The 1,153,433-nt window shown below is 45.0% G+C and overlaps 3 protein-coding genes across 5 annotated transcripts; 2 read left to right on the forward strand and 1 right to left on the reverse strand.

Annotated features, from left to right (window-relative positions):
* Positions 1 to 201,748: 201,748 nt before the first annotated feature.
* Positions 201,749 to 601,495, reverse strand: MTRR (5-methyltetrahydrofolate-homocysteine methyltransferase reductase). Of its 2 annotated transcripts, XM_085606097.1 has the most exons (16): positions 601,365 to 601,452; positions 585,709 to 586,165; positions 581,228 to 581,381; positions 530,559 to 530,712; positions 519,456 to 519,573; positions 513,510 to 513,873; positions 512,729 to 512,848; positions 492,610 to 492,763; positions 438,961 to 439,049; positions 430,100 to 430,280; positions 412,350 to 412,392; positions 410,998 to 411,193; positions 406,481 to 406,599; positions 251,242 to 251,334; positions 230,180 to 230,362; positions 201,749 to 203,331 (listed from the first exon to the last, which is right to left on the reverse strand). In XM_085606097.1, exons 2-16 carry the CDS (start codon positions 585,978 to 585,980, stop codon positions 203,187 to 203,189), a joined length of 2,385 nt encoding a protein of 794 aa, XP_085462223.1. In that variant the 5' UTR covers positions 585,981 to 586,165; positions 601,365 to 601,452; the 3' UTR covers positions 201,749 to 203,186. The 2 variants fall into 2 exon arrangements, with proteins under 2 accessions (XP_085462223.1, XP_085462224.1); XM_085606098.1 differs by lacking the exon at positions 585,709 to 586,165 and having other exon boundaries at positions 601,365 to 601,495.
* A 450-nt stretch (positions 601,496 to 601,945) lies between these two features.
* Positions 601,946 to 689,880, forward strand: FASTKD3 (FAST kinase domains 3). Its single transcript, XM_085606099.1, has 7 exons — positions 601,946 to 602,129; positions 621,970 to 623,451; positions 627,182 to 627,267; positions 634,942 to 635,116; positions 649,499 to 649,568; positions 666,764 to 666,878; positions 689,042 to 689,880. Exons 2-7 carry the CDS (start codon positions 621,993 to 621,995, stop codon positions 689,138 to 689,140), a joined length of 2,004 nt encoding a protein of 667 aa, XP_085462225.1. The 5' UTR covers positions 601,946 to 602,129; positions 621,970 to 621,992; the 3' UTR covers positions 689,141 to 689,880.
* Positions 689,881 to 756,413: 66,533 nt separating this feature from the next.
* Positions 756,414 to 1,007,005, forward strand: CFAP90 (cilia and flagella associated protein 90). 2 transcript variants are annotated; one of them, XM_085604178.1, is made up of 5 exons: positions 756,414 to 756,667; positions 878,818 to 878,958; positions 924,744 to 924,860; positions 936,579 to 936,695; positions 1,006,271 to 1,007,005. In XM_085604178.1, the coding sequence occupies exons 1-5, from the start codon at positions 756,497 to 756,499 to the stop codon at positions 1,006,448 to 1,006,450; spliced, it is 726 nt and encodes a 241-aa protein (XP_085460304.1). In that variant the 5' UTR covers positions 756,414 to 756,496; the 3' UTR covers positions 1,006,451 to 1,007,005. The 2 variants fall into 2 exon arrangements, with proteins under 2 accessions (XP_085460304.1, XP_085460305.1); XM_085604179.1 differs by lacking the exon at positions 878,818 to 878,958 and having other exon boundaries at positions 1,006,271 to 1,006,938.
* Positions 1,007,006 to 1,153,433: the final 146,428 nt, after the last annotated feature.

Raw genomic sequence — 1,153,433 nt, forward strand, 5'->3', positions numbered from 1 at the left:
ACGGTCCCCCCACCCGAACCCGACCCCCATCCCCCACCCTATACTTCAGGAACAGAAGCATCTGTTGCCCTAACAAGGAAGAATTAACAAAAGACCAAACTAGAACGCTTGGGATTGGGGAAGTGTGGAGGACCCCTCCTCGTGGCCGGATGTACGTAATGAAGTCCGTCGGGATTAAGAGCAATGATAAGCCGATACGCCCTCTCCAGCTGCGGAGCCAGGCCCGGCAGGCAGAGACGAGATCAAGCTGGGTCTCTAAGGAGCATCGGACTATGTGAAAAAGATCTGTGTCCGTGAGGTCCAGCAATGAGGGGCGAGGCACCCCCAAGATTTAGGCGGCCGGAGGAGCCAGATCGCCTCAGGATCGGAGGTTCTCCAGGGGGCGGCGCAGGCTGCAGAGAGGGGCCCAATGGAGAGTCTGAGCGGGCTCGCCTCTGGCCACGGCGCCTACGTGAGCGGTTGCGCTGAGACCGGGGTACAGGAGTCTCCAGGCGGGCGGATCAACACCCCGCCCCACCCGGCGATGGATGCTGGTCGTTGGATCAAAGGGGACACTCTTCCGTAGCCCAAGTCCAAGCCTCCTCAGGAGAGTCAAGAATAGGGTCTTGTTGAAGAACACCACTCGCAGGCGTGCCGGGAAGAGGAGCCTATATTGGATGTTAAGGGCACGTAGCTTTTGTTTGACTTCGCCAAACGAGCCCCACTGACCCTGGACCTCACGAGTGTAGTCCGGAAAGATCATGATCGTGTGATTGACGTATCTGAGATGCTGCTGTTTGCGGGCTTCAGCCAGAATAGAGTTGCGGTCTTTAAAGTTGAGAATGCGCATTATGACCGGTCTGGGTGCTGCTCCCGTTGGTGGTTTCGGAGCCAGGGAGCGGTGGGCCCATTCGATCGCAAACCACGGGGAGTGGGAACCCTCAGGGATCCAAGATCTCAGTCACTTCTCTATAAAGTCCACGTGAGGCCCTGCACTGCCCCCTCCGGAAAGCCAACCAGGTGGAGGTTGTTGCGGTGGGATCTGTTTTCTGCGTCTTCGGCCTGCCGTTGCAGTTCCTGGGTATGAGATTGGAGAAGTGTGACCAGCCCCTTTAGTTGTTGGACGCCATCCTCCACAGTGGAAATTCGGGATTCAGCATCCTTGATCCGGGCCATGGCGTTTCGGAGGTCCTGCCTGATGAGGGTCATGTCCACCCGGACTTCCGCGATCTTGCTCTCCATGGAGGATTGTGAGGTGTGGATGTCAGTAGTGGTGAAACGGTCCATTTTGGTCTGGGTGGCCGGGGTCTTGGTTGATTTGTCTCGTCCCATGGTGCCCCACAACAGGGCAGGGGCCCCGGGAGGTGTCTCAAAGGGTTAGTGTAGCAGGGGGGCCAGAGGACAACCCCAAAAGGCAAAAGAGTTGAGAGATAGCTGGGGGTGGAGGAGGAGGCCTCCCCAAGGCCCCCCGCCGCCTGATATGTGCGGACGGTCCCACCCACCGGGCAGGACTGGGCCCGGAGGCAAGGGCACAAAGACCAGGTCCCCAGGAAGCAGCATGGCCTCTGCGCTCGGGGCCCAAAAACCACACCAGGTGCCGCGCGAGTGGGGCAGGAGCCGGGGCGCCAGTGGAGGAGGCGTCCCTTTGAGCCTCACGCCGCTCGATGTTTGTGGCTGATTCCACCCCCCCAGGGCCCTCTTTCCATCCAAAGGCGGGAGTCCGATCCGAGATCCAAGGCAGGCCTCTGTATGAAAGGGACAGTGATCCCTAACTGCTGCCGCTTGTTCAGGCCAGGGGGGCGGTGAGAGAGGCCATCATGCAGCTCCACCTGCGGTTCGATGGAAACGGCAGGACCTCCCAACCCCGGTATCGCCGCCTCTGGGGGTGAAGCGGTCAGGCACGATCCGCAAGGCCAGGCTGGGGGAGCACCACACTAGGAGGCCCAGCGACCGCTCCGAGCAAAACCAAGGCGGGCTAGAGGGCCGGAGGCGATGGAAGGGTCCTCACTGGAATCCTCACGCCGCTCAAGGGATGCGGCCGACACCACCCCTCCAGGCCTCCCCAACCGGGAATCCAGTCTGTCCCAGCGTGCCAACAGCAAGCAGAGCCAGGGTTCAGGGAGGCAGAGCCATGGCCGTGGGACACAGTGGGCGAAGCAAGATGTCCAACAGCAGCACCCGGGCCCGGCTTCACACTACAGCAGGCTGCCCATGTGCGCGCAGTGTGCCCCCCTCACAGCTGACCCAGGACCCCCTCCGCCGCCGGAACTCACCCGTCGATGGGTCTGTCACTTGCCGGGCCCTCGGTTCCACAGGCCTCTCCACATCAGTTTGGAGCTGATCGCCGTCAGTCCCCAGCCTCCCCACCACCTGAGGTGACAGCTGATAGTGCGGCAGTGCCGCCAGAGTGCCGGGGATCAGCAATGGATGTCCCCAGCAGGCGTAAGCAGAGAGGCAGCTCTGCGCCGGATCCTTCGTCCCCCACGCCTGCGGGCAGGAGAAGGCCTCCGCAGCCGCACGTGCCGGATCACAGCTGGCAACGCGGGGAGGAGGACACGGGCAGCGCCCCAGACTCGATTGCCCACCTTCAGACATCCCGACCCCAGGGGGGGTCCCTCTGCTCTTCCAGGTGCCCAGAGAGGAGACCAGGCCGCAGAGTCCGGCGGCAGCAGGCGAGGCAGCGTAGATCAGAGAGACCGCCATTTTAGGCGCGAGCTCCGGCCGGCTGGCCGAACGTGCGTGGCGGTGGCTCAGGAGATTCTTCGCCGCCGGGGACACAGCTAGGGACGCAGCGAGGAAATGGCGATGACTCACAGGGCTGGATGGCCTTTTAGACAGGCGGATTGCGAGCAAATGGGGGAGGAGTCTGGAATCACTCTCAAGGTGCGTCCACCATCTTGGCTGGCCAAGCCACGCCCCGTCGAGTTTGAAGAATCTTATGTGGTTTAAGCCATCTACAATCTTATTAGGTCTCGCCTACGCACTGCGCATGCCCTGCATAGGAAAGAGACCTTTAGTCATCGGCACAGCTTTCCCTGTAAAAACTTGCACGCGTTGCATTGCTTCCAATGGCAACGCGTGCACGTCTGGCGATTCACTTGCGGGAGCGAGCAGTTGGCGCCATATGGTAGCAATTATCGCGCCCGCAAGGGAATCGCGCAGGCCCCCTCCTCTCTCTCCTCCCCCTGCTGCAGGGCGCGCTTGTGTTTTATTTCCTGTGCTTCCTCCACCCTCTTTTCCCAATCTTAACTGCGCGCACTTTTGTTAAAAGTTTGTCTCATCAGTAAATCTGCCTGCCTCTCTGATCTTCTCTCTGCGCTCTTAGCTGATCTGCTTTTGCTTTGGGCCACGCTTCACTTTGTAGCCTGCTCACTCCTAAATCCTTGTTTTCCCAGTGTCTCTTTTTACTTCACAAGTCTTCTTCAGTGTCTAAATGAGCGCGCACCACTCACGTGCTTTTTTTTTTCCTGTGCTTCCTCCGCCCTCTTTTCTCAATCTTCCCGCCCCTTCCTGGAACAACTGCACGCTCTGCTGGACAGAGCACTGCGGGTTCAGCTGCTGCTGCGTGTTTGCTGTGCGCTGACTTGGAGGGCACCAGATCTGTCTTGTAGCCAGGGTCAGTCGGGGCTCATGTCAAAGAAAAATGCATTAGCCCGCAGGCGGGCAGAATAGATGGTTAGCTGTGTGAAGAAGATGAAAACTCACTTGTCTGCCATGCTGGCGGGCGACTGTCGATAGACTGTGTAACTGCTGAGCAGTGCTCTGCCTGGATGTGCGCCAGTGAACGGGTCGGGTCGGCCCTCTTCATCCAGTGGTCCATTCACATTTTATTTCTGTCCGTCAGAGCATACCGCTTGAGGCAATGGGTCATGCCACTTCATCCAAAGACCGCCTTGCATTTTCAGTGACAGCAATTTGCTTGGTCACATGTCCATAAATAACTGAAAAGGGGTGTTTTTAAGTGCCAGAGTTGCGGGCCACTGATTTATTTTTTGTTTGCCTTTTTCTTTTTTTTAACATTGCATATGTTTGGGAAGTATTACATTCATGAAAATGGAATGCTTTTTAAGGTCAGACATATTGGCTTTGCCATAGTTTGTTCAGTTTTGTGGCAGTGTTAATGACCTACTGTACTCCATATAATTACAGGGTGGTCCTCTCCTATACTTTACAGTATTTCTGATGACCGTTATGTGGGAGGTATGACAAAAATGTTATGTCAGCAGTTCTTGTCCATTACTTCTACTGGGGTCAACAATTTTTGCCATTTAAGTATACCCTGTACATTTCTGGATTGACTTAAATGTCCCTGGGCACTTAAGCAGTCCAAGCTGTCGCAAAAAAATTGGGATCCTGAATACTATTGTGAATCTTGCTTTATGTGAAAAAAAATCATTGGTTTGGCTTGTTTGACGAGTGGAACTTTGTTATCCCGTTTCTGAGACTGTCTCGGCGCTTTGTTCAAAGGTTTCTGGGCAGCAGACCTGTTCTACGATTCAGAATTCAAATACGATGCAGCGCGCGCAACGAAATTCGTTTTAATAATTTTTTTCGTAACTTACCTGAAATCGGCCTTTTGCCGCATTTTGAAACCCCCCACCCTGCCCCTCCTCTGCGCCACGTCACCGCCCCAGTAAAACGCCCTACACGGGCCGTCACTGTTACGATTACCTTTTGTGAGGACGGCTTTGCTTTATTACGCTCCCCATTTTGACCTCGGTGTTGGCTGCAGAACATTACGACTAAGGTGCCGATTCCGATCCTGTAAAACACGGGTACAAATGGTCGTAAGGAGCGTTTTCTCCGTCCGACTCGTACCCGGGAAAAACACCTTACAAACTCGCAAGTACGATTCGCACAGAAATACCATTTCCGTACGAGTCGTACAAAAGACCGAGCGTCAAAAATATACATACAAATCTGAATCTGGACGGCGCATACGCGACGTCCGGACGGAGTCAGGCAGCGTTTTACGGACCAGCAAGTACGATTCGTGCCTACGTCACTCCGCACGTAGCATTTTTTATGGGAGCCAAAAACTGCCGGGAAATTGAGGACGACGCGAAGAAGGAGCACCGGTACGCGACGGACAGCGATGGACCCCAACCTACGCGTCATCGCGGCCCTCATAGCCTACGACCTCGTGTTCAGAAACCGACGCAGACGCCGCAGAAGGTCAGAACAACCCCCAGGGGCAAAGGGGGGGGTGCAAGGGGCAGGAAACATAACCCACACCCCACAAAAAACAAATATATCCTGCACATTAATTACCTCCATGGTCTGGTCACTTCGGGGGGCGTGTCCACCAATCCCACGTCCCGCCACAACGGAAGTGGACGTGGACGCGTACCCGTCACCACCACAATGGTGATACGGGTCGTACCCATGCCCCTCAGAGCGTGGGTACGGTCTGTACCACCATTGCAGTGGTGATGTAGGGTCCGTACACGCGTACCCCTACATCACCACTACAATGGTGGTACGGACCGTACCCACACCCCCCAGAGCGTGGGTACGGGCCGTACCACGCGTACCCCTATGTCACTGCCACAATGGTGGTACGGCCCGTACCCACGCTCTGGGGGGCATGGGTACGGGCTGTACCACGTGTACCCCTATGTCACCGCCACAATGGTGGTACGGCCCATACCCATGCCCCCAGAGCGTGGGTACGGGCCATACCACGCATACCCCTACATCACCGCCACTATGGTGGTACGGCCCGTACCCACGCCCCCAGAGCATGGGTACGGGCCGTACCACGCGTACCCCTATGGCACCGCCACAATGGTGGTACGGCCCGTACCCACGCCCCCAGAGCATGGGTACAGGCCGTACCACGCGTACCCGTACGGCACCGCCACAATGGTGGTACGGCCCGTAGCCACGCCCCCAGAGCATGGGTACGGGCCGTACCACCCGTAACCCTACAGCCCCATTACATGATGGATAAAAGGCGTACACACGCCACGGATGTAGGTGTACGGCTTGGTGCAGCACATCATCTGTAATTTGGGGGTGGTGTATGCCCAGGACAGCAGTGTACCACAGCAAGGGCGCAAGTGGGTGGGTGGGTGGGTGCAGAGGAATACCAGCAGTGGACATGGACATGGGGGTGGGTGCAGAGGACTCCCAGCAATGGACAGAGACATGGGGGTGGGTGCAGAGGATTCCCAGCAGTGGACAGAGACATGGGGGTGGGTGCAGAGGAATACCAGCAGTGGACAGGGACATGTGAGGGGTGGGTGCCCATCACTCCCAGCAGTGGACAGAGACATGGGGTGGGTGCAGAGGAATACCAGCAGTGGACAGGGACATGTGAGGGGTGGGTGCCCATCACTCCCAGCAGTGGACTGAGACATGGGGTGGGTGCAGAGGAATACCAGCAGTGGACAGGGACATGTGAGGGGTGGGTGCTCATCACTCCCAGCAGTGGACAGAGACATGGGGGTGGGTGCAGAGGAATACCAGCAGTGGACACTGACATGGGGGTGGGTGCAGAGGACTCCCAGCAGTGGACAGAGACATGGGGGTGGGTGCAGAGGACTCCCAGCAGTGGACAGAGACATGGGGGTGGGTGCAGAGGACTCCCAGCAGTGGACAGAGACATGGGGGTGGGTGCATATCAACTCCAGCAGTGGACAGAGACATGGGGGTGGGTGCAGAGGACTCCCAGCAGTGGACAGAGACATGGTGTGGGTGCATATCAACTCCAGAAGTGGACAGAGACATGGGGGTGGGTGCAGAGTACTCCCAGCAGTGGACAGAGACATGGGGGTGGGTGCAGAGGACTCCCAGCAGTGGACAGAGACATGGGGGTGGGTGCAGAGGACTCCCAGCAATGGACAGAGACATGGGGGTGGGTGCATATCAACTCCAGCAGTGGACAGAGACATGGGGGTGGGTGCAGAGGACTCCCAGCAGTGGACAGAGACATGGGGGTGGGTGCAGAGGAATACCAGCAGTGGACAGAGACATGGGGGTGGGTGCAGAGGACTCCCAGCAGTGGACAGAGACATGGGGGTGGGTGCAGAGGAACACCAGCAGTGGACAGGGACATGTGAGGGGTGGGTGCCCATCACTCCCAGCAGTGGACAGAGACATGGGGGGGTGTACATCATTATCAGATGACCACAACTCCATGGGTGTATGTACACATCCCTAACTTTGGACAATTATGATAGTGCCATAACAACACATCACTGACAGCAGTGTCCCACTCCCAGGAGGATGGATGTCTTTCCCCCACTGCATGACACACCACATGTGGGTGTGAGGACAAATAACACATGCATACCCACCCCTGGCAGATGCAGCACAATACACACACTGAGATCATGCCACAAGACTGTATAGTCATGTCACTGCCTAATAAACTAAGAGAGCCAAAGAGAACACACACTGTCACGCACATCCCAGGGCTGATAGGAATGTTCAGGTGCTGGGCCAGCCACCAAGATGTTGTCTGTCATGGTAGGAATAGGGTGGAGTTCCCACAGATACAATGGCCACAATTGTGAGTCAGGTGTACAAATACCCAGCAGAACAAGTACCATATGTGTACTAGGCTGGGATTACACACATGCATTGTGCGGAAAAGGGACAATTTCTCCATGAAGGCATGGCAAAATACTCTATACACAAGTACAGTGAGTACCAAGGATGGCACATACGATGCAGCCGGAGACATTGCTGAGCAGGCATGGCCAGAGTTGAAGGGATCCATCACCAACAAAGGAAATGTAGACACAGGGCGACACAATTGTGCAACCCTCTGCAGGGGAGATGTCAGGTGCCACAGAGGAAGGAACACTCCTAGGGACAATGTCTCCAAACACAAAGAGCAGACACGACCAAAGATTCTTTTCAGAAACCTTGTGAGGGCACGCAGATACCAGGTTCCACCCCATGAGATGCAGAATACAACATGTCCATGAAACATAACACATTCCCACAACCCCAACTCCTGGAGCCTCAGCATCAACATCAATACATGAAATGCAAGACTTTTCAAAACGGAAAACAAAATGCTTTATTCAGCATGAAAAAAGAAGATGTAGTAAAGAACACTATGTACAAAGGCCAATGGCAAGTCCAGATATAAAGTCCTTGGGGGGGACACATGGCCACGCATCTCCCCGAGCTTGCCTGCACATACTAAACCTCTGGTTCAGCGACTGGGGGGGGGGGGCATCATGTGGGGAAGGACCAGGCACCGCAGGGACAGGAGGGGGAAGGGTAGGTGTGGTGGGTGCTGGGACGGACGACTCCACCACAGGGGGTGGGGCAGCGCCAAAGGTGGAGGTGAGCTCGGCGCTGCACACTTCTGCCAGTTCTTCAAGCGCCTCCTCTGCACCTGGAGAAACAACAGGCCCCAAGGAGGGGGGGTGGAGGGATAGGTTGCAGCGCTACTGGGGGAGGTGGTGGACAGGCTGGGGGACTTAACTCCCCTACCCGTGGAGTGCCTTGACCGTTTCCGGCCAGGTGAACTAGTGGGGCTGAGGCCCAGCCCAGCAAAGTAGGCCTCCTTCTCCGAATCTGGGGCAGGGGAGCCAAGGGGAGTGACATCGGAGGGACTGGGGAGTGAGTCATGTGGATGAGGACTGTGGCTGCGTGCCTGCCTGTGTGCCCCAGACCCAGTGGGTGTGCCTGCTTCCCCCTGAGTGTGCGTGTCAGGAGGTGTGCGCTTGCCCTTACGTCGTGGTGTGCTGCTTGTGTCTGGTGGGGTGCGTGTGTGTGGATGTCTTGGTGTGCTTGGGACAGGCATGGGTGTGGGACTTGTAGATGGGGCACGGGTAGGGGGGGAGGCAGCGCTGCAGGTGACTCACTACTGCCATCAGTGATGAGTCCAGGGACCTCAGCAACATCCGTTGGTCAGACATCACTGATGACATGCCCTCCATGTACGACACCATCTGGGTCAGCCGTCTGGTGTGGCCATGGAGGACAGACAGGATCGATGTCTGCCCAACTTGCAACTGCCGCTGAATGTCCATAGACTCGGCAGTGAGGGCAGCAGGGGGGACAGGGGCAGGGGGTGCGGTACCTGGCATGAAGGAGACACTGTGTGGCCTAGCACGGACAGAAGGGACCCGAGCAAGTGGGAGGGCGGTGATGGGAATGGAGGGGGCGGCGAGAGATGTACTGCTGCTTTCAGCTGTGGGAGCAGCCTCCCCCCCCTCTGGGAGCTCAGCCTCGGACCCGTCTGCCTCGTAGTCAGTGTTGGTACTGGGCAGGTCCTCCGCCTCACTCCCCTCCCCCCCGTGCCTCTAGATTCCACCGACTTCTCAGCAGTGGTGGCACCACTGCTCGATCCCTCCTCCATGTCTGTGCCGGTGTCTCCCTCGGTGTCCTCCGATGATGCTGTGGGCAAGGGGAAGAGACAGGAAAAAATCAGTCACCTGTATACATCTGACACATGAGTCCAAACAAAATAGGCAACAGTGCATATCAGGAAAGGCATCATGAGTAACATCTAGAATACTCCCCACATATGTAAGCCCTGCACTCCCCAGTTGGTTGACCCACAATGCCACTTGGAACCAATGAAAATTAGGACACAACAGCACATAACTTGAAATCACAAGATCATGAGAAGCTAGTGTCTGGGATCAGTTGAGCACATCAAGACTATGAAGGCATGCCACCTCTTTTTCACTGTGAACCAAACAGTATTGTCGCACCCAAGGCCAAATACCACATGCCAATGCAGAAGGTGTCCCCACACTCAGAGACCTGTGAGTACTTTTGACACCCCAAAGAAATACATTGTGACTCCTGGAGAATCACAACCCTTTACACAATGGACATGTCTAGAATGTGTGAATGTGGCACTCTGTGAACACAACACACATGTGTCTGTATAGCAGATGTCACACAAGGAGGTGCACACCAAACTACATGTACACAGTCATTGTCTGAGCTGTCAGACTCATTCAAATCAGCCACTGTTAGGCTGAAATGGCGTATCAGTAAGTACATCTACATGGCACCACGGTGGTCTGGATGACTTGACACTTGTAAGTTGGTATCAGCAACAACCAAGGACTAACCCAAATGCTACCACACTGTGGGAACATGTATAAATGAACTCCAAACAAGTTTTGTTCAAACTGTGCCTTATTTTAAAATGTGCCAGCGTGTCCCTGGAAAGTGTAAAGGTGGTGTCTTGTGCACTTCCTTGGGAGACATCTGTCATGCGGGCACATCATTGTCCTTCACAACAAAACAACAAGGTCAAGCATATGAAAAATTGAGACATGTTGACAGGTGTAGTGAGTGCCAATGGACATTTTCTCTGAGTAACAACTTGAATAATGTCATTTGTCACATGGCTATCCGTCACCTGATCACACAGTTGGCTACACATATGACCTACTGACTGTCATCTGGAGTGGCACACATGTCCACACCCAGGACAATGCATACGCTAATGGGCCTGCAATTGTTTAGCAAAAAAGCCTAGCTGTACTTTGGGTTCCCCCTCATGGCAAGCCAGAATGTACCCACAGATGTCAGCACACAAAGTCACAACTGTGTAGCATCTGAACCACACACAGGTGCCAAAAATGTACAAGCAGGACACATGATTGTCAAAAACTGACACAGGCTATGAAGCACGAACATAAAAGCACTGGCCAACATCACGGGGGCACTGCACGATGACTTTCTGTACTGTGAATCATCACACACAAGTCAGAACTGGCAATGAAACATCAGGGTTGAACATGTACGCCCCTCCCGCACACACCCACCCATACCTGAGTCAATGTGACTGATACCGATCAAGAAGTGACACCTCTTATTCAGGGTTACAATAACTGTGCTTGAAAACTAGCTTCATTAACACGACATCACCTTGTAGGGCTGCCAAAACATATTGCTCACAAACAAACATCAACAGATTGTTGCGAATAGCCACACAGGCACTGGCCAGTGTGAGTATGCACAAGAAAACTGGTGTATCCCTGTCCAGTGGACAAATGTATCACACATGTGAAAAATACTACCTAGGGCAGGGAACAATGCCACAGAGGCAGAGCCATGCTGAACCCACAGTGAATGTGCACAGTGCTGAATGACACACATGAGTAGGAGGGCAGGCTGTGTCAGGGGACTGTAGTGGGTACACTGCTCCATGGTCCTGGAATGAGCTGACTGTTACAGGAGCAACCGTCCCGGCACTATGCATATATCCCACTCATGCACATCATGTCTGAGGCCACAACATTGGTAATGCATGCTGCAAGTCTGTTCATTTGAACCCTCACACTCCTATGTTGAGACTCAGCATCAGTGCCAACAATTATGCACCCCAAATGACTGAACAGGACAGGGCACAGGCAGACCACCCCCACACATGATGCTGAAAGCAGTGTGCACCTTGATAAACTGGCAGCCTAGATTACCATGTGCAATAGTGATAACACACAGACCAGGTAACACATGTCAAGGAGGTGAAGGGAGGAAGAACAGCACAGGTTGATTTGGGGGAACAGGATATGCACTGCACATATATAGCCTGGCAGTATATCCAGGCGACTGAGCAGCTACAAAAGCTGGCGACACACAACAAACACACATGTACCTACCGCCTTCCTGCTGCTGTACCTCCTGTATCCGCCTATCCAGGTCAGGGAAGACCACCGCCAGGACACGCTTCATCTGGTGGGTCAGGCGCCGGCGCCCGCCATGCTTTCGAGGAGCCTCCTCCTTCAGCATGACCCGGGCGATCCTCCGGGTCCAGCACCGGATGTCCTGCCATCTCTTCCTCACTTGTGGCAGGCACCGACTGCGACTCTCCACCGATTGCACGGCCTTCACGGCATCCTTCCAGATCTTCCCCTTGTGGTAGGCGGTTACCTGTGTGGATGACAAAGTGGGACAACATCACTACACCTGCACCATGTCACAGAGACACAAATTTGAACATCTTTGATTTGTTGAACAGGGCATAGTATGCTGGCAAGTAATAGCACCTTAGTCATAGGGACTTTTTCCACTGGGGACGCACCAATGCACTACATGGCATAGTAAGTACACAGGTGGCATGAGGGGTGCGAAACAATCCCTGATCATGGCACACACTGTGCATCCCAAGTAACACAAGGCTGATGGACAGCACCGCAAAGCAGTCACATGCCCCAGGCCACTGACGAAACCTCAGCAGAGTACACAGACACACACACAGGCACACATCAATCACCTGCCATTGGCAACAGCGGATGCAAACCTCACTCTGCACATGTGCCACTTGCCAGGGGGGGTCACAGGTGTGGGGCTAGCTCAGCAAGTCAGACACACAGCACGGCTTACTTCACACAACAGATGTATTGAGCAGTTGCCTCCTCCATGCAGCTGTGGTGCAACACTCCATATAGACTTTCACCCACATGACAAGAAACATTCACACACATCAATGTCCAGGGGGCGTACACATCATTTGGACACTCTCCCCACTCTCACCACAGCTCCACTCAACTCTCACACACATCTGTGGGTGCAGTCCCCTGTCACCCTGGGGTGACCACTGAATCACCGCAGAACAATAGAACAAGAATGCCCAAGAGGATTAGGCTGGCTGAATGTGCCATGCACTATGCAGTGAATGTCACAGTAAGCACAATGCAAGTGAGGAGTGCACACATGAACTACATCAAGCCCTGCATGAGAGACATAAGCCATCCACCCCCCCGGGACCCACTCCAACCAACATTGCATGTCTGTCACACCTGGACACAATGCCAGAAGTGACAGACACAATAAAGGTGCACAGGCAAAGGTAGTGGAGTCAGCACTCACCTGCTCCCCTGGTCGACCATACAGCATGGGGTACCGTGGGAGGATCACATCCAGCAGGGCCTCATTCTCCTCCTGGGTGAAAGGCTAGGCCCTCTCCACAGTCATTGACATGGTGCCAGAGGGAGACAATAGAGCAGCAGTGGTATCGACTGACATGTTGTGCAGGCCAGTGCCCTCTCATGGGTTCTGCCTGCCTTATATCTGCCTTGCTGGCCTATTTCATTTACAGGAGTACAGAGTGATTGGTCAGACTCATTTGCATCCTATGTTTCCTCCAATCTCTTTAAACATACACCAGTGACAGCCTTAGCATCTTTCGATTTTGCAGCATCATGTCAAGTCAACAACCACTTTGCAACAATGTATAATGTGGCCAACTGATTTTTCCAGACCCCATGATGTTAAATTTTGAACTTGAAACTCGGTATCCATGACAACCAGCATGCATTTAGGCCCTAATGCTTGTCCCTCATGTGTCCCCATTGTAATTCTTAAATCCCCACACAGGTACGGCGCGTTTCACACGTACACCTAGGGCACCATCACTACAGTGATACGGGCCGTACTCACACGTGTACGTGCCGTACACGTGTGAGTACGTGCCTATCACTATAGTTGGGGGTACCGTAGGCCCTAGTGATACGGCACGTACTCACGCGTGTACGGCCCATACACGCGTGAGTACGTGCCTATCACTATAGTTGGGGTACCGTAGGGCCTAGTGATACGGCACGTACTCACGCATGTACGGGCCGTACACGCATGAGTACGTGCCTATCACTATAGTTGGGGGTACCGTAGGGCCTAGTGATACGGCACGTACTCACGCGTGTACGTGCCGTACACGCGTGAGTACGTGCCTATCACTATAGATGGGGGTACCGTAGGCCCTAGTGATACGGCACATACTCACACGTGTACGGCACGTACACGCGTGAGTACGTGCCTATCACTATAGTTGGGGGTACCGTAGGCCCTAGTGATATGGCATGTACTCACGCGTGTACGGCCCGTACACGCATGAGTACGTGCCTATCACTATAGTTGGGGGTACCGTAGGGCCTAGTGATACGGCACGTACTCACGCATGTACGTGCCGTACATGCGTGAGTACGTGCCTATCACTATAGTTGGAGGTACCGTAGGCCCTAGTGATACGGCACGTACTCACGCATGTACGGGCCATACACGCGTGAGTACGTGCCTATCACTATAGTTGGGGGTACCGTAGGGCCTAGTGATACGGCACGTACTCACGCGTGTACGGCCCGTACACGCGTGAGTACGTGCCTATCACTATAGTTGGGGGTACCGTAGGCCCTTGTGATACGGCATGTACTCACGCGCGTACAACCCGTACACGCGTGAGTACGTGCCTATCACTCGGACCTACAGTAACACAACTATAGTGATAGGCACGTACTCACGCGTGTACGGCAGGTACTCACACTTGAGTACGGCCCGTACACACGCCCTCAGAGCGTGTGTACTGCGTTTCACAGCTTACACTGGTGATAGGAGGTGCACACGAAAGGAATGGAGGTGTCAGACTCGCACAAGGCTGGACATCAAGTCATTGTCAGTGCAGTCCTTCATGTGCAGGGCCTAGGTGTGTCAGGCAGTGATGTGGCACATGTCTCCTCATGTTGTGGCACAATAGATGTGTGATGAGCTGTTTACACATGTCATGTGTGATGGGGCACTACGTGGCACACTTCCCCTTCACACTTTGCACATGTGTGCTTGTAGGACACACGTGTCAAGCACTGCATCACTGGTATGGCACAGTCAGCAACATCCGCAACTGTCCCCTGATGCCAGGTACACGGATAATTACACCTGACATGTGACTACCAGCGTGCCACGATGTGACTATGTCATGTGTGTGTCATGTGTTCCCATGAGCTTGCCGTTGGTGTTCCGTCAACTCCATCTGCTGTTGCAGCATCCAACATGTGTCTGTGTGCATATGTGCATGACACACATATACGCACACCATGCCACATGTGGACTCACACGTTACATGTGTCATGATGGTTCGAAGATGACTTCCTGACATGAGGCAATATCTGCGTTCTCTCAATGTCTGTGTCATTAGTTTTTGACATGTACCCCTTCATAGACATGTGTGTTATCTGTCCTTTTTCAGATGACATGTGACCTGTGCGTCTAGACTCCCGCCAGCTGTCTGTATGAGATGACATCCTTCAAATGCTGATATGTGGATGTCTGTCACTCATGTAATGTGTCTGGCTTGTCACTTACACTGGCCCACAGCTATTTTAATGGCATGTCACGTCAACATTGCCATGCAACTATTGCGGCTGGCTCTTCGTAGGAGTATCACCTGGCTGGCCTACGTGTCCTGGATGTATTGCACAGCCCAGACTCTGTATTAAGCAGATGTGTATTAGCTGTTGAACATGTGCTCACCTCAGTGACATTGGTGTGGTAATGTACTCACTCTTCGTTATTCCTTCCAAATCTCTGCAGGGCACCGCCTCTCCCCAGACAAATGCCAGACCTGGATGCCATGCGTGAACATGACTGCATGCGCAGATACCGCTTCTCGCAAGAGTTGATAGAGGACTTGACCCGCCGGCTTGCACCACACCTCCAACCACAACACAGGTATCCTACAGCTCTGACCCCCAAGATGAAGGTGATAGCAGCCCTACATTTTTTTGCCACCGTCACGTTTCAATTGACCATAGCTGATGTTGGTGGCATGTCCCAGACTATGTTCAGCCGTGTCCTGCATGATGTTTTAGAAGCCATGTTGGTGCACCTGGATGAATTCATCCATTTTCCCACTCGTGAGCAGTTGACAGGTGTCAAGGGTGAGGTCTATGCCCTGGGAGGGATGCCTCATGTAATTGGGGCCATTGATGGGACACATGTGGCTTTGGTACCACCACAGGCACAGGAGGTAGCCTATAGAAACAGAAAACATTATCACTCCATTAATGCCCTGGTGGTGTGTCTTGCTAACATGCTGATTTCCCATGTCTGTTCCCGTTTTCCAGGGTCCGCACACGATGCATACATCATGAGGCGTAGCAGGGTGCCAGAAATGATGCTGCAGCTGCACGCGGAATTAGCATGTCTTGTTGGTGGGTATACTCTGTTAGTCCTGTGTTTAGCGCTATATTTGTATCTTACGGCATCTCCTGACCCACTTGTTCACATGATGTTTCCATGTAGGGGACTCTGGCTATCCCAACATGCCATGGCTGATGACGCCTCTCCGCAACCCCAGAACAGCCGCAGAACACCGGTACGACACCCATGGGCAGACGAGGCGTGTGATTGAGAGGACGTTTGGACTCCTGAAGAGCAGATTCCGGTGCCTCCACAAGACCGGCGGCGCCCTCCCATATGCCCCGGTGAAGGTCTGCAAAATCTTCATTGTGTGCTGCATGCTGCACAACATGGCAGTGGAGAAGGCCGTGCCACTCATCCTTGATCCGGATGAGCAGGATCATCCACCCGTGGAGGATGAAGGGCTTGGGCATGGGGCAAGTGAGGATGAGGATGAGGACATCCGGAGTCAGCTTATCCGCAACTTCTTCTCATGATGGTGAGTCCCTGTGTCTGAGTGTGCACGCTTTGAGCCTTGTGTGGCATGTGTTGCAATGTGTGTGTCCAGCTGACTGTGTGCTAAGTGACTTGGAGGTGTGTTCTGATGTGTCATTCAAGTGATGATGTCATTCCACACATTTTAGCTGGGACACTAAATTATTTAAGAGCATGGTGACAACATCATTCCTGTAGAGTACATGTACATGTCTGCGGATTACTAGCTCTTCGCTGACTTGTTGTGTGTCTGTCCTCCCCAGGTTCTTGCGGCTGTCGTCTGCTCATGTCATCATTGCCCTCCTGCTATTCCTCATGAGTATTGCAACGTGTGCTGGATCAGAGTTACATGCACAGACATGGTGAAAAGTCATTTTGGGTAAGGAGTGCAGCAAGGCATGTTGTGGGTGGTATGTGTTTGTGATATGTGGGGAGTGCTCCTGTGCATGTTGTGTTACCATGCATACATGTCGACTCACCATGGGCCACATGACGTGTTGCATGGCTCCCATGAATTGATAGTCACCCTTCCTGACAGTCATCTGTAATGGTTTGTGGATTCTGATGAAGGCATCAATGTGTGTATAACGTCCCTCAGGAACATACGGGATGCTAATGGTGGACATAGTGTGAGACATCCCCATATGAGGCTCAATGGGGAATTGCAGACTCTCCGTGTGCAGCAAGGGGTGTTAGGCTCAACCCCTTCACTTGTGTGCCAGCTCAGTAGGATTTAACACATCTGTGTGTTGAAGGGGGTGTCCAGTGTAGGTCACACATGGTCAGCCAAATGACCTGTGAGTCTGTTCCAATTGATGCATTTCCCTTAGTGTGAGGCTGAGTAATAAAGGTGTTTGTCACACTCCAAGGTGCCTCATCAATGCAGGTCTCTTGCCACTTTGCATGCGGCATATCTGGCATAGTTGTGGAAGATTATGCATAGGAGTCCATGTGTAGTTTAGCAACATGCATGCAGTTGCTCATGGATTAGGCTCCCTATTGGGCATGAAGTACATGGTCGTGTATGTTTTTTGGCATGTTGGTCCACACAATGGGCCATCAACAGCTGCTGAGGGTGTTTCTCCTATGCACAGGTCGGCCTTCAGTTTCCTGATCCGGTGTCATGCTTCTTTGGTGATTGTGCATGCATTGTCTCTGGGTGTGCCATGTGACACTGGACACTCCTTACTTTACACACGCGCCTGTTTCAGTTGTCCTTCTGACATCCTAGTCTTTGTGTGCAAATTCTGGCATTTTGCAAGGAGATGCCGCCTGCTGCTGCGGCCACTGCAGCAAGGGCCCACAGAGTATCCAGATTTGCCAACACACACGCCTCCAAGATGCTCCTCACTTCCTCCCTCTAGCCATTCATTTGGCTGTCCTCAGCTTGTCTATGCCACTGTTGCCGCCACGCGGTGCCAAAGGCTGGACCATCAGCACATGCAAGGTGCACATTGCACCACCATCCTGTCCTTGCATAACCCACATCACACTACAGTCTGATGTAGCAGCCACACTCCGAGCTATGTCCATCTACACATCTAACGCCTGCTGTCAGACATACCCTGGGCACACACACGACACCTTTGCATGCTGAGTGTGCAACTCCAACTGCCTACACTGAGCTGCCCCGCCTTCCAGGCCCTGTCACACCAACAAGGTCACGTCCCTAATACTCTCCACCGGCTCTGTAGCCCAGCAACGGCATGGGAGTGGGACTCAAGGCTTCAGCATGTAGTATGGTGTCATCGTCTGGGACATGGCACGGGTATCATCTCTCAGCATGTCAATCTACAGAGTGTCCAGGACCCCCCTCTCCACCATCACATGCGAACAGCACCTCATCATCAGCTCGTATGCCATTGACAGCCAGGTGCTCCTCACCCTCAACAAAGACACAGACATTGGCAGTTCCATCGTTCAAGTATGCATGAGAACCATTGATGAATGGCTGAACACGAGCCACCTGAGGCTGGACTTGTACAGGACTGAGGTGATCATCTGAGGATTGTCCCCTTCCAGCTGGGTCAAGTGCTTGTGTCCCACCCGCAAGAGCCCTGCACAAGCACCCAGTGGCCACACACACAAGATGGTGTGCATCATGTTTGGCTCGCTCACATTTGCCATGCTAGTCCACAGCATCTGTACCTCATGCTGCAACGCCCTCTGCATTATGCACATGATCCACAGATAGATCCACTCCAAGAAAATACAGACCATCCCCCAGGTCCATGACAACATCCGTGTCAAATACTGCCCTGCCCTCTACGGAGCAAGTACATCCAAACTCCCAGGTAACTTGTCCACATCCAGGGTACATCTGCACACCTCAGCTTCAACACCCTGCGCCCCAGCCACCTCACCGTCCACCATAGATAGCTGCAATGGATCACTGTCCGCTGCAGGATGACCTCCACACTGCCCACCCACACTCAGGAGGCAGTCCACAACCCCAACCCCAAACCAACCTTGTACATCTGTCATCCTAGATCCCGTTGGGCCATCTCCGTGCATCCAACCTTGCCCTGGCCACTGTTCTTCACATCCACCGTACTCCAGCATACAGGACATTGTTCTCGCACCTGGCCACACATACCTGGTACTCCCTCCCCGGGAACCTCCACATGAGCCATGACCTCTACACCTTGATGATAATCTCCCAAATAGGTCTGTCCGCACAGTTTAACACGCACCCCCTCAGCAGCCAGAGGCCATCACAGGTGAGTGTTATGCTCCATGCTCACATTGACTGATACCCTGTGACCCATGTGTGTCCTGTATCAGACTCTGATCCCAGGGTATGGATGGCTGGAGTTAGTTCAACACTCAGGCATAGTTTGACATTTCCACACACATATGTCGTTGAATAATGCAAAATGACAGGAATGTCTCATGACCAAAGTAATATATTTATTTGCGGTGGGGTACGTGTTTTGGTAGATGAAATTAGGTGCTCTACCGGGGGAATAGAATCCAAAGTTCACAGGGGGAGATGGTATCTTTGGCATTGGAAGTCATCAGAGTCCAGGGCACAGTGTTGGTCATCATTGGTCAGACTGTGACCAGCAAGTCCATGTGGCAGAGAATGTCATTGGATGAGGTGCTGCTGTTGCGCCAGAGGGCCAGGTGCCAGGCCAGGTGACCTGGGAGATGTGGATGGTCTGCTGACTCTCACGGTCTTTTCCGTGGACGACCCACCTTCCTCCGGGGAACCTCAGATGCAGGCCTTGACGATGCTTGGGACGCTCCGTCAGACGAATCCTCCTCCTACTCCTCTTCCCTCCCTGTATCTGGTGCTGGTCTACGCCTGGTGGCACAGGGAGGGTTGCCCATGCTTTGGGCGATCTGACGGAGTGATTGGCTCATATCCCTGTGCACCGCCAGGAGCTCAGCCAGTCTTGCCTCCATCCGTCCTTGGTGTTGTTGATGACTGGCATGATGCTCGACCTGCAGGTTCTTTATCTCATCGAGGGTCCCCTGCATCTCTGAGAGTCTCGACACGACCTGGTTGATGCCTCTGGTGTCACGCCGGTATGAGTCCAGGATGTTGCGTATGTGTGACATACCGGTGTCCTGAGCTGGCTGGTCAGGTTCGCGCCTCCGCCTGCCTCCACTCCCACCACCCCTGCCCACTTGAGCCTGGCCTGCCCTCGTGGGCACATCGGGTCTACGGGACCCCTGAGGGATGGCATTTGCAGGGTTGCCTGCCTCCTCCTGGGTGCCCGGAGAACCTTGTCCCTCCTGGTCAGACTGGCTCTGTTGTTCAGTGCGAGCAGGGCTCCTGGGTGTGTCCTGGGATGTGGCAGGAATGGGGGGGGTGGTTGGCACAGATGTACCTGACGCAGGTGCTGCAGGAGCTTGGGCACCAGAGGGTCCAGGTTGGTCGGGGTCATCCACGGAGTGGTGAGAGTCGTCGCTGCCGGTGGGATCATCTCCACGCGGAGCCTGGGACTGTGATTCTTCCCCCCCAGTGTTTGGGGGAGATCGACGACGTTGCCCTGTGTTTGAGAGAGAGACAATGTTAATGGTGTTTCATGCGAAATCTATGTTTCATACATATTCAAGTTGACACAGTTCCTCCAGGTAGTTGGTTGTGCCTAGCATTCCTCTCAATGTCCACTTGGGGATGGGTATGTTGCGGGGGACAGATTGGGATGTTCTCCTGAGTGTTTGACCTGTAGATTGTTGGCTCTGATGCTTATTTGGCTATGGATTGGTCTTGTTGTGTCACATGTCCATTGTGGGAGTGTGTAAATCAGTTGCCTGCCCCGGGGATGTGTGCTTGTGTTAGGGGGGGGGGGGGGGGGTGTGACCGGGCCTGCTGTTGTGTGTAGTGTGAGTTGTCATTGGGTCTCCCAGGAGTTGGTGTTTGAGTGTACAGTGGTCCCAGGAGGGCCTTGTGCTGCATACAGCAGGGCCAAGTGTCAGCTACCTTGTCAGTACTTTGCCAGTCCCTGTGCATTGTGCATGGGTATGTACCTATGCCATATGGGCTGAGGGCATTGGTGTCTGCGTCTCATTTTCACAATGTGTTGTGTGGGGCCCACCCTCCCAGCCTCCCGGACATCCAGTCTTGTGTTTGTGGTTGTTGTAGCCTTGGACATGGCCTTGCCTTGATTTGTGAAGGGTGCATGGAGACGTTAGTGGCATGAACGTGGTTTTTGAGTGTGGTTGTGTGCGGTGAGTGCTTGGGGGAAGTTGCGTGCATTTGGTGTATATGTGGTGTGGACCCCATTGCCCCCATGTTACTTAAGTTGTTTGTGTACTCACCAGGCTCTGCGACTCCTTCGACTCCGTGTACTCCCACCGGCGGTAGCAGGGCCATCACCTTCTCCTCCCAGGGATGGTAGTGTACGGGTCTGCGGGACGGCCCACCTCCAGTGATGTTACTCTGGGCATATTCTTCGTTCATTTTCCTCTTGACCGCCCTGCGCAGATCGTACCACCTGGCTTGGCATTCATGCCTGGTCCTTCGGATGGGCGCAACAGCATTCACCTTATCGACAATCCTCTGCCACATGCAGATTTTTCAGCTATGCTTGTCTGTCTGACCAATGTTCCAAACAGCTGTGGCTCGACTCTGATGACTTCGTTGACAAGGAGGTCCAGCTCCGCCGTTGTGAACTTTGGATTCTTGTCTGTGGGCATGGTGTGGGGTGTGGGTGTGGGTGTGGATGGTTGTGGGTGTGTGGGTGTGAATGTGACAGTGTGTGTGTGAATGTGAAGAGGGGGATGTTTGTGAAGGAGGTTGTGTGAAGGTGTGTGAGTGAAGTTGTAGTGAAGGTATGAGTAATGTAGAGTTGTTTCTCTGTGGGGTCTGGCAGCAGTGGGTCTGTTGCAAAGGCTCATGGGTTGTGTGTGTGGGCCCTTTTTATTGGTCCATTTTTGGGTGTGGCTGTGTTTGAATTTTGGTGGGTGTGTTATAAGAGGTGGTTGTGATTTAGGGCCTCTGTTTGCCTGTGTGGATGTGCCAGGTCGTCATTGAGATGTATTTTGTCATGTAGACGTGTTTTGTGGTGTTGTGCGAGTCGAATTGACCCTCCTTGTGCTGTTTTACAGTGTCCTGGTTCTGTAAGAGTCTTTTTCGCGTAGGTACGATCCGTACATACACGATGCTGGGTGAGGGTGCTGGGGTACGATGTTGGAGTGCGGCGCGTACATGCGGTGGGGGTACGGTGCGTACACGTGCGGCCCTGGGGTACGGTGCGTACATGCGGAGGTACGGCGCGTACATGGGGGGGTAAGGCGCGTACATGCGGTGGGGGTATGGTGCGTACACGTGTGGGCCTGGGGTACGGCGTGTACATGCGCAGGGGGGTAAGGCGCATACATGGGGGTATGGCGCGTACAGGTGCGGGCCTGGTGTACGGTGTGTACATGCGGAGGTACGGCACGTACATGCGGGGGTACGGCGCGTACATGGGGGTAAGGCGCGTACATGGGGGTACGGCACGTACAGGTGCGGGGCTGGGGTACAGTGCGGACAGGGGGGGTAAGGCGCGTACATGGGGGATAAGGCGCGTACATGGGGGTACGGCGCGTACAGTTGCGGGGCTGGGGTACAGTGCGGACAGGGTGGTGTACGGTGCTGACATATTTGGGGCTGAGGGGGCTGTACTGCTCGTACACGGGCATATGTTTACCCGTGTACATGTGTGCTACTGCATTGGCTCCGTACGGGCCATTTTACGTGCGATTGTGTATTCGGACGGACGGTCGGGATCGTACTTGCGCGCTCGGACTTGTGTTTTACGATTTGCACGTAAAAATGTCCGGCTCACTCTCGTACACTTTTCCTGACGATATTCGGACGTAAAAACTTTCCGACGCACTCTCGTACACTTTTTCCGACGCTATTCGTAGTTATTTTTCACGTACGAATCGTACTTGGCCGTTTGTACGGTACTTGTACGACTCGTACGTAAAAAAATACGGATTCGGGTCGTACGCAAATTATTTTTGACGGATCGGAATCAGCACCTAAATGATAGTTTTAGTAAAACTGCAGCCTTATGGCTCACTTTTCACTTGCTGGGCAGGCAGAGAAGACTTTGCATGTGCAGTTCATTTTCTGACCATAACTTTTACTGTGTGCATTTTCCTTTGCCCCTGGATTGAGTTAATCTTTACAAAGTGATGCTAAAGGACCCAGATGCCAAACTAAACAAGCATTGGCATAGCCAATAGGTCTCGCTTTTGGATAAGTATTTAGTTATGCAGCACAATATCCTTGGTGCAACAACATTAACTGTTGCATGGTTAAACACTTAAAAGGTCCCAAAGGCGAGACCTATTGGCTATGTCAATGCTTGTTTTACAAGTTACCGATTTTTGTATATATATATATATATATTCTCTATGCATAGAAACAATCAGACATTAAAGAGACATATTCAGTTGGAGTATACATTCTCTCTTGTTGGGTGGAAAATGTGGCCATTGCCAATACAACTTTTGTACTCAGCATAAAATGTGGGCGGATTAATGCAGGACATGTCTACAAGTGGTGGGTATATCACGCTAGATCTAAGAGTTAGAAAGTAATCTACTCTTTAGCAACAGTAAGAAAAAGATAGGCATTCACTTTCGTTACAATGGCAAAGGGTCAACTAGTGTGTCTTTCTTTCTAATTGTCCTTTTAGCTGTAATGAATACAAACACATGGGGGGTGTCTTGGCACCAATGGCGTTCAAGCACAGTGTGGTGCTACTGCCGATGAATCTGCATTCAGCACCATTCTGTAACTGATGACTGGCTCAGTTGGCTCCAAAATTCATTGGTGGGACCCCTGATACCCTCGGCCCCTGAGCGAGAGGCGAAGCTTGCCATTTGGGAATGATTTGAGGCTTCATTAGAAAAGCAGTGGAAGCACGTGGCCCTGGCTCCAAGATGGCGGCCGCAAGCTGACTGGAGGAAGCTAAAATGAACCTGGCGGTGAACAGCCCCCCAAAGTGCCAGCAGACACTCGGATGATGAAAGAGCACCCAAGACTGCCCCGGTGGGATCTCGTGCCGCGACTGGCAGTAATGCAATAGCTGAGCTGACTACCTCACCCCGGAGCTGCCTGTGCTGTGTTGAGCAGGTCACCCACCTCACCACATAGAGCGGTGATGGAGAGCCACACAAGATCCAGAGAGACAGGAGTGGAGAGTGGGGGCTAATGCTTTACTGGCTGCGGACTTGGACTGGTGCCAGCCCCACACTAGTTGGAGCGGAGCAATAAACACACGCCACACTCGGTGAGTGCAACCCCGCGGCATTCCCCCCAACACTACAGATTGGTGCAGTGGTGCCACCGGTCACGATTAGCAGTTGGACACCTGCCATTATAACAGTTCTACCTTCACAGATAACTGAACTGAGAAGGCCCAGGCTGGGATCAGTCAGGTTGGCGAGGGATGCGCTGCCACTATGCAGCTCCGACTTGGGGCCATAGACAGATACGGCCCCCTTTCAGTGATAAGGTGCAGAGCTGTCATGTGCTGTGGATTAAGGGTGGAATACTGAGGTACCTTCCCACAGCAGGCGGCAGAGGACTACTGCTCGTGACAAGACCGGGCGTGGGCACAGATTGGAGAAGGACTGTGGCTAAAGACAGAGAAAAAATGGAACCCATAAAGCGCCCACTGAAGCTGGGGAGTTTGGCGAGAGGCCAGCAGGGGCTACGAGGACACAGGGGTACACTAGCAATAGCATGGACTGTAACCTTAACGCCCCAATCTTTAATTATCGAATCAGCAAAATAACGGAGCTGGGCACTTACCTTCTAATGTTATATTGGCTTCTGCGGCTACAACTGCTAAAAATTTACATAACTTGGACCCTTTCTAATTATTTGAGCTACTAGTGTGCACTTCCTACTCAGAATACAAGCATCACAGCCTCTTGGAGCCTCCTGGAGATCCAGACAATGATAGTCAACCCTCATTGACTGCTGGGACTGCACAGGACCGCATTCGGGGGCCAAAGCAGGTGGGTGGGTGACCCCATGAACTAAGAAGTATAATGCTCTGTGGGAACAGACCTGGATATCAGGAACTGGCTGCACCCTCTCTGATGAATGCTTTGCAACCGGCAGACCGCTGTTGAGTTGCGGAGTTCGTGGGGGGCCGCATGATGGGTCCAATGTCCCGTAGAAAGAATACTGCTGCCCTTAACCCAATGACTGAGGCAAAGAGAGTACACTTCATAACTTGGAAGGCACTACCTACCTCCGCCACCATGAGGAAGTTCACCAGAAAGAAGCGGAGGACACTGAGGAGTCCTTATGGGAGGTTGGGAGCAATGCCTCATGGCCCGGACCGCCTGAAGGTCCCACTTTCTAAAAAATCCTACAGGCAATAACAGCCTCTCGGGAGGTACTGTAGACTAAAATAGACACCTTGGTGGTGGATCTGGGGATTTTGAGGGACAACCACCCCCGTCTGGCAGAGTGGGTCACCACGGCAGAGAGAGACCAAGCGGAAGTGCCACCAGTTTTGATGTTTGTTAATGAGCGAATCGCGACCATGGAAGCAAAGGTCCAAACACTTGAACTGCAGATGGAGGCTGCAGGAAATAGACTGCATTTGAACAACATACGAGCCGTGGCCCTGCCGGAGGGAGCTGAAGGGAATAACATGGTGGATTACTTAGAATGCTGGCTCCAGGAGGAGGTAGCGGTGGAGGACTTTTCCGCATTTTTTGCTCTGGAATGAGCACACAGAGTACCAGCGAAACTTCCACTTCCGGTAGCACCACCATGCCCCGTCATGGCCCACTTGTTGTTGTACTATAAAGACTGAGACCACATTTTAAACAAGTGCAAACTCAAAGGGGACCTCACAGTGGTAACGGCTAAGTTAGGATCTTCCCGGACTTTTCAAGGGAAGAGCAGAAACAACGCTCTTCCTTCCTGGACGCAAAGAAAAAACTCAGGTAGAAGGGAATACCATATGGAATGATGTTCCTGGCCAAGCTGAGGGTGGCGACGTCAGAGGGCACAACCCCACAAAAAGTCTAGAACTGGCTTGATCAGCACCCGCAGCCTAGACCAAGTCAAGAATCCCAAAACTGAGATCTTGTAGGGCCAGATTGCGACACAGACCCAAAAAACACAACACGTCTGCCCCTTCTAAAGTGGAGGTTCAGCAAGAGTGACAGAAAGCAATGGCAGTGGTGGCCTCGATGAGTGGAAGCGGAGTAAGCACTTCACATTAAGGGAGGAAGATGGGGCACATGAGACTCGGAGTCTGGCCGCAGGTCAGGTACATCTGGGTCCTCGAGCATTAAACTTCCTACGGTGACTCATGGGATTATCAGATGAAATTATATGATACACTTGAAATATTGGTAAACTAATGATGCAAACAAAAGGAGATGCCAGATAGTTTCTGACTGTGCAGTGAAACAAGCAGGGAGCGGGGAGTGAATGTTTCCTTCCGCTGAGTCAGGAGAATCCTCCTATTTTCTATGAAGCTGGGTGGGGCAACTCGGACATTGAGCACGGTGTCGCCTTAACCCCTTAGGTAGAGTTGCACATGAGTTCTGCCTCAAACAGTTGTAGCTTGACCGAACATTTGGATGGGGGATTATTGCCTACTTGTCCTGGGGAATGGAAGTTGGTATGAATGTTATTTGATGTTTAAATGGGAGAACATGAGTTGTGACCCTTTGAGCTACATCTCCATGAACCACCTTGCGACCAGTGGTTGAGACGCAATCAGAGGGTGGAGTAACCTATGTGATTATTTTGTGAGATAGCTACCCCCATGTTATGTTATGTTATGTTATACTGCATTTGTAAAGCACAGCTTTCACTCCGAGGAGAATCATGGCGCTAGGTGGGTCACTGACAGACAGGGTGGCTAAGACTGGAAAGGAATTAAATGAGTGTTCTGCATAGGGCATCAGGGGCCGTAAAGATCCAAGTTTTTAGAGTCTTACTGAAAAGGGTTTCTGACTCGATGAAACAAAGGTGATTGGGCAGTTGGTTCCAGGCCTTAGTCTCTATCACTGCGATTGATTTCCTCCCTTTTGAGACATATCTGAAAATAGGGGGTTTTAGTAGGTTAGCGTTGGACAATCTAAGGGTACGCTGTGGCACATAGCGTGCAAACCTAGGCCGAAGGTAGTGAGGGCCTGAGGAATGAAAGATTCAAAAGGTAAGTATCAGGATCTTAAACAAGATTATTTTATGATGGGTAGCCAGTACAGAGCTTCCAGTGCAGTGGATGCTGATGAGCTCCTGGGCCATTTAAGTACTAGTCGAGCTGCAGCGTGCTGTACCATCTGTAGTTTTGTGTAAGACTTAGAAATCTCTCTTCTGGAACATTAGAGGGATGCACACAATAACAAAACGCTATAATGTATTTTCCTATTTGAACAGAAGCTGCAGCCATATAGCACTGTTACAAGAGAAACAACTAACAGTAAAGAGGAGGCAGAACTGCAGAGAATAGGGAGAGGTCAGGCTTATTACATTACTTTCTAAACCTATGCAAGGGGTACACTGATCTGAATCCAAGCAGAGGTCCCCTTCCAGCACACAGCAGACTTGATTAATCCGGTAGGTAGATATGTGGTGGTTGTGGGCTGTCTGGAAGGCCAAGACATAGTGTTAGTGAACATATACACCCTGAATGTACAACAGGAAGCATTTCTGGCAAACATATAGAGCCCTCCTATGATGTTCACAATCTGGTACATGACATAGAATATGTGGCTCGAACAATATCGGATCACAACCCAGTACTTCTCAAATGAATTGAGAGCGTCTTTTTGAATATTTTATATGTTGCACCATAGAACTTCTTATCCAGCGTCAATAGGGAAACGTGTACGGACAGGTATTCCTTTTAATCATCTCTTTTATTAAATCAATTCAAGTTCTTTGCATCAACGCACAACTGGGAGCTTCATAAACCATGCATCCCTACATGGAGATTGAAACCCGAATCATTAGAAGATCCATTATACAAGATGTGATTAGGGATAATGTAAGGCAGTATTTTGAGGATAACAGCAACATGGCATCTTCCCCCAAATAGAATGGGACACCTTCAAGGCGCTGCTCAGGAGGAAATGCACAGCTGAATCTATAGGTGGTAGAGGCACCTTGATGGAGTAAATCCTAGCAGAAGAACAAGAATTGAGGGAGGTGGAGAAGCATGGGCCTGGGCATCTAGATTTACAACAAACCTTGATAGACAGTAAGAAGAAAGTGGCAAGTCAGGTCGAAAGCCTTCGGTGTTTCAATTATAGAAATTACATGGAGTGGGCTCAAGCAGAGCGAGAGCGCACTGGATTCTTCTTAGCCTAGCTTGCTAATCCAGCGTAAAGAGGCTTGTTCATAGTGGAGATTGAAGCTGAGAGACGAACCGCAACAAATAGGCAAGGGATCAACCAACATTTCTACCATTATCATTCGGGTTTATACACGAGTATTACAGAACATGACGATGTGGCAATATAGGCTTTTCTAACACCATTTCTCCTCCTAACCTTCACAAATAAAGAAGCTGAAATACTTGTTGGAGAAATTACCCTACAGGAGATCCAGGCAGCAATAAAGGGCTTACTGAGAGGTAAGACAATATGAAGAGATGAGTTTCCTGTTGAGTTTTATGCTGCATATGTTGAAGATTTAGCCCCCAAAGTGGTTGTTCGCCATAAGATAGCTAGAGCAATGGGCTAACTTTCAGGTCCCACCCAGGAGGTGCTTGTGGTGACCTTGCTCAAACCAGGAAAGCCTGCTTATGACTGTAGGGCCTATAGGCCACTATTGATGCTCAATTTCCACTACAAGATTCTCTGCAAGATCTTGGCTGCCAGACTCCTTCCATTCATGACCAAACTAGTGCATCCTGATCAAGCAGGATTTAAGTGAGCTTAATATTCAACACCTTTTTAAGTTGTTGGAGGCTAATGCCTATGACTACAGAGAGGGAGCGGTATTTCCTGTTGATATAGAAAAGGCCTGTGACAGCCTGGAATGGGGCTTTCTATATTGAGTAATGGAACACATGCAGCTGAAGCATGACTTCTTGGCATGGACGAGGCACCTATATACAAACCCCACAGCCAGAGTCCATATGGTCCAGACCATATCAGAGAGCTACAGGTTGGGCCGTGGGAATGCCAGGGCCTGTCACTCTTGCTTTTTGCGCTGGCTGTGGGACCTCTGGCCAGCCATGCAAGAACAGGAAATAGAAATCAGGGTATACAGGTTGGCGGCCATCATCGCATAGCCCTATATGCTGATGATCTTATCTTCCTTACAGACATGGCAGTGGAGCTGGGGTGGGGGGGCAGGGACATGCTAGAGGAGTTTGGCGCCCTATCGGGTCTGAAAGTTAATTGGCAAAAATCTAGGTTATTCACAACAGAGGCGGGCTGCAACCCCCCTGGGTGGTTGGAATCACTGCAGTGGAAACATCGCTACCTGTTATATTTGGGTGTCAAAATTATTCACGACGAAGTTGATCTCCTGGATGGGAATATGAGACTGGCTATTATATCACTAAGGGTGAGCACTGATTTTTGGAAAACGCTTCCACAGGACCTCTTCTTACTCCACAGAGTGATATTCGCAAAGAGGGAAATCATCAGGCATCGGAAGACCTCATGGTGTAAAGAACTTGAGAGATGGAATGGACAAGAGGGGGGAGTGTTGTTGAGAGAAGCTAGAAGAGGTATGGGCACGCTGGACACAGCCCGAGTTCTGGAGGCACTGGTGGATTGCTTACATTTTGCAAAACCCCCATCAGAGGCACCATTGCTGGAGGGACCTCCAACCTCCTCCTAGAACTGAGTGCGTCTGCATTAGCTGATTTCTTGTATTGTGCATCCCAGTAACCCAAACATGGAGAAGGAAATGTTGAATTCTTATGCAAGTTGTAACTTCTGACAAGACACTTATGGATAGAATCTAATAACATAAATTACATAATGTTTACAATTGACTTGGGCACAACCCATGGCGGGGAGGGGGGGAATTTAAGCAGTTTTAAGGAGTTCAACAACTGATTTTAAATTGAGAAAGATTGTATTGCCTTGCACACAGCAAGACACTAGATGATGCAACTGTATATTGTGATGTGCTGATGATATAACACTCAATAAAATCTGTTTAAAAAATTAATACAAACACATGCCTGTTTTATTATAGAAAAGGTCCTTCAGTACTGTATGTGGATAATAACAAAGCTATGATCAAAATTATGTGACAATCCATCCTGTAAAAGTGCCAGTATTGTCAAGAGCCCACTGAAACACCAATTTCATGTATTAGAGCCAGTATTTGAAAAACACTTGCATATCCCCAATCATGGTTATAATGCCGATATTGCTTTCTTTTGTGGTGATATGCAGAATATGTGTGCTGGTTGGAATGAAGAATGGCTTTAGAGGAGTAATATAATGTACATATGGCAGCGGTGTGGCTGGGGGTAAACAGACATAATATCGAATTAAAAATATTAACAGGACAGAATATCGAGTTTTTAATATAGAATGGACAGAATATCGAATTGCCAAAATATAGTGGTGAAGGATATCGAAAATCTGGTAAGAAATATCGATTTATATAATATCGAAGTAAGTAATATCGACAGTAATAATATAGTTGTTAAAAATATCGAATTTTTTTATAGTGTTTTAAGTGTTAGTATATGTGTTAAAAGTATGTATTAATTTTGGAATGTATGTTTGAATATTTTTAAAGTAATTAATTTTATGTTATTTAATTTTAGTGTAATTTAATTCCGTAGCGGGTTGTGGGTTTATAGGGGAATAGGGTGGGAAGTAATGTAATTATTATGAGGTAATTATTAATTGGTATTGAAAATTAATTGGTTGTTGATTAATTATTAATTGTTAAATAAATTGTATTAATTAGTAATTAATTTGTATTAATTGTTTAATTGATAATTATGTTAATTGTATTAATTTATTATTTGTAGCGGGTTGTGGGTTTATAGGGGAATATGGTGGGAAGTAATTTAATTGTAAATAATTAATTATAGAAATAATTGTTGTATATGGATAATTAATTTATTAATAATTAATTATTAATTGGTATTAATTGTATTTATGAATTTTTGGTATTGAAAATTAATTGGTTGTTAATTAATTATTAATAGGTAATTAATAAAAAAATATTTGTATTTATAATAAATTAATTATTAAGGTGCCGATTCCGATCCTGCAAAACCCGGGTACAATTGGTCGTACGGAGCGTTTTCTCCGTACGACTCGTACCCGGGAATTCCACCGTACAAACCAGCAAGTACGATTCGTACAGAAATACCATTTCCGTACGAATCGTAAAAAACACTGTACGGCTAAAAAATACATACAATTCCGATCCTGGACAGCGCATACGCGACGTCCGCACGGAGTCAGGTAGCGTTTTACGGACCAGCAAGTACGATTCGTACCTACAGCACTCCGCACGGCTATATTTTTACGGGAGCCAAAAAGTGCCGGAAAAGCTAAGTACGCTGAGATGCACGAGGAAAAGGGGGCCTGCTACGCGACGTACACGCCATCACCCACATCGTGCATGTCATCATGTACGGTGTGTACCCCAACATTGCATATGTACGGACCGTAACCCCCACCACCCGTATGTACGGATCGTACCCCAGGCGTACCCCCGACCCGCGTATGTCCGCACCGTACCCCAGGCGTACACCCCACCCGCGTATGTCCGCACCGTACCCCAGGTGTACCCCAATCCTCGCGTATGTATGGTCCGTACATACGTGAGGATTGGGTATGCCTGGGGTACGGTCTGTACATATGGGGGTGGGGGGTACGGTCCGTACATACGGGGGTGGGGGGTACGGTTCGTACATACGGGGGTGGGGGGTACGGTCCGTACATACGGGGTTGGGGGTACGGTCCGTACATAAGGGGGTGAGGGGTACGGTCCGTACATACGGGGGTGGGGGGTACGGTGCGGACGTACGCGGGAGGGGTGGGAGGCTGGGGGGGGCGTACGACTCGTACCCCGGGCACAAGTGTACTCGGGATAGGGGTCGTACAAAGTTCGCTCCGTACGGGGCCTTTTCCATGCGCTTGTGTTTTCGGACGGGCGGTACGGATCGAACTTGCGGGCTCGGACTTCAGTTTTACGAGTTGTAAGTAAACCTGTCCGGGGACGTCTCGTAGACTTTTCCCGAGGCGATTCGTATGTATTTTCCACGTACGAATCGTACTTCGCCGTTGTACGGAACTTGTACGATTCGTACGTAAAAAAATACGGATACGAGTCATACGGGAAAAAAAATCCAGGATCGGAATCGACCCCTAAATATTGTGTAATTGGTAATTAATTTTAATACTTTTTTTTGGTATTAATAATAATTTATTAAAATAATAAAATATTAAATTATTATTTTCCCTACTATTGCACTCACTGGAGTGGGAATAGTAATTTTTACCCCAACGCTATCCAACGCTTTCCCTACTATTGCACTCAATGGAGTGGGAATAATAATTTTTACCCCTACGCTAACCAACGCTTTCCCTACTGTTGCACTCTTTGGAGTGGGAATAGTCATTTTTACCCCTACGCTATCCAACGCTTTCCCTACTATTGCACTCACTGGAGTGGGAATTGTAATTTTTACCCCTACGCTATCCAACGCTTTCCCTACTATTGCACTCACTGGAGTGGGAATAATAATTTTTACCGCTACGCTATCCGACGCTTTCCCTAGTGTTGCGCTCTTTGGAATGGGAATAGTAATGTTTACCCCTACGCTATCCAACACTTTCCCTACTGTTTCACTCACTGGAGTGGGAATAGTACATTTTACCCTCCCGCTATCCAATGCTTTCCCTACTGTTGCACTCTCTGGAGTGGGAATAGTAATTTTTACCCCTACGCTATCCAATGCTCTCCCTATTATTGCACTCTCTGGAGTGGGAATAGTCATTTTTACCCTCCCGCTATCCAACGCTTTCCCTACTGTTGCACTCTCTGGAGTGGGAATAGTAATTTTTACCCTCCCGCTATCCAACGCTTTCCCTACTATTGCACTTACTGGAGTGGTAATAGTAAATTTAACCCGCCCGCTATCCTACGCAAAAAATATTGAATATTTGTAATTAATATTATGTTAATAAATGTATAATTTCTTCTTTTTTTTTACTTACATTAATTATTTATTAATGTTAAATTTATTTAAGTATTTTTAAGTATGTCTCAGTTAATTATATGTATTATTTCATTAATTTTACATTACTTTTAAGACATTTTAAAAATTCCATATTTTGACTAAATATATTTTTTACAACGATATTTTGGATTCAATATTTTTGTACTTACCTGTTTGGAGATAGGCATTCGATATTTTGGCATTCTATATTTTTCCTTCTATATTTTGGTAGTTCGATATTCTCCTTCTCGATATTTTGTCAGTGATCCGTGGCTGGGATGGCCAGCATGGTGGATGTGTAGCTCTGGAAGTGCAAACCTGATTCTGATCCTCATCACCCTGCACAGCCAGTGTATGGCACCAACAGAGGGCCACCTACACAAACCTGGAGGCAGGCAATGGTCATTAATATTCACCCTGTGCTGTTCCTGTGATTGGGACAGACCAGCCCAGCCACAGTCCTCTGAGTCTTGTGCAGAAGGCCTGGCTCCACGCCGTCATCAGAGTTACCTTTGCTGCTCCTGCTGAGGCACCCGGGGAGCATGGCCTAGATCTGTGGGGCCTTCTGGACTAGACCACTCTCTCTGAAGGTTTCAGCTACTGCTATGGGGTAGCTGGGTCCTGCCTCCCGGTCAGAGGTGGCTGTTGCTGACTGAACCTGTGGGGTGACTGGGGACTGGCAGTGTCCGGCTGGGATCTCCCATTTGTGAACTCAATCCCCAATGCTGGGTTCCGTGTGGAAGCCACCGTATGCCAAAGATCCACTTGGCACTGACCTTCACTATAAGATCAGGTGTTATCCTGCTGAAGAAACACATTTTTGGCCTGATTGGGATTTGCATAAAGGTTGTTCACCATTAAGACCCTGCTGTGATGATGGTTGCTCCTATGATGAGGGGGCCTTATTCTGGTTAACCATCCCCCTGGGTTTGACTTTTGTACATATCTGGCCTATCTGCCTTAATTCTATCCCCCCCCCCCCCACTGGTGTGGGACTGCTTGACCAGTGGGGGAAGATCGGAGCACTCCCAATTCTGGGTCACATGGCCCCACCCACATTGAAATACATACTTGCTGGGGTCCACTGTACCCAGAAGCCCTCTTCTGCTGCACTAAGTATTCTTTGCAAATCCTGTGGCTGTCCTGCCATGCCCTGACCTGCTCTGCCTCTTCTAGTTGAACCTGGAAGCATGTGAACTTTCTGCTGGAGCAGCTGCTATTGATCTTCAATTTGCCTTGTTCATCGACCTCTCCTCTGAGTTGGCAGACTCCATTGGGACACAACCATTCAGACCACTGGCTGCAATGGGCTGCACTAAATCAGCCAGAGCTGGCCCTTTCTCTCCGCGTCCATCTTAGGGCATGGTCCTGCCCAATGCCTACACAGCTGAAGCCAAGAAGCTGAACTCTGTTCTAAAAGTGATTGAGTCATCAGGCCCCTCCCTGGATGCAACGGTAGATGCCATTGCTATTGTTGTGAACGTGCTGCAGGATGTCCACAAGAGGTTGATGGAGCAGCTCACACTAGGGACTGACCAGAACAGAATAACAAGGGGCATTTTATCGACCTTGCACAACGTGTTCAGACTAAACTCCAAGAACTCAGCAGAGAACATGAAAAGTAGACGGTTCTCATGTGAAAGGCATAAACAGAGTCTTTGCAAAAATAAAGTCATGTAGTAACATGCGCAAAAGCAGCATCATAGCAGCAAAGCTCATGCTAACTTAGCAATGTCGACAATGTCCTTAAGGGCCATATAACACTGGTGGACTCTTTCATTGTCTATAATGGGGTGAATAAGAGTGGCCAAAATGTTGATGCTGCCTCACTTCTTACATCACTTTGCCAATCCTACGGTCTTCCTTCTGCGGAAAGTTTTCCAATACCTGGGCGGATTCCTATGGAATTTTTGTTTTGCACTGGGCTTTCTGATATGCAACCCTATTCGATCTACACCTCCTAGCTGTCTGGGCAGAGCTTGGTGCCCCTAATTTAGAATATTACTATCTGGCAACGCAGCTCCATTGGCTAGCCAAATGGCTGGTACGGCCCTCTCTGAATGAGACAAGGGCTGTTGTATGACAGCTCCCCCTTGGAAACATTCTGATGCTTTCAGCCCCAAGAGTGGCTCTTGGCACAGATCTTCACCACCTTCTCTACGTGACACATAGCCCATTACTCACATATCTCCCACTACCCAAGCTAACCCCCACTGAAAAAGAGGCTCATGAACCACACCTGATAGAGGAGCTAAACACCTTCCTCTCGGATCTCAACTCGGGCAAAAACCCCAGATGGGTTTCCGCAGAATAGCTCCACATTGTGGGATGCTCCTGGATGCGGTAGATCGTGGCCATATCCCACTTGAAATAGAGTTGGCCACTATAGTGGTCTTATTTAAACCCAGCAAGCCCCTGGATCAGTGCACCTCTTAATGACCTATCTCCCTTATCAACACAAAGGTTAAACTGTACACTGAAATGTTGGCAAGACATTTGGCACAGGTGCTCAGCAGATTGTTCAATGGGGACCAATGTGGTTTTATGTCCCGACGCAGCACCAGACACACCATCCACAGGGTTCACCTTGCCCTTGCTAGATTCAAAGATTTACACTGCACCACATCATTGATGCTCCTAGATTTTGAGAAGGCTTTTGACTCATTAGACTGGGCCTTTTCCTGGGAGGGCCTGGCGAAAAGGTTCCTGTCCTATGTCTGAACCTTAAACACCAGGCCGCAAGCACAGTTGTGGGTGATTGGAGTTCTTTACCACAGATACCCAATCCAACAGGATACCAGGCAGGGATGTCCCCTGTCTCCCCTGCTCTTTGCCATGGCAACAGAGCTTCTAGCATTGTGGCTATGATGTAATGTCCAAGTACCAGGATTTGACTGGGGGATGGCACTGGAGGATAGAATTGCTCTCTATGCCGATGACATCCTCTTATTCAGGGCAAGGCTGGCGGAGACCAGACCCCGCCTCATATCCATCCTCAATGCCTTTGGGGAAGCATGGGAATGAGGCTGAATTGGTCTAAATCACTCCTGGGTAGATCCCTTATTTAGGATATAGGTATCATTGACAGACTTTAATCACCTCATGGGTATGCTGTATGACATGCCAATCCCCTGGGCGCTCTGAGAGATCACTAGAGTGGTCTTTTGGGCCTGGTGGGTCGCCCTGCAATGGATGGGGTGGGACCAGCGAGTGACGCTGGAGACCCCTCTATGGGTGGGCAGATGGCTGGAATGGGTGGCATGCCTTGAGGGCTTACAGGGATGGAACAATAACAGCATATCACAGGTGGGTAATATCTGGGAGAGTGACCATAAGAAATCCTACCAAGACCTCCGAACAGAGTTTTACCTCCATAAATCACAATTTTCTGTTACCTCGATCTTTCACATTCGCTTTCTGGGCACCGAGATGCACTGCCCGGACCACTGGATTATAACCTCTTGGAGGCATGGCTACTCTTTGGCCCACTGACCAAGGGAGGCATTTCTCATATCTATAGAGCTGTGGTTAATCACTCTCAATCTCTTGTACATTAGCACCTTTGAAGGAGTTTTGGGCGGGGTGGCTGGGCTTGCTGGAAGAGATGAAATGGAGGGAGGCTTGCTTGGCCCCTCAAACCCTAGCCATTTCAGTGCAGCTGTGCCTTGTCCAATTAAAATACTTACATTGTACTTACTACACACCCCAACATTTATGGAAAGCCCACAAAATTCCAGGCGCAGCTTGCACTATATGCCATGGGGACACAGGTGACTTCTATTGCATGGTATGGAGGCGCCCTATTAATCAGAAAATGTGTCTGTCTATATTTGCGACTTTTTTTTTGGTTTTGGGCCAGAAGCTTGAGGTCTTTCTCTGAATCACAATATTCAGAGGAGAACAAGCCTTGGAGGGACAGGGCACAATACTAGCAAAAAGATACATGGCTAAATATTAGAGTCGAACAAAGCAAACACAATGAGATGATGAAGTTGATGGACGGCGCCCTGAAACTTTTCAGACACTCCCCCCCCAGTCACAGATCTGGGTTGAATCCATCATTGTTCTTTAGCTCACTTCGCCACCCCAATTCAGACCCAGCCATATGCAAATCAGTCTTGACCCTGTGCCTCATGGGAACGGTCCAGACTGAACTGCCAAACCAGATCTTCAAATATCTTTAAATACTAGAGTCAACAGACGCCCCACCTCTGAGTGAATGGAGGTCGGGCATGAACCACTCTGCCTTGGTGGAGGAGCTTATTAACCTGGCTCGAGGGTGCCCCCGTAACACCAGAAGATATGGGGGAAATGGTTAACATATTACGGGGGGAGCACTGCAGGTATGTGAGCTCAGGGGGTTGGGGGTGGGTGGAACACGGCAAACAGCAGTAACTTTAAGGGGACGCCTTATGAGGGTCTGCAATGTGTGTACTTCTTCTTTTGTGTTTATACCAAAACTAATAAAGTCTTGTTGTCAAATAAAAAAAAGTCAGGGAACATACATAGGAAGCACAGAAAGAAGCAAATTGCACATACACGTTTGTGCTACCCTATTATTTCAATACATTACCACAATAAAGTCAGACCTATTGACTTTCCTAATATTTTATAGTTCTGGTGCAGCCAAAGATGGTTTGTATTGAAAAAATACAGTGGGGCATATTTACAAGTCCCTTGTGCCGCTGGTGCATCACTTTTTGTGATGCACAGGTGGCACATTTTGCTTCCCCATATTTTCAAGGACACGTTAAGCCCTCCTGCATGGCTTTTCGTATCCTTCTAAATACGGCTCTTTTTCACGCAGCACTTTGCGTGAAAGGGGCGTGCCATGGTTGTTACTGTGGGTGTTCCCACACAACACCCATAGGTTTTGCCGCATTCCCAGATTTACAACCTTTCGTAAACCTGGTAATGCGTCAGAATGCTACGCCTCCCCAGGGGAGGCATTGGGAGGCACAACATGGAGAAATGTTTTAATTTCTCCTCATTTTTCCTCTTTCTATGCGTGCTGCATTCTACAGCACACATAGAAAGAGGAACTCACCTCTTGTGATTGTTTTTGAGCAGGAAGGTGTCCCTTTACGCACATAAACAATCTCCCCCAGAACGCAGACACCCTTGCACCATGGTGCAAGGGTGCCTTCGTTGGCGCATGGCAGCCAGTTGAGCGCCAGTGCAGAGGAAAGCACAGGGATGTGACATTTCATTGAAAATATGATGCATCCCAGTGCTTTGAAAGTGATTCAGTGCAGTGCAGCTAAATGGCTTGCTGTGCTGTGGTGAGTCACTGTCTTGTAGATACGGTCCAATTTTTATATAGGACAACTGCTGTAGGTCCGACATTGGTTACTTTAGATCAGACCCTTCAACCATTGCTTTGAGAAAGTGTCAAATTCAGCTAGATCAAAACTGAGGAATATTTCAATCTCACTATCTTGTTATTGGTTATTGGGTATGCTACTTCGCATCATAGAGAGTGCTTCAAATTTTACCATGGAGGTTCAAAAGCAAAGGGCTTCTTTTGCTGAAACTAAGCGGCATCTCCGAAACAAGAAGATCTTCTACGCTATGCTGTTCTCCGCTAGGCTTTGTGTTGCTTATGGCCAGGAGACTCTTTTCTTTAGCTCCCCACAACTGCTTTCCGAATGGTTAGATCTTCTCCCCCAGGAAGAGGGGGTCCCTCCCAAAATCAAGAAGGTTTCTGCTAGTTGACCTCCTAAAAGCAGGGAAAAGAAGGATGGAAGCTTCCCCTTTTACACTACAGGCTCGTCAAGAGCAGAAAAGAGTGGTAAAGGAAGTGGCAGGACTAAATGGAGCGGGATTACCCTCCTTTTCCCTAAATACTGATGATGATGAGGGCGAAACATAAATGGATGAATCCTCTGCTTCTAGTTCTGACTCAAAGGTGATCCTCCTATATGTCACGCCAGGCACATCTAATGATTGCTTTTGAAATATTGAAGCAAACCAGTGTAAATGTGTGCATATATTGTGTGATTTATTTGTGGGCACCTACATCCTGAATTGTGTACATGTATCGTATGATTTAGTTATGGGCTCTTACATTCTGAGCAAGGTATAGGTTGTGTGAAGGGCAGCAGTGAGTTGAGTGGGTAGGTGCAACCCCTTACATGTAGTGGTCTAGAAGGCATTTGTTATTCAGTTTGGATGGGGAGTGTGTTTCTTCTTGTCCTGGGGTTGGGGAATTAAATTTAGGCTTTGTAGGTTAGGATGTCCAAAGGTCCCTATCGCACTATATATGGGTGGGTGGACACCGTGGTAGATGCACCCCTGAAGATGGTATTCAGATTTCTCACTTCTCCTGGTTTGGTATTGCTTGGAAAAGATATGGCGGCCTCCTTGACATATAATTTTATTCGTTGGAGTGTGTGGGGACTAAATAGGATGATTTAACACTATATATATATATATAAGTAATAGAACCTAACAGTGGAACCTTCTAGCTGCCAGCACCTAACCCAATATCACTCCAGTAGTATTGTCCCTATTTATACTTGAAGGGGTCTGTGTGCACACTGAATAGCACCCACTGTTACAGTGCTTGTTCCAACAGGAACCTAACATTTTCAAACATAAGCACAGGTGCACCACACCACATCATTTAGTAAAAAAAAAAAAATATAAAGTTCTTTTCAAGAGCAAACAATTCTTAGATTTTTTTCTTTTTCTTTTTATTCCAATTTCATTTTGATTGGATAAAAGGAAAGAGTCTAGTTCTAATGACTCCACACACAGTACAGCCAACGCGTTTCGTCCTAATATAGAACTTCTTCAGGGCATTCAATGGAGATGAGGTCAAGTGTTTCCTTGAACTGTAAAGGCATCGAGTTCTCTGCTCGCTATTTCTCCTTTTTAGTACGATGTATAATTATATCCAAAAACTCTACGAGCCATCAATATAGAGGCCATGACTAGACGACAACTGCACGACTCGTTCCACAATGAAGGATTTCAAATGTCATCAGCTTATATCATGATGAGATGCAGAACTGTTTCCATAAATAAGAAACTATAATACATCCAGATAAAATGACGTACCAGCATCCAGGAATATCTGGCTCTCAAATCAATCAGGCAAAAAAGAGAAAAACCCCCATTTGGCAATAACAAGAAGAGGACGCACTGAGAACGTAACTCCAAGGGAAATCCGTTTCTTGCACCGATTTCCCTTGGAGTTACGTTCTCAGTGCGTCCTCTTCTTGTTAGTAACGCTATATATAGTCTATTCAGACTTAGAAAGCTGGAGAACGCACATTGCACTTTTGTAGGAGACCCACGTTGCTACTTCTGAAAGGGAGGCCTTACGCAAAGGTAAGCAGGGTCAATTATTTGCCATCTCATACTCTGCTTTCGCTAGTGGGGTCTTTATTTGGGTTCGCCTAGAGTACCTTTCCAAATAAAAAAATTCACTGAGGGACCCAGGTGGACGTTATGTGGTGGGGTCGGATTGCCTGGTCAGACTTGACGTGACTTTAGTGGGGGTTTATTCCCCAAATGCTGACCAGGATGGGTTCTCATGGAATTATAAAGGAAATTGGCATCATATACGATGTAAAATATACCTGTGGGAGGCAACTTTAATTGTATTACAGATCTCGATCGTTATAGATTGCACCCGCCCCTGATAGATTTTTTCATCTATCACTTGTTCGGCAATTCAACAATTGGCAGCAATTACCCCCATTGTTTTGACTGATGCTGTGAATTTTTGGACTATGTACACTGGGACCCAGCTAAACAGACCCCAAGCATGTGCTCTGCCCCCCAAAACACTGAATTGGTTAAAATGCCTGATTAGCACCTTTAACCTACCTATACAACGCTAGTGTATGGTACCTCATACTCCCAGGCCTGTAAGTTAAATGCCAATAGCAGACTGCAGCACTTCCTGTGTTGACTAAAGTGACCATGTAAAGCATGACTCTAGGCCGGTTATAGATGCCTAGTCTAATTTTGCCTAACTATTTCAGAAATAGTGACTTTACAATGTCACTATTTTTCTACTTAAAGACTCTAGAAGCTGATTTAGAGTTAATCCACAACTGTCACCTGGCAGCCTGCTGAACCCCTGCAAGGAGGTGTGAATGGGTTCCAGAAAAGTGTTTAAAAAGGCCTTGAGTGGAAGGAGGTGTGACCTCGTACTGACAGGGCGGCTAGTTTGATGTGCCCACCAACTACACAAGCTTCAAAGGGGCATCACTGGTCACAGGCAGATGTAACTCATACCTAGACCTGCGCTCTGTATTGTCCAGGACAGTGATACTCAAAGTATGGCCCGGGGCCGCCTGCGGCCCTCCTGACCTTCAGATGCGGCCCTCCTGACCTTCAGATGTGGCCCCCTGGGTAACAGCAGCACTGGGCTGCTGTTTATTTCAAAGAGCACTAACATCAGAAAGATGTTAAATAAATGGGGAAGAGTTTATTTTCAAGCTAACTGAAGTAAAGGAAAAGAAACTAACAAAGTATCCTGCAACATTTTACGGCCCACAAGCCCCACTCCCATCCTGCTAGCATTAATGCAGCCCTCGGGCTCACCACAAACTATACTTTGGAGACCCTCAGAAAATGTTTGTGAGTATCTATGGTCCAGGAAGTCAGAATAGCACCAATGCCAGTGGAGGAGGCGGCTACTTGAGAACAGGTTTGCAAGAGAACCTTCTCTTTCCCTCAGGGGTATGCCCAGAACTCTACAATGGGGAAAAAGGTTCTGCCATGTTGGATTTTGGCAGGACAGTGCACTGTGTGATTCTTTAGGGCCAAACCCTGAGAAAATGATGTCAAAAGGATAGGTTACCTCTAGGAACCTTTTCCCTATTAGTCAGAGATGCTCTAATACCCACAAGCTAGTGGCAGGCATTGATGTGGCACCCCTGGGTACCTTCTTCAGAATAAATCTGGACTTGTGGAAGTCAGAAAGAGACTGTGCCTGCTGTTGAACCTGAAGAGAGAGACCACAAGGGCTGGGACTGCTCCCACTTGTAACCAGGACATAGAAGTGGGCTCCAAGTGTCAGTTGACTGACAGGTTAAACTACAGGGCCACGAAATCTGCAAGAAGCCTACTTTTTCCAATAGCCCTGCTGACCATTTCCAACTGGATTTGCATTGGGCCATGCTAGTGGCTTCTGGAAGAGTACATCTTAACCCCACAGGTGCCCATCAGGTTCCAGACCCATGGCTAGTGTCTTAGGCCACACTAAACCTGAATTTGGAGTGCTGGGTGTGTGTGTGTGTAGAGTGTACTATGGTAATCATAATGTCCTCCCACATCTAGAACTAAAATCCTCCAGTTTTATGCAGAGCTTGTAGCCGCAACAAACTCAGAGACAGAAGCCTGGTACTACAGAGCTGAGCTTTTGTCATTCAGACAGTGGATACACACACAAATTGTTTTGGCATTCAAGTTTTAAGCTTGTTGACATATCTAACATAAAAAATAAATTCACCAGCAAGTACATTAAGACGAGTGCAAAAAGATTCGCCAGTAGATACTGATCTTTGGTAGTCAAGTGGACACTATGTCTAATAGACCAGGCCTCAAAGACAAATTTGGATACAGAGGTCACTATCACACTGGTAGAATCCTTTTTTACAAATTCTGAGTGCATTTATTCGATCATCAGCAAAAAAAAGAACAGGAACTTTCTGAAACACTAGCAAAAATATCACCCCCTCCAAAACCAACAGTCTTCCACCAGTAGCAGGTGGAAGACCTGGTCAATGGAACTAGTCTTGGATCTAAATCATTTTTTTTTTAATAACACATTTTGGGGCATATCAACAAGGCACGGCGTTAAAATTATCGGCACTTTAGCGTCTGTTTTCGGGCGTAAAGCGGCGATACTTTTATCGCCCTATCAGCATGGGCATGTTAATGCGTGAATCCATGCCTTAGGGCCCATTTTCTTTGCGCCTTGCCTCGCATCACTAATGAGATGCGAGGTAGGCGTTCCCAACTGAAATTCAGCGAAAATAATCGCTAACACATCTTCTCCCTATCAACAAGGAAATCGCTAACCTGCCTAGCGACATAAAAAGTAGCGCTAACCGGGTATATCGCCGGTTTCTTATGCCTGCTAATTTTCCAACTTAGCCATATGTATCATGGGAGGTGGATTGTAATGCTAAGTCCACATCTCCCTATCTACAATTTTTTCCCTAACGCTGTTTTGTATTGCTGGAAATCCTGCGATATTGCCGCTTTTCGCCGCTATTGCCAGGATTTCTATCGCCTCGGCGAAGCGCGTTGTTAATAGTGCGCTAACCGGGCGATTGAATCCGGTGGTAGATGGCGTTAGAAATGTGCACGCTAAACGCGGCCAATGATAATTATCACTACCGCTTGATGATATGCCCCTTTATTAAGTTATGAGAGCATAATCACAGTGAAGATCCCAAAGAGGGCTGTAAAGGACAAATCTAAAATCAAAGTTAGGATTCAGCAGGACATTACATATTTCCATTATATCATCAGCATCTGTACAAAAAGGAAAAACACCTCTAGACGTGGGGTGATGTGACCGGAAATGGGGTTAATCTTTCTTTCCCCACCCTCTGTCCTACAATAGGAGGCAATGAGATCTGCTAATCGATATCTCCCCGACTATCACCTATATGATGTGACTCGAACAAACTCCCTTCCCCCCAACTTTAACTAACCCCTCCTCCCCCCTCCCCCACCCCCTAGGCATGCCGCTGAGTAAATAAAATGGCTTCTGTTTGATCCTCGGGCAGGACAGTGATGTTCCGTGGGCTATATATACCAGACCTCACGTTTCGGTGTCAGGGATAGGTGGTTTCCCAGGGTCGTCCCGCTCTACCTGCACTCTGCACTCTAGCCGAACAGTGCCTCCCAAACTCAGTTGCCTACTGCAGGGTCCCTCTGCTCGGGGGTGTCATCGGTATCCATCTTTGGGGGTTTTACCAACTCCACCAGTGCAACCCATGCGCACGCCCTCTTGGAGTTACTCATGCCTGAAGGATGGAGAGAATATGATTTTCATTGATCCAATCCAATATCAATCAATCAATCAAGACATTTATAGAGCGCACTACCTACCCGTGGGGTCTCAAGGCGCTGGGGGGGGGGGGGGGGGGGGGGTGCCGCTACTGCTCGAACAGCCAGGTCTTGAGCTTCTTCCTGAAGGAGAGGTGGTCTTGGGTCAGTGGGTCAGGCGCAGGTCGGCCGGGAGGGAGTTCCAGGTCTTGGCGGCCAGGTAGGAGAAGGACCTTCCTCCTGTAGTGGCTCTGCGGATGCGTGGGACGGCGGCGAGGGCGTGGCTGGCAGATCAGAGGTGGCGTTTGGGAGCGTAGAAGTTGATGCGGTTGTTGAGGTAGCTCGGGCCTTGATCGTGGAGAGCTTTGTGTGCGTGGGTAAGGAGGCGGAAGGTGATTCTCTTGTTGACCGGGAGCCAGTGCAGGTCTCTTAGGTGTCCGGAGATGTGGCTGTGTCGTGGGATGTCGAGGATGAGTCTGGCTGAGGCGTTCTGGATGCGCTGGAGTCTCTTCTGGATCTTGGCGGTGGTTCCGGCGTAGAGTGCGTTGCCGTAGTCCAGTCGGCTGGTGACGAGGGCCTGGGTGACGGTCTTCCTGGTCTCTGTGGGGATCCACCAGAATATCTTCCGAAGCATGCGCAGGATGTTGAAGCACGACGAGGAGACGGCGTTGACTTGCCTGGTCATGGAGAGGGTGGAGTCCAGGATGAAACCCAGGTTGCGTGCGTGGTCCGTCGGTTTGGGTGCGGTGCCCAGGGCGGGGGGCCACCAGGAGTCGTCCCAGGCGGAGGGCGAGGAGCCCAGGATGAGGACCTCCGTCTTATCTGAGTTCAGTTTCAGGCGGCTCGTCGTCATCCACTCGGCTACCTCTCTCATCCCTTCGTGCAGGTTGGCTCTGGCGGCGGCGGGGTCGTTGGTCAGGGAGAGGATCAGCTGGGTGTCGTCGGCGTAGGAGATTATGTTGAGGTTGTGTTGGCGTGCGATGGCCGCGAGGGGACTCATGTAGACGTTGAAGAGAGTAGGGCTCAGCGAGGATCCTTGAGGGACGCCGCAGATGACTTCGGTGGCCTCTGACTTGTACGGTGGTAGGCGGACTCTTTGTGTTCTTCCGTCGAGGAAGGAGATGATCCATTCCAGTGCCTTCTCCTGGATTCCGACGTTGCTGAGGCGCTGCACTAGGGTGCGGTGGCAGACCGTGTCGAAATAGTCTTTCCAGAACTTGCTTGCAAAAAACCTTTTGCAAGTTTTCCAGGAGACTAACTGGACGATAATTGGATGGAATGGCATGTTTGGGCTACCTATTTCTTTTTAAACAGGGACAATCTCTGCCCCTTTCCAAGTAGCAGGCTTGGGCGCCCCTGCTGCAAATGCATTTGAAACAATATTGATCTAAGGAACCCAAATATTAGTATCAGATCTGAAAACATCAACTAGAATCTTATCTCATCTAGGGGCCTTCCAGTTTTTCAGGGAAGATATCGCAGATGCAATCTCCGCTGAGGTAAAAACACCAGGAGAAGGGTCAGATACAGAGGCAATATCTCTGTCACAGCTAGTAGGGTTGAAGTTCTCATGGATATTTACAAAATGGGCAACCCAATTGCATGACAAGATAGACGTCGCCCCTGGTTTCCCTGTAATCCATCTACTTTGGCTTACAAGCCACCAGAATGATTTCAGATTGTTATTGATAGAGGCATCTAAGAGGTGATCTCAATTATTGCTCTCCCAACTAGCCTTAGCCTGCCTTATTTCAAGCAGATATGGAGTTCTAGTTCTAGACTCCATGATCTCATGTCTTACACCTTTTTTGATTGGTCTAAGAAGATTTCTCTTTGCCATTCTGCAATATTGTGAAAATAATTAATTTTGACCAGCCGTTCTTGGTGTTCGCCATAAACTTCATAAGAAAGTTATCTTAAATTGAGGAAATAATCTAACATGCTCAGCCACAATGATATCCGTATTCTCCCAACTATTAAACACTGCTGCCATATTTAGAGCAACAACTGAATACATATGCAAGATTGCCATAGGCAAAAAAGACAGCTTCCCACTTCATGTTCCAACATTTGTTTGTGACCTCCAATAGCTGGTCACAAAACTGGGGGGGGGGGCAAAATGTGAGGGATCAAGTCCTTCATGGTTAGAACTAAGGGGTTATGATCACTCTCGTCCCTCTAAATCACTTTCATGTCTTCCATCAGCCGCCATATTCTGATGTCTAAAATGATGTAATCAATTAAATGTACAAAAGCCCCTCTTCTCAAACATGGTAATGGAGTGAAATCAAAGCCTGAGGTCCATAAGCAAGAGTGAGTTTTGCCATTTGGATGGTAGCCCTTGTAAAATGTTGCTTCACTGGGAAAAGTAATTCAGGGATGCCCACGCTAAGTCTTCATCGTGGCACAAATCCTGAATAATACCATTGGGTTCATCAGTTAAAATCAGGTCACCAGTTTCAATGACAAAATGGAACAAGTGAAGGGAGGAGGATTCTTTACAATTTCCAAAAATCAGTTGTATATGTTGGTTAATAAAAGGGAAGTCTCCTTGGCAAAGGTAAAGATGAACCCTTGTATATCGAGGTATCCTGTATGAAGTTGTACTACAGAACCTGAGAATGTGGTGTTCACGCAAGCAAGGGAGCCTACATGAAGGACATCCTACTGAGGACCTTGTAGCTGGTACTCAACAGATCACAAAACTGGTTTAAATACATTTCTAGTTGCCCATGTCTTATTGAACCTTAAAGAACCCACTAAATGTGTGTGCTGTCTGAGGCGCATAATTAAAGGCGTGCCATTCTATCTCAAGGAGATTACTCCCTCCATTCAGTTTCACTGGCTTTACACACCTTTAATTATGCACCTCAGACAGCACACCCATTTGGTGGGCGAGTTTAAGATACAATAAGACCTAAGATATTATTGGGTCTCTCATGATACACCACTACAGGACTAGCCCTGAAGAAGTCTGCTGCAACACTGTCAGCTCAGACAAGACACGTGTTGGCAAGGGTGAAGTTCAAAAGTAGATGTGGAAATAAAGAACAAAACCGTTGATTCAATGAACTCAACCTTGATTCATTGAGTGTTCGGACACCATTTTTCATATGTGAATTTTCCAGCCCTTGTGGCTCTTTCTCCTCCTAGAGCACCAGACATTTGTGAACATTTATATCCTACTACTTCTGAAATATTGTAAACTGTGGTGTGTGCACCCGTATCCCCAGCCACCACTGGATGAACTGTAAACTGACAGATAAGCAGTTCGAGATCATACTAGTTTTTCCTTCGCTAATGGAGAGAGGATTGGTGAAGGTGATTTTCTCAAAGTCATGAACAACAGGAAGGGAGAATTGGTAGGCTGTGACAACAAGGCAAATTTAACTTACAGAGTTCCACCTCGGTAACACCCAGACATTCGTAAATTGGCTTAAATGTAGCCTCTATAATGGCAAAAACTTTATTGTACAAGTCCCCCACTCCCTTAACTGGAGTAGCCTCATCACAATCAACACACTCACTCTTGGAGCTAAGGTTAGTTAAGCGTGTTTGTTTAGATTTAGCACACAGATCGGCCTCCTAGCAGACCCGTCAAGCAGGTATTGACACTCCAGGAGGATCTGACACTGTGATGTCAACATGAGGCTCACCGTGATGAAGTCCACTCTGGCTGGAAGGATAAAAAAAGGTGTTAGCTATAATTGCTTGTGACAGGATAGGTCTCTATGCAGCTAATTAAGTCATTAGACCCAGTTCACAGGTAATCCAGTCAGGAGCAGAAGACACCTCCCCACACCAAAGGACTTCTGTCCCTGTCCTGGGAGCAAGTTCACACCTCATTCATGCCCATTGAAATGCTAATTACTTGCTGGAAGAAGGGAGCAACAAATTGTGATTTTCTATTGCAGGGGCTTCAGGCAGGGAAAATGTGACTTTTTAAAAGTCATCATTCCAAATATGTATTACAAATCCGACTTCACCAGTGAATTAGGCTTATAACAAATATTTCAAAAAGTCCAACAATTTAATTTATATCTGTTTCATTAGCAGAGATAACATTAATTAAACATATTCTATTCCAAATCTTTCCCATGGAACAGCCAGCCCTTCTACAGTGAAAATAGCTTTGAGGTCATTTTCATGGTAAGTCCTACTTTTACATACCATGCACTGTGCCCTGTGGGCAATAAGGCCTACTTAAGGGTGGTTTATAAATATGAATGAATGACAAATTTGTATTCAATTATTATTTAATAATCATAAAAGAACAAATTGCATTTTACAATCCACAAAACACAAAAAATCTAATATTATTAAAAAACAATAAAAATACAAATGTAACTCATAAGAACATCAAGTTTTAAAAACTACTACATCAAAATTATCTAATGCATCCCATTTATACAGCTCATACCATCATCTTTATACTTTTTAATTATGTTGTTTAAGAGTTCAACGTTGCTTTCAGATACAGGGCATTTTTTTAAAAAGGACCAAACATAGCCTACGTCAAATTGCACCCAGATGAAACTTAGTGAGCAAAGATCTCTCCCACGGGTTTCTAGCTAGGAAGAGAAAAGGACTCAAGGCCGACATTAGTTTGAAGAATCAGGCAAGCTCTCGAGGTCGGCTTTTCCAGGGCAACCTTCTCCCTAGCTTCAGCAGCACGCTTTAAGGACAGCTCTTTCACATTTAATCCATCCCCTTTGTTTAGCAACTGAGGAGCATGATCAAATTCTGGACATCCCAACGATGCTGCAACATTTTTTATATAAACCAGCTATGGTATTGTGTGACCATAATTGCAGTCCAGGCAATCTTGAATCACATCACTATCAGTAGCAGCTGCTACCGGACTCGGGTGGTGAGGAGGGGCAGGGGTAGGGGGTCGGGAGGTGATTTTTATTTATAACTACTTACCTGACGCTGCCTTTCCGCCTTCCTGGCTCTGGTTCCAGCAGGATACAGGAACCAGCAGGAAACACCCGCCTCCCAGGCTCCCGACAGTCAATCACAATGCTGCAATGCAATTTAACAAACAAATCCACAAGGCCTCTAAACCTTAAAAGTATTTAAAAGGAAAGTTTAGGCCTATCAAAAAGGGGTTATTTTGACAGGTCGAAATCGCAGTTGAAACATGCACTGCCAGGCTACTGATGGGCCTGGAGACATGCTCTATGGTGCCACTGCAGTGGATGGCACAATGAGTCATGCAATCTACTAGTAGCATTTAATTTACCCGCCATGGGTATATTTGGTACCATATACTAGGGACTAATAGGCAAATTAAATAAAACAATCAGGTGTATACCAATTTCTCCCTGTTGAAAGGAAGAGAACATAAACTTTACCACTGGTTAGCAAGGGTAAAGTGCACAGATTTCTATAGCCAGCAAAAATAATGTTCAGAAAAAAGGCAAAATAAATCCGTGTTGACCCTGCAGAAAGGACAAATTATAGGACACAGTACGTGAAAATAGGTCCTTGACCATCATGTAGCACAGTAAGAAGCGCCCCCAGTACATTTTTCTTCCAAAAATCATATTTTACTCCTGGCCAGTTAGGAAATTCCACTTTTGGCAAAAACTAAAACCCTGCGGCTTTGACTTCCTTTTCTCTGTTTGTAATACATGTACTGGTTACACATAGGCCCACATTACACCTCGTTAGAGTGTTAATTTCCCATCTTGTAAACTACTTTTAACAATACACACGCGTTCATATTGCAAAAGCCAAAGAATATAATTCCAATGTGGTGAATGTTTACTGTTTCAGGCCTCAAAATAATTGTTTCTAATGGCTAAATTTTAACAATGTTGATTTTTCTTTCTACAGTATACGATAGTGAGGTTATCTATCAATGTTTTTTCTCTTTTGTTTATAGAAATACAGCTTCTGGCAGCGCCCTGTGCAGCAAAGTTACCTTATGGCACGTTCGGTTTCAGAGTGAACTTTGCAGCTGCTCGCTCATTAGTGCTGGAACGTACCAACGACCATCAATTCTACTTACAAAAACTACAGCTCACAAAATTGCCTAGCCAGCTTTAATCACTGACAGTAACATATTGCGTTAGACACACATTGAAGTGCAACACAAGTAGGGAGTGAACAGATAGACCATAAATCCATGCTGTCTCTGCGATGCTATAAAATTGATAAATACGTTTCTTGTGGCACAAAGAGTACTGCTGTAAAAGTGAGCAAGGGAGCAGGTAAATGTTCTCAATAGGTGGTTATATATTGGTGTATTCGGCAAAGTATGTGACTGATTCGATTGGATTTTGTTTCTGTGTTTGCAAATTGTCAACTCTAAATGTCACTTAATAATTAACATTGCATTTAATGGTTTCCCTTTCCTTTGGTGAAATGAAGCGTGCGTTACTTCTTTGTTATACTCTATTGAATTTTGCGTTGTGATTCCCATAGGAGTTCCCTTACACAGAGGCCAAATCGGTGTGAGCCTGCAAAGTCTACTTCTCAGTTTATTTACAAAACAAGGGGGCTCACTCAAATCCCATCCCACAAATGCCTAGTGGCTATTAAATAGTGGAAATGATTTACTATTTGTCTGATGGAACAGAAAATAGCAGAGAAACTTCTCTATTTACCTGGCTGATGGCTAAATAGAGACTCTGCACTGTCTGACCAACAGCTGTGCCAATAACTAGGAAACTTACCGTGCCTCTGGCAAAATAGCAGAGGTTATGTACTATTTGGCCAGCTGTCATGCAAATAACAAAGACACTTTACTATTAACCTGGTCTGTGGTTAACAGACATTATGTACTATTTGGCTGGTGGCATGGAAATTAGCAAATAAATGTCACTATTTACCATTCACCCTGGTAAATAGCAGAAATACTGCGTGATGGTAGACTTGCATATAAAAAGAAAATTCATTATTCACCTGGTGGCTGGCTAAAAAGCAGATAGTATTCACAACTTGTCCAGTAGCTGTGCAAATAGCAAGTAAACTTCACAGTATACCTAGCTGCGGTCTAAACAGCTCAAAGTTGGTGTTATTATGCCATGTGCAGATTTCAACAGGCACTTACCACCAAGACCGTTTAAAGAGCTGTCTCAAGTCCTACACATGCAACTATTCCTTTAAGCTTCCCCAGAGAGGTGGCTAATGATAAAGATTATTAGAACCTTTGCAAGACTAGTTGAAGCTGTTTACTCTTCTACAGCCATGCACTCGTCTTACTCACAAAGCCATGGGAATGTCCAGAGCCATAAATAGGATTACCAAAAGGTTCCATGCTACCAGATCACTTCTTTTTCTGCAGCAAATCAGTGCATTTGGGAATTATTGATTTTGAGTTGATTCATTTAAACAAATTAGACTAAAACACCTGAAAACAATGATTTGTAAAAGCAAGGGATCCCAATGACATGCAGGGGCGGCTCCTCCACTAGGGCGGAGGAGCGTAGCCTCACTGCTTTCTTGCAATGCGAGAAGCAGAAACATAAAATGGTAACAACTTGTATAAATCCTCCATTTATCTTTTAGTGGTTAATGCTTATTTTATTTTTTAGAGACTCAATTTATTCATTTAAGTTTCATGATAGTGGCTTCATTGGCCCTGAAATTTGCATATTTGCTGACCATTGCAGGCCTGCTCTGTTTCACTTCTTCAAAAAGTCAAAAAGAGTAGAATCGAGTGCAGCCTCTCATCGAGGCTGGTACACTTTCAGGTTTTTATTGGAGATGAAAAATGAAATTAAACACTGAAGGTCTTGAGTACGACTTCGTAGTTGGGACTGAGTTTACCTGCAACTTCTCATTTGCTTTATTTGATTTGGGTCTGTCTCAGTTTTGAAAGAGTTCTGTGGCTGGTCATATTTTTTTTCTAAGAGCACACATTGTGTCTCTCTATATAAAAAAAATGTGTAATTCACAAAGTTGGAACTTAGACCTCTCGTCTTTCACTTCCAGTTGGAGTAAATGTCTTACTTTTTACAAAATGTTCAATGCCTTCCCAAGGCTCCTATTGAATGTCCTGACTATTGCCACTTTCTTTGAGTACTTACATGTCAAGTATTTTCATATTGAAGGAGTTGGATCGTTTAATAAGGAAGTTCGTTTGGAATAATAAACAGCCTAGGGTTAAGTTCCCTATATTGCAACTTGATGTAACTTCAGGAGGACTGGCACTCCCACATTTTTTAACATATCATCAGGCTTCTTTCTTAATCTGTTTTCTCAATTGGGTAAGGAGAATTCTGTTTTTGATCATTTTTTTCTGATACGTAGCATAAGCACCATTGGACTCGCCGTGTTCCTACGTTTGGCGAAACTTCCCAAAAAAACGCGATATAAGGTTATCTTCACACTGGCTGACAGAATGCAGTTATTTTTTAAATCACGAGATGTCCCTTTATTTCACGCTTACACCCCTATACAGGATGGGGCAGTAGGAGGTCTTAAACTCTCTACAGGGCTTTTTCAGGACTGGCAAGAACTGGGTTATCTTCACCTCGGGGATTTCTATAACCTTGATTCCTTAATTAACTAGGAAACGGTTTGTCTCCAGGCTACTACACCGAATACTGCGCTGGCCCTGAGCTTTGTACAAATATCCAACTTCCTTAAAATTAATTACACAATGCTAGATGAGACGGTAAGGCCAATTATCAAGCAGATAGTAAATAAAATGGTAGGGGTTGGCTGTTGGTATCAGCTACTCCATCAAAAAGCCAACTCGGAAGATATCCTGACAAAAGAGCTCCAAAAAATTCATTCAGAGACAGGGTGCAAGTTCAATACCAGAGAGTGGAAACAGCTTAGTGATCTAGCGAACAAAGCTCTTAGAGCCGCCAATTTTAAAAGAATTAATTTTTTATCTAGATGGTTACTATATTTTACACCCCTGAAACTGTCTAAAATGTTTTTAACCTGCCCAAATAAATGCTTTCGCTGTAACAGAGAGGGTGAAGGGGGCTGGGTACATATATTTCTTGAATGTAATGATTTACAGTATTTCTGGAAGAGGGTCTTTGCGGAAATTTCTTTGATTTTATCCATGCAAATTAGTCCGTCAGCCATGTTGGTGCTATTTGGTTCTTCAGGAGAAGTGAAATGTTTTACAAAAAATCAGCAATATTTTATTTTAATTGCTATTGCAGTTGCCAGATCACTTGTTCTGCAAAACTGGAGAACTAGTCTACAACCTAGCATTGCACATTGGTTTAATGAAATGACTAGGACTTGTAGACTTGAAGAGGCCTATGCCAAACGTGTAGGAGCTGTGGTAAGATTTAGGGGTATTTGGCGACCTTTTTTTCATTATGGGTTCATAGATGAAACCTGATGATCACGAACTAGTTAAAAAAAAAATACGTTATATATGCACGCGACACTTTGTAGAAGTTCTCGTATTCTTATATTCGACAGACACTAAACAAAATGACTTGCACTTGGCACTTTGCACTTTATTTATTAATCCTATTTAATGTAACTTATTAATTAAAATTTAGTTAGGATATTCTAGTTGGAGGCGGTGGGAGTCTGATTCCTTGTAGGTTGCCATTGTATTTTTTTAAAAAAAAATTTAACTGTTGACTATGCTTGATTAATTTATTGGTCTTGCTATTTGATATGTAAACTGACATGTAAACTATTTACTATTTTTTTCCTGTTCTAATAAAAATATTTAAAAAGAAAAAAGTATTTTCATATTTATAAATGTAAACGAGGCGCGTATAAGCATGCACACATACAACACACTTACACACTCTGGATATGATAGCGGATAAGAATGGGATTTGCACCACGCTGACTTGGTGCAAACTCAAACTCCAATAAATTCAACCAGAGGGATCTTTGTCTCAATCTGAGGCTGAAATCACAATTTCATTACCATTGCTTTGACAGTGACGTAGATTTAGCCCCAAAGTAATGACGGATAGAAAAAGTAGATTGCAAACCACTAAGGTTTATTAACAGATAAGTAAAATTACAATGTTCACTCAAATCAATTAAATAAAATCGATAATCACCTAAATACAGCATACATGACAATAATCCACGCAGGTCAATTAATAATGCACATGTTGCATTTTGAAAGACAGCACATGCAAATCAGAGCAAAGACACATTTACATAAAGGTAACTCCCTAATTCTAAGCTAAGATTGTGGCAGGTCAGGGAAATTCAGAAGCAGCCAATATAGAATCAAAAGAAGAACCAAATAAAGTATCCAATTAGAATGAGAAGGAATGTGCTTGCTCTTGAGAGTATCTCTATGAGCAGGAATATAAGGAGCATTTGGTCTCTAAAGAGGACAAAGGAAGTTCACCTACAAAGGAGGACCTGGGCAAGTGATCTTACTATCAAACTTCACACAGTTAAAATATAACATTTCGTCCAAATGATACAATCTTCAGGTCCTAGAGAGCAGGAACCTAACAAATCCCAGTGCTGACTCTTTACTTTGTATCTGCCTCCTCCTCACAGATAATACAATGCCAACTTCATCTCCCACTGTGACCTTCATGATATCTCACAAAAGGGGTATTCACCTCCTCAGTTTCTCATCCCAAGCAGGTGTTAAAGTTACTGTTCCAACTAACTAATTGATACCCTAAGACCTTCAAAATGTAAACTAACAAAAAGTAATAATTTTACATGAGAACACGGTGATGCTTGTGCCTGAAATCAAAATAAAGATTATGCACAATAAGCAGAAATACAGCATTTATTTCATGATGGAGTGGGTCACCTACTCCCATTCATGGCAATTTTAAAATGCACCTCTTTATTACAATAAACCAAAATCACGTATATCATTAATATCTCTAAACCTACATGTAGAATAATGAGTGTACACATATATGCAATGATTAAATGTTTTATAGGTTAACATTGTTGAGCGCAAATAAGTAATGATGACACTGCATCATTAATTCCCCCCTCTGCTGGCTCTGGGAGCCATCATATAAGATACCCACCATATTCCCTCATGATACTTTCAGAAACCATCTGCTATCCGCTGCTGCTTACAACTAGTGCACCCCAACTCCTTCAACTCATAATAAACAAAACACTATCTCTACCATTTCTATTTCTTCGCTCTTTCTTTTCACTCCCTGACCATCAGCTAATTTCTTTCCACCTTTCTTGTCAGAACCCTTATCCATCAACCTGAATCCCTTTATCAGTTAAAAAAAAAAAGAAATCACACAAACTCCAAAAATTAATATAGTCCTCAATATAGCACCTAAAAGCCTACTAAGCCATTTGATTACAGCCAAAAAACGTTTCCCAATTGCTTACCACGTGCCGGTTTCTTCCAATGTCTCCAAGTCTTTTGATATATCTGTAATACTTATTAATTTTCCTGTTCTTATCCAACACATCCATGCAGCACTGTTGGACACCCAAAACTTTACAAACTCCACCCTCTTGCCAATAGAAAATGTAACGCAAGTCTGTTCTGGAGGACTATCGCCCTCATTGCTACTAACTCAGTATTTATAGTATCTAAAGCACCTGCGGTGTCAGTTTCCAGCCTGTCATCTTAAGTGGAAAACTTTCTAATGTTCACGTCATTCAAGATAATACTGACAAAGGGAATAATGGCACCAAATATGTCCCCAACTATCTGTAATACACTGTGAATAAATCTACTATTTCGACCCAAGCCTTGCCATCTAACTTATCTACATGACACACCTTTGGAAATACTCAGCCTAAGTAAGAACTTAGCCCGTATTATGTGTTCCTAGCTAATGTACCCAAACTTGACCAACATGCCACTGAGAGCACCGAACAGTTAATGAATAAGGTCACCCTTATAAGGTCACCCATTGGCTCCACTCTAAATGCAAAGCCAATCTGTTTTCATATATTTTGTTTGCTAGCAGAGTGGACTGGGTGGGCCATTTGGAAAAGGAGTTTGAGGGAGACTGTGTGATTGTAAATTTTTCTTTACCCAATTGTTGCAGATTAATGTATTCATTCTTCTTATCAAGGCTTGGTTAGGCCAAGTGAAGTAAAGACATTCCCACAACGATATTTCTATAAAGATTCAGGATCGAGGGGTGTTGAACTGAGGGACAGGTGTGCTCCTGTGCAAAGCATTTCCTATTCTGTCCCCACCAACAATTATTTTCTATCCCTGTCCAGGTGTTTTAAATTGATTGACTTAATATTTCTAATTTGTCATTACTAAATGAATGTGTCACTTAAAGTAGCATGCCTATTAGGGAGCCAATTCGACACCAGTCAATGATTTAATCTCAGAAGACTCTGATAGTTCTCACACCGGGTCAACACCGACCATCTTTGCTCTGACAATAAGGGTTAAGCTGCTGAGCTGGAACACTGCTAGGATTGCAGTCAGAGTCCAAATGAGGATATTTTATATCTGCATTTGATGTCATTATTTTACAGGAGACCCGGGCCACTAGGGATTTGTTTAGTGATGGTTTCACTTGTCTTTCTAGTACCGCTACTCTATCAGCAATGGGAAGGGTTGGGCAGCTGTCTGGTTTAAGATCACCCTAGATTGCCTCATCTCACCCATGCCCACTAATAGTAGGCTGATTTAGGCATTTACTATAAAATAAGCCCACTTTTCCGAGCCTTGTTTTAATATATTTTTATAATGTCAATTTTTCTACTAATGTTAACCCCAATTTAGTACCTCTTTTCATTTATTCGGTGATCTTGAACCTAGTCCTATCTAGTCAGATTCTGGCCTGAATAACATATTAAGGATGGGGTGGTCATCCCTAGTCCCTTTAGCGATCATATCAAACTTTCTATTACATTGGTATTCCCTGCGTGCCGCCCTGGAGCCATTGCTTCCTGCTGGAGTTTCCAACTTACTTCTGAGAAACAAGGGATTGAGGCTTGATTCGAGGTCCACAAACATAAATGCAATCCAGCATAGGCTTTGTGTCAACCACCTGACTCATGAATGTCTTAGACCTATTAGTGATCTGGACTGCAGTGTGGATACTTTTGTTGCCTTGGGACACACCATTACATTCTATCTCATGAAACCTGTAGTCTGCAACAGCAATCCTAACTAATCTTGGTTCAATTGGCAATGTAGGGAGGCCCAGAGGTGCCTTCACTGCTCCCCAGGAGCAACCTTTAGGGATAGAGAAGCCATTGCCAACAATAGGAGGTGCTATAAGTTGGCGATTACCAAGAGGAAGGCCGATCTGAGGGATGAAGCCTGGACCACCCTGGTTAGTTCCTGTAGGGCAAAATACTCTGGCTCATTGTTGGATACAGTTAAGAATAATAAAATATTGAAAACTGATTGTAACCTTGTTTGTACTATCAGAGCAGATTCCTGGGTTGAACATTTCAGCCAAGTATATCGTACAACTAATCCCGATAGCGGGACACCTGTCCCTATCCTGTCTACATATCTTGCGTATATTGAATTCAGCTTTGATGAAGTCCCAGAGGCAATCCGCGAGAGTCCAAAGTCTAAAGGCCTGGGTCCTACTGGGGTTCCTATCAATCAATCAGGGTTTGTATATCGCGGCTATTCACCTGTGAGGGTCTCAAGTCACTGAGGAGGGGATGGGGGGCTGCTAATCCGTCTGGGCGCTGTGGTTCTGTCGAAGAGCCAGGTCTTGATATCCTTCCTGAATTGGGTCAGCATCTGGTCTTGCCTGAGGTGAAGAGGCAGGGTGTTCCAGGTCTTGGCAGTGAGGTAGGAAAAGGATTTTCCTCAGGCCTGGTCTTGCGGATCCATGGGACATTAGCCAGGGACAGTTGGGTGGAGCAGAGGTGTGTGGTGGGTACGTGGAATAAGAGGTGGTGGTTCAAATATGCTGGTCCTGAATTGTGGAGGGTTTTGTAGGCATGAGTGAAGAGCTTGAAAGTGACACTCTTGTTGACTGGGAGCCAGTGGAGTTCTCGTAGGTGTTCAGTGATGAAGCTGGGGTGGGGGATGTTGAGGACCAGTCTGGCTGCCACATTTTGAACGTTCTGTAGTTTCCTGAGGAGTTTCTAGGTGACGCTGGCGCAGAGCGCGTTGCCGTAGTTGAGTCTGCTGCAGATGAGTGATGACCATATTTCTGGATTTGGTGGGGATTTGAAAGTCTTGCAAAGCAGGCCGAGATTGTAGAAGCAAGATGAGGAAACAGCGTTGATATGGCGGTTCAGTGTGAGTGAGGAGTCCAGTATAATGCCAAGGTTTCATGTGTGGTCCATTGATGTGGGGGTGTTCTAGCACGGCAGGCCACCAGGAGTCATCCAAGCTGAGGGGGTAGGTCCCAGGATGTGGACTTCGGTCTTGTCCGAGTTGAGTTTGAGGCAGTTGTCACTCATCCAGGCACTGACGGTCCTCATCCCATTGTGGATGTTGTTTCAGGCGGCTGTGTGGAGAGGGAGAGGATCAGCTGGGTGTCGTCAGCATAGGAGACGATGTTGAGTCCATGGTTCCTGATGATGGCTGCAAGTGGGGCCATGTAGATGTTGAAGAGGGTGTGTCTCCAGGAAGAGCCCTGGGGCAATCCGCAGCTGATCTCTGTGGGTTCGGAGAGGTACGGTGGTAGTCTGACTCGCTGTGTTCGACTGGTGAGGAAGGAGTTGATCTAGTCCAGGGCTTTGTCTTGATTGCAGTTGTCGTGGAGTCTCATGTTTAGGGTGCAGTGGGAGACGGTGTCGAAGGCGGCCAAAAGGTCAAGGAGGATAAGAGCTGCTATTTCACCCTGGTTGAGGAGGGAGTGGATGTCATTGGTGGCGGCGAGGAGGGTGGTCTCGGTGCTGTGGTTGCTTCGGAAGCCGGATTGGGAGATGTCCAGGATGTCATTACCTGAACTAGACAGGGGTAAGTCAAGTGTCTGGGTGAGACAGTCAGGGAGTGAACAACAAGCGAAGCATCAGGTGTCCGCACAGAAACTGAAAGGGGAAGGTATGGGTAATTAGTACCTCATAACGTGTAAGAAATGGGAATAGGCATTCAGTGTTAGCGCGCGTGTATAATTACCCAAGTTAAATGATTCCACTGCGTGATGAAGGCCTTCTGATTCAAGTGGGGTTCAGGCAGTCAAGTGGAGCCTGAATGATGAGTAAGAGTGAGAGGTCAGGGAAGTTGAGTGTAATGAGTATCTCATAAGGGGTGGGAAACAGGATGAGGCAATCAATGTAAGCGTGTGTGTATAATTACCCATGTTGAAGGATTCCACGTCATGATGAAGGTTTCAATCGGGGTTTGGGCAGTCAAGTGGAGCCTGAATGGTGAGGAGGAGTAAGAGGTCAGGGAGGGGAAATGTTAATGCCAGCAGCTTTAATAACTAAGGGGTGGATAGCACGCCAAGACTTACTGGAGGCTAAGGGATTCAGGATTGGCGTCGCGGTAAAGCGATCAATAATTTCCTGAGTTGGCAGCAGAGGAGTCACACCTCCGTAGTGTAGCTGAAGACGGGGACGAATGAAGCGTCCACGAGCGCGTAGGGCTGGGAGCCGGTAATAGTTGCCGTGTCAACCGGTCACGTGACGTGTGTCACGAGGGACGCGGAGACTAGACTGGTGCTCATAGCGAGCGTCAGGAAACCCTGGGAGGACCAGGGGGAGTGAGAAAACGAGAAAGGGAGGAGACAAAACACCAAGAGTGAAGGGTTCGATGCCATAGTAGGCATCCAGCGTGGCCTATGCATGGGCCATTCTGATATGTAAATAAACGTAATACTAACAAAAATAGTTAACAAAGTTACAGAGGACAATTTTAACAACAAGGTGTTACTTCGCAAAATCGGTACATTGAGATTGCCGTAATAGGCGTCCAGTGTGATCTATGTGCATAACATAGCAGTATGTACACGAGTTAGCACATGCAAGACCAAAATTAATACAGGTTGACAAAGTTATGTTATTGAGGATAATTTAGACATGATCAATGATCATATCATTGGATATGGGGAACAGGTAGAGCCTAAACAGTAGAAAACTGTTTTTCACACACATAATGTTGATGATCCCACAATTGAAATAAATCTGGTTGGATGAGTACCTGGTGGGGAAGAACGGAAAACCTGCATACATACAGTTACGTTATTAGAGATTTTTTGACCAGTGTGCCCTAGTAACAAAGACGTGTAAAATTTCAATTGGGAGAAACATTAACAACATGCTAGACAAGGCTACCGTAGTCTAAACCTGGTAGAAAAACCTTAGGAGATACAGGGGGCCAAGTAAAGGAGAGGCAATGGGGCTTGTACGGGTCACAAGGATGTAATGACCGTGTTCCATTCATCTAGGGTATTTAAGCCATTGGTGACAGAATTACAACGAACAATCCATCTACATTCGCATTTGTTGAGTAGGAGTTGCAGGTTTACACCACTTAGAGGTAGAGTGGAGCGGCCAATCACTTGACAGGTTAAGTCTGTTTCAGAATGATGTTTTTCTTTGTAGTGAGCTACAAGGGGAGCAGTTTCAACATTGCATCTGATGCGGCTTCGTTGTTGGAAAATCCGCTGCTTTACCATCGGGGTTGTTCGTCCGATAAATAATAGATCGCAGGGGCAGCGAATGGCGTAAATGACATTTGACGTGCGGCAGTTGGAGAAAGTTTTGAGTTTGTAAGTATGTTCTGTAGTTACAAATTCCTTGGTGTTGTGGGTCAAGTTGCATGCTGCACAGGTTTGACATTTGTAATGGCCAGTGGTAATCCCCACAATGAGGTCACGATTTGTGTTTTCATTTAATTTTTAGGCCAAGTGATAGCAAGGACCAGTTTATCAGCTAGGTTGTTACCCCTTTTGTAAGAAAACAATGGTGGTTCTTTGAAGGAGGCAAGGGTCCTTAATATAGACCAGTTCTTTTTTATAACTTTGCTGACCAAGTTGCTGGAGGGGCTGTAGGTCGACACGAATGAGATGCGAGGATTAGTCTGTTTTGGTGAAGGGGAGAGTAAAATCTCCCTGTGGCAGTACAATGCCCTTTTGGATGCACGCGAAACAATGCGTTTTGGGTATCCTCTGTTGATCAGTTTGTTGCAGAGGTCTTGGGAGGATGGGACAACTGTGGTCTCGCTGTTCTGGTCTGGCAAACGCCTTGTATATGGAAAATAATTTTTTGATGTTGTGTGCATTGGCGTTGGTTCTGTCTTGGAGGGCCGTTTTCTTTGTAGTTTTGAGGAGGAGGTGGTGTGCTGTGACTGCGGCTTTGAACGTTGCGTGGGGTTCCAGGGTTTTGTTGTTCCTCATCTCTTCTTGAGCTGTCTACAGGTGCGTCTGGACCCTGAAGGGCGGGAGAAAACCAGCTGGCTTTCTTGGACTGTTGCTTGCTGGGGGCTTTCTTGAGGGACTCCAGAGTGTCGGAACAGTTGGAGATCCATCGGTGGAGGTAACGTGCTGTGGTGTTGGCGTTTGTGGATGTCGGCGGTGGGAGTGTGCTAAGGGAGGCAGTAAGATGTTCTTTGGTGACTTTGTTCTAGCTTCTGAATGGGAGGCGGTGGGGCGGTGGTGTACGGTGGGTTTGGTAAAGGCAAAATCCAGAGGAGTTTGGAGGTGTGGCTGAAGGTGAAATTTCCACTGGCGGAGAAGACAGGGTCGAGCATGTGTCCTGCTGAGTGGGTAGGAGAGGTGACTAGCTGCTTGAGTCCTATGCTGGTGAGATTCTCCAGAAGGGATGCGGTGTTCAGGTCGTTGGGGTTGTCCAGGTGAAAATTGAGGTCGACGGGTAGAATGTAGTTGGTAGATGTAAGAGCCTGAGGTGCGATGAAGTTGATGATAGCGTCGGTGAAGGGCAGGCAGGGACCAGGTGGTCTGTAGGTGAGGGTGCCATGGAGGCTGATGTTGGGGTTGATCTGGACCTGGAAGTGGAGGTGTTCTATCCTTGTCGCTGGGTCATCTGAGTGGATAGTCAGACATAGGGTGTTTTTGTGGATGATGGCGATGCCTCCTCCTGGTTTGTTGGTGTGGTCCTTATGGATGATTTTGTATTGGTCGGGGATGCGGTGGCGATGTCCAGAGCTGAGCTGGGGTTCGTCCAGGTTTCCATGAGAAAGGCGATGTCGGAAGAGATATAGTTGAGGAGGTCCCAGACTTCTGTGTCGTGTTTGTGGAGGGAGAGAGTGTTGAGGACAATGTAGCTTAGCGGGTCAGATACGCTGTGGGTCGATCCTACGGTGGTAGGAGCTGTAGTGCCGAGGTGAGTGAGGGTGCAGAGGCAATGGCGGAGCGAGAAGGAGCAATGGGTTTGCTTTCGGCGCACCAGCGGTCGCCTTTAAGTAGTGTGCGGGGGTGGACAGCTGGGAGGTAGGAAATGTGGGTATTGGGAAAGCGGCACTGGAGAGGGGCAGGCCGCAGGGGATCGCAGTGGCAGAGGCAAAGCAACTAAAAAGGTGCAAAAAAGAAAAAAGGAAAAAGAAAAGGATAAAGGATCAGGTGGAGCTGTGCAGGGAAGGGAGCAGTGCACTAATAAGATCAATGGATTGCATCTTCAGCGCGCAGCGGCAGCAATTGAGTAGTGTGCGGGGGGCTGGACAGTTGGAAGGCAGGAAAAGCGGGAAGCTGGAAAGTGGCAGTGGAGGGGTCGGGCCGCAGGGGATCGCAGTCAAGGCCGGACTGGCCGTATCGGGGTTGTTCGTCCGATAAATAATAGATCGCAGGGGCAGCGAATGGCGTAAATGACATTTGACGTGCGGCAGTTGGAGAAAGTTTTGAGTTTGTAAGTATGTTCTGTAGTTACAAATTCCTTGGTGTTGTGGGTCAAGTTGCATGCTGCACTGGTTGGACATTTGTAATGGCCAGTGGTAATCCCCACAATGAGGTCACGATTTGTGTTTTCATTTAATTTTTAGGCTAAGTGATAGCATGGACCAGTTTATCAGCTAGGTTGTTACCCCTTTTGTAAGAAAACAATGGTGGTTCTTTGAAGGAGGCAAGGGTCCTTAATATAGACCAGTTCTTTTTTATAACTTTGCTGACCAAGTTGCTGGAGGGGCTGTAGGTCGACACGAATGAGATGCGAGGATTAGTCTGTTTTGGTGAAGGGGAGAGTAAAATCTCCCTGTGGCAGTACAATGCCCTTTTGGATGCACGCGAAACAATGCGTTTTGGGTATCCTCTGTTGATCAGTTTGTTGCAGAGGTCTTGGGAGGATGGGACAACTGTGGTCTCGCTGTTCTGGTCTGGCAAACGCCTTGTATATGGAAAATAATTTTTTGATGTTGTGTGCATTGGCGTTGGTTCTGTCTTGGAGGGCCGTTTTCTTTGTAGTTTTGAGGAGGAGGTGGTGTGCTGTGACTGCGGCTTTGAACGTTGCGTGGGGTTCCAGGGTTTTGTTGTTCCTCATCTCTTCTTGAGCTGTCTACAGGTGCGTCTGGACCCTGAAGGGCGGGAGAAAACCAGCTGGCTTTCTTGGACTGTTGCTTGCTGGGGGCTTTCTTGAGGGACTCCAGAGTGTCGGAACAGTTGGAGATCCATCGGTGGAGGTTACGTGCTGTGGTGTTGGCGTTTGTGGATGTCGGCGGTGGGAGTGTGCTAAGGGAGGCGGTAAGATGTTCTTTGGTGACTTTGTTCTAGCTTCTGAATGGGAGGCGGTGGGGCGGTGGTGTACGGTGAGTTTGGTAAAGGCAAAATCCAGAGGAGTTTGGAGGTGTGGCTGAAGGTGAAGTTTCCACTGGCGGAGAAGACAGGGTCGAGCGTGTGTCCTGCTGAGTGGGTAGGAGAGGTGACTAGCTGCTTGAGTCCTATGCTGGTGAGATTCTCCAGAAGGGATGCGGTGTTCAGGTCGTTGGGGTTGTCCAGGTGAAAATTGAGGTCGACGGGTAGAATGTAGTTGGTAGATGTAAGAGCCTGAGGTGCGATGAAGTTGATGATAGCGTCGGTGAAGGGCAGGCAGGGACCAGGTGGTCTGTAGGTGAGGGTGCCATGGAGGCTGATGTTGGGGTTGATCTGGACCTGGAAGTGGAGGTGTTCTATCCTTGTCGCTGGGTCATCTGAGTGGATAGTCAGACATAGGGTGTTTTTGTGGATGATGGCGATGCCTCCTCCTGGTTTGTTGGTGTGGTCCTTATGGATGATTTTGTATTGGTCGGGGATGCGGTGGCGATGTCCAGAGCTGAGCTGGGGTTCGTCCAGGTTTCCATGAGAAAGGCGATGTCGGAAGAGATATAGTTGAGGAGGTCCCAGACTTCTGTGTCGTGTTTGTGGAGGGAGAGAGTGTTGAGGACAATGTAGCTTAGCGGGTCAGATACGCTGTGGGTCGATCCTACGGTGGTAGGAGCTGTAGTGCCGAGGTGAGTGAGGGTGCAGAGGCAATGGCGGAGCGAGAAGGAGCAATGGGTTTGCTTTCGGCGCACCAGCGGTCGCCTTTAAGTAGTGTGCGGGGGTGGACAGCTGGGAGGTAGGAAATGTGGGTATTGGGAAAGCGGCACTGGAGAGGGGCAGGCCGCAGGGGATCGCAGTGGCAGAGGCAAAGCAACTAAAAAGGTGCAAAAAAGAAAAAAGGAAAAAGAAAAGGATAAAGGATCAGGTGGAGCTGTGCAGGGAAGGGAGCAGTGCACTAATAAGATCAATGGATTGCATCTTCAGCGCGCAGCGGCAGCAATTGAGTAGTGTGCGGGGGGCTGGACAGTTGGAAGGCAGGAAAAGCGGGAAGCTGGAAAGTGGCAGTGGAGGGGTCGGGCCGCAGGGGATCGCAGTCAAGGCCGGACTGGCCGTATCGGGGTTGTTCGTCCGATAAATAATAGATCGCAGGGGCAGCGAATGGCGTAAATGACATTTGACGTGCGGCAGTTGGAGAAAGTTTTGAGTTTGTAAGTATGTTCTGTAGTTACAAATTCCTTGGTGTTGTGGGTCAAGTTGCATGCTGCACTGGTTGGACATTTGTAATGGCCAGTGGTAATCCCCACAATGAGGTCACGATTTGTGTTTTCATTTAATTTTTAGGCTAAGTGATAGCATGGACCAGTTTATCAGCTAGGTTGTTACCCCTTTTGTAAGAAAACAATGGTGGTTCTTTGAAGGAGGCAAGGGTCCTTAATATAGACCAGTTCTTTTTTATAACTTTGCTGACCAAGTTGCTGGAGGGGCTGTAGGTCGACACGAATGAGATGCGAGGATTAGTCTGTTTTGGTGAAGGGGAGAGTAAAATCTCCCTGTGGCAGTACAATGCCCTTTTGGATGCACGCGAAACAATGCGTTTTGGGTATCCTCTGTTGATCAGTTTGTTGCAGAGGTCTTGGGAGGATGGGACAACTGTGGTCTCGCTGTTCTGGTCTGGCAAACGCCTTGTATATGGAAAATAATTTTTTGATGTTGTGTGCATTGGCGTTGGTTCTGTCTTGGAGGGCCGTTTTCTTTGTAGTTTTGAGGAGGAGGTGGTGTGCTGTGACTGCGGCTTTGAACGTTGCGTGGGGTTCCAGGGTTTTGTTGTTCCTCATCTCTTCTTGAGCTGTCTACAGGTGCGTCTGGACCCTGAAGGGCGGGAGAAAACCAGCTGGCTTTCTTGGACTGTTGCTTGCTGGGGGCTTTCTTGAGGGACTCCAGAGTGTCGGAACAGTTGGAGATCCATCGGTGGAGGTTACGTGCTGTGGTGTTGGCGTTTGTGGATGTCGGCGGTGGGAGTGTGCTAAGGGAGGCGGTAAGATGTTCTTTGGTGACTTTGTTCTAGCTTCTGAATGGGAGGCGGTGGGGCGGTGGTGTACGGTGAGTTTGGTAAAGGCAAAATCCAGAGGAGTTTGGAGGTGTGGCTGAAGGTGAAGTTTCCACTGGCGGAGAAGACAGGGTCGAGCGTGTGTCCTGCTGAGTGGGTAGGAGAGGTGACTAGCTGCTTGAGTCCTATGCTGGTGAGATTCTCCAGAAGGGATGCGGTGTTCAGGTCGTTGGGGTTGTCCAGGCGAAAATTGAGGTCGACGGGTAGAATGTAGTTGGTAGATGTAAGAGCCTGAGGTGCGATGAAGTTGATGATAGCGTCGGTGAAGGGCAGGCAGGGACCAGGTGGTCTGTAGGTGAGGGTGCCATGGAGGCTGATGTTGGGGTTGATCTGGACCTGGAAGTGGAGGTGTTCTATCCTTGTCGCTGGGTCATCTGAGTGGATAGTCAGACATAGGGTGTTTTTGTGGATGATGGCGATGCCTCCTCCTGGTTTGTTGGTGTGGTCCTTATGGATGATTTTGTATTGGTCGGGGATGCGGTGGCGATGTCCAGAGCTGAGCTGGGGTTCGTCCAGGTTTCCATGAGAAAGGCGATGTCGGAAGAAATATAGTTGAGGAGGTCCCAGACTTCTGTGTCGTGTTTGTGGAGGGAGAGAGTGTTGAGGACAATGTAGCTTAGCGGGTCAGATACGCTGTGGGTCGATCCTACGGTGGTAGGAGCTGTAGTGCCGAGGTGAGTGAGGGTGCAGAGGCAATGGCGGAGCGAGAAGGAGCAATGGGCTTGCTTTCGGCGCACCAGCGGTCACCTTTAAGTAGTGTGCGGGGGTGGACAGCTGGGAGGTAGGAAATGTGGGTATTTGGAAAGCGGCACTGGAGAGGGGCAGGCCGCAGGGGATCGCAGTGGCAGAGGCAAAGCAACTAAAAAGGTGCAAAAAAGAAAAAAGGAAAAAGAAAAGGATAAAGGATCAGGTGGAGCTGTGCAGGGAAGGGAGCAGTGCACTAATAAGATCAATGGATTGCATCTTCAGCGCGCAGTGGCAGCAATTGAGTAGTGTGCGGGGGCTGGACAGTTGGAAGGCAGGAAAAGCGGGAAGATGGAAAGTGGCAGTGGAGGGGTCGGGCCGCAGGGGATCGCAGTCAAGGCCGGACTGGCCGTAGCGGGCACCGAGCATTTCCTCGGTTGTCCGCCACGGTGGAGGCCGGTTTTGGGCCCATGGGGGGCATTTTTGTTACAGGGCCGTTTTTGCAGCATAGCTGCAATATCGGACCCTGTAACAAAATTGGCCAAAACAGGCCTTGGCAAACAGCTCGGCTGCATCCGAAACCCCTGTGGGGCCGGCTGAGCACTTTGCCAGGGCCAGTTTTGGTTCCCAGTCCAGCCCTGATCGCAGTGGCAGGGACAAAGCAGCAAAAATGGTGCAAAAAAGAAAAAGAAAAGGAAGAAAGTGCAAAATAGGTGAAGAGATGAAAGGACAGAAAAGAATCGGTGAAAGGCAGAAGAGAGAGACAGAGGGCAGCCCAGCAGCAGAACACAGACGCTCTACCACTAGACCACCAGGGATGAGGCACAGGCAGGAGGGCCTCAAACCACTGACCAGAGGGTCAGATGGTCAGCAGCAGGGAGCTCGGGGCAGCAACTACCAGGCGGAGCTGTACAGGGAACGGAGCAGTCCACTGATATTAGTGGTTCATATGGACCTTTATAAACTGGAGGAGGATTTATGGGTATCTATTATAACCAAGTTTGCCAATATGTCATGTAAAAGTGGCATTCCGGAGATTTGGCGCTCAACTATAATTGTGTTACAGCAAACAAATGATGGACGGAATGCTGACAATGCAAACATTCTCCCCCAGTCAAAAGATCTGGGTTAAATCCATCGTTCTTTTGCCCACTACGCCACCCCAATTTGGACCCAGCCATATGCAAATCAGTCTTGACCCTGTGCCCCATGGGAACAGTCCAGACCGAACTGGACTGGGGTGAATGTATGACATTGTTCTGCATTCTGTCCATCAACTGTTGTTTTTGCATTTGTCACCTCGAGTGGGACGGGCATGCCCAGACGTGGGTCCCATGCTCTCCATGCCACTGGAATCAAGCTATCCTGGCTGAAGAGGGGTGAAACCCAGAAACCGGTCCTAGGATGCTTGTTTCCAGTCCAGGGAGGACCTGGCTTGGCAGTTCGGGTTGGACTGTTCCCATGAGGCACAGGGTCAAGACTGATTTGCATATGGCTGGGTTCAAACTGGAATGGCATGGTGAGCAAAAAAACGATGGATTTAGGCCCAGATCTCTGTACTGGGGTGAATGTATGACATTGTTCTGCATTCTGTCCATCAACTGTTGTTTTTGCATTTGTCACTCCGATAACTGTCACTTAATAAATGTGGTGTTAACTGAGATGTTCTAGTTAATGAGATGAATGATTTATTATTATTTTGTTTGCATTCTGCAGGCTTCCAATTTGGCTGTAGTGTGAAACTCTGATGTTAACTTGTTAATGTTATTTGTAATATTTCCTTGCTTTTAACAATTTTTTTAAATGTTTTTAAATGCATGTGCTTTTATGGTTTGTATTTACGAACCAAAGAAATAAGAATAAAAACTTCCTACTCGGTTCGCTCCTAACTGGAAATCTTTTTTTTTTTTTTTACATATATAGAATATACTCCAGCACCTGCGGGTTCCCTCACAGTAAACATATGCAATTTTTTTATTCTACAGCCTCTACACACTTGCTCCACCCCATCTCTCATGGATTTTGAACCCATTGTTTGGACCTTATAAAATATAACTTTACCTTCTTTACCATATCTAGACTAAACCTAGAATGCACTTCAGCATCCTTCAACTCATGTTCTTCCTTTTCCCACTCCATAGCCTCTTTTTTTTAGCAAGCCTTCATAATCTGTTCCGCACTCACCTCTAGTTCTTCAATAAAATGTTTGTCCTACCTGCTCATCATATAAGTAAGATTTCCCTTGTTAAAGGTCAGTGGAGTATCACCAGCCAGGAAGCATCACCTTACATAGGCACCTTATACATCGGTTTGCAATCATTTGAAAAATGATAAATGAAAACACCTTGGGGCACATGCATCAATGTAGGCTTTTGCGATCCCTTAATTATGATTATTAAGGAATCGCAATTAAAGAATTGCAATAGCCTATGCATGTAGGAATCGCTATAAAATTAGCGATTCCCAAACATTCCTTAATTGCGACTCGCAAATTGCGTTTCACAATTATGGAATGCCTTCCCATTCATTCCTATGGGCCTACAGGCCCATAGGAACGAATGGGAAATTGAATACGAAATTTGTGAGTACCCAATAGTTACTCGCAAATTGCACATGCAATTTTAAGGGTGCAGGGGTGTCATAAGGACACCCTGTTGCACCCCCTGAAACTGATCTGTGCACACATGTTGCGCACACACATGTCCCAAAGGCATGTGTGTATGTGTAACCGACAACTTTGAAAAATGCACTTTAGTGCATTTTTCAAAGTTTTTGCAAATTACCATCAAGTTCAAATTGATGGTAATTTGCGGCCCCAAATAGTGAAATCGCTATTTTAAAGTGGTTCTTGCATTGCATTTAAGGAAGCGCAAAATGTGATTCCTTAAATGCAATCTCAATTTGAGAAATCGCACTTAATTGAGAATTCTTAAATTGTGAGTGCCTTGAACCTTGATGCATCGCAAAAGCCCTTTTTGCATGCGCAAACGGCCTATTTTTGTGAATCGCACCGTTTGCGTTCTCAAAAATGGTTGATGCATGTGCCTGAAAGTCTATAAAACAAGTGAGTATGCGACAAGTTACTGGGTAGTTTAGGAATATGATGATAACTGATGACATCCACAGATGATTGCAAATAAGTGCATATGTAGCATTCTTTAGCATCCAACACCTGTGAATAACAATGCGACAAGTTAAAAACACATTTTTGGAGAATAATTTCCTTCAGTTCCTTTACCATCCAAAATCTCTAGAATAAACGGCTTTTGGTCTTCCATATCATTTAAATTATGCTGCTCTTCTACAGTGACAGGAGTAGGTGTAGTTTCAATAATAGCTGGCTCTGTGGGGAAACTCAAACCTATTAATAAGCCTATCATCGGAGGAGGAGCCTAGCGCGCAACCAAGATGGCCGCGTAGGCTTACGGCTCTCGAGGGCCTCCGCAGCCTCCCACGTCTATCCTGACTAAATCCTGGTTAATTTGACGGGCTTTTGCTGATGAACTTGCGCTGAGGTGCCACCCGTTTTCCAAATTCAGATCGGACGCCGGGAACCGGAATGGTTGCGCTCCGAAGTTTGCGGCCTGCTCTTGCCTTGGTCCCGATCTCGAGTTGGTGAGGTGCCCGGGTACGAAGTGAACAACAGCGGCATGCTGGGCTTGACCTGCCACGTACCCCGCACTTTCACTTTCGTTTTCAAGTTTGTTTTCTGATATCGGCTGAGGGACCTTGGTGTTTCAGAGGAGCGCGGATGGCGGAGTGTCTGGCCTGACTTTCGGACTATACACGGGCTTCCTGTCTGCGACTGCTGTGTTCAATCGAATTAGCTACCTAGTCCTTGTTCCTGGTGCTGGCGGGTGCCAACCTTGGTGGCCTCCAGACGATGGCGGCGAGACTAGACGGAGACAAGTCGAAACCCAAGTCAACCCGGAGGGGAGCCTATACTCAGGTCAACAACATGGATCGTTATGCGCAGACAAAGGGATCCCCTAGTGGCTCGCATAAATCGCCTGAGAGGTCCAAAGAGGTCTCGGGCCCATCGTCAGAATTGACCTTGCAGGACGTTATGGGCGCCATTGAGGAGATGAAGACTGCTGTGGGTCAGCGGTTTGATACCCTGGCTCATAAATTTGACGCGGTCCTGATCGATGTGAATTTGGTCAGGGCAGACCTGTCCAAAACTAACGAGCGGGTCGACTCCTTGGCTCAAGCTGCGTCGAGCCTAACTGTGGACGTGGCTGCCCTGCAGACGGAGGTCCGTAGGTTGCGGCTAGCCAGTGACCTGACGGACCGTCGACTTGAGGACTCCGAAAGCAGGGCTAGACGGAACAATGTTCGTATCATTGGAGTGCCGGAAAGATCGGAGGACTCTGCTGCTGATCTTTTTGTGGAGGATCTGGTGATCAATCGTCTCGCGCCCAAGGGACTGAGCAAGTTCTTCGCGGTGGAGCGGGCCCACAGGATTCCGGGTGGTGCGCCCAAAGTGGGTGCTCCCCCGCGGCCTATAATCGCCCGACTCTTTAACTTTCGGGACAGGGATGCTATCCTTCAGGCGTCGAGGGTGGCCGGGCCGCTGAAGTTTGAGAACTCTAACATCAGCTTTTACCCGGACTTCACGCAGGCGGTCCAGAAACAACGGCTGGGATTTTTGGGCGTCAAACGGCGCTTGAGGGACATGGAGCTGAAATATGCGATGTTATTCCCGGCTAGGCTGCGGGTTGAGTTCCGGGGTCGCCCACACTTCTTCGACCGGCCAGAGGCGGTTGGAGACTGGTTGGATGCCCTGCCTCGGGGACAGGACTGGGACGGTCGGATGGCGGAGAGCGGAGAGGGTTTGGTGCAGCAGGACTAGAACTTGGTTTCTGGTGATGGACTAGACTGGTGACGTTTTGTACCTTGGCTCAACTAGACTCTAGTTTGGCACACTATGCCCTTCAGATGCTTGGAGGTTGTGGGGAGCTTATTGGGACCCTTTCCTCCTTCTGGGGTTCTTTTGGTGGTATATGTTAGGGCGACAGGCACACTGCGAGTTGGGGGGGCTGTTTGGGCTCAAGCGGGGGTGCAGGGAGGGGGGAGTTGTGGTTGGGGGATTGTGGGGGAGGGGGGGTGTTGGGGACTGTTTGTTTGTTTCGCAAGGCAATGTGAAGTTATCTGCTGACTTGTCCGGGTTGTGCTTTCCGGGATGTGGGTATCATGCACGGGAGTGGGGTGGGGGGTAGGGGATTGAGAATCCTTTCGTGGAATGTGAATGGATTGGGGGACAGGATCAAGCGCGGGGTGGTGTTGCAGTTTTTGAAACGGATTTCGCCCGACATTGTTTTCCTGCAGGAGACACATTTGATTGGGAACTCCTTCCATGCCCTAAATAGGAGGGGCTATCGCCTTGCCGCTCACTCTGGTTTCACTTCTGGCTCGAGGGGAGTGGGCATTTTGGTTAGGGCCTCTCTCCCGCTGGAGGTGGACGAGGTGCTTCACGATGATAGGGGGCGCTATGTGGCACTGGTGGGGAGATGGGAGGGTAGGACTGTTTCGCTCGTTGCTGTTTATGTGCCTCCGGGGTTACAGACGGCTACATTTGCTGATTTGGGGCGTCTGGTCCTGGGACTCCCTGGGGGGGTTCTGGTGTTGGGGGGTGACTTTAACGCAGTTGTATCCGGGTTGGAGGACCGTCGCCCCCCCAGGGATCTCCCTAGGGCTCAGGCCTGGTTGGGTGGCTTTCTGGACACTTTGGGGCTTGTAGATTGCTGGAGATTGATGCACCCGGGACAGGCGCAATATACCTTTCACTCGGGGGCCCATGGGAGTCTCTCGAGACTTGATTACATGCTTATGCCGGCGATCCAAGCTGGGATGATTGGGGAGGTGCGTCATTTGGCCCGAGGTATTTCTGACCATTCCCCTGTATGGTTGCAACTGAAGGTTGTCCCTGAGGCAGAGGGGAGAGTAGCGCCCATTAACCCCTGGTATTTACGTAACCCTAAGATCCGCGCGGAGGTGGTCAAGTCCACCGATCACTACTTCAATGATAATGTGGGGTCGGTGTCGTCCGCTGTCTCCCTATGGGAGGGTTATAAAGTGGTGGTCAGGGGGTAGGCCTTGTCACTTATCTCCCATGCTAAGAGGTGCGGGAGAGCAGAGGTGGTTCGCCTGGAAACTGAAATAGCTGAGATGGAGGAGGACTTGGCGCGGGGTGTTACTGATGAGAAATTGCACGTTCTCAGCCTCAAACAATCAGATTATAGAGCGTTAGTCACGGATGCCGCTAAAGGGATGAGTAGAGAGCAGCAAGGACGACTGTATGATGTGGGGGATAAGGCCGGAAAGTTGATTGCTTGGTTGGATAAGAAGGAGAGAGCGAGCAAGGTGGTGCCCGTGGTGGAGAGAATGGATGGAGTACGTGTGACTGACCCTGTGGAGATTGTTGACTGCTTCGCGGATTATTTCCGCGGGGTATACTCTCCGGTGTCTGTGCGTTCGGAGGAGGATTCTCATCTGTTGCTTAGAGACATCGCACTGCCAACCCTATCGGAGGCTGATGCAATATTGATGGAGGCGAAGTTGTCGTCAGATGAGATCGCTTTGGCCACTCGCTCGATCGATCGCGTCTGGTAAGGCTGTGGGTCCTAATGGTCTTCCCATTGAACTATATAAGTTGCGTCCTGATAAGATAGCGCCGTATCTTCGGGACATGTTTTTCGCGGCACGTGCGGCGGGCTTCCTTCCCCCTGACCAACGTCTCGCCACCATAGTTGTGATACACAAAGAGGGGAAGCCGCGAGATCGCTGCGCCTCCTATAGGCCCATTTCGCTGTTGAACGCAGAACCCAAAATTCTGGCTAAGGTATTGGCTAATCGGCTGGTACGGGTCGTGGGCGACCTGATTCATCAGGATCAGTCCGGTTTTATACCCCATCGGAATACCGCCCTGAATTTGAGGCGGTTGCACGGCGTGCTTGCTAGAGCGGAGTTTATACGTGAGCCGGCCATCTTGGCATCTTTAGATGCTACTATGGCGTTCGACACTTTGGAGTGGCCGTATATTTGGGCCGTGTTGGCGAAATTCGGGTTCGGCCCTGAGTTTATTGGTTGGGTAAAATTACTGTATGCTGACCCATTGGCTCAGGTTGTGGTGAATGGTAGGGTGTCGGCTCCCTTCGCACTGGGGAGAGGTACGCGGCAGGGTTGTCCGTTATCACCCCTTCTTTTTGCACTTTCTTTGGAGCCTCTCGCCGCCTGGTCGCGTTGGGAGCCGTCGCTGCGGGGCATTAGATGGACGCCGGAGTTTGAGGACCGTGTCTCCCTTTACGCGGATGACATCCTTCTGTATCTTACCTCTCCCCGACAGTCGCTAATTGAATTGGTGGATGTATTGAATTCCTTTGGTCGCAACTCTGGCCTGGTTATCAACTGGGCCAAGTCATGTGTTTACGTCCTCTCGGGCGAGGCCCCCCTCCTGCCGCGGGATTCCCCTATCCAGATTGCTACACTGGGGTTCAAATATTTGGGAATCTTTATCTCTCTGGATCCCGCGGTCCGCTATGAGCGAAACCTTCTCCCTCCCCTCCAGCGATTGAAGGCCGACGTCGCGAGGTGGCGACGACTTCCGCTCTCGCCGCTTGGACGGGCGGCATTGTTTAAAATGATGTCGCTACCTCGGTTCTTGTACGCTTTGCAAAACACTCTAGATGTCGTGCCAGCCCGTTATTTTCGTGAGGTGGAGGGTCTTCAGCGCCAACTGTTTTGGGACGGGCGGCCGCGGATCGCTCTCGCCAAGTTGACGCTCCCTTGGTACGATGGGGGGGTCGCCCTCCCCGATATTAAAAGATACTATTGGGCGTCTCAATTGGCGGCGGTGAACCACGGGATATACGGTCCTGCCTTAAATCCGGCCTTCGAGATGGATAAATTACTGCTCCCGGGTGGGGATTATAATAGGGCGCTGTATTCGGTGACCCCGGATGCGCGGTTGACAGGACCCACGCAGGTCGCGGTATGTGTGTGACATGCGGCGAGTGCTGCGATGGGGTGGAGGGATTGCTTGACTCGGGCAACGCCGTTGTATGCCTCCGGGCGGCTGGGTTGTTTGTGGAAAACGAAAGGCTTTGAGAAATGGGATATGATTGGTATATGTAAGGTGGGTTATCTTTGGGCAACGGGGTCTTTCAAAACGTTTGAAATGCTTAAAACCGAATACAAATTAAATGATAGAGAGTACTTCCGGTATGCACAGGTCTACCATGCGCTGTGTTCCGTCTTCCCGGACGTTGCTGCTATCCCCGAGGATAGAGTGTTGGATGGCTATGTGCCTGACAGCACTATCTCTCTGATCTACAAAAAACTTATTAATGATCGCGCGGACTTGCTGAACCGTCTCCGGGAGCCATGGACGGGCGACGGCTTGGAACTGGACGATGAGGACTGGGTATTGGCGGTGGCCTCCCCGAAAGAGGTGGCGATCCCGGCCCGCTTACGATTTGTACAGCTGAAGATCCTCCATAGAGTGTATGTCACGGGGCCCGGTTTGCTACGTATGGGTTACTCGGGGGATGGAATGTGTAAGCGTGGATGTGGCCTGTTGGGCACCTTTCTTCATATCCTATGGGAATGTTTGGAGGTTGTGCGATTTGGGAACGGTATCCACGCCGTAATGGAGGAGGTCACGCACGTTGCTCTGTTGCCAGAGGCTAGGAGGTGTTTGTTGAATGTCTGGGAACCGAATGACTATAATGTGGCACAGACGCAGTGGGTGACTCTGGGGTACATGGTGGCTAAGCGTAACATAGCACAGCTGTGGGGCTCCCCGAGGCCGCCCACGATCGCGGTATGGAAGGAGAATATGGACTGGTGTATGTTTAGGGAAAAGACGGTGTATGTGGCGAGAGGCAAGCCTGGGAAGGGGACGAAGGTATGGGGTCCATGGAATTCATATGGTGGACATATCTGCACCCGCCTCTGCCGTTAGAGGTCGATATTGCTTTGTCCCCCTAGCCACGCATTCTGCGGGATTGTGTGCCATGTTTTGTCTTCCCGTTGCCCCCCACTACCACTTCCTGTCAAGAACTGCTTCGGACACTGTACGTTGTCCCCCGTCCTGGGAAGCGCACGCTGCTATTTCGGATTCTCATTGCCTTGAGTGTGTTTTGTATTTAATAGAAAATGAAACTGTTTTTTCCGATTGCTCTTGGCCTATGGCCACGGCCTGTTGCATGTGCTCGCGAACTGCCGGGAGCTTCGCTTCTGGTTCATTTGAATGTGTGACGTTGCATTGCGGGCCCTCGGGCTCTGTAGCGGCCGGCCTTGGTGGTTGTAGGCCCTTGTATGTATTTTATTGTGTAATAAAGGTATCTTTAAAAAAAATAAATAAATAAGCCTATCATCAAAATGATATAAAGGACCAACACTACACCTAATATAACTCGACATTGATTGTGTGAAATGTCTGCCATGATTTCTAATGAAACAGAAAGGTAGAAGAGAAAAAGGCAACTCAAAAAGAGCAAACAAGCAGTCTACAATTATCTTCCTTTTCTGTGCAAAATCCTGCAAAACTGTTGACTTGTCTACGATGAAATGTCAAATTCAGGTGCTCCAATGTCAACCCTAATCCTACGACACTCTTCTTCTAAAATGACAACACTACTCTTCTACAGCAGCCTGAATTCTAAAAGGCACAATAAAGTTTGGTCAACATTTCAGTCTTTAAGAAAGGTAAGACAACTTTATTTCAACCAAAATCAGGATTCAATAAAAAATAAAAACATGTGGCAGCTTTGATCACAGAGGTTTCCCAAAACAGTCTGCCAGTCATCAATCTTAAGTATTTTCAGATAAGCTTCACTTTCAGCAAAATATAACAATTCCAGAGCTGAGTACTGTTGGACTTGGCCCTTTCTGCAGGCTCACTCCCAAACATTTTGCCTTCCTCCTTCCCCTTTTGCTGGACACTTTACCACTTGTAACCAATGCAAAAGTGCATGCGCTCACTGCTTTAACAAGCATTTGCAATGCAATCGGTTTCTCCATTGGGACCTTATATTTATTTAGCCATGCAGCACATTAGCCCGGGTGCTGAAACATCTACTGTTCTTTAACATGGAGGGAAAGTAAGCAACAAACTGCGTGACACGCCAGGTATGGGAACACATGGAGAGAAATATTGTCTTTCAGCAGGAAATGGTATAGTCCAAAGCTCTGTTTTTAATATAAAATCAGGGCCTTCAGTGGTCATATCACAGATAATACAAGATTTGAAAACAATATTATTGTCTAGGGGTGCTCGTGGAAGACAATTTCAATGGACTAGAATCTAGAGAATGCTAAAGTGATTCTGGTATTTCACTGAACTCTGCTGGCCGTTTTCTAACAAGAAAGTTAAATACAGGCAGTTGCCAGAAAAATTAAAAAAAGAAAAAAGAAAGTCGCTCAGCAGAAAGCAATTCTGGTATTTTACTGACCTCTGCTAGTTGTTTTCTATCAAGACTTAACTGAACTCTGCTGGTCATTTTCTATCAAGAAGTTAAATCGAGGAAGTTGCCAGAAATTTTTTAAAAAGAAAGTAACTCAGCAGAAAGCAATTCTGGTACTTTACTGACCTCTGCTGGTTGTTTCTATCAAGACAGTTAAATAGAGGCAGTTGAACAGAAAAAAAAGCATCTAAGCTGAAGCAGACAAGTCCTACGGCTGATCTCCAGAGCCCACAAAGTACACAAACATATAAGTATATACTAAAGTATATACACTAAAGTATATTCTAAAGTATATACAAGAGGTCTCGAATGCTCGACCTAAAAATGGTAACACTAGCATGTCCACAATTGGCATATTTAATTTACTTAGAAGTCCCTAATAAAGTGCACTACATGTGCCCAGATCCTGTAAATGAAATACCACTAGTGAGCCTGCAGCAATGACTGTGCCACCCACTCCACTAGCCCCTTAAACATGTTTTAAACTGCCATGTTGACCTTGCCAGGCCCAAACCTTCCTTTTTAGTACATACGAGACACTCCTAAGGTAGGGCAGGGTGTAGTGTATTTAAAAAGTTGGACATCTACTTTTAAACATCTAGGTAGGGAAAAACTTTTAAATTCATTTTTCACTACTGCAAGGCCTATTTGCCCATGGGTTAACATTGGGATCACCTTTTTCTATCTTAAAAGTGTAATTTCCAATTGGGACAAGATAATAATTTAGAGTGTGGTGACCCTGGACTCACAATTTAAAATCACAACTTATGGTGAAGTCAGATTTTAAATAGTAAGTCTGAAAATGCCACTTTTATAAAGTTGCTATTTTCTTACTTTAACAATTATGGGCCTCTACCTGTCTGTGAATACACATCTGGGGTGGGTGACATCTGGGCTTTGTGCATTCCCTCTATTCAGTCACACACAAATGGAGCTAAGGTGTGACATTCACATCCTGATGGCCCATCACCAGGCTGATGGGTCTTCCTGGGCTAGGTGGGAGGGAGGAGTTGACACTTGTGCCTGAATAGAGCTGAGCCTGTCCCCTCACGGAGCTACATGCCCCCCTGTAGTGAGTCTTGAGCCAGGGCAAGAAGGGCAGAACCTTGTGTTCTTCAAAGATCACTTTGAAGTCCCCCCACTTCGAAGGGACAACTGGGAATAAGTACTGGACCCCTGACACCACCAATTCAGTACACTCTGGACCTGAGGACACTCTGCCAGGAAGAAGGACTACTGTGCTGCTGAAAGGACTGAAACACTGCTGGATTTGCTCTGCTGTGACTGCCCTGCTGCCTCCTTGCCTGGTGGTGAAAAGGACTGTACCTTACCCTCTACATACCCGGAAGCAAGTGACTTCAAGGGCTTGCTGGCTTGCCTCATGTTCTGAAGTCTTATGGACATCAAAGACGTCATTCAACTCTGCTTCAGCCACTGGAATCTGCCAAGAGTCCAGTTCAAGAGAGGTTCTGTAGCTGTTTTCTGTCAAAATCTACGCATCCCCTATTTTGCGACGGTCAGAATTTACGCATTTGCCTCTGGCACCAATGCAGTGCTGCTTCGGAGACACCATAGCGTCAACACCGCTGCTCGATGACCCTTCATCATAAGGTGTTCGACAATGCGGGTCCGACTGCGGCGCTCGACGACAATGCAGTCCTTTCATTGTAAGGGATTTGACAACGATGCAGCATCCAACTGTGAGGCTCGTCGCTGAAGCAGTACCTTCATTGTAAAGAGACCCAACAACGGCATAGGACCCGACTGCATGACTCGGAACAGATGCAGTTGCTCCCTGATGTTGACACATCCTCCAGAAAGGTACGGTTTTCAGGGGGGGCAGCTTGGCTTTTGTATTCGAGCTGCGCTTCATTGCGGTTGGCTTAACTTTTCAGATTTTACCTGGTCTTGCGTGACCTCAGGTAACGCCTCAGCGCTATTGGCTTTAAACACTATCTTTCAATGTAATCTTTAAAAATTAATAACTCCAGTTCTACTTAATGGATATTTGTTGTTTTGGTCTTATTTTGTTAATTAAATTACGCTCTATTATTGTAACCAGGTGTGGATTATTTTTTGTGTGTGGTGTTTTTCACTGTTTTACTGTAATATTTGCTGCACAAATACTTTACACATTGCCTCTTAAGTTCAGCCTGACTGCTCTGTGCCAAGCTAACAGAGGGTGAGCACAGGTTAATTTAAGGTGTGTATCTGACTTGCCATGACTAGAGAGGTGGTCCCTACTTGGAAAGGGTGCATATCTGTGCTAACTTGAGAACCCATTTCTAACAACTACCTTCAACTAGGTACCCATATTCTCTTTGATCTCCTGACTACTGGCTGTTTACAGGCACTGTCCCCTTGCTCACCAGTCTCTGTCTCCTTGTTAATGACATCTGGAATGCATTCCTCAGACACACAAACTCTCTATCTACCTCCTCTCTTTGGCCACCTTTCATTTCTTGCCTTTTCCTTTGGTCGCACTGCTTGTACCTTCTCCAAGGTCAAAATCTGTGCATACAGGGTCTTCAGTGTGGGTCACTATAGTCACTTGTGGCTCATCCACCACAGCCCCTGCCCTTGTCTTGGAGTGACTCTGTGACACTTGAGCACACTCTTTGTCTTCTCCTTCTGAGCTCTCCAGTTTTACTCAATTTGGCGTTTGAACATTAGTAGTGGTTGTCACCACCTCTTCTCCAGCCTCTCTCACTCTGCATGTGTGAGGCATGTATCTAGTTCAGTTGGCCTCCACATTTAAAAAAATGTCCGTGACCAATATTACTTGGAAAGGGCCATACCATCTGAGATCCAGGTACGACTTCCTCAAGTGTTTCTTCAACAATACACAATCACTGGGTCTGATGTCATGGCACTGCTGTTTCCCGTGGAAGGGAGTCGCCAATGCAACCTGATGAAAGACAATGCACAACATCATCCAGGGTTTTGCAGTAGTCAAGAACCATGTCATCTGTAATATTTGCAAGTGCATTCAAAGGTATCACAGGGAGTCTCATAGCTATACCCATGAGGATGTAATGGGCACAGCCCTTTCCTCCTATCCGAATTACTTCTCAAACTCAACAATACCAATAGAAGGGCATCAGGCCATTTTAAAGATGTTGACACACACACCTTAGAAAGAGGAGATTTCAATGTCCCATTAACTTGTTCCACGAGGCCTAAAGCCTCAGGGCAGTGACTACAGTGAAACCACTGGTCCACCTCCAAACCTGCACACAAAATGTCCATTTCCCCATTTTTAGGTCTCGCTGAGCCAGCGCATGTGCTGCTCTACGAGAAATTTAGTGAGTGGCTTTTGAAAGTGCTACCAGAGGCTTTTTCTGGCCTCAAGCTTGCATTCACGCGCGCAGCCGCCATGTGGGTTTCTGTCAAGGCTCATTAAGCCTTGCGTGCCTCTCTCCACCTTGTTTTATTTACTTTTTGCGCGCGCGCGCACACACAACTCCCGGTCGCGATCACTTTCGCGTGCACCATTTGCTTGTTATAGCATGTCACAATGATGTATCCGTGTGTACACTTACTCTACAACACAACGTTTATGTCGCAAGTAGTTTTTCCATATTATCACCTATGTCAACTTCTCAAACATGACGGGCCGTCTTTAATTTCCTTAGGTACTTGTTATAATAACGGCTATCTTTTTAACACAAAGTAAGATGCCCTCTGGTACACTGCCTGCTATCACCATCCTAGTGGCATTCACCCTGTCAGACGTAGGGAGGCCTAATAGAGGTAAGGAAAACATTATTGCTGGCACACGTCAGCACCTGCCTCTCACGCACATGTAATTGCGTTTCAATTGTATAGGCCCATAATGTTCCATTTCTTTGTACCGTCACAGGGTGGAAAGTGAGTCTCTGGCTCACAACCTGTCAAGTTTGCGCTGAGGGTCCTCTGACCGTGAACACTGGTTTATGCGGAGCTTTTCATTCAAATGCATTTCATAGATAAACATTCAGGTGGGTCATAGTAGACACATACAATTGTCTGTCACTCAGAAGCAGTGCACACATATCCAAAGGTGCAACAGAGTCACCTATAGATGTGGCACGAGCCTTCGACCGGGCATCATGCCCTCAGGCACTCTTGATGCCCCCATTTACTCTACTGCATGTGCAAGTTCCCACTGTCTTCAACTAATTCCCCAACACCAGGAGCGCTGCATAAATTAAACAACTGCCCGTTGTCAGCATATAACATGCCATCACGGCTGGGCTCCCCAGGGCCCCCTTCAACCCAGCTAACAGCCCAGAGATCACATTTTCTTCTACCTTGCGTCACCACCATCTCGGCTGGTGATTTCAGGCGTTCAGCTGTAATTTCCTGGTAAAAATGTCAATTTGTTTCCGTTACTGAGGTAAGTGACACAAGTTGAATATTTTTCCACAGCATTTGTTTTAGCATGACTTGATTGTGTTTTGGGCCATGCGCCCTGCTGAAGGTTAATGTCAGGTCACCCATGCAAAACTAGGACAAATACGATAATTAGTTTGCACAATTACCCCCCCCCTTTAAAAAATAAAAAAAAGAGGATGTTGCGTAACGGGTAGAGTTGTCGACGTTGAAGCTGAGAAACAAGGTTCGAGTCTCGGCAGGGACGCTCAACAACCTGTGATTCTGGACAAATCACTTAATCTTCCCTTGGCTAACAAATAACAAGCATTGGCATAGCCAATAGGTCTCGCCTTTGGAACCTTATAAGTGTTTAACCATGCAACAGTTCATGTTGTTGCACCAAGGATATTGTGCTGCATAACTAAACACTTATAAGGTCCCAAAGGCGAGACCTATCGGCTATGCTAATGCTTGTTGAAGTGGTGACCACGATCTGATTCAAGAGAAAACAGGATCCCAAAAAGAGAGCGATCAACTCTCTCAGAAGCAATTTGGCCACAGTAAGAATGTCACTCCTTCTGGTAGGGTACACCTCCATCTAACAGTAGAAAAGACAAACTACCACCAAGATGTAACCAAGCCCATTAAAAAAAGGCTTCTTCATGTCGAGCTGCATATGATTAAAGGGACACCTGATCTTACTGTATGACTTGAGAGAACTGAGAATCACCTGCTACCATTAAGCTGTTGACAAGTAGCACATCTGCGACATAATTCAGCTGCAACTACAAGAAACCTGGGCTTAAACCAATATGTGCCAAAGAGGTTAATCATAGCTTCTCAGTCAATGAGGACAGCACCATGAAAATTACAGGCCATGGGGGCAACATGCCGTCAAGAAACTCTGGACGATCATCAAGGGAAAACCAAACCTTATCCTAATTGTTTGTACACCCTGTTCTGACCCATCTCTCCTGTTCACACTCAGGTGTCACTTCCTACAATCTCTCCCCTTCTGCCAAAGGTCAGTAGAAGACCTATGGACATGTCATGCTCAGACTTATTTGGATAATCTCCATTGGAGGTGCAAGACCAAAGAGCACTATATCTCACCCGCAGCTCTAATTCCGGTGGTTAAAAAAAATAATTTCCGCTTGTGTGAGTTGCACACTTCACAGCGGCCCCCTCGTCCAGCATTTGCAATGCCCCCAACAGTTCCATGATGTAGTGCCCATCTTGAATGAGAGAGCCAGACAAGGTCATGAAACCCCACTGGGAATACAACTGCCCAAAGCTGTGGAGCACGCCAAACCCATACTATCAAGAGTAGATGGTGACTCTTAGATTTTCACAGACACAGAAAGCTCGAGTCAGAGCAATCTGTTCAGCCACATGTGCAGAGATTACATTGAGTAAACAGGAGTTTGCAAATGGCATAGGCTGCTTTCAAAAACCCACAAGAGCCACCCACATGTCTGGCATTGGTTTGGTACACAAGTCGGCAAAATCCAGGCAGTCATGGTCTACTCCATCTTCATGCACATCATCAACTGACAATGGTAACAGTGTAGCAGGATTAAGACATGATCATCTTTTCAGTGTCTCTATGGAATGGGGCACCATGACTTTAAGAGGGTACCCCATCACAATACCTGACAATTCGTAAATAATTTATTTCTCTAAACAGACATGTACAATAATGCATGTACACATATATGCAATGATTAAACCTGTTACAGATTAACATGATATTAATCACAAAGTAATGACACTGCGTCATCAGAGAGAGGACTATTTCTGCCTCTCGCAAGAGTCAATCTCTCACCAGACCACCAGAAGCAACAAGTATGCAAAAATTGTGAATACCCACAAACTTGCCGAGTTGTTGGTATTCAGATACTTAGACAAGTATCCCAGCTTGGAGAGCGTGTGATGCTTCCCTGTGAGCATATCTACTCAGGTAAAATTAAATCACATCAGTGCAATATTATGCACAAATAGATTCATGTATGTCACGGGGACAGCAGGGACTACGGACTCGAAGGGGGCGACTGGTGGTCTCCTCAAGATCTGACCAGTCCTGTGCTTTGTGTCCCTCAGGACGATCCGTGGACTGCAGCGGCATCGGACTCGGAAAAGGGACTCTGTGCCTTTAACTGGGACGACTTCCGTGACAGTCCCGCCCTCTATTCCAACGTGGATGGACAGCCACCAATAAGAAGCCGGGAGGAGAGAACCAGGATGTGTGACGACACCGGAGGGAGAATGGAGAAGGAGCACGACGGTGAACGAGAGGAAGAAGACGAGACCGAGCGAGAGGAACAGCGGAGGAAAAGCAGAGACCGAGAGGAGGACTGGAGGCCGGAGGCGGGAGACCTCCGCAGTCACGCTCCGCCGAGCCACGCCCCAGGAGGAGGTGCGTGGCTATCCCAGGTACGGGATCGCTTCTCGGGTTGGGTCGGGAGGCGGGAGAAGGGAGCGCGCCACTAAACGCCACCACTCACCGCCTCTTAGATAGCTAAAATCCCCCTCCTTTTCACTCACTCCTTTCACAAACGCCCGTCGAGGGCACCTCAGCACCTGTGTGGTTTCCTCACTCCCTGTCCCCCAAACAACGTGATACGGAAGACTTGTGTCCTAACGCTCGCCTCTCTCTTTGTTTGACATGGTCCGGAGTGAGCCCTCGTCCCGCCAGTCAGACGCCTAGAAGCAAGAAAGGACTACAGTCCGCCAGGAAGAAGCACCTAGTATCGCTAACCACCCAACAGCGGACTACAGACAGGGGCCATTTCAGTGAAAGCTCAATAAACCTCCTGTACCGACACCTCGTCTGCAGCGTCCTCATTGCAACCCGCTTACAGTGGTGGAGAATGCGGGCAAAGAGGACCCATCTGTATCCCAAAGATGGAAGCATTGATCCAGCATATGATTAAGGGGCAGGAGAAGCTGGAATGGGCCGTCGAACGACAGATGGCCTACGCCAGCGCAGACCGTGAAGTCTTTAAGGACACGATAGCCGCGCAGTTGGAGGGACTACAAAAAGTTGTAACCGACCCCATGGTCAGTTCGGGACGTGAAACACGTGGCCCCAGTCACCCCACCCCGCCGGGATCTCCTTACAGAAATATGTGTCGGGGGAAGACCCGGACGCCTTCCTCACAAACTTCGAGAGGGTCGCCAGGGCGTGTAGCTGGCCGCTGGAGAAGTGGCCCTTCTTTCTGGCTCCCCTCCTGACAGGGGAGGCGCAAGCAGCCTATCAGGTGGCTAACGCCACCGGAGATGCACCGTATGGGTCAATCAAGACACTTATCCTAGATCATCTGGGTCATGACGCAGAGGCCTACCGGGTACGATTCAGAAGAGAGAAAGGGGCACCTGGGGAAAACCCAAAGACCCTGTACTTCAGATTTAAAATGGCTGCAGATAAGTGGCTGAGCCCCGGTACCAGCACAAAGGAGGAGATAATGGAGAAGATTTACCTTGAACAGTATTTGGAAGCCTTACCCTACCACACCCAGAGGTGGCTGAGGCAACATACGCATTTAACAGCTGAACAGGCCGTCGAGATGGCCACCACGTTTTCCAGGGCCCAACCGAAAGGCTACGTAGGGGACATAGAGAAACTACGGAACACGTCCTTCCGGACGGAGAAAAAGCCTAAAACCCAGGAACAGCCAAAAATCCGTCCCCCGAGATATGAAGTCCCCGTCATGAAGGGCCCACAGTGCTTCGACTGTGGGGAGTGGGGTCATATCACCCGAGCCTGCCCCAAGAAACGAACAATGGAGGAACCAATGGAAGTTGGATACGTACCCAAGTCGATCCTCTACACCGCAGAGATGGGGTCCGCGTATCATGTACAGGTGCAGGTAAACGGCACATCCCTCCAGGCCCTCTTAGATTCAGGGTGTAGACAATCCGTTATTCAAGGCATATGGGTGTCACCGGATCAGTTGGTACCGGACTCCTCGGTACACATTCGGTGTGTCCCCGGAGATGTAAAACCATATCCTGTAGCTGACATCCCTGTAATTCACCCTTCAGGGGCCCAAGGCCAGGTGAGAGTAGGGGTACTAGATAACCTCCCAGAAGACCTCATAATCGGAACCGATAACCCGGCGTTCCAAGATATGTTCCGCATGGTGCTGGGTGATCAAACGGGTGGGAATAGGTACCAGGGCAAGAGGGAGAACCCTTCCGCGATGGCCCTGATAACCCCAGAACCCTGGCTGTTGGACCGCAGTTTTAAATTCGCCCAGGCCAACGATGCCACTCTTTTTAATGCATGGGAACAAGCCCATAGTTCTCCAGAAAGAAACCCGTGCATGTATCCCCGCTTTCTCATTAAAAACGATTTGCTGTATCGCCAGGGAGGTCCCTCTGATCCCCACCAACTTTTGGTTCCCCATTCCTTCAGAGAGCAAATCCTGTTCTTTGCACATACCCACCTCACTGCAGGTCATTCCGGCTCTGAGAAAACCACGCAAAACATACTCAGACACTTCTACTGGCCAGGCATTTACAAGGATACCAAAGCCCACTGTCAGACCTGTACGGTCTGTCAGAAGAGAAACACCCGTATACCACCAGCAGTTCCCCTACAGCCTCTCCCAGTGATCGGAACCCCCTACGAAAGGGTAGGGATGAACCTTATAGGACCCCTGCCCCGTACAAAAAAAGGTCATATGTATGTCTTAGTGGTGGTAGATTACGCCACTAGGTTCCCCGAGGCTTTTCCCCTAGCTGCCCCCACAACCCGGAACATCGCAGACCGATTTCTGGAGCTGTTGTCAAGAGTCGGTTTTCCGAAAGAAATACTCACGGACCAGGGCACCCCTTTTGTGTCTCGCCTGATGAAGGAAGTGTGCCGGCTACTTGACGTACGACAGATTAAAACATCAGTGTACCACCCGCAAACAGACGGGTTAGTGGAACGCTACAACGGTACCCTAAAAACCACTCTCAAGAAGATGCTCAACGTAGAGGGAAGAGAGTGGGACCAGCTACTACCATTGGCCTTGTACGTCATAAGGAGCCAGGTTCAAAGCAGCCTAGGATGTTCATCTTTTGAACTCTTATACGGACGCCAGCCAAGAAGTCTGATGGATATGACGAAAGAGGCCTGGGAGAAAGAAGATAGTCTGGAGTCCCGAGAGATGCTGGAATATACCCAGGGCCTACAGTCAAAACTAGGGAAACTCCGTGACTTGGCCTACTCCGACCTTGAGAAGCAGCAAGGAAAACAGGCGTTATACTACAATCGAGGAAAGAGATGGAGAACCCTGAACGTGAACGACTGGGCTTTAGTGATGTTGCCTATCTCCTCCCAGAAATTCCAGAAAGAGTGGAAGGGACCGCACAAAGCGGTAGAAACCATAGGGAAAACCACGTATAAGTTACAGATCACCCCACGGCGGACCCAAGTGTGCCATATCAACATGTTAAAGAAGTGGATAGGGCCGCCCCCCAAGACAACCGGCCTAACGGTACCCACGCAACAGAAAGATCAAGTAACCCTTCACCAGCTGGTCATCAACCCACAGATAAGCACAGACGAAGCCGGAGAATTGTTGGAAGTCTTAGAGTCCCATGCCTCGCTCTTCTCCAACATCCCCGGGAGGACGCATCTCGCAGAACATCGAATAGAAACCAACCCAGAGAAGATCATCAAACAAAGGCCGTATCGGGTCCCTGCAGCCCGAAGAGACGCAATACGACAAGAAGTCCGGGACATGTTGCGACTGGGGGTAATACGGCCATCCAGAAGTGATTGGTCTTCACCTATAGTGATGGTACCAAAACCGGACGGAAGCGTACGTTTCTGTATGGACTTTCGGGCTCTCAATACTATCTCCTCCTTCGACGCCTATCCCATGCCACGTATCGACGAGTTAATTGAGAAGTTAGGAGAAGCCGTGTACATCACCACGCTCGATCTAACCAAGGGTTACTGGCAGGTGCCCTTAAGGGAAGAAGACCGCAAGAAGACTGCCTTTGCAACACCGGCCTCTTTGAGTTCACGGTCCTTCCCTTCGGCCTCCATGGTGCCCCGGCCACCTTTCAGCAGCTGATAATTAACGTCCTGCAAGAACATCAGAGCTTTTCATAAGCATATCTAGATGATATTGTGGTCTTTACCCCTGATTGGAAAACACACCTCCAACATCTCCGAACTATATTCCAGGCCCTGCATAACGCCGGCCTACACGTGAACGCAAAAAAATCAAGGGTCGCCTTTCATAAAGTAAACTACCTGGGGTATGTTCTAGGTCATGGTCTCATAGCCCCCCAGACTGAGAAGGTGAAAGCAATTAAGGATACCCCTTTCCCGTCCACAAAAAAAGAGATGAGGGCGTTCTTGGGTCTGGTCGGTTACTATAGGCGATTCATCCCTAACTTCTCCGAGCAGGCTTCCCCCTTAACAGACACCCTTCTGAAAAACGTAAAACCCCACGTCTTCCAGAGTCCCACTCCAGAAATGAGAAATGCTTTTCGAGCCTTAAAAGACATAATCACTTCTAGCCCTGTGTTGTCTTCCCCCGATTTTTCCAGGCCGTTTATCCTGCATACAGATGCATCCAACCACGGCCTGGGTGCAGTCCTGTCTCAAATAGCGGCTGATGGTATAGAGCACCCCCTGATGTTCATAAGCAGAAAACTGTTCCCAAGGGAGATGAGGTACCCCACGATCGAACGGGAATGCCTTGCTATTAGATGGGCCATTGATAAGCTCCGATACTATCTGGAGGGGAGGCACTTCACCTTATATACCGATCACGCCCCTCTTCAATGGATGAGTCATAACATCTCCAACAATCCCAGGGTACTCCATTGGTTCCTCGCTCTCCAACCCTTTTCCTTCACTGTGAGACATAGGAAAGGGTCTGAAAACGGCAGCGCCGACTATCTCTCACGGACTTCCCCTCTCCCCGAGCGGGAGAATCCAGTGATGGAGGAGTGTCACGGGGACAGCAGGGACTATGGACTCGAAGGGGGCGACTGGTGGTCTCCTCAAGATCTGACCAGTCCTGTGCTTTGTGTCCCTCAGGACGATCCGTGGACTGCAGCGGCATCGGACTCGGAAAAGGGACTCTGTGCCTTTAACTGGGACGACTTCCGTGACAGTCCCGCCCTCTATTCCAACGTGGATGGACAGCCACCAATAAGAAGCCGGGAGGAGAGAACCAGGATGTGTGACAACACCGGAGGGAGAACAGAGAAGGAGCACGACGGTGAACGAGATGAAGAAGACAGGACCGAGCGAGAGGAACAGCGGAGGAAAAGCAGAGACCGAGAGGAGGACTGGAGGCCGGAGGCGGGAGACCTCCGCAGTGACGCTCCGCCAAGCCACGCCCCAGGAGGAGGTGCGTGGCTATCCCAGGTACGGGATCGCTTCTCGGGTTGGGTCGGGAGGCGGAAGAAGGGAGCGTGCCACTAAACGCCACCGCTCAACGCCTCTTAGATAGCTAAAATCCCCCTCCTTTTCACTCACTCCTTTCACAAACGCCCGTCGAGAGCACCTCAGCACCTGTGTGGTTTCCTCACTCCCCGTCCCCCAAACAACGTGATATGGAAGACTTGTATCCTAACGCTGGCCTCTCTCTTTGTTTGACATGGTCCGGAGTGAGCCCTCGTTCCGCCAGTCAGACGCCTAGAAGCAAGCAAGGACTACAGTCCGCCGGGAAGAAGCACCTAGTATCGCTAACCACCCAACAGCGGACTACAGACGGGGCCATTTCAGTGAAAGCTCAATAAACCTCCTGTACCTACACCTCGTCTGCAGCGTCCTCGTTGCAACCCGCTTACAATGTAATAATCTCAATTCGAATAACAGGCATGGGTTTGGGCATGTAAAGGAAGGTAATTGCACAAATACTTTTAACTCAAATGAGTAAAGGCCTTTGTGAAGCAGGCGCAATGAAAGTAAGTGCATATCTGAAAATAGAAGCATGTTAGATAGATACAGGTGAAGAGAGAGGATTTGTTTTCCAACAACCTTCATAGTTTACATGGTTGGTTGAAAGGAACCTTGCCAATCTAAAAAAAATGTACAGTAAGGGGCTTTAGCAGTAAACATCATAAATCCCCTTTTATCAATGAATTACAAATATATATATATTCACTGAAAAAACCATAGGTTTCAGGGGTGTTATAGTTAGCTGGACATTTCCCTCGTACAAAAACCTAGAAATTCCCCTGTTATAGTTAGTTCAGCTAACTATAACTCGCGCCCCCGCAATGCACTGCTGATGACGTCACATATTACATCACTCATGACATGGTCATTGACATCACTGATGACATCACTGATGACATCTCAAATGACATCACTGATGACGTCATCCATTGAGTATGTGTTTCTGAACAATTTTAATATGTTTAATATATATAGGGAAAGGCCTGTTTCTAGGTGCGTAACTGACTCTATAAGTGAGTCATTAAAAGTATCTTACTGCAGACTAGTGACTAAACTGTGTGAATGTCTGAACCTGTCTGTCTGTTGGTGTATAAGCGGCTGCATGGTTTTGTGAATAGCTATAGGAGTGTCTATATGGGTTATTGATTGGTTGTCTGAGTATCTGTATGGGTGCCTGAGTGTTTGTGTAGGTAGGGTGTGTGTGACTCTGTGACTAGATGTGTGAGTGGGTGATTCAGTGGGTGCATGTTTTTAGGAGTGCATCTGTGAGGGACTGTATGGTTGGGTGAGTGTATGTATGGGTGTGTTAGTGATTGAATGTATATCCCAGTTGTACATGTGTCAGTAACTACATATGTGAAACGCAGTGTATATGTGTGTAAGAGTATATAATTATCGATATGCGAGAGTGTGTGATTTTGGGAGTGGCTGTATGCGCCATAGAGCAAGGATATCTGTGTCATGTGCTGTTTGTTTTTCTGCAGGAAGAAACAGAATTTGTTGGTATTTTTATGAGTAAGTGAACTTGAGTGTTTTTAACTGTATAGGTGAGTACATTTTACTGTGATTAATTATTTGCATGACTGACTAGATGTATCAGTACCTCAATGGATGATTGGCGGTGTGTGTGTGTCTATATAGGTGTATAAATGCACAGAGTGACTGTAAGTATGAGTGACTGTACAGGTGAGTGAGTGGAGATGTATGTAGACCTAAAAGTCAATGAGTGGGTGAGTAGTTATTGGTATTGGAGTATCTATGGTTGTCAAAATGGCCGTCTGAAATTTTGAGTCGGTGTATCAAAGGTTATATTAGGGTGTGAAAAGATGCACTAATTTATCACATGGAAGACGTCATCAGTGATGTCATCAGTGATGTCATTTGAGATGTCATCAGTGATGTCATCAGTGATGTCACTGACCATGTCATGAGTGATGTAATATGTGACGTCATCAGCAGTGCATTGCGGGGGCGCGAGTTATAGTTAGCTGAACTAACTATAACAGAGGAATTTCTAGGGTTTTGTACGAGGGAAATGTCCAGCTAACTATAACACCCCTGAAACCTATGATTTTTTCAGTGAATTTCTAAGGTTTTTTAAATGCCAATTCCTAACTATAACGCCCCTGAAACCTTTGGTTTTTTTCAGTGAATTTTAAAGGTTTTTTAAGTGCCAATTCCTAACTATAACGTGCATGAAACCTATGGTTTTTTCAGTGAATTTCAAAGGTTTTTTAAATGCTAATTCCTATCTATAACTTATCTCTGAAGATATCATGAAAAGCATTCTTTTTTAAAAGTAGGGTGCACATTAGTTTTGTGGAACAGCATCTTTGTGATTGGTTAAGAAAAAGGAGTTTCAACGTGGAGTACATATCATAGGATAAAATTTGCTCAGCTCAACCACACCTGCTACTTGCATTTGGAAGGCACTGTTCGAACTTAAAACAATCGTCAAATTTTAACCTGCACGTGTCATTAAATGTTCAAGAAAATGTTACAAAACATATCGTAAAGTTTTAAAAAATGTATGAACTTTTAACCTGCACGTGTTGTAGATGTTCTAGAAAGTGTGTTGATAGAATACGTTGCACTTCTGACTTCTATGTGTTGTTGAATATTAAAAAAACGGTTCATATGGAAAATTAAAAAGAAACCAATAGAGAAGTTTTGAAACCTAAAAGAATCAAGAAACTCTTCTAATTTATTCTTTACATGTATTTATGTGTGCAGCAACACAATTATAGACACAACAGCACCAGGAAGAGGAAGAAGCAGGGAGTGGGGGGATGAGGGGAGATGGGCAGATTGGCACACATGCACAATTAAGTACAGCACAAGTATGGACAAACAATGGCCAAAATGAAACACACCAACAAGGAGCACAAGTCACACAACCCGCCAACATCACACCACTGAACGAGCAAAGAAGTGAAAACCACGCTGCATTCATAGAGGATGTGTACAACGGCCAGTGGTTGGTGTTGTGGGATGTCTGCGACCGTGGTCATCATGGATGAGATGCCCAGCATGTGGCACATGGTCTAGTTCACTGTGTGTTATGTTGCCAAACGGCTGCTCCTCTCTCCCACGAGCCCCCACACTTTTGTACAGTGAGCTGTTGTATCTCATGCACTCGTACGGCACGCCATTGTAATGCCTATTTGTGCATGTCCTGCTACATTCCAACAACAACATCACAGTGCAGTTTGGAGGTGGTACATGCCACTTTACAACATCGACTGCTGCGGCTCTTGTAACAGGCCACACCAGAACACAGAGACACACTTACCGCACTTCCTGTACACGGACATGTCCAAGACACCCCGTTCCCCTTGCTGGATAGGCACACCCCTCCACTGACCAGTGAACCCCAGACCAGCACACGCCAGTTGTGCATGCAGGGGGATGCGTATGTAGCTACACAACCAGGCTCACTGCCAACGGTGAGGTGACAGCACACTGTGATGTTGCAGGGCTCGTGCCTATCATGCTAAGACAATGACCACAGGGACACACTTACTAAGATGTGGGTTTGGGGGGCATTGGCGGTCCTGCAGTTGTTGAGATGAGTCTTCTGGCCCTCATGGGTATCCCTGTATCATGGTCATTGACTCTATGACACCTGTGGGTGTTCTGGTGTGGCTCTTGGCTGTGTTCCCTTTCATGGTGCAGGTAGTTGTCCTGCTTAACACCAGCAGAAAGCAGGTGTAAAATCCCTGGTGCTAACGTGTCTTATCGCCGGAATTTGTTTCGCATTGCAATTAGTGTGAAAGTTGTGATGTGATTTTTTTCGTATGCAGAACAATATGCGAACTGAGCAGTGTATCTCGTCAAGATCCAGCACCTGACGCACTGTTCCCAATAAATATAAATACAATGAGATTTCTTAATAGATTTCGTGTGTACACTGTAAGTGCAGCCAATACCTCAGTGCAATACAATACAGGATTTAAGTATTTAGAATAAATCTCAAAGGTGCACTTCATGTCTTTTTGCACGGGAACGGCTACTCTCCATTTCATTATCAGCCCTTTAACGGAAGTAAAGTTGAGATAAATCTAACACACTATTCAGAAGTTGTTGCAAACTGCAGATATCACTAGTATTCCAGCGATAAGTGCCCCAAAATTTAACACCATGGTGGACTCCATCAAATAACAGTAATAAGAAAAAGAAAGAGTCACACAGCAGTTAAGAGAACAACCAAAAACATTATTATTATTTTTTTCAAACTTTATTTTTTATAATAATAAATATATAAACGATAAACTATTTTCAAACTTTATATTTTTATTAACATAAATATAAACAATAAACTAATAAACAAAATGTAACAATAATACATAACAACAAAGCAGAACACTCCTGTGGGAACCACGGATGTCGACGACAGACCTGGAAAATCAAAAAGATTGTTAAAAAAAAACAACATGGTATTCTTAACAAAATACCACAAGAAACAAATCACAGATATATAAAATGTATACAGCTAACAAAATTTTATAAGTTTAACTTACAAAAACTGTAAATGTTGCCGCTTTAAAATATTTACCGAATCTGAGGAATTTTTTTTGCAGAAGGCACCACGCCCACAACGTTTTTCATCAGTGGTGAAGAAATTTTTAATTTTTTCCAAGGGGCAAACAAAGACTAATGCCACCTTCTTCATTCGCAAGATTTGCCAAAGAGTTCTGTTACGAGGGGATCCTAACAAAAAATACTTGTGCGGCACAGCAAGTATGATGAAACACCTAAGGTCCCTTCATCCAAACAATCTTGCACGAGAAGAGTGCAAACAGATGAGAAACACTCCTGTTCTGTATCTGTAAAAAAGAATCACAAATAAATGTATATTAATAACTTTAACATTTATACTATTCCATTAATGTACAAACACATTTTATATAAAAACTGACTAAGAAACTATAGCCCTGAACCACAAGTGTGACAATCGTTAAAACACTACATGCATACTGCATACTACTTTGAAGCAGTTCATGCCCTAAAGCCTACCTCACTAAAAGACTACATGCTAACTGACTAAATGATTACAGTACTATAAGGAGACACACTGGGTGAGTGACTGGGTGTTTGCTAGAAGAGTATGAATACTTACTAGAGAATTGAAGGTGTGAAAGACAACTGTGTAGGTGATTAGAGGCCTGCATCAATACTGCATAGGCATTTAAAGCAGTCCATGTGCTAAGGCCTGGCTCACTGCATGACTACTTGGGTACTGACTGAATGATTAGAGTACAGCAAGGAGAGTGCCTAGGTGAATTTATAAGTTATAGGATTTTCGCACAGGGAATGGATTAGTACTTGGTACTGAATGAGTCAATAGAGGAGTGCAAAGGCAGTCACAAGTGCTGGACTGTATGGAAGCTGACTAGGAAATTGAAAGTGTGAAAGACAAGTGTCTAGGTGGTTAGAAGACTGCATGCATAGTGCATAGGGGTTTGAAGCAGTCCATGTGCTAAGGCCTGGCTCAGTGTATGAATACTTAGGCGCTGACTGAATGATTAGAGTACTGCAAAGATAGTATCTTGGTGAATTTATAAGTGTTTGGGTTTTAGCACAGTGAATGGATTAGTACATGGTGCTGAATGGGTCACTAGAGGACTGCAAAGGGAGTGACAGGGTATTTCCTGGAAGTGTATGGATACTGACTAGGGAATTGAAGGTGAGAAAGACAATTGTGTAGGTGGTTAGAGGACTGCATGCATAGTGGATAAGGGTTTGAAGCAGTCCATATACTAAGGCCTGGGTCACTGGATGAGCACTTGGGTACTGACTGAATGATTAGAGTACTGCAAGGAGAGTGCCTGGATGAATTTATTAGGGTTTGGCGCAGTGAATGGATTAGTACATGATGCTGAATGGGTCACTAGAGGAGTGAAAATGGAGTGACAGGGTGTTTGCTGGAAGTGAACGGATACTGACTGGGGAATTGAAGGTGTGAAAGACAAGTGTGTAGGTGCTTAGAGGACTGCATGCATAGTGGATAGGGGTTTGAAGAAGTCCATATGCTAAGACCTGGCTCTGTGCATGAATACTTAGGCAGTGACTGAATCATTAGAGTACTGGAAAGAGAGTGTGTTGGTGAATTTATAAGTGGTTGGTTTTGGCACAGTGAATGGATTAGTACATGCTGTTGAATGGGTCTCTAGAGGAATGCAAAGGAAGTGACAGGATATTTCCTGGAAGTGTATGGATACTGACTAGGGAATCGAAGGTGTAAAAGACAAGTGTATAGTATGTTAGAACACTACATGCATACTGCATAGACATTTGAAGCAGTCTATTTGGTACTTAGAAACTGACTAAATAATCAGACTACTTCTAGGACAGTGCTTAGGTAAAACTTTTACATTTTCCGTTCTGCCACAGTGAACAGAATAGTACATGGTACTGCTCCTTAGTGTCAAACCCTGACTCATTTTATCAATGCATAAGCAAAGACTAGCTTCTAATGCTACTAAAACTTGACAACATGAGAGGTTTTAAATTAGTTATCTGTCAGCAAATACACAATCTTACCAAATGCCTCTCTCACAGTGGTTCTCAAATGCACACAGACTCACAGTGTGATTCTAGACAAGCACCACTATCCCTAGGAGTTTACCAAAACTCATTCACTTCAGTGGAAGTGGTAAGCGAACTGCACACAATCTTCATATTTCAGGACTGCACTTTTATGTCAGAGCCTGACTCATATGATCAAAGCATAAGCAAAGACTGGCTTCTAATGCTACTAAAACTTCACAACATGACCGGTTTTAAAACAGGTATATGTCAGCAAATACACGATGTTACCAAATGCTTCTCTCACAATCCTTACCCAAATGCACACAGACTCACAGTGTGATCTTAGAAAAGCAACACTATCCTAGGAGTTTACCAAAACTCATTCACTACACTGGAAGAGTTAATGGTACTGCACACAATCTACATATTTAAGTACACCACATCAGTGTCAAAGCATGACTCATTTAATCAACATATAAGCAAAGACTGGATTCTAATGCTACTAAAACTTCACAACATGACAGGTTTTAAAACAGTTATCTGTCAGCAAATACATGATGTTACCAAATGCTTCTCTCACAGTGATCCCAAATACACACTAACTCACAGTGTGATTCTAGACAAGCACCACTATCCCTATGAGTTTACTAAAACTCATTCACTACAGTGCAAGTGGTAAGGGAACTGCACACAATCTACATATTTCACAACTGCATTTTACTGTCAATGTCTGACTCATATAATGAAAGCATAAGCCATAACTGTCTTCTAATGCTATTAAAACTTGACAACATGACATGTTTTACAACACTTATCTGTCAGCAAATACACAATGTTACCAAACACTTCTCTCACAGTGGTTCCCAAATGCACAGACTCACGGTGTGATTCTAGACAAACAACACTATCCCTAGGAGTTTACCAAAACTCATTCACTACAGTGGAAGTGGTAAAGGAACTGCACACAATCTACATATTTCAGGAATGCACTTTTATGTCAAAGCCTGACTCATATAATCAAAGCATAAGCAAAGACTGGCTTCTAATGCTACTAAAACTTGACAACATGACAGGTTGTAAAACAGTTATCTGTCAGTAAATACACGATGTTACCAAATGCGTCTCTCACAATCCTTACCCAAATGCACACAGACTCACAGTGTGATTTTAGACAATCAACACTATCCTAGGACTTTACCAAAACTCATTCACTACTGTGGAAGGGGTAAGGGGACTGCACATAATCTACATATTTAAGTGCAGCACATCAGTGTCAAATCATGACTCATTTAATCAACATATAAGCAAAGACTGGATTCTAATGCTACTAAAACTTCACAACATGACAGATTATAAAACAGTTATCTCTCAGCAAATACATGATGTTACCAAATGATTCTCTCACACTGATCCCAAATACACACTAACTCACAGTGTGATTCTAGACAAGCACCACTATCCCTATGAGTTTACCAAAACTCATTCACTATAGTGCAAGTGGTAAGGGAACTGCACACAATCTACATATTTCACGACTGCAATTTACTGTCAATGCCTGACTCATTTAATGAAAGCATAAGCCATAACTGTCTTCTAATGCTACTAAAACTTGACAACCTGACTGGTTTTAAAACAGTTATCTGTCAGCAAATACACGATGTTACCAAATGCTTCTCTCACAGTAGTTCCCAAATGCACACAGACTCACTGTGTGATTCTAGACAAACAACACTATCCCTTGCACTATATCAAAACACATTTCTTCATCTAGAAGTAGTACTACATTTTAGTATAGAAACATAACATGACTCATTTCACAAATTCATAAACAATGACTGGTTTCTAATTCTACCAAAATATAAAAACTGAACAGTTATCTGTCTACAAACACATGAAAAACACAAATGCCTATCACAGAATGGTTTCTACATGCACACACATTGTAGAGAAAAAAAGTACTCCCTACACTTTAGCAGGAAAAATACATTAGTCTGATTAAAATCAAAATAGTCTACATACATCCCCTCACAATTAAATAACTCATCTTTCAAGTTCTTTTGTAGATTAAGGAGTATATCAATCACTCACCATATTTTCTTTTACAGAATTTCTGCACTGTGCACCTCTCAGCAAAAGCAAAGAATGAAAAAGTTTCCCCTTCATTTTCCACACATATACATGTAAACATCAAATCACAATCCTTCGCACATAAACTCAAAAGCAAACACACATTTCTATTGGTTAAACATTTCAACCCTTTCCAACTGAAATACAATTCAACCCTTCCCCCAATCTGCCTTCTGCCTGTTACCATAGAAACAGGTCAAGGAACACTGCACAAGACAGGAAGTGTGCTTGACTTTTCAACATATCAGCTTATCATATATAATGTTCCTTACAATCTGTTTTTGTTAACCAATAACAATCATACCTTTATAAAACAAAAATATACACCCTACCTTTCAGTGTAGAAAGTTGTTATACAACCAATGATTTCTTGTCGTTTTTCAAAAAACGTTGCAGTGGATCCGCGCACCCACCGCGAGAGAATCCGTGCATCCAACGCGATAGGATACGCGCACCGTGCACGCATTTCGCCGCTTTTTTTTTTTTTTAAAAAGGGGGACCACAGGGGGTCCTTCTGGGACCCCCTAAGCAGATCTAGAGGGTCAGAGTATTTCCACTCTGCCCCCTTTATATCTTTTACACACTCATTCCCCTTCCATCTTCAGCCTCGCTTCTACCGAGGCAGAAAATGGCCGCCAACAGTTCCTGGTTTCGAATGTAGAGAGATGCTCGACAGCCAATTAGCATTCAGCGCGCGATCGGGAGGGTGCGTGCTCCGTTCGGGGAGGGTGCGCTTACGGTGCGGGTACGGTGCGCGGATCCTCCCCGGCCATAGATATCACTCACTTTTTTACCCTAATTTCCTCAGGAACTACTGAACAGATTCACATCAAATATGCAAAAGGCACGAGTCCGAACTGAGGACTACCTCTTTGCCAAATTTGGTGTCATTCCGTTCAGCGGTTCGGGCTGTAGCTGCGACAACAGATCCTATGGGAAATTGCATGGCGAAAACGCATTTTGGGACACCCCTTTTTTCTCGGCCCCCGCTTCACGGATCACCGCAAAACTTTCAGGGTAGGAGCGGGGCGGAGCTGGCCAAAAGTTTGCAGAATTTCGCGAAGATTCGTCAATCGGCGCCAAAGATATTCCCAAAAGAATGTTGCGGATTTCCTATGGAAAATAGGTCCTAACTATAACTATCTACTGGCAACCGCCAGTATATAATATATATATATATATATATATATATATATGATAGAATATCAACAAATAGAAGAAACCTTAACTAACAAAGCAGTCCTCTCTACCTGTACAGGATGGGCATCCGATAATAGGCATGAAGTAGTAAACCAAACTGGTAAGAACTAAAATCTGCTATGCAACAAACTAAGTTCTGCAATGCATCATGTAGTAGCATTATCTTCAGATGAATACTTCTAACTGTAGATTCCTCACCCTGTGAATATTCCACAATCATCAAAATGTGTCCTGAAACTTTAAAGTAGTACTCCTGCATGCCAGTAGGTGGTGCCCTGTGGCTCTGTGCCAACATAATTCCACTTCAAATTGACGAGCAGAGCTTCAAATATGTGCCACCCAGAAGGTGGACATCACTTTCTTTCCTTCCATGTCTTCAGATGTGGATCCGGAGCTACTCAATTCGAATCCTGCATCTGCTCTAGTGCTAACTTCGGTTCCGGTGCCACCCGCTATGCCGGTTCCTTGTGCATTTTCGATTTGCAGCCCATGTGCTTTCCGACTCCAAGCAGAATTCACCACAATCTCAACCAGGGCTGCACCAGGTTCCTTCCGGAATGCCGCCAGCAGGCAAACCCTATAATCCCCATACTTTGCCCTTTCCACAAGATAAGGCGTAGACTTTGCACAATCTTTTTGATACTTATTCAAACAATGGTAATTTTGATGAGGGGTATGATCTTGTCCAACACTATGATGAAGAAAATTGGTATGAAGAACTCCAGGATGCCCTTGGCCTGGATATATTTCTAGATATATATTGTATCGCCTTCTGGCACTGCCCTGTGGAAAGTGCCTCCTTTGCCGCCATTAGGGAAAAGGGTGGCAGAAGTGCTGGACCTACAACTTCTCACTATGAAGGTGAAGACCAATGTTTGGACAGAGGTGCTCCAGCCTGGTCAAGCACCTCCAGAACCTCTATTAGTATTTAAAAAAGATTTACGGATACTCTCTTGGACACTTGGGCGAACCTATGATCCTGTTCACCAGTTAATAGGCAGGTAACTCGGTGCCACTGCCAAGTACCAAGCAACCCAGCTTTTCTTTCACAACATCCTACACCTAAGAGTTTGGTGGTGCAGGCATCCACTACTAAGGCACATCCCAATGCCTTTCCCATCATCCCACCAGAGCGTGAGTCTAAAAGAATAGAAGCTTGAGGCAAAGTATCTTTGATTCCATAGGCCTTGCTCTGTATTCAGGGAATGCCAGCCTCTGGACTGCTACTTCATTGCTTTATGGGGCACACAGGCTCACATACCTTAGGCGTACCTGACCCCAGCTATTTAGAATGCCTGTGACGCAGAAAAGTTTGTAATACGGTCTTTGTCGTATACAGCCGAGTGTCTAGGTCGAGCAATAGGTATGTGTGTGGCAGAATGTTGTACAGAAAGCAGGTATGCAGCTCCTTCCCTGGGTCCTTCTGCCCCCACCCAAAAATTCCAACAATTTCGCCCCTTTCATGGCTATGGTGAGGGGTTTCAGTCTCACCAGCGTCTGGTCTCCCCACCAGCCCAGCAGGTTTTTCTTGACTTTTGTGGCTGAGGCCGCAGCTCACAAAGCAATGCACAGGACAGCGGGGACATTGTGCAGTTTAGTCCCCGCCTCTCAAGAATCAACAGCCACAAAACTGCTTTAGTGGTACCTTGTCTACATACAGTCACCCTGTCGGAGGCAGGATCCAAAATTTCCTCCAAGGGTCGCAAGCCATCACTTCAGACAAGTGGGCTTTCCAAATTATACATCAGGGCTATGCCCCTCCATTTCTCTCGACCTCGCTGCACCTTCCACCAGCATCACAGCAGCCGACTGATGACCACTTGCCTGTCTTGCAGTAAGTAGTGGCCATTTTGTCCAAGGGGGACATAGAGATGGTTCCAGCCGTGTTGCTCCAGCTACTTCCTTTTGAGGAGAAGGAAGGATGCCTTTGTCTTATTTTAGATCTTTACCTTCTCAACACCTTCCTGCGGAAGGACAAGTTCAAGATGCTCACACTAGCCCAGATCCTTCCTTTCCATCCCTGGCTATGTATGTTTGCATTGAACTTTGATATCCCGATCCTGCAGGACCTCAGGAGGTAGCTAAAGTTCACAGTGGGCTAGAAGCATTTTTAATTTGCAGAGCTCCCTTCTGGCCTCACCAGTGCCCCTTGGGTGTTTAGAAAATGGTTCACAGTGGTCGCAACACACCTTTTGAGTTCGGGATACAAGTCTTCCCCTACCTCGATGGCTGGCTGTTGATGGCAGGTTTATCCCATGCAGTCATCAACCATTACCAGATGGTGACACACCTCTTAACATTGTTGGAGTTCACTATCAACATGCCAAAATCATACCTGACTCCTTTGCAGGGCCTTCCATTCATTGGAGACATTCTGAATACAGTAATGCTTTATGCCTTTCCACTGGAGTGAAGAGACCAGGACATTCGGGCTATGACTCCGATGTTTCAGCCTCTGTCCTGGAACTCAGAGTGGATTAGTCCGGACGCCACAAATGAACTCTCAGTACACCTAGACACAGAACATGTATGTAGCAATATAGAAGGGGTGCCAGGTAGAAATGCGGTTACAGTTAATGCTGTACCTATTAGCAACCAAGCACTTTGTAACATTGTTTCATGGAATATCTCTGGTATTCACTCCAAGTTGAATGACACCACGTGGTGGGACTTTATATTAAAATTTAAGATAATTTGTACCTCGGAAACATGGTCTAAGGAAGTGCATCATCTGAATGGGTTCAGGACTGACCATACGTCTGCTGTAGATGGAGCAAGCGGAAGGGCCAAGGGTGGGTTATGTACGTATGTATCAAGTAGTCTAAATGTCAAAAAGATAACAATGCCTATAAATGAAGTGTATTATCGAATGATTGTTATTCATGTTAGTGGGAAACATTGTATAGCTTTAGCTAACTTTTACAATAATATTCCTTCGGAAAATTTTGTATCCATAGTAAAAAAATTAACTAGTGACTTAAAATGTGTTAGTAATAACAAGTCCAAAGATACTGTGTTAGTGCTGGCAGGGGATTTTAATTGTGCACTGGTCCCCAATGTAGGTGATAACTCATGTGGTCTCTCAATTCATGATGGGACAAGTAATACCCATTTCCGGCACTCTGTACTGGGAGAGCTGTTGAATGAATTAGCTTATAGTCTTCATTTGGGTTTTGTGAATGAACTATGCCCATTCCCTGCCCCTATGCAATGGACCTTCAAGGGTAGAGGTTTACACTCTACAATAGATTTTATCTTAATATCAAATAGTTACGCGCATACCGTTCACTCATTTGCCGTTAATGATATTCCTCTGAGTGATCATTTTCCCCTCTGTCTTTCCGCTCTGTTAATTCCAACTGTACGCAACAGCCAAGATAGAGACGACCAGTTGTTAGACAACATAACCATTGGGAAAACAAATGGACATTCTTTGCGCTGGTCGATAGTAGACCAAGATGCAATTACCAACACTGTGGTCGCTAAATGCAATTCCTCTTTTGATATTTGTCTGAGTGAAACAGCTGCCCCAGACACTATCTTATCATCTTTTAAGACAATAACTGATGCAGTAAGGAAGTCTCTGTTCAGGAGGAAACGCAAGAAGGGACAGCAACGAGGCTGGTTTGATTCAGGGTGTACCTCAGCATACTCTAGATTAAAAGACTCTCTACACGAAACCCCGAGAAATCTGGAGAAAGTAAGACAGGCTCGAACAGATTATAAGTGAGCTATTAGAAATAGAAACATTATTTTGAAGAACGAGGCCTGGGAGGCCCTACATAAAGCATCTCTACAAAAAGATGGCACGGCATTCTGGAAGGCGGTCAAAGCGCCTTATTTGACTAATTAAAGAGGACCGTCCATTGAAATCGCCATTACTGAAAAACAATGGATTAAAAATGTTTCCAAACTGTATAATGGCGAGGTAAATCTCGATGTGACGGGTAGTAACGGTGAAGAGGATCACACTCTGGTAACATTGTTTCCCCATTTAGACCTGCAGTTTTCCTTGGATGAGGTGAACCAGGCACTTTCTTCAAGTAAGGGTGGCTAGGCTCCCAGCCCAGAAGGGGTACCTGTCGATTTATACAAATTAAACAACTCTCTCTGGGGCCCAATAATTGACCAGCTAATTACTGCTAGCTGCAGTACACTGTCTCTACCTACCTGGGTGGAATCCACTATAGTTCCTATTTTTAACAAACATTGGCATAGCCAATAGGTCTCGCCTTTGGGACCTTACAAGTGTTTAGCCATGCAACAGTTGCATAACTAAATACTTATAAGGTCCCAAAAGCGAGACCTATTGGCTATGCAAAGCAGACGCGAAAGTGAAAGTGATCGCGATCACGATCAAACATCAAAGCGGCCGAAAGCAATCGCGGTAAAGCAGCCCGCGCACATGCACTGTAGCTCTAGGCTGGCCTGGTAGCACTTTTTGGAGCCCTCTCAATAAGTCTCACCAGACCAGCGCATGCGCTGGGTCAGGCGAGACCTAAAAAGGGGGACCGGCAGGATCCAGGATGTTATAGACCAATATCTTTGTTGGATGCCATGACAAAAATAGTAGGACGCATTTTACTAGAACGCTTACAGGACTGGGCTGAGGAAAATTCAGTTTTGTCTGACTTACAATACGGTTTCCGCCCAGGCTTGGCGACGGTAGAGCAGAGTTTAAATCTCTCGATTTTGGTTGGGAAGTACAGTAGGGCGAAGAAGGGAAAGTTATTTTAGCGGTTGTGGATCACACAGCAGCCTTTGACTGCGTGATCCATAGTAAGCTTTGGTTAACATTAGAAGATATGGGGGTTGATGTACAGATTATTTACTTCTTGAAGTGTTTTTATACTGATGCAAAGGCTTGTGTACGTTGTGGCTTACAGGGCGAGTGCTCGGCCCCGTTTTCAATCAGAAGAGGGGTCAGGCAAAGATGTGTCCTGGCCCCTTTTCTCTTTAACCTCTATATTAATGGTCTGGGCGATGCACTCATGCAAGGAACCCAAGATTTCCCCCAAGTAGCTGGACGTCCAATACGAGCACTTTTATACGCAGACGATGCAGTATTGATGTCCCGTACACAAGTAGGCCTCCAGAGGATTTTAGATACTTTTTCTAGCTTCATGGGAGACATAGGATTAAGAGTGAACACCTCGAAGACCTTCATTATGTCGTGTGGCCACGGTAGCAAGAAGTACAAGGATATGTTTGTGGCAGGACAGAAGATCAGGGTCACTAAGAGATTTTCATACTTCGGAATTCTCTTTGATCAAAACGATACTTGGGTACAAGCAGTCTCAGCAAAAAAACTAGTTTTATTAAGATCAACAAACGCCCTGACAAATTTTGCTAAAAAACTAGGTAAGAGACCACCAGTTGAACTGATCAAGATTTATAAAGCAAATTGTGTCTCCGCTGCAGTTTATGGGGCAGGGGTCTGGGGTTTTGCTGACCAGCTTCCAAGGGCAGAAAATTATTTTCTAAGATATATTTTATCAGTCCCGAACAGTACATCATCAGCTATCTGTCACGCAGAGCTGGGTCATCCGTATATTTCTGAACAAATAAAACTAGGCCAGTTATCCTATGGCACAAGTTCTGGACCTGAGAATAAACAAAGTTAAACCAAAATATCCTGATAGACACTTTAAAACTAGAAGGGGCCTTGAAGATGCCTTGGCTGAGATACGTCAGGAACTTTCTTACAAGATTTAGGTCACTTAGAATATTTTACTAACCCAAGAACTATTGACATAACAAGGAAGGACCTAAAAAAGGAGGCTCTGAGGCTCCTGGACGCTATCAGAATATCCTCAGAGATTATAAAGCCGACCGTTGTGTACAATCAATTGATCTTAACTACTTTTAATATTCAACCTTATTTAACTTTTGCACCAGGTGTTTATGACAGATTTTTATTGACTAGATTTAGGCTGGAGGTTTCTCACAGACTTGTCACTATCCCTAAAATGAATGATTGGGCAGAAGATCTTGATTTGTGTACCTGTGACAACCACTCAGTACAGTCCACGATAAACGTACTTTTCTGTAAATGTTATCTTGATGTCGACCGGCATTTCTTGCATTACAACTCCTGGATAATGTGCACAATGTTTTTAGGATTAATATTTTTTTAAAATGAGTCTTGAGTCAAAGGAAATGTATGACTAATTAATCTCTTTTTATCTGTAATTTGAAATATGATCGATCACATTGTGTAGAATAATTGCGATCATTTATGACTGAGATTTTCAACTTGTGTGATATTTTAACTTATGAAAATAATTGTGGTCGATTGGAAGTTGGTGCTTGGGCAAGATGGCCGCCGAGACGCCGTAGTGGATGGTCGCACCCTGTAACCCTCCTGACTGGGAAGATGAGGTGTACTACGTGCTCATATGCTTAGATTGCAGACTTACAGATTTGCAGATTCACTGATCTACTACCAAGCTAAGTTGATTTAATCTAATCTGCTGTGGAAAATTTGCCTTTCTTACTGGGAGAAAAGAGCTCTCGATACTGATAAAAAGCGATGCTGAGAGAACTCACTGGCTTGCTTTTTTTGATATGTGACTTTCCACAAGAGAAAAAGTGGGCTCTGCAGAAATATCTGCACAAACACTGTTCAGCTTTGATTTCCCATTCGCCCCTACCTGGAAGTCGCTATTGGAAAGTTGCTTCAAAATCTATGGCTACAAAACCTGCACTTTACTCAAGGAAGTATCGTGACCGAGACGATTGGAGCCGTGACTCTGAGGTGGAGGAGGATATGGATAACCTCGGGGCCCCAGCGCTTAATTTAAGAGGGAAAGCCCGATCTAAAGCGCAGCAAAGGCGAGAAGCGGCAAAGGAAAATAAATTAAAGAAAATACGTGAAAAAGAGGAAGGAGGGGAAAAAAAGAATGTGACTGTCCCAGTGTCAGCTATTGCAAGGAGAAGAGAGGAAGCAAAACTCACCGCTGGGGAGGTACTTGGAAAGGAAACTGCACTCCGCCAGATGACCATAGTTGAGACTTTTTTGCCCGCAGCAACACCAGTAACGACTGACCAAACAACTTTGCAGTCGAATCTGCCACAGGGAGTGAGAGTCCCCACGTTGGTGAGCCTGTGCAGGATGTTGCAGCCTGCTGTGGAGAGGGAACCGTTTGAACAGGCAGGAGCAGATGGGGATGGTACTTGCATGCTCGAGGTACAGCCTCTAACTGAAGTTACAGAGGCAGCAGAAGGCGGAGACTTTTCTACTGCTGTGGAAGTGGGCGGACCCAAGCTCTTAAAGGAGAAAGCCACAACTCATTTGGCACCAGTGGTATCTGGAGTTAAAGGGCCAGGCGCAGAACAAAGCCTGGTGGAGGATACTGTTGTGGGAAAAAGTAATTCTGAGGCTGCAACTAACTTAATTGAAACAGAGCTAAGGGTTGATAAAGATATTAACTTGGATTCAATTAATAAGAGGGATGCAAGCACACGCAAATTACCTAATGCACTTCCTGCCTCTCCCAGTGATGAGGTTTTTTTCACTGGTAATGATGAGGCGGATGATGAGGAAAGTATGAATGGAAGTCTGGGATCAACGACAGACACGGAGTCAGAGACGGAGAGTTCAGATGATGAAACAGTGAATACGGACACGGGAAGTAATGAGACTGTATCAGGGACTGACTCTGAAAACTCCTCAACTCCTATCAGTAGTGAGATAGAGCCTATTGATAAAGAATATAAGGATTCAGTTCAAAAAACATTGCAAAAAGACGTCTCTTCTAGATCAAAGACAAATCCTGAGGGTAGTATCAGATCTGTGGAAAAAATTAAAACTAAGAGCAAAAAAAGGAAGTCAAGCAAACGAAAAGGGAAATCTAGACAACAGAGATTGTCAAAGGAACACAGAGGCAATATGAAAACAGTAGTAAAAAAACTAAATTTGGATAAAATGGCAGAGAATTCTGGAATACCGGCAGATGAGTTTGTAAATGGTGAAACTCTGGACTCTGCGGACCGTGGAGCGGATGGTGGTATGTCTAATTTTGAAGTCTTATTTACAACATTAAAACAAATGCAGAGTGAGGCTCGCATTGAGAGCCAAAAAGCAAAGCGCAGGGCTAAACAGGCGAATAGGAAAATACAATCCTCCTTGCGTAAGGTCAGCAGGTTGTATGAGGAGATGGCTGAGAGAGTCTCTGAAGTAGAGACTAGAACCGGGAAATTAGAAGATGATATGGTCAAAGTGAAGGATGACAGAAAAGAACAAGATAAGACTACGGCCGACATGCTATGGAAACTCGAGGAATTTGAGAACAGACAAAGACGCAACAATGTTCGCCTGATTGGAATACAGGAAGGGAAAGAAGGAAGTGATGTTCGGGGGTATGTTGTTGACTTATTAAAGGGTGCCCTCCCAGAGTTGTCTACATGGGATCTTGATCATGAAATACAAAGGGCGCATCGTTTTCCTCTGATCCAGAAAGCAGTGCAGAGTAAGCCTCGCGCAATACTTCTATACGTGGGGAATTTTCTTTTGCGAGAAGAGATATTTAACAAAGCAAAGCCCCAAGCTAAATGCAAATACAACGGCGTAGAGTTCTTTGCACGTCCTGACTTTTGCCACACCACTGTGGAAAGAAGGTGGAGGATGAGGCAGCTCATTACCCCATTTCAAAACATAGGTTGTGAGGCTTACCTTCTGTATCCCGCTCGTTTGAAGATTGGAGTAAATGGGAAATTTAAAATTTTCTACTCTGAGATACTTGCACAAGAATATCTTAACTTTCTGTAAGATCAACGGAAAACAAGGCACAAGGAGAATGTTGAGAATAATGATCATGCAGTAGCTCTTAGGGATATTCCCCAAAAGAAACGAAGATAAATATAATATGGAAAATAGAGACTGTGTAAAGTAATTTTTGGGGACGAAAGCTACATATGAGGACTTATTTAAAATAATAGAGGAAACTGTTTGCTCAAGGTCTATGAAAAATTTATTTGATGTTTTACTCCTCTTTATCGGATGGTTTTCTTGAGTTGTAGCTTTTTCTGTTTCAATAAGTAAAGATTGGTATTAATATAAGAAGAATTGGGGTAGAGGCTGAGCACGAATAGGGGTGGTATTTGTTGGATATACACTGAGCACAGTAAGATGAAGGGAAAGTTAGGGGGGTTTACGGGTTTGACATCCAGGAGGCAAAAGTCGGCCAGACATAGGTCCGTTGGACCTATTTGCCTGTAGGGGGGGTGGGACTCTGAGGGTGGGCAGTCTGGGGTGGGGTTGGGGATGGGCAGGGAAATGGACAGGGCACAAAGGTACAAGACACTTAAGAGGATTTGACAAAAGTAATTTGTATCAACTGTATGATATGGGTAGTGACACTGAAGATGTGGAAGACAATATTGAAATTAACAGGGAAGTCTATTTATGCAGTGTGCTAGGCCTAGTATTGTATATCGTTTCTAGAACATTAAATAAAAGCAAGCAGATAGGGTCTGAAGAGAACTGGCTGGGGAAAAAAAAAAATGAAAAATGTCTATTAGATTAGTGACATGGAATGTATGCGGCCTAAATGATGTAATGAAAAGGCAGAAGATAGGAATACGGCTACGGCAAATGAACGTAGATTTTGTGTTTCTTCAGGAGACACATGTAATGAGTACCCATGAGATATATCTTAATCAGCTGGGGTTTCAACTAATAGTTGCTTCTAAACAAGGAGTTAAACAGAGAGGGGTAGCGATTCTATCGAGGGATAAAAATGTAGTAATAAGGAGAAAGTTAAGAGATAATTGGGGGAGATGGGCGATGGTTGAGGTACTATTAGGGGGGGTGTGGACAACATTAGTTGCAGCATATGGTTCTACACAGGACGATCCAGAAATTCTGCAATTTTTGGATTCTGAGTTGGCAGACTGGGCCCCTCGAGTTATTATAGGTGGAGACTTAAATATTGACGGAGCGGAGGGTCTAGGATCAGGCTCAATAAGACAGTATAAGGGGAGGAAAAAAAAGGTCTACAAGGCCCTTACTGATCTTTTAGAAAATAATATATTGCGAGATGTCTGGGGGTCAATCAGATCGAAACAACTCGGTTATACATATTATTCAGCACCGCATCAGATATGCGTTAGGCTGGATTACTTCCTGGTTTCCAATGATTTAATTAGTATAGTGGAAATTGATAGACTTCCTCGGATACTTAGTGATCACAATCCCCTAATCCTAACGATAAAGCAGAGTGGGGGAACAACAATAAGAAGGGAGTGGACATTCGAAAGGGGATTGCTTTTAGATGATGACTATATAAAACATATGTCTAAATGGATTACTGAATTCTTTGAATATAATAGAGGAACTGCTGCAGTTGGCATAGTATGGGATGCCTTTAAGGCAGGAGCACGCGGTGAAACGTGTAGTTATAGCGCCTTCAAGAGGAAAACAGAAAGACTGCGATATAAGGAGAAAGAGGGAAAAGTACTGGAGGCAGAAGAACAACTTAATAACTGTGTAATAAGGGGAGACCCGACTGAACAATTCGTAATAGAATTACTGAAGGTGAAAAGTGAGGCAGAGGAAGAATTTGCTAATAGAGCAGCAAAGCAATATACAATCAGAAGGGAGAGATGTTACGAGTTCAGTGAGAAAATAGGGCGAGTCCTTGCTATACGAACCAGACAGATAGCGGCGGCAGGGACGATTAAGGAAATAAAGGATGAAAAGGGACAACTACATTCAGATCCAGAAGAAATTCGGGAGGTCTTTAGGAAGTTTTACCAATCTTTATATGATGAGAAAGATCTCAGTAGTATTGATAGAATAAATGAATATCTCCAGAATATTGAGGTAAAAACTATATCCCCTGAAGATGCAGAGGAATTAGAGACCGTATTGGACGACACTGAGATTAAAGAAGCAATGACTGCTCTACCCTCGGGGAAGGCTGCTGGACCTGATCAGCTACCGATCGAGTTTTATAAAACTTTCTGGGGATGTTTAGGTAATAATTTAACTCAAATGTTTCAAGCTGCACAAGGTGGGGTATCCATTCCCAAATCCTGGAGCGGGGCAGATATAGTATTAATTTTAAAAAAAGAAAAGCCCCCGAATGAACCAGGGTCGTACCGCCCAATAACATTGATGAATAATGACACCAAAATTTATTCAAAGGCACTGGCTGCGAGATTTGCAAGAATTATAAGTAACCTGGTTAGTGATAACCAACATGGGTTTATTCCTAGTAGAGGGACAACTCACCATATTAGAAAAGTTATAACTTTATTTGATGTGGCGGAAGTAGCAGGAGACCCGATGGCAGTTATGCTTTTGGATGCGGAAAAAGCATTTGATCGGGTCTCCTGGCAGTATTTGTGGCAGACCCTAGCTAGAGTTGGGATTAGAGGAGGCTATTTGAAAGCAATTCAGACTCTATATATGGATCCAGGTGCAGCATTAAGGATAAACGGGGGTATAACTGGTCAATTCAAAATCAAGAGAGGAACTCGCCAGGGATGTCCTTTCTCTCCCTTGCTATTTGCCATCTATATGGATCCCTTAATACGGAAGATAGAATCAGCACCAGAGATCACCCCAGTCAATACAGTTCTCGGGCCATGCAAGATATTAGCCTATGCTGACGACGTTGCGGTGATAACACCTTGCCCAACGGAAGCAACTACATTTGTAGAGGCCGAGGCCTTAAGATTTGGACAAGTCTCAGGGTACTCATTGAACGCGTCTAAAACCCAGATTATTAAAAACTCTTTTACACCTTGTGAAGATAGAAGAGTAGTGCCGGCAGGGAAATACCTCGGAATTAATATTATGTCTAATTTAGATAGTTTGGTGGATAATAATATTGCCCCAGTAATCGAAAAGGCAAGAAAAGATTTGGATCGTTATGAGAACTTACATTTATCACTAGTTGGGCGAGTTAATATTATTAAAATGCTGATCTTACCCAAACTGTTGTATCTTTTTAGGGCAATCCCTCTTCTAATTGAAAATATGTGGTTTAAAATTTGCGAAAGTATGGTAAATCGTTTTATTTGGGCTAGAGGTAAAACCCGGAGGGCATTGAGGTATATGTCCCTTCCCAGGGAGAGAGGGGGGTGGTCACTGCCGGATCTAAAGGTATATTATTGGGCTGCAGCAATACAAGGAATGGCTGGATTAATTGGGGGGGCTGAGATGGATGGATGGGATAAGACAGGCTCGCTGGCTATATATGGTTTAGCTCTGGGTACAAATGCTGAAAATATTTTTTTAAGATTTACTGATGGAAGTTACTTTAAAAGAACACGTTTCAAGATAATTATGGCGGCCTACAGTATATGGAAAGGATTTTCCAAAAAAGTTGGAATAGGGAAATATAGTGTATATACTAGATTCAAAAATAATCCCTCATTACCTAGGGCTGTGTTCTCAGGAATGGTATATGAGGAATGGGAGAGTCAAGGTATAAGAATGATTGGTGATATGTGGGATGATAATGGCATCTTACAATTTATAGATTTGAAAAACAAGTATATGTTAAACACAAATCATTTCTTTAAATACCTTCAAATAAGGAGTTGTATATTAAATAAAAAAGGGGGAGCTCTAGGCTTTGGGAGGAGTATAATGATGGATCTCATACAAAAAGGTAATGACTGTACTATAAAAAGATTTTATTTAGAAATGACAAAGTTAAAAAAGGATGATCTTGACAAATGGATAATTAAATGGTCCTCAGATTTAGATATAGCTAGAGAAAGAGATATTTTCTCTGAATCACTTGAGATGGGACGTAAATTACTATGCTCAGCGTCTCTTCAGGCCCAGCACTACAAGAGCCTGTATCACCTGTATTATACGCCATGGAAAATTGCTCAATGGGGGGCTGTGTCGGGCATCTCGTGTTTCAGATGTGGCAGTATGGAGGCCAATTTGTTACATATTTTCTCTACTTGTCCACACTTAGATAAGATAAAACAAGATATCGGGAATTTTTTCCGGAATGCCTTAGACACAACAATAGAGTTGGACTCAGCAACTATTTTGTTGGGAATATCCCCCAACGGACAAATTAATTGTAAATATTTTCTGTTTGTAGCAATGTCGATTTTTAGACTGCTTGTGGCCTCAACTTGGTTAGATCCAAATCCTCCTACGTATCATCAATGGCTAGGAAAAACTTTGTCAATACAAAAATTGGAAACAGCTATTTACTCTAGGAAAGGGAGAAAGGGTAAAAAGCTGGGTATACAAATCTGGGGTCCTTTGACTCAATGGAAGGCTGGAACTGAATAAGGTATTTTGAGGAATGTATGTATCATGGAATGTTAACATATATTATTTGTATCCGTATATATTATGATAGGATCTGTATGTAGTATGTATATTGTAATATTTCACTTTACCATTTTTCTTTTGAATATGTAGTTGAGTATGTGGCTGCCTTATGAAACTTACTGTGCCTTGTCCATGTAATGGGGGAGGGGGGGGAAATAAAATGTGGGGAAATTTTTTTTTCAATAAAAATATTTAAAAAAAAAAAAAAAGAAAATAATTGTGGTCTTTTTATGTGCTTTTATGATTGTTTCACATGGCAATCGAATAAAGTTTTCTTTGATTTGTTTACTCTGATTCTGCTGGGATTGTTGGCCTCCTGCATCTTGCTAGTCAAACATGCCAGGTGGCCTATGCAGGCTCTGCAGTGAGATCTCAAGTCCCAGTGGGTACAGAACCAGGGGAATCTGTCAGATTGTATCCAGATGTAAGAGGAGATTGCAAAAGATCTGCAGTGGTGGCAGACCCGTCTCCCAACCTCAACCCCACCCCACCCAGATTTGACAGTGGTGGTAGATGCATCGCATTGGTGGGTCATTAGGGAGAGGTGGGGATCAGAGGACTCTCTTCTCCAGCAGAGTTGTGTCTCCACATCAATTTGAGGGGATTGTGGATTAATTAAATAACTTGACATGGAAGGCCTTTCTGCCCACCATCAGAGGAACGCAGGTGCAGGTGGCCATGGACCGCACCACCACCATGTAGTACTGAAATAAGCAGGGCAGGGTGGGGTCTTGGGTCATGTGCCAGTGGGCTCTGTGTCTCTGCAAGGGGTTAGATCACCATTTTTTTTTTCTGGTGGTAAATAACTTAGCAAGATCTCTAAATGCCATGGTGGACTAAATAAGCCGCCGATGCTTAGTGGAACACGAAAGGCAGTTACATCCAGAGGTGGAGCAGGGCATCTTCCATCAGTGGACAGAACCCTGGCTCAATGTTTTTGCCATTGCTGAGAATCCAAAATGTCAGCACTTTTGCACAATGAATTTTCCAAGAAATCTCTACCTAGGAGACGCATTCTATCCAGAGTAGAGCTTTGGACTCCTGTATGCCTTCGGAAGTGGCACCAGTTTGGATCAGGAGAGTGTGGTATCTAGAACTCCTGGGCTGAATATCTGCCCTCTGAACAAGCTGCGGTTTTAGGAGGACCTTCTGTCGCAGAAGCAGGGCAAATTTGCGGCTTGGTCAGCACCCGACAAACTGACCCACTTCAGGCCAAGTTGTCTGAAGTTTTCTTTTTGAATTTTTTGTCCCTGGCCCAGCAATGACTTGCTTTGGGCACTATTGAAGGATATTTTTCAGTGGTTTTGGCTTTTTTGCAGTTGCAAGATCAGCCTTCTTTATTTAAGTCACCCATTGTGATGAGATTTTTTTAAGATTTGCAACACTTGTTTCCACAAACACCCTTTGTGATGCTACAGTGGGATTTGAATTTGGTTCTCATTTATTGCAATTTACCCGCTCGGTTCTGCAGGACTTTATGGTCTGAGCAAAATCACAGATCCACTATTTGGGGAGGTACAGCTATACTATTTATTTGCAAGGTGAGTAATCTGTTTTTCAAAGCATCTATCAGAAGAACAAGTTACTTACCATCGGTAAGGATCTTTTTGGGGGATACTCTAACCGCAAATTCATCACAGACCCTTCCACCTCCCCATTCTGTCAACTGGGTTCTTTTTCCATCTACAAAGTTCCCAACATAGAGATCTGCAAATTGGTCATGCAAATCTGCCATTAGGCGCAGCATCTGAGGGTGAGAACAACCTAAGAAAGCAATTGACATCATTGTGCATGTGTGCAGCTTAAATGCTGTCCTGCTTGTCACTTCCAGAGCAGTACACGACACCACCAACTACCGCCATGCTGGCGTACAGCTTTAAAGTTTCTGGATGTAGTCTAATGCCTGGATAATGTTCCCAAGATGAGGAATCTGCATTTAGATAGAGTAGCCACTAAAAGAACTGTTACTAAAAAGTAAGTAACTTGTTTGTTAGGTACAGGTCTTCAGGCTTTGCAGATAAGTTAGAGCAGCTTCCTTCTCCGTAAAGAATGAAATCCTATCTCCATTCAGGACCTTCAATTGAGCCGGGAATCAAACAAACTCTAAGCTGATAATCAGAGGAGAACACCAGGGGTCGGTGTGTTTTACCCAGCTGTTTTGCCAAAATGAAATTCTGGCCAATAACAGAAATTAACATGCAGGATACAATACAGAAATACCACATTCCATAACTAAAACTCGGAATGGCCCCTAAAGGTACAGAAAATGTGCTGTCCCAAATGATAAATCTGTTTCATTTTGGTTGCCCACTTTGGGAAGACTCTTAGATGTGACAAGCCACAAGACTTGTGGCCTCCCCTACGAGCTCAGCTCCACTCCGAGGTACCGACGGAGAGAGCGGGGCCTCCCCTAACCTGAGCAGTAGCCAGGCGAGGTGAGGCGCACACCCACAACATTTTGGGTCAACGGAGGAAAATTACCTCCCACAGAGTTCCTTGGCCCTTCGTTTGGGTCCAGGTTGTATCATTCACTTTATCGCTCACTCGAGCACCGTTCAATTTCTGCAGTAGCTGATTTGGTCCTGAAGAATGCTTGGGTGAATATCACCCGGTAGCAGAAACATGTAGACCCATTTGTCATCACAGTTATTTGTTTAAACTGTCATAGCACTGTTTTTAGTCATTGCTAACATGGCAGCGATTTAATAAAATGTGTTTAGTGCCTTGCTAGACAATTTTTATCGAGCACCCCCACAACATCACGTTTCACGAGCACTGCAATCCACGCATCTATCCATCATCAAATAACAACTATATCATCCACTGGTCTGGGACACATAAGAGACCAAAATCTACTAATTGCTAAGTAGAATATGGTACTCTTGCCGTCCTCCATTCCCAGATGATGAAGCTAACCTCTTGAGGTTGATGATGGGAATTTTATTTCCAGTGCATACACACATATATGCATAAATGAATCCACAGCTTTACTAAACTCTAGCATTACCTTTATCCTTGTATCTAGGTCTTCTATTTTTTGAGACTCATAGTTGTTCTAGTATGTTATTAACCAAAGACAACCACAAATCTGTTATCTGTTAGTAGCCATTTGGCACTCCTTAACTGAATTCATTATTGACCTCTCAAACAAGGCATTGTCTGATCTGGAGCTTTCTTCAATGGAAGACTTTGATTCCACGGCAGATAACTGAAAATATGTAGATGTTTAAGAGGTCTCGTGGTTGTGGGCCATAAGGGTTTCATCTGCCTATTTCCTCCTTTACAGGACTGAACAGAGGCCTTTACCCCTGTGAGTCTTAATGCTAACCCTTCAAATTTCCCTCTAAGACGACACACCTAGCCTTAAAATTATGCGATCTACTCCAAGTACACCATTAACGTCTTTTTACTTCTAGATAGGACACAGTCATGCTACTGGGTGAATCATCTCCAGCTGCTTCATCGTGACTTGGCTGAAGCAGCTGTTCGAAGACCTTTACTGAATGTCCTATTGGATTTCTTTGTTACTGTCACCGAGGAGGTGCTTCCTTTCTGCAATTTACCCATCTGTACTATTTCCCGAAGCAGAGTTTTCAGATTCCTCCTGGGTGATACGTCCACCCATGCCTGTCTCGATCAAAAAGTACTTGCGCTTTATACTCCTAAGTCTCAGATAGCCCACCTTGAAAAGGTGACTGGTGAGGAGTATCAGTTCATCTCATCCTACGTGCACTAGGGGAATACGTAACACCCGTACCAGTCTCCACCTTGATTCCTGCTCCCCGGGCCAAAATGTCTTGCACTAGTGGCCTCTCGTTTGGCAGAGTGTGTCTCAGTAATAAAGCACACCCATCCTGACTCAAACATTCACTGTGCCTGTCAGCCTCTTACACTCAGCAGAACACAGGTCTGAAGGTCCACAAGCCTACAGCTACAGCCACCATCCAGGGTGGGGAACTTGGGTGCACACTGCCATGGGCCAGTTCTTCTGGCCCACGGTTCCAATCAACACCCCCCACACATTGCTATGATATCCATCACTGCAGCGTGCGTCAAGTCACAATGGACAAAGAAAACACACATTTTGGGAAGGAATAATGCTAGCCCAAAGATTGAGTATCACAGAGCTTGAAAGAGCACAACCACTCAACACCGCTTATGGCACTTCTCCAGTCAACATGATTTTGAATGAATGTAGCCTCTGAATATGACATGTTAATAAATGTATCAACATGTTCATCCCTTTGGAAAGTGCTGCTGTTCTTCACATTATAATCAGTACTAATAATGATACAACTCTTCCAATTAGCATTGACTACAACTGTCATCTCGTTCTTCAGCTCCTTGATCAAAACTCTTTCTGAGAAGCAAGTGGTAGATAAAACTTCACTATGATCAACTTTGGGACCAGTCTCCGCCATCTTAGATAGTGTTTACCCTCAAAGCCATTAAGTTCAGGGACTTTAAATACACAGATCTGTGAAACAATCAAGAAAACAGTATTACACCACATCTCGCTGTAATCCACTAGCAATGTCTCTAGGAGTAGGACAATCAAGAAATAATTAAAATAATTATTTACATCAATATTCCTCAAATATTGCTGAAGTCCTACAATGTACCAATGGAAGACACAAGTATCTGGGCAATGCTAGCTTTTTTGGTGCAAAATTGTTATTATCACAGACCAAGCCATAGAGACATCCTTACATTCATTACACAATTCAAAGAAATATTGGATAACTCAATGACATTGCTTTCACTCATAAATCACACATTACCACCACCTGTGCTTACTGCAACCTGCCTGATGACAAAGAAACGCTTAATTGACAGATTAAGAAATATTGGCAAATGAGGTTGTAAATGAATATGATATCCTGTTTGGACGGCTAGTAGCAAGAACCACTGGCATAACTTGGATCAGTCTCTGGGAGGCCATCAAAGAGACTATTAACATTGCAGCTCCAGTCCCAAGGGGTGCTGAAATGCACAATTCCAATCCTTTCATACACGTTTCTAATATAAAGAGCTTTAGATCCTGAGCAGGACACAGAAACCCCTTAATCTGCTAAACCAACTCAGGAATGAACTGAAGAAGTATGTGAGGGGCTTTCCGCTCTGCAACATTGGGTTGTTTAGTGTGCAGAAATGGAATCACATTTGTGCAGTTGCTGTGGTGATGGGAGCAGAATGTTCAGATTAATGAACAGCCTCTGTGGTCGATGTCTGGGTAGTAGAAACCGGTACAGGTGTTGCTGATGATAAATGTAAATGTATTGCTTTTGCACAGCCTGGTACAGGCAACAATATATACACATTGGTAGATGCTTTTCAATAAAACCTATTAACAGGCTCAATATGCATATATTTAGAGCCATCAGCCAGGAAACAGCACCCATAAAGCAAATGGCCTTGCCTAACTAGAAGGCAGCATGCCAGGTTGCAGTCATCGTGTAGGGAGCCTGTCACTTGACTGACAACCTATCAGGCAGCCAGGATGCAGAAAGCTTAATTCAGAGAGCAGCTAGCCAGATTTTAAACAGATTTCACAGTTAGTCTGATTGCCTCCAAGGAACCTTTATTGACAGATAACAAGAATGCGGCAATGGGTGGCAGAGGACTTAATTCTGAGTTCTGCAGACGGGATTTACTCTGTCAAGGTGATGCAGTGAAGTACTCCATGGCCCTGACGATGTACCCATCCACCGAATTTAGAGATGTCTGCCAGCCCAGAGGACACCTCTTCAAGGCGGTTCCTGTCAATGCACTGAAAGTTCGACAGACAGCTCCGACAACATGAAGGTGCCCTAGGGCAAACATTCATCTTTTTTTTTCAAAATCAGAATCTCAAAGCAGGATTTTCTTTTTGAAAAATTACATGCTGACCCCCAAACAATCTTCCCCCAGCCATGGGAGATTTTTCCCATGGCGCTTTGAGGTCATTTACAAGTTTTCATTGCCCCTTACCGCCAGGTTTTACCTGAAGGTGCCGGTCAGTGACAACTGGCCATTTGACCATTCACTCTAAGTCACGCAAAGGTCAAATTGCTAAACCGCCAACAGGTCATACTGTGTCGGGCCGTCTGAGGTGTATGCCAGCCATGGAGACGGAGTAGTCTCCGCTGCTGACATATTTCACTTCCATCTGACTCTAAATGAGGCGGCTGGAACTTCAGTTTTGTGACAAGGGTACTCTGTTGCCTTTGCAATTGATGGAGCAAGGACTCGTATAAAAGAGGCTTGCTCAGAAGCAATCCTCTTAAATAACTTGTAATACTGTAATAATTGTGTCCGTAAATATTAATAACGCACCAGAAAATCTGTACACTTAAGCTTGAGGGAAACTGGTATGTGTCTTACTAACAAGTAACCCGAGAGTGATTACCATGGCTGCTAACACAGGAATTTTCAATGTGCATGCGTCAACTACATCTACGTAGTAATGACGTACCTTTGCTTTGGAGGGAAATCTTTGCAGCTGCGCAAACGCTTTCAAGATGGCCGCTTGGAACTCACATGTTAATGCGCATGCTTATGCTGAAACTAAACCCTGTAAATTTAATAAAATGTTAATGCGAAACATTTATATAAGTAAATGGGAATAGAGTAGAGATAAGTGGTATACAGTGAAATCATTTATTTTTGATTTTAATACTCTCTTTCTTTGACCTCTCTATTAGTTTGTATTTGAGCCTCCGTGCGGGACCAAAGCTTATGCATCATGTGACCATTTCACATGCGCAGTTGTAACGACCCAGGAGCCGCGATGCAAAGCCTTGAATGTCATCCAAAAGAAAACAGTAACATACCCTGGGAACTAGCATGATGTCCTGAGAACGGAAAGGATTTTAAATAAAATTGCATACATTGTATTGATTAATTTGTGAATACGGGTGCGGAATAAAGCATGGGAAAGTAAATTAAGGGGAGGGAACATAGAACAATGAGCTTAAAGGAAAGTATTAAACTTACCATGGTGGGATGACCATCTCCCCTTTCACTGTCCAATCAGAGCTAGGAGTTTCATAAATTTGAAACATTTAGGGGTGGTACATGTTATTAGAAAGGTATAATAGAGGTAGTTTAGTTAGATTAGCCAACACAGTGAGACGGAGAATGATGAGAGACCGAGATGCTAACCGAGAATTAAGAAAATATTGAAGAAGATCCAATTCCAGACTTAGAACTTTTGAGCCAATTAATTAGAAGAACATCGCGGAAGAATCAAGGAGGAACATAATAGAAGATCGCGGAAGAATCGAGGAGGAAGACAGTATCAGAGAGGGGTGCGACGCAGGCGTCGTATCTAGAAGAGGTCATGTATCCTGTCCTGAATCCTGTCCTGAGCCTTTGTCGCGTGATCTGTCCCAAGGAACCCTTTCCAATTCCTTGGCCAAGTGGTTGGTTTCCACACCATACTAGGTAAATATAATTCTGTATGGTATGTCAATGTACTGTTCTCTCTCTTTCCTCCCTACTCAGGTTCTGTCATCGTAATAACTTTGTTTAACAATCACTCTGATTGAATTACTTTCTCTTCCTCCCCTTGTCGAAGATGATGTTCTAACTGTAATTTGGTTCTTGGCTCACATGAACTTACTAGATAAACAATTTAAACTCTCCAGAGTCTGTGGTTCTTTAATAAAGGTTTATGATCCGTAATTTTTCATCTATTTAGTTAACTAAAAGGTCCATTGACCAGAGCAAAATACATTGGGACAGAAAGATTGGTAAGAAATAATTAAATAATTCATCATACAGGCAATAGCACAATACATTGACCCCAGCGGTATTTACTAGCCTATTATGAATAAAGGTGTGTTTATGGGCCCAAGTGAGTATATTGTAAAGGAGTATCTGAGGTTGGTAACTCGCTGGACCGTTTTTTCTGGTAGCAGAGCTATGGTTTAATTTATTAACTAGCTAGGTGAAAAACTTTGAATTTGAATTATTGGTTATGTATTAACTTACCCGTTTGTACTTGTTTTATGTTGTCTGGAAATTCCCGGGAATATTGAATAGCGGGTGGTGAATGGAAACCACACTGCAGTGAGGTTACTCGTTTGCTAAAGGTAGCGCTGAAGGGTTATGCAAGGCTGACAGTGCTGAATTAGGGATTATTTTGTATAAAAGTGAGAGTGATTGATAGCAAAGAGTTCGCTGGTGAAACTTTGGTCCTATATCACCTAGAAAGGGTAGTGCTAAAGGAGTAGCAGGTTCATCGATGCTTGAGTGAAGAGTAAGCGGAAGAGTTTTACTCGTAGTGGGTGAAAAGTAAACGGAATAGTTTACTCGCAGTAAAAGAAATTGACTTTCTGATTTTAGCGGAGCAAAACAGAGTAGCGAATGTTTCTATTTTGTCATTTAATTAATTTGTATGTAAATTGAAAGAGAAATACGTTTTCGTGTTACCTTACAAAGGAGGGGTCAGGTGCGGGTGCTACACTGACATCACAGAGGGCTGCGCCGGGTTTGGTTGGAACAGCGGGCGTGTGACTGACGCGAAATTGTAAAGGAGGGGTCAGTAGTAAGGAGTGATACTGACGTCACAGAAAAGCCACGTTAGTATTGGCTAATCGCAAAGTGTGAAATAGAATTTGATTGGTCGAAAGAATAGAAGCAGCGCTGGTATTGGTCAAACATTAGAGTAAAAATGCACCTTTGATTTGGCTAGCAAGATAGAAGCTAAAAAAAAATAATTGACAGTGGGTTTTGTATGTGGAGACACGATCCAACAGTAATATGGAATCGACCAGACAGAAAGTATTTAGGGTTTGCCAGAGAACAATATATAAAAGGATAGACACCTAAAATGTACGGAGAAAAAAGAAAGATGACATTTATGCAGAAAATTAAAAATTATTTTAAAAAGGATAAATCTGTTAAGACTAGAGAGGGAATTCTTATCCCTCCCCCAAAAACGCCTGCATCATACATGATAATGGAGAGAAGCTATCATACTTGTGTATGGTTGGAGAATTGGATAGAATATACAAAAGGTGATGGAGTGCTAGCTTTTCCAGAACACGGTACATTTAATGGGAAAATTCTACATAACCTGAGATTAAAAATGAATGAATTAGAGCCCCGACTAAGATTAACCCAATATGAAGCTTTAGAGGAATGGGAGACTGCAGCATTTGAGCGTGATAGATCCAGAAGAAGCAGAAGCTTTAGAGGATTTTATCCTAGGATACCACGTGAATCACAAGATAGTCAGATGAAACAATGGAGACAGGCAATGGTGGCTGAGGGATTATATCCTGTACTAATGGCTGAGGAACTGTCAGGAGGCAAGTGCACAGAAAAGACCAAACATTTAACAATGACAGGTAGTGGAGAGTCGGAATGAAGGTTTTTTGGAGGACATTTTAATGAAAAACCCTCCGCCTTACCAAGAGGGACTGAGCAGTATTACTCCTAGTGCTCCGGTCTTGGGAACACCATTAGTTTCCCAAGTTATGCGTGACCCAACAAATGGAAGGATACTTCAGGAAAAAGAAAAGAGAGGCAATAAACAAGAATAGAGAGGAATTGATACAGAAAATAACCCAATTGATTACTCACCCTGAAGCTCTAACTATACCAGTGACTATAGGTCCGGTGGTTGCATTATATGAAGATAAGACAATCGCTCACAAACCCCCAGTCATGTCCACACCTACAATTGAACCCAGAAAAGAGAACTATCATTAATGGATTTACTGATTAGAGGTCAGGTAAATTAAACTCCGAGAAGAGTAACACCTAGTTGTTCAAAGGAATTACAAATAGAAACATCTACAGGAGTCAAGAGTGCCACAATAGTATCCCCAGAAGAAATAGAAAGATGGGCACAGGGAATAGACAAGCCAAAACAGCCAATGAAAATCCTAGATAACTACAAATTGAAAGTGGAACTGGAAGAAATGATAGCTGGGAATGTGGGATTAGACAGGTTAAATACGCGCAGTGAAGAAAAGTTATTGTTTATCTGCAGAAGTATAGATATTCCATGAGAAATTGACAGACTTAGCTTCTGAAATGGAAGTTGAAATAGGCAAATCCAAAGTATTACAGAAACCATACAGAGCAGAATTCAGTGATAAGGACCTGGAAAATATGAATGTGTCTGGAAGAAAAATTACAGGTTAAAGAATTAATGACCATTTTATAAAAATTGGGTGACTTGGACAAATGGAAAGCTAGATGGATGCGGAAAAGGGAAGAAGCACATGCCAATCGAACTACTCCTAAATTTGTGATGAAAGAAACAGGAAAGGTAGAAAGATTATGTCCTATGAGGGAGCTACCAAGAGGAGGATATGTACATGTTCCATGGACCAGACAGGATATTTTATCATTTACAAATGATTTCACGAAGTTAAAAGAAAAGCCAGTTGAGTGGTATCGGCAAGTTGAAAGATTTGTGAAAGTTTCTAAAGTGTTGTTAAAGGATTTGGATGGTTTCTTTGACATTGTGGTACCTGCTGATTTATGGACAGAATGTAAAATTACTGTTGATTGGCCTAGTGATAAGTACCCAAGAGATGCAAAAACAGGAGCCCCTTCAGAAGAAGTAATGAAGAAATATCACCAGCTGATCACTTTCCTGAAAGGGAAAATTCCTCCAAAGAAAACAGATTGGGTAAAGATAGATAGAACGACTCAGGACAGAAATGAGTCCGTACATACTTCTTATGAACGCTTGCTTCAGATATTTAAGCAGTATAATGGATTTGAGAACATTGGAGATAAAGATATGGGACATTTTGTGTATAGATTTGTGACCGGTTTAAAACCAGAAATTGGAGACATGATTCGTCAACACATGTTGTGTTGGCAAGCGAGCCCCATAGACGATATTCTCAGTTACGCAAAGTATTGCGCAGATGAGATTGACAATAAACGAAAGAAATTAGAGGAAAAAGTAATGTGGGCACAAGTAAAATTAGCAGAACAGCAGGAACTCCAACTAAACAGCCAGACAGGAAATCAAGGAAAGGGGCAAGGCCAAATTGAAAATAGTGGGGGAAAACAGAAGGGACGAATGAGTAGAGAGGAGGCAAAGAAAAAGTTTCCTTGTCATGGGTGCGGAAAATTGGGGCATTGGAAAAACGGGTGTAAAAATATACAGAACAATAATGGCCCAAATCAAAATTTAAATCCACAGACGCAGAATTAGGTGATAATGGATCAACCGCAGCAGGTTGTAAATCTACAGAGTCAGTTGCCACCTGCACCTATGCCAAATTTTGTGAACCAGGCCAAGTGCAGTGCGGACACCGGATTTCAAGGAGGAAGTGGTAAGAAAAATTCTGTAACCTCACGATTTCTTTTACAGGACCCTTATTTCGATGACAGTGACCAATGAAGGTGCCTGAGGGGGAGGAAAAGGAGTGCGTACTTGGCGCATCCTTACCGATAGATCAGTCAGGTCCATATGTTGATGGTAAAGTAGAAGGAAAAGATATTACCTTCTTATTGGACACTGGTGCTACCCGTTCTACTGTGAGAACAGCAGACATTCCAAACCTACCCCTCTCGGGAGAAGCGATCCAGGTAGTGGGCATTTCCAAAAAACATATTAGAACCCCTATTACAGAACCCATGGAGGTATGCATTGGCAATTTCAGGGAAATGCACAAATTCGTAGTGTGTGACTCCAGTCCTTTACATTTATTAGGAAGAGATTTACTGTGCAAAATGAATTGCACAATACTTTGCACACCGGAAGGTTTTGCAATTCAAACCCCAGATGAAGACGGAGTCTACAAAATCATGTTAGCTAAACAAGGCACAGAGATAGACGAGCTGTATTCCATGATGACAAAAGATGACTTACCAGACGAGGTCAAAACAACAGTAAATCCAGATGTGTGGGATTTTGCAAGAAAAGATGTAGGGTTAATGGCAAATGTAGACCCAGTAAAAGTAACCATAAAGGAAGGTGCAGTTTACCTAAACACTCGACAATACAAGATGAGTCCTGAAGTTAAAGCTGGTGTTGCAGCAGAAATTGATCGAATGATTGAACAAGGCATTCTAAAAGAAATAATGAGTAGTCCCTGTAATTCACCTATAATTGGCATAAAGAAACCTAACGGAAAATATAGGATAGTTCAAGACCTGAGAAAAATTAATAAAATTGTTGTACCTGGTTGCCCTGTAGTGCCCAATCCAGCCGTGATTCTGTACCAGATACCATGGAAGGCAGGATGGTTTACCGTAATCGATCTATGCCATGCCTTTTTCTCTATTCCATTACACCCAGAAAGCCAATATCTATTCTCCTTTAAATTTGAGGACCGTATCTTAGTTTGGAATCGCGTTCCTCAAGGGTACACTGAAAGTCCTTCAATTTTCAATCAGATACTGAAAAAGTGCCTAGAAACCTTAGTGTTACCCAGAGAGTCAGTATTGATGCGGTATATTGACGACTTACTAGTCGCATCCAAAACAGGAGATGACTGTGTTGCTGATTCGATTGGCTTGTTGAACCATTTGGCTGAAGGTGGAAATAAAGTGTCCCCAGAAAAATTACAGTTTTGACGAACTGGAGTCAAATATCTTGGACACCAAATAGAACGTGAAGTGAGGAGAGTGACTCCAGAGAGAATAGAAATAATAAGACAAATGAAATTGCCGCAAACCCAGAGAGAAATAAGAATGTTGCTTGGAGTTGCAGGATACTGTAGGCAATGGATTGTAGGGTTTTCAATGCTGGCCAAACCCCTAATATAAATGACAAAGAAGCGAGCAAAGGATCCTATAGAATGGGATGACGAAAGCATGGGAGCCTTTGTGAACTTATGGAAATGTTTGTGTGAAGCCCCAGCTTTAGGAATACCAGATTATTCAAAAGAATTTGCACTGTTTTGTTGTGAAAGAAATAGTTGTGCACTTTCAGTTTTAACCCAAAGACATGGTTTGATGCGACGACCAGTGGCATACTTTCTCTGCCACTTTGGACCCTGTAGCCTCAGCTTTACCTGGTTGTTTAAAAGCAGTAGCTGCAACATGCATGAGTTTAGAGCAAAGCGAATCAATTGTAATGAGACATCCGGTAAAGGTGCATGTCCCACATTCAGTTGAGATTCTTTTAACAAGAACTCAAACTCAATATCTCACTCCTAGCCTGATGACTAAATATGAAAGAATCATCTTAGGTGCTGAAAAAGTGACAATAGTCAGGTGTACAGTGTTGAACCCTGCCACCTTGTTACCAGATGTCTATGGAGAAGAAGTGAAGGATGAAGTCGAACAAGATTGTCTGGACATGACTGAGCTTTGAACTAAGCCCCGTCCAGACATACAGGAAGAACCTTTGAAGAATGCAGAACATGAGCTGTTTGTATGCGCCATGAGGAGGGAGGGCTAAGTACTGCTTACGCTGTATGCACATTGGCTGGAATAGTCGAAGCATCCTATTTGCCAGGAGTCAAATCTGCACAAGTAGCCGAATTGGTGGCTTTGATTAAAGCATGCAAAATTGGGAAAAATTGGAAAGTAAACATTTTTACTGATAGCCAGTATGGTTACGGGGTGTGCATGATTTTGGCCAACTCTGGATGCAGAGGGATTTCTTGACTTCTTCAGGATCCCCAATTAAAAATGGAAATTTCGTAAAAGAATTGCTTGAAGCAAATTGCCAAAAGAAGTGGCAGTGGTCAAGTGTGCCGCACATCAGTCAGGAAATGACTATGTGACATCTGGTAACAGGTATGCTGACCAGGTTGCCCAACATTGTGCCAAATATAAAATGACAGTGAACAAGAACATTGAAACAAGTGGAATCAGCTGCCAACTTATGCTACTCTCAGGATTAGAAACATGGGAAGAAGTAAGACAACTACAAGAGGAAGTAGGATTGAAAGAAAAGGAAGAATGGGTGAAAGAAGGATTAGAAAAAAAACGTCACAAGACGATGTGTGGGTTTACCTAGATGGCAGGCCAGTAATGCCAAACTGTATGCTTTCACAATTTGCTAGAATGTACCACGGTGACACCCAAGTAGGCAGGGATGCCATGATCAGACTCTTCAAACAAGATTGGTATAACCCAAGGTTCAAGAGTATAGCAGAGAGTCTATGCCAGAGATGCTTAATTTATCAACAAATGAATCCAGGTCAAAAGACAGTGGTCAATACAGGAAAAATTGGAAAAGCCGAAGGTCCATTTATAAGGTTACAGTTAGATTCTATCCAATTACTACCTTGTAGAGGGTTGAAGTATATACTTGCCATAGTTTCTTTGTTCTCACGGTGGGTGGAGGCCTACCCTACTAGAAGAAATGACAGTATAACAGTTGCCAAATTATTGTTGAGAGAACTGATTCCATGGTTCGGTTTTCCAGTGACCTTGGAATCAGATAGAGGCTCTCATTTTAATAATGAAGTAATTCGACTAATCTGTGAAGCATTTAAAATTGAACAAAAACTGCACTGTGCATACCTCCCAGAGGCTTCTGGAGTGGTAGAACAACTGAATGGCACTATAAAAGCAAGTCTGGGAAAGGTATGTGCATCCACCCCACTGGACTGTCCTGATGCTTTACCTCTTGTTCTGATGGGGCTCAGAAGCATTCCTGACAGGAATACAGGGTTGAGTCCCCATGAAATACTCATGGGAAGAGCAATGAGGCAGGCATGTATACCAGGACACAAACTGTTGAATATATCTGATGACTTGGTATTGGAATATTGCAAAGAACTGGCTGACCTAGTGCGTTCTATCTCTCACCACGTTGGAGAAGACGCAGTTGCCAGGCAGTTGAATCAAGCACATGATCTGAATCCTGGTGATTGGGTGGTGGTGAAGGAACACGCTCGAGAGTCGTGCCTAGCACCCAGATGGGGAAAACCACATCAGGTTATATTGGTTACAACCACAGCAGTGAAATGTGCAGGCTTGCCTAATTGGCTTCATGGAAGCCATACCAAGAGAGTACCAGTACCCGGCACAGAAGGTTCCCAACTGACACAAGCAGATGAGGCTGCGGAAGGTTGTACAGCTGAAGGATCTAGAATAACAGATCCTGAAATAGCTGATCGAGAACAACCAAGCACAAGTCAGGATGACTTGATACCAGTGGTTGACATACCTGAAGTAATTGTGAGAATGAGAAGCCAAATCTGTTTAGAAAGACAAGGAAATAGTGAGGACCAGTCAGGTATAGAAGAACAAGCTCAGAAAAGAGAAAATAAAGCTGTTGGAGAACATAAGCAGGAACAGACAAAGAGAGAACAATCTACTCAGACAGAAGTGGACACAACCATTCATGAGTCTGAGGAGGGACAGATAGGTCTAGAACACGGGTACTCATAGTACGGCCCGCGGGCCGCCAGCGGCCCGGCAAGCCTTTCTTGGCGGCCCGCGGACCTTGCAGGCAACATACCTCTGTGTTTTTTTATATCAGAGGTTGAAGCGCGGAGCTATGGGGGCTGGGCGATTCTTTTAAAAACCATTCACTTGTTAATGAGGCTTTGTTGTATTTCACCTCTTCTTAGCGCCCCTGCATCTCCACTCTGATTGAGTGGAGATGCAGGGCGCTAAGAAGAGGTGAAATACAACAAAGCCTAATTAACAAGTGAATGGTCTTTAAAGGACCTGTGAAGTACCTGGGTGCGGCGGCTGTGTGTGATCCAGGGAAGCAAGGACCAACACTTCCATGGTTAAAGTGCTGTTTTCTCAATTAAACTGGAACTGTGGTGCTACAGTACACTCGAGAACAAGAGCTAAAAAAGTTAGGAGAATTGAAATAAGCTCAGTCCAGTCTCCCATGAAAGCGCACCTTTGAGTTTAGGGGGACCCTCAATTTGTTGCTCACGTTGGTCTCCTCCCTTCTCAGAATAGGAACTGTGCCTTCAGACGCCCATGTTGATATTCCACACAGTCTCCGGACATCAAACAAAAAGGTAGAAAATGAATGGAGGATATGTTGGATGAAACGAGGACGGGGAGGGACAATGAGGGGGGAAATCAGGAAGGGTGGGGTGAGGAAGAACTATGAGGGTTGGTGTAGGCCCGGACCGGATGCTTTTTGCTGCTGATGGGGTAGGCTCGTTGAGGGGGAGGATTCAAGAAGCATGGGAATTAAGTGGTGAGAAAGTGAATAGCAGAGAAAAGAGGGCAGCGTTAGGGAGGATGTGGGTACATGTGGCCAAAAGAGGAGTAGGGGTCGCCAAGACAGGAGGAAGAAGACTGTGTAAAAAAGAGATGGGGCAACAAGTCAGCTCACATAGAGCAGGCCTGGCTCTTTCAGTCATGACTATCTCAATTTATGTTGGTGTCTTGAGTTTATTATACTTGCTGTGACCCTATTCCCCCTTTCTTCTATGAGCGCATCTCCAGACATACTGTAAAACAGTGCAAACCTACATGTATCCAAGGCGCCACCTTGACAAGGGAGAGAGAGAGAGAGAGAGAGAGAGAGGGAGGGAGGGAGGGAGACAGAGAGGGGGAGGAAGGGAGACAGAGGGAGGGAGGGAGACAAACACAGTGAGTGAGACAGAGGGAGAGAGAGAGAGATAGAGGGAGGGAGAGAGAGGGAGAGAGACAGGGAGAGGGAAGGAGAGAGAGAGGGAGAGGGAAGGAGAGAGAGGGAGAGGGAGGGAGACAGAGAGAGGGCGACAAACAGAGTGAGTGAGATGGAGGGAGGGAGACAGAGAGAGATGGAGACAAACACAGTGAGTGAGACAGAGGGAGAGAGAGAGAGAGAGATAGAGGGAGGGAGAGAGAGGGAGAGAGACAGGGAGAGGGAAGGAGAGAGAGGGAGAGGGAAGGAGAGAGAGGGAGGGAGACAGAGAGAGGGCGACAAACAGAGTGAGTGAGAGGGAGGGAGGGAGACAGAGAGAGAGAGGGAGGGAGACAAGAGGGAGGGAGACAGAGGGAGGGAGACGGAGGGAGGGAGACTGAGGGAGAGGGAGACAAACAGAGTGAGTGAGACAGAGGTAGGGAGACAGAGGTAGGGAGACAGAGGGAGAGGGAGGGAGACAGAGAGGGAGGGAGACGGAGACAAGAGGGAGGGAGACAAGAGGGAGGGAGACAAGAGGGAGGGAGACAAGAGGGAGGGAGACAAGAGGGAGGGAGACAAGAGGGAGGGAGACAAGAGGTAGGGAGACAGAGGGAGGGAGACAGAGGGAGGGAGATGGAGACAGACAAGAGGGAGGGAGACAAGAGGGAGGGAGACAAGAGGGAGGGAGACAAGAGGGAGGGAGACAGAGGGAGACGGAGACACACAAGAGGGAGGGAGACAAGAGGGAGGGAGACAGGAAGAGGGAAGGAGGGAGAGGGAGGGAGACGGAGGGAGGGAGACGGAGGGAGAAGGAGACAAACAGAGGGAGTGAGACAGAGGGAGGGAAACAGAGGGAGGGAAACAGAGGGAGGGAAACAGAGGTAGGGAGACAGAGGTAGGGAGACAGAGGGAGAGGGAGGGAGGGAGACAGAGAGGGAGGGAGACGGAGAGGGGGAGACGGAGAGAGACGGAGAGGGAGAGAGGGAGGGAGACGGAGGAGGGAGGGAGATGGAGGAGGGAGGGAGATGGAGGAGGGAGGGAGATGGAGGAGGGAGGGAGATGGAGGAGGGAGGGAGACGGGGGAGGGAGGGAGACGGAGGCGGGAGGGAGACGGAGGAGGGAGGGAGACGGAGGAGGGAGGGAGACGGAGAGGGGGAGACAGAGAGAGATGGAGAGGGAGCGAGACGGATAGAAGGAGAGAGGGAGGGAGACCAAGAGAGAGGGAGGGAGGGAGACAAGAGGGAGGGAGACAGAGGGAGGGAGAGAGACGGAGGGAGAGGGAGACAAACAGAGTGAGTGAGACAGAGGTAGGGAGACAGAGGTAGGGAGGCAGAGGGAGAGGGAGGGAGACAGAGAGGGAGGGAGACGGAGGGAGGGAGACGAAGGGAGGGAGACGGAGACAAGAGGGAGGGAGACAAGAGGGAGGGAGACAAGAGGGAGGGAGACAAGAGGGAGGGAGACAGAGGGAGGGAGACAGAGGGAGGGAGACAGAGGGAGGGAGACAAGAAGGAGGGAGACAAGAGGGAGGGAGACGGAGACACACAAGAGGGAGGGAGACAAGAGGGAGGGAGACAGGGAGAGGGAAGGAGGGAGAGGGAGGGAGACAGAGGGAGGGAGAAGGAGACAAACAGAGGGAGTGAGACAGAGGGAGGGAAACAGAGGGAGGGAGACAGAGGTAGGGAGACAGAGGGAAAGGGAGGGAGGGAGACAGAGAGGGAGGGAGACGGAGAGGGGGAGACGGAGAGAGACGGAGAGGGAGAGAGACGGATAGAAGGAGAGAGGGAGGGAGACGGAGGAGGGAGGGAGATGGAGGAGGGAGGGAGATGGAGGAGGGAGGGAGACGGAGGAGGGAGGGAGACGGAGGAGGGAGGGAGACGGAGAGGGGAGACAGAGAGAGATGGAGAGGGAGCGAGATGGATAGAAGGAGAGAGGGAGGGAGACAGAGAGAGAGGGAGGGAGGGAGACAAGAGGGAGGGAGACAGAGGGAGGGAGAGAGACGGAGGGAGAGGGAGACAAACAGAGTGAGTGAGACAGAGGTAGGGAGAGACAGAGGTAGGGAGACAGAGGGAGAGGGAGGGAGACAGAGAGGGAGGAAGACGGAGGGGGGGGCGACGGAGGGAGGGAGACGGAGGGAGACAAGAGGGAGGGAGACAGAGGGAGGGAGACAGAGGGAGGGAGATGGAGACAGACAAGAGGGAGGGAGACAAGAAGGAGGGAGACAAGAGGGAGGGAGATGGAGACACACAAGAGGGAGGGAGACAAGAGGGAGGGAGACAGGGAGAGGGAAGGAGGGAGAGGGAGGGAGACAGAGGGAGGGAGACGGAGGGAGAAGGAGACAAACAGAGGGAGTGAAACAGAGGGAGGGAAACAGAGGTAGAGAGACAGAGGGAGAGGGAGGGAGACAGAGAGGGAGAGGGGGAGACGGAGAGAGACGGAGAGGGAGAGAGACAGATAGAAGGAGAGAGGGAGGGAGGGAGACGGAGGAGGGAGGGAGATGGAGGAGAGAGGGAGACGGAGGAGGGAGGGAGACGGAGAGGGGGAGACAGAGAGAGACGGAGAAGGAGCAAGACGGATAGAAGGAGAGAGGGAGGGAGACGGAGGAGGGAGGGAGATAGAGAGAGGGAGAGAGAGAGAGATATGTGTATGCCGGGTCCGGTGGCTCAGTGGACGAAGGCGTCCGCTGCAGGGACCTGTGTTCCACCTCATGGTCACAGGTTTTTTTTGTCGCTCTAGCCCCGCCCCCTCCCCCAATGAACCCGCCCCCAAGGTGCGGCCCTCGGCCACAAACCACACTGTAAATTTGGCCCCCAAGAGAAAGTTTGTGAGTACCCCTGGTCTAGAAGAACACGTTCAGGCTGCAGAAAACCAAAGTGCAGTAAGTCCTGAGCAGGACCAGTTAGGAAAAGAAGAACAAATTCATGTAGAAGAAGAAAAGAGAATCCAGGTAAAACCTGAACAATAAATCAATCAATCAATCAGGGTACTTGTAAAGAGCGCTACTGACCCGTGAGGGTCCCAAGGCGCTGATGGGTGGGGGGGATGGGTGCCGCTACTGCTCGAAGAGCCAGGTCTTGAGGAGTCTTCTGAAGGCGAGTAGGTCTTGGGTCTGTCGTAGGTGGGTTGGGAGTGTATTCCAGGTTTTGGCGGCGAGGTAAGAGAAGGATCTGCCACCGGCGGTCGTACGTTGGATGCGGGGGACATTTGCAAGGGCGAGGTTGGCGGAGCGGAGCTGGCGGGTTGGGGTGTAGAAGCTGAGTCTGCTGTTCAGGTAGGCTGGTCCGGCGTTGTGGAGTGCTTTGTGTGCGTGGGTGAGGAGCTTGAAGGTGATCCTCTTGTCGATGGGGAGCCAGTGCAGGTCTCTCAGGACGGGGGTGATGTGGCTGCGGCGGGGTGCGTTGATGATCAGTCGGGCGGAGGCGTTTTGGATGCGATGTAGCCACCGTTGGTGTTTGGCTGGGATTCCTGCGTAGAGTGCGTTGCCGTAGTCCAGTCTGCTGCTGACGAGGGCCTGTGTCACTGTTCTTCTTGTTTCGGTCGGGATCCATTTGTAGATCCGGCGGAGCATGCGTAGAGTGTTGTAGCAGGAGGAGACGGCGTTGACTTGCTTGGACATGGAGAGGGAGGAGTCGAGGATGAATCCTAGGTTGCGTGCATGGTCGGTTGGTATCGGTGCTGTCCCCAGGGCGGTCGGCCACCAGGAGTCGTCCCAGGCTGAGGGGGTGGGTCCGAGGATGAGGACCTCCGTCTTGTCCGAGTTCAGTTTCAGACGGCTGCTTCTCATCCAGTCGGCGATGGCCTTCATGCCCTCGTGAATGTTGGTTTTGGTGGTGTGAGGGTCCTTGGTGAGGGAGAGGATGAGCTGGGTGTCGTTGGCGTAGGAGATGATGTTGAGGTTGTGGTGGCGGGCCACTTGTGCGAGGGCGGCCATGTAGATGTTAAACAGCGTCGGGCTGAGCCCTGGGGGACGCCGCAGATGATGTCGGTGGCTTCTGACCGGAAATGTGGGAGGCGGACGCTCTGTGTTCTGCCGGAGAGGAAGGACTCTTACCTCGCCGCCAAAACCTGGAACACCCTCCCAACCCACCTACGACAGACCCAAGACCTACTCGCCTTCAGAAGACTCCTCAAGACCTGGCACAGCGAGACGGAGAATGCTGAGAGGCGGAGATGCTGTCCGAGAATTAAGAAGATCCAATTCCAGACTTAGAACTTTTGAGCCAACATCGTGGAAGAATCGAGGAGGAACATAATAGAAGAAGATCGCGGAAGAATCGAGGAGGAAGATAGTGTCAGAGAGCGGTGTGATGCAGGCGGCGTATCTAGAAGAGGTCATATATCCTGTCCTGAATCCTGTCCTGAGCCTTTGTCGCCTGATCTATCCCAGGGGACCCTTTCCAATTTCAATTCCTTTGCCAAGGGGTTGGTTTCCACACCATACTAGGCAAATATAATTCTGTGTAGTATGTCAATGTACTGTTCTCTCTCTTTCCTCCCTACTCAGGTTCTGTCATCGTAATAACTTTGTTTAACAATCACTCTGATTGAATTACTTTCTCTTCCTCTCCTTGTCGAAGACGGTGTTCTGACTGTATTTTGGTTCTTGGCTCACATGAACTTACTAGATAAACAATTTAAACTCTCCAGAGTCTGTGGTTCTTTAACAAAGGTTTATGATCTGTAATTTTTCATCTATTTAGTTAACTAAAAGGTCCATTGACCAGAGGAAAACACATTGGGACAAAAGGTTTGGTAAGAAATAATTAAATAATTCATCATACAGGTAATAGCACAATAAATTGACCCCAGCAGTATTTACTAGCCTATTATGAATGAGTGTGCGTTTATGGGCTCAAGCGAGTATATTGTAAATGAGTATCTGAGGTTGGTAACCCACTGGATCACAATGGAGTAGCCCCTCCGCTAAGCTCTAAATCAGGTCCCTAGTCTCTATGTCAGATACTGTTGGGCAGCCTGCCACTGTCTCTCTGTCAGAGGGGATAGATCAGCCAATTTGGAAACACTCCTGGAATGTTAGGAGAAACAAACTTCGGATGGCAGCACACTGGTAGAGGAAGGCCTGCACTACATTCACTGGGCCATTATTTCTAGATTCTCTAGATCTAGAGACTCTTCAGTTACCTCCTATTACCAAAAACGTTGTTATGCATGCCAAGACGCCTGGAGAGACATCCTAGGTTCATGGCTGATAAGAAACATGGACACAAATGTCCTGGCGTTAGGCAGTGGGTAGGGTGCAGTGGAATGGACATTGGCTGCGGTGAAATTAGCACACATTGGGAAATAATCAAATAGAGTATTGAAGTTAGGAAGATAACAGGTCACAGGGACAGATATTTGTGTATGTTGGAGATATGCTGGGGTTGACGATGGCAGGTAATGCTAACTGTGTGTATTGGGGTTAGGCTAGGAAGATGGGAAACGATCTATGGATATGTGTTGTCTAGGAGGATGCTACTTAGGGATGGCAGCATGCACACCATAATGCTCAACGTACTCAAAGTTTTCCATTTTATCACGTTTGCGTGCAGACTGGAACCGTGTCTCACCTCAAAGCACGTAGAGGAGATTCATAGCCATATGTAGCGTAGATGCGCTGCATTTCCAATCGCACAGCCAAAAGAACAAGTTACGAAACTCCTTTAACTTTAATCCATGTTTATTCCATATTATTCTTGATTCAACAAACTTTACTTTTCTGTTAACGATAAGGTTGGTGAGAGTCCCAATTTTTTTGAATGAAGTAATTATGCCCATCCGGGCCTTTTACTGCATCACGTGGGTACATGTAATTCATGATCAGCAACTAAAGATTAAATAATATCCCAATGCATTTCGGGCCTCTTTATTGCCCTTCGTCAGGGGTAGCTGTCAAATTGAAATAAAGAACCTCTGTTCATTTTACATGTTTAGGCCTGTAATGTTTTTACAAAAATACATATTGTAAATCAAACGTGTGTCAATCCATTAAATCATATTAAAATACCTAAACTTCTACAAACTCATTATTATAACACCTCATTAGGGCAGCTGAACTAAACACCATAACATCACCATGAAACATTACTAGTATAGCAACCCTGTAAAGAATTCACATAACGCAGTAACCACACCCACATCCATCCTCGATCTAATACCTGCCAAACAAAACACGTTACAAAACAAATTCCCAACCACCCTCCTCCATCTATCAAACTTCCCACATGTCTTCCGCCTCAACTTAAACACTCCAGTGCATTACTCATACCCTGGTCGTTTCCACTGTCCACTATGCTCTAAAAAACCTCATGTTCTTTTGGCTGTGCGATTGGAAATTCAACGCATCTACGCTACATATGGCTATGTTGTCTAGAAGGAGACAGGATGATATGGAATGTTCATTGGGTATGTTAGGGTTGGGAGTAAGTAGAGTAAATGGGTGTCAGTTGTGTATGTTCATTCATTAAACAAACTTAGTAATAACATCCTTTGGTGCAGGTGGGTGGGTGGGCTCATACTGTTGGTCAGTGCCAGGGCTGGGATTATTTTATCATTAAACAGCATCTGATGAGCTTACTGTGAAACATACCGCACAATGCCTTAGTTCTACACTTTCTGTTTACCAGTGCCTCACTATGAAGTCTCTGAAATCTGAACCTTCGTAGACAAAATGCATTACTCATGTCACTGTGTTCATTATTATACTTAGCATCTAGTGGAGTTGCTTTATGACAGATGAGTATCCAGTAGCCAAGAATAAAAACAACATAAGTTATAGCTGTCTACAGATCACTTACTGGATAACCATAAATGTGTTTTGTTGATATATTTGTTAAAGCTCAGGTGGTCTGCTGTCATTTTCATTGATTGTTGAAGACTGATTATAGGTCTGCTGAAAGTTGTTTACTTCTGTGGTAGTCTGCTTTGACATCTATGTCTGTGTGTAAATGTGTGGTTGGATATGTATGTTGTTGCCTCACAATCGATTTTTGATTTGTATTCATGATATCTGGAGTTAACCAAGTAAATATCAATGTGGGTTCATGATGTGTGCGCCTGAATGAGGTTTCGGGTACATAACCAGAGCCTCGTACTCAGTAGATGGGTTATCTCATGGGACCATGGGCAGTGCTTTTGCACAAGATGATGGAGTCATAAAAGGATCCAGGTAACAGTGCACACACATGGAAAATGATGAGATCTGCCTCAGAGATTACTACAGAAAATGCAGTTATGATAGACCTCTTTTTTGGACATTGGCAGCACAAGCTGAATGTGGGTTCAGACAACTGCAACCAGGCTATTCAGAAGTTTACTGTGACAAAGGAGCACTCTTCCAGATCACTGACATTGTTGATCTCAGGAGTCCGGGGCTCAATATAACACCCTACATTGCCTTAACAGGCAATTATCTCTATGCATATGTTGCTGAAGGAATGTTTCCACACGGAATAGACCATAGAGTAGCAAGCTGACAATAGCCAATAGCACTAAAGTGCAAGACTGTTAGAAACTTCAGTCTCAGTTGTGTGACAGTTCTAATGGGAGTATAAGGATGTAGGTCTTCTTGTATAAAGGCCACAATGGAAAGTATACTAATCAATATGCGGTGGACTGGGCGTGAGTTTCAAGTTGGTTGGTAACTAAGAGAGCTCACATCCTGAAGACCTTGCCAAGACCGAATTCCTGCAATTCATCAACAGCAACAAGCACAAATTAGTCCAAATGTGCACAATGACATGAACCTAGACAATCATGAAGCACAACTTTAACACAATGTCAAGTCAATCAGATTCACCTTGGAACTCCAACTCACCATCAAGGAACACATCACCAAGAAAACCAAGCTGGCCTGGTAGTTCTCTACTGAAGAAAGTTAAACCATTCCTCCCAGAAAGCAATTTCAGAACTGTGTTCAAGTCTTTGTACTATCACGTCTTCGAAACTAGCTGCAACACCTAGAAAGCCATTACCAACAGTACCCAAAACTATCTGGCTGACAAGCTAACGTCTGGTGGCTTTGGGCATACCTGAGTCAGGATGCCATAAAACGAGAGATAAAGAAGTGCAAAAAATCTTCATTAAGCACCTAGGATTTAGAACAATAATCTGGCATTCATCAGGACTGCCTCAACAGTGCATCAGCTAAAGAGCAAAGACACCCTTCTTTAAAAACTAGTTAATCATGACAAAGGAACAGCCAACTTCAGAACCCACCGTCCCCAGACAGAGAGCACAGAACCATCGACAGGGCCATACAAGGAAATTTGGCATGGCCCCACCAAGACTATAGGCGGTGCGCTGGAGGTGCTTTGTGTTTTCATGTAAGAGAAGGCGTAGTGCACTACCGAAACACTTCCAAGAAGTAGGCAGCTGTGGCGGAAAGTACGCGGAGCTCTGTGATTCGGTGGGTACCGGGCTGCACTTCCCTGGACGGCAAACCTAACGTGCTGCTCTCTCTGCTCTGCAGGTCTCAGACCTGGCATCTTTGGAGGCATGGGGAAACACAATGCCAAACAGTCGAAATTATCTTTCGAAAACAAAAGGCTCACAAGACAATTGGACAATGACGCAGACACACATAAGGAGCTGGGCACACAGGAGGGTGTGGAGGGGGCCAATGATGACCTCCATTCGTTGCTGTTAGACATGAAATCCAGCTTAAAAATGATAGACAACAAGTTAGTTATATTTACCTCTCAGCTGGACCAAGTCAAGAAGCAGGTGGACACTCACGAAACCCGCTTAGATCAGCGGGAAAACCGCAACTTCTCGGCCCACGAATTTCAAATGGAAACCAAGGAGCAAATGCTGAAAAAAGACAGGGCACTCAATATCATCAGAGCCAAAAACGATGATTTAGAAGCCTGGTCGCGTAGAAACAATCTTCGTATAGTAGGTATCCCGGAAACAACAGCACTATCCAAGATGGAACCTTTTGTGGAAGAACTACTGCACAATCTGTTTGGCTCGGACCTCTCTGCAATGTTCACAGTTGAGAGCCCATCGCACTCTGGGCCCCAGGCCTCCTGTCGAAGCTACGCCCAGGCCAATCCTGGCACAATTGTTAAACTATCAAGACCGGGATACCATCCTGCACCTGGCTAGAGAGAGAGGCGGCATTAATCACAAAGGGAATAACATCTCTCTATACCTTGACTTTACTCCTGAGGTACAGGCAGCAAGGCGGGAATTTGTGCAGATCAAACGGATCCTGCTGCAGGCAGGAATACCCTATGCCCTGCTATACCCAACTAAATTGAAGGTAGCATTTGAGGGAACAGTACACCACTTCACAGACGCTAAATCGGCCATGAAATAAGCCAAGCATGAAGGCGGCTAGAAACGTGCAGCCAAGATGGACAAGGGAGGCCCATCAGATACTGGACTCAGTGACAATGACTAACTTATAGTGAAGGGCACAGCCATACATTGTTAATAATTCATGTCTTATTCCAGGTTTGGTCTTTTGCTCACAGGAAATGTTCGCTCCGCTCCCCAATGACAATAGATCTGCAGCTGTATTCCAAGACTGTCACCAGTGCATCACTTGCTCTCTATTGTTCTTGGATCTTCTATACATGTGTGGCCACTCCACCGTATGGCAAGGTTGAACACCGGTGTAATCATGCCCCCTGGGAGATCTCCCGCTTCTTGTCCCCATGCTTGTGGCTGGGGCACAGTATTGGGTTTGTTTGAAGGGGAGGGCTTTTGTGCACAACCTAGTTGGGGGGTTGGTGTGGGTGGTGGGAGGGAGGGTAGGGATTGTTAATGTAGTTAGTCAATCAATCAATCAGGGAATTGTAAGCGCGCTACTCACCCATGAGGGTCTCAAGGCGCTGAGGGGAGGGGGGTCCGCAGATCTGTTTAGCCGAAGAGCTAGGTGTTGAGGGTCTTCCTAAAAGTTCTCAGGGAGGGGGCGCGTCTGATGTCTGCTGGTAGCTCATTCCAGGTCTTGGCTGCAATGTGGGAAAAAGATCTTCCGCCTGCTCTGGCTCTGTGGATGCGCTGGGTTTTCGGCCAGTGCGGGGTTGGAAGATCGGAGGTTTCTTTTGGGTAGGTGGAAGTTGATTCTGTCGTTGAGGTATTTGGGCCCGTTGTTGTGAAGGCATTTGTAGGTGTGAGTGAGGATTTTGAAAGTGACTCTTTTCTCCACGGGGAACCAGTGGAGACTTCGTAGGTGTTGGCTGTGTTCGTGTCGGGGGATGCCAAGGACGAGTCTGGTGGCGGTGTTCTGTATTGTCAGGAGTTTGCGGAGTAGGGACGTGTTGATGCCGGCGTAGAGTGCGTTTCCATAGTCCAGTCTGCTGGTGATGACTGTGTGGGTGACTGTCTTCCTTGACTCAGAGGGGATCCACTTGAAGGTCATGCGGAGGATCCGGAGGGTGTTGACGCAGTTGGAGGTGAGTGATGAGTCGAGTACGATGCCAAGGTTCTTGGCGTGGTCTGAGGGGGTAGGTGGGCTTCCGAGGGCGGTCGGCCACCAGGTCCCATGCAGAAGGGGTGGTACCGAGGACGAGGACTTCTGTCTTCTCGGCGTTGCGCTTCTGGAAGCTGTTGGTCATCCAGACTGTGACGTCTTGCATTCCTTTCTGGAAGTTGAGTTGGGCAGTGGTGGGTCCTTGGTGAGGGAGAGGATGAGCTGGGTGTCGTCGGCGTAGGATACGATGTTGAGGCCGTGTTGTGAGACGATGGCTGCGAGGGGGGCCATGTAGATGTTGAAGAGGGTGGGGCTCAGGCATGAACCCTGTGGGACTCCGCAGGTGATTTTCTTGGGGTCGGAGAGGAAGGGTGAGAGTCTGATCCTTTGGCTTCTTTCAGTGAGGAATGATCGGATCCAGTCCAGGGCTGTTCCTTGTATGCCTGCGTCGTGTAGTCTGGTGACTCGTGTGCGTTGGTAGACAGTGTCGAAGGCCGCTGATAGGTCGAGTAGGATGAGGGCTGAGTAGTGGCCTTGGTCCAGGAGGGTACGGATGTCATCTGTGGCAGCGAGTAAGGCGGTCTCTGTGCTGTGGTTGCTTCGGAATGCAGATTGGGACGGGTCGAGGATGGCGTTCTCTTCAATGAATTGTGCCAGTTTCCTGTTGACTGTTATCTCTGCAACTTTGGCTGCGAAGGGGAGGAGTGAGATGGGCCGATAGTTCTTGAGGTCGGGGGGTGAGCTGTGGGCTTCTTGGGCAGGGGTCTGACTTCTGCGCGCTTCCAGTCATCTGGGAAGGTGCCTGTTTTGAAGGTGGTGTTGATGGTGCGTTGTAGTTCGGGTGCGAGGGTGGCCGCGGCTCTGTGGTAGATGTGAAGGGGCAGGGGTCGGTGGGAGACCCCAAGTGGATGCTTTTCATGGTAAAGGTGGTGTCTTCGGCCGTGATCGGTGTCCAGTTGGAGATGGTGGGCTGGCTGGTGTTTCTGGGGGGGGGGGGGGGCCGTCTGGTGGATGGTCTATGAAGTTGTCGTAGAGGTTTTTGATCTTGAGGTGGAAATAGGTTCCAAGCTTGTTGCAGAGGTCTTGGGATGGGATGATGTCTGTGGCTTTGCTGCGTGGGTTGGTGAATTCTTGAATGACACTGAAAAGTTCCTTGGAGTTGGTGGAGTTGACCAGGATTTTGTTGTGGATGAAGTTCCTCCTGGTGGCTCTGATCTGGTTGAGATAGTCCGTCATGGCGTCCTTGTAGGTGGTGTGGTTTTTGGTTGGCTTAGTGTTTCTCCAGTTCTTCTACAGGCGTCTGCAGGTGTGTCTGGCTTCTTGGAGAGCGGTGGTGAACCAGGCGGCTTTCCTGGGGCGTTATCTGACAGGGTTGCGTAGCGGGGCGAGCTCGTCTGCGCAGTAGGAGATCCAGGTGTGGAGTTCATTGGCTGCGTCATTTGCATCGGGTGCCCAGGTGTGGTTGTCTCGGGTGAGGGTGGAGTTAAATGGCTCATTGGTAACCTTGCTCCAGTTCCTTCGTGGTGGGTGCGGGGCTGGTTTGGGTGCCTTGGTTTTGTTGATGGCGAAGTGTACACAGTGGTGGTCGGTCCATGGCAGCTGCGTTGTGTGGCTGTATTGGACGCTGTTTCCTGCCTTGAAGATGGGGTCGAGGGTGTGTCCTGCTCTGTGGGTCGGTGTGTTGACGAGTTGTTTAAGTCCGATGCTGGTGAGGTTGTCACGAAGGATAGTGGAGTTCGGGTCGCTGGTGTTGTCGAGGTGGAAGTTCAGGTCTCCAAAGAGTATGTAGTTTGTTGAGGCGATGCCGTGTGGTGCGATGAACTCTGTGATGGTGGTGGCAAAGGGTGTTCGGGGGCTGGGGGGTCTGTAGACGAGGGTTCCTCGGAGTGTGGCTTCGGGGGTGGTCTGGATCCGGAAGTGCAGGTGTTCAGCGGAGAAGGTTTCGCTGGGGGTGGTGAGGCGGAGGGTGCTCTTGTGGGCGATGGCGAGGCCACCTCCTGGGTGGTTGAGGCAGTCTTTCCTCTGGATCTTGTATCCGTCTGGGATGACGGTGCTGATGTCGGGGGCAGAGGATGCGTTGGTCCAGTAGGTTCCGGATTTCCATGGCGTGTTTGTGTACAGAGCGAACGTTGAGGAGGATGCATTTTAGGGTGTCGCCGGTGCTGGCGTTGGCGGTGTTGGAGGCCGGGGTGGCAGTGAGGGTCTAGCGGCAGTGGAGGCAGGAGAACTGGCCGTGGGTCATCTCTGGCGAGGCCTGTTGGCATTCTCTAAGTCTTCCAGGGTAGAGTTAGAGGAGGGTAGTGGTGTCGTAGCAATGGGTAGTGGGAGGTCCAGGTTTCCTGGCGCTGGCCGCGGACGGGTTGTGGACGGGCTCAGACGGGCTTGCCTTTGGCACGCTGGCGGTGCGCCCGCTGCATAACCGTGTAGTGGCCGCCATTAAGTAGGGGAGGTGGGAGGGAGGAGAGGCTGGGACGGCGGGAGCGGGGGAATTCCAGGGGGAATTTCTGGGGGGGAATTCCCAGGGGGAATTCCAGGGGAGGGGGCTGAAGGGGCAGCAGCGGCGAAAGAAACAGGCAGGCACGAGAAAATAAAAACAGTAGTGGAATTAGAGCAAGAGACAGATGGGCACAATAACAGTGGCACAAAAGGGAAAAATTAAGAAAAAAAACGGCTGAGAAAGGTTACGGTGGTTGCAGGCAGTCTGGTCCCAGTTGGAGCGGGCAGTTGGAGCGGGCAGCAGGTGCGGGAGCAGGCAGCAGCCTCGAACCTCTCAATGAGGAGGTTGGGGTCTGGAGGCAAGAGACGGCACAGCAGACCTGCAGGGAGAGAGTGGACCTAGACCGGGAGTCGGAGCCAGCGTTTTGCTAAGATAGCACGTACCGGGACGTTGCAAGCCATGCTTGACCCAGTGATATACCCTGCAGCTTTACTCATGTGCATATGCAAAATTAAAACAAACAGGTACACATGTAGATCTCAGGAGCTCATTGAAACATGACAAAGTACCTGTGCAACCACATACAAACACCAGATGGATATGACGTCTTCAACCTTCTCACTTGGAACATTAGGGGGTTGAATGACGGAAAACCAGACTCATACAATCTTATTTAGCCAGGCCCAATACTGACATTTGTTTCACCCAGGAAACGCATTTGAACAGCACCTCTCACGCTAAGCTCCATAACAAAGGCTGGGGATCCATTTACTCCCCTATATACTCTATGCTAGAGGGGTCACTATATTAATCCGACGAGGTTTGGAATGGTCGACAACTGTCTCACACATTGACCCGGATGGGAGATATGTCGTACTAGGTGGCAGGTTGGGAACTGTGAATGTAACCTTGGTGGCGATACATGGGCCGAATGTTGATATGCCAGACTTCTTTCACACCATATGGGCTAAAATTAGTACGATGGGATGTGACACTATTACATGGGGAGAAGATTTCAATGCCATGCTGGATGATGCCATGGACAGAAGATTGCACTCCAGCTTAAATGAGGCACTCAATACTATTGTATCAGATGGCAAACCACCAAATGAGCGATACTAGTATCGCCCCCTTTCGTTGATAAACATTGATACCAAAATTTACATTACACTACTGGCGAATAGAATGCAGCCCTTGCTACCCCCGATTGCCAGACTAGACCAATCCGGCTTTACTCCGGGTAGATCTACGGCACACAATCTCTGTACCTTCTTTGCTGTGCTGCACTATCTAGATCCCCACTCACAAGCCCTGGCGGCGCTCCTAGATGCCACCAAGGTCTTTGATTTGTTAGAGTGGCCATACCTGTTCACCACTTTAGCCAAACTGGGATTCAGCCCAGCCTATATAAATCAGATAAAATTGCTATACTCAGCCCTCACTACCAGACTCCGATGAAACAGATTGGTCTTGCCACCGCTGCAAATTACTCGGGGCACAAGGCAGGGGTGTCCTCTCTCCCCCCTGCTTTTTGCTTTTGTAAGGGAGCCGCTAGCTGCCGACTCCGACAACATCACGCAGCCAGGGGGTTGGGGTTCACTACCAGAGGGCTCATCATATCACTATATGCGGATGATGTCACTTTGTACATCAATAACCCAGTGGACAACCTTCACCCGGTCCTGCGGGAGATTCTCAAATTTGGGGGGCTGTCGGGTATTCAGATTAACTGGGCAAAGTCAATCCTGTTCCCACTAACTGATGACACCACGCCCTTTTTATTGGAATATCCCCACAAATGGGCAGAAGGCCCAATACGCTATCTGGGGATCTGGCTAAGCTGGAATATACAAGAACTATGGAATATGAACTAAGGGAGGGCTGTGTTTTGGCTCGAGGGCAGAGTGGATAATTGGTCTAAATTGTCATTATCCATGGCAGGAAGAATCGCAATAGCAAAAAGTTTTGTACTACCCAAATGTTTATATCTGTTCATAAACCTCACGCTCCCACTTACTCAAGCCTTTTTTAAAACAGTGCACTCCATAATGTAATCCCTGGCGTGGGCAGGAAAACAGGCCTGCGTATCGTGGGATCTCCTGACTCTCCCACTGATGCAGGGTGGGCTGGGCACTCCAGATGTCAAGCTCTATGCATACTGTGCACAAGCCCAGGTCCTACACTACTGGGTTCATCCCATTCCGTTCCAGCCTCATGTAGAGGTGGAGACAGACAGCACTGGTTCCCCTTCTATTAACACTCTATCTGCCATATAGACAGCCCCGGAACAAAATAGATACAATTGAGGCATTGTGCTGGGGTTGGGAGGGCCTGAGGAGCAGAGCCCAACTGGAGATACTGTATGCCCCCACAGTACCACTGGCATTTAACCTGCAAGTACCTCCGCTAGAGGACAAAGGGAATGTAGCACTGGTGCTACAGTTAGGGATGAACACACTTTTCCCAGTCCCCCGCCCACACTGCATGCCCTCGAGCATATAATAACCGGACCCTCGCCATGCAGGCTTATCACAAGGCTACACAGTACCATGCAAAACACGTTCCCGGTGACAAAGCATTACTTGATTGGAACACGGAAATGAATTCCCCACTTTCAGAAGAGCAATGGAGGTTCTGCTGTGGCCAATTGCGGATGCTGTAACCTAACTACAAGCTAAGACTGATCCATTTCAAATTTCTGCATCAATTTTACAGAACTTACATCCAACTACATCGTATGGGTCTAAGGCCTGATACTAGATGTTGGAGATGCAGTGCTACATCGCAATATTTCTACACCTAGCTTGGAACTGCCCTACTATAGCAAAATATTGAGCAGCCATTTTTAACACAATTGGGGACATTCTGGGGTTACCAGCTGAACCTACACTGTTGTTAGGAATATTGGGGTACGTGAAGGACACTCCTGCGAACACTCGGAAACTTCACGCTATGCTATTGTTATTGGCAAAACGCAGAGTAGCCATGCACTGGGGGAAACTAAATGCCCCATTAGTTAAGAACTGGTTACAAGATGTCACCTTCTGTCAGACCCAGCTTTCAACATTCTGGGAACTAATGCTCACAGCTCCAGACCCAAAGACATCTGGGGTTGCGTATTAGAATGGTTACGCACTAATCAGCCTAAATATGCTATCTCACCCTACCCCGCAGTTCCTGAAGCGCACACCTAGCTCCATATTACACCCCCTACAAGCCTTGAAACAAGTGGGTGTTCACAGGGATACGTTGTGTAGCATGTTCATGAGTAGGCTGTAAATGTACTAAGATGATGTGAGGATTAAACTGCGACTGTGATAGAGTCTTGATGTTCCTAAGTAATTATGTAATAGTAAGCGGACCTGTGTTTTCACTGTTAAGGTTGTTATGTTACAACTGTAGTATGCGTCACCTGCGGGTGTCGATCAACATTAAGTAATGGGATAATGTTTGTATGATGAAGAAATGACAAATATACAAAAAAAAGTGCTTCCACTCTCACCTTAAAACATGGTAGTATTGGCTCAAACCCAACTTGCTTATTTAATTTACTTGTAAGTCCCTGCTAGTGGGCCTGCAGCACTGATTGTGCCATTCACTTAAGTAGCCCTTTAACATGTCTTAAGTCTGCCATTGTAGCCCTGTGTGTGCAATTAAAACTGCCACTTGGACCTGACAAGATAAACCACTTGCAAGGCCCAAACCTTCCTTTTTAATACATATAAGTCACTTTAGAATTGGCCCTGAACAGCCCAGAGGGCAGGGATGCAGTATATTAAAAAAAGTTGGACATGCATTTTTATTTTTTACATGTCCTGGTAGTGACAAGCTCTTCAAATCCTTTTTTTCACTACTGCAAGGCCTGCCTCTTCCATAGGATACCATTGTGCTACCTTATTACATTTAGAAGTGATAACTTTCAATTGGGAGCATGTAGACAAGGCAAGATTGGTGTCTAAAGTATTGTAATTAAAAGCCCTCTTTAATGGTAAAGTCAGATTTTTAATAACAATTCTGAAAATGCCAGTTTTAGAGTTGGCATGATCTTGTCGTAACCATTTGGTCCCTGCAGCCTCCCCTGGAGTCCCATGCCTAGGTGCTGCTGGCAGTTGGTTTTTGTGTATTGCTCCCAGAGAGTGAGACAAAGGGCAGATGGGTGTTAGCAGGATGGGCCACTCTGATTTAATAAGCGGGAGGAGAGCATACACATCACAAAGGATCTGCTTGAGCACTCTCACAAAGGGCTTGCAACTAGTCTTTTATAGCCCCAGACAAGCTGGGGCCTGGACAGGAAGGGGATGCCTGAAACCTCAGGGGGTGGAAACCTCTAGAAGCTTCTTCGACTTCAAAGTGGGCACCAGGTATAAATATTGGACCCTTAGACAAAACTCATCAGTACACTTCTAGACCTGTGGACTCTGCCAGGAAGGAGCTGCGCTCTGCTGCTCTGAAGGACTGCTGCCCTGCTGCTCTTTTGCCTGGATGACTTGACCTGCATCTCTATACTCAGAAGTGACTCCAAGGGCTAGTTGGCTGACCTTCTTTAGCAGAAGCCTCAGGGACATAACAGGCTTCCAACTACCTTGAAACCAGCACCTGGACTTGATCATCTTTGAGTCCTGCCTTTCCAAGTGGTGCTACCCTAATCTAGGATGCTTAGAAGTAAGCCTCATGGTGCTTTTCCAGCCCATATGTAGATCCAGCAGAACTGACGCTTCTGATGGATACATCTGCCAGTGGATTCCTCACCTTGTGAATATCCCCTGCGCCAGCAACATTCGGAAACTTTTGTAGCAGTCCACGCCGATGTGGTCGAAGACGACGTCACAGAGACACGGCTCCGCTCGCGACTCCGCTGACGTCACCGGCTCCATAAGAAGACCTCATCGGCGTGATGACGTCAGTTCCCTTTTTTCCGCGCCGACAACGCCAACGGATTTCGGGAATCGTTACTAGTAGCTGTTCTGGTTACTTTGTGTGTTTTTCTGGATTTCTCTGTCTTTTTTTAAAAATGTCGACAAGGAAGTCTGGTTTTAGGCCTTGCCGTGAATGTGGCAAACATATGTCTATCACCGACCCGCACGACGATTTTGTTTGGTGTTTGTTCTCGGACCACGATGTAGATGGTTGTTCGAGTTGCAGGAAGATGAGCTCGAAGGCTCTTAAAGAAAGAGAAGCAAAGCTCTTTATCGCCCGGATGAAGAAAAAGGAGAAAAGAGGAAGAAGAAGGTCTGGTTCCAGGTCGAGGTCGGCTTCCAAGTCGACTTCGGGTCATGCTTCAAAGAGCAAGAAGCATAAGAAAAAGAGGAGGCACTCTTCACATCACCATTCCGATAAAGGTGCGACTTCGAAGTCGAGATCGCCTTCTCGTCGTCGTAGGGAGTCAGTGTCTCCTTCTCCAGTCCCGACTTCGCCTCCGGTGCCTTCTTCTCCGGTGACTTCGCCGGCTCCGGCTGGATCTCCGGTGCCAGTGTCTTCTCCGACGCCGGTTCCATCTACGGCTCCAGCTAGTCCTCGGGCTCCGTCTCCGACCCCGGGCCAGGATGAGGATCGTCAGGCTCTGGGTGAGTCTGTGACGCCGCAAGTTCGCAGTCGGAGGGCCAGGTTGTACACCCCCACCTCCAGAGCTTACACCTTCATGCCTGGAGATTGAACGGGGCAACCTGAATTCTTTCTCTCTCCCGCCGGATGTGGTGGATGTTATTTTATCGGCCAGGCGACACTCCACCAAATCCATATACTCCTATAGATGGTCTAAATTCGTTCTCTGGTGTGGAGAGAGGTCAATTGATCCCTTGAAGGCTCGTTTGTCTAACATTTTGCAGTTTGCCCTTTCTCTTGCTCAGCAAGGCTTTGCTGTGGCTACAGTTAAAGGATATTTATCGGCTTTCCTATGCCTGCCGGATCAGCTGTCCTTGTTTAAATCACCTATTGTTCTTAGGTTTCTCAAGGGCCTCACAAATAAATTTCCTTCTACTCCTTTTATTGTACCTCAATGGGACTTAAACCTTGTACTGACTTATCTTATGGGTTCTCCCTTCGAGCCCTTACATAAGAGTCCCTTGAGGTTGTTGTCTTTTAAAACGGTTTTCCTCATTGCAATCACCTCGGCAAGGAGGGTAAGTGAGCTTCAAGCTCTTAGTTCAAAACCCTCATTCTTGACTGTGCATGCTGAACGAATGGTGCTCTGGACCAGGGCTGCGTTTTTGCCTAAAGTGGTAACTCCCTTCCATCTGGGGCAATCCATTACCCTTCCTTCCTTTTATCCTCCCCCACACCCTTCCAAGGAGGAGGAGAGACTTCACCGCTTGGACCCTAAGAGGGCGGTGAGCTTTTACCTGGACAGGACAAAAGACTACAGGATTGATGACCAGCTCTTTGTGGGCTTTGCTGGCTGCAGAAAGGGTCGTGCGGTGCACAAGCGCACCCTTTCCAGATGGATTGTACTATGCATCAAGATCTGCTACTCCCTAGCTGGTAAGGAGCCTCCGGAGGGTTTGAGGGCTCATTCTACCAGGGCAAAGTCTTCTACGTCTGCTTTATCTAGGGGTGTTCCTGTGGAGGACATTTGTAGGGCGGCAACTTGGGCCTCCCTCCACACCTTCGCAAAACATTATTGCTTGGACACCGAGGTGAGGAGGGGCGGACATTTTGCTCGTTCCGTCCTTCAGGATTTTCTGGTAGAGGGGAATGGACACCCTCCTCCGGGAGTGGGGACTGCTGTGGAATCTATTCACAAGGTGAGGAATCCACTGGCAGATGTATCCATCAGAAGAACAAGTTACTTACCTTCGGTAACGCTTTTTCTGGTGGATACAGTATCTGCCTGTGGATTCCTCACTGACCCACCCGCCTCCCCGTTGTCCATCCTTCTATACCAGTGATTCTATGACTGTAATTCTATTGATGGTTTCAAATGTGCTTATGACTGTCAAGGGCATTATGTTATTTCTAGTGCTTTGATGTTTCTTCTCCACACTGTGTGTGTTGATATGCATATTGTGTACTGTGTATACTGTTTATGTACATATTGCTGTCAGTCCGTCCGTGTGCCTCGAAGGCACGGAAAAAAGGGGCGGAACTGACGTCATCACGCCGATGAGGTCTTCTTATGGAGCCGGTGACGTCAGCGGAGTCGCGAGCGGAGCCATGTCTCTGTGACGTCGTCTTCGACCACATCGGCGTGGACTGCTACAAAAGTTTCCGAATGTTGCTGGCGCAGGGGATATTCACAAGGTGAGGAATCCACAGGCAGATACTGTATCCACCAGAAAAAGCGTTACCGAAGGTAAGTAACTTGTTCATCTCTCGCAGAACCAGTGCATCACCTTTGCTGCTCAACTCATTACTCTCTGTACCAATACATTGCCTCTGCTGCGCAGACTACCCCCACAAAAGGACTTCACATCACCCATCGTAGCCTATTGGAGTCAACCCATCTCCACGCAAGGACTTTGCTTTGCTCAGCGCAGCCCATTGGAACCACCGCTGTGCGATGCAGCTCCATGCAAGGACATTAAGGATATCACCTTATACCTCGCAGCCACCCGAGCCGCCACTGCATGACGCATCTCCCCTTCCGGACCTTGAATCACCTCTGATGTGCTATGCATCCTCGACTCGGGACCCTGTAGCTCCTTGTAACCAGGAGTAAGGAACTGTGTTTGGCGGGCCTACGTGGGTTCCTGAAGCCAGCTCACTCTCCATTGTGGTCAGCCTGAATTCATGACTTTGTCCCAGTCCGGCGCGTCCAGATAACCACAGTTGGCTAGGTGCTTTTTGGCACTCTTTTCACTTAAATCTTTGAAACTGCATATCTACGGATTCACTGTTCGGATTTTTGTTGTTCTTGTGTGGTGTTTTCACATTTTACGGTTTGAACAGCTGCACAAAAACTTTACACATTGTCTCTAAGATAAGCCTGACTGCTCTGTGCCAAGCTACCAGAGGGTTGATCATAGGTTAATGTGGGTTTTGCTTGTGATGTCACTCTAACAAGGATTGTGGTTCCTTCTTGTTTCACCTCCCTCAAACAGTAACTCAGTTTCTCACATTGGTGATCAGTGATGAGGATTAGGACAGGTTTGTCCAGTTCAATACAGTGATTGTGTGTTACACTGAAAATCCAAGATAAATAATCTGAGACCAATTAGAGTTTAAAATGTCTCCTTGATTGGCCTTTTTGCTCTTTTCTAAATTCACACTTACTCTACCTGTTTGTGACTGTGGCTTCATCTGCAGGAATGGAATTTGATCTCAATGTGGAGAGCAACACTATGACTGAACTCAGGGAATTTTGTAAGGAGTGGGGGGTAGCCCGCCAAAAGGAGCACCAGGAAGGCAGAGTTCTGAAAGTCTCTGAGAGGATGGGTGGAGGCCCACCATTTGCCAGTCATGACTGATAACAAGGATGGAGAGGACAATGTGGAGAGGCCAGAGCAGGGCCCTGATAGGTGGTCCTGAGATGCAGCAGTCATCTGAGGGGGATGACTTTTCACCTGAATTGGAGCGACCTGCCAGAGCAGAGAACAGTGTGTCTTCTCAAGGGTCTGTCCCCAGAGGAGTTGGTGGACAGAAAGGCCCAAAGGGTGTTTAGGCTGCAGATGGCTCAGTTAAAAATAAAGGTAAAGAAACTGGCCATGGAGGAAATGAGACTGGTCATGGAAGCAGAACAAAAGGCGGCTGAGGAAGAGTCTTGGAGGAGAGAAAATGTTTGTTGTCTCATGAATTGAGTCTTAAGGAGCTGGACATCACGACAAAACAGGCAGGGCCCAGCAATAATGGTGGCAGAGAAAATTATGTCTAGTGGTGGAGGAAGGGTCCACATACCTAGGGACGCAGTACCTAACTTAAGTTGGGGGATGAAATAGGCAGGTGGTTTGCGGCATAAGAAATAACTTTAGAGATGCATAGGGTTCCTGAGGAGGATTGGAGAGCTAAACTCTGTAGGCATATACCTAATGAGGCTAGGGACGTCCTGCTAGCCCTAGAGAAGGCTGACTGGATGAGGAACCCCCATGAAGGAAACACTTGTCAGGAAATATGGTCACATCCCTGAAAAGTATAGGCAAAAGTTTAGGGACAGCCAGAAGCTACCTATCAGCCCCGGGTGGATTCTGTAGATTTCTTTTGAAAGGCCCTCGGTGGCTGGGTGAAGATCAGTGATGTGAATGATTCCCAATGGCTGTGTAGCTTGATTGCAAGAGAGCACATGTTCAGTCTTTGTTTTGTACATCTGTGCCAACACCTTATTAATAGTAAACTCACTGGTCCCAGGGAGCTTGCTATGGAGGCGGACCACTGGCTCAGCACCAGGGTCTAGAAGAGGATGCCTGGGAGTGACCCCAAGGGTGGTTCAGGTACCCCCAGTAAAGTGATGGGGAGGTCAAAGGAGACACAGGCAAGTCCCAGAGTAAGGTGGAAGGAAAGGGTTCCCAAGCCCCTTCTGAGAAACAGGAAGGAGTTTCTGTTGAACGGTGGTCCTGGCGGTGTTACCTGTGTGCCCCCTTTTCAACCTTGCTGCTTTGAGTGTTCTCAGCTAGGAGTGTTCTCAGCAAGGGGACTCTGTCTGTTATAAGAAATCATCCACTGCTGGGACCTCTACAGGGGTGGCCAATGTGGCCTTAACCCCTTCCCCGCTCATGACGGAGCCGCTCCGTCATGAGCCACGGTGGCCGTGTGCTCATGACGGAACGGTTCCGTCATGTCACGGCCGTTGGCGGCCGCTCCGCCTACGCGGCGCTGTTTCCCGGGACAACGCAAATGGGCGGAGTCATGACGGAACCGTTCCGTCATGAGCACAGCTCAACCGTGGCTCATGACGGAGCGGCTCCGTCATGAGCACAGCGCCACCGCGCTGCCCCCCCCCGCACCCCCCAGCGCTGCGGCGGAATTCCCGCCGCAGCGAAAGGGTTAAGGGAAAGTGGTCCTCAGGGGCAGGTCGTAGAACATGCCATGATCTCCCTTACTTGGGAGGTAGACTCAGAGGGTGGGTTTGTGATCTCCAAGGGTGGGAGTTCTCAATTTCACTAGGTGAGAGTAAATGGAATCCCGGTCACTGCTCTGAGGGACACCTGGGCTAGCCAGACCATGGTAGTGAAAAGGCTGGTTGTTCCAGAGCAGTACACCAGCCAGGTATATAGGGTACCAGGTCCTGGGGCAGGACTTTTACTGCCCCATGGCCCTGGTATTCCTGGAGTGGGGTGGGGAGGCGACCCAGAGGAGTGTCATACTCGGTCCCCAGATGCCCATAGACTGCATTCTGGGGATTGAGTTGCCCTAGGCATCACGGGCACTGGGAGGGGCAGATGCCCAGGGTGCCCTGACAGTCAGTTTTATGGGAATACCACTCCCATGTGGAGAGTACTAAGGCCCAGATGGAGGGACAGGGGGTGTAAACAGTCCACAGTGGTAGGATCCAGTGGATCAGAGGTTGCCAGCTCTGAGAACAGAGCACCCCAACTCTGACCCTGGTGAGGCCACTTTTGGGCTGGGGTGCTCTCTGCACTGAAACAGAGACAGAGGGCTAGAGACCTACACCAGGCAGACCCTTACATGCCATAGAGTGTGTCACCTTTGAGGAGGGTGGTGGTTCCAACCTGAAATTCTTGGCTACAAGGCACCTGTTTAACCTCAGGGTTCAGACTTTGGGTTGAGTGGCCAGTCTCAGGCTACCACCTCTAAACTAGTAGAACGAGTGGAAGCAGGGTGCCTACCACCCGAGTGTTGAGCACAGTTTAATTTAGGATTTGCTTGCGACTTCAGCCATGAGGATTGTGGTTCCTGCTTGAGTATGGGTTCAACGCCCCTCTAAAGGTTTTCTTTTCTCAATGGGTTTAATGCTGCACAGGATCAATGCCCTATCCGTTCTTTACATATACATGGAGTTGTTTGGAGGTGTCAAATGCTTCTGAGGTCGACGTGTGGATGGGCCATTTGGAAGTGGGGTAGTTGTGCTTCTTGTTGCTATCGGGTCATACATTCATGGTGGTTTGATCTTACAGATTACGATTGCACATGGGACTTCATGACTTAACTGTCCAGATGGCTCACCCAGGTGATAAAGTGCAAATTTTAATTGTGTCCTGGAATGTGAACAGGCACATAGATAATCTCAAAAGAATGGCGGACTCAGTGCTTAATTTGTGCTGGTGGTTTCCGGTGCTCGTCACTGGTACTTAATTGTCAACACCAGTACTTAGGGCTGTCTGCCAAATGGTGGCGCTGTTTGTCTGATTTATAAATGAGCACAACAGTTGTTTATTAATTTAAAATACATTACAAACAACTAATATAAATTTGGGAGAGCCAACCCTCCTCTTTTCTTTGCCAGGGTCAAAAATGTATACGCACGGCGAGGTTGTGCGTACGCCCACATAAAGCTTGAAAAGGTGCGTTTCATAGATGTAAACCATTGATCAGAAAATTCTAAGCATATTGCTCTAAATAAATATAAGATCTTAGGGAAAAAGGAGGGTTGGCTCTCCCAAATTTAAAAGCCTATTATTGGGCATCCGTGCTACTCTATAGCAGGGAATTGCTACAAAATACTGGGTTAGAAACGATACCTGAGGGCGAGTCGCCATCTATTTTTCAATTAACCTTAGGTAATAAGAATTATGGATATCTTTGGCGACACCTCCATGATAGCTATCATAAAAAAGTGACATTAAAAACATTGACTAACAGCTTTAAGGTATGGAAAGCTGTGAGGAAATTGCTGGGCATTGGACGAATATCTTTCTATACTCCCTTAAGCGATAATCCGGTTTTGCCTGAGATTTTTAAAGACAATTATATTAGCAGATGGAAGACGGCAGGTATTAATCATATTGGATGCTTCCTTTCCTCGGAAGAGATACAATCTTTTGAGGAACTCAGAGAAAAGTATCAATTGGATTGGCGGGATTTCTTCAAATATTTACAAATTAGAGATTTTCTTATACGCAGGGTGAGGGGAGGGATTCTTCCAGGCAAAATAACTCTAGTAGAAACATTAACACATAAGAGGGAAAACACAATTGGGGGAATTTACTCCCTTATGAATTCACGATTTCCGGATGATTTAGAGAAAGTATCCCAGAAGTGGCATGAGAAAATTGGTACAACTTCGGAAACATTTTACTCTGCATACGCCATGTTTCAAACAATTCTTATGTCTACAAAACTCCAAACCCAATTCTATAAAACCTGCTTTTTTCTATACTACACTCCAGATAGGATTGCTAAATGGGGGAGTGGGAAGGGGACATGTTGCCCAAGATGTATGCTATTCAATGCGGACTGTGTGCATATTTTTTCCATCTGTGATGGACTAACATCTCTAAAACAAAATATTGAGAAGTTTTTGTCGTCCATACTCAAAAGAGAGATTGTCCTGACTAGTGAAGTCATACTATTGGGAGTGACAGATCCTAGTTTGTCCAGGCCGGGTCATGAACTTATTTTTATAGCCATGGCGGTTTTAAGAATGTGTAGCGCCTCAGCCTGGCTAGACCCCAATGCGCCGGCTTTTCACCAATGGCTGGCTAGGTTTCTTGCAATCTCCAATCTGGAGGCTGCTATCTATAAACGGGAAGGGAGAATACGGCGAAAAAGGGGTTGGAGAATATGGTCCCCTATAATCGAATGGTGTCAATCTCAAAATAACACTGAGATTATTGTGAATCTTAGCTAATCTTATGATCTAATAATAAGTGGTAGTTATAGGGATAATGTATAATGCATTGTGACGATGAACTGCTGTGAACATATACAATTTTGCTTGTATTCTATTATTAAATGTCTGACCTGGGCAGGCGGGGGGTGGGAATTTCGGGTGTGCTAATTATGGTAAAATCAAATGAAGATATATTTTTAAAAAAAACAACTAATATAGCCTTAGAGCCCGCTTTTTCCGGTAGGAATGGGGGCCGAAACGCGTCAACAGTTTTGATGGGGGGAATCCACTCGAAAACGAGATTAATAATTGTATTTCGAGGCACATTCAATAAAATGTGTGTAGAGGTGTAGAAACCTCATGTGCAAATAGGATTACCTCACAGTGTATCGCCTAGATTGAGCGCGTGAACACTGATTTATTGTAAAATATGTGGGTATAGGCAGCAAAAAATTGGTTTATGTTCATGTCTATATATGTGTGTTATGCAGATGTCTATATATGTGTAACTGAATTTATTTTTTCCATTTCTACAAAATAATTATTGATTTTTTCAAAGGAACTCATTGTGGTACGTGTATTTTTTTAAATTGTTTTAAAAATTGGAATGGGACATTGTACCATATATAGGGTAATTTGATGTTCCCTATGATCTAGTAAGTTGATAGATATGTTTTCCTCCATACCAACTTCTTACATAATGTGTAGTTTCTTGGCCCAGGTACAGGAGGGGGATTTGGGCAAACCCCATTGATTTTGTATCACTGGAATGTGAACAGGCACGTAGATAATCTCAAAAGAATGGCGTACTCAGTGCTTAATTTGTGCTGGTGGTTTCCGGTGCTAGCCACTGGTACTTAATTGTCAACACCAGCACTTAGGGCTGTCTGCCAAATGGAGGCGCTGTTTGTCTGATGACACAACAACAGTTGTTTATTAACTCAAAATACATTACAAACAACTAATATAGCCTTAGAGGCCGCTTATTGGGCTCTACCTGCCATTTAAGGCCAGCTCCAGCGTTAAAGCCCTGAGCTGAAGCAGGCTGTAAGGCTATAAGAACATTCCGTCGCTAGAGTGCTGAATGTTCTAATTTGAAGAACAAAGGCCGCACGGAGCCCAAGGGGCTGAAATCCCCTCAGGCTCCGTGTGGCCTTTGTTCACAGCAACAGCTTTGAACAAACATTGGAATGTTGATGTTCTAGACTTCTACCGGCCATTAGAAGCCTGGAGAACTCAATTGTTTTCAATGCAGCTCCCAACATTCCAATGTTCTAATACCTTGTGTACAAGCTATTCTTATAGTTTGGGGCCTGGAATAGTCGGAATTGTCACACTTATAGAAGTGTGATTGTTAGAGGTTGTGTTGGTACTGTTGTTGACAGCGATGGCAGGGGCAATGGGTAGTGCCAGCTGCTGTAATCTCCTGACGAGGGCCCTAGCACTTATTGTTCTACAAACTAAACACTGGAGGAGGTACACCAGTATGCTGGATGCCACTCTCCAAAGGTAGTTCTGCTGCACAAGACACATCTCCTATGTACTAAGTGTGAATTCATGCGGTGCAGGAATTTTGACAGGGCCCTTCATAAGGAGTGGCAATCCTGTTGCAGAAGTTTCCTCTAGTGATCAAGTGGGTCAAGACAGATGGTTTGAATGGGAACTGCTACATTGTACAGGCGAAGGGTGAAGGCTGGTATGTTCACCCTTTCACATGCATTAGAAATGGTCCACAGCTGAAGGTCTTATGTGTGGTTGGCAACTGCGATGTGTTTATTACGTTTATTTGAGTTTCCTACTGGTATATTTGAGCAATATGCAGTGCAGGAGCAGGCAAAAAAAGAATTTATGAGTAAAATACTTTTGGCAAGAATATGGTAAAGACGCAGTATGTGATGCTGAATGAAAAGTGTGATTGGTAAACAGATCAGAGCACCTAAAAGATGAGGTCAAGAAGAAGATCAAATATGACAACAATATGACCCTGATTGCTAAATTTAGGGTGGAGACCTGGAAAGAGTTACCACAATACCAGAAACATTGGCAAAGCAAATAGATCTCACCTTTGATACAGCGTTCCGACCATTAGGCTTTGACATTTTTCTTGTTTTTGCCAGATGCCACAAAGCATGTGCATGAATGCACAGCAGCCATATTGTAATAGATGTTCTTGTTTTTTTCAAAAACATTACAAGATGGCAGTGCATTTTAAATAGTATAGAAAGGAAAACCTGTGATTACCTTTACTAATCTGACAATCTTGAACCATCGAGTTTGTGACATAATTTTTTACAAAAAGGCTTGGCTCCGATAACTCATGGTGACCAACTCCACAAAAGTTTGTTTCTGCAAATGTTATTTGCTGTTCACACACAGTAAAAAAAGTTAATTATTGGACTAACTGAAACCAACTTCTCCATGTTATTAATTATAATGCTCAATACAGTGTATATTTAATAATTTGTTTTGTACCAGACAGCATTGAATTTCTACCAAGCATCCTCTGCAGGAAAGGTGATAAGCGCAATTAGAAATTTGATTCTAAATACTCAGTGGCTAGTTATTGGAGTATGAACACAATCTTTTTTTTTTGTCTCCATTAACGAAACAGGCAGCGGCACTAATAGAGGCTCAGTACCTCACCTTCTATGCCGTAATCCTGAGCAAGACCTTATCTAACATAAATGAATTGTCGTGATGGCCCTGGGAATGTTTATGTATTGGTTATTAGGTCTTAATCATTGGACGGTTCCCCGAATATTTTTAGATCTTCCCCATATCATCCTTTCCACCACCTTTGCAATGGTTCCCACAGTGCCACTCATTTTCAGGCATGAGTGCTGAAATCGAGCTTACTGAACCGTTGACCAACCATGCCCATTCTATCAGGGTTGGGGGTTTAGTTTATACCCATTTCAAGCACATTTCTCTTCTTGCAAATAAAATTAAAGTGAAAATAAGTGCTCTAAGTCTCCTACACATGTTAGTGATAACACCTTCCTCCTCCTCCATCACACCAAAAATCACCAATGCAAGGCTTACCTTTATTTCTTTAACTGACATCTCCGACAGAGTCTTACCCACTTCTTCCCAGAAAAGCTGGATGGCGGGACACTGCACAAACATATGCACATCATTCGCTAGCTCCCTCCCAGACCTGAGACAGGACTTCACCACTCGAGTTCCCAGATTGGATAGCTTTTTCGGGGTCTAGTAATCTCCAAGTGTAAATAGGAGATTCTTCCTACGATACGCAGGCATCACTGATTCATAAAGCATAGACATAGAAACTTGCCAAGGATGAAGGCACTCCCAATTGGCAGATCCCTTCTCCATAGCTTCTGTGGCAGGGTAAAGACTACATCAGAGCCTTTCACAAACTTCCAATACCACTTCACAGCCTCTTTCTTCATAGGGCTACTGTCTTGTAACAATTCTTCCCCTCCAATGTTCCCACTCTCTTCCTGCCCCAACCCGTGTACCCAACTGGTTAGTTGATAATATTTAAATCTGGATAGCCTGCCTTCCGTAATCCGAGATATGTCTTGCCAGGTTGTCAACCTGCCACCTTTGATAATCTGACCCCAACCACTTATCTTGGCTTCCTTCAGTGGTCGCTCTAAAATGTCCTTCATACATTCTGGAGTACCAGGTGAATTCCATACTGGGACATATTTACTGTAGTATGGTATCCCAAAAATCCTCCTAACCTGTGCCCATAGCCTGTAGGCCACCAGCAGAGTCTTCAGTCTGATTTGATTGAAAAACATGGGGCTCCCAGACTTACGTAGGAAATGGCCACTCCCTTGTGGCACATCCTTTAGCATAGTGCTACGCAAACTGGAATGGCATGGTGAGCAAAAATACAATGGATTTAGGCCCAGGTCTCTGTACTGGGGTGAATGTATGACATTGTTCTGCATTCTATCCATCAATTTTTCTTTTTGCATTTGTCACCCCGAGTGGGACGGGTATGCCCAGACGTGGGTCTCGTGCTCTCCATGCAACTGGAGTCAAGCTATCCTGGCTGATGAGGGCTGAAAGCCCGAAACCTGTCCTAGGATGCTTGTTTCCAGTCCAGGGAGGACCTGACCTGGCAGTTCAGGCTGGACTGTTCCCATTGGGCGCAGGATAAAGACTGATTTGCATATGGCTGGGTCCAAACTGGAATGGCATGGTGAGAAAAAAAACGATGGATTTAGGCCCAGATCTCTGTACTGGGGTGAATGTATGACATTGTTCTGCATTCTGTCCATCAATTGTTCTTTTTACATTTGTCACCCCGAGTGGGACGGGTATGCCCAGACGTGGGTCCCGTGCTCTCCATGCAATTGGAGTCAAGCTATCCTGGCTGATGAGGGCTGAAAGCCCGAAACCGGTCATAGGATGCTTGTTTCCAGTCCAGGGAGGACCTGACCTAGCAGTTCGGGCTGGACTGTTCCCACTGGGTGCAGGATAAAGACTGATTTGCATATGGCTGGGTCCAAACTGGAATGGCATGGTGAGAAAAAAAACGATAGATTTAGGCTCAGATCTCTGTACTGGGGTGAATGTATGACATTGTTCTCCGTTTTGTCCATCAATTGTTCTTTTTACATCCTTTAGCGTAGCCTGAAAAATATGGCCTGCCTGTAATTGATCCTCTCAACAGTATTCTAACATTTTAAACTGAAAGGCCCAGCAGTAAAATTTAAAATCCGGGACTGCTATGCTGCCTTCAAGTCTTTTCTTACAAAGTTTTTTCCAGTCAATTCTTACTTCCTTTGAAGTCCAACTAAAGCTAAATACTTACCCCTGTAGTTTCTTAAACCATTCTAATCTGAAAGTAAGTTCTTAGGAAGTATCGACATCTTTATTATATTTGCGCCCCCAACATTGTAAGCGGCAGGCCCATCCATGCTCTAAGCAATCTTTTGGCTTCTTTCATGACCTTATTGAAATTTACCTCAGTCATCTAGTGTAACAGTGACTCTGAAATGCCTGATTTCTTTTTTAAAACAGATAGCTATTCCTTAATATATTCCCCGCCATTATTTCTGTTTTCTGTCTGTTCACCAGATATCCCAAAATTTCTGCAAACTCCTTCAGCGTGTGTGAGATACATGGGAAGGAACCCACTAAATCTGATGTAAACACAAGTAGATCGTCCGCATACAACGCAGCTTTCCTCCCCCATCCATTATATTTGAACAGAGAAATCTCAGAGCTCTACCTTCTTATTATGACTAGCGGCTTAATGTACAAATTGAAGAGCAATGGGGACAATGGGCAGCCTTGCAGAGGTTCTCTTTTTATTTTAACCTGTTCAATTAGTCTTCCATTCACCACAACTCTTGCTGTTGGCTCCTTATAAATTAATTGTATTGCTCTAGAGAATTCCTCCCAAACCATACTGGCTAATCACTCTATTGAAAATGGGCCAGCTCACTCTGTGAAATCCCTTAGCGGTATCAAATGTTAAAATTGCTAATAGAATTTCTTCTTTTGTTGCGATATCTACTGCTCCCACTAAATTATGTGTGAGTTTGTGCAACTACCTTCCCCTAATAAAGCCCTTCTGCTCTTCATGAACCAATCTCCCAATTACCCTGTCAAATCTCTTTGCCAGGACATGCGTGTAGATTTTATCATCGCAGTTTAGCAAAGAGACTGGCCGGCAGGACTCAAAAAGCTTAGGAACCGTATTAGGTTTTAATATCAAGCTAATTGTAGCCTCATCCTAAATTCGTAGCATCAGGCTTACTTTTGTAAAAATGTCTGCAAATAATCTGCTTAATATCGGTGCATCTCAATCAATAACACTATCCCAGCACCTGACTGCCTGAGATATTCCAGGATTTCCCTCCTTCGGCTTTTGACTAGTTCATTTACATTCCAAGATCAAAAATACTTAAGGGGTGATCCCTATATTCTTCTGTCATTTGGGAGGTTTCTCATAACCGATTCCTTTACGGGCCACATACCACCCCTTATATTTAAATTTTGGCCCAGGGGAACATGGTGGCTAGAGAATGAGCTGGCTGGGAGACCCCTCCTCCAAAAATGGTGCTAAAGAGAATGTTATGGTGCTGAAAGATTTGAAGCAGTTGGAAGGCAGCAGTGCATTCGGCCTGGGGCGGCTTGATGGTTGAAAAAGTTGGCCAGGGAAAGGGCATGGTGTAGTCCCGATTCAGGGAGTGTCACATTGTGGCAAGAGGCAGCGTTCAGACTCTGGAAGGATCGGCGTGCCTCTGCTTGGATTCACCTCCAGGGGATTCTAGGCAGCGCCAATACAGGTAGGCGGCTGCCTGGAAGTGTAGTGGAGTTTACTGTATGGGTATCTACTATGGAGCACCCAATGAGCTTGACACAGGAGACGCTACAAATTAACAGCGATGGCTTATTGGCACAGACGGATAAATCTAAAACGCCTAAAGGAAAAAAATCACTGTGTTCTGGAGCAGTAGGGGGGGTGGGGGTGGAGATTCTTTGAGATAATTAAAGGTGGCAAGGGCAGAAGTCCTACTAAGGAAGAAACATATAAACAGGAAACAGCAAGGTTCTGACCCTCCGCACCTCTACACTGATACAGGGGCTCCACCAATATTCCACCATCTGAAAACAAGGAGACCTCAAGTGAGTAACTTGTATCAAAATTAACCCCTCTGTGAGATCTTTCTTTAGGGTACAGACTACAAAGGAGGAAGATAATCGCTCCCCTTCCTCACATAGTCAACGTATCCAAATGAAAAGTGATATGACGGCAGGTGGGGAGAGGTTTCCAGAAACTGTTTGTATAGGAGAATCCATGTAAGGAGTACCCATAGAAAATAGATTTCAGGTGTTAACAGAGAAAAGTCCTGGTCAAGAGCCATCTCAACCACCACTTCAGATTATGCAGGGAAGCATATACAATTCTGCAGAACAGTCAGGCCTGGAAGGAGTTCTAATAAGATTAACGGAAGAAGTAAGACTTAAATTCATTATATCAGAGAAAAAAATCAAAGAAATATACAAGGGGCTTGTGATATGTTGAAGGCAAAATGGAGGCATTAACGGATAGGCTGAGCATGCTGGAAGAGTCAGTGGAAGATTTAAAAGGTGAGGCGGAGGCCAATTGTGAAGAAATTAAATCTCTGAGAATGGGAGAAAGAACTGCGTGATAAACTTGAGACACTAGCAAATAACGTGAGATGCAACAATTTGAGACTGTTAAATGTTCCGGAAGGAGTCGAAGGTGAGGATCTGAAAGGGTTCATAGTAGAATTAACTAATAAATCCAATCCAGGGACAGACCCTCTTGAGCTTGCTTTAGATGTACAGAGAGTCTATTGGAAAAACCCTAACAGGAAAAAAGCGAGGAAGATTTTGATTAATTTCAAAATGTATGCTCTTAAAGAACAGATTCTCTCAGAGGCCCTGAAAGTAGGAAGCTATAAAAGAGACGACTCGCCCTTCTGTATCAGATCTGACATATCTAAAGCTACACAGGACTGACAATGGGAACTGGGAAAGTACATTCACCAACTAAATGAGCTGGGTGCCACTGCCCAGCTTCGGTTCATGGCTACCATAAAAGTCAAGTGGAATAATAACATGTTTAATCTGAGAGACCCAGGGCAAGTAGAAAAGCTTATTAAACAGATTAGAGCACAAAAGAGTAATTGAAATTATGAGGAGGGGTTCAAAAGGGTACAAAAAGTTAACGCAGTAATACTTTAGAAGACATGGATTGACTGGTTCCCCTGGCCCAGTACTTAAACCGGGATGATGGGTCAGTTGGGAGTAGTATAGTGGGAACTCTAGTACAGGAGAGTAGCTCAGAACAAGTGGACACAGAGACAAGATTAATCCTGCACCACTATGAAGGGGAAGTACCAGTGAGGGGAGACACTAGGGGGAGTGTGGCCCCTCTACCTGTACCCTGTAAGCAACCCGCTCAACCATCGGTGTGAACCCGTGTTGACAATCTTAACAGATCTAGGCTTGTTCCTACCTGTCTCTCTCCCAACCATGACTGGTCTCCCTGCAATGTTATTTTCAGGAATATTTCAGGTCTGCTCAAAGATAAATAATCCAGTCTGGTGTGACTACATTCTGAGTCGTGACATACTATGTTTGCAGGAAACCTGGTCCAGAGAACCAACTCACATCAACGGTTCTAAAACTTTTGATACCCAAGCAGTGAGGGGTTTAGGGGGCAGACCAAAGGGTGGTCTTTGCACGTACATCTCTAATAAGCTGTCACGTCCACCAAGGCGCCCGCTGCACAATGCGCTTCTTTGACGAAAACCGCGCTCCATCTCCGCGAGATGCGTGAGATATGGAGGGGTTTTCGGGCGCACTACAATTCCCGGCATCCCTGATCACGCGCTTGCGCAGGAGGCAAAGCAACGCGGATCCGCCCGGCTACGTAAGCCGAGGAGGCTGATGGAATGGCGCAGATTATTCGATTCAGGCTGCCGAAGGCGGAGGACGTTCCAACGGCTTCGCTGCTTCACAGTTGGCTTTGGTGGGGTAAGGGTGTCAGTGACACCGCCAAGAGTCATACCTTGTATATTCTGGTAGTGTCGGCGTGGTGCCTCACGCCGCTAGCGCTGCTCTGGGACGGTTTGCTTTAGCGGACTTGAGTGACACCGCCAAGAGTCATACCCTGTGCTTCCTTGTATTTCGGCGTTGAGACTCACGCCGCTAGCCATGTTTTGTGACTGTTGGCAATTGCGGACCGGAGTGACACCGGCAAGAGTTACTAGATGCTCTGTATCATTGTAGGGCGCTGTTGAATACTTGCGCAGGATAAATTCATAGTTGCCTATTCTAAGGGCATTCAGGATACTTCGCATGGACTTCGCTGCTGTACCTCACGTATGGCTGGTATAACGCTCTGGTGTAATATAACGATATGAACTAGTACCAGGTGGTATATTACCATTCTACAACATTCAGCAACTTGTCTGCCTGACTTCAGTTCTCCAACATAATTGTTTTTTCTGTGTGTATTGTTTCGTCTTAGCAGGGGATGAGAGAGAGGTGCTGAGCTTAAGCGTAATTCCTTCTTCCCTTGTGAGGCCCACAGTCGCATGGGTAATGGTGGGTAAGGAGCACATGTCCTGGTATTATGTGGTAACGACATAAAGAAAGATTATTGCTGATGATGTTTATGTATCCACAGTTCTCTGCTGTGTATCACGTATTGGTGGTACGAACAATCAGACAAGCATCCCATTTCTCTTAGAGGGTCAGATGATGATACAATCGTCCTTCTAGTTGTAGAAACATCCTTTGTTTCCTTTACAGGTATATAAGCTGATAGATATAAAGCGTTGGGTACTTCCTGAAAGGAGGGAGCTAAAGGATTGCAGTAAAGTTGGTTAAGTGTGTCTTAATCATCGTTTTTTCTCCACAGATCTCCCTCCCCGCTGTTCCCTTCCTTTCCTTCCCCCCGATTGACCCCCTCCAATGTCCGTGCTGTTATAGCATATCGGAAATTGAGGTTGTCAATAGGTGGACCCCATTGAGCAACGAACCGATCCTGAGAGGCCTCCGAGGGACCGTGACATAAGCTGGCAATAAATAAAATAGAGTCATATTTGGGGGACAGATATTAACAGATAGTCAAACTATTTTTAAGTATGGTTTTGGCGAATTTCTACAACGATATTGCACCAGATGAACTTCGCCAGGTGTTAAAAAACTTATGTGGCGATCTGAACTCTATTTGTAATGCTAGACTAAAAGATGTTATGATAATCTTGGTTGGAGATTTTAACTGTGCAATGTGCCCTTTTGAGGATAGCCGATTTTGCGGTCTTATGTATGAAGAAGGTTTGTGCAGTACACATTTTTGTCACTCTATGGCGGGGGAGTTGTTTAATGAGCTGCTTGTTAGTACTGAATTGGATTTAGCCTCAACTATAGATTACATCTTAGCTTCATGTAACCACGCATCCAGATTGCTTTCCTTCAAGGTTGGAGATAATTCCCTGAGTGACCACTTCCCTCTATGTCTAACGGTCAAAATAAAAAACATTGTAAATCGTAACTGGAGAATTCTCAACACGGGGAGTCTCACGATAGAACGCCCGAGATTTGCGTTCAGGAGAACCACCAAACTACGTGACCAATTGATCAACACCAGGCCACGACCCAAGACTGACCGACAGGAACCTACTCTATGGGCTCTCCCTGCTGTGAAAGGCCACTTTCCGTGCGGGATGTGCAGTGTGTGCCCTTTCACCAAACACACCACATCCCTCGATCTTGACGAAGTCATATGGGATCAACGGAAACATACGAACTGTAACACCAAGAATTGTGTTTACCTCATTACCTGCCCGTGTGCACTCCGTTATATAGGGATGACCACACGACAGGTCAAATTGAGGATCAGTGAACACAGAAGTACTATCAGACGGGGCAGAACAGCCACGAGACTTACTAATCATTACATCGAAAAAGGCCACTCATGTGATGACATTAGATGGACAATTCTGGAAAGCAACCAACTGTGGAGTAGTAATGCCTTACTACGCCGAGAACAACGATGGGTACATCGCCTACGAACAAATGAACAAGGTCTCAATGATGAGATACCATGGACTAAACTGTAAATAACCTTTAGACATCACTCAGCTGATGTGCCAGTTAAATCTATCTCTCACTACAGACATATCATTCACATCTCCCCCCTCTAGCAACACACCAGGTCTCTTTTTACATCTGCTCTGACACACCCCTGGTTGTGAGCACTGTTAATGATATATTCATTAATACTAGTCTCGGTATATGCATATCTGTTTGGGGACCTACCGTTGATGATCATGGTTTTGTGCACAGTGGCATTTTTTTGGGGGAAGATAACGCCATTTCCCAATGGAGTTCACACACAAGCCTAGCACCAGACAGAGCACATCAATAGATGAGACGACCATCTCATCTTGACGATCAATCTGATGATCATGTACCCACACAGACCTTCCATACAGTCTGACCCTACTCGTGGCCATCTATTTTTACTATCATTAGATGACCCCTATACATTTTTGACCCTCTCTCCCATCCTCCTCCACCTCGTCGCATCGTTCCCCACATACCCTCCCTCACTGGGACCTGGGGACTTTAATATACTACCTTGATTCTTAGCATGTGAGGACAAACACACACGTGCGTCCACTGCGCATGTGCCTATGGTGAGTTACCATGGGACTACACTTGCGCAGTATCGAGAGATTTCTTTAGATTCAGACAAGAAGTCTTCAATGGACAACTACTTAAGAACCACTCACTCAGTGGTTTCTCTGTCATTGTATTATATTTGAATTCAATATATATATCCATACGTTCTGGAATTAGCAGACCGTAGAAAATGTAGCCTTGTCTCCGCACATGCGCAGCGTCTATAAGAGCCTTTAACACACTCTATAGACGTAGTCTCTCTCCGGCCACGCATGCGCGAAGACCGCATGTCTGGTCTTCGCACATGCGCATCAACTTATATACGCCCGAACACACACCTGTAACCAACTTTGACCGGATACAGGTACCGCCTCCACGATGCTTGCCGGGACTACAAATGGAACTCTCATCATGTGGCAGTTCCATTCCAGACAGGAGGACGGTTGGGGTAGGTTCGTCATAGGCCACACCGGAGCTAAACTGTAAGTAAATACCTAAGGCGCATCTAGGGTACTGGTCGCTTACTTTACCCCGATTTAGACCACAGGGTCTTAACTTATTTACATGCCATTACTTACTGGGAGATACCGTCTGTTCCTTTCTTAGCACAAGAAGGTGTGAACGCTCGTCCCCTAGTCTTTGGAGCAACTTTCTCCTCATACTTAGGTGAGTGGTGTGAGATCTAATTTAGGGGTACCTACTCGTTGGCTCAGACACTATTGTGAGATGAGCTGGCACTACCCCGCGCTGAATAATTACCTGCACATTAATGTTGAAGTTCACCAGACCCTCCACGATAAGTGTATGGGACTAGTGGGTGACTCCGATCGGCGACGGGAGGCCTCTTACTCCAGGATATTCATCCTGGGTCTGGCCATCCTTTTGCTTATCGTTGAGACCCCATTTCTCCGATCACTCGTGAGTGGAGCTTGTGTTCCCTGTAACACCATAACCACGTACTCAGTCTTTTTCTATTCGCGTCCAGTTTCTGGACAGATGTGGGACATATTTTCCCTAAAACTTTGATATATTGTTTTTCCCTTCTCTTTTCTTTTGTCGTTTATGTTTACCTAGGCTCATATCCAGGAGCGACTCTCAATCTGACATAATAGATAGCAGGGCCATTAAGTCTATGGACGCCCGGATATATACTGCGGGTATTATCCCCCAGATCACTCTTACACTTTCTGCACTTCATAGTTGGTCCTGAGGAAGCGCCACGGATCCGGTTGGACCGCAGGGGTGCGAAACATGTCGACCACATTGACCACATTTTAGTTACCCTAATGGGATTAATGTCCCATCAGATAACACCTAACCTACGGGTTTTTTAGTGTGTCAAGGGTGCTATTCCTTTGTCTTTATTAAACAATATTTTTCAAGCAACCCTTAGACATTTTTAATCTATCACGTCACACACACGACTGCACCACTACCCCTTTTTTTATGACCCAAACCACACACCCGCATGCACCAAACGGCGTTTTCTCTTAAAAGATCTCCGCTAAAGTTCCCCTTCGGGGGACCCGTAGGGCATTGCAGCGCCGGCCCAACGAGGAGCAAAACGCCCGATGATGAAGCATGATACCTTTCGGGGTGTGTGAGGGTAACAAGAGAAATTAAGCTCTGCTTCCCCTTCCAACACTTGGGTCTTATTAAGCCTAGGACCCTCTCTTCTCATGCTTTTTTGAGTCTCCTTTTATTTCTCTCCTTTTTTGGAACAGTGTCTCCTTTTTTGATTGATACTAACGGTCAATATGCCATTGTATAGGCCGAAAAGGACTAATAATGCCTCGCAGGTTATAGGTGAGCTAAAAACTAATGCTTATACCTTAAAATGGTCGAAAGTGGATCCTGTGGCAGTGACAAAACGATTAATGACAAATTGTAAACCTGACATTGATACCTGCCTGTGCGAATTAGCCTCTGACGATAATATTTAGGCGTCTTTTATTGAAATATCTGATGAGGTCAGGAAAATATTACCTGTTCAACATCGTAACAAAGTTAAAGATTCGGGCTGGTTTAATACAAGGTGTACACGAGCGTATTCTAATTTGAAGCTTGAGTTACATAGGCAACCCAGAATCCTGAACAATGTTAGGCTGGCGAGATTGGAGTACAGGCAGGCTATTAAAGAAAGAAAGAGTGCCATGAGAGATGAAGCTAAGGAGTCCCTTCACTCAGCGGCACAATCGAAAGACAGTGCCGCATTCTGGAGAGCAGTGAAGGCCCCGTTTTTAACCCTTGGAGGTGGCCCCTCGATAGAAATTGCTATCTCCAAAGACGTGTGGATTAAACATTTCTCAAATGTATATAATGGCCCAGGTAACTCTACCTTGTCAGCCAGCGATAGAGTAGTGAGAAATTATGATAATATAGATTTAAAGTTCACTTTAGAGGAAGTGAACAGAGCCCTTGCATCAAGCCAGGTTGGTAAGGCTCCGGGTCCAGACGGCGTTCCAGTGGACCTGTTTGAGTCCAACATCACCCTCTGGGGGCCCATCATAACCCAGGTTAGTAATACTAGATGCCAAGCCCGAATACCCAAGACCTGGGTGGAGTCCATTATCGTCCGAATCTTCAAAAAACGGGATCGCCAAGACCCCGGTTGCTATAGACCAATTTCATTACTTGATTCTATGGTAACGGTGACCGGGCGTGTGATCTTGGAGCGCCTGCAAGATTTGGCAGAAGATACCCAGGTCTTATCAGATCTGCAGTACGGTTTCAGTGAGGGGCTGGTTACAACGGAGCAATGTTTAAATTTGGCCATTCTGATAGGTAAATATACAAGGGCAAAAAAGTTCTACATTCAGGCATTTGGTTCTGTGCAATACGAATAGATAAAAAATTTATATATTTTTAAAAAAGGTCAAAATGAGCTTTACGATAAAAATGTACATATGAAGCCACAGTCTTGAAATGAAGGATTATCAATTATTATCATTATGTTTTGAATAATCATTAATTATATAGATTATCACTTTTCATGCGGAAAGAAAGATGGCCCACTTGTGCAATATTAGGATGCTTTGGGGGATACACCCAAATCAACGTTGGGTACCTTATGTTTAAAGCAGTCCGTCATAACATTTTTATAAAATTAGATGGTACGTCTTCAGTAGTATTTAGGCACTCTCACTATTCGCAAAAGGGTCGGAAGCTATGTTATTTCGACGTTTGATGAGATTCTTTAAAAAGAATATAACATTTGAAATTATACATTCATTATCCAGACATTTAAGCACCATAAAAGCGGGACGACATTGTCGAATGCCCCACATTTTCAAAATTGGGAGTACCCATTTTCTTCTCAGATCTTTATAAAATTTACAAAACAAAGTGACATGGATTGTTGATTGCTGAGAAATGTCGTCACACGGACAGGTTGGTAAATTCTTGGACCAGTTGTTAACAGATGGAAAGGTAACCAACCTGTGAAAATTATTCAGCCGGAAACGAGTAAGAACAAATCTGTCATAACCGTTTACAGTGATTTGTAAATACAGTTGCATACCAAAGGAGGAAGTTATCATGAGGTTAGAAATAACTGTAGGTTTTGTTGCTTCGCTCGTATATCTCAACCTCTCCATATGGTGCATACATGATTTCTTAAAATCTTTCCCTGAAACGGCTAACATTGAGAGTGGGTTGTAGAAAGATTCAGGTTTTCCAATGTCTACCATGAAATCCCTCACATATTTAATCCATTATATGTCAAGGGAATAATCCAGCTTCAGTACGTCCTGGAGCACCAACTGGTTAAATTCGTTGGACTGTGACTTCCATATGCGATGCCACAGGTTGGATTTTAATAATATCCGTTATGTAGGGAACTCCTACCTCAACATGGCAGACATATGTGGAAATAGAAGCCGGCACAGCTAATAAATATCTGAGGAATGCATTTTCCACTTTCTGTAAGACAAAAACGTTACAGTGGCCCCAAACCCCTGCTCCGTACGTAGCTACGCTCATGCACTTTGCATTATATATCTTGATTAGTTCAAAGGGGGTCCTTTTTCCTAGTTTTTTGGAAAAATTGACAAGTGCTGATGTGGCTCTCATGAAAAGAAGTTTTCTTGTATTAATTGCTTGACCCCAAGTGCCTTTATCGTCTATTAATATCCCCAAGTATGGGTAGGTGGATGTAGTGGCCAGTTTATTCCCAAGAGAGTGTTAAATGTTCCGGAAGGAGTCGAAGGTGAGGATCTGAAAGGGTTCATAGTAGAATTAATTAAAAAAGCCATTCCAGGGACAGACCTGCTTGAGCTTGCTTTAGATATACAGAGTCTCTATTGTGATCCTTTAAGGAAAAACCCTAACAGGGAAAAAGAGAGGAAGATTCTGATTAATTTAAAAATGTATTCTCTTAAAGAACAGATCCTCTCAGAGGCCCTGAAAGTAGGAAGCTTTAAAAGCGACGACTCGCCCTTCTGTATCAGATCTGACATATCTAAAGCTACACAGGACTGACAATGGGAACTGGGAAAGTACATTCACCAACTAAATGAGCTGGGTGCCACTGCCCAGGTTCGGTTCACGGCTACCATAAAAGTCAAGTGGAATAATAACATTTTAATCTGAGAGACCATGGAGCAGTAGAAAACAGATTATAGCACAGAAGAGTAATTGAAATTATGAGGAGGGGTTCAAAAGGGTGCAAAACGTTTACCGTGTAAGATGGTAGGGAGGGTTCCCCAGTGAGTGTGGGGGGCATGCATGATTGAGGTGAAAAGGAATAAGCACTGGGTGGGGAGCATAAGGGAGAAAAAATATTTGTCCTCATTAGCAGTATACGTGAAGTAGTTAAATATAGGAGAATGAACACAATATTGTGGAAATTAAAGAAATAACAGGTCTGCTCTCGATCAATTTATAAGCACAGCAGGAAATGATTGAACATTTCTTGTATAGATTGAAGTCTGGATGTATTTATTATATGATAATTACTGTTTGAACACTAGTAGAGTAGAATATTATATGAACTGGAACCCATAAGGATAAGGGATCTGGCATGGGTGATGGCAAAATTACTTTTGTGGAAAACAATTTATTGACTAAATTATGACACAAGCGTTTTTATGTGTTGGTTTTTCTATTTGTATACATTTTGAATGAAAAGTTAGCAAGTGCTCTGAAGTGTGCCAGATATTTAATGTTTTGAACTTTAGATACATCCAAAATGGTGGATGACTGTCAAGGGAAAACGAATGATGTATCCAACATAGCAAATACAAATATAGAGAATGAGTATACTCCCAAGATGGCGAACATACACTTATAGGGTCAGATGAGATTTCGAGTTTTTAAATAAAAAAATAACGAAATGCAGAATTATTTAAAGAGCATTAAAAGGCTTGTTCGGTTTCATGATGATTGAATGTAAAAGTAAGGAAATAGTGAAGCACTTAAAGAGCATTAGAAAGCATGTTTGGGTCTGCACCTTCTAAGGATAACTGTTGGGACCACTGTAATTAGGTAACAGTCTTTAGGTAACCTGTTCCCGATACTGAAACATATAAATGTATGGAATGTGAGTTTGAAACATCTTTGTCAGTTTATTTTCTAGTGGCAGTATGAAACTTTTGTGGATTCCAATTAGTATGCTAATATAAATTATGAGAGATAGACAGGCAGACAGATATGTATGCACGCAAAGGCAGTTAAAATACATTTGGCCCAAAAACAGTAGTTATTTAGAACAACTTTATTAATAAATGCATATTCACACATCACTGCAGTGCAAAAATCAAATTCGAGTTTTGAAGGACATTACAGAAACAGTGACTTAAGAAAAACACTCTTTACTGCCTCACAGATTCCACGTAACAATTACCTTATGAAGGAAAACAGCTCTCCTAACAGTCACAAGGTCTCATAAATGTGATTTTACCTTGCTGCAGAAATGTAACCTCACACATCCTGCTTTTGGTTAAATACCCTTTGTTAAAACAAATACACAAAAAAATGCCATGACATATGCAAATGTGCAGAGTATAATATTCTATTTATTACCACTGTTGAGGGAACGGTTGGCCATTGTGACTCACTCGAGGCTTCACCTCTTGTTAGTCAATTCCCCTCTCCACACTCAACAATGGTAATAAATAATATTAGATTCTATACATCTGCATATATTAAACATATATAAATCAATTTTTAAATAAAAGTGGTTATATTTATCTAGCTTCCATGGCTAGAAATGTTGAGATAATACATAATCACAATTTCTAACAAAAGTGGGAGTAATGGTTCTAATAGTCTTTCTATAAATATGATATCTGATATTATAAAAACTAAACGAAGAGGTAGCTAAGATGCACTGAAGTAACATGAGAAATGCTTGCTGTATAATTTAGTATTTAGTATTAAGAATATAAAAAGTTAAGGATATCAGAATCGTTAATGGTTTAAGCTTTTGCTTTGGACTGGGCTCTTGTGCCAGATGTAAATTAAACAATACTGTAATTTACTGTAGCCTTGAGAAGGTGATGGATTATTGCTTAAAACCGTTTTGACTGTGTTGCAATTAGCTGCGCATTATACTCATTACAGAAGATTAAATAAACAAGTTGCTTACCTTTGGTAGCAGTCTTTCAGATGGATGCTCTATCTACCTGCTCATATTTCACTTTGTGACTACCCCCGAGCACCAGACTGGATTGGGAGATATTACATAGCAAGTCTCCCCTGCGCTAGTAGGTAGCATTGTGTGGCTTTGTGCTGGCTTTATCCCACCCAGAATTGATGCCACAGCCACATTTACTCACCACTCCAGCAAGCTGATGTCAGGATTTTTTTTTAGCTCGGTCTGCTCCATCATGACAGTGTGTAGATTCCTAAATCAAGACCTTTTTTAGATGGGATAAAGATCATTGCAGAGAATTGGGTTGGGGGATGGGTACTAGGGGGGGAAGAGGGTGGTTTGGAATCTGGAGTTAGTATATCCACCAGAATGATGTTACTTACCCTGCAAGCATCTGTTCTTGGCAAGTAGTGCTATAGATTCACATGCTCTGCATACTCCTGCTATCTAGTGTTGGGTCCGGAGTTGTGCAAGCTGTTTTTCTTCGAAGAGGTGTTTCGAGTCACGAGGTCGAGTGACTCCTTCTCTTGGTAATATTGCTCATGGGAATAGACTCCATTGTTGCTTTCCTGCAGGCGGGTGAGAAAGGGGTGCTAGGTATGTGTAAGAAAAGCAATGTAAATGTAAATATATAATGTAACTACAGAGACTACAGGCGTCTGTGGGGGATGCATGTGGAGCTACAGCACTACATGTCACAAACAGATGCTTACAGGGTAACATAATCTGTTCAATGGCATGTGTCGCTGTGGATACACAAGCTGTGCATAGACTGTAAAGCAGTCCCTCCTGAGAAGCGGTGGAGGGCCTGTGGGAGTTGCAGTAGTTTGGAAAAGGGTACGTAGCACCACTTGACCTACACTAGCTTGTTGGTGTGCTAAAACATCTACACAGTAATGCTTGGGGAAGGAGCGTGGTGTAGACCATGTAGCTGCCTTATAATTGTCAGCTATGGGAATGTTTCAGAGAAAGGCCATAGTGGCTCACTTTTTACAAATTGATTGTGCTCTGGGAGAAACAGGTGAAGGTCTTTCGGCCTTAATGTAACAAATTTTAAGACATTTGACTATCCATCTGGCTATGCCGGATTTGGATATTGGTTTGCCCTTATGGGGTGAAGAAAAGGCTACAAAAAGTTGTTTATTTTTTCTGAGAGTTTCAGTTCTATCTATGTAGAACATGAGAGCTCTTTTGACATCTAAGTTTTGAAGAGCTCTTTGCGCAACTCAATCTGGTTGAGGAAAAAAATACTGGGAGATCAATGGAACGATTGAGGTGAAATTGTGAGACTACCTTAGGTAGGAATTTAGGATTGGCACGAACAACCACTTTGTCTCTATGAATTTGGAAGAAAGGTTCTTCTAAGGTTACAGCCCGGATCTCACTAACACGCCTGAGTGAGGTAATGCAATTAAGAATGCCACTTTCCATGAAATAAATTGAAGGGAGGCATTAGTGAAGAGGTTCAAAAGGGGGACCAATGAGTCTAGTGAGAACAATGTTAAGGTTCCAGGAGGCTGCTGGAAGAACCCTAGGTGCAATAACTCTTTTTAGTCCTTCTAGGAACACCTGATGACTGGAATTTTGAATAGTGAGAGATGCGGTCTGTTTTGGAGCTAGGCAGCTATTGCAGCGAGGTATAACTGTATGGAGGTGTAAGCTAAATTTTCTTTATGCAAATGAAGCAGGTAGCATAGAATGCCTTGCGCTGTGGCTGTGATAGTATTAACTTGTTTGGATTGGCAGTAGCATACAAAACGATTCCACTTTGCTGAATAACAGGCTCTAGTTGTGGGTCTGCGCGCTTCCTTGAAAATGGCAATACATTCTGGTGGCAAGTCAAGGTAGCCAAACTCTAGGACTTCAGGAACACATTGCTAGGTTGAGGGTTTTGGGGTCTGGGTGTTGGATTTGTCCTGGATTCTGAATGAGAAGGTCCGATCTGTTTGGGAGCTTCTTGTGTGAAGCCTCTGAGAGATCTAGTAGTGTTGTGAACCAGGGCTGACACGCCCCAGTGGAAGCTACAAGGATCATGGTGAGAGATGTTTGCCTGAGCCTTCGAACCAGAAATGGAATGAGAGGGAGAGGTGAAAAAGTGTAAGCAAATATCCTTGACCAACTCATACACAGTGCGTTGCCCTTAGATAGTCGGTGTAGGTACCTGGAAGTGAAGTTTGGGCATTTTGCATTTTTTGGTGTGGCGAAAAGGTCGATCTGAGAAAACCCTCACTTTTGAAAGTAGGGAATAAGGACTTGTGATTGGAGTTTCCATTTGTGGACTTGTTACTGCATCCTGCTGAGCAGGTCTGCAAAGTAGTTTCCTGTTTGGGTGAATGTTGTGATGAAGAGCCTACTTCCATATGATCTGAGACAGGTGTGATAGTTGTGAAGACCATCCCCTCCCTGTTTTTGTAGATAATACATGGCTGTCATATTGTCTGTCCAGACTATGACAATCTCATGAGACAGGTGAGGAAAGAAAGCTTTCAGTGCTAGGTAAACCACCTGAAGCTCCAAGTAGTTGATGTATAGAGATTAATGTTTGGCATCCCAAAGACCTTGTATTGTCAAGTATTGTAGGTGGGCACCCCAACCCGTCTGTGATGTGTCTGTGGTGTGATTGATGTGAGGTGAGGTACAGTGTGCAGAAAAGGCTACCCTTTTAACAAATTGTTGGTGTTCCATCATTGCAGAGAACGGTGAGTGAGGCAGTATATCAACACTAGATCTTCCAGGTGACCATATGAATGAGACCACTGGTGAGCCAGACATTGCTGCAGAGGACGCATGTATAACCTTGTTTGGGGAGCTTTGGTAATGCAAGAAGCCACCATTCCTAGCAGACCCATGACAATCCGTACTGTGAATGTGTGAATTTGCTGGAACTGGGGAAGAGATTCCTGAAAGTTCTGAATTAGAGCACGATTTGGGTAGGCTAATCGTGTGTTTTCAAAATTGCTCCCAAGTAAGGTTGAACTTGAAGAGGTTGAAGGTGAGACTTGGGTACATTGATAGTAAATCCTAGTCTATGAAGTAGATAGAGTCTTTTGTTGGCACTGCTGAAGAGGCTCTTTGCAGATGTGCTGCAACCACTGTCAAATACAAAAAGAACAATTGATGGACAGAATGCTGAACAATGTCAAACATTCAAAAACTGTAGTCTGCCCCCAACAGGCGTTGTGTAGTCGGGGGTAGCATTGGGTAGTCACTGTTTGGCAGTAGGTGGGACTCCTCGTGCAGAGGCACCCCTTCCTTTGTTGTTACTTTCTCTGAAGGAACCTCTAAAATAACCCTTGGTATAGGGGGATTGAATTTCTTTTGTTGGAAAGTATCTGTGGAGGTGGATTTATATGCCACTGTATACACTGTTTGGCAAAAGGAGCCTCTAGAAGTGTAAGTTTGTAACGCTTCCATTGCCTTAGCTGTATCAGTGTCCTTTTTCATTTTATCAAGGGTAGAATCCACCTGCGGTCTAAAGACTTGATCTTTATCAAAAGCCATATTTAAGACTGCCTGCTGGACCTCTGGTTTGAAACTTAAACCAGCCTTGTGTGCCTTCTGAGAAGGACACTGGTATTAATACCTCTGGAAGCTGTATCTGCTAGCGTCAAGGACACAGCAGATGGCGCTTTTTGTAATAACCTGCCCCTCTGTGACAAGTTGCTGACTTCTTTTGTGGTGGTCTTCCAGGAGGTACTGCAAGAGTTTCTCCATCTCGTCCTAATGGGCTCTATCGTAACGGGCTAGAAGGACCTGTAAAAATGGAGTCCACCCGAGGGTTGATGAGCCGGGCAAGGACTGGCTAATTAAAAATGTGCTCAGCAAATCTCATCATGCCAGGAAGCATGTGCAATAATTGGGTGTCCTTGTGTGTGGAAGAGAGAGTGTCAACTAGAAAGTCTTGTTCTAGGGAGTCTTTGTGCAGCTCAATGTTATGAAAAGCCGCTGCCCTACAGATAACATGATGGAAGGAAGTGGCATCTTCAGGAGGGAAGGGATGAGCTGGATACAGGTTTGGATCGTAAGGGGTAGTGGCATGAGTGTTGTATATATATCCCAAGGGTCAGGATTACCTACTGGCCTACTAGTCCTCCAGTGTCCGAGTGTGGTGACTCTTGAGGTAAAACATCAAGTAGGTTGTGTGAAGGAGATAGTGGTGGTGGGATAAAGAGGGGATGGAGGCAGTGCCATGTCCTTTGTTTTCTTTCTGGGAGGAAGGAGGATATATAGTGCCTGCTCAAATGTTAATTTCCTCTTTGGAGTTGATGAAGCAAGGACCCGACCAGTTCCCTCCTGTTTTTGAATTTTTCTCTGACTAATGTTTTTCTCAGAATGGGCTTGACAGGAGACGTGGAAGCCAATAATGTTTTTAAATCTTTTGGCCCGAAGGTTTTAGTACAAGGGTTTTTGGCTTAGAAGTGGAATGCTTAGTCGTAGTGGCGGCTGCAACTTAACAGGGCTGGCATGGTGGGTGGTAAATGATTTTTTTTTTTTTAAACACTTACTTGCCGGCCGGCCGCCGCCACTCAGTCCTCTTCGGCTCCTCGATCGACAGAAGGAAGCAGGAAGCACACAGGCTCCCCATGTCAATCACAATGCTGCCTTACAACCTGTGAGAAGTTGGCCTGGCATATGCTGGTCACTAGTTATAGTGGCCACCTTGCACCAGTCCAATTCGACTCTTATGGTAGATAGGTTTAAGACAAGCTGTGGTAGCTGTGGAGAGCAGCCTTCAGGCTAAGTCTCTGAGGAATGTAAAGCAGCTTGTTTTACCTTATAATCTCTTGAATTACCAAATGAAAAGGACACCACACAGGTATATATATCAAATATATATGTATTTATTTCTAGATACACTCTACTAATCTCTTTATGAGATTAGAACCCAGATACACATTCAAATGTCAACAGTTCTCAATAAATTAAGCACAAATAAGGCTGTAGCCCTAGGGGCGTACCAGACCATATACTAAGAAAATGGTTTAACAAAGTCGACTTGCAAAATGACAAAGCCTAGGGCTTTGGGAATCGCTGGGGCTTCACTACTGCAGTGTTAGCAGGTAAGTAACAAGCCCACAGGAGACGCGTGCAGTGTCTAAACACAGCCGCGGGTTTCCTATAGGTTACAAAGGAGCAAGTCGCGGTTTGTATTTTAAGGTTTTAGGGCACTTCGAAGAAGTCAACAAGCAAGCCACTTACAGGGTAAGTATTTCGAGGGCCAACACACACTTGGGCACCGGAGTGCACGAGTTACCTCCCCCAGGGAAGCCGGGTGCATAGGTGTCTTTTGGTGTCGGGTCGCGGTGCAGTTTTCAATGGAGACCAATGAAGACTTGCTGCTTGAGACGACTGAAGAGGTGTCCGCTGGAATCCGAAGGTGGATTGAAGATGAAGAGGACCAGAAAATTGAGGGGACAGTGTTCAAAGTCACTTGCCAGTGACCGGTGGCCAGCAGGATGGATGACCACAGATGTCGCGTCGTTTCAGGTCGTCGATGGTGATTTGTCTCTTCGCTCACGAGGTCCAGGAGGGATCGACGATGACCAGCAGCTGGATTCGGAGTGTCCCACGACGTCTGCAGCTGATGACGGTGTCGGCAATCGGATTGGAGCCAACAAGCCTTGGCAACTGCAAGTCTCGTGTGAACTGAAGATAGTCGGTGATGCAGACCAGCAAGGTCTGATGGACTTACCCAGCGAGGGTAAGTGAGGGCAGGCCCGGAGCAACCAGGAGAACCCTTGAAGTCGGTTAGAAAGTCTTCGGGTGAGTTACCAGCCAACGGGCAAGTAACCGCGAAGACGCCTTTGCAGGAAAAGTTTCACAGGGGCCCACGGTCACTCGGGACGGGGTAGGCCGCTGATTTTCGGAACAAGAACTGCTAGGGACTTGGACTACAGATGGTCCAAAGCACAAGTTCGTAGAACGTTGTTTAAGGTTTGCACTCGAAATCAGTGCACGGTTCCCTGGTATTGCTGTTCCTCGTCACTCGTGGGGTCCAGATGCCACAGCTTCGCTGGAGACTCAAAATGGCCGTCGAGAGGTCAGGAAATCAGCTTCAGGAGACGCAGGGACTTCGGACTCTGGCGGGAGCGGTGAAGTTTACAACCGTCGATTGAAGTTACATGTGCCTGCCAAGCAGGGGAGTCACTCCTTGACTCCAAGGGAGATTCTTCAGTCTTCCAGAGATAGTGGAACGTCGAAGGGCCAGGATTCTTCTTTGTAGAGCGTCGTCCAGGGTAATCTGTATTGCATTGGCAATGCTTGCTATCTTATAGTGAAGATAGGGGAGGGACTAGCTCTATGACCACTCCTCTAGTAGGGTCAGGGTAGTGGGTGGCTACACCCACTTCTCTTTGTCCAGTTTCGCGCCAGAGCAGGGGCAGGTAGCCCCTGAACCGGTTTGAGCTGGCATATGCACAGAGGAGCCTACTGCTCCCCCAGTGCAGGACTTCAAAGCACTCTAAGAGTGCACCCACCCAGCTCCAATACACTAAATCCTGTCTGGGAGGTGGTGACACCTCCCTGTGACAGGATACCTTTTGTTGGGCTTCCTCCACTGCGAGTTTCGGTCAGCAGCAGGAGGGCAGCCCAGTGTCTGTGCTGGTGGCCTCTATTTTGTGATGCCAGGGCTCTAGGAGATTTCTACCGTTTAGTACAGTGGGTACATGTCATCCCCTCTAGAAGGGTGGGATCATACTCCCACACCAGTTACTGGTGTGGGGGTATGATTCCAAGTTGTTTGACACCTAACACGACATGTTTTGATGCAGTCATTCCAAAGTTAGCATTTACCGCGAGGTTATAATGCACTTAAGAGTATATGGTTTAACCGCATCCACAAACAGCAGCAGAGAATAGACTCTGCCAGCTGCAGAGGTGTCCTGCTCATGCAGAAGCACCCCCTCACATAGTAAACCAAGCACCCTGCCCTCAGGATTGATAGGGCCTGCAATAAGGGTGGCTGATAGGTTTATATGCGTGTGTATGGTGAGATATATGAACCTATACCTCAGTGAGGAGTGCTAACACTACCTCACACAGGCTGCAGTAGCAGGCCTGTGGTGTCAGATTGAGAATGCTTCCCAAGGGTGGCATAATACATGCTGCAGCCCCTGGTAGGCCTGTGAAGTACCAATGCCCTAGGTACCTAAGGTACCATATACTAGGGGCTCATAAGGTACCACAGTTTCCAATCACTAGTGCATCTAATATGCACACCGAGTTGTTTAGAGAGATCAGTGAGACTGGGGCCCTGATTAGCAGGGACCCAGCCAGACTATAGCCAGAAACCAGGGTATACATCAGAAAAAAAGTGGGGGCAACATAAGTGCAGATCCTACTCTCCTACACAACCGCGCTGTGATTGGTCTGGAGAGGGAATAGGAGCCTGTGCATGTTCTCCACCTAGCTGTGCATTACATCCAGTGGAGAACATGCAAAGTGCGGGTGACTGTTTGGCCGGATCAAGACGCTAGGCCAAACGGTCATGCGCACTTTAGAGTGTCCTCACCACTCCACCCCTGGCCCCTGCTCTGGCCAGCCCAGCCCGCCCCCAAGCAGGAAGGGAAAACTAAAATGATTAGAACACTAGTTATTATCATTTTAGTTTTCCTTTTTAAACTGCTCACAGAGCAGTGGGGCAACGCTCCTCCTCCTTAGCCGCAGAGCCGCTGCTGCTTTGTCAGCACCAAGGAAGATAGGTTTGGCTGCTGAGTCAGTACCCAAGACTGGGCTGTTACAGAAACATGTTCTCGGTCCAAAGAGGTTTATGCTGAAAGCTTGGCTTTGGTAAAAATCTTTGGCACCTGGCCAGAGGACAGGGCGTCCAAAACATTTTTTCGAGTCCGACCATGGCCTGAAGGGAGTGGTGGTCCGGCGACCTCTATTAATGTGAGTGCCAACATTTTTTGGGCTGGTTTGAAAAGAGGAGCAGGGGCTGTGGTCACAGTACTCTTGTACCTGCATCTCCATATCTACTTCCAGGTTGGAACCGGAGCTTTCGTTGATAGAGAAACCTCCTCTTAGCGGTCAGCTCCTCTTGAGCTCCGAAAAGGTCAAGAGTGTCTTCTGATGCTTTGTAAAACATTTCCAGATGACGAGCCCTTCGATCCCGAAGGTTTTTTTTTTAGAATGAAACGCCTTGCATACATTGCAGTTAGCTTTTTATGGTTGGGTGAAAGGCACAAGTTGCACACAAGGTGTTGGTTGGTGTGCGAGTATTTCACGTGGCCCCTTGGGCAAAAGCTGAAGGGTGTACACTCCATTAGAAACACATTTGTAATGGAGCCTGGGACACGTGGGAAGGTAGGCCCTAGAGGGTCAGCACCCTGAAGGGCAATCGGTCGAAGCTCAAACCAACTAAATTGGAAAGTAGTGCAGAAGTGGAAAGCGCGATCCAAAATAAAGAAACCAAAGAATCGTACCGAATGGAGTCGAAGCGCTGAGTGGAGGCACACACGTACGACCCCGAAGGCCGAGAAAAGACAATCTAACAATGGAGTCGATGTGCAATTTTACGAAGAGGTGGATGCACTCTACCTCATAACTCAATAGACTTCTTCGAAGAAAAACAAGTTGCACAACTCCGGACACTAAATGGCAGGAGTATGCGGAGCATGTGCATATACAGCCACACATGCCACTGAACAGAATGTTACCGAAGGGAAGTAACTTGTTCTTCTGATGGATACGTCTAATCACAGATTACACACCTTGTGGATAGACCACAGCACTACCTCTCAAGGTGGTGGGTCTGTGGAATAGCACACAACAAATGGACAAAATGCCCCCTACTGTCAGTCCTGGGTATCAAGGAAGTAGAGCTTTGTGAACGTGTGCACTGATGCCCATGTTGGGGCCTGACATGCCCAGAAGGGGTACTCCCAGTGCTGACTAACGGGTAGCAGCCTTGGCTCTAGTCAAATGAATCTCAGCCCCTCCGGAGTCTTCTTTTAGGCCAATGCATAGCAGATCTTAATACAGATTGACTATCTATCGCAATATGGTCTTTTTCTACACTGCCTTACCTTCTTTGCCCCAGAGAATCTCACAAAGAGGTGATCGTCCATCAGATGTCCCTTGGTATATTGTATGTAAAAACTTAAGGCTGTGTTGGGACCCAAACAATGGAGTTGATCCTCCTCTTTCGAGGGCGTGAGATGAAACAAAGAATGCAGGAAGTGTGACGGATTTCCAGACGTGAAAGTGGGTCACAACGTTTGGCAGACACAGTCCTAGTCTGCAACACCAGTTTATCCAGGAAAAAGGTGGTTTGTGGTGGCTAAATGGACCAAGCTTGTAGCTCACTCATGCGGCAAGCTGAAGTTATCGCAATTAGAAAGACTACCTTGAGAGTTAGTAAAGGACAGCTGTGCATTAGCTCAAATGGGGTGCACATAAGAAATGTGAGAACGAAATTAAGATCCCACTGTGGGATCACAAAGGGTGTGGGAGGAATAATATGAATCAAACCTTCAGAAAACATAACACAACAGGTGTCTTAAACACGGATGGTTGGTCCGGTAAACGGAAAAAGGCCAAAAGGGCTGACAAACTATGTTTATCAGTGTCCAAGGCAAATCCTTGCTGGGCTAAAGATAACAGAGTACAAAAATCCAACAATTATGCTTGGAATGGGTTGCTATGGCGGGAACTACACCAGGCATTAAACCTACCCCAGAGCATTGTAAAAACTAATTTCGTGGATGGTCGTCTGGCTGCCAGAATGACATCCACAACTTTGGGAGGTAGGTCAAATGCAGGCTGCTTCTCAATCCCCATGCATGGAGGTGTAGGTTGTGCAGGCGGGGATACATGATGCTGCCGTGATGCTGTGATTTAAGATCCTCCTGAAGTGGAGGGATGTTCATGCCCAGAAGGTTCAGGTACCACACTTTCCTGGCCCAATCTGGAGCCACTAGGAATACTTGAGTCCGTTAATTTCAGATCTTCCTCAGAACTCTGGGCCACAGAGGTGGAAAGGCATACAGGAGTCCTTTGTTCCACTCCAGCTGGACCAAGTCTCTTAGTGACAGCTGTTGAAGGCACTCCAACGCGCAAAGGTTTTGACAATGTGCCTCCTCCATGGTAGCAAAATCAAAAAGCCAGTTTCCACCCATTCCTGGAAGATGCGCTATGCCACCTCAGGATGCAAACACCATTCACGATCCAACAGGCACTGCTGGCTAAGCTTGTCCATCCTGGCATTAAAATATCATGCCAGGTGGTTCACAATGACTCTCCAGACCACTCCAGTGACCCAAAGCTTCCTGGCACAGGACCACACTCCACCCTGCTTCTAGCAGTACCACATGGCCGTGGTTGATCCAAACCCACTTTGATGGATGGTAGGGAAGGGATTCAAAGCCACACAAATGACCAGCAATGCCAATAGGTTGATGTGGAGCTGGGTCTCCACCTCTTACAGATGTCCTCCCCAATACAGCAATGATGCATCCGTCACCACTGTCTTCTCTATGTGGGTTAGGCAGTCACTGGCCCAATTGCAGTTGAGCAGTAACCCCTGCAGATCATTTGCAGTCTTCTCCTGGACTGGGACTGGATTCGGACAGGCTGCCATGGTGATGAGCTCACTGAGACTTGAGATTTCACTGCAGAGTCCACATGTGCCATTTGGCGTAGTCGAAAAGAAGGATGCAGGAGGCGAAGAAATCTCAGAGACCCTGTAACTAGAACCAGAATTGGGCTGAAACCTCAGGATCAGAAACTGAATGTCCTGAACTCCTTGAACCATGGAGAAGGTTCGAAACTGCACCGTACCCAGAATGGCCCTGAAGAACAGGAGCCCCTGCAAAGGAGTCAAGTGTGACTTGTTGATCAAGAAACCCAAAGTGGTTAGGAGGTTTGCTGTTATCTGTTGGTGCGGTATGACAGACTGTGGCGAGCCGCACCATAAAATAACTGGAGTAACATCCATATACTCCCTCTGATACCGGGGCCCTCTCTACGGCACCTTTGGCCAAAAGAGCCTGGACTTCCTACTACAGAATAGACCAATGGTTTCCCGAAAGCTTCTCTGGTGTGGGTGGAATGTGGAGAAGGTTGGACAGATATGGCAAGGCGTAACCATGTGCACAATTTGGAGAACCCATTTCTTGGATGATGATAATAATAATACAATTTATATAGCACACAGCTACTTCAACCGAAGAGTGCCGGCGTTGAAAGTCTAGCTACTGAGATCCAAAGCATAAAACAGCCCAGGGGAGTAGGAGAGAAACCTATCTGAATAACCAAGTTTTCACATTTTTACGAAACAGCATTTCAGTCTTTGCCTGTCCTAAGTAGGAGTGAATTCCACAGCTTGGCTGCCAAAAAACTGAAGGAACTGCCCCCTATGCGAATTTTTTTTACAGCGGGGACATGAGCCAACAGGGCCCCAGATATCCTGAGGTGCTCGAAGGAGAGATTTGCTTAAATAAAGGATGCAAATTGGGAGCACCTGTATTCGAGAAGGTCCTGTAGCAACAGCACAAAGCTTTAAAAGAAAGACACTTCTTTACGGGAAGCCAATGCAGTGCAGAGCCCATTGAGGCAGCCTTGAGAGATTCACCAGCAATCGAGCTGCAGAGTTCTGTACACAATGAAGTCTCATCATGCGATATGGAGAAACCCCCAAGTATAAAATGTTACAGTAGTCAAGCCTGGAAATAACCAGAGCCTGGACCACTGTTTTCTTAGCAGATTGAGACAAAATGCAGATGATGTTTTGGAGAGATCTTAGGATCTCAAAACATTTGCCCGCCAAGGCCATAATCTGGCAATTGAATATGAAATTTTCATCAAACCAAATGACTATGTTCTTAAACTTAGGCTTTGGCAAAGGAAGAGACTCGAGAGAGTCTGACCACCAGGCAGGAGACCAAATTGAAGGATGCTTGCCCAGGATAAGGACCTCAGTCTTACCTGCATATAGCTTCAGGAAACTGAGGTCTATCCATTGGGAGACTTCTTACAAACAGGCACTCAGATAAGTGGCCGCACTGGCTGAATTCTGTGAGTGTGACAATCTAAGTTTCATTAGCTTATGATATGAACTTAAAACCGTGTTCCTCTAGGAGATCTGCCAGGGGGGCGCATATATAGGTTGAATAGAGTAGGGCTCAAAGATGAGCCCTTAAGCACTCTGTGCTGTAATGGAAGTACCTGTGATTTAAAGGGTTTCTGCAGCACCTGAAAGATATGGTCCTGCAAAAAGGAGGTCAACTATTTCAAGGCCTTATCAATCAACTCCACAACCTCTCTAGTAAGAGGCTGTGGGAGATGGTGTTGATGGCCGCACTCAAATCCAACAGCAGCAGTATCACTCCGTCTAGAATCTGCCGAATGGACTCTGAGGTGTGGTAGCGCGCATATTCTCTCCTACCATTAAGGGTGTACATAAGAATTGGAAGTTAGAATGATGCTCTGATTCCATTAGGGAATCAGGAAAGGGGAGATTCTAAAGAAGGGAGTTGGGAGACGACTGTTGGTGGATGAGGTGAATAAACTTACCTTCTTAACGTACGTGAGTGTACCTGCCTATTTCTTCCTGGAGAACACCACATTTATTTGGTAACGATCGGGCGAAGTGGCACCTCAAAACCGAAGGAGTTCTGTTGGAGCGCAAGTCTTTTGGTTACAGTCTCGAAGTGTTGACGACTCATCTATCCGGAGAGAAGGCGAAAAGTACTGGCTTCTTCTGGAGGTACCGTGAGTTGTGTCGCACTTTGGTGGAGCTGGTGCGCCTTTGGATGGAGATATATTGAATTTTTATAAACTGATGGTGGAATTTTGCTGGCGCAAGGCAGATGCGTGATTGTCTCGATCACGAGCGCGAGGGATCTGTATGCGCGCGTCATCAATTTCAAAAGGAGTGTGTCAGGAATTCAGAACGAGGCTTGACTCCGTCCAATGGGAGCGGATAAGTGATGATTTCACTACGTGACATTACACTGTCCAATGAGGAGTGAAAACGTAATGCTTGGCGGCCATCTTACATGATTGGGAAGGTTCACTCAGCGTTATTGTAAGACGTTGCAGTGCTCGTGTGATTAATCGGCGGATTTTCTTCCTGTATGCGCAAGAGGGATTAAGGAGCCGATAAGATCTCATAACGTGATCGTTTTTTTTCTCTTCACTTTATTTAAACGCGTGCAGGTGCTCACAAAGTGATCGTTTTTTCTTTTCACTTTAATTAAAAACGTGCAGGTGCCGGTGTCTATGGCATGAATAAGGGCAAGAAAAGAAGAGAATTGAAGGGAACTTCGTCACTTGGAAGCTAAAGGTGACATTTACACTTACATGGGAGTGCACGGGGAACAAAAAAAAACACCCACAAAATTGACTTGAGAATCTATGCGAGGGTAATACTCTGGCCAATTACCAACTTTTATGCATGGTCATTGAGAGACTGAAATATTACTTATACTCTGGCCAATTACACATTTTTTTTAATAGTCATTCAGAGACATATATTTTTTTTGGGGGGAGGAATAGAAGAGGGGGTAATGCAAGAGCCAGTTGTAGTAAATTGAATCAGCATTTAATCTGTGGGAGAATTTCTGTAAAAAGTATAGTTACTTAGGTGTTTTAAGTAACTTGTTATAAGTACTTCTATTTAGTCTTTACTCAACGGTTTATTTCAACATGCAGAATGTAACAGCCTCCATTCTTTCTGACGAGCCCAGGTGAACCTAGTGTGAAGTGGCAAAAATGGTAGAAGATATTTGTAAATTACGCAAGGGTATGTGGTACAAACCTAAGTGCGGAACGTAAGCATTCATTATTGCTGCATTGTCTTGGTGGTGAGGGGCAAGAGGTGTTAGAACACTTACCGGATCTTAGTGCTTCGGAACAAAGAAACCTGAATGAGTATGAAATATGTATTGTACAATTGGATCGACATTATTTACCAAGGCTAAGCACTATAATGGAAAGATATCATTTTGGTCTAAGGGGGCAAAAGAAGGATGAATCTGTAGAAGACTTTGTTTCAGCTTTGAGGAAACTTGTGTCTTCATGCAAATTTGGTCCTGCAGCAGAGGAAAGGATCAGGGATCAGTTTGTTTTGAAATGTGCACATGACAATATCAGGAAGGAGCTCTGGTTGAAGGATGAACCTCCGTTAGAAGAAGTTATAACGATTGCTAAGCAAGTTGAACACATGATGAAGTGTGTCGATGAATTGAGTGGTGAGAAAGGTAAAAGTGCAGTAACTGAAACTAAGGTAGAGGAGGTGGTGTGTCAAGTACAAAAGAAAGAGGTGAAGGCAAGGGATATGAGTCTTCCTACGACCCATAATGTAGTCAACTCCTCTACTGGTGGCAAGCCTGTGTGTTTTAGGTGTGGTCGATCTGGACATTTTGCGAACTCACCTTATTTTCCTGGTTTGCGCACCATTTGTGGTCAGAAAGGGCATTTTGCAAAATGTTGCAAAAGCAAAGGTAATAGAGATAACAGTCTGCCTACTAAAAATCAACCTGAGGTAAAAGTTGTTACCTTTCAGGTTGATGTTAGCAAGGGAGATCATCCCTCTCATATGGTGAATGTAGAAGGGGTTTCGCTAGTATTCAAATTTGACTCCTGTTCACATTTGACAATGATTGGTGATGATGTCTTTATTCAACATTTTTCTAACAAAGTCAAACTGCTCAAGAATGATCTCTCTCTGGTGGGTTATGGGGGTTTACCAATTAAAATGTCTGGTTACTTCGTAGCTACTATTGAACTTGGTGGGAGGATGATTGCTGGGAAAGTGTACGTTGCTAAGCATGGTGATTCTCTTATGGGCTGGCCTCACCAACGTTTGCTTGGGGTAAGTCTTAACCCCAATGCCTCTCCACAGGTTCAGGTACAAGCGGTTGGGGATCCTTCTCTCATGTTTTTGGAGCAGTTTTCGGACATATTTAAAGACACTCTGGGTTGTCTTAAGGGGTACAAACATCACATCAAGATAAAGAGCGGGGCAGTACCTGTGGTTGCTAAAGTAAGAAGAATTCCGTTAAATGAACAGGTTGGTGTACAAAAGGAAATTGATAGGTTGGTAAGTGCAGGTATAATTGTACCAATTGAAGCCACAGAATGGTTGGCTCCCATTGTTGTAGCCAAGAAGGCCAGTGGTGAGCTTCGTCTATGCATTGACTTACGTGCATTGAATAAGGAGGTCATTGTGGATAGATTTCCGTTACCTAACATAGATGAGATGGTTAGTACTTTGGGGGGTGCAAAGTACTTTTCTACTCTGGATTTGGCATCAGCTTATCACCAGGTTGAACTGGATGACTCTTCTCAGGACTTAACTGCCTTTGTTACTCCCATGGGCACTTTTAAATTTTGTAGGATGCCGTTTGGGCTTATCTCAGCGGCTTCTGTGTTTCAACGCATAATGTCACACATCCTCAAAGGTCTTGCTGGGGTAAAGTGTTATCAGGATGATGTTTTAATTTTTGGTAACACTTTTCATGAGCACAATGCTCGTGTGCTAGCGGTACTACAACGTCTTAGAGAAGCTGGACTTACTCTTAGGAAGGATAAATGCAAATTTGGGGTGGAAGAAGTAAATTATCTTGGCCATTGCATAACTGGGCATGGTGTTTTCCCTAAGAAGGAGTTGGTGAATGTTATCATGAACATTTCTGAACCGGTCAACAAAGAAGAACTCTTATCGTTTCTTGGAATGGTAGAGTTCTACAGTAAATTTATTCCAGGTTATGCTGGGAAGACTCACAATTTGAGAAAACTTACAGTAAAGAATGTGGGGTTTCAGTGGTCCAGTGAGTGTGTGAAGGAGTTTAGTTCAATCAAGGAGGAACTTAGTAAAGCCCCTGCTCTCCATGCGTTTGTACCTGGTGATCCTACTGTGATTATGACGGATGCTAGTGAAAAAGGTTTGGGTGCTGTGCTAGTTCAGAAAAAGAATGGACGAGATTGTCTCATAGCCTGTGCCTCAAGGTGTCTTAGAGGAGCTGAAAGGAATTACTCGGTTATAGAGAAAGAGTCTTTAGCCATATTTTGGGCTTTAAGGGAGTTTAAGAACTTGGTTTGGGGGATGAAGGTCAACGTGTTGTCGGATCATAAGCCCTTATAGGAGGTGTTCTCCAAGAAAGGCCTTGACTCTATTTCTTCTAGAATAAGGAAATGGATTATTTCTCTTCAGGAATTTAATTTTGATGTGGATTATATTCCAGGGGTCATCAATAGATCGGCTGACTGTCTATCTAGGTTGGTTGATCTCAGTGAGAACAGTGGGGAGGATGTTGTTGTTGACAGTGAGGTTATTAATGTATGTGAGATCACTGAGGGTACTGTCACTCAGGATGATTGGAAAGTGGAAATAAACAAGGATGAGGAGAGGAGTAGAGTGATTGAGTTGTTGGCAGAGAGTAAACGGTTGGAGAAACCGTGGAGCTTGGTTTCAGATGAACTGTCAGTGGTTGAGGGAATGCTCACCAGGGGCACTAAATTGGTTCCTCCTTTGGGTATAAGGAAAAGGTTACTCAACTTTGCCCATGTGGGACATCCTGGAATTGTCAAGACTAAAGAATTGTTGAGATTGCAGTTTTGGTGGCCTGGTATGGATATGGCAATTGAGAGGTTGGTTCGAGAATGTACCGAATGCTGTGCTAGTGACAAGATTCTGAAGACAAAACAAACTGCTATGGTGTGCAGGAAGTTACCTAATCATCCTTGGGATGAGATTTCCATTGACATTATTGGTCCGTTACATGGTGTGTGTGATACTCCGTACTTGATAGTGGTCTTTGATCTCTACTCCAGGTGGATAGAAGTATGTGCGGTTAGGGATGTGTCTACTGTGCGTGTCATCAGATTTTTGCAAGAAATCTTTAAGAGAGAGAGCTTTCCTAACAGCATTCTTTCTGACAATGGACCACAATTTACTTCAAATGAGTTTAAAAATTTCCATGACAAATGTGGAATATGTCATAAAAAGTGTGCGATTTATCATCCTGAAACGAATGGTGCGATTGAAAGGGTTAACAAAACTCTTAAGGAAAGTATTCAACTGGCGAGAGCTAGTGGGTTGAATTGGAAGGAATCTCTTCAAGACAGAATTTGGCTTATAGGGTGTCACCCCATTCTACCACTGGAAGATCTCCTTTTGAACTCTTTAAAGGGAGAATTCCCAATACCTTATTATGTCCTGGTTGGATGCGCCTGACAGATGTCCTGCAAAGGGACTCCCCGTCCCAAGGCAGTCGTTGCCGCAGTGACCCGGGTGGAATGGGCTCTGAGGCCAACAGGAGGGACCTTCTTCGCTAAAGAATAGCAGAGCTTAATACACAAGGCGACCCACCGCGAGATGGTCCGCTTGTGCACAGCTTTACCCTTCTTAGCTCCCACGTATCCAACAAAAAGTTGGTCGTCCACCCGGAACTGTTTTGTGCGGTCCAAATGAAAAGACAGCGCACATTTCGGGTCCAGACGGTGGAGCCTCTCTTCATCTTTTGAAGGATGCGGAGGCGGAAAGAAGGTGGGCAGCGTGACCGATTGCCCGATGTGAAAGGAAGTCCCGACTTTAGGAAGGAAGGAAGGACGTGTCCGGAGGACAACCTTATCCGGATGAACCGAAAGGAAGGGAGGTTTGATGGACAGAGCCTGGAGCTCACTCACCCGCCTAGCGGAGGTGATAGCCACCAGAAAAGCAGTCTTGAGAGTCAGAAGACGAATGGGACAGTTGTGCAGAGGCTCAAAGGGAGCGCACATCAAATAAGTCCCACTGAGGCATTACGAAAGGCACAGGAGGGTATAAGTGAGTAATGCCTTTGAAAAAGCGTGAAACAATAGGGGACTTGAAAAGAGAAGGCTGATCAGGAAGCCGCAAGAAAGCAGAGATGGCAGCAAGATACCCTTTCAAGGTGCCCAGAGCAGAGCCCTGCTGGGCCAAGGAAAGAAGAAAGAGAAGAACCTCAGAAAGAGGGGAGGAAAGGGGATCCACAGCCTTTGCTGTGCACCATGCCACAAATTTTTTCCACCGGCAGGCGTATACCGTCTTAGTGGAGGAACGCCTGGCTGCTAGAATGACATCACAGACTTCAGGAGGCAAGTCAAATGGCATCAACTGCCGCCGCTCAATCTCCACGCATGGAGGTGGAGGCTGGACAGGTTCGGGTGGAGGACCGTCCCCTGCTGCTGCGACAGAAGGTCCTCCTGAAGAGGCAGTCGTATCGGGGGATCGATGGACATACTGAGTAGCTCGGGATACCAGTACCTTCGTGCCCAATCCGGAGCCACCAAGATGACTTGGGCCCGGTCGCGCTTGATCTTCTTCAGCACTCTGGGCAGAAGTGGTATAGGCGGAAAGGCGTACAACAGACCGCAACTCCACTCGCGACGAAAAGCATCTCTGAGCGAGTGCCGCCTTGGAAATTCCAACGCGCAGAACTGCGGACATTGCGCGTTCTCTTCGGTGGCGAATAGATCTAACCAAGGCTCTCCCCACTGCCGAAAGAGGCCTTGCGCCACGTCCGAGTTTAGACGCCATTCGTGATCCATCATGCACCGGCGGCTGAGTTCGTCTGCTCTGGCGTTCAGGCTTTTAGTACAAGTCGGATCGCCCTCAGCTCCAAGAGGTTGATATGGAGCCGAGTCTCCGCCGGAGACCAGAGTCCTCTGATCTCCGCCTCTCCCATACGGCCCCCCCATCCCAGGAGGGACGCATCCGTCACTACCACATGCTCCGGTTGGGGTAGGGAGAGGGATCTGCCGCTGACCCAATCGCGATTCGTGAGCCACGACTGCAGCTGTTTCGCAGTGCCCTCCGAGATCAAGACATGGTCGGACAGGTTGCCTCGATGCCGGGCCCACTGAAACTTCAGGTCCCACAGCAGAGCCCGCATCCGCCACCTGGCGTGAGGTACCAACAGGATGCAGGAGGCCATCAGCCCCAGAAGCCGCAGCACCAATCTGACCGAAACCCGGGACAGAGGCCGAAAGATGGGAATCAGAGCCTGAATGTCCCGGACCCGCTGTTCCGGCGGATAGACCCGGAAACTGCGCCAAATCGAGAACCGCCCCAATGAAAAGGAGCTTCTGGGAGGGACTCAGGTGTGACTTGGGCACATTGACGGAGAACCCCAGCGAGTGCAGGAGGTCGGCCGTAGTCTGGAGGTGGGAGATGACCTGCTGGGGCGAGCCCGCCTTCAACAGCCAGTCGTCGAGATAGGGGCAGACTGGAACCCCTGATCTGCGCAGATGAGCTGCGACCACCGCCATCACTTTCGTGAACACCCGAGGGGCACTGGTAAGACCGAAGGGGAGCACGGTGAACTGAAAGTGCTCCTGTCCCACCGTGAACCGCAGGTAACGCCGGTGGGCCGGCAGGACGGGGATGTGGAAATAGGCGTCCTGCAAGTCCAACGCTACCATCCAGTCTCCTGGGTCTAGGGCAGCTAGAACCTGAGCTAAAGTTAGCATCTTGAACCGGTCTTTCCGGAGGAAGGCATTCACGCTCCTGAGGTCCAAGATTGGGCGCAGGCCCCCCTTGCCCTTCTTGGAAACCAGGAAGTAGTGGGAATAGCAACCACAACCTACTTCTGGACCAGGAACGTGCTCGACAGCCCTTTTGGCCAAGAGGGCCGACACTTCCTCCCGTAGCAGATGCCGATGATCCCCGATATACGGTGGTCTTGCGGTGGCATGGCTTTGGGGGTCGTCTCGAAAGGGAGGGAGTAGCCCTTTCGGACGATTTGCAGCACCCACCTGTCCGAAGTGATGGTGCGCCAGTGGTGATGGCGAACTCTGCCGCCCACTGGCATGGAATGGGCCTGAAAGCTCAGACTAGGAGGGCTTTGAGGCGGATGCTGCCGGGGTGGATGTGGACTGACCGGCACGTTGTCCTCCAGTTCCGCCTCGGCGGAAACCACACCTGCGACCGTTTGCAGGTTGGTTCTGCGGCCGGTGGCTGGGCGGACGTGAGGAGGCGCCCCTTCCTTGGCCACGAAAGGGACGAAAAGCGGAAGTGTGCGGCCGCGGTGCCGAGAGGCCCAAGGACTTGGCCGTAGCCCGGGAGTCCTTGAACCGGGCCAGCGCACTGTCCCCCTTCTCACCAAAAAGGCGAGTGCCATCAAAGGGCATGTCCATGAGGGAGCTCTGATAAACAAAGGGGGACCCCCAGTTGCGCGATAAAGAACCGGTAAACAAGGGGTAAAGGCAAAATATTTCAAAAAGAAAACAAGACCGGTTCAATAATTATACATTATGGCCTAAAGAATAGGTCCTTGATAGGGCACCAGACACAACTGGAACAAGGATAGACACAACAAAGACCAAGAGTACTCAGAGGATTGTAGGTATAAAAATAAACCTAGTGTATTTATTTTACTTTTTTTTGTTTATAGAAAATTTCATTTTTCAATTTTTATAAATGTGTATCATCATAAGACAAATATATAAACATATGATGCAAAGAATTACAATACAATAAGTATACAATAATCAAAAATCAACAAATGCACAATGATCAAAAACAAAGACAAAAGGAGTGCCCCGCTAGAAAACTAAACCAAGACAAAAGGAGTGCCCCACTAGAAAACTAAACCCTTAACATAGCCATAGGTCTTCCTTATATTGTTTTTTGACTCTTATTCTTTGTTCTTACCCTTCACAATTTTTTCTTATTATTATTTTTTTCCATCTCTTCCATCCTGGATCATTTCTGGGAGTAGATCATACCATAGTATACTAGGCGGATCCATCTCCCTCTGACCCGAATCTCCACATAGTGGTTTTATGTATTTTATATGCTGTGGTCATAACTTGCTTACCGGTAATACTATGGAATTTCTTTCACCCCTACTGTATCCATTTCGACTTGGGGTTATTCCATAACCTGTGCGGAAAATCTTCCCCATATTCACAGTGTGACCATTCTCCCGTTTTTGTAACTTCAAGATGGCGCCCCACTTCTGACGCCGTGCCTACAGCCTTCCAACAGAAGTCCTCTGTTGATATCTAATCTGCTCCTTTCCCCCCCCTGTTTTCATTGGCGGGCGGACCGTGGACGAGAGGTACTTGAGGAGGGCTGACTCTGCCCCTCATTCACCGGCTAGGAGACAGAGACGCCGATCCTGCTACTCGGAACACTTGGGGAATTTCTTAACCTCGGAATCAGTAAGTGTTGAATTCGTATGCTTACTTACTATCCCAATATCGCATTTTAATGCCGCATTCCGGGACCCCTCAGGTCACTTTCTTCCCCTCCCCTTCACTCCCGATCCCCTACCCCTTCCCTCTCCCTCCCCTTTTCTTAACCGTTGTTAACCTAATGTGAGTTGCCATCACGTTTAGCTCTACTTTAGTCCCCTCTTATAACGGGACCTGTGTTAACAGTGAGGTCCCCCTCGCGCTAGTTGCGATGGGACTCGGTTATGTTTAAATTATCTCTACCCTCCCTCTGCAGCCATATTCGCTACAGGGATATCTAGTATTGCTTTCGGGACCCAGCTTTAGACTCCGCTCTTTCATTCTTTTCCACAGAAACTTGACTAATACATATCCTCCTCATGGTGAATTTGGACCGATAGTCTCTTGCCGAAATTTGCATTGTTTTCTCTTCGATACGTCCCGTCTTTTAAGACCTCGCTCGGAGTATCCAGAACTTACGCTCTGACCGGATTTTCCCGCATCGTAAGTATGGTGGTCATTTCATCCAGTTTCATTTTCCTCTTTTACAGTCTCTTCACCCTAATAGCTTGTCATTACAGAGACCGATACAGTCGGTGGCTTATTCTTTGTTAATCTATTTTTTCTGCAGATCTTTGATGCTCAAGATTTAAACACCGTCTTCACTTCTGTTTCTTATCAGAAACGAAAACTTTTGCCTATAGCGAGCCCCATTTCATGGGTCCATAGGACTTTGATTTTACTAGTGTTGCCTGGAGGCGAATTATCCATGATCCTCCTTGAACTCCTATTTTAGTATGTATCACTTTTATGTGTGTATGGTTAGACATCAGCACTTATGTTCGTCTATGATTTCACCACTCTTGCGGATGGCTTCCCTTTCTCCTGCACTAATCTTTTTCTTATTATTGGTTCTCATTATCTCTTCTCTTTTTTGCCCTGATCTAACTTGAGTTTTAATCTCATTTCCTCGGTGATGGATTTTCACTTTCTTACTTGGTCACTTTATTCATTAGTGGTGATTTGTCCTTTCATGCTACTGTCAGACCCATTTGGGCCATATATATGAAGCAATTTAATTATGAATTACCAGTGATAAAACTGGACAAGTGATTTGGACATTAAAGAATTTAGAATTGTTGCTTGAATATTTATATTGTTAATAGATGAACGTATTAGTGTATGTTATTTTATGATACTTATTTGTTTGAATTTTTAGATCGAGTGTTTGCCCCCTATTATCCTTGGTCTACGCCCTGATGAAGGTGGGGCTCCCCTGTGGGCCCTATACCGAAACGCGCGTTGGCGCTTGATTCGATGACCTTTCCCTTTTTCTGAAGTACCACCTGGCTTCCTTTGGATGAGATACAACCTATTCATCCACTCGAATATCCAAGGATAACTTGTATTTACTAATTAGTTGTCTTTATGTTATGATTGTGGTTTTGATTGAGTGTATGTTTGGTTTAGTTTTCTAGCGGGGCACTCCTTTTGTCTTTGTTTTTGATCATTGTGCATTTGTTGATTTTTGATTATTGTATACTTATTGTATTGTAATTCTTTGCATCATATGTTTATATATTTGTCTTATGATGATACACATTTATAAAAATTGAAAAATGAAATTTTCTATAAACAAAAAAAAGTAAAATAAATACACTAGGTTTATTTTTATACCTACAATCCTCTGAGTACTCTTGGTCTTTGTTGTGTCTATCCTTGTTCCAGTTGTGTCTGGTGCCCTATCAAGGACCTATTCTTTAGGCCATAATGTATAATTATTGAACCGGTCTTGTTTTCTTTTTGAAACATGAGGGAGCTCTGGACATCCCCTGAGAAGGACGTGGATCTCAGCCAGGCGTGACGTCTAAGCGCCACCATGGTGCTCATCGCCCGACCTAGCGAGTCCGTGGTGTCAAGTCCACACCTGATGGCATGTCGTGCTGCATCTCGCCCGTCAGCAAGTGCTTGAGTGAGTCGTGTCCGGGCCTGCTCCGGACACAGGGGCAGCACGTCCTCCACCGTAACCCACAGGGAGTGGGAATAACGGTCCAAAAGGCAAGCGGTATTTAAAGACCGCAGTCCCAAACTCAGGGACGAGAACAGTTTCTTGCCAAACTGCTCGATCCTCTTGGATTCCCGGTCTGGAGGAGGAGCGGACGGGAAGGAGGATTGGGAAGTTGAGGCCTGGATAACCAGGCTCTCAGGGGTGGGGTGTTGGGAGAGGAAACTGGGGTCGCCCGGGGCAGGGCGGTGGCGCCGGGCAATGTTCCGGTCCACAGGAGGTACTGTGGAGGGCTTGGACCACGTGCCCTGCAGAACGTCTATGAGGGCCTCATTAAACTGCAGCAGAGGCTCAGTGGAGCTTGCTGACGGTTGGAGGACGGCGGTGAGGACGTTCGTCCTCACTGCCACAGCAGGCAACTCCAGCCCAAGGGCTTCGGCCGCCTTGCGCAGCACCACAGAAAAAGCTGCTCCCTCCTCCGAGGCCACAGTCGGAGGAGAGATGAAGCCAGCGTCTGGGGAGGTATCCAGATGGCTGGCGTCCCCCAATTCCTCTGCCCAGTCCTGTGAGAGTTGGGCCTGTGCGGCCAGAGGGTCCTCAGACTCCTCCCAGTCACCCTCGTCTTCCGATTCCCGATAAACGGGAGGAATGATCGGAGCCAGACGGTAGATGAATCTGTCACTCATCGGCGTCGGTGCCTGTCGGCGCCGCACCGGCGCCGGGTCCGGACCGGGGCAGGACGCCGACCGGGGACGGCGTCGGTGGTGGAACCGGAGTTGGCGTCGGTGAAGGAGGCGTCGTAAGGTCGACCAGCGCCGACATGGATCCGGGCCCGGATCCCTCGGGGACCTGTGGCGTCGAGGCCGGAGCCGTCGACGGCGCCGGAGCCGCCGGCACGCGAGGTCGCCCAGTCGAGCCTGCGGGGCCCGAAGGCGCGCCGGCAGGCATCGACGGCGGAGCCAGGCTCCTCATGGCCATGAGGAAGGCACTGATCTCTGCCGGAGTCGCGTCGGTCCCAGGGACCGGCGGGTATGGGGACGGACCTGACTCCTGCGGCTCCGGCGGAGCCGTGGGGGTGGAACCACTTGGACCCTCAGCTGGATCGCGCGACCGGCGAGGGGAGTCCTGAGAGCGATGTCGGCTCTTGGACTTCTTAGAATGTTTGGAGTGTTTGGACTTACCAGATGACCCCGACGAGCGAGGACGATGGCTCCCACTCTGCGACCGGTCCTTGGACCTCCTCCGAGACCAGACCGAGATTGGCGCGGAGCCGAGTGCCGAAGCTCGAGCAGCTTACGGGACCGCTCCCGCCTAGCCTTCGAAGTCAGGGCCTGGCAGTACAGGCACGACTCCGCGTCGTTGTCGGCTCCTAAACAGTAGAGGCACCGGCGATGGTGATCCGTCACCGACATCAAGCGATGACAGGCGTCACAGGCCTTAAAACAAGGCATGCTACCGGCACCAGAGTCGAGTCGATGACCAAAAAATGGTTCAAAAAGAGTTAGTCAAAAAATGACTAGGGGTAAGCTCTCCCGGATCGGCGCTTAACTGGCGCGGAAAAAAGAAGAACTGACGTCAGCGCGCGAGGGCGGCGTCTAAGTACTCCGACAACGTCATCCTGGCGCACGACGCCGACGATGGATGCGGAGCTGCAGACGACGCCTAGCGACGCGCAAGGGGTATTGCTACAAAAATCTTCCGGATCCAGTCTGACGCCTGGGGATATTCTAAGGTGAGGAATCTAACTAACGTGTTTCTTTCAGATCAAGGGTTTTGTTGACAATCAAATAGGTAATTGGAGGGACAGAGAGTTAGAGAAACAGTTGTTAAGAAAATCCTATGTTGACGACAAGAAAAGTGCTCAGTTCCAAGTGGTAAATGTGGGTGATTTGGTCAAGATAAAAGCTCCGGTGGGGTGTCAACCTTGGTCAAAATATACCGCTGTAAGACCTGTGACTAAAGTATTCAACAATGCCGTTAAAACGAGTGATGGGAGAATTTGGAATAAAAGTCGTGTTGTGGTTGTCAATCCCATTGCTTCATCTGATCGGATGGTTAGCAGCGGACTTAACTCAGGTCCCAAGTACTCTGAATGCTCATCTTCTTTTCATGACCTCTCTGGTGTCTCGGGTGATGTTAGAGGGAGGAGTCAAAGGGTACGTAGACATCCTGTATACATGAAGGATTACGTTGGGTTGTAATTCTGTTTAGGTAGGATGTTATATTTATTCTGGTCTTTTGGTGCATGATGTGTTTATGCTACGCTGTTTTATTTTCTGATATTGTATGTGTTTATTTCTCGCTGTATATTTGTTTGCAATTTGCTATTTTCCAATGTTGAGGAGGGAGATGTGTGGTAGCGCGCATATTCTCTCCTACCATTAAGGGTGTACATAAGAATTGGAAGTTAGAATGATGCTCTGATTCCATCAGGGAATCAGGAAAGGGGAGATTCTAAAGAAGGGAGTTGGGAGACGACTGTTGGTGGATGAGGTGAATAAACTTACCTTCTTAACGTACGTGGGTGTACCTGCCTATTTCTTCCTGGAGAACACCACATGAGGCAAGCAGCAAAGTCAATTATGTGCTACAGTGGGGGAGAAAGCCCGACTACATTCTATGGCAAAGCTCCGTGGCTTCAATAAACCTCGAAAGTTGTTGGTTGGCATATTTTTCGGCAACTTTAGAAAGAAAACTGGAGCAGCGATATTGGCCTATAACTTTCAGGTTTAGTTGGATCAAGTGCTGTTCTTTTCCAAAAGGGGAACGACTAATGTGTGCTTCCCGTGCAGAGGGACCTGTGCTGTCGCAAAGGAACAATTAATCAATTCCCCAAGCACAGGTAAGATCTCTTCCACTCCTCGCTCCAGGATTGCAGAAGCAAAGTCGAGCAGCGAACCAGATTGAACAGATGACATGAGGAGCTGTAGCTCGTCTTGTTCAATAGATTGGCACTGAAGTAGCTTTGAAAAATCTCCTGAGGGTTCCAAAACCAAACATTAAGATGTGGGGGATTTTTAAATCCTCTGGAAAAGAAGAGTAAAAGAAGCTAGCTTATCAGCAAAGAACTTGGCCAGCACATTACAGATATCCTCAGACGATGGAGTGAGGGCTGCAACTCAGTCCAGCAAGGATAAAGTTTTGGCAATCGAGAAAATTTCTCGGGAATTCTGTGCTGCCTCGATTTTACCAGCATTAAAGTTACAACAACCATGTCTGATGTGACAATGGTAGATAGTCCTTCAGAGCTGACTGATAAAATAGTCTTGCTAGCAGTATCAAACGTTCTGCACCAGTTGTGCCCTAAATGCTTACAGTGTTTTTTAAGAGCAAGTCATTCTTCATTAAACCAATTACCAATAAGTTGAGTTCTTTGGAACCTTCTATCTGCCAATCGTGCACTCTGTTCCAGTGCCCCAGATACCCAGTTATCCACCTGCATACTAGCTGAATTAATACAGCCATCAAGACTGGGGTGATTTGTGGCCAGAGCCTGAGTAAAACTTACAGAGTTTATAGTGTTCTGACCACCTGTCCAGACACCGGGGTAGGTAAAGATTTAGAAACAGGAACTTGAAAAGGAATGGGCAAGTGATCAGATCATGGTATTCGAGAATCAACCACTACATTAGTTAGATTGGAAAAAATGGGGTCAAGCATGAGCCCACACCTGTAGGTAGAGGAGGAAACTAATTGAGGCAGCTGAAGAGCTTCCAGAACCCCGACCAAAGTAGCTGCCATGGGACACCTAGGTTCCTCAAAATGCAGGTTAAGGTTTCCAATGACTGTAAAATTGGAATAACGCAGAACAAGTGGAGTTAAAACATTAGCTAGCGATGTGATGAAGCTAGGGGCCAGGCCCGATGGGTGATAAATTAGTATTCCAGAGATGGAAGAGTATTGGACAGGGCAAGAGAGAAAAAGGCTGCTTCACTACCTGAGATAATTAGCGGTAAGAATGTACACGACTAAGACTATTTGAAAATGATAGTAATTTTGCCCCCTCTTTGAGCCTGTCTGTCCAATTTTGCTATTGCATACCCAGTGGGAACAGCCTAAAGACTATCCATCGCGGAGTTTTCAGTAAACCAAGTTTCCGTCACAAACAACGCACTTGGCATGTGATCAGTAAGAAAATTAAACATTTCAAGCTTATGCTGGACTAATGACCGGCAATTTAAAGAGTAAAACTAGGCCATGGACGAATCCTTGACAGCAAGCATGCGGAAGTGTAGCTCCGAGCTTTCGCAGCTCTAGAGAGGAATATTGTCTAAGGACTAATTCCGAACGTCCAGGGGTCCTGGCCCCTGGCGCCATCCAAGCACAGACGGGCTAGCCATTCGCACGTCAGCCACACACCCGCTACGCATCCGCATCTCCAGGCTCCTTAAATAAAGAGTCCTGGGCGAGAACTAGACCGCTACACCCAAACAATGGCTTCACTTCCAGCACTGAACTTGGCCATGTACGAATCCTTGACAGCAAGCATGCGGAAGTATACCTCCCAGCTTTATTAGCTCTAGAGAGGAATATTAAGGACTTATTCCGAATGTCCAGGGGTCCTGGCCCCTGGCGCCATACAGGTACAGACGGGCTTGCCTTTGGCATGTCAGCGGCACAGCCGCTGCGGGTCCGCATCTCCAGGCTCCTTATATAAAGAGTCCTGGGCGAGAACTAGACCGCTACACCCAAACAATGGCGTCACTTCCAGCACTGAACATGGCCAGGAAGCACAAGGAGTTAACAACTTCAAATTATTGTGAAGAGCCCTTAGCGTGCAATGTGCAAATACGGCAGGTATTTAAAAACAATTTAAAAAACAATTACAAACACTTTAAGAACGCTTTATAAAAACGTATTTAATACTGTCACTCTCCTATTCTCTCCCCTGGTCCCTGAGTAGACGGATGTAATGCCCAGCCACCTTTACCCTGCCACCACCAGGGTAGACATGTGCCACCAAGGGCAAACTAGCGCGGATTGGAAGCTGAAAAGGGAAGGTCGAAAGACCAGGCATTACGCTGTCCCTGATGGCCCCGACGCTGCCAGCTGGATTCCATACCCTGACCTGGAAAGACTTGGGGGGAGGGTGGGTGGGTGGGGTCAATTGCTGGGGTGGTGGGCCTTGGTGTTGCTTTTGACCAAACCCCTTCCGAAGCCTTGAATGGGGCAAAATTGACGGAGAAACTGCCACACTGGTGCAGAAATGCCTAGGGGAGTGCTGCAGCCCACCTTTCTTTGAACGCTCCAGTGCTGAGTCTGTCTTATCTCAGAAGCGACGGATGATGCCAAATGGCAAATCCATCTTTGATGCTTGGTCATCACCTGATAAGCTTTTGAATCTCACTCATGCGTGTTACCAAAGCACTACACTGGTATGGACTATCTTGCCTAAGCAGTAAGTGGTGACATTCTTTGCCACATCATGGCTATCCTGGGAGATCTGTACTAAACTGGGGCGAAATTTGTCAGGGACTGTCAGCAAGATCTCACTGACCATATCCCACACTGCATGTGAGTATCTTCCTAAGAGGCAGCTGACACTTACTGAATGATGGGTGAGACTGACAGAAGGAAACATCTGTTTTCCAAACCCCTCCATAAGTTTGGTTTACCTGTCAGGGAAGTTGTTGGTAATGAGTTAGGGTTGAGCCAGCTCCTATATGCCTGGACAACCAGGCTTTCATGCGTAGGATATTGAGTAAGGAAGGCAGGGACTCCTGAAGCAGGTCTGTGGTATTGAGATGCTGGCTTATTTACCAGCAGGGTAAGAGCAAGCTTTGGCTCAGGTGGCATTAACATTTCCGGGAAAGCTTCAATGAAAGGGAGAAGTGGTTATATAAATGTCTGTTCAGGCTGCAGATCTTTAGTCCTGACCTCAGTGGATGGAGCTGTAGGCCCAAAATGTCAGCTGCATACTGGATGACCACAACAAAATAGGCTGATTCTTCCTTCCGTTCAGGGACCAGGAGGGAACTAAACCAGTGCCAGGGAAAGAATCTAATTCACTAGCCTCCTGCAAATCCATGCACAGGTTTTTGCCATCATAATAGTGAGCATTCTCACCATCATGTCTCCTAGGTTATGCAAGGTTTTAACTGTGTGACCCAAACAGATAATGGAGGACTTGTGGGCAACTCCCTTGACACCAAGGGGGGGTCAAAGGCACAGACAGCATCAGGGATGGTAAACCGACTGGGGGCCTCCTCTGATGTGTGGGTCCCAAAGGTGCACCAGAGGCATGACGAAAATTAACAACATAGGCTGTACCTGGTGTGATGTCACAAACGCACCCGGGAATTCAGGGTTCATTGGGATAAATTGAGAAATAGATTCCTCAGTAGGACACAGGGACTGAGACCGAGCGGCACTTTGATGGCCCCTGTGACTTTTCAGAATGAAAACGGTGGGAGAGGGAAGAATCGTGCTTTGTTTGCTGCGTTTCTTTTTGGTCTTTAACTTAACCTGATGATTTTGAATGTGAGGAATCGCTTTTGTGGGAACAGTCTCAAGAGGAGGAGTGTGTCAGGGCCCTTGACTTCAACCAGGAGTGGTACTTCTGGACATTACTTTGGTGTTTGGCGATATACAGTTTGGCTTTGTAGTTCCGGGTCACCTAGGGATTCATCAGGAAGCAGTATTTGCAAGTCCTGGAGTGAGCTCTGTATCCACGTTCAGAAAGACAAACTAACATCAGCGCACAGGGGTGGCAAATATATGTGACTCCGTTATCACTGCTGGGGCAGAATGAAGCCAAAGCGGAGCCAATCAACACCGCATGCAGGCTTGCTGGTGAGTTGCACAAAAAAATCTCTGGATCCAGTCTAGTGCTTGACGTATTCACAAGGTGGGGAATCTGTGGTTAGAAGTATCCATCAGAATGGAAAAAGAAATTCTTGGAGTTAAAAAGCATTCCAGACGTATTGGTGGCATTCAACTGTGAGTATGCTAGCACTGTGCTTATTTTCTCCATGGAAATCCTTAGAAATAATTGATAAATAGAGGTATTTTGATATAAAAATGTAACAAAAGGCTCCTGTAAATTTATAAACTCAAATCGGATGGCTAAGAGACAATTACAAAATGCAAGTTTAATGTCAGGGAGATATTTTTATTTTCAATAATATCCATATTGTTGTTTCACTGTTAATTAGTTAATTTAGTATTTTCCCAAACTGATCACAATTAGCTCTTATGTTAAAAAGGACATGAAACCAATGTCTAACCTTTTGTGTTTTTAAATACAGATTTCACACAGTTTAACGCTATGGACTATCTTAGCTGTAGTACAATTTTAAAATAAAGCTCACAATACAAAAGATAAATCAGTGTTTTGTCACTGTCACATCTTTTTCTTTCAATATTTATTAGATGATCTTAAAAAAACACACATGCTGCGAGACAAATTAGGCTTTTCTCTCCAACTGTCCTACAGCCAAGACTGATATGGTGGACTCCTGTTTTAGGTGTGATTTACAATGGAATTTCCAGGCCTGATTAGCAAAGCATTTTCTGTGAGAAGTTGTGTTACTCCAGGCATTCTTGAGGATTGAGGAAAAAAGCCTGGCAAATCACAAACCCTTTTTTTCCTTTGCGTCATCGAGGCTGACTGGTAGAAATTCTGGAGTGAGACAGAACTACTAGTTTGCATTGCGGGATCTGCACCTCAGAGCTGGTCTTGCCTTGAATGCTAGGATTCCAGATTGTACCCAATGTCAACCAACACAATAAAGCATCAACAGTCACCCCAGGTACTGCTTCTGAAGTACTTTTTTTGGACAAGAACACTTCGTTTCTAGCAGCACGTTTATCCACCATACATAAAATTGTTTAATACGTTTCTTAATAATCCAATTTACATTGAATTTCAAGTTCAATACATTTACTTTTCGCTGTACTGCTGACTGTTTCTTTTAACCCTGGTTGGACCCGATGTAAACAGCATGTCCGTAATTTAACTCTTTGAAGCAGTTTTGGGTCGTTCTGAAGCTTATTGTGTGAGCTACTCCAGCAACTTCCCAAAACAGCAGCGGGTAGAAGCAATGTCTCTGGAAATGTATGCAAATAGTAGACATTCATGTATTACTTGTAGATTAGCGAAAACCTTTTATGACTCATCACCAAGGAAGTTAGACACAGGTACTTTGCTTCGAGACAATAACATACAATTGGAACTTTCGTTCCACTGATCATAGTTTCCTAAAACTGGAAATCCTATTACACAGATATTATGATATTAGCCAGCATGATGCATTTTAGAAAAATAAATAAAAAGAATTTTCGAAGAAAAACCGATCATAATTTTTTCTATTACAACATACAGATTATACATAGTTATTGTCAAATTCATGATTATTTAAAATACTTTTTGAGAAAAAGACATGGATTTAACCAAAGACGTTGGGAACTGCCATTCAGTGAGCTTGACAATTAAACGCCTTTTCATGTCTGGTTAAAAAAAGTTACTTGTGCTTTCTGAATGTCCTCCATGTTAATTAAAAAAATGCTAAAATTCAGTAACGGCAATTTTAAGACCATACATCCTGAAGGTAACGTTTTTCTTCTCGTAATGTAGCCAAGGTTTTCATTGCTTCAAGTTTGTCAACAGTCAGTTCACGACTTATTATGTCCAGAAGTGCGTCATTCACATCTTTGGCCATATTCTTAGCATCACTGTAGAAATAAGGGAGAAACAAAGATTTCACATTCCAGCAAACAGATAAGAATGTGTGTTTTATGAAATTGATTTATGAATTGAATTCTCCGGACAAATGTTTTTTTATTGCCACGTTTTTATGTAAGTCTATTCAGCTTAGGAAAAGCATGATTTTTTAATCTTTTATGTGTTTCTCTTTGTATTGCTTTTTGCTTGTGTGCTTTTATGGTCATTGTTTCTTTGAATGTACCGAATAAAGCTTCATGAAATGAAAAATGTGTGTTTTAGCGCATCGTTTGCAGTTTTTGTCTGTTCAACCGGTTCTCAAGAACAAGAATTGCTCGACGGAAAAAAAATTATCTTATTAACTTTTCAGTATAAGTATAATAATTGTAATAACTTTGAAAGGATTGAAGGCTTGGTCGACCCTCTGGTAATCATCCTAGCAGGGCTGGGCAAAAGGATTTGCTGAGAAGTGAATCAGAAGAAATCTGCCTATTTTTTTCTAGTTAGCCTGCAGTGTGACAATGTAATTTAAAAAAACACACACACACACACACAAACCCACACAAACCCACACAAACACACACAAACACACACAAGCACACGCACACACACACAAGCACACGCACACACACACCCACACACACACACACACACCCACACACACACACACACGTTCTGCAGGTTAAATGGACAACAATAGGTGGATATTTTGCTCGAAAAAAGCCTCGGTAAGATTGTGCTACCTTCCTGGATTGCAAAAAGCAGACGAGTGGGGTGGGGACTTCGCACAAGCCTTTCAGACAGTGTCCAATTCAGGAAATATCTGGGAAAAAAAGGAACTCTTTCCATAACACTACACCGCACTACAGGGACAGTCCACTTCCGCTCACAGAACACACCCACTCTTTCAAACCGCCATTGACGGGACTATATAGCGCTCAGCTGCCCTTCCACCATGTTTGTACTATGCAAATACCAAATATACTACAGCGAGCACTGACCCACATCCTCTCTAGCATTCACCAATGCAGGCTGTTGGAAAATAAGCTGTCTAATCCATCAGCATGTGTGATTTGTGTTTCACTGTTGCTGAAACTTTAGAAATTATTTAGGCCACTTCGTAGGCATCGTCTAGGTAGATTTAACAAGCCAACTACGGCACTGATCCTACAGCTATTGGGAAACAGGGGGAGAGGAAACCTGGCCAGGGCTTATTTTAACAAGTTACATGCCTGCTTGTGCACGGAAGTTTCATCCCTAGTCAGTGTCACGGATTTAACACCTTGGGCTCAGTTTTTGTTGTTTCTCAACCTGTGTGTGTGTGATCAAAGTGCAATGCAGTATTTTTCATACTTGAGGCACTGGACCTGGCACAACATGAATGGCACGGAGGAGGGTAGCTTCTGGGAACTAGACCTCTACAGTGATAGTCACATTACTCCTGGCCCTTCTCTCCCTTTCCCTGCAGAATTGCCTTATTAATGTTAGCGTGGGGGGGGTTAGTGGCTAACTCGCAGCAGCACCTGCCAAAGTTCTGCAATCTTGCCACCAGGTGGCACTCACACGGGCCACGTGAGGTCATCCCTTTGTCATGGTTTACAACAGAACACTACCAGACACATTACAAACCAAGCCCCACCTCTCTTGCCATCCTGGTGTTCACATTGCCATCCTGATTCATTGTAATGGATTATAACTCCATTCCTTCCTACAGCCTTGCCATGACAACGTGCTGGAGGTGGATCCCTGTTGTTGCCATGGCTACGAGTACCTATAGATTTGCAGGCCCCTTTATACACATTCTTTTACGTTCTTATTGAGCGCAGCTGCCACCCCAAGGGTATCCTGGCGCTTGACCTTCAACAGTTCATCAGATCTAACACATTACATTGCTCTTGGAAATTGATAGGTCTTTAAATCGCTTTTAAAGGAGGTTAGATCTTGCTTACTCCTGAGCGACAGAGGGAGGGTATTCCACAACTTAGCGGCTGCAAAGCTAAAAGCGCGGCCGCCCATCCTCACTCTGTTGTTTTTAGGAGCTTTTATCAAAAACGCCGAGGAGGATCTTAAAGGTCTGGCGGCCTGATACCAGGAGAAAAGATTTTGGAGCGGCAAAGGTCCTAGCCCATGCACAGCCCTGAAAACAAGGCACGAGGCCTTGAAAAGAATCCGCTGCTGGACAAGCAGCCAATGAAGATCGAATAGTGCTGCCGATGATGACGCAGAGCGTGAACGAGCTAGGGCCAGTTTGGCTGCCATGTTTTGAATCCTCTGCAACTTAGATACCAGGGTATTGGCAGCCCCCAGAAGCAGTGCATTACAGTAGTCTAATCTACTGAGAATAGTACTACGCACCACCTCTGCTCGAGCTCCTAAGGGAAGTAACGGCAAGATTTTACGTAGGGCTCGAAGTAAGCCCATACACGTTGCTGTAGTCTTATTTACAGAGGCATCAAGCTGCAGGCTAGGCTCAAACGTGACCCCCAAATTACGAGCCGACTCGGCGGCTGTCACTGTGCCCAAGATAGAAGCCGGCCAGAAATCCTTTGGCAGCGGGCGGGGGGGCCGATCCAAGGAGCAATAGAGCACCTCGGTTTTTGCCCCATTAAATTGGAGCGAGTTAAGCCGAAGCCACTCTGCTGTTTCCGACATGCACTGGTGAAAGGTGTCCCTCGACACCGCCTCCTTACCCTCAAAGGAAAAGATCAGTTGAGTGTCATCGGCATAGTTGATAACTGAAATGCCGAATGACTTTATCAAAGTGATTAGGGGTCGGAGGTAAAGATTAAAAAGGATCGGACTGATTGCAGACCCCTGCGGCACACCCTGCTTCACCTGGCGTACGGCTGAGCGAAAAGGTGGTAATGCCACTGCTTGTTGTCTATTACAGAGGTAGGATTTTAACCAGCTTAAGGCCAAGCCAGCTACGCCCGCTCTCTGAAGGCGGTCCAATAGGACATCATGATCCACCGTGTCGAACGCGGCCGACATGTCAAGCAGCACTAAAAATGCTGCCTTACCCATGTCGACACGCGTTCGCAGATCATCCAACACGGTGATCAGAGCGGTCTCAGTCCCATGGGCCGGCCTAAATCCAAATTGGACTGCATCCAGACATGAGTTGGTTTCTAGGAAGTTGGATAAGGTTCTTGCGACCAGCCTCTCTACAACTTTTATAGGAAATGGCAACAACGAAATAGGCCTATAATTAGCTGGGCATAGCGGGTCCAAAGAAGCCTTTTTTAACAGAGGTGTTACTATTGCCAACTTCCAGCTGTCTGGAACCGAAGCTGTGGCTAGTGACTGGCAGCAGATGGTATACAACGGGGGCAGCAGCTCTGTCTGGAACGCCTTCCAGAACTTATGTGGCAGAGGGTCAAGATGGGAGCCCGAGGATACACCATTAGCCAGTGTATAAAATTCCTCCAAGGAAGGGGTGGGAAAGCAGGATAATTGTAGTTGCTCCCCTTTAGCCTCAGTCCCCTCAGCACCCGGAAAATAAAGGGGTTCAGATGGAGAGAGCCTTGCCGAGGCCGGTTGGCCCGAGGTCGAGAGGCCATTTAGGATTAACTTAATTTTTTCCTCAAACGTAGAGGCCAACGGGTCGCACAGTTCCTGAGATGCTACAGTAATTGGTACTTCACAGGCTGGATTAGCCAAATTATTCACTAGTTTGAAAAGGGTCTGTGATTTATTAGAGGCCTTGGCCAGGGAATCTTCCAAAAACTTCGCCTTGGCCATCCTTAGGTGGGCTTTATACTCCCGCAGGGCCTGCTTATAAGCCGCACGATCCAATTCCCCATATCCTCTCCTCCAAGCACGCTCCGCCTGTTTACAGCGAAGTTTCTGCTGACTAAGATCACTGGTGAACCAGGTGTTAACTCTCAAAGGCTTGTTCTTCACCTTCCTTAGGGGGACCAATTTGTCTAATGATGTCAAAATTTGCAGACTAAGGGCAGCATAGCTCTTCTCCACAGTATCCTCCACAGAGAATGCTGTGGGCAATAATATAGGTAGACTTGACCCCCTTAACAGGCGAGACCATTGTCTGCTAAATTTAGGCCTAACCGGACCATCTTCACTTCGCAGTTCTCCCGGCAAAGAAATGGACATGAGGACCAAAGCATGGTCAGTCCAGCATTGATCCATGACCCTATTAACTACGACCGACTCCTTATCAGCAAATACCAAGTCCAATATGTGCCCCTTCACGTGAGTGGGAGATTGCACCAGCTGCTCTAGCTGTATATTGCTACACGCTTGGCAGATTTCTCTAAAGGCCGGTTCTTGTGGGCCAGGGGTCGTAGATTAAAGTCGCCCAGCACTATGAACTTAGTATGGGAATTAGATGGATAGACACATGATTGCGAACCTCCTCTGGCTCTATTTAGATTTGTGCATTGGCCCTGGTTTTCACGTCACATGTGCCTCTCCCCTGGTCTGACAGTTATCTATTCTCTGTGAGTTACCTGGTTGTCCTGTATCGTGTGGCCAGGGCTGATGCTGTGAGAGCCGCTCACACGCCCACCTGCTGCTGTGGTGGGGCTCCTACGCCGCGCACCAGGTACCACTCTTTGAATCATGGAGGGTGACTCCTAGAAGGGAAGCCTGACGCTGAGCGAGCGGTGGACGGGCAGCACTGCTTTCTTCCTGCCTCTTTTGTGATCGCAGGTAAGTGAACACTGAGAAAGTTGCTTAAGCCTGGTAGGCGAAGGCCTCACACAGCAGGGCTGCGGGCAGCAGGGTTATGTCAAACTGCCAAAAAGTCCGGGGCCCCTGTGTGCTAAACAACTTCAGTAACACCCAGTGAGAGGAGGGTGAAGCCATGATTTTCGCCTGGGATGCTCGGTCCCCACAGGCCTATGGTGCCAACCAGCAGGCTGTGCCACCTAGCCTGTGCGGGGGTCGGGTGATTCCCTACCTGTAGGGTGTTGCCAGGATGTCCACCTTTTAGCTTGCATTTTCGTGCTAACAATAATATCACTGGTGACGCTTCATTCTCAAGGATGATACAGCCAATGGGCAAGTATAGGCTTGCCAACTCAGCGGCTAACTAGCCAAGCAGGCCTATTTTAAATTTTGCACAGCCATACTGTATACCGCAAATTCTAATGTCTTACTCCTGCATATACTGACTGAAAATAATATGGTCCCTCTCCAAAGATTAAGTTCTGCTCTTCTGATGTGGGTGATGCACCCTTAAAGTGACAAACTGCACTGGTGAATGTACCACTGTATGTGATATCCTGATGCTACTGCCCCACATATGATTATGTCCTTGTCACCGCTTTTATATTTTTCTCAAATGACAAAAAAATATTTCATAACAAATGGAAACAAGGCAAACATGCCTTTGCTTGAGATTCTTATTATCAATGGCAGAATTAAGAAGTAAATAAGTTAATGAGAACATTAATCGGTATTATTGCCAGTACTGTAGTGATTTCTGTGAAAATATTCATCCTTCAATGACATGCGAAAAAATTATATTCTAAAAGGAAGATTACATAAATCCCGTGCTGGTTGATGGCTGTGAGGATGGGATCTCAAGCATTCATCACTTGCTTTGAAAGATATGAATTTAAGTTGTTAGGTGGCTTATGTCAATTTCTGGATGCTACAGAAAAACGTAATGATACATCCTCTGCATGTTGAAATGTGCAAGTTGAGAGGAGCATTCTAAAAAAAGCTTTCTTGAGAAAAGTGTAAATGTCATTTTTTAAACTTGTTCTAGATCTAGATCAACATACATAAAAGCAAAATTGTCTTACATTCTTACATCTGTAGGTGCAGTCTTGTTCATATTTTAAATCTGATTTCAACGGTACCTGAAGATTATTGTTGGTATAGCACTTACAGCCTGACCTAAGCCACAAATGTATATTTTGTTGAACAGGGTTTTCTGGTCGCATGTAATTTAGAACATGAAGGGGAACCACCAACGATGTAAATGTAATTGCAAAAGTATATACTTTTCAATAAAAATATTATATTTTGGATGAAGACATCGCTAAGAGATGGTCAATAATTAATTAGTGTAATCCGAAAGTTTTATATTAGGTATTATAAATGTTTGCAATAGTAAATATCTTTGATTTTTAACCATTAACATTTGTTTGATTTACTATTTTAATTAATAAAACAATAGATTTTTCAACCATTCATTCTTTTAATAAGTGCACATTCATTAGAAAGTCTCTAGAGAAGTCAATACATTTTTAGTGTTATGTCCTGTTGTATTAACAGTTAGGAAACAATGCTTAAAACCTGTCGTACTTTAGAATTTAGGACCGCGTAGGAGGCAGGGCCCTACCCCTGTCTATCCCGGTAATAGTGAACCGCGAATGGTTAATGCGGTATGTACAAGTGTTTTTTGTAACGTTTTAGCTATGGATGCACTGTGTATTCGCTATTTCACATCACTACGTGGGTTCCATTTTGTATCGGTGGCCATCTTATGGTTGCCCTCACATAGGCTATATAGCATGAAGCGAACACGGGCCTTTTAGAGTACATGTGCCTTTCCTTGACTTTTCTGTGACCTGGGCAGCTTGGCTCCGCTGCCCCAGGTCAAACTGGTCTCACGAGTTCCCCGTCCTCTGGCCACCTGTGATTAGCATCAGGGCTTGACACACCATAAAGTCTTTTCATCCTACACGAGCCTCCAGCTAATATCTTTCGCACCTGACTGTTCCTGCTTTCTGGCTTGTTTCCCAAACAGGAGATGCTCATGTTTATTGGGGCCTATCGATATCTGATGTGGGATCTGAGCCTTGCTGTGTAAATAATTGCGGGCTGGCTTAACTGGAATGTGGGATGGTCATCATGACTCTGCCTTTTCGTTTGAAATGTATACATGTAATAGCCATATCGTAAACTAAGGAATGTATGCCTGAGGCAGGATATTCTGTATTTAAGAAGAAGCCCGTTTCTATGATTTTCAGCAGTCTCCTGAGAACATACACGCTGTTGTACTTCTAGGATACCTGTAATTGGTCTGCAGCCAATAAACTGATCTTTGACTTCACCCAGAAGACTGTGTTTCTGTAGGTCTGAAACAGGAAGAACCCGAAGTCATAGGGTGTGTTCCCCTGCACAGCTGGGCTTAAAATACCCAGTACTTCAGTTGGCGCCCAACTCGGGACGATTTCAGCGGTACCGGTCCAAGCCAGAGGTTCGTGAGGAGCTTCGTGTGGAAATTCTGGAGGAAGGCCGCCACTTCATCGACCCCTGCATGTCGACGTGGTATGGAGGTCTTTTCTGCGAGGTTCTCCGCGTCCCAACGACTACGAAGGACTGCTGCCCGGATTAATCGCCCTGTTTTGGACCCTTGACGATTTTGGTAGAGCGAAACAATCGAGAGAGTCTTCTGGTGACGCCATCGATCATCAATATTCAGTTAAGTATAAGCGGAGCGTCTCCTAGTTTGAATTTGGTATCCTCCGGGATCATTTTGATTTGGTGCTTGCAAGTCCCAAAGCCAGAGGACTCGTGTAGTCACGAGACTATCGTATTCGATAATCCTTTGACGTTTGAAACTAGACTAGTGAGCGAAGATGCCTGGTGCTAGTGTATTTGGTAATTGGTTTTGTTTGAGTTGTAGAAGGGATTTCCAGTTAGAGGATTCATGTCCGGTTCCTCCAATTGGAACTCCAACTTATGAGCTTTATGTAAAACATGGCGTAGGCCCCATTGCATATAATGAAGTATGGATCCGATACACCAGAAAGGACGGTGTTTTAAAATGGCCCCAAAATGGTAGTTTCGATACAGATATCTTAGATAATTTGGAAGTTAAATTGTTTAAAAAGAAAGCCCGGCCGGCGATGTTTGATTCTTTCCACCTATGGCGAAAGGAAGCCAAACAGAAGGAAATTAAGCTAGCAAAAAAGAATAAGAAAGAAAGAGGTATGTCAATGATGCAAGCAGCTGTGCAATTTAAAGATAATGAGGAGGAACAAAGGAATGAGCAATTACATAGACAGCGCAAACTAGGGATTGATAAATGTTACCCTGTTTTGTCACCCCTTGTGCAAGATGAGACAAAAGAGAAAGAGAAAGATTCCCTAATGTCCCATTTGCTAAGTTCGCCACCCCCGTATGCGCAAAATGCCACCGCACCTCCACAGCTTGTAAATGCGCAACCTCCAGTAAATATGCCGCAAGTCTTCCCGCAGCCGCCAGCTCCTCCTCAGCTGGCTCCTATCCCTGCAGTGCAGCCCTCTCAAGGGCCGCCAGTTTTGCTACCTGTTGCCCCTGCGCTTCCTGCGACTTTGCCTGGCACGCCAGCGGCCTCCTCTGGCGCTCCTTCTTGCACTACCCCGGTACCTGTATCTGAATCCGTTTTTCTTCCCTCTGTCTATCCCCCTGTTTTCGCCTCAACTTCTCCTTCAGCACGACAACGACTAGCTAATGTAGTTACTAGTCTAATGTCGCCTCTCTTTGGGTCATCTAGTGCGACTCCTGCCATACAGCGTAAGCAATTGCGCAGTCAGCTGCCTGATCCTGAAGAGAAAAAGACATTAGATCATATGGCGCGTAGGTGGATTATTTTTTCATCACTCTATGATGTGGAATCAGTTGTTGACGTTTTTCATCAATGGGATGCCCCGAAACAGAGGTATGTGTTCGAAAAAATGTGTGAAATCCTTTGTGAGGAATTGGATGATCACGGTAGAGATCCAAGCCCGCAGGAGTTGTGTCGAGTGAGATTCGATTTTGGAAAAGGTACGATAGTGGGCCCCGATGTCAATAGAGCAGTTGCGATCTTATTAGCCTTGAGGAATGATGATTGTCAACAGTCGTTGTTTGAACCAGATTTCCCTGTGGGGAGAAAGGGAAAAGCGCGACAATACCCCATGAGAGAAGTCCCTCCGGTATGGAAGGAAGCCGTTGCGGCTGATGCCGCTCAAGGTATTGCTGCTGCTCCAGCACATTTTCAGCGTGTTTGGGTACACGTCCCATGGAAGCGATCTGAGGTGTTAGCACTTAAACAGACATTACCTGATCCCCGTAAAAACCCTGCAGGATATTATAAGGAGTTGTCACAAACTGCAGAATTTTGTGTAATGAATCTGTCTGACATAGATATGCTGTTTGGGAATGTGGTTCCACAGCCTTTATGGGGATCCATTCGTAATGTAGATCACGCTGCAGAATTGGGTGATACATGGGCTAATATCGTTGCTGCAGACGCTAGACAAGTTGGTGGCGCAAAGCCTGACCCTTTGGTGGCAGAACTCCCTGGTCGAATTATTACATACATGAAGACCATAATGCCCGCGATGCGCGTAAATTGGGACAAACTATCTGCATGCAAGCAGAAGAAAGATGAGACAGTGTCCGATTTCTTCACCAGGTTTGAAGAAACGTTTATCGACCACAGTGGTCAAGACATGAGCACTGAAGGTGGCCAACGGTTATTTGTTGATAAATTTGTGCAGAATCTACTTCCCGAGTTGTGTAAGAAATTAAAAGACTCAGAAAGTTCTTGGGCTGTTTCCTCTTCAGCGCAAATACTGGCTACTGCACAGTATTATGAGAATAGAGACAAAGACGAAAAAGATAGAACAGATAAGAAAACGAAAGAACTAAAGACAAAGGTCCTCTTGCAGCAGGCTTATCCACCACGTGGAGAACAGAGTAATTATAGGCAAACACAAGGTATCTATCAGCAACCCCAACAGTTTCAGAATAGTCAGCAAATGAATGGGCATTATCAACCACGAATCCCTGTAGGTCCCAACCAATGTTCATATTGCAAAGAGGAAGGTCATTTTAAATATAGTTGCCCTAAATTAATGCAGCGTAACAGTAATGCGTATGGCGCAAGAGGTAGAGGTGGTCAGCAAGCTCCTAGAGGCAGAGGGCGTGGAAATGCTCCACAGAACGCGCGTCCTCTTCCGCCTCAAAATACCATAAATAGCTTTGATCAGCAAGCCAATGCGACTGGCAATACAGCTCAGTACTACAATAATGATTATTATGCAGAAGACGACAATGTAGAAAATGATGATTACTAGGACTGCCGTAGACAGAGAGAGGGAGTTGTTTCAGTGCCAGTGGATCAGAGTGGACCTTATGTTAAAGTAACTACAGCAAATGTAACGGAGCCCTTTCTGCTGGATACTGGTGCTGCAAAGAGTTCAATTATGCATTCAAAACTCCCTGGCGCGCCTTTGTCTGGCGAAATGAATGTCTCAGTAGGTTTTTCTGGCGCCCCAGTTAGGAACCCGATTTCTAGTCCTATGTCACTTTCTGTTGGACCTTGTGAGTTAAAAGCACCCCTCATTCTAACAACAGGTTGTGGTGAAAATCTGCTAGGATTAGATTTGCTAAAAAGATTACATGCGACGCTATATTGTTCTCCCTCAGGAGTACAACTTACATTAGGTAAGAAAGTGATTTCCCCAATGTATTTGTCTAAAAATGCAATGCCACCTGAATTGTCATCCCTTCCGGATGCCCTCTGGGCCACTGGTCCCAATGATGTGGGTCTCCTGGAAATACCGCCATACGTGGTCACTTTAAAAGACAATGTCAGATTGCCACGTATTCCCCAGTACAAGATCTCCAATGAAGGTCAGAAAGCATTGTTAGCAATTGTCAGTGATTTGATTAAAAAGGGTGTGATTGAAGAGACAAGAGGCAACGTTTGCAATAGTCCTGTTTTACCTGTCTTAAAACGAACGGACCCTTCACAGCCACCTGTTTACAGATTTGTGATCGATCTTAGAGAGGTTAATAAGATTGTTGTACCACAGTTTCCAGTTGTCCCTGATAGAACTGCCTTGTTAACCATGATTCCAGCATCCGCTGCATGGTTCTCAGTGATCGATCTAAAGAATGCTTTCTTTAGCATCCCAATTGCAGAGGAGAGCAGAGACATTTTTGGCTTTAGTTTAAGAGGTCGCAGCTTCCGCTTTAAACGCGCTCCTCAGGGCTACTGTGAAAGCCCATCAATATACAGCCAAGCTTTGAAAGCGCAGCTTGATGCACTTGTTTTACCTAGTGGCGCTATCCTCATTCAGTACGTTGACGATTTGCTAATCGCCGCGGATACTGAAAAGATTTGCAAAGAAGCTACCTTGTCATTGTTGCGTCATTTGTCTGCCTTTCATCACAAAGTGTCTCTCTCAAAGCTGCAATATTGTCGACAAGAAGTGACCTACTTAGGTCATCTCTTATCGAAGGAGGGAAGGAGACTGACCCCAGAAAGAATTCAAGCAATTGCACAGTTGAGTGTGCCAAGAACACAGAGAGAAGTGCGTGCTTTCTTGGGCATTACTTCATACTGTAGGCATTGGATTCCCAATTTTTCCTTGTTGGCAAAACCTTTGTTAGCATTAACATGCAAAGACACACCGAATCCTATCCCATGGTCTGAAGAGTGTCAGAAAAGTTTTTTGGAATTGCGCAACGCATTGTGTTCAGCTCCTGTGTTGGGTACCCCTGACTACAGCAAGCCTTTTACATTGTATGTTCATGAGAAAGATGGTTGCGCATTATCAGTGTTAACACAGCCTTTTGGCGACAGACCGCGTCCATGCGCGTATTTTTCGTCAACCTTGGACCCGGTAGCGAGGGCATTGCCAAGCTGTCTGAGAGCCACAGCCGCCGCAGCTATGTCTATTCGACAGTCTGCTGGCCTAGTAATGGATAACACATTGATTGTTATGGTTCCACATGCTGTGGACACATTGTTAAACAGGACCAAGACACAACACTTAACTAGTGCGCGATTATCTGGTTATGAGCTGACACTGTTAGCAAATCACATACACATAAAGAGATGCAACACGTTGAATCCAGCTACACTATTACCAATCCCAGCAGACCTAGATGAGATTGAGCAACATGATTGTCTGTTCAGAACAGAAGAAGAGACGAAAGGGAGAGTAGATCTCAAAGATACTCCCCTGACTGAGTGTGATGGTACTTTATGGGTGGATGGTTTGTGTTTCAAGCTTCCAAATGATGATACGACTGCTGCATATGCTATCACGACTTTGCACACGATTGTGGAAACTGCACGTGTGCCACAAAATTCGGCTCAAGCAGCAGAATTGATTGCCCTTACGAGAGCATGCGTGTTGTCTGAAGGAATGAAAGTGAACATATATACGGATAGCCAATACGCCTTTGGCGTGGCTCATAGTTTTGGGCGATTATGGAAGGAACGTGGGTTCCTGACTTCGCATGGAGCTAAGATTCAGAATGGCAAGTTGGTGAATGATCTCCTTGAGTCGCTGACCCTACCGTTGCAAGTTGCGATTATGAAATGCAGTGCGCACAAGAAGATCACTGATGATGTTGGTCGTGGTAATGCGTTTGCTGATGAAGTCGCGAAAGAAACAGCAAACGATGTGAAGACTCGAATGTATGTTGCAGGCCCTGCCAGATGGGTTGGTGATGTTGGAATGTGTGAAAACACAATAGAGAGTGTAAAGTCCCTTCAAGCTGAAGCCACAGAGAAAGAGTTAAGCAAGTGGAGAGAAAGTATGGGCAAGTTGGATGAGAATGGTTGTTGGATTTATTTGTCAGAACATAGGCGATGGTTGTTACCTGATGCATATGTGCTTCCAGTGGTTACTATGGCACATGGATTGGCACATATCAGTACGAAAGGAATTTGTAAGTTGTTGGCTCCAGTATGGCAGAATGCTGGAATTCCGAAGTGTGCAGAGAATGTGGTCAAGAATTGTATGGTATGCTTGAAGTACAACCCTGGTAGGGGAACCCCAACTCCAGCTGGTCATTTTGCGCCTCCATCATATCCATTTGAAGTTTTGCAGTTGGATTTTATCCACATGGAAAGATGCAACAACCTGAAATACATCTTAGTGGTTGTTTGCGCTTTCTCAAAATGGATAGAGGCCTATCCTCTAAAAGATAACACTGCTCTGTCCACAGCCAAAGCCCTTGTGAAGGAATTTTTCCCTAGGTTTGGAATGCCAAGAATGGTGTGGAGTGATAATGGGAGTGAGTTTGTGGAAAAGTGATGAAGAATGTGTGTGATGGACTAGGTATAAAGCAAAAGTTTCACGCTGCAAATCACCCCCAATCAGCTGGATTAGTAGAGCGCTATAATGGCGCTCTAAAACTCAAACTGGCCAAAATCCAGGCGAGCACCGGTCTTAAATGGCCTGACGCTCTGCCTCTAGCACTCCTGTCCACCAGAATGACCGTGCACTCACGAGTGGGACTTAGTCCTTATGAGGTTGTTTTTGGCCGCCCGGCCAATGTATGGGGTGTGCCAAGACCGGCGAAATTCAGTGAAATCGAGCATCCAGTACTGCTTGATCACTTGTATGATTTGACGGTTAAACTGCGTGTTTTACACCAACAGGTGCACAATACTCTTCCCCCCGGCCTCTGAAGCTCCTGGACACCCTATCGAACCTGGCACGTGGGTCCTCGTGAAGAACTTCCAGCGGAAAACCAACAATGAGCCCCGCTGGATTGGCCCTCATCTCGTGCTACTGTCTACAAGATCAGCTGTTCGAGTAAAGGGGAAAAGGAACTGGATCCACGGCGCCCAAGTGAAGAGGATCCCTTTGCCTCTGCCGTATGACCAGTGGGTCCAGGAGGGTATCGCAGACTCTGAAACAGACACTGTACCTCGTTTTGTGCCGTTCAGTGATGCACGCATAAAAGGCACAACTTCAGCACAGGAAAGTGACGATATTTTGCAAGAAGCTGTGCCACCGTCAATTCGAATGGACACCACAGAGCCTGAACTCTTGTTCCAAGATCAAACAGTACCTGGCCGTTTCCATTACAATCTAAGACCAAGGCCCATGGACAAATAAATATTCTTTTTCTTTTACCTTTCTATTTTTTGATGACCAGAGCTCTCCCATCTGAAGGACTTTCTTGATTTTTGTTTTTCGAACTACCATCCGGGTTCAGACGCAGGGTCGCGGTGCCAAGACTTTGGGGTACAGGCCGAAGACGTTAGGTCGACGGTTCTGGTTGGTCTAGGGCGTTCCCTGGACTGACAGGCGTACTCCTTAGCAGAAGATACTCATCCGCCGCGAGCGGCACGATTAGAGGATGGAGTTTTTTAAGATGGAGAGACTCACTGAGGAAATGAACTTTAAAGCAAGAATGTGTAAAATAATGAAGCGCAAACGTTTTGTATTCTTATGCCTGTTTGTATTATGTAGTATGGTAGTGTTTACCGTAGGATTTGTATTCTTCTCCTCTCAAGAGCCCATTGCACCCACTGTACAGCCTATACCTCCTCCTACTGACTCCTCACACTCTTTTCACCCTCTGCCTGAACATGAACAAGCTAGACGATCAGAGTTTGTGAATAACTCGTTTATTCAGCTCCTGCACCAGCACCAACTAGTCATGAATACAACAAATTGTTGGGTGTGTGGTTTAATGCCACATACCATTAACAAGGGTATTCCCTATCTAGTGTTGCCGTATAGTTACAATGGATCGTCATGGGCATTCCAGACCATGTTTCTCTATGCACTAGATGCGTACTCCCCGCGACAACCACGTTCCATCAGACCTAGCACCAATAATAAGGCTTTAATGAAAGGAGTTGCCGATATGGGTAGAGATATCGATGCATACTCATCCATTCCCAAAGAAGAGTTGAGAGCTTATGTAGGGTGGAACGCGACGGGGTATAGTATTAGTCTGGGTGAAAGACAGCGAAAAATTTCATCCCCAATCTGGGTCGTACCCCACATAGGTCGGTTCTGTTTGCAAGGTAATGGTCAGAATCCTAGAGCTCAACTGGGAAGAAGTGACTGTACTGAAACGTACACTTTTCCGTCACAGTTTTCCCCTGCGTTTTTGGCTGCCAAGGGTACATATTTTATCTGCAATGACCGAGCATATACATGGTTGCCCCCTGACTTCTCGGGCACATGTTATATTGCAAATCTGCTACCGCCAACATTTACTGCCGCCTCTGACTATCACAAGACCAGAGTTGTGAGAGGCGTGATTAGTAAGGAGGATACTGCCGGTCAGGAAGCGGGAGATTTCTTTTTGGGTTTCCTGCCGTTTTGGGGACCTATGGTCAATAGTAGGAACCTGAGACAGCTGACTCGTGTGGTTGAATCCACTGTTAATGTTACGGCTGGTGCCCTTGGTAATTTGACGGCTGAGCTCCAAGCGGATCGCCTCATGACTTTGCAGAACCGCATGGTTCTAGACGTCATACTTGCAGACCGAGGTGGGGTATGTAAGGTTATCCAATCCAGTTGTTGCATTTTCATACCAGACAACGCTCCCAACAGTTTATCAAGCCATCTCCAAACTGCATAAAATATCTGAGTCCATACACGTGGATAAAGGAGATTGGTCACTGGTGGGGTGGTTCTGGGAACTGATATCTGCCTGGGGTTGGAAAGTTCTGATGGTCATTGGAATGATCTTAGCCATCCTTTTCCTGTTCTGTCTGTGCATACAGTGTGCTCCTGCGATATGTGGCCTCTGTGCTACATTATGTGTAAGGAAACCTGTATCGAGGGACGAGCTAAGTAATAGGATGATGCTACAGCAACATCTCCATGACTTCATGAATATTGACCTAGACTCGGATTGAAATGAGTATAGTTATTGCCTATGTAAGGGCAAAAGGAGGGTCTGTCGTACTTTAGAATTTAGGACCACGTAGGAGGCAGGGCCCTACCCCTGTCTATCCCGGTAATAGTGAACCGCGAATGGTTAATGCGGTATGTACAAGTGTTTTTTGTAACGTTTTAGCTATGGATGCACTGTGTATTCGCTATTTCACATCACTACGTGGGTTCCATTTTGTATCGGTGGCCATCTTATGGTTGCCCTCACATAGGCTATATAGCATGAAGCGAACACGGGCCTTTTAGAGCACATGTGCCTTTCCTTGACTTTTCTGTGACCTGGGCAGCTTGGCTCCGCTGCCCCAGGTCAAACTGGTTTCACGAGTTCCCCGTCCTCTGGCCACCTGTGATTAGCATCAGGGCTTGACACACCATAAAGTCTTTTCATCCTACACGAGCCTCCAGCTAATCTCTTTCGCACCTGACTGTTCCTGCTTTATGGCTTGTTTCCTAAACAGGAGATGCTCATGTTTATTGGGGCCTATCGATATCTGAAGTGGGATCTGAGCCTTGCTGTGTAAATAATTGCGGGCTGGCTTAACTGGAATGTGGGATGGTCATCATGACTCTGCCTTTTCGTTTGAAATGTATACATGTAAAACCAATTTCGTAAACTAAGGAATGTATGCCTGAGGCAGGATATTCTGTATTTAAGAAGAAGCCCGTTTCTATGATTTTCAGCAGTCTCCTGAGAACATACACGCTGTTGTACTTCTAGGATACCTGTAATTGGTCTGCAGCCAATAAACTGATCTTTGACTTCACCCAGAAGACTCTGTGTTTCTGTAGGTCTGAAACAGGAAGAACCCCGAAGTCATAGGGTGTGTTCCCCTGCACCGCTGGGCTTAAAATACCCAGTACTTCAAACCTATCTTTACCAAAGTAAGTATCAGTCAAAGTTGCTCCATCGCTTATTCAATCCAAATTCTTTACAATGAATCTTCTACATTGGACTCTTGCTCACTTACACAAATTGAAACTACGAGATAACGATCTGTGCTGGAACTGTAATCTAGGCACTCAGCAACACATGTTTTTTAAATGTACACTATTAGACTGCTTTCGGGGTTCCTATACAGAAGCACTTATCTATAATCTTTAATACACCCATCATTCTCTCTTTCCCTATGATTATGTTGGGTTCATCAGCTGCAGTTGATCCCCTACCGCTTGAAAATATAGATCTGGAATTATTAGAATTGCTCTTATCCATTGCAGTCAAATCATACTCACAGAATGGAAATCTTTTCATCTCCTGTCGTACCACACTTGGTGGGCATGGGTGTCATATCTTAGAGGAGTTCATACACTTATAGGGAGCAAACTATCTACTCCTCCAATTACTAGCATTGTATGGGGCTCCCTGGACAAATACATGGATCTGTCTGCTCGGGGTCTAGTAGCTCAGCATCCTTTTAAGTCCCTTGCTTGATTTTATCAATATAAGTGAAGCAAATGTCCCATTATACCAACCCCCGCTATCCTCCCCCTTTCCTTCTATTCTTCCACCCACTTTTTTCATACCTTTTATGGTATACCTTATTTATCAAGTGAGACACACTCTGCCACACATTATATTATTGTTTTATATGGTGCTTTTGATCTGACCCCTCAATTTTGGGGTGATAAATAAGATCTGGTGGCTTTGAATTATTTGGTTTCTGTCACATTCATATAATGTTTTGTCCCACCTTCAATCTAAGATGAGTACTCTCTGTTATGTGACTATGTTTAACTTTTTGCATGTATGCATCAATTTTGGCATCTATGTATCACAGTTTACCTGGATTGTATTTCTTTTTCTCCAAATACCATAATATATTCAAACAAAAAATAAAAACAGTACAAAAAAAAGTATGTGTTGGACATGGCCCTTTTTGCAGGGTCATCCCTGAACTTTTCGCCTTCCCCCTGTATTTTTTCTGACCCTTTTTTGTTGGTTTTATGACCCTGGGCACTTTACTCACTGCTGATCAGTGCTAAAGTGCATATGCTCTCCCTATGGCAAATTGATGTATGAATTAGTGATTCCATGACTGGCTGGTTTGGTTTACCTGTCAGACCCTAGTACAGTGCACCAGGAGTGCCCAGGGCTGGTAACCCAAATGCTGCTGGTGGGCTTGCAGCACTGGTTGTGCCACCCACAGAAGCAGCCTGTAAAAGTGTGTCTAAGGCCTGCCATTGCAGAGCCTGTGTGCAGTCTGGTACTGCCATGCTGACTGGGCAAGTGCACCCACTTGCCAGTCCCTAAACCTTCCCTTTTCTTCATATCAGACACCCCTATGATAGGCCCAAGGGCATGGTGCATTGTAAGTATAAGGTAGGACAAGCCCTGGTGTGTGTGGCATGTCCTAATAGTGAATTACAGCCATTTTTGTTTTTCACCATTGCATGGCTACCTGTTTCCCATAGACCAGAATGGGCAGTTTGATTATTACATCATATAATCCTAACTGACTCAGGGAACATGGTAGAAATTCAAGTTTAGTGTGCCTGAACTAAGAATGGTAAAATACATCTTTTAGTGAAGTTGGTTTTAACATTCTGTGTTTGAAAATACCACTTTTAGAAAGTAGGTATTTTCTTGTCTAACCATCCAAACCTGCCTCTGCTAGGCTGTGTATTCCTTGTCTGGAGTTTGAGTGACAGGGGCTGGGGCTGGGGAATTCCAGGGGGCTGGGGAATTCCCGAGGACAGTGTGAGTCAGCACAGGGCTGAATAGAGAGATCTCCATGTAGATGGGTGGGAGGAGTTGCACCTGGGACCTGAATGGGGCTGTGCTTTCCCTCCACAATGCTGGCTCCACCTCCTGTGGTGCGTCTGATGTCTCTGCCCTGCACTGTGAAAGGAAAGAAGGATTCATGTCAACAAAGTGCTCCAGGACTGACCAGAACTGGTTTGGACTAGGCAAAGGCCTCTCTGCCTTCAGAGAACAAAGAGAAACTGTGTATAAAAAGGGGACCCAGACCCCAGAACTTTAGATCACTTTGGGAAACAAGAAGAAACCTTTGCTGAGGAGTGGAACCAGAAGAAACTGAGGAGAGACTATCCCTAAGCTGAAGTGCTGCTTGGGGGATTGGCCTGCAGTGGTTGCCTGACTGCCAAAGAAAGGAGAAAGGGCTTTGTGTGCATTTTCATTCAACTTGTGTAGGATCTCCAAGGGCTTGGAAAAGAGCTTGCCTCCTGCTGAAGTCTCAGGGACAACAGACTTCAACCACCGGCTCCCCAGAGTTCTTTGGAAGTGCCTGCTGCTGTTTTGGGCCTTCAGAGGGACTGCGTGTCACAAGGAGCTGGAAGCGCGACTCACAGAGAAGAAGCCTGTTGCCGTCACAGCCGCTGCCATCGCATCACTGAACAAGGGTGTCGCCGCTGTATATGTCGCATTGCACCGCACCACGAGAAGCGTCCTGCAACACTGAAGAAGCGTGTCGCCGTTGCATCACTGAACAAGGGTGTCGCCGCTGTAGCTGTTGCATTGCACCGCATCAAGAAAAGCGCCTCGCATCCATGGAGAAGCGTGCCGCCGTCGGAGCTGCTGCCGTCGCGTCATTGAACAAGGGTGTCGCCGCTGCAGCGGTCGCATCGAGCGGAAGCGTCTCGCATCGTCAGAGAAGAGTGTCGCCACCAAAGCCGCTGTCGTCGCATCGAGTCAAGTCTTCTCGCAACATCGGAGAAGCGTGCCGCATCAGGAAGATCTTCACGTCTTTTGATTAATTACACAGTATGGGTCACGACAAGTAGCAGTGGCATTGCACAGCTTTTAAAATTTGCAACGAAATAGACCGTGTGTACTTTTAAAGGCTAAGGTTTTATGACCAGAATTTAATGTAACTTTATTATTCGTAGTTTTGCTTTTAAACTCAGTGATTGTGATTTTCTTCAAATTATAAATATATACTTATGGTATAGTTTATATGGAAGGAATAGACTTGATGATCGTATTAAGAAACTTCTTCAGGTCAGATGTACTAAGCATTTGAATGGTCGCAAACACTTCGTTTCGGCGTTAGCGACAATTAAAATGCTTCATCTACTTTACTAATCTCATTTTAGGAGGCAGAAAAGTTTTCCAACTCCTAAGATTAAATTCTGAATGGATACCAATTCAGTATCTGAAAGGGACGTGTTGTAGGTGTCCTTTTTAAATTTCCAAACTGGTAACAAATGTATCAATGCTTTGTGATCGAATTCTTATAGAAAAACATTAATTTTTTTATCGACGCCCAAAGGGGTTCGCTTGTGGCCCCTTTACCTTTATGAATATTAAAAATAAAGGTTGTTCAAGAGGAGGCAGTGGTCCAGGGGACTTCGCTTAAACAAACAAAAACCGATTTCTTTTTTTTAAAAAAGTTTGCTTTATTAAAACGGCAGACATGGCGGTCTACTGCCCTCAGCAGGCCTTCATCCCTGGGTTTGGCCTCGAATTGAAATGAGTCAGAATTTGCTACCTACCGAATTCCTAGCAACTACGTTTTAAGAAGTAACCTCTAAGTAAACAGATTAGTTCTTAAAATTCTCTACTGGTTTCAAATTGTGACCAGTATTTTGCACGACTAATTAGTGGGAATAGGTTATTTAATCCTTTATTAGTGCCTGTTGAAGTTTATTTTAGTTGGCCTAGAGCAGAGATTCTCCTGAGTCATAAAAAAAGCAGTTTATACTGTCTAAAAACTAACATTTTTGTCCACTAATATGGGTAACCTTTTTGCAAAACTTGTGCTCAGTAGATTAAGTACGTTCTCGGAAGCTAACAATATAATTACTTACTGCGAAGTGGCCTTAGGAAATTTTATTGGTACAAATTAATGGGGATTAAGGTTATCTTGGACCCTGACATCATTTATTTGATCTTTATAGACCTGCAGGCTTCTATAGATAAGACAAGTGCTTTTGAAATTGACTCTAGGAAAAGTGGGTGTTAACAATGCGATAATTAAAGTAATTCTTCTTATATACTCCAGTAACTTGAAACCCAGGGTACAATAATTATTTCTCTGTATCGAAGTGCATAACACAAAGGAGGATTCTGGCAGCCACTATGATAATGTATTTCAAAATGATTTGTCCAATATTTATCACCGGTAATGGTGATATCCCTACTTTGAGTGGGGCCTTAATTCCTTGCCTTTGTACGCAGTTTATAAGGCAGATTTGGCCTTATACAGAGAGTGCTATGAAATAAGTATTTAAGCATGTAAATTAAATTCAAAGTACTTATTGTGAACGGACATACTCTCCAGAAATAACAAAGGACTAAAATCTTTTTTCCTTTGGCCAAAAATGAAGGATCTGTGGCCTAAGAAATTACTGAATCAATCCTAGATTCTACATCTTGCACTCTTGACTGCCAAAAGAACAAGTTACTTACCTTCGGTAATGATATTTCTGTAAGAAACATAGATTAGCTATAGATTCCTTACCTTAGAATTACCCCCAGGCGTCAGACTGGATCCAGAAAGTTTTTCGTCAGCAGTACCCGTGCGCGTCGGTAGGTGGAGTCGGTCGACTCTGCGTCCGTCGTCGGCGTTGTGGTCGCTGGGATGACGTCGCGGCAGTTACTTAGATGCCGTCTTCGTGCGCTGACATCAGTTCTGTACACAGCTTTCCGTGCCAGGAATGCACAGCCATGCAAGACACTGACCAGTGGTGCACAAAACTAGGGCCCTGAAAGGATGTCCTTAACCCTATAAGGCAGTTTGTAGAATGGGGAGGATGGGTGGGGCGTTAAGGAATCTATAACTAACCTAAGTTTCTTACAGATATATCTTTACCGAAGGTAAGTAACTTGTTCATCTGAAAGAAACAGTTAGTTATAGATTCCTTACCTTAGAATAGATACCACAGAAATACCAACCCCGGAGGTGGGTCTGCGAACTAAGTTCACACCAGAAAGTCCTGGAGAACAGAACGACCAAAGAAGCATTCTCTTCAGACTTGGCTGTCCAGGCAGTAGTGTTTGGTGAATGTGCCCACGTAGCTGCCTGACCGATGTCATTTAGGGGGACTCACCGTCCCAAAGCAGTAGTAGCTGCCGTCGCTCTGGTAGAATGGGCGCGCAGCCCCACTGGAGGCTCCTTCTTTGCCAAGGAATAGCAAACCTTGATGCACAGAACGACCCAGCTGAAGATGGTCCGTTTGTCCCGACCTTTCTTAGCGCCTACGTAACCAACAAAGAGCTGGTCGTCCACCCGGAATTGTTTGGTGCGATCCAAATAAAAGGAAAGCGCACGTTTTGGATCCAGAGGGTGGAGCCTCTCTTCCTCTTTTAAAGGATGCGGAGGCGGAAAGAAGGTGGGCAAAGTGATGGTTTGGCCATCATGAAAAAAAGTGACCACCTTTGGAAGAAAGGAGGGTCGAGTTCTAAGGACGACCTTGTCTGGATGAACAGCCAGAAAAGGAGGCTTGGAAGACAGAGTTTGTAGCTCACTTACCCTGCGCGCAGAGGTGATGGCCACCAGAAAAGCAGTTTTCAGAGTGAGGAGTCTGAGAGGACAGTTATGTAGCAGCTCAAAGGGAGCGCACATCAGATACGTAAGAACCAAGTTCAAGTCCCACTGAGGCATTACGAAGGAACCAGGAGGAAAAAGATGAGTAATGCCTTTGAGAAATCTATTTATAGAAGGGGACTTGAAAAGAGAAGGCTGATCAGGAAGCCTGAAATGGCCAAGAGGTAGCCCTTAAGAGTGCCCAGAGCAGAGCCCTGCTGGGCCAAAGGCAGGAGGAACAAGAGAACCTCAGAAAGAGGGGCAGAAAGGGGATTCACAGCCTTTGCTATGCACCATGCCACAAATTTATCCCATCTGCAGGCGTGTACAGTCTTAGTGGAGGGATGCCTGGCTGCCAAGATTACATCACAAATTTAGGGAGGCAAGCCAAATTACACCAACTGCTGCTGCTCAATCTCCATGCAAGGAGGTGGAGGCTGGACAGGTTCGGGTGGAGGACCGTCCCCTGCTGCTGCGACAGAAGATCCTTCCGAAGAGTCAGACGGATCGGGGGATTGATGGCCATGTTGAGCAGCTCGGGATACCAGACTCTTCGTGCCCAATCCGGAGCCACAAAATGACTTGGGCCTGGTCGCGCTTGATCTTCTTCAGCACTCTGGGCAGAAGTGGTATAGGCGGAAAGGCGTATAGAAGACCGCAACTCCACTTGCGACGAAAAGCGTCGCCTAGTGAGTGCCGCCTTGGAAATTCCAACGTGCAGAATTGCTGACATTGTGCATTCTCTTCGGTGGCAAATAGCTCTAACCAAGGCTCTCCCCACTGTTGAAAGAGACCTTGCACCAACTCCGAGTGAAGACACCATTCGTGATCCATCATGTACCTGCGGCTGAGTTCGTCCGCCCTAGTGTTCAGTGAACCTGCCAGGTGTTGAACCACCAGGGAGATGCCCTGATGTTCCAGCCATGTCCAGAGACGGAGGTCCTCTTGACATATGGTCCACGACCTCACCCCGCCTTGCTTGCTGCAGTACCACATGGCGGTGGTGTTGTCCGTGAACACCTGCACTACTCTTCCCCAGACAGAGGGAAGGAATGCTTTTAGTGCAAGACGGATCGCCCGAAGCAAAGGTTGATGTGGAGCTCGGACTCCGCCGGAGACCAGAGGCCTCGGATCTCCGCTTCTCCCATGTGGCCGCCCCATCCCAGAGGGATGCGTCCGTCACCACCGTGTGTTCTGGTTGGGGACGGAAGAGGGTTCTACCGTTGACCCAATCCTGGTTCATGAGCCACCACTGCAATTGTCGTGCAGTGCCCTCCGAGATCTGGACGCAATCGGACAGATTCCCCTGAGGCTGCGGCCACTGGAACTTCAGGTCCCACTGCAGAGCCCGCATATATCACCTCTCATGATCGACTAGCAAGATTCAGGAGGCCATGAGGCCGAGCAGTCTCAGGGTCATCCTGACCGAAACCCGGGATAGAGGCTGAAAGATCGGATTCATAGCCCAAATATCCCGGACTCGCTGTTCGGGGGGATAAACCCGAAACTGCTCCAATGAAAAGGAACTTCTGAGAGGGGTCAGGTGTGACTTCGGCACGTTGATTGAGAACCCCAGCGAATGCAGGAGGTCGGCCGTAGTCTGGAGGTGGGAGATGTCTGCCTGGGGCGAACCTGCCTTCAACAACCAGTCGTCTAGATAGGGGAAGACTAGAACCCCATATCTGCGCAGATGAGCTGCGACTACCGCCATCACTTTCGTGAACACCCGAGGGGCGCTGGTAAGGCCAATGGGGAGAACGGTAAACTGAAAGTGCTCGTGGCCTACCATGAAGCGCAGGTAATGCCGGTGGGCTGGCAGGACATGGATGTGAAAATAAGCGTCCTGCCAAGGTCGAGGGCAGACAAGACCTGAGCCAGGGTCAACATTTTGAACTTCTACTTCCGGAGAAAGCGGTTGACGTCCCTGAGATCCAAGATAGGACGCAGGCCTTTGTCCTTCTTGGGCACCAGAAAGTAGTGGGAATAGCAACCACGACGTACTTCTGGGGCAGGAATGCGCTTGATCGCTCCCTTGGCCAAGAGAGCCGTAACATCCTGTTTGATAAGGGCCAGATGATCTCCCGACATGCGATGGTACTGGGGTGTCATGGCTGGAGGGTTAGTCTTGAAGGGGAGGGAGTAGCCCCTTCGGACTATCTGCAAACCCCACCTGTCCGATGTGATGGTGCACCAGTGGAGGAGGTGATGGCGAATCCTGCCGCCCACTGGCGTTCGATGGGCTGAAAGGTCAGACTAAGAGGGTTTGAAGGCTGCAGCAGAGGGTGCGGTGGTGGACTGACCCGCCCGCTGGCCCCCAGAACCATGTCGATGGTTCCCACATCCCCAGCCGCGCTAAGGTTGAACAGCTTGCGCTGGCCTGTGGCTCTGAAAGGAACGTGTCAGGGCAACCCTTCCGTGGCCACAAAAGGGGTGAAAAGCAGACTGTGCTGGGTGCGTGGTGGAGAGGCCCAAGAACTTGGCCATAGCGCAAGAGTCCTTGAAGCGCTCTAGCGCACTGTCTGCCTTGCCACCGAAAAGGCAACAGCCATCAAAGGGCATGTCCATGAAAGTGTTCTGGACATTCCCGGAAAATCCAGTCGTTCTCAACCAGGCGTGACGGTGAAGTGCCGCCGACGTTGAAATGGTCCTACCCAGTGGGTCGGCAGTGTCCAGTCCACAGCGGATGGCAAACTTCCCTCCCCTTAACAACAGCACGGGAGAGCACAGCCCAGGCCTCCTTCAGACACTGAGGCAGCACTGGCACCACCGTATCCCACACTGAGTGGGAGTAACAGCCCAAGAGGCATGCAGTATTCCCCGACCACACCCCTAAGCTGGAGGAAGAAAACAACTTCTTCCCAAGCTGATCCAGCTTCTTGGATTCCCTGTCCGGTGGTTCGGTAGGGACTGCGCTTTGAGACGCTGAGGCTTGAACTTCCGAGCTCTCGGGGGTGGGATGTTGGGAGAGGAAAGTGGGGTTGTTCGGGGCCGGGCGGTGGCGTCGGGCAACCATCCCATCCATAGGAGCCCCTGTGTTGGGCCCGAACCAGTTGCCCAAAAGGATGTCTGTGAGGGCTTCATTAAACGGCAGCAGGGGCTCCGAAGAGTTCGCTGCCGGCTAAAGCACCTGTCAGGAGGTTTGCCCTGACTGCCACAGTAGGTGGCTCGAGGTGTAGGGACTCAGCCGCCCTACGCAAATGGCGTAAGACGCTCCCTCCTCCGTAGCCACGGTAGGAGGAGACAAAATGCCAAGATCTGGTGAGGTATCCAGACCACTGACATCCCCCAGGTCCTCTCTCCAGTCCTGATTGTACTCCAGCTGGGCAGTGAGATGGTCCTCAGACCCCTCTTAGTTTTCTTCACCCTCCTCCGGCTGCCAAAATGGCTGAAAATGGCCAGGGTGGAATGCAGGCACAAAAGTACCCATCGGCGCCGGATTCCGTCGACCCCGGCTCGGTATCCACATCGGGGTGGTAGCCGGGGTCGACGCCGGCTGGAGGTCCAGCCGGCGCCGGCTGCGGACGTGGTGCCGGTGGAATCGCTGCCGGTGGAGGTGTAATGAGGTCGACCGGCGCCGACCCGGATCCAGACCTGGATCCAAGGGGGCCCTGCGGTGCGAAGGCCGGAGCCGCCGGCGTCGAAGGCCTAGGGCTCCCAGCTGAGTCCATGGAGCCCAAAGGTGCACTGGCGGAGTCGGGCTGTCCAAAGATGGAATGCATCGCTTCGTAGAACTGACGAAACTGGACAGGGGTCGCTCCCGGTCCCGGGAAGGGATGGAAGGCCGGAATCAACACTGAAGGCTCGCATGCGGAGCCGTGGAAGGGGCACCACCCGCACCCTTCATCGCGTCTGCCGACGGGCAAGGGGAAGTCGAAGAGCAACGATGCTTCTTCGACTTCTTCTTGTGCTTCGACTTACCTGACCCGAGTGTGAAGACTTAGATAAGGAGTGATGATGGCTCTGCGATCGGGCGCTCGACCTCCCACGCGACCGGGACTTTTAACGATGTGGAGCCAATTGCCGGCCTCGAGTAGCTTTCGGGACCGCTCCCGCAAAGACTTTGGGGCCATGGTTTGGCAGTCGGAGTACGACTTGGGGTCGTGGTCGCGCTCCAGGCAGTAGAGACACAAGCGGTGCGGATCCGTTACCGACATCAGTTGAGTAAAGGAACAGCAGGCCTTGAAACCGGGCATCCCGCGTGCACCAGGAGTCGATGTAAGACTGGAAAAGAAGTCGACTAAAGTTGCAAAAAGTCAGTCAAAAAGTGACTGGGGGTACTGCTCTCTCCGGATCTGTGCTTGCTGCCGCGGAAAAAGAAAGAACTGACATCAGCAAGCGAGGGCAGCATCTAAGTAACTTCCGCGACGTCATCCCGGTGACCACGACGCCGACGACAGACACTGAGTCGACCGACGCCACCTACCGACGTGCAGGGGTACTGCTGACGAAAAACTTTCCGGATCCAGTCTGATGCCTGGGGGTAATTCTAAGGTAAGGAATCTATAACTAACTGTTTCTTTCAGATACGAGGGACAGTCCACACTGTGTCAATTGTAACGCTTTTTATTGACATTTTTCTATATTTTGCCCACACTCTCATCCCCAGCAAAAAAACTGGTGGGAACAGAAAGTGCTAAATACCAGACAATACAGTCGGCTCTCAGCTCAAATTTGTCCACCAATCAATGTTTCTAAAAGGGCCACAGAAAACGTTTGAGATACTACATTAATTGCTGCAGACTCTTTCACATTCTGTTACTCACCCACACACAAAGAAGAATCCATTTTCTTTCAAAAGGATCCTTGCAACATCCTGAGCACAGGCTCTCAAACTGTCTTGAACATACTTCAGTGGAACTTCTTTAGAGCTGTTCGGAGAGTTTCTTGAGAAGCAGACCTTAAGATAAGTTAGGGTGCCATTTTTAAGAAAACTTCGGAGTTCCTCCCTGAAACAGAAGAAAAATATTGGAATGATTTTGCTGACTACCATTTAACAACTAGCAGCTACCAGATAATTCTAAAACTTCAGGAATCTAAGGGCTTGATTTAGAGTTTAGCTGGCAAGTTACTCTGTTACAAACATGACAGATATCCTGTCTGCATTATAACAAGTGCATTACATCCTTTGATTGTTCAAAAATCTTGTGTAGTTGTCTGCATTGACACTTCTCTTGAACAGAACTCATTTTCCATACAGAAGCAGAACGCCAATAGAATATTTTTTCCAAGACACTTAATGCTAGAAATATATATGTACAATAATGATTTTCACATACTACACCTATTCAGGTAGAGTACAGTGCCAAGCATCAGGGGACAGTCATGCGAGCCACAACTGCTCCACAGTCATCATTGGAATACTGGCATTTTAGTGTCTTATGAATACAACTCCATACTAGTACATTGAGGCCCAAAACAAAGAGTAAACATGATTTGAACCTATGTATGTCTTGTGGCCCTCAAGTAAGTAATATTGGGTAAAGATAATCTAGCACCATATGCCTCCGTCACAGAGTTGGAGTCTACAGCTTCAACATCAGAGGCTGAAAAGTCTATTGTTTTATTTTTCCTTCCGGAGTCTAACTCATGAAATCTCTTTCAAACACTTATCTACACAGACCTTCATCTCTATTATCTGAAGAGTGTGGTGCAAACCACCTTTGCTATTCTTGTAGGTCCCTCTGCTCATTACCCTTGATGCAATAAATATTTAATACCATTTATATTACTAAACACATTTAGATTCGGAGATGAGCTAATTCTTTTACTTATAGTTATCCCTTTTCCTATTGTGTGATTGCCTTGGCAGACCTAGTTTATGCAAGCAATACTTCCACAAGCCCACTGTGATATAGTGGGCTTCTTAAGTACTACTTACCCGAGCTGTGTCTTTTCAGGCAATACTTGTAGTTGGTGTGACTATTTTCACTGTGCATCAGCACAGCATTCACACAGATGACCATAAATTTATTAATCCATCACCAAGTGGTTTATTATATGGTGTGGTTGTGCAACCTCACTTTATAATACGGGCACAATTCCATATCAAGTCCAGTCAGGTTTGCTGTAAAACCCTCGCTCAGTCCTGGGTGTCTGTGACTCAGAGCAGTCAGGCTTTAATAAAGGAGCAAGTGTAAAGCATTAAGTAGTACCAACAGTTGAATAAAAAGAAAACGCAACAATAAAAATCCGACAATAAAAATCCGACACCTATTTATAAACATCACAACTTTTCACTGAATGCAGTAAATCATTGAGATCTTCTGTGACTTGTGGTTTAGGGTTGCCACGACAACAAACTTGAAAATGGCAATAAGGGAGGAGGAGCCAAGATGGCGACCGGGACGGCAGCGTAGACTCCCGGCTCCGTGAACCTCCGCATCCCGCACGGATATCCTGCATGAGATCCTTAGCCTGCACTATACGCCCGTGTTTGTGAATGAGAGCGGCAACCGATCGTGTGACTCCGAAGTTTCTGGCGGCGGTACCGCCGGAGAAATGCGCATTTGAAATCTGCGGCCTGTGCAGCCCTGGAGCCGGGACCTCGAGTGGACACCTTGGCCGGGTGGCAGTTCAACAACAGCGGCCTTTGGTGACTGGGTGGAGTCGGACTACCGGAGCGGTGCGAATATCGGCCTACATTTCGCCGTGGTCGTTCCTACCACTAAGCGTAGCGGAACGAGTGCATGCTCGGGGTGGCAATTCCAAGACTCTCCGGTGATTGCCTCTGCCTTCGACGGTGAGCTGCCTGGACGCTGCCCGTGACTCGCATTGATTCCTGCGGGCTGCCCCCGGATTTTCGCGGGCGCTGGTCCGTGGTGGGGACGGCTGTTGCCCGTGACCACACAACGGATATATTTTTTGCCTGCCTCCGGAACCCTGTTTTCCAGCGACTTGGACCTTGCGGCGCTTGTCCCTGGGTCCCGGTCCCAATACGGGTCGGACCTACCCGGCGGCCATCTTGTCATGATGAAGTCTACCATCCTGTCCACCGGGCCACAGCAGGATTGGGAGTGTGCGACTCTCGGGAGCGTGGCGGAGCGACCGCATAGAGCTGTGCTGGGGTACCGTGACCTTCTTGAGGCTCTTGGTGCCCTTCATTCCACCTTGGTTCATGGCGTCTGGGTATTGGGGAGTAAGCTTGATGGTGTGGCATCAGCGTCGGGACAGTTGCTGCCTGCCTGCCCCCAGGTACACAGGGACTTCCTACACTGCACTCAGGAGGACATTGTCGTGGCCACCCCTGTGACTAGTGAACAGCTGGAAACTCCGGACAGTGTACTACCGTGTGATCGGCTGGCTGTGGGTCTGATCTGTTCCGGAGGTACTGGACCTGAGTTGGGGGTGGTGGCCTTGTCCCGTGCGCGGCCTCCGGCGCCCCAGGGAAAATTCAAGCAACGGTTGTCTACTCCGGCTGATTCCGCCTTCCTGGACCTTGTGTGCAGTGCAGATCCTGGGGTAGCACTGGGAAAGACGTCCCTCCATAATGCTGACTGTGTTGGTACTCAGAGACTTCCACCCCACCTGTGTGCGTCGCTTCCTGGTCGTTTTTGGACGCTCCTTTACCTTGTAACATTGGACATGGCGCCGGGTCGAGGGGTATGCATGGGCAGATTTGCAAAGAGTGGCCAGGGATAAGGCTGATCCTTCAGAGGTGGTCATCTAATAGGCGGGTGGGCTCAGGGGTTGCGTGCTCTCATGGCATAATTGTTAGTATAATAGGTGCATAATGCTCCCCATCTTTCTTTGACATGGTCGACTTTGTGTTGCTTACTGTTTGCTTTGGGGAAAACATACTGTGCGGGAGGGAGAGGCCGGGGGCATGTTTTGAAGGCCCTCCTCCAGTTTATTAATACTCTCTCTACCCCCCCGTCTGGTGGGGTTCTTTTCTTACTCCTTTTTCTCTGTTTCTTCTATATTTCGGGTCTGGTTCCAGGGCGACAGGCACACTGCTGGGGGGGGGGGGGCCGTACTCATCTGCAGAGGTGCAGGGTGGGGGGTTGGGGGAGGGGATTCTTTAGTCTTTAACCCCTTTTTTTCCATGGCCTCCTTTTTCTTCTCTGATTCTTCTTTGTTTTTCTTTTCTGGGATCAGCGTGGTACAACTCCTTTGTTGTGAATCACTGCCTTTTCATGTGTGCCACAATTTCCGGGGTGTTTTCTGGGTTTTAGGGCAGGGGACTCCAGGCGCAATTGATCATGATATTCCTCCACATCCTGAACTTCCTGTTTCAGCGCCATTGATCCGATAGATTGCTGTTTATTGCTTACGTTTATTATTCTGCCTGCCATTTTTCGCTGCTGGGAAATTGTTTGGCACCTGATCCTTCCGTCTTTCCCTATTATAAAATGAAAACCTTTTTCATCCTGGTGTCCTACTTGCGCTGCTCAATGGCCGAGAATATATTAGCATGGAGATTCTGCTCCCCGAGGTGCTGCCTGTGTTAACATTTGATCTCTGTTACTCTGACTGCTTAGCGGCCGGCCCCGGTGGGTTGTAGGCCCATACTTGTTATTGGTTGAAATGTCAATAAAGGTTTTTCAAAAAAAAAAAAAAAAAAAGAAAATGGCAATAAGGACACTTGAGGAGACCAACTCCAACAGTGAGCTAGTTAGGTCCAGTTTAACAGTTACCTCACTATTAAAGCAGTCTTTATCCCAGTTTCAGGACCTCTGGGTAAAGTGCCACAGGAAATACATGGAATGATCCTGATGCACAGGATGCAGGATGCTGAAGATGCTCAAGGATACCGAGAATGCTGAGCCTTTGGTTGAGGATCTTCCTGTGGCCACTCCTTGGTCCACGAACTCAGGGGTCGATGCTTAAATTCCGAGTGACCAAACTGCACTATGACTCTCCAGGGTCCAGCAGACTCAGGTGCAAATTTTGACCAATGGGCCGCACATCAGCGGCCATCAAGCTTCTTAGCAGTGGGCTTTAATAGTAGCAAGTTTCTCAGCTTTTATGGCCCAGTGGCGTTAACAGGGACTCAGTCAACAGACTCTCGGAGTCCCCTTCTCAGTCTGGGGCTTGAGGACGATGTTTCCTCAAGCAGGACACCACACAGGCATTTCCCTTTTTTGCTATCCCAAAATGCAGCAGGTTGCAGACCACTCTTTGGTGCAGCCTCTTTTTGCTCAGTCCAGGGAACAGCAAGGCAGCCCCTCTTCAGTCTTCTCTTCAGGGCAGATATGATCTGAGGTCTGGGTGCCATGGATGCCACTATTACGCCGACTATGAGCCTAGGTGGACGTGGAGACTAACTAGCTAATGGGCTACCAGGTCCCCTCCCATCTGATGACTTCCTGCGAAGTGTGGTGTTGGAAATTGGGTAACTGGTTGACCGGGGTGTGAGCCCTGGCCAAGCAGCAACGACAATCCTTATCAGGGTAAGCCACATGTAAACCACAAATTAGCCTGTGCTCAAGCCCCTGGTAGCTTGGCACAGAGCACTCAACAGGCTTTACTTTGAGGCAATGTGTAAAGTATTTGTGCAACACGTCAAACAGTATAACAGTGAGAAACACCACACAAAAAGTTCCCACACCAGGTTAGAAGGATAAAGCTTAATATAATATATAGAACACCACCAAAATGACAACAATCCAATCAGTAGAACCAGACTTATTAATTTTTAAGAATAAACTGCAATATAGCGCCTAAAAGCATAAAGCCCCAACCGTGGCTATTTGGTCATGCTGAACTGGGTCAAATTCAAAAGTTCAGGCTGACCGTGATGGAGTGCAGGTCGGATACAGTCCAAGATTAGTCCCGCTGAAGATTTACCATCTCGAGTTTCATGCCAAGAGTCCCGTTCGCATTGGAGAAAGTCCCTGGGAGTAAGGAGAGCGTCGCTGGCGGTGGTCGGTGTGGCGTGATGAGCAGGTCGGGTGTCATGGATAAGCAGGCTGGCACTTTGTGCTGGCGGTCTTCTGTGGGCGAACAATGCTTTCTGTGCGAGGAGATGGACTTGCAGCAGGTCCCGCTGATTTTCAGTGCAAGCAGCACAGTGTCCTTGCGAACGGGCCCCTTCACGATAATGAAGAGCCCAAAAACTTTACTTAAAGAGCTCAAGAGCCACACCAAGGGTCCAGGACCTGAGGGGCACCTCTCTGAGGTCAGGAACTCCTTGAAGACAGGTCCACAAGCTGCGGGGAGCCTGCTATGTCCCTGAGGCTCAGATTAGGAGGCCAGCGGACTAGCTCTTTAAAAATAACTCTGGGGTCATCAGTTCAAGATGGGTTCCAGGTCCAGTTCTTCCTCCCCAGGCAAGATGTCAGCAGGCAGCAGGTCAGCCCAACAGAGTTGGCAGTCCTTGTAGCAGCACTGCAGTCCTTCCTGGATAGCAGACTATCCAAAGGTCTAGAGGTGGACTTCAGTGGAGATGTCTGGGGTCCTTCTTTTATACACTGGTGCTTTGGTTCTGGAAGAAGGGAGGAGCTTCAAAACAGTGGCTGTGAGGTTCATGAATTCCCTACCTCCCCTGCCCTGGCTCCAAGTTGGCTGAAGTGGCAATGCAGAATCTTTAGGCCCTTTGTGTGAAGACAGGACACACCCTATTCAGGTGTAAGTGAGGCTGGGTCCAGCTCCTCCCTCCTATCCTGCCAGTGATGGCCCATTCAGTGACACCTAAGCTCCTATTCTGTGTGGCTGTCTAGGAGGAATTCACAAAGACAACTACCAACTAGACGCTGTTGTGATCCGAGATAGGCTGCAGGCACCAAATGGTTAAAAGTGGCATTTTCAGAACTGAAAATTAAAATCCCACTTCACCATAATTTTGGATTTTAAATTGTAATTACAGAGACACCAAACTTGAATGGGTTATCTTTTCCAATTTGGAATTTCCACTTATAAAATGTAATAAGGCAATGCTAATGTTAACCTATGGCAGCGATAGGCCTTGCAGTAGTGAAAAAAAGAATGTAACATAGGCTGACTGCAGTGGGGAGGGTTTAACCAGATGTTTAATAACCAACAGGCAGTTACTTGTGCCAGTACAAAAAAAAAATACTTTGTGCCATATTCCTCCCCACAGCATAAACCAACTGGAACAATGTATGTATCAAGAGAATGAGCTTGCTCAATTAGAACACTGCCCAAATTCAGTAACATCATAATGGCTCTTCCTAGTTCTCTACGTGGTTCATTCTGTCTGCATGTATAAGGTGGGTTGGTGACACAGCACAGATCTTTGGGGTAAGCTTTAAAGACCTTTGCCTTTATCTATGGCTTTTTTATGGGGTTCTACATTTCACATCAATACTGTTTCAGAGTTAGTTTTATTGTTGATGCCCTAAGTCATTACAGTTGCCAAAAGGATAATGCTACTTACCCAGTGTTCTGCATTCTATCCATCAACTGTTGTTTTTGCATTTGTCACCCCGAGTGGGACGGGTATGCCCAGACGTGGGTCCCATGCTCTCCATGCCACTGGAATCAAGCTATCCTGGCTGAAGAGGGGTGAAACCCCGAAACCGGTCCTAGGATGCTGGTTTCCAGTCCAGGGAGGACCTGGCTTGGCAGTTCGGGCTGGACTGTTCCCATGAGGCACAGGGTCAATACTGATTTGCATATGCCTGGGTTCAAACTGGAATGGCGTGGTGAGCAAAAAAACAATGGATTTAGGCCCAGATCTCGGTACTGGGGTAAATGTATGACATTGTTCTGCATTCTGTCCATCAACTGTTGTTTCTGCACTTACCCAGTAAGCATCTGTTTTTGGCATGTAGAGCTGTAGATTCACATGCTTTTCATACTCCTGCCATCTAGTGTTGGGTTTGGATGTTTGCAAGTTGTTTTTGTTTGAAAAAGTCTTTCCAGTCACGAGGTAGGTGACTCCTCCTTTCGGTGATAGCGCGTATGGGCATCGACTCCATTGTTAGATTGTTTTAGAGGGTGAGAATAGAGTAGTATGTGTAGAATAGAGCTGTCCATGCGTATGAATGTGAATTAAGAACTACAACTACTACAGGAGACAGGGGAGATGGGTGGGCGCATGTGAATCTAAAACTCTATATGCCAAGAACAGATGCTTACTAGGTGAGTAACATTATTCGTTCAAGGCATGTGGGCTGGACATGTTTTGCATAGACTATATAGCAGTAAACTCCCAAAGCGGTGGCTAACCTGTAGCAGCTGTAGTTGTTTGAAATAGAGTTTTAAGTACTGCTTGGCCTACATTTGCTGGTTGTCTTGCTAACACATCTACACAATAGTGTTTGGTGAAAGTGTGAGGTGTAGACCATGTTGCTTCCTTACAAATATCAGCTAACGGAATATTTCCCATGGCGGTCATATTAGCCCCTATTTTGCGAGTAGAATGTGCTCTAGGGGATACTAACAAAGTTCTCTTTGCTTTAACAGAACATGTTTGGATACATATTACAATCCATCTTGCAATACTGGACTTAGATATAGGATTGCCCTTGTGAGGTGGAGAAAAAGCAACAAATAGTTGCTTTGTTTTGTGTAAAAATCTTTGGTTCTTTCTATGTAGTAAAGTAAAGCACGTCTAACATCAAGTGTGTGTAGGCCTTGTTTTGCTACAGAACCAGGTTGAGGAAACACAGGTAACTCAACTGATTGATTGATATGAAAAGCATAAACTACTTTAGGGAGAAATTTAGGATTGGTGCGAAGAACCACTATCATTTTGAAGTTGAAAGAAAGGCTCTTGTATCGTTAATGCCTGAAGTTCACCAACTCTCCTTAGTGAAATTATCGCTATGAGGAAAGCAACTTTCCATGATAGGAATTGGCACTGACATTTGTGCATTGGTCGAAAAGGTGGACCCATTAGCCTTGTAAGAACTATGTTTAAGTTCCACTCTGGAGCAGGGGGAATTCTTGGTGGTATCACCCTTTTTAGTCCTTCCATGAAAGCTTTAATCACTGGTACTCTGAATAGAGATAAGTGTTGTCTATTTTGCAAGTATGAAGCTACGCTGCTAGATGTAAGCAAATGGATGTGTAAGCTAGTCCACATTGCTGTAAATGCAACAGATAAATGATGTTCCGTACAGAAGCATTAAGTGGATTGATATTGTTGTAGTTACAATAGACAACAAACCGTTTCCATTTTGCTGCATAACATGCTCTAGTAGTAGATCTTCTAGCCTCTTTGAGAATATTCAAACAGTCTGGTGGCAGTTGTAAATAACCAAATTCTATCACTTCAGGAGCCAAATTGCTAGGTTCAGTTCGCTGGGAACGGATGTCTGATTTATCCATGGCTCTGAGTGAGGAGACAAGGGGTGAGATGTAGGTTTTGATGTGGAACCACTGATAGTTCTAACAGGGTGGTATACCAAGGTTGACAAGCCCATGTGGGGGCTACTATGATCAGTGTGAGGGACGTTTGTCTGAGCTTTCGAACCAGTAATGGAATTAGTGGGGGAGGCGGAAATGCATAAGCAAATATCCCTGACCAATTCATACATAGAGCATTGCCCTTGGATGCTAGGTGTAGGAACCTGGATGTGAATCTTGGGCATTTTACGTTGTGTACTGTGGCAAACAGATCAATCTGTGGAAAACCCCATTTTTGAAAGTAGGGAAGAAGAACTTGGGATTGAAGTTCCCACTCGTGTAGTTGCTGCCTGTGTCTGCTGAGCAGGTCTGCAATCTGATTGTCTACTCCTGGAAGGTGTTTTGCTAGGAGATAAGATTTTGTGGTGAATTGCCATTCCAAATGCTTTGTGCAAGGCGCGACAGTTGGAGAGAGAGCGAGTCCATCCCTGTTTCTGTAGGCAGTACATTGCTGTCATGTTGTCTGTGCGAACTAAGACAGTCTTGCCTACAAGTTGGGTGAGAAAAGCTTTGAGTGCTAGGAACACTGCTAGAAGCTCCAGGTAGTTGATGTGGAAACGTTTGCGATTGTCCCACCACAGTCCCTGTTCTGTGTAATGTTGAAGATGGGCACCCCAACCTGTTAAGGATGCGTCTGTTGTCAGTATAGTCTGTGGAATAGGGTCTATGAAAGGCCACCCTTTTGCTAAGTTTTAAGGGTTCCAGCACTGCAGAGAGCGATGAGTGCGGCTGTCTACCAACACTAGATCGGATAATAGACCCTGAGACTGTTTCCACTGACTCGCTAGACATTCTTGCAGAGGACGCATGTGAAGCCTTGCATGAGGCATGATTGCAATGCAGGATGCCATCATTCCCAGCAGTTGCACGAAGACTCTCGCTGCTAATGATTTGTTGGGTTGGAATTGTAATAGTGTGTCCTGAATATTGTGTATTCTGGCTACATTGGGAGTGGCTAGAGCTTTGAGTGTGTTGAGGGAAGCTCCCAGATAAGATTGCACTTGTGGGGGGCACAAGTGAGACTTTTGTGCATTTACTGTAAAACCTAACTGGTGAAGTAGGTGCACTGTTGTCTGAGTGTGAGGAATACAGTTCTGGTAAGTGCTCGCTTTGACAAGCCAGTCGTTCAGGTAAGGGAAGACATGTATACATTGTCTTTTGAGATGAGCAGCTACTACTGCGAGACATTTGGTGAACATTCTGGGCGCCAAATGGAAGTACCTTGAACTGGTAAAGTTTGCCTGATATCACAAACCTGAGGTATTTGTAACGAGCGGGATGAATCGGAATATGAACGTAGGCGCCCTTTAGATCTAGAATAGACATAAAGTCGCCCTGCTGCAAAAGAGGAAGTACTTGTTGAAGAGTTACCATGTAAAAGTGTTCTGACAATATGTATTTGTTAAACTCTCTGAGATCTAGACTAGGTCTCAAGAAGCCGTCCTTTTTGGGAATGAGAAAGTAAAGGGAATAAACCCCTGACCCTTTGTACTGAAGTGTGATTGGTTCTATAGCTCCTTTGAGTAATAAAGATTGCACTTCTTGTTGAAGCAAGTGCTGGTGATCTGGTGATATTTTATAAGATCGAGGAGGAATGTTTGGAGGATTGCTGATAAGCTCCAGGCAATAAATATGTTGGATAATTCCAAGCACCCATTTGTTTGTTATTGATTTCCAAATGGGGAGAAAGTGTTGAAGTCTTCCTCCATCAGGTGTGGAATAGTCGGAGGGAAGTGTTGGGAAGTCACTGTTTGCTTGAGGAAGGGGAAGTGTGAGATGTGTTGTTTTTACCTCTCCCCCGGGACTGTTTCTTCTAAACCCGCCTCAGAAAAATCCACTTGTAAAAGAGGATTGGGAATTGCCTTTGTAGGCGGAAGTGTTCTGGTCAGTGCCTGTGGACTTGGACGCTCCCCTATAAAAAGAGCACTGAAAGGAACCTCGTTTGGAGGGAAATTGAAGCGCTCCCATAGATTTTGCTACATCTGTGTCCTTTTTCATTTTTTCGAGTGCTAGATCGACTTCTGGGCCAAAGAGATGTTTTTTATCAAAGGGTATAGCCAGGATGGATTGTTGGACTTCAGGTTTGAACCCTCATATGCGCAACCATGCGTGTCGTTGTAGTAAGATGCTAGTATTTACTTGTCTAGCTGCGGTGTCAGCTGGATCTAGAGTGCATCTGAAAGAGGCATTAGAAATTAGTTTGCCTTCCAGGACTAAATCCTGAGCCTTTGCCCCATGCTCCTCTGGGAGAAGCTGATGTAATTGTTCCATTTCGTCCCAGTGGGCTTTATCGTATCTTGCTAGTAAGCCCAGCATATTAGCAATACGCAATTGGTTCGCTGCCTGCGCAGCTACCCGTTTACCCAAAGCATCGCTAAGTTTAGATTCTTTATCTGGGGGAGGGGCATCCCCAGATGCTTGAGCGTTAGCTCTCTTTCTAGCATTTGATACCACTAAAGAATCAAGTGGTAACTGACCCTTAATAAAAATAGGATCTGTGGGGGAACATTTATATTTTTTGTCTACTCTAGGAGTAAGGACAGGATCTTTAAAAATATCGCCTGTGTGCCCTTTAGCATAGGCAGTGTCTGACTAGACTTATTTGATCCTAGATGTGTCAAAGAGGAAATCCCCCTCTAAAGACTCTTTATGTAGCCCTACTCCATGGTATTCTGCTGCTCTAGCAATAAGCTGTTGGTAAGGCAGATTGTCATCAGGTGGAGATGGCCTGGTAGGATAAAGATCTGCGTCTGTGTCCTGTGGAGGATCAGTTGTGTAGTCCGTCCAAGGATCTGGTAATTGTGCATCGTCAGTGTCACCTGTGTGAAAATGAGGTAGAGGAGACTGACTCGGTGTAATCTGTAATGGATCAAGTTGTGGTGGAGAGGGAGGAGGAGGAGACGAAGGAATTGTATGAAAAGGACTAGTACCTACACTTTTTTTTCTTGAGAGGAATTTTGCATGGGCTATCATCCTCAGAAAGCTTGTGCTTGGATGGTGTTTTAGCATGGATATGCCCTGTGTCATGGTGAATATACAGCTTTTTCTGTTTTGGACGCAGTTTAGGAGGTACAGAGTCTAAGTATGGATCCGGTAGTTTTGTAGGTAAGTCTTTGCTTTTCGGCACTGAAGCTTTCGGAGTTGAGCCGGAATGTACTTTCGGTGCCGACGGTTTCGACTCAGAGGGATGTTTCTTAATTTTCGGTGTCGAAGTTTCCGGTTCCGAAGGCTTCGGTTCGGAATCCATCTTGGATTGCGAGCTGGAAGATTTCGGCTCGGAAGTGGGTTTTGGCCGACTCACTCCTGAGCCGGAAGACTTTTCAGAGTGTTTTGGTGCCGAGCTATGAGACAGAGCTTTGGAAACCTCTTCTGGGTGCCGATCTTTGCCTTGAGGGGGAGGTGGTGCAGAAGGTGTCTTCGGTACTCACATCCCCTTGTCCCTGAGGCACATCATCGTCCTCGAGGTCGATCTGTAAGACTGATCTAGAGTCAGACGCAGCTGAAGCCATCTCCCCCTCTGCCGCCGATACCTTTTCTTTTTCTGAGTCTTCGCCGAAGATGTCCGGTGTAACATCCAGCCGCTGCATCTCTCGACGTCGAGCCCGACAATCACTGAGAGTTTTCTTTGACCTGAAGGAGCGGCACGTGTCACAGTCTTGCTCTTTGTGCTCGGGGGACAAGTTCAAATTACACACCGGGTGAGAGTCCGTACGCTGATATTTCGCGTGGCAAAGGGGACGAAATTTAAATGGATTCGTTCCATTGACGAGGAGCCAAACGGACGCGGATGGGCCGGAAGGTCACCCGCAGATCTTCCTGTAGAAATGTCAAAAGGTTTTTTGAAGTTCGAATCGAACCGCAAAAAGAGAAAACGTGTTTGAAAACAATACCATCATGGTAGAGAGAGTACGCAGCGAGGGGGAACCCGAGGAGCGATTCCAAAGCAGAGCGCAGCAATACCCGTCCGAACCCGATGGCAGAAAAAACAATCTAACAATGAAGTCGATGCCGATGCGCACTATCACCGAAAGGAGGAGTCACCTACCTCGTGACTGGAAAGACTTCTTCGAACAAAAACAACTTGCAAACATCCGGACCGAACACCAGATGGCAGGAGTATGCAAAGCATGTGATCTACAGTTCACATGCCTCGAACATATATTTCTGAACTTTAGTGAACAAGTGTCTTTTTAATATATATCCTGTAATGACTAACATTATTGTGGTTTCTTGTTCAATCAAGGCAGTGCACTAGCTAGACCCCGCAGTAAAAACATTCAAAATATTTTGCAGATTACAGAGTACACTTGCTAGAGCTATCCAAAAGTCCAACTTTTGTCCCTATGTATTACTGAAGCAACTATGTATGGCCCAGGATAGGATTATGTAAAGAGACAGCAAATTACCTTAGTTTCTAACACCTGGTGGCAAAGCAACTGGTCTGCATCAAAACACCAGAGAATCCTTAGTATTGACACAACCTTCTGCAATGGCTATGCATTTTAGAAAAAGCCCTTCACCCCCACCCATTATGTCAAAATGGAGGTAGGTTAGTCCAAACAAGTTACTCGCTGTGGTGTCTCTTGTGCTATTGGTCCTTGGTCTTTCTTCCTCCTAGCTCATATGATATCCTTGGTCACTGGCCAGGACACTACAGTTGTTTTTTCACACTACAAAATAAGTTAAAAAGCAAAGTAAGGTGCATGTATAATCCAACTACAAATAAGTTCCACTGTCTCTGTGGCAACCTGAAATTTCCAGAATCGCAATCTAAAAAGGTAGTCCGACACAGCGGGTACCAGAAGATGGGACATGCAGAGGAAAGGGGACTTAGGGCAACTAATGCAAATCTCACAATAATTAATTGTTTTAAAAAAATATATATATATTTTTACGTTCTGCTTTCTTCCTGCCGATACATAGGAAAACTTTACAGCATCCATGTATAAAAACAGCAAGACATCAGCAAGAACAAAGAACTTTGCTCGAACTGAGGGTAATGGGAAGAAAACCCAAACTAAAAGTAAACTCACACTTCAGCAGCAGAAAATCTCTGGAGGGTGTCACTGATGCTGTTTAGATTTAGGGAACAACAACAGCAAAATCTGCTTAGAATGAGGATTACACTTCTTTACAAGAGGAGGAGGCTGACTGAATGGCATGGGAAGAGCTATATTTCTATGTAGAAGTAACAATCTAAGCCTCAAATAGCAATGAAAAGCAAACACAAGGAGATGATGGACGGAGCGCTGAAACTTTTCAGACACTCACCCCAAGTCACAGATCTGGGTTGAATCCATCATCGTTCTTTAGCTCATTTCGCCACCCCAGTTCAGACACAGCTATATGCAAATCAGTCTTGACCCTGCGCCTCTTTGGAACAGTCCAGCCCGAACTGCCAAGCCATGTCTTCCCTGGACCGGAAACAAGCATCCTTGGACAAGTTTCGGGCCAACAGCCCTCATCAGACAGGCTAGCTAGAATCCAGTGGCAAAGTGAGCAAGGGACCCACGTCTGGGCATATCCTGCCAACTGAGGGCGAACAAAGCAAACACAAGGAGATGATGGACGGAGCGCTGAAACTTGAGTTTGCAAAACAAATGTATAGCCATAGATATGCAAGTCTCCAACAGAGACACAGTAAGAAAAAGAAAAAAAGGGTTTCCCAAACACCACTAGCTTATAAACGGTGTGCTCTTAAACAGAGATTTCCATTCATTGTTGAAAGATGAAGGACTGAATAAAGGTATTCTCCCAGCACCGCCCAGCAATCCACATGTGAGAGCAAGAGTTACCAAAATGTTTGTGGAAGAGAAAGGATTTCCCAGATACTTTCCAATTGTGATGAATAGTAGCTAATGCACCGGTCTCGTAAGCTAAGCAGGCAGAATATGCATCCAACTGTTGAATGCCCCCACCCCACAGAGTGAGAGACATAAAGGGAGCACATTAAAATCTTTTGATTGAGCACCCATCTGTAGAAGCTGCCTGCATGGCTTCAAACCTGTGGTGTCTGAAAAAATATGTCGGCCTTTGTGGACAGTGAATCCCTATAGTCTCTAAAACGAGGGTTAAAAAGTAGGATTTTTTCAATTAGACAGGTGGCTACTAAGGATCACATATACTCTTAGGAGGCAAGACACCTGAAAATTAACCATAAAAAGCTCATATTTGGGGTGGGGGGGGGGGCAACTCAAAGTTTCTACCAAAATGTGCCCTATTGGGTGCTTGGGAACTTGCTATCACAAATGTTTACTGTAAATCATATATGAAATGTCTCATGGGTCAAGTACATTCTTGTGCAGTGTCTCACACAAGAAAAATATTGAGGAACAGACTGAACGTCTAGCTATATGACCAAACCCTTCACATGGGGCAGGTAAAGCTCATGTAGCACTGTTCAGAAAATATACTTCCAACTGAATAGCCCTTGCTTTCTCCCCTAGATAAAACAAGAAGGCTTCAAGATTCACACAGCACTCACAAATACTGCAAGAGCTATGAAAGGGCACTAAAGTACTGGACAGTGAAAAGCTGAGGGAATTTGGTCTCAGTGTCATTGCTGCTATTAATTATGAGTTTTCTGACTTTATTGGTGGCTTTGTAATACAATGGTGGCTTGGTTAGAGTATGACACTTGTCCCCTTAAAGGCAGCATCTACGTCACAAGAGTTCCACACATCTGGCCCTTTAGAGATCTTAGCTCTGTCTGTATATTTCAAAATCATGTATCCTTGATTTAGCAAAAGGTTGTTTTCTTCTGTCACATCCCTGGTTATTCGGTCTTTTTTGCCAATTACTTTAGCTTCCCCCCCACAAGACAGGACATTCTTTTATTTGTTCTTCCTTATTTGATTGTACAATAACTTTTTATTAGGGTCTCAACCTGCTTCAACCCATGTTGAAGCTCGTTGTAGTATTCTCTGGAATACTGTGTTGGAATTCTCTTCTGGACTTGACACTGTTAGACTTGGCCTTTTCTGCAGGGCCATCCCCAAACGTTTTGCCTTCACTCTCCTGCCTTCTGAATCCATTTTTGTTGGTGATTAGGACTCTGCGCACTTTACCACTGCTAACCAGTGCTAAAGTGCTTGTGCTCTCTCCCTTAAACATGGTAAAATTGCCTTACACCCAAAAGGCACATTTAATTTATAGTTGTGGCATATTTAGGTTTTGTATGCACATCGCTTGTGCTATGCTTGTGAAATTTACGTTTTTTAATAAATTATTAAAAGGGACTGCAACCATTTACCTAATCTCCTCACTTTATAATACCACTAGTGATGGCACAATATATTGCCTTTTTGTACTTAAACAAGTCATAACACTAACAGACTTTCTGTAACTTATATTGTACAACTACTCTGCAAGCTACAACTTACATCAAAAAAGCTTATTATTAATTACATAGGTAAAGCCTAATGCATTTACCAATGCTTGTTCTGTGTGGGGCTGGTTTGAACATTTTTGCTCTGGCTGATTTTGGTGTCCAGTTCGGCCCTGGCCTCAAAGTGCAATTATGCAAAAGTGGAATATTTTGACAACGGTTGTGGGACAACATCGAAAAGAGGTTAATCAGTGAAGGCCCAAATATATCCAAGCAAATGTAAAGGAAGCTGGAACTACTAAGAAATATCATGCAGTTATAGTGACCGCTCAGCCCTCCACAGGGCTTGGTCGCCCCACTCACTGCTGCCGCTCCTGCCTGCCTTTGCTGCCTCCTGCCTGCAGATTCCTTCGCTCGCTGCCCGCTGCTCCTGGGAATTTCCCGCTGCTCCTGGGAATTTCCCGCTGCCCGCTGCTTCTTGGAATTTCCCGCCGCTGCCTCCCTGCGGCCCCGCCCCCCTGTGATTCCATTCGCCGCCCCGCTCCCGTCACCCAGCTGCTCCTCCCGCCCGGCTCCTTACTTAAGGGGACCGTAGAGGACCACAGAGTGTGACCGCTCAGCCCTCCACAGGGCTTGGTCGCCCCACTCACTGCTGCCGCTCCTGCCTGCCTTTGCTGCCTCCTGCCTGCAGATTCCTTCGCTCGCTGCCCGCTGCTCCTGGGAATTTCCCACTGCTCCTGGGAATTTCCCGCTGCTTCTTGGAATTTCCCGCCACTGCCTCCCTGCGGCCCCGCCCCCCTGTGATTCCATTCGCCGCCCCACTCCCGCCACCCAGCTGCTCCTCCCTCCCGGCTCCTTACTTATGACGCCCCCAGAGCGACCGCGCAGCGGGAGCGCCGATTGAGCGCCGAAGGTGCGCCAAAGGTAAGCCCGTCTGCACCCGTCCGCGCCTGGACCGCGCCCAGCGCCAGACCCCCTGGTCCTCGCCCTCGCCAGCACACCCTGCACATCTACGACGCCAAAACCCTCCACGCACTCAACGCCGGCAGAAACACCGCCTGCTACCGAGACGCACCCACGGACCCTTCACCTGCCTGACCTGCCGCTTCACCGGCCTCCGACCCAACACCGCACCTGCTAAACCGAGCCCCAGCAACAAACACCTGATGTGCATCCTGCTCAACACCCGCTCCGTTCACAGGCATGCCGTCGAACTCTGGAACCTCCTCGACTCGACAGCACCAGACATCGCCTTCCTGATGGAAACCTGGATGAACCCCTCCTCAGCGCCCGACGTCGCCATCGCCGTCCCGGAAGGCTACAAAGTCACCAGGAAGGACCGCGTCAACCAGACAGGAGGAGGCATCCACATCACGACCAACTCCGATGACACCTTCACCTCCGCCGAACCCCTCCACTTGCAGATACAAACCGACCACAAGACCACGCTCAGAGGCACCCTCGTCTACAGACCACCAGGACCACGCACACAGTTCAGCGAAGACATCACAGACTTCGTCAGCCCGCACGCCATCAATTCCACCGACTACATCCTCCTGGGGGACCTCAACTTCCACCTGGAGGACAACAAGGACCGCAACACCACTGCTCTGCTGGACAACCTGGCCAACCTCGGACTCAAGCAACTGGTAACCACCCCCACCCACTACGCCGGCCACACACTTGACCCAGTCTTCTCATCCAGCAAATACGTCACCTTCAGCCACTCCACCAATCTCCAGTGGACTGACCACAGCTGCGTCCACTTCAGCTTCAGTAAAACGACGACCCACCACCACCCTCAACAAGCCCCCCGCAGGAGCTGGAACAAGATCACCGGCGACCAGGTCACCACGTTCCTCAGCCAGAACCCCCCCACCAGCTCAACAGACCCCAACGAAGCCGCCAACAACCTCACACAGTGGATCACCAACTGCGCAGACGCCCTCGCACCACTGAAAAAGAACCACCCCAGCAGACGCGGCAGCAAGAAAGCCTCCTGGTTCACCGACGAGCTCATCACCTCCAAGAAGAACTGCCGCTCCCTGGAGAACACCTGGTGCACCAACCAGACCACAGACAACATGACGGCCCTCAAACACGCCACCCGCAAACACCACCAACTGATCCACGCCACAAAGAAGACAGCCTTCAAGGAACGACTGGACAACAACACCCACAACAGCAAGGAACTCTTCAGCATCGTCAAAGAGCTCACCAACCCCGACGCCGGAAACAATGACATCACTCCCTCGCAAGACCTCTACGGCTCCGTCGTAGCCTTCTTCCATGACAAGATCGCCAACATTCACAACAGCTTCGGCCCACCAACCACCAACCCCACCACCGAACCGATGCCCCCCACCGCCACCCTCCGCACTTGGACCCCAGTCAGCACCGAAGACACAACACGCACAATGAACACCATCCACTCCGGATCCCCTACGGACCCCTGCCCACACCACATCTTCAACACGGCCGACCACATCATCGCACCCCACCTCCGCGACATCATCAACGCCTCCTTCAACACCGCCACCTTCCCGGAGTGATGGAAACACGCCGAGATCAGTGCCCTGCTGAAGAAACCAACTGCAGACCCCTCCGACCTCAAGAACTACCGCCCCATCTCGCTCCTCCCGTTTCCTGCCAAAGTCATCGAGAAGACCGTCAACAGACAGCTAGCCGCCTTCCTCGAGACCAACGGATCCCTCGACCACTCGCAATCCGGCTTCTGAGCCAACCACAGCACCGAGACCGCCCTCATCGCAGCCACTCATGACATCGAACCCTGCTCGACAACGGGGAAACAGCGGCCCTCATCCTCCTAGACCTCTCCGCAGCATTCGATACTGTCTGCCACCGCACCCTGGTGCACCGCCTCCGCAACATCGGAATCCAAGAGAAGGCCCTGGAGTGGATCATCTCATTCCTCACCGGAAGAACCCAGAGAGTTCGCCTCCCCCCGTTCAGATCCGAGGCCACCGAAGTCATCTGCGGCATACCACAAGGATCATCGGTTAAGACGCCACGGGAAGCACGGACCTAGATGGACGCAGCGCGCCCTTCGGCTGGAAACGAGATACACAAATGAATTCCGTTCCCATCCTTTTAAATAGGAGGCCCGAAACACTGCAGAATTGACTGATGCCACGACTGCAGCGCGACAGCCTGTGTAAATATACCTGACAGGACTGCATACATGGTAATTGATTGACCGGGATACATTATCTATGGTAAATTATCACCTGGATACACATTAGATACAGAGTCAAGTCAAGGACCACGCCAGGTTGCTCTTATCCCCCCTGTTGTCCTGAAGAAGACCCGCACGGTCAAGGTCTCAAAATACCTCTGTACCCCTAGACGGGTCGAAACGTCGACATCTCTCTTGTCGTCAAGCCTGGTACACGCAATCCCTCAAACGTGCTACAAATTGAATTAAATTCTGTGCATGAAATACTTAAACTCATTGGTGATATCTCTGAACGTGACCAGGACATTTCAAACGGTGAATCATAACCGTGTACTTTGTAAAGGATTTTAATAATTGTTCTATTGTCCTTCAAATCTATCTTTTCTACACACTCACTTCTTATCACTTCTGTTCTATGCACGTTCCTTCTGGAGCAACCATGTGTCATATATTATAGAATCTATGGTTTTTTGTAAATAAATATGATGAATTAAGTATTGGATGTTGCATCGCTTCATGTTAGAATGTTATATTGAATATTTTGAGCTATCCTGAATTCTTTTGCTATCTAGCTCTAAATTTTGAAAAGACATAACTGGATGTGATTATTGCATTTTGGTAATAATTGAGTTAGGACCATTGTTTTTTGTATTGGGTCTGAGCCAACCACAGCACGGAGACCGCCCTCATCACAGCCACAGACGACATCAGATCCCTAATGGACAACGGGGAAACTGCGGCCCTCATCCTCCTGGACCTCTCCGCAGTGTTCGACACTGTCTGCCACCGCACCCTGGTACAGCGCCTGAACAACACCGGCATCCAGGAGAAGGCCCTGGAGTGGATCACCTCATTCCTCGCCGGAAGAACCCAAAGAGTCCGCCTCCCCCCGTTCCGGTCAGTGGCCACCGAAGTCATCTGCGGCGATCCACAAGGGTCATCGCTCAGCCCAACCCTCTTCAACGTCTACATGAGCCCCCTCGCAACCATCGCACGTCAACACAACCTCAAGATCCTCACCTACGCCAATGACACCCAGCTGATCCTCTCCCTCACCAGCGACCCGGACGCCGCCAGAGCCAGCCTACACGAAGGGATGAAAGACGTCGCCGAATGGATGAAGAACAGCCGCCTGAAACTGAACTCAGACAAGACGGAGGTCCTCATCCTGGGATCATCACCCTCCGCCTGGGACGACTCCTGGTGGCCCCCCGCCCTGGGAGCCACCCCCAAGCCAACGGACCAACCTAGGCTTCATCCTGGACTCCTCCCTCTCGATGACCAGACAAGTCAACGCCGTCTCGTCTTCATGCTTCAACACCCTGCGCATGCTCCGAAAGATCTTCCGGTGGATCCCCACCGAGACCAGGAAGACGGTCACCCAGGCCCTCGTCACCAGTCGGCTGGACTACGGGAACGCCCTCTACGCCGGCACCGCCGCCAAACTCCCGAAGAAACTCCAACGGATCCAGAACGCCACAGCACGACTCATCCTGGACATCCCCCGACACAGCCACATCTCCGGACACCTGAGAGACCTGCACTGGCTCCCCGTCAACAAAAGAATCACGTTCCGACTCCTCACCCACGCACACAAGGCACTCCACGACCTGGGCCCCAAGTTCCTCAACAGCCGCCTGACCTTCCACAAGCCCACCCGCCAGCTCCGCTCCGCCAGCCTCGCTCTCGCCACCGTCCCCCGCATCTGCAGAGCCACCGCCGGAGGAAGATCCTTCTCCTACCTGGCAGCCAAGACATGGAACTCCCTCCCCATCCACCTCCGGACAACGCAAGACCATCTCGCCTTCAGGAAGCAACTCAAGACCTGGCTGTTCGAGCAGTAGCGTTCCCCCCGCCCCCCCCCCCCACCCCCCAGCACCTTGAGACCCTCCGGGTGAGCAGTGCGCTATACAAATGCCTATGATTGATTGATTGATAGTTATTGGGCCCAGCTCCCTTTCACTCGCTACAAAATCTATATGCCAACTTACTTGAATAAGTAATCTTTGTCATGATGCCGACAGCCAAAAAACAACCAAGTGTTCCCGAAGTTCCAATCCATATGCTGCTCTCTGAGCTTTGATCTGTCGAAAAACATAAAAGACTGTGTAGTCAGTTATACATGAAAGCCTAAACCACCATACACATGCACACACCTACTGGAGAAGTGCATGCAAAAAGACATTTGCGCAGGAAAACCGAACAATCGCAACTTTATCAGTAAATATCAGTTCTTCGTGTCCTAGGCTCATAAAAGTCTGATGCTCTCTGCATTAGCAATATGCTGAATCACGTGTCATAAATAACCAATTTATTAAACTGTGAGAGAGCATAAGAAATGATTTTTTGGCATTTCTTTCACATTCAGGAGAGGTTTATTACACCTGTGTAAGTTACTCCAGATCCCAAAAGGGTTTAACACGTAAATGCACAGGATATACGACAATGTGATTGTTTTAGGCATAACTATACCACCCAGTTGAAGTTTTCCATATATGTTGACCCAGTGGCAGGCTCCCCAGCTGTGTTAGAGTGCTCATGGAAATTAAACCAAAACCGGTGAACGCTCCATTTGTCTGAAATAGGCACGATTTACAAACAAGCACTTGCAATGCAATCGGTCTCGCATTTGTTTGAGATAGAGCGTTTGGCATTGTAAATGGCAATGTTTTTTCCTATGTCTTATGGAATGTATGAATGTGGTGTGTAGCAGAATTATGTGGGTTGGATTGGATGAGTTATTTGTGTAACAGTGTGGCATGGAACTGTATGTTGTGCAGTGAATTTGTGTAGTGGAATTGTGTGGCGTCGTGTGATGTGGAATTATATGGGTAGTAATTATGTGGTATTGAGTGTACTGGAATTATGTGGAGTGGAATTGTGTGTTATAGTGTGTAATTATGTGGAATGGTAGTTTGTGTTGTGGAATGGAATGTAGTAGAGTTTAATTATGTGGTGTGCTGTTGAATTTTGTGGCATGATTTGTAATTGTGTGTTGTGGATTGGATGCATGTGGTGTGTTGTGTAATTGTGTTGTTAAGTTGAATTATGAGGCTTTGTGATGAATTATGTGGTGTGGATTGGCAATATGGGGTGTTGAAGTGTGTGATGTGTAACTGTGTGAAAAGCTTTGCTTTTTAGGTAATACAAAAGAAATTGGTTCCAGATGTGTGTTTGTGGGGGTTTGTACAAATATTAAAATGTGCATAAATTGTGGTTTTTGGGTGTATAAAGGATATGCAGGTAATTACACACAATACATATATTCCAAATTCACTGCAAAAATTGTGATAGCGAAATACTCCATATTGAAAACCCAGCTTTGGAAATAAGCCTAATTTATTATTGAAAATGCTGGCGAGGCTCCTAAGTGAATTCATTATTAGATATGACATGCTGAGAACATACAACCAGACCCAGCGAGACTTCCCCCAGTTTGTATTTCGAAATAAAAAGATTGTGTGTCCCCTAGGTACTCAAATGTTCAAGTTGCCAATGCTCTTCACATAATAGCAACAGTTGTACATGGATGTGCTGTAAATCGCCACAAGATGGCATTCTAGTAGACAAATACATTACAAATGCAAAGTGTGTGTGCATGCACGTATATCGAGTTTTCAAAGAATTGGGATTACAATCCATGTGGACTAAAACACAGTAAAAACAAACAAGCATTGGCATAGCCAATAAGTCTCGCCTTTGGGACATTATGTGTTTAGCCTGAATTTTTGGCTATGTTGTAGAGCATTGTGGCTGCTATGCATTATGTTGAAAAGTTATAATAAAAAGTGTTAAGCATTTTTGTGACCTTTATACAAGCGAAGATGATATTATATATAATTTGAAAACCTTATTAAAAAAAGATTTTAAATAAAAAATGTCTTCTAGATTTTTTGTAGTTGCATGTGGTGTGTAATTATGTGGCACTCAGTGGTATTATTTGGAGTGTATGTTGCATTGAGTGCAGTGTAGTTATGTTGTATATAATTATGTGGCACTGAGTGGTATTGTGTGGAGTGTATGTTGTATTTAGTAGGAACAGAGGGAGTTTTCTGGCATGGATACAGGAGGTCATGTTAATGAAAGAAGGGGGAAGAAAAATGTGGCCATGGGGTTGAGGGGAGGGAAGTCTCCAGATAATGTGCATACATCCTTTTTAAAGTTGTGACTTGGCTGAAATGACAGGCTAGGATGCTCAGTGTTGTTTTAGGAACGCATGTTTATATATTGTGCGTTAATTTTTTTGTTTTATTGGAATGTAGCAATGTGCGTTACTGCAGACACCGGCTCAAATTAAGCCCCCTGCAGGAGTGACGCTGGTCTGCTTTCTGTTAACATGCCCATGTGCGTATTGAAAGACAGCTGTTTAAATTAACCCACCGCATGGGTCTATATTACGCGCCTGGTTTTGAGGGTGAAAACTGGTTGAGTACAATATAAAGGGAGTGGGGAGATACAATTAACAGTTAATTACAGCAGCAGGAGAGGCAAATGTATAGATAAATGTAGGCACGTGCTGATATTCAAATTGAAAAGGCCAGCGATGTAATCAGTTGCTATGTTTTAGATGCAGTTTGGGAATGAAACTTTAAAAGTGCAGCTCCTTTGTGCCTTCAGCGCTAAACGAGCATCGATTTTTCTGCTGTTGAATAAACATACAGCACGCAGTGGTAGTAGAGATAAAAAGCGGAAAGGGTGGTGTAGAGACCTCGGAGCACGAAGGTATGGGCTAAAAGAAAAGGAGGGTGAGCACATGGAGAGGGGATAAAACATACAAGGGGAGCCTGAACTTTCCCGTGGTCGGTTAATTAAGGAGTTTAAAAAACCACAGAATGCATAATCCAGTACCAACAATTAGCATCCTGCAAAACGAATTCACCCCTGCTTTCCCGCGTTTCTGTGCTAACAGTGCCCTACAGTGACAATGTATTGTTACAAAATTGTAACCAATATATATATATATATATATATATATATATATATATACACTGAAAAAAACCATAGGTTTCACACACGTTATAGTTAGGAATTAGCATTTAAAAAACCTTGCAAATTCACTTAAAAAACCATAGGTTTCACACGTTATAGTTAGGTGGATATTTCACTCGTAAAAAACCAATGAAATTCCCCTGTTATAGTTAGTTCAGATAACTATAACTTGCGCGCCCGCAATCCACTGCTCATGACGTCACATATTACATCACTCATGACATGGTCAGTGGCATCACTCATGACATCACTGATGACATCATCCTTGTGATAGAGTGGCGGTCGCGCGAGTTATAGTTATCTGAACTAACTATAACGGGGGAATTTCATTGGTTTTTTACGAGTGAAATATCCCCCTAACTATAACATGTGTGAAACCTATGGTTTTTTTAAGTGAATTTGCAAGGTTTTTTAAATGCTAATTCCTAACTATAACGTGTGTGAAACCTATGGTTTTTTCAGTGAATTTGTACGGTTTTTTAAATGCTAATTTATTTATGTATTATTATTTTTTTTATATATTTATTTTACAATAAACTACGTATTAAATTTTTATTTTTTTATTTTTTTTATTTTCACGGTGCGTGCACCCTGCGCGCGTATAGATATTGATATGCTTTTAAATGCTATTTTCTCAGGATATACTGAACAGATTTACACCAGTCCTGCAAAAGGCACTTCCTTGACCTTATGGCTACCTCTCTGCCAAATTTCAAGTAATTCTGTTCAGCCGTTCAGGCTGTAGCTGCGTCTAAAGGTCCTATGGAAAAATGCATGGGGAAAACGCGTTTTGGGACCCCCCTTTTTTCTCGGCCCCCGCTTGACGAATCACCCCGAGACTTTCAGGGTAGGAGCTGAACGGAGCACCCCATTGGTTTTGAAAATTTCGCGAGGATTCGTCTGCCGGCGCCAAAGTTATTCAAAATAGAATTTTGAGATTTCCTATGGAAACACGGTCCTAACTATAACTATCTACTGGCGACCGCCAGTAGATAATATAGATATATATATAGATATATATATATATTCACTGAAAAAACCATAGGTTTCACACATGTTATAGTTAGCTGGACATTTCACTCGTAAAAAACCAATGAAATTCCCCCGTTATAGTTAGTTCAGCTAACTATAACTCGCGCGCCCGCAATCCACTGCTGATGACGTCACATATTACATCACTTATGAAATGGTCAGTGACATCACTCATGACATCACTGATGACATGTCAAATGACATCACTGATGACATCACTGATGACATCACTGATGACATCATGAATTGAGTATGTGTTTCTTAACAATTTTAGTATGTTTAATATATATAGGGAAAGGCCTGTTGAAGAATGAGTGGGTGTACAAGTGTGTAAATGGATGATTTTCTGTGGTGCGTAACTAACTCTATAAGTGAGTCATTAAATGTATCTTACTGCAGACTAGTGACTAAACTGTAAATGTCTGTATGTTTCTGTATGTTGGTGTATAAGTGGCTGCATGGTTTTGTGAATACCTATATGAGTGTCTATATGAGTTGTTGATTGCTTGTCTCAGTATCTGTATGGGTTCCTGAGTGTTTGTGTGGGTAGGGTGTGTGTGACTCTATGCAGAGATGTGTGAGTGGGTGATTCTATGGGTGCATGGTTTTAAGAGTGCATCTGTGATGGACTGTATGGTTGAGTGAGTGTATGTATGGGTGTGTTAGGGATTGAATGTATATCTCAGTGGTACATTTGTGACTAACTACATATGTGAAAGGCAGTATATATGCGTGTAAGAGTATATAAGTGGGTAGATGTGATAGTGTGTGATTGTGAGAGTGACTGTATGGATGAGTGTGTGCTTGTATCAATGATTCTATAAGTGCGTAAGAATGTGGTACTACTTTTAATATTTAAGTGAACTTGAGTGTGTATAACCGCATAGGTGAGTAAATGGGAGTGTAATTATTTGCATGACTGACTAGGTGTGAGAGTACCTCTATGGATGATTGGTGGTGTGTGAGTGTCTATATAGGTGTATAAATGCATATGATAGTCTTGTATGGAGTGATTGTAAGTATGCGTGACTGTACAGGTGAATGAGTGGAGGTGTATGTAGACCTAAGAGTTAGGAGGGGTATGTAGTTATTGGTATTGGAGTATGTATGGTTTTGAGAATGGAACTCTGAAATTTTGAGTCGGTGTATCAAAGGTTATATTAGGGTGTGAGAAGATGTGGTAATTTATCACATGGATGACGTCATCAGTGATGTCATCAGTGATGTCATTTGAGATGTCATCAGTGATGTCATGAGTGATGTCATGAGTGATGTCACTGACCATGTCATGAGTGATGTAATATGTGACGTCATCAGCAGTGGATTGCGGGCGCGCGAGTTATAGTTAGCTGAACTAACTATAACGGGGGAATTTCATTGGTTTTTTACGAGTGAAATGTCCAGCTAACTATAACATGTGTGAAACCTATGGTTTTTTCAGTGAATTTGCACGTTTTTTTAAATGCTAATTCCGAACTATAACGTATGTGAAACCTATGGTTTTTTCAGTGAATTTCAAAGGTTTTTTAAATGCTAATTCCCAACTATAACGTGTGTGAAACCTATGGTTTTTTTAGTGAATTTGTAAGGTTTTTTAAATGCTAATTTATGTATATATTATTATATTTTTTATATAATTATTTTATAATAAACTACCTATGTATATAGTGATAGATTGACTGTATCCTGTAATATTGAATGGCTCAGCTCTTTTTTTTTTTATTTGGATAAAGTTGAACAGCATAGTTAATATCTTCTATAAACTATAAACACTTTCATTTTTTTTTTTTTTAAAAGGGTTTTTGACCGTGCGCGCACGGTGTGCGCTCCACGTTCGCATGCGTACGTCCTGCGTGCTCCGTGCGTGCGTGCTCCCTACGCGTGTGCGCGCGTGCTCCCTACGCGCGTGCTTCGTACGCGCATGCGTACGTTGTGCGTGCTCCGTTCGCGCATGCTCCGTACGCGCATGCGCGCGTAGACCCTACGCGCGTGCTCCGTACGCGTATGCGTGCGTACACCGTGCGCGTACGGTGCGCGTACCGCCGTGCTCCAAGTGCGCATGTGTGCGTGCTCCGAGTGCGCATGCGTGCGTTCTACGTGCGCGTACTGTACGCGTACCGTGTGCAAGCCATGTGATTACAAAACAACACTTTTCATTGGTTCATATTAGTTTCTGTTTCAGAATCTTCAAACGCCACACCCACTCCCCTCACTTTTTCTACTAATTTCCTGAGAGAAGGTTGCTGAAGAGCTACTCCAGTGAAATGGCAGAACACCAGTCATCTTCAGCCAGTGAGGAGACCTTTCAAGAACGACCAAGAAAGAGCAAACAGAAGCACTCTTTCATTTGGAATTATGTCACTTTTCCAGACGGGCAAAAAAAAGTGAATGCGCCAAAGGTCACTTGTACAATTTGCGGAAGTGTCCTGTCTAGAGGGGATCCGGACAAAAAATACTCCTTCAGCATTCATTGCATGCTCAGGCATTTTAAATCAATGCATCCAATTTGGTTTGCTCGTGAAACCACAAGAGCCCTAAGGGAGAACCCTCCACCTGGACCTTCTCAGCTGAGCACATCATCTGCGGCTGCAGATTCACCATGCACCAGGCCTCTTGACATCCGACCCCTGTTTCAAAAAGTGCACATTCATTGCAATATGTGCAATGAGGTAATTTGCTACGGAGAGAGTAGCATAAATTTAATTGAAAACCGTATACAGCAGCACACATGCTCCAGGTCATAATTTTTTTTTTTTTTTTGTTCCTGTTGAGCAGTTTTTTGATTCCCAGTTTTGTTTTGGTGCTGTAAAAAAAAAAAACCAAAAATAAAAAATTGTTTGAAAACTAAAAAAAAAATATAATCCAGAAAAAAGAAAAAAAACTGTTCTTTTAAGAACTCACTTCACTTCTCCAAAAAGAGCTATATTCTTAATATACTGTTTTTTATTTTGATTGAATGAATGTGTAGTGTATACAAGAATGATTGAAATTATTGAAATGACTGAGTAAAGAGGAGGAAAGGACAGACAGAATGACTGAGAAAAGGAAATTATGATCAGTCATGAAAGGGAAGTGAAAGACTGACTGCAACAAAAGGACTAAGGGTAGAGGATACATGTAATAAGAGTAAATGAGTAAGGGAATGGCAGTGAGTAATGGAGAGTGATAGAGGGGGAGTGAGAAAAGGGGAGTAAGGGACGGAGATAGGAAAAGTACAGCAGGGTAAAGGGATTGAAAGTAAGAGAAGTGGAGTGATGGTGAGATAAGGGGTATGAGGATTAGAAAAGGGGGTAAGGGAAAGTGAGAGATGGGGAGTGAGGGGATGGAAGGATTTAGGAAACTGGAGTGAGAGAAAGGGAGTCAGGATTTCAATGGGCAAAGGAGAGTGAGGGAGAGTGAAGGAAAGAATGCGAAAAGATGAAGGGGTGTGAGATACAGACAGGAGGAAGTGAAGTAGGAGAATAGGAGTGACTATGAGTAAAGGATAGTGACAGTTAGGGAAGGTGAGGGAAGGAGAATGACGGAGAAGGTTAAAAAATTAACATAGATGGAAAATGAGTGATGGAGAGAGGAGAAGTGGTAGAAACAGAGATGTTAAGGAAATTAAGGGTAAGACAGAAAAAGGGAGAGAGACAGAGACAGAGAGCAAGGAACTGAAAAGGAGTAAGGCAGTTAGAATGACTGAGACATATGGAAACAGGGAGAGAAACATGGTTGAAAAAATAGTGATGGAGGCAGTAAACCTAGGGGAGTAGTAGAGAAGGAGTGAGGGAGTTAAGAAAGAGCAGTAGAGGAAGAAGAGAGAGGGAAGGGGAATGAGAAAAGCAGAGTGAGTAGAAGTGAAGAAAAGGGAGCATGAAAGTGAAGGGGTGAGAAATACAGATATTTTAAACTTACCTGACCAACAAAATAACTTAATTAGAAATAAATGTTTTATTTTAATTGCTAGAAAAAAGGATTACATTTCCTAAATTTTCTTTCTCGATCTGAAAAAAAAGAAAAAAAGTATTAATATTTAACAATACATTTTAGAATACACATATTTTCATATTTAACAAAGTCTTTTTTTGCCCTTTTTTTGCTGTTTTCAGAATATATTGAATTTCACTGAAAATAGTGATATCAATTGCATTCATCACTTAACAGCGAGCAAAAAAATTAACAATCTAAAAGATTGTTTAAAAAAAGCCCTGAATCTATCCTCAGTAAAACATACCTTGATAGAAATGTAACATATATATTAAAAATATCTTCTAAGAACAATAACTATTTGCAATAAATATTGTCTGTAAATCTTGTTGCTTAAGCACATACACCAAAATAATATCTGTCAAAGAAGTCCACAATAGAAACAGTTACCTTTCCATGAGGCCAAATGGTAATTTAAAAAAAAAATTGGGTGAAATATCCAATGGTAATCCAATAAAATCGAAATAATGGTTTCTTCAGATGCTGCAATTTGTATCTAAAATTTTGGTTTTAGAAAAATTAAGTAGGAATTTGGTAATTCTGCAGGCAAACGTTGCTTGAAAATCAATTGTGAATCATTACACAGTGTCCAGACTTTTTCACATTTTAGATAAACTGTGTAATGACCATCATGGAAAATGATTGCAACTGCAACAAAAGTCTTTCCTGATATTGATAATTGATTTCCTGTAAACTTCTTTATTAAAGTGTCCAATTTTGTTCCATCAGCTCTACAACGTTGCATCATTAAAATTACATACTGTCCATATTTCTTTAAAAATAACGTTGATAACATTTCTGATTTACATTGAGAACATTCCATGTTGTGATTTGCATCTTTAACTAATGTACTAAAAGTCACTGATTTACTCTCTGGTAATGTTAAATATATGAACCTTTCAGAATCAACATTAGAGCTGCATGTGTTGAAACAGTTTTCACAACTATGTTCCCATTTATAAGAGAGACCAAACATATTTTCTATTTCTACCCCTTCATCTTCCAGTACCATAAGCATATACATTAAGAATTCCTGTGCATCTTGCTGGACATTTTGAGTAAACTGTGTACATCCAGAACATACATCTAAAAGATTTCTAACATCAGAAGCACTTTCTATTTTAGTTTTATCATTACTCAGCTTCTCATAAAGGAAACTCAGCAGAGAAGAGAATCTTTTTTCATGATTTAGTACTATCTGCTCTTTCAAACTTTCAAGATAAAATACAACATTCAGCACTACATTAGTGTAGCAGTTGACACCAGAGCTATTTTCAAAATGACAACCAACAACCTCTTCAGCATTGTCCTTTTTCTTTTTGCTTGCAATCACATCAGTCTCTATTTGTTTACTCTTCTGTACATCCTCATTACAGATATTCTCAATTCTCCTTTTCAGACAAACAACACGTTTTTCAAACACAGGATACTGACCTAAATGAGGAGCATAGCTTCTTCTTAATCTATTATACTCCTTTACACAGTTTGCATCAGCACTAACTTTTGACTCATCAAAGTCTATCATGAATAAACCAGATATTTTTTTTACGCGTGACAAAGCAACATATGCCATACCTTCTTTAAACATACTAGATCCAATGTTTACAAAAGCACTATCTACAGTTAACCCTTGAGATTTGTGAATAGTTACAGCATATGCTAGAGAAAACGTAAACTGCTTCCTACGTACATATAAGTCTTTCACAAGCAAGAAACGAACTGAACAACGACTAATGTCTTTAACCTCTTCAATCTGATCAAATTTTATTTAAAAAAAATTCAATTCCATCTTTTTTCTGGTAATTAACAAAACCCACAACTTTACCCATAGCTCCATTCACTAAACCTTTTTCTACATCCAAATTACGTCTTAAAATTACTCGACAGTTCATACATACATAAAGATTCTTTTCTAAACCCGCTGTTTGATATGTTTTTCTCTAGAGAATACAATTTAGTTGTCAATTTGCTTGTCAATATAATAGTTATTCCTTCATGCTGTATTTTATCCACAGCTTCCAGTTTTATAATCTCTTCATTTTCCAATTTCAAAAGTTCTTGATTGAATATAGAGCATTCATGTAGTGTTGGCATTAAGCAGATTACAGTATATTTTCCTGCAATTTTCTTGTATATTTTCTCTGGAACTATCTGTTGGAAACAAATTACATAGCAATCGACTCTGTAAAGCTTTTCTGCCATGTTCTGTGAGTAGTCCAATTCTGATATCTTTGAGAATACTTGCATAATCATCATCATTTGCTTGCCGCATATTGGTAATGAGTTCTTTGTACTCAAAGTATGTCCAAATATTCACATTACCTATACTTCCTAACGACTTTTTTTGTGTCTTCATGTGTAAGAGTATGAAATACTGGTTGTCCTTTAACTGAAGTGAGCTGCAGTAGATCCCCAAAACAAAAACTATAACATGTTTTCCTCCAAATAGCACGTCATAGTCTGTCTTTAGAATTTGCTGCATTCTTAAATGCACAAAGGCAAGCATTAAGTTTGATACCATGCTTAACTCATCAATAATGAGAACTTTCATTTTTTCCAATACTCTTGAAACTTCAAAACATGCTTCTCCTGTTAGCTTGTGGTATTGTATTTTGTTCTCATGCTCTACTGGTAACATTAGCAAACGATGGAGGGTAATTCCTTTTATGTTATATGCTGCTAACCCAGTTGGAGCAGTAACAACACAAGACAAAGTTGAATCAGTTTTTTTCTGTAGGTAGCTTCTAATTACTTTAATTAAGAAACTTTTTCCAGTTCCAGCTTGTCCACTCACATACATTCTGATTGGTTCAAATGATGTGCATGAGCACTCTTTATTTTCATGTAGTAATCCGTGATCAATTTGTTTTGTGACTTCCTCATAAATTTGTTGTTGTTCATCATTCAGTTGTTGTTCCAAATTTGGTAAGTTTATTAAATCTTCCTGAGCTTGATTCATAGCTGTTTCCACTTCAGTCATGGCTATTGCAGCTTCATTTTCTACGATTGGTTGTCCTAGAGGATCTTGACTGAGCGTCCCAGAACTTTGACTGTCTTGAGAACTGTCTCTAGCTACTTCAGCTGCAATTATTGCTTCTTGTTCAATTTCTTCATTTAAAATGTGTACATAAGTTGTGAAAGTACTGCATTCTATGGTATCTTTGCATGCATTAAAGGAATCTTCATAGCTTTGAAAATGTCCAAGTAATTCATCCTCTGAACGCCATGGTTTAAACAACTGTAAAGGTGCTAAGTAGTAAAATTCCTTCTTGTCAGTAGTGTCGCAACTCAGCTTTCTGTGATGAATCAAACTTCCTTTTGTTTGTTTTACCAAACATCCTTCCTCACCAATGACTTTATATTTTCCATTGTTGATGTCTTCTGTGGTATTCCATTTAAAAATGTAGTTCTGCAGCACTTCATAGAGACACATGTTCTCAAGATGATGACTTCTCTTTGGGTAATATGTGTCCAACATGTTTGTTCTTAAAATGTCTGTACTTTCTGGTTCGTACTCTGCTAAATATTCAATATCTCAAATAGATTTCAATAACCGATTTCGCATTCCTGCAAGCCCTAAACTTACCCAAATTATTCTTCTGGATTTGGAGTACAGACTTGCAGATGATTACCTATATGAGCATTCGTATGACCCAATTTCTCGATGCGATAACATCTTTAAACTGAAACTGTATAGCTTTTTACTGACAGTCTTCTCATGAGAAATCTCTTCCCACATTTCTTTCAATTCCGTTTTCTCAGATTTAGTGATGTAAGATGTGACATACCGAGCAACAGCAATATAATTGTCAGCTACATACTGAATATCCATGTTAGCATTCCACATGGATAAAATGACTGGGTTGTAGTCATTTATATATTTTGACTCTTCTTTTCTTCTTAGGTTGTAGGTATTTTTAGGCGATTTTCTTGTAATAGTATGTCGCACAGCTGACATAAAACTGTTTACTCTTCCTTTTGAAAGAACAGGTCGTGGAAATCCAAATCGACATTTTGTGTAGAATTTATCTTTACTCTTGTACTTTCGTCGACAGTATTTTCCACGCCGATGACTTTGAAAACGTAAAACTTGCTCTTTTAAGTTTTTTTCTTCTGTGCTTTTAGGTATAGCACATGTTGCATATCCTTCAATGAAAGATAAAACTGCATCATCAGAATCTGCTCCAAATTTTGGGGCATCCTTGATCCACAACAGCATATGAATATGAGGAGCACCTCTTGCTTGGTACTCTTTTCTCCAAAAGAAATCCACAACTTCTCCAAGAGGTGGATTTATTTTATTGCAGATGAAGGACATCATAGCCTCAAATCTATGATTGAAATATCTGCAAACATTAACCGGATCTAATGAGCACAATTCTCTTGCTGTCTTGTATTGGATGTTTTCAATATTTGAATTTGCCTCTCGAAGAAAATCCAGTAAATCATCCCAAGCGTACTCAGCACAGCTTAGGGTAAGGAACCATGTAGGAGTTCCTAAATTCCGTAACATACATTTCAATTCTCCATGGCGTCGGTACCAATATTCATTAGTCCCACGCTGACAAGCCATCAGATTAATCAATTGAGATTCCAAATGATCATCTCGCTGTTGCACTTTGTTCAGAAAATCCTTTGCAGACACATTATCTAGATGTACTCCAGTTTTTAACATGTGATTTACTGCATAAGATAGTGAAGACAAGTCACTTTCAAATAAAAGATGGAACAAATAAGGAATACTTTGACGAAATCTTGGATCTTCTGCATATAATCTTGTAGTCCGATACTCAGAAGCAGGAATCTGTACTGGACGTTCATCATATCGTCCACCTTTTCCTGTAGGAAACAGCTGGGGAAAACAACGAGCTTCCAAGCTCTCCTCCCATACACTTACGGGAGTTCCTTGTGCTTTCTTCATCTGAAACAAATCAATAGTGTTTCCCATAACTTCTTTAGAATGAAGAGGATGTATGCTGAAATGTTCATAAATTTATTTTTCTTTTGACTTATCCACTTTATCAATTTGCCCAGTTTGTATTCCTGTGTCTTCTAGTAAAACTTCTTCATCTTCATCCATATGAATTGATTCATACCATTTATTATTTCTTTTCAAATATAAATTTGCTCTTTGTACTTTTCGTACATCTACCAGCTCCTGCCAAATTTTCTTATTCTTTGTAGGTACACCATTAACCAGAATAACTAATGGTTCAGTTTCCAAACTATCTGCATCAATTGTTTCAATATTTTTTTTCAAGTCTAATGGCAAATAGACAACTCTTCCTTTTAAACCTCTTTGTAAATCTTAAGGAGGTAATTTGCCTGTTTTGGGATCCATACGAACTATAGTCTAAAACGGACACATTGAATGAGTATAGACTCATACATATTTAAATCACTAAGTTCTGCAGGAATATCAACCAATTCTAAATTATTATGTACAGCTCTAACTGGCATTTTATTTTCTTCTAACTTGTTATAACAGTATTTACAAATACGCTGATCTTCACCCAAATCAAAACAATTTTCCAGAAATAAATATGTAGCAAAATCCTTCCACTAAGAATTATTTTCTTTTTCACTTTTTTTATAGAGATCAACATTCCTTGTTTGAGTTTTATAATGGCTTCTCCGGCAACAAATACAAGTAATATTTGGTCTTTCATTAGAGATGATAGTAAATTTTGTCATTTGATCTTCAAAATTTGTACTAACAGTGAGTTCTACATTCTCTTCCACATTTTCTTCAATAACTGTGTCATTTCCTGCCCTTTCTTGCTCTGGACCGAAGTAACAAAACTCAATATCCTCACAAACCTTCTTCACATCTGATACAGATCCACGGAACAGAGCACTATTCAACTCATTTAACTTTAGTGCTGGACTTTTAGCAAAATACAATCTTCTCACAAATTTTCTGATTTCAGTATGATGAACTGCCAGCATCCTAAAATGGTAAAAAACACTTTGACAAACTTTCCTAGAAAGACAAGCCAGAGAATGTGCTTGCAAACCAGTATTCTCTCTCACTCTGCATGGATCTAGTCTTTGAAGCACCTTAATCTTCTGTTTAACACTTTTTTTTAATATATTCTCTTAGAAAGTCACGTAATTTATCAATAGATTCCTGTCGTACAGTACAAATACTACTACAATTCCAAGTGTACACTGGGGCTTTAGGACGTCTCCCCATAACCTCATCAGCTAACACTTCTTCCTCATTTCTTGGAACCATTTTCTCCTTTTCCATTACACAACCATCCTTAACTTCATATGCTCGACCACTGGTGTCAACTGCATGCAGCAAACTATTACTTTGAAGATAACTCTCTTCATTAAAATATGGTTCAGTACTTGAACTATGCTTCCATTCTCCTAAGAACACTTTACAAAAGTTTTTTTTTCACTTCTCTTTTTCTTTTGCTTTTTGACTTCATTACATTCACTAATTTATCTAATGTATGGATCCTGTTCAAAATTAAAATGAATAGTTTTCTTTTTAATTCCAAAGCCTTTGCAACAATTGATTCAATATGTTTCTTTTTCTTATAAAATTTAGCTTTCTTCCTATATTTTTTCACATCCTTTAGCAAATTGAACATCACTCTTCTCTGAAACATTTTTCTACGAATGTTTTTAAAATCTATTTTTCTTTTTAAGTCATTCTTTCTTACTTCTGATTGTACATTAGCATTTAGTATATTCTGTCGATTGTCTTGTTGTTTTATACTTGAAACACTATTTGCAAGGGATATATTTTTTACATTTTTTCTTTGCTTGAGTATATTTTTTATAAAATCCTTAGTCTGCTTACCAGAAGACTCTTTCTTTTTTCCAACATGAGGTTCAACTAATTTTTGTTGTCCAGTTGTCTACAAATATAGATGTTGTTGCTGTTCTTTTCTCTTTCTTGATTTTATAGGCATCTTTAATTTATTTCAGTGTTGTTCAGCAATACCTGAAAGAAACTAAAAAAAAAAATACCTTTATGTAATTTGAATATATTACTATATTTTTTATGAGCTTTTCAAATCCTATCATATGAGCTGTCCCTTCCCTACGACTGCAAGTCTTACACAATAAAAGCTACACAAATTAAATTTCTGACAACAATTCCTGTGTGCACACAGACTCATTGTGTGATTCTAGGCAGAAAACGATATTTGATTGGCAATTTCAAATCACATTTACTACTGTGGTAGAGCAAGTGATAATTACTGTAACAGCCTGACACATTTTCCTTATGGTTTAGAGAGGCAGAAAAGAGCACATGTCCTAACAGCTACTTGAGACCATGAGCATGTGGAACCTGGGTGAGTGATTAGACTAGAGCAAAGGAAATGAGCCTTGGTGATGTTGAATGTGGTAGCGTTACACACTGCTATCTGAAATACCACACAGTGCTGAATACTTAGCATGGGCGTGCAGGAGAAGCAGCTGCCTGTGTGCTAAGAGCGTGCTTCTGGAAACTGTGTATTTTCGGGTGCAAGAGAGATCTGCATGGACGCTTGCACAACTTCATGAAGACTGCACAGATGTATGTAAGAGTACATGCGGGGTAAGGGTTAATAGGAGTTTTGAACATGTAGGATCTACCTCACCCATTGCAGGAGTGTAAGGAAAATCTACCCTGTTGTTTTCAAATGTGTTAGCATTTGCCTCTCATTTGTGAGATATTGATTTGTGCTGAATGCTAGCCATCACAGTTCAAGAAAACAAGCTGCCCCTTTCCTACAAATGCAAGTCTTACAGAACCAGACCAACACAAATTAAATCTCTGACAACAATTCCTTTGTGCACACAGACTCATTGTGTGATTCTAGGCAGAAAACGATATTTTATGGCAATTTCAAAGCACATTTACTACTGTGGTTTTGCAAGTGATAATTACTGTAACAGCCTGACACATTTTCCTTATAGTTTAGAGAGGCAGAAAAGAGTACATGTCCTAACAGCTACTTGAGAGCATGAGCATGTGGAACCTGGGTGAGTGATTAGACTAGAGCAAAGCAAATGAGCCTTGGCGATGTTGAATGTGGTAGCGTTACACACTACTAACTAAAATACCACACAGTGCTGAATACTTAGCATGGGAGTGCAGGAGAAGCAGCTGCCTGTGTGCTAAGAGCGTGCTTCTGGAGACTGTGTATTGTCAGGTGCAAGAGAGATCTGCATGGACGCTTGCACAACTGCATGAAGACTGCAGAGATGTATGTAATAGTACATGTGGGTTAAGGGTTAATTGGAGTTTTGAACATGTAGGATCTACCTCACCCATTGCAGGAGTGTGAGGAAAATGTACCCTGTTGTTTTCAAATGTGTTAGCATTTGCCTCTCATTTGTGAGATATTGATTTGTGCTGAATGCTAGCCATCACAGTTCAAGAAAACAAGCTGCCCCTTTCCGACAAATGCAAGTCTTACAGAACCAGACCAACACGATTTAAATCTCTGACAACAATTCCTTTGTGCACACAGACTCATGGTGTGATTCTAGGCAAAAAACAGTATTCCTGGGTGATACCAGTACACCTTAACTTATGGTGAAGACATACTCCATAATATCTTACAAGTTCAAGGCAGTTAAATATCTTCCAAAACAAAAAATGTAAAACACAACTTTAAAACAATAATCACATTTCTATTTTTTATATCAAAATGCACCACATACATCCCCTTTCAAATTCATAACTCACCTTTAAAAGTAGTTAGTTGAGAAAGAAATGTGGCACTCACACAGCAGTTTATCAGAGCCAGAATCTCTGAGCTGTACACCTCTCAGTAGACCCAGTAAATGGCAATCTTTCCCTCTCTTTTTACACACATATACATGTTAACTTCAAATCACAGTGCTTCCCACATTTTTTCAAATGGAAACACACATTGCTATTGGTTGCAAATTTCAACCCTTTCCAAATGATCCCTACCCCCAGCATGACTTCTGCCTGCTACCATAGCAACAGGTCATGGAACACTGGTGTGAGCAGAGAGGTCAGAAGTTCAGCACACAATGTTTCTAATCCAAAGAGCAAGAGTGCTTGACTTTTCAAACCTAACAGCAAATCCAAAGTAATGTTCTGTGGAAACACATTTTTCTGAACCAATACAAAACATGCTTTTAAAAATTTAAACATACAGCCTAGTTTTTAGTGTTGAATGGTCTGAAACAGCCAATGAGTTCTTTTTATTTAAAAAAAAAAAGTATGTAAGCCTCCATTTTACAACTATCTTTCTTTTCATATTGCCATTCTACTGAAAGACACCTTCTGAGTGCATCCAGATCTCCTTGAAAGATGTTCACAGTGTGGATTGTAGGTCATAGCTATGTCTTCTGGAGTGAAAAGTATGCAGAAAAAAGAGGTATTGTGAAAGACCTTGCTTTGCCAAATGTAGACATTAAATGGATTGGTCAGAGAGGGTTAAAGTGGCACCAATTAATGCCTTTGGTGAAATCCTTTCTACATCTCCCACAGCCTGACCTTATAATTGTGCACTGTGGTGGAAATGACCTAGGCACTTTAACTGGGGTAGGTCTGGAAATGCTTGTTAAGGACATCTTTGTGCAATTGATGTCTCTTTTTCCACAAACTACCTTTGTATATTCTAATATATGCCAAAGGCAAAAGTGGAACTGGTCCAACCAATATTGTCCGCAGATTGACAAAGCAAGAAAGCATGTCAATAAGTCTGTTTCTGCTTTCCTCAGAGACTATGGTATGGGTTCTATATACCACAACAACTTGCGTTACAACATGCAAGGCATTTATAGAGGAGACGGTGTACATTTCACAGATGAAGGCAACAGAGTCTTCCTCTTGAACTTTGGACTCTGCATCGGTACTTACTTGTAGGTACAAAAAAAACCTCAATGAACACAACGGCTCTTTTTAGAGCCAACCAACATCTAAACACTTACACTTGATCTTTTTAGAGCCAACCAACATCTAAACACTTACACTTGATTTTTAATTCTATTTTTTAATGGTTTTTTTGCCGCCGTGCGGGCACCGTGCGCGCACCCCGCGATATTTTTTAAAGATTTTTTTTTTTTGTGACCTAAGGGTTCTTTCATGGTCCCCCTGAGAAGGCCTAGGGGGTCAGGAACTCTCTACCCTGCCTCCTTTTAACGTTCTCCACTTGTGTTTTTAACTCTCTTCTGCCTCTAAAACTCAAAATGGCGGCTGGGGGGTGTGCGCACCCCGCGATTTTTTGAAAAAAAATAACATGTTTTTTCACCCTTCGGGGTCCTTCAGGGACCCCCTGACAAAGGCTAGGGGGTCAGGAACTCTCTACCCTGCCCCCTTTTCACTTTCTCCACCTTTATTTTTCCCTGTCACACACATAACACACAAAATGGCGGCCGACACTTCCTGATTTCGACCGATTCGAATTTTGACTGACATGTAACCACCAATCAGAATTACGCTCGCGCACGGCACGGTGCGCGCATATAGATATTTATGTGCTTTTAAATGCAATTTTCTCAGGAACTACTGAACAGATTGACACCATATATGCAAAAGGCACAAGCCTGACCTGAGGACTACCTCTTTGCCAAATTTCAAGTAATTATGTTCAGCCGTACGGGCTGTACCTTCGACTAAAGGTCCTATGGGAAAATGCATGGGGAAAACGCGTTTTGGGACCCCCCTTTTTTCTCGGCCCCCGCTTGACGAATCACCCAGAGACTTTCAGGGTAGGAGCTGAGCGGAGCGCCCCATTAGTTTTGAAAATTTCGTGAGGATTTGTCAACCTGCGCCAAAGTTTTTCAAAATAGAATTTTGAGATTTCCTATGGAAACTCGGCCCTAACTATAACTATCTACTGGCGACCGCCAGTAGATAATATATATATATATATATATATATATTATCTACCGGTTATACAACCGGCTGTTGTGGATGGTGTGCTGCCCGAGAGCCAGCAAGATGTTGGGACGCCATTGTACGCCGAACAGCCAATTACCTAATTGGCTCTCCTCCCGGTGTGGGCGTACCGTTCTGCAGCAGCTCTAAGTATTTCGTCCAGTGGAAATCCTTAAAGAGGGATGGGGTCGCGTCATTTCCTCATTGGAAGTGGAGGCAGTAACATTCAGGAGGACCCCAGGCGAGAACAACTCTTCGTGGAACTGGCACTGAGGAAAGCTTAATGAAGCTGAAACGCGTCTGCATTGAAGTTCCACAGCCCCATGGACTTTGCTATTTTGCTATTTTGGTGAGAAATAAATCCACGAGTGAATCACCCTTGCTGTGTCGGACCTCTTCTATTGTGAGGGGGTTATTGGACTATATATATATATATATATATATATATATCTCCGGAACTACCGAAGAGCTCGTACTTAGCTGTCCGCAGTCACGCTGTCTCACACAATTCTCAGATCCAACTTTTATCGAGCGGGGATGACTTATCGTTGTTGTAACGCTGGGCAGACAGTCTTCATTAGCTCAGAAATTCCTTCGAATTTTCACTCCTCTTGGCCTTGCAGATAATTAAAGCCATGCACAGCCCTGTACCACGAGCGCATGCCAGCTTGTGCGCGCGGGGACTTCGGTGTTAAAAGGCGTACCTGATCAGTGAAGTTTGGGGGCAAAATCACTGGCGTAAGTAACACTGGCCAACACAGCCTTCGTGGCGCTGGGGCGAGCCAAGGGCCTCCCTCGGCAAAGTACCCTGGTCTCAGAGCTCCCTATTGAGTCCGGGGTTCTTGCATTGCAGGGGATCCGACCCCTTCAAGTTCCATTAAAGCACTGGGCAAAATCATATCTGCGAGGCAAATTATTTCTGAAACGGGAAGATGTTCGGCAATATTTTGTCACAATGAATTGCTGAGTTGTGAAAGGTCACTGAGTTCAAAGGGTTTGGCCTACGACGTTATCGTCTTGCTCGGTTGCTCTCGATTACTTTGTGGTATTTGAGGGCTGGGGTTTACGGTTCCTACGGGGCGCTTTGTATCACAACTAAATGATGCAACTCCACTGGAAGCTGCAGAAGAAAGGCATTCAAATTTCATGGAAAAAATGAAAGTTGTTAAAATACAATCAGCCGACAAGCATAAAGTGTGCTGGAAGGAATCTGGCCTCACAATTGTTCTGTGCAAACGAAACAAGTGGCGGCAAACTTGAAAGCAGCTGCAGCGGGGGAGTGGTGCGCATGCGCTCGACCCAAAAAACGCGACCACTATCTGTTTCCAATCACTGCCAACGCGATAATTGGAGACAGATGGGGTTGAAGCTCACGCCCGAGGACCCTAGGCCATCCAACAAACAAGGCGGCACAATCACCAACCGTGCACCAATTGCGTGCTGTGTTTTTTAAAAAGACACATGCGTGTGTTCAGAGCTCAAAAGCCCTTACTTAATACCTGGCAGAGCAGGGCATGCACGCTGGCTCAGGCGAGACCTAGCAAGGGAATGTGTGTAACATCCTCTCATTCTTTTCAGCTTTTCCATGACAAATCTAGAATAAGGCCTGTGTTTTTGAAGCATGCTTAAATTATGCTGATGTAAATCGGATAATTTTGTCAATTGCCTAAACAAAAGCAAATAGGATGACTACTTCCATTTCTGTGAATCAGGAACTTCGAGTCAGCAGTGATTCATAAACATTTAACGGAGATGTTTGCTTGTTGTTTGGTAATAGGTTAAATGAAGAGCTGTTTGATAATGAATTGTAAATCTTTGTTGTAGCAAAACAGGCAGACAGCTTTCTAGGGGCATCTGTCTTTTTCCTAATGAAAATTGCCTCAGAGTTGTTAATTTGTAGATTTTATAATAAAAGTATGTGGAAATCTCAGATGAGTTTCTACTACTGCACCAGGTAACTCTCCTGCTAAATCTGAATTGGTGACATTTGTCTTCGTAAAACAAATTACATTTCACTAGATAGGTAGGAATGTACAGTAGAAAAATTATAGTTAACATAAGTCAGTCACTTTTTTGTAATAAGTTATTCGTGCTGTTACATCTTAGAATGGAACAGCTATTTTAGAAAGTTAACATAATACTGGACGCATTCTACTTCCCGCAACATTACAGACAAAACTAAGAAGCTTGGAGTTATTTTTCTTTTTTCTGGGGTGGGAAATATATATATATATATATACACACTCACCAAAACTTGTGTCCGCTTTCTAGTTCCTGCCTCTATATATTCATTAAGAAGAACGACATTTTGTCAAAGTCCCTGAAATTGGCATTTTTAACAACATCATTTCAGTTTAGGATACGGAGGTGAGACAGCATCATAAATTAGTAGTACACAGACTGTGCAGGACAAAGGACACAACAGTTTAAGAAATATCACACATCTCTGGAAAAACGTAAGGGATTCTGAAATGGATCTCTAAACAAAGGTATTCATCATGTATGACACTTTCAGAGGAGTAAGGCATTGTGCATAAACTGGACTTGTGTATTGCATTCAGCAAATAAAGGACTCTCCATTCTGTGATGGAATCTTTCACAAACGTCTTAAGCAACAGCCAATTTCTTTCACATTTATGCACTCACTCATTCATTTTATAGGAGCTGACAAACTATCCGAAGCGTATATAATCAACTATTGTAAACACCACGTGGATATTGTGTAAGAGGCCAATGCCAGTAATTTATTTCATATTGGATAAAATCTCTTTCAGATAAACTGAGTGAATGCATAACCACCAAGTCTATCTGAGAGCCAGTCATCCAGCATCCATTAAAGCATATGCTCTACCTAAGAAACATCGCATTCAATCTTGTGGGAGTAAAATTAATACGATCTTGTACTTCTATTTATTGTGTGTGCATTATGCTAAGAACATACAGATGTTTGGTGGCCTATACATATTGGACCATATCTCATCAGGTATGTAAGTGTTCAAATCTTTGCCCAATTAACTGTATAATATTTTGCATAAATGTTTGTAAAATGCTAATTAGTACATGGAGATTGAAAATCCCTTTTTCGTTTGTCAATGAATGAACAAAATACTCTATTTGGTCTTTCCTCTACCTCCGTCCTCTCTTATCTCTCTCAGCGCCAGGAAGCTTCGGCGATAGTGCGCTTTACAAATCTCACCTAAGATAAGATATTAATCCAATATTTGCATGAGACTGTAGTCATCAATATGTAAACTCGTAACAGGCATTGTTATTTAATGTCTCCCTCCCCATTAAGGGATAAATCTCCCTGTGTTGTAGGATCACGTTTCCTTCACCTACTGAAGCATAAATATACAACAGGAGGACAATAGTCTGGATTAAAGGTTATTCAAGGCATCCATGACAGATATCTCATCATGGCTTTTTTCAAGGTATAAACCATCAACAGTTTCACAGGGAGTACATCGAGAATAGATGCCTGCAGTTTAGAAATCTCGGTCTATGAGGCAACCATAGAATAGAGTGCAGCCGAATTGTTAGATAGTCCAGTTCCAACGCCACTCATAGTTTCGTGCAGTGACAACTCAAATCAAGTTCAGGACCTATGCCTGTCATTTTCTACACAGGAGAATCCCAAACCACAGTCAGGTCAAGGCCTGTAAAGTGTATCCTTAGATACCTTAAGGGATTTATTATTCCAGTACAATTCAGTCGTTTTGCCTCGCATATATAATATTGTGTTTTTATGACTCTTGAGGAGGTAAAGTTTGATATACTTAATCAAGTTATGTAATATAATTCATTTTATGTCCCCAATACTGCCCAAGCAAAAAAACGTCAAGTATGCCACATCTATATATAAACCCATGTCTATAGCATTCAAAAGCCATGGGACGATGCAACTGACGAGGGTTTAATTTAATTGGGGAGGTACAGTTCCAGTTTTTTCTTGGTGGGTAAAGTCGACCTCAGGATGTTATTTAGCAATAAGCCATTCCACCTATTCAGCGGGTTTGAGACTCCTAGCCTTTGTGACTAAGGGCCCAATAACAATTTGTGCTGAACAGAATTTCTGGGTGGAATTCGACTTCTCATAATTATAAAGGGTGGCGGGGACAGTGTTTCTGCGCCCAGATTTTCTGGGCGCAGGAACACCAGACACTGTTTTCCTGGCAAGAAATTTCAGCATATAAACCACAAGGAGAAAGGGCTGCATTGGACTGGCCCCCGCAATCAACCCCTCCAACTATCTTCCAAAAACGCAGCATGAGCAAATGGCGCCATTATAAAAGTTAACATGTTCAGACAAAGTCACGTGTTTGTGAGAATTTTCGTTAGAGATTGCCGCCTCTTTTGAATGCCTTCTCCTTGTCAAGTTCAGCTATTTCAATCAAATCTACAGCCAAGCATGACTGGTAGTGTACAGAGAAAGAAGTGAACGCCAGATATCATATAGTGCATACTGTGCATATTGTGATACTGTGACTGTTCGAAAACGGTAGTTCAAACAGTCTATGGGCCTTTTAGAACTGCAAGCTGTGGCATGCGTGTCTGGCTTCAATGACAAAGACATCACGGGGTCTCTCATAGGGTTAGTAACACAGAATGAGGTTAAGTAGTAATCACAGAACAAGGTCAGACGAGCGAATAGTATTGGTGGATTGGCCTTGACGGTATGATACCGAGAACCAATCAGGTCCAGGGCGCTTGCTTCATGGTAACTTCTCCACGGCTGACCTGATTTCATCAGTAGTGATTGGTTCTTCTAAAGATGTTAAATAAAGAGCTTGTTTAGGGCGATGTAATGTCATGTGGGTGGGCATTCTATAGTCCACTATCTAAATTCTGTGACTGGTGGTCAAGGAAGGAATAGTGGGAATGGAATTCTCTGATAATGTCTGAAGTATGTGTCTAGATATTAGCAGCTGCAACAGTGATGCTCTTGATACGTTTTCTTTGATTTTTCTAAACTATTAAGCATGGAGTTGGTTGGCTTTTTCATCTTTTTGTGCAACTATTTGCAGGTGTAACATGTCTGACTGCCTGTCTCGTTAGCAGCTGTTCAAATAGAGCCTTCATCTTCCTTAATTCTCAAAAGGTTTTTTATGAGCAGTGTACCTTATGCTGTGTTTGAAAATGTGCAAATTAGGACTCAAAGTCAACATTTTATAGAAACGGCAAGTTTCTTAAAGGTGTGAAAAGACTGTCTCGCAAAAAGGTCTTGGCAGCATCCCAGATTGTATCGCAAGAAATTGTAACATTATCATTCTCATTAAAAATGATGCTTGCGAGAAGCTCTGAGGGTTGGGTCTCAAAAAACATCTCCTTGATGAACCGTGGTTTCCAGGCACCCACACCCCCAACCTATTAAAAAAGACTAACCAATCAAGCATATAAAGATAGCAAAAATAGCCAGTGAGGTCTTACTTGTATAGGTCAGAATAATAAAAATGATAAATCTAATTGTAGATATCAAATACGTACTAGACATCGATATGTCAAAAGAGGAAGCATTCAGATCAAAACGAAGGGGGAAAGAAACTAAGAGTCACCAAAGAAGGCCCAGACCTTGTCCGACATTACAGTGAAAGGGTAACGCTCCTGAAGCCTTCCAGGCAACCTTAGCTCCCTGCCGAGCGTGGTCTGTTCGGCTGTCCAAGTTACTCCTTTCTCTGTGGCGTTAAATCAACATCTAGAACAGTTTCAGGTTTTACAATGGTCAAAGCTTTTTGCTTCACTTAACAGAATGTGCTTTTTATTGAAATTTAACTATAGGCGCAATGGGAAAGCCCATCTGTAAGGAATTTTGTCTTGTCATAGGAAAGCTGTCATTTTTTACAAATCTCCGCATTATTTAGTGTAGTTGCTGTCAGGTCTCATAAGTGGGTTACTGTCCCCTTTGTAGAAGTTACTGTCTTGCAACTGCAATTATATATGGTTTCATTCAGAAATATTAACAATGGCAAGAGCATCTATAACGCATCTTTGCGCAGCCAAAGTGCGGAGAACACCTAGTCAGTACAATCTAAAACGATCTCAGTTGTCAGAAGCTTTGAGCAAGGGTCAAAATAATGCTTGAACATGAAGAAAAAGTTACTCTTTCTGGTGGATACTCTCCCTAACCCCAGATTCCCCACCTGTAATGGTTCGCAGGATCTTCTGCAGGAGCGTCAGGAATCAGAAGAGTAAGTCTCCGTCCTCCCCTACGGCCTTCCGTCTCTATCAAACCCTAGAGAACCGGATGGCACGCCAGGGGAAAACAGGGTAACAAAACAAGGGAAGGAGGGTGCGACTTCAGAGGTGTGGCTGGGTTGGTACCAATGACGTAGTTCTTCTCTGTGCGCGCTGCAATAGAAAATTCTACTTACTACTACTACATATCACCTCATGCATTTCCCAACCATAAACATGTCCCTAACCCACCTACCACTGGGGTCTTGTTTAGCATAAGAAGGTGTCACCTCCACTGGATCTGTAAGGGACTAAGGACGGGGGCAGGCGTGGAGCAAACCAACTTCTAATTCTTATACCCTATAAGATAAACAATTCGGTGAATGGTCTTCCTGTAACATTAAATTTGGTACACAATTCTTATCGGCCTCTTACTCACTAGGATGATATACAAATGCGTCCCTCAATTTCCACATGGAAGGTAATAACGAAAGGCTTTTTGAGTATAGGATAACTCCTAGGGAGAAAGACAAAAGATAGCAATTATATTCGCCCACCCAGTGCTGAATTCCTAAATGCAAGTAAAAAGAGTAGCGCACTGCGCTGTTACCGTGCTTCAGAAGAACTCTGGTCACTATGGCGTGGTCCACGCTAGCGTCCCCTATGGATAAGTCGATCTTCTGTCTCAGGGGAAGACCAGCACCACTGAAGAGAGGTAGGTGATGGGCTGAACCGGTGCGAAGAGGGGTAGGAAGTGTGTGGACTCGGCTGAGGATACGATACAACTTGGGCGTAATGATCAGTAGAGGAGGACGCTACTGATCAGTGTAATAAACAAAGGACATGTACTTGTGAGAGGAGTTCGGGAACCCTAAACCTCGGAGAGGGGATATTCACGTGTCAACACCCAACCACCACCCAGGAGTGAGCACCCCCACGACACAGCAGCCCTGGGGAAGGAAGATGACTGGCACTCACTCTGTACTCCGCCGCAATTGGCGGGAATCAAAAATGCTTTTAAAGCAGAAGCGAGCCTCCAGATGGCAGAGGGGCTCGCGAATCACGGCTGTATGCTACTAGAGCAGAAGCGAGCCTCCAGATGGCAGAGGGGCTCGCGAATCACAGCTGTAAAGTGTCTGTAGAAAGACACAGAACACACGGGCAGAACCCGGGAAGGCTCGGCGCTCACTAGCGCGACCACGGAAACAGGAAGTTCAATCCGGAAGTCAGGCAAACTAAGCGAAGACGGAAACCAGGCATCAAGCTAGAACGCTAAGCGCGTTCGTACGCGTCTTAGGTCCTTATATACTGGACCGTCTGTCGATCCGGATCACGGGGCATGACACCACCTTGGCAGCAGACTGTATCTGGAGATTTTTCTCAGCCATTCCCTCACGCCTCAGTAGGGGACGTTGTGGTGATCGCAATGGGTCGGTCCCGCCCCGGATGTCATGTTAGGGCCCCTACCTAACAGCCAACTCCACGCAGTGATGTCAATATCTTTCTGATCATTGTCTGCACCATCAGAAGCGGAGCCAAAGAAAATCACATTGTACCAGTGTGCTCATCTAGATTGGAATCTACTAACATGCACTAGATGAGTCCATTCCACAGAACGGGGAGGAAAGTAGGTCGGTGAGGGAATCTGCAGTTATTAGACATGTATCCACCAGACAGAGTGAACTTTTTCTTCAGAAGGATACTTCTAACTGCAGGTTCCTCATCTTGTGTATAGGCACACAAGCAGCACCTCCCAGGTGGTGGGTTTGTAGAATAGCGCAGACCAAGAAATCCTGCAGGACAGACCGGACAAAATGCTCCTCACACCAGACCGGGCTATCCAGGTAGTAGCGTTTCATGAATGTGTGAACTGACACCCATGTACCTGCCTGGAAGATGTCTAAGAGTGGCACACTGCACACGAGTAGCATGGTAGCAGCCTTTGCTATGGTGGAATGAGTGCAAAGACCTTCTGGAGCCTGGTTCTTGGCTAGCTGGAGTGGAGAACAAATGCTTGTGGCCAGTTATGCCTTACCCAGTCTGGGGCCATTAGGAGGACTTGGGCACAAACTTTACTGATCTTCTTAAGAACTAAGGGCAGGAAAGGCAGATGTGGGGAGGCATATAGAAGTCTCAAGCACCGAAGCGGAAAGCGTTTCCAAGCAAAAGCTGTTCTTTGGAACTCCAACTCCAACTTGCCAAATTTGGACAATGCATATCCTCTGTGGAGGCAAAAAGATCAACACAAGCTCTCCCCATTGTTGGAAGTCACCCTGTGCCACCCTGGAGTGCCACCCCCATTCTTTATCAGCTAGGAAACATCGCATTAGTTCATCCACCCTGGCACTTCAGCAAGGTGATGTGGAGGAGAGCACAGTCCTCTGATCTCCACCTCTCCCAGAGGACTTCCCCCAACCCACCAAGGATGCATGTTAAGTTAGATAGCACTTGTATCGCGCACAGCTACTCCAACGGAGTGTCCAGGCACGTGCCCAGCACGTGGTAGAACAAAGCAGAACTATCTAAAAAAGAAAGGTCTTCACTCTTTCCTTGAAAATCTTATGATCACGTAGAGCACGCAGCTCCATCGGTCACAACCGTTAGCTCAAGGAGAGGCAGGGAGAGTGGTTGGCCAATGGTCCAAATGCAGTCTAGCAGCTAACATTGCAAGTCTTTTGAAGACTCCTCCGAGACCTGGATGAAATCCGAAAGGTTCCGTGGTGCTGACCCCCTGAGACCACAAATCCCACTTCAGAGCCCGGATGTGCCACCTAGTGTGGTGCACCAGATGGATGCACAAGGCCAGAAAGCCAAAAGGCAATGAAGCCTAAAAGCTGCTCTTACTGAGACCCAGGTTAAGGATTGAAAAAACCTGCATGATATCCTTGACCAATATTTCAACGCTTTGGAGCTCCTCTGGCTGGGCAACAGCCACCGGGAGTATCTCGACGAACTCTTCTCCAAGGAGGAGATCCTGGCTGCCATTAATGGTCTACCTGGCGATAAGGCCCTGGGCTCCGACGGTCTACCTGCATCCTTTTACAAAGCTTTTGCTCCTCTCCTGGTCCCGCATCTCGCCGTTATGTACAACGACTCCTTCGAGTGCGGCCACTTTCCTCCTTCCCTTCGCGAGGCCCTGTTAACGCTTCTCTTGAAGCCTGAAAAGTACCCCGAGCTCCGGGATTCTTACCGCTGTCTGTCCCTCATCAACACCGATAATAAGATCTTCGCTAAGCTGTTGGCCTCTCGCCTTCTTCCGCTCATGCCCCTGATAGCTTGCCCAGAGCAGTCCGGCTTTATTCCTGGCCGCGCCACGTAGCATAATGTACGGACTATATTTGCTGCTCTCCACCAAATTAACCCCGCACTCTCGGCCATGGCTGCCCTCCTGCAACCGATCTCTCGCAGGAAGATTGGCTGTACTGTTGCAAGCAGACCAAACAGCTGTCCCCCAACTATCGCCTGCGCCTCATACATTTCAAATATCTGCATAGACTGTACCGTTCCCCTGTCCAGCTGCACAAACTGGGCCTCACTCCCAGCGATAGGTGTCTCCACTGCTCTGCCCCCGCTGCTGATTTCTCCCATCCTGCCTGGCTGTGCCTAAAGTTCTATGCATACTGGTGCACTGTGTGCACCGTCATCGCTGAGGTCACCTCTACACCTGTTACGCCTGGCCCGCTGCTGTGTCTTTTAGGCTTCGTCAAATATTGTCCGGACGCCTCCCGCCGGCTCACTGCTATGCTGCTCGTTCTCGCACGGCGTAGGGTTGCCATGCACTGGGGTCGGAGACCCGCGTCCACGGTTAGCGCTTGGCTTGAGGACGCTGCACACTGTCAAATGCTTTTAACAGAATTCTGGGATTTAATGCCGGCTGCTTCCCACCCGCTTGACATCTGAGGCCCCCTCGTCTCTTACCTCCTACGCCAGAGCGCTTTGGCCCCCGCAGCCTCTCCCGCGTCCCCGGCCGGCATTCTGCCCGTGGCGCTCGCCGGTGTTGACTCGTAGGGTGCTGCCTTCCCCTCTCTGCTTTCTGTTGGCTCCCTGCTGCTTTTCTTACCAGCACCCGATCGCCTAGGGTGACACTTTATCTCTTTCTTACTCCAGCCCCTGTCATCTCGCTCCAGGTTCCGCTATGAGCTGCTTATGTACAATTGTTCTCTTGATGCATGAACCAGATGTGGTTCTTTTCTTTTAGTTTGGAATCCCCGCCTATGTACATTGTAGAATGATGTGCAAAATGATCAATAAAGTTTTTGAAAATTCAATTTAAAAAAAGGATTGAAACAGGAGGTTCATTGCCTGAATGTCCTGAACCCCGTTTGGGGAGGAGGAAAAGCTCAGAAGAGCATGGAATCCAGGATGGCTCCACAGAAGGGAACCTATTTAAGGCATCAGGTGTGACTTCGCCATGTTGATGGAAAAGCCCAATGATATCAACAGGGCAACCGTCATCTGGAGTTGGTTTACGACTGCTAGAGGCAAGCCCACATTCAGCAGCCGATCATAGAAGTATGGGAAGACTGGTATTCTCAACCTCCACAAATGCCCAGTGACCACCAACATTACCTTTGTGAATATCAAAGGTGGACAGGTGTAGCCAAATAGGAGTACTGAGAACTGAAAATGCTTGTGACCTACCTTAAACCACAGGTAGTGTCTGTGAGATTGCAGAAGGGCGATATGAAAATAAGCGTCCTTTAAATCCAATGCTACCATCCAGTACCCTGGGTCCAGGGCAGACAAATCTTGGGCCAGGGTGAGCATTTCAAACTGGTCCTTTCTGTGGAAGAAGTACAGAGGGCAAATAATCTATGGTAAGGCAAAGGCCTCTATCCTTCTTCAGCAGCAGAAAATAACAGGAATAACGACCAGTACTGAACCTCGGATGTGGTACCCTCTCTGTGGCCCCATTGCCCAAGGGAGCTTGAACTTTTTCTTGCAGGATAGACACTTGCCCCGCCAATTGGTGCTGTACTGAGAGCGGCATGTCTGGTGCATGTAAAAGAAAGGGGAGGGAGTAACAGCTCTGCACGATTTAGAGCACCTAATGATCGGATGGGATGTTATTCCATCTGGCGTGGAAAAAAGTAATACTGCCTCCCACCAGGCGATTGTGAGTTAAAGCACTTTTGTGGCAGCTGAAGGCAAGAGGCGGTAGATTGGGTAGATCACAGTTCCTGGGGTCCTGGACAGTTGCAGCTGGATTCCAGACCTCTCCCTCGCCCAAGATGGACAGGTCAAAGGGCGGAGACCAGACAAAGCGCAATACACTGGTCCTCCAGGTAGGGCACAAAGCTAACAAACTTGTCCCATAAAAAGTACTTGTTACGGAAACAGCAGCAAGAACCACTAAATCTTCTGGGCACAAGGGACTTCCGGGGGTCTCAGTATGAGATATGCATGATTGACAGTAGTCAAAGACACAAAGAAACTACTGACAGAATGATGGATGTTCTGAATATCAAGTGAAAGACCAGAATTGGATTCTGGAATGTACGGACTATGTATGGCACAGGAAAGCTGGCTCATGTAACATCAGAGATGAGACGCTAGAAGCTATACATCCCGGGGGTCAGCGAAAGCAGGTGGACCAAATCCGGCAGAATTCAATCTACCACAGCAGAGATGGTACTTTACTCAGAAATGGACGATGGCCAACATCACGAAGAAGTAGCTATCATCCTGAGCTAGGGGACAACTGAATGGAAGCCAGTCAACAACAGACTAATGACAGCCAGGTTAAATGTCAAACACATCAACCCCACCATTACCAAGTGCTATCCTCAAACAAACAACACAGAGGAAACAGTCAAGGACAGCCTACCAACAGATGCGAGCTGAGCTTGAAGCCATGCCAAACTACTACCTGAAGATTGTGATGGAAGACTTGAATGATATAGTGGGAAATGACAACATGAACCATGACTGAGCCATGGAAAGGAAGGTTCAGGAACAATGAATGATAATGAAGGTAAACTGTTGGTATTTCATGGCATAAATTATCTGGTCATAGGAGGGACTCTCTTCCAGCACCGTGATGTTTACAAACTAATTTGGTGTTCACCCAAAAGCAGAGACAGAAACCAGATTGACAACCTGATGATGAGCAGCACCTGGAGATGTTTACTGCAAGATGTCAGAGTGAGGGGGGAGCGGAATTTGGCAGTGATCACCATCTAGTGACCGCTCGTGTGAATCTGAATCTCAGGAAAACTTGAATGCAAAACATCAGGACAACATCACTTTGATGTGGCAAAATTATAAGAGCCCAAGACAAAGAAGACATTCATCTTGCAAACAAACAACTGGTTCCAACTCCTGGCAGACACAGTAGATCTGTCCGAGTCAGCTGCAGACACAGTCATCGAGAACTGGGAACAGGTCTCTTCAAAGTATGTAAACAGCAGTGAAACATGCCCAGAGACTAAGACAAGGAAAGAATGGATAAAAGAAGAGATGCAAGCTATTGGAGACAGGAGGGCAGCAAAAAACGAACTTGCAGAAGCCAAATCTGAGAGCCTGCAGAAGTACAAGCAACATTAAATAGAAGCAAACAGAGTAGTCAAAGAATGACATGAGCAGACAAACGGGCCTACATGGAAAATCTTGCAAGTCAAGCAGATGAGGCAGCCAGTAAAGGAGAATGGGGGAAGGTCTTTAAGATCACAATGATAATCCGTGTTAAATCTCGTGCAACATACAACACTCCTATCGTGGACAAGCCAAGCAGACTGGTCACATGAGAGAAAGAGCAGGAAGCATACTGGGCCGAGACCTTCAAAGAAGTCTTGAACAGGCTAGTACCAATAAGCGAAGTGGAAATCCAAGAATCAGAGATAGATTAGGACGTGATGACCAGCCCTCCAGAAAAACCTCCTGGCCAAGATAACCTGACTCCAGAAATGTTAAAGGCAGGTACTGAAATATCAGCAAAGATCCTCTAACCACTGTTTAGATCAATTCGGGAGGGAAAGAAAGTGCCAAATGACTAGAAACAAGGCATCATCATCATCAAGATTCCACAGAAGGAATTATTACCCAACTGTAACAACTGGTGTGGAATCACCCTTCTGTCAATCCTGGGTAAAAGCCAGGCAGAAATCATTATAGAATGCATCTCTGATGCAGTAGACAGGTAGTTAAGAAAAGAACAGGCTATGTTCCCCTAGGGCAGAGATTGTGTAACTCAGATCCTTACTCTATGCAATATCATATACTTGTGCACAGAGTGGCAGAGAAAACTAACATCAATTTCATTGCTTTTTTGAGAAAGCCGTTGACAGTATCTCCCAAGACAGCCTCCGGCATATACTGAAAGCCTTTGGCATACCGCTTCACATAGTTCTCCTCCTCAAGAGCTTCTATGATAATTTTACCTGCAAGGTGAGAGACACTGAATATAGCTTCAAAGTCAACACCAGTGTGAGACAGGGATGCGTAATAACAGTGGTGCTCTTCAACCTAGTCATCGACTCGGTGATGTGATGCACAAAAGAAGATCAAGCCATAGGCGTCAGATGGACCTTATTCGCTACACTGGAGGACCTTGACTATGTGGATGAAATAGCCGTGATCTTTCACTTACAAAAGCCTATACAGGAAAATTGATCTTGCCAGGTGACGGCTGTTCAATTTTGAAAGTGGTGAGGTGTGAGACCAAGTACTGAATTATACTTTGTGAGGAAATGCAGCAAGTGAGCGTTTTTGTCACAAGGAAGGTTCATTTGAAATTTCCCTCTGAGCACAACTTTTTAAAAATAGAGTGAAGTAGTGCGTATTTTAGCACAATGTCCAAAATAAAAATACCATAAAGCACCCACAATGCCCTTTCTTTGTGAGGTGCCATGCATGGGTCATGAATGCAGTGTCCATATATCTTGCCCTTGTGTACTGCAGTGGCGCTCCCTCAGCCATGCTACTCTGGCTGATAGCTGCAGATGGGTGCAAATTGACATGGGGTATAAAAGGAGAAAAGTATTATAAGACTGATACTGGTGTGAAGGGTTTAGGAGACAGGGCCACCCTCCCTCTTCTGTGACCTTAACACTCTTCTCTTTTCTATCCTTCCCTTCCTCTTTACCTCTTTCAGTATATGCCCCAGCATTTTCCTACCAGTTAACTCCATTCCTTTTTGTCTTCCCTCACTTGCCATTCCTTTCTCTTTTTTTTCTTGCTTAGTATGTTCCCATCAACACCCAGCCTTCACCAGTCCTTCTTCTAATCCTCTGTCCTCAAAATTTCAAGTTATCCCACATCAGCAGGGAATTTAATTTAGTTTATAATGCAACACTACAAACGCACGTACTCCTGTGTGAAGAAGGCATAAGTCGAGTGCACCGTGTTATAATGGTGGGGAGAGCTCATTATTTAGCAGAGTAGCAGATGACAAATATCCGTGGTGCCCTGCTCTTGTCTGTCAGCAACTCAGTAGGTATTCCAGGAGAGCACAGAGAGCAAGAGCTACCTCAGCTTTAGCCGCTGTGTGGGCAATCAACTCTGAATGGTAATAGACACGGGTTAAGAGGGAAATTCAAGAATTATCCTCTACTTTTCTCTCTATGGCGTTGAGCCGAACTACCTCACCAGATTACCCAAAACTATAAATCAACAAGATACCCAAAGATTAGCCTGCTATAACTTACTGGAAATCTGCAGCCGATGCGCGCACACTTTCAGGAGAAAAGCCTTCAATGGCAAGGCTCCACGCTGTTCCCTTCGCCATACTCTTTAAATTGACTTCGACTAGGGATTTAGGGCAGATGGACAAAGATTAGGAATAGTGATTCCCAAATATCCCATTTAATCTGAATCGCTATTTGGAAATCACTATCACTTATGTATGAAACATTTGGTTTCATACCTGCTCTTCCTAGTGGGTTGCTAATCTACCTACCTCATGAATATTAGTGAGGTAGGTCGCAGTTTGCGGCCCATTAGGAATTAGCAGACCACCATCTCTGTGATTGCTTGTGAGTAAAGGGGTTTGGTGGGGGCGTGAAATGCAACTTGTTTTCCTTAAAGAAAAACAGGGTGCGATTCAACAATTAAAAAAAGGTTTTGTTTTCGTTTTTTAGGACCATTGCCTAAAAATATTTTTTCAACATTTGCAAAGGGAAGAGGTCCCATGGGTACCCCTTCCAATGTGTGGATGCACTGCCATCAACTTTGCGTTGGTGGTAAAACATCAATGTTTTGCGACCACATTTCGGTTGGAAAACATTGATGCATAACACTAGAAATAGCTATTTGGGAGGGATGCCCTAAACAAACCCCTTCCAAATAGCGATGATTTCTACACCCAAACTGCAGATCTGGAGAATTGCAGTTTTGGATGCTTGTACATTTGGAAAAGCATTTTTGCTGTTGCAAACGGCGACGACAAAAATGCTTCGTACATATGGTTTGATACAGCTGCAACAAAACATGGTGTCACCCACCTTGCTCTCCACAGGATCACAGGACACGACTCCCAAATTACAATATTTCTGCATGGCTATCAAAGTTGCAGGAATAAAAACATCACATTAGGTAAGTGACAGTCTGACGCATAGTAACGGCTCTAGCTGCCCCCAAGGAAAGCAGTATTTCAAAGCATTTCTTGACCGAGGTTTTCTTTCTACCAATAGATTATGAGTGGAATGCAACCTTCTGCACCTTGATCACAAACCAACATAAATTACTAAACTAGGGCGGGCGCATCCAAACGCCTGTTTTGTAAAGTCCAAAAAAACAGAATGTACTGTCGTAATTACTTTGATTACTGCTCGAATTCTTAAAGACTACACATGAGCATACAATTCTGCGGTTGGTACCTGCATCCAAACGTAATTAAATATGAACATGCTTGGCTGGCCAGGATAGTTATTTAATGGCAACATAGGCCAATGCTATCGTCAATTAACAGCCTTCATTTCATTTCTAGCCGGAAATTACTGGTTTACGGTAAATCTATGAGCTTCTTAAAGACTTTACACTGCGGCTTGTACTAAAGGAAGCGCATTAAATTGGATGTTGCCACAGTGAATCATGAAACCCTTGTACATCATCGATTATGGCTTCTCTCGCTTTTAATCAATGAATTATTTCTAAAAAATTCAATACTTGCAAAATCAGGCACAGGGTGTCACAACTAAACCAGAGCTTCATGATGTAGACAATTATGGGTTTTATATATTTTATTCCAATTCCAAACATATCACATTTCATGGCTCACCATATCTCATAAAATTAAACGCTTTCAGGATTTTTAAATTAAGTTATATATCAATCCAAACGGACAAACAGTTTAAACATCTTAAAAAAGTGAAAATATCCAAGATGCATAGGCATATTAGAACCATGCTCTCCTGACATTACGCTTTCCAGGTAAACCTGTAATAAAGGCGAACTTTTAAAGGAAATGTAACTCTCCATACAACATAACAAACTGCATTCCTATTTTACTAAAGGGATGTCTACCATTTTTCCGAGACTCTTTGAAATATGTTATTAATACTAGGCGCTCAACACACTTTGATCAATTTCAAACACAACAATATTTACCAGAAAGATTTGCTGCGAAATTGATCCGTTGATGTGAAATGCAGCCCAGCCGACACACATTTCGTGAGAGTTCCTTCACCGTTTTCACGGCTCAAACAATTTAATAATATGCCCCCCCCATAAAGGCTGCAAAACTCTGAACATGTAGGACTAATCTTGTATAGTCTGTTTTACAAGTACACGTATCCACTAAACAAGAAACTGTGTAATTTCCCACTCATTCTGACTGTAAATCGGTCCAGAAAAGTCAAACTGGAATTATTAAAGCAGGGGTCTTCAACCTTTTATATAATAAGAGTTAGTCATGTTCGATGAAAATCATCCAGCGCTACTAACATTACTAGTGTTGTATTTATATCCACATCAGGCAAGTTTACTATTTATCAACAGTGAGTACCTCAGTGTATCAGGCAGGGCTGCATTTGGAATGCCTCTACAGGGGTAATAAATAAAGGCCATTGCTGCACCGCCTCTGGCACCAAGGTATTACTATTCTTCCAAGGGTTGCAAGATGTATCCCTCTAATATCTGACCCTGTGAGGGGTTATATTAGAAAATTCGTTCAAAATAAAGAGTTATCCAAAGTTAGTCGTTGAATGTTTCAAGTATTTTTAATTCCAAATTATATGAATTTTAATTTCAATCCATAATTACGAGTTGACAAACAATCATCCATAATGCATTTTTAAATCACGATTATACTCCTCTGTTTTACGCATCCCAATGCATTTTGGGCGGTTTATTTTGAACGAATTTTCGAATATCACCCCTCACAGGGTCTGGATTGTGCCAAGGGGGACTCACCCGATTGTAGGTGCGCTACCAAACTCATTTGTTTCTTCACGCTCTAGACCGGAGAGCGATACCCGAGGAGGACATCACAAATTCAAGAAACATCGAATATCTTAACCGAAATTTAAGTTGAGCGCGTACGCCAAACCTTTTGATATCCCTCTAATATCGGACTTCAATATGTTTTGGTAATTCAAGCATGTTTCTGCAAACATCAGCTTTTTACATCTGGAAATAGACACATTTTAGTCTCCAACACATGTTTTTCCGTTTTGGTATACATATATTAATTAAATCAAGCCAAAGTCCACAATTTAGTAGGCTAGGCAGCTGATAGGAGAGCCATTTACAGCGAGCTGGAGAGCTATTAGTAGCTCACAGACTGCTCATTGGATAATCCCGCTTAAGAGAATGCCAATGTAGGGTTACAGCTCTTCACAATACAGACTCAATGTGCTGAAGATAGTCAATTTGGACTGTGGTATGCATTAGATTGGTGCTTCCGGAATGTTTTAGAACCAAGACCCGCTCTTTCATACAACAAACTTTCATGACCCACCTAGCTGTAATGGACATGAGGTGGGCAATTTTTTAATGTAGCTCAAGCATCGTGTGGCATTTGTAGTCTGCAAATTTTCCACTTGAATGGTCAACAAACTTGCACAGAGATACAGTTTTACTGATAAGACTATATTGTACACAAATGATGCGTGGAAAACCGGTTTCAGTGAATATTTATTATGTCTGACTTACCAAGTAAAGTACTTTGATTTGTTCTGATCCTAAAATCTGTTCCCATCACACTTTAGAATTACAAAAATAAAATGTGCCTTATTCTTGCTTTCCTAACTTCTGAATGTGTACCATTCATTTACAGGTATTTACATTTTGTTGTGTTATGAAAAAATAACATCCTACAGCTTTTCCTTTCAAACTTCAGGTACTCCAGCAAGATTGTCATAGAATTCACTTTACTTTTCTTTCTCTGACTGCGAAGTGAGAGTGTGTTAACAGTCCTGGTGCTAAAAAACATAAGCAGCAGAAGGCTTAGGTTGACATTTGACCTTTGTCTTGGAAGGGCAGGAAATACAACAACATAAAAATAGAAGGCCTCATCGTTTGTTTGGACTTTCATGACCCACCAAAAATCAGCACGGGTCCCCCAGTTTGAGAAACACTGCATTAGACACCAAGGTCAATGATGCTGGTAATCCCAACAGCCTTGATAAACTCACAGAGTTAAAAGTCTGACATAAAAATTGCGTATTTGTTGGCATATTCCCACTTATTTTTTTATTTTAAGAAAGAAACTGGATTATTATCCAGGGCGTGTGACTACCCACCTCAAGGAATAAAAACATCCCAGCTAATAAATTAACCTAAGATCAATCACCCGATAGCTATGGCATAGAGCAGACTTAACTTGACACAATATGTAAAGTATATATGCTGTACCAAAACAGTAATAATGTCAAAATGCCACACAATAAAAATCCCAAACCTAATTAGAAAAATAAGAGTAAAATGCAATAAAGAACAAGTTACTTACCTTCGGTAACGATATATCTGTAAGAAACATAGGTTAGTTATAGATTCCTTACCTTAGAATATCGCCCAGGCGTCAGGCTGGATCTGGAAAGTTTTTTCGTCAGCAGTACCCCTGCGCGTCGGTAGGTGGCGTCGGTCAACTCCGCGTACGTCGGCGGCGTCGTGGTCGCCGGGATGATGTAGCAGAAGTTACTTAGATGCCGCCCTCGCGTGCTGACGTCAGTTCTGTACACGATTTTCCCACGCCAGAAACGCAGAGCCATGTAAGACACTGACCACTGGTGCACAAAACTAGGGCCTTGAAAGGATGTCCTTAACCCTAGAAATCAGTTCACAGAATGGGGAGGATGGGTGGGGCAGTAAGGAATCTATAACTAAACTATGTTTCTTGTAGATATATTGTTACAGAAGAAATAGTTAGTTATAGATTCCTTACCTTAGAATAGATACCCCAGCAATACCAACCCCGGAGGTGGGTCTGCGAACCAAGATCACACCAGAAAGTCTTGGAAAACAGAATGGCCGAAGAAGCCGTATCTCCGGACTGGGCTGTCCAGGCAGTAGTGTCTCATAAACGTGTGCAGCGATGCCCACGTAGCTGCCTGACAGATGTCATTTAGGGGGACTCCCAGACCAAAAACAGCAGTAGCTGCCGTGGCCCTGGTAGAATGGGCACGTAGCCCCACTGGAGGCTCCTTCTTAGCCAAAGAGTAACAGGCTTTCATGCACAGAACGACCCACCTGGAGATGGTCCGTTTGTTGAAAACTAAAACAGCGATATGATTAAGCATTCACTAAAGACATGAATTCTCTCTAGTTAAGACATGTTTCTTGTCTTATGTTGACTAATGTCCGGACTCCATTTTGTATTGTCATGTCTCCACGTGCTTTGCACGAGAAGAGTCCTACCTTTTCGCTAGTTGCTCTTGTAATCTGCCTAGTAACAGTCTATAAATAGCTCCTTTGTCCGTCTGGCGCATGTCCAGACTTGACCACATCTGTTATCAGTTAGTCCTTGTTTGACCATGTTTTCGCGGGCTCAGGAAATTGTTAACTCCGCCCATATATTGATCCTGTATCGAAAATGTCCATAAATGGTAATGAATTTTGCTCTATGTTGTATCCACCCACTTATGAGCCCCTCTGTTGTGTATAAAAGGGGACCGCGTACGCAAGTTCTTTGTGCTACTCTATGCAATACTGAAGAGTGTTGTGTAGGTTGTAGGACCACCCTTAAGGGTTAATAAACTCTGTCTTTGTATTTGCAGTTTCCGTGCCAACTTCATTCTAGCTTTTGTTACAGGAGAGCGAACCCTTGTATTCTGCGGGCCTAGCTGGGGCCTGTACTCATCAATTGGCGCCAGTCGCGTGGGGCTCATCGGCGACTCGGATGCTCGAAAGGACTGGTCGTGACGAAGGTGAGGAATTTGGCCGGGGATGTGATCACTGCCAGCGGCGTCTTTTAGTCCTGGCATCCCGAGGTTTTCTTCCTTCCCTTCCGAGCTGACCATCTGGGTGGCGCCGGTCCTCGACTGAGACCTCTTCTGTCGGTTTGCCGTGTGACAGCCGTTTGGGCGAATTTTGGAACTTGGCAGTTGGAATCTGGGCACTCTTGATTGGTAAGAACCGTTGTACGGTACTTGCTCCGAGTTTTTGAAGCCTGGGTTGGCTATTTGAGTTTGATTTGTGATGACCGGTCATATTTTTGTATTGATTACTGTGAGAATATATGCGTTGCAACACATATAGGCAGGTAATGTGGAGATATTTCTCCGGAGTTGTTTAAATTTGAACGGCGCAAAGTTTAAGTGCCATTTTTGATAATACCGCATATTTTGCATTATTTTTGAAGCATGCCTGCTTTTAGCGCACTCCGTAAGTGGTGCTGCTGCTTTGGAAACCGGTTAAATCTTGAGGAATCTGCTCCAGCCCCCCCAGAGGGGACTCCTAATAGGGATATGTATGTGAAGCATGGTCTTTCCTCTATAATGTACAGCACAGTGTGGAGGAAATACACCAAAAAGGATCCTGAGTTACGATGGCCTTTGTATGGATCGTTTGATATGCGTAAGATTGAGTATGTGGAACAGTATGTGTAAACGGCGTGCTCGGCAAGACATGTTTGAATGTGTACGGTTATGGGTGAAGGAAGTGCGTGAGCGAGAGAAACGTGAGAAAGCGTTGATTGATAAAGAGCAACGGAAAAATGATCATGTGAGAGCACAGGAAGCGAAGCGTCGGGAGGAAAGAGAACTGGCGGAGAGACAAGAGAAAGAGCGTAGGTTGCAAGTCTCGGGTCAATATGCTGTCCGCCACCCACTTTATCCTGTCCTTACTAATCTCGAAGATGATTTTCATTTATTAGATCGCTCTCCGCCCCCTTATGTTGGCGCGTCTGCCCCGAGGTCACAGGATTCTGGATCGGTTTTGGATAAGGTAGACACGCGGTCCATGTTATCAACTGAGCGTATGGGTGAGCTTCGGAAAATTTATTTTCGCGCGCTTAAAGGCAAGCTATCTCTTACTGAATTATTGGAATTTTTGGAAAGTTGGCAGGATAGAGAGAAGTTGTATTTTGTTGAAACTTTTTCTGAAGAAGTGGTTACTGCCTTTCGGAAATATTCTGATGTTTTTGAGCCTGAAGATGTAGTATCAGATTCTAAAGCATTACGTAACGGTGTCTTTTCTCCCTCCAAGGTACCCGATGCGGTTCGACGGCTGTTTACATTGCGGGACGCGATGCTTGAACTTAAAGAAAGAGCGCGCCAAAAGACAGGGGAGAAGGAGAAATCAGATTCACACGTCGGCGGAAAACAATCGTCTACCTCCCATTCAGATAAGAGTGAACTAGTGCATGCTAAACCAATGCGAGAGGCGGCACCTTTGTATGTTCCTCCTAAAGGAGCAGGAACTAGTCTAGACATGTCTTCCCCCGATGCTAGGGGATATTTTGTGTATAATTGGGTTTATACTCCCTGGCATAGGACTGATGTTATGGCATTAAAGAATGCATTGCCTGACCCCCGCAAGAATCCAGCGGCCTTTTACGAAGAGGTCGAAGGGGCCTTGAATTCTTGTACTATGACCTTAGCGGATATAGATTTGTTTTTTGGGCTTATTTTACCACCGGACATGTGGCGATCTGTGCGGAGGGTGGATGATCAAGCCGCTTTTAAGGCTAAGTGGTCTGAGATTGAGGATGAGGATAGGGAGAGAAAACCCGCGCAAAAACCGCCCCAGCTTATTTTAGATCTTCCTGCTGCTATCTTGACTAAGTTGAAAACGATTATCCCCCCTAAAAAGATTGACTGGAATATGTTAGCCTCATGTAAACAGAAGGTTGATGAATCCGTTTCAGACTTCTTTACGCGCTTTGAGGAAACATTTCATGATTTCAGCGGTCAGTCGCTTACGGATGATACGGGTTGACACCTTTTTGTTGATAAATATGTGGCGAATTTATTACCGGGAATAGCAGCTCGATTGAAGGCGAGTGAAAGTTCTTGGTCCACCTCGTCTCCGGCATCCCTCCTGACTATGGCTCAGTATTATGAGCGTCAAGAACAAGAAGCGAAGGGGAATGAGAAGAAATCGAAAGATTTGAAAACTAAGGTGATGTTAGCACAAGTGTATGGTCCGCCTCGTCGGGGCGTTGAGAGAGGTAGAGGAGGATTTTATGGTCCCCCTTCGGGTCGGTCAGATGTTAATAGAAATCAATGTGCGTATTGTAAACAGCTGGGTTATTGGGCCAGGGATTGTCCGGTACTATATGCACCCCGTCAGGGACGTGGTCAGGGACCGTCGAGAGGTAGAGGGGGCTTTTCGAATTTCAGAGGGAATTCCAATGATCGTGCTCGCTTTGAGCCTAACGTGCAGCAACGAGATAGACCTAACGTATTTGATCGGCAAAATCAGTATCAAATGTCTGGGAATGACCGTTCTGGGTACCATGATTCGCAGCATGCGTAGGATTGCGTTGGATGGGGGTTGGAATCAGTTGAAGTGCCGGTTGATCAGAGGGGTCCTTATGTTTCAGCAAATGTTCTGGGTTCTACTGATCAGTTCCTAGTTGATACAGGAGCTACTCGCAGTGCGCTGTCCAAACAATTGGTTCCGAGGGCTCCCCCATCTGGCTTAATGGTTACATCGGTAGGGTTTGATGGTACACTCTCTCGAAGCCCTCTATCCCGACCCCTTGCATTTCGTGTTGAACAACTTTCTGCACCTTGTCCGTTTTTGCTTGCCCCGAACACGCCTGACAACATTATGGGTCTTGATATGCTCAAGCACTTCAGAGCTACGATTCGCTGCTCCCCTGCTGGAGTACGTGTGATATTAAACGATAATCACCCAATGACGGAACGGATGTGTGTGGTTGCAGAGGATACTGTATTAGCTTCTCTCCCTCGTACTTTGTGGTCCACCTCGGATACGGATGTGGGACAGATGGTGATTCCGCCTGTCCACATTAGTGTCCAGGAGGGTGCGGTGTTACCGCGCCTCCCTCAGTATCGTATTTCCCAGGAGGGGGAGGAGGCACTCATACAGATTGTGCAGGATTTGATTAAGGTGGGAGTAGTGGAGGAAGTTCCCTACAACGTCTGTAACAGTCCTATTTTACCCATTTTGAAGAAAGATACCGATACTAGGGTTTATCGTTTTATCATTGACTTAAGGGAGGTGAATAAGATTGTGATACCTCAGTATCCAGTGGTTTCTGATATCACGACATTACTCACTCTGGTCCCACCAACGGCGACCACATTCTCGGTTATCGATTTGAAAAATGCTTTATTTTCGATTCCTATTCATCCTGATAGCCGGTACCTCTTCGGCTTTACTTTAAATAATAGGTCTTATAGATTTTGTAGAGTCCCTCAGGGTTATACAGAGAGTCCTAGTATTTACAGTCAAGCATTGAAAAGACAATTGGATTCCTTTGTTCTGCCTGATGGTGTCGCCCTTATACAATATGTCGACGACATCTTGTTGGCGGCCGACACTCCTGAGCTGTGTGAGAAGTGTACGTTATCCTTGCTTTCCTTTTTGGCGACTCACCATCACAAAGTGTCGAGGAAGAAATTGCAATTCTGTAGACCAAAGGTGACTTATTTGGGTCACCTTTTGTCTAAGGAGGGGCGTGCACTCACACCAGATTGTATTCAAGCAATTTTGGGCACGCCAGTACCTTCCACACAGAAGGATGTGCGTGCATTTTTGGGTCTTGCCTCTTTCTGTAGGCAATGGATATTGGGGTTCTCACACATAGTTAAGCCATTGTTAGCACTTTTGACAAAAGATACCCCAATTCCTCTTCCCTGCTCGAATGAGTGTGAACTTGCCTTTCAGCAATTGCGACAAGCCCTTTGCTCAGCACCAGTGTTGGGGACCCCTGATTATACGAAGCCTTTTACACTGTACGTGCATGAGAAAGATGGATGTGCATTATCAGTTTTAGTGCAGATGCACGGCGACAAGCAGCGCCCTTGTGCATATTTTTCGGCTGTACTTGATCCTGTTGCCCGAGCATTGCCTGGTTGTTTTCGCTCGGTTGCGGCGACAGCTGTGTCAATACGCCAAAGCGAAGGAATTGTGTTATCTCATAAGCTGTTGGTATTAGTTCCCCATGCTGTTGATGCTCTGCTTAATCAGACAAAGACGCAGCATTTGACCAGTGCTCGTTTAACGGGATATGAGTTGACACTTTTGGCTCCTTATATTACGTTAAAGAGGTGTGCAACGTTAAATCCAGCCACATTGTTTCCGTTTCCGGAAACTCAGTCTGAAGCACGAAAAGCACACGACTGTATTCTTGTGACTGAGGAACAGACAAAGGGTCGTATTGATCTCCAGGATACGCCCTTTACAGATGTAGATGGAGAACTGTGGGTGGACGGATCATGCCTGAAGCTACCAGATGGTACGACTTCAGCAGCGTATGCAATTACCACATTACAAACAATAGTGGAGACAGCACGCATACCACAGAAATCGGCTCAGGCAGCGGAACTGATAGCATTAACACGAGCATGTGAGCTCAGTGCAGGATTGTGTGTGAATGTTTATACAGATAGCCGCTATGCCTTCGGAGTAGCGCACGATTTTGGCCTACTCTGGAAGGAGAGAGGGTTTCTAACGTCACATGGAGCACAGATAATGTACGGGGAGTTAGTCCATAACCTTTTGACTGCATTAACATATCCAAAGAAGATTGCTATAGTTAAATGTAGTGCCCACAAAAAGGTGGTTGATAAAGTTGGAGAAGGGAATGCTTTTGTAGACCGGGTGGCACGAGAGACGGCGATGCAGCCTGGCTCTACTGCAATGTATGTTGTAAAGTCACAGGCAGAAAGATGGCACGATGCTAGGAGAGAAGTGCTGGAGATACAGAGGACCGCTTCCGATAAGGAACGGGAGCAGTGGTCTAATGATGGAGAATTAGATGACGAAGGGTGTTGGAGAAGCAAGCAGATGGATAAATGGAAGTTACCCACAGCTTTTGTACAACCTATGGTTCAGATGGCACATGGACTAGCGCATGTCGGAGCTTCCGCAATTGTAAAATTACTCACACAAGTTTGGGAGCATCCGGAGATCGCTAGTGCGGCAAAGAGGGTAGTGCAGACCTGCATGATTTGCCTGAGGTACAACCCAGGAAAGGGTACACGAACTCCAGCAGGAGGATTTGCAACACCTACTGCACCCTTTGAGGTTTTGCAGATGGATTACATTCAGCTTGAGCGCTGTAACAATTTGAAGTATGTTCTAGTAGTGGTTTGTGCCTTCAGTAAATGGAATGAGGCATACCCTACGAAAGACAATACTGCAATGACTACAGCTAAGATGCTATTGAAGGAGTTCTTCCCTTGATATGGTGTTTGTAGATTGTTGTGGAGTGATAACGGACCCCATTTTATAGCAGACGTTATCAAGTATGTCCTGAAAGGACTGGGAATTACCCAGAAATTTCATACAATGTTTCACCCTCAGTCTGCGGGATTGGTTGAGAAATATAACTGTACTTTGAAGCTTAAGATCGCTAAGATCCAAGCTTCGACTTCTTTGACTTGGCCAGACGCTTTACCGCTGGCATTATTGTCAATTAGATCGATACCGCATTCTCGGACCGGTCTCACACCTTATGAGATCGTGTTTGGACGCCCAATGAATATTTGGGGTCCACCGAAACCGAAGTCAGTGTATGATGTACCTTGTGTAATGATGAATGATTATCTGGCACAGTTAACGGATAATTTGGTTTCTATTCATCAACAGGTTCGAGAAGCGCTCCCTGATCGGTCCACAGGTGAAGGACATAACCTCCGGCCTGGAGACCATGTTATGATCAAGGTGTTTGAAAGGACGAACAGTCTGGAGCCGAGATGGGTTGGTCCTGAGCAAGTCTTGCTCGCAACGAGGACAGCTGTGCGAGTCTCCAATCGGAAGAACTGGATCCACTCCTTGCACTGTCGTAAAGTGCCGCCTGGATTAGTGGAGCCAGCTGTATTGACCGACCATCGAGAAATCCTGACGGCAGAGAAAGGCCGTGCTGTGGAACCGAACGACACTGAGGAGCTCTTCCCGGACCAAGCGATTCCTGGAGGCAGAAGATATCATCTCAGACCGAGGAAGTGATTTCTTTCTGTATCAGGACACGTTGTCAGAACGGCCCTTAGGTTAGTGAAACGGAGAGCCAATGAGGCAAGGGGGGGGGGGATCAGCCCTGCATTAGTGTAGTGACACCCGTCTTGGCCTGCTGGTGAAGAAATCAACGGCTGCCTAAGGGGAAGAGTTCTGACAACCTTTTAGTTTCAGGAAGATATTGACTTTTACTACAAAATGGAGAAGAAGAAGATTTTTTGTGCGACAAGTTTTATTATCATTGTAGCTATTGTTGGTATAGCCACGTGGTTTGTTGAGGATGTAACTCCTGCCCGTGAGTTGCTTGTTTTGACTACTCCAGTGCCTGAGGAGCACTACTTTTATACCCTTCCGTATCAAGAATTAAAGCATCGTCAGTCTTATTTGAATAATACTTTCATCCAGATGTTGCATCATACCCATGTTGCTACAAATGCTACGAACTGTTGGATATGTGGTATGATGCCAGCTCATCAGAAGAAAGGAGGAACGCCGTTTATACCTCTTCCTTTCTCTCATAATGGCTCTTGTAGAGCATGGTACACTTTGCTTTTTGCCACACGGAAACCTACAGTGGGACGACTACTTTTTAGACTTAACAGGGAATGTCATCAAGATAAAGAAGGCTATCCACAAGCGAATGGGACAATATGGGAGTGGGAAGAATATCGACCAGACAATGAATCAATTCCCTATATCTTCACGAACACCAGAGACACTGCTGGGAATGAGCAATTTGTGATTCAAGTGGCACAAGCTCAAGCGGACCTGTGTGTCCAGAGTGTGGGTAATATTCCTGTTGGTGTTAGTGACTGTATTATTGTTTTGAATATAGATGGATTAAATAATAGTACTTTCTTAGCTTCCCATAATACATATTTCGTGTGTGGGAATAAGGGTTATTATCGCTTACCAGCCGGCTGGTCCGGAGTATGTTATGTAGCGTTTTTATTGCCCCCTGTATTCTTAGCGCCTGCATCCTATCATAAAGATTTGAAGTTATTGAACAATGTAACTGTAAATAGGTATAAACGTACTTTATCTATTGATGATGTTGACCAAACCGACACTAGTTTACAGCAGTATGTTGATTTTAACTTAGGATTGTTTTTCTTTGTTGGAGCTGCCCTAAATAGTAGGAAGGTTCGACGATTAACGAGAGTTGTAGAGGCTGTAACAAATCAAGCTGCTGTCGCTCTTGGAAATCTTACGGAAGAATTACAAATCACTAGATTGTTGCGTTACAGAATCGTATGGTATTAGATGTTATGTTAGCAGACAGAGGTGGAGCATGTAGGATTATCGGAAGTAGCTGTTGTGTATTTATTCCTGACCACACGCCATCAGTCTATAACGCTATTAATAAATTGCCTAAAATCGCAGCTGAGATCCATACAGAAAATGGCACTTGGACCTTTTCTGGATGGTTTTGGACATTGATCACTACATGGGGATGGAAAGTCTTAACTGGTCTCTGCATTATTGTAGCAGTTCTGTTTTCCTGCTGCATCTGTGTTCAGTGTGGTCCTTTACTCTGTTCTTTATGTGTGTCACTCTGTATTCTGATAAGAAAGCTATTGCCAATGTCACCTATCAGAAACATTTACACAAAGAGGTGGAAGAGATGATGAAAATTGATATATATGATGATTATCCCAACAAGCCGAATGTCTTCAGTAAATGCTGAAAGGGTCGTCTGTTGAAAACTAAAACAGCGATATGATTAAGCATTCACTAAAGACATGAATTCTCTCTAGTTAAGACATGTTTCTTGTCTTATGTTGACTAATGTCCGGACTCCATTTTTTATTGTCATGTCTCCACGTGCTTTGCACGAGAAGAGTCCTACCTTTTCGCTAGTTGCTCTTGTAATCTGCCTAGTAACAGTCTATAAATAGCTCCTTTGTCCGTCTGGCGCATGGCCAGACTTGACCACATCTGTTATCAGTTAGTCCTTGTTTGACCATGTTTTCGCGGGCTCAGGAAATTGTTAACTCCGCCCATATAACCCTTGTATTCTGCGGGCCTAGCTGGGGCCTGTACTCATCACGTTTGTGCATGGCCCGACCTTTCTTAGTGCCCACGTAACCAACAAAGAGCTGGTAGTCCACCCGGAATTATTTGGTGCGATCCAAATAGAAGGAGAGTGCACATTTTCGATCCGGACAGTGGAGCCTCTCTTCCTCTTTTGTAGGATGCGGAGGCGGAAAGAAGGTGGGCAAAGTGATGGTTTGGCCAATACGAAAAGAAGTAGACCATCTTGGGAAGGAAGGAAGGAAGGTTGAGTTCTGAGGACGACCTTGTCCGGATGAACAGCCAGAAAAGGAGGCTTGGAAGACAGAGATTGTAACTCACTCACCCAGCGTGCAGAGGTGATGGCCACAAGAAAAGCAATTTTGGGAGTTAAAAGTCTGAGAAGACAGTTATGCAGCGGCTCGAAGGGAGTGCACATAAGATAAATCAACACTAAGTTCAAGTCCCACTGAGGCATTACAACAGGAACAGGTGGAAACAGATGAATAATGCCCTTAAGAAATCTATTTACAACAGGGGACTTGAAAAGAGAAGGCTGATCAGGAAGCCTGAGGAAGGCTGAAAGGGCCGAAAGGAAGCCCTTAAGAGTGCCCAGAGCAGTGCCCTGCTGGGCCAAAGACAGAAGGAACAAAAGAACTTCAGAAAGAGGGGCAGAAAGTGGATCCACAGCCTTTGCTGTGCGCCATGCCACAAATTTGTTCCATCTGCAGGCGTATACCGTCTTAGTGGAGGGACGCCTGGCTGCTAAGATTACATCACAAACTTCGGGAGGCAAGTCAAATGACGTCAACTGCCGCCGCTCAATCTCCACGCAAGAGGGTGGAGGCTGGACAGTAAAGATTACATCACAAACTTCGGGAGGCAAGTCAAATGACGTCAACTGCCGCCGCTCAATCTCCACGCAAGAGGGTGGAGGCTGGACAGTTTCGGGTGGAGGACCGTGTCCTGCTGCTGCGACAGAAGATCCTCATGAAGAGGCAGTCAGATCGGAGGATCGATGGCCATGATGAGCAGCTCGGGATACCAGACTCTTCATGCCCAATCCAGAGCCACAAGAATGACTTGGGCCCGGTCATGCTGGATCCTCTTCAGCACTATGGGCAGAAGTAGTATAGGCGGAAAGGTGTATAGAAGACCGCAATTCCACTTGCGACGAAAAGCGTCGCCTAGCGAGTGCCACCTTGGAAAGACCAACACGCAGAACTGCTGACATTGCGCATTCTCTTCGGTGGCAAATAGATCTAACCAAGGTTCTCCCCATTGCAGAAAGAGACCTTGCACCACCTCCAAGTGAAGACGCCATTCGTGATCAATCATGCCATCACGACCTTGGAAACTGCAATACCTGGCAATAGCCGAGACTAAAGAATTCTTCGGGTTATTAAACCCTTGTCACTAAATACCGAATTACCTAACAACCCGCCCTGAGGAAGCCCCAGGCCTGATGGCCGACTAGGGGGCGAAACACGTGTTGGCTGTGCCATCCTTTTTCTTGCAGCTACCCAAAAAAGAATAAAAAATACTTATCTCACCCGGATCTGCATGTCTTAATTGGAGTTTATTCCCAAAAACTGAAATTAAAACTCTAGCCCGGACACACCGTTTCAAAACCGTGATCAATCATGCACCTGCGGCTGAGTTAATCCGCCCCGGTGTTCAGTGAACCTGCCAGGTGTTGAACCACCAGGGATATGCCCTGATGTTTCAGCCATGTCCAGAGGCGCAGGGCCTCCTGACATAGGGTCAACGACCCCACCCCGTTTGTTGCAGTATCACACGGCTGTGGTGTTGTCCGTAAACATCTGCACTACTCTTCCCTGGACAGAGGAAGGAATGCCTTCAGAGCAAGACGACTAGCCCGAAGCTCCAGAAGGTTGATGTGGACCTCGGACTCCGCCGGAGACCAGAGGCCTCCGGTCTCTGCCTCTCCCATGTGGCCGCCCCATTACAGAAGGGATGCGTCTGTTATCACTGTGTGATCTGGTTGGGGAAGGGAGAGGGATCTGCCGTTGAGCCAATCCTGGTCCGTGAGCCACCACTGCAATTGTTGTGCAGTGCCCTCCGAGATCTGGACGCAATTGGACAGATTCCCCTGATGCTGCGCCCACTGGAACTTCAGGTCCCACTGCAGAGCCCACATATGCCACCTGGTATGATCGGCCAGCAGGATGCAGAAGGCCTTGAGGCTCAGCAGCCTCAGGGTCATCCTGACTGAAACCCGGGAGAGAGGCTGAAAGATCGGAATCATAGCCTGAATATCCCAGACTTGGTGTTCTGGAGGATAAACCCAAAACTTCGTTGTGTCCAGAACCGCTCCGATGAAAAGGAGCTTCTGAGAGGGAATCAGGTGCGACTTCGGCACTTTGATGGAGGTCGGCCGTCATCTGGAGGTGGGAGACGACTACTTGGGGCGAGCCCGCCTTCAACAACCAGTTGAGATAGGGGAAGACTGGAACGCCCATCTGCGCAGATGAGTTGCAACCACTGCCATCACTTTCGTGAACACCCGAGGGAAGCTTGTTAGCCCGAAGGGGAGCACAGTAAACTGAAAGCGCTCGTGGCCTACCGTGAACTGCAGGTAACGCCGGTGGGCCGGCAGGACGGGGATGTGAAAATAAGCGTCCTGAAAGTCCAACGCTACCATCCAGGGTCGAGGGCAGACAGGACCTGAGCCAGGGTCAACATTTTGAACCTCTCCTTCCGGAGGAAGTGGTTGACGCCTCTGAGATCCAAGACAGGACACAGGCCCTTGTCCTTCTTGGGCACCAGAAAGTAGTGGGAATAGCAACCACGACCTACTTCTGGGGCAGGAACGTGCTCGATGGCTCCCTTGGCCAAGATAGCCGTAATTTCCTGTTGGAGAAGGGCCAGATGATCCCCCGACATGCGATAGTACTGGGGTGGCATGGCTGGAGGGATAGTCTCGAAGGGGAGGGAGTAGCCCCTCCGGACTATCTGAAAAACCCACCTCTCTGACGTGATGGTGCGCCAGTGGGGGAGGTGATGGCGAATCCTGCCACCCACTGATGTTTGATGGGCCTGAAAGGTCAGACTAGGAAGGTTTGGAGGCTGCTGCACAGGGGGCTTTGGTGGACTGGCCCGCCCGCTGGCTCCCAGAACCACGTCGCCAGCTCCCATGTCCCTGGCCACGCTGAGGTTGAACAACTTGCGCTAGCCTGTGGCTCTGAAAGGAACATGTTGGGGCCCCCCCTTCCGTGGCCACAAAAGGGGCAAAAAGCAGACCGTGCAGGGAGCGTGGTGAAGAGGCCCAAGGACTTGACCGTAGCCCAACAGGCGACGGCCATCAAAGGGCATGTCCATCAAGGTGTTCTGGACATCCTCAACCAGGTGTGACGGTGAAGCACCACCGACCTTGAAATGGTCCTACCCAGTGAGTCAGCAGTATCCAGTCCACAGCGGATGGCGAACTTTGCTGCGTCTCTCCTCTCGGCAACAGCACGTCCCGGGCCTCCTACGGACACTGAGGCAGCACTTGCGCCACCGTATCCCACAGGGAGTGGGAATAATGGTCCAAGAGGCATGCAGTGTTCACCGACCGCAGCCCTAAGCTGGAGAAGAAAACAACTTCTTCCCAAACTGATCCAGCTTCTTGGATTCCCTGTCTGGTGGTGCGGTAGGGAATGCGCTTTGGGACGCTGAGGCTTGGACTACCAAGCTCTCAGGGGAGGGGTGTTGGGAAAGGAAAATGGGGTCGCCCGGGGCCGGGCGGTGGCCTCTGGCAACCACCCTATCCACAGGAGCCACTGTAGTGGGCCTGGACCAGGTGCCCAAAAGGATGTCCGTGAGGACTTCATTGAACTGCAGCAGGGGCTCAGAAGAGCTTGCTGTCGGCTAAAGTACCTCGGTCAGGAGGTTAGTCCTGACTGCCACAGTAGGTAGCTCGAGGTGTAGGGCTTTGGCCGCCGTACGCAACACCACTACGTAAGACGCTCCCTCCTCTGTAGCCATGGTAGGAGTGGAGACAACATGGCAAGGTCTGGTGAAGTGTCAAGACCACTGGCATCCCCCAGTTCCTCTGTCCAGTCCGGATCGTATTCCAACTGAGCAGTGAGAGGGTCCTCAGACCCCTCCCAGTCTTCCTCACCCTCCTCTGGCTGCTAAACTGGCTCAAAAGGGCCAGGGTGGAATGCAGGCACCAAAGTAACCATCGGCGCCGGATCTGGCATCGGTCGACGCCAGTCCGGCTCCGTATCCACATCGGGATGGAAGCCGGGGTTGACGCCGGCTGGAGGTCCAGCCGGTGCCTGTTGTGGACGTGGTGCAGGTGGAAGCAGCGCCGGTGGAGGTGTAACGAGTTCGACCGGCGCCGATCCGGATCCAGGCCTGGATCCAAGGGGGCCCTATGGTGCTGAGGCCGGAGCTGCCGCGTTGAATGCCTATGGTCCACAGCCAAGTCCGCAGAGCCGAAGACGCACCAACGGAGTCAGGCTGCCCAAAGATGGCATGCAACGCTTCGTAAAACTAACAAAGCTGGGCAGGAGTCGCTGCCAGTCCCAGGAAGGGAGGGAAGGCCGGAGTCGACTCGGCTCTGCACGCGGTGCCGCGGGAGGTGCACCACCCGCACCCTTGGATGCGTCAGCCAACGGATGAGGGGAAGTCGAAGAGCGACAACGCTTCTTCGACTTCTTTTTGTGCTTCGACTTACTTGACCCCGAGTGCGAAGACTTCGACGAGGAGTGATGATGGCACCGTAACCGGTCCCTTGACCTCCCGTGCGGACTGGAGGTACCGCTCTCTCCGGATCTGCGCTTGCTGGCGCGGAAAAAGAAAGTACTGACGTCAGCGTGCAAGGGCAGCGTCTAAGCAACTTCAGCGCCATCATCCCAGCGACCACGATGCCGACGACGGAGTCGACCGACGCCACCTACCGATGAGCCGGGGTACTGCAGACGAAAAAACTTTCCGGATCCAGCCTGACGCCTGGGGGATATTCTAAGGTAAGGAATCTATAACTAACTGTTTCTTTCAGATCAATATGACACCAAAGTTACAAAAATCCAATAAGAGGATCGAGAGATTTGAATTTTAAGAATTGTAAGTAGAAATAGCACCAAAAAGAACAAAGCCCCAAGGAAAGTCAATGGTCGCGGTAGACCAGAACCTAGACACAATTTGAGTCTCGCCGCGATGGAGCTTGGGTTGAACACACCAAGCAGGTTCATCCTGTTCAGAGATTTTAGCTTCTGAGTTAGTCTGAATAAAGTTTCAACCAACCATAGCAGTACACTTCTAAGACACCCAGAGAATGTCAGGCAGAAGCAAACAACAGGGTCCAGTCCAGGATCAGCTGCCACTGTCAGCTGGGTACTTCCAGGAAAGATCCTCTTGTAGCTTGTGGTTTCCCTGTAGCCACACAGGAGGTTAGCCAAGTGACCCTTGGTGTCCACTTCTTTGTCCAGGGTGCAAGAGGGAGCAGGTCCAGTTCTTCAGGGATCTTCACAGGTCAAAGACAGCAGGCCCAGTCCTCTTCTGATCTTCCACAGTTCCAGGGGATGTTCAGTAGAGGATCCTGTAGGTGTCACATTTCTGCCTAGTACCAGCTAGTGGGTTGGGGTGAGTCCTAGGCCCTCCCTAATCAATGGGGTAAAAGTTCCCAGGACCAATACTATCCACTTTTTCAGTAGTTCCTATTTGCTTTAATAAAAGTAGGCCCAAAATGGCATGTGTCAGCACATTTTCAAGAAGGTGAAACTCTTTAGCCACACTAAATTTGGGTTCTATAGGTTGTGTGTGTGTGTAGACTATGTACAATGGAAATTCTAGCATCCTCCCACATCTAACACTAAAATCCAGATTGAGGCAAGCACTGTACCCACAATGAACCCAGAGACAGACGTCTGCCAGGACAAAAGAAGTGTCCTTCAGAAACCAGACAGGGATCTACAAGAATTGTTCTGGAATCCCCTTCTCTGCCTTTCAAATGGGCCTCCAGTGTTACATGTTGCTCAACAGATCTGTCAAGCAAGATTAAACACTCTGCTGTCAAAAGTAGGAACACAGCCCCAACTTGCATATTCTGTTTAGCTCTGAGTTGTCAAATCAGCCTCTTCAGGTCAGCTTATTGTTTGCTCCTGGGAGCCATTTCACACCTATATAATGGTGAGCACAGGTTGACAGCTGGCAAAGGGTTATGCTAATTAGCCTCCTGACAGTTTAGGCAGGTAGAGGGTAACTTTCTAAAAGTTACTTTTTCTTTAATAGGTATTAAAAAACGGACAACCAGTAAATTGGATTTTTAACAACTAATACAATTGGTAGTTTAATTATTTTTGCAGCTGGCCCCATTCCAGAGATTCAGTATTAGTATTTTAATATGTACTCTCATTTTGAATTTGGACGTAGAAAGCTAGGCCTGCTACAATGAAAATAGCTTTTTGTGCCTCAACCCTGTATGGACATCATAACATTAATTTTATACATGTCCCACTTTTAAATACCATGCACCCTACCTGTGGACTGCAGGCTTATCTAGGGGTTAGTTTGATAGGTCATACCGAAGGATTTACACTGCAATAGCCAGGCTAAACAGAGCAGGTCTGAAGTTATGTTTACCCTGCCACTGAGGAGGATGGCACAATAGGTGCTGTAGTTCACTAGTGACATCTAACTTCCAGCCTGGGCTGCATTTTCTACGCCATACACTAGAGACTGCCAGGCAAGTTAAATGTACCATTCAAGAATAAGACAATTCAAAAATGTTTACAGCTGGAGTGCAAGCACTTTTACTACTGGTAGACAGAGGTAAAGCACACAGAGTTCTAAAGCCAGAAAAAATATAGGGTACAGCTAAAGGTGAAAAATCTGGGCGGCCATGTAGCAATAGGTAATTACCTACAATATGTATTCAAATGCTGGCTGAAGCACTAAACAACCCAAAGAAATACATAAGACTGCTCTTCTAACTCAACGTGCATATGTTTTTAAAGCTAATAAAGTCAATTGTGGGGTCAAGTCTTGTACACCTCGTTTTGAAAATGTATGAAACTAAAAAAGCATCCATAAAACTATTCTAGTGTTAAGTGGTCATACATTTTTATACCGGTTAAGGGTGAAATGTTGCTGGAACAAAGAACTTTTCACTTATGGGATGTGACTGTCCAGATGGTTGATGGGATGGAGTTCCATACCATGAAGGTGCTGGCGGTGAGGGATTCCTTTTGAGTGTTAGAATGAAATAGCTTCCAGTAAAAGTGTCTGTAAAGAGTGCTGACCATCTTAGATGGTCCATTAGGGAGCTAGGCTGATGTTCCTGGCTAGAACCTGTTCAGTGAAATAGGCTGTCTTAAGAAAGCCTTTGTTTCTAGAGAAGGCCACTCTACGGTGATTAGAAAGGATGGGACATGATCATATATCCTTGCTCCAACAGCCAATCTCCCGGCAGCACATAGTGTACCTTTGAGCAATGTTATGTGAATCTATTGGGTTCTTCATAGTAGTGCGTTGGCCATGTCCAGTCTCAATACCACTAGAGGTTGAATTACTAGTTATGATTGGTTTTATACTTCAAAACAGGTCTAGTTGGGATTGTGTTCCTTAAGCAAGCTCATTTTTGTGTGCTTGGAAATTTCGGTTGTTCTCCATGTAGTAGCCAAGGGTTTCAGCCCATTCTAACTATGCATGGTTAAATATGATGATCTTGGATAGCATTTCAGGATACTGAGCTTGAAGCTCATTGGTTTTTTGACCAAAGCAATGGATTGTAATGAAGAATGTGTTTGTGCTTCCACTTTGTGGAACCTGCTTCATTATTTAAATCCTCTAGATTGACCTGCAGTCTTGACTTGACTATGTATCTTGTGAAGGTAAAAGATAAGCAGAAGTGGTTGGATCATCTATTTTGATAATCCCGTCTGATGTGATATGGAAGGTGGAGTATAAGGAGCAAAGAACAGAGTTGACAGACGCACTATTAAGGATAAAAGACCGATTTGAGCTACAGGAAAGTGTTTTTCGTCTCCCCAATGACAGGAATGCGATCACAATCGTACCGTAACAAATCCCACATGCAATGCTTTCATCTCTTAATTATTAAGAATTATCTAGTTATTCCCACACTACCACATTCGGTCATATACGTAGCTTCTAAATTCAGTCAAAATATCCCTCATGCACTTCAAGATGCCCCAATGATCCAAGGAATGCCCAAATGATCCATGGAATGCCCCAAATAATGCATTTTCACATCTCTTCTAACTCTTGTTTGAGTACAAGATCCCTCATTCATGCTCAGAAGACAGAAAGCTTTTATTATCCTGCTGAAAATCATCCACCACCTTGCCAAGATAAAGGCAAGGTTGTGAGGATGTAATTCCCCAAACTAAATTACTTAGCAAAACTAATACAATATTATCACTTTATTGCTTAAACAAATCATGTATAAAATGTATTTCTGGAAGTGTGTTTTTCAAACAGAAAGATTACTCAAAAATTTAAAACTATACGTTTTCAATGAAATGGACTAAGGACTGCTATCAACCTGGAAGCCTTGCTCAATGGGTGTGAGATCACGCTTTCCAAAACCCACAAGGATACAGAATCATTGCACAAAGCACAGACCATGGAAGCTGTATTTTTTTTAACTGTGCATATATTTCAAGAAAACCAACAGAACTTAAACATATATTGAAGAAAGATGCAGAGGCTTAAGAATCTATATAGTATGTCATACAAGTGAAATCATTGTTAATGTTTTCAAATATATTAAGCACACACAAAGGTGCAGAGACTGTGTACAAACAACTCTATGGATGATATATCAGTAAAAACTGGTATGAATAGGTTAACTCCTTCCTAATGACAAAATGCAGGCAAGTGGCAAATACCGCCTTTCTGAGTCTACTAACAGACACCTGTAACTGTACGGTTCAGTTGTCAAAGAAAAAGTGTCTCTCTTTTGTTCTAATGTGACAAACATTCTAAATTGGAAGTTTCGAAGTCGCTTTTCCAAGTACAAGCAATCCTTATAATGGAATGTCCACATTTGATGTAAAAATGAGAACTAATGCAAAGCTCCCATATCGGAGTAAAATGTCTTCCAGTCCAGCTCGAACTGCCAGGCCAGGTCTTCCTTGGAGTAGAAACAAGCATCCTGGGACCCGTTTCGGGGTAACACCCCATATCAGCCAAGCTAGCTTGTTTCTGGTGGCATAGCGAGCATGGGACCCACATCTGGGCAAACCCAGTGCACATAGGACGAGAAAGCAAAAGACACACACATGATGGACGGAATGCAGAGCAGATCAAACATCTGAGATTCTGTTTTTCAGTGATAGATTGATCTTGAGCCCCAGACTGATCCTGGAATCTAACCGAAACAGACAATTCTAAAACAATTATTGCATGCTTCATATGCCAGTAACAATGATGCCAGATCTAATCAAGAGCAATAAGATAAGCCGGAGACTACCACATGAAGCGTAAAGCCGGAGACTACCACATGAAGCGTAAGATTCACAACTGTGTTGAGACAAATATCACAAGATGAAATGACTCAAAGGAAGTAGCCTCTAGACAGAAATGCTTTAGACTGTGTGACCTTAAATGAAGCTATGCAATACTCAGGAAAACTAAAAACATCCATGACCTCAGTGAACAAGGAGTTTCTTTCGCAATGGACGTGGCCCATGGAACACACAACAATGCCAATAAAGAGCCCACCAGTTCAGTGCGCAGACTATATGGGCAGAACAGCGGGGATGCTTTCAAGACCGCTCAGTACAGGGACAATTTAGGTGATGACCTAAAGTTAAGAGACAAGTGTAAGTCACCCTATGAAGAATGTTGGTGACAGGGATCTAGAAAACAGAACTCCATGGACAAACTAATTCCAGATTCAAAATGGATAAACTTTCTCTCCAATGGATCATTCTACCCTGATGTGTAGACCAGTATGCGCCTGATGTACGAAAGAGTTTTACCCGATCTGTAACTATGGGGAAATGCATTAATACAGCACGGCACAAATGTGGACAATTATTTCATGCACACCATTGAATACAAATCCATGGCCACCATTATTCATTCAAATTCTACAAAACGTAAGGCTGCAGGACGCTAACCACAAATACCATTGGTGTTAACATTTCTTCAAAATGCAAAGTCTGAACAGAACATTCTCTTGGTAAATGTATGTGTTTGAAAACATTACAGCAAGAATGTACTTTAATAATGTAACCTCAAATTCAACTGCTACAACCCCATAACAAAATTGATGTTGAGGAACTTCACAAAACTGAAGGGAGGTTGGGTTGGCAGAGTGAGAAGCAGATGTTAAAACACACCCACAGAATAAACAGACAAATGCTCAATTAACAATTGCTGTATTGTAGCCATACTCTCCCACATGTTGCTCACCTCTGGAGTATTAAAACCCTGGAACAATGAGGATGGTTGCTTGGCATTTACCAAGGTGGAGATTTGGGGCTCAATCTATGCCACTTAAAGAGGACAAATCAGACTTCTTTGCTAAGCTCTCAAGAGTATTTACAGAAAAAACGATGATATGATTTACTACAGAAAAAAGAAAGACACGCTGCTCTTCCCCGAGTTTCATCTGCTTGAGTCCTCATAATTCAAAGCCTCTCCTGATCTTGGACCGCTGACCAGCTGTAGAGTGCATTTTCTTCTCAACCAGTTCCCTAGATTGTCTGGACAGCCCTGGCAATGGGGACAACAATGGGTACAACATTGCCAGGGCATCTACACAGATCTCCTGAGGATACCTCCCTCCTAAAAACATTGCGTCTGAAAAACCCTTGATCTAGAGAATACATGTTCACATATGCATGTGCACAATGATCGATTTCTGTGTATAATACATATGCTTAGTTCATAAAATCACTGACTGCTTCATTACAGGAGGCCGTGTTTCTGACCACTTCAAACTAAATTTGGAAACAAATTTGGGGCATGGTAGCCTAATTGTCAAAAGGTGGAGGATGGATACTTAAACCTTCAAGGACCGAAAAGAGCAACTGTGTCTCGGTGGGGTCAAAACAACAGATAATTTAGGCTGTCAGGATATAACTGAGATGTGGGCGGATGAGGAGACTTACTTTGTTGAAAAGAAAGAAAATTGAGAAACTGGCTCCGTTGGAGAACAGAATCAATGAGAAGGTAAGAGAACATGTGATCAGACTCACCAAAGCTCTCGAATATGGACTGATATCCTTTGAACAGGGCTTAAACATACATTTCTACCCAAATATGCTCTCTCATGCCTAAAACTGAGACTATGAACTATGACTACACCATCCTCGCCTGAATGGAAACACACTGGCTCCACTTGCCCATTCACTAGCTTCAAAACCCAGCTGCATTATACAAAGAGCCACAATGACCAGCACCCCTTATATCTGTCTTTCAAGCTCTCCACTTAATGTGCCTTTTGGTGCATGCATAGACAGGATACCATCAGGCTGAAAATGACAAAGTGAAAACACAGAAATACAAGGCAACCTCCATTTATGTAACCGTGATCTGGAACTATATCTACGTATCCATCAATCAGGACTGCTCAACCCTTCACCAGTCTAGGAAAGAGCTGAAGACACACCTCTTTAAAGAGCACTGCATAACAACTCAGTACCAGTCTGCTTCCGTTCTTAAAAAGCAGTCACTCCTCCAAACACTGGCTGACTTTACCTTTCTATTTGACCCTGTACAGCATTTAGTTTCCCTTCGGCAAGGTTTGTGCTGTACAATTGCCACATGAGAAGAAACCAGATCAACTTCTAGTTGCTCAACTTAGGAAAAGAGAAGCAGTGTGTGAAATGCCTCCAATTTGCGTTAACAATAGGGGCATGTTGAACTGTAGGCTTTTTCCTGTAATTCACAAATGTACATCCTCACACCAACCCTCTCAGACATTTGTTAAAGGTATATAATTAGAGCCTCCTTCATTAAGAAGAAAACTTATCGTGGCATGGAGGGAAGAAGGCCCCCCCCCCCCGATCTGAGACACTAAGGACGGTAAAACAGATTGCTCACCCACATCTGGCTACGGCACAGCTCTCTAGCCACCAGGGACCCATGGGGCACTCATATACAACCATGAGGAAATCACAGGCAGCAAAATAAAATTGATAAATATGCTAAGCAAGATGACTGGCGCCCAGCAGACTGAAAGGCAGCAAGATCAGGTGTGGAGCCTCTAAACTCAAATCTCATCTGCAAAAAATGTGAAGCCAGCTGCAACACCCTTAAACTTCTAGGGACGCAAACAGGAGTCAGTGGGTCTTCTGCACCACAATCTCAGGAAAATACAGTTACAGACACCGAAACCAGAATATCAACGGAGGTAGCCTCTATGCAGATTTCTACCACAGAGGTCACCCAACTGAAGGGTGTGGTGAGTCACCTGGAACAGAGGGCTAAAGATGCAGAAGACAGGGCAAAAATAACCCATCTTTGTATTGTCAGGCTTCTGAAGGGGCTGAGGGGACACATGCTGAAACTGTGACTGCTTGGCTCAGATCCTAGGTCCTGGCAGAGTTAAACTGCTTCATAACTGAGAAAGACTACCAATTTCTGGTGGCCTGACCACCATCGGGGTGGAACTGAGGCCTCTGATCACCCGTTTCCTAAAGTTACGCTGACAGAGATACCATCCTCTCTCAATCTTTGATTCAGCCTGTTCTTACTCCAGGAGGCAGCACAAATCAGCATATACCCTGGATACAGATTGCATGTAAAACAAGGAAAGAGATATTTTGAGGCAGTGAAGGAGAAAGCATTACAGCGGACATACATGCTCCTCTTTACTGCAAAACTGAAAGACTTGCATGCAAATAAATCACAGCTCTTCAAGACACCTAAAGAAGTCTTGGATTGGCCAGAGGTATGGAAACCAAGTGCCAGCAGGTCAGCAAGAGCTCAATCACCTGCCAGAATGAGGTAGCAGGAAATCTCCCAGACCCCCTCCGAATTCGGAAGCACCAGGATTTTAGAAGTCAAGGGGAGAGAGACAGCACGGCAGAGAAGCCTAGCATGGACAGCCAGATTGACCAGGACAAGGTGAAGATGAAGACGGCTGGGACACTAAAAAGTCACTGGATCGTGAATGAGAACTGTTCTCTTCGATTCCGATGTGACGAAGAGGACACACCTTAGCAGTGGATGTCTCTGGAGGTGCAGGAGTGATGGATCAGAGTTATGGGATAGTGTAAAGGCAGTGGCACCAAACAAATTGTTTGTACATTTAAGATTCGGCTGTTGTCTTTCAGTTGCAAATGGAGCAGATGCTCCTCTTGCGACCATCTCCTCATATCTTAGGGTTCAAAAGTTGTGGTGGGGTGACCGATACTTCAGATTAGGAATTGTTGGGGGGGGGGGGGTGTTAGGGTTCCAGTTCCAGTAGGTTTCTTTAGATCTCAATTATTTCTTCATGGTTTCAGGCATCACATTAATGGCTCTTTAAAAGATCGACACAGCCAAGACTACCAAGATGACTGCCTACGATACCTTTAGCCTCCTGTCTTGGAACGTAAATAGCTTGAGCAACAAAGTTAAACAGGGTGCAATCTTTTAGTATCTAAAGAAAATCTCATCATGAGTGGAAGTTATACAGGAGACCCGTTTGTTAGGTACCAGAAGTCCCCTCTTGGCTTGAGGCAGTTACACTAGGGTCCTTCATTCTGAATGCACGACAAGCTCATGAGGCCCTGTAGTGTTCCTACACAAGCAATTCATGATGCAGGTCTAGAAGATGACCCATGACAACCTGGGCATATTTACTGAAGTGGAAGATATGGTGACAGTCACTAATGCCCATATATGCTCCACCGACCTTAGTCAGTAATACTCTTAAAGGAATCATGCAGTACTTATTAAACTCTCCAGTGGGAGTATCAGTCTTTGGGGTTGATTTCAACTTAGTCATGGACATGAAAAAAGATGTGGGTGGCAATGTTAAGGTCTAGTCCTCAACCAGGTTAGGGATGTGTGCAGAAGCCCAAATGCTTTCATGTACCCTGACAGATCATACTTCCACACTGGGTAAGTTAAGACTATCTGGAATGCACAGGGATGGGACATAGAAGCTAAGTGCAGGGTGGATCCAGAACCGGGACTTTGTGGAATATATTACACAACATATTATTGATTAATTCGTTTTGAATACAGGCACTGTTTCCTCCACATTTATGCCCTGGGAAGCTTTTAAAGTGTTTTTAACAGCCGGGCCATTTCCTATGAATTTGCTGCTCAGAGCAGAACATTCAAGAGATACTGGCCTTGGAAACCCAGACTGGGTAGTTGGGGGCTAAATTGGCAAACGAACAAGAGGATCTGCTGCAGGACTTTGGAACTATTACGCTGGTCACTTAGATAAAAATTATTTAATTCTGCACCAATCGCTTCTGCCTCCACCCAATTCTGTAAATATGAAGAAGGAGAAAATGCTGGAAAGGTCTTGCATTTGCTGGCCAATAAAGACCTGGGCCTGCAAGTTATTCTCAGACTGTCAGATGCCAAGGGAGCAAGCATGACAGATCCTCAAGGCATTGATCAAGAGTTTGCATGGTGCTATAAATCCCTGTATTCAGCAAAGACTCAGTTCTCTATTGAACTAATAAACCCAATTATAGAAGATTTACGATCCAAAGCCTTCCCTCCTCACATTGCCAAAGGTTGGACATACCTTTGAGCCAGGATGAAATAAGGAAGGCCCTAGCGCGCCTTCCACATTGGGAAAATCTTGTTAGGTTGCAAATAGGAGAAACTGCTACTGAATGTGGATTGGACCGGCCTATCTTTTAATGTATCTGAAGGCCATTAGCCCAAGTCTTGGCTAACAGATTACGGACAGTGATATGCGATCTGGTAGGATACACTCAAAATGGTTTATTAGCCAATCACAGAACAAAACACTGCCTAAGGCGACTCAATACCATAATGGCCCCGTCATCAAATCACAAATACTACGTGCCCTGGTCTACATAGATTATAGAAGGCCTTTAATTTGGTGCAATGGTCTTTTCTGTTTGCCTTCTAGAGAGGATGAACAATGGCCCTGTTTTTTGATGATGGTATGTAGAAATACTGTATATGGATCCCTAGGCACCTGTTAGGATTAATGGAACACTGTCCAGATCCTATAATATCAAAAGAGGCACCATTCAGGGGTGCCCATCGTACCCTCTTTTTTTCTCTTTAATGATAGAACCCCAGGCAGAACGGATCCTGCATGATGCACAACTACGTGGGTTCCAATAGCCATTGTCAAGAGAGGACAGGCTTTCACTATATGATGACGATCTCCTGATATATATTAGTAATCACCCATGTGCTCTACCTCGCTAAACGCACATACTGCATTTAATGCGAAGCAGTGGGTTATCAGTGAAATGGACAACGTTTTCTTCCCAGTATCTAGTGATCAAGTCAAACATAAGAAATTGATTGGCTTGTGCTGGGCCTCAGACCACTTTAAATATTTGGGTATGCAGTTGGCACTTGACATGTCACGGGCAAGAGACTTGAACGCAATATCCTTACTTGCACATATTAAAAAAGATATGGAGTCTTGGAGCTTGCTGTCGCCTAATGTGGGGGGTAGGGCACCTTATTTTAGATGACTTTTCTTCTCCTGCTATTCCACAAACTATCGACTGGCAAGCAATCCCGAATAGCGTATATGAAGTGTATTTTGCCACCATAAAAGGGAGGAATGGGAGTTACAGACACCCAATCATAATATTGGGCAAGCCAAATTATCCGTGAATGACTGGCTGGTTTCAGACCCTATGGTGAAATCAGAGTGCATAGAACCACATGGCCTTCTGCACTTACTGCACTGTATATAGACACAATAAGATCTGCTATCGACCACAAAGAAAACCCTGGCCTTCTTCATTGAGCCCTTTGATGGATCAAGTGGAACAGAGTTCACACAGCTGAAGCATAATTATGGGAGGGGTACGGGTACATGGTTCGTATATATATGGGTAAGTTGACTGTTTATCAAGCAAGGCACATTATCAGAATCTATAGGTTTGGAGATGTTTGGGAGGGAGATTGTATCAGAGCTTTCTTATATTTGGTGGAGACATAATATGCATCACACACAATTTTATTGATGCCTACAACTATGCCATGCGTTGAAGGCACAGCAAGGTGTGCTTACAAAACTCCCAAACTGTAATCCAATGGAGGCGCAAATCACACTGTCAGCTGTAGCGATCAGGGGAATTTCTAGACTTTAATGTACATTGGTGGATAACATCTCTGATGGTGTTGAAAGGCAGGTGGGCACAAGATGTTGGCCCTTTAGATGATGCAGATTGGGCTGAGGCAAAAATGCCCCGCTGATATTGACGATGCTTATGAGACTATAAAAAAGACTATGTATTATCTGTCCCCATTGATAATGACGATCTTTATGAGACTGTGTCTCATTCAATTGAAATACCTACATAGAGTATATTACTGCCCATCCAGACTCAGTAAAATGAAGCAGGACTTTGACCCTACCTGCCTTAGATGTATTACAAGTTGGGCACCTTCTTTCACATGGTGTGGACAGGTCTAATCAAACAGGGATACTGGATCCATACTCCATGATTCTTATTGAGTTGCTGGGCAGAGTGGTTGTAGTTGATCGAATATAGTACTCTTAGTACTAATGGGGAGGAATGTGGGCTACCAGAACTCTGGTGGCAATTCTAGTCCCTAAATGTGATATAATCATTGGCACTCTGCAAAGGCTCCTCCTGTACAGGAGTGGACTCCCGGCATGGACTGGTGTGCCGGGCAGATGAATATTCTTATAAATCTAGGGCACATCCACAAAAGCATATCAAAATATGGGGTATGTGGTTAAATTATTCCTCCTCTGAGGGGGTCTAGGCAAGAAAAACTCTTAGGATCATGTATCCAAAACATCAAATCGTTTTCTTGAGCATAAAGACGAGCTGTATAATGAAGCCTACTGTGTTTTAAGATTTTGAAAACTGGTTAGTGTTGACTCCCGGGATTTGGTGGAAGGCTAGAGTGTTGGCTGTGAAACCTCTGACAAGGGCTCAGCAAACTGTGGTTTATAAAGTACACCGTCATCGAGAAACAGCTATACAAACATTGTGAGGATCTTACAAGGATGCGGTGAGGTAGTTGGACATAGCAGCTTACCAAATTGTGGTCTCTTCAATGCTTGTTTTTTCTTGTAACTGCAATCATGGATAGCAAAAATTGATTGCTTTGCCAGAGAAGTATGGTGGGCTCATAAAAACTAAAGAAGGACTGTCCGCTGGCTCTGCAATAATGATGCTGCCTTATGTGACCACTTCGGCCTGGGGGTCGACTAGTTTTGTTGTAATGCAGCAGCCTCTATATCAGGTGAGGCTGGGGCAGTACAATGCAGAAAAAGGCCAACTAGAGTGCAGTTTTAATCCATCCAAGACCAGGATCAACCATAAGCCTGGAAGACTGGACAAGGAGAACCACAGAATAACATTGAGATACAATACTAAACCAACTAGTACACAAGCTACTGGACCGAACAATTAGGTGAGTTCTACGTAGGTTGCAAGTTCACAAGAAAACACCAGCTCCAAAGCTTATTCCACTTTGCAAGGGAAGTGTGCAGATAGGGAAGTGTGCAGATTGAAGTTCTATTCACAACTTCTTACTTGACTATCTAGAGGTTCCTCACTGTTAAACCCTGACTAAACTCGACACTGAGACCACTCTCATTACAGAACAACAAGGCAATAACTCCCTGTTTAAGGCATTGGCTAAGTCTCCCAAACAATGTAAAAAAATGTACAACCTATGGGTACGAGTACCGAAAGACATGTGGGTACATGTGATCTCCTTGATTCAAAGTAAGAAGGGGGTATCCAGATCTGTCAACAGGGGTAGAACTCTCCTTATCAAGTACACAGTGAACCAATCGCATGACACTTAACACAGAAAGAAAAGACCCTACCCAATCAAGACTTTAATAGTGGAGAGGTAGACCTTTCAAAGTAAATCCAACAACAGCATCAATATACTTAGCTTCTGATGGTGTTGAGGAGGTGCAAAATGCAAATAATACACTTTATAGCTCAGAATACTAAATGGCATTCATGCAGACTGCAGACATGCCATCTAATTAACCAGAAGAATCGCTAGAGCACAAAGAGCAGATTTACTAGATATCGCTTCCAAAACAACTCGGATTCTCATCCAATCCTCAGTAATATCAGCCAGTACCCCACATGAGAAGACGGTAAGTGCATAACCAAAGCTACATAAAAATTCAATTAAGGATAAAGTTGTGCGTAAAAATGAAACCAAGGGCCCATCAATGGAAGATACTGGCTGCACCAGACCTCTGGGACTTAGAAACATATGCATGCAACCAATTGCATGTACCTTAACATGCATCGTGTCTAAGATAGCTCAACCATCAGTAAAAGATGGAGGACCTGCAGGAATGTGTAAAATACCCTTGAGGAGCACTATTTCTCAAGAGAAAATTATGCTGACACTACCGCACATTCAAGAATCAGTAGATAGCGCTGCTGTGAAGGATGAAACAACACAAATCAAGTTTAACTCACATATGGCAGGTATTGCTACTAAAGCACAACAAGAAATGCAAAAATTTTTAAAACACAAACATAGCATCAGCTCTGATGTAGCTAGTCTTTAAAGTCAGTCGAACATGCAGGTCTTGCAGCTGCAAGCGATTCAAAACAAAAACAAAATGCTCGAGTATACTGTAGAATGACAAGACAATTTCTAAGGGAGGAATACAATTTGCGTCATCGAAGTACCCAAGCTAAGTGAGATGAATATTGACCTGAAAGCTTTCGTTAATCAGTTATTGAAAGAGAAACATGCATGTATGGGCACCTATTTTAATTTAGAGGCTGAGATTCAGAGAGTCTATTAAGAATCTTCTATTAACTCTCGGAAAGACTTGGGCCTTGATTTGTGATTTGATAGATGGTGCTCCATCCATCAAATTTATACATGACGACCAGCTGTGTGGCCATCTCTGTACATTGAAAGGCACAGGCACGGCGATTCCTTTCAATGTGCATAACTTTGGTGATAGCTGCTGTTAGTTTTGATGGCTCGTCAGCAAACTTTCCAGAGGATTTTGGGTTTTCTGAAACAAAATTCAAAGCTAATGACCCCCCAACCTTTGAAATTCTCCAATGATGTGGGAGTCATACGTTTTTCTCTGTCCCTCATCGCCTATTTTTTTCTGGCGGGGACACAGAGGAAAAAAGCCATTACACGATCCACCCTAAGTAGGGAAGGCAATGCAATGGAGGACGTTTTCAGTCTATAAAGCCAACGGGGGTTCGCATGACTGAAACATTAAGTTCTGCAATCTCTAAGTGAGGAGGATGGACGAAGGGTTCTCCGTCATGTTTGCGATGGAGTGCCCTATCTGCCAGACTTTAAATCTGGCCTTAAATCAAGAAACAAATTGATACATTTTCTACAATACTCAAAACTTATTTTGAACAATGCATGGAAGCCATTGCATTACAGGTATTTTTATTTTCTGATATAACCCTGTATTTCTAAGAGTCCTGAGCAGCATAGTATGGAACTATGTCAATTTATCCCAAGAATCAAGGTAATTTGAGACAACACCATTTTACAATATCTATTTGAGCATAAGGTTTTAACAGAAGACCTCAACAATATGTTTCTTCATGTAAAGAAGCGGAACAAATTTTAGGCATATTGGCACAAACAAAGTAAAGTTTAGTTAACATCGGCTCATAAAAAGACACCTTTATAGCTAATATGCTTCTACTCTATTAAGGATAAAAGAAGGAATAATATATTAATTGTTAATAAAGTAAATGCCCATTTTCATAAAAAAGGTTCTACCTGGTTGTGGGAGTGTGTCTATGCCACTGCAGGACATAAAGGTTCCCCAGTGATAGAATACTAGGTAAAAGATAGTTCTCAGGAGGATTGAGTACAGGGTGACATACAGTATACAGGGCGAAAACATTGCTAACACGCCTTCATATGAGTACTTAAATGTAAGTAGATTATTGCACAACAACAATAAACTAAGGCAATGATTCAGATTTTAGTGAACGCAGGGTTAGATATTGTACCACAAAAGGAGGCAAGTCCCATATATAGCACAGTCCTATATCCTAAACACAAATTGTACTATAATTGCATCTATAACCCGTCAAGAGATTACTATCAGATAGGTTGTAATTTTTATTAGATATTTAAGGCAAATATCTAGCGAAAGTTCTAAGGCGGACTATCTAAGGAGGTGGGCAGCAATGCCATTTAAGTTGGGTAATGAGAGATTCACAGAAGTGTTCATATATGGATAGTTGTGTAGTAGGGGCTCCACAGGTCCTAAAGGATATTGGGTCCCCATCCTTTGGTTGTATGGTAATAAAAAACAGCCACTAATTGGGGTGCCTTTGGCCCTCATGCCCCGGGTCTCGGTACCACTGCACCTGCTCCTCTCCTTATAGCTACGCCCCTGTAAGGACCTGAAGTAGATGATGCATCTTGATTTCAGAAATTACAAGTCAAGATAGCCGACATGTGTTCACCATATATTTTCAGAAGCTACTGCAATATGTTAATGGGGTATTTTGACAGTTCACCGTAAAGAAAAGGTCCCTCACTCAAAAATGAAAGAAGCACTTAATATTCTAACGCATAAGTTAGATCTTTATCATTCTTTTTAGAAAATTTGACTTTAAAAAATCCCAGCGTCACATTCGATTTTAGCCATTATAAACCTCCAAGACTGGACTATATTTTAAAATCTACCTAGTTTGCTACAAGATTCTAAATTTTGACAAACCATCTGGACATCTCTCCATGCATCCATGGTTAGGCTTTAGATGAACAATTACCATTTGGAAAAAAAACAATGTATGCATGTAACCATAGAATCGGATTATATTACACACTTAAAAACGGAGAGAATAGTTTTTCAGACATAACATTAATACTGCACATATATTTCCCGCCTGGGACACATTGAGGAATAAATTCCAGACAAAAAGAAGGAGTAATCAGAATTTGAACTCTCATGAAAATATATAAAATGCTTTTATATTTTTCTTTGAGACATTATATTTTGACCAACCAGTAAATAATCCAGCTCAACAGAACGAATTAATTAATGACCTAACGATTTGTTGAAGGATTGAACATCTCGTTGTGCAGGATGACATCAGGCCTCTATCAAAATGGTTTATAAACCTTTTCTAATATTAGGTATCATCACCATCATTTTATTTGTATTCAGTGAGCACACCATAGTCTGTCCAATTTGGGTAACATGTATCCCAATTCAAATATCAGCTGGCCAAGATGTACTGTTGCATTCTGGGAGAAGTTTGGGAATTAAAAAATCATCACGGAAAAAAATATTAGGGGGCGGGACGGTTGTGTTATTTTAGATAGGTTATCTGTATTCCAGCTGCACTTTGCAGCTGCAATATTTGCTCAATTTAGACAGTTAGGTTAGTAATACAAAACAGTCACTAATTCAAGAAGCACCAAATTTAGAAAACTGGAAGAGACAACTTTTCTTCCATTAGCATGGAATTTGCAGTAGCTACGAATAATAAAAACTACCCAAAAGTTGTTGCCCCAAACTGATTCTTTGGTAACCATCAACAAAGACAGGACAGTAGGCACTGTAGATATTGGGTAGAAATTCTAAACCAAAATAGAGACACCATGAGGGAAGGAATGGGGTAAGAGGAAAAGGAAGAGAAAATGAATACTGTTCCTTATTCCATCGTCTTATCTCATTTTTTACCCTTATTTTCCAAATGATAGTTTATCAGTACTTAAATCACCATCTACTAACCCTCAATATTGTCTAATCCTCTCATGACGTACCAGTTGCTGGAAAACAGTCTCCAAGTCACTAAATCATCATTCATATTGGTTCTGCTTTTGGCTTTATCTTGTTCTTCTTCTATCAGGTGATTTTACACTTAATTCTCTCACTTAGTGACTGTTTCTTCTCTGAACAAAGGAGCGCAGTTAGATATGTAAAGGATTTAGCTGCGAAACCCAACATTTTTTTTTTTACTGGAACAATGTATCGCCAAGACCTGGTTTCACCAAAACAGCTTTATGAAGTCGCCACTTTAAAAATGAAGAAAGAAAGGAACTGGTTGAAAGTGTGCACACATACAGAACAAGCACTGGCAAAGCAAATTGGTTTGGACTTCGCTGCAGGCGCATTGGCGTTTGCCAATGTTTGTTCACTCTGTGAACGCTTTCTATAAAACTATTACAAAAAACACTCAAAGATGGCAACCTGTGCTTCAACACATGGGCTGTAATCTTATGTTATTTGTAATTAAGCTTTAGAAAAACATTAAAAAATAGCCAGCTGCAAATCCACCAACATGCACACGGGTGACTATCTTTAAATATTTTTGTAACTAGACTCGAACAAAAACCATTCAAGATGGCTGCCTGTACTTGTGTATGAGCAACCATTTGGAAACAGTAGCAGCTATCAACATCAAAACATTGAAATAGATAGCACCTGAATATACACAAACATGCACATGGGAGACCATCTTGGAATATTTCTGTACCAAAAGTATAACAAAAAACAGTGCATGTGTATAAGCATTCATTCAGAAACACTAGTGGTCATCTTTGAATGGTTTAAAGGCCACCCAAAAATGGGTACCTATTACTGTTCTCTGGTGGGTCTGACGCATTCGAAGCAGCAGCGAAGACCCACTAACAGTGTCTGAGGGGGTGCTGGACCCTCAAAGTTAAAACAAGTTCAAATACAACTTTAAAAAAGGTCACAGGCCAACATGTCCCCAGCCCTGAAGAATATTAGGAGAGTATTTTCTGTGTGGGTGATGAAATTGTGCTTGGACAGAATACCATCATGCACATAATGGCTGACCCGCTTCTGCCTGCTGAATGCTGTGGTCGGCGGATTAAAAATATTAACTACATCAGACTAATGGATGTAGACGACTCGCTGTAAACCCATAGGACTCAAGTATGCATTTTATCTGGAATTTTGTTTTTCTCAAAAGTTCTTCGCTAACGCCATACCTAAAAACTGATTAACTGAGTCATAGATGAGACTACTGGGTGCCAGTTTGAGTTGAAGAGCTTCGATGTGGATGATCTATTTGGGGAAGAATGACAACCGGCATCACAGTGATCAAACTGTTTTTTGTCTAGATAAACCATGCATCTGATTAGAGAAAAAAGACCTGTCTCATTGGGGCTAGTGGCAATTTGAGGTCTGAAGAACAGAAGTGGGGGCTGGCCAAGGTCCTATGACATCTCTTCTCCTGCCTTTAAAGTCAAGCTTATTTCCCTAGCCCCTTTTTATCCCTGGCTTCTCCAGGAAGCAAATCTCCACCCACAAAATGGCTGTATTGTTTCGGCCCCAGGCCTCTTCACACTTACTCAGGGAGCAGCTTGGCTCAGGCTGTCAAATCAGAAGAAGCTGGCACAGGACTGCTTTAGGTAACTTCAGGATAGTAAGTTCTAAAAGTAATTTCCTACAATAGTTATAATATTTTTGACCTCAGCAAGTTGTTGGATTTATTGTAACCATTATTTTGATGCTGTTAATGATATTGCTAACTAGCTCACAGGCAAAGATTGACTTTATTAAGCTTAATAAAGTCTTTCCCATGTTAGCCAATAGGGCTAGCAGCACTACAATAGGAAAAAACGACTTTGGCAGTTTTTCCCTACCACGGCGCATAAAACTATTTATAGTCCCTGATTTTTTTTTTTACCAGGAACCCTACCCTTTGGGCACATAGGGCAGACCTTAGCGGTACCGTATAAGTCACAAAAAGGTAGATTTCGGCTTTGGAGATACTTTAAATTCCAAAGTCAAATTTGGGCATAGTTATTGTAATTCGCTATATTTTACATGTAATATGATATTGCAATGATGACTCTGTGATTTAACTTTAATAAAAATTGTTATTAATAAAAAAAAAAAGATTTTGGGCATAGTTTTATTTTAAGACCAGCCTGCAATGCATGTCTGGCTTTAAAATAACACCAGACACCAGAGCAGTGCACACTTAAGTGCATTAAGTCCGCTGCGATCTCTAAACCTACATGCCCTACCATATACTAGGGGCATACAGGTAGGTTGTCCTGACCAATTAGAATTATACCAATTACCATATACCTTAAGAGGACAAAGCACTGGCCCTAGGCCAGGTTAGCAGAGCCCAGGGCACTTACAGAGTCAGTAACCACCAACATCAGTCAAAAAATGGGGTTGATCAGGCAAAAAGGATGACTTTCTCACACAAACACAGTAAATAACAGTTTTTTCATTTTTTCTGAGGTTTCTATTGCGCGAACTAGACCCGAAGGTATCAGAGCGCTTTACATGGGCACCGCTTACGTTACAGACCAGCACATTCATTGTTAGGCACACGGAGATTAAGTGATGTGCCCAGAATCACAGGATGTTGAGAGTCAAGAACCCGGTTCCCCCAGCTTCGTGGTCAACCGCCCTAGCCATTAGGCCACATGCTCTCCCAGTTGCTACAATTAGCCAATATATGAGCCTCGGAAGCATTAAAGGTTGATTCAGTCAAGCTTAAATGTAAACCTGTGGCCTTCAGATCACTGCAGATGTGAGACGTAAGCATTAACTTGCAGAGCGATCTTACCAACATACTGAAGAATATTTTAGATGTTCTACTTCCAAATGACATAATGCATAAAAAGGGCATAGAGGTACCAGCACAAAAACTGCTTTGCACTCAAAATGTTATCTTCTAATTCACGTTCCCAAATGATGGTAAACGTTTGCTTTTCTAAGGATGTTACAATGGAACTTTGCCTAGGTCGCCTCAGACTTGGAAAGTTATGGACTGCCCTCTCTTCAGGGTCATCCCCAAACTTTTTATCTTAACCCTCCTGTTTTCTGAGCCCGTTTTGGGGGGATTTTAGGGCTCTGTGATCTTTACTACTGCTCACCAGTGCTTGTGCTCTCTCTTTTAAACATGATGACATTCTTTTACACCCAATTGGCACATTTCATATACTTGTAAGTCCCTAGTAAAGTGGTACTACAGGTACTCAGGGCTTGTAAATTAAAATGCTACTAGTGGGCCTGCATCACTAATTTGATCACCCACTTAAGTAACCTTTTAAAACGTATCCCAAACTTGCCATTACTGCCGGTGTGCAGTTTTCAAACTACCATTTGGAGCTGGCAAAGTAAACCTTTTGTGAGGCCTAAACCTTCCTTTTAAATACACATAGATCACCCCCTAATGTAGGCCCTGAAGAGCTCATAGGCCAGGATGCAGAGTATTTAAAAAGTTGGACATGTAATTTAACTTTTACATGTCCTTGTCGTGAAAAACTCAAATTTGTTTTTCACTACTGCAAGGCCTGCATCATGCATAGGATAACATTAGGTTACCTTATTACATATAATAAATGATAACTTTCAATTGGGAGCAGGTAGGAATGTTGAGTTTGGCCTCTAAAGAATTATAATTTGAACCCTGTTCAATGGTAAAGTTGGATTTCAAAAGGTTTACCAGAATTCTTCATGGCTGTTTTATGTCCGGGGTTGATTTAAAAGGGACCCGATGGGCCTGCGTTATTGATAAATTCTCTGGGCAGTTGTTAAGCACATATTTATTGATCAAAGTCTCAATCAAAGTGATTACTCACCCCTTCCTGGGCCACCTTTCCCTCCAAGATACTAATGAATCTTAAGTTTGAACTTCTCAATTAGTTTTCCAATTCATCCAGTTTTGTTCTCAGTATGGAGAGTTCTTTACCAGCATCATCTACAAAGTTTGCTGTTTAGTTGCAATACCCTCCAAATCTGAGACCCACTGTTCAATCTGGTTGAGTTGTTCAGAAAAAGAGAAAACTTATCGTCAATTCAGGTTAAATGATCATGCAGAGATGAGCTGGCCTGTGGCAGACTTTTTAATGTCCCTAATCTCTGCTAAAGGAATCGCACAGCAGTAAAGTCAATAGTAAATACAAAAATCCAGATGGGTTATGGAGGGTATAAACTTATCATGGAACACGGCAGGAGTACAATCCAGATTGACAAATGCGGATTGGCTAATATTTTTGAACCAATTTGATATAATTTGCCTTCAGGAAACCTGGATTTTGATGTTTTTTATTCTGGTGGCTTTCACTCCTTTTGTAATCCAGCAATTCCTTCTGTAGCGGGTAGAGGGAAGGGAGGCCTGGCAGTATTGATTTCTGTTAAGATTTCTGGTATTAAGGTAAAGGCACTTTGTTCAATGGCTAGAGGTAGTAGATGGTCTTGAAGACTTCAATACAACTTCCCCCCCTCCACTTCTGTAAGCTATAGGCGGGGGACTTTAACACATATCTGTGTATACATAGTAGCCACCCAGTATGTGGTCTAGAAGACCCTGATGGAGTTGAGATTACCCATTTCGATCATACCCGATAAGGGGATGCTATAAATAGGCTGATTATCAAAAATATTTTTCCATTTGCTAGTGATACAGCCCCAAAACACGACCCTATAATTTCAACATATACAGGTATGGGCTATTCTAGCACTATCAGCTTAATTTTATTATCAAAATACCTTTATTTTCAGGCCGCTGGTTTTAAAGTTATAGCAATTTTATTAGCAATCATAATCCCCGGTCATTGTCTATAAATCTAAATTAAGAGCCTAGGCCTCCTACAAAGTATGGTGGTATGATAGAATATTTGTTTCAAAGGATGGTGGCATGTTAGAATATTCTTTAAATAAGGGTATAAGAATTAAATGGGACGCTGTCAATCCGGCCATATTTATGGAAAATGTGATATTAAAGATCAATTGCGGAATGTCTGTCCGTAGATACCCCTGCATGGTCTATCATTAATAGTTTTGGTGCCTTATGTCATTCCATTTACCAATCTCTAACTTCTAAACCTACAGTAAAAGAGGAACTTCCTTCTCAGTGGTTTAATTCTGCCTGTCCTGCAGCACACAAGCAACCCAAGCTAGCTCTTAACAGTTCCCCCAAAAAACAGGAAAAGCATTCTATTATGCGTAAAACTTTGAAGGACAGAAAATAAGAAATTCAACGACTTACAAGCTGCAGGGAACACAAGGAATAGTAGACTGTTCTGGGAAATAGTGAATCTTCCTTTTTTCTGATAGTTCCAATTCAAAGCCCGAGTGTAATATTCAAGCGGGCACATAGGTCTCACATTTTTCAAAGGTATTCAATTCAGATTGCAACACTATCCCAGAGCCTTGAGAAGCAGGACATTTGGTAATTAATCTTGAGGCCACTTAGAATGTAGGTACTTCTATTAGCGCAAAGGAAATTGTATTAGCCATTATTAAAAGCAATGGGGAAAAACCCCGGGTCCCGATGGTGTACCAGTGGATATTTTTAAAGTAAACACTGAGTTTTGGGCTCCCTTATTGACAAATTTGGTTTGGGCACCGATAGTTGCCCCATTAATCTCAACCTGACAAGAGGCAATAATTTTCCCAATTTTTAAAAAGGGGACAAGATTCTACCATGCTGTTATCACCCTACATCCTTTTTGGACTCCACAATAAAAAGTTTGGGCAGGGTTCTCCTCTTGAGGCTGGAGGACTGAGCAGAGAGTAATAATATTGTTTCCAAAGTCCAATCTGGTTTTAGATCAAGCATTGGTACCATAGATCAATGTTTAAACGTATCACTTTTTATAGGGAAGTATGTGCAAGCAAAGAAGGGTGCATTACATATGGCATTTATGGATTTGTTAAGAGCTTTTGATAACTTAAATCTCAAGACTATGGTCCATGCTAGCAAAATTGGGTGTAGAAAAAGCACTAGTCACTTTGAGACGTTTACATTGGGATACCTCTGTGAAGTTTTAGACATGATCCAAATTTAGAGTGTACCAATTCAATAAGCTGCAACTCGGGTGTCCGGTAGGGCTGTATTTTGGTCCCTTTTTTATGTTTAATCTATTTCAACGGGTTGGAAAGTTATTTATTGTCCCATGCCAAGGACATCCCAAAAGTGGGAAGCTGTTTCATCCCTACCTTATTATATGCAGACGATGCAGTTCTCATTTCTAGGACTGCCAATGATCTGCAAATATGGATTAATGCTTTCTGTGCTTTTTTGAATAATTTAGCTTTGAAAGTAAACAGCACAAAGTTGTTTACCGGGATTAGCAGCCCTAAATGCACAAAAACCAAGGCCCAGATGGGGTATCAGTCAAAGTTGAAAATTTCAATTATTTAGGAATCCCCTTTGATTTTGCATGTAAGTGGAGTTTTTTATTGACTCTGAGAGCACAACAGCTCTCTAGAGTTGTTGAAGCACTTTTTTGTTACTAAACTGCACCATAAGCCTGCGGTAACTGCTACTTCTTTGGAAGTCTAAATGTAATACAAGGGGGTTTATGGAGCGGGAGAATGGGGTTACTCCAACCATGTATTCATTCAAAAGGTCGAAAATAGTTGTCTGTGGAGACTCCTTAGAGTCTCCCCAAGTACCCCAACATACATCTGCCATGATGAGGCCGGGTGAACTATACAGAGAGCACCATAAGAATGGCCCCCTTCAAGTTATGGCTTAAGATCTGGCAAACACCCGGAGGCAGGCTTTTCAAGACTGATTTAAAAAACATGTTTGGCCCTGGATAACATGATTAGAGTGTCCTGGACTCGTGGAGTATTTCGATAAAAACTGACTTGGGTCCCTTTTTTTTAATACTACCAATTTACCGAACGTCATGCTAAAGTCCAAAGATTGCAATCAATAGCAAATTCCTTTTCATTGAGTCCCACAAACAATATGGAATTTTATTTAATATTTACCCAAAATTCGCAATATTGATCATATTTAACTTGTCTGCGTCTTGGCACTTTACATTTTCTGGTAGCATTTCCTGAGCAAGGAGCCTGACTCCCATCTCTCCCTAATAGTCCCTGTGGCAATCTGAATCACCAAAGCACTGTTCACTTTATGGTATTTTGCACACCGTATACCACATGGCGATCACATTTTTTACTTCCTATCCTCCGAACTACTAATTTTAGAACTTATAAAATTGGCCTGATCTACCTGCAACAGCTAAGATCTCCCAACATTTTTAGCGCTGTGATAAGTTTCTTTAGATGTTCTGAGGAAAAAGTATGGTGTCTCTCCCTAAGTACTGGTAGTTTTAGGACATTTAATGTATCATAATACAGTTTAAATTTTTTATTATTGCAAGGTCTTTAACTTTCAGAAAATCCTATTAGGCTATGTTAAGCTGATTTCTTTGCTGATCACTATTAGAGCGAAGCTTGAGGGCGGATTTTAAAAGTTGTAATGGGAATTTTGTACTCATCGATATTGAATCTTTATTGCATTGTCCGATGTGATGAATGTTTATATTATGCTGTGCTGAACGTTTATGGCAATGTTGCCAAATACATTTTAATTGACTGACTGACTGAATCCCACACCACTGGTTAACAGGAGGCTTATTCGGAGGGAAGACTTTGGATTGGGTATCCACCATAGATGCTGTCAACTGCGGGAGAGAAGGTATATAAAGAATCTAAGAATTCAGAAAATATCGCCTTCTTATCAGTAACGTAAAGTTCATGTCCAAGGGGAAATATTTATCAATATCTCCAGTGTTCTTAAGCACCACCAGACTCTCACTCCCCATCTTATTGTTGTGAGGTCTTAAATAGTGGACAGTTTTCCACTGGATATACTTCAACTGCCGATTCCAGTGACTGAGACGGAAGGATCGGAGAGCCAGGACCAGTGTCCTTAAGAGTCTCGCATGGCCCGACCTACTGAAGGGAGGATCCCCTCCACCTCCTTTAAGGCAACGCTATGTGGTGCAGCCATCACCCCTATGTTCAGAGGGGCAGAGACCATAACTACATCTCCAAGTGTAATATTCCCTGATAATTCTCTCATCTGCAGTACCCCTGGGCTGTAGCAAAGGAGTTGCAGCTTTTTTGGAGGACCTAGCTCCCGGTTTATTTTCCATGATACCCCTGAACATTTCTTGTGATGGGTTTTGGAAAGGCCTTTAGCTTTCCTGGGAGATTCTCTATAACCATTAGGCTTCATGAGTCTCCAGGCAGAGAGGACTGAAGGCAATAGTGCCAAGATATATACAGCAAAGACCCAATAGAAAGAAAATGCCACACAGAAATTAAAGTTTAGGCTAGACTGGTGTAAATTGCCCCCGGGCCAATCTCGACTTCACAAAAAGGGCCACTCTTCCAACAACCTTGAAGTCACTGCTGCCCCTGTCCCAGGCAATGAGGCAGTGATGAGGGAGAAATGTGGGGAAGGTGTAAAAGAAAAGCCAACAGAGAGGGTTAGAGCACCAAAAAAAGCAGTTCACAAAGTGAATTCAGCATCAGCCCGGACCACGAGGAACCAATCCTTGGCACAGTACCTCCGTCTCCCTGCTACTCAGATCACGCTGTAGTGCCGGACCAGTGTGCAATCTCTTGTCGCCAGCCCAACGACGAACCGTGACTGATGCCAATCATAACAATAAACTCCGCTGTCGCTAGCCAGCAGACTGCCAGCAGCAATAGAATCCAACTAAGCTCTCAACATGGCCTTTGAGTGGCCTTCGATTTTGGCGAGAGTGAATAGAGCACGGAACTTCAGCGGAACATGACAGAGGTGAACCTACTATGCCCCCCTCGTTGCCTGATTTTATGGTCAAGGAACAGATCAATCAATATAAAAGTTACTCGATTTTTCTTGTGAAAATCATAAAAGTATACACATAGATAAACATTTCATGAAACAAGGTCTAAAAACACATTCTTGATACGTCAACAAAAAATGCAGCATATAGGATACTTGTGCAAATGGGTATTCCTTAAAACAAAATCCAAAGGTATGTGATTAGAATATATCCACACACGAGGGCCAACATATCACCCAAATGACCTGTTAATTTCATATATAATACACCTGATAAAAACTGTGCTAAGAAAATGTAGGCGTTGATAAAAGTTGCAAAAACAATAGTGCAGGTCTCACCTGTCTGAAATTCATAATAAGTAGGAGGGGATGTATGTATGTATGACGTAAATTACTAAACCTCGGGCAGACCATGACAATGAGCAGGGTGTCGGCATTGAAATATTGTCACAAGCACATACTGGCAAATCAGATTCTTTTATCCAGCCCCCGTTAGCAAACATCAAATGATGGATCAAGCTTAACCAAGAAAAGGTCAAAAGCCTGCGATGATGACCACACATGTCCAGGCTCAAATATGATTCCAACCCGCTTACCGATTTCACCAGAATAAACTGATGCATTGAGCACTTGGTCAGAGACAAAGCCTCTCGCTCTGCTGCCACCCTGGAGTCAAGGGAACAGATCCTTTCTAGGGCAATCCAGCAAAAGGTGTTTGCATTGGAGGATGGTTAAAAATGTAAGATTTACTCTGACATGTCCATCTCAGCACCTCGCCGTAGAAGAGATTATAAGGATATGATTGGACTGTTTAAAGCAGCTGGAGCACAAAGTGTTGTCTATCAACAATCCAAAGGTCGCTTTTGGTTGTTTCCCATACAGCTACTAACTCTATTACCTCTCGTAGTGATGCTAGTTTTTTTTATAAATCATTATTCTGCACTTTATCAGGCTCTCGCAGGGGCTTTGAAGGATGCTATCTCAAAGTTCATTGCTCCAATTCAGTTTCCCTAGCTTTCGATCAAACAACAAGAGCATAATTAAGCCATTTTCATTGTTAGAATTTCGAGAGGCCATGGCTGCTATGGCAAGCGCCAGAGCAGTAGGCACTGATGGCATTCCAATAGAGTTTTATAAGGCATTTGCCCCGTTTGTCCAAGATTTCTTCATTACACTATTTAAAGAAATAATTTCCAGCTGGCTAATTTCTATATCATTTACAGAATCCATTGTATTAAGATTTAGAAAAGATAAACCTTCTTAATTCTAATTCATACAGACCGACTGACCTGCTGAATGCAGATTATAAACGCTTAATGAAAACTTTAACTAATCGCTTCGCTCCTGTTGCTCAAAAACTGATCAGAACATTTTTCTTCCCCATCAATCAAACAGTACTTATAGAGCACGGCTAATCGCCCGTGATGGTATCCAGGCGCTGAGAACCTGCTGCTTAAGGAAGGTTCAGCAGAACAGCTAAGTCTTGAGTTCCTTCCTGAATTCCATCACAGAGGAGAAGGTCCGGAGGTGAAGTGGGAGGTCATTTCATGACTTCAGGTGGTGGTTGATGTATGCTGGTCCTTGGGTGTGTAGGGCTTTGCTCGTGTAGATGAGCATCTTGAATTAACATCTCTTCTGAATGTGGAGCCAGTGGAGTTTCTTGAGGTGGGGTGATGTGGGTTTGCTTTGGGAGGTCGAGGAGGAGTCTGGACCCTGAATCCTGTGTGGTTTGCAGTCTCTTCAAGAGGTGCGTGGAGTGTATTGCCGTAGTCCTGTCGGCTAGTTGACTAGGGCTTGAGTGACGGTTTGTCTGGTGTTGACGGGGAGCCATTTGAAGATCTTACAAAGCATGCGACGAGTGAGGAAGCAGTCGGAGGTGATTGCGTTGCTCTGGTTTTTCATGGTGAGCTTGCTGTCCAGGATGATACCAAGGTTGCAGGCATGGTCTGTCGCACTGGGCGAGGGTCTGAACTGGGGTGGCGAAGTGAGATAAAGAACGGTGAAGGACTAAACCCAGATCTATGACAGGGGGTGAGCAGTGTCTGAAAAGTTTCAGCGCTCCATCCATCATCTCCTTGCGTTTGTTTACATTTTTTATTGAGCTGCTAGCTATTCTTTGGCAGAATGATGACTTAATTTTACCTCCAGATTTAGGTGTCTAAGTTAAAACGTTTTCCTGATGATATTATTTTGTATTTAGATGCGAAGCAAGCAAATCTCCAAAGAGTCCTCAATAGATTTGATGAATTTACTGAAATTGGAGGCTATAAGACTTCTTAAAAACTTGAAATTTCCCCCCCAAAAAACTAGATATACAATCTTAAAAGAAATGATTTTGTGAACTAAATCATTTAAAAATATAATATAATTGCCTGCCATGCATTTTTTTCTTTGCAGGATTGTAGTATCTTGGGATTAAAGGTCCCGGAACACCTAATTAAAATTTGGAATAGACATGGGCTTGTTTTAGTATCAGATTTTCATAATAAATTGTAGTCGGAAGATCTGGCAAAGTTAACTCTTCATGACTATGAGAGTGCTTCTATCTTATGGCTTAGTTTTGCACAAATTTCCAGTTCTTTGAGGGACAATACCCTTGATAAAGGGCATTTTACTTTTTATGCTTGAAAACTATTTAAAAAAATATATATGTTAGGGCTTGGTAGTTGGTATACGGTGTTTCACCAGAAGATTCAGGAAGAAATTACACCAACATTTCTTCATAAAATATCATTAGTACCAGGGTGTGCTATTTCCCTGCAACAGTGGGTAGATATCTCTTCTTTTACCTGTAAACTAATCAGAGCAGCACATTTTAAAAGAATGGACATTTTTACTAGATGGACGCCTTATCATACTCCACAGTTTTTAAGTAAATGTGTTTCCCAATGTCTCTAATGAATGCTTAAGACACACTAAATTAGTGGAAGAAAATTGGACCCATCTTTTTTTTTTACTTGTCCAGTTTTGCAACAATCCTGGGGCCAAATATTTAAATTTATAACCCAACAACGATTAAAAAGGGTGGTACTAGACTTGCTAATATTCTTTTCGGGCTGCTGGGCAATAATGGGGCCTTTTCGAGGGTGAACAAAAGTTAATTTCTTTGCTGTCTCAGCTGCAAGATCACTTATTTACAATCTTAGAAAACTTCTAGGTGTCCATCATTCCCTAAATAGCAAGCAAAAATTACTTGGATAGGACAGCTGGAGTGTGCTTATGCCAAAAGGAACAATCAACTGCAGCCTTTTTTTCTCACTGATTAAGGCGATAAGAAATTGTCCAGGAGAGATGAGGGGCTAAGCACCTACACTTTTGATTCTCTCTTTCCACTTCACTTATTGCTGGTTTGTACAGGGAATCCTGCACTATATCGGCACTTTGGCACTTTTCAGTATTAATGTGCTTCTTCATGTTAGTAGCTTCTTATTTTTGGGTCAGATTCTATTTGCAATACCTGTGCCATTTTGGAGTATATTATTGGGAGATCAAGAGGGATTAGCTTATGTTTCTCTTAATTTATGTAATGTCTATTTATGCTAAAAAAAAAATTATATTGTCTATTTGCAGTTTATTGTAAAAAGACAATTGTTTTACTTTGTATCACGTAAATAAAAAGAATATATAAAAAGTTGGATTTCAGGTCACAATTCAGAAAATGGCACTTTTAGAGAGTTGGCATTTTCTTGTCTCAACCATTTGGGACCTGCAGCCTGTATACTGGGCACATGACTGCATGTAGCTGGCAACTGGTCTTTGTGGATTGCTCCCAGACAGTGAGACAAAGGGGGAATAGGTGTTAGCAGGATGGCCATCTCTGACTTGATTGAGGCGTGGGGGTGCACTGTCACATACCACACTTGCACATCACAAAGACTTTGCCTCAGCACACTCACATTTTGTGTCCCCAGAAAAGCTAGGGCCATGGACGAGATGCAAACAATTCCAGATACTCTAAGGGAAGGACTCTAGAAGCTTCTCCCACTTCCAAGCAGGCACCAAATAAAAATAGTGGACCTTCAGATGCAACTCTTCAGTGCACATCTGAACCTGTGGAAGATTCAGAAGAAGGATTGCTGTACTGCCATGCTGCCTGAGTGAGAGAACTGGACCACCCTCTTGAACACAGGACCACCAGAATAACTACTGGACCACCCTCTTGAACATAGGACCACCAGAATAACTCCAAGGGCTAGTTGGCTGGTCTCTGATCAGAATCTCAGGGACAGAAAAGGCTCCAACCGACTTGAACCCAGCACCAAGACTGCCTGCTGTGAGGCCTGCACCCCCTCCCCCCAGCAAGTGGTGCCACTCTAGTCCTTGACCCTTGGAAGTGGGCCTTAAGGTGCTCTGCCAACTCCACTGTGGTCCCACTGAACTGAAGCAGAGAAACGCATCGCCTTACAGCTCTGCATCAGAATCACTCCTTTGTGACGCATTCCCAATGCAGGACCTCACCGCTCCCCGGAACTGCTGGTGCACGACTCATCCTTGGCGCAGGACATTGCATCACAACTCCGCAGCTCTTCTGAACTGCAACTGCGCAACACATCTCCAACGCAGAACCTCACATTGCAGCCCCGCAGCTCCACAGAACTGCCACTGCACAATGCATCGTTGATGCGGTACCTCGCAATGCTCCACAACCGGGATTTAAGGTACTTTGTTCAGCGGGCCGAAGTTGGTACCGGTATCCAGTCAGTACTCCCTCGCAGTCGGCCTGAACTTGAGACTTTGTCCTGGTCCAGCGTGACGCGTTAACCACAGTTGGCTCTTTTTGCTTTTAAGCACTAGTTTTACCTAAATCTTTCAAATTGCACATCACTGCCTCTACTAATTTGATTTACTTTTGTTTTCATGTCAAATATTTTTGTCAAATAATTCCTTTCATTTCATTCTATTTTTCTAAATTGATGTGGGATTTTTCTTGCGTTTTATTTTCACTTTATTGCTGTTTAAGTGCTGCATAAATACTTTATACATTACCTTCAAAATAAGCCTGACTGCTTTTGTGCTAAGCTACCGGAGGGTTAAGTACAGGTTCATTTGGAGTTTGCTTGTGTTTCACCCTAACAAGAATTGTGGTTGCCGCTTGAGGAGGGTTTCCACCCACCCAATTCAATCATTCTACCTGCCTTCCATAAATGTCTCAATGTCAGATGTGCTTTCTCACAGCACTAGAGATAAGTAAGTTGTAGTCATACTGGAAACTAAAAAACAATCCCACGACGTGTAATCGTTAAAACACCTACCAAACAACCCGTAAGGGCTTCCTCTGTCAAAGCGTGTCTTTGTTTGCCTCCTGTGACAAAGTGCTTTCAGCTTGTGATTGCTTGCCGAGAAGGGGTTGAGCCACACTTGCATCCACTGAGCACTGCACAGCAGAATGAGTGCTCAATGGTCAAGATCAGTCTCCATATCAGCTGCTACGAGGGAGGCCAAAGCAAAACAGACAGTCAGGGCACCACCAAACTGAAATCCAGTCAATTCACAAAAAGCTACGAAAATACAAGGAAAGAAGACTTGGTTAAGCCAAGACTATGGGACAACAACATTCCAGAAAGGAGCTGAAACACTTCACTTCGAGAAGTACCATCCATCCATTCATCCAAAGTCTATAAATGTTCCAGTTCTGCCAGCCCCTCAGGCCAACGAGAACAGAAACCTTAACCCTGGACTAGGCCTGGGCGAAAATTCCGTTCCGCTCGTGGAAATTGCGATAATTTGACATTTTCGCGTTCCGCGGAGAGCGCGAAAATGTCAAAATTTCCGCAATCCGCATCTTACCGGAAATGTTTTTCTTGCTCGCGCTGTAAAAAAAATACATTCTCGCGTGCGTGCGATCGCCTTACCTGAATCCCCGCGATCGCCGACAATTTTTCCCGATCCAGTCGCGTTCTCCACGAAATGTTGGATTGTTGGTAGCCATTTGCGCTGTCTCGCGACAGTTTGCGCCCGCATTAACGTCATTTGTCGCACGATCACGCCATTCATCGCGCGATCATGTCTTTCTTCTCGCGATCATGCACCGCGAGAGTATGAGATGTTTGAGATCTCGAACATGGCATTCTCCACCGCGAGCGAGAGAGTGAGGACGTGGGCACGTCATATCAAACGCGAGCGGGAGGGACAAGTGAAAACAAGATGGCCGCGCCGTGAGCAAACGCATGGGTAAGTTGCGAGCCGCGATCACGCAAAAAATACCGCGAACGGGTGGGAAAAAAACGTCTGCGTCTTCGTGATATTTCCGCGTGTTTGTGGAGATTTTTAACATTTTCGCGATAGTTTGCGTAAGAGAATTTCGCAAATTCCGCCCACCCCTACCCTGGACCCCACTTCTGAATTGTTCCTTCATCTGTCCTTTTGAGCACTCTGCTGCTTACCAATCAGATTTGCGCTTTGTAAGTTCCAATAAAAGCGTGCATAGGTAGAGGCCAAAGCCCTTCTTGGACCTCTACATGCCAGGTGCGTGGTGGCAGAGATTTCTGTCAAAAGCAGCCACGTACGGTGCCATCGTCTTGAAAGGTGGGAAAAACAGCCCTTGGCATATTTCGTTGTAATGTTATAATAACTGAGCAGTAAAACATACTCAATTACTGTAAATACCTAAAAATGCATTGAAATGCAAGAACATTCAGTTGATATGACACTTGTTTTTCTCAATCAATACATCTATAGTCATCGCTGGCATATCACTAGGGAAGAATCCTGTAAAATGACACATTACTGACATAGGAACCTGAAAATCAATGCAAAACGCATTGGCAGGTGTAAAGCTGTCATTTTACCAGCGAGTTTGGCAGAGCCATAAACTATTTTGCCCTTCAAAAACCATAGACATAAAACATGAAGAGGCTTTAATGACCATTTGTTCTTTTTTTGGTTTCTGTGAGTTGTCAAGCAGTCAGGTTATGTAAACAAATCACAGAGTGCAGCAAGGTAGAGTGAGGAAAAAAGTATGTTGGTAATTCACTTTCAGGTAAAAGTAAAACAGTTCGCCTGTGGCGGTGGTGCAGTGCTCCATATACAATAACACTGCTCTGGGGAGACCACGTAGCGTCAGACGAAAAATGCTTTCTGAATATATACACACAAAACATGTATTTTTTAATAAGCACAACAATATAAAAACCGCAGCAGACGAAAATGTACTTGTAAACCTCTGACTTAGAAGCACGTACCAGCGGTGACGGAGTGCTCTTCCTTGGGGGGTTGATGGATTAGAACCCTGTCATGTCGCTCCTGACGCCATTACGGGTTGTGTTCTACTGGCAGGCTCGGTGACTGCTGAAAGCCGACCTGCCTGAATGTTCCATCCAGGGACATTTTAAGGCATGGGCAGAGTGGGCTTTGACTTTCAGGGAAGGGGCCCCTAGAGAGCAAGCTCTGTTCTTGCCTTGATGACCTTAATAATTCTTCACAGATTTTTTAAATACCGTTTTCCTTTATTTTTTTTATGTGGGTGATGTATTTGAGACTATTATAGGCATTTGGCGGAGAAATGTGTGTTTTTCAACGCCATGCAGCATACATAAAAACAGTCTCTTTTAAATCAAAACAGGACCCCCTCACATATGAGAAATGGGTGCGGGGTCTGAAAGATTTGAGCTTCTGCTGAATTCAAATATTTTAAACACCCTGAATATTAGATGCAAATAGATTTAGAATGTGGACCAGTGTGCCTGTGCACTGTCAGTGACCTGGCCAAAGATGCAATGAAAGAGTAGAAATTGTATCATAAATTCAAATCTCTTACGAACAAGGGTCCACTAAAATACGTGTGGCCCATAAAAGTCCATAAAATGTCGCTGGTTCCCTCCCTAACAGCTGTACCTCATTAGATGCCTTTCTACTTTAATCTATATCGGGCAGTGGTTGCTTCTATTTTGACAGCGGGCATGGGCGCTACTGGACACAGCTACTGCAAGCCAGGACCAACCAGTGAACCCATATGTCATATTTGGTTCCAATTCTTCTCGTCGTCTGTGCTATTGTTCCGGTCTTTGGCAGTGCAGTCACCAATTGCGCTAGTACAAATCGCTCAGGCATGGGTTATTTGGATTTCAGTCAGGTATTTTTAATATATATTTTGGGGAGGTGTGCCAGTACTGTTCAACAGCAGGGGCTCACCTTTGTTTTTATTATACTGAGTCGCTAAGTTTAAGGCATACCTCGCCAAAAAACGTTATACTAAAAACTGGATTAAAATCAAAATAACACTTCCCGCACTCAGAATATTTCTGTAGGTTCTGCAGCAAACCTCCGACTGCTTCACTAGCTCAGCTCTGCCAATGCGGTCGGTTAATTCAGGAGCGCGGCCAGCTCTGAGCAGTGACGGCTCCTTCGCTATGGCGGAGGAGCTCCGCCCCACTGCTTTTAAGCAGTGTGAAGAAGAAACATAAAATGATAATAACTTTCAGTTATTATCATTTTAAGCTTCGTGCTGCTTTGCGGGCGGGCGGGCGGGTGGGTGGGTGGATGGTGCGGCTCTGTTCTCGGAGCAGGGCAGGGGAGGAGTGGTTTGCCCACTCCTAAGTGCGCATTGACTGTTTGGTCGGCCAATCGGGCCACCCAAACAAGTCATGCGCATTTTCCCTGTTCTCCATGTAGGCTGAATTACAGCCTGCGTGGAGAACAAGCCCAGGCCCCGATTCCCTGGTACAGCGTCGAACTAGGACGCTCAAAACCAATTACAGTGCTGCACTGCAGCGTTGTGATTGGTCAGTGGGGCCTGCTTCCTGTTCCTCGAGTTCCAAGAGGAGAGCAGGAGCAGAGACGCGGGACCCGGAGCAAGGGTACGTTTATTTATTTATTTATTATATGCGCAACATCCCCCCCACACGCACGCCGGCTGCCACTGGCCCTGAGAGGGCTGTCCCAAAGGCACTTCCTCCCACACTCTTCCAGAGTACAGTCTGCTCCACAAATGTTGTCCCCTGGATGCTACCTATGGTTACTCCCTCCGGCAGTCTCGTTCCTGGTGTCCTGACGAGGGATGCCTCCATAGACTACCACAGACCAGAGTTGCCAGAATTTGAGATCAGTCCGAAGCCCAAGCTATCCAAGTACAAGCCCAAAGTCAGCCCATCACAGAGCAGTGTCAGCCCAAAAGACAGCCCAAAGATGCAACTCTCAAATCATGTAAAAATAGCCTTCAGAAAACATTAAGGATAATCCTATAGTCTATTCAATATACATATAGCAGCGGAGGTACAAAGTGCACCAATGGTCTTCTGCAATCATGCACAAATTCTATTAAAAACATTCATTTTGAAACCAGTCCCCACTATGACCTTCGAATTGGCATATCTGTTACTACATATCCCCACTTGAGTCTGGCATTCATGAATTAACTCTACAAGAGCAGATTATAATCAGCCATAATGAAATCTAAGAACTGGAAAATAAAAGCTATTTCAGCAGTGTGCCTCCAAAATAGAACATAGAATGGATTTTGCAGAAGTAATACTACCCAATGCATATGTGCCAACAGACCGATTCAGACGGGAGACTCCCGATTTTTTAAGCCAAAATTGGGTTTATTTTGGCTAACTTCCACCTGAAATTGCCTCGGTTTCATTAGAAGTCAATGGGGGAAATGCATTCTCCTCATTAATTTTTTTAAATCTCCCACTTTACTCTTCTAAAATATTGGCATGTTTACAACCCTTGAATGTTAAATTAATTCCAGTAGGACTGGTTTGGCAAGATTTGCATTATATTGATTTGCCTGAAGATATTTGAATAAAAAGCCTCTTTTACAAGGCATTCATGACAGTGTGGGACAACAATAAAAATAGATATTGTAGCAGAAAATTAAAAAGTGTGCTTAAATACGAAGTGAGATTGTGCAAAAAAAAGACTAGAAGGTGAAGAGTAGGGGTGGGCGGAATTTGCGGAATCCACTTTCGCAAATTATCGCGAAAATGTTAAAAATCATCGCAAACGCGCGGAAATATCACGAAGATGCGGAAGTTTTTTTCCAGCATGTTCGCGAGATTTTCTGCATGGTTGCGGCTCGCCAACTTACCCATGCGGTTGCTCGCGGGCGCGGCCATCTTGTTTTTAGTTGTCTCGCGGTGCATGATCGCGAGAAGAAAGACGTGATCGCGCGACGCTTGACGTCACTGCGGGCGCGAACTGTCGCGAGACAGCGCAAATGGCTAAAAACAATACAACATCTCATGGAGAACGCGACCGGATCAAGAAAACTTGTCGGCGAACGCAGGGATTCAGGTAAGGCGATCGCGCGAGCTCGAGAATGTATTATTTTACAGCGCGAGCAAGAACCAAATTATCGCAAAGCTGCGGAATGCGGAAATTGACATTTTCGCGCTTTCCGCGGAACGCGAAAATGTCAAATTATCGCAATTTCCGCGAACGGAACGAAATTTTTGCCCAGGCCTAGTGAAGAGTCCTGTTCGACAGCTGTGAGGATCATTTTGGGGGTCAAACTTCCAGTTAAAATGTTACAAAAAGGCCAGTAAAGAGATAGTCACTTATCCTGACCAACTGCCTTCTCTGCCCTCCACTCCAAAGTCCTTCACCATGACCACATAATTTTGCACTGAAAGTAATACAATACCAATGTTGTTGCCTTAGTGTTGCAGCAAAAACAAGAGTAAAGCTCCCAGTCTAGGCATGAAGCAGGTGTGTTTGTTTGGGGTCAAGAAGACCCCATATCCCCGAACCTTCAACAACATCCTTCCCTCAACATGTGAACACTCTCTCAACTCTGTTGAAACTGTCATAACTTCTGTTGTTCCATCCCAATCAATTCCACTTCAACATTTGGGCTGTCCCGCTATCATACCACCACTGACCTGGGTTATCTCATGAGCCTGTACACCTGCTTTGTACTGATCACCCACAATGGAGTTTACGTGAGGCAGGTACAGAAACTGACTTGAAATGGCTACCTATATTCACGTTTTTAACGTGAATGGCAAGAGCACTGATCAATTTCTCAACAATGACTAATCCAAAGGTAATCCTAGTCCGCAAAGCAGACCCTGTTTACATTTCACATGCTTTACTTCATCCTTAAGAAGATTTGCTTTTCCAGATGATGTTTCTGTAGTTTTATTTTCATGCAACCTAGGACTATTGTATAGAACATTCCATGAACAGAGTCACCTCCTGGTGTCTGGGTGAGTTTAGAATTGTGGGTGGGAGTTCATGATGGGCATGACGGAGAGCCCTAAGGCTGAAAGCAGTACGTGTTTTCTCAGAGTGCCTGCCTGTGGGTCATTAAGGAGCAGCATCATGCTGAGTCCTAAGCAGATTTGCAAGCTCATCTGGGTGAAGTCATGCTTGTAGAACCCTTTTTATCCCCACATTTTTCTAAAATCCTCCATTTCCGTACATCACGTGTCATCTATTGCCTCTTAAGCACCAGTTTCTGATCTCCTTCTATAGGTATTTCATGTAATCAGCACAGGAAATGAGGGATATCAGGCAGCTATTATTGAGCTGGATATGGGACCAGGGGTAGCAGTGGTGAAACAAGCTGATTTTGTCGTGGTGTAATTTGCAGACACCAGGACTCTTTCAGCAACAGTTGCACATTGACTGCTTCACTTTCAGGACAACAACCTATAGAAGGATTTCTTATTCTCACTTCAATCTGGACCCAAAACAAATGGCTCATTTAAAGGGCCATTAGCCATCGTTTTGTTGGAACCCCATCCTGGAACAGTGGTATCTGGAGCCTAACACCTAGCTATGTATGCAATGGATGGAACCAAAGACAATCAGATTATCAGTTCAAGCAACACTATGATTAGGAGGCAGGTTTTTGACTTTATATAAGATATGCACGCACGGTCAGAATGCCAAATGCATGTCTGTATAAGTAATTGCACCAATAATGTAAATATGTAAATTCCACTTACTAATTAACTTTTTTATTCAATTTCTTTTATAATGCTTTTTCGCCATTATATTGGGTTGATTGACCGCTACACTGAAGAAAGGTGCTGCAGACCCAGAGAAGGGGGGTACTGGTGGAGGCAATGCTACAGGAACCCAGCCGGGTATTGCTGCATCCTGAGAAAAGGGAAGTGCGGCGTAGACTGATGAAAGAGTGAGTGTACTTTAGGAGCATGGAGGAACCCAGGGGCAGTGAGTTCAGGCTGTAGGAGCCTGTAAGGAGGGAATGCTACAACATCATGAAGGGAGGAGAGGATAGAACACTCTTGTAGTGGCATGTTTGGGAAAGGAATAACCCTGAAGGTTCTTTTTTCTGGAGCCTAAAGGGAGGGAGGTCTGCAGTACGATGAGTCAATGCTGCATGGACCCGGATTAAAGCAGTCAGAGCTGAAGAAGCCTGCAGGGATGGGGGGCTTCGGGATCTGGAGGATGGGTCAGAAACTGCATCAGCTGTTAAAAAGCAGTGTTGGCATCAGATCTTTGATGATGGCACCGAATTTCTGGTGCTGAGACAGACTGCACTGTACTCAGTTACTGCGGGAAAGAGTTCTGAAGTGTCTCATTGCATGTGATGACCTAGACCAGTCCAGGTTTTTAATTTTCATTTTGTTGTGGGTAGTGTTTTTTATCCTAATATGAATGCAGGACCCCAGGTACGAGAGCGCAAAGGAAAGTTCGGTCCTGGATGAGAGCCTCACTTTGGAGCAAACAACCATGTTTCCATGTTTGTATTTACTCATGGCTAAATGTATTTTTCCCCATGCCGAAAATGAATGCAGGAGATTTTATGTAACCACCAGTTAGCTTCCCCGACTTTAGTCCCTTGCAATTGATGGGATTAAACACGGGCTCTCAGTACAGCAGCAGGCTGAGACTGCCAAGACCTGCCGACACCACGAGAAAATCCATACCAAAGAGGCCTGCCTCCGGAGACCACATTGGCAGGTACAGTCACCCTGGGGGCAGGAAAGCGGCATGTAGCAGAGCCGTCATAGGTAGCGCTTCTGCGCCATGAATGATCGACAGCCCTGCTCTGCTGAGCCCGGAAGCACTGCAGCTCTTTGATTGGTGGCGGCGCCGCCGCATTCAGGAATTTTGCGCACACAGGGTCAAATAAAGCCCAACTTTGTGTACCACGCCAGGAGAGTTATTTCCAGCATGAATGGGAAAAATGTAATTTGTGCGGGAAACAGCCCAATCTGGCAACACTGCCACAGGGCTTTCTAGGCAGTAGAGAGCGTTTCCTTTTCCCAAGTCGTACAGCACAACCTGCCTCCCTCAACATACACTTCCTTCCATTACCTAAGCCCTCCCAATGCGTCACTTATCTTTTGTGGTGGGAATTGGCATGACATTCTATTGTGTATAATTTCTGGTTATTGAAATGTATGTAATTTAATTGTCTTTTAATTCTGTTCAGTGAATCATTTTTCAGTGATTCACACACTGAATGTTTTCTGTATAACACACATTTAGGCCACTGAATTACGTCTTTGTGCGTCAGCAATACAAATTAATACTGCAGATTCCTTTCCAGAGATTTATTGGCTTTTCTTTTTTTTCTATTTCGTTTGCATTGAAATTTTATCATTACGGCAACTGCACAAAATGTTATGCCTTCACCTTGTCTTCTGCGACACCATGAACTCCTGCAATTAAGTGGTGTCCTTGGATCAGAACTTTCAATGCCCATCTAGTTGCTAACAGTGGTGCGCCAGATCTTTTGAGTCTGTACTAGGGAGGCTCTCCTTTTCTCTGTACATTTGCTGCACATTTCGGATTTAGTCAATTTTTTAGATTTTGCTCATTAATTCCTATATTTCAAATTGTAAAAAGCCTTTATGCCGATTGATTTCTATGTCTTAGGAGTGATTATTTGAACCTGATAATCTATTTGTCTTCTGTATTGTACTTTCCTATTTTAATAAATCTTAATGAGTTTCTAATTTACTGATCTAGAAATTGCTTTTTGGGTCTCGCCTAACAATGTGCATGAGCTGTTGAGAGGTAATGTATACATTTGATGGCTGGACTGTCAATCTTTTCAGCTGCCTCCTAATTGACGTCCATGTGCTTCACGTCACTTCCTTTAATTTCTCTAGAGCATGGACCAAGTACTAATTGATTTTATTTGATTAGTTTATTTCCTCTGATTGCCCTGTGATAAAAGTTACTTTTTTTCATTCTTCTGTCTATCAAATCTACTTACACGCAACACATTTGGGTTGCTTGTAACTTCCATCCCACGGGTTTGTTGTTTCCTTAATTTGTTTTGGAATTCGGCGCTGCCTTTTATAGCACCAAACAAATGGCATGGAATGTTCAAGTAGTCCAAGTGACTGCATGTGTTTGTAGGTTGTGCCTCTTCTCTACGCATACAAAGTACGTATCTGTTAAAAGTGACCACTAGTCAGAAACCAGACTTCCATAGTCTTTTCAGACAAGGAGTCCAGTCACATGCTTCAGGCCAGGCTGCCACTAAGCAACATAAACATTTTGGATACATCTGTGCCTTTTCAAACACATAGTATGTGGCTTTTTGAAGTGCCCCAATTTTGGGCAGCACTACAGATTATCGATTTCTCCTTAAGTTTCTCATATGTATTCCACTAAAAGCAATTCAGGCCATTATATTCATATGCACTTAGGTGCAAGAGATGTAGCCTAAATGCCACTACTTCACTCCAGTCCACTTAGGTCTACCCCATTTCATTGCAATCTACTCCACACCAATCTACCCCACTCCACTATACCCAGCTCCACTTCAATCTACCCCACTCCACTCCAACCCAACCCACTCCAATGTACCCTACTCCACTACAATCTACCCCAATCTACTCCACTTCAATCCGATTTTCCTCAATTTATCTCAATAAACTCCACATCGAATCTACCCCACTCCACTCCACCTCACCCAATCTACTCCATTCCATGTCAATCTATCCCAATCCACTCCAAACTACCCACATCCACCCAACTCTACCTCACTCCACTCCAATCTACCCCATTCCAATCTACCGTAATCTACCGAACTACACTCGAATCTGCCCCAGTCTACCCCTCTCCACTCAATCTATCCCAATCCACTCCACTCAATCTACTCCAATATGAGCTACTCTACTCCAATCTACTCCACTCCGCCCAATGTACCCCACTGCACTACACGCCAATCTACCCCACCCCAATCTATCATACTCCACTCTACCCCACTCCACTCCTATCTAATATACCCCACTCCACTCTACTCCATTCTACCCCACCCCACCCATCCAAATCTATCCCACTCAACAATACACCTAAATGCACCCCATTCCACCCCACCCCAATTAAACTATTAAAATCTACCCCAGTGCAACCCACCCCACTTCACTACCATCCATTCCAATCTACCCCACTCCACTCCCATCTACCCCACTCTACCCGACCCCAATCTAACCCACTCTACCCGACTCCAATCTAACCCACTCCACTCTAATCCAAACCACTCTACTTCAATCGAAACCACTCTACCCCAATCTAATCCACTCCACCCCCACTACAGTCTCTGCCACTCCACTCCGGCCTACCTCAATCCACTCAAATTGACCCTACTCCCCTTCAATCGACCCCACTCCACCTCAATCATCACCAATATTCCCCACTCTACACCAATCTACCCCACTCAACTTCAATCGACACCACTCAACTCCAATCCAATCTACCCAACTCCACTTTACCCCAATCTACCACACTACACTACAGTCTACCACAATCCATGCCAATCTTCCCCATTCCTATCCAATATACCCTACTTCTTTCTCTTGCAATCTACCCCACTCCACCCGAAACTACACCAATCCACCCCACTATACCCAACTTTAATCTACCCACTTCACTCCAATCCAATCTACTTAATTCTAACCCACTCCATTCCAAGCTAATCTACCCCACTACACTCCAATCTATCCTAACTTACTCCCTCCAGTACAGCCCAATCGACCCTACTCCACTAAACCCTAATCCACCCCACTGCAGGTAAATCCACCCCAATCTACCAAACCCCACTTCAATCAATCCCAGTCTACCCCAATCTGCACCACTCCATTCTCCACCGCTATCCATATACCCCACACCGCTCCAACCTACCCACTCCACTCTACTGCAATCTACCACACTTCACCTGAATCTACCCCAATCTACCCCACCCCAATATATCTATTCCAATCTACCCCACAACAATACACCTCACTCTACTCTCATCCATCCCAATCTATCCTATTCCACTTCGCTCCAATCTACCCCACACCATTTCACTCTAATCTACCCACTCTACTCCAATCTTCTCCACTTCTCTCCACTATATCCCAATACATTCCACTCCACTCGAGTCTAGTCTAATCCACTCCACTCCAGTCTACCCCACCCCACTCCACTCCACTCCACTCCAGTCCAGTCTGCCCCACTCCAATCCAGTCTACCCCACTCCAATCCAGTCTACCCCACTCCAATCCTGCCACTCACGGCCAGGGATCAATTAAGCTCCTTCTTGATGACATTCTATCAATCACTGATATTGTGGACCATAACTCTTGGTGCTGCTTGACAGGTCAGCGGCCTTTGAGACTGTCAACCACCAAGTCTTACGTGAAATTCCTCACTCACACACAGACATCACCAATGCCGTTTTAAATTAGTTTACGTTATAACACTCTGCCAGAAAGCAATTTGTGCAGATAGAATCCTAGAGACATCCCCCAATTACTGTTTCCTGTGAAGTTCGACAGGGTTTTACTCTTGCTCCAACGATACTCAACTTGAAGTTGAAGGCACAAGAGGTACTTAATAATCAACGAAAGAGAGGATGTAGCCTTACGGCTAGAGCGGTCGACCTCGAAGCGGGGGAACGGGTTTTGAGTCTCTGCAACAATGCTCAACATCCTGTGATTTTGGGCAAATCACTTAATCTCCTTGTGCCAAAAAAAATGAATGGGTCTTTGTGTAACGAAACTGGTGCTCATGTAAAGTGCTCTGATACCCGATATCTTCGGGTCTAGTTCACACTATATAAAACTCTACAAAAAAAATATAATACATGACTATCCACCAATACACTAACAACACCTAACTATATGTTAAAGCATTGTCATTTGAAGGAATTCTTAAAGTCAGTTCCTGGCGGGGCCTCATTCAAACTTGAATATCTGCAGTGTATCTGAAACTCAAGAGTGAAATCGTTCTCAAATAGAGGAACCATTAAGCAGTCCTTCAGAAGTGGCATCAACATCTTGCATGGGTCCTTACCTCCCCTTTCACCATCTGCTGAGTCCCTGGGTGTTTCTCCTTACCCTCTCTCTGCCCTTCAATGCAATACAAGAAAGAAGCACAAACATCATTGTGCCAGCTTACATTACTTCAAAAAATTAAGACCTTGCTCCCTTTTATGAACTCTTTATCTAAAGTCCAGGCCCTCACCTGACCACACATCGCCATAGACCAGTGAGTAGCGACTGGTCTCTCAGAATTCTCTGCAAACCTTTGCAACAGCAGACTTCGTCTGGTCAAGGGGCCAGGCACTTTCGGATCTAAACTCCTTCTATGATGTGGACATGCCCTATACTTTCGACTATACAGTGCATCATCAGAACAGATTTTTAATACCTTTTTAATAACCATAACAACAATAACCATAATAACCAAAACAGTGTTGTATCAAACTTCCACATAGAACTGGAGAAGTGTAGCTCACTGGTTAGAGGAGGCATACCCTGAAGCAGAGGTCAGACCCGGGACCAGGGTTCAATTCCCCCCACGGACTCGATAATTCTCGCTTCGGTGCCCACTCTAAGCACGAGTTCACACTATGCAGCTCTGGGCAACAAGCTTGCTTAATCTCCACAACGGCCCCCCGCGGCGGGATGCCTGGCTTTCACCTTGGGGATGCCCAGTATGGGTTATCTCACAGGGAAAAACCAGGACGGGTTCCCAATGCAAGTGCCAAGATGCCCAAGGGTAAGTTGAGCGCTATATAAGAACACATAATAATAATAATAATAATAATAATAACTAACATTTCACAACACAAAGCTAGTTTGTAGTCGAACCATCCTGTTTTGTGCTCGCCAACAACAATTTTCCAGAATGTTGGAAATTCCTACTGTACGTCCTAAGGCAAAGCTGTGGGAATATTTACCTAAAGCAGCATTTGGGCCCCTGGAGATAGAAAATGGAAGTAGATCAGTTACTAGGTTATCCAAAGGAGGCTCACAACGTGGGAATAATTTAAATTGAGAAGAATATTAGGGATGACTCCGGTTTCTTAGCACCAGATTAGCAGCACACTTCCAGACCTCCATTTAGGAGACTTAGAAGGGTACAGGATAATGGGAGCATTATATTAGGAATACCCAAAAGAAATCAACTCCAGTTGTAAATCGCAATTTGGGGCGAAATATGCAAATACAATACTAACATATTAGGAGGTGCTAATTCCAGGATGATTAAACTTTTTTGACTCGTGGATGATTTGTTATCGTCCACCATATCTTCAGAAATGTAATCCGAATATATCTAGCCAGTGCCTTGATGTCAAGATAGAGGTGATGGGATGTAGATGGTATGGGTATGCCCAGCATTAGGAGAAGTGTTAGAGGTTAGGGTTTTCCCCACATAAGGATTGGCCATGGGTGTTTAGTTCAGGTAAATCCTGATGACTTATCATTAATGGGCAGCTCTAGGCATTTAAGGTCAGTCCACCCAGAAGCACAAAAGCGGTGGTTCTCAGCTATGCTGACAGTCAGATCATTTATGACAGGGTTCTGGTAAGCTAAAGAGCCAACGCTTTCGACTTATGGTTTAGAAATGAAGCTGGTTATGCCTTGGAAAAGAAATGGGGAACAACAGAAATTTGACATAATCTGGGTGTGGTTTTGGAGTCATGATAACATTATTGAATAGAGGTCGTACGAGGAGGTTTGCAATAGAAATTGGACTAACGATTTTAAGAAATACATAATGAAATACCTAATCTCTTTTTTGTACTCTTAGAGATTTGTACCTTTCCTAAGAGAACAATAACATGTATGTATGTATGTGACTTATACATCACTGGCTTAAATACAAAGTGCTCGACCATTGCACGTGGCAGTTGTTTTAGAATGGGTGGGGGCGAGGGGAGAGTGCCAGGGCATCGAATGCAGTGGTTTGCTGGGGTGGATTCCAGGGAGGTCCAGGGTGGTGTGGTAGATTCACGAGTGAAAGAGTGGGAAGAGGTGGGAGTGGTCGGCTGGCACCTGAGTGATACAATGTTTGGGCACCGGGCAGAAAGGGAACGTAAGAGGCCCCTCTAATCTGCACCCAACGCGAGACATTGAGGGCTGTTTTCATCTCTATAGATGGCCTTGCTCATGAGATGCCGCAGGGTAGGAGGCCTGACGACAGCAGAAACCTGCAGAATGTGTCTCCTTCAACTGGGACCAGAGACTAACTGGGACCCGCTCCTCAAGGCATCGCCTCTATACACCATAGCATGCCCCCCCCCCCCCCCCCGTTGGCAAAATGTCAGCAAGACACCTTGCTCTCAATGAGATGAGCAGGGATCACAAGAGGACCAGTATGCCGAGGTCTGGCTGTGGCGCACTGGTGTGGAGCCCATGTTGGTGGAGTGAGTGAGGTGCCCTGGGTAGATGCCCACACTGTCCATGCCTAGCGCCAGCCCTAGTTTAGGAGAGGAGCTGTCAGCTGCCTGAGGAAGTGGAGAAAAGAACAGGCATGGCAGATCAGGACTGGGACCGGGTTCCAGATCCTCAGAACACATCAGAGGAATACCCATGATGCCGTCTTGCCTTTCCGGTATTTCTTGACTTCCAATTTTGTGATTTTGCTGTTGTGTGTCACAGCTCTACTGGAGGCACAGAGAGGATGCTTGAGTTGCTTGTCTTATAGCGTGTGCCATTGTGGAAGGGCAAGCAGAGGGAGACGGTGGAGTTGGTATGATCCTATTGATCAATAATTGAAATAAAAAATACACATTAAAGAATAAGGAATTTATATTCAAACCCAAGCTGTGCACTGTGGGTCATTCAGTACTCAATACTGGGTGCGGTGTTTCCAGTGGGCATACTGTGAAAACACAGTAAAGCTGAAACAGAAGTCACTTTTTTTAAAAAAGAAGAAAACCTGCTTTGCACCAAATAAATGAGACACAGTTTATTAAAATAAGTTTTTGTTGCTAAGTGCAATTATGCCTGTCTTTTGCACTCTATTTCACTTCATATGTAAATAGAATGTAGTTCTGTAATATCTCGCCAAATAAAAGTATTAGCTGTTGGTGAGTTACATTTTTAATAAGGTTTCCTGAACGCATGTAGCATTAGAACTGAAACACATGTCAAACATCAAAGGTTTCAGGTGTACAACTGGTGTGGGCTGTAGTGTTGGCTGTTCATAGACCAACAACAACAGTAGTAAAATGTAGCTGTGCAGTTCACATGGCAATACAAAAGAGAGATATAAAAGCATAAACGAAATAAGCAAGTAATTTCACGAGTAATGCGCAAAAAATTGTTTAGAAAAGTATATTTATATTATGCGTAACAGCTGCTGGTGTTTGACACAAACGTTTTTTACGGGACAAAATGTATGATCAGGCGAAACGTTTGTCGCAATAAAAACATCGATCTTACACACAGATTTGGAATGCATAAATAGAGTTTCGATGTCAATATTTTTTATTTTACGATTTTCTTGTACTACATTACTTTTTAGTACATTAGTTCCTTACAATGTTGCAACGTCATTGTTCGAAAAATGTAAAACAATACTTTCCTTCCTTAGAGTTCCTCAAACTCTTTTTTTTTTTTTAATAAAAGATGTTCATTCATTTTGGAAAGAAGAACTGCGGGGCCAATTAATGTATCATCCCAGATTGTCCCCCGCTCCAAAAAAAATTACATTACAAATCTAGTAACATTCTGATTACGATAATGTGCGTCATTAAATGTGATTTCAATGCACACTGCAATTACATATGATGAACTAAAATGCACATCTCAGTTAAATGCGGCATAGCAATTAAATTAGGCATAAACATAACGTGATAATTCAGAACTCGATAATATAATAAAATTGTACATCCGTAAGAACCGCATGTTCATCTAACTGGAGTAATGGGGAATAAACGGATAGGGCTGCCAGTCCCAGATGAACAGAGCATGAGAGCAATTCACGGCGCCACCAATGTGGAGCTGGAAAAACTATTTTAAAAAACAAATGATGTGAGAAGCCCCAAGAATGTAGAGACGAACCGTACATCCTTCAATCAGAAAAGTATGTCCTTTCGTTGCTTGACGTGAAAAACTAGCAGTCGCGCGTTTAAAAGGCGTGGAGCAACACTGCCACCCAGTGGCTGCCAAATACAAATGAAACAAGACGTTCATAATGAAATATCAGTAGTACATATATTATATTTCCATGTCAAAAGGAAGGTACTGCAAGTCAATTCATACTTCGGTCCATATGGAGTTTTGCGATCTTATATAGAAAGGCGATTTTATAGGCTTCCCAAAGCTCAGCTCTTAGAAGGTGGTAAATATATATAGTTTCTAAGAACTCGGTGAAGCGCTCCTCACCCATAGCCATGCAGCAAACCACACACTAGAACGTGAAGCTAAGAGCTGTCCTTCATAGGCTTAAGAGTGACCACGGCCCTCATAATAACATTTGACCCTTAAACATATAAAAAGTGACTCCTTCCTTCAAAGCCAGTAGGAGGGTTCTATGCTTACTTTATCATTCTGCACAAGAATGCCACGATCTTGCTACTGCAATGAAATTACAACATTTGCTTAAACCTGCTATGCTAACACTAAACCTGTATAAGGAAATGCATAATTTTAAAAGGCATGAAAGAAACATTAAGCTGTACGTGGATCAGCAAATATCAAGCGTCAGTGCAATGGACATCTCTGACCTGAAGTATCAGTTGTTAACACCAGTTCACCACTAACATAAAAAAACGTACGATTTGGAAAGCAGGCAGAAAAACCCAGGAGGAGTAGGATGAAATCTACTCACTCTTGGGATTTTACACTGCTCCTTTTATTCACAATGGGCAACGCCTGAAATGGGCAGGTACTGACGGGTACTGAGTGTTAGACCTGCCAGCTTTAGGGTGTTCTTCCCCATAGCTTTTTCCCTTCCTCCTCCATTTTTTGTGGATTTCGTTGTTGTTGTCCTTTGGTCTATGCGCACTCTATCACTGCTAACCAGTGCTAAAGTGCATGTGATCTCTCCTTAAAACATGGTAACATTGTATTTGCATATTTAATGTATCTGTACTTCCCTAGTAAAGTGGCACTACATGTGCCCAGGGCCTATAAATTGAATGCTACTAGTGGGCCTGCAGTACTGATTCTGCCACCCACTTAGGTAGCACTTAAAACATGTCTCGGGGGGGTGTGGCCAAGATGGCGACCTGATAGGAGGTGCCTATCCGCTGCTCCTGCCCTTCGCCCAGGCCAGAGTCCCGTAGCCCCTTCTAACCAAGCCGCATCCCTAGAAGATTCGCCCCACACCTCTCGGGGGCTGCACCGACCCCCCGGAAAGCTTATTCAGTCCCCAGCACCAGACGTGCGCAGCCGCGGCCTGCGGGGCCTTCGGAGGGCGCGAGCTGCCACGCCTGAAGCCCACGAGCAGACGCGCTACGAGGTCCAGGCTCTGGGAGACTCCTAGAGCGAGCTGTGCGATTTGGGAGTGCCGCTGCGGGAGATCCTGACCCGCAGAGTTGTCCGGGGCACCCTAGCAGCACATCGGAGCCTGCGGCGAGTCTCGCATAGCGCGGATTTGCCCCCTCACTGCGACCCAGACCAGCGGCCCGCTCGTCTCTCTCTCGCTGGGGTGAAGACTTGGCTCGATTTCTTGCGGGGGGGGGGCGCTGCCCTAAAGCCCCCGCCAACGACCCTGCACTGATCAGACTGCTCCTGGAGGGCCATCTGAGTAGACCACGAGGCACACGCTGGTGCTTCTGCCTGCGCTCTGACACCCTGAGAGGCCCACACTTGGACAGCGCCCAGGTGTGGTTAGAGGCCGGGATTACACCGCCACAAGCCGCTGCAGACTGGGCATACCTCCATCCGCTGTGGCGCACAGACCTTCGGCGCCCGAGGAGATGGCGGCGGCCGCCAAACAGCACAAAGAAAGATCGGTGAGGGAGCTCCTGCTCAAGCCAGGGACAGAGGGCCCGGACACACCTCGCCTGAAAGGGAGGCCCCCCCCTCCCAGGGAAGGGGCAGACGGAGGGAGAATGCCCAGTCACTCGCAGTATTCTTGAATCCCTGTTTGCCACACTTACCAGTGAATTCCACGCAATGAAAAAAGAACTTTCGGCTGAGCTTCGAGAGCTTCGTACGGATATAGACTCGGTGGGGGAGCGAGTGGACGATCTCGAGACCGGCACAGTGGCCCGTGACGAAGAAATATCCCACCTCCAGCAAGAAGTTCTGCGCCTCCGAGACCAGCAGTTAGACCTCCAGGTCCATGCGGAGAATTTGGAGAACCGCTTCGTGGAGGGCCTCTTCCGCCACATACTAGGGGCCCTGGCGGACCAGAAGATCAAGCTCAACCGGACCCGTAGGGTGGGACCCCGGAGGCCGGCCACAGCCCCGCCACCGGACATTTTGACCTGCGTCCATAACTTTCAACTGAAGGAACAGATATTGCGCACGGCACGGGCCAATCACCCAGTGGAATTCCATTCCTGTCGCCCCCTTCTGTTCCAGGACCTGGCGGTCTCCACATTGCAGAAGCGGCGGGAGTGCCGACCGGTCACAGAATCCGACCGGTCACAGAATTTCTCCATTCCAAGGAGGTCCCCTACTCCTGGGGACATCCCTTCCGGATCATCTTTAAATGGGACGGTAAACTGCGGCAGCTACGCTCTCTCCAGGAAGCGACGGCCCTTCTCTCCACCTGCCCGACGACGACACCAATACCACTGAGAAGGCGAAGTCCCCAAGCTCCAGCACTACGGCGAGCAGATGGCGACGAGTGGCAAAATCTCCTCCAAACGCCCATCCCGGCCCGGATGCCATGGCGGAGGAACGCAGAACCGTTCTGGTCTCACTAACTAAGGACTCCCTAACAGCGGACTGAGGTGAAGGGGTTTGATTTATAGGCTTATCCATTTCCCGGGATGCCACTGCACCTTCGTCTTGGGCCTGGGGGGGTTGGGGCGGCGGGGGGCTCCCACGGACTGTCTCACGTTCCCCCTTGGGGCGGAGTGCCCTGGACACTGGTACTTTCACCACGAAGGCGTGGATCTATCCACCTCTTCGGGACTTTCTCATGGGGTTTGCTGTGGGGTTGTAGTTGGGGTTAGGCGGGGGGTGGGGGGGGGAAGGTGGGCCTGGTGGTTCACAAATGGATACTGGGACGCCTTTTGGTCTGGTTGGTATTTGTCTACACTAACATCGATGTCCTTATTCAGCGCTGTGCTGTCTCTCCCAGCATTCTTGGTGCTGGTGATGTGGGGTTGTATTGGCAGGTCTGATGTCGCTTACTCACACTGTGTTTCCCATGCATAGCCAAGATGTAAAAGTGGTCAGTTTAAATGTGAAGGGCCTCAACAATCCGATATAACGGCAGGCGATCCTGTCCTATCTAGAAAACACTGGGGCAGATATCTGCTTGTTGCAGGAAACCCACCTTCTAACTAAAGATGCCCCTTCGCATGAGGTCAAAAGCATTTCCCTTTCAAGTCAAGTCAAATTCCACTTTATTCGATTAATTAAAATCATAAAAGCATTCTACAATAAATATCAAGAGTTCATCTAAAACAGTATTAAACAATTGATAAATTTAAAAAGCAGATTAAAAAGGCCATAATTGCATAAAATATATTAAAAGATGCACTTGAGTGCGCAGAATATATGGATCCAAGTTTCTATTGTTCTTCCAATCTTAGCCTTACTCTCTTGCATCTCACAGATGCGGCTAAAAAACTAGCAGTGCAGTACATAATTAGTGGAGAGGGCAACATCTGTAAATATAACAATGCAGGCTTATACTGGATAAAACCCAAGTCCTTCAAAATAGATTTTAAATATCTAGTGCGAGGTTCATGATAGAAGGAACAAAAAAACAAAAAGTGGGCATTATCCTGTACAGAGAAACCATCACATTTACATGGGGACGATTCCTCAAGCTTGCACCAGTCTTTCTCATCCCACGGCACCGTATAAGTTTGATTAAACCGAAATTTGGATAAAAGCCATCTATGAAAAGGGTTGGTTACCGTTATTAAATAAGGAGCCAGCACACAAGATGGAGATATCAGAACATGAGCCCTCACAGAGGGTTTACATAAATCTTGGGCTTCGCGCTCTGTGGTAAATATTTAAATTACCTGTACTATTTTTTATGCGGTAAAGTCTAGTAAGAATAACTCAGTCAAAATAAGAGGCAGAATCCGTGGTATTAGAGGTTCTGAAAAGGACTTTATTCCTTACAAAGGAATTATGGTTCGACCAGGCAATCATATTCCATCACCACGAAGGTTCAGGAAGGGATAGGCAATACATTATTGACAAGTAACAATATATATATGAAAAGCATTGCATTAAGACAGATGCAGGAGGCGTAACAGCTGATAATACAGATAAGAATACACATACGTAATGAAAATAGGCGTAATAATAGGCGTATATTAGAAACGTCATTTAAAATGATGTCACAAGTGGGTGGATACATAAGAGAATCCTGTAGTGTCAGCAGAAATATTTGGCAGAGATGCGCGCGCAGCCGCATGACGTGTGATTGACGTGCAACTAGAGGGTGAAGGGGAATTGACATTTAGTTCTACATGTGGAGACAGAAGTCTGGGGGTCAGGTCAACCTAATCCCAAATCGTATCTAATATCTTTGTTTAAGGAACTGTTTTATCCAAAAGGAAAGGTCTCTCGGACGGAATCTATTCTATACTGACTGTTAGTGCATGTACAAGCGTCTATGTGTCTACATGAGATGCGAGGGGGCAGGAATCTTCCATGGTAACAGGGGCTATGAATTACTTGCATAAAGACAGCGAGGCCGGGCCCTTTGCTCGGTAGCTGGAAGGATGTTTACCTAAAACTACTAGACAGGAATGCATTGGATGAGGAGCAGAGCAGATAACTTGAAGGCTGAATACAGTTTTTGGCAGGCAACAGGCCGCGTCAGGCACCGTTGGCCGCGCAGGGAGTAGGACAAAGTTCATGGATACGGATGCAGGTCCAAGCTGGAGCATTTCAGAGGCAGAAACAGGAAAAGGCTTGATGGCAGAATTCAGGGCCTACTCGCCTGAACTGTAAAACGTGAGAAGTGAACCATATAAAGTCGGTGGCCAATCATACTTAGGAATGTAATATTCGACCCATTCATGGCGGATCTGAAAGAGGACATGTTGACGTTGGACGCACATGTATTTGCGTCTTCATAGCTGGAACTGGAGGGAACATACATGTACTTGTAGCATGTACATGGAGCCATTGGGGTCTAAGATAGGGGACACAATTGACCATAAAAATTCATATTTCCTCATTCCCTCCTTGTCCCCTACGGACCCTTATGAAATATCTATCTTCATCAATCCATCAATCTGTTCATATAGCATCATTTGTTCTTCTTTCTTCTTCCGGGATCTTGAATGAAAATTCGAAGGCGGGATACACGATGTGGCACACAGACCACAAATCGCTGGCCCACATTGTAGACACAAGCAGCAACTGAATAGAATGAGGAAGCCAATACCTAGGAAGGATAGGATCCTCCATCCCCAGGCTGACAACACGCTCCAGAACCAATCGGACCAAGTCCAGGTGCCTGGATTCTGATGTATCTGGCTTACGATCTTATGAAGTCGAGTTATGGCTTTATATACTGACGGCGCGTTTTCTGGTATGAAAACACAGCAACTTGATCCGATGACCCTACAAGCTCCGCCCCTATCGGCCAGAATGACGTCAAGGACAAGACGATTTTGAAGAACAACAATCCGCATCGCAGACTGCTCCTCTGTTAAGTTGCCTAAGACGGAAGTAGTTTCATTCACTACTGCTTCAAGTGTTCTAGTTAATCTACGTATCAACTTACTATTAGTGACTGTACCTATGTAGGGGAAGAAACCTTTATTGAAATCTGTATATTGCTCCCATGCTGTTTCAGTGTAGTCGACAATCGGGAGATCTCTCTGCTGTCTATTGTGTACTAAATGGGTATTCCTATGGTATAAAGAACAAAGGGAGAGCTAGGGACAACAAGGGGGGGTTGTGTCCGTATCCCCTGGAATTAGATAAGCTTAATCAAAAGAGGACACGCCCAGTGTGGTAAGGTACGGTCAAATGAAGCAAATGTTTGGGAACCCACCAAGTGGTCTTTTAACCCACTTGGTGGGTTCCCAAACATTTGCTTCATTTGACCGTACCTTACCACACTGGGCGTGTCCTCTTTTGATTAAGCCTATTCCTATGGTAATCAGGCGGGGCTAGGAAAACAGGTGGCAGAAGGAATGCAATGTAACAGGTACCATCCCAATCTAGGGGTAGGCGTATATATGCGGTGTGACCACAGATGAAGTAGGAGTGACGAGAAGCTCTAAATGTAGACTTGCCTTTATCACTGAATTCTATTATAGTGGTACATTTACTATGGCCCATATGTATTGAACCATTCTTTCTTACACATAATTCGCCTCTAACTGGAAATACTGACATAGCGGGCAAGATTGGTGTAGCTTCGGATTCAACATTCAGGATCATGAGGTTAAGTGTAAAGTTACCTAATCCATATACTTCATTTTCTAGATCAGTTCCTGTTCTTTTGGGAAGTCTCTCCTTGTTAGGGTAGCAGACTTTAAGTAAAACTAGGTTCAGGTTTCCCCAAACCCAATTATCTTGATAAACTACGGAATTTGAATCTAGGGAATTAATCAAACTAAACCATGCTCCACAGGAGCCATTGTGTGTGAATGGATACGGAAAGAGGGGCAGAACTCCCCTGTATTTCTGATAGGGAGGGAGTCGGCCACATATCCAACAATTTGTAGCATTGCTGGTCTGATGAGAATGATGTAACATACTAATGAATGTGTTGTTGCGCAGCGCAAATCTATAGGACAACTCATGCGGGGGTAATTCGCTAAAAGAATGTTCGGCAGTAGCATTGAAAGCACGCTTGGAAATAGGGTAATACATGTGTAATAATATACTGGCAATGATAATCAGAAGACTTAGAAAAAACATAATTAACAATGTCACTATGCAGTGACTACGAAGTGATTTACAGTACGCCTGTTTCTTGAGCTGTTTCTGTCTATTTCTCTCTCTATTTCGGTCTAGAGGATACATGTCAGAGACAAATTCAACCGATTCACCTTGGAGAGGACTTAAACAATCAAATTGTCTGACTTGCTAGACCTTAGTTTCAGTTTATAGTTTTCCTTTTCTGGCTCCTCAACCAGGGGGAGTTTTGAGTCAGTCTGTGAGGGAATGCAGGGCTGATAATTCAAGTCGGATGATAGTCCATGAAATTTTTTGATATGGCTCGAGTGCAACCACCCTTTACGTCCCTCAATCTTCACAGCTGTCCTTGTGGTCAATAAGACGAGTTTAGGCGACTGCCAGCGAGGCTCCAGCGGGTTACTTCTGTCGAAGTTCCTTACAAGTACAAGATCTCCCGGAACCACGTCATGGGGCTTCACCTCAGTGTTATCGGGAAAAGCTGCAGCTACCTGTGAACGACAAGATTGTAGTGCAGACATCAAGGAAGCCAGGTAATCTGTCAGCATATTACAATCAACATCAGTGATTTTACGAGGTATAGGCGTCCCCCACATATTTGGTGGTCTACCGAAGATCACCTCATACGGGGATAGCCCTGTTCGAGAGTGTGCTACCATTCTCATGTAAAAGAGCGCAACTGGTAAAGCTACTATCCAGTCGACACCTTTTTCTCTACATACTTTGGACAGTCTAATTTTCAAAGTTTGATTATGTCGCTCCACGAGACCTGCTGCCTCGGGATGTCGGACACAGTGGAATTTCCATTGATAGCCTAACAGAAGTAAAAAATGTTTCATTAGCTCGGATGAGAATGGCTGGCCATTATCTGAGTACACGACACGGGGCAAACCATACCGTGGGAAGAATTCTCGAACTAACTGTTTGGCAGTAGTCGGGGCAGTGTAATCTGAGACGGGATACGCCTCTGTCCACCGGGAAAGAGCGCATACAACTACGAGGACATATTTGAATCCTCGACATCGTTCCATCTGGATATAATCCATCTGGAGGACTTCAAAAGGGTGATCGGGGGGTTGAAATCCACCCTGTTCTACAGGTACGCCTTTTCCTGGATTGAACTGACAACAAATCATGCAGGTACGTACTTTCTGTTTAGCTGCTGCTCGCAAGTGTTTATTGAACCAAATGTGTTGAATACTGTCTAGCATAGCTTTCTCTCCTAGGTGCGCTGGACTATGTATTGTGTTAATGATGACTTGAACCATTGAGTCGGGGAGAAACCATATAGATTTTCCCTTCGTCATCCATCCTTGATCCGTTTGGATCCCTCCTAATTCAGTCCATCTCTTTATTTCTTCTGGTGTAGCATGTGTCTGTATGTCAATTACATCAAGGGCGGGATCCTTAACTGTCATGCAGTGTGTTGGTGTCGGAACTATTGCCTTTGTCGTGTCAGTTGTATGAGTCTGATTCTGAGCAGTCTGTTTAGCTGTTCTGTCAGCTAGGTCGTTACCCTGAGAAATAATGTCAGTCACTTTTGTATGGGCTTTACACTTCATAATCGATATTGTAGTCGGCAGATGTATTGCATCTAACAGAGCTTGAATAAGGGGACCGTGCTGGATGTGGGCACCGTGAGAAGTTAAATAACCTCTCTCTCGCCAAAGCACGCCGAAGTCATGGACCACTCCGAATGCATAACGTGAATCTGTGTATATGTTGACTTTCTTATTTTTGGCCTGAATACAGGCTTGTGTCAGAGCGATGAGCTCTGCTGCTTGAGCTGACAAGGTATCGATACAATTTGTTTCAATAACTTCGGTGTCTGTTGTGACTGCGTAAGCGGCCACTAACTCTCCTGTACTTGTTCTCATGCATGAACCATCTACATACAATGTCAGGTCTGAATCTGATAATGGAATATCTGTCAAGTCCTGTCTGGGTTTCGTCGTAATAGTAATGACTTCAATACAATCATGTGCCAATGGGTCTGTTCCACTTAATGGCAAAAGTGTGGCAGGATTTAATGTACTACAACGTCTGATTTCTATGTGTGGCTGGAACAATGTCAATTCATAACCCGTCAGTCTTGCTATAGTCAAGTGTTGTGTTTGGGTCCGGTTCAAGAGAACCTCTACTGCGTGTGGTACTTGTACTGTCAATTGATGTCCTAACACTATGGCATCGCTTTGTCTGATTGCTAAAGCTGTTGCTGCGACTGATTTTAGACACGCAGGAAGAGCCTGAGCTACGGGATCTAATGTACTGGAAAAATAAGCACATGGCTTGTGTGATCCTGCTTGTTCCTGTGTGAGTACTGACAAAGCAGTACCTTCACGTTCTGTAACAAAAAGTGTAAAACGTTTGCTGTAACATGGTGTTGCTAAAACAGGTGCTTGGCATAAAGCTTTCTTTAAGCTTTCAAAAGCTTGCGTATGTTCCTGAGTCCAAGGGAGGACAGTCGATATCGCTGCCTCCTGTGTTGTCAACTGAATGAGTGGTTTTGCTAGAAATGCATATTGAGGGATCCACTGCCTACAGTACGAAGTGAGGCCTATGAATGCCCGTACCTCCTTTTGTGTCTTGGGTGGCGGCATGTTAACAATTAACTGGATACGGTCGGGTGTAAGCTGTCTTCCCCCCTTGGACAGCAAGTGCCCAAGGTACACAACTTGCTGGACACAGAATTGCAGCTTTGAAGGGGACACTTTGTGCCCCTTGTCGGCTAAGAAATGTAAAACCGTCAGTGATGCTTTTTCACATTCAGGTTCGCTTCGGGCGGTGATCAGCAGATCATCGACGTATTGAAGCAGGGCAGTGTTAGCTGGCATGTGGATACTGTCAAGTTCTCTTTTCAGTGCTTGGCTATAGATGCTGGGGCTTTCTGTGAATCCTTGAGGTGCGCGTGCGAATTTAAAACTTCGTCCATTTAAACTGAATCCGAACAAATATTGGCTTTCCGGATCGATTGGGACGCTAAAGAAAGCGTTCTTGAGATCAATTACAGTAAAGAACGTTGCTTCTGAATCTATGGCTGTTAGCAATGAAGAGATATCTGGGACCACGGGGTATTGTGGTACAATGCATTTATTTAATTCTCGCAGATCAATAACTAATCGATATACTGGTGGTGCTTTTGGATCAGTTCGTTTAAGAATCGGAATTATCGGGGAATTACATACATTGGAGTCCGTTTCTACAACCACTCCTTGTGCAATGAGCTCGTCAATGATTTGCAGTAAAGCCACTACAGCATCTGGTGGTAATTTGTATTGTCGCATTCGTGGTAGTACTACTCCTGTTTTGAGTGTGACTCGATATGGGGTAATGTGCATACAACCTACATCAGTGGGGCCTTGTGCCCATAAATGTGCAGGTAGATTCTGTAACCGGTGATCCATGTCTAGACACGTAGTGACCTTTAAAGTCACGCAAAAATAGTCGTACTCCTTCCGGAGAACAACATATTACAGCTCCTAGAGCCTTCAATGTTTTTATACCTAACAAGTTTTCTGGACATGATTTAGTAAGCAATAGATCTGTAGTCCGTGTTAATGGACCGACTGTGAATGCAAGTGGTTGCGATACTTCGTTAATAGTGGGCTTTCCTGAAAAACCAAGGGAAATATTTTGTGAGCCTGAGAGGGGTGCCCCTGGGACTTCGCTGTGTCTGATAGTGGTTCTGCTTGCCCCTGTATCGAGTAGAAACTTTCTGTCTTTCCCTAATACTTGACTCTGTACGTAAGGACCCTCTTGATCTACGGGGACCTCAATAAGGGGTAGGCCAACTTCCCTCTCTAGGCTATTTCATGTGTAGCGCTGATACTCTGGATAGTCATTTTGTGCATACTGGTACATCTGTTGTGTCGTGTTTTGTGTTGCAGCAATAGGCTGTGGTTGTTGTTGTAGTTGTTGTTGTGGTTGTGGTGCGGTCTGTTGTGGAACTGGCATAGGTTGCGCATGCTGAGGGACTTGTTGTTGGATCTGATCCTGTCTAGGCGGACGTGGTCTCTCTTTCGTTATACCCGTAGAGATATTATGTTTCAGAACTGCGCAATCGTGTATATAATGACCTGGCTGTTTACAATAGTTGCATGTCCCTCTAACAGGACCCGCTGAATCATTGGACTGTGTCGTACCCTTTTTATGACCGTCAGCTGGAACGGACTGAGCAACAAGCATTTTCATTTTCGTGTCTTTCATACGTCTTTGCTCATGTTCTTGTTCTTCTCTAATTCTATTGTGATGATATTGTAACATTTGTAACATCTGTGACAGTGTGTTACCTTGCCAAGTACTCTCGAATTTCAGTACTCTATTCTTAACTTGGGGCAGGGAATTTTCAACTAACTTTGTCACAAACAGATGTGGATACGACTCACTACTTGCTTTTATACCACTATCAATACCAAAACATTTTTCAAATCGGGAATAGAAATCACTAGTGTCTTCATCTTGTTTTTGCTTACAGGCTGAAATTGCACCCCAGTCTTCCTTTTTCGTAGTTAATAAACGTGGTAGTACCTGCACTAATAATCCTGGTAATGCTGTAGTCTTTTCCCCAAGCCCTGAACCTGCAGCTCGGGTTTTTTCTTCGTTTTCTAGTGCTGTCCAATCTATCTTTTGGTCTCCCACCTCCCATTCCTTTTCTTTGAGTTTCTCGTAAATACCGGCAGGTAATAGAACTTTCAATATTTTCATAATGTCAGGATAAGTATACTCTCCCATGAGTAACATGTCTTTTATCTCACGGTGGAAACCTGCTGGATCTTTGTCATGGCTAGGTACTACTTTCTTCATTTCTAATAATTCAATTTTAGTTATGGGCGTGTACACAAACACGCGTTTAAAAATATTGTCATCACCTCTGATTGGGTGCACTTCGCGTAAGGGATTCTGTCTGTCTATGTGATACATTCTTCTTTCCTTGGGGGGAACTGAAACATGTTCTGGGCATACGAAGACAATGTACTGGTGTCGATATTCTAGAATTTCTTTAATTAAGTCAGTACCTGAACCTCTCCATTTATTCATGAGTAATTCTATCAGTATATCAGGTAGGGGACCAGGATCGGAGTGTTGGCTTCTATATAATATAAGGAGGTGTTGTATCATGTATATACCAGCTAAACGCTGTTCGTCTGGGGTAAGGTTCAAAAACGTGTGTGCTAGCGCATCATCACTATATTTTTCAGAACTGTCAGCCCATTGTACTGCTGACCTGGCTAATTCTTGTTCATCCATAGAATCGAGCATGTGATACCCCCTTCGGTCTCGGAGTAATTTATCAGCAGCTTGGAATAGGTGTTCAGGGGACTTCGTATTTAACATAGGGGCTTGAAAATGTCTGTTACATTCTGGGCGTATCGGACGTATCGGATCATTAAAGTATCTGGTATTGTTACAAGGTCTTCCCCTACCTACATAAGCTATCGTTTCTAATTGTCCTGTGGGCATTTCTGATTCTTCCTCCTCCTCTCCCTCTGATTCAGTTTTGTCTGCCTCCAATCTGGCTTTATGTGTTCGTTCTACTTCTTTACGGATCTTTCGGCACATAGCTACTATACATGTCTGTTTATCATGTTTTCCCTCTGATATATTCTGACCCCATCTGGTAAGTACTTGCATTTCGTCCTGATCTACCTCGGACCTATCTCTGTCTCTGATCAAGCAGTTTATGAAGAAACGTAACAGTAATCTCTGTATATCCACTTTCTGGTATTCCATGGCTTCGTCAATACTTTCAGGGCCTTGCCCTGTTTGGACAAAGCGATATATATTGTCTAAATGTTTAATCATTCCTGGTAGTGTCGTTAAATACATTGAAGCTCGTCGTATACGTAGTGATGATAGCAGCATTCTGTCATTTTTACCGGGCACTGGATCATATCTACAATCTACAAGATGTTCCTTAAACATGTCGGACGTTGCTATTTGGGGTGTACGTTGGTTTGCTAAATCTCTAAGAGACGATTTGCTTCGTAATGGTGGCGTGGCGAAAATTGCTGCCGCACCTCCTGTCGCACCTTCTGAGGTGCTAGGCATAAAAGGATTTGTGGGATGTAAGGTAGAAACTGTGGATGCATGAAAAGTTGAATTGTGCGGAGGAGTTTGTGGTTGCGGAGTTGGGGGCGGATGATCTCGGTGTTGTGCACCATCGACAGGTGGCGTGTGTGGTGGAACATTAACATATTCTGGAGCTACATCGTCTAAATAGGAGGAAAGGAAAATATCTTTTGCGGTCTTGGGATGTGCTTTAATCGGGAGTAATGGGGGTGGCAAATCTTTCGGTATTTCCGGGGTGGCCTTAGGTAAACCTTCGGCCAAGAGAGGATACATACCATTCATAAGAGTGTTTCGTTGCCTATCTACTTGTTCTGTTTTTACTCGGGTACCTTCCTCAATTAATATATTTTCTCGGGCTTTATTTGAGTTCTCCCTACTTTTCTCTTCCAGTCTGAGCGCTTTCTCTGTGCGCCTATGCGATTCTTTACGCCATAGTTCAATGGCATCTTTCTGTGACTGTCTGGCTTTCTTTTTCCATAATTCTTCTTCTACTCTCATGATGCAATCTGCATCCCATGTCCCAGCTGCGGGCCATCTCTGACTTTCTGCTAGATCCTTGGTGTAGTCCACCCATAAGTCAAGATATAGTACGGCGTCTAGGCCATGTTTATGATACATAAAATACCCTGGAGTGTCTCTAGGTGGAATGGGAACAGCTTCTTCGAGTACTCCTTTTCTAGTTTTGATCTGTCTTAATTTTGAAAAGAACGGCATCTTTAAACCTTGCTACTTGATTCTTACTCAAACTGAACTTGAACACAATTTATACGATAAACACAATAATGAACACTCATTCATACCACAATTCTAAACACTGTAAACATTTAACATTTAACGAACAATGATAGTTAAGAGAAAACTAACTACTGACATAATACTAATACTAGATAATACTGAATTATATACATGAACATACTGGATATACTGCTAAACAGTACAGATACACTGCTAAAACAGTGCAGACCGGATCTGTGTACCCAAACCCGTCAGGACCGGCACAAACCAATGTGCACGTCTAAATGCCTCCCCAGCAACGGTACTCACCGGGTAGCACGGAACGGAAGGCCTCGGAACTGAACTGAACTGGACCGGACTGGACTGGACTCGACTCGACTCGGAACTTCGGAACCTGGTGGGCCTCTGTATACCTCGGATCTTGCTCTCTCAGCTAGGCTCTGGTCGGGATACTTCGCACTTCTCACCGCCTCGTCTGGGTGTTGATCGCAGCCTCAGTCACCCCCGCTTGGCCGGAGGGAGATACAGGAAATCCTGCGGGTACGCGTTTTTGTCCGTCCAGCTGTGGCAGGGGACCGGGCCTGCAACGCACCTCCGGCGCGTGAGATGAGAAAGTGTCCCTGTTCGGGCGCCAATTTATGTGGTAAATATTTAAATTACCTGTACTATTTTTTATGCGGTAAAGTCTAGTAAGAATAACTCAGTCAAAATAAGAGGCAGAATCCGTGGTATTAGAGGTTCTGAAAAGGACTTTATTCCTTACAAAGGAATTATGGTTCGAACCAGGCAATCATATTCCATCACCACGAAGGTTCAGGAAGGGATAGGCAATACATTATTGACAAGTAACAATATATATATGAAAAGCATTGCATTAAGACAGATGCAGGAGGCGTAACAGCTGATAATACAGATAAGAATACACATACGTAATGAAAATAGGCGTAATAATAGGCGTATACTAGAAACGTCATTTAAAATGATGTCACAAGTGGGTGGATACATAAGAGAATCCTGTAGTGTCAGCAGAAATATTTGGCAGAGATGCGCGCGCAGCCGCATGACGTGTGATTGACGTGCAACTAGAGGGTGAAGGGGAATTGACATTTAGTTCTACATGTGGAGACAGAAGTCTGGGGGTCAGGTCAACCTAATCCCAAATAGTATCTAATATCTTTGTTTAAGGAACTGTTTTATCCAAAAGGAAAGGTCTCTCGGACGGAATCTATTCTATACTGACTGTTAGTGCATGTACAAGCGTCTATGTGTCTACATGAGATGCGAGGGGGCAGGAATCTTCCATGGTAACAGGGGCTATGAATTACTTGCATAAAGACAGCGAGGCCGGGCCCTTTGCTCGGTAGCTGGAAGGATGTTTACCTAAAACTACTAGACAGGAATGCATTGGATGAGGAGCGGAGCAGATAACTTGAAGGCTGAATACAGTTTTTGGCAGGCAACAGGCCGCGTCAGGCAGCGCGCAGGGAGTAGGACAAAGTTCATGGATACGGATGCAGGTCCAAGCTGGAGCATTTCAGAGGCAGAAACAGGAAAAGGCTTGATGGCAGAATTCAGGGCCTACTCGCCTGAACTGTAAAACGTGAGAAGTGAACCATATAAAGTCGGTGGCCAATCATACTTAGGAATGTAATATTCGACCCTTTCATGGCGGATCTGAAAGAGGACATGTTGACGTTGGACGCACATGTATTTGCGTCTTCATAGCTGGAACTGGAGGGAACATACATGTACTTGTAGCATGTACATGGAGCCATTGGGGTCTAAGATAGGGGACACAATTGACCATAAAAATTCATATTTCCTCAGCTCGGCCATGCGAATTCTCAGAAAATTTGTTTTCACCCACGACAGGTCAGCTCTACACAGGGCTTCAGGTTTACTAAATATTTCAGGGCGTCCCAAAAGCGCTGTCATAGTTTCAATATAAGACAGCCACTGAATATCCCTCCTGTGATCAAGTTGGAGACAATCTTTGATGATCCGATGATTAAGGCTAAGGTTTGGGTTAAGCCAAAGCTTTATCCACATCAATAGTGGAGCTAGATTTATTATGTCTAGGATATAACCCATTCCCAACTCTAGGTGTACTGAGTAGGTAGCCGTTGACTGGGGTAAACCCAGCAGTGAGCGAAAAAATTTATTTTCCTCAATCTGGATATCTTTAGAATTAACGTAACCCCAGACAGCTGCACCATATCTAGCAATTGCAGTTGTCTTGGCTTTATAGACGACCATAATAGCCTCCATAGGTTTCCCCCCCAATCTCTTAGCAAAACCCAGAATTGCAGCATATGATCTTCTTACCGCATTCATTTTAAATGTTAGCTGCGGTGTCCAGGTTCCCCTCTGGTCAAAAATCACACCCAAATAAGTAAAGACTTTGACACTAGTAATCACCTCTCCATCACAAAAAAAAGTTTTTTCTTTACGCATACCACATCCTACTGACATGGTATGTGATTTGCTTTTGTTGATCACCAGGTCGAGACTAGTCATAAAATTGCCAAAGGCATCAAGTAGCTTTTGTAAGGCAACTGGGGTCCTAGCTATAAGTACCGCGTCATCGGCATAGAGGAGCACCGGAATTGGTGCACCCCCCATGCTCGGGAAATCCTTTGTAGCAGACGTTAGGTAGCCCTCCAACGAGTTCACGTAAAGCGTGAACAACATTGGCGCCAGGATGCATCCCTGGCGGACCCCTCTAGTGGATCTAAAACTCTCGGTACACTTTCCGTCGGTGGTCATTCTAATCCGGGCCCTCAGATCTTTGTGAAGCTCCGCCAGAAAGTGTACCAAGGAACTGTCGAGGCCCATCTCCAGCAACATTGCCCACAACTTAGATCTATTAACAAGATCAAAGGCTGTGGACAGGTCCATAAAACCAAGGAATAAGCTGCCCCCTTTTGCTCTGGTATATTTGGAGAGTATGAGGTGGAGGTTGAGGCATTGGTCCTCAGTACTCCTCCCTGACCTAAAGCCAAATTTCCCTTTCAATATTTCTCCTCTGCTGGGGTAAAAAAGGCGGGGTGGCCATTCTCATATCTCACCGATGTAGGGGGGAGGTGAAGGAGAAAGTCGCAGAGATTAAGGGCAGACTCTTAGCTTATAGCATTTCTTTTGGCCACCAGACTGTGGTGGTGGGCTCTCTCTACGCACCCAACACGGGACAGGAACAATTTCTCAAGGCTGCACTCACCGACGTTATGGCTTCACAGCACTGTTTATTCCTGGTGGAGGGCGACTACAACCTAGTCATGGACGCCGGCAAGGATAGATCCCACTCCTCTTTCTCCCATAAAGGGGAACTGTCCACTGCTGGGAAACACTGGCTGAGCGATATGGGACTCATGGACCTCTGTAGGGTGCAACATCCCACGTCCATGCATTATACATTTTTCTCCCATGCACACAGATCATATGCTCGACTAGACTACTTCCTCGGACCAACGGAGCTTCACTCCCTTGTCCGCGCAGCCGGCATAGAGCCCGCCGCCCTCTCAGACCATGATGCTATCACACTTCACATTGCACTCCCCACAAGCTTTTGCCCACCCGGTAGTTGGAGGCTCCGAGAACACTTGCTACATAACAAAACCGTGACCCGGCAGATTTCCACACGTCCACAGGATTACTTTCAACTCAATGATACTGCTGATGTCACTCTCTCCACTCTATAGGAAGCCATGAAAACTGTCATCCGAGGGGAATTCATAGCTGTCTCAGCCGCAGAGAATAGGGACCGGAGAGAACTCAGGCCTACACTCACAGCACAGGTTCAAGAGCTGGAACGGGTCCATAGTAGGACTACCTCCCCCAGGGTGTGGCAACAGCAAAAAAGGCACAACTGGCCAAGCTGGACTTGGATAGAGCGGAGTATGCCGCGGTTCGCCTAAAACATGCCTACTACGTGGGTGGGGATCGCACGAGTCGACTACTCCCGAACAAGCTCAGAGCGAGACGGGAACGGACAAGGGTTGCCTCGATTAGAGTGGACGGACAAGGAGAAATCCAGGGGGACCAACACATTGCTCAAGCCTTTAGATAGTTTTACGAGTCATTATACACCGCTGAACCTCCTTCGGAGCGAGATATCACTAACTACCTACAATCTATCAATAGGTCCACACTTAATGAGACCCAAATTGCATCCTTGGATGCACCCATACGCATTGAGGAGGTGATCGCGGCCATCTCCCGCCTCAAATTACTTAAAATCCCGGGACCCGACGGATCCCCCACTCTCTTTTATAAAAAATGTTGGCACATCTTGGCCCCGATCCTCACACAGCTTTTTAATTCCTTTAGGGGCCCTAATCCCATTCCATCCTCCATGCTTGCGGCCTCTATAGTGGTCCTGCCCAAGCCAGGTAAAGATAAACATTTATGCGGTTCCTATCGCCCGATCTCGCTGCTCAACATTGACTTCAAAATATTCACCGGCATTCTTGCCTCCTGACTGGGCCCATGCATGCTTAGTATCATAGAACCCGACCAAGCAGGGTTCATCCAAACGAGGCAATGCAGCGACAATACAAAACAAATTCTCTACTTCATAGATAAAGCACATTGTGCACACCTAGACGCTACGCTATTAAAAATAGGCGCAGAAAAAGCATTAGATCGTGTGGATTGGAAGTTTCTTAGCCATACACTGTCCAAATTTGGGCTTGGGGATCGGTTCTGGGAATGGATTGGCTGCTGTTACAATAGTCCGGAAGCCACTATTAGGGTGAACGGGATATCCTCTCGTCCATTCATGATTCAACGGGGAACTAGGCAGGGTGCCCACTATCCCCACTGCTATTCGCACTATACATCGAACCTCTAGCTCAAAGAATTCGGGATAATCCCACAATCCAGGGGATTCCCTTCGGGGGAGAACCCCACCCTTTCAGCCTCTATGCGGACGATGTGATAGCGGCCCTCAGATTCACAGATGTCGTTGCCTGCCCTTATTTCCAAGCTGGATGCATTTGGCCACCTCTCCGGTTCCGCATGAATGCGAACAAATCCTTGATACTAAACCTCAACCCGCCCGCGAACGCTGTGAGTGTGTTTAACCCCGGAGGACGTACTATACAAGTTGCGTACTCTATTCCCTACCTGGGACTCGAATTGGCTGCTACTATTCAGCAGACGACTCGGTTGAACTATGATAGGTTAGTTCGCCAGGTCAAGAAAGACATTACGGCTTGGGGCAAGCATCCTCTCTTCTTGCTGGGCCGAATCGCGGCAGTAAAAATGTCCCTTCTGCCAAAAGCTCTCTTCTTGTTCCAGACCCTACCGGTCTCCCCTCCCAACGGGGTTCTTGCATCGTTGTAGCAGGATATCAACCGGATCGTTTGGGCTGGGGCAAGGCCACGCATGGGTAGGGACCTGGGGTATTTGCGCCCGGACCAAGGAGGCCTAGGGATACCACACCTCCTGACATACTACAGAGCGACTCAATTAAGATTCATGGTAGAATGGTCCAGACCTGAATAGGAGAAGCAATGGCTTTTCCAGGACAGGGCTTTAGCGGCTATACCACTCTGGAAAGTCCCCTTCCTGCGGAAATCCTAACGCCCACAAGGACTTTGCGGCTCACCTATCACCAACTCCATCCTGGAGGCCTGGCATGTGGTGGCAACTACCAGGGATCTGACCACATTTCCTTCCCCTATGACACCGCTCTTTGGCAACAGCGATTTCACTCCGGGTACGCCGGCGAACGCATTCAAAGCGTGGCAAGACTCCGGATGCACTTCTGCGGGCCACCTGTTAATCTTACTGGCATTATTGAGTTTTCCCAATTAAAAAACGTTCACAATATTCCTGAAATCGAACGGTTCCGTTACTTGTAACTACGCCACAGGGTATTACAGACATCCATACATCCCCAGGTGAGCCGCTGACTTACCAAGTACGAAAAATGGCTTCTCACTCGGCGCTCGGACAAGGGGCTGATCTCCGATCTCTACGGCATGCTTCGGCCATGGCCACGGCACACTTCACACAGAGCCAGAAACGATGGCATAGGGAGCTGGAGGGCGACCTCACACCCAAAGATTGGGAGGGAATCTATTACAGGGCTAGACACATAGCATATAACGCAGCCAGCATAGAAATGGCTATGAAGCTATCGACATATTGGTATCTCACTCCTGCACATGTACATAGGTACAACCCTGCCAAGAGCCCGCAGTGCTGGAGAGATTGTGACCAGGCCTGCACGCTTCTACACCTGTTATGGGACTGCCCTGCACTTCAGAACTATTGGACATATATTCTTGACTCTATTGACACTTTGTTTGACACAGAGATCCCACGGCTAGCGGTTTATGTTATCCTGGGCCCCCCTAACCCTATCACCTATCCATTCAAAAGTAGAAGGGGGCGTCAGATGGGAATGGCGCTTGGCACAGCTCTACAAAATATACTTATACATTGGGGGTCCCCCACCATTCCAACTCACACAGGGTGGTTGCACAGAATCTGGCACATCCTGGGGATGGAACGCATTACTGCAACCCTGAAGAACTCTACAGACTCATTCTCCAAAATCTGGGCGCCGTTCATCTCACTACTGTCCACTGAATTTCATGAACTTACCCAACCGAAATACTTACGCGTCTTTCGCTTACAGGACCTTTGGACAGGCACTGCCTCACACTCCACAACATAGAGTACATCATGGACTAGCGATCAAGTCGACATCGACCACCATTACACCACCAGGCCTAGGGGAAGGGAAGGAGGGGCGGGCGGGGAAGTTGGTGGGAGTTTTTGCATTCTTTTTTTTTTTCCCTCATTTGTTGGTTTTGTTATGAAATTACCTAACTTCATTGCTGGGTCCGAATATCTCACTCCCGGCGACAGCATGCTTCCCCTCGATTTTGTTGTCAGGATGATACTCGTGGGTCTTACAAGATCGGTCATTGCACTTATACCCATGTATTGCTACTTTTGTTGAAATGTTGCAAATGCCAATAAATACATTTAAACATAAAACATGTCTCAGGCCTACCATTGCAGAACCTATGAGTACAGTTTTTAACTGCCATTTTGATTTAGCGAAGTAAACCTTATGTCACACCCAAAACTTCCTTTTTAATACAGTTGCCACCCCTAGGGTAGGCCTTGGTCAGCCCAAAGGACAGAGTGCAGTATATTTAAAAAGTGGGACATTTACTTTCAAGTTTTACATATCCTAGTAGTGAAGGAGTCTTAAATTCGTTTTCACAAGTGCAAGGCCTACCTCTCCCATTGGATAACATTGGAGTTAGTGTAATTTCCAAATGAGTATTGTTACCAGTTCATGTTTGGTGTCTCTGAAATCCAAATTTAAAATCCTAGCTCATGGTTAAGTCGGATTTTAAATTACAGTTTTGAAAGTGCCACTTTTAGAAAGCTGTCATTTTACTGCCTTAGCCATTTCCTGACTGGGTGTAGCCAACATTTGGGCCTTGTGTATTCTTCCTTGACAGTCACACACAATAAAGAGGTTAGGTGTGCTTGGTTGGGCTATTTCTGGAAGGATGGGAGCTGGTAACAGCCCCACTTACACCTGAATAGGCTGTGTTCTGCCTCCACACATAGGGCTGCATGCCCAATGTAGTTAGTCTGGAGCCAGAACAGAGAAGGTAGGGTGCCTGGGGACTTCTAAGGGAAGCCTCCAAAAGCTTCTCCTCCACTTCAAAGGCACAACAGAGTTTAAATAGTGGACCTCAGACATCCCCACTACAGTACACTTCTGGACCTGTCGATACTCTGCCTGGAAGAAGGACAGCTGTGCTACTACAAGGGCTGTCACTCTGCTGGACTGCTGCTCTGAAGGAACTGCTGACCTGCTGTGCTGACCTTCGCCTGGGCAATAAGGATTAGACCTGCACCTTTGAGCATAGAATCCAGAGTGACTCCAAGGGCTAGTTTGCTGGCCTCCTGATCTGAAGCTTCTCGGACATAACAGGCTTCCGACAAACTTGCATCTGCATCTGGACTCTGCCATCTGGGAGTCTACCCTGCCAGGTGGGGCCATCCTAGTCCTGAACCTTTAGAAGTGGGCCTTAGGTTCTTGTCATCCTCTGTGGAACCAGCAGAACCGATGCATCCTGCTGCTGAGTTGGTTGGACCCATTGCAAAAAATCTCATCCCCACCACAGCCTGCACCACCTTTGGAATCGCCACTATGTGACGGATCATCGGTGTAGGCCTCGCATCCCTCGTCGAAGGCAGCCTCGACAATAATGTTGGACTCTGCATCGCAGCCTCTCAGCGCTTCAGAACCGATGCATCTCTCAGAATGTGCATCGCATCCTTTACACTGTACTTCGCATCACAAGCCCCTTCAAGGGGATTCTCAATGATGATGCAGACCCTCACATCGCAGCCTCACCACATTTTGGAACTGATGCATTGCCTAAGCTGTGCGATGCAACATCGATGCAGATCCAAGCAGCGCTCTGCAAACATGAATTTAAGGTACTTTGTTCAGTGTACCTACCCGGGTCCCTGTAGCCATCCCATGCTCAATCACAGTCGGCTTGAACTAGTGACTTTGTCCCGGTACGGCGCTACCAGATATCCACAGTTGACACTATTTTTACTTAAATCTTTAAAATTGAATAGCTCAGGTGCTACCAATTGGAGTTTTGTGGTTCTGGCTTAGTTGTATTCATTAAAAAATACTAAATTTTTCTAACTCTTTTGAGGTGTGTTTTCACTGTGTTACTATTGGAAGTGTTGCACAAATACTTTACACACTCCCTCGGAGTTAAGCCTGACTACTCGATGCCAAGCTACTTGAGGTTTGAGCACAGGCTAATATCGAATTGTGACCACACCCTGAGAAGAATTGTGGTTGCTGCTTGAGGAAGATTTCCCCCCTCTCGACCAGTAACCCAATTTCTTATGCTGAGCACCTGAACTTTTTAACTTCTTTTACTAAGTAAGCGCACTTTTAAGCACAGGTGCAATACTTTTTAATTCAGGAGTACTTCCCAGTAGCAAACAGGTACGCTTCGATTACGCGTACCTGCACTTCTACATTTTTATTTCAAGCACTGTCAAAATGGTCTATGGATAAAACCAGGAACTCTATTACATTAGCAGCTTTCCAGGAGAGTCTGCGAGCAAACTCGAACCCATGACAGGCTCTAGTGTTCACAGTAGAATAAATATCAGCGGTAGAGTTAAGGTTGCAGTGCTGTACTAGCTATTTTTCTTTAAACCCGTTTTTGAAGATAAATCTGTGTCATTGTACTGTTATTGAATACAGATGTGTGGCATACTCCATACATCGTGAAAATACAAGTATTCCCACTTACCTCTTGCAGGGGTATATTTGTATCTGTTTTAGGGGTGACGAAACACATCTGATAAACTTTTGAAATCCCACAAGGTTCCAACTTTGTGGATGTTCAAAAAGTCTTTGGGGGACCTCACCCACGTAACATATCTATCCTCTCGGCCCTGAGGAAACAGTCGTCAAATTAGGCTGACTTATCCTCAGGAGTATGCAGGTTTGCTTGTCAACTTGGAAATCGCCACTGATCAGTGTGCACCGGTGACCCGTTAATTATAATGGCGTTGGAAACGAGACTTATCGGGGTCATCAGAATTGGAGGTTCTGCTGGGACACAGTAGGTCTATTTCGTGCAGACATCTCACATGCTAAAAGCTGGTGACACGTGTAAGTGAAGTACGGGGAGAAAGTATGGAATTGCTGTGGAAATTTCTTTTTGTATGGTAAGTTCAGCCTTGTGCATGTATTATACTGTTATCGGGGTAAAGCAATAGTATTTCTACCCGGTTTTATTGCTATTTTCAGATTAGTCTTATACTTGCTTATTGACATGAACATTTTGCAATTGAAACGATAATGCCACGATGTGCAGAACTATGTATTCCTAGCACAGGCCATACTTGGCCTCAACTAGCCTCGTCTTTATCTTTTTTCTTGTACCATCCATAATCATCATGTGTTAATATGTTTAATTGACACAGCATGCAGAAAAATTGTTAACCAATGCACTGTGAAGACATGCTATTCTCAAAGAACTTAGGAGGAAGCATTTCATTACTTTTCAAGGCCCTTCCTGTTGGCTCACTGTAGGCTATTCATTTATAAGACATTTCATTGCTTATGTAACCAGATTTGTTCTGACACCTCTGATGACATTAGGTCAGAGAGGACATGTTATGCATTTTTGCGAGAGTGCTAGGATGGCTGTATTATATGACGTTTCATAATGCTGTGTTATTATTCAATCTTGTGTTGATACATTTCATCACCCTACGCGGAGTGTGCGATTTCTGTTGCTTTGATTGTAAAATGTATTATAAAAGGCCCCGATCTGGGGGGTAAGAGAGATTTTTTTGTGTCTCTAATAGGGATGCTGCCCGATTTTCTATTACTTTGCTGTACACTCTGGGCTTAGTCTATTTTTCAAACTTTGCTCATTGCTGCCTCTATTTAAATTGCTAAAAGACTTTATGGCAATCGATTTCTGAGTCCTGTAAGTGATTTATTGACCCTAAGTATATTTTTAGGTCTCGCCTGAGCCAGCGCATGTGCTGTCTCAGGCGAGACATTTTGTATACGGGATTTCAAAGTGCTACCAGCGCTGGCCTTACGCTTGCGTTCACGCGAGCATGCACACGCGCAGCCGCCAATCACTGCTGCGCGCTCACAACTCGCGTGCTTACCACACAGCGCGTCCCGTCCTCGCGATCACTTTCAACTTTGATCGCGATTACTTTGGCTTTTTACGGCCGCGCGGCCAATGCTTGTTATTAAATGTGATGTACTTTATATTAAATTCCGTATTGTTTCTTCGTAGATATTTAATTTTATTGGTGATTTCCTTTAAGTTATCAGTGATTTCCTTTAAGTTTTCAAAATCACTCGTGTTTGTGTCATCGACGATTTTCTCCCTCTTGCAGGCTAGATTTAACTTGAGTTCGACCATTCACAATAAAACAAAAAACAATTTTCCATTGCCTTCTCACTGTGTGGGAAATGCTTTTCCAAGGCATAAGCACTCTGCATGTGCTAATCTGCCGCCCCTGTAGGACAGCATCTAATGCCAGCTGAATGACACACGATGAATGGGCTGCGAGGCTCTAAAGCCGACCAGGTGGCCGTAAAAAGAGAGGTTCTAAACTGCCCACGCCCCCACTTCCCCCTGTAGGCAAACACTGCCAGGTTAGAGGTCAGCAAGGGCCATTGGGCAGCAGACCTCCAGAAGCACACAGTTTTTTGTGTGTTTTTTAAAAAATAACAGTCGTGTTTACTCCGCGTGCTTTCAACAAAACTGATTCTTGCGACTGACAGCCACATAGCTCGTAGGACGGTGCCAAATGCCATGGTGCCAAGAACTGTTTACGTTTAGATTGGGCCCTTCCACAATGCCACCCCCTCAGCACACAAAGTTAAACACCTATGCAACACAAAACTTCCACACACTGGGAATTCACTGGCAAGCACAGTGCCTGGCAACGTCTCTGTTTCACCATAAGACTAAGTAAAAGAATGACTGGTGAAGTTAACGCCAGCACGAATGCAATACAAGAGAGTCTGCTAGGATGACAAACTGCCCTGCACTTTTACGGGGTGGTCCCCAATTGTAAGGAAAAAAAACTCCTCCTTGCTTCTATAGCTCTATCACAGTCTATAAAGTGACCCATATATATGATTTTTGATCATATGGGGCCAGCTCGCATGGTGAATAATGTAAACGGAACCATAGGGAAAGATGGATCGGAGCTTCGTTCTCAGTAAAAAAAAATTTTTTTAGACTTGAATGGTTAGTGGAAAACATCTTCACTAAATCAGCAATTTAGATATTAATCACAAAATCGGTTCAAACATTGGAAAATGAATGCCAAGGCGTGAATATACATTTTCACACGCAACTGTTTCCAAACAGCATGACAGTTGTTGGTGTTCAATACCCTTCCACCCCCCTAATTACAGCCAAGCCTCAGAGAATGCACTGAGCAAGGCCTACGAGCGAGATTTCCAGAAAGCTAACAGTATAGTGCTCTTTGAATGTCGGTACGATAAATGTAAGTATATATCCACTGCTTCTCATTGCCTTTGAGGCAGACTTCCGGCAGCTGCACTGCATCTAAAAATAAAACCATAAGAAAGGAGCGCACCATCGAGAGACAACAGCAAGAAAAAGCTGTGGCTCCGGGAAATGTAGGAGCAGGCCCAAGGAGCAGTGATGTAAGCAAAGGTGCGACTGGCAGGGGAGTGTCTTTCATCTTCCCTGTCAGACAGTACAAGCGCTACAGCAGCTCCAGTGCTCTGGCCTCGGTGAAACCTCGAATGGAGAAATACTAGAGATGACTTTCTAAGCTCGCAGCCATTTAGTTGGTGGCCTTTCACCACCAGTTTGAAAAAGCTGCCAAGGTCCTGGCGGTGTTAACCTTAGGCGGATGTGCTCCCAGCTCCCTATGACTACACTTGCTTCGATGAGCAAAGGCAACAGCTGCATTGACTACTGTCGCATACAAGCAAACTTTCATTCATCCACCCTGTGCCCTACATCTCAAATGATACCTGTAATGCTTATCCCGGCTAATGTTCACTGCCAGCTGCTTTCATACTTCCTTTTACTTGGTGAACTTTCACTTCTGATAGCTTTGCCATTTGCTTGAATCAGGTTAACTGGTATCCTTCACCTTTTGATCCTCACCTGCTGGTCTTACACCGCTAGTAGGCTGGCAGTCATTCCTCACACACTCCGTCCACACCCACCTTGTGGTCTTTCACTGACTTAGGCTTTCAAATCTGTCAGACATGCCAGATGACATAAACTTGAGGTAGCCAGGCTGCATTAACTCTCAGACATATTGTGTGGCCACATGATTACGATGGCTGGGCTTCATTGGCATCATGGTGTTATGGTACAATGTTTTTTATATTGTGGATCATCCACTGTTTTTGATGTCCCCGGGCCACGGTTTGGAATTTAAAAGACAGGTTGGTCTAAAAACAAGTGTGTGCCCATAGCCTTGTGACATTCAGCCTCAACTCATATTTGTACATTCCTACCTCCAGTTTAAATTGTGTATCAGATGAAGAAAAATTTGTCTTTATTAATCTAGTATGCTCTTTTTTCTAGAGGGTTTTGAAACTTACTGCCAGCGTGCGAGTATGCAGAGATGAGGGATGTGTGCTATGTTAAAGGGCACTGTCGCGGAGACGTGGTGTGAGTTTCTCTTTTATTCTCAAAGGAACTCTCCCTTTGGCTGTGCAAAGCAGAGGTTGGGTATAAATATTTTCATCATGATCTGGTCTGAGAGGTCCCGACTGTGGTTCCAATACTCTGGACCACTGAGGATCCTTCCCAACAGTGCTGCACCCGACTACATCCTGGCATGAAATTTGGACTTCTAGCCAACCATTCCCCAACAAAGGACACACTGGACAGGCTGTCAGAGATCCTGATCATTAGAACACAAGATAATGTAAATGAGTATCAGGATAGTGCCCATACCCAGAAAGATATCTTATGCTACGAATTTAGGATAAACAGCAGAAGGCATACTTCAACGTATGCAGCTTTATTTCTGGGAATTGATGCCCCCAACTTGTGTTTCTATTGCCAGTGTTGAAACAGGGTTATGTAGTCCGCCATTTGTCATATTGCCCTTGTCTGCCTGGGTGTCCATTTATTTGAGGTCTTGTTCATGTGTTCCCAAACCTCTGCTCAGGAAGGCTCCAGGGAATGACCTACGCCCTTCCTGCTCACTGATCCTAATTGTTCCATTTAACTGAACAGCCCAGAGTTGCAGAGGAAGAGTTGGAAACCAGGGGACTGCTCCGGTTCGAGGACATCAGTACAGAGACACTCTTAAGGATGTTATGGGCCCAACCCAATCAATATCATATCACGTCAGCAGCATGGCCTAGGCTGTCTGTTCACTAGACCTCTCTCTAGGCAAGACTCCTTTGAGTAACCAAGATTATCCAAGACCTGAATCCAATATGCCTGTGTCATGGACAGCAAGAAAGCTTAAGAGATGATAGAAGAACTGTTTTACACCCTGCGTGGGAGAACTATAGGCTAAAGCTCAATAGGAGAAAACATGTTACATAAAAAAATGCAATCTTAGAAAAAATATAATCAGTGTATTCTGGTTTCGGCATAAGATTTGGAATGTTGGCAGAAAACACTTAAGCTGCAACACAGAAAAATGTTTTCCTTTAATACACATAAAACAATAAAAACATGTGTTAGGATAAATGAGGAAGCTCTGTGTGGCAACCAGAGCTCATCTGTTCTAAGAACAATCGCCTTTCCACCCGAGTTGCAACAGGATATTTCATCTCCATGCAGCATTAAACATTAGAGCTCGATTAGTTGCAGTTAACATGGTTCAACTCGTAGTTCCCTCACATACCACAACCCAGAAGACGGGGACATGAGCACTGTTGTTGAGGACTGCCTTACTACCACAAGCCAAGAATCGCCCAATAAATAAGAATTTGCAATGCAATAGGTCTCGCAGTTATGCGAGTTTGAGCTATTGGCATTAGAAATGACGATGCCTTTTATTTATGTTTAAAAAACTAAAACATAAATAAAAGGCATTGTCATTTACAATGCCAATAGCTCAAACTTGTGTAAATGCGAGACCTATTGCATTGCAAATGCTTGTTTCTTCTGTATTGTGCTTTAATACTTGAATAAACCTTCATGAGTTTCTAATTTATTGATCCCTATTCTTGGCCTTTCTCCAGACAGTCTTTATTTACTGACTGTATTTTGAATTGCGGTTTGAAATCTCATCTTTAGGGACACATTTCTTCATCTATTCTTGCGGAAAACACTGTCCTAACCGTTACCACGTCGGAACTTCATCTTTATGTTTTGAATTACCCGAGATATCGACATCTGTACACCTCCTGCTGCAGCAGAAATACATGTAGGAGTTTTAAACGTGCATGGAAATGTTACAATACGGTATATTATTCAGTGTCACCGTGTCGCTTTGTTTATACAGGTCCTCTGCAGGGCGCAATCTCTACCCCCCCTACAAACGGCAACAGTTGCCAAATGAACCCCAAGAGGCGCAGCTCTGCATAGCTCATCAATCTCGAGTAAGCTTCATACTTTGTCCAATAAACCAAACCAGAATGTAAGAGGCCCTATGCACACGTTCAAATGAAAAGCAGCCAGTAGAAACTGGACACGTTTGCTTAGAAATGTTGTTTTTGTATGTTATTGATGAATTGATGGCCTTCACTGAAGTTTGTGATGAACTGTATCTAGTTTGGAAGAGTTCTCTTGGGGTTGCAGTAGTGCATTCCTGGGAACAAAAAACACGCAAACTTATGTCCAACAACCTTTCAACGTCAGACGCCTAAACAACGGCACCTCAAATCCTGTTTCTAGAAGGTAATAATTAAACAAAGTATATGAAATTGAATTTATATATGAAAGACAGAAAGTGAGCCCTACATTTCCAAAACCCATTAGCTTCAATACCGCTTCATATGCAAACCTGTTGAACATAAAAAAACTAAGGTCACGTACAATGAGAGTCAACCTATGGAATCAACAAGACTGACCCACCACAGCACATATGTGCTATAGATGATAAGAGGATGTGGCCTACCGGCTAGAGCGGCAGACCTCGAAGCTGGGAAACCGGGTTCGAGTCTCAGCAGGGACATTCGACATTCTGTCATTGCGGGCAAATCACTTAATATCCCCATGCTTAACAAAATGAATGTGTCTGTCTGTAACGCAACTGGTGCTCATATAAAGCGCTCTGATACCTTTGGGTCGAGTTTGCGCTATATAAAATCCCCCCCCAAAAAAATAACAGGCCCATGCCATCTAGCATACATTGACAGTACCATATGGCCACTAGAAAAAAAGAATGAAGGAACACTAGAGGAGCATTCACAAAACTGACTGCTGCTATCAAAACATTTCTCTGCATTACGATGAACATCACAAGAATTCACATCTGATTTTGCACACAAAAAAGTCAGAGGTGATTGAGAACTAACTCTTCATAAAAACATACAAGGGAAGAGTTATTGGAACCTTAGACTGGACACAGTCAAACATGGACTAAATAAAGAAGCAGAACTACATTACTAGCTGTAATACATTAACCAACCGTTTAATCCTTATTCTAGGGCTAATTTAGCCCACTTAGCCCCGTCCACCATGAACAGATGCCTTATCCATAAGATGTCTCACTGTTAATATGGTAGCTTTGACAGTCTATCCATCTACTGCCGTGGATGCTAATATCACATACTATGAGCCTACTGGAACTTCCCAATGTCTAGGGTGACCTTAACTTAATCCCTGCATTCCCATTCATTCAATAGATATGAAATTACACACAAACTGATCAAACTACTTGGACGATTTTAAATATATTTAATTAAATGCATTACCTTGTTTGTAGAACATCTTTTTTTCTGCAACAAATGAGCAACTACGATCTTTTGTACCACAATGATATTTCATTTGATTATGTTCTGTTTCACTATACCCCTTTGGGGGTGATTCCGGGGCTCTATAAATCCCATACAATACAACACAATACCTAGTATCAGAATTTCACTGTAGACTACAACCTCCAACTACTTTTTACCGCAATAGTTCACTCATTTCTGACCAAAAGCATACCACAACTACCCACTAACTAGGTTGGCCCTAATACAATCTCTATGCAACCATCACTATGACTTCACCCATGGTCTAAACACACATCAGCTGAACGAAGTACTTGGGTGATTTGATGTCTTTCCATGTAATGTAAAACTTTGTATGGAATTTTTTTTATTCTGTAACAAATCAGTAACAACTGATTTGTTACAGAATAAAAAAAAGGGGGGAACATGGCGGCAGTTGGTTAGCTGTCGCGGTGCCCCGCCCCTGACCTCCGGAGTGGGAATGCGGCAGTAGCGCTTTCACTTCTGATATCTCAGGGGGCTACTCTGTTAAACTCCGTGAGCTTCTAGGAAAAACTCAGATTACTTACATTATTACGCGTCTTCTTCTCGTTATCGTCCGGATGCCCTTTCTCCTTCATGTGCGTTTGGATTGATCGTGTGAGGGAACCGGGGTCGGCGCCCTCGAGTCAGCTGAGTCAGAGCCTTTCACCAGGTGTGTTGCGCTGGAGCATTGCGGCGGTTGATCTGTGGCGGAGCAGACGAAGCTACTGGATCACAGCTGCTCTTTCCGCTGCTCCCTTCACCGGGTCGATCTGCTTTAACGTGGAGGTGGCGGCTCGCATAGGGACTCCAGCAGTGACTCAAGCAGCAACAGTGGTGGTGGCTGCCGGTGTGACCAACGCGGAGCAACAAGATCGAGTTACTACGAGGTCGACAGCAGCCTCGGGGAAGCAGAGACCTGAGGTGAAAGGGAAAGGGAAAGGGTTGCGGGGGCGTTTGAAAGACTCCTCCTGGGGAGACGAGTCAGGTGCAGAGCGGGAGAGTCAGTTCGGGCCCTTGGGGGTTACTGACAGTGTTGGAGCCGGGGTCTGTGTCTCTAAAGCGCACGAGGCAGGGAGGGAGGGAAAAAAAGGTATTAAGGCTCTAAAAAATCACCCCTCCCACGATAATAAGGCGTATATTAGGGGGGCAAGGACACAAAAGTTGCAGAAAATACATCAGCCCGCAGCGGCTCCCCCACAAGAGACACAACCTGCAAAAAAATCCTCATCCTTTTTAGCTAATGAGGTGAAGGCTAAACGAGTTCCTAAGGCAAATAAAGTGGTAAAATCTGCTAAGTTTGTTCTAGACTCCCACTCTAAGATTACACCTTCTTTACGTTCTTATTTTAAGGCGGTCCCCCAACTCCTCAATATTCACAAAAGCCCCCCAGCATATCTTGGCAGTCCACCTCTGCCCAGTGTTGAGACTGCTCACGGGCGTAAGCTAGACTATTCTTTGTCAGCGCCTGTTTCTCTCTCCGCCTCTGTTTCATTCCCCGAGTTCAGTCTGCCGTCCAACAATAATCAGATAACCTCTCTGCCAAACGTCTCCATAAACTTACGGCAATCTGCCTCACCTCTGGCTGTAATGGAGGTCTCTCGTCACATTTCCTCCTCTGAGCCCTCGCATCCCACTACCGAGTCTACCCCGGAGCGTATGAGTATGAGTACTCCTCCCCCTGCCCTGGTGGTGGCAACCCCGTTTATTGAGCCAGGTGTTTTGGGAGAGTCTCCACCTCTGCCGGCCAACGTGCCAGGTATCATCGTTCCTGTCCTTGGCCCCGTTCACGTTACAAAGCCAGAGCTGGGAGGATTAGATACTACGGTTCAGGCACCACAGGGGGCAGGGGATGATGATCATCACTCGGACCAGGTTGCAATAGATTCATTGGTACAGGAGCAATGCTCGCTTCAAGGAGTGCAGGATGTGATATTGAGCGGCAACTTTGAGCATGATTCACAGACATTGAGGGTAGGACTGCATCAACCGACCCCAGTTGATATAGCAACCCCTCTTTTGTCTCTCCCACCAGTTCCCTCTCTAGAGCAAATGTTTCGATCTCTCTCAGCCGACATTAAGCGTGGTTTTGAAGAATCAGCAGTGATTCAAAGAGAGATCAAAAGCTTTTGTGAGGCGTTGGGTACTAAAGTTGATGGGCTCACTGCAAGGACTAATGCGTTAGAGGAGGCGGTTGGTGGATTATCCGTGCATATAGATGAAGCGAGGGACGAGATATTGAAACTTAAGAACGAAGATATTTCTATTTCTGAGAGGATGGAGACTTTGGAAAATCACGCAAGGCGAAACAACATCCGAGTTTTGAATGTACCCGAGGGAGTTGAGGGCTCTGATCTTAAAGGTTTCATTGTTCCTTTGCTAGTTCAATCTTTAAAGCTGGCGTTATCTGAAGAAGCTATAGTTCGGGATATTCAACGGGTACACAGAGAACCCTTTAGGCGGAACCCTCAAAGATCAAAACCGAGGAGGATTCTTGTGAATTTTCATACTTACACTATAAAGGAGCAGATTCTTTTATTTTAAATATTTTTTTATTTTGTACTTTCAACAGTGCACATTTAATACATATAATACATTCGTTTATTCATTTTCGCAACCTAGTCTTTCAAGTAAATTTCAAAAACAAGAAGACAATTAAGAAAAATAGAAAGACCAAGTATCATGTAAACAGACTAATATACCAATATAGCTCTCGTCAATCCCAAAGTCAAATTTTTCCAAGTAACCAGGTTTATCAGATTACCTAGTTAACAGTTTACCCTACTCCAACTCTCCACCGCGCTAAGGGCCCCCAAATTCTTATGCCTAGAGCTCTCCCCACTCTCCCTTTCCTTGCATAGATAGGTTTTTCTAAATTAAATATAGATATTAAATTTGCTAGCCATACATGCATAGACGGAGGGGATTTGTCCAACCAAGCCCTGGCTAGAATTAATCTATACACTGCCATTGCCACAAAAATAAATTCCCTCTCTATGTTTCTGTTACCATCACAATCTATTCCTAGCAGAATACATAATGGTGACATGGATATCTGTAGGCCTAGAGTATTGTTAAAAAAAGCTTTGATATCCCTGATTAGAGTATATAGTTGTGGGCAAGTGGCCAGCATATGAATTAAGTCAGCGTCTAATGTGCTGCATCGAGGGCAATGTATCCCAGTTGTACCCCCCCATTTAGCAATTCTAGCAGGCGTATGATATAGGGAAAACAGAGTCTTATAATGTTGTGATTGTAGGGGGCCAGAGCATAAAATATTAGACCCCAAGTCCAATGACTCCTGAAACTCCTCCATTTCTCCTCCCAACTTCTCTGCCCACTTACGCTTATGTTTTTCTAGGTCGTCCACTTTAGTTTGAGCTAGTATTGCGTAAGCTGACCTGATACCATGGTGGCCGCCCGTAGTTAAAATCTCTAGAAAGTCATTTCTATTATATCCTGCTGAGCCACCGCTTTTCTGTCCCAAAAAGCTTCTTAGTTGTAGGTACTTAAAAAAATCTCTCCTGCTCAACTTAAACTTGTTTACCAATACCTCAAACTGCACCAATCCCCCATCCCCTATTAGATCCCCTGCTTGGTTAACACCTTTTCTGTTCCATTCTGCCATTACTGTATCAGAAAAAATTTCTGAGGGGAGCGATTTGTTTTTATATAGTTTAAGATACCTATTATACCGCCCAAGACCCATCTTCCTCATAAAAGCATTCCATACATATAGGGCCGCATTTAACGTCTTGAATTGCTTCCTTCTGAGATACCCATACTCAGTGGAACATAGCAAACAATTTTCTGCATCTTGTCCTAACAAAATTGCGTATATGTCGGTAGATTCGGTCGTTACTCTTTGAAGCATCCCCCCTCCTCCAATTAATCCTTGCATATATTGAAGGGCAGTTGCCAGATAGTATAGTCTAAAATCCGGGGCTCCCCACCCCCCCCTGTCTCTCGCCAATGTCATAAATTTATATGCCCTACGCGTTTTCCCATGTGCCCATATAAACTTGTTAAGGATACCCTCCAACATATTAAACCATTTTGTTTCAAAGATTAACGGAATTGTTCTAAATAAATACAGGAATTTCGGCAATATACTCATTTTTAACACGTTGGTACGACCTACTAAAGAAAGGTGTAAATTATTAATCCTATTTAGATCTGATTTTACATTCTCAAGGAGGGGGGCTATATTATTCTCTACAAGAGTGTCTAATTTTGCAGATATTGCTATCCCTAGGTATATCGCCGAGGTGGTCACCCTGGAGTCAGTGTACAAAATGGCTGCGTTCAGAACTATCTGCGTCTTAGATCTATTTAGCTTGTAGCCTGATATTTTTCCAAACTTATTAGCCTCCCTTTCGATCTCTGTAATAGCTAAGCCTGGATTCGGAGTAAGTATCGCAACGTCGTCTGCGTACGCCAAGATTTTAATTGACCGACCGTTTAAAACCATTGGTAGAATCTCTCTATTTCTGTCCAGTTTCCGCAAAAAAGGTTCCAAAAACAACGCGAAAAGCAATGGAGATGAAGGGCAGCCTTGTCTCGTCCCCCTAGAAATTGCAATTGCTTCTGAGAATCCTCTATTTACCCTAATTTTAGCTGTTGGGCAATGGTATAGAGCTCGGACGGCTGTTATAAAACCTTCCCCAATACCACTCCATCTCAAAACTGCCCACAGGAATCCCCAGGCAACCCTGTCAAAAGCCTTCTCGGCATCCAGCAGCAGTGCTGCTGCCGGGTCACCCAGGGATTCCGCGGCGTCAAACACCGTTATAAGTGTCCTAACGTGCTGGGTAGTTCCCTTTCCTGGTATGAAGCCGTGCTGGGATGCGCTTACTAACTGCTCTATATCGCCTGCCAACCTAGTTGCCAGCATTTTTGAGTAGAGTTTAATATCGGCATTCATAAGAGTAATGGGTCTATACGAGCCCGGGAGTGTCGGAGGCTTGCCTTTTTTTTGGATGACTATAATATCCGCTGCTCCCCAAGACTCAGGAGGTGAGCCTCCTTGCTGTGTTAATAGCATAATATTAAACATATCCACCCCTAAGCTGTCTTGGAAGACTTTATAAAATTCTACTGGAATTTGGTCTGGCCCCGCCGCCTTCCCTGAGGGGAGACACTTGATTGCGTTCTTAAACTCATCCAGATGGAAAGGAGCATCAAGCCCAGCTTTGTGTTGTACCGACAAAGAGGGAGCTAGGACATCTCGTAGATAGTTATCCACCTCAACCTCTGCTAAAATATTCCCTTCCTCACCAGTATACAATTTAGTGTAGAATTCCCGAAAAACCTCCCGGATAAGCTCGGGATCTGAAACCAAATTCCCCTGGCTATCCTGAATTTCCTTAATATCTGTCATAGCAGTTCTTTGCCTAGTTCTGACAGCCAAGAAGTGCCCAATCCTCTCACTTAATTCATAAGAATCTTGTTTATGCCCCATGTATTTTTCAGCTGCTTTCACGCTAATCCCCTCGGTAGCATCCCCTTTGAGGGTAGTTATAGTAATCAAGAGGGATTCAAGCGGTAGGCCTTGCGCTATAGCTCTAGCTAGATTTTCCTCTGCCACAAGCAGTCCTTGTCTTATATCTTCTAAATATCTTCGGTCTTTTTTCTGTTTAGCCAATACGTAACTCATAGTTTCTCCCCTTACCCCCGCCTTAAAACAATCCCATACCACCCCTGGGGGCGCAGTGCCTCTGTTAATATCCCAGAAAAACAATATCCATGATTTCATATGCGTCTGGTATGCCCTATCGCTTAGCAATGTTCGCTCAAACGTCCACTGGGGTTTAATTACTTTAATATTCCTAGTAGCTAATGTTAAAACCAGAGGGCTATGATCAGAAAGGATTCTGGGCTGTTTTTCTATTTCTGTATGGGAGATAATAGAACTAGACACCAAAAAATAGTCCAATCTCACTAAAATTCTGTGTGGGGCCGAAAAATAAGTACTGCCATCCACAGAGGGATGCAGCTTAATCCATGGGTCCACAAGGGAGTTATGTTGGACCATACTAGCCAATGCGTTATAAGTCTTCCTCTTCCTCCCTACATAGCTCCCCCCAAGTTCTGTAAAGGAGCTCGTACTATCATGGATATTAAAGTCCCCGCATAGCACAATGGGCTCCGGCCAATGTGCTAATTCCAAATCCATGAACTGCCAGACATCTGGGTCATCTTCAGTGGAGCCATATATTGTGCCTACTGTAATTTTAACCCCCTTTATACTCAGTTCGACAATAGCCCATCTCCCCCATTGATCCTCCTTTTTTCGATGTACCACTACCTCATGTTTCCTCCCTAGTATTGCAACCCCCCTAGTTCTAGTCCCCTGCTTGCTGGCAGCTAATACATCAAAATTAAGCTGTTTTAACAAGTAAGTCTGTGATGACTGAATATGGGTTTCTTGAAGACAGACTAAGTCCAATTTCAAGGTCTTTAACAGCCCTGCTACATTAGCTCTCTTAACATGATTATTCAACCCGCACACATTAATCGAAGCAATCTTACAAGGCATTACAAAGGAGCATTAAAATTCTTACATCTGAATAACCGAGTATTAAGCATGAGCATAGACATGATCATGGGCATCGACAAGAGACTAACAAATCTGTACCTAGAAATGTGCATTATTAAACTAAAAAAAAGCCAAATTTTAACCCCTATTAGACCCCCCAGTGACCTCCCCCCTGCCCAACCACCCTCCTCACCCTCCCCACGGCCCCCACCCCCACCCTCCCCTACACAGGCAAATAGGTCGGTCAGACCTATGTGTAGCCGGTTTCAGGCTGCTGGAGCCGCTAAGTCCCACCCCTCTCCCTCCTTTGTCTCTGTCACTATATATCCATCTTCAGCCATCTAGCACCCGCCTGCTTTACCGCAAAACTTTCTACCCCCCCAACAAAATAGTTAAGTACTCTCCCTGCCAACGCCGATTATTTTTTCACCTCATCTAGATACTGCTGAGCCTTAATCTCTGAAAAGAACATTCTAACTCTACCCTGCGCGATCGTTTTCAGCTTTGCAGGAAACATTAAGTAAGCCTCTAAGCCTAACTCCTGGAATTTCGGGATCAACTGCCTCATCCTCCACCTCCGTTCTACGGTAACATGGCAGAAATCTGGTCTTGCAAAAAAGGAGGTGCCTTCGAATGATCTCTTACTTGTAGGTCTAGCTTTTTCAATGATTTCCTGTCTAATAAGGTAATTGCCAAAGTAGACTAAGATTGCTCGCGGAAAAGAGGACTTCCTGCCCCCCTCTGCCATGGATCCCCCTTTTAGCGTAAAGGGAAACCTGTGCACTCTCTGAATCTCGCTATCCCACTGCCACTGAGACTCTGGGAAAGCCCCTCTTAGTAAGTTAACAGTAAAGCGCCTTATATCCTGCCCTTCAATCCCTTCCGCCACACCCAAAATTCGAACATTATTCCGCCGCTGGCGGTTTTCTAAGTCCTCCAGCTTCCATTGCAAGTCTTCTACGACTTTTTCTTGCTCCATTCTTGAGGACTGCCAATTTCCAAAGTCATCTTCAAGTTTATTCGTGCGCTCCTCAACCTCCGTCACTCTACCGACCAGATCTTCGTAGAGCTTATTGGTTTTTTTAAGTGAGACTTGTATTTTTTTTGCATCTTGCCTTGCTTTGCGATTTGCAACTCTAGCTTCCGCCTGCATCTGTTTGAGAGTATTGAGCAAGATGTTAGACGGTGTGTTTTGACTCGGTGCGCCGGCGGATTCCTCCTCGTGATATGTTTGAGAAGTTCCCAGATAATCCCATGCTAATCCTCTCCCAGTACTTCCCATGAGCCCAGCCGGCTGACTGCTTGGCTTTATTTTGCTCTTCCTTTTTCTTAAGGTTGAGTCGTTTCCTGTACATACGTCATTGCAGTCGCTCCCTGTCGAGCTAGAATCCGTCAGCTCGTCCTCCCCTGATATTACCATCTCCTCTTCTCCCTCTGTGCTCTCCTCTAAGCTTGCGTCTCCATGCTGCACAGAGTGAGAGTCCGAATCCTCATTTAGAGAAAAGAATTTTTCTCCATCTACCTCACCGATGCTGTTTTTCTCCGTTAGCGCTGTCGACACTGGCTCGCAACACCCGTGCCGTCCTGCCTCCTCCACTGGGCTAATACATTTGTCCACTGAAGCTGCGGACCTGACCCCCTTGATATGACTCTTTTGTACAACTTCAAGGGCCTTAGGGGTTCCTAGCTCTGCCTCGAGCAACAAAATTGCCTCCATCATCTCATCGGTTGCACCCTGTTTCGCTAATGAGTCGATTTTGCTTGCCTGGGGGCCCTCAGTGCTCACGGTACTCACAGTACTCACGGTGCTCACGGCTCTCTCGACTGACAGTGACAGTACCAAACCGGACTGTGGAGCAGGCTGCATCGAGACTCCGGCGTTGCCGATCTGCTGATCCCCCTGTTGCTTAGCAACCTGAGCGTCCGTGTTTGACGTGCTTTCCGCGTCCTCGAGGACGCTGAGACCGGAGCTGAGGCTGCCGCTGGTTTCCTCTCCGCCGGTTTCGTTGCGACTCACAGCGGATTGAATGGAGAAGACTTCCGATAAGGTAGGTTGTCTAAGGGTAGTCGCTCTGCTTTTTTCCTCGCCCCTTCCTTGCCCCAACTTTTTCTCAACTCCATCCTCCTGCTGCCGCACTAATCTTGTCATCTTCAGATCGGTGGCTCCATCTACTCGGTCAGTTGGGCCCGTGGGGGTATTTACAGCCGCTTTTTCCCCCCTCCGTGACTCAGCTTTCCTAAGCCTTTGCGCTACTGCCGCTGTCTTCCGAATTGCTCCTAGATCCTTTGGGGCTGGCGGCGTCACCTTAGCTGGTTCCATAGGAGTATTCTCGAGCTGATGTACTTCCTTATGCTTCTCCTGTTTCTCCTTCATTTTGTCCGTCTTGGCAGAGCGCGGGGGCATCTTGTAGAACTGATTGCCAAGCACTGTCAGTGGCAGTGTCAGAATACTCAACGTTCTCCGCGTGCTCTCCCACTTCCTCCAGGCCCTCTTGAAGGCTACCTTCAGCCAGCTCCGTTTAAGTATCGCAGGTAACTTCCACGTTTCTGGAGAAATTCGAGTCGGCGCAAGTAGGGTTGCGTGCCAGAGACTGATCATAGCCTTTGGGGGGGGGGCATTTCCATCACCAGTACATGTCTCAGGGCGCTAGATTATTACCACCGGGAGAGGTATGGAACAGCGACTGCTCAGCTCAGCCTGTCCGCGGCCATCTTGCCTGTCATCTCTCCTACTATCTTTTCATACTTACACTATAAAGGAGCAGATTCTTAACGCAGCTCTAATGTTAAAGTCCCTCGACTATAAAGGTTTTTCATTTCAAGTACGTTCTGATTTGTCTAGAGTGACCCTTGAGAAGCAATGGGAACTCGGTAAAAGGATGGATGCTTTTCGGAAGATTGGTGCCACGGTCCAGTTAAGTTTTCCTGCAATTTTGAAGGTTATGTTTTGTAACAAAATGTACAATATTCGATCAGTCCAGGTGGCTGATGACTTGTTAGCTACCCTTCAAAGCGATAAGGGCGCAGCCGGGGCGCCTCCTTGAGTAACCTTGAGTAACCTATTTCAACTCTTTTCACAGCGATTGTTCTTTAACTCAGGTGTACTCTTAGGAAATTTCATATTCTCCCACTTTTCTATACATCCATAGATTATTCTTACGTACATTCATGGAATTGCAAGTAAGGTGGGAAATCTGAAGCATTTTGTAAATTATAAGTGGGAGCAAGAAAGCAAGAAAGCAAAAAAAAAAAAAAATATATAAAAAAAAAAAAACCTATATAAACACTCACATACAGTGGAACTATATCAATTGTACATACACTCTGGGGGGTGGGGTTGGGCTAGGGGCATCACATACCGGGTTCCGGCTGGACTTGGCAAGGGTTCCCCAGGGGGTAGGGGGGGTGCGTGTAGGTCACTGGGTTGTAGGGGTAAGGTTAGGGGTGTGGGTTAGCATTAACAGAAAAATTTCCTCGTTTTCAGTCTGGTCCCAGATTCAGTTTTGTAGATTTATACTTTCCTTTGTTTTTTCCTGGTATGAATTCTTACATATCTTACATTTTAATTCATTTAAAGGGTGGAACTTGAGCTATGAGTGATCTCAGGATTCTCTCCTGGAATGTTAATGGTCTGCGTACCAAATCAAGGGCAAACAGAATTCTTCAGTACCTTCGTGATGTTGATGCGCAGATCATTATACTCCAGGAGACACATCTAATTGTAGAGGAGATGTTGGATTTAGTGAAAAGGAACAGGTGGATTGACATATCGGTATCCACCTCCCAGACTTCGAATACGAGGGGTGTTACAGTTCTCTTTAAAAAATCAGTTAATACTAGGATCATAACCTCTAAGGTTGATCCGGGAGGCAGATGGGCAATTACCCAGGTGGTTATTGGAGGGGTAAACATAACACTTGCAGGTTTTTATGGTCCCAACCAGGATGATCCTGCTCCTCTAGAGTCTCTTTTCTCAAGTTTGCTACATTTTCCGGATCCCATAATCCTTTCAGGAGACTTTAATATTGTACTCGATCCATCTTTAGATAAGATCCCTCGTAGTAGGCAGTTAGCTCCATCTAAAGCCAGAGCTCTTCTGCAGAGTTCTATGAAACAATATGGGTACGTGGACATCTGGCGGGCAAGAGCTGGTACGAAACCAGGTTTTTCTTTTTACAATCACAAGTATCACCATCGTTCTAGAATTGACTATTTTCTGATAAGCCATATCTTGGTTGATTCAGTTAAAGACATCTCTTACCTTCCTTCGCATCTCTCTGATCACTCTGCTGTTCTTTTGGAACTGGTCGGTGTAACTAAACCTCTCACCTACTCTTGGTCATTTGACAGATCTTTACTTTCATGTTCCCAAGACGTATCGTCTATTAGATCAGAAACCATTGAATTCATGCGTATAAATATTGGATCTTCAGACCCTCGTGTCGTCTGGGATGCATTTAAGTGTAGTCTTCGTGGAGTGATTAAAAATAAGGCTGTACATCGTAGGAGGCTCTATGTCCAGGAGGTAACATCTATTGAAGCAGCGCTTCTGGAAGTGCAAGCAGAAATTAATGTTACGAACAAAGATCTTACAGATATTTATTCTCCCCTCCAAGAGAAGTTGGCTTCCCTTAAAGCGGGTTTATCCGACATATTAAATACACGTATCTTGCAAAAATGGGAAGCGAGTAAGCTGTCGCATTTTGAATATGGAGAGGGGGCTGGTAAACTGTTGGCCTGGAAGGCAAAGTCTGACAGAGCGCGTAACATTATTAGCGAGGTAACAACCACCCAGGGGACTGCTTCCTCCGACATAGAGATTAGAACCGCCTTTAAAAATTTTTTTCAGAACATCTATTTGGAGGACAAGAATATTGACTTAGCAGATATAGAGAGTTGGCTAAGGGGTATCTCTCTCCCAAGACTCTCGGATCTGCAACGCGATATGTTGGAAAAGGAGGTAACCAAGGAAGAGGTAGAAGCAGCAATTTGTGCTAGTAAGAGGGGGAAAGCTGCTGGTCCGGATGGCCTACCAGCAGAACTTTATAAGATCCTGGTAGAAGAAATTTCTCCCTTTCTTACAATATTATTTAACCATATCATAGTAGGAGGGGCCATACCACCAGCAACTTGGAATGAAGCTTCTATTACTCTTATATTAAAACCCGGTAAGCCTCCCGATGACTGTGGTTCTTATCGCCCCATATCCATTTTAAATGCAGACTACAAAATCTTTGCCTCCTTATTGGCTAGTAGACTGGGTCAAGTCATACCCGCGTTAGTTCATCCTAACCAAAAGGGATTTATTAGAGGCCGCCAGCTCTTCGAGTTAACATACGATCTAATTGGGGCCATAGATATGGCCACCTTGAACGCAGCCCCGTTGGCCATTCTCACGCTCGACGCCACCAAGGCCTTCGATAGGGTCAATTGGTTGTACCTGTCGGGGGTCTTGGATAAGTTTGGCGTGGGGGGAAACTTTCAAAGGGCTGTACGGTTGTTATATAATTGTCCAACAGCTCGGGTACTTGTTAATGGAGGTCTCTCTGAATCATTTTCCATCTCTAGAGGGACCCGCCAGGGCTGTCCTCTTTCCCCTCTTTTATTTGACCTCTATATCGAACCTTTGGCTCAAAAAATTCGTGAGGAACCCCGTATCAAACCTTTTAGATATAGGGAATGGGAGAAGAAAGTCGCGTTGTACGCGGATGACCTCATGGTTATGACAGCAGACATCGATACTGCTTTCCCGGCAGTTATCAGTTTGGCAGCCGAATTTGGAAATGTTTCCGGTTACGAGGTAAATGCTGCCAAAACTGAAACGTTGGTATGGAATGATGTCGGGAGCAGTTTTAGTAATGGTTCGAATAAATGCCTTCGATATTTGGGGTTAAATATTATTAAAGATATTACTTTGATCGCGTCCAATAATTTTGCCAGGATCGCAAAGGAATGTCGGAAACTGATGAGAGCTTGGGTGCATCTTGCTCTTACTCTAATTGGCAGAGTTAACTTAGTCAAAATGTCTATCCTTCCCAAAATCTCTTTTTTGTTTAACACAATCCCTCTTTATTTTGAACCTGCTTTGTTGTCTAAACTTCAGGGTGAGATCAGTTCTTTCATCTGGTGCAATAAAAATCCAAGGATAGCTTGGAAAAAGATAAGGCGTCGTATGGAGAAGGGGGGCTTGGCAGGGCCCGATCTACAAATTTATGCCTGGGCTTTTCAGCTTTCCCATTCACGTATGCTCTTAAAAACTCCTGCAGGTTATGGGATTGGCACCCTGTTTTCCACTTTGTTGAAGAGCGAAGGAGCTGGGCAGTCAGGTTTTTTGTTTAAGTTTGGAGACCCTAAATTTTTCAAAAAGGTGAAGTTAAAGATTTTACAGGGCCTGGCAAGAACTTGGGCAAAAATTAAATCTTCTACTAAACTAGGGTATTATTCCAGCAGAGCTCCCCTCTGGGACCTTCCAGAGTCCCCAAACTGGCTAAGTGATGCACTTGCAGTACCACTCAGGGAATCAGGGATAGCTGTTTGGGGAGATCTTTTTGTGGAAGGGATCTTGATCCCCTGGGAGGATTTAGTTCGTAAAGTTGGGCCCAATCTCTCAAGATTTAAGTATTTACAAATAGTAAGTTGGTCCCAAGCAGTAACATCACGATCTACACGGCTTGATAAATTTGTTCTAGGGGGAGGAAACTACTTGGAAACTCTTTTGGTTGATCAGACTCCTGCAAAAAAAGAGGTTTCACTATGGTATTCTTTAATATTGGATGAAATGGACGGCGAATTTGATCTCCCAAAACAGCTCTGGAGCTCTTCACTGCCAGCCTCCAATGTTGTAGACCTCTGGTTGAGGTCCTGTAAATTGTTGTGGGAATTAGTCAAACCAGCTTGGCTTCGCAGGAATCACCTGTTCACTTTACATAGAGCTTATTATTCTCCACAAAGACTTTCGAAATTTTCTGCTGGAGGCCCGGTGGCTTGCCCGAGATGTGGACTTATGGAGGCGGCTGATACACATATGTTCTTTGAGTGTTCCCATTTAACTCCTTTTTGGGATGCAATTAGTATCAAACTCTCGGCCAGCCTGGGTCGCCCAATATTAATAGGTCTGAAACTTGTAATTTTTGGAATAGCAGACAATTTACGATCTATGGCTGGTAACCTACTATTTTACGCAATGTTAGCGGCTCGAAGAGAAATTTGTAAACGTTGGAAAGAACCTACGCCACCATCTCTTTTTGAGTGGCGTAGTTCTTTGCTTCAGCTCTCTAAACTAGATATAGCTAGGGCCGGTAATCGTGACAGGAGAAAATACTGGAGGATGCTGGATGGGACTGCTTGAACTTGCTGGGTTTTTTTTTTTTTTTTTTCTCCCAGCTCCGATGATTATTCTGCCATAGTGCCACCTTGCTGTTTTATTGATGGTCTCCCTCTCTCTCTTGCCCAGGCACACATATCCTTTTCAGCATGAATAACCACAAAGATGGTTAACTTCTGTCAGCTGGCTAGCAAGGGTTGAGCTGTTAGGGCGGCCGTGGTGGCTGTAGGGCTTCTATATTTGATCTCCCTCCGTTTGCCCTCCCAGCAATTGCTGCGCCAGCACAACGGTGCGCCCGTAGCTCCTGTTATCCAAGCAGCGGCTTTCAGTAGTCTGGAACCATGGCAGTAAATGAGGAATAAAAAAAAAAAAAAAAAAAAAAAAAAAAACAAATCAGTAACAACGCTCTTTTAACTCACTTTTGAAAAAGTGATGTTTATTTGCACCATATGTTATGATCTCATTACATTGCACATGTCTCACTTTCATAAGAAATGTATGTCATGGATTTCATGGCCAAGAAATCATGGATTGGATGCTCTCATTTTTAGGGGAATGCACCCAGTACGTTAGGCTGGCACCTTTCAACTCAGCCTGGGTCAATACTACATGTGGTGTACCTCAAGGGTCATCCCTTTCCCCCAATCTGTTCAACATATATATTTGTCCTCTGATCCACGTTCTTCAAAACAGGGGAGTGAAGGTATACAATTACGCAGACGCCATGCAGCTGATTTTTCCGATTGATGAGACGGAGGAATCCAAGGATTTCTTCCAACGCACTATGCTTTTCATCGAAGATTGGATGAGTCCTAATTATCTCAAATTAAACTCGGACAAAACAGAGATAATTATCTCCAACAACAGAATAGAACAGTGGCAACCAGCACACTGGCCAGCTGCACTGGTCACTCCACCTATCCCTAAAAATTCAGTCAAAAGTCTGGGTATCAAGATAAATGCTAATCTATCGATGCAGGAACAGATCAACCTTTTCCAGGGAGGCAAGCATAGCTATCATGCTGGCCTTGATAATGTCCAGGCTGGACTATGCCAACGCCATCTATTTAGGGCTCCCTGTTAACTAAACTCATAGGTTACAGCTGATCCAAAATCAAGCGGCTAGGCTAGTCTTTCAGCAACCGAGACACTGTCACACTAAGCCATTAATGAAGCAGATACATTGGCTTCCTGGGACTCAGCGGGCCATGTTTAAAACTGGGTGCATGGTTTTTAACGCACTTCACAAAACGGGCCCCAAAGATATCAAGATACTTACCCAAATGGAATCTTAGATCAGCCACTATGAATATGCTGACTATTACTAGATTCAAGCGAAAGAGAATGGGTGGCTCACGCTTTTCGGTACTTGGCCCCACACTTTGGAATTCCTTGCCAATGGGAAATCAGATTAACACCTGAGTATGCCAGTTTTAGGAAAAAACTGAAAACATGGTTATTCACTCTAGCTTATTGATAGAGCCCTGTAGGACAGCTCTCCCGCTCCTCACAACGCCAAGAGACCGTAGGTATACGAGTGCTTAATAAATTCCCTAAACAAACATCATACATGATCTGAACAAAAATAATCTGAAGAAACAATTTAGATGATTTGATATGTATTTCATTGTAATGTAGAATCGTGTGTTGAAATCCATTATTTATTCTGTGACAAAGTAGAAACAATGTTTTTTGAGTACCAAGTTCATGAACTTAAAAAATTATGTTATTTGCACCATATAATCTAGCTGCATACCAAAGGTAAACAAAGTATTGCTACCTGTATAATTCAACCATTTCTAACTGCCATCAGTCCCAGCTCCATAAGACATGGAGGAGGGGGGGACACTACGTTCCCATACCAAACATGCAGTACGATTGAGAATCTATAATCGAAGATTGCTGGCTCATGTATGCACAGTGTATGCAACAAACTGCTTACCAACCTGACATGCCAACAAGGTAGCTTTTCCCATCACACCTCTGCAATAAACTACACAAAAAAACCTATTTAGACAAAAGTCATAAAATTCCAAAAGACTCACTACCACTAATTCAGATGCTATTATGATCTGTCCAGCTCCTCTGCTGTACAAAAGAATATCTGAGGAGTGAAACTGACATCACAGCTAGACAGTATAATATATTTTGAGCACATTATTCCCATTCTAACGTTTGCATTAATGGACAAGTTACTTTCATTTAGTAACGCCCTATCTGGTAGATACATGATCTAGCCACAGATTCCTTATCTTTGAATTTCCCAGGCGTCAAGACTGGATCTGGAAGATTTCTCTTTGAGCAATACCCTTGTGCGCGGGTAGTAGGTGCCAGTTGGCTCCATGTGATGTCATCAGTGGCGTCTCTGCCATTGTGATGTCCACGTCACCTACAGGGAGACCACCTCGGCGCGCGGACCTCAATTACTTTAACGACTTTCCACACCAGGAGCGTGAGCCATTAAGTGCAACGACATTGGTGTGTTTTGAACAGCTAAGGCCCTGAAAGGGAACAGCCCTGACCCTAAAAACCTGTCAGCAGTGCAGGGAGGATAGGTGGGTCGGTAAGGAATCTGGGGCTAGAGCCTGTCTAGATAAGGCGTTACCAAAGATACGTTTATTTATGCAATTTTATACAGTGCGGACTTTACCCAAAGGTGTCAGAGCGCTTTACAATAGAGTCAAGTAAGTTACATGAGGAGATTTACAAACTTCCATGCATTACAGGTACAAACGGGAAAGTTGAAAAAGTAAAATAAAATAAGAGGTGGCAATCACAGCAATAAAACAAAACAAAAATATAGGGATTAGTTTAGCACAAGCATAGAAAACATATTTACAGCATTGTAAGAACTTAGAACATCAAGAGAATGCCAAGCGGCCTTGAGGGACATGAAAAGGGATGTATTAGTTCTATAAATGTCTTTGGAAGAGAAGAGATTCAAGGTCCGTTTTAAAAGTATGGGTATAGGTGGTAAATAACTTGTCCATCTGATAGAGACATCTAGCCGTAAATTCCTTACTTTCGAATAGATACTCAAGCAATATCATCCCCGGAAGAAGGACTGGGGACAAGTTTAGACCAGGAAGTCCTGCAGGACAGAGCGGCCAAAAAGGCCCGGCCCTGCGGACCCAACTGTCCGGGCAGTAGTGCTTGGTGAACATGTGCAGTGATGCCCACGTTGCCATCTGACAAATGTCTGGAACTCCAGTGTAATGCCATGGTATAATGAGCCCTTAAGTCTTCAGGAGGCTGATTTCTGGCCAGAGCAAGGCAGTTTTTAATACAAAGGACGACCCATTGAGAGATCTTCCTTTTCTGCACAGCACGACCCTTCTTCGCTCCCACGTACCCCACAAAGAGTTGGTTGTCTATTCGGAACTCTTCAGTGCAGTCAAGGTAAAAAGACAACGCTCTTCCTGGGTCCAGACGATGGAGTTGTTCCTTTTCTTTGGCCGAGTGTGGAGGAGCGTAGATAGTGGGCAAGGTGACAGATTGGCCCACGTGGAATGGTTTTACCACTTTTGGCTAGAAAGAGGCCCTGGCAAAAAGCACCAACTTATAAGGGAAAATGGTCGGGTAAGGAGGCTTAGATGACAGAGCCTGCAATTTGCTCACTCTCCTGGCAGAAGTTATTGCCACTATAAAGGCTGTTTTGATGGTAAGCAGCTGGAGGGAGCAGTTTGCAGATGTTCGAACTGAGCACGCATCAGGAATGTGAGAACCAAATTAAGATCCCACTGAGGCATGATGAAAAGAACAGGTGGAAACATATGTACAAGCCCCTTGAGAAATCTAATAACAATAGCGGATTTAAAAATAGGGGGTTGGTCTGGTAGCGTCAAACAGGAGAACTTGAGAGAGGGAAGCAGAAAGAGGATCAATAGATCTTTCTTTACAACATGTATGATATAAATGTGTTCCACCAGTAGTCATACACAGTCTTGGTAAAGGGTCACCTGGCTGCCAAATAACATTACAGACTTCAGGAGAAGGTTGAATGATATCAACTGCCGCTGCTCAATCTCCACCCGAGAAGGCACAGAGTTAACATGTTCGGGTGGAGGACCCTCCCTGCTGCTACGACAGAACATCCTCCCTATGGGGCAGCCTGATCTGAGGACTGATGCTTAACTGGAGAAGCTCGGGATACCAGACTCTCCATGCCCAGTCCAGAGTCACAACAATGATTTGGGCCTGGTTGTTCCTGATCTTCTTGAGCACTGGTCACAAGTGGTATGGGTGGAATGGCGTTTAGAAGGCCTGGGCCCTACTTGAGATGAAAAGTGTCTCCGAGCGAGAGCCGCCTTGTTAACTCTAGCACGCAAAACTGCTGGCAATGTGCGTTATCAGCTGAGGCGAACAGATCTAACCAATGTTCTCCCCACCGTTGAAAGAGACCTAGCGTCACCTCCAGATGGTGATTAGGCCTGGGCGAAAATTTCGTTCCGTTCGCGGAAATTGCGATAATTTGACATTTTCGCGTTCCGCGGAGAGCGCGAAAATGTCAAAATTTCCGGTTTCCGCAGCTTGGCGATAATTTGTTTCTTGCTCGCGCTGTAAATTAATACATTCTCGCGCGCGCGCGATCGCCTTACCTGAATCCCTGCGTTCGCCGACAAGTTTTCTTGATCCGGTCGCGTTCTCCATGAGATGTTGTATTGTTTTTAGCCATTTGCGCTGTCTCCCGACAGTTCGCGCCCGCAGTGACGTCATGCGTCGCGCGATCACGTCTTTCTTCTCGCGATCATGCACCGCGAGACAACTCAAAACAAGATGGCCGCGCCCGCAAGCAACCACATGGGTAAGTTGGCGACCCGCAACCATGCAGAAAATCTCGCGAACATGCCGGAAAAAAACTTCCGCATCTTCGCGATATTTCCGCTTGTTTGCGATAATTTTAAACATTTTCGCGATAATTTGCGCAAGTTAATTTCGCAAATTCCGCCCACCCCTAATGGTGATGCCATCGTTGATCCGCTAGACATCAACGGCTGGGTTTGTCCGCCCCGGCGCTCAGAGAACCTGTCAGGTGTTGAACCACCCCCTGGTGTTCCAGACATGTCCAGAGACGACAGGGCCTCTTGACAAAGGGTCCACGACCCCACCCCGCCATGTTTGCTGCAGGACCACAGGACGGTGGTGTTGTCAGTGAACCAGCTTTCCCTTGATTGAAGGAAGAAAGGCTTTCAATGTCAAGCGAAATGCAAGGAGCTCCAGCAGGTTGATGTAGAATCCAGATTCCGCTGGAGACCAGAGTTCTCTGATCTTCACATCTTCCAGATGGCCGCCCCATCCTAGGAGTGATGCATCTGTCACTACTGTGTGATGAGTGGGGAGGGGAGAGGGGTCTGCCTCTGACCCAATAGCAGCTGGTCAGCCACCACTGCAGGTCCTGCACAGTTCCCTCTGAGATCTGGACTGTGTCAGAGCGATTCCCCTAATGCTGGCCCACTGGATCTTCGGGTCCCACTGCAGAGCTGCATATGCCATCTGGCATGTGTGACAAGTAGGATGGAGGTGGCCATGAGGCCCAACAGCCTCAGTCATTCACACCAAAATCCAGGATAGAGGCTGAAACATCTGTATCATACCCTGAGTATCCTGGACTCACCGCTCGGGAGGATAGTCCCGAAACTGCACTGTGTCCAGAACAGCTCTGGTGAAATGGAATGTTTGAGAGGGAGTCAGGTGCGACTTTGGCACGTTGATAGTGAACCCCGGCAATGCAGGAGGTTTGCCGTAAACCGGAGGTGGGAGACGACAGCCTTGAGCGGTTTCTTCTTCAACAGCCAGTCATCGCGATACGGGAAGACTGGCACCCCTAATCTGTGCATATGAGCTGCGACCACTGCCACATCCTGAGTGAACACCCGAGGAGCGCTGGTAAGATCAAAGGGGAGCACAGTGAACTGAAAATGTTCATGGACTATCGTAAACTGCAGGTAGCGTTGATGAGCAGGCAAGAAGGGAATGTGAAAATAGGCATTTTGCAACTCTAACGCTACCATCCAGTCTCCTGGGTCCAGGGCAGACAAGACCTGAGCTAGAGTGATCATCCTGAACTTTTTCTTTTTGAGGAAGTAGTTGAGGGCTCGCAGATCTAGTGTAGGGCACAGGCCCTTTTCCTTCTTTGGGACCAGAAAGTAGCAGGAATAACTACCACAGCCTACTTCTGGCGCTGGAACACTCTCTATGGCTCCCTAGGCCAAAGAGTCAGGACTTCCTCTTGAAGCAAAATCAGGTGATCCTCAGTCAGCTGGTCATAAGTTTGGGAATGGAGGAAGGGGTAGTCTTGAAGGGAAAGGAGTAGCCCCTTTGGACTATCTGAAGGACCCACCTGTCCGACGTGATGTTTTGCCAGTGGTGGAGGTGATAACTGATCCTGCCACCAACTGGCTGCCAAATGATCTTGAAGGGCTGGACTAGGAGGGTTTGGAGGCCGACGTTGCAAAGGGGGTGGTGGACTGACTGGACCTTTGGCCGCCTGACTCAAGGGGTCAGAACGAGCCATGCCCACGGCTGCACAGAGTTTGCTGAACTTGTGTAGCCTTGAAGCTGGGGTATGGCTGGCACAGCTGAAAGCCCCTTCTGCAGACACAAGAGCAGGAAAAAGCTGACAGGGATTGATGCTACTGAGTGGCCCAAGGACTTGGCCGTAGCTTGTGAGTCCTTAAAGCAGTCTAGGGCGATGTCTGCTTTGTCGCAGAAGAGACGAGTGCCATCAAAGGGCATGTCTGGACATCCCCAGCAAAGCCAGAAGTTCTCAGCCAGGGGTGCGTCGAACAGCTACCATTGATGACATCACTCTGCCCAGCAAGTTGGTTGTCTCAAGCCCACAATGAATGGCAAACTTTGCTGCATCTCTCCTGTCTGATACCGCTCAGCAGAGGATGGCCCGGGCATATTCCGGGACCTGTGGCAGCACTTGCGCAACCGTTTCCCACAGAGAGTGGGAACAACGGCCCAATAAGCATGTGGTGTTCACCTTCCACAAGGCTGGCAGAAGAAAAGATTTTCTTATCCTACCTATCCAGCCTCTTGGATTCCCTGTCCGTGCATGTGGAGGGGAACATGCCTTGTGAGGTAGAGGCTTGGACTACCAAGCTCTTGGGGTAGGGTGGTTGGTGAGGCAATTTGGGTGGCCAGGTGCAGGGCAGTGGCAGTAGGCGATTGTCCTATTCACAAGGACCCCAGTGCTGGGCTTGGACCAGGTTCCCAGGAGGACATCAGTCAAGGCCTTGTGGAATGGTAGGAGGGGTCCTGAGGAGGAGACACCCGGCTGCAAGACCTCTGTCAAGATGTTGCTTGACTTCCACCAAAGAGAGCTGAATGTCCCCTTCTCACCGCCATAGCATATGTAGCATATGAAACACCATCCTCAGCAACAACAGTAGGGGGCAAAAGCAGACCTGAATCTAGAGAGGTATCCAGTCCACTGGCCTCGCCTAATTCCTCATAACAGTCCAGTTTGTGTTCAGGCTGCTCTCGTAAAGAGTCTAGCGACCCCTCCTGATCCTCCTCTATGCCTAGCCCTTCAAATTAAAGCTAAGGAACCGACTTAGAAACCAAGGGTGCGGTCGGTGCAAGAATCGGTGTCGGTAGGCGCCAATCCGGCTCAGGGTTATCAGGGATAGGAATGGGGCTGGCGCCACCAGGGGTAGGCAGCGCAAGCAGGAGTCTCGGTGACAGAGCTGGGGAAGGTCTCAGTGGCACGACCAACATTGGTCTGGATCCACCACTGGATCCGGGGGGGGGGGGATCCAGAGCCACGTGCGTGGAATCTGATGGAGCCCCTTCTAAGCCTCCAGGCCTCGAAGGCACAGCAGGAGAGTCAGGTGGCCCAAATATGAGGCAAATGCCATCATGAAAATAGTTGAGCTGGGCGGGGGTCGCACTTGCTACCAGGAATGCAGGCATTGCACAGCCGACCCAGGTGCAGGTTCTGCAGAACAAGGTCTAGAACGCCTATACTGCTCATTCACGTCAACCGCTGGACTGGGAGAAGTCGAAACACTCATCGACTTCTTGTGTTACTTATGCCTCTTACCATACCTACCCCATGACTTTGTGTGGGAGGACGAGGACTTAGGACTCCGGGAGCGGTGCCCGGACTTTCCTCTTGATCGACAATGAGACCTCCAGGGCGAACGACGCAGTGTGGAGCGCCAGGCCGCAAGCAGCTCTAGGGACAACTCTCTTAAAGCTTTCAGGGCAACGGCCCGGCAGTCAGAGCCCGACAAAGTTGTGGTCGCATTCCAGGCACCAAAGACAAGTCAGGTGTGGATCCGTCACCGACATTGCGCAGTGGTAGACGCCTCACGGTTTGAATCCAGAAGTCTGCTTTAACATGCTTGAAAAACCTACACACTAAAAAATGTTCAACAAAACGTTGAAAAAAGCCTGTCAAAAAGTGACAGAGGGTAGCTCACTTCAAGGATCTGCGCTGGCTGATTGCTCAGCACGCCAAGGTGGCGCCTATATAGGTGACACAGATGTCAGAACAGCAGAGACGACGCTGATGATGTCAAGCGGAAACAACCAACGCAACCTACAGTCGAGCAAGGGTATTGCTCGAAGAAAAATCTTCTGGATTCAGTCTGATGCCTTGAAAATTCAAAGGTACGGATACTGCAGGTAGATGTCTCTATAAGATATGCTGTTCTGCATGTACACCAGACATTTACTCCTCCAATTCCTCTACAGAAAAGTCTCATTCCAAATTGGATGCCACCTTTCCACTGTAGTGTGTTTGAAACACAAGCCAGAGGTACTTTCCGGAAGCCATTTATGATTCTGAATTCCGTATTTAATCCACAACAGTTTTACAAATGCCAGCCTTAATGCATATGGGTTTTTCTAGACCCCATGGGACAATCCTGTACCAGAACACAGCCATACCCAATCTTGTATGACTTATGTAAGACGCGACCTACAGGGTGCTGCACTGACTTCATATGAGGCCAATCGTTCCACCACTCCTCTGATCATTCATACTTACCCTCCACTCAGGGCTTTTCCTGGTGAGACCTTGCAACCAACAACAAACTGTAATATACATTCCTTAGAACCAGTACTAGACAGCTGCATACTCCAGGTAACACGAGACCCGCGGATCAAAGTTCTTCCACCAAATGGTCCTCTTGACCAAAGCCTTTCTGACTTCCTTAAAATTACATGTTTTGTTGCATCGAGTCCCCCCCTGTAAATGAAGGTAAATCTACCAGGCATTCAAACTTAGGACCATTAATCTAGTCGTATACCGTCTAACCAAGCTACATTTACATTACATAGAATTTCTCTACATTTTCACCAGTTCTCACTTTAATCCACCAAGAGTATGAAGTGACATGCCCCTCACTGGAAGTCAAAAACCTAGTAGTGATCATGCCCTCCAAATGTTTCCTTTGTCTACAAGTAAATAAAGTGACTGCCTTAAACAGTAATTCGGGGGGTAGGGAAAATTCATCCCATTTACCGGGCCACTCATAAAAACGCCATTAGTGGAAAAGTAACTTCATGAAAATAGAGTAGGTGCTGCCCGAGCCAAAACTGGCTTAGAACCAGACGAGCGGCGAAGCTCATCTAACCTCCGAAAGCCCAATGCACATTCCTTGGGGGAGGTAACAATCCTGCTCACCAGAGGACAATGGGCCTGCCGGTTGGACTCACTAAGGCTGGTTTTTTAAAGTAAAGTGAAGGTGAAGCACTACAAAGAGAGATGTGCATACAGCAAGAAAGTAGATATGTTTGGGTGGGAAACAATTTCCAATCTCTGTGGGGGAGCATCTCCTCTTCATAGAGGGGCAGAGTCAGACACCCTCACGATGGAGGAAGGGGATAGGCATCTTGGATTTAGGGTTTTTGGGAAATTTGCACAAAAACCAAAGAGGGAAGGCTGAAAAAGAAGGTAAGGGAATTTTCATGTAATAGAAATCGGTGGAGGGAATTTTCTAATCACTGGCTAGTTCACAGAGTGCAACTGGCACCTCACCATCAACTCCTCAGAACATTCCCGGACCTGGTAAGTCTGCAGCTGAAGGAAAAGGACTGATGAAAAAACAGAAGACTCTAGGGCTTCTAACTTCTGCTGGGGCTCATAGAATCGAATTGTTCTTCAAAGTAGAGGTGACCTATGTGCTATTTTCCTGCTCGAAGGACACAAAAAGCAAAACCCCCGACTCCAGGAGGGCCCAGCTGAGCACAGACGACAAAAGCTTGCTGATGCCCTGGCCGAACAGAGACATGGTGCCTAGTAGCATTCCGTGAAGACATGGGGGCAGAAGATATTTTTGCAGCATTCAGAGAAGTGGAACTTAGTCATTTCAAAAACTCACCACGGACCAGGACAATATGCTGAGGCTTGCCCAAGGAGGGTACCCCCTAGCGCCGCAAGAAAACATGGTTCTTCCTGCTCAGAAAGATATCGGAGCTCGTGCAAACCTCCCCACATAGAGCTTCTAGTCTTGCCACACTAGAGGATTTTCAAAAGCAAGTCCGAAGGTAAAACCTTTGACCAGAATAAGGAAGCAAATCTATTCCAGCAGCAAAGCTGATTCAGCAGCTACAAAATCCAGATTATCCTGCTCAGTGTTTCTCGGGTGAGCTGCCTGGTGCTTGAGCTAATGCGAACACATCGGGAGCAGAGTATCATTGCGACTTCTGCTGAGGATTAACCAAGGTGTGTGTATTAAGTTGGAACATTTACAAAGACATTTAAGGCACAAAAAAGCATTCTAGAGGAGCACTCGTTTGCATACTCCGAAATGCCTTTTTGAATAGGCTTGTTTAGGTTCTATCGCATCGAAACATCAGACATTCTTAAGATAGTTTTTCCATCTACCCCCACTCCACAGAGCATCTATTTGTCGTACTAATAAGGGGAGTGGAGATCAAGGTTTAAAGTGTTGAGAAAAGGGTCATCCCTAACTCGAAATGGGGCGGGCATGGTATACATCAGCTGGGCCATTATTTCAAAATCAGGAGGAGAAAAACAATTATTACCATTTGTTCATTGCTTAAAGTATGTGGGTCTTCACAGTCCAGAACGTTATTCTTTTAAATAAAGAGCTCCTGTGTGTAACAGTCTGTATTCAGTTTCCCGGTAAATGTCCCTGGGCTCACATCTCATACAAGCGAGGCTTCAGAAAATACGCAAAAATTAAGGTGTCATAATCAGTTATTACCACACGACCTTTTGAGCAGAAGTAAAATTGAGATACCAGTTCATTTTGTACGGTATAGAAAGAGTCTGATAACATGTAATTGCACTAAACCGAACAGACCTGACCGTATAATTAACCGGTGCAACTACAACGGGTACGCCCCTGAATTCACATTTAACCTTTTATAATTTCAACATTTATATATATATATATTGATGTGATCAAGACTGGGGTGACCTAGTCGAAACGTGTCATGCTGTGGGACATTGCAATAAAGCACGAATAATCCAACTATACGCTGTGGTCTGCACCTGATTTTGCAAGAAAATATATTGTTTCAGGGCTGTGGTTTCTTCATATATCTATATATATATATAAACACTAGAATATCAGCTCTCCCGGTAAGCCACATACACTCCGCATCACACTAAATTCGCGTCTCAAGCCTACGAAGCATAAATCATTCAAAGTGCACCACATACCTTTCTTGGAGAAAGCCAATAAAAGGCGCTATTCCTGTTCCAGGGCCAACCATAATAACGGGGAGAGACGGATCAGCTGGTAAATGGAAACTGTTTGAAGGGCGTGAAGAGATTGAAATCTGAAACAAACATACAGTTATTAGACATCAGCAACTCTTAAAGTATTTTGTATGTGGCTCTTAGCAACTCATGGTTATACTGCCGCAAAGACAGATGGCTTGTATGCTGTAAGGACGGATGGCATTATGGAGCCAATCAAACTCATGACAGGCCAAATATTTAAATGTGGATAATAAAGTCCATATGCTGCATGCAATTTTCATATTTTTTGAGAAACTACAATAAAATGCTAGAAATAAGTAAACAACTGCAAATACCAAGAGTGTGCTACATTTCGCATTACAGTTGCAAGACATTCATATGTTGAGCAAACCAAGAGTGAGTGTCATCTGCGATTTCAAATGGGATCGAATTATAGATCTCAGCAGTGTTCATGGCGGCTCGGTGCGATATTAGCATTAAGAATAATAAGGCAATTAGGGGCTACTGTATGACAATATTGAATGTCCAGTTCCAGTCACAGGTACAGTGGATTGTAAAATGGGACTTTGGCTATCACTTTATTACATGCCACATAAGAACCTTTGGGTGTTCCAGGAAATTACCAGGCACGATCAAGAGACAGAGCACTCATTAGAAAGCCTAGATCTAATCTAGATATTGACTTCCTATCCAGTCCAGCAGTGTGTGTTCCACATTGAGGCCTGGGTTGTTTTCAAAACGTGTTTCCAAAAGCATCATGTCCTTTATAAGATCTGGCTCACCAAAGGATCCATGTCTAGTCGTGGACGATCAGGGTCTATTGCCAGCCATTGAGGGATATTTGCTGACAGCCATCAATATCTCCCAGAGACCTGGATCAGTTCCAGAGCAATTCAAACACGCATTGTCAAAGCTAATAGGTCTTGGCTGACATATGTTGGCTGTGTCAATGCTCGTTTTGTTATGGTTTTTGCATAACTTTATTAAGCTGTATGGCACTCGTCAATTTAAAAAAACATGTTTGATCTAAAATATTACACATTGTCATAGTAGTGCCTGGCACAGAATGAAATGACTTTGTGTGTGGATGTGTTCCTTGCGAAAGGGCAGAATGCTGTCACTCACAGTGAAGTTAGCCAATGGCTGTAGTGGGCTGACCCATGCTGTATGCTGTAATGGGTGGTAGAAAAATATGAATGACACACAGACAGACCAATGCATGAAGAAGACTGGCTGAAAGCCCATGTAAGTATATCACACATCATTTCAGCAAAATCAAAAGGTTTTGGCTATCGCCAGACCAAAAGAGAAATGGCAAAACCTCTTTTGAAAAAACAAGAGGTGGATACTGAAGACCCCAACATTTCAAACCCCTCACTTTAGTGTCTTTGATGCCTATGTTTATAGAGAATCGTCTTGTGACCTGGTTGGCAAATGTTCCTGACGATAAGACGATTTTCGATAAACATAAATCGGGCGTCTGTCCTACACATGGCACGTAAATACTGTTAGTGGCAGTTCCCAAACAATAATTTAGCAGCATGAGGGGCTATGCAAAAGGATCTTGTGATTGGTTACAGTTCACCGCATATCACTGAACACCAGCTAAATCATCTGGATTTAAAAATAAATCTGTAGCATGGTTTGCCTCTTTTTTTAAAGACCGGTCCCAATCGGTGGCTATGTCGACGTTCTCCCCGCCTGAATATTCAGTGACATGCGAAGTGCCACAGGTGTGAGTCTGATCTCCTGTCCTTTTAATCGATATGTGCAGCCACTTGTCCGTTTTGATCGATATGTGCAAACACTGAATGACTTGATCAGGTCGCATGGCTTCAAAACCTTTCTATACTCTGATGATATTTTGAGGCTCCTCAACTTCGATCAAAACTTAGAAAGCTCCTTTGGTAGGGTACAATACTGCCTTATGGACATCCAGAACGGGATGATTCATAATTATTTAAAGGTCCATGGAGATACAACTGAGGTACCAGTGATTGAAGGACCATCTGAAAATTGGACTTCCGGTCTCTGGCCTCAATACGTGGGAGAAACAACTATACCCAGTACTGCAGTGAAAACCCTAGGTGTTTTTTTTTTACCAGCATCTATCATTTTCTCATTACATCTAAAGGGCCTGGACCACAAAACTGGTCATATTAAGAACTCTCAGAAAAATATGGCCTTTTCATTTGAGACACAAGTTTGCCCAGGTAGTCGGTGCTTGTGTGCTCTTGCATACAGACTATTGTAATTTCATTTATATGCGCATGCAACATTTACCCTGGGAAAACCTCAGCACCTTCAGATCACGCTATAAGAATATAGCATAGCTGCTCTTCGTGTCAACAGTGTCCATGAACTGATTACATTCAATAAAGACCTCCCCACATGCACTGCACATTCTGCTTTACTGATCCGTTGACGTGTTTCGGTAGACACTACTGATAACAACCACCTACTTCAGGACTACATATATATAGCTCCTCCACTAATATCTTTTCAAGTAACATCAATTGCTGATCTTAAAGTTAAACGTTAACAAACCTCTATAGGTACTTTTCAGCTCAGCAGGAACTATCTGGAATGTGTCCCTCTTTCCTGCATTGTGTTGGATTAAAGAGACTCTCCATGGTCAACTTATCTGGCTCTGAATATTCACACACCAAGTATCGGCGTGAACGCTCAAAACTATCCCTTCTGGTCAATATAACCTTTTAAAAAATCTGGCAAGAATACTAGATCCCTTCTCTTAGAGAGGTGCTTGGGCATAATATCCCTGTATCTACGGACTGACACTAATTACTTGCCGCATTACAAGGGTATGCTGCTCAAACCTTGTTCTATTTCTCACTTTGCAACACATGCATACGAGGCTCAAGCAGTCTGGAACACATCCGTGGCACCACACAGGTATGGTGCCACTGATGAGTGCTCGAGGGAGGGTCTTTATATGGGACTTAATCAATTCATGGACACCTATTGACAAGAAGAGCAGATATGCTGTTTTGTGAAGACAATTTTGTCTCAATTGTTCTCTAGAATAGTCTATGACTGAATATCTAAGGAATCTAAAATAACTCTAAATACAAAAAAGCAGTCCAGACATCTCAGCAGAGATTGGATAACCCTGAAAAGGCATGTGAGACCCCAAGAAAACAATCCAGTTGGAAGCCTAACTAAAGAAGTTCTCAATAAATATTTCACTTCTACAAAAAATCACCCACGTCCAGCTTAATAACTGCCAACTAAATAGTCCTAAAGTCTTCACGAGATATCTCTGTATTACAACAAAGGGGAGCAAGCCTCATTAAAAGGCCTGGACTATGTCAAGGATGGTCAAAGATAAGAAAGAGGTCAGTATGGTATCTGGAAATGTTAGCTAGTTAGCTAGATATACATTGTTCAGAATCTCAGAGTAAGGCCTAAAGTCGAAGAGGATATTTAGGGTTCAAGCCTTTGTGGGATCAGGCATTTGAGGGATCAGATTAGCACCTTGAGTGGTGTTGCATATGTTAGAGTGTTTCCTCCCGAATCAACCTTGGTTCTCCAGTCCTTTGCATATTATCCTTTTGACTTTCCAGCCTGTAGTTGGTCCCATTTTGGTCCTTCATACTTGCCTCTCTACATTGTCCTCACATATGTATTCTGTCACACAAGCTGTGTGTGGTGTAAGTGGTGTTGTTTTCTTACATCCTTTCATGAGTGTGAAACCAGCCCAACTTACATGCCACAGGCTAGGTCTTCCATGTTTCACGCATGTTCTGATTCATGACGTAAAACCAAATCTGGAAACAGCAGGGCAAAATAGTTCTCTGAATAATGTAAATCCTAGGTACTCGATTTGTGGGGATGCTTCTCTAAGGAAGACACAGGCAGCCCCTTTCGATAAAAAAGTGTCCACGCTAATTTGAAAGAAGCAGGTGGTTTTCTGCTAGAAGATGTCATATCATTAAAAGTTGAAAATAGTTCACAGGGAACCAGAGTTGGACAGTCTGTCTTAGAACACGTTTTTCCCAGAAACTTGGTCAGAACTTTGATAGAAAAAAAAGCTTTGCTCAGGATCTGTCATCATTCCTGTATGGAACGGATTATATGCAATTATTTTCTGCTTGGGAGAGTATCTGTCACCCTGCACATGTATAGGGCAAACATAGCTATACAGCACAGACCTTTTATTGGAACCAACATGCAGAGATCTAATGCAACTCCCCGCCAACTTGTATAATCTCCCCGGGACCATGTTTTATTTATTTTGTAAAGTGTGAGCACAAAATGTACCACAACACTGTCCCTTAAATGTATTAATGTGTCAGGGTGGATATTGCTGCATTTCTTTAACCCCCTCCTATCCTCCGATTGTGGATCCCCGACAAATCAAAAGAGACGTAAAATGAGTGCTTGATCTTCATTAAAGCATTGAACCTATTAACATGGTAGTTCCATTAGAACAGTGGCAGTTTGAGCCTATGTACCTCTGGGAGCACAGTTCCTTTCCCGCCTTCGCTGTCAGTCTGTAGGGTGCTGTCCTTCACGTGAAGCACGGGTGCGACCAGTTCAGCCAACCACCCAGTGCACACTCCTTTTTTTGCAACTGGTCTTTCAGGACAGGATGGTAACTCCACGATATTGAACGCAAAGTGCAGTTTCCCTGGATGGAAGAGGCTAGAACTGCAACAACAGAAACCAAAATCCATGAAAACACAGCAACCAGGTTCAAAAACATATGGGGACGGATTGCATACATACTGCACAAGTGAAGTGCATTTTTTGCACGGTTAGTGTGAAAACAACATTCGCATGGACTGACGACTGCATGTTTACACCAGTTGGTTGATTGAATTTACATTTTTGAACTTGGTCTTCCAAATGTGGCTGCAAAATGGACTGCGCATCAACAATGTGACGCAATATAGATCGTCAAGTGTTACATTACTAGTACGCAGTTCCTGTTTATATTAAAGCACATATTGTTGTTTTACGTGTGCATCAGTTACTAGACAAAACTTTACTTGGAAGCGGCATAACCTATTATGCCAAGTTTGACAAAAGCAGGTTTTAAATCGATCTATTCCGTCCAGGCCCACTCCCCCACAGGAGGACCCTTAGTTTGATTATAAACTGAGGGGAAAGACAAAGCCTGAGCAGGGCAGAGAGTGGCGGTGGTTAACCCATCAATCTGAGTTCTCAACAGTGAAACATCCGAAGGGGCTTAACCACAGCCTTCTGCCCAGGTTAAAAGTAACGGCAATTAACCAATTTCTAAATAAAAGCACGCAAACTTGCTGTGTGCAGAACATTTGAAGCCACCCCCTCCCCTCCTCCTTTCACTCTCCTTTATTTCACTGAAACAGATGAGAAAGCTGAGCCTTCCTGGTCCCTTTAAAAGGAGAGGACACGATGAACGGCGAAGGCGCTCTATCGAAGGACCGCGATTAGCCATCCATGCCATGACCCAATGTCACGAGCAGACGAGCAAAGGCCATCCTAGGTGTGATACTGGCCTCTACCTGCACCACTGAATCCAAAGTATGCAAAGAAAACACAGGCAAGGACAAGCACAACAAAAACTATTAATTCAGCAAACCACAAATACCATAAAAAAATCCCAATTTACTTTTACAATAAAGATGTGAAGGTCAAAGTCTGCAAAACAATGTAGTTTATGGTGCCGCCTCCGACATTTCTTGACTTGTTTACTACCTGTCATCAGTCACAAGGGCAAATCCCCTCGATGCAACAGGCAATTTCATCTTTACAATGCACCTCTCACGACAGACCCCCTCACCCTCCACGCAGGCATTTCAAAGAGCAAACAAAGACAAACCTTGCTGCAGAATAGGGTCTGGCTTGAAGTTTCGGAAGATGCTCTGGGGAGAGAACACAACACCAGTTAAACTGCTGCAAATCACCCTGCGATTAAATGTAAAACACATCTTCAAGGGGGCAGCAGAGATCAGAAATATTAGTCATCCAGGGGTTCCATGAGCACACAGGAGCGAGACCCGGGCGAGTGTCTTTATGAGGCTCCGACGGTGACTTGTAATTCCCTTTTAACATAAGGTAGAGGCTGTTGTGTTCCTTATAACACTGGGCGCTTTCTGCCCCAAAAATCTAAAGTCCTTGGTCTCTTGCTCCTCCACTGGAAGACTACAGTTGCAGATATGCAGAAAAATGCTTAACGCGTAGTGCAAAATTAAAGCATATCGATTTGTCACAATTATCTGTAAAGCACATGTTCACAGGCAGGTACTGCAGGCTTCCACGAAATTCAAAGTTATTATTACATTTCCTCATTTGGGTTATTTTCCTGAACGTCTGTGTAAATGATGGAGTTGTTTTTAGGTCTCGCCTGAGACAGCCCTTTAGCGCTGTCTCGCGAGAGCTTTTGTAAATGGGGGATCTGGAAGTGCAAACGAGTGTTTTCAGGCCTCCAAATACAGTGCATGTGCGCCGGCCGGGCGCGCGCACCATTTAGAGGCCTGAAAGCACTCGTTTGCTTTCACTTTCGCGGGCCGCACGGCAGTAAAGATCGGCAGTAAAGATTGCAATCTCTTTGTTCCCAGCATCAGTGAGATGCAAATGAACAAACCAGGTCATTGCTACAGTGAAAGGAACAACAAGCATTTACAATGCAATAGGTCTCGCATGTACGCGAGTTTGAGCTATTCACATTGCAAATAACAGTGCCTTTTATTTGTGTTTTTGTTTTTCAAACATAAATAAAAGGCATCGTCATTTACAATGCCAATAGCTTAAACTCGCGTAAATGCGAGACCTATTGCATTGCAAATGCTTGTTTAAGTTTTATGGGTGCAGCATGCATTCATCACTTCTGCTTCCTCCCTGCTAGGCACCTTTAATCAGTGCGTGCCATGAACTGCCGATTCCCTACCGAGACACCGATGAGGAGTGGCAGTGAGGAATGGCAGAGCCCCATGTGACAACCCGCATCACACCATCCACACTCCGCAGCGCACGCAACACTGAACGCTGTGCATTATTATCGCTTTCTAGATCATTACAGAGGGCTTAACATGGAGTTGTAATTCAACTTTTACAAATCGATTCTATGCAGCGGATGTTTTCATCTTCAGGAGTCAGTGAAACTTGTCTCAGCGCTATTGTTGCTAAACTCATTTGGGTGTTGTAGGAAGGTGGATATCTGACTATGGTTACCCCCAAATTTTTGCCTAGTGTCTAGCTGGTTTTTCGACTTAGTTGGCCTGAGATCCTGCTATTCAGGATCTCAGCCCTGCTGTTCTCTCTACTAAATTAAAACTATACACCCTAGGTGCATAACCAATTGGAAGTGGATCACCCTGTCAGCCCCTGTACCAGTGTACACTAGGTACCCAGGGCATTGGTGTACCCAAGGCCTGCCAAGGGCTGCAGCATGTATTATGCCACCCCAGGCTTGGCCTAACAATTTGACACAACTGGCTGATCACTCAGCTGGGGTAAGTTGGTGTAATCACCTCTTACTTAGGTGTAGTATACCTATACCTAACCTTAAATGGGACACCTGGTAACCTATAAGTCACTCCTATGGCAGGCCTTAACAATCCTGAAGGCAGAGTGCTTGGTTCCATGTGAGATGGTGCTCTGGCATGAGCTGAGCCTGTCTGCAGTGGTCGGAACAACTTCCTTCTACTGTTTCCAGATATCGTCATACCATATACTCTTAAGTGCATTATGAACCTCGCGGTTAAATGCTATCTTTGGTTTGGCTTTATCAAAACATGTCGAGTAAGGTGTCATACGAATTGGAATACTAACCCCTCGCCAATTCTGGCGACGGGGTTAGCATTCCACCCTTCTAGAGGGACACGACATGTACAGTACCTGAAACCCGGGTAAAATCAGACATAGCCTCAGCTCCACAAAATGGATGCTGCCACCACAGACACAAGTCTGCCCTCCTGCTGCTGGGAGTCCTTCCAGCTTGGGAGGTGTGGACAAAGGGTTTCCTGCCAGGGGAGGTGCGTGCACCACCCCAGACAGGATTTTGTGTATTGGTCAGGTAGGGCTTGAAAGAAACCAGACATGCCTGTGGCTCACAAGGAGCCTCGGTGCATATGCCAGTTCAAACCGGTCCTGGGGCACACCAGTCCCGGGCCTGGGGCGAGCTGGACAAAGGATTGGGGGTGTAACCACCCCCCTTCCTGGTCCCACCCATAGGGAGGGACCTAGCAGGTAGTCCGGCCCCTAGAATCCGCTTAAAGGTAGGAGCTGTGTCCTAAGACTTCAGACATCCTGGAATCAACTTAAAACTAAGAAGAAGACGGGAACTTCGACGCTCTGCTGCACAGAGGACTGAAGCCAATCTCCCCTGTGGTCAGGGAGTGACCACCTTGCTAACGCAAGCACCATCCAGCGAATCAACGTCTGCTTTGCCGCCGCCTCCCGCCGGAGCCCGAGCCCAGAGACTGACAAGACCTGGACCTCCAGACCTCTCACCGCCCGATCCACAGTCCCTGCAAAGAGGAGACCCGTGGAGGCACCGAGACACGTGGAGCCAGCCATCTTGAAACGACTACGACAAGCTGACCAGTGCAACAACCGAGGCTCCCTCCAAGTTGTGCTTTGGGTCCTGAGAAGCCCAACCCTCGAGCAGCATCTGCACCAAAGGTGAGCCCTCCAGCATCTCCACGATCTGCGTGGGGCCCTTCTGCATTTTGCCACTCGACGCGCCTAACCGGTTGCTGGCCCGCTGGCTAGTGGCCATCTTGGCGACGAAATCTACGACAAACACCGCTGGTCTGGTTGCTCCAGACTGGCCCTTGCTCCCCTCCAAAGGAGCAGTTCCTCTGACCTTGCTGGTCAGAACCATCAGCTTAAACTCCTTGCCCACAACAATTGCTTTTGCCAAGGCTTGTTTGCTTCGATCAAGTCGCCGACACCGCCGACAGCGAGAGCCGGCGTGGGACAGCTCGTGACTCGACTCCTGGACGTCGTCGACCTTCAGGGACCACGTGGCTGCAGAGTCAAGCTACACCTTCCTTCCTGTTTGCACCCGACATCGCCTGGTACCCACCTGGTGCCACGCTGGTCACTGGCTAGTGACTGTGAACACTGTCCCCTCTGCTTACAGGTCTTCAACATCTCCGATCCACTCTTGGATCCACTGCATCTCTTCCCGACCGACCGCCTGCAGCACTTTTGTCTACAGGCCCCACGGAACCGATAGAAGAAACCCGACGCACTTCGAGGCCTATGCACCCGCTTCCTGTGGGTGAGGTAAAGCTGGTACTCCTGTGCCCAAGTGTAGTATTACATCTCTAGTGCCTGTGTTCCAAATCTTAAGTTCCTAGGTCATCCGGAAGATTCCTTTTGCAGTAACTTTGTACTTTTTACGCACCCATTGAAACCTATGGGAGCACGCGTGTGACTATTTGCTCTGCACACGCCACCCGTGGACCTCCTGGTCACTAACTGACGTTAGCTCCTTGTAGGCCCAGCGATTCTAGAGGCCCTAGGCCTTTTCCCTTTTCTGTTCGTGGTACTTATACCACTATTTTAGTATATGGTTCGAGTGGCCACCAGGGCCTATCCATATAAAGTGCAACTTCTGTGTATTCTGTGATAATCTTGTTTGACGATTTGTGCTCCTGTGCTCATAAAGAGACTAGGGGTTACTTTGAGAAATAAATACATATATATTTTGAATATATATCTGTGTGGTGTCCTTTCATTGGTATAAAAGGGGGTTACTATTGGTAAAACAGCTTGCTTAACACGCTTCACGAGTTTAGCCTCAAAGACTGCTTAGCCTACGCTACCACTAGGGCAGCTAGTCCAAAAAGGTTGACTTACAACCACACCATAAGGGTTGCTTGGCATGGTACAAGGTGGTCACTAGAACTAGTGAACAGCATATACCAGGCCAACTTCTCACATTGGTGAGCAGCGGTTGGATTTGAGCTTGCTGTGTTTTACCATTGTAATCTCTTGGTTACCAATTGAAAGATCACATAGGTACCTGTAGGTACATATAAAACAAGATTAGATATACTTAAGTTCTACTGAACTTAGTTGTTGTAGAGCAAAGGGAGTAGCACACCCTGACTACAACTACTAGATAGGTTTAGTAGGTAAACCCAAGTGTAGGTAGATTGCAACACATCCACCCACACTTAAGAGCAATGGCTGGGGCAGAGGGGTCCACTGTACCCATCTCTGTTGAGAGTGACCCCCAGAGGGCACCATCCATCTTTGCTACCCTTAATCAGAATGAGCTCAGGCAGTTGGCAACTCTTAGAGGCCTTAAACAGCCCAAGAACCCTACCTCTGCTGTGCTCAGAGCACTCTTGCAAGATGATGAGAATCAAAGAGAGCTCAAGAGAGCTTCCCAGTTAGCCCCCTTAGGGACAGGAACAGGAGGCCCCCCTTCTGAAGATGCCACTGAGGTACCCCTTTCCAATAGCCATCCCTTAGATGAAAACCATACTACAGAGGAGGAAAGTGAGGGGGATACAGACAGTGGTGAGGATGAAGGGAGAACTAGCCCAGTGCCAAGTGTTATACTTGGCCCAGCTAAACCAAGGCTATTGGGGACTGACAGTGGGTTCACCCCACTGGATCTCCCCAGTGGACTTAACACAGGGCTTGGAAGGCAAAGGAATCGCTCAGGTGACTCCAATGCTTCCCATGGCTCTAGAGGCTCTCAAGGTCACTCCAGGAGAAGGATGACCACCCCTCAGAGGAGGGAACATGAGGCCAGAATGCAGGAAGCCCAGCTGAGGATCAGGAAGCAGGAGCTAGAAGTAGCCCTGATGGAAGAAAAACTGAGGAAGGCTAGGCAACCTAGAGAGAGTGGGTCTATACCCACTGGTGGCAGCATTGTCCCTAAGGACAAAGATAGGGTCTTTGATAATAGGAACCTGTCTAAGGTTGTGCCCCCCTACAAAAGTGGGGATGATATCCACAAATGGATAACTGCTCTTGAGAGAGCCTGCAAAGTACAGCAGGTTCCTGAAGACCAGTGGGCAGCAATCCTCTGGCTCTCCTTTGAAGGAAGAGGCAGAGACAGACTCCTCACTGTTAGAGAAGAGGATGTCAGAAATTACAGAGTCCTGAAGAGTGTTCTGGTAGATGGGTTAGGCTTAACCACTGAACAGTACAGGTTAATGTTCAGAGACACCCAAAAGACACAGACTCAGGACTGGTCTGAATATGTTGAATGTGCCACTAAGGCTTTGGAGGGTTGGTTGCTGGGAAGTAAGGTATCTGATTATACAGGATTGTACAATTTGATGATGAGAGAACAGATTTTAAGTAACTGTCAAAACCAGCTCCTCCATCAACACCTGGTAGACTCAGATTTGACCTCTCCCCAAGAATTGGGAAAGAGGGCAGATAAATGGGTCAGGACCAGGATCAGGCCTAAGAATCAGGGTGGTGACCAAAAGAAAGATACCACCAAACCTCAAGAGAAGGGTGGGGATAAAACAAAAGAGAAATCTTCCTCAGGGCCCCAAAACTCCACACAGGGTGGTGGGTCCCAAGCTCCCTCCTCTACCACAGGTAAAAAGCCCTACTGCCATGAGTGTAAAACTCCTGGGCATTGGAAAACTGACAGCAGTTGCCCAAGGGCTACAAACAAAACTGTTCCTCCAATTACTCCTGTCACACCACCTATTACTGTCAGCAGTAATCCCCCAGGTGGTGGGAGTGCCCCCAAAAATTTGGGTGGGTTTACTTGGGGAACACAGGGGGACCCTGGCTTAGCCAATTCCCCTGCAGCAGATACTCTTGTCTGTGATGGTGGCATGGGGTTTGCCAACTTCACTGCCTGTCCCAACACTTTGGGTAGGTACAGACAGGAGCCCTACATCAATGGTACAAAAGCTGAGGCCTACAGAGACACTGGAGCTAGCATCACAATGGTGGCCCATTGGCTAGTTCCCTCTGAGCAGCTTTTGCCTGGTTTCTCCTACCAGGTGACCAACATTGATGGCAAACAGAACAGTCATCCCATGGCAGAGGTATGTCTCAGCTGGGGAGGTGTCACTGGCCCTAAAAGGGTGGCAGTGTCCCCAACCTTGCCTGTAGACTGCTTACTGGGGAATGACTTAGAACTCTCAGCTTGGGCTGGAGTTGAACAAGACACCCATTCTAAAATGGTAGGCCTTTCACAAAAGGGTAGTGGGGTTGTGCCATTCACAACCCCTGTCCAAATAGATTTCCTCCCTGGAAAGGTTGGAAGGGCAGTGGTAGCCACAGCCCAGGCACAGACAGACTTCCCTGTAGAGACTGGCAGAGCTGTGACAGTCACAGCTCAAACACAAACTGAGTGCCCCCCTGAAAAGGTTGGCAAGGCTGTAATGGTCTCAGCCTATACTCAGACTGACATAGGTGTAGTGAAGCCTGAAACTATGGATCACTCCACACAAACAGAGAGTAGTGGGGAGGAAGAAAAGTCTCCCTCTCCCCAGACATTAGGAAAAAGTCAGCCTCCTCAGGGAGCTGACCTCACCCCTTGTGAAGGAACTGCCCCAGAGGTAGCCAGGCCTGGCCTGGCAGAGCCTCTGATGTCAGTGGCCCCTTCCAAGGTGGGACCCAGTCTGGTGCAGGTAGCCTGCCTCTCTCTACCCTGCCTCAGTCAGCCCAGGGCTGCAGAGGTCAGGAAGGCCAGTGGACCCCAAGAGGGCCCCTGTCCACAAGAACCCCCCCATCAAAAGAATGAGGATTGCCTGGCTAGTAGCCCTAGTCAGGTGATGGGTAAAAACATTCCTGAGGGATCTCCTTTACAGGTAGTTAGGGACCTCCCCCAGAGGGATTCTGTTGGGTACAGGCAACCATGGGACCTTAGGGCCCCAGACCTGACCTGTCCCTCCAGTAAGCCCACAAAAGGGACCCAGCCTCCAGCTTTAGGTAGCCAGAGGCTGACCCTGAGAGCACAGTGCAACTCAGTTAAGGAAAGAAAGGCATCCATGGTGGAGGGGGATTGGAGGAAGGTGAGGCCTCACTTTGAGGACACTCACTTCAGTACTCCATCTCAACACCAGCCTTTTACTTTGCCAAGACACACCAAAGGTAGAGATTCCCTATGGTGGAGACCCTCTGATACCCTTAGGGTGAGGGATTGCCTAGTGGACCATGAGACAGGGGGTAACCATGCCAGTGCTGGTTCCTCCTTATATGGCCACTTGGGCAATATAGGCTTACCTGGTCAAGGTCAGCCTTATCTCCCTTCGTTTGGGGGGGGGGGTTGTGTAGGAAGGTGGATATCTGACTATGGTTACCCCCAAATTTTTGCCTAGTGTCTAGCTGGTTTTTCGACTTAGTTGGCCTGAGATCCTGCTATTCAGGATCTCAGCCCTGCTGTTCTCTCTACTAAATTAAAACTATGCACCCTAGGTGCATAACCAATTGGAAGTGGATCACCCTGTCAGCCCCTGTACCAGTGTACACTAGGTACCCAGGGCATTGGTGTACCCAAGGCCTGCCAAGGGCTGCAGCATGTATTATGCCACCCCAGGCTTGGCCTAACAATTTGACACAACTGGCTGATCACTCAGCTGGGGTAAGTTGGTGTAATCACCTCTTACTTAGGTGTAGTATACCTATACCTAACCTTAAATGGGACACCTGGTAACCTATAAGTCACTCCTATGGCAGGCCTTAACAATCCTGAAGGCAGAGTGCTTGGTTCCATGTGAGATGGTGCTCTGGCATGAGCTGAGCCTGTCTGCAGTGGTCGGAACAACTTCCTTCTACTGTTTCCAGATATCGTCATACCATATACTCTTAAGTGCATTATGAACCTCGCGGTTAAATGCTATCTTTGGTTTGGCTTTATCAAAACATGTCGAGTAAGGTGTCATACGAATTGGAATACTAACCCCTCGCCAATTCTGGCGACGGGGTTAGCATTCCACCCTTCTAGAGGGACACGACATGTACAGTACCTGAAACCCGGGTAAAATCAGACATAGCCTCAGCTCCACAAAATGGATGCTGCCACCACAGACACAAGTCTGCCCTCCTGCTGCTGGGAGTCCTTCCAGCTTGGGAGGTGTGGACAAAGGGTTTCCTGCCAGGGGAGGTGCGTGCACCACCCCAGACAGGATTTTGTGTATTGGTCAGGTAGGGCTTGAAAGAAACCAGACATGCCTGTGGCTCACAAGGAGCCTCGGTGCATATGCCAGTTCAAACCGGTCCTGGGGCACACCAGTCCCGGGCCTGGGGCGAGCTGGACAAAGGATTGGGGGTGTAACCACCCCCCTTCCTGGTCCCACCCATAGGGAGGGACCTAGCAGGTAGTCCGGCCCCTAGAATCCGCTTAAAGGTAGGAGCTGTGTCCTAAGACTTCAGACATCCTGGAATCAACTTAAAACTAAGAAGAAGACGGGAACTTCGACGCTCTGCTGCACAGAGGACTGAAGCCAATCTCCCCTGTGGTCAGGGAGTGACCACCTTGCTAACGCAAGCACCATCCAGCGAATCAACGTCTGCTTTGCCGCCGCCTCCCGCCGGAGCCCGAGCCCAGAGACTGACAAGACCTGGACCTCCAGACCTCTCACCGCCCGATCCACAGTCCCTGCAAAGAGGAGACCCGTGGAGGCACCGAGACACGTGGAGCCAGCCATCTTGAAACGACTACGACAAGCTGACCAGTGCAACAACCGAGGCTCCCTCCAAGTTGTGCTTTGGGTCCTGAGAAGCCCAACCCTCGAGCAGCATCTGCACCAAAGGTGAGCCCTCCAGCATCTCCACGATCTGCGTGGGGCCCTTCTGCATTTTGCCACTCGACGCGCCTAACCGGTTGCTGGCCCGCTGGCTAGTGGCCATCTTGGCGACGAAATCTACGACAAACACCGCTGGTCTGGTTGCTCCAGACTGGCCCTTGCTCCCCTCCAAAGGAGCAGTTCCTCTGACCTTGCTGGTCAGAACCATCAGCTTAAACTCCTTGCCCACAACAATTGCTTTTGCCAAGGCTTGTTTGCTTCGATCAAGTCGCCGACACCGCCGACAGCGAGAGCCGGCGTGGGACAGCTCGTGACTCGACTCCTGGACGTCGTCGACCTTCAGGGACCACGTGGCTGCAGAGTCAAGCTACACCTTCCTTCCTGTTTGCACCCGACATCGCCTGGTACCCACCTGGTGCCACGCTGGTCACTGGCTAGTGACTGTGAACACTGTCCCCTCTGCTTACAGGTCTTCAACATCTCCGATCCACTCTTGGATCCACTGCATCTCTTCCCGACCGACCGCCTGCAGCACTTTTGTCTACAGGCCCCACGGAACCGATAGAAGAAACCCGACGCACTTCGAGGCCTATGCACCCGCTTCCTGTGGGTGAGGTAAAGCTGGCACTCCTGTGCCCAAGTGTAGTATTACATCTCTAGTGCCTGTGTTCCAAATCTTAAGTTCCTAGGTCATCCGGAAGATTCCTTTTGCAGTAACTTTGTACTTTTTACGCACCCATTGAAACCTATGGGAGCACGCGTGTGACTATTTGCTCTGCACACGCCACCCGTGGACCTCCTGGTCACTAACTGACGTTAGCTCCTTGTAGGCCCAGCGATTCTAGAGGCCCTAGGCCTTTTCCCTTTTCTGTTCGTGGTACTTATACCACTATTTTAGTATATGGTTCGAGTGGCCACCAGGGCCTATCCATATAAAGTGCAACTTCTGTGTATTCTGTGATAATCTTGTTTGACGATTTGTGCTCCTGTGCTCATAAAGAGACTAGGGGTTACTTTGAGAAATAAATACATATATATTTTGAATATATATCTGTGTGGTGTCCTTTCATTGGTATAAAAGGGGGTTACTATTGGTAAAACAGCTTGCTTAACACGCTTCACGAGTTTAGCCTCAAAGACTGCTTAGCCTACGCTACCACTAGGGCAGCTAGTCCAAAAAGGTTGACTTACAACAACACCATAAGGGTTGCTTGGCATGGTACAAGGTGGTCACTAGAACTAGTGAACAGCATATACCAGGCCAACTTCTCACAGGTGTGGACAACAAATGGCAGGCGTCGTATTTAGATTTGTACACACTTTAACATTATCGAAATTGTTTCATATTTTCTAATAGAAAAGGACATACTTTTTGTAAGGAAGGAAAACACAGCTTGGATTGAAAAAAAAAATCAATTTGAAAAATTGTGCTAAAACATTCAGCTACCGACAGATGACTTGGAATGATGGAGAAACATTCCATGGGTGTCACACAAAATTATCAGTCACTGAGTATGGCAAACATCAAAGCTGCAACAACAGGGAATGATAGAACGGCGGGGCCGGCATCGGTCACGCCAAAGGTATGGCGGTCGAGCTGGCCCCCTCCGCTACAATAGGGGACGTGCCTCTCGCGCACTTATGTGACGCGGCAGGCACACCCCCTACCCCCATAGGTCCCGGTCTTGGGCGCGACCCGGAAGTGATTGGATTCACTTCCGGGTCGCGTCGATTGGCAAACGCCCGGCCAGTATGTCTGGCCGGACCATCCAGGGTATAAAGGGCTGGGAGCCCAGGAATCTGCCTCTTGGTTCCTGGCTCCCCAGCTTGCCCCCACGCCTCGCTAGGAGGCGTTCATTTTTGCTTTTGTTTTTCTTGCAGGTCGGGGTCAGCTGTAGCGAAGAAGGAGTTGGCAGTCGGCTGCTGCGGACATCAGCCGAATTCACGAAGCACGAACCGAGGGAGCCGGCTTCCGCCTCTACACCGTCGGGACAGCTGTTAGCGGAAGAAGGAGTGGGCAGTCGGCTGCTGCTGGACTCCCCCGAACATCGGCGGAATTCACAGGCGATCCAACAGAGGGAGCCGCGGTCTCGGAGAGGCCGCTTTCGTTCTGAGGCGGAGGGGCAGGAGCTTCCTTGGCAGGTACCCGGTTGGGGTCGTGCAGGTCCTAGTAGCGGCACACACCCCTCCGGTTTGCATCACTGTGCGCAGCATTTGAGGATTTATTGAGGCGTGTTGTGTTGCTCACCGCACGTGTAATCTACGGTTGTGTGTTCAAGTGCTAGCGTTGGTTTTCATAACTTTGGCGCAGTATTTGGTGATGTATTGAGGCTTGTTGCATTGCATTGAACTAAGTGGCGACTTACGTTCACTCAGAGCGTGGGCGTCTACAGGCATTACACTGGTTTTTCAGGCCCCGGTTTTTAGTCTGTTCGGGCTGCTCACCGCGCGTCCGAAAATAGTAGCGCGCGCGGTGAATTCTAGTCAGCAGCGTCCATTGGGGGAATCAAGTGAGGGTTCAATACCATACGCAATATAATTGTGTGATCATTAGAACAAGTAGGAACACACTACAATCGGTTTTAGGGGCAATTATTAGCTTTATTTGAATTTCGAAAACGTTGCCTAGTTGCTTACTTTGTGTGGGGTCTCAGTACTTTGTGGTGTCTTTAATGTAATTTCAGCTTGTTTAGCCTGTTAGCTCATTCATTTATAGGGGCAATTATTGGCTTTGTTGAATTTGAATTTCTAAAACGTTGCCTTGTTGCTTTTTTTGTGTGGGGTCTCAGTACTTTGTGGTGTCTTTAATGTAATTTCAGCCTGTTTAGCCTTTTAGCTCATTCATCTTAGTACCCTCCCTTCACGGGTAAAGGCCACTAAGTAAAGTACCCTCCGTGCACATCGTAGCTATCGCGGTAAGTTCAAGGTTGGGGTAAGGGTTGTATTTAGTGGGTGTTTTTGTGGTTTTATTAGGTTCTATTGCATAATGGCGGGGAAGGCTAAGAGGGAGGAGCAGGGCTCTTGTATGGAGAGGCTGATGGAGGATATGATGAGGAAAGTGACTGAGATGGGGCAGGATCTTGCTAACCTCAGGGAGAAAGTTGAGGGGCAGGAGGGAGAGAGGGCTAGGCGCCCAAATGTGCCCCCCCAAGGCTGCTTTTCCACCAATCCCTAAAAAGGTGAGAACTAAGAAGCGCGTGGCAAAGGGACTACATCCACCCACTCCCCAGACCCCTGGAGGTAACGACCCGGTGCCACCTACCCCATTGCCTGTCCCAGTACCAGGTCCAGTGAGCCCATTGTCACCAGTCTCAACAGTCCCACCAGTACCTGCACCACCATTGGCACCACAGACCCCACCTGTATCCAGAGCCACCAGCGATCCCCGTGGTCCCAGTGCCCCAACCCGCCCCCCCTAGGGGCGCCAGTCCCAGCCATCCCGGTCGCCGTTCCTTTACCAATACCCGCGGGGGAGAGACCACCGGGGGCGGGGGGTATGGGGGTTTATTCCCTCAAGATGTAGTGTCACATTTGGCGGCAATTTTGCCCTGGTTGGGGAAGGCAAGAATTCTCGCCCCAGCGGTGGGGGTAAAAGAGTTGGGTACCGATGCTTTAGCAGAAGCAACGCAAATTGTGTATGAGTTCAATGCAGGGCCCAAGGAACGGATCACTGCGGGGACTGTCGCATCGTTACCTGTCATTTCAGGGGGGGTACCGGCACTCTGGAGAACCAGGGGGTTGTCAGTCCCCAGTGCGCCAGCAGGGATTCTGCCGGAGGCACCTGGGACCAGCTTTGAGCGGGAGTTTTTAGGCAGGCATGTGTCTCTGGAGTTGAAGAACAGAATTTGGGCTGGTGAATATATTAACATGTTTTCGTTACTGATCTGCGAAAGGGAGCGGGAGGAGTCAAGGAAGAACAAAGATTATATGCTCCCCAGGAAATGGGCTAGTGAGATGCTGAAGTATAGGGTGGAAGAGAACTTACTCAATTGGATCAGAGCCTTTTCCATATTTATGGCAGTCACAGCGGAGCGTTTCCCAAACTTGCAGGCGCAGATGGCTTGTAGTGCTGGCCCATGATAAATTCGCAGGCGGGGGGTGGTTAGTGTATGACAAAAATGTCAGGGTGGCCAAGGCATCCGACCCATCCCTGTCATGGGACCGAATTTACACAATATCTTGGTTGGATCTTTTTGGGGGCGAGGGGCATGGTAACACAAAGAGTCAGTCCCCGCAGTCAGCTCAGCCTTTTCAGCCCTTTCGGTCACAGGGTAACACAAGCTACACCACTAGTTCAAACGGTAATGGTGGAAGGAAAGGGACGTGCTGGGACTTCAACAGGCGGACTTGCACCAGACCACAGGGTCGGTGCAGGTTCAAGCACGCGTGTTCCATTTGCGCCAACCCATCCCACCCCGAATCCAAATGCCTCAAAAGATCAAAGGATAAGGGTAGGAAGAAACAGGAGTGAGATGGGGTCCCCGCTCAAAGCGCGCTCCCCCATTGATGTGACGGCTCCGACTCCGTGGCTCAACAAATACCCATGTCACCTTACGGCAAGAACTCTGTTGGAGGGTTTCAGGGATGGTTTTAGGATACCAGCTCCAAACTATGTGGGATCATCTGAGTGCCAGAACCAACTCTCTGCCAGGACCAATCCAGGTATAGTCTCCACAAAGATTGCCAAGGAGTTGCGCCTGGGTAGGGTGGAGGGCCCTTTCGAGTCTGTGCCGGTTGAGAACTTTGTCTGCTCCCCGTTGGGTGTAGTCCCCAAAAAGGTAGAAGGTGAATTTGGACTAATACACAAATTGTCAGCTCCCAAAGGTAATTCTCTGAATGTTGTTATGTTATGTTAGGTGCCATTTATAAAGCGCACTAACGCCGAAGCTTCCTGGCGCTGCTAGACAGGGAAGGAGAAAACGGAATACAGAGCAACCTAACATAGGGGTGGGAAGAGATGGGTCTTTAAGAGTTTTCTGAATGAAAGAAGAGAGAGGGAAGATTTGATAGACAGAGGGAGGGAGTTCCAAAAAGTGGGGGCCAAATGAGAGAAGCGGCGACCACCAATGATGCAATTGACGATGAGTTCTGCAGTGTTAAATACGCGTCCTTTGACCAAGCGGTGGAGATCCTCAGGGGTGTGGGCCTGGGAGCATTGATGGCAAAATCTGACATAGAATCAGCCTTTCAGTTACTCCTAGTACATCCGGACGATTTTCATCTGCTTGGTTTTCAATTTCAAGGGAGTTTTTATATGGATATGTGTATGCCAATGGGCTGCTCTGTTTCATGCGCATATTTTGAAAAATTCAGTTCATTCTTGGAATGGGTTTTCAGACAGAGGACAGGGCACCAGTGGGTCATGCATTACCTGGATGACTTCCTTATCCTGGGGACACGGGGCTCCCCTGAATGTGGGTGGGCGCTGCAGGAATTTTGCGCGCTCATGCAGACTTTGGGGGTTCCTTTGGCTCCGGGAAAGACAGTTGGACCTGCATCTACGATAGAGTTCCTGGGCATTGAGTTGGATTCTATTCAGAGGTGTTTTAGGTTACCCATGGACAAAGTCAACAAATTCAGAGCTGCTTTACAGCTATGCTTGGGCAAACAGAAGGTCACACTACACTAGCTGCAGCAGACAGTAGGGCAACTGAACTTTGCTTTAAGGGTCATTCCAATGGCTAGACCTTTCTCCAGATCTATCTCCCAAGCCATGGCGGGCCTCAAGGAGAAACATCACCACACAAGGCTGTCGGCTGAGGTTCGGCAGGACATGCGGATTTGGATGACATTCCTGCTGGATTTCAAGGGCAGAGTAGTGTGGCCCGGTCCGCCCACTGCTTCCGCGGAGTTGGGTTTAATGACTGACGCTGCGGGCAGTGAGGGATTTGGCGCCATACTCGGTACCGAGTGGGTGGCGCAACGTTGGCCGGCATGGTGGGTAGGGAACGGCCTAACAGGTAACTTTGGGTTCCTGGAGCTCTTCCCCATCTGGGTGGCATTGACGGTATGGCCTGAACAATTGCGTAATCAGTCAGTAGTTTTCTGGTCAGACAACATGACCGTCGTGGAATGCATCAACCAGCAAGCAGCCCAGTGTAAGATGATTCTCCGCCTCTTGAAGGAGATTGTTCTCACATGCATGAAATTGAATGTACAATTTAGGGCTAAGCACGTGCCTGGTGTCCTTAATCATGCTGCTGATGAACTTTCTCGCTTTAAGATGCAGGTTTTCAGGGCTCACCTCCCAGCAACGGCAGAATATGCCTCCCTCTTCCCAGAACGACTCTGGCAGATTGGTGCCCCCACCTAACGGACCTCGTGGCAGCCAGCCTAGCACCCAGGACCAGTATACGAAGGGGCGTTCTGGCAATATTGTTCATTCTTGGGTGTGGGGTGGGCTGAGAGGTGGCACGACACTGGGGCACTCATTCAGTACCTGGGTTGTTTAAAGACCAGTGGGCGTTCAGCTGCAGCAGCTAAGCGGCATGTGGCGGCGATCTCATTCTTCGCTCACATCAGCGACAGGGGGATCCCACTAATAGTTTTACAGTGAGGAAGGCTCTAAAAGGTTGGCAATGCCTCCAAGAGTCGGCCCCAGACACAAGGCAGCCAATTGGAGTGGAGCTCCTGACGTCCTTACTAGCAGCCCTCCCCGCAATTTGCAGCACATCAGGTGAAGTACGGTTGTTCACAGTGGCATTTTCGTTGGCCTTCTACGGCGCATTTAGAATTGGGGAACTAGTGGCCCAAAACAAACTGGACATACATGGTGGTCTACAGTTTGAATGCATTAAGGTCAAGGCCGACACCTTACTAATATCAATCAAGAAGTCCAAGACCGATCAGGAGGCCCGTGGTGATGGGGTAGTTCTACACCGGGCACAGGGTAACCCATGCTGTCCTATATCACATGGTGAGAGCTACCTGCAAGTTAGACCACATAACGAAGGGGGGCCTTTCCTGATCCATGCGCATGGGGTCCCACTGACACGCTTTCAATTCAAAAGGGTGTTGGACATGACAATTCTAAAGGCAGGTCAGAATCCAGGCAGTTTTGGTACCCACTCCTTTAGGATAGGGGCTGCCACTGAAGCAACGGCCAGGGGGCTGCCAAACAGCGACGTACAGAGGATCGGGAGATAGGCTTCTTCCAATTGTTACAAACGATATGTGCGCCTACACATGCTGTGAGTGAGAGAATCACAAAACACTGATGCATGTCTTTTCTGCTTCCATTACAGTTTCTCAAGCCTGTCACGCAGGGAAGAAACTGAGGACACAGCGTTAGCAACATTTGACAACGCAAATATCATCACCACTAAAGGAAAGACCACAGACAGTTTGGATCATAGGCCATTCATATGTAAGGCGTCTGTCTAACCTTTTCTCCACAGGTGATTTTAGGGTCAGGGCACAGCAGGCAAGTTTTGAAATAGCATGCCATGGGAAAGGGGGGCTATGTTTTAATCAGTTCAGGGGTATCATACTGGACTTGTTAAAGAAAGGTGGTCCGCCCCCCAATATAATCATAGTACACTTGGGGGGAATGATCTAGTAAGACTGGGAAGAAGAGGGTTGGTGGAAACTATAGTCACTGAAATAGGCTGGTTAGCCAAGACTTGTCAGGGCTGCACTATCGGGTGGTCTGAGATGATACCCCGATTCCAATGGAGAGGGGGGGGAATCTGTAAAGGCTTTGAATCACTCCGCGAGGAGAATAAATAACAAGATTGAGAGACTTTCAGGGCTCCCCACTTACAGACCATCGCCCATGGATGCATTAGGGGCGAACCGTGCTTCCTAAAAGACGGCATTCACTTGTCCAAAGTAGGCAATGAGGTTTTCCTGGAGAATATGTTGGCATGGTTGGGGGGCCTTAGTCGCAGGGGGTGACCTTTCTAGTGAGCACAGGGGGGTGCTAGATAGTCGGTCAACTATGCTAGCCTGTGGCGGTAAGGTCATGATGGTTGAGCAGTAAATTTAAGGTCCTTAGAGGGCGGCGTCATTCCTGAATGGTGTCGCCCAAGTGGTCGGGACAAGTGGTCTCTCCTAGAACTCCAGAGGCAGTTGGGTGCGGGGGAGGAGGGAGTCACGCTTTCTCTAGGCTAATTGGCCATCCCATACGTGCACAACGGCTGCAAGCGCCCCTTTATGGAGATCAGGTACAGAGCGTACGGGGGTAACCGGGGGGGGGGGGGGGTCGGGAGTACCCTCACGGTGAACATGCACACTCCGGCTGGACGGCGTGGTTAGTGACCTTGCCGTAGGCTCTATTAGGTACGCAGAAAATAAAGATTGTAAAGATTATTAAAGATATTTTTAGATATGGATAGGAAACCTTTGCATTAGAGTTATGTTAAGGTTAGCCATCTGATATCTGTACTTATCAATTGTAATCAGTGTAAAGTATATTTTCTGCTATATTTTGTAAATATTGTAATTTTGATTAATGTTTATTAATTTTGTATAATAAATACGGCCAGGGGGTGTCACGCCCCCCGCATCCAAAAACTTCTCTCCTGTCATGGGTCTTGAGTGGGGAGGAGGGGGTGTAGGTAGTACCTGGCCATATTAAGTTGCTGTAAACTCGGAAATAAGGGCCACTAGGGTGTCAGAAAAATAAACAAACATCTGACTCGGATGACACAACAGTTACACAAATTCCATCACTAGGATAAAAGAGAGGTTGCTGATAAGGTGAAAGTTTGGGGATTTTCTCTGTCCAAGAAGAGTTTTTTTAGGAGCTGCACTACATCTCTTCACCTGAATGCGGCTGGGGGGAGGTGCTATTAACAGGGAGGTTCTTTCGATGCTCAGCTCGTTTGGGTTAATACTGCTGCCTGCAGAAAGTTCGCATACACTCTATATTCACAGCACTTACCTAGGAGGAGGCTGAAGGGTGGCGTGCAGCTTGGGAACGCATGAAGAAGGTCCAACAAGCAGACACTGGGGTCCCTTATGAATCGGTTGTAGTCTGCAGCGCCTTGTTTGCTGCAGAGCTCTTGAAGTCTCCTCTTTTCTGTAGCATTAGAAGTATGTTCTAGAAGGGCTCGCACGAACGCCTGGGGACCAACACAAGACAACAACCTTAGCTAAGTTTAGGAACTTTATTTCAAACTAATCAGATGTATGTTATTTTGTCTGTGAAATATGAACGGAGGTAGATGGTTTTAAACCCTTCAGTTCTGGGGGTGTTCGCACATCTCTGTGTTGGAGGTTTTGTGCGAAACCTTTCAATAGGTTGTTCAAACATATGTACCTACCTCTTTGGTCTCTTGGATTACCCGTACACACTGTATGTTTTTTTCAACACACTTAGGGCTGGTATTGCTGCAAACCTTCATTAATAGCTCATTGACATATTTGAGCACTATGCATCTTGCAATCACGTTGGTGCAAGAGACTCATTTGTCTCCCTCAGAGGCAGATACATTGAGAAATGAGTGGGTTAGCAGAGTCCTTTACAACTGTGCCTTTATTACCTCACATTCCAAAACCCCAGCAATGGCCAAGTAATTGTAAAAAATAAGTTTGGAGAGCCTTATGGTATCCCCATGCTGAGTGTAGCCCCTAGGCCCAGAAGGAAATCAATGAAGTTAGTTTAAGGTACCAACACTTAAAATGATATTATATAATACTGATGAATTAGTAATATTAAAACTCATGAGTAGCAGTCAACATATTAATCCAATTCTCTTTTATAATTATGTCAATATACATAGATATACACAAAAACAAAAATACAATCACAAAATAAAATAAGTTCCATTATTCAAGTATGATGCTTAGTTTGATGGCTTTTACATCTTGTATCAAACCCCTTCACTATGCTTTATGGAGGGTTGATTATACGCTCAGCAACACGTGTTTTGTCCCAAGAGGGCTAGCAGGCCTGGGGCTTTTTCATGGCTGAAAATAAAGTGTTCATTAAATATTTCTTAATGTAATAACACTGTATTGTATTTCATTGCAACATACAGTTGTGCAAGTGATCACTATAGTGACACAGCAAGTGTGATAGGTACAAAATAAAATCTGATAAGGTGGGCACTCAGTGACACAGGTAGTAGTGATTTGAAAATTTCACATTGGGCAGTAACAATTTGTGAAAAGGCTAGGAATATAAAAAATGGGAAAATTTGAAGGAAGAACAATAAAGGAAGAGGAGGAAAAGAGATCGAAAAGGGCACTTGGTGTCAGAGAGTCATATGTGCATTGTCTTCCAACATCCTGAAAAATAAGTAATCAATATGTGACAAGCATCGAAATTACCCAGGTGAAAACATGTGGAAATCTAGGGGAGATTAGGAGGGGACAGGCAGAAGTGGATGGAGTAAGAGGGGTATTGGCAGTCTTGTGTATTTCTCATTGGATATCACATTAATGAAGTTCATATAATAATAATGGGTGGAAGATTTCAAGTTTCAGATAAATACCTTGAAAGGATTAAAAGCATATAATAGTTTCAGAGTAGGAAGAATGTTATTATTCTGAAAAAAGAAGGCAGCAATAAGCTTACAAAGTAACCCTAAGTAATGAATAATATATGTTAACGGCATACTCCCTAGGAGCTTTGCAGTACAGATACTCAAGAACGCTGAACGGAAGGAGGGGGAGTCAGCATATCGACCGCGAGAGCCGCAGAAGCAGCGAGCTGTAAACCGCGAGTGGCATTCCACGAGCAGAACCATAATCCAGGCAGAAAATACAGCCAGTTGAGGATCAAAGGAGTCACAGTGCAGCGCAGCCAGCATCGAGTAGAGCCCTGGTCACCCGCACCATACTACACCCCACCATTCCTCACCGCAGTGCATCAGGACTGCTGCAGGTGAGGCTAGAAGAGTGGGCGACAGAGGAGGACACAGGAGGAGACTTCCTTTTTTCTCAACACACACGGGGGAGCGAAGGGCGGGCAAGCAGACTGTGCCCTCTATCAGAAAACATCTTAGCTCTGAGACTTTGTCCTTGCTCCAGCCCATAGACCTAGCCCCTGTATGCTCTTGCATCTTTGTTGAACTTTAGTTATCTTTGGTTTTGGTGCACGTATTTGGACTTGCATGACGAGGAGAGGAGACTCGCTTGGGAGTGGAGTGTGGAGGAGAGGAGGGGGCCTCCATTTTTATTGGGCCTGTGCTTGACTCTACACATATAGGCAAAGAATGAGGAGCCCATTTGTCTGAGCGTGGAGGCTCCCCCGTCTGGTTCTGAAGTATCACTTTACTAGGGCCACCACTGTAGGTGCTTGCTCTTGACTTTCTGCTCGGCCTGTAAGTGAGGCGAGAGACTGAGTAAGGTGGGTATAGTGCTCCGCTGCGTTGCCAAGGGTCCCCGCAGAGATGGCCCAGCTAGGTCTGGGTGCGGTTTGTGGGGTGACTAGACCAGACTCGGTAATCATATTTACATACTTGATTAGCCTTCCTAAGGAGAAGAGGAAGAAAAAGGCATGCACAGAAAAGGTACCTTGCATGTGCTGGGGGCTAAAGACAGGACATAAATTCCCGGACCATCAAACATTAAATTCCTGGACCATCAAACATCTAGGCCCTCGGAGATAACGGCACGGCATAGAGGAGGAGGAACGGCAAAGGGCGCAACTGGCGAGAAGGATAGAAAGACATCGGCTGTTGACCGCGCCTGGGCCAAAAGACGAAAGGACCCGGGTGTGTCACGGGTTAAGTTTATCCAGAGGGTACAAGGGAAATGCCACCAAAAGGGAAAGCACGTGGGGTTAAACAGGGTCCGAAAGTTGTCGCACTACGAAAGTGCAAAAAGATCCAGCAGCAAGTGTCCATAGAGAAGACCATCATCGATTACCCAGAAGAAAGGTCGACATCAAGTAGGCAAGATACATTGTTACTCCCCACCGAAGAAGTGGGTGGGACTTCTTTGGAGGAATCTATTTAAAAAAAGAAATTTGATGTTTGTGATCATTCCTCTGCGCCGCAAGAAATCCAAGAAAAAGACCATAAGGAGAGCCTAAGGAACGCAACAAGCGTAACAAATGACTCCCTTCTACCAGATTTGGACCAAGCGCTGGGAGAACGGGGGGGGGGTAGTTGAAGGGGGGTTGTCATTACTGGAACCCAGGTTATCGTCATCGCCCCGCCTTTCCTATAGCGGATTCGAGATCCCCACGGTAGATAAAGAAACGTTGCAACAGGCAGCTATTCGGCAGGGGAGGGAGGGATCCGATATGCCCCAGCAAGGCCCTACTTCCCCCGATACCTCACAGTCATCTCTGGAACTTGATATGGCTTCGTCATTACTAGAGGTGATGTTTTTAATGCAAAAGACCCTACAGGGAATACTTGAAGCTCTAGTTGAGAATAATGGGAAAGGGAAAACCCATAAAACTCAACTAGAGCAGATCGCAGAGGAGTTAAAATAAATTAATAACTATATGCCTACAATAGTACGTCCCGTAATAGAGAAGAGAGATCAGGAGGTATATGTTTCATCATGTACGATTGAGGGCGAATCTATACAGACCAAAAACCCTCCGACGGTATACATCTCAAAGTGCCCCATGTTGGTAATAAAGAGGAGGCCCGACTGGATATTTAAGAGGGTTCGATCCAAGAATAAGATTAGAAGGAACCCACAGAATATGTTGAGAAAGATAAGGGGCTTACATCCAAATCGGAGAGATGGGCAGGGAGGGGTGATACTAGACCAAGAGAGGCGATCGTTAGATGGAACCAGAAGTAAAAAAGGACTAAGGGAGAACTTAAATAGAAAAGACATGATACCGGTGAAGAGGATGGACACCTTAAGTGAAAGTACGCAATCCCAAAGCCTTGTAGTACAGAGGATAAAGAGAAGTGTAGGGAGCGGGGCGGGTGGTGAACCGTCGGCATAAGAATAAGGGGAAAGCCCCCTTTAGAGCAACCAGGGAAAAGAGACTGCCTAAAGCCAGAAATAGTACCTTCAGGAGACAGGAGTAATAGGAAGTATAATAACAGAGCTGGGCTATTAGTGTTTATGGGACCACGGGGGCGAAGGTTAGGGGTAAGCGGAAAAAGAAAGTAAAACCGCTAAATCGCTCAAACCTACTACAAATACTGGTTAAATGTCCTACTTTGGGTGAGGTTACTTCAGATGATATAAGGCAAACAGGTAACAAAGGTCCTCTTCTATTCGGAATTTGTAAAGCAGATGGTGGTAAGGGCAGAGGGAGAGCTGGAAAAGGGGGTGGGGGATAAGACTTGAGCTGTATTAGGAATCGGGGTCCTCGCACAGCCTATGGATGCTGTCGTGGAATATAGGGGGACACAAGAGACAGCTATCCCAAGACACCCTTAGAGAAATGCTGGGTAGTTATGAAATTTTGTGTTTTCAGGATTCGTGGTTGTGCGAGGTACCTGAACCAATAGATGGGTTTTTTATGCTCACTAAAGAGGCAGTACGATTAAATTTAGGGCGACCGTCAGGGGGGATGATTATGATGGTATCATCAAAAATAGCCAATAAAGCAACCAAACTAAAAGTGAAATGTAGAGGGTTACTAGCTAGTCAGGTAGAGCTCTATAGTGGCACATGGGAAAGAAGAGAAAAATTAGTGATCAATATATATATTCAGCCTGGTGCCATAACAGACTATGAAGAGCAACTGGGATTGCTAGAGGAGGATCTGGAGGGCATCTGTATAACAAATGCATCACAACTGATAATGATCCTAGGAGATTTTAATCATAAAGTGGACTCTTCCCTTAGCGATAAATTGTTTAAAGATCTACAAACTTTGGCACAGGTACCCCCAGCAAATTTTGCGGGAGTAGGTAGTTCTGCACAAGACAAATATATAGCAAAGTTCCTCGGTTCTATAGGGTTATTCTGTGCCAATGGACGGTCGAACACTGACTGCCCGCAATAAAGACCTATCGCATAGGGATTCAGAATTGCCCAATTGATTATGCTTTTATAAATGCTTGGTACTTTAAGCAAGTAGAAGGATTTGAGGTATTGCAGAGTGAAGGTAGTGACCACTGGCCCCTTCAAATATTAATTATTATAGAACAGGAATCGAAAAGAGAAAGAGTGGTCCCTTTACAGATAGAGCACCCCAGACTTATAACCACCCGTATAACAGAGGACAGTCTACAACTGGTCAATAACCTGATAATAGACTATACGTCTATTAGTAATTTGGAGCAAAGAGATAAAACACTAACATGGTACGACCAGGTTATTGAGCAGGTGGTAAACTGTTTGAGGATACAGGTAAAATCAGGGCCCAGGCCCAAGAAGAAAGAGAACAAATGGTTGGTTTAATAATGAGTGTAGGAATTTAAAGTTGATGGTACAAAAATGGGAAAGACAGTTAAGAAAAAGACAGGATAAAGTTACAATGGCGAGCCTTCGAGTGGCAAAACTTGTGTATAAAAATAAGCTGAGAGAAAGGAAAATAGAATATATGTCCAAAAATTGGCAAACATTGTTAGAATTGATAAACACAAATATTATAAGATTATTCTGGCGATTGATAAAAGACGGAAATGTACAAGGGGAAATGCGGTGCTTAGTGGGAGAAGACGATTGGGTTAAACACCTGAGTAACTTATATAATGGGAAAAGGATGAAGACGACCCCGGTAATAAGGTCCAAGGAGGTAGAACAATTATTGCCGTACGTCTCTTTTCAAAATATAAAAGAAGCCATCCGATCTTTAAAACCAACTAAAGCCGCAGGGCCAGATAACCTACCAGCAATTATATTAAAAAATAATATTGACTGGTGGACAAGCTTTCTAAATGTGCCTTCTAAAATATTTTAACCTCTGGGATTTTCCCAGAAAGTTGGAAGGGGGCCATTGTCAGACCAATATATAAAAAGGAGGATGCCAAATTGCACCAGAACTATCACCTTATGGATGTGGGGGAGAAAGTATTCTCTAAGATATTGTTAGGTGTATTGAAGACCTGGGCAGAACAGCACAATCTGATACCAATAGAGCAAGGTGGGTTCAAAGAGGGCCACTCAACTATAGACCACTGCCTTAGTTTATGGGCAATGGCAAAAAAGGCAATAGAAGTGCGAGGATATCTGTTCTGCTGTTTCGTTGATTTCCGAGCCGCCTTCGACTCGGTAGACCGTAGTCTACTGTGGATTATGCTGGCAAAGTTCGGAATCACCATGAAGGCACTTTCATTAATTCAGGAAATGCATTCTCTGAACTGGGCCAGAGTAATCTTGGATACCCTTGGAACTTTATCTAAGAAAATTTAGAAAAAGAATGGATTGCGTCAGGGCTGCGTTTTGGCCCCACTGTTATTTTCTTTGTTCCTTTCTGACTTACCAAAAATACTGAGTAAGGCTGGCAGGTTAAGTCCTAAAATGGGGGGACCCATATATCATGTCTGCTATACGCTGATGATCTGGTGATAACGGACATGACAGAGTGGGGTTTGGAAAAAACTGGACATTTTTAACGATTATTGTGTAAAAAAAAGCCTCACGGTTAATATAGAAAATACAAAAATAATGGTGCTGGGTAAAAGAAAGAGCTCATTTTACTGGAAGCTGGGTGAGGTTAAAGTCGAAGAAGTGGACAAATATGAATATTTGGGTATGTGGTTCGATAGCAAGTTAAATTGGAGGGACCACATACAGTCATTAAAATAAAAAGGCTCTCTCTTCAGTATGGGGCCTCAAACAATTCAAGCAGAAGTATGGTGGCTCCTCCCTGCGGCCAATTTTATCAGCTTTTAATGCAATGGTTCGCCCACAATTTCAATACGGTGTAGAGGTTCTATCCTTAGGTGGCAAATTGGATTGGAATTTAGAGGACTGTAAATGCGTGAAACTGCTCCTTGCTCTTCCTCAGTCGACCATGATACAGGCTGTGAGAGTGGAATGCCATCTCACGGCCTGGAACTTTCGGGGAATGCAATCATCATTAAATTTCTGGCAGAGACTGAATAGAGAAAGGCCCCCAAAATATCAAATCTTTGTAAAAAGGAAATAGAGGAAAGTAAACTTAACTGGGCTTCCCAAGTTAGACATAAGTTAGATAAGCTATGCATAGAACCAGATCAATCGAAAGCAGGGCAGCAGACCCCTAAGCAGGAACTACGGGATATTACCAACATTAAGGCCTGTGAAGAAGATTTATGTTACTTAGGGAGCAAATTGTCCACTCAATACTTAGTAAATGGGTAGACTAACGATCAGATGTTCCCCTATATCGAGGCCATGCCAAACTCGAAGCTTAGAAATGCAGTATTGAAGTTTACAGTTGGCCTGAATCCTTGTAATGCTGATTGGAAGATAAAAATCGGCAATGACGAATGAACAGGGTCTGTGCACATGTGAATTAAAAGTAAAATGTGGTGGCCCACATATTTTGCTGGATTGTCTGTGGTTCCTGAAAGAACGGAAAGAACTTTTAAAACCTCTTCTTATTGCCTATAAAACTGATAGTAGGGATCAAGCACTTAGCTTATTGACAAATGTGAGATTTTTAAATGTGACATGTGCAATAGGAAGATTTTTAATTGCAATACAGGAATCGCTGAATGAATTGGTAATATAATCTGAACTGGACTTGGGGTAGTAATATGATTTTACCGATGACCTGGGGAAATTTCTGATCGTTGGGAGCTGCTATGTGTGTAAGAATGTATATTTAACGTACAGGTGACCCTTATCGCCACATGGCGATTAATTAAGAGTTTTATAGAGTGACACGGTTTCCTTTGCATATTTTATCAGGATTTCAATGAGTTTTATACAGCTTCTACGGGAACACTGTTTGTACAATTCATATTTTAACTGTATGCTGTAGTGTGTGCTTTTTATGGCAGTATGCTGAATAAAAAAAAATATTATTAACAATAATATGTTAAGAGGTTAAAGGGGAAAACTATCAGTTACCTTGAAGTAGGATGAACCATAGACGTAGAAAATTAATAGGAATTGGTCTCTATAAGAAAAAGTGCAAAAACATACTCATGGCTTCATAAACAAGAAACGGGGCATGTTAGCCCATCAGCACAATTGATGTAGGGTAAGACAATGGCACCACAAATCTTGACTGACAATAATGAGCCCAGCTGCTTACCTTGCAGTAGTATTGTATAAAGGTCTAGGACAGTTTTAGTATGCTGCAGTTAGAATCCTGGAGTATGTAGCATAAAGCTGCTATCTAGGCCACACTTTTTAAATCTTAAAAGTTATCTATGCATGTACCACTGATAGTAGAAATGACAATGAGAGTACAGGGGCTTCCTTTCAAAAAGAGGAGGATGCCATACTTTTTCACAACTCTTTAGCAGAATGGCCAGATTATGCTATTCTACTTCACAGTCTGCCACAGTACTCAGTAGCTTTATTCCTCTGCAATGAGGTTCGTATCGCACAGTAACTGTGAGCCTCCTATTTTCTCTTTGCCCCAATCCAGATCTATTTCTGCATAATTTTGTACTTTTTTCTCACCAGTGTTAGTCAGTACTACTCTCCTGGTGAGTAGGATAAATATTTCTTTAGGGGGTCTCTGTTCCTTCACATCTGTTCAAAACCATAATACATTTAAATTTAAAACTATGCCAAGACGTATATTCACAATTACTAGATGTTCTAGTTTTCATTTTAAGCACATAACAGCTGATTCAAAAGGGCTACTTAGTTTTGTTAAAAAAAGTATTAAGTGGATTTTTAAATTGCATAATCAATATGAACACCCCTGTTATGCTATAATATCTCAAAAGACATAGGTTTTTGCAAGTCAAGCAAACAATACTTTACCTTTTTGGGAACTGCTCGTATTTCGAGAAACCATGTAAGAATGATTTTCAAGCTATTTGTTACTGGGATATGCTGTGGAAGAGTTGCCCCTGTTAGCGAAACGAGAAAAAAGGGCACAGGGATGTTAGCTGTATTACACAGTAAGCCATCTTTTCACTTTCATAGGAGATATCCTCTGATCTTATCCCCAGGAGGTAGTTAGGAACCAAATTGATTTGGTGAGCACAATAATTTATTTTACAAGTCTTTAAAAACCGGACATTTAGCATCTAATCTGTTTCCGGGTACGTAAATGCAGTGGCAAAGTAAACAACTTCTGCTTTCATCTTCAAATACAACCAAACGAAAATCAGTTGGCACAACACAATGCATTATATTTTGGCAATCACATCATGACTACCATTACATTGAGTTAATTAATATCGTGGGAGCTTTACATCTCTGCTCTGTGTGTGTATATATATATATATATATATATTCACTGAAAAAACCATAGGTTTCACACATGTTATAGTTAGCTGGACATTTTACTGATAAAAAACCAATGAAATTCCCCCGTTATAGTTACTGTAGGCAACTATAACTCACGCGACCGCAATCCTCTGCTGATGCTAATACTGTATTTAGACACTTATTTGCCCATGTCTTCTTCCATTAAATTTTAGCTATACATATATTACAAATATTTTTTTTTCATAAAGACACATATGTCATCAGCAGAGGATTACGGTCGCGTGAGTTATAGTTGCCTACAGTAACTATAACGGGGGAATTTCATTGGTTTTTTATCAGTAAAATGTCCAGCTAACTATAACATGTGTGAAACCTATGGTTTTTTCAGTGAATTAGCAAGGTTTTTTAAATGCTAATTCCTAACTATAACGTGTGTGAAACCTATGGTTTTTTCAGTGAATTTGTACGGTTTTTTAAATGCTAATTTATTTATGTATTATTTTTTATATATTTATTTTACAATAAACTACGTATTAAAAATTATTATTATTTTTTTTTTGGGTTTTCACCCTGCGTATTTTTTTTTTTTTTTTTTTGCAAAAAAAAAAATTTTTTTTTTGTGTTTTTTAGGGTGCGCGCACTGTGCGCGCACCCCCGCGATTTTTAAAAAAAAAAAATTTTTTTTTTTGCCTTCGGGGTCCTTCAGGGACCCCCTGACAAAGGCTAGGGGGTCAGGAACTCTCTACCCTGCCCCCTTTTCACGTTCGCCACCTTCCTTTTTCACTCTCGCACTGAAAACAAACAAAATGGCGGCCGACACTTCCTGATTTCGACCGATTCGAACGTTGACTAACATGTAACCACCAATCAGAATTACGCTCGCGCACGTTAGGGTGCTCGCACGGTGCTCGCACGGTGCGCGCACCCTGCGCGCATATATATATATATATGCTTTTAAATGCTATTTTCTCCGGAAATACTGAACAGATTTACACCAGACCTACAAAAGGCACTTCCTTGACCTAGGGACTACCTCTCTGCCAAATTTTGAGTAATTCTGTTCAGCCGTTCGGGCTGTAGCTCGTTCTAAAGGTCCTATGGAAAAATGCATGGGAAAAACGCGTTTTGGGACCCCCCTTTTATCTCAGCCCCCGCTTGACGGATCCCCCCGAGACTTTCAGGGTAGGAGCGTAGCGTAGCGCCCCACCTATTTTGAGAAATTCGCGAGGATTCGTCGACCGGCGCCAAAGTTATTCAAAATAGAATGTTGAGGTTTTCCTATGGAAACGTGGTCCTAACTATAACTACCTACTGGCGACCGCCAGTAGGTAATATATATATATATATATATATATATACACACACACAGTTGGAACTTCAATTTTATACAGGCATATTAACTACGCCAAATCGAAAACAGACCACTTTTGATGCTTATCCTTTATTGTTTTTGCTGCTAAATCGCTATATATATATATGTTCAAATTACCGATACTTCAAAGTAAAGAATGACGACGCCGTGTCTTGCATAAATTCAAAATTTAATGCTCAGCTGTTGGACGCGTTTCGCCTGTCCCGCAGGCTTGTTCACCAACCATTAACAATAAAGTTTGCCACCATTTTAAGACACTCGCTACGTGTCACGTGCACAAAAACTACAAATGCAGTGTATTCAACGACAGACTAGTAGTTTTACCACAAGAACATGAAGTCATGTTAAACATTTTTTCTCAAATCGTAGCTTGATTTTAGGGAGTAATTAATAACCCTTACTAATGAAAAATAAACCAAATATCCAAAGAAAAACAAGCAAAATAGCGCTGGAGGACAATTTACGTTCAATGCGTTGTCATTTTGGTTCGAAGACCGTAATGTTTGGTAGTGTCAATATAAAATGCTTATTGCATTCTCACTGCGTAACATTGCTGTTTTCATTATTCTCATTATTTACAATATTTTCATTAATCAAGACTGGTGTGTTGCCCAAGTGGGCCAAAATTTCATTGCGATTATGGTATAATTGTTGAATTCATTTGCAAATATTACAATCTACAACAGTGCTACCAAAAAAATATATAAACTTAAAAAATAATATAATAAATGGTTAAAAACGGAAGTCGCCAGTAGGCAGTTATAGCTAGGACCTATTTTCCATAGAAAATACGCAACATTCTATTTGGAATAACGTTGGCGCCAATTGATGAATGTTCGCGAAATTTTCCAAACTTTTGGCCAGCTCCGGTCCGCTCCTATTCTGAAAATTTCACGGTGATTCGTCAAACGGGGGCCGAGAAAAAAGGGGGGTCCCAAAACGCATTTTCCCCATGCATTTTCCCATAGGACCTGTTGACGTAGCTACAGCCCGAACTGCTGAACGGAATTACACCAAATTTGGCAAAGAGGTAGTTCCTGAGAAAATCAAAATCACATATCTGGGCGGAGCCTAACCACACATCTCATCGTGAGATCTGATTGGCTGTCAGTACTTCATCCAAGAAGTGTTGGAAGCCATCTTGGGACCAATATACATGATAGCACCTCATTAAAAAGCATTGCAGTTAACAGAAGGTTTTAAGACTTTAGTTACATTATAAATCATTTGTTGATGGTACCATACTCATTTTAGGAATTGTGGTGTGTTCTAAGGTGATTTTACCATGTGAAAAAGCCTTCTGCTGTTATATCATGAATCATGTTTGAGAGAAAACTATTTTGGCATGCTTTTACCACAGAGGATTGGAAGGTGATCTATAAGCTAAACTGAGAGCATATTTTCTGTAAATTCACATTATCTTTCTCAGTCATGTGAGAATGAAGTCTGACATTCTCGGTAAAACATGTACATCCAACAGGGGCAGAGACTGTCAGTTGATTCCTTTGTGTTCTACTGCAGCTTCCCAGTGTGTTCTAACGAACAACTAGAGCGCTAACAGTCTTACTTATGACAAAAGTATGGCACACCTGAAGCCATCTTGATTGGAATAAAGTGGTAACACTTAAAACATTTAATTTACAAAGGAACAAAATGAGGGGGTTGATTTTGCCGTAGGAATTATGATTAGTGCTGCAGAAAGAAAAATTAGGGCACATTTTGACTTCTCAAATCTTCTTCTATTTCATAAAAAAATTCTGACATGCAGACTGAAACATGCACTTTGAATACCAGCAGCAGACTTCCCTGGTGAGCAGTAGCTTTACTACAGTGATCTAATGAGCAACTAGAGTGCTAACATTCAGCATTTATGGCAAATGTGTGACACATCTGAATGCCTTCTTGATGGAACCAAAGTAAAAAACTGAAAGTATTTCCTACTGAGGAGACTGCAGTAAATGAGGAAATTAGGAAACTTCATAACAAATAAATCTCCCAAGATGGCCACCAGAGACAAAAGAGCCCAAATGTAGCCCAAATATCACCCAGATGTAGCCCAAGTATAGCCCAATGACAGAATGTCCCAGAGTGTTCTTAAGAACAGCTAGAGCGCTTACTGTCTTACTTATGACAAAAGTATGGCACACCTGAAACCATCTTGATTGGAGTAAACTGGTAACACTTAAAACATTTAATTTAAAAAGGAACACAATGAGGGGGTTCATTTTGCCATAGAAATTATGATTAGTGCTGAAGAAAGAAAAATTAGGGCACATTTTGAGTGACTTCTCAAATCCTCTTCTATTTCATTAAAAAATTCTGATATGGAGACTGAAACATTCACTTTTAATACCAGCAGCAGCTTTCTGTGGTGAGCAGTAGCTTTACTACAGTGATCTAATGAGAAACTAGAGTGCTAACATTCAGAATTTATGGCAAATGTGTGACATATCTGAATACCTTCTTGATGGAATCAAAGTAAAAAACTGAAAGCATTTCCTACTGAGGAGACTGCAGTAAATGAGGAAATTAGGAAACTTCATAACAAATAAATCTCCCAAGATGGCCACCAGAGACAAAAGAGCCCAAATGCAGCACAAATATCACCCAGATGTAGCCCACATGTAGCCCAATGACAGAAGTGTGCCAAACACTTATTTTTGTGTATTTGCAGTTGTATATAGTGCAGACTTGTCAGGTATTGGAGTGCTTTACATGAGCATTGGTTACATCACACAAGATCAAATTTGTTTTGGTTGTAGACATGGGGAGATTAAGTGATTTGACCCGAATCACAGAATGTTGAACTGAAGCAGAAACTCCAACCTGGTTTCCCAGTTGCAAAGTCTGCAGCTCTGGAAGTAACACCACATCCTCTCCCCTATGTGCAACATTTAATCAAGTGGTCAACTGGATAAAAAAACAAAGGTTACAAATAATTTAAAAGTTCTTTGTCGCTATTTAAAAACTCAGAAAATATGTCCTCATTTTAGTTTTTTAGAGCACAAACCATAATTTTGATGCAAATAAGACCCTCTCATATATGTAATTTCTAAAGGAAATGCTCTAGGTATTATAGTTTTGATTACATCAAGATGTCGTCAGGCGTTCCACACTTTTGTAATAAATATAGAATGTTAGCAATCTATTTGTTCATTGAGAGGCAGAGGCCACGGGCACGGACTCTGAAAATTGAAGGCAGGTAGGAGAGTGCAGAGGCAACAATATGACCACACTGGGCAGGCAGGAAGGGCAGTGGCAGCACAACAGACTATGGAGGGCAGTGGAAAGGGGGGCAGGGGCAACAAACCAACAATACAGGACTGGCAAGAGAGGCTGTGGCAATATAATAGACCATTGTGGGCACAAGGAAGAGGCAGTGGTAGTACAACCATACATGCCAACAGACCCGGTTCAGCCAGGAAACGTCCAATGTTTTTAAGCTCAAATGGGCTTTATTTGATCTGTCTCCTGTCTACAATCTCCTCTTTTTCAATGCAACTCAAAGGGGAAAATGAATACCCCAGTTTTTTTCAAAATCTCCCTCTTACCAAGTTCAAAATGTTCTCAAGTATGGTACATTGGATCATGGTAGGCAGGAGGAATTGGGGTAGGGACATGGACTCGGATAACAGAGGACAGGAGGGACATGGAGAGGTGCACCCATCTGACCCTACAGGGCAGGCATCAGGGTTTGCAGCAGCACAATACACCACACAGGGCATGCGGGACGGGAGTGCAGCACAACAATCCATAGAAAGCAATAGGGAGGGGACAGGACCATGCACATGGACAACAGAGAACAGAGGGGAAAGAGGCAATGGTAGCTAGCTGACCACAATGGACAGACAGGAGAGAAAGCTGCAGCATAACAGACCATAAAGGGCAGGAGGGACGGATCAGGGGCATTACAATGGAACAGACAAGCCAGGAGGGAGGGAATAGGGGTCTGCACATGGAAACAGAGGGCTGGGGGCAAGGGGGCAGGGCAGGAGCAGCAGGATGACCACGGAGGTCAGGCAGGATGGGCACTAGAAACAAGATACACCATGGAGAGCAACAGTGAGACTATGATTGCATACACACAGACCATGGAGGGAAGGTGGGAGGGGGTCAGGGGTAGCTAGCTGACCACACAGGGAAGGTGGGAGGGGCCATGGCAGCACAGAAGACCATGCATGGCAAGCGGAAGGGTTAGTGGCAGCACAATGGCTATGATGGACAAGAAGGAGGGTGCAGGGGCATGCACAAAGGACCATGGAGGATAGAAGGGAGGGTCAGGAACTGGGCACAGGCAAGAGAGTTCTTTTGCCCACTACGCCACCCTAAGTGGGATGAGGCACAGGGTCAAGACTGATTTGCTTATGGCCATGTCTAAACTGGGGTGGCGTAGTGGGCAAAAGAACGATGGATTTAAGCCAGATCTCTTGACTGGGGGAGAATGTCTGCATTGTCAGCATTCCGTCCATCATTTGTTTGTTGTAACGCTTTTCGCCCTAAGTGGGATGGGTATTCCCAGACGTGGGACCCGTGCTCACTACGCCACTGGAGTCAAGCTATCCTGGCTGATGACGGCTGATAGCCAGAAACCGGTCCTAGGATGCTTGATTCCGGTCCAGGGAAGACATGGCTTGGCAGTTCGGGCTGGACTGTTCCCATGAGGCACAGGGTCAAGACTGATTTGCATATGGCCATGTCTAAACTGGGGTGGCATAGTGGGCAAAAGAACGATGGATTTAACCCAGATCTCTTGACTGGGGGAGAATGTCTGCATTGTCAGCATTTCGTCCATCATTTGTTTGTTGTAACGCTTTTCGCCCTAAGTGGGATGGGTATTCCCAGACGTGGGACCCGTGCTCACTACGCCACAGGAGTCAAGCTATCCTGGCTGATGACGGCTGATAGCCAGAAACCGGTCCTAGGATGCTTGATTCCGGTCCAGGGAAGACATGGCTTGGCAGTTCGGGCTGGACTGTTCCCATGAGGCACAGGGTCAAGACTGATTTGCATATGGCCATGTCTAAACTGGGGTGGCGTAGTGGGCAAAAGAACGATGGATTTAACCCAGATCTCTTGACTGGGGGAGAATGTCTGCATTGTCAGCATTCCGTCCATCATTTGTTTGTTGTAACGATTTTCGCCCTAAGTGGGATGGGTATTCCCAGACGTGGGACCCGTGCTCACTACGCCACAGTTGTCAAGCTATCCTGGCTGATGACGGCTGATAGCCAGAAACCGGTCCTAGGAGGCTTGATTCCGGTCCAGGGAAGACATGGCTTGGCAGTTCGGGCTGGACTGCTCCCATGAGGCACAGGGTCAAGACTGATTTGCATATGGCCATGTCTAAACTGGGGTGGCGTAGTGGGCAAAAAAACGATGGATTTAACCCAGATCTCTTGACTGGGGGAGAATGTCTGCATTGTCAGCATTCCGTCCATCATTTGTTTGTTGTAACGCTTTTCGCCCTAAGTGGGATGGGTATTCCCAGACGTGGGACCTGTGCTCACTACGCCACGGGAGTCAAGCTATCCTGGCTGATGACGGCTGATAGCCAGAAACCGGTCGTAGGATGCTTGATTCCGGTCCAGGGAAGACATGGCTTGGCAGTTCGGGCTGGACTGTTCCCATGAGGCACAGGGTCAAGAACGATTTGCATATGGCCATGTCTAAACTCGGGTGGCGTAGTGGGCAAAAGAACGATGGATTTAACCCAGATCTCTTGACTGGGGGAGAATGTCTGCATTGTCAGCATTCCGTCCATCATTTCTTTGTTGTAGTGCGTTAGAACATAGGGATCGAGGAAGGCACGTTAGATGGGGCAATATAACCCGTGCGCAGGCAAGTGTGGCATGACATATTCACGGGGTGGTGTTACAGTGCACATGGGCTAGAGAGTGTCATAGCATATGCACTAGCTGGTGGAATACAACACAGAGGTGTGTGGCACTCGGCAGGCACTGGTGGGTGTAACACAGCATTGGGCTCAGCCAGGAGCACGCTGTGACTCTCAAGTGAGGTTCGTCTCCTTTCCAGAGAGTAAAATAAAAAGTATTACACATCCGGCGGTGGATGTGTCTTTTATTAACCGTGAGGGGGTTTCTTACATAGTTTGGTCGAATTTTTGTCGAATCCCCTTTGAATGGCTTGGTGTGCGTGTGTATTAAATGTGCCCATCAATAGCTATCCACGCAAATCTTCATGGTGATAGGTACATACGGTTTGTCCAGCATGTCCTAGGTGTTTCTATAAATATATATATTTTTAAAATAATAAAAAACAAAGGCCGGCCCCGGGGGATGGGGTCCCCGGAGCTATAAGTGGCCTGAGGAGGGGGGCAACGCAGCCCCCTTCCAAAAGAATAAAAAAAAAAAAAAGGCCATGACCCGGGGGTTGGGGTCCCCAGGGCCGATTAAGGCCTTGGGAAGGGGGCCACGCAGCTCCCTTCCAAATTTATTTTTTTCAACAAAAAAAATTAGGATGCAGGCCCTGGGGGATGGGGTCCCCAGGGTCAATAAATTAGAAAAAGAAGGGGGGCCACACAGCCCTCCTTCTTAAAAAAATAAAATAAATAAAAGACCGGCATCGCGCCGGAGGCCACACCCCCTCCTTGCAGCACTCGGCAAACGCGCCCCCTGGCCAGTTGTTAGTTGGGGAATTAATTCCCCTTCAATACTGAGGGTCAACTAGCCCAACAGGTATCTCCAGTATGCGCCAGGGAGCTGCGTTGCAGACAGGTGTTCTGAGGCCACGCCCCTTTTTACACCTCTATGCAACGCAGCTCTGTGGCGCTTACTGGAGGTACCTAGTGGGCTAGTTTGACCCTAGGGACCCTTAGGATTCAAGGGGACTTAATCTCTCAACTTAGAACGGCCACAGGGCGCGTTTACACAGTGGTGAATGGAGGGGACGGGGCCTGAGGTGACGTGTGCAAACACGCCCTGTGGCGAGTTTTAAGTTGGGGAAATAATTCTCTTACAATCCTGAGGGACCCTGGGGGCCAACTAGCCCACCAGGTGCTTCCAGTAAGCGCCACTGCTCTGCGTTGCAGAGAGGTGGTGCAGGCCGTGCCCCTTTTTACACCTCTCTGCAATGGCGCTTACTGGACGTACCTAGTGGGCTATTTTGCCCCTAGGGACCCTCAGGATTCAAGGGGACTTAATCTCCCAACTTAAAACGGCCACAGGGCGTGTTTACACAGTGGGGAAGGGAGGGGACGGTGCCTGAGGTGACGTGTGCAAACACGCCAATTGGCGCGTTTTAAGTTGGGGAAATAATTTGCCTTCAATCCTGAGGGCCCCTGGGGGCTAACTAGCCCACCAGGTGCTTCCAGTAAGCGCCACTGAGCTGCCTTGCAGAGAGGTGGTGCAGGCCGTGCCACTTTTTACGTCTCTCTGCAACGCAGCTCTGTGGCGCTTACTGGAGGTACAAGTGGGCTAGTTGGACCCTAGGGACCCTCAGGATTCAAATGAACTTAATCTCCCAACTAAAAACGGCCACAGGGCGTGTTTACACAGTGGTGAGGGGACGGGGCCTGAGGTGACGTGTGCAAACACGCCCCGTGGCGCGTTTTAATCCCCTGCCCTATTATATACTAGGGGCTTACAGAGGAGGTCATGCTAATCAAAGGTAGACCCCAACGCATAGTGTTCCCTGGTGTATGTAGGTGTTTTCACTGCATTCTGAGTGTCTTTTAACACAGCACTGGCTCTAGGACTGGTTAGTCAGACTCAGTTACCACCAGTATCCGTCTGAAAAAGTTGAGGGTACAGGATGATTTTGCAACAAGGCTTCTTTCTGCTCTTCTGTTTGTTCTTTCTGCACGTTATCCTTCTTCCTGCACTTTTCTTCGTGTTTGAGGACTTCTGTTGCTTCTTTCTGCATTTCTTTTTTTTTCTTTCTGTGCGTTTTTTTTTCTTTTTTCACATGTCCTATCTCTGTAGGCATAGTTAGAGATTAGCATTTAAAAATCCTTTGAAATTCACTGAAAAACCATAGGTTTCAGGCACGTTATAGTTAGGAATTAGCATTTAAAAAACCTTAGAAATTCACTGAAAAAACCATAGGTTTCAGGGGCGTTATAGTTAGCTGGACTTTTCACTCGTGCAAAACCATTAATATTCCCCCGTTATAGTTAGTTCAGCTAACTATAACTCGCGCACCCACAATGCACTGCTGATGACGTCACATAATACATCACTCATGACATGGTCAGTGACATCACTCATGACATCAATGATGACACCATTGATTACATCCTCCTTGTGATAGAGTGGCAGACCTCCTCTCCCCCTAATATAACCTTTGATACACACATTCAAAAATAGAAACTAAAATTTTAAAAACAATGGACATACCAATACCAGTTACAACGACCTATTCAGTAATTCTAAGATCCACAGACACATCCACTCATTCACCAACAGTCCTATACAGTCACTCATACATGTACTCACTCATGATATGTACTCATACACCTATACATCCGGTTACACAACACCACTCATCCATAGAGTTACTCACACACAGTCACTCATGCTAATAAAGAATCAAACATCCATTTACTTGCATATACAGTTATACACATACCACCACACGTACTTTTACAGAAACTTACACATACTTAGTCTTTTAAACAATCACTTATAGAAACACATACAGGAAATCTTCCAATCTCTCACATATACTCACTTATATACACCAATAGTCACATATACTAGTTTAAAACATATGTAGTTACTCATGAAGACACAATTAAGACAGTCATTCACTCACTAACACACCCATGCACACACTCATCCACCCATACAGTCCTGTACACATGCTGTCTTCAACACATACAAACAGTGAGTCACTCATTCATGCACCTATGCACTACGTAATACCCCCACCGAACCATACAGACACTCATACTGATATTCAAAAAACCAACTAATAACCTATATAGACACTCGTAGCTACTCACCAACCCATGCAGCCACTTATACACAAAGTGAGAGACTGATACAGATATTTACATATTTAAACATTACTCACTAAGCCATGTATTCACTAAGATACACTTAATCAGTCAGTTATACAATCAATTTTTCAAAAACAAATCATCCATTTAGACACTTATATGCCCATTTATTCTTCCATCAACCTTGAGATATACATATATAAAACATATATAATTTTCAGAAAAACACACATTCACTGGATGATGTCATCAGTGATGTCATTTGAGATGTCATCAGTGATGTCATGAGTGATGTCACTGACCAGGTCATGAGTGATGTAATATGTGACGTCATCAGCAGTGCATTGCGGGCGAGTGAGTTATAGTTAGCTGAACTAACTATAACGGGGGAATATTAATGGTTTTGTACGAGTGAAAAGTCCAGCTAACTATAACTAAGGCTCCCTGTTTTCCGTTTTTACGGATTTGTACAGATAAATACAGACAGAAAACAATGCATTTTCTGTCTGCATTTATTTTTAAAAGTGGATAAATACAGAAAATTGTGCTTCTTTGAAGTGACTCTCCGTGCTGTCTTTCATGAGTTATAAGCCAGCAGTGAGCAGATGGACAGTATGGGAAATTAAACAACAGGATGAAATTTCTTTAAATAACGCATATCTCAACATATATTTATGGTATAATGTTAGTATTTACCACTAGATGTATCATTATGTAATGTTTGGCAGTTTAAATAGCTAAAACACAACAGACATCAAAGTAGGAGTGCACGCCTATCAGTTAAATAGATAAGGGATTGTACAGTTTTACCACATCGTTTATACGCAGTACACAAAATAAATATGGATAAATACAGATAAAATAGCCCAAAAATAAATATGGATAAATACAGACGGAAATGGCCAAAAAATAAATACCATCAAACCGGAAGCCCTAACTATAACGCCCCTGAAACCTATGGTTTTTTTCAGTGAATATATATATATATATACACACACAACACAATCCAGTGTTCTGTTCGTGAAAGAAAACTCACTGGTGCCGTGGCCTCTGTACAAAGACGTATTTTATTCAACGGAAGTCCCTACGCGTGTCGGAGTTGTAATCACTCCTTGTTCACGGGCCCGTGAACAAGGAGTGATTAAAACTCCGAACAGCGGGGGAGGAGCCTAGCGCTTGACCAAGATGGCCGCGTGAGCCTTGAGCTCCCGCTACCCTCGCGCCCTCCGGCAATCATCCTGTCCTAAATCCTGATTTTCATGCACGGAATCCTGCAGATGAGTCACAGCTGGGGCGATTGACGTTGTCCGGGCCGAGATCGCCCACCGGGGACCGAAGTTGTGCACGGCGGAAGATTGCGGCCTACCTCCGAAGGATGCCAGGGGCTTGCGTTGGCAGGATGCCCGGCCACTAATTGAACAACAGCGGCCTCGGGAGGTGTGAACTGACGGACGGATGCCGCGGCACTTTCACTTTCGCTTTCTCGCCCTTTGTTTGCTCCGTGTTGGGAGTGCGTCATACAGCCCCTCTGTTGTCTGGAAGACCTCCTGACCGGCTGTTGAAGACCTAGTCGTCCCTGTCTCCTCTACCTGAGTGAGGGACGTCCTCTTGCGACTGACCGTCCTGCTGTCCGAGATGTCGACCAAATCGGAGGCAGACAGGTCGAAGTCTAAGACTACTAGGCGGGGAGGCTATATCCAATCCAACAATATGGATCGTTATGCCCAGCAGAAGGGGTCGCCTGGTGGACCGGGACAGTCGCTGGAAGCACAGAAGGCCGATTCATCCCCAGCCTCGGAGTTATCATTGCAGGATATCAAAGGGGCGATAGATGGGATGCAATCTTCGATTGGGCGACAGTTCGAGACCCTGGCGCACAAGGTGGACATGATTCTGGTCGATGTCAACTTGATTCGCGCGGACCTGGGGAAAACCAATGAGCGGGTCAAGTCCCTGGACCTCAAGACTACTGGCCTCGCGGACGATGTCTCGGAAATCCAGGCTGAGGTCCGCAAGCTACGAACCGCGAACGACCTCTCCGCTCGCCGGCTCGAGGACTTTGAAGGTCGGGCCCGGCGCAATAATGTGAGCATTATTGGGGTCCCGGAGACTTCGGAGGAGCTCTCCGTGGACCTCCTCATCGAGGATCTGGTGGTGAATCATCTTGCGCCAAAGGGCCTCGGCAAGTTTTTCGCGGTGGAGCGGGCTCACCTAGTGCCTGGCGGACGGCCTAAGGTGGGAGCCCCCCCCGCGGCCGATTGTCGCCCGGATTTTCCACTTTCGAGATCGGGACGCTATCCTGCAAGCATCGAGGGTGACAGGCCCGGTGCCTTTTCAAAATGCCTCTGTGAGCTTTTACCCTGATTTCACCCAGATGGTGCAGAAACAGAGGCAAAGTTTCCTGGGGGTGAAGCGGCGGCTTAGGGATATGGACCTGAAGTATGCCATGCTTTTCCCCGCTAAGCTGCGTGTGGTATATGAGGATCGGACTTTCTTCTTCGAATCGCCGGACATGGCAGGGGACTGGTTGGATGCACTCCCTCGGCGACAGCCCGGCCGGGACAGCGTGGATGGGGTGGAAGGCGACCGGGATGGACAGAAGTGATACCTTCGGTGCTGGCCTGCTTCGATTCAGCCCTGGACAGTGACTCGCACCTTATTGCAGTAATGGGAGGGCGGCGGGGGGAAGATAGGGGCTCTTTCCTCCCTTGGGGTGCTTTTTGTAGATTCGTTTCTGGTAGGGCGACAGGCACACTGCAAGTTGGGGGGGCTTTGTAAGCTGACGCAGGGGTGCAGGGTGGGGGGGGGTTTCAGGATGTTGGGGTTGTTGTTGTTTTTTCTTGCAAGGCGTAGTAATGACTGTTAGAATGGTCCGATTGTGGTTCTCTGGGGGGGGGGGGGGGAGGTCTCTTTGTGTTCAGGGATGGGGGATAGGGGCTTAAACGTACTCAGCTGGAATGTTAATGGCTTAGGGGACCGTATAAAAAGGGGGATAGTCCTGCAATTTTTGAAACGGACCTTGCCGGATGTGGTCCTCTTGCAGGAGACCCACCTTATAGGGAATATGTGTTATGCACTTAACAGAAAGGGCTACAAATTCATTGCTCACTCGGGGTTTTCCTCGGGATCCAGGGGTGCGGGCATACTTGTCAGAGCTTCCCTACCATTTGAGGTCGACTCCACCATTGCTGATGATAGGGGCGCTTTGTGGCCGTGTCGGGGAGGTGGGAGGGCAGAACGTTGGTTTTGGTTTCTGTTTATGTCCCTCCTGCCTTGCAGGCCTCCACGTTTGCTGATCTGGGCAAGGCCTTGTTGGACCTCCCCGAAGGGATGCTAGTTGTGGGAGGGGACTTCAATGCGGTTGGTTCTGGAATGCTAGATAGGTACCCGCCCAGAGACACCGGGGGGGCTCAGAAGTGGCTTCCCGACTTTATTGATACTTTTGGCCTGGTAGATTGTTGGAGGCTGCGGCACCCCACTCAGCGTCGATACACCTTCCATTCCGGGGCCCACGGGAGTCTCTCCCGGATTGATTATCTGCTCACTCTGGCGGCACACGCCTCTTTGGTAACTGAGGTTAGGCACATGGCACGGGGCATATCAGATCATTCACCGGTGTGGGCACGTCTGGACATAGGCCGGGTGGCGGAGGGCAGGGTGGCTCCCATTAACCCCTGGTACTTTCGGGACCCCAAGCTGCGCAGCGCGTTGCTGAAGACAGTTGACCACTATTTTCGAGAAAATCAGGGCTCAGTTGACTCCGCGGTGTCCTTGTGGGAAGCTTCCAAGGCTGTACTGAGAGGAGAAACCTTGTCCTTGGTAGTGGCCGCCAAGCGGCGGAGAGACGCCGAGGTGATACAAGTGGAGGACGAGATAGCGGCTCTAGAGTTGGCCTTGGAGGGGGATATTGAGACGTCCACGCTGCACAAGTTGAGCCTTAAGCAATTGGAGTATAGGGATCTGGTGACAAATGCCGCCAAGACCCTCCACAGGGAGCAGCAGGGGCGGTTGTATGATGTTGGTGATAAGGCCGGGAAATTGCTGGCATGGCTGGACAAAAAGGAGCGTGTTAATCGTGTGGTGCCGGAGTTGTTGACGGATGGGGGAGAGGTTGTCACTGATCCCGACGGTATAGTCCGGTGTTTCTCGGACTATTTTCGTACGGTATACGCCTCGGTCTCGGATAGACCGACTGAGGACTCGTGTGATCTTCTGCGTGACATCGCTCTGCCCTGCCTTTCCGCCATTGATAGGGAGGACCTTGATGGTGATATCACTGTAGACGAAGTGGCAGGTGCTATCCGTGCGTTGCGCTCCGGCAAGGCTTCGGGCCCAAATGGTCTGCCGATAGAGCTGTACAAGCTTTGTCCGGATAAGTTGGCTCCTCACTTGACCGCCATGTTCGTGGAGGCGCGGGAGAACAGGTTTCTTCCGCTCGATCAACGGCTGGCGACGATTGTGGTAATACATAAAGACGGGAAGCCCCGGGATAGGTGTGGTTCCTATCGGCCGATCTCGCTCCTCAACGCCGAGCCGAAAATCCTTGCCAAGATTCTCGCGAATCGCCTGGTCCGGGTACTTGGCGGCTTGATCCACCCGGATCAGTCGGGCTTTATCCCGCACCGTAACACTGCACTAAACCTTAGACGCCTCCATGGCGTGATTGCCAGGACGGGTACGATGCGAGAGCCGGCTATTGTGGCGTCCCTCGACGCCACGATGGCCTTTGATACGGTAGAGTGGGCATACTTGTGGGCGGTGCTGGCCAAATTCGGATTCGGGCCTGGATTCGTGGGGTGGGTGAGGCTGCTCTATGAGGGGCCTCTTGCAAGCGTCGTCGTGAACGGGCGGGCGTCGGCTCCTTTCGAGCTCGGGAGAGGCACCCGGCAGGGTTGTCCCCTGTCGCCGTTGCTGTTTGCCCTTGCTCTTGAGTCGTTGGCGGCGTGGATACGGTGGCACCCGGATATACGTGGGATTCGCTGGTCGCCTGACCACGAAGACCGTATCTCACTCTACGCCGACGACATTCTGCTATATCTTGCCTCGCCTAAGAAATCTCTGATAGTGGTTTGTGACGTCTTGACATCTTTCGGTAGGAACTCGGGCCTAGTCATTAATTGGGGGAAGTCACACTTGTATGTCCTGTGTGGGGATGTCCCGCCTGTCCCGCGTAACTGTTCGATCCAGATAGCCCGTATTGTATTTGGGGATCTATATTTCCACCGACCCCATCTTGCGCTACGAGAAGAACTTGCTCCCTCCCTTGGCGCGCCTGCGGCGGGATGTGGCGGGCTGGCGGCGATTGCCACTCTCTCTCCTTGGCCGCGCAGCACTGTTTAAAATTATGTCCCTTCCCCGTTTCCTCTATGCCCTGCAGAATACTCTTGACCTGGTCCCGGCCAGCTATTTCCATGAGATCGAAAGTCACCAGCGCGCGCTCTTATGGGACGGGCGTCCGCGTATCGCAGTCGCTAAGCTGACGCTTCCGTGGTACGACGGTGGTATCGCGCTTCCAGACATTCGACGTTATTACTGGGCCACCCAGTTGAGCGCGATTAACCATGGTGTCTATGGTCCGGCGCTGAGCCCTGGCTTCGCCATGGACCGCTGGTTGCTCCGTGGGGGTAACTACCACAGAGCGTTGTATTCAAAATCGTCGGACCTCACCCTCACGGGGCCCACCAGAGTGGCCGTCCATGTGTGGAAGGTGGCGACGGACTCGCTGGGCTGGAGGGGTAAGCTTACCCTTGCCACCCCGCTGTTTGACTCCGAGATTTTGGGGAAGCTTTGGCGCACAAAAGGGTTTGAGAAATGGGATTTGATCGGCATATCCAGGGTTGGAGACCTTTTGGTTAAGGGTAAGATAAAGTCGTTCGAGGAGCTGCAGAAGGAATACGAGCTGGGGAGCACGGAGTTCTTCCGTTATGCTCAAGTGCGCCACGCCTTGCGGTCAGTCCTTGTGGAGGGGGAGAAGGTGCCAGAGTCCTCTCCGTTGGAGGATCGGATCCTGGATGGTCACATGCCAGAGAGCACGATCTCGCTTATTTATAAGAAGCTTATCAATGTTCGGGCGGATCTTCTCCTAGGGTTGCGCGCTCAATGGACCAGGGACGGCCTTGAACTAGATGATGAGGATTGGCAGTACGCAGTTTCTTCTCCCAAAGAGGTCGCTATCCCCGCGCGCCTGCGGTTGGTGCAGCTTAAAATACTCCATAGGGTCTATGTGACGGGGCCCAGGTTGGTCCACATGGGTTTCTCAGAGGAGGGCTTATGTAAGAGGGGCTGTGGTATGGTGGGTACCTTCCTCCATATTAATTGTGAATGCGGTCTGATTAAGGATTTCTGCAAAATAGAACCTTTGGCTCTCCTGTCAGTGATATGTGGACGCAAGCATGTGTTGAATCTCTAAAGCTGCCGTACCTCCGGGTTGTCGGCTGAATAGCTGTGTCACTGATCTAAAATAAAGGTTTTTAAAAAACAAAAAAAAAAAACTCCGAACAGCAAAATCCCTTGGGTAACAGAGCAGAAACTGGTATCGCATATATCCCCATCAAGCAAAGCATCTCAGCACAGCACCACATCAAAGCAAGAAACAATATATTAGTAAGACCCTGTAATAATCGCCAAAAACTTTCACGGCCATATCTATTCATCCGTCGTCCCCACCAGTATCCGCTTTTGGGCTGGGGCTGCCTCACACACAGCGCCATGTTCTTTAGTAGTCAGGTAAGTCGTGTACAATTCCCAAAAATTCTTAGGGCGATTACGTGGGGGAAGCAGTTCACTTTAGTTTTCAGTCTGCGTGCTGCAGTATACCATGTCTCTAGACCAGCAAGCCATAGTGGGGATCGGACCACGGGCCCAGCAGATCGCCACCCTACGCCTAGCCATAAGCAGTCCCATGTCAACCAGCCTTCTGATAGACTTTGGCAAGTGTAGGGAGTATCCCAGTAGCGCTAGCACAGGGTCAGTGATTAGTGTTTCAGCCGTGATGTCCCCAAGGCCTTGAAATCCAAACCCAAAAGCTAGCAATCTCCGAACACAACCATGCTAGATGAAAAAAGTCAGCCTGGCTAGTCCCACAGCGCTCTCGGTCAGAGTACCCGCTCAACCCGTTTCTGTGCAATCTCTCAGGGGTGTAGCACACCCTGTTAAGAAATTTGAAGTGGTTTAGCCTGTGGCGACCGTTCAGTTATATCCTTTTCGTACTCTCGCAACAATACTTCCAAATTCCATCATCTATGTTTTTCCCTTTTTCGGCCTGCCAGGCCAGTCTAGCTTTGGTATAATGATTAGCCCCGTAACTCTGAGATAATTTATACAACTTGGATACAATATGTGACGATGATTCCGTTTTAATCATAAGTGTAAGGGCGGGCACATCAGGCGGGTCAGCCAAGTCGCCACCCAGGACCTCTTCAAGTGATTCCCTCATTTTATGAAATTGAAATCTATTAAGCGGCGTGTCGTGTGGGCCCTGCTTCTCCACATCATCCCATGTCTCTGCGACTCCCTCCCTAAACAAATCTCCTATCATTGTAATGCTAATGGTGTTCAGCGTTCGAGTAACCCCCCTGTCTGTGCATGCAGGTAGCCAGCGGCACCACTCCGGAGGTGCCAACTGGGAGTATAATATAGCTCCGGCCTGATCTTCAGAAGGTGATGCCAGGCATGTACGGTCGAGATGATGGAGTCTAGAATACCGGTTCTGCGATCAGGTAGGTTAAATAAGATCGCTGGCAGCGGAAGCGGGGTTGCAACTACTTCTTCGATCTGTATATGTGGTGTGTTAGCGGGGCCATGGAGCCAGAAATGAGCGTGCGTGCTTTGCGCGACCCTATAGTACAGGTTAGGGTCCAGAACGCCTAATCCCCCCCCATGTGGTATGGCAGTGTAAGTATATCCCATCGGACTTGTGCTCGTTTCCCAGCCCAAGCCAGCCTGAGTAGCAGAGATGTGAGCGTTCGGAAGAAAAAGCTCGGGAGGACAATCGGGATGTTAGCAAATAGGAACAAGAACCGGGGCAGCACAACCATCTTCAAGATGGAGACCCTACCAAGCAATGATAAGGACAACCAGATCCAACACTCTACGTCGCCTACTAGCTTGCCGACTGCTACCCCATAGTTGTCTCTAAATACCACCTCTGAGTCCGTGTGAACCTTGATCCCCAGATAACGCACCAATTCTGTTGTCCATTGCAGAGGGAATTCAGGGGCCAATTGGATGGTGCAAGGGGTGAGCGGGAACATGATCGATTTGGTCTAATTGACCCCAAGGCCAGACATTGCACCAAACTTGACAACTTTGCGCAATACGGGGGACAAGTTCTGTTCGGGGTCCCTAATATAAAGCAACGTGTCGTCGGCATATGTGGATATGATCAGCTCATATCCTGGGAAACGTATACCCCTATGTCTGTGGTACTCCCGTAGCGCACAGGTCAGGGGCTTAGCTACCAGTGCATAGAGTATAGGGGAGAGCGGGCATCCCTGCCGCGTGCCTCTAGTGTTACGTATTGTATCCGTGACCATGTCGCCAATCTTTATTCTGGCTGTTGGGTTATTATAAAGGACGCCTACCATTTGTAGAAAAATGCCCCCCCCCCCAGCCCCAATCTAGCCAATACGTGGTTCATGAAAGTCCATTCGACCGAATCGAATACCTTCTCCATGTCAAGGAACACCGCGATTGCTTGCACATCCCGCCTGGTGTGTTGCATTGCGCCGAAAACTGTTCTTAAGTTGTACGTCAAATTTCTACTAGGAACAAAACCAACTTACTCCGGGGCCGCGAGCAACGGAACTAGTGGGATTAAGTGGTTTGCCAGTATTTTCGCATACAGTTTTGTGTCGACGTTCAGCAGTGACAATAGGCGATACGACACACACTCTGTTGGGGGTGTATCTGGCTTCAGTATGGCTACTATTAGTGCCTCCCTCATAGAGGGTGGCATCTGACTGCTTTCGCTAATCTCTTCGAACAGAGTGCTCAAGTGTGGAACGAGTAAGTCTTTAAATTCCTTTTAGAAGGATACCGTTAGTCCATCCACTCCTGGAGCGTGTTCGTCAGCCAAGGAAGCTTGATGTGCGCTAAGTAATCTATAATCTCTGTGTCAAGCCCTGCTGTTCTAGAGGCGTATAATGTAGTGTAGTATTGTCGAAATCTGTTTTCAATTGATGTGAGATCCGTGATAGGTTCCCTTAACTCGTCATTAATTACTGCCACCCCTGCTGTCTCCCTGCATTTTTTTAATAGAGAGGCCAGAATCGAGCCTGGACGCTCACCTTCACCGTATGTGCGGGCCGACGCGTATTTGCCTAGGTGTTTCAATTCAGAGTCTGCTGTTTCACGGTACTCCTTTAGCATCTCTTGGAATTCCTCCTGCACATTTTCATCTGCATCCGAGAGAAGCCTGCTTTCCAGCGCCTTTAGTTTACCCTCTAGGTTTGCAAGTCATTTTCTCAGCGCACGAAGAACGCCAGAATGTTTAGTCATAGCAATGCCCCTAATAAAGACTTTGAAAGTTTCCCAGACCACCGAGAAGGAAAGTACCGGCCCTATATTGTGCTCAAAGAAAGTTTCAATCGCTTCAGAGATTTTAGATTTAAAAAACGAGTCTAATAAGGAGGGGGAAGGACTATGCAGTCTCGGACCTGTGTATACAAGCTCCCGGATGCCAGCCAATAGTCAATTCTAGTGTGCAGGTTATGATAGGAAGAGTAGTGTGTACAGCCCCCCCTATCCTGAGATCTCCTTCTCCAGACATTGTGTAAGTCTAACTGCGTGATCGCCCCCTAGATTACTCGGGCAGTTGCTGTGAGACACCTGTCCGGGCCTCCCGACTTGTCCAACTGCGGATGTAATATGCAATTAAGATCCCTACATCATAACTGTAAGGCATTCCCGTAGCTCTGCATCTTTTCCATTAGCATTTCATATAACTTGGGGTTATCGAAATTCGGACCATATATATTGACTACGATCAAATCCAGCCCTTTCCCACAGCACCTTGAGATAACATATCTCCCCTCTGTGTCGGATTCTAATGGCTCCAATCGTAGCCCTGTCTTCGGGTTCACCCAGGTAATCACCCCTCGGGTGTGTGACGTGAATCCCGCTATGTGAACATTGCCCGTCAGCCCCCTACAAGTAAGCATTCTACTGTTGATTGGCAAGTGTGACTCCTGTAATAGCGCAAGATCTATATTATGTCTGGTGAGGTAGGCCAGAATCTTCCTCAGCTTTCTATTATCATTCAGGCCTCTAACATTCCAGGTCAAGGTGTTAATCTTACTGGTTATCATCAAGCCCAAGTGTTAAAGAGAAGTGCCAGTGTTCATGCAATGCGAATGTCTGGTTGTTGTCTCGCCCTGTCATGTGATGGGGTGGTCTATTCAAAAACTGGGCTGTTACTTCTGCGACTGAGGTATAACTGTTAGTGTGTCTCCGAATCCCCCTCCCACGCCATGCCTGCCCCAACTCTGCGCTGGCGGAAGACCCTGAACAAACCCATTACTTCAAATGTCCCCCCTCCCACGCCAAGTGTACCCCAATTCTGCCTTGGCGGAATCCCTCCGTACAAACCCCAAATATCATAACTAAATGCTCATCCGACATTGAGAAATAATGAAAAAGTAAACAGTTCCCAAATTGTGGATCACACACGTGGGCGGATGTAGCCTGCCCCTTATATTAACGGAACCTTTGTAGGCTATATGCCCATAACCGCCTGTCATCAAGCGAATCTAGTGCATCAGGGGTTAAGACAAACGTGCCTGCCAGTCCTGAGTTGTCACACTAGTAGTGCATCTCTTTATACATTTTTTCCCCCGTACCCTCTGTCCCTGCTAATAGACCCTTATAGACCTTCCAGTGAGAGCATGTGCCTGCTCCAACCCCACTGCGTCTCCTGTAGCAGCAACACAAATAGTGTCCAGCCCGCCCTCCAATCGCCCCAGCCGGCCACCATCTTATCTGTTAATGTGAGCAGTTCAAGTGTTAGTCCTGGTCATCCAGATTGCCTCCGGCTGCTCCCACAGGGCTGCTCTGCTCCATGCTGAGCTGCTCATGTTTTGCCAACTCCTTCAGGGCTTTCTGCAACATATTGAGGTCTGTGAAGATCCACGATTTGCCCTGTCTGTTTACGCGGAGTATCGCCAGATACAACATGGCGTAATCCAAGTTTAGGTCTCGCCACTGGTGCTTAAGTGGTGTAAACTGCCTGATCTCCTCCTGCATGCGGAGCGTGAAGTCCAGGTATAATGAAATAGTGGATCCCTCAAATTGTAGAGACTGCTTATCCCGAGCTGCCTTCAATGCTGTGTCTCTGTCCCTATAATTCAGCAGTTTAGCAATTATAGGCCTTGGGGTTGCTCCAGGGCCAGGTCTCGGGGCTAGCGAGCGGTGCGCCCGCTCTACTACGAACATAGGTAAGAACGTTTCGCTCCCCAACAGTCACTAAGAGCTTTTCGACAAAGCGCTCCATATTCTCAACATGAGTGGACTCGGGTAGACCCGTGATACGTATGTTGCTTCTTCGGGACCTCGCTCAAGGTCCTCCGCCTTATCTTGCAGAATTTGCAGCGCTTTCCCCATCTGTTTATGCTCAATGTCCATTTCTGTCTGGGCTTCTTCCACTTCGGTGACTCTGCGTTCGGCCATGTCCAGCCTCTCTACTTGTTTATAAATCCGTACAGTCATTCTGTCCATACGATACGACAGGGAGTCTTGTTTAGTGTCAATGATGGATAGGCTGTTCTGCAGGCTTTTCTGCATGACGCGGATGTCCCCTTCCACCTGCTCTGGCGTCTCCTTTTGCGCATTGAAGCTCTCCCCAGCGGCATTCTCCCTCGTCCTGGGTTTATGCTGGTCAAAGATAAGTTTGGGCTGAGTTTTGTCCACTTTGCCCATTATGGCTGGATGGCTTATAAACCATAGTTACTATATCCACTGTAATGAAGATGCTAGTTCCAGGCATGTGGCGCAGTCTAGTTAGCCATTGTCTGCAACTTCCCCGTTTAGTGTCTGGAAATTGGCGCTTCTTGCGTCCTCAGCTCACTCGCAACAGCAGTTAATTGCGCATTTGTTATCCCACTTGGACTCAATTAGCTCTCCAAGCGGCATCAAATCAAGTCCTGCAGGGTCAAGCAGCCTCTTCATGTAGTGCCAGTACTCCCCCTAGCATACATATGGCACAAGACTATGACGGCGTTAGAGCAGCAGCTTGGCACTAGACGAGGTATCCACAGCTTCTTCTTACCCCTGGGTCTAATGCATCCCCTCTTGCAAATCAGGTTCGCAGCGAAGAGCTGACCGTGCCTACTGTTTCTGTGCTCCAATTCCCGGGGTACAACCCATGGCAGTTGAGGGCTCGTTAAGGTGAGTCAGTCTGTGAGGCAGCGTGGCCTCTCTCAATCACCGCCGCAGGTACTACTCTCCCCCGCAGCTCCACATCCCAGGCCCCCGCTCCGTCACTCAAGCAAGGGGGAAGGCAGGCAAATTTGTCGGGTGCTGCAGCGCAGCTAAGCAAATCCAGGGAGCCTGCCCCGCAGCCCACTGTTATATCTTCCTTTTGTAGTTTTCCTCGTGCTTGCATGCACGAGCTTTGTTATGTGTTATTTTTCCAAACCCTTGATCATGGCACGATCGGCATGTTCTAGAATAGAACATCTGATCAGTCCCATGAATCACAAGTGGACAGTTGCAGCCAGAGCTTGAAGTCCTGTAACCGGCAGTGCTTCCTTTTCTTCATTGAATTAAACTTCCTTTTTAAAGTACTCATGAGTCTTCGTTCCATCTTAACAAATTGGCGACGATCGAAGTAAGCACTTGATTATCGAACCTAACTCTTGGATTAATTTCTTTTTAATTCCTCGTTTTTTTTTAACTTCAAAATATTCTGCGGAACATTTAAAAAAAAAAAACAAGTCTTCAACTTCGTTTGAAGTAAATTGAAGTTCCCGTTTCACACTTCTGCTCACTACTTAATCGGACTTTGGGTTGCAGTATTCGTTTCCTGTGAGTTGTTTCTTTATTTGGAAACATACATATTCAGAGTGTTCAAGGGGGCACGAACCGGAGACGCATTTGGAAAGGTAAAGAACAGTGTAAATTGTTGTGAAGTTGTGGAGCTTCGGCCAGTGTAAACAATCGTCCATTTTATAAGGAAAGAGCACTCGCCGTTAGCATTTTCCATTGTCATGGTTCAAAACTTTACCAACGCCTCACTCACCTAGTTCGTGGTGGAATTCTCATCTTTGTTGCAAGTGGACTCCCGGACTGGAACCTATCTGCGTGTTGTTCATGTGACGTTGCTTTGCCTGTGACGTGTTTCCGTCTTTACGTACTACACCACACGTAAGACGTAACACGTAAGACGGCAATCTTACGACATTTCACTGAGTCGGTATCCATTTCATGCTGTCACCATTTTCCTCATAAGGCCGATTTGAAGTGTCGAGTGGAAAAAAGCAAGCAGAAGGTATTATTTAAGAATTTTTTTTCTCTTCATTCCCCTGTAACTACGAGCATTTTGAAAACAGAAGATTTGTTTTGGGGGATAAAATTCCTTGTACTTTGCTAATCTGAACTGGAACCTCTTCAAGTCTCCCATCGTTTTGCATGTTTTATCCTGTTTCGTGGACATCATTTTTTCACGGACACTTCATCTTCAGCTGTTTTGAATTTATTGAACAGTTCATCTGCGCCACCTGGTGGTTTAGATCAGTACACTCTATAGCTATAGTTTTCAGAGCTTCATTTAAGAACATCTTTTGGTGCACTTTTCTGTATTTTTTCTTCCTCCAGGTATTTTCATCGTGCTATTTATTTTCCTAAGCCATATGCAGATTTACTGTAGTCCTTGCATCTTGCGCATCTGATTCCGTTCAAAGTCAGTGAAATTCATTTTTTTCATTTTTTTAAACTTACCTATTACATTTTCATTTTCTTTTCTTTATCCAAGTTCTAAACATGTGTGCACAGGTTTATACTCTTCCCCCCCCCCCCCCCACAACCTTATTGGTCTGCAGGTAGTTCACTATGTATGCCCTGGGTGGAGTGGAAAGCTTATTTCTTAAATTATATAGAAACATTAGACTCTAATGGCAAAATGAAACCACCAGAAAAAAGGTATTTTTTTTACATTCCTTAGGCCCTGAAGGCCTCAAAGCGTTTAACCAACTACCCAGAACTGAAAGCAGTGGTGATGTAAATGTTTTTGAAAAAGCAATTACTGATTTCGATCGCTACTGCTCACCTAAGGTGTGTGTTGGTATTTCTAAATATAAATTCTTCCAAAGAAAACAGAGTAGCGACAAATCTGTTGATAGTTATGATTCTGCACTTAAGACCTTATCTTTGGATTGTACGTTTGGCATTCTACAAGAAGATTTCATAAGAGATCAAGTTGTTATGCATGCCAATAATTCTACGATTCAAGAGAGGTTATGGGTCAATGGTGATTCTGATCTCGAAAACATACTAGCCATTGTAAGAAAATCTGAAATGTCTTGTAGAAGCGCCAAACAAGTTAAAGGTGAATCCAACATTAATACTGAGGTAATTGCAAAAGTAAACACAAAAAATCGTTTCAGAGAACAAGACAAAGAATAAGAAGACCACCAGTTCTTTTGAGGGAAAAAATGATGACTTAAAAGAAAATTTGAAATGCTACAGCTGTTGTAGTAAATCTCACCTTGCAAATTATAAATTATGTCCAGCCATCAAGCAGAAGTGCTCTAATTGTGGTTTAGTTGGTCATTTTTCAAAAGCATGCAACAAAAAGAATGTAAACAACAAAGTCAAGTGTATTGATCAAACTGGGGATAGTGAGGGTGAAGAACCTAATTCTGATTGTGGTGATGCAAGTTCTTTTGTTCTCAACATTAAGGATTCTAAACATCCTATTCTTAATATTGACAATTCAGTTGTTAAAAGAAAACCTGTTTGTGATATGGTTATTGGTGGAGTCAACACAAAAATGTATGCAGATTTAGGATCTCCTTACTCCTTTGTGAATGAGATGGTATGGAATTCTCAATTTGTACCTAAGATAGGTAATGAGTTAGAATTGCCTGATATCAGTCCAGAGGGTTATTCCGGCGAAAGAATCGATATTCTAGGAAACAGAACTCTAATTTTTAGATTCTAGAACCGTGAGTGTCCTGCGAAACTATACGTTTCCAAAAAAGGACCCTCTGTTTTAAGCTGGTCTGACCAAGGCAAATTAGATATTATCCTCAATCCCAATAGCCCTGATCCTGTAATGGTTATTGATGAGTCTAATGGTCTTAGTGAACTTTTATTACACAAATTTCCCAGTGCTTTTAGAACCGATATAGGTAAATTAAAGGGTTTCAAACATGAAATTTGTTTAAAAAAAGATTTGTGCTCAAAAATTTAAAAAGCACGCAACATTCCTTTAGCTGTGCGCGGAGATGTCAAAAAAGAACTTGATTCTTTAGTAAAAGATGGCATAATTGAGAAGATTGAATCTTCTGAATGAGTTTCACCCATTGTCGTTGCCAAACGTGCCAATGGGAAAATTAGATTGTGCATTGACTTACGCCATTTAAACAACAACATCATCATCGATCAATTTCCTTTACCACGTATTTCAGAAATGTTGACCAGTGTTAGGGGAGCTAAAAAAAATTCTACTATCGATTTATCTGCAGCTTACCACCAGATTGAGTTGCATGAGAATAGCAAAGATTACACGGCATTCATTCCTCCTTTTGGGTGTTTCAGGTATAATAGAATGCCTTTCGGATTAGCTTCTGCTGCAGCTATTTTTCAACGTGTTATGCAGGATATTTTTAAAAATTGCAATAATACTATCTGTTTTCAAGATGACATACTTGTTTTTCGAAGTGATGCTCAGGAACATTTATCAGCTTTAGAGAATGTTCTTAAGGTTCTTCCTGATCATGGTTTGACTATCAAACATTCCAAATGCAGATTTTGAGTGAAATCTGTGACTTATCTAGGTCATGAACTGTGTGAGGAGGGAATCAAACCCAAAACAAACTTAGTTGAGGCTATTCTATCTGCTCCTCACCCTAAATCTAAAGATGATGTTAGGTCTTTTTTAGGTCTTACTGAGTTTTACTCAAAGTACGTGCAAAACTTTTCTTGTCGTACTTTTAACATTAGACAATTAATCAAAAACAAAAACAAGTTCTTGTGGTCAAAAGATTGTGAGAATGAATTTAATGATGTCAAGAAAGCTATTTGTTCAGCTACTGCACTTTCAAGTTTTGACCCTTCACTCTTTTGCATCATTACCACAGACGCATGTTCAAAAGGTTTAGGAGCTACTTTAGCACAGAACTCCAATTCCGGTAGAGAATACATCATTGCACATGCGTCCAGAGCACTCACACCTGCTGAGGAAAAATACTCTACCATAGAAAGAGAAACTTTAGCGTGCGTATGGGCACTTGAGCACTTCAGAGTGTTTGTGTGGGGTAAGGAATGTTTAATTAGAAGTGACCAATAACCTTTAGTGCACCTTTTAACCACAGAAGGGATGTTAAAAGCTTCAGCTCGAATTGCACGCATGTCCATGCATCTCCAAAATTTTATTTATACAATTGTCTATGTACCCGGTAAAGAAAATGTAACCGCTGATTTTCTGTCAAGGATGCCCTTACCACTCAAAGAAAGTACCTACAATGAGTGGGATGATTTTCATATTGCTTTGGTACACAACGAAGATTCTTTACCAATTGACCGAAACGTTTGGCTTAAAGAGTTTGAGAATGACCATACATAAAAAAATGTGGAAAGGTACATTTCAAGTGGTTGGCCTAATAAAAAAAACATTGATGCTGACCTCAGATGTTTTTGGGAGATAAGAAACGAGCTTTCATGTGTAGATGGTGTGCTTAAAAGGGGTGATCGAGCCATCCCTCCATGCAAGTTAAGACACAATATTGTCTCTCATGGTCACGAGGGTCACAATGGTATCGTTAGAACCAAACAAAAGGTAAAAAATAATTTTTGGTGGCCTGGTATGGATGTTTTCATCAAACGCATCGTTAGAAACTGCATCACATGTGCTAATGCTGATAAGACCTTGATTACTCTTAAAGCAAACCTTGGTGAACATGTTATTCCAGACTATCCGTGGCATACCATCGCCATGGATATTATGGGTCCCGTTGGTCCAAATTCTAAATATGTTCTTACAACCATTGATGTTTTTTCTAAATAGCCAGTTATCAAAATTGTAGAAAAAGTCAATACTGATGCTGTACTATCCTTTTTGGATGAAACTTTCACTGAAGAAGGGTTACCAGTACGTCTTACTACAGACAATGGTGTTCATTTTCTTTCTAACAAAGCAAAGGCGTATTTTAAAAGAGTTGGCATAATTCATTGTACTACTTCTTTGTACAATCCAAGCGGAAATGGTGTCATCGAAAGATTTAATAGGGTTCTCAAAAGTGCTGTCCAAATTACGGGTTTTGACAATGATAAATGGGAATTACAAATTTTTAAAACAGTATGGATGTACCGAACCTCTACTAATGTTATGACTGGTTACTCTCCGTTTGAAATTATGAGAGGTAGACTTCCCAGGACCAAGTGTAATCCTGCATGGTTAGCTCCCTCTACCATGTCTAATTTAGATCTTGAGACTGTAAAGAAAAATCTCATCCATGATCATGTGATTAATAAAGAACGGTTTGACAAGAAAAGGGGGTCTATACACGATCCAATTGTCAAAGTAGGGATGCTAGTCAAAGTTAAAAAACCTTGGAAGGTCAAAAAAGGCGAGAGCCAATTTATGGGTCCTTTTGAAATCAAAGAGGTACTTAAGAATTCAGTCAGACTCACAAATAATAAGGTTTGTAATCTAAGCAGAATTGCGGTCCTGAAAGCTGATAAAAGTATTTATTTCAATTCTGAGGATGAACCAGAGTCTGTAGACAATCTTGATGATGAAGATCTTGTAGAATATCCAGTTTGTAATGATGAATTGGTCAATGTTTCTAATATTATTGATTGTACTGTAGACTCTGGAAAACACCAACGAAAAAAACCAGGTTGGATGTGTGATTTTGTCTCTTTCATCAAAAGCAAATTTGTAAGTTGATTGTTTTTTTAACTGTTTTTTTTCATTATTTATTAAAGGGGGGAGATGTGTTATATCTTCCTTTTGTAGTTATCCTCGTGCTTGCATGCACGAGCTTTGTTATGTGTTATTTTTCCAAACCCTTCATTCATGGCACGATCAGCATGTTCTAGAATAGAACATCTGATCAGTCCCATGAATCACGAGTGGACAGTTGCAGGGAACCAGCTGGAGCTTGAAGTCCTGTAACCGGCAGTGCTTCCTTTTCTTCATTGGATTAAACTTCCTTTTTAAAGTACTCATGAGTCTTCGTTCCATCTTAACACCCACGCACTTGCGTCGGGGGTGAAATTACCGCTGCCTGCTCGGGCACCACGCCGGACTCAGCAGTCGCCTCAGCTCTCCTGGCTGCAGGCCCCACAACGGAGCTCACCCACCGGGCTCGCGTACCTCTTCCGCGTCCGGCTCGCTGCTCTTTCCTCCCCTAACGGCGGGATATTCGCTTCTCTCCTCCGTCAGATGCAGAACGGGGACGCCGCCAGCACCTTCACCGCAGGCGCGCCTTTAGGTATCTTCGCATGAACAGGCCTGGAGAACAAGTTGCATGCGTCGTCACTCCGGCCCGTGCAGCTGAGCCCAGGTACTCTTGTTGGCTCCGGATTTTAATATTTGCGGGTCATTGCGGGTCTCGAAAAGCCCAGATCTTCGCATGGCGTGTTGGCAATATTGCCCTGATGCAGGATAACTTACGGATGTTTAGATGTCTAAGACGGAGCACTCTTCCTAAGCGGCCATTTTAGGCTCAGGCAAGCTCCGCCCCAAGAATATGAAATAAAAGAATTATTCAAATACCCGTGAGTGCAACCAGTGTTTACAGTGGTAAACTATATGAGCAATTTTTTTTTCCCCCACTGAAAAACAAAGGTTAAAGGAAGGTTCTAATTAGGGGAAAAAGTCACATAAAACACACCATTTCAAATTGTGCCCCTGCCATGCACATTGTTATCATCAATGATGCCATTTCAGATGTTATCAATGATGTCATGGAACGTGTCATGAGGGATGTACTATGTCAGGTAATTAACAGTGCATGGCGCGGGTTTAGTTACTTTAGGGCACAAGTTATAATTACTTGAGATAACTATAACTGGTGAATTACAGTAGTTTTGTTTGTTTCAAATGGTGTGTTTTAACTGACATTTTCACCTAACTATAACATCCTTTAAACCTTTGTTTTTTTTTCAGTGAATCTCAAAGTTTTTTTTTTAATGTTAAGATATTATGGCAATTCCCGACTATAACATCACTTTTACCTTTTTTTCAGTGTATGTCTATGGTTTTTTAAATTTATTTTTTTAACATGAGGTAAAATGTCCTAGGTCGTGTGGGGTTGGATGCAGGGTCTGGCCTGTGGCCAGGCCCTGCACACAACTCACTGCTTGCCTTAACCTGAATGCTACACTTTGTTGCGTTTTCACTTTCGAGTATGACCTGCTGGAGCTTCGTTCTGTGTCCTTTGGGACTGCAGGCAAGATCCCTGCCACCATGTCCCACAATGCATGCGAGCAGCGACCCAGAAGGCAGCTCGAGTTACCAGTAGGGCAAGTGCTGGAAGAGGAGAACATACATTTTGTAAACATCTTCATTTGCTCAGACTCTCCATCTGGTAGGGTGGTCAGAAAAGGTTTGGGGCTAGGTCTGCTGGTAGATGCCTAAACTACCAGGCTCTCTGGTGTGGGATGTTGAAGGAGAAAGGCAGGCTCTCCTGGGGCAAGGCTGTGTCTTTTCACTATTGGTCTGTTGACTGGTGGCCAAAATATTGGTTTTGCCCAGTTGCACAGCAGCATCAGTAAGAGCCCAATCAAAGGGCAGACATGGCTCCTGTACAGGTCTGCCATGACTGCAGGACCCCTGTGAGGACACTGGTCTTGATCTCAGTGGTGGAGAGTTGTAGGTCGAGGATCACTTATGCCCTCCTGATCACCTCTGCAAAGGAGTGAGTGAGTGTAGGCTAGTTTCTGCTGTGGTGGCGAGGCCACTGGCATCTTGGAAATCCAAGAACAGGTTTTCATAGTCATAAACCTGTGAGCCGTTATCATCATAGGGGTCAGGCAGTTTATAGTGTAATGGAAGTGTCTCTAAATCCTAATATACTAGTGGGCGAGATGGGCGCGATGTCAAGACTCGGAAGTAATATGGGTGGTTATATGTGAAAAACACCCTTACTTGCAATCAGAGACAGGACGAGAAAGGTGGAATGTCAGATGATTGTTGCCTTAACATATGTTTCTCAGCATTTGATTACTCCAAATACTGTTGTGCACATTCAAGAAACACGTAAGGATTCAGTATAATTGAACTTCTACACATGAGTGGCAGACATGTTGAGTGTACCTTTGGATCTGTGGTCTAGTGGTTCAGACTGCAGTCACATGCTAAATTGTGTGACTATTTAAACAGAGTTGGAACAGAGATCTATGCTTCTCATCTGTTACTGCTATGCCAGCTGCTGAAGTAGGATGTCATAATCTCTGGTTTTCCTGATATTCTGCTTCAGGGATCTTGACTGCTTGTTACGTTTTTGTCAGCTATTTATGTAAGGATTGCTCTAGTTTCTGGATGTCTAGATCCTTTGTGTTTATCTTGAGTTAGTTAAAGAGGCTGGAACTCCGGAAGTGTCATTAATTACTTTAGGATTGATGCAGTTTTCGCAAGCCCGTAGTCTTTGTGTTTATTTTTCATGATTTTGAAGAGCCTGGAACTCAAAAACTGTTTTCGACTCAAGTTATTTCTATTTGTGTTCAGGGAGGATCAACATTGCCACCTAGTGACCAAAAGCAGAACTGTTCTAAAAATGAATTCAATGAACTTGAAGATCAGCATTTGGTCACTTTTGTTTGAAAGAAGAAACCTACAGCAGAGTGGGAAGTTACAGGTCTGCAATTCTTGTGGACATAAAAGAAATGTTATGGACATAGATACTGATCTTCTAATCACTAGGTAACCACACTTGAGAATTCTTGCACACACGCTTTGGATGAATATATTAATGTTACTGTGAAATTCTAAGTTTATTATTTCAAATTCATGTTGTATTCTAGATAAACCTGCATATCCACATCTCTAGAGAGAGGCAAACAGCGAAGAAATAGTGTGTTAACCAATAGGTGGGTTTCATTCTAGACGTCTATGACCACTAAAGCCGTACAGAGGTAGAAATGAGTTTGTTCATCTTCTTGTTTAGGTATTGACCACTGGATCCATTACTGGCTGCTGTCTTCTCTATCCAAATTCTTTCCCTCGTGGGTTCTCTGCACTCTAACATAGTTGCTGGAGGTTGAGATTCAGATATGGAAGGTGTATATATTCTTCGGCAGTTCATTGTATCCCTGCGTTGGAATTCAGGTACGATAGTCTCTATAGATGCGACATCTGTGTCGATCACAGCAGATTCACTTCTGAGTCTGAAACGACTATCAGCTCCCCCAGCCCCTGTGGTGTCAGGACCAGCGTTGAAGCTCAGGGTTCTGCTAACGATCGTGGTGCCAGGCCGTAGCCCCAGAGTCAGGGCTGACCACGGTGTGAGGATCAGGGACTGATCTTTGAGCGGTAGACCAACTGGAGGCCGCCTCACATCCTTGGATACTCAAAGGTGCTCAAGAGGGTTCTGGTAGGGTAATGAATATTCGCAGTAGGGCCTCTTTGAAGGATTATATCTGCTGTGACGTCGCAGATGGGCCTGGGAACTTGGGTTGAATTAATATCAAAGATGGGTTTGACTTTGAAGTTTGAGACCGAGATGGCAACTTAGAGGTGCCCTGGACACCATGCTATTCCTCGTGACCGGAGCGGAGGGATGAAGTGGAGTGTGCTTTGACTTCTGGCGCCTCTTTTTCCCGATTTTGAGCAGGAAGAACAGTGCTGATGGAATAGGCCTCAGGAACGAGAACACATGATAGTGATCATAGTGACAGTAGTGATCGTGATGATGGTAGCGGTGGTGTTGGTGTTTGCAGTGGTGAAGTTGGTGATAATGCTACCAACAGTGGTGGTGATGGAGACTCTGGTGATGAAGGTGGCGCCAGTGGTGGTAGTGGTGATGAGGGTCCTCCAGCGGAGAGGTGAATAGTAATCGTAGGGGTGAGAGTGCTGGTGAGCATGGTGCTGATGGTTGAAGTGTCAACAGTGATGATACTGATGGTGGTGGTAGAAATGGTGGTGGTTGTGATAACAGTGGAGGAAATTGTAATGGTGGAGGAGATTTTAATCGTGGTGCTAGTGGCAGTAATAATGACTGCACTGGGGTGTCTGTCAGTGAGGCGGTTTCTCTGCTCCTTGTTTCCAGAGCCACGGTGTCTACCCAGCGCTTGTGGGACGCGCTTTAACAACACTCTTTGGGGTCCCCTGCCGCCGCCGTACTCACCAGCTAAATGGCCGCTGTGTGCAGGGGAACCACAGCTCCCGGCGGCCCCTGCGGGACGAGCCCGCCTACGTCAGCGGGAAGCGCGCCTGAAGCGCATAAAGTGATCGAAAGCCCCCGCGACGCAGGATGCGCGCGGGCGGGCGCCGGACGAAGCCCGGACAAAGGGCGGACCGTCTGAGGCCGTCAGAGGTCGAAAGAGGTTGGGTTGGGACTATCCCTCTTACATCTGGCCTGATCCTTAATCCCCTATTGACTGCTGCTTCGCAGTGGTGAGTCGCAAATCCGTTGCTACGTAGTCTGTTACGACCGGTGTGAGCAATGCAACGAGGGAACGCGAAACTAAGCACGAGGGTGGCAGGCATGGGGACTCTGGACAATTATTTAAAACAAGCTGAAACTGCCGTAGTGAATGAAATTGCTTTGGTTGAACGGCGACTTTCTCTTGAGCCCATTTGCCACCTAAGTATCCCGCAACCCACAGTTGATATTCCCTCCTCAAATGTCATACCGGCAGTTGTGTATCCCCGTGTTATCCCCAATGAGTTGATGGCGGATGACCCTAATCCCATTTCCACAAATATCACTCCTTTAAGTACAGAGAGCAGTGTTCCCTCACCAGTGGCTATCCATACTAGACAGTCCAAGTCAAAAACTGGCACTAAGTATAATGGGGGTAACTCTGTTAGTGGTAAACGGAAAGCCATAAATAACCCAGCGGGGAATCGTAAGCAGGCTAAGCAACCAAGGATTACTACTCCTCTTTCTAGGCAGGAGAAACTGAACTATAGCTCACCTCACTTGGCCAGGGCAGACTCTGGCGAGAATAGACGAACTGGTTTAAATGTAGATTTGGACCAGAATAGGGAGACATTCATGTCTAGTATCATTACAACCATGGAAGCACATCTTACGTCATTAATACAGCCTATAATAGCTACCCTAAAAAGAATAGAGGACCGTATTTGTATCATGGAATCTCACCTCAGAAGCAAAGAACCCCAAACAGGTCTAAAAAACGTTGCAGGAGATACATTAAGCACACTTACGGCTTCGGTAGATAACTTGTTGAATTCCATGATCACCTCTACACACCAACCAGCACCCTCGGTAGCGCCTATCTGCCCAGGATCCACGATGTCGCAACCAGCCTTAGATAATTTGGGCAAGACCTTAGGAACGGCAGGGCGAACGCAGACCAAGGAGGGGGGCTCACATCCCCCTGTTCCTCAGCAAGAAGGGGATTTTTCCCTACATTTACCAGCTGAGGCATGCCCCTACACTATTATTCTAGCCAATGTACCTAAACTAGAGCAAAATAAAAAGGAACATTGGTCCTCCTTGAAAAATAAGGCCCTTCATTATCTTTCCAATAAAACAGTTCTGGGTCATCACCTCAACCAGCACTTTATGATGATTAGAAGGGTACCTTGGGTAGGTAAGACTGTCAAACATCTAGAGGGTGATTGTATAGTGATACGTTTTAGATCCCCAGGGCTTGTAATTGACATCTTAAGACAGGCAGGGTCTGTGAGAATTCATAAAGATTATGTGAATATTCTCCCCTTGGGTTTCTTTTATCCACCATCTCACTTTGGCTCACCATTTTCCTCTCAACCACTTGGACTCGGTACTAGATTTAGTTCCACTAATAATTTCGCCGTCCCTGTCTCCAACAGATTTGAGGTCTTCTCTAATTTGGATGACATTGAGTGACTAAAGACTAGTGATCATGTCACCGCCCCTGATATACAAGTCCCTGTTTTTCCAATTGTGAATCCCTCAATTTGCGGTTCCATTTCATCAGGTTTAAATCGGGAACCATTGGGTTCCTCTTTTAAATTGATTTCTTGGAATGTAGCTGGTCTCAGAAGCAAAGTAGATGATCCCACTTGGAGAGATCTAATCAGATCAGGTTACATTATTAGTTTACAAGAGACATGGGACACTGAGGACACGCTGCACATGGATGGGTATGAGTGTTTTTCTGTATCCGCCACTCCATCTAGCTCAGGGAGGGCGAAGGGAGGGCTGGCAATGTTAATATCAGCATCCATATCTGGCTCATCCTCTCAAATAGAAACAGGCTCGCCAAATTTTATGGCTATTTTTATCCTGATGAATGAGGGACCTGATTTTTTGGTTATGAATTTTTATAACTCTTATGATAGAGTTGCCACGACCGATCATCTGGCCGCGCTAAATAGTTTTTTAGCTGACCGCATGGAGACCAATAAACTCAACAGTAAAAATTGCCTCACTATAGTGATGGGTGATTTTAACATCCATGGCTGTCCACACTTTTGTCTCTCCTCGGATCCCCTGGGACCGATTGATTCAAGTGCTGTACACTTTGAACATTCGGCGGCGGGACTTCTCCTTGAATCCATCTTGGCAGACTACGGTCTGTTTCTCCCGTCTATGGAGGGTGAAATTATTCCCACATTTAAAGGTACTGGGAAAGACTCGGTTATTGATTACATTTTTGTTAGTTCTATTTTGGGGGCTAACATTAAAAAATATGAGACTACCTGGTCCCATTTAAGTGATCATAACCCTGTAAACCTAATACTCTGTAACGTCTTCGAAAAACCGGCTAAACTCCCAATAAGAGTGGATAAATCCGATATTTGCCCATCAGATCAAGCACGTAGAATCAGATGGTGCAAAGTAATCCCTGGCGACTTTTATAACAACCTGAACAGCAAGGTTGGCTCTGAGTTAAAAATCTGCCAGGACCTCGAAGCAGGGGATAATGAGGTCCTTTTGGCTTACTCAGCCATCTGTAGTCAGATCCTTGCCGACTTGAGCCGTCCTGGGAAACACACAGATAAGGCAGAGCTAGGTTGGTTTGACAAAAGCTGTTCATCTGCCAACAGAAAGCTAACGGCCGCCCTGAAATCGAACCCAGTGAATAGGATTCTGGTTGCGGAGTTGAGAAAAGAATACAAGAAAACCTTGGATGCCAGGAAAAAAGGTGATCAGGGAGGAAGCATGGGAAGAACTTTCCAGTGTGGACGTAATAAGTAACAGTGCAAAGTTTTGGTCTGTGGTGAATAAACCTTTCTTTTCCGATATAGGAAATGATCAACTAGACTGCGGTATCGGGAAACAATCGTGGCACTCACATTTTAAAACAGTCTATGAAATGGGATCTAGTGGTGAATCGAGCATATCTCCCACCGCTGTGAACCCTTATACTTTATTAGTCTCTAAGCAAGAGGTGGTCGAGGCCATCAGTAAGATGACAAGCAATAAGGCCCCGGGCCCTGATGGCGTACCAGCGGACCGCTTTAAATCTGATCCTGAGACATGGTCCATAGTATTAACCAATGTTTTTAACCGGGTATGTGTTGCTGGGATTCCTGACACCTGGTCCAAATCAGTAATCATACCTATTTTTAAAAAAGGTAACAGGGGGGATCCCAGTTGCTACCGACCTATCTCCCTTATTGACTCAGCTGTGAAGGTTCTGGGGCGTGTGGTCCTGGGCAGACTAACTGATTGGTTAGAAGACACAGCCTCCCTTTCGTGTCTACAATATGGGTTTCGAAAAGGCCGCGGGACCATAGACCAGAGCCTGAACCTCCAACTTTTAATAGGCAAGTATACCATTGCTAAAAAAGGGGCCTTGTATTTGGCCTTTATGGACTTGTCTTCGGCGTTTGACCGAGTGAATCGCTCAAAATTGTGGGGGTTATTATTAAACTGTGGAATAGATGCCAACATTGTTTATTTTCTTGCAGATTTGCATAGAGACCTCACTGCCACGGTCAGATATGACCGGCAGGGCAATTCCACGGATAAAATTGGAATCACCAATGGCGTTAGGCAAGGATGCATTTTAGCCCCCCTGCTTTTTACTTTATATATTAATGAATTGGGCTCTACATTAACTAAGTCATGTAAGGATATTCCTAGGGCTGGCAAATTTGACATCCCAGCATTATTGTATGCTGATGATGCCGCTCTCTTAGCACGTACGGCTGTAGGGCTCCAAAAGCTTTTAGATTCTTTTGCTAAATTTATGATTGCACTTGATCTTGGAGTGAACTTCTCCAAATCCCATGTGATGTTTGTGGGTTCTATCCCAAAGAGAGTTAAAACCATGTCTTGTGAAGGTCATGTTTTATCTCGGGTCTCAAGATTCCCTTATTTAGGTGTCATTTTTGATGACAAGTCTACTTGGGCCCCACAATTGGCTGCCAAACGCAATGTATTTGCCAGGGCCACACTTGCTGTCCTAGAATTTGGACGCAAATTGGGGGTGAAGCCCATGCAAGCCATGTTGAAGGTCTATGTAGCAAAATGCACCTCCATCGCATTATACGGGGCAGACTTGTGGGGTTTTAAAAACATTTCTGATCTACAAGTTGTAGAAAATAGATTCCTAAAATCACTATTATCCCTCCCATGTTCTACCTCTAGCTACATAGTGCATCAAGAGTGTGGGATGGACTATTTAACTGATCGTATAGTCATTGCCCCACTTTTGAAATGGCTCTCGATTTGGCTAAATCCTGAACTAGAATTGAACCATGCCATTTTAAAAGATTGCCTATCCCTAGAGTATGGCAAAACCATACCGTGGCTGAACCATATTAAAATTCTAGCAAGGTATTTGGGCCGACCTGAGTTATTTGAGAACCCAAGCACTATAGTAAGGGGGGATTTAAAATGGGCAAAAGACACACATAAACAGAGGGCCATGTTAACAAGGGAGGAAAGAGAATTACTTAAACCCACTGTAAAGGCACATCAGCTGATTACTACATCTAACGGTTTAGAGCCTTACTTGGGTATTGTCAATAAGATGGACCATCGTTTTTTATTAATTAAGTTCAGATTGAACAAATTCCATCTTTTATTGACTGACTCCCCTGGCTGGACTAAGGAGAAGGATCTGGGGATCTGTTCGTGTGACGGATTCTCAATAAAAGACACTATGCACTTTATCTTTTTCTGTGAACACCTGTCTTCAATCCGTAAAAAATATATCATTCCTCTTTTAAAAAACAAAGGCTTCAGACAGGCGAAACCAGCTCTCATGCATCTTCAGATGTTGGGTTCTCCTTGGGAAATATTTAATATTGCCACTTTTTTAGTAATTTCAATGAGATTGAGGAAAAAGATCACATGGTTATAGTGTATATCTTTTTATTGTCTGAGTAATTATTTATTGTAATTTTATGTCAACTGTTTTTTAAATGGCTGTACTGTTTTATGTTTAATGTACTTTTATGGTTTTTGCTATGAACCGAATAAAGTAATTTTGACTGACTGACTGACTGCACTCAGCATTAGGACATTCATTAAAATGATTATCCGATATTTAAAAGGTTGCGCTATTAAAACATTTTTTCACATTTCTTGCTTACAAATCTAAGCCTTGCTATGTTAAAGTTTATGCTCTACATGAAGTACGTTGGTTCCCTAAAAATTACTTTTAATATTTAAAAATCCAGTCATATAGCAGAAGAATATGTTTTCAAAGTTGTGAGCTTGGTAGCTTGCGTTTGAAGCTGTATCCTTAAGGAAGGGTGTTGTAAAAAGTTGTCAGTTTATAAAGTTTGAGTTGTAGGTGGTGAACTAATAAAGACGAACACAGTAAGATAATGCATTGCACACACTTTTAACAAAGGGCCATCATTTTCACTGCATTTTCAAGAATTCTTATGTGCACGTGCATCCTTGTCTTGTGAATGAGATGCTGTTATCATGGTAGCAAAGTATAGAAAATGTTTGTGCAATGATAATTGGTGAATAGCACAGTGTCTTTACAACCAGGCATCCAAACAGTAAGCATCTGCTGAAGAGGGCTGCTCAAATCGCACTCCTTCGATACTTTTTCTTAAACAATTTTCTGAAGAACCGGTGACATGAGATCTTCCAAAATGCTATTGTCTCTGTTGCCTGACCCAAAAAGTTCCAATGTGGATAATCTCCACCTTCATTTTTAGTATAACTCAATGTGCCAAAATATACTTTTTTTGCATTACGAGACATGTAAACTAACAGATAAACTGATACAAAACAAATACATTAAATATCTGTATTCCTCATTTTCCAATCACTGTGCTAGAAAGATCTCTTCTAGGCTAGAAAGGTCTCTTCTAGGCTCTAAAGAGTTTTTCCTTTCCCTATGGGCCTGTTTTGAATGGATTCCTGCTCCATGATCAAAGGTGAGGCCCACGATTGTTAAGCAGGAATCCATCCACTGGACCATCAGCAATTTTTCCTTTGTGTTTGTGTTTTTTCGACCGATCTCCTCCCCCCCCAAAACACACAAGACCCCAGGGATTTTATTTTGGTATATTTGTTTGTGAGCAACCCTTTGGGCTAGGATCATTGCCCTGGGGCCATCATGTTTTTCCTTGTTTTGGCTCTCCTGGGGTTTGATCACCCGTTTATTAGGTCAATTTAGCCCCCTGGGGGGTGCTTAAAGCAGACACAAGTCTAGATAAACCAGTAGCCCGCACAGCACTCACTACACAGCTCAGGTTACAGTGGCCATCTCCTGGTGTACGGGGATCGCTGGATCGCTCATGCACACGGCAACGACCCGATCGGTGCACAGCTGTTTCCTCAAATTCACTCAGGAAGTCCTTTCTGCAGGGCTCCCCACTGGAAATAGCTCCCTCCAATGCTCTCCTTTTCCTCGCTGGGCAAATTGGTCTTAGGAAGCAGGCAGGAACTGGTGTCTCAGGCTCCAAGGCAGGTGATCTTGGTTTCCCTGGGGGATGTCCCCTCACTCAGCAGGGAGACTAGCAGGCCTATCCCCCGAATCTTGGTCGCAAGCAGAAGTCTTGCTGAGCTTCCCCTTCTCACGCAGCCAATTTGGCAGCTTAGTAGATGGCAAAGTGTGGGGTCTACCTCCCCTTCTTATAGTCCATTTCCAGATACCAAATGAGATTTAGCGTCTGAGTCTTAGAAGTTTTAGGTTGGGGTTCTGCTTCTTTTGAAGTACAACTTGTTCTCTTATTTCCTCTTGAAAGGCTGTCTATCACAGCAGGAAAGACTACGAAGCTGATTTGTCACTCCCATGGCCTGTGTTTTGGGACAGAGTACACAACTGGATGTTGGCCACAGTGATAAGTGCATCACAAGGATAATCCTGGGCTCCCAGACCCACTCTTTATGATTAGTTATTAGACCCATCTCCTTCCTGAGCTGTGTCCAGGCCCCTTCATTGTGATCTATCACTGAATCAAAGACCAGCCTTTTGAAGTGTAAAGGGGGGGGGGGAAGTCTTTGTCCCCTCTTACAGTGTGCGCAGCCCAGCTCATAGGAAGGAAGCAAAATAAACTTGTTTGTCTGGGGGGATTCCTCTCCTACTCATGTCTTCACCAGGCAGGCCTGGGCTTCCCAAAATGGAACCCATGATCCTCCATGTAATGTACTATTGCAGGCACACTTGCACTCTGTGTACTTTCACAGCACACAAAATTCTCAGTATTGTTACCTCCATACATCATGCCACTAAAGACACATACATTCGTCACACACATTCTGTCAGTGCGCACTGCTCAGTACTGTACCTTCTGTGTATTTTATCAGGGTGTGCTTTTTTGCAAACACACCCACTGTCAGCCCCTCCTGGTCCAACAAGACCACAATCTGAGATACAAGCCTATGTCATGATGCACATGCATAATCCTGATTTACATATGACAAAACAAAACAGCATTAGGGATAAAGCCAATGGTACAGTTAGGCACTCAGGGCAGGGGGTCCACGTCTCTTACCATGCAGAGGACCTTTACCTCCCAACAGGCGATTTTGCCAGTGGTTCTTTTTTTCCAGGCATTAGAGTAGCCTGCGATATGAGCAATTCATCCAGTTCCTTCCAGAAGAGCAAATTATTTGTAAATATGCCACCCACAGAACACCTTCATTCAGCAAAACAACATTAGGGAATGAGTCCCTCCAGTACCAGGTGTGTGTTGCTTGATATACTCATAAGAGCTTCGATGCTGGTCTCCATAGAGAACCTATATTTCTAATAAGGTTATCAGGGTGACCATAGTAACTCTTAAAGAAGATTAAGCTGTCCCTGATTTCCATGCCAGAATACTGGAAAGGAGACCTAAGATGAGACTGTAGAGAAACGGGGTTTATTTCACTCTAGGTGAGGGAAAATATTATTCTGTACAAAAAGCGGTCACTTCAGCACTCTAGCCATTGGGAAGACAAATAATGTTATTGGCAGACACACAGGCACTAAAACCCCCCTTTGGGGAAGGATTCCAGGCATACTATGCCCTTTGAAACCCAAGAGATTTAACAACCTCATAAGGCTAAGAGCTATCAAGCATCAAGTTTACACTTGGATGCCTTTGAATAACATCTGACGGAGACCTTAAAAAACAAGGACAAACCCTGGCTCCTCATCTTATTGACAGCTATCTGGGTGAATCTTTGTTGACAGAGAAATGTCCACATTTGGATGACCTAGTTTTTAGGGATTGGTCAGAAGATCCTGATGAGGAGGATGAACCCTGTCCCAGTCGACCCTGGCACTCAAACGCAGGGGACAAACGGTCAAGATTAGAAGCCAAGGAAGCAGCAGATCCAGCAAGTAAAATAACCTCAGGTATGCTGGATTGAGAAGATAGGTACCATCCTCATTCCTTTGAATGGTCTCAAGCAGACAGGTAGGCACAATATGTGGCCAACAGCTTACACAAACCTCTCAACAAGGAAAAGAGAGGCCGACTTAGGGCAGAATTTCCCAGACCCTCCTTACAGGGTAAGGTTCATGCGACTCTTGCAATGGGTGGACAAAAAGGCCAATTTTGTGAAGAACCTGTAGAAAGGATCGATTGCTTTTGTAAAACTTGTCAAGAAAAGCTTTTGGATATAGCGGGCCCACTTACAAAAATCCTAGATACAGAGTCAAGGGAGGACAGAACCAATTTCTCCAGACAGCTTGCCTGGGTGGGCACAACAAGCTATACGCTTCCTCTGCAATGCAAATTGCGCCGTCACTACAGAAAGGCGCCACTCTTTCCTGATTAAAATTGATCTCAAACTGGGGGGACTGATAACTTCTGAGACAGGCAAGGTGGTGCAGAGAGACTTTTTGGAAAACCCTTCACAAAAGAGCTTCGGAAATTCGTCACAACTTTTTCTTCCCTAGACAAGGCCCAACAATCTATGAAAAGGTGTGTGGACAAAAGGTTTCTGAAGGACATGGTAGAGGAAGGAGGTGTCCAATCAGCAATTTTTTTTTCTCAGCTGGCCAAAGAGGACAACCTCCAAGACAAGGCTTTCAGTGGCAGAATCAGAGGAAGTTCAGAGGACTTTTCACAAGAAGAGGTAATTGAGGAAGAGGAGCCTTTTAAGGAGCCTTTCAAGGAGCCGCCAAGGCCCCGGGGGCAATACCACGTACAGATTATCTGTTTTTCCCAACCAAAGGTGGAAGGAAGACTGGGCCATGTCATCCATAGGTGGAAGACATTACCATGGATCCTACAAACTATGCAGGGATTTCAGAGTTTTACAGTACTCCTGCCCAACCCCACAGACCAAGACACCTGGCCTTTTCCGCTTCAGAGAAAATCTTTATCAACCAGGAACTCCAAGCGCTTCAGCACAAATAATCACTTTTGCCCATCACCTATATCCATGTGTTTTGTGAGTATTTTTTTGTGTGCAGAAGGAAAAAAGCCACTGCACTGCTATCAACGTTCAAGAATTTAAGAAAAGGTTGACATATCGCAATTTCAAAATGGAAGGAATCCATTTTCTCAGGGACTTTCTCCTGGGTGAGATTGGATGAGAAATATGTACCTGTTGGTACCGATCTTCCCCCATCATTGACAATTCCTGCAGTTGCTCTGGAGGGACAGGACTTATTAGTTTGTGGCTCTACTATTAGGGCTTATCGGCCCCTTGTTCTTTCACCTAGGACTTAAGACTTTATCATAGAAGCGTTTCGGTCCAGGGAAAGACATCCGATAGTATATCTGGACGGTATCCAGAACAACTGAAAAAGGAATTCCAGATCTTCTCTTCTGTATGAGTTAGGGTTCATCCTTAACTAGGAAAAGCCATGCCTGTCCCCAACCATGAAAATAATTTTCTGATGTTTTGCGGTGGACTCTTCATCCTGAAATAAAGTATCTAAGGCCAGATTCCATTTTGAGCAGACTGAGAGTCCATGGTCTCTATTTTTGCCTTATCATTGGCTTGGCTGCCTTTGACACAGATGTTGTCTCCTCTTATCTTTCCAAGACCCTTTTAAAGTGTCCAGTCATTCAGACAATGAGATCGATAAGATAACTAATGCAACATCAGTCTGGGACAAGTGTCTTGTTTTCTCAATTGCGAGTTCAGATAATAAGAATAACATAATAATGCAGTCTGAATTGCGTGTTTTTACCTTATTTGTTAATAAGAATGCATCTAAGGCTAGCATCTTGAAGCATACAGGATACTTCAGATATTCCTAATATTATGACAAAGTTCCATACCAGATAAACCACAGTATGAAAGGCCCATCAAGTAACCACTTGGCAGCATAAGTCCTTCACCCCAGATTATCACAGAAGATACTGCCAGAAGATCTTGACAGAGACCACCAGATTGCCATGATGCCACAGTATCCTGTCTGTGCTGAAAGCAGATACTGAGCCATGCCCAGGAGGAGAGGAGCTAATGCTGATGAGTGTTTTTCTTTTGACAGAAAGCTCAATCTCTGCTACTGTGAACTACAGCCTCCTGCTGTACATAGGTACGTAGTGATTAATTCTTCCTAAGAAACTCTAGATGCAAGTTGCGCAACTTCATGCGTGCATCAAAGTACGTTTTTGGGTGTTAGTTTGCTAGATGATATTTCCACTAAAGTAGAAATGTTCATATTGTTTTGGTTTTTTGCTACAGGCTTTAGAGCTATTTTAATAATCTTATGTGTGGTTATTTAAAATGTGCTAAGCAACAGAATGAGAGTTGAATAAAACACTTTTATGCATAAAGTGTTTTTTCTTCGTGCAATAGTATGTGCTATTGTAAGAAAGGAAATTGAGATTTCAAATCCCACTGCATCCCTGAATCCTTGTTCTGGCTCGACCTAGATCTCACCTTCAGAACTCAAGCTAGGAAAACCGCTGCTACCTGCTACGGTCTGCTTCGAACGGTCTGCCCCTTCTACCCGACCACTCAAGAAAGCTCCTGATTCAGGCGCTTATCCTCTCCCAACTGGACTACGGCAATGCCCTGTATCTGAGCCCCCCCATATCGGTCATTGCTAAGCTCCAAGTGGTCCAAAACTCGGCAGCAAGACTTCTCACGAACACTAAAAAACGCTGCTCCACCAAGCCTGCTCTAAAATCACTTCATTGGCTCCCGATACAGGAGAGAATACATTTCAAAGCCCTGTGCATTACACACAAAAACCTGCAGGGCAAGGGCCCCCCGATCATTAAGAACCTGATGAAACCATACAAAGCCACCAGAAATCAGTGCTCAGATGATCTATATCTGACCGACAACCCCCGAATCAAGAAGGGGCGGACAGGCGGACCCCTGTTTTCATATAAGGCCTCTAAGCTCTGGAACTCCCTTCCTCTCTCTATCCATAAGGAATCCAACCTTCTGACATTCCGCAAACACCTAAGACATGGCTATTCCCGTGATTACATCCTGCCCTCTAGCCACCCTCCGCAGCGCTGGGATGCTTCCGGGTAGCCATGCGCTATATAAAAAACATTTTCATTTCATTTCATTTCATTTCATTTCTGTGGGTCCTCTAGAGGGTCAACACTGTTTTTCTTGGGCTCCCCTGGTTGCTCCAGGTTTGCTCTGACTCCACTGAGTCTCCTGGACTTTGCTGGTTCGAACCGTAACCTTTCTTGACCATCTTCGTGGGTTGCCACTGCCAAGGCTTGTTGGTGCTTCAGCTGGACACTGACCCCTCAGCACTCGACATCCTTTGTGGAGAAGCTTGTATCCAGCTCCTGGTTGTCCTGGACGTCTCCTGGTCCCAGTGGCTGCAGGGTCAAGAACCCCCTCAATGCACCTGAAGCACCTGACATTGGTGGGCATTTGTCTACCGAGCCCCTGGTCAGTCCCGAGTGACCCAGACTCTATCCCCTCTGCCTTCAGGTACTATTCACCAAGAATCCATCCTTGGATTCCAACAGACACTTTTCTTCTTTTCCGCAGTGGCATTTCCTTGAAGTCCTCCATTGCGATTAACGGCGGTTTCCGACACCACTTCAGCCCAATGCACTCGGCTTCCCTGGGATAAGTAACTCTGGTACTACAGTATCCACGGGTGGGGTGGCTCTTCAACCTCCAATGACCCAAAAGGCTTCCTCGTAATCCACTGGGAAGGGACCTTAAACTTTAAAGCTGCAACCGCGAATATCCCATAGAATTGTGTGGCGCACGCGGTTGTGTTCCCCCACTGCACCCGTCCTCCATGGGGTCCCTACTTACTCACCTTGGGTGGTTCCTTGGAGTCCCAGCAATTCTATATACTCTAGACATTGTCTAGACTCGAGTCGTGGTTCTTATACCACTATTTTAGTATATTGTTTGGTCTCCCCCTTGATCCCACTGTGTATTAGGACTACTTACGATTGTTTCTGTGCTACGGTATTGTGTGCTTTGTGTTTATCTGCGTGTAGCAGATACTGTGAGGTATTTAGAGTGTGTTATAGTAATAAAACATATTTTTTATAAATACTGTGTGGTTCTCCTTTCATTTAACCAATACAATAAGGTTGCATTCTGGTAAAACAAGCTGCTTAACATTACTTCAAGACTAAGCCTGAAGGCTGCTCTCCACAGCTACCACTTCCTAAGGTTATCTTTGACCTCTTAAATCACCATAAGGGTTGTTTGCACTGGTACAGGGTGCCCACTTTTATTAGTGGACAGCATATACCAGGCCAACTTCTCACAATGATGTTGGTGGGAATGCCGCCGTCAGGGCATCGTGGCTTTCCCACCGACATCCAGCATGGCGATCAGACTCTCGCATTATGATGCCGTTGGTCAGACCGCTTTGGTTGACCAATGCTTCAGACGGACTCTGGACGTTGGTTGTAGGGTTTACGATCCAATGAAGGTGGTGCCTGCGCAGGCACTGCAGTAGGGATTACGATGACCCTTTCCAACAACCTTTCCAGACCACCTTGGAAAGGCTGTCGAAAAGGGACTTTGGTGGGGCCCTAGCATGGCCCCGGTCTCCCTTGGGCCTTTGTTATGTGGCCAGCACCGTTCTGAATGATCCTGTCCACCTTTCCGGCCACCCCGAAGGTCCTGAAATGAAGGGACACGTGAGTCCTGAAGGAAATGTATTCTATTGTTATGCATGTTTTAAGGATTACCAGAACAGCTCTAAAAGAGGCTAAGTACTGACTTTTGACCTTTGCCGAAACAGAAGCATAACTTGTGATACACTGTTTGGATTTCTGTCATCTTAGTTTTATCCTGCACAGATATAGATTATTTATTTTTCTAAGCTGGTGTGGAGTTTCGTTTTGTGGTGTATTTACTGTGATGTTGTATGAGATATTGCACAAATACTTTACACATTGCCTTCTAAGTAACGCAAACCTGCCTGCTCTGTGCCAAGCAACTGTGGGGTAAGCAGAGGATAATTAAGCATTGTGTTGTAACTTACCCTGACTAGGATTATGGTCCCTACTTGGACAGGGTGCATACTTTCCAAAAGACAATCTAATGACTTCCTCTTTGGGAAGGAACTGATGGCAAAGTTAGCCATGCTAATGTAGTTGATTTCATGAAAAAACGTCTCAGTCATAAGAACGTTAGACTTATCTTTCAGAATGTTCAATTCAGAAGGAGTCACCTTCACAGTGTCCAGAAGAACAAAGTGCAACACTAGATGTGTCTGTCATCTGGCCTTTCCAGATAATCCCAAATTCTATGTGGTCATTTGTTTCAGAAGATATAAGGAGGTCACTCAGGAACTCAGACCTCCAGGGGGTGCATCAGTATTGGATCTTCATCAGAAAACCATTCAGGTGTATAAAATGGCTTATGGCTGAAGTGACGTTAATACCTCAATTTTTGGGGCACATTTAGTAATGGGTGCCGCTCGTAGGCTTGGAACTTTGTTCGTGGCTGATACTCGGACCATTGAGGAGCCGTCAGGGGCATTCTAACATCGCGCAACCTGATCTTGAAGCTGCTATCTTCGCCGGGACTGCGAGGCCCAGGGTGCCCTGCAACGCCCTGATACATCGCACCTGGTGCCTCTTCCCGGCCCTCCCCCTACTCACCTGTGCCTTTAAAACGCCTCGCGGCCCCCGCTTCGCGGGAGCCGCTCGTAGGCTTGGAACTTTGTTCGTGGCTGATACTCGGACCATTGAGGAGCCGTCAGGGGCATTCTAACATCGCGCAACCTGATCTTGAAGCTGCTATCTTCGCCGGGACTGCGAGGCCCAGGGTGCCCTGCAACGCCCTGATACATCGCACCTGGTGCCTCTTCCCGGCCCTCCCCCTACTCACCTGTGCCTTTAAAACGCCTCGCGGCCCCCGCTTCGCGGGAGCCGCTCGTAGGCTTGGAACTTTGTTCGTGGCTGATACTCGGACCATTGAGGAGCCGTCAGGGGCATTCTAACATCGCGCAACCTGATCTTGAAGCTGCTATCTTCGCCGGGACTGCGAGGCCCAGGGTGCCCTGCAACGCCCTGATACATCGCACCTGGTGCCTCTTCCCGGCTTCTCCCCCTCTTACGTCCCTGCTACAAGTACTACGCCAGATATCGCGGTAGCGGGACGCGTGCGGGGCGCTTTCCGGGGCGAAGACCGGGCAAAGAGCGGGCCCTCTAAGGCCCTCCGAGGCCGATCGAGGCTGGGCTGGGCCTGGAGTTTTTTATCTAGGACTTTGTAGTATCTTATTATTGTTATGGCTTCAAGCGAGAATGTTATGTTAGGGGATAAACTGAGGGCCGTGGTAAATGGCCCCTTAGATAGTTATTTTAAGAAGAAATGTGCAACGGATGAGGATCAGGATATTACCATGGCCGAGCGCAGATCTGAACGCCGTCGCTCTATTGAGAACATGAAACGTAGAGCCCCAGAGGCTTCTTCCTCCCAGGTTCCTGTTGTTGATTGTGGTAGTTGTGGTATTAGCGACGCCCCCCTTTCACAAGAGGGTGTTCCGCTATTATTACGTGACTGTTCCCCCACAAACTGTGTTCCTAGTGTTCATGTTATTAGCGACTCTCTCCCTTCAAATGTCAAAAGATACCCTAAAACCTCCAACACACGACCTTCAGGCCGGGGGGTATATAAAGGAAAAAGGGCTAAGAATTTGACCAGGGGGATAATTCGTGGCCCTCCTCCCAGGAAATTAAGACGTAAGGAGGGGGTGGTCCCTATCCCTAGGATCCATTATTCAGAGTTTGGCCAACATACAAAGACTCTAAATGGATCTGTTTCTGGGCTGGCAACTGGGCCAGACTGCAGGCCGATCTCGGCCATTTGCACTCCTCTAATGGCCCTGGACCCAGTTGTGACCACCCCAGAGCCCGTTTTGCCTGCTTTTATCTCCCCGCAGGCGTCTGTTATCCCTACTGCTCTTCTAGCTAAACTGGGGGACATGTTTAGTACTCTCATATTGCCCATTACTGATAACTTGAGGAGGCTGGAGCACAGGCTAGAGAATATTGAATCTACATTGAGAAATATGACTGCCGTAGGAAAGGCGCCAGCGAATGGTATTAGTATTCAAGCTGCAGTTCCCACTATTAATTTACCTAAGGAAATTCCTGATTTTAGTAGGAATGCAACACAGGCCTTGGACCACATAGTTCTTGACCATGTTAGAAAGGGACCTCTGATGCCCATGGAACATCTAGTTAGTAAGTCTGTTACTGACCCGGTGGAGGAGGTGAGCATTGCTCCAGTGGGGATTACATGCCAGGCGCAGGGTAACTCCACGCGGGAGGGGGGCCCTGGGATCCTTGGTCCACAGGTTGATTTACCCCCAGAAGCTGTGCCCTTGGTGGTGGTGTTGACAGGGGTCCCTTTATTGGCTGATAATAAGAGAGAAGATTTTTCTCAGCTGAAAATAAAATTATACATTGGTTAAGAATATATAGACCTATAAATAAGAATGTAAATGGTGAGATACTGCATGTTAGACGTCTTCCTTGGCTTGGTGGTAGAAGCAAGGACATCGACGGAGATATAGTCCTGATTAATTTCAGAGATCCAGAAGCAGTAGCTTTTATATTGAATTGGCCTTTGGATAATGGCAATAGCCAAATTTGCCCTCGAGCCCTGACCTATTTTTATCCTAGGTCCCTGGTGTTCCCCACAACCCATGCTAGGAAAAACCGTATAGTTCATCCAATCGTTCCCACATCATTACATGCTACGAATTTGCAATTCGACCATCAAGGTTGGAATATGATACCTTTCAGAGGCCCCAGGAACAACAACCGGAGATCGGAGCACCTGAGGCCTTTTACACCTTTAGAGTTAGGGAATAGGTTTGATGTTTTTTCTGGCATGGATGATTGTGATTGAAGATTACAGTTCGGGCAGGGTAAGAGGGAGAGTCAAAGTGCAGGCAGAATAGAGGGAAATGCTATTGAGTTATCTAATGAGGCTGATGACCCCCAAATTAGCGATGGGTTGCTTCTGGATCCGGAAACTAGGGTTGCCATTTGTTCTTTTCCCTCTACCCACTCTCCGTCTGCGGGAGTCAGTAGTAATAACAACCAGCTATTAAACCCGGTAGAGCATTTTGAAATACCCACCTTAGGGATAGTGGATATGGAAATTGGAGTTATTCCAGCTCCGCTCACTAGTGGGAAAGACGTCATTCGTCTGTTATCCTGGAACATAGCAGGGCTAGAAAGAAAACTGACTATCCCGGATTGGAACAACTTTATCGACAAATTTGATATATGTATGTTCCAAGAAACCTGGAGTTTAGTACCAATTTATAAAACTGGATATGCTACCTTCTGTGTACCTGCCTACAGTAGTGGTAAGGGCAGACCCTCTGGGGGCTTACATATTTGGATAAAAGTAGATCTAAACTGGAACATTTCAGTTCATGATTCAGAGTGTAGGAATATTCAACATCTCTCATTACCAGGCCAGGTGCGGGGAAGCAAGATGGAGTTATTTAATATCTACGCTAGAGGGACCCAGGGAGGTAAAATGTCTTGTACTTTTACAATTTTGGATCAGGCACTAGCTAATTGCTCATCAAATTCTAAAATACTTGTGGGGGGGGGGGGTTTAATTGTACATTTGAACCCTTAAGTGAGGATGACCCCCTGGGTATAGAGGAGGATGACGCTAGCTGGTCTATTCCTGCATTGGTACTACCCCTGATTAAAAATTGGTCTGCAAAAGCACTACAGATTAACGCCCTTACTGTGGATTATAATTTAAGAGCAGTAAACGGTAGATCCCCTTCTGATCGGGACGGGGCAATGACGTTTAATAGACTCAATAGCCCGTCCAGAATTGATTATATTTTATTGGACGTCACTATGTGGCGTGACCTAGTCGACATGGTGGTGGTCCCTTCGCAGGATAGCGACCACAATCCCTTATGTATGTCGTTGAGGAGGAGGGATTTAAAAGGTGGCCCAAACCCAGTCCAATTGAAGACAACAAAGGAGGTGACCCCATATGACGGTAATCGAAGATTGAAATGGGATAAGGTAGGCTCTCACCCAGAGAAATTGGCAAAGATTAAGACGCACATTGATGGGCTGATTATTATTGAGTAATGGGTGCAATGGCATCTAAGACTTCTTCTCTGGAGGTTGCCTGGAGGACATCATGAGTGCCAGAACTGGTCCGCACAATCAGCTTTTAATAAATTCTATTTTAAACCAATCACTAATTGTTTTTCAGAACGCTTTAAACATGCATAATCCTCATCTCCGGTCCGGACAAAATTTCCTAGCTAATGTGAAGGAAAATTTCAGTTCTATAAAGGAGAGGAATATTCCACCTCCTTCTATCAGCTGCCTTCCTGAAGGACACAAGGCACAAGTATGTTTATTATCTGAAGGTCCTTCATGGAATGCAATTTTTTGACAATATATCTGAATAAATATAAGATTTAATTTATTCAAGAATTAGACACATGCAATTTTTCCTTCATAGGAAATGCCTATTGTAGGAAAATGGCTCTTTTTGTATGGTCATCATTTCTTTTCTGGACTGATGCTGCTAGTTGTTTGACTTTGTGCACTGAGAGGCTACTACCAAAACCCCACTACATGTGCTCTGACACCTATAGCATGTTGAGATTGGCTATACTCCTCGTTGGCATATTTAACTTACCTATAAATACCAAATATATGGTGCAAAAGTTACTAGAGGACTGCAGCACATATTGTGCCGCCACAAAAGTGACAATGCAAAGCATGTTTCCATACCTGCACCTGCAGTCTGGGTATCCAGTTTTAAAACTGCCAATTCAACCTGGCATAATAAACGTATATGCCCAGGCCTAAACTTTTTTTTTTAATACTTATAAGGCACACCTAACATAGGCCCTAAATGCCAATAGGGAATGGTATTTACAAAGTAGGACAAGTGAATTTCATGTTTTACATGTCCTGGCAGTGAAAAACCTCAAAAGTCAATTTTCATTCTTGCAAGGGTGGTCAAGTCAGATTTTATATTACATTTTTGAAAATGACACTTTTATTAAGTTGTCATTGTCCTGCCTGCTCCAAATGTTCCTTTCGGCCAGTGTTCACTATCACCCTGAAGCTGAATGACTCCTTAATTAGGTGTGAAGTGCCTCCCAGAGCGGAGACAAAGGGGGAGGGGCTTGACTTTCTCCTGACAGGATGATCCATCCGGGCAGTGCCCAGGAACTTAATTAACTTCAAAGGATGCATATCCTGTTATAGGCAGAGCTGCCCCCCAGTACCGGTTTTGAGTGACCACAAGGAAGTGTTTGCCCATTATCACAGCCACACCTCTGAGAGAGCAAAGGGAACTCTGCACAAGGAAAGAAAGGTTCTACCTCATTGGTTTTAGGTAGAGAAGGGCACTTTGGGATAGTTGCCAGTAAACACACAGAAACTACTGCAAACCTAGGTAGGATCACCCCTGGGAACTTTATCCCATTGGTTAAGGTGTGACCAGGAGTCAACCCTTAGTCCCAGTCTAGCATGACCAATTGCCCGCATCTGGCGCTTTGTGCTAAAATTTTAAATTAAATTTAATTTAATCAGAATTTTTTATTTCTAAACTTTACAAATTCATAACTCCAGTTCCCCCATTAGATTTAGCATTTTGGTGTTATTTTGTTCATTAAAATATTCTCTTTTTAAAAAATTAAGAGTTAGATTATTATTATGTTGTGTTTTTGTCTTTTTAACTGTTTTGGTACTTCGAAATGCTTTACACGTTTTCTTAAATTAAGCCTGTCTGCTTTGTGCCATAGCTACCAGGGGTTGAGTTCCGGTTTAAATTACTTAAAACTTCACATGACTTAACAAGAGCAGTGACATTATAACGTATGAGAGGCCATCTCCACCCCAACTAATAATCCACTTTCTCACACCTATTCAGTGGTGATGTTGCAAGGAGTTTATCTGAATCTAATTCCCTTCCCATATTTGATTTCAACAAGAACGGAGTATATACAGGTTTATCAGTGTGAATGCAATTTACCTTAAATACATCTACTGCACTGCAGTAAGAAAGAGAAGGGCTGTTTCTTGATGATTGCTATATTACCACTGTTGTGATCTCACATTGTGTTTTTCTACTGACATATGGTACACGTAGTTCACGTTATGGTTCTTGCAGCGACCAATGTATGAAAATATTGGATATATATCATTAATGTAAAGTGAAATTTATGTTTTGGAATAATATTGTGTGTGATGATTTTTGAATTATATGCTCTCCCTGTGATTTTATTTTTGAAATTTGTTTTAGGATACTTGAATTGAATTTTCCTATCCTTTCTGTCCATCAGGGCCATTGTTTTCTGTATTGCATTTTACCCAGGTCCTTTGGATTTTGTTTGGGTTACCCTAGTATTTTGTAATGGTCTTCAGGGAAGGCAGGCAGTACAAGAGCAAAACAGCAACATCCAAAAAGAAAAAGTGCTTGAGAAGGGACAATGCAGAAAGACATTTGACCAAGAGAAATACCACACCAAAAAATGTAAAGACTATTTCCAGCCCTAGATATGATTCTATGCCCACCCAGCGAGTAAGTGTGGGAAAGTATGTCAGAGTATTAGCATTTTCCCCTGCACCCCTTAAAATTACCTAGCAGAGTTCAAATATGTTTTCCCCCCAAAATAATACGAGAAACTAAGTTAGAACATGAACATTTTTTTTAGTGAAGAGCATTTATATGATCAGCAAAAATAATACCTCTTTTTTTAGTGCCCGGAAGGACTGATAGGCAGACTTGGGCATTTTGTTTCTCAGAAAGTCCTAAACGTTGAAGAAGTAAATCCACCTCATTGGCCGGGTTGGGACACATTACTGAGAAAGAGTCTCCAGGCTGGTACGTGAATGGAGTATTCTGTAACACAACATTTCAATGCAAAGTATTAGTATTAAAAGATAAAGTCCAGATTTCGATCCTACCAATACTATACAACAACAAAAAATTACTATCATTCAAGCAAATATGGAATTTAACACACTTAAAATTGAGGTCCTGTTTCACTGGGATGTGAGACCCGGTCAAGCAGTAACCACAATCCTAGTGAGGGTAAGGCACCAGCAATCCCCAAATTAACCTGTGCTCACCCTCTGGTGGTTTGGCACAGAGCAGTCTGGTTTAACTTAGAGGCAATGTGTAAGGTATTTGTGCAAAACTTCAAACATTGAAAACAGTAAAAAGCACTTCACAAAAAGATCCTACACCAGGTTCGAAAAATAGAGCTTCATTTAATTAGCAAAACAGCCCAAAACAACAAAAATCCAATAAGTAGAACCGGATTTATGAATATTTAAAGAATAAACTGCAGTACAGTGCTTAAAGGCATACAAGCCAACTGGGGATATCTTGTCACACTAGACCGGGTCAAATCCAAAGATTCAAGCTAACCGCAATAGAGCGCAGGTCCGATACAGTCCCAGATTACCAACCCTACGCTACAGCTACACCTACCCAGCCGGACATTGGACATAGTTCATACTCGTCTCTCCGCTGTGTTTCGTCCACCCCCCCCGCCTCCTCCCTCCGTGTTCCTGTGGCTGCCTCCCCCTTCCAGACTGTCTGCCTGACCCGATCTGCATTCCTTCCCCCTTTTTACCATTCTCCATCTACCTTCCATGCCTCATTGAACGTGTGTCTTGGCTATGCTATGCGCTAATAACTCATGTTATTGTTTTAATCACTGTTTTTCTCCTATGTTACTTGGCTCCTGTCACTGATGTAATTTTGTAACTCGTAACTCGCTGATCCTCATGTAAAGCGCTCTGATACCTCCGTGTCTAGCCAGCGCTATATAAAACTCTGCAAATAAACAAATAAATAAGATTACTCCCCCTAAAGGCTTACCATCTCAAGTTTTGTGCCAAGACTCCCGTTCACTGGACAGGCATCGCGGACAGGCAGCTAGAGCCTTGCAGTGGCAATCCACTCCGATGGGCGATGCTTGCTGTGCAAAGTGCCGAACTTGCGGAGGCTTGTGCGGATTCTTTGTGCGAGCGACATGGTTTTGGTGCAAAAGGGCCCCTTTACGAAGAGCCCAAAAGCTTGACTTAATGGGCTCAGGAGCAACACCAAAGGCCCAGGACCTGAGACACACCTCTTTGGGGTCAGGAGCTCGTTGAAGATGGGTGTAGGAGCTTTGGGGAGCCTAGTATGTCCCTGAGACTAATCAGGAGGCCAGCAGACTAAACCTTTGAGTCACTCTGAGGTCCTGGGTTCAAGATGGGTTCGATGTCCAGTTTTTCTTCCACTGGCAAGAGGGCAGCAGGTCAGCACATCTAGGCAGCAGCTACTTCAGAGTAGCAGTCCTTTCATCAGCACAGCAGTCCTTCTTGGCAGAGTATCCACAGGTCCAAAAGTGTACTGAAATGGTGAAGTCTGAGGTCCAGTTCCTATAGGCAGAGGTCTCTTTGAAGTGGGGAGACTTTAAAGGGATGCCTTTGAAGGGCACAGATGCCCTCCCTTCCTGACCTGCCTCTAGACTCAGGGGAGGATGCGACCCTTTGGGTGGGGGGACAGGACACAGCCGATTCAGGTGTAATTAAGGCTGGGTTCAGCTCCTTCCTCCCATCCTGCCAAGGTGGCCCATCAAGTCACATCTAAGCTCCCATTTGTGTGTCCGTTTAGCCTGAATATACAAAGCCCAGCTGTCACCCACCCCAGACATGTGATCAGCGACAGGCAGCAGGCACCAAATGGCTAAAGCAAGAAAGTGCCAACTTTCTAACAGTGGCACTTTCAGAATAGACATTTAAAAATCAGACTTCACCTTAAGTTGTCATTTTAATTCGGATTCTAGAGACACCGAACTTGGGGATCTTATCTCTTCCCAATTGGAAATTACACTTCTAATATGCAATAAGGTAATCCCAATGTTATCCATTGGGAGAGATAGTCCTTGCAGCAGTGAAAACAGAATTTAAGAGTTTTTCCCTACCAAGACATGTAAAACCTAAAAAGTACATGTCCTACTATCTAAATATACTGCACTCTACCATTGGGCTCTACAAGGCCTACCTTAGGGGACACATATATATATTAAAAGGGAAGGTTTTTGCCTAGCAAGAGTTTAATATGCCAGCTCGACATGACAGTTTCAAACTGCCCACACAGGCTCTGCAATGGCAGGCCTGAGGCATGTTTACAGGGCTACTTAAATGGGTGGCACAACCAGTGCAGCAGGGCCACTAGTAACATTTAATTTACAGGCCCTGGGCAAATGTTGTGCACTTTACTAGGGACTTATCAGTAAATTAAATATGCCAATTGTGGAAAAGCCAATGTTACCATGTTTTCGGGAAGGAGCACAAGCACCTTAGCACTGGTCAGCAGAATCCTAACACCAGCAAAAACGGTCAGCAAAAACAGGAGGTCTGAAGGCAAAACGTCTGGGGAAACCACTCCAAGGATGCCAGGTCTAACACACACCTACTAGGAAATGTCCAAAAATATCGAATAGAAATCATTTTAAAGCTATGTAATGTTTATTATTAGTAAGTAAAGATTAACTACTTTTGTTTAGGTGAAGCATGTTAAAATCATATAGATTCCGACACAACAAAACAAACAAAAAAAGAAATAGAAAAGATAAATCTTAAATTAATTTCCTTTGACCTACACATATGTATGACGTAAATTACTGATAGTTCGAGAAATTTCTCAGAAAATGTAAGTAGCACTGCTACAAAACTGTGGCCGTCGCAGATTTTCAGGATAATTTACATGTACAGATAATAGTAACAGGTTATAGCAAAAGTGTATTTGTAATTCAACTATTTTTCTATCTACAGGGAAATTGTTTTTCCGTGTGACAAAACCCCTTACACAACACAACACTCCTGCTCTTGAAAGAAGTAAACGTCCGACATTATCGGGAGTGCACATGTCACTGTCTAATGTTTGAGAAAATCCCAAAACTTAAAGATTTGTTACTGTTCACCTGGAATGCTCAAAATCAGGACATTGACAGCTGATTTGCTCATCCATCATATTACACCACACTGAGGTCATATTATATGAGAGCAAATGCATTTAAAAATAGAAAATACACGTTTTGTGACTACCAAAAGTGAGTTTAGGCCCTTATATGAAGCACTTAATTTCAACTTTGGTGTGCAAACTTTTCATTAGGGCTAGAGAAATATGAAAGAAAGAGGTCTATATTTTTTATTGAATACTTTTTTTTGTCTTAAGTAATGATCCCACCAGATAGATTTTCAGAAAACAGCTTAGGGCCAGGGTATTAGAGTCTATAGTCGACCCTGCGGGAAGATGGGTTATTGCTTCTGTGGTAATTATGGGTGCCTGTTTTACTATTGTTGGATACTATGGTCCCAATCTTGATGACCCTACATCTTTGGGAGTGATTTTTTCTCACCTTTTGTCCTTCCCGGAACCAGTTATATTAGCCGGCGACTTTAATATTGTTTTAGATCCAGTCTTGGATAAATCTCATAACAGTAGATCCCGTGTCCCTTCAAAATCAAGATCTTTCTTGTTGAATGAGATGAAACAATACGGATATATCGATATTTGGAGGTTAAGAGCCGGGCAGCAGCAGGGTGTTTCTTTCAGAAATTATAAATATAATCACCAGTCCAGGATAGATTTTATATTAATCAACCATAGTTTATCCGATGCAGTTAGGGACATTTGTTATTTTCCGTCACATCTATCTGACCACTCTGCAGTTTTTCTGGAACTTATGGTACCTACCTCTGACATAGTTAGGACTTGGTCCTTTGACCGTTCTCTATTTTCTCACCCTGAAGATGTCTCTTTTTTCAAATCTGAAGTGAGGTCTTTTCTAGAGATGAATGTGGGTTCTGCTGGACCTGGTGTGGTCTGGGACTCACTTAAAGCCTCTTTGAGGGGTCTTATTACAAGTAAGATGTCATATAGAAGGAAGGAATATAGAGAGGCTATTGCCTCAGTTGAGGCGGACCTGACTAGTGCACAGGCCGACATTGATGCCAACTTAGCTTCCACGGAAGCTGTTTTGGCGCCTTTGCGGGTTAAACTATTGACCCTAAGAGGCCAACTGACCTCGATCCTTAACCGGCGGCTTCAGGAAAGATGGGAGGCCAGCAAAATTGCTCATTTTCAGTATGGGGAGTGTGCTGGTAAATTATTGGCATGGAAAGTTAAAACTGATCAGGTCCGTAACAACATCAACCTGATCTATGTCAATAATGTCCCTCTTTCTTCTGATGCAGATATTAGAGCAGCATTTAAAGATTTCTATCAAGATATTTACCATGAAGATAAGATATTGGATACTGATATGATTAATGAATGGCTTGGGAAAATAGATCTACCAAAACTCTCTGTTGATCAATCAGCAATGCTAGATAGTGAAATCTCGGAAGAGGAGGTAAGGGAAGCCATTCGGGATGCCAGGAAAGGCAAGGCCTCTGGGCCTGACGGGCTGCCTGCTGAAATATATAAATCTTTGGAGCAGGAGCTGGTTCCTTTCCTAGTTATATTGTTCAATCAGATACTGCTTGATGGAGTACGACCACCTGTGTCATGGGATAACGCATCCATAACTGTTATTTTGAAACCGGGGAAGTCTCCAACCGCCTGTGGCTCCTACAGGCCGATCTCGGTTTTGAATGGAGACTATAAGATCTTTGCCTCCATTCTTGCAAATAGATTGGCCTTGGTTGCTCCTTCCATTTTACATGTCGATCAGAAGGGATTTATTAAGGGGCGACAGCTTTTTGAACTAACTTTTGATTTGATGGGTTCAATAGACATGGCATGTTTGAAGTCTTTGCCCTTGGCGGTGCTCACGCTGGACGCCACCAAGGCCTTCGACAGAGTTAATTGGTTGTATTTGTCGGAGGCCTTGGCAAAGTTTGGCGTGGGGGGTAGATTTCGGCAGGCGATTAGTCTTCTTTATAGTAACCCTAGTGCCCGTGTCTTGGTTAATGGTATACTCTCTGACTCTTTTGACATCTCGAGGGGTACTAGGCAGGGATGTCCTCTCTCCCCACTCCTGTTCGATTTATATGCTGAACCCTTTGCCCAGATTTTGAGGGATAGTGTTAACATCAAGGCATTTGCGTACAGGGGTTGGGAGAGAAAGGTGGCACTTTACGCCGACGATATTCTCATTTTCACGTCTGACCCGCATGAGGCCCTCCCAGTAATATTCAGGCTGGCATCGGAGTTTGGGATGGTCTCTGGCTATGAGATTAATGCTCTAAAGACTGAGATGATGACCTGGAACATCGATCAAAGTACCTTCGATTCTGAAATCCAGCCGGCGAGTCGGATGAGATACTTAGGTTTGGATATTGTATCTGACCTCGATCAGATTACTATTATTAATTTTTTTAAAATTGCAAAGGACTGTCGTAGGTTGCTCCAGTCCTGGGCCCATCTTCCACTCTCCCTACTGGGCAGGGTCAACCTTGTCAAAATGTTCATCCTGCCTAAGGTTTCTTTTTTGTTTAATGCGATACCTTTATGTTTTGATCCCGCCTCCATCAGGAAATTACAGTCGGATATTAGCACCTTTATTTGGGATAAACATCTGCCAAGAATTTCTTGGAAAAAAATTAGGAGACGTAGGGAAAAAGGAGGGCTTGCTGCTCCTGATCTCCAGGCTTATGCCTGGGCTTTCCAGCTTTCACATGCTAGGATCCTATTAAAAAGACCAGTAGGGGTTGGAGTGGGTTCCCTTTTTTCAATGTTATTGGACGTAGAAGGTGTAAGTCAGTCAGGGTTTCTTTTTAAATTTGGAAACCCCAAGTTTTTCAAAAAAATTAAATTGAAAATTTTAAGGGGTATGGCAAGAATGTGGGCCCAGGTGTCTAAAGCAATTAAAGTTGGTTATTATGGAAGTAGGACACCTTTGTGGGGCCTTCCTGATGGTCCAGCATGGTTAAGGGATGCACTAGCTACACCTATGAGAGAGGCAGGGTTGGAGGAGTGGGGTAACCTATTTGTTGACGGGGACTTGTTACCCTGGGATTATCTTAGTAAAAAAATTAGTCCACACTTCTCCAGGCTTAAATATCTTCAGATGTTGAGTTGGTCTCGTGCATACTCTGCTCAGCCTCCACATGGTGCTAAATATTCCTTGGGCGTATATAGCTATCTTATAACGCTTTTGGCAGATAAGCCACCTGCCAAAAAGGAAATTTCACTGTGGTATAATCTAATCTTGGAGGAAATGGACGGAACTTTTTCACTGCCGGAGGATCTTTGGTCTCAACATGTCATCAATTCCGATTTGCAACATCTTTGGAATTCGTCTTGTAAGATGTTGTGGGATATTGTCAAGCCTGCATGGTTACGCAGGAACCATCTTTTCACCATTCATCGAGCATACTACTCACCCCTTCGTCTTTCTAAATTCTCTGAGGGGAGTAGTGTGGCCTGTGCGAGATGTGGTTTGGTGGCTGCTTCTGACATTCATATGTTCTTTGATTGCCCACAATTGTCCTCATTCTGGGATGCCATTAGTAAGACTCTTTCACTTTCTGTTGGAGTTAACATTACCCTAGATTTAACATCAGTAATTTTTGGGTGCTACCAAGGGGTCTCCTCCTTGGCAAAAAAGCTTATTTTTTATGCTATCTTGCTAGCCAGGAGGGAGATATGCAGAAAATGGAAGGATTCTTCACCTCCTTCCATTAATGACTGGTATGCTTCTACTTTGCTGGTCTCCAAGCTGGACCTGGCCAGATCTGGTAATCCTGACACAAGTTCTTTCTGGCACCTCCTGAATTGGGATCATTGATCATCTGGGGTTTTTTTTTTTTTTTTCCCCCAGGTCCAATGATTATGCCATCATCCTCATTCCGGGGGTCACTTGTTTCATGGCGCTAAGTTTAGTACCTTGGCTGGACTTTAGCAATTGCCTGTCTGGTAGCAAATTAGTGATCATTGAAGGTTGAAACATGTTGCTGAGGGGTGAGCCTTTCGTTCTATTACTGCCCCTACCAGTCTTGGCTACTGAGGCAGCACAATGTGTGTAAACCTACAAGATTGCATATTGAAACTTGTCTGGCAGATGAGGACAAAAAAAAAAAAAAAAAAAAAAAAAAACAAACAAAAAAAGAAATAGAAAAGATAAATCTTAAATTAATTTCCTTTGACCTACACATATGTATGACGTAAATTACTGATAGTTCGAGAAATTTCTCAGAAAATGTAAGTAGCACTGCTACAAAACTGTGGCCGTCGCAGATTTTCAGGATAATTTACATGTACAGATAATAGTAACAGGTTATAGCAATAGTGTATTTGTAATTCAACTATTTTTCTATCTACAGGGAAATTGTTTTTCCGTGTGACAAAACCCCTTACACAACACAACACTCCTGCTCTTGAAAGAAGTAAACGTCCGACATTATCGGGAGTGCACATGTCACTGTCTAATGTTTGAGAAAATCCCAAAACTTAAAGATTTGTTACTGTTCACCTGGAATGCTCAAAATCAGGACATTGACAGCTGATTTGCTCATCCATCATATTACACCACACTGAGGTCATATTATATGAGAGCAAATGCATTTAAAAATAGAAAATACACGTTTTGTGACTACCAAAAGTGAGTTTAGGCCCTTATATGAAGCACTTAATTTCAACTTTGGTGTGCAAACTTTTCATTAGGGCTAGAGAAATATGAAAGAAAGAGGTCTATATTTTTTATTGAATACTTTTTTTTGTCTTAAGTAATGATCCCACCAGATGGCACTAACATTTTAAAAACATTTAAAAAGAAAATAAGAATTTTAAGAGAATTGTATTCATTGGGACACCTTTTGAACATAGACACAGATATCACTAGCATTTTAAAACTGATACTTCTTACTTAGGCTATGGAAACCAAACAAAGGATGCCAAATCAAACAACCATTTCCAAAGCCAATAGGTCTCGCCTTTGGGCTCTACTGGCTTTACCGATGGTTTTGGCCTTGCTTTATGACCTCACATGCTTTGTAGCATGGCCAAAAAAGATAAAAATAGTAACTTTGTAGGTGAGCTCACCAAGCATGTGTGTGCCTATGAAATGATGCAAGTGCTTTTTTTCTTTTACTGTTCACCGATTCGAGTTGGATCGGTAAACAAAAAGAAAAAATAAGATGTACAAGCTGGTTGAAACAACACAGTGGGACTGGAATCATGGAGGGTGGGGATGATGAACCAACATGAAGGTGGGGGTGAAGCAACGTGGGGTGGGAGGAAGCAACACAGGATACAGGGAGTTAAAGCAAACAGAGAGAGAGGCAGGAACATGGAGCAGGAGAAAGCAAATTGAGGAGAGAGTGCAATGCAACATGGAGCAGTGGGGGGAACCAAACTGTCAAGGCAAGGGTGAAGCCCACGAGGAAGAGAGCATCACAGAGGATGGGTGGAGAAAAGCACACTGGCAGAGAAAGAGCAACAAAAGCAAAGTGGAGGGGGGAGAAGTACACAACACAGAGAGAGACAGGTGGAAAATACATTCATTTTGTGGACAGCTTAATCAAAAAGAAAAAAGTAGCACCTGAAAAGTGAGAATTGGAAGGGCACAAGTAATGTATCCATGCTCTAGCGAAGGGGCAAATGCATAAAGACAAAGTGAAGGCCACAGAAGTTAGCAAATGAGAAGCAAGCAAGAAAATGAGAGTCACAATGAAGCCAACCAATGTAACCGATGGGCGGTCTAATCACACTGTAAGCTGACAATATGTCTCCCAACAGACAGTGCATGCGCTGTCTAGTAGGCAAGACCTAATAAAGAAGTTTAAAAAAATATAGGAAAGCCGATCACATTTTCCTATAAGGCAGCAAAAATAAAGGTCCGAAACCTACCGGAGTCTCAGTTCGAAGAAAACCGTTATATTGACACAAGCAAATTTGGTTGAACCAACAAGGTGCACTCTGGCAGTACTCCCTAGATAGACCACTGTCCACTTGAATTCATTTTTATTAAATTCACAAAGCACTTTCACCACAATAGTGAACAAATAAAGTGCTTGAAGATAAATGAAAATGCAACCAGTTAATTTAGGAGGGCAGGGAAATAGGTAAAACATATTCTGTTAGGTCAGAGCAAAGCAAGTGTAAAGTGGCGGCTGGAGGAAAAGCAGACAAAAAGAGGGAAAGAAATCTGGTGACTGACAGGAAATTAAAATGAGACTGGGCAAAGGCGATACAAGCGGATGTCAAAAGTCACTGGTAATAACAAATAATGGAGAAGAGTTACAGAGAAGCCAGCTACTGTGTACATTTGAAAGTGATGCAAAGATAAGCATCATACATGCTCCTCCATAATTTCTCATCCTTGCATTTATACATCTGTTTATCAACACATTGACACATTCTAGAATTCACTGCCCACTTACTCATACGCAATAAAAGGGACGAACTCAACAAGCATATACAAAATAAATGGAAAAGAATAAAAGTAAAGCAAGCAGTACAGTAGGATTTCTTTGAGAGTTATGGGAAGTCACAAAAAGGAAAACAGGAAGGAAAGTAATGAAAGGGGACCCATCAAAGGGAAAAAATGGGAAACTAAATATCAGTACCACCCTCCAGACATTACAACATACTAAAGTTCAGGTGGATGTGCATATGTGATCAGGGAAAATGCTATCACTCACAGGGTCATAGAGCCAATGGCTAAAGTGGGCCAATTACCCCGCTGCCTGATGCAGTACGCGGTCTTAAGGAGAAGCAGAATGTGAATGACACTCAGACAGAAAAGGGCAGTACCAAACACCCGCAATATGTAAATGGGTGTGTGAAGAGCAATGAATGCTTCTTTTTTTTTTTTTTTTTTTTTTTTTAACAGGGGCCAGCACAGAACTGCGTCTGCCAGGCCTGCTTAAGAGGATCAAGCAAAGGTTATCACAGTGCTAATCTTCACACCCATGGTTTGTCAAAGGAAGTAACCAACACCAACATCTTTGCCTACTACAGCAATCTGTGAAATTCAATGCAATACCTGTTTACAGGCTTTAACACTGTGTAATAACAGTCTCCTCATAAAGGACTAGTGACATTCACATATGATTCTCACAATAAACAAGAATGGTTTACTGCCTTTGCAGTGATTTTTCATAATGAACATACTAGATTTTTGGCATCAGACATAAGTTTTCCTAATGAACCAATAGGCCCTTCATCACTGACTCATCAGCATAACTTATTGAGGCCTACAATATTAAACAGATTAAGGTAACTATCATGCAAAAGGAGAGCAAAATTACAAATGTGTATAAAATTAGTCCGCAAAGCATTAGGGGAGAGGATGTAGCCTTGCGGCTAAGCTGGGGAACCGGGTTCGAGTCTCACAACAGACACAACATCCTGTGATTCTGGGCAAATCACTTAGGGCCATATGTATGAAGCAGTTTTGCGATCGCATACACTGCGAATCGCAAAAAAACAGTGTATGCGATCGCAAAACAAAGCTTTGCTATGTAAGAGACACATTCTGTACGCAAAATTGCTAATCGCAAATTCTGCGATTAGCAATTTTGCGATTAATATGCCTTTGCGATTTATTTGCGAATTCGCAAGTTGTGACTCAACAATAGCGAATTTCGCTATTACTGAGCTCGCAAGTTGCGAAATCGTAAAACGGAATGCATGAAAATATCGCTAATTGCGATTTTCCGAAATTCGCATTTTTGAGAATCGCAATTACCACCGAGTATGAGCAGGTGGTAACCAGGTGCAAACTATTTAAGGAGGCCCACAAAGCAACAGATGTTTTCAAGAATGGCTGGGCTGTATGTGATAGCCAGGAGGCTGCGACTCGGAGCTGCTGCACAGAGAAGGAGACGCCAGGAAAGGATCTTTCATGCGCGCATAACCCTGTTCCAGCGGACTGAGGAGGAGATCCATACAAACTACTGGCTGGATGAAGAGAGCATCCTGGATTTAATAGCGGAGCTCAAACCTATACTTGAACACCCCACACGCAGGACACACACCATCCCCACCCATATCCAAGTTCTGTGCTCATTGCACCCCTTGGCATCAGGTAGCTTCCAGGGGGTGATAGCCACAGCAGGAGGTGTCTCACAGAGTGCATTGTCCCGCTTTTTCCACGCGTTCCTGGATGCCAAGGTACAGAGGCTGCATTACCACATCCACTTCCCCAGCACACCACAGGCACTAGACCAGACCAAGCAGGAGTTCTATCAAATTGCACAGTTTCCCCACATCATTGGATGCATAGATGAGACACATGTCGCCATATCGCGCCCCCCCCAGAACGAGTATGTGTTCAGGAATCGCAAATCCTACCATTCCCTGAACATACAGGTGGTGTGTAATGCCAAGCACATTTTCACCGACATTGTCGCAAAATACCCAGGCAGCACACACAACGCTTTCATCTTCCGCCACAGTGGGATACACCGTCGACTCACAAGTGGGGAGTTTGGTGAGGGATACCTACTAGGTAATAGCATTTGTACAAAGGACACACTAGTAAAGGACAGCATTGGCAGGACAGTGTTTAACCATATTCCTCCCGCCCCACAGGTGACAGTGCGTATGCGGTCCGTGATTTTATACTGACTCCTTACCTTGAATCCTGCCAACGCTGGGGAACGGAGGTACAACAGTGCCCACATAGCAACCAGAGGTACCATTGAGCGGATCTTCGGGATTCTTAAGAGCAGATTCAGATGCCATATATACGAGTGGAGGGGCACTACAATACAGCCCCCAGACCTGTTGCAAGATAGTGGTTGCATGTGCCATGCTGCACACCATCGCAACCAGGAAAGGCACACCAGTGGAGCTCAGTGAATCGGATTCAACCGATGAGGAGGGACCTGCGCCAGGACGCATGCCAGCCGGTGCAATTGGTGCAGCTGCTGGGCGCCAGAGGCGAGATGAGATCACACAGAACTATTTCTAGGTAAGAAAATATGACACAATGCTAACTCTCAATAACGAGACTTGTGTTTTATTTCCTTTACTACAGGATTAATATCTGCACACAGCCTGTGTAGCACACAATGTATTGTTCAATGCCCAGCACATGTTAGGATCACAGTGCGTATTAACAATCGGGAGCAAGTGTCCATGTACACTGGGTTGATGCACCCTTCTCCCTGTCCAAGTCTGAGCATCTCAAATGCGGCACTGTCGGCCCGTAACCCCTGGCTGTGGGTGCATAGTGCCCTCCTCACCTGTCCCAGAAGCCATGCTGTGACGCACACTGCGGCGCCTATCCGGGGGGTGGGGGGGGTGTAATGCTGCTCCGGCCAGATTGGGCATCCTCGTCTGTCTGTGTGAGGACTCCTGGACCAGTAGTGCGATCTGCGCTCAGCTCATCCACAGCACGTCACCTGTACCAGGGCTCTTGCCACGTCCTGGCTGTTGTGTGCCATCTCACGCTGCATACTGATGCTGCGCCTTGACAGCACATTGGTTGCTGAGGAAAGGCAGTTGACCACCCTGGTGTAGAGGTCTAGGCGCTCCATCTCCCTGCGCCTGGCAGCACGATCCGCCCTCAGTTCAGCACAGAGTGCCTCCAGGGCACCCGTCATGCCCATGAAGCCAACCCTGATTTGCCGCTGTATTGACCTGATGTTTTTGTCCTGCAGGCGTTGGACTTCCAACATGTGCCCCTACAGCCCTCTGAAGACTGTGTCCTCTCCTGGGACTGCTGCACTGGTGGATGCACATGCCCTGCACCTGGATGTGATTGGCGGGATAGGATCAGCACGTGCTCGATGATGGTGTTGTGGCTCTGGCTGCTCCGGGACTGGTTGGACATCGCCATCGGAGTCCTGGGCTTCCGCCTCCAGCGGGGGCAATGGTGGCACTGCAGTCCGTCTGCTGCGTTTTGGGGGATGACTGGGCTGCCCTCCTCCTCTATTCCCTCCTCCTCCTCTAGCCCAGTTTCCTCTGGGTTAGGGGATGCATCCTCTCCTCCACTGACTGTTCCCTGGGTTTCTGATGGTGCTGTGGACGTAAATGCACACATTCATTTTCTGTCCTGACTTGCATATGTCATGCATTAAAATTCACTGTTTGAAGTTACATGGGTCCTGTCTGTCTGTATTTTTCCTTTCGTGATGCGCACATGCTGTTTGGGACTGGCTGGGTGGCAATGCTCCACTGTTATGTGCATGTGACTACATCACCCATAATGCATTGCTGTGTGTGCTTGTGTACCTGCACTGGACTTTTAGTTTTGTGGAGCCCCTGGGACTCTCCTGGGTGTGTGGGGGAAGTAGGGGGGTATCAGGGGTGTGATGGCATGCTTCTTACCTTGTCTTGGTTCCGGGGGGTCGGAGCTGTCAAGGTCTGCCACGCCCATTACACCCTCCGGAAGCAGGGTCCCCTCAACCATTTCCTCGAGTGGTGTTGAGGCGGTGGCAGTGGAGGTCCCACCACCGGTTTTCTTCGCCTGCTCCAACCTGGCAGCGACCTTCTCCTTGGAGCGCTGGCGCATGTCGTACCAGTGCTTCCTGAGGAATGGAGATCAGCCCAAATCCTCCTCTTGCGTGTTTCAGGAACACGCAGGGACTTCTTTCCAAAGAGGTGCTCGTGATTGACGACCATTTCCTGTATCAGGACCTCCAGCTCACTTTCAGAAAACTTTTGTTTTCTTTTCCTGGGTGGTTCCCCCTGCTGCTGATTGTCCTTGCTGGCCATGTTTCCAAGCTCTGCCATTGTTTGTTGCACTGCAGTGATCCCTCACCACCACTCCTACTCTCTCACTGTGCTTCTGAGACTCAGGTGCAGCATGGGTAGTCACACTTCCTGGTTGTGATGTCATCATGCTGCACCTGAGTTTCCGATTCTCTAATTTGCGATTTTCGCAATTTTGTGATTTTTTGGTATAAGGAATCGCAATGGAAATAGCGATTTTTTCTGAATCGCACATGTTTTGCGATTCTCAATTTGCGATTAGCGAAAAATCGCATTTTGGGAATCGCAAAAAGGGAGTTTGATACATATGGCCCTTAATATCCACGTCCCTAACAACAACAAAAAATCAATGTGCCCTGTAACGAAACTGGTGCTCATCTAAAGCGCTCTGGTACCCGATTTCTCGAGTCTAGTTCGCGCTACTAGATATATATATATATACATACATACATACATACACACACACACACACACAACCCCTCTTATGAAGGTCTAACAAAGATTATAATGGTGCAAGTCTTCCAACCCACAAATTTATTTGGGGTGAGGGGATAAGGTGGAACCAACATGAAAAACCCTTGCTTACTAAATTTTACTTTGATATTCCATGTAACAAAATACCAGTATACAGCCTTCAATACAGTGTAATACCAGTCAAACCTTAAAGGCCTATTGCATTTAATAAATTCATTTCACAATAGGTAAGTTTGACCTCCTACATTTGTTATAACTTTTCATAGTTAAATGATCCAACCTATGGCATTTGACATAACATTTTCCAATGATCCAACCACGCCTATAGCTTTTATTACTGGCTTGCCGTCATCATTAACTCAGGGTGCACCAAAGTGCAAATCTTCTGCCTGCAAGATTTGTCAAAGAGGGAAACAAGATGTGTAAACCAACACCCCAAAACCCTTGCCTACTACAGCAAACTGTGAGAATCCATGTAACAAATGCTTGAACACAGCTTTAACACAGCGTAATAACAATCTACCCATAATGGCTTGTAGACTTTAACAAATGATCTACACAATGAATAATCTAGGCAAACTGTTTTTATCGTACATTTTCATAATACAAAAATTAGACCTACTGCCTCGGTCATAACTTTTCCAATTAACCTATAGGGTTTACCTCTGGCTTGTTACCATAAACAACTCAGGCCTACTGCATTCCTTATATGACTTTTGTAAAGAGCATTTCACAACGCAGGAACACATTTTTCTACATTTTTAATGACTTTAGATCCTTTTGGGTTAGAGATATTTTCCCCAAGGTGGGAAGACCTCTGATATAGAGGAACAGGACTGAAGTTGTTTTATCAAGTCATGAGACTCCAAGGTGACTTGCAATGTTCATAGAATGTCAAGCATGGGATACGTCATTCATTATAATACACAGTTACAACATGACCTTTCCCACAAACGACTTTAATCATTGGTGCGGTGTTCTTACATATATAGAAGAGATAGAACATTTGTAAAGGTGGAGAATAAAATTTGAATTTTCTAGTGCAAAACTAAACGCACCAAAAAGCAGTTGGATATTTGTAGCAAAAAGATATTGGAATCACTTTTATACAATTTTTAAAAACTTTGGAGTTCAGAATGTGTAGAAACCTGCAGAGAAATGCCATCTTTCTAAAAATAACAAAGCAAGGAAACTACGCGTTTCCATAAATATCACCTTCCTCCTCATCACTGTTCATCTAGAAAAACAGGGCATAAGGAAAAGCTGTGTTTCCTTATAGTAAAGTGCAGCTTTAATTATGCCATGTGACCTGCTTTTCCTGGAGTGCTGGCAGTAGGCATTGTGACATCAGAACACAAATGTTATAAGTTAGCCCCTATGCCATTTCTTTATTAGAGGCAATTAGGGACATCACAATTCGCCGGTAATAAGGAAATTAGAGATGGGTTTTTGTACATGGATTGCAGGATACTATGTATTATATAGTTATAAACAAGAAGACACAACAGAAATATGAGATGAGAAGAAACGTGCAGTGGTCAAAGATCGAGCAAAGGTCACAAGCAGAAGTGGACAGTGTAAGGGAAAATTGAGGGAATGCAGCAGAGATAGAGTAAGAAGAATGAGCTGAGAAAAAGAGCTCTAGTTGGGTTAATATGAAGATCTCAGAAGACATCCATGTATGAGCTGAAGAAAGATAGATAGGGAGATCGTTTAGTTGGAGCAGGGTCAGAAGGAGCGAAAAACAAATATCTGAGAATCGTCAATATAAAAGTCGCAGATAGGCAAGAGGAGAATATAGAGGCAAGACTTTTGTAGATAGAGAGAAAGAAGAGGCCAGGACAGTGCCTGGATGTACCCATCACGGTGTTCTGAGTTTTGGCAAGTCCAAAGTATGGAGTGCATTAGACCAGAAACATAGGAATGAAGATAAAAGAAAGTACCACCAGTGGTCCCAAGAGAGGCGAGAAGATGAAACAAACATTGGCAAAGCCAAACGTTCTCTCCTATGTGTTCAGTCATGTTGAACAGCACAGCAGCAGTTGCGCACCAGGCCTAAAAATATCGCAAAAAAAGGACCCAACAGTTTTGTCATTTTGTAGGCATGTGCATGCATTTAAAGAGCACCGTTTTAAAAAAAATGTATTTACCGATCCGAGATGGATCAGTAAATGTTTCAAAATATAGCATAAAAGCACCGTTTTGAAACAGAGCTCGGCTCGCTTTAAAAAATAATATTAATGGATGAGCGGGTTGCAGAAGCGGACAGGGGAATGAAGCAACATGGAGGCTGGGGAGAAGCAACAAGTGGGAAAGAACTTGGGCAAAAAAGAGCAGCATAGAACATGGGGGTGCAGAAGCACACTACAAACGAAAGCAACATGAAGTGAGGGGGCCTAAGCACAAGGACAAGAGAGCAACACAAGTGTGCATGGTGGCAGAGAAGCACATGGGCACAGAAAGCCAGAGGGGATAAAAGCACAAAATGGAGATCACTGCAGAACACATGAACTCCCCTGAGTGCTTAAACTAGAAGATAAAATAGTTCCCTAAAAAGCAAGCAGAGGGAACACATAAACGAGCCAATTAAAGACATGATTAGAGAGGCCTTGCTCCATGGCAGGGAAAAATGAAAGATTGTCAAAAAATGTAATAAGAAGCAGGAAAATGAAAGTGACAGGGGAGCCAGCTAATGATAAGCAATAGTAGAGCTCCACGGTCCTGTACGTTGTTGGTAAGCCCACAATATCTTTTTTGCATTTGGACAATGTATGTATTTTACTGCAAATGGGTTAGGGGTCGTTTGTTGTCATACTACAAAAGAGAACACCATGCTCTTCACTGGCTAAATGACCTACATATCTCAGCAATTATAAAAACTGCCAGCTCCTGGCATCCCAGTGGAAGGCATGCTGTGGCAAGTAGCGAAAAACGTCCTCTGGAAACCGACCTATAAACAAAACAAAAAAAACACTTTCATGCATTAAAAGGTGCCTCTAAAACTGAGGCAAAAGTCAAAACAGCTGCTAATAAAAGTGACGGCAGAATCCACAAAATTCCTCACAGAAGCCAAGAATAATTAGCAGCTTGAAATAACCACATCGGTAAACGCTCTTAGAAACAATGCTTCATTTTTGATTAACAAAATACACAAATGGGGAGGAGACGGAGGCATAAAGAGAGCAGTGGGGGTGAGAAACATGCAAGGTGAGACAGCTGTAAAACATGTACTCTTATGAAGTGCTTCACAAAAAGAAAAAAAAGAGTTCCCAAAAAAATGAGCAGTTGTGGAAGAATAGGAGCCATTCAGGGAGGTGTTACTGGCTGTGCTCCGTGGGAGGGACTAAGACAAGCTGGATAGATTAAAACAAAATGCCAGCGATCAGAAAGTAAATGTAAGTGAAAAAAGGCAAAGTTAATAGTAAGAAATGGGCGGAATGCATTTCGGGCTCAGCTTTCAGCATGTCTCAATATGTCTTTCAACCAGATAGTCTCCAAGTCTGGTAGGCTTCGACCTAAAAACTATTGAGAGCTCACCAATGTCAAAAGCAGGAAACGGATTCATAAGAATACAAAGGAAGGAAACATGCTCAGAAAAGAAAATTAATGACACGGAGAGTAGTTTTAAAGAAGGGTGTACAACATAGGATGGAAAATAAGTGAATTAAGTCAAGAATAATACCTTGTTGTAAAAATATGCTAAAGTATCTTACAAAGGCAGGGACAGCATGTACTTGGCACCAATTAGATAGTGGTTAAATGGTTGCATAGTCTTTTTAAATGATGACCAGAACAGTGACTTACTTGGAAGAGTAAGGATTTATACCAGAAGAAAGCTAAAGATTAAAGACAAAGAAGGTATAAAACAGGATAGAAGAGATGAGCTAAGAGATTACAAATGAACAGAGGATCAGAGGGAACCATAGTAAGGTTAGAGTGAGAAGGAGGGCATCAGGAGGTGGTATGAGGCAAAAGAACGAAAGAAAAAGAGGGAAACTTGTCATTATATGCAATACAGAAGAAAGCAAAATCAGAAGTAGTCAGCTAAGAGGGAATGAAGTAGCAAGGGCACAAGGTCATAGCTCTGCTTCGCCTGGCACAGCCCGTGTTTGATGAAACCATGGCTCAAGTCAGAGGCCAGTTCTCTCAACTTGTCCATGTGGCTACTGTGTGGCTGTTTCTGCCACTTAAGATGTGTTTCTCCGAAAACAAAGGGTTTTTTGTGGCATGGACATTACATTGTATACGCAGTAGTGAATCCACAGGAGATTCAAGGTATTGTTAAGAATTTTGTGCATTTATGCGTTTGTGCAATAATTACAATGCACAAAATGTGGTTTTACACTCTAATACACATGACCACACAAATAAAGTACTGTTGCTTTTTAAATGAGTTTCCTATGATGTACAGAAATGTGTTTTCCTTACCCTTGCTAACTAGGCCTCAATTTGGGCCTGGCAGCCATGTTTTTCAAAACAGGTGTCGCTCCTGTCCTTTCCCTGCACATTTCACCATATGTTATTTCTGCAGCACACACTAAGGACGAATACTATTTGTTTATTTCCATTGTCATTGTTCATGCTGTTCTTGATTTTTCCGTGGGCTAGTCACAAAGCTGTAACTCATTTCAAGGTCTTTCGGCTAATTCACCGGACCCTAATCATTCATAATAGTGTGCTGTTGTTAATGTATCTAGCTTGTTCAACCACCTCCGGACAGCATTAGCAAAGACTGAGCAGAATCAATACTCACGTAGTGGGAAAATGCTTAGGTGCGAAGGCAATATGATGTAGAATAGAATTGTGCTCTGATCTGCTATGAATATAACATCTTCAATCAGCAGCTCTGTTAATTTTATATGCAAAATTAATGTATAAAAACCATTGATTTTAGGGGTAAGCCAGAAGACTTTCCTGAAGACTTGGAAGCTGCTAGGGATGTTGTTAGTCATTCTCTTGATTTTGATGACCATTTGAGACTTAGAATTTTTTTTAATTTTGCACTTCTCTGTAATGCCCTATTTACTGACAGCCTGTATGGTACTGGCTCTCTCTACCACCTTACTTTTGAATTTTGTAATAAAACCCTTTAAATATTCCTCTGTTCTAGAACTCAGTTATTGAGTCCGCCCTTTTACTTAATTGACTATATTTCTTATTTTTAATGTGTTGGGAGTTACCTTAACTCGGGACATATTGAGTCATGAAATTGAGGTTTAACACGGTCTCAGATTCCTCGAAATGTGGGCGTCTTGACGGAGATAAATTTTGGAGTGTCGCAATTGCGGGGTCCCCCCTCCCATAGTATGAAACAATCAAATATTCTCCGCTACAGGAGAGGCTGTGAATAATTTATCATGTTGTAGGCTACACTGCAAGCAGATACAGAAGCACTGTGCGCACCATTATCACACAAACCAAATTTACCTGTTGCATCATTCATAGCGTTGCTTTGCAGCGCAATGAGGTAGGGTGAGGGCACCACGACGGATTGGAGGTTGCGATTCAAATACAGAGAATATTGGTCACTAACATTTTGGCATTTCTACACGAAAACAAAAAGCCAAGAGAAAAAAACTCTGCTATTTCGGGAGAGAGGGTCAAAAAGCAAAGACATCAGATATCTGTGAGCGTCCAATGTTTGGTGATTTAACTTCATATACAGTGTTTCACTCAATTTCTTACTTTTTTCCATTAAAAATTACAAACCATCATTAAACCTACCGAAATATCAAGCTCCAACAGCAAACACGTTTTGACTGCATCTGGCATGGTCAGTTGCTCTGCTTTTGTGACAGGAACTTGGAAATGGGGCTCAGAATTCAATACAGAAAAAGTGGATTTCTAGAAATAAAAAAATGTTTAAGAAAAGCTGCTGAAATGTTAAATCCAAATGTCTACAATATCTAACAGGGAAAAATATTCCTTGGTTTCTAATGAACAGTACAGTGATTGAACAATAAGTGCCAACTGATATACAGTGAAGCTTGCAACAAAGATATATGTCCTAGCAAGTATTTATACTTTGAAGGACAGCTAGTTTTCAATCGGATTCAAAATTCATTTAATAATAATAGAGTAAGACACCAGGATTAGGTTTTCTGTATCCATTGTTGCGACCTCTACAATCCTCTGGGCTTAGAGCTTGCCAGCATGGGTCCCTCCCTTGAAGCAAAGTCTCTGTCTCTTTCTCATCCTTTTGAATGAATGACTAGTATCCTCCACTACTCCCCATTTAAGGAACCTCTTTTTTCTTTCATGCAAACATTTTACTTTAACACTTGGGAGATAATATATCACACATTTGAGACTCATTATAGTCTGAGGACTATAGTTATTTCTCTGATAAGGCACATTCTTTGAAATTCTGTATTTACACCAACTAGCCCACATATTAGCCACATCAGTGACTCTGCTACCAAAACCAAAAGAAATAATAACTAGGCATTTGCGCGCCATCATTACCAGTTGGCTATAAAAGAACACGCAGAGCCTTTCTACTTACCTCGTTGGCTGCATCTTGAAGCCGCACATCTATATATGCAGGAGGAAGAGCAGGAATATTCAAGGCAACCTGTGAAAGAGGAGGGATGGACCAGACCAGGGAAGGCTCAGAGTCCAGATTAGGTTTGCCATCTTGAATGTCTACCAGATTCTGCAGTGCTGGGGTAGCTACAGAAGGCGTTAATGTCAGAAGCTGCATGGGCCGGTCCAAACTGGTTGCATTCTGCATGTCCTGGTCTGCCGCAATACCGTTTGTTACAGGCTGGTTGTCATCAGTGGAGCTGTCTTTATCTTCACTCAACATGGCTACATTTTTCAGGGCAACCCAGAGTCTTTCAATCCATGGTTCGACTACTAGTTCCAGGCTGTAAACAAAAACATAAGATTAGAGAGTGAGCACACAACCACGTATTTTATATACATTAAATTAATTCATAGGAGAAGAACTTGAGAGTGAAAAACATCCACGTTTACAAACATAAGAGAGCAAAACATTTCCCCAAAAAATGTTGTTGACCCCCTGCAGCCTTCCACTCGGGGGCTTGACGTTAGGCGCAAGGTACAATGGAAGGTGTGGTTCGAGCATATCCCTCCAACATCAGGAGTTCGCCTATATCCCCACTAAAACAGGAGTCACTACTTCGAAGACACTACATCAGGAGTCACTACATCATACGTACCATTTTCTATTTTTACTTTAGGAGTCACTACACCGCAAGGAAACATTGCATCGCAGTTAATTATAAATAAGAATTTTAAAATATTTATATACTAAAATGTTGTGTGTGCATGTATATGTGTGTATTTACACACACACACACACACAAAAATATGAAACGGTTATAAAGGGAGTTATGGTGCTGGCTTAAGCTTGTCCAGCCACTGAAATTCAAAAGTTCTGGTTAGCCAAGCACACAACGCATGCCATTATTCAGCTACTGTCTATGCCTAAAACACGAATTTGACACAGGTAAAGAAACAAATACCAGAGTGATCAAGATAACAAAATGGTGACATGGTGGGTGTTGAGAGGTATAGAGTGTGTTGTGTGCACTGCTAGCCATAACAAATTTCAGTGGTTTGATGGTTTGCTTCTAGAACCATAATTTACTTTTCAACTTGAGTTTGTTTTAGTGAGTTTCATTGTGTGTTTTCCTAATAATGTGCTTACGTTTCAACGGCCATTATGCATGGACTAGCCAGGCCCTTTGCCCAATCCTGTGTGTCCACCCAACTCGCGCTGCGCGTGCTCTTTGGCTGTGTGCAGCAGGGTTTGGCTGCAGGGCCTAGCCATTAGCAGCACCTTTTGCCAAACCACCCATGTCTGCCCATCCATGCTGTGCCTGGCTGTGCGCAGCAGCAGTTGGATGCGGGGCCTGGCCCTCAACCATTTATTCATAAATATAATACATATTGGAAAGAGTAAAAACCACTGGGGATAGCTTCTAGCTGTTGATCCTCAGCAAGCCCTGAACCTTATATTCACAATATTCATCACATATGCTTAACAATATGTAATGGGTTAAGTATTGAAATCAAGCTTACTGACTGTCAGAAAATGATCACTAGCCAATACAACCAACATTAAAACCTATAAGGATATTTCCATCTCACAATGACATTCACTAATAAAAGCAATGTCATTTTTGTTAATGTCCATATACCACAGTTGTAGATTTATGGAGCGCCACCTGGCTTGATCGATTAGTAGGCCAGCATCTTGATGTTAGTGGTTGTGCCACTTCTCCTAATGAACCCAGTCTGATTCACCGGCACCAATGAGCTCACGTCAGTCCAGTCTAACAATTTGGCAACCAGACATTTTGAGAAAAAAAATGTTGCATCCCCGTCCATTATGGAAATCAACCTGTAATTGGAAGGTAGTGTGGTTTCCCGGCTTTATAGACTGGAGCCAGAATCGACTCGCCCAAGATGTCTCGGATTTCCTGGTTAATGAGAACATGATTGTATAGAGTGACCAGGTGTTTGGCTCAAAAGAGGGGATTCAGTTTGAAGATCGCCTGCGGTAAGTCGTTAAGACCTGGGGCACCGTCACGGAGACTTGTGAGGATTATTCTCTCCACTTTTCCTGTTGAGATAGAACTTAATGAACATTTCCACTCCAAGCTTGAAGGTTCTGCTTCCTGAGGCCCCTGTGATGATTCTGAGCCTCCATACAGTTCCTGAAGATAAGATGACCGTTCGAGAGGTTTGAGGTTGAGGCGGGCAACCGCTGGACTGTAGCGTGATTCACCAACCTCAAAAACTGTTTGGCATCATTTCTTCTGGAGGCTGAAAGACTTTTGCACCAGTACAGGTCAACCTCAGACGTGGCTGACCCCATATGGCTTTTTTGGATGAAGATCTCAGCTTTGGGAGGGTCTTGTTCTGTAAGGTCAAAATTGGATTATTTTGAAGTAACCATAAAGCATGGATCAGCTTCTTTTTATCTGTTATAAGAGAACCTTCTAGGCTGGACTTGTACTAAAGTGGAGGCGTTTGAAGCCCTTTGGTCATAATCTGGGTCCTCCAGGAGTAGCTTAGAGAGCTGGGCCCACTGATCCAATGGGCTAGAGACAGATTCACAAACCCTCTGCCATTGGAGTCTGGCTTTGAGTTGCACTGTCTCGATGAATTCTGTTGTCCAATACAGCCTTCTGTAATTGGTCACCGAAATTATGCCAGTATCTGGCTGGGCTTGGACATGCAGGGAGACATGAAAGCTTAACTGGATCCTCTGCGGGTGGAGGTCACTTTCCAGCCAGCTTCTGAGGGTGTATAATCTACCATGTAAAATAAAGGGAGAGACACAAGAGTTCAGTCAATGATTGAATTAGAGGTTGCTGAGTGATGGGTTGGTTATGCCATGATGTCTGGGTCAATGCAACCATTCAAGACTCTCAGACCCAAATACTCCACATCGCTTATAAATTGGCACCCACTAGCATCCTTTCTCTGTGTGCAAGATTGAAATGAGGGGATATGCCAGATCTGGTCAAATATTTCTACAATTTGATCCTGTGCTGTAGTCTGCAGCAAGTTCATGTTAAAATCGCCAGTCATTAGTATAAGAGGCACTGGATTGGAGGTAGTAGTGAAGTTCGGTAAGATATCAATAGTTTGTCTCTTTTTAACTAGCGAGGGATGTATATAAACATTTATAAATCAGCAGAAGTGCACTAGTTGGGGAATATTCCAAGAGTTTGACTGCTTGCAAGTTAGGATGACCGATGTTAATCTCCTCAATTTTTAGATTGAGTTCAGCCTCTATTTAGATGGTAAGACCTCCGACAGGGTGGCCCAGTATGTGAATTTTGATGGCCAGCTTACTGAAGTCCAAAAACCCTGGAAGGACTAAAGCCTCTAGGGCCCGGGTTTCTTGAAAAATCACCACTTGAAAGGTTTTTATGTAAGCTAAAAAGGCCTCATCCTCAGTTTTACCAGATAGACCCTTAATATTCCAGGCATTGATTGAAAGACTTTCCTTTGGGTAACAATCAGCTAAGACGTTACTCTTGTCAATAATTCCGGCCCTGTGTGAAGCAGGTAATAGGGCACCTGGAAGCCAAGTCCAGTCCTTTAGACCATGTTGAGGTTGTTTCTCGGGCAGTGCAACATTGCCATGTCCATTTGTGTTGGTATCTTGACCACATGTTGTTGAGATCAAATGGCTCAGAGTCCCTCTAAGAACTAATGCTGGTTGAGTGTGTTCATTGACTTCAAGCCTATTATTCTGCTCTTGTAGACCCAGTTTGTCTGAGTAAACTGAGGGAGAATGACATTTCTTAGGCCTACAGAGCAAAATAAATTGAGGATAGACTTAAACTACCTTGCAGGATATCTCGATGCCCCATTTTGCAAATGCCTGCTTTTCCGCCCAAACCTGCTCTGCCAGCAGGTCAGTTGCCCTGGTGAGTACTATTGATTCTTCCCTGGTGGGATTTAAGGAACTTAAGAAGGTAACTGAGTGGATGACAGATGATTTAATGTGCCTTAGTGAAGAGGTTTTTTTTGCACCATTAGAAGCATAATACCTCCATTGATTTTGTCAAACTACCCTCTCTATTTGTATTCAGGTGTAAAGATAAAATTACAAAGTTTTTTAGGAGGGTAAAAAGCATGCAACGTTGAGTTCTAAAGGAAGTTGATGTGCAATGATAACTTAGGGAGTAGGTCTAACGTTGTTGCTTGCAATAGAACCGGATGAGTAGGCAGGCTGCTGGGGTAGCACCTGAATTTCTCTGTGGCTTGTTCATGGCGTTTTGTGTTCCCAGTTACCACAACCGAGAGTCAGTGTTGATCTAGTCGGTGAATTGTGTGTAAATGTGTTGACTGCAGTAGTAGCTAGATTATTAGCCATTGTGTTAAAGAGATCCACCCGCAGATCTAACTAGCTTGACTGTTAAGGTATTTACAACTGACTGAAATAAGTGGAATAGAACATCTTATGTACCATTTGCCTTGCCTCACTGCCGTGACATTTACTCGCGTGAGCTTACCAAAAGCCTCTTAGAACACAACGGTGCCACAATATCAAACTTAGAAGCACAAACAACCTCGTCTAGCAGTTTCAAAGAGGGAGATTTACTTCTTGGCCGAGTAGGGTTACTGTACCTTTGATTGCTGAGTGAGCAGAAAGACACTATTTTTAATATGAAAAGTCCAACTTAATGGTAAAGTCAGATTTTTAATAAATAATAAGCAAAACAAAGGTTTAAAATGTTACTTAGAAAGTAACCTTTTCCCAGCCTGAAACTCCTAAGGGCTAATTTACATGATGTCATCTAGCTGGTGAATGGCCCTGAACAAGGTGTGAAAACGGCATACAGAGCTGAGACAAAAGGTCAGAGCGTGGGGAGGTGGGATTTATTCCTCTGGCAGGAAGATCAGTTGGACTGTGTCCAGGAACCTAATTTACTTCAAAGGGGCCTCTCCTGTGACAAGCAGATGTCCGAGGACAACTGGACAGGCCCCTATTGTATCCTCCAAGTTCAGTGGGCACCAAATCCAGTCTGGGGAGAGTAGCACTTGAAACTGGTTTAGAGTGACCATTGATGAGACTGCTCATTAGCCTCTGGTCACACCTCTTGGTTGGCACACAGGCACTAAACAAGGAAAGAAGGGTTTCACCATTTTGGATTTCAGAAGTGAGGGGCACTGTGGGTTTGTTTGCAAGAGGGCACACAGGAAATGCTGCAAAAGTGGGTAGGGTTACGCATGGGAACATTTATCCCATCGATTAGGGAGGGACCAGGAGTCATCCCCACACACAAGCTAGTGGCAGGCATACATGTGGCATTCTGTAGCACCTCCCTCAGAACACTGCTGAACCTGAGGAAGAACAGAAGAGGACTGGAACTGCTGTGTGTAACCAAATAGGAGCTCTGAAGGACCAAACTTGATCCTTCTTGTACCCAAGGCACAGAAGTAGACTCCAAGGGTCAGTTGGATGGCCTCATGTTTGGCTTCAGGGCTAAAACAAATCTCCAAGTGGCAGTTTCTTACAACTCGCAGCTGCCCAACATCAACTGCACCTGACACAGACTCTGTTTGTAGCCTCCGCCGGAGTAAGTCCTGATCCCCAAGTGATATTCCTGAGGTCCTAGCTCCCTTAGTGGTGTCTGGCTGGACTTCTCCTACCACCCTTGAAACCTGAGACTTAAAAGCTTTTTGGTCTTGAAGAACTCCGGAGGATCAACACCAACCTGACAAGCTGACCCACCCAAGGTGCGATGCCACTGGGCCAAAACAAGTTTCTCCCTCTTGGAGCTTCCCCACATCAGCAAATCAGATTCAGTGGGACTCGAACAAGAAGGTAACTAGCCTAATGGAGCCCTCATTGGAGAGAGCCTTTAGCCAGTTACAGATTTAGGAGTCTCTTAATTTTTATGAGGTTTGCATTAACAAAGGCTAGGAACGTGTTAAGCCAGGAGAGATATATCCTTACCCGACACAATCATCTGCATATCCAGTGTCACAGAAACGTTGGGCACCCAGTTCCTGAAGCCGTTTATCTATTATTTTTCCACCGTTGCAAAAGAAAGTGTATTCAGAATCTCCCAGGGCTGAAAAATAAACAAAAAACAATGAAAAAATGCCTGCATTTTAAGATAAACAAAGGTCCATACATATCTATCCACTGCTTGCTTGATAATTTTTGATTGCCTGACTAGGTCACTTCTAATATACCCAAATAAAAAACCTCTATCCTGAACGCGCACAGAAATTGAAAGAATCCAGAAAAAAAAATATAAAAGTAGATCACACAAAATGAACTGTCCATTAACATGGCTTGGCAAAGGACTACACAACAGCCTTAATTTGTTGAAAAACATAAAATTAACGTGTGTGTTTTTCATGGCATACCTTCTCATAAATGAAAGGAGCGCATTTTGGTTAACTTGAACTAAAATCCGTGACCTGCAGGAAAGGACTTTCTGACCATACATGCAGTGTAAGAGACACTCTTCAAGCCACTACACTAACAGCTCAATTTTGGGACCTTGCGGATACCGAAATGTTGCGTTCTGATACAACACTCTTTTCATAATGATTTGCGTATTCATTTTAGTTACATAGAAACAAAAGTTAACTCAAGAGTAATATTTAGCTGTATATAGGTGACTTAAAGGATAGGTGACTTAAAAAAACATCTTGTAATAAGGCCCAAGGTAGATTCAGAATATGACTTTCTCAAAGTACTCCTCTGGAATTAACCTACGTATTAATGATTAACATGCTATGAGACGTAGCCTACATTCTGAAAATGATGGGTCCCAGATCCCATGGCTCCCAGCACCCTTCCTTTTTCACTGGTAATCAAATATTTTATGTAGGACCTACTGTACACAAAGATTCCCAATTAAAAAAAGGAATGGACAGCATTTGGTGGTAGAAAATTCTGCAAAACCACGATCAGAAGGGGAGATGGGAATTCCCATTCCTTCTAAACCTAGGGAACCTGGACTAAAGTAATGTGGAGTTACTGGTCCGACAGGCTGCAAGTCTGCAAACAGACAGATAACTACAAGTCAGCACAGTGTTGTGCCCTGCTCTATCGTGGTCAATGTAAAGAAGCGCAAGGTCATGGAGGCTGCAATGGTTGCTTGGTCTTACTGCTCAAAACTAGGATGAACTATGGGTCTCAGTAAATGTTTCCAAAAAGAAAACTAAACCATAGGTTTTGGGCAATAATAGATTACAGGTATAAACCAATATATTTTATGGAAAACACAGACAAGTAAATACTCAGATTGTATGATGAAGGTAACGGTTGAGTAAACAGTAAAATAATTCATTCCTGACATCTGGAGAAATATTAATGCCTACTTATCAACCACATTCAAATTTCTTAGACATTATAAATATCTCAACAAGGCATCGTGGACTTCAATAACATTCAAGCAAAAGATGAGCAGGAAGGAAGGTGGTTTACAACCTGCATACGAATCCAACCAATCCTGGAGCTACTGAAAGAAGCTCCAGGATTGGTTGGAGCAGACTAACCTAGTGCTCATTTTGAGGCTGGGGACCTGTGCCTGCAATCCCACTGCTGTTTTACAGCAGTGGGATTGCAGGCTTTGAAGTGCGCATGACAGATTGGCCGGCTGCAGGGGCGATGTTCCTCTGCCTTAACGGAGGAGCTGCCACTGCATCTAATCCCAGAAATATATACTTTCAAAAGCTACCAGCAGTTCAGGGGATGCAGGGAGTACAAATCCACCAACACAGCTTCTTGACTCTGTCTGCTTCTATGTTATTCACAAATCAATAATCCTTCTACAATCTATTAATAGAAGGATAGCCAGTGTACAGAAGCAACAGTGCTGGGAGTGTGTTCTCCTGCAGCTCACGCTGTTTTGGGAGCACCAGAAGAAAAACATAATGACAATCATGCAGACTGACGGCAACTTGTAAAGTAAGTTACTTGTAAGGACCACCTTAATTTAAAAAAGAAAGAACCTGGGGAGGTCAGATAACGTGGAAAATCCTCATGGGAAAGGCAATTTATACTATGGGACTGACCTTTAATCTTCCCCATACACATAGACATTTTTGCTAATTCAACTCAAATAACGCCAAATGGTACACATCACATATTAAAATGGTTAGGGTAGGCAACCACCCACTTACCTTGTTAGTACTGCAACACAATCACCTAATTTCAGTATTTTTTTTAGAGGGGGGGTAAACAGATGTGTCGTCTTCCATAAACATTGAACTTGGCACCCTCCTCCCTGAAACCAACTGCTTCCCTTTGTCATGTGACCTAATGAATGCAGGTGTGATAGTAAAGGAAAGACAACTATGTTCCACACTGAAATGTAAAATCTTTTACTGCACTCAAAAAATGTGCCTGCTTTATTTGTCTATCATTTTTGTTTCACCTACACCAACAAAGGAAAAGTAGGAAAAATATTCAAAATGTTTTATTCCATCCCAGGATTCAAAATGGGTGTCGGACAATACGATAGCCGTAGTAAAGTGATGGTGTGCGGTGAAACTGAGAGTTGTCTTTGCGGGAGGACACCAAGCTAAGAAACTCATGCAAACATTATTTTTAGGTCGAAGCCTATGCTGTCTGGTGTGCTGAAGACATCTTGGGGACATTCAGAAAGCTATCCTGGAAATACATTCTGCCCATTGCTTACCATCGGCTTCGTGGTTTGTAACTCACATTTCCTTGCTTTCTATGTGCTGGCTCTATTTGTTTAAAGCTGTCCAGCTTGAGATTGTCCCTTGGCCAAAACATGTTTACTGAATCCTTCCGAGATTTCACTTTATGTAAACAGGCCTTTAAATCTTGTTCTTATCTGGTCACTTTTGCTGTGAATTTAAACACAAAGGTCAAATATCAGGCTCCTTCTTCCGAGGAAGCTTGGAGTTTACTTTTCTTCCAGTGACTTTAAAGTGACAGCGTTTACAGGAAAGCAAGAGGAATGCATGCTGAACAGCAGCCACGCTGGTGTGCAACATGGCTAAAACATATTGACAAAGTCAATGGCTATTGAATAGGTGAGACCTATTGGATTTGCCAATGCTCGTTGCTCTAAGGATACAGGTAGAAAGAGCAGATCAAACAAGGAAAAGGGGAGTAAGGAGAAAGGGTAAGAGGGCCTAAGAAGGAGCTTCATCTATAAAGGCTTTTTCTTTTGCAAAGGATGAGCTGTGCAGACCGGCAGGCATTGCTAGGGGAAACATTTCAAAAGGAAGTATTCCAAGGTACTGTGAGTTGTAATAGCTGTTGCAACTCACAAGGCATTTATTTTAATCCTTGTGAATCATTAGGGAATGTGAGGAGCAAAGGGATTTTACTCCTTTGCACACAAACGGTAAGGAATACAAACTACCTTTGTCAGTTGGTAGCCATCTGCAAAATGGAAGATGTCCAAGATGGACAACTTCCTTCTGCTCTTCAAGTGACAGCCAACAATGTTTGGAGAGCAGATAGCAGCCACACGGTGAATGTGAATAAAATGACGGGAATCAACTGTCTCCAGCAGATATCCATATCTGCATTTGTAGCTAGATGCAATGAGTTACTGAAAAAATCCTCTCTCGTGAACACCTATGAGGCAGAATTTCTACAAATTCCTCCAGACGAACTCTTTGTGCTGTGCGAGATTAGTAAATCCAACACTGTGCAAATTATTGGCCGTGCCCCATCGAAGATAGGGTAAAAACATTGCATCACAATATGACACAGCCAATGACAAATGTATCCCAAACCTCGTGCTTTGTGCATGATGTACAGTGGCAGTCAACAGCCCTTGGTCTCTACGCCTATTACAATCTGTCAAGTGGAGATTAAACTAAACTCAATCAGTGTATATACTGTTAAACACATTAGGTTTTTCAAGATCAGAGCTTACACGCATGAGAATGTTCTGGAAGATACAGGACCTGCATGGAAACGAGAACAACCTGTATCTAACTCTATAGACTCGCACTCTTGATGGACAAGAGTGACTACATAGAAATGTGAATACTCTTCTTGAATATGTACTACAATATACTTTCATAAGAAGTTAATCAATAAACATTGGTAGATTGAGAGTCGATACATCGCAGCAACTACACCAGGAATACTACTAAATCAACATTACACAGATACATATATAGAAACACAAACATGCACATAGGTCACTGAAACAAATAAAGGTTTAAGTGGAAATATACATGAAAAAAGTAGTACTTTTTAACTTATGCAAAAAAAACCTAGAAATTCACTAAAAAAACGCACTAAAAAATGCACTACTATTTACAAACAACAAAAATTGAAATTCGACAGTTATATATGACTGATATAAGTATAACTTGCACTGCCACAGATTTCACATGTGATCAGTTATGTAATATGTGAGGTCATGAGCAGTGCATCACAGCGGTGCATGTTATACTTAAATCACTTAAGTATAACTGATAATTTCAGTACTTTTTTTTTTTTTTTTTACAGTAGTGCTGTTTCAGTGAATTTCTAAGGTTTTTATTGATTTTTTTTAAGTTAAAAAGGATACTACCCTCCTCATGTAAAAATTCTTTATGGCCAGCCAATTACTTCACTCACTGCAGAGGGACCATCTCATCCAAATGCAAATTTTGACATGCTTTCCTGTGGAATCCCACAGTAAGATATCGCTATTTTTTTAAACATTAATTTCTGCAAAATGGCTCAACATATTTACACCAAATGACAACAAGCACACCATCTGGATAGATAGCTAGCTTTCTGCCAAATTTGGTGTCATTCCGTTTAGCAGGTTTTTTTTTTTTGCATTGCTGTTCAATTTCCACTAAGGAGAAAAGTGTTTTGGGGACTCCCCCCCCCCCCCTCCGCCCCCCTCCCCCCCCCCCCCCAAACACACACAATTTGTCCCAAAACCTGCTTGATGAATCACCTCATAACTTGACAGGAAGGAGCGAACAAGGATAGAAATGTATTTTGGAAAGTTTTGTGAAGATTTGCCTAACATCACTAAAGTTATTAGCATAACAACAGAAAACACTCTTCCTTTGGGAACTCTGACTCACGTATAACTAAAGGAACTACACAGAAGTATACATTAGTAATCACTCGAAATACTGTGGATGAATTGTGGACAGATTTCACATCATCATCTCAGTGTGCCCAAAACAGAGAAGCTCTGTATGTGAATAGTGCCAAACTAGTAGATAACGACTATAAAGTTGCAGGATATGTATCCAAATACTGACTGGAAGCTTTGGAGGAAATGTGAATGGGGGGTGGGAGATTGACATACTAGTTGTGCCCTAGATTCCAGATGTTTTGGAAAGGGAAACTGGGCCATATTAAAAGGTTTTCGGAAGCCAGATGCCTGCAACACCAGAAATAATGATATTAGGTTTGGGAGGCCAGTATTACAAGGGTAGGTCCAAGAATTATGGATTATTACTGGTCTATATGCTAATGGAGGCTAAATTGAAAATTGCAAGCCACTGGAAATACGAAGATCTATCAGTGGCAGATGAGAAAGCAAAGAGATTTATGGTACATTGGCAGTGACTGTGCCCTAGTACTGAATCACAAATGAGAACGCCACATGCGGTACGGATATGGTACTCACTTTTAGAGTATCTGATAGGAAAATCAGAAAAGCCGTTTTAGCCAAGAACACTGCAAGCTCTGAAACTGTACAGGGACATTTGAGCCAACAGATGAGTGTCCGTTTACCACTGACCATGGAGATTTGTAGGTCTCTCCTAGTTTGTGTGTTTATGGCTTATGACTGTGAGTAATGATGCAAATATATTCAGAGTCTTGTATTCAGCCAGGGAGCAGAGGAGGTGGTAACGAGCGAGAGAGTGAATTGTGTTTGTTTCTATAGCACGAACTAGAACCAAAGGTATCAGTGTGCTATACATAAGCAGTTGTGTTATAGACAGACATTCATTTTTAGGTCTCGCCTGGCGAAAGCAGCGCATGCGCTGCTCTCGCTATTGCGAATACCTTTTGATATCAATTCTACCGAGGGCTTTCATGCACGCGTCTGCTTGGACAAACATGGCTGCTCTTGCCATTTGTCCATAGCAAACCGCATGCGCATGTCCGTAGGGACTGTGGACAGTCCCACGCCATTTTGTTGCCATAGCAACGAAAATGCAGCTTCGCGTGTGCTTCACGCAATCGTTTTCGCGATCGCTTTCACTTTCGAGGCTGCGTCGCTTTTACGGCGACATTCCTGACATTCTTTTTCCATTAGCGCGGTCGCTTTAACTCTCGCGGTCTTTTAGTCCTTTCTGCCCAGACACTATCTCCTTCCCTGCTTCGGCTCCTGTTTCCTCATCCCTACCTCTTTTAATATAATTCTCTCCCCTTCCCTGTCCTCTCCCCGGCCGCCCTGTTCTCAGTTTCCTTTCATGGAATATTAGCAAAAAGCACGAATGACAGAAGCCCACATTACGAGCTCCCGCCTCTATAAAAGGCCTGAAATACAGAAGCTCCGTATGTTTGGTACATTTCTGATTCCCTTTCTTGCACTCAGAGTTGCTTCTACATTACAAACAGATCGGCTATTTTCCGCCGGCAGCACCCCAGCCCGCAACGCCACCAGTCATTCCTGGCTCGTACTCTGCAGCACAAGCAGCTGTGATTTCCAAACTATGAAAGGACGCTTTGACAGACACCTTAGAGCTGTCTGGGAGCCTTTTACCCATCCAATGCCGTGCCACCTCTGCCCCAGCGGTATGTGGGAAATAAACACCAGGGGAAATTAGGGCCACCTGTGTCACCGAGGCCTTTTCAGCCCGGTTTAATGTTATTTTTCAGTTTTCGTATCTTTTGCTCACCAATGGATATGAAACTCCTTAATTCAAGCAGCCATATTATGCAAGAGTGAAAGGTGACAGACACGCTAATAATGAATCTACTTTTTAGCATTTGCGCGTGCTAGTTCAGGCACGCGCATCGTCATCGCAGGAGAGGTGGGAGTGTTTGTTTGTGTCCCAATACCCAAGGTAGCAGAAGTGGCATCACACAATTTGACTCCAGATATAATACAGCGTTAAAAAAAATTTTTAGCACCTTGATTCACAGCCTTCTACTTACTACAAAAGGATTGATAGAACTAGAAAAACAAAAGGGTTTTTAAGTGTCAGGGTTACCAACAGCACGCAAAGGGCAGCAGCTGCTACACCTTAAATGACGGTCGGGCCTTCTGGTGCACTGAAAAGTATTGCGCACTAAAACACAGAAATAGAAGCGGTTACATACCTGCATGGCCCAAACTTTCAGGAGCTACCAGGCATATTAAATGGATCTGCGACTATGAATTTCAATGAGCAACCATGCATTTGTGTTTTTGCAGGTGTTCGGTCCGTTTACATCGCATGTATGGTTTTCAAGTTTATGGCATGATTAATTAAAATCTTCGCAAAACGTTCACTAAAAACCATTACAAAAAAATAGACCATTTTAAAATTCATGGTTAAAATACTATCTGCAGCAACTAGAATGACATATAGGCAGAACTACCACAGTCACTAAAGGTAATTCAATTAACATATTCTTTCTCAATGCATAAAGAACCAGTGAGGTCTTACTCGGTGGTGTGTGATGCTACCAGATGTTCGCAAAAATGTCAATGCGAAAAGTGCCATAAGGTGCGTATGTATGTACGTTACTTTGCGACTGTCCATAGTGCATACATTCCATGCATGCTGTGCAGTTTGTTTTTCTAACTGTGTAGAAGGCGAAGTTTCTCCTGAAATACGGAGAGAAATTTCACCAGTCTAATTTTCAAGGCTGCATGTGTCGGGTTCACGTCTGCACCTGCAGGTTGTTTAAAAAAACGTACGCAATAACTGCCTGTGAGCTTTTAAGAGCAGGGGACAAAGGCATACAATGTGCACAGAGGATTATTTTCCTGTTTTACATCATGTGCATGTTTATCTCGACGTAACATAGAAAGGGTAAGGTACATGTGCGCACATGAAACCTTAAAACGATACACATTAAACACACACAGCTGTGTAAGCTGTCAGCGCGAGCATTTTGTCTGTGAAACTCCTGCACCATTAACTGTGCTGCGGTGCACAGCTCATAGTCGAGGCAGACGCTATCTGTACACATAACTAAGGGCGCGCACATCATAGCTATTGAGTGAGGTTCAGGGGTGACTAAGAGTCTGTGCCACAGCTACTGACATTGTGCAATGTCGTCTTGGAAGTTCATGCGAGTCTGCTTGTCATGTCCGACTTTAATATAGGTTTGATTACGAAGGGCCTATTAACAGTGTGCTGATTGGGTGGACCTTTGCTCCCTGACAATATGGTGCTTGAGTTTTTGAGTTGCCTTCTGCTCAGTCTGATCCTTCTCACAATTATTCCCATGCCACTTGTTTCCAAAATGATCTATGGCAGCCTCGAGTATCCTCCTAGCCCTAGTCTTGTTATCCACTGTGCCAAGCTCCCCTCTTCCCATCCAATCGTACAGAAAGCCCAATCCCCTTCTGGGAGTAACAAAGTAGGGAAGGGGTCTTTGAACTACAGGACTTGACATCCAAGGAGTGGTTCCAGGCCCCCCTCCTCATGGTGCTGTGTGGATTCCATGACCATAGTGCGATGTCCCCCTGCTAGACTGCCAAGCTCTTGGCCCCTTGGTGTCCTCAGCAGCTTTAAGGTGATTGACTGATTTGAGGATTTATATAACACACTGGTACCCAAAATAGGCGTCCTGCTGCTATGAAGATGTTTCCGGTCCTGGGAGGACCTGGCTTGGCAGTTTGATCTGGACTGTTCACATGAGAAGCTGATTTGCATATGGCTGGGTCTAAACTGGGATGACTTGGTCAGCAAAAGAACGATGGATTTTACCCAGATCTCTTGACTTGGGGTGAATGTATGATTTATTCAGCATTCCGTCCATCATTTGTTTACGTAGCACTTCTACCCCTAAGTTGGATAGGTATGCCCAGATGTGGGTCCCTTGCTCACTGTGCCACTGGATTCAAGCTATCCTAGGTCTTGTGGATACATGACCGGTGAGTCCTCCACGGAGGCCCCGCGTCATCATTTTGGGACTCAGTAACTACTACAGTCCGTCTAGGAGGCGCCCAGAGGCTTCTGCATTCTACATGGCATATTGGGTACCGCAAAGGGTATAATAGAAGTGCAAGAGCGCTATGGCCTGTGTTTTTAGGGTGATATATGCATTATGATTCACGTGTTTTTATTCCCTAAACTGCTGCATTGCATGCCCCGAAACTATGAGGCATATCGTTTTGATTCTTGTTTATTCAGGATAATGAGTACCATTTCCGGAACTGCACCATACTAATAATACATGGTGATTCATATGTTTTCTGCTATAATTATATACAAGGTAACAAAAATGCGTATAACGCTTTTTATTATAACTTTGCAACATGCTGCACAACAGCCACACTACTCTACAACATAGCTTAAATACACAAGCAAAGCCAATAGCTCTGACTAAACACTTTTAAGATCCAAAAGGCGAGACCTATTGGCTATGCCAATGCTTGTTTTGTTAGGTATGGAGAGATTAAGTAATGTGCCTAGAATCACAGGATGTTGAGTGTCCCTGCCGAGACTCGTACAAGGTTCCCCAGCTCCGAGGTCGACCGCTCTAGCCGTTAGGCTACATCCTCTCCCCAATCTATAACACATTCACTGTGACTGTTACGTGGAACTGCTACAGTTCTCTTGGTGATGTTATGTTAAAATCCAATAAAATGTTTCTGAAAATAAAATAACGAAAGAAAGCCTCTAATATTTTATTCTAAAAGCCTGCATCTACGTCAATGCCAGAGTGCTGGAAATGTAAACCATCTAGTAATCCTTTTCTCTCTCCTCATGTCAGAATGAGCACATCCTAGATGGAGTCGTCATCCAAAGTCCACATAACATCCCAGGATCTCAACAGTCCCTCTCACGCAACCAACACCAGGGGTTTTCATACACAGTATTAAAACCTCAATAAAAATTACCATTATTTCCCTCACAGAACACTAGTTCATAGGAAGGAACGCTAGGTAATGCAAAACAGGACACCATCCATGCACATGCCAAGTCACAGTAGCAGGCTTTCAGTTAGTAGTATGGATTTAATGATGGTGCAAATATAACATTATAAAACATTAATATGGTTAACCCTTTAGTATATGCAAAGAAATCAGGCATTCTCAATCATTGAAAACTAACTACAAAACCATTTCATGTCCACACCTCATAGGGCAAAAGGTACACATACGCCGATTATAAATCCAGCCTTACCCATGACCTCTCATGGATGACCCAACCGGATTCGATCCATACATTACTCTATTAACACGTTTACAACACAGGCCATCATGGACACATTTGTTTCTAATGTATGGGGTCTTCTCAAACAATCGATATCAGGTGTGGAATTTTACAGTTCTCTCACTATCTCAGGATATCGATGTGCTGTATTCTGGCCGAAGGTATACATGCTGTCGCAATACACGTATTTCTTTTAGTGCCAGCCTATTGTTGTTCTTTGCAAACTCTACTGGCTCTGCAGTCTCTCAGGGGAAGAATGAGGTATTAATCATTGTCTGACTTTTAGAACAAAATCTATTGTATATGGAATAATGTACTCACAGCTGTATCCTAGGAGGATACTGCATGTCAGCGAGAAATCTCATGCCCATATAGTGTCATGAGGCAGAAGGCGGTGGGCTACATCTTTAAATGTACCAGTTTGTGCCTGTAATTACAAAATAAAGTATACCGCATTACAGGCTTATAATGTTTTCTCATGGATTACAATGCAGGAGACCATTTACATCTACAATGCCCAACTTCACTGAAAGCACATTAAGAAATTAGAAGAAAACAGGTTTGTTCAAGAGCTGTCAAGGCAAACCTTTTTGCAGAAGGTTCTCCTATATGTCGCACACAATTCCAGCAGCAGGCCGTCTCTAATAAATCAGGACAATTGACTTTCATTTGCAACTCCGAGGAAGGCAGCAGCATATAAAAACATATTTTACTATGTCAATGCATTACATAGTAGATGCTTAGTAAGAAAGACAAAATAGTTTACCTAATAAACCATAACGCACATGTGAAAAATGACTGGCAGGTAGAGCGCGGCAATGGATCTCCTTCACAAATCGTCCTGCCGGATCGGGTGGGTCTCCAGTGCCAGTTGTGGAGACAACTATGACAACAGGGTCTTTCTCCTTTTCTAAATCAAACTACAAAGAGATAAAAAAAATAACGGGTCAAAACCTCAGGAATTGGCAAACTCATTCCCTTTGAACTATTTTTCTCCTTGTCTCTCTTCACAAGCCTAGCACTTCCCCTGGTTCTCGTTTCCTCGGTCACCACATAGCATCTTTTTAGGTCCGACCTATACTCCGCTTCTAGCGTTCTGTTATCGAAAGGCCTACAGTGGACCTTACCAAAACTTCTGATGGGCTATGTGCCAGCCATTACTTACCAATTGTTAGCTTCCTTGTCAATTGTATTTGATTGCGTCTTACTCAATGACTTTCAATCTTCTTCTTATGTTTATTACCTCCCCTTCAGCACAGCTAATTAATGATATTTTTAACTGTATTCCTTTTATCCTTCTACCGCTCACATTAAAGGAACTACTTTTTATATCAGTAATCATCAACCTCCTCCGCTGCTGCTTCCCCACCCACTTCCCGTTGCTCCCCCTGCACTCGATAACTTCTCCCACCCGCTCCCTCATCCTTCTCCTCCATGCTCCCACATCCTCTTACTTCTCAGATAATTATTTCACCAGAAACTCCCCTCTGCTTTTCAGAAGGGCATGGGAACCCTTTCCCCCCACCTTATTCTGGGCCCTGTCTGTGTCTACCTGGACCACCCCTCACACTGCTGGGGGGTACCTCAACCACCCTTCTTGAGGTCACTCTCATATACATTCTTATGGGCCCTGGTGCTGAGCCAATAGTCGGCCTCCTTAGAAAACTCCCTGGAGTCAGTGAGCTTAGTATTTATTAGGTGTTAGTGCTCTGTAAAATAATGGCTGGACATGTGCTCTCTGGCAATCAAATTCTCAGGTGTGAGAACATATTTTCTGACAAGTGTGTCTTACATAAGTGGATACCTCATCCCATCTCCCTTCCCTAGGGCTAACAGTGCATCCCTCCCTTCACAGGGAATGTGCCTCCAAAGACTGGATCCCCAATTCTTGTCAGTTACCCAGTGCATCTTAAAGGCAATCTTGTAAGCATCACACCACTTGTCTACATCATCCGACCACAACAAAATTTGGCACCAGGTACTTGGCAATGTGGACCCTCCAGTCTCCACTTGACACTGGGTGATTGCTGCCACCATTGCTACTGGACCAGAGGCTTTTTTATGCTTTAAGGTCCAGCTCTTAAAGACTCACTTGATGAGCCATCAAGTTTTTGCTCTCCTCCAAGGCTCTGTCGGTCTTTTTCTTCCCTTCCATTTTTATCTCTAGTGCCAATTTAATCTCCTCCAAGGCCATCTTGGCAGCAGCCTCCTCCTTGGTTGCCTCTTCCATCCTGAGGTATGTTGCAGCTGAAACCCCCTTTCAGCCTTCTGGTCCACCAGCTCCTCAGGGAACAGGTTTTGGTCACACGGTTCCCCAGCCTCAGCCGGTGCAGGTAAGAGCGTTGGGGTGGGGAGTCGACATACTACGACGAGGGAGAATAAAATAAAATACAAAAGAAATAAAAAACCACTTACTTTGCGCTCACCGCACCGCCGAGTTGGTAATACTGCAAGCGCAAAGTAAGTGTTTTTTTTTTTTTTAATTCTCCCTCGTCGTAGTATGTCGACTACCCCCTCAACCCGCCCCACCGTTCTCACCTGCACCGGCTGCTGCTCCATGCCTTGGCTATGGGTTCCAATCCTGTGAACAAGTGGTTCTCCTCCTCCTCCTCAGGATGTTTGGCCAGGCCCTCCTCCTCCAAATCCACTTCCTCCTTATCCGGATCATGTTCTCTCTGGTGATCTGAGGCAGACTGCATTCTTTAAAACTTCCTTAAACGCTTGGAGAGCTACCTAGAAGTCCACATTTGTGGCCTTCTTTACCATATTCAAGCCCCTCTCCTTGTAAAGAATCCGCAGCTCTGCCTTGCTGAGGCCATCCATGTTGAATAGCTTAATCTCCATTGTAGTAACATGCATTTACAATGAAATAGGTCTTGCATTTGTTTGAGACTGAGCTACTGGGATTGTAAGTGGCAATGTTTTTTCTTTGTTTATTTAAAGAAAGGAAGTGCACACTATGCCATATTATAAGCTTTTATAGCAACTGTACAGTAAAGCTTTGGCTCTGTTAACGTGAAGGGGTGTGAATGGATGAACAAAAATACAAAAAAAATGATCTTAAAATGTAGAATGGAATGTATAGCAGGTGACAGGGACTACCTATTTAATAAAAATATAAAGAAAAAAAAAAAGAAAACACACACAGATGGCTGAAGGCACTTCTATAATATTTCGGGGCAAAATAAACTAATAAAAATAATATTTACAGAGTGAATTTTGATTTGCCTTAACTAATCTACTACCATTTTAGTAATTAATGGAACACTACGCAGAATGATTTTGCAGCTTTAACACACCGTAGTGACAGGACCGTGAGCTGGCAATGGGTGATATGGGATTATAGCCCCACGCAAAATGAAGATCTGTTTTGAGCAGCTTTAACACATCTGAGTGACAGGACCATGAGCTGGCAATGGATGGTATGGGATTATAGCCCCACCGTAAATTGAAAATCTGTTTTGAGCAGCTTTGAACATCACACACGTTGAACCCGATCCCAAAAGAGGTCTGCTCAAGCGTACTGGTATACATTTTCAAAAATATATAAAGGCTTCAAAGATGCGTGAAGGGTCAGATACTGCTGCACCTCCCTGTGATCTGACTGACCACTCAGACCCATGGGTCATAACCCAAGGAACAATTATATTTATATCTGGAGACAATTCTTGCATTGTAGACAAGAGCACAACAGCAGCTTATTGAATAATTAAAAAGTTCAAAAGCACTATGACGCAGCCAGCATTGACTGTGTAACAGCGAATTCTTTGTAATTTTACCGAGTGCTTTTGTGCAAAGTGAAGCCCAATGTTCTTAAACAGTAGGGGGGATTTGGGGCTGGCAAACAACACAAATGAGGAGGGTGGGGAACAAAGATTATGCAGCAGACACACACATTGTATTCCCTGCCATCTGACATGGTGGCCAGACTTTGATATTCTCCCACCTCCTCATCCGCTGAGTGTGTGCCATATTGGATGTAAGAAGGGAAATTTCAAGCGCACCATGGCTACTTTATTGGGTTGAGGTCACCGTCCTCTTGCACGGACAACAGTAGGAGTAAATAGGAAAGTGCACAGTGGACTCTCTCTGATCTAGAGTTGCTGCTTCACACTCTGATCAACAAATAGGTATAATGTAGGTGTGGCCTGCATTAGCTCCACCTCTCTAAAAGCTGTCACTCACTAACCCACATGTTGTAGGAAGCGCTACACAAATATCTTAATACAATACAATACCTCGGAGACTCTGCCTAATGGGTGAGCACCTTCCCATGTTATCTTGGTTTGATCCTCCTCGGACTCACGCCATGGGTACATACATGGCCACGACTTCTTTACAGGAGCTTGAAATTAATCATGTGCGCCCACCAGTCTTTTTCTCTACGATCTCCTGTTGTATCTTCTCACATTGACTCCTCTGCACACTGATAATCTCTCTATGGCATTCAATAAAGCACATTGACAAAGGGCCAACTTCCCCTGAGACGCACATGGGAGGCGCGGATGGATCTCAGTCCACACAACCTAAAGAAATAACCCTACAGGATCTACTGTTCACCCTAAACCAGATGCAAATATCAATTGGAACGATATCAACTGACATCATGCTGCTACAAGCGGATGTTTCCAAAATCAGTACCAGATTAACAGAGGTCGAATCCACGACGGCAGTTCTGTCCACTGACACAGCGACGTTATGACAAGTCCGAAATATGGAAAGAGCACAAACAAATGGAGGCGAAACTAGACGACCAGGAAGGACGCTCTCGACACAATAATATCTGCCTGGTGGGAGTGACCGAGAATTTTAAGGGGCCGGCTCTCGACCTCTTTGCAGAAGAACTCATCAAAATCGAACTGCAACCACGTGGACTGTCCAGTTTCTTCTCGGTGGAGTGAGCCCATCGAGTACCAGGTGGGAGACCCGGGCCGGGCGCTCCACCCAGGCCTATACTTGCACAGATATTCAATTTCCGTGATCGTAACACAATTCTACAAGCAGCACGTATCGCCCCCCACACACAGGTGGACAACAGCAAGAGAACGATGCAGCGGCGGGATTTCATGGATGTGAAAAAAGAACTGAGACAAAGAGAACTCAAGTACGCAATGCTCTTCCCCGCAAAACCGAGAGTAGAGGCGGAAGGAAAGACTCGCCAGCTTGTTAGGGGTGGGGGGAGGGGAGTCAAATAAAGCGGGCCACCCTAATTTCACTGTTAAACTCTTGAGGTAACCTAGCCAGGGGATGCTACTTGCTTTATCTAGCGATAAACAATCCCGAGCAATCTTGCGATTCAGCTCCAGCTCTGAGTTGGTCCAAATAGTGCTCCACCGCAAAAGTGGACCCACACCAATCAAATCTGATACAAACCTAACACCCAGTTCCTGATGAATAATATAAGAAGGTGTTGATAGCGGAACAGAAAGATTTCTGAAGAACTTATTCTCCGCTATTTGGAGTTCTTCAGCCTCCTCGTTTCCCCAAATATCAGGCCAATCATTAGCAATAGCGGTACACTAGGCTTTGAATACATTTAGCATAGTTTGAATAGGTTTGGCCCCAGCCTACGTGCAACATCAAGGACCGCTACTGTCCCCCTCATCATGTCATTTCTTTTTGCTTTTTTTGCGGTTACCATGTGCCCCTTTCATCAAACAATACCCCTAAATAGGAAAAAGTGGTCATCCTTGTTATTTAATTTCCTTCGCAGAAATGAGTTTTTGATCTTTTTAGTCTGGGGCCCATAATCTTTGTGTGCGATTTAGAGAAATTGACACTTAAGTCTAATGATCTCATGAAATCAGAAAAGGAATCTAGGAGACTCTGAAGCCCAATCGCTGTCCGCGCTAGTAGTACAGTGTCATCCACGTATAGAAGCGCAGGGATTGACAAACATCCTGCAAGGGGGATATCTTTAGGGGCTGTGCACAGGGACGAGTCTAGGTTGTTAACCCCTTCATTGCGCCCATTGGCCAACGGCCGTCGCAAGCACTACCTCGGTAGTGCTGCGCACGTCCGTTGGCCGACGCGGCCACGCCCACTTAATGGAACGCTACGCGGCCGAATTACCGTCGCGGTAAACGGGTTAATATGTAACGGAAACAGTAGTGGAGCTAAGATACATCCCTGTCTAATTCCTTTTGTTATACAAATATACTGTGTGTGGTTGCCTCTTTTGTCATCTCTCACCGTAGCATAAAGGTCCCTTTGCAGGTCAGACAGAAACTTAAAAATGTTCCGGTCAATTCCTATGTTAGTTAATAGAACCCATAGTTTGGATCGGTTTCCACGTTCAAAAGCAGAGGACAGATCCATAAAGGCCAGATGTAGCATTCCTATAGCCCGACAACCGGGACATACGGTTTGAGGTCAAGGGCAACAAGTTTTCATGTGTACTTTGTCCTCAGGGCAAGTAGGTCCAACCCCCTACAGCACAAACCCTTTGACTGCCAGCTTACAGTACCACAATATGGATAAGAGAAAGGCATTGCCTGCACTTAAGGCAATATTTGTGTCCAAGTATTAATGCTGTTCAAACTTGTATTTATGGTTCAATAATGCAAAGCCTTTATTATTAGGGTGAGTGCTCTTAGTAAATGTTGTAAGCTCAGACTGCAATACTGACAGTGGTTCCAGTACAAAAATGTGTACACAGGTTTTCAATGTTTAGCAATATTAGGCTAAGTATAATGCTCCCAGAATGCTCTCTGATTAGATGAAAATATTTGCGAAGGCTTGAAAGCAAGATTGAGGATTCTTTGCTTTCAAAATAAAATGTTCAAAAAAAAAGTCAAAAACATTTCGCTAAACCACTGTCAAATTTTAGGTACCATCTCTTTGCAGGATCATTTACTAAAATGTGTTGATGTAAGATAGTATTTCCTAATAATATTCATAGAAAATCAGTGTAAGCAGTTTTAATAGGATTATGGGAAATAAAATAAACAAGCATTGGTAAAGCCAGTAGGTCTGAAATTGTTGGTCAGCCTTTCGGTTTTGCCAATGCGTGACTTGTTTTGGCATGGTTTTTGTAAAACCCTATTAGTGTGGGAGCTGCCGGGCCCTCACCATTATAACAAACATTGGCAAAAGCAAAAGTAGTTTTGGTCTCAAACAGCACACATTGCCACAGTAGTTCCTGGCACTGAGCAAATGAGTGTGTGTCAATAGGCTCCTTGTGAAGGAACAGAATGCTGTCACTCACAGTAAAGCTAGCCGACAGACAGGCTGAATTTTAAAAAACACAACAGGTCATAGGTAACACCTGGCCTAATTAGTGGACCAATTATTGAATAAAGTCTCAAAAGTGCACCCATGTCCTTGCATTAGGTGCAGATATACAGCTTTCTGGAATTCACAAGACTTTACAGAAGTAGGTCTAGAAATAGTACTCCTAGAAAATATTTGTGAACTGCATTTTAGCATGAGGAAATATGCAGGTGTAGATGTGCTCATGCAAAAACCTGAGTCTCTACAAGTTCACTTTCCCTCCAACCACTTTCCTCCCCAACCCTGGAAAAATGTTTATGTCTGCCATTGCCAGGAATACATTTCCAGCCTTTCTCAGTATGGGAAAAAAATAGAAAAGAGTTTGTTAAAAGCTTTAAAACATGCAAGTTAATAGGCTTGCACAGACACAAACGGGCATTCCAATCCTGGGACTGTAGTTTACCATTACCTTCAGCCCCAGTCTGTAGATCTGGGGAAAGGTGGCAACATAAGGGAATTGCTAGTATTCAAACCCTACTATGAAAGGAGTCCTGGCATAATCACAGAGGTTATTTCAGAGCTCTTATACAATGAGATTTGCTGCCATAATTTGTCGCTGCATTACATGGCACAAAAGGGACAAGTAGATTTATGAAGCAACCTGCCCCATGGACAAGTAGATATTTTATTAAATTCCACACCCCTGTGTAGTGTTCCTTTCTTAGCAGTAATGTATTTCCCCGCTATCAAATGTAAATTTAAGCACTGGTCAGTCGTACCCCTACCTTTCCTAAACCCATACTGTAAGTTTGACAATACCTTATGCTCTAGCCAATCCGTTAATTTCTTAAGAATCACTCTCTCCATTACCTTAACTGCTGAATCAATAAGCAATATGGGCCTGTAACATTGTGGGTCCTCTCTCTACCCCTTCTTGAAAATAGGTACAATGGTAGATTGTGACCAAGGCCTCAGCAGGCCATGCAAACAGGCCACATTAAAAACATGTGCTAGTATTTTAGACCATAGTGTCATATTTAACTTGTAAAGATCTGCTGGGACACCATTTTTTCTGGAGGCTTTATTACTTGTCATTTGTGTTATTGCCTCACTTCTTTGTTAAAAACCAAGGCGTATTTTCCCTCAGCCAAAAGCAAATGAGATGAGGTACCTGTACCTACCTGGTCACCATAAATATATTTAAAATGGCTGAACCACTGATCTTCGGTTATGGTACAATCCAGTGGGCAGTTGCTATCACCCGTAAAAATTGGCTTGTCACTAATCTCCCAAAACCTAGCGCTATTCTTGATAACATCTATACACTGCTGATCATTCCAAGCTTCGTTTTTAATTTCTTTTTTTACGACATTTTAACGTTTGCTTTTACTTTTTACTGAGTATAGGTATTTGGGCCTTATCTTGGGGAGCTTGCTTCAGTGCAAGAAAAAACTTTTCCTGTACATCTGTACATTTATGGTCAAACCACCACCCACCCCCTCCTTGCCTTTCCTGGTGGAATTTGTCAGAGCACTAGCCACCTGTTGGCAAATTTGGTCATACGCGGTTAGGATTCTTGCCTCCTTGTTCGTATTATCTAGGCAAGATCTAATATCATCCCTGGAAGTTTCTAATAAATCGTCGAGGAACTGTTCCAGGATTACCTTGCTCCACTTGCCCCTACAACCCTGATTATTTAACTTTACATTGTCTCTGGTGGTGCCCGACCCGAACAGTGTGATTTCCTCAGTGCCCAAACCCAGCCTTAGATGTATAGGGTTGTGAGAGCTGAAAGGGGACCATTTAACTGTGCAAGATACAACCTGCGGTAACAAGCATGTAGTGATAAAAATATAATTGATTGTAGAATTCACACCTTTTCCCTTACTGGAAGGAATACTATCCATATCGACATTGGTACTCAGCTGAAAAAGGCCAAAATGTCCTCTAGCAACCCGCCTTGCTGCCTAGGATCAAAATGCAAATTTCAGCAATCTCAGGACCAAGAATATCAGCAACATGACAATCCTTCGGGCACAAATGTATATTAAAATCCCCTAAAAGTATCACTGAATAAAGAGTGTTTTGCTTTTCTCCATATGACTCTAGAAAGCATTTTAAGCTATACAAATGTTTATTTACAGAGTTTCTCTTAAAGGAGTTATAAAAATTCATAATTAATAATTCTGGCCTTAATTACTGGTCTTATTTGAACCAATAGGCAGTTACAGGAACCAGTTTCAAGCTTATAATGTGTACCTGAATTGTTTAAGGAAATTAAGTTCAGTAAGCCTCCCTTAGCTCTACCCGCAGAGGAAGGCTGTGCAGGTTCAAAATATGTCAAGTAATGGCCCACCCAGAAAGTGTTATCGGTCTCCCAGGTTTCTTGCAGACCCACCACATCATACTCTCTTAGGATATTTGACCATCTTGCATCATCTCTTTGTTTTTCAAGCCTGATACATTCCAACTAAGTGCATTTAAAAATGTGTTTGTACTAACTGCTTCCTTTTTAGTTGGGCAAGGTTTATTAGTTCTTAAGTTAGCCATACCCTGTATTAGGGAGGAGAGAGGTTATACAAGTCAATCGTTATTATCCTGCTCGCTTAATCTATTTGTTGATTCATTCTGGTTTCAGGAGCCCCACTCCCCATCATGCAGCCCAACCCTCGGTACAAAAGCTTGTATACGTAGATCTCTGGGTTCCCCAGCCTGCATTACATCCCTAGGTAGATAAAATAAACCAAGGGGCAGTACTCCAATATCCCCTGGGCCACAATTAAGGCCTCCATAAAACAACCTAGGGTGGATCGCACTAAAAAGAAGGGTGGGGGATAGCCATAATTCATGAGCTGACACTAGACTGCACAATGGTGGAGGTCAACATAGATGATTGTGAGGCGGCCTCTTTTTCACTAAAACCAAATGACAAACAAACAATGGCTATTTAATCTACAGACCGCCGGGAGCATGTTCTGACTTTAGTCAATGCGTCTTGGAACATTTGACTCAACCAGCTCTGTACCACAAAAAATTGATAGTCTTGGGAGACCTAAATCTACACATTGACAATGAAATGTGTAAAGAAGCACAAACTTTATGTCAGTAGCTGGAGGGGCTACAACTTGAACTTAAGTCCACAGGGGCAACACACCAACAGGGCATCTACTAGACCCCATTTTCTCTAATTGCCAGGGTCTTTCTGTAAGACATCCTGATGAATACAGGCCCCAGCTAGGCCCGCAGGACACAAGGGTTCGCTCTCCTGTAATGGAATCTATAAGGAAGTTGGCACGGAAACTGCAAAGTACAAAGACAAGATTTATTAACCCTTAAGGGTGGTCCTACAATCCATACTACACTCTTCAGTATTGCATAGAGTAGCACAAAGAACTTACGTACATGGTCCCCTTTTATACACAATAGAGGGGCTCATAAGTGGGTGGATACAACATGAGGCCGAAGAACATTACCTTTTATGGTCATTTTCGATACTGAATCAATATGTGGGCGGAGCTAACACACTCCTTGAGCCCGCGAAAACATGGTCAAGCAAGGCTAACTGATAACAGATGTGGTCAAGTCTGGGCATGCGCCAGATGGACAAAGGAGCTATTTATAGACTGTTACTAGGCAGATTACAAGAGCAACTAACACAGAGGTTGGACTCTTCTCGTGGTGAACACGTGGAGGCATGACAATACAAAATGGAGTCCGAACTTCAGTCAACATAACGGAAGAAGCATACTCTAAAGTAAGGGAATTCATGTCTTTAGTAAATGCTTAATCACATCGTTGTTTCAATTTACAACAGACGACCCTTTCAGCATTTACTGAAGACATCCGGTTTGTTAGGGTAATCATCATATATGTCAATCGTCATCATTTCTTCGACTTCTTTAGCTAAACGCTTCTGATGAGCGACATCGGCAATAGCCTTCTTATCGGGGATACAGAATGATACACATAAGGAACAGAGCAAGGGACCACATTGAACACAGATACAACAAGAAAACAGAACCGCTACGATAATACAGAGACCAGTTAAAACCTTCCACCCCCAGGCAGTGATCAATGCCCAAAACCATCCAGAGAAGGACCAAGTGCCGTTTTCTGTATGGATTTCAGCTGCAATTTTATGTAATTTATTAATGGCATTATAAACTGATGGCGTATGATCAGGAATGAACACACAGCAACTGCTTCCGATGATTTTACATGCTCCTCCTCTGTCAGCTAGCATAACGTCTAATACCATACGATTCTGTAATGCAACAATTCTAGTAATTTGCAATTCTTCCGTAAGATTCCCAAGAGCAGCAGCAGTTTGGTTTGTCACAGCCTCTACCACTCTTGTTAATCTTCGGATCTTCCTACTGTTCAGAGCAGCTCCAACAAAGAAAAACAGTCCTAAGTTAAAATCAATATACTGTTGCAGACTGGTATCAGTCTGATCTACATCATCAATTGATAGAGTACGTTTATACCTATTTACAGTCACATTATTCAATAATTTCAGATCTTTATGATAAGATGCGGGTGCTAGGAATACAGGAGGTAATAGAAATGATACATAGCATACCCCAGACCACCCAGCCGGCAAACGGTAATAACCTTTATTTCCACACACAAAGTATGTATTATGGGACGCTAAAAAGGTACTATTGTTCAACCCATCAATGTTCAGGACGGTGATACAATCACTGACGCCGACAGGAATAAAACCCACACTCTGGACACACAGGTCCGCTTGAGCCTGTGCCACTTGAATCACAAATTTGTCCTTTCCCACAGTGTCTCTAGTGTTCGTGAAGATATAGGGAATGGATTCATTGTCTGGTCGGTACTCTTCCCATTCCCAAATTGTCCCATTCGCTTGCGGATACCCATTTTTATCCTGGTGACATTCTTTATTGAGTCTGAAGAGTAATCGTCCCACTGTCGGTTTCCGAGTGGCAAAAAGCAAAGTGTACCATGCTCTACAAGAGCCTTTGTGAGAGAAAGGAAGTGGTATGAATGGCGTTCCTCCTTTCTTCTGATGGGCTGGCATCATCCCACATATCCAACAGTTCGTAGCGTTCGTAGCAACGTGGGTATGATGCAGCATCTGGATGAAAGTGTTATTCAAATAAGACTGTCGATGCTTCAACTCTTGATACGGTAATGTATAAAAGTAGTGCTCCTCAGGCACCGGAGTTGTCAACACAAGTAGTTTTCGAGCGGGAGTCACATCCTCCACAAACCATGTGGTTATCCCAATAATAGCTACTGTCAGTATGAACCCTGATGCACAAAGAATCTTTTTCCTCTCCATGATAGAATGAAAGAAAACCCAATATCTTCCTGAAACTAAAGATTTGTCAGAACTCTTCTCCTTGGGCAGCGGTCGATTTCTTCACCAACGGGCCAAGACGGGTGTCGCTACACTAATGCAGGGCTGATCCCCCCCCCTTGCCTCATTGGCTCTCCGTTTCACTAACCCAAGGGCCGTTCTGACAATATGTCCCGGTACTGGAGAACTCACTTCCTTGGTCGAAGATGATATCGCCTTCCTCCAGGAGTCGCGTGGTCCGGAAAGAGCTCCTCAGTGGCGTTTGGCTCCGCAGCACAGCCTGTCTCTGCAGCCAAGATTTCTCGTTGATCGGTCAGCACGGCAGGTTCCACCAATCCGGGCGGCACCTTCCGACAGTGCAGGGAATGGATCCAATTCTTTCTGTTGGAGACTCGCACAGCTGTCCTCGTTGCAAGGAGGACCTGCTCAGGACCCACCCATCTCGGTTCCAAGCTGTTTGTCCTGTCGAAGATTTTCACCATCACATGGTCGCCAGGTCGGAGACCATGTCCTTCACCGGTAGACCGATCAGGGAGCGCCTCTCGGACCTGTTGATGAATAGAAACCAAGTTATCCGTTAACTGTGCCAGATAATCGTTCACCATTACACAAGGTACATCATACACAGCCTTAGGTTTTGGTGGACCCCAAATATTCATTGGGCGCCCAAAGACAATCTCGTACGGTGTAAGGCCAGTTCGAGAGTGTGGTACCGACCTAATTGACAATCACGCCAGCGGTAGAGCATCTGGCCAAGTCAAAGACGTCGAAGCTTGAATTTTGGCGAGCTTAAGCTTCAGTGTACCATTATACTTCTCGACTAGTCCTGCAGACTGAGGGTGGAAGACTGCGTGGAACTTCTGGGTGATACCCAGGCCCTTCAAGACGTACTTAATAACATCCGCTACAAAGTGAGGCCCATTATCACTCCACAGAAGTCTACAAACGCCATATCGAGGGAAGAACTCCTTCAACAGCAGCTTCGCAGTAGTCATTGCAGTATTGTCTTTCGTAGGGTACGCTTCAACCCATTTACTGAAGGCGCAAACCACTACTAGAACATACTTCAAATTGTTACAGCGCTCAAGCTGGATGTAATCCATCTGCAAAACCTCGAAGGGTGCAGTGGGTGTCACAAATCCTCCTGATGGAGTTCGAGTACCCTTTCCTGGGTTGTACCTCAAGCAGATCATACAGGTCTGCACCACCCTCTTTGCCGTGCTAGCAATCTCTGGATGCTCCCAGACTTGGGTAAGCAATTTTACAATTGCGGAAGCTCCAACATGTGCTAGCCCATGTGCCATCTGAACCATAGGTTGTACAAAAGCCGTGGGTAATTTCCATCTATCCATCTGCTTATTTCTCCAGCAGCCTTCATCATCCAATTCCCCCTCTCTAGCCCATTGCTCTCGCTCTTTATCAGAAGCGGTCCTTTGCATTTCTCGCACTTCCTCCTTCGCATCATGCCATCTTTCCACCTGTGACTTTACTACATACATGGCAGTAGCACCGGGCTGCATCGCAGTCTCCCGTGCCACTCGGTCCGCTAACGCATTCCCTTCTCCAACCTTATCAACTACTTTCCTATGGGCACTACATTTAACGATGGCAATCTTCTTCGGGTATGTCAATGCAGTTAAAAGGTTATGAACTAACTCTCCATGCATTATCTGTACTCCATGTGACGTTAAAAACCCTCTCTCCTTCCAGAGCAGGCCAAAGTCATGCGCTACTCCGAAGGCATAGCGGCTATCTGTATAAACATTCACACACAGTCCTGTACTGAGTTCACATGCTCGTGTTAATGCTATCAGTTCCGCTGCTTGAGCTGATTTCTGTGGTATGCGTGCTGTCTCCACTATCGTTTGTAACGTGGTAATTGCATACGCTGCTGAAGTCGTACCATCTGGTAGCTTCAGGCATGATCCGTCCACCCACAGTTCTCCATCTACATCTGGAAAGGGCGTATCCTGGAGATCAATACGACCCTTTGTTTGTTCCTCAGTCACAAGAATACAATCATGTGCTTTCCGCGCCTCAGACTGGGTCTCGGTGTATGGCAACAATGTGGCCGGGTTTAACGTTACGCACCTTTTCAACGTAATATGAGGAGCCAAAAGCGTCAACTCATATCCCGTTAAACGGGCACTGGTCAAATGCTGCGTCTTCGTTTGATTAAGCAGGGCATCAACAGCATGGGGGACTAATACCAACAGCTTATGAGATAACACAATTCCCTCGCTTTGGCGTATTGACACAGCTGTCGCCGCAACCGAGCGAAAACACCCTGGTAATGCTCGGGCGACAGGATCAAGTACAGCCGAAAAATATGCACAGGGGCGCTGCTTATCGCCGTGCATCTGCACTAAAACTGATAATGCGCATCCATCTTTCTCATGCACATACAACGAAAAGGGTTTTGCATAATCAGGGGTCCCTAACACTGGTGCTGAACAGAGGGCCTGTCGTAATTGCTGAAAAGCAGCGTCACACTCATCTGACCAAGGGATCGGGATAGGCGTGTCTTTTGTCAAAAGGGCTAACAATGGCTTAGCTATATGTGAAAACCCCAATATCCACTGTCTACAAAAAGAAACAAGACCCAAAAATGCACGCACATCCTTCTGCGTGGACGGTCTCGGTGTGTCCAAGATTACTTGGATACGATCCGGTGTGAGTGCACGCCCCTCCTTAGACAAAAGGTGACCCAAATAAGTCACCTTTGGTCTACAGAACTGCAATTTCTTCCTAGATACCTTATGATTGTGGGATGCCAAAAAGGAAAGTAAGGATAACGTACTCTTATCACACAACTCCAGGGTGTCAGCCGCCAGCAAGATGTCATCGACATATTGAATGAGGGCGACCCCCTCGAGCAGAACAAAGGAATCCAATTGTCTTTTCAAAGCCTGACTGTAAATGCTAGGACTTTCTGTGTAGCCCTGAGGGATCCTACAAAAACGGTAAGATCTATTATTTAAAGTAAACCCAAAAAGATATCGGCTATCGGGGTGAATGGGAATGGAAAAGAAGGCATTTTTCAAATCGATCACTGAGAACATGGTCGCCGTAGGCGGGACCAAAGTAAGCAACGTCGTGATATCAGAAACCACTGGGTACTGAGGTATCACGATCTTGTTTACTTCTCTCAAATCAATTATAAACCGATAAACTCTGGCATCCGTATCCTTTTTCAAAATGGGGAGAATCGGGCTATTACAGATGTTGTAGGGAACTTCCTCCACCACCCCCACTGTAATCAAATCCTGCACTATCTGTATGAGAGCCTCCTCGCCCTCCTGGGAAATACGATACTGTGGGAGGCGCGGTAACACCGCCCCCTCCTGGACACAAATGTGGACCGGTGGAATCACCATTTGTCCCACATCAGTATCCGAAGTTGCCCACAAAGCACGAGGGAGGGTAGATAACAGCGCATCTTCTGACATCGCACACATCCGTTCAGACCGGGGGTAATTGTCATTCAATATTACCCGCACACCAGCAGGGGAGCAGCGGATCGTAGCCCTAAAATGCTTTAACATATCAAGGCCCATAATGTTGTCCGGCGTGTACGGGGCAAGCAGAAACGGACAGGGTGCAGAAAAAGAATCAACCTTAAATGTGAGGGGCTGCGAAAGAGGGCTTCGGGAGAGTGTACCGTCAAACCCTACCGATGTAACCATTAAGCCAGATGGGGGAGCCCTCGGAACCAATTGCTTAGACAGCGCACTACGTGTCGCTCCTGTATCCACTAGGAACTGATCTGTAGAGCCCAAAACCTCAGCCGATACATAAGGACCCTTCTGATCGACCGGCACCTCAACTGATTCTAACCCCCATCCAACGCATTTCTATGCATGCTGAGAATCATGGTACCCCGAACGGTCAATCCCCGACACTTGATACTGATGCTGGCGATCGAAAACATTTGATCTATCTCGTTGCTGCCCAGCAGAGTCAAAACGAGCATGATCGTTAGAATTCCCTCTAAAGTTCGAGAAACCCCCTCTACCTCTCGGGCCACCCTGACTATGTCCCTGACGCGAAGCGTGCAACACCGGGCAATCCCTAGCCCAATGTCCCGATTGCTTACAATACGCACATTGGTTCCTATTCAAATCAGATCGGCCCGAGGGAGGACCATAAGATCCTCCCCTACCTCTATTAACACCCCGTCGGGGCGGGCCATATACTTGTGCCAACATCACCTTTGTTTTTAGATCTTTCGATTTCTTTTCCTCCTGGCCCTTTGCTTCTTGCTCCTGACGCTCATAATACTGAGCGATAGTCAGGAGGGCCGTCGGGGTTGCGGAGGACCAAGAACTCTCACTCGCTTTTAAACGGGCCGCAACTGCCAGCAGCAAATTAGCCACATATTTATCCGCAAAAAGGTGGCGACCCGTATCATCCGTGAGCGACTGGCCACTAAAATCATGAAACGTCTCCTCAAAGCGCGTAAAGAAGTCTGCAACTGACTCGTCAACTTTCTGCTTACATGAAGCTAACATATTCCAGTCAATCTTTTTAGGGGGGATAATTGTCTTCAGCTTAGTCAGAATAGCAGCGGGGAGATCTAAGATAATCTGTGGTGGTTTCTGCGCGGGCTTCCGTTCCTTATCCTCATCTTCAAGCTCAGACCACCGAGCCTTAAAAACAGCTATATCATCTACCTTTCGGACAGATCGCCACATATCCGGTGGTAGAATAAGACCAAAGAACAGGTCTATATCCGCTAAGGTCATAACGCAAGAATTCAAGGCCCCCTCGACTTCTTCGTAGAAGGCCGCTGGATTCTTGCGGGGATCAGGCAATGCATTCTTCAATGCCATAACATCAGCTCTATGCCAAGGAGTATAAACCCAATAATACACAAAATATCCCTTAGCATCAGGGGAGGTGATGTCCGAGCTAGTCCCTGCTCCTTGAGGAGGAACATACAAAGGCGCCGCCTCTCGCATTGGTTTAGCATGCACTATGCCATTCTTATCTGACTGGGAGGTGGATGAGTGGCCCTCTGCTGTACACGAATCCGACTGCTTCTCCTCCCCCGCTTGTTTGCGCGCTTTTTCTTTAAGGATCAGCACCGCGTGCCGCAAGGCGAACAGCCGCCGAGCCGTATCAGGAGCCTTAGAGGAAGAGAAAACACCATTACGCAATGCTTTAGCATCCGATACCACATCGTCAGGCTCAAAGACACTGGAATGTTTCCGGAAAGCAGCAATCACTTCATCAGCGAAATGGCCCAAAAAATACAATTTCTCTCTATCCTGCCACAGCCCCCAAGTATGGAACAAGTCATCCAGGGACACCTTGCCCTTGAGCGCACGGAAAGAAACGTGCCGAAGCTCAGCCATTCGCTCAGCCGGTAACATGGACCGCGTATCTACCTTACCCGGAGCCGGGTCAGAATCTTGCGGCCTCGGGGCAGACGCGCCAACATAAGGGGGCGGAGAGCGATCTAGTAAATAAAAATCATCATCAAGATTATTAAGGACAGGATAAAGTGGCTGCCGAACAGCATATTGACCCGAGACTTGCAGCCTACGCTCTTTCTGTTGTCTCTCCGTCTGTTCTCTGTCCTCCCGACGCCTCGCTTCCTGTGCTCGCACATGATCATTCTTCCGTTGTTCTTTATCAAACAGCGCTTTCTCACGCTTCTCTCGCTCACGCACTTCCTTCACCCACAACCGCACACACTCAAACATATCCTGACGAGCACGCTGTTTACACATACACTGTTCCACATACTCAATCTTACGTATATCAAACGATCCATACAAAGGCCATCGTAACTCAGGATCCTTTTTAGTATATTTCCTCCATACTGTGCTGTACATTATGGAAGAAAGACCATGCTTCACATACATATCCCTATTAGGAGTCCCCTCTGGGGGAGCCGGAGCAGATTCCTCGAGGTTCAACCGGTTTCCAAAGCAGCAACACCACTTACGGAGTGCGCTAAAAGCAAGCATGCTCAGAAATAATGCAAAATATGCAATATTATAAAGAAAATGGCACTTAATCGTTGCGCCTTTCAAAGTGACACAGCTCCGGAGAAATCTCTCCACATTACCTGCCTATATGTGTTGCAACGCATATATTTTCACAATAACCAATACAAAATATGACTAGTCATCACAAATCAAAACTCAAATAGCCAGACCAGGCTTCAAAAACTCGGAGCAAGTACCGTACAACGGTTCTTACCAATCAAGAGTCCAGATTCCAACTGCCAAGCTCCAAAATCGCCCAAACGGCTTTCACGGCAAGACCGACAGAAGAGGTCTCAGTCGAGGACCGGCGCCACCCAGACGGTCAGCTCGGAAGGGAAGGAAGAAAAACCTCGGGATGCCAGGGCTAAAACGCCGCTGGCAGTGATCACGTCCCCGGCCAGATTCCTCACCTTCGTCGCGACCAGTCCTTCGAGCATCCGAGTCGCCGATGAGCCCCACGTGACGGGCGCCAATTGATGAATACAGGCCCCAGCTAGGCCCGCAGGACTGAAGGGTTCGCTCTCCTGTAATGGAATCTATAAGGAAGTTGGCACGGAAACTGCAAAGTACAAAGACAAGATTTATTAACCCTTAAGGGTGGTCCTACAATCCATACAACACTCTTCAGTATTGCATAGAGTAGCACAAAGAACTTACGTACATGGTCCCCTTTTATACACAATAGAGGGGCTCATAAGTGGGTGGATACAACATGAGGCCGAAGAACATTACCTTTTATGGTCATTTTCGATACTGAATCAATATGTGGGCGGAGCTAACACTCCTTGAGCCCGCGAAAACATGGTCAAGCAAGGCTAACTGATAACAGATGTGGTCAAGTCTGGGCATGCGCCAGATGGACAAAGGAGCTATTTATAGACTGTTACTAGGCAGATTACAAGAGCAACTAACACAGAGGTTGGACTCTTCTCGTGGTGAACACGTGGAGGCATGACAATACAAAATGGAGTCCGAACTTCAGTCAACATAACGGAAGAAGCATACTCTAAAGTAAGGGAATTCATGTCTTTAGTAAATGCTTAATCACATCGTTGTTTCAATTTACAACAATCCAATGGCAGTCCCATGGTCAGACCATTATCTTGTGACTTTTTATATCCCAATAATAAGGCCACCCACAAAAGTGGATCAACCCTCTATTGGTAGACGTAGGAAATGGGCTAAATTCAATAAGAACAATTTCGCACAGGCCCCACATACAAAGCTTCCTGTTTTAAGTAATAATATCAATGAAGCAAGCCAAGGAGTAGATAAGTGGATTACAGAAGCCTTAAATAAAGTGGCGCCGTGGACCACTAGCGCACCATATAGGCAATCCAAGAGTGCGCCGTGGTTTAATGAGGAACTAAGACAGGCAAAGAAAGCGTGTAAAAAGCAGGAGAGGATATGGAGGAGGGGTTTCTTGGTGTCAGAAAAAAAAGCATATAAAGTTAAGCTCAGACAGTACCATGCACTTATAAAGAAAACCAGGGCTTCTTATTATGCAGAGAATTGAGTTAGCTGAGAACTCAAAGGAATTATTTGGTATTCTTAAAGAGATATCCTCATTAGAAAGGACATCCACACTACCCTCTGGCTCGGAAGAATCATGCAATAAGATTGCAGACTTCTTTGCTGAGAAAGCATCAAAAATGTATTAAACATTTGATGAGAAGGCTCCAAATGGTCACATTCAAGACAATGAACAAGTACAGGCTGAAAACAATATTCAAAAATTCAGCTCTCCCCCTACAGAAGATCTGAAAAGATAGTAAAAAGTATAAGATCAGGATCCCCGAATGATCCAGCGAGGCGGAAAGTGATCAGGGCAGGGCTAGAGGTAATACTTCCCTATATTCAACAACTGCTGGACATTTCTTTCCAGGAGGGTCAGCTACCTGACACATGGAAACAGGCAATGGTTCGCCCTCTGAGAAAGAACCCGACAGTGGATGGGAACATTTTAACAAACTTGCGGCCGGGGTCACTGCGACCATATTTCTCCAAAATTGCGGGAAAAGTGGTCGATACACAATTAGAGGGCCTCATAAAGGAAAATAAACTTTTTCATCCTACCCAATCAGGTTTCAGGCCAACTTATTCAACTGAGACAGCCCTGCTCTGTGCTACTGAGACGATACGGAAGAGAGTAGAGAAAGGATTAACGACTGCGCTGGTCTTATTAGACCTCAGAGCAGCGTTTGATACAGTGTCACATAAGATGCTTATACACCGACTTAGGAGAGGAGGTGTGGGGGGAATTGCGTTGGACTGGATGGTATCTTACCTTCAGGGACATAGCTTCCAAGTGGAACAATCCGCATACACATCAAAAACTATCACTCTAGCACAGGGGGTGCCGCAGGGCTCAATCTTGAGCCTAACTCTTTTTAATCTGTACGTTGCCCCAATAGCGGATATTGTAGAAAAACATGGAGTATCAATTGTGTCGTATGCTGACGATACCCAGCTAGTGATCACGCTGACACCCAACTCACTGCAAGCAGCGGACAGCTTTGCAGCCTGCCTGAAAGATCTGGCTGGATGGATGTCGGACAACTGCTTAAGTCTAAATGGCAATAAGACTGAGGTGATGATAGTAGGAAATGCGCCATCAATATGGTCTCCGGCATGGTGGCTAACTATGCTTGGCCCAGTCCCAACCCCAAAGTCGGAGGTAAAAAACCTGGGAATACAGATGGATTCAAAACTATCTTTTGATGTTCAGATCAATAGAACAAGAGGGAAATGTTTCGGAATCTTGAAAATCCTCAAGAAAAACTTAGACTGTCTTCCTATATCATCAAGAAAAACTGTGATCCATGCTCTAGTCACAGCTAGACTGGATTATGTGAATGTCTTGTTGCTGGGAGCAACAAAAAGAGGATTGCAGAAGTTGCAGTCCATCCAGAATGCAGCCGCGCGTCTGACCCTGAACCTGCCAAGAAGGGCATCTTTGGAAAACGCACTAAAGACACTACACTGGCTACCTGTTCAAAAACGCATCCCATTTAAGGCATAATGTTTTAGTCATCATATCTTGCAAGGGAAAGGCCCTACCTATTTGCATAACCTACTCTCTGTATACAAACCAGAACGTCAGTTAAGATCTACCAGCACATCTGGTAAAAGTCCCTAGGTTAAAAAGAGCTCGTATGAGCGCAAGATCGTTTAGCTATCTGGCAGCTAAGAGCTGGAATGAACTACCCATGTGCCTGCGGAAGGAACCTTTGGAGAAGATCTTCCGTAAGAAGCTGAAAACATGGCTTTTTTCACAGTAGATACGTAACTACCTGTTAACTGCAGATCAATAATTTTTCTGAGAATTATCAGTGGCAATCAACAGCGCGGGGACACACTGTCAACCTCCAAGCTTCCTGTATCTCGTTTCCAGCGGTTGCCAACACTTACAAGACTACATCTCCCATCATGCATTGTGAGGGCTATCACCCTGTATGCTTTCCCATACTACTCTGAAGTGCAGGTCAGCTGACTCTCTGGTATAAAAACAGGCTACGCCCGTTATCCGGTGCTTGGCTTCCTTTTTAGGTTAGAACCACGCCCCTTTTTGTGACTTGCCCGAATCTCGAGTCAAGAGCTCAACCCTGACTGCGAACTGGAGAGACTCTTCGTCAGTAATTACCACTTGTTCTGGAATCCGGTGTATCACGCAGCAGTGCGAGGACGCGCTGCCTCCAGCCCCTCCTGTGTTTGCTTACTTCCTAAACGCCCAGCAACGCGAGGACGCGTTGCTCCCTGTTTCCCTTTAAACTCACCGCCCCGCTCCCGGTTCAGTATCTTTAAGCTATAGCCTACTTCCCTTAATCATTTAACACGCACTCCCGGTTACACGAGGACGCGTTACCGTCGGCTTCACATCAGCCTGGGCTAGGTTCATTGAGTTTATCGAGAATAGCGCGGAGAAGCGCTGACCATTTATTTTTTGTTTCTTTTGGGAATAACACTCACGCCAGGATATTAGGTAACGTTGTTGTCCCCGGCCTACATAAAGGAGTGAAGAAACTATGCAATCCGTACAAGCGGCTCGTCTCTGGGGATTGCCATGTGAGCCCTAGTGTGGATGGGATACACGGAGTCCGGTCCGCTTTTTGTTTAATGCCCACGAACGTTGGAAAAAAACTCCTGAGATAAAGCTACTATCTTCTGAAACATCGGAGCCTCTTTTCTTTCATGAGGAGTGCTAAGACTACAGCATTCTAGGACTGCTAATAGCACCCTGCATCTAGGAGAGAAAATCTGTTTGTGAAGGAATCACGTACTTCATTGTCTTTGGAGACTCCCTCTCGCTTCCAGGATTGCATATCGAGGGGATAAGCTTGCTGGCCACCTGAGTGAGTGAGGAGCTCGGATTACCCCTCACTCTTCCTGAGTAATCCTTTCCCGGGCTTACCTCCCGTAAAGAGGCGTACCTTCTGCCTCTCAATTGAAGGTGCTTTTGGTGAGTTTGGGAAAGCATACTTATTGATATTTAGGTCTCTCAACACTTGTATAACCATGTTTCCTGCAGATCCCATAATACTTATATGTCCTTTTGTTCTTTTCACACAGCTCTAACCCCTCATTGGTCCTGATTGTTATCGCATCCCTGGTGGTTTTTTCGGTCTCTCCACTCCCTCTGGATATCTATCCACCTAATGTTATTTTAGCTGTTACAGGTGGATATATCCTGCAGGAGTGTTTAGACATTCTCTTCGCTTCCGTGGATACTGGTTTGCCTTGACTGGATCTTAGAATCCCGACACACACCAGCTGGTGTAACCAGGCACTCTATAAATCTAAATAAACTAAACTAAAAACTAAACCTCCCTGCGATATCAGCCTTGTCAAAGTTGATAAGAATGCAGTCACCCTCTTCTTGCTTAGTTCTCCAGCCTACCCATCCTACTCGCCTAGCCATGATGATTCGCGGGGACACGAGTGCCCCACTATCTGACAGGTTTTTACACCAGAATTTCATTTTACGGATGAGTGCTGATGTAGATTCGGTTATTTCATCTTCTAACGGGGGTACCTCTGTTAACACTGCAACCAAAGGAGTAGCCTCAGGGAGTAGGTGTAATCAGCAACTACTACCGACTATGTAATGATGTTTTGCTACGCACTAAATGAGATGAATTCTCTGTCCGAGATGGAGGATGTATTGCCAAATAAATTGAACTGATTTCTGTCATCCTAAGGTCAGGTTAGAGGCATCAGGATGCTGGCTGCTTTCACGCTTCCCTCCAGCTGACCTTACCCAATGTTTAATTAGGATGGTATTTAACAGATTCTTTGTAGAGTGAGTGTTATTGTCCATACATCTAATGTTCAAGTCTGCCAAAAAAGTCTCTATTCAGGACATTTCCCCCCCATCAGCCCTTCTACAGTAGTCTCGACAAGTTTGGTTAAGTTCATGTAAAACCTTGCAAGTAAAGGTTCAAGGTGTGACTGGATAAGTTCACCCACAACGGTTTTTACAGATGGATGAAGCAGGTTATTATAATACAAAGGATTTTCCAGAACCTCCCCTATAATGGTACACCCATAACAGTGCCCACTTTTGAGCCTCTTTTCTTCCTTTTAGCTGTTCTTAAAGAAGGTGTGTCCGCCGCCGGATTGTCCACCTCTATAGATGAAGGTTCCATCATTCCTGATTGAGTAGAACTTTGCGTAGGAACACCCCGCTCATTATCTTGGCCTGCTGCCCCCCCCCCAGATGTGCATTCACTCGAGGCCCAAAAGGTAACATATTTGATACCGTTTTTACAACCCCTAGACCTAACTTTTCCTCTGCGCTTTGAATCTCCTCTGTCAGGGCTCCCACTGCTGTTGTTTAGTACAATATAATGGAGGCACAGTTCCGAGGCACTCTTGCTTTTTCTGTGTCGGAATTACACAGTAATTTACGCTTACTCATGATCACTTCCAGGTGGTAGATGAATGAGGGTGGCCCAGCCCAGCCGCAGCCAGACGCTGACAGGCGCAGACGGGCCCGTCCTTGGCCCAGGCTTCGCCCGGGCGTGCCCCGCGGTGCAGAAGTACAGCGATACCTTTGAGACGTCAGGAGGCCTGGCTTTGCTTCCCTACAACGTGACAAGAGTGCTGGGGGACCGAGTCCCACCCCTGCCAGATGCTGCAGGAAAACTAAAAGTTGCGCGGCCCTGCTAATGACATTTACTGGACTTTTTTACCTTTTTGTACAGTATTATGCCATTCTAGTTTAATGATGCTATGAAATTGGGAAAGTGTAATATAGCTAAATCTGTTCTTGCGTAGGTTTACTGTTCTGAATTACTCCATTGGGCATTTTTATAAACCAATTGTGATAGGAATTCTGTATATGACTATGGATATATGAGCATCTAGATTGCAATGGAAAACAACGAGAGCACCGTAATTCAATACCACATTTTCTGTTTGTTTTTTCTCCTTTATTCAAAGATTAACACTGGTGTTACACTCATTTGTTATATCTGAGGACAATATATATGGTACTTACTTTTGGCTTCAATACCCATGGCCTTCAAGACTTTTATAATGGTGTTCCCTTTATCGAAGATAAATTCTTAACCATTACCAATCTGTGGCTGTCACTACCACCTAGTAGTGTCTACCAGAAACTAGTTACCACTGTAAATAAAGACCTTTGTCCGCTAGTGCCATATACAACATACATGTTGTATGCCTCCATTCCTGCATCTATGCAAACCTTACATGGCTTCCTTCAACTTCAAATTCTAAAGGCAGCCAATCTGTGGGTGATCTGTGACTCATGGCAAAGGGGCTGGTAGGAGGGCACAGACGTTAGAAAGAGCCTGTAATTATGAAAGAAATGTGGTCATCAAGTCAACAAGTCTAATCCCATGGAGCAGTACCCCCCCCCCCCCCCCCGTCTCAGCCAACTCTTTCACCTCAAAGAAAGGGCGAAGTTCCAGCTCCAGCATCCTCTTGTGTGCCCATCTCCCTATCAAACAATCTGTGACTTGGTACATGAATATATTCAACATTAAAAGTATATTCATGCAGTTAAACCACCCACTTTCTTATGTGTACAGATATGGAGTTTAGACCCTTTATGATCAGTTAATTGTCAACATGAAACTTCACTGAAAGGTTCTAAACATTTGGACAGCCCAACACATGGTCAGTAAGAACTCCACATCTTTCCTGGACACATCTCAAATGTGAAATTCTTCTAGGTATATGGTTAGGAGTTAACAATTTGCTGGTGCGGGAAGGCCACCATTGGGGCCAAAATGTTTTAAAGATTTGAGGGGCAACGCGGAGACCAAATTTTAGTATTCTGTAGCGGTGGCACGGTTTTTCCACTATGAACCTGAAGTTCTTCCTGCAATTCTTGAGTAAAGGCACAAGAAACAGGTCTCTTGAGGATCTCACTGAGAAAGCACACCCATAATCCTGTGTAGCTGTCAGTAACTGGGACGATGTGACGTTTTTGAATGTCTGCATGTAGCTCTACTTCATTTTTCTTTACAAAGAATTAGAGGAAGTAGTATTCCTGTCTCCCCTTTCTGATAGTGGAACCAGCTCAATTACTCATATATGGAGGAGTCCCCTTGCACCTGTTCTTGGCATGCCACCATCAGTAGAGAATAGTGGAGGTAGTGGCAGCTGTAAAGTATAACCATTCTTCACAACTGAGAAGACCCATGTGTCTTTGGTTATCCAGGTCGAGTTGTGGTAGTGGGTTGAAAGTCTTGCTCTTATTGGTGTAGTTTGAGCCCTCTGAGATGGTACAGCCAAGAGCAATTGCTCCACAGAGAAGTCATTGGGATTTTTTTGAGTCACAAGAGGATGGCACAGCTGACATGTTCATTTACCCCCCGTGACACTCTTGCACTGTCTGATTCCACACGAAAGAAGTGGGGAGATCTGGTGACGTTGGTTGAAAACACTCTTAGTCTGGAAAGACCAGAGGGTTTTCATCAGTAGGAAAAGAGGAGATGGAGGTATGGCTGGTACCACTTTGACGGCCCACTGAGATTCAGCTATGTCCACATCCATCTTATGCAGCAGAAGGATCTCATCATTCGTGGGATTGAAAAAGGCTGGTTCTCCTAGCGCTCGGATTTCATGGACATGGACTTGCAGCGTAAAACTGCAGACATATGCCCATTGCTTTGTTTAAGGTCACGGATGTCATTTTGATGAGGCCCCTGGACATTTGCTTTCTGCAGCACAGTGTTTTTGCTCAGGTTTATACTCTTTTATGAAAATGTCGGGTAGGAAAAAGCAGGCACAGCATTCAAACCTCTTTCAGGAGGTAGATACCAAAGTTGGTTGTGATGGCTTTGGAACTGGTCAGCCACAGGAAGATTTTTTGAGAATACTTGAGAACCTTGGTACCTATTGTCAACCTGGCAAAAATGCCATTCATCTTCTGCAGTGGTGCCAGTGTCACAATGAGGAGTGTCTCCAATTACCTCACCTACATAGTATTACGGCTGGAACAACATTTGTGAGAAATGACTCCCTGGTTCCATGTAGAGGGGAAATTTAAATTGTAGTGTCCTTAAAACCCAACATGAAAGTTGCCCTCTGCATATAATTCTCTCTGAGCTCAAGATTGGGGAATTACATTTTCAAAACTATTCCAGTCTAACATTTTTCACTGAAAGCTCAGTAGCTTCACCTGAATAACAATTTCATAAGCAGGTTTACGATTTCATAAATAACAAAATGTTTAATAGCTAGAGTTAATTGTCTTCTACAGAAAGAGACAATTCTTCAGTTCAAAGACATGCAGAGTGAGTTTGTAACTCTTCCACAAAGGTGCCCTATAAGCTTGCCTGAAGTTTAAGGACAGTGGGAGATGGGGAACACAGGGATAGAATGTCTACAGTGTTGCTTGGATGTTTAATCTTACGTTTATTTCTCAGAATCACTTCATGTTGTTGTTGTGTTAGAATGGGTTCCTAGGACAACACAGTCTTTTGGTGTATCTGTATGTTGATGACAGGATGACAGGGTAGATTCCAGCTGAAGCTCAGTGGGATGGGTACCTCACCAGGCTGCAGCACTATGTGTCACGACTTGCTCCCTCCGTTCTCGTGTCCACCACCAGGGGGCTGAACTGTGGGGCTCTCCCGTGTCATAATAAGCTTCTGGACCTTCCCCTTCATGCATATACTGAATTCCAGCCATATGGACACTATTTGGGAATTGACATCCATTCCCAATCCATGCTGGGTTTTGTGGAAGCCAGCCTGCTCATGCCTCAAACTCCATTACCTAGAATTCCTTGCTCACTGTTTCGCCTCCACCCGTGCAGGTCAAGGATGGGTGAAGAAATTCAGCTCACCTGTGACTGGCTGGCTGCTGCTAGCCTGCTCACACCTGATGCATGTGATTACTGTGAGCTCTTTTAAGCCCCAGCTTTCTTCAGTCCAAGGTTGGTCATTGTAGCTGTGTACCAGTGAGACCGACCCTTGTTTCCTGAGCTTTTGTTATCCTTGTTTCCTTGATTCCTGAGCTATACTTAATTCTTGTTCCTTGATTCCTGAGCTATAGCTATTCCTTGTGCCTGAATTATTACTGCCTGGTATGCTACCTTCTTTCCTGAGTTCCTGAGCTATAATTATTATTTTTTCCTCTTCCTGGGCTTTAGCCATTTCTTGTTCCTGATTTGCACTGCTTGCAGTTCCCTCTTGGCTCCTTATTCCTGAACTGTAGCTATTTCCTGTTTCCTTGTAACAACACTGTCAGCAGTGCTACCTTGAATCCTGAGCTATTGTAATTTCCTGTTCCTGATCTGGCACTGCCTGCAGTGCTTCCCTTGGCTTTTGATTTTTTGCTAAATTCCTGTTCTTGCTCCAGCACAGACTTCAGTGCTACTTTGTTTTCTTGACTCCTTATCCAGTACTATTCTAGTACACCCTTGTAGCCTCCCCTTCTGTATATATTTTTCCAGCCACTTCCTTTCTTCCGATTACATTTGTTCCAGTTCCTAGTTTGCTGTCTTTCTATTCCTGCTGTCTTGCTTCTATTACCTTGTATGTTTGTTACTGGCTTTCTGCCAAGTGTGCCCTGTGATTTCCTTCTTTTCCTGTTAAGCTCAGTTCGGTTCAAATTAGTCTTTATTCAATATTTTCAATCATAAAAGACACAAATACAAACATACAATATCATAAAATACCATAAGAACAGGATACTCATTACAATTTAAAATTCCTTTGAAGAATCATTATAAAAGGAATGTTTTCATTCAAATCATGCAGTTCTTTGAGAGGGGATTTAAAATCAGTTAATAATGGTAAAAGTGGTAGTTAAAATTTTAAGACACCATATATAAAAACAAATTTTCCAAAAGAATACAGTACACAGAGGGTGGCCCACACTAAATATGTGCAAGTTAATTAGTGGGGAGTGGTAACTGCTGTAGCTACCAAACTAGTTCTTCTAAGGGCCCATGTCCAGCTCAAAATTTCGCCAGAGCTATAGCTACATCTTCACGTGTGTCTGTTTTTACGATACGCAGAGCTGTTTGACAAGATCTTGGGCCAAGGTTTAAACAGATCGGCTTGAGCCATTTATGTCGAGGACCCTTGTATGCAGGGCACACAAACAATACATGGGCTATAGACTCTTCCATAGTTATGCACATAGGGCATTTGGTGTCTAAAACATTATGCCACTTTGGCATAAAAAGATTTTATGGGGAGGGTACCCACTCTAAATTGGTGATATAATTTCCTATCGCAGGGTCTCTCAAAGAAATCCCAATATGCTTCAGGTCTCAATTCGGACTTATGTTCTAAAAAGATACCGGTCAGGGATGTTCTGCTCACCAATGACATAGACTTATAACTAACCATGTCCCTGTATAGTGCTTTGTAGTCATTTTTGTTTGGAAACAGGTTCCCTACTGGGTCTTCCCACAGATGGCTAAGCCCCATATCAAGTAATGTGCCCTTAATCTTTTGTAACCAATTGACTTTTTGAAGATAGGTCTGCTTCTCTGATATGCTTTACAGCATTAGCATATGGTGCTAACTCCGGTATTGTCCATAACCCTCTCCAGTAAGCCCGCTGCCTCCTCAAATGAAGTACATCCCAAATCTAATAGTAAGGGTTTAAGAGGAGTTGATTGAGGGAGACCAGTTAATGATCTCAGGAACTTGTTTTGAGCAAGGACTAGGGGAGCTAAATTTTCGAAACCCCAGAGCTCTGCACCATAAATTATCGATGCCCTAATTTTCCCTTTGTAGATTGTTAGGGCTGGCCCTACCGGTTTAGTGTGGGAAAGAAGGTGTTCTTTTAAAAGGGCACCTGTTAATTGATTATGCCTGAGGACTAACAGTTCTATCTGGGGTTTCCAATTCATCCTCCTACCCATTGTTACTCCCAGATATGTAAAGGTATCGGTTTGCTCCAAGGACGCATTGTTCATTTCTACTCTGCCTTTTACTATTTTATGTTTGTGCAACACCATGAACTTGGTCTTGTCGATGTTAACTACTAGCTCATGATCGTTGCAAAAAACTGTAAATCTGGCAAGGGCATGTTGCAGACCAGATTGAGTTTTAGACAGGATTAAAGTATCGTCTGCAAACATTAATAATGGACCCTTTGAACCGGCAAGAGTAGGGGCATCAGTTGGGTAGGCAGAATAGTATGAAATAACCTTGTTTATAAACAGGGAGAAAAGGTTGGGGGCCAAAACGCACCCTTGCCGTACACCCTTGCTTACTGGGAAGCGATACGTTAATTCACCCTGCTGTCCCCACCGTACCTGGGTATAGTTAGAATCATTCAATTTAATAATGAAAAGTAAAAGCTCGGGGGGCCTCCCTGCTTCCTTTAGTGTATCCCATAGCTTGTATCAGGGCACCAGGTCAAATGCTGATTTTAAGTCTATGAATGCAGCATATAGAGTCTCCCCGGCTAAAATCACAGTACTCCAATAAATCATCATGAATCTAAAGACTTGGTCAATAGTACTAACATGGGGACGAAAACCCGCTTGGAAGGTGGACAGGATTTCCTGATCGTCTATCCATGTATTTACTCTACTCAACACAAGTCTGGCCACAATCTTTTGTAGTGTATTGATTAGGCTTATTGGCCTGTAATTACATGGGCTGGCGCGATTCCCTTTTTATATATTGGGATTATTTCTGCCCCACGCCACGATTCTGGTATGGGGGCACCTCTAGCCAGGGCATTGGAGATGATATGGATATATTTAAAGATGTCGGCCGGAATACAATCCGGACCAGGGGCCCTGCCTGCAGGGACACCATCCAAGACTCTTTCAATCTCCCCTATGCCAAAGGTTAAGACAACATCAGAAGTTATTTCAGGGTAGTGTATGAGAGTGCCTATTGTGGATGCAAATTGGGCCCGATAGTGCAAAACCCATTGTTCAGGTGGCACATTATTAACTGGTACAGGCCCTATATCCCCGCTACCCCATTTAACTATTTGCCAGAATTGCCACCAGTTCTTCCCATTACTTGCAAGTATCAGATCTTTACATCTATTTTCGTCAAAATTCTTCTTTGCCCTGTGTTGTATTTTTTTGTATTCTAATCTTGCGTTGTTGACCTCCTGTAGTGCTCCCAACCTAATTGCTCGAGAGAGAGAGAGAGAGGTGCCGAAATGCAATCCTGCATGCTTCGTCATACCATTTTGCTGTTTCTGGATTACCTGCCTGGTAGATATTTTGTTTTTAGTAAAAAAGGTTTTCAGCTCAGCAAAGAGGTCCTCATGTACCTTCATAAGGGCAGAAAGAGAATCATCTTGTGTGACTAGAGTGGAGAGAGTTGTTAATGTGTCTTCAAGGGTTAGCTTTATCAAATCTAGGGTGCTATCATCTTCTGATACCACTGCCCATTTTAGCCGCTGACAATCTTGGGACATAATTACATCAGCTGTCGTTATTTCAGTACTTGGCCTTGGCTGGTCCTGACCCCTTATCTCTAAAATTAGCAATAACGGATCATGGTCGCTCTCCGTTCTACGTAGGACCTTCATATCCTTAAGTCTTGGCCATAATTCTAAACTAATAAGGAAGTAGTCAATTCCGCTACTTCTTATCCCGTTGTTAAAGGTATGGGTGCCTTCGCTATCTGATAACGACCTCCCGTTAACAGGCCTTAGACCCCTCTCCAAGGATAAGCTTTTTAACTGGAGCGCCGCCTCAGCCCATTTATTAATTGGGGCAGCGACAAAAGCGGTATCCCCCAGTTCGAGTCCTCATCACTGCTAAGAATGCAATCTTCATAACCAAGGGGCTCAAATGTGCAGTTGAGGTCACCTGCAATTACCAAATAATTTACCCCTTTCATGGCTTCGATGAAGGTATCCAATTGGGAGACAGATGGTGATGCTTTTCCACCCGATATCCCTTTCGCATACACACTGATCAGAAGGAGATCTGGCTCACGTTCCGATCGAACTTTAATGGCCAATATATCAGGGCTGTCGATTATTAACTCTTCAACCCCAAAGCCTGTCTTTTGTCTAACCCAAATAAGCAGCCCCCCACATGGTCTCCCTTTGTGTCTTGCAATTGCCATCTTACCGAAGGCCAGATAACAGAGACGATAAATCATGTTCATTGACCAGGTCTCCTGGAAAACAATAATGTCGTGCCCCTCAATGAAACTTGACCAATCAGACGACGTAATCTTAGAGGGTAAGCCAGCAATATTCCATGATATAACTGTTAATAAGGAAGAGGCTGAACTACCACCCAGTGCTAAAGGTATCTTGGTCTCTGTACTCATTGGATGATTAGGATTAATTATCCGTAATCCCGCATCAATAACGGGAGAGGAAATAGACTGAATACCTGTGTTCCCTGTCAGAATTGGAGTGACTGATTGCAGTCAGTCGCATGCATCTAGATCGGACAAGTGGGCAAACCTATTAGCAAGGTTTACATCTAGAGATCTGTGTGTACTTCTTGGGAGGGCCCAAGACTTTCTCACTACACTTGGTGGGCCCCTCGCTGTTAAGGGGTGGGGGTAGGGTCTATAAAAGAACCCTAATGGCAGGACAGAGATTTTATCAGAATAACTTCCTGAGTTACCACAGAATAACCCAGATGTTCCAAAAGAAATCTAACAACGTACTCATTATTAAAGTTGGCAACTACACAATCTCCTCTCCCTTTTATCACGGTCCTATAAACGCAGATCGTATGGCCACGATCATCTGATTATAAATATCCCCGTCCCAAATCCCAACACCCTTCAATTGTGTGTTCAACCAGTGCAGAACTTTAAAAAATAATTGTTTGGTGGTTTCAGTCTGTCCTTCCTGCAGTGCTGGAACATTCCTCAGGACCACCACTAAGGGAGCGGCTGCAGGAGGAAGATGTAGGGTCAAAGGACCTTCTGAGGCTGCACTATGTTCCACTCTTCCAAGATTCGTCGGGGGTTCTAGACCATATGTCCCTGGTAAGCAGCTAACCTGTCTTGCTGTGGTGCGGCTTGTATTCGGGTTGCCCCTTGGTGGATTATTGGCTGCTGTCGCTGCGGAGGAGCATTCTTCGCTCGGAAGACTCGTGATGGATTGAGCGAATTCACTCGACATGTTCCCTATCTCAGCGGTATTTTCAGTTGTGGCAACCGTGACAACATCTGAATTGGTGGCTATGGTGGATGTCTCCCTAAAGGGTAGTGATTTCATTGCAGGCAGTTTTGTGAGTTTGGGTTTAACTGAGACTGTATTGCTCGACTTACAAGATATAGGCACTGGTGGCAACTTAGTTTGAGCAATTAGGCCCTCAAGGACACAGAAATTACTTAGCCTGTGATTCTAAGTTGTTTGGTCTTTCCTCAATCTGGCACAGTCTATAATTGATGGGGTTTAATGATGTTAGGAGTAACTTTTCCAATCTCTTCCACATAACCTCATTAGCATCAAGGCATAAATTGCGTATTGGATCAGGGTTCAGAGCTCCAGCAATAGGGGGGGGCACTGTGTGCTATAGTAGATGGTTCAGATGCGGTGCCTCCTCCGTTTTTGTTTGTCCTGGGATTTTTAGCAGTTTTTTTTCCTCTGTGGGCCCCCTCCCCTCTCTCTTTACCTCAGGGTCTGGGATTACTTTGTGGCTTTTGTTTTTAGTTAGGGGCGCAGACCTCGTGGAAATTCGTTGGGGTGGACTGATTGCAGTACACTCTTGCACAATCTCAGCAAATGACTGGCTGATAGGTGCTTCCAATGACCCATTTAAAGACTGTGAAAGGTCGCACGCCTTGTCAGTATTGTCAATGGCAGTGGCAATATTAGGGCAGCGATCGGGGGTACGAGCAGAGGCCAGGCCACCCAGAGATGATCTTTTAGGCAATAGGGGTTCTAGGGATAAGCGGCGCTTTGTAATTGCTATCTCATGTGCAAGAACAGAGCTCGCTCTGAGTAGAAATTGATCCAATGTCCCCACCATACTTCCACTGGGTAGCACGCTTCTCCCCTTTCCTTCTTGCTTATTCATCTTAAGCCGCAAATTGATAGCAGTTCATAGGACCGGATTAGTGGCAACTCTGATGAAGACGTAGTAAAGAAATACTGCGGGACTAACCTTCGATTATTGGGGAGCTCAGAGGGGGGGCCCAGCCCAGTCTCCTCCGGTCACTGACGGGCACAGGACGGGCCTGCCCTTGGCCCGGGCTTTCGGGGGCGAGGCTGCGCTTTTGTAGCTCGCTGGTACCGCCTCCCCCTCACCTGTGGCAGCGATGACTCGGCAGAGAGGCTGGAGGGCGTCGCATTGAATCCTGGGACTTAAGAGTCCCACCAGGGCGATTGTCTGCGAAAACTTTTGGCTTTATATTGCAGATGTCGGCCGTTAAGCAGTGGCAGCAGGAAAAGGTCGCAACACCCTGGGCTTAGGCTCCGGCCAGGGTGATGAGGGCTGGAGTTTTGTTCAATTATGTCCCGCTAGCACAGTCGCGTGCCCGGTCGTTTCCTGTTAAGCACTCCTTGGTAGCGCCTTATCTATTGTGCTTGTGTTTAGTTTTACCCCCTTGCTGTTACTGCCTGGCGTGTTCCTGTTTGATCGCTAGGATCCGTGGGCACAGCTGACAATCTAGGTGGTGTTTCTTGTTCACTGGGAGTATTGTCTTTGAGTTACATTTATAACATCACCATAGGTATCAGCTCCACAGACCCTGACTTTGAAAGTATATCATATATGTTGGTATTTGTAGTCGATATCTGTAACAGAAATTGTGGGTGAGGAACTTACGGAGCTTTAGTTTTACCGTGTGGAGCTCCTGAGTGCTTTACCCCACATTCCCTTTATTGTTAATCTTGTTGTGTGTGTATATATATATATATATATATATATATATATATATATATATATATATATATATATGTACACACACCTTGCACATCCGTTCTGGGTGTAGTTATTCTGAATGCCAAATTGCCCCTTGGAGTCTTAGCCATCTTGTTCACTTGTTTTTTTTTTTTTTTATTATTTTTTATTTTGCCAATAAAGAAAAAAAAGAAGACAATAATTTCAACAGACAGGAAAGCATGCATGCAAATAAGCAGACACCGGTCACAAATACATTGCAGATACAATAATAGCAATAACATTCATAAATAGTAAAAATAATAGATATAGCAGCTTACAGATTTAGGATGTTGACGATACAGCAATATTTGATTAGTCCCAGTGGAGGCTGGACCAAGTACGTTCAAATTTAACACAAGAGGAGGTACCCCTGGCTTTGGCGAGCGCCAATTCCATCTCATAGACCCCTCTCAATATCAGCCGCATCTCCGTAAGTGTCAGGCATTTCGTCTCAATCCAAACCCTCGCAATGCCGAGACGGCAGCAGGCCATAATAATAATAATAGAAAAAAGAGCTTTAGATATTAGGACAGAGTTGTCTATTAGACCCATGAGTATCTCTTTTTCAGAGATAACGATGTTCCTACCTGCCAATTTGCACAGTTTCTCAGTTACCTGAGCCCAGTATGTGTTCAGTTTCGGGCATGTAATAAACATGTGCCTAATATCGGCTGCATAAAGTAAGCATTTAGGACAGTATGTCTTAGAAGAAGAATTAGTCGTTGCCCATTTTGTAATAACTTCAGGTGTGTAATAGAGAAGAAACAACGTTCGATGTTGTTGGAGTTTTAGGTTTATAGAAGTAACTGCTGTGTTGATGGTAGTCAAAGAGCTATATAGGTCTTCTTCGCTCACAGCTGTCCCAAGAAATCTGTTTAGTTTTACTACGGCCTGTCCGCCATCAACCGTTGACTCGATCAGAAGATTCTTGTAAATTTTCCCTACACAACCCCTGCCAGTTACCTGTAGTAGTGAGCGGGCAGCCTTGCTAATTCCACTAAGAGCGACTAAGCCTTTTCCATTGATGAAGAAATCCCGTACTTGCAAGAATTTAAAAAATGAATTATACGGAACTACGCTGCCAGCTTCTCCAAACTGAGTCATCAAAAAGGGCTCCTAGTTGCGGATTGCCCCCTAAATGCGTAAGTTCATGAAGTTCCGGAATGTTGTATGCACATACAATATCGTGCCAGATCCGGACTGCTTGTCTCACTATCTTAAAACGGACCCGCTTGAAGTAGTTCGGGTCAGACATCTTACACACTATGAACCTGTACTCTAGCCCACACGCCAGCTGATATGCTAACCAAATTTGAGACATACCCGACCCTTTAAGCAGACTCTGCAATCGACTAGCAAAAGCTGCCCAGAAGTATAGCTTAAAGTCTGGGAGTCCAAAACCTCCTCTTTTGTAAGGCAGTTTTAAAAACTTAATAGCACGTCTAGCCCTTTTGTAACCCCAAATAAAGCTGCCGATAATACTGTCGAGTTTTTTAAAGAAAGAAAAGGGAACCCTCAGTGGAATGGCCCTAAAAAAATATAAACATTTGGGCAAAATGTTCATCTTAACAATATTACATCTCTCCCAAATTGTGAGGGGCAATTGGTGCCATTTGCGCAAGTCAGCAGCAACCTTCTTAAATAAGGGTTCGTAATTTAGTTTTACTATTTTATTAGTCTGACTACTGAGGTTAACCCCCAAGTATGTAGCTGTTCGAGTGACACCTAAAGATAGTGTGTCAGGAATGATTTCAAAATTAGTTATTGTTTGAGTTTTATTAGAATTAAGCTTACACCCTGAGAAAGCCCCAAAACGCCAAGCCTCCGCAATCCTCTCCCCCATTGCCTCGATAGGGTTAATAGTGTAAACCGCGATGTCGTCCGCGTACGCGATGACTTTAAGAAGTACGTTATTGAAAGACACAGGAATAATGCTCGAATTGTGCAATAGATGACGGATAAAAGGCTCAATGTAGATCGCAAACAGGAGTGGAGATAAAGGGCACCCTTGCCTCGTGCCCCTCTGAATGCTAAAAGAAGATGAAGTTAAACCATTAGGCCTAATTGTCGCCGTGGAATTTATATATGATTTCTGAACTGCAGTGACGAACCTCTGACCAAGCCCTACTTCTGCCATTGACCAAAGAGACCCCCAAGTAACCCGGTCAAAGGCCTTCTCGGCGTCAAGCAACATCATTGATATTTTGCCCCCCATCTGACAGGCAACTTCAAACGCGGCGATTGTGGTGTTAATATGTGTCGTGGTATCCCGCCCAGGGATAAAGCCATGTTGTTGATCCGATACAATTAGATGTAACTGTGCTAGTCTTGAGGAAAGAATTTTGGAGAAGATCTTTGCATCGTGATTAATAAGAGAGATCGGACGGTAAGAGCCTCTTTCCTCTGATGGTTTTCCTTTTTTAAGAAAAACGACTATATTAGTCGATTTACAAGAGGACGGTGCTGCCCCACCTTCCAATATGCCATTGACCAACTTAAAAAAAAAAACGGATCGAGGATCTCTCCAAACGTCCTATAAAACACGAGGGGAATGGCATCCTCGCCCACTGCTTTTCCTAAGGGTAGGGCCCCAGTGGCAGCCCCTATCTCCTCTATGCCCACGTCCCTGTCCATTAGTGCCGTTATACGTGGTTCTAATGGGTTCATTTCGCTATCCCGAATGTAGTCTGCAGCTATATGCTGGTTGAAAGCTAGATTATCACTATATAGGTCAGTGTAAAATTGTCTAAATTGTTCCAGTACGTCCGTCGTCTTATTGTAAGTTAGGCCATCACTACCCTTAATACTCTTAATATGTGTATTAGCCCGCTGATCAGCCAGCTGATATGCTAAGACACGCCCGACCTTTCCCCGTACTCATACTGTTGGGTTCTAAATTTAAAGTACTGGTTTCTCCTTTAACTTACGACTAAGTTTAGCCCTGACCGATAAGAGCTGCTGGTAAATCTCGATTTCGCCTACGTCCTTTATAAGAATAGCATTAGCGTGTAGTTGCTCTAAGTCAGAGTATTCCCTCCGTTCAGACTCAGATAAAGGATTATGGTCTGAAGTGATTTTCTGACATACCTCTATACAAGATTCTTCGATTCTGGACTGATTAGCAAATACCATATCGATCCTAGAATAGTGCCTGTGTGGGCTGGAGAAGAAAGTATAGCCAGGGATTGCTGGATGGACCGCCCGCCATATATCCACCAACTGGTGGATATGAAGTAAGTCCCTTATGGCTGCTCTTGTCTGTAACATTCTAGACCGGCCTGAGGTGTTAGTAGTGTCCACGCTTTGGTTCAGTATACAATTGAAATCGCCCATGACAACAAGTTCGCCCTCCCACTCCAACAACTCTGAACATAAAAAAGAAATAACCTCGGGGCAATCATTGTTAGGTCCGTAAATCATACAGATCGTTAATTTTTTGCCGTGCACCAAAAGTTGGGCAATTACCCACCTGCCCTTATTATCACCTAGTGTACGAAGAATAGAAGCTTTAAATGTTCTAGCTTTAAGGATGGCAACTCCTCGTATTGCGACTGTGTAGTACAAATAATCACATCAAACCCCATTTTCTTAAAGAGGCCGCGATCTTTGAAGGCCAGGTGAGTCGCTGCTAACCCTATAATCTGTGGCTTATAAGCTTTCAATTCTTCCGATACCAATCGCCTCTTCAGGGGAGAATTCAGACCAGCCATGTTCCAGCTCATTAATTTAACTTTAGACATAATTGAGCGTAATAGTCAGCCAATTGTCCTCCGCCTTGAAGCTGCAGTACCCTCCTAGCGTGCCCATCTGTCTCCATTTTAAATAACTTTTGGCAATTTTCTTTTTTTTTTTTCCCCTGACATTCTGAACTAACTTAACCTTAACAAGTTTCCCTTCCGGATCCCTGACCCAACCCACCCCCTCCCCCCCGCCCTTGTGTCTTGGAAATGGAATCACCCCAATCCCTGCTGTCAAATATGACAGCGTTTAACCAAAGAACACCCCCCACCCCGACCCCCCCCCCCGAGTGAGACTCCACCACCACCACACCCTGACCATATCTAACAACAATAGAGCAGAAAAAAAAAGACCCCCGTATCGGGTAGTCAGGTGATTAAGTTACCAAGCCATATACACATAATTTCCTGTGCCTTAATTGAAATTACATGTGGCCTCATTTTTTAGAAGCTGTTTGCCATTTAAGTAAAGCATTCTTGGCCTCTTGCTCATTAAAAAAAAAGTAAGCCTGCCCGTCTTTTATAACTTTAAGGCGGGCTGGGTCCTGCAAGTACACCTGTGTACCGGCTGCTTTAAAAGTATCCATCAGTTTTCTAAGTTGCCATCTTCTATCCATAGTGAGTTTACAAAGGTCAGGACGAACAAAAATGGACATTGTATTGTATTGAACAGGGGCTGTTGGTCGAGCTTTATAGAAAATAGCCTGCCTAAGAAGAAAATTCCCTATGTAAATCAGCATTGGCCGTGAGAAGCTTGAGTTTCTCTGATTGGCCACAAATGAGGAGAGTCTGTGTGCCCGCTGAATTTGAGTGTCCATGTCCCAATCCGACAAATCAAGGAAGGCTTTTTGGAACAAGCTAACAATGAAAGCCCGTGGATCCGATCCTTCCCTGCCTTCAGGGACCCCAAACACTCTCAAGTTCAGGCGTCTTTGCCTATTTTCTAGGTCTTCAATCTTAATTTGCATAGCTGTCATCTGGAGATCATGAGCCTTGACTGAGTTACTGGTTAAGACATTGGCTTCCTCCGCTTCGGCCACCCGTTGCTGGAGGTCCGAGATCTCAAGTGAGAGATTCGAGACTTTAGTAGTCACCTTGGCGAGGGCCTGTTTGATCTCTTGGCTATCTGCTTTAGCCTGCTGGAAGAAGCTCTGTGCCTCTTCATGGTGTGTAGCTAGAACTTGTAACACAGTAGATAATGTGGGTTCATCCTGAGGAGTATATTTGATTTGAGAGCGTTCGTTGCTACTGTTCACAGGGCCCCCATTGACAGGGATAGAGGAAACAGAAAAAGGCAGGGGGCACGAGTACATGCGAGATATTTGCAGTACCTAGTACTGATGTATCTGCTTGAGTTGGTACAGAGATAGAAGGACCAGCAGGAAAAAAAATATCAGGGGAGGTCAATAGTGAGTTTTTCCGGAGATATCCGAGTAGAGTCACTCAAATCATGTATGGCTTTGGCGGCCGCGTTTGTTTTTTGGGCAGAAACGTTAGAAATGTCCGTAACTAAACTTGCACTCGAATTTATTAAATCAGGTTCAGTTACCACAGACGCCGTTGGAGTTGAGGCTGACTCTTGTCGCTCTAGATATGTTAAAGATTTCAAATGACTAGATGCTCCTCCGATGTTAGATAGGCGAGCTACTAGTGTTTTTACCTCGCCCTTTGACGACACCCACTTACGCAGTGGGCTCCCTCCTAAATCCAGTTTGGAATTAGTTGTGGGAGTTTTAATAGTTCCTTTGGCCCCTGCTGCACGAGCCTTAACTCCTCTGCCCAGACCGCGGCCTTTACTTCCTTTTCCAACAGAGTTTTTTGTCCCTTTGCTTTTAATTACTTTTTCGACCTCGGACACAACCTCATTAGATTTAATAAGACCTCCTTTAATTCTATTCTGCTTGTCATGTAACTCGGGGCACTCAGTAGTTAGTGCATGTTCCATATTATTCCTCATTGCAGATCCTTCTCTTTGATTGCCCCCGCAGCCACTGTCTGCACCGCCCGCAAACCCAAAGTTAAAGTCTGGAAAAGTAGTACCTAGATCGCTGAGTGCGCTCTCACCACCTAACGGACCAGCCGGCGTTTCCTCCATATCTCGATCGTCCTCCATTGAGTGTTCTCCTGCACGGGGGGAAGCCGTCAGCCCCAGGTTCGTTGCCGTTGCCGTGGAAGTGTTAATTGCTGAGCTGTCAGGCCGCCCCATTCCACACTCAATTGCGGCGTTCAGCGCATCGGCTAGTTGAAGACCCGTGGTGGATGACTCTGAGCTGATAGCATGAAGGAGGGTCGAGGCTCCTCCAGATCTAAGAAAATTCAAAATAGGTCTGCCCATTTGAGAAATAATATGATTGTGGCTATCAGTGCCAGTTCTAATAGGTTCCAGCCCATATGCGCTATCACCGCTGTTAGTTGCCGGAGCCCGTTGTTGAGCACCTCCCACGCCGTCCATTACCTCTGCTGAGCCACTATTGACAGTTGTGATTTCGGGTCCTTCGGTTTCGCCAGCCCGTCCGCGCCGAGTGTTTCGCGACGGGCCATTATCGAGTCAGGCTTCCACCGTTCTTTGTCCTCTTTTCTCCGCAGCCCCTTAGTACTGCCGGCGTTCTGTTGGCGCTCGAGTGTAAGAGGTAAGCGCACAAGGCCAGCGCTTAGACCCAGGCTCCAACTAGCAAAGCGGCTACCATAGACTGCTCCGCTGATTTGCACGATGCGGCACAAGTACAAAAGCCTCCCTTAGCCGAAAAGAAAATCCCAAGAGCCAAGTCCATTTCAACCCTTCAGATAGGTATAAGTGTATGAGGCAGCCAGATTCCTCAAATTTTTCTGCCATGATTCGAATGCAAGTACGAGTGTGGAGTGATAAGGCCCCCCCAGAGGAGAGGCACTAAGGAGCGTCCTTCAGCGGCGGAGTCGAGCCCGCCATCTTCCTTTCCCCGCCATCTTGTTCACTTGTACAGGCTTTACCTTTGGATCGCTTTTCTCCTCCGGCTTCCGGTGTGATCCTGGGCAGTGCTGTACTCCCCTTTCTGTGTACGTTTTCTGTCCACTTCCCAGTCATTGCCCAAGTCCCTGACTGTGTTCCCGACATAGTCCCGGACAGTTCCTGACAGAATGACCAACCTACATTGCAAGGGTCACTTGTGTGGTTTCTTTGCATTCAGTTAGCTACCATTTTTTTTTTAAAACCCACCCAGTCAGTTCTTGCCAAGACGTTTAGCATCAGATCCAGAAAGTCTGCGTATGTTGGCAGAAATCTATTGTCAAGGCAGCACATTGTGTACACCCTATTAGAAAGTCCTTAGACTCTAGAGATCGATTCATGGAACAAAACAGACTTTTACGAGCTGAATTTGATTCCCTGTGGTTGGCTGATCCTTCTATGTTAGATTTTCATTCCATCTGAAACCCTGATCCGCACCTGATGTCAGCCAGTGACCTTCAGGATGAAAACAAATTTCTGCAAAACTTGTTAGCAGCAGAAAGGCAAAATAGTCATTCAAAGAGTGATACTGTTAAGGGAAATTTTTCTGAAGTTTGTAACTCTGAGATCCTCTGTCAAGACAATATTTTCTTTAAAAGACCATTTCCAGACACAGTATTTATCGACACCTTGCCAAACTAGTAGTTCAATGACACCAGTTAAACCTTGTTTAACCACACAAAAGACAAAGAAAGAGTAGAGGCATTATATAACCTCTGTTTTCCATACAAACGATATACCTCAGTCTTGTGAACCAGTGAAGATCACAGTCCCTGAGAGACTATGTTTAATGCTACATTTAAAGTAAACCATAATCAGATTACCAAAAGAGAGGAAACACCTACTAGAACACAGTTAGCTAATAGCCAGTTTGAACAAAATCCAAGATTTAGTTCTGTTGCTTGTTGTAAATTGCCAAGCCTAACACTGTCTTTGTAGAGAAAGATCTAGTCAAATAGGATATAATGAAATCTAAGATTCTTGAATTACAAGAGAATAAAATGTTTCAGGCCCTGTTCAAATGCTATAACCTAGAGTTCAAGTGGGAATGTAAAACCCCTGTACAGGACTACTTTTCCACCTCCTTAGAAATGGAGAATGAAACCTTGCGCTCTCTTTTGCGTTTCCCTCAGAGCTGGTCCAGCAATTGTGTGAATAATGCTGTGGCTGCTCACTCAGATTCCGCTCCGAATACCCATAGTACCTTGTCTCACAGGGCGGTTGATAAAGGTATTTGTTTGACGGCTGAATTTTCTAACTCCTCTGGTGTTTTGTCTTCTAGTGCTAAATTACATCTAAGCACTGCATATGAGATTTGTCCCTCCACTTTTCAGGAACCCCAAATGCCAGGCAAAACAAAAAACATCTCTTTGCCTTCTTTTCCTGGTAGTGAGGTCAGTTCTATCTCAGAGATAACCCATAGACAGGCCATTGACATACAGACAAAACCTAAACCAGTGACCCACATAATCCCTGATGTGACAATATCCTGTGACTCTTGATTTAACTGCTGCGACTGAAGTCAATCTCTCACTGAGAAGAAACAAACTCCTTACCCCTTCTCTGCTGTTTTGCCTTCAAGCACACCACGTATTGAAAAGTCAGGAAATGATAATACTGTATGCTCTGATGCACATTTACCACCTTGTAATGAAGAAGAAAATGAAAAAAATTCCAAAGACGGAGTAATCTCTGACCTGTTTCCTCTGACTAAGACATCTGAACTGCCAAATGGTAAAGGGAGTCAGGTCATCAGAGACTGAGATAAGCAGTATTCTTAGCCATCCCGAAGAAAGCGCTTCAGTGTGTTTTAATGAGCCACGGAACTGTGAAGATTTCACTATTCACAACAGGGAATCTACTGTTCATGGGCTCTCACCATTCTCAGAATGTAAAGTCTGTCATCCTTATGCCTCTCTACCATCAGCTTGTCTTCTTGCAGAGTCTCCAGAGTCCTCAGCCGGCCTGCTGCCTTCAGATCTCAAGTCCTCAGTCGGCCTGCTGCCTTCAGAGCCATCTGAGCCTGCAACCTGCCTGCTATGCGAGTGTGAGACTGCACCCTGCCTGCCGTTAGTACCAGATCCCCCAAACTGCCAGTCTTCAGAGCTCAAGCCCTCATCCCACATGCCTACAAAGTCGGAGCCTCCTCAAAGCCAGTTTACAGAACCAGAACCTCAAATCAGAGCCTCCAGGCTGCCTGCCTTCGGAACCAGAGCCTCCAGGTTGCCTGCCTTCAGACCCAGAGCCTCCAGGCTGCCTGCCTTCAGACCCAGAGCCTCCAAGCTACCTGCCTTGGGAACCAGAGCCTCCAGGCTGCCTGCCTTGGGAACCAGAGCCTCCAGGCTGCCTGCCTTCTGGCCTTGAGCTTGTATCTCGCCTACTTTTTGACCCTAAGCTTCCAGTTTGCCAGCCTTCAGAGGTCTCATTACGTATACATTCAGAGACTGAACCTCTAGCATCAGAGACAAAACTCTCAAGATGTAACCCTCCAGGGCCAATGTCTCCTCCATACCTGCTTCCAAAGTATCCTGCATGTGAGTCTTCTGTATGTTTTCCTCCAGGGCCAGAACTTCAGGTCTGCTTCAGATCACCTCCTTCGTCTTCAGCCAGTTTGCTTTGAATTCTGTGCCTCCTGCCAAACCATTATCTGCTTTTGACCCTACAGTCAATCTTCGTTTGTTTTCAGAGTGCTATTCTAGCCTGCCATCATCAGGACTTCAAACATATTTAATACAGGTTTCTAATCCCTTGTTACTGGATTTGGACTCTTCAGGTTCTGCCTTCAAAACTGCTGTTAATTTACAGCCTATTATCCTACCCTCCAGAGCATCACAGTTTTCCCTCAATCCTCTGGTATCTTGTACTACATCTCTGATGGATACAAACTTACTTCTTAGGAACAAAGACCTTGAATGCAATTCCGGGAGCCGGTCTTTGGAGGGGAAGTAATGTCACAACTTGCTCCCTGCGTTCTTGTGTCCACCACCAGCGGGCTGAACTGTGGGGCTCTCCATTATCATAATGTTAATGTTATCGGTATTTATAGAGTGCTGTTACCCGAAGGTGTCCTGGCGCTGTGTGAAGGCCTACCAACGGCTAAGTCAATGAGAAAAAATTGACAACTTCATTAACTCAGACAAGTAACCACTAATTTCATAATAAGCTTCTGAACCCTCCCCTCCATGCATATACCGACTTCCAGCCATTTGGACACTATTTGGGAATTGACACCTATTCCCAATCCATGCCGGGTTTTGTGGAACCCAGCCTGCTCATGCCTGAAACTCCATTATCTACAATGCCCTGCTCACTGCTTAGTCTCCATCCCTGCAGGCCAAGGATGGGCGGCTGCCTGGCTGCTGCTAGCCTGCTCACACCTGATGCATGTGATTACTGTGAGCTCTTTTAAGCCCCAGCTCCCTTCAGTCCAAGTTTGGTCATTGTACCTGTGTCCGGTGAGACCGACACTTGTTTCCTGAACTTTTGTTATCCTTGATCCTAAGCTATAGTCAATTCTTGTTCCTTGAATTCTGCGCTATAGCTATTCCTTGTGCCCGAATTAGCACTGCCTGGTGTGCTACCTTGTTTCCTGAGCTATAATTATTTGTTGCTGTTCCTGAGCTTCCGCTACTTCTTGTTCCTGATTTGCACTGCTTGCAGTGCTCTCTTGACTCCTTGTTTCCTGAACTGTAGCTATTTCCTGTTTCCTTGTACTAACACTGCCTGCAATGCTACCTTGACTCCTGAGCTTTAGTAATTTCCTGTTCCTGAACTAGCACTGCCTGCAGTGCTACCTTGGCTTTTAATCTTTTGCTAAATTCCTGTTCTTGCTCCAGCACAGACTTCAGTGCTACTTTGTTTACTTTGCTTTTTTAACTCCTGATCAAGCACTATTCTAGTATACCCTTGTAGCCTCCCCTTCTGCATATCTGTTTCCAGTCCCTGCCTTTCATCCTATTACCTTTGTAGCAGTTCCAAGTTTGCGGTCTTTCTATTCCTGCTGTCTTGCTTCTATTACCTTGTATGTTTGTTACTTGCTTTCTGCCAAGTGTGCCCTGTGATTTCCTTTGTTTCCTGTTAAGCACTCCTCCTTGCTAGCTCCTTGTCTATTGTGCTTTTGTTTAGTTCTACCCCCTTGCTGTTACTGTCTTGCGTGTTCCTGTTTGATCGCCAGGATCCGTGGGCACAGCTGACAACCTAAGTGGGGTTTCTTGTTCACCGTCAGTATCGTCATTAAGTTACATTTATAACATCACCTTGGGTATCAGCTCCACAGACCCTGTCTTTGAATGCATATCATATATGTGGGTATTTGTAGTCAGTATCTGTAACAGCAATTGTGGGTGAGGAACTTACTGAGCTTCAGTCTTACTGTGTGGAGCCCATGAGTGCTTTACCCCACATTCCCTTTACTGTTAATGTTTTTGTGTGTATATATATGTCTTGCACATCCGTCCTGGGTGTAGTTATTTTGAATGCCAAATTGCCTCTTGAGTGCCCATCCTTTGAGTCCTTGCCATCTTGTTCACTTGCTTGTACAGGCTTCCCCTTTGGATCCCTTTTCTCCTCGGACTTCCGGTGTAATCCTGCGCACCGCTGTACTCCCCTTTCTGTGTACGTTTTCTATCCACTTCCCAGTCACTGCCCAAGTCCCTGACTATATTCCTGACATAGTCCCGGACAGTCCCCGACACTGGGCACCTTCATGAGCTCTGTTATTTTGTGACTTCATAAAACTATTTATTCATCTTGGCTCATGTGTGAGGAAATCGGATTATCACATATTGTTGTCAGGTTACTGGCCATTCACACTACAGGCCTATAACTAGAGAAAAGACCATTTGTAAATAGAGAGGTCACTGGAAAAATAAATATTGGATTACAAACACGAAAGGTGTGTTCCAAAGACTGAAGGACAAAGGCAGTGGCAGCCAGCATGGCTCGCGGGTTGGACGGGTTTGGGGGGTTTCTGAGGGGGAGAGGTCATACATGGGGGTTGGGGGGGAATACAAAAGCCAATCACAGTGCTGTGTTGTGATTGGTCTGAGCGCTGTGACACAGTGCTCAGCCAGGGGCTGGAGGGGTGGGCATGTTCTCCATAAAGGCTGTAATGCAGCCTGCATGGGGAACGGGGAAAGTGCACATGACTAGTTTGGGTGGCCCGAGAGTGCCGAGCAAACAGTCACTGCGCATTTAGCAGTGGTCAAACCACTCCTCCCCTGCTCCGAGTGCAGAGCAGCCCCGCCCACCTGCAAAGCAGCAGGACACAAAGCATAAAATGATAATAACTTAAAGTTATCATTTTATGTTTCTTCTTCACACTGCTTAAAAGCAGTGAGGTGATGCTCCTCCGCCATAGCGGAGGAGCTGCCACTTGACAAAGGATGACAGGGAGTCAAAGATATAAATTGCTGCTATAGCAGAGTACAGTACCATGCTTAGTAAAGACAAGGTCCTGGGCATGGCTGGCTTGGTCAACAGGGAACAAAAAACACTATTCAAGTACTTCTTAAATTTGTGCCGCCAGCAGGAGCGTGAGTAAAAAAACAGCCTCCGTAACATCCAATTGTGTGAGCATGATGCAACAATGCAGGAGCAGTGAAGGGAGAAGAAGCTCACCAGACAAAGTAAAAGACACAGTGACCCACACTTGCACACAGCCCTAAGGTCAAAACAGAGCCACATAACTAAGTTGATAGAGTGCACAATAAGATGGTGCTACAGGGGCATACAGGGACCAAGAAAATACAGAAACTGCAAGGCAGTGGGAAAGGAGAAATTGTATGCTTACATTCATATTCATCTAAGGTATATGGGAACAAATGAACACAACATCAACCTCACTATAAATATTAATAAGGGTTAGTTATTGGCCATACAGTAAATTTCGATCACTATACTTTAAGTTTAGCAAACAAGTGGTAATTATTCAGCACTATAACAGCGCTGTAAAACTTTCTGCACATCGATTTATAAGAGAGTTATAAAAGCTCCATGACTATATTACAGAAAATCAAACAAATAAACTTATTTCTGCAACACCCTGGAAATCCTGTTCTAAAATGGGAACAATAGTTCATGCCTTTACAGAACTACCTTATTGCAATGAATGGGAAGGAATTCAGATCTGAATGAATGAAAACTTTACTGCCTGGTAACCTAAGGGTTGAAGGCCAACAGGTTTTTTACAATTTATCAGAAAATAAAAGGCCACAAAACAAGGTTTGTATGGCAGACAAATGCAGAGAAGCCAGCACACGTTTAGAGAGAGACACTTCGCAGGAGATCCAAGCATCATTTTAGAAAGACAATTTCTTTAAGAGAAAGGCAACAAGTCTTTATACCATTTTGGAGTATTTCGCAAATGAAATTGATGATAATGTTGACATGTACCTACAAGATAAGTTTGGTTCAGCTGTTACTCGAAAGACTATTAAATTGCTGAAGTCTTACTCCGAAAGAAACGCTAGCGATAGCTAAGTGGACTGAAAAAGAAACCAATTCAGCAAAGACTATAGCAAACAGTGTGAATTGTGGCATGAAAAGATAAAAGTGCACAAAACTTTGGAAAGAAAGGGACTTTTTTTTTAGAAGTAAGTTTTATATGTGGGTCGAGGGCGCATATAGGAAACAGTAGCACCTGCCCTACTATAGGACAAAATTTAATCAGTGCAAGCAAGTAGGATATTTTATAGCGTGGGAGAGCACCCAATGCCAACAATACAGTAAGAGTCAACAGTGTTAATACCATTGAAGAGAGGACTGTAACTAAAGTAACCAATCTAGTATTACCTGCTGATCGTGTGGGTGAAGGTAGCACTAGAAATAAATATTACAAGGCCCACATGGAGTACACAAAGGTGACGTGGGCTTAGACATCATGGCTGCCTCTGGGTCCTCGATTGCAATATTATCTGATATAATTTTAGTTCATCTACGGAAAGGGAACGAGACAGGTAAAACATATATAACCCCAATGTAATTTGGTGTCTATGATATTCAGATGTTGGTATAATTTGAGGCCATATAGCAATTTATGGCCAGAAAATTAAACACAACAATTTACATTACAGTACATGGTAGGCGATTATAGGATGGTAGGATCAAGCGGCACTGGGGATTGGGGAAAAATGTGGTTGCTCCTGTCAATGTTTGTACACAGAGTATGGATGAGAGTAGCCTGGAGAAATGTATTTCAGAGTATGGAGTAGTATTTGAACAAATAAATTGGGAGTGTGAGAGGTTTCAAGCATTAAATTAAGCCGAGTAAAAATGCTGTTTGCAAAAAATGGTCTATATGTTGGGAAGGATGCGAGTTAAATTCTACAGAATATTCATCCCCAACACTAGGGTATCTAGGTATTTTTTTCTGAATTTATTGTGAGCAAGAAAGTTGTAACTGTGCTCAATCAATATCAATACCCTTATCAAGGGGATGTAGCTCAAATAGAAGTTAATTCGAGAAATTATGTGAGTCCTACAAACAATGCATTTTATTATTTTGGATACCTTTATCTTGGTGATGAATATTCTGTAGAATTGAATTCGAGCAGATATCTAGTTATTTTTACTAACAACATACTGCACTACTTTAGCCCTGAAGAAGCGACTGTCACAAAATACGTGTTGGCTGTTTGTCACAAATTATTTTCATGAAAATCAAGATCACGAATTATGGACATTCATGATTAAAAATGAAGTTTTACAAAAAATAAAAAATAAAAATTAAAAAAACGATAACAAGATACACATCTCTCGTAGAAAGATTGATGTATTTACTTAAATTGTTAAAACAGTGCTGGACAGGTAACTGGCACATCTGAGAGGATAAGCACCAAGAGATAATCTTTATTACCTGTTTATTGCACATGCTTCTTAATGTTTATATTTATTTATCTGAGTCACTTCATGTTGTTTAGTTACAGTAGGTTATGACACGACTCTTCCATTTTAGTGTGTGTACTGATGTCATGGTAAAATTCCAACAGATGCTCGTTCGACTTTTTTCTAACCAGACGGCAAAAACTTTTTGAGCTTTATATTTTGCACATTATGGAAGTTATTCCGCTCTGCTCATTTGTGCAGAAATCTCATCACATAGGTTCTTAACCAAATGCTAGGCCAAGCTCACAGCAGACAACAAAAAAGGTTTTTGGCCTTTGTGCCCTGATACGGTCAGCATATTTGCTCCCATTATCCTGCTGTCCAAGGAATGGCTGAAGACCATTGCCTCCACCCCGAGCCTAAAGGGTGTGACCCAAGGTTCTGCCCAATGCGATATAAGCTCTGGCATCAGTAATGTCTTCAATAATGGTCATGTGATACCTAAGGTCACCAGGGTCAGCACTGATGCTGTCAATTATGATGTCATGTGGAGGCCCATGAGATGTTTTTATCATGTAAGTGTATCTCACTTAAATCCCAAAATATTTTGCTTTGTGTAATTTCTGTCTCTCGCTTAGGCTGATCATGTCATTTTTTGCTTGCAAAAGGATTGGACTGAAAGTGGAAGCGAGCTGTGGCTAAAGTCACTGTGCTAGCGACATTCATCACATGACTTCAAAAACAGTATTAACAATTAATTGAGCTGGTATCTTACATGTATTCGGTAGACAAGGCATACCCAATGTACAACTTTCATGCAGACGACTGTCCAAGCAACATATGAGCAATACCTGTAACTCTCATGAGAACTATGTATACTGCAAATGGACTAAGTTTGTCCACACCTAGTCATGACCAGTTTGCATGGTGGGGGTGAGAGCTAAAGTTGCACAACTACCTCAACGGCTGTACTTCAAGGATTTTGATAAGTAGCCACTGCTTAATGACAAGGCTGATTTGGTTTGGGTTACGTCATCGTACTGCTCCCAACGCAATGTTAGCAAAACGTTAATTAGGATTTTGCAGTGAATTTGAAAGACTTTTTGAATGATAAGTTCTGTCCCTGTTCCCACAAAAATAACTCTGTACTGCCACATTAGGCACCGGGTGCAGGGTGTGTGAAGTGTACCCCGGCTCTCCCCAGTATCACGCACCTACCTCACATAGGCTATCAGCAATGAACTGTGGGTTTTGACCACAGGGCATGACTTCCGAAACACCCTGCATCCAAACCTAGAACCCGTGCCCCACCATTCATAGTCTCTTACCTGGAGTTGAGGACACAATGGTTGTTTGAACAGCAACAGATTTGAATAGAATAATTAATATCAATCAACTGTTCCAAGTCTCCATTATGAATTTTTTATTTGTATGTAGTTAATAGCAGAATGGCTTTAACTGGTGCATTTCTTTATCACAAGGATTCTGCGTTTTATATCTCATTTCTTGTATTTACCAAAATTTCCTTTGCTATAATGTTGTATTTAAAAGGTGCACACAGACGAAAACCCACTGACATACATACTCCAGTGACTTCATTTCATTAGAGCCAGCTGGAGGCTACCTGATTTGTACATATGTGACACATTAATTCAACAGCAAGCTGGCAAAGCACATATGTATGCCTCACCAGCGAGACCTCAACTCAGCAGAGAAGCAGAGTAAAGATGAGACCTGCTATTTTATTACAGAACGTTATTGTGGCATATCACCAACTTTGCAATGGAGCTAATAAAAGTGACGGTGATCTGTGCAGCAGACTGGGATATAAAAAGGCAGCAAGGACTTTAAAATGTCAACCATATTGAAGGCAAAAAGAATATGTAGCCAGGTCCCTGGCCTTCTGCTCATTTCTTCTACTCGATATAATAAAATGCAGACAAACGTTAACTTGTAAAGTTCATTGGAGGGCACAGAGAAGTCAGATAAGACCAAGCCCAACATAATAGGTTTTAGCTCACCTCTTCAATATCCTTGAGAGAATGAACATCAGCAACCAACCCGTGCTGTTCTGCTTGCTGGGCGATTTCCTCAGCAATGGCTTTAGACTGCCCATGTTGTGTACCATAGAGCAGCAAAAATCGCCTTTTTATTTCACAACACATTTTATGGTAACTGTGAAACAGAAAACAAAGAAACTGTTATTTCAGGCCAGCCAGACGTTAATAACTTGTAACCTACAGAGTGAACGTTTGGTTAAAGTTTAAAAAGGCACAACAACCACAAGTCTCCCCTTAGTCACCCACTACAGATTTGATGAAAACACATTAATTCCATGTTCACTCCATTTGCACATCATAAAGAAAACCACTCTAAAAACTTAATATAAAACAGATTACTTCAAACACACAAATTCAATATTAAACTCATAAAAGCATCCGTAAATATTAATCATATTCAAAAAATATTGCACATCCCCCTTCCCATTTCATTGTTCACAGTTAGTCATACAAAATCTACCCAAAAACATTCTGAAAGTTCCAAGATTGTAGGCGTGGTGTTTCAGCCGTTTCTTGGTTGACCCCACCTTCATCAGGACATTTACATTCATAAGTCTTTTTATAATCTTACTAACTGTAAAAAAATAAAATCATTTTACAAGATGTGGTCAGGCAATATCACTTCTGGAACATACAATCTTAGGGTCAAATAACAGTGATGGCCTGTGGTAAATAATGGTGCTCGCCTGGTGCAGATACTCTGTTACCTTAAGGTGTATATAGATCAAGAGCTGAAATGTTTATCGTCTCAATTTTAAAAACTGTGATACCGAAGCACATAAAACAGAGTCCATTATGTACATGTCCATCCATAAACCGTTCAGGGCTAAAAGGTTCCAGAGATATTTATTCCAAAATCAGTTCAAAATTTCACATATCACTTGATTGTGAACTTTTTGTACATCAAATGGCAGCCCACACGTGTTTCGTCACAAAGCAACCTTTTCAATGTTCAGCCTTGCATGGAATCAGAAATAGTATTTAAAGAACCAAGCTACCAGTTGTTTACTCCTAGAGTAAATGAATCAATAAATAAACAGCCATGAAAGCCTACAGCCCCGTCCTAGTGAGCGTCCGGATACTAGTGAGTGACTCACATGTACCCGGACACTCACTAGGAGGCTGCTAGAAGCTTATCACAACTGTTTATCTATTTATGTGGTCGGCCTGAGCTTGTGACTTTTCCCCCAGTCTAGCACGACCAGATACTCACAATTAGCGCTTTCTGCTTCTTAATGGTATTTTTACTTAAACCTTTAAAATTAAATAACTCTTGTTCTACTAATTGAATTTCTGTCGTTTTTGTCTTATTTGGTTTCCAAATGTTACTCTATTTTTCTAAATTGGTGTGAGATATCTCTTGTGTTGTGTTTTCACTTTAGTAGTGTTTGTGTGCAGCATAAATACTAACCACAGTGCCTGACTGACTATTTTTGTACCAAGCTACCAGAGAGTATTCAGTTTAATGTATTGACTTTTGTGGCTTCACCCTGACAAGGATTGTGGTTGTTGCCTAAGCGGAGTTTCTACTCTCCCCAACCAATAACCCAGTTTCTTACACATACTCTATCTGTGCGTAAACATATTACCATCACATCCATTAAGTCATAACTGCACGTCGCCCTGCCCTTGAAGGCGCACACTCACTTTGCTAGCCCACTGCAGACACAGTAACACTAAGCCCAGGGCCATAAAAAACAAAGATAATACTGACCAAAGGTATCGACCTGTAAGCTCCAATTGAGCTGACTGTTGACTACAGTTGACAGTAACGTTGATAGTTTGCAAAAATTGAGTTTGTTTGTGAACAGGATGAGAATGTACTGAAGCTCAGAAAAACTGTGGAAGGATGGAAGCATTGAGATGGACTTTAAAATAGAATTTGACATGAACTTTTGGTATGTCGAAACGTCATCTGAGCAAAGATGACGCTGGGTGTACAGTGGGCTACGTGATTTATTAAAGAATACAGTCTCATACACATAAGACATTAATTACTGATGTATTACAGGCTGGCACAATTGCATCATGCTGCCAGTGTGGTGAAGTAAAAGCAACGACAATGCAGAGAACAGCTGTGAACTGCAATGCATATAGAAAAGGGTGGGGATAGGAAACCGAAGTCAGTTCAAAGTTGTTGTCACTGCCACAGGCCTAAAGGTCCGTTAAGAAATTAAGAGCTATAAAACATTGAACGGATATGCTACACTGGCTATCGTTAAGCCAAAAAGGACTCCAACACACCGGTATGGTTAGATTTTCTGACATTCCACAATAGTGCTTTAGCACCCGAGGAGCCACACATTGCTACGAACTATTACATGCCCCTTCACTACTATCAAGGGTTACGTTTAATTTTGTGAAAGAGAGGAATAATTCTCCTTATTGCCATTTTAATAATAATCCAATGACGAAACATGATTGTCGCCAAGGGACTCATGGAAAGCTCAGGTCGAAACAAATAGATAATGCAGATTATACTGGATTGCGTTACAACTGCAGCATGTAGAAACAGGCGGTTGTTAAATTATAGGTCTGCTTCCTGAATACATTGCTTGGTGGGTGATTCATTCTGAATATGCAGGAGCACGTCTTGAAGGAGTTTTGTTTTTCCCAACAGAGCTGACCTAAATAGGAAGTTTCTGTTAGGCCCACGTCATCCATTTGTACAAGTCTGTTTATTATGTGTTCTTCAAGGTACTGTTAGCGTGCATAACGAATGAATGGATTGGGACTCACATTTGGGTTCACTTTCACACAAAATCTAATTCCAATTACTTGTTACTCCTTTAGGTGAATAAAATAGATGTCATGAGACTTTCCTTTCTAAACTTTAAAAGAAACTTAAGTAGATGTGTTTAATTGATTCTGGACACTAAAAAAAAGCAGGACGGATTGCAACAACTGCATTAGCTCAAAATAATCCCTCGTGGTGAAGACGGGGTGTCACGAGGCTAGGACAAGAAAGTAACCCGAGTACAGAAAGTCAGGCACATGTTAGGATATGAGAGGCATTCAGATCTCATGCAACACGTTGGGTCCAGACGCTCAGTCTATTCGTAGACCACAGCCAAAAAATCGCGATAGGAGTTTGTTTGCATCATAAAGTGGTTACCAACTTGGTATTTTGGAATGATACAAGGTAAAAGGAAGAAGCATGGTAAATTGGCAGAAAAGACTGTACTAAATGGCAACCTTTCTTAATTCCACAGGGCCCAATAATAATATTTTAATGACCTTTGCAGTCTGCGATTTATCACCTGAACAAAAATAAAAAAAATGCATGTAAAGTTAGGGCATCTTTTGTAGTATCTCTTATGGAAACATCTAATATTAGCAGCGCTTGCCAATAACCACCTTCCTGCAAATGTTGCCCTTTTCATTGCACTAAATACCAGCAGATGGGGGTGAAATATAGATTGTCTCCACTTTACCCGATCTATGCCGAGAGTAGGAGGCAGCACTCTAGCACTACTACAACCGGCATGTCTTAGACAGTGCTTAAAGCACAACGCTTTTGGACTAACCGTGGTCTTGGAGATACATGTATGCGAATACTGCATTTTTGTTTAAAGAGCCACGCCCTGATGAATGTGTGGAGTCTACTTCACTAGTTTTCAAGAACCAGCAGCCAAAAGAAGAAATCCTGCGCTTATCTACAGACAAACACCGTGCCAAGCCGCATTTTCTTAGACTAGCACACAAGCAAAACTGCAGAGATAAGCTACAGACCTCTGCTACTTAACCACAAACCTATGCAAAAAGGGTTCACCAAAATGAGGGATGTGAAGCGTTTAAAATGAGATTACATTTACTAGTGTGGCAAAGCTTCTGGCATGTTCATGGCATTTATAAATACGCTTGCCAAGAAAGCCTTTCTAATGATAAAGAAAAGAACTGCATTAGAAATAGTATTCAACACCCTACAGTTTTAAATAGAAGCACAGTTTTAACAAATTAAGAAAACACAAAGTCTTTAATTAGCAAATTGTTAGAAATGGGATTCCTGGTTGGCTGAGGTATGCACCAAGGCCACGCAGGAACCACCCCTCTCACCAGGTTAAGATAGATACACAATAAAAGATAACCTGTACTCACCCTCTGTTAACTTAGCACAGAGCAGTCAGCCTAATCTAAAGAGGCTATGTGTAAAGTATGTGTTCAACACACAAAGAGCAACACAATAAATACACCAGAAAGAGACCCAACACAGGTTTATAAAAATAGATATTATAACCCAAAGATCAAAAGGACAAAAATCCAATGTATAGAAGTTGATATTGAATTTTAAAAGAATACATGCACTAAAGAGCTTAGAAGCAAGCAGCGCTAAAAAGGTTACTTTAGGTCGCGCTGGGGCGGGGCAAAGTCACAGCTCAGGCTGACCGCGATGGAGCACCAGCCGGTGGCAGGACCCACGCAGGCCCTGGTGAACAAAGTACCTTTCCTGGCTGCAACAGCAAGAGGTGTCGATCTTCTCCACACGGTGAAAGTGATGCGTCCGTTCCAAAGACGGGTGCCAGAGTTGAGAGGTGTCGAGTGATGCGCCGGAATCTGCCACGCAGTCAAGGGGATGCGTCGATCTCACAAATCTGCAGCGGCGGCGATACGCTGCCCGATCTCTGGAGGCACAGCTCTGGTTCCGAGGCGATGTGCCGATTTTACTCCCGCAACCGAGATGATGCACCGGTTCTGCTACCAGCAGACAGGACATGCGTTGAAATCCGTGTTGCAAGTATCTGGGTCACCACATTCAGTAAGCCAGGCACAGGAGCAGGGTTAGAGATTTTGATGTCTCTGAATCTCAAGCAACAGGAGGCAAACCAGCAACCCTTGGAGATCAATTTGTGTAAAGACAGAGTCCAGCTTTCTTTTAGCAGAGCCAGAGAGCAGCAGGCACTAGGGCAAAACAAGAGAAAATCAGGCCTTTCAAGTCTGCAGTCCAAAGAGGAGTCATTTAAGCAGCACAGTAGTCCTTCTGACAGACGTTCAGTTCAAGATCTATAAGTGTCTGATCTTAGAGGGGGTCAGAGACCCAGTACTTATACCCAAAAGAGCCTTTAATGTGGGGGTGACTTCAAAGCAGCTCTCTGAAGGGCACATGTACGCCTTTCAACCCAGTCCATCTGTGGGGGGTGATCAGCCCTGTGTGGAAAACAGGACACTGCTCCTTCGCCATCTTCCTGCCCAGTAAGGACTAACAGAATGCAGATTAATGCAAATTAGTCCCGTCATACCCACCGTTTCTGTGTTTGTGGCGGTCTAGAGGGAATGCACAAAATTTAGCTGTCACCCACCCCAGCTGTGTATTTGAGACATGCTGTAAGGCACACAGAGCAGTAAGAGCAGAGAAATATCCACCTTTTAAAGGTGACATTCCTCAAACCATAATGTTAAATCCAACTTTACCACTAAAGAGGATTTATCAATACCATTCCAAAAATATGAAACATGATTTAGCTACTCTGGATATGCCCTGTCTGTTTAAACCTGAAGGTTAATTCTTATAAAATTTCATACAGAATTTTTAAAACTGACACTTTTGCAACAATAGTTATTTCTGCAAGTCGGTTTTTAGCCAATGTTTGGCACAAACGGTGTACAGAGGAAGAGTACATTACTCCCTACTTGGAATTTAATTCTGATAGCTGGGGTTCGTGTGACGCTCTTTAATTAGATTATAATAGTGTATGCCCAACAAGCTAAGTAAGGATACATTAGTCCTCTGCTAGATTTGCACAGACGTTATATTAGAAGAATGTAGCTGCACCTTTGGTATTATAACTGATTTTTTCCATTTATTGGATCTTTAAAACCTGTGAGAAAATTGTAATGGCCTCTTCTACCCACTTATCTTTTATATTGCACAAATTGTATTTTAGACTTTTAATTATACTCATGTTCTTGTATTTGTACACTTTGATGGTTCTTGGCAAACCGAATAAAGCTAATTTGATGATGATGTAGCTAATCCTTTGTAATCTGAAAAGACCACTTAAAAGAGTATAAAGGAATTCCCAATGCTCACTTATCAGAGGAGTAGACCTCTCAGTGATTAATAAGGAATTTAACTGTTTTTCACTACCAGGACATGCAAAACATAAAAGTACATGTCCTACCCTTTACTTACATAGCACCCTGCCATCAGGGATTCCTATGGTCTACCTTGGGGGTGACATATACGATAACAAGGGAGTTTTAGGCTTGGCAAGTTGTTTTAATTGGCAAGTCATGGTGACAGGAAACTGCACACACAGGCACTACAGTGGCAGGCCTGAGAAAGGTTTGAAAGGCTACTTCTGAGGGTGGCACAATCAGTGCTGCAAGCCCACTAGCAGCATTTAACTTTCAGGCCCTGGGTATATGGTATACCAATTTACAAGGGACTTGGGGGTAAATTAAATATGCCAAGTATGTATACACCAGTGTCACCATGTTTAGGGGAGAACCACGTGCACTTTCGCACTGGTTAGCTATGGTAAAGTGCTGAGAGTCCTATGGTCAACAAAAAGAAGGTCAGAAAAAAAGGAGGAGGAAGGCAAAATGTTTGAGGTGACCATTCGAAGAGGGCCATTTTCCAACAGTAAATATTTTCACACTAATATGATCCAGAGATACTGATGTAAATATCCATTCTTTTTTCTAAAATGTATGCCCTGTTTAGTGAGGGTACCTAAAAAATAGATGTAAACAATTAATGCCATGAACTTTAATGCATTACTGGTAGAGGTGATGGAGACGGCCCTGCACACTGGCTGTTATGGTGAGTGAAGGGGCCCGTGGTGTGCAGATACCGGCACTGTGGGCCAGTAGTGAGCGGGCATGGCTGGGCTGTGGGGCACTTGAAAATCCGGTCACAGCTGGGGAATACGTGCGGCCCCCAGTGGATAACAAAAAGGCCCTGGAGAAAACAAAAAGCACGGAGCTGGACAGTGACGCGTTCTACTGGTGAAACATGGGAGACTGGCAGAATAACAGACCCTCGCTCCTCCTGCTGATTGGGGACACGTGTATGTATAGTTACAATGGGGTAACCCTGTGTCCCTTAGAACCTGGGTACATATACAGAAAGCTACAGTGGTTCTGTCGGGGAGGAAAATTACTTCACATGGGAACATTAGATCAGCGATTGAGCGAGTTATAGAATTTAGACGAAAAAATAATTGATATCAATTTGTTTATGGAAATTACCATATCGGTTCAATATAGTTGGAACACAAAATCAACAACACTTGAATAGTAGGTGTTCGTGAAAAATTATTATTTATATGATTTGATGCTTTCAAAAGGTACTTACAACAAGCTGTCAAGGTGAGAAATATTTTACAAGTGACATGTACTATAGTGACATCCGATGCTCAGTGACGATGGTGCAGTGCGTTATCATGTATACAAGGTGAGGTTATATACGATTTAACATGGAAAAATAACGGTGGTCCGAATAAAAGGACAATGTCTCTGGTGAACAGCAATTGCACTTGTTAATTTAATCCAAGAGACTTGAAAGAGCTGGACCAAGTTTTCGTCGACGTGTTGACCCTGACAAAGCACTATTTAAATGTCATGGCGGGTCTTCTTCAGGACATGGGTGGAGGATGACAGCCGGAAAGATTTAAAGGAGTACATCAGAGAGCATTCCAATTAGTATGAGGTAGCGCTGATTGTCGTAAGTGTTTTAAACTGATATGGGTGAAAGCTGTTAAATAATAACCAGGTGAATTGAACAGCGCAAGGATCCTAATTGGTGAGCGGATGCTAATAATACTGAATAAATAAATCCAGCCTTGTAATTGTCAGACTGTGTTCAAACGAAAGTGGTGAAGCGCTGATTATCTTAGGGCATTTCTACTTCTGAGTAAGCGCTGGTGATGCTAAGCAGATTGATTACCCAGCACGGGGGTGCAAAGAGATGCCCCAAATATTTTGTGGGTGCTGATAAAACTAGGAGGATTCGATTTTCAACGCGAGAACGGATATCTGAGGGAGCGCTAATCAAAAAGCGTAGGTGAAGCTAAACAAATTAACTGCCCAGCACAGGGGTGAACGGAAACGATATCTAGCGTGGGGTGAACAAGTGACCCGCTGCCGATGCCCGCCGGTTAAATCAGCAGTGAACGAATAAAAATGAGCTCACCAGAAATTCTCAGGGAAAAACCTCTCAGATGGGCAATGTGCCTTGTAACATGTAGCCTTTGGAGCGCTCCCTCAGATATCCGTTCTCGCGTTGAAAATCAAATCCTCCTAGTCTTATCAGCACCAGCCAAATAATTGGGGCATCTCTTCACACCCCCGTGCTTGGTAATCAATTTGCTTAGCATCACCAGCGCTTACTCAGAATTAGAAATGCTCTAAGATAATCAGCGCTCCACCACTTTCGTTTGAACACAGTCTGACAATTACAAGGCTGGATTTATTTTCTCAGCATTATCAGCATCCGCTCACCAATTAGGATCCTTGTGCTGTTTAATTCACCTGGTTATTATTTAACAGTGTTCACCCATATCAGTTTAAAACACTTATGACAATCAGCGCTTCCTCATACTAATTGGAACACTCTCTGATATACTCCTTTAAATCTTTCAGGCGGTCATCCTCCACCCATGTCCTGAAGAAGACCCGCCATGACATTTAAATAGTGCTTGTTAGAAATGGGATTTCTGGTTGGCTATGGCTTGCGCCAACGCCAGGCAGAAACCACCACTCTATTCAGGCAAGGAAGTTATATGCCAAAGAAAACCCCTGCTCACCCCCTTGGTAGCTTGGCACGAGCAGTCAGGCTTATCCCGGAGGCAATGTGTGAAGCATTTGCGCACGCACACAGCAACAACATCCCAGGCACACCACAAAAGGAACTCCACACAAGGTTATATCAAAAATAGCCTTTGTATCATCATAACACATTAGAATAGTAAGCATATATTATATATACATGGTGCCACCTGGCACTAGGTCATATTTACAAGGGATTATTTACACCTGACAGGGCCAACTGGACCACTATCAGTACCATCAAAAAGTGAACTTAGTAAATGTAGAACTTAGCATAAACATAGAACACAACCAGTAACTACTGGTAATCACTGTACTTAGCATCGGCCTGTAACAAACTACATTATGCACAGCATCACATCAGGCGCGAATTACATTCTGCGCCAACCTCACCATCATAAACACATGAAGCCATCATCTCACAAGTCTAAACGCTTTAGACCCTGACCTCCTAAGTAGAACTACATTAGGAAATAAATCTCACTAGCATAAACCATAATATGCGAACCAACCTCATAATCATAAAACACATTTAGAGGTATCAGCACAGGTGCGTAAATCTTTCTACAGGAATCACATTTCCTAGCACCCAAAATCACAGTAGGGCCTGGCGCCCTATAAACCTAACAATCCCCCTGGCCAACTGCCCATCCGAAAGGGGCTCAAATGCCCTGTGTCCAGAATGTCAGGGCGTGCTGTCAATGCAGCAAAAGTTCAGGGTGCGCCACTGCGCAAACTTAAACGTAGCAGCTGCCCACTACTTGCTGGGCAGCTGGGAAAGTGTGGGGCAAAGGAGTGCATCTCAATCCTGATTCCGCAAGACCCCAAAAGAACTGTGCGCATAAACGGTGCAGCTGCCCACTACTTGCTGGGCAGCTGTAAAAGTTAAAATGCGGCATGGGCTCTCACTGGCCCTTGAAATAACTGTAAAGAAGCATGTCCCCAAGCACTGGGGAAAGAACACTGGCCCCCTTGGAGCGCACTGGCTCCGTAAATAATTAGCACGGCGTGGGAGCCATCGGGCTCGGGAAACAACTGTGGGAATACGGACCCCCGAGGCCCCCACTGGGGCCCTCTACTCAAATGTGGCCACGCTGGAGCCATTGAGGCTCTGGAGTAAATATGCTCATCGTTGGAGCGGCCCACTGCACGCACGGGGCCGCCGAAAACGAAACCTGCTCCCTCGAGGAGCGGGAGTGAAATGAGCCCATGTCCCCTGCCCAGCCCTAACTCACCGGGCTCCGGCGCAGGAGATTCCTCTGTTCGGGCGGCCTCCACCGTGGGACTCTTTTCTCAGGAGGCGGCTCTCCGCTTCACCCGGTCCCCCGTCTTGGGACCGGGACTTAAGGTAGGGAGCACTCGCGGATTCGGGCAAAACTCCTTTTCCGGGGCTCCCCCCTGCTAATGGGAACCCCGCAACGCTCGCGCCGCTTCCTGCTGCCGCCGGCCCAGCCGCAGGCCCTGTCCATGTTGCAGGCAGCCTTGCCTGACTCCCGGGCGGCAGCAGCAGCAATCTCGGGCGGCCCATGAGGGGTAGGCACCCTCAGCGCTCAAAGTAAAAAGCGGGGTGGGCACCCGCTCTGCAACGATAAAAAGGCACGCAAAGACGCAGGGTGGCACCTGCTTAATCAAAGTGAAAATGAGCGGGGTGGGCACCCGCAAGAGCCCATAAGGAGGGGGGAATCCCTATGAGGGGGATTCCCTCGGCAAGGGCTGCAGCTTCGCGCTGCTCAGCCCCCAGGCTCCAAGGCGGTATCAAGCCTTGGTAAAAGCCAAAAGGGAGGCAATAGGTCCAAGAAGTCCTGGGCATCAAAGATGGAGCAAAACAGCTCCCAGCAAAGGAAAGTCCTCCAGGCATCCAGGGGCAGGGCAGGGCCCAGGGAGGCAAGCCTTCCCCTGGGCCCCAGCAGCAGCACGCCCCTGGTAGTTTCAAGTCCAAAAACAAGAACATTTTCATGGGGTCACAGGCCCTTCTTTTATACAGCATTTTCCTTTGTTCTACAACTGTAGGGCAAGGGGAGAACCAGATACAACTGGTTAAGGAGCACTTTGTTTTGCTCAGCTCCCCTCTCTATTCACAGGACAGGCCAGGGACATCAGACGCACCACAGGAGGTTGAGCCAGCATTGTGGAGGGAAGGCCCAGCCCTATTCAGGTCCAAGGTGCAACTCCTCCCTCCCATCTACATACCGATCTCTCCATTCACCACTGGGCAGACTCACCCTGGCTCCTGGAATTCCCCAGCCCTCCAGCTCCTGTCAATCACAAGCCAGACATCCAATTCACATCAGGCAGGCAGACACACAGCACACAGAAATGCCAACTTCTAAAAGTGGTATTTCTCATAAAGTCATAACAGATCTGCACATACCATTGTGCAGCATTCATTCTCACGATTCCATACATACTAAGCTCGACCCAGTACTCCCCTCATACCAAGAATTATCATGGACACACATATCCTCCATGCATTCCTATGGGAGGGCGGCCAATCTCACCACACGCGCTCAGAGAGCGCACACACTTACACTGGGCCACAGTGCTAAAAGTGCCCAGAGGCCTGAAACCACTACCACCATGTCAGAGCTTAAGGCAAAAAGTTCAGGGGTGAACCTGCCAAAAAGGGCCAAGTCCAACAGTGCTTTGTCAGGGTCGAAACGTCGACGAAAACATATGGTCCAGCTCTTTCAAGTCTCTTGGCTTAAATTAACAAGCTCAATTGCTGTTCACAAGAGACATTGTCCTTTTATTCGGACCTTTATTTTTCCCTGTTGTATATAACCTCACCTTTTACATATGGTACGCACTGCACCATTGTCACCGAGCACCGGATGTCACTCTTATTACATGTCACTTGTAAAATATTTCTCACCTTCACAGCTTGTTGTAAGTATTTTTGAAAGCATCAAATCATATCAATAATAATTTTTCACGAACACCTACTAGTCAAGTGTTGTTGATTTTGTGTTCCAACTATATTGAACCAATATGGTAATTTCCATAAACAAGTTGATATTAATTTTTGTTTTCGTATAAATCGCTGATCTATTCTTCCCATGTAAAGTGCTTGGGGACACGTGGGCATGCACTTTAGGCAGTGATAACAGTGGTCTAGTCAGGGAGTAGTTGAAAAATGTACAAGGGCTGCATGGAGCACTTGGAAGGCTGTGGAAAAAGCACTTGCACAGAACACGTACCCACTCATTATGTAGACAGTGAGTCCACTATTAATTCTATGTCAGGACAGGAGGCTCCGATTATGCTTTCTCATTTCTTTATTAGAAATGCCCAGCAGCCAATCAGAACCGTTTGTGAAACGAAAAAACTACAGTACCCATGAGCACCAGGGTACCACGTGACCAACCATAGAGTCTCTCATATAAAAGATACAATAGGAGAAAGTACGTCCTCTTTCTTTGCTGCTCCGCAGCCAGTTAAGTGCCTTTTTCTTATTACTCTTGATACATTGTTGCATTATTCTCTGTGCGATACCGCTTTGACGCGCTCGCTTGCTAGTCTTTATTTGTGCATGGATACATTGTTGCGCGCTGTCTCACGCGGTTTCTAGGTCTCCGCTTGTCGCGCGGTGCACATTCAGGGAGCGTGGTCTCACCTCCCCAGGTCGAGACGCTCGTTCGAGCGTCGGTGTCCTTCTTTTGGTTGAGTGGGAGTTAGGGGGCTGAGGAGCTCGCGCTAGCGCGCGTGCTTCTCTGTTTATACTAAATCTGAGGCGGCCGTTACCGCGCATGCGCGGCGGCCATTTTGTTTGTTTATATTCGTGTTTTTCACACGGACCTTGTCAGAATCGGTTGTTCTTCACACCGCTGCCCACTGCCTCAGTTTACCTTCAGCCCCATCGACGCCCTTTGCTGTTTTAAGGCTTGGGGCTGTACAATAACGCATAGGCACTGCCTAGAGTGACTGTCAGCAAGCCCTCCCTCCACAATTAATTTATTTATTTATTGGGTCAGGTTTTTTCTGCCCTTATCAGTGGCTTGCTGTGGGGTTTTCACTCCCCCTGAATTGTGCCTTTGGCATACATATATATATTGACATTGGAGTGTCATTTTGTGGGCATTAATTTCACTTTACTGTGACAAAAGGTAAAATGGAGGAGTATTTTGATGACGATGATTACTCCTTTGAGGATGAGAGCTCTAGTTTCCTAGAGCAGGATTTAGTAGAGGCTCTGGACCAAGGAGTTCAGCACTCCGTTAATAAAGCTCTGGTCCACGCTATCAATCCTCTGAAGCGTCATTTGACGCACTATGCCAAGCAACAGGGTTGGTTGCCTTCTTCACGTTCTTCTAAGTCCCCAGTAAATCCGCATAGGTCGGATTTTAAACGTTTGGCTAAATCTCTAGCCTCAGAAAAGGCTTCCTCCATGCCATCGGTAGGCGCTTCTACCTCTGCTGGCTGCCTGACTGACACCGAAGGTCCTCCTTCCTCCTCTTCGGACCAGGATGTTCCTCCACCACGCAAGAAGTCTCGTAAGGAGCACTACGTGGACGCTCCTACTCACCCTCAGGTCCTAACCTTTGAACCTTCGGAACTTTATCACCCCCATTCGTCTTCCTGGCTTCCTTTTCCTGCGGTAGCGGACTATGTCCAGGCGCACATCCGGCAACCCTTTGAAAAGGATGTTAGGGCTCGTCTCCGCTCCGAATGCCCTCGCCCGGATCTCGCTGATCACCTGGCAGACACTCCTGAAATTGATCCCACAATGCTTTCCTATTTGAAAAAAATTGCAAAGGATCCAAAAAAGGGTCTAGACAGATCCTGGCGTTCCTGTCAGGATAAAATGCTGGATTTATTGGGACCCCTCACCAAGATTCTTGATCTTGGCTTTCAGGCCAAGGAAGCTGCTTCCCTTGTGGATCCGGATGATCTCATAGAATGGGCTCAGAGGGCTATTTGCCAGTTAGGCAATGCAAATTGTGCAATTTCGAGTGAGCGCCGCCGCTCTATTCTTCTAAAAATTGATCCAAAATTGGCGGAGCTCTCTACTTCCGAATCTGGTCCGGTGGCACAAGGTCTTTTATTCGGCCAACCGTTTCTTAAGGAACTGACAAAGTTTGTTGCGACCTTCAGCGGTTTGGATAAAGCTCAAGCTTCCATCAAGCGTGCACTTCGTCCGGTTTTTGCCAGGGCCGGACGACATAGGGGACGCTCGTTCGGCCGTGGCTCCCATAATCCCTCCCAGAGGGGTTATCAGTCCCAGAGAGGCGGTGGTCAGGAGACCGGCTACAACTCCCGCTCAAACTTCTATCCTTCCCGCAAAGGGAGAGGTCAATTCCGGAAAGGCCGTTCCGGTGGCAACCAAGGTGCCTATCACGACTCTAACACCTCAGGTGAGTGTGATTCCTTTTTCCGAGGTGGTTCTGGGGGGCAGAATACGTTTTTTTCTCCAGAACTGGCGTCAAATCTCCAACGATGCTTGGGTTCTGCAAACTGTTCAAGGTTTCAAAATAGAATTCTATCAGACCCAACATCAATCCCTCCCCCCAACGCCTCTACATTTTTCTCTTCAAGACCAAAAGTTTATCTCGGCGGAGATAGAATCCCTTCTCGCCAAAGGGGCAATTATTCCGACTGTTCCCCACCCACAAGGGTTCATCAGCAATGTTTTCTTGGTTCAGAAAAAAGGGGGTGGCAATCGTCTGGTCCTCAACTTGAAGGATTTCAACGGCAGTGTCGTTTACAGACACTTCAAAATGGAAGGGATCCATCTTTTGCGCGATCTTCTTCGCGAAGGGGACTGGATGGTTCGGCTCGACCTCAAGGATGCGTATCTTTCGATTCCCATTTTCGAGCCTCATCGTCGGTTTCTTCAATTCAGTTGGCAGGGGATTTGGTACGAATACACGGTTCTCCCTTTCGGCCTCTCGTCAGCACCCTGGTGCTTCACGAAACTTCTGAGGCCCGTAGTGGAATGTCTGCGTGCTCGGGGTGTCCGCTTGATAATATATCTCGACGACATTCTTCTCATGGCGGACAATCCCCTCACAGTCTTAACACACCTGGAGTGGTCTATCGACCTTTTACAATCCCTGGGTTTTCTAGTCAATCCGCAGAAGTCTATCTTGAACCCTACACAGGTGATCGAGTTTCTAGGTTTCCAAGTGAATTCCCTATCCTGTCAACTTCTATTACCATACAAAAAGATTCGGTACATCAAGAGGGAATTGAGGTCTGTTCTTTCCAGACAGACTGTGTCGTTGAGATCGTTAGCACGTGTTGTCGGTCTATTGGCGTCCTCCATTCAGGCGATATTCCCAGGTCCTCTGCACTACAGAGCACTTCAAAGGTTGAAGATTCGTCATCTCCAAAAAGGTCTTCGTTATTCAGATCTGATTCCTCTTTCCGAGGATGCGAAGAGCGAGATGCAATGGTGGTTAGACCACATGGAGGCCTGGAATGGACGAGCCCTGTTCGGCTCCGCTCCGGATCTGGTGATAGAATCCGATGCCAGTCTTTGGGGTTGGGGAGCCCGGTGCGGTCCCATCTCGACCGGGGGTCGATGGTCCCCCCAGGAACTGTCTCTTCACATCAACTGTCTAGAGCTTCTGGCGGGTTCCTTTGCGATTCGGTGTTTCTCTCCTCTTCAGACTAATTGTTGTATCCTTCTCCGCATGGACAACGTTTCAGCGGTCCGGTATGTCAACAAGTTGGGGGGAACACGATCCAAGATTTTGGCGGAGATCGCCAAGGATTTTTGGCACTTCTGTCTTCAACAGAAGATCACAGTTATTGCCGAATATCTTCCCGGTTGCCGCAATCAGATTGCGGACTGGAACTCTCGCCATCTTCGCGACTTCAGCGATTGGCGCCTTCACCCGCGCATTTTTCGCATTCTCCGTCGGACTTGGGGTCAATGTCACCTGGATCTGTTTGCGTCTCGCCTAAATACTCAACTCCCTCTATTCTTCAGCTGGAGGCCGGATCCGAAGGCCCTGGCCACGGCTGCATTTCTTCAGACTTGGCCGTCCACTCTGTGTTACGCTTTTCCCCCGTTCATGATGATTCCCAGGGTTCTGGCCTACGCGAAACGTTTTCAAACAGAGCTAATTCTCATTGCTCCGCTGTGGAGAGCTCAAGCATGGTTCCCGGTTCTTCTGGAGATGTGTTGTGCGGTCCCGTTCCTTCTCCCCCAGAAGTGGAATCTGTTGTTGGATCCCCTAGGCGATCCGCATCCCCTTGTTCTATCCGGCAATCTCCTTCTGTTGGCGTGCCGAGTTTCGGGGATCGCTGGTCGCTCCCAGGCCTTTCATGCGACGCTTCCAAATTCATCAGTGACGCCTGGTCTCCCAGTACTCACAAACGATATAAAGCCTCATGGAAACGTTGGTGTGACTGGTGTGTTCAGCGGGAAGTTGATCCCGCTTCAGCAGATGTGGCTATGATTATTAATTTTCTAGCTTCTCTTGCTTCCTCTGGTTTGGCTTATCGCACGGTCAACAACTTCCGTTCCGCCATCTCTGCGGCTCACGTTCCCATCAATGGTAAACCGGCGGGTGAACATCCCTTAATTTCCAAATTGCTTAAGGGCATTCGTTTGGCGAATCCTCCGTGTCCTAAATATGTCTCGCTTTGGGATGTCTCCATTGTTTTGAGATTTTTGGAGGCTTGGCCTTCTAATTCATTACTTTCTCGCAAGCAACTCTCTGCCAAATTGACTATGCTGTTATGTCTCGTTTCTTGCAAACGAGTTTCTGATGTGCGTGCGTTAGACTTAGCAGGTCGCAGATTTACACCTGAGGGTGTCACTTTTCTAATTTCTAAACGCACCAAGACTGCTACCTCTTCGGTTACCTATCCTTCTTTTCCTCATCATCCCAACCTTTGCGTTGTTCAATGTGTCAAGGATTACGAGGTATGTACTGCCCCTTTACGTTCTGATACACAGGGTCAACTACTTATTGCCTTGCAGAAACCTTTTCGTCCTGTTACTCCTGCTACTTTAGCTCGCTGGGTTAGATGGCTCTTGTCTGAGGCTGGAATTGATGTTTCCATTTTTGGTGCTCATTCGGCTCGCGGGGCCATGGCCTCTAAAGCGTTCTCGATGGGTGTTTCATTACTGGACATCATGAAAACCGCAGATTGGTCTTCTGATTCTATGTTCAAAACTTTTTATTACAAACCTATCGAACATATTGCTTCTGTAGTGGTGGATCAGCTTTGAACAAGCATAATCGGAGCCTCCTGTCCTGACATAGAATTAAAAATGTGCAAACATTTGTGACAAGAATTTTCAATTCTATTAAGGACAAGGAGGCGAGGATTATCCCACCCAAAGTCATGTTTGATTCTCATGTTTCTCATTGTCACAGTTGTATTTGATTTATGCCAATGCATTGGTTTTCTCTCTTTTTACCCTTCCCTTTTATTGCCTTCACTCTCTTTATCGGATGAGTATTACGGCTGTACTTTCTTTTCAGATTCTGACCCGAAATAGTGACTCTGCTGTTTATCCTGCTAACTCCGCTTGGATGGTCTGCTGCCTCCTCTGTTCGGCGATTGCTGTGTTTCTAGCGTCAGGATGATCACCGGCTGCGGCTGATGGACTCTGTTACCTGGCATTCTTCGTTTTCCATTGGACTTCCTGTTTTCTGTGAACTGTTCCTCACCAAAGAAAGAGGACGTACTTTCTCCTATTGTATCTTTTATATGAGAGACTCTATGGTTGGTCACGTGGTACCCTGGTGCTCATGGGTACTGTAGTTTTTTCGTTTCACAAACGGTTCTGATTGGCTGCTGGGCATTTCTAATAAAGAAATGAGAAAGCATAATCCTCGCCTCCTTGTCCTTAATAGAATTGAAAATTCTTGTCACGAATGTTTGCAAATTTTTAATTGGCAGGCAGATGGATATTTTAGGACACGGCTGACCTTTCGTTGAATGATCTGAAATTTGGTCTCCATGCAGCATACCTACTACTGAGCTGTATGCCCCCCCCCCCCCCCAAAGCGGGCACAGAAGAATCAAAGGGCCTTAATTGCATATGTGCATTCCTCACATAATCTGATGTCTATGGAGGCCTCTGATGCAAACTTTGCACTATTGAAAACCTCATCTACTGCAGAAGAGATGTCTCTCATAAAACAGGATCTCTAGAACTCTCTGCAGGGCCTCTGGAAAGATATCCGGGAAGACATGAGTAAGGGCATTGAACGCAGCAATACAAACCTTATGAGCATGCTTGTCTCCCAGATTCATGAACTACGCAAGGATGCGGAGCCTGTAGGCTCCAGGATATTTGACGTCAAAAGTCAAACCAAAAATACCATCCTGAAATAAGCAAATGCACCCAAGGAAAGCAGGGTGAAGTGTAGAGTATAAAATGTAAATCAGGTTTGCATTGCTGGCATTAAATAAATATTTTTTTACACTCATTGATCACTGCTTACTTCAATAAGGCTAATGACAATTGGTATATATCCCAAAGGGATCTCCTTTCAAAGTCAGTTTTTAATTGAGACTCGGCGAGATCAGCCCTACTTAAAAATCAGACTCCCTTCCTGACAACCTACCCACATTTGGCAGGTGCAACCCTCTTTTAAATAATACAGAGTCTCCTATAGTGTCTAGGATTCCGTCTGGGTCGAGTGTGGCTAGATACTTCCAATGTGCTAGGGAAGGGAGAAACAGACAGAAGGAAGGTGGGACAGAGACGCGCGAGCTAGGTCGATAGGAGAGAAGATGTGGTCCGTCGGCTAAACTGCTGACTTTGGTGCTGGAAACCAAGGTTCGAGCCTCGGGGTCGCGTTCACATCCTGTGATTCTGGGCAAATTACTTACTCTCCCCGTGCCTGATTATGTATCGTAAATACGGTGCTCATGTACAGCGCTCCAATACCTTCGGGTCGAGTTCATATAAAAGATGCAAAAAAATAAACAAATGAAGAGCGCTCCTGAGAATGGGAAGCAGCCACTTTGCACTGCACCACAAACAAGACAACCAGCAGTCTGATCTTAAAGAGTTAAACACTTGCGCGCTAGGAGGGGATACAGATATATAGTTCGTTAAAGTCTTAGCAGTCTGATTTATCTTAGTTACACACAGTGACCACATCTAAATAGCAACTACTTGCCCCGAAGGCGGCCACTACGGCATTCTCTTTGCAAACCTTCATCACTTTCCAAAAATGTTATGTTCTACATTCAAAGTGCAATCTAATTCGCGAGCTAACTGCTTGACAGGTACGTAACTCAGAGAGCAATCAACTGTATTTCTATAGTACTTCGTATGTAGGGTGACCAGATTCTCAAAACAAAAAACGGGGATAGGTCATAGACATAGAAGTAGGACTACGATTTGCAGTAACCACCGACATAAAAGTAGGACTATTTGACAGCTGTGATAAACATAGAAAAAGGACTACGACAGCTCCCTCCAAGACCGAGATGAAGCATTACAGATGACAAATCAGAGGTCTTTTATCGGCAGTAAGCATTAATTCCATTTAAACAGACTTTGCCTCAACATTTGCTTTAGTCCAAGTTTGTTTTCTTATTAGATAAGTATATATATTGGGATTGTTAACTGAACAATAAAGAAAATTGCACAATCGAAGAGGAGTTTGTGCTCTTGTTTTTGCCACGAGGAAGTGAACGAGTGCATCGCTAGCGAGTTTGATAGATATATATATACACACATATACACACACACACATTCTGTCATCGTCAAAATCAGATACTGCTGTTTGTAGAATACTCCTTCCCATAAAGCACTCCCCCTACGTTCAGCGCAGTTGACTGAAATATAAATAATGTTTGCTTTATTTACGTGGAAACATTTACGTACATTAGCATAGTAAATAGTTTAGAACATATAAGACAGGGCTGGCTTTAGTGCTGGTGGCGCCCTGTGCGACAATGTTTGTTGGCGCCCCCCCCCAATGACCACCTCCACCACGGATTCTCTCACTAGCACCCTTTAACAGTGACCAAGTCACCATAACCACACTCTATCAGATGCATTATATATAGCGCCACTCATACCAGTGTAGGGTGTCCAAGCACCTTGCATCACACACACATTACACAGAGACAATCAATCATACGTGTGTAAATCAGTGTATAGGAAATGTTACATAAGCCAAAGGACTGAAAGTGTAGGAGTCACATGTCATCCATACTGGTAGGCAGTATAGTTTAAGAGTGCTTGGTGTGGAGAAGCACAAACACAGAGTCGAAAAAGAAACAGCATAGTTGGGAGTTTTCTTTAATATGCACGTCTATAACGGTACTGATAGTATTAATGTTGCAGGCGGTTCTGCGTTCTTTCGCTGGTGCCCTGCCTTTCAATGCTTCTTGTTAATTCACTTACCCGCCAGCTGGTTCTTGGTAGATACGCTGCTAAGGATGACACCCGGCTGTCAGCATAAAAACACAGTACGAAGACCAGTTATACTAGCACATGGCGCCATGGAAACAGAGGAAAGACAAGTTAATAATCCATTGAAGCATCAAGACGTACGGCCATGTTGAAAAGGCGCGCTCTCACATCCAAATACTTTTTAAATCTGCTTGTTGTAGGATGTTCGCTATTTTCTAAGGTCCAGCGCGCAGTAACTTCTACACTTAAAAATCTACTAAGAAGATTATTATTTCATAAATACATTTTAAGCAGAACAGCTGCCTTGAAAACAAGGGGAAAAAAAGAGTATGAAATAATAAAATAGGCATTTATTGCATTGTGCAATTACACTCGTATTTGTTCTACGCCTTCCTTGTTATATTGTATGGAATAAACGGCCATTTCATTAATTGTGATCTGCTGAAAACAACTGTTGACTACTGATGCAGCGTACTCATGACGCAGATCAGGCCGGGTGGCTCTGGGTGGAAAAGCTATTGTTAAGATCCTTCGAAGGAGCCGCATGAAACGATGGACTATGATGTAGGGTTAAATACAGGCCGGGTGGCTCCCGTCACCGGAAGTCTTACTAACGCGGGATAGCATGCCGACAAACTTTTAACTCTCAAAGGTTGAATCAATGTTATTTGATAAACCCAGACCATCTTGACTGGCAGCAGCCTGGCAGCCTTCACCTGCTGCTAAGCGGCGTATGATCTGCATTTCAAGGTGCAGGTAAGCCGTTTGAACACATGCCCAATAATGCTAAAACCAAGTAGAGGCGCACAAGCCGACAAATTCACAGGGAGAACCAAGCCGCAAGTTAGATTTGGCTGTAAGAGCTAAAGCACATGCCTTTCGATTTTTTTCAACCATAATGAGGAGGAATATTGCCTTAGCAAAATAGAGCCATGATAAGTGTATATGGTATTTCGTTATGGTATTTACTATGGCAAGTATTTGTCCTGATGTGCGCTAGGTAATTGTGCGCTACGTAATTGTTTTGACTTAAAGCAAAAGAAAAAAGACTGCTATTTGCTTCTCACAGGGCACACGTTGTAAAGAAAGAAGTTGGATGACCAACCAAGTTAGGCAGTATACAGAAGACATCATGGCGCGTGACATCATAGAAACGTGGTGTCACAACCCATGATCTCACAGGAAGTGGCATCAGATCTTAAGACCTCACACTTGTTTAGCAGGTCTATCATGAATACATTTGAGAGCATTATAATATTTAACAAATGAGATTTCTCGTTGGGTTTGTACCGGATAAGTGACGCATCCATGACGCAAAATCTGGGCCTCAACTCATAATTTTTTAGGTCGAGGACTACCGGTCTGCCGAAGGCAGAACCGGAAGTCGGAGATTTAATGTTTTCCAGAGTGGCTATTTAGCCCGCCTCTCTTTTTGCTTCTCCTCCATTGGCTGGCTTCCTAAACGGAGGCCAGCCATTGGAGGAGAGAGCCGTCCCTCCAAATAGGCTCCGTCTTTTTCAGATTCGGGGGCGTGTTTTTTGGTGTTCTTTCCACTTTTTAGCCACGCCCCCGAATCTGAAAACCGCCGCTGCGTTTCTTTCCCCCATGTGATCCCCGCTCTACCCTTTCCTCCCTCCCCTTCTCTCTCCGCTCCTGCGCACCAGAGCCCTGACGCTGGTTTCATCCTCCGAAGGAAAGATAGGGTCTCTTAGTAAAACATTTTTTTTTAGGAAATCTGGCATTTTTCATGAATTCGAGCCTCACTCAAGTGATTGTTGACCTGTGTTTGGTGAGTCGATAATCATTAGCTCAGTTCTTGGTGAAAGCCTCTAGATGTGGGCAGAGAAGGGGCGCCCAGTGCGCCGCAGTCAGGTGACCGTGAGAACATGACCTTCTTCGGAGGCTGAGATCCGCGTGGTTCACCCTTATTTCACTCCATGAGCCCAGAGCTGCTGTTTCAGTGCATCGGTCACCCGGCGCTGAGCACCTTTACAGGAAGTGTTTGAACTCCGCAAGAGGGTTCAGACGTGGCATCAAGACACCGTGCTCTTTCTGGCACAGCGAGCAACTTTAATGACAATAGTCAGAGGTTGACTTATTACCGAACCGAGGCCGTCGATGGCCTGGTTTAAATTTAATAGTCAGGGTCGAGGCACTAGAAAACATGGGATTGGGTGGCACTTTTAGGATATTTGGTTTTGGAAGGGTTGCATTTTTGTAGTAGTTTGAGTTGGACAAGCGGCCCTTTGGCCAGTTTCTTGGTGTGGGTTTGTACATGTGCAGTCAAGCTTCATTCTTCGATATTTACAGACAATAGTTTAGGCGTGACAATCTGCAAGTGCTGCGGTGGGTCCGGGGAAGAGGGCTTCTTGGCGCCCAGCCAGGGGTGTAACACAGTCCCCCGCGGTGCGGGGGAGCCCACGAGCTGCAGGGGGGGCCCCTCAGCACAGTACTCGGGGCCAATAGCCCGGATTAAATCCGGAGCGGGGCCCCTCTGTGTGCTTGGCAGGGGCCCCCCCTCAACTTTCATTACGCCACTGCGCCCAGTCTCACCTGCTTGGGAGGTCCCTGTAGGGGGTGCGTTCTGTGCGGGTCCTTTAGTCACTGAGGAGGAGGTGGGGGCGACGTGGACGGCCCCCCTCCTCCACTGAGGCTGTTTCCGCTCCTTGCGCAGATGTCACATACACGCGAATCCAAGCACCAGGGTGCAAGGGGGCGTGAAGGGTCAACTACGCGGACACTTCAGCACTTATTGGGCCATGCGGGTGTCCCATTTCAACGTGTGCGTGTTGTAAAAGCAGAGGGGTGCCAACCCGTATCGTGTTGCACAATAGAGGAAAGTGTCGCGATACCTGTGCATACCCTTCAATCGCGTGTCCTGGCGACGCTGTGCGACGGGTGCAGGCAGTCTCTTATTAAGTCTGTTAGATATCCCCGTTCCTCCCTGACCTGTCTTTTACAATAAGTATATTTCCGTATGTATGTGTGTATGTCCAATTTTGTTTCACAATTCTTTATTAAAATGTTTCCAAAAGTACAGAAAGATTAAATAACTGTCAGACCAATCAAAAAACAGAAAGCTATCTCATGAGTAAAGTATGCAACAGGAATAAGAAAAACATAAGGAAATAAAGTAAAAGATGGAGAAGAAAAAGAAAGGGAAATGGGGACCAAAGAGCCAACAAAAAACAAGCATTGGCATAGCCAATAGGTCTCACCTTTGGGACCTTATAAGTGTTTAGCCATGCAACAGTTGCATAACTAAATACTTATAAGGTCCCAAAAGCGAGACCTATTGGCTATGGCAAGCGGCCGTGCGGCCGCGAAAGTGATCGCGATAAAAAATCAGCCACGAAAGTGAAAGTAATCGCGGTAAAGCGCGGCGCGCGCGCGCCCGCGCACATGCACTGTTGCTCTAGGCTGGCCTGGTAGCACTTTTTGGAGCCCTCTCAATAGGTCTTGCCAGACCAGCGCATGCGCTGGGTCAGGCGAGACCTAACAAGATTGAATACCATAATGACTTTTTCAAACATTGACAAAAAATGAATATAACAAGAGGAAAGACGTGTATATTCAAGACTTAAATCTTCTAGCGTAAGCACATGAAAACCAAAAGTATACAACCAAATCGAAATCTGCGGAAATTAATAAAAGGGCTTATATAGATTTGAAATGAGCTAAAAGGGCAACGGGCCCTCTTTGGAGCACAGGCCACCAATGACTGCGGGTTTATGGGGCCCAGGCCCTAGTGTCTGCTTGAGAGCTCCCCTGAGGACGTTCGGGGATTGGGGGGTAACCAACGAGCCCACCCGGCTTCCTGTGTCTGCTTGGAGGTTATGTAGCCCAGGCCTCCAGTGACTACTTGGGATATCCTTTAGAAGGACTCCTGGAAGGACTGTCCTGCGTGGATGCTAGGGGGAGGTTGGGTGGGGGGGGTTGCTGTATATGGCACCAGCCCCCCCCCACTCCCCTCCCCCCGCAAGTGGTGGGTGCAGAGCTCTAAGTGGGATGAAAAAACTGGGGGGTCTCTCAAAGGGGTGTGGTCAATGTAGTTGGGGCGTGGCTTAAGACAACATAAGCTAAAAATCTGTTCTTAGCATAGTGTGCCACCCGACTTGTATTTTGCTGTTTCTGTCATTGCATCTAGATATGATACAAGTAACATCATACCAACAACAAGTCAGGGCTGTTGGCTTTGTCAATGGTTTTTAGTTGCATAAGATAAATAAGCAGCAACTATGGCTTGTTGTGTATAATATTGAACAAACTTCCACTTAAAGCCCTGGTGACACCAGGACAATGTTGCTGCTCCTGGAGTTTCAAAAGGAGAAGGGGAATCCCGAGAGAGAGTGACTCTCTTCAAAGGATTTCCCTTCCCCTACAACGCTCACCTGGCATGACGTCATGCCGTAACTTGTCCACTAGTGAGAAGTGCGCAGTGTGAGCACGCGCACATCGATGTGCCCGCTGTCACTGCAGATTGGAAAAGAACGGACCGCCTGTGCAAGGGCACATCAGAGCCCGATAGAGACCAGTTTCGAGGCCTCCTTTAAACAAGCATTTACAATGCAACGGTCTCGGCATTGGTAAAGTTAGAGCTATTGGCATTGCTCATGACATTATTTTTGTTTATGTTTTTAAAACATTTAAAGAAACGGCATTGTCATGAGCAATGCCAATAGCTCTAACTTTAACAATGCCGAGACCGTTGCATTGTAAATGCTTGTTTTTAACAACCACAAAGAAATTGTCAACAAGGAGAAACGTGGTAGTAAATCTGTTCTGCTTAATTGGTTGCAAAGTCTGCATTTTAAAATATTTTATGGGGTTAAGGCAGAGGCACAACTAGAGCCAAATTTCGGGGGGGCTAAGAAAAATTTCGGGGGGGGGGGGCTGAATCTTTTAAGCCATAGGCAGAGTGGAGCTGCAGGGGCTCTTAGAAGGGGTGAAACAACAGCGAGGCCTCATTAATATGCAAATGGTCTTTTAAAGACCTGTGAAGTGCTTGGGTGCGACTGTGTGTGCGCCGGGAAGCTGTCTCATCCCGGGCTGCCACACACGACGGGGGGGGGGGGGGTGAGGCTGAAGCCCTGTGAGTCCAATGGGTGTTGCGCGCCTGGGTTTAGGCACCTGCTGCAGAGCTCTTTGTGTGCCAACTAAATCTCAGGGAATAATAAAGGTAAAATAACTCTGGAGGTTAATATATTTGCTATAGAGATCTATTTTGTTTAGTCCCAGTTTTGAATGAAAGTATCATTGAAGGCTTTAATATGTGTCCTGCAAAGCACATGATGTAACATGGAGATGAAATATTTTAAATTTATGTAAATGGATAAGTGGCTTACTGCTTGCAGCACAGAGATCCCTTTGTTGCAGTTATTAAAATGTAATCCTTCTAATATAGCACAGTGAACTCTGAAGGTCATGGCTCCTACACCTTGTAACAGTCACTGTCCTATGTAATACAACCTGTACATTGATTACACAGATATGATTTATTGTCGATGTATAATTGCGTATGTGTGATGTAAAGAGCTCTTACACCTTTCCTTGGGATGAGTAGCACTATAGTGCTGTTAAAGAAAACAAATTAGTGTTATTTAAAGTGTGTAAATACTTGCACAGACCAACACATCTGCCATTCTTGCATATCTCTTGTATACAGGGACCAAACAAAGTCAAAAGCATGCCTCTCTTAATTACCTCTGAAGTGATAAGCATGTAAGCCTTTGTTTCCCCTCCATTACATTTAGGAATTAGGCTCCCAACAATAGCGCCCAGCCAGGATACTCCAACAAAAGGAGACCTGATGGCCCCTTAACTTCGGCCTTTGTTATGGGCCCAGCTGGAATCTGATAAGTCGCCTGCACGTTGCTGCTTGGAAGGAAAGCAGACAACGTGCAGCCACTGCTGAATGTGTTCCAGTGTCTGAAAATGACACCGGCACAAGTTGACCATTTTTCTGTGGGGCCCAGCCTTTGGCAGGGTAGACGGCGTCAGTCCTGTGAAAATAGTGGGTAGACACCATCTAACCATGTGTACCCTCGACTTGTGCCCTGCTTCTCACGTAAAAGCTAATGGCTGGATGCATTTTGCCCATGTGCTGTGGTGATGAGGGCTGGACTCTCTGGTCGGGCTAACCAGGACTATAAGGAGTTGCTTAAAATAAGCAAGTACTGAGGATCTGCACTTCTTTAATTTTAAAGGGAGAGTACCTGCACTTCTCAGTGGGATTCAATACATTTAATGGGCGAGTATCAGCACTTCTCAGTTGATCTGCGGCAATGAATAACCACATTTCTTTAACTCCATTTTAACCACTGACCGTAAGTACCAGATTACAAATGAAAAAACTGACGTAGCTTGGCAACTCTCAGATGTCACTGGGAATCATGAGTGAGTAAGTCTAAAGTGCCTAAACGGAAGGTCCTCCTTTTTTCTGCTGTCCCCTGCTCTTATATTTCTCTGCTGCCACTTGATGTGTCCAAGACGAGAAAACGTTTGGGCTGCCTTTTGAGCTGAGATCACTGTTTGTATTTGCAAATTAACCTTTCTCACTCCACTGCTTCATTTTATATTCTGATCTGGGAGAACAGTATTATGATGGCCATTCATTCCTTATTGATGAGAACACAAGGTAGAAGTCTCTTTCCTCACATTGAGTTGGCAAGAACAGTGGGCCAAGACAATCGAAAAGCCATTCATTATGAGACTAGGCAACTTTCCGCAGGTCAACCCTTGGCAGCTGAGAACAGTTTGAGACTTGTCTCAGTCTGCTTTCTCCCATATCTTTCAATCTAGACAGAAGACTGCTGTGTCTAGTGGAGCTATATGTAGCAGCTGAGTGGACCCTGATGCTCCCAAGCCTGTGTTGTATAGAGCTTGTGGTAGAGCTGGAATGTATGTAATGTCTAAGGTTCTATGTTCTGTTTGGGGAGCTGGCATTCCAAGCCAGGCAGTTGGTGGTTGACTGGATTAGGGATGACTACTCTTGTATTGCAGTGCTGAATCAGGAGGCATTGCCATCGTTCACAAAAGCACCCTCTGCATGGCGACCACAGGCCCGGACAACACTACAAACCTCATGGAGCACCTCCACTTCCAGATCCAGACCAACCCTCAAACGACTCTGAAGCGGAGCCCTCCTCTACAGTCCGCCCGGCCCCCGCCCTCCTTTCACCGACCTCAATGCACCCCACTTGCTTGCCTCCACGGACTACATCCCATTTAGAGAGTTAAACTTCCACCTGGACAACCACGACTCCCCCAACACCACCTCCCTCCCAGAGAATCTCGCCAACATAGGATTGAAGCAACTAGTCCAAGTCTCCACGCACACAGCGGGACACACACTCTACCCTGTCTTCGCAGAAGGAAACTGCGGCTCCTACAGCCACACCACAGAACGCCTTTGGACAGACCAACACTGCATCCACATCTTCTTTAAAAAAACACCGTACACAAGCATGCCCACCGCCTCCCCTGTAGAAGCTGGAACAAAGTCACTAAAGACCAGCTCACCTCCACCCTCATCAGCACCCCACCACGGAATACGCCAGACGCTAACACTGCAGCACACAACCTCCACCTCTGGATCACAAACTGTGTCAAAACTCACAGCCCCCTCAAGAAAGCCACAGGATGACATGTAAAAAAAAGCAAGCTATTTCTCCTGTGCAGTCCTGGAACCCAAGCGCTCCTGTCGACGACTCGAAAAGACATAGAGAAACAACAAACCCTCAGAAACACCCACTGCATACAGAACAGCCAGCACACCACCAACTCATCAAATCCCCAAAGAAGAAATCCCTCCAAGACCGAATCCTCACTAGCTCATAACACCAAAGAAGTGTTCTCTATCATCAAGGAATTTGCCAAACCCTGCAGCAAAACAACAGATGTCCCACCCTCCTAAGACCTATTCAACAGTCTCGGCACCTTTTTTCACCTCAAAATTAACATGATCGACAACTTCGATAACTACGACCTCCTCACCGCTCCAGCTCAAAACTCTACTACCCACCCCCTCCCCCCCCAGCGGTTCCACCCAACGGACGGTGCTCAATTGGATCCCACTCACGACAGAAGATACCTTTTAAAGACCATGAAGAGCATCCACTTCGGAGCACCCTCAGAATCCTGCCCACCCCACATCTTCCACAGAGCTGCCACGGCCATCGCACCCGAACTATGCCAGGCGATCAACTGCTCCATCGAGACTGCCACATTACCCGGTGACTGGAAACATGCCTCCTGAAGAAATACTCCACAGACCCGACGGAACTCAAAAACTTCAGGCCCATCTCCCTGCTTCCATTCACAGCCAAGCCATCGAAAAGGCAGTCAACACCCAGCTAAGAAACTTCATCGAAGTTAACAACATCCTGGACATCACCCAATCCGGATTCTGCGGCAATCACAGCACTGAGCCCGCCCTGCTCGCGATCACCGATAACACCTGCTCCCTCCTTGACCAGGGCCAAACGGCAGCCCTCATCCTCCTGAACCTCTCGACTGCCTTCGACATCGTCTGCCACCAGACTCTATGACGTCGGCTTCTGCGGAAAGGCCCTCGACTGGATATGCTAATTTCTCACGGGAAGAACTCAGCGAGTCAGACTCCTGCCCTACCTTTTGGAACCAACAGAGACCAACTGTGGAGTGCCCCAGGGATCCTCCCTCAGCCCCACCGTCTTCAACATCTACATGGCCCCCATCGCATCCATCCTTAGAAACCACGGGCTCAACATAATGTCATCGATACCCAGGATAGCCTCTCCTTCACCAACGAACCCAACATCACCAGACACAACTTCCAAGAAGGGATGAAACCCATCGCCACCTGGATGATGGAGAACTGCCTGAAACTCAACTCTGAGAAAACATAAGTCCTCATCCTTGGCTCCACCCCCTCTACATGGGACAACTCCTGGTGGCCCTCGGAAACCTGCCCACCCTGACGGACCACGCACAAAACATTGGCATCTTACTAGAGCCATCGCTCGCAATGAGCCGCCAGATAACGTCGTATCCTCGGCCTGCTTAAACACCGCCTCTGCATACTCCTGAAAAACTTTCAGATGGATCCCATCCGAATCCAGATACACTGTCACACATGCTCTCATCAGTAGAAGATTGGACTACGGCAACGCTCTCTATGCCGGAATCAACAAGAAACTACTTTGCAAACTCCAGAACGCCGCATCCAGACTGATCCTAGACATCCCCCATCGCAGTCACATCACCCAACACCTCCACAGTCTCCACGGGCTCCCTATTGAAAGAAGAATAACCTTCAAACTCCTCACTGACTCATACAATGCCCTCCACTACATCGAACCAACATACCTGAACAACCCCCTCTCCTTCCCCACACCCAAAAGAAACCTCTGATCAGCTGACCTCTCTCTGGCTACCGTTCCACTCATCTACAAGACCAGAACGGGAGGAAAGTCCTTCTCCTACCTCACAGCCAAGGCCTTAAACAACCCCCCCCCCCTCCACCAAGCTCCCACACTGCTCCACTTCAGGAAGGACCTCAAGCCCTGGCTCTTCGGATGACCCCAGCACTAAATGGAGCCGCCCTCAGCTCCTTGAGACTCCCACGGATGAGTAGTTGTGTGTTACCATCCCTGGATTCATTGATTGCTTGAACTTGTCTCTGTTGTTCACGCGAGTGTGGGTGCATGCGCATCTGATGTATTCACGCCTCAATGTGAGGGCCATTTTGAATTGGGCTCTTGAGCAACGTTGTGCACGTGGGCGTCTGAACTATTAATGATATTTCAGCATTGGGATTTCATTATACTTTTGTTCCAACCACAGCGCCGAAATCGCCCTAGTCACTCCCACAATGACATCAGAACCCTCCTAGACCGAGAAGCGGCAGCCATGATGCTCCTCCATCTCTCAGCAGCTTTCAACACCTTATCCCACCACACCCTTGTCAAGAGGCTTCATCACATCAGAGTCCAAGGAGATTGCCTCAAATGGATCACCTCCTTCCTAACCGTAAGAATCCAGAGAATTTGCCTACCATCAGTCACCTCGGAACCCAAGCTCAACATCCGCGGTGTCCCTCAAGGTTCATCCCTTAGCCCTACACTGTTCAACACCTACATGACCCCATGGCCAGCATCGTTAAAACCCACTGACTAAACTTAATATACTATGCAGATGACACCCAGCTCATCCTCTCTCTTTCTGAAGAGCCCTTTACCACTATGGCCAACCTCCGCTGGTGCATGACAAGCTCCGCTGACTGAATGCAAAACAACTGCCTCAAACTCAACACAGACAAAACAGAAGTACTGATCTTAGGGAACAGCACTATGCCTGCAATGTGGGCGCTTGGTGCGCTTCGCGCACCAAGCTCCCACGATGCGTTGTTCGTGCCGTGCGCATACGGTGCGCGCACCCCGCGATTTTTCGCAAAAAAGAATTTTTTTTTACCCTTGGGGGTCCTTCTGTGACCCCCTGACAAAGGCTAGGGGGTCAGGACCTGTCCATCCTGCCCCCTTCTCACGTTTTCCCCCTTTGTTTTTCATTGCCTCAGACTGCGAGAGACAAAATGGCGGCCGACACTTCCTGATTTCGACCGATTCGAATGTTTACTGACATCTAACAACCAATCAGAATTGCGCTCGCGCACGTCACCGTGCGCGTACGGTATGCTTACCGTACGCGCACGGTGCGTGCTTATAGATATATATATATGCTTTTAACTGCAATTTTCTCAGGAACTAATGAACAGATTTACACCAGACCTGCAAAAGGCACATCCCTGAACTGAGGACTACCTCTCTGCCACATTTCAAGTAATTCTGTTCAGCCGTTCGGGCTGTAGCTTGGACTAAAGTCCTATGGAAAAATGCATGGGGAAAACGTGTTTTGGGACCCCCCCTTTTTCTCTGCCCCCGCTTGACGAATCCCCCCGAGACTTTCAGGGAAGGAGCGGAGCGGAGCGCCCCACCTATTTTGAAAATTTCGCGAGGATTCGTCAATCGGTGCCAAAGTTATTCCAAATAGAATGTTGCGGATTTCCTATGGAAACACGGTCCTAACTATAACTATCTACTGGCGACTGCCAGTAGATAATATAATCTTTATGTGTATATATCTATATGCATGTATGTATATATATATATTCACTGAAAAAACCATAGGTTTCACACACGTTATAGTTAGGAATTAGCATTTAAAAAACCTTGCAAATTCACTTAAAAACCATAGGTTTCACACATGTTATAGTTAGTAGGACATTTCACTCGTGAAAAACCAATGAAATTCCCCCGTTATAGTTAGTGCAGGCAACTATAACTCACGCGACCGCAATCCTCTGCTGATGACGTCCGATATTACATCACTGTATTTAGACACTTATTTACCCATGTCTTCTTCCATTAATTTTTAGCTATACATATATTACAAATATTTTTGTTTCAGAAAAACACATATGTCATCAGTGATGTAATATCTGACGTCATCAGCAGAGGATTGCGGTCGCGTTCGCAAAACATTCATATTTTACTGACTCTGTGAAGGGACCCATTCCCCTTTGTGAATGTGGGCGCAAACATTTTTTCTGGCAGTGGTCCCACGGACCACTGCCTACTCTGAAAAAATGGAAAGGGAGCGTTTCATTTTTATTTTGAAATGCAGCCTGTTTTTCTTTAGGGAAAAAGGGCTGCATTTCAAGTTTCTAAAAATTGCTTTATTTAATAAGCATTTGCAATGCAATAGGTCTCACATTTGCAAAAGTGTGACCTTCTTGCATTGTAAACAATGATGCCTTTTATTTGTGTTTTGAAAACCTGCAAGCGGTGCGTAAACATGCACTTTGTACTTTATAGTTGTTGCTTACAAGACGCAAGGCAGGCAATACCTGCGCCTCTTTTTCTGCCAGTTTTGCTTCTCGTAAGCAAGGCTGCTTGTTTACTTGAGGTTTGGTGAAGCCCTGGGGGTGCTTTTGTTTGTCTGTTTTAGCCTCGTTTTTGTGCGGTTGTTAGTCTGTGCTGTCTGGCCAGATGAGTAAAATCTGTACTGAAAGGGGGTGCAGCAATGCCCAAGGTTCACGCTACAAGGTGGAGGGCCTCTACAAGAGCCAGACAATTTCCTTATTATGGAGCCAGCTGTCGCCTGGCTGTGCATGTCCCATAATGCAGAGCATGCTTCGTAGAGGGTGTGGGGGAGAGATTTTGTTATATGGTTCTATTGGTGATATCTGGCCCTTAGGTTCATTGTCGACATTGCTAATTTAACATGAGCTTTGCTGCCATGATGCTGCTTTTGCGCACGTTACTACATGACTTTGTTTTTGCAAGACTCTGTGCCTTTCACAGAACGGGCTGCTTTTGCGTTCTCTGCATTTCCTGGAGTTTAGTCTGAACACTATGTGCACGGTCGATCAACAATTCCCCTTGTTGTTCTGTTCAGTCCCAAGCACCTAGACATAACTGGCTACACACAGCTGCAGTACTGAAGACTCGTGCTTTGATATTACGTTGTTGCATGTTGTTTTAACACACTTGGAGAAAGCTGTTCCTATGATGTGCCAGGCTTTAAGGTATGGGGTCTGCTGTCAAAGCCCGGAGATTGTCGTTTTTTATAAAATAAACTTCTTCTAGTCAAAGGGAGGGTGGTCAGGCCTATTGGCCCTCATTTCCACAGTCTTTATATAAAATGACTTCTCCCTTTGTATTCTATGGAATTGTAACAATGCTAACTGTACTGAGTGTATGCATTTTGCTGCTCGTAGTGGCACATATACTATATTGTAGAGTATGATAGTTAAAATATATTTTTTTAACTATTTCATTGACTCTGCCTATTCTCATTGTGGACAAGTACAAGTGAGTGAGCGAAAGAGTACGTCTTGCTCCCGCGAGTCCTGAGTCGGGAGTGTTGTGTTCTGAGTTGTCTAATCATTTGTAGCTCTGTGATATTTTGAGGAGAACGAATGAGACACTATAGCTAGTCGGTTTGGGATTTTTGGGTACTAATGTGGTAGGTTGGTACACCCCTATTCACTGAGGTCCTGTTTTCCTGCGCATACTTCTGTGTAGGTGCAGAATCCCTGCAACTATTTGTTCGTACCCTCTTCATAAGTTGAAGCGATCCGCTCGGAACCGAAGCGGGAGGGCATACTGTGCCTTTTCTTATCATGGGGTAGATACTTGAAAGATTACAATACAAAGCTTTTAAATGACTGGCAACCCCCAAGTACTGTACGAATCACAACACTTGCACTTTAGCTTTAAACATCTTAAGCTAAAGCGTGGGTGCCCAAATGCTTCAAAAGTAAAGAACTCGAAAAAAAGTAATTTTTTTCTATTGCTCTTTTTCTGAAGCAATCGCAAGACATACGCTTTATCTTAAGATGTTTAAAGCTAAAGCGCGGGTGCTGCCATTGTAACAAAATTAAACCAATAGAAGAAAAAAAACTGCAGCACGCTTTTTTTTTCTATTTATTTACTTTTGTTACAATGACAGCACTGGTGCTTTAGCTTTAAAACCTAACGCTAAAGCGTGTGTACCGCAATCGTGAAGAAATAGAACAAAATGTGCAATCGTTTTTCTATTTCTTTACTTTTCAAGCAATTGTGGCACCCGTGATTTACCTTAGGATGTACAAAGCTAAAGCAAGGTGCCACCATTGTAATTTTTTTTTTTTTTTTAAATAAAAGAAACAGAAAAAGAAAGGCATGCTGCCAGGTTCGGTGCTGGAACTAATGAAAAGAAAGGCTCGGCCGCCATTTTTCCTGCCGAAGTGTGCTGCGCTGCCTATAAAACAAAAAGTGTTGTGGGAGAGCGTGTCCTACAGGCAGGAGTAAACCATTCAAGAAAATAGTGCTCGGAGGCTGTAATTAAAACCTACAGAGTAACAACATGCGTAACAGGGGGTGTCAACATGGGAGGTTACAAGAAGAGAATTGGCGGTACTTTTGACCAATGAAAAGCCTCCATTTACAAAGGACAGTGACAGAAACCAATTAAAAAGATGGGTGGAAAGTGGGCGGAGCTTCTTGCCCATATCCTGAATATGGCATGTCTCTAAGAGACAGTGCATTCGCTGCCTGGGCGAGACCTAAAAAGCAATTACAGACATGGTGGTCGGCTGACCCCAGCAGGCCAGCACTCCTGTGATTACAGGCCATTCCCAATGGGTTGCAAATTGCGACCTGCCTCATGAATATTGATGAGGCAGGTAAATTGCGACCCCCCCCAATTGGGATCGCAAACAGTGTCTGAAACGCTGTTGTACAGCGCTTTTGGCGAGTCGCAAAATATCACAATTGGAGACTCGCAGAATGAAATTGTTGTATATGTGGCCGTAGGTGCTTTTGCTCACCTAACTCTCTCTCAAATCTGGGACATGTATTTGATTTGAAATAACTTTTGGGGCTCCTGATTAGATACATAAACTGGGGAATCTCCCTGAAAATGTGGACGGACTTTTACCCCAGTTAGAAGGTACAGATGACAATCTGGGTACATCATGCCCTGTTCAGATTTGGGAATTAATCAGAGGTGACCAGGGCTGTCGTTGACGTTTTTCACGACAGGAAACCCTCCTGCCTTTGCTGTTACAAACTAACCCCTTTTTATGCTAAGAAATAACTAGTCATTTAACCAAAGGGTACTCTACTACGTAAATGAAACAATCACATTTGTTCCAGACTATGCATGCTAACACAGTCAAATGTTTTTGGTGTTTTTTTAAATTTTATATACGGGACCTTAAGTGTTTTGACATAAAATTTCCTCCTGCTGTATTTACGTTTTTTGGAATCAGAATGTACTAAATATACTCAGAAAAAGAAAATTGTGATTGTGTAATAGGTTCAAAACGTCGTATACAGCGCAACACACAAGTCACACTCCAACATCTAAATAATTCAGGTATAAATCGGGGCCAGCTTTTTACATGCCACTAACTTTATGCAATGTATTTTTATCTAGTGGCACAAAAGACCACTGAGCTGCTTAAATTGGCAGAGCATGTTGCATGGTTTTGTAGTTCAGCCGTTTAGACTCGCCAATTAAGATTACAAACCCAGAACTCACCTTGCAGCTACCCTGCATTTTCTTCATATTGCTGGTGAGCAATAAAGACATAACATGTAGAATCTTTTATTTAAACCTTTTCCCATACACACTAGTACAATTAAAGAATTCCTCTAGCTTCCAGTTTCATTGACAACATCTCAATGGGTCATTTGGCCACTTGTAGGAGGCTTGTGGAGGTAGGTATAGGATGGTGGATTTGGTTGATAAGTTAATAGTGGCATAGGACTGTCTGCAGATATAAACTCAAAGGGGGGGGCACACAGCTGAGAGCAAGCCGTACCACAGACCTAGCTGGGCTGCTTCCACACTCTGCCGGCTCTACCCAAAGAACAGAGCACTAATAGCTCTTTCTTCATCCCAGAGAAGCAATGCTGATTAAATGTTCTTAAAACTTCTAGTGCACTTTATCCAAATGCTCACCTGGTGCACTTAATCCAGCTCTTCTCCTTTCTCTTCTCACCTTCTAATTTTGAGTGGTTGGAGTGGGGTTGTTCCCCAACCGCCCACACTGCTGTTGTGTCGACCATATGGGGGAGAGATATTCTGTGGTCGAAGTGAGCCACGCCAAAGGACAAGTATTTCCGAGTAAGGGTCACGATTAATGCCAGACGCGTTAAGCCGCAGGACTGCAAGGCACCTATGCAGCTCCCTGCGCATGTCCGGCACCAGCAGAAGATGACAAACAAGCACAGGCGGGCAAGAGTCAAAGCGAGAGAGGAGAATTATCCACCCAGTGGCGGGCACGGCAACCACGGTGACAGCAAAACACAAGCTCCTGCAAGCTTGGGCTCCTGCACAGACCCGGCGGCGGCAGCTTCGGCTGTTCTGCAAAGAGAGGCGGTCGAAAGGAGTGTCTCGTCAGCAGCATCTCCTCTCGTTCAGTGCTTTCGCCAACCTTTAGTGCATGCCCCAACCTTGGGTGATTAGCGAATAAAGTATTACTACGACTGCGAAAAAGTTACAGCTTTCGGCAAGTGTGGCATGCTTGTCACAGTTTTTCCTATTCATTTAGCATCCATACATGCCCTTACCCTTTTGTTCATCTATCCAGGCAGCTCAGTGGTTCCCAGACTGTGGTCCGCGGACCCCCAGGGGTCTGTGGCACTTTCCTAGGGGGTCCACAGGCAGCAGTTTTAAAAGCAATGCAAAGTTCCTTGTATAATCAGCAGTTTTTGGCACAACAATAAAAGTACCAAGATAACACCGGTGATGTACCTGCTGGAGCGAGATAGGAGTTTTGTCCAGTTGCAGCTTTGACTCATCTAAGGTAGCGCAGATGGTTGATATGCCTGCTGCAAAGAATTTGTACCATGCATTTCAGAAAACAGTATTTTATATGTACAGTGCAGTGGGTTACTTCTTTTGTCAGCGATTCTTTTGATACTGTGCAGTTCACAAGTCACAATCGTAATCTAGGGCAGTGAGCTATGAACTGCCATCAAAGCTGCATGAAAACTGCATGGTACACGTTAGTAAGTTGTGTTTTTTTCCCAGTCTTTCATTATCCTGATGCTGCTAAAAAAGAATTTTAAGGGTAGAAATAAATTCTTATTTTAAAAGTCCGTGCTAACCACAGTGTTGTTTTGAATCCTGAGTTTGTGCTTCTCCAGACCGAGCACTCTTAAAAAACGCCTACCAGTATGGATGTCATGTGAATCATACACTTTGTAGTCTTCTTTGCCTTATGCAACATTTTCTATACACTGATTTACATATGTATGATTCATTGTCTCTGTGTGTGATGTAAAGTGCTCTGACACCCTACACTGGTATGAGAGGTGCTATAAAACAAATGAAAAACATGTGACAGAGGGGCTATGGAGAGATGAGAGGCACTGCTGGAGGGTGATAGTGAGGGAATAGTAAGTAAGTAAGTAGAAGTTTTATATAGCGCTCGATTGCCGAGGCGTCATGGCGCTGGAGAAAACACAGAAGAAAGGATAAGTCCACAAAGATAAGATCGACTGCTAGGCTAGAAAAAAACACGTTTTTAATAAGCCTCAGAATTTATACCGAACCGATTGAGATCTAATATCCAAGGGCAGCCTGTTCCAGAGTTTAGGAGCCAGGTACGAGAGGCATCTACCACCCCATCTGACCTTCCTCCATTTCGGGATTTTAACCAAAGGCTGATTGGCAGACCTTAGTGGACGCCTTGGACAGTACCATTGGAATAGATTGCGGTACGGCATAGGACCGCCTCCACACAAGGTTTTATGGGCCAGGCACAGAGCCTTGAATTCAATACGCTGCTTGACAGGGAGCCAGTGGAGACTCCTAAAGGCCCCAGAAATGTGATTGAATTTAGTAATATTGAGTAATGTCTGGGAAGCAGTGTTCTGAAGAGATTGTAGCTTGGTTAACTGCCGTTTGTCAACCCCTAGATAGAGGTCATTGCAATAATCGATCCGAGATAACACAAGCGCTACCACCACCGTTTTCCTCAGTTCCATTGTAAGAAATGGTAAGCTCTTCCATAGGATCTTTAGCATAAAATAACTGGCTGAGGTGACATGATTAATCTGAGCAGAGAAATTAAGCGGAGTGTTCCAGACCACACCCGGATTTATCATCTTATCCACTGGTGACGGACAGTCTCCTGGCCCCGTTGGCCACCAGGCTGCATTCCATATTGGAGGGCCAATACCAAACTCCATGATTTCGGTCTTCTGTGTGTTTTGTTTCAGATAGTTGGTGTGCATCCATTGTATGATGCAATCAAGACAACTATGAACCCTTGCCGACAGCGCCTCATTCACTGAAGATATAGAAACTATGATTTGAGTGTCGTCGGCATATGACATGAGTGAGAAGCCAAAGTCTCTTAACTAGCTTGTCCAATGAGGCCACATAAATATTAAAAAGTGTGGGTGAGAGCGCCGACCCTTGTGGAACTCCACAAGGAAGATGAAATATGCCCGACTTGCGGTTGTCCCAACAAACCTTATGTTCTCTGTTTCTCAAGAATGATGAAATAAGAGACAGCGCCTTGTCCCAGATCCCACTTGCCTTCAGCCGTTGCGTAAGAATCAGATGATTCACCGTATCAAATGCGGCCGACAGGTCAAGTAGGATCAAGACCGCCCACCCACCACTGTCAATTTGCATGCAAAGTTCTTCCGTGGCCATGACTAGTGCCGACTCTGTAGAGTTGTCTGCACGAAAACCATGTTGTGAGATATCCAGAGTATTATTGGAGATGAGAAAACAATTTAATTCCTGGTTAATAGCTTTCTCCAAGACCTTGGTCGCCAAAGGAAGGCAGGAGATAGGTCGATAGCTCTTAACGTCCCTAGGGTCCATGCAGGGCTTCTTTAAAATAGGTCAAATGCATGCTTCCTTCCATGCTGTGGGAAAGTCACCAGACCCTACAATAGTGTTTAAAAGGGGGGTCAGTAGTGAGCTAGTTAGTCTCGTGGCCTCGTGAATTATGTTCGGTGGACAAGGATCCTCTGGGGAGCTAGACTTAATGGTCAATACAAAATCATTTACCGAGTCCTGTGTCATTGGGGTGAAGCTAGATAGATGATTAGTCATTTTTAACCCCTCCTCACTATCCTGAGAAGATGGATTGTGGGGGGCAGGGTCCGATCACTCCAGTTCACTGTATATTTTTTGTACTTTTGACTGGTAGAACCCGGCCATTTGGTCACATAAATTTTGATCAGGATAAAACGAGTCTCCTTGCTGAAGCTTTGATAGGGAGAAAACTGTATTGAAGAGCTCTCTAGTAGAGTTCTTTACCTCCTCTATCTTGCCAGTATAGAAATCCGTTTTGGCTCTGAAAATAGCTTCCTTGTACTCTGTGAGAGACTTATTATAGCTAAGCTTGCCTTCAGTAGTGTAATGCACCCTCCATTCACGTTCGGTGCGCCTGCACTGTGATTTAAAAAATATCAGCTCCGCAGTATCCCTGGGGGCAGTAAGTTTGTGTCTGTGTTGGGAAACTGATCTTAAAGGAGCTAGTTTGTCTATTGCTGCTCTGATCCAGTGGTCATAGTTATCTGCATCCAATTTGAAATTAGATGTCAGCATGGGAACAGTATTGGTCAGCCGCTCAGCAAAGGCATCGGGATTAAAATTGCGTCAAGACCGTGCAAAAGTTGTGGGTGGACACTGTGCAGGGGGGACTGGGACAAACTCAACAAGGAGATTAGAAATGATTGCCCTGTGGTCTGTCCAGATCAGTGGCAGAATCTTGTCAATCTGAATTGCGAAATAATTTGTAAAAATTCCATCCAGTGTATGTAGTGCATTGTGGATGAGGCCGACCACTAGCTGAGACAGACCAAGAGCTTCCAAACTTTCTAATAATGTCATAATCATGGAGTCAGTGAAGAGTTAAAGGTGAAAGTTAAAATCACCTAGTACAGTAAAGGAGGAGGTATCTGTACAGGACTCCATAAGATCAAGAAGAACGTGTAGGAAAGGAAGTTTAGGACCTGGCTGTCTATAGAGAAGCAAACCTGGAAAATTGACCTTATTATTAATTTTAATATTAAATGTCATAGCTTCAGCTCCGGGGAGGGATATTGACTCAAATTTCTTTTGTATTCTGTTCTATAAATTATTGCTATTCCTCCAACTATTTTGCCCACTCTGGAGACCGAGGCAAGGGAGTAGCCCGGAGGCAGGGCCGCCACCCAGTCTGGTTCAGAGGTGGGCGTAGCTCACGTTCCTGTGAGAAAGATTAGATCAGGGCAGGTTGTTTTAAGCAGGCATTTTTTACTTATGTTTGGTAACGGACATAAGTCATTGAAGAGACCCAACAAAGACAGTTGTATCCTGGTGCACAGTTATGTCATCATTTACTATGCTTTAAAAGCTAAAACAGTTTAATATATAATGACAAATGTGTTGTAGAATGCCCAATTTTTTCACAAATTTTCTTGAGGTTATAGTTGCCAGGCTCACACGCTGCACCTGTTGTGCACCGTATGGGGACTGGTCTAACAACATTTGCCAGGGCTGCTTTGGTTTTCTAGTCTGGCCCTGGTAGGAGCAGGAGACTTGTACCGTGAAATAAAGCCAAACATTGAAAAGTTAGTCACTGAGATGCAGCACCAACCTTCCCATTAAAATGTTTTGATTTTGCAAATGTTTTCAATATGAAATAATAAAATCTCTAGTAGTTTGAGTATTTGTTTCGTGTGCACTTGTTTGTGTATTTTTTGCGAATTACAGTTTTAATGTTTGAAATTTAAATCGTATAAATTGCTTGGGGGGTTCCCCGGCTTCCAGTAGAGACTCAATTGGCGTCCTCAGGAGTCAAAGGTTTGGCATTCACTGACTCGTCGTGGGCATGCTTTCTTATGTAGTATGAAGAATGATAGTTTGAGATTCCATTTCACAGGAGGTGAATATTTGGCAAGCGTTTCTGTCTTTCAGAATTATAAGTTATTATAGTTCCTCTTTTGTAAGTAATCATGGATGCACTTCTAACCAAAGTCTGCTGTTTATTTTCTGACCCAAATATATTTGAGGTGGTCAGTTAAAATAGTAACCTATGATTTTTTATTTCCTCTAGGTATAGTCTGCAGCTGAGCTGGTATGGCCTTTATGAATTTGCAGACATTTTCATTTTCTACCTGGTGTGTTGTGCGAGCTTCCAGATCACAGATGAACATGAGAAAAACTTTACTTCAAATTTTGAAATTTCACCCGACGTGCTGCTCCTCATTGTTTCACAGCTTATCCAAGAGCCCTGTTCTCCATTGCATTCCAACTAGCGGGAGTCTTCAAAAGATGCGCAATGACAGTCACCATTCGGCCATTCTCAACTCATCAGACTTCATTGACTGGGCATGGGTGCGCCACCACCGAGAAGAAAGAAAAGGCAACAGCATTGCCAAGGATTGTGTAAATGAGCAATATTATTATGAACAGTTGAATTCCTTTACTTCCTCCAAACAGGTCTTCAAGTATGTATGCTCCTTGGAAGAGTTGTCTGACATAATGGCAGCCGCAGCCTTGCTGAGGGTGGCCCAGGTTGAGCTTGAGGAGGGCGAACTGAAAGAACCAGAACGCGTATTTCAGGACAAAGTCTTCAAGGCACTTTGCTTTCAGTTTGAGCTTGAGTCCCAGAAGTTGTCCACTGCTGGCCTGGTGGGGGCTTTGCATGCTCTCGTTCAGCTGCGAGTAGACCCATGGAGTACACTTATGGTACGCTTGTTATCAGAAAGTCAAGACCGGCTTGATAAGGGGAAAATGACCCTACGGAGCCTCTGCATTCTTGGAGAGAGCTTGCTGGAACTAGAAGGTCCTGGGTGTGCCATGCTGCAGCAGATAATGGACCAGGTGCAAAGGATAAAACTTGAGGATTGGACCCCTGAGGAAGTGGCAATGGTGTATAGGATGCTGCAAGCTGGCTTGGGAGAAAAGGGCCAGTTCCAGGGTCTATTAAATAAAATGAATAACCACACAGTCTCTATCGCTTCGCAGCTAAGCCGCACACACATTAGCAGTGTGTTGCATGCCCTGGTGGTTCTTAACCAAGTTCAGGCTATTCCGCTAGTAATACATCTGTGTAAGCATTCTGTTAGGCACGTTCCGCACTTCACACAAGAAGAACTCGTGAAAGTGCTTGAGGGCTGTGTGCACTTTGGCCACAGTGACAGATACTTTACCGAAGCACTAGAGAGACACGTCCCCAAAGCCTCCTTTACCATGGACCCTGAGTCGGTGAGCAGAGTCATGCAGTACTGCAGCCGGCGGCAGATCCTTTCAAGGCCCATCTTCGATGCCATTGCTGAAAGCTTCGTTTACAATTCGGACAACTTCAGCACCCGTCAGATTGCTTGGCAGATCCTTCCATTTGGAAAGTTGAATTACCTCCCTCCAAAAGCGGCTTCCTTGTTCAGGAAGCTGGAGGTTATACTAAGCAGTCGCTTCTCGCAGTTTCAGCCACGGACCCTCCTCAACGTTCTCCACTCTTGCACGCTTGTAGAACGGTTTCCAGTCAATTTTATGGCAAAAATATTTAACCCCTACTTTCTTCAACAGCTACAATGTAAGACGTACTACTAGTCACTTTATGTTTAGTAATTTTAAACCTTCTGTATTACTGTGATATTATTGCTTTTTGCTTGTGCAATGGAATGTGTGGCTCTAATCCGGTTGCTCATAGCGGGTGATGGTTTCTAGCATTGGCCTTTAGTCCTGCAATCGTAGGAAAAATCCGTCTCTATAACCAGTTGAAGGGCAACACAAGGCACGACTGTCATCCATGATAATTTGCAAACAAATTGTGTCTTTTGTTGATTTTCATACATCTGAATATGAATGCTTTAAACCTGTGGATTAGGCCAACAAAACAAATGTAGATAAGGACAGGGTGTAGGCAGCCATATTTGTAGGGGATACCTCTTGAGGTAATGAAACGGCATGTCTGCTTGAGTGGAGAGAGCGGATGGATGGAAAGCGTCTGATAGCAACCATGAAGTTGCCAGTGATGAACATGAAGCTGGGCATGCCCTTACCTTTCAGTCGACTTTAGTTATCCACCATTTAAATGCAAATTGCAAACTTAAACGTGCTGATGGTGCTTCTCCTAAAGCAGTTCTTTTGGAGATGGTTTGCTGTCCTCCAGTTCAATGGTTGAGAAGGATACTTTGCCCACAGTGATGGTGGGTGTAACTCTGTAAATCCAGACAAAATGTAGGTGCTGTCAAAGTAATTGCGGGTGGATAAATATCTGACAACATAGAGGGTGAGACATAAGGATCAGACCACACCAGTTTTGTGATTTCTATCATTTGTAACACTGACATCTGCGTTGGATTTACCAGTCCAGCTATTTACTTACTTTGTGATATTAAAGTATATCATCCAGGATTATACTAAAGCAACAACTGTAGATCAATGACATTTGGGTTTGGTATAGAGTAAGTTACACCAGTGACGACTCCTTTGTCTCGTAATCTTTATGTTTAGACCTTGGGTCTCAGCTGTCATCAGTGTGCCCATGTGCTCAGTTTTGAACATTATGACAACGTGATACGAACAATTTCCATGTTGGTCATGAGCATTCCAGAGAAGGATATTCTGTATTTAACATTTGTTGATACCTATCCCTTTCTATTAATTTTCCCAGAGCTTTTTTTTCTTTTGGTATATTAAATGTTGACAAGTCTGGCACAAATCTGGACTAATCGCATAACTTCCGTGATCATTTTATTCCTAAAGTGCATGCATGCATCTCATGAAGGAGAAAAATGTTTGTACCCATGAAACATTTGTATCCATCAAGCTAGTATCACATGAGTACCCTGATAATCCATAGATGTTGTTTGTGTTGTGTAGTAATGTGCTCACATAATTAAACAGTTTTCAGCTATTCTGCCTTTCCAAGAAAATTGACAGTCCAGGTTGGTGCAGACTTTCAGCAAACACATAAAGTGGCCTTCATTGTATTTGATGTAGAGCACACCAAGTAGATGGAAGCAAGATATGAATATGTTATGCTTTGTCCAAATGGTTGGATTACAAATTGTTTTGTGACTGGGTTAGTAGCTTCTATTTCATGAACAGTTTGGTGGTGACCTAAAGTCTTTAAGTATTTCAGTATGTTGTCCAACATTAAAGTTTCCGCAATACACTAATGTCCCCAAAGCAAGGAAATCTTAACATTTTAGCTCCCAGAGATATTTCACCCCTTTTGCAGATCATGGTTGTGGTCAAATGGCAGTGATGTGTGCAGACTAGTGTTTTGTCCCCCACTTTGATTTTTTTTTGTCTTGTAACATAAATCAGGTCCTCCAGCGCCCAAAGAAAACACCTTTTACAAGTAACATTATTCACATGTACGATCTGATGTGGGCTACATAGCTTTGGTACCATTTAAAGGTCTCATTCAAAATCCTGGATGCAGAGACAGCAGATTTTTGAGGGGAGGTCTGTGTCTGCGTCAACAATTCTACAGACGTTCAGGAGTCAAAGGCCTTGGCAATATCAAGGTTGGCTGACTGTCACAAATTGGATCACATGACCTGCCATTGTGACACCAAGTGTGACTTCTAATTTACCTAATAACCACAAAAGTAAATGTTTCATGGCCATGTTTTTGGAATAATCAAGCTAAGACGGCTGCATTCAACATGACATGAAAATAAAAGGCGCACATCACTGTATACGTCAGAAAACCTGAATGGTTGGCTAAAGAATTTTAACAAAGTGAATCGCTTGAGGCTCATCGACTCCCCCCTCTCCCCCAGTGAATGTTCAAATCTAGTCAGGTTTTCAGAAAGACAAACAAATTTGAAAATAATCCCCATTGAAATTATTGTGATCATTTCCCCTTATCGAGCTGAACACATCTTGTATTTAATTTTAGTCCACATATGTGACCGCCACAAAATCGAACGTGCCATACTGGCTATCGATTCTTGCTCTTGGACCGTTTTAATTTTATGCCATTTTTATTCCCTGAATAGTTTTAGGATTTGTGGGTATACTACCACACAAGTGTCCAAACTCAAAACAGTTGTCATTCGCTTGTGGAAAAAAGAATTGCCTGCTGTTAATAGAGTGGATCTTGTGCTTTAGCACCAGATAATGCTGATGCATAACCTGATGCCTGAATTTGACACACATCTTGGATTTTCATACCCAGGATAAAGCATTGGTCTTTGTCACATCCTTTCTGTCTGGTAGGTCTCAAGCTGTCCAGTATGGTACTTTCACCTTTTAACCTAATTCTATGTGATGGGAAGCTCTGCAGGACTTATGACTATTTCTCCCACCCCATCCAATTATTCACCCTCTATTTTGCAATGTTGCACATTTTTTTTATCTGAGTTGAGAATGCCCCTATTCCTGTATGCAGACAACTGTCCAATTCTGGTGGACATCAGTGTGAGCAGGTACTACTTTGGAGGGCGAGTTTTGTGCTTTACAATAATCCCATATAAATAGATACAAAATCATTAAAATCTACAATTTGCCTAAAAAATAACAGTTTGTAGATATGTTGAAATCCTGACTGAATTTTACTTTTCGGGGGGTTGTTGAGCCCAGCCCTAGCATTTGGTAGTATGATGGTTGTAATAATGTCTTGTTAGTATAGTAATAGTATATTGAGCTTCAAGTATCGTGCTACAGAAATATTGTAGCCATAATATCAAGTACCAAAATATTGAGAAGGTAAGTATATGTAGGTAACTACAAATTTACTGTGCTTAACTCCACGTTCATTTAACTTGAGGATATCTATGTCTTAAAGGTAAGAAGTCCATATTTATTATGGCCACTAAAGTGACGTGAGATCAGAACGATAAACGCAAGCCCAAATTAAATAGAAGGTTGGCGATACATAGAGCATGCAAATCTGATTTGCTATTTTGTATGTTTTGGTGCCCCTTCTGTTTGTATGCAGAGGCGTGACCAAGTCGTTCAACATAAGGAATTATTAACAGCTTGTGTGTGATCATTTACTGGAAGTGCAGAGGTGGAATTCTGAGTGTAAGGTCCGTGAAAGCACTGCTGGGTAGGCTTTTAGATGGCTTCTGTATCAACTATGGTTTGAGATTTCGGGTTCTGCAATAATCTCTTAATCCAATCATTTTCCCAATGTGTATAGCATGATGAACGTCTGCGGTGTGTTTCATTGCACAATCCCAAGTGGAGTTCACATCCATTTGCATTAAATATATAGCAGTTATTTGTGCAAAACCATCCTTGCAAGGTAGGGTAGACTTAACAGCAAAATCTCTGTGCCTTATATTCTTCTACTCTCATTTCAGCTCCTGATGGAAGTTTGGATAGGTTTGTTCTCTCCCAGCTGACCCAGTTGTATCTGACTGTGACCTTGGAGTGCCCTTTTTATGAGGTATAGTAATATGTGATATGCTCCTTGAACCCCTTTCCCGCCCGTGTTTAAATTCATGAAATTATAGTTCTCTGCAAAACTTGCAGATTGAGATTATAGTATGTTTAGTTACGAATCTATATTGTAAAGTTTACAAATTTGAGGAATTCTCGTCAAAGCGGCTGATCTTTTTCAGTTTGATGTCACCAAATGACCACTTGCATTCAGATTCATAAAATATCTAAACAATTATAGGTCAAAAGCATTTATTTGTAGTACTATTGATGAAAATGGAAGACTTCAAGTTTCCTGACTGTGTTTTTCCATTTATAGCTATTGATAGATGTAAAGAAGGTGCACTCTATACTAACTATTCTGGATGGATTAGCAAAATAGTAAATACATGGGTCTCAATGAAACAATATTTGGTCATGATACTGAGTGAACTGTACGTCAGTATTCACAGCATCGTTTGTTGCTATTTCTTTACAGTAAGTTACTACCTTGATCATCTTACTTGTTAACTGAAACACATTTTGACCAGTCCCGGTACATGGGCCTCTGAGCAAGGTGCTGGTCTGTCTATAGGACATTGTTTTGAATACAAGAATTGACTTTCTAATAGTGAACATCCATTTCTCTTTTAGGTTTAAGTCCTTTCATAGAATACAGGTTAAACGACGGGTATACTCACATAAATAAAGGCAGGAAATATAACCCTATTGTGGTAGTCTCGTCGATTAACAACACAGTATAATTCTAGTGAAAGAAATAGTGAAATAAAAGGACTCGCATGAAACAACTTGACAAATAGAACACACTGTTTGCATTGTGTTGTATTGTATTTGAACTGGAGGTTGAGTGCAAATGATTGACTTTGAACATTGAATGTTGGTGCCCTTAGTTGTACTTTGCTTTCTAACTTATGAACTGAGTATGAAGCATGCAACTGTTGCATTGGGTGGAATCTTGGAAACTACTGTTGTATGGTATTCAGGCATCGGAAAATCATAAAAATTTTATTAACAGGTCTAGTGACTTGAATAACCGACTCAACTTAACTGTAATGTGCTTAATCCATAAACTGGTCTCAAATTGTGTGATCATAGACAAATATTTAATTTCCCAAGTCTCCTTTTTCCTCATTATTACCTATGAGAGCACCTTCAAATATGTGAGTTCACATACAAAGCAGTGGAAGTGGTTAACAAGATCGCACTAGCTACTGCAAAACTAATTTTAGTGGGTTATTAAAATTAGAGTTAGTAACAAGTAAGCGGTATGGTGCAATTTGATATCAGACACCCTACTACCAATGGTGTCAAAAAGGGTGGTGGATCCAGAATGCCATCACTCATAATATATATACAAAAGATATCACAGCCCTTTGAGTAAAGTCCAGTAAGTCAGTTTAGTCCAATGAGCCAGGATCACGATAAATTCAATCCAAGTTCTGTTTATTGCATGTAACTTGAGGCCTTCAATGACCAGGTAACATCAAAAGGCACAACCAACACGTGTTTTGTCACCCACATGACTTCTTCAAGGCTGCAAGATTGTACAATACAATAAAAAGCAGTCAAAACCTTCATATTCTTGTATACAAATTCTATGTTAGTTGGCAGGAACGAATATTCTAAGTGCACGTGAAAGATTGAGCAAGGAAATAAATAAGTTAAAATATCCTTCAAGTATACCCATATGCATGACACCCTGGTACGTGATTGTGTTAGAAAAAAAAGATTATAGAGATTGGAGAGAAAGGGGATATTATTCAAGGTCTCCTATGTACAACAAAACCAAAAGAGCAGAACCCATCTGTGCCACGTCAGGAAATTGTAAAGTATGAAGATGTTGGTGTGTCAGACACCCGTCACCCAAAGATTATAAATGGAGACAAAATGCTGGAAAAATGCTGGAAGAGCACAAACCTCTTATTGTGATAAATATCACAAAATTCAGTGGGTATAGTTGAATATCTGTAAATGGCGATTCTCCATTTTTAAAATATTTATTTTCTTCCAAAAATTGTTTGTATTGTCTAGGAAGGGGATCAAATATACTGATTTAGTATATATAAATGGGTGTGATGTATACACTCCATCATGTTCATATAATGTCTCTGTAAGAAAGAAGACACCAACCTGTCTAGTCAAAAGTTTGTCACAAAAATGAACAACTGATTCGTTAGACCAACATTTTGAAGGTTCAGTTAATTCATGCGACTCGGAGCCAGTTCGTTATATCTACAGAAAGTAATAGGTGGACCCATTAAATGCATAAGGATAGGTGCTCTTAGAAAGCGTCTGTGCGTACATATAGACCTGGTTGGGGTATCCCCAGATGTGTGTACCCCCCTCTGAGCCGAAAGTAATATTCTTGAAAGACTAGTAGAAGGTGCCCAAAGTCTATCATTGGTCCCATAAAATTAGTGGTTGTGATCAACCAATAATGTATTTAACTGTACTGACATGAGAATATTCGAAAACCAAGACGTATGGAGGCAAAAAAAAAAATTCAATCTATATGTACCACAACACGGTTCACCTGGCGACAATTAATATGTCACAATCACAAATTATTTTTCATGACTTAGAATACGGTTTAGTTCTTTCAATACATCTTTGTAGAGCTTGTTTCTGTTCTGACTCAATGTGATTATAAATAGCAAGCAGTCTTAGGTATGTCACTAACAGACTACGTGGATACTTCAGCGTTGAATGTCCCTTTTACTATATCGACTTCTTCTCCAAAGTTGACACTTACTCTCTTTTGTAACTTAATTCATCTATTTTATTTGGTCACACAGCACGTTTTAACTTTTTTCCACCAATTCATAATAGCTGCGCCGTTCTCCCCTTTTTCATATTACAAGGTTAGTCTGCTTTCTATGCCCCTACACGCCAGTACTCATTACCACTCCTCCATTATGGGTATAAGGCAAGTTAATTTGCTAAGCACCTCAGAGTGTTTCGAGGTTGGTTATGGCTCAGCCACGGGTGCCGATGTAGTAAACTAGGAGACGCACATTGGATGGCTTGCATGAATAGGAATGCTACACGATTTCTCACTTTCAGATACTTTTTGTTTTGTGGATTAAATTACATTTTCGTGCATGGTAGATGATGTGATATTTTAATGAAGGGAGGATGATTTTCTCTGATTTCAATATGGGAATTGATTTTCTTACGTTTACATGAGACATTAGAATCACAGTATGGACCAACCGGTGCAAGTCATCAGCTTTCAGTTATGTTTATGAGATTAACATGAATGCTATCATTATTACATTGCGTTTTGTACTCTTTTTAGGAACTTCAGCTTCCCCCTTTTCTTTATTTACCCATACCAGATTGTCAATGGCAAGTCACACTTTGGTTTTAAAACAACTAGAACTTAACGTGACCACCCATAGGTGAGCATCTTTTCAGTGGGATATTTTGGAAAACGTTTTGCCTCCTTACCGTCTGTAATATTTAATATTCTCATTTCATTACAGTTAAATACATTAATGGTAGATAACAACCATTAATTTTATGGAACCACAGAGAGACTTGGTGCACCTCCCACTATCTGTTCAAGAACATTACTTTAGTCTCAGAGGGGGTAGACACATCTTGGGATACCCCAACCAGGTCTATATGTACGCACAGACAGTTTCTAAGAGCACCTATACTTATCCATTTAATGAGTCCACCTGTTCCTTTCTGCAGATCAAACGACTGGCTCGGACTCGCATCAGTTTACTAATTCAATTGAGAGTTGGTATAACAAATCAATTTGTAACAAATTGTCGACTAGCCTGGTTGGTGTCTTCTCCCTTCCAGAAATGTTATAGGGAACAGGATGGAGGGACACACACACACACACGCACGCACACGCACGCACACACACACACACACACACCCTTTTTGGAGAAAAAAAATCGATTGGACTACACCCACTGAATGTTGTGATATGTATAACAATTAGAGGTTTGTGCACCAGCATTTTCACTCCATATGTAAGCTTTGGGTGATGAGTTTCTGACACGCCTATATCTTCATACTATACCGTATTTTTGACCAGGCACAGATGGGTTCCACTATTTTGGTCTCGCAGTGCTTGAATAATATCCCGTCTCTCGACAAATTTTATAATCCTTTTCTAACACAATCACGTACCAGAGTGTCATGCCTATGCACAAACTTCAAGGATATTGGAACTTTTTTCTTTCCTTGCTCAATCTTTCATATGCACTAAGTTTGTTAGTTACTGCAAACTAACATAGATATTGTATGCAAGAATATGAAGGTTACAACTGCTTTTTATTGTACTGTACAATCTTGCAGCTTTGAAGTCCAGCGGGTGACGAAACAATTGTTGGCTGTGCCTTTTGATGTTACCTTGTCATTGATGACCTCAAGGTACATGCAATAAACAGAACTTGGATTGAATTTATCGTGATCCTGACTCTTTGGACTAAATTGACTTATTGGACTACCCTCAAAGTGCTGTGATATTTTGTGTATATAAATATGTGAGTTGAGCATGTCTGCTGTACAAAAACTATTTTGGCTCATTTGAATAGAGTAAACTTTTGCTCTATCTATAATAAGACTCTAGCCCACATATAGGGTACACATGTCACTAGACTTGCCTCTAATGTCATTAATAGCATTATCATCAGGGCAGAGGTAGGAATATTTCTCAGTCACTTTTAACAAATATATTACTAGAGAATTGTGTGTGCCCACTGTCATTTACAAACAACACATTTTTCCATTGAAATGGCCTCAAACATTCTCAATGGCATGCAGTTTTACTGATAAACCTATATAGCGTACAAACAATAATGTGTGGAAATCGGGTTTCAGAAAATATATATCATTTGCACATGACCCCGAAATGATTTGTTTGTTCCCAACACGTTTCAGAATTACAAAAAAGTGCTTTGCTAACCACTAATATATTTTGAAATATCTCAACTGTGTACAGTTCATATACAAGCTACTTGAATGTTGTGTATTAGAAAAAAAACTGCCATCTTACAAACTTTCAGAGAAATAAAAGTAAACACAAATGCCCAGGATAAAATGAGCAGCAATTTGTTACAAGGCATAAACTAAAATTTGACTTCTGATTTTGAAGCACAGCAAATGTACAAGATTAAAACAACATTTAAAGGCCTCTTTTTTGCTCCTTCACTTTCTCTCTGAACAGAACATCTGTTCTTCGCCAGGTCAATCTCTCTCGATAGAGGCAAGTAGGCCCTAAAAATAGATTGCCTTGATAAATTCTGACTTCTCGCCTCAATTCCTCTTGAGGTACCTTCACTTACACCTCTTGTTGGATGACGCTGTTAATTTCTCATCCTGAGGAATCAGATTAGTTCTCTTCCCCTTTTGTCATTATTGGTTTATAAACAGTCTGGCCGAATGCAAAATTTTCCAGGTCTCGACGTTTTTAAGAACAGCTTGTTTCTTATGTTGTAACATGAAGTGGTCAAAAGATGAGATTAAGTATCTGGGAATTAAGTTTTCTTCCAGTGTAATCAAACTAACTCCTGTTGATCAAAAAGTTATAGGAAGACTAAAATTGTCCTTGTGACGTAGTATCATTGACAGTGTATATTGAAACAGTGTTTGTATGTTTTGGCCATGCTTCCCTTTCTGTTGAATGTGTTGTTTTTTTACCTCTTTATGTGTTTTTTGCCAGCTTGAGGGTGAAGTGGGGCAAATAAAGTTGTGCTGCAGTGGGTTTCTGCCTAAGAATTTTGGAGCAGTATCAGAGCACTTTTACTATCCGTTCTACTAGTTTGTGGCTTAAAGAGATTTTTACCCCGATGTTCCCCAGGTGGTGTGTGTTACAATGGTGTACCTTGGCCAAGTCCAGTGCTTATCAGCCCCTAACTAAAAACTCCTTTGGCTCAACCTTTACCATGCCAAAGAACTTTCAATTAGAGTCTTAAGATTACTCAACCCCAGGAGCTCAGTTTCCTTTTCTCCATTTACCACTCGGCATGATTTGTGGTTTTGAGCTTTCAAAACTTTCGGATAGCATATGTGTAAAAAAATTAATTATTTGCACCTTCAGTAACGGCATTTGGATGTCACTAATTATGTCATTAGCACCTCTGTGTGTGAGCATTGTGATTGGTCTGAGCGCCGTAGTTCAGCATTCAGACAGGGAGAGGGAGCCTGTGCTTGTTCCTCATGCACAGCTTGGTGTGAAACATGCAAAGTGTGCATGACTGTTTGGCCAGCCCAAGACAGCCGGCCAAGCAGTCATGCGCACTTGAAGTTTGCAAACCACTACTCCCACTGTGCCACCTACCGCTCTGCCATAAGCCATACCCGTAGTGAAAAATAAAATGATAATAACAAGGTTATTATCATTTTATTTTTACTTTCTCCTACTCTGAGAACAGTGGGGCGACACTCCTCCGCCTTAGCAGTGGTGCCGCCCCTGACTGGTGCTCACGTAGAGCGCTCGCCCTTCAGGTCGAGTTCGTCCTATGTTTAAAATCTGCAGAAAAAATGCATGCGCACCGTCTAGAGCCGATACCTAAAAAGTGGTGGATCCAATGCTTAAATTAATCTCGACCACTGGTAAATTACTTAGGCCTCATCCCAGTCCATTGTTATTTTGCACACCATGCCTCCTCATCTTGGACACAGCCATATGCAAATCAGTTTCGATCCTGCTCCAGTGTCTGAGGTCTTGGACTGTAAGGTAGGTTGCAACTTGTCTGACATCCAACAGTGCATTCATTTACTAGTTCATGCACTCATCCAGCAATCCATCTAGCTATGGGAATCACTCATTTACCTGTTTATGTACTGTTCTCTGTCTAACCTATGACTCATTCATCTTCATCCATCCATGCGCTCATCCAGCCATCCATCTAGCTACGAGAATCACTCACTTATCTGTTCATGTGCTGTTCTCTGTCTAATCTATGACTAGTTCCTCCTCGCTTTCACCCATTCACAGACCAATTCACCAATAAATGTAAAAGCACTTTGATTTATTAAAAATAAGAATAACCCATTGACATCGTCAGTTGTTGTTATGCCTTCATGGATGTTTTAACACAAGTACATATTTTAAAAGTTTGTGCTGACGCAGCAGTTAGCTCTCCACTCATAGCTTTTATAAAAATAATTATGAACACAAATTCTATAAAGTATGTGAACCTTTCCACCGCCAGCACAAAAAAAGCACAAGGGGCTACTTTTGAATCTATGAACAATTAATAAACTGTTTTTCAAAGGGAAAGATGAGTTTCTAGAACAACTTGGTATTTCACAAAACCCTTTTTTTACTTAATCATGTTAGTTAAGCTGTTTATCTGTCATTCTTCTTCCTATCTCCTCCACGTCAGCAATATGTATGCATTTGTGGATCACACATGAGGTATTTGATGACAAAACAAGTATTTGATAGATTTCTAGGTAGGTACCAGAAAAAAAAAATCATTCCTAGTTATGTAAATATGAAACAGTTCCAACATTCTGTATGTATTCCGAGAAAGAAAATATACTTTCTTAACAGTAGTTTATAACTTATCATAATGTAAGGCAACTGTCTGTCTGACGTCAAAGCCAGCAAACTTTTTTCCCCCCAACGTTTTGCTCGGAAACCTGTTTTTTAGTATATTTTATGCTGCACTAACCTATTAGTTCAACCATGTTTTTTCTTTCAATACAATAGGCCCCCAAACTGCTTCCAAAGTATCGTGTGAAGTCCTTTCTGACACATGGCCGTTCCTTGGAGACTGGTGTGGATTTGCAACTTTATCATAAAGTGAAGGCTGGACTAATAGAACTTCTAGGAGCACGAATGTATTTTGCTTCACATGTGCTGACCCCGTATTGCTATACATTAGGTATGAAATGTTTTGCTTTCTTTAAAATGTAGTTAAAATATATTGTCATATTTATGTCAGTGGATCAGAGGTAAGGCCTGATGGTGAGAATAGGATACGTTTCATTTCAGATCTTGCGCTTCTGTTTTAAAAGGCCATGCACTTATTTTTCAAAGCTCAAGCCAAGTTATATTTTTGGTTTAAGAAATTGGGTAGTTGTGAAAGGTGTGAGTCCTTCACAAGTAATAGGTCCACAGTTGTCTTATTACTGGGAGGCAAATACCCCATTATATCACTTGACTCTTTCAGGGTAGCGAAGCAGGGCAGCCCAAGGCCTACTCAGGGGAAGTGGTGGGGGCTCCCATTTCGCGGGCACGCAGTAACAACACTCAGTACATTTTTTACTAGTCAGTGCTCTATCTTTCAAAAAAGAATACATTTATGACACACATATATCCAACTAAATACTGTCTATTATATTACAAATAGGTACATCAGATAGATGGAAATACCTTTGGTGACACCCTCATATCATAATGCATCTCTATCACAATACCCCTCACCTATATCAGATGAAACTTCACCATATAAGGTGTTGTCCCTTTAAATAAGGGAGGCATACTGGTATGGTCGGGGAGTCACCACATTAATAACAGCAACCACGTTTGTAAGTGCCAGTGGAATTAATGAAAACCACACGGTATGAAAAAGCATTAATTAAAAGTGAAAACATTGTATTGCTCACAATAAGTCTGTCAGTATAAGGGGCGTGGCCTGACAACATGGCCGGCTAGATGCGTTTTCGCGCTGCTCTTGCCCCAATGGTTTTAAATCCTGCATAATCCTGGCATAATAGCGTCTCCTGTGGCCCGATCCGGTGGCGGAAGCCCCCCCCCCTGACTTCACCGGTACCAGTGTTGGGACGGAAAACCAGCCTGCAACTGGGAGAAATCGCGCAGCCCGCTGCGGACCCGCCGGAATCCTGCTCCCGGTAATGGCGGCCTCCGCGCTGCAGTAAAAGGTGAGGAGTGATGGCGCAATAGAGGAGCCCTGTAGCCTGGGTGGGCTCCCGCCGCTGGAGCTGGACAGCGGAGAGGCCCCGCCTGGGAGTGTAGGCGGCTGGTGAATGCGGTGCGCGGCCGGCCGGCCGACGAGACTTCGGCGGTGCGCCCTACATGCACCCTGCTGCAGGCAGCTGAAAGTGGCGCGGGGGCTGCCTGGGGGCTTGCGCAACAAATCATGCCCAATGCGGTCTGGATGGCTGTAGAGTGAAGCCCCCCCCCTGCAATATTGAACCCTGAAGCAGCAGGTGAGGCTTACGTGAGGCCGGAGTGGTGAGGCCTCCCTACACCTTGCCTGGAGGGGCCTAGAGGTGGCGCGGGGGTCGCCTCTGGGCCTGCGAAGCAGATCGCACTATCTGGGGCCAGAGACCGGAGCGTGTTCAACCAAGTGACCAGGGCTGGGGCCTACGCGAAACCAGTGTGGTGATCCCTGCCTGCTTTACTGTGCGAAACCAGTGTGGTGATCCCAGCCTGCATTACTGCGGAAAGCGGCAGCACAGGACGCAGAGGCGACCTGAGGGCCCGAGGGGTGGACTACATAGCCTGTGGCCTGGGGTTAACACCCAGTAGCAGGGGTGGGGCCCCCCATATAACACTGAATCCCCCCGACCCGTCGGAGACATATGGTGCTTCAGTGGCCCTGGGGTGTCTGCCTCGCGATTTTGGCGGAGGACCAGCCGACCGCGAGAGAGGGGACGAAATCAAACGGCGCAGCTCTCTGGGACGGCCGGTGGTGGCGACACCAGCCCCAGTCGGAGAAGGGGTGGCCTGTGAGATATTGACGGCGCAGAGGTCCCCGGGAATGGGACAGATTGCCTGAGAGATCCCCCCCCCCCGCTGAACTGTCTGTGTCATTATCATTTCCCTGTCGGGGAGGGCACCAGGAAGCGCCCTAGGAAAGCCGCGCTGGATATGGGGAAAGACCGGCCTATAAGAGGAGCCCAAACAAATAAAATAATGCAATACACGGTTCCGGGCCCGACTTCTGCAGACTGCCTTAGAACGGCCCTGGAGCAGCGGACCCACCAGGGCTCAGCAGCCCGGGACAAGGCCGATATTTTGGATGCGATCCGTGACTCCAGGGTTGCGCTAGAAACCAAAATGGACGGGATGGCCATGGACATCAACCATTTGCTCCTGGATCTCAGGAAGGTGGCAGACAGGGTTACCACCACAGAGGGGGACCTGAGCGCTCTGCAAACCGAAGTCCGTCAGCTGAGGGAGATGGTAACAGCTCTCCAGGATCACACGGCCCGGCTGGAGATGCGGAAGGACGGTCAAGAAGGAACAATCTTCGTTTCTTGGGATTTCCAGAAAAGGTGGAAGGGTCGGCGGCGGACCTATTTCTCGAAGATTGGATTGGCACAGCATTCCCGAACCTATGACTCTCCAAAATGTTCGCAGTGGAGACGGCTCACAGATCTCTTGGGCCGCCACCGAAGCCAGGATCCCCGCCTAGAGCCATGATAGCCCGACTGTTCAATTTCAGAGACCGGGACGTGATTCTGCAACACATTCGCACCACGGGCCCGCCCAGATTTGAAAATCATGACATACATATATACCCAGACAATACTAAAAAGGTGCAAGAACTACAAAATGACTTCCTGGGTGTCAAACGCAGGATGGGAAGCCACAATATTAAATACAGCTTACTGTTCCCGGCCAGGCTTCGAGTACAATACGGTGCCAAGACACACTTCTTTGGTAACCCGTCAGAGTCGGCAGATTGGATGGACTCGCTGGGCCTGGCTGGCCAAGAACAAAACCAGGGCAGGCAGGAGCAGAGACGCTGGAGCGGTCAGCAGCGGAACCAGCAACGTTGAGATGAAGAGGAAGAAGCTGAAGACCTGGCTGTTCGAGCAGTAGCGGCCCCCCCCCCCCCAGCGCCTTGAGACCCTACGGGTATGTAGCGCGCTTTATAAGTGTCACTGATTGATTGATTGATTGATGAAGAGCAGCAACCGAGGGGACGTGATTTGGCAGATGGAGGACGTATCACGGTGGGACAAGATGGCACTCTCCTTACAGAACTGGAGGCGATCCCGACACCGAACTAGTTCTCTCCTTTATGTTTAGTACAGGAAACACAGTCGAAGTTAGGAGGTGCCCCCAGCCCGGTTGTTGAGAGCTCTGGAGACAAGTGAGTGGTGGACTCGGTGCTGAGATCATTTATAGTTTCAACTTGCCGGCAGTAGAGAGCTGAGGCGGCCTGGCTAGACCACTGGTCAGGCGGGGCTGCGCGGTGCCATTCAGTCGGCTGAACATCAGAGTTGGGGGAGAGGGGTCCTTCCGACTTGGGAGAGTACGTTAATTCTTATTCGTTATTACAAGTTGAGGGGGGCGGTTTAGGGAGTGGGTGGAGCTCTGGGGCGGGTTTCTGAGTCCTCTGGCCAGGACCGGGTTATGAGTATGAAGTACTACCGACTGTGGGTGGGGGGAGTTGGGGTTTCACGATATGGTTTTGTTTGGGTTGCTGCCGGGTCTAGTATTAGCTGCATCACTGGAAGCTGGAGAAGTCTGCATCTTGGGGGGTCACACTGTAATATTTTGAGGGGTCCCTCGCATGACAGGTGCCGCAACACCAACAATTGCTAATGAATGGCAGGTGACACGCAAAGGTATAAACTGATAACATGGAATGTTCGGGGGCTCAATAACATGATCAAGCGTATCCGGGTGGCAACTTATCTTAGACGGTATGGGGTAAGCATAGCCCTGCTCCAGGAGACGCACCTATGGGGGGACGGTCTTAAATATGTCCAACGTAGATGGCGGGGTCAGTTTTTCACCACATCCTATTCGGGATTTGCCAGGGGAGCGCTGATCTGGGTGGCACCGGGAGTTCCCTTTAAAGTTACGCACACTAAACAGGAACCTGAGGGGAGGTTTGGGATGGTGGAGGGGACGCTAGATGGACGCAGTATATGCCTGGTAAATATTTATGCCCCGAACAGTGATGATGGTGGGTTTCTGGGTCGGGTTCTGGGGCAGCTGGACCTGGACCCAGACACAGAAATGATTATAGCAGGAGACTTCAATTGGGCCCTTGATGGGGAGTTAGACAGATACCCCCCAAAGCTGGATACCAAACCTAGAGTTAGAGAAGCGATGGGCCAGATGCTCCAGAATTATGGCCAATTGGATGTATGGAGACACCGCAACCCCGGTCGTCGGGTGGACTCGTGCCACACACCTGCAGCCAATACTCACAGTAGACTGGACTATTTTTTTATCCAAAAGATGGTGGTACATCGGATTGCAGAGACGCAATATCTGGCCCGCTATTTGTCCGATCACTCTCCGCTCTTACTCACATACCCGTTAGGCAGACCAAGGTCTAAGGTACCACTATGGAGGCTTAACACCGAGGCTTTCGGCTACCCGATCTATAAAGATGCTATCTCGAGCGGGCTCGAGGCTTATGTGGAGGTCAACTGGGGCTCAGCCAGCACTAGGGCGATCGAATGGGACTCAATGAAGGTGGTGGTGCAAGGAATATGTTTATCCACGGAGGTGGGGGTTTTAAAAAGTGTTAGAACGCGATCTCCGGCGGTATGAGGAACGCTTGGTGGCACTGGAGACGGACCTTCCCACGAACAAGGAGAGGTTCCCGGAATGGGCTGAGGTGCGCCAGAAGTTAGGGGACACGTGGGACTCGCTCGGCAAATTTAATAGAAATGCCAGCAGGCGAGGATAGTATACAGAGGGGGATATGGCAGGGCGGCTACTAGCATGACTGATTCGGGCAGAAACTCAACCTCACCCTATTCTGGCACTTGAGAATGATCTGGGCCAGACGGTATATACCCAACAAAAGATTAATAACTTATTTCGGACTCATTTATGTAAAATCTATTCCGAGACCCAGCCCCCATGGCCCCGGAGGTCAGGGAGGCCTATCTTGCTGAGATGTAACTGCCTTGCATAGACGCGGACAGTCGGGAGGCCCTGGGTGGCCCCCTTAGAGGGGAGGAAATACGGGCGGCGATCGCCCATTTGAAGACTACGAAGTCCCCTGGGATGGACGGCATAGCCGCCGAACTTTATAAGGAGTATGGGGGGGGGGGTCCTAATCCCGAAACTCCTCGAAATTACAGCGGAGGCTCATGACCGAGGACTGCTCCCAGACTCCATGCGGAAAGCATTGATAGTGATGTTCCCCAAGCCAGGAAAAGATCCCCTCCTTCCTAGCTCTTATAGGCCCATCTCAATGCTGAACATAGATCTTAAAAGTATCAGCCAGGTGCTGGCATGTAGACTCCGCCCCTATCTTCGACGGCTGGTCCATGATGACCAGTCTGGGCAGGAATACGCTGAGAAATATTCGCCGCCTCGCCCACGTTATGCACTCATTGGAGGGACGGGCCCAGCAGAGCACCTTTAGTGTTCCTCGATATCGAACAACCGTTCGACTCGATCAGATGGGCCTATCTCTGGCAGGTACTCTTAAAAATGGGATTGGGGGAGGGGTTTATAAATTGGATAAAATTGCTCTACGCACGACCGGTGGCAAGGGTTCGCACGGGACGATGCGTATCGGACATAATACCCATAATGAGGTGGACACGGCAGGGATGCCCGCTCTCCCCCTTGCTATTTGCCCTGGCAATGGAGCCGTTGGCTTGTCATCTCCGCGGAGTACTCGAGGGGCAGGGCATACGGGTAGGGAGTATGGAGCATGATGTATGCCGATGACGCGTTAATATACTTGAACCGGCCGACACAGTCATTGCTGACTCTGATCGCTGCACTGTCACAGTTTAGGGCCGCCTCCGGGCTTTCCATTAATAAAACGAAATCACAGCTGTACGCGGTTGGATCGGAAAACGACTGGGAGGGAGTCCCAACACCCGGAGAGGGGACTTCATGGGTAGAGGACACGCTTCGCTATCTGGGAATATGGATCGAAAGGAATGCGACAATTTTTTACCCATAACATGGGGAGAATAATTCGGGGTCTGCAGGGTAGTATTGCCTTCTGGAACACACTTCAACTCTCCCTAATGGGGAAGATTGGCCTAATAAAAATGGTGGTCCTGCCTCGCTGTCTGTACACACTGCAAGGTTCCTTCTTTGAACTTCCGCACCAGACATTCAGGGAACTGGATGCACTGCTGATCCTATTATTATGGAATGGGAAGCGCTGTAGGGTAAGTTTAGAGGTTATGAAACGTAGATGGGGCAAAGGGGGGGTTTAGCGATCCCAGATTTAGAACTCTACTATTTCGCGTCACAATTGCAACACGCTATCGCCTGGTTGGACACTGATCCCTCTTGGGAGAGGTCCCTACTGGCAGGTACATATGGGGACCGACAACTTGGAGCACTTCTGTGGCAGGTAGGGGGGCGGCGAGAACACGGTCCTCCATTGGTGCGGCTTGTGGCTGCAACATGGAACCGGGTGGTACGGCGACTGATCCGAGACAGGCCGTTTGCCCCAGAGATGGACTTCTGGCTGATGCCACCCTTTGCTCAAATAGACCTGGTCACGACAACAGATAAATGGAAGGAGGGCGGCTGTCTGATGCTGTCTGACCTCTACCCGGATGGGAAATTCGTCACTTATCAGGAGGCGGTGACCACCTTTGAACTGGGATCAGGGCAATTTCTGCAAAACGCTAAAATTGCGGCAACAGCGCGGCAATTATGGCCCTCGTTTCCAGAGGCTCCGGGGCACACCCAAACCCTGGTCACCATGATTGCGATGGCAGGGGGACGTAAGTTTGTGACCCACCTCTACAGGGCGCTGAGGGAAGATAAAAAGATAGGCCCCCTAAAGAACATAAATGGCAGCAGGTGTGTCCGCAGGAGGTCACAACACGAGATTGGGAAAAAATACACAAGGGTGTGAGGAAGGTGTCGGTTACTAATCGCTTCAAACAAATCCAGTATAATATCATACATATGACTTATCTCTCACCCAAGAGGCTCCAGGCTATCGACAACACCAGGGATCCACATTGCCCTAGATTTCGTAACGCTCAGGCAGATTTTCCTCACATGGTGCGGACGTGCCCAACGAACCAGACGTACTGGGTGGCGGTCCTCGGGGACCTGACCAGGGTAATGGGGTGAACAGTAGACCTGGACCCGCGTGCCTGTCTCCTGGGATTGATTCCTCGAGATCCTAAAGGAAAAGTAAGCAGGCGATTCCTGATGCTGGGTCTGGTTGTAGGTAAGTGACATATTGCGATCCATTGGTTATCCCAGCAAGGGCCATTATTAGCGAAATGGAGGGCGGATCTACGGGAGTGTGGTTTTGGCAGAGGAAGGACACATCAGGAACACCAGGAGGGATGACAAACTACCCGAGGTCCTACTGGCAAGGCCGCCGTCTTCTGGGCGGGGGGAGGCCCCAGGACAAAAGGGAGTGGCGCACGGAGACCCAGCATAAGGATTATGATACTTAGACTTCAAGTTATAGAGACCCGGCAGCAGGGCGGGGTATTGGGAGCGAGGGCGGAGGGGGGGTTGGAAGGGAGGTGGGGGGGAGTTTGTTACTGTTGAGTTCTGTTTAAGCACGAAATGATGCTGAGAATATTGAAGATTGACTTTGACATGTATTGTTGGTGAAACATAAACCACCTCGGCTGAGGCGGGCATGCAGTATGATTGTATTTACACTTGATTTATTGATTTGGAGGTATAAAACTAATAAAGAAATCAAGAGAAAAAAAGTCTGTCAGTATAAGATTGTAATTCAAATCTAACAAACGTGTTCTATAGTCTTATTTTTTCTTTACATTGACTACATGCCACATAATGTAGCCATAGGACTCAACCAAGGGGTCCCCACACTCTTTAGCCAAAAAAGTAAATGTTTCAGCTGAGAGTGTTTCATAAGTAAAATAAACATTTCCCGCAGTTGTGAATGCTTCTCCATGGGGAGATAGGGCAAGTTTCACCTTCTTGGGATGGGGTTGCTGTGCTCCTGGCAGCCACCCAGAAAAGGCAAAAATGAAAAACAGCCCTCCCACAATGTATCATTGTGCACTAATACCCCACAATCTATAAATATTAGATTAGCGGATTCGTCCGCTGTTGAGTTTTATTTGTGTTTTGCAGCGTTTGTCCTTATTTCCTTTGTTACTTCTTTTTTCTTTTTTTAATACACAGGTCCCCAGACTGCACCTGTCCAACTCAACTCCCCCCAGCCCCCCCCCCCCCAACTATATCTTATCTAGTGCCTATCCTTTTTGCAAGGGTTTTTAACTGCGGCACGAAAGTTGTACTCAGACTAGAAATAAACATGTAGAACATCAAACAAGTGAAATTCTAGCAGGGGCATTGGCAAGAGGGCATGATGGATGCCCCCACTAATGTTCTCCCAGATAGTCACACCTTTGTTATTCCAGGCCTCCTTTCTTTCGATGAAAGACGCCCCAGATTTTGATGTTTTATTCTGGCAGGAGCCCTACAGACGACACTTTATACTGGCTCTGTGCAACCAGAAGTAACCCATACCACCATTTTTGCCTGCACAAAATGCATACTCCAGCTATCCATTTTGCAATGATCTGCAATTACATGTTTTTCGTTTTGCCGGTTAATGTCGTCATCCACCTTCAATGCAAGCTGTGTGCAGCACTGACTGGGTCAGTGATGGTGCAATATAGTCAAGTCAAAGTTAAACATTATGTTTATTTATACCATTATGTTAGATTGTTATGTTAGATTCTCATATATAGCGCAAAAGCTGCCCCAGCAAAACGGCGTCCCGGCGCTGTAAGAAAGACTGACAGATCGCAGAGTGGCACCAGCTAGTTAGTGGGGAAAAGAAGCGTCTTAATGGCCTTCCTGAAATCCAGGTAGTTATTAAGACCCCGAATCTGCACAGGAAGTGTATTCCAAAGCGTGGCAGCTCTATAACAAAAAGAGCGGCCACCAGCCCGGACTCTTCGAATCCGAGGGACCACCACCAAATGCTGGCCCTCTGACCGAAGGGGGCGTGATGGAACATACAGAGAGAGAATATTTGCCAGAATAGGCGGGGTGTCAGATTTCAAAACCTTAAAGGAGATACATAGGACCTTAAATTCAATGCGCCTAGCCACCGGAAGCCAATGGATACGGCGGATGGCACTGGACACAGAGCAGGACTTGCGCAAGCCTAGAAGTGTTCTGGCTGCAGCGTTTTGTATCCTTTGCAGCCTCTGAACCTCTGCTTTATTGACCCCAAATATAGGGAACAGGCATAGTCAATTCTAGACAAGACCATAGCTTGAATGATGACCTGACGTATCTAGGCATCAAAGAAGCCCATCAAAGGCCTGAGCTCCCGTAGAAGTCCAAAGCAAATCCCTGATGTATTTTTGGTATGGGCTCGATAGTTTAGAGATGAGTCCAACCAAACCCCTAAGTTCTTAACCACATGCTGGGGGGGGGGGGCATGCCCAGACTTGCTGGCCACCAGTGGTCACTCCACAGACCATGGTCTCTGCCTACCACCAATACCTCCGACTTGTTGGAATTGAGTTGGAGACAGTTAGCAGTCATCCACTCAGCCACTGCCGCAAGATCGCCCTGAAACTTAAGGGCGTCTTGCTCGGTGTTATTGGAGAGTGCCACCACTAACTGAATGTCATCAGCATAAGAGACCATGGTCAGGCCCCTGCTCAAGGCTACGGCAGCCAAAGGTTGAACATAAATGTTGAACAACAGGGGGCTAAGGGAGGAACCCTGTGGCACCCCTTGTTTGATCCAGTGTTCACTGGACTCAAACGGGGGGGGGGGGGGTGAAACTGAGAATGACCTCTTGTGAAGGAATGAGGCAAGCCACTCCAATGCCTGACCAGTGATACCTACTTCCGCCAGGCGTCTCAACAGAATGTTAAGTGATACCGTGTCAAACGCGGCGCTTAAGTCCAACAAGATCAGCGCCGACGTTTGCCCCGCATCCATGGCAGACCAGAGATGTTCTGTCACAGCCAGGAGACCCGACTCTGTGCTGTGACCTGGCCTGAAGCCATTTTGCGAGGGGTCCAGTATGTTGTTGAGGGTAAGGAAGTCCAACAGGAGAGAATTCACGTATGCCTCTGTGAGCTTAGCTGCCCAAGGAAGCAGAGAAATGGGCCGATAGCTTTCTGCTTTAGTTGGATCAAGAGCAGGCTTTTAAGCAGCGGAATTACTTTAGCCTGTTTCCTGACCCTGGGCACCGTAGCAGTACTATGAGATTTATTAATCAACTGAATCAGAAAGGGTAGGATGGTTGGAAATACCTTCTTGAATTGGTCAGGTTTAAGAGCGTCAGCAGGAGAACCCGACTTAATCCTGCTACCCAGCAATTGCAGCTGATCCACTGAAATCAGTGGAAAAGAGTGAAGAGTATTTCACTGCTGACAGCAAAATGCCGCCGATGGATTGCTGTGTACGGTTGAGAAGGAGCTGTAGATATCGTCCACCTTTTTAAAAAGAAGGTGACCAGCTCCTCACACTGCTGATTAGACGTGATGGTGGACCCGACGCCATTTTGTTGAGATTGCAGACTAGCAAGTATAGAGAACATGCTCTTGGCGGGATTAACGCTTTCGCAGATTTGCTTAGAAAAGAAAGCCGCTCATGCCTGGTAGATGGTTTTATGATATTTTTTAATAGCTGCCCTATAAATGTCCTTAGCTACTGTGCAGAAATCCCTTCTCCAAATCCGCTCCAGCTTCTTACATCCCTTACGCATGTCAGCGAGGTCCGAGTTATACCAGGGCATTGTTTTAGTTTCACGACTACCTGACCATTTCTTGGGAATTAGGCTATCTAATGGACGCCTAATCTAATCTGAGAATAGCCCGTATGCCTCATTGATGTCCTCCGGCAGATCGGGCCGAGTATCCAGGAGGCCAACCTCAAATTGATCACAGTCCAGTTCATACCAGGGTCGCTTCAACACAGTCGACCGACCCTTGGACTGGGCGGGAGTGACTTCATACAGGAACATAGAGACCAAAAAATGGTCAGTCCAACCCATCTTAGCCGGCGCACGCATAGTAATATGGGACATATTGGTGAAGACCGGGTCTAATAAGTGACCCGCAGTGTGCGTAGCGCCTACGACCAACTGCAGCAGTTGGCACGCTGCAAGGTCATCTACGAAACTTGCTATATCGGTGTCCTCAGTGTTATCTAAATGAGATTTAAATCTCCCAGCACCGTAAAATTGGCGGTATCAACTGCTAGCATGTTAATTGTATCTATAAGGGCCTCTCTAAAACCTGGGGAAGGTCCCGGAGGTCGGTACACAAGAAGCCCAGACATAGTGTAGTTTGGGCTCAAGGTGACATTTAAAATAGGCACTCTCACAGCCGATAATCGACTGTTTAGTGAAGGAGCAAGGATAACAGGACTTATAAATTATCGCTATACCCCCCACCCCCTCTGGATGCTCTATTCGATGACAGAATCCTATAGCCCACAGGGAGCACCAAGCCGGGTTCAGCTGTCGTGTCATCGGAGAGCCATGTCTCAGTAAGAAAGAGAGCATCCGGAGAAGCCTCCTCCAGTAGGTCAAATACATCAGCATGATGTGTGACTAATGAACGACAGTTCAGACCAAGAATGCTCACATGCAACCTTGGCTTAAGCGGGCGGTGGCACCTGGGGAAGGTATATGTGGCTTGAAGGCCACACCTTAAAGAGCAGAAAGGGCCTTCAACAGTAAGCCCATCTGCCTGCTTACACCCACTTACAGAGGTCCTCAGCTCAAGCAGGTCCTCCCGAGTATAGGTGGTAATACCCCTCAAAGGAGAGGCATCTTGTCTAGCGTCGTTCTGGCGCAGACGGGCCTGCTGTGCATGTCGGCGCGTGCCTAAGTAGCATCGGGGGCATGGGAGCTGGCACGCTGACCTGCTACCGTCAAGATGGCCGCATCAGCGTCTGAAGTCCCGCGAAAACCTTGCATGATACTTCTAGCTGAGCGCGGGATGTGTGCAAAGTAAGCAGAAGTACAAGGATTAAAAATATTTTTTTCTTTTTTTTTTTTTTTTAAATAGCAGCAAAGAATATGTGCAAGATCGCAATTTCAATTTACCAGGAACTAGTGTGGGTCACTCCCGGCTGAGCCTCAGGAGAACTTCTCTATGAGCGCTCGCGTCGGCGCGTGCCTAAGTAGCGTCGGAGGCATGGGAGCTGGCCCGCTGACCTACTACCTTCAAGATGGCCGCCTCAGCATCTGAAGTCTCGCGAAAACCTTGTGGTAGACTTCTAGCTGAGCGCGGAATCTGTGCAAAGTAAGCAGAAGTACAAGGATTAAAAATAGGTTATTTTTTTTTTTTATAAAGAAAATAGCAGCAAAGAATATGTGCAAGATGCCAATTTACCAGGAACTAGCGTGGGTCACTCCCGGCTGAGACTCAGGAGGACTTCTTAGGCCTTTAAACCCATAAAAACATCACCCTGTACAATAATCTAAAAATGTGCTCAATTCATCATAACGTCCAATACAATTATCTAATTTCCATGAACTTTTTCCCTGGTTTACTCTGTATTAAAACTGTAATACATACACACATCTATAAAATGGCATAAAACTTTTAAAAACTATAAACATTTCTATTATACAATGTATTCATAAAACAATATAGGACACATAAGGCTTTGTCTAACAAGGAAACTATCCTACTTCCATCATATCTCTCAGCCATCCATTACCCTTTCTATGAAAAAGTTTTTTGCGGCCTCCCTGTACTTTGCAATGGCTACTGAAATTACAAGATTTTGTCATATCAGTGAGAAGCTCGATTGCTTGTGCACGCGAAACGGTCCCATATTTTAAAAAAAACAGACCTAAGAACTGTTTCCGCAAGGCTGCACTTTTGCGCAGTCCACTAAAGTTTGTAAATTATCGCATTTTGTGCTCAGCCTACATGTACATTTAACATCGGGTTGCCTCATTTCTGCTTTTACTTTCCCGTTAATCATACCAACATTAACGCCAATTCTCAATCTTAAAACCTCTAATCTAAGCCATTGATTGGGTAATATATCCAAATAGGGGAACCAAATTTCTTTCTCCCAACTAGCTATCATAAATTTCACTAACTGTTTCTCAGATACTCCATGTCTTCCATCTTAGACAATTCCTTCCCTAGAATATTGAGTTCGCTCTTTGTTACGTCTACTTGTAGGGTCTCTTGGTCGATTCTCGCATTTAAATTTTCACAAACTGGATACAATTTCTTCCTGACCTCTTTTGCCCACTTTTGTTCACTAAGCTGGGCCTCATTCTTGCACCACTGTGACACTTTTATGGCCTCTCCTATATCCAATATAGTCCAAAATCTTAATAAGGCCACTTGTGCCTGAACATTCAAGGAAGTCATTCCCAGCTCTACTCTAATTGCGTGGACCATAGATGAGCCTGGTAGAGACATTAGGGATTTTTATACATTGCCCTTTCTCTACATCCCAGCTGCTTTTGCCACTTAAGCCAATTACGTCTGCACCATGTTGTAGTTGCTAGGGTATCATAGCATTGTAGGCCTTTAACACTGCTCTGTGAGACATGTCCCCGTAGATATGATCACATTTTTTCAGCCCACACACAGATGTCAGGGCTTTGGTTTTTTGGGCCTCCAAATGCATATGCCACTTTAAGGACTTATCAAACCAGACCCCTAGGTATTTATACTCGTTCACAATTTCCAATTTAGATGTGCCTAGGTACCAATTGAACCTCTGGTTTCTCGTCCCAAAGCATAAGAGTCTTATCCATACTTACGGTTAAATGCTTTGCACCACAATATTTAACTAAATGCATCTAACTTCCGCTGCAGACCCAGCTCTGTCTGGTCCTAAATTACTAGGTCATCCGCGTAAAGTAGACAGGATACTTGTTTTCCATTCATTTTTGGGCTTGCACTTCTGTCTACTTCCAAAAACCTTGGCAAATCTGCTAGGAAAATAGCGAAGAGTAAGAGGGCCAATACACAGCCCTGTTTTGGGCCATTGTTGATCGCTATTTTCTGCGCAAAGGATCCCACCTTATCTTTAATTACTTAGGCCCAATTCTGAGTATGTAACTCCTGGATTACTACCAGGAGCCCTTCTGGGATGTCATATTTTTTCATAGTCTCCCAAAGATTTTCAAGGTCTCCCAAAGATGCAATATAAATAAAGTAACAAATGGGACATTTATGAAATGTATTCACTCATCGACTTACTGCTTGATCAACTAGTGTTCTTAAGCCTCCGTGACCCAGCATAAAATAAAGTATGCATTTATATTTAATAGTGTTCTGGCTAATTCGGTGGTGTGTTTGAGGCGTGTGTGCCGAGTTTTAGAAGTTACTTATTAAAGACTGGCTCATCCTTTGTCTATATGAAGTAAATGTGCATCCGTTTTCCTTAGATGCAGAGATTAAACTAGACGAAGAAGGCTTCGTGTTGCCTGCCACCCATCATGAAGATGCCCATAAAAGGTAAGGTATGCGAGTAGCATAGTTCTCTGTCCACCTTTTACTCAGAGTCCATGAAATTGTTGTGGTGAGAAGCTTTTTTATCTCTTATCACGGTGTCTGTATATTCTATTGCATGGATGTTCCATCTATTGTTAAGAAGAATGTTTTCCCCATATTTTTAGTGCAAAACTTTGCTGGGTATTATATAGCGCATTTTATTTCCATTTTATGTAGTACTCTTTTTGCGCACGCAGATGTTTTCTGAGCTTCCTGACTGCCGCTGTGAAGTCAGAATATATGATCACGGACCTGTCGAGTTGTATATTTTCTAGCTTTCTTTCCAGGTGTAAACCTGTGTCTCAGTCTATATATTTAAGGATTCTTGCTAATATTGCTCTTTGATTTTGGGCTGGGGGAGGTTTATGGGGCCGCATACTGGCGCTGTATCCCACAATAAATACCTCAGGCACGGATTCTCTTCTAAAGATTGTACGATTCATATGTTCCCCATTTTTTCCATATTTCTAATACGAGCGGTCTCTGGTATTCCAATAACGCTAAGCTCATTTTGTCTCGAACATCTACAGAGTTCTTCATTTCTGACCTAAACAGCTTTGTGCCTTTTCCATTGTGAAATATGTTTCTTTTGACATAGTCGTACAGTCCTCAGTGTCAGAGATTTTCTGCATGACTGGTTCATGTCTAGACGAATGCCTATCAGTTCTCTCCATCATAGGACCAGGAGTGAGAATGAGTGAGTCAATGTTGTCAACAATGATGGGCCAGCTCATCTTCTTTTCAACTGCCTTTATTTCCATCCAAATCAAGGTAGTTTCCGCTGACCTGCTTCTGTGATGGCTCCACGTGGTTATTACCGTACCCTATAAAAAAATTACATTGGAGTTTCACTTAATTCATTTTTCCAATGCTGAGTATTTTTCCAATGCTGAGTATTAGATGCTCATTTGGGGCCTCATGTAGGTAGCCAAATACCGGTCGGTAACGTCCGAAATTCGGTAAATATCCCGTTACCGACCGGTATTCAGACAAGTGAGATGTAGGAGTCCAAAAACCACTTTTCGGTAAATATGAGGCGGTAAATACCGATTCATAGTTACCGAATTCTAAAATACCGATTCATATTTACCGAATACATTATTAACGAATCGGTAAATATGAAGTGGTAAATATGAAGTGGTAAAAATTTAAAATGACATGTAGGAGCAGTCGGTAATTAAGAAATCCAGGAAAATCGGTAAATAAGAGTCGGTAATTAACACGGATGGAAAGCAGGTGGTAACCATCAACAATGCACATAAGCAATCCCAAAATGCAACTGCGTGGACAACATGGCCGCCATGTACGTCATTGCAAGGCGCCTACGTCTACAGGCAGCAGGACTGAGGGTGTGGCGACGGGAGGAACAAATCTACAGACAGCGCATCACACTATTCCAGCTGACTGATGCAGAGATACATGAGAGGTACAGGCTACACCCCGAAACCATCATGGACTTAATCAGGGACCTTCACCCACTCCTGGACCAGCCAATAAGAAGGGCGCACGCCATACCCCCACATGTGCAGGTGCTCTGCAGCCTACATCTGTTGGCATCCGGCAGTTATCAGGTGGTGATAGCTGCGGTGGGTGGGGTATCCCAGAGTTGCCTGTCACGTTTCTTCAGGAAGTTCCTGGATGCCATGATGCAGAGAATGCACCACTACATAAGCTTCCCAAACACACAGGCTGCACTGCAGAAAACAAAAACAGACTTTTATCACATGGCACAGTTCCCCCATGTCATCGGCTGTATTGATGGTACACACATCCCAATCTGTCCTCCAGCTGACACAGAGCACATCTACAGGAACAGGAAGTCCACCCACTCCATCAATGTGCAGGTGATCTGTGATGCAGGGAACATCATCACAGATATTGTTGCAAAGTTTCCTGGGAGCACCCACGACTCTTACATCTTCCAGAATAGTGGGATCTACACACGACTGAGAGCCGGAGAATTCGGAGAGGGATACCTGCTGGGTAAGTAACAGTGACGCCCCTTGAAACCTGCATATCAGAGTGTATAGAGGCATGTAACTGATGGTTCCCTTTTACTCATCCAGGCGACAGTGCATATGCATGCCGTTCATTCATCCTCACTCCCTACCTACACCCAGCAACCCAGAGTGAGAGACGATACAACGTGGCCCACAAATCTACACGCAATGTGGTGGAGCGCACGTTTGGACTGCTGAAGAGCAGGTTCCGCTGCCTCCACAAGAGCGGAGGCGCACGCCAGTACAAACCCATCACCTGCTGCAAGATAATTGCCACTTGTGCAATGCTGCACAACCTTGCCACGAAAAAAGGTACAGATGTGGAACTAACATATTTTGAGGACAACGAGGATGAGTCAGGCCAGCCAGAGGGCAGCGCAGCTAGAGTGCCAACTGCAATCGATGGGAGAGAGAGACGGGCAGAGATCACATGCAACTATTTCTGAGTAAGTGAGGGGACACAGCGAGTCGTGAGAAGTCATGACGTAGTTTAATGTGGCACCACGCCATGAACACATGAACAGGCCAATCTGGCAATATGCCATCTATACAATGAGTATGTCCAGGGTTACGTCACCCAATGGCAAGTGGATAAGCAGGGCCACATCAATGTTTGCGCATACGCGCTGCAGTGGTGGATTGCACGGCCTGTGCATCCTCACTAGAGCCAACCCCAAGCCGCCTGCTGCTCCTGCGTGCTTCTGGGACGGGGGGTGTGATGCTGCTGCTGGTGTCGATGCTCTCCGCAGCATCCCCTGCAGCAGTTGTCGACGCCTGACTTGTCAATAGCACCCCTAGTGCACTTGTCACCTGCACCATCCCCCGTGACAGGTCGCTGCAGCACTGTGTTAGGCCCTCCTGCATCGTCACAGAGCGCCGGCAAAGTAGGGAAGTCGCAGTTGCCAGACGGTTGAGTGCCCTGCTGGTAGTGTCCCTTCTCTGGCGTTCCCGGCGCCGTGCTTCGATGTCAGCATCTAATTTGCTGCACAACTGCTGGATTGACTGGGACATGTCCCGAATGCCCGCAGCCATGCCGCCAATGTTTGTGTCCATGTTGACTAAGCTTGTCCTCATCACCCGCATGTGCCTCTGGACTGACATTACTGCCTTTGATTGCAGGCGCTGTTGCTTCAACATTTGGCCCTCGAGCCCCAAGAAGACACCATGGCCGTCAGTGGGTGCTGGTGGACTCTGGACACGCGACCTGCGGCGCCCTCTTGCTCCCTTCTGTGCTGCCTGTGAGGTGTGGGGCACAGTGGGATGGCTCCCTTCCTGGGGCCCGGTGCGGTCTTCTGGGCCCATGCTGTCGTCTGACGAGGTGTCTAAGGCTCGTAGCCTGGCTGCTGGACGCCTCCTCATTCTCACACCTGCAAGCGGAGATGTGGCCGGTGAATCGAACATGAGTGGCGATGCTGGCTCTGGTGGTGGTGATGCTGGCTCTCGGTGAGGTGATGGTGGCTCTGTGTGCGGCGCGGCTGGCTGCGTAGGTGGTGCGGCTGAAAGTGGGCCTGCTCCCTGGTCTGAACTCGTGGTGGCTAGAGGTGATTTTTGTGGCCGGTGTGCCGTCTCCCCTGCAGCATGCCCTGTACTGCATGATGTCACATCTGTGGACAGAAAAACAACATTGGCTCAGTGTCCCCGAAGGGCTGCATTGCAAGCGTCACAATAAATCATTTCACATTCCAATCTGTCCTCTGTCTCCTTGTGCCTCGAGTGCGTGACATGCCTTGTTGCCCTGTGACATTTACGTCATGGTTAGTGTGGCCCTGACTACATCTCCCGGAATGCATTGCCTGTCTGCACTGACACGTGTGGACTGCAGTGTGATTCTCGTTTCACAATGGGGGATGTGGGATAGGGGTAGGGGCGGCTACATTGCTGTGCTTTCGTCTTACCTTGGTGTGTTGCGGCTCTGGCAGAGCTGTCGGCGTCCCCAAGACCCACGACGCTCTCTTGCTCGAGTGTGGCCGCCACCAGCTCCTCCAGTTCGGTGAGGGCAGGTGCCCTGTTGGTTCCACCTCCGGTCTGGCTGGCCTCCTTCTGGATGTCGCCCATCTTCCTCTTGGTCACAATCCTCAGGTCATACCAGCGCTTTTTGAGGACCTCAATTTCCCTGTGGGTCACTCCCACAGCATTGACCTGCGCCTGGATGGCCAGCCATATGTTGCGCTTTTCGGCCTCAGGCACTTGCAGGGATTGCCTCCCAAACAGCTTCTGGTGCTGCTTCACCACCTCCTCCACCAGCACCTGGAGTTCCTTGGGGCTGAATTTGAGCTTCCTCCTCCTTTCCCCTCCGTCTTTCTGTGTGCTCTGGCTGGACATGCTGTTCGTTTCCCGCTCGCACATGCAACTGCTCCCTGCCTCTCCTCTGCACTCCGAGCCTCTCCAGGGTCGGCTAATTATGTACACCTGCCTGGGTGTGGCCACTTCGGCTAATTGTGTACACCTGCCTGGGTGTGGGCAGTTCCTGGTTGGGTGGGCTGTCGTTGCACAGGATTAGCTGTTTCGTCAAGTCATGTGATGTTATTTACCGAATCCGTACGTACCGATTCGGTATTTTCCGATTCGGTAGATACCACCTCGGTATTTTCCGATTCGGTAGATACCACCTCGGTATTTTCCGATTCGGTAATTATCACCTCGGTATTTACCGAATCGGTGAATTCCGATTCGTATTTACCGACTGTTACCGAATCGGTAACTGTTACCGAATTTTTACCTACATATAACTTACCGATTCTAATTTACCGATTCGGTACGGCTCGGTATTTAAGAACCGGTAAAATTTATTTACCTACATGAGGCCCCTGGTCTCTAAATCAAGAAGTTTGCTTGTAAGGTGTGTATGACTTGAGCACAATATGTGTCCCCATACACGACCACACATGTTTGTGTTTTCTACTAGGGGCACGTTTAGATTTTGACTTAAAATTTGGGGGACTTTCAGGCCTTTTCTCCAGGCAGGTATGTGCCTGTGGAAGTCGCTTGTGGATGTTATGCCTGGTTGATCGTCTTCTGCTCAGAAGGTGCCGGAGTGGGTCTAATATATGAGCTTTATCAGTTGTTGTTTGTTTTATGTTTTATTTAACTCCCACTCTGTTAGAGTCTTCATATGCATATGGTCTCTTACGGTTTTTTGCTGTCACTCCGTAGGCCAGGCACTTACTGACCATTCCCTTGTAGGGGTGGGTACCATGCCCGCCCACTCCACCCTACGGCATCAAGGCCCAGGGGCATCTTCCATGATAATATAACCCAACTTTAGGGCTGCAACATGATTCTAGCAGGGTGGCCCTATCGCAGATCATCTGGACCAGACTCTGTCTGGCGGTCCGTTCAGGCAGCCGCTCCCCGGAGCAACAGCACAAGGATGCTCACAGAGACTAGCTTGATCACATTTCTCCGGAGGTAGACAAGAAGATCCGGGCCATCCGGCGCTCACTATGTCCACCAGGGGCCTCCTCGCACCACTGATCAAACTATTTCGTTGCTGGATAGCCTAGTAATAAGTATTCAATGGAATGTAAGGCTGAGGAATGGAAGTTCTATTAAATCAGATCAATTGTATTATGGGCATCAGTGCATAATCATCATTCATTGCTGACCTGTCTTGGTCGTTGGGATGCATTTGGAAACATTTCTTGGTCTGTTTTAGACTCCATTCAGATATATACTGAAATTGTTTTTGTTGGCCTGGATGACATTTTTCCTGTAGGCTGCTGTTTTAAATTTTAACATATGTCTTTCGGGTTGAAGCAGGATTGATTTTTTATCATTTTTTTTCTGGTTTTTCAATACTCCGTGATTTTCTTTTTTCATTGCTAAGGTTTGTAGAGTACCTGCTCGCAGATTCTTTGTACCATCTTATTTCTTAACCGTGAGATGTGCCTACGTTTTGAGGGAGGATGATGTTAGAATATAGGGAAAGGAATAAGGAGGGGTTATCAGCCAAAGGACGGGTGTTTTGCTTTGGAGCGAGATATTTAAGCCTTGTGGATCTCTGACCTAGGTCAAATTTCTTTTCGACTGAGTACACTCAGAACTCTCCAATGGAGTAGGGACTTTAGTCCCTACTCCATTGGAGAGTTCTGCTTTGGAATTTATTTTAAGGTGTCAAATCAGCAGTTGGTACTATCCATGAAAAGAACAGGTTATTTACCTTTAGTAATGCTCTTCTCTGAGCTTCCTCACTGGTCTCTCACCTCACCATTCAGTTGACTGGCCTGTTTTAACATCCAAAAAGGTCTCAGGATAGTGTTCAGCACACATTATCCAGGAATTGCTCAAGCTCCGCATATGTTAGGGTACGCAAAGGGAAAAGACAAGAAATTGACCTTGGTGTGCATGCATAGATTATATGCAGCTCCACTCTGTCTCTTCCAGGGCAGTATGGAGTCACCTGTAGGTGCGCAGCAGCAATCCTTTAAAGTTCTATAGATTCAGCATGATGCCTTAGCCACATTCTATGGTGAGGAATCTGCAGTTAAATACAGTACCAGCTAGAATGAGCAGTAGTGAAGGTAAGTAGTGTGTCCTACTGGTCATGCTCATTGCCAAATACCCCTCAAGGTTACTGTTCCCACACATGGTCTCCAGGTAAGACCACTACACCATCACCAATTGGCTGCCGCCCAAAGTATTAGTACCTAGAGCTACAGATCTTTACTGTACCCCAACCTCTCAGAGATACAAGAGCGACACACAATCAGCAGTCATTTCTGGTCGACTTTTCTGCATCACCAGCTTCAGACTATTCTGTCCATGCAGTCAAAGGAAGGCCCAGGTGTTGTCAGTGTATCCCTGCGGGCCCAAAATCGTCGTCTGTTACAAAGTCTCTTAGTCACTGGACCTGTACAATATTTCTCAAGTAATCCTAGAATCCTCCAGTAACAGAAGAGACGAGCGAAGAGAACTGAATGAGAAAAATAGTGATATGAGTCCTTGTTTTTGGACCCCAGGTCTGCTGGGTTCGTATTTCTATCCACTAGTGCAAGTACTTAGTTAAGTGCACCACGATGAGGAGGAAATACCATTTGAACTGCAGCCCCAAATCAACCATTTAGCATTCCTGCAAAGAAGGTGTTTTCTATGTTACTAACAGTGCCATAAACATTCTAGGGCGCATTGGTAATCCAAACAATCTTTCATTAACGAGGTACACACTCAAAAGTCACTAGAAATTGAATATTTATTTTAAAATACTTTTGAATTTTGATATTCATTTTAACATTTGTAAATCTGCTGCAGACAATGGTAACATTACAGAAGATAACATTTTAGAAGCAGCTAAAACTGTAACATCATTCTCACAATTTGTAGCCCTAACACCCCCACTGCTATGCCAGTTCTAGCAGATTAGTAAATAATAGGCCTATTTCTTGAGTTTCAGACGTGGAGTGCATACTTGGGACAACAAGATTTGTTGTCTGTCTGGTATAGCTTCCATGCTGTTTAGAGGGCAAAAAACATAGTATTTGTTCAGAGACAAACATCACCTTGGTACCTTTCAATGCAGCCTGAGCCTTGGAGGAGTTTCGCTCTAACCTTCTTTGGTTAAGGTGGAATCTTCTGCTAGGCCATCTGGATCTGCACCCTGGGTGAATTTTCTCTCTCAATCACTGATCAATTCCCAGGGTTTTTATAGGATATTGACGACTGATTCTTATCTTATGTTTTTAAAATCAAAGGGGGATTTTAAAGCACTAGCTATAACTGGACTAAACTAGTGGGATGCAAAATACGTCACCTATGTAAAAAGTCCCTAAGCATTTGGGTCCTATTTTTCTCATGTGATTTTTAATTGTCTACTGCTAAAATCTTAAAATGTAATATCAAAGGATGTACTAGAGTTGTGGTGCTTCATGGTTTAAAAAATCAGACTCCACTTTTTTAACTTCATTACATTTACAGAACAGAAGAAGTGTTCATTTGGTCGAATCATAGTACGTTACTTGCTGCATGTTTAATAAAACATACTTTCATACTGAAATGAAAGGGCATCTCTGCATTGGAAGGCACAGAATCTAGGCAATGTCTGCCTGGCGTCCTTTAACTTGAAAAGTGCCTATTTGGTTATGGAACAACTGGATTTACATGACTGCTGCTTTCCAGTGGGTATAATTGTACCCCCCATCCATTTCTGAAGCCTGCACCTGTTTTAAATGAAACACGAGACCAGGTCTCTTGATTTTTACTCCCACTGTGAAATGTTGTCATGACTCTAGGCCGCAAGCAATAGACATAAACACCCTACCAATGTTCTCTTCAGGTAGTATTGTTTTGTACCTCCTTCACCCCATGTCATGCCACCCAGCCAGTGCTGTGATTAGAAGCGGCATTTTACAACACAAGTTTTCAGACTTGTTACACTGGTAATCTGATAAACATGTGCGCAAACCAGAATCCACTGTATGGAGGAGCTTTATTGCATTTAAAAAGAGTGTGGTGTCTCCGGCTTTCTTGACACTAGATCATTGTTATCTCTACCCATTCACTTGCATCAAGGAAACTTTGTGGCATGCATGCTTTTGATGTTTCCTCTTTTACCAAGCATGTCATTTTCATGCAATCCATCCTTGACTATGTTTTATTTCCCTACAGTGGGTACTTCCTGCCCCATTTCATTTTAATTTGTAGATGTCCCCTACCATTTCATAACTTTTAATCTGGAACATTCGGCATGAACCTGACATTTTTTTATTTCTAAGTTTTTAGTTCTTATTATTTTTTTTATTTAGTCTCCTTTTCTCTTTTTTTTTTCACTTCCTGATTCGTTATATTTTAAATGGTGTTTTTGTGCAGTTATCTGTCTCCTCCCTGTTTTATGTTTTGTTTTTATTCCCACTGTTTTTCTCTTCTGTGAGGAAATTCTCACATATTTTTATTTTCTTCCCTCTTCACTTTTAAGATAAAAGCAAAAAAACAAAAGGTAAAAGCACCTTCAAGGTTCAAAACCAAACAGAACTATATCTCTTATCACTTTATTTCTTGCAACTTTAGCCCTGTGGGCCATGTTACTCTGTAGAGCTTTGGCAATCCTGTAACAGGAGATCTTGCTTTTGTTGTTGATTTTGGAGACTTCTGAGCTAGGAGTCTCTTGTAGGACTGGATGTGATGTATACTTCTTCCCACAGATTTCTCACCCTTTCCCTCCAAAACTGCTCTCCTTTGTCACCAGTTGGTGCCGCACAACTCAATCATGGCTCCACCCGCTTAGGTTGTGATGGCTTTGGGCTATTTAGGACACCATGTGGCATGCTGGCATTAGTCTTGTTTTTCCACACCTGTCTGATGAGGGTACAGAGCTCATAAGAGTTTACTGAATACAATTATACATGATTTCAACAGCTACATGGTTAGATGTCACCTCCGAAAGTCTTAGTTTTGCAGCATGAATGTTTTCTGGATTCACATGCTGGGCATTTTTCTGCCATCTAGTGGTTGTCAGGTACATGTTTTAAAGAAAAAAGAGGGAAAGATAATTGGAAATCGTCAAGAAAAATAGAAAATCAAAGAAGATCATCGCCATAGCAGAAAGGAAGAAATCTTATCCAGAGATTTCCTCTGAAAAATACTGAAGCAAGGGGCACCCTGCTCTGCGTGAGATGGAGAACACACCTTTCCGTTTCTGCCCAGAGTACCACCACAAGATTGCCCAGAGGGACAACCACGAGGTGTGCAGTCTGTCTGCTGAGAGACCACAAGTCTGATACCTGCAAGGCCTGCGCAGAATTCAAACCAAAACCTCTGAGGGCATGAGAGAAGCAAAGACACATACACCGCTATGCAGGGGCAGAAGGAAAAAACATCACTGAGAGATTTCGGACTATTGAGCGAGGAGGACGATAGCACCGCTGAAGAAGAGGGCTTGGACGCTGAGTAAGAGATCATCGACGTCGAGCGGAAACGTAAATCGTCGAAGGACAAAAATACTCAGGTAACATTGAAAAAGATGGAAGCAGTCGAGCCGAAGGCCTTGGACTCTATACCACAAAAAACTGCCTCAGCGGTGAATGTTTTACCAACCGAAGGTAAGTTAAGGCAAAAAGAGCCCCTCTGGTCCCATATAAATGATACCATATGCGGTCGAGCTTCAGAGAACACACCAGCATCGAAAGACGATCGAGGCTGAGAAAAAGCCTAGAAGTCAGTAGCCCAGCAAATGGCAGCCAAAACTTCTATGCCCCAGGCTTTTTAAACACTGTTGAAAACCTAGACTGAAAGCACACAGGAAGAGTGAGCCTTGGGGGAATTGGAATCCCCAGGGACGCCAGAGCCACAAGAAGAGGTAGAACAAGAACTCTTCCAGGAAGAGAAGGATCCAGAGTCACGAGGCCTGTTCCAGGACATTAAGTCTTCACCCTGCGCCCAATGGGAACAGTCCAGCCTCAACTGCCAGGTCGGGTCCTCCCTGGACAGGAAACAAGCATCCTAGGACCGTTTTCGGGCTTTCAGCCCTCATCAGCCAGGATAGCTTGACTCCAGTTGCATGGAGAGCACGGGACCCACATCTGGGCATAACTGTCCCACTTGGGGTGACAAATGCAAAAAGAACAGGGTCAAGACTGATTTGCATATGGCCATGTCTAAACTGGGGTGGCGTAGTGGGCAAAAGAACGATGGATTTAACCCAGATCTCTTGACTGCCTGCATTGTCAGCATTCCGTCCATCATTTGTTTGTTGTAACGCTTTTCGCCCTAAGTGGGATGGGTATTCCCAGACGTGGGACCCGTGCTCACTACGCCACTGGAGTCAAGCTATCCTGGCTGATGACGGCTGATAGCCAGAAACCGGTCCTAGGATGCTTGATTCCGGTCCAGGGAAGACATGGCTTGGCAGTTCGGGCTGGACTGTTCCCATGAGGCACAGGGTCAAGACTGATTTGCATATGGCCATGTCTAAACTGGGGTGGCGTAGTGGGCGAAAGAACGATGGATTTAACCCAGATCTCTTGACTGGGGGAGAATGTCTGCATTGTCAGCATTCCGTCCATCATTTGTTTGTTGTAACCCCCAGGACGTTAAGGAACCAAAGGCCTTGAAAAGCAATGGTGAGACCTTGGTGCAAATTCACCTAAGGAAAGCATGGACACGTATCCGTCAAGACCATCGCCCCCCAGATTACATTGCCATGAATAATCAACTGGTGAAAAGGGTGGCAGAGCGTTATAGAGTCCAGTTGGATGAGGAGAAGTCACAGACATGATTCCTGCTGGAAACACTCCTACCTTCACAGAGTAACGGCCAATTCCTGCCTATGCTCCCAAGCATCTTGGACCAGGGGAGAGAGGTGTTAAGTAAACCAGCAACCTGCAGGTCAGTGGAACCCTCACCTCCCCTTCCCCAAGTCGAGAAGAAATTCAAAACATTCTTCAAAGGACCCTGCACACTCGTGGGGCAATGCGGTGGCAGACTCCATCATTATAGCCACACCAGGAAAAGAGCCTATGTACCGACCACCACCGCCAAAAGTAAGTAAAAGAATGGAAATGGTGACGGGAAAGTTTGAAACGGGAGCTGCAACACAGTGATGTTTCTCAAACTCAAACGCCCTGCCCATCAACATTGGGAAGAAATGTCGTAGGTAATGAAGCAGCTGCCAGAAAAATACCAGAACATGTCTGGTTCCCCTTGCAGAGAAAGGGAAGAGCATAACTAACTTGTGCATCAAATCAGCACTCAACGCTGAAGATACAGCTGCTAGGTGACTAGAGGCCGGAACAACCTTAAGAAGACCTGATTGACTGAGAATTTCTGGGTTCGGGAGTGAAGTTTAGGTCAATATCGTCAACACCCCTTTCAATTGAGAACACCTGTTTGGAAGCATATTAGATGACACAATGGAATAACTCAGAAATGCACTGGAAAATCGATAGGGGCCCTACAGTTTAGAGGGCAGCCGAGAAGGGGAGCCAACCCTACTAGAAGACCGATAGGAAGAGGGAGGTTTCAGACCATTGCAACACATTAAACTTTTCAACACACATGTCGGGCACAATCCCCGGCACAGCAGGGGCAATTCCAGGCACCATAGAGACAGCCATTTCGCACGCAAGCGAGAGACAAAGGACAGACGTCAAGAGGGGCTGCAGCAGCAAGCAAGTGACTCAAAACATCAGGAATCCCACCCACAGCTGTGGGGAAAAGAATAGGAGAGCTCTTCCAGGAGTGTACAGAGGTCACATCAGCCAAGTGGATACTCACCATCTTCCAACACGGCTGTTGCATAAAACTGGAAAAACACCCACCAAGTCGGGATCCAAAGCATACAACCCACACGGAAAAAGAAAAAAATCCCTGTTGAGGTTAAATAATTGCTACAAAAACAAACCATTGAAAAGGTGCCCCTAAAATATCTCAACTAGGGAATCCACTCAACATACTAACTGGTACCAAAACCAAACTGTTGCAAAGGGCTATACTAGACCTCTGCTTCCTAAACAAGTTCACAATAACATAAAGCTTAAAAATGACACCTCTACAGGAGGTCATCCCTCATTTCTAGCAGGGGAATTACATGGCAAGTTTAGACTTGGCAACCATAGATGCCTATCTTCACATTCCACTGAATCCCAGGCACAAGAAGGTTGTGTACTTCACAGTAGAAAAAGCACTTTTCCAATTCAGAGTGCTACCATTCAGCATAAAATCAGCTCCCAGGGTTTTTACTGTAGCCAGTCACCTGAGACGAAAGGTAATACATGTGTACCCCTACCTAGACATCTGGCTGGTGAGGGCAAATACTGCACTTGAGTACAGAGACAGTCGGGGGAAGCAAGATGGCAGCGACGTAGGATACCGCAGCAGAGCTCCTCTCTTTCGCCCCGAAGCACCCCTAGGTTTGCGCGGTCTTTTGTGCCCGGATCACTGCTCACGGCTTACCTGTGGACTGCGGCCGGCGGTTTTTGAGGTCCACGTATCAAGGCTTGGGGATTACTGATGCCCTGGTTGGGTTCGGACAAGTGGCTCGCTTCTCAGATGCGGGAGGAAGCGTCAGACGGCATCTCTGTGCTGTGGAGCTTTGGGCTGTCTGCAGATCAGTTGAGACTGAACAGAGGAAAGACGGCCTCAACCCGAATGACGTGCTTGCAGAAATAGCGCGTTCACTACGCTCCACCCTGAGGCTGTGGGTGAGCATTGCAGTGACTCTCGGACACAGACTGTCTCTGAGGACGTTCATAACAGCATCCAGCTCCATTTTGGCAGCAGAAGGGATGCCACCCAAAGCAGCGAGGCAAATTAAGAAAGCGGTGGGAAAAATTCAACGCAAGTACATGGAATTAGACTGGAGTCTCCCCCAGTTTCCGGGGGTCTGGCAGGTAAGCCATGTGAAAAAGCAGGTGGACAGTGGAGGGGCCGGGAAACGGAGGAATCTGTCTGAGCACGCACAAACTGCAGGGCACAAAGCGATAAATGTAAAAATAGCGGAAGAAGGGGTCTCAGTCCAAGAGGGAGATAACCCAAATGTGTCTTTTGTCCACCTCAACCGGCTATTATGGATTTTTTTTAAACTAGGGATGGTACTTTGGAGCACACTTATGAATTCTGTGTAATTCTGGCTTGCAGATAGCTGACCAGAATGTAAGCGAACATCTGGGGGATGTCAGGGGGGAGACACCTTTAGTACATATGGAAGTTCGGGAGGAGAAGGAGGTAAATAATAAAGATAACGATACCCAGATGGAAATGGAATACGGTGTCAAAGGGAATGATACTAGAGCCTTATCTGCCCCCCAATTCTGTGTGGTATAATCTTTACCAGAAGGTGCTTCTGGGGGTTGGGGAGGGTGTGCACCACAGGTCTTGAGGAGCTATCAGGTGGTGATATTATTTCTGATAGCGCAGACAAGTTTTTTTTCTCTTCCTGAGGAATCACTTTCAGGCATATCTGACTCAGATCACAGTGAAAATGATGATAGTATATCGTCATCAGGCTCCAGCACTCTTGAAGCACCCGAGACTACCTTGAAGCGACAAAAACTTCGGACGAATTCTAAAGAGTCCAAAGGTCACATCAAGACACAGAAGTATAGGGGAAGGCGTCCTGCTGGCCCTGGACTGAAGTAGGATTATTACCACACAAGGATAACAGGACCTGCGTAATTGGCATCCTAGCAGGCGGAAAGCTCCCTGACTGGACTTCAGGCTAAGGGAACAGCTGACTTGAACTCTGAGTATGATACTGGAATCTATAAAGGAACATCGCGCAGAGACTCGGGCAGTTGGAAATAAGGCAAGACAGGATACAAAGAAACTGGCGAGTGCAGTGCGAAAAGTTGGCAAAGCCCGTGTCGGGATTGGTGAACGGATGAATTTTGGGAAAGAACCACTGTTGTCGAAAAAGAACTGTCGGATGTGAGAGAGGAAACAAAATCTCATGACACTAAGCTCACTGACGCTATGGTGAAGCTGGAAGATATGGAGAATCGACTGAGGAGAAATAACCTCCGCTTTCTTGGGATTAAGGAAGGCTTGGAAGGGCAAGACATTCTCTCTTATATTGTAGATCTTCTTAAGGAAGCCTTTCCTGAGCTTAAGGGGTGGGACTGGGAACGGGAAATCCAGAGGGTTCACCAGTTTCCTTTTACCCGGCACAAAATCCCTGGTAGAGATCTAACTCATCTGCAGAGGGCCTTAAGACTCCTCACTCAGTCTCACCCACTTTAACGCATACATGATCCCTCTGGCCAACATCTTCCTGACACATAACAGCAACATCCTCTCCTACACAAACAACATAAAACTCCTACTTTCCCTCTCGGATCAGACCCCCAAAACAAGAAACAAAATCACAGCTTGCGTGACAGAAGTCGCTGACTGGATTAAAGCCAACTGTCTCAAACTAAAAACTGACAAGACAGAAGTAGTGATTTTCGGCAAGAACACCTCACCATGAGACTCCATTGGTGGCCAGCCAAACTTGGACCCACACCCAAAACCCTCGCCAAGAACCTCTGAGTAATCATCGACCACAAACTGGGCATGACCGCTCAAGTCAAGACCCTCACTGCATCCTGCTTCCTCATCCTGAAAATGCCATGGAAGATCTTCAAAAGGCTCTTAAGCTACACTAGAAAAACTGCCACTCATGCCTTAGTCACAAGCAAGTCGGACTATGGGGACACTTATTACCCCAGGATCACCAAGTAACACACTAAAAGACTGCAACCAATCCAGAACTCTGCAACCAAATTCATCCTCAACCTCCCACACAGAACTCACATCACATCACACCTCAGGGAACTGCACTGGTGGTTCCTGATACACAAATACCCTCAATTCAAACTCCTTACATACACACACACACACACACACGTTACGCACTATGCAACTCAAGCTACACCTCCCAGCACAGTTGAATCTCCTTTCACCAATCAGCCAGAGCCTCCCCTTCGCTTCTTGAATTCAAATTCTATAAGAAGCGGAAGACCTGGCTTTTTAGTTAGCCAACCTACCATACACAGAGATAGGTAAACCCACCTGCTCAGTGCCAGGATACCCTCGTGGGTGTTAGTGAAATTTACAAGTGAACATAGCATAACATAACAAAGCAGAATTGATTTACAAAGACTAGACCAGGGCCGTTTCTTTGGGTCTTGCCTCCCCCGACCAAACAATTTCACTATAGTACTAGTTTTTAAGGGGTTCTCCAGGGGCTAACTTTGACAAGAGCAACCGTCCCAACCAGTGCAGACTCCATAGCACAGCTACTGATACCTTCAAGGGATAGGTGGACATATGAGACGTCAACAGCAGCTGCAGGATCTAGGCTCCGCACCTTCAGGTGGATCTGCTGCTTCAAAACTTCAATTTATTCTCCCTCTACCATCAGGTTCTGGTAACCGACTCTGGGCAAGCAGATGAGATGGTTATCTGCCCTTGCCAACCTCCAGAGGTTCACCAGGTGTCGGGGAATAGAATATGTGCAATCAGGTGTGCTATAGATGGGCATAGCCAACTCTCAAAGAAAACTACCACCATCTTCAGTCTGCTTTATGATATCACCAGTCCATCAGTGAAGCACACATCCAGCACAGACTCACACACCTGCTTCATGCGTCCTCATTCGAGTCCTCTGCCAGAATCGCATCTGGCTTTCTTCAGTTTTCCATGGTACGAGTTCCAGAGGCTTGAGCTTCTGCAAAGGAGAATGACTGAACAACCTGTTTTCCTTCCCTTGTTTTATGTACCCAAAAGGATGTTAACCAATGTCATTGCTCACCTTGTGGTATGGGTCTGAGCTGAAGGCAAGGGTCCATAGTGACAGGAAGGGCATTTAGCTGTCAAAACCCTATATAATGAAGGATATTACCACATGTTCCCCTATTTCACCCATCACAGGTAAATGTTCATGCTCAATGGCTCCATCTCCTTTATCTTTGTGCCACTTAATCCAGATTGCAGGCAAACAACAGTAGTTTGTGCTAAAAGCCTGACTGGCAGATCTAAACTCAGTATTCTGACTAGTGATAACAAGTCAGTCTACTAGTTGGTTTCCTCTGAAAGTTTGAGTTCCAGCCAATTATACCCTGCTGTTGTATAGTAATGGTATGGTACTGTTTCAATAGAACCTATAGTTTTGCATTAAACGAAAGAAGTGCCTTTTTTCTCCACCAAAGTAGTGCATCTCCTTTTAGAATGGCTACTGTCTCCAATTCTGCAACCAGTTGATAAAAGGCCTCTGTTGAGTGTTCTTTTGACATTGGTAACCATGGTCAAAGTTTCATTCCACAACTTTTTGAAGGAGGCAACTAAAGCTCAAGACACATTTTCAGCAAGTCTTTTACGTAATAACAGGTTGTATTTATTTAATCATCCACCATATCTTCAAGTAAGCTAGTTTTGATTGGCTAGGGCTTACAGATCTATTCAAGATTTAGAATGCCATACTGGAGAAGAAAGTTATTGCGATGGCTAGCTAGAATGTTTAGTAGCTTGTGTTTGACAATTTGTTCGCAATTATTTTAAACTGAACGTATCTGAAATATTTTTGGACGAGACGTAGTCCATTTACTGCATCAACATATATCTGCTCACTACTTTCTGCCTTATCCACACTGTTTATTAATGGAAGAGCATAGTAAAGGCAGATTGCTTTTTCAAAATAAAAAAAAAGCTTGTTCATTGCTATTACCCCTTATGCACATATTTGGTTTCCAGAATAGCCCTCTGTATTGATGGTCACAGACGATTTTGCGCTAACAGCCACCATCTCCTTGGAAAAGAAGCTATCAAGCAGAGGCATTTGAAGCTCCTTGGTTATGAAGTAGTACAGGTAAGAAACTGTTTAACAGAAATCATTTGTTATTCGTATACCGCTTAATACTCCACTTTTGGTTGACATTGTGCTGTAAATTACAAACGTTATTGTCAAATAAATATTTCTTATGTTATTGACTTCGAAGGACAAAAAGGCTGAGCTTGACGTTCGGGTATTCAAGCTTGTTAACTGTGTGATACACAGTGAGAGATCACGCATAAATGACTGCTTAACTCTGAACTCTCTATCTGCAGACACAGTCCAAAAGCTGTCCAGCATGAAATAATGTTTGGCACTCAAGGGAAGCCTCTAATGCGTTGGAAGCCTTTTTATTTCTGTAGTAGCATTGATGGCTAAATTAGTATTGCTACCCTTCAAAATAATTGGCTTGCCAAATCTCCTCTTTTGTGGATGTGTTTCTCAAGTAAAACAAAAAAAAAATATTATTGAAGAATGTCAAAATGATTAATACAGGGTACAGCAGAGTTGTCTATTTCAATAAGTCTTGAAAGGCATGAAAAGTTTCTCCCTTCCCCTGAAGCTTATGCATGTATTTTTCATAGGATAGCGGCCTCTTTTAACTTCATTTTTGTTGAAATCCACATGTCCTCATTAGTCATTCATTGTACTCTTATTGTGATCTACTGATTCTAATTCAGCCTTGTTTGCCCCGTCCTTATTCGTTCTGATAGATACAGATGTCTGCGGTAAAAATGGTTTCCCCGGAAACCTCTCTCCAGAGTTGCTAGTTTGTGCCACGCAGCTTCAGCTGCTGCTGTACCTGCCAGATGTGATGACATAGGAACATATTGGGCGCTAATTGGTGCACCAATGTCAGTTCCTATTTTTCAGCTCCTCATCAGTGTGGTTCGGAGTGCTTCCAATGTTGGACAGAAGAAATTCCCCAGCTTTTTGACAGCAACTAGGTCAAATGCCTACTAATTTCAGGGGCTAAACTTTGTTGCAGATGACCTAAGTAGATGTCCTTATCAGAGCAACATGGCATCTGTATAATGGCGTCTTGAATCTTATCATGACCCCCCTCATTCTCCACATCTATCTCCAAATATACCCCAAGTCCATAAGAGTACTAGCAAAAATCCCCAGGCACATGCTAAAATGCTCTCCTTCAGATTTAGTCTCCTGACTGAGAACAATCTCCAAAATAACGTTCATGCAAAAAAAAAAAAGTGCCTGAGGAAGGAGAAATTCAAATCTCCCTCGAGAAAACAGTTCCACTTTGGCTACCATTTGGCTACCATTTGAACCCTCCGTGCCATTCCTGTTGTTGGAAAATTCTTAAAAGATGAAGCCGGTGGTTCCCACTCCAGTGGCTGAATGCTGGATTTATTGAGAACAGGTCTAGCCCTGTATGAGCCACTCCACAAGGGCGAGCCCACTCCTGCTCGATTGATGTCTCCAATCTCTACACCTCATTTCCGTGGGATTCAGTGAATTTCTCCTAAGGCACCAATCCACAATCAGTCGGTGCTGCCTTCAGTGCTGTACTCCGAGTCATCGCTCAGCACCATCTTTGAAGCTTTCCGATTCTGATGAGCTCATCTGAGTGCAAAAGGAGAAGGTTAAGGCACTATTTGATGATGAGCCCCTGGTAGAACACCTTCCTCGGGCCCAGAGATTTAGCAGTATGGAAGAACTCTTTGTGTTAGACTACGATGCCCTTGATATGCATGACTATAACCCTACAGAAAATTATGATTTGGAGGCTGATAACCTTCCCCCTTACCACATTGATTCAGTCTTATATCTTGATTTAAGAAATGCAAGTGGCCTACATGCCTCTTCAGAAAAACATTGTTTTCTCCTCTGGCCCTCCTTCAGCTGAAGTTGTTTCATTCCCTATGATGGTACAAAGTGCAGAAGAAGCTGATACTAAGTGTAGCATTTTGAAGGATATCATGTAGCTCTTTCTCAACAGTTACAGAGACTTGTCTTGCTTTCAGTGAAGCTCTTTTTGAGCCTGTTCTGGCTGCTTGGGAAAAACCTTTTTTGCCTAGTAGCCACCAACTAAATAGCCAAAAAGCACTGATTTGCCCCATGTTACACAAAACTCTTATCGCCACACACTTCACCAGAAAGTTTGGTGGTCCAAGCTACTACTTCAAAATTGAACATGAATGACTTTTGCTTAGAAAGTTTGGACATCAAGTCTAAAAAACAGATATGAAGTATTGGCTTCTAACAGCCGCGCCCTCCACACTGCGAATGCCACATGCCTTCTGATCTGCTATTTCTACGCCATATGGGAATGGCAAGGTGGACTGCTATCAATCTCCTGTACAACAAACAAACCGATGGAAAGAATTCTTGAATTAATCTCAGCCAGTGGTACAGTTTTCAAGACCACATGTAAAACCCTTTTAAGATTGGTCAGCATTGGTTTGCAAGCTTTCAAACAGGGATTGAAGTTCAAGCTGGACTCAACTGACATGTTGGCACTGGTCAAGGGCAGAGCTTCAAAGCCTCTGCCACCTCTGATATGCGGCCCCAGCTTCCTCCAAACCTGGCCCATTTGACACCAGAGCAGGCAAGAAAATTAGCTAATCAGTAGGCGTGTTGCACTATCAGGCTAGGCACACCCCTAAGGAGGGCCGCCTGAAGTGGGAATGGACACTTGAAGAAGGGTTTCACCATCTTTTTTCAGCTGAAACTTGGAACTCTGGATCAGCTTTATGCCCACTGTCCACAGGAAGTGGTCATAAATGAGATGTAGTCACCCCAGGGGTAGGTAGTCCACTGGCTACTACCTTACACTCCCTTAAGTTCAGTATCTAGGTCGCCCCTAACACCAGGAACTCAGATTTGACAACCTAGGAACCAAAAAAGGACAGAAGAGATCGGTCACCGCAAGAACTGAGAACTTACACTTGACGCCAGACCCTTCCTTGCTGCTGGTACATCGAGAATTTTCTTATACTGCAAAAAATCTGTAATTCTGAAAGTACTTAACTGATTCCGATGATCTTGGTGTCCAAAATTAGATAAAAATCTGTTATTTTTCTAAATTGGTTTCGAGTTTCGTCTGGAGTGTGTGTGTCATTTATTGACTTTGTGTGTACAACAGATGCTTAATACTACCTCCTGAAAAGCCTACATTGGTCGACCACACTACCACAAATAGAGCACTTGGGATTATTAATGTAAGCCCTGTAAAGCAATAAGAGTTGTCTGTACTATTTACATTTACTTTGGCACTACCACATAAAAAGCCAGCTTCCTACACTTACGCAGACAAGTTGGAGTGCATTCCACAGGCTTTTCCGGTGATGTTGAAGTTGCTCATATGGTCTGGCCCTTTCAAACCAAACAACTATTAGTCAAATAAGCGGGCTGTTCTCTGGGACACTTAAGAACAACCGAGCTGTGTCTTTCTAGCTGTGCCTAGTCTTCCCTATGAGACATTTCCATCAGCAGTACAGAAAATTTGCTGTTGCAGAACTTAGCTGTCCCCACAGCAGCAATATCTGTTTTTTGGAACAAGGATGATTCTAGAGGATGCCATCACCAACAGCAGCAGGTTCAGTCCTTGCCATCTTCCACTGGCTCTGCTGCCTCCAAGTGTCTCTGACCACACCCCTCGATATAAGCCAGTATTTTTCGGCTTGGGAGGAAAAGGTTCCCATCTTTGCACCCATTGAGAGACCATCACAGTGGATCACTGGGAAATCCAGTTGATCTTTAAGAGATGCACCTTATCCTTCCTGCTCCTATCCCCCCCCCTCCCCCCCCCCAAAAAACTGCCTTTCATTTCACCAAATTGTGCTCTCTGGCACGTTTGTCTATTTTGGAGGGAGAACTCCTCACTAAGCTGAACAAAGGGGGCAAAAATTGCATTATTTTCCTTCCTTTACTGCTTAGTCCACACTGTTGATCGTGGATATATGGATGCACAGTGCTTGCATTTTCAGCCCAGCACTAAAAGAGACAAACTAAAACTATCACAGCAATCACTTTAATAAAACAGACACCTGGATGCACAGTCAGAAGTATGAAGATTATCCAGTAACAGCTGGTCAGTAGGGGACACTAGTTGAAAGAGTATACCATGCAGTTTTATTTACTAGCTACCCAAAAAAAGCTTGGTTCCTCGTCTCAGTAAATGCTATATTCACAGTTAATTTCTCCTTCAGGTTCTTCAGAGAAGAACCACACCAGCCAGCCAAATCATGTGCCTTGAGATTTGCACACTGCATCTCATCCCCAGACCAGATGTTGAAAGTTTACATCTCTGCCTTGCTGTGCCAAAAATGAACATGCTTCAGATCGACAGAGCCCAGCCATCTAGTCCCATTGATCTCAACATGCCAAATGACAACTGGTTGTAAATCAAAAGATTCTGTAATATGAGGACTGGCACAATCTGTAGTCCATACGTGAGCATCTGGAAAGTACTTGTAAGTGTTAAGCACAGGACAACAACAACACGTCTGTCTTTTAGGGCCAGATGTTTCAATAATACAGACACAAAGGTTTCAGACTAAAACAGAAGGCACCAAGATACGAACCAGTCAGTAGCTGAAGAGTTTATTGTGGAACAGAATAAAGAAAATATCCTAAAGAGATGAGTGTCATTCTCTTTCCTAAGCATTCCCTAGAAGATGACATCTAAATCATTGGCAAAGTTAAGCTATAATCAAGGTGCCTGAAGAAATTGGGTAACCAAAGAAGTCCCCAAAATAATGCCCTTGTGAAACTCATAGATTCTGAAATAAAGGGTAATAGTAAGCTGCCAGTTTGATGGCCTGTTGAGCGTCCCAGACTACATGTACATGCCTCAGTATGTCAGCTCTAGCCCCTCAACGTCCAAGGCAAATGTTTGAAACTCTTGGAGGTGACTGGGAGACACTGGTTAAGAATAAACACTATGTTCGAGGCATATGAGCTGCAGATTACACACTGTGCATAGATCGCCATCTGGTGTTGGGCCCGGATGTTTGCAGTTGTTTTTCCTCTTGGAAAGTCTTTAGAAGTCATGAGGTATGCGGCGACTCCTTTGGATCGTATTGCGCATGGGCTTCAGCTCCATCCTCAGATTGGTTTTTTTCCGCCATCGGGCTCGTATGTGATCTTTGCGCTCTGGTTCCGAACCGTTTCCAGTTCTTCTATTGATGCGGCGCAATCCTCTTCCCCCCCCCCCCCCCCCCCCCCCCCCCCCCCCTTAGCGGTATTGTTTTCGATCGCGATCTCCACACTCGACGCAGCTCTCATCGATCCAAGTCTTCAATTCCGGTCATCGACGAGGGCCTTCGGGCCTACCCAAGCTCCGGTCCTGGCTGATGGAAAGGACGCCATTCAAAAAGTGTCCTCGATGTGGGTCCAAATTTCCCCACACCGATCTCCGAGGTATGCAACCTCTGCCTCTCCACTGAACACGAGGCTCGAGACTGTCCGGCGTGCAAATCCTTCCGGTCCAAGAAAACCATTCGAGACCGAAGGGCGAGAAGAACCATGGCACACTCGTCGACCGCTGGACAAGCCTGCCCCAGCTCCACCTCCAAAGAGGAAAGACTTTGCTACCTCCCCTTTGACAGTACCTTCACCCCCTCCTCCACCTCCCCCACCTCCTCCTCCAGCTCCCCCACCTCCTCCTCCAGCTCCTCCGCCTCCTCCTTCTCCTCTCCCACCTCATCATTCCCCCACACCCTCTCCGGATGATGATGATGACACAGGGGACGAGCCCCATGACCAACCTACAGGGGACCCCACTCCTACAGACTCCCCAGACCCATAGGATGACTATAACATTCCAGACATCCCTAATGTCCCGCAGGAGGATCTCTACCCTTCGATACCATCCCCACCGGAAGACTCAATGGGGTTTAACCAACTACTCCAGAGGGCTGCACACTACCACGGTGTGGATCTCCATACTGACCCCGTGGAGGAGGACTTCCTCCTAGATACCTTCGACACAACACACAGGGCCACTTCCATCCTGCCCATGCTCAAAGGCGTTATCAAGCACGCGCCGGAGGTCTTTAAAGACCCTGTCAGAGCCTGGGTTATCAACCCTCAAATCGACAAAAAATATAAGGCCACCCCTACAGACCTCACCTACATCAGAGGGCCAGCACCACTAGATTCCCTAGTAGTGTCCACTGCAAGAAAGCGTGCAAACTCCCAGGCATCAGGCGAGGCACCACCACCTGATAAGGAGTCCATACTCTTGGATGCATCGGGCAAGCGCACTGCATCCCAGGCTGCCAACATATGGCGCATCGCAAACACACAAGCGCTTTTGGCAAGATATGACAGGGCACATTATGATGAACTAGAAGCCATAATGCAACACCTCCCTGACAAATATAAAAATAGAGCCAATGAGCTAATCCAGGAGGGTAAAACCATCACCAACACCTCCATTCGCTGTACCCTAGATGCAGCTGACACCGCCTCTAGGGCAATTAACACCAGCGTCCTCCTCCGTCTGCATGCCTGGCTACGGATTTCAGGCTTCAAACCAGAGGTGCAAGCTTCCATCCTGAACCAACCCTTTGACCAGGAACATCTGTTCGGCCCAAAAGTTGATGAGGCCCTAGAAAAAATGAAGAAAGACACAGATACGGCGAAGTCTATGGGAGACTTACAATCGCACCCTCCCAGGCGCTCCTTTCGCCGCTCTTCCTTTCGAAGCACCTCCAGAGGCTACTCCTCTGACACCGCTTCTACTTCCTATAAAGCCCCTACCCAATCCACCTTTACAAGGGGTTACCAAAGAGGCGGCTACAGGGGCAACAATAGTAAAGGCAGAGGCAAGACAAACACCTCCCGCTCTGCCTCCACCCCTACCCAATGACTTCCCTCCACTCCCCCCAGACCATCCCACTCCGGTCGGGGGCAGACTCCACAATTTCCTTCCTGTCTGGACTACCATCACCTCAGACAAATGGGTAACGCAAATAATTTGGTCAGGCTACTGCCTCGAACTAGCATCTACCCCCCCCCCAAACATTCCACCTAAACAACGCCCAATGTCACAGGAACATTTAGCACTACTAAAGCAGGAGGTAATCTCCCTCCTGCAAAAGAGTGCGATAGAACTGATTCCTACCAGCCAACAAAATATGGGAGTTTACTCCCTATATTTTCTCATACCAAAAAGGGACGAAACTCTAAGGCCCATCCTAGACCTCAGACCCCTAAATCACTATATACACTCAGACCATTTCCACATGGTCACACTCCAGCAGGTACTTCCACTGCTCTCCCAAAACGACTTCCTGGCCACCTTAGACCTCAAGGACACCTATTTCCACATTAGTGTTCACAACGCTCACAGGAAGTTTCTCATATTTGTAGTGGACGGTCAACACTATCAATTCAAGGTACTTCCCTTCGGAGTCACCACAGCACCACGGGTGTTTACCAAGTGCCTAGCGGTAGTGGCAGCACACCTGCAAAGGCAACACATTCATGTCTTCCCATACCTAGACGACTGGCTCATCAAAGCCAACTCATACAACCAGTGTGTACAACACACTCACGCCACTATCCAACTACTTCACGACCTGGGCTTCACAGTAAATTACATGAAGTCCCATCTGCAACCATCCCACGTAAAGCAATACCTCGGTGCCACCATAGACACCGCAAAAGCGCTAGCCTACCCCAGTCCTGCCAGGATAGCAAGTATTCAGGCTCTCCGTGCCAAATTTCAGCCACAGCACTCTCTTCCAGGTCGAGTGTTCATGTAACTTATAGGAATGATGGCCTCATGCATATTCATAGTACCTCACGCAAGACTCCAGATGCGTCCTCTCCAAGAGTGCTTAGTCCGCCAATGGAACCAGCCCCAGGATCAATTGAAAGATCTGGTGTTGGTGGACGGTCGTGCCCATCGCTCTCTGCAGTGGTGGACCACCACAAACCTTTCCAAAGGGCGACCGTTCCTGGAACCGGTTCCTTAGATAGTACTGACAGCGGACGCATCGCTCTCCGGCTGGGGAGCTCACCTACTACATCACACCATGCAGGGCAGGTGGACACCTCAACAAAAGTTACTCCACATCAACTATCTGGAGTTACTAGCCATATTCTTAGCCCTAAAGGCTTTTCAAACACATGTCTCAGGCAAGGCCGTCTTAGTCCGCACCGACAACATGACAGCCATGTACTATATACAAAAACAAGGCGGCACACACTCCGCAGCTCTCTCAGCTAGCACAGAGCATATGGAGATGGGCCATACCGCAAAAAATCTTTCTCCTAGCCCAACATGTCCCAGGAGTCCAAAACACTATGGCAGATCTGCTGAGCAGACAAACACAACAAATCCACGAGTGGGAACTCCATCCACAAGTTCTTCACGCGTACTTTCAAATTTGGGGGTATCCACAGATAGACCTCTTCGCCACCCATGAAAACGCCAAATTCCCAAGCTTCGCCACCAGATATCCACACCCATTGTCCAAGGGCAATGCGATATGGATGAACTGGTCAGGCAGATTTGCGTACGCTTTTCCACCTCTCCCACTCATTCCATTAGTAGTGCACAAACTACAACAACACTCCCTCACTCTCATCCTAGTAGCTCCGGTACACCACACTGCTGGAACTATCTGTTGTACCGCACCAAAAGTTACACCTCTCTCCACGCCTCTTAGCCCAGAACCATGGAGAGATCAGGCACCCGGACCCAGTTCAGCTCAACTTTGCGATCTGGCTCCTGAAATCCTAGAATTCGGTTATCTAAATCTTCCTCCTGACTGTATGAACGTCATTAGAGACGCTAGGCGACCTACCACTAGAGCTTGCTACGCAGCCAAGTGGAAACGTTTTGTGGTCTATTGTTACAACAATAACTTAAATCCCCTAGATGTGTCCATTCAACACATCATAGGCTATTTACTACAACTACAAAGATGCAATCTAGCCTACACGTCTATTAGACTGCACCTTGCAGCCATAGCAGCTTATCTACAAAATAGGCAACATCTATCACTCTTTAGAGTACCTGCCATAAAAGCCTTCATGGAAGGCGTCAAAAGAATAATTCCCCCCAGAGTGCCGCCCTTACCTGTGTGGAACCTAAACATCGTTCTCACCAGACTAATGGGGCCTCGCTTTGAACCTCTACACAAATGTGAACTTCGTTTCCTAACATGGAAAACTGCTTTTCTTGTAGCCGTCACTTACCTCAGAAGGGTCAGTGAGATACAAGCACTCACCATTCAAGAACCTTTTCTGCAAATGCACCATAACCAGGTTGTTCTCCGTACTAATCCAAAATTCCTCCCTAAAGTCATTTCTCCCTTTCACCTAAACCAATCTGTGGAACTACCCGTATTCTTCTCGCAACCAAAGACCGTTGCAGAAAGAGCTCTCCACACATTAGATGTCAAACGAGCCTTACCCTACTACATCGAGAGAACACAACCCTTTCGTAAGACCAAACAACTGTTTGTTTCCTTCTCACCACCACATAAAGGCAACCCCATCTCCAAATCTGGGATAGCTAGGTGGATTGTCAAATGCATTCAGATTTGCTACCACAAAGCAAAACAAACGCTATCTGTTCCCCCTAAAGCCAACTCTACACGTAAGATAGGGGCTTCCATGGCATTCTTATGGAACATTCCCTTAGATGATATCTGCAAAGCAGCTACATGGTCAACACCGCACACTTTCACTAAACATTATGGTGTAGATGTGCAAACTAAGCAACAAGCTAGTGTGGGCCAGGCTGTACTCAAAACATTGTTTCAAACCACTGCAACAGATACTGGTGGTCGCCACTAAGGATGGGTACTGCTATATAATCTATGCACAGTGTGTAATCTGCACTCATATGCCTCGAACGGCAAATGCTACTTACCAGTATGCATCTTTTCTTGGCATGTAGAGCTGCAGATCTACACACGCCCATCCGCCTCCCCGGCTACCTGTATCTGTTACAGTTTATCTTATTTAGATACAACACACATGGGCATCTTCACTGTTTATTACTACGCTCCATCATTTTCTTGCTGGCGAAAAACAATCTGAGGATGGAGCCGAAGCCCATGCGCAATACGATCCAAAGGAGGAGTCACATACCTCGTGACTTCCAAAGACTTTCCAAGAGGAAAAACAACTGCAAACATCCTGGCCCAACACCAGATGGCGATCTATGCACAGTGTGTAGATCTGCAGCTCTACATGCCAAGAACAGATGCATACTGGTAAGTAGCATTTGCCTTTCCTTCTCCAGTTTGATATGTCTGAGCAGGAGAAACCAAGACCATACCCTCAAACTGGTAATTTTCTCTATCACTTGGGTTCCTTCACATCTGATCCCAACTAAGACTCCTGAGAATAGGTTACGTAGAGTTAACCACTCCTCCAGTGTGCACCACTGAGAGCAGTAGGAGATTAATTCCCTCCAAGAGCCTAGCTCAAATGCTGGCTCAGTTCTGTGGATTCTTATCTGTTTGCATACTCCTACAAAGCCCTGTTGTTGACTCTTCCCCTCTACATTCCCTTAAGCCTCCAGAGCATTAAATATGACTTGGAGGATAACTATTCTCTGATCACTAACAGTAGACCAGTGGACCACCTTGGTTAGGGACTTGTATGCTTGGGTCTAGAGATTTGATAGGGTATTTCTGAAACCACAGCTTGAGGCCATTGGTCACCAGAGTGACAATATTTAGCAGAGAGAAACAAAAAGGATAGCCGTTGCTTCTGTCCTCCTTTAATTGTGGGGACCAAAGTATATTTTAAAGCAGACCTTCTGCTATTAGCCAGAGAACAGGTAGTAGTATTACCCAGTTCAATCAAACAGTAGCTGACCCGTTCGGCCTAAACAGACCATAGTAAGGCCCTGCAAACTGTATTCTGAATGAAGGATGTTGCAACCAACTAAGTCACCTGGGTGCCCTTTTGGCTGCAGCCAGCTGCTTCTGGTTGCAATGATAAAAGAACTATGTAAGCACTCACTCTAGGCCGTATGGTTCCAGAGATGTTTGTTTTTAGTGTCATGGTTGACACTTCTTCAATAATACTATTTTCCAGTCCATACTGGACTGCAGGGCTCGGGGATTACTTAGGTCCTGTGAATGCTGTCATCAACCGAAAATCCAGGATGTCGATTAGACCCCTGATATTTGATTGTTCTTGGTAGCAGTGTTGTGGCTCCATATTGTACCCAGCACCTAGTCCCTCTACCTTGCCTAACAGAGTTATATTCCCTACTGTTCTACCTTCGGATGGCGACCAGCCACTTAAACTTCCATCGAATACTGTAGCCATGTTAACTGCACATTTGAATATTAGCGAACTGGTCATACTCACCCAATAATATTGACTGCCTAACAACTGGGGGAGGAGATGCAGTGGTTAAGACTCCATGACTGTTTCAAGATGAAGCTCCTCACCCACCAAGTAGGTGGCATACTTCATCCTCGGGCCCCTTCTGGCACTGGACCAATAGGATCAAGGTGCAAGCCACAACGCCCCAAATCATTGGGGAGTTTATGGGGGAATTGTTAAGGATTTTTTGCTTATGTCACTCTATAAAAATGTAGGCGAGATGGTGATATTGTAATTGCATTTATATAGCACTGACTACCCCATACAAGTTGTCGAAGCACTATTCTGGAACCCAAAATGAATAGTGGTGAATTAGTATCGGGGAATATGAAATTAATTTGAGTGGTGGACATGCAAGTTTGTTATTTGTATTGAGAAAGGAAAGTGGAGAAATGGAAGAGGGAAGGGTTTGCATTTACATAGCGCTTGCCACCCCTGATGAGGTTTTGAAGCGCTTTTCATGTGTAGCAATCTACTCTGGAACCAAAAAGGGATTAGTGGTGAATTAGTATAGGTAAATATGAAATTAATTTGAGCGGTGGACATGTTAGTCTTTTATTGGGCTTGAAAAGGATAGCGGATGGATAGAAGAGGGAAGGATTTAGAAATTCTTTTTTTTTTTTTTATAGCTCGTAGGAGGCGGTTTGGGATGAGTAAGGGGGAGGTGGAGGAGGGGGAAGAGATAGGATTGTTTGGGATATCTGTATAGTAAAAGGTATGAGAGGATGTAAGGAGAGGGGGTAAAGGAGGGAAGAGTCTAGAAAGCCTAATTTTGGGGATCGTATTAGTAGAATGTTTGGGAAGAGGATATATTGCGAGAGGTATAGGGTGAGATATAGGTTAGTGCGTTGGAGATGCTGAATTAGAAGCAAAGTAATATAAAGATGCATAACTCTATCGAAGGTATATATGTATAAGGAAGGTAATACATGTAGATTTAAGTTGCATTTAATAAACTCAGACTTTCAAGTGTTGCTGTATTTAAAGTTAATTTATTTGTTGTTATTTTTGTTTTGTAATTCAATAGTGGACCAATTGTAGATACATAGGTATGATATGATAAAGGAATTATTTGATTATGCGGTCACCTACATGTTACGCTGTTCGCGCTCAATAAAATTCTGTATTATTATTATTATTATTATTAAACATAGAATAGAAATACCCATAAGTAGTATGTACATTTGTTAAGCAGAGCTAACGAATATCTATATATTTAAAAACATATTTATGTTTTAGTATAGTGGTTGTGGGGAAGAGCCAACTCTTGAGTAGTCTTCTGAAGATAAGGTAATCATCCGTTGATCTTATGTTTGGGGGTAAAGAGGTCCATATTTTGGCTGCTTGAACAGACAAGAATGTGCCACTTACGTTTTTTTTTTCTTTTATGGTGGGACTTTGAGGTGAGGTGCCTATCTAGAGTGGAGGTTGCTTTGTTGAATGTATGTGGTGATTTTATTCCTGATGAAAAGCGGTCCTGTTCCATGTATCACTTTGTGTGTAATACAAAGCAGCTTGAATGTGGATCTTCTGGCAACCTGTAACCAATATAGGGCTTTCAGGGCTGGGGAGATGTGGGCTTGTGACTTTATATGTAAGAGTAGTCTGGCAGCAGAGTTCTGAATCCTTTATTGTCTTTTCATAGTTTTTAACCCCTTCCCTGCGGGGGTAATTCCCCGACAGTGCGGGGGGTGAGCGCGGTACTCGTGACGAGACCAGCTCGTCATGAGTCACGGTGGAGCAGTGCTCATACGAGCTGGTCTCGTCACAACCCCGCCCACTGATTAATTTGCCCGCACAGGCGGGGAATTAATCGCGTGTGGGCGGAGCGCAGCCGTTATGACGAGACCAGCTCATGAGCACAGCTCCACCGTGACTCATGACGAGCTGTTCTCGTCACGAGCACCGAAGAGGTTAAAGATGATCTGTGATAGAGGCTGTTGGTGTAATCGAGTTTAGGCGGAACAAGAGAAATAGTAGCCTGGACCTTGCGTGGAAACCCTAGGTCTGGGAAATATGCATTTTGACAGTAACGAAACGTGATCTTGTTAGTTTGCCCACTTAGACATTGATTGATAGCTTGGAGTTCATGGTAATTCTGAGGTTTCTTACTTCCTTTGATACTTTAGGCGGTATTCCCAGGTCACCAGACTAAGTGGCATGTGGGTCATAATTTTTCCAATCGCCACATGTGAGTATTTCTGTTTTTGAAGCACAGTTTGAGATGGCTCCAAGTCATCCTTTGATCCACGGCTCTGAGTCAACTGAAAATGTGTGGGTGTCCAAGGTATTTGGGGCATTCCAGTTTAAGGAGTATTTGTGCATAGTTATAGCATGTTAAGTGAAATTGATTGATCAGTGCCGGTAATTACTTCATGTAAATGTTGGAAAGCATGGGTGAGATGATAGGAACTTGAGGGACCCCTGCTAATGTGAAGTACGGTTTAGAAGAGAAAGCGAGGGTATGGATGACATTGCTGTTGTGAAGGTAGGATGTGATTCAGTTGCGAGCGGTCCCCTCTATGCCGGCTTCGTAGAGTCTTTATATTAGAGTGTCACGGTCAACCATGTCAATGGCAGGTAAGAGGTCCAAGAGAAGTAGTGCATCAACCCCGTTCCGGTCAACTGTGTTCTTCACGCCATCCCAGATGGCAGTGATGGCAGATTTTGTGCCTCTTCCTGGTCGGAATCCTGTTTGGAAGTCTGAATGTAAGGACTTATCTGCAATGAATCGTGGCATCTGGGCGAATGCTGCTCTTTCTATCAGTTTACCCAGGAAAGGTCAGTTTGAAATTGGTCTGTAGTTGTTAGGGTTAAGTGGGTCTAGGTTTGTTTTCTTTAGTAATGGACATATGTATGACTTTTTGAGATCTCCTGGAAATCTTCCGGTAGTTACCAAATTGGTGATGATTCTTCTTACTGGTGTGGGACCAGAGGTAGTTAGAAGAATTGCCTTGAAGGTTTGTGGTGGACACGGGTCAGAAGAGCTGCTGGCAGGCCTGCTTGCTTTGACCAGGTATATAAATTAATTATGTGAAATTTGTTGGAAGGAATAGAGATGCTGGGTTAGCGTACTCTTGGATTGTTGTTTTCGAAAAGCGTTGTTGCTAGTGGTTTTTCTTTGTTTTAAATAGGAGTCCAACGTGTCTGCTTTGGTCGTGTAATGATTTGCCAGTTTGTCTGCGAATGCTTGAGTCCTTGGATTAGCACCTTCTAGGCAATTTATTTTATGAAATTCTGTGGGAATTTTATAGAATTCTTTATTTGCACATTTAGCATTTTGAATTCTGTCCGAATAGTTTTTTTTTATTCGCTTTTTTGATTGCGGACTTATATAATCTGTTAAGTTTCTGTAGGTGGGGGTCATGGCTTAGCCTCAGCCGAAGATGACCGCAAGCTAGCTGAGCTCTGCTCAGTAAACTAACATCGCCCTAATATCCAAACTTAATCTGTAGTCCCCTGTGTACCGCAGAGTGTGGGGGGCCGGGAGGCTGCACCCTCAGAGGTGTGTGACGTGCTGTTGACACCGCTCCTCCTTGCCGGAGTCGTCTGGGCCTTTCAGATAGCGTTGACTGGACGGATGGCCGCTGAGCCGGGGACCTGCTCCAGACATACAGAGAGAGCAGCGGTGCTGCTGGGCCTTACCGACGGCCGCAGTGACCGCGCAAAGGCAGCGGCGGTGAACTGGGCTGAGGCGGTGGCCTCCATAACTGAGCGGAGCTGACCGACCACGAAGAGAGAAGGCGGCGCCTGCAGCAGGTAGGAAGTCCCATGCTTAGAGGCAACCGGAACTCCGGCGAAGAGCATTGGAGCAGACCTTTGAGATGCTTGTTGTCGGAGCCTAAGGACATGGCAGTAACTGTTGCGCCCAGGACCTCCTGTGGCTGGGGGCATGGTTGGATCAAGCAGGACCAGGAGGTGGCCTCCTGGAGAAGGATTGGCCTAGAATTAGAGGAGGCCAGAAATCTGGTGCAGGCTAACAGGCCTGGGGCGGCGACATAACTTGGAGGTTGTGAAGTTCCTATGATTGAGCATGAGCTGAGAAGAAGATTTCTACATTTTACACTATATATGACTCCTGGAAGCTGTCGTAGTGAGGAGGCCACGAGTGATGGTGTGGTGATAACCTGGTTGAACAGTGAGCCTAATTGGTACATCCATAACACTGGTGGGATGGCAGACCTGCTAGGGCCCTGTCTCAGAGGCGTGGTCAGTGGTACGGGTGGGCTCCTGGCCTGGGCTGTGGTGGTGACGTTGTGGGTTCTGAGAGCCGTCAGACGGGTGGTGTAAGAGAAGCTGAGCCAGAGTCCACCACAGCAGTTCTGGAGGAGGTTCCCAGGGGGCCCCAGACCAGAAGATCGATCCTATTATAATGGTGAAGCCCAAGTGGCCCTGGGTGCCCGAACGAACAAGATGGACATCAATGCGGTTCGGAAAGCCATTTGGGCACTGGACTGAGGCGCAAGTGAGAAACCCTCGTTGGAGGCAATTATGGCAGCAATTAAAGATGTGAAGGGCACCTTGGAGCTTAAAATGTATGCAGTCAAAATAGAGGTCAACTTGATTAGAGCAAACCTCCCCAAGTTCAAGGAAAAAGGTCACAACCGCACAGGTCCAAATAGCTCAACTTCAGTCCCCGGCGAATCATCTGGAGACACAGGTTCAGTCCTTAATGCAACAAGCCGCGTCTTTAGTGGTAAAGCTCGAAGACCAAGAGGAAGGGCAAGACAGAATAACATTAGGGTGCTGGGTGTGTCGGAAGGGGTGGAGGGCCACAGTGTGGACCTTTTCCTGGGGGTCTTTATACTGAACACTCTACGACCTAAAAGATTATCCAAGATTTTCTCAGTCAAAACAGCGCACCGGGCACCAATGCCCCCGCCCAAACCTGGTGCTCCTCCACACACAATAATCGCTAAAATCTTTAATTATCGTCATAGAGATGCGATTATTCAGGTTGAAAGGGCAAGGGGAGATCTCCACTATGAAAATACTCTGATCCGCTTCTTCCCCGACTTCACTCAGCAGGTCCAGCGCCAGCTACGCAGCTTCGAGGCAGTGAAGAAAGAGCTCCGGGAATGTAACTTAAATATGTGATGCTATTTCCCACGAAGCTCCAGCTTGGTAGTCCAGTTGCCGGAGGAACCGTTGGAGTGGCTGGAGTGTTGGTGTGTGGCAGGCCGGAAGGAAGGCAAAGGACCACAGCGTGCTCACAGGGGACAGCCCCAGGTCAGATCGGCAAAGGAGTTACTGGTGAAGCAACAGGAGGGAAAGCCTCCGGACACAGTGTGAAGCACTGTTTGGGGTGAAATTGCTTTGTTGTAGGGCTATCCTGAAGGTAGGACCGACTGACCTAAGGCTCTTCGCAGAAACAAAGACAATTGCTAGGTAAAGTCACATGAAAGGAGTTCCCTGTGCAGAGAGACACCTACAGACATGTTGATGGTGGCTCTAGTCTAGACATTAGAGACCAAGGGGCTATGAGGGTTACAGTTTGAAAGAACAGGGGTGTAGGCTCTGTACATTTCTTTGCAGGTCGTCGCGGCGGAGCTGTCACACTCCTTCTTATTGTTAGTGAATGTTATTGTTGGGGCAACAGGCGCTCTGCAGTTTGGAAGGGCAGGAGAATGCAGGACCTATCTAGCAGGGTAGGAGGGTGGGGGGATGGGTGTTGTAGTTTGGGGATGTTGATTTCTCATTAGGTTTGGGTATGGTTTGATAGCACATGCAGGTTACACCACTGGGTCTAGGGGGCTGGAATACTGTGTAGGAAGGCACTGCCTTTCAATCGAATGAAAACTTGGAATGACCCGGCGGGGCGGTATGTGGTGGTGAGTGGCCAGTGGGAGCTGAGAATCCTTAACCTCTGTTCGATTTATGTCCCGCCAACGCTGCAAACCCCCACACTGGTTGTGTTGGGCCCATTGCTTCTAGAGCTCCCAGAGGGTAGGCTGGTTTGGGGGGGAGACCTGAATGATATGCTTGATGTTATGGAGAGAGTTGCATCTGGGCCCGTTGCAGGACTTCCTGCTGGGGATGGGCCTGAGCGATATATGGCATTATCACCACCCTGATGTTAAGCAATTTACCAATATGTCAGCGGCTCATGGGAATCTCGCCCGGCCAGACAAGCTGATTACGCAGACACATAGCCTGGGTGAGTTTATGGGGGCCGTAGATGTAGTGCGGAGGAGTATCAGATCATTCTTCATTGAAGGTGATACTGGAAGGCCCGATGAGAGACTGTCTTGTCCCCTAGGATTGATCCGTGGTTCCTTAAAAGTTTCTGTATGTGAAGTGTTTCCTGATTTATGTTTGTTTTGAAAAAGGTGTGTTGTGTAACTTTCTAATTTTCATTTTTATCTCTGATATCTCTGTATTTCTCCAAGGTGCCTGTTTTCTTTTGTCGTTCTCAGTGGTATTAAGATATCAAAATCTTCTTGTAGCCACTCATAGTTTGTTAACAGAATTTATTGTGTCTAGATCCGTACTGGATGTTAGTTGTGTTTGTAAGTGTTCAAAATTTAGTTTTTTCCACTGCTGATAGGTGGATACGCGTAAGGTGGTTTTAGGTATGTTGCTTTGTGTTTTTTTTTATGTTGGAAAGCAAGCAAATGGTGGACTGACAATGTGACTGGAGTAATTGTTTGAAAGGTAACTAGTTCTGGATTTGCAAAAATGACACCCAGGATGTGTCCAGCGATGTGTGTGGGTTTGTGGACGATCTGATGTAGGTTCAGTGCGTCTAGGCCAGTGATGATTGTTTTTGAATGGGGCTTATTGGGTTTATCAAACCAAACGTTTAGGTCACCCAGAATGCATAGGTTGGAGAGTAGTGTGATACGGTTTGAAACCGTTTTTAGAAGTGTCTAGAAATGTTGCATTGCTAGGTGGAGGTCTGTAAAGGAGCAGGAATGTGGTGTAGTGTTGCATCTAGTGAAGAGGGCCTCACAACCTTAATGTCTGCTTGAGCACAACAGCTAACCTACCTCCTCTTTTGCCAACACGATTTAGTGTGATTGTTTGATGGCCTAGAGGAACGGCTTCATGCAAGACTAGGGCCATATCATCTCCCAACCTTGATTCAGTTATGAAGAGTAAGTCAGGTTGTGTGTCAGTGAGAAGGTCATGGATGTGATGCTTGTTTTTAGAGACTGATCGAGCATTTAGTAGTAGGCTGTTTAGAGAATGTGCTTTGGTGATGGTGTGACTTATTTTTGTAGAAGTGAGCAGTATTTTGTGGGCTTGTAGCCGGTGTGTCGTCAGTGCTGGTATTAGCTAAATGAGCATAGCAATAGTGTAAATGTTAGGTATCGTGTTCCTCGTTCAGCAGGTTAAGAAGGCATTTTGATGGGTCTGCGTGTGTAGGTGGATGAGAGTGATTTGCTGAGCTGTGTTGTTTTTGTAGAGTAGACTTGTTGTGCAGTAGACATTGAGATTCAAAGTTGTGAAGAGTGGCATGTTGCTTATTTTGTTTGCGTCTGTTTAGGGTGAAAGGTGTATGAGTTAATGGTGGGGGTGCAGCATGTGGGTCATGTTGTAAGGTTCTAAATTGTCCAATGGATGAGAGGCGGTTAAAAGAAAGTTGCTGTGTAGCTGTATATGTGTTAGGTGTGGGGGAAGAGGGAAAATTTGGCATTGGAGTTTATTTATGGTGTGTATTATTTGTGTAGTCAGGAAGATAGGAGAGGGTATAGGTTTCCAGTCTGTGACGGAAAGTATTATGAGGTGTTGTGTGGGGGAGATTTTGCTGTGCTGGTGTGTGTGTTGTATTTTTGAGGGGTACTGAAGGGTGGGGATGATGTATTTGTTTTCTGAGATGACTTTGTATGTAAAGTATTGTTGGCGAGCCGAAGCTGCAAGGTAAAGGGGGTGGTGATGTCTTTTGGAAAAAGACTGTATGTGGTGTGCGAAAGGGAATGGACAAGTTTTAGGAGTATTTGTTTTAGATTGGATTGCTAAAAGAGGTAATATGTTTGGTGCATCATAGTGTAAGCGTTGTGTGGTTGTGTTATTGTGGCAAAAAGAAGAGAAGGGTGCTGGTGGATGGAAAAATGGAACGCTCTGAACCCTGATCTTAAATAGCCCTAATGATCAGGTGACCCCTTCAGCCAGTGGGAACCCTAGCCCTAACCAATCAGAACACTAGCCCTAAGATCAATAGGAGACCAAGCCCGTCGGTCCTAACAACTAATCAGAAACTAAGCCTTAGGTGCAATAGAAACCCTAGCTATGAAAAACAAACAAACAAACCCTAAACCTATCCACCAATCGGAGCACTAGCCCTAAACCCTATGTCCAATAGAATCACTTACCCAAGGACCAGTCAGAAACCTAGACATCATCCAATCAGAACACTAACCCTAAGCCCAATAGAAACACCAGATACAGCCACTAATCGGTGCACAGATGTAACGTCCAATAGCAGCTTATATAAGGTGCATGTGTCCTCAAGCACAGGCTGCTGGGCATGGAGCTGGGAGCTGCTCCTCAATTCATAATCTCCTCGGAGACAGACGGGCCCAATCCACACTCTGGAGTTCTGTGGGTAAGGGCCTAAACTAGGCCTTTAATGATACTGCTTTTCCAACACCTAAACAATTCACCCTCCTAGCCAAAAAACGAGTGCTACGATCTCTTTCTAGCATAGTTTAAAACTCTTAGAGCAGATTACTGCAGTCTCCGAGCAAGCTCTGCTTTGGTGTATGTCTTGTTCATGGTGGGGGAGTTGGGAGGGGTAATCTTGTTTCACTCACTTACTAAAATAAAAGGGAGCTAGGGGTGGATTGCTTACACACAGGTCTGAGCACTAATTAGGGGAGAAACTAGGAGGCAAAATCAAGCAGTCACAGGCAGATCAAAACAGCTAATTTTCAGCTACAAAGCCTACAAACAAACCAGTAAAATTGAGACAGTCATGGCTGGGTTAAACAGTAGATTTTGAACTACAAAGTTCACAATGCAACAGTTAAATTGAGGCACGGGCAGGTAAAACGTAAAGTTTAAACTATCAAGCCCACAAACAAAACAGGTGAAAATGAGGCACTCGCAGGTAGAGGAAAATCGCTTTTATAATTTTCAGGAAATAAACTGCTCAAAGTCTGTCTCCTTACCACCTCCTGGTCCTTCGTTCACTGCAGTGTTGGATAAAGGGAAGCTGCAACTCACAAAATGAAGGTGAATGTATAATATTTATTTTGTCCACACATTTTATGCAGAGAGTGACCCAGACCTGCAGAATGCCACTGACACCTCATTAGAGGGTGGAATAGGGAGAAACATGTCGACCTTCGCCAGTGGATATACTTAACCCCACTTCCTCTTAAAGTACCACTAGGGGACACCATACATTTCAGGAAGTCCACCCAGCAGGTAGTTTGGATTGAGCCTGTCTGTCTCCATGGAGATTCTGAATTGAGGAGTAGCTCCTAGCCCCCTGTCCAGCAGCCTGAGCTTGCTTATTGGCTCTCTAGCTCCCAAGAAACCCTGAGCCCTCCTCTCACACCTGCCCAGGCCCCTTAAGGTTTGCTGGGTGAACCCCTAGTTACCTGCATCTGAAGAATTGTAATGTCAGGTATATCCATTCCCCTGTCATTTGACAAGTAGATATGAATAGAAGGAGTTAACTGACAACCATTAATGTCAAAGATTGAAGCTAAAATTAAGAGTAAACTATGTGTGTATTGCTTCACTTGTACGTTCAAATGTGAAGTGAAAAATGCGCGCACTGCAAACTGAAAAGTGCATGTTAATGCTTCAAACAGTATCTCACAAAAAATGTTTAATAAAGTACATCCTCGATGTCGGCGTCTTGGGTCAGGAATCTGCTGGAATATATAAAGAAGACAAACGTTAGTAACCGAAACATATAAGCATTTCTGGAGCTATATGTCGTTAATTTTATTAATTCTCTCAGGCTTCCTTTCATCATGCAGGTCAGATTGCATGAATGTGCATATAGAACATAAAGCGTAAAAATGATAAGCATCGGAGCAAGCATGCTGTCAACAGCTCTATTATACCCACGCCCAGTCTAATGAAGAATGTGTTATGTGACCATACATAAAATACTAGAGGGTATCAGTAATGATTACGCGTTTCTAGTATGAAGTCAAGACCTTTGTTTATTCACTGTGGCCGAATGGGGATGCTCCACCTCAAATCCAGATATGTATTGGTAATGAAGTGACAGCTCTACGGAAAACTTCTGATTAACGTTCTGATAATAATATGCTTTGAGTCAATTGATTTAATGTCACAAATGGCTCAGATGTCAAAAGCAAAACGGGATTGTGTGCTCACTTAAATGCAGTCTCTGTCCCTGCATTATGGCTTCTCCGAACAACGAGGATATGCGATTCTTTGTGCCGGGCAGGTATTTATTAGGTGTCGTTGTCTAGGTCACTGGCCCCTAGACCTCAGGGGAATTGTAGTGCCCAGTCTGGCACATCTTACAGTCACGTCACTAGTTTGGGTGCCACGCTGTGTTTTCGAACGGTCTATGCACTTCTTACACTAACTCACAGCGCCAACATGTAACATGGGCAGCCCGATTTTGTGAAAATGAGACAAAGAGCCCCCCACCCTATTCCCGCTCGATACTTCACTTGACACAAGCAAAGAGTGGATTCAGTTTGCGGCCGATGCAACCTCAAGAATAGTGAAAGCTCGTGAACTCAGCCACTTACAACCTACATATTATATAGTTCTGAGTAAATATGTTGCTAAGAGAAATAAAAGATGTGCGTCCCTTACTAATTGTTCGCCATAAGACGCAATACAAGAAATAGATTATGGTTATATGTTGTCTATTTAAAGAAAAACGCTCCTTTGTCATTTTAATACATTTCTTGTTTTGTATCTTCTAGATTCCCTTCTATGAATTTGAGGTCTTAAGAAAAAATGAGGACATTGTTGAGTACTTGCACAAGAAGATTTTTCCTCACACTTTCAGACTTAGCTGGTGACATTGTAGCTCTGAAGGATCTCGCAGATGAATGGCAAAAGCGATCTCCCGTGTGAAGACCTCAAGAGCGTGACGTGCAGCTGGAACACAGTGTAGATGTGTCTTGGATGAGGAGGAGTTAGTATAGATCAAATCCAAGCATCGTATATTGTTTCACAATTTTACTGGTGCGCCTTTATCCATCAAGGACACAGGCCTTTTCTGGGGCATGCACATTGAGATTTATGTATACTTATCCTTTATTCCAAGCTGAAGTTTCAAAAAGTGCAGTGTGACTGTAATTGTGTTATTTGGAAAGAGCTTTTACCAAATGCCTGCTGAAAGAAAGTATTTCTCTAGCAGTTAGACTTACAACCAAGATCATGTTTGACTTGAATTGCTGATTGCTGCCCATCGCCAAATAAGAATGAGTGGCAGCAGTAATCCACTTTTCTTGGGCCATTTTGGAGTCTGACAACTCTGGACATGGAATGCCATGCTTTCCCAGATTTCTGTTTCCAATGTGATTATTCTGATATACAAGAATGCTGCCATTTTATGTTTAGCTGCTTCAGCAATAGGACTTAAAGCTCTTATCGCCCCTACTGTCTATAATACATTTTCAAAATGATAGACTTTTGGGACTTAAAGTGTGTCAATTCTGGAGAAAAGACACATGCAGTACGTTTTCATGCTTTGCAATTGGAATCGTTTATTAACTGTAACAATTTAATAAATATTGGCTCTGTGAAGCCTCCCTAAGTTGGTGACCCGCTGTAAGCATTATGTAACTGATGCATTTTTGTGATATTTCTACAAATGCCCATTAAGGCTTTGCAATTAATACACTTCTAATTTGTGGATATATTCCCTGTCCACAGACCCCAATGGTAGTCGTGCTAACCATAGAGACGGTAAATTGAAAAGGGAAAGACACGACCTCGTTGGTGACTGTTCTAAAAAGATTGTCCATTGCACCTTTGCGATGTTGCACTATACAGAACGTGCACTCGTTTCCCTGAAGAACACTGTAATTGGACACTTTGAGTGATATTGGTGGACATATTTTGCACTTTTGCCACTAAAACTGTAATGGTTATAGGTGTACCACGAAAGCTAAAAGTTTATAAACATAACCCAAGTAGAGAGGTGTCCATCAGTAGCTCCACACCTGGCAGCCTGAGCCCTCTAGTCTGAAAGTGTAACGCCCTGAACGTCTCAGGATCGTTTAACAGACACGATAATGAGGACGCAACCACTTGTGAAGGGTTAGTTATTTTAATGAAGGCAAAAATAATACAAAGAATAAACAAAAGTTATAGTCACTGGAATCCTCCAGGCTAAGTACGTTACCAGCCCACCGCACGGATGGTCCTAACCGTCCTCTGCATATACGCCGATCCCGGCGTATGCCAACAGAGGGCAGAAATGAAATGGCCGACAATGCCAATCGGTAGGCTGTGAGGGGCACGAAGAGTGTTGGGGAGAATCGAGGAGTCAGGGAAACACCCAGCCGGGGTCTCTACCTGAAGGGAGCAGCCGCTCAACCTCTTCCTCAGACTGCACCGGGACGCGGAGTCACCTCCTGGTGATGCGTCACCGATACCCCAAGCAAAAGCAAGAAGACTGAACCGAGAGCAGCCGCTCGATCGATCCTGGGGACTTCCGAGTCTGTAACGCGGCAAACACCTCCTGGTGTGCGTTACAGCTGGCAGTCCCTGTATCTCAGGTCGGGCTGGGAGTTACGACTCCAACCAGCAAAAGCGCCACTGCGCTTTGACTCAGCCGAGTCAAAGAAACGAAGCTCAATGGTTGACCGGTAGAGCTTCCAGGTCCTTCACAGGTGACGATGGGGCAAGACACGGCCCAGGGAGTAACGACTCGACCTACCTCCGTTCTTGCCTTACTGGAGCACCACTCCGGAACACTGCTCTTCACGAAGCAGGTACGTCGGTGTAAACACAATATCCGACAGCGTTGTACCTCCCGGTTCCTCCCTTTATAGGGCGTGTTTTCCTTGAGTTATGTAACAGCTCTCCTGTTTACATAAGGGCGTGTTTTCCTTGAGTTATGTAACAGCTCTCCTGTTTACATAAGGGCGTGTTTGCCTTGAGTTATGTAACAGCTCTCCTGTTTACATAAGGGCGTGTTTTCCTTGAGTTATGTAACAGCTCTCCTGTTTACATAAGGGCGTGTTTTCCTTGAGGTATGTAACAGCTCTCCTGTTTACATAACCTCTCAACCGCTAAGCATCCTGGGAGATGTAGTCCGTTTTCGCTGGTTACCGTTTTCTTCCCCTCGCATGACAGGAATTCTTGACAGAAAGATTATGCTGCAAGATTTCTGTGTCATTGCATTATATTGGCTCTGCTCCTGCCTTCCCTGGGTTTCTCATTGCTGCCAAGCCAGCGGTATCCTAAATACCATGTACAGTGGAACACTTACCGTTTGCGATTCGTTTATTCTGCACAGAAAATAATTTATGCCCCTTCAGCTTGTGAGATGGTGACAACTAAATCATATTTATGAATTCATCAGCAAGTAACATCAACTTTTTTTTATATCTGTGGAAGGATGTTTTAAACTTCTAGTGAAGGTAATTCATATCCCCTCAAATACACCTTTTAAATACATTCGTAACTCACATCACTGAACGATAATGTGTGGAAATACAATTGTTTTTGCATCTTCTTTCATGAATGTAATGCGCATAGTTTAATCTTGTCTTCTAAATTTCAGCATAGCACATAAGCTTGCTTTCATAGAAGCCATTCCAAATTTAGGAGAATACACAGTTTAGCTTCTGCTCCTCATTCCGTTGTAAATTCCTGTGAATGAATCAGCTGTGGGTCTGTAAACTTGTGCCTATCAAGGCACCACGACAAAAGCCCCTGCTTGACCCTGGTATGCCCTTCATTGAAAGAAAAATGGCCAGCACCAAAGGAATAGAAGGCAGGCACAATATTTAATGCATAGTGCCAGGACTCTATTGAGTCCACTTCAACTTCTCTCGTGAAGAAGATAAACGGGAGGACTCCAATGCAAGGGAAGGGCCAAACGGCAAAGCTGAGACTCATCTGTGTCCAACAAAGGATGTTTGACAGTTGGCTCTTTCCACAGTAGTTGAGACTGTTCAATGCCAGAAGTCACCCTTGACACCGGAAGACTCTAGAAACTGAGGCACAGAGCCTCGAAGCAAAAGGAAACAGGCCAGCCTTTGGCAACTGGGTCAAAGCTGAGTACAGCCTCAACTCCTACCACAAAACACCTTCATCAAGATAAAGGGAACCAGCCTGATACTAGGCAAAGAGAAATCTACATCGACCAAGTCACTGGATATATTGTCACCAGTTCTCTTTAAGCACAGGGCCACCTCAGAAGAAACGAAATCTCTCCTTGTAGGAGGCTGCTTCAGAGAAGCTTATAGTCTTCTGCATTCACCCGGAAGAGGAGGACGAGACCCCATCCCAACACCACAGCTTCCCCACTACATTCAGACTGCGATCAAGATCACTCCAAAGATATACTGCTTCCCTACATCATGATTCAAGGCCAACCCATTAACAAGTAGGCATTTGGCACAATTACTGGGCTGACCCTCGAGGTGACTGCTCCTTAGAATAATACTATGTTGGCACTACTTCACCAACTGATAGGTCTGCTTATCATGCAGTAATATATTTGAGGCCCACCATAACTGGCCCATACTTGTGAAAGATGACTTTGTTCTTGTAGAAACTGTGTCCAAGACTGAATACCATACAGTTTCATGCTGAAGGCTCAAGAAAAAGTTCAAGACTTCACCACAAGACTTGTTTTTCTTTTCTGGGCACGTACCACCAGACTCTTGTCGTTCACACAGCTTGGTAGAGGGCCCTTAAGCAGGATGCAGATTTTTATAGTCCTAGGTTGGGCATGACAGCCTTGGTTTTTTTCTTCTCGTAAAGATGTCAATCTGCTCTCACCAAAAAATTACAACTATGCCAACATTTGCTAAACAACATAGTCAAGCGACAACACCCCAACCTCAGCATCATTAGACTTTCAATTTGACATCTGAGGGTTTAGAGTTTAGATATCAGTGGCTTCCTCAAGAATTCAAGGATTTTCTAAAGTAACGTAAAATAAGGGCATAGACAAGATGGTGGCTGGATGAGTCGTAGGTTGCCCCTCTAGCCTGCTGAAAGGAGTGATTTTTGCCGCAAGTGTTGTTCCAGGTTTCCTGAAAACCACTAATGTGACGCATGGTGGACATCCCTGTTGTTCGATGGCAGGTGATTGGGGTGAAGCTGGGATCCTGGCAGAGGTGAAGACAATGGGCTAAACAGAGGCCTACAACATGGTGCAGGTGCAACCCATGGGTAGTATGCTTAACCTGGGGAGCACCAGTGAAGAAAACAATCACAATAGAAATGCCTGATACTGACAAATACAGACAGAAGGAGCCGCCCTGGCAGGAAGAGCAGGAATCGCCATGAATCACCACAAAGGAGAAGGAGCAGGATGCAGACACTGGTTGCTCTCCAGGCACAGCAACAGATGACGAGACACGTGAGAAAGAACTCAACAGAAGAGGACTCATAAAGAGTGGATACGCCACCCCCAAAAAGGTATAGACAACAGCGCCTGAGGGAGCCGAAGAAGAACATTATAACACTGGGGAAAATCAGACACTGAATCTCCCTACATGTAGTGGGGTGAGGCCAAGCCCTGTGAAGTGAGTGACCCAAAGATACAGGCAGAGTAGATCTGGGAAGTGAGTGACGCAAGGGTACAGGCAGAGCAGACCTGGGACCCTATGCCGCCGACATGCTGCTGGCTGACTTCCTCCCTAGAGGGGTGGAAGAGAACTATTACACTCAGAGGCAAACAAGAAGTAGACTCCATGCAAAATTCAGTCTGTCAAAGGTCCCAGCATCCCACCAACATTTAGGCAAGTGAATCTAGGTCAGCGAGAAACTTTGCCACTACATGAGTCAGCATGCTTTGAAATGAAGCTGACCCCAGGCAGTTTCTAAAAATAATCTATCAAGGCAGCACCCATAGTCCTAGCATACAGGAAGAGTAATTGAAGTGATGACCTCCTCAAAGGAAAAGATAAAACAGTAAAAGATATACTGCTGAAACCACTCTCACAGTTGACAAACACACAACACAATTCAAAACAACCCAGAATCATGTTGTCACATCTGTTCTCCCTAGGAGATAGTGACTCTGAGAGCAACATTACAAAGAGATTCCTGGAGGATCTGTTCCAGGAGTTAAGATATGATTGCCTTTTACCACTGAAGAAGTGCAAGAAGACATAAAGTCGAAAGTGACTTCAGTCAACTAGGTGATTGAGTGTTCTCCCTTGCAGAAACAAACAATAGCAGATCAGAAGAAATGCAATTTCTTTGACAAGAGGTCCTAGCCCTGAGGGAACAAAACTTGGACCTCCAGGACAACATGGAGGATCTAGAAACTTGTTCCCATAGAAACAAAATATGGATTAACGGTGCACCCAGAGAAGGCAACATAGAAGACAATGTCCAGAGTCTATTTAAAGCACTCCTCCAACCTGAAGACTCTGGACTTTTGTAACTGGACAGGACCAACTGAACAGGGTTCAACAGAACAGCAGGTCCAGCTGCTGGAGCCACTAGATCGGATGACATCCTCACCAAAGGTCATCTCTACAAACAAAAAGAGAAGACCATGGATGCAGCAAGGAGGTCCATAAATTTCACTTTTGACGGACAGTCAATACTTTTCTAGCACAGCCTCTCTTTAATCACCCTGCAATAATGAAAAGCATTACATCTAGTTATAGACTTTCTATGCAAACATGAAGTGTCTCATCACTGGAGCTGTCCTTTCCATCTTATCTTTCAGGGTGGGGTTTAAGCGGTATCTGGCAGTCACATACACACATGAGGAGGTGACAATGAAGCACAGTAAACTAACAGCGCATTGTAGGAATCACAAGTTGTATAGGGGGTACAAAGCAAACCTGAACCCCAGACATTATATATCCTTGAATGTTAAATAGCACAACTCACCTAGTGATTGGCTAATGGCACTGCTAACATAGAAGTCTGGGGGATATTCGCTTTAGCCCCAAAAACATATATTAACTTGAGGTACATGGAGTATGATCCAATTTTTTCCAGCACACTACTTTGTCTTAAGTAAAAATAAAATGAGGGGCATTTGAATTTCAATTGTTCCCCACATTGGTATACTTGATCTGAGAATTGCCTGTAGACAAATGTGCGGAATTGTGCTTTTAAACAAAATGGTGCAGTGGAAGTAAGTCTCTTTGGCAGCAATATATGTGTCAAACTAGGATTAAGAGCACTTTCTACACCCAACACTCAAAAGACTAATGAGCTGAGTAACCAGCCCCCTGATAGTGGGGAGGGGGGGGACTGGATCCTGGTAATAGAAGACGAATTGGATAGAACCACCAAGCCTATTCCAGAGGACTGCAACCCATCAGCGCATGCTGCAATCATTCTGAATGCCTCCACCTCCTCTGTGATCTTCCCAGATGCTTGGAAGCATGCAGCTGTCCTCTTATTGCTGTAGAAACCCTCTGCGGGTCCATCAATGCTCACCAACTACAGGCTGATCTCCCTTCTATCATTCCTGGCCACGGTCTTAGAGAAAATCGTGAACAGACACCTCACTGACCACCAGCTCCTCAGCACCACTCAGTCTAGTTTCACAACCAACCACAGCATGGAGCCCTCATCGCTGTAACGGATGACATCTGCATGACTGGACAGAGAAAACACAGCTGCCCTTATCCTCCTAGACCTCTCCGCAGTATTCTACATAATGTCTCACTTCATCCTCATCCAGCACCTACACACCATTGAAATCCAAGGACACGCAGTCCAATGGATGTGCTCCTTACTGACTGTAAGTAACTAGCCAGTCACCCTGGCATTTATACCTCAGACCCCCGTGACCTCATCTGTGGAGTTCCACATGATTTCCCCCTGGGCCCAGCCCTCTTTAATGCATAAATGATCCCTATAACCAGCATCATCCGCTCTAATGATATCAATGTCCTCTACTACAGCGACGACATGCAACTCATTCTCTCCATCGCAAGCAAAACACTCAGTACCCAGATCAAATTTAATGACTGAAAACGCCCACTGGATGAAAACCAACTGTCTAAAGCTGAACACCAATAAGACTGAGATCGTTATCTTTGGGAAAAGCAGGACTCCACCTGGAGGCAAACAGAGCATGGACCGAGAACCACCCCCGCCAACCACTCCAAGGACCTCTGGATCATCATCAACAACAAACTCAACTTGACCACCCAATTCAATGCAGTCAACACCTCGTACTTCCTTACCCTGAAGATACTGACAAACATTTTCAAACGGCTCTCATTTAGCACCTGGAAAAACATCCTGCATGCCCTGGTCACAAGCAAGCTGGACTACAGAAACACCCTCAAAGTCAGGAGCAAACAACTCAGCAGAAGGCTGCCCACCATTCAGCACTCAGCAGCCAGATTCACTCTCAACCTTGGAAAATGCACTCACAGCACACCATACTTGAAGGAGCTCCACTGTCTCCCAATTCACAAACTAGCACAATTCAAACTCCTCACCCATACTTCCAAGGCACTACTTAACACTGGCCCAGTATACCTCAACAATCGTATCTGCTTTCACAAACCTTCCAGACATCTCCGACCATCCGGACTCCTACTTGCACAAACCCTGCACATACTTAAAACCAGATCCGGCAGTTGAGCCTTCTCCCACATCGCTTCTAAAGCGTGGATCGACCTGCTGCTACACATAAGAGCCTCCTCCTCTCTTCTTGCAGAATTCAAGAAGCTGAAGATCTGGTTTATTGAGTAGTCCCACTTGGCCCTTGGTGTGCCTAGACTCACACCAGCTCAGTGTCAAAATACCGTCCCAGATAAAAAGTGCGCTCTACAAATCTGCTTAACATGACATCACCCACAGAGATGTGGAGGCACTGTGGTACTGTCAAAGGAGGGATGTGAGTGAGTGGCTAAGGTTAGACTCCTAGCTGCATGGTGATACAACCATGGGAGACAGACTTCATATGCAAGAAATGACATGCTTCTAACAGACTACACACTATGCTGTTATGTGGAAGAGGTAGACCATGTGGCGATCATGATATCGAACAATGTCTTAGTTATGAGGACACTGAGATGGAGACATGGAACTTGAGCCAGCGACCTGTGCTGGCATCTCAGTGAAATACTGACGAAGGGCTTGTTGACAGGTTCCCCATCACATCCCAAATGAAAAAATATTTTCATTGCAAAGGAATGGGGGAAATGCAGTTCCAGCAAACTCTTGAGCACAGTTATGGCTGTAATTCGAGGGACTCTTTCAGACCCCGTTTTGCGGGCCACATAGCAGACATGAGCTACTGGGCCCCAACCATGATGGTTGAGGTTGTTGCCCATGGAATCTGTTTCACTGTGCCTCTACAAACTGATTCAGGTATAACCATTTCCACACATACCTCATGATAACATTGGTGAGAAGTCCAACATTCCTCAGGTCAGAAGTGTGAGGGGGGCAAGCGTTCAAAAGTCAGTAGTCAAATAGACACAATAATGTAATGTGTGCTGGTCTTTTATGTGAAAAGTAAGTACTTTTAATCTCACATCAAAACTCAGTACTACACAATTCTATGAGAACGTTATACAGAGTTGCAATCTAATGCCAAAGAATGCTACAATCCTCTCTTTCCGCTGCAGTTAAGATTCTATGTCTACAGTCCCCTACACACTACAGCTTAGGAATTGATCAGGTCCACGTACAGATAGCAAAAATTCTTTCCTAGGTCTAATGCAACTCAGTTCAATATCTTTTACCCTCTGGCAAACTGTTCAAGCATGCGTGACGGACTGAATCGCACATTAGTCTTGTATCACAGGTGAAGGCTAAGGCTTGAGTTTACCTGCTGTTTGTCGATGCAGCAAGTTGGGGGATGTGGTTTACTCTCCCCTCTCATGGGGGGAGTTCTTTTCTGTGGGGGCCATGACAGCAGCTGCCTCGGGACAGTGTTTGTGGAATGAGTTTGGTGAGGCAGTTCTGTGCGGTAGCCTAGGTCTTTGGCAATTACATCTTTCTAGTAGCTTTGCAGGCAGGGGTTCAGATTCAGAAGTTGTTGCCTCTGGGCCAATCAGTTCTTACTCTTTGGCAGCGATGCAGCTTCACTCTGTGTCTCATCAGAAGCACTAGTCTTTCCAGCACTCAGCAGACTGTTGGGTATCATAGTACTACTTGTTATGTACCATTCTCAATGTGGTTCACATGGAAAACACCCAGATGTTTGGAGGAATCTTCAAGCCATGAGTCGCTCCTGTCTTCTTTCTCTCTATTATTCAGCTTTCTCTGGGTACTCCAGACACCAGTAACATGCTGCGCTTCTTCTCTTGGACTGCCTCTCCTCCTGCAGGGCCAGGCACAATTATTCCCCCTCTCATATGGTAGACAGGCTTCTAGGCACTACAGACAGACCCTTGGCTATTCCAGCAGAAGGTGAAGACTTCAGGTGATGTCCCCTCATGTCTGGGAGACTGAAGGTCAGACAGAGACCAGTCCTGGTTGCACACCAAACCTTTGAAGTACTTTGTGGAGCACTCCTTTTCTTGGTCTAGACCAATTTGGGATTGGAACAAATCAGGGGGTTTAGATCCCACTTTTATACACCTTTTCCAGACCGTGCATGGGGTCACTGTCTAAGGCTTCAGAACAATTTTATGTCGGTTCCCTTCAGATGTTGGTTTCAGGCTGTTCTTCAAACACAGTCAAAGTGATAGTACTCCCATTAGGCGGCAATGAGGCTGGAAGCAAGCAGGAATATCAAGAACATGGCCCCAATGGAATGTAAGATCTTTGCTCCGGAATATTATCAACCTTCCTGCAGCAGTAATTGGAAACAGAAAAAAGGGCAGGTCTTGCCTAGAAATATTCTCAAATTGAATAACAAACTGAGATCCCAAAGTGATGAAAACACTCCTACAACCTGAGAGAAAACTGCAAGTGTATCAGGGGCATCAGTTTTCCATTTCGAAGTTTGTTCTTGTAAAGCAATAGAGTTTGCTGACCTGGATGCATAAAATATGCAAACTTTCAGGACCTAGATAGTAATATAGTCTAGTCTTTCTTGACATGTTTTTTTTTTTTACTGATCTAGTTCTTAGTACCAGTCTGGATTGACCCCTAACCCTTAAAAAACACACCACTTGAGTAACAAGGGTCCTAGTCATTGAGCTCTGCTGACATTTATGACTGGGTTGTTCTCACAATGCCTAATCACACAGCCAAATGGATTCCAAAAAATACCTGATGACTCAAGATTTATTTTTATAATATCAAAAGGACCAGATGTAGAAGTAGGGTGCCACTACGGCATCCCCTGGCCTATCTCAACTTTAAGCTTTCCTATTTATTGGCATGTTAACTTTTTCTGGTGTCTGGGACACCACAGAGCCAGCAGTACCTATTAAACATAAATTCTTTACCAGCGCTAAAAGGCAGCCGGACTCTGGGCTTAGGCCTCAACCTTAACTTTTAATGTCAATATCGCAAAACTGTACAAGATAAAGGGATATTTCAAATAGTTTTGGAATCATGGAGTTTTTCCCCTCATCTACAGGAAGACGGAGGAAGGTAGGTAGAGGGAGAATGTCCCGTGTTCATCAATTGTCCCGTAGCTACGTCAGGACCCTCTGTCTTTCCTAAGGGGCAATTCCTTCTAAACAACCAGGTGAAATCCGCTCCCTGCATCTAATCAGGTGCAGTATTCTACTTCACAAGTGGCCACCCTTTATTCAGAAGGTGTCTTACTGATTACTAGAGTAGGATTATTTATTTTGTTGGTCCTGATGAAATGCCATTTTACCCTCCTGGCAATCTAAGGCATGAAACTTGTCGACTCCACCTTATCACTTTGATTGATAGCTACCATGGTACTTTACTACTAGAGGATAGCTCCTCTGTTTTTAGTTAGTCAAGGTACCTGTACCCCATAAAACTCTCCCTTGGTTACCTTAGACTATTTTATACCCACCCTTATCACCACCCGATCTTTCACACAAGTCCCTTTCATGCACTCATCTAACGGCGACGGCATATCAAAAGATCTCCGATAACGAACCCCCCGGCCCGCCAGGCATTGCAGCACTGGCTTGACGAGGAGCGCCCTATGATGAAGCATGACACCCTAATGGGTGTGTGAGATCCCGGCGGTCTGCTCTGTTATTCCAACTGTCTGTGAACTCTCCCACTTACGAGTAACTACTCCCCCTGATATGTTTAACACAATATTTTAGGAGGAGCATGGGTGTAGGACCTCTTTAAATATTTAGCTCTTCTTCCCTCCTGTGTTGATGTATGTTTTCCCACAGCCAGCAGAGTTAGAACAATGCAGGGGATGGAAGGGCAGATACCTTCTATCACTAGGGCTTTGATGATGAACAGTAACGAAAGAACGGATGGAGTGCCTCTAATACGCTGGCATGATTGTGAAGTTGTCAAAGGCACTAATAGAAGAACACAGAAAAAAGTTTTTTTAAAACAATCAGAAAAGGGTGATATTATTTTCCAACCTGTGCAGAGGATGTTTGCCCAACACCAGCTGCTCAAAGAAGTACAAAAAAATCAATTGACATTGTCTTTAATTCGAACTTGAAACCTTTTGAAATCTCTCACTTCCATATGTGATTTACTATTCTTTTTGTTCTTTATATCTAGGATACTCCCTTCACAGTACATCAAGAAGTAGACCACATAACTTGCATACGCTTCCCATAGTTAAATCTCCGGTTGTCGGGTCAGTTGCAGGGGGGTATGGATCTTAGGACAAGTGGGCAATTAATATGACAAGTATTGATTGTTGGTCCTTGAACTACACATACTTCTGAGATCTCCCGGAGTACCAAGAACCTTTCATTGCAATTGTGGAGATATATATCAAAATGTAGTGTCCAGAGCACAAGCAGAATTGCAATATGTATTCTGTAAATGCTCACAATCATTGGAAAAAACTGATATTCAGTCATACACCTCACAAAGATAAACAATTATGTATGTGCATTGGACCCTCACTAGCCCCGCCCTTCCAAGGCTCACTAGCATTGGGAGTTAAAGAAAAAAGCTGCATGGTAATAGTAGAAGAGCCAATGCTGCTATATGCATATTTGAGTGTGCGGTGGGCCACTCAATTATGCAGCTGTCTCCTCGTCCTGTTATTCGGTCAGGAAGAGATGCTCAAAAAAGGTATTCAGTCACACACCCGCCTTGGAGTAAGTCTCGGACCACATATGACCATTCACACGTTGTGCAACACACTCTCATAGAAAATAATGTTTTGTTTGTTTAAATTATTTTTATTGTAATGTCATAAATATATTAACTACTGGTGGTCAGTAGTTATAGTTGGGACCTAGTTTCTGTAGGAACAGCGGTTTTGGATTTGCCAATAACTTTGGCGCCGTTTGACAAATCTTCGCGAAATTTTCAAAACTAATGGGGGGGTTGAGGGAGTCCTAAAACTTTTTCTCCATGTTAATTTTCATAGGAAACTTTTGACACAGCTACAGCCCGAACTTTTGAACGAAATTACACCAGATTTGGCAAGAAGGTAGCTTTTGGTCCAGAAAGCACCCTTTTTGTGTAATGGTGTAAACCCGTTCTATAGTTCCTGAGAAATTTAAAGATTTTTCAGATATACAACTGTGGCCACGGTGAATCCCCTATTTCTCCCGATCTTGTGCCTGAGATCTGATTGGCTGCAACAAGAAAAGGGGGCAGGGTAGAAACTCCCTGACCCCCTAGGCCTGTTCACGGGAGGGCCTAAAAATAAGCATTTTTTTTAAATTAAAAAATCGGCAAGATTTGCAGATCCGGCAGAAATTAAAATATAAAAAACGCCTTGTTTACTTTAGGTCGCCGGGTGGCATTCAGACAGCATGGCATTGTACATTGTGACAGTCTGTAGATCGGGCGATGACCCAGAGTCATTGTGGGTGTGCACTGTGCTCTGCTTGATTGTGCATGTGTGCCATTGTGCCCATCTCCACCCGTCCCCCCAGTACCTGGTGGTCACTCACCCTGTTGCGGTTGTGTTGTGTCCTGTCGAGCAGTGTCCGGTCCCCCGACTCCGGCCACAGTCTCCACACTGATGACTTTCAACACCAGCTCATCCATGTCATCCAGCTGTGGCGCTGGGCCCCCACCTCCAGTCTGTGTTGCTGCCTTCTGGTTGGCGGAGAGTTCCTCCTTAGTCTTCCGCTTGATGTCATTCCATCGCCTCTTGACCTCGTCCATTTTCCTCTTGTGCTCTCCGACGGTATTCACCTTGTCCCACCATAGTTTTGGTGCCCAGTGACACGTTGGAGGTGACGAAGAGTTGTTGATGGTGTTCCATCACGTCCGTGACTATGATCCTGTTCGCTTGCGGACTGAACTTCGTCTTCCTCGTTTTCTTGTCCTTGCCCTTCCCTGTCCCTGAGGTCCCAGGCTGGTCGTCCGGGGTGCTTGTGGGGTTGCGCTCGTCCTCTGTGCCTGCTCCGGCTGCCCCCATGGTGCTTGGATGTAGGTCAGTTTGTGTGTGGGTGTTATTTCTGCTTTTATGGAGATTTTTCCCACCTGCCAGGTGTGTGTTGCAGGGCTAGCGCTGCTTATCGCTGATTTCCTCATCACGCTTTGGCCCATCGCATGTTTTTTGGTGTTGTGGTTTGTGTTTTTATCTCCATCGAAGTGGTTTTATCGCAGACCTTGTCCGTGGTTTCGGCAGACTATCGCATGCTACCGCTTTGTTGTGAATCCCACGTTGTCACGGGGTTCTTTTCCTGCGATAGGCTGCGATATTGAAAGTTGCGTTACGCTACTCTTGCGGTAGTTATCACACGTTCTTGTGAATATACCCCTTAATACGCTAGGACTACTCAAGCAGAACCCCGAATTGGTGATGGTCAACTGGTTACTCTAGTCATTGTCAATATAAGTGATGATGATTGTCTGTGAGTAGGACATGTTGATTGGTAGGACCATCTGTGTAACAAGATATCATCTTGAAAGCATAGCTAAACATCTACCAGTGTTGACTTCCATACTTTGAATCCAGTGTGTGTAATGAACAACACAAGACAGTGGTGATGTGATCAATCAATATGTATATATCAATCATGAAATTAATGAGTAAAAAACTTTTCTTTGGAAAAGGAGAAAGGAAATCAAATATTAGTCTTTAGCCAGAATGGGTAGGGGAACTTGGAGGGGGTTGGGCAAATAGAATACGTTAGGAAGCATCAAGGGAACCAGTCTAACTACAGGGGAAAAACTAAGGGATATTCACAAGGAGCTATCGCCGAGTTAACGGCACTTTATCGCAACCAAAGTTGCGCTAAATTTATCGCCCCATTCACAAGCTGGTGTTAACAGCCCATAGCACCAGTTTACCTGTGATAGCAGCCGCAAAAAACATCTCCACAGAACACCCCTCGCAACTATCGTTAATGAGATGCTGAGTAGGTGTTCCTGTGCCCAAAGCCGTGACAACACCACTCCACAACATTCACAACGACCTGCCAGAACTGATAAGAACACTAAACAGGCAATAAGGCGCGTTAGCAGCAGGAAAATAACACCTGCTCTAACCCGGTGCAAAGTCAGACCACAGCCTGCACCACAAAAGGGAGAACAGCCCCATTGGAAGGGCAACAGAGGCCATGGAACCATTGGTCATGCGGCCCGGACACCCAAGAGGGCCAAAACACCCACCGCCACCACCCCAGGACCCCAACACCCACCCGGAACCCCCCCCGGACCACCACGGAGGCAGCGCAGACAAAGACAGCGGACCCCTAGGAAACGCACCAGCCACACAGACCCAACACCTGACAATGTCATAGCCCACTACAGGCTCAAAAGGACAACCATTTTACGCATCCTGACCAACAATGGCCAACAGGCCGACGGAACTAACACAGCGGACAACCAACATCCCACCCCGCACAAACCTGCTGGCTGTGCTGCACCTGTTGGCCCCTGGTACCCCCAACCAACACCCGCCAGAGTCAGAGGAGTCACACAGCCAGCCACATCCAAGTCCCTCACACCTGTCCTGGACATCACCATCAGCCTGGTACCCCAGTCCCTATACGTCCAACACAATGCGCAGGTTCCACTGGACACCAAGCAAGGCCCATAATCCATAGCTGGATGCACGCACATGTTGGGGGCAATCCTCAGCACACGTCATACCTGTGCCTCCTGTGAACACAGCACACAATCACCGCAACAGAAAGCACACGTCACATCAATGTGCAGGCAACAACCGAACACCGTGGCACCTCCACCAATCTCGCCTCCAGATACCTAGCCTGTGTGCGCGATTCCTCCATCCTCCGACAGTCCATCAGCTACCAGCGTCCCCAGGATGGCACCAAGGGAAATGCACAGCCCCTAATGAACACCCCACTCACCTCAACTCCACAACCATGCAACTCACAACTCTGGCAATGCACACATCACAAAATCAAAACCAACATGCCCACCCACCAGACACAACAGAACAACTCACAATGGTAACCTTGGTCAATCCGTGAACATGAGCCATCAACGGCATTGCACCTCAGCTACACAGTAGCCGAATGTGGGGAGAGGTGGCAACCGGGCATGTGTGAAGGAGGCAGGAGAACCATGACTGGGAAAGCACACAATGCTAAGAGTGGCGGAGATGTGCTGGACAGACCGCAGTATGCAGAACACACCCATATCCATGGCGACATACACCTCTGGTGTATGGAGTGTAGTGGACAGTGGACGCAACCATGTCACCCCGGCCAGTGGGGTAGTTAGTGGAAATGTTACCTGTTACATCCCCCCATAAGCGTGAGCGGAGTGGGATGGCCCGGCGTACCCCAGACCAGCGTTGGGGTGTGAATAAAAAGCACGTAGCCCTGGGCATGGTCCTCTTCCGGAAAGCCCAACGTCTCTGCCAGGGTGGCGCCTCTCACCATGCCACAAGGCCGATGCCGTCCTCGTGAGCGGAGTTGCCTGCGATCCCATGCGCCTGCCGTGCCCCGGCCCTCTGGACCCCGAACCAGTCAGGCCCGCCCCTGCTTAGCCAGGCGACACTAATCACCTGCCGACACCGGTGTGTGTTAAGGAGGGTCCACCACATGCCGGTGCATGCTCCAAGCACCAGTTCCATGACCACTGCAGCCTCCGCAGACCGTTGCTGGCCCCCCGACGCTGGCCCACATTACTCTTTTCTCATTCACATACTACACCGGCGTCCTCTTCAGCCCAGTAGGTCCCATATGTGAAACTGTGTCCTGAGTCCTGAATGGCAGTGACCCGAAAGCCGGGGCAGCGGCCACAGCACCAGACCCTGATCACTGAGGCATAGTTCCATATGGGCATCTTGCGACACACGGTGCCACTAACCCTGTTCAACGCTAGCCGGCGACACGTGGTGCCACTAACCCTGTTCAACGCCAGCTGGTGCCACTAACCCTGTTCAACGCCAAATAGGCGACACGTGGATGATGGACCAGGACTACCCTGTGGAGCAGTAGGTCCCACACCCAGCACCTAGTCGCGAATCACGAATGGCAGAGTCCACACCAGTGGTCGTATGGAGAGGAGTAAGAGGAAGATGCGGCTCAGTCCGGACGAAAGCCAGGTCAGTCACGGAGGTGACCGAACACTATCAACAACTGACCTGGTGCCATCAGCCCTGTTCATCGCATATCCGCGTCCCCTGGTGCCACTGAACCTGAACTACGCAGGCTGGTGGGGCCAGCCAACCTATGGCGGCGACACTCAGTGAATGGCCAGTGCTGACCGCTGCCTCAGGCCTACACTGCGGTCAAGTAGGTCACACATGTGGAACTTTGTTTTGAATAAGATGTGGAGGAATCAGGGGAAAACAGGGGACCGCCACCACCACCCATGTATGTAGACCCAATGGCCCCCTTCTTTGGCCAACAACCACCTTGGAACCCGATGTACCACGTCCCCCCACCGATGTATCACTACAATCAGAACCAGCAGCCTTTTTTAGGACGAGGCCGGGGAAGAGGCAGAAGGCGAGGCGGACCCCAGAAACAGGTCCCGTATCAAGACCAACCAGCACCACATCAACAGGAATGCATGGAGCTGAGGAGCAAGAAGAACAACACGACCTGGTAGTGAATCTTTCCACAAGAAGTCTCACTCCCATCGAAAAGAGAGTCTTCAACAGGGGCCTGGGCTTTGTTCCCACTCCACAGATGGATCGATTCCGCCTGCACAAAGAACTTCATGATTTTTTCAGAAAGTTACGATTGAGAGCCTACTTTCAAGACAATGAATACCAAGAACCATCTGACACTGGCTTACGAGTTCCCTCTAAATTCACACCACACGAAGGAACGACACCGCACGAGGTGCTTACCTTTGAACAAGCAGTGATTAAAGAAGTGGACGGCCTACCCAGCAGAAAATATTACAACTTGTCCATGGCAGAAAGAATGGCAATCAAACATCTCACCGAGGATACTACACTCACTAGCATACCTGCCCACAAGAGAGGCGCAATAATCTTACTGAATACGACCGACTACATCAAGAATGCCTCAGACAGCTCTCACAGGAGAGACATTACAAAAAGCTCAAAAAAGATCCGACTGGAGCACTGCTATCAAAGATTGAATCTATCGTGACTTCGGCAGAAGCGCAGGGATGGATCTCGAAAAATGACGCTGAATTTTTGGTGAACACGGAAACTCGGACTCTGTTTTTCTACACCCTCCCAAAAATACACAAGGGGGTCACGCCCCCCCGGTCGCCCGATAGTTTCAGGGATCGGCTTGTTGATGGAACCACTCAGCAAATTCTGCGACTTTTTTCTGCAACCTCTTGTCAAGAAAATACCCTTGTACCTACAAGACACTAGAGACGTCCTGAACCTCATCACTCACACTACCAGAAGTGATTAAATCAACCTCCTGATGACATTGGACGTCGAGGCGCTGTATACAAACATCCCCCAGGCAGAGACCCTCAGAGTGGTGGGAGAGCGCCTCTTAGCAGAAGACTGGACTTCACAAACTCCGGTGGCTTTCATAATGGAATGTGCCACTTTAGCAATGTGTGAGAACTTTTTCCAGTTCGAGGAACAGCTATACCACCAGACCCAGGGTACATCAATGGGGAGCACGACTGGCCTGTCTCTATGTGGCCGAAATCGAACGCCTCCACTTTGCAGACAACAACATCTATGCAAATAACATTGTTTTATGGAGGTGCTACATAGATGATATTCTCATTTTCTGGAAAGGAGATATGGATACATGTGACACCTTTTTCACATGTGTCAACTCCCTGAACCCCTACCGCCGATTCACCTGAACCGTTTCCACTTCCGAGATCCATTTTCTAGATCTTACCATCATCCTACGAGATGGTCGACTGTCCACACACACCTACAAAAAACCCACGGATCGCAACAATCTGCTGCTCTATGGGAGCCATCACCCTAAAGCCCTTGGGGACAACCTGCCGTTCGGCCAATTCTTGCGCTTTCACAGGAATTGCGATACAACTACGGACTACAAAAGGAAGCAGCTACTTTGAGCACTAACCTAGCAGCCTGGGACTACCCGGTGCATGTCATTAAGAAATCCAATAAGAGAGCACTCAATAATAACAGAGGCCCTGCTGGAACCCCAACATAAAGCATCAGAAGATCTTATGACGTGTCACCACATACACACCCAATTCCAATTGGATCCAAAGGATCATCTGAAAACACTGGAGGATCCTCTCCACAGGGAATCACCCCATTCCAATGCCTAGATTTGCAATGAAGAGCACCAGCAATCTACGCGATATACTGGTCCATACCCGCCCAAAACTCCATCAGAAGCACACAAGGGACCCTGTGGAACACTACACCAGTATATGGACACTACCTATGTGGCCACTGCGGGGTTTGCGACCTGACAAAGGTGACCAAAGAATTGATCTTGGAAGAAGGCAAAGTTTGGACACAACAAACCCACACTAACTGCAACACAAAGAATTGTGTCTACTTAATTGAATGTCCATGCCATTTAAAGTATATCGGCATGGCCACCCGCCCCATTAAAACAAGAATTATAGAGCATCGCAGCAACATACGTTGTGGCAGAACAATGACAAAAATGATTGCACATTATCTCTCTCACCCATACAGGTCAGATGAAATGAGTTGGACATTGATTGAAAGCAACACTGCGTGGATTACACAGAAACTGTTTGAAACTGAGCAAAGATGGATCTTTCGCTTGTCCACGCAGAATAGGGGTCTTAACGACGATATCCCTTGGACTGAACTATAGAAACCTTACACTGGTTTCCCTTGGACACATAACACCCACATGCTTCTTATACTTGAATACTGAACATCTGTTTACCTGAGGTGAAGACATGTATAGACTTTACAATTCCCCTCTTATATTTTTAATAACACACATAGGATAGCCGCATGCACTCACCAGCAGGCAGTTTGCCGGCAAGACTGGATTATAGACTTTAATCTTAGGGACTACACCTGACAAACTCAGAACGAGTATACATTATATTTCATAGCCACCTATACAGGGCCTGGTCATATTAGGACTTTGAGACACATTACATGAGGCAAGTTCCGGTGGTATGTCTTTTCAGTTTTAATTTTACTATTATCCTTGATTCAACCCAGCCTTTTGAGGGACGGCAAAGTCCTAGTCTTGATAAAAAACCTTTGTGATGCAAACGTAGGCTTTCTTCATGTAGTCAGGCATTGCAAGGTTGAGACAAGATGGCAACGTAGCTCGGGGCCGCGGTATCGCGAGTCTTCCGACTTCTGCATCACGAGGGCCGTTTCTTTTAAATGGACGGTGGTCCTGCAGTGCCGATAATATCCAGACCTCGGGGAGACGCGTTGGAGTACCGGCATTGCCCGCACCTTCAACCTGGTAAGTGAGGACCCTATGAGCGCTCCCAGCTCCACACTTGTGTTTCGTTTGGACTTTACAACATGCACACGCGGCCCCTAGTTTCACAGCGTTACTTGCTGCGATGTCTGTTTAACTTCCTAACATCGCGGAGCTGAAACTGGGCTTCCGCTCTTCGCGGACATACGCCCACTTGCGCGTTCCCATTAACACTACCTGACACACTGCTAACTGGCATAGGCGGTAGTATCTGACACCGGCATCCCTTACTTACTCTGCGACTTTAGCAGCGACGTCTTTGACACATCTGACGAGCGTGGAGCATTTAATGGGCTCCCGCTCATCCGGGAGCCTTTCTCTGACTAGCGTCATTCTGCTTCCGACTAGCGCATTCCTAAATTATGTAACCAAACTGACTGCACGCTGATATAGGCGTCTTTCACCGACACCGGCATTACTGGGAGGCTTACATACCCGCTTGGTGTCCGTCGTTCACCTCAGTCTTGAAGCGTTTATACCACTTGCTCAATCGGCCTTTATATGCACACGGACCAACACATTAAGCACTGCTTGGCTTTTGGCAGACTTATGTTTTACAGACATTTCTCTCTCATAGACAGTATGTATTGGGGCTCCGCATGACTAAGAGGTTCTGCCCCCCCGCCACTAGCCATGAGCGTAGTTGGACTTGCACCCGCACTGACTCACTTGGATGCCAGTACACTACTATCCCGTGCACGGGCGATCCCGTTTATGCTTACTGTTGGCCTACCATGTTTGTATTTTATTTCCCACATGTCTACCTATAGATGGTCCCTTTCAGTGGTCGGGCCCCTCCCCCACATCTATGAAGTAACTCTACCCACCAAGTGAGGTAAGGTTTGCTATACTTATGCTTTAATCTTTCTCCCCCGTCACGAGGGCGGGGAACGGATGTTGTATCTGTTCTTTGTAGGCGGTCCCAATATTGACACCATATTTCCTGCGCATTTTTGTTTTCAAATACTTTCAATATGTGTTTCTATATACATAATATGTGTACTTAGGACAGGTATATCAACCTAACCCAAGATTTGTACCTCTCCCACTATAATGGGGGTGAGGCTGTTTTACATCTGTCGAGCATTGACTATAATTCTTGACGGTACAGTTTGATGTCGCTCTTTCTTTCCCCTTTTTCTGTCTCCCTTTAGTTAGGTGGAGATACACCGCTGGATCCTAATTTGGGACCTGGCATACACCAACCGAACATCCCCACATTTTGGGGCGTCATCTCAAGGTCCTCATCTCTTGGGGACCACTCACTTTCATAGTTTTTTGGTCCTGAAGAAGTGCCGCTCAATTTTGGAGCCTTGGAGGCACGAAACATGTTGACCACATATACATAAGAGCTACACTGGTACCTTAAGACCTCTTGGTAGCCCCACTGTTTAGGTCTCGCTGAGCCCAGCGCATGCGCTGGCTCGAAGAGACATTTTGTATGTGGGAATTTCAAAGTGCTGCTGGCTGGCCTAACGCTTGCGTTCACGCGATCGTGCTCGCGCGCAGCCGGCCGCCAGCAGCACTTTGAAAACTCGTGCATCATCGCGATCACTTTCGCTTTCAGAGTGATCGCGATCACGATGACGCACGCGCACACACAACTCCCGCTTCTCCCCCTCCCCTACCACATATTGCGTCTCCAGCCGCTCGCGCGCGGCCAACGCTTGGTTTTTCTTTTTTAATTAACGTTTGGAGATTATATAGCAGACAATGGGTTAAGTGGCAAATGCGGCACATCTACCAGGACCGTGAAAACGCTGCGGCCGCAAATCACATAATTCCAGTGGCTCTGCCTATCCTGGGTTTAACGTGCAGTGCTGCCCTCCATCAGCAGCTGTTTAATGTATCAGCGCCTTGTCCACCGGGGTGTCTGTCTTTGTGATAACTTTCTGGGCAAGTATGTCTCAAATTAAAGAGGGCTTGGCATCTAAATTGATTGCAAATGTGTCAATATTTCAATAGTTGTGGTGTGATGCACGTAGTTATATGCCACAGATTCTGCCTTGGTATAAGCTGGTCCCACCAGCTACATTTGGGGTCTTCTTGCCTAGTTTTGAGGATTCCCTCTCAGGTCAGGCGGGTTTGTGAGTTGTGATAAAGTAGCACACGTTGTGAGGATGTTTGATGTTCTGTTGTTGATAGTTGGTTAGAGTATACGCTTGTTGGCTGTGCCCAGAGCTCCGGAGTTCTGATGTCCTTAAGTCATTTATCTGGACGGTGTTGGGTGGGTGTTATTAACTCTATGTGTGTGTGCTGCTGTATGATCGTAAGATGGCGCCGATAACTCCCTCGGGAGCTTGTGAGAAGCCTAGGTGCGGGGATTTTTGTCATTCCAGCACAACGTCTCATCTGCCCAGGTAGGAGTGTGCAGTGACAGCAGGGGGGCACTTACATCCCTAAAAACACTGAAGTAATAAATGTAGAAATGGGCATGTGGGACCCTTCAGCTGATACAGGCTGGAAAAGATGCCCAGCAACCTCCCCTCATATCTGAAACCCATAGCATAGCATGACATATAACAGAGCATAGCATAGCATAGCATGACACAACATAACATAACAGAGCATAACATAGCATAGCATGACACAACATAACATAACCGAGCATAGCACAGCATATCATAACATAACAAAACATAAAATAGCATAACATAGCATAGCATGACACAACATAACAGAGCATAGCATGACATAACATAACAGAGCATAGCGCAGCATAGCATAACATAACAAAACATAAAATAACATAGCATAGCATTACAAAACATAACATAGCATAGTATGACAAAACATAACATAGCATAGTATAGCTTAACATAGCATAGCATGACATAACACAACATAACGTAACATAACAGTACAGCATAGCATAACATAACAAAACATAAAATAACATAGCATAGCATGACATAACATAGCATAGCATAGCATGACATGACATGACACAACATAGTATAGCTTAACATAACATGGCATAGCATGACATAACATAACATAACACATATTATAGAAGATGAGTAAGTGATTTGGTGCAGCCCTCCAGTCTCATCCACCAAACTCCAAGAAATGTCACCCACAACTTGTACTTAACTACAGTCAACTAACAGAGGAACTTTTCTATTGACATATGGCGGCGCGCGCTCCCGCAAGTAGATCGCGAGCATGCAACTCTGAAGACAATCAAGTGACGTTACTGCCCAGATACACTGGCCTGCATCACAACTTGCACAGCGCCCAAATCCGTAGGCAGTGAGGCAGGTTACACGATTCTGCCCTGGACTCGCTGTCAAGTAGCTTTGGGCAATTCAGAGTTTTCTCAAAGTGCTCAGCTCAGAAGACACTCCCTGCACGCGGCAGGGTTACTCGCCATAGCTTCGTCTTCGACTAACTGCATCTCCCTAGCGTCGAGTGCCGCCTCTGAAGACAGTTAGGCATGTGACATGATGACTGCCCTTTGATAACAAATTATGCTCGCTTTCCCAGAATTCCTCTCTCTTGAGCTGCATGCCAGCGGCTGGACAGACACCAGGATCTGCATGGCCCCCCTCCCCCCCAGCAGTGCTCTGAGCATGACAAAAGAAAATCGGTCTCTGACAGCATGTCACCGAAACACCCAACCCAACCTTATTTCACAAACATGATTTTTATTTATAAATACAATTAATGTAGTGAGTGACAAAACATTATATTAGTTTCTCAACGTTAATCTTTCTTGTTGCAGCTCTGTAGACTAAAAGTAACAAGCATTTGCAATGCAATAGGTCTCGCATTTACGCGAGTTTCAGCTATTGACATTGCAAATAAAATGTCTTTTATTTTTGTTTTCGTTTTTAAAACATAATTAAAAGGCATTATCATTTACAATGCCAATAGCTTAAACTCGGGTAAATGCGAGACCTATTGCATTGCAAATGCTTGTTTTACTTACTCCCGGTCCCATTTCTGAATTAAAACGTTCTTAGGTCCTGTGCCTATTTCAAATCACTTAGTCACTTTACACACACCATTGTTCACTTATTTTTAGCCCGCATACACCCTTCACATACGGCGTTCTCAGATCAAAAGAACTCCACCAAAGATGCCACCAAGCCCGTCAGACATTGCAGCGTCGGTCTGACGAGGAGTGCCCTATGATGAAGCATGACACCCTAACAGGTGTGTGAAGGCATTACAATCTGATATTGAGATCCCCCAGCAACTTGAACATAAGGCAGATAGCGACCTGCAGTGCATCTGCCCTATAGAGGAACAGACTCCTTTCTTTGATTCAGATGTGGAGGAATCCACACCATTAGACACGCCTCATCGCAGGCAGCATCCCCTACCTGCACTGGTGCCACTAACTCTGTGCGCAATGAGTCATGGGCACCATCTGGTTGGTCCTTGGTGGCGTCAGCGCACATGGCCTGGTGGTTTTCTGCATCTTCTTCTGGCTGGACCGGACTTGGTGGGCGACATGTGTCTGTTCCATTCATCTCCACCATAGTGACTGTATCAGCGTGGGCCTGCCCTCTGCATCCTGCCTTGGGGGTACACCTTCCACTATTCATTGAGATACTCCGCGACAAGGCCCCTTGTCATCCTATGAACCTGCTCTGCACCCGTGATCCTGTCCCAGAGCACTGCAAGTCAGCGGCCCGTGGCGGCAGGCCCGTGAAGGACACTGTGCATCCGGGGCTACTAACTCTGTGCAGCACAAATCATGGGGCCTTTATGGTTGAATGGTTGTGTCCTTTACGATGCACTCTGTTGTCGATTTTTGAGCCCTTGCCGGCTGGTGTGCACACACCCCACAAACATCCGACACAGGTGTCACTCGGTAAGTGTGCCTGATAATAAATGTGGCCGTATGCATGTGCCCGTAGCCATTCACACCATCTGAGCAAGTGTGTCCGTGTGTTCATTGAGTCAGCTTGATGGACACGGGCCCTGCAACATCACAGTGTGCTGTCTTCTGCGAACGTTGCCATGTCACCTCAGCGTTGGCAGTGACTCTGGACATGTAGCTTGCACCTGCCGTCCTGCATGCACAGGCTGCATGTGTTGGTTCAGCAGGGGGGGCATGGCGTGGTCCGGACCTGGCCCAGTGCAGGAAGTGCGGTAACTGTGTCTGTTTTGGGGTGTTGTCGCCACAAGAGCCACAGTACACAATGTTGCAATGTGGCATGTACCAGGAGGGCGGGACCGCAGGTACAGGGACATGTAGGAGCACAAGAACGCTCGGGGTCTTGGCACATGCAAGCCAGGTGTGATGTGTATCAGTCTTGGGGATGCATGAGTCTGTTGCCTGGCCTCATTCGCAGCGCGATCCCAGCCAGCCATGGGCTGGACACCTGTGTCTGCCCTGTCCGTACCATTGGCCTACACCCAAGTGGACGCACACCTTCGAAGGCCAGCGTCGCGGTGTTGTTGGCCTTGCACTGGACATGCGCGGATAGGCATTAGAGTGCATGTGATGCAACCATGTAGCGCACAAAAGTGTGGGTGCCCGTGGCAGGGAGGAGCAGCTGGGTGGCAATGTGACACACAGTGAATCCGCTCATGCATCGTGCTGGGCATTTCATCCCTGATTCCCAGGGTCGCAGACGTCCCACCACACCCACGACCGGCCTCTGTACGTCTCCTGTATGCATGCAGCTGGTGAAGATTCTGTAGGGATGAAAGGTCCTTTGTCTGTACTATCAGGCGGTAGCACATCTGCAGCTCCGAGCAGGAACTTGCATGTGCCCAGCCCCCCCTGACAGATACGATAGCATTTGCTTGTGACTCCCACACTACACACTGCCTGACGTGAGACTAACGTGTACTCATACCACACGCAGTAGTCCTTGGTCGTAGTTGGCGGTAGCTGACCTGGATTACGATGTGTGTGTGCGCCCCCTGTTGGCCCATGACTAGGAGTGTCACCAGGATAACCGCTTATGGCATACATGGATGTTTGGTACGCAGGCTGGAAACTGGACCTGGGAGATTGCACGAGTCGTCGTGTGCAGTGAGCCCATTGAGCCACTACCCAATCGGGCTTTGGTGCACATTGGGTCCAGTGGTTGGAGTCAGCATGTAGGAGAGTGGAATCTGACTAATGGTTGCCCCCAACTTTTTGCCTGGTATTTAAGTGGTTTTTGACTAGTCTGGCTGGGATCCTGCTATCCAGGACCCCAGCCTATCTGCTTTCTCCCTAAAACTGTTGTGAGTACTCTAGGTACAAACATAATTGGATGCTGGGCATGCCCTACCAGTCCCTTGTAGATGGTACCCTAGGTACCCAGGGCATGGGCCCCCCAGTAGGCCTACCAGGGCTGCAGCACTTATTGTGCCACCCTGGGACAGCCACCCAAACTGACACCACCAGGCCACTACTGTAGTCTGGGTAAGGTGGTGCTAGCACCCCTTACAGGGATGTAGGTACCCTATGTCCCATACCATTACAACACATATACTCTCATAGGTCACCCCTATGGCAGGCCCTGGTAATCCTACAGGGCTGGGTGCTGAGGTATGTGTGAGGGGGGACCCCTACGTGAGTAGGACCTCTCTGCAACCTTCGTAAAACCGTTACTGGGTTGTTTGTAGTGTAGCCATACCATATACTCTAAACCGCATTATAAGTGAATCGCGTCATCGCGATAACTTGAGAATGGCTACACAGAACCATATCGTGTTTGGTGTCAAACATGAAGGAATCATACCCCCAGTCCAGCCATGGGCATGGGGGCACGATTCCCCCTTGCTAGGAGGGTGATATGGGAAAAGCGGTAGATTTTAGACACCAATTTAAAAGTGCACATGTACCACAAAATGGCTACTGTCCGCCACCTACACGACTCTGGCTGGCTGTTGCTGGGGAAAACCCCAGCCTCGCCAGCTGGACAATAGGGCTCCTGTGGCAGGGAGGTGCCAGCACCTCCCCAGACAGGATAATGTGGATTGGAACAGGGTGGGTGCACCAAATGTCCTTTCAGAGTTGCACGTAGGCAGCTGCAGAGCCCCAATTCTGCATACACCGCCTGGAACCGGTTCAGGGGCATCCTGCCCCTCGCCCAGGCGGGAAACACACAAAGGGGAGTGGGTGTAGCCACCCTTTCCCGCCTCTACTCTGATTGGTAGGCTCTATTTTGGACCATCCCCTAATCTTGGGGATATATGGGAATAACTTTGCCCTAGAGCCTTAGATTCGTCCAGAACTTCACAGAACTGACCTTCGACGAGCTGCTGCCCAGCTGACTGAAGAAATCTCCCTTGGGATAAAGGAGTTATCCCCCTGCTTGGCAGGCACCTAAAAGACTACAAGATACCCGGTTGGAACTTCGTGGCTCTCCCGACCTTCGACGCCTTCCAGCAACCTCGAGGTGGGTCTCCAGTGCATCCCAGCGTCCTGTGAGTGTGCCCAGCAAGTCTGAGCACCCTGGACCACGTGGGTGTCGAGATACCCGCATACCCCGAGACACCGGCCACCTCTTGTCCAGCACCCGACCCCGACCAGTGGGGAAGTTGTGCTTTGGCCCATTTCTGAGCCAACCATCCAGCAGCATTTGTGCCGACCCTCAGCTCCCTGGCCCGCTCCGGTGGCCCGTGGGAGCCCTTTTACGCACTCCATTTTGCTGCCTTCCGCGGTCCCTTGTCCCTCGACTTGTGGGCCCTGACGGAGGACAATCTTTGTTTCCAAGAGTTCCCCTGGTTGCTCCAGGCCTGCTCTACGCTCCCTGCAAAGGAGAGCACCCTCAGACCTCGTGGGTCTGCACCAGCAGCTGCTTTGTCCATCTTGCGTGGGTTGCGGTTGCCAATGCTTAGTGGATCCAATCGGGACACTAACACCGCAGCGACCCTCAGCCGACGTGGGACAGTCGCCCTCCAGAAGCTGGCCTTCCTTGAAGCCTCCCGGAGCCCGTGACTGCAGAGCCCAGCTGTACCTCCTACACCTGAAGCACCCGACTTCCACGAGCTCCTTGCTGTGAGCTCCCTGGTCACTTGCTGTGACCCAGACTCTGTCCCCTCTGCTTTCAGGTTCATCTTTATCTTCTCTTCAACTTCAATCTTCACGACTTCAACGACACTCGCAGCTAGCAGCAGTTTGGACTACTTTTCCATAGAAAATCAGCCCGCGACCCGACACCAGAATCGACCTATGCACCCGGCTTCCCTGGGGCAGGTAACAGTGGTACTTCGGTACTCCCGTGGTGGTGGGCTCTCCAAAGCCTTAAGTCTCAGGCCTTAACTTTGTACTGTTGCTAGAAGTGTCCGTTAACTTTAAATATTCAACCGCGACATTCTCCATAGGCTATCATTGCGATCCCGATAGCAGCTCTTTGCACTGCACGCGCCTCCCTTGGGTCCCCTTCCTCTTAACTGTGGGTGGATTCTGAAGGGGCAAGCGATCCTGAATGCCCTAGGCATTGCCTGTAGAATTGTCGTGGTTCTTATACCACTATTTTAGTATATGGTTTGGTCCCCCCCCTGGGGCCCATTGATTTCTGTGCTATTTATTGTGTTTAGAAATGCTTGTTTGAATTGTAACTTTGCCACTAGCCACATAAAGTGACTGTGGGATTCTGTCTAGAATAAATACATATATTTTATATATATACCTGTGTGGGCTACTCTTTCATTTGGTTATTCAAGAGGTTATTATGGTAAAACAATAAGCTTAACACTCCTTCAAGACTTAGCCTGAAGGCTGCTCTCCACAGCTACCACTAGGATAGCTTTCTTTAAAGGTTGTCTTAAACCTATCATCAATAGGAGTCGAATTGGACTGGTGCAAGGTGTTCCTATAACTAGGAACAGCATATGCCAGGCCAACTTCTCACACAGCACATCTGTCCAGGTCAGCTGATGGATTACGTCGACGACAAGTCAGATGTGGTGGACGACGATCGCTCATTGGAGATGTTGGCCTACGCAGCTGCACTCGCGTTCATGGACAAGTGACAAGGTACCTGCAGCCACAACTGGATGTGAGCCATTGCACTTGTCACAACACATGGTTGCATGTTGTGGATATGGTCACATGTCCGGAGGCGACAGTGGACATGGCTGCATTAGCCAGGACTCATGTTCCGGGCGTTGACAACCAACGCAGGTTGACACTGACTTATGTTGGTGAGGGACTCCCCCGAGGTGGATATGGGCGCTGTCCTACGTTCCTCATTCAGACATGCTGCTGCATTTGTCTGCATATCGTGGCACGTCTCTTGGCCGCACTGACTCGCACTTGTTGATAAAGTTTCCGCACTTTCACTTGTCTCCAATTGTGTTGTGTCTTGGTTTGTATGCCAATGTGTGTGTCACAGACTCTCTGGCTCCCTGCCATACGTGCATTGCTACCCCATCAGGACTGTGTGTTTGTACTTGTGCATTATCATGTCCCTGTTTTGTGCTTTGCCACAGGCGGGTGCACTTGTTCCTTTTGTTTGGTTGTGCACAAGTTGGTGTTTGTACCACATTGTGTTGGATGTTGGGGTGCTCTGCTTCCTATGTGTGTGTGCTGCATTTTGTGTTAGATGTCCCTTCAGCTTTGATTTGGCTCACCCTTCTCCCTTTCAGGCGGTGTTTTGTTCACTTCTGTGCTTGTTCAGTGGTGTGACATTACCGGGTTGTGTGACTTGTGCTCCTGGTTGGTGTTGTTACTCTTGGGCATGGTTTGTCTGCAGTTGTGCTGTGCTTAGTTGTGCATGTGTGCCATTGTGCCCATCTCCCCCCGTCCCCCAGTCCCTGCTGGTTCCTCTCCCTGTTGCTGTTGTGTCAGTTGTTTGGTGCAGTTTCCGGTCCCCGAGTCCTGCCACCATCTCCAGACTGATGTGGTGGACACCGTTTCCTCCATGTCATCCAGCTCCTGGTGTGGCGCTGGACTCCCATTTCTGGCGTGCATTGCTGCCTTTTTGTTGTTGGCGTGTTTCTGCTTGTTTGTGCCGTTCGCATCATTGTTGGAGTTCTGGTTTTCTGCCATTGTCCTCCACCGCTCACAGTCTGCATTCATCTTGTCCAAATTGGCCTGCCATGTACAATGTTTTGTTGACAATGGGTTTGGTGGGGTTGTCTGCTGGCTCGGGTTGCCTCCATTGTGGTTGGCTGTTGTTTTCTGTTTGGTCTGTCTTACTTTTTCAGGCTTTTGTTGTGCTTATTCCCGCCTGACGTATGTTTCGTGGTCCTGGCGGTGCTTATCCCCGCTTTCCTCCTCGCGAATGGGCTCATCGCAAGTTTTCTGGTGTTGTGTTTTGTGTTTTTATCTCCATCGGGGTGGTTGTATCGCGGACATTGGCCGCATTTTTGGCGGACTATCGCATGCTACCACCGTGTTGTAAATTCCACTTTAAGACGGGGTTATTTTGCCACGATGGGCTGCGATGTGTAAAGTTGCGTTAGCATTTTTGGTGATGTTTAGCACATTTTCTTGTGAATATACCCCTAAAAGTCCACAGTCAAACCATAGTCCAATTCACTGGCCAGCCTCATCCTCACTGTTCTTCTCCACAATGTTCAGATTCTCGCCTCCTGTGGACTCTTCCTGGTTGGCCGGTGTAGTACCAGACACCTCACGGGAGTGGCAAACATGAGGGGTACGTGGGGTAGCAGGGGAAGAACTGAGGGAAGACAGGCAGGGAGACACATGGACAGTGGTCTGGGTTGAACGCTGGGCTAACACAAACAATATGGCTGCACCCAGGGAAGTATCAGAGGCAGTGAGGCTGGCCATGGCCCTGGACTGTGCTTCTTGGAGACTACAGAGTTCATCACAGATCTCCTGTAGAATACGAGAGGACACATTCAGCTTACCATCAGATGCCACCATCACTTCATGGCTTGCAGCCACAGGAGTGATGATGCATGGAGGGGTTTGTGTATGACATAAGGGGTGTCAGGGCCAGAGCTATCTCTCAGCTCTTCTGGGCAGGCATTTAGAGGGGGGCTAGTGGCAGGGGGTACAGCTGGAGACCCAGGCCCAGATGGTGATGTGGCAGCCCCTTTTGTGATGTGGCCTGCTCTGGGGAGACCTCAGCAATGCCCAGTTCTTGTTGGTCAGGGGGAGAGTCACTTTCCTCCCCCCGGCCAGAGGTGTCCCGTTCGATGTCGTCCCCTTTTGTGTCAGCCTCCACCTGGGCTGTTGCTGTATTAATAGGCTGTGTCTGGGTAGGTGCACTACCCATGCCTGATGTGTTCTGTCCCTCCTCCTCCTTCACGCTCGTGGACTCAAGTGGACTTGCCCTCCGACTAGCCAAGATGAGCCGAGGATGGCCCGCTCTGTCGCTGGTCCTGTCTAGTGTGTTCTTGACCAGCCTGGTTCACTGAAATAGACGGCAAAAAATGATGTAATGTGTACAAATCATACCAAAGCATGTGACTACATAAAGCAAGTGCAGACTTTGTACTTCTTGGATCTCACTAACCAATTGTATGTTGCTTGGGCCTAAAAGTATGTACTGTACTGTGATGTCCATAATTTACTCACACATTGACATCTTTCACAATTTAGGTAAATATGCTCTTCTGTACATTCTAACCCTCACTTTCAGAATTAGTGTAATGTATGTTTCCCGACATTAAAACATAGTTATCTTCCAATGTAAATCTACAAGTGGAGATGGAACGCAGTCTGAATAGATATATCCACACCTAAATGTGGTTCTAGATTCATCCTGTAATGTGCTGTCGCAACAGTTTTACACTTGCTAGCAAGTGTCATTTGTTGTGTAGTATTGTGCATCACAACAATAAATGCTAAGCTGGGTGTACATACCCAAGCAAGGCCTTGGATATGACCTTTGCAAAGATGTGATTCAAAGTGTTGGAATATCCCCTGACAACATCAGACACTCTACATGGCAAGTGCCACATATAGCATGTCAAGACTGCTTCATTTGTGCTGTACACTGGTAAGCACATGCACATAGTCAGTACAGCTACTTTGACATTACAAATGACATATTTGCCACTGTTCAGAAGATGTGTATATTTCGTCCCCTTTGGATATGTTTGTATATTTTTTTTTTTAAATTATATTTATTTGGAGAGAGTATGCAAAGTACAAAAAATATACAATCATGAGCGATTTTAAATACATGTATAACTAATATATAATTACACAAGGTTATTTTTCAAAATTTCATAGATATTTACAATACAGATAAAAAAATCTCTAATCAATTATTTTCTGTCATAGGAGACCAGACCTAAAACCATGATTCAGCCTGACTCCTTACATGACGGATTGCTTTGTGATCCATTTCTTCATGGGAGCCCAGATTGCCCTACCTCTCCTGCTTGCTGCATGGCCTTTACATTTATATAATGATTTCTCAAGGTGATATATAGCCAGCAGGCGACCTTACCAAGCCTGAAATAGAGGAGGGTTCACATCTTTCCAATGTGTAGCAATGAGAAGCCGGGTCACAGCAATTGAGATAAAAACAAACTTGTTCTTCCGATGGTTACATTGTGCCTTCTCATCACATCCTAACAGCATTAGTGTAGGGGTTATAATAATTGTAGTATCTATTGCTGCTGACAAATTCCTTTATTTGTTTTATAAGGGGACCCAATTTCTCGCAGCAATAAAACATGTGAATTGTATCTGCTGGCCCTTGATCGCATCGGGGACATTTATCGTCCTCTATTTTTCCCCACCTATGTAATTTTGCGGGAGTAAAGTAGAGATTGTATATCGGGTAATAATGTTGGGCTTTCAAGTTGGCTGCGAGGAATGTCCCCTTGGCTAAAGCTAGTGAATTATACAGATCAATATCAGGGTCTCCTACTCTGGTAGCCCACTTAGTTTCTACTGCCTCGAGATCATCAGGAAGTGTATCTATCAAGAGTTTATATATGCCTTTAATTTTTATCTGGGGCTGAAACATAGTCTCTATTAGGAGATTCCTGTTCACAGAGAACCCCTCTTCATTGATTTGATTTAAAAAACTAGTAAACTGCTTATATTTAAAATGTGTTCCGACTGCTATACCATATCTTTGCTGTAGCTCAGAGAACGACAGCCTCTGTTCAATTAGATAAAGATCTCCCACCTTCAAAATTCCCTTTTCCTCCCATTGCCTACCCAATTTATCATAAATTGCTGTGGGAAAAAGAGGAGATCGCCACAGTAGTGTATATCTATTATACTTAGATATTTTCATGAGCCCTACCATTCTTTTCCATATTTTCCAGATTGCTGTTATCACCTTGAATCTAGTTTTTTTTGTAGTAGCTGGCCTCTATCTGTCGGAGAAGTACTCCCTGTGCGATTGATGCTATGGCTAGCTCATATATCGAGGGGAAGTCCCCATTTACATCATGTTGTCTGTTGCCAGTGCCTGATGAGATCACAAATGCCATCTGTATGAAAGCTGCATAGTAATAATATCTAAGACTGGGAGCAGACCATCCACCTCGATCTTGTGGTAGTGTTAAAAATTTGAGGGATCGATGAATTTTTTAATATTTCCAAACAAAATTGCTAAAAATACTATCCAATTTCTTTAAAAATAGATCTTCAATTTCTAGAGGAATAGACCTGAATATATATAGGACCTTAGGGAGCATAATCATCTTAAGTATATTACATCGTCCTATAAGTGATAGGTGAAGTCTATCTAAACACAGTAGATCTGTGCTAATCTTATTAATCATAGGTAGCATATTTATTTTCCAGCTGAATCTACGTTGCTGCTAATCCTAATACCAAGATAAATTACCTCATTTAATCTTCGAGGGTCATTACAGGGAGTTTTACAGAGAATCTGGGTTTTCCCTGTGTTCATTAGATAGCCGGATTTACGACCATACTCACTGGCTAATTTCTGAATTTGGATAATTGCATTTTCTGGATCAGTGGTTACCATTGCCAGGTCATCGGCATAGGCCATTATCTGTGTCATAACCATTGCAGGTGACTGGTGTAATGATCTGATCTTGGAGGATTTGCTCTATTAAAATATCAATAATATAGGAGAACAGGGACAGCCCTGTCTTGTCTCTCTTGCAATATCGATGGGGTTTGATGCATGACCCATTATGTTTATATGTTTAGTCTCGCATATGGTCTGTAATACATTGCCTGTATAGCTGTCATAAAGCCAGGCCCAAACCCTCTCTGTACCATAGTCGCCCAAAGATACCGCCATGAAACGTGATCAAATGCCTTCCTGGCGTGTAGGAGGATCATAGCGATCTTCTCACCGGTTGTCTCAATTATATCAAACAGGGCTATAGCACGTCTGATGTGGTCTGTTGTGCCTCTTGTTGGTATAAAGCCATGTTGCCATGGTGAGACTAGATGAGCTATGATCCCCCCTAGCCGAGTCGCGAGGATTTTTTAATACAGTTTAGTGTCAACGTTCACGAGGGATATGGGTCTGTATGATGCAGGATTGTCAGCGGGCTTTCCTTTTTTTTTTAAAAGACCACAATATCTGCTCCTTGCCAGGACTCAGGAGGAATCCCCCTATATTGTATTCCAAGAAACAGGTCTAAGAGCAGCGGGGCTATTTCCTCTTGAATTGCTTTATATAATTCCAATGGAATTCTATCAGGACCTGCCGCTTTTCCTGATGCCATGGATTTCAAGGCTAATAATATCTCTTCCATCGTGATTTATTTATCAATCTCTTGTTAAAATAAAATGTAAAAAAAATGTAAATTTGATACTTGTATAGAGCACTACTCACCCGCAAGGGTCTCAAGGCGCTTGTACGAATACCGCTGTGGAACCCATCCTGGCTTTCCCTGTGAGGCGTCCACTCCTGGGCACCCCCAAGGTGGAGGCCAGGCATCCTTAGCGTTGTGGGGGCCGTTGTGGAGATTAAGCAAGCTATTGCCCAGAGTTGCAGAGTGGGACTCCATGATTGGAATAGGCACCGAGGCGAGAATTATCAGGTCCGTGGAATTTTTGAGCCCAAGACCCGCCGAGGCGGGGAATTGAACCCTGGTCCCGGGCTAGATCTCTGCATCAGGGTCTGCCGCTCTAATCATTGAGCCACACTTCTCCACTGTTGTTGCAGTTCTTCGCTGAGCCTGCGCTGACTTCCTAGAGCTAACTCAGTTTAGTCAGAGAGCATAGGGTTGAGACTATCCTGTTGATACAAAACTTGATAAAATTTGATGGACATGAGGTTTCCTCCCCTGATATTTCTGGATTCTACCACGGCCAGTGTCATAGTGAATGTTCAAATCCCCGCAAATTATGAAAGGACCTGGCCGTGATGCTAATTCGACTTCTAGGTCATTAAAAATGTGTGGATCATCCTCATTTGATCCGTATATATTGTACAGATAGTCAATCCCATGGGCAGTTGTGCGATAGCTCATCTCCCACTTGTCTTCCAAGACCCGCTTGACTGGACCCATACAGTTTCTTACGTGAATCGTAACCCCACTAATAGTTGATGTTTGTGTGGAGCAAGTTACGAGATTATATCCCCTTATGGATGAGATATCTTGTTTCCCCCAGGGAATATGCGTTTCTTGTTGACATATTGTATAGATTTTTAAGGCTCTTAATATTTCGCAACTCTGATACGCTTTAATTTATCATTGAGACCTTCAACATTGACTGAGCAGATGGTGATTTTATCCATTTGACTCATTTGATTTCCTCTGATTTAATTGCTCTTGCTTGCTTATATTTGCTATCTCATAACTTTTGTCTATACCCTCTCCAATGTTTTCTTTTTGCTCCACCCTGTGTTCTACCCCCTAACCCCCCTTTACCCCCCCTTCCTTACCACCCTCCCCAGCCCCCCATGCCCTTGAACCCTTCCCCCACCCCATCCCCTGTAGAAAGGCATTCAGACTAGCTTAGTCTGTTGTGATGGTTGCTGCCCCCTGATCCATATATTTTATTTCCTAGCGCCTAGGACATGTAGAAAGCTTTTTTTTCCCCTTTCCCCTGCCTCTCTCTTTCCCTTTCCTTTCTCCTTTTCTCCCTTTCCCCTTTTTAGGAACGCAAGGCAGAATAATGAATTAAGATAAAAAAGAGAAAAACCAGAAACAAACAAAAGCGGAATGTGCAGTGGCTACTAAAAGCAAAAAAGAAAAGGAGAAAACTCGGATATAAGGTTAATCAGTCTAAGATTTTAGGTCCCAGTCCTCCAAATATTCTTTAACTTTAATCTCAGAGGTGAAGAATAGAGTATGATCTCCCTTGATCACCTTTAGGCGAGCTGGATGTAGGAAGCATGCGTGCCCCCCCCCCCGATCTTGCACTAGCTTGATCATCTGACGAAGGCGCCATCTTCTCTCAAACGTGTAATGACAAAAGTCTGGTTGGACAAAGAAAAATAGTCCCCACCACTTCGCTTCGCTGTTGGCTTAGCCTCATCGTATATTGCTTGTCGCAGTAAAAAAATTGCCAAAATAGACACGTATGGCGCGGGACTTCGTGTCCGGTCTTACAGGCTGTTTGAGATTGAATCTCGTTCCAGCGGACTCCGCAGTAGGTTGAGACGTGGGGAGCACTGAGACCAAAGTACCAATTAGGAGCTCTCCCCACCCTGGAATCGTATGACCATGGAAATACCATGAATTACGCGTTTTGCCATTGATGGACCGGTACTCTTGGTTAGTCCATCCTCGCATGATAAGCACGCCTTAGTGAGTGTGTAAAAATGCAATACACATGTGGTTTAATTTTTACCACTCACTTTTTCACTTTTGCACATTAATTATTACATAGAGAGGTCCTGAAGAAAGCTCCACCTAATTTTTTTCAAGAGCTGAAACATGTTGACCAGAGGATAATCCAGACACTTATTTGCAGTTCTGACATATTATCCATCTCACCCTTTTTAAACATACCCTGGGCCACTGGGAATAAAGTATTGAATAGTGAGTTTCCCAGAGGTATTTTTAACATCACCACATTCACAACACCAGCACGCAAAAACAAAAACCTGCTCCACTGTAACAGGTGTTGTAGCACAGTTGGGTAGCATTCGGCTACTCAACTGGGAACCCAATGATGAAGCATGACACCAACCAGGTTGGTGTGTGAGGGCTCTTTTAAACAAATCCTGTGATGTGAGACACTACTCAGTTGAACCAGTCACTCTCTAGTGGCCCGTCTCTGTTGGTTATTTGAGTATTACATTGGGACAAGGACGGCCCACATATTGTCGTGACTCTCTCCTTCGTTTTTTGAAAAAAGGAGATTGAATGTCACCCGATGAGCTCTCTGTACTTCTAGAGACCAATTCCAGCCGTCTAGATCTGGAAATGCTTTTGATAGCATTTCAACAACATATGCCCGGGTATCTGACCCTTCCTTTCACTACAATACACCTAGTACCCGCAGGTTGTTTCAGCGCTGCCAATTTTCGTGGTCTTCTAACTTCCACTGTATGTCAGTTAGTTGGGCGGCATGAGCGGTAGTACTTGTGCTAGTGACCGCTAGGTCGTTCCCCAAGTTTTCTGTTTGCGTTTCAAAAATTGTGAGGCATTCGTTGATGATAATGCATGACTTTGCAACTTTTATAACAGCCCCTTGAATCTTCCGCATAGCTATCTGTGCACGTTTACTATCTTGGCACGTTTGCTCCCGATGGGAAAGTATGCATTGGAGAACAGTATCTAAAGTTGGAGGTACTGGGGAGAGTGTACTGTTGCCTTTAGAGGGTGGTGTTATACAGGTGCTGAGTAAATCTGCTCCCGAGTGATCCCATCTTAGACTTTTTTTTTTATAGGCTGGGGTGACTTGTTCTTTTCACTGCCTTGTGAATTGTGGCTATTGTATCCCTCTTGCCACTGTCCGAGATCTCCTCGCCAGAATCCCCAAGTGAGTTAGACCCTGAACCCGATGCTGACCAGATCCCGTCTGAAAGCGACAAGAAACAGTCCATATCCTGCTCGCTGTGGTTCAAGGAAGTTTCATGATTTGTGGCCATAGCACCTCCGGGATGGGAATTGAGCGTGGTAGCCCCTAGCGTTGTACCTATTGCTTGAGCCCCAGGCCCCTCTGAAATACATCCATCAATGTTATCTCTTGCCTCAGGTTGCAGGCAGGAGGGAGTAAGAGGAACAGGAGGCAGCTGACTATTCTTACTGATTTGGGTATATCTGCAGTCATGGATAGGATCTCATATGGAGCATCAAGAGTTGTACCGTCAGCCTCCCCGATCGCACCACCATCTGTATCGCTCCCCCCCCCCCTGGCACTGCTCACCTGTTTCGCCTTCTTGCCATTGTGGGGGCTTTACTCCTGACACCGCTCTCAGCAGGTCTAAGACAGAGGGCTCACTCGCGGGTGGTTGGGGCGGGGCTCCAGTTCTGTTTTTCCTATCCTCCGACTTCTCTGTCCAGGATGATGCATTCCATGCGGTTTGTTTTTTCCCCCCACTGAGTCTCGGGTGGGGGTCCAAGGATGCTGTCATCTTGGGAGATGAGCCAACGCCCACGCCCGCAGCTGACCGCAAGCCATAGTTTCCCCAGAATACGCCCGGCAGAAATCCGAGCACACCAAGCAGTGCTTCCTTTGTTCACCGCCAGACGTCAATTCGGCCAGAAAACTGAGCAACACCCTCGTGAGCTCAGCATGGCACGGCACAGCGCAGCGCAGCCCCACACTGGCTGGGACTGGGACAGAGCTTCAGGTATGAGAACACCGCTTCCATTCAGCTCCTATCCTTCGTTTTTTTCGCCCGTCTTGCTTTGTTTCATCAATTGCATCTACCAGCAAAAATACAGTTACCGCTTCGTTATACTGTCCATTACTGCCGTTTTAATGCTTTAAAGTTAATCCAGGGGCGTAACAAACACCCCCGCAGCCCCCGCGGTGCGGGGGGGCCCCCACTCTTCAGCTCTTCGGTAGAGAGCTGTGAGAGAGAGGCTTGCTCTAAATCAAGCCTCTCTCTCTAAATAAAGCAGCCTGCACGGAGCTCCTGCGCTGACCCAGGACTGAAGAGAAACAATGTAACAAGTTACATTGTTTCTCTTCAGTCAGAGCCACCCGCCAGTCCCGGAACAAGGATGGGGGTGGGGGCCCCAGAGAGAGCAGGAGGCAGCACAGCATTCCCCACAGGGCACTGCCTCTGAGAAGGGAGAGGACAAGGATGGGGGTGGGGGCCCCTGAGACAGCAGACAGGAGGCAGCACAGAGGAGAGCTGACAGGGGTATGGATGGGGGTGGGGGCCCCAGAGACAGCATTCACCACAGGGCACTGCTCCTCTGAGGCAGCACAGAGCTGACTTCAGCCAGCAAGTTTGCAGCTCCAGAAACAGGATCTGCTGGGACACATCAGAAGGTGAGAGTTAGAGCTATTGATGTTGTAATGGACAATGTATTTTACCTATATGTTTTCTGTTTGGAGTGGAAGGAATGTGTGTGGTGTCAATTGGACATATATGGTTTGGTTTGGAATTGTTGGTTGTGGAATTGTGTTGCGTGGATTGGATCTGTGTAGTGAAATAATGTGGCATGGTGTGCAGTGCAATTATGTGGTTTTGAGTATAGTGGGATTGTGTGTCTTGGTGTGGGATTATCTGGAATGGTCTTTTGTGTTGTGGAGTGGTATGTAGTGGAGTTTCCTAATGTGGTGTGCTGTTAAATATTATAGCATGATGTGGAATTTGTGGTGTAGATTGGATGTATGTGGTGTGTTGTGCATTTGTGGTGTTAGTCTGAATTATGTATTTTGTTGTGAATTATGTGGTGTGGAATGGAAATGTGTAGAGTTGAATTGTGTGACGTGGAAGTTGCGGTGTTGAGTGAAATTATGTTGAGTGGTATTATGAGGCATGGTGTGAAGTGTAGCAATGTGGAGTGTTGCTATGTGGCATAGACTGGATTTATGTGGAGTGTATGTATGCAGTATGGAGTAGAGCATAATTATGTGGAGGTTAATTATGTGGAGCTGAGTGGTATTATGTGGAGTGTTATTATGCTGTGTGATAAATTGTGTGGGGATGAATTGTGGAATTGTGTGATGTGTGGAATTATGTGGCATGGTGTGGTGTATAATTATGCACAGTGGAATTATGCAACATGTTGCAGAGTTGTATTTTGTGGAGTGTAATTATGTGTTTTAGAGTTGAGTGTAAATATGTTGTGTGGAGTGTAATTCTGTGATGTGGAATTATGTGGTATGGAGTGAAGTGGAAATATGTATATTTTTTGGATTGTAATTATGTGGTATGGAATGTTGTAGGGTTAAATTATTTATAGTTGAATTGTGCAGTGTGGATTTATAAGCAGGGGCGTAACACAGGCCCCAGGGGCGTAACACAGGCCCCCACAGCTCCCGTGTTGGGGGCCCAGCGCTCCAGAGGCCCCCTCAACGGTGCCAGCAAGCACCAGAAATCCGTGACTGTCTGGGATAGGTAATTAATTAATATAGGTAGGTTATGTAACTTATGCATGCTTTTCTTTATAAATTAAATGGTAACATTTAAAAAATGGTAATGGTGCACACTGCGCAGTGTGCAGATGTCTCTGTCGCCGCGTCTGCGCGGTCTTACACTTAGGGTGGGGCTGGTGACCAATTGTCATGCGCATTGCTGACTGGTGAAGCGAGGAGGCATCCCATAGGCCAGAGTGGAGACAATTGAGAGGTAACGTGCGGCGGCGACTACCTGCCATAATTTAATTTTTTCTCTGGCTAGCCTTGTTTGCCCTGTCTTCTGCGGCTCGCGCAGGTGAGTCTGTCTGTTCGCCCAGTCTATGCCACCCCCTCGCAGACAAGTGCACCCCACCCAAAATTAATTGCGATGACCACTTGTGTGCGTAAGGTCTCCAGTTTAGTGTGAAGGCATTTAGTAAAAGAAAGGCGCCTTTGGTACATGAAGGTTGTTTGGAAAATATGGGGGGAGGTTATGTTGCACATTAAAGATGAAAAGTGCGTGTCATCAGTTTCACCTGCGATTTATATTGATTTGCGGATTTTAAAGAAAACACAAAAATCGTCATTGAAGTTTGTGGGCGCAAGAAAATATACCGGTGTGTGTCCCAGTTCTGGGACACCCCCGCGCCGCACGGCCACCAGCTGCTGCGTGTGCCTTCCCGCCCTGTGCCTCGCCTGCCCCGTCTCAGCCGCGAGACCACGCCCCCTGCCACCGAGCAGCGTGGTCTGCACTCGATTCCTGCCCTGTGACCCTTTATTTGTTTTTGCCTTGATTTTGGTGTCTCTGTATTTGCTTTGCCTCGTTATCGGTCCGTTTTATTGTAATTGTATTGCTGTTGTTGCACTAATTGTTTTTCTCTCCTCCGTTGTTTCCCTGGTTTGCCCCCCTCGGCCACCCCCGTCTCATCCCTCCCCGCTCCCCGCTTCCCGCCACCACTGGTAACCCCGCCCCTTTTCTTTCTGTACCCTCCCCGCTCCCGCCTCCCAGCTGCTCCGCCCACCCGCGCACTTGGCCTTATATGGCGACCGTGCGACGCAGGTGAGTGTGACCCAGTTCTGGGACACCCCCGCGCCGCACGGCCACCAGCTGCTGCATGTGCCTTCCCGCCCTGTGCCTCGCCTGCCCCGTCTCAGCCGCGAGACCACGCTCCCTGCCACCGAGCGGCGTGGTCTGCACTCGATTCCTGCCCTGTGACCCTTTATTTGTTTTTGCCTTGATTTTGGTGTCTCTGTATTTGCTTTGCCTCGTTATCGGTCCGTTTTATTGTAATTGTATTGCTGTTGTTGCACTAATTGTTTTTCTCTCCTCCGTTGTTTCCCTGGTTTGCCCCCCTCGGCCACCCCCGTCTCATCCCTCCCCGCTCCCCGCTTCCCGCCACCACCGGTAACCCCGCCCCTTTTCTTTCTGTACCCTCCCCGCTCCCGCCTCCCAGCTGCTCCGCCCACCCGCGCACTTGGCCTTATATGGCGACCGTGCGACGCAGGTGAGTGTGACCCAGTTCTGGGACACCCCCGCGCCGCACGGCCACCAGCTGCTGCGTGTGCCTTCCCGCCCTGTGCCTCGCCTGCCCCGTCTCAGCCGCGAGACCACGCCCCCTGCCACCGAGCGGCGTGGTCTGCACTCGATTCCTGCCCTGTGACCCTTTATTTGTTTTTGCCTTGATTTTGGTGTCTCTGTATTTGCTTTGCCTCGTTATCGGTCCGTTTTATTGTAATTGTATTGCTGTTGTTGCACTAATTGTTTTTCTCTCCTCCGTTGTTTCCCTGGTTTGCCCCCCTCGGCCACCCCCTTCTCATCCCTCCCCGCTCCCCGCTTCCCGCCACCACTGGTAACCCCGCCCCTTTTCTTTCTGTACCCTCCCCGCTCCCGCCTCCCAGCTGCTCCGCCCACCCGCGCACTTGGCCATATATGGCGACCGTGCGAACGCGCAGCAGTCACGCGCAGCAGGCGCGCCGATTGTGCGCCGAAGGCGCGCCAAAGGCAAGCCCGTCTACGCCCGTCCGCGCCTGGACCGCGCCCAGTGCCAGGACCCCTGGACCCCACCGACGGAATACGACCCGACAGTCCTACGACGCCACAACACTCATCGCACTCAACACCGGCAGGACCCAGGGATGCTACCGAGCTACTCCGAAGCACACCCACGGACCCTTCAGCTGCCTCGCCTGCCAGTTCACCTGCATCCGGACCTGCCCGGCACCAGCACCTGCCAAGCCGAACACCAGCAGCAACCACCTCAAGTGCATCCTGCTCAACACCCGCTCCGTCCACAGACACGCCATCGAACTCTGGAACCTCCTAGACGCCACAGCCCCTGACGTTGCCTTCATCACGGAGACCTGGATGAACGCCTCCTCAGCGCCCGACATCGCCATCGCCATCCCAGAGGGCTACAAGATCACCCGGAGGGACCGCAACGCCAACCAGGTGGGAGGAGGCATCGCCATCATCCACAGGAACACCATCCGCATCACGACCAGCACCGACAACACCCCACCCTCCGCCGAACACCTGCATTTCCAGATCCACACCGACCCGAAGACCACCCTCAGAGGCACCCTGATCTACCGACCTCCGGGACCACGCACTCAATTCAGCGAGGACATCGCCGACTTCGTCAGCCCGCATGTCCTCCCCTCCTCTGACTACATCCTCCTGGGGGACTCAAGCAACTGGTGAGCACCCCCACCCACCTCGCCGGACACACACTCGACGCCATCTTCTCATCCAGCAAAGACGTCGATTTCAGCCACGCCACAGAACTCCACTGGACGGACCACAGATGCATCCACTTCACCTTCAGGAGAACGACGATCCACCACCACCGGCAACAGGTTGCACGAAGAAGCTGGAACAAGATCACAGCCGACCAGCTCGCCGCTTCCCTGAGCCAGCACCCTCCGGCCAGCTCAGCGAACCCCAGCCAGGCCGCCGACAACCTCACGAAGTGGATCAGCAACTACGCGGACGAACTCGCCCCTCTGAGGACCCCGCCCAGCAGACCCGGAAGTAAGAAATCCCCATGGTTCACCGACGAACTCAAGAGCTCCAAGAAGAACTGCCGAGCCCTCGAGAAAGTCTGGAGAAAGGAACCCACACCGGACAACAGGTCCACCCTCAAGCTCGCCACCCGGAAACACCACCAACTGATCCGCACCGCCAAGAAAACGGCTTTCAAGAACCGACTGGATAACAACGCACACAACTGCAAGGAACTCTTCAACATCGTGAAAGAGCTCTCCAACCCCAACGCCGGAAACAACGACATCACCCCTTCGCAAGACCTCTGCAACTCCCTCGCCTCCTACTTCCACAACAAGATCGCGGACATACACAACAGCTTCAGCACCCATCCGACCCACGCCACGTCCACAGCAACGCCACCCACCACCACCCTCCGAGCCTGGAGCCCGATCAGCACCGAAGACACCATCCGCATGATGAACTCCGTCCACTCCGGATCTCCGACCGACCCCTGCCCTCACCACGTCTTCAACAAAGCCGACGCTGTCATCGCACCCCACCTGCGGGACATTATCAACACCTCATTCGACACCGCCACCTTCCCCGAGAGCTGGAAGCACGCCGAACTCAGCGCTCTACTCAAGAAACCTACGGCAGACCCCACCGAACTCAAGAATTACCGCCCCATCTCTCTACTCCCGTTTCCAGCCAAAGTCATCGAGAAGACCGTCAACAAACAGCTGGCCGCCTTCCTCGAGACGAACGGATCCCTCGACCCCTCGGTCTGCCACCGCACCCTAGTGCAGCGCCTCTGCAGCGTCGGAATCCAGGAGAAGGCACTGGAGTGGATCATCTCCTTCCTCGACGGAAGAACACAGAGAGTCCGCCTACCACCGTACAAGTCAGAGGCCACCGAAGTCATCTGCGGCGCCCCTCAAGGATCCTCGCTGAGCCCTACACTCTTCAACGTCTACATGAGCCCCCTCGCGGCCATCGCACGCCAACACAACCTCAACATAATCTCCTACGCCGACGACACCCAGCTGATCCTCTCCCTGACCAACGACCCCGCCGCCGCCAGAGCCAACCTGCACGAAGGGATGAAAGAGGTAGCCGAGTGGATGACGACGAGCCGCCTGAAACTGAACTCAGACAAGACGGAGGTCCTCATCCTGGGCTCCTCGCCCTCCGCCTGGGACGACTCCTGGTGGCCCCCCGCCCTGGGCACCGCACCCAAACCGACGAACCACGCACGCAACCTGGGCTTCATCCTGGACTCCTCCCTCTCCATGACCAGGCAAGTCAACGCCGTGTCCTCGTCGTGCTTCAACATCCTGCGCATGCTTCGGAAGATCTTCTGGTGGATCCCCACGGAGACCAGGAAGACCGTCACCCAGGCCCTCGTCACCAGCCGACTGGACTACGGCAACGCCCTCTACGCCGGAACCACCGACAAGCTCCAGAAGAGACTCCAGCGGATCCAGAACGCCTCAGCCAGACTCATCCTCGACATCCCACGGAACAGCCACATCTCCGGACACCTGAGAGACCTGCACTGGCTCCCCGTCAACAAAAGAATCACCTTCCGGCTCCTCACCCACGCACACAAAGCCCTTCACGATCAAGGCCCGAGCTACCTTAACAACCGAATCAACTTCTACGCTCCCAAACGCCACCTCCGATCTGCCAGCCACGCCCTCGCCGCCGTCCCACGCATCCGTAGAGCCACAACAGGAGGAAGGTCCTTCTCCTACCTGGCCGCCAAGACCTGGAACTCCCTCCCGGCCGACCTGCGCCTGACCCAAGACCACCTCTCCTTCAGGAAGAAGCTCAAGACCTGGCTGTTCGAGCAGTAACGGCACCCCCCCCCCCCCCTCTAAGCGCCTTGAGACCCTACGGGTAGGTAGTGCGCTCTATAAATGTCTTTGATTGATTGATTGATTGATTGATTGATACCCTTCACCCATGAATTTACACCTTAGTCTGTGACTTTGGGAGAAGTTTCCCGGTTTCGCCCGACTTCGTCAAGCAAAGTGATACCCACCTTCCCCCAAAACTGACCCGATTTCTTGTCGCTGATTTCTAGTTGTCAAGTGATGTCGGTTCTGAAGGGGCAGGTCCAGCTGAACTGGACATCAGGGTGTGAGTGGGGCAGAGAGGGGGAGGATTGGGGCTGTGGTGGCAGTGGTGTTACATAAATTGCAGCTTGCAGATAAAATGGTTTCTAGCTGAAACAGTTAAAAGTTACTAAAATACAGCAACATGCATTGCTGCACAGTCGAATGCCCTTCGCTAAAATTGACAGGCCATCTTTCAGTTACTCTTTGTTGTTTGGTTGTTAAACTGAGACTGAGGTGAAACATTTGCCAGAACAGTCTTAAAAGGTGCAAAAATTACAAAAAATTAAGTATAAGTATCACAAAATGTGCGGCATTAGACCGCATAATTTGCCTTTTCCTGCTGCATAATTGAGTACCTGCAGCATAATTCTCATGGCACTGCATACCATGTACTTCCCCTCTGTTTACTGCTGTCGCAAACAGCCACCAATCCTACCCCATTGATATGAAAGGAAAAAAATAAAATTTACAGCCTTTCGATGTTACGAAGCATGTTCTACCAGAGGTTGCACGTGACTTTCGTGGAAACAGGCACCAGCTTGTGTAACTCTCTTCTCTTTCTGGACTTTTTTTTTAACACCAGCACAACCTACCTCACTTGCGACCTTTGAACTGTGGGGCGCTCCATGCACTTTTCCGCCCTGAAGCAGTCGTACTCCACTCAGTAGCAGTAAAAGGATCAATGTTTCTGGTCCATAAATGGCTCCAAATCCGTGACTCTGTGGGTGTGACAAGATCACCCAGCATCCTGCCCCAAACACCTGCCAGCCCCACAGACCTCTCCAGGCAGAGAAACCTGCCAGCCCCACAGACCTCTCCGGGAAAAGAAACCTGCCAGCCCCACAGACCTCTCCGGGAAAAGAAACCTGCCAGCCCCACAGACCTCTCCGGGCACAGAAACCTGCCAGACTCACAGACCTCCCCAAGCAGAGCAACCAGCCAGCCCCACAGACCTCCCCAGGCACAGAGACCTGCCAGTCCCACAGACCTCTCCGGGCACAGAAACCTGCCAGCCCCACTGACCTCTCCAGGCACAGAATCTGTCATCCCCACAGACCTCCCCAAACACAGAAACCTGCCAGCTTCACAGACGTCCCCAAGCACAGAAACCTGCCAGTCCCACAGAACTCAAGCAGAGAAACATGCCAGTCCCACAGACCTCCCCAGGCAGAGAATCCTGCCAGTCCCACATACCTCTACAGGCATAGAATCTGCCATCCCCACAGACCACTCCAGGCAGAGAAACCTGCCAGCACCACAGACCTCCCCGGAGACAGAATCCAGCAAGTCCCACAGATCGCCCCAGCCACAGAAACTTGCTAGCCCCACTGACCTCCCCGGGCACAGAAACCTGCCAGTCTCACAGACCTCCCCGGGCATAGAAACCTGCCAGCCCCACAGACCTCCCCAAGCACAGAAACCAGCCAGTCCCACAGCCCTAAACAGGCACAGAAACCTGCCATCCCCACAGACCTCCCCAGATAGAGAAACCTGCCATCCCCACAGACCTCCCCAGATAGAGAAACCTGCCAGCCCCACAGACCTCTCCAGGCAGAGAATCCTGCCAGTCCCACAGACCTCCCCAGGCAGAGAAACCTGCCAGTCCCACAGACCTCTCTGGGCACAGAAACCTGCCAGTCTAACAGACCTCCCCGGGCACAGAAACCAGCCCGTCCCACTGACCTCCCCAAGCACAGAAACCTGCCAGTCCCACTGACCTCCCCAGGCACAGAAACCTGTTAGCCCCACATACCTCCCAGGGCACAGAAACCTGCCAGTCCCACTGACCTCCCCAGGCACAGAAACCTGTTAGCCCCACATACCTCCCAGGGCACAGAAACCTACCAGCCCTACAGACCTCACCAAGCAGAAAAACCTGCCAGCCCCACAGACATCCCCAAGCACAGACACCTGCCAGTCCCACTGACCTCCACAGGCACAGAATCTGCCAGCCCCACAGACCTCCCCCAGCACAGAAACCTGGCAGTCCCACAGACCTCCACAGGCACAGAACCTGCCAGCCCCACAGACCTCACCAAGCATAGAAACCTGCCAGCCCCACGGACCTCCCCAGGCACAGAAACCTGCAGCCCCACAGACCTCACCTAGCACAGAAACCTGCCAGCCACACAGACCTCCCCAAGCACAGAATCCTGCCAGCCCCACAGACCTCCCCAGGCAGAGAAACCTGCCAGTCCCACAGACCTCCCCAGGCAGAGAAACCTGCCAGTGCCACAGACCTCCCCATGCACAAAAACCAGCCAGTCCCACAGACCTCCCCAGGCACAGAAACCTGTTAGCCCCACAGACCTCCCAGGGTACAGAAACCTGCCAGTCCCACAGACCTCCCCAGGCACAGAAACCTGCCAGCCCCAGAGACCTCCCCGAGCACAGAAACCTGCCAGTCCCACAGACCTCCACAGGCACAGAATCTGCCATCTCCACAGACCACTCCAGGCAGAGAAACCTGCCAGCCCCACAGACTTCCCCAAGCACAGAATCCTGCCAGCCCCATAGACCTCCCCAGGCAGAGAAACCTGCCAGTCCCACAGACCTCCACAGGCAGAGAAACCTGCCAGCCACACAGACCTCCCCAGGCACAGAATCCTGCCAGTCCCACAGACCTCCCCAAGCACAGAAACCTGCCAGTTCCATTGACCTCCCGGGGCACAGAAACCTGCCAGCCCCACAGACTTCCCCAGGCACAGAAACCTGCCAGCCCCACAAACCTCCCCAAGCACAGAAACCTGCCAGTCCCACAGACCTCCCCAGGCAGAGAAACCTGCCAGCCCCACAGACCTCCCCAGGCAGAGAAACCTGCTAGACCCACAGACCTCCCCAGGCAGAGAAACCTGCCAGTCCCACAGACCTCTCCGGGCACAGAAACCTGCCAGTCCCACAGACCTCTCTGGGCACAGATACCTGCCAGTCCCACAAACCTCCCCGGGCACAGAAACATGCCAGTCTCACAGACCTCTCTGGGCACAGAAACCTGCCAGTCCCAAAGACCTCCCCAGGCAGAGAAACCTGCCAGTCCCCACCGACCTCCCCGGGCACAGAAACCAGCCAGTCCCACTGACCTCCCCAAGCACAGAAACCTGTTAGCCCCACAGACCTCCCCGGGCACAGAAACCTGCCAGTCCCACTGACCTCTCCAGGCAGAAAAACCTGTTAGCCCCACAGACCTCCCTGGGCACAGAAACCTGCCAGTCCCACTGACCTCCCCAGGCACAGAAACCTGTTAGCCCCACAGACCTCCCAGGGCACAGAAACCTGCCAGTCCCACAGACCTATCGGGCACAGAAACCTACCAGCCCCACAGACATCCCCAAGCACAGACACCTGCCAGTCCCACAGACCTCCACAGGCACAGAATCTGCCAGCCCCACAGACCTCCCCCAGCACAGAAACCTGGCAGTCCCACAGACCTCCACAGGCACAGAATCTGCCAGCCCCACAGACCTCACCAAGCATAGACACCTGCCAGCCCCACAGACCTCACCTAGCACAAAACCTGCCAGCCCCACAGACCTCTCCAGGCAGAGAAACCTGCCAGCCCCACAGACCTCTCCAGGCAGAGAAACCTGCCAGCCCCAAAGACCTCCCCAAGCACATAATCCTGCCAGCCCCACAGACCTCCCCAGGCAGAGAAACCTGCCAGTCCCACAGACCTCCCCAGGCGGAGAAACCTGCCAGTGCCATAGACCTCCCAAGGCACAAAAACCAGCCAGTCCCACAGACCTCCCCAGGCACAGAAACCGGTTAGCCCCACAGACCTCCCAGGGTACAGAAACCTGCCAGTCCCACAGACCTCCCCGGGCACAGAAACCTGCCAGCCCCAGAGACCTCCCCGAGCACAGAAACCTGCCAGCCCCACAGACCTTCACAGGCAGAGAAACCTGCCAGCCACACAGACCTCCCCAGGCACAGAATCCTGCCAGTCCCACAGACCTCCCCAAGCACAGAAACCGGCCAGTTCCATTGACCTCCCCGGGCACAGAAACCTGCCAGCCCCTCAGACCTCCCCGGGCACAGAAACCTGCCAGCCCCACAGACCTCCCCAAGCACAGAAACCTGCCAGTCCCACAGACCTCCCCAGGCAGAGAAACCTGCCAGCCCCACAGACCTCCCCAGGCAGAGAAACCTGCTAGACCCACAGACCTCCCCAGGCAGAGAAACCTGCCAGTCCCACAGACCTCTCCGGGCACAGAAACCTGCCAGTCCCACAGACCTCTCTGGGCACAGATACCTGCCAGTCCCACAAACCTCCCCGGGCACAGAAACATGCCAGTCTCACAGACCTCTCTGGGCACAGAAACCTGCCAGTCCCAAAGATCTCCCCAGGCAGAGAAACCTGCTAGTCCCACAGACCTCAGTGCCGGGGCATATGAGAACGTTTTTCTATTTTTGGGCTGTGGCCAAAATAGAATAATCTTACTATGGGCTAATTATGGTTGCTATGTCAGTGCAAAATGAATTTGTTCTGTTTTTTACCTGGTGTTAAAGTGGATGTCTTATGGCCCGAAGTTGTAGGTCTGTTGTTTTTCTAATGAGATAGGTCCATAACTGAAATAAGAGGCATGTCTGGCATCTTCACAGTGGCGTAAGATAAGCCCCCGCAGCCCCCTCGGTGCAGGGTGAGCCCTCAAGCTCCAGGGGACCTCCTCTGCAAAATTGGTAGGTGGTGGCCCGGGGAGGGGGCCCCCTCCGTGTACATTGCAGGGGGGCCCCCTCAACTTTCGTTACGCCACTGAGTTAATCCATGATCAGGGAGCTGCCTCAGATGTGATTCAAGGTATTGGAATATCCCCTGACAACATCAGACACTCTACATGAAAAGTGCCACATATAGCATGTCAAGACTGCTTCATTTGTGCTGTACACTGGTAAGCACATGCGCATATTCAGTACAGCTACCTTGACATTACAAATGACATATGTGCCACTGTTCAGAAGATGTGTATATTTCTTCCTCTTTGGATATGTTTGTATCGTTTTAAGTGAGACAATTATCAAAAAGTCAGCCTTTACTTCATGGCACATAAAAAAATATTTTAACCAGAAAAACTTTACACACAAAAGGCAAACATGATACAGCATCCAACACCAAAAGCCCTCTTATCCCCACACTAGACATTGTCTGCGCGATTATGTCACCATTGCATACAACAGTTATGATGATATAAGGGCATGTATTCATTTAAATGCAACTGTAAGGGTAATTCCCTAGCCCAATTGGGTTTAGTACTCTACAAGTAAAAGAACGCACTCTGGAAACTGCATTCAATGCGCTCCTATGATGCATTGGCCTTATAAGTACAGAAGCCATTACTCTGATCACATGAAAGGTGACAAAAGACACGCACAAAAGGCTTGTGTGATGCAGCATATCCCCACACTAGACATCGTCATCGCCATTCCGACGCCATTGAAAACAACAGTTACAAGGCTCTTGGTTCACCTGTCATGATGATTTAAATGCAACTGAAAGGGTCATTTCTCCAGCCCAATTTTGTTTAGTACACTACAAGTCCCAGAACGCACTCTGGAAACTGCATTCAATGAGCTCCTATGATGCATTGGCCTTATAAGAGCAGCAGCCATTACTCTGATCATGTGAAAGGTGACAAAAGACAGCCACAAAATGCTTGTGTGATACAGCATCCAACTACCAAAGCATTCCCATTCCTGCACTAGACATTGTCTGCACCATTCCGTGGCCATTGCATACAACAGTTATAAGGCCTTTGGTTCACCTGTCATGATGAATGAAGTGCATATATTCATTTAAATACAAATGTCCTCAGTTGGGTTTAGTACACTACAAGCCCCAGAATGCACTCTGGAAACTGCATTGTGTGCTCCTATGATGCATTGGCCTAATACATACTGCAGCCATTACCCTGATTACTTGAAAGGTGACAAAAGATACATAATGGTACATCTCTTTTGCCACTCACATTATCATACTACCGAACACAGTATGCAGTTCATGCACTTACCAGGTCTCTACTGCTCATACTCTTCCAGCTGAGCATGAAGAGTAGGCCATGTTTCCCCCGGACCCTCCTGTACAGTGGGCTAAGGTGGGAGCTTTGTAAGTGGGGATGGGAGGACAGCTCATTAAGTCCTTGGCTTTGATTCAGGGCAAGCATCGCAGGTCCTCCAAGTGCTTGTGACAGGTTATGGCCCACCGTTGTCAAATGCTTACTGTATCGCAGTGCACAGTGATGTCTCCCCAAATTCTAGTGCAGCCTGCATTGCACAGCTGGTTCTCTGGGCCACCATAAAGCTGAGGGTACTTATCAAGCACCCCCCTCAACTAATACCCTCAATTGACCATCACTGAAAGAGGGCCCTTGTCATTAAGTCCCTCAGCCATGTTGGGAGCAACTTAGTTACACAAAGCAGCTCTTGGTTCAGGTGAGGATGACTCAGAATGAGCATAAAATGCTGCCTGCAACTTTCTGTATTGAACCTTTTTTTCCTGTTTGTCATTTCCTGTATGAAAACTTTGGGTTACGGAGTTTTGCATCTGGGTCGGAGACTCTGCACCTGAGGCGGAGTTTATGTGATCGGGCCGTAAAACAAAGATTTAAGATAGAAGATGACAAACAAGGGGAAAAAAAGGCAGGAAGTTCAATACAAAAAGTTGCAAGCAGCCATTTCATGGTCATTCCGAGTCATCCTCACTTCCAAGCAAGATCCTCTGCTATCCTGTAGTACTATTTAACACACCTGCCACCAACACGGCAGAGGGACTTGAGGACAAGTAGCCACACATACTGTGATACAGATTTGAACATACTAACTGAGTGGGTGCTTGGAAGGTACCCTCTTATTTATGGGGGACCAGAGGAACTGCTGAGTGATGCAGCACACAACGAATATTGGAGTGACCTCCCAGAGTGCTGCAAAACAGTGTGTCTGTGTAGCTGTAATAGGCCTAGATGTTCCACAAGTGCTGGGGGAATGTGTTAGTATAACATTTACAGCTCAGACTGTGGCAGCTACTCTGTGTCATATATCTCACAAGGTACCTGTAAATATCTCATGAGACAGTGACATATGATCATGGGAGAACATTAGACCTTTGTGCAGAATGCATTCAGCATTACACACAATACAAAATGCCTAGCCTTTTTGACTGGGGCCAGTAGTTGTTAGTTATATGCATGAGGGAATCTGCTACTAAACACACAGCCCAGTCAAGTTCCCAATGTCCCTTCATGATGTGCTGATCCAGGCCAGGGTTTCAATTTGAATTCTGGGACTTGCAGTCTTTTTCACTCCATAGTAAAACTCAACCACAAGTCCCAGTTTCCACAAAATAACCACCTGGCCAGGAGTGGCACATCACACATGATGCTAGAAAAAATGGCAGCTGTGAGCACAGACTAGCTATGCCATTACACAGATCTACTTGAAACATGGTGTATATATGACAGACATATGGCCACACTGCCACATGAGTTGCAGCACACACAAATTTAAGGGGTCTGATTCACATAGTGCCTGTGCTCTCATGGCGGAGGCCCCGCAGTCAAGAGAGTCTCTGCACTCAGGGCGGAATCTCCGGTATGAGAATTATCATTGCGGAGATTCCGACCCAAATTCGGAGACTCCCCCACAACTGCGGGGCCTCCGCCACGAGGCAAGAGGCCTGTAGTGAATCAGGCCCTTATTGTTATACTGTCCAGGGACGTCTCACACACGCACTGACATTTAATCCCCTAAGGCAATGGAGTCCTTTGAGACATTGTCCACACATACCACAGACATGCACTTAAAGTATTGAATTGGCAACCTTTTGACACATGGCAACAGCTGTTGTTTACATACACTATGTGCAGCTTTTCAAAATAGTCTGAGGATGGAATTATTGGGCAGAGTGTTTAATGCCCATCAATCATCATTGACAAAAGACTGCAAAGCACATAAAGCTGTAACACAGGAGGTTGCTCAGGAGAAAAAAAGTCAACCAGATGGTCACACACCTGCATACCCGACTCTCTGTTTTATACAATAGCCTGGTTGCCTGGATTCAGACCTAGGTGAGGGTCCAGAGGTATGTGTATGCCATGATTTACTGCTATATTGTGCAAGACACAACAGGCTACAATTATCTTGCACGCAACTTCAGGGGAGTACAGCATCAACTCCCCCCGTACAGTCAAGACATCTGAATCATGACGTCAGAAGACCAAAAGTACACTCTATGATGTCTTGTGTGCATATGTGTGCCCTATTACACTTATGTTGAGGTACGGTCGTTCCAAGTCTGCATGGTGTGAAGAGATTATGGGAGAGTGCACTTAATGAGGAAAATTAGGAAATATTTGTATATGTCACTCTTGCATCTGTACTGTACATGATGTATGAAATGGTACATGCTTTGTCTAAAAATACTCTCTACTATGGCAAGGGGCACACTTCCAAACACATTTAGAGGTGTTGAAGGTCTGAAAGGGTTTTGGGTGTGACAGCTCTGTTTTTATGTTTACAGCAAAGCTGTAATTGGCTGTTGAGCCACTGACATTCAGCTGGAACTGGGTAAGGGGATGGTAGGCACTGACACAGGTGTGTCAAGATGAAAGCAAACTTCCTCCTCCCCGAATGCGGAGATTCTACCCCAATTGCCAAAATCCTCCCCGACTGCGGAGATTCCGACCCGACTGTAAACGTAAAGATACTAATCTCAACTTACCTTTGTGAATACTGAAAGTCGTAAACTTAGATTTTTGGCCAAAGTTTATTTTTGTGAATTGGGCCCTTATTCTGTACTGTGCCCCCTCTAGGAATGCCTAATTATGAAAGGATTTTCATTTATTTGGTCATGAGAAGGAAGGGTGTTCTTACTCAGGAGCACAGATCCGGGAAGAGACCCATTGCATAGTTTTCTGAAAAACCAGATCCAGTAGCCGCTGCTTTGCCTGGTTGCCTAAAGAACATTGCAGTTACTATTTTGGCAATAGTACACATTGAGCCAATTGTAAAAGGGGGTATACACTTATTGTGTTGGTTCCACACTCAGTTAAGACATTGCAAACTCACCCATGCCCTCAGCATTACACAAGTAGCTGCTTGAATAGTATGAAACGTTTATATCGGTTTCAGAGAAATTTCAATAAACGTTGCGATACCCTGACTCCTCCGAAGCTCTTGTCTTTGCCAAAGAAGGAAGCAAAAGAACTTAATAATGAAATCAATAGTCTTGACATGATTGCATTAATGTGACTGAATGATGCACCAAGCTAAGACCAGACATTCAAGATGTACCACTCAGTATATGCAGTTTGCACATCGACAAATGTTGTGGAGGCATCACACATGTGTATTAGAACAGAATGAGATTTCTGAAACAGAAGTAGAAAATGTATATACCTTCTTGTCAATGTCACTTCAAACACTGGAGGAAATTATGGACCTGCTGAGTGAGGCATCAGAGGATGAAAAGTACTGTTAGGAAAGAGTTGGATGTATTCAAAATAAATATTATTTGTGGAGGTCAACTGACTAGAGATGTGCATTGCCAGGTTCTAAGTTATTTCAAATGGCAAGGTACATGCATGGGCCTACACATGTGGACGTGATGGCATGTTTAGAAACATTCAAGATATATATAATTAATCTTCATTTTAGATGTATTGCTGAAACCTTTTGTTAAAGATGTGTAATCTTTCAGCAGTTGAAGATAGGTAGAAGGACTCATATAACCTTTAGTCGTATGGGAAATTTAGAAGGTCCATTCACAAGGCACAAGCAGATTTTGTAGAAATGCAAGTATGCTACGGTCTAAGATATATTTTAGTGGTCATCCGGTTGTTCAGCAGATGGATTGAAGCATGTACCTACTTAGCTAACCAGGTGAAGATAGGTTTGTCCCTCAAATGCTTCCCCAAAGCTCTGTATACCTCCATGCATCCTCTTGATGTTCTCAGTAGCCAGCACAGAGCAGAATCAAGAGGGGTATTTCTCACAAAAGTAGAACAATATCAGCTTTGTCCATTAAATTGTAATTGATATTTTCATTTGATGCTGTCTTCTACATCTCTGTAATTCATTCCTCATGTGACAGCGATTGTGGAAAGCATCAATGTCACAAAATACAGATTTCGGCAGGTGTAAGGACAGTGACGAGCAAACGACAATCATGGCAAGTCAATTTGGGAATGTCCAATAAGTCATGGAGGAGAATTAGGGACTCATGAAGTGGCAAGGGCAAATCCATAGATTCCCAGAGCATAGACTTTACAGCCAACCAGAATGGGTGTATGGTGGGACAGTCGCGAAAAAAATGGTCAGTATCAGAGGACACATGATCACATCGGCAACAGCCAGGAGAAGAGAACAACCCTGCAACCTGGAGTCACTCCATCTCGTCGTTTTTTTTTTGCCTCTCTCAAATATTAAATATAAGTATTGTTTGCTATTGGTGCATGTATCACAATCAACATGTGTATCTCTATATGGGTATAAGCTGGAATTGCATTTCAATATATTTGCTGTTATTTCTCAATTCTTCATTTTTTTAATTAAATAGAAGATACACTACATGGGTGTATTTCAAAATCCGAGCCCAGCTGAATGATCCAAATCTGGGCTCTCCATATGAAGATGCACTGGGGTGTTGCTGCTAGTGGTGCAGCAGATGCAGTGGCACCATGTCCCACAGGTGTGCAAGACCCATTGCTCTGCAATTATAGATGTCTTTTTATATACAACCAGGGACATTTTCCTTCCTTACATTAGGGCCAGTGGAACCTTTGCTGTGTGTTTTTGGATTTGGGTGTATCATATGGTATGGGTGGGCAGCCTTACCATGGAATACACTTGCAAAAACTGTCTTTGCTCTAGTAGGATTCTTATGCGCATCCTTAAGCTCAGTCCTTGGTAGGTTAGGATTTGAGCAGAAAGACTTAAACAAAGGAACCAGTGTAAAGCATTTAACAGTACCAAACAACAAATAAGAAAGCCACGCAACACAAAAGAAACACTACACAAATTTATAAAAATAGATTATATTTTTATGAATTTTTAGATTACCAGATGAGCAAAATCCATCAGAGGGTTCGGGAGATACAGATTTTTAAAGAAATCTTAAATTTTAAACCAACCGTAAACAAGCAATGGCAACCTTAAAGTTTGAAAACTTTGTAAAAGTTAATTTGACTACTCCAGCCCAGTTTGGGCAACCAAATCTGACAGGGAGAAGGTCCGGGGGCCAATGGAGTAGATTTGGACAGTTACCTGGCTCCAAACTTTACAACATGACCGCTATAGACTTCAATAGAGTTGTCCTGATGTTGAGGATACAGGAATTAAAGATGCTCCAGGTGCTGTGTGGTCAACGGGAGCTCTTTGTGGTTATTCCTTGGTCCATGGGTCAGGTGAGGAAACGTTGGCCACAGGTGTTGAGATCCCTCGAAGTCCTCTTTGTGACCATAGAAGGCCAGCTGCAGCTTAGCTACCTATCTCTGTGTACAGAGGTCCCAACAATCTTTTTGGGTGGAGGCAGACGGCACTCCCTGGTCCGGCTGTCTCAGGCGCAGCATTTTCCGTCAAGGATCGGTCTCTTGGGGTGCCCAGCGGCAGCTAAGAGCAAATCACCTGCGGTGGGTAGCAATTTGCCGCTGTGGGCTACATCAGCTGTGCTGACCGTGGTGCAGATTCCAGGGGGTCAGTCCACTGTTACTTCAATTGTATCTTTTGGTCTGGTGCACACATTTTCCCCAATCCAGAAACCAGAGGCACAGTCCTCTCTTTGCAAGTCCAAGTTGAAGCAGGTGCAGTTCATCAGACAGTGCAGCCTCTCTTTGTGCAGTTGAGGGGCAGCAGGGCAGCCCTTCTTCGGTGCTTATTGCAGTTCCAACATGATCTGAGGTTCAGGAACTGAGGGGGGCCATATTTATTTCCAAAAAGTGCCCTGGGGGATGATGTGATCACTAGCTAATGAACTACCAAGGCACTTCCCTCTTGATATTGTGAAGTACACTCGCAAATACTGTCTAGGATCCAGTCAGTCTCATTCACTTAACTTTACCTCAACCCTGGGTAGCTGTGGCTGCGAGCAGTATGGCTTGGCAAAGGAACTTTGTGTAAAGCATTTAACAGCACCAAATATTGAAATAAGAAAGTCACACACCATGAAAGAGACACAGCAATAATTTAGAAATATAGAGCCTATTTTTAAGGGTTTTTAAAGACCTTGATCATCAAAATGCACAGGAGGGTTCCGGAGATAGAGATTTTAGAATTTTTTATTATTTTTAAATGCAACCCCAAATAAGCAGCGGTCAATAAAAAGTTTGTAAACATTTCAAAAGTTTGAAAGAGTTACTGCAGGAATTCGGCCTGGGCTGGGTGACCAAATCAGGCAGGGAAATGGTCTGGGGAGGGCAAAGAGAATACTTTTGAAAGTTAACTACCCACCAGAGCGTTTTTAAGGCAAGTTCGAAACTTTACAGTACGAATGTCATAGAGATCAATGGAGGGATCCTGATGCTGAGGATACAGGCAAAAGATCATGAAAGGATGCTCTGGTCTTGGGCCAATTAACAGGGGGTGTCTTTGTGGTGGTCCCTCAGTCCATGAGTGATGAGGGGTAGAATTTAGCCACAGAGATCGTGGTCCTTAGAAGTCTTTTACGTTGCAATAGGCAGCCAGCCGATGCTAGGCTACTGGTGTCCTTGCACCGCGTTGAGGTGAAATGCTTAGGTGGGGGTGAGAGTCCCTTGAATGCAACAAATCTGGTCTTTAATAGCATTCCTGGGTCAGGCAGACATGGGTGCAACTTTTGGCTATCTCGGATTTGTATTTTTGTGTGTCCGGTGACTGGTAACAGCAAAACTGCTGCGGTGGCTACCAACTTGTCAGTTTGGGCTTCTTCAGTTTGTGTGTGCCTGGAGCTGGTTCCAGGGAATCAGCCAACTGATCTTTGGGGTCACTGTTGTAGATTGGGGCTGAGAATCAACTTTTCCCCGAGCCAGGAGTCACAGGCACAGTTCAAACGCTGCTAGCCCACAGTGCAGCAGGTGCAGTCATTCTGATGGTGCAGTGTCTCTATGTGCGTTTTCCAGGGCAGTCCTTCTTAAGTCCTCTCTCTGATTCTCGTGTGATCTGAAGTGCAGGGTGCCAGGGGTGCAACATTTATCCCAGAAAAGAGGTCTGAGGGGATCAAGCGATCACTAGCCAATGGGCTACTGGGTCCCCTCCTTCCTAGTGACGTGTTTCCTGGAATGTGTGGCATCTAGCTATACCGGAGTGCCCCATTCTTGCGCCTTTGAAAATGGCACAACCCTTTCTTGGTCATCAGGAGCACAGCTGCCCACCCTAGAGGTGTAGCTACCAGTGGACTACATGCCCACGGGAGTACCAGTTTGGGGGACAGGTTTTCCCTCACTAGCTCTGTCCCCTAATTGCCTGCAGGAACAAAAGACATCCTGTTCTTGGGGGCTGTAGCAGTCGGCCCGTCAAAGGGGGGATTCCCCTTAAAGTAGCCATCCTGGGATAGGAGGTCATACCTAGCTCTGCTTCAACTACCCTTGTTCCTGGGCCGAGGAGTCATTCACATATCTCCCCAGATGGGCAGGAAGCTGTATGTGCTATAGGGCCTTTGTGAGATTGCTGGACTAGCAGGACTGCAGAAGGGCAACTTTCTAAAAGTTGCTTTCTTTAATAGTGACATTAAATTCAACCTGGGCATCAGGTTGAGTTTAATGCCATGATTAATTTGATACTTTACCTGATCCACTTAGGTAGTCCAATTAAAGAGGTTACCCAGGCTGGGGTGCCAGTTGGTAACCCTGTGTTAGCTAATGATGCTACAAACCTTGCCACAGCAAAATGACAATTTGGAAGTATTGCTGTTAAGACATATGGAAAATATATGTCCTACTTAATAATGTATAGCTCCCTGCCAAAGGACTCCATAGGGCTTTCCTTAGGGGAGACTTGCATATAATATAAAGGGAAGTGGGGGCTTTGCCATTAGTTGTAATGACAAACTTGAACTAGCAATCCAAACACTGCTCTCTCAGTCTGCCTTACATTCCATGGGTACCATACACTACAGACTTATAAGTAAGTCATTACTTGCCAAACGGGTGTATCCAATTCAATATATCTTTTGTGGAGGGCTAGAACACTGGCACTGAGGTCTGGTGAGAAGGCGTCAATGCATTATGAGAGTGGAAAAACATTCAGCATCAGTTCAAAATTGGGGGGTGATCATGCAAAATGAGGTATTTCTTTATACCCACCCTAGAGGTGTGGCTACATGCCCACTGGAAGACGAGTATAGTCCCTGCGTTTCCCTCTCTATCCCTGTCTCTAGCCTGTCTACCTGAATAAAGGGCAGCCCCTCAGGAGTGTGAATGCCATCTGCCCACCAAAGGCGACTTCGTCTCTGAAGTTCACCTTTCGGGCTAACACCCTGAATGGCTTCCTACGGGGGGGAGGTAACACCTCACCCTGTAGGAGGCTGCTATTGTTCCTAAGCCTGGGAGTCATTTACACTACTCCCCAGAAGGGCAGAAATCTGTCTAATGGCTGGTGACCGTGTGAGGCCACTGGACCAGCTGGGTCATAGAGTGGAAACTTTCTAAACGTTGTATTTCTTTAATAGTGACATTAAAATCGACTTGGACATCAAGTTGAGTTTGAAGCCACAATTAGTTTGATACCTTAAAGTACACAACTAGGCAGCCCCATTCAGAAGTTAGACAGGCTGAGGGATCAACTGGTAACCCTGTGTTAGCCCATGGGGCTAGCCCATCCATGGCAAAATGACAATTTAGAAGTGTTGCTGTTAAGACATATATAAAAATACATGTCCTACTTTATAAAATACAGCTTCCTGCTTTAGGGCTCAATAGGTCTTCCTTAGGGAACACTTACAAATATTGCTAAGGGTAGTGGGGGCTTTGCTATTAGTTGAAATGGCAAAGTCGAACTAGCACTGTTACCACTGCCCTTCCATTCTACCGTGGCAGGCTGGAAGCTATTTTGTACTTTGTCACACACAGGGTGGCACAATCAGTGCTGCAGCCCTGAGTAGACACCCTGCACTACATGCCCTAGGTACAATGGGTACCATGTACTAAGGACTTATAAGTAAGTTGGTCCTTGCCAATTGGGGATAGCCAATTTGACATACACTTTGTAAAGGGTTAAAATACTGGCAATGGTATCTGGTTAGCAAGCCTCAGTGCACACTCAGAGTTGAAAAACCATCGGCTAGTACTCAAGAATGTGGGAGGGAGGGGAGACTGCAAAAAAGCCTGTTTCCTTACATTGTAAGACTGCAGAAAAATCCAGGATGATTCTGGAAATATTGATGGAGCAGGTAGAACAAAATGTTGTATACCTCCTCTATTTTGCATGAAAAGACTAACTATATAACTTATTGATTATAATTTTACTAACTGTGTGGTGTGTGATATTAATTCAACCTTTTGCATACACAAATTACACGTGGGAAATTGCTATTTGCATGGCAGAATAACTCAAATAGCTCAAATATGTCCGCATATTAATAGTAGTATATGTGGTAATTAGATATCGCATGATTTATGTTGCTTACGTGATGTTTGCATTCCTTATTGGATCCTAAAGGTAAATTTTATCTATTTAAATGTTGCTATATGCTAGGAAAATGCTAATACATAAAGGGATTAGTGAGGGTATAACATTAGAATCATCATTTCTTTGTATTAATTATTCTTTTGTGTTTGTTTCGCTTCAGTTAACATTTGGGCCTACCCTAAAATGGAGTCGAAAAATCGAGTTCAGAAGTGGCCACCGTCTCGTGAGCGCGATGCCTACTGCGCAGACTCGGATGGCTCCGTGAACTTCCTAACGACCTGAGCACACAATACCCTCGGTCAAAGATAGGATCATAATGGACTGCCAAAACCTCAGTCGGTAAAAAACTGGTTAAAATGAACAATTGGATCATACAAGCAAACCTAAAAACATTGTAACATAAGGACAAAGTATACACCACAGAAGTGAACCAGCCAAATCCATGAGAACTCGATGGAATAAAATCGGACGTTTTCGATCAGCCAATCATAGACTTTCTCCGCCTAAAAATGTTTCATGTTAGCCCAAAATTTATTATAAAAAGAGTAGTAGTATAGGGAGGGGTCTGGCATTCGGCGGTTATTCATCATCATCATCATCATCATCATAACTTTATTCGACAGTTGAGTCATCAAAGTACATCATAAACACAAAAATAAATTTAAAAAAATACATCAATTATTCAAAATACGACAAATTTCCAAAAAGACATAAATAGTTAAAAATAACATTAAATTCCATGAGACAACTCTCGACAATTAATTTCAAACTACGATATCTTTAAAATATTCCCAATTTACTATAATCTAAAACTAATCCATCATAGCTAACACATTTCAATCAGTAATGGATACCAATCTCCATCGCAGCACATAAACACAGAACCTTATGAAGCAACTAATCTAATGTATCACATATGGCTATTTAGCTGTATGGTTACCTCGCGTACTTCTTTTTTATACAATTATACTCTAAGTAAGGAAAGTAGTTTAGAACGAATTGTCCAGGCCCATTTGAGAAATTTCGCCACAGCTATCGCAATTGTAGGGTTAGAATCTGTACTTAAAATTGTCAGAGAATCAACATACCTCCGAGTGCCCATGAGCCGACAAATGGGTTTTATCCACATTCGGTGAGGTGCAAGACATTGAGGACAGCCAAACAAGATATGACTGACAGATTCTTGTTGGGCCGGACACCAGGGGCATCTGTCACTTGGAGACCCCTCCCATTTCACCATAAACTGCCTAATTCGGAGGGTACCAACCCTAAATTGAAAATACAATTTGCGATCATAAGGTCTTTCAATAACATCCCAATATTCTTCAAACACAGGCCTGGTCTTAAATTCAAGAAAACGACCCGTAAGACTTGTTGATAGCTTTTTCAACATTGTTGAATGGTGCACCATTTCCCAATATCTTGCTTTCAGTATTTCTTTTACTTGGGCAGGTTGCATTTTGAGGATTAACCCACAGTTCTGCCATTCCCATCTTCCCTAATAGGGATCTAATCTCCCTCAGCCATTTTATTTTATGGAAAGGATCATTATTAATGATATCCATGAGGCCTTGAGCATATTGCGTTAATTCCTCTGTGCTCCATATTCTACACCAGTATAACAACGGCGCAAAATTACTAAATCTTTAATCCCTTTTCTACCTAGATCCCATTGTAGGGGAATTAAAGGGGTACTTTGTGGGACACCGCTCATCTTGCGAAAAAACTCATTTTCCACCTTGGTCAAACGAGTTGCATTTTCAAAGCCCCATAGTTCGGCTCCATATAGGGCTGAACTCAATACCTTCATCCCATAAATCTCGAGAGCTGGGCGAATAGGTTTTGTCTGTGAAGTTTTGAATTTTTGCAAGAGACATCCTGCTTGTTGCTGATGCTTAAGGACAGCCAAATCAATATGATTATTCCAACGCATGTCCCTCTGCAAAGTCACCCCTAGGTAAGTAAAAGCGCCCACCAGTTCTAATGGGCATTTATCCATGACTATATTGCCTCTAAAGGATCTGTGTTCATTAAACGCCATGAACTTAGTTTTGGCAGTGTTTATTTCCAACCCATGCAGGCGACAGAAATCTTCAAAGCGCAACAGGGCTTTCTGAAGGCCGCAGGGAGTTTTAGAGATGACCAAAGTGTCGTCCACAAACATGAGGACAGGGATGCAAATACCATCCAGCACCGGGGAGTCAGTGGGGGTCAGAGAAAGGTAATCCACCACCCCATTGACAAAGAGCGAGAACAGGGTAGGCGCCATTACGCACCCCCGCCGCACCCCCGCTCAACGGGGAAGGCTTCAGTAACCTCCCCCTGTAATCCCCACCGCACCGCAGCAAGTAATCTATTCGGCTAGGCCTATGGCCGTTGTCATACGTAATACTACCCTGCCTATCAGAGTGCGTACGCCCATTGGCTGCCCTTAAATTGATCCCCATACATAAGCCCTTAAGTTGTATAGCCGCTTCAGTCCACTTTTTTATGGGTACCAACTCAAGTTGGGGAATACCCCATCTGGAGTCTTCCTCCTCCGTTATCTTTTGGTCCTCGTAACCTAGCGGTTCAAACGTAACATTAAAATCCCACGCAATAGGCGGGAATGAGTTAATTGGTAAGGTCTCAATTAAATTGTCCAGGGCTGAAATTACCATAGATTTTTTACCTCCTGGGAGTCCTCTTGCATAAACATTAAAAATATCTAGACTACCACCGGACGAGAAGCTAAGTCTCACCGCCAAAATGTCTTTATTTAAGACCGGGAGTTGTCACATATTACAACTTAGTACCTGTTTGACCCAAATGACTAATCCTCCCATTGGTCGTCCTCTTTCCTTTCTATCTGCAGGCATAAAGAAATTCACATACCCCTCACGAAAGGCAGGTTCCACCAACCAGGTCTCTTGGAAGAGGCAGATATATGTATCAACAAAAGTAGTCCAATCGACCAAATTCAATTTGGAACTGAGACCCGCCACATTCCAAGATACCAGTGACAAGGAGGGAGTTCTATTGGATTTGCTATAAACATTTTCAACCCCCCCTGTACCTACATCCAATTCAGTTAGGGATGGTGGAGTCGCCATTACATTACATTCCTGTACTGGTTGAACTATTTTGTCTAAACTTGATTGGTTCACACCTGGGATTCGGGGTATGTCTTCATATAGATTCTCTTCATTCACCTGCATAACCCATAAACAACTTTCTGGTGGTGGTGATCGACGTCAGTCACAATCCTCCAATCCCGACAATACGTCAAATCTATTAAAATCTGTAAGACCCATTACGTTATTCCTGTTCCAAACCCCTCTATTTGATAACAATTTCCTGGGTGCTGGAACTATTACTGGGTAAAAAAAGGTCAAGGGTAGTGTCTGGATCACAGTATTTGTGTCCTCATTGGCCCATTTGCAAATATAATCAACAGCCCTCCGATCTCTAAAACTAATAATTATACTATCACCATCTATCGACTTACTCTGCACCCCAGCCCAATCCACTCTTCTCACAAACAATATTTCTGCAGATACGTGAGGGGGGAGAGGACGATTTGAATTAAGCCAAAAGATACATTTGTTCTTAAGCTCCATATACTTCTCCCCCTTTTCCTGACACAATTGGGGGACACCCGCAAGAACCACCACGTACGGAGTAGAATCTGGTGGAAGATCAATGCATGGTACATTTTTTGAAGGGTGCATTGCAAAGGAAGTAGCATCCCTCGCCAGTTGAGACTGAGTTGCAAGTCTCGGAACCTCTGTTACCACTACCCTATCGCTAAGAGGGGGTTAATTAGGTTCTACTGGAAGCTTATCAATGGGTAAAGGTATAAGGCCAGAACCCGTAGTTTTATCATCATTTTTTTCCTTCCCCCCTGAGAGGAAACTGGAGCCACTACGATTCCTGTTTTCTCCATTGAAACCTTTTCGATGTTATTTACTCCGTTTACCCACACACCACCCCGCAATTGGCCAGATGCAACAGCAAGTTCTAGACAAACTAATCTACTTTCAATAATATCTAGTCTGTTATATATTGGGAGGCAAATCTTTTTAAAAATGTCCTCCAACTTGCTCCAAAAAGTGGGTCCCAATTCATCTGTCAATACATCCACTGTGGGGCTTGGGGAGTCCACGTCTATTTCAACGATTGGATGGCACATAATGGGGCTGGTTGGAGGTATTGGAGCTGAAGGGCCATTAATTTTCATAACTTTAGCTTTCCTTCCCTTTATTTGTGTTTGTGCTCCACTCCACTTCCTTTTGTGTGTCCTACTTACTGCTTGGTGACACTCCCCAGCTTTGTTACTATGGGCAGATCTAGTCTTAACACACGGTAACAGTGACCCAGAGTCTTTAGTGTTCAAACTGGAGTTTGCAGTGGCAGTAGTCTGGGTGTTACATGACTGCAAAACAGCCTGACATCCATCCGTCTGTAAAGGGGAGTTCTCCTCTCTTTCATCGGGGTCTATCACTGCACCCGTGGCAGGTACCGAAGGGGGCAAGGGGGAACTAGCCGAGGCTAATCTACCCAGGGAAGATCGTTTACTGAGCGCAATGTCCAGCGATAATCTTTTTTCTGGTAGTTCAATTTCATGCGCCAAGACGGACGAAGCTCTGACAAGAAACTGGTCCAAAGTGCCTACTGTTAATCCACCTGGCATAGGTTTCCTTGGAAGGTTAGGCATGGTTTTACAACCTGTACACTAACCTTAGTCGCCGATGTTAAGGGGGTGGCCCGTCCCGTCCTCTACGTTCTCGAACGGGCTCAAACGGGCCCGCCCTTGGCCCGGCCTTCGCCCACGCGTGTCTCGCGGTGCGTAAGAGGGGCGTGTTTAAATACAACAGGCAGGTAGGTGGGAGGGAGTTCGACGGGAAGAGGCACCAGCTGTGTCTGGAACTGAGGCCGCTGGTCCTCGCAGTCCCGCACTCAATGTCCAGGCAAGGCAAGTCCGCAAGTCCACAGAGCTGCCACGAGCGGTTATTATGACTGCACACCATCTTTGGCCCCACAGGCGACGACAGATGCTTGCACGATTTCTGGTCCTTTCGAGATCTTTGGGACTGTAACGTGCTGAGCAAAGAACTTTCGGACCTTAAGCTTTGGCCTGCTTTATTTGGCCAATTAACGGCTAATTCGATTATGAAGAGCCAAATGAATTAGAGAAAATCCAGATAGCAAGAATAGGTAAATATAATGACCTGCGAATTGAATTAATTGATCCAGAAATTCTAAACTTTTGATGAAACAAATGCTAATATTAATTGCATTCAAGCTTTTAGATAAACAAATATTTGATTAACAGAAATTACGAGTTTGTGGTTTTTCGTTGAAGAGAATAAAAGATTCTGAGTCTTAAATGTGTTTTAGCTGGTTTTAAATCACCATCAACCAATCCAACCAATTGGTCCGTCGATCAAGTGGGTGGAGTGCCTTGATGTTTGGAATTAGGAATCTATAGGTGGCGAATGTTAATGTATATTCTGTATAATAACTTTTCTTCCCTATAGGTTATAAGGTACCCCCCTCCCCCCCCCCACATGTCCAGCGGATTCGTCATCCTCCTGCTTGCAGATACGAGTGTGTCGGTGTGAATGTTGGTGTTATGGGCCCCACCAATGAATGTGTGTGTGTGAATGAACAAGTGTGGCAACGGATCTGTGACGCAGGGAGGATCAATGAATTTGCTCCCCTTTCCGCTGGATCAATATCAACCCCATGGGAGAATCCAATTACTACTAGGCTAGGTTAGCATTCGAAACCTAAAGCGCTGGAATCCATTTTATAAGTATAGGGTGAGAGAAGGAAGGTCGACTCAGATTTAATGCTTCTTTCCCAATGAGTGGATATGTTTCTACTTTTTTTACTCACCGCATATACATGTGTTTAAATGCACGTAACTTATATTGTCTGTTCCAATTAAACACATTTTAGTGTATAAAAGGCGCTGAGGAAACCTGAGCAAATCATGCCTTTACTGTGGGTATTTAAGCATGTACGCCAAAGGGGACACCACGTTCAAAGCTTTTTCCGTTCCGGTACAAGGCGTGAAAATAAAATTGGACAAATATGCCCCATGTTGTTTTATCCAAAAGCCGAGCGAGGATATGGTGCCAAAGAAGAAAGTGCACTTTTTTTCAAATTTGCCCTTTTTAAAAGAAAAGCCTGCACACATTTCGAAGCCAATTATGACTCGTGAAATACGTCCACTTTGGAACAGTAGCTAATTACCTAGCAACGCTGGAAAGCGTCTGTAACCCGAGAACAGCTCGAGCTCTCACAAGCAAAGCAGCAAAGGAAACAAAAACAGAAAGACTGCAGTGTAGTGACCGAAAAATACGTATGTTTGCACCTCTCTATAAACCATGAAGGATTTAACTGTATGTAAGAAAGAAGAAAAATACACAACAGAGGAAGCGGAATGCAAAGGACGGAAAGCCAAGGAACCTCCTATCTCATCCCAGTCAGCCTATGCATACGTGCCGCCAAGGAGAGAGGGGCCCAAAGAACTGAGCTACTTTAACCAGGAGATCAAGGTACGGAGGCGTGGATGCAAATGGGTACCGGTGTATAGGGAGGTACAAACAAGGGGGCATATTAACAAGCCAGGCGATAAAATTATCGCCGCTTTAGCGGCAGAAAACTGCCGCTAAAACGGCGATAATGGGCTTGATAGTATGCTCTATGGAATTCCAACTGAAGCTCAGGTTAGACGTCCTTCACATCTAACATGGGCTTCAATTGGAATTCCATAGAGCATATTATCAAGCCCATTATCGCCGTTTTAGGGGCAGTTTTCTGCCGCTAAAGCGGCGATAATTTTATCGCCTGGCTTGTTATTATGCCCCAAAGTCCTGGGAAACGAGGCAGCCGAGCGCTCGCCAGTAGAAACTAAAGGGGCATGTGCGCAGTTAAAAATACATAACGCGTATCTCATGTACTAGATATGCCTCTCTGCATCAGTGACTTTTATTTATTTTTTAATTGAGGTGGGGGTGGCCTAGCTGTGCATTATTTGTGTCAGTATAGAAACAAATCATCCCACAAACAATACAGGGGCAGGAGAGGGGGGTGGCTAGAGGCAGTTATAAAACTAATTGGCCACGTTGATAGCCAGTGGGTAGTTTCCCTGAAAGGTTATCCAGGAATTATGGCATCGATACATTTGTTATGAGTATATTCTTGCACTGTTGTCACCCAGTAGTCCTCAGCGAGTTTGCTACAATAGCAGTGAGTGGACAGTACAAGCATTACTCAGAAGTGACATTCATTCTCGCGGAGCTACTTTTTGTGGGACGGTGGCCCGTACCACCAGCACTTCCCTACAGGATTTCCACACCTGTAAATGGACAACTGGCCAGCTGAACAGATAGTCCAGTGCAAGCATAAGGAATTTAGAACCCCCCCCCCCCCCTCGAAATATAACACTCCATTAAACTGTGCGTCAACAAGAAGTGCAAGCTAATGCAGTGGAATGCTACTGTAACCTTTGACAACACACGTAAACACATTACTACATATCTTCCTTCTTTTTAAAAAACAATACTATTCATACGTATGCCCTATTATCAATTACACATAGCAAAATCTTCACACTTTTCAATGTTTAATTAAAACAAAACAAAATCTTAAAACTTTTTCGGCATGCTAATACTGCGTCCTACCTTTGCAAATCAGCTGACTGATATTGGTGGACTGCTTTGCAACACTAGATTCAGCATCAACTTTTCCATTGTCTATGTTATCTTCTGAACCACAAACATTCTCTGAGTTGGAATCATTGTCCCAAACTTTTTTTGATTTCAAACATTCATTCTCTGGATAGTAAGCATTATCCGATGTAAAATCAGTTAACTCTTCATCTTCCACACTTTGATCATGCACGCTTTTATTGACCTTAGCCAAACGTGTAAAACTCCACCATGAACCATTATTCAGCAATGCTGACGCTTTCCCAATCGTAACTACCTTCCATGGTTTAGAATACTTGGAACAGCCTTTGAAAACATGCCCTAGTAGTTTGATTTTTACAACCTCGCCAAATGCGTAAAATACTTGGGGACATATTTTCAATAAAATGTTGAAGCGCAGTGTTACTCCAAAATTGGCAACGCTGCGCTCCAAATGTTTTTCAGCGCAGAAATGCGCCATATTAAAAAAAATCCAGCGCACCCCTGCATTTCTCTTAGTGCTGCTGCTAAAAAGCCGCCTAGCGCCAGCGGAGGCACTCTTGCGCCATGTTGCAAGGGTGCCTGCGCTGCAGGGGCGAATGTTTATGTGCAGGAAAGGGCACCTTCCTGTACATAAACAATCTTTAAAGGCGATTGCAAAAAATTAATAATTAATAATTGCTCTTCGTATCGCCATCCAAAGACTAGGTTTTAGTTTTTGGCGCTGCCCCATCTTTGTATATATGGAGCAGGGTCAAAAAGCAGTGGATGTTGCAGTGGAACGCCCACTGCAGCACCCTTTACATGCCTCTTTCACGCTAAGTGAAGCGTGAAAAGGGGTCTTATTTACAAGGTTGCTTTAAGCGGCTTAACGCAGGCTTATAAATAGGGAGAAGGGATTGCATTTGTATGCTATATTTTATATTTTTATATTGTAGTGTTAAACTTTTTCCCCTTCCCTCTTTCTTCCTTTTTCTGCCTTTTCTCCCTTCTTTCTCCTACTTCCCCTCTCCTATAAAATTTTACAAATTGCTTTTATTCTTCTGTATCTGATATTAGCTTAGTTAATGCATTCATGTTTTTGTTTTTATCTTTGATTACTGCTGATATCTCTTTGTTTTAACGATATCTTTAATAAAGCATTTCAAACACAAAAAAATAAATAGGGAGAAGGGGGATATTGCCACCAGAATGTCATTAAAAGTGACGTTCTGGTAGTGCTATCCCCTTGCAAATATTCTCCTGGTTCTCTCACTCACTCTGCCCAAAAATGCAGTGTAGTTTCATAAAACACACCGTACGGCACACCACAAGATTCTGCAGAACCAATGCTTCAACTATGAAGGAGGCAGCTTCATAAAGCATTGATGATCAAATGTATGCAGACACTTTACTCCTGCTCGAGCACAGTCTTGTGGGGGACACTTTGTTTTTAAAAACTTGATTTGCTTTGTGTACTTAAAAAAATTATTTTATCTGCCCGTGCTACAACATTGTTACCTGATTTGCGGGGGTTTCTGTTTCAGCTGTGCACCCCGGTCCACGCGGTCTATACCGTTTGTGTGGAGGGTGTAAGTGGCTCCATTGCTCCTCTGCCGGCTGGCGAGGGGCGGAGACAGGGGGGTTAGCGCTCTAGTGCACCAAGCCTTCATATACAGCCAGTTTCCTCTGGCTGCGCCACAAATGTATGCAGACACTTTGCTCCTGCTTGAGCACAGTCTTGTGGGGGAAACTTTGTTTTTAAAAACTTGATTTGCTTTGTGTACTTTGAAAAATTATTTTATCTGCCCGTGCTACAACATTGTTACCTGTTTGCGGGGGTCTCTGTTTCCGCCGTGCAACCAGGTCCACCGCGGTCTATACCGTTTGTGTGGAGGGTGTAGGCGCTCCATTGCTCCTCTTCCGGCTGGCGAGGGGCGGAGACAGGGGGGTTAGCGCTCTAGTGCGCCAAACCTTCATTTCTATTTAAACAGTGTTGTAAATAAAAGATCTTCTGTAGCCAAGTGATGTATTAGTATGTTGTAGATTTATTCATAAGATAACAGCTTCAGATAAGTACTGGAAGATGTAAAGTCCAGGTGATGTCCTACCAGGAGCAGCCTCCCTGCTGCTCAGCCTGCTCACTCCAACTGACACTCACAACCTCACCAGGCACCCATGCATTCCACGATATATTCAATCATCCAACATTCCAGACATCTCCAAGAACACTAACTCTCATTCTGGCTGAGCAGTAGGGAAGAGATACATAGGCAAAGGGGAAAGGCAAACAGTAGATCATAACAAACAGCATGCCCTCTTCCCCGCGCAGCGGACGTGGGCAGCGGATGCGCTGCTGGCGCGCCGAAGGCTCGCCAAAGGAAAGCCCGTCTGCACCCATCTGCGCTAAGTTCGCGCCAGGGGCCAGGGATGCTGTCTCTCTGCTGCCAGGTCTCAATCCCGAGTTAAGGTATTCACGAGGGGATCTTCTTGAACTGGGTATGATGAACCCGCCGTTGTGTAACCATACCTCAAACTCTGAAATTCTTTTCAGTAAAGGGCCCTCCTCCTGCACGTCATGTGGCCTATGTCTTATAGGCGGTGGGGTGAAGAGTTCTTCCACTATTAAAACTAGAGCTACCCCTATTGGAAGGGGGAAGACTCTTCGGGGATTTCTAATTAACCCCAGATCCTTGATTAAAAATAACATTGCTTTTAAAGATTTTGTTCTTCAACACACACCTGATTGGGTATTTTTAACTGAAACTTGGGCTAATGATTTCTGTGGTCCTGAGCTTGTAGAGGCTATTCCAGCTGGCTATTGCCTTACCAGATTGGACAGGGTGGGTCGTCGGGGAGGGGTCTAGGCATCCTGTTTAGGGACAGTTTCATCTGTCGATCAGAACCTCTTACCTCGACGCCCAATTTATACCAGGCCCTATATTTTTCCATAAATTTGGCCACCACGGAAAATTTCTCTGGGGTCCTTTTTTTAAAGACAACCAGGCCCTAGGGCCGCTTTTAGCCAGGACCTGTGCGATCGGTTAGAGCCCTATTTAGAGAGAATAAATTTCACTCTTCTTGGGGATTTTAATTTTCACCTAGAAAATAACACTAGCCACGATACACAAACTCTCTTGGAATGCATGAATGGCTGTGGTTTTCCACAATTAGTTAAATCTCCCACACATGTGGCAGGCCACACCTTAGATGGGATTTTCTCTAATGATCATCAGATAATGGTGGGAGAGCCCCTTCCGTTAGCCTGGTCAGACCACTTTGCTATTCCTTTTGAAATAAGGTTCTTAACATCTGGTAATCCTCAATCTGGAAACCTGAAAGCTGTTGACAAACAAAATTTTAATCTGATCAGCAATGAAGCGGTTGCCAATGCTTTCATGGATTTTCAGCTCTCAGACCAACTAAGTGCTGACTCAGCTGCTGATAAACTCTCTAAAAAATTATTAGTAGTGTTGGACACTCTAGCCCCCAAAAAACCTTATTATTCGGCGGGAAAAAAGCCTTCTGCACCCTAGTTCTCTGACCGATTGCGTAAATTGAGACAGGAGTGCAGAAGGAAGGAAAGACTATGGCGCAGGGATCTTGCTCCTTTGGGCAGAGAGTTGCACAAACAATCCCTGAAGGCATATAGAGCAGCCATTATTGAGGAAAAGGGAAGGTACTACTCAAAGGTCTCAGAGGAACTTAAATCGCCTAAGGAGCTCTTTAACATCTATAATTCCCTTGTCGCGCCCACGGCTTCCGACTCTGTGGAGCCGTCTCAGGAGCTTTGCGACAGTCTATCTTCCTTTTTCTGCTCTAAGAAATCTGATATATATGCTCAGTTGTAGATTTTAAATCTGAATCAGACTTCTGATGCCCTGCCTGAAATCTATTATATGCATAGCTCCAGTAATACGGCATTTTCTACTCTATGTGATTTTCCAAAGCTTACACACAAAACTGTTGAGCACCTACTTGAAGGAGTTAAGTCAGGATCGCCCATGGATCCTTGCCCTTTAAAGGTTCTTAAAATTGCTAAAGCGGCACTCATTCCGCATTTTACCACGGCCTTAAATTTAGCCAGTATCCTCTGACCTGGAAGGCGGCAGTGGTTAGGCCAATTTAAAAAAAGCCCTCTTTAGATCCGTCTAATCTAAAAAACTTCCATCCCATTTCCCTTCTGCCGGTCCCAGCGAAGATCTTAGAATCCCATTTGAATTTTCACTTGAGTGCTTACTTGAGGGAGAATCAAATCTTGGATGGCTCCCAACATGGATTCAGAAGGTCTCACAGCACGGAGACTGCCCTCACTGCGGTATTTGATAACATACGAGTTCAGGTGGATGCAGGGCATACCACCCTTTTGATCTTACCGCAGCATTCAATACCCTGACTCCTTTGAGATTGGTGGAGCGTCTCAGGGAGATAGGTGTTGGAGGCTCGGCCTTGGACCTGCTTGCCTCCTTTCTTGGTGAGCGGTCTCAAACAGTTAAATTTGGAGGTTTTTATTCGGATTCTACCCCCCTTGTTTGCGGAGTGCCTCAGGGCTCCTCCCTGAGCCCTACTTTGTTTAATATCTATGTGGCCCCGCTTGCAAGGGTGGTGAAATCGTTTGGGCTGAAGGTGTTTTCTTATGCGGACGACACCCAAATAATGGTGTCTATCACGCAAAATGTCAGTGACTCCGCTGCAGAATTAAAAAAATTGTATGCAGGCAGTCTCGTCATGGATGGTACAAAACTATCTAAAACTGAATGGCGAGAAGACGGAGGTCCTGATTTTTGGGGATAGGACAGACATCTGGTCTAGGGAGTGGTGGCCTGATTCTTTGGGTACCTGCCCAATTCCTGTCTCCCAGGGTAAAAACCTCGGAGTTGTGGTGGATGATTCCCTATCTCTGAATTTGCAGGTCTCTAGGACAGTGGCCACCTGCTTCGGTCTCATTCAGCTCATAAGGAAAATCTCTCAGTTCCTCTCATTTGATGCCCGTAAGAAAGTGGTGGTTGCATTAATATTGTCCAGATTGGACTACTGCAACGCCCTTTATTTAGGCATCAAAAAAGGCCAACTGCGCCGCCTGCAGCTGGTGCAGAATGCCACTGCGAGGCTGGTGATGGATTTACCGAAACATCACTCAGTCTCGTCTTACCTTTTTTCGCTGCACTGGCTCCCGGTGGATCGCAGAATTATGTTTAAGACCCTCTGCCTCACCCACAACGACTACTATGGCCTGTGCCCGTTGGGCATCAAGACCTTATTCCAACAGTATGCGCCCTCGAGGAACCTTAGGTCAGCAAAAAAGAATCTCCTCACGGTTCCTAGGTTCAAAAGAATGAGATGGGGCGGGAGAGCTTTTTCTTTTGCTGCTGTCAATGCGTGGAACTCTCTTCTGGATGTTCTTTCGGGGCAACGATCTCACACAATCTTTCGAAAGTCCTTAAAGACCTGGCTGTTTCCTGAGAGGTGGCTTTGAGTGGGGTTCTGTTTGCCTGTATATTGGTTTGTATTTCAGCGCTTTGATGCCCTTGGGCTAAGTCTGGCTTTAAAAATCCTCTATTCATTCATTCATTCATTCTTGACAGCACCAAAGCAAGATGGCTCAGAAAGAACAAGGAAACCGCTTTCACACGTGCCCCACAGTAGTGGATGTGGGTGCTAAATGCAGGTAAAATCGTCCCTAACTGTGATAATGATAGAAAGACACTTTGCCAAGACGTCTTAACTCTTCTTGGTAGCACCCACGCACTGGCAGCTGAACAGATAATCCAGTACAAGCATTTGGAATTTAGAACCCCTCTTGAAACATAACATAACATCAAACCGTGCATTAACAAGAAGCACAAGCTAATGCAGTGGAATGTTACTGTAACCTTTGACAACACAAGTAAACTCATTACTGCAATCTTTATTACTTTTATGGTGCATCATGCAGCTTGACTTCCAAGAATCCTGTACCCTAAGCTTCAGCATTTCTGCAATTCCAGCACGTTTTAGGCACCAGTAAGCTACCGGCAATTACCCTTACTGAATTGACAGTTATAGTGTGTGGCCGTGTGCAGTATCCGTCGGTGTCCCGTGAGCCTGTGTGGGGCCATGCACAGTGTAGGTTAGTGTCCCCAGGCCGCTTCGCTCCTCTACACATGAAATCACCACTGTGAGCCGTGCAGCCTCATCACAAGCTGCACCGTTTCCTTGGTTACTTGCACACTTTATGCACTGCACCATCTGTACGCTGCTCGTCTTGCCAGCACTGGAAAACTTTGTGCATCAGACATAGCACGTCATCAGCATGCAACGGATGCATGCTAAGAATGGCCTTCTTGGATCAGGCTCGTTCTCAATGCCGTAGCATAATATTGCGGTTATGTGCACACTGTAACACATAGCCACGTATATTCAGACTAGTGGCGGTGATACTCACACCAAATTTAAAATAGGCAGTTGTTGGGTGCACGCGAGTGTAGTATACTGGTCTTTAGTGTAATGCACTTTTCCTGCTTCTCTGCCTTGCTGCTCAGCCAGTGTGGATGTACTGTGGAATGTTGTTACATGGTGAGGTAATGGAAAGTTGGAATGCCTGAGTGTGGTGTGTCAGTTGAGAGGGTGGATTGAGCAGCAAGGAGGCTGCTCCTGGTGGGGCTCTGTACTGAAGACCTATTCTATATTTGATTCTGTACTGCTCTATCCTTGATACCTATCTACAAGAACTGTATCAATAAAGCATTCGTCTTTATACTACACCTCGACTACATGGACTTATTACATTTGGCGACGATCTGGAAAGAATGTACATGTACCTTTTCATGGATTACAAATTTTGATTTCTGAAGAAACTACAAGGTAACTACATGAACCTCCTGAAACTTTAAGCTACGGATTTTAAAGATACTTGGCACCCTTGAGCCCCACCAATGACCTTGCCGTCGGTTGTTCACAACTGAAGTGTGTCAGTTCCTGCCTGCAGATCCTGATGCTTCCCATTTCCTGCCTGCAGTTCCTGCCTGCATGCCAGTTCCTGCGACATCGGTCGCCCTCACCTTTTCAATTCCTGCTCAGCTTTCAGAGAGCCCAGAACGGGAGAAGAAAACCAGAACCGGGACAAGAAATGTCAACCGGGTCAGTGAGCCCTGATCTGCGTCCAAGAGTTCAGAACCAGTGAAGGAGAGCTGAAATAGGAGAAAGAGACCCAGAACCAGGGAATGGGGGCGAGATCCGGTTGGTGTGTCACATGCTTCTACAGGTCATGGGGCTGATTGAGATGCTCAAGAGCCGAGCTGAAGTAAATGGCGGTCTAATTTTAATGATTTTATCTGCGGAAGTGAGTGGATATTTGCTGCCATCTACTGGAGGCCAGTCGGACTTTTGTTTTGCCTGCATTTTCATTTTAATTTGGGAAAATGTTTCCCCGAGCAACTTTTCAGCCCTGTCAGTTACCGTTGCATTTCGGGCGAACTTTGCTGATTTTGCCACTGTTCTTGTTTGTGCACTTCTCCTATTTTTTGAGGAAGAATCACCGTGGAAGGTAATTTCTGTTGTTTTAAAAAAAAAAAAATTCAAAACCGTCACCTACCTTCATCACTCGTTGTTGCCAGCGCGAGCTTGCCTCCAGTGCGAGTCTGCCTGCCTCGTGTGTGATGTTTCTTCTAGTTCGCACTCTCGCCTTCAGAGTGACGTCTTCTGCATCAACGCGCCCGGAGCCGCCCGGCACGACGTTGATAAGGTGCCTCCATTTTGGGATGTCATTCTCCTATTTGCCAACCACGTTCATATCTACTGTGGTGTTTGTTTCAAGAGTAAGTGACCTTTTACTCAGTCCAACGCATGGGTGTCAAGGTTGCTGCTTCGAGATCTTGCGATGAGTTTGCAATGAAATTGACTTGCTGCAACTTTACTTGGAGTCCGGCTTACATTTGTCCTTGTTGGAAGTTTGTCATTACGTTCCCGGTGATAGGCTTAACATGGACTGTGTGGACTTCTGGATTACATCAGACTTTGGAGGTACATTCTAGCGTTATCCAACAAACGAAGTAAGAAAAGGTTGAACACTCCATAAAACGGAGGAGTACTCTATAACTGTGTCATACATCAAGGCTTTATACAGTCATCTGTGCGGCGAAGTTAAGAAAGAGTTATATTTAAAAATTTGCTACAAAGTGCTTTCTCATTCAATGTTGTGAGAGTTTTCCTGTTTTAGTCACCTATGTTCTTTATACTGTGCTTAAAGCACCATCTACTGGGCATGCTATTCAATAACAAAGTTCTTTATTTCTAACATGCATTTCTCCTCATAGGGAATTCATTTGTTTACAAGTTTCCCTTTGAAATGTGTTTCATGTAATCCACATTGCTAACCTGTATTTGTTTATTGCTTTTCTTACTTTCTTCTTGATGATGCACATCTTGTTTATTCTCATGTCTATTTTAAAATGTAACAGTTTGCATTTGCATCTTAACACAGATATTTGTAGGTGCGATTTTTCACAGTTTCTTTCAGGAGTTATTGGAGCGAGATTCTCTTTATTAACTCCACCTGTGCATATTTACTGTGCGTGGATTAGTTCAAGGTTTATGTTGTAATAGCCTTCTGGCTATGTGACTTTCCACTGGTACATGGATTTGTCACCTATAATGTTCTACAAGGTTTATGTTGTAATAGCCTTTGGCTATGTGACCTTCCACCGGTACGTGGATTTGTCACCTATTTTGTTTTTACATGACTCCTTACAGTGCTTTGTTTGCAAGTTTTAGTAAGGGGACTGTCATTGATTATAGTATACGTTTTGATAGCCTACTGGCTGTGTGATATTTCACTTGTGCGTGGATATATCACTTTGAAGTATACGTTTTGATAGCCTACTGGCTATGTGATATTCACTTGTGCGTGGAAATATCACCTGCAGTGTTTCTACTTGTTACTTTACTTTACGGTGCTGGATTTACAAATTCACGGTGCTTAGGATCTACTGCTATGATTTGCTGACAGTGTGTGTTTTTCACTTTTTCACATGGTACATGTGCATGATTTCACACCTATTTTCTGTCATGTTGGATTTATTTTCAAAATCCAACAGGGTGTAGTTTTCACCCTTCTTTTACTTCTCTCTAGTTTCCTTCTCCACGGATTATGTGTTGGATCGTAACCAACCTTTTCCATGTGTGTGTGAGTAAGAGAGTCCTTCTTAGTGTCTCTCTTTTGGGAGTGCTTTTTCTTGTCCTTGTCATTGTTACGCTAATTCTTTTAATTGGTTGACATTCACTGCTTATCATCTTCATGCTAGTCTGGCCAACTGGTGTGTCTTGCTGGTAACCCTGATGTCAAGTTCATGTTTGTGTTCTTGGTTTGTTTTAGTTTTGCTGCACGTATAGTGGGAAATACTCTTTTTCTCACATTCTCTTCTTTATGTTTGTGAATTCCTTGATCTATTTTGTTTCTTCTTCAGGCCTTTGTTGCAAGATCTATCTCTTATTGAAATTGTTACCGTCTTGCATTTACTATCACTATTTTTCATTTGCGCCATAAAAAGGGGAAGAGGCGTGGTATGTCATTTTTTGCTAAGTAATGCAATGTCTTCTCTCTTATGGATTATTGTATGTCTTTTCTCTAAATGCTTTGGCAGCAAATTTACTTCTATGTATATTTATGCTATTACTATGCTTACTTCTTCCTTAATTCTTTTGTTGCTGGTCATTAAAGGGGGAAGGTGTGTAGTATACTGGTTTGTAATGTAATGCACCTTTCCTGCTTCTCTGCCTTGCTGCTCAGCCAGTGTGGATGTACTGTGGAATGTTGTTGCGTGGTGAGGTAATGGAATGTTGGAATGCCTGAGTGTGGTATGTCAATTCAGAGGATGGGCTGAGCAGCAAGGAGGCTCTGTACTTCTGTACTGAAGACCCATTCTATATTTGATTCTGTACTGCTCTATGCTTGATACCTATCCACATCTACGAACTGTATCAATTAAGCATTCATCTTTATACTACACCTCGACTACATTGACTTATTACAGCGAGCATTCTTGCTTGTTCTGTCTTTCTGTGTATCATGAGGTGGACACGAGCGTGGCACTGGTTGCTGGGCTCGTGGCTTCCTCGTGAGACATCTTTTATGTTATGTTTTGAAAGTGCCGGATGAGGGGATTATCTTGGTGGTTGTAATGGTATTCATTCACGACTGGCCTCCGGATTGGATGGTCCCTTTTTACGAATAAACCTTGTCTTCACGGAACCCTTCTGCCTGTGACCAATTATTTAATTGGCACGAAGCTGCGCTACATTTTATGGATTACCGTTTAAAAAAAACGTGGGGGAAACGACGCATCGCTGCTTGGGTCAACTTTTCTCAAGAGCCAGTTGGCCATACTGTGGATATCTTTCTAGTTTATTCTTGTTATTTTACTTTTGCCTTTTCACTGATATTTTGTGGAATTACACTTGAGGCTACTTTGCTTTCCCGCAACTATTGCAGTGTCTGTTTTCACACCACCGATGGGTGCTTTGCAAGCACTCTGCATCGTGTGCTGCATTTCTTAGTGCGCAGCGGATTCCTACTGGAGTCAGCATTATTGGAAATCACAGCCACCATTCCTTACTTGCAAGTGGAGAACATTGAGCGTGCTGCCATGGTGTTCGTTGCTATGCGCTCCATTATCTGCCACATGCGCCTGTCTACCGGATTGTCACTTTGAGTGCAGAGGAGATTCAACTTCATTTGACATATTCCGCAATGTGTCTCCAGTCAACGTCATGATGCTGGGTCACGCACTAACGTCACAACGCTGGGTCAACCACTGTGACCTCCAAGGCAGCCATCTTGTTTTCTACACAGCGGGTCTCCAGGAAAATTTATTCACGGAGTCGACTGCCATTGTGCATACATTGTTTTCAGTGATATGCACACTCCCGACAAACATTAAACGGTTGCAGTAACATTATAACTAAATTTATTTCGGCATAGTTGGACATCTATGTGTATACACTGTATCTTGTGGTTTCCTCACTTCCTACCATCATTATTTTGCAACTAAGGCAATGATATCTATTTCTCTTTTATCAACAGTAACTACATTTATTACTGTTCACCTTCCTTAGCATTTATAACAATGCCTGGTATTGTTCCACCTTCTTCCTTTCTAACAACTCCTGGTGAGCCTTTAATGGATTGGGAGGTATGGGAACCAGTTTTTTTTAGCTTATGTTGAGGTGCTTGAAGGAGAGGAATGTGAGCCTGAACGAAAATTAGCACTTTTGAAGCATCATTTAGGGGGAATTGGTTTGAAAGAATTTAAAAACCTACCTCCTTTAGTTAATCCTGACAACAGTAATGTATTTGATTACGCTTCGATGCAACTCAACCAGAGATATGGGAAAAAGAAAAATGTTGTTGAGGTTTATTTTCTATTCTAGGAAACAACTGCCTGAGGAATCTATTGAAGACTTTGTTTCAGCTCTAAGGTTTTTTGCCATAACATGTGATTTTGAACATATTTCTTACGAACAGGTACTTAGAGACTACATTTTATTGAGGACAAATAACAACAAATTACAGGAGAAAAATTGTGGACTACATCTGATATGTCTTTAAATGCTGCCATTGACATAGCCAAATCTATTAGCGCGGGGACACACCTTTTGGGGTAGCCAGGCGCTCTACAAATGAACTATTATTATTATTATTTTATTATTGAACTTTCAGAGACATTTGTTAAGGAAATAAGTGGTAATGAGCAAAAGGAAGTATTCAGCATTTCTAAAGATGCTGATTAGTCAAAGAAGAGTCTTACGCAAAAGTTTGAGAATGTTCAAAAATTTGAAGGGATATATAAAGGAATGAAGATGGGAAGTAAAAAGAATATGTTACTTTGTTATAGATGTGGTAGCAGCGGGCACTTAGCTAATTCAGTCTTGTCCTGCTATTGATAGAACGAGACGCCTACGGGCAATTGTACGCGCTGTATAAATCTCAAAAATAAATAAATAAATAAATAAAATGTGGTAAGAAAGCTCATTTCAGTAGAGTATGTAGATCTTTGCTCAAGAAGGTTAACATGATACAATATTTTGATGACTGTGATAGTAATTTTGATACTCATGAACAGGACATTAATACTGTTATTAATATGTGTGGAAATGAAGGTATTATCAAATTTCCCTCCTGATCAAGAACCAATCTTTGCCTACACAAGAAATAAAAACATAGGTGAAATACTCAATCATCCAAACCAACCCTTTTCAAGTTTATCATTTAAAGGAACCATTCCTTGCTTAAACTGCAACAGTTGCAATAATGTTATGAAAGGCGATCACATCACTCACCCAATGAAAGGACACAAAATCAAAATTAAAACTACGGCTACCTGTGACACTTCTAGTGTTGTATATATGCTTAAATGCCCTTGCGGCAAAGTATACGTTGGGCAGACCGAAAGGAAAATTAAAATCAGACTGAATGAACATAAGTCTAACATCAGAACCAAACAACAAAAATCATCAGTTGCACAACATTTTTTGGAAGCCGGGCATAACATCAGCCAATTGAAATTTTGTATCCTAGAGACCGTCGCTAAAAGTGAAGGAAGAGACAATCACAACTTTCTCCTTAAAAGAGAGAACCATTGGATATATTTGTTAAACTCGATGAAACCAGATGGTTTAAATGACCGCACAGAATTTTTATGTTACTTGTAATTTTCCTAAGCACTATTGATCTCTAATGTTGTTTACAATTTTTATATAGTTACCAATTGCTTTGTTTCCAATACCACGCCGATATATGCAGTTTTTCATCTTATTTACCTTTTATTATTGCATGTAGAACCATCCTTAACATTGCTTATATTGACGTTTCTGTTCTCATGTGTTAAAATGCGTTAAAATGTGTTAAAATGCCTTAATATAGTGATACCACGCATCCTAATATAACTTTTGAGGTCCCTTAGATCTGCGTTAACTTATTCTTCACGGTGATAATAGAACCCTTTTTTCATTCTATCAGGTTAGTCCTTCCTCGGTTGTTTCGTAACCCAACACTCGTCCTATTTCTATGCGCACTATGTTTCACCACGTCACAGGCTGTTAGCAGCTTTTTAACTCCCGTACCCAAATCCCGATTCACAACCACCACTACGTTCGTGATCGAATGCGAGAGCACACGACAACGCTTTTTACATTGGGTAAGAGTAACTTCTATCACCTTTCTAGAATGCTTTCACGCTTCATTACTAACTTATCACCTTTTGTAAACCTCGAAATAATTCATACCGCCCGTTACGGGAAAATTCACTTCCACACTAAATCACGTTTAAATCTTTTAATAGCTGCAACATCACGTTGGTTTAATCATTGTCATCCGCCTCCGGTTTTAAAGCAGTTCCCCATAACCCTCACGAGCAATTCACCATTCGCGCATCAACTTTTTTCACCTTCACTATACCGCCTATGTGTCACAACTTACCCGTCTTAAGTCACTTCTTTCCACTTTTTTAACGCACGAGTAACCACCAGACCTCATACATAGCGCTCATTGTCCTCTTTATCGTTTTTTAGAGTTCCCCTGATGAAGGCTCATGCCGAAATGCATTGGGAATATATAACTAATGTCATGATCTTCGTAATGCGTTTGAAGTGAAAAAACGCTCATGATGAATTCGAAATAACAAATAAAGTTTTTCAACAAATTGAAGAATCAAGTATAATCTTTTTGATAAACATTTGAAACAATGGATTGTGGCATATGCATTCAGGGCCTTGAGGGATGCAGAGAAGCACTATTCTATTATAGAGAGGGAACTTTTAGCCTGTGGTTAGGGCGCTGAACATTTCAGAACTTTTCTATTGAGTACTAGGTTCACCATTAAAACTTACCATGAACCTCTGGTATACATGATGGCACCAGGTGGTGGATGTACTATGTCTGCTAGACTAGCAAGGTTGGCATCTAGGCTGCAAAGTTTTCAATACCAATCAGAATACGTGCAATGCAAAGTAAATGAACATGCGGATTGCATGTCCAGATTTCCCCCCCTATCGCTGATTTGGGGGAAATCGAGAAAGTGGATTGTGAAGTTGCATTTACCTTTCACAATGTCAATTTGGTGTGTGGTGACCAAACTAGCGTACAAGAGGATGTTTGGCTACACGAAATGAAGAATGATATGGAATTAGGAAAAGTAAAATAATTTGTTTTATAAGGTTGGCCCGAAGAGAGGAAACTCTCTGGTAACATGATGATCTATTTCAAGGTGAAGGATGAGAATGACATTATCGTAAGAGGTGATTAATTTGTTCCTCCTTACAAGTTGGGGCACATTATTGTGAGAATGACCAACGAAGGTCATTTAGGCATTTCCTTTACAAGGAGGCGTGTCAGAGAGTCCTTTTGGTGGCCGGGTGTTGAGACGTTGGTTGAACATGTTGTGAGGATTTGTGCCAAATGCGCGTCCAGTGATTAGTCAGCTTTAGCCTTACCTGAACCCCATCCAGTAGAGTTCTCCGTAGCTCCCTGGCGCAAACTAGGTTTAGATATCATTGGACCATTTGCAGCATTACCCAAACGAGAGGCTTTCGGTATTGTCTTAATTGACTACTATTCCAAGTGGCCTGAGGTAAAAATGGTGAAGGATGTTACCTCAGAAAAAGTTATAGAGTTTCTGGATGACGTTTTTTGTAGGGAGGTGATTCCCCAAGAGGTTGTGACTGATAATGGACCCCAATTCATTAGTAAGAAAAAGGAACTTTTCTTTGAGAAATGTGATATCACACATAGAAGAATTGCAGTATTCCATCCAGATTCCAATGGTCAAGTTGAAAGATTTAATCATGTTGTAAAAGAGGCCATTCAATTGTCTATGAAGGTCGGTTTGAACTGGCGCAATGCTTTGTAATCCATGTTGAGAGCATATAGATCCTCACCTAATTCTGTGACATTAGTTAGTGCTTTTGAGCTTTTAAGAGGGCGTAAACCCAGTACAAAGTTGGTTCCTTGGTGGTTGAAGAAGAATGTAAATAAGAGCAGTGACTTCTCTGATGTGGATTACGAAAAGGTTTGACACCGAGTTGAGATGTATAAAGAAAAAATGAGACAAGAAATGAGGAAGAAACAGGGTTTTGTCAGTAAACAGACCATTACTATTGGTGACTCTGTACGTATCAAAAGGAAAGGGGAGATCGGCAAGAAATATCCTATTTGGTCATCACCTAAAAAAGTTATCGAAGTCTACAGAAATGCTGTGAGGGTGGATGGTGGTAATGTGTGGAATTTAAATCACATTTCATTGTATAAAGAGGAAAAATGTTGTTTGGAAGATTCTAGAAGTAATGTTTTCTTGGACACCAGCGAACAAGATAATCCTGTGTGTCTGGACACCCGTTAGGGCTGTAACTCTGATTTTGTTTCCAGATGTGTAAGATCCCGCTGACTTCCTGTGAAATTCCAAGACTATGTTATGAGTTGAGACTTTTCACATCACTTATTAATATATATATTTGTTTAAGGGGGGAACGCGTGTTGGGTGCACGCGAGCATTCTTGCTCGTTCTTTCTCTCTGAGTATCATGAGGTGGACACAAGTGTGGCACTGGTTGCCCAGCTTGTGGCTTCCTCGTGAGACATCTTTTATGTTATGTTTTGAATGTGGCCGGTTGAGGGGATTATCTAGGTGGTTGTATTCATTCACGACTGACCTCCGGACTGGAAGGTTCCTTTTTACGAATAAACCTGGTCTTCACGGAACCCTTCTGCCTTCGACCAATTATTTATTGGATTGTGTTAATGGACTTTTTCTAACAAGCGGTGACACGTGTTACCTCATGGAGGATTGTTGATGGGGACACACACACCTATCAATTACAGGTGACTATTTTTCACACTGTGTGTGGCTCCGTCGCATCGGATGTTATCTTGTGCTTGTCTGCTGTGACACGCACACCACACCACCACACTTCTGCTCTTCCATTGTTATGTGCACACCGAGTTAGTGTTGAGGACAGACCTTTCTATGGCTTTTGTTTGCCTTCTTCACAAAGAGTGTTCCCCCTGCTCTCCACACTCTTCCGTGACTGACTGCCCTGTGAAGCTCATTAGTGTGCATATCCTCAATCCAATCATACTTCCTTGTTTCCAGAGCACCTTTCCATCACTAAGTAGTGCTGAGTTACAAAGGTCTCTGACTACCTTGAAAGGTTCAGAATACCTACTCTCTCTCTTCTTCCCTTTCACACAATCCCATACCTTGAGGTTCACTTTCTTCACTCCATGCAAGGCATTGTTTCTTTGCTTATACTTCGTCTGGTCCGATTCCATGTGACTCCTCACCTTTCTTTGTGACCACTTAACTGTTTTTGTGTTGGCTAACTACCTCATGTTATTCTTAGATGAGGTGATGTCCCTCTCATCAACTCAAATGGGCTATGTTTAATCACTTCACACCGAGTCAATCTGTAAGCGGCCACTGTGTTCAACAATTAATTTTCCCAATTCATGTTGTTGCTATTAGATAACTTGATTATACCTCTGTTGAAGCGCTCAAAGTTTCTGTTCCCCTCGGGATGATAAATTGCTATAGTTCTGTGAACTATACCAGTTTTCTCCATGAATGTGACATCCAAAATAAACTGTGCCCCATTGTCACTGACCATCACCTTGGGCAGACCTTCACGGCAAAATACTTCTTTTGGGAAAACTTATGATTGCCCAATAATCCACTTTCTGCACAACATTTATCTCAGGCCAGTTAGAAAAATGGTCCACAGCCAATAGAATGAGGTTGGATACACCATACACATCCTGTACCGGACCAAAGATGTCCACCCCTATCCTTTTCTAAGGCATTTGAGGAATTTCCATGGGACGTAATGGTGATTTAAACGTTACCATTGCTTTGTCAGAAATGACACACAATACATTCCATCGCTATTCTTAGGTCTCAATGAACACACAACAGATTGTTCTACTTTGCAAGTTTAATTCTTTAGGCTCAAACCCCTGACACTAGCAGAGCTGTACATCAACTCTCTTCGCAACTGTCCTTCTCAGCAATCAGTGCATACATTCTAACCCTGAGCTCACTGCGTTCTATGACTTAATAACATTCCAGAGTCTTACCTCACACCATCTTCTGACATGCCCATAACACAATACACCCCCCTTTAAAAATTTCTTAAAACATGACATACAATTTGCTACATTATTTTTAACATCAGTATTCACTGCTACCACAAAATCATCAGACCGTTTGGGTTTTACACTTATCTTTACCGATCTGGTACGTTTTTTGTTCGCCCTCTTCACTGATAGGCTTCCCACTGCTCTCTACACTCTCCCTTGACTGACTCTCCCATGAAGTCATATGTCCTGGATGAGGAACTTCCTCATTAGTGTGTGTATCCTCAATCCTGACTTAACATACAGCAGGACTGGCATACATATGATAGGACACCACTATGTTCTCTGAAAAAAAGCCTTAGGTAATTCCTGCGCTTGTTAGAAGGTATGATATACCCAAGAGCACTGGAATAATGCGACAGGAGAGCACCAAATTATGCAGCAGGGTTGACTAAATTATGCAGCAAGAAAAGGCAACTTATGAGACATAATGTCACACATTTGTTTTATACTATTACTTAATTAATTTAGCATTTTTACACATGAAAATACTGTTTCTGCAAATATTCCCCCTCATTCATACCGGTTTACCAACCTAACACAGAAATAAGCAACTGAAAGATGACCAGTTAGTGAAGGGCTTTCCACTTCACGCGAGCACATGTCGCAACAATTGAAGTAACTTTTGATCCATTTGAGTTGGAACACATATTTTTGGGTGCTAAAATCTGCAGATTATACAGCAGATGATGGATTATGTGGCAAATGCGGCACATCTATAAGTATGTGAAAAAAGACAGAATTGCATAATTTCAGTGGGTCTAGCTATACTTTAAATGGCTAGCACTATTACTGCTCAACTGGAAAATGTAAATACTGTTTGAGTCATTACATCTACTCTCGATTTTTAGCACTTGGAATAATAAAACATACTCAATTAATGCAATACTTAAAACATTACTATACCATTCCCAAACTGCATATTGCAGTACTACAATAGTACTTGCTTAAGTACAACAAAATGCTATTCAGCATCCTACATATGGAAGTCTTCCCCTCTGCCTCTTCTGTCTTATATGTAGAAATTTTAGCCCGGACTGTGGAAATCTCCACACACTAAGGCTACTTTTTAGAAGCAAATGTGGTAGGAACATGGGGTGTGGCTGGAACATGGCGATTACTTGCTAATAAATGGGAGGAGTTTAGGAAAGAGTAAGGATGGTATGAAGGAGGGCTAGGGAGGGGTTTAAGGAAAGTATGCAAACAGCCTCAAAAGATTAAGCCCATTCCGATTCACAAACTGCACCTCTGATATTACTGCGGCAAAAAGGTATCCAAAACAGTTGTAAATGTACTCCAACTCAGACCTCAAGTAAGTCGTACTCCAGCATTACACATGGCCAACCTTTGGTACTGAAACCACATCTGTTTGTGCAGGCAGGGACATAAAATAAGACCCAATACGAAATATTATTAAAATAAATTCATTTATTTTGATTTCTTGAATATAAACATATACATTTGATTACATAAAAAAAAATATATAAATAGTACATACTTGCATTTTAACTTTTTTCAACATAGAATAGTTATTAGGGGCATGGCCTGATACCGATGGAGTGAGCAACAACGCTCGGAACTCCGCTTGGCTGAGCCCCATCTAGTGCCATCCTGAGATTATACTGCCAGCAAAGGGCCCCAGAAATCTCCCCAACAGCATCCAATATCTAGAGACTTGCACTGATACTCTTGGCAATGACTGGAGCTTACATCAACTATTTTGCTTTACCTGTGGCAGAACCGAGAGGCCGCGACTCAAGATGACGGCGGCCTCACGTGCAAAGAGATAGCAACAGCATGCTCCTGGTGACCGTAGCCCCTGATGAAATTGGCGAGTGAGGTGCCTGATTTCATGCCGCACATACTCCCGAGTCCCAAGTCCAGCAGATCCTCCAATGACCTTCCATTGACCGCTCAAGTCAGGAGGAATAGATGCCTGCCTTGACCTGGTGAGGGAGATGGTGGGCTAGAGACCCTGGAGACCTCCCAGGCTGGGGGAAGAAAATGAGGGGGAAAACAAAAAAGGAAAAGGGACACCCTGCCAGAGAGGCAGCAACGCATTGGATGCTTCCCCCAGGAGAGGAAAGTGTCTGGGCCCATACTCAGAAGGGTGCGACTGCCACAGAGCATCTTCCCAGACCGGCACCTGCTGCAGCCTTGACGCTGGACTGAACGAGTTCGAAGGAAAATAGCGGGTCCTGGTCACTCCTAGCCAGGTAAGAGACCTTGAATTGGGTAGGGAGAGGAGAACCCGGCTACTATCGTTGTATCTGGAGAGCGGCGAGGGAAGAATTGAGGCCCGGACTTATCGGCCCGTATATCGGCGGGCGACCTGAATGCTGCACACTTGGCAGGCCACTTTATACTGGTGCTCTCAAGGGGCGATGATATGCATATACATAGAACCCTGCTCACTCCTGCCTCCATATTGTTGAATATCGGAGGTTCTTGTTTCTAATTCTGGAGAGCCACTGATCTGGGCCCCAGCCTTTGCCCCAACTGGAGCTACTGAGATACTTTGCTTTGCCGAAATACTGGTGGCTCCTACATACCTATGGACTGACACGTGCAGACCAGAACTAGGGAACTGTTTATTGTTTTTGCGCAGATCTGCGGGCCACAGAATTTTCAACCTGTGCTCCTGCTGGGTGCTGCATGGAGCTGGGGTGTCTACACTGAGGGGCCATCCTGGCCTATGGGTAGAAAGAACTGAGGATAGCTGAGGGACAACCTCATATGCAAACTTAAAAGCGCATGTCAAAACGACTGAAGTGGCCGGCAGGATGAGAGCTGCCTGAAGCTAAGCCCTGCTCTGCATTAAAGAGGGGTTACTTTACTGTGATACTTACTAACTCTGTCACCCTTGCAGCAGAGTCACTAGAACTGCTTGCCGCTAACCCCCATTCCACTGCACTGGAGTACCATGCATATACTCTGCTAACGGTATACTGTGACACGGACTTCTCAGCTCAGCCCCACCTATGGCAAACATGGGCAAAATTACCCACCCATAACATCAGGATCCTGGGGCTGCTGCTGGACCCCTAAACGATGATGAAGGCGTGCCTCAAACACTTGGGCGGATGGGGACCCAGCGCCTCATGATATCCTTCAAGCCATAGCAGCATCCCAGGAAGCGCTAGTGACTAAAATAGATACTTTAAGTTCTGATTTTCTCTCCTGTGCAACAATCACAGGTGCCTAGTGGAGAGAGTAACCACAAATAAAAGAACACTGGCAGATTTACCGCCCACGCTAACCTTGGCAAATGAAAGATTAACCAACATGGAGACCAGAGATTCGCATGCTCGAACAAAGGGCAGAAGATGCCAAAAATCACTCCCACCGCAACAATATATGGTTGGTGGGCCTGCCTGAGAAGCTGGAAGGCTCCAATATGATAGACTATCTTCAGAAGTGGCTTCACGAAGAGGTTGTGCCAGAGGGTCTCTTTACATTCTTCACACTTGAGCAGGCCAACAGAGTGCCAACCAGGCTGCTGCTGCCAGGGACCCCACTGAGGCCGGTGGTGGCCGTTTACTCTATTACAAAGAAAGTGACCACATCCTAGTGCAGGCCAGTCGCAAAGGAGATCTGAGAGTTGAAAATGCTCCGATACAGATTTTCCCAGACTTCTCATTGGAGGTACAAAGGCAGATAGCTTTGGTTCAGGAGGCTAAGAAAAGACTGCGACAACTGAGCCTTACCTATGCAAAGTTGTTCCCAGCCCGACTGAAAGTGGCGACACCTGATGGTGCTAGATTTTTTCAATCTCTGCTGGAGTTCTGGAACTGGCTAAATCATCAACCACAGCCAGGGCCCAGTCAGAGTCCCCAACCAAAGCTTGCACGCCGAACCTGCTTTAGATGTAGAAAGTGACCGTGCAGCTCTGCTGCCCCGTCACAAGCTGAGGCACAACTCAGAAGGCAGATTGCGATGGAGGTGGTGGTGGTGGTGTTAATGAGCAGATGAGATACAGGAACCCCAATACCTGAAAGGGATAGTGCTGTGCAGGTTTTGGACTCTGATCGATGCTCCAACTTCAATGCAGTCTCAAGCCTAATTATGCCTAAAGTGACCTCAAGACCATCAGATTAAATCATTTAAAGCCTTGGACATACTGGTAATGCCTTATTGACGTTCCCCAAAAAATCTTCTCCCGTCTAATCCTGGACCGCTTACAGGAGTGGATTGAGGAGTATAATATCCTCAGTCCTTATCAGGCCGGATTTAGGAGGAACACATAAACCATGGACCAGATATTCCGTCTTATAATGTTATTCTGGAAGACGGTAACACTAGAGGGTGGCAGCCTCTACATGGTCTTTGTGGACCTCCGGTCCGCGTCTGATCTAGTACCTAGGGCCAAACTGTGGGCGGTGCTCTTGGCAATGGGAGTTCCAAACGCAATACTGACTGTTCTGATTAGGTTGCATGCACAAAACTACGCACAGGTCAGATGTGGGAGGGAGGGGGTGCTGTCGTCCCGGTTTCCAGTCTGCAGGGGGGTCAGGCAGGGCTGCGTTCTGGCACCAAACCTGTTCTGCCTCTATGTGAATGGTGTTATATCGCATCTGGACGCGGTTTCCAATATTGATGCACCCAGATTGGCAGGCAGGAGGGTGCCGGCGATAATGTTTGCCGATGACACCCTCCTGCTTTCCAAGTCCCCCACGGGGATCCAACGAGTGTTGGACGGCTTTGCAGACTTTTGCCGATGCCGCGGACTGGAAATCAATGCTGATAATACCAAATTTATGATTTTCAGCCCCCCGGCGTCGACCCGCCCAACATCGATCCTGGGTTCGGTTAGACTGGAGAGGGTACAGACTTTCCAATATCTAGGGGTAACGATCAATGAAAATATTACCTGGGGTCCCCAACAGGCGAAATCACAACTTAAACTCTCCCAATTAGTGGGTGGCATCCTCAAAATGTCTAATACATCTACAATCAAGCCAGTGAGCCCCGCACTGGAGATTTACAAAGTGAAGGCGAGGGCATCAGCTCTTTATGGTGGGGAACTCTGGGGGTATACCTGTAGGCCCGAAATTCTTAACGTGTAGAACAAGTTTATGAGGCAGCTACTTGCACTCCCCCAAAGCACACCCCTCCTTCCGCTAAGATTGGACTTAGGACTGAGTTTTATCCAGGATGAGCTAGCTCTGAAACCTCTTAGATTTTGGCGCAGGCTATGGATAACTCCAGAACTGTCCAATTATAGGCTTGAATTAAAGGATGTGCTGAACCATGGTAGTACAGCGAAAATTCCCTGGCTTGCATTTGTGAAAAAGGAACTGGGGAAAATGGGTCTATTGGACCTTTGGCATGAGCCAGAACAGGCATGCAGGGGGGTTTCATGCAAAATGCTTGCGAAGTCCTTTATGGACTACAAACAAAATATATGGCTGCATGACTCCAAAGCTGGCCCTCTGACAACGACCTTTTTAACACTTAAACACTCATATGTTTTTGAGGAGTTTTTGAATTTTATTTACCCAGTTGGAGCTAGGAAGTTATATATCCAATGGAGATTCGCAACGCTACCACTAAGGGCATTTACAAGTAAGTGGTCTACACCAACGAGTAATTCTTGCCCTGGATGCGGTGCGATTAAGGAAGATGAACTACACATGCTCTTTTTTTGCCCTGCTTACAGTAAAGCCAGAAAGTACTGGTTGGTACCCTTGTGCAAGAACATGGGCTTTGATAAATGTCTTGTTGCAATGAGAGTCCTTAAAACTGACACTTCACCGCACATAGTTTTCGCACTTTCAAAGTTCCTGCTAGCTATGTGGTCCACGAGATGTTCTCTCATTACAGCGGCATCCAGGGGTGATTGTATATTATGATTGCATACCCTGCTTGATAATCTGATTTTATGAAATGTTAATTTATCTCCTGTGGTTTTATATATGTTTTAACTGTTTTAACTGTAATCTTTTATGACTGAAAAAATGTCGAAATAAAGATCAAATGATGATGATTAACCAACATGGAGACCAGAGATTCGCATGCTCGAACTAAGGGCAGAAGATGCCAAAAATCACTCCCACCGCAACAATATATGGTTGGTGGGCCTGCCTGAGAAGCTGGAAGGCTCCAATATGATAGACTATCTTCAGAAGTGGCTTCGCGAAGAGGTTGTGCCAGAGGGTCTCTTTACATTCTTCACACTTGAGCAGGCCAACAGAGTGCCAACCAGGCTGCTGTTGCCAGGGACCCCACTGAGGCCGGTGTTGGCTGTTTACTCTATTACAAAGAAAGTGACCACATCCTAGTGCAGGCCAGTCGCAAAGGAGATCTCAGAGTTGAAAATGCTCCGATACAGATTTTCCCAGACTTCTCATTGGAGGTACAAAGGCAGATAGCTTTGGTTCAGGAGGCTAAGAAAAGACTGCGACAACTGAGCCTTACCTATGCAAAGTTGTTCCCAGCCCAACTGAAAGTGGCGACACCTGATGGTGCTAGATTTTTTCAATCTCTGCTGGAGTTCTGGAACTGGCTAAATCATCAACCACAGCCAGGGCCCAGTCAGAGCCCCCAACCAAAGCTTGCACGCCGAACCTGCTTTAGATGTAGAAAGTGACCGTGCAGCTCTGCTGCCCCGTCACAAGCTGAGGCACAACTCAGAAGGCAGATTGCGATGGAGGTGGTGGTGTTAATGAGCAGATGAGATACAGGAACCCCAATACCTGAAAGGGATAGTGCTGTGCAGGTTTTGGACTCTGATCGATGCTCCAACTTCAATGCAGTCTCTAGCCTAATTATGCCTAAAGTGACCTCAAGACCATCAGATTAAATCATTTAAAGCCTTGGACATACTGGTAATGCCTTATTGACGTTCCCCAAAAAATCTTCTCCCGTCTAATCCTGGACCGCTTACAGGAGTGGATTGAGGAGTATAATATCCTCAGTCCTTATCAGGCCGGATTTAGGAGGAACACATCAACCATGGACCAGATATTCCGTCTTATAATGTTATTCTGGAAGACGGTAACACTAGAGGGTGGCAGCCTCTACATGGTCTTTGTGGACCTCCGGTCCGCGTCTGATCTAGTACCTAGGGCCAAACTGTGGGCGGTGCTCTTGGCAATGGGAGTTCCAAACGCAATACTGACTGTGCTGATTAGGTTGCATGCACAAAACTACGCACAGGTCAGATGTGGGAGGGAGGGGGTGCTGTCGTCCCGGATTCCAGTCTGCAGGGGGGTCAGGCAGGGCTGCGTTCTGGCACCAAACCTGTTCTGCCTCTATGTGAATGGTGTTATATCGCATCTGGACGCGGTTTCCAATAATGATGCACCCAGATTGGCAGGCAGGAGGGTGCCGGCGATAATGTTTGCCGATGACACCCTCCTGCTTTCCAAGTCCCCCACGGGGATCCAACGAGTGTTGGACGGCTTTACAGACTTTTGCCGATGCCGCGGACTGGAAATCAATGCTGATAATACCAAATTTATGATTTTCAGCCCCCCGGCGTCGACCCGCCCAACATCGATCCTGGGTTCGGTTAGACTGGAGAGGGTACAGACTTTCCAATATCTAGGGGTAACGATCAATGAAAATCTTTCCTGGGGTCCCCAACAGGCGAAATCACAACTTAAACTCTCCCAATTAGTGGGTGGCATCCTCAAAATGTCTAATACATCTACAATCAAGCCAGTGAGCCCCGCACTGGAGATTTACAAAGTGAAGGCGAGGGCATCAGCTCTTTATGGTGGGGAACTCTGGGGGTATACCTGTAGGCCCGAAATTCTTAACGTGGAGAACAAGTTTATGAGGCAGCTACTTGCACTCCGCCAAAGCACACCCCTCCTTCCGCTAAGATTGGACTTAGGACTGAGTTTTATCCAGGATGAGCTAGCTCTGAAACCTCTTAGATTTTGGCGCAGGCTATGGATAACTCCAGAACTGTCCAATTATAGGCTTGAATTAAAGGATGTGCTGAACCATGGTAGTGCAGCGAAAATTCCCTGGCTTGCATTTGTGAAAAAGGAACTGGGGAAAATGGGTCTATTGGACCTTTGGCATGAGCCAGAACAGGCATGCAGGGGGGTTTCATGCAAAATGCTTGCGAAGTCCTTTATGGACTACAAACAAAATATATGGCTGCATGACTCCAAAGCTGGCCCTCTGACAACGACCTTTTTAACACTTAAACACTCATATGTTTTTGAGGAGTTTTTGAATTTTATTTACCCAGTTGGAGCTAGGAAGTTATATATCCAATGGAGATTCGCAACGCTACCACTAAGGGCATTTACAAGTAAGTGGTCTACACCAACGAGTAATTCTTGCCCTGGATGCAGTGCGATTAAGGAAGATGAACTACACATGCTCTTTTTTTGCCCTGCTTACAGTAAAGCCAGAAAGTACTGGTTGGTACCCTTGTGCAAGAACATGGGCTTTGATAAATGTCTTGTTGCAATGAGAGTCCTTAAAACTGACACTTCACCGCACATAGTTTTCGCACTTTCAAAGTTCCTGCTAGCTATGTGGTCCAAGAGATGTTCTCTCATTACAGCGGCATCCAGGGGTGATTGTATATTATGATTGCATACCCTGCTTGATAATCTGATTTTATGAAATGTTAATTTATCTCCTGTGGTTTTATATATGTTTTAACTGTTTTAACTGTAATCTTTTATGACTGAAAAAATGTCGAAATAAAGATCAAATGATGATGATTAACCAACATGGAGACCAGAGATTCGCATGCTCGAACTAAGGGCAGAAGATGCCAAAAATCACTCCCACCGCAACAATATATGGTTGGTGGGCCTGCCTGAGAAGCTGGAAGGCTCCAATATGATAGACTATCTTCAGAAGTGGCTTCGCGAAGAGGTTGTGCCAGAGGGTCTCTTTACATTCTTCACACTTGAGCAGGCCAACAGAGTGCCAACCAGGCTGCTGCTGCCAGGGACCCCACTGAGGCCGGTGGTGGCCGTTTACTCTATTACAAAGAAAGTGACCACATCCTAGTGCAGGCCAGTCGCAAAGGAGATCTCAGAGTTGAAAATGCTCCGATACAGATTTTCCCAGACTTCTCATTGGAGGTACAAAGGCAGATAGCTTTGGTTCAGGAGGCTTAGAAAAGACTGCGACAACTGAGCCTTACCTATGCAAAGTTGTTCCCAGCCCGACTGAAAGTGGCGACACCTGATGGTGCTAGATTTTTTCAATCTCTGCTGGAGTTCTGGAACTGGCTAAATCATCAACCACAGCCAGGGCCCAGTCAGAGCCTCCAACCAAAGCTTGCACGCTGAACCTGCTTTAGATGTAGAAAGTGACCGTGCAGCTCTGCTGCCCCGTCACAAGCTGAGGCACAACTCAGAAGGCAGATTGCGATGGAGGTGGTGGTGTTAATGAGCAGATGAGATACAGGAACCCCAATACCTGAAAGGGATAGTGCTGTGCAGGTTTTGGACTCTGATCGATGCTCCAACTTCAATGCAGTCTCAAGCCTAATTATGCCTAAAGTGACCTCAAGACCATCAGATTAAATCATTTAAAGCCTTGGACATACTGGTAATGCCTTATTGACGTTCCCCAAAAAATCTTCTCCCGTCTAATCCTGGACCGCTTACAGGAGTGGATTGAGGAGTATAATATCCTCAGTCCTTATCAGGCCGGATTTAGGAGGAACACATCAACCATGGACCAGATATTCCGTCTTATAATGTTATTCTGGAAGACGGTAACACTAGAGGGTGGCAGCCTCTACATGGTCTTTGTGGACCTCCGGTCCGCGTCTGATCTAGTACCTAGGGCCAAACTGTGGGCGGTGCTCTTGGCAATGGGAGTTCCAAACGCAATACTGACTGTTCTGATTAGGTTGCATGCACAAAACTACGCACAGGTCAGATGTGTAGGGAGGGGGTGCTGTCGTCCCGGTTTCCAGTCTGCAGGGGGGTCAGGCAGGGCTGCGTTCTGGCACCAAACCTGTTCTGCCTCTATATGAATGGTGTTATATCGCATCTGGACGCGGTTTCCAATAATGATGCACCCAGATTGGCAGGCAGGAGGGTGCCGGCGATAATGTTTGCCGATGACACCCTCCTGCTTTCCAAGTCCCCCACGGGGATCCAACGAGTGTTGGACGGCTTTACAGACTTTTGCCGATGCCGCGGACTGGAAATCAATGCTGATAATACCAAATTTATGATTTTCAGCCCCCCGGCGTCGACCCGCCCAACATCGATCCTGGGTTCGGTTAGACTGGAGAGGGTACAGACTTTCCAATATCTAGGGGTAACGATCAATGAAAATCTTTCCTGGGGTCCCCAACAGGCGAAATCACAACTTAAACTCTCCCAATTAGTGGGTGGCATCCTCAAAATGTCTAATACATCTACAATCAAGCCAGTGAGCCCCGCACTGGAGATTTACAAAGTGAAGGCGAGGGCATCAGCTCTTTATGGTGGGGAACTCTGGGGGTATAACTGTAGGCCCGAAATTCTTAACGTGGAGAACAAGTTTATGAGGCAGCTACTTGCACTCCCCCAAAGCACACCCCTCCTTCCGCTAAGATTGGACTTAGGACTGAGTTTTATCCAGGATGAGCTAGCTCTGAAACCTCTTAGATTTTGGCGCAGGCTATGGATAACTCCAGAACTGTCCAATTATAGGCTTGAATTAAAGGATGTGCTGAACCATGGTAGTGCAGCGAAAATTCCCTGGCTTGCATTTGTGAAAAAGGAACTGGGGAAAATGGGTCTATTGGACCTTTGGCATGAGCCAGAACAGGCATGCAGGGGGGTTTCATGCAAAATGCTTGCGAAGTCCTTTATGGACTACAAACAAAATATATGGCTGCATGACTCCAAAGCTGGCCCTCTGACAACGACCTTTTTAACACTTAAACACTCATATGTTTTTGAGGAGTTTTTGAATTTTTTTTACCCAGTTGGAGCTAGGAAGTTATATATCCAATGGAGATTCGCAACGCTACCACTAAGGGCATTTACAAGTAAGTGGTCTACACCAACGAGTAATTCTTGCCCTGGATGCGGTGCGATTAAGGAAGATGAACTACACATGCTCTTTTTTTGCCCTGCTTACAGTAAAGCCAGAAAGTACTGGTTGGTACCCTTGTGCAAGAACATGGGCTTTGATAAATGTCTTGTTGCAATGAGAGTCCTTAAAACTGACACTTCACCGCACATAGTTTTCGCACTTTCAAAGTTCCTGCTAGCTATGTGGTCCAAGAGATGTTCTCTCATTACAGCGGCATCCAGGGGTGATTGTATATTATGATTGCATACCCTGCTTGATAATCTGATTTTATGAAATGTTAATTTATCTCCTGTGGTTTTATATATGTTTTAACTGTTTTAACTGTAATCTTTTATGACTGAAAAAATGTCGAAATAAAGATCAAATGATGATGATTAACCAACATGGAGACCAGAGATTCGCATGCTCGAACTAAGGGCAGAAGATGCCAAAAATCACTCCCACCGCAACAATATATGGTTGGTGGGCCTGCCTGAGAAGCTGGAAGGCTCCAATATGATAGACTATCTTCAGAAGTGGCTTCGCGAAGAGGTTGTGCCAGAGGGTCTCTTTACATTCTTCACACTTGAGCAGGCCAACAGAGTGCCAACCAGGCTGCTGCTGCCAGGGACCCCACTGAGGCCGGTGGTGGCCGTTTACTCTATTACAAAGAAAGTGACCACATCCTAGTGCAGGCCAGTCGCAAAGGAGATCTCAGAGTTGAAAATGCTCCGATACAGATTTTCCCAGACTTCTCATTGGAGGTACAAAGGCAGATAGCTTTGGTTCAGGAGGCTAAGAAAAGACTGCGACAACTGAGCCTTACCTATGCAAAGTTGTTCCCAGCCCGACTGAAAGTGGCGACACCTGATGGTGCTAGATTTTTTCAATCTCTGCTGGAGTTCTGGAACTGGCTAAATCATCAACCACAGCCAGGGCCCAGTCAGAGCCCCCAACCAAAGCTTGCACGCCGAACCTGCTTTAGATGTAGAAAGTGACCGTGCAGCTCTGCTGCCCCGTCACAAGCTGAGGCACAACTCAGAAGGCAGATTGCGATGGAGGTGGTGGTGTTAATGAGCAGATGAGATACAGGAACCCCAATACCTGAAAGGGATAGTGCTGTGCAGGTTTTGGACTCTGATCGATGCTCCAACTTCAATGCAGTCTCAAGCCTAATTATGCCTAAAGTGACCTCAAGACCATCAGATTAAATCATTTAAAGCCTTGGACATACTGGTAATGCCTTATTGACGTTCCCCAAAAAATCTTCTCCCGTCTAATGCTGGACCGCTTACAGGAGTGGATTGAGGAGTATAATATCCTCAGTCCTTATCAGGCCGGATTTAGGAGGAACACATCAACCATGGACCAGATATTCCGTCTTATAATGTTATTCTGGAAGACGGTAACACTAGAGGGTGGCAGCCTCTACATGGTCTTTGTGGACCTCCGGTCCGCGTCTGATCTAGTACCTAGGGCCAAACTGTGGGCGGTGCTCTTGGCAATGGGAGTTCCAAACGCAATACTGACTGTTCTGATTAGGTTGCATGCACAAAACTACGCACAGGTCAGATGTGAGAGGGAGGGGGTGCTGTCGTCCCGGTTTCCAGTCTGCAGGGGGGTCAGGCAGGGCTGCATTCTGGCACCAAACCTGTTCTGCCTCTATGTGAATGGTGTTATATCGCATCTGGACGCGGTTTCCAATAATGATGCACCCAGATTGGCAGGCAGGAGGGTGCCGGCGATAATGTTTGCCGATGACACCCTCCTGCTTTCCAACTCCCCCACGGGGATCCAACGAGTGTTGGACGGCTTTACAGACTTTTGACAATGCCGCGGACTGGAAATCAATGCTGATAATACCAAATTTATGATTTTCAGCCCCCCGGCGTCGACCCGCCCAACATTGATCCTGGGTTCGGTTAGACTGGAGAGGGTAAAGACTTTCCAATATCTAGGGGTAACGATCAATGAAAATCTTTCCTGGGGTCCCCAACAGGCGAAATCACAACTTAAACTCTCCCAATTAGTGGGTGGCATCCTCAAAATGTCTAATACATCTACAATCAAGCCAGTGAGCCCCGCACTGGAGATTTACAAAGTGAAGGCGAGGGCATCAGCTCTTTATGGTGGGGAACTCTGGGGGTATACCTGTAGGCCCGAAATTCTTAACGTGGAGAACAAGTTTATGAGGCAGCTACTTGCACTCCCCCAAAGCACACCCCTCCTTCCGCTAAGATTGGACTTAGGACTGAGTTTTATCCAGGATGAGCTAGCTCTGAAACCTCTTAGATTTTGGCGCAGGCTATGGATAACTCCAGAACTGTCCAATTATAGGCTTGAATTAAAGGATGTGCTGAACCATGGTAGTGCAGCGAAAATTCCCTGGCTTGCATTTGTGAAAAAGGAACTGGGGAAAATGGGTCTATTGGACCTTTGGCATGAGCCAGAACAGGCATGCAGGGGGGTTTCATGCAAAATGCTTGCGAAGTCCTTTATGGACTACAAACAAAATATATGGCTGCATGACTCCAAAGCTGGCCCTCTGACAACGACCTTTTTAACACTTAAACACTCATATGTTTTTGAGGAGTTTTTGAATTTTATTTACCCAGTTGGAGCTAGGAAGTTATATATCCAATGGAGATTCGCAACGCTACCACTAAGGGCATTTACAAGTAAGTGGTCTACACCAACGAGTAATTCTTGCCCTGGATGCGGTGCGATTAAGGAAGATGAACTACACATGCTCTTTTTTTGCCCTGCTTACAGTAAAGCCAGAAAGTACTGGTTGGTACCCTTGTGCAAGAACATGGGCTTTGATAAATGTCTTGTTGCAATGAGAGTCCTTAAAACTGACACTTCACCGCACATAGTTTTCGCACTTTCAAAGTTCCTGCTAGCTATGTGGTCCAAGAGATGTTCTCTCATTACAGCGGCATCCAGGGGTGATTGTATATTATGATTGCATACCCTGCTTGATAATCTGATTTTATGAAATGTTAATTTATCTCCTGTGGTTTTATATATGTTTTAACTGTTTTAACTGTAATCTTTTATGACTGAAAAAATGTCGAAATAAAGATCAAATGATGATGATTAACCAACATGGAGACCAGAGATTCGCATGCTCAAACTAAGGGCAGAAGATGCCAAAAATCACTCCCACCGCAACAATATATGGTTGGTGGGCCTGCCTGAGAAGCTGGAAGGCTCCAATATGATAGACTATCTTCAGAAGTGGCTTCGCGAAGAGGTTGTGCCAGAGGGTCTCTTTACATTCTTCACACTTGAGCAGGCCAACAGAGTGCCAACCAGGCTGCTGTTGCCAGGGACCCCACTGAGGCCGGTGTTGGCTGTTTACTCTATTACAAAGAAAGTGACCACATCCTAGTGCAGGCCAGTCGCAAAGGAGATCTCAGAGTTGAAAATGCTCCGATACAGATTTTCCCAGACTTCTCATTGGAGGTACAAAGGCAGATAGCTTTGGTTCAGGAGGCTAAGAAAAGACTGCGACAACTGAGCCTTACCTATGCAAAGTTGTTCCCAGCCCGACTGAAAGTGGCGACACCTGATGGTGCTAGATTTTTTCAATCTCTGCTGGAGTTCTGGAACTGGCTAAATCATCAACCACAGCCAGGGCCCAGTCAGAGCCCCCAACCAAAGCTTGCACGCCGAACCTGCTTTAGATGTAGAAAGTGACCGTGCAGCTCTGCTGCCCCGTCACAAGCTGAGGCACAACTCAGAAGGCAGATTGCGATGGAGGTGGTGGCGTTAATGAGCAGATGAGATACAGGAACCCCAATACCTGAAAGGGATAGTGCTGTGCAGGTTTTGGACTCTGATCGATGCTCCAACTTCAATGCAGTCTCAAGCCTAATTATGCCTAAAGTGACCTCAAGACCATCAGATTAAATCATTTAAAGCCTTGGACATACTGGTAATGCCTTATTGACGTTCCCCAAAAAATCTTCTCCCGTCTAATCCTGGACCGCTTACAGGAGTGGATTGAGGAGTATAATATCCTCAGTCCTTATCAGGCCGGATTTAGGAGGAACACATCAACCATGGACCAGATATTCCGTCTTATAATGTTATTCTGGAAGACGGTAACACTAGAGGGTGGCAGCCTCTACATGGTCTTTGTGGACCTCCGGTCCGCGTCTGATCTAGTACCTAGGGCCAAACTGTGGGCGGTGCTCTTGGCAATGGGAGTTCCAAACGCAATACTGACTGTGCTGATTAGGTTGCATGCACAAAACTACGCACAGGTCAGATGTGGGAGGGAGGGGGTGCTGTCGTCCCGGTTTCCAGTCTGCAGGGGGGTCAGGCAGGGCTGCGTTCTGGCACCAAACCTGTTCTGCCTCTATGTGAATGGTGTTATATCGCATCTGGACGCGGTTTCCAATAATGATGCACCCAGATTGGCAGGCAGGAGGGTGCCGGCGATAATGTTTGCCGATGACACCCTCCTGCTTTCCAAGTCCCCCACGGGGATCCAACGAGTGTTGGACGGCTTTACAGACTTTTGCCGATGCCGCGGACTGGAAATCAATGCTGATAATACCAAATTTATGATTTTCAGCCCCCCGGCGTCGACCCGCCCAACATCGATCCTGGGTTCGGTTAGACTGGAGAGGGTACAGACTTTCCAATATCTAGGGGTAACGATCAATGAAAATCTTTCCTGGGGTCCCCAACAGGCGAAATCACAACTTAAACTCTCCCAATTAGTGGGTGGCATCCTCAAAATGTCTAATACATCTACAATCAAGCCAGTGATCCCCGCACTGGAGATTTACAAAGTGAAGGCGAGGGCATCAGCTCTTTATGGTGGGGAACTCTGGGGGTATACCTGTAGGCCCGAAATTCTTAACGTGGAGAACAAGTTTATGAGGCAGCTACTTGCACTCCCCCAAAGCACACCCCTCCTTCCGCTAAGATTGGACTTAGGACTGAGTTTTATCCAGGATGAGCTAGCTCTGAAACCTCTTAGATTTTGGCGCAGGCTATGGATAACTCCAGAACTGTCCAATTATAGGCTTGAATTAAAGGATGTGCTGAACCATGGTAGTGCAGCGAAAATTCCCTGGCTTGCATTTGTGAAAAAGGAACTGGGGAAAATGGGTCTATTGGACCTTTGGCATGAGCCAGAACAGGCATGCAGGGGGGTTTCATGCAAAATGCTTGCGAAGTCCTTTATGGACTACAAACAAAATATATGGCTGCATGACTCCAAAGCTGGCCCTCTGACAACGACCTTTTTAACACTTAAACACTCATATGCTTTTGAGGAGTTTTTGAATTTTATTTACCCAGTTGGAGCTAGGAAGTTATATATCCAATGGAGATTCGCAACGCTACCACTAAGGGCATTTACAAGTAAGTGGTCTACACCAACGAGTAATTCTTGCCCTGGATGCGGTGCGATTAAGGAAGATGAACTACACATGCTCTTTTTTTGCCCTGCTTACAGTAAAGCCAGAAAGTACTGGTTGGTACCCTTGTGCAAGAACATGGGCTTTGATAAATGTCTTGTTGCAATGAGAGTCCTTAAAACTGACACTTCACCGCACATAGTTTTCGCACTTTCAAAGTTCCTGCTAGCTATGTGGTCCAAGAGATGTTCTCTCATTTCAGCGGCATCCAGGGGTGATTGTATATTATGATTGCATACCCTGCTTGATAATCTGATTTTATGAAATGCTAATTTATCTCCTGTGGTTTTATATATGTTTTAACTGTTTTAACTGTAATCTTTTATGACTGAAAAAATGTCGAAATAAAGATCAAATGATGATGATTAACCAACATGGAGACCAGAGATTCGCATGCTCGAACTAAGGGCAGAAGATGCCAAAAATCACTCCCACCGCAACAATATATGGTTGGTGGGCCTGCCTGAGAAGCTGGAAGGCTCCAATATGATAGACTATCTTCAGAAGTGGCTTCGCGAAGAGGTTGTGCCAGAGGGTCTCTTTACATTCTTCACACTTGAGCAGGCCAACAGAGTGCCAACCAGGCTGCTGTTGCCAGGGACCCCACTGAGGCCGGTGTTGGCTGTTTACTCTATTACAAAGAAAGTGACCACATCCTAGTGCAGGCCAGTCGCAAAGGAGATCTCAGAGTTGAAAATGCTCCGATACAGATTTTCCCAGACTTCTCATTGGAGGTACAAAGGCAGATAGCTTTGGTTCAGGAGGCTAAGAAAAGACTGCGACAACTGAGCCTTACCTATGCAAAGTTTTTCCCAGCCCGACTGAAAGTGGCGACGCCTGATGGTGCTAGATTTTTTCAATCTCTGCTGGAGTTCTGGAACTGGCTAAATCATCAACCACAGCCAGGGCGCAGTCAGCGCCCCAACCAAAGTTTGCACGCCAAACCTGCTTTAGATGTAGAAAGTGACCGTGCAGCTCTGCTGCCCCGTCACAAGCTGAGGCACAACTCAGAAGGCAGATTGCGATGGAGGTGGTGGTGTTAATGAGCAGATGAGTTACAGGAACCCCAATGCCTGAAAGGGATAGTGCTGTGCAGGTTTTGGACTCTGATCGATGCTCCTACTTCAATGCAGTCTCAAGCCTAATTATGCCTAAAGTGACTTCAAGACCATCAGATTAAATCATTTAAAGCTTTGTACATACTGGTAATGCTTTGGGGGATTTCAAATGTGGAACTACAGTACTCGCTAAGGAGAAATGAGAACCCTACCTAAGTTCCCTCCCTGGGCTGGAGTGAGAACTCCTATGCTCTACACTGGGCAGATGAATCGCTGCCCAAGGGGATCTCTTGGCCACCCCCTTTAGAGAAATGCAAGGGAACTCCCACAATATATTATTCAGTGTTTAACTGTTTGGATGCGGGGTAACAATCTACGTGTCCTTGGGAGAGGGTGTTGGGATAATAGTTTTTGGTTAACATAGTGGGGACTTTAACTGTGTGGCGGATACCCAGTTGGATAGAGCACACCCTCCACTATCTGCACGGCCCGTGCTTTTACAGACTGGCAACGACAATGGGGGCTTATCTACTCCTAGGAGCTGAATTATTCTTTATTCTCTAGTCTCCATGAAGTCCACATCAGTCTTGACACATTCCTCTACACCCCGGACATCCATAGCTTAGTATATTCAGTGGAATATCTGGCCCTCACAATATCGGACCATAACTCTATTCTTCTGCATTTAAAGTGAGCCAAACCCAGACCTATCCCTACCTGCTGGCTAAAACCAGAGTCATTGGAGGACCAGGTATTTCGGGAAATGATCGGGACGAATACTCCAGTATTATAATAACAATGCTGACACTGCCTCCTCTCCCCAAGTGGAGTGGGATGCCTTTAAAGCAGTCCTACGTGATCAGTGTATAGTAGCGTCAGAATCGATCAGACATACCATTCTAGGAGATGTACTAACCATGGAACAAGACTTGAGAGACGGGGAAACCTGTAGACCAGGACACCCAGAACTGGAACCTGATTTCTTAGTTGCTAGAGAGACTGTAGTGGGCCAGTTAAAATGGCTTTGGTGCTTTGATTTTAAACAATACACGTACAAAACACATGCAGAGCGAGACAAGTCAGGATCCATCCTGGCCTTGCTGACTGACTTGACCAAACGTGGCTCACTCATCGTTGAACTTGAAGTCAGGGGAGGGGACAGAATATACTCCTCAATATTATTTGACTCTATATAGAAGCATCACAGTACACAATATCACAGCAACACAGACCTTCCTTGATACACTTCACCTACAGTGCCTTGAAGAGGAGGTATAGGAGTTGGGCAGGAATTATCATCCCATAGAAGATAAAGAATGCCATTAAAACATGGCACGTAATTAGACGGATGTATTTGCAGTGGAGTTTTATGCTACCTACTCTGTAGAATTAACACCCTGACTGGTAGACACATACGCTGTGGCGAAAAACTCTGGGGGGGGCAGATTTACACGGAACTGACGCCAAATGTCCTTGCGCCACCATTGATGACCTGTATTTACAATACAGTGCTTCATGGCGCAAGGATTAACAGATAGGTCAGAAATTCTCACATATCTGTTGGCCGAAAAGTGACGCATTGCTGGAGGTGCTCATGAAAGTGACACAACTCCAGCAATGTGCCACAACAGATAGGTGAGTCCCATACAAAAAGCCCTGCGTCATTCCTTAAGCCTGGTCTGAGCAGGTGTAGGGATTTTGACGCAGTGAAGGCGTACAATGATGCAGTGAAATGTAAATGTCACTGCGTCAGTTCTACATGGCTTTTTACATGGGAACGCCCATACTGCATACATTATACCTGGTGAAGGTATAATGTGACGCAGGGGTTTACAACATGACGCATCTCCCTAGATGCATCATGTTGTAAATTGGCCGCATTGTTTGTGCTGCTATTGCATTAAAAAAAGTGACGCAATGGCAGTGCGGGGAGGCGCAAGGGGCTTGTAAACCTGCCCCTGGGTGTCTACCAGACATCACTGGGGAAGTGCTCATAGTCTCTATCCTGAAATCAGAAAAACTGGCATATAGGGCGCTCTCAATTTTAAACATCGATTATAAGATCTTAAGTAAGATGCTAGTGACCAGACTGTCGCCTTTCATGCCCATATTGATTCACCCGGATCAGTCGAGATTCCTACCTGGCCGTAACAGAACCATCAATATCCGAAGGCTACTGGCCATACTGGAAGCGGGAGACTATGATCGAGCAAACACTACAGTGTTTGCCGTCGGCATAAAAAAGGCATTTAACAGCCTAGATTGGCACTACCTATAGGAAGTAATGTTACATTATAGAAGCCTAAATATAATCAAAGGAAAAAGCCATCAATGTATGCAAAGAAAAAAGGGTTTATTTAACGTGACACAGGAGCAGTTGGCTGTCAACCAAATGTCCAACCAAATGCCCAAAAAGAGAAGTCACTAGAAATACTTTTGTTGCTTCAACCCCAAAGGGGGTAAGTAGGTGTTTTATTGAATTTCCAATAAAATATCAAGTACATGATAATTTCTTGGCAATGGTGGACTGATACATTACATGTCCGGTAACTGACAATCAAGATTTCACTATATATAGGCAGGTCAAAATACGCTTTTCCTATGGAAACTAGGTTTTTACTACAACTACCTACTGCCGACCGCAAGTAGGTAATATATATATAGGATTTACTCCATGGACAGCTCCACTTTGATACAATCTGGAGATAGAAATACTCATGTCACTAACATGACTTTGAACATTTAAAGTGGATGGCTTTTAGATCCTGAAACCCATGAGTTTGATATAGTTTAAATTGTGCTAATATAATGAATTTTTTAACATCGTTTATATCTTACAAATTTCTTATGAATTGGTTTTTAGAATGATATTAATTGACTTGGGAGAGTGGAGATAATCTTGCGATTAGAAGGATTATATGGAATGATATTATAAAACATCATGAAAACGGACACTTCTGTAGAGATTGTTAACTTGTATATAGTATTTTATCAACTGGGCATGTCCTTACTTTCAATTAGATTATACATTACTGATGTCATTTGCAATATTTATAGCACTTTGCACTTAATGAAGTTGCAGTCCACAACTTGTAATGTTTACAGCACTATGCACTTTAAGTAAATAGGCTGCTATGTTGTCATTTGCAATAGCTACAGCACTTTGCACTTTAAAAAGTCGCAATTTCTAACTTGTAAAAGTTTACACCACTATGCACTTTAAAGGAAAAAAGCGGCTATGTTTCTAGAATTAAAACATCATCCATGATTTATTATGACTCTTCTCATCCTTAAGCACAGATGAGATCAGTTTTAAATATGAAAATATGGTCCTGTTTACAGCACAATGACACTTTAAAAATTAAGGTACTGTTTATCAGAACAAGAGCACTTTAAGCATCAGATTATATCATGATAGCACTTTATATAATTAGATTACTAAATTACTGTTTGATATAACTGATTGCATTTTATACATTTTATCTATTTTATTATTTATTGGAAGGAATATTTAACAAATAGATAGAAGGACAGTGCCCTATGACATGTACTAATAAATTTGAAAAACATCTCAGGATTGACGGAAGAGTTTCCGATTTTTAGATTTTTAAATCGTTAAATCTTTAAATTCTAATGTATTTCCTGGACCAATCATTACTCTCCTGGACACTCCCTCATGTCTTTTTACATTCACATATACTATATTGTTTAAATGCTTATTTGCACCTCTGCACACCTCCTCATCCCCTGCCTAACCTAAATGAAGCAAAAAGAACATGTTTCAATTTCATAAAGTATTAAAATGAAAATCTGTAATAGCCTCTCGAGGATAGATTATTTTCTGATGTCAGCGGACAGCTTACAGAACGTGGCGGCCGTTGAGATTAGACCTAGGGGAATCTCAGACCACTCCCCAGTGTTACTGACGTACACATGTCATCACAAGGTTAGACGACGAATCTACCCCATCTATCCTAATTACTTGCACAATCCCAAGATCCTCAAGGACCTCCACACTGCAACACACTGCTACTTTACAGAAAATACTACATCGGTCACATCATCAACCACCCTTTGGGAGACCTATAAAACGGTTATGCGGGGGCAAGCCGTTGCAACTATAGTGGGTTACAAACGCGATGCACAACTAGAGTTGCTTAACATAGAGTCGTCCCACTCGCTGTGTGTCCAGCAGCAAGAATATAGGGAACACCTACAAGGAATTACGAAATCTAGGCTGCAGGCTACACATCATAAGATATATGAAATAGGGGATAAAGCGGGTAAACTTCTGGCCTGGCTCGACAAAAAAGTGCGACCCGGAGTTGGATAGCGCAGATAAAAACTCAAGAGGCAATACTAGTGTCTAACCCCAAAGAAATAGTAAATGCTATGGCCGGATATTTCACCCAAGTTTACAAGTCCTCGTCTGCCACTACGGTGGACGAGGCGCAGGATTACCTTTAAGACATCCAAATGCCCAGATTAACACCCGAGGCAACCCAACAGCTTGAGGCTGATCTAACAGCAGAAGAGTTGCAGTTAGCAATCGGGTCGCTGCGCTCAGGGAAAGCGGTTGGACCCAACGGCATTCCCATTGAATAATATAAAAAGATGGCAATTACACTCTCTCCCCACATGTTGAATATGTATCTCGAAAGTTTGGCGGTGGGTGAGCTCCCGCAAGACCAACGAATGGCCACCATAGTGGCGCTTCCCAAACCGGGAAAACCGCCCGAAGAATGCACCTCATACCGACCAATATCGCTGCTTAATGCGGAGGCGAGAATTCTCGCTAAACTCCTGGCGACTAGATTGACCTCACATTTGGCAACCCTAATACACCGGGGTCAGTCGGGATTTATGCCAGGTCGCAACATGGCTCTTAACCTGAGGCGCCTCCAAGGAGTGATGGCCCGTATACCGTATATACAAGAGCCGGCGGTCATTCTTTCACTAGACGCCCGAATGGCGTTTGATATGGTGGAGTGGCCCCGTCTTTTCGCGGTTCTTAAGCACCTAGACTTTGGCCCCAAATTTTGCGCGTGGGTGCGCCTGTTGTATTCAAAACCCTTAGCACATGTTACGGTACATGGTCACATGTCGGAGGACTTCTCGCTGGGACGGGGTACCTGCCAGGGCTGTCCCCTGTCCCCACTGTTGTTCGCCCTGGTGCTTAAACCATTGGCAGCCCTGATTAGATGGGAGCCGACCATCCGGGGACTCAACTGGGCGGCGGGATGGGAGGACAGTATCTCCCTATATGCGGATGACATCTTGCTATACATGGCCGCCCCTAGACATTCCATCTTAGTGTTACTAAATGTTTTGGAGATTTATGGTCGAGTATCGGGCTATACTATTAACTGGTCCAAATCAGTCCTATTCGTACTTGTTGGTCCGCCGCCGCGGCTCCCTAAAGATTGCGTTCTCTTGGTTACAGAGGAGGGCTTCAAATACTTGGGTATCTATGTGACGCAGCGACCCGATGAATTCCTCGCCAGGGACCTTATACCCCCCTTAGAACGTCTAAAACGAGATATAGCACACTGGCACACTTTACCTTCGACACTGCTTGGAAAAGCAGCGCTGTTTAAAATGATGGCGCTCCCGCGGTTTCTTTATGCCCTAGAAAATACTCTGTTCCCGGTACCGCAGCGCTATTTTAAAACTATAGCGACTGCGGTCTCTAATATACTGTGGGGGAATAAAACAGCGTGGATTGCGATGGAAAAGTTGGTTAAAGGCTGGTACGATGGGGGTATAGCACTTCCAAACATACAGTTATACTACTGGGCAGCACAGTTAAAAATAATTAATCAATGGATCCACGCCCCACAAGCAGACCCAGCGTTCAGAGCGGACAGATATGGGCTGGAGGATGGAGACGTCATGGCGGCCCTGTACAATCGAAAGTGAACGTACCCCCTAATTGGACCAACGGCGCATACAGTAAATATATGGTACACAGCGCAAAAAAAACTGGGGTGGCAAGACGGTCTTACCCAACTCACTCCACTTTGGGACACGCGGCGGTTGGGGAGGCTTAGATATAGTAAGGGATTCAGCTGTTGGGACGCAATCAGCATTTCCACAGTGGGCGACCTATGGGTTAAGGGAGGGGTGATCTCGTTCGAACGACTGCAGGAACAATATGAACTGGCACCCACTGAACAATTTCGATACCTACAGATTAAGCATGCACTACAGGCGGCTATACCACCAGACACCACGCTGCGGGAGGCCTCTCCCCTGGAGGATAGGTTACTGACTGACTATATGCCACAGGGAGCCACCACATTTACATACCGTAAACTAATTAACAACCTGCCTGACCCTACACAGATATTGAAAGACAAATGGTCCTCGGACCTCGGAGACGGACTGGCAGACGGCGCTCTCGTCACTGCGGGAAGTTGCGATACCCTCGAGGTTAAGATTAATACAATTAAAGATACTTCACCGCACGTACTCTACTAGATTAACCCTGCACAAAATAGGAACGGCATCTCATCCATATTGCTTGCGGGAATGGGGGGAGGAGGGTACGTTTTTTCACACTATATGGCAGTGCCCGAGAATCATGCCATACTGGGTAGCAGTGATAAGAACTATATCGCAGACAGAGGGGGTGTCACTGGTACCGGAACCAAAAAGATGTTTACTGAATATATGGGAACCCAATGACTTGAATCATCAGGCGCAGGACTGGGCGACCTTGGGGATAATGTTTGCTAAGCGTAATATCACTCGACTGTGGGGTTCCAGCCACTTACCAAAGCTCCGGGACTGGTGCAATGATATGGATGCAGCGATGGTGGCAGAAAAAGCTGCGTACATCAACCGAGGTTGTCCCAAGAAATGGGAAAACTTTGGGGAGCCTGGAATAAATACAGAGGTTATATCTCTGAGCCACCTGAACTACCAGGGGAAGAGGATTTGGAATGAAGTTGGGGAGGGGATGTGAGATTTTTTTGATTTATAATTTTGTCTACACATATACTGCTGGTGGCGATGATATGTATAATATTGAAGGAGGCTGTGACCTACAACTGTAATTTAACGGTAATTTTTTTTTTGTGATGTTATTATGCCCTAAATTTAATAAAAATATATATATTTTTTTAATTTAAATCTGTATTTTCCTCGCCTTTTGGAAACATCTTGCCAAATTTTTATTCGAGGTAATTGTTAAACGGTATCTGACCCACACAGTGGTGATTAGTAAAGTTGTAGACAAATGGGTACTTTACAGTGACTAAACAACAAACACAACTTCAAATAAGGAAACTACATGTGATGAATAAGGATACTTAACCATAATTGGGAAACCATCATAATACAAATTCAAAATAAATGACATGTCACAACCAGAGGAGTTGAAACTACAATAAGTGGGTCTATCACACATATTTTAGTACCTCGTATATATGAAAAGTGCAATAAATGTGAAAAAAAATGAAAATGCATGTAAAAAGTTTTGAGCGATGTATCTCTTTAAATTGTGAAGGTAATTTTGGAGAGAATTTTCTCTTTAAATGATTTGTCTACACACACATACTCTATGACCCTGTTGAAGGCTCAGGCCGAAGCGCGTAGATCTCTCACTGCACTGTCGGCGGCTTAATATAAAATAAAGGACTTACTTTCAACCTGCAAGAACCTGTATGTGCTGTTTTTCTTCCAAGCCCTTGGAGTGGGGGGCTGCTATTGGTAAAGAAAAGAAATCCTGAATATATATATATTCACTTAAAAAACCATAGGTTTCACACATGTTATAGTTAGCTGGACATATCACTTGTGAAAAACCATTGAAATTCCCCCGTTATAGTTAGTGCAGGCAACTATAACTCACGCGACCGCAATCCTCTGCTGATGATGTCAGATATTACATCACTGATGACATATGTGTCTTTATGAAAAATAAATATTTGTTATATATGTATAGCTAAAGATTAATGGAAGAAGACATGGGTAAATAGGTGTCTAAATACAGTGATGTAATATCTGACGTCATCAGCAGAGGATTGCGGTCGCGTGAGTTATAGTTGCCTGCACTAACTATAACGGGGGAATTTCAATGGTTTTTCACGAGTGAAATGTCCAGCTAACTATAACATGTGTGAAACCTATGGTTTTTTAAGTGAATTTGAAAGGTTTTTTAAATGCTAATTCCTAACTATAACGTGTGTGAAATCTATGGTTTTTTCAGTAAATTTGTATGGTTTTTTAAATGCTAAGTTATGTTTTTTTTAAAAGTTTTTTCACTGTGCGCGTACCGTACGCAATCGGTGCGCTTTGCGCACCGTGCGCACGCTGTGGGCGCTTGGTGCGCGAAGCGCACCAAGTGCAGACGATGCGTTGTTCGTGCCGTGCGCGTACGGTGCGCACCCTGCGATTTTTCACAAAAAAAAATATTTATTTTTTTACCCTTGGGGGTCCTTCAGTGACCCCCTGACAAAGGCTAGGGGGTCAGGACCTTTCCATCCTGCCCCCTTCACACGTTTTCCCCATTTGTTTTTCATTGCCTCAGACTGCGAGAGACAAAATGGCGGCCGACACTTCCTGATTTCGACCGATTCGAATGTTTACTGACATCTAACAACCAATCAGAATTGCGCTCGCGCACGTCACTGTGCGCGTACGGTATGCTTACCGTACGCGCACGGTGCGCTCCTATAGATATATATATGCTTTTAACTGCAATTTTCTCAGGAACTAATGAACAGATTTACACCAGACCTGCAAAAGGCACATCCCTGAACTGAGGACTACCTCTCTGCCAAATTTCAAGTAATTCTGTTCAGCCGTTTTGGGACCCCCCCTTTTTCTCAGCCCCCGCTTGACGAATCCCCCCGAGACTTCCAGGGAAGGAGCGGAGCGGAGCGCCCCACCTATTTTGAAAATTTCGCGAGGATTCGTCAATCGGCGCCAAAGTTATTCCAAATAGTATGTTGAGGATTATAGAAACACGGTCCTAACTATAACTATCTACTGGCGACCGCCAGTAGATAAAATATATATATATATATATATATATATATATATATATATATATATATATATATATATATATATGTATATATATATATGTATGTATATCCTACTATCCTACTTGCGGTCGCCAGTAGGTAGTTGTAGTGTTGTAGTTGGGACTTAGTTTCCATAGGAAAAGCATTTTTTAAATAGCCTATATCTTTGGTGCTAGTTTACAAATTTTCACAAACTTTTCCAAAAAAGTATCATAGTAAGTCTTGTTGTGCATGGCAAGTTTCGGGGTGATCCATCAAGTGGGGGGGGGGGGCGAGAAAAAGGATCTCAACAAAAGTGTGTTTTCCTATGTAAATTCCCATAGGACGCGTAGTTGAACCTACAGCCCGAACTGCTGGACAAAATTACAGCAAATTAGGCAGAAAGATATCATTTGTTATGCAGATTGTGCCTTTTGAAAATGTCTGTGACAACTGACATAAGGGGCCAAGGTATAGGTACTCTTAACCCCATGTTTGGGAAATGGGGGTGTTAGTGACACAAGTTATGTGTCCAAAATGTATTTTTTTAATCACACGTGATATTCTCGACAAAGTCGCGAATATATTAATATATATACACAAACTTCCCAGCTGTTTTACTTATACACTCACACACCCACTCAGAGATGCACTCACCCACTGATGCACCCACTCACAGACTCACTCAGATACTGACACACCCACTCAGAGACCCACTGAGACACTCACACGCCCATTCACATACTCACACAGAGACTTATGCACCCACTCTGACACTTATGCACTCAGTCACAGACCCAGTCAGAGACTCATTCACCCACTCACAGACCTGCTCATACACTCTTGCACTCAGCACACAGATCCACTGAGAGACTCATGCACCCACTTGCATACCCACACAGAGACTCATGCACCCACTCACAGACTCCACTCAGAGACCTATGCACCTACTCTCAGACCCACTCAGAGATTCATGCACCCACTCAATTTGGGATAGGCGTTCTTCATACCTGGCTATACAGTCACATCTGTACCACACAAACAGGCACTAACTTCTGCAAAGTGGAAATGAGAAAGTGTGTTTTAATTCCAGTACAACTTTGTATAGTGTTCTGTTGAAGATGGTCCAGTATCAATCATAGTGGCAAATGTACAGAAACAGAAGGCCATTTGACTCATTTCCTTACTCTTGTTAATACAATCATAGTGTAGGAGATATACTATACATAAAACAAACTGGGTAATGCTTAGTAGTTAGGCACTAGAAAGTACTCCTGTTGGATAGAGGTGTTGTAGAAAACAGTAAGCTGTTCTTCAATAAGAACACAGATAGAATGTATTCAAATACAAAACTCATTTAAAAAAAAATTATATCTCTACAGATTTCACTTAGAAAATGAAATGTATAAAATTGTTGGAATTCTTTGAAAAAACAGATGTTACAGGGACATTATAGCTATACAAACGAACAGGGTCAAAGCTTACAGAAGTACAGCACCAAACTTTACCAAGTAATTGGCCTATCAAATCCAAAGCAGGTCTTGGTGCAACGGGTTTAGGATGTGACCCACATACACCCTAAAAAGGTGATATAAAACCACCGCTATCCAAAACTGAAAATTAATCCTGCACCCAAGCTAAGTATTTAGTGTATGATTGTCATATTACAATTGTACATGTTCTAATAATAAGGAGCACATAATATCCACAAATGAATGGCTTCACCAAGCAAAAAGTCACATATGTCTTGATAGTAAGTGTAGAAAATCTTTAATTGTAGAGTTCATAATCCATTATTTGTTAAAATCACCACACAATTGCTTTGCCTTGCCAACGCGTTTCGTCCCTCATGGGACTTCTTCAGGGCTTAATAGTGTTGTTGTTGATTTTATAAATAACAAGTACAGCTCCAAGGCACCCTTCACAGCAATATCTGTCTAAGTCGTATATTAATGAAATTCTCCCCAGACGGACCACAATAGGTCAGTGTAATAGATGTTTTGTATTATTCACTGTATTAGTCAGACCACACAATGTATTGTGTTTAAGAGTATCGATATGGCAATGTCGTTTTTTCTGAACAGAAAAAAGTATCCAGGGAGTTCTCCAAAGTGTAGGAAAGGTTACAGGGACATTATAGTTAGGAAGTTGAATAAAAAAACCTTAGAAATTCACTGAAAAAATCAAAGGTTACAGGAATGTTATAATTAAGCTCAGATTTCACTTGTACAAAACCATCGAAATTCAGCAGTCATAGTTACCTGAGCTAACTATAACTCATGCCCCCGCAATGCTCTACTTATGACCTCACATATTAAAGCACTCATGACATGGTCAGTGACATAACTGATGACATCTCAAATGGCATCACTGATTACATCATCCACTAAACCACTCACACGCCAACAGACACCACCATACAGCCTCTAGCACGTCCACTCCCACAAAACAGCTCATATAACCATTCCCAAACCAGTACTCACACAGCCACTCACTCCTAAATAGTGGTACTCACAAAGCCACTCACTCACTCCTACAGCCACTGATACAACCAATCACTTGCCCATATAACCACTCATACAACCAGTCACTCACCCATACAGCTACTCACGTACCCACTTATTTACCTACACAGTCACTCACACACCCACTCACTCACCCATACACCCTCTGAACACAGCCACTCACTTACCCGTACAAGCAATCACACACTCACCCACACACCCACACAACCACTTTCATACCATTCACAGACCCATATGACTCACACACCCACTCAGTGATCTATAGAGCCACTCACACATCCACTTACTCATGACGGAGAAGGTTAAGAAATTAACATAGATGGAAAATGAGTGATGGAGAGAGGAGGAGTGGTAGAAACAGAGGGGCAGATTTATAACAAACTAACGCAGCATGGTGCAGCAAGTAATTTTGCTGTGCCGTGCTGCGTTAGTTTCGAAGCACAGAGATGCAACATATTTACAAGAATATATCGCATCTCTATGCTTCCCCTGCGCTGGCACAGAAACTGCAGCCATGCGCCGGCGCAGGCTCCCTTGCACCATGCTGCATGCCTGCGTGGTGGGGTGATTGTTCTTCGTCAGGAAGGGACACCTTCCTGCACAAAAACAATCACCAGAGGCTTTTTCCTCTTTCAATGCATGCTGTAGCATGCAGCACGCACTGAAAGAGGAAAAAACAAGGAGAAATGAAAACATTTCTCCTCGTTGTGCCTCGCTACGCCACCTCTAGGGTGGCGTAGCATTCACATGCATCTCCAGAGTTACGATTTCTCGTATATCTGGAGATGTGTCTAGTTCTATGGGCGTTGCATGGGAACACCCACAACAACACCCATTGAACGCCAGTTCAACGCACAGTGCTGCGTGTGAAGTGGCTGTATTTACGAGGAGAGTAAAAGTCACGCAGGGTGGCTTTTCCTCTCCTTGTAAATATGGAGGAGGCCCCTGCGCCACCAGTACGTCATGAAAAGTGACGTAGTGGTGGCGCAGGGGGCTTGTAAATCTGCCCCAGAGATGTTAAGGAAATTAAGGGTAAGACAGACAAAGGGAGAGAGAAACAGAGACAGAGAGCAAGGAGAAGGAGTAAGGCAGTTAGAATAACTGAGACATATGGAGACAGGGAGAGAAACATGGTTGAAAAAATAGTGATGGAGGCAGTAAACCTAGGGGAGTAGTAGAGAAGGAGTGAGGGAGTTACGAAAGAGCAGTGAAGTAAGAAGAGAGAGGGAAGGGGAATGAGAAAAGCAGAGTGAGGAGAAGTGAAGAAAAGGGAGCATGAAAGTGAAGGGGTGACACATACAGATATTTTAAACTTACCTGACCAACAAAATAACTTAATTAGAAATAAATGGTTTTTTTTAATTACAAGAAAAATGGATTCAATTTCCTAAATTTTCTTTCTCGATCTGAAAAAAATGAAAAAAAGTAGTAATATTTATCAATACATTTTAGAATACAGTACACATATTTTCATATTTAACAAAGTAATTTTTTGCCCTTTTTGTGCTGTTTTCAGAATATATTGAATTTCACTGAAAATAGTGATATCAATTGCATTCATCACTTAACAGCGGGCAAAAAAATAAACAATCAGAAAGATTGTTTAAAAAAGCCCTGAATCTATCCTCAGTAAAAAAGTACCTTGATAGAAATGTAATATATATATTAAAAATATCTTCTAAGAACAATAACTATTTACAATAAATAACGTCTGTAAATCTTGTTGCTTAAGCACATACACCAAAATAATGTCTGTCAAAGAAGTCCACAATAGAAACAGTTACCTTTCCATGAGGCCAAATGGTAATTGTTAAATTCTTTTTTGGTGAAATATCCAATGGTAATCCAATAAAATCGAAATAATGGTTTCTTCAGATGCTGCAATTTGTATCTAAAATTTTGGTTTTAGAAAAATTAAGTAGAAATTTGGTAATTCTGAAGGTAAACGTTGCTTGAAAATCAACTGAGAATCATTACACAGTGTCCAGCCTTTTTCACATTTTAGATAAACTGTGTAATGACCAGAAGTTATAGAAGGTCCATCATGGAAAATTATTGCGACTGCAACAAAAGTCTTTCCTGATATTGATAATTGATTTACTACAAACTTCTTTATTAATGTGTTCAATTTTGTTCCATCAGCTCTACAACGTTGCATCATTAAAATTATATACTGTCCATATTTCTTTAAAAATAACGTTGATAACATTTCTGATTTACATTGAGAACATTCCATGTTGTGATTTGCATCTTTAACTAATTTGCTAAAAGTCACTGATTTACTCTCTGGTAATGTTAAATATATGAACCTTTCAGAATCAACATTAGAGCTGCATGTGTTCAAACAGTTTCTCACAACAATGTTCCCATTTATAAGAGAGACCAAACATATTTTCTATTTCTACCCCTTCATCTTCCAGTACCTTAAGCATATACATTAAGAATTCCTGTGCATCTTGCTGGACATTTTGTGTAAACTGTGTAGATCCAGAACATACATCTAAAAGATTTCTAACATCAGAAGCACTTTCTATTTTAGTTTTATCATTACTCAACTTCTCATAAAGGAAACTCAGCAGAGAACAAAATCTTTTTTCATGATTTAGTATTATCTGCTCTTGCAAACTTTCAAGATAAAATACAACATTCAGCACTACATTAGCGTAGCAGTTGACACCAGAGCTATTTTCAAAATGACAACCAACAACCTCTTCAACATTGTCCTTTTTCTTTTTGCTTGCAATCACATCACTCTCCTTTTGATTTCTCTTCTGTACATCCTCATTACAGATATTCTCAATTCTCCTTTTCCGACAAACAACACGTTTTTCAAACACAGGATACTGACTAAATGAGAAGCATAGCCTCTTCTTAATCTATTATACTCCTTTACACAATTTGCATCAGCACTCACTTTTGAGTCATCAAAGTCTATCATGAATAAACCAGATAATGTTTTCACTCGTGACAAAGCAACATATGCCATACCTTCTTTAAACACACTAGATCCAATGTTTACAAAAGCACTATCTACAGTTAATCCTTGAGATTTGTGAATAGTTACAGCATATGCTAGAGAAAACGGAAACTGCTTCCTACGTACATATAAGTCTTTCACAAGCAAAAAACGAACTGAACAACGACTAATGTCTTTAACCTCTTAAATCTGATCAAATTTTATTTTTCAAAATTCAATTCCATCTTTTTTCTGGTAATTAACAAAACCCACAACTTTACCCATAGCTCCATTCACTAAACCTTTTTCTACATTCAAATGACGTCTTAAAATTACTCGACAGTTCATACATACATAAAGATTCTTTTCTAAACCAGCTGTTTTCGATATGTTTTTCTCTAGAGAATCCAATTTAGTTTTCAATTTGCCTGTCAATGTAATAGTTATTCCTTCATGCTGTATTTTGTCCACTGCTTCCATTTTCATAATCTCTTCATTTTCCAATTTCAAAAGTTCTTCATTGAATATAGAGCATTCATGTAGTGTTGGCATTAAGCAGATTACAGTATTTTTTTCTGCAATGTTCTTGTATATTTTCTCTGGAACTATTTGTTCTGTTGGAAACAAATTACATAGCAATCGACTCTGTAAAGCTTTTCTGCCATGTTCTGTGAGTAGTCCAATTCTGATATCTTTGAGAATACTTGCATAATCATCATCATTTGCTTGCCGCATATTGGTAATGAGTTCTTTGTACTCAAAGTATGACCAAATATTCACATTACCTATACTTCCTAATGACTTTTTCGTGTCTTCATGTGCAAGAGTATTAAATACTGGTTGTCCTTTAACTGGAGTGAGCTGCAGTAGATCCCCAAAAACTATAACATGTTTTCCTCCAAATAACACGTCATAGTCTGTCTTTAGAATTTGCTGCATTCTTAAATGCACAAAGGCAAGCATTAAGTTTGATACCATGCTTACCTCATCAAGAATGAGAACTTTCATTTTCTTCAACAGTCTTGAAACTTTAAAACATGCTTCTCCTGTTAGCTTTTGGTATTCTATTTTGTTCTCATGCTCTACTGGTAACATTAGCAAACGATGTAAGGTAATTCCTTTTATGTTATATGCTGCTAACCCAGTTGGAGCAGTAACAACACAAGACAAAGTTGAATCAGTTTTTTTCTGTAGGTAGCTTCTAATTACTTTAATCAAGAAACTTTTTCCAGTTCCAGCTTGTCCACTCACATACATTCTGATTGGTTCAAATGCTGTGCATGAGCACTCTTTATTTTCATGTAGTAATCCATGATCAATTTGTTTTGTGACTTCTTCATAAATTTGTTGTTGTTCATCATTCAGTTGTTGTTCCAAATTTGGTAAGTCTATTAAATCTTTTGGAGCTTCATTTTCTACGATTGGTTGTCCTAGGAGATCTTGACTGAGCGTACCAGAACTTTGACTGTCTTGAGAACTGTTTCTAGCTACTTCAGCTGCAATTGTAGCTTCTTGTTCAATTTCTTCATTTAACATTTGTACATAATTTGAGAAAGTACTGCATTCTATGTTATCTTTGCATGCATTAAAGGCATCTTCATAGCTCTGAAAATCTCCAAGTAATTCATCCTCTGAACGCCATGGTTTAAACAGCTGTAAAAGTGCTAAGTAGTAAAATTCCTTTTTGTCAGTAGTGTCGCAACTCAGCTTCCTGTGATTAATCAAACTTCCTTTTGTTTGTTTCACCAAACATCCTTCCTCACCAATGACTTTATATTTTCCATTGTTGATGTCTTCTGTGGCATTCCGTTTATAAATGTAGTTCTGCAGCACTTCATAGAGACACATGTTCTCAAGATGATGACTTCTGTTTGGGTAATATGTGTCCAACATATTTGTTTTCAAAATGTCTGTACTTTCTGGTTCTTTCTCTGCTAAATATTCAATTTCTCGAATAGATTTCAGTACCCGATTTCGCATTCCTGCAAGGCCTAAACTTACCCAAATTATTCTTCTGTATATGGAGTACAGACTTGCAGATGATAACCTATCTGAGCATTCATATGAGCCAATTTCTCGATGCGATAACATCTTTAAACTGAAACTGTATAGCTTTTTACTGACAGTCTTCTCGTGAGAAATCTCTTCCCACATTTCTTTTCTCAGATTTAGTGATGTAAGATGTGACATACCGAGCAACAGCAATAGAATTGTCAGCTACATACTGAATATCCATGTTAGCATTCCACATGGATAAAATGACTGGGTTGTAGTCATTTATATATTTTGACTCTTCTTTTCTTCTTAGGTTGTAGGTATTTTTCGGAGATTTTCTTGTAATGGTATGTCGCGCAGCTGACATAAAACTGTTTACTCTTCCTTTTGAAAGAACAGGTCGTGGAAATCCAAATCGACATTTTGTGTAGAATTTATCTTTACTCTTGTACTTTCGTCGACAGTATTTTCCACACCGATGACTTTGGAAACGTAAATCTTGCTCTTTTAAGTTTTTTTCTTCTGTGCTTTTAGGTATAGCACATGTTGCATATTCTTCAATGAAAGATAAAACTGCATCATCAGAATCTGTTCCAAATGCTGGGGCATCCTTGATCCACAACAGCATATGAATATGAGGAGCACCTCTTGCTTGGTACTCTTTTCTCCAAAAGAAATCCACAACTTCTCCAAGAGGTGTATTTTTTTTTTCGGCAGATGAAGGACATCATAGCCTCAAATCTATGATTTAAATATCTGCAAACATTAACCGGATCCAATCAGCACAATTCTCCTGCTGTCTTGTATTGGATGTTTTCAATATTTGAATTTGCCTCTCGAAGAAAATCCAGTAAATCATCCCAAGCGTACTCAGCACAGCTTAGGGTAAGGAACCATGTAGGAGTTCCTAAATTCCGTAACATACATTTCAATTCTCCATGGCGGCGGTACCAATATTCATTAGTTCCACGCTGACAAGCCATCAGATTAATCAATTGAGATTCCAAATGATCATCTCGCTGTTGCACTTTGTTCATAAAATCCTTTGCAGACACATTATGTAGATGTACTCCAGTTTTTAAAATGTGATTTACTGCATAAGATAGTGCAGACAAGTCACTTTCAAATAAAAGATGGAACAAATAAGGAATACTTTGACGAAATCTTGGATCTTCTGCATATAATCTTGTAGTCCGATACTCAGAAGCAGGAATCTGTACTGGACGTTCATCATATCGTCCACCTTTTCCTGTAGGAAACAGCTGGGGAAAACAACGAGCTTCCAAGCTCTCCTCCCATACACTCACAGGAGTTCCTTTTGCTTTTTTCATCTGAAACAGATCAATAGTGTTTCCCATAACTTCTTTAGAATGAAGAGGATGTATGCTGAAATGTTCATAAATTTCTTCTTCTTTTGACTTATCCACTTTTTCAATTTGCCCAGTTGGTATTCCTGTGTCTGCTAGTAAAACTTCTTCATCTTCATCCATATAAATTAATTCATAGTACTTATTATTTCTTTTCAAATATAAATTTGCTCTTTGTACTTTTCGTACATCTACTAACTCCTGCCAAATTTTCTTATTCTTTGTAGGTACACCATTAACCAGAATAACTAATGGTTCAGTTTCCAAACTATCTGCATCAATTGTTTCAATATTTTTTTTCAAATCTAATGGCAAATATGCAACTCTTCCTTTTAAACCTCTTTGTAAATCTGAAGGAGGTAATTTACCTGTTTTGGGCTCCATACGAACTATAGTCTGAAACAGATGGACACATTGAATGAGTATAGACTCATACGTATTTAAATCACTAAGTTCTGCAGGAATATCAACCAATTCTAAAATATTATGTACAGCTCTAGCTGGCATTTTATTTTCTTCTAACTTGTTATAACAGTACTTACAAATACGCTGATCTTCACCCAAATCAAAACAATTTTCCAGAAACAAATATGTAGCAAAATCCTTCCACTCATAATTATTTTCTTTTTCACTTTTTTTATAGAGATCAACATTCCTTGTTTGAGTTTTATAATGGCTTCTCCGGCAACAAATACAAGTAATATTTGGTCTTTCATTAGAGATTATAGTATATTTTGTCATTTGATCTTCAGATGTTTTACTAACAGTGGGTTCTACATTCTCTTCCACATTTTCTTCAATAACTGTGTCATTTCCTGCACTTTCTTGCTCTGGACCAAAGTAACAAAACTCAATATCCTCACAAACCTTCTTCACATCTGATACAGATCCACGGAACATAGCACTATTTAACTCATGTAAGTTTAGTGCTGGACTTTTAGCAAAATACAATCTTCTCACAAACTTTCTCATTTCAGTATGATGAACTGCCAGCATCCTAAAATGGTGAAAAACACGTTGACAAACTTTCCTAGAAAGACAAGCCAGAGAATGTCCTTGCAAACCAGTATTCTTTCTCACTCTGCATGGATCTAGTCATTGAAGCACCTTAATCTTCTGTTTTACATTTTATTTTACTATATTCTCTTAGAAAGTCACGTAATTTATCAATAGATTTTTGTCGTACAGTACAAATACTACTACAATTCCAAGTGTACACTGGGGCTTTAGGACGTTTTCCCATAACCTCATCAGCTAACACTTCTTCCTCATTTCTTGGAACCATTTTTGCCTTTTCCATTACACAACCATCCTTAACTTCATAAGCTCGACCACTGGTGTCAACTGCATGCAGCAAACTATTACTTTGAAGATAACTCTCTTCATTAAAAAATGGTTCAGTACTTGAACTATGCTTCCATTCTCCTAAGAACACTTTACAAAAGTTATTTTTTTTCACTACTCTTTTCCTTTTTGACTTCATTACATTGACTATTTTATCTAATGTACGGATCCTGTTCAAAATTAAAATGAATAATTTTCTTTTTAATTTCAAAGCCTTTGCAACAATTGATTCAATATGTTTCTTTTTCTTATAAAATTTTGCTTTCTTCCTATATTTTTTCACATCCTTTAGTAAATTAAACATCACTCTTCTCTGAAACATTTTTCTACGAATGTTTTGAAATTCTGTTTTTCTTTTTAAGTCATCCTTTCTTGCTTCTGATTGTACATTAGCATTTTGTATTTTCTGTCTATTGTCTTGTTGTTTTCTACTTGAAACACTATTTGCAGTAGATATACATTCTACATTTTTTCCATGTTTGAAGATATTTAAAAAAGAATCCTTAGTCTGCTTACCAGAAGACTTTTTCTTTTTTCCAACATGAGGTTCTTCAACTAATTTGTGTTGTCCAGTTGTCTTCAAATATAGGTGTTTTTGCTGTTCTTTTCTCTTTCTTGATTTTATAGGCATGTTTAATTTATTTCAGTGTTGTTCACCAATACCTAAAAGAAACTAAAAAAAAGATACCTTTATGTAATTTAAATATATTACTATATTTTTTTTGAGCTTTTCAAATCCTATCATATGAGCTGCCCCTTTCCTACGAATGCAAGTCTTACAGAACCAGACCAACACAAATCAAATCTCTGACAACAATTCCTTTGTGCACACAAACTCATGGTGTGATTCTAGGCAGAAAACGATATTTGATTGGCAATTTGAAAGCACATTTACTACTGTGGTTTTGCAAGTGATAATTACTGTAACAGCCTGACACATTTTCCTTATAGTTTAGAGAAGCAGAAAAGCGCACATGTCCTAACAGCTACTTGAGACCATGAGCATGTGTAACCTGGGTGAGTGATTAGACTACAGCAAAGGAAATGAGCCTTGGTGATGTTGAATGTGTTAGCGTTACTCACTGCTATCTGAAATACCACACAGTGCTGAATAGTAAGCATGAGAGTGCAGGAGAAGCAGCTGGCTGTGTGCTAAGAGTGTGCTTCTGGAGACTCTGTATTGTCAGGTGCAAGAGAGGTCTGCATGGACGCTTTCACAACTGCATGAAGACTGCAGAGATGTATGTAAGAGTACATGTGTGGTAAGGGTTAATTGGAGTTTTGAACATGTAGGAACTACCTCACCCATTGCAGGAGTGGAAGGAAAATCTACCATGTTGATTTCAAATGTGTTCGCATTTCCCTCTCATTTGTGAGATATTGATTTGTGCTGAATGCTAGCCATCACAGTTCAAGAAAACAAGCTGCCCCTTTCCAACGAATGCAAGTGTTACAGAACCAGACCAACACAAATTAAATCTCTGACAACAATTCCTTGTTGCACATAGACTCATGGTGTGATTCTAGGCAGAAAACAATATTTGATTGGCAATTTGAAAGCACATTTACTACTGTGGTAGAGCAAGTGATAATTACTGTAACAGCCTGACACATTTTCCTTATAGTTTAGAGAAGCACAAAAGAGCACATGTCCTAACAGCTACATGAGACTATGAGCATGTGTAACCTGGGTGATTAGACTACAGCAAAGGAAATGAGCCTTGGTGACGTTGAATGTGTTAACGTTACCCACTGCTATCAGAAATGCCACACAGTGCTGAATAGTAAGCATGAGAGTGCAGGAGAAGCAGCTGGCTGTGTGCTAAGAGTGTGCTTCTGGAGACTGTGTATTGTCAGGTGCAAGAGAGATCTGCATAGACGCTTGCACAACTGCATGAAGACTGCACAGATGTATGTAAGAGAACATGTGTGATAAGTTTTAATTGGATTTTTGAACATGTAGGAACTACCTCACCCATTGCAGGTGTGGAAGGAAAATCTACCATGTTGATTTCAAATGTGTTAGCATTTGCCTCTCATTTGTGAGATATTGATTTGTGCTGAATGCTAGCCATCACAGTTCAAGAAAACAAGCTGCCCCTTTCCTACGAATGCAAGTCTTACAGAACCAGACCTACACAAATTAAATCTCTGACAACAATTCCTGTGTGCACACAGACTCATGGTGTGATTCTAGGCAGAAAACGATATTTGATTGGCAATTTGAAAGCACATTTACTACTGTGGTTTTGCAAGTGATAATTACTGTAACAGCCTGACACATTTTCCTTATAGTTTAGAGAAGCAGAAAAGAGGACATGTCCTAACAGCTACTTGAGACTATGAGCATGTGTAACCTGGGTGAGTGATTAGACTACAGCAAAGGAAATGAGCCTTGGTGATGTTGAATGTGTTAGCGTTACTCACTGCTATCTGAAATACCACACAGTGCTGAATAGTAAGCATGAGAGTGCAGGAGAAGCAGCTGGCTGTGTGCTAAGAGTGTGCTTCTGGAGACTGTGTATTGTCAGGTGAGCATGTGGAACCTGAGTGAGTGATTAAACTACAGCAAAGGAAATGAGCCTTGGTGATGTTGAATGTGTTAACGTTACCCACTGCTATCTGAAATACCACACAGTGCTGAATAGTAAGCATGAGAGTGCAGGAGAAGCAGCTGGCTGTGTGCTAAGAGCGTGCTTCTGGAGACTGTGTATTGTCAGGTGCAAGAGAGATCTGCATGGACGCTTGCACAACTGCATGAAGACTGCACAGATGTATGTAAGAGTACATGTGTGGTAAGTTTTAATTGGAGTTTTGAACATGTAGGAACTACCTCACCCATTGCAGGAGTGGAAGGAAAATCTACCATGTTGATTTCAAATGTGTTAGCATTTGCCTCTCATTTGTGAGATATTGATTTGTGCTGAATGCTAGCCATCACAGTTCAAGAAAACAAGCTGCCCCTTTCCTACGAATGCAAGTCTTCCAGAACCAGCCCAACACAAATTAAATCTCTGACAACATTTCCTTTGTGCACACAGACTCATGATGTGATTCTAGGCACAAAACAGTATTCCTGGGTGATACCAGTACACCTTAACTTATGGTGAAGACATACTCCATAATATCTTACAAGTTCAAGGCAGTTAAATATCTTCCAAAACATACAATGTAAAACACAACTTTAAAAGAAGAATCACATTTCTATTATTTATATCAAAATGCACCACATACATCCCCTCTCAAATTCCTAACTCACCTTTAAAAGTAGTTAGTTGAGAAAGAAATGTGGCACTCACACAGCAGATTATCAGAGCCAGAATCTCTGAGCTGTACACCTCTCACCAGAACCAGTAAATGTCAAACTTTCCCTCTCTTTTTCACACATATACATGTTAACTTCAAATCACAGTGCTTCCCACATTTTTTCAAATGGAAACACACATTTCTATTGGTTGCAAATTTCAACCCTTTCCAAATGATCCCTACCCCCAACATGACTTCTGCCTGCTAGCATAACAACAGGTCATGGAACACTGGTGTGAGCAGAGAGGTCAGAAGTTCAGCACACAAAGTTTCTAATCCAAAGAGCAAGAGTTCTTGACTTTTCAAACCTAACAGCAAATTCAAAGTAATGTTCTGTGGGAACACATTTTTCTGAACCAATACAAAACATGCTACTAAAAATGTAAACATACAGCCTAGTGTTTAGTGTAGAATGGTGTGGAACAGCCAATGAGTTCATTTTATTAAAAAAAAAGTATGTAAGCCTCCATTTTACAACTATCTTTCTTTTCATATTGCCATTCTACTGAAAGACACCTTCTGAGTGCATCCGGATCTCCTTGAAAGATGTTCACAGTGTGGATTGTAGGTCATAGCTATGTCTTCTGGAGTGAAAAGTATGCAGAAAAAAGAGGTATTGTGAAAGACCTTGCTTTGCCAAATGTAGACATTAAATGGATTGGTCAGAGAGGGTTAAAGTGGCACCAATTAATGCCTTTGGTGAAATCCTTTCTACATCTCCCACAGCCTGACCTTATAATTGTGCACTGTGGTGGAAATGACCTAGGCACTTTAACTGGGGTAGGTCTGGAAATGCTTGTTAAGGACACCTTTGTGCAATTGATGTCACTTTTTCCACAAACTACCTTTGTATATTCTAATATATGCCAAAGGCAAAAGTGGAACTGGTCCAACCAATATTGTCCGCAGATTGAGAAAGCAAGAAAGCACGTCAATAAGTCTGTTTCTGCTTTCCTCAGAGACTATGGTATGGGTTCTATATACCACAACAACTTGCGTTACAACATGCAAGGCATTTATAGGGAGACGGTGTACATTTCACAGATGAAGGCAACAGAGTCTTCCTCTTGAACTTTAGACTCTGCATCAGTACTTATTTGTAGGTACAAAAAAACACTCAATGAACACAACGGCTCTTTTTAGAGCCAACCAACATCTAAACACTTAAATTAGATTTTTAATTCAATTTTTTTAATGAATTTATTGCCGCCGGTGATGTCATTTGAGATGTCATCAGTGATGTCATGAGTGATGTCACTGACCATGTCATGAGTGATGTAATATGTGACGTCATCAGCAGTGGATTGCGGGCGCGCGAGTTATAGTTAGCTGAACTAACTATAACGGGGGAATTTCATTGTTTTTTTACGAGTGAAATGTCCAGCTAACTATAACATGTGTGAAACCTATGGTTTTTTTAGTGAATTTGCAAGGATTTTAAATGCTAATTCCTAACTATAACGTGTGTGAAACCTATGGTTTTTTCAGTGAATTTGCAAGGTTTTTTAAATGCTAATTCCTAACTATAACGTGTGTGAAACCTATGGTTTTTTTAGTGAATTTGCAAGGTTTTTGAAATGCTAATTCCTAACTATAACATGTGTGAAACCTATGGTTTTTTAAGTGAATTTGCAAGGTTTTTTAAATGCTAATTTATGAATGTATTATTATATTTTTTAAATATTTATTTTACAATAAGCTACCTATATATATCGTTATAGATTAACTTTATCCTTTAATATGGAATGGCTCAGGTTTTTTTTTTTTTATTTGGATAGAGTTAAACAGCATAGTTAATATCTTCTATAAACTTATAAACACTTGTAATTTAAAAAAAAAAAATGTAAATTGTTTTTGACCTTGCGCGCACCGTGGGCGCACGGTGCGCGCACGGTGCACGCATGCGTACGTGCTCCGTGTGCGCATGCGTATGTGCTCCACGTGCGCATGCGTATGTTGCGCGTGCTCCGTACGCGCATGCGCGCGTGCTCCGTTCGCGTATGCGTGCGTGCTCCGTGCGCGTACGCAAGTCATGTGATTTAGAAACAACACCTTTCATTGGTTTATAGTAGTTTCAGGTCATGTGATTAAGAAACAACACTTTTCATTGGTTTATAGTAGTTTCAGTTCCAGAAACTTCCAACACCACACCCACTCCCCTCATTATTACTTCTGATTCCCTGGGAGAAGGAGCTGAGCAGCTTTTCCAGTACTCCAGTACTTGAGAATGGCAGAGCAGCAGTCATCTTCTGGGAGTGAGCAGGAGACCCTTGTGCCACAGAGACAGAGGAAACAGAAAAACTCTTTCATATGGCAATTTTTCACTTTTCCAGAGGGGCAGAAGAAGGTGAATGCTCCAAAAGTCACCTGCACTATTTGTAATGGTGTCTTATCAAGAGGAGATCGTAAAAAGAAATACTCTTTTAGTGTCTTCACTATGATCAGGCACGTTAGAGATGTGCATCCTGTGGCTTATGCTCGAGCTGCTAGAGAAAACCCTCCAGCAGCTCAGCCGAGCACATCCGCAGCAGCTCAGCTGAGCACATCATCGGCAGCTCAGCCGAGCACTTCATCTGCGGCGGCAGCTTCACCTGCTTCTGTTCCTCTGGATATACACCCTCTGTTTAAGAGGGTGCATATACGGTGCAATGCGTGCAATGCTCTTCTCTTTTATGGGGACACCAGCATTCCCCTAATAGAGAGCAAGATACAGCAGCACACGTGCGGCACCCTATAATTTTTGTCATTTTTTTGTTCCTTTGTTCCTCAATTAACACAACGGCTCTTTTTAGAGCCACCTAACATCTAAACACTTAAATTTGATTTTTAATTCTATTTTTTTTATGATTTTTTTTCACCGTGCGCACACGGTGCGCACACGGTGCGCGCACCCCGCGGTTTAAAAAAAATAATGTTTTTTTCACCCTTCATGGTCCTTCAGGGACCCCCTGACAAAAGCTAGGGGGTCAGGAACTCTGTACCCTGCCCCCTTTTCACGTTCTCCACCTTTCTTTTACACTGCCACACACAAAATGGCAGACAACACTTCCTTATTTCGACCGATTTGAATGTTGACTGACATGTAACCACCAATCAGAATTACGCTCGCGCACGGCACCGTGCGCTCACGGTGTGCGCCTATAGATATTTATGTACTTTTAACTGCAATTTTCTCAGGAACTACTGAACAGATTGACACCATATATGCAAAAGGCACATCCCTGACCTGAGGACTACCTCTTTGCCAAATTTCAAGTAATTCTGTTCAGCCGTTCGGGCTGTACCTTCGACTAAAGGTCCTATGGGAAAATGCATGGGGAAAAGGCGTTTTGGGACCCCCCTTTTTTCTCAGCCCCCGCTTGACGAATCACCCCGAGACTTCCAGGGTAGGAGCTGAGCGGAGCGCCCCATTAGTTTTGAAAAATTCGCGAGGATCCGTCAACCGGCGCCAAAGTTATTCAAAATAGAATTTTCAGATTTCCTATGGAAACACGGTCCTAACTATAACTATCTACTGGCGACCGCCAGTAGATAATATATATAGTGCGTGATTAAGGCTTTGCAAGGAGCTGAAACGCGTCACATTAAACACCTCTTGAATAAGATTGGCTGGGAGTTCTGTGTCACTGAGAGCGCATCTATCGGTTACGATTCTTTGGGATATATATATATATATATATATATATATATATATACAGTTCATGCTCTCTTCCAAGTAAGTAGACAGCGCGACACAACTCCGGGGAATAAAAAATGGCTTTACTGATTTTTCAAGCGCAGAGTGATTCTGTCCCTGAAACGCTCGGCATACGCGTTTCAGCCTTCAAGCGGCTTCGTCAGTGCCAGTTTCAAGGTGTTCTTGATGTTCCTGGGGGGCCTAGCGATGTTATGCTGTTCCCGAGGCCACACCCAGTCAGGTGGTCTCTCGCCCCTCCTCCGCTTAATGATGTACAGCTGCTTTGCTTGCATACCCCAGCCAGGTGCCTTCTGGTCTTGATAGTCCGTTGAGGAGGCCCATTGAGTAACAGGGCATTCCTTGCACCATGTGGTACCCCAATAACAATTGGCTGCAGGTATCAACACCACCCCTGGTTGCTGGGGAGTCCGGCCATTTCTTTGTCCCCTTATCAGGCACACAATGTTGCCTCCTCTCTCCCCTTGCATCCAGAAACACTCCAAGTGGTTTTGACATGCTGGGGGGGCTACGCGGAAACACACAACACTCCAGGTGCAGGCTACACCGCGTTGCTCCAGACCGAGAGGGCGCATCGCCATCCAGCGCCTGCTTGCTGGTTAAAACATACAGTTCATGCTCTCTTCCAAGTAAGTAGACAGCGCGACACAACTCCGGGGAATAAAAAATGGCTTTACTGATTTTTCAAGCGCAGAGTGATTCTGTCCCTGAAACGCTCGGCATACGCGTTTCAGCCTTCAAGCGGCTTCGTCAGTGCCAGTTTCAAGGTGTTCTTGATGTTCCTGGGGGGCCTAGCGATGTTATGCTGTTCCCGAGGCCACACCCAGTCAGGTGGTCTCTCGCCCCTCCTCCGCTTAATGATGTACAGCTGCTTTGCTTGCATACCCCAGCCAGGTGCCTTCTGGTCTTGATAGTCCGTTGAGGAGGCCCATTGAGTAACAGGGCATTCCTTGCACCATGTGGTACCCCAATAACAATTGGCTGCAGGTATCAACACCACCCCTGGTTGCTGGGGAGTCCGGCCATTTCTTTGTCCCCTTATCAGGCACACAATGTTGCCTCCTCTCTCCCCTTGCATCCAGAAACACTCCAAGTGGAGCAACGCGGTGTAGCCTGCACCTGGAGTGTTGTTATTGGGGTACCACATGGTGCAAGGAATGCCCTGTTACTCAATGGGCCTCCTCAACGGACTATCAAGACCAGAAGGCACCTGGCTGGGGTATGCAAGCAAAGCAGCTGTACATCATTAAGCGGAGGAGGGGCGAGAGACCACCTGACTGGGTGTGGCCTCGGGAACAGCATAACATCGCTAGGCCCCCCAGGAACATCAAGAACACCTTGAAACTGGCACTGACGAAGCCGCTTGAAGGCTGAAACGCGTATGCCGAGCGTTTCAGGGACAGAATCACTCTGCGCTTGAAAAATCAGTAAAGCCATTTTTTATTCCCCGGAGTTGTGTCGCGCTGTCTACTTACTTGGAAGAGAGCATGAACTGTATGTTTTAACCAGCAAGCAGGCGCTGGATGGCGATGCGCCCTCTCGGTCTGGAGCAACGCGGTGTAGCCTGCACCTGGAGTGTTGTGTGTTTCCGCGTAGCCCCCCCAGCATGTCAAAACCACTTGGAGTGTTTCTGGATGCAAGGGGAGAGAGGAGGCAACATTGTGTGCCTGATAAGGGGACAAAGAAATGGCCGGACTCCCCAGCAACCAGGGGTGGTGTTGATACCTGCAGCCAATTGTTATTGGGGTACCACATGGTGCAAGGAATGCCCTGTTACTCAATGGGCCTCCTCAACGGACTATCAAGACCAGAAGGCACCTGGCTGGGGTATGCAAGCAAAGCAGCTGTACATCATTAAGCGGAGGAGGGGCGAGAGACCACCTGACTGGGTGTGGCCTCGGGAACAGCATAACATCGCTAGGCCCCCCAGGAACATCAAGAACACCTTGAAACTGGCACTGACGAAGCCGCTTGAAGGCTGAAACGCGTATGCCGAGCGTTTCAGGGACAGAATCACTCTGCGCTTGAAAAATCAGTAAAGCCATTTTTTATTCCCCGGAGTTGTGTCGCGCTGTCTACTTACTTGGAAGAGAGCATGAACTGTATGTTTTAACCAGCAAGCAGGCGCTGGATGGCGATGCGCCCTCTCGGTCTGGAGCAACGCGGTGTAGCCTGCACCTGGAGTGTTGTGTGTTTCCGCGTAGCCCCCCCAGCATGTCAAAACCACTTGGAGTGTTTCTGGATGCAAGGGGAGAGAGGAGGCAACATTGTGTGCCTGATAAGGGGACAAAGAAATGGCCGGACTGCCCAGCAACCAGGGGTGGTGTTGATACCTGCAGCCAATTGTTATTGGGGTACCACATGGTGCAAGGAATGCCCTGTTACTCAATGGGCCTCCTCAACGGACTATCAAGACCAGAAGGCACCTGGCTGGGGTATGCAAGCAAAGCAGCTGTACATCATTAAGCGGAGGAGGGGCGAGAGACCACCTGACTGGGTGTGGCCTCGGGAACAGCATAACATCGCTAGGCCCCCCAGGAACATCAAGAACACCTTGAAACTGGCACTGACGAAGCCGCTTGAAGGCTGAAACGCGTATGCCGAGCGTTTCAGGGACAGAATCACTCTGCGCTTGAAAAATCAGTAAAGCCATTTTTTATTCCCCGGAGTTGTGTCGCGCTGTCTACTTACTTGGAAGAGAGCATGAACTGTATGTTTTAACCAGCAAGCAGGCGCTGGATGGCGATGCGCCCTCTCGGTCTGGAGCAACGCGGTGTAGCCTGCACCTGGAGTGTTATATATATATATATATATATCGAACAGCAATGAAGGAAACACCCATCCTGACGGGTTGGGGCTTTATTGGTGACGTCACCGCCTTTATATTCCATAAGAAAAATCATGCCACTTTCTTAGCATGACAAAAACCCAGCCATTTGGAAAACAGGTAAAAAGAGATTTCACTGTGCAGTAGCAGATCCCTGTCACTGCTCTACAGGTCAGATAAGAGCAAATTTTAAGTAACTTTTTGTGTTTAGGGTTAGTATAGTTAGTGCAGATTAGGGTTTTGACATGTTTTAGTGTAGGCCTTAATGTATTACATATGTTTTAATTTATTGTTTTCGTAGAGTATATTATATCCATATTATTTTAAAAGTTCTATTATTTTACTTGTTATGTTGAAGGGGTTATTTTTGTTGTGTGAGGGTATTTTTTGTTTTTACAGCTTTTTGTCAGATTTGAGGATTTTTTCCCCAGGTACTGGGTGCATGTTTTTTTATTATAGAGGAAAGAAGATTGATTTAGTTTAATTCCCTTCGGTTTACCTGGGCTGATTTTTAGGTCTCACCTGCAATGACACTATGTGCTCTCACCTGCAAGAGATATTTTATGCAACAAGGGGCTTGCAAACCCGCATTGCTTATCATTCATTGGCTTCATTGCCGCTTTTATTTGCTGCCTTCTAATTAGCCATTGTGTGCTGGCTTCAATTCCGCTTTCAGCTGGAGCATGGACCAAGTACTGATTGCTTCAGCTTGATTGCTGTGCTCCGACTGACTGCACTGTGATTGAGTTGCTACTTTTATTTTTTCTTCCACCCCGTCATCCTTGTTGAACATCTTGCCATTTGTAGCTATGTTTCTCAATGCCACACTCATTTCAAAGAAACTCTTTCCTCCATTAAAATTGATGTTTATTGTGACAACAGATGTTACCTGCTTCCAAATGTATTTTCACTAAGACATGGACATGGGCGCCACTACTTTCTTTATGTGATGGAAATTTTTGCCAAATGTAATTTCTTTTTCTTTTTCATGCATCAGGAGATTCACTGATTTGCTCAGAATCACAGGGGTGTTGTGCTGAGACCTAAAAAGGATTGGCCTTTGAGAATATTGGCTCTGCCATTGCCTTTTGTTCATGTTATGTTATGTTATGTTATTGCGTTTTATATAGCGCGACAAATACCCGGAGGTGTCCTGGCGCTGACATGAAAACTGAAAGGGCTTGGGAAGGGAGCTTCAATGCGGAAACGTGAGTCTATTCCTTCCGGAACAGCCAGGTCTTTAGTTCCCTTCTGAATAGTAAAAGATCAGTCGTAGCCCTGAGGTACGGCGGAAGTTCATTCCAAACTTTGGCAGCCCCGTAGATGAAACTCCTGCCTCCCCAGCGCGCCTTCCTAACGCGTGGGACATGTGCCAGGTTGGCGGATTTTGAACGAAGACATCTCCCTGGCACATACCATTGTAGTCGGTTTTTAAGAAAATCTGGACCTAGCCCATGCAGAGCCTTGAAGGTCAAGGTCAGGGCCTTAAACCGGATTCGGCTCTTGACCGGGAGCCAGTGCAGTGTTTTTCTTCCCTGGGAAGCGGAGGCAAATCTGGAGTTGCCCATGAGAAGACGGACTGCGGCATTCTGAAGGATCTGAAGTTTACTCAATGCTCTACATTGAGCATTGAGAAATAGTCCATTACAGTAGTCCAGTCTGGCGAGTACCAAACCCCTGACCACGATATGCCTGCTGTCTTGGGGTAGCAGGGGTAGCACTTTGCTCAGCATCCTAATGGTGTACATGGTTTTGGATGTAACCTCCTTAATGTGGTAATCCAAAGTCAGTCTATCATCCAGGATAACGCCGAGGTTTTTTGCTTTAGCAACCGGAATTGGGAGCTTGCCCAAAGAGTCTGGCCAGCAGGCTGGTGTCCAAAAATTAAAGATGTTACCAAAGAGAAGAACCTCAGTTTTGTCTGAGTTTAATTTGAGGCAGTTCTCAGCCATCCAATTCCCAACTGCTAACATACATTCACGCAGACGCTCTTCCATGTCAGTCTCCCCTCCGGGAGTCAGAGAGACCACAATTTGAGTGTCGTCTGCGTATGACGTGATCCCGAATCCATAGGCCCTGATAACAGGTGCCAGCGTGCTTACATAAACGTTAAAAAGGGTGGGGCTAAGTGAAGACCCCTGAGGGACACCGCAAGGTGTGGAGAAAGGCTTAGACTGGAATTCCCCTAAAGTAACCATTTGTCTCCTATCCGCCAGAAAGGATTTAATGAGGTCCCAGGCTTTGCCCCCAACACCACATGATTTTAAACGGTTCAGGAGTAAGGAATGGTGGACCGTGTCGAACGCGGCCGACAGGTCGAGCAGGATCAGTGCCGCTTTTCCTCCCTGATCCACTGCCTCTCTAATTTCTTCCGTGGCCTTAATCAAGGCAGACTCCGTGCTATGACCTGGTCTGAAGCCGTATTGAGTGGGGTCAAGTGCTTGGGTGTCGGCCAAAAAGGAGGCGAGTTGCTTATTCATGAATTTTTCGACCAGTTTGGCCGGGAGGGGTAGCCTGGCGATCGGGCGAAAGCTATTGGGATCATCAGGTGACAAATTGGCCTTTTTTAGCAGTGGTAAGATTGAAGCAAGTTTCCACTGACTTGGAAAAAGACCAGATGTAAACATGAGATTAAATATACTCGTGAGCCTAGTCCCTATCGGGCCGGAGGCCAACTTGGCAATCCTGCATGGGCAGGGATCGAAGGGAGAGCCGGAGTTAGCTTCCATCAGACCATTTTGAGTGTCTAGGATAGAGATAGGCCGGAATTGATCGAAAGTAAGGCCTGTGGCATCCTCTGATCTAAGGCTTTCCCCCAGGACCTCCCGAAAGCTAGAGCTTCCCTTGGTAAAGACCTCAAATATACGTTCTACCTTAGACAAGAAGAAATTAGCCAGATCTTCGCATAGTTGCTGGCTAGGTTGGATCGGATTTGCTTTTGGGGATGCCAACGTCGTCACTGTCTTAAACAGTTCCTTAACCGAATCTTTGGATTCTAAGATCTGTGCTGCAAAATAGGTTTGTTTTGCAGCTGCAATGGCCTGTTTATAAGATTGTAGGCTAGCTTTATAGGCTAAGCGCTCAGCCTCTTTATAACCGCTCCTCCATGCGCGTTCAAGTTTCTTACAGTGACTCTTATGAGTTCTAAGTTCCTCCGAATACCATGGGGCAGAAGGCTGTGTTCTCTTAGGTCTTAATAGTTTAGTCGGGGCTAGATTGTCACAGGCCCGCTCCAGCCACTTGGTATATTGTTGACAAGCGCTTTCCGCATTGTCCGCCGCCGCACAGTCTATCGGAGAGGATAGAATTTTATTTAGGGCACTCGTCTCCACCTTGTTCCAAGCTCGGATTTTTATGTTGTTCTTTCTATTCTCCCTTTCTTTAGGAAGAGGGTCGAGTCGAACCTTAAATTGGACTGCGACATGATCGGACCAGGCCAATGGGAGGGGGCCCTGAACTTGGAGATTACTAAAGTTAGAAAAGATCCCATCCAGGGTGTGTCCTCCCCTATGGGTGGGCCCTTTAACCCGTTGTATAAGGTCCGCTGACATCATGAGATCGTGCAGAGCAATAGTGTCTCCATCTTCGGAGGCATCAAGGTGGAAGTTAAAATCTCCCAGAACTGTATAGGCCTGGGAGAGCAGTCCTTCCTCCAATAAAGTCCCTACGGATGCCAGGAACGATTTCCGAGTCCCCGGAGGTCTGTACACTAGACATCCTTTGAAAGATTGGTGGTTCGTAAGTGTGAAGTTAAAAAATAATGCCTCACAAGTGTCAATGGGGACAGGTTGGAAAGATGCTTTAATTGTATGGTGATATATTATAGCCAAACCTCCTCCTCTCCTCAAAGGCCTATCCAAGTTGTAGGAGAGGAAGTCTGGGGGGGTCGCTTTCACCATATCTGGCCCTGCGGAAGGATCCGTCCAGGATTCTGTTATGAAGGCTATCTTGATCTCCGAGTCTTCCAGAAGTCTAGCACATTCCAGGCTATGTTTAACTAGCGACCTAGCATTTAACAATATGCAGGCTAGAAAGCTATCCTTCTTTCTCATTGCCTCACCAATCGTCCTGTTTCTATTAACTATGGGGAGGTTAAAGATCTGCGGGATATCAGTAGCACAACCTGAGCAATAGTAGGGAAGGAAAGTGGGTAATTCCTCTGGTGCCAGGCAGACGCAAGTTGGGGTGATGGCCTTTCGCAAAGATAGTAAGGAGTGGGCCTCATATCTGATGGTTAACTGGCACCCCCGAGCGAAACTACCAGGATTCCTGGCGCTGGGCGCTGAGCTGGCGCGGACGGGCGCAGACGGGCTTGCCTTAGGCGCGCCTTCGGCGCGCCAGCGGCGCGCCCGCTGCGCGCTCGCGCCAGGGCGTCTTTTATGCAGAGTCAGGGACTAGCCTGCTGACCTGTATACGCCTAAGATGGCGACCGTAGTTAGAAGGCCGCCTCGTTATTCAGACTTGCCCCCCACATATGTCACACAACCCACAGCAAATGAAATAGCAGCAGTAGTGAAATTAAAATTAAGATCACCGGGATGTGCAAAGATACAAATGTAGCAGCAAAATAATTCAGCAAAATCACGAAGGTGCAAGATGCCAATGTTGTTCAAGTAACTCACAAGTCATACAACTAAGCTCCCGGCTCAAGCCTCAGGAGTTGGTTATTCCGACTTTCCCCCCCGCATATATCACACAGCCCACAGCAAATAAAATAAGATAGCAGCAGTAGTGAAATTTAAAAGATTAAAATCACCAGAATGTGCAAAGATGCAAATGTAGCAGCAAGTTATTCACGAGTCATACAACAAAGCTCCCGGCTCAGGCCTCAGGAGTTCATGACGCTGCGCGCTCGCGCCAGGGCGTCTTTTATGCAGAGTCAGGGACTAGCCTGCTGACCTGTATACGCCTAAGATGGCGACCGTAGTTAGAAGACCGCCTCGTTATTCAGACTTGCCCCCCACATATGTCACACAACCCACAGCAAATGAAATAGCAGCAGTAGTGAAATTAAAATTAAGATCACCGGGATGTAAAAAGATACAACTGTAGCAGCAAAATAATTCAGCAAAATCACGAAGGTGCAAGATGCCAATGTTGTTCAAGTAACTCACAAGTCATACAACTAAGCTCCCGGCTCAAGCCTCAGGAGTTGGTTATTCCGACTTTCCCCCCCGCATATATCACACAGCCCACAGCAAATAAAATAAGATAGCAGCAGTAGTGAAATTTAAAAGATTAAAATCACCAGAATGTGCAAAGATGCAAATGTAGCAGCAAGTTATTCACGAGTCATACAACAAAGCTCCCGGCTCAGGCCTCAGGAGTTCATGACGCTGCGCGCTCGCGCCAGGGCGTCTTTTATGCAGAGTCAGGGACTAGCCTGCTGACCTGTATACGCCTAAGATGGCGACCGTAGTTAGAAGGCCGCCTCGTTATTCAGACTTGCCCCCCACATATGTCACACAACCCACAGCAAATGAAATAGCAGCAGTAGTGAAATTAAAATTAAGATCACCGGGATGTGCAAAGATACAAATGTAGCAGCAAAATAATTCAGCAAAATCACGAAGGTGCAAGATGCCAATGTTGTTCAAGTAACTCACAAGTCATACAACTAAGCTCCCGGCTCAAGCCTCAGGAGTTGGTTATTCCGACTTTCCCCCCCGCATATATCACACAGCCCACAGCAAATAAAATAAGATAGCAGCAGTAGTGAAATTTAAAAGATTAAAATCACCAGAATGTGCAAAGATGCAAATGTAGCAGCAAGTTATTCACGAGTCATACAACAAAGCTCCCGGCTCAGGCCTCAGGAGTTCATGACGCTGCGCGCTCGCGCCAGGGCGTCTTTTATGCAGAGTCAGGGACTAGCCTGCTGACCTGTATACGCCTAAGATGGCGACCGTAGTTAGAAGGCCGCCTCGTTATTCATGCGGTACAGCATGGGCATTGCCAACTTTGGCAATGATCTGTAGTCATGTTATATAGCAGCGTGGCTGCTGTGGAGCATGGCTAGAAATAATAATAAAAAAGGAATATGATTCATCCAGTGCTAATGCACTTAAAAATGCATTATCCCTGCCTGCATCATAAATTAGTTTTAGCCACACTGCAAAGCCTCCACACTGCTCTACAGCATGGCTACAAAACATTGCCAAAGCCAATGGTTCTCATAGACGATTGCCAATGATTTTTCATAGTGTGTATTGTCCATTTACTGGGCTATGTTAATGAACATGAAGAGAAACAAGAATCCCAGGAGCAGTCGTCGATTCATGGATTGCAGAGGCAGTTAAGACATTTGATTTTGTTAAGTTATTGTTGTTGTGTATGGCTGTCATTGAGCCATTAGTGTAAACATCAAGCTCCAAAACCAGGGTTTCACTGCTCTTGCATGAGAACAGTGAAAAAAAGAGTTCTGTTTTTAGGTCTCCTCTACCAGTCCATGCCAGCTCTCTGTCTGTCAAAGTCCTATTTTCAGCTTAGACCCTGCCCTTGCCCACCATTGATTGACTTTGTGTCTCTCATTCCCATGCTTTTGGTAAGTTTTTTTGGGGTCTAATTCCACTTCCTTATGTTTGTCTCACCCCTAGAGCATGACATTTTTAATTGTGCCCTTCCCTTGCTTACAGTTCAAGCACTATTTTTCTCTTTCTGGTTCAGCACTCCATGAGAGTGCATGCGTTTGCAACTGTCTCCCCATGTACTCTTCTTTTCTTCTTCACCATTCCCCATGTTGCTCTCTCTTGTCTGACCCTCCCCCGAGATGTTCTCACCAAAATTATGCTTCTCCCTCCCTATTACTTTCTTGCTTCTCCCCTTGCTCCAAGTTGCTCACTCTTACCTGTTTGCTTACATTCTCCCCTCCCACAGTCCACACTACTCTCTCTCTGTGTTATGTACTTCTTACGCACCCAACTTTCCGCTTCTACCACCCTTTGTGTTGCTTCCACCTAATGCCTTCAATCTTGCCTACAATGCCTGTGCCTCATTGTTTTTTCCCCACAGCCTTTGTGTGGCTTCCCTCCACCGGCTTTTAAAAAACACACATTTGTATTACTTTTTTTTCTTTTTATTTATCGATCCCACTCACATCAGTGACAAATAAACGTGTTTGCAACATTTTTTAGGTGTGCTCATGCCAGCTGTATTATAGGATTTGCCTTTTCTCCTCGGTAGCTATGCAGCACAGCATCACTAAAAACCATTACCAAAGCCATTAGTTCCCAAAGTTAGGACCTATTTACTCTGCCAATACTTATTTTTATACTTTATTTTTCCATTTTTTAATGGTTTTTGAGGACTATGATTTTTTCCTGTGGATATATTTTTTATCCTTTGTATTTTTGCATTTTTTGGGCGGGATTTGTTTTATTTATTTTTATGTATGTATTTTTGGGTGGATTACTTTGATATCATGGACATCAGTAACTAAACTGAAAGTTATGTTTTATTTTATTTTTGGTGAGTAATAAATGTTTATTTCTTTGTTTCTCCTATAATGGTTTGTTATGTGTTATGCATTTTACTTATTTCTAATTGGTGTTAGATGCTGTGTCTTTAAAAGGTACTATTTGTTAGGCTAGTGTATAGAGATGTATTTATGAATATTTATTTTAGTAATTTTTACTTCTACCCTAGCAGAAGGTGTTTCCACCGTGATATAATCATTCAAGTCCACTGTCATCAGAAATTCCATCAGGTTTTGGTGAGCTATTGTTACTTCTGCCGCACTGTCTAGCATCGTCAGAGCCCATTCCCCGTTCAGTAGTTGAATCCTCAGAATTCTGAACATGTCTGATCTTTAGACATGGAACCTTCTTCTTTTGGAACTGAGGTTTTGGTTTTAATTTATCTTCTTTTTTGGAAGTATAGTGCTGAGCGTGCTGCTTGTCTCTGGATTTTGTGCACTCTTCTTGTTAGTCTGACCGTCCTTCCCTCTACGAGTTTTTCGTCGAACCCTGAAAGGAACGAGAGGAACGTGTATCAGTATCCTAAGGTTATACCTCCTTTTGGAGGGTTCCTGTGGAGGTGATCTACCTCTGGAGTGAGATCTATTTTCTTTATTCTTTTGTTTTTTGTTGTTGTCCCACTTCTTCTTTGAAGTAGCAGGTGCCTGCTTGAAGGTATCCTTTTCGGGACTACCCATCAGTTGTGGTTCTAATGCTTTCCCAAACTGTCTCTGCCTAACTCTGCATACACAGTCTCAAATATTTTAGGTAATTCCTGTTCCTGTTGTAGGGGACTGAACTCCCTTAGGCGTTGACGGATTGCCACTGATGCTGTCTCCCCTTTAATATTTGCTAATATTATAGCTGATACCTGGGCACAATTACCTAGTAAAAGTTCAGAGCAGGTTCTGCTCCGTACTCATTTTGTATTTGCCTTAATACATCTGGTATTACTGCTAATGACGGAATACCATGTGTCCTGGTTTATATGGCAGTGGAAACTGTACCCCAAGAGGTACAATACTCTGTCTGTGGTTTTATCCCCATGGGCAAGCAGATTGTTAGCATTTTGTGTTTTTCATAAGGGCTGGTGTTTGGGAATACTGCCTCTAGCTGTGTTATTTTCTGAGTTACCCAGAATGGCATTTGTTCACGTTTTATGGGCATTTTACCCATCACTGCGTTTAAGGTTTGTGGTGTGAATTTATTTGCTGTATTTTGAACTGTATTTGTGTTTGTTGTAGCCGAAGCTGTGACCTCATGACTAACTGTGTCATGTTTCTGTTAAGTTTTATTGATTCTTTGTGAAGTGTAAGTAAGTCTTCTTCTGGCATTGTTTCAATATCAGGATGTGGTATGTAGGCTGCTAATACTGGCAATGTCGCTCCTTCTCTTCCGAGCGGACCGAGTCTTACTTTATTTCTGGTATGGGGGAGAGCACCTTTAAACCAGTATAAATGTTCCTGGTAAGTTAGTGGAATTTCAATGTCCTCATAGGGACAATATTTGTCCGGTATTCCACTTTCTTTGTAGAAGTGAAATGTTTTTGTTCTTGCATTTGCAACTGAGAATGTAACCCATGAATAGAATACCTCTGTTTTATACGATTCGTGTGCTTCGATCACGAAGGCTACCGGTCCACCCCTGGATGTTAGACCGTGTGCACCTAGTTTTATGGTGATGGCATTTCTAAAATTTTCTGCAATGGACCCCATAAAATCCTTCTCTATCTCGAACTTATTCAGGGGCTTCAAGATCTACTGGCGATGTTATTTGGACATTAAATATATTTGGTGAAAACCTGAATCGTTGGTAACAGCACAAACACACACTGTATTAGTAATAGAAAATACTAGCATTCACTAGATGTACTGTACTTTTAATGGTACATTATCAGAGCTTGTTTGTTGGGATGGCTTCGATACTTCCAAACTAAGTTGCGCTGCTTTCAATGTGACAGTATCGGCACTTTTTCGCCACTATGACACTATTAACAGGGCGGTACAGACACTTGACATAAAACCTGCTATTCCTATAAAAGACCAGGTGAGGAAGTTCTCAAGAGGAAGTGGTAATTTTATCAGACGATGCATCCCACCCATATTTTAAGCACAAGAAAAGAAAATCAAATATTTAAACAATAATTATCGTGATTCAATGGATGAGATAAGGCATATTGTACAAAAATGTATATGCTGTTCAATCCTCAAGGGAAACATTGTGGTAAAGAAGCTAAGAACCTGTTTCTTCTTTTTCCCCATTTAAGATAATGTGGTGTGTAATTAATTCACTCTCGCCTCAGATGACGGATTCAGCCCACCGGTGCCTAGGGTGCGATAGTGGGCGCCACCACTTGAAATGCCCTGATTACTTACCAGTAATCTTCATTACTCCGAGTGTAGTCTTCCTCGCCACATGATTAACGAACCCTCCAAAGCAAAAAGTTAGCCTCCCATGCCTCCCATCCCTTCCCAATATGGCCGACCCCTATCACACTTGACCTCTATGAGAGGCGGGCAGGCCCAACCCTTCAGCCTGATTCCACCAAGCCAAAACATGAAGCTGATAGCCAGACTACACTCGGAGTAATGAAGATTACCAGTAAGTAATCGGGGCATTACCTCCTCGTAAGTCTTCCTTGCCACATGAATAACGAAGTGAGCACATACCAAAGCCAAGTGGCTTCATGGAAAACTCACAAGAAATCAATGGACCAGAAAGGCATGCGTGGAGACGACCCAGACGCAGCCTAGCAGAACACCACAGTGGAAAACACCCCAAAAGAGGCCCACGACACCGACACGCACTGAGCGGAACGACCCGGACAGCCCCCAGGCGCACAGAACCCAGGGACCGGCACTGCAGCAGGAAAACCTGCGCCAGCCAGCGACACAACGTGCACACAGATGGATAGGGCCCACAACGAACCGGACCAAAGGTCACGAACAAACAATCATATACACAAAAAGCAGACGAGCGGCCCAGGAAAAACCCCACCGCACGATGGACATCCAGTACGGACAGAGAGGCAACCGCCTCAGGGGAAAAAGAATGAAGGACACCGCACGCGAACGGGCCACAAGGAAGAGGAACCAGGGCAGAAAACGAGAGACAAGCCACAGGACCAGACGGGCCGGCAGTATCTGCAAGAACGGAGGAGACCGAAGAAAAAACCCCAGCATGCCCATCCAGGCAGGAGAGACAATGGCATCCAAGACTACCGCCAGAAGGCGAGGAACAAAGAACCACCGAGCACAGGGGCACAAAAGGGGGGACCCGCAGGGCCCGCAACCCCAAAGGAAGACCCCAAGGAAGAGCCAGGCAGAAAGCCTGAAGCCGTCACATGGATGAGCACTGCAACAAGTGAGCAACCAAGGAAACCAGGCCAACCAGGCCCGGACAGCGGAAAATCTGCAGGACAGCCCATCACACCCACAGAGTGGAAGGCGCCAACCCCAGGGGAAAAGCCCCCCGCCAGGAAGCCAAGGACCCACATGGGGACCACCGAAACAGAGACGGACCCCGCAGCCCACACCAACGGAAAAAAGAGGACCAAGGGCGGGAATAGGACAGCAAGGCGGAAGACCACCGGGAACCCAGCAGCAAGGCAACAATCCCATAAGAAAACCCCTGAGCCAACAAGGACACCTGCGCAAAGGCCAAGACCGCAGCAGAAGCTGGCGCAAACAGGCCCCGGGGAGCGGAGGGCCCTGTGACGGGAACGGGAGACCCAGAAGCGGACAACAGCCCCTAACCGCCAGCTCGCACAGGGGAGGAGACCAGGAGTGGCGAACCCAACAGGGAACCACCAGGATCACCAGGACCATGCCCAGACGGATCCTGCAGAGGACCCGAGGAAACAAGGGAATGGGGGAAGGGCAAACAGGAGTTCCCGAAGCCTAGGGAAAGACCCAAACCCCCGGGCACGGATGGAGAGCGCAGAAGCAAGGAAAGAGAGCAACGCCCCACACCGTGAACAGAACAACTTGGGGAAGGCCAAACAGGACCACCAGGCGGCGAAACACCAAGAGAGGCAGGAAGAGGGCAGACACGCAGGGAACACCCGACTCAGATGGTCCGCCACCACAATCTCTGACCCCAGGAGAAAGGCCGCCTAGAGAGATAAGACTGAAGCCTCCGCCAGGACAACGGTACCCGGGATAGCAGCCAGAGGGAGCGTCCAGGAAGACGGAAGCCACGGGAGGAACAGCACCAGAGAAAGAACATGCTGCACCCCCCCGGAGAAAAACCGACACGAGCGACAACCCCCTGACCCCAGGGGAAAAGCCACCCAGCCAAGGCCAGAGCAAAGAAGCCAAAAAAACAAAGGGAGCAAACCCAGTAACCCCCCGGGAGAGTGAGGCAGGCGTAAACGCCCAGACCAGAAACAAGAAGCCCCCGCAGGGCCGGGACAAGCCCCAGACAAGCCAAGGAACGGCCAACAGAAGCCAGACGGGAAACCCGCCAGCAGGGGGCCCAACCGGACCCGCACAGACCGGGAACCCAAGCCCAGCCCCTAGGCCGGAAAGAGACACCAGAAAAGGAAGACCGCAGGCTGCACCCGCAGACAGGGCGGGAAGACAGCTGCGCATCCCAACCGCGACCCAGCAGAAGGGACAGAGAAGGGGCACCACCAACCCAGATTGGACCAAACCAGTGGAGCACAACCACCGGCTGAGCGGAACCGGCGGTGGGACAAGGGAGAGAACACCCATGGAAACCTGGGAAGACGGAAAGAACCCAAACCCAGGACAGCCCAGCAGTACTGAGACCCACCGGATGGGACGAGCCCCCAAGAGAAGGACAATGCAAAGCATCGCCTGGCAACAAGGCACAGGAACGCCCGAAACATTCCCTGTGAAGGACCCTGACCAAGGGAGACAACCCCAACACGAAAGCCAGCGAGGCAGAGAAAAAATCAAGGGGGAGCGCCAGGAATCGGCCGAGTCCCAAGGCCCCACCGGAAAACAGGAACGGTACGAACAGTACCCGCCGCAGAAGAAGGAGAAACTGCCAAAAGTGGCAACAGGGTGGCGCGGCAGTAGGCAGACCCATGGAACCGTGACAGGGGCCCCCCATGACGGAAGGAGAGGCAACAGATGGCCCCCACCAGAGCTCCAATGGCCAGGAGCCGAGGAGAAGCACAACACGGAAGGGGGGCGCAGCAGCCGCCTGCCGAGTCAGGGAGCAAGATGGGAAAACTGGTGCCCCGACCGCGGCTCCGGACATGACAAAAGGGCAAGCTATACCGGGGTGGAGGCAGAAGCCAAAGACCCCAAGGTGACCACAGAAGCATCCCAGAGAAAGAAGGACCAGCGTCAACAGCAGCCTACCCCCCTCAGACACGCAGTAGCCCACAGTCCCCAGGAGGACACCCAGCCAGAGACCAACCAGGCCAGACTCCGCACAACAACAAAGAGCCGGTAGAAACTGTAGTCCACAGGCAGGAAGGACCACAGGCCCAAAGCCCGGAGGGTAGGAAGGAGCCAGGAACACACCGCCAACAAACGAAGACGCGGCCCCGCGACACCCCCCTAAACGCCAAGCAAACACCAGGACATGAACACATAACCCAAGAAAATGGCGAAGTATGTGCTTCCAACAGGACCAACATCCAAGTCAAATCATAAAGCCCTGCAAATAAGAGGGCCTAACAATCCAATGGGACCGTAGAAGAAAGAAAGAACGAGAAAAGACCTGGAAGACCCTCAACGCTGCCACCTGCAGTGCACAGTACTGCATACAAATGGCTCCCAGACGCCGTCACCAAAAGATCACAAAACACAGACAGCAATGACCGGCAGGGAACAACACAAAGTCGCCCAGTAACACAAGCAGCAAGTAGCGGACCCAAAACTGTACACATCCTTAAGCACCTTGCGCCAAGAATCAGTTCCGGTAACACCAGCCACACCGGGGGAAAACAATGACCAGAGTGCACACAGCCCCCTCATTTCCGTAACGTAAGGGGCAGTAAAGAGACAGCAGAAGGAGAGCCGAGCAGAAGCGAGAGCTCACAACAGTACTTGCCTACTTCCTCTGCCAGCAGCAACCCAGGAAAGAAAACAGGAACGCTGCAAGAGAATAGCGAAGAGCGCTCTCGTGAGAGCAAGACACCTGTAGTGGGTTGGTAATTGGAAAGACATTTGCGATGTGTTCTGTGGGTCCTGCGCATACATACCTACCACAACACATTATGAAAACTAAACATAACGAGAGCTCCGTAATTAAGGGGACAGTTTTACCCCACCAAATGGAAGGGAAAACCAAACCGCAGAAACATCCATACGAAGGACCGTTGCCGCCACATGGAAATCCCTAAGCCGTAACCCCCGGTCTGAGGAACGGGAAAGAGTACGGCATCATACGAGACCGAAACCGTCAAAGGCCACGACAGAAGCGAGGGGCACCAGGCTGCTTGTGCGCCTACTCCAACCCGGGAGAGGTCCCTGCGCGGCCCGAGGGGGGAAAATGGAGCGTTGCCACCCGCCCGAGCTGCGCACAGGGAGAGCACAGATGAAAATACGGAAAGGAAGCAAGGACGGCTGCAACCGAGAGAGACCAGCCACGCAGGAAGCCGAACGAGCAGCCCCGCCCCCGGAGGATGGACCCCAGACAAGCCTCAGCAAACGGCATCCAGCCCCGTAGGAGGACCTGAAACCCCCGCCGGCGAGACCAGAGAACCGGGAATGCCGTCCCCGCCGTCCCGAGCAGACCCCGGGACCCTGAGCGGGAGATGCCGAAAAGTGCGCCAGTGCAGGAATCTAACCTAGGAACCCATCCGTAGGCAGCCCGACCGACAGCCGTCAGGACATGCCGACATGGGGTAAGGATGCATCACGGCCCATGCGGACTCTATAAAACCAGAGCCCATGACCCCATAGTTGCGTTCATGAAGGAATAAATTTCTGGCTGCTGAAAGCATTGCACAAGAAGTGACAACACCCCGCCCGTGAGAATGATCAATAAAATTGAACTCACGCGCTCCAACGTCAATGACGGAGACCCACACCCGAAGGAGTGCACCAGAACACAGGTCAGCCCCGATCAGCCAGGGGAGAGCCAGCACACATGGTCGGGTCAGATAGGGCAACTAGACAGAGCCCCATGGCCGGCCTCCTGTAAACCCTTGGCTCGCTATGGCAGAGCCTGACCGGGCCCAGACAGGACACGGAGGCAAGGAAGGGGGAGGGTCCCAAAAGCCCAAGGGCCCTCTAGAGCAGGGCCACCAACCAGAGACTCAAGCTCCTGCTACAACAGGAACCACTTACCTTAAACAAGCTCCGGAGAATCTGCGGCGCAGAACCAAAAAAACAGGCTGAAGGGTTAGGCCGGCCTGCCTCTCATAGAGGTCAAGGTTGATAGGGGTCGGCCATATTGGGAGGCTAACTTTTTGCTTTGGAGGGTTCTGGTGTGGAGCTGAAGCTCACTTCGTTAATCATGTGGCAAGGAAGATTTACGAGGAGGTAATGCACCTTACCATGTATTGCCGGTGAAGATCATGTGTGATGTGGACAATCGGGTTCTTCATATCAAAGGTTCTGGGAGCTCGACTCTGCCTCAGTGTGATGGGGCTCTCTGTGTTCAAGTGCACAGTGGGCAAGAGCAGCTACCCCACACACATTATCAAAGCAGGGTGTTCTGTAACAGTACTATAGGCAGGGCTTTAAGTGGGCCTGGTCTCACTGTGATGAGCACCAGCAGTTTTTTAAAGGGGGCCTTGAAATGGGTCTCTATCGGGCTCCGTTTTATGCCCTGGCACAGGCGGTCCATTTTTTTTCTGGACTGCAATGACTGCAGGCACATGGAAGTGTTTGTGCTCACACTGCTCACTGGTGGAGAAGTTACGCATGGCGTCAAGCCAGGTGAGCGTTGTAGGGGAAGGGAAATCCTTTAAAGAGTGTCATTTTCTCTCAGGATTTCTCTTCTCTTTTTGAAACTCAAGAGCAGCAACATCGTCGTGGTGTCAGCAGGGCTTTAAGTGGAAGCTTTTTCAATATTATATACAAGCCATAGTTGCTGCTTATTTATCTTATGCAGCGAACAACCATTGACAAAGCCAATAGTTCTGTCTTGTTGTAGGTATGATGTTACTTGTTGTATTATAAATCTGGATGCAATGACAAAAACAGCAAAATACAAGTCGGGCGGCACACTATGCTAGACACAGATTTTTAGCTGATGTGTTTCTAAACCACATCCTTAATTACATTGACCACGCCCCTTTGAGAGACCCCCCAGTTCTTTCATCCCACTTAAAGCCCTGATAGGTAAAGAGAGAGAAGTAGCTTTGTCCCTCTGCAGAAAGCCCTGCCAGACTTCTTGTCTGAACTGTAGCAGTGTTCTGCTGTTCTGTGCACACTGCAGCAGTAATGTCCCAGTGCCCCCTGTCTAAGTAAGCCTCAGCCAGAGCTCTGTTCTGAACAAAAAGTTGCTGCACAAATCTTTAGCAAGCTCTGCAAATGTACTGAGCAGTACATAGTTTGATGCAACTATGCAACTTTGCCTCTGTTGTCTCTTTGGCGTACAAAGCTACATGGCTAGTAGGTAAACACCAGACTAACCCAGGAGCGTTTATGAACTGCTAGATCATTTAGACAAAGTAGGTTCAATTGGTACACATCAAGGGACAGAAACATCAGAATGACTTTGCAGGGCTTATCTATTGTGATGGTAAGCCATTTATGCCATTCCTGTTCAAATAAATGCATACACCTTAGTCTTACCCAACAGAAACAATACCCGTAAAACAGAGGCTTATTGGCTGCTGTGGAAGGCAGCCCTTAGGAAATGGCACTGATGCATGACTTTCTGCTCAAACAGGCCCTTTTAGCCCACGTCACATGCTATCAGCTCCTCCTTTCAGTAGCGGTCCGTGGAGGGAGTTCGGTGGGGCAGTGAGGCGGGGGAGGGGCAGGGTGGGGAAATGTAAACACCAGAATATGGATGAACGGAGGTAAGTACACATTTAAATAAATAAAACAAATTCCTTTGCGGGCGCTGCATCGTAAAATGCGATGCAACGAAATTTGTGTTATTTATTTAAATGTGTACTTACCTCCGTTCATCCATATTCCGGTGTTTACATTCCCCCACCTTGCCCCTCCCCGCCCCGCCTCACTGCCCCACCGAACTCCCTCCACGGACCGCTACTGCCTCCTTTGTACCTGTTCTGATGCCCCTCCCTTGGGCCCAATTACAAGGAGACACCTTTCTTTCAGTTTGATCGGCAGGGGTACAAGAGGACCCGTTGTGTGTTGCACTGGCACGGGACCCTGGGCAGCTGCCCACACTGCCCATGCCTAGCGCTCGCCCTGTTCTAGAGGGTGAGCCAGGGCTTCCCAAAGTTGTCCCATGGCCCACCCAAAGCTCATTCACAAGTACAAAACTATCCTTTTTTTTTTACTTAATGAAAATATATAACAAGGACTGCAGCCTCGCTGAGGTGTGTGCATGGCGCACCGATGCTGGAAAAAGTGTGGGCGCAAGGAAAAGGGGAGGAGAGAGCCATATCTTTGAAGATATGGAGCTCCCCTGCTCCCTGCTTGTTGCGCAGCGCAGCCTAGCGGGGGGCTGCGCAACTTTTTTTGTAAATCTCCCCATAAGTGTGCAATGTTCATGTAAAATGCCAATGCCTCGGGCTTCCATAAGCGCCTTGGGATGGGGGTGGGGCCACATGGGGTATTTGCTACTTGTGTGCAACTGTAAATAGGAGTCCATGAGACACCCCCACTATATCAAGATCGCAAGCTCCTGTGATTAAGAGATGAAAACAGCTTTATGACAGAAATAGTGTGAAGGATTTTGCAATTTCAAGGAAAGTAAGTGAAAATAGGCATGCAAGCAGGATTTATGTGTAAGTAGTGGTTTATTTTATTTCTGCTGTGACGCTATTCCTAATTTATGGTTGTGGCCACTGGAAACATGCGGCTGGGAAAAACTAAATTTGTCAAACTTTGAGAAGGGCCTTCCACAGCGCAGCAATATGTGTCACTACTTTTTGAGTAACTTTTGATCCAATTGAGCTAGAAACAATTTTTGTTGTTAAAATCTGCAAATTATGCAGCAGATGATGGATTATGTGAAAATGTAGCAACTTCATAATCATGAGGAATACCCTGCAGCCGCAGAATTGCATAATTCCGGTAGCCCTGCTTTTGGCACTATATTAAGCAAAATAACATCGCCAATGGCAACATTTTGACTCTTCTTAAGTAAAACAACTTGTCAAGTTTCACTACTACAACACAGAATCAAAATGGGAAGGAGCAGTGCAATTGTCTATTATGCAAAGAAAAGCACTAACAACAATGTAATACCATGGCAGCACTGGCAACATGTGCTGCCAATGTGCTGCCTAGTCTCAATCTCCTGAGGTGCTTGCAAAAGACAGAACTAGCTAATATACTTAGAAGTAAATTAAAGAACATATACCTCATTTGGGACAGCTGTGACTGCATTTATTCTCTCCCAACAAATTCTCTCATTTTGTCACATGAACAGACAGAAATGGACCATAGTGAGGGCCAGTGGAATTATGCGACTCTGCAGCCACCCTTTTTTACGTGTAATTATGGATTTTGTCGCATTTACCACATCATTCATCATGTACTGCATGATTTTCCGATTTTAACAAAAAGACATCTTAAACAGATCAAAGGTTGCTAAAACAGTCACATGCTGATGCACGGTGGAAGGTTCTTTGCAAAGCTTTAATTGTCACTTTGAACTGCTTATTGATATACTTGCATTTTAAACAGATACTTGTGAGGTAAAACCTTTTTCCAGACAGTGTTAACATGTAAAAAATGTCGAAATAATACTCACGTGACGCTGCAAAATTTAGTCAACCCTGCTGTATAATTTGGTCCATTCGTGTTGGATAATTCCAGTGGCCCCGAGTATGGTGCTGCTGTTCTTCGGCTTCTAAACTGATAAGAGAGAGAAGGGTGAGGTGGAGAGAGGCGAAGGTGAAGCACAAAGACGAGAGGGAGAGGGCTGAGACAGGAGAGAGGACAGTGAGAAAAAAGGAGAATGGCGAGAGGGGGAGAATGGGGGCGAGTCAGAAAGACAGGAGGATGTGCAAGGGGGAGAGAAGGGGGAGGAACAGAGAAGAGGGGGAGGAAGAGAGAGAAGGGTAGGGTGGAGATAGAAGGATGCAGTGGAAATAGAAGGGTGAAGTCGAGCAAGAGTAAGTGAGAGGATGGCTAGGTCAGGAGAGATAGAAAAAAGGATAAGATGGAAAGAGAGGAGAGTGAGGTGCGAGACATATAGGGGTGAAGTACAGAAAGAGAAGGGCACAGCACAGAAATAGGTGGGTAAGGTGGAGAGAGAGTGTGATTATGTGAAGAGTGCAGTTGAAGGATGAGGTGAGCGGTATAGCAAGGTGAAGTGGAGAGAAAGGAGGGTGACATTGGGAGAGAGAAAGGTGACACAGAGAGAAAGGAGGGTAAGGTGGAGAGAGCTGAAAATATCAAGCCCAGAGGTTTAAACCCCTAGAAATATACTAACTAGTAGACAGCATGCCTAGACCCAGCTCTCAGACACCTGGGAGTCTCTGGATAACCCCATTCATCTTTATGGCCCACTCATGCTTCTTCATGCACGTCTCTGATCCTGGAACGGGCATGCTCCTCCATCTGGGTGCATGGATTCGTCATGGATCAGCTGAGAGCTTTAGATGCAGCTTTAATCTCTTGATTCCCAGTGAAACATAGCATCACGTAGGCCCTGTCACTGGGGCCCATAGCTCCCTGCTTCCGCCACTGGCTACTTTGTCACCTGCACCTGAAGAAAATCCAAGTGAAAAATAAATTATTGCAAGTGTCTTAGTCACCACTTGGGAGATAAGTAAGGAGGGGTAAGTGAGTGGAGGTCCAGGGAAGCGTCAGACAGGCCTACAGGGCAATCAGGCAGTACTCGCCGGGCTGGTTTGACTAGGCACGGGCAGCACAGGTGAGGGCGGTGGGGCTGTGAGGAAGTGGACAGACGGAATAGTAAAAAAACAAAAATACATTTTTTAAACCGCTTACCTTGTGCTCGCCGCATCGCCATCTCGGTGATGCAGCGAGTGCAAGGTAAGTAGTTTTATTCATTTTTTATATATACAGTGTGGCTTTACAGGTTCAAAACTGCCACCGCAACTTGCAAATATGGACCACTTTTTTAGCTATCAAATATCTTTTTATCTAACCATCTTTTTAGCTATCTGATTTGTTAATAGAAGCCACTTTTTCTCTGGTGTCAAAGCATATTTTCTGTCTCAGTCCAACCCTGATCGAGATCCACAAATGTAAGTGTGCATATGTGAATATGTGTAAATGTATGATTGAACATGTCCTTGTATGTATGTATATATGTGCCTGCCTGTTTGTATGGAGATTTGTATTGCTGTGAGGGACTGGGGCACGGGCAGGGGGTGCTCGATCAGATGTGCTCTTGTCATGTTGTGACTCGGACAACTGCTTTTGGAGACATTCTTCGCAACATAAGGGGTGTACCTGGCAAAATACTGGCCCATCCATGATATAGCGCGGCATTTCTGATGACGTTTTCGGTATCCCTATTACAATAATGGCCCATCGGGAATATAACATGGCCACTTTTGACAGCATCCTGATCATCCCGCCTAGACTAATGCCCCTTCCATGACACATTGAGGGCACTCAGTATTTCATGGAGAAAGCAACATGATTACGGCTAATCCAGGCTAAATAGTGGTTGCTCAATACATACTGTGGTCATTCTTGGCTACAGCCAGCTATCTCTGCCTGATAGGGGAAATCCACACATATTGTCGTCTTTCTTGGTAACATTTGGCAACATTTTAGCTACACCAGGCAAAGAGAGTGCCTATTGTGGGTGTTATTAACAACATTCTGGCGACCTGTGGCATTATAGTGACAATTTTGTGACATGCTGTAATCACTTTTGACATTACTCACACCAAGAGTGACATAAAGGTATCAAACATCCCTGCCCTATGAGATGGCTATCTCTAGTATTCTATGACAATGAATATGAATGATAGGCAGAGCCTCTCCACTGAGACTAGTACAACTCGGCGCTTGAGGACATCGACAGGCTGCTATTTGAGGAACACGAACAACCACACGCTCATTAACAATTAAAATCTGCTATTTCAGGAGAAATACTTTTTTCACGAAAATTATAGCTTCTGTTTTAGGAAATTAAGTTTATTCATTCAACATGAATAATCTTTTTCTGATGGTGAGACGTTATTTTTCATAAACGGACAAGCTGATGTTTCAGAAAAATTGTTTGCAGACATGAAATGTATCTAAAAGAGATGTTTGAGGCATAATTCATGCTGAATTTACTGAGGATTATTGTTTGTCATTAAGGGGCATTTCCTGCTATGGCTGAAATTTCATGATGTGTGAAGGCAGTTCTCCTTCTTTAGAGGTAAAGGTTTTATGACAGTTGTCAGAGGCCCGAGGACGGCCAATTGGTGTAACCTGTTGGATGTAAATGAGCAGAACCATTACTGTGCGAGCCTCTACCATGAATAAGGCTGAGGTCTCTGTCCTGTAATTGTGAGATATGTATCACTTGATTTTTCCACCCTTAAACTTCTAAGTACAAATTTGTTTCCAACATACGACTGAGAATATACACTGTAGAAGCAGGATGGGAAAATTAAGTGATAACACAGATGCTGTCTACGCTATGAAAAATACCATGGAACAAGTGTTGGACAGAACAGCTACACTTTGGACAATAACAGTGCAAGCGTCCCACACATACACGAAGCTGACATAGCATGGGTAACAACGCACGCTTGCATAGCCACTAAGCAAACTCATGTCACATGTGTTATAAGTCCCCAGACAGGGCCAGTCCTCATAATTACTGGGTGTCTGTGTTTCTGGATAGAGGTGGGAAGTTATCTGATCAGTTGCATGGAAGAATGGGTTGCAGAGCCAACCAATGCACTGAGAGTTCACCCTATACCAGTAATAGTTTATCTGTATGTCTTCTGGGACAAAGTGTGCTGGTTTTGGAATTCGTGAGATGTATTGCTGTCCTGTAGACTTTACAGCAGCTTGTGCTTCAGCGGTTTCTAAGATCTTTTGAAAGAAATGGCCAATTGGGATCTCGGTCAACCACTCAACCTGATCTTGTATCTTTAAGCCCCTAATTTAGATTGGAATTAGTGAGGCTAGCATTTACTTCCATAGAATACAAAATGTAATGGCCTTACACAGGGGTTCGTTCTTCCAACTATGCTTTAATATTTATACTTCGGATATGCCAACCTATCATCGCTTTTGTTGTATTTCCCCATAATTAGGGCAACGTCACTGAGTTACCTAATAAAAGATGAGGCCAAGGCCCTAGTGAATAAAACTTGAATAATTCATGGTTATTAGTTAAACTTGACAGTCATAATAAATGTAGAAATTTGAAAGTAATTGTAGAAAGAAAATAAAGTAATTATAATAGAGTGAGGCACTCTGGGACACTCTTAGGAGCATCTGTGGGCTCCATAAAAATCATTTTTTCAGGAAATGCAATTTAAGAACAGCTTGCTGTGATTGTAAAACTGTTTACAATTAAAATGTTGTTCTCATATAAGCTTGACTTTAGCCCCAATTATAAGCTGCAAAGGCCATTTTTGAGAGGTCTGAACAGACTTATTCAACAACATTGCATTACACTATTGCACCAGTGATGAAAGATTACAACAGAAACACAAATACTGTTTTACTTCGTCCTTCAGTGGAGCCAAAGGGACAGATATTAACTGGACAAGAACTAAGGACCTATTGTAAGATGTGCTTTTGTTGTCACAAAACCTGCTATTCGGAAAATCAAAGACTTTGGGCCATATGTGTCATTATTGGAAATAGTGATTACCTAGTTGTGATTCTTTGCGAATCGCTATTGGGTAATCGCTATTTCTAATGTATGAAACACCAGGAGATTCATTTAGTGATACCAGTGGCTCACAATTGACCTTCCTCATTAATATTCATCAGGTAGGTCACAATTTGCAAACCATTTGTGAATCGCTAAAAACACAGGAATCGTGGGGAACAGCAGACCACCATGTCTGTGTCTGATTTTTAATAAAGCAATGTTTATTTTTAAATGGAGTCTGTTTTTGTTAACCCCTTCGCTTTCCCCTCCCCTGTGCTAAGCCTTTTTTGGCTATTTGGGGTTAGTTCGCGCTTAGGCCCCTGTAACCTTTTGACCACATAAGGTATCCACGCCAAATTTGAGTCCTTTTCTTTCAACATCATGGAGCTTCTAAAGGTACCCAGGTTTTGTGGATTCCCCTGGAGGGGACCCAGAAATTAGCCAAAATACAGCTAAATTTTGTTTTTTGGGGGAAAAATGGGAAAAAAAAGTGCTGCAAATGAAAGCGTCTGGTTTTTTCCCTGCACATGGTATCAAAAAAGGGTTTGTGGGGCTGAAATCACCATTTCCCAGCGGTTAGGGAATGACAGAATTTTGTCAGAAAATCAAAAATGTGTACACAGTTTTGGCATTTTTCTGGGACATATCCTATTTTTGCTATTTTTTGTGCTTTCAACCTCCTTCCAGTTAATGATAGAAATGGTTATGAAAGCAATACATTTTAGAAAAGGAGACATATTTCTGAACTAAGCAAGGGGTCATTTGTGTAGATCCTTCAAGGTTTTTTTTTATAGAAACTAACTATTAAATACAGGAAAAAATGAAAATTAGTTGACAAAAACAGCCATTTGTGTCAACGTTTTCACCGGTAACTTCTTCTAATTATGACAGCTCTTTGAAAGCAATATACTGTTACATCCACTGGACCTTACTGTTTGTGGGGATATATAGGACTTGTAGGTTCACCAAGAACCTGACGAACCCAGAGCCAAAAACTGAGCAGCGACTTGCAATGGCTTTTTATTGTGTACCGGGTATATAGCAATTATTCTGGGAAAATGTATACATGGAAAAATCGGTATGAAATACACCTATGTACTTTTGAAATGGGAACAAAATATAGAGTTTAGAAAGGGTAGATATTTGCACATTTCCAAAATTGGGAATACTCATACTAGCATGAGAATTATCGGTCATTTTTCAAATACTTATTTTTTACACATTGTCTTTCATTTGGAAGGCAGAAATGTATCAAAAGTCAATAGGTAATAACAGTTGCTCTACATATCTAAATTACCCTAAGTCTCCTGATAAAAACAGTACCTCACTTGTGTGGGTAGGCCTAGTGTCCATGACAGGAAATGGCTCAAAACGCAACGTGAACACACCACATTTTCACAATGAAAAATGACCCTTTTTTTGCAAAGTGCCTAGCTGTAGTTTTTGAACCCTAGCTCTGCCGGCACCTAGGGAAACCTAGCAAACGTATACATATTTTAAAACTAGACACCCAGGGAAATCCAGGATGGGGTGACTGGACTGGCTCTCACCAGGTTCTGTTACCCAGACTCCCTTGCAAACCTAAAAAATTGTCAAAAAAACACATTTTCCTCACATTTCTGTGGTGGAAAGTTCTGGAATCTGCATGGATTCACGAAATTCCACCCACCCCGCGTTCCCCAAAGTCTTCAGAGAAAATGGTACCTCACTTGTGTGGGTAGGCCTAGTGCCCGCGACACGAAACGGTACAAAATGCAACATGGACACACCACAATTTCACCGTGAAAAATTACCCTTTTTTTGCAAAGTGGCTAGCTGGAGTTTCTTAACCCTAGCTCTGCCGGAACCTAGGGAAACCTAGCAAACCTATATATTTTTTAAAACTAGACACCCAGGGGAATCCAGGATGGGGTGACTTGACTGGCTCTCACCAGGTTCTGTTACCCAGAATCCCTTGCAAACCTTAAAAATTGTCCAAAAAAACACATTTTCCTCATATTTCTGTGGTGGAAAGTTCTGGAATCTGCGTGGTTCCACAAAATTTGACCCACCCCGCCAGGGCCGGCTTTAGGGCGGTGCGACCGGTGCCACCGCACCGGGTGTTGACTTTCTGGCTTTCTGGGGTCGCCATGTATGCAAGTTTATTATGTTTTTGAAGCACCTGCTGCTGCATCGCTTTCCCCCGGCAATTACCAGGCCTCACATAAATGTCAAGATAACTCGTGTGATTAATTATCTTCCTGGAGAAAGATCAGCATTTTGTATAGTTGAGGTTTTGACTTCAGTGAAGTTAGTGCAGAGGGTTAAAATGCCTGCTGCAAAGAACGTGTTCCAGGTAGATTACAGAGTGTCTATGATATAAACAGATCAGCAGGTTACTGCTTTCAAGAGACATCCTTTTGTTACTTGCAATTTTTAAATTAAAGTCCTAATATAGAATAGTGAGCTATTAACGTTCATCCTAGAACTGCAAACACACTGTAAAGTATACATTATTAGAACATTGATTAATGTTGCAAAAAGGGTTAATTTGGCTAGAAATCTATTCTTATTATTAAAGAAAACTCCCAACTATGCTGTTTCTTTTTCGACTCTGAATTTGTGCTTCTCCACACCAAGCACTCTTAAACTATACTGCCTACCAGTAGGGATGACATGTGACTCCTACACTTTTAGTCCTTTCGCTTATGCAACATTTCCTATACACTGATTTACACACGTATGATTGATTGTCTCTGTGTAATGTGTGTGTCATGCAAAGTTCTCGGACACCCTACACTGGTATGAGTGGCGCTATATAACTAATTCAATGCATCTGAGAGAGTGTGGTTATGGAGACTTGGTCACTGTTAAAGGGTGCTAGTGAGAGAATCTGTGGTGGATGTGGTCATTGGGGGGGGCGCCAACAAACATTGTCGCACAGGGCGCCACCACCACTAAAGTCGGCCCTGCACCCCGCGTTCCCCAAAGTCTTCCGAGAAAAATGGTACCTCACTTGTGTGGGTAGGCCTAGTGCCTGCGACAGGAAACGGCACAAAACGCAACGTTGACACACCACATTTTCACAGTGAAAAATGATCCTTTTTTGCAAAGTGCCTAGCTGTAGTTTTTGAACCCTAGCTCTGCCGGCACTTAGGGAAACCTAGCAAACCTATACATTTTTTAGAACTAGACTTCCAGGGAAATCCAGGATGGGGTGACTTGACTGGCTCTCACCAGGTTCTGTTACCCAGAATCCCTTGCAAACCTAAACAATTATAAAAAAAAATCACATTTTCCTCATATTTCTGTGGTGGAAAGTTCTGGAATCTGCGTCGATCCACAAAATTCCACCCACCCCGCGATCCCCAAAGTCTTCCGAGAAAAATGGTACCTCACTTGTGTGGGTAGGCCTAGGGGGGTTGCCCCGATATGCCCCCAAGGGGGGCAGAAAGACTGTGGCTATGTTTTTGGGGGGTGAAGGAATTGGTATGCCCATTTTGGGCAGCCCCCACGCGTAAAAAAAGCCAGCGTAAACGCTGGCGCCTAGTGGGCTTTCTGCCCCCCGGGGGCAGATAATTGGCCACTGCCCCCATCCGCCCCTCGGGGGGGGGGCAGAAAGACTGTTGCATTTTTTTGGGGAGGTGTGGGCATTGGCATGCCCATTCTGGGATGACCTTACCCTGAATAAAAACAAAAAATCTTGAGGCCTAAAGGGCTTTTTACCCCCCCCCCCTCGGGGGCAGATAATGGGCTATTGCCCAATATGCCTCTGGGGAGGGGCAGAAATACTGTGGTATTTGTTTTTGGGGTGGGGGCTGCCCATTATGGGGGGGCAGAAAGACTGACATTTCTCTGGGGGGGCATTGCCATGCCCTTTTTGGGCAGCCCCCACACCAACGTCAATAAAAAAAAAAAACCCTGGTTCCTAGTGGGCTTTCTGCCCCCTCGCGGCTACTGCCCCCAGTGGGGGCAGAAAGACTGAAATTTCTCTGGGGGGTGGGGCATTACCATGCCCTTTTTGGGCAGCTCCCACCCCAACGTCAATAAAACAAAAACCCTGGTTCCTAGTGGGCTTTCTGCCCCCCGGGGTGGCAGATTGGGGGCTGCTGCCCCCATCTGCCCCGCAGGGGGGGCAGAAAGACTTACATTTCTCTAGGGGGTGGGGGCATTGACATGCCATTTTTGGGCAGCCCCCACCCCAACATCAATAAAAAAAATCCCTGGTTCCTAGTGGGCTTTCTGCCCCCCGGGGTGGCAGATTGGGGGCTACTGCCCCCATCTGCCCTGCAGGGGGGCAGAAAGACTTACATTTCTCTGGGGGTGTGGGGGCATTGACATGCCCTTTTTGGGCAGCCCCCACCCCAACGTCAATAAAAAAAAAATCCCTGGTTTCTAGTGGGCTCTCCGACCCCCTGGGGGGCAGATTGGGGGCTACTACCCTCATATGCACCCCAGGGGGGGGGCAGAAAGACTTTCATTTCTCTGGGGGGCTGGGGGCATTGCCATGCCCTTTTTGGGAGCCCCCACCACAAATATGGGGGAGCAAAGGCCCTTGCCCAAGGGGTCGCTCCCCCCTCCCTGGCGCTAGTGGGTGGATCCCTGCTTGGGGATCGCTCTCCTGGGGTGATCCTCAAGCAGGGATCCACTAGGGAAGGGTGCCATTAATAAGGGGAGATTCTCCCCTTTCCAACAATACCATCTTTTTGGGTGCTCGGGGGGCTGAGATAGCCCCACAAGCACCGAAACTGAGAAACTGAAACTAAGTTTCAGTTTCGATTTCATGCAATGACGATGGCACGCCATGCGCGCGATCTTCATTGCAAAGAAATTCACAAATAGGCTTGGGGAGGTTGGGGGAGCCCTTCCCCACCTCCGCAGGCAAAAAAAAAAAGGGAAATCCCTCTGCTGTCTGCAGCAGAGGGATTTCCTGAGCATGTGCTCACGTCGGAATGGTTCCGTCATGAGCACACTAGAACTTGTGCTCATGACGGAACCATTCCGTCATGAGCATGGAAGGGGTTAAAGGAAAATGGGATGTGTTTAAAAAAGAAAAATTAAAAGTTTTCTTTTCGTTTTTTAAGAGCAGGCACTGGTCCATGGGACTACTGCCTTCTCTGAAGAAACGTTTTCGCTACCATTCCCAAAAGGAAATGGGTCCCTTGGGGACCTGTGCCCATTTGCGAATCAGTTACCACCAACTTGAATTAGGTGGTATACTGCGGATCGTTTGTGACCACATTTCGGTTGCAAAACATTCTTACATACTGCTGCGATTCGGTATTAGGAAGGGACGCCCTAAACACACCACCTCCTAATAATGAATCGGTATGTATTCGCAGTTCCAATTTGCGATGCTGTAGCATGTTATTGAATCGCAAATTGGAATTCATACATACCAAAATGCATTTTACCAGAAGCAAACGGCCCAATTAAGCGAATCGAATCGGCCTATTTGCCATCAGTAAAATTCATGATACATATGGCCCTTTGTGACTGTTAAAGCATGAGCTGCATTGTATAAAACCAATTTAATGATTTGGAATAGTCCTATTTGAGAGTTCCAATACTATGTAACAATGGTTTGCGACCACTATAGTTGCAAATCATGGAAAGGGTACCAACACCTGATGTGGTGTGCTAATCAATTTGCAAAGTATATACTGTCCACATGTGGGGGAGGTTGGAGCAGGCCGAGGTCCAACAGACCCTTGCTTCTTCCCCTCATTTTAATTCCTATGCACGGAAACATTTGCTACTGTTTGCTACTGAATATAAGTGGAATGAAAAAACATGTGTGGTCTCTAAAAGCGGTATGGCTTAAGAAGCATATTTAGGAAACAGCTTAAAGAGGCGTGGCCTGTTTAATTAAAGATGTGGCCTTAAAGCATGTAAAATAAAATCCTGTGCTTTCCATAGGATTCCATCCGACCAGTGTTTTGGCGCCCCCGTATGAGCTTTCTATTATTGTATCCAAACAGTATGTTACCTTTACAATGATTTATTTACATAGACTTACATTTACATCACAATTTTTACAATGCTTATAATTTACATAGACTTACATTTACATCGCATTTTTTACAATGCATTGTAATTTCATGTTTATTTTTTGATTGCCTACTTTCACTGTCCGTCCATTTTTAAAATTGTGTTTGTGTTCGATTTAAGGGAAGCGTGTGCCCCATTCAAATCATTTTTATTTATTGCTGTAACTTATGTATTAAAGAATAGCGTTCATTTTAGAATCGGGTTAGAAGAGTGAAATGAGGCAATGGGTTGGACATCATTTATTTAATTATGTATTACAAGTATATCAGAATTTGATTATATTTATTATGCAATCTATAAAGTGATATGGGGCAAAATGTGGGAAGAAATTTCGTTAGAAAATACAATGTTTTTTTTATTGATAATTGTTTTTCCTCTTTTACAGTTGATTTAACAACGGGTCAAACAAATAATAGCAGGGCAAAGGGTAGGAAGTAATCTAATTAGAAAAATGTAGTTACATTTACTAAATTTATTTAATATTTAATAGAGAACCATTCTATTTTAGGGCCGTAAAATAAATGTATATTTATTTGAATTCAGAGCACTTTAATAACGGGTAACCAAATTGATATGGGGCAAAGGGTGTGTAGTAATTTATTTAGAAATCATTCTGTATAATAAATTCAAATAACAAAAAAAAACTTTATATGCTAATTGACTGATCGTGTTGATCAAATCATGATGTTGTGATTGCAAACATTTAGTAATTAATAAGGCTAGCTGCAAACCATACTCTTCAAACAGTGAAACATCTGTTGCTCATAAAACTTAGCAAGTAAGCTTCTGATTACTCAGTGCCGTTATAAGGAAGGCATATGTGGTGCGAATTACTATATCAGTTTGATTACATGACTCATTTCCTCGTGGTGACCTCAGAGAAGCATTGTGCAAGTTCTATTACTGCTGCTGCCATGTCCCCAAGGCCAGGGTTTCTGAGCAATCTTGCCATTCCTGGCCATGCCGTCCCTATGCTGTCAGTATACTTGCAGTGTTGTCTTCAATACCCTCCAATGAAGACGCATTCTCTTTCCTTTTTCCTCTGAGAGCTCTCGTGTCTCCTTGTGCCTTTTCCCCTAAATGCTATTGGACAGAACGGATGCAGTAGTAAAATTAAAGCTAGAGGCTACCGGGCTTCCAAACCGTCACCAGGGTACCTAATGAAAGCTAGCATCAAGCCCTGAGAAAAATAAAATGGCATGACAAGATAACTGTGGAAAACTCGCTGTGGTAGGGGAAATTGCTGCTGTTGGTGCCCCAGTTGCCTGGCTTTTCTGGATGAGATACTATAGGGAAATCCAGTGTTGAAGATGTTTGGGAGACATCCTATATTAAAATAATTAGTTAATCACAGTAAATACCAAATTTTTAAGTATCAACAGATTACACATGCACTTGAACTTTCAAGACCATGGCTCACTGCTGTCCCAGAATTTAATCTGCTAGAGTCAAAGCTAGTTCACGGGCAAGCATGGAAAAAAGTGATCATGATTTTTCTTAATACTCCTTTTTAGGTCTTGTCTAGGCAGTGCATGCGCACTGTCTCTTTGAGACATGCTATATCTACAATATGGGTTCGGCAACCCCCACCTTTTTCATTGGTTCTTCTTACTGTCCTTTTTAAATTCCTGCTTTTGATTGGTGAAATGGCTTACTATTCCCTCTTTTTGGACTTTTGCAACCTCCCATACCATCCCTGCTACATGTGCTCTTACTCTTCATGTTATTTGCAATTCTTTTGAAGCTCTCTTTTTTTGTTGGCCTGCATCTGCTCTGATTGTAGTGAGAAGCGTTCATGTTTTGTTCACTTCGTGCGCCGGCTTGATTGAAGGTTCATGGTTGCTTCATTTGCCGTGCTTGTTTTCTTTATGGCTATAACACTTAAGGAGAGAATGGGTCTTTAATTAACAATTCTTGTTTTTTAGCCATGGGGAGAGGATGCCAAGTCTCTAACATGGCTCCCAGTTTCAAAGTTGGCAGCTCGGGTGTTACGCCACACCCACTCTCCCAACTGTTGCTGTGCATAGGCGTCAGTGTGTTTGTTTGGGAGTGGCTGAGTTTTGTAAAAAAAAAAAAATTCTATTTAAGTGAAGCCTTTCCTCCTCCTCAGGTTTCCTTCTGGGCACGGTATGCATCAGAAGTCCGCACCCCTTTCATTATTTCTACATGGCATGACGGCTGCTGTAGGCACCCGTACCCTGTTGTACCAATACGTATATGTGCCTGGGAGTGGGCTGTTTCACATGCACGCTGCTCTTGAGCCTGATTTAGCATGTTTAAATTTCTCTTTTAAAATGTTTTGTTTTGATATTCTTTATCTTGTGCTTACATAATGTGTTCAGTAAACTTGTGCTTTTAAATATGTAAGCGCTTTGCTGGCATTGCTTAAGTCAGTTCCTGCTGACAGGCCACCGCACAAAGTATGCTGGTTGTGGGCCTTTGGACTTGAATAAACTTATTTTTTCAGGAAACATACATACCATCGTACTGGAGTCTCCTGTACCCTGTGCAACATTTGGTAACGTGATTTTAACTCTACTGGAACTTTTTGTCTTTAGGAGCCCATAATCATTTCTGCCCATCTTCAGGAAACATACCAACCATCATACTGGAGTCTCCTTTACCCCATACAACATACCCTGACCCCATTCTTCCCTGTGGCCTACCAAAGCCCTCCCTACCCTGTCACACCCCCCTCCCAGTGCCACCCACAGCATGAACAACCTCGGTCTGCCAGATCGCTTTTATGTGGTGCCTTCACAATCCCAGCTGTTGGCTTCGTAACCAGTTTTAGGGGTCTGTAAATGCGAGTCACAGTCTAACACCCCCATCACCCACTCTCCCCTCCTCCATGTGCTGGGCCCCTCACTCATTCTCAGACTGCCTCTGTACTGCCATTTCTGAGAAGATGGGCCTGCGGCAAGTGTTAATGTGCAGCTGTGTTTATGTGGGAAATCTCTGCACGCCCTGCATATGTTCCAGCCTTACGTTTATGGAAGAAGCCTCTGGGAGGTCATCACTGTCCTTCATCCATCCCAGGTAAACACAATGGAGGCCATTTTTGTGGTGTGCCCTGTGCAGATTATCATGCCAATATGTAATTACATACGTCCTTAGCATAAAGTGCAGGACCTTCATATTGCCCTGGTTATAAACATGGCCAAGTGATTACCCCTTGCAAGTATGTGTTGGTATGTCAATAAGACTACCCACATTGTTGCCAATATGAAACTGTAACCCTCGCTTCAGTGTAGCAAATACCTCACAGGGATCCAGCGCCCCTCATATTCTTATCAATATGAGTTGCTAGTTATCATGTCCATGGTGCCAATACTGGGCAGTGACATTTCTGCCACATCACTGACACAAATATTTTTAAACCATATTTGTGTTGGTGTAACTTTCTAAAAGCTGTCACTCTAACCAGTCACTATATTTGAACCAATATGATGCAGATACACCGTGCACTCTAGCCAATCCGTACATGTGCAAAAAGCCATACAGATTTGTTGCAAGGAAAAATCCTACTTTGTAAACTGAGACAGTATGAACAGTCTTTCATCTGGCACACAAATCCACAAAACCGCACATTAATGTGTGCCAAGATTATACAATTCTGTTAATGTCTGTGCTGTGTTAGTACTGCATATTCACCACTTTATACCTGATTCAAGATTTAATTGATTCTCTTTCTGACTGCACAAGGACTCCTTCACTTTCTGTTCCAATATCTTATTGTTATCGTCTTATCTATGATAAGATTGTTAACTCCCTTAGCAATGGTGCCACACTTGGATAGTGACCCCCTTCATTGCTGTGGCACAGTCATTAAGTTGTCTCCATACTATCTGTCTCAACATCATATGTAGCCCACTTGGTATCGGTGAAACAAAATACAGTGCTCTTTTAATATCTATTGCTAGATCATACATTGCCCTTGTGTATCTAGTCTGTATGGCACATTTTTAAATAATTACCTCATTATCTCCACCCAAATTGTATAGTAACCCCTTTAGTGTCTGTGCCGAGTTTGAATTGTAAACCTCTAGTATTTGTGCGAATATTGCTCTTTGATATCCTTTATATTTTTGTCACAATCACAAAGGGGTCCTTTTCAGTACATGTGCCAAGCCACAAGTGCACAATGGCCCTCTTTGTTTCTCTCTCAGTCATACAGTTGCCTCTTTAGTATCTGTGTCAACATCATAATGAAATTAAATGAAAAAGAGATTTATAAAGCGCAAACTTTTTACCCGAATGTGTCAAGGCGCTAGTCTCAACAGATTAAACGAAAGTCATAAGATCTTGGCTAAAGTCAGAGGTTAAACAGCCAAGTCTGTAGTGCCTTCCTGAAAGCCAACAGATGATTCTCGTCTTTTAACCTTTGGGGAAGCGAAATCCAGTGTTTAGTTGTCCCATCCAAAAAACTTCTACCACCCCGGGCACTTTTCTTGAACCTGGGGATCACCAGATTATGAGATTGAGCTGAACGTAGCTGACGTGTAGGGACACACAAGCAACAATGTTGCTTGAAAAGACTGGCCCTATATCATGAAAAGCTTTAAATGCTATACATAAGGCTTTAAACTCAATATGATGCTTCACTGGCAACCAGTGCAATTCTCTTAAGGCTGCAGTGGCTGATTTATGTTTAGGAATATTCAACAAAAGCCAGGCAGCTGCATTTTGCACGATCTGAAGTTTAGTCAAGCAATAATCGGCTCTGGATAGAACCAAGGCTGTGATCACCAGCTTACGTAGCTCCACAGGGATGAACAGGAGAATCTTTCTCAGTAGTTTTAACGTATAGAAGGATGCTGAGGTAACCTGGTTCACATGACCTTCAAATGTGAGCTTTGAATCAAAGGTGACACCAAGTTTTTTTACTTTAGTTGAAGGGGTGGGCAGCGGGCCACGTTCCGGTGGCCAGAGAGTGGGGTAGAAGAAAGTAGGGTTTCTGCCAAAGAGTAACACCTCAGTTTTGTTGGAATTCAACTTCAAACAGTTTGCTGCCATCCAGAATCCAACTTGACAAAGACAGGAATAAAATTGTTCTGCCATCTCTGATGGTGTTCCTGTCACTGATACCACAATTTGGGTGTCGTCAGCATAAGATATTGCTGAGAACCCCAGTGATCTAATCAGCTGCGCTACGGGGGCCACATGAATATTAAAAAGGGTGGGGCTCAAAGATGAGTGCTGAGGGACCCCACAAGGAAGTGTAAAATTATGTGACTTAAAGTCAGAGAGTGTAACAAATTGTTTTCGATCAGACAGAAAGGATTGAAGCAGGGAAAGAGCTTTTCCTTTTATGCATATCCTTTCAAGGCATTCCAGGAGATTAGTATGAGTAACAATATAAAATGCAGCAGAGCGGTCAAGCAGCACAAGTGCTGCATTTCCCCCTTGCATCGACCGTCTGGCTAATCTGTTCTGATGCAGATATCAGTGCCAGTTCCGTGCTGTGGTGCTTTCGGAAGCCAAATTGAGTGGCATCCAGAAAAGCATTGGTCTCAATATACCGCTTCAACTATTCTAGCGGGTAATGGTAATCTTGCCGCATCCAGATTTGCTTTTTTTAACAGGGAAAGAACCGATGCTAGTTTCCGTTTGACAGGAAAAGTGCCTGAAGAGAACATTTGATTGAAGATGGGGGAAAGATAGGGAGCAATTGGTCCCGATAAGAGATGAAAGATCTTTGGAGGGCATGGGTCCAGAGGGGATCCTGATTTAATAGATAAAAGTAGTTTGACAACTTGGTCAGGTGATAATGATGAAAAATATATTAGTTCTGGATGCTTCGTGGAATTTGGGGTTGTTATCATAGCTTCTTCTGTAGAGTTAGAGGGGATTGGCTTGTGGGCTGGTTACAGATAGAGTTGGGGAATCAGAGAAACCACTATAAACCAGTTTAACTTTCTCCTGGAAAAAGGTCGCCAGAGAGTCACAGAAAATCTGGCTTTCTGGAGTGTTGGCCATTTCAGGGGGTTTGGCTAATTTATTTACTGTCGCAAATAATTCTTTGGACGAATTCTTAGGTGCAATTATGGCTGAAGAGAAATAACGGGTCTTCTCCTCCTGTATTAGTCGTTTATAGTCTAGTAGTCTAGTAGTGATTGTCTGTACAAGGATCTGTCATTCGAGTCATAGTTGGACCTCCACTTCCTTTCCAACCTACGACCGTTCTGTTTTTAGAGTCTAAGCTGTTCAGTAAACCAAGGCTCTGAGCATCTACCTCCTTGGTTAGAAATATATTTTTCAGGTAGGACCTGGTTGATAGAGTTGTGAAGCCACTTTTCGAATGTGACTGCTGCTATGTTAGGATCATTACTGTATTTGGGGGGTTTGAGATTAAAGATCTTTCAAGAGACTTCAGCTCAATTTTGTTCCATGGTCGGAACTGTCCAGAATACTTATTCCTAGCGTTATGGAGTCCTAATTGGTGAGGAGAGAGACAAAACAAGCTTTGATGTCGGACCAGGTGAGGGGGAGCAGTGAAAGACATTGCAGGGCACTGTTATTAGAGAAGATACCGTCCAATAGTTGCCCTGCTAGGTGGGTGCTACCGGTTACTTGCTGAGTGAGACCTAGGCTGTTCATAATGTCAATAAAATGTACAGCATCCCTGTCTAATGGGTCTTCGAGTTGTAAGTTGAAGTCACCTAAAACGGTGAAATCAGATGACTGAGATACCATATCCAGGGACAACCCCACAATATTTAGAAAATCTGCCCTAGGGCCTGGCAGACGATATAGCAGTAGGCTGTTAACAGAGTAGTGAGTGTTTCAATTGATGGAGCGGGTAGTACAAAAATGTTGTATCCATTCCCCATTTCTGCATGTTCATACTAATTAGAATAATCTATTAATTGTAATAATATTAATGTGTTTTGAGTTTTACCTAATCAACCTTACTAATGTATGAATTACACGTGGGATTTGCATTTGCATGGCTAAAATAACTTGTAAACTAATATACGTACGCATACTAGAAAAATAGAATATTGCATGATATATGTTGCTTTTGTGATGTAACTGTAAGTTACACCAGATGACATCATTGGGTGAATATAAACGCTTTAAGTGTTGCCAGTATGCTAGATAATTACACGCACATAGGGGAATTAGTGAGGGTTAAACATTTTATTCGTTATTTCCATGTTTTAATTACTTTTTGTGTTTGTTTTACTTAAGTTAACCGATCTGGCCTATGACAAAAAGGCCGCCCTACGGACACGACGAGACAGCTAGCATTCCACGAGGTTTCAGACCAAGTGCGCATGCTCCAGGCTCCTGAACAAGTGGCCTCAAGATGACCCACACAGCCTGTACCAGAACAAGGTCGTGACTGGACTTTAGCCAAGAGCTTTATCAATGGACAATTTCGACAAACCGCATGGATCATGTCTGACAGTGTGACATCATAGACTTTGGGAAACCGAAACCGATGATCTTAACCAACCAATCAGATGTGCTTAAAACTGACTTTCGTTACATTTTGTCATTAATTTCATTATAAAAGATGGTAGAATAGTGAGTTAAAGTTGTTGCAGTGGCAGTTGGAGTTGTGGACTTTCCTTTTCCCTGACGTTATGCTGACGGAGAGGACGGTGACACTGCATGACAGCTGTTTCCCTGAATCTTTGACAGACTAAATTGCTGCCCATTTTCCTGATGAAATGAAGACTCTCAAAACTGATGGGTATTGATTGATGTGTACACGCTTATGGTCCAGACTCAATCTTTGGGACTGTAGCGTGCTGCATGACGACTTGATTGACTTTGAGGATGACTAATAGCCAGATTAGGTAAATATGGTGTTCTGTGGTTTGATTAATAGTTTATTAAAATTTGCATTAATTAGATAAACAATATTATTGATTAACAAGCAAATGTGTTGGGTTATTATTGAGAAGGAATAGATTAAGATTTGAATATTAATGAAAGATGATTAAGATCACTTTTCCAACTCAACTAATTTGATCCATTGGCAAAGTGGAAGGAATATCTTGAGGTTCATGATTAAGATGTGCAGGATTAAGGTTATTTAGTGTATGTTTATGTGAATAAAATCCCTTCAGGGTATAAGATATTCTTTTCACGTCGGCGTTTGGAACACTAAGTGTGTGTGAGTGTTGGTGTTATGGGCCCCACCAATGAATGGACTGAATGAAAGCGTTAGTGTGATATATGGTCTGTGACGAAGGGAGGATTTGAAATTCCACGCTGCAGCAGTTTTTCTGGTAGCAGAGTTATGGTTTTTATTGTTTTGGTTTGGTGATTAATGCCTGTAAATAGCTTATTGATTATCGAAAAGTATTGGTCTATGTATTAACACTCTATGTTGAGTCGTGTTGAGTTCTATGTTGTTGGCACGGCTTCTGGGATGTAGGAAGTCGGAAGTTTGTAACAGTTCCGTAGAAGAGCAGAGGTAAGCGCTGCTCTCGGGAAAGACGGAATTGTGGTTGCCCTGTAGGTACACGGGGAAAACGTGTGACGATTGGAGTTGCACGACGCATTGTCTGGGTTCGATTCGGTAACATCGTCGTGTGTTGCCATTAGAGACATTTCCTGTATGAGAGAAGTGTACGGTAGTGAAGGTCATCTGTGAAATTTTGGTCTTAGGTACCAGAAGCCCAAAATGCGCTCTGATAACGCTTATCACTGGAAAGGTAATAGGTGTTCTCTAAGCTTGTTAGAAGGATAAAGTAGAGGGAAGTGCTACTTTATTAACGTGTGTCATAATTCTGTAGAAGGACAGACTGTTCGCTGTTCTCGGGAAAGGCAGAATCTGTGTGAATGTACTACATTTTCTCGTGTGAAAGTGCGTGAATGTAAAGGCATTCGGGTTAATTGCGACACTCCGGTTTTATTTCTCAGGAGTATTGGGTCTCCAACTAGGTGTCTTAATTTTGGAGAAACAGTTAGCTAATGCTTGTTAGAAGGGTAAAGTAGAGGGATGTGCTACTTTATCAACGGAAGTAACGATTCCGTAGTAGGGCAGAGGTAAGCGCTGCTCTCGGCAAAAACGGAATTTTTGTGAAAAAGGTCTTTAACTATTCTTTGGTTAGCGAAGCGGACAATGGTGGCGTTTTTATGTCGTTACTAACAGATTTGTGAATTTGAAGAACGAAAAAGGCTTACAGAGAATTTTTTTGTAAAGGAGGGGTCAACAGGAGCAGAAGCAGAAGCAGGACCTTCAGCAGCAGTTGCTGACATCAGAAAGACCGCGCTGGGATTGGCCAGTCAGCTAGAAACGTAGACGCTCCTGATTGGTGTATTAGTGTACGCCGCGCTAGGAGTGGAGAATTACAGGGTGACGTAGATGCTCCGGATTGGTGCATTAGTGTGAGACGCGCTACGATTAGCTAAAATAACAGAACAGTCATAAAGGAGAGACTAGCGATACATAGAAGACAGAAAAGATGTATTACGATCCACCAGAAAAGGAGAAAAAGTCTTGGTTTGAGAAAATTAAAAAGTGGTTCAAAAAGGACAAACCGATTGTGACCAGGGAAGGACAGTTACTTCCCCCACCGAAAACCCCCGCATCCTTTATGGTTGCGAAATATGGATATCATACTTGTATTTGGTTAGATAATTGGGTGAAATATACCAAAAATGACTGAGTTTTAGCATTTCCAGAGCATGGTTCATTTAATTTAGCGGTTTTGAGAAACTTCAGAGAGAAAAAATGATGAATCTAGAACCAAGGCCTAGACCAACACAATTTGAAGCATTGACAGAATGGGAAGATGAAATGCATGACAGAGAGAGACAGAGGAGTGGCGGAAGATATAGGTACATGTTTGGTAGATCATACGGACATGAGAATCATGATGACAGAATGAGAAGGTGGCGGAATGCGAGTATGACTCAAGGTCTATTTCCTGTAAGAACCGCAGAAGAAATTGAAGGTAGAAAATGCACAGATAAAAAGCATAATGTTGAATCAAGAGGGTATGGAGTGAATGAATCGGAGGATGATGTTCTTGATGACATGTTTTTATAAAACTCCACCTCCATATCAACCAGAACCAGAAATGTTGACACCAAGCAAGTGCCCCAATGAGAGAAACGTTACGAATCATTAAGTAAGAACCAGTGTCCCACGATTTAGAGAAAGGTAATTCCATTAGAGAGGTAGAGAGAAAATCAGATGGTTAAGTAAATGGTGAAAATTCGGCAGAATTAGCAAAAACAACTTTAGAATTAACTGAAAAGATACGAGAATTGACTAAAAATCTAGAAGCTGTGACTGTTCCAGTGCCAATAGGCCCTGTGATGCCTATTTTTGATAAACAAAAAGATAGTGCACATTGTTTAACAGTTCCTTATAATAGCAATAAACAGGCTGAGATGCCAAAGCAGAGCCAAAATGAAAACCTATGGAGACAGACAATGAGTATGATCGAACCAAATGTTTCAGGTAACCCTTTTATAGGCCAGAATTTAGCAGAAAGACATACAATGACAGTGGAATCAATATTAGAAACGCAAAAGAATTCAGAACGAGGTAATGTAGAAAAACCACTCGGTCCATCTACAGATGAATTAAGTGAATGGTTGAGAAGCTTGCAGAGGAAAGACAAAGAATCCCAATCAATAGATGTGGCTAAATTACGAATGGTACTGGAAGAGTTAATAGTAGGAACTATCCCCACAGATAAATTAAAAACTTATCAGGATGAGGAATTACTATTTTTGTGCAAAAGTGTAACATGGAGAGCGAAAAAGCTGCACAAAAGACTAGAAGAAGTAGCAAATGAGATGGGTATAGATATTGAAAAGGTAAAGGCCTTACAAAAACCATATCGAATAGATTTCACTGAAAAAGATATTGAAAATTTGAACACCACAGGACGAACAAGTCAGATTAAGGAAATATTTATCTTGCTGAGAAAATGGGGAGATGTGGATAAATGGAAAAGCAGGTGGTACCGAAAACGAGATGATGCCCTAGATAAAACGTTTGCAGCATTCCCTGGGGGGCATCTCTGAAAATAACCAAACCACAAAGACCATCAGAGACTCACGTAGTGGGACCGCTGACCGGGGTGCTTCTGTTGGGTGTCTCCCTTGCCGCCGGACCAACGCAGCAGCGAGGGGAGACTACAATCCCCGTGAGCCCCTGCTCCTCACGCCACTTCTGCCGCCAGCGCGCCCGGAGGCGCTTGAAAAGCAGCAGCTCCCTCGGTGGAGCGGGAGGCATCTCTGAAAATAACCAAACCACAAAGACCATCAGAGACTCACGTAGTGGGACCGCTGACCGGGGTGCTTCTGTTGGGTGTCTCCCTCGCCGCCGGACCAACGCAGCCGCGAGGGGAGACTACAATCCTCGTGAGCCCCTGCTCCTCACGCCACTTCCGCCGCCAGCGCGCCCGGAGGCGCTTGAAAAGCAGCAGCTCCCTCGGTGGAGCGGGGGGCATCTCTGAAAATAACCAAACCACAAAGACCATCAGAGACTCACGTAGTGGGACCGCTGACCGGGGTGCTTCTGTTGGGTGTCTCCCTCGCCGCCGGACCAACGCAGCCGCGAGGGGAGACTACAATCCCCGTGAGCCCCTGCTCCTCACGCCACTTCCGCCGCCAGCGCGCCCGGAGGCGCTTGAAAAGCAGCAGCTCCCTCCGCGTCGATGCGCGGGACGCGCGCGGGACACGCGCGGGCGGCGCCGGGCTGAGCCCGGGCAGAGGGCGGCCGTCTGTGGCCGTCCGGGGCAGGAGGAGGCAGGGCTGGGCAACCCCTCTTACGCCTGCGACTCGCTGCACCTTCCAACAACTACGCTGACTCCATCGTAAGGTACTGTGTTGCCACTGTGGTGCTATACTTGTATTCGGAACCTGTACAGCAGTTAGTCATCCACAGTGTTGTTGAGCGAGGGCTTCGATGGGCAAAAGGAAAATGTCGGATGTAAACGGGGGTGCTGCTAGTCTTACAGGCAGCATGGCTAAAAGGAACAAGGGCAGGAAGCTTAGTAAAAAACCTATGCCCGCTATCACGTTAGATCGCATTGACTCCTTAGTCGACGATTGCACCTCCATTTTGGATTCAGACATAACTGCCACGCCCCCACTCCCGCTTTCCCCAACAAATTGCCCAGGCTCTATTACCATTCCCCAAATGTTCTGCAAAATAACTGCTTCAAACCCAATTACAGCACGGGACGTGTTGCAGAGCAATTGTGCTGATTCCACGCTAACCACTGAAGAAGCAAGCCCTTGTGCTCCTGCAGTTAATCTGATCCCCCTTGATCCCATTGTAATTGTTTGTACAAATCGCTTTGAGCCACTAGCTGACATTGACAATGACTATGTTGAGACCATTGGTAGTATTGTCAGTCCTGTTGCACCTGTATCACTTAATCCACGCACAAATCGGGGTACTGGGCCTGGGATTGTATCAGAAGGGGATAGGCTGTACAAAGATCCACTAGGAGGAGCTCTCCTAGACGCAGGACTAATTATGGAAACCATCAAGGCCTTGAAGCTAGAAATTAGCGACCTAAAAGCACTAGTAAGGGAATTGATGTTGATAGTCAAAAAACCTCCCATGCAATTATCGCAACCATCAATCATCTCATCTGCTACTGCATGTCACTCAAACCTATTAATTCCACTTTCATTAAACACTGACACTAGCACACCTACATTGCCCCAACCATTACCACTTTTTTCGCAAGCTAGATCAAACCCCCCACCATCTACCAGAGCCGAGATTAACCCTCCTAATACTAATATGAAGTCCCGTTCAATTTTGACTTCCCATGCCATGGCTAGCCAGCCTCACCCCTTTCAAAAAACTCCATCTTCCAGAGGGCAAATACCCAGGGCCACTACACAGCCTACTGTCTACATGGTGGGTGTTCCTATAACTCCTGGGTATGAGAGTGAAGAATCTCTAAAAAATAAGGTCACCCATTGGATCCGCCATGTTAGAGGCTGTCGATCCCTTATAAGAGATGACCTATTAAGGGTCCGCAGATTTAGATCTAATAACACCCTTACGGATACAATTGAGTTGACCCTAGCAAATCATCTCCTAGCTGACGGCCTAATAGCACTTGAGTATAGATCTTCCTCCCCGGACTTGTCTTCTATTCAATTTAGACGCTTCCCTACATCAGGCTATGCCACTGCAGGGAGGAGGGGTGGGCCGCCAAATCATGGACCTGAGGGTGTATCCACCTTGGGACAAATTGATTGACTAACCCCGGCGACAAACGTATCACCAAATGTCCCGATTATTGACTGTAGATTCTCTTCTCAAATATCCTCTTCAGTAACTTAGTAACTTGTAGCGGGGCCAGGGGGGAAGGTGGGACACAACCTACAGTTTCAACTCTACATACCCTGGACCCTGACACCTATAAATCTCCAGCTTCAAAAATGAATCTTAAAATTATTTCATGGAACATCGCTGGACTAAAAGCCAAACTTATATTGCCGGACTGGAACAATTTTATCGCTACTTTCGATATTTGCATATTCCAAGAGACTTGGAGCCTAACACCCTTGTATAAATCCGGTTATACTTGCCACTGTGTTCCTGCAGTATCCACTGGCCGTGGACGTCCTTCTGGAGGCCTCATAATATGGTTAAATATTGCCCTTTCTTGTAGAGTTTGCCATGTTCATAGCCCCTCCCCGGATGTGCTGCATATAACCTTGAGTGGGCTGAAAGGGGGACCAACCATTGAGCTTTTTAACATATACGTCAGAGGCACCCAAGGAGGAACTAAATCACCTATTGTTACCACTCTGGAAGAGGAGCTTTCCTCTTGTCCACCTAGCTCATTCATTCTGGTCGCTGGAGACCTGAACTGTACTTATGAACCCCTCGCATCTGATGACATCCTTGAGGTTGAAGAGGAAGACGCCAGGTGGGGATACCCTCCCTGACTGTCCCTCCAGTAAAGAGATGGACACCGGTGATAATCCAACTGAATGCCCTGGCTTTGGAATTTGGGCTGAGAGCTGCCAATGGTCGACTTCCTTCCGACCTTCAGGCAGCATATACCTTCAATAGAATTTCCAGCCCATCCCGAATCGATTATATTTTAATCGATCGTAGACTCTGGCGTAATACAGTGGATCTGGTCATAGTCCCACCATCGATAGCGACCACAACCCCCTGTGTCTAACATTAAAAAACCCGTGGCCCCTCGATCTTCCAACCTCTGACCCTTGTCTTACATTGTTCACCAAAGATATCATTCCATCGAATTGCAAAAGATATGTTAAATGGCCAAAAATTGCATTTGATGAACAAAAACTTACATCTATAAAAGAAATACTGCTAGTAAAAACCGCAGAACTTAGGCAAGCATGCGAGGAATTCGATGTTAGCACTAGGGCCGTGTCTACACATGCAGCTACAATTGAGTCGATTGGGTCATTCTTTATATCCTTTTCTTCCAATAAATCCAACAAACATAATTCGCCTGGTTCCTGGTTCAACTCCGAATGTAGATCTAGTAGGAAAGAGCTTGAAACTGCCATCAAAACCAAGGGTTGCTCCTTGGTCAAACATGCCAGGTCTGTCTATAGGAAGGCCATAACCAAAGCAAAGCGTACCTGGGAGGAATCTCACTGGCTGGCTCTGAAAACTGCAAGTCGAGCCAGGGATGGAACCACTTTTTGGAACCTTTGCAGTTATGCGAGAGGCTCTGACCCCAATGTGATCTCTAACCATATTACAAATGAAGAATGGTTTGCTCATTTTTCTAATCTCTATGCAGGTGAGGATACCCGAGGTCCCAGTGTTCCTCCCTTTACTACTACCTCAACAGACCCCATTTTGGCCAACTTTGACTCTTTCACAGAGACAGAAGTCATGACTGCCATCAACAGATTGGTCCCAGCCAAAGCGCCAGGCCCTGATGGTCTGCCTGGCGACTTGTTCCGCTCCGATCCTAAACCTTGGCCTGCATATTTTACCATCTTAATTAATGCTCTCCTTAAGGGGCTACCCATCCCGGAGTCATGGAAAGGAGCGGAGGTAAGACCAATATTTAAGAAGGGCTCCAGGGAGGACCCTGCCAACTACCGTCCAATAAGTCTAATTGATGTTAGCCAGAAGGTGGTTGGCAGGGTTCTGTTGGAGCGTATTCTATCTTCGGCTACTGAGAATAGCGTCCTGTCACACTACCAGGCCGGGTTCAGACCGAACACGAGCACGATTGACCAGGTCTTTAGGCTGCTATTGCTACACTGGAAGGTTGTCTCGATTGGTAGGGGCAGCCTCCATCTAGCCTTCATCGATTTGAAGTCCGCCTTCCACCTGGTCCCTCGTGATCGTCTTTGGTCTGTTCTCCAAGAAATGGGTGTTCCGTCCCCTGTCCTTGACCTTCTGGTCCGGCTCCACGAGGGTAACTTCGTGAGGGTGAGGTGGGGAACTCGGGCCCAGAGAACTGCAAAGATTCCAGTCAACAGAGGAGTCCGCCAGGTTTGTGTATTGGCGCCCACCCTCTTTTCACTGTTCGTGAACGGAGTGGTGAAGTTTTTGCTAGATGTCCCAGCTGACGCTCCCACCCTGGCGGGCGAAAAAGTTCCCACTCTCCTCTTTGCGGACGACACCCTGCTGGTCTCTAAGACACCAGCAGGGTTACAGAAGCTCCTAGACAGATTTCATTTGTTTTGTTCACTGAGAGGTTTGGCTATTAATACTACAAAGACTAAGCTTCTTTCCTTCAAATCTCATAAATCACCCAGCATACCCATTATGTCCGATGGAATCCTCCTAGAATATGTCAAAAAAAAAATTATTTTTATTTTTTAATTTTTTTTCCAAAACCTTTATTCAGCATGAATACGAAATACACAGCCCCACGCCTACAACCATCCTGTGGCCGGCGGCTTGATACGAGAAGGAAAATGAATGTTAAACACAGCTGCCTGCCTACAACCCTCCAGGGGCCGGCTGCGGCATAAGAAGCAGGATAATTAGCATGCCAGTATGAATGACCACCACCCATCAACCACTGAATACTTTGCATTGAAACGGTCTTCCCACAGTAACATGCATCAGTGGTATAGAGGTGCCTCGTAATCGCGCACAATGACCGTCTCACCTCTCATCCCCATGTGTTGCCTGGCCGAGGGACAGAAGGTGGGTCACTACCGTAGGAGTGGTGTCTAGGAAGGTTAAGGATTAAGCGGGCAGGAAGGTTCGCTATGTCTGTGGGTGTGACAACAGATATGCCTGTAAGGGACCCCAGATGTCAGTTGGCCTAGAAGCGGAAGGCAGAAGTTCAGCATATCGAAGTAAAGTATCCTGACAGTGTACCATATCTCCGATCCAATCCTTAAATTTGGGAGCTCTGCCCCGTCCCCATCTGCAGGCTATCAGACGTTTCGCTATAAGAAGGGCGATAGTGGCAAATCTGCGGACCGTTTTTTGTATAGTTTTTGTATAGCCCAGGAGTGCCTGCGTCGGAGAGGGTGCCAGTGGGACATCTATCATTTCCGAAACGCCGGAATACACTTGTTGCCAATAGTCGGCAATCTCCCGGCATCCCCACGTCATGTGAAGGAAGTCCGCCTCCGGAGCGCGGCAGCGCCAGCATAGATCGTCCTCTCGAAGGCCCACCCTATGCATGTGTGCTGGAGTACAATAGAGCCTATGTAAGAACCTATAATGAATCACCCTGAACCTGCTACTGGAGGAGATCTGTTCGGTTTGTAAGCAGCAATAGCTCCAGAGTTCGTCATCTATGGGCAGTCCTAGGTCTTCCTCCCATTTGGTACGTGCCCTGCAAGGCAAGGAGTCTGGAGTAGTGCGTAGCGAGTGGTATAGGGTAGAGACTGCGTGTGCCGGAGTGGTAGCCTTAAGTAACCGATGCAAGGGTTCCAGCGTGGGTGGCTCACTAGGAAACTCCCCTGTCAATGCTCGAATACCACTACGAAGCCTGATATATAGGAAGGTGTCCATGAAAGTGGGTGCAAAGTTAGCGAACATGTGAGATTGGGAACGGAATTGTCCGTCATGATAGAGGTCCCTCCATGTTGTAATGTAGAATTTGGCCATAAAGTTTTTAAACAGTTGTTCCTGTAAAAGGGGCAACCGGGGATGGTATGCCAGGGGAAGCAGTGGAGAATAAAGCAGTGGTGTGCGGGCTACCTTCGCAATATATCGCCACGCCAGAATGGAACTCGAAATCGTAGAGCGGTACGCCGTATGTGTCTCTGGTGTACTGAGTATTGCTCCCTCCAGTGGGATAGGCGCAACCAGCCAATGTTCCACAGCCGTCTGCGGCAGGAAGGGAGTGGGGCGAATCCAGTGATGAATGTAGTGGGCCTGCGCGCTATGATAATACATCTCAAAGTCCGGGAGGTCGAGCCCTCCCTGCGCAAATGGACGAGTCAACACCTCCCAACGAAGACGCGGCCTCCTCCCTCCCCAGACCAGGCGAATGAGCTCAGACCTCAAAAGACGAAAGAAGGACTTGCCAGGGTAATATAGGATATTCATGAAAAGGTACAGGAGTTTCGGAAGAACCACCATCTTAATTAGGGAAGAGCGGCCCGCAAAGGAGAGGGGCAGCGTGATCCATCTAGACACGCATGCCTGGACATAGTCAAACGTACGGCCATAGTTCATCCGCATTAGCTCTTCTCGGTCATGGGAGAGAAGTATGCCCAGGTAGCGAACCTCATCCATGTCCCACCGTAGAGGGTAGTCCAGAGGGAACGGCTGAGCGGCCGCAGTCAGCGGAAATATAGTGGATTTTCCCCAATTGATATGGATACCAGACATACCCGCGAAGCGAATAAACTCACGGAGGATAGGGTTGAGGTTGGCAGCGGGATCACGTATGTAGAGCGTGATGTCATCCGCGTATAGGGAGATGAGGACCTCTCGCTGAAGACAGCGCAGAGCCTTGTCTCGGTGATGTTGACGGAGCCGGGCCGCCAGAGGTTCCATCGCCACCGCAAACAGCAGCGGAGATAGGGGGCAACCCTGCCGGGTACCCCGCGACACCACAAAGGCGTCCGATATCCGCCCATTCAACCCCACCCTAGCGACCGGCCGGTCATACAGGAGATCAATCCAGCGCGTGAAGCCCAGCGGCAGGCCCATATTGCGCAAAATACAGTGGAGATAGTCCCATTCCAGAGAGTCGAAGGCCTTGGTGGCGTCCAAAAAACCCGCCACCAATGGCAAATCCGGGTCTACATTATGCATGATGGAGAATAGCGTCCGTAGATTATTGGAAGTGGCCCTGCCAGGGACGAATCCCGCTTGATCAGATAACACCAGGCCTCCCAGTAACAACTGCAACCGGTTAGCTAGTATTTTAGTCAGGATTTTGGCGTCACAATTAATTATCGAGAGAGGGCGGTAAGAGTCGCAACACTGAGGCGGCTTCCCAGGCTTCAACAAGGAGGTAATCAGTGCCTCCTGCATTGACGGAGGAAGCGTGCCTGATTCATGCGCCTCCATGAAGACCTCCCGGAGCACCGGAGCAAGGATATCCATATACGCCTTGTAGAAATCCATGGGCAACCCGTCCAGGCCAGGGGCCTTTCCCGGAGCCATCTGTTTGATCGCATCTCTAACCTCCTCCAGGCTCTGCCAGGAACTCCCGTTGACGGTCAGAGAGCCATCCCAGTGTGAGCTCCCGAAGGTAGTCGTCCATGTCCAGTGCACCGACCCTAGTAGTAGAGTATAGCGTGGAATAGTGTGTAGTGAAAGCCGCCAGGAGCGAGTGCGTGTCACGTATAGGAGTCCCATCCTCCCCCTCCAGCTCCAGCACAAAATTAGAGCCTCGCGGTGGGCGGACTGCTCCTGCCAAAGATTTACCTGGTCGTTCCCCTTCCCCGTATGTACGAGCCTTGAAGTACTTGCCCCGGAAATTTACCTCTCTTTCAGCGGTGGACATGTAGTCCGATAGCGTCTCGCGGTACTTTGCCTGTGCATCTGTATTGTTGGCGTAGTCTGGGCTATTTTCCAGGGTGTGGAGTGTAGTTTCCAGTTTACGTAATGTATCTCGCAAGGTCCTTAGTACCCCGGAGCCCTTAGAGATGCAGAAGCCCCGTATTGTGACCTTTAGCGCCTCCCAGAGAGTGGCTGCCCGGTCTACCGATCCCCTGTTACAGGATAGGAAATCTTCTAGCTCTTGACACAATTCGGTTCGAAACAGTTCATCAAGTAAGATGTTGGGCTGGAGTCTCCAAGTCTGGGGTCTACCCATTATATCGGGTAGACGGAACTTGGCCAGTACCGGAGAGTGGTCGGAGTACGTACGGCCCACATGTCGCACCTCCACTAAGGAGGGGGCTAGGGCCCTATTCACCATAATGTAATCTAGTCTGGCCCACGTTGCATGTGCATTATTCCAGTGCGTGCCTTCCAGGGAAGTCGGGTGTAAGGGTCGCCAAGTATCCACGACATCATGGGTGTCACAGATGTCCCTTAGGTATCTGTGTGTATTAGTGTAGTGGTGCATAGATGGGTTCGACCTATCCAAGGCGGGGTCTAAAACAGCGTTGAAATCTCCCCCCCAAATGAGGTGTGTGGATCCCACTTCTCTAATCTTGTTCCAGAGAGCAATGAAACTGCTCGGGTTATCGCAGTTGGGGCCATAAGAGCAGGCAAGGGTGATAGTCTCGATACCTATCCTACCCCACGCTATACAATAACGACCCTCGCGATCTGTGGTGGTGCCTATGGGAACATAGGGAACTCCCCTTTTAACTAGGATAGTAGTGCCTCTCGCATAAGACGAGTAAGGCGCATGAAGTGAGTGGGCAGCCCATCTGGCAGCGAAGGTGGCATTGCGGAGGGGGTCCATGTGAGTCTCCTGAAGAAATACAACCTGAGCATGCAACCTGTCTAAGGCACCCAAGATTCGCCTTCGTTTCCTTGGATCCCCCAGGCCCCGGACATTCCAGGTAATAGCAGTGAGCAGTCCTCCCCCCCCAGCTCAGTGCGTGTGGTGCGGGTCATTTGCGCCGATAAATGAATTATGGGTCAAGAGGCGCAACTGGCAACAAGGCCATAGATGTATTGGTCTAGAAAGGGTGGCATACTGTGCTATTTCAACAAGTATATTCGCAGTGCTCATGCTGAAGACCAACAACAACCCCAGAACAGTCCCTGGAAATCCCACCCCCCCACCCACTCCGACATCCCAATCATGTCGGGCATCCCCAACCCCCATCCCACCCCCTCCCACCACAGCAGCCCAATCCTGCCGGAATTCAGACCCCCTCCCACCCTTTACAACAAACATATACGCAAAAGTGGGGTATTCCCTCTAGGGGACTCGCCGGTGTGCCGGACCCGCCCTTCCCAATCCCCTCTTTTCACCCACCACACCATCACCCCATTGGGGGAGGAGTCTAAGTGGGATAGGGGGGGAGTGCCTAGGCGAATCCCGTCGTCAATGTCCAGACCAGTACCTCGTTAACAGTAGGCGACAGCACATACGGGTCCCCAAACAGTAATGTCTGCTCACCCCTTACATCATAGAGAGAGGGCGAAAGGCCAAGGCAGTCCTACACTGGACAAACGGAAACGGTCCCTCCCAAAAGCATGATCCCCCCAGCTCCACAGCCAAAGTACAGGTCACTCAAAGAGAAGAATCAAGAGTGAGGGGGAGCAGGCAATGCCGAGGAAGAAGGAAAGACACATGAAGGGGGAGAGATACAGAACATGAACCAGAACAGTGGTACTCATCAGTCCGGTGCAGACGTCGGAGAGCTGGAGCCCGATCCCGTCACAGGACCGCGTCGCCGAGGGGCCGCAGAAGGCTGTTCTTTCAGAAAGTCCTCCACCTGCTGCGGATTGCCAAAGAAAAGGGGCTTGCCATGATGAGTGACCTTGAGCTTGGCTGGATATTGCATGGAGTAAGGAATGTCTCGTTGCTGTAGTTTCTTCTTTACTCCTGTAAACTTCCGACGGGCATCCTGCACTGCCTGGGTAAAATCCGGGTAGAATGAAATGGTGACGTTTTCATGCAGGATCGGTTGTTTCTCCCTGGCCAGGCGCAGTACGGCGTCCCGATCCCTGTAATTCAGAAATTTGATGATGACAGGGCGCGGCGGGGCCCCAGGGACCGGACGAGGCCCCAAGGAGCGGTGGGCCCGCTCCACTACCAGCTGCGGCGAGAAAGAGTCCCTTCCAAATTTATCGATCAGCAGCCGCTCAATGAAATCCTCCATACGGCCCCCACCACTGGACTCCGCAAGGCCAATCAGGCGAACGTTGTTCCGTCGGGAGCGTGCCTCTAAATCTTCATTTTTGTCGGCAATGACCTTGAGCAGCCGGTCCATCTGCATCAACTTAGTTGCACCAGCCACTGCGCCATCCTCCAGCTCCGATATTCGCCCCTCTGCCTCTTTCAGGCGCTCTCCGTGTTGGTCCAGCCGGTGTACCACCGCCTCCAGGCGCGTGTTCATGTTGTCTATTTTGGTGTCAATGGATGTTAAGCTCTTCTGCATGCCGAGAAGGATAGCTTTCCAGTCCACCTCCTCCTCCTCGCCGGGGCCCGACTCTCCACTCTCCGTAGGCAGCGCGCGCGTTTTCTTTTTGGGGGGGTTGAATTGTAGCGTCGCTTGTTTTGCGTCCGATTTGCCCATGGCGGCTGCAGACGAGAGCCTTGATCTCCAAGAGTTAGTCCGCCAGGTGAGTTCAATATTGTATGCGACTACGTGAGCACCAATTCGAGGGGCCAGCCACAGTCCGCACCGCCAACACCAGCTCACCAGACGACCGGTCCCCTCTAGCCACCAGGGTTCTGCAGCTCAGCTTGGCTTCTGGGCGCTCCGTTTAGCCACAGCACCTCCTCAGACCCCGCAAGGACAGGGCCGCGCCACTCCGCTCCGTAGGCCACGAGGTTCAAACCCGGGGGATGCACCAAGCCAGGCCCAGGAGAGACGTCCGTCAGGTCAGGGCCGCTGCCACCTCTCAGCGCCAGTGGAGGGGCTCTGCCACCAGCCCCCACCTCGATGCAGCTCCCGGTGCCCCCGGCCACGGCTCCCCCGCGACCCCTGGGCCCAGAAGCGCGCTCCTCCGCCTCAGTGCGGTCCGGCCGGGCGGGCAGGGTACTTACACGCACCACGTCCGCAGCCCCGATGCAGCAAGGTCCCCTCCGCGTTCCTGGCATGCCCGGCACATCTGGTAGGCACCGGCAGTCGCGATGCAGGGAGGGGGACGTCCAGGCCCACCGCGGCTGTCCAGCAGAGCGTCCACCGCGCCAGCCACAGTCCACGACTCCCCCGCGGCTCGCAGGGCCCGATGAATCCCCGGTCTCGCGTTGCTGGGAGCCTCCGCTCCGAAGGTCCGCTCCTCACGCTGCCCCGTCTGCAACGGGTAATATCTTCACCGCCAAGATGCTCACGGACTTGGAACTCGCACCGAGTGGACCCGCGACCCTTAGCTGTCCATCGGTATCGGTTGAATGTCGGTAACTGGCCTGTAGGATATTGTTGCAGGGTTTATTGTCGCCCGGCTGGCGAGAGCCTCACTAAAGCGCGGCCATGACGGTCCAGCGCCACCTAGCGCCCCCCTAGAATATGTCAAATTATTTGACTACCTATGAATCAGAATCTCCGACACTTTAAGCTGGAGACCCCATATCAATAAGATGCTGCTTAACTACAAAAGAGCCACGGGAGTAATCGCAAAAGAACATCGCTCCTCGACGAGCAAGCCAATTACTCCCGCGCTAGTTACCTACCAGGCTAAAGCAGTTGGTTCGGCCATATACGGAGCCGAACTATGGGGTTATGAAAATCTTGAAAAATCACCTTGTCCGAGAATAAATTTCTGAGAGATTTAGTCTCCATGCCCAGGGGTACCCCTCTGAAACCACTTTTTAGTGACTTTGGCAGGCGCTCGATTAAAGATATCGCAAGGCTACGTCCCTTGCTATTCTGGGCCCGCCTATGGTGCACCCCTGAGCTAGCCAAATACACTGAGGGCCTGAAAGAAATCATGAACACTCCAGGCTCCCACAAAATAAGCTGGCTCCGCAACATTAAAAAATCTCTTAACCAGCTCGGACTAAACGATGTCTGGGACCATGGAGCTCCCGTGAGCAAGGTAGATCTCAAAAGAGCATACTGGGCCTGGATTGACAATCAGGATCTTAGTAATCCCAATGTTGGCAGGCTGACTGAAGCCTTTTATATTCACAAACAGTCTGTTAGCTTTGAGCCTTATTTTGAGTTTGTACAAAAACCAAGGGACAGATCATTGTATTTCCAATTTAGACTCGAGATTCTTCCAACTCGTGAGTTTACCAGTAAATGGAAGCCTCCTTACCAGACCCCCGACACTTGTCTGTTTTGCGTTGAGAAAGTTGAAAGTATAGCGCACATTATGTTTGAATGCCCTGCGTACAGAAACCCAAGAAGAAGATGGTATGCTGCGATGAGGGAGTCTCTAATAGTCCATCAACTTTGGCCCCAACATCTATCCCAACTCCCAAAGCAGGACCCCAGCAAAAGGGTTCCATAACCCACATAGAGCCCGTTAAAAATAAGCTTAAGTCTCCCCATCAAAAGCAGCCTCAGGAACCGAGTGGCATATTGGAAGTTCGCAAAAAGCTAGGGGTATGCACTAACTTTAACAGGCCAGCCCTAGATAAAACCCCTAGGCCCGTCCCCCATGCTACCACTACATCTACCCTTTCACTGGCCTCTAGTAAGCAAGTACAACGAATCCCCCCAGTAAACCTTCCTCCAGACTGTCAACCCTTTGCGGCAGTCATGGTTAATGTGCCCCCTCTAAAGGACGGCCAGTTGGAAAATCATCAATCACTTAAGAATAAGTGTATCCACTGGCTAAAGGCAAATAAGCCAATCCCACTAGGCGTGGATGGCATTATACTGAGTGTCCGTAGAGTGGACTGGGTTGGACAGGGGAAAAAAACGCAGGAGGGGGACTGTATAATTATAAATTTTCAAGATCCAAGAGTGGTACCATCGATTTGCACCCCTATTCCCAATATGGGGGTTCCGGGGGTTAAAGTGGTAGATCTTTCCTTCTTTTACCCCAGGCAAATTGTTGATTTTACCGGTGGAAGTTTAAGTCCCCCTGTCCTTGGTCTGAATTGGGATGGGGTTTCAGGGGACTGCAGGGAGAAACATCTGCGGCCAGCAGGACCAATCTGACTGGAAGTTGGGCATAGAGTAGATTTAGTGGAAGCATTATCATTTAGTAATATAAATCCTACTAGTGGGATAGGTGATCTTGTACCCGACTTGCATGACCCTCGCTTTCCTCATGTGTCTCCGAGGAGCTCTACAGGTGGGGGTATTCCGGGGCCATGCGACATATCAGCTGTGACGGACCCTGCCTTTAAGGTTTTCAGCTGGAACGTCGCAGGGATTGCAGGAAAGCTGGCCCTGCCTGACTTTATTGCTCCGGTTGACGAGCACTCTCTGTGCCTTTTCCAAGAGACGTGGAGTTGTGTGCCGGTCCACAGGGTGGGTTTTTCCTCTTATTTCGCCCCTGCGCTTGTTTCGTCTTCAGGGAGGGGGCGCCCAGCGGGTGGCCTCCTTATTTGGGTTGCGGCATCTCTTGATTGCAGAATTATGGAATTCCCCACAGGTTCTCCTGACATACAAAACATCACCCTAATAGATCCAAGGGGGAGAGTTGTTTTAAACGTTTATAATGTTTATGCCCGGGGAACCGTGGGCGGGAGAAAGTCTCCTGTAATATCTCTACTCGAGACTTTGTTAAATAATACCCCATATAAGTCTCGTATATTGGTTGCAGGTGATATGAACTGTACGTTCGAGCCTTTGGGCTCGGACGTTTCCCTCGACCAAGAAGAGGAGGATTCCAGGTGGGGGATTCCGGCTCTGGAAATCCCACCGATTAAAAGGTGGTCAGAAGTGGCGCTTCAGTTATACTCCCTGAGCCTCGAATTCAATCTAAGGGCTGCTAATGGGAGGACACCCTCGGATAGGGTGGGCGCCCACACTTACAATAGGCCTGGACATACCTCTAGGTTAGATTATTTTTTAGTAGATGTATGTCTGTGGCCCTATGTGAACGACATGCAGGTGGTCCCCTCGTCTGAAAGCGATCACAACCTCCTTTCTTTGAGTATGGCCCAATGGTGGCGAGACTCAAGTAAGGATACTATTAACCGGGTAACAGCACCACCTGAGGTCTCGGAAGTCTCTCCTTGTGGTAGGCGTATTAAATGGGCCAAACTGGTTTTATCAGAGGGGAAGCTTGGAGAAATACAATTTCACCTAAACCATACGGTATTAAACCTCGGATTATCTTCGGAGGGCGTGGGTAGAGTGAGTGCGCTCTTTGTCTCCCTGGTTGAATCCTTAACTAATGTCTTTACTCTACACTATAACAAATTGGGTAATAAACATTCTAAAAAACCTATTGATGGCTGGTATACCCAATCATGCAGGGTTTTTAAGACTAAGCTAGTTGAGGCGATCAAAGCTAAGTCCCGCCCTGTGATACAGGAAGCAAGGAAGGCCTACAATAACTCCCTTAAATTAGCCAGGAGGGAGTGGGAAGACAAATATTGGGATGACCTGCTCCAGGCCAGTAAATCCAGGGACTCAAGGGCATTCTGGCATCTTATAAGTACACGGAAAAATCCCGATGCACTTGTGAGACCCTGTAACATCCCGCCACAAAGCTGGGTAAAGCATTTTGGGTCCTTATACCTCCCTCCAGATGGGGATTGTAATGTGGGGGTGGATCTCACTCGAATAACTGAACCTCATGCCTATGATCTTTTTATTCCGTTAGAGCTTGAGGGGGTTATAGGGTGGGTAGCCCCACGCAAGGCTGCGGGTCCCGATGGCCTCCCGGGGGACCTTATGAGGGCATATCCAGCGGAATGGGCACGGGTCATATCAGCACTACTTAATGACATCATGATGGGAGGGGCAGTACCAGAATCTTGGAAAGGGGCGGTGGTGGTACCGATTTACAAAAAAGGGTGCAGGGAAACACCGGGGAACTACCGACCCATAAGTCTGATCGACTCCACCCAAAAGATAGCTGGTAAAGCCATCCTTGGAAGGATTCTCCATTGGGTGGAGGAGAACAAAATTCTTTCAGACTTTCAGGCAGGTTTTCGGGTTGGAATGGGGACAATTGAGCAGGTGTTTAGGTTGGTATTATTGGGGTGGAAGGTGGTGGAACTGGGCAAGGGCAGTCTTTATCTGGCCTTTATAGACCTGAAGACTGCCTTTGACCTAGTCCCCCGGGAAGATCTTTGGAGGGTACTTCATGAGCTGGGCTTACCCCCTTACATCCTGTCACTTCTCATCAGCCTTCATGCCCATACCTTTGCCCAGGTCCGTTGGGGCAAAAACGGTGAACTCACTGAGAAGATTCCAGTCTCTAGGGGCGTAAGACAGGGCTGTGTCTTGGCACCCACCCTATTTTCACTTTATGTGAACGGGGTGGTAAAACATCTTCAACAAGAACCAGCCGACGCCCCCTGTCTCGGAGGAGTCCGTATCCCCACCCTGCTTTTTGCGGACGACACGCTCCTGATTTCGAAGACCCCTCAAGGTCTCCAGAAATTATTAACACGATTTCAGGAGTTCTGTGGTGCAAGAGGATTAACAATAAATGTGGATAAAACAAAATATCTAGTCCTAAATCCTCCTAAGAAACTGGGCCGCCCACCGACTCTAAACTCGATCCCCCTAGAGAAAGTAGCCGAATTCGATTACCTTGGTATTCGGATCACGGATAGGATGTCTTGGGCAAGACATATTGACAAAATGGTCCTCAGCCACAGGAGAGTGGGAGGTGCCCTTATGAGGGAGTTCAGGGCCTCTCCAAGGAGATCACTCACCCCAGTAGTTGATATTTACAAGGCTAAAGTAGTGTCATCAGCCTTGTATGGGGCAGAATTAAAATCTTATGCTGATGCCCTGGGGGAAATAATGAGTTTGGGGGGTTGGGCTAAGATAAAGTGGCTAAGAGATACTAAAAAGCTTCTGGAGAGTGTCGGTCTAGGAGGCTGTTGGTCATCACGTTCAGCCCCTCCAAAAGAAGTTGTCAAGGCGCTTTATTGGAACTGGTGTACGGAGCGGACAATTACAAACTCTAATCACTGCAAGTCGACTGTCGCCTTTTTGCAAATTAAAGACACTGTGGTTTTTGAACCCTACCTGGACTTGATAACTCTCCCTTTTGATCGAGCCCTTTATTTTAGATTCAGAGTCGGATGCCTCCCCCTGGGTGCACTGGTATCGTGTTGGTCACCTGTGCCCCGTATTTCTTCCAACTGTGCGTGTTGCCCAAGTAAGGCCGAGACCATTGTACACGTCTTATTTGTTTGCCCGGACTATGCAAGGCCTAGGAGTGTCTGGTTGAAACCCCTTTGTCGCAATATGGGCACACGTAGTTACCTTGAAGCCCTGCGTATCTTAACTACGGACACTTCCCCCCTTTTAGTGTGTGGAATTGCAAAATTTTTAAAGTGGTCCTGGCTTATTCGTTGTAAGAGACTGTCAGTAGCTGTTTAATTCTTTTTTTAGATAATTTATTGCGGGCAATTTATGTCCTTTTATCTTCTTATGCATTTTCTACTGGCTTCTTGTTGCTGTGTTTTTTATGTGTCTATTGTAATAATTGTATTTTTTATGTGCTTACAAGATATCTTGCATATCGAATAAAAGCTTATGACTGACTGACTGAAAGTATAGCGCACATTATGTTTGAATGCCCTGCGTACAGAAACCCAAGAAGAAGATGGTTAGGCCCCGCTTGCCGTCTCCTGGGCATCTCAAACTATCGTGTCGCCTTACGCATTTTATGATCAGACACAAGCTTGGTGTTAGTCTGTGCTGTGGCCAAATTTTGGGGGTGGTCTTGGACTATTAGAAGTAAGCTCATCAGCCCCATCAGATGATCTTGTATAATGTATTTTCCCTGTCTTGTTTTTATGCATATCTTAAATAATTTTAAATACTTTTTATATTGATTTTAATCAAACCAGCCACTAAGCTATTAGTCTCAGAGCTTTTCTAAAATTACTGTGATTTGTTGAATTATTACTTTTTTTTAATGTTTGTATGTATATGCTTTTATGATAACTTTTATCGAAATAAAGCTTTCTGACTGACTGACTGAGCATTCCCTGTAAGAGAAAAAGAGAAGGTAGTAACAGAATGCCCAATGAGAGAAATTCCGGGAGGAGGATATGTACATGTTCCATGGACAAGACAGGATATTTTGTCTTTTACAAATGATTTCCCTCGACTACGCGAAAAGCCTGTCGAGTGGTATAGGTAAGTGGACAGATTTGTGAAATTATCTAAATTATTATGGATTGACCTAAATAGCCTGTTTGACATAATAGTGCCAGCAGATTTATGGACGGAGTGCAAGTTAATGATAAATTGGCCCACACAAGAATACCCTAGGGATCCAAAGACAGGAGCCCCAGACTCTGAGGTAATGAAGAAGTACGAGCAGGTCATTGTCTTTTTGAAAAATAAAGTACCTCCTAGAGAAACTGATTGGGTAAAGATTGACAGAACTCATCAGGAAAGTAAGGAGTCAGTACATGCCTATTATGAAAGATTAATTTTGGCCTTTAAACAGTTCAGCGGTGATGAAAATTTAAGTGAAAAGGATTTGAGTCATTTTTTTATACAGATTTGTAGATGGTTTACGTCCAGAAATTAGTGAAATGATTAAGCAGCATACTGTAGATTGGAAAAATAAGAAAATAGATGAAGTATTAAGACATGCAAAATATTTCAGTGATGAGATTGAAGCTAAACAGCGAAAATTGAAAGAGAAAGCTATTTGGGCACAAGTAAAAGTGGCAGAGAGACAAGAGGCTCAGTTAGTGGAACAAGCGAATAATACAGGCCCCAGAAAATTAACTTCTGGGAAAGGTAAAGGAAATTTTAATAAGAAAGAAGCTAAAAAGAAATTCCCATGTCATAATTGCGGTAGAATAGGGCACTGGAAATCCGAGTGTAAATTTCCCCCAAGTACTAATAATGAAAATACATCATTGAATCCACAGGTGCAGAATGAGGTGAGTGGTCAACCGCAGCGACAGCAGCAGGTTGTAACCCAACAGAATCAGGTGCCAAAACCGCCTTTTCCACAGAGCAAAAACTCCCAGGAATATAGTAACGAAACAAGATTCTACAACGAAGAACAGGTAACTAAGCTGCCGCGCGCTAGCGCTGTTTTGCAATACTGGCTACAACACGAGGAGAGCGATTTAGAAGAAGGTTATTGACGGTGCCGAAGGGAGGAAGAAGAGTGCGTACTTGGCGCAACTCTAGAAGTAGACCAGACAGGCCCATTTGTGGATGGGAAAATAAATAATGAAAATGTTACTTTTCTAGTTGGTACTGGTGCTACTCGATCGACTGTTAGGTCAGCTGATGTTAAGAATCTTCCTCTCTCGGATGAAACAATCCAAGTAGTTGGGGTATCCAAAAGACAAATTAAAACTTATCTTACAGAACCAGTGAAAGTTAATATAGGGAAATTTTCTGAAATGCACCGCTTTGTCGTGTGCGACACAAGTTCTGTAAATTTGTTAGGAAGGGATCTACTGTGCAAAATGAATTGCACTATTTTCTGTACACCTGATGGTATAGCATTTGAAACCCCTGATGAAGATGTGCTATATAAGATGACTATGGCAAATAGGGTAACTGAGATTATTGAAACCTCTGCAGTATTTAACCCTCATGAATTACCTAAAGAATTAAAACAGACTGTGAAGGCAGAAGTCTGGGATTTCACGGGAGAAGATCTGGGATTAATGAGAAATGTGGACCCAGTAAAAATAACAGTAAAGGAAGGAGTAAGTTATCCCAATGTCCCTCAGTATAAACTGACACCTGAAATAATCGAAGGAGTTACTCCAATAAGTGAGAAAATGATAAAACAAGTCATTTTGAGAGAAATCATGAGTAGTCCATGTAATTCACCAATTATGGGACTGAAAAAGCCTAATGGGAAGTTCAGGATAGTACAAGATCTGAGAAAAATAAACAAAATTGTTGTGTCTTGCTGTCCCATTGTACCAAATCCATCTGTGATTTTGTATCAGATTCCTCATGATGCAGAATGGTATACTGTAATTAACTTATGCCATGCTTTCTTTTCCATTCCATTGCACCATGACAGCCAACAGATTTTTGCGTTTCGTTTTGGCGAGCGCATGTTGGCTTGGTGCCGAATTCCACAGGGGTATACAGAGAGCTCATCAATCTTTAATCAGATATTGAAGAGATCTTTAGAAAGTCTAGAAATGCCCGAAAATTCAGCGTTAGTTCAATATATTGACGACCTTCTTGTGGCGTCGAAAACACGTGAAGCTTGTGAGATAAACACAATAGCCTTGCTGAATCATCTGGCAGATGGAGGACTTAAAGTGTCACCATCAAAAATGCAATTTTGTAAAAAGGAAGTACAATATTTAAGCCATAATATTGAGAAAGGACTGAAAAAAATAACGACAGACAGAATCTGGATCATAAAAGGAATGAGACACCCTATGACACAAAGAGAAGTGAGAATGTTTCTCGGGATGGTTGGATATTGTCGACAATGGATAAGCAATTTTTCTCTGATTGCAAAGCCATTGGTACGATTGACAAGAAGTGATGTGAGAGATCCCATTGATTTGAACAAAGAAGAATTAGCAGCTTTTAAGCGATTGAGAGATGGGTTGTGTGAAGCACCTGCATTAGGTATGCCTGACTATGAGAAAGAATTTGAGTTGTATTGCTGTGAGAGGAATGGATGTGCACTTTCTGTTCTAATACAGAAGCATGGAAAACTGAGGAGACCAATTGCATATTTTTCATCAATGCTAGACCCAGTAGCAGTAGCCCTACCCGGGTGTGTGAGAGCAGTGGCTGCTACCTGTCAGAGTTTGGAACAAAGTGAAGAAATTGTAATGGGATATCCTGTGAAAGTGTTTGTACCTCATGATGTGGCAATCCTTTTGACAAGGAGTCACACTCAGTATATGACACATAGTCGGCTGACCAAGTATGAGAAGGTTATATTTGGTGCAACGAATGTAAGTCTTGTGAGATGTTTGAATGTGAATCCTTCAACATTGTTGCCTGATGCTGAGAATGTAGAAGTCAGAGATGAAGCAGATCACGACTGTCTGGATGTACTCGATTTCTGTACAAAACCATGACCTGACATAAAAGATGAACCTTTATCAGAAATTGATTTCGTCATGTTTGCGGATGGTTCTTGCCTGAGAACAGATGATGAAGTGTTGAGTGCAGCATATGCGGTATGCACAGTTGCAGCAGTGATGGAAGCGTCCTACTTGAAAGGAGTAAAATCGGCTCAAATAGCTGAACTTGTTGCTTTGACTAGAGCATGCAAGATTGGGAAAGTGTGAGAGTGACTGTGATAACTGACAGCCAGTATGGCTTCGGAGTCGTACATGACTTCGGCCAAATATGGCTGCAGAGAGGGTTTTTGACATAAAGTGGAACTCCCATTAAGAATACTGAAGTGGTTGGAAAATGGCTTGAGGCGATACAGCTGCCTAGGCAATTGGCAGTTGTGAAGTGTGCTGCCCACAGTCAAAGTGGTGATTACATTGCCACTGGCAATAAATATGCCAACGACATGGCTCAATACTGTGCACGTAATCAGAATTCCATTAACAGGGCCAAGGAAAAAGAGGTGGTTTCTTATTCTTTGATGTTTATTAACCTTGTGGGCACCTGGGAAGAAGTGAGACAATTACAGGAAGAAGCAGGAGATGAGGAAATGAAGCAGTGGGTAAAAGTAGGTTGTGCACTGAGAGAGAAGGACCATGTTTGGGTCTATCGGGATGGAAGACCAGTTATGCCTCATAGCATGATGTCTGCCATGGCACGGATGTATCATGGTCAGGGACACATAGGAAGAGATGCTATGATCAGGTCATTTAAGCAGACCTGGTACAATGCAAAATTCAGACTTGTAGCAGAAAGTCTTTGTCAGAGATGCCTAATATGTCAGCAATATAATCCTGGGAGAAAGACAGTAGTGAGCCTAGGAACAATAGGTTGAGAAGGAGGGCCTTTTACTAGAATGCAAGTGGATTTCATTGAGATGCCTCCCTGTAATAGGTTGAGGTATGTTCTAGTTATGGTCTGTCTGTTTTCTAGATGGGTAGAAGCATTTCCAACAAGAAGAAATGATGGAATGACAGTGGCAAAATTACTTTTGAGGGAATGTATTCCTAGATTTGGATTCCCAGTAACAATTGAATCAGACCGAGGAGCACATTTCCATAATGAGATCATAAAATTGATTTGTGAAGCATTGAATGTACAGCAAAAACTACATTGTGCCTATCGCCCAGAGGCTTCTGGTGTGGTGGAACAGATGAACGGTACTATTAAAAGCAGAATAGGGAAAATGTGTTTAGCCACTGGTATGAAATGGCCTGATGTCTTGCCTCTGGTACACATGACTATTAGATCAATTCCAGACAGAACCACAGGTTTGAGCCCCCATGAAATCATCATGGGAAGGGCGATGAGACATGTGTTCATACCAGTCAACAAGCTGTTGCCTATAACTGATGACATGGTGTTGGATTACTGTAAAAGCCTGGCTGACGCAGTTCATTCTGTGTTTCATCAGGTAGGAGCAGATGCCACCACCCTTGAAAAGAAGCAAGTCCATGATCTGAGCCCAGGAGACTGGGTGAGAATAAAAGTACACAGAAGAAGAAACTGTTTGGTTCCAAGGTGGGGAAAACCACGACAAGTCATCTTGACCACAACAACAGCTGTGAAGTGTGCTGGACTGAAAAACTGGATTCATGTAAGTCATACATTGAGAATTTCAAATCCAGTGGATAGCACAGAAAAGGAGTATTTTGATGAGTCAGAATCAAGTACTGAATCAGATGATGGAGAGCCAAAAACAAGAGGAAACCCTGAAAGGGGGAATCAGAACCAAGTCTAACATTTGTCCCCAGAAGTATTTCCTTGAGAAGAAGGTTACAGATTTCTGATACCAGCTCAGACTCAGAGACTGAACAAGGAACTCAATGTTCTAAGAAAAGACAAGAAAAAGACAGTGGAAAAGACAGTGAAGAAACAATAAAAGAAATTACTGAAAAAGAAGTTCCAGATGAAAGATTGAGAGAGATTCCACCTGAAATAACACCATTAGATGGACAGGTGCAAGATACAGAGAGAGAGGGAAAGATTACTGCAGAAGAACCCCGAGGAGGTGTAGGGAACTCCAACATTCAATTAGAAATAGGGACAAGTAGTCAGCAGGAAGATTGCGTGCCGGAGATACGAGGAGGGACAGAAGTAGGAAAAACAAAAGAAGTGGTGGAAAAAGAAACTGTTGAAAGTAAAAAGCAAGTTGAAACAGAGTAAGAGGAAAGCAAAGATGAAGTACCTGAAGGTCGGGTTCTAAGAAAGAGAGCTTGGAGAACTGAAAAGAATGATAAAGGATGAAAATTGAAAAGAACAGTAAAAGATGACGTTTGGCCGAATAAAATAAAAAGACTGAGATATCGACTGACACGAGTAAATTCACCAAGGGCTGAACAGCTAAATGAAGTGACGAGTCAGGAGAATCTAAAAGACGAAGAAACCATTGTAATCAAAGAAAGCAAAAGAACAAGAAAACCCAACCAGAAGTATAAGTCACCAGAATGGATGTATGTGGCCCTGCCTGAAGTAAAAGAAGAGGCGGATAGCCAAGGAAATCCAAAGGTGATTGTGCCAGAAGTGGTTGAGGAGGACGAAGAATCCGAAATCCTGAGAGTTATCTTGTTCGATATAGGAGAAGAAGCGGATGTTCAGGACATTCTGTATTTAGATCGCGAGGGAAAAGCGAAAGATGATGGGATGCCAAACTGAATGAGACCAGAAATTTGCTAATGGAAAGATAACAAATTATGGAAAAAGGCAAAAACTGGTAGAACCAAGTAGGAGCTTAGAGCCTTGGGTTAGACAAACTAGTTGTGAAGTAGAAGAGGCTAAGTCAAAAGACACTGTCCATTTTAACAAAAATGGCAAACACAGATAGTAGAAAGGGTAGATGTATATTTTTGCAAAGATGGTGTAAAATGTGTTGTTGTTGTACAGGATTACTAATGCCTCTGTGGAGCATACTTGCTCTCCTGATCTCATTTAAGGTTACTATAGATACAATAGAAGGATATGGTGAAAACAAAACTAATATAGAAAAGATCCAAAGGGTACTTCCGAATAGAATAGATAAAAACTATTTGCATATAGACAGGTCTATAACTGATTTTTCTAATATTGTGTTTTCGAAATTGTTGTATGAATATGTAAAGACAATGGACATAAAGGACTGCTACGTTTGTCTGCAGTTACCTGCCTCTGTATCAGAGGGAGTGACTTATCACCACCTTCCAGTAACTTATGGAATAACATGTAGTGTAATAGCTAGTTTATTTTATCAAACAGGGAAATTAGAATATTATTTTTCAGATGTGGATAATATACTTTCACAAGTACCATCAATTAACAGGCTAAGCAAGGTAAAACCTGCAAAGGTATTAGGTGAATTTTTCTTGGAGACTAAAGAACTAACATTAGAATATATAATTAAGAACAATTTGACTTGCAGTTTAAAGAATGAGGAAAATACATTTTTAGATATGGTTGAAGAGAGGAGACTAAAAATGCAAAGAAAGGCATCGGAAGGAAAAGTGGAGAAAACAGTCTGGGATGTAGAAAGGGAAAAACACTTGAAAGGTGAAGCTAGTCCAAATATGGCTTTAGATTGGCCTCAGAAAGGAAAATTGTGTATTAGAAGGAATCAAACTGTATATGATAATTACTTTGTAGGTAGTAGTGAGTGCCATGATACATACCGATTCATGGGTGGATGGGGATTTAAAGGAGGAAATGATCCAGTTTTTCCTGGATTATACTTTATCTGCTGGAGCAAGGCGTATTATTGTTTGCCAGACCATTGGTATGGCACATGTTATGTAGGCCTGGTTTTCCCAAAGATTTTTCACATGGAAAGTGGAGAAGTTGGTGTACATAAGTTAGGTAGTTATTTAGCACGTAGAAAGAGAGAATCTTGGTCAGAAATTGTAGGTGACATCTTTGGAGCATTGGTACCAGCAGTGGGAATATCTCTGAATGCAAATAAAATTAGAAAACTGTCAACAGTAGTGGATCTCTTGTCAACAAGTACTGCTGGAGGATTTTTATCGGTAAACACTGGAATGGTTGCCATGCGTGCCATGGTAATGCAAAATCGACTTGCCCTTGATATATTATTGGCAAAAGAGGGTGGAGTCTGTGGAATGCTGAAAGTTCAACATTGTTGTACTTACATTCGAGACGAAAGTAAAGATTTGAAAATTTATATTAAAAATATAACTGAACTGCATGACGAGATAACACCACTGGAGGTTGAAGGTGTTTGGGAAAAGATGGTAAAGAAATAATCTGCTATTAAAGATTTCTTAGTGAATTTAGGTAGTACCTTTATAGGAAAAATCTTATTTCCATTAACATGTATGATTTTCTTAGTATTAATATTAAGATTAGGATGTCTCTGTTATAAAAGGAAGAAAATTCAGAAAAAGTTAAAAAGAGAACATTTAAGAAGAAATGGTAAGAAACAAGAGAGAGAATTTGAAGAAATAGAATTAGAGGAAGTTAAGGAAAGTATGTATGAATCAGAAAGAGAGAAGAAGGGGAATTCGAGTTATGAATAAAAATAAGAAATTACTTCGAAACTCCATAAATGTAATACTAAATTTTGATGGTGTGGTGATATAATCACCAAAGGGGGATTGATGGAGCGGGTAGTACAAACATTTTGTATACCTTCCCCATTTCTGTATGTTCATACTAATTAGAATAATCTATTAATTGTAATAATATTAATGTGTTTTGAGTTTTACCTAATCAACCTTACTAATGTATGAATTACACGTGGGATTTGCATGGCTAAAATAACTTGTAAACTAATATACGTATGCATACTGATACTAGAAAAATAGAATATTGCATGATATATGTTGCTTTTGTGATGTAACTGTAAGTTGCACCAGACTACATCATTGGGTGAATATAAACGCTTTAAGTGTTGCCAGTATGCGAGATAATTACACGCACATAGGGGAATTAGGTAGGGTTAAACATTTTATTCGTTATTTCCATGTTTTAATTACTTTTTGTGTTTGTTTTACTTAAGTTGACCGATCTGGCCTATGACAAAATGGCCGCCCTACGGACACGACGAGACAGCTACCATTCCACGAGGTTTCAGACCAAGTGCGCATGCTCCAGGCTCCTGAACAAGTGGCCTCAAGATGACCCACACAGCCTGTACCAGAACAAGGTCGTGACTGGACTTTAGCCAAGAGCTTTAACAATGGACAATTTTGATAAACCGGATGGATCATGTCTGACAGTGTGACATCATAGACTTTGGGAAACCGAAACGGACAATCTTAACCAACCAATCAGATGTGCTTAAAACTGACTTTCGTTACATTTTGTCATTAATTTCATTATAAAAGATGGTAGAATAGTGAGTTAAAGTTGTTGCAGTGGCAGTTGGAGTTGCGGACTTTCCTTTTCCCTGACGTTATGCTGACAGAGAGGACGGGGACACTGCAGGACAGCTGTTTCCCTGAATCTTTGACAGACTAAATTGCTGCCCATTTTCCTGATGAACTGAAGACTCTCAAAACTGATGGGTCTTGATTGATGTTTACACCCTTATGGTCCAGACTCAATCTTTGGGACTGTAGCGTGCTGCATGACGAATTGATTGACTTTGAGGACGACTAATAGCCAGATTAGGTAAATATGGTGTTCTGTGGTTTGATTAATGTTTTATTAAAATTTGCATTAATTGGATAAACAATATTATTGATTAACAAGCAAATGTGTTGGGTTATTATTGAGAAGGAATAGATTAAGATTTGAATATTAATGAAAGATGATTAAGATCACTTTTCCAACTCAACTAATTTGATCCATCGGCAAAGTGGAAGGAATATCTTGAGGTTCAGGATTAAGATGTGCAGGATTAAGGTTATTTAGTGTATGTTTATATAAATAAAATCCCTTCAGGTTACAAGATATTCTTTTCACGTCGGCATTTGGAACACTTATCCCTCCAGTAAGAGCAGACCATATGAGAGTGTGTGAGTGTTGGTGTTATGGGCCCAACCAATGAATGGACTGAATGAAAGCGTTAGTGTGATATATGGTCTGTGACGAAGGGAGGATTTGAAATTCCACGCTGCAGCACTAGGTGGGTGCTACCGGTTACTTGCTGAGTGAGACCTAGGCTGTTCATAATGTCAATAAAATGTACAGCATCCCTGTTTAATGGGTCTTCGAGATGTAAGTTGAAGTCACCTAAAACGGTGAAATCAGATGACTGAGATACCATATCCAGGGACAGCCCCACAATATTTAGAAAGTCTGCCCTAGGGCCTGGCAGACGATATAGCAGTAGGCTGTTAACAGAGTAGCGAGTGTTTATTAAGATAGTAAACAGAAGAGATTCTAGAGTTGTCTGATTGTATTGGGTCTTAAATGTCCTTTTCCAGCTACTTCGATGCATTATTGCTAGTCCTCATCCCCTTTTACCAAATCTATCTTGCTTAAAAATAGAGTAACCCCTTGGAACAGCTAAGGCTGGGTCTGGGCCAGACGCAGTGTCTGTCCAAGTCTCGGTGATAAAGGCTAGGTCCACTGCTTGAGATTCCATGAACATGGCAAATGAGGCGTGTTTACATAAGGAACGTGCATTAATCAGGGTGCACGCTATGGCTTTTGTCTTGCGTGGCCCTATTGTGACCGGCATAGAACAGGGTCTTGTCGGTTGTGGCACAGTGGGACTGTATTGGAAGTCGCCCTCTGGGCAGTGTGTAGACGGTTGTATGTCATTACAACGCATTCCGTTGCAATGCATGCCTTTACTACGCATGCGTTACAACGCGAATGCTATTACCACGAATAACATTTACCACGAAAATGCATTTACCACGCATATCGGTAAAGGCATTTTCGTGGTAAATGTTCTTTTTTTTTTTAATAATACCCCTGTGCGACCGCCGCCCCTTTTTCTTCTAATAAATTCACCTGCCCTCAACATTAAAATTGTTCCCCTGTGCGATTCCCCCACCCACAAACCCTTAAATTTACCCCTTCGCTACACTTCCCCCTCATTAATTACTTAAACTAAATTCCCCCTTACTTCGGTACGTCCTCTCTTCTCTGTAAGCTCTTCCGATCTGCGTCGCACGTCGTAAAGAGGAAGTGGAAGTGTCTTTCCGTTTCCTCTAACGACGCCGATTGCCTCCACATCGATGGAATCCGTTTTTTTTTGTGGGGGGGGAGACCCCCAACCCCCCTTTTTTAATATTACCTTTAGCACACATGCCTTTACTACGTATCTCGTAGTAAAGATATGCGTGGTTAAGGCTTTTCGTGGTAACCACGCATGCATTGTAATGCATGCTTGGTTATGGTTATACGTGGAAACGGCCGCGTTGTAGTGGCCGTTTCCCTGTGTAGACACAGTGAACAAATCAAATCCAAGACTGAGTCTCCTGCTACACTTACTTCTGTTGTTTATATCAGCTAATTGTTCTCTGGAGTAGAGTCGTGACCAAAACCAACATAGCGATTGGCCCTAGGCCGGGCCAGGCCCGGACGGGCGCAGACAGGCTTGCCCTTGACGTGCCTTTGGCGCGCCAGCTGTGCGGCCGCATAGCGACCGTGCTTTTAAAGCCCCCGGTGTTCTACATCTAGACTGCTGATCACCTGTTCTCCCCTTAGGTGTTTCCGGTGTTCCCGGAAGTGAGGCAATCCTGCGAGCTCCTGTTTTCCCCCACGGCAAAGTGCAAGTGTAATTAGGTAAGACTCCTCAGTTCTCTGCAATTCTACAAACAAATGGCAGTAATAAGTTAGCGCTCAAAGGTTACCTAAGAACCGTTTTTTAAATTCAATACAGTTTTTAAAAAGGTGACACAAAAAACAGGGTAACGAACTAAAAACGAGCAGTATTTAAAAGGAGCAGTTTTTAAAACGAAGTAGTAAGGATCTCCAAAAGGCTAAAAGGTCAGTGGGACGTGCAGATATGACCGTTTTACGAGAGAGACTGTCAAGCGATTACCTTTGTAGCTGTGCTCAGATCATACAGCATCCCTTAGCATCTGTTCTGAGGTTGCAATGTAAATCCATAGTATTTGTTCTAATATAGCACTTGGACTACTGTAATGTATGCTCCAAGATCCTACAGAAAAAATCACCATATTTTCTGTGCTGTATAATACAGTTAACCTTTGAGGCCATGATTGAGAGTGACCTGGCATTTTACAGTTATTGTGCAAAAACCTATTTATGTGATATTCTACCACAAAATATCGACCTTGACTATGACAATATTGTGAGTGTGAATATAGGAAATCTTTGTGAATATCCATACTGTTGAGGTTGGAATGGCTTAGATAACTCTGCCATATTGTGCTCTAGTTGATTCCTTTTAGGGCTTATGATCTTCCTAAAGGTTAATACCCTCTACATTTAAAATGACTTAATAGATTGTTTCCTTTATTCACTCGGTTGCTTACCAGACTGATTTGAACAGAAGTGAGTTTGCCATGGGGGTGAACCATATTACTTACTCTTGTAAGCCTCAGTGTCTCGCTACACTGAGCACTTGCTTAATGTAGTGCGACATTTCCACTCTAACTGGCTGCAGTAAAAAAACAGCACCCTATTTCTGTATCAAAGAGTACACCATCACATGTATACTTCCATCGCCTTTGTATTACAGTCCTCATCTTGTACAGCGATCCATTGCTTTACAACTAGCTTCTTTTAACACCCAAAGGCACAAATTTGGAGCTCAGCTCCTACCTATTTGTTTTTTTCATCACCAAAAAGACAATGCTATCCACACAGTCCCATGCCACACAATTCAACTCCACACAATTCCAATCCATAGCACATAATTTGACACCAAACCACATAAACCAACTCACCAACATAACTACACAACACACCACATACATCCAATCCACACCACAGAATTCCATATCATGCCACAAAATTCAACAGCACACCACTTAATTAATCTCCACGACATACCACTCCACAACCAAAATGCCATTCCACATAATTACACTCCACAACACACAATCCCACTCTACATAATTCCAGTTCACTCAATACTACATAATTACTACCCACATAATTCCACTGCATACCATTCCACATACTTCCACTGCACAAATCCACCCCACACCACACAATTCCAAACCACACAATTCTTCAATTAACAGTTCCAATCACTCCACATAATTCCACTACACCACATACGTACACTTCTTAATACTTGGGTAAAATACATTGACAACGCCAATAGCTCTAACTCAAATGCAAGACCTATTGCTTCACCCTCTGTCTATGTTCTCTTCTTTCTGTACTAAGTCTCCGTTTTCATGCATGTCCTTCCCGCTTTCTTCTCATCTCCAAGTTTCTGCCTCTTTACCTCTCTCTTCCAACCCTCTGTGTCACTCTCTATTTAATTACACAAATCTCTCTTACCCCCACGTTTTGTACCTCTGCTGTTCAGAAAGCCTCAATACATTAAGACACTTTAAAGTGAAATGCAATCTGGTCCCCTCTTAATTGTGAACACATGAAAGCAGATTTAATAACTTTTGGACTTAAGACTATAGGCTAAAAAAAATAAAATAGGAAAAAAAGCTCAGGCAATGGACACATTCCTACACAGTGCTGTTCCATAGGTTGGGTCATGTTTGCTACATAAATTCTTGAAACCAAAATGAATTCAATTCTTATTTTGCTATTGTTTTAGGGTTCATGTGGCTTATTTTAACACTCCACCTGGTTCCATTTCATCAGGAGCTTGTTTATCCAGGTCGAAATCTCAGCCAACAGGCCTTTACATGCTTGGACTTGTAGTTTTGTTTTTAGGTCAAGCCTAGAGTCAGTGCGCAAGCGCTGCTCTAGGGAAGATCTGTGGTAGTTCAGTAGGTGTGGGAAATCCAGCCTGCTCCCCCACCTATATGTTTCATTGGCTTGTGTCTTTGTTCTTTGTAAATGCTGCCTTCGCATTTGTTTATAGGCTTGTTAGTCCCTCCTTATAATGGCCATGTCGTCATTTGTATCCTCCCATGGCTACTGGCCCCTGTACTTTGAGTGTTACACAGTACCTGTTATTTAGACTGTGAGCACCATTTTCTTTAATGAGGTAGTCCTACTGCCTTCTCTACTCCCCCTCCCTCCTGTTGTCTGTGCCTTCTCACCCCCTCCCCTCCCTTGCCCGCATTCCTGTTGTCCGTGCCTTCCCCCGCACTCCCGTTGTCCATGCCTTCTGCCCCCTCACTCCCATTCTCCATGCCTTCCCCCCACCCTCCCTCCTGTTGTCCGTGATGACCACCGTTTGCAATGCAATGGGTCTAGCGTAAATGCGATTCCTATTGCATTGCAAATGCTTGTTTTAGAACTCACTAGTCAGGGCTTTTATTGTGAAAAGGGGCCTTCACAGGCATCTCTCCTCTGACAGCCTCCTCTCCTACATTCCAGCACCACCACTCCCAAGGAGGCTGAGTTTGAACTGCTGAGCTGGTGAAATTCTTTCAATGCTCAGCAGCTGAAGTACTGTATGCCAGTCAATTAAGGGGAGACGTGCAGTCAGACCCCAGCTGCCCGCTTCCTAACGCATCAGAGCAGAGCAACTTCGGTTGCAGGACTGAGTTGCACTACAAACTAGTAAAACTCCCCTTCTGTATGTCTTCTTAGGGACAGATTTCCAAAACGTTTTTGCGGAAGATCGTGCAGCGCAAAATAACAGAAAGCGTAGCACCGATTTGCTTTACATTATTAAAGCCAGTAAACAGAATTAAACAAATTCTAAACTGAATTGCACCGCGAGAGCGCTCACGTAAAGGATAATACATCTACCCCTTAGTTCTCAATTCTCTGGGGGAGTGTAGTAATGGTGTATCTCTTTAAGTGATGTTCCATTACTAGAATCCTACAATGTAATAAATGTTTTAGTATGAACAGTAGGTTGTTGGTCATTCTACCTGCCTTTCCGTTGAGAGCTGCATCTATCTTGATATACTTAGCCTTCAAGAATAAACTTCTACTTTTACTACTCAGCTACCTCCTTGTTATTACTCCACGCCTTTCCTACGCGATCACTACACATTTTGGCGACGATTGTTGGATGAAAATACATTTTTTTTTTTCATCATAAGAATTTATTTTCCTGCGCGTCATCCTACCAAGCATTACAAGAGAATCTCTATCCACCGCTGTCTACAACAATCAACAGCAATGTTTTGAATGTTTGCCAACAGAGGATAGCATCAGATACCGCTGCACCCTGCTGTTTCACCTTCAACGAGCAACGAGAAGCTGTGCTGCTCGTGGACCACTTGCTTTCCCGATGTGGTGAGGAGTGTTGCTGTGGGAACGTGTGAACACTTTGATCAACATTTGGTGAGCATAATTCATAATAATACTACTGTTAAGGCGTTGATTCACCCCGCGTGCGCAACTGACTCACTTTTGAACTCTGCTTTCACCGCGCTCCATTCTCCGCGGATTCAAATCTCGCCATCACGGCAATTCGGAGGATGTCTGTGACGTACGTGGTTAGGAACGAGTCCACGCTGTCATAAGACGTCACCACGCTACGCATCAGCACGCATAGCGGCCATTTTGTTGTTAGCGTCTCCATGACAGCGCGTTAGCGAGTCAAACGCTGCGCTGGGTTTGCCGAGGCATTTTTCTCACACGCTGCAGCCTACTCAGTGCGCGTAATTGGAATTACCAACGCGCACTGTACTCCTGATCGTTCTACATTCACGGGAGCAAAGTCGTCAGTGTTCTAAGGTATTTTTCAAAATTGATTGCCATTTTACTCTAATTTTAAAAAAAAAAGTGAAGAGGGATTGCAAGGTATTGGTTTTTGCAGCTTTGCACATGTAAAAGTTCTGGCAGCTCTGGACAGATAAAAAATTAAGTACAGCTGGGTATATCAAGATAATTTCGACATACATGGAATAAAGTACATACATGTGCACTAGTCGTTTTCTGGAAGATAAAGTACTGCAACAATTTTTTTTTACTCACAAGTGCATTTGTCATTTTCATCAAGTCAAAGTACTGATCTTTTCTTTTACTGGTGCGAGACAATTTTGCTTGAGGAAGAAGTGGTTGCACTTAATCTAAATCTACGTTCTTGTATCACATCCTGTGTATTCTGAGTTGATTGGAATTCCCTATTGTCTCTTCATTCGTTGGTCATGCCTACCAATTCTTCAGCCACTAACTCAAGGGACAACACTACCGGAGATGGAAATTTTTCAAATCCACACATCAATTCACCTAAGGAATTTTTGGCGACCCCCGGTGAACCGGTAGTAGCGTGGCTGGACTGGAAAGAGTATTTCCTCAACTATATTGCGAACTTAGAAGACATCAGCGGAATATTTTCTTCTGAAAGGAAAAAAAGAATGCTATTTTACTCTTTAGGTCCCGAAGGGTTACGTATATTTAACGAATTGCATAAACATGATAGGACGGAGTCAGATTTAGACGTATTTAAATCGGCTATTTTGGATCTCGATGATCATTTTTCTCCCTCAGTGTGTATTGCTGTCACCAGACATTCTTTTTTCCACAGGAAACAAGACAAACATGAAACAATAGAGGATTATGTATCCGCGTTAAAAAAGTTAGCGAGCAAGTGTAGATTTGCACAGCTGCATGATGAGTTCATTCGTGACCAGGTTGTCATGTACACTAAGAATAAAACCCTACAAGATAAGTTATGGGTAGAAGGAGAAAGTTGTCTTAAAGACATCATTGCTATGGTCAAGAAAGCTGAACTCTCAGAACGCTGTGCCAAAGCTACGCTATCTCAAGATAGGATAAACACAGAGGAAGTTGTTGGGAAAGTTATTGGGAAAAAAGTATTATACAAAAATCACAGAGGTACAAGGAATGAAAAAAGCAAACCAGATTACACGGAAAAAAAATCAGACAGCTTAGAAACAAAGAGATTTAGCAACCCGATTTGTTATAGATGTGGGAGTTACTCACACACCGCAGCATACGAGAAATGTCCAGCCAAGTCGGCTAAATGTTTGGAATGTGGTTTGATTGGACACTTCTCTAGAGTGTGTAGACGCAAACACAAGAAGAACTCCAAAGGGAAAGTAAAATGCATACAAGAAGGGGATGATGGAAGTTCTTCAACTGCTAGTGAAACTGAAGTAAAGGTGAACTGTGTCCAAAAAGAAGGTGGTGTTGCAGGGATTCTGCTTATGCACAGAACTATGCGCAGGAAACCAGGACCTCAGTGAATTGTGGTGTATCAAAAACTCACCTCAGAACCCAGAACCCCTTATCCGACCAGCATCAGTGTCCCATTCGTTATCCGAGGTTTAGCTCGGCGGTCCCAATGTATAGACAACCCAGAACAAGCGACTTAGTGTATTTCTCAGGAATGGTGGGAATCAGAAATACCTGTTCTTAATTATTCTCATATCAGTCCACAACAGAATAAACAGAGACACGGTAAAGTTTAAAGAGTTTATTTTATAAACCTCGTGTCCTAAGATGCAGTACTTTGGCTAACATAAGCAGACAAATGATTAAAATCAAAACCATCAGCATAGTTACAATACCATAGAAAATGAAGGAGTAATCATACTAAAATGACAGTGGATTTCATCCACCTTCCTTTCCCTAGCAAACTAATAGTATTATTATTAGACTAATAAAAGGTCTCTAGGCTTGACTGGGGAACCCCATACCGTAAAGATCAGCTCAGTGAGATCACATCACAGGATCAGGTAGGCTCTGCTCCTGGGAAAGCTCTTCTTCCGAATGTAATGAAAACATGTAACACTGCAATATTAAAAGCACCCGACTTTCAGGTATTTGCAGCTGCGTGCGTGTTATGGCTAAATAGAGGGCCGATCAACCTGAACTCAACAACATGCACCGTCTAGCGACCCAGACTGTTTCTTTACACTATGTACAGACCAAGGTCGCTGCTCACTGTTTGGGATGTGAACAACAGACAGTTCTCATGTGAAGCAAAGTCGAGCAAGCATTTCTCAATTTAATAACATGTGACTACAGTGTCGTGTGCAAAAGCAGCAAAAGCGGCAAGATAGCTTTCTAACATCTAACGCGGTTGTGCTAACTTAGCAGTGTACATATATAGATAACGATCTTCACTACAGTGGTACTAAATATCACTGGTAGCTCCTCCTCTAAACCTTTGTGCCATGTTTCCCTAGGAGGTATTGTAGTTCAATTGGCAGCCGATTCTGGCTCTCCGTTTACCATCGTGTCACAAGACGTATGGAAAAACCAATTTATTAACAAAATTGGTGAATGGTTAGAGCCTAATGATGTGTCTGCTGAAAGCTTTACGGGAGATAAGATTGACATGTTAGGTTTTAGAACCCTAATCTTCCGTTTTAAAGAAAGACAAGCCGTGGGAAAATTGTATGTAGCTAAAGAAGGTCCATCAGTACTGGGTTGGAAAGATCAAAAGTTATTGGACATCATTTTGAATCCCAATAGTAAAGAACAAGTTTTCGTTTCCTGTGATGGGGAGGATACTAAAAAGTGGGTGTTACAAGATTCACTCATCAAATTCGCTTAAAGGAGGGGGCCATTCCCAAGATACATAAAGCAAGAAACATTCCCTTTATTGTCAGGAATGAGGTTAAAGGGGAACTAAAAAAAATGTTAGATAACAATGTTATTGAACCCGTAGAAGCAACAGAATGGGTTTCTCCATTAGTCGTAGCACGAAAATCTAATGGCAAGGCCAGTCTATGTGTGGACTTAAGGTACCTCAATGACAACATATTGGTTGACCAATTTCCACTTCCTATAATTGATGAAATGCTATCTTTGACGCGAAATGCAAGGTGGTTTTCCACTTTGGATCTCTCTGCTGCATATAAACTTCTACTTTTACTACTCAGCTACCTCCTTGTTATTACTCCACGCCTTTCCTACGCGTTCACTACACATTTTGGCGACGATTGTTGGATGAAAATACATTTTTTTTTTTCATCATAAGAATTTATTTTCCTGCGCGTCATCCTACCAAGCATTACAAGAGAATCTCTATCCACCGCTGTCTACAACAATCAACAGCAATGTTTTGAATGTTTGCCAACAGAGGATAGCATCAGATACCGCTGCACCCTGCTGTTTCACCTTCAACGAGCAACGAGAAGCTGTGCTGCTCGTGGACGACTTGCTTTCCCGATGTGGTGAGGAGTGTTGGTGTGGGAACGTGTGAACACTTTAATCAACATTTGGTGAGCATAATTCATAATAATACTACTGTTAAGGCGTTGATTAACCCCGCGTGTGCAACTGACTCACTTTTGAACTCTGCTTTCACCGCGCTCCATTCTCCGCGGATTCAAATCTCGCCATCACGGCAATTCGGAGGACGTCTGTGACGTATGTGGTTAGGAACGAGTCCACGCTGTCATAAGACGTCACCACGCTACGCATCAGCACGCATAGCGGCCATTTTGTTGTTAGCGTCTCCATGACAGCGCGTTAGCGAGTCAAACGCTGCGCTGGGTTTGCCGAGGCATTTTTCTCACACGCTGCAGCCTACTCAGTGCGCGTAATTGGAATTAACAACGCGCACTGTACTCCTGATCGTTCTACATTCACGGGAGCAAAGTCGTCAGTGTTCTAAGGTATTTTTCAAAATTGATTGCCATTTTACTCTAATTTAAAAAAAAAAAGTGAAGAGGGATTGCAAGGTATTGGTTTTTGCAGCTTTGCACATGTAAAAGTTCTGGCAGCTCTGGACAGATAAAAAATTAAGTACAGCTGGGTATATCAAGATAATTTCGACATACATGGAATAAAGTACATACATGTGCACTAGTCGTTTTCTGGAAGATAAAGTACTGCAAGAATTTTTTTTTACTCACAAGTGCATTTGTCATTTTCATCAAGTCAAAGTACTGATCTTTTCTTTTACTGGTGCGAGACAATTTTGCTTGAGGAAGAAGTGGTTGCACTTAATCTAAATCTACGTTCTTGTATCACATCCTGTGTATTCTGAGTTGATTGGAATTCCCTATTGTCTCTTCATTCGTTGGTCATGCCTACCAATTCTTCAGCCACTAACTCAAGGGACAACACTACCGGAGATGGAAATTTTTCAAATCCACACATCAAATCACCTAAGGAATTTTTGGCGACCCCCGGTGAACCGGTAGTAGCGTGGCTGGACTGGAAAGAGTATTTCCTCAACTATATTGCGAACTTAGAAGACATCAGCGGAATATTTTCTCCTGAAAGGAAAAAAAGAATGCTATTTTACTCTTTAGGTCCCGAAGGGTTACGTATATTTAACGAATTGCATAAACATGATAGGACGGAGTCAGATTTAGACGTATTTAAATCGGCTATTTTGGATCTCGATGATCATTTTTCTCCCTCAGTGTGTATTGCTATCACCAGACATTCTTTTTTCCACAGGAAACAAGACAAACATAAAACAATAGAGGATTATGTATCCGCGTTAAAAAAGTTAGCGAGCAAGTGTAGATTTGCACAGCTGCATGATGAGTTCATTCGTGACCAGGTTGTCATGTACACTAAGAATAAAACCCTACAAGATAAGTTATGGGTAGAAGGAGAAAGTTGTCTTAAAGACATCATTGCTATGGTCAAGAAAGCTGAACTCTCAGAACGCTGTGCCAAAGCTACGCTATCTCAAGATAGGATAAACACAGAGGAAGTTGTTGGGAAAGTTATTCGGAAAAAAGTATTATACAAAAATCACAGAGGTACAAGGTATGAAAAAAGCAAACCAGATTACACGGAAAAAAAATCAGACAGCTTAAAAACAAAGAGATTTAGCAACCCGATTTGTTATAGATGTGGGAGTTACTCACACTCCGCAGCATACGAGAAATGTCCAGCCAAGTCGGCTAAATGTTTGGAATGTGGTTTGATTGGACACTTCTCTAGAGTGTGTAGACGCAAACACAAGAAGAACTCCAAAGGGAAAGTAAAATGCATACAAGAAGGGGATGATGGAAGTTCTTCAACTGCTAGTGAAACTGAAGTACAGGTGAACTGTGTCCAAAAAGAAGGTGGTGTTGCAGGGATTCTGCTTATTCACAGAACTATGCGCAGGAAACCAGGACCTCAGTGAATTGTGGTGTACCAAAAACTCACCTCAGAACCCAGAACCCTTTATCCGACCAGCATCAGTGTCCCATTCGTTATCCGAGGTTTAGCTCGGCGGTCCCAATGTATAGACAACCCAGAACAAGCGACTTAGTGTATTTCTCAGGAATGGTGGAAATCAGAAATACCTGTTCGTAATTATTCTCATATCAGTCCACAACAGAATAAACAGAGACACGGTAAAGTTTAAAGAGTTTATTTTATAAACCTCGTGTCCTAAGATGCAGTACTTTGGCTAACATAAGCAGACAAATGATTAAAATCAAAACCATCAGCATAGTTACAATACCATAGAAAATGAAGGAGTAATCATACTAAAATGACAGTGGATTTCATCCACCTTCCTTTCCCTAGCAAACTAATAGTATTATTATTAGACTAATAAAAGGTCTCTAGGCTTGACTGGGGAACCCCATACCGTAAAGATCAGCTCAGTGAGATCACATCACAGGATCAGCTAGGCTCTGCTCCTGGGAAAGCTCTTCTTCCGAATGTAATGAAAACATGTAACACTGCAATATTAAAAGCACCCGACTTTCAGGTATTTGCAGCTGCGTGCGTGTTATGGCTAAATAGAGGGCCGATCAACCTGAACTCAACAACATGCACCGTCTAGCGACCCAGACTGTTTCTTTACACTATGTACAGACCAAGGTCGCTGCTCACTGTTTGGGATGTGAACAACAGACAGTTCTCATGTGAAGCAAAGTCGAGCAAGCATTTCTCAATTTAATAACATGTGACTACAGTGTCGTGTGCAAAAGCAGCAAAAGCGGCAAGATGGCTTTCTAACATCTAACGCGGTTGTGCTAACTTAGCAGTGTACATATATAGATAACGATCTTCACTACAGTGGTACTAAATATCACTGGTAGCTCCTCCTCTAAACCTTTGTGCCATGTTTCCCTAGGAGGTATTGTAGTTCAATTGGCAGCCGATTCTGGTTCTCCGTTTACCATCGTGTCACAAGACGTATGGAAAAACCAATTTATTAACAAAATTGGTGAATGGTTAGAGCCTAATGATGTGTCTGCTGAAAGCTTTACGGGAGATAAGATTGACATGTTAGGTTTTAGAACCCTAATCTTCCGTTTTAAAGAAAGACAAGCCGTGGGAAAATTGTATGTAGCTAAAGAAGGTCCATCAGTACTGGGTTGGAAAGATCAAAAGTTATTGGACATCATTTTGAATCCCAATAGTAAAGAACAAGTTTTCGTTTCCTGTGATGGGGAGGACACTAAAAAGTGGGTGTTACAAGATTCACTCATCAAATTCGCTTAAAGGAGGGGGCCATTCCCAAGATACATAAAGCAAGAAACATTCCCTTTATTGTCAGGAATGAGGTTAAAGGGGAACTAAAAAAAATGTTAGATAACAATGTTATTGAACCCGTAGAAGCAACAGAATGGGTTTCTCCATTAGTCGTAGCACGAAAATCTAATGGCAAGGCCAGTCTATGTGTGGACTTAAGGTACCTTAATGACAACATATTGGTTGACCAATTTCCACTTCCTAGAATTGATGAAATGCTATCTTTGACACGAAATGGAAGGTGGTTTTCCACTTTGGATCTCTCTGCTGCATATAAACTTCTACTTTTACTACTCAGCTACCTCCTTGTTATTACTCCACGCCTTTCCTACGCGATCACTACACATTTTGGCGATGATTGTTGGATGAAAATACATTTTTTTTTTTCATCATAAGAATTTATTTTCCTGCGCGTCATCCTACCAAGCATTACAAGAGAATCTCTATCCACCACTGTCTACAACAATCAACAGCAATGTTTTGAATGTTTGCCAACAGAGGATAGCATCAGATACCGCTGCACCCTGCTGTTTCACCTTCAACGAGCAACGAGAAGCTGTGCTGCTCGTGGACGACTTGCTTTCCCGATGTGGTGAGGAGTGTTGCTGTGGGAACGTGTGAACACTTTAATCAACATTTGGTGAGCATAATTCATAATAATACTACTGTTAAGGCGTTGATTCACCCCGCGTGCGCAACTGACTCACTTTTGAACTCTGCTTTCACCGCACTCCATTCTCCGCGGATTCAAATCTCGCCATCACGGCAATTCGGAGGACGTCTGTGACGTACGTGGTTAGGAACGAGTCCACGCTGTCATAAGACGTCACCACGCTACGCATTAGCACGCATAGCGGCCATTTTGTTGTTAGCGTCTCCATGACAGCGCGTTAGCGAGTCAAACGCTGCGCTGGGTTTGCCGAGGCATTTTTCTCACACGCTGCAGCCTACTCAGTGCGCGTAATTGGAATTAACAACGCGCACTGTACACCTGATCGTTCTACATTCACAGGAGCAAAGTCGTCAGTGTTCTAAGGTATTTTTCACAATTGATTGCCATTTTACTCTAATTTAAAAAAAAAAGTGAAGAGGGATTGCAAGGTATTGGTTTTTGCAGCTTTGCACATGTAAAAGTTCTGGCAGCTCTGGACAGATAAAAAATTAAGTACAGCTGGGTATATCAAGATAATTTCGACATACATGGAATAAAGTACATACATGTGCACTAGTCGTTTTCTGGAAGATAAAGTACTGCAAGAATTTTTTTTTACTCACAAGTGCATTTGTCATTTTCATCAAGTCAAAGTACTGATCTTTTCTTTTACTGGTGCGAGACAATTTTGCTTGAGGAAGAAGTGGTTGCACTTAATCTAAATCTACGTTCTTGTATCACATCCTGTGTATTCTGAGTTGATTGGAATTCCCTATTGTCTCTTCATTCGTTGGTCATGCCTACCAATTCTTCAGCCACTAACTCAAGGGACAACACTACCGGAGATGGAAATTTTTCAAATCAACACATCAATTCACCTAAGGAATTTATGGCGACCCCCGGTGAACCGGTAGTAGCGTGGCTGGACTGGAAAGAGTATTTCCTCAACTATATTGCGAACTTAGAAGACATCAGCGGAATATTTTCTCCTGAAAGGAAAAAAAGAATGCTATTTTACTCTTTAGGTCCCGAAGGGTTACGTATATTTAACGAATTGCATAAACATGATAGGACGGAGTCAGATTTAGACGTATTTAAATCGGCTATTTTGGATCTCGATGATCATTTTTCTCCCTCAGTGTGTATTGCTGTCACCAGACATTCTTTTTTCCACAGAAAACAAGACAAACATGAAACAATAGAGGATTATGTATCCGCGTTAAAAAAGTTAGCGAGCAAGTGTAGATTTGCACAGCTGCATGATGAGTTCATTCGTGACCAGGTTGTCATGTACACTAAGAATAAAACCCTACAAGATAAGTTATGGGTAGAAGGAGAAAGTTGTCTTAAAGACATCATTGCTATGGTCAAGAAAGCTGAACTCTCAGAATGCTGTGCCAAAGCTACGCTATCTCAAGATAGGATAAACACAGAGGAAGTTGTTGGGAAAGTTATTGGGAAAAAAGTATTATACAAAAATCACAGAGGTACAAGGTATGAAAAAAGCAAACCAGATTACACGGAAAAAAAATCAGACAGCTTAGAAACAAAGAGATTTAGCAACCCGATTTGTTATAGATGTGGGAGTTACTCACACTCCGCAGCATACGAGAAATGTCCAGCCAAGTCGGCTAAATGTTTGGAATGTGGTTTGATTGGACACTTCTCTAGAGTGTGTAGACGCAAACACAAGAAGAACTCCAAAGGGAAAGTAAAATGCATACAAGAAGGGGATGATGGAAGTTCTTCAACTGCTAGTGAAACTGAAGTACAGGTGAACTGTGTCCAAAAAGAAGGTGGTGTTGCAGGGATACTGCTTATGCACAGAACTATGCGCAGGAAACCAGGACCTCAGTGAATTGTGGTGTATCAAAAACTCACCTCAGAACCCAGAACCCCTTATCCGACCAGCATCAGTGTCCCATTCGTTATCCGAGGTTTAGCTCGGCGGTCCCAATGTATAGACAACCCAGAACAAGCGACTTAGTGTATTTCTCAGGAATAGTGGGAATCAGAAATACCTGTTCTTAATTATTCTCATATCAGTCCACAACAGAATAAACAGAGACACGGTAAAGTTTAAAGAGTTTATTTTATAAACCTCGTGTCCTAAGATGCAGTACTTTGGCTAACATAAGCAGACAAATGATTAAAATCAAAACCATCAGCATAGTTACAATACCATAGAAAATGAAGGAGTAATCATACTAAAATGACAGTGGATTTCATCCACCTTCTTTTCCCTAGCAAACTAATAGTATTATTATTAGACTAATAAAAGGTCTCTAGGCTTGACTGGGGAACCCCATACCGTAAAGATCAGCTCAGTGAGATCACATCACAGGATCAGGTAGGCTCTGCTCCTGGGAAAGCTCTTCTTCCGAATGTAATGAAAACATGTAACACTGCAATATTAAAAGCACCCGACTTTCAGGTATTTGCAGCTGCGTGCGTGTTATGGCTAAATAGAGGGCCGATCAACCTGAACTCAACAACATGCACCGTCTAGCGACCCAGACTGTTTCTTTACACTATGTACAGACCAAGGTCGCTGCTCACTGTTTGGGATGTGAACAACAGACAGTTCTCATGTGAAGCAAAGTCGAGCAAGCATTTCTCAATTTAATAACATGTGACTACAGTGTCGTGTGCAAAAGCAGCAAAAGCGGCAAGATAGCTTTCTAACATCTAACGCGGTTGTGCTAACTTAGCAGTGTACATATATAGATAACGATCTTCACTACAGTGGTACTAAATATCACTGGTAGCTCCTCCTCTAAACCTTTGTGCCATGTTTCCCTAGGAGGTATTGTAGTTCAATTGGCAGCCGATTCTGGCTCTCCGTTTACCATCGTGTCACAAGACGTATGGAAAAACCAATTTATTAACAAAATTGGTGAATGGTTAGAGCCTAATGATGTGTCTGCTGAAAGCTTTACGGGAGATAAGATTGACATGTTAGGTTTTAGAACCCTAATCTTCCGTTTTAAAGAAAGACAAGCCGTGGGAAAATTGTATGTAGCTAAAGAAGGTCCATCAGTACTGGGTTGGAAAGATCAAAAGTTATTGGACATCATTTTGAATCCCAATAGTAAAGAACAAGTTTTCGTTTCCTGTGATGGGGAGGACACTAAAAAGTGGGTGTTACAAGATTCACTCATCAAATTCGCTTAAAGGAGGGGGCCATTCCCAAGATACATAAAGCAAGAAACATTCCCTTTATTGTCAGGAATGAGGTTAAAGGGGAACTAAAAAAAATGTTAGATAACAATGTTATTGAACCCGTAGAAGCAACAGAATGGGTTTCTCCATTAGTCGTAGCACGAAAATCTAATGGCAAGGCCAGTCTATGTGTGGACTTAAGGTACCTCAATGACAACATATTGGTTGACCAATTTCCACTTCCTATAATTGATGAAATGCTATCTTTGACGCGAAATGCAAGGTGGTTTTCCACTTTGGATCTCTCTGCTGCATATAAACTTCTACTTTTACTACTCAGCTACCTCCCTGTTATTACTCCACGCCTTTCCTACGCGTTCACTACACATTTTGGCGACGATTGTTGGATGAAAATACATTTTTTTTTTTTCATCATAAGAATTTATTTTCCTGCGCGTCATCCTACCAAGCATTACAAGAGAATCTCTATCCACCACTGTCTACAACAATCAGCAGCAATGTTTTGAATGTTTGCCAACAGAGGATAGCATCAGATACCGCTGCACCCTGCTGTTTCACCTTCAACGAGCAACGAGAAGCTGTGCTGCTCGTGGACGACTTGCTTTCCCGATGTGGTGAGGAGTGTTGCTGTGGGAACGTGTGAACACTTTAATCAACATTTGGTGAGCATAATTCATAATAATACTACTGTTAAGGCGTTGATTCACCCCGCGTGCGCAACTGACTCACTTTTGAACTCTGCTTTCACCGCGCTCCATTCTCCGCGGATTCAAATCTCGCCATCACGGCAATTCGGAGGACGTCTGTGACGTACGTGGTTAGGAACGAGTCCACGCTGTCATAAGACGTCACCACGCTACGCATCAGCACGCATAGCGGCCATTTTGTTGTTAGCGTCTCCATGACAGCGCGTTAGCGAGTCAAACGCTGCGCTGGGTTTGCCGAGGCATTTTTCTCACACGCTGCAGCCTACTCAGTGCGCGTAATTGGAATTAACAACGCGCACTGTACTCCTGATCGTTCTACATTCACGGGAGCAAAGTCGTCAGTGTTCTAAGGTATTTTTCAAAATTGATTGCCATTTTACTCTAATTTAAAAAAAAAAGTGAAGAGGGATTGCAAGGTATTGGTTTTTGCAGCTTTGCACATGTAAAAGTTCTGGCAGCTCTGGACAGATAAAAAATTAAGTACAGCTGGGTATATCAAGATAATTTCGACATACATGGAATAAAGTACATACATGTGCACTAGTCGTTTTCTGGAAGATAAAGTACTGCAACAATTTTTTTTTACTCACAAGTGCATTTGTCATTTTCATCAAGTCAAAGTACTGATCTTTTCTTTTACTGGTGCGAGACAATTTTGCTTGAGGAAGAAGTGGTTGCACTTAATCTAAATCTACGTTCTTGTATCACATCCTGTGTATTCTGAGTTGATTGGAATTCCCTATTGTCTCTTCATTCGTTGGTCATGCCTACCAATTCTTCAGCCACTAACTCAAGGGACAACACTACCGGAGATGGAAATTTTTCAAATCCACACATCAAATCACCTAAGGAATTTTTGGCGACCCCCGGTGAACTGGTAGTAGCGTGGCTGGACTGGAAAGAGTATTTCCTCAACTATATTGCGAACTTAGAAGACATCAGCGGAATATTTTCTCCTGAAAGGAAAAAAAGAATGCTATTTTACTCTTTAGGTCCCGAAGGGTTACGTATATTTAACGAATTGCATAAACATGATAGGACGGAGTCAGATTTAGACGTATTTAAATCGGCTATTTTGGATCTCGATGATCATTTTTCTCCCTCAGTGTGTATTGCTATCACCAGACATTCTTTTTTCCACAGGAAACAAGACAAACATGAAACAATAGAGGATTATGTATCCGCGTTAAAAAAGTTAGCGAGCAAGTGTAGATTTGCACAGCTGCATGATGAGTTCATTCGTGACCAGGTTGTCATGTACACTAAGAATAAAACCCTACAAGATAAGTTATGGGTAGAAGGAGAAAGTTGTCTTAAAGACATCATTGCTATGGTCAAGAAAGCTGAACTCTCAGAACGCTGTGCCAAAGCTACGCTATCTCAAGATAGGATAAACACAGAGGAAGTTGTTGGGAAAGTTATTGGGAAAAAAGTATTATACAAAAATCACAGAGGTACAAGGTATGAAAAAAGCAAACCAGATTACACGGAAAAAAAATCAGACAGCTTAGAAACAAAGAGATTTAGCAACCCGATTTGTTATAGATGTGGGAGTTACTCACACTCCGCAGCATACGAGAAATGTCCAGCCAAGTCGGCTAAATGTTTGGAATGTGGTTTGATTGGACACTTCTCTAGAGTGTGTAGACGCAAACACAAGAAGAACTCCAAAGGGAAAGTAAAATGCATACAAGAAGGGGATGATGGAAGTTCTTCAACTGCTAGTGAAACTGAAGTACAGGTGAACTGTGTCCAAAAAGAAGGTGGTGTTGCAGGGATTCTGCTTATTCACAGAACTATGCGCAGGAAACCAGGACCTCAGTGAATTGTGGTGTACCAAAAACTCACCTCAGAACCCAGAACCCCTTATCCGACCAGCATCAGTGTCCCATTCGTTATCCGAGGTTTAGCTCGGCGGTCCCAATGTATAGACAACCCAGAACAAGCGACTTAGTGTATTTCTCAGGAATGGTGGGAATCAGAAATACCTGTTCGTAATTATTCTCATATCAGTCCACAACAGAATAAACAGAGACACGGTAAAGTTTAAAGAGTTTATTTTATAAACCTCGTGTCCTAAGATGCAGTACTTTGGCTAACATAAGCAGACAAATGATTAAAATCAAAACCATCAGCATAGTTACAATACCATAGAAAATGAAGGAGTAATCATACTAAAATGACAGTGGATTTCATCCACCTTCCTTTCCCTAGCAAACTAATAGTATTATTATTAGACTAATAAAAGGTCTCTAGGCTTGACTGGGGAACCCCATACCGTAAAGATCAGCTCAGTGAGATCACATCACAGGATCAGCTAGGCTCTGCTCCTGGGAAAGCTCTTCTTCCGAATGTAATGAAAACATGTAACACTGCAATATTAAAAGCACCCGACTTTCAGATATTTGCAGCTGCGTGCGTGTTATGGCTAAATAGAGGGCCGATCAACCTGAACTCAACAACATGCACCGTCTAGCGACCCAGACTGTTTCTTTACACTATGTACAGACCAAGGTCGCTGCTCACTGTTTGGGATGTGAACAACAGACAGTTCTCATGTGAAGCAAAGTCTAGCAAGCATTTCTCAATTTAATAACATGTGACTACAGTGTCGTGTGCAAAAGCATCAAAAGCGGCAAGATGGCTTTCTAACATCTAACGCGGTTGTGCTAACTTAGCAGTGTACATATATAGATAACGATCTTCACTACAGTGGTACTAAATATCACTGGTAGCTCCTCCTCTAAACCTTTGTGCCATGTTTCCCTAGGAGGTATTGTAGTTCAATTGGCAGCCGATTCTGGTTCTCCGTTTACCATCGTGTCACAAGACGTATAGAAAAAACAATTTATTAACAAAATTGGTGAATGGTTAGAGCCTAATGATGTGTCTGCTGAAAGCTTTACGGGAGATAAGATTGACATGTTAGGTTTTAGAACCCTAATCTTCCGTTTTAAAGAAAGACAAGCCGTGGGAAAATTGTATGTAGCTAAAGAAGGTCCATCAGTACTGGGTTGGAAAGATCAAAAGTTATTGGACATCATTTTGAATCCCAATAGTAAAGAACAAGTTTTCGTTTCCTGTGATGGGGAGGACACTAAAAAGTGGGTGTTACAAGATTCACTCATCAAATTCGCTTAAAGGAGGGGGCCATTCCCAAGATACATAAAGCAAGAAACATTCCCTTTATTGTCAGGAATGAGGTTAAAGGGGAACTAAAAAAAATGTTAGATAACAATGTTATTGAACCCGTAGAAGCAACAGAATGGGTTTCTCCATTAGTCGTAGCACGAAAATCTAATGGCAAGGCCAATCTATGTGTGGACTTAAGGTACCTCAATGACAACATATTGGTTGACCAATTTCCACTTCCTAGAATTGATGAAATGCTATCTTTGACACGAAATGCAAGGTGGTTTTCCACATTGGATCTCTCTGCTGCATATCACCAAGTGGTTCTAGAGAAAAGTAGCAGACAGTTCACCACTTTCTGTACACCTTTCGGGTGTTATAGATTTAAGCGAATGCCATTTGGTTTGGCATCAGCCGCTGCTGTATTTCAGAGGCTGATGTCAAACCTTTTCAGTCACATTCAAGAAGTTGCATTCTTTCAAGATGATATCTTAATTATGGGAAAAGATAAGATACATCATGATACTGTGCTAAGAGAAGTTTTGACCATTCTCAAGGATAATGGATTAGTTGCTGAGGGCAGCAAGTGCAAATTTGCTGAGAAATCAGTCACTTATTTGGGTCACGAGATTGGGTGTTGTGGCATCAAACCTAAAAAGTAGTCTGGTAGAAGCCATTCTCAATGCACCCTCGCCAAAGTCTAAGGATGAACTTAGATCTTTTCTTGGTTTGGCAGAATTTTATTCAAAATTTGTTAATAATTTTGCCCAAAAAACCTCTGAAATACGTACACTGATTTAAAACAAAGCTACGTTTGTGTGGACTGTTGCGTGCCAGAATTTGTTCGATAGCATTAAAGAAGCCATTGCTCATACTCCCACTTTACAGGGTTTTGATCTACAGGCATATACCATTGTTACAACGGATGCCAGTGGAACGGGTTTAGGAGGTGTATTATCTCAAATTTCAGAACATGGTAAAGAGGTAGTTATAGCCTTTGCTTCTCGTTCTCTTTCTCCAACGGAAGAGAAGTACTCAGTAATGGAGCGAGAGGCGTTAGCTTGTGTATGGGCTATGGAACATTTCAGAAAGTTTATTAGGGGTAAGACATTTTTGGTACGTTCCGACCATAAACCTCTCATAAAATTACTCACAACGGAAGGTCTTTCTAGAGCTTCAGCGAGGATCGCAAGAATGTCGATGCGACTCCAGGACTTCGTATATGAAGTTAAATATGTCTCTGGTTAAAAAAATGTCATAGCTGACTTCCTCAGCAGACTTTCTCTACCAATGAAAGAGGTGGATTTTGATCCATGGTGTGAGTTCTCTGTAGCTGGTGTATTTGATGACACTTCTGGTTTACGTAAAAATGATTGGCAAGAAGAATATGACAAGGACGAAATTTTGTCTATGGTTAAAAACAAGGTCATCCATGGTTGGCCCAATGACTGCAAATTTAATACCATTTTAAGAGCGTTTTGGGAAGTTCGTGACAAATTGAGTCTAGATGGGGATTTTGTGTGCAGAGGAGAAAAAATTATACCCCCTTTAGGGATGCGGGAAACAATTATTGTCATAGGTCACGAAGGACACCCTGGAGTTTCTTGCACCAAAAGGAATATTAAAGCACTTTACTGGTGGCCTAGGATTGATTTAGATATAGAAAGGTTTGTACGAGGGTGTATTAATTGTGAGTGCTCTGATAAGGCACAGAAGACACTCAACCCTCCCATGTCTTCACTTCCTTTCCCAAGTTTACCCTGGGAAGTGGTTGCCCTAGATATCATGGGACCCTTAGTGTGGCAGGACGGAATCATCAAGTATATTTTAGTTTTGGTGGATTTGTTTTCCAGATGGCTCGAAGTTGAGGTTGTCACTAAGGTAAATACAGAAACAGTTATTGGTTTCCTAGAAAAGTGTTTTTTAAGAGAGGGTTTTCCGGTTTCAATATTAACAGACAATAAAGTTCAATTCAAGTCCGATTTGATGAAGGATTTCATGAACAACACTGGCACTGAGCAGAAATTCACAGCTTGGTATCACCCGAGGGGAAATTCGTTGGTAGAAAGAGTGAACAGATTCTTAAAAGGTATTTTACAATTGGCCAAGAAAGGCAACAAGAATTGGGATAACGAACTTAATAAATTGATTTGGTCATATAGAATCACTACCCATAACACAATCATTAACTATAAACCCATTATTCAATTGCTAGTTAAAGCCAACAGCTCTCTTAGGTTCGAATCTAAACAGCCACTCCTCATGGACAGATGAGGAGGAGAATAAAAAAGCCAGAAGTTACATCTTTTGGTGAGAGGTACGAGTCTGAAATGAATTTAGGCAGAAAAGAGGACCTCACTCCTAGTTGCACTGCAATGAGGAAAAAAAGGAAGAATACAGAAGTGGAGGTCAACACCTCTTCTTATATCCCATTGCACTCAGGATCGCAGTTCACACGCTAATGTATGTGCACCGATTAAACAAAATCGCACTTCCAAGCCATCTTCGTTTACAAATAGTCGAAGACGCATTCGCGCTACCCCTGGGAATGCACCAACGGCCCCACAGGGTGGGCACCCCCCCACAGTTTGAAGACCTCTGCGCTAGGGGGATGTTCTGGCGTGGTACGTTACAAGAGATTGGCCATTTGGAAGGAAGTGGCTGCATGCATCCTCTACCTCTGGTCTCACCCATTCGGTTTAAGGATGGCGCATTGGTCCTGTTGCTTCTTTCTTTTGTTCTGGGTGGTCTCCATCCCCCAACATAAAATGGTGAAGCAGCTGTTTCCAGAACAGCCCTTATTCTCTCTTTCAAATTCTTTAGTAAGGAGTTGTATAAAGCATTGTTTGTCTCCTTTCGGTTGCATGAGAGTGCTGACAGCAAGAGGAGTCCAGCTTAGCAGTTAGATGGGTTTGTTAATTCCAGTTGGGTTGGGACAGCAGCCAAGTCAAGTATTCTTCAGGTATGACCCTGTGTTGAGTTCATTTGAAAGGAAGCTACAAGAGCAAGTTTGGTTCTGAAGGGTTTCTTAAACTGCAAGTGCCTTCGGGTCTAGCTAACACTATACAAAACTTCTCAATTAAATAAATACACTTGGGCTCAGCTCTCTGATTAGGACGGAGGTTCCACAGTCTCGGTCCTAGAACACCTGAGGTCTACCTCCTTTTTAGGTCTAGCCTGGGCATTGCATGCGCTGCTCTGCGAGCCATGCTGTATTGGAGTATGGAATAGAAGCCCCGCCCACTCTCCGCCTATATTTGTCATTGGCTTGTGTCATTGTCCTTCGTAAATGCTGGCTTCTGATTCGTTAATAGGCTTGTTAGTCCCTCCTTAGTACCGCCTTGTCTTCATTTATAACCTCCCATAAGGACTGGCCCTTTTAATTCAGTTGTTACACAGTGAGTTCTTTTTAGTCTGTAAGCACTATTTTCTTTAAATAGTTTCTCGTACTGCAGGCACAACATGCTTTCCTGCAACATTTTAAGCCGTCCGGGACAATGGGGGCCACTTCATTGAATAGGTCTCTCATTTACAAGAGTTTGAGCTATTGGCATTGTACATGACAATGCCTTTTATATATCTGTTAGTTATCAAAACATATAAAAAGCAGGCATTGTCATTTACAATGCCAATAGCTTAAACTCTCGCAAATGAGAGACCTATTGCATTGCAAATGCTTCTTTCCATTGTAACCAGGGAGGTGGTGTGGTCTAGATTGAATATACTGGAGCCTGAAGGGCTAGACTCTTACCCTGACTTCAATACTTGACTTGCAAATTGTATGAATATGTGGCAAATCACTTTTATATAAGTTCCCTCAAATTGTTAATTTGTGTAATGTAAATAAGTAAAAGAAGTTGTACACATGTCTACCCACCTTCCCATCACACCTTAGTTTCACGGCATTGTAGAGTAAGAAAAATTTGTCATTGAGAAAGTAGTAAAAATTGAAAAACAATTACACGACTCTCTCCGTGGGGCGAGTGAAATGATTCAAGTGGATCAGCTTTTCAGACATTTTGTAAAGTTTGTAAGCTCTACGTATATGTACTGTGATATAGATTAATTATTTCTGGTACCATTTCCCTTATGGTAAATGGCAGCCCTGTTGTGCAATTAATTTCACATTATCTTTTTTGGATGAGGATGGCTTTGTGAACAGCAAAAATAGTAATTGTTTAGCTATTTAGTCCCTGGCGGGCAGAGCACCCAGGATAATGTGCTGCATGGCTAAACACTTATACGGTCCCAAAGGCAAGACTTATTGGCTATGACTATGCTTGTTGCTCATTCTTCTCTTGTTGCAAAGTTCTAATATATATATATATATATATATATATATATATATATATATATATAGATATATTACCTACTGGCGGTCGCCAGTAGGTAGTTATAGTTAGGACCCTGTTTCCATAGGAAATCCGCAACATTCTATTTGGAATAACTTTGGCGCCGGTCGACGAATCCTCGCGAAATTTTCAAAATAGGTGGGGTGCTACGCTCCGCTCCTACCCTGAAAGTCTCGGGGGGATTCGTCAAGCAGGGGCCGAGAAAAAAGGGGGGTCCCAAAACGCGTTTTCCCCATGAATTTTTCCATAGGACCTTTAGACACAGCTACAGCCCGAACGGCTGAACAGAATTACTTGAAATTTGGCAGAGAGGTAGCCATAAGGTCAAGGAAGTGCCTTTTGCAGGTCTGGTGTAAATCTGTTCAGTATTTCCTGAGTAAATAGCATTTAAAAGCATATATATATGTGGGCGGAGCCTAACCACACATCTCATCCTGAGATCTGATTGGCTGTCAGCACTTCATCCAAGAAGTGTTGGCAGCCATCTTGGGACCAATATACATGATAGCACCTCATTAAAAAGCATTGCAGTTAATAGAAGGTTTTAAGACTTTAGTTACATTATAAATCATTTGTTGATGGTACCATACTCATTTTAGGAATTGTGGTATGTTCTAAGGTGATTTCACCATGTGAAAAAGCCTTCTGCTGGGATATCATGATTGAGAGAAAAATATTTTCTCATGCTTTTACCACAGAGGTTTGGAAGGTGATCTATAGGCTAAACTGAGAGCTTATTTTCTGTAAATTCACATTATCTTTCTCAGTCATGTGAGAATGAAGTCTGACATTCTCAGTAAAACATGTACATCCAACAAGGGCAGAGACTGTCAGTTGATTCCTTTGTGTTCTACTGCAGCTTCCCAGAGTGTTCCAAAGAACTACTAGAGCGCTAACAGTCCTACTTATGATAAACGTATGGCACACCTGAAGCCATCTTGCTTGGATTAAAGTGGTAACTCTTAAAACATTTAATTTAAAAAGGAACAAAATGAGGGGGTTCATTTTTCCATAAAAAGTATGATTAGTGCTGCAGAAAGAAAAATTAGGGCACATTTTGAGTGACTTCTCAAATCCTCTTCTATTTCATTAAAAAATTCTGACATGCAGACTGAAACATGCACTTTCAATACCAGCAGCAGTTTTCCCTGGTGAGCAGTAGCTTTACTACAGTGATCTAATGAGAAAAAAGAGTGCTAACATTCTGAATTTATGGCAAATGTGTGACACATCTGAATGCCTTCTTGATGGAATCAAAGTAAAAAACTGAAAGTATTTCCTACTGAGGAGACTGCAGTAAATGAGGAAATTAGGAAACTTCATAACAAATAAGTCTCCCAAGATGGCCACCAGAGACAAAAGAGCCCAAATGTAGCCCAAATATCACCCAGATGTAGCCCAAGTATAGCCCAATGACAGAATGTCCCAGAATGTTCTTAAAAACAACTAGAGCGCTTACTGTCTTCATTATGACAAAAGTATGGCACACCTGAAGCCATCTTGATTGGAATAAACTGGTAACACTTAAAACATTTAATTTAAAAAGGAACACAATGAGGAGGTTCATTTTGCCATAGAAATTATGATTAATGCTGAAGAAAGAAAATGAGGGCACATTTTGAGTGACTTCTCAAATCCTCTTCTATTTCATTAAAAAATTCAGACATGCAGACTGAAACATGCACTTTTAATACCAGGAGCAGACTTCCATGGTGGAGTAGTTTTACTACAGTGATCTAATGAGCAACTAGAGTGCTAACATTCAGAATTTATGGCAAATGTGTGACATATCTGAATACCTTCATGATGGAATCAAAGTAAAAAACTGAAAGCATTTCCTACTGAGGAGACTGCAGTACATGAGGAAATTAGGAAACTTCATAACAAATAAATCTCCCAAGATGGCCACCGGAGACAAAAGAGCCCAAATGTAGCCCAAAATCAACCAGATGTAGCCCAAATATAGCCCAATGACAGAAGTGTGCAAAACACTTCTTATTTTGTGTTTTTGCAGTGTTATATAGTGCAGACTTGTCAGGTATTGGAGTGCTTTACATGAGCATTGGTTACATCACACAAGAACAAATTCATTTTGGTTGTAGACATGGGGAGACTAAGTGATTTGACCAGAATCACAGAATGTCGAGCTGAAGCAGAAACTTCAACCTGGTTCCCCAGTTGCAAAGTCTGCAGTTCTGGAAGTAACACCACATCCTCTCCCCTAAGTGCAACATTTAATCAAGTGGTCAACTGGATAAAAAAACATAAATATAACAAATAATTTAAAAGTGCTTTGTCGCTATTTGAAAACTCAGAAAATATGTCCTTATTTTAGTCTTTTAGAGCACTAACCATAATTTTGATGCCAATAAGACCCTCTCATATATGTAATTTCTAAAGGAAATGCTCTAGGTATTACAGTTTTGATTACATCAAGATGATGTCAGGCGTTCCACACTTTTGTAATAAATATAGAATGTTAGCAATCTAGTTGTTCATTAGGATACTGTTGAGAGGCAGAGGCCAGGGGCACGGACTCTGAAAATTGAAGGCAGGTAGGAGGGTGCAAAGGCAACAATTTAACCACACTGAGCAGGCAGGAAGGGCCGTGGAAGCACAACAGACTATGGAGGGCAGTGGAAAGGGGGGCAGGGGCAACAAACCAACAATACAGGACTTGCAAGAGAGGCTGTTGGAGGGAAGATCTATTACGGGTCAAGGAAGCTAGGGGCGGTCCCCAGATCCCCGGGAGCCACCACAGAACTGAGCAGGAGAGTGAGTCAGGGACAAAAGGGGCACCTTAATTTGAGCCGGGGTGCCTAGGAACGCTTGCTCCAAAAATGAAGAAAACAGACATATGAGCATGGAATTGGAGGCAGAATACAATGGCAGTTTAATGAGAAGATGCAACTTCAAAGAAACCGCAGAATAGAGACATAAAGTACAAAATACAGAATCCAGATAATCATACAGCTGTCATAATATTCTCTGTATCTCAATTAATGTACTGACAGAGAGAGAGAGAAAACACATCTATAAATGCATCATGAGAAACAAGTTACACCAAGGAAAATGTTACCTAGGAACACTCACGTTTACTCTTAGAGCAAGCATTCCTGCAATTACAATACAAAATCTTTTAAATGCAAAAGTAAAGAGAACAATGGTTAAACATAACATGACATTTCATATAGGTAAAATAGAATAAGATACTTCAAGCAAAGCAGAGCAAGACATTTTAAGCAAAGGAAGACAAGAGCTCCCAGCTCTTGGGGAAAACCTGCACTGCCTGTTAACCTACATACAGACGGCGAGGTAGTCCGTCGATATCTGTGGGTGCTCCCTTTTTATTTCATTTTGTGGGCTCCTTTGCACGCTACATCTACCTACGTATGCTACCCAAAAGCTTCGTCTGCAGATTTTACCAGACATTTCGTCATTTACCCACTTAATGCTGACAATGGACTGGGTGAAAAGGTCAGTCTCTCAGGCCAATCGCTTATCGTAAGTTCCATAGAGCAAGCAGAAAATAATGGGTATTGTACGGGAATTCAATATATTTATGTATAAAATCTCCTCAGTTCTCCTAACTTGGCGCTCTGCGGTTGCCACTTCCTTAAAAGCGGGAAACCTGCCCAGGAAGCAAGTACCAGTCCAGGATGCAGCCTACTGTATGTCGACAGCTTCAGGGGGATGTTGAACTTTGATACCGAGCACGGAGCACTCGGGTAGGGTGGGGGCTACTAGTTTGGATCAGAAGGCCTCGCAGACCTGCCTTCAGACTGCTATACACTAAAATTGCAGAGCTATGGTCAATTTAACAAAGAGGCCTACATATTGAACAGAAGGGCCTACACAGGGGTTTTATGCTGGCTGAGTGGTAAGGATGTCTCAGGATAATTATATAGCAACACAGGACCCGCTGGTCAATTTAATACGGCCTACAAATGCAGCTGGCAGGGCAAGGACAAGGGTCTCATACTTCAGGTGTGGACAGAACGGGCCAGGGGGCCCCCTGTGATACAAAATCTACCCTCCTTCAAGGCTGTGGCAATGTAATAGACCATTGTGGGCAGAAGGAAGAGGCAATGGTAGTACAACCATACATGCCAACAGACCCGATTCAGCCAGGAAACGTCCAATGTTTTTAAGCTCAAATGGGCTTTATTTGATCTGTCTCCTGTCTACAATATCCTCTTTTTCAATGTAACTCAAAGGGGAAAATCAATACCCCAGTTTTTTTTCAAAATCTCCCTCTTACCAAGTTCAAAATGTTCGCAAGTATGGTACATTGGATCATGGAAGGAAATGGGATAGGGACATGGACTTGGATAACAGAGGACAGGAGGGACATGGAGAGGTGCACCAAACTGACCCTGCAGGGCAGGCATCAGGGTTTGCAGCAGCACAATACACCACACAGGGCATGCAGGACGGGAGTGCAGCACAACAATCCATAGAAAGCAAGAGGGAGGGGACAGGACCATGCACATGGACAACAGAGAACAGAGGGGCAAGAGGCAATGGTAGCTAGCTGACCATAATGGACAGACAGGAGAGAAAGCTGCAGCATAACAGACCATAAAGGGCAGGAGGGACGGATCAGGGGCATTACAATGGAACAGACAAGCCAGGAGGGAGGGAGTAGGGCTGGGGGCAAGGGGGCAGGGCAGGAGCAGCAAGATAGCCATGGAGGTCAGGCAGGATGGGCACTAGAAGCAAGACACACCATGAAGAGCAACAGTGAGACTGTGATGGCATACACACAGACCATGGAGGGAAGGTGGGAGGGGGTTAGGGGCAGCTAACTGACCACACAGGGAAGGTGGGAGGGGCCATGGCAGCACAGAAGACCATGCATGGCAAGTGGGAGGGTTAGTGGCAGCACAATGGCTATGATGGGCAAGAAGGAGGGTGGAGGGGCATGCACAAAGGACAATGGAGGATAGAAGGGAGGGTCAGGACCTGTGCACAGACAAGAAAGTTCAGGGGAAGGGACCTCACAACAGACCACACGGGGCAGGCAGGAGGAGCAGTTGCAGCACAACAGACCAGGGAGGGCAGAAGGGTGTGGCAGTACAATGGACCATGTAGGACAGGAGGAAGAGGATAGGGGCATGGCATGTGGACAGGCAGGGTGGAGGTGGCAGGGACAGGTTACAGTCATCTGACAATGCTAGGCAGGTGGGAGGGGAGTGGCAGCTCAACAGAACACTCAGAGTAGATAGGAGTGGCAGGTCCATGGGACATGGTGGGCAAAAAGGATGGAGCAGGGGCATGCACAAAGACATCGGAGGGCAGGGGGAAGGAGAATAGGGGCAGCAAGCTAAGCACAGAGTTTAAGCAGGAAGTCAATGATGGGGCATAGAATTGGGCAATGGAGGGCAGGAGGAGTGGACTGGTACATCATACTAAATTGAGGGCAGTGGCAGCACATCAGACCATGCATGGCAGGAGGGAGGAGGCTAGTCCATGGATTCACACAACAGAGGATAGGGAGGAAGGGGATGGGGCAGCAAGCTAACTGTTCAGAGAAGGCGGGTATTAGGAACTTTATTGTTTTTAAAACATTGTGTCTGTGCGAACTACTTAAAATATGAACAAGTATGCAGCATAATCTCACTTTTATTCAGGAAGAAGAGGACGTTTGTGACTGTGACTCCGGGCTCACTTGGCAGAAACACCCCCTGACCCTCCACCCCCTATCGCAAAATGTAATGCCCGTGAAAAGGGTAGGTGAACACAGTGTTATATAGAACATAGTCCTGAGAGCACGATTGAAAATGAAAACTAGATATAGTGTATGGTATAAACTATGCACCAAAAAGTGTGATATAAGATGAACCGGGCGTGAAATATAATATGCAATACATTGTGCGCAATGACAGATTCATTGGAGAGCGCGAGATAGCACAGGCACTAGCGCGTGCTATGCGATATGCGCCTTGGAGTGTAATATGCACAGGGCAGTGTTGTGTAACCTAACTAGTCTCTAAAGTTGTAATATAAAATATGTGCTGGGGAGTGTAACGTTGCATATGCACTGTGACAAATATATGGATCCCAGATTGTAATATGTATGGCATAGCACTGTGCGTTATAACATAGGCATCGAGAAAGGCACGTTAGATGGGGCAATATAACCCGTGCGAAGACAAGTGTGGCATGACATATTCACGGGGTGGTGTTACAGTGCACATGGGCTAGAGAGTGTCATAGCATATGCACTAGCTAGTGGAATACAACACAGAGGTGTGTGGCACTCGGCAGGCAATGGTGGGTGTAACACAGCATTGGGCTCTGTCAGGAGCACGCTGTGACTCTCAAGTGATGTTCGTCCCCTTTCCAGAGAGTAAAATAAAAAGTATTACACATACGGCAGTGGATGTGTGTTTTATTAACCGTGAGGGGGGTTTCTTGCATAGTTTTGGTCGAATTTTTGTCGAATCCCCTTTGAATGGCTTGGTGTGCATGTGTATTAAATGTGCCCGTCAATAGCTACCCATGTTTGTATAAATAAACGACAAGGGTGTCTACCAGGATTAGGCACGGTAGGGCATCAGACATGTCAGAGCTTCACTAGTGGTGTAAATACATTCCACGTGGATTCATTGCATGCATAGTCGCCTTTTAATGAATATCACGCAAATCGTCATGGTGATAGGTACGTACGGTTTGTCCAGCATGTCCTAGGTGTGTCTATAAATATATATTTTTTAAAAATAATAAAAAACAGTGGCCGGCCCTGGGGATTGGGGTCAAAAAAATATAATTAGGAGACTGGCCCTGGGTTATGGGGTCATCAGGGCCAATAAATTAGAATAAGAAGGGGAACCAAACAGCCCCCCTTCTTAAAAAACTAAAATAAATAAAAGACTGGCATCGTGCCGGAGGCCATGCCCCCTCCGTGCAGCACTCTGCAAACGCGCCCCCAACAGGCATCTCCAGTATGCGCCAGGGAGCTGCGCTGCAGCCAGGTGTTCTGAGGCCAAGCCCCTTTTTACACCTCTCTGCAACGCAGCTCTGTGGCGCTTACTGGAGGTACCTAGTGGTCTAGTTTGACCCTAGGGACCCTTAGGATTCAGGGGGACTTAATCTCTCAACTTAGAACAGCCACAGGGCGCGTTTACACAGTGGTGAAGGGAGGGGACGGGCCTGAGGTGACGTGTGCAAACACGCACTATGGCATGTTTTAAATTGGGGATATAATTTCCCTTCAATACTGAGGGCCCCTGGGGGCTAACTAGCCCACCAAGTGCTTCCAGTAAGCGCCACTGAGCTGCATTGCAGAGAGGTGGTCCAGGCCGTGCCACTTTTTACACCTCTCTGCAACGCAGCTCTGTGGCACTTACTGGAGGTACCTAGTGGGCTAGTTGGACCCTAGGGACCCTCAGGATTCAAATGAACTTAATCTCCCAACTAAAAATGGACACAGGGCGTGTTTACACAGTGGTGAAGGGAGGGGACGGGGCCTGAGTTAACGTGTGCAAAAACGCCCTGTGGCCTGTTTTAAGAGGTAGTTTTAATCCCCATGCCCTATTATACACTAGGGGCTTACAGAGGAGGTCATGCTAATCACAGGGGGACCCCAACGCATAATGTTCCCTAGTGTATGTAGGTGTTTTCACTGTATTCTAAGTGTCTTTTAACATAGCACTGGCTCTAGGACTGGTTAGTCAGACTCAGTTACCACCAGTATCCGTCTGAAAAAGTTGAGGGTACAGGATGATTTTGCAACAAGGCTTCTTTCTGCTCTTCTTTTTGTTCTTTCTGCACGTTATCCTTCTTCCTGCACTTATCTTCGTATTTGAGGACTTCTGTTGCTTCTTTCTGCACTTCTTTTGTTTCTTTCTGTGCATTTTTTCTTCTTTCTTCACATGTCCTATCTCTGTAGGCATAGTTAGAAATTAGCATTTAAAAAACCTTTGAAATTCACAGAAAAAACCATAGGTTTCAGGCACGTTATAGTTAGGAATTAGCATTTAAAAAACCTCAGAAATTCACTGAAAAAACCATAGGTTTCAGTGGTGTTATAGTTAGCTGGACTTTTCACTTGTACAAAACCATTGAAATTCCCCCGTTATAGTTAGTTCAGCTAACTATAACTCGCGCGCCCGCAATGCACTGCTGATGACGTCACATATTACATCACTCATGACATGGTCAGTGACATCACTCATGACATCACTCATGACATCTCAAATGACATCACTGATGACATCACTGATGACATCATCCTTGTGATAGAGTGGCAGACCTCCTCTCACCCTAATATAACCTTTGATACACACATTCAAAAATAGAGACTAAAATTTTCAAAACAATGGACATACCAATACCAGTTACAACAACCTCTTCAGTAATTCTAAGATCCACATACACATCCACTCATTCACCAACAGTCCTATACAGTCACTCATACATGTACTCACTCATCATATGTACTCATACACCTATACATCCTGTTACACAATGCCACTCATCCATAGAGTTACTCACACACATAGTCACTCATGCTAATAAAGAATCAAACATACATTTACTTGCATATACAGTTATACACACACCACCATACTTACTTCTACGGAAACTTACACATACTTAGTCTTTTAAACAATCACTTATAGAAACACATACTTATTCATACAGGAACTCTTTCAATCTCTCACTCTCACATATACTCACATATATACACCAATAGTCACATATACTAGTTTAAAACATATGTAGTTACTCATAAAGACACTATTGAGACAGTCATTCACTCACTAACACACCCATACACACACTCATCCACCCATACAGTCCTGCACACATGCTGTGTTCAACACATACAAACAGTGAGTCACTCATTCATGCACCTATGCACTACGTAATACCCCCCACCGAACCATGCAGACACTCAGACTGATACTCAAAAAACCAACTAATAACCTATATAGACACCCATTTAGCTACTCACCAACCCATGCAGCCACTTATACACAAAGTGAGAGACTGATACAGATATTTACATATTTAAACATTACTCACTAAGCCATGTATTCACTATGATACACTTAATCAGTCAGTTACACAATCAATTTTTCAAAAACAAATCATCCATTTAGACACTTATATACCCATTTATTCTTCCATTGACCTTGAGATATACATATATAAAACATATTTAATTTTCAGAAAAACACACATTCACTGGATGATGTCATCAGTGATGTCATCAGTGATGTCATTTGAGATGTCATCAGTGATGTCATGAGTGATGTCACTGACCATGTCATGAGTGATGTAATATGTGACGTCATCAGCAGTGCATTGCGGGCGCGCGAGTTATAGTTAGCTGAACTAACTATAACGGGGGAATTTCAATGGTTTTGTACAAGTGAAAAGTCCAGCTAACTATAACACCCCTGAAACCTATGGTTTTTTCAGTGAATAAAATTGATGTTAGATTTTTGTTGCTCCATTTTGTTTAAGGTATGCTTGAATTCAAGCAATATGTAAGTGAGTGGAAAGTACTAATGGAGTCGGACTGGGAGAAAAAATAGGTCTGCGCACCAAAATAAAACTGACCCCATTAGCCAAGCAGACAGCTAAAAACAGTGGTATTATCAGGGAAATCAGCAGTAAAAACCCACCTCACTGTTCATAAATCCTCCCCACAGCAGCTAAAAGACCGGTCCACACACTGATCTGTCAGATCATCCCATCGGGCAGTGCCCGATTGCTCTATTGGACAGTGCAACCCTGAGTGATAACCCTCCTACTTATCAATGATATGTATAAATTTGCACTCAATTCAAATTCCATTTTCTCATTACCACGTGCACAGATATCTCTCACACCCAGGCCATGCACACCCTTCAAATTAAAAAAGATTAAGTTCACCTGTTAAGTACTCACTGCACTATTGTATAAAAGCAACAGGTTTTAGCAGCCATGAGACTCGGATACGGAGACACTATTGACTATTAAGCCTTGACAATCCTTGACAATGAATCCAGAACTTTGGCAACATAAGGGCCGCGCTCTGACCAGCTCCTCAGAGGAGGGTCATGGAGGATTTGGATGCACTTCTGTATGTCAGCAGGGAGGACACTGTAGGTTGCTACTAGCTCCTTAATGTATTCTTTTTGTTCACATTCCTAATACTCACCTGTGCTAATGCTTTACTTATTATTCCCATAGTGTCCTACTCCTGTCTCTGTTCTAATTTAAGGTGTAATAAATATTTGTAAATATATTAGTGTATGCGTTACTTTTCAGAAAGCAATGTTTGAGACTACATAAAGAGGTAGCCATGCAAGAGTCTCTGGGAGGTCTGGAACCATCTGCATTCTGATCCACTTCCTTGTAACTTAGCCCAAGATGGGCCAGTGAGACCCCTGTCAGTTTTTATCACTCTGTCGGCTTACAGGCTATCTATACAATCCCAAAGCCTTAGGGAGAGCTGCTCAGGGGTGAATAATTTCTTTGGCTGGCATTACTCTCCCTCCTTACATTGCCTTCATGTCTTGGCATCATTCCCTATGACACCACCCTTGATAGGGATTAACATTAATATGGGGTTCAATTAGCCTTGGGGTGCATTTGTAGAATAGGCTTTTTCTTTTGGTGTGCCATTTCTCAGGGAGACTTGTGCTTATTATGATGGGCTGACAAGAGCCAAACTTACACCCATCTAGAGCCACTGTTTTCAGTTTCCTGGGTGCAAACATTGAAAGCTTAAACGTACCTACTGCACTTGCACAGCAAACACTAGAATGAGACCTATTCTGCCCTAGTGTGCATGTAGGCGTGTAAAGTGCCATTCAGTAGAAGAGAGGCCCAATTCTCCCAATTAGGTAGCCCCCCCCCCATTATTACCCACATGCATCAAAACCTAACGCTACACCCCAATGCAGGTTGTAGCCTATTACATAGGACCAGTGTAACCGCAAGGAGGAATTTACAGGTCACATGATTCCACATGGACTGAAAAGCATAATATCCAGCTGCCACAGAAATATGATGGTCCACTGATTACTCTGGGATCCTATGCATCTATAAGGATGAATCATTGAGCTACCCCTTCAGCTGTTCCAACTCAGCAGCTGCTTTCACTGCTGCACAGGGTTGGTGGGCTGTCACAGAATGATCTCACATCACCCCCCCCAGGTCACCCTGAGCCCAGACGTGGAACATCAAAATGTTCCCACAGGGGTCCTAAATTATCAGTAACACAGTGCCTTCCCAAACCCTGTTAGAGAAAGGAAAAGCCAGAGTATTCTGGGTATTCGGCTCCATTTGGTTCTCTCAATTCGTGGTGGGATGCCATGGAATTGGAAATGTTTTTTTTCAGCAGATTCCTGTCATTAGCAATAAACCGGTAAAGGAAAGTTGAGGTAACTCCTAATTAAGATACGTCCGCATCTCGCTCTAGATGTTGTTTCGATAATCTCCCTCTATTATGGAATACTGAGGATGATATAAAATTATTAAAAGATGTATGAAAGATTTTCTTAGTTTTCTGCAATTTTAGATGATATTTCCTATGGCTATACCAATGAATGTAATTATCATCATTCAGCAATATCTGCTGAAGGCAAAGTAGCATACCTGTCTTTGCATGCTTAAAATGTATATTGTGTCCAAGGGAATCATTACCCATGGGCTTCCGGTTTGTACATTTGTCCTTGGTACAATGGAATAGAAGCGGAGGCTCATTTTATCCAATGTGATGGGCCACCATAATGAACCACGTTCATTCGTACCTGTCACCATGCAGGTCACTACATGTTACTTGGGATCTCAGCAATGTTGAAGAGCTTTCACGCAACTGCCACATTTTGGTCATGTGTATAGCCACTGATCAAGGAGCATAATATCTGGTTTATAAAATAACGTACAGATTTTTATTACAAGGGCATCTGATGCATCCATATAGAGTAATGATAACTACTAATGACTTTGATGATGTTCTTTGTGATATCATCTATGACTCTTGGGTGAAATCATGAGCATTGATGTGAGAAAGTTGTGGTTGCATTGCTATTTCTGACTTTTGCACGCTGTGCATTAGTATTCTTTGATCTAGGTTCATCGCAAACTTTGATTTACATATTATTAGTGCAATGATTTATTCTTTTGTCTCTCATCTCTCTCCTCTCACACTTGTCATTGAAATTTAATGTATTAAAATGAGCTGTGTTTCTTATTGTGAATGTACCTGAAATAACAGAATAATGAAGAATTTATAATTCCTATGTACTTGTGTATTCACCATTCATATTTGAAATATTAGATAAAAGTAACTTGATAAGTAAACAGAGTTTGTCATTATTAATGAATATCTAGACATGTGCATATTGTGATTTACTTTTGCTGGACAGGCTTTTCCTTCATTATAGGTCCTCATGAGGGAAATAGCATCTGCCTCTTATTATTGAGTCCTTATTAGCTCTACCAAAGATCTATCAGAGGACCTGATATATGTAAGTGTTCATTGAATTTCTATGGGCCCAAACCTCTTGGTTTAGAAAAAGTTCCTGATTTTAATAAATTAGGGATAAAGTGAAGAATTATAAAATGTATGCCCTTTCTGCTGCATCAGAGGTAGTCAATATACTCTTGGCATAGGGTCTAACATTGAGCTAAGCCTTTCTCTCATCACCCCTACCCTAGAAAATCCCTAGGCATAACTCGGCACGTAAAACACACGGGTCAATACCTTCAACTGTGTCCACTGGTCTCTTGGTGCAGAATTTGGACTTCCAGCAGGTCTTGCAAGTGAGTTCCCTCCCCTAGAAGTCCAATGACTATGTTCTTTGGCCACGCCAGTGAGGCCTGGACGCTGCCATTACATAGAAACCTAATTTTCATCCACTTCAGCTCACTGTACTTGTCCTATGACTACATCCAGTTTATTCTGGCCACAGTACCTCGCTTTTGGCTAGACACTGCACTGTCTACACCATCTACAATACCAGGTTCATTGATGTCATCTATGGTACTATTCAAAGGTGTCATCTCCGATGTCATGTAAGGCCATCAGAAGTGCTCTGGATAAAGTTATGGTTGCTTTACTCAACATCTTTGGCACTGTAACCATAACCTGAATATAGATTTGTAGGTGAATTTCTATGATTTTCCTAAAGCTAACATTATTTCTTTTTCTGAAGAATGAACCATAACTTTTATTTAACAAAGTACTTTTAAATCTTTAACTAGTTTTTTTTCTCCAATGGATGTATATATAAATAATCATAGTCAAATTAATAAAGAAAGGAAGACAAAATTTGTATGGTATGTTGAAATGAAAAGTTATGCCTTCTATAGAAAATCATTTATTTTAATTCTCTTTGAAGGCAGACCACATTTACACATTTGACACCGTTTATAAAAGACCCGTCACCTATGATGCCAAACTACATCGAGATGACAGAGAACATGCAAAACATAAAGGCCTGGATATCCATGGACAGGTAAAATAATCCAAACACTATTTTCTTTCATGGAAAATGTTGCTTTGTTCCTTATGCTCCATAGGACCTTAAATTATTAATAGCCTACTCTTTAACTGCATATCACCAGCAGTTAATGGTAAATTGTAACAGCTGACTACATTTAGCACATTTAGCAAAAGCTCTTTAATGCATACTTGAAAAAAACATCACAGGACATCTGTATTCAGGCTTTGGTGAAGATCAATTACAGAATGGCAAGTATTGCCGTCTTAGTGGCTGTCAATCATACTTTGTATGCATCTGTGCACCATAGTCTTCAATCAAACTGAATAATGGTTTACGAAATAAGAGGCGATACTGCTGAAACATGAAGGTTGTCTCTTACTGCGTTATAACCTGCATGTAGCACGGCATTTTCGCGATAAGCAGCTTGCGGATCTACTTGCCTAAGATCCTCTTCCATTGATATTGAAATATGTTTTTTCCTCTTGTCTCTGACTCTTCTTTATTTTTAGTTTCTTGATCAATGTTATTTTCTAGCTTTTTTTCAGACTCCCATAGCACCCTACTTACAGTCTTAAGCATAGCTGCCATCTTTTGAGTTTGCCAATATTTTCATGCTTTATGTGTTCTTATGTGTGATACATCAGTCCCTTACCTGTGACATTTTGAATGACACTTTATAACTAGTGTGTTTGTGTGTTTTGCTGTTCGCCCTATGTGGGAAGGGTATGCCCAGACGTGGGTCCCATGCTCACTACGTCACTGGAGTCAAGCTATCCTGGCTGAAGAGGGGTGAAACCCCGAAACCGGTCATAGGATGCTTGATTCCGGTCGAGGGAAGACATGGCTTGGCAGTTCGGGCTGGACTGTTCCCATGAGGCACAGGGTCAAGACTGATTTGCATATGGCCATTTCTGAACTGGGGTGGCGTGGTGAGCAAAATAACGATGGATTAAACCCAGATCTGTGACTGGGGGATTATGTTTTGCCAATGTGCAACATTCTGTCCATCATCTTGTGTGTTTTACTTTATAACTAGTACCACAGAGAAATTATGTTAATATAATGAAATTGGTAGTTGCTCCTTTGGTTGAACAGCATGGCTCGAAATTGTCTTAACCTCTTCGATGCCCGTGACGAGCTGGACTCGTCATGGGCCGCGGTGGCGCTGTGCCCATGACGAGTCCAGCTCGTCACAAACCCCGCCCGCTAATGTAACGGCCGGCACAGGGCGGGGAAAGGGGCGGGCACCGAAGGGGCTAAAACAGCCACAACACACCTGTACTTCAAATAAATAAATACAACATTTCCAACCTATCTAATATGACAGGAGAACTGGAATCTACTCTCCCTAGCTACATCTTTTTCCCCCCTCTGTACCCCTGGACCCTGTGCTCAAACAAAAACATTGAATGCACTCACCTGTGCAAAGTGAACACACGGAGCAGCAGTCAGTGGCTGCCTGCATTCGCCACCCTCACTTGCAGATATGGACCATTCTCAACTTTATCTTTCCACCCTCTCCCGGCACTTTCTCTTTTCCAGGCTCTTGTTCTCCTCCTCTTACCTATCTTTTCTGTCAACTTCTCCATCTCCTGTCTTTCCCTTCTCCACCATCCCTATTCTTCTCGAACTTTCCTTCTCTCACTCTTCTTTCATCTCCTCCTTGCCTCTTATTACCGCTCCCAGACTCTTTTCTCACCTTTTTTGTCTCCTCCTTCTAACTTCTCATTTCCCAGAGGTGCAAGCGGAGTGGTAATGAAGGCGCTGTGCAAACAAACCTGAGAAGCCCACCCGAAATAATTCCACGTGTATTTTAATATCCTTCATTGCCCCTGGTAATCAGATTTGGAATATGTTGCAGATGACATTTGGAAAGTCTTTGAAACTTATTTTTTCAGGCTTCATTTGCGCTGAGTTTTTGAATGTTCTAGGTTTGCTGTTTTGTCTAGAGACTTCCACCTGTCATTGATTGCGACGTCAGGGCCGTGGGGCTCTGGGCCAGGAGCACTGCAGCAGCTGCGGCAATGCATGTGCTGTGGCGTTTACGAAAGGCCACGTGCCGTCTTGTAGTGTCGCCACACTACATAGATGATAAAATGCTGCTTTCAATGCGGGTATTTGCCGAAGAGACGCGTGGCCTGGCTACACAGCCTCATTTCAGTGAATTATAAAGTTTATGCACACCCAACCAAATGGATTGCATAGCTATACGTTTTCAGTTTGCACCTGAAGGGCAGTGTAAAGAAGGGATGGAAAAGTGTTAACAAGGGAAAGAACTGAAAACAGAACGTAAAGCAGTTCTTGATTTGAGCCGGTGGTTGCAGGTGTGGTCCACCGGCACTCATTTATGGAGAGCGAACTAATTGTTCCTCATCAGACTTTCACCCCGAGCAACAGAGAGAAAAGCACAAGATGGGGAAGAGAAAGTGTTAGAAATGGGGGTCTCTGATTGGCAGTGGATGGCCACTGTCCAAGCAGGGACCCTTCTTTCTAAGTCAGAGTGAAGGGCTGCACCCCCTTGACAACCCCTGCTCCACCCTGTGGTAACGTAGCACGAGCAGTTAGGCTAATCTCAGAGGCAGTGTGTAAAGCGTTGATGGTCATACACAGTAAGTACAGTGAGGAACACTACAAAGGGACACAACACAGGGAGTTATCAAAGAAAATAGTTATATTTATAGAGACTTATCACAAGACCAAATAACGAGGAAATCACAATACTGTACAAAAATAGTTCTCTCTGGATGCTGCAAAAATAGTTCCAATGGGTAAGGTAAAGTTTATTTCAGGACAGTGATCTCTGTGACCCCTCTTCTCACAGTTCTGAGATGTTGGCAAATAATTCACAAGAAATGTCGCTCCGGCGGGTTAGCGATGTTTTTCCTCACGCTCTGGTCACAGCCACTCGCTAACGGGGGTTAGCGACGATTTTCTGGACGCTCAGCAGCTGTAGCGATGATTTTCTGGCTGCAAACATGCGGGGCGATGATCAGGCCAGCGGGCCTTCAGCGGCAGCGATGCGACGATTTTCTTTACGCTCAGCAGCTGTAGCGATGATTTTCTGGCCGCAAACGTGTGGGGCGATGATCAGGCCAGCGAGCCTTCAGCGGCAGTGATGCAACGATTTTCTTTACACTCAGCAGCTGTAGCATAATTTTCTGGTCGCAAACGTGCGGGGCAATGATCAGGCGAGCGAGCCTTCAGCGGCAGTGATGCGATGATTTTCTTTACGCTCTGTAGTTGTAGCAATGATTTTCGGGCCGCAAATGTGCGGTGGCGATGATCAGGCCAGCGAGCCTTCAGCGGCAGAGATGCGATGATTTTCTTTACGCTCTGTAGGTGTAGCGATGATTTTCTTCACGCTCCTCGGCTGCGGCGGCTCGCTAACAGGCCTTAGCGATGAAAATGAAGTCTACTGGTCCTGAGACTTCAGTCAGGAGGCTAGTTCTCTCTCTAGCCCTTGGGTGATTGCAAGTTCAAGATTAAAAAGTTCTCTTACAGCTCCTTTTCCCTCCTTTTTCCAGTCCAATGAAAACTACTGCAGGCCAATCCAGGGAACAGCACACAACACCAGGACAGTCCTCTCCTGCAGCTTTCTTCAGTTCCACGGACAGAGGTTGGTCTTGAGATCCAGGGGCAATACAAATTGTAGGGGTTTCAGCAAAGATATTTATACCCCAAAAGTCTTTGTTCTGAAGAGTCACAAGTCACTGAACCCAGCCAGAACCAGTTCTGCTCAGTCCTGGAGCACTTTGTTTACCAGGCTGCTTCTTTCCTTTCAGGGTGCAGGGCAGAGACATCAGACGCACCACAGGAGGTGGAGACAGCATTGTGGAGGGAAGACACAGCCCTATTCAAGTCCCAGTTGCAATTCCTCCCACCCATCTAGATGCAGATCTCTCCATTCACCACTGGGACACCTCACCCTGTCTCCTGGAATTCCCCAGCCCTGTCACTCCAAACCCAGACAGCCAATACACATAACAGCAGAGCACACTGGAAGGCTTAGGCAAGAAAATACCTACTTTCTAAAAGTGGTATTTTCAAACACAGAATATAAAAATAACCTCCACTAAAAGATGCATTTTAATATTCTGAGCTCAGGCATACTAAATTAGATTTTCTACTATGTTCCTGGGGTCAGTTAGGACTATAGAGTGTAATAGTCAAACTGCCCATTCTGGCCTATGGAGAACAGGTAGCCTTACCGTAGTGAAAACGAAATTGGGTGTAATTCACTACCAGGACATGCTACACACATCAGAGCATGTCCTACCTTACACATACAATGCACCCTACCATAGGGGTGGCTTACATGATGCCAAGGGAAGGTTCAGGGGCTGGGAAGTGGGTGCACTTCACAGCCAAGATGGCAGTTCTAGACTGCACACAGACACTGCAGTGGCAGGTCTGAGAGACACTTTACAAGCTGCTTCTGTGGGTGGCGCAAACTAGCGCTGCAGGCCCACCAGCAGCATTTGGTTTACCAGCCCTGGGCACACACAGGCCACATTACTAGGGACTAACAGGTAAACCAAATAAGCCCATCATGGATATACCAATTCACATGTCATATTTACAAAGGGAGAGCATTTGCACTTTAGCACTGATCAGCAGTGGTAAAGTGCCCAGAGTCATAAAATCAACACAAACAGGTCAGAAAAAATACAGGAGAAAGGCAAAAGGTTTAGGGATGACCCTGCAAAAAGGGCCATTTCCAACACAACCCCCTTCCAGCCAAAACGCAGGGGAGACCAATCACTACCTTGATGGGCTTCCCGGCTTTGGGCGATAGAACATGGATCTGGCCCGCGACTGCAGGGGCATACTCCAGTTCTACGCCACTCAGAACCCTGTGGGATCCCCTGGTCCACACTCTCAGGGCCCACTACAACAACCAATGGGGAACTCTTCCCCTCACCTGTGGACACCAACTGGGCAGCACCTAACCCAAGCTTGCTCACAGGTGTGTCCCAACAGAGAGACAGTAAGCAACAGTTGCCACGGACAGTAGTCAGCGATGAGACCCAGGCCCTATACCTCTCAGGGCTCTCACATCTCGGTGGCATCAGAGAGCGGGGGGCAATAGCCCCAGGTTCCTGGCACCTTTTTTCCACTCTCCCTCTCATCAGGACAGGCAATACACCCTGACACCGACCCACTAGCCTTGGGCCTGTACTCAGCGGCGGGGCCGGAGACTGGGGTGGGCTTTCCCACACCCGGTCCTCCTCTTTGGGGCTCGGTACCCTCCCACCTGGAGCGGTACCCCCTTCCAGAATTGTCAGGGCACCTGTGGCAGGTGTCCGGCACAATTCGCCCACCAGTTCAGGGATTCTATCCTGCAACTGGCATCCCAGCATAGGGTCTGTACCCTTAGACTGGGCGGAGGCTGCCCCTCCCCGCCCCCTTTACTGGGGTCCTGCACCCTCCCACCTAGAGAGGTGCCCCCATAACACAAACCGGTAGGGGCACTGTTAGCAGTGGCCCCTTCCTCCAAGTCAAAGGGGACACCCTGAACCTGGCCCTCCAACCCAGGGTCTGTACCCTTAGGCTGGACCTGTGCCTGGCAACCCAGGACTTCTGGGGGATTACACCAGTTCCCCCCAAGGAAAACACACCCCTCTAGAGTCGTGCAACAGTCTGCCTGGCACCCCAGGACTTCCTGGGGAGCACACAGGCCCCCCCGAGGGAAACATACCCGTCCACCAGTTCAGGGCCTTGACCCTGCAACCGATCTACCAACCTGGAAAACCCCTCAGGTGGCACCGGGGTCAGAAGCGAGGGCTCCCTCCCTCTGCACCCCCTTCTAGCATACTGCACCCTCCCACCTGGAGTGGTGCTCTTAGAAAAAAAAATGGTTGTGACACTGCTTACAGTTGTCCCTCCCTCCAGGTCAGACAACACCTGGACCTTACTTCCCAACTCAGGGACCAATCCCCAGGGTTGAACAACTGCCTGGTGAACCAGGACTTCCTGGGGAGTACAAACACCCTCCCCGGGGGTAACACAGAACTCCTGTGTTGCGTGACAGTCTGCCTGGCGCAGATCTCCCGGTCCCTGTCCACCTGACCGGGCGCGAAGATCTCCCAGGACAGAAGTGGTGTCACCATGGTCATTCCTCTGGAGCTCCGCCCTCCTGACTGGATCCTGACCCACTGGGGGCTCCTTCCCCCTCTCACCCCTCAAGCTGGACTTCTGCACCCTCCCCCTAGGAGTGGCACGGCCAGACACAAGAACTGATGGAGGCCTGACTACGGGCACTCCCAGCTCACCTAACACGGGGAGACTCCCCACAACTGACAGTCCATCCGGACAGACTATATTCTCTACCTGGTGTTCCCTCATGGAACCATCCAGTACTGAAGACTGAGGTGGGGGCACTTCAGGACCTATCCCAGTCTCACTCCTGCTCCCTCAAGACAGGATGTGAGGCCCTACAACCTCCTCACAACAAGGGGACCTAGCTGCATCACTCCGGACCTCTCCCACCCCTCTGGGTGGGAAGACCTATGAACCACTCCTATTAGGGTCATTCCCTAATGCCTCTACAGAGCCTCTGGTACTCACCCAGAGGTCTGCCTCCTGTGCCATCTCCCTAGGATCAGGGAACTCACCCTCTAACAGGTGTTGGTTTAGTTCTGGAAAACAGGAACTCACAAAAGGCTCTCCCACAATTGGATTACACAGTTCCACGCAGATGCTAACCTTCACCTCACAATCCAATGTCTCACATACGTACCCCACACCATTCTCCTGAAATGGGCGAGACATTACATGACTGTCTCTATCACTCTACCCACACTCTTCTGGCCGATTCTCACACTCATACACCAGGACTTCAACCATGGGGGGACCCCTCTCCCTGCACCTCACATCTAGAGTCGGTAGGGTGTCCTTCCCCTCACTAGGACTATGGGCTCCTGTGCTAGTTCCCCAATCCACCTCAGGGACACTGCACACTAATGGACCTACCTCATATCCTTGAATCCACTGGTGTAGATCAACCCCCTTCTTCGAGTCAGATGCCACATCTCTGGGTGGGCGTACTACACTGTCATCATTACATAACTCAATTTTGCTGCCACCACTGGACCTCACCCTCACTGGTGAGTCCAGACAATTAAAACTGCGCTCGGGGAACAATCTACCCTCCCAAGCTAACTTCTCCTCTACTACTATCTGCGCTCTCTTGTAGAAATCCCTAACAACCTCTTTAGTAATGTATAGTCTGCTCTCTGTCTGTACTACTGGTATGCTGTCACCAGAGGGACTGGAGGTCTCTCCATTCTTTGCCTTAATCTCCAGCTCCCTCAATGCTCTCTCATGCTCAAGCTTCATTTTCATCATTTCAAGCTCTATCTTCCTGCTCTCACGGTCTCTCTCCTTCTGACCTTCTATTTGCATCTTAGCCATCTCCCTATTATGGCGTCTCTCTCTTTCCCTGTCCTCCATCTCCTCTGGGGACAGACCCCATGCCGACACACTTGTGCCCGGGCTGGAAAGCGCTTCACTACCTACTACCTCAATCACTTCCTCCACATTCTCTCCCTCCACCACAGGCTCTCCCATATTTCTAGGGGCATCCCTGGCTGCTAGCCAGGCCTTCGGTGCCTTGCAGAATTCTTCTTTCCTGGTGAAACCTGTGGTAGGGACTGTAAATTTCTCACAAACATGTTTTAGCTCCTTGGACGTATAGGTATCTATCTTCTCCTCTTCCCAGGAGAACTCTTCTGGGTCAACAACTCAAATACGTATGTGTCACGTTATGGTCTGCACTCACTAGTAGTGTACACTTTAATCACAGTATGCGGTCACCAACGCAAGTCCAGATCCCCACCGCTGACCACCAATGTTAGAAATGGGGGTCTCTGATTGGCAGTGGATGGCCACTGTCCAAGCAGGGACCCTTCTTTCTAAGTCAGAGTGAAGGGCTGCACCCCCTTGACAACCCCTGCTCCACCCTGTGGTAACGCAGCACAAGCAGTTAGGCTAATCTCAGAGGCAGTGTGTAAAGCATTGATGGTCATACACAGTAAGTACAGTGAGGAACACTACAAAGGGACACAACACAGGTAGTTATCAAAGAAAATAGTTATATTTATAGAGACTTATCACAAGACCAAATAACGAGGAAATCACAATACTGTACAAAAATAGTTCTCTCTGGATGCTGCAAAAATAGTTCCAATGGGTAAGGTAACGTTCAGTTCAGTACAGTGGTCTCTGCGACCCCTCTACTCACAGTTCTGAGATGTTGGCAAATAATCCACAAGAAATGTCGCTCCGGCGGGTTAGCGATGTTTTTCCTCACGCTCTGGTCACGGCTGCTCGCTAACGGGGGTTAGCGACGATTTTCCGGACGCTCAGCAGCTGTAGCGATGATTTTCTTGCCGCAAACGTGCGGGCGATGATCAGGCCAGCGAGCCTTCAGCGGCAGTGATGCGATGATTTTCTTTACGCTCTGTAGTTGGAGCAATGATTTTCGGGCCGCAAATGTGCAGTGGCGATGATCAGGCCAGCGAGCCTTCAGCGGCAGCGATGCAATGATTTTCTTTACGCTCTGTAGGTGTAGCGATGATTTTCTTCACGCTCCTCGGCTGCGGCGGCTAGCTAACAGGCCTTAGCGACGAAAATGAAGTCTACTGGTCCTGAGACTTCAGTCAGGAGGCTAGTTCTCTCTCTAGCCCTTGGGTGATTGCAGGGTGAAGATTAAAAAGTTCTCTTACAGCTCCTTTTCCCTCCTTTTTCCAGTACAATGAAAACTACTGCAGGCCAATCCAGGGAACAGCACACAACACCAGGACAGTCCTCTCCTGCAGCTTTCTTCAGTTCCACGGACATAGGTTGGTCTTGAAATCCAGGGGCAATACAAATTGTAGCGGTTCCAGCACAGATATTTATACCCCAAAAGTCTTTGTTCTAAAGAGTCACAAGTCACTGAACCCAGCCAGAACCAGTTCTGCTCAGTCCTGGAGCACTTTGTTTACATGGCTGCTTCTTTCCTTTCAGGGTGCAGGTCAGAGACATCAGACGCACCACAGGAGGTGGAGCCAGCATTGTGGAGGGAAGACACAGCCCTATTCAGGTCCCAGGTGCAAACATTGAAAGCTTAAACGTACCTACTGCACTTGCACAGCAAACACTAGAATGAGACCTATTCTGCCCTAGTGTGCATGTAGGCGTGTAAAGTGCCATTCAGTAGAAGAGAGGCCCAATTCTCCCAATTAGGTAGCCCCCCCCCCATTATTACCCACATGCATCAAAACCTAACGCTACACCCCAATGCAGGTTGTAGCCTATTACATAGGACCAGTGTAACCGCAAGGAGGAATTTACAGGTCACATGATTCCACATGGACTGAAAAGCATAATATCCAGCTGCCACAGAAATATGATGGTCCACTGATTACTCTGGGATCCTATGCATCTATAAGGATGAATCATTGAGCTACCCCTTCAGCTGTTCCAACTCAGCAGCTGCTTTCACTGCTGCACAGGGTTGGTGGGCTGTCACAGAATGATCTCACATCACCCCCCCCAGGTCACCCTGAGCCCAGACGTGGAACATCAAAATGTTCCCACAGGGGTCCTAAATTATCAGTAACACAGTGCCTTCCCAAACCCTGTTAGAGAAAGGAAAAGCCAGAGTATTCTGGGTATTCGGCTCCATTTGGTTCTCTCAATTCGTGGTGGGATGCCATGGAATTGGAAATGTTTTTTTTCAGCAGATTCCTGTCATTAGCAATAAACCGGTAAAGGAAAGTTGAGGTAACTCCTAATTAAGATACGTCCGCATCTCGCTCTAGATGTTGTTTCGATAATCTCCCTCTATTATGGAATACTGAGGATGATATAAAATTATTAAAAGATGTATGAAAGATTTTCTTAGTTTTCTGCAATTTTAGATGATATTTCCTATGGCTATACCAATGAATGTAATTATCATCATTCAGCAATATCTGCTGAAGGCAAAGTAGCATACCTGTCTTTGCATGCTTAAAATGTATATTGTGTCCAAGGGAATCATTACCCATGGGCTTCCGGTTTGTACATTTGTCCTTGGTACAATGGAATAGAAGCGGAGGCTCATTTTATCCAATGTGATGGGCCACCATAATGAACCACGTTCATTCGTACCTGTCACCATGCAGGTCACTACATGTTACTTGGGATCTCAGCAATGTTGAAGAGCTTTCACGCAACTGCCACATTTTGGTCATGTGTATAGCCACTGATCAAGGAGCATAATATCTGGTTTATAAAATAACGTACAGATTTTTATTACAAGGGCATCTGATGCATCCATATAGAGTAATGATAACTACTAATGACTTTGATGATGTTCTTTGTGATATCATCTATGACTCTTGGGTGAAATCATGAGCATTGATGTGAGAAAGTTGTGGTTGCATTGCTATTTCTGACTTTTGCACGCTGTGCATTAGTATTCTTTGATCTAGGTTCATCGCAAACTTTGATTTACATATTATTAGTGCAATGATTTATTCTTTTGTCTCTCATCTCTCTCCTCTCACACTTGTCATTGAAATTTAATGTATTAAAATGAGCTGTGTTTCTTATTGTGAATGTACCTGAAATAACAGAATAATGAAGAATTTATAATTCCTATGTACTTGTGTATTCACCATTCATATTTGAAATATTAGATAAAAGTAACTTGATAAGTAAACAGAGTTTGTCATTATTAATGAATATCTAGACATGTGCATATTGTGATTTACTTTTGCTGGACAGGCTTTTCCTTCATTATAGGTCCTCATGAGGGAAATAGCATCTGCCTCTTATTATTGAGTCCTTATTAGCTCTACCAAAGATCTATCAGAGGACCTGATATATGTAAGTGTTCATTGAATTTCTATGGGCCCAAACCTCTTGGTTTAGAAAAAGTTCCTGATTTTAATAAATTAGGGATAAAGTGAAGAATTATAAAATGTATGCCCTTTCTGCTGCATCAGAGGTAGTCAATATACTCTTGGCATAGGGTCTAACATTGAGCTAAGCCTTTCTCTCATCACCCCTACCCTAGAAAATCCCTAGGCATAACTCGGCACGTAAAACACACGGGTCAATACCTTCAACTGTGTCCACTGGTCTCTTGGTGCAGAATTTGGACTTCCAGCAGGTCTTGCAAGTGAGTTCCCTCCCCTAGAAGTCCAATGACTATGTTCTTTGGCCACGCCAGTGAGGCCTGGACGCTGCCATTACATAGAAACCTAATTTTCATCCACTTCAGCTCACTGTACTTGTCCTATGACTACATCCAGTTTATTCTGGCCACAGTACCTCGCTTTTGGCTAGACACTGCACTGTCTACACCATCTACAATACCAGGTTCATTGATGTCATCTATGGTACTATTCAAAGGTGTCATCTCCGATGTCATGTAAGGCCATCAGAAGTGCTCTGGATAAAGTTATGGTTGCTTTACTCAACATCTTTGGCACTGTAACCATAACCTGAATATAGATTTGTAGGTGAATTTCTATGATTTTCCTAAAGCTAACATTATTTCTTTTTCTGAAGAATGAACCATAACTTTTATTTAACAAAGTACTTTTAAATCTTTAACTAGTTTTTTTTCTCCAATGGATGTATATATAAATAATCATAGTCAAATTAATAAAGAAAGGAAGACAAAATTTGTATGGTATGTTGAAATGAAAAGTTATGCCTTCTATAGAAAATCATTTATTTTAATTCTCTTTGAAGGCAGACCACATTTACACATTTGACACCGTTTATAAAAGACCCGTCACCTATGATGCCAAACTACATCGAGATGACAGAGAACATGCAAAACATAAAGGCCTGGATATCCATGGACAGGTAAAATAATCCAAACACTATTTTCTTTCATGGAAAATGTTGCTTTGTTCCTTATGCTCCATAGGACCTTAAATTATTAATAGCCTACTCTTTAACTGCATATCACCAGCAGTTAATGGTAAATTGTAACAGCTGACTACATTTAGCACATTTAGCAAAAGCTCTTTAATGCATACTTGAAAAAAACATCACAGGACATCTGTATTCAGGCTTTGGTGAAGATCAATTACAGAATGGCAAGTATTGCCGTCTTAGTGGCTGTCAATCATACTTTGTATGCATCTGTGCACCATAGTCTTCAATCAAACTGAATAATGGTTTACGAAATAAGAGGCGATACTGCTGAAACATGAAGGTTGTCTCTTACTGCGTTATAACCTGCATGTAGCACGGCATTTTCGCGATAAGCAGCTTGCGGATCTACTTGCCTAAGATCCTCTTCCATTGATATTGAAATATGTTTTTTCCTCTTGTCTCTGACTCTTCTTTATTTTTAGTTTCTTGATCAATGTTATTTTCTAGCTTTTTTTCAGACTCCCATAGCACCCTACTTACAGTCTTAAGCATAGCTGCCATCTTTTGAGTTTGCCAATATTTTCATGCTTTATGTGTTCTTATGTGTGATACATCAGTCCCTTACCTGTGACATTTTGAATGACACTTTATAACTAGTGTGTTTGTGTGTTTTGCTGTTCGCCCTATGTGGGAAGGGTATGCCCAGACGTGGGTCCCATGCTCACTACGTCACTGGAGTCAAGCTATCCTGGCTGAAGAGGGGTGAAACCCCGAAACCGGTCATAGGATGCTTGATTCCGGTCGAGGGAAGACATGGCTTGGCAGTTCGGGCTGGACTGTTCCCATGAGGCACAGGGTCAAGACTGATTTGCATATGGCCATTTCTGAACTGGGGTGGCGTGGTGAGCAAAATAACGATGGATTAAACCCAGATCTGTGACTGGGGGATTATGTTTTGCCAATGTGCAACATTCTGTCCATCATCTTGTGTGTTTTACTTTATAACTAGTACCACAGAGAAATTATGTTAATATAATGAAATTGGTAGTTGCTCCTTTGGTTGAACAGCATGGCTCGAAATTGTCTTAACCTCTTCGATGCCCGTGACGAGCTGGACTCGTCATGGGCCGCGGTGGCGCTGTGCCCATGACGAGTCCAGCTCGTCACAAACCCCGCCCGCTAATGTAACGGCCGGCACAGGGCGGGGAAAGGGGCGGGCACCGAAGGGGCTAAAACAGCCACAACACACCTGTACTTCAAATAAATAAATACAACATTTCCAACCTATCTAATATGACAGGAGAACTGGAATCTACTCTCCCTAGCTACATCTTTTTCCCCCCTCTGTACCCCTGGACCCTGTGCTCAAACAAAAACATTGAATGCACTCACCTGTGCAAAGTGAACACACGGAGCAGCAGTCAGTGGCTGCCTGCATTCGCCACCCTCACTTGCAGATATGGACCATTCTCAACTTTATCTTTCCACCCTCTCCCGGCACTTTCTCTTTTCCAGGCTCTTGTTCTCCTCCTCTTACCTATCTTTTCTGTCAACTTCTCCATCTCCTGTCTTTCCCTTCTCCACCATCCCTATTCTTCTCGAACTTTCCTTCTCTCACTCTTCTTTCATCTCCTCCTTGCCTCTTATTACCGCTCCCAGACTCTTTTCTCACCTTTTTTGTCTCCTCCTTCTAACTTCTCATTTCCCAGAGGTGCAAGCGGAGTGGTAATGAAGGCGCTGTGCAAACAAACCTGAGAAGCCCACCCGAAATAATTCCACGTGTATTTTAATATCCTTCATTGCCCCTGGTAATCAGATTTGGAATATGTTGCAGATGACATTTGGAAAGTCTTTGAAACTTATTTTTTCAGGCTTCATTTGCGCTGAGTTTTTGAATGTTCTAGGTTTGCTGTTTTGTCTAGAGACTTCCACCTGTCATTGATTGCGACGTCAGGGCCGTGGGGCTCTGGGCCAGGAGCACTGCAGCAGCTGCGGCAATGCATGTGCTGTGGCGTTTACGAAAGGCCACGTGCCGTCTTGTAGTGTCGCCACACTACATAGATGATAAAATGCTGCTTTCAATGCGGGTATTTGCCGAAGAGACGCGTGGCCTGGCTACACAGCCTCATTTCAGTGAATTATAAAGTTTATGCACACCCAACCAAATGGATTGCATAGCTATACGTTTTCAGTTTGCACCTGAAGGGCAGTGTAAAGAAGGGATGGAAAAGTGTTAACAAGGGAAAGAACTGAAAACAGAACGTAAAGCAGTTCTTGATTTGAGCCGGTGGTTGCAGGTGTGGTCCACCGGCACTCATTTATGGAGAGCGAACTAATTGTTCCTCATCAGACTTTCACCCCGAGCAACAGAGAGAAAAGCACAAGATGGGGAAGAGAAAGTGTTAGAAATGGGGGTCTCTGATTGGCAGTGGATGGCCACTGTCCAAGCAGGGACCCTTCTTTCTAAGTCAGAGTGAAGGGCTGCACCCCCTTGACAACCCCTGCTCCACCCTGTGGTAACGTAGCACGAGCAGTTAGGCTAATCTCAGAGGCAGTGTGTAAAGCGTTGATGGTCATACACAGTAAGTACAGTGAGGAACACTACAAAGGGACACAACACAGGGAGTTATCAAAGAAAATAGTTATATTTATAGAGACTTATCACAAGACCAAATAACGAGGAAATCACAATACTGTACAAAAATAGTTCTCTCTGGATGCTGCAAAAATAGTTCCAATGGGTAAGGTAAAGTTTATTTCAGGACAGTGATCTCTGTGACCCCTCTTCTCACAGTTCTGAGATGTTGGCAAATAATTCACAAGAAATGTCGCTCCGGCGGGTTAGCGATGTTTTTCCTCACGCTCTGGTCACAGCCGCTCGCTAACGGGGGTTAGCGACGATTTTCTGGACGCTCAGCAGCTGTAGCGATGATTTTCTGGCTGCAAACATGCGGGGCGATGATCAGGCCAGCGGGCCTTCAGCGGCAGCGATGCGACGATTTTCTTTACGCTCAGCAGCTGTAGCGATGATTTTCTGGCCGCAAACGTGTGGGGCGATGATCAGGCCAGCGAGCCTTCAGCGGCAGTGATGCAACGATTTTCTTTACACTCAGCAGCTGTAGCATAATTTTCTGGTCGCAAACGTGCGGGGCAATGATCAGGCGAGCGAGCCTTCAGCGGCAGTGATGCGATGATTTTCTTTACGCTCTGTAGTTGTAGCAATGATTTTCGGGCCGCAAATGTGCGGTGGCGATGATCAGGCCAGCGAGCCTTCAGCGGCAGAGATGCGATGATTTTCTTTACGCTCTGTAGGTGTAGCGATGATTTTCTTCACGCTCCTCGGCTGCGGCGGCTCGCTAACAGGCCTTAGCGATGAAAATGAAGTCTACTGGTCCTGAGACTTCAGTCAGGAGGCTAGTTCTCTCTCTAGCCCTTGGGTGATTGCAAGTTCAAGATTAAAAAGTTCTCTTACAGCTCCTTTTCCCTCCTTTTTCCAGTCCAATGAAAACTACTGCAGGCCAATCCAGGGAACAGCACACAACACCAGGACAGTCCTCTCCTGCAGCTTTCTTCAGTTCCACGGACAGAGGTTGGTCTTGAGATCCAGGGGCAATACAAATTGTAGGGGTTTCAGCAAAGATATTTATACCCCAAAAGTCTTTGTTCTGAAGAGTCACAAGTCACTGAACCCAGCCAGAACCAGTTCTGCTCAGTCCTGGAGCACTTTGTTTACCAGGCTGCTTCTTTCCTTTCAGGGTGCAGGGCAGAGACATCAGACGCACCACAGGAGGTGGAGACAGCATTGTGGAGGGAAGACACAGCCCTATTCAAGTCCCAGTTGCAATTCCTCCCACCCATCTAGATGCAGATCTCTCCATTCACCACTGGGACACCTCACCCTGTCTCCTGGAATTCCCCAGCCCTGTCACTCCAAACCCAGACAGCCAATACACATAACAGCAGAGCACACTGGAAGGCTTAGGCAAGAAAATACCTACTTTCTAAAAGTGGTATTTTCAAACACAGAATATAAAAATAACCTCCACTAAAAGATGCATTTTAATATTCTGAGCTCAGGCATACTAAATTAGATTTTCTACTATGTTCCTGGGGTCAGTTAGGACTATAGAGTGTAATAGTCAAACTGCCCATTCTGGCCTATGGAGAACAGGTAGCCTTACCGTAGTGAAAACGAAATTGGGTGTAATTCACTACCAGGACATGCTACACACATCAGAGCATGTCCTACCTTACACATACAATGCACCCTACCATAGGGGTGGCTTACATGATGCCAAGGGAAGGTTCAGGGGCTGGGAAGTGGGTGCACTTCACAGCCAAGATGGCAGTTCTAGACTGCACACAGACACTGCAGTGGCAGGTCTGAGAGACACTTTACAAGCTGCTTCTGTGGGTGGCGCAAACTAGCGCTGCAGGCCCACCAGCAGCATTTGGTTTACCAGCCCTGGGCACACACAGGCCACATTACTAGGGACTAACAGGTAAACCAAATAAGCCCATCATGGATATACCAATTCACATGTCATATTTACAAAGGGAGAGCATTTGCACTTTAGCACTGATCAGCAGTGGTAAAGTGCCCAGAGTCATAAAATCAACACAAACAGGTCAGAAAAAATACAGGAGAAAGGCAAAAGGTTTAGGGATGACCCTGCAAAAAGGGCCATTTCCAACACAACCCCCTTCCAGCCAAAACGCAGGGGAGACCAATCACTACCTTGATGGGCTTCCCGGCTTTGGGCGATAGAACATGGATCTGGCCCGCGACTGCAGGGGCATACTCCAGTTCTACGCCACTCAGAACCCTGTGGGATCCCCTGGTCCACACTCTCAGGGCCCACTACAACAACCAATGGGGAACTCTTCCCCTCACCTGTGGACACCAACTGGGCAGCACCTAACCCAAGCTTGCTCACAGGTGTGTCCCAACAGAGAGACAGTAAGCAACAGTTGCCACGGACAGTAGTCAGCGATGAGACCCAGGCCCTATACCTCTCAGGGCTCTCACATCTCGGTGGCATCAGAGAGCGGGGGGCAATAGCCCCAGGTTCCTGGCACCTTTTTTCCACTCTCCCTCTCATCAGGACAGGCAATACACCCTGACACCGACCCACTAGCCTTGGGCCTGTACTCAGCGGCGGGGCCGGAGACTGGGGTGGGCTTTCCCACACCCGGTCCTCCTCTTTGGGGCTCGGTACCCTCCCACCTGGAGCGGTACCCCCTTCCAGAATTGTCAGGGCACCTGTGGCAGGTGTCCGGCACAATTCGCCCACCAGTTCAGGGATTCTATCCTGCAACTGGCATCCCAGCATAGGGTCTGTACCCTTAGACTGGGCGGAGGCTGCCCCTCCCCGCCCCCTTTACTGGGGTCCTGCACCCTCCCACCTAGAGAGGTGCCCCCATAACACAAACCGGTAGGGGCACTGTTAGCAGTGGCCCCTTCCTCCAAGTCAAAGGGGACACCCTGAACCTGGCCCTCCAACCCAGGGTCTGTACCCTTAGGCTGGACCTGTGCCTGGCAACCCAGGACTTCTGGGGGATTACACCAGTTCCCCCCAAGGAAAACACACCCCTCTAGAGTCGTGCAACAGTCTGCCTGGCACCCCAGGACTTCCTGGGGAGCACACAGGCCCCCCCGAGGGAAACATACCCGTCCACCAGTTCAGGGCCTTGACCCTGCAACCGATCTACCAACCTGGAAAACCCCTCAGGTGGCACCGGGGTCAGAAGCGAGGGCTCCCTCCCTCTGCACCCCCTTCTAGCATACTGCACCCTCCCACCTGGAGTGGTGCTCTTAGAAAAAAAAATGGTTGTGACACTGCTTACAGTTGTCCCTCCCTCCAGGTCAGACAACACCTGGACCTTACTTCCCAACTCAGGGACCAATCCCCAGGGTTGAACAACTGCCTGGTGAACCAGGACTTCCTGGGGAGTACAAACACCCTCCCCGGGGGTAACACAGAACTCCTGTGTTGCGTGACAGTCTGCCTGGCGCAGATCTCCCGGTCCCTGTCCACCTGACCGGGCGCGAAGATCTCCCAGGACAGAAGTGGTGTCACCATGGTCATTCCTCTGGAGCTCCGCCCTCCTGACTGGATCCTGACCCACTGGGGGCTCCTTCCCCCTCTCACCCCTCAAGCTGGACTTCTGCACCCTCCCCCTAGGAGTGGCACGGCCAGACACAAGAACTGATGGAGGCCTGACTACGGGCACTCCCAGCTCACCTAACACGGGGAGACTCCCCACAACTGACAGTCCATCCGGACAGACTATATTCTCTACCTGGTGTTCCCTCATGGAACCATCCAGTACTGAAGACTGAGGTGGGGGCACTTCAGGACCTATCCCAGTCTCACTCCTGCTCCCTCAAGACAGGATGTGAGGCCCTACAACCTCCTCACAACAAGGGGACCTAGCTGCATCACTCCGGACCTCTCCCACCCCTCTGGGTGGGAAGACCTATGAACCACTCCTATTAGGGTCATTCCCTAATGCCTCTACAGAGCCTCTGGTACTCACCCAGAGGTCTGCCTCCTGTGCCATCTCCCTAGGATCAGGGAACTCACCCTCTAACAGGTGTTGGTTTAGTTCTGGAAAACAGGAACTCACAAAAGGCTCTCCCACAATTGGATTACACAGTTCCACGCAGATGCTAACCTTCACCTCACAATCCAATGTCTCACATACGTACCCCACACCATTCTCCTGAAATGGGCGAGACATTACATGACTGTCTCTATCACTCTACCCACACTCTTCTGGCCGATTCTCACACTCATACACCAGGACTTCAACCATGGGGGGACCCCTCTCCCTGCACCTCACATCTAGAGTCGGTAGGGTGTCCTTCCCCTCACTAGGACTATGGGCTCCTGTGCTAGTTCCCCAATCCACCTCAGGGACACTGCACACTAATGGACCTACCTCATATCCTTGAATCCACTGGTGTAGATCAACCCCCTTCTTCGAGTCAGATGCCACATCTCTGGGTGGGCGTACTACACTGTCATCATTACATAACTCAATTTTGCTGCCACCACTGGACCTCACCCTCACTGGTGAGTCCAGACAATTAAAACTGCGCTCGGGGAACAATCTACCCTCCCAAGCTAACTTCTCCTCTACTACTATCTGCGCTCTCTTGTAGAAATCCCTAACAACCTCTTTAGTAATGTATAGTCTGCTCTCTGTCTGTACTACTGGTATGCTGTCACCAGAGGGACTGGAGGTCTCTCCATTCTTTGCCTTAATCTCCAGCTCCCTCAATGCTCTCTCATGCTCAAGCTTCATTTTCATCATTTCAAGCTCTATCTTCCTGCTCTCACGGTCTCTCTCCTTCTGACCTTCTATTTGCATCTTAGCCATCTCCCTATTATGGCGTCTCTCTCTTTCCCTGTCCTCCATCTCCTCTGGGGACAGACCCCATGCCGACACACTTGTGCCCGGGCTGGAAAGCGCTTCACTACCTACTACCTCAATCACTTCCTCCACATTCTCTCCCTCCACCACAGGCTCTCCCATATTTCTAGGGGCATCCCTGGCTGCTAGCCAGGCCTTCGGTGCCTTGCAGAATTCTTCTTTCCTGGTGAAACCTGTGGTAGGGACTGTAAATTTCTCACAAACATGTTTTAGCTCCTTGGACGTATAGGTATCTATCTTCTCCTCTTCCCAGGAGAACTCTTCTGGGTCAACAACTCAAATACGTATGTGTCACGTTATGGTCTGCACTCACTAGTAGTGTACACTTTAATCACAGTATGCGGTCACCAACGCAAGTCCAGATCCCCACCGCTGACCACCAATGTTAGAAATGGGGGTCTCTGATTGGCAGTGGATGGCCACTGTCCAAGCAGGGACCCTTCTTTCTAAGTCAGAGTGAAGGGCTGCACCCCCTTGACAACCCCTGCTCCACCCTGTGGTAACGCAGCACAAGCAGTTAGGCTAATCTCAGAGGCAGTGTGTAAAGCATTGATGGTCATACACAGTAAGTACAGTGAGGAACACTACAAAGGGACACAACACAGGTAGTTATCAAAGAAAATAGTTATATTTATAGAGACTTATCACAAGACCAAATAACGAGGAAATCACAATACTGTACAAAAATAGTTCTCTCTGGATGCTGCAAAAATAGTTCCAATGGGTAAGGTAACGTTCAGTTCAGTACAGTGGTCTCTGCGACCCCTCTACTCACAGTTCTGAGATGTTGGCAAATAATCCACAAGAAATGTCGCTCCGGCGGGTTAGCGATGTTTTTCCTCACGCTCTGGTCACGGCTGCTCGCTAACGGGGGTTAGCGACGATTTTCCGGACGCTCAGCAGCTGTAGCGATGATTTTCTTGCCGCAAACGTGCGGGCGATGATCAGGCCAGCGAGCCTTCAGCGGCAGTGATGCGATGATTTTCTTTACGCTCTGTAGTTGGAGCAATGATTTTCGGGCCGCAAATGTGCAGTGGCGATGATCAGGCCAGCGAGCCTTCAGCGGCAGCGATGCAATGATTTTCTTTACGCTCTGTAGGTGTAGCGATGATTTTCTTCACGCTCCTCGGCTGCGGCGGCTAGCTAACAGGCCTTAGCGACGAAAATGAAGTCTACTGGTCCTGAGACTTCAGTCAGGAGGCTAGTTCTCTCTCTAGCCCTTGGGTGATTGCAGGGTGAAGATTAAAAAGTTCTCTTACAGCTCCTTTTCCCTCCTTTTTCCAGTACAATGAAAACTACTGCAGGCCAATCCAGGGAACAGCACACAACACCAGGACAGTCCTCTCCTGCAGCTTTCTTCAGTTCCACGGACATAGGTTGGTCTTGAAATCCAGGGGCAATACAAATTGTAGCGGTTCCAGCACAGATATTTATACCCCAAAAGTCTTTGTTCTAAAGAGTCACAAGTCACTGAACCCAGCCAGAACCAGTTCTGCTCAGTCCTGGAGCACTTTGTTTACATGGCTGCTTCTTTCCTTTCAGGGTGCAGGTCAGAGACATCAGACGCACCACAGGAGGTGGAGCCAGCATTGTGGAGGGAAGACACAGCCCTATTCAGGTCCCAGGTGCAACTCCTCCCACCCATCTAGATGCAGATCTCTCCATTCACCACTGAGACACCTCACCCTGTCTCCTGGAATTCCCCAGCCCTGTCACTCCAAACCCAGACAGCCAATACACATAACAGCAGAGCACACTGGAAGGCTTAGGCAAGAAAATACCTACTTTCTAAAAGTGGTATTATCAAACACAGAATATAAAAATACCCTTCACTAAAAGATGTATTTTAATATTCTGAGCTCAGGCATACTAAATTTGTTTTTCTACCATGTTCCTGGGGTCAGTTAGGACTATAGAGTGTAATAGTCAAACTGCCCATTCTGGCCTATGGAGAACAGGTAGCCTTACCGTAGTGAAAACGAAATTGGGTGTAATTCACTACCAGGACATGCTACACACTTCAGAGCATGTCCTACCTTACACATACAATGCACCCTACCATAGGGGTGGCTTACATGATGCCAAGGGAAGGTTCATGGGCTGGGAAGTGGGTGCACTTCACAGCCAAGATGGCAGTTCTAGACTGCACACAGACACTGCAGTGGCAGGTCTGAGAGACACTTTACAAGCTGCTTCTGTGGGTGGCGCAAACCAGCGCTGCAGGCCCACCAGCAGCATTTGGTTTACCAGCCCTGGGCACACACAGGCCACATTACTAGGGACTAACAGGTAAAACAAATAAGCCAATCATGGATATACCAATTCACATGTCATATTTACAAAGGGAGAGCATATGCACTTTAACACTGATCAGCAGTGGTAAAGTGCCCAGAGTCATAAAATCAACACAAACAGGTCAGAAAAAATACAGGAGGAAGGCAAAAAGTTTAGGGATGACCCTGCAAAAAGGGCCATTTCCAACAGAAAGACCGAAAAACAGTGACAAAGGCTGAAGGCAGGGATGAACACGATCCTGCAAGATTTGGGATAAAGGAGCAAGGAGTCTCTGGTGGTGGACTAAAGAGACAATAGATGGAATTAAGTCTATGCATCCTTCCTATGGGTACCCCGGCCTTGACTAGCGTCGCCTGCAGGCTTCTTTACAAAATCGTGGGTCCCTGTAGTTATTTATTTATTTTTACAAATTAAGCATTGAAAACGCTATAGATAGATGCCTAATGTTCTGAGCAGTTATGAAAATAGTATTGCCACCTACGTAAGATTTCCAAATGTCATCCCTCTCCAGAACATTTCTCTGTATATATTCAAAATGTAAACACTGGAGATCAGAGTGGATGGGGGCGAGCTCCCGAATAGTTCTAGCCCTACGCTTGTTCCTGGATAGGCCAGTGACTCAATAACCCTGGTTCAAGTCTTCATGACATCTGTGGTGAGTGCAGGAAGTATAAAAAAACAGCACCCACGTTTTCAGTAAATATGGGTGTGACATTTCTATGTTCTGTTTTAAATGTTTCAATTCAGCCAAATGGTCTGTAAAGTATATTCATATCAGAGTGTAGCCTGCACAGCAATGCTGTTATAACAGACGTCCCAGGATTGAGCTCCGGCCCAGCACTGTTCATTAAGGGATCTAAAATCCCCCTTCCGCCGAGTTGGGGGCCCCCACGATGATCTATCGCAAGACCTGAAGTGCCGTGGTAAGTGCAGACGGGGATGGCGGGCCTGTGATGCCCCTGCTAAGGTGGGGTTACCCAGGGTGTTAAGTGGCATGAAAAAACTGGGCGGTCTCTCAAAGGGGCGTGGCCATTGTAATTAAGGCCCTGGCTTAAAACACCTAACAGAAAGATCTGTGCTTAGCATAGTGTGCCGCCGGACTGGTATTTTGCTGGTTCTGTCATTGTATCTAGATATATAATACAACAACTAAATCACACCTACAGCAAGCCAAAACTATTGGCTGTGTCAATGGTTGTTAGTTGCATAAGCAACAACTATGACTTCGTTAAATATAATATGACAATCCTTCAGTTATGAAGTGATGAGACTGTGAAAGAACTTTCACGAATCTCTTTGAAAACAGTGAAGGGTGGTACTGCTGCAAAGTTAAGATTTCTTTTTCACCTGGAGGGTGATGTCAAAAATGGAGACTTTGACAGGGACCGTGTCAGCACCTGCTTTTTAGAACTACTGGTGCTCAGCACCGGCCCGGCCTGGTCCACTTAAAGCCCTGGGGTTAGCCTCTGAGCTGCAGCTCCAGGGAGCGGGGTTTGGGCAGTATGGCGGCCACGACAAACGTATTGGTCAGGCAGGTGCCCTCACTGGCCTAAGCCCTTCCTTAGTTGGCTGGCACCTTAGCCCCTTGGGGCATGCAGCCACAGTAGAATACCAGGACCCCAGAAATAGTGGCTGACTCACCCCGAGCATGGAGTTGGTAGACGGAGTGTGGAGGCCCAGCCCCAAGCCAGTAGCAGTGAGCCGTACACACACCACAGATGTAAGAGATAGAGTAGAGGGCGGAGCTCCCAGCTCTTTTAAGACACTAGGGGGGTTTGTCTTCATGATATTGCCCAATAGAAGCTTACAGATCCCATATGTCCCTGCCTACATCTACCAAATAGGGAGACGCGCACCCTGGGAGTATTACAGCAATGACCCATTTGAACAAATGGGCTAGGGCGAGTGGAAGGCTCCATGGTCTCTCTTGTGTGTGGCTTCGTAGACCATAGAGACTTGGGTGGGGGATCGCCACCCCTTAAGATGGCAGAGCAGTAACTTGAGCTGGTGATGCACCGTTGGGCCATGACGGAGTTACGGTAATTAAGCCCAATACATTGAACCCGCCCGCTAGGAAACCTAACCAATGGACACAGCAGCACAGAGCACTATTCCTCAGGCAGGAGGCCGGGCCGCAAAGCCCACACAAGATTTTGTACTACATAAGAGCCCTCCACAACATTGGTGGCGCAACTGTACGAGATGCAGGAACTCCCAATAGTTGACATATAAAGGCAACAGAGGTAAGAATACACACTCCGAGTATGAAAATCCAGTGTTTTAAGTGGAACATAAGGGGATTGGGCACGCCATGGGAGTGTCATTGGGTTCGTACATATTTGGAGCACAGGAAAGTGCAAATTACCTTCCCACAGGAGATGCACTTACTGCAACCAGAAACAGAGAAATTGAGCAGGAAGTGGAGGGGATAAATGTATGCAACAATTGTTCCGCATTTTCCAGGGGTGCACTGGATTTCTTCTAGTGTCCTGTACACTGTAGCGAACACTCATATAGTCCCGGGAGGTTGATATGTACCATTGCTGAGGACACTGGAAAGTGAGCGATTAACTTTGATGTGCTAATACTCTCCGGATGTGAACCAGATACAGTACCTAGATGAATTGAACCCATTCCAGTTCCTTGTGTTGGATACATATTGCATAATGGGTGGGGACTAAAACGTTGTAATGTATGTAACCAAAAATAGATCCATCCCACCACTTAGGGGCTACATGCAGAACACATCCTCATCCCTTGATGGAGTGGACTAGACAGTGGGGCTTGGTAGAGTCCTGATAAGAGATATATCCAGACGCTCTAGACCTTTCCTATTACTCTCTTAGGCATAGGGTGTACACTGGTCTGAACATCTTGTTAAGTAGGTTAGGGGGATTCTGGGAGACATCACATTCAGAATACCTGGGCCACACACTCTTGGATCATAGTCTCTTGCTTTTAAATTTGAACATGACAGGAGCTTGACCAATTGTCCCCATGTGGAGATTAAATGTAGACACTTTACTGGATCCTGTGCTTCGCACCAAAGTAGTAGTGAACATAGATCTATAATTTGGAGAAAATTAGGGGCATAAGATGGATCCCTAAGTTACCGGGATGCTTTTAAAGTGGAGATTTTCAGTCTCTGTCTCAAAACTGCGCATGAGATCAAAAAGTTGCTAACACAAAAGATTTTAGATAAAGAAAGAAAGTTGAGGGAAATGGAGTCTGGAAATGTATTTGATGCAGAAACAGGATAGTGCAAACTGGAGGTCTCTAAGGAACACATTGCGCTGGTAGAGAGGCACAGTCATGCCCAATATAAAGATTTTTTGACCCAACAACATGCCAATGGAGATTGGGTGAGACAGAAGTTGTCCTGGTTACTATATGAGAACATAAACAGAAAGTCCACAAGAGTTTAACACGGAGTTCCCCACATACTATGCCTCTCTCTGCTCCGTAAACCAGGGGTTCTGCATCCCTGCTCTGGTTACATTTATACAACCCATCCCCTTGCCTGCACTGACTGTAATACAGCAGAGTGATTTGATGAGGAGATTAATGTGGCCATCGATCTTCTCACTGAAGGTGAATCCCTGGGGACTGACGGTTTACCAATAGAATTTTACTCCACTTATAGACAAATGTTGGTACCAAAGTTGCTAACATTACACAACAAGTCGGATCCTTCTATATCCTTCTTGAGTCCATGAGGACGGTGACCATAGTTGTTCTGCTTAACCAGGGACATGACCCTTTGTACACAGGTTCTCATAGACTCCTGTCCCTCCTCAACTTTGAGTACAAGATACTGGGCATTGTTTTGGCTGCTCCACTATCGCCTCTGACTCATGTCTTCGCCCACCCCAACTAAAACAGGTTTATCCTGGGAAGACACACACATACCAACCTTAGATGGCTTTTTCACATTCTAGATTGGTTTGCTGAAGGTACACAAACTCCCATTGTGGCATTTCTCAAGATCGAAAAGGCTTTCAATTCCTTGATTTGGCCCTTTTTGTTGAAGGTGTAAAATGGGATTGGAGGAAACCTTTATGAAATGGATATGGATTCTGTAAGCTGACCCTCTGGCGAGAGTCTGAATGGGGACTGTGAAAAATTGGGTTATTAGGTGAGAGGTGGAAGCCCCATTCAAAATAATGAACAATCCTTGACATGGTGAACCACAAAAAGTCTTTAAATTAAGTTGTGGTTACCCCTCTGGTACTTTGGCACAAAAGCAGTCAGGCTTAACTTAGAGGCATTGAATGAAGTATTTATGCAGCATACAAAATGTTATAAAGTGAAAACACAACACCAGGAAAACTCCATACCAATCTAGAAAATTAGACTACGTTTTAATAAATAAAATGATGGTTGAACAACAAAAATCCGATCAGTAGAACTGAAGATATTGAATTTTAAATCTGGGTCTGGGCATACCCTTACCACTTAGGACAACAAATACAAAAGAACAGATGATGGACGGAATACTGAATCAATCGAATATTCACCCCCAGTCACTGATCTGGGTTAAATCCATTATTTTTTTGCATGCCACACCATTCCAGTTTAGGCTCAGCCGTATGCAAATCAGTCTTGACCCTGTTCTTCATGGAAACACTCCAGCCCGAACTGCCTGACCAGGTCCTCCCTGTACCAGAAACAAGCATCCTAGGACCGGTTTCGGGGTTTCTCCCTTCATCTGCTCGGATAGCTTGAATCTGGTGGTGTAGCTAGCAAGCAGGGGAGCGGAGCACAGTAGGTCTCTTACGGGGATTGACCTTTGACGAACGTGTGACTACAAGGCCTCCCCCTCTAAGCCCCCCGTTGGGAGCTGACGCCCTGTTTGATCCGGGGTAATTCCTCTTAGAAAACAGTGGCAAGTATTAGACTTGTCCCATAAGAAACTTTCTAGTACGATACATGGTAATTGCATGACCACTCCGAACTCACGTCTTTGGGGGAAGTGACCTCTTCGCATCCCACCCTGACTAAAGCCCAGGACCACTAAATAGGTCAATACAAGGCCTGTAACATGTTGGTCTTTAATTTAGGGTCATAAGACCATCATATCCTCCCACCCTACTGTAGTCCGTTTTTGACTTTCCCTCCTTCTCCACCAATAAAGGATACTTTAGGAGTGGGGGAGGCATTTTATCTTAACGTTACACCCCCATACACAATATCTTCATAATTGCTCCCTGGAATACTGTTGAGCCCGCCTTGACCTTTAGGAGTCGGGGTGAGCCTGATGATGAAGCATGTTACTATTAGAGTGAGTGAGGGCTATAATAAGAAAAGGGTCTTCCTCCAATCCCACCCGTTAGTCAAGGGGGAGTCATTGAACTAGGGAAGTACAGACTTTCTAGGTGTTCTTCTCCACTGAAAACAACCCCTCCTTTATGTTTTGTTCCCCCTTCCCTCATTCTTGTCACAAGGGACCATCCTGGTTCCAGGAAGGATATCTATTCGTTAATTGAAAGTATTCATAGGGAGGATATATCCCTCCCCACCTTCTCAGTGAGGACCTCTCTACACTCTCGACCCACCAGGGCCCCAAATTTAGTTAAACAGGTAGTGAGCTTAAGAACAATGATGGATTCAACCCAGATCTGTGACTGGGGAGAGTTTCTGAAGTTTCAGCACTCCGCCCATCATCTCCTTGTGTTTGCTTTGTTCACCCTCAGGTGGCAGGGTATGCCCAGGGGTGGGTCCCTTGCTCACTTAGCCACTGGATTTGAGCTAGCCTGGCTGATGAGAGGTGTCACCCCTAAACCCGTCCCGGGATGCCTGTTTCCCGTCCAGGGAAGACCTTGCTTGGCAGTTTGGGCTAAACTGTTCCCATGAGGAACAGGGTCAAGACTGATTTGCATAAGGCTCAGTCTGAACTGGGGTGGCAAAGTGAACTAAAGAACTATTATGGATTCAACCCAGATCTGACTGGGGGTGAGTGTCTGAAAAGTTTCAGCACTCTGTCCATTATCTCCTTGTGTTTACTTTCTAAAAGTGGCATTTTCGAACTGACTAAAATCTGACTTTACAATTAAATAGGATTTTAAATTACAACCATTTGAGTGTAAACATAATTTTCCTATTTGCTCTCAAACGTAAGTCATTACTTATTAAGTGAAATAAAGGTAACCCAATGTTATCCTAATGGAGAGATAAACCTTACAATAGAGAAAAACGACTTTATGAATTTTTTACTACCAGGGCATGTAAAACTTAAGCCCAAATGTGTTTTTTTAAATACCATGCATCCTTCCCTAGTTGCATTTAGGGCCTACCTTAGGGGTGACTTATAAGTATTAAAAAAGAAGGTCTAGGCCTTTCAAAAGGTGTGTTTGGCCAGGTCGAAATGGCAGTTTAAAACTTTCCTACAGGCTGCAGTGGCAGGTCTGAGACATGTTTGAAAGGGCTACTTTAATGGGTAGCACAATGAATGCTGCAGGTCCACTAGTAGCATGTACGGGGGTACAAATACATTAATTGAGTCAAATAGGTGCATGCCAATTGTACCATGTTTTAGGGAGAGAGCACAAACACTTTAGCACTGGTTAACAATGGTAGGGTGCACAGAGTCCTAAACCCAACAAAAACGAAGTCAGCAAAGCAGGAGGTGTGAAGGCAAATGTTTTGGGGGACTACCACCTAAGGGTGCCAGGTTCAACAGGGACTATTTTTTCAGCCCCTGGTCCATATGTAGATGCATGAGGCAGGGCTGCCCTCTCTCCTCATTACTGTTAGTCTTGGCCATTGAGCCTCTGGCTTGTTTGTTCTGCAACAGGGTGCACAAATGGGCCATTTCGCTGCTACATACTTCACACATTACTTCACTACATATGGATAATGCTTTACTTTATGTGGCAAAACCAGAAAACTAGTTTAGAGGAGGTAAAACACCATTGTTAAAATTCAGGGATATGTGGGTTTGTGGTAGAACTGGAGCAAGTCCTGCTTTTCTCTGGTGCATCTGGCACATGCATCTCCCCCACCCAGTGGGGTTTATCACTCCACTGGTGTGGGCATCTGATTCTTTTAAACACTTGGAAGTGTGGATATATCATACTGATGACCATTGTATACTGGACATTCTACGCAAAGTGGTGAGCAGCATCAGGTCCTCCTCTCAATTTTCGAGGGGTCTCCTCTTGTTGCCAATGAGACGAGTGGCTATTGTGAAGATCTTGTTCACCCCAAGACACTTATATTACTTTTTAGCCTTGCAAGTGGGAGGTATGATTCCACCCTACTAGAGGGAGAAATATGACAGCACCAGTACACCCAGTACCAGCTTTGCAAACCCTGGCATCACAAAATGGATGCTGCCAGCCACAGACACGAGTCTGCCCTCCTGCTGCTGTATGAAACTCCGGCAGGGAACGGCTGGACAATAGGTTTCCTGTCACAGGGAGGTCCTCCCAGACAGGCTTTTAGTGTATTGGGGCTGGGTGGGTGCACTCTGAGAGTGCTTTGATGTCTGCACTGGGGGCACATTTGGTGTCCCTGTGCATAGTCCAGCTCAAACCGGTTGCAGGGGCTACCAGCCCCTGCTCTGGTGTGAAACTGGACAAAGGACATGGGTGTAGCCACCCCTCTGTCCTGACCCTCCTATAGGTGGGTGCCCAGAGTTTATCCCACCCCTTCCTTGGGTATAAAGTAGGAACCCCTGGTTACAGGACTTTAGATTTACCTGGACGAAACTCTGCTACAGAAACCAAGTACTTCAACTATATACACTACGTTGGATGACTGAAGAATCTCCCTTGGAGTAAAGGAGTTACTCCCCTGCAAGGCAGGCACCTAAAATGCATCTGACCGGTTTGCATCTACGCAGCTCCTGATGGACTCCAAAGATTTTGCAACACAGGAAGTGGGTTTCTAAGCTTCCCCAAGGCCAACCAGTGCTCTCAGCAAACCTGAGACCCGCAGCCCTCGTGAGGACCGTGCAAACCTAACCCCTGGACACCATGCACATTTGTAGCAGCACATGCTTTTTGGCAATCCCTGAGGCTGTGCTTTGGGCTACTTGTAGTCCAGACCCCGAGCAGTGATTCCACTGAAGATTACTGGCCTACACTCCACGAGTGTTCCGTGGGCTGGTATTTTGTGATACCTCCTGAGGTCAACCTGTGGGACCCTGAGAAAGGAACTGTAACTTTAAGTGGGCTTACCTGGTTGCTCCAGATGTGCCCTGACTCTCCATCACTTGTGGAGTCCCCAGGTCCTTGCTGGTCCACACTGAAGCATCTTTTCTCTGACCGCATGGGTTGCAATTGCCAAGGCTTGTTGGTATCCAATCTAGACACTGACACCCCAGCACCCGACATCCTTCATGGGACAGTTCATCTGCAGACTCTGGTCATCATCAACATCTCCTGGTCCCCGTGGCTGCAGTCAAGCTTCACCTCATCGCACCTGAAACACCCAACATCGGTGGGCATTCGTCTATCGTGCCCCTGGTCACTGGCAAGTGACCCATACTCTGTCCCCTCTGCTTTCAGGTTCTTCTCAGCTCCAGTCCAGGCTTGGATCACACCGGACACTTCTCCTCTTCCCGGCAGCAGCACTTTGCAGCATCACGCCACTGAAAACAACGAAGAATCCCGACACCATTTGACACCTATGCACCCGGCTTCCCTGGGTTAGGTAACACGAGTACTCCGGTGCTCACATGGGTGCTGGCCTTAGAACCATCTAAGTTCGAAAGGGTTTGCTCAAAGTCCTCTCCAAAGTGTCCTTAATCTTTAAAATTCCAACCGTGACTTTCCCATAGGATTGTGCGGAGCTCATGGCTGTGTTCTCACACTGCACACGTCCCCGTGGGTCCCCTGTGTCACTACCTTGGATGGTTCCATGGGGTACCAGCAATTCTACGTGCTCTAGGCACCGTGTCTAGTCAATACGTGGTTCTTATACCACTTTCCTAATATATGGTTTGGTCTCCCCCTGGGGCCCACTGTGTATTGTGCTATTCACTGTCGTTCTAGTACTGTAATATTGTGTGCCTTGTTCTCTAATCTCATAAAGAGGTTAGTAGAGAGTGTTTAGTAATAAATACATATATTTTATATATATATATACCTTGTGTGGTTCTCCTTTCATTTGGTCATTCAGGAGGTTATAATCTGGGAAACTAAGCTGCTTTACATTCCTTCGAGACTTAGCCTGAAGGCTGCTCTCCATAGCTACCACTAGAATAGCTTTCAATAAAGTTTGTCTTTAACCTAATCATCAATAAGGGTTGTTTGGAGTGGTGCAAGGTGCCCACTTTAATTAGTGGACAGCATATACCAGGCAAACTTCTCACATCCCCCCAATCTCCCAGGTGGCCATGACATGTAATCTACATAACAAACGTACCCAAGGTTGACAAATTTGCCAGTATGAGAACGATGAGTCCATCATAAAATAAATACATACATTGTATCAGGCACACAAGGGGGTGAAGGTCCATGATAAGGGAAGACATCCTGAGAGCAAGAAGATGCGTCCTGTCTAACAGCCCTGTAGATGCAATAGAACTCACACGAGCTGATGAAACCCTAGTGCACAACTTAATTGCTCTGAAAGCTAGGACTTGCCCCCATTCACTTCAAATATTCAACTCAAGCTGCATATTACCAGCTACGTCACCCAACCCACGTCCAATCTGAAGCCACCAAGGGCATCCCCATCTTCGTCCTTAGCTCAAAATGACTGACTACAGCTAGGGTCCACATATACGCAGTTAGAACCTCTGACTTTTCTTCCAACATAGCCTGCCCTCCTCCGTGCGGATACTATCAGAAACTAAGTTAACGACTGACCCAGAATTCACTAATCCAACCTCACAGAGACCCCTAGGAATGGGAGATGCTATTCCGGTTGTAGACAAAGCCATGTGCAACAATACAACCTGGAGCTTAACGCCCATTTATGTGCCAGGTTTTGTGACTCATTATAAACCGGCAGTAGCATCCAGACAAGGCCATCCCTCAGGAGGATTGCTAACTCCGGTCAGCTTCGCATTAAATTGTGACATGAAAGTGCTTCCTACTTATAACCTAGATATGCTTGTGGTTAGGCTAAGGGGTAGCACAGGAAAGAGCTTAGACATCTACAATGTTTATGTGAGAGGTTCCAGAGGAGACAAATCTCCCATCAAACAATTCCTAGATGAAATGTTGGATGCAAGGCCAGTTGCATATCCTCTCATTGTAGGTGGGGACTTCAACGTAACTTTTGAGCCCCATCACAGGAAGGACATCCAAGAAGTTGATGAGGAGGACAAACTGTGGTCAGTTCCATCTCTTGACCTCCCACCAATAAAGAAGCGGTCCCAAGCAGCCCTACAAATTAATGCATTGGCCCTAGAATACAGATTGTGGGCCACGAATGGAAGAACACGCTCTGATAGAGGAGGAGGGTTGACCGTTATTGGTCCAAAAGGTGCCAGTCATAAAGACTACATGCTCGTGGACCTTATGCTAGGCCAACTGTAATCAATATGGCCATAGACAAAAACTGTGAAAGTGACCACAACCCATTAAGTCTGACGTTTGAACACTTGTGCGGCAAAAAGGGTAGCAATAGTGATAAATGAACTGACCACAAAGGAGGTGGTACCATCGAATGACAAAAGTTGCCTCAAATGGCCAGTAGTTATGAAGGATGAGTCCGAAATTAACACCCTAAAAAGAGACCTTGAGGCGCACTTGGTTGCTATACAACCTCCACAGGATGAGTTGACCTCATCGGCGAACATTAGTGCCATACACCAAAGGTTTTGCGACCACTTGGTTCGAAACTTCATTGCCTATCCCCACAATTGTGGTCCAAAACAGAGAGAAGCAAAGAGGCAAACCCATGGGACAACACACACAAAGAGGGCCAAGAGGAGGTTTAAGGACCAGCGTGGGCGCGCTCCCCACTCTAAGAATCAACTCACAAAAGTGCCCACGGGTCCAAGTTGTGTGAAAATATTGAAATGCAATACAAAAAACTCACACCAAAAGAAACCAACTGAACAGGGGAAGATATCCCTTTTAAGCACGACTCCCCTCACACACCATAGGTGTCATGCTTCATCATAGGGGTGCCTCCTCGCGCTAGGAACCTAGTCCTAAAGCGGGCTACAACCCCCTCTCTACAAGGGAGGAGCTCAGGGATGTTTTACAATCTGAGCACAAGGGTTGTACTAAAACCCCTATGTGAGCTTGGTGTGTGAATGAGTGAAAAGTGCATTGCTAACGTGACTGTGATCTAAAACTGCCAATAGAGCTAGCCAGCAAAGCTTTATTTAGGTACCCTATGACAGGATTAAAATCAACAATAAGCTGAATGATGAGACTGTCAAGATTCACGACAGCTACATCAAGGGGATCAACATGTTTCGGCCACTGGTGACCTCAAAAAGTGTCTGGGCCTTCGTCAGGATCCAAAGAAATAGCAGCTACTGCAACAAGTGAAAGTAACAAAAGAAAAGAAGGTGGTGTATACTGAACCAGAGTTTTGTATGTTCAGTAGGATCCACCGCTACAACCTGTAATGAGACAAAGAGGGACAAATACCACTTGTGTCAGTGTATCACATTCAGAATAAAGTCAGCTTAAGCACACTGAGTGTTAAGTACAGAATCAATTCCAACTAATTTGAAAATGATAACAAAGCGGCTCTTACCTAATTAGGTCAGTATAGTGACCGCATCTGTCCGGGGCTATTTTGCCAAAGGTACGAACGCTACCCCCACCTGGGAGGGAGAATAGGGGTAGTCAGTGAAAGAAAAAAGTAACAAGCATTTGCAATGCAATGGGTTTCGCATTTAAAAGCGTTAGAGCTTTTGGCGTTGTAAATGACGTATTTTACCTATGTGTTTTTGTTTGGAATTTAGTGGGTGGATGTTATGTGGAGTGGAATTATGTGGGTTGTATTGGAATTGTTAGTTCTGGAATTGTGTGGTGTGCAGTGCATTTGTGGAGTGGAATTATGTGGCATGGTGAATAGATAGAGGTGAGAGCTGCACAGAATAGATAGAAAGGGAGCTAGAGAGGAATATGAAGTTAGTGCAGGAAGATGTGACTGAACTTCTGACAGAGGAGCAGAAAGTGTTTAAGAAAGAGAGAAAGTAGGGGAGAGCAGGCTACAGACTTATATAGAGGGAGCACCTGTGTACATAGAAGATACCCTAAGAAGAGGAGGATAGTGTGTGTTTGAGAGACGGTATCCTTGAAAAGGTACGGGAAAGAAACTGTGCTTGTAGACCTGAAGTGAACCATATCAGAGAGTGTTATTGTTGGTTGTGGAATTGTGTAGATTGGAATTGTGTGGTGTGGAGTGGAATTATGTGGCATGGTGTGCAGTGGGATTATGTGGATAGTAATTATGTGGTTTTGAGTGTAGTTGAATTATATGGAGTGGGATTGTGTTTAATGGAGTGTAAACATGGCTTTAAGTGGCCGGGTCTCACCGGTGCTGAGCACAGACAGTTGTTTAAAGGGGGCCTCGAAATGCATTTAAGTTTTGTATGTGATGTGATATAAGCTTAGAAGGTTTAATATCGTAGAGAGAGAGCTCAAAGGCAGAGCACTTCTTTTTCTTCAAGTTCCTTAGCTTTTTTTGCAGCCTTGGCATGGTTCCTGGTTAAAATCTGGATGTGGATGGCACAATGGAGTGCCACTCACCATTGTGTCTGTTTTCTGAAAGATGGAACGACAGCAAACATTAGATGCGCTGGTACAGTACCACAGGACCCGATCCGAATATAAATTATCCTCAGTTCGCCTGCACTGGTGCATTCCACAGTTTCCCATGGCTCTTTTATATTTTGAGAACTTAATGCCTGTGCAGGAAAACATAGCAAGAGCCATCCATTGTTACTGGGAGTCAGCCAATCAGCGAGGCATAAACACCAATGTACCAAAATATCTTGGCCTCTTTGCACCGTCTTGGCTTGGTTTGACGTTCAGGAAAGCAAGAGTATTCCCAGATTGGTGAGGTGGTCAGACCCTGGGCAGCTTGTAGCAGTCTATACCCTAAAGAATAACAATTGTTTGTGTCTGCAAAAGTGAGGATGGATGCTGCACGAGGAATGTGCCAACATGGGGAAAATTATTGCACGCCACCTATAACGAGGTGATTGCATAACTCCCAAGCGTCCCATGCCACACGAGTCCCTGCTTTGTAGTGAATAGAAGCTTATGTTATACAAAATGCTTTATCTGAATGCTCTCGCAGTAGCAAGAATTTAAATCACGCGAACAACTGTGAAGTTCAATGTCCATACAATAGACAAGTACATTTTAACATGTTCCTAAATATTTACAGTTACAAGTAGTTGTTTCTGTAAGATGCATACAAAGACACACAGATTCATATTCAAGTAGAAGCAGGGAGGCTAGCACTCCCATCTCCTCTGAACCCTTCAATTGACCCCTGCTAGACTCCTGAACTGGATCAGCACATCCTTTGCCTCCCACATTCCAACACACAATCAGGATGTTCATTAAAACGCTGCGTGACTTTACCACACAAAAAAAGCCTAGAACAAAAAATAGGCACTAAGCAGAGAGAGGAAAAAAAACACGCAGGAGTAATGTGTGAATAAAAGACAAAACAAAAAGGTAGGAAAAAATGAGGGAGAGTACCAGTGTTAGGAACAGAGAACCCAAAATCTAGAGAACATAAGCATGACTTGGCCATGAGGTTAATGCGTAATTAGTTGTGTGCCTCAATGCGAAGCTTGACAATAAATGATATCCAGTATCCACCCTCCGCTCTGAAGTTGTCAGGGTTGACCCGGTGTGACCATGTTAGTGCTGTGTGCTGACCCGCTGCCTAACGCCAGGTGCTCTGAGATGTGTAATGAGTCAGCACATTGCAAGGGCAACACAATGGCACGCTGTCTTCTTGCACATCTTTTAGAGTGATATTCCAGTGCGTTGCTTTGCATGTCTATGGAATGCACCGGAGAAAAACACTTTGATAAACAAGCTGCTGCTCAGTTGGGCCATTTAATAATTGATAAATATGTAATTTTGATGACATCTTTATAAATGTAATGTGAGATACTTCTGATAGAAGGGTGGCTTTCGTATAGCCTATCTTACTGTTACGTCACAAGGAAAATATCGGACCATCACTCAAGTCCAAGCAACCCTGTGAGAAGGCGCTGCGTGCCCAGAAAGCACACGATCACAAGGAGCTGAAGCCCTTTCCAATCGTCACGCGCTTGCCTCAAACAGAAACCGAACCCACCACATTAAATAAGTACAAAACAATACAGCACATAAAAACAACTCCTAACTAAACTAAAGTACTTGGGTGCACTGCAGCTGTTTAATACGAAGCGAGGCACATTAAATATTAAACACGAAAAAACACAGCATACAAAAAAAAACGCAGAACGAAAATAAAGTACTTGGTGCATGTTTAAAAACACGGACGCCAGACCAAGCAGCAGCTCAAAAAGATTTCTGTTTTGGGGGGGGCAGTATCAGCTTCAATACGCCACGGAGGCTCTTAAAAAGGGTTGAGGAGTAGAGAGCGATGTACGCCTGTTAACATCGTGAATGTTTTCCATGGGCGCAGTAAACCGACCCTGCTAACAAGCTGTAGGACGGGGGTGTAAAATCCGCCACTGATCTAGCGACTGACATCCTCGCATGAGAGCAGAAGCGACAGAGGTGAGCAGCGCTTTGGCTGGATGCCCCTGAATGCTGTATACATGACCTCTGCAGCTCACCCATCTTACTATATTACCCTCCCGCCCCATGTGAGTATTTGAGTCAGCGACTCCTGCACTTGGCTTCAGGGGGCTCCGGTTTGGGGACTCAACCCCGAAGAGTGTGGCCTCCCATCCACTAGCCATAACCCTCGCACTGCGCCTAACCGGTGGAACTTATTCTCCCGCCCCCCGCCCCACTGGCGATCCCAAAGAACTTAGCCAACAAGGATGGTACAGTTGTGGTCGTTGTTGGCCGCAGTTTTTATTATGGTTACATACATATTGGCATGACTTCGGTCATATTGGGTTATTTGCGAACTGCCATATCTGTGGACACAAAGCCGTGCCCCCCCATTCGTAGTTTGTTGTATCTCCAGTTCGTAAATGACCCGACCCCCCAACCAGTTCTGTTGTTGGTCCTTGGTATTCTTTCTTTGGTCCAGTTACCACCGGGACCACCATTTGGTTGGTCACCCAAGCTTTCTGCGTGTAGGGAGGGGTAGCTTTTTCTCCCCCGGAGTTAGGCCCCAACTCGCTACCTTTTGTGCCCTGCCTACAGGCCGGGTCTGGGCCGCGAGCGCCGTCTCCGTTTGCTACCCCCCTTTTGTTGGCCAGGCCACATCACCCTGCCGTGCGGCATCCCAAGGTGAGCGGCCCTCCTCCTACACACCGCCCTGTCGGTGTGTCTCGTTAGCCAACCATCGTACAGTTTTCCGCCAACGCTCGTGTTGCTGTCCAGCACTGCGACACTGCTGCTTCGTAGGTGTGGGTGGGTGGGGTTTGCAGGAAAACCACGTCGGTGCGCCGCTCTCCCTGCTCCACGAAGTTAGGAGCTGCTTGGGAGAGCGGTTCCTTATATTCCCCTTTTTCTTCCCGCCGTTCTGGGCATGCACCCCCATTGGGGGGTTTGTATCCTGCATCGCCCCCCCATTGGACTAGGGGGGGGGGTTGGTCGCCACCAGGCTAGCTTGTGGGCAGGATGGGCTACCGCTTGCCGCTTCCGGTCGCCAGAGGCGCCCAGAACCGTTTTTTCTGCCACCTTCGGTGCGGCGCGGGTTATGGCGCCGGCCCCTGAGCCTCCCCCCCCTTCAGGGAGGAACGGCGGCCTCTGCAATAACCCTCGCACTGCGCCTAACCGGTGGAACTTATTCTCCCGCCCCCCGCCCACTGGCGATCCCAAAGAACTTAGCCAACAAGGATGGTACAGTTGTGGTCGTTGTTGGACGCAGTTTTTATTATGGTTACATACATATTGGCATGACCTCGGTCATATTGGGTTATTTGCGAACTGCCATATCTTTGGACACAAAGCCGTGCCCCCCCATTCGTAGTTTGTTGTATCTCCAGTTCGTAAATGACCCGACCCCCCAACCAGTTCTGTTGTTGGTCCTTGGTATTCTTTCTTTGGTCCAGTTACCACCGGGACCACCATTTGGTTGGTCACCCAAGCTTTCTGCATGTAGGGAGGGGTAGCTTTTTCTCCCCCGGAGTTAGGCCCCAACTCGCTACCTTTTGTGCCTTGCCGACAGGCCGGGTCTGGGCCGCGAGTGCCGTCTCCGTTTGCTACCCCCCTTTTGTTGGCCAGGCCACATCACTCTGCCGTGCGGCATCCCAAGGTGAGCGGCCCTCCTCCTACACACCGCCCTGTCGGTGTGTCTCGTTAGCCAACCATCGTACAGTTTTCCGCCACGCCGCAGGGAGGCTCACGTCTTCTTGCGGCTCCCCCCTACGCTCGTGTGGCCCCCCCGCTTTTTTTTTTTTATCTGCAACCTGCCAAGGCCATTGCGCCCCATAGGTTGCCCCAGAAGACCTTCATCCCTTCTTCTGATAGATGCACCCTGTCCTTGCCATATAGCTCTTGGCGGCCCGGGTGTATCAAACCATGGCTAATTGACTCCATGCCGTTGGCGCTGCAGAATTTATGCATAGCGATGTTCAGTTTCCTTCTGCTGTTTTCCACCGCTTTATGTGACTCTGCACCCCTCCAGTGCCCCCTGCTGATCATTTCGGACCATATGAATGTCGTTCCCCCGAAAGCTGCAGATGCCCTTATGAGGTCTTCCTGGATGGCGTGGCTTAAGGCTCTCCTTCCCATTCGTGCCAAGTCATTTCCCCCGAGGTGGATGATCAGTAAGTCTGGGTGCCAGGCTGCATCTGCCAGGAGATGTTCAAGTGTTGTCGTCAGCCTGCTCCATTTCATCCCTGGTTGTCCCAGCCACCGGATACACGTGCCTCTGGGCTTGCCTGCCAGCCTGTGGCCCGTCTGCTGCCACCAGGTTCCCATCCTGGCAACAAATGAATGGCCCACTACCCACACCAGCCGGGGGCGCTCTCCTGTTGAACAATGGATTGCATGTCAGACAATCAGACAGTCATCGTATCAGCTTTTTTTTTTTTTTTTTTTGGTTTTGTGGTGTGCCACCCTGCCGTGCGGCATTCCAAGGTGGCACGTTGCGCGCCACTGACCCTGCCGTGCGGCATCCCAAGGTGAGTGGCGCGACCCTTCCCGCGGGGTTCAAAGCAGCTGTGGCCTGATATATGTTTTGTACGCCCTGGACCGCCACCGGCCCATTTCCTGAATTCTTGCCTCTGGCATCCCGTGTTGTGATGCCGCTGCGCCGATCCTGAACGAGTGAGGAGCGAATGCTCGCGAGGGCAACCCTGCCTTGTCCAGGGCCTGGCGCATCAATGTAGTAAATTAAAATCTGCTCAGGTTACTACCGTCCTGATGCTTGAACAATGCTCCCCCGCCTGTTGGGCGAGCTTCCATATATTTATGCAAGCAGCATACTGCGCATGACCTGTCGCTCTGTATGCACCTCAGCTGTACTACTGCGCCCTTTCCCTCCTGGTCCGTTTTTGACCTTCGCAGCTTTATTTGCACTGAGGCTGGCCCGGGTTTGACGTCCTCCGCTTGGATGCAGTGCTCTGCCGATCCCTGCCTCCTGGGAGCCACTAGCTCGCTAATGTGAAACGCACCAAAGAATGCTATAGAGAAAGCTGCTTGGAACAGGAGGAGTTCAAAGTTATCCTTTGTACACCAAGCCAAGGCCTCCAACAGCCTGCCAAGCTTCTCAAAATCTATGGGCCTCCGGCCATCGACCCTTTTTCCTTCGGCCCGCCTCCACCCTTTCATGGCTGCCTTGATGTACAGGGATGCTGTTGGGTCCTCCCCTGTATGGATTTTTGCATAATGGGCCATGGCTGCCAGGTGGGCCTGTGCCCAGGACCTCGTCTTTTTGTTGGCGAATGCCCATTGTATAAAGCGCTCCGCCGCCCTTCTTGTCCCCTCCCTGTCGGTCAGGGACTGGACGCCACCTATCTCCATCACTGTTGATGCGTATTTTTTGTAGCGCCGAGCCGCCTCGGGCGTGAGGGCCTGGTTCACCAGTATGGAGAGATCTACCCCCCCAGGTCCCACAGTTGCGCTGGGAAAGGTGTCATGTTTTCGTCCGCCCCAGGTGCCAGCTCCCTGAAACGGTCCATCTGTGACCTGGACAAGGCGTCTGCTACTGTGTTGTCCACCCCCGGGACATGGCGGGCCTTCACCTCCAGATTCCCTTCCAGCTGCAATTTAACCAACTGACGCATTAGCCTTAAGATGTTGGGGCACCTTGCCGCCCCCCTGTTAATGGCTTGCACCACCCCCTTGTTGTCAGACCATAGTGTAAGCTTCATGTCTTTTAGCTCACGTTTCCATATCGTCAGGGCCACAACAATGGGGAACAGCTCCAAAAATGTTATGTTGCCTGTGAGACCTATTCTGTGCCATCTCTCCGGCCACTGCCTAGCACACCACTTCTTGCCAAGAATTGCCCCGAATCCTGCACTACCCGCTGCATCCGTAAATAGGGCTATCTGCTTGGCTGTTACCCAGCCCTCCCTCCATATGAGGATGCCGTTGAAGTCTGCGAGGAATTTGTCCCACATTATTAGGTCTTGCTTGACCCCCGTCCCCAGCCGTACGTGATGATGCTGGTGTGTGAGGCCTGCGGTCAACTGTGTGAGTCGCCTTGCGAAAACCCTACCAACCGGTATGACCCTGGCAGCGAAGTTGAGCTTCCCAATTAGCCTCTGTAGCTCCCTGAGCGTTGCTTTGTTCTTGCCGCATAGGCCTCGCACTTCCGCCCTAAAGTCCTCTACCTTGTCTTGAGGAAGCCTAGCCGTTCCAGACACGGAGTCCAGCTCTATGCCTAAGAATGTGAGTTGTGTAGAGGGGCCCACTGTTTTATCCGGAGCCAGGGGAATTCCTAGCGCCCCCGCCAGCTCTTCAAATGCCGCCAATGTGCTCCCACAGATTGGTGACTGGGGGGGACCCGTAAACATGAAGTCATCCAGGTAATGGAGCTTCCCCCCTTTCGGGTGTCTATCGTGCAGGGCCCATTCTACAAAGGTGGCGAACAGCTCAAAGTATGCGCAAGATATGGCGCAGCCCATAGGCATGGCTTTATCAATGTAAAGGTCCCCTTCCCACTGGACTCCCAATAGATGAAAGCTGGAGGGGTGGACAGGTAACAGACGAAAAGCGGACTCGATGTCTGCTTTGGCCATGAGTGCCCCCCGCCCTGCCACCTTTACCATGTCAATAGCATCGTCCACGGATGCATAGCTCACCGAGCATGCCTCTGGGCTTAGCCCATCGTTCACTGAAGACCCTTCAGGGAAAGAGAGATGGTGTATGAGCCTGAATTGTCCTGGCTCCCTTTTGGGAACGACCCCCAGGGGGGAGATCACCAGGCCTCTTTGCAGGTGCGGTGGTAGGGGGCCCTCTATCCTGCCTAGGGACTTCTCCTTCTCCAATTTCTTGGTGACCACCCCTGGGTGTTGCCTTGTGGATTTCAAGTTCTCTGCCCCCCCTAGGAGAGGTGTGCCACTGAATGGTATCACAAAACCTTCTTCAAAACCTTTTACCAGTGTCGCTGCGTCTGCTCTGTTATGGTATTTGTTTGCTAATTTACGCAGCTGATGTATGTTAATTGGGGACCTGGCTAGCTGGCAATCATCCAGACCCCGTACTTCCACCTTACTGTTTTCTTTTCTTGTCCTTTTTGTCCCTCTTCTGCTCTTGCTTGCCTCGACACCCAGCTGACGGGTGCCCGCCCCCGCAATTGGAACATGCGTGCCGGAACTTACATGCCGCACCCCACGTGCACTCCACGGCATCAAATCTCCAGCAAATTGCAGGGGGGCCATTAGATAAGGGTGGTTTCCCCGCGCTGAACTTGGGCCTATGAAACGCCTTCCCCTTCCCTCTATAGGAGCTCCGAAAGGACTGGTCATCCTTTCCCGCCCAGGCTTTTACCTCTTTTGCCACTAGCATCTTGTGTATAAACCCAGAGACATCCTCCTCGTTCCATTCCATCTCTGGGTGCCTCTGCATCTTCAGCCTAAAACCTTTGTCATACTCCAGCCATGCATCACCTGGAAATTGTCTCTGGGCCCAATGAATATTAGATTCGTATAGCCATAAATCTGCTGCACAGCGCGGAAACTTTTCTACAATGATGCACGCCATAATTCTAAATGCATCCAACCAATTGTCAAAGTTTCGCTCCTTCCTGGCGCCGCGCCTCTCCCTCTTGTCCTCCTCTTTCCTATCGCAGGCTGTGAGGTCCAACCCTTCCATTTGCACCTCTAGCAAGGAGAAAATGTCTATAAACTCTTTGCGCCATATCCTTTCTTTGACCGCCACAGGGATAAGACTTGCCAAGCCCGTAGCTCTTGTGGTCAGGGACGCAGGGCCAGGGGATGGCCTGCTGTAGCCCTCTGCAGCTGGTGCCTCGCTCGTTGGGCCGCTTACACCGCCCGTGTATCCCCATGCCGCCAGAGGTGACCCTGCATTGCCCTGGCTACTCTGCCCTCCTTGTCCATGTAGTCTAGCTTGCCGCACCCACCCGGGATCTATCAAGTGCCATGGCAAGCCGGACACGTCATCTGCGCGCTGCGCCCCTGTTTCCCTGGCCCCCTGCCCAAAACCTTTAAGCAATAGCGGCGCCATTGATTTTACACACTCCTTGCACAATGGTCGATATATGCTCACCGCCTGTAGCTCTGCTGGGGTCTCCACTGCTGTCGCCTTTTGGTGCGCCCCCTGATGGTGGGTTCCTTCTTTGCGGCTTCTTCCTGGGGACCTTCCTCTGAGCCTGCCCTGGTGCAGCAGTCCCTGGTGCTGCCGTCTTATGCTTCTTGGGCGATGGTGGGCCAGCGTCATCCGTTGCTTGAGCCTCTAATCTTTCTCCTCCGTCCTGGCCCAAATGTGGCTTCAGCCATTCCTTGCCATGGACCTCTGCTGCCTCCCTGATGCGCTTCAGGAGCTCTGTAATCTCCTCAGGTTGCCCCTCTGCCATCGTTGCTGGCGGGGTGCTGCCGCTTGCCTATGCACCAAATGACGCTCTTTTTTTTTTTTTTTGCCTTGTCTCCAACTACGTTATTCCAGCCTTTCTGCCAATTGTGATTGCCATCAAAAAGGCCGGGCCGGGTGCGCTCATTCACTCACCCACTGAGCCGCAACAACGGACCTTTCTCCAAGTCCGAGGCCAAGTTTGCCCCCAAGCCATTGATCTGCCGGTTTTCTCGCTGCACAGGTTTTTAAAGCAGCGTTTGGTCTAAACGAGACCAGCCCAAGCGCTGTTGCCGTCAGTGGTTTACTGTCTCTTTAAGGAGGAAAAAGACACTCCCCGGTCCCGGCAAAACGTACGCAAATGCAACGTTCGCGTTCCGCTGGGTGCACCCGCGACCAGTGCGCCTGCGCCGATGCCGGGGTAAGGAGCTGATCCTCACGGTCACGGGAGCAAGAGCGTGCCACGGCAGGACCGTTCCGGTGGTGGCGGTAAGATCGCAACGTCCTCCGGGTGGCTCGAGGGAGCCCTGGGACTCCGGCAGTGCCGAATGCAGGCTTTGGGGAGCGGGAGCGTGACTGTCTTCGCCCGGCGCTGGTGCTGGAACTGCTCCACGCCGCTCGAGGTTGCTGAGGGGCGCTTGGGTCAACGGAACCTCTCCACACCTGCCAGCGACCCGAGACCCTATATCCTGCGGGGGTCGCCACCTGGGAGTTACGCCACTCAGGAGAGGGGCGCGCCTGGTTACCGCAGTCTTTGACCTTCGCCTGGTCGCCGCTTCCTCGCGCAGCACTTCGTCGTTCGTCCAGGCAGCACTTCGTCCTTCGACCAGGCAGAACTCCGTCCTGTTTGCAGTTTGCAGGAAAACCACGTCGGTGCGCCGCTCTCCCTGCTCCACGAAGTTAGGAGCTGCTTGGGAGAGCGGTTCCTTATATTCCCCTTTTTCTTCCCGCCGTTCTGGGCATGCACCCCCATTGGGGGGTTTGTATCCTGCATCGCCCCCCCATTGGACGAGGGGGGGGGGGTTGGTCACCACCAGGCTAGCTTGTGGGCAGGAGGGGCTACCGCTTGCCGCTTCCGGTCGCCGGAGGCGCCCAGAACCGGTTTTTCTGCCACCTTCGGCGCGGCGCGGGTTATGGCGCCGGCCCCTGAGCCTCTCCCCCCCTTCGGGGAGGAACGGCGGCCTCTGCAACTTTGGTCCATGCTGGTGGCTGACACCATCTGGCAGAGACTGGAGGAGCGCAGGAGAGCAGGGATCCAATGAGGTGCCCCCGACTGCAGAGTGTTTGACCTGCTGCAACATACCTGCCCGACGACCCCCATTGCAGAGACCCAGCTCGGCGGCTTCAGAGCCTGGCTAGAGGAAAGGGTTCAACCCGGAGCACATCCCAATTGTACTGGAGGTGTGCGACTGCGGGGGAACCTTACACTCTGTATTGGCAGAGGGAACTGCCAAAGTCTGCTGACGCATGCTGCCTTTCACTGCCGGGTTTCCTTCCAAATCGGATACGGTGTTTTTGGCTCAGGCGCAGCCCCAGAGGTATTGCGCGCGCATGGGAAACAAAAAAAACGAGTGCAAATGTACCCACCAATCAGAGGACAAACAAGCATTTAAAATGCAATAGGACTCGTATTTACGCAAGCCCTATTGCTTTTTAAACGGAAGTGCTGGTATCAAAGAAGGCACGAACGGGAGGGAGTGGGAGGGGTGGTGGTGGTTGAAAAAGTCAGGGACTACAGGAGGGAACGGGGAGAGGCAGGGGAACCAAACTGTTTTTACAGTAAAGGGGCCGATAGCCTCGGAAGGAAAAAAATTACGACATGCCCGTCAGGAGGCGGGATTACCAAGCCAAGCACCAATCCAAATGCCTAAATTATTATTAAAGCCAATCAAGAATAAGACTGGAAAGTGGGTGGAGCTTCCCCCACTATACTGTATACAGCATTTTTCAACAAGACAGCGCATGCGCTGCCTAGGCGAAACCTAAAAATGAGCATTTTGGAAACAGAACGGGACTGCCCATATGCAATGGTTAAAGAAAAATCTACATATCATATAAATTAACTTTGTAACAGCAGGTGTTCATAGATTGTATTGTGTGCTGACCAGAGTCTGCCAGATTGAGGCACCTTTTTGATGAAACATCGTGGGGCCACCAACAGACTGCAAACCCCGGCAAATGGCCACAAGACGACATCCCAATGGACCACAATGACAGGGGTACACGGTTGTTGGTGTCTATATCCCGCGGTGCAGGTCTAGAAGGTGGTAAAGTACCTTTCAGTGTGGAGACTATGTGGAAAGTGAGTCATGCTGCCAGGGGGCAGGACATGGTCCAAGAAACAAGGGGCTCATGTCCGCTGCTAGAGAGGTACCGCCAAGTGGAGACCTCAAGCCAAAATGATAAACTGATCTATAGACCGCGTAGCGATAAATGAAAAGCCTATTGATGGCTCGTACCACGCGACTGGGAGCAGGTAGCTGAATAGTGGGCACAGCGTGACTGTATACTGAGAGTAACAGAATGGAAAGTGCAACCGCTGGGTTGCATGCGGAGTGCCACTAAGTTCTGAGGCGCCTAGCAGGCAATCAGAGGCAGCTACCTGGTGTGTGGACAGATGGAGCCTCACCTCTGTTCGGGCCCAGGGATGCTGATGCATCCATCCAACCGGAAGGAAACCGAAGAACGGGAGCGAGCCGTATATGACGGCGCTCAAGGTCACGTGTAAAAGAAAAGGAGCACGGGAAGTTTAGTCCTTGTAGGACTATACTCCGCGACCCTACAGTTGAGCTACGCACAGCTTAACATAGGAATATTCACCTATTTTTACACATATCAGTGCAAGTAACCGGCACTTTCGTATTTATTCGCAGACTTTCACGATTAATATCCTCCGTCCTTCGAAGTCGTGTAGGACTCACAACAGGATCAACATCGGTGAGCCTTGATCCATGTACCAGCAGGGGTGTGTAATCTGATCTCCCCTTCACTTCAGCTAATAATAAAGGGCATGACTAATCAGCATGTAATTGCCGCACTAGTTCACATAGAGTACTCGACTTACCAGGGCGATCGTTTTTTAATCTCTCACTTGCCTCCTAAGTTTCGCACGATGGTTGCCTACTCCAAATTATATATGAGCGCGAGTTATCAGCGCGCTTGTGCCGCAGGATTTATTGCCCACTCAGTCTCTTGTGATGGGCTGCCCTCACACATAGGATGTGATTGACCAGCGCAGCCCGGTCTCATTCCACTGTGGTCCAGTATCACTCCTAATGGGGGTTTTCTGCCCTAACCCGTGGGGCTGTTTAACTAACCCTATGTAAATCAGCGGATAATCCCAACCCTGACTTCACTCCTTTCACCCCCAGATAATAACCTGATGGGCCCTCGATCATCTCGGACCTGAGCCAAACCAGGACTATATCTGGTTATCGTTAGGTGAGTTGTCACCACCTTGTACACTACGTTGTTAATTTCTATGTCTATTGGAACACACGATGATGCTAACGCATGTTTTAACTGACTGCAGGCTGCCATTCCTCTCCCCATTCCAGACCTGATGAAGACCCGCCGTGATGATTTATCGCGCATATAGGGTTGAAACGTCGACGCTACCTTCTGGTCCAGTTCAAGGCCCCGCTCGTAAAACACTGAAATTGCATAGAGCAGCAGGGTCTATATGTACATATCACACACTCATTGTGTCCCTGATCACACCATGTCACTTGATCACAACTCACTTTAATCTTCATGTTGTTGGCAGCTGTGTATGCAACACAATTCTTTATATGTGGGTAAATATAATTGATGTAATTTATATAAAATATCGTACTACCCAGAAAACCCGATTACCTTGCCTTTATTGTGTGTTCCCTTCTAACGTTTTCACATTCAACCTGGGCAGGAAATAACTTGAAATTGAATTATAATTATAAGAAATATTGTGGTTATACCCGACAGAACCATTGCACTTTCATAATCCTATACCCAGGTTCTGAGGGACACAGGGTCACCCCATTGTCTATTGAGCAGGAACAAGCTATGGCAGGTGCTCAGGGAGATGGGTAAGTCCCTGAAAATCCTGACTTTACTTATAAAGCTACACAAAGAGAATTACCTCAGGGTTAGATGGGGAGGCCAGGGCCAAGTCACTGATTCTGTCAAAATTAGGCGTGGGGTCTGCAAGGGCTGCGTCCTGGCACCAATGTTGTTTTCGCTATATGTTAATCAAGTAGTCGAATTCTTATCAGCAACTCCGGCAGATGTCCCTTCTTTGGGGAACCAGAAAATTGCAACTCTCCTTTTTGCAGACAATACCCCCCTCGTATCTAAAACACCTATGGGGTTGCAAAGTTTATTAAATCATTTAAATCCTTTTGTGACAAGAGGGGTCTTTAAATAAACACCACAAAGACAATACTGATGTTGCTGAACTCCCTACAAATCCTTCAAAGCGTGTTTTACCTTAAATAACACCCCCTAGAGAGAGCAAGCTGCTTTGACTACCTGGGTATCAAACTGTCTGAAGGTATGGCCTGGAAACTACACCTTAACAAGGCCTACCTCAAATTCTATCAGTTAATTGGGGCTCTAAGGAAGGAACATTGTTGCTCCTACACTAAACCAGTTGCACCGGCCTTAGAGCTATACAAATGCAAGGCTGTAATTAGGGCCCTTTATGGGGCTGAGCTCTGGGGTTTTGAAAAACCGAGTGATCTTACTGCAACTGAGAATAAGTTTCTTAGGAACTTAGTGTCCCTTCCACCGAGCACACCACTCTGCCCCTTAAAGCGTGACATGGGTATCAAACCAGTCAAGGATCTAGTGAAGCTTCGCCCAATCCTATTTTGGCAGAGGCTTGTTACCACCCCTGAACTGTCTTCGTACGCAGCTGCCTTCGATGAGGTTTGTTCTCTGGACACATCAAACAAAATTGGATGGATCAAGCACATCAGAAACCTTATTTCTAGTATTGGGCTAACAGGGCATAGTGTTAACTGTTCACCACCTTTTACTAAAAAACGAATCAAAGTGTTGTTGTGGGACTGGATAGAGCAGAATGATTTCAGGGACAGCAAGCGGGGCAGATTGACCAAGGAATTTAGGGATTTCAAAGTCAGTCGCTCTCTGGAAAGTTATCTTGATCTCATCAAGGTCCGAGCCGACAGGAAACTATACATACAATTTAGGCACGGCAACTTGCCCATAAATTTGTTCACAAATTCCTGGCTATGCAATACTAACCAGACCAAAGGCTGCCCTTGCTGTCCTGCCCTGACTGAATCAATAGGTCACGTCTTCTTTGCCTGATTTGCATACACAAAGCCAGGGCCAAATGGTTAATCCCCATTTGAAAACAACTTGGAACTCGCGATTCTAGTGTAGCTGTGCACATGTATTTGTACTTTTATGGTCTGATGACCGAATAAAGTTTTATTGATTAATTGACCAACAGTGTTTTGCCGTTCCTGAATTCGGATGTAGTATACTAGAAGTATGAATATAAGTAAGGCAACTTTGATTATGCGATTTTAAGTATGGGAGTTTAAGACTTTTAGTGTTTGCAATTTTGATGATTTCTGTTAATTTTGAGTTGTGGTGTCCAACTGTGTCCAAGAGGACATTGCGTTGAATTAGAATATTTGAGTGTTTATTGCTTGGGGTTATTATTTATGATTATTGTTCTTTTTTGGAATTTATACAAGCCACATCACGTATTAGACAGAATGCAGCACTAAGTATTGTCATGGAATGAACAATCAAACATGCCCGATTTGCATACAAAGACAGTGTCCTGCAAGCAAATCATACAATTAAAAGCGGATAAGTGTGGCATGTGAGACATTTAGGATAATAACCTAAGTCGACTCAGTGCATCTAATCTCATAGAGAAGTAGTCAATATGCCAGTGATAAAATAGAACAAACTAATAACTAACAAAGCGATTCGGCTGATGCAGCTCTAGGCAGCCTTCTTGGAGAGCGGCTGGAGGCATGTCAGGAGCTCTTCACCAACACAGTGTTCCGACAATTTACTATCTGGGGCGGGAGGGGGAACCATCTCCAAAGTGCAGTACAAAATAATCTGTTGCCTGTGGGGGGGCTTGTGTAATCTGTCAGACAATTTGAGAACATAAGTGTCCCAGAGAGTGGCTGCATCCTCCCCGCGCAGCCGAAGTTCATGTGTCATGGCGTCTGCCAGAGACCATTTATGAGTCACTCAGAAACAACATCTGAGCTTGGGTGGGTGCGGGCCTTTCTAATCATAGCAATTAAAGAGGTCCAACACCAAGTCAACCAGCTTTAGATAGTGTTTGTTGGGCTTAGTGCACTTTGTGATTCCCAAAAGACAGAGGAGTGGGTTCATTGGTAACTGCACATCAATCACTGTCGACAACTGTTCCATCACCTGGGACCACACATGCAGCAAGGGAGGACACTCCCATACCCTGTGCATAAATGTGGGGTCCACGTGGCCACAGCGTGGGCAGCCTGGAGACTCCCCCGGGAACATTTTGTGGAGGCTGTGTGGTGTAAAGTAGATTTGATGTAGGTAGTTCAATTGCGTGAATTTCAGGTGGGTGTTGTGGGAGATCCCTTTCACCCACTCCAGGGCTATGGTCAACTGCTTGTCCGTCATGTCTAAGCATTCATCACATTTGGGCTTTTTGCGAGTTAGAAGATCAGTGCGACCAGTGTGGAGAGGTGTGGTGGTGTGGTGCAGTGGCCAGGGCAGCTGACCTCGGAGCACAGGGTTCATGGCTCGATTCCCCAGCTCCGGTGGCAGCTCAGCTCAGCACCATGTGACTCTGGGCAATAGCTCACTTAATTTCCATGACGGCCCCCAGCGCCTTGAGACCCATAAGGGTGAGTAGTTCGTGCTTTACAAATACAGATTTACCATCTGGAGTGCTGCGTATAACACTGACACCCCTGATTACCCAATCCATGTGTTAAGAAGCATTGCAAACCAGAGTGTAGTGGTGGTTCAGCTTGTCCCGGTAACCAGATATCCCCAATTGCAGCCATAAATTGGTTATAAGTAAGGAAGGGGCCAGGTCCCAGTACGTTGAGTTCCTTCAGACCCTGGAAGGAGAGTGGTGCACCCTCATCGTACATGATTAATGTGCTTTTTGTTTCAAGTTAAGGTTTAGGTTATCAGATTAATTGAAGTTCAAGATCTAGGAATAGATACATTTAACCTGGTATTAGATTTTCCTGTTAAGGTTGAGGTGTTGGACTGTGAGGCGCCACAGCCACACCAAAGTGTGTAATTAAACTTGCATTGTGAGATTGTACTAATTTAGGTTGGTGTTTGGTTAATCGTTTGAACGAGGAGTAGACCACACTAATCAGAAAGGGTTCTTGCTGGTCGAGAACTTGCTTTGTGTGTTTGAGAGCACCAGGAGGGTACTATTTCCTATACTCCCTAGAGTGATTGTTGATTCCATTTTCCATTATATAAAGGAGACAAGGAGTTGTTGTTCTTTTTGTTATTTTTTTATGTGACTTAGATCACAGTAAAGTGAGAACTGCTGTGCTGTGTTGTGAGTTACGTCATTGGGTGCCGGGCTGCGATTTGTCTGTCAGTTGTGTGCCACACTCAAATTGATCATTATGCCAGTTAGTTTTGCACTGCAATTGGTTGGGTCCTTTGAGTTGAGCTGAGATTGGGTGTTTGTGTTGCTGAGTACCGCATTGTAATTTCCTGGAAACTGCTAGTCATTTTGTTCGGGATAGATCAATTCTGTGTTTATTTTGCGTTAGTTGCGAAGATGAAGTTCTTTAAAAAAATAAGAGCTATGTTGAGAAACAATGATGCACCTGTTCGTTGGGGTGAGGATGTTCTCCAGAAGGTCCACCCACCTACGATATGGCCACAAGTGTCAAACTTCACACGTGTTTGGGGAAAACAATGGAATAAGAATAGAGTGAAAATGTATGTTTGCAATTTCCCCTGTGTAGCACATTCAATGTGAGAAAAATTGTACATTTGAAAAGAGTGATGTTTGAGTTGAATCCTCAGCCGAGACGTGTACAGTTTGAAGCTTTCACTGGGTAAGATCCTTAAGTAAAGAAAATATTGCAGTGATTCAGCAAGCAAAGCAGAGGAAGATTGGGGGAAGTTAATGTTGGCACATACTAAGTTGGCACAGAGAGAATGCCAGATTGTTCCTTTCACGATAGATTCAGGGTTGTATTCTATTCCCGTTGTTGTTTCAGTGATACAGGGAGCTGGGATCCAAGATGGCGCCCAGCTGGCACAGACAGGGAATTTTAGTTTGCAAGACAGAGACCGAGGAATGGCTGCCAACTCGAATGTAGAGATGGACGTTAGCAGTGGTTTTCTGCAACATGTTTTTTATATTTGCAGAAAGTGTGGGCCATTGGAAGGGAGCATTGCAGATAGAACCAGAATCGAGTGCAAAATGATTTTCATATGCAGCATGTGAATGCAGTGCCAATGCAGAATATTCAAGTTCGAAGGTCATATAATGCTAATCTGCCCCAAGCACCAGTAATGAAACAAAACATGGTAAACAGAAGGTGCAGTTTAAATCCAAACTGTAAGATTCAGCAGAATCCTTTCATAGTTTTCGACAACCTCCAACAGTTCCCAGTTTATTCCATTGGACAGGACCCTAATCAGTCACAGTGACGGTGCCTTAGAAGGGAGGAGGATTGCGCGCCTGTTGCAGTTCTAGAGGTACATTAGAATGGGCGTTATTTGGATATAGAGGTGAATGGCTGTATTATTTCAAATCCATACTGGAGCTACACTCTCTATTGTGAGAACAGTAGAGGCCGGTAGCTTACCCCTTTCGGGAAAACAAGTCCAAGTTGTAGACATCTCTAATGGAGTATGAACCTGGTTTTGGCTAAGGACAATCAATTTATACTATGTGGCTCTAATCCAGTTAATCTGTTGGGCAGAGATTTACTCTGCGAAGTGAACTGTGTGATTTATTGCACATCAGAGAGTGTGGAACTTCAAACACGATGAGGATGTAGAATTTAAGTTGAAATCATGAGAAATAGCAGTTGGGTTGTTCCCATTCCTAACCAAAGAAGACTTGCATCCTGACTTAGGATGTACAAAGTCAGGGACTTTACAGGTAAAGACGTTAGATGGATGAAAAACACAGAGCCAGCGAGAATCATGGGGGGACCTAGGGCCAGATGTATGAACATTCCCATTTGCGAGTCGCAAATTGCGTCAAATTGTGACTCACAATTTGTGACTCGCAAAAGTGAATGTACAACAGTGTTTCAGACACTGTTTGCGATTCCCAATGGAGTCGCAAATTGCATGCCTCATTAATATTCATGAGGCAGTAGCAATTTGTGACCCCTTTGGGAATGGCTAGCACTCACAGGGATTTTAGCCTGCTGGGGTCGGTAGACCACCATGTTTGTGACTGCTTTTTTAATGCAAGTGAAAGTAGTGGCCAACGTTGAGTAGGTCACAATCAGGTTGCACAGCTGTATACACATAAGTACCTTAAAGTAGTACACTTCCACCAAAGTAATCAATTGTTTATCCATTTTATTTTCTCCTTCTTATTCAACACTTTTCTTGTTTTCCATCACGTCAAAAGATGTAAAATTCGTAAATAACTTTTAGCGTATTACTGTTCTTAGTATTGCCCATCCAGGCCTATACATGAACTCGTTCCGAATTTTGAAATCCTCCACTCGATATGATACACATCTACTCAATGCATTTCGGTTTGAAATTAACCTTCATCAGGAGTATCTACAAGTTAAAAATACGTGTATAAGTCACATTACATTTACAACCCCAGTGGTATCAACAAATGTAATTGGCCTGACTTCCCTTGTTTCTTGTGTCCCATGCTTTTTTAATGCAGCATTTTTTTTTAAATGCAGCCTGATTCCCTTAAAGGAAAACGGGCTGCATTAAAAAAAAAAAACTTACTTTTCAGCTACATTTTTTAAGGGCAGGCAGTGCTCCCTGGGACCACTGTCTGCCTTCAAAAAATATTTTCGCACCCATTCACAAAGGGAAAGGGGTCGACCTCTTCCCGTTTGCAAGTGGCTTACCACCCTTTTGAAAAGGGTGGGAAACTGCAAGTTTTTTGCGAACGCAAATGCGGTCACAAAACAATCATACATTGCAATCAGACTTGCTATTAGGAAGGGACGCCCTTGGCACGCCCTTCCTAATAGCGAGTCACAAACCATATTTTACGAGTCACTAATAGGTTAGTGACTCTCAAAATATGGTTTGTATATGGGGCTGACCAATTTTGCTGTAGCAAACAAGCTGAATTCTCGTTTGCAACCGCAAAAAATGGTCATACATCTGCCCCAAAATGCAGAGTATCCACGAATGCCGCAATATAACTTCACACCTGAGGTGGCGGCAGGAATTATATCTATCATCGAATTCATGCTAGGAAAACGCATCTTCAAGGTAGTGCTAGAGAGTCCTTACAACTCTTATGCGATGGGTTTTCAGAAACCAAACAATAAAAGAAGGATGATTCAGGACTTCAGGAAGGTGGATCAAATTGTAGCACTGTGTTGTCTTTTGGTACTGAATCGTGCTGTGATATTCTTCCAAAGTCCCTGCAGTGCCAAGTGGTTCTCAGTCATTGATCTGTGTACATTACAAAAATGGGGTAACCCAAGGGTAGAGGACCTGGATGTAATCTTAATATCAAAAACAATGGTCCTAGGCCAATTATTGATAAATCAGAGCAAAACAGTTCTCACTTAGTTAAATAATTTTCTTAGTCACGAGCTCAAATACAGAATTCTTTAAAGTGGCTCACAATACTCAATATGGCAATTCAAAAGAGAAAAGGGGCAACATTCAACATGTAATTACCATACATTTTATTTCCTTTTGTAGGTAATTCAAATTATTCAAATTTTTTCTTTTTCAATATTTTTTAATTTTTTAAACAGCGCAAGGTTGCTCCAAAGGGAGCGTGCATCAAAAGAAAGTGTTAAGGGTGAATAGGTGAGACAGAGAATAATAGGGCAAAGTGATAAAATTGTTTTACAGATTAGCAACAAGGATCGGTTGTAATTCACCGTCCAAAGTCAAAACCTGGCCACATTCATAAATTGCAACAACACATTACTGTAATTCAAGAAAAAGACCAAATTAAAGGTCTAGCACGAGGAGAGATTATGTGTCCCAGGTAAATGAGGAAGAGCGTCGACGTTTCGACCCGTCTTGATGGCCTTAAGGGAATTTAAACCTTGGCAGTGCGGTCTTCATCAGGACCAAAAGGGGGGGCAACCTGAGTGGCTTCTAGATTGAATCATGCACCTGATATGATTCAGGATCCAATATTGTTGGTAATGTATATCGATCGTTCTAGTTATTGGAAGACGGAGTCTCTGAGGTCGAGAACATATTAATGCCCTGATATTGAAGATTCCAACTCAAGCTGTGAATAAGATCGTCTCGCCGAGTCACCAGCAATCAATGCACTGCGCCGTGGAACCGTTCTATACCGCGGCATGTGTGGCTCGGGTCGGGGCATATATTTCAATCAGGGCGAGACAGCAGCCATGTGTGCGCTTAGTCACGGGAAATCGTCCTCACTGAGTCGACAGCACAGTATGCGATCAGACGCGAGGACGCTCAGCCTTCCAATATGAATGTGGCCAGGTTTTGACTTTGGACAGTGAACTACAACCGATCCTTGTTGCTAATCTGTAAAACAATTTTATCACTTTGCCCTATTATTCTCTGTCTCACCTATTCACCCTTAACACTTTCTTTTGATGCACGTTCCCTTTGGAGCAACCTTGCGCTGTTTAAAAAATTTAAAAAGAATGAACAAGAAACAATTTGAATAATTTGAATTACCTACAAAAGGAAATAAAATGTATGGTAATTACATGTTGGATGTTGCCCCTTTTCTCTTTTGAATCGTCATATTGAGTATTGTGAGCCACTTTAAAGAATTCTGTATTTGAGCTCGTGACTAAGAAAATTATTTAACTAAGTGACTTATTGATCTGTGTACAGCATTCTTTTTTGTTCCCTTAAATGGGGATAGCCAATTTCGTTTTGCTTTCTTATTTTTAGGGAAATCCTTGTGTGGTGTTGAGGCCTCCAAACATATACAGATAGTCCTTTGATCTTTGATCAAATATTGAAGAAAACTTTGGAGACCCTAGAGCTACCTTGTAGCTCAGTCCTAGTGCAGTACATGGGCAGCTTAATGGTGGCATCTATAATGTGAGAAGCCTGCAAGCAAGACACAATTGCTTTGTTGAACCACCTAAAGAGAACTGGCTGACAGAAGAAGTCCCCCACAAAACTTCAGTGCTGCCAAGGGTTCTTGGGACACCAGATTGAGAAAGAAGCTAGAAGTGTGTCCAACAAACGTATCTCAAAATTTCTCTGGGTAACACCCGCCCCACCCTGACACAGAGAGAAGTCAGAATTGTCTGGGGAATGTTTGGCTACTGTTGTGAGTGTATTTCCACTCTTTCTCTAGTCGCTATGCCTCTACAGAGACTTACACACAATGATATGAGTGATCTGCTACCCTGGGACAACAAATGCTTTCCTCAGCAACTCATGAGCACTAGGACTGCCTGATTATAAAAAGGATTTTATTATTTATTGTCACGAAAGAGAAGGGTAAGCATTGTCTTCGTTGACACTAAAACATGGGATAACAAAATGGCCAGTGGTTTAATTATCAGCCACACTCGATCCAGTAGCCTCAGTGCTTCCTGGGTGCCTTAAAGCCAGAGCAATTGTAGTGGTTAGCATACAGCTGTGCAAGTGCATGGGTTATTCACTTACTGTGATGATTCCATATTCAGTGCAGAACTTACTTACCAGCACTTCAATTTAGCACATGACAGCCGGCTCACTAAATAGAAGCAGGTGATTATGTTAGTAGAAAATGTTTCTCGCAGGAGGTGTAATTCTTTAAATCCTAATATTCTCTTGCCCCTTCCAGAGAGTGACCCAGACAGTAATGGAATGTGTCTTGTGTTTGTTCAAGAGACTGACAAGGAATTGAGATATCAGCATATACTGTTTGCACCATAGAAGGATTTGTTGAAGCTTCTTATTTGTGCAATGTAACTTCTGCAAAAGTGGCTGCACTGGTTTCTTTGACAGGATCATGCTATGTTTCCAATAATTTAAATGTCACCATTTACACTGATAGTCAATATGGTTTTTGCCTTGTCCAAAACTTTGGACAGTTGTGGTCACAGAGGGGTTCCATAACCTACTCTGCTTCTCAAATCCAGAATGGAATGGATTTGTTAGAGGCATTGCAGCTGCCTAGAAAGAGATCAATAGTTACAAAAATAGGGTTAACCCAGCTATGCTACCGGGACCTGGGTGATTAACAGTACAAAAGATAGACAGTTTTTGTTGTTTGTTGTATATATGCCAGTGTGGGCAACAGTGTTGTTTTCATTGTGCCTTTCTAGCTACACAATGGCTGTGAATTATTTTGTTTGTATATATTTGTCATGTAGGACAAACCATTTCTTTTGTGAATAACATTGTTGATGTATATATTGTCACTCCCTTTCTGCCCTCATTTAACCCTCACTTTGCACACGAGTCCTTCCTTTCTCCCTTCTACATGTTCGGGGCACTTTTGTATATGTATGTTTCAGATGTTTTGCTGGATTTTGAGCATTCAGTTTGATGTTCAATATGAATAAATAATATTGAGCTGAATTTTACAGTACAAGTGATTTAATGGACGCTGCTGCATAAATAATTGTGTTCTTTCAAATTGTCCCACTGGGATCGTCTATCTTTTGTACTGTAGAGGGAGATCATTCGTAAAATTTGCAGAGCCTAAAAGTGGATGTGATTTAGTTACCTCAAGAAACTGCTATGCGGATGAAATGGCCCGGTATTGCGTCCTGTCCATTTAATCAAGATGAACAAGGTGAACTTGACAATGACCCCTTTTCAGACAAGTTGATGAATTCAGTAAACACTTATGAAGAATTGAGAGAGCTGCAGAATGACGAGCTAGAAATTGAGAAGGAAAAGTGGGTGAGGACTGGATGTGTAAAGCATCAGAGTGAGATTTGGGGTACGACCAATGGGAAATCTGTTTTAGCTGATGTTATGCTTTCCCAAATAGCCAGACACTTCCAAGGACAGACAGACAGACGGGCACACACATGCGCACACACGGATTCCATGGGCTTTACCATGTGAAAATATTGGTACAATCCACATTTCCTTGCGATTGCTTAAAATTTGTGTCAGATAGGCAGTTGAATGTAGGCAGAAGAACAGTTGTGACCATGAGTCATATAGCAAAGTCTGATGGTCCTTTTAATCACATGCAGTTGGATTCTTCTGAAATACCCGTATGCAATGGGCTTCGGTATATGCTAGTGACCTGTTCGGTTGAAGCATACCAGACTAGGAGGTTAGATGGTCTTACTGTTACCAAATTATTTTCAAGGGAATTGATCCCTCGTTTCGGCCTGCTGGTTTCTCTGGAGTCAGATCGTAGCATTCATTTTAAAAATGAGATCATGAAGTTGCTCTGTGTAACTGTGACTATTACCTAGAGTTTCCACTGCAGTTATGGACCAGAATACTCAGGCATTGGGGAACAGATTTATGGCACTCTGAAATCGAAGATAGCAAAGGTGTGGCTCTACCCCTACAAATGGCATGATGCTCTTCCCCTTGTTCAGATGAGCCTTTGAACCACTCCCAGTGGAAAGACCAGACTTTCCCTACATGAAGTGCTGATGGGGTGAGCCATGAGAATTCAGTTGATGCCCGCAGCTGCGCTGTGAATGTAATGGATTATATGGTTCTCGACTACTGTAAAGGAATGGCTAATGCGGTTGTTCAGTTAGTCATCAGGTTGACTTGACAATCCTATCTTCAAAACAAGAGTTGTGCAATGATCTCAGCCCATGCAACTGGGATATGGTGAAGAAAGGTGTCAGGAAAACATGTCTTAAGCCATGATGGATGGAACCTTTCCAGGTGATTCTGGTGATGAACACTTCTGTTAAGTGTTGTGGATTGCCATGCATCCCATACCAAGAGAGTAAGACAGACTGGTGAAAAAGTAGTGATAGTAGCCACTGATTTGCATAGTCAAAGTCAAGTTCAGTGTGAACGAATAGAGGGAGGTGACAGTACACAAAGGTCTCAAAGTCAAGTTGTGACAAGCTCACAATCTGTGGAAAATGAGTTGAGAATAACAACAATAATAAATTAAGCAGCTGAGAACAAAAGTCTGCACCACTAACTGGAAGAAAGTGCTAGCACTTCGGACAGTAGCGTGCAGAGGGAAGGGGAGTGGCTGAAAAGTGGCAAGAGACTAAAAAACATTGTGACAGAAAAGCACAATCCAGAGATGATCAGGGAAGAACTAGAGCCAACTTAACAGAGTGCTAGTGAAAGTGAAAGACCAGAAGTTGGAAAAAACAAGACAAAACAGCGCCAAATCTAAGATCTCCTGAGTGAACCTACTTTGTTAAAAGTGCTACTGATGGGAGAATTTATGAAACTGAAAATCATCAAAATGTGTTTGAAATCCCCTCATTAACAATGTTACTATAGTTAAGGTCTAAATACAATTTTAGATCAATGAACTCAAATGACATATGTCCATATGTTTGAAACTTCATGTCTTGTACCTTAGGTAACCAGACGAAGATATTAGCATCCCATAGGTATCCATTTGAAGAGTCAAATTTCCTTTTAAGTGTCCATTTGAAGTTCTAGGTTTGTAATCCTAAAGTTGGTATGAGCTAATCGATTTCTAGCAACATGACTGAAAGTTTTGTTGATTTGCATAGTAGTGTCAGCAAATAGATTTGGATTTTTGTTATGAACTCACTTGAGAGAAATCATGGTGTCAACCGTGCAGAAGGGCTGCACAATTGTGGTATTAGTTTTGGCATTTGTCATAGTTATATTGTTGGACTTGGCCCTTTTTGCAGGGTCATCCCTGAACTTTTTGCCTTCCTCCTGTATTGTATCTGACCTGTTTTTGTTGGTTTTAGGACTCTGGGCACTTTGCCACTGCTGATCAGTGTCAAAGTGCAAGTGCTCGCTGTATAAAGTGTTATGGTAATTGGTTGTCCATAATTGATATATTTGTTTTACTAGTAAAGTCCCTAGTAAAGTACACTTTGTGTGCCAGGGCTAGTAATACGAATGATACTAGTGGGCCCGCAGCACTAATTGTGCCACCCACACAAGTAGCTCTAAAGAGAGAACTCAAGCCTGCCACTGAAGTGCCTGCGTGCAGTTTGCTAACTGCCATGTTGTCCTGACAAGTGCATCCTCATGCCAGGCCTTACCGTTCCCTTTCCATGCACATTAGACACCCCTATGGTAGACCCAAGCCCTCCCCCTCCCCCCAGGCAAGGTGCTGTCCCTGTGAAAGGTAGGACATGTACTGAAGTGTGTACCATGTCCTGACAATGAAATAATCTCCATTTCGTTTTTCACTGTTGCAAGGCCATCTTGCCCCTAGGACAGAATGGGGAAGGCTGTGTAATATGTTTCCAGCCTATCTTCCCATAGGCTTAAGATGGAGAGGTGAAGTTTAGTGTGCCTGAACTCACAATTTAATAACACATCTTTTTGTGAAGGTGGTTTTTGAATTGTGTGTTTAGAAACCATGCTTTTAGAAGTGGCTGTTTTTTTTGTTCTAACAATCCTGTGTGTCTCTGCCTGGCTGTGGATTGACTGTCTGGATTTGAATGTGATAGGATCTGGGAAATATCTTGACCCAGGGGAGGAGTAGGTGAGACAGCAACAGGATGGCCTGCATCTGGAGCATAGGGGGAGGAGTAGCCCCCTGGAGGTGAAGAGGCCTGGGCTGCTGCCATAAAATAATGGCTCCACCTCCTGCTGAGTGATTGAGGAACCAGACCCCCACTATCAAAGGAAGAAGGTGCCACTGGCAGGAAGACACCCAGAACTGGTTTGGACAGGGGTCAGTGGCCCCTGAACACAAAGACTTCAAAGACATTTAGGGGTACCACTATGAGAGCTGAAACCCCTGGACTTTGGACAGATCAAGACCGAAAAGGATTGAAACTACTTTGTGGTCAAGCAGAACCTCTGCCAAGGAAGAACAGCTGAAGAGACTGAAGAGAAGGACTGACCCTTGGTGTGTGTTCTGGGGCTGGCTCGCAGTTTGTTGATTTGACTAAGGAGAGGCTAAGGGACTTTGCTGTGTGCTGTGTCCCCCTGCTTGAAAGCACTTTGCTGTGTGCTGTGTCCCGAATTAACTTGTCTCCAAGGGCCCGAGGAGAGCTGGCTCCCTGTTGTGGAAACACAGGAACATCAAAGTTTCTAAGTGTGTCTCAGCTGCACTGTGTGCGTGTGCTTTTTGCAGCCTGAGACCTTTATAAGCATTGCCCCGGGACTGTGTGACCCAAAGCCCAACCGAGGCTCAGCGATGCTGGGTGCGTGTGCATGTGCAGCCTGAGACTGCCGTGAGATCCGTGGTGCTGGTTGGAAAGTGCCCCATGACTGCAGTGCCCCTGCAGTGTGAATCATCGTCCACGCTGCTGTGTAGCTGTTTGTGGCCCGAGCCGTCATCGAAACTGAGACTGCGGATCAAGATCGCTGCCGCCGGCCTGAGCCACAACGTGCTGAAGGATTTTGTAAAGCTAAAGAAATCGTGAGGTAATTGTAATCGTTGTTCGCAAGAGAAATCTGCCCAAGATCGTCGGCAACGGAGAAGGCAGCACCGTAACCTGTCCGGCTACAGCGTCGCCTTGCATCAGAGCTGCGTCGTCATTGGGAGCGCCCAGCAGGACATCCGAGGAGTGGGGAGAGAGAGAGAGCGAGGCAGTGCATCCCCCAGGTAAGGCTTGGACTCCGGTCCGGAGCCGCAAGCGTGTGTGGCGAGGGAAGGCATGCAGGAGGAGTACAGGAGTGCTCCCGTTTCTTTCCCACTGCTTCGCGTTAGACGCGCTGAATCCTCAAGCGGCCCTCACCTGCCCAGCAGTACCGGTGCTGCCCTTGGAAGTTCAGGACTGTTGTCTGTGGTTGGGGCTTCGTTGTGCCCTTGCTAATCGCATCGATTGGCCTGGTATTATTCCTGCCTTATTCCTGCCTTATTACTTGCATTAGGGATTGTACTATTCCTGCATTACGAACTGCCCGATTACGTGCATTAAGGATTTAATTATTCTCGCATTACGAACTGCCTTATTACTTGCATTAAGGAGTGCGTTATACTTGCATTACGAACTGCCTGATTATGTGCATTGAGGATTACATTATTCTTGCATTACGAACTGCCTGATTACTTGCATTGAGGATTGCATTATTCTTGCATTATGAACTGCCTGATTACTTGCATTGAGGATTGCATTATTCCTGCATTCCGAACTGCATTAGTCTGAAATTACGAACTGCATAGCATTGCATTAGGACTGTGTTAGACCTGGTACCATTGGCATGAGTCTCCCTTCCATTTTTCTGATTGCCTCCTCTGTTTTTGATATGTTTTGCTGATTTAGATGCTTTGGGCACTGTGCCACTGCTATTCAGTGCCACAGTGCAAGTGCTCCCTATGTTAAATTGATGTATTGATTAGTGACTCCATGATTGGGTTATTTGATTAACCTGTCAGACCCTAGTAGAGTGCACGATGAGTGCCCAGGGCTTGTAAATTAATTGCTGCTGGTGGGCTTGCAGCACTGGTTGTGCCACCCACAGAGGCAGCTTGGAAAGTGTGTCTCAGGCCTGCCACTGCAGAGCCTGTGTGCACTCTCTTACTGCCATGTTGACTGGCTAAGTGCACCCACTTGCCAGTCTCTAAACCTTCCCTTTTCTTCATATCAGACACCCCTATGGTAGGCCCGGGGCAGGGTTCATTGTAAGTATAAGGTAGGACATGCCCTGGTGTGTGTGGCATGTCCTAATATTGAATTACAGCCATTTTCGTTTTTTCACTATTGCAAGGCTATCTGTTCCCCATAGGCCAGAATGGGCAGTTTGATTATTACATCTTATAAACCTAACTGACCCAGGGAGCATGGTAGAAAATCAAGTTTAGTATGCCTGAACTCAGAATGATACAAAACATCTTTTAGTGAAGTGGGTTTTAACATTTTGTGTTTGAAAATACCACTTTTAGAAAGTAAGTATTTTCTTGCTTAACTGTCCAAGCCTGCCTCTGCTAGGTTGTGTATTGTTTGTCTGGTTCGGTGAGTGACAGGGGATGGGGGATTCCAGGAGACAGGGTGAGTCAGCACAGGGATGAATAAAGAGATCTGCATGTAGATGGGTGGGAGGAGCTGCACCTGGGACCTGAATAGGGCTGTGGCTTCCCTCCACAATGCTGGCTCCACCTCCTGTGGTGCATCTGATGTCCCTGGCCTGCACTGTGAAAGGAAAGAAGGAGTCTTGTCAACAAAGTGCTCCAGGACTGACCAGAACTCTCTGCCTCTGCCTCTGCCTCTCTGCCTTCAGCGAACAAAGAGAAAAGTAGTATAAATTCGGGGACCCAGACCCCAAGACTTTAGATCACTTCTGGAACAACAAGACAAACCTCTGCCAAGGAGAAAAACCAAAGGAAGCTGTAGGAGTTGTACTGCCCCCCTGCCAGTGTGCTGTGTTGCTGGGTTGGCCTACAGTGGTGTCTTCAGTGCAATGGAGAGGAGAAGGATCTTTCAAAGGACTTTCATCATCTTGCAGAATATTACTCTAAGGGCTTGAACTTGTGCTTTCCTCCTGCTGAAGTCTCAGGGACAAAAGACTTCACCACCAGCTACCCTCTGAATTTCCTGGCTGGGAATTCTATCTGCAGAAGACTGCGTGTCGCTGGGAGCTGGAAGTGCGACGCAACGAGAGGAAGCGTGTCGCCGCCGCAGCTGTAGTCGTCACATGGCCAGAGAAGCGTGCTGCCGCCGCATCTTCCGAGAAGCGTGCCTTCGTCGCAGCTGTCTGCAGTCGCATCACTAGAGATGTGTGTCGCCACCGTGAGGGTCGCTGTCGCATCACCAGAGAAGCGTGTCGCAGGGCCTGTCGCGGCTCCAAAGTACAGAGTTCGCCGCACGGCTGCCAGGGCGTGCACGCATCATCTTCACATCGTCGCATCAAGGGCGCCATCTTATCGCATCGCACCGGATTGTCGCATCGCGGCGTCATGTGCCGCATCGCAACCGGGCAGCAATACGAGAATCTAAGCATTACCTCCTCTCCGGTAAGGATCAAGACACATCCCCTACTCTGCACAAGCATTTAGGTGCGACACATCATCTCCCCCGAAGCAAGGAACCGACGCATCTCCAATGCTGCAAGCCTTTTGTTTATTTTGCGTTACGCATCCAGGCACTTTTGTGAGAACTGTGTTGCATTTACCATCAACTTGAACTAAGTTAATTCTACCATCTTTAAGTCAATTTTGAGTACAGTATTGTGGATTTTTGTCGTTTGTGGTCTTGTGTTAAGTCAATATAAAGAATACTTATTTTTATAAAACCTGTGTGGTGTCCATCTGTAGTTTTCCACTGTATTACTGTATGTGTTCACAAATGCTTGATACACTTCCTCTGAGATAAGCCTGTCTGCTCGTGCCAAGCTACCAAGGGGGTGAGCAGGGGTTATCCAGTAGTGTAATCCTCTTTCCCTGACTTAGAAGCAAAGGGTCCCTATTTGGTCAAATGTACCTACCTCTGCCAACTAGAGACCCCCAGTTCTAACATTGGTGGTCAGCGGTGAGGATTTGGACCTGCATTTGTGACTCACTTACAGTAATAGGTGTACACTACTAGTGAGTGCAGACCAAATGCGACCACATACTTATTGGTAGATTTTTTTTCCTTGGACTGTTATTTTTTCCTAAGAACTGCCAATTCTTACTGCCATGAGTAGGCCAGCATCTGTTGCATCTATGGATAAAGATTTTGAGGAAGGAAGGATGGAAACCTACACTCAAGCATCTCTGCAAGAAATTGAAAGTTGCAACACCAGACATTTCTTAAAAGGATGACTACCAAAAGGCGCTGAGGGCCTGGGTAGAAGTAAGAAATGCCCCTGAGTCGGTGGTGGAGCCAGCTGGGGATGCAGATGGACAACTGGATAGGCCAGTGTTTCCAGCCAGGGAAGGGGTACTGTCCCCATCCGGCAGTAGTATCTCTTCCAAAGACCTGTCCCCCAGAGAGTTGGAAGACAGGGAGAGAAATAGGGCACACAAGCTGCAGATGGCTAAGCTTAAGATGGAGGGTCAGAGGGAAATAGAGAATAACGAGTTGTCCTTGGAGAGAGAGAGAATGAGAATGGAGCATGAGAGGATGTTGAGGGAGTTGGAGATCAAGGCAAAGGGCTTAGAGATTGCTCCCTCTGGTAGCAGTGCACCATCTGTGCCTTCAGAAAGCAGAGTGTCTATTCTCAAGGATGTCATCAAAGATTTCCACAAGCATGAGGATATTGGGCAGTGGTTTGCAGCCTATGAGATAGCAATTTTGGCACACCGGGTCCCTGAGAAGGATTGGGGAGCTGGATTGTGGGGCCGCTTTGTGAGTGAGGGGAGGGATACTTTGTTAGACCTGCCCAGTGAACATAGGATGTCTTATGCCCACGTGAAGGAAGCCCTGATGACAAGGTATGGTTTGACCCCAGAACTCTATAGACATATGTTTAGGAGTTGCAAGAAGCTGGAGGGAACCACTTGGGTAGACTATGTGTCTTTCTGTTGCAGAGCTATGGATGGTTGAGTGAAGGGTAGCAAAGTGGATACTTTTGAAGAGCTCTATGATTTGTTTGCATGGGAGCACTTGTCTGCTAACTGTTTTCCAGAGCTACGCCAGCACTTTATTGATAGCAAGTTAACTAATCCTAGTAGTTAACTAATCCTAGGAAGCTTGCTGAGGAGGCAGACCACTGAGTCAGTACCAGGGTCCTCAAAGGTCATGTGGGGGATTCCACCAAAGGTGGGCAGGGTCCCCAGAAGAAGAGTGGGGGGACAAAGGTAAACAGAGGGAGTTCCAGAAAGGGCCCCAAAGTAATTCCCAAGGGAACCAAGGGAAGGGTTCTCAGCCTCTCCCTGAAAAGAAGCAAGAGGCCCGACAGGTAAATCTGTTCAGAGGGGCCCCTACAAATGCTTTACGTGTGGTCAAGTGGGCCACCATTGGTTTGATGCACAATGTCCCATGAAGGATTCCAAAGTGCCACCACATGCACCACTCCGTCAGATGGCGAGTGTAGCCCTGGGAGGGGAGGAGATGGGTACCCACGGTGGGTGTGGTCCCGCAGAAATGTCCCTTGTCTCATTAGGAGACTTTGAGATGGTCCCTAAGACTCAGCTGCCTGATAATACTAAAAAATACAGGCAGTGGGTGACCATCAATGGCCATAGAGTGGAGGCTATTGGAGACACAGGAACCAGTGTGACAGCTGTCAAGTGTCACCTGGTGTTTCAAGAGCAGGTTGTCCCCAATGCCTTTTACCCAGTTGGTGCCGCTGACAACACAGAGAGCCACTGCAAGTTGGCTCAGGTTCCTTTTGAGTGGGGGGAGGTCTCTGGTACTCTTCAAGTAGCTGTGAGGCCAGCCATGCCTGTGTATTGTCTGTTGGGCAATGATTTGGAAAGCTCCCCTTGGGCTAAGGTGGAGAAGAAGGCTTATTTGGAGATGCTGGGTCTGCCTGAGTGGGCGTGTGTAACCACTCAGTCTATGGCAGCCAGTAAGGGTGTTGAAGAGGTCCTAGTGCCTGAAAGTATGGCCCAGGGACCTGCCTTAAAGAGAAGAGGTAGGGGGTGAAGGAAACCAGCCCCCATTGTTCCCACGGTCCAGGAGGAGGCAGACCTTGAGGAGGATGCCCTGGAACCTACAGGGGAACAGGTTGCCGAACTGGGGGACCTGCCTGAGCTGACCCATTGGCAGCAAGAAGGAGGACCCTCCAGGGCGGAATTTTGTGCAGAACAGAAGAAGTGCCCTTCTATTGTGGGTTTGCGGCAACAGGCCACAAACCAGGCAGCAGGTGATCAGTCTGGATCACATTGAATCTACTGGGAGAACGACCTCCTGTATACAGAGCCTAAGGTTGCTGAGCCTGGGTCAGCCCGTGTTCTGGTGGTACCCCAGCGCTTCAGAGCCTTCCTACTGGGGTTGGCTCATGATGTACCTTTAGCTGGACATCTGGGGCAGGACAAGACCTTTGAAAGGCTTGTCACTCACTTTTATTGGCCCCAGATGCGGTAGAGTTCAGACACTCATTGTAGGACTTGTCAACCTTGCCAGGCAAATGGGAACAGTGGAAGGAAGCAAAAGGCTCCTCTTAAACCTTTCCCTGTAGTCAGTACCCCCTTTGAACAGCTGGGCATTGACATTGTGGGGCCACTGGATCCCAAGACAGCCATGGGCAACATGTTTATCCTGGTCTTGGTGGACCATGCTACCCGGTACCCGAAAGCCATCCCGCTCAGGACAGTGATGGCCCCCGTGGTGGGATGTGCACTGATGGGGATTTTCTCCCGTGTGGGGTTCCCCAGAGAGGTGGTGTCTGACAGAGGTACCAACTTCATTTCCAGTTATATGAAGTCCCTGTGGAAGGAGTGTGGTGTTACATACAAGTTCACCACTCCTTACCACCCCCAAGGTAATGGGCTGGTTGAGAGATTCAACCGGACCCTTAAAGGCATGATCATGGGTCTTGAGGAACCAATGAGACGTAAGTGGGAAGTCCTCTTGCCATGCCTTCTGTTTGCTCAGTCCCTTTGAACTGTTGTATGGACACCCGGTAAGAGGACCTTTGAGTCTGGTCATGGAAGGCTGGGAGCAATCTCCCAGGATGTATACAGTTACATGCTGGCCTTCAGGAACCAGACTCGGCGATTCAGAGAGTTTGCTCAGGCAAATCTGGAAGCCAGCCAGGAAGAGATGAAGCAGTGGTATGATCAGAATGCCATTCTGATTGAGCTTCAACCTGGACAGAAAGTTTGGGTCATGGCCCCTGTAGAGCCTTGTGCACTGCAGGACAGGTGGACCGGTCCATTTGAGGTGGTGGAGTGCAAGAGTGATGTCACCTACCTGGTGAACTTGCGGTCTCCAAGGAACCCCTTGCGGGTCCTACATGTTAACCGCCTGAAGCCCCACTTAGAAAGGTCCGAAGTGGGCATGCTCCTAGCAACGATGATGGAATGGAGGAGGAGACCGAGCCTCTTCCTGACCTCCTGTCTGCAACAGAGCAAGATGGGTCAGTGGATGGTGTCAGCCTCTCTGCCACACTGACCCCTGATGAGCAGCAAGATTGTCACCAACTGTTGGGGCAATTCTCTGAATGGTTTTCCTTGGTTCCTTGTGTCACTGAGTGGTGCGTCCACGATGTGAACACTGGGGACAGTCCTCCTGTGAAGCACAAGGCTTACAGAGTGACTGACAAGGTCAGGGCTTACACCAAGGAGGAAGTCTCCAAGATGTTTGCCTTAGGGGTGATTGAGACCTCTAACAGTCCTTGGGCCAGCCCAGTGGTCTTGGTCCCAAAGGCTGCCGCGCCTGGTACCACACCTGAACTCCGATTCTGTGTGGACTACTGAGGACTCAATTCAGTCACCAGGACTGATGCGCACCCCATCCCCAGAGCTGATGAAGTCATTGATCGGTTAGGGGCTGCACGATACCTCAGCAAATTTGATTTGATGTCTGGGTACTGGCAGATTGCCTTGACCGATGGAGCCAAAGAGATGTCAGCATTCTCCACACCAGATGGGCACTACCAATTCCGGGTTATGCCCTTTGGGATGAAGAACGCTCCTGCCACCTTTCAGAGGTTGGTCAACCAGGTGTTGGCAGAAATGGAGGATTTCAGTGCCGCCTACCTGGATGACATTACAGTGTTCAGCGCCAGTTGGGAAGAACATCTGTGCCACCTCTGGGAAGTGTTGATGGCACTGCAAAAGGCAGGCCTCACGATCAAGGCGAGTAAGTGCCAGATCAGGCAGGGTTCCGTGGTGTACTTGGGACACCAGGTAGGGAGCGGCCAGGTGGCACCCCTACAACCCAAGATTGATACCATCCTGGCATGGGAACCCCCAAAGACTCAGACACAGGTGAGAGCCTTTTTAGGACTCACGGGGTACTACAGGAGGTTTGTCAAGGGATATGGCAACATTGTTGCACCCTTGACTGAGCTGACTTCCAGGAAGCAGCCCAAGAAAGTGAACTGGACTGACACCTGTCAAAAGGCTTTTGAAGCCCTGAAGACTGCCATGTGCACAGCACCCGTGCTTCAGGCGCCCAACTTCTCAAAGGAATTCATTGTTCAAATGGACGCTTCAGAGCATGATGTGGGGCTGTTTTTATCACAGATTAATGAGGAGGGCCTAGACCAACCTGTAGCCTTCACCAGTAGGAGGTTACTTCCACAGGAATAGAAGTGGAGTGCAATTGAGCATGAGGCATTTGCTGTGGTCTGGGCTCTGAAGAAGTTGAGACCATACCTGTTTGGGACTCACTTCCGGGTTCAGACAGACCACAGGCCCCTCAGATGGTTGATGCAGATGAGGGGTGAGAACCCAAAGTGGTTGAGGTGGTCCATTTCCCTACAGGGGATGGACTTTATGGTGGCCCTGGTACAGACACGCCAATGCTGATGGTCTGTCCAGATTTTTCCGCCTTAGTGATGAGAACTCCCAAGGGGAAGGGTAGTTCTCCCCACATTTCAGCTGGAGGGGACATGTGTTAGACCTGGTACCATTGGCATGAGTCTCCCTTCCATTTTTTCTGATTGCCTCCTTTGCTTTTGATATGTTTTGCTGGTTTAGATGCTTTGGGCACTGTGCCACTGCTATTCAGTGCCACAGTGCAAGTGCTCCCTATGTTAAATTGATGTATTGATTAGTGACTCCATGCTTAGGTTATTTGATTTACCTGTCAGACCCTAGTAGAGTGCACCATGGGTGCCCAGGGCTTGTAAATCAATTGCTGCTGGTGGGCTTGCAGCACTGGTTGTGCCACCCACAGAAGCAGCTTGTAAAGTGTGTCTCAGGCCTGTCACTGCAGAGCCTGTGTGCAGTCTCTGACTGCCATGTTGACTGGCCAAGTGCACCCACTTGCCAGTTTCTAAACCTTCCCTTTTCTTCATATCAGACACCCCTATGGTAGGACCAAGGGCAGGGTGCATTGTAAGTATAAGGTAGGACATGCCCTGGTTTGTGTGGCATGTCCTAATATTGAATTACAGCCATTTTCGTTTTTCACTATTGCATAGGCCAGAATGGGCAGTTTGATTATTACATCTTATAATCCTAACTGACCCAGGGAACATGGTAGACATTCGAGTTTAGTATGCCTGAACTCAGAATGATAAAATACATCTTTTAGTGAAGTTGGTTTTAACATTCTGTGTTTGAAAATACCACTTTTAGAAAGTCTGTATTTTCTTGCTTAACTGTCCAAGCCTGCCTCTGCTCGGTTGTGTATTGTGTGTCTGGTTCTGTGAGTGACAGGGTCTGGGGGATTGCAGGAGACAAGGTGAGTCAGCACAGGGCTGAATAGAGAGATCTGCATGTAGATGAGAGGGAGGAGCTGCACCTGGGACCTAAATAGGGCTGTGCCTTCCGTTCACAATGCTGGCTCCACCTCCTGTGGTGCGTCTGATGTCCCTGGCCTGCACTGTGAAAGGAAAGAAGGAGTCTTGTCAACAAAGTGCTCCAGGACTGACCAGAACTGGTTTGGACTAGGCAAAGGCCTCTCTGCGTTAGGCTTCCAGGTACTTTTGTTAAACTGTGTCGCATTTACCATCAACTTGAACTAAGTTAATTCTACCATCTTTAAGTCAATTTTGAGTGCAGTATTGTGGATTTTTGTCGTTTGTGGTCTTGTGTTAAGTCTATATTTATAAAACCTGTGTGGTGTCCATCTGTAGTGTTTTCACTGGATTACTGTATGTGTTCAAAAATGCTTAACACGCTGCCTCTGAGAGAAGCCTGTCTGCTCGTGCCCAGCTACCAAGGGGGTGAGCAGGGGTTATCCAATAGTGTAATCCCCTTTTCCTGACTTAGAAGCAAGGGTCCCTATTTGGTCAAAGGTACCTACATCTGCCAACTAGAGACCCCCAGTTCTAACAGACTGCATTTGAACATCGTGAACTGCTCATTAATACCACAAGAACCTACAAGAGATAGCTGGCCTAGTAACTTGCATTACAAACTGCCTGATTACTTGCATTAAGGATTGCATTATTCTTGCATTACGAACTGCCTGATTACCTGCATTGAAGATTGCATTATTCTTGCATTACTAACTGCATTAGTCTGACAATATGAACTGCATTACGAACTGCACAGCACTGCATTAGGACGGCATTTGAACATCGTGAACTACTCATTAATACCACAAGAACCTATAAGTGATTGCTAGCCTAGTAAACGGCCAAGGGAATTATTACAAATACGCATATGTTGGTTTTCTATTGTTTGGTCTCACCGTATTCCTTTTTATAAAGATACTGTTATTTTTATGAAGCCAGTGTGGTCTCCATTTGTGGTGGTATCACTGTGTTGCTGGGAGTATGGTTGCAAATACTTTACACATTGCCTTGGAGATAAGCCTGGCTGCTCATGCCAAGCTACCAGGGGGTGAGCAGGGGTTATCTAAAGATGTGTCCCTCCTTACCCTGACTAGAAGCAAAGGTCCCTATTTGGACTAAGGTACCTACCTCAGCCAACTAGAGATCCCCAGTTCTAACATTGGTGGTCAGCGGTAGGCGATTGGAACGTGTATTTGCAATTCACTCACAGTGATTGGTGTACATCACTGGTTTTAGCGTAGACTACGACGCAACCACATATTGTGTTATTGATTTTTAGTTCTATTTTTGAGCAATCTTTAAGCCACACATCATGTCTCAGAGGAGTCAAGTAGCCATTGAGGTTGCAGAATTGGAGTTCAACTTGAGGCATTGCTTACCTACAAAGTTGATCAATTGAGGCAATTCTGCATAGCTTTGGGATGTCCCATGAAAAGCAGCACCAAGAAGGAGGAACTGCACATGGCCTTGAGGGCCTGGTGGGAAGCCAAAGAGGCTCAGGAGACCGATGATGCTGAGGTGGATGAGGATGACCCAGGGAATGGATTTGGTCCACAGGATTTGCTGGTGGGAAGGCCAGCCCCCAGGGCTGGTAGAAGCCATTCCGGGAGGAGCTTTTCCCCAGAGGAATTGGAGGAAAACCAAAGGGTCAGAGAGCGGGAGCTGGAGGCTCAGGCGGATGAGAAGAAGTTGCTCATTGAGAGCAAAAGGTTGGCAGAGGAGAGCAAAAACACTCTCGCGTTGGAGGAAAAGAGATTGCTTTTGGCACATAAGTTAAGAATGAGGGAGCCTGATTTGGAGCTTGAAAGGCTCGAGGCCATGAGTGTCTCAGCCAAGCCAAAAGAGATTTGTGTAGCTCAGGAGGTGAGCTCTGCTGGGTTGGAGGTGGAGTCCAGCTCAGATGGTGGCAGCAAAAATTTAGTGTCTATTGCTGAGAGAAAAATACATACACCCAGAGATGCGGCACCTGACTTGAGGGAGGGGGTTAACATACACGCGGGGGTTCAGGGTTATGAGGTAGCTCCAGTGGTGTGCAGTGTCCCTGAAGTAGATTGAGGAACTGACACAGGGGATCATATTCCTAGTGGTGGGAGGGACACTCTACTGACCCTAGATGAGAGGTGCAGGGAGAGGCGTTCCCTCATGGTAGAAACCTTAGTGTGTGAGTGTGGAGACCACCCAGAAGAGTGTAGGTTGAGTGACAGAGACAGTCAGACACTGTCTTGCCAATCTCAGGAGAGTGCTGTGGGGTACTTTTGTGAGGCACTGGAGGGTGAGGCCAAGGGTAGTTTGGTTAACAACTGTGGGGGGTTGTATGATTCATTTGTTGGAGAGCATATTTTAAGTCCCTGTTTTCCAGAGCTATGCTAACAGTCGTTGGGGTGCGAGTTCTCTGATTCCTGGGAGCTTGCGCAGCAGGCAGGCCTTTGGATGGATTCCCGAGGGTCTGAGGAAGCTTTTGGGAGTGACCCAGAAGAGGGTAGTTCAGGGTTTCCCCAACCAAGTGAGGTAGGGGAGGTTTGTGGTAGCTCAGATAGGTCCCAATGTAGTGGGAGGGGTGTAGGGTCCCACGTCCTGTCTCAGAGGAGAAGGAGTAGGAGGGGGCTATGTCCCAAGGTGCCCGAAACCCAGTCCCATGACCTGGTTGGTTCCTTAAGGGAACACCAGGAGGGGAGCCTAGTCTGTACTGGGAGGCCACTTCCTGAGGGGGATCCAAAAGTATCAGGTGAACTGAGGGGGACTGCTGTAACCAGCATCCCATCAGTTCTGGTGTCTGGTAGCATCGCTCCAGTGGGGAGGGTGAATGGGTCCAGAGAGGAAGGCAGGGTGTGGGAGAGCCCACCCCAGTCTCTTGTCCAGCCAGAGGGTACAGACCCTGGGCTGGTGGGCCAGTGTCAGGATGCCATACCTGACTTGGCAGAAGGGAGAGTGGGGAAAAGGTGCCAGGTACCTGGGCCTACTGGCCCCCACTTTCTGACGCTTCAGAGGACTGAAAGGCATGAGGCCTGGCTCTCATCGCTAACAGCTGTCAGTGGCCACTGTGGCTGGTTGTCCTGGTGGACAGAGTTGCCCCTAGGAGGGGGGCTAGAGTCACATCTTGAGGGTGGACTGGGCCACACTACTGTGTTGGCCATGTGGGTACTGTCTAACAGTGTGGACACATCTGTGAGTAAAGTAAGTTTAGGCGCTGCACAGATGTGGTCCTCAGGTGAGGAGATGGTCCCCCCTGGGTTAGCCTAGGGGGCCCCGAGAGTATGGACAGAAGGATCCATCTGGGTTCAGATGATCCATCAGGGTTGAGATTGGCGTAGAACTGGAATATGCCCCTGCAGTTGTGGGCCGGGGTCTGTGTTCTATCGCCCAAAGCAGGGAAGCCCATCAAGGAAGTGATTGGTCTATCCTGTGCTTTGGCTGGAAGGGGGTTGTGTTTGACTTGACCCTTTTTGCAGGGTCATCCCTGAACGTTTTGCCTTCCTCCTGTAATGTTTCTGACCTGTGGTTGTTGGTTTTAGGACTCTGGGCACTTTGCCACTGCTGATCAGTGTCAAAGTGCAAGTTCTCCCTGTATAAAGTGTTATGGTAATTGGTTGTCCATAATTGGTATATTTGTTTTACTAGTAAAGTGCACTTTGTGTGCCAGGGCTAGTAATACAAATGCTACTAGTGGGCCTGCAGCACTAATTGTGCCACCCACACAAGTAGCCCTAAAGAGAGAACTCAGGTCTGCCACTGCAGTGCCTACGCGAAGTTTGCTAACTGCCATATTGTCCTGACAAGTGCACCCACTTGCCAGGCCTTACCCTTCCGTTTCCATGCACATCAGACACCCCTATGGTAAACCCAAGATACCCCCCTGGGCAGGGTGCAGTGCCTGTGAAAGGTAGGACATGTACTGAAGTGTGTACCATGTCCTGACAGTGAAATGCTCTCCATTTCGTTTTTCACTGTTGCAAGGCCATCTTGCCCATAGAACAGAATGGGGAAGGCTGTGTAATATGTTTCCAGCCTATCTTCCCAAAGGCTTAAGATGGAGAGGTGAAGTTTAGTGTGACTGAACTCACAATTTAATAACACATCTTTTTGTGAAGGTGTTTTTTGAATTGTGTGGTTAGAAACCACGCTTTTAGAAGTGGTCGGTTTTTGTTCTAACAATTCTGTGTGTCTCTGCCTGGTTGTGGATTGGCTGTCTGGATTTGAATGTGATAGGATCTGGGAAATGTCTTGTCCCAGGGGAGGAGTAGGGGAGACAGCAACAGGCTGACCTGCATCTGGAGTGTTGGGGGGAGGAGTAGCCCCCTGGAGGTGAAGAGGCCTGGGCTGCTGCCATAAAACAATGGCTCCACCTCCTGCTGAGTGATTGAGGAACCAGACCCCCACTATCAAAGGAAGAAGGTGCCACTGACAGAAAAACACCCAGAACTGGTTCGAACAGGGGTCAGTGCTCCCTGAACACAAAGACTTCAAAGACATTTAGGGATATAACTATGAGAGCTGAAACCCCTGGACTTTGGACTGATCAAGACTAAAAATGATTGAAACTACTTCATGGTCAAGAGGAACCTCTGCCAAGGAAGAACAGCTGTAGAGACTGAAGAGAAGGACTGACCCTTGGTGTGTGTTCTGGGGCTGGCCTGCAGTTTGCTGATTTAACTAAGGAGAGGCAAAAGGACTTTGCTGTGTGCTGTGTCCCCCTGCTTGAAAGGACTTTGCTGTGTGCTGTGTCCCGAAGTAACTTGTCTCCAAGGGCCTGAGGAGAGCTGGCTCTCTGTTGTGGAAACTCAGGAACATCAAAGTTTCCAAGAGTGTCTCAGCGGCGCTCTGTGCGTGTGCTTTTTGCAGCCTGAGACCTTCGTAAGCATTGCCATGGGACTGTGTGACCCAAAGCCAACCGAGTCTCAGTGACGCTTTGTGCGTGTGCAGCCTGAGAGTGCCGTGGGTTTGTGGTGCTGGTTGGAAAGTGCCCCGTGACTGCAGTGCCCCTGCAGCGTGAATCATCGTCCATGCTGCTGTGTAGTTGTTTGTGGCCCGAGCCGTCATCGTAACTGAGGCTGCAGATCGAGATCACTGCCGCCGGCCCGAGCTGCACTGTGCTGAAGGATTTCGTAAAGCTAAAGAAGTCGTGAGGTAATCGTGATCGTTGTTCGCAAGAAGAAACTGCCCAAGATCGTCAGCAATGGTGAAGGCAGCCCCGTAACGTGTCTGGCTACAGCGTCGCATTGCATTGGAACTGCGTCGTCATTGGGAGCGCCCAGCAGGACGTCTGACAAGCAGGGAGAGAGTGAGGCAGCGCATCCCCCAGGTAAGGCTTGGACTCTGGTCGGGAACAGCAAGCGTGTGTGGCCTGGGGAGGCGTGCAGGAGGAGTACAGGAGTGCTCCCGTCTCTCTCCCGCTGCATCGCGTTAGACGCGCTGAGTCCTCGAGCTGCCCGGCAGTACCGGAGCTGCCCTCGGAAGTTCAGGACTGTTGTCTGTGGTTGGGGCTTAGTGGTGCCCGCGCTAATTGCGCCGATTGGCCTGGTATTATTCCTGCCTTACGAACTGCCTTATTACTTGCATTAGGGATTGTATTATTCCTGCATTACGAACTGCCTGATTACGTGCATACAGAATTGACTTATTCTCGCATTGCGAACTGCCTTATTAGTTGCATTAAGGAGTGTGTCAAACTTGCATTAAGAACTGCCTGATTACGTGCATTGAGGATTGCATCATTCTTGCATTACGAACCTTCTGATTACGTGCATTGAGGATTGGATTATTCTCGCATTACGAACTGCCTTATTACGTGCATTAAGGAGTGCGTTATACTTGCATTACGAACTGCCTGATTACGTGCATTGAGGATTGCATCATTCTTGCATTACGAACTGCCTGATTACTTGCATTGAGGATTGCATTATTCTTGCATTATGAACTGCATTAGTCCGACAATACGAACTGCATTACGAACTGTACAGCATTGCATTAGGACGGCATTTGAACATCGTGAACTACTCATTAATACCACAAGAACCTACAAGTGATTGCTGGCCTAGTAACCGGCCAAGGAAATTATTACGAATACGCATATGTTGGTTTTCTATTGTTTGGTCTCATCGTATTCCTTTTTATAAAGATACTGTTATTTTTATGAAACCGGTGTGGTGTCGATTTGTAGTGTTATCACTGTGTTACTGGGTGTGTGGTTGCAAATAATTTACACATTGCCTTGGAGATAAGCCTGGCTGCTCGTGCCAAGCTACCAGGGGGTGAGCAGGGGTTATCTAAAGGTGTGTCCCTCCTTACCCTGACTAGAAGCAAGGGTCCCTATTTGGACTAAGGTACCTACCTCAGGCAACTAGTGACCCCCAGTTCGAACATATATTAATAGTTGGTTTATTAGTGAGTCTTAACCCTCCTATCGAGTATGCTTCACCTGATACTAGATTTAATCAAAATTCATTAGATGAAAATCATGTGAAAATATTACCCAAAGAAGGGAATTCTTCAGACAATGTTTATTTTAGATTGCTAAATGAGTATTCCAATGTAAAGGGTGTTCAAGATTGTTAAATCAAAGCATATGTTTACAATGCTTATGGAATTCGCCTGTATAGCCAACAAGGCCAGGGTCCTTGGAGCTTGTATAATTTCCTCACAGGATAAAGGTTCGCTAAGAAATTGACGTTGGGGATTGGAGAGCCAAATCATTGCCACCTCATCAATGTAAGACGTTTGGGCCATGCTGTCTCCTGATAGACAGGAAGTGTAAAGGCAAATATAATACTGGAGCAGGGTATCTAGTAAACACTCGTCTGAGGTAACCCTGGTGCCACTGACCATGCTTAGGTAGGAGATGTAGAAGTTACCACTCTATGGAAGGAAAAGTTGGGCCAGAGTGCGCCCAGGGTGCTCGCTCCCACCGTATCTGTGTGCTCAAGCATATTTGCCCAGGTAGAGGACCTCACGCTCAGCATAGTCCCTGTACTCAGTTAGTAGGAAAGCTCTGACTTGAGGACAAGCTTCGCCAGCGCTAAGTGCTGTCTGGAAATCCAGGTCACCCAGTTCCTTCTCAAGGCACTGAAGGCTTTCACGTATGTCCCTGAGTACCCCTGAATGCTTGTAGATTCAGATGCTCCTGATGTAGGCTTTGAACGCCTTTCATAGGGTAGCGTGGGAGGCTACGGTGCCTTCATTAAGTCTAAAATATTCCAGAACTGCTGTACGCAGGTCAGAACTGAACTTTTCGGCCTACAATGCCATTGTAGAGAAGTGTCACTATCTCTCACCGACAGCCACCCAAAAGAACACTCTAAATGACCAGCACTAGAGATTGATCTGATAGTGTGCAAGAGAGATGTTGTGTAGAGAGCAACCATGAAGACAGTGTGATGGATAGAAGGCAGTAGTCTTTGCGGGACCAGTTGTTGTGAGAGGACGAATAATGGTTGAACCCCAAGTTAGTGGCACCTTCCAGGGGCCAAGCATCTCGCAATGTGTGTATATCACAAATATCATTGAGTATGTGGAGTGATCTCGGTTTGGTGGTAGTATCAACGGCAGGGTCCATTAGTAGGTTAAAATCTCCGGCCACGATAAGGTGGTCGAAATCCATATGTCCAATCTGATTTGATAGTGACAGGAAAAACTCTGGAGAATCTACATTAGGGGCAGAGATGTTGGTCAACAGCACAGAGTGACCTGCTAGAATACCAGCGTCTAGAACATATTGGCCATCATCATCTTTGACAGTGTTGATATGGCGAAATGGTAAATTGTTATGAGCAAGAGTGCAAACCCCTCTAGAGTAAGAACTATAGTTAGAAAAGAAACTGCGCAAACCCAAGTGGATGTGTACGTGTAGTCTTCCGGGAAGAATGTGCGTTTAAGGGAGTGTACGGTTGAATGGGGGAGCGCAGGGATAGGTGAATAGGCAACTGACAGGGTGCATTGGCAGATATAGACAGGTTTCACCAATCTAATAGCCTGAGGCTACTTACAGAATAGTAAAAATGTTATTAAAAGGCTAACAAATATCACCACAATGTCAGAGTAAGCATTTCAATATATATTGAAAAGTGGTTCATAAGGTTACGTCAGCAGCATTTATAACAATCATTAATTATCCTTGTACTCAGTCTCACAAATGTTTATCTAGCATTAACTTATCCATACAGAGGCTCAATCAATTTTACATTTACCGACTGACCCATACACATGCACACCCAATAAATAAAGACGCAGTTTCTCTTAAAAAAATAGCCAGACATTTGGGGGCATAATTACAAACCCTATCGCCACCACATTGTGATGGCAGTAGGGGCCTCACCTTACTTACAAGGCAGCATTAATCTACTTAACGTGGCTTAATTCTGCCTTGTAAATAAGGCACCCTTTCATGCTGTATTTAGCGTGAAAGCAGAGTGTAATGGGTGTTGATGTGGGTGTTCCACCGTAGCACCCATTGATTTTGACGCTGCCTCCTATTTACAAGGTTAGCATAGACAGGGGGCAGCTCCAAATTTAAGACCAGGGAAACCCTGGTGTGAAACAAGGAGAAATGATTTATTTCTCCTCTTTTTTGCTGTTTCCATGTGTGCTGCCTTGTGCAGCACACATGGAAAGGGTGGGGGTCATCATTTTTTGGCTCAATTCCCCCATCTATAAAGGTTATTAGATAGGTATTTTCCTCCCAGGCAAAGTAGCACAATTTAGTGCATAATGCTACTTGGGGTTACTGTGGGCAACTTACCTACACAAATCATGAGGTGCTTTGGAAAGTAAATCCAACCACAACACTAGGTGCTGGGTTTGTGTCACTTTTGCGATGCAAACAAATCGCAGAGTTAATAGATTGGATCAGAATCTCTAAACAGGTACTAGTCAATATTATGAGGACGATTTGTGTTCTTACTGTAAGCTACATCTAATATAAGGTTACCAAATAACCGATGCAGAGCAAATGTTGCTGTACTGTGCAAAATCAGAAGGCAATGAAGGTTTCACAGAGAAGGGGCCATTGAAGCATGAGAAAAATGATTTGCGTCTGACATTGAGCATGGCAAATTTCTATTGACTGGTTTCAGATTGGCAGAGAATGAGGATTGGAAAGTAAGAAAAGCAGAAAGGAGATAAATAATAGAGAGATGGAGTGGAAAGACGATTTGAGAGTGTGAGGAAGAGGGGAGATTTGAGTGTAGAGAGAAAAGGAAACATGTATGAAGATCAGATTTGGAAATGATATAGAAAGCAAGAAAGGGAGAGGAAAAGAAAGAAAGGGGAGTGAAACATAGAAAGGAAAGAAAAGGAAAATGGTAGGGAAAGGATAAAAGAAACGAAAGGGGATAGGTAGACCAAGAGGTGGAATACAAGGAGGTCGGAGCCAAGGAGAGGAACAAGATGAGAAAGAAGCATACTCAAGATACAGATTTGACAGAATAAGGGTGGAATGAGTGATAACAGGGAGATTAGAGAGACTTTGTGGGAGAGAGAAGAGTAGGACATAGATTAAAGAGAGGAGATAGAATAAGGGAAAAGTGGAGCAGAGCAAAAACAGAAAAAGAAAAGTGGGATTGTAAGGAAGAGCAAGGAGAGAAAAAAAGCTTTAAAAAGGGAGGAAGGCGATAAGGACAAGCTAGAAGATCAAGTGAAAGTTGACAGAGATAAGAAAAGGTGCGAGGTGGATATAAAAGTGGCATGGAGATAGCAAATAGAGAGGATTCATAGGTGGAATGATTAGGACACAAGATGCAGTGGCACCTATGCCCAGGGGTGCAAGGAGCCCTCTGTGCCCCAGGAATGGGTGTCTTTTAATACTAACCCAGAGGAGTGTGGGGGTTTAGGGGTGTTCTTTTTTCACTGATTTGCATTAGGGCCCATGGCACCCTTACTATGCCATCGATTTTGGTAGCTTGCACACCGCACATGCTTATCTTCAGTGCACGCAGCCTTAGCTGCAGTGCACGAAGCACCTTTATTGCCGCACACAGAGAAAGAAAATTAGAGGAAACATTGGATACTGTTATAATTAATGAATTTCAAATAATTAATAAAGTGAAGGATCTTTTGTCCTCTTGGTCTCCTAAATACATTTATTGGTGGGGTAGGTTACAAACTCTTAAAATTACGATAACCCCAATCATTAATTTTTTGTCCTCTATGCTACCTATAAAGCTTTCTTCTTCTTTCTTCCATGAGATTGACGTAATCACTTCAAGATTTTTATGGAATGATGAGAGAGCTAGAATTGCTTTCAAATATCTTAGGAAACCCTCTAAATTGGGAAGATATAACCTCCCAGATTGGAATCTATACCAGATTTCTTTCTTGGCGGCTCAGGGACCAATTTGGTTTTCACCAGTACCCCAACATATACCTCCATGGATTTATATAGAACGAGGATTGTGTGCTCTCTCTTCCACTCTTACTTTGTCAAAGCCTTACAAATTACATTAGCACACTCTCAGTGTATTATATCAGATACGGTTAATGCGCTGAAATACATCGATCAGAAAGTTTGGAAGCCTATTTATAAGTCAAGATGGACATCTTTATGGTCTAATCCTAAACTTGTTACTGACACTGAACCCAACAGCGCTCTTTTGTGGACCGACAAGAGCATCAGAATGGTAAAAGACCTTTATAATACTAATCATGATCCTCTTCCTTTTTCCTTCTTAGCCCAAAAATATAATCTCTAGATCTTGACTGGTTGTCAGAGAGCTGAAGAGAGGGTGTATAAAAGTAGGGGATGTGCCAAAAAGTGGGAATGGTGTGGACACCGTGGCAAAACTACAGGGAGCTGGGGGAAGGGGATTAATGGGGCGTCAGAACGCGACAGTGTTGTTCTCTTTCACCTATAGCTATACTGTCATCAATTTTCTGTGTCTGATACCTGATGTACTAATGATAATGCTTGTGTATGATATGGTCTATCGAGCTTTGTTAATATAAAAAAAAAGATTTATAAATAAAAAAGATATATAATCTCAATAGCATGGATTTTTTAAAGTTAAAAGTCAAACTTTCTAAGACACCCCTTTCTACAGATTCGGTTACTGTCTCTCTATGTGGGTACATTCAGGTCATACCACTTCTAAAATGTATACATTTTTATCTGCTCCTCAAAATCCACAGTTACTTCTGCTAAATGGTCTCACCATTTTGAGGATTACTTTTTAAATCATATTTCACATGATACCTGACAACTGGGAAATTATCTTTATGTATAAAATTGCTCCTTCATTGGTTCAATCTAAATTCTTTACTATGAATCTTTTACCCTGGAATCCCGCTGGTTTATACAAGTTGAAATTAAGAGAGATTGATCTTTGTTGGAATTGTAACTCAGTACCAGCCACTTATAAAAATATGTTCTTTGAATGAATGCTATTAGACACTTTTTGGGGCCCTATTCAAAAACATTCATCATTAATCTTTAATACACCTATAGTTATCTCTTTACCTATGATTTTGCTGGGTCCATGGGCTATAGATACCCCTTTACCTCTTGGCAGTATGGATTTGGAGCTCTTGGATTTCCTCTTATCTATTGCAGTCAAAATTATACTCAGAGAATGGAAATCTTTTCATCTCCTGTATTACCATACCTGGTGGGCATGGATTTCATATCTTCATGAAGCTCATATTTATGTTGAAAAGAAACATTATTCACCCTCATATGCTAGTATCGTATGGTGTTCTTTGGATAAATCTATGGATTTGTCTTCTCAGGGGTTGGTAGCTCAATATCCGTTTGAATCCGTTTCTTAATTTATTTTTCATAGGTGTAGCAGATGTCCCCTCCCACCATCTCATCCTTCTTTCTTCCCTCTAGTATTCTTTCCTCTTTCTCTCTTTCTTTCTCTCCCCATCTTTCACTTCTTTCCCCTTGCTGATGTATCCTATTTACCAAGCAATATAAACTCACACATAACTTTGCTGGGATATATGTAGATGTTCCATCTGTCCCATCTTCCTGGGATTTATACTTAATATTAGATGAATTTGTAATAGCTGTTATCTGTTCTGACATTTAGCTGATCATTTTTATATGAGAACTTTGATATCTTTTTATCCCAGTCCAGATGTTCTTTGTTATGTAGTCCTTTTTAATTCTTCATTATTATATATTTGCTTCTGATTTTTATGTATTGCTACTGTATTGCAAATGTATTTCTTTTTAACTAAAGTAGTAAAGATATTTGAACTAAAAATGTGTTGCAAAATTGTGTTTTCCACCCTGAGAACAATGACAAATATGTTGAATATTTTAATTCACAGGAAGAGAGAAGGCCGGTCCCTGTTTTAGCGTCTTCAGAGTATGGGAGACATTTGAAATACCAGTCGGATCACGTGACCAGAGAACACGTTAGAGTTGGGTTGGTGGGTTTAGAATTCTTCAGGAAAAATGGAATAAGTAACTCAGTCGAAGATGGATATGGCGGTATAGTTCCTGCCTAAAGAATGGGTCTTCAATTCTGAGAAGGAAAGGATGTACTAACAACCAATTCCATCATGAATTAAAGGAAATACTGCGTTCATCTGTAAACCTGTGCTTTGGGATTTTTGTATCAGAGCTCACAAATTAGGATAACAGAATCACCACTGTTTAGCTTGTCATTGTTGGCATGTACTGAGTTAAACGTATGTTTATCTGTGAATGACCAAACATCATACACTAAAGTATTAAATGCTGTGTATTCTGCACTGATAAAAGTGCGTGAAGACTTTTCATAAGCAATAAATCAACTCCACAACTTTTTGATTTTTTGCAAACATTTTTTCCAGGGAAGTACTATGCTTAGTAAGAGTTAAGCAAGACAGTAAGTAATAATTTAACTCATAACATTATGATTCATTTTCCAAGACAGGTTGCATTGTGGGTGTTATGACTTTGAAACATTTTACCAATCGCAAATAAAGTGTACCTGACTTAAGATTATTACCGTTAATGACCTTACTGTTTTTAAAGGGCTCACTGACACTGGTTTCAATCATGGAATAAAACATTTCTTTAGGTTTGGCTAGGGACAGCTCTGGTTTTTGCCAGGACTGCTTTGCATAACTAAATAAAAGTAAACCAACATTCACTAACCCAACAGTCCATTTTGTTACATAAAGTTGTTAGTGATACTTGGGTGACATTGTGTGTGAAGCACACTATGTGGCTACAGCAATATGGAAAAAGTGAGTATGCCCCTTTGATGAACAGCCTACATTAGTAAAGATGAACTGTACCCTCTATGAAGAGTGTTATGTAGAGAAGTCAGAAGATGAAGTTTGCATGGTAAGTGGTGGTAAAAGGCATACACAGTGTTCAAAGGCATACACAGCAAAAAAAGTACATGGTAAGACACTTTTGATGAAGGGCCAGTATTTTTGTTGCATCTTTATTAAAGCCTATATGCATGGACATCTTACTTTGTGAAGAAAACAGTTGTACATCCAGCATGTTACATTAACAGCATAGTAAAACAAATGAACATACAAGGACAATTAGCAAGTGGCACTGTGTCTTTTTGAAAGGCAAATGTATTAAAACAACACTTAACTTCCTCAACATAAAAGCTAGAGATCATGAAATAAAATGGTGTCATGCCTGCAAAGACATCAAAACCACACACCAGCTTTGGCTTTTAAGCTAGCTTTCACATTCAAGCTACATGTAATTTCTCTCTGCAGTCTAATTAACGGACTACATGACGGTCCATCACCGCAAACATAATGGGAACACAAATGGGACAATGTAGCCATCTTTGAAATGCCACAGTCTTGATCAACAGCTCATCCAAGCAATGGATAATAATGAAAATGCCAAAGACTGAAGAGTGTTAACCCAAAGCCCTCTATCTCTCTGTACTTCTTCTTATTGTACTTTTTTTGAAGAATGAATTGCATGATGATCTCCAAATAGCTGGAGCTTTCTGCAGTCAGACCTAAAATGAGTATATAGCAGGGTACTGTAGCCAGACCTAAGTTGAGTGTAAAGCATGGACCGCAAGAGCAACAACAACTACCACCACGTCAGTCCCAACACCTATCAGCAGAACAACTACATAATCGGTCACAACCACAACAGCTGCATGCATAACAGCGACCACAGCTGTAACAACAGCAGGCATCACAGCATTGATCACAGCTGATAGCTTGGCAGCTACTACATTAGTGACAAAAGCCTCCACCACAGATGGGACCACAGCAATACCAGGAGCCACGACAGCAAGGACCACAGCAGTGATGACAGTTTCTGCCACTACAGCGAAAAACAGGAGCAAATGCAGCTATAACCCCAGCAAAAAACACAGGTGTCATGACAGGGGAATCCAAAACCTGCTGCAAGTGCTGCAGAGACCACAAAGTAACCACAGCTGCCACAATGGCATGGACGGCAACAGTAACAACAACTGCTAGCAAGACAGGAAAAACAGTAGTAACCATAGCTACCAGGGTAGTGTCCACAGCTGCCAGCATGGCTGTAATGACAGCAACTGTGACAGCTTAGTCACCATAGTAGGGAAGCAGCAGCAAACTCAGCTACAATCATAACAGTGCTCCTACCAGTAGTCTCTGGTAGAACAAGCATTTGCAATGCAATCGGTCTCGCCTCTTGGACCTTATAAGCATTTAGCTGTGTTCCTTGCTCCTTGTTACAAGGCTCCCTACTGCCCCACAACTGGGCTGCCTACTGCTCTTATTCTAGAGTCCAAATCACAATTTCTGCCGTTGATCACACTGACTTGAAGTTAGGAGTTGTTTCTTCCTTTCACCCCATGAAGCCGCGCAGGCCAAATAAGGCTGATCACAATGGAATCAAGCGCTGGAATTTGTGTTCCCAAACCAACAATGTGGCATTGCACAATAAGTAGAAATGCGCAACGCGGAGTGCGGTACCAAAGTAAAGATTTTGACTTTCAGCCCAACCCCGTATTAGAGTCTGACCTTGCGACGTGTTTCACGCTAGCTTCCATGTCAGATTTTTGGCACTTCTGTGATCATCAGGTCACGCAGTACAATAAAACGAGATATCCGGATGCAAGCACGTGAAAATGTTCACCGCAGGCTTTAACAATAAAATGAGTAAAACATTGAAATAGCAACTTCGTTTTTTCTCATTTAAAAGACGCATAGTATTTTGGTATTATTATATTTTTCTTTTTCAGAAATTATGAGGCTCTAATTGATTTTCTAGAAAACATTGAATATTTATTCGTTTTCATCACAAAAGAACCCCCTTTGTCCGCAAACGATGCTGTGAAGTAAGCACTGCCCAGTCCAGAGCACCTAACCTATCATTTCACGTTTTTATTTAAAATATTACTTTTGGACTGCTAGATAAACGGCCTGCTCAATGTCGCAGTGACTTGACTTTTGCCAACCAAGGTGCACATGCATCAAAATTCGGAAAAGCGAGTCCTTTTTAGCGAAAAATAAGGAATCGCAAATAAGGATTCGTTTTTCGGGATGCATGTACAGATTCGGTAAATTTTAGCGATTCGGTAAAAATCGCAAAAACAAACCGAATACACGATAGCGATTCCTTTAACTAAAAATTTGCTATTATCGAAATCGGTAATAGCGATTTCGGTAATAGCGAAATCGCTAATAGCAATTTCGCAAAAAATGGGCGCTCTGGAAGCAGGCTGATGACATCACAACCAGGAAGTCATCCAGCCCATGCTTCATTCAGTGCCCTGAGGAGCTCAGAGGAGGAGGCAGAGCACAGAAGCTGAGCTGAGAGACTTCACCCTCCCAACCCAGCCACACTACAGCTATCCAGGATGGACAACAATGCGTCAAATCCATCTGCCACGCCCAGGAAGAGGAAGAGAAAGTTCTCTGATAGGGAACTGGAACACTTGATAGAGGGGGTGAGCAGCAAGCATGACAGACTTTTTGGAAAGTTGTCCCTCAAGGTGCCAGAAGCAGAGAAGCGCAAGATATGGCTGCGCATTAAGGAGAGGGTAAATGCTGTGGGAGTCACGCACCGCAGCATTGACGACTTGAAGAAGAGGTGGTATGACCTCAGGAAAAGGGTGAAGGAGCGCATTGCAGAAAGGGTGAAGGAAGCAGCTGGCACAGGAGGGGGCCATCCAGAGTACCTGCCAACACAGCCCTGGAGGACCTCGTTGAGGGGTCTATTGAGCCAGAGGCAGTCGTGGGAGTCACCCAAATGGACACTTCCGGCACAGCAACCACAGAACAAGGTAAGATGCATGCCTGCGCTGATACGCTGCGTATTGTATACCCATGTACATCCCCCCAGGCTAATCACAGTGTGCAGGAAGAAGTGCATTACACATATACCCTCACATACAAATTGCATCAGGGGAGTTGTAGTCATGTTAGCCAAGTGTGCATGTATGATCACCAATGCGCAAGAAATGAGACCAGCAGTACAGGTCCAACAGTGTGTCTCAATATGTTATTTATTATGTTAAAAGTAGGCGAAATGATAAACAGATAAAGTAACAAAATAAAATAACAATGCAATGTTTTACACACAGATGCATCTCCGGGTGACTCAGATGACAGCGAGCGCCTCATCATTTCACAGACACCGGCAAAGACAGGTGGAGAGACTCCACAGGACCGTCAATCCACACCATCATCACCACCGACACCACGATCACCACCACCACCACCACCAACAACAACACCACCACCACCATCACCACCGACAACACCACCAAGACGCAGGGCACATGTCCCCGCCCTGCAGGCAATGGAAACAGAGCCCAGCCCAGCACCAACAAGGGTTCCCAGCCAGATACGTGTCACTCCGCCTGCTCCAACACCAGCATGTGTCCGAGTCAGACAGCGACGCAGGACCATGGGCAGTATTGCTGCCGGATCCGAACAGGCTCCAAATATCTATGGCGGGGTAGAGTTCCAGATGCTGCTTGTTCAGCGCCTGCAGGGGAGACATATGGGCACAATGAGCCTCAACATCTCAAAACTAGCCAAACACATGTGCACGATGACATACGCTGTGCGTCACCTGACCACAGTTGTAGCAGAGGGAAATCATGAAATCAACAAGACCCTACAGGAGCTCACCCCTGCCATCCTAGCTTGCGTCGTTCTTCTGCATCTACTAGGGCCATCACCAAGCTCTGCAACAGCACTGCTGTCTTGTCACGCCGCTCAGTGTCACTGCAGATAGACCTAGGACATTACTGCGGGTATGTAGTGAAGGCCTTAGGCCAGGTAACCACTGCAGTGGAACATCTACAGTCTGGCACATTTAGTGCTAGCAACTTGGGAGGGGAGGAGGGCAGTGAGGTGGCATCGAGTGTGAGTAGCGTGTCCGTGCCGGAGACCAGTAGCAGGAGGCGCAGTTCGCGCAGCTCTACAGCCACAGACACACATCGTGGTGATGTAGAGGAGCCATGCGACAGGAGGCTGGGGGTACATGGAAAGAGGCTCTAGACATGCAGTTCCGCCTATTTTTCCATGGTGGTGTAACCATGGGCCACTTAAATATTGTGATTGCACTCCTGTGCTGTCAACGGATATGTTTCTTTTCACAATGTGTTGAATCATCGTAATTTTTACTAAATATGAATATATACTTTGACAAGTGCTCATGTGAATAAAAAATTTGCACTCCACAATATATTGTGATGGCTCATTCTTACCTGGCTCTTAAGTGATGTTGTGTGATGTATGTCCGTCTCCTTTGACCTTCAGCTGTGTTTGGCACATATGACTGTCGGTGTTGTGCGGGTGGTTGGTCATCCCGATCGTTGTCATTTCCGTCCATCTCAATGGGTATCCCCCTTCTGGTTGCAATGTTGTGCAACATGGCACATACTGCTACAATCCTGCAGCAGGTCTTGGCACCACCAGTCTTATGTAAGATCCTGAAGCGACTTTTCAGGATCCCAAATGTTCTCTCAACCACATTTCTGGTGCTAATATATGCCACGTTGTAGCGTTGCTCCTGTGGTGTTGCTGGGTTGAGGTAGGGGGTGAGGATATATTCCCGCAAGGCGTATGTCACCTACAGGGGGGTAAGCAAAGGCTTAGCGGCAGTAATGCAAATACATATGTGATGCTGATGTAATGAATAGGTATGAGTATGTACCAAGTAGGTGTCCCTCTCCGAATTCACCATTGAGCAGACGCCTGTGGATGCCACTGTGTCTGAATACATATGAGTTATGTGTGCCCCCTGGAAATTGTGCCACTATGTCAGTAATTATGTGCTTGGCATTGTACACGACCTGCACGTTGATTGAGTGATAGGACTTCCTGTTACGGAAGATGTACTCGTTGGCTGAGGGGGGACAGATGGGGATATGCGTGCAGTCAATGCATCCTATGACATGGGGGAATTGGGCCACCTGGTAGAAGTCCAGTTTGGTCTGGTTCAACTGCTGTGGGGTTGTGGGGAAGTTGATGTGGGTATGTATCATTGTCAGCATGGCATCAATGAATTTACGGAAGAAGCGTGAAAGTGCGCTATATGAGACGCCTCCCGCTACCGCTACGACCCCCTGGAAACTTCCAGACGCCAGTAGGTGCAGGCTGCACAGGACCTGGACGTGCGCAGGAATGGCATTGGTCCTACGGGTCTTGTGCTGCAGTAGTGGTTCCAGGTCAGCAATTAGGCGCATTATCATGGCACGATTCAGACGGTACTTGTCATATACTTCATCCTCATTTTGGCCCAGCAATGTAATGCGCACTCTGAATACCCTCTCCTGGATCCTCCTCCTGCACTGTGCTGCTGCATTTATTCTCATCCTCCTTGCAAGCACGTAGAGGGTTGCCATTTTGGAAAAGAAGACGGGGTCTCCAGTGCCATTTTTGAAGGGTTTCTCATTCATTACACCTGTGATAAACTTTAATTTAAAAAATAAAAAAAATTCTGTTTCAGCAACTTTACCTCCTGGTTGAGATTCCCCTTATTCTGCTCATGCTAAATTGCGATTTTGATGATTTTCGGTATTAGCGATTTTAGATGCATTCATTTGCGATTCTTTGTTTACTAATCGCTATTGGCAAGCGCAATTCTTGTTTTCGCTATTTCCGATTATTTATTTTGCGATTCGGTAATTTACCGAGGTTTTTTTTAGCGATTCTTTTGTTTTTTTGCTATTGGGGTTGATGCATTGGAATCTGTTATTTGGCGCTCGCTAACGGCCGATTTTACCGATTCGCTAATTTAGCAAGGACAATTTTGCTTGATGCATGAGCCAGCAAGTGCTTTATTTGCAGCGGTTGCATTGCCTCTGTTCAGTGTGACGTGGCCAGTAAGCGATGCTGATGTTTAGAACAAGCTTTTGAAAGTCCAAATAGCGAGACATATGGGGATTGCAATGTCAGTCAAAAACTACATTCTGTTGTGCAATGATGATACTTTACACAGATGGCCACATCATTTTGTTGTCTCGTTTTCTAGAATACATAGGTGTCTTCATTACCAACATACAGACATGTATCTCTCTAAATGCTTTTCGGAACCTGGAGGTTCCTTGTGCCCTGTTAAAAGGCACACTCGCCGTGGGGGGTACATTTTGAATATTACATTTTACCCCCGCCCACGTCTGACGGATCAATATACTCCATGAATAATTGTTTGTGGTCAGGTTCATTACAACGCAAATAAAATACAATACTGTGAATTTTGTATTGTGGGTCTTATTTAAATAAAAGGTTCTAATTGTCTATCACTAGTAGCAAAACTACATGCATGAGACATTGCTAAGTGCACAGTTATTGATTATGTTGTGCTCAGATTTAATTCAAGCACATACATATATTAAATATAGAGGAATGGTCTAATTAATTACACCAAGTTTACACCAAGATCCACGACACGTGAGAAACGTAGCTCTAGTACACCGAATGCGAATGAAATCAGTGAGTCTCAGCACCCTGTATTTAAAAAAAAGTTCATAAATGAAGCAGATGCTATTCAGGTTTGTCTACCAATAATCACAGAACTATAATAGCATGTCTTGTGCTTTTTGCAGCCCACAAGCACGGTCATCGTCCACAACTCCAGCACTGAAACCCTTGTTGCCAGCAGGCTCTACCCTTTATTAACACCCCTTACCTGGCTGTGCTCGCTGCTCCGGCCCCTTGGAGTGTCCTCTCGCAGGAAGTACAGCTTGGGGCTGGACTGGAGCTGCCCACTGGTCCTCTGCTCCCACAGCAGCTGCAGTTCCGCTATGTAGACCGGGTGCCCCCTGGTCTGGCACTGCACAGGAAAGAAGTCGCCAAGGCACGGGATCCTCTCTCTGCCCTCCAAGCAGCACTGGAAAGCCTTGTAGAAGGTGTTCGATCCGTGCGACCCGCAAAGGGAGCTGACACACTGTAAAGGGGGGGAGAAAGGAAGCAGGATCACGCGCTAAGAGATGTTTATCAGCTCCCACGCATGTTACTGGCACTCTGCCTGGGCAGTGGTGCGCTCCTGGGGTCAGCCGTGTCCCTGAAGACTCAGGTATGCCTGGCTGCCCGTCCTGCCGGGGTTAGGGGTGAGTGGCAGGGCAAGGAACGTGTGTCAAGGAATTCTTCCTGGTACAGATATTGTCCCCTGCTGCCTACAAGAGAGCCCTACAAGCGAGGATATTGAACCACCCTCGGTTTAAAAAGCGCAACAGTGCAAATATAGCTGTTCCTCCGCAGCAATTATGTGTAATGTTGGGCCCTAGGCCCTCATGCTATGGTAAATGACCGACACCAGACTCATAGTTGGGTAGTGGGTTAATGGCCACGAGCATGTGCGCTCGGCCTTTTTATTAACAGCGTCACCTGACCCAGTGACGTCTGTGGTGGGTGGGTGTACAGTGTAATACATACATGCTGGAACACTAGAACGTGTCCAGGCTAGGACACTACATTCCTCCCAACTTTTAATGACAAAAAAACCCAGAGTCAAAATTCAACCTGGGGGAGAAAGAAAGATATACACAGATGTAATACAGTGACCAAACTTCTGCCTCAGCTGCTTGGAGTCACAGACGATGTTCTTCCTGTCGCGGACGATATTCTTCCTGTCGCGGAAACCACCAGTTCACTCTGGCACCAGCCATGGGTGCTCGATGGATCCTGTCTGTTGACGGCTCTGTCTTGAAGTTATCCTCACAGTCTTTTCTTCACTTTACTTCTATGGCGACAAACGCAGTTGAGTTCTTGTGGTTCACCGCTAGATGTTGCCGTTCATCTTTCAGTCCTGTCCTTTGCTTTACCAGTGGCGTGTATTCCGTTTGGCAAAAGACGGATTGGTTGCAAGACACCCCTCTCACCAAGATGCCTCTCTCGCAGGTGTTCCCCTGCCACGGGATATCCCTGAGGCCCTCTTCATCAGATCTGTCCTGGGTTGAGTTGCCTGTATCGTGTTACTCCCATGCCGATAAGTGCGGGTGCGGAGGAGACGACCAGTCTCACTTCAGATTCCGCGGTCAGACCTGGAGGGTAGCTGTTGACTCCTGTCTTTGCACGCGATGTCTTCATCCTCCTGAGACCTTTGCTTAAGGGCGGCTGTTGACCGTCTCTCGTCGCGGGGATACTCTCTCTCACTGGCATCCCTGAGGTCTTTGCCCCTGAGTCACCTCGGCTGGCATTGTCCAGTGTCCGCGTGACCCCAAAGGTGGATGTTCCGAACGGTCCGGCCTGCTCACCTCTGCAGATCCCAAGTGTGCTGAAAGCATCGTCAAGCAGATGGTCTTCTCTCCGTGCCACGGGTGTTCTCAGGACTTGCTCTCCATGTTCTGGCACTTGTCGCCTTCCTTATCTTCAGGGTGTGAGTAGTCTTGCCACACTCCTCTCTCTTTCCTCGATTCTTTTCTCCGTGAGGGTGTCGAGTCACTCTGATTTCTTCTCCTTCTTCTTGCAGTGGCAACCGTGCCACTCAGATCTCTTTCTTTCCCCTTTTTCCTTTTAGTGGCAGACGTGCCACTCTGATGTCATCTTCCTTCTTTTCTTGTAGTGGCAAACGTGCCACTCCGATATTTTCTTTCTTCGTAGTGGCGGACGTGCCACTCTGGTATCTTCATCTCTTCGCTTCACGACCTACTCTGGACCATTTCTGTTCTCCTCTTGTCTGGCCAGGCTTCTCCATGCAGCGCGCGCAATCTGCACGTGTTCCCCCTGGTCTTGTCCTCGTCCGAGGGCACTCTCTCCATCTTCCTCAGCATTCCGAGTTAGGGTCGTGAGCTCCTCTTCATCTTCTCCTTTTCACCAGTTACTTTGGTTGTTGAAGTTCGGGGGCCATACTCTTGGTCCTCTTCGTTCTTCTCCTTTTCACCAGTTGCTTTGGTTGTTGAAGTTCGTGGGGCCATACTCTTGGTCCTCTTCGCTCTTCTTGAGCTTCTTGGACCACTTGCCGGTCCGAGCTGCCGATCACTGGCAGGATACCTTCGGTCTTGCGTCAGACCTTTGTTTCGTAGATTCCCTGACCCGTGCGTCGGTCACCTCCTTGTGCAACCCCTGGCGGGTTGGCTTCTGTGGTGCGACCATTTGGCTGGTCGGCTTGGCCTTTGTGGTGCGACCGTTTGGCTGGTCGGCTTGACCTTTGTGGTGCGACCGTTTGGCATGTCGGCTTGGCCTTTGTGGTGCGACCATTTGGCTGGTCGGATTGGCCTTTGTGGTGCGACCACTTGGCTGGTCGGCTTCACGAGGTGCGTCACGTCGTGTGACTACCTGTGTTCACGAGGTGTGCCACGTCGTGTGACTACCTGCGTTCGCTGCCTTGTCAGGCGCTGGTGCGTGCTACTCTTCGTACCGTCGTGGTACATCTTCAGTGTAGCGTTGCTCCTTGTACCGTGTGATCTCATGTTGTGGTGGCTTCTTGGCGCCACTGGGTGTTCCTCCGCATCCATACCCGTCAGTGTCGTTGGATACTTGCTGCGCCCATCCTCTTCAGTGGGTTCCTCTCTTGTAGGCGCTGCTGTATACCTTCCGCGTCCGGGGTACATCTGCGCTGAGTCCTTTAGTTCGCTTGAGGGTTCGCTCCACTTGATGCGGCGACAGCGCAGTCCTCGCTGGGGTGGGTGTGGCTTGACACCGTTTTTCTTTCTTCCTCCTTGTCGCTGTGGGATGGCGCTGAATCCCTGTGGCACGCTGTCTCTTCTCCCTTGCACTGCAATCCGTCGGTCTCCTGTGGCTGCTGGTTTTCCTTGGCTTGCTGCAGGCTTGTTTATTTTCCCCTTTGCTGCAGTACCACCAGTGGTCACTAGATGGCAGTGTGTTGCTTTACCCTTCACTCAGCAGCAACCTTCTTTGCTGCTAGACTTTTCCGTGTCATCTTTTTTTTTTTTGTTTCTCCAGGCCTCACTCGTGAGTAGGAGAGCTGGAGGCACAGCAGGAGCAGAACGCGGGGAGCAGGACCGGGGCCAGCCAGCAGGTAAGTCTTTGCATTTATTTATTTAGAGGCAAGGGGTAACAGGCATTGCTAGTAAGCTGCAGAGGTCCAGGCATTACTTTGTGTGTGCACGAGTTGGTGGGGGAAGGGGAGAAATGGCTCCTTTGTCACGGTGGGCTTTCCGAGCACATTCAGGACTTCTGTGGGGGCATGGTGAGCAGTCAGTGTCATCGCGCACACAGTTCACATTTATTTCGGCGGCGCTGGCTACTCACCGGCATTCTTTCATGCCGCCGGGGTCCTCCTATGGCCGGCGGCGGCCATTCTTTACATTTATGAACGCCCTCGCGCTCATTTACTCATGCCCCTGCTCTTGTGTAATTGTTGCTCTCCCCGCCCACAGCAGCTCCTTCCATACGCTGCTCGGGGCGGGGGAATGTTGGTGCTGAGTACCGGCACTGGGGCAGCGTAGCCTTCCCGCTCCGCTTGTACTAGGTTTTCAAACGGCCTCGGGCCGCGCGCCGATTTTTTCTTTCTCTCCCGCTCCCGCAGCCTCACTCGGCCTGCATGTCGCGCGGGGAGCGGGCGAGGAGACGGGGTCTCTCCATGATGCGGCGTCTGAGGGTGGGCTCCTCTTTTACGCCGGTGCCGATTCTTTCTCCGGCCGCGGGCACTTCCTTTTCTTTTCCACCACACCCCGCCGCAGCAGCCTCTCCTTCCATACGCTGCGCGGCGGGGGGGGGGGTGCTGACAGTCCTTGCCTAACTGCGGGTGGGCTCCGCTTTTCGTTTCTGCTCTCTTCCGCCCCCTCCTTGGGCTCTCCACACGCCCTCCAGCCAGTCGGGCATACAGCGCTTCTTGTCGACGGCGTGGCCCCACCACGGGTCGACCGCTGATGCGGGTGGCACCCGCTGGCTTCACTCTTCGTTCGCCGTGCAGCTCCTCACCTTCCTCCGCGCGGGTGGGCTCCGCGTGGTCGCCGCCACTCGCCTGGTCACGGCCGATGCGGGTGGGCTCCGCACGGCTCGCTCATAATCTCCGGGCTCAACTGCAGGCTCAACGGGGTCGGGGTGGGCACCCGACTTTGTCGCTTACACTTTGGGGCACAGCGACCGCCCGCAGGTCATCGCGGTGGTGCGGGGTGGGCTCCCGGTCACCGCTTGCGTCCAGGGCTCTACGCACGCCCGGCGGGCGATTAGGCGCTATCCTCGCCTGCAGGGGGATTACACGCGGCACTTCTCTCCCCCTTATCGATCAGCTGGGCTTCTGCACGCTGGGGCTTAGAACCCTCGTCGCCATTGTAATGTTGGGCCCTAGGCCCTCATGCTATGGTAAATGACCGACACCAGACTCATAGTTGGGTAGTGGGTTAATGGCCACGAGCATGTGCGCTCGGCCTTTTTATTAACAGCGTCACCTGACCCAGTGATGTCTGTGGTGGGTGGGTGTACAGTGTAATACATACATGCTGGAACACTAGAACATGTCCAGGCTAGGACACTACAATTATGTCTACTGCTCAATGAAGCTCTGATACCAGCCACACACAAATAGTCAAAACAACCTTGTTAGAAGACGTCCTGCTTTGAGCGATTTTTCGGTACTTTAGGCTAAGTGCCTGGAAGCCAGTTGCCACAATTGAAATCTACAGTGCAGCATTGGAAGTAAACTAGGTGGTGGCCCGCACCTTCGGTTCGAGCTTCCTTCCACTCTCAAGATTCCTAGCGGACATGAGCATGTGGCAGTGACCTCGCCGGGTTTGTGAGCATTGGAGGGGTGAACTTGCTCTGTTTGCGCCCTGCGTCTTGGGGAGTATGGCAGCGGTGATTCAAAAGCCTGGGCTGCAGGGACGATCTTAAGTGCCATAGATGTAAGATGCTGCAGGCACCATGACAAAAAATTTAAGATGCATGGCTGCCATAGTGTGTAATGTAGCACGCGACGTGAAGCACTGAGCATGACTATAAACGTTGTAATGCTGGGGGTGGACAAATATGGCACAGGGATTAAACAACAGCACACCGCGAGTGGTGTGTGCAAGCGCTGGAAACCAAACACCCTCCTATCCACATTACTTCCTGTTTTACCACTTGAAAGAATTTTGGCGCAAGCATTGTGCGCATGTTAATGCACACTACTTTAAAAACAAGCATTTGCAATGCAATAGAACTCGTATTTACGCGAGTCCTATTGCATTTAAAACGGGAGTGCGGGCGGGCAAAAGGTCACAAACGCGGGAGTGCGTGGGGGGTGGTGGCCCGAGAAGTCACGGACTGCAAAAGGGGAGGTGGTGAGCCACGGTAACAAATTTTTTTTAAAGAAAGGAGGCCAATAGCCATGGAAGTATACAAATGACAACATGGCCATCAGGAGGAGATACTAACAAGCCGTAAACCAATCAGAAGGCAGCATTTAGGATGTAATTGAATCAAAAAGATGGGCGGAGCATACATGAAGCTTCCCTGCTACAGTATATACTACATGCCTAGCAAAGCTAGGCGAGACCTAAAAATGGCATCAACGACAACTGCCCCCACAGCACCAACAGTAACAATGACAAAAGCTTTCAGCATAACAGGCTGTGCTGGAGCGGGTTATGCAAAATTTTGTATACCCACCCCATTTTGCATGTCGTTTCATTAATTAGAATAATTAATTAATTATAAACGTACTAATTGTTTGGAGTGATGTGAAAATAACTAACCAACCTTATTAATGACCGAAATACACGTGGGATTTGCATCTGCATGGCTTAATTAATGACGTGAACTAAATTTCGTATGCATATTAATGATAGATAATTAGAATGTTGCATGATATATGTTCCTTTGGTGATGTAATTGTGATTCGTGCTTTATTTAGTAAGTATAAACCGCATTGAGTGTTGCTTTCGGCTAGATAAATACACACACATATGGGTATTAGCGAGGGAATAACATTTTATTAGTCATTCCTAAGTATTAATTACGTTTTTGTGTTTCTTTGCTTAAGTTGACCATTTGGAGTGGCCACAAAATGGTTGACATCCCTATCTTGCGAATTGACTCCATTATGAAAGTCTCTGGGTGAAGTGCGCATGCGTCACCATCAGCAGCAGTGGCCTTCCTGTGACCCTAATGCGGCTGTGCCTACGAAGGTCGTTCTGGGCTGCAAGCCAGATGCCCTGAAAGAAACAATAAAAAGATACTTTGGACCGGAAAAATTATGAACTACATCTAAAGAGACATTTACCGCATGGGAACCCTGTTGAACAAATTTAACTGACCAATCAGAGACATTTAAAAATAATATTCGATACTTTTGGAATGTGATTTTACTATAAAATACCATAGAATAGAGAGGTGTTCAGATCGCGCTTTTCGATTTCCTGAAGATATGCTGACGGAGAGGACGGTGACACTGCAGGACAGCTGTTAGCCTGAATCTTTGATGAACTGAATTAATGCCCAACATCCTGATGAACTTAACTTGCTAAATTGATGGGCATAGATTTGCGAGACTGCCAGAATTTGACATAGAGAACGGCTTTAGCCAGAATAGGTAAATATGAATGGCAACTTGATCAAATGAATGATTTAATTTGAATATTAATATAAAATTGGATTTGAATATCTACAGAAATGAGTTGGGTTGTTTTATTGAAATGTGTTAATGAAAGGTTATTTAGAGTATTAGTATTTCACTTAAAACCGCAACTAGCAGATCCGTCCCGGTTATGAGGGTAATACCAAATGTGGAATCTAGGGCCTAATGAGTATAAGAAGGGTTTGTAGGTTTGTTGCTCATTAGGGTAAAGTGGTATCATCCTCCCTCATTAGTCAGTGCTTAGGAGGATAATCACCTCTTGCACGGACTAATTGTAAATGTGTGTGTTGGTGTTATGGGCCCCACCAGCGAATGTATGGATAGTGTGCGTGTGTGAGATTGTTTGGTCCGTGGCAGTAGGGAGGGATTTTGCACTCCGCGCTGCATCAGTTTTTCTGGTAGCAGAATGATGGTTTGTTATTGTTTGGTTTGGTGATTATTGCTTGTACATTGCTTATTGATTTTGGTTATTGATTGGTATTGATTTATGTACTAACACTCTATGTTGAGTTACATTGAGTTTAATGTTGTTTGCACGGCTTCTGGGATGTAGGAAGTCTGAAGTTTGTAACGGTTCCGTAGAAAGGGCAGAGGTAAGTGCTGCTCTCGGGAAAGACAGAATTGTTTTTGCCCTGTAGGTACACAGGGGAAACGTGTGACAATTGAAGTTGCAGGGCGCATTGTCTCAGTTCGATTCGGTGACATTGCCGTGTGTTGCCATTAGAGACGTTTTCTGTGTGAAAGAAGTGTGTATGATAGCGAAGGATACCTGTGAAGTTCTGGTCTTAGGTACCAGGGATCCAACTGGCATTCCGATAACGCTTATCACTGGAAAGGTAATAGGTACTCTCTGAGCTTGTTAGAAGGACAAAGCAGAGGTAAGCGCTGCTTTGTTAACGTATGTCATAATTCTGTAGTCGGACAGACTGTTCGCTGTTCTCGGGAAAGACAGGATTCTGTGTGAATGTACTACATTTTTCTTGTATGAACGAGTGTGAATGCAAAGGCATTTGGGTTGATTGAGAAACTCTAGGTTTATTGCTCAGGAGCATTGGGTCTCCAACTATGTGTCTTAAATACTAGAGAAACAATTAGCTAATGCTTGTTAGAAGGGTGAAGTAGAGGGATGTGCTACTTTATCAACGGAAGTAATGGTTCCGTAGTAGGGCAGAGGTAAGCGCTGCTCTCGGGAAAGACAGAATTCTCGTGAGAAAGGTCTTTTTGCTGTTCTTTGGTTAGCGAAGCAGACAATGGAGATGTTTCTATGTTGTTACTAACAGAAGTGTAGAAATTGAAACAAAAACTTACTGAGCGGTTTTATAAAGGAGGGGTAGACAGAAGCAGGAGCAGGAGCTGCCGCAGCGGCTGATGACGTCAGAACGAACGCGCTGGGATTGGACAGTCGGTTAGAACTGTGAAACGCCCCGGATTGGTGCGTTAGTGTACGCCGCGCTAGGATTGGAGAAAAAAACCAGGGTGACGTAGACGCTCCTTATTGGTGCGTTAGTGTGAGTCGCGCTAGGATTCGAGGACTGGGACAGTGACGTGGACGCTCTGAATAGGTGCGTTAGTGTGAAGACACGCTGTGATTGGATAGATTAGCGGTACAGTTGTAAAGAAGGACTAACGTTGCGCGAAAGACAAGAAAATGTATTACGACCCACCAGAGAAGGAGAAGAAGACCTGGTTAGGGAGAATTAAGAAGTGGTTTAAGAAAGACAAACCAGTTAAGACTAGGGAAGGACAGTTACTTCCTCCACCGAAAACCCCTGCATCCTTTATGATTACGAAATATGGGTATCATACTTGTATTTGGTTGGATAACTGGGTGAGATACACCAAGGACGACGGAGTATTAGCTTTCCCAGAGCATGTTTCATTTAATTTGGCCGTTTTAAGAAACTTGAGGGAAAGACTGATGAATTTGGAACCAAGGCCTAGACCGACACAGTTTGAGGCTTTGACAGAATGGGAAGACTAAATGCATGAACGAGAAAGACAAAGAAGTGTTAGAGGATATAGGTACTGGTTTGGAAGGCCATACGGACACGAAACTCATAGGGACCGAATAAAAAGATGGCGAGATGCGAGCATGACTGAGGGTGTGTTCCCTGTAAGAACTGTAGGAGAGAATGAAGGTCGAAAGTGTGTAGAAAAGAGGCACAATTTGAAGTCGAGAGGGTATGGAGGGAATGAGTCTGAGGATGATGTTCTTGATGATATGTTCTATAAAAATCCACCACCGTATAGATCTGAACCAGAAATGTTAACTTCAAGTGCCCCCATGAGAGAAACAGTGCGAATTATAAAGACGGAACCAGAATCCCAAAGTTTGAGTAAAGACAGTGGTATCAGAGAGGTAGAAAAGAGATCAGAAGGAAGAACAGATGGAGAAAATTCAGTAGAATTAGCAAAAACAACTCTGGAATTAACTGAGAAAATAAGAGAATCGACCAAGCAGTAACTGTTCCAGTAACGATAGGTCCAGTAATGCCCATTTTTGAAAAAACAAAAGGACAGTGAGCATTGTTTGACAGTCCTTTATAGAAATAGTAACCCTGTAGAACAACCAAGAGTGAGACAGAATGAGAATCCATGGAGACAGACAATGAGTGTAATGGAACCGAATTTTACAAATAATCCATTTGTAGATCATAATTGTGCAGAGAGACGTATGACAATGATTGAGACAGTGTCAGAAACACAAAATGATTTTGGACATGGAAGTGTAGAACAACCAGTAGGACCATCAACAGACGAGTTAAGTGAATGGTTGAGAAGCTTGCAGAAGAAAGACAAAGAATCCCAATCAATTGATGTGGCCAACTTATGAATGGTATTGGAAGAGTTAATCGTAGGGACTATCCCGACAGAAAAATTGAAAACCTATCAGGATGAAGAATTATTATTTCTGTGTAAAAGTGCAACCTGGAGAGCGAAAAACTTGCATGAAAGATTAGAAGAAGTGGCAAATGAAATGGGTATTGATATTGAAAGGGTAAAAGCCTTACAGAAACCATATCGGGTAGAATTCCCTGAAAAGGACATTGACAATATGAACACCACAGGACGAATAGGTCAAATTAAGGACATAATCATTTTGCTGAGAAAATGGGGAGACGTGGATAAATGGAGAAGCAGGTGGTATAGAAAACGAGATGATGCCTCAGATAAGACATTTTCAGCCTTTCCTGTAAGAGAAAAGGAGAAGGTAGTGACAGAGTGCCCTATGAGAGAGATTCCAGGAGGAGGATATGTACATGTCCCATGGACGAGACAGGATATTTTGTCATTTACAAATGATTTCCCTCGACTACGCGAAAAGCCAGTCGAGTGGTACAGACAGGTAGACAGATTTGTAAAATTGTCTAAAGTACTATGGATTGATTTGAATAGTCTGTTTGACATAATAGTACCAGCAGACCTATGGTCAGAGTGCAAATTAATGATAAACTGGCCAACCAAGGAATATCCAAGGGAGCCTAAAACAGGAGCACCAGACCCCGAGGTAATGAAGAAATATGAGCAGGTTATGGTATTTTTGAAAAATAAAATGCCCCCTAAAGAAACAGACTGGGTAAAAATTGATCGAACACACCAGGAAAGTAAAGAGTCAGTACATGAATACTATGAGAGGCTAATACAAGCTTTTAAGCAGTTTAGCGGAGACGAGAATCTGAGTGAAAAGGATTTGAGCCATTTTGTATACATATTTGTATATGGTCTACGACCAGAAATTGGTGATATGATTAAACAGCATACAGTAGATTGGCAAAACAAGAAAATAGATGAAGTATTGAGACATGCTAAATACTTCAGTGATGAAATTGAAGCAAAACAGCGGAAGTTAAAGGAGAAGGCAATGTGGGCACAGGTAAAGGTAGCGGAGAGACAGGAAGCACAATTGGTGGAACAAGCAGGGACCAAGCTAAAATGTAATAATGGGAAGTACAAAGGGAACATCGAAGAAGCTAAGAAGAAATTTCCGTGTCATAATTGCGGCAGGATAGGGCATTGGAAATCCGAGTTTAAATTTCCCCCGAGTACTAACAATGAAAATTCATCATTGAACCCACAGGTGCAGCATGAGGTGAGTGGTCAACTGCAGCAACAGCAGCAAGTTGTTCCCCCACAGAATCAGGTGCCAAAGCCGCCTTTTCCACAGAGCAGAAACACACAGAAGTATAGTAGTGAATCGGGATTCTGCAATGAAGATCAGGTAAATAAGCTGCCACGCGCTAGCGCTGTTTCGCAGTATTAGCTGCAACGCGATGAGAGTGACGCAGAAGAGAGTTATTGACGGTGCCGAAGGGAGGAAGAAGAATGCGTACTTGGCGCAACTCTAGAAGTAGACCAGACAGGACCTTTTGTAGATGGGAGGGTTAATAATGAAAATATTACTTTCCTAGTAGATCCTGGTGCTACTCGATCAACTGTTAGATCAGCTGATGTTAAGAATCTTCCTCTCTCGGATGAAACGATCCAAGTAGTTGGTGTGTCCAACAGGCAAATTAAGACCTATCTTACTGAACCAGTGAAAGTCAGCATAGGGAAATTTTCAGAAATGCACCGCTTTGTGGTGTGTGACACCAGTCCTGTGAATTTATTAGATAGGGACTTGCTGTGCACTATATTTTGTACTCCGGATGGAATAGCTTTTGAAACACCAGATGATGATGTATTGTATAAGATGACCTTAGCTAACAGAGAAAGTGAAGTTACTGAAACATATGCTGTATTCAACCCTGACGAATTACCAAAAGAACTAAGAAACTCTGTAAAAGCAGAGGTTTGGGATTTCACTGGAGAGGATGTAGGACTAATGAGAAATGTGGATCCAGTTAAAATAACTGTAAAAGAAGGAGTAACGTATCCAAATGTTCCCCAGTACAGATTCACCTGAAATAATTGAAGGTGTAACTCCTATAATAGAGAAAATTATCAGACAAGGAATCTTGAGAGAAATAATGAGTAGTCCATGTAATTCACCGATAATGGGACTGAAAAAGCCTAATGGGAAAATCAGGATAGTGCAAGATTTGAGAAAGGTGAATAAAATTGTTATTCTTATTGTTATTGTTATATTGGATTTATATCGCGCCCAATCACCTGCAGGTCTCTAGGCGCTCGGAAATCGATGGTAACAACAATAAATTTGGCAGAGGAACACAGAGTAAAAGACACTCCCTGGTCTAGATTACACTCAGTAATCTTCTAAACAACACTGTTTTTAACATCTTTCTAAACTGCAGGAGGTTCCCCTCCCTGCGCAGCACCTCAGGCAGCGTGTTCCATAGTTGAGGAACTAACACAGAGATGGCTCTTCCTCCCTTAGTTACAAGTTTGTAACGGGGACAGACTAATAGCTGAGAATCTGAAGATCTAAGTGTTCTCATTGGGCTGTACACCTCCAAACGATCTGTAATGTAGGCAGGTGCCTGACCGTAAATTGCCTTATGAGCCATGCATAAGTTCTTAAATTCCACTCGCTCTTTAATGGGGAGCCAATGCAGGCTATGTAGCAGGGGGGAGGCCTTAGTTCTCCTTGGGAGTCTAAAAATAAGTCGTGCAGCGTCATTCATCACGACCTGTAATCTGTTAGTCAGAGTTTTAGGTAGGCCGAGATAGAGGGCGTTTCCGTAATCTATCCTTGAAATGACAGTTGCTGCTACGATTGAGCGCATCATCGATTGAGAGAGGACAGGGGCTAACTTCCGCAGATGTCGGATGATATTTGTACAGCTTCCCACCACGGAAGAAATTTGACTGGCCATTGACAGGTCACAATCCAGCTTGATCCCCAAGCTCTTTACAGTCAGACTTGGTTTTGGAGCAAGGCCTAACTCCGCCGGCCAATAGAGGTCACTCCAAGGTGAGGCGGTGGATGGAATCACCAATACCTCAGTCTTATCTGGATTGATCTTCAACAGATTTTCGGTCATCCATTGTACAGTGTACCTCAAGATGTTCTGGGCTTTGAGTTGTGCGGTCCTTGTATTTTCGACACTCAGCAACAGCTGCGTGTCGTCCGAATAATTAAAGACTCTACAGCCCCTGCTGGCCAATGATGCAATCAGAGGTTGTAGGTAGAGATTGAATAGAAGTGGATATAAGGCAGAGCCCTGTGGCACCCCACATTCCAAAGTCCCCACCTCAGATGTTTCATCCCCCAGTTGTATCCTTTGTGTCCTTCCCAAAAGGAAGGATTGCAACCATTTAAAGGCCAGGCCTTTGATCCCAAAGTCATTCAGTCTATCCAAGAGTAAGGCATGACTGACCGTATCGAACGCCGCTGATAGATCTAACAAAATCAGGGCGCTCGGTTCCTTACAGTCAACCATGCCTCTTAATTCATCCAGCACCGAGAGCATCACCAACTCGGTGCTGTGATGAGCTCGGAACCCTGCCTGTCGCTCATGGAGTAGATGGTGAGACTCCAGATACAGGGACAGGGACTTTAATACATGCTGTTCCAGTATTTTTGAGAGGAAAGGCAGCTGGGAAATAGGCCTGTAGTTCTTTAACACTGCAGGATCCGCACCAGGTTTCTTCAGTAGAGGCCTTACTCGTGCCTCCTTGAATTCCATCGGTAGGTACCCTATTTCCAAGGATCTATTAAGGAGGGAGATAATACATTCCTCCAATAAGGGACGAGCTACACGAAAGACACTGGGTGGACACGGATCTGCTGGAGAGCCAGATTTAATTTTACCCATCAGTTGCTCCAGACTCAACGCATTCAGCTCTGGAAACACTGTGATAGTGCAGTCAGCTGAGTTATAGGGGGCCCAGGTTATGGTAGTCCCATTTACCATACCACTCTTTATTTCCATGATAATGGTCTTCACTTTTTCTAAAAAGTACCCCTGAAAGGAATTACAATTTATAAGGGACTTGGAGTTTTCAGGTTTTTTACTCAGCTCTGACAGAATTTTAAACATCTCTTTCTGGACGTTAGCTGCCTTACTTAAGCGGGACTCATAATGTTCCGCTTTAGCTAGAGCAATGAGCTTTTTATATAAGTGAAGGGAGGCTTTATAAAGATTCCTAGCTGTATCCTGCTTAGTTTTCCTCCAGCCTCTTTCCAAGGCTCTGAGCTTTCTTTTGTGCTCCCTTAATGATGACGTAAACCAAGGAGCCCCCTTACCAGGTCCCTTTATTAGCTGTGATCTTACTGGCACTATCTAGTCGATAGCCTGAGCCAAGCTCCGTGTTAGATCCGCGTATTCGCGGTCCAGACTACATTCCAGATCTAAGGACTGGTTCATTGGTGATAGCGCCTTGGTCAGAGTTATTAAGTCAACCTCTGCCCATTTACGGGTTCTCCTAGTTTCCAACGGTAGATTGTGTATATGACCGTCGATGCGTATCTCGCAGGACACTAGATGGTGGTCTGACCATATGCATGGTACAACATCTTTGAGGGTGACATTTGAGTCTGTAGTCCACACGAGGTCAAGAACATGACCTTTAGTGTGTGTGGGAACTTCCACAAGTTGTTTAAAACTCAGGGCAGCCATCATGGTGTCCAATTGACGAGTGGCCAGGTCCCAGTGGGGGTTATCCCAGTGCAGGTTAAAATCTCCTGTGACTAAAATTTTCATGTATCGGGTACATAGGTCCGACATAATAGGCCCCAAAAAGTCATAAAAGAGTGGGGTTGAGTTTGGTGGGCGATAGACTGACAAAACCACCCAACAGGAGTTGTTCATGGTTATCTTTACCCCAAGCAGGTCAGCCAGGTCTATTGACTCAGATAGCAGTCTTTCAACTGACAGGATCTTTTTAAAAAGGATCGCTACCCCTCCCCCCCGCGCACCTCCCGGGCGGTTATGCCATATGGCATCATAGCCCCCTGGGAGAGCGGCAATGATGTCAGGCATCGAGTTATCACCCAGCCAGGTCTCTGAGAGGGTCAGGACATCGATGTCATTGTCCTGAAGCAGGCTATAGACTTCCACATGATGACAGTGGAGTGATCGAGTGTTTAAGCTAACAATCTTCAGTGTAGAATGCCGGCCTGAGGGGGTAGCCTTATGAGGGCGAGATATAGCATAGTTATTAATACTCATCAGGGTTACGCAGTCTGGGCACCGCTCACCTTTATCCAGACTGCGCAGCTCCTCTGAGGAGTAAGTACGCCTGTAGGCCGACGACCGAGCCTCCGAGCCCGTCCGCGCACGGACGGGCGCAGACGGGCTGGACTCTGGCGTGACTCCGGCGATGCTCTGGCGAACCCGCCGTGCGTGCCCGCTGCGCGTCGACATGACCGGCTTAAGTACCGGTCTAGCGTCCTTGTGACGACTAGACCGCTCCGATCCTCAGCCCTCACCCAAGATGTCCGCCGTTCTGGCAGTGCAGTGTGATTTAAATGTGGAAAGGGACCCGCTCCAAACGCGGTGTTCTCAGATTTTTAATGTGCAAGTATGTGACAGGTATATAGCAAGTAAAAGCAGGGTACAATGGTAAAAATAAATTTCAACTCAAAAAACAAAACAAGAACTCTAAAAACAAGCTGTAATGCTCCTGGTGAGTGCGCTACGCTCTACGATGTGCTCGAGCTTCTCTATGTTGCCAGAATAATAATCTCCAAGTAACCGGCCACCTGATTTACCCGGCTTAAGTACCGGTCTAGCGTCCTTGTGACGACTAGACCGCTCCGATCCTCAGCCCTCACCCAAGATGTCCGCCGTTCTGGCAGTGCAGTGTGATTTAAATGGGGAAAGGGACCCGCTCCAAACGCGGTGTTCTCAGATTTTTAATGTGCAAGTATGTGACAGGTATATAGCAAGTAAAAGCAGGGTACAATGGTAAAAATAAATTTCAACTCAAAAAACAAAACGAGAACTCTAAAAACAAGCTGTAATGCTCGTGGTGAGTGCGCTACGCTCTTTGATGTGCTAGAGCTTCTCTATGTTGCCAGAATAATAATCTCCATTGTGGTATCATGTTGTCCCATTGTACCAAATCTATCAGTGATTTTATATCAGATTCCCCATGATGCAGAATGGTACACAGTAATTGATCTGTGTCATGCTTTCTTTTCCATCCCATTGCACCATGACAGTCAGCAAATTTTTGTATTCCATTTTGGTGAGCGTATTTTGGCATGGTGCCGAATCTCACAGGGGTATACATAGAGCCCCTCAATATTCAATCAGTTGTTAAAAAGATCTTTGGAGAGTCTAGAAATGCCAGAAAATTCTGTACTGTTACAATATATTGACAACCTTTTGGTGGCGTCAAAAACACGTGAAGCCTGTGAGGTAGATACAATAGCCTTACTGAATCATTTGGCAGATGGAGGACTTAAAGTGTCACCCGCAAAACTACAGTTTTGTAAAAAGGAAGTGCAGTATCTGGGACACAACATTGAGAAAGGACTAAGGAAAATAACAATAGACAGAATCAGAATAATAAAAGGAATGAGAGCTCCCATGACTCAAAGAGAAGTAAGAATGTTTTTGGGAATGGTAGGGTACGGCCGTCAGTGGATTTCATCCTTGATCGCAAAGCCTTTGGTGCGAATAACGAGAAGTGATGTAAAAGATCCCCTTGAATTAAGCAGAGAAGAATTGGCAGCATTTAGACAATTGAGTGATGGTTTGTGTGAAGCACCTGCATTAGGAATGCCTGACTATGAGAAAGAATTTGAGTTGTATTGCAGTGAGAGAAATGGATGTGTACTTTCTGTGTTGACTCAGAAACATGGAAAAATGAGAAGACCAATTGCATATTTTTCATCAATGCTAGATCCAGTAGCTGTAGGTTTACCTGGATGTTTGAAAGCGGTGGCTGCAACATGTCGAAGTTTGGAGCAGAGTGAAGGAATTGTGATGGGATATCCATTGAAAGTGTTTGTACCCCATGATGTAGAAATTCTGTTGACAAGGAGTCGTACTCAGTATATGACACATAGTCGGCTGAATAAGTATGAAAAGGTCATATTGGGTGCCACTAATGTGAGTCTTACAAGATGTGTAAATGTAAATGTAAATGTGCAGATATTTATATAGCGCAAATCACCAACCGGTCTCTAAGCGCTTGCTTAGGGAACCCGTCCTGGTATTCCCCTGTGAGATAACCCAGCAGGGCATCCACAAGGTGAAAGCCAGGCATCCCGCCACGAGGGGCCATTGTGGAGATTAAGCAAGCTATTGCCCAGAGTCGCAGAGTGTGAACCCATAAATCGAGTACGCACTGGAGCGAGAATTATCGAGTCCATGGACAATTTATGGACTCAAGACGCAGCCGAGCCGGGAATTGAACCCTGGTCCCGGGCTGACCTCTGCTTCCAGGTCTGCCTACTCTAACCAGTGAGCCACACTTCTCCACATGTGTGAATGTGAATCCTGCAACTTTGTTGCCTGATGCTGAGATTGTGGAGGTGAGAGATGAAGTTGATCATGATTGTCTGGATGTACTTGATTTCTGTACCAAACCACGACCATACATAAAAGATGTACCTTTGCCAGAAAGTGATTTTGTGATGTTCGTTGATGGGTCATGTTTGAGAACAGATGAAGGAGTGCTGAGTGCAGCGTATGCAGTATGCACAGTTGCAGCAGTAATTTAAGACTCAAATTTGAAAGGAGTGAAATCAGCCAAGGTAGCTGAACTTGTGGCTTTGACTAGAGCATGCAAGATTGGAAAGAGTGTGAGAGTGACTGTGATAACTGACAGCCTGTATGGCTTTGGAGTCGTCCACGACTTCGGCCAACTATGGCTACAAAGAGGTCTCCTGACCTCGAGTGGAACTCCCATTAAGAATGCAGAAGTGGTTGGAAAATTGCTTGAGGCGATACAGCTGCCTGCACAATTGGCCGTTGTAAAATGTGCTGCACATAGTCAAGGTGGTGATTATATTGCCACTGGGAACAGGTATGCCAATAACATGGCACAGTATTGTGCACAAAATCAGAATTCGGTCAATCGGGCTAAGGAAAGAGAAATGTCTTCTTGCTCATTGATGTTCACTAACATTGTGGGAACTTGGCAAGAAGTAAAACAATTGCAGGATGAGGCAGGAGATGAGGAAATGAGACAATGGGTAAAAGCAGGATGTGCCCCAAGGGAAAAGGATCATGTGTGGGTCTATCGAGATGGAAGACCAGTTATGCCTGATAGCCTGATGTCTACCATGGCACGGATGTATCATGGCCAGGGACATATTGGACGAGATGCTATGATCAGGTCATTTAAGCAGAACTGGTACAATGCAAAATTCAGACTTTTGGCAGAGAGTCTTTGTCAGAGATGCTTAATATGTCAGCAGTACAATCCTGGCAGGAAGACAGTAGTGAGTCTGGGAACAATAGGTCGAGAAGGAGGGCCTTTCACCAGAATGCAAGTAGATTTCATTGAGATGCCTCCCTGTAACAGATTGAGGTATGTTTTGGTAGTGGTCTGCCTATTCTCCAGGTGGGTGGAAGCATTCCCAACAAGAAGAAATGATGGGTTGATAGTAGCCAAGCTACTGCTGAGAGAATCTATCCCCAGGTTCGGGTTCCAAGTGATGATTGAGTTAGACCGAGGAGGACATTTCCATAATGAGATTGTAGGATTCATTTGTGAAGCATTGAATGTACAACAAAAAACTACATTGTGCCTACCGACCAGAGGCTTCTGGTGTAGTCGAACAGATGAATGGTACTATCAAAAATAGAATAGGGAAAATGTGTTTGGCCACAGGTATGAAATGGCCTGATGTCTTGCCTGTAGTACTCATGACAATCAGGGCCATTCCAGACAGAACTACAGGATTAAGTCCTCATGAAATAATCATGGGACGTGCAATGAGACATGTGTTTATACCAGTCAACAAGCTGATGACAATTTCTGATGACATGGTGTTGGAATACTGTAAAGGCCTGGCTGACGCAGTTCATTCTGTGTTTCATCAGGTTGGACCAGATGCCACCACACTTGAAAAGAAGCAAGCCCATGATCTGAGCCCAGGTGATTGGGTAAGGATAAAAGTCCACAGAAGAAGAAATTGTCTGGTTCCAAGGTGGGGAAAACCACGCCAAGTCATTTTGACCACGACCACAGCTGTGAAGTGTGCTGGACTGAAAAACTGGATCCATGCCAGTCATACATTGAGAATTCCAAATCCGGTGGACAGCGCAGGAAAAGAGTACTTTGATGAATCAGAATCAAGCACTGAATCAGATGCCGAAGGGTCAAAGACACAAGGAAACTCTGAAAGGGGGGAAACAGAACAAAGATCAGCTTTAGTCCCCAGAAGTATCGCTCTGAGAAGAAGATTGCAGATTTCCGAATCTAGCGATTCTGGAAACGAGCAAGAAGCGCAGGGTTCCAAGAAGGAACACAGGAAGAAAAGGGGAAAGAGTACTGAAGACGCAACAAAAGAAATTCGTGAAAAGGAAGTACCAGATGAGAGACTGAGAGAAATTCCACCTGAAGTAACAAATCTAAGTGAACAAAGGGACAGGTACAGAGAGAGAGGGACAGATTTCTGCGGAAGACCCCGGAGGAGGTGTAGGGAACTGCAACATCGAGTTAGGTGAAGGGACAAGTAGCCAGCAGGAAGATTGCGTGCCGGAGACCCGAGGAGGGACAGAAGTAGGAAAAACAAAACAAGTGGTGGAAGAAGAAGTCGCTGAAAAGACAAAGCAAGTTGAGACAGAGTCTGAAGAAAGTGAAAATGAAATACCTGAAGGTCGAGTTCTAAGAAAGAGAGCTTGGAGGAATGAAAAGAATGACAAAGTAAGTAAAGTAAAAAGAGTTGCAAGAGATGATGTTTGGCCTAATAAAATAAGGAAACTGAGATACAGACTGACACAAGTGAATTCACCAAGAGCCGATCAGGTGAATGAAGTGACAAGTCAAGAGAAATCAAAAGAAGACGAATTAACTGAAGACAAAGAGAGTAGAAGAACAAGGAAACCTAACCAGAAGTATAAGTCACTAGAATGGACGTACGTGGCTCTGCCTGAACAGGGAGAAGAGGCAGATAGTCAAGGGAATCCAGAGGAGACTGTACTGAAAGTGGTTGAGGATGAAATAGAATCGGAAATCCTGAGAGTTCTCTTGTCTGACATTGGAGAAGAAAAAACGGAAGTTCGGGAAAATCCATATTTGGAAGACGAGAGGAGAGTGAAGAACGATGAGATGCCAAACTGAATAAGTTAAGAAAACTATTGATGATGAAAACAAGATATTGAGTTAAAAATAGTGACTGGTAGAACCAAATAGGTGTTAGAACCTTAGGTTAGAAAAACTAGTTGTGAAGTAAAAGAGGCTAAGTCAAAAGACACGGTCCATTTTAACAAGATGGCTAACATAGAAAGTAGTAAAGGTAGTTGTACATTCATGAAAAAATGGTGTAAAATGTGTTGTTGTTGTACAGGATTATTAATGTTTTTATGGAGCATCCTTGCTCTTGTCATTTCTTTTAAGGCTACTATAGACACATTAGAAGGACATAGTGAGAATAAAACTAATATAGGGAAAATTCCAAAAGTAGTTCCAACTAGAATAGATAAAAATTATTTGCATAGAGACAGGTCAATAACAGATTTTTCTAATAATGTGTTTTCAAAATTATTGTATGAATATGTAAAGACAATGGACGTAAGGGACTGCTACGTATGTATGCAGTTACCTGCATCTGTTTCTGAGGGCGTGACATATCATCACCTTCCAGCAACGTATGGTATAACATGTAGTGTAATAGCTAGTTTGTTTTATGAGACAGGGAAATTAGAATATTATTTTTCAGATGTAGATAACATTTTTGCGCAAGTGCCTTCTTATAATAAATTGAACAAAGTAAAGCCTGCTAAGGTATTAGGTGAATTCTTTTTAGAAACTAAGGAACTAACATTAGAGTATATTTTTAGAAACAATTTAACATGCAGTTTGAAGAAGGAGAAAAAGACGTTCCTAGACATGGTCGAGGAAAGGAGATTGAAAATGCAAAGAAAAGCAGCAGAAGGGAAAGTGGAGAAAACAATCTGGGATATAGAGAAAGAAAAACCTTTGAAAGGAGAAGCTAGTCCAACTATAGCTTTAGATTGGCCTCAGAAAGGGAAATTTTGCATTCGAAGGAATCAAACAGCGTATGATAATTATTTTCTAGGTAATAGTGAGTGCCATGATACATATCGAATCATGGGTGGATGGGGATTCAAAGGTGGAAGAGATCCAGTCTTTCCTGGATTATATTTTATTTGTGGGAACAGGGCATATTATCGTTTGCCAGACCATTGGTATGGCACATGTTACGTAGGCCTGGTCTTTCCAAAAATCTTTCATATGGATAGAGGAGAAGATGGTGTACATAGCTTAAGTAATCATTTAGCTAGGACCAAGAGAGAATCTTGGGCAGAAATTGTAGGTGATATTTTTCAGGCATTGATACCAGCAGTGGGAATAACTCTGAATGCAAACAAAATTAGAAAATTGTCAACAGTAGTGGATCACTTGTCAACAAGCACCGCTGGAGGATTTTTATTGGTTAATACTGAAATGGTTGCCATGCGTGCTATGGTAATGCAAAATCGACTTGCCCGTGATATTTTATTGGCAAAAGAGGGTGGAGTCTGTGGAATGCTGAAAGTTCAACATTGTTGTACTTACATTCCTGACGAAAGTAAAGATCTGAAAACTTATATTAGGAATATTACTGAATTGCATGATGAACTTGCACCACTGGAGGTTGAAAGTGTTTGGGATAGAATTGGAAAGAAAATAGCTGCTATTAAGATTTTTTTTGCGAAAATAGGTAGTACTCTTATAGGTAAAATATTTTTTCCATTAACATGTGAAATCTGCATAGTTTAATGGTAAGATTATGTTGTATGTGCTGTAGAAACAAGAAAAATAAGAAAAGAATAAAAAGAGAAAATTCAAAAAGAAAACATAAGAAACAAGAAAGAGAAATTGAAGAAATAGAATTGGAGGAGTGGAAGGAGAGTATGTATGAATCAGTAAAAAGAGAAGACGTAGGTGAAACTGAATTATGATTAAGAGCAAGAAAACATTTTAAAGATTCCGTAAAGACAGAACAAAATTGTGGGTGGTGTGGTGATAAAATCACCAAAGGGGGGATTGCTGGAGCGGGTTATGCAAAATTTTGTATACCCACCCCATTTTGCATGTCGTTTCATTAATTAGATTAAATAATTAATTATAATCGTACTAATGGTTTGGAGTGATGTGAAAATAACTAACCAACCTTATTAATGACCGAAATACACGTGGGATTTGCATCTGCATGGCTTAATTAATGACGTGAACTAAATTTCGTACGCATATTAATGATAGATAATTAGAATGTTGCATGATATATGTTGCTTTGGTGATGTAATTGTGATTCGTGCTTTATTTAGTAAGTATGAACCGCATTGAGTTTTGCTTTTGGCTACATAAATACACACACATATCGGTATTAGCGAGGGAATAACATTTTATTAGTCATTCCTATGTATTAATTACGTTTTTGTGTTTCTTTGCTTAAGTTGACCATTTGGAGTGGCCACAAAATGGCTGACATCCCTATCTTGCGAATTGACTCCATTACGAAAGTCTCTGGGTGAAGTGCGCATGCGTCACCATCAGAAGCAGTGGCCTTCCTGTGACCCTAATGCGACTGTGCCTACCAAGGTCATTCTGGGCTGCAAGCCAGATGCTCTGAAAGAAACAATAAAAAGATACTTTGGTCCGGAAAAATTATGAACTACATTTAAAGAGACATTTACCGCATGGGAACCCTGTTGAACAAATTTAACTGACCAATCAGAGACATTTAAAAATAATATTCGATACTTTTGGAATGTGATTTTACTATAAAATACCATAGAATAGAGAGGTGTTCAGATCGCGCTTTTCGATTTCCTGATGATATGCTGACGGAGAGGACGGTGACACTGCAGGACAGCTATTAGCCTGAATCTTTGACGAACTGAATTAATGCCCAACATCCTGATGAACTTAACTTGCTAAATTGATGGGCATAGATTTGCGAGACTGCCAGAATTTGATATAGAGGACGACTTTAGCCAGAATAGGTAAATATGAATGGCATCTTGATCAAATGAATGATTTAATTTGCATATTAATATGAAATTGGATTTGAATATCTACAGAAATGAGTTGGGTTGTTTTATTGAAATGTGTTAATGTAAAGGTTATTTAGAGTATTAGTATTTCACTTAAAACCGCAACTAGCAGATCCGTCCCGGTTATGAGGGTAATACCAAATGTGGAATCTAGGGTCTAATGAGTATAAGAAGGGTTGGTAGGTTTGTTGCTCATTAGGGTAAAGTGGTATCATCCTCCCTCATTATTCAGTGCTTAGGAGGATAATCACCTCTTGCACGGACTAATGGTAAATGTGTGTGTTGGTGTTATGGGCCCCACCAGCGAATGTATGGATAGTGTGCGTGTGTGAGATCGTTTGGTCCGTGGCAGTAGGGAGGGATTTTGCACTCCGCGCTGCATCAGTTTTTCTGGTAGCAGAATGATGGTTTGTTATTGTTTGGTTTGGTGATTATTGCTTGTACATTGCTTATTGATTTTGGTTATTGATTGGTATTGATTTATGTACTAACACTCTATGTTGAGTTACATTGAGTTTAATGTAGTTTGCACGGCTTCTGGGATGTAGGAAGTCTGAAGTTTGTAACGGTTCCGTGGAAAGGGCAGAGGTAAGCGCTGCTCTCGGGAAAGACATAATTGTTGTTGCCCTGTAGGTACACAGGGGAAACGTCTGACAATTGAAGTTGCAAGGCGCATTGTCTGAGTTCGATTCGGTGACATCGCCGTGTGTTGCCATTAGAGACGTTTTCTGTGTGAAAGAATTGTGTATGATAGCGAAGGATACCTGTGAAGTTCTGGTCTTAGGTACCAGGGACCCAACTGGCATTCCGATAACGCTTATCACTGGAAAGGTAATAGGTACTCTCTGAGCTTGTTAGAAGGACAAAGCAGAGGTAAGCGCTGCTTTGTTAACGTATGTCATAATTCTGTAGTCGGACAGACTGTTCGCTATTCTCTGGAAAGACAGGATTCTGTGTGAATGTACTACATTTTTCTTGTATGAACGAGTGTGAATGCAAAGGCATTTGGGTTGATTGTAAACTCTAGGTTTATTGCTCAGGAGCATTGGGTCTCCAACTATGTGTCTTAAATACTAGAGAAACAATTAGCTAATGCTTGTTAGAAGGGTGAAGTAGAGGGATGTGCTACTTTATCAACGGAAGTAATGGTTCCGTAGTAGGGCAGAGGTAAGCGCTGCTCTCGGGAAAGACGGAATTCTCGTGAGAAAGGTCTTTTTGCTGTTCTTTGGTTAGCGAAGCAGACAATGGAGATGTTTTAATGTTGTTACTAACAGAAGTGTAGAAATTGAAACAAAAACATACTGAGCGGTTTTATAAAGGAGGGGTAGACAGAAGCAGGAGCAGGAGCTGCCGCAGCGGCTGCTGACGTCAGAACGAACGCGCTGGGATTGGACAGTCGGTCAGAACTGTGAAACGCCCCAGATTGGTGCGTTAGTGTACGCCGCGCTAGGATTGGAGAAAAAACCAGGGTGACGTAAACGCTCCTTATTGGTGCGTTAGTGTGAGTCGTGCTAGGATTCGAGGACTGGGACAGTGACGTGGACGCTCTGAATAGGTGCGTTAGTGTGAAGACGTGCTGTGATTGGATAGATTAGCGGTACAGTTGTAAAGAGGGACTAACGTTGCGCGAAAGACAAGAAAATGTATTACGACCCACCAGAGAAGGAGAAGAAGACCTGGTTAGGGAGAATTAAGAAGTGGTTTAAGAAAGACAAACCAGTTAAGACTAGGGAAGGACAGTTACTTCCTCCACCGAAAACCCCTGCATCCTTTATGATTACAAAATATGGGTATCATACTTGTATTTGGTTGGATAACTGGGTGAGATGCACTAAGGACGATGGAGTATTAGCTTTCCCAGAGCATGGTTCATTTAATTTGGCCGTTTTAAAAAACTTGAGGGAAAGAATGATGAATTTGGAACCAAGACCTAGACCGACACAGTTTGAGGCTTTGACAGAATGGGAAGACGAAATGCATGAACGAGAAAGACAAAGAAGTGTTAGAGGATATAGGTACTGGTTTGGAAGGCCATACGGACATGAAACGCATAGTGACCGAATGAAAAGATGGCGAGATGCGAGCATGACTGAGGGTGTGTTCCCTGTAAGAACTGTAGGAGAGAATGAAGGTCTAATGTGTGTAGAAAAGAGGCACAATTTGGAGTCGAGAGGGTATGGAGCGAATGAGTCTGAGGATGATGTTCTTGATGATATGTTCTATAAAAATCCACCACCGTATAGATCAGAACCAGAAATGTTAACTTCAAGTGCCCTCATGAGAGAAACAGTGCGAATTATAAAGACGGAACCAGAATCCCAAAGTTTGAGTAAAGACAGTGGTACCAGAGAGGTAGAAAAGAGATCAGAAGGAAGAACAGAAGGAGAAAATTCAGTAGAATTAGCAAAAACAACTCTGGAATTAACTGAGAAAATAAGAGAATTGACCAAGCAGTAACTGTTCCAGTAACGATAGGTCCAGTAATGCCCATTTTTGAAAAAACAAAAGGACAGTGAGCATTGTTTGACAGTCCTTTATAGAAATAGTAACCCTGTAGAACAACCAAGAGTGAGACAGAATGAGAATCCATGGAGACAGACAATGAGTGTAATGGAACCAAATTTTACAAATAATCCATTTGTAGATCATAATTGTGCAGAGAGACGTATGACAATGATTGAGACAGTGTCAGAAACACAAAATGATTTTGGACATGGAAGTGTAGAAAACCCAGTAGGACCATCAACAGACGAGTTAAGTGAATGGTTGAGAAGCTTGCAGAAGAAAGACAAAGAATCCCAATCAATTGATGTGGCCAACTTATGAATGGTATTGGAAGAGTTAATCGTAGGGACTATCCCGACAGAAAAATTGAAAACCTATCAGGATGAAGAATTATTATTTCTGTGTAAAAGTGCAACCTGGAGAGCGAAAAACTTGCATGAAAGATTAGAAGAAGTGGCAAATGAAATGGGTATTGATATTGAAAGGGTAAAAGCCTTACAGAAACCATATCGGGTAGAATTCACTGAAAAGGACATTGACAATATGAACACCACAGGACGAATAGGTCAAATTAAGGACATAATCATTTTGCTGAGAAAATGGGGAGACGTGGTTAAATGGAGAAGCAGGTGGTATAGAAAACGAGATGATGCCTCAGATAAGACATTTTCAGCCTTTCCTGTAAGAGAAAAGGAGAAGGTAGTGACAGAGTGCCCTATGAGAGAGATTCCAGGAGGAGGATATGTACATGTCCCATGGACGAGACAGGATATTTTGTCATTTACAAATGATTTCCCTCGACTACGCGAAAAGCCAGTCGAGTGGTACAGACAGGTAGACAGATTTGTAAAATTGTCTAAAGTACTATGGATTGATTTGAATAGCCTGTTTGACATAATAATAGTACCAGCAGACCTATGGTCAGAGTGCAAATTAATGATAAACTGGCCAACCAAGGAATATCCAAGGGAGCCTAAAACAGGAGCACCAGACCCCGAGGTAATGAAGAAATATGAGCAGGTTATGGTATTTTTGAAAAATAAAGTGCCCCCTAAAGAAACAGACTGGGTAAAAATTGATCGAACACACCAGGAAAGTAAAGAGTCAGTACATGCATACTATGAGAGGCTAATACAAGCTTTTAAGCAGTTTAGCGGAGACGAGAATCTGAGTGAAAAGGATTTGAGCCATTTTGTATACAGATTTGTATATGGTCTACGACCAGAAATTGGTGATATGATTAAACAGCATACAGTAGATTGGCAAAACAAGAAAATAGATGAAGTATTGAGACATGCTAAATACTTCAGTGATGAAATTGAAGCAAAACAGCGGAAGTTAAAGGAGAAGGCAATGTGGGCACAGGTAAAAGTAGCGGAGAGACAGGAAGCACAATTGGTGGAACAAGCAGGGACCAAGCTAAAATTTAATAATGGGAAGTACAAAGGGAACATTCAAGAAGCTAAGAAGAAATTTCCGTGTCATAATTGCGGCAGGATAGGGCATTGGAAATCCGAGTTTAAATTTCCCCCGAGTACTAACAATGAAAATCCATCATTGAACCCACAGGTGCAGCATGAGGTGAGTGGTCAACTGCAGCAACAGCAGCAAGTTGTTCCCCCACAGAATCAGGTGCCAAAGCCGCCTTTTCCACAGAGCAGAAACACACAGAAGTATAGTAGTGAATCGGGATTCTACAATGAAGATCAGGTAAATAAGCTGCCACGCGCTAGCGCTGTTTCGCAGTATTGGCTGCAACGCGATGAGAGTGACGCAGAAGAGAGTTATTGACGGTGCCGAAGGGAGGAAGAAGAATGCGTACTTGGCGCAACTCTAAATGTCGACCAGACAGGACCTTTTGTAGATGGGAGGGTTAATAATGAAAAGATTTCTCTCCTATTAGATCCTGGTGCTACTCGATCAACTGTTAGATCAGCTGATGTTAAGAATCTTCCTCTCTCGGATGAAACGATCCAAGTAGTTGGTGTGTCCAACAGGCAAATTAAGACCTATCTTACTGAACCAGTGAAAGTCAGCATAGGGAAATTTTCAGAAATGCACCGCTTTGTGGTGTGTGACACCAGTCCTGTGAATCTATTAGGTAGGGACTTGTTGTGCAAAATGAATTGCACTATATTTTGTACTCCGGATGGAATAGCTTTTGAAACACCAGATGATGATGTATTGTATAAGATGACCTTAGCTAACAGAGAAAGTGAAGTTACTGAAACATATGCTGTATTCAACCCTGACGAATTACCAAAAGAACTAAGAAACTCTGTAAAAGCAGAGGTTTGGGATTTCACTGGAGAGGATGTAGGACTAATGAGACATGTAGATCCAGTTAAAATAACTGTAAAAGAAGGAGTAACGTATCCAAATGTTCCCCAGTACAGATTGTCACCTGAAATAATTGAAGGTGTAACTCCTATAATAGAGAAAATTATCAGACAAGGAATCTTGAGAGAAATAATGAGTAGTCCATGTAATTCACCGATAATGGGACTGAAAAAGCCTAATGGGAAAATCAGGATAGTGCAAGATTTGAGAAAGGTGAATAAAATTGTGGTATCATGTTGTCCCATTGTACCAAATCTATCAGTGATTTTATATCAGATTCCCCATGATGCAGAATGGTACACAGAAAATTGATCTGTGTCATGCTTTCTTTTCCATCCCATTGCACCATGACAGTCAGCAAATTTTTGTATTCCATTTTGGTGAGCATATTTTGGCATGGTGCCGAATCTCACAGGGGTATACATAGAGCCCCTCAATATTCAATCAGTTGTTAAAAAGATCTTTGGAGAGTCTAGAAATGCCAGAAAATTCTGTACTGGTACAATATATTGACGACCTTTTGGTGGCATCAAAAACACGTGAAGCCTGTGAGGTAGATACAATAGCCTTACTGAATCATTTGGCAGATGGAGGACTTAAAGTGTCACCCGCAAAACTACAGTTTTGTAAAAAGGAAGTGCAGTATCTGGGACACAACATTGAGAAAGGACTAAGGAAAATAACAATAGACAGAATCAGAATAATAAAAGGAATGAGAGCTCCCATGACTCAAAGAGAAGTAAGAATGTTTTTGGGAATGGTAGGGTACGGCCGTCAGTGGATTTCATCCTTGATCGCAAAGTCTTTGGTGCGAATAACGAGAAGTGATGTAAAAGATCCCCTTGAATTAAGCAGAGAAGAATTGGCAGCATTTAGACAATTGAGAGATGGTTTGTGTGAAGCACCTGCATTAGGAATGCCTGACTATGAGAAAGAATTTGAGTTGTATTGCAGTGAGAGAAATGGATGTGCACTTTCTGTGTTGACTCAGAAACATGGAAAAATGAGAAGACCAATTGCATATTTTTCATCAATGCTAGATCCAGTAGCTGTAGGTTTACCTGGATGTTTGAAAGCGGTGGCTGCAACATGTCGAAGTTTGGAGCAGAGTGAAGTAATTGTGATGGGATATCCATTGAAAGTGTTTGTACCCCATGATGTAGAAATTCTGTTGACAAGGAGTCGTACTCAGTATATGACACATAGTCGGCTGAATAAGTATGAAAAGGTCATATTGGGTGCCACTAATGTGAGTCTTACAAGATGTGTGAATGTGAATCCTGCAACTTTGTTGCCTGATGCTGAGATTGTGGAGGTGAGAGATGAAGTTGATCATGATTGTCTTTATGTACTTGATTTCTGTACCAAACCACGACCAGACATAAAGGATGTGCCTTTGCCAGAAAGTGATTTTGGGATGTTCGTTGATGGGTCATGTTTGAGAACAGATGAAGGAGCGCTGAGTGCAGCGTATGCAGTATGCACAGTTGCAGCAGTAATTGAAGCCTCATATTTGAAAGGAGTGAAATCAGCCCAGGTAGCTGAACTTGTGGCTTTGACTAGAGCATGCAAGATTGGAAAGAGTGTGAGAGTGACTGTGATAACTGACAGCCTGTATGGCTTTGGAGTCGTCCACGACTTCGGCCAACTATGGCTACAAAGAGGTTTCCTGACCTCGAGTGGAACTCCCATTAAGAATGCAGAAGTGGTTGGAAAATTGCTTGAGGCGATACAGCTGCCTAAACAATTGGCCGTTGTAAAATGTGCTGCACATAGTCAAGATGGTGATTATATTGCCACTGGGAACAGGTATGCCAATGACATGGGACAGTATTGTGCACAAAATCAGAATTCGGTCAATCGGGCTAAGGAAAGAGAAATGTCTTCTTGCTCATTGATGTTCACTAACATTGTGGGAACTTGGCAAGAAGTAAAACAATTGCAGGATGAGGCAGGAGATGAGGAAATGAGACAATGGGTAAAAGCAGGATGTGCCCCAAGGGAAAAGGATCATGTGTGGGTCTATCGAGATGGAAGACCAGTTATGCCTGATAGCATGATGTCTACCATGGCACGGATGTATCATGGCCAGGGGCATATTGGACGAGATGCTATGATCAGGTCATTTAAGCAGAACTGGTACAATGCAAAATTCAGACTTGTGGCAGAGAGTCTTTGTCAGAGATGCTTAATATGTCAGCAGTACAATCCTGGCAGGAAGACAGTAGTGAGTCTGGGAACAATAGGTCGAGAAGGAGGGCCTTTCACCAGAATGCAAGTAGATGTCATTGAGATGCCTCCCTGTAACAGATTGAGGTATGTTTTGGTAGTGGTCTGCCTATTCTCCAGGTGGGTGGAAGCATTCCCAACAAGAAGGAATGATGGGTTGACAGTAGCCAAGCTACTGCTGAGAGAATTTATCCCCAGGTTCGGGTTCCAAGTGACGATTGAGTCAGACCGAGGAGGACATTTCCATAATGAGGATTCATTTGTGAAGCATTGAATGTACAACAAAAACTACATTGTGCCTACCGACCAGAGGCTTCTGGTGTGGTCGAACAGATGAATGGTACTATCAAAAATAGAATAGGGAAAATGTGTTTGGCCACAGGTATGAAATGGCCGGATGTCTTGCCTCTAGTACTCATGACAATCAGGGCCATTCCAGACAGAACTACAGGATTAAGTCCTCATGAAATAATCATGGGACGTGCAATGAGACATGTGTTTATACCAGTCAACAAGCTGATGACAATTTCTGATGACATGGTGTTGGAATACTGTAAAGGCCTGGCTGACGCAGTTCATTCTGTGTTTCATCAGGCTGGACCAGATGCCACCAAACTTGAAAAGAAGCAAGCCCATGATCTGAGCCCAGGTGATTGGGTAAGGATAAAAGTCCACAGAAGAAGAAATTGTCTGGTTCCAAGGTGGGGAAAACCACGCCAAGTCATTTTGACCACGACCACAGCTGTGAAGTGTGCTGGACTGAAAAACTGGATCCATGCCAGTCATACATTGAGAATTCCAAATCCGGTGGACAGCGCAGGAAAAGAGTACTTTGATGAATCAGAATCAAGCACTGAATCAGATGCCGAAGGGTCAAAGACACAAGGAAACTCTGAAAGGGGGGAAACAGAACAAAGATCAGCTTTAGTCCCCAGAAGTATCGCTCTGAGAAGAAGATTGCAGATTTCCGAATCTAGCGATTCTGGAAACGAGCAAGAAGCGCAGGGTTCCAAGAAGGAACACAGGAAGTAAAGGGGAAAGAGTACTGAAGACGCAACGAAAGAAATTCGTGAAAAGGAAGTACCAGATGAGAGACTGAGAGAAATTCCACCTGAAGTAACAAATCTAAGTGAACAAAGGGACAGGTACAGAGAGAGAGGGACAGATTTCTGCGGAAGACCCCAGAGGAGGTGTAGGGAACTGCAACATCGAGTTAGGTGAAGGGACAAGTAGCCAGCAGGAAGATTGCGTGCCGGAGACCCGAGGAGGGACAGAAGTAGGAAAAACAAAACAAGTGGTGGAAGAAGAAGTCGCTGAAAAGACAAAGCAAGTTGAGACAGAGTCTGAAGAAAGTGAAAATGAAATACCTGAAGGTCGAGTTCTAAGAAAGAGAGCTTGGAGGAATGAAAAGAATGACAAAGGAAGTAAAGTAAAAAGAGTTGCAAGAGATGATGTTTGGCCTAATAAAATAAGGAAACTGAGATACAGACTGACACAAGTGAATTCACCAAGAGCCGATCAGGTGAATGAAGTGACAAGTCAAGAGAAATCAAAAGAAGACGAATTAACTGAAAGACAAAGAGAGTAGAAGAACAAGGAAACCTAACCAGAAGTATAAGTCACTAGAATGGACGTACGTGGCTCTGCCTGAAAAGGGAGAAGAGGCAGATAGTCAAGGAAATCCAGAGGAGACTGTACTGAAATTGGTTGAGGATGAAATAGAATCGGAAATCCTGAGAGTTCTCTAGTCCGACATTGGAGAAGAAGAAATGGAAGTTCAGGAAAATCCATATTTGGAAGACAAGAGGAGAGTGAAGAACGATGAGATGCCAAACTGAATAAGTTAAGAAAACTATTGATGATGAAAACAAGATATTGAGTTAAAAATAGTGACTGGTAGAACCAAATAGGTGTTAGAACCTTAGGTTAGAAAAACTAGTTGTGAAGTAAAAGAGGCTAAGTCAAAAGACACGGTCCATTTTAACAAGATGGCTAACATAGAAAGTAGTAAAGGTAGATGTACATTCATGAAAAAATGGTGTAAAATGTGTTGTTGTTGTACAGGATTATTAATGTGTTTATGGAGCATCCTTGCTCTTGTCATTTCTTTTAAGGCTACTATAGACACATTAGAAGGACATAGTGAGAATAAAACTAATATAGGGAAAATTCCAAAAGTAGTTCCAACTAGAATAGATAAAAATTATTTGCATAAAGACAGGTCAATAACAGATTTTTCTAATAATGTGTTTTCAAAATTATTGTATGAATATGTAAAGACAATGGACGTACGGGACTGCTACGTATGTATGCAGTTACCTGCATCTGTTTCTGAGGGAGTGACATATCATCACCTTCCAGCAACGTATGGTATAACATGTAGTGTAATAGCTAGTTTGTTTTATGAGACAGGGAAATTAGAATATTATTTTTCAGATGTAGATAAAATTTTTGCGCAAGTGCCTTCTTATAATAAATTGAACAAAGTAAAGCCTGCTAAGGTATTAGGTGAATTCTTTTTAAAAACTAAGGAACTAACATTAGAGTATATTTTTAGAAACAATTTAACATGCAGTTTGAAGAAGGAGAAAAAGACGTTCCTAGACATGGTCAAGGAAAGGAGATTGAAAATGCAAAGAAAAGCAGCAGAAGGGAAAGTGGAGAAAACAATCTGGGATATAGAGAAAGAAAAACCTTTGAAAGGAGAAGCTAGTCCATCTATAGCTTTAGATTGGCCTCAGAAAGGGAAATTTTGCATTCGAAGGAATCAAACGGCGTATGATAATTATTTTCTAGGTAATAGTGAGTGCCATGATACATATCGACTCATGGGTGGATGGGGATTCAAAGGTGGAAGAGATCCAGTCTTTCCTGGATTATATTTTATTTGTGGGAACAGGGCATATTATCGTTTGCCAGACCATTGGTATGGCACATGTTACGTAGGCCTGGTCTTTCCAAAAATCTTTCATATGGATAGAGGAGAAGATGGTGTACATAGCTTAAGTAGTCATTTAGCTAGGACCAAGAGAGAATCTTGGGCAGAAATTGTAGGTGATATTTTTCAGGCATTGATACCAGCAGTGGGAATAACTCTGAATGCAAACAAAATTAGAAAATTGTCAACAGTAGTGGATCACTTGTCAACAAGCACCGCTGGAGGATTTTTATTGGTTAATACTGAAATGGTTGCCATGCGTGCTATGGTAATGCAAAATCGACTTGCCCGTGATATTTTATTGGCAAAAGAGGGTGGAGTCTGTGGAATGCTGAAAGTTCAACATTGTTGTACTTACATTCCTGACGAAAGTAAAGATCTGAAAACTTATATTAGGAATATTACTGAATTGCATGATGAACTTGCACCACTGGAGGTTGAAAGTGTTTGGGATAGAATTGGAAAGAAAACAGCTGCTATTAAGAATTTTTTAGCAAAAATAGGTAGTACTCTTATAGGTAAAATATTGTTTCCATTAACATGCGAAATCTGCATAGTTTAATGGTAAGATTATGTTGTATGTGCTGTAGAAACAAGAAAAATAAGAAAAGAATAAAAAGAGAAAATTCAAAAAGAAAACATAAGAAACAAGAAAGAGAAATTGAAGAAATAGAATTGGAGGAGTGGAAGGAGAGTATGTATGAATCAGTAAAAAGAGAAGACGTAGGTGAAACTGAATTATGATTAAGAGCAAGAAAACATTTTAAAGATTCCGTAAAGACAGAACAACATTTTGGGTGGTGTGGTGATAAAATCACCAAAGGGGGGATTGCTGGAGCGGGTTATGCAAAATTTTGTATACCCACCCCATTTTGCATGTCGTTTCATTAATTAGGTTAATTAATTAATTATAATCGTACTAATGGTTTGGAGTGATGTGAAAATAACTAACCAACCTTATTAATGACCGAAATACACGTGGGATTTGTATCTGCATGGCTTAATTAATGACGTGAACTAAATTTTGTATGCATATTAATGATAGCTAATTAGAATGTTGCATGATATATGTTGCTTTGGTGATGTAATTGTGATTCGTGCTTTATTTAGTAAGTATAAACCACATTGAGTGTTGCTTTTGGCTGCATAAATACACACACATATGGGTATTAGCGAGGAAATAACATTTTATTAGTTATTCCTATGTATTAATTACGTTTTTGTGTTTCTTTGCTTAAGTTGACCATTTGGAGTGGCCACAAAATGGCTGACATCCCTATCTTGCGAATTGACTCCATTACGAAAGTCTCTGGGTGAAGTGCGCATGCGTCACCATCAGCAGCAGTGGCCTTCCTGTGACCCTAATGCGACTGTGCCTACCAAGGTCATTCTGGGCTGCAAGCCAGATGCCCTGAAAGAAACAATAAAAAGATACTTTGGACCGGAAAAATTATGAACTACATCTAAAGAGACATTTACCGCATGGGAACCCTGTTGAACAAATTTAACTGACCAATCAGAGACATTTAAAAATAATATTCGATACTTTTGGAATGTGATTTTACTATAAAATACCATAGAATAGAGAGGTGTTCAGATTGCGCTTTTCGATTTCCTGATGATATGCTGACGGAGAGGACGGTGACACTGCAGGACAGCTGTTAGCCTGAATCTTTGATGAACTGAATTAATGCCCAACATCCTGATGAACTTAACTTGCTAAATTGATGGGCATAGATTTGCGAGATGTCAGAATTTGACATAGAGGACGACTTTAGCCAGAATAGGTAAATATGAATGGCAACTTGATCAAATGAATGATTTAATTTGCATATTAATAAAAAATTGGATTTGAATATCTACAGAAATGAGTTGGGTTGTTTTATTGAAATGTGTTAATGTAAAGGTTACTAGAGTATTAGTATTTCACTTAAAACCGCAAATAGCAGATCCGTCCCGGTTATGAGGGTAATACCAAATGTGGAATCTAGGTCCTAATGAGTGTAAGAAGGGTTTGTAGGTTTGTTGCTCATTAGGGTAAAGTGGTATCATCCTCCCTCATTATTCAGCGCTTAGGAGGATAATCACCTCTTGCACGGACTAATGGTAAATATGTGTGTTGGTGTTATGGGCTCCACCAGCGAATGTATGAATAGTGTGCGTGTGTGAGATCGTTTGGTCCGTGGCAGTAGGGAGGGATTTTGCACTCCGCGCTGCATCAGCGGCAGCATCAATGACAGGAGTAAAAGCTGTAGCCACAGCAGCTCGGAATTCAGCCACAACTACACTCACAATAGCAACAAATTTAGCTGCCATTCATGTCCAAGGGCTATATCTGATCAGAAACACAAGCAACCTCAGATTAATGTGTTCAGGTTGGGGCTCATTATTAAGGTGCAGCTGGAGCCTTGTGTCACATTGAGTACTAGAACCGTGTATGGGCATACCCTTGGCACTTAGCGAATCTCACTGAGAAAAAAGCATTGTCAAAGCAACGAAGTCCAGCTATGATGTGTTGATGCAAGTAAATACAGGCTTGCAGGCATACATTGACTATTTCTGCTTCTTACTTGTGAAAGCAGCCTTTGCTGTGCCATCTATGCCTACGTCCTATTTTTTTTATCACCCCAGATTGCAGTGACATGCAGGAGGTTACATAGTGACATGGTAGAAGTTGTCTGTACGCATTTGTGCTTGGATGTGTTTACACATCTTACCATATTAAAGGGGTACCTATTGACTTTCTCAGTCCTTATTGACTCTGGGGGTGGAAAACAGAAAAAGGGCAGGATGGTGGCAGTTATTGCTTTATTTCCATTACCTCCCAATTCCAGTCTCTCCCAATCCTACTGTTTTTAGGTTCACATTCTGTGAGTGATATCACTTTTTTCTGCAAGATGACTTGTTTCCTGTAGTCCAATAGGAGCTTTTGTGAGCCCTTTGAGTTAGGTGGCTACAACTATACTAAAAGAACTAAATTAAAAGAAATACAGAAGTGTCAAGGCAAAACATTATTACAAAACGGAAAACAAATTAGCGCAATTCATGTCTATCCACTTGCCTTCTTTCCAGAACTGGGGAGTGAATTACAAGTTGAGACACTTGAGGTTAGCTCATGGGTCAAAAAGGGGAGTAATTTTTGGGATTTTCAGCATTTTCACTCCAGCTGTTTTACCGCTGGTGTGCTTTCACACTGGGTACTACAGTACTGTTTTGTTATCATATGGTCTACATAGGCTACTATAGCCCTTTTCTGCTATTACACGGTATACTAGAGTACTGTTTTGCATTCACATACAACGTGTGGCAGGACACCCCAAGATTTAACTAGTGCCAAATCCCTGTACTACTGTATGCTGACGATGCTGTCCTGATAGCTAGGTCAGCAAATGGTCTACAAATACTGCTTGATTATTTTAATGTTTTTATGAATGATCTGGGGCTAAAAGTTAATCGCACTAAATCATTTATAATGAAATGTGGACCAAAAAAATCCAAAACAAGGACATTTGTATTGGGGGGCGAAGAAATCAAGAAAGTCCCTCATTTTACTTACCTGGGGGTAACGTTTGATGTTGAATTTAATTGGAAACATGCTTTAAATATTAGCACCATGCAATTTCAGAAATTGAATGATGCCATTTTTAGATTTGCTAAAAGATTGGGTCATAAGCCAACTAAAGAGATTTTATGTATTTACAAGAGTAAAAGCCTATCAGTGGTACCTTTTGGGGCTGGGGTTTGGGGATACATAAATTGTAAATCACTTCAAATAATAGAAAATACATTTTTAAGAAGACTTCTCTCAGTGCCCCAGAGTCATGAGGAAGTTGGTCTCAGTTATTTGAAAGACCATATTGCATTACAACTAACCCTGGGCGTAGTTCGCATAGCCGCGCTTCGCGAAGCTTCACGAAGCTTCGCGAAGATGTTCTTGCACTACGCGACCTTCGCGTAGCTTCGCGAACTTGCGTAGTTGCTTGGTTTGCCCATTCGCGATGGCTTTTTCTTGTTCGGGAGCGCGGTGAGCATGTTCGGGGAGCTGTTTGCATGCTCGGGGGATATATCTCGCAATCTTACCCATGCGGTCGCCAACGGGCGCGGCCATCTTGTTTTTCAATTGTCCCGCCCGCTCGCGATGCCTTATTTCCTGTTCCAGGTCACGGAGAGCGTGTTCGCGATGTGCATTGACGTGTTCGGGAGCGCATTTTACTTGTTCGCGATGAATAGTACATGTTTGCGAGAAATATCGCGCGAACTTACCCACGCGGTCACGAATGGGTGCGGCCATCTTGTTTTTCACTCTATGCTATGGGTCTGGGCCTACTTTTGTATCCTCCCTTTATCTTTGCAATCCTTTGTCTTTAAAGCATTTTTTCTGACTTTTCTTATCTATCTCTCTCTTTGCCTAAGTTTATATTTTGCATTTTATTTCTACTTTTACTGTGTTTTTGTTACTTTTATAAAGTTCTTTCTATCTTCTTCCCCCAACTTTTTTTTCCCCTTCTAACTTTTCATTTCCGCCTCCCTCCCACCCCAGAACCATGGCCAAGGGCACACCGAGTGCCAAGGGCAAGGAGCAGAGAAGGGCCGCCAGCCTTGCGGCAGGCCCGGCAACTGTTTGGGGAGGAGGAGGTGGCGGCCCTTGTTTTCTTCATCCAGCACCTCCTCCCCTTGACCTTGGCAGCAGGCGGCAGGCCCGGCTCCGGGTACGCTACCCAGGAGCGGCACCGTCGGTGGGCGAAGGTGCGCCGGGCCGTGTTCCGGTGCTCTGGGATCCGGCGCACCCACAACCAGCTAGCCCACCGGTGGTCCGACATCCTGGACCGGGAGCAGGACCTGTTGGACCTGCTAGGTGTCGAGGTCGCCGGGCTTGGTGAGTAACTGATTGTGTATATTAAATTTGATGAACAACAAGATTACTGCTGCGTGCCAAGCGTTGCTGGTAAATTACGTTCCAAAAAGCAAAATGTTCTTTGATTTAAGGACCCAGGTGCACGGTGGTACTCTTACTTGTTTGCAACTTAGTTTGCGCTAGCTTGTGCTGATGCTGATTATGTAAGAGTTTATTTTACAGAACTGAAGTTAGGTAATGCGATTTGCTAGAGAGACTCTAGTCCTTCCATTGTCCTACTGTGAAATAGTGGTGGATGGATATTGGATACTAGGTTTAGTTTGTTAGTAGTAGTTAATAATTGTTTTATGCGGTATGCGTGACGCCTCCTCTGTCACTGAGTGCTGCTTACCCCAGTCCTCCGTCGAACCTTTTGTACTTTGTTTAGTGAGTGATAGGCTTAGCATGGTCAGTCAGTAGCAGAACTAGATCAGAATCATGCAACCAACCCACAATTTGTTATATGTATGTATGCACTAATGTATGCATGTGTCCTCGATCTCATCTATGCATTTGATGGCTGAAAAAAATGGAAATGCAGACTTAGTGAACAATTGGCCCGTCTGGAATAGGTGGTGTAGGTCAGGTGGTACTTACTAGGCTTTGTTAGTATTTGTAATCAGAATGATTATGGAACACTGGAGTGTTCATAAATAAGTAGACGATCCGTAAATGCAGGAAGCAGCCAGTAGTCGATCCATCTGATTAGATAGGTCAATTTTATTGCAATTGTTGGTTCCTAAAATGTTGTTTGACTTATTTTTCCAAATGATTTATTATTATTTGTTTCACAGCACTCCTTAATGTTTGTCTCTTTCTTTATTATATTTTACATGATCATCAGCACCACCCAGGGGCAAGAAGACGGGGTCGGAGTCGGCGGGGGAACCACAGGACTGCTCCTCTACCGAGGCTCCTGCTGCTGGCCCCAGTAAGTCCTCCAGTGGTTATATTGACATTTATATTTCCCTAAATTTTACTGCATCTTTTTTTTCCGAACTATAAATTATGGTTCCACTTTCTAAATCTATTTTTTACAAAAGCTTACTTCTTTGACCTTGACTATCTGTTTCCAAATTCTGTTTATCCCTGCCTCTAACTAAGTTGCTTCTAACTGCCTCTGCTATGACTCTCTGTACTACTACTACTACTACTACTACTACTATTACTATTACTACTCTGTGTGTAGCGAAGCTTGCACAATTGCCCACTCTTTATAGAAGGTTTTCTTTGGAATAATAAAACTCTGATTGACCAATAGCTCTAGCCACTGTGTCCTGTCCTTTGGGTTGTCCTCTTCAAGTCTTCTCAATGTTGAGGCTTTGACAATTACCACAAACAAAATGGCCAACCAGATATTTGACTAGTATTTTTGATCGGATAGTACATGATACTACTATTGTCTAGTGATTCTGCAGAGCCACATACAGAACTATGCACAACAAAATAGGATGTTGCTGATGGGAGGTTGGACCTTACTGATCACACCTCAGTCCGAAGAACCCAGGATCCCCTGACTGACTAGCTATAGTGTATCACATTAGGGTCCCACTCCCGACCCCCCCACGAAGAAGATACACAATGTTGATGATGACTGAGACAGACAACCCAGAACATAATAACACCATTTTGCTCACTCACTTGTGTAAGTCCACCCCACCACACCAAATACCACAGAGTCTATGTGTAAGTTCAAAAGGTTTATTTGAAACAAGTATCAAACTCTGTACATCGTTAATATGAAATTTAATTTACTACAGCCATAGTCAATGAGCCAGCAAAAAGCCTAACATTAAAACAGTAAACATATACAAGTGCATGACAACAAGAACAAGAGCCAAGATCTTTTGAATTCTGGAAGACCCCTCACCGTAGAACGTAGAAATACTGGTTACATCATCTTGCATCCAATATGCTCTGTAAATCTCTGGTTTGTAGAAGGGAATCTTCCGCCTATTATATATGAGAAAAATGCTGCGAGTTAGCCGTTAGATAGTATACTGGTGAATGCTAGCATTTTGCAGTCATGGCAAAAAGTGTAACATGTATGTGATGGCTAAGCAATATAAACTAAACAAACTCAATAAGTTGTTTTTTTTTCGACCTCTTCACTTGTACGCAACAGTCAAGTGGCCTCAAAGGCATCTACTGCACATGTCAATAAGCTGGCAGGTATAATTAAATATGCACCAAAAGAGTAGTAGTAGACATGATGAATCTAAAAGGGTTACACATGGCTCAGGCTAACTTTCAAAAGAGTAGAGTAGGACTAGATGACCCTAGGAAGTGGAACCATATCACTACTAGTGTCTGTCTACTCACTGTACTTACTGTCTAGTGCTGATGTATGTTGCATTAACTTTTTTTTCAATGTTCCACGTGAACACTTAAAATAGGGGGAGGTTTCCAGGCATCTAAAAAATTTGTGATGTTTTTTTCTAGGCACACTACCATCCACCAGTGCCGTCAGGGCCAGCGATGCGGCCATTCCGGAGGGGGCAGGCGAACTGGCGGCACCTGCAGGAGAGACAGGGGGGGATCCAGCAGCAGTGGCCGGCGGCGGTAAGTTATATTCATTACTTCTTGACATTACAGCTAGATGGAAGTGTGTTCACTATTTCACTGTACTAGGCGACTTATTATTATACAACGGTTGAAGAAGACACCCTTTACTTAGCATTAGCAGCGTGAGTAGAGTAACCAATGGCCTCTTCTATTTGACTCCAATATCAGCTGTGAATGTTTTATGGAGAAGACAAACTCAGATCAGATGACCTTGATGGATATGTTGAACAAAGAGGGAAAAAACTAAGGGTGGAAAGACGGGCGAGATAAATAATATGACTGACTGGCAGAGAAGGATATGTTGTTGGAAGCATGCATAGGTGGCTGATAGTAATCAGATCAGATGCATGGGTTGTTGAAGGATGGGTGGAAGGTGAAAGAATGCCTGCCTGGGTGGGCGAAACAGTATGGGTGGATAGTGCTAGATAGCAAAAATCAGCGTTGTTTGGTTCAAATTCAAAGCCAAGGCAAGCAAGGAAGGAGCGGAAGCATGGGTGGTTGTTGGTGAAACCAACTAAGTATGAGAGATATAAAAAAGAAGGATAAACGTTTACTTTAATGGATGTATGCCTGGATGTACTATCATCAAGAGACAGTATAGGTGGAAAGTGTCACTGGAGATTCTTACTTTGAAGAAAATGTAAAAGAAAGTGCGCGACAGTAGCAAAGCCTAGGGGAATATAGGTAGTATTATCAGAATACAGTACATTTGCAGTAGTTTGCAAGCACGTCATATATATTTATATATATCTATATTATCAAGCGGAAACCCCTTCCTCCCACTCTGGGGACCACTCCCTACCTATTATTATTAATGTATTTTCGACTGGGGCAGCCAGCCTGCAAAGGGTGGCCTATCTGTTGTTTATTGTTATTGGTTACACAATCAATGAAAAATTGTCCTCCCTCGATGACCCTGATTGAGGTTCCCTTTTTAGAGGATATTATTTAATGCTGATTTGCACATGCGATTGTCTATGGTTCTTAGATTTGCACTCAATGATACTCATATGAACTTGTTTTCATAAATAGAGTGATTTTGTACCACCTCTGTTTTAACGAATATGTTTTATTGAACCTTTTTATAAGTTGTATACCCAGGATTGTAAATTGTTAGGATTTTTTTGCGTGTTTGTTCTCTGCTTTTATGATTTTTAATTAATCGAATAAAGTGCTTTGACTGACTGACAATCAATGAAAGCAAAGTACCCTCTGCAGTAGCGGTTGGTGGTGGGAGTGATGGCGGGCGGTGACATGGGGAGGGGACGGGTGGGTGGCACTGGCGAGTAAACTGTGTATTACGGCCAAATACAGGTAATCAACATAAAAATAAATAAAATTATTTTCAAGGTGCGCACTGCACCGCCGAATGCGATGCAGTGCGTGCAACAATTTTTTTGTTTTTTAATGTATTGTTTAATTACCTGTGATTGTCCTTAATCCATAGTTTACTATCCCCACCCTGCACCTTCCCATGTCACCGACTCACCGCCCGGCAGCACTCCCACCACCAACCACTACCGACCTGATGTCGTATCGTATTAGCATCTATAATATGAATATAAGAAATGATCATTGGATCCGATAAATAATCAGCCTTTTTGTAGTACCCATGGCAGGGTGTAAGTGAAATTGTGCATGCCATTTGCCCTCATGTAACAGAGTATGACCAGTGCAAACGGCCGTAAGGCGTCATACAAAAATATGTGCTTCCCCACCTGCAGACAGTAGTAGTAAATAAAACTAACGTGAGTCTGCATCATGTGGCTCATATCTGTTTCTCTTGGGTGCAAGCTTAGCTGACGGAGCTGTCATGCTGGCTACAACAAGGTTATGTAATTGGGCTAAACTACAGATAAGAACAACACGACTGGTGTACCGGAGTACATAGTACGATTATATTTATAATGTCGGAAACTCTCACAAATGTTAGAGTCCAAGGAAGTAGGATTAGAGATACTTACCACCAAATCACAAATGTTATGAACTGTGCTTGCTAGTGATACTGTGACACTATGTGTTGAATGATTTTAGTGTTTCTGTTTTGCTAAGAGTATTGGCTACAACATGTTCTTTTTCTTTCTTGATATAGATACTCCTTCCACACCCACTAAACCATCAAGGAAGGAGTTGGCCGCTAGGGCCCGGCGCCGGAAACTGGAGGCCATCTGCGAACATTATCGCCGGCTGGTGGCTCAGGCGGAGGAGGAGGCGGCTGCAGCTGCAGCCTCCTCCAATGCCCCGGGCCCCAGTCAGACCCTGCCTCCACTTTCACAGCGCCGTGGTCCGGCATCCGTCCGCCGCCGCGCCTCTATTTCCAGCACTGCTGCCCCCCACCCTGCATGTAACTGTAGGGCATTTCGCCGCCAGCTGCTCCGCCGGATGGCCCGCTTAGAGGAGAACATGGAGGAGCGGGTAAAGATCCTGGTGGACAAACACCTTAAGGCCCACCGACAATAGAGGACCTCGTCGTTTGCCCCTTTTTTAATTCCTTTTGTTGGTGGGTGGGGTTTTGGGCATTGGGGATTCTTTCGGACATTTGGGACTCTTCAACTTTCGTTTCTTTTTGGACATTGGTTGGGGTTATGGAGGGGGGTGGGTTAGGTCAGAGTGGGATAGTTTATTTTTGTTAGGGGATATTAAATGATATTCTATTTACTTATACGATGTTAATGTTTTGTGGCGGTTACAGTTTTCAGAATTCAATCTAAGTTACATGGTTTGTTACTTTGTTTCCGTACTGCTGCATGCCCACAGCCAGTGTTTGATTTAAAAGATCTGCCGATTTTGTAACACACAAACCGATAGATGCAGTACCCCTCAATGAGTTATTTTTAATTGTCATAATAGTACTGTCAGTCTCTCCTCCTAGTCCATACCTCCCACCAAACTTATCTTACCTGTGATTGATGATGAAGTTCGGCACACTGATGGCTGCATGGTTGGTTTCCCAAATTGACGGAGAAGATGCCATTATTGTGGTGGTAGTAGTAGACACTGGCAATAGCATTTGAAAAAAGAAAGAGAAAGTCACTTGACTGAGAGACTGTGGGAGGAGTAGTAGAACAGAACACAAAGTAAACTACAGCATGGGTGGGCAAGCAGAGGAAGATCCTTGCCCTGCCTTAGTTGAAATTCAATTAGTGTTGCTTTCACCACATCTGCCCCAGTAAGCGTGTGATCAATTGGTGTACATTTAATGTAGTCATCACATCACACCTCAATATAAATCACACAGCCCGGGGGAAGAGGGTTAGGGATTGATGAATGGATGGGAAGTGGGGTTTTGGGAAAGGTTTGAGAAAGAAAAACAGACAGTATGCATGGACACAACAAAAGTAAAACACAATCTTGTAAGACGACCATGATCCATTATCAAAGAAATCAAAGTATGAAGTGAGAAAAAGCAAATGCATGCATGCTGAGGAAGATAACTTGATGGTTAATGATAATGAGTTGTACTTACTATAACTACTATTACCCAATGAGACAGTACAGTCAGCGAAGAAATTGAAATTTGCCTTGCCTGTCAGCCGCCCTCAGAGCTCAGACCGAACCCAATTACATGCTGTACCGGGCTTACTTTTATTTTTCAAGCTAGCTAAGGAAATTAAAAAATAGTTGTAGGGATCAATTACCAAACAAACCACAACACACAGTTGTAATGATTGAAGAGAAAAAAGCAATCAAATAAATTTAAAGACGAATGATGATACTAAAGTTACTGTATTATCCTGGTCCAAATGTGGAGTTGCATCATTCTCGTCATTCCTCTTGGTCATCCCTTCCATGGACACTCAGAACATCAATCTTGGGTACCACTGCCTGCCTGATGCGGATTGGTAAGGTAAGTGTGAGTCGTTTCTCCCACTATAGCACAGGTTAAAGGCCGGCCTGTAAGTGTAGATGGAAAAACAAACGGGGTATTGAAAAATTACTGCATTTAAAACTATAAACTCAATTACAGTGGAGTGCAAGACGAGAAGACAACACTCTGGAGAGAACACTTTCAGACTGAGGCAGCTTGGATAGGCTACATAGTGTCTACTCTACAGCATTAAGGTACAACAACAACGGGACAGGATTCAGGAGCCAGCACAGTCACAGAACAGGAGAACCGCGGCACAGGCCAGGCACCCTACCCCTTACTTACATTTTGACCGAGCCAGAGAAATGTCATATGCACTGCAGCAACCTAGCAACTTCCAAATGAAGTGACTAAATCAATGCGCCACTGTCCCTCATACCACTACACTCTACTCCAATCCACACCAGTACACAGAAATCTAGCCTAGGTCTGCTGTGGTTCTTGTTCAAACTGTTTACCTTTTAAGTCAGCCCATGAAACGCAGTTATTCTATCAATTTTCTCTCATCCAACTGACTGTGTGCAAAGATAGTATGCTCAGCAGCATCATGATGACCGTGTGGTACGTATTCTCCAACACCAACTCAGTCTGTAGTGACTGATTAAGTTTATAATATATTCCATATTACAAAATTGCAACGGATATTGGCCGGCACCTGCAGTGGTAGGAGTACAATGTGGTTATTATTAAACAACAAGGAAACATTAACTGTCACCACACCTGAGTCACTTTTACTTTGTCGATAAACTAGTATAGTTCTACTTCATGCACAATTATTCGTAGTCAGCCAGCATCCAATGCAATGCATGCCGCCATCATTCACAATAATCACTCATTACCTGTCTTGGTGTTCTCTTTGGCTGTCTGATCTGATGCCTGCCTAGCCTTCTGGCAGTCAGTGATGAGTTTCTTTCGGCTTGGAAACAAAATGGAATATAGCTGGAGTCACATTTCACTTCTTATGGAGGGACTGTTAGAGGCAACATGTATTGTACTATTCTCCATCTCCATCCAATGTCTGACTTGCTTGAAATGTACTTAGGGAGAGTAAGGAAGATGGAGCAGGACCCTGAGGAGTGGAGCGGACAGTTATGCACAGACGTGCAACTCCAATAGGGAAATAAAAAGAGGAGACTGTTGATGGATTTGTTGTGATTAGATTTTGAACCAGAAAAACAGATACACAGTCACACACAAATAAAGGAAGTGAGAACAATTTGAAAGCCTAGTTGTCAGGGAAGAGGAGCTCGTCCTCAAACTCTGGTGGTTCGGACAGAAGTACGTCTAACAACCCACTACTTATGTCATCGAAGTCGCTCTCCTCTTCCTGCTGTGATTCACGTATTTTGTACTCCGGTGGTATAAAGTGTTGATTCATTTTGATCATGGTTAACCTCTCAACGCTTTTGGGCGAGAGACTGGTCCTTTTGACAGTAACAATGGCACCAGCAGCACTGAAAACACGCTCTGAAGAGACACTTGCAACAGGGCAAGCCACATACTTTATTGCCAGCCTGCTGAGCACTGGCCATTGGCTTCTTTTCCCATACCAATACACCAATGGGCTTTGCTCCATGAAGACCTCTGTTGTGTCATCTAGATAGGCCTGAACCATCCGCTCAATGCTCAGGGGTGCTCCGATTTCCTGGGCCTCTTTTGCCTTTGCATCAGTCATGGACGTACAATACCCTTTCCGTAGAAACCAATCATCTGCCGTTTTTTTAAATGTGCCTGATGATCCTGTTGGTGCTGTTGATGTTATTGCTGGCAGTGTTGTTGACTGCTGGGAGGCAAACGCACTGCTCTTGGCCTCTGAAGTAGAACTTGACTCTGGGTGCCCTGCAGTACTTTTTCTGCCCTGGGGGGGCGGGCCTCTAATTAAGATCCTTTCGTTTTCAAAGTCAGTGGATTCCTCAGCTATCAAAGTTTTGTACTGGGCAACATCCACTTCTGAAAAAGGAATTACTTCATTACTGCGCAGCAATAATTTGTAACGTGGATCTAAAATTGAGGCAGTTATGTAATGTGAATGTGACACAATGTTATTTTGAATCCTTGTATTGTCAGATAAGCGAGCGACTAAGGTGTCTGCCAAATAATATGCGTCTACTTTGTCATCCACACCTGCGTACATTTCTAACACCTCCTTCAGCTCTTGCTCTAGCATGTACAACAATGGGATAGCTTGGCCCATAGTACAGTCCTCCCTGCTCACTTCACGTGTGAAGACCTCAAAAGGAAGTAGCATCTCTGTCAGGCATTTGACGAGGTCCCATTGGGCCATCTCAACTGTCATGCCTTTCACAGTAGGATCCCCTTGACCTTTTCATGACATACGCATTAAGTGGTATGTACTGCTCAAACAGACGCTCAAGCATGTAATACGTTGAGTTCCAACGTGTTGGCACCTCCTGGATGAGTGCTTTGACTGGCATTTTATGCTCACGTTGAATGACCCTCAGCTGCTTCTGGGCTTTAAAAGAATGGTTGAAATGTGTGCATATTCTTCTGCAGGTGGTCAGTAAGCTGCTGACTTTGCTTTCATTTTTCAGAAAGTCCTGAACAACAATGTTAATGCAGTGTGCCAAACATGGCACCCTGAAATAGCCACCATCTTTCATGGCCCTAACTACATTACTGCCATTGTCCGTGGCAACAAAACCAATGGTAAGCCCTCTTGGTCGCAGCCACTCAAACACCTTGCTGTTAAACTCATCCAAAATGTTTGCAGCAGTATGAGATTTCTCCATAGCAAACATGGCTACAGTTGCATGTTTGCGAGTGTCTTTAAAAATCTCAACGGTGTCAACAACACCGTCAGATATCTTATCTTTAACACCCGAAAAAGAGACCCAGTGTGCAGTGATGCACATGTAATCAGTGGCTTGGCAACTGGTCCACATGTCTGTTGTCAGGTGTATACTCTGAACAGCACTCTGTTTTAAGGCTTTTCCGAGCAATTCCAGCACGTCGTGATGTAGTGCTGGAACAGCAACTCTTGCGAAGTAGTTGCGGCTGGGAACTTTCCATTTTGGGCAGATGGTGGTCACAAATTCAAGAAAACCCACCCCTTCAAAAAAAGAAAAAGGTAGAAGGTCCAGTGCTAACATTTTAGCCAGCTTTGCATTGTACAAACGTGCTATTGGGTGGTTGGATTCGTACTGCCCCTCCGGCCTACTAAACATGCTAAGAATGGTAGGCTGCATGGTATTCCTTCCTGTGGTCAACGTCACACTTTTTGGGCCAGCAGTACTCCTTGGTGTCTCAGGCTGACTCTTACTCTTGTGCCAATGAGATGTGGCTGAGGATGTGGGCGTTACCACTGCAGTGCTGGGGACAGGGCTACTTTGTGCACCACTACCACAGAGAATGTCTCCCTCTTCTTCCTGTTCCACCGTGAGCGGACTTTCTACTCGTTTCTGCCCAACAGTAATGGTTCCAGTTTTGATGAGACGAAGGTGCTCCTCCCACTGGATTGCGTTGTGTTTTTCCAGGTGGGTCATTTAGCCTCCGGTACCATAGTTTGTACCAAGCTTACCACGACTAACAGAGGTATGACAAACGGAGCATGTAGCAATTTTCTCCTCCTTTCCGCTAACCGTAAAGAAGTCCCACACTGGGGAGCTTAACTTTTGTCTCCTGCTGGAGGTGCCACTCCCACTTCCAATGCCGGATGAACTGGAGGGTGTGTGTTGAATTTGACTCTGTGCAGTACCACTACCTACTTCTGCTGAGGTGGTGCTTGTGCTGGATGTAGGACGCTGGCGGCCCTTTGCTAATGTAAATATGGAAGCTGGAGGTCGTGGTGGTGTTACCTGTGTTGGAGGTATGCGTGCTACATCCCTCGCAGCCATTTTGGATAGTGTAAAAATGTTGGTCTCCATCTCCTCAGGCCCGGGAGTGATGTTTGTGATGACTGGCTCATCATCATCATCATCATCCTGCTCTTCTACATCAACATCCATAAGTGTAAGGCTTTCTGGAACCTTCCTTTTCCCATGCCTGCTCTTGTGATGTGTTTCCCTCTCAGACTCAGTTTGTGGCTTCCAAGTGGCATCTAGATCATCAGAAGGGGGGCTTGGTGAAGAACTTGATGTACTAACCCTCCTTTTCCTTGCTGGGGATTTGGAAGCCAATGGAACTTCTAAAGGAGTGGCTTCCTCTTCTTCCTCTGCATGAGGCTCAATTTCCTGAACTGCCCCTACTTCGGAAGGAACAACAGCTACTATTGCGGGCGGTGGCTGCGGCTGTTGACCACTTATCTGCTGTGTTCCCTCCTGCGTTGATTGTGTACTACTTTGAGATAGCGATACGTTTAGTTCAGGCTCAGCATCACTGCTTTCCACCATAAGGCTGGCTACCTCTTCCACACTCATCTGCTTGGGCCTGGGTTGTTGGTTTGGGCCCACTGATGTGGAGGTGCTGCCCCCAGCTTGGCCCCCAGACACTGCTGCTGCAGGCATCATTTTTGGTGTACCAAAAAAGGTTTTGGGAGGCACACCAGACTTAAGTGACACTTCCTTCTTCTTCTGTTCCTTCTTCTCCATGGCAACTTTCTTTGTACCGGAGGACCTGCTACCTGCTTTCTTTGGGGGCATCTTCAACAGATGTCAAAACAGCACTCAGTTGCCCAAGTTGCAGAGATGCCTGGTCAGGTCACTCACACGTCACGTTGTGTACAGCAGCAGGACGTCGGTCTGGCACCACAACGGTGGATGATGATGACACACCTCCTCTGTCTTTTGTACACCTAAAAGCAAAAAAGCCAGAAGAACATCAGTCAAAAAATCCATAATATATATAACTTATTAGTGTCTGGTGGGTGGTCACAATTAATACATTTTATGAAGTCAGTGAACAACAACAGTATAGCCAGCCATTAAGAGACTGACAAGGCCAGGGATCCTGTTGTATTTGTACTGTGTACACTCAGGAAGAAGAATAGCAAAGAACAAAAACATAAATGTAGTCTAGCCTGTTTGCCCTAAATAAAAATTTGTGCATCTTATGGGATGGATGCAGCATCAGGGAGCAACAACAACGAACATATACACAAAAACTAAAGGCATTCATTTACAACACCCAAAAAGTGAAATCTACCCCCGTAAAAAAGTAAAGGCCACATTTTACAATTCAATCCAAAGCCATACATGATGTTGAAATTTAACGCACAACACAAAAACAGTTGTTTAAATTTCATGCACCCGTGATGATTGATGAGTAGTACCCCTGGGCCTACTGTACGACTAGGCCACAAGCTTGGAGGCCTATGAAAAAAAGCACAATGCCTGCCTCCACAAAATGGCCGCCACACATGCTCAGGCCACCCACCACAAATAACCAAAAAGTGATTACAAAGGACAGGAACAGGAAGTTGTAGTCTCTGTGGGACTTACTTCCTCTCTCAAAAATATTTTAAAATAAATATAAGCTTCTCCGTGCTCCAAACCTACAGCTGAATGACAACCTGAGGAGTTTTTTTAGCAAAATGCACAAATAAAGCGTTTTCGAGAAGGATTTATGTTGCTTGCGAGATATTGTTTGCCAGATTGCAAATGCTGCGTGTTCGGGATCGCAAACTGTACAAAAATGCTGTATCGCATGCGCAAACACGCATATTGAGAGCGCGAACATGCCGAAAACTGTAAGTCCGCTTTGTCGCGCTGTGCAGAGTTACCGAAAGTACGCGAGCTGAATCCCTAGGGTTACCTACTGGCTGAAAAGCCCTATTTATTTAACACACACCCAAAAACTGCTATCCCACCCCAAAAAAAACCTTTTGCAATGAAACCCAAAGCCATACACGGTGTGAAAAAATAATTCAACACACAACACAAAATGTAAATTTAAATAACGCACCAAAGATTTGAGGCTGACTACCTCTGGGCCTACTGGCAGACTAGACCACAAGCTTGGAACAGAATGGCAAAAGCAAGCACACTGCTTGGATGGCTCCACAAAATGGCCGCCACACACCCACAACAACAACAAGAAATGGAAGACAGTCAATGTACGCCTATGGCAAAAGCACAATGCCTGCCTTCCTAAAATGGCCGCCACACACATGCTCAGGCCACCCACCACAAGAATAACCAAAAAGTGATTACAAAGGACAGGAACAGGAAGTTGTAGTGTCTGTGGAACTTACTTACTCTCATAAAAAATATTTAAAAAAAAATAAAAGCTTCTCCGTGCTCCAAAACTACAGCTGAATGACAACCTGAGGAGTTTTTTTAGCAAAATGCACAAAATCAGCGTTTTCGAGATGGATTTATGTTGCTCGCGAGATATTGTTTGCCGGATTGCAAATGCTGCGTGTTCGGGATCGCGAACTGTACAAAAATGCTTTATCGCGTGCGCGAACACGCATATTGAGAGCGCGAACATGCAGAAAACTGTAAGTCCGCGTTGTCGCGCTGTGCAGAGTTACCAAAAGTATGCGAGCTGAATCCCTAGGGTTAACTACTGGCTAAAAAGCCCTGTTTATTTAACACATACCCAAAAACTGCTATCCCACCCCAAAAAAAACCTTTTGCAATGAAATCCAAAGCCATCCATGGTGTAAAAAAAAAAATCAACAGAAACACAAACTGTAAATTTAAATAACGCACCAAAGATTTGAGGCTGACTACCTCTGGGCCTACTGGCAGACTAGGCCACAAGCTTGGAACAGTCAATGTAAGCCTATGGCAAAAGCACAATGCCTGCCTTCACAAAATGGCTGCCACACACATGGCCAGGAGGACACAACAACAACAAGCATAAGCCAAGGGGAACAAAGAAAAGAAATGCAGGCCTTTATGGAAAAAGAAGCACACACTACTAAACTACCACCACAAAATTGCCACAAGCCACATGGGCACTCACAGTCACAACAGGCCATGGAAAACAATGAACTGAAGCAGGCCTATAATATATGACCGGACAAAGGAGGCCTGCTAATGCTAAACAACACAGCTTTAATACAAAAATGAAAATCAACAGGGCTACGAAAGGATTGGAAAGAAGTTACACATCAAGCACACACATCCAACCAAAAGGTATTTCACACACACACACACACCAACAGTGAAATACACCACAGCCACATTTAGCATTTCAAATAATCATATGCCATCCATGCCCTACATGATGTTGAAAATTCTACAGACACCACGAAACATGGACCCATGGGTACCCTACTGGCTGAAATTGCAGAGAAAAACAACTAGGCCACTATTGAAAGCACAGGCCACCCGCCACAACAATAATTTTAAAAGACAATGAAAAACCCAGAAAAATGTAGGTAATACAAGCACCAATGAAACAAACATACCAATTCTCCAACTTACTTGTAGTAAATTAAATCTCAAATCAAAAAGTCCTCAAATAAATCCAATCCAATGGTATGATGCAGCAGACAGACATAAAAAGTGATCCTTCCAGCTCCAAATCCAAATGAAAGTGAACAGCACATGCACAAAGCACTGGGAGGAGCCTGCTGGACAGGAACAGGAAGTTGTAGACTCAGGGGCACTTCCTTCCTCTTGAAAAAAAGAGTTAAAAAAATTAAAGGACTCCTCCTTACACAAAAAACTACAGCAAAATCACAATCTGAGGAGTTTTTCTGAGCAAAATGATCATTTTAGGGAAGGTTTTATGAAGATCGCGAGATATTCTTCACCAGATTGTAGTTTTTGCATGTTCGGGATCGCGATCTTACCAAGACAGCCGCCGGAAGTCAGCTCGCGCGCCCGAATGACGTGTTCGCGTTCGCACACTCTCGCCGGCTTGGGCAGCCATATTACAAATCTGGTGGCGCTCGCGAACGGACAGAAAAGCAAGCTGGCGATCGCAGAATCACGGTAAGATGTTACCGCGCGTGCGAGAATGAATATTGAGCGCGCGAGGAAGCAAAACTACTACGCTACGCGCTAGATTGCGTAGAATTCTGCAACTTCGCGCTCTGTGCGAATCGCGAAGTTGCCTAAACTTCGCAAGCTCCGCGAACGGAGCGTAGTTCAACGCCCAGACTTAATTACAACTACTGTTGCTCTGGATAAAAATCTGGAAGAATCCAGAGGCCGCCCTTTGTAGGACAATACTGGCAGATTGTATGAAGCTGGATAATAGCCTAGATATACCCTGGTTAAGGTATGCAAAAAACAGTTTTGCCAAAATGGGGTCACAGAGCCATGAGCCGGTAGGCCCTATATGTAATTCGACTGGTCACCCAGAGCTTTACTCCCAGCCACAAACAGAAATCCGCCCCCTATCTGCAAACCAATTTAAATGAATGGCGGAAATTTTTGTTGACTAGGCTGCGTCTAAAAACTATACATTTCTTAGTTGCTTTATGTGGAGAAGTGTGGCTCAATGGTTAGAGCGGCAGACCCTGATGCAGGGATCTGGCCCGGGACCAGGGTTCAATTCCCGCCTCGGCGGGTCTTGGGCACAATTTCCTCGGACCTGTTAATTCTCGCCTCGGTGCCTACTCTAATCATGGGTCCGACTCTGCAACTCTGGGCAATAGCTTGCTTAATCTCCACAACGGCCCCAACAGCGCTGGGGATGCCTGGCTTCACCTTGGGGGTGCCCAGGAGTGGACATTTCACAGGGAAACCCAGGAAGGGTTCCACAGCGGTATGAGTACAAGCGCCAGGACGCCCTGTCGCTGGGGCAGCAGTGCGCTATACAAGTACAAAATTTCATTTCATTTCCCTATTCAAGGCACATGGTTTGCATCACTCCCTGTCTGTTTGTGTGACAGTTGCTCATGCCAAAGCATTACTCACTTTATTTTATTCTGTAGATTCTGCACCCCCCAGAGGAAGCAGTTCATTTGTCCATTATGAATTGCAGCAGAACATATAAACTGGCAATGGAATACCTACTCTCCTTAGGAACAAATGAGATTATATATTGCATTTTAAAATATATTTTTACTGTTTTTAAAATTTGTAGTATATATTAGCTATTTCTTTTATAATTTGTAACTTCTGTGTATGTGGATTTGCTGTCTCTTAAATGAAAATATGTATGGGCAATCTTTTATGGCTCTTTTAGGGTCAAATAAAGTATTCTTGACTGACTGACATTCACATACGCTCCCATAATACTGTTGATCATTTACAAAGGGTGCTAGAGTAATGCTGTTGGTTCACTTGGTTTCTTAGAGTACTGTTGTGCCCAGCTGTAGTATGCTACCCACACCAATGTCAATAATGGGCAAGTATATGCTAACCCTAATGCTGGCTCATTGAAGAGGGTATATAAAGAAGATCTGAAGTTCTCCCTCTCAGTCCAAAGTACACATACATGCTCAAGCATTGCTATTTCCGCTGCCTCCCCTTTGTCTCCCCACCCTATATGCTCAGGACATGACCTTGGCTATGAGGGGACATAATGACCACGAACAAAGATGGCTGCTTTTGACTGAGCTGCAGGATTAGCCATACCGCTGCTATAAAATATGGCACGATGGGAACCAGATTCAGGCTGGCTTGATTATATCTTGGCAGAATAAGTGCGAGACCTACTACCTGGATGATACGATGTGTACTGTAGGGGGGTGCATTGCTGCCCCATGTCCCACAGCCTTCACATACTGAAGCCAGAATTAACTGCCACATAGCAGACTTGCATGGCCCGAGGGCCCACAGACTCCTGTACCTACTCTCTCCCACACTTATCCAGATAGGAAGAGGTGGCTCTACCGGAGTGCTCAGTGAGGTGCTGGTGCTGTCACCACAGGTGTGCTGAGCGAGCCACCTCACTTCCCTCTCCTCTAGCGACAATTTCTTCCCCCACCCATATTATATTTTAAATGTGACAAATGCAAGCATATTGGGGCTTCTTCCCTCCCCACGTACCGGTATAGACTGTGTCCCTGAACCGACGCGCTCAATATCTTGGATTGAGCCAAAGTCTTAATACTGGCACCACACCCACCTCACCCCAGCTGCACTCCCAGTTTTAAACTGGTGACACACTGCATGCAGAACGTGGCTGAGATCCAGTGGTGGTTCCACCGGATCATACCCTGCCAACCATCTAGATTGACTCCTTGTCAAAACATAAGACATCCAGACAGCTGTCTTTCTCAGAAGCATAAACGGGAAAAGAACAGCTACAACAGATTGGCATCAGGCCCTAACATGGCTGCAATACCTCTGGAGGCCCTCATTCATTAACTTAAATGCATCAAATCCTCCTCAATGAAAACCACTGGAGAATTAAAGTTGATTCACACTGAACAGTCTCTCTTTAATGCCAAATTACATATCTCAGAGAAGTGCCTCATGACCCTTTCAACAGTGGATAGGGAAAGTCATTGAATGGAATTCAAATGTCTGAAAGTTCCAAAGAAAACTGATGGACTGTCACAATCATAGACACGTTTACACCACTCCCCTTCTATACACTAGAAGAGGACAGAATGGAGCGTTTTTAGGTCGAGTCTAGAGTCAGCACGCATGCGCTGCTCTGCGAGGCATGCTGTATTGCAGTATGTACTTAAAGCCCTGCTCACTTGCTGCCCATATTTGTCAGTGTGTTGTGTCACTGTCCTTCGTAAATGCTGGCTTCTGATTGGTTAATAAGTTTGTTAGTCCCTCCTTAGTACCGCCTTGTCTTTATTTTACTTCGGTTGTTACACGTATGCTTTAATTAGAGGCCGGGAGCACTATTTTCTTAATTGACTTTCTTCTGCCTGCTGTTGCAGGCAGGACACGCTCTCCCTCTCTCACAAACCTTTTTAAAAATGTAAGCAGCACAGCCCCCTCAGCTGGGATAATGGTGGACATGCTTTTCTTTGACCTGAACATGGGCACGCTTGTTGTTATGGTGGATCGTCAGCTGTGCATTGATGTCACCATGGTCGTACGACTTTAAACATATAATTGCTCATATTTCAAGCAGCTGTGTACTGTTTTACTTAGGTAGTGTATGATGCTCACTAGGGACCTCTAGGAGCAGCTTGCGGTACTGCACCAAGACATACAATGCTGGATTACTGAAAGTATGAGCTATTGGCGTTACATTTTAATTTTTAACGCCAATGCCTCAAACTATCATTTATGCTAGACCTATTGCATTGCAGATGCTTGTTTAAAATATAGCTTCACAGGAAGAAATAGGCAAAAATAATAATATTAAGCTGGTAAGCTGGTTAAAATAGGAGAAATTACAGCATTTAACACATATACACACCAGCCTAGAGGTTGTAGCACAGTTTGAATCATTGCACAGTGTCTGCAGAGCTCTGTGAAAACAAAACTGATGAGTCATCTTCCAAGGAGATCTATTATGTAATTCAACACTTCTGCCACTTCCTGACATTTAGGCAGCTTGGAGACAAACATTTATTGTTTCACAAACATACGCAATTCTGCTGCCTTTGTTCATGATGTATTTTTTCTTTAAGAAGGTGAAATCATTTCACTGAGAGTGGCTACAAATAGCTTGGTTTACACAGAGCTAAATTAGCTTGGAGACTAGTTGCTGAAGATTTTTTTGAGGTGCCCAGATCATACCATTCCTTCCTCAACTCGTTACAATCTGCGGCCAAGGAAGAAGGCTGGCCCTTGACTTCGTCTGGTACCTATAGGCTGTAGGGCTTTGATATTTCCGGCTGAGACCGGTGCTGGCGTGTTGGACCAGGGTACGTCTCTAGGACTCCTGGTCTCCCCATCCAGTGAAGCAACCACAAATCACAGACAGCCGCTAGTGGTCCCCAGGCTTAGCACAATGGCAGCCATACAGTACTCTCTTGTGCAGAAAAGATATGTCAGACTTTTATACAGTAAATGCTTCATGACAACAGTAGTTGCTGTTTTCATCTTTCTTGTACTATCTATCACCGGATGGATTCTGTTGCTTGCCCATCCGCCTGCTCCACCGACACCTGTCCCTACTTCTGAGGAACATCAGCACTTTACGTTGCCTATTCACGAACTGCCTCGTCGCAGAGAATTCTTTAACAACACCTTCATCCAAATGTTACATCAACATCAGCTGGTAGTGAATAACTCCGAATGTTGGGTGTGTGGATTACTGCCGCACTCGATGATACACTTTGTTCCATTTTCCCTTATCCCTTTTCAATTTCCGGATCTTGTCTGGCATGGATGATGCTGATGATGGAGGCCTACACCAAAAATGGGAGTACTAGTACAGCCCTCGGAGACTTTCGTGAGGTCTTCTGGCGGAATAAAATAGGCAATGTCAATTCACCCTTTTGCCCAACTAACGCATCTTCTATACGGCTGTCTCCAGGTGAACTTGAAGAAATGACAGTGTTCAACTCTTCTGCAAGAATAACGTTCTCTAGGTTCCTAACAAGGCGGAAAGTACCTAATAAAGAACAGTCCTTTAATGTTATCAGCGTTCGGGCCGTGTCTGCATCCGGGGCATGGGTAACAAGCCGGTTGGAATCAGTCACTGCAACATTACCAGGACGATAAATTCCACATCTCCATCGGCGTTGGTTGCATCCCCGAGCACGTATTTAATCTGTGGCACGTCTGCTTACACTTGGCTCCCTGGCAACTGGTCTGGCATCTGTTATTTAGCTTTTCTTCTCCTGCCTACCTACACAGCTTCTGAGGACCTTCACCTACAGGATCACCATACCCTACGCCGCCCGCATTGGGGTGTCATCTCTGTAGAAGATACAGCGGGCCAGGAGGCTGGGGACTTCTTCAAAGGTTTTTTCCCTTTTTGGGGTCCCATGGTCAACAGTCGAGCTATACGTGGACTGACAAGAGTACTCGAGGCCACTATCACCGAGACAGCTGGTGCCCTCTCCAATATCACTGTTGAAGTCCAAGCGGACTGCCTTATGACTCTTCAAAATCGCATGGTGCTTGACATCATCCTTGCTGACAGTGGTGGTGTCTGTAAATTGATCGGATCCAGCTGCTGTGTGTACATACCGGATAACGCACCAACGGTGTATCAAGCTATTCCACGTCTACACAGGTTATCTTCGGATATTCATCATGAGAAAGGAGACTGGTCCCTCACCGGCTGGTTCTGGGGCCTCCTGTCCCAATGGGGTTGGAAGATCCTAATATTCTTCGCCCTTGGAGCTGCTGTCCTGATTTCGTGTCGCCTCTGTGTACAGTGCCTACCCATGCTCTGTGCAATGTGTGCACAGGCTCTCAAGCCGCCACAGGTGAATATACATGATACCATCGCCAAGATGGTGTTCCAACAAGAAGCTCATGACCTTATGCAAATAGACATTTCCTAAAGGCGAAGTTTTGCCAATCAATGGCAAAAGGAGGGTCTGAAGGAATGTGCTTTTCAGCTGGGATCCATTTTGTTTTGTTCAACTCCATTTTGTGTTGCCATCTCATGGCAAATGTACACCGAGCCCTCCCCGCTCCTTGCGGTTAGGCCAATTCTCGGAAAGGAACAAAGAGGAGCCTACACCCACGCCCTAAACCTGTTTATCAGCACGCAAGCATCCTGCTCGTCAACTGCCAACTCGCCCGGATCCCGTGATGTGTTGCAACATCACCCTGCCTGACCAAAGAACTATGTGAGCACGCCCAGACCCTGAGGCGCTGAGCTGCATCTGGAGTGGATTATGTAACTTTGTAATTCATGCCAAAGGGGTGGGGAAATGTGTATATAAGGCTTGTGCGTTGCGGAGTGAAGCAACAGCCTCCTCAGTCTTGTCTCTGACGGGCTTGGGACTCTGTTCCATAGCCCGGGCTATACTAATAAATTCTGTTCTCTCTGCAGACGAAGGTTTCCGTGTCTCCTTTTGTACTATATAAGGAGGGTAAGGTAGACTTGGGCGTTTCCCACGCCGCCGACTCCCAGTTATTGTGATATTTGGGACTTCTCAGTTCTACAGAGGAATCATCCTGGACAAAAGGCTAAACTTTTTTGGGGGGTCTGTGAATCTTCCTAAACCTACTTTTTTTTAATTGACTTCTAACATTCTTTTACTACTAACCACCCCTTAACCCTAAAGTCACACATACCACTCTTTGCCACTACCTACTCGTAATCCCTAAAATTAACTTTACATCCCTTTACCAATACCCATCCATAAACCCTAAAATTACGCACATATCCCTTTACCACTACCAACCCCTAAAATGAACTTTACCACACTTTACCACTACCCACCCCTAAACCTTAAATTTACCCTTACCTCCCATTACCATTATGCAACCCTAAACCCTCAATATACCCTTACTTTCTTTCACCACTACCCCATCCCTTTAAGTTTCCCTTACCTCCCTTTACTACTGGCCACCCCTAAACCCTATAATCTTAAAATTACCCTTACGATTACCCAACCCTAAACCTTAATTTCATCCTTACCTCCCTTTACCACTTCCCACCACTAAACCTTAAAATTACCCTTACCTCCCTTTACCACTAGTCACCCCTGAACCCTAAAATGACAGGTCTTTAAAAATTGTAATTTAAAAAGAATATATATATGTATATTCACTGAAAAAAACCATAGGTTTCAGAGACGTTATAGATAGAAATTAGCATTTAAAAAAGCTTTGAAATTCACTGAAAAAACCATAGGTTTCAGAGACATTATAGTTAGAAATTATCATATAAAAATCGTAGAAATTCACAGAAAAAAACATAGGTTTCAGGGGTGTTATAGTTAGCTGGCCATTTCACTCATACAAAACCATAGAAATTCCTCCGTTATAGTTAGCTCTGCTAACTATAACTCGCGCGCCCGCAATGCACTGCTGATGATGTCACATATTGCACAGAGGAATATCTATGGTCTTGTATGAGTGAAATGGCCAGCTAACTATAACACCCCTGAAACCTATGGTTTTTTTGTGAATTTCTAAGGTTTTTTAAATGCTAATTTCTAACTATAACGTCTCTGAAACCTATGGCTTTTTCAGTGAATTTCAAAGCTTTATTAAATGCTAATTTCTATCTATAATGTCTCTGAAACCTATGGTTTTTTTCAGTGAATTTTACAAAGGGTATTTAAATGCTTATTTTTAAGTGTGATAGTAGTTATACCTATTTTTTGTACTGATTTTCTATAGTTTTTTAACTGTTCATTTATAAATATTTTATTCATTAAATAACATTATATATTTTTCTGAAAATTGCAAAAAAACATTAAAACAATTCAAACTGAAATATCGATTACATTTTTTGTTTTCAATTTTTATTTTAATATATTTATATTATTTTCTTTAAAAAAAATGTTTTTCCCTAATTTTTTTCAGAGTCGCACACTCTAAGCGTACACATCATGGTGGGTGCGCGGATTCTAGCCGCTATTTTAGAAAAGTCGTGAAGGATCCGCATACGGTGTGCAATGGCTGCGTGTTTTTCAGTTACATCATAAACATTTAATATTACGTGATGTGCGCGATTGGTATGCGACCAGTCCGCGACTCCTGCGCATTCACGACACATGAGCATTACGGTACGAGATGCTTGCGCGGTGATGGGTCCCGTGTGATGTCATATACATGCTGGGGCGCGCTGGATGCGCAACTCCCGCAAAAAAATGTTATGTTCCAAAATGATATGTATGTGTCTTTAATATACATATTAGGGCAAGAGTTTATCTAAGATAGTCATAAAAATAACATATTTGTACTTACAATAAACTTATATTATTTTTAAATATATTTTCATGAAGTAGGGTGCGTGCATCGTGAGTGCAGAGAACCAGGTCAGCAGAGGTGCTGTAGAGCCAGAGAAACCAGGTCAGCAGAGCCGTTGTAGAGCCAGAGAACCAGGTCAGCAGAGCTGCTCTAGAGCCTAAGAAGCAGGTCAGCAGAGCTGCTCTAGAACCAGAGACCCAGGTCAGCGAAGTTGCTGTAGAGCCAGAGACCCAGGTCAGCAGAGCTGCTCTAGAGGCCGAGAACCAGGTCAGCAGAGATGCTGTAGAGCCAGAGAAACCAGGTCAGCAGAGCTGCTTTAGAGGGAGAGAACCAGGTCAGCAGAAATGCTTTAGAGCCAGAGAACCAGGTCAGCAGAGCTGCTCTAGAGCCAGAGAACCAGATCAGCAGAGCTGCTTTAGAGCTATAGAACCAGGTCAGCAGAGCTGCTCTAGAGGCAGAGAACCAGGTTAGCAGAAACGCTTTAGAGCCAGAGAACCAGGTCAGCAGAGCTCTTTAGAGGGAGAGAACCAGGTCAGCAGAGCTGCTTTAGAGCCAGAGAACCAGATCAACAGAGCTGCTCTAGAGCCAGAGAACCAGGAAGCAGATCTGCTTTAGAGCCATAGAACCAGGTCAGCAGAGCTGCTTTAGAGCCAGAGAACTAGGTCAGCAGAGCTGCTCTAGAGCCAGAGAACCAGGTCAGCCGAGCTGCTTTAGAGCCAGAGAAACCAGGTCAGAAGAGCTGCTCTAGAGCCAGAGAACCAGGTCAGCAGAGCTGCTATAGAGCCAGAGAAACCAGGTCAGTAGAGCTGCTTTAGAGCGAGAGAACCAGGTCAGCAGAGTTGCTTTAGAGGGAGAGGACCGGGTCAGCAGGTCTGCTTTAGAGCCAAGGGACCAGGTCAGCAGAGCTGCTCTAGAGCCAAGGGACCAGATCAGCAGAGCTGCTCTAGAGCCAGAGAACCAGGTCAGCAGAGCTGTTGTAGAGCCAGAGAACCAGGTCAGCAGAGCTGCTCTAGAGCCTAGGAACTAAGTCAGCAGAGGTGCTCTAGAGCCAGAGAACCAGGTCAGCAGAGCTGCTGTAGAGCCAGAGAAACCAGGTCAGCAGAGCTGCTTTAGAGGGAGAGAACCAGGTCAGCAAAGCTGCTTTAGAGCCAGGGAACTAGGCCAGCAGAGCTGCTTTAGAGCCAGAGAACCAGGTCAGCAGAGCTGCTTTAGAGCCAGAGAACCAGGTCACCAAAGCTGCTCTAGAGCCAGAGAACCAAGTCAGCAGAGCTGCTTTAGAGCCATAGAACCAGGTCCTCAGAACTGCTTTAGAGCCAGGTCAGCAGAGCTGCTCTAGAGCCAGAGAACCAGGTCACCAGAGCCGCTGTAGAGCCAGAGAAATCAGGTCAGTAGAGCTGCTTTAGAGGGAGAGAACCAGGTCATCAGATCTGCTCCAGAGGGAGAGAACCAGGTCAGCAGAGCTGCTCTAGAGCCAGAGAACCATGTCAGCAGAACTGCTTTAGAGCCATAGAACCGGGTCAGCAGAGCTGCTTTAGAGCCAGAGAACCAGGTCAGCAGAGCTGTTGTAGAGCCAGAGAACCAGATCAGCAGAGCTGCTCTGTAGCCTAAGAACTAGGTCAGCAGAGCTGCTCTAGAGCCAAAGAACCAGGTCAGCAGACCTGCTGTAGAGCCAGAGAAACCAGGTCAGCAGAGCTGCTTTAGAGGGAGAGAACAAGGTCAGCAGAGCTGCTTTAGAGCCAGAGAACCAGGTCAGCAGAGCTGCTCTAGCTGACACTGACTGACTGACACTGACTGACTGACAGATTGGCACTGACTGACTGACACTGACACTGACTGACACTGACAATGACTGACAATGACTGACACTGATTGACTGACACTGACTGACTGACAATGACTGACACTGACCGACACTGACTGACTGACACTGACTGACTGACACTGATTGACTGACACTGACTGACTGACTGACACTGACTGACTGACTGACTGACACTGACTGACACTGACTGACTGACTACTCTCTACTACTCTACTACTCACCCTCTACTACTCTCTCTCTACTACTCACTCTCTACTACTCACTCTCTACTACTCTACTATTCTCTACTGCTCACTCTCTACCACTCTCTACTACTCACTCTCTACTACTCACTTTCTACTACTCTATACTATTCACTCTCTACTACTCACTCTCTACTACTCTCTACTATTCTCTCTCTACTACTCTCTCTCTACTACTCACTCGCTACTACTCTCTACTACTCACTCTCTACTACTCACTCTCTACTACTCACTCTACTACTCTCTACTACTCTCTACCACTCACTTTCTGCTACTCACTCTCTACTACTCTCTCTCTACTACTCACTTTCTACTACTTACTCTACTACTCTCTACTACTCACTCTCTACTACTCACTCTCTACTACTCACTCTCTACTATTCACTCGCTACTGCTCACTCTCTACTACTCACTCTCTGCTACTCGCTCTGTACTACTCTCTACTACTCTCTACTACTCACTCTCTACTACTCACTCTCTACTATTCACTCTGTACTACTCCCTTTCTACTACTCGCTCTCTACTACTCTCTACTACTCACTCTCTACTACTCTACTACTCTCCACTACTCTCTCTACTACTCACTCTCTACTACTCTCTACTACTCACTCTACTACTCTCTATTGCTCTTTACCACTCACTCTCTACTACTCTACTACTCACTATCTACTACTCTCTCTCTACTGCTCACTCTCTACTACTCACTTTACTACTCTCTACTACTCATTCTCTACTACTCTCTCTCTACTACTCACTCTCTACTACTCTCTACTACTCACTCTCTACTACTCACTCTCTACTACTCGCTCTCTACAACTCTCTACTTCTCACTCTCCACTACTCACTCTCTACTACTCGCTCTCAACTACTCTCTACTACTCACTCTATTACTCACTCTCTACTACTCTTCTACTCTCTATTACTCTCTCTACTTCTCACTCTACTACTCTCTCTACTACTTACTCTCTACTACTCACTATCTACTACACACTCTCTACTACTTGCTCCTTACTACTCTCTACTACTCACTCTACTACTCTCTAATAATCACTCTACTACTCACTCTCTACTACTCTCTACTACTCACTCTCTACTACTCCACTACTCTCTACTACTCACTCTCTACTACTCTCTCTCTACTACTCACTCTACTACTCACTCTCTACTACTCACGCTCTACTACTCACGCTCTACTAATCTCTACTACTCCCTTTCTACTGCTCACTCTACTACTCTCTCTACTACTCCTTCTCTACTACTCTCTACTACTCACTCTCTACTACTCTCTCTCTACTACTCTCTACTGCTCACTCTACTACTCACTCTCTACTACTGTCTACTACTCTCTCTCTGCTACCCACTCTCTACTACTCACTCTCTACTACTCACTCTCTGCTACTCACTCTCTGCTACTCACTCTCTACTACTCTGTACTACTCACTCTCTACTACTCTCTACTTCTCTCTACTACTCACTCTACTACTCACTCTCTACTACTCTCTACTACTCACTTTCTACTACTCACTCTACTACTCTCTACTACTCACTCTCTGCTACTCTCTCTACTACTCTCTACTACTCTCTACTACTCACTCTACTACTCTCTCTACTACTCTCTACTACTCACTCTACTACTATCTACTACTCACTCTCTGCTACTCTCTCTACTACTCTCTACTACTCACTCTACTCTCTATTACTCACTCTCCACTCTCTACCTCTCCACCTTATTCTACCTCTCTCTCTACTACTCTCTACCTCTCTACCTCTACCTCTCTACCTCTACACCTCTACCCCTCTACCTCTCTACCTCTCTCTACCTTTCTCTACACGCACACATATGCACATATATATATGCATAAATATGCATATGCATTTATATGTGTATGTGTGTATATTATCTACTGGCGGTCGCCAGTAGATAGTTATAGTTAGGACCTATTTTCCATAGGAAATCCGCAACATTCTTTTGGGAATATCTTTGGCGCCGATTGCTGAATCTTCGTGAAATTCTCCAAACTTTTGGCCAGCTCCGCTCCGCTCCTACCCTGAAAGTTTCGCAGTGATCCGTAAAGCGGGGGCCGAGAAAAAAGGGGGGTCCTAAAACGCGTTTTCCCCATGCAATTTCCCATAGGATCTGTTGTCGCAGCTACAGCCCGAACCGCTGAACGGAATGACACCAAATTTGGCAAAGAGGTAGTCCTCAGTTCGGACTCGTGCCTTTTGTATATTTGGTGTGAATCTGTTCAGTAGTTCCTGAGAAAATTAGGGTAAAAAAGTTAGTGATATCTATGGCCGCGGAGGATCCGCGGACCGTACCCGCACCGTAAGCGCACCCTCCCCGAACGGAGCGCGCATCCTCCCGATCGCACGCTGAATGCTAATTGGCTGTCGAGCATCTCTCTACATTCGAAACCAGGAACTGCTGGCGGCCATTTTCTGCCTCGGTAAAAGCGAGGCTGAAGATGGAAGGGGAATAAGTGTGTAAAATATATAAAGAGGGCAGAGTGGAAATACTCTGACCCTCTAGATCTGCTTAGGGGGTCCCAGAAGGACCCCCTGTGGTCCCCCTTTTTTAAAAAAAAAAAAGCGGCGAAATGGCGCACGGTGCGCGCATCCAATCGTACGGATTCTCTCGTGGTGGGTGCGCGGATCCACAGCAACGTTTTTTGAAAAACGACGAGAAATCATTGGTTGTATAACAACTTTCTACACTGAAAGGTAGGGTGTATATTTTTGTTTTTTAAAGGTATGATTGTTATTGGTTAACAAAAACAGATTGTAAGGAACATTATATATGATAAGCTGATATGTTGAAAAGTCAAGCACACTTCCTGTCTTGTGTAGGAACATTGTGTGCTGAACTTGTGACCTGTGAGCTCAGTGCAGTGTTCCATGACCTGTTTCTATGGTAACAGGCAGAAGGCAGATTGGGGGAAGGGTTGAAATGTATTTCAGTTGGAAAGGGTTGAAATGTTTAACCAATAGAAATGTGTGTTTGCTTTTGAGTTTATTTGCGAAGGATTGTGATTTGATGTTTACATGTATATTTGTGGAAAATGAAAGGGAAACTTTTCCATTCTTTGCTTTTGCTGAGAGGTGCACAGTGCAGAGATTCTGTATAAGAAAATATGGTGAGTGATTGATATACTCCTTAATCTACAAAAGAACTTGAAAGATGAGTTATTTAATTGCGAGGAGATGTATGTAGACTATTTTGATTTTAATCAGACTAATGTATTTTTCCTGCTAAAGTGTAGGGAGTACTTTTTTTCTCTACAATGTGTGTGCATGTAGAAACCATTCTGTGATAGGCATTTGTGTTTTTCATGTGTTTGTAGACAGATAACTGTGCAGTTTTTATATTTTGGTAGAATTAGAAACCAGTCATTGTTTATGAATTTGTGAAATGAGTTATGTTATGTTTCTATACTAAAATGTAGTACTACTTCTAGATGAAGAAATGTGTTTTGGTATAGTGCAAGCGATAGTGTTGTTTGTCTAGAATCACAGAGTGAGTCTGTGTGCATTTGGGAACCACTGTGAGAGAAGCATTTGGTAATATCGTGTATTTGCTGACAGATAACTGTTTTAAAACCAGTCAGGTTGTCAAGTTTTAGTAGCATTAGAAGACAGTTATAGCTTATGCTTTCATTAAATGAGTGAGGCATTGACAGTAAATTGCAGTCGTGAAATATGTAGATTGTGTGAAGTTCCCTTACCACTTGCACTGTAGTGAATGAGTTTTGGTAAGCTCATAGGGATAGTGGTGCTTGTCTAGAATCACACTGTGAGTTAGTGTGTATTTGGGATCAGTGTGAGAGAATCATTTGGTAACATCATGTATTTGCTGACAGATAACTGTTTTAAAATCTGTCATGTTGTGAAGTTTTAGTAGCATTAGAATTCAGTCTTTGCTTATATGTTGATTAATTGAGTCATGCTTTGACACTGATGTGCTGTACTTAAATATGTAGATTGTGTGCAGTACCATTAACTCTTCCAGACTAGTGAATGAGTTTTGGTAAACTCCTAGGATAGTGTTGCTTGTCTAAAATCACACTGTTAGTCTGTGTGCATTTGGGTAAGGATTGTGAGAGAAGCATTTGGTAACATCGTGTATTTGCTGACAGATAACTGTTTTAAAACCTGTCATGTTGTTAAGTTTTAGTAGCATTAGATGACAGTTATGGCTTATGCTTTCATTATATGAGTCAGGCATTGACAGTAAGTTGTAGTTGTGAAATATGTAGATTGTGTGCAGTTCCCTTATCACTTCCAGTGTAGTGAATGAGTTTTGGTAAACTCCTAGGGAAACTGGTGCTTGTCTAGAATCACACTGTGAGTCTTTGTGCATTTGGGAACCACAGTGAAAGAAGCGTTTGGTAACATCGTGTATTTGCTGACAGAAAACTGTTTTAAAACTTGTCATGTTGTCAAGTTTTAGTAGCATTAGAAGCCAGTCATTGCTTATGCGTTGATTAAATGAGTCAGGCATTGACAATAAAGTGCAGTCGTGAAATATGTAGATTGTGTGCAGTTCCCTTACCACTTCCACTGTAGTGAATGAGTTTTGGTAAGCGGCTAGGGATAGTGTTGTTTGTCTAGAATCACACTGTGAGTCTGTGTGTATTTGGGAACCACTGTGGGAGAAGTGTTTGGTAACATCGTGTATTTGCTGACAGAAAACTGTTTTAAAACTTGTCATGTTGTCAAGTTTTAGTAGCATTAGAAGACAGTCTTTGCTTATGTGTTGATTAAATGAGTCAGGCATTGACACTAAAGTGCAGTCGTGAAATATGTAGATTGTGTGCAGTTCCCTTATCACTTCCAGTGTAGTGAATTAGTAGTTGGTAAACTCCTAGGGATACTGGTGCTTGTCTAGAATCATACTGTGAGTCTTTGTGCATTTGGGAACCACAGTGAAAGAAGCGTTTGGTAACATCGTGTATTTGCTGACAGAAAACTGTTTTAAAACTTGTCATGTTGTCAAGTTTTAGTGGCATTAGAAGCCATTCATTGCTTATGCGTTGATTAAATGAGTCAGGCATTGACACTAAAGTGCAGTCGTGAAATATGTAGATTGTGTGCAGTTCCCTTACCACTTCCACTGTAGTGAATGAGTTTTGGTAAGCTGCTAGGGATAGTGTTGTTTGTCTAGAATCACACTGTGAGTCTGTGTGTATTTGGTGACCACTGTGAGAGAAGTGTTTGGTAACATCGTGTATTTGCTGACAGAAAACTGTTTTAAAACTAGTCATGTCGTCAAGTTTTAGTAGCATTAGAAGACAGTCTTTGCTTATGTGTTGATTAAATGAGTCAGGCATTGACACTAAAGTGCAGTCGTGAAATATGTAGATTGTGTGCAGTTCCCTTATCACTTCCAGTGTAGTGAATGAGTTTTGGTAAACTCCTAGGAATACTGGTGCTTGTCTAGAATCACACTGTGAGTCTGTGTGCATTTGGGAACCACTGTGAGAGAAGCGTTTGGTAACATTGTGTATTTGCTGAGAGAAAACTGTTTTAAAACCTGTCATGTTGTCAAGTTTTAGTAGCATTAGAAGCCAGTCTTTGCTTATGCGTTGATTCAATTAGTCAGGCATTGACACTAAAGTGCAGTCGTGAAATATGTAGATTGTGTGCAGTTCCCTTACCACTTCCACTGTAGTGAATGAGTTTTGGTAAGCTGCTAGGGATAGTGTTGTTTGTCTAGAATCACACTGTGAGTCTGTGTGTATTTGGGAACCACTGTGAGAGAAGTGTTTGGTAACATCGTGTATTTGCTGACAGATAAGTGTTGTAAAACATGTCATGTTGTCAAGTTTTAGTAGCATTAGAAGCCAGTCTTTGCTTATGCTTTGATTATATGAGCCAGGCTTTGACATAAAAGTGCAGTCCTGAAATATGAAGATTGTGTGCAGTTCGCTTACCACTTCCACAGTAGTGAATGATTTTTGGTAAACTCCTAGGTATAGTGATGTTGTCTAGAATCACACTGTGAGTCTGTGTGCATTTGAGAACCACTGTGAGAGAAGCATTTGATAACATTGTGTATTTGCTGACAGATAACTAATTTAAAACCTCTCATGTTGTCAAGTTTTAGTAGCATTAGAAGCTAGTCTTTGCTTATGCATTGATAAAATGAGTCAGGGTTTGACACTAAGGTGCAGTACCATGTACTATTCTGTTCACTGTGGCAGAACTGAAAATTTAAAAGTTTTACCTAAGCACTGTCCTAGAAGTAGTCTGATTATTTGGTCAGTTTCTATGTACCAAATAGATTGCTTCAAATAAAAGTGTTCTGACATACTATACACTTGTCTTTTACACCTTCAATTCCCTAGTCAGTATCCATACACTTCCAGGAAACATCCTGTCCCTTCCTTTGCAGTCCTCTAGAGACCCATTCAACAGCATGTACTAATCCATTGACTGTGCCAAAACTCAAACACTTATAAATTCACCTAGACACTCTCTTTCCAGTACTCTAATGATTCAGTCACTGCCTAAGTATTCATGCACTGAGCCAGGTCTTAGCACATGGACTACGTCAAACCCATATCCACTATGCATGCAGTCCTCTAACCACCTACACACTTGTCTTTCACACCTTCAATTCCCTAGTCAGTATCCGTTCACTTCCAGCAAACACCCTGTCACTGCCGTTGCACTCCTCTAGTGACCCATTCAGCATCATGTACTAATCCATTCACAGCGCCAAACCCTAATAAATTCACCCAGGCACTCTCCTTGCTGTACTCTAATCATTCAGTCAGTACCCAAGTACTCATCCAGTGACCCAGGCCTTAGTATATGGAGTGCTTCAAACCCTTATCCACTATGCATGCAGTCCTCTAACCACCTACACAATTGTCTTTCTCACATTCAATTCCCTAATCAGTATCCATACACTTCCAGGAAACATCCTGTCACTCCCTTTGCAGTCCTCTAGTGACCCATTCAGCACCATGTACTAATCCATTCACTGTGCTAAAACCCAAACACTTATAAATTCACAGAGATGCTATCTTTGCAGTACTCTTATCATTCAGTCAGTGCCTAAGTATTCATACACTGAGCCAGGCCTTAGCACATGGACTGCTTAAAACCCCTATGCACTATGCATGCAGTCTTCTAACCACCTAGACACTTGTCTTTCACACTTTCAATTTCCTAGTCAGTATCCATACAGTCCAGCACTTGACACTGCCTTTGCACTCCTCTAGTGACCCATTCAGTACCAAGTACTAATCCATTCCCTGTGCGAAAAGCCTAGCACTTATAAATTCACCTAGGCACTCTCCTTGCTGTATTCTAATCATTCAGTCAGTACCCAAGTAGTCATGCAGTGAGCCAGGCCTTAGCACATGGACTGCTTTAAATGCCTATGCAGTATGGATGCAGTCGTCTAATCACCTACACAGTTGTGTGTTCACACCTTCAATTCCCTAGTTAGTATTCATACTCTTCTAGCAAACACCCTGTCACTCACCCAGTGTGTCTCCTTATAGTACTATAATCATTTAGTCAGTTAGCATGTAGTCTTTTAGTGAGGTAGGCTTTAGGGCATGAACTGCTTCAAAGTAGTATGCACTATGCATGTAGTGTTTTAACGATCGTCACACTTGTGGTTCAGGGCTATAGTTTCTTAGTCAGTTTTTATATAAAATGTGTTTGTACAGTAATGGAATAGTATAAATTTGAAAGTTATTAATATACATTTATTTGTGATTCTTTCTTACAGATACAGAACAGGAGTGTTTCTCATCTGTTTGCACTCTTCTCGTGCAAGATTGTTTGGATGAAGGGTCCTTAGGTGTTTCATCATACTTGCTGTGCCGCATGAGTATTTTTTGTTAGGATCCCCTCGTAACAGAACTCTTTGGCAAATCTTGCGAGTGAAGAAGGTGGCATTGGTCTTTGTTTGCTCCTTGGAAAAAGTACAAAATTTCCTCACCACTGAAGATAAACGTTGTTGGTGTGGTGCCTTCTGCAAAACATTTTCTTCAAATTCGGTAAATATTTTAAAGCGGCAACATTTACAGTTTTTGTAAGTTAAACTTATAAAATGTTGTTAGCTGTATGCATTTTATATATCTGTGATTTGTTTCTTGTGGTATTTAGTTGAGAATACCATGTTGTTTTTTTTTAACAATCTTTCTTATTTTCCAGGTCTGTCGCCGACATCCATTGTCCCCACAGTAGTGTTCCGCCTTGTTGTTTTTTGTTATTGTTGTTACATTTTGTTTATTAGTTTATTGTTCATATATATGTTAATAAAAAAATAAAGTTTGAAAATAGTTTTTCGTTTATATATTTATTATTATAAAAAATAAAGTTTGAAAAAAAAATTAATAATGTTTTTGGTTGTTCTCTTAATTGCTGTGTGACTCTTTCTTGTTCTTATTACTGTTATTTGATGGAGTCCACCATGGTGTTAAATTTTGGGGCACTTATCGCTGGAATACTGATGATATCTGCAGTTTGCACCAACTTCTGAATAGTGTGTTAGATTTATCTCAACTTTACTTCTGTTAAAGTGCTGATAATGAAATGGAGAGTAGCTGTTCCTGTGCAAAAAGACACGAGGTGCACCTTTGCGATTTATTCTAAATACTAAAATCCTGTATTGTAGTGCACTGAGGTATTGGCTGCACTTACAGTGTACACACAAAATCTATTAAGAAATCTCATTGTATTTATATTGATTGGGAATAGTGCGTCAGGTGCAGGATCTTGATGAGATACACTGCTCCGTTCGTATAGTTGTGCACACGAAAAAAATCGCATCACAACTTTCACACCAATTGCACTGCGAAACAAATTCCGGCGATAAGACACGTTAGCACCAGGGATTTTACACCTGCTTTCTGCTGGTGTTAAGCAGGACAGCTACCTGCACCATGAAAGGGAACACAGCCAAGAGCCACACCAGAACACCCACAGGTGCCATAGAGTCAATGAGCATGATACAGGGATACCCATGAAGGCCAGAAGACTCATCTCAACAACTCCAGGACCGCCAATGCCCCCCAAACCCACATCTTAGTAAGTGTGTCCCTGTGGTCATTGTCTTAGCATGATAGGCACGAGCCCTGCAACATCACAGTGTGCTGTCACCTCAGCGTTGCGTATGCATCCTCCTGCATGCACAACTGGCATGTGCTGGTCTGTTGTCCACAGGTCAGCGCAGGGGTGTGCCTATCTGGCAAGGGGAACGGGGTGTCTTGGACATGTCCGTGTACAGGAAGTGTGGTAAGTGTGTCTCTGTGTTCTGGTGTGGCCTGTTACAAGAGCCGCAGCAGTCGATGTTGTAAAGTGGCATGCACCACCTCCAAACGGCACTGTGATGTTGTAGTTGGAATGTAGCAGGACATGCGCAAATAGGCATTACAATGGCGTGCCGTACGAGTGCACGAGATACAACAGCTTACCGTACAAAAGTGTGGGGACTCGTGGGAGGGAGGAGCAGCAACATAACACACAGTGAACTCGACCATGTGCCACATGCTGGGCATCTCATCCATGATTACCACGGTCGCAGACATCCCTCAACACCAACGACTGGCCTCTGTACACATCCTGTATGAATGCAGCGTTGTTTTCACTTCTATGCTCATTCAGTGGTGTGATGTTGGCAGGTTGTGTGACTTGTGCTCCTTGTTGGTGTGTTTCATTTTGGCCTTTGTTAGTCTATATGTGTGTTGTACTTAAATGTGCATGTGTGCCATTCTGCCTATCTCCCCCCTCCCTCCACTCCCTGCTTCTTCCTCTTCCTAGTGCTGTTTTGTCTATAATTTTGTTGCTGCACACATAAATACATGTAAAGAATAAATTAGAATAGTTCCTTGATTCTTTTAGGTTTCAAAACTTCTCTATTGGTTTCTTTTTAATTTTCCATATGAACTGTTTTTTTTAATATTCAACAACACATAGAAGTCAGAAGTGCAACGTATTCTATCAACACACTTTCTAGAACATTCTACAATACGTGCAGGTTAAAAGTTCATCAATTTTTTAAAACTTTACGATTTTTTTTGTAACATTTTCTTGAACATTTAACGACACATGCAGGTTAAAAGTTGACGATTGTTTTAAGTTCGAACAGTGCCTTCCAAATGCAAGTAGCAGGTGTGGTTGAGCTGAGCAAATTTTATCCTATGATATATACTCCACGTTTAAACTGCTTTTTCTTAACCAATCACAAAGATGCTTTTCCACAAAACTAATGTGCACCCTACTTTTAAAAAAGAATGTTTTTCATGTTATCTTCAGAGATAAGTTATAGATAGGAATTAGCATTTAAAAAACCTTTGAAATTCACTGAAAAAACCATAGGTTTCATGCACGTTATAGTTAGGAATTGGCATTTAAAAAACCTTTGAAATTCACTGAAAAAAACAAAGGTTTCAGGGGCGTTATAGTTAGGAATTGGCATTTAAAAAACCTTAGAAATTCACTGAAAAAACCATAGGTTTCAGGGGCATTATAGTTAGCTGGACATTTCCCTCGAACAAAACCCTAGAAATTCCCCTGTTATAGTTAGTTCAGCTAACTATAACTCGCGCCCCCGCAATGCACTGCTGATGACGTCACATATTACATCACTCATGACATGGTCAGTGACATCACTGATGACATCACTGATAAAATCTCAAATGACATCACTGATGACATCACAGATGACATCATCCATTGAGTATGTGTTTCTGAACAGTATTATTATGTTTAATATATATAGGGAAAGGCCTGTTGAAGAATAAGTGGGTGTACAAGTGTGTGAATGGATGATTTTCTAGGTGCGTAACTGACTCTATAAGTGAGTCATTAAATGTATCTTACTGCAGACTAGTGACTAAACTGTGTGAATGTCTGTATGTGTCTGTGTGTTGGTGTATAAGTGGCTGCATGGTTTTGTAAATAGCTATATGAGTGCTTATATGGGTTATTGATTAGTTGTCTGAGTATCTGTATGGGTGCCTGAGTGTTTGTGTGGGTAGGGTGTGTGTGACTCTGTGACTAGATGTGTGAGTTGGTGATTCACTGGGTGCATGGTTTTAAGAGTGCATCTGTGATGGACTGTATGGTTGGGTGAGTGTATGTATGGGTGTGTTAGTGATTGAATGTATATCTCAGTTGTACATGTGTCAGTAACTACATATGTGAAACGCAGTGTATATGTGTGTAAGAGTATAAAACTATCTATATCTGAGTGTGTGAGATTTTGGGAGTGGCTGTATACGCCATAGTGCAAGGATATCTGTGTCATGTGCTGTTTGTTTTTTCTGCAGGAAGACACAGAATTTGTTAGTATTTTTATGAGTAAGTGAACTTGAGTGTGTTTAACTGTATAGGTGAGTAAATTGGACTGTGATTAATTATTTGCATGACTGACTAGATGTGTCAGTACCTCAATGGATGATTGGCGGTGTGTGAGTGTCTATATAGGTGTATAAATGCACAGAGTGACTGTAAGTATGAGTGACTGTAGAGGTGAGTGAGTGGACATGTATGTAGACCTAAAAGTCAATGAGTGGGTGAGTAGTTATTGGTATTGGAGTATCTATGGTTGTCAAAATGGCCATTGTCTTAGCATGATAGGCACGAGCCCTGCAACATCACAGTGTGCTGTCACCTCAGCGTTGCGTATGCATCCTCCTGCATGCACAACTGGCATGTGCTGGTCTGTTGTCCACAGGTCAGCGCAGGGGTGTGCCTATCTGGCAAGGGGAACGGGGTGTCTTGGACATGTCCGTGTACAGGAAGTGTGGTAAGTGTGTCTCTGTGTTCTGGTGTGGCCTGTTACAAGAGCCGCAGCAGTCGATGTTGTAAAGTGGCATGCACCACCTCCAAACGGCACTGTGATGTTGTAGTTGGAATGTAGCAGGACATGCGCAAATAGGCATTACAATGGCGTGCCGTACGAGTGCACGAGATACAACAGCTTACCGTACAAAAGTGTGGGGACTCGTGGGAGGGAGGAGCAGCAACATAACACACAGTGAACTCGACCATGTGCCACATGCTGGGCATCTCATCCATGATTACCACGGTCGCAGACATCCCTCAACACCAACGACTGGCCTCTGTACACATCCTGTATGAATGCAGCGTTGTTTTCACTTCTATGCTCATTCAGTGGTGTGATGTTGGCAGGTTGTGTGACTTGTGCTCCTTGTTGGTGTGTTTCATTTTGGCCTTTGTTAGTCTATATGTGTGTTGTACTTAAATGTGCATGTGTGCCATTCTGCCTATCTCCCCCCTCCCTCCACTCCCTGCTTCTTCCTCTTCCTAGTGCTGTTTTGTCTATAATTTTGTTGCTGCACACATAAATACATGTAAAGAATAAATTAGAATAGTTCCTTGATTCTTTTAGGTTTCAAAACTTCTCTATTGGTTTCTTTTTAATTTTCCATATGAACTGTTTTTTTTAATATTCAACAACACATAGAAGTCAGAAGTGCAACGTATTCTATCAACACACTTTCTAGAACATTCTACAATACGTGCAGGTTAAAAGTTCATCAATTTTTTAAAACTTTACGATTTTTTTTGTAACATTTTCTTGAACATTTAACGACACATGCAGGTTAAAAGTTGACGATTGTTTTAAGTTCGAACAGTGCCTTCCAAATGCAAGTAGCAGGTGTGGTTGAGCTGAGCAAATTTTATCCTATGATATATACTCCACGTTTAAACTGCTTTTTCTTAACCAATCACAAAGATGCTTTTCCACAAAACTAATGTGCACCCTACTTTTAAAAAAGAATGTTTTTCATGTTATCTTCAGAGATAAGTTATAGATAGGAATTAGCATTTAAAAAACCTTTGAAATTCACTGAAAAAACCATAGGTTTCATGCACGTTATAGTTAGGAATTGGCATTTAAAAAACCTTTGAAATTCACTGAAAAAAACAAATTTTGAAATTTTGAGTCGGTGTATCAAAGGTTATATTAGGGTGTGAGAAGATGCACTAATTTATCAAATAGATGACGTCATCAGTGATGTCATCAGTGATGTCATTTGAGATGTCATCAATGATGTCATCAGTGATGTCACTGACCATGTCATGAGTGATGTAATATGTGACGTCATCAGCAGTGCATTGCGGGGGCGCGAGTTATAGTTAGCCGAACTTACTATAACAGGGGAATTTCTAGGGTTTTGTACGAGGGAAATGTCCAGCTAACTATAACGCCCCTGAAACCTATGGTTTTTTCAGTGAATATATATATACATACATATAAAACATATATATGTAATCTGCATATCTATATAAATACAAATATAAATGCATCCATACATATAGATATATATATATGCATACATATGCATGTTATGTACATGAAAGTTTGAAAAACACTAATACAAGCAAAGCTAAAAAGCCACCTAATTACAAACAGAATTGCTTTAACTTAAACGAGGGCGAGACCTATCGCATTTTCAATGCTTGTTTACTTGGTTCCATCAAGAAGGCATTCAGATGTAGCACACCTTTGCCATAAATTCTGAATGGTAGCACTCTAGTTGTTCATTAGATCACTGTAGTAAAGCTACTGTTCACCAGGGAAGTCTGCTGCTGCTTTTCAAAGTGCATGTTTCAGTCTGCATGTCAGAATTTGTTAATGAAATAGAAGAGGATTTGAGAAGTCAAAATGTGCCCTAATTTTTCTTTCTGCAGCAATAATCATAATTTCTATGGCAAAAGTAACCCCTTCATTATGTTCCTTTGCAAATTAAATGTTTTAAGTGTTACCACTTTATTCAAATCAAGATGGCTTCAGGTGTGCCTACTTTTGTCATAAGTAAGACTGTTAGCGCTCTAGTTGTTATTTAGAACACTCTGGGACATTTTGTCATTGGGCTATACTTGGGCTACATCTGGGTGATATTTGTGCTACATTTGGGCTCTTTTGTCTCTGGTGGCCATCTTGGGAGACTTATTTGTTATGAAGTTTCCTAATTTCCTCATTTACTACAGTCTCCTCAGTAGGAAATACTTTCAGTTTTTTACTTTGATTCCTTCAAGAAGACATTCAGATGTGTCACACATTTGCCATCAATTCGGAATGTTAGCACTCTAGTTGCTTATTAGATCACTGTAGTAAAGCTACTGCTCACCATGGAAGTCTGCTGCTGGTATTGAAAGTGCATGTTTCAGTCTGCATGTCAGAATATTTTTATGAAATAGAAGAGGATTTGAGAAGTCAATCAAAATGTGCCCCAATTTGTCTTTTTTCAGCACTAATCATAATTTCTATGGCAAAATGAACCCCCTCGTGTTCCTTTTAAATTAAACTACTGACTCTCTACTACTCACTCACTACTACTCTCTACTACTAACTCTCTACTACTCTCTACTACTACTCTCTACTACTCACTCTCTACTACTCACTCTCTACTACTCTCTACTACTCACTCTACTACTCTACTACTCTATACCACTCACTCTCTACTACTCTACTACTCACTCTCTACTACTCCCTCTCTACTACTCTCTACTACTCACTCTCTACTACTCTCTCTCTACTACTCACTCTCTACTATTGACTCTCTACTACTCACTCTGTACTACTCTCGACTACTCACTCTCCACTATTCACTCTCTACTACTCGCTCTCTACAACTCTCTACTACTCACTCTCTACTACTCACTCTCTACTACTCTACTACTCTCTCTACTACTCACTCTCTACTACTCTACTACTCTCTCTACTACTCACTCTCTACTACTCACTCTCTACTACTCACTCTAAACTACTCTACTACTCTCTACTACTCTCTCTACTACTCACTCTCTACTACTCACTCTACTACTCTCTACTACTCTCTACCACTCACTCTCTACTACTCTACTACTCTCTACTACTCTCTCTCTACTACTCACTCTACTACTCTCTACTACTCACTCTCTACTACTCTCTCTCTACTACTCGCTCTCTACTACTCTCTACTACTCACTCTACTACTCACTCTCTACTACTCAGTCTCCACTACTCCACTACCCTCTACTACTCACTCTCTACTACTCACTCTTTTACTCTACTACTCTCTACTCTCTCTACTAGTCACTCTCTACTACTCTCTCTACTACTCTCTACTACCCACTCTACTACTCACTCTCTACTACAAAGTCTCCACTACTCCACGACCCTCTACTACTCACTCTCTACTACTCACTATACTACTCTACTACTCCCTACTACTACTCACTCTCTACTACTCTCTACTACTTGATTTCTACTATTCGCTCTGTACTACTCTCTACTACTCACTCTACTACTCACTCTACTACTCGCTCTCTACTACTCCCTACTACTCACTCTACTACTCACTCTCTGCTACTCTCTACTACTCAGTCTCACTACTCCACTATCCTCTTCTACTCACTCTCTACTACTCTACTACTCCCTACTACTAACTCTCTACTACTCACTCTCTACTACTCACTCTCTACTACTCTCTACTACTCACTCTCTACTACTCTCTCTCTACTACTCACTCTCTACTACTCCCTACTACTCACTATACTACTCACTCTCTGCTACTCTCTACCACTCACTCTCCACTACTCCACTACCCTCTACTACTCACTCTCTACTACTCACTGTCCACTACTCCCTAATATTCTCTCTCTACTACTCTCTCTCTACTACTCTCTCTCTACTACTCTCTACTACTCAGTCTACAACTCTCTACTACTCACTCTACTACTCTCTCTCTACTACTCACTCTCTACTACTCCCTACTACTCACTCTACTACTCACTCTCTACTCCTCTCTACTCCTCTCTACTACTCACTCTCTACTACCCACTCTCTACTACCCACTCTCTACTACGCTCTACTACACTCTCTACTACTCACTCTCTACTACTCACTCTACTACTCTCTACTACTCACTCTCTGCTACTCTCTCTACTACTCTCTACTACTCACTCTCTACTCTCTATTATTCATCTTCTACTATCTACCTCTCTACCTCTCTCTACCTCTCTCTCCACTACTCTCTACCTCTCTACCTCTACCTCTCTACATCTACACCTCTACCTCTCTACCTCTCTCTACACGCACACATATGCACATATACATAAGCATATGCATTTATATATATTTATGTGTATATATATATATTCACTGGAAAAAACATAGGTTTCAGCTGCGTTTTAGTTAGCTGGACATTTCCCTTGTACAAAACCCTAGAAATTCCCCCGTTATAGTTAGTTCAGCTAACTATAACTCGCGCCCCCGCAATGCACTGCTGATGACGTCACATATTACATCACTCATGACATGGTCAGTGACATCACTGATGACATCACTGATGACATCTGAAATGACATCACTGATGACATCACTGATGACGTCATCCATGTGATAAATTAGTGCATCCTCTCACACCCTTTGATATACTAAATCAAAATTTCAGACATCCATTCTCAAAACCATAGATACTCCAATACCAATAACTACATACCCACTCATTGACTCTTAGATCTACACACACATCCACTCACTCACCTGTACAGTCACTCATACTTACAGTCACTCAGTACAGGACTATCATATGCATTTATACACCTACATAGACACTCACACACCACCAATCATCCATAGAGGTACTCTCACACCTAGTAAGTCATGCAAATAATTAATCACACTCCCATTTACTCACCTATGCAGTTATACACACACAAGTTCACTTACTCATAAAAATAGTACCACATTCTTACGCTCTTATACAATCACTGATACAAGCACACACTCATCCATACAGCCACTCTAACAATCACACACTCTCACATATACCCACTTATATACTCTTACCCACATATATACTGCCTTTCACATATGTAGTTACTCACACATGTACCACTGAGATATACATTCAATCACTAACACACCCATACATACACTCACCCAACCATTCACTCCATCACAGATGTACTCTTAAAACCATTCACCCATAGAACCACCCACTCACACATGTATGCACAGAGTGACCCACACCCCACCCACACAAACACTCAGGCACCCAAACAGATACTCAGACAACCAATCAATAACCCATAGAAACTCTAATATAGCTATTCACAAAATCATGCAGCCGCTTATACACCAACAGACAGACAGATACAGACATTCACACAGTTAGTCACTAGTCTGGAGTAAGATACGTTTAAGGACTCACTTATAGAGTCAGTCACGCACCTACTAAATCATCCATTCACACACTTATACACCCACTCATTCTTCCATAGGGTTTTCCCTATATATATATTAAACATATTTAAAATTTACAGAAACACACACTCACTGGATGACGCCATCAGTGATGTCATTTCAGATGTCATCAGTGATGTCATCAGTGATGTCACTGACCATGTCATGAGTGATGTAATATGTGACGTCATCAGCAGTGCATTGCGGGGGCGCGAGTTATAGTTAGCTGAACTAACTATAACGGGGGAATTTCTAGGGTTTTGTACGAGGGAAATGTCCAGCTAACTATAACGCCCCTGAAATCTATGGTTTTTTAAATGCTAATTCCTAACTATATCAGGCCTGAAACCTATGGTTTTTTCAGTGAATTTCAAAGGTTTTGTAAATGACAATTTTGAATGTATTAATTGTTATACTGATTTTTTTATACTGATTTACTATATTTTTTAAACTATTTATTTTTAGATATAATTTTTTTTAATTACATTATAATTACATTATACATTACAATACAAAATATACTTTCTCAGAATGAATTACTTTAGTTTAAATACTTGGCAAATAGGCAACAGACTTTTAATTACAGTAGTTACAGTTGTTGCAATGGGCAACACAATTTCAAACACAAAGCAACATTGAGCTCAATGTGAATTTCTAGTGAAATGCAATTAGTTACTTTATGGATTACTTTTCTAGCCACAGGACTGGATCCTAGATTCAGTCCTTGGACATCTCCTGTAAACAGTTGAGTAAAAGCGTTTTGGTTACAGTAGTTATTTTTAAGGAATATTATTGCATTTTAAAAGTTCACACTTCGAAAAATTTTCACATAGAATCACCAATGTTATCCTATGGCAGAAAATTCACTTAGCAAGTAAGTAGTGTTATCATTACTTTTTCTTACTCAGTGGTGGATCCTGAATCCAACACTGGCCAACCTCCTGTAAACAGTTGAAAGAATGTGTTTAAGTCATACAGACGATTTTTTAGGAATATTTTTAGTTTGTGAAAATAGACACTTAGAAACTTTTCTGGTGAAAACCACACAATGGATTCCTATAGAAGGAAATCCAAGTTACTGGTAAGTACGCTTAGAATTACTCTTCCGGTTCCGTGCTGGGCTAAAAGATGCAGCCCTGGGCTCTCTCCTGATAACAGGTGAGTAAATTGGAATTCGTTGTTCGGCTGATTTTAGAGGTATATTTGTACGTTTCAAAAATGGACACTGAATATTTTCTGTTGAAAACCACACAATGGATTCCTATGGAAGGAAATACAAGTTACTGGTAAGTACGCTTAGAATTACTTATCAGGGTCTGTGCTGGGCTAAAAGATGCAGCACTGGGTCCTCTTCTGATTACAGGTGAGTAAATCGGAATTCGTAGTTCGGGCTGATTTTAGAGGAATATTTCTACGTTTCAAAAATGGACACAGAAAATTTTCTGGTGAAAACCACACAATGGATTCCTATGGAAGGAAATACAAGTTACTGGTAAGTACGCTTAGAATTACTTTTCAGGGTCAGTGCTGGGCTAAAAGATGCAGCCCTGGGTTCTCTCCTGATAACAGGTGAGTAAATCGGAATTCGTAGTTCGGCTGATTTTTTAGGAATATTTCTACGTTTCAAAAATGGACACTTTGAAAATTTACAGGTGAAAACCACTCAATGGATTCCTATGGAAGGAAATACAAGTTATTGGTAAGTACGCTTAGAATTACTTTTCAGGGTCAGTGCTGGGCTAAAAGATGCAGCCCTGGGTTCTCTCCTGATAACAGGTGAGTAAATCGGAATTCGTAGTTCGGCTGATATTAGAGGAATATTTGTACGTTTCAAAAATGGACACTTTGAACATTTTCTGGTGAAAAACACACAATGGATTCCTATGGAAGGAAATACAAGTTACTGGTAAGTATGCTTAAAATTACTCTTCAGGGTCAGTGCTGGGCTAAAAGATGCAGCCCTGGGTTCTCTCCTGATAACAGGTGAGTAGATCGGAATTCGTAGTTCGGCTGATTTTAGAGGAATATTTGTACGTTTCAAAATTGACACTTAGAACATTTTCTGCTGAAAACCACACAATGGATTCCTATGGAAGGAAATGCAAGTTACTGGTAAGTACGCTTAGAATTACTTTTCAGGGTCAGTGCTGGGCTAAAAGATGCAGCACTGGGTTCTCTCCTGATTACAGGTGAGTAAATCGGAATTCGTAGTTCAGCTGATTTTAGAGGAATATTTGTACATTTCAAAATTGACACCTAGAAAATGTTCTGCTGAAAACCACACAATGGATTCCTATGGAAGGAAATGCAAGTTACTGGTAAGTACGCTTAGAATTACTTTTCAGGGTCAGTGCTGGGCTAAAAGATGCAGCACTGGGTTCTCTCCTGATTACAGGTGAGTAAATCAGAATTCGTAGTTCGGCTGATTTTAGAGGAATATTTGTACAATGGTAAAGAAAGGGGGCGGGGCCTGAGGTGACGTGTGCAAACACGCCCTGTGGCGCGTTTTAAGTTGGGGAATTAATTCCTCTTCAAACCTGCGGTCCCCTGGGGTCCAACTAGCCCACCAGGTACCTCCAGTATGCATCAGGGAGCTGCGTTGCAGAGCGGTGTTCAGAGGCCACGCCCCTTTTTTCAACACTCTGCAACGCAGCTCCGTGGCGCTTCCTGGAGGTACCTGGTGGGCTAGCTGGCCTCTAGGGGACCTCTGGATTGAAGAGGAATTATATCCCTAAATTAAAACGCGCCACAGGGCGTGTTTGCACACATATCACCTCAGGCCCCGCCCCCTACCTTCACCACTGTGCAAACGCGCCCTGTGGCGTGTTTTAAGTTGGGGGATTAAGTTCCCTTGAATCCCGAGGTCCCCTGGCGGCCAACTTGCCCACCAGGTACCTCCAGTATGCTCCAGGGAGCTGCATTGCAGAGAGGTGTTCAGAGGCCATGCCCCTTTTTACAACACTCTGCAACGCAACTCCGTGACGCTTACTGGAGGTACCTGGTGGACTAGTTGACCCCTAGGGGACCTCTCGATTGAAGAGGAATGAATTCCCCAACCTAAAACGCGCCACAGGGCGTGTTTGGACAGTATCACCTCAGGCCCCGCCCCCTACCTTCACCACTGTGCAAACGCGCCCCGTGGCGCATTTTGAGTTGGGGGATTAAGTCCCCTTGAATCCTGAGGTCCCCTAGCGGCCAACTAGGCCACCAGGTACCTCCAGTAAGGGCCACGGAGCTGCATTGCAGAGAGGTGTAAAAAGGGGTGTGGCCTCAATACACCTCTCTGCAACACAGCCCCCTGGCGCATACTGGAGGTTCCTGGTGGGCTAGTTGGCCCCCAGGGACCCCCAGTATTCAAGGGGAATTAGTTCCCCCTCTGCAAATGCGCCAGGGGGCGCGTTTGCCGAGTGGTGTAAGGAGGGGGCGTGGCCTCCGGCCCGATCCCGATCTTTTCTGCCGGCATTGCTTTTCGACATGGGGAGCAGCTATCATGTTGCTCCCCATGTGGAAAAGCAATCAGCTTTGCTTCATTGAAGCGAGAGCAGGTTTCCCTGCTCTCGCTTCAATGAAGCAAAGCAGTTTGCAATGACAGGGTGGGAGCCGCGAGGCTCCCGCCCTGTCATTGCAAGCAGCAGTGTCCCGGGGGTGGACACCCCAGGACACTACAGGAGCCGGCCCTGGGGGCTGGCGGTCCCCAGGGCCATCATTGGCTCCAGGAGGGGGGGCCACATGGCCCCCCTCCACACGGACAAGTTGCCCCGGGGGGGTGGCGGTTCCCGGGGCTGGGTGGGCCTGAGAGCCCCCCCATCGCAAATACTTTCAAGCCCCGGGGGGTGGCGGTCCCCGGGGCTGGGGGGGCTGCGAGCCCCCCCCCCATTTTCTATAAGCCCCGGGGCGTGGCGGTCCCCAGGGCAGTGTGGGGGGGATTGGGACCCCCCACACTTTTTTATTTCTGCCCCCGGGATTTGGCCCCCCCCGGAGGCCAATTACCAAAGAAGCGCGGGAGCCCCGCACTTCTTTTTTTTTATTTTCGGCCGAAATTTGCGTTTGGTGCACGAATCTCGCCGATTTAAAAAAAAAAAAATCTTTTTTGTGGCCCTGGGGGTCCTTGTGGGACCCCCTGAGCAGGCCTAGGGGGTCAGGGTGTTTCTACCCTGCCCCCTTGTCGCGTTTTGCGCCTTTGTTTTTGTACTTTCTTGTGCCTCGGTTCTACCGAGGCACAAGATGGCTGCCAACACTTCCTGATTCAGAGTGTTGGCAGCCAATTAGCATTCAGCTCGTGCTCGGGAGGGTTCGGGGAGGGTGCGGGGAGGATCACTAACTTTTAACTCTAATTTTCTCAGGAACTACTGAACGGATTTACACCATTTAAGCAAAAGGCACGAGTCTGAAACTGAGGACTACCTCCTTGCCAAATTTGGTGTAATTCCGTTCAGCAGTTCGGGCTGTAGCTGCGACAACAGGTCCTATGGGAAATTGCATGGGGAAAACACGTTTTGGGACCCCCCTTTTTTCTCGGCCCCGCTTGACGAATCACCACGAAACTTTCAGGGTCGGAGCGGAGCGGAGCTGGCCAAAAGTTTGGAAAATTTCGCGAAGATTCATCAACCGGCGCCAAAGATATTCCCAATAGAATGTTGCGGATTTCCGATGGAAAATAGGTCCTAACTATAACTATCTACTGGCGACCGCCAGTAGATAATATATATATATATAATCTACTGGCGACCGCCAGTAGAAAATATATATATATATATCGAACATCGAACCTATAAGAATGATCATGGACTTTTCAAATGATGCCAAAAAAATTAGTATGATTTTGAAAAAGAATTGGAAGATATTGCAAATGGATGAAACTGTCAGCAAAATCATCGGCAATCATCCCATGATAACATATCGCAGAGCTCGAAATCTCAAAGACAGACTGGTCAATAGTCACTTCAAAGGGAAAAAGAACATACATTGGCTAAAAACTGATGGATTTATAAAGTGCCAAAAGTGTAAAGTGTGTGAAATTGCCAAACCAACAAAAGAGTTCAGTTTAGCAAATGGAAAAACCTGGCAAATTAAACAACTCATCTCATGCAAAAGTCAATTCACAATCTATGTCATTGAATGCCCATGCAAACTAAAATATGTGGGCAGCACCACTTGTGAGCTGAAAAAACGCATCTTAGAACACACACGAGCAATAACAAATAAGGATGCTGCCAATGCTGTGGCAAAACACATGGAACAAGCGCACACAAACAATTGGAAACTCCTGAAATTTTATGGCATTGAATCAATTCCATTAACCATCAGAGGTGGAAACAGAGAGAAAATCTTGCATCAAAAAGAGTCTCGCTACATTATCAAACTTAGGACATTAACACCTTATGGCCTTAACCAAAGTGAGGAACTATATAGCCACCTCTGAAGTGAACTGGGTTCAAATCTCTAGAATTCTTATGCTGCTTGAGTGCCACAGACAAATATCTTTTGTCTCATATTTGTGGACTTTTTGTTACCATTACCATATATTTTGACATTACTTCGGTTTTTTTCTACCTTTCCCGTATGAACATATTGGTGCCAATTTGTAATTGTATCAAGGGCAGATGAGCAAGATCCAATCGTAAGACCTTAACACCCCACTGGAGGGGACTCAATATGTAAACGAATAAATACAAGGTGCAGGTATTAAATAGATGAAATCTCGTGAAAAGAGCAAACATAATAATGAGCTAAAACAAATAATAAACTTCGTCACTGCATGAATCTCTCTGTAATAGGTCCGTAAAAACGACAATATAACAGGATAGAACACACTGGGATTAACTTTAAAGGTTGGCATCATAATATTCCAAAATGTGTAATAATCAGTAGAATGATGATTTGTAGTTTCACAAACAGTATTGATTCTTGTATATATCATACACATATTTTTTCATCATGTAATGTTGAATTGTTTCAATGTATTTTAATGGGATTTTGGTGAACTACAATTCCCATAATGCTCCTCCCATCACATGACAGGAAGTGCCACAGGCTCTGAGAATACCGTTATATGTGAGACGAAAATGGGGGAACAGTATCGTGATCAAGGTCTTGTGGCAAGACCGAAACACGTTGATTTTCTTTCGATTTTTTGTGATCACAAATGGGCGAATAAATAAAATAAAAGGATATATCTAAATCTCTTGCGGAGTGCGACCATGATTTTCTTCTTTTGGGAGAGTTTGGATACATATATATATATATATATATATATATATATATATATATATATATATATATATATATACATATCAATAACATTAAAAAAATATATATATATATAAAAGTCTTTTAACTTTAATATAGTAATACAGTCAGTGCAACAGTAAGGAAAATGTTGAATAACGATGGAGTTAAAATTACTATTCCCACTCCAGTGACTGCAACAATAGTAAAAGTGTTGGATAGCGGAGGTGTTAAAAATACTTTTCACACTCGAGTAAGTGTATCAGAAGGTGAAAGTGTTACATAGGGGAGGGGTAAAAATTACTGTACACACTCCAGTAAAGGCCCGATTCTGATGCAGGTTGGAAAAGTTTCCAGATCAAATCGTTTGGAAAATAGTTTTTGTCCCACTCGGATCGGGAGAGTCCAACCGGCGGAGTACAATGCATCCGGATGCTTCCAGATACAATATGGTTGGACTCCTATTGACTTCAATGGGAGCATATGTTCCTAACTGCATCATAATTGGACCCTCGGTCGGGAAAACACGTTCCCGATCCGATTTGGAAGGAGCAAATGCCGTTAGGAGGCCTTCCTAACCGCATCAGAATCAGGCCCTGGTTAGGAATGCTTTACTAACTGCATCAGAATCAGGCCCTCAGTGTAACAATAAGGAAAGCATTGGATAGCGTACGGGTCAAAAATAAATATTCACAATCCAATGAGTGCAACAGTTGGCAAAGTGCTGGGTATCGGAGGTGTACAAACTACTATTCCCACTCCAAGTGGGTGCAACAGTGGTGAAAGTGTTGGGTAGTGGCGGGGTAAAATGTACTATTGCCAACAAAATGAGTGCAACAGTAGGGAAAATGTTGGATAGGCGAGGGATAACATTTACTATTCCCACTCCAATAAGTGTAACAGTAGTGAAAGTGTTGGATAGCGAAGGGATACAAATTTACAATTAGAAATGCAATGAGTGCAACAGTAGGGAAAGTGTTGGATAGTGGACTGGTAAAAAATAATATTCCAACTCCAATGAGTGCAAGAGTTGAGAAAGTGTTGGATAGCAGAGGAGCAAAAATTATTATTCATACTCCAGTGAGTGCAACAGTAAGGATAGTGTTGGATAGTAGCAAGCGAAATGTTAATATTCACACTGCAATAAAGAGATAGAATTCATATTGTCACTGCAGTCAGTACCGAATTAAAAAGAATAAAAATATTAAAAACAGCGAACTTATTTACAAAAAAATATATATAAATATGATACAAATTCAATTGAAAATATATTTAATATTACATATTGAGCAAAACATATACTAAGGATAAATGCATATGACACATACCTATAAAGATTATATTGAATTAAAAAAACTTAAGAAATTGGCTTGACCCAAAAAAAGAAAGGAAACCATTAATTTTTACTTAAATGTACTTATTTTTATTACCTGCCCTATAACACCACAAAATTCTAAAGCCACCACTAAATTTAAAAAAAAAGACTTACCTAATACACTTAGTAATTACCAATGAAAGAATATTCAGATTGAAAAAACTAAAAAAAATATTAAAACTTAAGAAAATACCCACAATTTATACACTGCGAAACATCACAGCTAAAATTAAAATTAAAAACTGAAATTAGACAATTAAAACGTATTTTAAGCTATAAAGCTAATTTTGTTCAATTTGTAATTATAAACTTAGTAAAATTAATATACGTCACACCTTTTGCCCCTATAAAAGTAAAATGCACACAACAAAATGATAAACGATAACCATACATAAATATCAATTAATGAATTAATATTATAGAACAAATAGTTAAAAATGAAAAAAAAAATTGTACTTACCACCCCATCCTTAAGCCCCTATAAACCCAAAAGCCACGCCTAAGATAACTTACCCAGTTTAGATATTAAAATGTGCTAATAAATAGTTAATATTAATTAAGAACTTATTCTTAATACATTTTTAAAATAAAATTACTTAACAAAACTTTACCCATAAAAACCCCACAAACTGCATCGAAAACAATTAGAAAATTAAAATAATTAGTTAGAAAATTTTTATTATTAAAAAACAAACAATTCATAATAATTTTGAAATTACTACCCCCAATTTGCAATATAAAACCAAAAATAAATATTAAAAAACAAAAAATAATCACTATTGTGCTAAAATTAAATTAATTAACAACCTATTGCATTTTATAACATGACAGAGATTAAAATTGCAATTGTTATAGACTTTGCCACCTACTCTGAAGCTTCTATTTTGACAGATTTCAGGCTGGAAAATGACTCTTAACACACTTATATTAGCAACAGAAGTGATAAACCCACTACCCGCTAGGAAAGTAAGAAACGTAAAATTTTATTACAATAAAATTGGTAACTCCTAAAAACCTAACACATATATTAAACAACATAAACAATTATTAATGAAATACATAAAGTCAAATACTTTTAAAATATGTACTACAATACATGAGAAAAAATAAAAATTTAAAGTAGATTTTTTACAAAATTAATACAATTTAATGTATTATTTAAAATGAGATTTGAGTTATAACCAATATTCTTAAAAACGATATTCACGCTTTAGAGATTTCAGAATCATGATATCTAAGAATAGATTTTTCTGTAGGGCTGCATTTACTAAACACTAAGGGCTCCATTAGGATGTAGGGCGTCGGCACCACCGCCGCGCCGGCGGTGCGGAAAAATGCCTTTTTCCGCCCGCTAGCAGCGGACATCACGTCTGCCATATTATTATGGTCAAACATAGGCCAATTCCCGAATGCCACGGTGCAATGCGCACCGCCATCAAAGTGAGCCGGCCACTGCGGCGGTGGGAGCCAATGGAGAGCCTCAGCTGTGCGAAATGACGTCTGTCCCGGTCCACAAATTAGGATGGCTCAAGCAAGCAGACGCACCGCAGTGAAGACACCGCCCAACCAGAGACGACGGAAACTCAACAGCGGAGTGCGAAACCAGAGTCCCTGTCCACACCACCCAGACACGACCGCAATGGACCCAGCTCTACACGTCTTTCCGGCGCTGTACTTGCTACATCAACCGGAACTCATGGACCGTCGCAGACGCCGCCGCAGATACGCAATAACACGACACACAATCCACGGCCTGACAGAGTGTCCAAATCCAAATCAGACAACCTAGGGGGGATAGGGACACATCTCCAAGGGCACCCACACATCACCCACCTGCCACAAATTCACCACGCAGCATCCTGGACACACAGCTACCGCCACCATGCAGCAATGTCCCGGTCACGTCACCGCAGCAGCGAACACAAGCAAATACCTGCGCAATGCAGAAGGCAGGGCCAGTGCCAGGCATGGGCAGGGCACAAAGACCACAGGGCAACACCCACAAACACGCGCACCCCATGAAGGTGCATGCCATGTGCCCCCCCTGTGCCCCCCCTGTGCACCCCATGCACAACAACAAGCCAGGGCAATACATACACTGCACCACAAAACCAACAATCATGGAGACACACAATGCAGGAGTGGCTGCAAAGGAACAAACAACACGCAGCACAGTAGCACAGGGCCAGGGAAACACACACTACACCACACTCAGTGAAAAAGACATGAGGACAAGCAACAAATGAGCACACACAAGGAAGCAACATCCAAATGGACACACAGCCTGCACAGTCACACATACATGTCACAGACTGACACACACATACACACCCCACATGCCAACTGCAATGGAGCACAACAAATAGGGAAACCAAAGTGGAATGCACACAAATGGAAGGCCTTGGAGACGCACAACAAGCATGTGTACATCACATCAACACAGGGAACGGAGCACAACACCCACACACCATCAAAGCACACATGGCTGGCACAGTCAGTGAAATCAAACCACAGGGAGACAGCAAGGCAAACCATGTATAGGCACAAGGATGAAAGGAAGGCCCTGAACTCAAACTGGGAACAGCCACACATACATACAGCTACTTCACAGGAGTACACAAGCAGCACTACACACAGGGACCATCTACATACCTCAGGACTGACAAACACCAGTAAGAATCTATGCAAATACCCCCCTCACACTAGCAGCACACAACACAGGTGCTAAACACACTGAAACCTGCCAATACTTGACAGGCAATAGACACACAAACAACCACAGACCATGGGCACAGCCCCAAAAATTACAAACACACACACAGGGATACCACCACAAATGTGGACACAAATACAACAGACAAAGACATCACCGAACTGAAACACACACAGAGCCACAACAACAACAACAGACATGCCCTGTGCAGCTAAACTGGGGAAAGGCAATGGGAGCACAGACACAACAGGAGTGCACAACCTCATCACCCAGGAACAATGCACAGACAACATTCCACAACACACGCAAGAAGCGCACCATCACAGAACAACACAGCCACAGCAAACAAATAACAGATGCACAGGCAGAACAATCACATAGCAAACATAGCATGACATCAGGAGATGCACAACAGGCAATCACAAGGCAACATACACACAGCACAGCAGGCACAACAAGCTGTGTGTGCACACCAAGCATACCAGACAAACACAGAAATCAGTGACAGAACAGCAACACACACAACACAATACAGCACAGCACAAAGACAACAGCACACCCAGGAAGTGAAGCAATAACACAAACAACACACATACATCCAACACAACACCCAATAGATGCACAAGTCTGGTACACAAAGGTGGAAACAACTTGACCACAGTACTGGGCAGCACACACAGTTTAACTGCATAGCAGCAACCATGTCTGACAAACAGCAGCAGAACAACACACATGACCCATTGGGGAAATGCACTGAGTGACACATTGACCATGGACAAAGAACTGCACCACAAAGCACAGTAGCACAAATGAAGTCATGGGGAGGCGCACACACATACAAACCAAGGGGACAGCTCACACCAAAGTGAAGTGTACCTGTCACGTTGTGCATTGAAAGGCACAGGCTGCCTTTGTGGCATTGCGGCGGGCGACCAGTGTGGCGGGCGCATGCTAATCGGGAGTGCTGACCACTGCACCCTCAGCGGGCACTACCGTTTCCCAAGGGTATGGCGGGCGGACTTTGTCCACCCGCCGTACTAATGGGGCCCTTTGCGTCCGCAACTATACCCAACGCCATCCTAATATTGTGGTGGGTAAATCTTAATGTGATGGCTATCATAATGAGCTCATAATATACTACATATCACAAAGCCTTAAAGCTTATCATGGTAGTAAACATATAACTGTAAATATGTATTACACAACATATTAAAATGCACAAAAAGACAATACAATCAATATAGAAAACCTAACTACCTCCCCTCTAATATTAAATTAAGTAGCTACCAAATGCAAGCTTCTCTCCCCAAATGCTTCCAAACAAAAACAGGGATAGATGAAAAAATCTACTTGGACACCAAATAAAAAATGGAAAAAATATTATGTACCTTTGAAGTTAATATAACACAATATGATTCTAAAAATATATGTAAAAAATGATATCACTTCAAAAAAATGTTATACAAATGTTTGATAAAATGAAGAAATATATAGTAATTATTATTATAATATACATACATTTTAAAAAAATATATACAAAATGGTTTGGTTAATTTGTTGTTGATTATTTGTAACAAAAAATATACACAAATGTTGCAAAATTAATAAAAAAAAGTGTAAATATAAAAAAATAATGTATGAAAAAAAGATTAATATGTATACAACTGTATTTCAGGTTCATGTTATAAATAAAAAAATATAAGATTATTTAAGGGATGATTAGCATGCAGCCGTAAAAGCCTCCGACCCTTCATCACAGCCTTTAAAGCTGCATTGTAATATGCCTGTAAGATTACTTTACGAGTGCCTCATTTTCATGATAGCAGTCGTAATGGAATTCAAACGGTCATTCAGGCTAACTTAGAGGCGTAAAAAAAAACATTATGCCAATTCTGTATTGGACACATGACCAAGTGAGGTATCATTTTACTCGGAAGACTGAAGAGGACGCTGTGTGGTAAGACATTTGTGCCAGCATGGTGATCACACACAAAATATGTGGAAAAGGTGATTTTTAAAAGTAAAATTGAGGTTTGCACGGAATTCAGGTCAGGGATATTTTGGGGGGGATACACGCAAGACATAGTTCCCTGTATTCGCCCAGATGTCTAGTTTTGAGAAATGTTTAGTTATAAAAAATGTATAAATTTGCTAGGTTTCGCGAGGTGCAGGCAGAGCTAGGATTCAAAATCCAAAGCTTGGCACTTGGAAAAATAAGGGTCAGTTTTCACTTTAAAAATGTGGTGTGTCTACATTGCATTTTGAAACATTTCCTGCTGCTGGCTCTAGGCCGACACACACAAGTCAGCTACCGTTTTTATCAGGAGACTTGTCGAATACAGGGTGGGTAGAATTTTGTGGGTCAAGACAGATTCAAGAACTTTCCATCCGAGAAATAAGAGGAAAATGTGTTTCATGTTTTAGAATTTAGAGGTTTGCAAAGGATTCTGGGACACAGAACCTGAAGAGAGCCACAGAAGTGACCCCATACTGGATTTCACTTGGGGGCTCATTAGCATGTCGTAACGTTCGACACCACCGAGCCTGCAGTGGCGACCACCACCACATCGTAACAACTTAAACCACCAGTCATATTACAATGGCGGGGGTTCCCAGCGGATGCAAAGTGCGTCTGTCGCTTTTCCGCCGTCAGACAATCATTCCAAATGCCAACTGTGCAGAATTGGCCCCTAATATGGTGGAGGTGCCTAGCAGGCACCACCATCCATATTAGGATGGTGTAATTAGAAGACCTTTCCATGGCGGCTTCACCGCCATGGAAAGGCTGGCGGAAATTGCTTTGGGGGTCTAGTGGTTTGAGGGGTGGGGGGATGCACTTGGGGGCTACCTATGGTACCCCTCTCATTGTCATCTACAAGGTGGCAGGCACCAAGAGGTGCCTGCTACTTTGTGCATGGCAATGCAAGACATGCCACTTTGGCTTTGCGGCGGGTGCTGCTTACAGGAGATGTGCAAACCACACTGCTTCTAAAATCTATATTTTGTTTAAGAAATATTTGGCTTTCTTTGTACCTATATCTGTTTATATTTACCAAATGAATTGCGAAAAACAGAGTACACAATGAAAAACAAGTACAAGATGCAGCTCAGTTTTTGGATCTGTGTTCCGCGGGTTCTTGGTGAACCTATAAGATCTACATAAAAAAAGAAGGGTTATGCAGATTAAAATGTTATATTATTTGGCATACTTTAAATTACAGGTGAAAACATTGACACAATTAGCATTTTTTTTTCAACATTAGTGCAATATTATTATCAAATGTACATTTTTATAGGAAGGATTTAGACAAATGTCCCCATTACTTAATTCGTAATTTTGTCTAGTTTTCAGAAATGTCTAGTTTTCAGGGCTCCATTTTTGTTTTGAAACCCATTCCTAACATAGTAAAATTTAAAAACTTCAAAGAAAATGTTGATTACTGTCAAAAGTTTACTTGCCCCTGAAATCAGAGATGATGGTGATTTTATCACCACAAACACATTGTTGATGCCATTTACAGGAAACACACCAGCCGCTTTCTAATGTAGAAGTTTTTTATTTAAAAAGGCAAAACATTAAAATATTTAGAAAATGTATGGGTCCCTTCCAGGGGAATTAAAAAACCCTGGGGACCTTTCGAATACTCAGGTTGTTGGGAAAAAGGGGACAAATTTAACATTGATACCTTATGTGGACAAAAAGTTACAAGGGCCTAAGTGCAAAATGACACAAAAAAAAAAGGATGAGCACAGGGGGTGGGAAAAGACTCTATTATATTTAGGTATACATATATACATATTTGTAAAACATTATGGCATTATTCAAACAAAAATAAACTCCAAAGATGTTGAGAAAAGAAAAATGTTCGAATGCATTATGCATGTGCTACATATGAAAATATATTCAAAATTATTCCTTAAAAAAGTAATTGTTTGACAACTTTACCCATGCCATAACAGTTTTTGGTCAGGTAGGTAAAATAGCTGCTGCGCTTTAGTGGAGGCATAGACATATGGCCAGGCACCAACAAGCAAGGTATTAGCTCTATTTGTAAGCCCCGTAGGGGGGAGCACATATAGTTAGGTTTATGCTGTATTTGTAAGCTCCCCTAAGAGGTAGGGGGAGCACATACCGATGGGGAAGCACAGCTCGTTAGATCTATGCTGTATTTGTCAGCTCCCCTATGACGTAGGGGGAGCACATACCGATGGGGGAGGACAGCTCCTTAGAACACCGGCAAGGAATGTGGAAGGAGTACACAGGAACAGGGGTGAGGAGGGAGAGCTTTCTTGCAACACAGCCCGAGTTTGGAAAGCTGTGCCTCGGAGGTATTACATCATTTTACTAGGGCTAGGCAGATTAACTGTCCGCATGTTACAGGTTTGTCCTGCGGCAGTTCCCGTCCCTCAGCCATCACAGACTTGTTGGGTGACATTTTTGTTCCTCGCCATTTTCAATCCTCTCACAGCACAATATTCACTCTGTCAGCTCTCTAGGCGCTGTAAAAGAGGTGTCTGTCCCTGACGAGGAGGGAGGGGCAGAGGCCCTGGAGGGGGTCCTACGCTTTGCAAGGTCAGGGCTCCTTCACCTTTGGAGGTGGCAATACGGCAGTCTTATATTAAACAGCCCTGAATGGGTGAAAGGATGCCATGCTGGGGCCTGTCTGGGAAAATGCCCTTGGTTTTTAGTTCTTCCGTTGAGCACATTTGACTGTGCAAAACCAAAGGGGGATGATGGGGGGAGTGTTGAACATTGCAAGCACTCACCCCCAGTCAACTGATCTGGGTTTAATCTATCATCATTTTTTAGCTCACTCTGCCACCCCAGTTCAGTCATGCCCATATGCAAATCAGTCTGACCCTGTGCCTCGTGGGAACAGTCCAGCCCGAACTGCCAAGCCATGTCTTCCCTGGATCGGAAACAAGCATCCTGGGACCGGTTTCTGGCTAATCAGCCATCATCAGCCAGGCTAGCTTGCATCCAGTGGCAAAGTGGGCAAGGGATCCACATCTGGGCATACCCTGCTTGGCAGTTTGGGCTGGACTGTTCCCATGACGATTCTGGCGATTTTAACTAATAAATTGTTTGCAGCTCAAACGGATCAAAAGTTACAAAAAATGTGACTTGTATTGCTGCGAAGTGGACGGCCTTTTGGAAAGGTTGATTGGACAGTTTTCTCACTGCCGCATTTCTATGTTAAACTGGTACTAATAAGGCAAAATCTTTGCAGAGACAGTTAGTATGTGTAAAAATGTCAAAATAAGAAAATATCAGAAAATATACCGCATTACGATGCAGCCTTTTTTATGCTGCATAATTTAGTCAACACTGCGGCATAATTTTGTCCTCCAGTGCTGCATAATTCCAATGCCCCCAAAGCAGATAGACCATGTAAAAGTGCTTGTGCATGAAGCAGAGAGACCTTGAATTTTCCAAACTTAGTTTGGTGTGCCTGCAAATCCTGCATTGCTGATCCCTGGTGAGTTACACTACTACTGCTGAAACAAGGCCAATGGATGTACCAAAGGGTTAGGCGGACTGGCCTCAATGGCCCTGCGACCTCAGTGACAGAGATTCATTGCCACTCTGGGTTGTGCTGCTACGTAGGCCTGCCTCCAAGACTGGAGGTGAACTTCAGTATGGATTGTGGTGGAGAGGCCTTCAAGGTTAACCCACACTTGCCACCACTAGAAGCTAAGAACCACCTGCTGGTGCTAAGACTCCAGGGCTTCAAAGGCCCAGCAAGGCCTTCTAAGATCTAGCACGGGAATGTGCTGTCTCAGGTGAGTGGTCTGATGGACTGGTCATGAAGGCTGAACCTGGTTCTCCAGTTCCAAATTCGGCAGCTCTGGCCATAGTACAACATCCTCTCCCACACTGAACACATTACTGCCCAACTAAGAGAAACTCACACTGCCTTCAGCACAGCTGCAACCCAATTGTGCCCGCTATAAAAACCAGGATGCGACTCAATTCAAATTATGCGCTAGACAACAGTAATATGCTGCCTGAAAAAAAAAAAGTAACAACATCCTGGATAAAGCAAATACTCACAGGGAATGCTATATTAGGTAAAGTATGTGAAATGTAAGCAGGAATAACAAACAACATGGTCACCTTAAAGCTTTTACACATTCAGAAATCAGTGAGTGCTTTTGCGTGAAAATTTAAAGACATGGCTACAGGGCCGAGAAGGGATCAGTTTCAATGTCCATTCCTTATATCCTTACAAAATGTAAGCAGTATGGTTTAAAAAGACCACTTCCGTGAACACAGAGGCACAGTGCACATTTTGTTTTCCAATCCACCCATCAACCAGTTATTGCAGTGCCTCCAAGAATGGTGCACTTCCCCACCTGGGGAAAACAATGTTGTTCTGGCCATTTTGCAACCACTCTGTCTTGCTTTATTTATTTATTTTTCATATATTACACCTTTTATTTCTCTTCCTCCCGAGGCTGCACTTTATAATAGAACGACATTTCAAATAAAAGTGTTTTCTGTTTTTGGATCCATTTCACAGGGGAACAAATAAACGAAAGTAGAGGAAAAAGAGGGTAAGAAGAGTTTCTAGAAGTCTCGTTTTTCAGCAAGTGAGGAGGAGCAAGAGAGAAAGAGAGGGAATAGGAGGAAGAAAGAGGGGGAGCAGCTGCCAATCGCAGAGCAGGAGAAGTGCCCTTGTCTTCTCTGGTCAAGAAGGAAAAGACGTAGTCCTTTTCCTTCTCTGCCAACCCGCCCGTCCTCGAACGCGAGGGACGCATTCTTTAAAATAAAAAGTAGGGGAACGGATTCCACTAAATTAAAGAAGTAGGGGCATGCCGTGCCCTGCCGATCCCGCCCACTTCGAGCACTGGATTAGAACTAGATTCTTGAAAGATGGCAGCCATTATTTTCAACACAGCTTGGGCAACAGTTTGATTTCCCAATCATTTTAGAGGTTTCAGAAACGTGGTCCTTCAACTTAATTAGAATTTCCCATGGGCAATGTTGGCGTGGCTCTTCCACCTTCAATGTCATGTTTTCCACGTGTCGCACTGCTACCTCATTTAGGTTGCCTGTCTCAGATCCAGAAAAAAAGGCTTCAGTGTCATAGCAGAGCAATATGTGGTTGTTTATGTGATTATCTCTTGATTGCTTCCTGTTCAAATAAGTAGATTAAAACTGAGACATAAATTAGTTGTTTAGGAAAGTAAGCAATCTAGTTTGGCGGGAAAGACCATGTCATGGAAATGTAAGGGCCTTCTGATAAATGATGGAATATAATTGTGAGTTCTGGACAGCTCACTTGGCATCCTGAGTCTGTCGGAGCCAGCGTCAATGCAGTTATTACTTCTGTCCCACCTTATGCAGACAGCTCTGATTTCACATGATTATCTACTACTCAAATCCTGAAATGTTACTAGAGAGAATGAGGACTGTAAGCAAGGCGTAAGAATGTTAAACTTCGTATCTCATGTTCTTCCTATCTCTAGATTTCCACATTTCTTCCTTTTCCCGGAAGGCAAACAAAAACACAAAATGGATAAGTTTATAATTAAGAAGCGAAAAGCTGGTGAAGATGACATTTGCGAAGAACAAAATGTAGCAGCTATTGGGCAAAGTACCCAAGAATCAACTGAACGGTCTGTGTCCGTACGTAAGAAGTGTAAAGGGAAAATCTCCAAACCTCGTTTATATAATAAAGCTTATATGAAACTGGGGTTCACATTTTCTGGTAATGAAAACCATCCTTGTCCCCAGTGTTTAGTTTGTGGGGAAATACTCGCAAATGAAAGTATGGTACCAAATAAATTAAAATGACATTTTACCACAAAACACAGCCATTTGTCAGAAAAAACCAGAAGAATACTTTATTGAGCTTTCAAAATTTATAAGGAAGCAGTCTGCATCATTCACAAAGACATCAGAGAAAGCTCAAAAGGAAAGTTACTTGGTTGCTCAAATAATTGCCAAAAACAAGAAACCACAAACTGTTGCCGAAACCGCCATAAAGCAATCTTGCTGTGCTATTGTTCGAACAATGTTTGGGCCAGAAATTGAGATAGAAGTTAATAAAATCCCTTTGGCAGATAACACAATTGGAAGACATATTCAAGATATGTCTGCTAACGTTAATCTGCAAATGAAGGATATTTTCCAAGACGATAATATGGTCTTCACATTGCAGTTAGACAAATCAACAGATGTCAGTGGGTTAGCTCAATTAATGGTTTTTATACGTTTCATTCATACTGAGAGAATTTTTGAGCAATTCCTGTGTTGCCTAGAACTTCCATTGAGAACGAGAGGTGAGGATATATTTAAAACTTTAGATTGCTTCATGAAGGAAAATATTTAGCGCTGGTTAAATTGTGTCGGGATATGCACGGATGGTGCACCCTCAATGGTTGTCTCAACAAAAGGTTTTATAGCTTTAGCAAAGAAAGAAAATGAAAATTTCATATTTACTCATTGCTTTTTACATCGTGAGGCACTAGTTGCACAAACCATTGGAAATGAATTAAGAAAAGTTATGGACAAAGTGATTCAAATGGTCAATTACATTAAAAGCAGACCACTTAAATCAAGAATATTTGCTCATATTTGTGAACAAATGTGGGCAAGGTTTAAAAAGCTCCTACTGCACACAGACATTCGTTGGCCCTCAAGAGGTTGCGCGCTTCATCGTGTATACGAATTGCGGGAAATAATGCTTAAACTTTTTGAGGAAAATCAGCAACACGAATTCTGCGATCTAATTCAAAACAAACTTTGGTGCACAAAATTGGCATATCTTGCTGACATATTTGAACATTTGAATAAAATTAACACCAGTATGCAAGGAAAAGGAGAAAGTATCTTAACAGCTGTAGATAAAATTTGTGCTTTGAGTGACAAAATCAAAATTTGGGAAAGGAAAGTGAAAGAAGGGAGTTTTTAAATATTTTCCAAAACTGATGAGTGCCAGCTGAAAAATGAGATCAGCCCGCTGATTGTTGACCATTTAACATTGCTCGGAGAGAAAGTTTATCACTACTTCCCAAATGTTGAAATCTAAGACTATGATTGAATCAGAAATCCATTTCTTTCAACTGCAACTGGGAACTTTTCACTAACTAAAGAAGACGAATTAGCTGAAATAAAAAATGATCGAAGTATGTTCATGATGCATTCAGAGGGTGATTTAGACAGCTTTTGGATTCGTGTTACAGAAATGCATCCAAACATAGGTAAAAAAGCGTTAAATATTCTCTTGCAGTTTTCTACTACATACATTTGGAAGTATCCTTTTCAATGATTAACAATCTTAAAGACACTGAAACGTTGATGCTTGAAAATGCTTGATGATGAAATGCGAGTGTCTTTATCAAATATTCAACCAAATATTGACCAGCTGTGTTCATCCTATCAGCCTCATATATCTCATTAAAATAGTAAGACAAGTACTGTTGTTTTTATTCAAATTTTGTAATTCTTTTGCTATGAGAGACAAAAGAGAAATTTGGAAAAGCAAAGTGAAAGAAGGACATTTTGAAATGTTTTCCAAAACTGCTGAGTGCCCGCTCAATTTGTGATATCAGCCCCCTGATTGTTGACCATTTAACATTGCTCGGAGATAACCTTCATCATTACTTCCCAAATGTTGAAATCCAAGGCTATGATTGCAACAGAAATCAATTTCTTTAATTTGCAACTGGGAACTTTTCACTTTCTGAAGAAGAATTAGCTGAAATAAAACATGACACTGAAATGTCGAAGCTTGAAAATGCTTAATGACGAAATGCGAGTGTCTTTATCTAATATTCCACCAAATATTGACCAGCTGTGTTCATCCTATCCACCTCATTCATCTCAATAAAATAGTAAGTGCTGTTGTTTTTATTCAAAGTTTTTCATTCTTGCACATATTTACATATTGTTACTCATAAAGGACAACATGTTTGGGAAATGTATGTGTTATATTACACATAATTTTTTTTTCACAAATAACTGAAAGGTTTTCATGAGATATGTTGTGTCCCCATACATTTTGATATTTACAATTTATATGACATATATGTATTTGTCCTTATCCATTATATCCAGTTAATTTTACCTCAAAGTGCTGAATGGAAAAACATAGGACTCGTCTTATTTTCTGTTGCCTTTTGGCGTGTTGGGATGAGGAAAGTGGTCCCACCTGAGTTCAATGCGCAGAGACCGGCTGATAAGTTGCATGGTTGTTTTACCACTCACAATTCCCCCTTCCTAAATGGATTTTTGTTTTGTATAACTCATATTCAGCAAGGCAGCAGGCAGACTTTGTGCATGGTTGAAAGGGTTGGCAGTGCATGCACCCCTCTTTTTGTGCCGTAAATCACTGGGGCATGTGTCAATGTGTGCATGATTATATTCTTGTTTCAGGCACACACCTAACCTTGCTTACACCCAGTTTTGCCAGTCACTGTCTTTGTTAGAACAGATTCACAATTGCTTTATTAACCTTCCTGCTCTCAAAAATTTGCTTGAAAATGCACCATTTGCCCACATTTTTAAAAAAAATTCCTCGGGGGGACAACCCCCCCGAGCTCACCTGAGGTGGTTTGGGCTTGCTCGCAGCGCTCGCGCGCATTACCGTGTCGCAAGATGAAGATTGTCCAAAAGGTGTGTCACCAACATGAAAAGTTTGGAAAGCTGTGTTTTAGGGCATGATATGTCAAATTATGAAATATGTGTAAGCAACCAAATATGCCCACACTGACCTCATTTGGATTCTTGGCCTGATCACTAATATAAGGCAGTCACTCTGGCCCTTGTATCACATTTCAACCTGGAATTATAGTAAAAGAAAACTTACAAATATATTGCACAGTGAAAAACATTAAACATGTTACAATGTATATTAATGTGCTGGTGTAGTCCCCCATGGTTCTCAATCAACTACAGTCTGCTTGTATGCACACATGTATTCATGCATGTTTGCATGCAACCTACAGAGAACACCTCAATGTAGCTGGATAGCTATCGACCTTGTTGTGAAAAGTGGGCACTAGAGGGTCCAGCTCGAAGCTATTTTACTATAGGGCGGATAGTGGGTGAGACACTGTTAGGGGATGTCATGCCACAGGAGAGTTTCAAGAACTGTAAAATTGGGAATTTTCACGTCTTAAAATATGGTTCAGATGATTGTGAGTAGTTACAGTTTACTTGTATGTACAGATGTATGCATGCATGTTTGAGTGCAACATGCACAGAACACCTCACCAAAGCTGGACAGCCAGTGAACTTATTTTACAAGGTGGACACTAGAGGTATCAGTTCGAAAATATGCTATTATAGGGCTGGCAGTGGGTCAGACACCATTAGGGCATGTCACACCACGGTAGAGTTTCAAAAGCTGTAAAATCGGGAACTTTCACAGATTAAAATCTAATTCCTAGCCTTAGATTTACTAGGTTTCCTGAGAGGGGTTTTATTGGCAAAGCTTTCTAACCTTTCTAATGCCTTTTTCTTCTTCCAAAGGTTAAGGTTTCCGAAGACAAATGGTCTCATCGTTGGCACTAGCCAGATTAGGGATACAGATTAGGGAACAGTTAGGGATAGAAAGTCCTCTAATGCTCACACCAGAGGGCTTAGCTTTATGAGTCTACATCTCAGGTTGCAAGGGAAGAGCTTTCACTGCATTCTGAGGCTTTCTTGTGAATAACATCAGCATCCAAAGTCATCGTAAGTGAAAGTGAATGTAAAAGGAGCTTTCTACCTCCTTTTGCATTAATTTCTGTGCAGTACTCGGGCTGTAGGGTGGGGGCACCTCAGCCAGGTGAGTACAGATTACAATGGGAGAGGTGCATTTGGAAAGAAGAAACTCTCACCTTTATAACAGTACCTTTCTGTAGTGCATTCCTATTTGTGGATCACAGCAGGAGGAGATCCCCAAGCACAGTTTCACCTTCTGAACCATCAGGTAGTTTTTCACATGAGCAAAAGCCGGGAGGCTGACGAATCCTCACAATGGTCCACCCCACTCCACCATTGAGGCCCAATGCTGTGTCTGGGCCTGTTTTACCATCTTCTGGGCTGGTTTTTACTGTTGATTATCCTCATATTAATACAAATATTTCCTGCAGTGCTCTCAAACCCATGCAGTCTTCAATCATTTGCAATAAACTTATATAGCGGGTCTTTACAGCTTAAAAAGGTTCCGCAATATGCAGAAATGGGCCACTTTATTAGCTTTCTAATGTACTAATAGGAGCCACTTTTTATTCAGTGCCCACGTCTATTTTTGGTGCCAGTCCGACCCTGGGCCTGGAATCAGCTGGACCCTAGGGAACCTAGCAATCCCAGGCACCTGAGGAAACTAGAGCCCCAGAGAGTGAAGGGTAGTGGGGCTTGCATTGACCACAGCATGTTTTCTACCCAGAATGGTCTGTAAACATGAAAAGTACACCAAAAAGAATATTTCCCCAAGTTTACATTGGATATGTCATAGGGTTGGCCAGCACTATTTAGAAAACCCACGCAATCCAGGGTGGTGTGGCTTGAGAGAATCCCACCCACTCTCCTTATTCAGAATGCCATGCAAAATGAAAGTGTAGAAAATTCAATATTCTCTTGTGATGGAAATCGCAGGATATTGTGGCCAACTACAATATAAACTGCATTGTCACACTTCTTACAATAAAAAAGGTACTACACATACGTGGGTGGACTTACCTTGCAGGACACGACTGGACCAAAATTGTGAAGACCGCTTTCCCTCTACATTGACTTCACATGGTCACAGTTTTGGCCTGCTCATATGTGGGGTGCTGGTTGTATTGGGATCAATGTGGAAATGCAGGATGGTAGGACTTTTGATGTTCGCAAACTTTTTGCTACTTTCACATAAATGTGAGGAAATTGAAATTGTTTTTGCATGCTTTGACCAGCAGAGCATTCTGAATAAGGGAATACTTATGAGATCACCACAGTATTTCTGTTCATCTTTATGTTTAAGAAATGCCCAGAGTTGGTATTATTTGTCCCTTGGCAGAGATGCATTTTTGGGTATGTCTTTCCAGGGTGATAGGCTCACCTACATCATCATCATAAAAATGTTATTTCGACACAAATGGCCATAAAAGCACAATTTAAAAACACTGTTATAAAGTATTGCATGAAAGTACAATAAATAAAAGCAAGCCAGAAGAATTTACAAAACTCTCCCAGACATCAACCATCATGTAGAACAGAACATAAAGTGCATGTGCTTTGGAGACTGGTACCAATAATTATTTACTCCATACAGGTGTAAAAGTTACACTAAACATAAAAATAGTGACTAAAAAAAGCTAAAATACAAGATTTATACGGCTGACATGTTTGCTTCCAGTTATCATATAATACCTAGAGCCATAGACATTCAGAGGAAATTGCACAGTCCATGACAGGCGTATTTAGTCACTGGTGATAGTTCTATTCTCCCCATAACAGCCACATGATAGAGTTAAAGCTAAAAGATCTGTCACAACATATCATGGGCAGTTGGCATTCCTATTTGGAGACTTATTCAAAATGGCTCTACGCATACACCACATGGTAAATAAAAAGCGTGAAATTGAAAAGACGATAGGCATGTGCGTATCAGATTTTAAAATCCTATATACGCTACGACAATGTCTCGACCTCAGGTTTCTATAAAGTTGTAATAGCCGTTGTGACCTAGCCTTACTGTATCCTTGACAAAAGAATATCACATGGAGGTCAGTCTCATCTACATTGAGGCACACTGGGCACTCTGCATTTGTGTGGCCCTCCCACTTCTTAGTGAATGAACGCAGTGGAAGTCCTCCATACCTAAATTGCAGATAAAGCTTCTTAGCCAAAAGCGGCTGTATGTCGTCCAACACTGGTTAAAGATTGTATGTGAATTTAACTTCCAAAAACTTAGCTGTGAGTTTTCCCACTGTGGGTCTCATCTCAAGCTGGGTAAGTTTGTATTCTCTATAGCTCTCAATCAGAGCTTTTCTGGGAGTTAGTTGAGATGTTACTTCTGGGTTATGAAACAAACTGCCCCTGCCCAAGTCCTCACATGCTTTCTTAATGTGTAGCAGCCAAGGCAACTTCCCTGCACCCCACAATCCCATGACATCAGTCAGTTCTTCTCTATAGGAGGCTAATTCAGGGGTGGACCACAAGCACCGCCAGTATAACAAAGGTCTGAGAGCAGCTTCTTCCTCAATGGTTCTAATTCCCAGATCCATACGTAGTGGTAATAATGGTGTACTGGGGGGCAATCCCATGAGTTGTCCAGCAAATAAATTCTCAGAACGTGCTAACTGTCCAGTTGGACAGTGCCCCCAGAGTTCGCTCCATAGAGTGCAGCTGCCCTGGCCTGAGCCTTGTAGATTTCCACCGCTGGACTCACCCTCTTTTCAGTGCATGTCCTATATAGTTTTAAAATGCCCCCCGTAGACTGGGATAATTTTAGGCCTGATTTACTGATTTGGGCTCCCCAATTCATTCTCTTCACCAATGTAATCCCCAGGTATTCAAATATAGTAACCCTCTCTAGAGGGCTTCCGTCCAGAGAAGGGCTTGGGCGAGTGGTGTTGCCTACATTAAAGACAATATACTTTGTTTTTTGTCGGTTAATTTCCAGTTCCCGCTGTTTGCAGAAGACGCAAAATTATCCAGAGTTCTCTGGATTCCCATCGGGGATTTGGCAACAAAAGGGTATCATCTGCAAACATGAGGGCTGGAATGGTACGTTTCGCCAACCTGGGAGCAGCGATGTTTACCCCAGCATTCAAAAATTCTATTAGGCCATTAATTTAAAGGCAAAAGAGAGTTGGGGCCAGGACACAGCCTTGCCGGACCCCTCTCTCGACGGGCAGGGAAGACAAGAGTTTGCTGTTTTAATCAAATCTAATTTGAGCAAAGTTATTCTGATGTAACCTTTTAAGGTGATGGCAAAGATACTCTGGGATACCCATGTCTAATAGAGTTGCCCAGAGTTTGTCCCTTGGTACCAGATCGAAAGCTGACTTAAGGGCTACAAATATAAGATAGAGGCTGCCACCTTTGATGCTGACAGTTTTCCAGTATATCATCTGTAGCCTTAGGGTCTGGTCAGTTGTTGATATCCCTGCTCGAAAACCGGTTTGGAGGGAAGTAAGGATGTTATGTTCCTCCATTCAGTTTTTGGAGACGCCCCAATAGGACACGTGCAAATATCTTTTGGCTTACATCTATCAAACTAATCGGACAATAGTTTGTTGGTAAAAGTGGAGAGCCCTTTTTATAGATTGGTATAATTTCGTCTCCTGCCCACGTGGTAGGAATCGCCATATCTTGGAGGATGGCGTTGAACAGGGAAGATAAGTAAGGGGCCCAGACAGTCGGCTCAGAGCGGAAAAGATCAGCAGGGATCTTATCCAGCCCTGTGGCTTTTGCAGGTTTGATCATGCCCAGGGCTTCAGAAACTTCTCTTAGCACAATCGCATTTGTCAAGCAAGGGGGGGAGGGGATCTGTACACTTGTCCTTCTCCCTCATCAAGCCTCGTGTAGAGTGATCTAAAATGGGCCTTCCATACTTCTTCGCTAATTTTAGGATCTATGGCTGTTTTGCCCACCTGGGACCCTGAACTGATGATATTCCAGAAGGTCCTTAAGTCATGGTTTGATAAGGCACTTCTGAGCTCATCCCACTCTTGCGAGTCCCAACTTTTTTTGTCCCTAGCAATAGAATTCTTATAGTTTGCCCTCACAAGTTTGATCGCTGGCCTAGCATTGCTTTTAATGGCGGTGATAAGGACGTTTTTGATTTGATTTGGTTTGATTTAAAAACGTATAAAGCGCACGAATGCCCGAGGGCGTCTTGGCGCTATAATCGACAAGTAAGGATTCAGCAACCCCCTAAATGTCATTAATGAATTGCTGTTTTTTATTGACATAGGTAGAGAATTCCAAATTGTTGCTGTTCCCAGAAAGAAAGCTCCTATCCCCCCATCGAGCTTACTTATATCTGGGTATTGATAAAAGAAGTGCTTGTGATGTCCCTAAGTTCCTAACTGGAATGTATTTTTTAAGGTGTGTTCTGAGATAAAGTGATCCATTCCCATGTAATGCCTTGAATGCTAGGCATTGTGACTTAAAGATGATTCTTTTGGCCACTGGAAGCCAATGAAGTTCTTTAAGTCGGAGGGAGATTGATTCAAACTTGGGACTGTCTAGAATCATTCTAGCTGCTGCGTTTTGCAACCTTTGGAGTCTAACTAGAAATTGTGTTTGAAGACCCACATATAGGGCATTGGCATAATCCAGTCGCGACAACGCCAATGCAACAACCACTGTTTTCAAGGCATCTAGCGGGATAAAAGGACGGATCTTACTAATCATTTTCAAAATACCCCAAAAGGCAGAGGCCAGTTTCTTGATTTACCATTCAAACGTTAATCTTTCGTCAATTATGACACCTAAATTCCTCACTTTTGTAACTGGGACTGGACAATCATCTATGTCGGCCGGCCACCATCTTGGAGACCAAAAGGATGTCTTGGCTCCTAATAGCAGCACCTCATTTTTCCCCCCATTAAGTTTGAGGCAATTTCTCTGCATCCAGGTATTGATCTGTACTATGCAGGTATTAAATCGGTCAGCTGTCTCATCTAAGTTATTAGACACCGAGACCACTATCTGTGTGTCATCGGCGTATGAGACCACAGAGAAACCAGCTTTCCTAATTATGGCCGCCAAATGTGCCACGTATACATTAAAAAGAGTGGGGAAGAGCCCTGTGGCACTCCACATGACAAATTGAAGGATTTAGAGACCAGTCTATCCATTTCTACAACAAACGATCTATTTGTTAAGTATGATGATAACAGTATGGTGGCAGTGTCATGGAGCCCCAACTCTGTTAGTCTTTCAATTAGGATTCCATGATTGACTGTGTCGAAGGCCGCCGACAGATCTAACAAAATTAAGGCGGCCTTCTTTCCCTCATCCAGAGTTGTTCTAAGTTCTTCTACTGTCATTACCAATGCTGTCTCGGTTCCATGACCTTCTCTAAAGCCATATTGTGATTGATCTAATAGATCTTTCTCCATGATAGTGGTTGAGATTTGCTTATTAATTAGTTTCTCCAGCACCTTAGAATAGAAGGGAGTTCTTGAAATTGGTCGATAACTACTTGGCTCAGTGGGGTCTAGATTACTCTTTTTCAGTAAAGGCCGAACTGATGCTATTTTCCATCATTCTGGGAAAGTCCCTGACAGTAATATTTCTGAGAATACTGTTGTAAGTTGTTCACTGAGCATATCTGTGAGCGTATGAAAAATTTTGGGGGGACAAGGATCAGATGGAGCTCTGGACTTGGTTGACATGACTATTTGTCTAACCTGGTCCTCCGAAGGCGGAAGAAAGAGGAACCTAGGACTCGATTTTGTAGTACTGATTCCTGCATTACTATCATCAGAGGTTAGCTGTGAACTATCTTTTCAGTGATTTGTATAATGTCTCTACTTTATCAATAAAGAATGTCCCAGAGTGTTACAAAACTCTAGGTCATTCTGCTTCTGAGAGCTCCCTGGAGGGCTAGTAAGTTTCTTCACCGTGTTGAACAATTCTCTACAAGAATTTTTTGCTTCTAAAATCTTATTAGTAAAATATTTTCCTCTTTAATTGTTTCTTTATACTCAAGCAACGTCTGTGCGTACTCTCTTTTCCTCACATCATCATAATTCACTCTCCACCTTCTTTCAGACCTTCGACAAGCCTTTTTATGTTCTCTAAGTTTGTCCGAGAACCATGGTTGCGAAGGTCGCTTCCTTTTAGACATGGAGGTTTTCTTTGGAACTACTGATTCTACCGCCGACTTGATCCAAAGGTGTACTCTATTGGCCATACCGTTCGAGTCAGTTTCTAAATTTGGCTTAGATGTTCCTAGTACATCTTGTAGCATGGAGATATCAGTATTGGCCCAGTCCTGATATACCGTTCTAGCCCGGGTATCAGTGGGTGTCCTTGATTGTCCGATATCCTGTATGGTGAATACTATAGCTTTATGGTCTGACCAAATGACTGGTATAACTTCCAACATTTTTATTCTTGGATTGGAAGTAAAAATTCCATCCAAGGTGTGTCCTGCACTATGTGTCTCTTGTCTGACAATCTGTTTTAATGAAAAGCTTGCCATTGAGTCAATAAGTGCGGCCGTGTTATTATCCTCTCCCTTTTCTAAATGAAAATTAAAATCCCCTAATACTGTAAAATCTGAGTGTTTTACACTTGATTCTAGAAAGGGACTTAAATTCTCCATCAGGGTGTTATGAGCTTTAGGTGGACGATAAATGAGGAGGCCATTTAACGTGTAATTGTTATTGAGTGTTATCTGAAAGGCTAGTGTCTCGCACTCTGGTGAGCCGCCGCTAGCACCTCCCAACACTCTAAGATCTTCACTGAAAATAATAGCAAGCCCTCCCCCCGCTTATGCTCTCTATCTGCTCTAACAATAGAGTAACCCATGGGGAGTGCTGCCTTCAATTCTGAATTTGAGGCAGCATCAGCCCACGTTTCTGTAATGAATGCCAGTTCGAGTTTCTGGCTCTCAATCATATCCGCCAATTCAGTATTATGTCGTATCAATGAACGTGTATTAATTAATACTGCTCTCCACTCCTTCAGCTTTAATCTGTTTTTTTGTGCCTCTTGGCTGGTGATATCCTTTACCTTAATATAACTGAAGTTCAACTTGCAGTGTTGGCATCTCCTTGGCTCAAATCTAAGGTCTATTGGTGTGCCGCAGCGAGTATTAATATTAGTTTTCAGCTTTAGGAGATCCTCTCGCAAATACAATAGTGGCTTATAACATTTGAGAATTGGAGAAGGGGTCATGACGCTAGACGCGAGCCGGGCGCAGACGGGCTAGCCTTAGGCGCGCCTTCGGCGTACCCGCGGCGCGCCCGCTGAGCGCATGTGCCATTCCTCCTCTTATCTCCCCCCGGGCCGTAAACACTAGCCCGCTAACCCACTCCTCCTAAGATGGTGGTACCGCGTTCAAGTGTGGGCCCCCGGAGTCATACACGCGAAGGTGCAGTGCAGGTATGGAGTAAAAAATATATAAAATACGTTCTTTACATAAAAACAGTCTAAAAATGATCGTGTTTTAGCAAAACAATTGTCGTAATTTGGCAGAGTTCCTTACCGTCGATCACTCCCGGCTCAGGCCTCAGGAGGTCAACAGGAAGCCCGCTTGTGCCACTCCTCCTCTTATCTCCCCCTGGGCCGTAAACACTAGCCCGCTAACCCACTCCTCCTAAGATGGTGGTACCGCGTTCAAGTGTGGGCCCCCGGAGTCATACACGCGAAGGTGCAGTGCAGGTATGGAGTAAAAAATATATAAAATACGTTCTCTACATAAAAACAGTCTAAAAATGATCGTGTTTTAGCAAAACAATTGTCGTAATTTGGCAGAGTTCCTTACCGTCGATCACTCCCAGCTCAGGCCTCAGGAGGTCAACAGGAAGCCCGCTTGTGCCACTCCTCCTCTTATCCCCCCCCGGGCCATAAACACTAGCCCGCTAACCCACTCCTCCTAAGATGGTGGTACCGCGTTCAAGTGTGGGCCTTACCGTCGATGACTCCCGGCAGAGGCCTCAGGAGGCAATTTGAATTAAACCATGGGTGTTGAGATTTTTTGGGAGCCCTCGATTTTTTATTTAAATAAAAAAAGCAGCCATGGAGGAGAACAGCTCTTGGTGATTTTTTGCGATTGTTAAATTATAAGTAGGCGTGCCCTTTGTCTCTGCAACTTGGAAACCAGCTTAGAGATATGGCGTATTTGTTGGTAAAGCATGGCCAGTTTATCTTCTGACTGGGAGAATTCGCCCCAGAGGACTCTCCTACCTCCATTGGCCTGCATCAGGCCTGTATCTGAAGCTGGCAGATTAGCAGATGATTTTTTAACAAATGGAGTAGTTATTACTAAAATAAGGGCATTGTGGTCACTATCCTGGCGAAATGCATCCAAACATAGGTAAAAAGCGTTAAATATTCTCTTGCAGTTTTCAACTACATACATTTGGAAGTATCCTTTTCAATGATTAACAATCTTAAAAACACTGAAACGTTGATGCTTGAAAATGCTTGATGATGAAATGCGAGTGTCTTTATCAAATATTCAACCAAATATTGACCAGCTGTGTTCATCCTATCAGCCTCATATATCTCATTAAAATAGTAAGACAAGTACTGTTGTTTTAATTCAAATTTTGTAAAAGAGAAATTTGGAAAAGCAAAGTAAAAGAAGGACATTTTGAAATGTTTTCCAAAACTGCTGAGTGCCCGCTCAATTTGTGATATCAGCCCCCTGATTGTTGACCATTTAACATTGCTCGGAGATAACATTCATCATTAATTCCCAAATGTTGAAATCCAAGGCTATGATTGCCTCAGAAATCCATTTCTTTAAATTGCAACTGGGAACTTTCCACTTTCTGAAGAAGAATTAGCTGAAATAAAACATGACACTGAAATGTGGAAGCTTGAAAATGCTTAATGACGAAATGCGAGTGTCTTTATCTAATATTCCACCAAATATTGACCAGCTGTGTTAATCCTATCCACCTCATTCATCTCAATAAAATAGTAAGTGCTGTTGTTTTTATTCAAAGTTTTTCATTCTTGCACATATTTACATATTGTTACTCATAAAGGACAACATGTTTGGGAAATGTATGTGTTATATTACACATAATTTTTTTTCACAAATAACTGAAAGGTTTTCATGAGATATGTTGTGTCCCCATACATTTTGATATATACAATTGATATGACATATATGTATTTGTCCTTATCCATTATATCCAGTTAATTTTACCTCAAAGTGCTGAATGGAAAAACATAGGACTCGTCTTATTTTCTGTTGCCTTTTGGCGTGTTGGGATGAGGAAAGTGGTCCCACCTGAGTTCAATGCGCAGAGACCGGCTGATAAGTTGCATGGTTGTTTTACCACTCACAATTCCCCCTTCCTAAATGGATTTTTGGTTTGTATAACTCATATTCAGCAAGGCAGCAGGCAGACTTTGTGCATGGTTGAAAGGGTTGGCAGTGCATGCACCCCTCTTTTTGTGCCGTAAATCACTGGGGCATGTGTCAATGTGTGCATGATTATATTCTTGTTTCAGGCACACACCTAACCTTGCTTACACCCAGTTTTGCCAGTCACTGTCTTTGTTAGAACAGATTCACAATTGCTTTATTAACCTTCCTGCTCTCCCAAATTTGCTTGTAAATGCACCATTTGCCCACATTTTTTAAAAACAATCCTCGGGGGGACAAGCCCCCCGAGCTCACCTGAGGTGGTTTGGCCTTGCTCGCAGCGCTCGCGCGCATTACCATGTCGCAAGATGAAGATTGTCTAAAAGGTGTGTCACCAACATGAAAAGTTTGGAAAGCTGTGTTTTAGGGCATGATATGTCAAATTATGAAATATGTGTAAGCAACCAAATATGCCCACACTGATCTCATTTGGATTCTTAGCCTGATCACTAATATAAGGCAGTCACTCTGGCCCTTGTATCACATTTCAACCTGGAATTATAGTAAAAGAAAACTTACAAATATAGTGCACAGTGAAAAGCATTAAACATGTTACAATGAATATTAATGTGCTGGTGTAGTCCCCCATGGTTCTCAATCAACTACAGTCTGCTTGTATGCACACATGTATTCATGCATGTTTGCATGCAACCTACAGAGAACACCTCAATGTAGCTGGATAGCTATCGACCTTGTTGTGAAAAGTGGGCACTAGAGGGTCCAGCTCGAAGCTATTTTACTATAGGGCGGATAGTGGGTGAGACACTGTTAGGGGATGTCATGCCACAGGAGAGTTTCAAGAACTGTAATATTGGGAATTTTCACATCTTAAAATATGGTTCAGATGATTGTGAGTAGTTACAGTTTACTTGTGTGTACAGATGTATGCATGCATGTTTGAGTGCAACATGCACAGAACACCTCACCAAAGCTGGACAGCCAGTGAACTTATTTTACAAGGTGGACACTAGAGGTATCAGTTCGAAAATATGTTATTATAGGGCTGGCAGTGGGTCAGACACCATTAGGGCATGTCACACCACGGTAGAGTTTCAAAAGCTGTAAAATCGGGAACTTTCACAGATTAAAATCTAATTCCTAGCCTTAGATTTACTAGGTTTCCTGAGAGGGGTTTTAATGGCAAAGCTTTCTAACCTTTCTAATGCCTTTTTCTTCTTCCAAAGGTTAAGGTTTCCGAAGACAAATGCTCTCATCGTTGGCACTAGCCAGATTAGGGATACAGATTAGGGAACAGTTAGGGATAGAAAGTCCTCTAATGCTCACACCAGAGGGCTTAGCTTTATGAGTCTACATCTCAGGTTGCAAGGGAAGAGCTTTCACTGCATTCTGAGGCTTTCTTGTGAATAACATCAGCATCCAAAGTCATCGTAAGTGAAAGTGAATGTAAAAGGAGCTTTCTACCTCCTTTTGCATTAATTTCTGTGCAGTACTCGGGTTGTAGGGTTGGGCACCTCAGTCAGGTGAGTACAGATTACAATGGGAGAGGTGCCTTTGGAAAGAAGAAACTTCCACCTTTCTAACTGTACCTTTCTGTAGTGCATTCCTATTTGTGGATCACAGCAGGAGGAGATCCCCAAGCACAGTTTCACCCTCTGAACCATCAGGTAGTTTTTCACATGAGCAAAAGCCGGGAGGCTGACAAATCCTCACAATGGTCCACCCCACTCCACCATTGAGGCACAATGCTGTGTCTGGGCCTGTTTTACCATCTTCTGGGCTGGTTTTTACTGTTGATTATCCTCATATTAATACAAATATTTCCTGCAGTGCTCTCAAACCCATGCAGTCTTCGATCATTTGCAATAAACTTATATAGCGGGTCTTTACAGCTTAAAAAGGTTCCGCAATATGCAGATATGGGCCACTTTATTAGCTTTCTAATGCACTAATAGGAGCCACTTTTTATTCAGTGCCCACGTCTATTTTTGGTGCCAGTCCGACCCTGGGCCTGGAATCAGCTGGACCCTAGGGAACCTAGCAATCCCAGGCACCTGAGGAAACTAGAGCCCCAGAGAGTGAAGGGTAGTGGGGCTTGCATTGACCACAGCATGTTTTCTACCCGGAATGGTCTGTAAACATGAAAAGTACACCAAAAAGAATATTTCCCCAAGTTTACATCGGATATGTCATAGGGTTGGCCAGCACTATTTAGAAAACCCACGCAATCCAGGGTGGTGTGGCTTGAGAGGATCCCACCCACTCTCCTTATTCAGAATGCCATGCAAAATGAAAGTGTAGAAAATTCAATATTCTCTTGTGATGGAAATCGCAGGACATTGTGGCCAACTACAATATAAACTGCATTGTCACACTTCTTACAATAAAAAAGGTACTACACATACGTGGGTGGACTTACCTTGCAGGACACGACTGGACCAAAATTGTGAAGACCGCTTTCCCTCTACATTGACTTCACATGGTCACAGTTTTGGCCTGCTCATATGTGGGGTGCTGGTTTTATTGGGATCAATGTGGAAATGCAGGATGGTAGGACTTTTGATGTTCGCAAACTTTTTGCTACTTTCACATAAATGTGAGGAAATTGAAATTGTTTTCGCATGCTTTGAGCAGCAGAGCATTCTGAATAAGGGAATACTTATGAGATCACCACAGTATTTCTGTTCATCTTTATGTTTAAGAAATGCCCAGAGTTGGTATTATTTGTCCCTTGGCAGAGATGCATTTTTGGGTATGTCTTTCCAGGGTGATAGGCTCACCTACATCATCATCATAAAAATGTTATTTCGACACAAATGGCCATAAAAGCACAATTTAAAAACACTGTTATAAAGTATTGCATGAAAGTACAATAAATAAAAGCAAGCCAGAAGAATTTACAAAACTCTCCCAGACATCAACCATCATGTAGAAAAGAACATAAAGTGCATGTGCTTTGGAGACTGGTACCAATAATTATTTGCTCCATACAGGTTTAAAAGTTACACTAAACATAAAAATAGTGACTAAAAAAAGCTAAAATACAAGATTTATACGGCTGACATGTTTGCTTCCAGTTATCATATAATACCTAGAGCCATAGACATTCAGAGGAAATTGCACAGTCCGTGACAGGCGTATTTAGTCACTGGTGATAGTTCTATTCTCCCCATAACAGCCACATGATAGAGTTAAAGCTAAAACATCTGTCACAACATATCATGGGCAGTTGGCATTCCTATTTGGAGACTTATTCAAAATGGCTCTACGCATACACCACATGGTAAATAAAAAGCGTGAAATTGAAAAGACGATTATCATGTGCGTATCAGATTTTAAAATCCTATATACGCTACGACAATGTCTCGACCCCAGGTTTCTATAAAGTTGTAATAGCCATTGTGACCTAGCCTTCCTGTATCCTTGACAAAAGAATATCACATGGAGGTCAGTCTCATCTACATTGAGGCACACTGGGCACTCTGCATTTGTGTGGCCCTCCCACTTCTTAGTGAATGAACGCAGTGGAAGTACTCCATACCTAAATTGCAGATAAAGCTTCTTAGCCAAAAGCGGCTGTATATCGCGCAACACTTGTTCAAGATTGTATGTGAATTTAACTTCCAAAAACTCAACTGTGAGTTTTCCCACTGTGGGTCTCATCTCAAGCTGGGTAAGTTTGTATTCTCTATAGCTCTCAATCAGAGCTTTTCTGGGAGTTAGTTGAGATGTTACTTCTGGGTTATGAAACAAACTGCCCCTGCCCAAGTCCTCACATGCTTTCTTAATGTGTAGCAGCCAAGGCAACTTCCCTGCACCCCACAATCCCATGACATCAGTCAGTTCTTCTCTATAGGAGGCTAATTCAGGGGTGGACCACAAGCACCGCCAGTATAACAAAGGTCTGAGAGCAGCTTCTTCCTCAATGGTTCTAATTCCCAGATCCATACGTAGTGGTAATAATGGTGTACTGGGGGGCAAAACCATGAGTTGTCCAGCAAATAAATTCTCTAAATTCTCAGAACGTGCTAACTGTCCAGTTGGACAGTGCCCCCAGAGTTCGCTCCATAGAATGCAGCTGCCCTGGCCTGAGCCTTGTAGATTTCCACCACGGGACTCACCCTCTTTTCAGTGCATGTCCTATATAGTTTTAAAATGCCCCCCGTAGACCGGGATAATTTTAGGCCTGATTTACTGATTTGGGCTCCCCAATTCATTCTCTTCGTCAATGTAATCCCCAGGTATTCAAATATAGAAACCCTCTCTAGAGGGCTTCCGTCCAGAGAAGGACTTGGGCGAGTGGTGTTGCCTACATTAAAGACCATATACTTTGTTTTTAGTCGGTTAATTTCCAGTTCCCGCTGTTTGCAGAAGACGCAAAATCATCCAGAGTTCTCTGGATTCCCATCGGGGATTTGGCAACAAAAGGGTATCATCTGCAAACATGAGGGCTGGAATGTTCCGTTTCGCCAACCTGGGAGCATCGATGTTTACCCCAGCATTCAAAAATTCTATTAGGCCATTAATTTAAAGGCAAAAGAGAGTTGGGGCCAGGACACAGCCTTGCCGGACCCCTCTCTCGACGGGCAGGGAAGACAAGAGTTTGCTGTTTTAATCAAATCTAATTTGAGCAAAGTTATTCTGATGTAAACTTTTAAGGTGATGGCAAAGATTCTCTGGGATACCCATGTCTAATAGAGTTGCCCAGAGTTTGTCCCTTGGTACCAGATCGAAAGCTGACTTAAGGTCTACAAATATAAGATAGAGGCTGCCACCTTTGATGCTGACAGTTTTCCAGTATATCATCTGTAGCCTTAGGATCTGGTCAGTTGTTGATATCCCTGCTCGAAAACCGGTTTGGAGGGAAGTAAGGATGTTATGTTCCTCCATTCAGTTTTGGAGACGCCCCAATAGGACACGTGCAAATATCTTTTGGCTTACATCTATCAAACTAATCGGACGATAGTTTGTTGGTAAAAGTGGAGAGCCCTTTTTATAGATTGGTATAATTTCGGCTCCTGCCCACGTGGTAGGAATCGCCATATCTTGGAGGATGGCGTTGAACAGGGAAGATAAGTAAGGGGCCCAGACAGTCGGCTCAGAGCGGAAAAGATCACCAGGGATCTTATCCAGCCCTGTGGCTTTTGCAGGTTTGATCATGCCCAGGTCTTCAGAAACTTCTCTTAGCACAATCGCATTTGTCAAGCAAGGGGGGGAGGGGATCTGTACACTTGTCCTTCTCCCTCATCAAGCCTCGTGTAGAGGGATCTAAAATGGGCCTTCCATACTTCTTCGCTAATTTTAGGATCTATGGCTGTTTTGCCCACCTGGGACCCTGAACTGATGATATTCCAGAAGGTCCTTAAGTCATGGTTTGATAAGGCACTTCTGAGCTTATCCCACTTTTGCGATTCCCAACTTTTTTTGTCCCTAGCAATAGAATTCTTATAGTTTGCCCTCACAAGTTTGATCGCTGGCCTAGCATTGCTTTTAATGGCGGTGATAAGGACGTTTTTGATTTGATTTGATTTGATTTAAAAACTTATAAAGCGCATGAATGCCCGAGGGCGTCTTGGCGCTATAATCGACAAGTAAGGATTCTATACAATTTTGCTAGATCACCTAATATTTAGATTGTTAGTTCTTAAATAGCCATGTTTTCAGCAACCCCCTAAATGTCATTAATGAATTGCTGTTTTTTATTGACATAGGTAGAGTATTCCAAATTGTTGCTGTTCCCAGAAAGAAGCTCCTACCCCCCCATCAAGCTTACTTATATCTGGGTATTGATAAAATAAGTGCTTGTGATGACCTTAAGTTCCTAACTGGAATGTATTTTTTAAGGTGTGTTCTGAGATAAAGTGATCCATTCCCATGTAATGCCTTGAATGCTAGGCATTGTGACTTAAAGATGATTCTTTTGGCCACTGGAAGCCAATGAAGTTCTTTCAGTCGGAGGGAGATTGATTCAAACTTGGGAATGTCTAGAATCATTCTAGCTGCTGCGTTTTGCAACCTTTGGAGTCTAACTAGAAACTGTGTTTGAAGACCCACATATAGGGCATTGGCATAATCCAGTTGCGACAACGCCAATGCAACAACCACTGTTTTCAAGGCATCTAGCGGGATAAAAGGACGGATCTTACTAATCATTTTCAAAATACCCCAAAAGGCAGAGGACAGTTTCTTGATTTGCCATTCAAACAATAATCTTTCGTCAATTATGACACCTAAATTCCTCACTTTTGTAACTGGGACTGGACAATCATCTAAGTCGGCCGGCCACCATCTTGGAGACCAAAAGGATGTCTTGGCTCCTAATAGCAGCACCTCTGTTTTCCCCCCATTAAGTTTGAGGCAATTTCTCTGCATCCAGGTATTCATCTGTACTATGCAGGTATTAAATCGGTCAGCTGTCTCATCTAAGTTATTAGACACCGAGACCACTATCTGTGTGTCATCGGCGTATGAGACCACAGAGAAACCAGCTTTCCTAATTATGGCCGCCAAAGGTGCCACGTATACATTAAAAAGAGTGGGGCTGAGGGAAGAGCCCTGTGGCACTCCACATGACAAATTGAAGGATTTAGAGACCAGTCCATCCATTTCTACAACAAACGATCTATTTGTTAAGTAGGACGATAACAGTGTGGTGGCAGTGTCATGGAGCCCCAACTCTGTTAGTCTTTCAATTAGGATTCCATGATTGACTGTGTTGAAGGCCGCCGACAGATCTAACAAAATTAAGGCGGCCTTCTTTCCCTCATCCAGAGTTGTTCTAAGTTCTTCTACTGCCATTACCAATGCTGTCTCGGTTCCATGACCTTCTCTAAAGCCATATTGTGATTGATCTAATAGATCTTTCTCCATGATAATGGTTGAGATTTGCTTATTAATTAGTTTCTCCAGCACCTTAGAATAGTAGGGAATTCTTGAAATTGGTCGATAACTACTTGGCTCAGTGGGGTCTAGATTACTCTTTTTCAGTAAAGGCCGAACTGATGCTATTTTCCATGATTCTGGGAAAGTCCCTGACAGTATTATTTGTGAGAATACTGTTGTAAGTTGTTCACTGATCATATCTGTGAGCGTATGAAAACTTTTTGGGGGGACAAGGATCAGATGGAGCTCTGGACTTGATTGACATGACTATTTGTCTAACCTGGTCCTCCGAAGGTGGAAAAAAGAGGAACCTAGGACTCGATTTTGTAGTACAGATTCCTGCATTACTATCATCAGAGGTTAGCTGTGAACTATCTTTTCAGTGATTTGTATAATGTCTCTACTTTATCAATAAAGAATGTTCCCAGAGTGTTACAAAACTCTAGGTCATTCTGCTTCTGAGAGCTTTCTGGAGGGCTAGTAAGTTTCTTCACCGTGTCAAACAATTCTCTACAAGAATTTTTGGCTTCTAAAATCTTATTAGTAAAATATTTTCCTCTTTAATTGTTTCTTTATACTCAAGCAACGTCTGTGCGTACTCTCTTTTCCTCACATCATCATAATTCGCTCTCCACCTTCTTTCAGACCTTCGACAAGCCTTTTTATGTTCTCTAAGTTTGTCCGAGAACCATGGTTTCTTTGGAACTACTGATTCTACCGCCGACTTGATCCAAAGGTGTACTCTATTGGCCATACCGTTCGAGTCAGTTTCTAAATTTGGCTTAGATGTTCCTAGTACATCTTGTAGCATGGAGATATCAGTATTGGCCCAGTCCTGATATACCGTTCTAGCCCGGGTATCAGTGGGTGTCCTTGATTGTCCGATATCCTGTATGGTGAATACTATAGCTTTATGGTCTGACCAAATGACTGGTATAACTTCCGACATTTTTATTCTTGGATTGGAAGTAAAAATTCCATCCAAGGTGTGTCCTGCACTATGTGTCTCTTGTCTGACAATCTGTTTTAATGAAAAGCTTGCCATTGAGTCAATAAGTGCGGCCGTGTTATTATCCTCTCCCTTTTCTAAATGAAAATTAAAATGCCCTAATACTGTAAAATCTGAGTGTTTTACACTTGATTCTAGAAAGGGACTTAAATTCTCCATCAGGGTGTTATGAGCTTTAGGTGGACGATAAATGAGGAAGACATTTAACGTGTAATTGTTATTGAGTGTTATCTGAAAGGCTAGTGTCTCGCACTCTGGTGAGCCGCCGCTAGCACCTCCCAACACTCTAAGATCTTCACTGAAAATAATAGCAAGCCCTCCCCCCGCTTATGCTCTCTATCTGCTCTAACAATAGAGTAACCCATGGGGAGTGCTGCCTTCAATTCTGAATTTGAGGCAGAATCAGCCCACGTTTCTGTAATGAATGCCAGGTCGAGTTTCTGGCTCTCAATCATATCCGCCAATTCAGTATTTTGTCGTATCAATGAACGTGTATTAATTAATACTGCTCTCCACTCTTTAATCTGTTTTTTTGTGCCTCTTGGCTGGTGATATCCTTTACCTTAATATAACTGAAGTTCAACTTGCAGTGTTGGCATCTCCTTGGCTCAAATCTAAGGTCTATTGGTGTGCCGCAGCGAGTATTAATATTAGTTTTCAGCTTTAGGAGATCCTCTCGCGAATACAATAGTGGCTTATAACATTTGAGAATTGGAGAAGGGGTCATGACGCTAGACGCAAGCCGGGCGCAGACAGGCTAGCCTTAGGCGCGCCTTCGGCGCACCCACGGCGCGCCCGCTGAGCGCACATGCCATTCCTCCTCTTATCTCCCCCGGGCCGTAAACACTAGCCCGCTAACCCACTCCTCCTAAGATGGTGGTACCGCGTTCAAGTGTGGGCCCCCGGAGTCATACACGCGAAGGTGCAGTGCAGGTATGGAGTAAAAATTTTATAAAATACGTTCTTTACATAAAAATAGTCTAACAATGATCGTGTTTTAGCAAAACAATTGTCGTAATTTGGCACAGTTCTTTACCGTCGATCACTCCCGGCTCAGGCCTCAGGAGGTCAACAGGAAGCCCGCTTGTACCACTCCTCCTCTTATCTCCCCCCGGGCCGTAAACACTAGCCCGCTAACCCACTCCTCCTAAGATGGTGGTACCGCGTTTAAGTGTGGGCCCCCGGAGTCATACACGCGAAGGTGCAGTGCAGGTATGGAGTAAAAAATATATAAAATACGTTCTTTACATAAAAACAGTTTATAAATGATCGTGTTTTAGCAAAACAATTGTCGTAATTTGGCAGAGTTCATTACCGTCAATGACTCCCGGCAAAGGCCTCAGGAGGCAATTTGAATTAATTAAGATTTTTTGGGAGCCCTCGATTTTTTATTTAAATAAAAAAAGCTGCCATGGAGGAGGACAGCTCTTGGTGATTTTTTGCGATTGTTAAATTATAAGTAGGCGTGCCCTTTGTCTCTGCAACTTGGACACCAGCTTAGAGATATGGCGTATTTGTTGGTAAAGCATGGCCAGTTTATCTTCTGACTGGGAGAATTCGCCCCAGAGGACTCTCCTACCTCCATTGGCCTGAATCAGGCCTGTATCTCAATCTGGCAGATTAGCAGATGATTTTTTAACAAATGGAGTAGGTATTACTAAAATAAGGGCATTGTGGTCACTATCCTGGCGAGGGCTAATTTTAAAATCTGACACTTTATGCCATGATTTCATGTCTACCATAATGTAATCGATAATCGAAGTATGCCCCTGTCTATTAAAAGTATGAATCCCAGGCGAGTCGGATAAGGTACGACCGTTACAAGCTCTCAGAGAAAAGTTTAGTGTAAGGGTGCTTATCTGTAGTGCTAAGGGAGTCCATACCCTTAAAGATGGGATATTCGGCTCTGGGATGGACCAATAGCAGTCCTCTTCACAAAGAGTGCCAGGGACGAGCCCATTCATGGGTTCACATTGGCAGTTAAAGTCGCAGCCAATAATTACCCCACAATTTGCAGGGATAGTTGTGAGACAAGTTGTTAGTTGGTCGAGAGTGGGAGACTCTTTCCCTCTTGATACAGGACGGGAATATACGTTGATTAAAGCAATGTTTAGCCCCGAGTGGGAGGTAAGGAGTACACAAAGAATGTCAAGAGAGAAACTCTCTAGCTGTTTTGCCTCACAACCCAGATGTACAGCAACCCAGGTATATCGTCCTCCTGATGGTCTGCCCTTCCCCACATGTGTAGCTGGAATACTAAATGTTGCATAACCCAATCTATGAATTTCATTTTTAGCCCATGTTTCTTGGAACATGCAGACTTCATGCTGCTCTATGAAACAACCCCATTGCTGACTATCAAATTTAGAGGCTAGTCCAGCTACGTTCCAAGAGAGAATTTATGAACTAGCGTGGCCTTTATGGTGTGTTGTGCAAGGGGGAATTGTAACTTCGTTCCCCTGACTGCCCTGAGGGAGGTGACAGTGCTCCATTGGCTGTGCTATACTAAGTCCATTATCTGAATCGTGCGCGACCTTTGAAGTACATGGGGGAAATGCTGCAATTGAGGACTGTGTGTCCTGTTGTGTGGGATCAAGAGTTAGTGTGTTAATACTAGCAATTTCGTGTATGCTTCTAATTGGCCAACACTTTCCACCCTCACTTGCCATTATCTTCCCCGGTTTCTGCTTTGGAGATCTTTTCCTGTGTGCCCTGGTCCCCAACTCACTAGCTTGTTCAAATAGTTCTATTGGTGTCTCCTCACTCATGAGTCAATCTACGTAGGGGGTTGACTCCGGGGGGAGATTGATGGAAGGGAGAGTAAACCCTGTAACTTGTCTGTTCTCATATGGAGCGCTTTTATTCACTAGCCTCTCACTACAAGTATTATTTGGTTGAGGTCTAGCTAAGGCATGGGCATTCCTACTTCCTGCCTGTGCCCCCTGTTTAGGTACTGGGAGATTTGAACTAAGTCCTTTTCCTGGCCCTGCAGCATTAATTAAGCCATTTCCCCCACCTTCCTGGTTACAGTGGCTTGTTGGATTAAGGGTTAGTATGGAATCAAACGCTAAGGGATCAGGAATTATACCTGGGGGGGACAGAACTGTGTTTGCAGGGTTGACCAGTTCCTTTGTCCTCAGGGCTACATCAGTCTTATCCACCCATAGCTCCACTAAATTGGTGAGCTTGTCTACCCTTTCCCACAAGTTTTTTAACTCATCCTTCACGATGGTCCTCACTTGTAACTGTAGGTCTATCATTACATCCAAAACCCATGCTGGCTGCTCCTGGTTAGGGTGTACTGAAGTATCCGAACCAGCTTCCCTGGAATCACCCAACATTACATGGACCATGGGTAGTTTTTTATGCTTTTGCCCCAGTAAAGCCACATTTTTAATTTTCTTTACTTTCGGCGAGCACCCTCTTGGTACAGGACGTCTGTGTTGACCGCCGCACGTGTCCTGGGGGGGGGAGGTTAAAAGTTCTTGGGAGGTAGATGCAGGGGAACCTGGTACATCATGCAAGCTAGCGGGTAGGGTGTAGTGAAGATCGTTATCTACCTATGTACAATGCTAAGTTAGCACAACCGCGTTAGATGTTAGAAAGCCATCTTGCCGCTTTTGCTGCTTTTGCACACGACACTGTAGTCACATGTTATTGAATTGAGAAATGCTTACTCGACTTTGCTTCACATGAGAACTGTCTGTTGTTAACATCCCAAACAGTGAGCAGCGACCTTGGTCTGTACACAGTGTAAAAGAAACAGTCTGGGTTGCTAGACGGTGCATGTTGTTGAGTTCAGGTTGATCGGCCCACTAGTTTAGCCATAACACGCACGCAGCTGCAAATACCTGAAAGTCGGGTGCTTTTAATATTGCAGTGGTACATGTTTTCATTACATTCGGAAGAAGAGCGTTCCTAGGAGCAGAGCATAGCTGATCCTGTGATGTGAACTCTCTGAGCTGATCTTTATAGTATGGGGTTCCCCATTCAAGCCTAGAGACCTTTTATTAGTCTAATAATACTATTAGTGTGTTAGAGAAAGGAAGGTGGCTTAGATCCACTGTCATTTTAGCATGATTACTCCTTTCATTTTCTATGGTATTGTAACTATGCTGATGGTTTTGATTTTAATCGTTTGTCTGCTTATGGAAGGGGTTTGGAGCGGTGCACCACCAATTTACTTGTCAATACATCACACCAAGTGGTCAGTTGTTTGTACTCAAAAGATCTTTATTTTAAATTAATTGTCCAACCAAAGTCTCAGCTGAGACTTTGGTTGGACAATTAATTTAAAATAAAGATCTTTTGAGTACAAACAACTGACCACTTGGTGTGATGTATTGACAAGTAAATTGGTGGTGCACCGCTCCAAACCCCTTCCGAAACTTCATTGATCTGCTTGGCAGTTTGCCTCTACTAGCGGCGGATGCAGGGGCGTTCGTATGCACACCATCATTAACTATACCGTTTGATCACATACTATGGGAACAAAGTAAGGAGGTGCAGCCGTTGGAGTCCGCCGTTAACCCTCTTTTTTCTAAAACGTTTGTCTGCTTATGTTAGCCAAACTGCTGCATCTTAGGACACGAGGTTTATAAAATAAACTCTTTTAAACTTTTACCGTGTCTCTGTTTATTCTGTTGTGGACTGGTACGAGAGTAATTACGAAAAGGTATTTCTGATTCCCACCATTCCTGAGAAATCTACCAAGTCGCTTGTTCTGGGTTGTCTATACATTGGGACCGCCGAGCTAAACCTCGGATAACGAAAGGGACACTGATGCTGGACGGATAAGGGGTTCTGGGTTCTGAGGTGAGTTTTTGGTACACCGCAATTCACTGAGGGCCTGGGTTCCTGCGCATAGTTCTGCGCATAAGCAGAATCCCTGCAACATGGCGCACCTAACGTTTGGTCTATTGATTTGAGACGCCTGAATAGTGCTTGTATTAGTCCACAACACCCTCACTGGTTTCCGGATAACGGGAGTGACTGTTTAAACCTACCTGTGTTTCGACTAAATAGGTTCCTTCAAGCTTGATCATTAAAAAGGTTATTTAATCTGAACCCTAGTGCTACTAATATACTGTAGATTTACTGTTTGTGTCCTAATGGCGGTCGATATTCCGGCTCATAGCCGTGCACCCCTGAAACGTCATCTGGCGCAGTATGGGGTGCCGGACGATGGTATGGCTGTGATTTTTGTGGTAAGTGCCGATGCGTTGTTTCCGTTTGAGTTGTTCTACTCTTGGGTTACTTTGCCGGCGGTGAGTGAAGACGATGATACGTTCCACTCCTATACTGCCACGCAGCTACCAGCCAACTATACGCCATATAGGACTCAGGAAATTCCTATTTCTGCCTGGCAGCATAGCATTTGGTTTAATGGCGCCCTTCCCCATGCGGTTATACCGGCGAGAATGGGCCCTTTTTCGATTGCAGGGGCCACATGGCCGTTACTAGCCGGATATACGCCTCATCCCCGCTATCTACAGGTGACGGTGGCTGAGTTGTGTGTACTTCATACAGCCCTTATTACAGTACATAGGGCTTTAGTTCAGTACGTGTCTCGAAATGTGCAGGTGGGGGCAACTGCTGTTGCGGGACAACCGACGGACCACCACGCGGTGGTTATTAGTCCTGTTATGGTTAATTCGGTTGTGGGCAAGCACCCCCAGAATAGGGATGATTTCCCTTATTGGCTTGCTGAGAAATTTGACCAGTTGGAGGCGGTTTATCCGCATACGACTCCTGTTGAAAAACACAGGATCCTTACCATTACTTTGCCGAAAGACTTAATCCCAGATATGGCCGATTGTGAGAACTGGGGTAAGGTCTTTGCTGCGACATACTCGAAGTGCTTTGGCAATCCGTCTCTGTCGGTACTGCCCTCCGTTATTAAACGTGTTCAGGAGAATCCCGGTGCGGAGGCTGCCGTGGAATTGGGAATGCGGCTTGTCGGAGTGTTCGATGTGGTTGCTACCATGATACTGGGCAACCTCAAAGGAGATGCTATGCAATTCCAAGTGCTTAACAAATTAGACGCAGTGAACGAAGACGACAAGCCGAGGGAATTCGCGAAAATTATCGCGAACGCCTATAAGCAAGTTGGTCGTAGCGCTTTAGGTGTTAAACCAACTGTGAAGAATCCTGATTTAATACAGCAGGCAAACTCGTCTGGTAAGGACGAATGCCCTAATTTTCCAAAACAAATTTGGCGGGCGAAAAAACAGGAGAAGCAGCAACAGAAACAGGGGTCTCGTCCTGCCTCTCCAGTACAGTCAGGTAGTGAACGCACTTATGATCTGCGCGATCGTGCTACTATTAAGTCACCTGATCGATTTCAGGTTTCTGAACAACGTTCTCCTCGTTCTTCACAGGAAACATCGGCTTCACAGTTCGGTGGCGGAGGCGGTGGTAAAAGTCGGGGTGCACCGCAAGTACGTGAGCAATCCCGACAGACTGACGGCAAAGGCAAGCAGGAGGAATCTGCACGTCAAAGACCCCCGTTTCAGAAGAAGAAAGTTGCTGCACTGACAGCGAGGTATGTCTCAGATGGTACGGACGCAGCTTCAGAACCTGACATGGGCGCTACCGCTGCTAGACAGCGCGGCGGAAGTTACAGTAGTGCGACAAGCACTGCGTCCATATCTGGTGGCGACAGCAACTGATATATTTGTGAATATTGAAACTGCTGACACTCGGGTGTCTCCCCCTGATAGACTGTATAATATAGTCATTCAAATTGAAGGTGACATACAACGTACAATTCAAAGTTTTTTTTGGGATAATCTGACCACTACCTATGATATTCTGTTGGCGGAGGCAGATTGGCCACCGGCTTTCGTTTTAGATGCTCCTAGAGGGGAGGAGGTAATCCTCCCATCCTTTGCGCACACAGTGCCTAAGGTCCTAGCTGAAAAGTACGCCGAGGAATGGGCTCAGGTGCAAGCGCCTGCGTTATATCGAAATCAGGTTGGCTGGGATAAAATGTCTCCCGGCCATGAGATTCCGTTGCGGACTACGCCCCAACCTCAACCCCAATACCCCATGAGTCGCGAAGCTAGACCTCACGTCGCGTCGATCCTTGAACAATTGGAATATCAAGGAGTAATCGAAACATGTGTGTCACCTATGAATAATCCCTTGTTCACTGTGACGAAGCCTGACGGGTCGTACCGCCTAGTTTTGGATTACCGGCACCTAAACTCTCATTGCCGGACCTGTGCAGTACAGAACACCCAAAGTTCGGCTCTCGTCGATAGTCTTGTGAGAAAAAGGTTTAAAACCACAATTGACATTTCCAATGGCTTTTACAGCCATAACCTGTCCTCTCTTAGTAGTGAGTGGACGGCGTTCACCTCGGGTGGCAAACAAAAACAATTCAAAAGATTACCAATGGGCTATAAGAATAGTCTGGGAGTCTTTGCCGCTCGCGTGGTCTCCCTCTTGGAGGGTGTAGACCCGGATGCGTACTCGTATGCGGATGACATTTATCTCACAGATGACGAGTTGGACCCGCATCTCCGTCGCGTTGATCGCATTATTGTTTTGTTTGCAGACTTCGGTTACAAATTTAATTTTGCGAAGTCACACATTGCGGAATATACAGTGTTGTTCTTGGGGTACGAACTCAACAATGAAGGTTGAGGTTTGGCTCCGCACTTTCTAGAGAATTGCGCATGCCTCCGTGCTCCTACTTCACTGAAGAAATTACAATCCCTGCTGGGTTTTTTGAATTTCGGTCGAACTTACATCCCGGATTATGCCCAGCATATCAAGCCGCTTTATGCCTTGGTACAACCTACTTTTTCCAAATCTTGTTGGCTGCCAGAGCATTCAGCTATATTGCAGTTATTGCAAGCTGATCTTCTTGCTTCTAAATACTTACTGACGCGTGATAACCACATTAACCTGGTCATAAGAATAGTGCCCGGCGCAGTTGGTTTCACATACTTAACGTTCAATGAGGGCGACACCGTCCCCATTGCTTACAAATCTCACTTGTACACTTTGGCTGAACTGCGTTTTTCCACGGTCGAGAAAGATCTGACGGCGGTGCAGATGGCGATTCTGAAAGAACGAGCGCTGTCGCAGGGAAAATGCATGTTGGTGGTAACATCCTGTCCTGCCCTTGAGGCGGTGACAAAAGCAAGTGTACCGAATTCTAAGGCTTTGCATCCAAGGTGGATACAATAGGCCACTTCCTTGACCTCGCCTGACGTCACTTTTATCTTTGACGCGGCACTTCAGACTCAGGAGTTTTTGCAGTATGAATTCGTTCATCCGGCTCCGCTGTCTTTGCGCCCACTCGAGGATTACCATTGTGTCATATACACTGACGGTTCTGCGCAACCCGCAACTGGATCAAAGCACGCCTATTCAGCGGCTTGCTATTGTAGTCGGTACTTTCGTAAATGGTGAATTCCTGTCTGATTTCGTGCATACGCAGTCATTGGGTGATTGTACCGCACAGTTGGTGGAGCTTCGTGCTCTGGTGCTTGCACTGGAGTTTGCTGATCCCCGAGTCACTACCCTTATAGTGAGTGACTCCTTTTATTGTGTTCAATCTTACAACGACAATCTACATTTTTGGTCTCAGAATGACTACCATGATTCCAAAGGTAGCACGATTAAGCGTAAACTGCTTTGGGTTCGAGTGGCAGATCTTAAAGAACGTCTGCCTCTAGTGAATGTAATTCACACTCTTGGTCACCAACGAGTTGGTGTCCATACTGTCGGCAACAGCCTAGCTGACGAGGCAGCAAAAACAGCAGTGGCGACATATTTAGTAGCAGCAGTTACAAGATCCAAAAGTAAGATCGATGATGACATCGTGGCAGCTATTGCTGCTACAGAGCAGGGAACGAAGACACCAAGAGGTTTCCCTGCTCGTTACCATTATCGCTTAAGTCCTGATAAAGTCCCATTAGTGAGGATTAATGACGTTGGTGACAGATTGATTCCCAACGCGGACTGCAGACCGACTTTGATATTAGCAGCTCACGAGGGCATGGCGTCCGCGCATGCCGGCGTTGCAGCTACTGTATCTCTGTTACAACAACGTTACTGGTGGTGCGGTTTGTATAAACAAGCCAGATCTTATGTTCTTAATTGTGACATTTGCCAGCAGATTAAACCTTCAACTGCGGCGCACCCACCACAAACTCAGTTGTAAATATCTAATAAACCACTGGGTTGTGTTTATTTAGATCATTGCGGTCCTTTTACCTCTGATACTGCGTACAAATACATCTTGGTTGCAGTTGATTCGTGCACACGTTTTCTGTGGGTGTGGCCACAAAGGAGTGCTGATTCTCGCACTGTCATAAAAGATTTGCGTGTCTTTGTTGGGAGTTTTGCATGTGGTACCTTTCATTCTGATCAGGGCCCGGCGTTCGCCTCTAAGGCGTACAAAGAGGCATGAGAAATTTGGGGGTCCAAGTCAAATTTTCGTCTCCTTACCGGCCTGAGGGTAATAGTGTAGTGGAGCGAATGAACCGTGACTTAAAGCAATCTTTGACAGCCAGAGTTTTGGGTACTGGCCGGAACTGGCTAGCCCACTTGTATGACGTGCAACGTGCACTTAATAATCTCCCTAGAAGGTCTCTGGGTGGGCGGACCCCATACATGATGCTCTTTGGTGTACGAATGTTTGTTCCAGACCTTGATGGTCTAGACATGGTGGCGTCAGCCGCACCCTTTGACGTAGATGAACACTGTGCTGTATTGCAGAATCTTCAAGAAGCCAGAAACAGTCTAGCGAAGGAACACGTACCCTCCTCATCTGATGCTGAACTTCAGATTCCGGTAGTCGGCTGGCTACCTCGAGTTGTTATTGGCGGCTCGTTTCAATGACCTTTTAACAAGTGTTTTAGGATTTGGATTCAATCACTCCAGTTTCCTTTATTGTCAATTGTGCGAGAATTGTTATGAAAGAGAATTTTTTCAAATATGAGGATCGACTCTTCCTCCAGGTGTCAGGAACTTCGATGGGGAGCGTTTTTGCCCCCAGTTTGGCGAATTTGTATGTTCACTGCTTTGAACAACAATGCATTTTCAACATCAATAATCCATATAAAGGTAATATCCGACTATGGAAGAGATACATCGATGATGTGTTTGTTGTTTGGAGAGGGACATCTGCATCAATTGTTGACTTCCAGCTTTGGTTGAACAGTCAGAATGACTTTTTAACCCCTTAAGTGCCCGCCCCTTTCCCCGCTCTGTGCCGGCCGTTTCATTAGCGGGCGGGGTTTGTGACGAGCTGGTCTCGTCATGGGCACAGCGCAACCGCGGCCCATGACGAGACCAGCTCGTCACGGGCATTGAAGGGGTTAAACTTTACATGTGAGTATAGCAAAACTCAGCTACCATTCTTGGATATCTTGATCATTCCAGCTGAAGGAGGGCTGAGCACTGAACTATATGAAAAACCTATGGCCAAAAATTCACTTTTATTGTATGATAGCTTTCATCCCCAGTCTTAGCGGGACAATTTACCATTTGGCCAATTATTACGCATTAAAAGAAACTGTTCCTCTGTTAGTAAATATCAGGAGCATGCGAAAAATTTGGCGGTTCAGTTGCAAGCTCGAAAATATCCTAAAACACTTGTTAAAAGGTCATTGAAACGAGCCGCCAATAACAATCGGGCGGCTCTCCTGGAACCAGGTGTTCCTAAAGCCACTTTGGACAGGTTGACATGTGTGCATACTTTTTGCAGTTTTTCAAACAAAATTAAAAAGAGCATCCTGGCGCATTGGAAGATTCTCAATATTGGTGGGTCAGCACTACCGCGTCCACTGTTTGCCTTTAAACGCAGTACCAGTATTAAAGATCGACTGGTACACCCACGTCCTCGCATCACAAATACAAATCCACAGGACACCCTATGGGGTTTATCCCCAGTCCAGGGTCATTTCCCTTGCGGGGCGTGCGCAGCTTGTTCTCACATGACCCACACCACTGAGATTGACATTGGTTCACCAAGACCATGGCTTTTAAAAAGTCATACTAATTGCAATAGCAATAATTTGCTATATTTGATCACTTGCCCATGTGCCTTCCGCTATGTAGGCATGACAACGCGGAAAGTAAAAACAACAATTCTGGAACACAAGAGCACTATTAGGTGTTGGAAATCTTCCACGAAATTGACTACACATTTTTTGGATGCTTCACATAACCCGCTAGATTTCAAATGGACTGTACTAGAAAAACCGTGCATTCCAACACACATCACAGACGTGACCTCATTTCTATTCAGACGCTAGCAATGGTGGGTTCACAAATTGAAAAGTGATAGTGGGGGTTTAAATGATGAGATCCCATGGGTTTCACTTTAACTATCGTGACATTCAGACTTTGTTTGATGATACTCCTTGTCAGTATTTTGTGTGCCATCTAGTGGACATATAGTGGCTGTCGCCAGATGGTTGGCACTGTTTACTGGGCTTCTTGTCTTTGGCACTTAGTATTTGCGGGGCATTACCGAACTACACATCCAAACACCGGAGTGGCAGCTAATAGGTTAACTTGAATGAAGCACCTTGTGCTTTACCCCCTTTTTTGTTTTTTGTTTGTGGGTCACTGATGCCAGCTGTACAGATTTGTAGGAGCTATTTAGTACCGCATTGGCCTTATCCTCCTTGCATGTTGTGCTATATGGTACACCGGTATCAGATGAGATATCGCTTGAGTAGGGAGCGGCATCTCTTCCGTTCATAGCGCATGCGCGTATGTGGAGTGTTCAGAACTTACGCAGGCATTTTTATCTCGCTAGCAGGAAATGGAGTTCTGGGTGTGTATTACTGCCCTTAGGTTGGTCCTATGATATATTTTCTGCATTATTTAACTTGCAAAACCGTTAAGATCGGTTTATTTCTTTTACCGAGTTTAATTCTGATAGAAGCTATGGGCGCATGTGCAGGAAATTAGCAGACTGGTTTCTACGTCTGCGCAGGCTTGTTTTTTCCTCACGTGATCATTTCAGCTGAGAGTGATTTAGACCTAGTTGTGCACTATTTAACCGGGTTGCGGGTCCCGTTTCCAGTCTACCTCCGGTCGCCGGCTCTATACTGCACGGAGTACCGACGGATAGGTGAGATGGGTTGGGAGCTGGTCTTTGCTTGTTTTGCCTGTTTTTCCTCGTGTCATTTTGATTGAAGCATTAAATCACTTTAAACACTCGTGTGATTTTAGCAACACCAGTGCTCTTCACCGAGCAAGGATTTCAGGGGCACCGTTTTTGATCTGTTTATGGACATCACGTTTCCCCTATTCTAACCATTATGGGTCAAGTGCTGTTGTAAAGATCGACTATGCTTTTGGTGGTCTTTGGTATTTTGTCCTTAGGATTTGAGGATCTGATGTTATATCAACATCTCATGCATCGTATATGTTTATACAAGAAGTTTGACTGAAATACTGATGGGTTCTAGCCTCTTCATGATGGCAGCCCTTCATTCTTCATGGGGTTTTACAGCAATTGTGATTGGATTTGATTTTAAATATAACGCTTGGTCATTGAGATTCTTTCATATTGATAAGTTCCCTGTTGCATTCTTAGTTCTGTAATCTAGTGTATATACATGCCTCCGTGAGTTTTTATAGGAGTGAGATTTCACCCACAGGCAGAGGAAGGACATGTTATGTTAATCACAATGTACACCGTTCCTTTGTAGAGCGGTGCCCTCTTCCTGAGCGGCTGCCAGGCTGAGGTGGGATTGAATACCCAGCACACGCGGGTAAGAGATTTAAAATTATTTTCTATTTAGTGAGTCACATGGCACACCTTTTGATGTATGAATATTTTCTTGATTTAATTAGTTTTCTTTGTATTGTAGGTATACTCCTCTTCCATCCAAATGATAGACTGAAGAGTGATTGGATACATTGACAAATTATATTCAGTATCCTTTTTGTTACACTGGTTCTCACTTTGTTCGCAGTAGCACCTGGTAGAGGTCCTGATGAAAGCCTGACCCACGCATGGGCAGTATGGCTGAAACATGTCGACCACTTTTTTCACTGTCACCAGAGCGGTTTTAAATCCATACCGCTGGTGCTCTGGTTTTAATCCTGGCAAAGGGTGTATATGAATAAATGCTTGATTGTACAACCCTTATCCAGTTTTATTCAACACTGTTACACTTATATATATTTTTTTGCGCTGCGCCTTCACTCATACCTTTGTTTTTCACATGAGGATTTAGGATATCCTATTTGATATTCAAAACATCCCTGCGCTCCTCTCTCTAGCTGAGAGGGTTGTAGCCCTCCAAGGAACTAGGTTATCCTTGGAGAGGAGAATCCCCATGATGAAGCATGTCACCTTTGTGGTGAGCGAGGGATTTTGTCCTAACAAGGGAAATGCCCTTTGGCGTGCTTAGGTGTGCATTTTGTGATTCTGTCTGAATAGATTATACACTCATCTGTTTGTAGCTTTTTGAGCACATACTCTCTTAGCTATCTTTTTAGACCCATGGATTTCGTACTGTTTGTTGGAGTTATGATTGGGGAATAAATCCATTGTGGTCTTTAAAATTCCCTAAGACCCTCTTGTTTTCAATCTGTTTTGGTTTGGTAGTTTTATGAGCAGCTCAGTGGGTTGTGGGTCTGTTTTTTGAAACAGAGATTATATGAGATGACTCTGTTTTCTTGACAACAATATAGCTTCCTTACGGCTAGGTTCAGTTTCAGGGGACTTGTAGTTGTATATTTTTTCTATTTTTTTCATTATGGCCGAACAACAGGGTTTATCATTTGATGACACAATGGCCCAATCGATTCTAAGTACACCTAGTATAGTTGATACCTTTCAGGGAGGCTCATCTACATATAGTGATGATTGGTCCAAATTACTAATCTTGAAGAAATCGCATTCTCGGGTGTATATTCATGGGGCAATTATGACAGAATACCTGAGGGGGAACTGTGCACCAACAGAATTAATTGTCACCAATGCTCCTCGCCTTTTTCTGGATGACAAACTATTTCTTAAGGACTGGTCCTTGATAGCTTGGCAATGCACTTACGACTGGTTAATTTTAATATTTAACACAGCAAAGCGCATCGCAGACACCATATTGAGCGAGATCCAGTCCTTAGAATCTCAAATTAAAGTCACTCTATCGGGTCCTCTTTTTAAAAAACAGAATGAGGAAAATAATAAAAATAATAAGGAATTTAAGGACTCTGTTCTAACAATGAAGATCAATAAATTCAAGATGGACCTTTCTCGGTTCTCTATGGAAAAAGTTTATCTATATACCAGTGCCGAGTATGTGCCTCCTCAATACAATTGTCAAGGGAAAAGATATGGATCCAATTATTCTACGTCATCCAGTGACGAATGGTCATGTGATTCTGAATCCCCGAATCAAGCTTACCCTCCGAACAGAAGCAACATTCGTAGGAGCAGGGGCCAATGGCGAGGGTATCGGGGTGTTTTTCAACCACCACCGCAATGGTGGCCCCCTGGTCCTTATGGATATCCCCCTATTCCACCTCCAGGGCATATCTCTCCTTATCAACCTCAGTCCCAGATTTACCCCGATCAGTCTTTTTTAGGGTATGGCCGAGGGAGATCGCGAGGCAAACGTCGGAACCAACAGGCCCAAGTACACTGGGCAGACAATCCACCAGCTCGATCAACAAGGAGCATGACGGAAGCACGGGCAGGAACGAGCAACGAGACGACTTAGTCGTCAATCTCAGTAAAAAGATTTTAACCCCAGACGAACTAACCCTATTGAATAAAGGATTAGATTTTGTACCTTCGTATCGGGGTGATTCTTTTGAGGTGACACAAGAGATGGCTCAATTTTTTAGAAAGATTCGGTTACATTTTTATTTCAAAGACAAATCTGGGGATGATTCCACCGAGACAGACATGAATACTGGATTGAGGAATAAATCTACATTCAATCCCCTATCTAACCAAGTACCCCCACAGGTGTTGATCTATGAAAAGGCAATAATCTCGCAAATTGACAGTTTATGTTTAAGAAACTCAAGGCAATTTCAGAACCTGACCAAGAGAGAGCACCTTGCCATGCGCCCTCTAGCTTCTGATGACTCAGTAACCATAAAATCTGCTGATAAAGGGGGAGCCATTGTTTTAATGGACTCCTCCTCTTATCGGACTGAGTGCCTGAGACAATTGGAAGATCAACGATACTATCAGGTGTTGAGAGTAGATCCCACTAAGAAATTGGAGCAGGATATCAAGATCATGGTGGAAGAAGCACTCTCTAACTGCTGGATCACTGCTAGCGAGGCCAGTTTCTTGACCAAAATCCATCCAGTAGTTCCATACTTTTATACACTTCCCAAAGTGCATAAAATTCAGAGACCTCCACCTGGACGCCCTATAGTATCAGGTTTGGGCTCACTGTTAGAACCCCTTTCCACTTTTGTGGACCATTTCTTGAGACCTTTGGTGTTGGAAATGCCAACTTATTTGAAGGACACCAAGGATGTTTTAAGGTTGGTTGAGGAGATTTCTTTTCAACCAGAGGAAGATTTTTTGGTTTCATTCGATGTGGAATCCTTATACACTTGCATTCCACAAGATGAGACTCTTTCCACCATTGAAACTCTTTTATTAAACAGCAATTTGGATTCAATCACTCCAGTTTCCTTTATTATCAATTGTGCGAGAATTGCTATGAAAGAATTTTTTCACATTTTAGGATCGACTCTTCCTCCAGGTGTCAGGAAATTCGATGGGGAGCGTTTTTGCCCCCAGTTTGGCAAATTTGTATGTTCACTGCTTTGAACAACAATGCATTTTCAACATCGATAATCCATATAAAGGTAATATCCGACTCTGGAAGAGATACATCGATGAGGTGTTTGTTGTTTGGAGAGGGACATCTGCATCAATTTTTGACTTCCAGCTTTAGTTGAACAGTCAGAATGACTTTTTAAACTTTACATGGGAGTATAGCAAAACTCAGCTACCATTCTTGGATATCTTGATCATTCCAGCTGAAGGAGGGCTGAGCACTGAACTATATAAAAAACCTATGGCCAAAAATTCACTTTTATTGTATGATAGCTTTCATCCCCAGTCTTAGCGGGATAATTTACCATTTGGCCAATTATTACGCATTAAAAGAAACTGTTCCTCTGTTAGTAAATATCAGGAGCATGCGAAAAATTTGGCGGTTCAGTTGCAAGCTTGAAAATATCCTAAAACACTTGTTAAAAGGTCATTGAAACGAGCCGCCAATAACAATCGGGCGGCTCTCTTGGAACCAGGTGTTCCTTAAGCCACTTTGGACAGGTTGACATGTGTGCATACTTTTTGCAGTTTTTCAAACAAAATTAAAAAGAGCATCCTGGCGAATTGGAAGATTCTCAATATTGGTGGGTCAGCATTACCGCGTCCACTGTTTGCCTTTAAACGCAGTACCAGTATTAAAGATCGACTGGTACACACACGTCCTCGCATCACAAATACAAATCCACAGGACACCCTATGGGGTTTATCCCCAGTCCAGGGTCATTTCCCTTGCGGGGTGTGCGCAGCTTGTTCTCACACGACCCACACCACTGAGATTGACATTGGTTCACCAAGACCATGGCTTTTAAAAAGTCATACTAATTGCAATAGCAATAATTTGCTATATTTGATCACTTGCCCATGTGCCTTCCGCTATGTAGGCATGACAGCGCGGAAAGTAAAAACAACAATTCTGGAACACAAGAGCACCATTAGGTGTAGGAAGTCTTCCACGAAATTGACTACACATTTTTTGAATGCTTCACATAACCCACTAGATCTCAAATGGACTGTACTAGAAAAACCGTACATTCCAACACACATCACAGACGTGACCTCATTTCTATTCAGACGCGAGCAATGGTGGGTTCACAAATTGAAAAGTGATAGTGGGGGTTTAAATGATGAGATCCCATGGCTTTCACTTTAACTATTGTGACATTCAGACTTTGTTTGATGATACTACTTGTCAGTATTTTGTGTGCCATCTAGTGGACATATAGTGGCTGTCGCCAGATGATTGGTACTGTTTACTGGGTTTCTTGTCTTTGGCACTCAGTATTTGCGGGGCATTACCGAACTACACATCCAAACACCGGAGTGGCAGCTAATAGGTTAACTTGAATGAAGCACCTCATGCTTTACCCCCTTTTTTGGTTTTTGTTTGTGGGTCACTGATGCTAGCTGTACAGATTTGTAGGTGCTATTTAGTACCGCATTGGCCTTATCCTCCTTGCATGTTGTGCTATATGGTACACCGGTATCAGATGAGATATCGCTTGAGTAGGGACCGGCATCTCTTCCGTTCATAGCGCATGCACGTATGTGGAGTGTTCAGAACTTGCACAGGCATTTTGATCTCGCTAGCAGGAAATTGAGTTCTGGGTGTGTATTACTGCCCTTAGGTTGGTCCTATGATATCTTTTCTGCATTATTTAACTTGCAAAACCGTTAAGATCGGTTTATTTCTTTTACCGAGTTTAATTCTGATAGAAGCTTTGGGCGCATGTGCAGGAAATTAGCAGACTGTTTTCTACGTCTGCGCAGGCTTGTTTTTTCCTCACGTGATCATTTCAGCTGAGAGCGATTTAGACCTAGTTGTGCAATATTTAACCGGGTTGCGGGTCCCGTTTCCAGTCTACATCCGGTCGCCGGCTCTATACTGCACGGAGTACCGACGGATAGGTGAGATGGGTTGGGAGCTGGTCTTTGCTTGTTTTGCCTGTTTTTCCTTGTGTCATTTTGATTGAAGCATTAAATCACTTTAAACACTCGTGTGATTTTAGCAACACCAGTGCTCGTCACCGAGCAAGGATTTCAGGGGCACCGCTTTTGATCTGTTTATGGACATCACGTTTCCCCTATTCTAACCATTATGGGTCAAGTGCTGTTGTAAAGATCGACTATGCTTTTGGTGGTCTTTGGTATTTTGACCTTAGGATTTGAGGATCTGATGTTATATCAACATCTCGTGCATCGTATATGTTTATACAAGAAGTTTGACTTAAATACTGATGGGTTCTAGGCTCTTCATGGTGGCAGCCCTTCATTCTTCATGGGCTTTTACAGCAATTGTGATTGGATTTGATTTTAAATATAACGCAAGGTCAGATTATCATCATTTTTTCATTTAGATTCTTTCATATTGATAAGTTCCCTGTTGTATTCTTAGTTCTGTAATCTGGTGTATATACATGCCTCCATGAGTTTTTGTAGGAGTGAGATTTCACCCACAGGCAGAGGAAGGACATGTTATGTTAATCACAATTTACACCGTTCATTTGTAGAGCGGTGCCCCCTTCCTGAGCGGCTGCCAGGCTGAGGTGTGATTGAATACCCAGCACACGCGGGTAAGAGATTTAAAATTATTTTCTATTTAATGAGTCACATGGCACACCTTTTGATGTATGAATATTTTCTTGATTTAATTAGTTTTCTTTGTATTGTAGGTATACTCTTCTTCCATCCAAATGATAGACTGAAGAGTGATTGGATACATTGACAAATTATATTCAGTATCCTTTTTGTTACACTGGTTCTCACTTTGTTCGCAGTAGCACCTGGTAGAGGTCCTGATGAAAGCCTGACCCACGCTTGGGCAGTATGGCTGAAACATGTCGACCACTTTTTTCACTGTCACCAGAGCGGTTTTAAATCCATACCGCTGGTGCTCTGGTTTTAATCCTGGCAAAGGGTGTATATGAATAAATGCTTGATTGTACAACCCTTATCCAGTTTTATTCAACACTTTTACACTTATATATATTTTTTTGCGCTGCGCCTTCACTCATACCTTTGTTTTTCACATGAGGATTTAGGATATCCTATTTGATATTCAAAACATCCCTGCGCTCCTCTCTCTAGCTGAGAGGGTTGTAGCCCTCCAAGGAACTAGGTTATCCTTGGAGAGGAGAATCCCCATGATGAAGCATGTCACCTTTGTGGTGAGAGAGGGATTTTGTCCTAACAAGGGAAATGCCCTTTGGCGTGCTTAGGTGTGCATTTTGTGATTCTGTCTGAATAAATCATACACTCATCTGTTTGTAGCTTTTTGAGCACATACTCTCTTAGCTATCTTTTTAGACCCATGGATTTCGTACTGTTTGTTGGAGTTATGATTGGGGAATAAATCCATTGTGGTCTTTAAAATTCCCTAAGACCCTCTTGTTTTCAATCTGTTTTGGTTTGGTAAGAGTATGAACATTACCAAGTCTCTTTCACAAAGGGAAATTTATTGGATTCAATTACTGGATAGGTTATATCCTAATGGACTGAATGACTGTATGGAATTCAGCCGTTTTTTGTAATCTGATTGCATTCTCTCCCTGTTTGGTCACCAGCTTGAACCTTTATCATTGTCTTGACATGCCTTTATATTGTTTTTTCTTTTGTGGAGATTGACCTTTGTTATTTATATTACATTCCTTTGGCTTTCTATCTTCACCAACGTCCAACATCATTTCACCATTGCTCTCACATTCTCACACTCATTATCTAGTCAACACTCGGATTGACTGCCACACCACCAGCTTTGCATTGCACACCATTAATCTTTTGTTCGTATTCTGTCCATTTTTGTTAATTTTGATTTGTCATTCACTTTCTATAATTCTTTATTTTCTCACTCCACTAAACCTATGGAACTTTTTGACTATATCTTTTACCCTTAGTGTTTCACACCAACATGTTTTGCACTAACATTTCCTTCTATAGGATGGCGCTCAGGTCGTTTAACGTGAGTCTCCTTTTATCCTTCACAGTCCGCTTTCTGTTTCAACCACTCTAGTCGCGGCCTAACCGGGACGTTTTTAAACCTTGGCGTCCACTGAGCTTACTGTCTCCAGACTATGGAATTTTCTGTAATCCCTGGTTGTCAACCATTCAATGTCCAACACACTCTTTGCCTAACCCACTCGTTTGTTGCATGTGGCACTATCGACCGCCAGGTACTGACCCGCGTATCTCAGCATGTTTTTCACACCGCAGTATGTCCGACAGTGCAGACTATTCAAGCCTCCACAGACATTCATGGAACACCTGCATTGGTGTAACGATGCATTTTTACCCGTTGCATGTTTTACTATGATCCATTATGTTAACACATGTTTCACAGTACATCTTCTTCACATATCTAATCGCTCGCCATAATCACAGGTATGTTTTTACTAGTTTATCAGCCTTCACTATGTGTCTCTTTCACTTGACACTAGCATGTGAACTTCAGACCGTTTGCATCCGTCATTATGGTGGCACAATGTATCAGTTTAAGGGCATGCAGCCTTTCCGTTATCCCCGCGTATCACTACTTGTCATTTACACTTTGTTAGCATTCCCAACTCCCTACATATCAATGGGAGAGTTCCCTTTACTTCACTCTTTTGGTCAAGTTGGATTGAGCTACTGCTTGCTCGTGTTTTGTCACTTGCATGTATGTCACTTCTTAATGGGGTTACCTGTACCACTTCCCCTATATCTATATACATTGCTTTTTAATTCAGTGTCGGTAACCTAGCCATTTTCACGCTTCATTTACACAGATTTTGAACATTCCCCTGATGGAGGACCCATAGAGCCCGAAATGCAGTGGGACTGATTAATTGGGACCCTCATCATTATGTTATCCAATGAAAAGATTTTCCACTGTGGAATCTACATGAAGTTTACTTATAAAGCATTGAAAAAAGAATTTATGAAAAACAACATTTCGATTGATGAAATATACACATCTGAAAGTGTTTTGAATGGAATCACTTCACTAATCTGGAGATATTGCTGTGCACTGACAGACCCACTAGTAACATTTAATTTACAGGCCCTTGGTATAGGTATACCACTTTACAAGGAAAGTACAAGTAAATCAAATATTCCAAACAATAAACCAATTATACCATGTTCAGAGGTGAGAGCACATGCACTTTAGCACTGGTCAGCAGTGGCAGAGTGCCCAGAGTCCTAAAGCCAACAAAAAGAAGGTCAATAAAAGAGGAGTAGGAGGGAAAAAAGTTTGGGC

Source organism: Triturus cristatus, chromosome 5_1 (genome assembly GCF_964204655.1).
Source record: "Triturus cristatus chromosome 5_1, aTriCri1.1, whole genome shotgun sequence".
NCBI classification, from domain to species: domain Eukaryota; kingdom Metazoa; phylum Chordata; class Amphibia; order Caudata; family Salamandridae; genus Triturus; species Triturus cristatus.

Excerpts from the sequence above, each read along its gene's own strand:
- FASTKD3 (XM_085606099.1), top strand. The coding sequence starts at position 621,993 with ATGGCCTTTATGAATTTGCAGACATTTTCATTTTCTACCTGGTGTGTT. Across the intron at positions 627,268-634,941 it reads TGGAGTGCCCTTTTTATGAG|GCCCCCAAACTGCTTCCAAA; the intron begins GTATAGTAATAT and ends TCAATACAATAG. Across the intron at positions 635,117-649,498 it reads CCCGTATTGCTATACATTAG|ATGCAGAGATTAAACTAGAC; the intron begins GTATGAAATGTT and ends CGTTTTCCTTAG.
- MTRR (XM_085606097.1), bottom strand. The coding sequence starts at position 585,980 with ATGTCCTGTCTGCTGGTAGCAGAACCGGTGCATCATCTCGGTTGCGGG. Across the intron at positions 411,194-412,349 it reads AGACCCTATTCTGCAGCAAG|TTCTAGCCTCTTCCATCCAG; the intron begins GTTTGTCTTTGT and ends CTGTTGTTGCAG. Across the intron at positions 251,335-406,480 it reads ATTGGCTTTCTCCAAGAAAG|ATCAAAGCTCAGAGAGCAGC; the intron begins GTATGTGGTGCA and ends GTTTTTCGACAG.
- CFAP90 (XM_085604178.1), top strand. The coding sequence starts at position 756,497 with ATGAAGGATTTAACTGTATGTAAGAAAGAAGAAAAATACACAACAGAG. Across the intron at positions 878,959-924,743 it reads GATTCTACAACGAAGAACAG|GCAGACCACATTTACACATT; the intron begins GTAACTAAGCTG and ends TTCTCTTTGAAG. Across the intron at positions 924,861-936,578 it reads GCCTGGATATCCATGGACAG|GCAGACCACATTTACACATT; the intron begins GTAAAATAATCC and ends TTCTCTTTGAAG.